Source organism: Aedes aegypti, chromosome 3, assembly GCF_002204515.2.
Source record: "Aedes aegypti strain LVP_AGWG chromosome 3, AaegL5.0 Primary Assembly, whole genome shotgun sequence".
In the NCBI taxonomy this organism is placed as follows: domain Eukaryota; kingdom Metazoa; phylum Arthropoda; class Insecta; order Diptera; family Culicidae; genus Aedes; species Aedes aegypti.
The window spans coordinates 304,302,762-305,456,194 of record NC_035109.1 but is presented as its reverse complement, the minus strand read 5'-3'; the positions used below and the strand labels follow the sequence as shown (position 1 = coordinate 305,456,194).

Sequence of the window (1,153,433 nt, the reverse complement as noted above, 5' to 3'; positions counted from 1 at the left end):
GCCTAAATGTAGACAATTTCCGAAGGAATCTTCTGATATCTATTAACAATTCAATTATTACAACAAAATGAACAAATTGGTACGAATTCTGATGATAAAATTCGTTTTGGGGATATATTTCAAGCATCCTTACAAATTTTCAGCTTGACACCATGTCCAAATCCTTGTTTAAAACTATAAGTTTATTGATGTCTGACAATACTACACAGAACACGATTTTGGAATTTTCTATTATTGTCATAGAAATAAACATTCTGTGGTCACACTATTTTTCGGACAATCCGCGTAGCAAAACTCGTTCGTTTGGGTAGAGTAAGCTCGAAGCTGCAATATATATATTTCTTAGAAAACCATTTCAATTAGGGAAATTACCTGTCTTAAAATTTGTCTTCTATAGTGTTCAATAGCCACAGAATATCAATCCAACTAAAATTGCAGAATTTCTATATCTAAAGTATATAAATTTAAATTTTAGATTTTAAATGAATTCAACTTTTTTTTAATAACAAATTTACCGTGATAACAAAATCAACAATTCTCTTTCTGTATTTCATCAACAATAATCTACCTATCCTCCTTTAAGCTTTGACAAGCCTATGACATATCCAACTGCCAATTGGCGTTGGGTCATTTGCATGGATCGAGGGGTATCGTGGGCAACATCCTCCCCCGGATGACGACGGAAGTTCCGCTTCCGCGTCATTAAATCGTCCGACATCCAACAGCGCGAGTTTCGCCACAGCACGTTGCAGGACTCCTGTATTTGTTTGAATATCCGCTTTCCTCACTACACCATCCTGTCCTGCATATGTTCGAATGACACGTCCCCGAGTCCAACTATTTCGAAGCTTCTCATCTGCAATCACCACAAGTTCACCTACCTTGATCGGCCGCACATCTTGAAACCATTTTGACCTTCTTGTAATCGTTGGTAGATACTCCAACAACCAACGTTTCCAGTAGTGATCTAAAACCATTTGTAATGTGGACCAGCTATCCTTCAACGCAGCTCCTTCTCCAACTGGGTTTTTAACAGGTTGTTTGACACCTTTTGAACTCATCATCATAAAGTGATTTGGAGTCAAACATTCTTCTGATTCAGTGGCAAGGGGTACAAATGTTAGTGGCCGAGAGTTAACCATGTATTCTGCCTCCGCTAGCATGGTTGACAAGGACTCCTCGCCAAGTTTTCGCAATGTCGGAACGCTCCCAAGGGCTACTTTGACCGAGCGCACCATCCTCTCCCAGCATCCACCCATATGAGGAGCTGCTGGAGGGTTGAATCTCCACTGCGTATGAGCATCTGTGAAGGTACTGCTAAGCTCGACGTTGAGTTTCATTATCTCGTTAGCCAGTTCCTTGCCGGCTCCAACGAAGTTTGTCCCGTTATCCGTAAAAATTTCCAGCGGTGCACCTCGTCGGGCAATGAATCGACGAATTGCCTTCTTGCACGAATCCGTAGACAATGTAGCAGCGACTTCCAAATGAATGGCTCTGATCGTCAAGCAGGTGAAAAGTGCCACCCATCTTTTCACTGATGATCTTCCTATTTTCACCAAATAGGGCCCGAAGTAGTCTATTCCTACATAGGAAAATGGACGAACAAAGGGAGTAAGCCTTTCTGGAGGAAGCGAAGCCATCCGTGGTATTATCGGTACTGCTTTGTAGACACGGCACCAATTGCAATTCTTTTTGACAAAACTTAACCGTCCTCTTAATTTTGAAATGTGAAACTTTTGTCTAATCTCATTTATGACTGTTTCATCATTAGCATGTTTGTGCTGACGGTGGTACCAATCTACAACAAGGCGGGTGATATAGCTGTCCTTCGGGAGAATAATCGGATACCGGGTATCGAATGGTAGAAATTCAGCAGCAGACAAGCGACTATTAATGCGAACAACTCCGTACTCGTCCATCATTGGCGAAAGCTTAACTAGCGAACTAGTTCTCTCCACTCCCTTCAATTGTTCACGTGAAGCTTCCTTATTTGACTTTAAAATGTCGACCTCATCGGGATACGCTTCGTTTTGTGCCGATCTCCACAGAACTCTTTCCGCCTCTATAAGCTCCTCCTTTGACAGATTTCCTGTAGAGTTTGAAGTAGCCGTTTTCCGTTGAGGTCCTATTCGTTTGACAAAATGTATCACGTAGGCTACGCATCTGAGAAGTCGCTCCCACTTAGAAAACCGCTCAACGAGAACGAGTGGTTGCATTATGGAGTGTTTGTTTAGATAAGCAGGTCGGACTTCTTCATCTGTTTCAGTTATACGGAACTCTTGATCTCCTGGCCAGAATTCTTCGGATTCGTACAGAAAGCGAGGGGCTCGATACCAACGACTATCAGAGGTAAACGAAGGTCCCTTCCCCCATTTAGTTGCTTCATCGGCGACGTTTTGATTGGTTGGAACCCATCTCCATTCCTCTGGCTTGGACAAGTTCAGGATTTCATTGACTCTTAGCGCCACAAATTGTCTGTACCGTCGCAGGTCCGACGTGATCCACGTATGTACAGTAGAGGAATCACACCAAAAATATGTTCGGTGTACCTTCAAAGAGTGTCCTTCTTCAATCGTCTTCCGTAGGCGAGCTCCTAGAACTGCTGCAAGTAATTCTGCACGTGGTGTTGACAAAGGCTGAAGAGGTACAACTTTCGTTTTTGATGACACCAACGCGCAGCGAACAACTCCGCGATCGACAATTCTAAAATATGCAGCCGCAGCGTAGGCTTCTGCACTAGCGTCCACGAATATGTGCAATTGTAGCGTATCAAAGCTGCAGCGTTCATAGCCGGAAAAATAGCAACGTGGCACTTCAATCTCTTCCATTCCCTGTAGACAAATCAGCCATTGCTGCCAGCGAACGAGAATGCTTGTAGGAATCCTTTCATCCCAACCTGTCTTACTTCGCCATACTTCTTGAATCATTATCTTTCCATGAACTACGAAGGTTGAAACTAGTCCCAATGGGTCATAAATGCTCATAACTATTCTAAGCAACTGTCGTTTCGTTGGAATGACGTCACCGGCCAGAATGTCTTTCAAATCTTCGCGAAAATTCAAGGTGAATGAAAATATATCGTCCCTCGGTCGCCATATCATTCCCAACAATCGTTCGCCGCCACATTCCTGGTCTAGAGTCAAAGTCTTCACTACTGTAGGGTGAACCTCACCTATTGCTCTCATAACGTCCTCCTTGTTAGAGATCCAGTTCCGGATATGGAAGCCAGCCTTATCATGAACTTCCATGACTTGTGTAATGAGTTCTACAGCTTCATCTACGGAATAAACACTATCTAAATAGTCATCCACATAGTGTCGCCGAGTTATCGCAATCGCCGCCCTGGGATACTGGTGTTCGTATTCCTTAGCATTTAGGTTCTTGACGAATTGTGCTTGCGTGGGTGAGCACGAGGCGCCAAATATTGCCACATCCATAACCATCGTGTCCAAAGCCGATTCAGTCGAATTCCGCCACAAATACAGCAGAGCACTGCGGTCTTCTTCATGCACCAGAAGTTGGTGGAACATTTCTTTCACATCCGCTGTGATGGCCACCTCTCGTTCACGATAGGTAAACAATACATGTAATAGAGGCGTTAACAGATCAGGACCTTTCATCAACATGGTATTGAGCGATACTCCGTCCACTGTAGCAGCGGCGTCCCAAACGAGCCGCACTTTGTTGGGTTTCTTGGGGTTCAATACCACCCCTAAGGGTAAGAACCACGTTCGTCTAGGGTCGAATCGTTGCAGTTCTTCTTCTGTAGCTTTATGAGAATATCCTTTTTCTTGATATTCCGCAATTTGTTTTCGAACATTGTCGTACAAATCTGGATTTTTGCGCAGTCTTCGTTCCAAACACTCCAATCTTTTAATCGCCATCAATTTGCTGTCCGGAAACTCGAATTCATCGTACTTCCACAAAAGGGCAGTTTTGAAACGACCACTAGATGTCCGCACCGTTGACTCGTTGAGAATAGACAACGCTCGCTGTTCTTCCGATCCTTTTACTTCCGGAACCACTGCGACACCTAAGCTTTCCAGGGCAAAAAACTTACGAACGTAATCGTGTAAGTTTTGATCATCTTGCTTCGTGCAGATATACATCTGCCGGTGTGGAAAGTTGATCTCTGCTGCTCGTCGACTTCCATAAACAACCCAGCCCAATCGGGTCTTCGTGGCAATCGGCTCCTGCTCTCGTCCTTCCCTCAATTTGAGGCATGCCAGTAGATGAACATTATTGTGCCCGATGAGTATGCCAGGAACAGCAGAATCCAAATCGCGAACCGGTAGGTTCTTAAGATGCTCAAACTCATCGGCTAATTCACGGATCTTCATTGTTTGCTCAGGTAAACCCAGATTGCGCACGGTGTATACCTCCGACATTTGATAACGCTTATCGATTCCTTCGCCAGATACTTGTAGTGAAATCATCCGAGTATTCGAATAGTTCTTCTTAATTCCACCAGTCCAATGGACACAAAGAGACTCAGCGACGCCTTCCAAGCCAAGTGCTTCAGCTATTTTGTCCTCAATCAGAGAAACAGATGAACCGTCGTCAAGGAAGGCATATGTGTCCAATTTTCCCTTTCTACCGTAAAGTGTCACAGGAATTATACGGAAAAGATTGAATGATGATGGTTGACGGTGGAGGGATACGGTCACATTCTTTCCGGTATCTATCTGTTTTGGCACTGATGAGTTCTTATCATGGAGAAGTCGATGATGACGCCTTGGGCAACCATCTATTCCACATACTTGGCCTTTGCACGGCCAACGTGTATGGGAAGTGAGACATCGGCCACACAGTCGATTTTCCTTCACAACCTTCCATCGATCGTCGATAGAGATTCTTTTGAACAATCCGCATGCTTCTATCAGGTGGCCTCTATTCTTACATGATGGACACAAAGGAGTATTTCCTGAAGTATTGGATGGCTCTTTTTGAACAACAATGTTTACGCGACTCTCTCCGGTGTATTCACGTCGCCCTTCCGACGATCCTGGGTTTGAATGTGCGTTGACGTACGCCCGGTCTTTTCCCCTAGCTCGATCATCTTTGATCCCTTTCGTTGCACCTCCATTCCAAGACACAACACAGCTTGTTGCAGACACAACTTTTGCCATGTATTCTCCGAAAGCACTCAGATCAACTACTGGAAGTTGACGTTGATGTAGAGCCCAATTGAACTTCACCGCTGTTGGTAGTTTCTCAACAAGTTCGTTTAGGAGAACCGGATTCGAAAGATGATTTTCCAGCCCAATAGCTTTCAGATGCCCGCATAAATTTTGCACCACCAAACCGAAACTCACTAGCGTATCCAACCGTTCGTTTTTCGGCGCCGGTGTGTTACGAACTTTAGCTATCAAGCCCTGTACAATTTGTTCTGGCCTTCCGTACAGAAGCTGCAAAGTGGAAATCACTTGCGCCACAGTGAAGGGATGTAGCAGAAAGCTGCTAACTGCTTCTTTGGCACTTCCTTTCAAGCACCTTTGAAGACGAAGCAAGTTTTCAGAATCTGAGTAGCCACAAGCTTGAGTTGAATGGTTGTAGCTACTGATAAATAGTGGCCAATCTATTGGGTCACCCGCAAAAATAGGTAATTCTCGATTAACCACTTGTCTGGCCGCCAACTGCTGGGGAGTTGGTGCCAATTGAGGAGGAATAACTACATTGTTCAATACAGGGGGAGACGAAACTGGGGAATTAAACACTGGATATTGAAGTTGATTGTGCCTAACGGAAAAGTTATCAGTACTCCTACACTCTGCGTCGAAGTTTGAGCGCCCACCTACAGGCGTGTTGATTTCAGGTACGTTGGAGCTCCGGTCGCGAAAACGGACATCATGTGAAGGCGGCAGAGTACCACTTTGCAAAGCATCACTTACCGGAAATCCACAGATGTCTTCTTGGCGAGGAAGCTCGATGTGTTCGCGAAGGTTTACTGAATTTGGTATCGATGAGATGGGAAGACCAGTCAACGGCCGCAGGTTGGAAATTCCGTCGCCCCGATTCACTGTCATCGACGCTGGGTGTTTAACTCGATTCTCTTGATTTTGCGTGTAGTTTCTGTATTCTCGCTCCACACATCGTAGGTGTTCCAACTCCTTCTGCTGCTGCTCGATGAGGTTGCCGTGCTCTTGGCGCTGACGATGCATCTGTTGTTCCAACTCAATGCATTCTCGTTGCTTTTGTTGGATTATCCGCTCTTTCTCTTGCTCATGTTCCTTCATTTGTTGTATCAGCTCTAAATTTCGTAATTCCCCATCATCTTTTTGCATCTCCAGTCGATTTAACTGATTTACTAACTCCAGCTCACGTTGGCGACGAATATCGTTTTGTTTAAGATGTTCCTTTTCCATTTCGAGATTTGTGGTGCGAGAACGCCATTGTTCGTAGGTTACGTGGGTCTTCAATTTTGGGATCGTACCGGTTTTCGATTGCATCTCTGCCGGTTTGTTCAAGAGATCATCGAGGGGTCCTACCACATCAACGAACGATAGCGCAGGTGAGATCCTTTTTCGATTGGATCCACCGATAGCTCCGATATCTTTTGATTCGTCCTCATCTGTCTCTCCGATCTCAATACTTCCCGTGGTTGGCGGAACGAAAGCTAATTCTCGGCTCTTATCATTCAAACGTAACCGTACCGGTGCTGGCTGGACCAAACCGCTGGTTGTATTAGGCAACGGCGTACGTACGGGTGTTGATGATGCGTGACCTTCATTGGCAACAATCACATTTGGATCGAAATCCCTTTCATTAACGATGACGGTATTTCCGGGCAACAGTCCACCGACTCCATGGGCAACCCTAGCGACATCGTCTACCCAGTTCTGAATTCGATTTTGGCTTGCCGGGCGACTGTGCTGACTACGACGGCTACTAGCTGAACTAGCAATTTCTTGCTCATCTTGCTGCCGAAGCAAATCGAACCTTTTGGCGATGTATTGGTTTTCGCGCTCGAACTTATCCTTCCTAGCCTTTTCCTGCTGTGCTAATTCTTCCTCGTGCATCCTCTCCAAAAGCTTCCTCTCCTCTTCAAGGTGCTCTAGCTCCCGGGCAATCCTCGCCTGTCGTACACTGGACGTAGTGGTGCGACTTGTTCTGGAACTCGCTGGTAGAACGCACAATTTGCACGCAAAGGCTTCCTTCCGAACCGTCGATTGCTTGACGTTGGCGCAAGAGAAATGGTACCAACGGGAACAGCACCGGCATTGGACCATGAATAGTTCGGCATTATTGGGTTTGTTACAACCACCGCATTCAATCTTATCACCTCCCTCGACATCGATGATAGACGGCTCAAACGAATTTGACGAGTGTTTTTCCTCCAGTGAATCCGTCTCAACTTGGAGGTTGGGATTTACACTCTCCTTCGCGGCTCGTGTTTTCGATCGCGTCTGGCGAATCATTGAAAGTCGTGGTGGGTTGGACATTCCAATGTAATTTCTTCGAGTTTTCTGTGGTCACACTATTTTTCGGACAATCCGCGTAGCAAAACTCGTTCGTTTGGGTAGAGTAAGCTCGAAGCTGCAATATATATATTTCTTAGAAAACCATTTCAATTAGGGAAATTACCTGTCTTACAATTTGTCTTCTATAGTGTTCAATAGCCACAGAATATCAATCCAACTAAAATTGCAGAATTTCTATATCTAAAGTATATAAATTTAAACATTAGATTTTAAATGAATTCAACTTTTTTTTAATAACAAATTTACCGTGATAACAAAATCAACAATTCTCTTTCTGTATTTCATCAACAATAATCTACCTATCCTCCTTTAAGCTTTGACAAGTCTATGACATATCCAACTGCCAATTGGCGTTGGGTCATTTGCATGGATCGAGGGGTATCGTGGGCAACATCCTTTCCTAACACATTCCTTAACACAAAAAGCTTCACAACATGTAATTCGACAATAGTTAAGACAAACAACGTTCATTAACATAGGTTGCATTGATTTCTATGCTCTATTGAAGGGAAATAAAATCGTCTGACACGGTGATCAATTTCACCCTACTGATCAATTTCACCCGAATTTACGGTACCCTAATTATAATTTCCTTATGATTCCCAACACTTTTGGAATGAATTCCAGGAATATAGTGAAGAAATGATGATGATTTCAATGATGGTTTCTAGTTTGTAGATAGGATTACGAGTTGCATATCGCAGCAACCTAGATTTCAGGTGGTAACTATAGCAACGGTTGACTGTTAAAGATTTTTCACTTGAGTTGTAAACTTTTTCAAATATAGACGTGTATTTCTTTGCTCTAAACGGTGTTTTACTTCGCTTCCAAGTTGTACTGCTCAACAGGTTATGAGCCCAGCGGAGTAAAAATTGTGTAAGAAAAAGTTTTTTGCTGACAGTGATTTTCGACTGATACAGAAATTCAGATCAGAATTTAAGTGGAGTTATCAAAATGGACATGGACTTGAAGACGGGAGCTGTTCGTTTGAATTTTGGTAATTATGATCTGTGGAAAGAAAGGACCAAGCAGATTCTCATCAGAGAAGGACTGTGGCGTGTTATCGCGAATGATCTTCCCCCGAGATCCGAACGGACAGAAGCATGGATCGATAAGGATGAGCGTGCTGCAGCTACTATCGGGTATTTGGTTGAGAGTAGTCAGTTGCAATTAATCAAGAATGCTGCAACAGTCAAAGAATCGTGGGACACCCTGAAGGACTATCATGTAAAGCAAACGTCGGCAGGTAGGGTAGGACTTTTGAAGCGCATGAGCCGTTTGGAATTAGAAGAGGACGGAAATGTCGAAGAGCATCTGATTGCAATGGATGCAATGTTCGACAAGCTGGCGGAAGTTGGCTGTGAAATAGCGGACGAGTTGAAAGGTAGTTTTATATTGGCAAGCTTGCCGGAATCGTACGACGGTTTCGTCACAGTGATGGAAGGACTGGATGGGGGATATTCTATGAAATCGTTGAAATCGAAGCTATTGAACGAATTCTACAAACGCCAACAGAAGTTCACGAGTAAGGATGAGAAGGCAATGAAAGCGGGAATGAAAGTGTTTCATCATCAAGACCGCAGGATTCCAGGGTTGCTAAGTGACCATCGTGTTTGCTTCGAATGTGGTAAGCCTGGCCATATACGAAAAGGATGCCATGAATATCTATCGAGACTTGCGAGAGAACAACTAATGGATGAACGATTTAATGGGAAGGTATCGAATGCGAAGGTAGCAGTTCAGGAGGAGACTGGGCGATCGGTTTGTTTTTCTACAGTTGAGCACACACACGTGGACCATCAATGGATAATAGATTCTGGCGCATCACGTCATATGACATCAGATAGGAAGTTTTTCACAAGTATCAAAAGCCAGAAGGATGTGATAAAGCTTGCGGACGGAAAAGAGCTGGAGTCATCTGGAATCGGGAATTGTATCATTATTGGCGTTGGAGACGATGGCAAAGCAACAGAAGTCAGACTGAAAGACGTTCTTTATGTCCCTGGATTGAACAATAATCTAATTTCTGTTAGTATGGTTACAAAATCAGGTGCTAAAGTTGAGTTTGGATCATCTGACTGTTTTCTACAAAAAGATAAAAGGATTGTTCTGGTAGGTACTAAGATAAATGGTGTATACAAACTGAAAGGCAAAGCATTGTAAATTTGAAACATCAAGGAGGAGTGTAGAAATGATGATGATTTCAATGATGGTTTCTAGTTTGTACGAGTTGCATATCGCAGCAACCTAGATTTCAGGTGGTAACTATAGCAACGGTTGACTGTTAAAGATTTTTCACTTGAGTTGTAAACTTTTTCATTTGCTCTAAACGGTATTTTACTTCGCTTCCAAGTTGTACTGCTCAACATATAGACGCTTTGTCTGAACCAGACGATTATAAAAATCGAATGTACATCGGATTTTTTCTCGCTAGAGATCAGTATTTGATCCATATTTTCAAAATCGGAAAGTTTTAAAATATTCTATCGGTGAAAATTATTGCCATACATTTTGTATGGGCTTAAATGCGCCGAAAAACGGAGTTTTCATTGGTTTTAGTATGAAAAATAACTAAAAAGTGTAAAAAATCAAAATTTCATCGATAGAATATTTTAAAACCTTCCGATTATGAAAATATGGATCAAATACTGATCTCTAGTGAGAAAAAATCCGATGTACATTCGATTTTTATAATCGTCTGGTTCAGACATAGCGTGTGGTGAATGTTTGCCGATTTTGTTTTTTTTTTTATCGAATTCAAAACTTTCAAAGAATGTATGAAAATCAAGAAAAGTTCTACTTTATCTAAAATTTTAACTGAAGATTTCTATGTAAAATTTTTGTTTCGATCGCAAACTGAATGAAGTTAAGACTGCAATAGATCAGCTATTATAACCAATAAAGACAAACAAAAAAAACATTATTTTCTTTCATTTCATATCGCTGCTTTCTACGTCATTAATTTCATTTCATTCCATACACTGCTACGCATTACCGAAAAATCAAGTTCAAGAGTATTTTTAACGTATATTTGCGCTTCGATATAGTATAACAAGTACATGCCACTCATCATTTAAAGTAAAACAATCTGAATCGTGAGTACATGGGTTTACCAAATTATCCAAAATATTGTGCTACAAAAACTAATATGGTTGCATGATGAAATTGGCTCCGTAATATCTAATAGCACTGAGCCTATGAACACCTATTCAATTGTGAAATCTTTTGCATGTAAGTGCAATATTTAATTGAAAACATTTGAACATACTTAACGGTTTAAGAGTGCCCAATAAATCAATTAAAAATTTGTGTTTTTAATAGTTACATCTCGAAAAGGGCGTAGCTCCTTATTTTGTTGATCACCTCGTTTGGAATCAAAGTAAGAGAACTTTCAATCAAATATTAATGGTATGTTGATTTTCTGATAATCACAGCCAATGAAAACCCGTTTGAATCAAGGGAGGTACTCGCGGCTCTTTACTGCTACCCCAACGTGTTGCTGGTTCTTAAAAGTATACAACCAAACAAAATTGCGACCAAACAATGGATAAGGCGTAATCAATTTTCTCGAAAACATTCATTTTAAGAATTTGCTGTTTAAATTGGCAACAGCGCACTGCAGTAGCACGTAGCAAATAACTGCATGTAAACAATATCTTTCAATGCGCATTGAATACCTGTAATTTTCCGAATAATATTTTTTACTTTTTCGCGTTAAGCCTTAAAACTGGTTCTGGACTTAGGTTGGCAGCTTTTCAATTTTACTCCCAGTTGACAGCCGCCCTCCATCCTTGGTTTGAATATCTCAGAGTTCTTTCGAAAAATGCACTTATACAATCAAAAGGGCGTAACTTCAAAACGGGCCCTACGATTTTTATTTCTAAAATTTTTCCCAGACATGCAGTTTAGAAATAGAAAACGATTGGTGAGCACAGATTTCATGGAGAAAAGTCTACAAAAAGTTTCTGATAATAACGGTTAGCGAAGCGCTTGCTACACGATATATGAATATGTCAACTTTGGACAAAAAAAGCTCTTAATTCATAACTGTGGAAGTGCTCTTATAACACTAGCTGAGAAGCACTCTCAGAATACAAAACTAGAACATTTAACTTTCCTAGTGAGGACCTAAGGCCATAACATAAACATTTTGAAAATTGTAAAGTTTTGTCTATCACAAAAATTTAAAAAAATAGTAATTATAAGGGTATGAACAAATCAACTCATGGATAAAGTTGGATTCTTTGGGTAGATTGGGAACTTTCATAAGGTAGAGTGTATTCTCCATATGTTGTGATTTGATGTTCTTCTAGTAGGATCCTCCAGATTTTGTATCATTAGATTACATAACTTTTCCTACTCGAAAATGTACTTTGTCCAATTTTTCTAGCAATGCTTCTTCTAGGATTACTCCAGGAATACTACTGAAAATTCTTTCACGAATCTCTCTTTTCGTTCAGGAATTTTCCGTAGAATATTTACCGGGAGTGCTTCAACATTTCCTTAGAACTGCCTTCCAAAATACTTCAGAACATTTTTAGATACAATTAACTCTCCCTTACTCGATTTTCCGTATCTCGATATCGAGTTAGAGAACCATAGTAAAAGTTGGTTTTCATGGCTAACTCGATGGTTCCTTTGGATTGCAGTTACATGGTTTTTATGTTCAGTAACTCAATACCTCCCTAACTCGACGGTCCATTCAATATCGAGTAAGGGAGAGATGACTGTAGTATTTGTTCTAGGAATCTTCCGAAAATTACTTTTCATAGTATGTTATGATTTTCTAATAATTCCTTGTTAAGGCATTTAAGACATATTTTCTTGAATTTCGGAATTCATGGAAAATGTTTTGAGAAAACTACTACAAGAACCTTCGAACGTATCGTCATCAAAATTTCAGCCCATTCGGACTACCAAAAACTGAGATGCGGATCCTCAAATTTAGGCATTAACTTTTGTCACCAACTATATTTGTATAGTACTACTCGGAGTGTTTCTAATTTTGAATTGAACTACCTACCTATCGAATTTCACCTGAATCGATTAGACAACAACTGAGAAATTGCGGTGGACGTTATGTGGGTGGCAGCGTCTAATAGAAGACATGTCTGTAAGTACATTTGCAGTTGCAGATCTTTCTAGACCACTGACAAACTATTAATGAACAGATTTGTTTTTACAATTAGCACTCAAGCAGCTTGTGATGTCGGTATGTGGTTCGAAATTTATTTTCATAAATATAGATAAACATGATTTTTTTATTTCCCTAATTAGTATCATTACAAACATTACATACATTTATTATATCTAGGTGTTCTGTGTTAGGCAACACTATCATTCTCATTTGGTAGTACTAAATTAAGCTTTTATCAACATTTCATTTGCTGTAGAAGTTCAGTATTTTTACAGGTGAATTGATTTCACCTGCTTATAAGAGAAAAAAAAAACACTTTCAATTAATTGAAAAAGACACCATCTTTAATGCTTCCAGTGGACATTTTTCCCTTTGAATGAAGCACCATACTGGACAACGGTCTAGCATGCAACGCCCATTGGCATAGTCCAGAAACATACCTCATGAAAAGTTTTACCCAAAAATATTACGCATTATTCATGGCAATAGGAAATTATAACGATTTTTGTCTAAAATTATCAATAATTTTACTCGACATTTGTTCCAATGTTTCAACACTGGATATTCTTTGTAACTCATTTGTACTTTACCAGGGAGAAAGCTACAGAATCATTTTCAAATTTTTATTTTGAATCCTCTGCAGAGCTTTCTTCCTGATATTACAACAGCTAGTCCTTATTGGTACACCATACAATATGGCTGGCCTGAAAATTTGTTTGAAGATCAAAAGTTTGTTTTTAAGACAAAGTTTTAATTTTCTGTTAATGAGTGGATGAAGACATTTTATATTTTTTTTTTTCATTAGGCTTGAATGTCCTCAATGTGATTTTTTAAAATTACATTTTTATCTAGCATGAGCCCTAGATGCTTATCTTTATCTGACCAATTTATTGTAACCCCTCTATTAGTGATAACATGTCTACTTGCTCAAATAAAGAGCTCTTGGTTTTTGTGGGAATGTAAGATGAGTGTTGGAAGCATTAGGAGAAATCTTCCATTGTTGCAAGTATGGAGAAAAAATATCCAACCTTTTTTGCAACCTACTACAGATGACACGCAGGCTTCGTCCTTTATTGGAAAGGCCTGTGTCATCCGCTAACGAACAATTTTGACATCCCTGAGGTCACTCAGGTAAATCAGATGTGAAAATATTGTATGATATTGGTCCCAAAATACTGCCTTGAGGAACACCAGATCTTTGAATTATTGAGCTTATGACATGCAATTCTTACTTATAGTATGGCTAGTAGCTCCAAGTCACCCTTAAGGATCTGACCCATCCGTACTATAGGAATCCCGACTGTTTGGCTGAATATATCTGTTGTGATATTGACATCGCATGAAACGGTCACCGAATAGTTGGAAAACTAATCATCGTTGAGTCACTCAGAGCGGTTCGGAGCGCATGGTGTCGATCCCAGAAGGAAACGAAAGTTGCTGCGGGAAAATGCTACTAAATCGAGTACAGCAGAAAAATCAAAGTATTTGACATGTAAAACTGCTCCATGATTGATGAATTGAGCTTAGCTTCTGAGGGTTCAATCGTTTCGAACAGAACGGTGGTCGGGGCGAAAGCTTTTTCACTCAACGACACACCGATCCATCGGGGGGAATTGGATAGGATTGATTGTCGTCCTCGGTTTGGAACGGTAGAGCACAAACGGTAACGATGCGATGGCAGATTTATTGATGTTTCTAAATCACTTGTTACGTGTATGTAACAGCCAGAAGCCGGTACACAAGAATGACTTCAATTGACTGCGATGACGGAGTTGTCGGGGTTGGTGTGAGGGTGCATTCATTCTTGGAAAATCAATCAATTCTATGGGGGGAACCAGTTCAAGAGCACAATGAAACGTTTTAGAGTTTCTGTACTGGCTATGGTCGTACCATTTAGAGTCGATATGAATGGGCTTTCACACACGGTTTTGAAGTTTTGAAAGTGCGGAGAAATGCTCAATCACCATGTCAAAGAATTTACAGATACATTCTTTGCATTTCTGGTTTTTATTTCAGATTTATTTTCTTCGGGGTCCCAGTGAATCGCAAAGTTCGGGATTGGATGATTAAGCGATTTACGAGAAATACTGCAAGACGATCCCAGATCACTGATTAAATCAACACTGTTGACTTTACGGACTGACCACTCCATTTGGTTGCATGTGCTCGACGCGAAGTGTCTTAACCCTTTTAGGACCGATGGGTCAAATTGATCAAGGTTCTATATGTGGCAGTATAAAATCAATAAAATGAGAATATTCACATACAATACATATTTCGCTAAAATGTACTCACTTGTCTTCACTTCTCTGCTAAAAGTAAACTCACTTCTCTTCACATACCTGGATGCGTCATTGTAAGCGCTTCTAATTTCTAATTGTTCTCACATCTGTAGGGAGTAGATGTAGTTGTGTATGAGGAAATAATGTACTTTTTAAACATTTTGAATAATTACTCACGAGCTCTGTGTTAACTCATTATACAATACGTTAAATGTGTGTAGAGAAATAAAAAGTACTGAAAGGGTTAGCTGCCTCACGTACAGCTGTTACAAAGAAATTCATCGAATTCTACAACTCGATATCCGATTACGACGCACATTAGTTTTACCCTCATAAGTTTTGTTTGTTTCAGCTTTTGAACTTTATACCAATCGAATGGGAGTTATTAATTATTGTATGCAAATGCCCATCGACGACAACATTCGTTCCCATCGCATATCAACATATCGCTGTCGTGTAGTCACCACCGGAGGCAAATGACAGCGGCGACCACCTGCCAGGGTAAATTTGTTTAGTTAAAAGGTGAAATTTATTATGTCATTCCTGTGTCGGACAGTGCCCTTCACTCCGCACCTCGATGGATGTTCTTTTAGGGACACGGTTCGAGGCAGTCTTTTCTCCTCAAGCGATTGCGACGCACAGTGGCCCAAAGCTGAAAATGCAATTCCTATCTGGACCAGTTTCATTCGAAAGAACTTACGTTATTGTTTGTTTTGAAGTTGAATCGTATTTGGTAATTTTACCATTTGAGAATTTCAACAAATAAACAACATGGAACCTCTTCACAAATTTTTTAAAAATTTTGAAATTACAAAAAATAATGATTGCTTGGTAAATGGATATCCAGACTATTTTGAACCGTTTCGGACAAATGAACCGGAAAGTTATTTTTTATGATTTGTCAATGAACTCGAATTTTTGGATGATTTGAGTGAGATTTGTACTTTTGACCAGCATTTGCATGGAGTGCGGCCACTGTGCGACGGGTGAGTGAGTAACCGAGTGAATGATACTGATTGAAACAATATTAAATAAATAAAGGCACGCTGTTCTATACTGAGAAGGGCTCGTGCAGACCAAATGGACGGCAATTTATTTCCCTTACACCGTGAGTTGGCTCACGGCATGGATAGAGGCTTGGTCAACCAAAACATGGGAATTCGATTCATGTGATTGCTTCTTCCTCAGCGTCTGTTATGTCTAGCTAGCCATAGTTTGTTGAAAGGCACTAAGACTGAGGGGCTTGGGCAAAAAAAGGACAATATTGCCGCCAGTTCTAGGATGTGAACAATAAAAAAAGCTTTTACTCACTGTCATCATTGGCATGCAATGGGTTTGATACACGAATATCTATAGCCAAAGGAGAGGTGTATTGTTGAATAGGGGTTGGAAAAATTTCATCGACCATGCTTAGTTTTCCAGTTCTTTCTGTTAATGCTGCCTGAGAATTTATTGAATGGAGGCAGTCGATTGACTGGTAATAATTTAAAATGGAGTAAAATAATGTTATCCTTTTTTTTTAAAAATTTCTTTACTAACTGTTTACCCCTCAAATTTTGAAGAAAGATCAAGAGTACAAACCAAGATCAAGAGCATACAAACTTTTTGGTATCTTTCTTTACAGGACAGACGTCCTTAGCGTGAGAAAAACTTCCGCAAATCATGCATTTAGCATCCATGTGACAATGTTTTGCTTCATGACCCCACTTTTGGCACCGACGGCACTGAGTGGTGTTCTGGAAATTTCCTCCAGGTTTCTGGAAATATTACCGTGTCTCATGGACATCGAACAAGTCTTGCTTTTTCTAAAGCTTCAATAATATTTAGATAACTTTTGTTAATGTGAATTAAATAATATTCTCGAGAAACCCTTTTCGAAGAATGCTAGATTGGGTTCTCATTTTCATAATGATTACTTGGACTGGGGTAAATCCAAGTAAATTATTTATTACATTTTTGATCTCTTTAGGTGACTTATAGTCACTTGAGAGACCATCCAAGACGACTTTGAACAAACGTTCAGGGTTGTCGTCAGAAGTAAAAAAATGTGCTTCTTTTATTCAAGATGTTTGAGAAGAAGTTCGGGATATTTAAGAGTTACCGGTAATACGCGACAGTCTCCTTTCTTAGCGATTTGGAAGGAAACCTTGATTTCCTTAATGGAGTTTAAGCTCTCCTGCCTAAATCCCTCAAACAATTCAACAACTTCGGAACAACTATCCACGATAGGCGACACTCTTTTTTTAATTTTTGGCCCTGGGCTAGTTTATCTCGGTACCAACGGCTTTACTTCCCTTCCGAAGGAAGTCCTCATTGATTTTTTGTGACTATATCGGGGATGGGATTCGATCCCAGGTCCTCGGCTTGAGAGGCGTGTGTTCTAACCACTACACCAGGTTTTTTCCCGAAACGGGGTCCAAGAAGGATTACCACGAAAAATTGAAGGCACGGGTCCTAACAATGATCGTAAAGGGATCAATAGTAGAAAAATAGTACTGAAAAGTTCTGTTTTTGTAGCACTGAGAAGTACTGTTTTGTTGCTTCAGGAAGTTTAAAAAAAAAACTTCTAAGAGTAGGAAAAATTTGTGTACGCACACCACGAAGGTACGAAACACTGGTGAAATCTGACATAGATTTTCACACCATCTGTCACTCTAATCATTTATGTGAGATTCCCAAGAATGCTGTTCTTGCCAATGATTTCCCATTGCACTATGCGCTCGCTCTTATCGTATGTCGCATCAAAATCGATAAAAGGTGGTGTTTCTGGATTTGATATCCATGGTATCAATGAAGGATTTGCCGTACCTACAGTAGAGATATAATTTATTCTCGATCGACCATCAGCGAAGTCATCTTTATACCTTCCCACGTCGGGGCAGCAGGGACGAAAGTCCAGGGGCTTAACGGACCCCCCCTTACTAGGACCTCTGCTAGTTGGGGAGTTGCCCAGAGTGTAGTGGAGTTCACAGTAGCTCTGATGAACCTCCATAAAATCCACTAATCCGAATGCAATTCTGTCGAAGCTACCGGTGTCGCTTAAAGTACCAAAGCACCCTAGCCTAAACTAATAGGAGTGCCAACCAGCACATCAGGATTAATGCCAGTAAGATCCTGATTATGGCATATTGGTCGCTATACAAACGGACATGGCATGGAACTTCGAGTAGAAGTGCTTCAAGCACATTGAGACCAACGCCAGTACGGCCTCAACAGTATATGTACTGGACAATATGTTCTGAGGCTGACAGCGGCGACATTCTTCTCCCTTAGTAAGATCGGGTGACACCGGCCCGAAACGGCGAGTGGTTCTTCCAACTAGGCGAGAGTAGGCTCAGATGCCACTATCTGACTTGCGCCAATCCGGCTCTGAACATGAAGGACTATGTCAACCCTAGTATGGCCTCCCTGCTTGCATAGATAACCATGGGATCTTAAAAGCGACTATTCAAGCGGAGATGGATAGCGACTCTTATGGGGGCTAATAAGAGATGATCAACCAAAACAAACAACTAGCGGAATGTGAAAGAAAGGCTTCCGGACCTATCAGTAACCGGCTAAGGTTCCCGCCAAGGAAGGAGGCGACCAACATCAACTTAAATGAGAACACTGTGGGCAAAAGCCTAGACACTGTGATGACGGCATGCTTTGGCCGCTCCAGTGCACAGTGGTCCAGGAATCAGTTTTACGCGGAAAGATGCATTTTGAGCTTTAGAATGAAACATTAGACAAAAATGGTCTTCTACAAAGTTGTTTGTATTAGTTAAGCCCTTTGTTTGGTGTTATTGAAAATCAGGGTGGACCACATTTTCATAGAAATTGTGTTACTAACTTTCTTATTTGTAGAAATTATATTATACATGCTTCAGCAAAATTATAGACCATTCAATTTCAAGCAACTTTGCCAAAAAAAGTTTTTTTGTATCTCTTAAATTGACCCATTTAGAGCTTTTTTCCTGCAGTGACATAGGGTGGTCCAAACAAAACTGGATTTCTGGCTCTAGAGTTTTCAATTCAAATTTCTCATCAAAGTAGTCTATGAAACACTTTTAGATCTTAAAAAAATGCGTAATTTGGTGAGTGAATAAACTCGCTATCTCCTTTCGTTTAGGAGTTATTGTTGTTTTTCTCTCAAAAACATGCTTACTTTAATTGTGAATATCTCTGATTGGGGCAAACATAAAAAATATTTTTTGACGGCATTCAAAAGACAAAACAAAATTGTATATTATATCAAAAAATTACAGATGTGTTATTTTTGTAACTCTAATAATATGCCTTGAAAAACAAAGATTTTTAAGCAGAAAAACTTTAATAACTTTTGAACTAAAATAGTTATCATCAATATTTTTGCATGAAAATTTGCGTTTTGTTAAGTTCTTAAAGTCGTTCATAGACCGCTTTGAGGAGAAATCTGAAATAAGAAAGATAGGGCTCTAAAACTATTTTGAAGATTTTCATGGTATGTATTTCTTTATTATTTTACATTTTGAGCATGAAAATGAAATTTTAGACAAAAATGATCTTCTACAAAATTGTTTCTAAAAATGTAAGCTTTAATACTGTGTCATTTGAAACTAGGGTGGTCCATAATATTACACATATCATATAATCAACTTTTTTATTTGCAAAAATACTGGTATATGCTCTTAGGCAAAGCGGTAGAACTTGAAATTTTGATCAACTTTGCCAAAAAAAGTTTTTCTGTAGCTCAAAATTTGACCAATCTAGAGCATTTTTTCCTAATCATCGCAGGGTGGTCCAACAAAAATAAGTTTTTTAACTCTAGTTTTTTTAATATTATTTTGTCGTCAAAGTCGTCTATGAACGACTTTTAGAACTTAACAAAACGCAAATTTTCATGCAAAAAGATTGTTAATATCTATTTTAGTTCAAAAGTTATTAAAGTTTTTGTGATAAAAAATGTTTGACTTTCAAGACGTTTTATTAGAGTTACAAAAATAACACATCTGTAATTTTTTGATATAATATACAATTGTTTTTTGTCTTTTGAACGCCGTCAAAAGATATTTTTTATATTTGCCCCAATCAGAGAAATTCACAATCAAAGTAGGCATGCTTTTGGAAGAAAAACAATAATAACTCCTAAACGGAAGGAGATAGCGAGTTTCTTCACTCACCAAATTACGCATTTTTTAAAGCTCTAAAAGTGTTTCATAGACTACTTTGATGAGAATCTTGAATTGAAAACTCTAGAGCCAGAAAACCAGTTTTGTTCGGACCACCCTATGTCACCGTAGGAAAAAAGCTCTAAATCGGTCAATTTAAGAGATACAAAAAAACTTTTTTTGGCAAAGTTGCTTGAAATTGAATGGTCTATAACTTTGCTGAAGCATGTATAATATAATTTCTACAAATAAGAAAGTTAGTTACACAATTTCTATGAAAATGTGGTCCACCCTAATTTTCAATAACACCAAACAAAGGGCTTAACTAATACAAACAACTTTGTAGAAGACCATTTTTGTCTAATATTTCATTCTAAAGCTCAAAATGCATCTTTCCGCGTAAAACTGATTCCTGGACCATAGTGCAGTGCAACATGTGAGGTGACCGATGGCCCGGGACTAATGGATACCATGAATCGCAATAGGGAGTACCTTCCTAAAATGCAGCTAAAATCCAGCTGATGTCAGAAGGACAACAGTGTTCAGGCTGCACTACCAGCTAAGTACGCAACCCTTAGCTGGCGGTCTTTGTCATCGTTTGACCCGTGGAAGCGTGAGGTAAGAACTTGTGAGGACCAGAGTGTGCTCCTTCCTAGTTGTCGACTCACCGTTTTGCAGCCCACAATACCGTCAAACGGAGCTTCTTTTGGCATTACATATTTCCACATTTTTAAATTTGAGGATTTGTAGTTCTAAGAATTATGGCTAGATTTCGATAAATCTTGCATATATCTAAGTTTTATATGTACTTAATATATGTGCATCATATGAGGCAAATATATCAAGAAATAAAAAAAAATCGCTTCAATAGCGAAAAAAAAGTGTCCTTCAATACGAAAAAGGGGCAACTTTGGAAACTTTTAGAAATCAATATCATTATATAATAAAATGCTTTTTTGTATTTTTGAACTGATTCTATAGATTTTCGTCCATTAGGATGGGTTTGAACGTTTTTCGAAAAAATACACATACCAATATTACACTTTTTAGCAAAATATGCTATTCATAGTTTTTAGTTTGCAGTATGAAATTTCAAGTTTACTTTCTTTAAAATGAAACTGTCAGCTACGATTGCTTCATTGTTGACTTAACTATCCAGTACTGAGATAAGACGCAAATGCGCAGATCGGGAAAAAAGATTTCTTCCGCCCCGTCATTGGAACGGAAAGCCTTCATTCCGTTACCAATGATAATGGCCTGCGGCTAGTGACCTTCGCTGCTGCTAGAGAGATGGCAATCAGCAGTACTTACTTCGCACGAAAGAATATCCGCAAATACACCTGGCGACACCCGAGTGGCGATGCCTGCTGCCAAATAGACCACGTGCTGGTTGATGGGCGACATTTCTCAGATGTCATTGATGTCAGGACCTTCCGAGGCGCTAACATCGACTCAGATCATTATCTCGTTGTAGCTAAAATTCGGGCGCGGTTATCCAGCGTCACGAGTTCCACACCAAACAGAACGCTGCGCTTCAATATACAACGCTTGTCGACTGATGGGGTAGCTGCGCAATACCGTCAGCAACTAGACGAGCAGTTGGGAAGAATCAACGTTGCTGGAGACGTCGACAGCCTGTGGGACCCTATCCACGAAGCTGTGACAACAACGGCGCGGGAAGTGATCGGTACTGGTCAACGACGAAGACGAAACGGCTGGTTCGATGAAGAGTGCCAGAGGGTGACAGACATGAAGAATGTCGCCAGAAGCCGTATGCTTGTGGCCGGTACCCGACAGAACAGAGAGCGGTGCAGGGCAGCGAGAGCCGAAGAAAAGCGAATCCACCGCATAAAGAAAAGGCAGCACGAAGAAAGTGTGGTAGCTGACGCTCAAGAAAGCATGAACCGGAATGATATGCGGAGATTCTATGCAACGATCAATGGTGCGCGGCACAATACCGTACCAGTGCCCGCCATGTGCAATGATCGAGAAGGGAATTTGCTGACCGATAAAACGGCGGTGGCTGCCAGGAGCACTTTCAGCAATTGTTGAACGGTGAGAATGTAAATGTAGCTAAGAACAGGATGAACATAGATGATGACGATCAAGCTGTGGACCCACCAACCATAGGAGAGGTTTAAAAGGCTATCAGCGAGCTGAAGAACTGTAAGGCTGCTGGGAAGGACGAGATCTCGGTCGAGCTTCTCAAGCACGGAAGCGAGCAGCTTTACCAGTCGATCCACCGAGTACTGCTGAAAGTATGGGAGGACGAAGAATTGCCCACCGGCTGATTGGATGGCCTCATCCGCCCTATCTACAAGAAAGGGCACAGACTGGAGTGTGCCAATTACAGAGGAATTACCCTGCTGAATTCGGCGTACAAAATTCTGTCGCGCATCCTGTTTAACAGACTAAGACCGCTCGAAGAGTCCTTCGTCGGCGAATACCAAGCTCAGGATTCCGTTCGACAACGGACCAGATGTTTAGCTTGCGAATGATTCTAGACAAATTCCGGGAGTATAACTTGCAGACTCACCATCTGTTTATTGATTTCAAGGCGGCGTACGACTCAGTGAAAAGAAATGAGCTTTGGCAAATAATGTCTGAAAATGGGTTTCCGGCGAAACTAATTAGGCTGATACGTGCTACGCTGGATGGTTCGAAATCAAGTGTTCGGATCGCAGACGAGGTGTCAACCTCGTTCGTGACGTTAGACGGATTGAAGCAGGGAGACGCACTTTGAATTTACTGTTCAACATTGCACTCGAGGGTGCTATTAGGAGATCTGGCGTGCAGAGAAATGGCACTATTATCACTTGCTCCTTGGCTTTGCGGACGATATAGATCTAATTGGAATCGATCGCAGGTCGCTTGTTAAACGTTGGGGATAGGTGTTTTTCTTTACTGGCACGATAAACAATCCCCGAACTTCCGATAGCACTAGTGTCCCCCAGGCTTAGAGCATGTTAAGAGGGGTTTTATCATGCACTACTATTCTCCCAATCTGATCAAAGTTGTAGCAGTATACGATAAACAGTCTCTCATAATGTGCAGCATGTTATGATAGTTACAGAGAACGATACGTGAGAGATTCTCTCATTTTTCTCAGGATTCAATCCCTGCGAGATAGCGAGGATACGCCTGACCATTCATTCTACCAAAACGAAGTACATGGTTGCAGGTAGAGATAGAGTCATTCATGGTGGTGGAGGTGCTGGGGTAGTGATTGATAGGGATGTGTTTGAAGTTGTTGAAGAATTTGTTTACCTTAGAACACTTGTGACATGTGACAACGACGTTTCCCGCGAAGTGAAAGACGTGTTACGGCTCCGAATAGGGCCTTTTACGGACTACGTAACCAGCTTAGGTCCCGCAGCTTGCAAACGGAAACAAAATTCGCCCCAACATTGATTCTTCCGGTGGCTCTCTGCGGGCACGAAGCGTGGACGTTGAAAGAGTCAGACCGGAAAGCTCTCGGTGTTTTCGAGCGTAAAGTGCTGCGGACAATACTCGGTGGGAAACTCGAAAATGATGTGTGGCGCAGACGCATGAATCACGAGTTGTATCAAGTGTACAAAGATGCGAATATTATCAAGCGTGTAAAATACGGCAGATTTCAGTGGGCTGGTCACTTAGTGCGAATGTCGGAAGAAAGAATTGCGAAAATAATATTCAGCAGGGAACCAGGTAGAGATCGGCGGCTTCGGAGAAGACCACGAATACGCTGGCTGTACGCAGTGGAAGAGGACCTGGCGACCCTAAACGTTCGGGGCAACTGGAGAAGTTTCGCCCAAGACCGACGAAGATGGAGCTCTACAATACGCCCGGCAATGGCCTGACGCTACGCTGTAGCCATCAAGGTATCAAGGTCGGCACTGAGATAAGATGATTAGTTCTGATTCTTAATTATTAACATTCTTTCTGATTCTTAATGTTTTATTATAACACAATCACGGTCGATACCTTCTCATATGAATGTTTTATTAATGATATGAGATGGATTGAATAATTCCCTGTCACCAAAAGTAATTTTTATTCTAAGTGCAATCCATGAAGTACAAACATAATGTTTCACAAGATAGTAAACTGTTCCGACGTCGAACTAGAGAACAGGATTCACGGATTTTTTAGCAAAACTGTACCATTTATTTCACAGCGCTTTAAAGCTAAAATACAGCGAAATTAGTCAAAGTGATAGTGGTAATAGAAGTATTATATAGCCTTACAATTTCGGTGACCTTTAACACCAAATCTACTTCCGGTTGACGTATGTGGCACCTGAGTTTACACCCTAATTCAGTAGGTAATGTTTCCATAGGAATAAACGCTTTATGAAAATTAAATGCAAAAAGTACTTACAATCAAAAACAACGGCTAATCTAATTCGAATTCTTAGCTATGACTCCAAATTAACTCCTTTTCGGAGATCACACCCTATAGTTTTAAGTAGTTCATAATATTATTTATCATACAATTTAAAGAAAGTAGTTCGTAACTCACACAAATTCTTCAAATTAGCAATTTAGATATAATATACTCGCGTAATTTTAAGATAAATAAACAGTCAAAGATAGCTCAATAAATTGATACAGTGCTGAGACTCAAATCTGGCTTGTGATCCTTCTCTTTTGCTGACTCATATCATCTCATATGTCAGTGTTTGACCTGTTTGACACCTTCTTTTTCCGTCAATCTCAAGAGAGGCACAGAAGACCGTCGTTTATCCAACCTTCTCGATACCGAGTGAATGTTTCTCCGTCGAGCTTGGATTGGGTTTAGGGGCCTATTTTGTAAATCGAGCAGATTCATGTGACTCGTCTGTATTCATTGTCGATCAAAGCAAACATGCATATTTCAGATGTCACCCTTCGACTCCCCTATTAATCCAGTCACATAGAGTGACAACTGTCGAAAAACTCGAGTGACAGAGCTGAGTCGAGCGAATTTTTCGGTCGACAGTGACTCCAGTCGAGTCGATTTGATCGACTCGACTTATAAAATAGACTTCTTAGTGTTGCTCGTAACGCTCATAACAGTAAACAATCAAAATATTCTTTTGTTAGAAGCATTTTAGTTTTTAATAGTTAGTTGGCGTAAGGGAAGTTTATTTCTAGCATATGAAGGATGCAATTGCTTTATTCTGCGAATTCATGTAATATATATTCGATTTTTTTTTAAGATTATGTTGTGTGTTCACTATTTATACGTATTCAAATATATATGTTTTAAGATTATTCACTTTTCTGAAGTCTTTGTTTATTTATTTTTGTATGAAATGAAATGAAGTGTACATGTGAATATTGTTTACTTTATGCTGAAAAAAAAAAAAATCAAATCAATCGGCATCATTGAAAAGCTATCACATATCTCGGGGACCCGGGGGCCACGTAAGTCTAAGTCTGTAAGTCGCAGACGAAATAGGCCTATCTATCAAGAAAAGCAACATATTAGAGTTTAAAGGTATTTGTTCGCCTTACTAGTGATTTTTTTTTGCAAAAGTGAAGTGAAGTTTTATAGTGCAATCAGTAGTTTTTCTTAAGCATACTCTAATAATCCCTCCAAACATTTAAAACAGTGTATTGAAAAAAAAAATCGCGTAAATTTCGGGAGCCTTAACATAATTTTTTCTACATGCTTGCTTTCTGGATTTTTTCGGATTAGCTACCAGGTTTTTCATCGCATCCAAATTTGTGCTAATACGTTTTATGCTAATGGAACGTTGCGCGACGTTAACACAGATCTTAATCTGCACCGGCATACATACGACAGAATTTCGGCGAAGAGCAGATTACGTTTTGCTCAGGCTAACACATGCTATAGTTTGTAAAAAAGACGCGAATGCCACCGACACCATCACCGGCGGTGCTTGATTCGATTGCACGAGCTTTCCGGATAAATGAAGATGAGATGATTTTCGAGCTTACTGCCGGCGGAAACGATTCAACGATATGAGCGGGCATGCATCTATCCGAGGCATCCCTCGAACGCGATAAGATTGATTGCCTCAATATTTCTTCCCGTGGCGAAAAATGAAGCATTAGATCATACATCGCTTCGGCGATGCTTGAGAGGCTGGCTTATGGCGTGTGGCACTTGTCGGGAAATGTTTATGAATATAGGATTCATGAATTTTTCATAGCCGAATTTTGGCACCAAACGAGAGATATGACGTAGCATTAATGCTGGTTTGATGTTCGGACCGAGATTGAAAATTGTGATTGTATTGACAGGTTGATCTTGGCAATTTCGCATCGCTTTGCGTTCGATTAGAGCCTGATTATTCGATGGATGAAATTGTGTCGTTTTGCACTGAGTGCATTTCATATGTTTGAGGGTTTAAGGGACAAAAGACAAAAAAACGACGAATGTGAGAACGTCGAAAGCAGTCAATTCTCAACAGCAAAAGAAATGTTCTTTTGATGTATTCAGAGTTTTTATCTATCTTCCTAAAATTGGGATAGAAAATTCATTCGTACAATTACGTTGCATATCAGCCTACTTTTTATCAAAAGAATGAACAACATAATGACCGACTCCTCCCACAAACAAAAAGTGTTGAAAACTGATACTTATCAGTACATTTACTATATTTATAGTATAAATAGGGCACTTGTCATTATGAGCTGAAATGACCAAACTTTCCATTTGGCAGCGTTTGAGAATTGTTTTGTAGATTTTTGTTTCACATTGTGATCGATTGAATATGGTTTGAATAACGTTTTAAATATAGTGCATTAATGAAAAAAAAAAAAAAAAATAAATATTTTTCTTTCCAAAATTTTTGTTTCCTTCCATTTTTCTCCTTTGGTTTTGTCTTTTCAATGTTTTGATTCTTCGACGTTTTGTCTTTTCTACGTTTTGTTATTGACGTTTTATAATTTGACATTCTTTTCTAAAGAGAATGTTTTTGATACTGAAATAACTCTATATCAGCAACCCTTCGTTATCACCTGTTGACTATAAAACCAATTGGCTGTAAAATCAACGGTCGTCAAAGTGAACTCCCTCTCATCTAACTGAAACCCCTAGCTCAACATCCATGGAAAGGAATTCTTTTGTTGGGTGAGCGTGAAGAACCTGTTTCTAATTAATTTAATAGGCATAATCAAAAACCCTTGAGTGCGAGGTTTGCTGCGTCATCGTCTGCCAGAATCCAGCAAAAAATAGAAGAATCAAAAGGCTAACGCGAAAATACAGAAATGATACATTTAAACTCAATCGACAGCTTCGACAGTCAAATAATCTTCGGAATTGATCCCTCCACCTCCAATCACGTTCACATCCTTACACTTCTTCGCGCATTAGCAAGCCCGGTTGGAATTAAGCGAATAATCCAGCGATTCGCGATGAGCTTCGATCACTGTAAATTTTCTGCATAAAAGAACGCTTCCGACCGATTATCGACGCTCAGATCGGGTTATTCTTGAGGCATATAAAATCTGGTGGTGCAGTTGGCGACGGGCAAACTCATTCAAAACTGATCGCAGGTCATAAATGGAATTATAAAACTGTTGCCCATTTTGAGTCCTGAGCGTCCTTTGGTTGGAAGGTGCAATAAATGGAAATATTGGTCCGAATGGGTTTTATGTACCTCTTGCACGAATATTATCTGGTGGATTCAAGGTGATATTGAATCTTTAGTCTTCATTTCCTTGAATAACTTACTTTTTTATATGATCATTATTAAAACTTGATTGCTATCCGAAATAAACTTTCATTGTAAATAAGTATCCTTATGTTTATAGCGTCTGGATTTAACATATATTCTTTTATGTTCATATGGTTTTATTTCAGAACATTTGCTGCATATTATAAAAACTTACCACTCTGCAAAAAGTTTTTCATTACTGGATTACTATGTTAATAAGTTTTAAGCTTCATTCGTGTTTAATATTTTGCATAAAGCTTAATCAACAAACATACATTGTGTACCAATTTAACTAGAACATGATTCTGTAAGCTATATTCATGATTATCTTACTCTTTTAAAATTGATTTCAATGAAAAACACTTTGAAAAAATTAAAAACATAAATTCCTCTTCAAAAATGTGGCATTGTACACTTGGCCTCATAATCTTCTAGATTCCCATCTTTTTATTATGATTAGGAATGATGAAGTTCATGGAATATATTCTGCACAATAAAACAATTCTACACAAAACAACATTTAAATTTAGTTTTTCGAGGGAATCAGGTTAAAAAGGGAACCCTAGCTAATCCTAGTGATCCTTTGCAAGACATGAAAGATAAGCGGTAGTAAAATGGAATTGTTTGGCAACAGACCAGCAGTGCTGAATTTGCTCGACGTGGAGAATAATATTGTAACACGGACATGACTTTCTCAAGGCTAAAAAGTGTATTTTGTTTCGTAATAGATCTTCGAGGAATATTTCCAAACTAATAAACAGTAGACAAAAATTCAAAAAAAAAATATATTTCAAAAGAAGTTTAAAACAAGCATAACGCATGTTCGTTTGGCTCACGCGTTGACAGCTCTCGCTGCTTGATTGGCGCACACATTGACAGAAATGACAGCTTCCGCGAATCTCTCTTATAAAGGATCATTAGATAATCCCAGAGTTCTCTCACGTTCGTGAAACCATCACCCTTCGATTTATAAGAAAATTTTCATTCGGACGAGCTTCAAAACTAATTTTTAATCTTCATATTGTGAAAGTTGTCAATTTTTCCCACTTTCGGGTTCGGATTTCCCCAATGTGCACTGTGGGTAAGACTGAAACCCTTGGATTTTCCATTTATGAGAAGATTTTTATTCAATTTTTGCCACAATCTGTCTCTACTTGTGAAAAGTTGTGTGCACTGAGGTAGCTAGTATTTTCTCTGGAGGGGCCCTGATGAGGTCCCTGTTCGATTTTCACAAATTTCGTAGTTTACGTAGAATTGTATTGATTTTATTTGTTTGTGATTTTATCTCATATCGCTGCACATCAGTGATTTTTGTAAGTTTTATGTTCACTACGGAAACTATTCATTCTTTGTCTAACCCAGTAGAATTCTTCCAAAAACTCACGAATCCCTTGAGATTCTTCCACGAACAATTCAAGTATTGAACCGTGTGCTTTTTAAGAGATTCCTCAGAGAATTAAAAAGAGGACTTCTTCATGAATTATTTCCGTACTTTTTAAGTGCTTTCTTCAAAAACTTCTTTACCAGTTTCTACTGAGTTCTTCCTGGGAACCCAATGGAAAATCATGCCCAGGATAAGAAGTTATTATTCAACAGATTAAGCGATGAAGTTTCTATAGGCTCTCTGATCGTACCAGAGAATTTTTCGTGGAATCGTTTTCAATTTTTGGAAGAATTTCGCCAGGAAGGTCTCTAGTATTGTTATTCGGAGAGTGTGACAATTCGTGAAACATATTCATTCGTGGCACACGCTATGTCTAAACCAGCGGATTATGCAAATCGAATGTACCTCGGATTTTTTTTTCGCTAGAGTTTAGTAATTGGGTAACATTTTCATAATCGGAAGGTTTTTAAATATTCCATAGATGATATTTTGATTTTTCCACTTGTTAGATATTTTTTCATATACAGACTATGTAAATAAAAGAAAATCACGTTTTCCTACACATTTCAGCCCATACAAAATGTACGGGAGAAATTTCACCGATAGAATATTTTGTAACCTTAAGATTATGAAATTATATACTTAATACTGAACTCTAGCGAAAAAAAATCCGAGGTACATTCGATTCGCATAACCTGCTGGTTTAGACATAGCGTGTGGCATATCGCAATCGGAGAGCCCTCACGCTAAGCCAGCTTCACTCTGCGCATGTGTTAAAACTACACAGAATGAGGCAACCAATGCAGGACTGGCTGGTTGTGTGGAAATTCTGTGTAAGTCTCACTCATGCTGTGTCTTGCCGATGTGTTGGCCATTGGCTGTGCGCGGATCGATGGAAATTGAACTGTCAGCCATCTCCCGCGTGGCAGAAAACAGTTGACCATTGGTTGGATGAAAAGTTTTTCGGGATTTTTTCTGGCGCAAAGCCGGAAGATGGTCGCCAATGCGAAAGTTTTTTTTGCGAAAGTTTTGAGTGCCGAGTACACAAAATCGGCCTCTCTTCATGCAGCATAGATTCTGTGCAAAGGGGGCTGTACAAAGTTTTGTGCAAACGGTGGTAAACAAAACTGAATGAGTGAAATGCGCACAGAGGAGGAACGCTTGGAATGCGGAATTCGCTTCCATTTTCGTTTTGCTTATGAAAACATTGAAAAAACATTCAAATTTTAAAATTTTCACAGTTTTTTTTTTCATTCGAATAGCCAAAGCGGAAGCAAATGGGAAAAAAAACTTCCGCATTTGCGACCATCTTCAGGCTTTTCGCTAAAAAAATCCCACAAAACTCCCCATCTTACCAACGGCCAACTGTTTGCTGCCGCGCGGGAGATGAATGACAGTTCCGTTTCCATCGATCCCCGCACAGCCAAAGGCCAACACGTCGGCTACTCACAGAATGAGTGCGACCTACACAGAATTTTCACTCAGTCAGCCAGTTCTGCTTTGGTTGCCACACTCATTGGTTGCCTCACTACATGCGGTGCTTGAAGTAGGCTTAGCGTGTACGTACAGCCCCCTCTGCACAGAATCTGTGCTGCATGGAGAAAGGCATATTTTGTGTACTCGGCACTCGAACGAGCCATTCAATGGTAAAATTCACGACAATTTAAGATACAAAATTAGTAGAACTTTCATACAGTACACGTGTTGGTTTTACCCCCACGGGGCATCGATCCTACCGGCACTCTCAAGTGTTTCACATTCCCTTTGGTTTAAATCATGGATTCACCTTAATATATCATCGGACGATCTCAAAAGTTGATAAATGTATAACAAATGTGTGATTCTAAAACGGCCTAAGGTTAATTCAACATGCGAAAGTACACATAATCTATCGATAAGCTTGGGGTGTCGGTTTTAACTCGATTTATCCTACTTGATTGGTTACTAAATTACAGTTTTTTTTTTTAATTTATTTATTAGTATCATTCCAAACATTACATTCATTACTTATATCTAGGTGTTCTGTGTTATTAGACAACACTATCATCCTAATGTGGTAAAACAAACTTAAGATTTTATTACCATTTTGTGAAAAATATATTACATTTAATTTGCCGTATCAGTTCAGATTTTTTACAGGTGAGTTGATTTCTCTTGCTTATAAGAAAAAAAAAAGTTAATTAATTTACTTAACCTAACTTAACCTAAACATATAACGCATTAATCGTGGCAATAGAAGATTGCAACGATTTTTGCCTAAAATTATTAATTATTTTATTTTACATTTGTTCCAATGTTTCAATATTGGATATTCGATGTAACTCATTGGTATTATACCAGGGAGGAAGCCTCAGAATCATTTTCAAAATTTTATTTTGAATTCTCTGCATAGATTTTTTCCTTGTATTACAACAGCTAGTCCATATTGGTACAGCATACAACATGGCTGGCCTGAAAATTTGTTCGAATATCAAAAGCTTGTTCCTAAGACAAAGTTTTAATTTTCTATTAATAAGGGGATAGAGACATTTTACATATTTATTACGTTTGGCTTAATGCCCTCAATGTGATTTTTGAAAGTTAAATTCTTATCTAGCATGAGCCCTAGATACTTAACTTCATCTGACCAATTTATTGGAACCCCTCGTGGCAACATATCTACTTGAAGGTTTCAAATAAAGAGCTTTTGGTTTATGTGGGAATATTATTAGTTGAGTTTTGGAAGCATTATGAGAAATCTTCCATTTTTGCAAGTATATGAAGAAAAAATATCCAAACTTTTTTGCAATCGACTACAGATGACACGCAGACTTCGTCCTTTGGCGGAGAGGCCTGTGTCATCCGCAAACAAGGATTTTTGACATCTCTTAGGTAACTCAGGTAAGTCAGATGTGAACATATTGTATAATATTGGTCCCAAAATGCTGCCTTGAGGAACACCAGCTCTTACAGGAAGTCTTTCAGATCTGGAGTTCTGATAATTAACCTGAAAATTGAATTATTCTAACAATGTTTGTTGGAAAATTAAAGTTTTTTAACACTGTCGAATGCTTTTTCTATGTCTAGAAGAGCAAGACCAGTAGAATAGCCTTCAGATTTGTTAGAACGGATCAAATTTGTTACACGTAAAAGTTGATGAGTGGTCGAGTGTCCATGGCGGAATCCGAACTGTTCATTGGCAAAAATGAATTTTCGTTGATGTGGGCCATCTTTCTGTTCAAAATGAGCTTTTCAAAAAGTTTACTGATGGAAGAAAGCAAACTGATTGGACGATAGCTAGAAGCTTCTGCCGGATTTTTGTCTTGTTTTAAAATTGGAACAACCTTAGCATTTTTCCATTTGTCAGGAAAATATGCTAATTGAAAACATCTGTTAAATATATCAACTTAAAATGATAAACTACTTTCTGGAATTTTCTTGATGAGGATGTAGAAAATTCCATCATCACCAGGAGCTTTCATATTTTTGAAATTTTTAATAATAGTTCTCACTTCTTCCAAATCAGTCTCACAGCCATATTCGAAATCGTTCTCTTGATTGAGAATATTTTCGAAGTCCTGAGTAACTTGATTTTCAATTGGACTAGTAAGTCCTAAATTAAAATTGTGCGCACTTTCAAACTGCATAGCAAGTTTTTGAGCTTTTTCGCAATTAGTTAGTAATAATTTGTTTTCCTATTTGAATGCCGGTATTGGCTTCTGAGGTTTTTTCGAAATTTTAGATAATTTTCATAATGGCTTGGAGACAGGGTCCAATTGAGAAATCTTATTTTCAATTTTTCGTTTCTTAATTATGCAAAACGTTTCTTGATTTCTTTCTACAAATCCTGCCATATGATTTTCATAGCAGGATCGCGAGTGCGTTGAAATTGCCTTCTCCTCACGTTTTTAAGGCGGATCAAGAGTTTAAGATCATCGTTTATAATCACGGATTCAAATTTAATTTCACATTTTGGAATTGCAATGCTCCTGGCTTCAACAATGGAATTTGTTTAAGTTTAAAGTTAAAGTGTATTGTCAATATCAAGTTTTGTTTGTAAAGAAATGTTTGCATCAAGATTAGTATCAATATATGTTTTATATATATTCCAGTCGGCTCGAAAATAATTGATAGTGGAACTGATAGGATTGAGAATCGCTTTATGGGATATTTGAAATTTATCAGGGACATGATCAGAATCAAAATCAGCATGAGTAATCAGTTGGCTACAAAGATGACTAGAGTCGGTTGAGACCAAATCAATCGTAGATGGATTTCTAGAAGAGGAAAAACATGTAGATCTATGTATGTATTGAATTGAAAAATATCCTGAAAAGCACTCATCAAATAAAATTCTGCCGTTGGAATTACTTTGAGAATTATTCCATGACCGATGTATGGAATTAAAGTCACCAATGACAAAAAAATTGACTAATTGCGAGTCAATTTTCGCATGTCAGTTTGGAGCAAATTAACTTGCTGTTCAGAGCATTGAAAAGGCAAATAGGCAGCTATGAAAGTATATTTACCAAGCTGTGTTTCAACTGAAACACCTTAAGTTTCAAAATCTTTAGTGTCAAATGACAAAAACAGTTGATGTTTTATATGCATATGAATGATGATTGCAACTCCACCACATGCCCCATCTAGTCGATCATTACGATAAACAAAAAAGTTAGGATCTCTTTTGAGTTTAGATCCAGGTTTCAAATACGTTCCAGCAATAACTGCTATATGCACGTTATTAGCTGTAAGAAAATTAAACAGCTCGTCCTCTTTACCATTCAGGGAACGAGCATTCCAATTAAAAATTTTTCAATTATTATTTGGATCCATTAGAAAAACTTAATCTAAGAGCAATTTGATTAGTAATTTTTATACCAACTTGGGCTGCTGCAGTCATAGTGGTGGCTTTGAACATTGCATCAATCATTAGATTCAATTGTTCAGTTAGAAAATTAAAATCGGAGGCAGACATATCACTTGAAGTGGATACATTTGATAATTCCCATTAGAATTTTTGGTAGACGAAGAGGCGGAGTAGGAGTTACCTGTGGCGGTAGGGTTTTTTTTTCCATTTGATTTTAAACACAGTACGAATAGGGGAGGAGTTCAAATTACGATATCTGCAAAGGCTTTACCATGGGTAGATACATTCTAAATTGAAAGATTCGTACGGCTACCCGACGAATTAAAATTAGTTTGTGAATGAGCATGATTATGATCTTCCTGATGGGTATGATTCATAATCAAGCGATCGTTAACTGAAAAATGAGCATTGTTCGATACTCTACCAGGCAAATTCCGGAAACGACCGTTATCGTAAAGGATATTATCAGACAAAGCCTGCTTCTCAGCTTAGTGTTCTTATGAGCACTTCCACAGTTATTAACTGAGAGCTTTCTTTGTCAAAGTTGCCATTTTCGCATTCGTAAATCGTGTGGCAGGTACGATGATACTATATGCCCAGGGAAGACTAGGAAAATTCCATTACGAAAAGATCCTGGACCGACCGGGAATCGAACCCAGACACATTCAGCATGGTTATGCTTAGTAGCCGCGGACTCTAACCACTCGGCTAAGGAAGGCCATAGAAGACATCATATTAGACGTAATTACAAGAACATATAAAAAAGTATTTGCTAAATTGTCGATAAGTTATGAAATATTACCACGGGATTTTACTACATTAGGACACAACGTTTGCATTCGAAAAGTATTTGTTTCAATTGAAATTATCATTTAAAAAAGAAAGTAGCTTGTTACAACTTGCGAAACATTGCCGATCTGGACCGATTCCTCCACGGACTCTGGGTTGAACCCAATGAAAATACAATCATTTTAGACACTGAAACAGCATATTTTACGAAGTTTTGGTTTGAATCTGATTGTGCTGTTTATTTTCTGGAGTTTGAGTGCTGTCCACACTTGGTCCAAATTATTTAATGATTCGCAACTTCTACATTCGCCGTACCAAATGTCTAATTTGAATTTGCATTAATTATTTAACTTTACTGCGCTTACTAGACCGTCCACACGTGGACACAGCCATCAGCCGTGAAGGGATTGGTTGGGCGCCAGACAACAATCGCATTCAAAAGGGATTAAAAGGGGGTTGATTATTTTAAAATTTTATTTCTGTCTGCTAGTGTGACCTACGAGCATCTGCGTGTGCGGTAACACATGTCCTCACTGCCTAGAGCTACATTATTCATTCCGGGGAAAGATAACAAACATTTTAATTTTAAAAAAGCATTCAAAAGGGAAGTTGGACCACGGTTTCGAATGTAATGGGGGAACAATTGGCATCGTAGGATAAGGTTGCTTTCCAGCAGTTGGTTTGGCAGGCTCGACGAATAATCAAGACATTAGTTTAGTCTATGCAGGGAACACCTACTGGAACGATATGTAAGACGCAGAGCAAATCTTTCCTGCATTAATTTTATGGCCAGGATCCAAAGGAACATAGGCAATGAAAGTAGCTCATTGAGATTGATCAGCAAACAATGGATAGATTTTTTTCCGCAGAGGTATATAGGAACATTACTCCAAGGCAATTGGTTCGGGCCAAAGGTGGAGTAATGTAACAATTGCCTTCGAATGCGATTAAGGGGATTGTGTGTATAGAGAAGGTGGATTAATGTTACATAATTTAGGAACACCATTTAAGTATAGAATTCTGCTGACAACGAAGCAAACAAAGCAACCGACACGGTGAAAAAATGCCCCACAGTAGACGGAAATTGAACATATGGCACATTTTCTCGTACCTTCTACGCCTGCGAGCTACTTTAGGGTAGAAGTAAATGCTGATAGGTAATCTTGCTTATCTTCATGTTAAGCATGGGGGAATTCGTGAAGATTGTTGATAAAATGCGTACAACATGAGTATAACTGGTGGAACCAACTAGGAATTTCGAACGACAAAAAATAACAATGCGGGAAAGATTCATGAAAAATGCATAACAATCAATCCATCACTCCCATCCATCAGGACTTTTTTTTGTGAGTTTTCCGGAGCCTCTGCAGCTTTGCTTTGAAAGACTTGTTGACACAACATTTTTGCTCTAATATAATGGGAGACAGCTTTTCCAGCAAGTACCTGATGTAAACCTCTATAAGGATCATCACATCTAACATTTTCTTTTTAGAAAGATTCGAATAAAGTCTCTATTAAAGAGATCATCATCTTCTTTTGCTTCTGGCATTACGTCCTAACTAGGACATAGCCTGCTTCTTAGAGCACTTCCACAGTTATTAACTTAGAACTTTGTTTTGCCAAAGTTGTCGTTTTCGCATTCATATACCGTGTGGTATGTACGATGATACTTTGTGCCCAGGGAAGTTGAGGAAATATCCATTACGAATAGATTCTGAACCGACCGGCTATTGAACCCAGACACCTTCAGCATGGCTTTACTTTGTGGTCGCGGACTCTAACCACTTATCAGCCCGGAAGACATCATATTAGACGTAATTAACGAGAACATTTATAAAAAAGGTATACACTGCTAAATTGTCGATAAGTAATGAAATATTAACAAGGGATTTTATTTAATTTGGACACAACGTTTCATTCAAGAAGTGTTTGTTTCAGTTGAAATTATCCATTAAAAAAGATTATAGAAACAAACAATTGCAGAAATCTTACAAATTTTATTCTTACATCTTTCACATTCCTTTCACGCACCCCATGGAATTCAACCAAGCGTGAATGTTGCATAATTAAAGACACATCACATTCCTCCGTAAACTCGCCATCGTCGATTCTATTCCCAATGCCCTCACACCGCCATTCACTAGTTTCGTTTCGGCTGATTAAACCAATTTCACAATCTGTTACACAATTATCGACTTTAATTACACGCTTATGCCGCACTTCCGACCTGGTACGCATTCGTAGGTACCTTCCAAGAGCTGCTCCGACACTTTGGCCGTCGAAAAATGGCCTTCAATTAAAGTCTCATTCATTCAAGCGAGTTTCATTATCATACCAACTGGGAATTGTTTCGATTCGGCCAAGCACAAGACAGATTCTGCCAAGACGAATTCCATGTCAAATCGGTTACTTAGGGAACTCGACCATCTTCGATTTGCACATGTTTTCTGTATGGTATTGATCCATTGACAAATAGATTATTTGGACTCAAGAATATCTTCTGAAAATGGCCAATGAGTTTCTGCACGCAATTTATTTGAAAAACTCTAACTCAGTAACCGTTGATTCAGAGAAAAACGAGAACGAGAAAATGAACTAAACCGTTTTTACTGCAAGAAAAAAAATACGTTGAAATAATATTTGATATTTTATGACGAAGAATTAAAAATTAAACTTTAATTAGCCATTACGCAAAAACAACAATTTTAACTATTTTTCATTTTTTACCGTAGAATATTTCATGAACATTTTTGATAAATAAATTTTCATGAGAACAATTTTCTGGACTATTGTAATATCAACAAATCGTATTTATCGTCTGTAAATTAGAGCAAAAAAATATTAGAAAATTCTTCATCATGAAACTTTGTCCTAAACATTCGTTTTCTATCAAGATTCTATGGTAAAAAATGAACATTTATATTTGAATTTTACATGTTTTATCAATGTTTATTTTTTACTTGTAGCCCAAACGGTGCACTACAACTTCTTCATATATTGTTTTTCTCTAAAAACAAATAAAATGCATTCAAAAACTCATAGACCATTTCCAGAAGTCATTCTCGAGTCAAAACAATTGGTTTATCTTTGGAAAACACTTATGCTACCGTAACGAAAACATGTGTGAAAATTCAACCCAAATCGTAGATTATGTAGTCCGGTTATCGAAAATTTCGACTCATTCTAGATGGAATTCATGTCCATCGTCTTCCGTCGGATCGTTGCTTGACCACAGACCAACGTTCATTGTCGCAACGCCATTCTGTCCAATTGCCTCTAAAATTGTACCTAAGTAACATGCTCCTTTTTTATGACCGGGCCTTCTATTATTCATCCAAGTGGCTCAATCCATCTCCGTTTCTGTTTCCACACCGACAAAGCAGATTCTTCTTTTCAAATGAGAGCCGGATTGAGGGGGAAGAAAAAATCGAGGAAAACACTTCATTTGATTAGGTTTCGGTGATTGAATCATTTCCACTTCGTTAGGGCTCACTTGGCGGTTCGACGCAGTTTGTAGATAATGGGGGCTCCGAGTGGTAGCCCAACGATGATCGAAGCTAGAGTGGTAATCTACTGATTCGTGGACTTCCAGAATATAGATGAAGTGATTTCATAAAACAGCGAAGATGCATTACAGGATTCAGTTTAAAATCTTGAAAAGCGTTGAGAGCTTTAGTTTAAAACTAAAAGTTCTACAAATGGTTCTTAGTTCTTTTCTTAAATGAATTGTTAGTTAGACTTTGTTCTTTGCAATATTATACTTTTTTAAATTTATAATTAGTATCATTTCAACTGCTACATTCATTCCGTATATCTAGATGTTCTGTATTGGATGATAGTATTCATTTCAATTCAGTAAAACTTAGCTATGCTTTAATTAACATTTCGTTCACAACAATTTTACCTTTAATTTGAAGCTAGCTGAAACCAAGCCGCCATCGGTACATATCGTTTGATTTTTTTGTTGCTGTACTAGAATATGCGGAAACTAGAGGAGGGTTGTTTTGGTTAACAGATACGCCAGTAAGCAAAAAGCCCATACTTTGATAAAACTTAGGTATTTCTTCACGTGATATGTTTTATATTCCCCACGAAACACATAGGAAACTCAAATGCATCGTATAGAGAAAAGATGTAGCTTTTATATGAAGCTTAATAAAAGTTGGCGATCATCTTGAATTTGGACACCATTTTCAGCGATAGTCTTAAAATACCAATTGTTGAATGCTAACTCATTCAACTGCAAGGGGGTGGTCACTCTGCGCAGTGTGCCTTGCACATATCGGCGCACTGTTTGGCACACTTTACCAAAGTGGGTTGCTATAAAAACGCAGTTAACTGAAATTTCCGTCATAGCAATCATTGCGATTTGTGAGTTGTCTGATATCTGTCAAACACGGATATAACAACATTTTCGCGTTGGTTTCTGGTTCAGAACGAACATCCTTACACTATAGAATTTGATGATTTTATATTTATATTTTTTATTTCAGAACGAAATACAGAGTGAAACCAAACCAACAGAGTTAATCTAACCGATCTGAAGGTGATGATCCACACATGACATACGTCTTACAGCATTGTAATGCTTTCATTGTAATGTTCTCCCAACTCTTTGCACTCCTTTCCGTTCCACCACGATGTCATAACCGTTAACGCTCAGCATCGCAGTTCCCGTGATGTCCTGCAACTCACGTATGGGTCGTTTTCTGAACCTTCCCGTTGATATCTTTCATTTATTTGTCTTTCTTTCTCGAAGTAATGCAAAAGTTGAGAGGCAAACCAGAAGAAAATTAAATATGTCAATGCTTGCTGAGCACTTTTTTCCATAATTTCAATTCATTGATTTTTATGGCATGTAGTATTATAGCATTTTTGGCACACTTGGCACACATTGGCGCTCTGAAGGCGCAGCTGTGCCGAATGAAGTGCATAGAGTGACCTCCCCCTTGTTCAACTGCTTAAAATCTTGACGTTACATTCCAAGATGACCGCCATTTTTTCCACTAAAAATGATATTCTTGCTTCACTCAACTCGATGTAACTCGACAGTGATTCGGGGAAGCCCAAGCAATCGTGTCGTTCGTTCCCTTTTTTCTCCATTTGTAGGGGGAGATCCCCCAGTACCGGACACTTAAGCCACTAAATTCATAATTCGAAAAATATTGGTTTTATGTGCTCGTGTTACCCATTCATGATAAATATTATCATTTTTATAGTGTACAAAAATAAATTTGAAAATATAAGTATGAATTTTAACATTGCATTTTGTAGATGTATTTTAGTACCAAATTGATCGATCTTGGAAGGTGGCACCCAATACCGGACACAATCTGGAAATACCTCGAATTCTGTAAATTTGAACATCATTGAATGTGTTTACTTTAGGAATAGTATATAATTGCCAATTCAATGCATTTGCAACATTTACAAAAACAATTTGAGTATATCATAGTTTGCAAGATGTCCATTAAAAACCTCTTTCTTATATGATGAAAAATAGCACATTTTACGATGTTATTCTGAATGTTCATTTTTCCTTATTTTATTGCATGTTTGATACCATGATCGACGGAATCCATGAAAAATGAATGTATTTTGAGACACTCGTGCAATAATTACAAAGATATCATATAACAAATCAGGCTGTCCGAAACTGGGGGACAGGAGGTGCTTAAACAAAATTGTAATTTGTCCATATTTAGTTCAATTATGGTACAAAATACATTCATTCTATCAAATTAGGATTATGTTCGAATATGCTTGCGTGATCCAATGTATTTTTTCATATTCAAAATAATTACTAAATAGGCTCAAAATTAAGGCAATACGTCAAATTTTTTGAAATTTTCAATCTTTTGTATTTTTTTTAAAAAGGCATGCATATTGCGTGTCGTCGGTTCCCTTTTTTCTCCATTTGCGCGCGATTTTCTGGACAGTAGGGTAATGTGTGTGGTCATTTGATTTTGTTCTATGTTCCTTTGGAACGAGAGCGAGTGCAAAAAGATGTTCGTGTTTAATCGAGGATGGATTACCAACTAGTGAGCTAGTTTCATGCTTAGGATTACACCTTTATATCGAGGCAACTTTACGTTTTTATATTTTTCAAACAAACTATGGATTTTAATATACATATACATACCTTTCTTACAGCGTTACGTTTTCTCAAAGATATTTTATATAGTTTCTTTTATTAAATTTGCAATTTTCAAACAAACTATGGATCGTTCGTCACTTAATGTGTCGGCATAAACTTTGATTCTTATTAAGTATAATATTATTATCCATAGCTTTTTTTTCTTGTCATTACCAATAACCTTTGAATAGTTCTTCATTTTGAATGTCGATGTATTTTATATCTTAAAATATCTTTTCACCGCGAGACAAAATGCAAACATAATTTTATGTAAGTAGTCGTAGTAGTAGTAAGTCGTATTTTGCCTCCTTATCCATGGATCGCATCACCGGCCAAAGGTGACTCCTAGAACTTTTTCCTTCATCACTAATAAACACCCTTCCCGTGGTGATTGTGGAGATGCAGAGGTATTCTCGGTCTCTACTCCCATCCCTTATTCATTTGCAAGTGACCAGTTTCCGATCAATCACAGAGTAGCAACCATTGACATGTACAGTCAGTCTATAAGTGCTGTGCTATGCTATGCTGTAATAAGTTATAGATGCAATCAAAAATATTATTTTTAATTTAAACGTGTTAATAGAACTCATATAAGTGAATTTATGCTTAAAAAATATCATCTCTTTAATTATGATTGATAGACAAACAAGCTCATAACAAAGGGTTTACTTAACTTCTGCAATCAATGCGATTTAAAAAAAAGAACAATATACTTACCGTTGCTTTGAATATTTATTTACAAGCATAAATGCCTACTGGAATAGGATTTACGTAGTTTTTTTCGGTTAGATGAATTTCATGTGTTATCAGACATTTATATTACTTCTGAAACAGGTTTACCTGACTTCTTCAATCAGTTTTATGTTGAAAAATTTACATACCATTGATTGAAATTTTTATTTATTTTATTCAACTTTGCGAACAAGGAGCAAATACTTTCATAAAAGCATATAAGCTTCTCTCTCGCTTGTCTAACAACCACCAGATATATGAGCCTTCCCCTGTCTTTATAAATTTAATATTCTAGATATTGATACATGTTTGGAAGAATTGTGCCCGCTTAGACAACTTGCAGATGATGCTTCAATCTTTGTAAATACCCCTTGAGTGTAAATCTTACAGAGACCATGGCAATATTACCATTATAATCTACCCCATTCGGCTAGTTATTTGGGGATCAGAGAAAAGATAATTGAATTAACTTGTGTAGATTTGTAACAAAATTATAGTAAATTCGAAGCTCTGAGCAAAAATTGAAATATTGGAACAAAACCATGACAATATCAATACAAAATTATAAAACATCTGACACAAATGAAAAAAATAATGCAATTAAATATGAAATGTTTAAATTTCACGTAGAATTTCAAATGTTTTGGATAGAATAGTAGTTTCAGTACCCTGATAGTAGAATCAAGAAAATGTATGAATTATCGGGTATCGGCTTCCATTATCATTCCAAGACGTAGAGCCAGGACCGCATTTATGGGGGGCCGAGATGGACATGGCCCTGGGCCCCCACATTTTGCCCCCACAAATCTCGACAAAAATATCAATTGTTAGACTTTCACGAATAATTAGATTAAATTCAATAGTACATACTTTTTGGAAACGCATCACATGATTTGAAAAATTCAATTTTGATCATTAAATCCGGAATAATGAACGAAATTTTTGAAAATAAACTCTTATATGTAAAATTACTAGAACAAGATATCCAAACATTCAGAATGGGATTTTGTTGACTTTATAAGAAACAAGAAGATCAAGGAAGATTCAAAAACGATTTGGATAATTAAGTGGAGTGTCATCCATTTGCTTAAATTCTAAATGATTTTTTAACATGACTTTCCAACCACAACGAAAGCATTCTCAACAAAGTTTGAGACTTTGGTTCGAATGCAATTTATATACCGTTTTGATTCATATTACGGACACTTAAGGCCTCAGTGAAGTATAACCCAGCAGAGAGCATACAAAATAAATCATTCTGTATGATTCTTTAGCATTATCAAGCGTTGGAAGCCCTTAACTTTTGAATGGTGGAGAAAGAATTCGCTTCCGCAACTTGAATAATTTTTAATAAATCAAAATGTGTGGCCTTTTCATGATTCTTATTCCGGACGCTTCCTCATTTTTGCCTCATATTCCGGACACTTTGATTCGAATTCCGGACAGCTCATGATAATCATTAATGGAACAGTCAAATCATTATTTGAAATCGTCAAACCACTAAAGAGACATCTAAGGTAGTTGGGCATTATAAATTTTCAAAGATATTTATGGAAAATGCTTTCTAAAATGAGCCTTGAAATCGAGAACTTTTAAACGGCAAAAATTGAAACATTTCGTGTGAAATGTTTCCCATACAAAGTAGAGTGTCCGGAATTTGAAGCTGTCCGTAATATGAATCAAAACGGTATCTGCAGATCAAGTAATAGGACTCAATTATTTAACTATTTTTGCAGACCTGGTAGCGTTCAAGTGCCTTGAATATAGGAACTTTAGAGAGCTCTAGCTTGAAAAAAATGGACCAAAAATAGACCAGACAGGAAAGAATATAACTTGGATTTTAACAAGGGTAATAATAGAAATTACCCAGGAATTTCTCCAAAGATTCTTTAAGATATTTTTCAAGGAATGCCTAAGTCCTCTATGATGTCCTCTATAATCCCAATTGGGTTATAAACTCTATAAAACAAGTCGAGCCTAACTGGGATCGTACGCTATATCAACCAATATCTATCACATCTTAGTTGTGACAGGATATCCGATAAGCACCAAATCAAATATGGGTCATACCACAATATTCCTAAATAATGAACGAAGTGGTTAAATTGGGTCTACAGTAAAGGGGAAAAAAGTCCTCTATGATTCTATCAGATGATTCTACCATCGATTTCTGTAGATTCGGTTGAAGGATTAGTGGAAAAATACCTGGAGGAAATCTTAATGTAGTCTTTGGAAAAAAAAAATCTCGGGGTAATCCCTGAGGTGAATCGTTGGAGTGCTCAAGGTTTTCTTGGAGAAAGTCCTAAGCATCCTTTACAAAATCGCTGAAACAAAAAAAAAAACTAGAGGGATCCCAGTATGAGTCCGTGAAAGTATTTCAGATGAAATCTCTGGAAAAAAACAGTGGAAAATTTCTTGAAGTTTTTCCATGGGACATGTGAGAGTAAATTCTTAAAGGACCTGGGAAAAGCTGCATTGAAGCCCTTGATTTTTTTTTTCTTTAGAGCTCGTAAAATTTTGCATCAGAATCGCTGCAGTCCTAATGAGGTAAAAAGAGATTCTAGAGAGCATTTTGATTAAATGGAGATCTTAGAGATCTTCTATTAAAATTAGAGACTTTTAAGGGACTACCATTAGAACAGAGACCTTCCCAACAAACATTAGTAAGAAAAAACTGCTTATTGAACTTTAACACTTCACTTCACTTTTGCAAAAAAAAAAAAATACTTTTTTTTCTTTTGCAAAATTAAAGTGAAGCGTTAAAACTCAATTAGTAGTTTTTTCTTAAACATATTCCAATAATCCCTTTCATACATTTTATAAAAAGTGTAGTGAAATATTAGTAGCTGAATAACAATTTATTCAGCTGCAATATGTTTAAGGGTGGTTGATTCAACTCTCATTTCGTGAAAATGTTTGTTGGGAAGTCTCTAGATAAAGACCTGCTACCAGCCCTACAGCAATTTCTTCAACTCGAAATTGTTAAATAAATCTGTTTGAATATTAAACATGAATAGAATAAGCATTATTTGAATTGAGGTACCTATAACAAGAGAATCGTCAAACGAATTTTGTTGTGGACATTGACAAAAAACATTGAATTTAACTTGTAAACATATAAAATTTACTAAGATGTATTAAATATAAAAGAACATAACCTACATTAATTTAAATTTCAAATTGGTTTACGTTCATAGGAGATTCGAAGTATTTTTTAACGTTATAAACAGCCCTGTCGTCCTGCTTAGTCGCGCTTAGTCGACGACTAAGAAGCTTTTCTCAGATTTTTTTTATTTTTCACCCGAAATCATAGAAAAAAATGTGCAAAATCAACAACAATCTAACGCCCCATAAGATATGAATCAAAATTTCCAACCTGTACCTACCAACGCTCTGTTGCCCTATTTCTTTCAGAACTTCATATAGAACATATTACCGCCCTGTAAAAATTCCATCGAAATTTTTGAGCTGTATCAACCCCTAGAGTAATTTCACATTATTCCACGTAGATCAAAATTGAAAACTACAAGCTGTATCAACGCCCTGGAGTAATTTTACTTTGTCCCATATAGATCCGTAGCATCCTAACGCCCTGTATGACATCAATTAAAAATTCAAGCTTTATCAACGCCGAAGAGTAACTTGAACTCCCTTATGTAGACCAAGTGCATCCTTACGCCCATCTTTACGCCTCACATCACTTGAATATTTTAAGCATTATCAACGCCCTGGAGTAACTTGGACTTGTGCCATGTAGATCAGCTGCATCTTAACGCCCTGTGGGACAAATGTCAAGATGTACAAACGCCCTTGACTGATTTGACCTTGTCTAACGTAGATCAGGTGTACCTCAATGACCTGCATCAATTGTAAGCTACAATCTATTGACGCCCTAGAGTGATTTGAATTTGTCTCATATAGATCAGCAACATCTTAACGTACAGGGCTGTAGGACATTATTAAAAAATTTCAAGCTGTTTAGACTAATTTAACCTCATCCCAAGTAAATCAAGTGCATCTTGACGCCCTGGGTGACCTCAATAGAAACTTCAAGCACTATCTACGCCCTGGTGTAATTTGACCTAATACTATGTCGATCAAATACATCTCATCGCCCTGTATGACATCCATTGAAAATTTAAGCTTTATCAACGTCCTGGAGTAATGTGACCTCATTTTACGTAGACCAAGAGCATCTTTACGCCCTGTAGGACATCAATTGAATATTCAACGCCCTGGAGTGAATTGACCTTGTTACATGTAAATAAGCTGCATTTTAACGCCCTGTGGGACAAATGTTAAGATGTATAAACGCCCTTTACTTATTTGACCTTGTCTTACGAAGATCACGTGCACCTCAATGCCCTGTATCGATTGAAAATTCCAATCTGTATTGACGCCCTTGAGTAATTCGACCTTGTCTCACGTAGATCTTAGATAAGGTGCACATCAACGCCCTGTAGGACATCAATTGAAAACTCCATGCAGTATCAACGTCCTGGAGTAATTTTGACTCGTGTCATGTAATCAATTCATATTAACGCCCTGTTCGATATCTCCCAGACAACCAAAAATCGCATGAAAGTGCACGTTACAACTCGTTTATTCATACTAATTACATCAAACCCGCACAAGACCGTGGATAAACTCGTCAGATTAATGAGTTTCCTCGCATAAAACACTTCTTTTCTGAGTTCATTTGTACATTTCATTTCGTCTCGTACACTCGTACAAAGTAAGTCGAATCAATCCGTAGCAGCTGTCAAATCAACATTTGTTATCATAAGTTAAGTCACATAAGATCACAGGTTAGTTCGGTAGAATATTTATACACTCGCATTGTATGCTATTAATCATCACATAATATATGCACGCATATCGCCTCCACTTTTGTACGTAGAAGGCCTTTTCGCGACATCTTATAAGTGAAATTTTGCACATATAAAGCCTCCAGGTGATTTTGTTTTACGCACATTTTGGTTGTCTGGGCTATTTTCCTTGTCTTACGAACTTGTCCAATGATCTTGTCTTACGTAAATCAGGTGCAACCTAATGTCCTGTATCCATTGAAAATTCTAAGCTGTATCAATGCCCTGGAGTAATTTGAGCTTATTTTATGTAGATCAGGTACATCGCAACGCCCTGTAGGACATCCATTAAATATTTCAAACTTTTGCAACGCCCTGGAGTAATTTGGCCTTATTTCACATAGTTCAGAAACATCTTAACACTTTGTATAACATCAATCGACCAAGTTATATCAATGGTCTGAAGTAATTCTATTTATTCCATATAGATCTTTGCATGATCTGGAGGATATTTACGCCCTGTTTAAAATCAATAGAAATTTCTTAGTAGTATGAACGCCCTGGAGTAATTTGACTTTATCCTTTGAAGATCAGGTGTATCTCAACGGAGTAGTGTTTGATCCTTCGACCTTGACGCTTGCTCCTGCGGGGGCGGGCAATGAGGGCAGGATCAAACTTGTCGCGCGTCGTTCGCTCAGAGAAATGTAAAAGCGCCGCGGATGGGTAATAGTGTTTGATCTTTTGATCGTGTCGCTTGCTTTTGCGTGGGCGAGTGACGAACACTTTTTCGGCGTACAATGCGATTATCGAATTATTTCGCGAATCCGGTTAGGCGTGATTATATCATGGATCGCATCACCAAACATTGGTGACTCCCAGATCTCACCTTATCCCACTAACCCAATGTCCTTTCCATGACAACCGTGGAGATGCAGAGGTGATCTCGGTCTCTAGTAACAACGGTAGTCACACTAACATTCCTCCCCTTCCCCGATGACCGTAAGGACGTGGCCGGCGCCGTTATTGACTTTTAAATTTGAGCTCTCGATTTGTGCACATTGAAGAATGGTAAGCTAATCCCAAGCCCCATTCATTAATTCCCTGTGCAACTTCGATTGTTCTGGTCAATCACGGAGTAGCAACTACGAATTGTACGGTCATCTATGCTTATGCTTATGCTATGAAGATCAGGTGTATCTCAACGCTCTAATTGATGTCATCGAAATTGTCAAAATATATCAACGCCCTGGATTAATTTGTTCCTTTCTTACGTTTATCTTAACGTCCTATATGCCATCAATTGGAAATTCTAGCCTGTTCAACGTCCTGGAATATTTCAAGCTTATCTTATGTAGTTCAGGTGCATCTTAACGCCCTTTAGAACATTAATTGAATATTCCAAACTGTATTACCGCCCTGGAGTAATTTGACCTTATTCTATGTAGATCAGGTAGATCTCAATGCTCTGTAGGTCATTACTTGAAAATTCCAAGCTCTATCAACATCCTGCAGTAATTTAACTTATTAATGAATTGAATCGTAACGCCATGTAAAAATCAATCAAATTTTTCATTCTGTATCAACGCCCTGAAGTGATAATACTTTGTTTCACGTAGATCAGCTGCATCTTAACGCCCTGTAAAAAAAAACAAAACAATTAAATTTTGTTTGCTCTCTGACCATATATCAAGTGGAGAGTAGTATTTGGTACTTTAGTTGCGTCGTCTGCTCTTGCGAGAACGAGCGATGCAATCAAGATCAATGTTGATTGTGTATGCTGAGCAATTTATTTATTGTATTGTATTTAATTATTTATTTATTTATTTATTTATTTATTTATTTATTTATTTATTGTCGTCAATCATGTTTAAAGACCGTTACAGAGAGTTTATTATGCGCTAGTTACACTGTATTATTGGTGAGTTCTTTCCGTTTTATAGGGCTCATTCATTTATTTCATAACACTAAAATTGACCATTTTGGACACCCACGCACCATTTTTTAACGCATTTTGTGTGAATATTATTCAACTTTTGTATGGGCCGTAACATCCTTAGGACACCCACCCACCCGTTCAAGCGTTATGATATTTGTGAATGGGCCCACACGTTGTTTATAATATCTATATTTTGTCTCATATTATATTTCCATACTATTTGTCAAACGATTTTGCTACTTTTCCTTGAATGTCGCTTCTGCGAATGACAGTTCCCCGAATAATCCTTTTCCTCGAATCCCATTTTTCCGAATGACCTGTCACTTCGAGAAGTGATGCAGTTAATAAAGGTGCAAGAATAGTTCTCAGTGACAGAGTGCTACCAGATGACTGGTCCGTTCACTACTCTGAAATGTAGGAAGTTGTGAAACGGGATATTCGGAGAACAGACATTCAAGGGACTGACATTCGAGGAAACGACATTTGGCGAATCAATATGTAGGGCAAAGTAGCACAATCCCTTAATTAAATGGGCTGTATGCGCTTAATTAAATGCGCTGTATCCCAAATATTCGGTATTATTACAGAAATTGTTGGTTAAATTATCTTGAGAGATCCTTCGATAACAGCACGTGATTATTAAGAGGCCCAAGACCACTCTCGAAGTTTGATGAAATATATTAATGTTTAAAGCTGAAAAAAAATCTCAACTTATATGTTCTTAAGACAGTCAGTTCATACCCTTGTTTATTTTCGATCAATAATTTTCAAGTGAACTTTCACAATCAAGTATGCAAAAAGAGCAGCATTTTCGTGTTATTAAATTTGATAAAATTCTGTAATTGATACTTGGCAATTCCAAGATTCACAAATATATCCAACGTTAAACTACAAAAGATAAAATCATAGCGAAATATATTAAAATCCAGAGCAATTGTTGACTTTTTTTTCATTTTGATATCACTTCAAGAGCGATATTTTATTTTAATTTAAGCCAGCCGTAGCAGTAAATGCGCAGCTATTCAGCAAGACCAAGCTGAGGGTCGTGGGTTCGAATACCACCGGTCGAGGAACTTTTCGGGTTCGAAATTTTCTCGACTTCACAGAGCATAGAATATCTTCGTACCTGCCACACGATATACGCATGCAAAAAATGGTCATTGGCACAGTAAGCTCTCAGTTAATAACTGTGGAAGTGCTCATAATAACACTAAGCTGAGAAGCAGGTTCTGTCCCAGTGGGGACGTAATGCCAGAAAGAAGATTTGGCCGAAAATTGAACACCTCTTCTTAAAGTTAAAAAAAGTTCGAACGTTCTAGATGTCCTACTTTTAGAAAACTCAAAAAAAGTCTTTGTAAACTTAATTATTTGATTTTTTTTTAAAGAAAAAATATAATATTTTTCTTTATGTATGTGTAATATATGAATACTTTACGTTCAAATATAATCAATCATTTGAAACATTGAATATTAAGTATTAATTTGTTGATGCTTAACTTTAAAACTTGTCTTTGCGTCCTAATCAAATTTTCTTAGTCTGACAGGACTGAGAATACGCATAATACTTCGTTAAAATGTTTCGAGTTATGGTTGAGTAATTATCGCTGAAATGTGATTACTATTGGCATACATAATTAGAATTACAGTTTGTGTCGTATTTCGTTTCAATTTCTTAAAACTAGAGGAGAAGCGATTTGGTTAATTAAAATTGCGAGGCGAATGAACTGGCTAATCAAGTTTAAACCCTCATAAATAAAAAACAAAAAATAACTCAAAATGCTGAACCCTAGGCTTGACAGTTTGCAAAAAGCTCAGTTTTTTGAAAAAAAAATCTATGTATTTCTTCGCGTATCTTTCTTCTCATATATTCCTTGAAACACAAAGCAATCTTAGGGGCATTTCGAATTCGACTCCATTTTGAATTTTATCAGAAAAACGTGTTTCACCGTTAGCGCTTCGTTTTGAATTCTGAGATAAGCATCAAAAAGCTTATAAAAAACTGAGTTAGAGCAGCTGCATAAACTGTCCAATAATATTAACCGAATGAACGAATTTCTGATTAAATCCAAACATCATATTTTGTACAAGGCCATTTCGTTCTTAATCAATTTATCAAACAAAAAGAAATACAAGAAAGTCAAGTAATAAAAAAATATCATACCATTCAGTTGTATTGTCAAAATTATGCTTTAGACTTTTGACTGTTGCATCAATTTGCTTAACTTTTTCACAATTTTGTTTAAAAAGCGAAATGCAATAACAATATATTGTTTTAAAAGCAAAATGCCGAACATAAGAAAAAAAAATAAATTTGAGGCGGACACAAAAACGTTTCCAAATAAACGGTTCGATGAGGTTTTTGGATTTGCACTCGATGATCCGTTTTACATTGAGTGATAGGTTCTAAAAGACTGAGTTTCCATGAATTGAGATTAATTTTAAAGTGCACATCGTAATAGTCTTAGTTGTTAGACTCTAATAAATTGGCATTGTTATGGTAGTTTAAATTGGTACAAGGAGTAAATAATTTTCACTTATTACATTAGCAAATTTATCAAATGAATCATTTTAAGCCCATGTACTTGATACCTTCGTTCCATATTTTAATAAAAATGGAATACAAACTAAATACGTACAAAAGCATATAAGTTCTTGTTTGTTAGGAATGTATATTGAAGTATTTGTGATATTTGTAATTTTTATAGATTAAATGTTGGTTTTTGGATTTCCGTTTATGATCTGTACAGACTAAAAGTCGAAAACCCATAGCAAATATAACCTCCGTCATAGTTGATCCCCATATACTAAAATAGGTGTGATATTTCTTATGAAAAAACATCAGAACGCCTGAAAAAAGAAGCGCCCTCTGGGCTATAGTAACGCCCCCCTCAAAAAGGGACGACTAAGAAGCTCAAATTTTACGACGACAGGGCTGGTTATAAAATAGTTTGACTCTGGTAAAAAAAAATTAATAAAAACATTGCAAATATCTAGTCTATGCTCAAGTATCAAAATGTTTTTTTTTTCTGGGCGAAGGGCCCCACAAGATAATGGCCCTGGGCTCCACATTTGTAAATCCGGCCCTGCGTATAGCATTGTAATTTTTATAGAATCCTTCAGATATCTATGGCAGTTTGCGGATTATTATTTTTTTCTTCTAATTCTTGGCAATAACGTCCTCATTGGGACAGAGCTTGCTTCAGATCTTAGTGTTCTTATGAGCACTTTCACAGTTATTAACTGAGAGCTTTTCTTACCAAAGTTGCCATTTTCGCATTCGTATATCGTGTGGCAGGTACGATGATACTTTCCGCCCAGGGAAGCCAAGGAAATTTCCATTACGAGAAGATCCTGGACCGATCGGGAATCGAACCTAAACACCTTCAGCATTTATATTAGTCCCTCATTTGTTATCCAGGATCTTTCCGTAAAGAAAATTTCTTTGACTTCCCTGGGCATAAAATATAATCGTACCTGTCACACGGTATACGAATGCGAAAAATGACAACTTTGGCAAAGAAAGCTCTCAGTTAATAACTGTGGAAGAGCTCATAAGAACACTAAGATCAGAATCAGGCTTTGCCCCAGTGAGGATGTCGTGCCAAAAAGAAGAAGAAAAACGATTGTTTCTTTTAAACATCTTTTGTTTGTGTTAATATTCTGAGAAAATTGATGATTTAATATGGTGTATACGCTAGGCACAACAAAGTTTTTCAGTGTACTCATCATAATAACAAAAATTCGCTGTTTTTTTAGTTTCTTATTCTCCTCTTACGTTATTTTATAAATTTAGCTGAATTCATAATAATGTCATCTGTACCCCAAATTGGGTTCCGAACAACCAACACTAAAAGATATTGTAGTCATTTCAAACCCAATTCAAACGAAAGCAGCTCATCCTGTCTCATCTGAACCACTTGACACCATTGCATTTCGTCGTTTTTTCGTCCTATGGGATGCGAATCTTTCTCCGGCCAAGTATCATTTATCATTTGTAATGGTATCGTATTTATTCAACCGAAGTGATGCAATTTCAGCTCGACCGGATCCGAATGTCATCAGCCAGCAGTAGAGATGAGCTTTCTTCCAAGGGTAAGCCACCGAGCTAACCACCAGATAACATCAGACGAGGCTCTTCTGAAAAATCCTGGGTGCAAAATTCAAACGAGCTGGTCTGTCCGTAGGAATGCTTTACTGGCAGTGACGTCTCTTCTTCAAACTGTCCTTTGCACAGGTGGATATTGCTCCATAAATGTGCAATATCTGCCTGTCTACTTATATTGCTGCTACACCGGTCGTAGATTCAGAGCAGGTGATTTTGAGGCAAACCGCATTCCATTATCCTCTTTTTAACGCCATCTCAGTTTTTGTCCCATCGTCATCGTGATTCCCGTTCTTACCCGAGCAGGAATGAATAATTCGCACCTACCTTTGCATACCATATGTTGGTATTATATTTTAGTAAGTCAATGTTCAGTAGTTCAGGAATTGCCCACACCTCAATTTGGTATTATCATGGTATTAAAAACATTGTTATAGCTTCAATATACCTCAATGAGATATTTTTTATGTTTTATAAAAACACCTCATCCAGGTATTCTAAAGCTATTGAGGGGCTGCTTGAGGTTTTGAACAACTATTAAACAAAAAATCACTTCTACCATTTTGATCCGTTGAAATTAGTATAGCAATTTTCTTCTGCTCGGGTAGTAGTGCAAACGTAAGCACAGACACCGCCTGACGAATGCTCACAAAAGGGATTTTCTGGATGTTTTCTTTCGTCTCCTTCCAAAAACGTCCAGTCATCGTACCTGGTATAGTCGTAGAACTATACAGTTGCGTGGATACCTGACGGTTCCCCCGAAATCGAGCCCAGGAAAATATTCAAATTCATTTCCGGGGACGTGTGACAAGTCCAAGGCCGAAAAGCTGCCTGACTGATAAGCATCGTTGATTTGTGGTATTCAAATGGATGGAATTGTTGTTTGGTTCCTCGGCAAGTGGGTAACGTCCGAGCGGAAGCTGCATGCAGATGAGTTCAATGTGGTGCAATCGTACATACCTGTGGACGGGTCGTTCATTTGAGAGTATCCTATATGAATCGTCTAGTTTTGGTGATGGCTTGGCAAGGATGGGATGAATAAACGTGCTTTGGATTTGGACGAGATTCGGGAGGAATAATTCACAGTAAATTTATAGCCCTGACCGATGCAGGACGGTACCGTCATTGAACTATCGGTACTGGCTATCAGGGATGGGAGGGCGTTTAGAGAGTTTCATCACAGGTAGTTTTGGGAAACGAAAAAGTACAGGTTAGACGATTTTTTGTTGATATTTATGAGTATACGATGAACAACAAACGTTTGCATATTTGTAGCAATTTATTACTTGTGCAGATATTCCACTGATCTGCATTTTGAATAAGCTGCAGTATAGAATCTAAGTCCTAGGCATTCCACATAGATATATTAAAGCCCTTCAGGTATTTGAGTGTTATACATAAAACGTGTATTCCTGCTGTCATCGTCCATGTTCAATTATCACCTGAAACAACTATAAACTGAGTGATTTTAGCAAGTAATCATCAGTGCGCTGATACCCTTGTGTAATGTGTACGAAAATTATTTCTGCTTTCAGAAGGATTTAAAACAACTTAAAGCAATAAAACAGTACTTTTCAATGCTAAAGCCGTATTTTTCCGTTTTTTTTTCTACTGTTCTACTGTTAGGACTCGTGCCTTAAATTTTTCGTTGGACCCGTTAGCGAAAGCTAGCGGGGGTAATACTTCTTGAACACCGTCTTGGAAAAAAAAAACTTTCTTAGATGATCTCTTATTCTTTCGTTTATTCACTATGGTTGCAACCACAAACAAAAAGATAGGTAAATCTTTGATTTCACAACCATTTCCAAAAAAGTGGGGTTTAAAACTGTTATTAATCGTGATAAACATGAGAGATAGAACGTTTCTCCGGAATGTGCGCTTTCTTCCAAGGGTGAAATGGTTAATGTTGCCAATTGCATCGAAATGAGCAATCAGCTCGTAGCTTCAGATACATTTTTCGAACATTAAATTGAAGCAGCTTGTAGCCCAGCAGCTTGATTCTCGCGAGTAAAAAAAGAGAGTGCCAACTATCGTGGTTAGTTGTTCCGAATTTGGAGGATTCAGGCAGGAGATCTTGAACTCCATTAGGGGAATCAAGGTTTCCTTCCAAATCGCAAAGAAAGGAGGCTATCGCGTTTTGCCGGAAACTCTTAAAAATCGCGAACTTCTTCTCAAACATCTTGAAGAGAAGAAGCACAAACGTTTTACTTATGACGACAAAACTGAACGTTTGTTCAAGTTCGTCTTGAAAAGTTTCTCAAGTGATTACAAGTTACCTGAAGAGATCACAAATGCAATTAAAGATTTACTTCCCAAGTCCAAATAATCATTATTAAACAGAGAACACAATCTGGCAGTCGTTGGAAAGGGCTTTCTCACTTCACTTTAACAAAAGTTATCTAAACAATATTGCAGCTACAGCAAAAACAAAACTTATGTTCGCTGTCCACGTGACATGGGAACATTTCTGGAGGAAATTTCCAGAATCCCACTCAGTGCCGTTGGTGCCAAAAGTGGTGTCATGGTAATAAACATTGCCACATGGATGCTAAATGTATACTTTTTAGAGGTTTTTCTCACGCTAAGGACGTCTGTTCTGTGAAGGATGATGTCAAAAAGTTTGTATATGCAAATTGCGGAGGCATCCATAAGATTATCTTATGGAATTGTCCTTATCGCAAACGTATTGTTGAGGCTCGTACCTGGCAGATGAACGGCAACGTTTTCCCTAGCCAAATTCCCGAGGTAGAATTTCCAATAGTTCTCATTTTTCAGTTAACGTTCGCTTGCTTAATAATCATACCCATCAGATAAATTGTAATCATGCTCATTTGTAAGCTAATTTTCTTCCGTTGGGTAACCGTTTGAATCACTTCAGATTGAAAGAGAAAGGTCATTTTAGTTCCTCCCCTTACCTGTAGAAAGGTAACCGTTTCAATCAATCAAATCAAATGGAAATACCCCTGCCGCTGCAGGAGAGTTTTATTCCGTGTCTTCATCAACGGAAAATCATCAGAAAATGTATCTGTAATGCATTCTAGTAACATGCCTCCCTCTGATTTTGATTTTCTAACTGAACAATTGAATCAAATGTTTGATGCAATGTTCAAAACCACCCTATGGCTGAAATAGTCCAAGTTGGGGTAAAATTTATTTACCGACATATCGGTCTATTTTGTTCGAAGTAAGAAGGAGCATGGAGAAGTATGGCTGTCTTGGTAGTGTTATTCGTACAAAACGCCAAGCCGTTTCCATAGGGGACGTTTGCCAGAAAGAAGGACGTTTTAAGCTTAGAGAGAGGAGACAGCTGACTTAGATTGCGAGCTCCCAAAAGTCGAGGGAATTTGTCATCAACTATCACTGGAAAACCGTACATTTGAAGGGCAGAGCGTAAAAAACCGTCAAAATTCAAGTGAACGTAATCAACATTTCTAGGTGTTTTTCGATGATTTCACATTTAAAAAAGTTGAATATTTAAATATAGTTGTGAGTTGGCAAACTGTTATTAGGGGTATTCACTTATTGGCGTAAATTGCCGCGTATATCGTGATAAACTGATTATCTTAAATATTTCACAAAATTCCTGAAACTCTTCAGGAAATATTTCAATGTGTTGAGATTCAACATACGATCAATCCAAGAATGCGTCGGTCGTTATAACAACATTCAACAACTGTGTTATTTATTGAAAAACGAGAACTAATTCAATAGAAAACTTGTGACTTAAATTGTTTAAAAAATCTTGACATTGCATGACAAAGCTGAGAGACAACTGGAAATTGATCATAAGAAAAGGATTGGCAATAGATTTTGAGAATCTTTCAAGGAAATGGAAGCTGGATTGATTTTATGCGACTGACGACGATGATAGAACGAATCAGAGACATTGCTCTCTCTGGATGTTGTTCGTCCTGTTAAAATACGTTTTTGTCACAATAAAAAATGAATATAACTATTTGATGGCACAACATTGTGCTTGAGTCTAAGCAAATGAAGTCTATAAACTCTTGACCAAATTTGAACGCACCCGCATTTTTCCTCATTTTTTGTCATCGAATCAGATTCCAGGAAGTAAATGCATTTCGAAGTTTCGAAGACCACATGATTTTTATTCGATTATAAAAATATACAAATTTTCATCCGGGATCACTTTTATGGTCGTGAAAGTTTATTCAGACATGGTCGTAGCTTTAAAAATGTTCAAACCAATGAAAAGACAGACACATCAAACGATGTATAAGATTTTTGAGGAACATATTAGAGCAAATTGTTGACCTCCAGTAATAAACCGAAAGAGACTCCAGGAACCTACAGAAATCAGTAACGCCATCATAAACTCCCAATTCTTGGCTGACACAAATCGATTTTACAAAACTGTGATGTCACACAAACAAACACACGAAAAGCATAACATTTTTGTTGGGTTACTAGATTATTTCTTCTCAGATTTTATCCCCTGAGCTGTCTCCTTTCTCTCTTACAAGTAATACTGTTTCATACGGTACGCCCTTTTCAACATCTAATCCAATTTATCTCGCCGTTTTCTTATGGTACCTAGGTATCCAATTAGTATTCATTGCTATCTTCTCTTATTTGAGCAGAATAGACCGATATGCCGGTAAACAAATTAAATATAATTATCACGGTCGGTACCTTTGCATGTTACAAAAATTACACATAAAATTGATATTGGATAACGTTTCTCTGATGGACCGCGTATTTCGACCATTTTTAAAATTTACATTTTCAAATGGTTACTGTAAGGCCGTCCTTATTGTCGTGAACCAGACTGGTTTTTTATTTTTCTAAATATTTTGAATTTTAACGGTCGTTCATTGAATGGTAAGAAGAAAAAGCTGTTTAAGTTTATAACAGCTAATAGCAGTTTTTTTACTAAAACTCATTTGTAACCGGGACTCAAAAGAGATTCTAATTTTTTTGTTTAATGTAATGGTCTACTGAATGGAGCATGTGGTGGAGTCCAAAAAAGCTTAATTTTGTTTTATTAAATTAGTTTCACAGTGTTGTCTTACACAGATTACCTAGTTACAAGAAATGAACGTTAATTTTGAAATCATATTAATAATGGAATTAAATAACAAAAAAAAATCAGGCTTCATGTCAACTTGATAGTAGTTGATCTATAAGAAAGATTCTCGGATTTTCAATACAATTATTTTTTCATTTAATTCTTTCAGGAAGTTTGAAGGTGGACAGACCAAAGGTCGACATTGAGAAATAATCAAGGTGATATAAATTTGTAATTCTTAATTTAAAGAAGGAAAAATTTCTCAACCGGGTAAATCAATATGACCTTAGTTTCTTTCGACCTTTGTCTTTTAGATCTTTTGTCTCTCGACTTTGTGTCCTTGCGACAATTTGTCGATTTTTGTATCGAATTTTTATCTCTAAACCATCTAAGAAGCATAATTGCATCACGAGAGCATAGTGCATTTCAAAAGCAAAAAAAGTGATCAAGATTTGTAGGTTATCCAAACTAATTTCAATTTGAAATCTTTCAATCTATTCATTTTTATTTAAGTAGTACATAACGATACAATCTATGATAGTTTTTGGAAGTAAACAATGTATTCCAGCTTCCCAAACTGTCTTTGAGTTTTAATCATTGAATTAAACAACACAACCACGACTTAACAGATGCTCCATTTGTTCAAAACGTGTACTAATAATGTAACTAATACTCTTCATCAGAGCTGAACACCTCTCAGAGCTGAAACCTTTTTAATGGAAACAAAGGCTAATTTTAGGCTAATTTTGCTTGTTGTTTATGTTTCGAAGGGTGGTTCGAACAATCATTTTTGATCTAGACGAATTCCATCCAGAATGAGACGAAAAAAATGAAAAACATGCTCGATAATCTTCCATTAAGATTAAATTTTGCACATGGTTTTGGTATGGTAGAATAAGTGTTTCCATAGAAAACTTTTTCATTTTTACTTAAGAATAACTTTTGAAAATGGCCTATAAGTTTTTGCATGCAATTTATTTGAAAAAATCTTACTCCGAAAATGTTGATTTCAGAGAAAAATGTGCTATGAAGAAGTTGTAGTAAACCGATAAGACTACACGAAAAAATGTACACTGAAAAACTATTTAAATTTTTTTCATGAAATATTAATAATTAAACTTATATTCTTAATTTCACAAAATCATTTTCAATATTTTTGAAATTTTCACCAAAAAATCTTGACAGTAAACAGATGTTTGGGACAAAGCTTCATGATGGAAAAATTATTAATAAAAAAAAGTTTTCTAAGAACCACTCTTGCTCGATTCTCAAAATGTTGTTTTTTTTTTTGTGAAAATAATTACGTTCTGATGATACAATAAGATTTTTGAAATTATTCTGGACCATAATAATTATATTGATCTTTTTTCTAGAAGTAGACATTTTTTAATTATATCAAGTTAATGCGAAAAATATAAATTAAATAATAAAATAGGCCATTTTTATTAGTTATTCACAATTCTCCATGAACTAAAATAAGTAAGTGGTGAAAAATATGACCTTTATCCTCGAAAACGTATTGCTCTTGATGGAGAATCGTAAATAACTAATGTAAATGGCCTATTTTATTATTGGAATAATATTATTTTGCATATATAGTTCAAAAAATGGCTACTTCTAGAGAAGTTATACAGATCATTATGGTTTAGCATAATTTCAAGATTCTTATTATATCATCAGAACGTATTTGTTTTGTCAAAAAATAAAACAAATTTTCGAAAATCGACTAAAAATGTTCTTAGAAAATCTTTTTTATTAAAAATTTCTCCATCATGAAACTTTGCCCCAAACATGTGTTCTCTATCAAGATTTTATGGTGTGAATTTAAAAAAAAAATAAAAATGAAGTTTTTATGTAGTTTAAAATTTAAGGTTTGTTTTTTAAATTTTCTTGAAAACAAAATTTTTTTCAGTGTATTTTTTTCTTGTAATCCAAATGGTTCACTACAACTTCTTCATAGAGCATTTTTTTTTTCTCTAAATTCGACATTTTCGGAGTGAGAATTTTTCAAATAGATTACATGCATAAATTTTACAGGCCTTTTAAAAAAGTTTTTATTGAGTCAAAATGGTAGTCGTGTTCTATGACTGACCGATTTGACTGGAATTCGTCTCACCACCTCCCATTCAAAAACATATCGAGTTCGGAATAGCCTCCTTAAATTTGAGTTCATTTAGATGAAACTCAGTCTGAACAAACCCTTCAGTTGGGTGATTTTAGTTCGACTTAACTAGCGAGACGTCCATAAAAAGCCTATTATTATATGATGACAAATATTTTCCTTTTCTCTACTACATCATCATGATTGGACCGTGATTTATCCATTTTCGATCGATGTCTCGTTTTGAGTATCCCGTAAATTCGGGTGAAATTGATCACCGTGTCATACGATTTTATTTCTTCCTAATGGAGCAAAAATATCAATGTAACCTACAGGGAATCAACGTTGTTTGTCGTAACTAGTGTCGAAATGTGTGTTGTGAAATTTTTTTTGTGTAAAAATACGTTTATTTCAATAAAAATAATGTAAAATTTGAAAATCATGTACGCTGTAGTGTTACAAACATCCATAAACATCTATCTTCTTTAGAACTTGGTATCAACTTGGAATTTGTGAGGATGTTCAAAATATATTCCCCAACCAGATTTCAACTTCAAAACTCGTACTAATCAGCTCATACGGTTGAAATAATTGAATTTCTGTTAGATATCAGAGAATTCCTTAGGAAATTGCCTACATTTGGGTGTTTTCCGTCAATTCTTGGAATTTAATTTTTCATTATTTCTATAAATAATGCACTGTTAAGAATTTAGCATTCGGTTTCAGGGAGCTCATATTCATTATGTAGAGTCGTTGCAATAACTAACAATAATCGCATTGACAAGCGATCAACTTCACCCCGAAATGGGATCCCCCGATTTTTAATTTTAGGGATGATTTTTAGCACTAAAATCACATTTGTTAGAAAATGTTGGCACATGAGCCAAAAAGGCTCACCGTCGTACTTGTTTTGCTGCATTCAGTTGTTTGGCATTTTCAACACTATTGAAAACAGACAAGAAAAACCGTGAAAATTGATCAATTTCACCCGAAAACACGGTACTGTCCGGTACTGGGAGATCTCACCCTAAATTCAAAACTTTAAATCACGTAAAAATGTGAACAGTACATATTGAATTAGTCATGAAGATTAATGTTGTCAAAAAGCCTGTGTTTATGTGTGATCAAAACTTCTTAAAAACAAGTTTCGGAAAATTCGGGTTCCAGCAATATTATCACTTGCTTTCGAAGACTTAAGTTCCCCTATTTTACTTAGATTTTAAAACATTGTTGGCAATGTCAATTCATAAAACTTATGTTATCTTTCACTCGAGCGAAAATATTTTCAACAGCTGACTGTGAAAACATGTATATGTACTTCCTGCGGTGTACTTTTTATGTAGACAACGCACTTTGTGTTGCTTCCTATCCAAAGCAATCAACATTTTTTTGTTGGTGGCAGCAACGCGTGTTTTGTACATGTCTCGATTATGATTGTTTAACGATTATTTTCTCCACAATTAACAGTAGCTAGAGAAAGGTGTCGGAAAGTTCATTCATCAATAGCGGCGGACATGCTTTTTTCGGATGCATTCATCGTACACAACACTACCTTTCGAATTTACATACGTGTGTCATACTAATCTAACCGTTGCTCACTCCATAACGTGTTACCGTTAGACAGGGTATCATTGATTAGTGGGGCCTTCCTTAGCCGAGTGGTTAGAGTCCACGGCTACAAAGCAAGGTCTGGGATCAATTCCCGAATTGTCCAAAATCTTTTCGTAATGGATTTTTTTTTTGACTTCCCTGGGCATAAAGTATCATCGTACCTGACACACGATATACGAATGCGAAAATGGCACCTTTGGCAAAGGAAGCTCTCAGTTAATAACTGTAGAAGTGGTCAATGGACACTAAGCTGAGAAGCATGCTCTGTCCCAGTGAGGACGTAATGCTAAGAAGAAGAAGGAGAAGAAGAAGAAGTAGAAGGAGAAGATCAGCGACGTGACATTGATCGGCATTCTTTGCCAAAGTGACCATTTTCGCATTCGTATATCGTGCGGCAGGTACGATGATATTCTATGCCCAGGAAAATTCCATTACGATAAGATACTGGACCGACCGGGTATCGAACCCAGACACCTTCAGCATGGCTTTGCTTTGTAGCCGCGGACTCTAACCACTCGGCTAAGGAAGACTCATTAGAAATAGCCAAAAAACTGATCAATGCTACTCGGGTTTACGGTATCACTAATTGATTGGCGTCCATTTGTCTGGTACGGTTCGTTCCCCGATATAATATAGTTGTCATAATTGGATGTCAATACGGATGAGAATCTATAGTTCCAAATATAAACTGGGTTTTAGTTCTGTCATGGATCACGATTTTCAGTTAAGTGCATAATAAATTCATCACTATCACATTACATTTTGACGGATAAATAATTTTTAAGCTTCAACCCCGATAGAATGCCAAATTGCTATGGATATCCTTTCAAAATTGATTATGTCCTCGCTCCACCTACAAACCATGACACAAAGAACATTACGCTAATGAAAATCCATCTGGAATCAAACGCGTAGCCGATGCATTCAGTCTATCGTGCATAAAAATCAACGCGAATGCCAATACCGATGCCTCCGTTGTTGTCTAGATCAGATTAGCATAATCTGCTTTACCATTTACGCGCGTGCCGTGCCTTTCGTCGTGGATGGTATCGAAACCATCTGACGCAATAGTACTTCTCGCAGCACCCTTTCAGTTATTTCACCTGTGAAATACCGTTGCACTTCTAATTTCGGTTGGAATCGAATATTGAATTTTGTTTTTCAAGTCGTTCAATATCATATATGAACTTTTTTTTGAATTCTTTATTAGTATCATTCCACACATTGCACTTTCTTATATCTAGGTGTTCTGTGTTGGGCAACACCATCATCCTAATTTGGTAAAACTAATTTGAGCATTTATTACCATTTTGTTAACCACATATTACATTTCATTAGCCGTAGCAGTTCAGAATTTTTACAGGTGAGTTGATTTTACCTGCTTATAAGAGAGAAAAAAAGCTTTCAATACACTTAACCTAGCTAAACATAAATAAATATATAACGCATTAATCGTGGATGACCTTTATTCAATTCTTCAATTTTTGACATGAAACATTCCACATATGGAATCGTGGTGCATTTTATGAAAATATTGATCACACTAATAAACATATTTTTTAAAATGTCAAAAGTTTGAATCCAAACAGTAGTCGTCCAATCTAAATTGCTGACTGATTTTCCATCAGCTTTCTTCCGATCCCTGTGAAAAGCCACAAACACATATCTGTCTATGCATGAATGATGCTGATGTTGGGGTGGAAGATTGTTTATTCAGGCCTACAAGCATCAACACGACCACGTGAGTAAGCTTGTTACCCTTATACCTAGGGGCCCATCTACATAGCCTTTATTGCACGCGTTCATTTGCCAGAATCCGATTTGGCGTCTGTTAAGTACGGGAGCATAATCTTCATTAGCTAGCGGTAGATGCCATCAAAATTTTCGTCTCATGGTCAGGAAGCAGGGCATCATTATGTTCGAATGGGATTATGTATAGACAATTTCAAAAGATGACCATTATGATAGACAAACCAAATATGAAAACAATTCTTTTGCGTATCATTAGCCCTTTCTTTTCTTAAGCTTCGACAACAGCGACAATAATTGAACTGTAAAAATGGCATTTATAAAAAAGTGTCTAAAAAGTTGTTGCAAATTAATTTAATTGTCTACCGATTTTTTATAAAGTAATTGCTGAGATAACACGGGAAGGATCATTAGTAGTATTATTAGAGTTGAAGTTGGTGAGATACTTGAAAATTTTTGATCAAATTCTTAAAATATACAAAGGAAACTGCACCTAAATTCCTGTAAAAGTTAATGAAGTAATTTCCTGCGATTTCAAAAGCAAGGTATGGCCAAAAATCGTATATGTATAGGTTATTGTCCTAGTTTATTTATTTTTTGATGGTATTCAGTTGGAGCTGCCTGACAGCTTAACTTGTCAAGGCTGAACCCTCGGTCTGGCTTTTGCCAAGTTTCCCCTCTACGAGGATCAATACTCAGACGGACTAGGCTATGGTGTCCACATGAACACTGTTTTTTATTAGTATTGTGACGTGGTAGTTTTTGAAAAATACCCATATTCCCTTGCTTCTGAGAAAAGGAAGCATTGTGAAAATCAGCAGCTCCATCAGAATTTTTTGAAATAGTAGTGTAGTAGTGTCATTACTAATACTGTCTAGTCGAAATAAATACTCCTGTCTTTTACGTAAGATTAGAGTTTAAAATGTCAATTGTCGTGAAGTCTTAACAAAATTAGGCTGTTTAGTAGTAGTTCTAGTTAATTTCAGGTCTTTACGTTCATATATCCTTAAAGAAAAAAGTCACTTTCCTTGTCTGTTCAACAATTTCTCGAAACTAGCAAGTGTACCCTAATGATCAATCTCAACGTCTTACTTTCCATAGTCATTTTATAGTGAATATTTAAGAGTAAAGTTACCTTAGGCTTCTATAACAGTCTCCTATAAGATTCACTTTTCGGTGGCAAATGCAATGCTTCACAACGCCTACTTACTACTTGTAAATTTTGCGAAAATGAAGCTGGAAATAGATTATTTATACCGTTGTTACAAAAGATGTATTTCTTATTATGGCAAAACCACATTAAAATAAGATTTCCGCCACTTATTTCTACTCTGTGAATCTACTAGTAATTTTCCTCAGAGTAATATTACCTACTTCGAATAGGATAACGATGTGTCTAGATAGCTAATAGTAAGAGTATTAATGTCCACTTCGAAAAGATTAATTATTTGAAATGGGCATCAATTCTATCAATGACGCAGAATGTCCGTTGGATCACATCCGAGATATTATTGCGTCTATGCCATTTAAATTATAACGCGGCTTCAAGGAAAAAATGCCAAAATGTGATACCTCCACTACAGGTTACGCCTTTGGTTTCCATCATATGGGCTAATGGATTATGCCCTCCCATAGCGGCAAGGGCGCATAATCAAGGGATGGGTTATAGGTTGTTGTCCTAGTTTCTGGAGAAATATTTGAAAGAAAAAGTGAAGAGATCTTTTCGGGAACTCCTAGATAATACAATGAGGAGTTATAGATGTCTTCTTTGGAGAAATCATTTGAAGTACTTTTTGCAGAAACCCTGATGGAATTCAGAAGTTTTTACTGAAAGAAACATTGGACTTTTATTTATTATTTTTTCTGCTCTTGGCCAGGTTAATATCGAACTCCCTGAGTTGTGATGGTTATTTCCAACTTTCGGTACGTTCCACATTCAGCGAACAGAATACATATTGGGTGGAATAAATTGTTCGCTAATTACACAAATGGAATCCTGTGTGACGAGGATTGCAATAAAACTGCGAATAGCGATGAACAGAAATGCAAATACCACCCACTGTCCCCGTCCGTACATCGACTGACTGGTTGTTCCATTGGAGTGTAACCGTACCAGACATGGTGAATGAACGCCACCACCATGAATAACACTTTCGTTTGTGTCCGGGAAAAAATATCATCCTGCTCTAGGAAAAGGATCGCCATCAATAGTTTATATGAATACGTCTAACCAAATAATTCAAAACAAGCAATAATTGGGTATAAATTAGCAGTTACCTTTTACCTTTCTGTTTTAATTAAGAGCTGTTTTCATTGTATGATTGTCACATTTGACAGATTTAATAAGATTACATTATTTAGTTGTTTATGATTGGAAATAGAGTTCCCGGGAAATGATTTTCTGTTTCCCGGGATTCCCGTATTTCCCGGGAAGTTCGATTTAGAATGACCATCCATATTCATATAATAACATATTAATTACTCAATTTACTTTTCATATCATACCAACCAATGTCCTCACTAGATCACTAGTTATATTATGATGTTTTTCGTACTCAAATAGTTCTTCATAAAATGCATATCGTTTCGACGACATGTTTTGCCAAAAAGAAAAGATTATATGCCATATAAAATTAAAGACCTTTCGAAGGATCATTTTCATTATTTACATGGGATCATGATGTTTTTCATTAATTCTGTGTAATATAACAGTCACAATTTTCAACGGAACAATGTAGTTGGTTTTATTCTTATTATATGCTTGGAAATATTAATTCAATGGTGACAAATATTATTTGAAGTTAATACAATTTGTCAAGAATGAGCTCCACATGGACTTTTGCTCAATGTTATACACTTTTTTACATTAAAGCTTATTGTTCCAAACGAAGCAAACAGATTTTGTTTGGTAACATGAAGTAGTGAGAAGATTTATGTTTGACTCCCTCTTACCACTATATGCAAACACAAAGCACGTGGTATATCTGTCAAAACACTGGATGGCATTTAAACATGCCCTGTATTCGCATATAAAGCCAATATAGTGCTTATTTAATGTTTGTATGCATCAGGCTTAGAAGCATTAATGATGCTGAAATAGGGTTTCTATGCAGCGGAAGTGCTGTTATACGGTGTGTAAGCATTTGTGGTGCTATTATAAAGCATGTACGCATCTATGATGCTGATTAAGGGCTTATTATTAGTGCTTATGGTTACATGGGATATGTATTTTAGGTGCTTTTTTGTTTTTTTTTCCATTGCAAATACTGTTCAAACTATTGCTTCTATTTTATTATCGTATTGGTTATCATGTGATAAAACACGGATTATTCCTCTTCTTTAAATGCCTGATAATTTGCCTACCGTTTGTGTTCTGAGTTACGGCGAGGGATGATTGCATCACGGTCGCGTCGCGTCAAAGGTAATATTTTCCTAATCACAACCTATTATTATGAGTTTGGCGTGTGTCACACGGAAGTGTACCGTGGGCCATAAACATCCTCCCCCCTTCAGTCTGGAATTGGACGGACGGACGTTACTGGTGGAGGGCGAGTTCTCGTCAAGAGTTCTAGCCATTTGTGATGGCAATCGGAATACTGGGCTTGGTTGTGAAATATATGTTCATGCTAACACCATGGTAATATTATAAAAGTCGCTCTAGTTGATTAGTGGATTGGTTGGTCGTTTTGATGTATATCCCATTTTGCATTGAAATGCTTAAAAGGTGGTTGAAAAATTATTTATTTTATTGTTACCTAAATAGATCATTCTGGTAAACTCAAACATAGTGTCGTAAATTATGTTATACACCAAAAGCTTCACTAGAAATTCTGGAGTGAAATTATGCTCTCAATTGACATCGACAGTAATTTGTGTACGATGCTACGTGAATGTTGAGGAGCAACGGCGTTCAAGGTATACGCATAATTGGCTGCAGTATGATAAGCGCAATCGGATATACATATGGGCCATGAAAATTACTCACATGGGCCTATTGTAATGTTGTAACTGGTTGTCTTCCGTAGGATAAATTATCGAAGGGATTATTATCGACACTCACTGGGTAGCTAACAACAATAGGGTAAGTGGACCAATTGTGGATGCAATATCTCGATAGTATGGACAACACTCATATATAAATTGCGCTTCTTAAACTTTGACATGATTTGTTGTCTTCACAGCAAAAACTAAATTAATATAAGAATATGTAATTTTTGGCTACGTACCAATAATCATAATCAAAACGAAATCAGATTCGATCGACGAGAATGCAAAATTACATATTTCAAGTACCAACACGGAACTTGTGAGCAAATTTAAATTACTCATTCAGCGGGGAAGATGACCGAGAGGTATAGGACGAGGCTCTTACTCGCTAGACCAGAGTTCAATTCCCGGTTATTCTTTTACGCTTTTTTGTCAACTTCTCAAACAGATTCAATCGATTGCTAGACTTAGGTTTTCAAATGTCATCGACCATATTTTTAACGTTAAAATTACGATTGTTCAACAATTGTGGTAAAAGTGTTCCTGGTATTTTCCAAAAAGTTTACTCTTTCTGGACTATTGGTTATTTGCACACAAATATTCTCCAGGACAGATGGTTATGCATCGCAAATAAGTAATAAAATGATTGCTTGCAAAAAAAAGCAAAAAAATCGGACAACGTAATTTTCGGGAGGTTTTTTTTTGTGAATTTCTTTAGTAGTATCATTCTATATATAACATTCATTTCTTATATCTAGGTGTTCTGTGTTATTAGACAACACTATAATCCTAATTTGGTAAAACAGACTTAAGATTTTATTAACATTTTGTTGACAACATATTACATTTCATTTGCCGTAGCATATCAAATTTTTTACAGGTGAGTTGATTTCACTTGCTTATAAGAAAAAAAAAACGCTTTGAATTTACTTAACCTAACTTAACATAAATAAATAACGCATTTTTCGTTGCAATAGAAGATTGTAACGATTTTTGCCTGAAAGTATGATTTATTTTATATGACATTTGTTCCAATGTTTCAACATTGTACTCATTGGTATTATGAATAATTTTCAAAATTTTATTTTGAATTCTCTGCAGAGCTTTCTTCCTGGTATTACAACAGCTAGTTCATATTGGTACAGCATACAACAAAGCTTGCTTTTAAGACAAAGTTTTGATTTTCTATTAATAAGGGGATAGAGACATTTTACATATTCGTTACATTTGACTTGAATGCCCTCAATATGATTTTTGAAAGTTAAATTCTTATCTAGCATGAGCATAGCATAGCATAGACTGACTGTACATGTCAATGGTTTCTACTGCGTGATTGATCGGAACTGGTAAGAATTGCACTACGATCCAAATGAATAAGAGATGGGAGTTTCCGCTTACTCTTGAAGTGCAATTTTAGCAGATGTAATACAATTGATCAATAACGGCGCCGGCCAAGTCCTTACAGTCAGTTGGGATGGGGAAGGAATGTTAGGGTGTAATGATTGTTGCTTCTAGAGACCGAGAATACCTCTGCATCTCCACAATCACCACGGGAAGGGTGTCTACCCAAGTAACAATGAAAGCTGAACAACCAGAGTATTTGCTGAATATTGGCTGATCAATGGTGTACAAGGCTGAACACCGTGACAGCTGAACAATAATTTGAAGAAAAGCTTATTAAACACTCTTATTCAGCAGTATACTCAAAGCTGAATATTAAGTTGAACAAACTATTTTTCATCTACAGTTTTAACTTTTGTTTAGCCAACCTGAATGATATTGATTAAAGGTTATTTAAAGCTTTAATCAAATCAACAGCCATTGTCGAAAAATTGTTCACCTATATGTTGATAAAAATATACATACCGAAATATAAACCTACATTGGGTCGAACACTAAGTTAATTATTATAAAACTGTTTCATCGAACAAAAAAAAATTCACATCCCGAAGCAGACATGCTGTAAACACACACGGGCCTATCATTTGTCGAAAAAAATCCTGAATCCGGCATCGATGACCTTGTGTAACAACAAGATAGAACACTACACTCGATGACGCAGATTTCTTCGTAACATTTTTAATTAACTGAACGAAATCGAAATCATTACCAACTTGCGTTGACGACAATTGAATAGCAGAAATTAAAAATTACCGAGGATTCTATTTCGGAACAAAAATCACAACACACTTTGACAGCTAACTCAAGTGTTATTGCATAGCGCTGTTATCACTTCTTCAGCCTCAATGCAGCCTTTAAAATAGCCCTTATTCAGACAAAACAATATGTTAGTCCCTTGCTGTTGATGATGTTCACACAGTCTCATGTGGAGCAGATGTCAAGGTAAGTGGTTATAAAACAGCGAATCCCAGTTCAAATCTCAATGGGACATACTTACTAATCTTCATCTTAAAATTCCAGCACTTTTCTACACTATGTGTTTGAAATTGTTAGTTGCGTTGATAAAACCTAAAACTATAAACCTGTAAATACTTCTCAATTTTGTTTTTGGTTAATTGTTGAATAATGGATGAATAAGCGATCGTTAAGCTTTCGAAGGTTGCCATCTGTTCTAAAAAAAGAATTATGGTTATTGAAAGAGGGCTGAATAAGCGCATGCTAGACCTTTATTTAGCCTTCTATATAGCTTCAATTAAGCTTAAGGCTGAATAAAATCGCCAGAATTAGATGTTTAACAGCTGAACAACAGTGAATGCAGGCTATGAACAGCTTTTGTTCAAACAAAGGCTGAATTGAATTAGCTATAAAATCGTTTGAGCAGCTTCATATTGTTACCTGGGTATTAGTGAGGGAGGAAAAGATCTGGGAGTCACCTTTGGTCGGTGTTGCGATCCATGGACAAGGGGGGAAATATACGACTTTTATTTAAAGCTAGTTTTGTATTCTTGTCTCGAGAAGTTTTTGGTAGAAGCTTTAAAAAATACGTCAACATCTATAATGTCGAACAATTCAAAAGAAGTTTTTATTAATAGCGAAAACTGAGAATTATATGTATATATTTTAAATCATATGAAACAGGAATAATGCCGACACTTGTAGTGACGAACCATACATAGTTTGTTTGAAAACTACATATGAGTATTACTGTGCATTTTTGTCTCGAGATGGTAGAAGTTTCAAAAAAATACGTCAACATTCACAGTGTCGGACAATTGAAAAGATATTTTAATAATGTCAAAAAGAGAAAAATATATGTATATTGTAATTGTATAAAACAAGCATAACCCCGACACTTATAGTGACGAACCATACAAAGTTTGTTTCGATATTAGATAAAAATTACGCTTTCCAGAAAAATATGTTAGCATAAGCATGAAACGAACTCACCAGTTGGTAATCCATTCTCGACTGAACACAAATTTCTCTTCGCACTCACACAGTGCGAACAGAAAAACTTCTTGGCGTCCCGAAAACAAACCGTCTTGTTAGGGCTTTCCCAAATACCTACCCAGCAAGACGCGTGTAAACAAGAAAAAAAGAAGTTCTCCGTTGACGAAAACACGCGCGAAACCGAGAACAAAACCTCTCCGACGACGCAAAAATCGAACCGTCCCGCTTGGGCTTCACGAAGCACTACCCAGAAAGACGCTCAAAAACAGGGAAAAAATCTCCGTCGACGAAAACACGCGCGAAACCGAGAACAAAACCTCTTGTTTGAAAATTTGTTTGAATATCAAAAGCTTGCTCTTAAGACAAAGTTTTGATTTTCTATTAACCCCTCTACCGTCAGCTTCATTTTTCACCGCTAAAAAAAATCAAACTGCGTTAACTTTTTTGTTTCTCGAGATTTTTGCACCATTTTTTCGCAAGCCCTCAAAAAACTCTTCTAGTTTAAAAATATGTGCCGATATTGATAATTGATCATCTGGATTCGGAGATATTCCAAAATTCCTTGGGGGACCGACGCGTAGCCATAACCCACGTAAATATCTCAGGCTACAAAATTTTTATCGTATTCGGATATTCACTCCATGGAATTATATATTAATGCGAGTATGTTGTGAAAAAATGAAGCAATTTTGTGCAGTCGTCTTTGAGTAATGAGCATTTATGTTTCTGATACCACGCTGGGCAAATGAAGATCCTGAAAACTCTAAAAAACCTCAAATCGTAATTTTTAGATTTCTCCAAGAATACTGAACCGATTTGTATGATTTTTCCAGAGTAGCTCCTTATTACCTGGCATTGTATAGTACACATTTTATTTTTTTGATTAATTGACCAAAAACAAAATGGCCGCCAAAGACATTTTGTATGGAGAATGTCGGTCCCCCAAGGAATATCGGAATATCTTCAAAACTAGATCACCAATGATTAATATCGACACGGATTCTTAGAGTAGAAAAAATGGTGCAAAAATATCGAGAAAAAAAAAGTTATCGCGATTTGAATATTTTTTTAGCGGTAAAAATGAAGCTGCAGGTAGAGGGGTTAATAAGGGGATAGATACATTTTACATATTCGTTACATTTGACTTCAATGCCCTCAATATGATTTTGAAAGTTAAATTCTTATCTAGCATGAGCCCTAGTTACTTAACTTCATCTGACCAATTTACTAGAACCTCTCTCATCGTGACAACACGTCTACTTGAAAGTTACAAATAAAGAGCTTTTGGTTTATGTGGGAATATTATTAGTTGAGTTTTAGAAGCATTAGGAGAAATCTTCCATTTTTGCAAGTATGAGGAAAAAATATCCAAATTTTTTGCAATCGACTACAGATGACACGCAGACTTCGTCCTATGGTGGAGAGCCCTGTGTCATCCGCAAACAAAGATTTTTGACATCCCTGAGGTAACTCAGGTAAGTCAGATGTGAAAGTATTGTATGAAATTGGTCCCAAAATGCTGCCTTGAGGAACACCAGCTCTTACAGAAAGTCTTCCAGACCTGGAGTTCTGATAATTAACCTGAAGTGTACGATTTGACAGATAACTTTGAATTATTCTAACAATGTATGTTGGAAATTAAAGTTTTTTGATTTAAGAAAAAACCTTCATGTCAAACACTGTCGAATGCTTTTTCTATGTCAAGAAGAGCAAGACCAGTAGAATAGCCTTCAGATTTGTTGGAACGGATCAAATTTGTTACATGTAAAAGTTGATGAGTGGTCGAATGTCCCTTGCGGAATCTGAACTGTTCATCGGCAAAAATTGAATTTTCGTTGAAGTGGTCCATCATTCTGTTCAAAATAACCTTTTCTAAAAGTTTACTGATGGAGGAAAGCAAACTGATTGGACGATAGCTAGAAGCTTCTGCAGGATTTTTGTCTGGTTTCAAATTTTGAACAACCTTAGCATTGTTCCATTTGTCAGGAATATATGCAAATTGAAAACATCTGTTAAATATATCAACTAAAAATGATAAGCTACTTTCTGGAAGTTTCTTGATGAGGTTGTAGAAAATTCCATCATCGCCAGGAGCTTTCATATTTTTGAATTTTTTAATGATTCTCACTTCTTCCAAATCAGTCTCCCAGGCATTTTCGGAAACGTTCTTTTGATTGAAAATATTTTCGAAGTCCTGAGTAACTTGATTTTCAATTGGACTAGTAGGTCCTAAAGTAAAATTGTGCGCACTTTCAAACTGCATAGTCCAGAGCACTGAAAAGGCAAATAGGCAGCTATGAAAGTATATTTACCAAGCTGTGTTTCAACTGAAACACCTAAAGTTTCAAAAACTTTAGTTTCAAATGACGAGAACAGTTGATGTTTTATACGCCTATGAATGATGATTGCAACTCCCCCACATGCCCCATCAAGTCGATAATTACGATAAACAAAAAAGTTAGGATCTCTTATGAGTTTAGATCCAGATTTCGTCCTCTTTGCCATTCAGAGAACGAGCATTCCAATTTAAAATATTTAAATTATTATTTGGATCCATTAGAAAAGCGTAATCCAATAATAATTTGATTAGTAAATTTTACATCAACTTGGACTGCTTCAGTCATAGTGGTGGCTTTGAACATGGCATAAATCATTAGATTCAATTGTTCAGTTAGAAAATTAAAATAAGAGGCAGATATATCCCTTAGTGTGGGTACATTTGATGATTTTCTGTTAGAATTTTCGATAGACGAAGAAGCGGAGTAGATGTTACCTGTGGCGGTAGGGTTTTTTTCCATTTGATTTGAAACAAGTAGAATGGGTAGGGTAGGTGTACCAGTTATGGACATAGTGGTTCCCAATTTCGCCATACCTGATAACTTTAATGTCTTCAAATTTTGAAAAATTTTGTGTGGTGTAGTAGTTAGATTCAAGATATATCTTGATGTTAAAACATTGAAAAAGATTTAAAATGTGAAAGTTATCAAAATCTCAAATATGGCTAAATAGGGAACCACTATGGCCATAACTGGTATACTTTCCCTACTCATAGTACGAATAGGGAAAGAGTTAAAATTACCTGCTACGATATCAGCAAAGCATTTTCCGTGGGTAGATACATTCAAAGTTAAAAGATTCGAACGGCTACCCGGCTACTACGGATTAAAATTAGTTTGTGAATGAGCATGATTATGTACTTCCTGATGGGTATGATTCCTCATCAAGCTATCGTTAACTGAAACTTGAGTATTGCTCGATACTCTACCAAGGAAATTCCGGAAACGACCGTTATCGTAACGGATATTATTTTTCATCTGCCTGGCACGAGCCTCAACAACTCTCCTACGTGAAGGACAATCCCAAAAATTTGACTTATGATTGGACTCGCAATTCGAGCATATAAATTTTGGTGGTATCTTCCTTCATTGGACAGACGTCCTTAGCGTGAGAAGAACCTCCGTAAATCATGCATTTAGCATCCATGCAACAATTTTTTGTACCATGACCCCACTTTTGTTACCGACGGCACTGAGTGGGGTTCTGGTAATTTCCTCCAGGTTTCTGGAAATGTTCCCATGTCACACGGACATCGAACACAAGTTTCGCTTTTTTTAAGCTTTAATATTATTTAGTTCTTTTTTGATAAAATGAACTAAATAATATTCTTGAGAAAGCCCTTTCCGAACAATGCCAGTTTGGGTTCTCTTTTTCATAATGATTGCTTGGACAAGTAAATCATTTATTCCATTTTTGATCTCTTCAGGTGACTTATATTCACTTGAGAGACCTTTCAAGACAACTTTGAGCAAATGTTCAGTTTTGTCGTCAGAAGTAAAAAAAAATGTGCTTCTTCTCTTCAAGATGTTTGAGAAGAAGTTCGCGATCTTTAAGAGTTTCCGGCAAAACGTGACAGTCTCCTTTTTTTGCGATTTGGAAGGAAACCTTGATTCCCCTAATGGAGTTCAAGATCTCCTGCCTAAATCCCCCAAGTTCGGAACAACTGACCACGATAGGCGGCACTCTTTGCTTCCTCACTTGAATCAAAGAGCCTGGGTTAGATGCTGCTTCGATTTGGTGTTCGGAAAATTTGTCTAGAGCATCGAGCTGATTGCTCATTTCGATACAATTATTCATTTCACCCTTGAAAGAAAGTTCGCATTCCGGAGAAACGTCCTTCCTTCCATTCTTGCCACGTTTAGTGACAGTTTTAAATCTCACTTTTTTGGTAGGAATTTGTTAATTCAGAGATTCACCCTTCCTTTTGTTAGTTGTTGCAACCATGTTTAGTGAATAAAACCAAAGAAGACGTGACTTTCGAGAGATTTTTTCCCAAGACGGTGTCCAAGAAGGATTGCCACCGCTAGCTTTCGCCAACGGGTCCAACGAAAAATCCAAGGCACGGATCGTAAAGGGATCAATAGTAGAAAAAATAGTACTGAAAAGTACTGTTTTAGTAGCACTGAAAAGCATCGCTTTTAATTTTAGCACTTTTATTGCTTTAGGTAGCTTCTAAGAAAACTTCCAAGACGTGTACGCACAGCACGAAGGTACGATGCGCACTGATTTTCGGGAGGTAGGGAACACAAGCCTTCGATAAATTCATCCGATCCATATGAATGCGACATATTTTGCTCGATCCACCCACATTTTCCAAGAAGTTGCGGCCGTGGCAATTGCCAAACGATATGAGCAACGATCCCATTTTCTGGGAAATAATTAACATATTTGTTTCAAACGCACTCTCGTCGGAAAAGCAAAATAAAAAATAACACATCAGTTGACCACTAATTCCGGGAAAACGCTCGCTCCCTAACATATAAAATAGTGATTACAATTAGTTCGATGAAATATGGAAATTATGTAGATTCTGCCGGGGGAATGGGGACCAAAATGAAAACTAATTTTCAGAAGCAAACATATGTGATTGTGACACGCACCATTATCGCCGGTCTAATTGACGTTGGTGGGTGTAATAAAGCTGTCCATTCGATGCCCGCATGACTTGGCGCGAGCTCGCACAAACCTTACGGAAGTAGGTAGACAGGCAGTTATTATTAATTCGTTTGTTCTAGTCAGGAACGTGCAGCACGGATAGATGATAGATGAATGGGCGCGACGAAAATCGAGGGGCGGGATGTCCATTTTAGGTGCGATTATAATTAATCAAATTGAATTTAATGCTTCCGACAGGCGGTCATCCATCCGTAAATTATCATGGAAATAGTTTGCAGCGAGTGTTGATTAAAGGGGCTGGGAATGCATTTAGAATCCGATTGCTTGCATTAAAACATTTGAAATTAACCATGGATCACCAACAATTTTCATATGTTGCACAGAAATTGGAATCAAGCAATTCTTAAGCAGCTTTAATATGGCTGTACAAATTTGAATTTTCACCCAAACTTAATAAAATAGCTGAAGAATTCAGAGTATTAAAAAGTTCTGCATAAGAGAATAATACAATCAATATATGTAAATTCTAAGAACTATTAGCGTATAAGTGCTACTTACTGTCAAATTGCAAGAAACCCTCCCCCGACTTCATTATGATTATCTTTTATACGTATTCAATTGTTGGATGGATTAAAAAATCTGTTCTAAGTTCATAGAATCAAATTATTTTTCCAAGATGAACCAGCCATAGGGTTGGAAATCAACATAATAAACATAATAATATTAAATGTGAGTAGAAAGCATCTAAAATCTTACATTTTAGGTTTTGATTGAAATGATTCTCGTAAACCGTTGTTATGGTTGCAAACCGTACTCAAAACTATGAAGCAAACAGTTGCTTTTCAAGCTGCCGGTCGACCCAAGCCCCAAGCCTCTGGGGGCAAACGCATTTTTCTCTCTCGATTACCACAAGCAAATGACATTTGATTATGCCCATAAAAGCCAATTTAAGGGACAAAAGATAATGAAAAATATTTATAATTTTCCTTTCGGTGCTTTCGGCACCGCCCCACGTTCTCCTCCCCCCCCCTTCGCCGGTGTGCCTTCGTGTAATCCTCCCATTGCGACGCGTGATGATACGCGATTTGTGTTCCGAGGGCACAAACCAACCTACCAACCAGGAGAAAAAAAAATAAGCGGAGCGCAAAAGCGATTCACATTAAACGAAAATTAATTTAACGATAATTTCATTTTATTGCATTTTTTCGTTTCGCTTCCCTCGCCGCTCAGAGTCCAATGAGGTCTGTCTATTTGTCGCTTCGAGTCTGGGACCTGGAAAGCCGCACAGTGGCGGGCCTCCATACAAAAGTCGGACAAAACCTTGAAAGATGTTCAGCATGGCAGGAAGTTTGGCCATTTGCTTATTTGGGTAGGTACGCTGATTCCATTTTTGACAAAACATTTCACAAATCGTGCGTTTTTTAGTCACTGGGTTCAGTGTAATGATTGAATCCTGATTCCATATGGAGCTTCTAATCTTGTCAAAAATTGAGAATGTGTAGTTTTTGCCATGATTTTTTTTTTAGCTTGGACCACTGTGCTTCGGAGCTTCACGCGGTCACGGCGGCCAGGCGGTGAAGTTTTCAACGGCTGTCATCGTGGTCACTTGGAAAGAGCCGCTGGGCAGAAACACACCGATGACGCCGAAAATCGTCGTATAAATTAATCAAAAAGCGATAAATGGCATGTCTTTTGAGGGGCAACCCAGAACGATTCGCGATTATGGTGCGCTGCGGACGAAATTGATCGGATAGCAGCCGGACAGGCCAGCAGGACATCCGAAAAGAACCGAATCGGCTGGATCGGTTTCGTTAATAAATGACTTAATAGGTCGTCTTTTGATGTGGGGAATCCATTTAGCATAAAAGCTTTTTCCGTGATATCGTGTCCGAGGGAGCCGGACAGAGGTTAATATGCCCAGGAAATCACGTTCGAACTATGGATCCAGCGGGCCATGTTTTGACTTCCTCACGAAGTATTATAAGATTGCAGACGAGATATTAGTGACATTATTCAATTATTGTTGACAGAATTTGAAAAGAGAACGAATATGGTAACCCTCTCCGGCTGGTTGTTGTTGGATGTTGCTCAGATTTTAGCATGTATCTTGAATTTTTACACAGACTGTCGTTTAGATCATGACAATCATAGATATTCACAATCAAAGTAGGCATGTTTTGTGAGAATACAACAATACAGGGTGTCCGCAAATTATCCGTACAAACTTTGAAGACATGGCTCTATACAATCAAGCATAATAAATTCAATATTCTTGCATGGTTTTAAACATTGGCTTATTATATTCTTAAGAAGTAAGTTTGACACATATCTGATTTAAAAAAATGGCAAAACCAACCCATATGTATTGAGGTGTCTTAAAGGGAGCTGTTTTCCGAGCTCTATGACGGAAGAGAAATGTCCGTAGAACTCACTGGATTTGAACCGTACAATTTTCTATTTGCAGTCTAACTTGAAGCCACTAACCTGTAGATTACTTCAAATAATAATAGGACATTTGGATTCATCTCTTTTAGGTTTTAGGGATAAAACATCTCCAGTATGACTAGCGGCCCTCAGGAAAAACGTCTCCGAAAAATTTAAATTTGCTTATCCCAGTAACAAGCAATCATTTCAAAAATGTTTAAAGTTGTATTTTGTGTTAACATATAGATGTATTGTAAAAGGTACATGGACATTGAATTTTCATTGTTTTCAATGTGAAATCATCTTTCCAATATTTTGCTGTGCGGATAATTTGCGGACACTCTGTAATTCCCAAACGGAAGGAGATAGCGAGTTTCTTCAGTCACCAAATAATGCATTTTTCAAAGCTCTTAAAGTGTTTCATAGACTACTTTGATAAGATATTTGAATTGAAAACGCTAGAGCCAGAAAATCAGTTTTGTTCGGACCACCCTATGTCACCGTACACAGTTAAAAATAATGAAGATTACACGCCATGTAAACTTCATTTATGCGATGTAAACATGACGTCATGTAAATTTATGTTTGAAATCATGTAAAAATGTGTTATATGTCATGTAATCATTCGGGATCCTGCTAGATTACATGACATATAATTGAAGTTTACATGACATATCATGTAAAAATCCATGATATTCCACGCTCCAATTATGTGCATTATATGTCTCAGAAATTTACACGTTTCGTTCGAACTGTGTAGGAAAAAAGCTCTAAATCGGTCAATTCAAGAGATGCAAAAAAACTTGTTTGGAAACGTTGCTTGAAATTAAATGGTCTACAACTTTGCTGAAGCATGTATAATATAATTTCTACAAATAAGAAAGTTAGTTACACGATTTCTATGAAAATGTGTACCACCTTAATTTTCAATAACACCAAACAAAGGGCTTGACTAATACAAACAACTTTGTAGAAGAACGTTTTCGTCTAATGTTTCATTCTAAAACTCAAAATGCATCTTTCCGCGTAAAACTGCTTTCTGGACCATAGTGCACTGGATCAGATCTAGTAGAAAATGTGCTGTGCTTCTGTACCCCTGAAGGTAGGCAAATTTTAAGTCATAGATAATTTCCAGATATCGGCCATGATGTGGTCACTATATCAAGGAATTTTAAGGAAACGCATCATCGTAAACTTTTTGAGAAACTATTGAGTTGACTAACTATATGAAGAAAATTCTGTTATGCTAAGGAGAATATGCTGTTTAAATCAAGCTTAAAAAAATTGTAGCTTTTTAACCACTTTACATCCCAAACACTGGATTAAGAAAAAGGTTTTCGAAAGTGTTGTTGTTAAAAACATACAAAAAATATAGCAGATTGAATGATTCATAGTCTGGTCTCCTATAAGACGCTGTCACCCACTTTTCTTCCACCGTAAATTTCTCAGATGTTTCAAATTGGATGAACCTCAATTTTCGTTTATATCTAACACATAGTTCAAACTCAATAAGGACGAATGACCTTTGGATTAAAATCCCCCTTAAACAAACAACAACAATTACCTACCGAGTTTCACTTGAATCGATTAGACGACAGTTGAAAAATTGCGGTGCTCTTTGAATTATATAAGATTACTATTTTTCCCCCTCCTTGTTGGCATTACGTCCTCACTGGGACAGAGACTGATTCTCAGTTAAGTGTTCAATCCCAGGTAACCATAAGCCGTATATCGGGCCCAATCCCCCATATACGGCTAATATAGTGCTTTTAACGGCTTATTAGCATTATATCAGCCGTAAATCAACATTTTGGCCCAATATACGGCTTATTGGTTACCTGGGATGAGCACTTCCACAGTTATTAACTGAGAGCTTTCTTTGCCAAAGTTGCCATTTTCGCATTCGTATATCGTGTGGAAAGTACGATAATACTTTATGCCCAGGAAAGTCAAGGCGATTTCCATTACGAAAAGATCCTGGATCGACAGGGAATCGAACACAGACACCTTCAGCATGACTTTGCTTTGCAACCGCGGACTCTAACCACTCGGACACGGTTCTTATGTCGCACAGTAGTCAAGATTTAAAAAATCGTGGCAGTAATTACCCTTTCTCAATATTTTTTTTATTTTTAGCCATCATAAACGTTCTGGAACGTGATTTAGGGTTGAAGATTCTATTTTGGGCACAATCACAATTGTTTGGTTCTCATCGAGCAAAATTCTAACAAAAATTCTGTTTTTCATACATATTTTGGCTCACAACTTTTTCAAAGAACTATCGTTTAGGCAAAACAAGGCAAGAAGCAATCGATTCCTTAGTCTAAAAACCGCGGTTGGGCAAGATATCTCCGAAGGGAGCGTCGGGGAGCGATTTTTACGGTATAAAGAAGCTCTCCTTTAATTGTTCAAAGTACCTACAACAATAAGTATTAATTTAATAAGGTTAACGACACTTGAATAAAAAAAAATGCATTCAAGGATGCTGGATCTTTATAAGAATGAGTTATCGACGAAAAAACAATATGCTGCAACCCAAATTTGCACGGGTTCTGGTGATAATTAAGTAGTTGAGTTTAAAAGCAAACATAAGGGTGTTTGAACATGTGCAGCTATTTAACGTCCGAACATGTAGATAAACGTTTTACATTTTATATTTTTTCATGTACAGGTCGGACTCGATTATCCGGAGACTCGATTATCCGATGACTCGATTATCCGGAATTTTAGACTTGATTATTCGGAATTTGTTTTTTGATGTTCTTGTTTTTCAATTTTTATGCATAAATCTGAGATAATTTGGTATTGCAATATACAATATGAATGGTTTTGCAGTTTTGAACGTATTGAAGAAAAGGCGGGTTTGAAAAAGTGTTTTTTGAGTATGGTGGTCAAATTTTTTTCTTGTAAAAACCTTTTCTGATCCTAGAAATAATTCCTGGCTACGCCACCGCATCATATAAATTTAATTTTGAAGATAATAAATAAATTGAGAGGCAGATTCTGTCCCAGTGGGGAAGTAATGCCAACAAAATGTATTTCTTGAATATTTTCATTTAGGCTGTTCTGAAATCCAATCAGTCAAATCATGGAAGTTAACATAGCAAAGTTTGTTTCTCACAGCAAAATGTTTCACCACATTTCTCAATATGGTGAATGGTCTTACACAGCACAATTATGAAAAAGGTACCCTATTCTTCATCGGTTCCTCCATCCCATCGGACGTGTACCGGTTGATTGTTATCAGAAATCTTTATGAGATTTAAATACGGACGACAATGGAGGAAAAAAGCTGGACTGCGTGCCGGCGAAACCATAAGACACGATCAAATAAAGCATTGAGTTATTTCCTCTTCTCACGATGCCCTCTCATTTTACGGAGTGGATGAAACTCCTTATTGGGTCCCGTGAAGTGGTGCTTAATGTCATTTGGATCACGGTGATCGATTTCGTCAGCATACTTGAGCAGCGGATTGTTTCCCTCAAATGGGTTTGGAATTGTGAGTACCGTTTGTTTTTGTTTTTTTTTGTGGACGGAAATTTCACGGTTACAACTGGTGCTGAATAGAGTAAGTTCTGTTGTAACAGAGGGACGATTGTATTTCGAGTGAAGGTGTTTTTTTTGCGTCCATGAAGCAATGAACGTCAATGTTTTGGGGGTGAAAAGCAATAAAAACCTATAAAAACTACTTTGTAGATTGGTCTCAGTTGGAAAACAACGAAAGCGAAGGTAGGGCAACGTGACAAATGTTTTCGAGGTTTCACTTTTATGCTTAGCCGCACACGTAACGAATGTCTGAAAGAACGTCTAACAACACATGAATGAATTACTGGCGATTAACAATGAAACCGGAAATGGCACAGAAAGAGGATTTTTTTTCTGGTTCATTGTGAGAGGGTCGGATAATGATTTGCGGCTACTGGTTCAAGTACTCAAGATGTAAATCCATCTACGTTTGAAGTTATGAATATCGTATTGCCCTCGCAGTGTGTTTTGTTTATTTTCTCAAATATGCATTCAATTCATCATTTGATTACAAAATCTTATCAACATATATTCGAATTATGTTTTTAATAACATATTGATAACTGTTTAGATAAAAAATATCTAGACCTAAATCTAACATAAAAATTAAATGTCGCTAAATCTTAAATGAAATTTTGTTTGTTCATAAAAACTCATAGTTAATACATGAAAAGCTCGATCGACTCATAGAACCATACTGATATAATTATTTATGCAAAATGATATTTTTTTTCAACATGAGTGTTACATTCATCAGCCAAGAAAAAATATACGAAAACTGATTGTTGTGCTCGAGTTATCAGAATATTATCACATTGAGTTATCATTTACGATTATGTCACAACATCAAATTAAGTTTTAGATTAGTTCTCATGTCCTGCTCGGGTACATTTCCAAATTTCACGGTAAAAACAGAGTGCTACTCAATGCATAAACAGAACCACGTTCTCCCGCAAAATCCGTAGACAACAACGATAATAACAATAATCCGTGGTCGGCAGCTGTTGTCACATTTATTGGTCGATATCAGTACCGAAGCGACGATACGTAGCATGGCAGGCCGGGAATGCACAGGCAATAATAGTTTGTTGGTTTTGAATCCTCCGTGCAATACTTTCACCTCACCTCACCCGCTGGTTTTCGGATCCCGATATCAATTATTTGAATTATGATTGTTATTGTTTTATGATAATCTCATCCCTCTTTGCATTGGTTTAGGTACTGATAGTGAAATACAGCGGACGACCCGCACATTGGGCGTATGAAACGATTCAAATATGACGTCCACAGTTTTTCGGGATTTCTAGACCCCCCTCCCCCCTCTGTCACGCTTTTTCCACATTTACTGTCACATACATACATTTACTGTCACACTTTCGTAGACCCTCCCCCATCCCCCAAATGATGGACGTCATTTTTGGATGACCCCTATTATATATTCATAAACGTTCAGTCCGGGACAACGTTATGATGTTGACATCGCACGGGAACGGCAAAACGGAAAGAATCTCATGCTGGACGCTATACTTGTGCTCGATTGACAAATGTTCCACCATTATTTTGATTATCAATCCAACATTTCAGGTCCTTTCGCAAGCCGACGATGGTGCTGCCGATAATTTCGTAAATCGTTACTAATCTGCATATAGTATCGATCTACGAAATTGTTGGCATCACCATCGTCGGCTTCAACGTGGTAATAATAGCCGATCAACATGGTGCTGGATACTTCTGTCTAGATAGGTATTTCTGTTTTTAGCTGTTGCATTGTCAATTTCAGGTAGGGTTGGCTATTTTTCGAAATACAGTACTTTCTCGATTCCATCACGGAGCAACAAAAGTTTGAAATGAAGAAGACGTATTTTTCACCATACGATTTTTATTAGAATCTCTTCGAACCAATCAAAAAATGCGTAAACCAAATGCCCAGCTAATAAGAAATTGATCAAACAGTCAATTATTGAATATTTGAATATTAGGCTATCAATAATCTAATGAAAAGAATTTTTGTCCTTAAAAATAACAGAGCACCTTCCATTGAGCCCTCCTGTAGCCCTTTCAAGGGATCCCAAAAAAAGCTTGTTTCCCAGTGATATCCACGAAGATTCCTCCAAGACTTTCACAAGGTTCTAGGAGTTTCTATCAGGGGTTCTCTTTCTTTCGAAAATTTCTTAAATACAGTAGTTTAGCAGTTTTTCTTACACTGCAGGAACTTCTCCCACAATTTCTTAATAACTTTCTTGAGATAAGAGAAATCTCTGAAAGAATACATTGAAAATCTCTTGAGGCATTCGTTGTGGAATTTCTGAAAGTATTTCTGGACAAATCTGTGCAGGAAGTAATCCCTGGAGGTATTCTCACAATAATTGAATTCTAATTCTTAGACGAATTGCTAGACTTGGCGATTTCCAAACCGTGCACCCGGAGCACTTGGCGCTCCATAATACTTTTCAAAATTTGCACCGCTGTTTTAACAGTCTCATCATTGTCTTGATAATACATAATATTTAATGTAGAAATTTCATACCAAACCAACCCTCATCTAGAATGTGCAAGAGCATACATTTAACAAAACAGCAGTTAATGAAAGTATAAAAACAAAAAAAATCTCTCTTCACGGTTTTCATTGGAAATGTAGAGTCAGCTTCCGCATGTCAAACATCTGTCTTTCAAAAGAAGACTCGAAGAAGTGTTCCGCAAAACAATTGAATTTAAAAAGTGCTCCTCTAGTAAAAACGTCTGAAAATCCATGATCTATGGTAATTCATGAAAGAATTATTGCATAAACTTCTAGTGAAATCTTTGAGGGGATGCCTGAAGGAAGCTCAGAGAAAATTACCTAATAAATATCTGGTATAAATTATGGTAATGATAAAAACACCTTTAGTAATAGCATAGCATAACATTAACGACTGTACAAATCGTGGGTGGCTGTACAATGCTCAACTCTATTGGTTTTGAGAAATCTATATGTAGCGTCGCAAAAAAACATTTGGGATGAACGTCCTTATCTGCATAATAGAAATACACAAAACAAGCATCACATTGTACACCTGGCCACGTCCTCACAATCACTAGAGGAAGGGAAGGAATGTTAGTTCAACGTCTACTTAAGAAGATACAGAGAACCCAAACTATCTTCATGGACGTCACGGGATAGGGAGATTGTGTTAGTAGGGTAGGGTATATACAAGCTCAATTCGATAATTTAGATCATTTTTGGTAATGGAAATAATAACATTGTAGAACACGTTTTTGTCTCACGCTCCAAAATACCGCTATTTACTAAATTAAGGGTTGCTGAGTCCCATCGCCGGCACGTCTAGTTTTTGAGATATCGACTGTTGAAAATGCAAAATTTGACTGTTTCAGCCAACTTGTCTGCAAGTTCGCCAGCTTGTACGGCAATTTATTCGCTTAATATGTCACAGAATTCAAACTTCATGTATAAAACAATAATTACTTACAAAGTTCAAAATATTTACGATTGTAAAATGTTATTTTTTGGTGGTTCAGAAAAGTATTGAATTTTGTCATATAAGAGACACGGAGAATTTTATATGAAGACTGCAAGCATGTTGGAAAAAATCGATTTAAACTTAATTTTATCGTAAAAGTTCAACTAAATTCTATCTAAACTGAAAGTTCACGCCCTATTTAGCATGTTTGGTAGATTGTATCACAAAAAAAGTTTGAGAAATCATACTTTAAATTTTATGTAAACATCAATAAAACCAGTGTTGTATACAACTTTGGCGACCTGTAGCTAAAAATTGTGACGTGCTAGAACATTTCTGAACGGCATCAGATTCATCGACCCAAAATCTACTAGATACACATAATTTGATCCTTGAGACACGTAAAAACGTCATTTTTGTTACGCTGTGTAATTTGTATTGATTTTGGATTTAGGGTAGATGCACCAATAGTGGAGGTACTGAGCACGATTGAACCTCATTTAAGCGCCTAAATTCAAGAAGCGCAATTATTGTACATGTTAATGTTGTGACGGGAAGTAACGACCATTGACTTAATGAGAAAAATTATTTCATGGCAGTAATCCACGGCATGTCAGTGAAAAATAATACCTTCACTATTGGTACACTGTTCCTTTAGTTGCGGTATATTTTTAATTTGTGTTCCCTTTAGTTGCGGTATCCGTTGTTTTCTTATGGGACCCTCAACTATAGGAACACTCTACCGCAACTATTGATACAAGTATGAAACGTTTTAGCAATTTTAAGGATGTTTCATCAGTTTTAATGCAATTTGAACGCTATTTTCAACTATTCCGCGTATCAACAAGCCAATACGTCGATTGGTAGTGTCGGTTCTGTGGTTAATGTGATAAAATCAGTAAAAACGGCACTACCGCAACTATAGGAACACCCACAACTAAGGGAACACTTATCCTACCCGATTACTTCTGAAAGAAAACTTGTTATTAGTACAATAGAAACAAAACATTAAAGTCAACGGTGCTCGTCTCTTCAAGACTAAGCTTGCCCAAACAAGGACGCGAGACACGATTGACCCTGCTTCTTCTGCCAACCCCTACAGGGGCATGCGACATTACCCAAGGATCATCCACTACTCGATAAAAACACCTTTAGTAATACTGCAAAAAAGGTTTTGATGCACTCTTGGAATATAAGAAAAAACTAAACTAAAACTAAAACTTTTCTTATGGGATCGCAGAGAACTCTAGTAAAAGCTCTGCAAGATCTATATAATGATCCTAGGAACAAATTTCTGGAAAAATGAGATTCTTCAAATCTCTAATTTATAGACATAGGGAAAGTGTACCAGTTATGGCTATAGTGATTCCCTATTTGGCCATATGTTTTTTCTCGAAAACAAGATTCAAGATTTATTTGATATCAAACTACTTAAACACACAGAACGATTATAAATTTAAGGATAATAAATTTATCACGTATGGCGAAATAAGGAACCCTTTATGTCCATAACTGGTACACCTACCATAAATCTACAAAATTGCGCTTATTACATGGAGATTCTTCCAGCAAATTTCAGTAATCGAATTATAGATAAGTTCTGTAAGGATCTAACTTCAAAATGATGCTTCTAGAAACATATTCAGAACCATTAGATACACTGAACACTCTATAGTAGGTTACAGGTGCCCTAAGTGAAGTGACCAATTAGGAACATATCTGGAACCATATCAATATGGGCATAAAACTTCAAGATTTTCAAATGTGATGCTTCCCGAAGCATTTTCAGCACCACCGACTGCAGTTTCTAGAAAAATTGTAAACATCTATAGAACTTTACACCGCACAAAAATACAAGCGACAGAAAAAAATCCATTTGATCATGAACCTCGAAAAATCCGGAACATTTCTGGTTTCCGGTGGTCAATATGCATGGTCAAGCAAACTTTTGAAACTAGACTAAATTTGCCGTCGACTGCTACCAGATGCATTAAATTTCATCCGTTTTTCAAAAAGTTATAAGCATTTGACATTAGCCAAATTTTGCCTTTCTCCTATAGTCTTTAAAAGAGGTATTATCTATAGGAAACAACGGCAATTTTTAGGATCCCTGAAGCTTTTTGGAAATCCCTAGATGAAATTGTACAAATTCCTTAAAGAATGCTGGTGCCTTTGCACGGCAAACTCTGAAGGTATTTCTACCGGAATCACAGGAAGAATTGTTGGAGTATATGTACACACCAATTTTATTTTCGCTGGGTTCAGCAAAATTTTGCTGATATTTGTTGAGCTGTTTTTTTTTTCTCTTAATTCAATTGCTGATCTTCAGGAGAAACATGCTGATTTTTCAACGTTCTGCATTGAATTTAGGTTTACTAAAAATGTCAATTCGACCAGTTTCAGCAAAAAATCGCTGAAATCATCAAACAACATTTCGGTGTGTAAAGTGCAAACTCTGGGAGAATCTCTGAAGGATTTCAGGGTGGACCTCTTAAACAACTATTGGAGACGTTCTCGGAGGAATCTTTGAATAAAATAATATAAGGAATAATTTTTCAGGAAATTGTTGATAATATAAGTAGTCTTGAAGAAACTACCGAAATGTTTTTTTGCATTTCTTCCTTGATCTCTAGTTAGGGCGCGTTACCCCTTCTCACTGTGAAGACGTGTAACTTTTTCGCAAAACCTCACATCAATTTGTTCATTTAATCCACTTGCAAACTATATGTAATGTTTAGCTTTTCGGTAAATAGTTTTTCCAAAAACTCCTAAGAAAAGCTGTTCGTCAAAGTTAAACATTACTTTTCACAAAAAAAATCCTCATTTTTATGGACAAATTTTATGTTGGTATTCTTTACTACTGTATTAAGGGTAAAGCTTTAGAAATGAATAATATTCCACCATTCTCTGACATACGGAAGCTTTAGTGATTTATCCATTTACGGCCAAATTTGCTGATACACCATCCAGTAAAAAGCGTGTTCAAAACAACTTTAGATTACTAAAGAAACTATATGTGTATAAAAGAGAGCTAAATCATGAGATTTAACCGCAGTCTTAAGTATAAATTTTACACTTCATGGTCGTTTTACTAAAAGGTCTGATACTTTTAAAATCATGTACGCATATTTATTAATCTACAATAAACTGTAAAGTTTTCCTCCAAATATTTCAATTGGTCATCTCAGAAGAACATATTATAAAAATGTTATGTGGAAAACAAAATCGATTTTAGTTCGGTAGTGTTGCTAATTTTCATAATTGTCATTGTGCTTTGAGAGGTCTCCCAAAAATAAAGCATTTGTTTTTCTATTATGCGTTAAATGTAACGTGTGGGCTAAACAATCAATTCGCGTAAGTTATTTTTCATATAAATACCATATTAGCACTTTCATCGCCCTGGTACTTTAAACCACAAAATTCTACTCATATCAGTTGCCTTTCAATGTAAAATATATTTCTCTTGAAAATCGGTGAAAAATCATTTTATGATTTTTGTAAAATTGTAGCTCCAAAAATAACTTGATATTTTTCAGCAGGCTTCTGATTGATGTTGCATTCGAAGGACAAGCCTTCTAAAAAGAAAAAAAAATGTAGATTGTCGAATTTTCCAGCCAATTCTTAACAATAATTGAAAATGGATAACCTCCAAAAGTCGACCGTTCGAGTGAAATTTAATTATTTTGGAGGATTTTTTTTTTTATCATGACATAGTAGGGTTTAGGGGCATAATGGACACATCAAGCAAATTCTTATTTTAAACCTTATTATGGCAATATTTTTCAGTCATTTTTGGCTGGCTTCCTAGTTCGTGATTAGTATGACGTACTGCATTCTTTCATAGTTAAAAAATAATCTCAAACGTCAGAAAAATGAGTTAGAAAATTGTGTCGAAAACACGACTGCCAAAAAAGTATGGGGCAAAATGAACACTTTCGTGAAATTTTCTGAAAACTTTATAATTAATGGGTGTCTTATGTACTAATATGTAAAAGAGCTCCCCTTCTATCACATTAGCAAGACAAAATTTCGCTAGGTTAGTTAATTTTCCTAAAAATGAGATTCTTCCACCACCTTGCTTATAAACCATTTTGAAGCTGAGAAAAAAATGAAATCAAATTTTAGAGGACAATTGAAGCAAACCAAAAATTTTAATACCGTCAAACAGTTTATATACAATACAAATTTCGTACAGTGTATAACATTTTAGTGAAATATGCATATTCCTAGTGAATAAGAGGGTGTCCATTTCGCCCCGAATCCCCCTACAATATTAGTTGAACGATGTACAGAAACCCGATTGCTATTTGTTCGAACAAAATGCCATCAGCACGGTGCCCCGACAGACCGTTTTTGAGCATGAGTATGAGCATGGACATTGATGACAGTACAATTCGTAGTTGCTACTCCGTGATTGACCTGAATCATCGAAATTGTACAGAGAACCTACAGATGTAGCTTGGGAGTAGCATATCATCTTCAGTGTACATTTCGAGGACTCTGAAATTAGTAATGTCAATAACGGCACCGGCCACATCCTTACGGTCATCGGGGAAGGGAAGGAATGTTAGTATGACATCCATTGTTTCGAAAGACCGAGTATATCTCTGCATCTTCATGGTTTCCACGGGAAGGAGTTTTGTTACTGGGAGGGCTTCAAAGCTACATGATCAGGATTCACCTTGGTACGTGATGCGATTCATGTAACCTCTGTTTAAAAAGTTATTTATCAATGCGTCGACATCGAACTATTCAAAGGTTTGAATCTCGAAATTTTATAAAACATGAATAAGCGATATGGGATATGAGATGGGAGATATGGGAGATTGGATTTTCAAACATTTTTATATTTTGAACCGCCCTAGTGTCCACTATATAAAATGAACAGCCCTTATAACGCAAAACCATGCTGAAGGTTTCGATAGAGTATCAGGTTCTCCAATACAATGCATGAATACAAATATAACAGTTTTGGCTAAGAAAGCTATGTAGAAGTGCTCACAGCATATTAAGCTTAACAACAGTGAGGACATAATGTTGGGAAGAAGAAGAAGTGTTTTGCAGACCTAGAAGACTTTTGTTAGGTTAATGCTGGAGAGATTTTTGGCACAAGCCTAAATTTTCATTATTCTTTTATTTTATTATATTGATGAGCGTGAGCATGAGCAATTGAGCATGAGCATAGATTACCTACAATTCGTAGTTGCTACCTTGTGATTGACCAGAGCAATCGAAGTTTCAGAGATTTAATAAATGGGGCTTGGGATAAGCTTACCATCCTCAATGTGCAAAAATCAAGAGCGCAAACGTTGTAAGTCAGTAACGGCGCCGGCAACATTCCTACGGTCATCGAGGAAGGGAAGAAATTTTAGTTAGACAACCATTGTTACCAAAGATCGACGAATCTTCTGCATCTTCACCACTGTTCTCATGGGGTTGGGTAACTGAGATAAGGTAAAGATCTGAGACTCACCTTCGGTTGGTGATTTGATTTGATTTTTAACCTCTTAAAAATCTATATGGCTTAGGAGCAGCCAAAACAAGAACCATCTCTTGCGCATATTTGACTAGAATTGTTTCGGATGTTTTCCGTAGATTTTCTCTTTGATGTATAAATTGTACTAACAGGTCTACCCGAAGAAAAATCTCAGAAGGGCTTTCCATCGTGAAAAGCATTATCAAGCAATGCTTTCTTATCTTGCCGTCCCATTATGATTCAACCTACCGAGTGAAGAATGCAACTTTTCAAACAACCTCAATCCCTACCCGTCTCCCCATAGAAGATGGTTCCAGCGAAACAAACCACAACTCAGGCGAAATACCTCCGAGGCTGAACGGTGTCTGAAGTTTTTCGCGAATGATTACACTCGGGTGAAAATTTGTGACCATAGGACAGGGACCGGCTTGGTCTGGGAAGAAATATTACTCCGAACTGAGATACGATCTGCAATGCTGTGGACGGCCACAGCAAGAGGCTGCTGGTTTGTCTTTTGAATAATGAGTTCAAAGATTCTTGCACGGTTCTTGGCTTCTTGGCGCTTCAGGAGCGAAACTTTCCCTCTGAAGTTTATTACAGAAAAATGAAAAGTAAATGCTCACACAGCGGGACGCAAGACTTATTTGATGCAGAGTTTTTTTTCTCTGCTAGCTTTTCCGTTCTCGTGACAGGGGACACGAATCGCTGTGAAAATTGCTCTGATAGCTGCAATTTTCCATGAAGATCTCTGATAAAAACAAAGGTTCGCCAAAACTTTGCTTGGTCGTGTTGGCAATAGAAATTCCGGACGAAGCCAATCATATCGCATCATCATCAATATCAATTTTGCAGGAAAGGGCAAACTGTTAGATCGTTATCTAGAAATTGATGGTTTGTTTGCCCTGAAACGCACGTGTGTTAGTTCTCAACACACAATTCAGAAGAATAAAACAAACAGCAAACAGACTGCTAAGTATTTTTCTATGGTTTTTGTCCCCTTACAAATGGACGTAGACCACAGCGCCCCTTATCTCAAAAGAAACAATCGAACGCACCGAATCATCGAAAAAAGCGGCAGAAACAAACCATCCGTAGCCAAACTCGAAATCGAATCAAATTGTGGCAAATTATGCATGACTCTGTGCTGCACTATACCGTGTCTTGAGGGGTGTAGCAAGTGGAACCAAGTATCGAACATCGGCCCATTGGTAGACTTGCGGAAGGACTACTGATCCGCATCGGTAAGAATAAAGGAACGAGCAATTCTGCCACGGATCGTTATGGTGAAGTTGCAAAAATTTGACTAAGCAAAAAATATTTCCCGTCTTAGGCCCGAAACGCAGGAAGTTCTTGGGCAAACTATCCAAAACGAAATTTAGTGGCGTGCAGCGATGGAAATCGGAAGAAAAAAAAAAAAAAATTTATTAGCAATTGATATGAATAATCGTAGATGTATAAATTTCTGTCATCTTCACTTTCTTGGAGGCTGAATTTTTGCAAGCATAACTCGAAACAAAACGTCGTTTTTTATAAGAAAGGAATATATATTATATAAAAAATATATCACATTGAAAGCCAATAAAAAAAAAAACAAAAACATATGTATCCAAGATTTAAGTAAAATGCTGGTTGACGTTATTCTTCTGTCTGTGTGAAAAGAAAATATATGTTGTCTGTGCCTTGAGGTCATATTGACCTCAATTTGAATTCGCGGCTCCATCCCATTACCCCGAACGCCATTACCCCGAACGCCACTACCCCGAATGGGTCACTACCCCGAAAGCCATTACCCCGAATGGGTCATTACCCCGAACGCCACTACCCCGAATGAGCCATTACCCCGAATAGTATGAGATACAGTACAGTATCTTGTTTTGCGTGCAAAAATGCGTCTCTAATGAAGGCTGGTAATTAATGGCACGTAAAATTCGTCGGTAAAATGTCCATCATATATTTTCCCTTCAGCTATTCTTTCGAAACATCTTGATGGCAACCATATTCTTCTCATTCTTTCTGAGACAGTGCCTGTTTATCAGCTCAGTGGGCACCTTCGCAATTCAAGGGTTCATTCACAAATTTCATTTCGCCAAAAATTGCCATTTTTAACATCTACCCACCCCCTTGTACTTTTTTTTTGTATGGAAATTCTACATATTGTGAATGGGCTGTAACATTTTGAGGACAACCACCCACAAACTCTTTTGCTCTCTTCAGCGTTACGAAATTTGTGAATGGGCTCTAATAAAATAAGCCTTTTATTGACTGAAAAGAATTCGAATCCATAACCCTCCATATGGTGTTGCTTGCGTAATCACCGGTATTTGGACTTATTGGTGGTGTTCATATTTCAATTTTGTTTTTGAACAAATATTTTTCTTTCTTATGAATATAGGTTGTGTCATAGCATCACGTTGTTACAGTGATCATTCACGTCATAGCTGCAAACATTTCACCAGAAATTTGCCCTTCTTTTTTAAATGGCTGTTCTTTCACGTTTTTGTTGGATAAGCTAGTCACTAATATTTCCATTTAGAACAGCTTTTTATAAAGGAATATATCTTGAAAGCATTCACTAAAGTGATTCCTGCTATAATTCTTATCGGAAATTTTCCCTATCTTTTATCTTCTTGTATTAAAGCAGACAGGTCTCTTATGGATTTACTCACCACTTTTCTGCCATCATCATTTCTTCATTATCTTGAATCATAAAAATATTTTTTTTGTGGTTATCTCACAGAAATTAAAAATAATGATCCCACAAATCAACAAAAATTCTAACTGTAGCGTCAATCAGAGGCCGCCGATTTTTCTAACATGTACAAGTGTACAAGTGCGATAGCGGAACGGTCGTCTATTAGGTTGGTTTTAGGCGGGTTCCATAGAACAACACTTGCAGCGACTATCTCAGGGTGAACTTCCATTACCATCGTTTACAAAACAAAATCTTTAAGAAGATCTTAATCTTAATGCCCGACACCTATAAAAATGAGTAAAGGAAGTGGCTACCGAGTTCCTTTACTACATCCTAATTTTGTGCATATTATAGCTATCCTTCTCATAATAAATTCACCCTTCTTTTAGAAATAGGCTGTTCTTCAGAGCACTGCAATTTGGCTGTGTGAATCTTCCCAAAATTAGAGGACAAAACTTAGTGTGTAAAAATTATTTGCTGAACAAACTCGTGAAATACTCAAAAGGAATCGTACAATTATCTCCCCACTCTCTAACTAGAATATGTCTCAAAATGTTATCTATTCGGGGTAATGGCGTTCGGGGTAGTGACCCATTCGGGGTAGTGGCGTTCGGGGTAATGACCCATTCGGGGTAATGGCTTTCGGGGTAATGGCGTTCGGGGTAGTGGCATTCGGGGTAGTGGCATTCGGGGTAGTGGCGTTCGGGGTAGTGTCATAGAATCGAATTCGCTGTATTTTAGCGAAATTTGAAAAGATTTTTCCCAAAGATTCCATAATTTATTCTTCCATCAACCATTAGGTACTGAATAATGGTGCTAAAGTTTCAAACATACTTGTGGTTTCTGATAAACGTATAATGTCCGAAAAGCCTATTCAATCAGAGATTGCTGCGAAGAGTTTTCAAGAACATTACTATTTATTCTCAATCAAATTTCTCCTAGGGTTTCCTCAGAATAATTTTGAGGAAATCTCCAAAAGTTTTCTTATAGCTTCAATACATCGATGAACTGTCAATATTATGTACAGTTATGAATCCATTACCACAATCACTCTCACCTCTACTCTTAAAAAAAGACGAATTACGTAAAATTTTCCGTTTTGATGATATCACATGCATATCAACTATTCTCCGGCACCCTGTATTTTTTTCTTGGTATTGTGATTATCATATAAAATCAATTCAAAATTATTCAAATGTAAGTAAGGTTTCCGTCTATACAAATTCTACATCGAAAACAGTTTCAGTTAAAAATTCATGCGTTTCATTTCGTTGCTATACTTGTTGAGAGCATGGATAGGAATCTCCCATGCTGCAATATGACGTTCTTTCAACGAGCCGGTGACATAGTTGAAACATTTCAACTGCTCGAATATTCTCTTTTCGAGTCCTGGATACACGTGGTATTGTATGAACTGAGCAGAACTTTGCGTCTTTTGCTGCATACGTTTTATTTCTCGCAACTTTACTCGTCGCACACTGTGGAGGAATACATTTTAATTTTCCCGATTCAAATGTCGCCTACGACCCACACGATGCAAATATGAATTCAGTAGTGCGTTCACCTTGTGAAACAATTTAGCTGAGTGGCAGCATGTTTATCCTTGGGGATCAGGTCAGAAGCCGGTCGATGTTCGCTGTTATGATTAACCGAGCGTGAATAAAACAATCGTCGTTGGACTTCTTCTGAACCAGTCCCATGTCTACATACATAATTCGTCTTTTCTCTGGATTGCTGTTGCAGCTGTTCATATTCTGCGCATGGACAACAGCTATCACTGTAAACAAAGTTAATCCGTGGACTGTTCCTTCGGTGGGACTCAACATCGTCCGAATGATTTGCCTACGACCGAATTGCCTGTTTATTTAGAAACACGCCCATTCAAAATATGCTACCTTCATCAACTTCGCGTATGTTGTTATTAAACAATGTTTTATGGAGATGGTTCTTGATCGGGCCATCTCCTGCTGTGCTACCGATGACCCAAGGGAGAGTGGAAAGTTGTGATCTTTAGCATGTCTGCACCGGAGATTTCATAGGAATGTAAACATAGAACGTTACGTGGAAATGGCGAGATATACGATTTGTGGTGGAACTAAGTTTTCTCATCAAAATAAAGCGGAGATTTGTTTCTAATAAGGTTGTAACAAAGAGTACCCTTCAATATTTATTTTTCTAGCTAAATATTCCGTCATTGAGGCTATTAAACTTATTTCCATGGTATCACAAGGGATTCAATGAGTATCTGTATGCAACAGATTTTTGAGAACAAAACAGAATATCGAGAAATTTTGATCACGATTTTGTCTTGGTATTCCTTCAGAAGTTACTTCGAAAACGTAATCTTTATTTTCTCCAGTAAGATTGCCTGCTGGAATTCCACAAGGATCGTCTTCTGGAGTTCCTCCAAAACTATGTCGAGTATGGCCGGAAACCTATGTGCAAGCCAATCGTAAAAGAACATCAGTAGGGGAAGGGGTGGTAAAATGAACACCTTAAGGATATCATCTTTTTTCTGATAGAAAAATGAGGAATTTGTTATCTATAGCGCATTAAAATAACCGTTTTGCTTATTGCTTAAATAACGACAGTTGTTCATGTTCTTTAAATAGGAATATCTACAACTAAATTGAAAAATAATAATAATATAAGCTTTGCTATTGTTATCCAAGTCTCGATGAATCATATAGTCTTCATTTCAACTAAAACATTTTAAATTTGGACTAGATTGAGAACTATTCAGTCGAAATTCAATTTCATCATCTTTTATGTAGGTACAACTTATCAAACATTTTCATTGACTCCTTATTATGGGAAAATTCAGCACGAGGCTTATTCATCCCCGCATTTTTCAAGTATTTTATACAGATGATTTATTTTACACTCACTACGTGATGTGAACAAAGTCCAATTCGGTTAATATAAGATGTTTTTGAAATTACCAATTTTTTTTCTAAATACCGATTTTTTCTGTGCTTAGCATTTGCCGCTCATTTTGTACCAAGCGCCCCTGTCGAGAGATCTGACCTGGGCCCCACGTAGCCCAAATCCGGCACTGCGCTGGGGTGAATTTGATCAGGTAGAAAGTAGAAAGAGATTAAATCTTAAACCTGCTTTGTTATTCGTTAATTAATTTCATCCCACTGTGTCCTTTTATTTTTTTTTATAATAAAATTAATTTTATGAAATGATAAATGTTATTTCATGAACAATCGATTACATAAAATACCAAAGATATTTGAATTCAAAAGGATAACATAACTAAAAGTTGTAGAATAGTTATCAATTTGCCCCCCGATCACGGTACGGAAACGACTAGTTCGATAAAGAGTGCCAGAAAGTGACACACGTGAAAAATGTCGCCAGAAGCCGTAGGTTTGTGGCCGATACTGCACAGACGGGACAGAGCTGAAGAAAGGCAATTCTACCGCAGCACGATGAAAGTGCGGCAGCTGAAATTCAAGATAGCATGAATCGGAATGACATGCGGCGATTTTATGCAACAATCAAAGGCTTTCGGCACAATACCGTACCAGTGTTCACTATGAGCAATGATCGAGAGGTAAATTTGCCAATAAAACAGCGGTGGCTGCCAGAGTTAAAAAAAATTTCAGCAACGGCCAGAGTTAAAAAAAATTGTTGAACGGCGAAATAGCGAAAAAAAGGGTGAAAAATAATAAAGACGGTCAAACTGTGAACCCACCGACCATAAGAGAAGTTGAAAAGGCTGTCAGCAAGCTGAAGAACTATTAAACTGCTGGAAATGACGAGATCCCGGTCGAGCTCCTCAAACACGAATCAATGCCACTTTCGAGTTCGAACCAATACCAATCGATCTCCCGAGTATTTCTGAAGGTATGGAAGACAAGGAAATGCTTCGTTGGATGGCCTCATACGCCCAATATACAGACTGGAGTGCGCCAATTAAAGAGGGACTACCCAATTTGAGTACAAAATACTGTCACACATCCTGTTTAACAGACTAAGACAGCTCTAGGCGTTTTTGTGAGGACCGCCCGACAACGGATCAGACGTTTGCCTTGCGAATGATCTTGGATAAATTGTTGGAGTATAATTTGCAGATCCACCATCTGTTTATTTATTTCAAGGCGTAATGGCAGGTTAAAGGCAGATCATATTTGAACATGATTTTCCAGCGAAACTGCTAAGGCTGATACGTGCATACGTTGGATGGTTCGAAATCAAGTTTCGGATTGCAGACGAGGTGTCAACCTCGTTCGTGACGTTAGACGGATTGAAGCAGTGAGACGCACTTTAAAATTTACTGTTCAATATTGCATTCGAAGGCGCTATCAGGAGATCTGGTGTGCAGAGAAACGGCACTATCATGGTCGCACTTGCTTGGTAGGTCATTGGAGGAGGCCTTCGTGCCACTGAAGAGGAAGACAGCGAGGATAGGCCTGATCATTAATTATACCAAAACGATGTATATGGTCGCAGATGGAGATAGAGGTAGGCCTAGTGGTGTTGATGCTGAGGTAGTGTATGATGGAGATGTATTTGAATTTATTGAAGAGTTTGTGTACCTTGGAATACTTGAGACATGTGACAATGACGTTTCCCACGAAGTGAAAAAACTAGGCCGAATTAATTAAGCCGAGAGCCGTTAGGCTAAGAGGGTCGTTAGGCCGAAATAACATTTGACCACTTTAGTCGAAAAACACTTACTACTATTTTAAATGGCTAACATACATCAGTTGTTTTTCCTTCTTTTAAACAAAGGCTGTTCTTTCTAGTTATATTTCACAGCGGATATTGTGGGCTTCTGGGTGATGCAAATTACCCTCTTCAAACAACTCACATCCAATTCGATCTAAAAATTCATTCGGTGGCTTCTAGGTTATGCAAATTATTCACAGATAAAAATATTTAAATTTCAATGTAGCGTAAACAGAAGAGTATAGTAAAAGACGGATTTCACGCCAACTCGACACGCGATTGGCAGCACCCCTTCAGAATTCAATGAAACTTTCTGGATGTCAAAAGTATGTGAAAATAAGATACTTTGCGTACTATGTTTTTTCAAAATCGATCAAGACTAACATTTGGAAAGAGTCAAAGTTTTTTTTACTTTTTTTATAAACCCGTATAACTCAAAAACGGTAAGGCCTACAAAAAAGTGTTGTATGGAGGACTGTCGTGAAATTTCCTGACGTTTTAGAGAAAAATATTGAAAAAATAAAAACACATTTTCTACACTGAAAAAAAAAAAATATTCAAAACTTTAAAATCGATTTAAAAAAAACGGCCACTTCAGATTTTGATCATCCACCAGCAAATAGTTTCGCAATTAAATTTACTAAAAGTCGTCCATACATTGCAAATTGGGCATATTTTAAAGAAAAAAGTTTTTCTAACATCGAATTTTTTAAGTCCAAAACTGATTTTTTGTTCAAAGATTTTGTTTTAAACTGTCAAATATGATCGTGTTTTCAAGTGATAAATGAGTTTGAATCAGAAAATATTTTTTTTTTATTGAGAAGAGTTAAAAAACGGATTTATACAGTGATTACACTGCGGAACACGTTTTTGTCTCCAGCACCAAAATACCGCTATTCACTTAATTAAGGGTTGCTGAATCCATTGCCGTTTTCAGAAATATCATAGCACGTCTAGTTTTTGAGATATCGACTGTTGAAAATGCAAAAAATGACTATTTCAGCCAACTTGCATGCAAGTTTGCCAGCTTGTAAGGTAATATATTGGCTTAATTCGCCACAGAATTCAAACTTTATGTGTATAACAATACTTATCATTAAAGTTTGTAATACTTTCGATACGGAAAAGTTATTTTTTGATGGTTTAGAGAATTGTTGTATTTTGCCATATAGACGAAACGAAGAATTTTGTATGGAGACTGCAAGCATGTTGAAAAAATCGATTTAATCGAAATTTATTCGCGCAATTTCAATCAAATTATGTCTGAAATGAAAGTTCAAGGTCTATTTTGCATGTTTGATGGATTAGATTACAAAAAAGTTTGATAAATTTTATTTTAAATTTCATGTAAACATTAATAAAACCAGTGTTTTATACAACTTTGGCGATTTGTACCTATAAATTGTGACGTGCTGGAACATTTATGAGAATGGCACCAGATTCAGCAACCCCAAATCTACTAGAAACACATAATTTGATCCTTGAGACACGCAAAAATTACATTTTTGTTACGCTGTGTTATGTTTTATAAATGAAGGCAATCAATGGACTTCGCCTCTGCCTATGAGGAAATCAACTCCGTCTAACAATCCAACGGATTTTTATGGTTCGAAAGGTATCACAACAGTATTGCAAACATTGAAAAGTAACAACCTTATCCATATCCCATTAAATTCTCTTCTAGAAAAAGTGTTGTGAAAAAAAACTTACTAAACGTACCTGCCTTAAACGCCAGATGAATAAGAAATAATGAATATGTTTGTATTGTTATCTACCTAAAAAAAAGTTGATAAGCTCATAACTCATGATTTTATTTGCAAATAACAGTCTTCTTTTCTACGAAACAAAAAAGACAAAAAAGCGTCAAGGACGAAGGTTAAATACTGGTAATTAGCAACTTTTCAGAAAATTATAACGCTGCTCAAGGATATCACTGGAATACTTCCCAAGCAGTGATACACCAATTCTAGATTTACCATAAAAAGATAATAAATTGGAAAATGTTAGTTTTATTATAATATCAGACCCATGACACAGTAGCAGTTCAGCTATTTATTTCAAAATTGATAAATTTTGTTAAACAAATCAAAAGTCAGATGGAGCTGCAGCTCATTATAAAAATAAAAAAAAATAAAAATGCCAGCTTATGTAATTTCAAGAAAATACATGGATTGGATGCAGAGTGGCACTTTTTGCCACATCCCACGGCAAAGGCCCCTGTGACGCTATTGGTGGCACTCTCAAGCGAATGGCAGAAAGAGCAAGTCTTGCAAAATACTATGGAAACACAATCGCAACTCCGCGAGAACTATTCGACTGGACAGTGAAACAAACTGATACATGTATCACCAAATTAAATTTCTGTTATAAATCTAATGAACAATATGTTAAAATGTCAGATGAATTGGTGGAATTGTTTGATAAGGTTAAAACTGTCCCTGGTACCCAAAAATATCATTGTTTTATGCCTATTAGTGATACACAAATTGTAACCAACAGGTATACCAATTCAGAGGATGAACCAAAAATATTCAATTTATTCAGTAAAGCCCAAAAATAATGTAAATATTCATGTGCAGATACTACGTTTTAGGATATATAGCAATAATAAAAATAAAAACAAACCACGACTTTTTCATAAGCATAATATTTACAGACACCTGTTAAGATTGGCTTTGACCAAATAAAAATTAAATATTTTTGTGATATCTTTCCAACCATAAAAAACCATCGGATTTTTAGAAGGAGTTGATTTTCTCATAAGCGGTATGGTGCGAGATCAATTGAATTTAATAAAAAAAACTGTATAATTTCGTTTTATTTCTTTTAACTACTCCCAATAAAACAAATATAATCTATTTTGTGATTAAAACTCATTTATCACTTGAAAATATGATCAGACTAGACTATTTAAAGCGAAATGAAAATTAAATAAAAAATTCATTTTGGACTTAAAAAATTCGATGTTAGAAAAACTTTTTTCTCTAATATATGCCCAATTTGCAATGTATGGACGACTTTTAGTAAATTTAATTACGAAACTTTTTGCTTAAGGATGATCAAAATCTGAAATGACCGTTTTTTTTTAAATCGACTTTAAAGTTTTGAATATATTTTTTTTTTCAGTGTAGCAAATGTGTTTTTATTTTTTCAATATTTTTTTCTCAAACGTCAGGAAATTTCACGACAGTCCCCCATACAACACTTTTTAGTAGATTTTGCCGTTTTCGAGTTATACGGGTTTATAAAAAAAAAGAAAAAAAAAATTTGGGACTTAAAAATTTCGATGTTAGAAAAGCTTTTTTCTCTAAAATATGCCCAATTTGCAATGTATGGACGACTTTTAGTAAATTTAATTATGAAACTTTTTTGCTTAAGGATGATCAAAATCTGGCCGTTTTTTTTAAATCGATTTTAAAGTTTTGAATATTTTTTTTTCAGTGTAGAAAATGTGTGTTTATTTTTTTAATATTTTTTTCTAAAACGTCAGGAAATTTCACGACAGTCCTCCATACAACACTTTTTTGTAGGCCTTACCGTTTTCAAGTTATACGGGTTTATAAAAAAAGTAAAAAAAAAAACTTTGACCCTTTCCAAATGTTAGTCTAGATCGATTTTGAAAAAAAAAAACAAAGTATGTAAAGTATCTTAGTTTCACATAGTCTTCACACCCAGAAAGTTTCATTGAATTCTGAAGGGGTGCTGCCAATCCCTTTGTCGAGTTGGCGTGAAATCCGTCAATGGAAAGATTCTGCATTTCGATAGCACCCTAACTCGATGGTACCTTCAATATCGTGTTATGGAGAGTTGACTGTATTCACAAAAACAGCAGGCACGTTTAGATTTTGCTTGAGATATGTGGAAAATAACAAAAGATCTGCGAATTAGATGTTGCGGCGTTACGATAAAAAATAATTTCCAGTTTACTTGTTCTTTACATGTCAAGCGTATGCTATAAAAAAGGCGTATGTCGCATTATCGATAATAAAACTAAATGGACAGTCGCCAGTTTTCCAATAGAATTTATAATGTATTTCAATAACTTTGTGGTATACCCGTAGAACCAAGGCTTCCAATCGCGTCTGCCGTTGACATGTTTGTTCCGTTATCGCCACATCCACGAGCCAATCCAATCCAATCTAGAAAGCACACCTTCTGCTGGACGTCTGATGGAGGAGCAACTGCTAAAAGAAGTCATTATCAACAAACTGCAGTAATTACTGAAACTAGCTGACGTGTGCCGGTGGCTTGGCGGAACGAGAAAATTAATTTCTTCATACGAGCAGAAATGTCGTTACACTTCGCGTCGATGTCGTCTTTTCAAACTATTCAAACACGAGCTGCTGCCGGAGCCTTGGTTGAACTTGACTCCGAATGTAGGTGGCTAGATTCCGGCGGCAACATACGAAACCATTCATGGCTATTTTCAACCATATGGGCTAATGGTACGAAACGAAATGAAATTGACATTTCGCCTCGACGGCCAATATCAGGAGCAACCACCATCCAACTGGTGGGTAGGATAGGTGCTCTGGCCAGGAAGCGAGCTCAATAAAAATTATGATATGACGCCGGTCGTTGACAGTGTGTGAAGTACCAGCAGACTGAAGGGGAGCGACGATCGAAATCAGGATCACGTAATTAGCTCGTTCAGCTTCCCATTGGCAGCTGACAGCAATCAAGAAGCTGATGAAGGCTTTCATCGCTTCGAGAATGGGAAATGTTGAGCTGCGGGTTTGACTGCGTTCCTAGAACGAGTCGTTTTTTACGTTTCAATTTCAAACATGCGTAAACAATAAAACCATTTATGATGAGATGCGACGACATATACGGGTTCGGTGATATTATCGCAATGAGAGGAGGAAAAATGACGACATTTGACGAGACATATCAAGCCTCATCTTCATTGTTGAGTCGTAAGCATCTGAATTGGAGATTTGGATTGACTCATCATTGTGGTTACAGCCTTCAAATATTATGTATGCTCTCCATCAAAAGTTTTATGTAATGCTTAAACTTGTGCTTAAACTATCTTAAGTAAGCTTCTTAATAAAAATTTCTTGCTCAAATCTTTGTCTTTTTATCGTCGATTTTGATCGCATACAGGGTGTCCGCATGCCTCTATGCAACCAAGATAAACAAATTGAGCATCAATATATGGTTCAATATCTTGATAATCATAAGGAATAAGTTTGACAAGTTTCTGATGTCAATTTTTTTAAAACAAAGTCAAATGAGGTAAACGGCGAACGCTGTTTTTCGAGCTTTATGACTGAAGAGAATTGGCTATCAAACACACAGGATTTGCACCGATCTTTTTCATACTTTCAGCGTATCTTAAAGCCAGGATCATATAAATAAGCTCAAACAATAATTAGACTTTCGAATTCGTCTGTTCAAGAATTTAGGAAGAAAAAATCTCTAAAATTACTTGCTGCCCTCAGAAGAAACGTCTCCGATAAATTTAATTATAAATATCTGAGTACGGAGCTATCGTTTTGAAATTATTATGAAAAAAATATATGTTGTTAACATATTTAAAACAATGTCAATGTATCTAAAAAGGTACATTGACATTATTTTTTTAACTGTTTTCAATGAGAGATAATCTACTTCATCTTTTGTTGTTCGGATAATTTACGGTTACCCTACATAATAAATAAGCATTAGGATTTGGAATCGAGGCTATACAATGACCAATGAGAAGAGTGACCATGAGAATGTGTGTCTTCCTGTCAGTAACAATAGATAGAGTTTTCATCTGATCTATCTTATCTGATGCCTTTGCCACGTCCTTGCGAAAAATGAAGAAGGGGAATCTTTTTTCTGGTTTCCTGGAACTGAGCGTGCTTTAAAGCTAAAGTGAAGAAAGTACAAAATTACTCAACACGTTGAAAAAAAATGACGAGGAAATTTTTAAACAGATTATAAAAAAAGCTTATACCTTTTACCCTTTGCATGATGTTGCTGATAAACTGGGTATTTACCGTCACGTATTTCTAGAGTGAAGAACAATGAATCTTTTTATGTTCAAACAACCAAATTGAACCATTCACCTTTACATCCCATAAAACAAAATTCCAACATTACTATGCAATGACAAAACTGAACCCATCTATCCGTCTTTAAAGACCACAAAACATGTTATTCCATAACCAACTACTGTTTTGCTCCAACCATGGTCAAGCAAATCCCTTTCCTGGCTCATAATTAGCCGGTCAATTTCCCATGTCTTTGTCCAGTCAAAGCAGCTTTATGGCATTGTTTAACTTGATTCGCTGAACCATCCTTGCTAACCAAAACATCGCTAACCCCTCGCCCACAAGTGGCAAAGTACAATCTAACAAATCACCGCTCGACACGCTTGGAAGCACAAACCTCTGGAAGCTCTATTCAACTCAACCAGTCACACTCGGGGAAATAAATTTGCTGCAGCGCCCCAATAAAGCAAAGTTTCACTAGAATAAAAATTAACTTCATCGTTTGGCACTCTTCCCCAGCCAGCCACAGTTTGAACTTATCCGGCAATCAAAGTAAATTATTCAAAATTTATTCCAGCTTTTCGGCGCTCGGAATTGTTAAACTGCAACAGTGCAACAAAGCGTTGCATTTTGGAGTTCTTTTTTTTGTTTAGGTGTACTCTCTGCTCTGCTTCTGACCGATTTAAAACATTGGCCTCAGGTTTAATACGAAGGTTATTTCAGCAAAAGTGGATATGGAAAAAAACGACTCATAGTTCAATGCAAGTTGCGGTTAATGAGTTCAACGTTGAAAATATAGAATCAACTCGATATCCTGAATACTTATTTGTAATGTGCTGGGGAGTAATGTTTGATTCGTCGATTCAGTTGCATGCTCCTGTAGGTTGAGCCACGGAATCCGAATTCATCGTGTCTGGTTCGAGTGGTGCGGTTGTGAAAACAGTATTGGTTATCTGTGTTCATGCTCATGTATTCTTTTCAGTTTTTGTATCGTTTACCAAACTAATCTTTTTTCGTACCCAAACTTCCAGTGTTTCCTTATGGAAGTGCAGAGGGCTTAACGGCTTCTTTGAAGCAAGTAATACGTCAACATTTTCTTCCCGTTCCCAAAATGACCTGCATTCGGACTGCTAGCCTTGCTAGCCTACTCCGATGGAGAGTTCCCCGACTGAGAAATATCTTTCAAAACCGGTTGTTCATATTCCGTTGTTGGCCGGTAGAGTACCAAAGTCGGCCCAGCGATTTTAGTTGAGCCAGTGGATCTTTCCTACTCCGACGAAGATTTACCCGGCAGTGGCAGATTTCTTGAACCGATGCTATCCGGGCAGGTGCCGATGTCGGTCCTGCGATTCCGGAGGAAGGAAGCTTTCAGTTCACAGGCGCCTCTACAATCATTTGCCAGTGCCACTACGCGATTTACTTAGCTACTCTCCGACGATGAACTTAGCGTACTCCAAAGCTGGCCCAGCAGATGCCGAGGTCAGTCCTGCGGTTCCGGTAGAAGGAAACTTACTGTTCACAGGCGTTTCGCGATCTACTCAGCTAGTCCCTACGGAGGATCTAGCCTACTTCGAATCGATGGTGGTCGGCAAAGTGTCAGGGTCGGTTCTGAAATTCCGTTTGGAGGATGACTTCCGGTTTGCAGGCGCCTAGACGACTTATTACCGATACTGCGTTACGCTCATTCTACTCGGTCTAGTCCCCGACGGAAGAACTAACCTACTGCGATCGCGCCCGATGGTCTTCAACAGACTAACTTGTCGAGTGCCGAGTTAAACATTGCTCGATTCCGCTTAGTCTGCAGCGCCTCGCCCCAGGCTGGTGCACCATATCTTAGTAGCAATGTTGATACACCAGAAGACGCCTCTTACTACTTCTAGGACCACCTACGTTTGGATTACTTCTTGTGAGTGCATTGCTCGCCTTCGCCGCCTTCCCGCATGCATAATTGACGTGCCTATTGAAGTTCAGCCGATCGTCTAGCATAACACCAAGACGTTTCAGCGTTCACTGTGATGATAAGACATGTCCCCCGACGTGTCATGTCTCACCGTGCATGAATGCTTTGCAGTTGCTAACTAGTAGCACCTTCGTTTTGTGGTGGAAGCCAATCTTCGACCAAGCAAATCGCCAGGATTTTTACTTTCTCCTGTATGGAACCATGTGGAATTCCAGCCGTTATTCCTAACTCCTTCGGGTCGGTCTCAATTTCATACCTCAGTATTGCGTTTTGAGAGCAACTTTTCAAAATCTGGCACAAGTATTCGGGAACCCGCTGTTCAGCGCTGTGGCAATGACTGTTGAACGCGTCCATCACATTAATCATCACAATGGCACAGTAACGATCCTCTCTACGATTTTGTTTCAATGCTTTCTCGCCTCTCCAGCACCGTACGAATTACGTCGACCTTGCTTTCCGGAATCCAAACTGCCTTTCTGATCATCTTTTCTCGCTTTCTGTGTATTTCATTACCCTGTTGAGGATAACTCGTTCCAAGAGTTTATCGAGTGCATCCAGTGAACATGTAGGTCTATATGATCCTGGATCACAGGGCGATTTTCCTGGCTTCGGCAACTGTACCAGTTTCTGAATTTTTCATATTTCTGGAAACCGACATTCGTCCAGTCATTTCTTCATAACCTTCCTAACCATATCTGGATATGCAAGAATCGCTGCTTCAAGTGCCACATTGGGGACCCGAGGCCTGGCTCAGCTTCAACGCTTTCACCGCTGCCACATTGTAGGGTCATGCTTTGGAAATAGACCCTCGACGATGACTCTCAGTTTGTCCGCACACGTTTCAACCGGCGTCGACGGACCCTTGATTTTCACCATTATCACTCGGTATGCATCCTCCCAGGAATTAGCATCAGCTGCTCGGCATATTTTTTTTGAAGCAGGTCAACTTGCTCAGCTTAATCTCACGTTTGGGAGCCGCTCTTGCTTGCTGGAACACTACTCTCCGCTCATCTAGGACTTCCTCATGCTTCGCTCTTTGATATCGTCTACTAGCTTTAAGACAAGGGGCGCGAAGAGTGCAGAGTGCCTCGTTCCAGCAATATACTGGACGCCAATTGTTTGGTGGCTTCCGTTTTCTCAGTATTATTATGTCACACGCCCCGATCATCGTCCTTGTCAGCTCCACAGCAGTTATCGTAGTCTACATGAAGTGTTTCGATGAAAAGGTTATTGTCGAAGGTTGCATCTTCCACTGCTGCACGACAGTCATGTTTCTCGGCGTTGCCGCGTAGTCCACGGCCCATGCATTGAAGTCTGCTCCAGTTAGTACTAGCTTCCGATCGACAAACTCATCGGTCAATTCCTCTAACGTCCTCCTGAATTTGTCGAGCGTCCACCTTGGAAGAGCGTAGCAGCTGCCTACGTAGAAACCATTGACTTTCGCGATTACGAATCCTCCTTTGGTGCTAGAAACCATTTTTGAAGGGCGAACCTACCATTCAGCAATCAACTCCTGGTAGGCCGAGCTCTTAATCACCGGATCGTTTTCCTCTCTGAGTACGCCGCGTTCTGAACACGTTCTCTACGAGATCTTTCAGCTTCGGATCATCTCTGACCTTACGAAAAATCGTTGCGTACGTGGCATGGTCGTTTGCCTTAACAAGTACGGCATCCCCCTTCGACCACTCACGGCGTGGGCGGCTAATCAGTTTCTTCGTATCCTCATTTTTCTTTTCACTTTCTTCGCCGTATTTCTTCCCTTCTGTTCTGTCGGTTTTCCATTATTCATCGTTTTGTGCTCCGTTCAACAGGTAGTTATCCTGTTCGTTTTTTCGAACAGTTTCTTCTCCTGGCGAGTCTCTATCACGCTTCTTCGACAGCTTGTAGGCATATGCCTTAGGGGTTTTAGGCGCGTAAGCAACTGTTTGTTCCTCAGTATTAGTAGTGCCTTTTCGTGCGCATCGTACCTTCGTGCTGTGCGTACACGAATTCTCTCTGCTCTTGGAAGTTTTCTTAAAAACTACCTAAAGCAATAAAACAGTACTTTTCAGTGCTACAAAAACAGTACTTTTCAGTGCTAAAATTAAAAACGGTACTTTTCAGTGCTACTAAAACAGTACTTTTCAGTACTATTTTTTCTACTATTGATCCCTTTACGATCCTTGTTTGGACCCGTGCCTTCGATTTTTCGTTGGACCCGTTGGCGAAAGCTAGCGGTGGTAATCCTTCTTGGACACCGTCTTGGGAAAAAACCTTTCGAAGGTCACGTCTTCTTTCGTTTATTAATTAAACATGGTATCAACAACAAACAAAAGGAAGGGTGAATCTCTGAATTCACTACTTCCTTCCAAAAAAGTGGGTTTTAAAACTGTCACTACACGTGGCAAGAATGGAAGAAAGGACGTTTCCCCGGAATGCGAACTTACTTCCAAGGGTGAAATGAATAATTGTATCGAAATGAGCAATCAGTTCGATGCTCTAGACAAATTTTCCGAACACCAAATCGAAGCAGCCTCTAGCCCAGGCTCTTTGATTCAAGTTAGGAAGCAAAGAGTGCCGCCTATCGTGGTCAGTTGTTCCGAATTTGGGGGATTTAGGCAGGAGATCTTGAACTCCATTAGGGGAATCAAGGTTTCCTTCCAAATCGCAAAGAAAGGAGACTGTCGCGTTTTGCCGGAAACTCTTAAAGATCGTGAGCTTCTTCTCAAACATCTTGAAGAGAAGAAGCACAAATTTTTTACGTATGACGACAAAACTGAACGTTTGTTCAAAGTTGTCTTGAAAGGTCTCTCAAGTGACTATAAATCACCTGAAGAGATCAAAAATGGAATAAATGATTTACTTGGATTTTCCCCAGTCCAAGTAATCATTATGAAAAAGAGAACCCAATCTGGCATTGTTCGGAAAGGGCTTCCTCAAGAATTTTATTTAGTTCACTTTAACAAAAAAGAACTAAATAATATTAAAGCTTTAGAAAAAGCAAAACTTTTGTTCGATGTCCGTGTGACATGGGAACATTTCCAGAAACCTGGAGGAAATTACCAGAACCCCACTCAGTGCCGTCGGTGCCAAAAGTGGGGTCATGGTACAAAAAATTGTCGCATGGATGCTAAATGCATGATTTGCGGAGGTTCTTCTCACGCCAAAGACGTCTGTCCAGTGAAGGAAGATACCACCAAATTCATATGTTGTAATTGCGGGGCTAACCATAAGTCCAATTTTTGGAATTGTCCTTCACGCAAAAAGGTCATTGAGGCTCGTGCCAGGCAGATGAAAGATAATATCCGTTACGATAACGGTCGTTTCCGGATTTTGCCTGGTAGAGTATCGAACAATGCTCATTTTTCAGTTAACGATCGCTTGATCATGAATCATACCCATCAGGAAGATCATAATCATGCTCATTCACAAACTAATTTTATTCCGTCGGGTAGCCGTTCGAATGTTTCTATTTCGAATGTATCTACCCACGGTAAATCCTTTGCCGATATCGTAGCAGGAAATTCGAACTCCTCCCCTGTTCGATCCATGGGTACCCATTCTACTTGTTTCAAATCAAATGGAAAAAACCCTACCGCCACAGGTAACTCCGCTTCTTCGTCTACCGGAAATTCCAATGGGAAAGCACATGACATGTCTGCCTCTGATTTTAATTTTCTAACTGAACAATTGAATCTAATGATTGATGCAATGTTCAAAGCCACCACTATGACTGAAGCAGTCCAAGTAGGTGTAAAATTTACAAATCAAATTGTTATTGGATTACGTTTTTCTAATGGATCCAAATAATAATTTAAATATTTTAAATTGGAATGCTCGTTCTCTGAATGGTAAAGAGGACGAGCTGTTTAATTTTCTTACGGTTAATAACGTGCATATAGCAGTTATTACCGAAACGTATTTAAAACCTGGATCTAAACTCAAAAGAGATCCTAACTTTTTTGTTTATCGTAATGATCGACTTGATGGGGCATGTGGGGGAGTTGCAATCATCATTCATAGGCGTATAAAACATCAACTGTTTTCGTCATTTGAAACTAAAGTTTTTGAAACTTTAGGTGTTTCTGTTGAAACACAGTTTGGTAAATATACTTTCATAGCTGCCTATTTGCCTTTTCAATGCTCTGGGCAGCAAGTTAATTTGCTCCAAACTGACTTGCGTAAATTGACTCGCAATAAGTCAAATTTTTTTGTCATTGGTGACTTTAATGCCAAACATCGGTCATGGAATAATTCTCAAAGTAATTCCAACGGCAGAATTTTATTTGATGAGTGCTCTTCAGGATATTTCTCAATTCAATACCCTGATAGCCCCACATGTTTTTCCTCTTCTAGAAATCCATCTACGATTGATTTGGTCTTAACCGACTCTAGTTATCTTTGTAGCCAAATGATTACTCATGCTGATTTTGATTCTGATCATGTCCCTGTTACATTTCAAATATCCCAAGAAGCGATTCTCAATCCTACCAGCTCCACTTTCAATTATTTACGAGCCGACTGGAATATATATAAAACGTATGTTGACTCCAATCTTGATGTTAACATTTCTTTAGAAACTAAACTTGATATTGACAATGCTCTTGAAACTTTAACAAATTCCATTGTTGAAGCCCGGAGCATTGCAATTCCAAAATGTGAAGTAAAATTTGAATCCGTGATTATAGACGATGATCTTAAACTCTTGATCCGTCTTAAAAACGTGAGGAGAAGGCAATTTCAACGCACTCGCGATCCTGTTATGAAAATTATATGGCAGGATTTGCAGAAAGAAATCAAGAAACGTTTTGCTCAATTAAGAAACAAAAATTTTGAAAATAAAATTTCTCAATTGGACCCTGGCTCTAAGCCATTTTGGAAATTATCGAAAATCTTGAAAAAACCTCAGAAGCCAATACCGGCATTGAAAGAGGAAAACAAATTATTACTAACTAATTGCGAAAAAGCTCAAAAACTTGCTATGCAGATTGAAAGTGCGCACAATTTTAATTTAGGACTTACTAGTCCTATTGAAAATGAAGTTACTCAGGAGTTCGAAAATATTCTCAATCAAGAGAACGTTTTCGAAAATGCCTGGGAGACTGATTTGGAAGAAGTGAGAACTATTATTAAAAAATTCAAAAATATGAAAGCTCCTGGCGATGATGGAATTTTCTACATCCTCATCAAGAAACTTCCAGAAAGTAGCTTATCATTTTTAGTTGATATATTTAACAAATGTTTTCAATTAGCATATTTTCCTGACAAATGGAAAAATGCTAAGGTTGTTCCAATTTTAAAACCAGACAAAAATCCTGCAGAAGCTTCTAGCTATCGTCCAATCAGTTTGCTTTCCTCCATCAGTAAACTTTTTGAAAAGGTTATTTTGAACAGAATGATGGCTCACATCAACGAAAATTCAATTTTTGCCAATGAACAGTTCGGATTCCGCCATGGACATTCGACCACTCATCAACTTTTACGTGTAACAAATTTGATTCGTTCCAACAAAACTGAAGGCTATTCTACTGGTCTTGCTCTTCTAGACATAGAAAAAGCATTCGACAGTGTTTGGCATGAAGGTTTGATTGTAAAATTAAAAAACTTTAATTTTCCAACATACATTGTTAGAATAATTCAAAGTTATCTGTCAAATCGTACACTTCAGGTTAATTATCAGAACTCCAGATCTGAAAGACTTCCTGTAAGAGCTGGTGTTCCTCAAGGCAGCATTTTGGGACCAATATTATACAATATTTTCACATCTGACTTACCTGAGTTACCTCAGGGATGTCAAAAATCTTTATTTGCGGATGACACAGGCCTCTCCGCCAAAGGACGAAGCCTGCGTGTCATCTGTAGTCGATTGCAAAAAAGTTTGGATATTTTTTCTTCATACTTGCAAAAATGGAAGATTTCTCCTAATGCTTCCAAAACTCAACTAATAATATTCCCACATAAACCAAAAGCTCTTTATTTGAAACCTTCAAGTAGACATGTTGTCACGATGAGAGGGGTTCCAATAAATTGGTCAGATGGAGTTAAGTATCTAGGGCTCATGCTAGATAAGAATTTAACTTTCAAAAATCACATTGAGGGCATTCAAGCCAAATGTAATAAATATGTAAAATGTCTCTATCCCCTTATTAATAGAAAATCAAAACTTTGTCTTAAGAACAAGCTGTTGATATTCAAACAAATTTTCAGGCCAGCCATGTTGTATGCTGTACCAATATGGACTAGCTGTTGTAATACCAGGAAGAAAGCTCTGCAGAGAATTCAAAATAAAATTTTGAAAATGATTCTGAGGCTTCCTCCCTGGTATAGTACCAATGAGTTACATAGAATATCCAATGTTGAAACATTGGAACAAATGTCAAATACAATCATTAATAATTTCAGGCAAAAATCGTTACAATCTTCTATTGCCACGATTAATGAGTTATATGTTTAGGTTAAGTTAGGTTAAGTATATTAAAAACGTTTTTTTTTTCTCTTATAAGCAGGTGAAATCAACTCACCTGTAAAAAACTGAACTGCTACGGCAAATGAAATGTAATATGTTGTTAACAAAATGTTAATTAAATCTTAAATTTGTGTTACCAAATTAGGATGATAGTGTTGTCAAATAATACAGAACACCTAGATATAAGAAATGAATGTAATGTTTGGAATGATACTAATAAAGAAAAAAAAAAAAAAAAAAAAAAAAAAAGTAGTGCCTTTTCGGCTACCTCGGCTTTCAGTTTTAGCACTTTTTGTTCGTTTTCGGTTGCGTTTATGGCGGATTTTAGGCTCGTTATTAGATTACTAATCTTTTGATGCGCATTAGTCATGTCCTTCATGTACTCGTAGAGTTCATTGACCTTCTTTTTGACCTCCAGCAACTTAGAATTATTAGGTCTTCCTGACAAATGGTGTTGCTCGTTTTCGGTGTGAATGATGGGCTTTGAAACCCTGGTCTAGAATTCTCCTCTTGTAACGCTCTGCTGCTATACTTGCTGGTGTCTCCTGCTGTGCTACTGGTGAACGTTGTAGCTTTCAGTTTCTCGTGAACGAGTTTGCTTTCTCACCTTCTACTACTTAAATCTCTATTACGGTATTGTCTGAGATGCTCTCCATTTTTTTTGGGTCCTATCTCCAAATCGCGCTCTTCCACTGTCGTAAGTAGTCGTCTTTGTGATCCCATGGTGATCTTTGCAAGCAGTGAGAGCCATGCTAGGGTTGATACGGGCCTTCATGGGGTACTGTGTTGGGAGCCAGATTGGTGCAAGACAGGAAACGTTCAACTGTGCCTACTTCCACCGACCAGGGTGGCGGATTTAGAACTTCCTCGGAGCCTAACCAAAGTTTCAACGGAGCCCACTTATAACACTAGGCCAAAATTTTAACGAAGCCCCATCTATATCTTCTTTTTTGGCATTACGTCCTCACCGGGACAGAGCCTGTTTTTCAACTTAGGGTTCAATACTTCCACAGTTATCACCTGAGAGCTTTCTATGCCAAAGTTGCCATTTTTGCATTCGTATATCTTGTGACAGGTACGATGATACTCTATGCCCAGGTAAGTCAAGGAAATTTCCATTACGAAAAGAGCCTGGACCGACCGGGAATCGAACCCAGACACCTTCAGCATGGCTTTACTTTGTAGCCGCGGACTCTAACCACTCGGCTAAGGAAGGCCTTATCCTTACTATGGAAGTGGAATAGAACGGCTGTCAGCTCTGCATCATCGGTGTCTATATGTGTTCTGTAATCGTGTCCATGTTGGATGCGGCCAGAACACCATAATGTGGATTTTACTGACATTCATCCTAATGTGCCGTTTGGCACCCAGGGGGCACTTTGAAAGCGGTACCAGGTCGCTTGTTCAGAGTTACTTGCAGATATGAATGTGTTTTTTTTTTGTAGAGATTCCAACAGAGCACAGTGATGTACTCCCACCACATCATAGTTAGACTATGCTAGAGCTCTAGGTCAAATGGATCAGAAGCTCGGCCATCTCCCGGAGGAAATATCGAAGGTAATGTTCCATACGGTTGTATGGATGAGTTTAGCTTGGGAAAGGTAAGAATCCCAAGCTTCCAACAAAGTGTGTATATGTGTATAGCTTTACCCGTAGATTCCTAGAGACAGGCATGTTCAACGTGGGTAGTGAAGCTGAGCTTGTCATTGATCATTACCCCAAGATGCCTAAGGGATCGATTGAACCTTTCAAGACATGCGCTCTTTGCTCAAATTTGCGGTGTTAACCACTACCACCTTAGTCTTTTGATTAATCAGTCCCAGTTTCCTAGATCTCGTCCATTTCACAACCATGTAGATAGAGTGCGCTGCGATCAATTATATTTCCTTCAACGATTTGCTGTAGAGTACTAGAACGAAGCCTTCGGCGAAGCGAACAATCTCAACAGTCCGTCATACGAAAGAGCCTAAGTACGTGTGCAGGCGTGTTCATTAACGGTTGAATTTTTCATCATATTTCGAGACAGGTTTCTCTTGAAATTACATTTTTTCTTTATTTCCAACACTAAACAAAAATATTTCAACAAAATTCAACAAATACTAAAACAAAACGTTCACAGCCACGCAACCAATGGCCAGATGAACCTTACAACTACGAGCATAACTGCAGGGATGATCACTTCGCGGTTTGCCCAAGCGAAACATTGTCCGCCTGAAAAACCAGCTGATGGCTGCCTGGTATGAGCGACATCCCTGGAATTGTTAAAAAAGCATCAAACGTTTGGGATCGCGCCAGAGTATCCGGACTTGTTAGCGCCTGTGCATTGCTCGGGAGTACAACTGAACTGGATATTTGCTGCTTAGGAACACTTGGCTCCGTCGTAATTACAGCAGTCGTGGTCGGTGTGGACTTATCTGTTACAGCTACTTCCACCGGACCGGCTTCGATTGCTGGTACTTCGAAGTTAAGAAGGTCCATCGAAGCTTCCCGTTTCCTGGACCCATTTGGCGTTCCTTCTTCCGTGGTAGTCACCTCTTCTGTGGTGGTCGTCTCTTCGGTTGTAGTCGTCTCTTCGGTTGTAGTCGTCTCTTCAGTTGTAGTCGTCGGTGCTTCCGTCGTGGTCGCTTCTGCGGCTGCAGGAGCCACCCCTGGTTTCGGTGGAGGTGGTGCCCCTCCCGCTTGAACTCCGGCAGCAGCAAATGCATGGGCTTCGGCCGTCGCTACAACTTCTTGAACCACTTGTAACTTAATCGGAATAGGCATTAATTCTGATGGATTGGGTTGACATCGACCGTTGGCGAACACAAGGGTCATATTCTTTCCCGAGCACATGTTCATAGCCCATGGACAGTATTGTTCTACTGCATTTCCATCACAATTGCAGACGTAGAACCTCGGAAGCGGTCGCCCTTCGCAAGAGATAAACTGTTGGGCACACGAAATGCACTGCGGAAATTGCTTCACTATGGGCTCCGGCCGGACACAAAACGAATCACTCGGGCAACACAAGTTCATCACTGGATTGAAGAAGGTTCCGGACTGGCATCGAGATTCCACTGCTTGACCTTTGATGCACTTGTAGAAGCGGTTGCAGTACGTCTCATGTGGGATGTATACCTCCAGAAAATTTGCATCCTTTGGACACAAATAATGCGGCGGATCACTGACACAATTCTGCGAATGGCTCAATTGGAAATGGATTAGCGCCACGAGCGCGCACCACAGAATGCGATTCACTAGCATAGCAGCATAATGGATTTTACAGCGCGCGCATAATAAACCGAGTTGGAACGTTTACTTCAACTAACTAAACGTCGTCAATGGGGTGATTCGTTTATAAATTCGTTTGGTTGTACGTGGGGTAGCTTGAATTTGTGCTTATCGAAGCTTTTGTTTGATATGAAGTGAAAGCAAACATTCACACACGGTCATACGCATTTGTAAGGAGATATGAACACCGGAAGAAAGGCATTTCTTTCGAAATTTGTTTAAATGACTTCCTTACGGCGGAGCTTTCTTATTGTGGAAACATTAATTGCTGTGGAATTTGATCACTTTTAATTTTCAATTCTAATTGCCCGAACTAATAACATTTGATCACATTCATTTTCAGAAGTATTTCTATTACAAAAAACGATATTGTTTGAGGGAATTGCTTGCAAATAATTTTTCCAATAGCTAGACAGCACTACGAAGATCTCTGCTCACTAAAGATCAATCCAAGAATTCTTCATACGTACTCCAAAAATGCATGTGAGAATGTTTCAATAGTTCCTCTAGATATTCACACTCAAGGATTTTTTTTAGAGATTCCATATTGAAAGATATATTCCCTTAAGGCATTCCTTTGCCTAACGGTAGCGTCCGTGGCTACAGAGCACGGCCATATTGCAAGTGTCTTTTACATGATATACGGATGCAAATATGCAAAATTTGACAAAGAAATCTTTCGGTTGATAACTGTGGAAGTGCTTTCAGAACATAAAGCTGAGAAACACGCACTGTTTCATTGAATACACAGTGCAAAGAAGAAGTAAAATGAATTTCTTATTTAATTTTTCCAAGCATTTCATCTAAAATTACTCAATGAGTGGTTTGAAAAATACAAATATATTTATTTTTTTGGCATCACTACAATAAATTGCATAGTGCACCGTCTTTTGTATCAGGCTTCAAAATACTACTATCTCTTCAAATTGTAAATCTCTGCCAAATTATAACGAACTTGTCAGCCAACACAATCTTGAATCTACGCGGTATCTACATCCACATGCTCGACTTTTGACCGAGAAACTGCCTGAAAGAAAGTTCTAGATGGTTTGTTATCGATCAAAGTGAATCCCATGTATTTCGTCAAAACACCCACAACACACCAGCCTATAAAACTTTTTGAACAAAGAATTCAGCTTCATGTGCTGGTTAGGGTGTTCTCTTTCTGTTCTCGATCGTCAGAACCCGACTAAAGGCACATAACAAAAATGAATCTATGACAAAAGTTCAAAAGACAAAAGGTCGAAAGGACAGAAGGTCGAAAGATAAAAGGTCGAAAGGACAAAAGGTCGAGGAACAAAAAAGAAGGGACAAAAGGTCGAAAATCTTTTTTCAAGGAAGGAAAAATTTCTCACCATGCACAAAAAATTTCGACCTTTTGTCCTTTCGACGTTTTATTCTTTCGATGTTTTGTCTTTCGACCTTTTGTCCATAAACCAACAAAAATATAATAAACTTTTATCAGAATATGATATGCATATATATTTTTTATATACAGTCATCTCTCCCTTACTCGATATTGAAGGGACCATCGAGTTAGGGAGGTATCGAGTTACAGAACACAAAACCAATGCAACAGCGATCCAAGGGACCATCGAGTTAGCCATGAAAACCAACTTCTACTATGGTTCTCTAACTCGATATCGAGATACGGAATATCGAGTAAGGGAGAGTTAACTGTATATAAAATTTTTAGGCGCCGTTATCCAAAGAAAATATCATAATTAAAATATCATAATATGTTATATTTATTAAATATATTTCTATTAGATTATGTTGAACAATTTTATAATAAAATTGAATACCTATAAATCATTTAGATACGATAGGCTTACGATTATTGATTTTTATAAGTTTTCATCGAGATCATTTCAATCAACTTGAGTTTTTGACTTACAAAGCGAAATATATATTTTTTTATTTGGGAAGTTTGAAAGAAAAGTCTCTTGGGATTGTTAAATCATCCAATCGCTTAAGCGATAACAAAATGTTAATATCTTAATTTATGTATTGCCTAAGAGGAGGCGATTGAAAATTGACTTGTTACAATATAAGTCCAATTTTTAATTGCTTGTGTTATATAAAAACATTGATTTTTCTGTCTATTGCTCCAAATAAAAGTTTTTGTTTGAATTTTCATATAATTGATCAAAAAACTCCCTTATATCAGACCGTATTATACTTCTGATGCTTCGTATTATAACTAGGTTTGATATGTTTTTGATAGGTTTACAACATATTCTGTTATATTTATGTTACAATTGATACAACTTTTTGTTATGTTTTTTTTTTATTTTAAACACAGTGTGCATCAAGTTTGTAACAACCTTTGTTCGATAAAATTTTTATATCATTATACCATACGCTGATATAATTTTGTTATGCGCCCATAGTAAGGAAAAAAAAACGCGTCTTTTAATTGCAGACTTAGCAGCTACAAAGCTATAATTTGATCTGTTCATTTAAGTAAGCAAAACAGTAGTAGTAGTTATACAAATTCTTACAATTTCAGTCTTTTTCTTTTTCTTTTTCTGAAAACAACCATTTTGTCGAAAAAAATTTCTGATAACTCTGTAACCATAATAGATAGAACAGTAGTTTCTTGGGCAAAAAGTTGCGCAATCAAAAGTTCTAAAAGTGCTCGGAACAAAGTTTTTGCGAGAAATTATCGTATAAAAAGTTATCAAGAAAAAACTGATTTTTCAGTACCACCCTAACTCTTTTGTTAAAAAAAATCATAACTCGCGAACCATAAGAGATAGAAATTTGGGTTCTTCGGCAAAGTTGCTCCAAATCGGTTGTTCTAAAACATTGTAGAACATTGTGTAGTCCTAAATGCGTCAGCAAAAAAGTTTATGTGCTGATCTCGTAAACCATGTGGGCCACCCTAATTTCACATCTCTGAAAAAAATGTCTAAAAAATATGGAGAAACTTTGCCGAAGACACTATATATCTAAAATTGACGGTTTAGGCGCAATTATTTTTGTCTTCCTAGATATGGCTTTGGGACCAATGTGCAATGGAAGTTAAGCACTACGAGGTACGTGATTCGATGTTTATTTTTGCAATCATGCTTCGCTCTGTAGGAAATGGCTGGAGCGTTCGGATCCCGACCCATAAGACTCCTTTATCATCGAAAAATGGAAGCAGTGCGCGAATTGAAGTGTCTTCCGCCACATCGTGTCCTTTACTCAACAGATGAATTTCTTCTGCATACTCTTGGGCCTGAACCTGATGTTTCCAGTTGAAGAAACACGTTACGTCAACCACTTCCTCTACTGTTCAATGTACGGCAACAATGCGAATTTCTTCGCACGTTACGTTCGTTTCCTCGAAATCTTCTCGTTCCATGGGGCACTGACTCTCCGGATCCTGCAGATATGCTGGACCTTGGTAGAAACGGCAATGCGTATCAAATGAGGCTCCTGCATTTCATTTAATGGCGTCGCCTGTTACGTTTTCTCGAGAAGGTACGTAGCGCTAAACTGATGAAATCGACGACTGTCGTTGCGAAGCCATAAAAGTACTGTTGATGAATCTGCCCACATAAAGCACCTTTGAGTGTTGATAGTAAGAGCAAAACATTTGTTTTGTAGCATACGTGACCCCATTACGACGGCTAGTTCCAAACGCGGGATAGAGAGCGACGGAAGAGGTGCATTTTTTGTTTTTGCAGCTATTAATGAGCATTAGCGTCCCTGAAGACATGAATCTGAATATCGCTGACCTACTGTGGCCCGAAGTTTCTGAAGAAACAGCGTAAAACGTTTACTTCGTTGATTCTCCGACACTGTTCAATTCTTCGCGTCCACAGCTCGTGTAACTGCTCTGAAATTGGTTTGTCCCAGTATGTTCCTGTTCGCCAAATTTCCTGCATTAGAATTTTACCATGCACGACAAAGAGTGCGACGAACCCTAAAAGGTCATACAGTTTCATGACAATCCGCAGAATTTGTCATTTTGTCGGAACTGCACAACTGCTTGCTGGCTGAAAGTAAAGGTGTCTTCTGATTGTAGAGTTCTGATAATAATAGTTTTATAATGCTCAAATTACAACACATAGTTGAGTAAACAAACTTGACCGTTTAAGTGGAGAGTTTGGAGAAACGCCCTACTGCATGCATCTCCCCCCACAGTAGCAGCGCGGGAATTGGCTAGCACGAATCGAGGCAGTTGGATAGTAACGAAGCTAGTGGCTGGACGTGCTACCGCAAGTAGAGGCAACACAGAATTATTCAATAAGGAGGAGCAGCTCGCCTCGGAACGAGGGTATTGTACAGACTGTACTCTGATGGGCTCCATATCTCGACAAGAATGCGTTCTTATGCTCAGTATTTGTCCAAGTGTCCTAGGCGTACTGGACGATGAAATCGATTCTTCTAATCGGTCTAGTACTTCCTGCTCGTTAGACCCCTATTTTCCCGATTTGGAAACCTGCCACTGCATGGATTTGTTGCACTTTCCCGGATACTAGTATTACTGCCTCTTCCACGGAGTCAACGCTGTCGAGAAAATCATCTGCGTAATTGTTCCTGGTTACTGCGCTTCTACTGCTCTAGGATACTGTTCACTGAATTCTGACGCATTCCAGATTTCTTACAAATTTGCTAATGTTGATCATGTAGACTAGAACTTCATCATAAGGATTTGTTCTCCATAGAGAGCATTGCGATTATCTTCGTCGTGGATGAGAATCCGCAGAAACATTTCCCGGATATCAGTGCATACAGCGACTTTGCCATTTCTGAATCGTAGCAGAACGAACGCAGCATAACGTTGAAGCAGACCCACCAGCTTTTTAAGCCGCATCCCAAACCATACGGGTTCGGTTTGATTTCTTGGGATTGATCACCAGAGGTAAATATACCAAACTCGGTGTGGGCTCAGACTGGCGACTTCTGCCTGCTTCTGCTCCTAACTGTCGATCTGTTCGTTCCCCCTTCTTCGAAGCTTCCAATCTCTGGACAACCGCTTCTCCAATCCCAAGAGTCTATTCATTGCCAACTTATAGCTTTCCGAAAGCTGGACGGCATTATTGTGCCATAGCAAACCTGTCTCGATTGTTGATCCTCGACGTACTGTTTTTGCTTCCATGATACTGCGAGCTCGTTCGTCTTCTTCGGATTCGATTGTCAGTCGATGTTCATAGAATCGTATAAGCCAGTGTTGCTCATTTTTTGTCCAAATTGTTTTTTTTTGTGTTTTTACAAAAGGGGAATCTGCAAACAGACCCCCTGAGAAAGTGCATCGACTTTACCCTTGACCTCAGACCCTTTTTTTTCATGCAACTAGGAGACTGGCCTGTATATGTTCACGCTCATGCCAGTGTAAGTTTTGGCGCGGTGTGGGATCCACAAAGTGCCTTCCCCACTAAAAACACTCTCCTAGGTTTAGTACCATAACCCTCCGGAACCACCTTCCAGTATTACTTCGGAGGGGAGGCTAACGTGCTGAGCGCACCTCTTCAATTTATTATTCTACGTGCTGTGCACTTCGACTCCACACGTTAGTAATTTGTTAGTATCTACTATTTTCGCCCATTGGCGACCCGTCAATTTGTAAGTACCTACATGCAACATTCTGAGCCCTTCGGCTCCAGTTTGTACACTACTCTGCACTCATTCAGAGCGCGTACTCGCACAGTTACGACGACCTACTCCTTTTCTTTGTTCAGCTAGTAGGATGCCGACGTCGATCCAACGATTCCGGTTGAGCATAACTTCCGGTTCGTAGGCGCCTCGACTACTCATTAACAGTGTCCCGACGTACTCTACTCGACTAGTCCCCGACGGTGGACCTAGTCTACACCGACGAAGAATTCCCCGGGGGTGAAAATTCTCCCGAGACCGATTCTTCTTTTTCTACGTTTCGAGCCGACCGGAAGGGTGCCGAAGTCAGTCCAGCGATTCCGGTGAAGCCTATCGTCTGGTACACTGGTGCTCCTTCGACCCGGGACCGGTGCTATGACACGTCTACTCAGCTAGTCCCCGGGATTTTACCCCGGTTAAAGTCGTTTGGCATAAGGTCGTTTGGCATAAAGCCGTTTGGCATAAAGTCGTTTGGCATAATGACCGTTTGGCATAATGGCCGTTTGGCATAATGATTGACTTAAAATGGATATCGGCATTTTCGAAGTCTTTACCGAGATCAACATAACCAAGCCCATAGCAAACATTTTTCGTAGGTTCTCAATAAGGATGGTGATTTTTCAGAGATTTTCCAAGCTATGAATGTCAAAAATTTTAGTGAGATTAGAGAGCATAACTAAATAAAACTCGTGACGGGTCTGGGGGAAGATCGGAATAAAAATTTTCTCCACATCCTAGGCCATAAAGTATCTTTGAGCTTGTTGCGATATACATATTTGAAAATGGAAAATTGGCAAAGAAAGTTCGCAGTTATTAATAAAGTGAACGCTCATATAATATTTCGCTGCAGATCAAGCTCTGTCCCAGTTTGGACGTAACACTTGATGAAAATTACTTGGTTAATGAAGGGAAATTTTATTTGCAAAATCTTATCCCAAGATCTATAATTGCAGAATAATGCAAAAATAGCCTATACACGAGAGAAGATTTTTTTTCATTAAAATGTTTAAGACTCTGACGCAAAAAAAAACTTCTCACTGCATAACGCAAATGAACAACACATTTTTTAAAGAAAATATTTGTTGCAAAACTTTTGAACGATTCAATATAAATTTTAATTTTTGAAGGGTACATCAAAAACACTGTCTATTATTGAAAGAACGGAAAATTTGTGATTTAAATAATATTTTTTCAGCATATCTCGAAAGGAGATTATGTGTCGTTTGGGGAACTGGCGTTTGGGATTACGACATTCGTGGAACCGATCTTCGGGGAGAATTAGCACAACCCATCGAAGTAACTACAGTCATCGATTTCTCGTTTCGCTGATAACTTGAGCAGATCAATGTTATCGATTGATTATATTTAAATTTGAAATCAACAGTTTTGTACCCTTAATTATAGTTATATCAATTACATTCCTAATATGCTTTACTTTATTCAAGAGCATATGATTGTTGAAAAAAGTGACATTTTGTATCAACTGACTCCACAACAAGCCAGTTATCATCAGAAAGATCCAATAGAAACGTGAAAACGAATGTCATCTTCAGAAATTCTTGGTTTCAGACTCATTATGCCAAACGACTATTATGCCAAACGACCATTATGCCAAACGTCCATTATGCCAAACGACTTTATGCCAAATGACTATTATGCCAAACGACTTTATGCCAAATGGCTTTATGCCAAACGACTTTACGCCAAATGACCTACCACCAGTCCCCGGCGGTGGATCTAGCCTACTCCGTCAGAGAGTTGCGTACTCCTCTTGTACTTCTTTGGTTGTAGCATTGAACTTCTTCCTTGATGATGAGATCGATGGGCGTCATCCCGGCTATGATGCACACAGCCTCTTTAGTAGAGATGGTCTTGTTTCACATTTTTCAAACCCGAACCCGACCCGAAACCCGAAAAAAATTTCTAAGAAAAACCCGAATAGAACCCGAGTTCGGAAAGATGATAAATTCATAGTTTCTGATGCATAGGGAAGCTTTCAGGTTGTTACTTTGTGAACAATTCTCACCAAACCCGACTCAAACCCGACAAAACCCGACATTTTTCAAGCCCGAACCCGACCCGTACCCGATATTTTTATGTACATATATGTAGCAGTCTAATTTTTGTTATTCTATTCAGAACTTTATATATAAAAGGCGTTCTCAAATCTCTCGGATAGCTTGTATAATAAATTATATTTTTATTATTCGGTATCCATGTCAACTGCTAATTATTCGATTATCCACTGCGAAGCAGGGCTGCTTATAGTGCAAGGAATGAAATATTTCAACTCTCCTGTGAGTATCTTCAAGCAACATAACAAGAGAACCTGAGAGCAATATCACAAAGTGAGAGAACTTCAGAACCTTCGTCAAGCTTTTTCTTCGTTAAATTTTATTTGTTTTTGTTTTGCTCTGCTCAATCTCACCCATTTTCCAGCAATCTTGTGAATTCTCTTGGCTAACCTCATCAGATTTTTCATTTTTTATCATCTCACCAATTCACCTTTCGAGAGCGAATTCGCCCGTTCTCAACTCACTTTCTCATTATTGAGAGCAAACTCTGAGAGAGTCTCGTGATTCGTCTCTTTGCATAATTGATTGCTCAGCAATCATGCTTCTCGCTCTCGCACCTGTTATCGTTTTCGCTCCGCTGATGCACGATTCGTCGTTGCATTTCGCCCGCTCTCATTCTCTCAGTTCACCACGCAATGCAACGGACGGGCTTTCTCACCGGTTCACCATCTCACGCTTCGCACGGAGGCTCACGCAATAACCAGTTCGATTCCAGCGTTTGTTGTTTTGGCCGTTCTTGCCATGTCGTCGTCATCGTTGCCGTCCGGCGGTCTTTAGTAGAGTTTCGGCCTCCGTTCGACGACGTGGTTCAGCGGGAGCGTCTACGCTTATCGGGTTGTTATTTCGCTGCGCGTGTTCGCGATTCGCGAGTGCTTGCATCACCACCATCATCATAATCAACACGATTCGACCGACCAAGACGTGATCAATAAATAAATAAAAAATTGTGAACACCCATGTGAATGCCGGGTTTTTGCGTTTGCGGCTTAGGGTGTGAGTGAATGTGGTAGAATTGTGCGAGGGCAAAACGGCAGAATTATTAAAACGGTGTTCGCGGTGCTGCATTTTTGCTTGATTCGAGTGGAGTGTTTCATGGGATTGTTATTAGGGGCAGATTAGCGTGTGCAGTTTAAGTCCGAGCAATACGCCCCACATCGTCGTAGGTGAAGAAGATAAGGAGAGAATTGGCGAGTGATAAGCGCAAAGGTTTAGATTTACGTGTCACGTTCTGGGGGTGTAGTGATATCTCTGTGAAGATTTTTTGGCGTTGGAAAACACTGAAGATACTGCTGAAAGTGCAAACCGAAAAGAGCCTAATGCAAAGAAATTGATTCAAAGTTGAAGAGGGAAGTCAATTATAGTGGTGTGATTTTTATTTGATCAATCAATCAAGTTGGGAATTCAGATCAATTGGCAATCGGGGATAGTGTTGATATCCTGAATTGAAAGCTGTTTTGAAAAGTGTAAATAATAAGTGAGAAGAAGCTATATAATGTGAATAATAAATTCAAGTTATTCAGAAAACCTCTACAAGAAGATATAATAAGCCAAAATCAGGCATAATATGGTGATAACAGTCTATGAATAATCTCAAACAAATCGGCTTAGTACCCAGCCAAAATCCATGCGGTTGGCTGGGTCTTGTTCAATGTTGAAACGATTCATAATTACTGTGAAAGTAAACAGAAAGTGAAATTCCGGCAAAAGGACCGCTGCAAACCGGTGACAGAGCCAACCTTATATCATTGGACCAACGTCGAGGACTCGTAAGAAGATAGGAAAAAAGCGAGCCAGAACCCATTTCCGGAAGGACAAAAAAGAGCCATCTTCGAGAGCGAAACCTAATCCTGGGCTGCATACAGACGTAATACCCGAAAATAACATTTGTCGCCCAGTTTTCCACCCTCCCATCACTTCAGCATCCCATATCTAGAGGGACGTTTGCCACAGAGAGAATTCGCGGAAAATAGCCAGACATTTACGGACGAAAAACGGACAAGGAGCGACAGAGTTGCGGCAAGGATTAATTTCCATAAATCAAATGTAAGTAGAGGGATTTTTCCGTTCCCTGTACCCACGTTGGAGCGGGTGGTCTATCCGTATAGCCTCCGGGAGTGCGTGAGTAGAGTGGTCCATTATAATCCAAGTGCAAAAATCTTAAGTAACATCTCCCAGATTTGTTCATTTGGATCTCCCGAAGCCAATGTGAAAGTTTGAGCGGAATCCGTCAACTTTTAGTAGGGGCTAACCAAGCTTGAAGTTTGTATGGGGAAAATCGATCAAATGTATGGGAAAAACTGTTCCAACTACATTGTTGGCCATTGGATGTGTTGTATTCTATGAAATTCTTTCGATAGTGACTTGTACGAGTAAGCGACATGCATTTTTTTTAATATCTATACGAAATTAAACGATACGCGGAATTCGTTCCACTGGTAATGACGAAACTAATCAAAATAAGAAAATGTTTCGTAAAACTCGATATAAAATCCGATATGAAACGGATTTTTTCGGAACGAAACGAAATTTTAAGTTTGTGCACGGTATACTTTTATCATCTGTTTTTAATTCAATATAGGTTTCCAAAAACATATGCTTGTACCCAACACTGGTCAAAATTCACACATTAGATCTCTATGATTAAAATTATGGATCGATTCATGAACGTCAATATCGAATTGTTGTGTTTTTTCTTGCAAACTTCGTTTGTATTACTCATTTGATTCTTTTGTTTCAGTTTATGAACTGATTCATCAACCGACAACAAGGATTCCATCATTTTTCCTCATAAGCTCCTGTAGCTTCCTTATCAGATTTGTATGTGTCAACCTGCCTAGAACCCAACACGGATACAGTGTATTTTACTCATGATTATGTAGTGTCATGACTCATGATCATTATGTTTACGTTCGACGGTTTATGAACTTGCGCAATTTGTGTGTTAAGATGAAATCGATGAGCTTCACTGTCGTTTTCTATATTCAAAATTTATAAATTGTCTGTGATCAACCCATTGGAGGAGCAATGTTTAAATCTTATAGTCTTAGATGAAAATTTTCGAATTCGATTATTCTTTTATGAGTCAATAATATCCGAAACAAGAGAAATGCATCGTACCTTCCTATTAAAACAATGCATTACATTTAGCGCTAAAAGTAATGAGTAGTTTAAAGAAAAATGAGAAAAATCAGATTCCACTAACAAAATTTTCAACTTCTAGTTAAATGGAGTATGCTAATCCCGAGCTTCCTAAACTGTGATTCATCGGTTTGTAAAAATATTCAATTGAGCTTTCGACAAGCAGAGATGCCTCGAATCCATATTTTGGGGAGGAAGGGTTCTACAAGGTGTCTGCATATTGACCGTTCAAACTTTGACAGCATTCCGATACACACTCAAACGAAATAAAATAAGCGCACCTTTGCGGTTCAATATTTTGATCTATTTCTATTATTCATCGTGAGTTTGGCATAGCTGAAGTTTCAAGTTGAGCGGGCAGTTGTTGAACTTTTTCGTCAAAGAAAACCCATTTCAGTGATGGCAAAAAAAAAATGGCGAAATCGCTTGAAATTTCCACAACTTCCGTTGCTGCTGTAGTCCATGATGATTTGAAGCTCAAATCATATAAACTGTGCAAAAGCCCCTACTTGGATGAGACTATTAAAATAAGTCGGCTCGAAAAAGCCAAAGCTCTTTTGAAACGATTGTCCGAAGGCCGCCATCGGTTGAGCAGCATCACAACACACTTAAATCAGAATGCCAATCTCAGCTGTGCATATCTCGGTTAAAGTTCGTTTGCTGACATCTCAGCAAAGATAACGTTTGATGCCAGCGACGCCAGCAACACCCACAGGTGCTGCTGTAAACAAACTCGATGTATCAACACTCAGTTGCTGATCGCTCGGCTGTGCGGATCTCGTTAAAAGAATGAAAATTAGCATGAGCATGAGCATGATTGATCGCCCGCAGTTGCTACTCCGTCATTGCAAGAACAGCTGTAGGGGAACATGGTCCAAGACGCACTGATGGGGTAAAATGGCCCACGTCATTAAATCATTCCTAGATCGTTTCAATTTGTATTCTTTGCCAAACGAAGTTAAAATATGTTTAGCTAAGAGTTGCCGCCACAACCCTTGGACATAAACTCATAGATTTTTTCTCAATTTTCCGGTGAAATTCAACATTTTTCCCTTTTTTGCCTAAACATTAAGGTTTTCCGATGATTTCATAAAGGAATAAGCGTTTCCATACCACAGAGCAAACTCATGGAGAAACATGGTTGCTAACTAGTAGTTCTCCATACTAAATGGCATTCTACCCCATCCATTTGGTCATTTTGAACCACCCCCATTTTTCAACCAACTTTTCTACACGATTTAAACCCGTTAAAAAACTCAAATTTGGGAAATGTTTTCATGATGGTAGCTAGCAAATATTGTAAAGTTACTGTTAGGACTTCGAATGGCGTTAAAATGTGAATCTCATTAGGAGAAAACGACACAAATCCTTAAAGTGGCATTTTGGACCATTTTGCCCTACTTACACTGGGAACCAACAGACGCTACTCGGGATCAGTACCATCGTCAATGTGTAAATACTGGTACTCTTATTATTATAATAAACAATACCGGCGCCGGTTGCGTCCGAATGCAGGTCAATTTGTGAATGGGAGGGAAATGTTGACGTGTTACTTGCTTTACAGAAGCCTCTGCACTTCCACAAGAAAACACTGGGAGTTTGGATATGGGAAAGGATTCGTTTTGGTAAACGATAAATATATAATTCGAAATGAATACGTGAGCATATACACGAATGACCGCACTATCCAAACCAGACACGATACTGATTTCGTTGCTCGCTCGACAGGAGCATAAAACAAGTTCAAACACTACTGACGCGTTTGTTTTTTGTTTTTCACCGGCGCATTTCGTTTTTTCTTCCGCGCAACGCGAACCGGACACAATGAATCCGGATTCCGTCGCTCACCCACAAGGAGCATGCAACAGATTCAGCGGATCCAACACTACTGACGCCTTTTTTTTTTTTTTTTCACCGGCACACTTCGTTTTTTCTTCCGCGCAGCGCAAACTGGACACAATGAATCCGGATTCCATCGCTCGCCCACAAGGAGCATGCAACAGATTCAACGGATCCAACACTACTCTGTTAAAAGAATGAAAATTAGCCGAGATAAACTGAGTGTGAACTGTCAGAATGATCGGCAACTTCAACACAGTGAGGAAGTGTTTCAAAGAATCATCATTCTGCTTCAGTCATGATTTGGGCTGGAATAAATCACTATATTAAAACCCTCTTAATATTAATGACAAGAGGATTAAAGTCAACCAAACCGTGTATCAGAAGCTCCTAACTGACTCAGTAGCTCCCTGGGCATCACAGAATTTCGGTAAAAATGGCTGGATTTTTCAACTAGAGTGGGTGTCGGCTTATGGGACAAAAAAGACCATCTGAAGTCTGTAGTCTTTGTGAAATCATTTTCCCCTGTTCATTGACGAAAGATGGCCCTCCAATTCTCCGGATTTGAACCCGACTCAGCATGGTCTATCCTGGAGTCAAGAGCCTGCAGGACGCCGCATAAATCCGTAGAGCACTTCAAAACATCTCTTTGGAAGGTTTGGGGATACATTTCTGTAGAACAGCTAGCGGCCATCGTGGGTGATTTCCCGAAATATGTGGCTATTTGAAACAATGTACTTAGAATTTTTAATTTGAAATAAGAGTTGTTTTGTAACATCATTTTGTTGTACGGATAATATGCGGGTACCCTGTACTACTAAATTACTTCTTCCAATCTCACAACATGCATCTGACACGCTTCGCTATCTAAATCCACTACATTCAGTGATACTTTCAGTGATTCATTCAATACTTTTTTCATAAATAAGTACAAAGACTCCTCAAGACATCATCATTGGGATTCATCAAGCAAATATCCCAGCAATTCGTCTTGAAATTATTAAATTATTCCTCAAGATATGCTAAAAGGAATTCCTTCAAAATTTTCTCCAGAAAATCCTTTGGTAGTGCAACAATGGAACTACAACGGAAATTCTCCCAGAAATTATTTCCACATTCCCTAAAAATTCCTTCAGAAATGTTTGTATTGATTAATTAAATTATTACTTTGAGATACCTTGAAACCTTCTCCCAGGACAAAGACGCAAAGGTTTATTCAAGGATTGAAACACTCGTGGTATTTTTTCACATACACTTCCAGTAGTTTTCAGAACCAATCCTTCAACAATTACATACCCCACAGATTATACCAGGAATTGTTCCATAAATTATTCAACAGATTATTAAAAAAAAATCTATTAGGAATTTTTCCATGAATTTCGCAATAATTTCAACCGGGTTTTCTTCATAAATTAATTTCAAAATTTCAAGTGTTTTTTCAAGGTTCCTTGAATTATCTTTGAAGTAAATTCTTCATTGAATCTTCAATTAAAAAAATAGATTTTAAAACCACTAAATGCTACAAAAAATATTCCTGTAATTCCTCCAAAAGTTCCATTTTAGATATTCCAAGAATTTACTCAAGAAAATCCTGCGGAAAATTATGAAGGGTTTCGTTTGATAAACTTTCCAATATTTGTTTTAAAAGACTCGGAGATCTTTGAAAAAGCTTCTTTTTTGAAGTAATGTATCACATACTTAATCAGTGATATCTTTAGGATTATGTTTAGGAATATCTACCGGATTTTTTTTTCAGGAATTGCCATCAATTATTTCTGAAAAATTTTCTTATCATCTCCTTGGAAAAATTCCTAGAGAAATCCTGTATGACCTTTTAAAGGACTTCTTGGCACTTAGCCACAATCAACTGAATCGGCATATTACTATTCATTGATATTTTGAAAAGCTTTAAACTACTTTAACACTAGATGAACACAAGGTTCATTATTTTCAATCAGAAATCCTTACAAATATTAGCATATTATTATTTCGACTAATTGACAAGTCACTTGTCGATTGTTGGCTTATCGGCACACACTCCTGTTTTGAAGGGTTCCGAATCGAACTTCGACTGGGCCCCGAAAACACAAGCTACGCCACTGTCAACAATGTTGCAGAAGCTTCCACAGGATTACCAAAAAAATGTCAGAGACCTTCAAAAGATTATCAAGAGTAGTATCAGAGTTTCTGAGGGTTTCCCAATAATTCCTTCGAGAAATCCAGGATTGGTGCTGAAGTCTTGGGTACTCCAGGAAAACCCTTGGAGAAGACCCATAGAAGGCATTTTTAAGGTAAATTAGAAATGGTATACTCGGAGAACTCCTTTTGAGTCATAGGAAAACTTATGAATATTGCGACAACCTTTGGAAACAACTAGAAACTGCTAGACAACATTTGTACTCTTAAGAAGTTTTGTTTCCTGAGCTCTGCTGTGAAAATCTCGGTTTACAAAAGTTATTTGACATTCAGCTAACGAATTATTAGAAAAATTGGCAACAAAACACTACTGACCGATACTCCGTTTCAATGACTGACATTTCTTGAAGTTAATTACTGGGGTGCGCAAATATAGGCTAAAATTAATCGACATTCTTACTTTAGCGCGTAGGCTGCATGGGCCATGCAACTAGTGGTACCAAACATTGAGCCGCATCGGTACAAAGCGTAAAGAGGGATTCCACGGAGGCATGCAAGTCGATTCTGATCGACCATTTCAAAAATATCTGAAACTTTGCACAGTTTTTCAGTTCCATCTAAATCGTCATTTTCCGATATCAAATCTTCAAGTTGAGTCACGACTAACTTTTCAAAAGGGTGTATGTGAAAATGGTTCAAAAATATTCAAAAAGCTGCACAGCAAAAACGGTTCGTTCGATTGTTAGACAACTAAAGAAACAAAGTTAGACAACTAAATAAAGATTCCAAAAAAAATACACACAGTAAAAAAAATTTTTTTTTTGCATTAAAAAACATCATTTTTGTCACAAAAACTCAAATATCTCAAAACCCTATCGGAATACCAACGTAATTTTTTGAGGGAAAACGGTCCATTATATTAGCTATCTACCATAAAAATTTGGTGATGGTAAGCCAATAAACAAAAAAGTTATGACATTTCAAATATTTCACAAATTTGACACTTAGTGAAAAACAAAAATTTTTTTTTCATTGTTAATTTTTTTTAGGACCGCAGTTTGTTGCTGAATTTTTTGTTAAGGGTACCACATGAGGTTAACAAGTTGTATTCATGATATTTTATTTAATTATTCATGACTATTATAGCATCTATTAGAAAGTTAGACGCGATCCAGTGTTGTGATCTAAAATCTTGATAGTGTCATATTTTTTATTGTACGTAACTGAAGAAAAATTCTCTCAATAGTGTTGAAACCTTTTGATAAAAGAAACCTATAAGAAATCTAATATTGAAGACAAAAGCTACAAAAAAAGTTTTCTATACAGGTATACGACTAGTTTACCTGCAAAAAGTTTACCTCGTAGAGAACAAGGCGGGTCTATACCCAGGTGATCTAGTATACGTAAAGCAGGTCGGTTTTCTCGGCGCTGGTTTTCTCCACAAAGTTAAAATCTGATTACACCTGGGTATAGACCCGCCTTGGTAGAGAATAGACTTTGTTAATCATATTTGGGAGAAAGCGAGTAACTTCAACAACATCAAAAACATGATAGGTACATACCATGAACATACTCACGAAAAAGCTAAAAATATACTACCACTATGGTTATAAAAGATTTAATTGTAAAATTTTTCTTCAGTCAAGCAAACGACACCAAACTAGTCAGTAAAAACTTAAAAGTGATTTTGTTTATTAAAATCTAACGAGCAACATGAGTAGTCGTTTTCTCAACTGTTGCAGGCCGTTTGCAGAAAAAAAGTGTTCGAAAGAGCTACGAAATCTCACCGAAAGCACCATAGATAAACTGAAAGCGGCTGGATATGCTCCAATGTCTACATTGAATACAAATTTACGCATTTGTACGTCCTGCCGTTTAAACGTTGACAAACGGGCAATCTGTACATCATCGGTGGATCAGGTTGCAGGAAGTTCGAAAACAACAACAACTGAGGAATTACTAGATGCACCGACAACAACTGAGGAGTTACCAGAAGTACCAAGTGCAGATAGTCTTGCCACGGTACCATCAGCGACATCTGTTTCAACAAATCAATCAGAAGATGAGTGCATCCAGAAGGTCAACATCAAACGCTTCAAGGAAGGGATAGCTGGAATAAAAGTGACTCCGATTAAATGGACGAAGATGGGTTACGTCAATTATCCCGAGAAAAAATACCGTGAAATCAACGAAGCTGTACGAAGAAACTTCTTCAAATTAGGACCTGAGGATGTGGAAAATACAGACTACGATGAGGTAATTATGAATATGAAGGAAAGGTTCTCGAATCTAGCCACGACAAGGAAAGAAAAATTATTGATTTTGTCGATGCTGCCAAGCTCGTGGTCTATTCAAGACGCCATTGATGAGTTCAAAACCAATAGAAATACAGCAAAAGAGGCAAAACAATTCAAAAATAACTGTCTTGCAACCAAAAATGCTAGGTCGAGTACTTCATTAACAGATGAGACAAAATAAAAAATAATTCAATATTTTGAAGACGATGAAGTAAGTAGAGCTATGCCTGGCCAAAAAGATTATGTATCTGTAAAAAAAGATGGAAAGCGTCAAGCAATCCAAAAACGATTAATGATGACTACTTTGAAAGAAGCGTAAACACGCTTCAAGGAAATTAACGAAAATATTAAGGTAGGTTTTTCCTCATTTGCAAGCCTTCGTCCAAGGCAATGCAGGCTTCTATCCAATTCAGGAACACATACTTAATGTTTGTGTGTGCACAACACACGATAATATTAACCTAATCTTACATAGTTTGAAAAGAATCAATTTACCAAAGGATATTAAAATGTTAACTGGTAGTCTTTTGTGTGAAAATACAACATCTAATTGCTATCTACGATCTTGTTCGGATTGTCCAGATTCTTCATCATTGGAAAATACTTCATTCGCTGAGTTTGAAGAAAATTATATTGATCAGTTATCATTTGAGCAATGGGTGACCACGGATAGGTGTGACCTAGAAACAATTGTAAAACCTGTAGATGAGTTTGTGTCATTTTTTTGCTTGAAATTAGAAAGTTTAATTCCTCACGACTTTATTAAAACAGAGCAATCTCGCTTTTAAAAAATACGAAAAATACATTACAAGATGGTGAATTTTTAGTCATTTGTGATTTTTCTGAAAACTATAGCTTTGTATTGCAAGATGAAGTGCAGTCCCATCACTGGAACGTACAACAAGCTACAATTCATCCATTCGTTATTTATTTCAATGGAAGTACGCAAATTGAACATTTTAGTTTTATTGTAATTTCCGAAGATTTAAGACACGACTCAGTATCTGTAAATTTGTTCATTGCCAAAATGATTAACTTTTTACGCATTGATAAGGATAAAGAAATCAGAAAGATATATTTCATGTCTGATGGAGCAGCATCGCAGTACAAAAACCGTAAGAATTTTTCGAGCCTATGTCAATTTAAATCAAAGTACGGAATTGATGCAGAATGGCATTTCTTTGCTACGTCACATGGCAAAGGTCCTTGTGATGCTATTTGAGGAACCATAAAGCGCATGGCCACAAGAGCAAGTTTAGCCAAAGAATGTGAGCATCCAATTAAAACTGCAAAAGAACTATTTGATTAGGCGAATCGCAGAAAAGAAGAAGATTTAACAAAATTATCATTTTGTTTTACTACTACTGAAGAGTACGAATTAACGGCATCAGAGCTCAGCGAGCAATATAATAACGCGAAAACGATCCAAGGAACCCAAAAATTTCACTGTTTCATTCCATTGTCAGAAAATAAAATTAAAGCAAAACTATACTCGAACTGTACTGATAATGATGCAAAAGTGTTCGATATTGTAAAAAAATTGAATAACAATAAATAAATAAATAAATAAGTATTAATAAAATGTTTTCATGATCTCATAACGCATACCCAAATCCAAAACTTTTAAAGTTTATATATAACATTTAGAAACTCATCGATCATACTCTAAAAAAAATATCCTGGTAAAAAAAAAAATTATTTTCGTGTAATCTGTTAATTCATTTTAATTTATACATATATACATATACATATAATATTTATACATATACATAATATTTATACATATAATATACATAATACTAATGAATACATGAAAACGACTTGTTTAATTCACGCAAGGCCCTTAACAATAAAATCAGCAACAAACTGCGGTTCCCGTAATAATTTACACCGAAAAAAAAATTGTGACATGTTTGAAATGTCATAACTTTTTTGTTTATTGGTTTACCATCACCAAATTTTTATGGTAGATAGCTAATATAATGGACCGTTTTCCCTCAAAAAATTACGTTGGTATTCCGATAGGGTTTTGAGATATTTGAGTTTTTGTGTCAAAATATATGTTTTTTAATGCAAAAAAAAATTTTTTTTACTGTGTATTTTTTTTTTGGAATCTTTATTTAGTTGTCTAACTTTGTTTCTTTAGTTGTCTAACAATCGAACGAACCGTTTTTGCTGTGCAGCTTTTTGAATATTTTTGAACCATTTTCACATACACCCTTTTGAAAAGCTAGTCGTGACTCAACTTGAAGATTTGATATCGGAAAATGACGATTTAGATGGAACTGGAAAACTGTGCAAAGTTTCAGCTCAATAGAAAAAAATGAATTAAAAAATTTACCAAATTTTGGTGCCTTTGCTTGGAATTACTCTAAAGGTTCAAATCCTGCTTTGAACCGAGAAATTTATCGTCAGGAACGTATTTCGATTATGCCACTGGGCGTTGATAATTTGTCTAGTCTAGTATGGTGCTTCCTTCAAAAGACAACTTATTCACTGCAATCCTAAACTTGTCGATAAAAGGCCATTTGGAACTTCCTGAAAGTATTTTTGGACCTCCATTAATTGGAACATGATTCATAAACAGTCCCACAACGCTGAGTCAACTTCTTTTAATGCCATCATAACAATACTTCATGAAAAACTGGTAAAAAGATGTGTTCCTTGGATTTCATTCTTCGGAGCAGCGCTGTCCTTGTTGCATTTCTTCAAAATCTTAAATGTTGGTGAAATCTTTGATATATCTTGGAGCGTAAAAAATCGTAATTTGGAATATCTTGGAGCGTAAACAATCATTTACAGGAGATTGCAGACGATTTGTGTCAAAAATAATTAATAATTTTATTCGTAATTTGTTCCAGTGTTAGAATATTGGATATTGTATTTGACTCATTAGTACTTTACTAGGGAGGAGACTTCAAAATCATTTCCAAAATTGTATTTTGAATCCTCTGCAGAGCTTTCTTCCTGATATTACAATAGCTAGTCCATATTGGTACAGCATACAACATGGCTGGCCTGGAAATTTGTTTTAAGATCAAAAGTTTGTTCTTAAGACAAAGTTTCGATTTTCTGTTAATAAGTTGATACATACATTTTATATGTTTGTTACATTAGGCCTCAATGTGGTTTTTGAAAGTAATTTTTTTATCTAGCATGAGCCCTAGAGACTTAACTTCATCTGACCAATTTATTGGAACCCCTCTCATCGTGACAACATGTCTACTTGAAGGTTTCGAATAAAGAGCTTTTGGTTTATGTGTGAATATTATTAGTTGAGTTTTGGAAGCATTAGGAGAAATCTTCCATTATTGCAAATATGAAGTAAAAATATTCAAACTTTTTTGCAATCTACTACAGATGACACAAAGGCTTCGTCCTTTGGCGGAGAGGCCCGTGTCATCAGCAAAAAAAGGATTTTTGACATCCCTGAGATAGTTCAAGTATGTCAGATGTGAAAATATTGTAAAATATTGGTCCCAAAATGCTGCCTTGAGGAACACCAGCTCTTACATGAAGTCTTTCAAATCTGGAGTTCTGATAATTAACCTGAATTGTACGATTTGACAGATAACTTTGAATTATTCTAAAAATGTATGTTGGAAAATTAAAGCTGTTTAATTTTACAATCAAGCTTTCATGCCAAATACTGTCGAATTTTTTTTTCATGTCTAGAAGAGCAAGACCAGTAGCATAGCCTTCAGATTTGTTACAAGTAAAAGTTGATTGATGGCCGAATTTTTATGTCGGAATTCGAATGTTTGGTCCAATTTTTTCATACAAATTCCAAGCTCGCTTAGCTCCTCTTTAGAGTTGACAGGCAGCTTTCACAGTAGATTCTGGGGATCCAAATAAAAATATTTGGGAGTTGTTACTTGACAATTTTACAGTTCGATTTCTTTCACATAAAAATGGGCCACCTAAGTGCGTGATATTCAAGCAAGCTGAATTTAATTTTCTCGATACTCCCCACTCTCGCTTTGAATTGTAAAGTTGTCATCTCCTCCGCTGGGACCAGAAATATATACACGTATTCCGGAGGGTGAAAGCCTTAAATCTCCGGCTTGGCTCGCCAGGACCGTACCACAAGGCGAGGAAAAGTTTTTCCGAACCATCCTCCCACCGGAGCACCTACTCCAAGGCCACCACACACTAGAGCGAAACGATAATGAACTGGCTGTTAATTTTCAAGTTGCTGCTTCTTGTGACGTGGCTCGGTGAGTTTTTGGAAGCTCAGGAGGCTGGAACCACCGAGACGAGCTTTAATATTTTGGTTTTCTCATCGAGTTCTGGATTTTATGGATGGGTGGGTGAACCAGCTGTGAGAGTTATGGGCGATGAGGCGTTCTATGCTGGAAACAGCACGCGTAGGCGGAATGTGTTTCAGTTTAATGACAAATAAATTGGTGCATGAATCGAAAACTGGGAAGCGTTTCTGTCCGTGAACAAATGGGTGGGTGATGGGTTTTGATAAATTAATAGGTGGTATGCGAGGCATAACGGCTGTTGATGTAGATTAGGGCAATTATAGTACGGTGGGAATTTCGGAAGCGTGTGCTTTACGTGAAACATGTGGCGTTTTACGATTCTGGCAAATTCAATGGATGTGAAGATCGTCTTGAATTATGAAGAATTATTCCTGTTCATTGAAGAATAATTCCTATTGATTCCTATTTATTCGACATTTGTTCCAATGCTCCAACATAGGATATTCTATGCAACACATTAGTACTACACCAGAGAGGAAGCTTCAGAATCATATTCAAAATTTTATTTTGAATCCTCTGCAGAGCTGTCTTCCTGGTATTACAACAACTAGTTCATATTGGTACAGCATACAACATAGCTGGCATGAAAATTTGTTTGAAGATCAAATGCTTGTTCTTAAGAAAAAGTGTCGAATTTCTGTTAAAAAGTTGATAAGGCCTGTGTCATCCGCTAATAAAGATATTTGACATCCCTGAGGTAAGTCAGGTAAACCAAATGTGAAAATATTGTATAATCTTGGTCCCAAAGGAGGAACATCAGCTCTTACAGGAAGTCTTTCAGACTTGGAGTTTTAGTAATTAATCTGAAGTGTACGATTTGACACAAAAACATTCATTTAGTGACGAATTACATCAAGAATGAGTCGAAAAAAATAAAAATCGTGCTCGATAGTCTTCGATTTGGATTAAATTTTGCACATGTTTTTGGTATAATAGAATAAGTGTTTTCCATAGAAAAATTGATCATTTTGACTCAAGTGTAATCTATGAAAATGGCCTATACATTTTTGCCTACAACTTATTTGAAAAATTCTAACTCCGTAACTGTTGATTTTAGAGAAAAATGTTCTATGAAGAAGTTGTAGTGAACCGTTTGGACTAAAAGAAAAAAATATTTTGTTTATTTTCATAGAAAAATCAAAAATAAAACTTAAATTTTAAATTACACAAAAACCCCATTTTTAATATTTTTTAAATTTTCACCATAGAATCTTAATAGTAAAAAGATGTTTGGGACACAGTTTTATGATGGAGAAATCTTCAATAAAAAAGTTCTAAGAACAACTTTTGGTCGATTTTTGAAATTTTGTTTTTTTTTTTTGTCAAAATAAATACGTTCTGATGATACAGTAAGCATCTTTAAATGATTCTAAGCCATAATGATCATATGAATAATTTCTCTAGAAGTAGCCATTTTCGAATTATATCGAGTTTAATGCAAAAAATATTGTTTAAATATTAAAATAGGCCATTTTTATTAGTTAGGGTGCCGGTGCCATTAGTGGACTACCTAAGCTAAAAAAAATCATAACAAAATAACGAAAAGCCTTAGCAGAGATCTTTTGGCGTCAACAGAAAGATTTTAACCTCTACTATATGGGAAAAATATAAAAAGAGTGATAAAACTAAATTTTTAACATAAAATCGCTTGAGCCACTATTGGTACACGTGTTCCAGTAGTTGCGCTAGTGCTCCAGTAGTAGACGTTCGGGAATTATACAAGGAATTTTAAACAAAATGGCAAATTCTTACAAAGGTTTATAATTTTTCCCTCGGAACAGCAATTAATATCTTTCGAATGGAACATAAAGATCATCTCTGGAACTTTTCTCCAATTTTAAACATCACTTAAAAACTGCTTCCATCCATTGATCCACTACTGGAACACGACGGCAACTATTGGTGCAAGGGAGCAAATTTTTTGCGTAAACTTAATTATTTATATGACTTTTTGATGAAATAAAAAGCTGAAATTTGGCAAATCGACTAAACTAGAGGCGATCTATCCACCAAAAATAGCACATGTCGTTTTTATCGAGAAATGTACGTTTTGTTCCGTAGTCCAATCTACTGGTACATTACAACCATTGGCACCGGCACCCTATTAGTTATTTCAAATAAGTTGCATGCAATAATTTATAGGCCATTTTCAAAAGTTGCACTTGAGTCAAAATGATCAATTTTTCTATGGAAAACACTTATTCTGCCATACCAAAAACATGTGCAAAATTTAATCCAAATCGAAGATGGTCGAGTTCTGTGACTGACCGATTTGACATGGAATCCGTCTAGTACAGTAATCGATAAGAATGAAGTATTTGTCTTTTTTTTCTAATAAGTAGGTCAACAAATCACGCGAAATAATAACACCATATATCGTAATTGGCAAAATGGAGAGAAGGGCGCATTCCCTCAAACTTAGCACAAATGTTTGGATACAAATATGGTCAATTTGAGATGTCCCGGGGAACCCGGTTATGGTCAATTGTAGGTTCAATCAAATTCAGAAAACATGATTATCGAATTCAATCGTTTCTCAAAAGGTTCACACTGATGCGTTTTTCTAAAAAATCAGTATCTGTATCTATGTATGTGCCTAACACAAAATATTGTCAATTGGCAAAGAAAAAACTTAATTGTATAAGGACAACTTCACCGGTGGTCCAAATCACTGGTTAAAAATTGTAGCTTGCACTGGTGTTGCAAACGATGTTGCAATTTTATTTTATACCAGCTTTCTGGTTTATCTTTTTGGAACAGGCTAACTGCCTGGTCTATTTTTGTTCGGATTTTGAACAAGATTTAAGCACACGTTTGTTTACCAGTTCGAATTTTTCTCCCTGATCTTGGTAGTCTAGAAAGTGAGAGTGCAAAAGTTTTCTAGGTGTGTCTAACAGGATTTCCACCAAGAATTCCTCCTTGGATTTCCTCCAAGAATGTCTCCGGGGATTTCTTTCAGGAATTCTTCCTGGAATTTGTTGCAGGAATTGCTCCCGGAAACCCTACAGGTATTTCCATCACAAATTTTTTCGTGGATTTCGTCCAGAAATTCCTCCGGGGATTTGCTCCAAAAATTTCTCCGGGGATTTGCTCCAGGAATTCCTCCAGGGATTTCATCCAGGAGTTTCTCTGCAGGTTTTTTCCTGGAATTCCTCTGAAAATTTAATTATGCAATTCTTCCAGGCATTTTCTCCAGGAATTTTCTCCAGGAATTTCCTCCAGGAATTTCTCTGTGGATTTCTTTCAGGAATCCCTCCATGAATTCTTCCAGGGATTAACCCCAGGAATTCCTGCTTAAAATTTGCTTTAGGAGTTTTTCCGGCAATTTTCTCCAGAATTCCCTCTCCAGGAATTTCTCAGAGGATTTCCAAAAGCAATTCCCGCAGGGATTTCGTCCAGGAATTCTCTCGGAGATTTTTGCAGAGAATTCATCCAATGATTTCCTCCAGGAATTTCTCTGGAAATTGCACCTGGAATTCCTCCAGGAATTTCTTGGGAAATTTCCTCAAGGAATTGATCCGAAAATTTCCTCCAGGAATTCCTCCGGGAACTTTAAGGATTTCCCCGGGAATATCCCCCAAGAACTACTTTTTTCAAGAATTCCTTCGGCGATTTCAATTATTTTTCAGGAGATATCAGGGATATCCCCAAGAACTCCTCCCGGGATTTTCTCCTCAAATTATTCTGGAATTTACTCCAAAAATTGCTCCGTAGATCATGAGAATTTTCCCCAAGAATTCCTGAAGGGATTGCGCCCAGGGAATTTTTGAAAAGAAAATCTTTCGAGGATTTCCTACAAAAAAAAAAAAATAGCCGGGGATTTTTTCAGAGAATTCATTCAGAGTTTTCCTCCAGAAATTTCTCAGAAGTATTGCAACAGGAATTTCTCCAGGAATTTACTCCTGGTATTTCCTCCGGTAATTTCAAGGATTCCTCCGGAGATATTTTCCAAGAACACATTCGAGGATTTTTTCCAAAAAATCCTCTCTGGATTTCGTCCAGAAACTAATCAGAGTTACTCCAGGATTTCCTCTAGAAACTGCTCCGGTGATTTCCTCCATAAATTCTTCCGGTAATTCCGTCGAGTAATTCCTCCAAAAACTCTTCTGACGATTAGCTCCAGAGGATGTCTTTTCAAATATTCCTTCGGGGATGTTCCCCAAGAACTCCTCCGGGGTTTTTCTCCTCAGGGGATTTCTAAAAACGATTCCCGTGGGGATTTCGTCCAGCAATTCTCCTGGGGATTTTTTTAGAGAATTCATCCAGAGATTTTCTCCAAGAAATTCTCTGGAAATTGCACCTGGAATTTCTCCAAGGATTTCCCCGGGAATATCTCCCAAGAACTACTTTTTTCCAAGAATTCCTTCAGGGATTTTAATTATTTTTCAGGAGATATACGTCAAGAACTCCTCCCGGATTTGATCCGTTTGAGAATTTCCCCCAAGAATTTCTGCAGGGATTTTGTCCAGGAATATCTCTGGGGATTTTGACCACAAATTCATCGGGGATTTCTTACAAAAACTTCTCCGGGGATATTTTCATAGAATTAATTCAAAAGTTATCTTCAGAAATTTCTCTGAAGAATTGCAACAGGAATTTTTCCGGAGATTTACTCTATGAATTTCTCCGGGAATTTACTTTAGGTATTCCTCCGGGAATTTCAAGGATTCCTCCGAAGATATTCCCTAAGAACTCCTCCGAGGATTTTCTCCAAAAATTCCTCTCTGGATTTCGTCCAGAAATAAATCATGGGCTTTCCTCCAGAATTTACTCCAGGGATTTCCTCCTGGAATCCCTCCGAAATTCCTCCAGGAATTTCCTTTCGTCCAGAAATCGTTTTGGAGTTCCTCCAGCAATTCCTCCCAAGTTCTTCCGGAGGTCCACCGGGAGTTGCTTTGAAGTTCTTCCATAAATTCTTTCGGAGTTCTTACAGCAATTCCTCTGGATTTGCTCCAGCTATTCCTCAGTAGTTCCTTTAGAGCTCCACCGAGAATAACTTCAGGAACGCCTCCGGAGCTCCTCTAATAATCGCTCCGGAGTTCCCTCACCGAATCATCCGAAGTTCCTCTGTGATATTTTTTACGAATTCTGGAGTTTCTCTAAAAAATGTTCCGCAGTTCCACCAACAAATCTTTCGGAGTTTTTCCAGGAATTCCTTTGGAGGTCCTCCAGGAATTCCTTCAGAGTTCCTCCGAGAAGTCCTTTGGAGCTTCACCTTCAGATAATTGTTTCAGATTTTCTTCCAGCAATGCCCCGGGAGTTCCTCAAAGAATTATTCCGGGGTTCCTCAAGAATTTTTTTCGGGGTTCCTCTAGGAGTTTCTCTAAGAATTCCTTCAGGTTTCCTCAGGGAAATACTCCAGAGTTGATTTGGAAGTTCCTCCAGGAATTACTCCACGAAGATCCTCTGGAGGTCCACCGGGAATTTGTCAGCAGTTCTTCCTGAAAAGTCTCTGGAACTCCATAGAAAATTCCTTCCGAACTCCGCTGGGAATCCCTTCAGAGCTCCGCCGCGAATTTATTCGGAATTCCTCCTGGAATTCCTTTGAAGTTCATCCTGATACATCTTCGAAGTTGTTTCTTGCAATAAACTTAGCGAATCCAATTTATTGAAATACTATTCCAACTATTCCATTTTATTACTTTACATTTCAATAACAGGACATACCTGTGTGCTTCTACATAAAGTGCATACGAAATAAGACAAAACTCTTCCACCGATAATTGACAAGACGTGTTACCAACAGAAACCCCACACACCCACACAGAACTTCAAACGTTTCCAGAAAATTAAATCAATCACAATCTCCTTTCACCCGTTCCACGCCGGAAAACTTCCAAACCACTTATATGTGGGAACATATGCCATTTTTTGCGCCACCCCTTCCCGGGTCCACCGAACGCAACACAGTGTCAGAGCATCGTCCGAACCCTCAAAGCCAAAATAATTGGATTTCACCAATTATTTTCCTTGGGAGAAGACCAAACCACCCACAAAGTTTTTCCACTCGCTTCTCACTCAGGGTTGCCCTCCAATTTGACCTGCCACGAGTAGTTTGGGGGCTTTCTGCTGCGTAAGGTCCTACTGGTTGGTAGCTTTTTGTGAGATGGCTCCGAATTAACTTTGTTGCTCAGCTCACACATGGACCACGACCACGCTCCACAGATCGTCACGATGTTGATGCTGCTGGGAAGAGCCGGCCCTTCTACTATGAGACAGATATCTAAATTTCACGACAATAGTCTGAACCAATTTGAACCTTAATCTCTTCTTGTTCATTGGGCTAGGGTCATGTGTTTTGGCAATTCAAGGACTCACAGTACAAAGTTCCTATACTGCCAAGAATTTAAAATGCATATTAGTCAAACTTAAGTTTGTACTACTCTTAGAATGATTTTTGTTCAGCATGAAAGTGCACTGAATTTCGCCGCGAAATTCTGATTTCTGACCCATAGTGCCTTCTAGTCACCCACCAACCACCCCCAAATGGAACGGGGGAGAAAATCTGTCAAAACAAGTTCTTTTGTTGGTCGCTTTACGCTTCATCGCATGGCAGACGCAAACGGTCGTCGTCGTCTTTCTCTGCTCCATCGCTATGCGGTTCCTTTTTGCCGGAGTTTTCCACATTTATGTGCACAGATGTGTTCCCGTGACGGAAGGGTAACGGGTGATGTGTGTCTGGAAAAAGTGAGTGTGGAAAAACTTTGACCAAGACAGAGGCGAACCCCGTTGGGAAGCAGAATGGGAAGTGTTCCATAATCTGCTGCCAGTTTCGCCACCCATTAACCTCCAGTGGAACCCGAGCTCTCACTTCTCCTTGCATGTGTCAATGGCACGAATGGCTGAAGGAAAAATGTGGTATCAAGATCAAGGTTCCACCCAGCCTGAAATATCCTTTCAACTCGGATGTTTCTCGTCTCTCCTTTCGGAGCCACCACCGCCCCGCGTCATTCCACATCTTGCATCGCCGTGGGAAATTGGAAAAGCCTTCATCGCCCTTCACGGGTGGTGGTCTGCGAACAAATCGATGAAGGAAACATGTGAGATTGTTTTGACAGGGCCCTAGCCGAGTCTATGATTAGAAAGATGTTGGACACCCAAACCAGCACCGTAGCGGAACTTGATTGAAATTGAACCTCGGAAATTGGATATTTACCCGCCGCTCAGCTGGCGTGTGTGGGTGATGACCTCAAGGGAGGCGTGAAGTGCCCCAGCAGTCACTGTCCATTTATGGTCGAAAGATTTCTTGGTATACTTAATTGGATCTGCGCTATCTGCGGCGGTTTGTCTGCGGTGACGCACTTGTCAACAGATTTCGGTGATAATTACCGCACTTTGACAGGGCTACTTAAACTACCAAAGCGCGCGCGACAGCCGTGTGCGATAAGCCCGGACAAATGGGCTCGTAAAATGTGTGTTCTATCTCAAATGACTCCGTTGAGAGATTGTGACCCAAGGGACGCGATAATCCTGCTATCGTTTTAAGAATTTTTAATGACCTCTTGACTGAGCCGGGCGATCGCATCGTCGTCCCTTTCACATTCGACTTGCGTATAGCGGAGTTTGGGGCAAGTGTACTTTAGGGGTAAGTAGGCCATTCCAACTCATGAGTTTGAGTATATTCCTCTCTTTTGTTAATTATTACCTTTGATTTATTTTGTATGGAACACTAACTCTCAGTGAAATTCTATAATATTGATTGCTTTTAAAAAGCATGGTTTCCAAAATTACTTATTATTTAAACTGTGTACTCTACATACACCAAAGTTTGCACACTAGGGCAATTCAAAAATTTTAAATGTTTGAAAATCCAATCTCCCATATCTTCCTTACTATCCTTATTATAAATTGCTGTGAAATTTTCAGCTTTTTAGGAGGTGATTTAAAAGTGACCCAAGGGCAATGTAGGTTTATATGGAAATTATAATAGAGAAATTTGGAAAAATGTTCCGAACACGTTATTACTGGACTGTAAGTACAAACTTGTCATCCCATAGTGCAAACTCATTCTTCAAACCTTCATGAAGGATATTGCTGAAGAATTAAATCGCTCTTGAGCTAATTTTGATTATGATTTTTGTAGATGTGTGCAGGGCTGTTATCCTATATTAAGCGAAATAATAACAATTAACTCATGAATATCTCTTCTCCTATCCGTCGGATTGAATTTCTCTCTTCAGCAAATTTCTTCATTATGATTTTTATTATGGTTTGAAGAACAAATTTTCACTATGGGATGACAAGTTTGCACGTACAGTACAGTACCAACGTGCTAGGAACAATTTCTCCATAGTAATTTCCATATAAACCCACATTGTCTTTGAGCCACCTTTAAATCACCAGTGGTGATTCACCACCCAGAAAGCTGAAAATTTTACAGAACACTATTTTCATGGTAAGGATGGCAAGGAAGATATGGGAGATTGGATTTTCAAACTTTTTTTAAATTTCGAACCGCCCTAATGCACACACGTATCTATCAGGTCTTAAATCAATTGTCTACTTCCAGACGATTTAGCCATGTGTTCAACTCTTCGATTTCTTTATGGTTTTATTTCGCACCTCGTTTTACCTTTCACTATTATAATTGATGAATTGAATAAATAGGGAGATTAGGAAAATAATGGAAATAAATAATTGTTATTTTAAGACCATAAACTGGAATTATTTTTCAGGAATCCTAGGCTGATTTCCAAGATCGTAATCAGTACGACGTGCTGCATTCATTCATGATGAGGAAAATCTGATCAAATGTCATGAAAACGAGATAGAAAATTGTGTCGAAAACATGGCTGGTAAAATGTATCGGGGCAAAATGAACACTTTCGTGGAATTTAGTGAAAAGTTGATTATTAATGTGTGTCTAACATTCTAATAGGTATAAGGGTTTACTCTCTATCACATTAGCAAATGAATATTCTTGGAATGGTTGCTTTATTCAAAAATTTAACCCGCCCCCGCAGGAGCAAGCAACGCGACCAAAGGATCAAACACTACTAACACTGATCACGCGATCCGCGGCTCTTATATACTATCGTGCCGCGCGAGCGACGCGCAACACGATCTTTCCACCGCCTTACAAATTTAAAGCTGAGACAAAATCAAAATCAAATTTCAGAGGATGATTAAATTCTATACAGTGTATAAAATTTTAATGAAATATGTATATTCTCAGAGAATGAAGAATCGTCCATTTCGCCTCGTGTATTGAAATATTACAAACATTGTACGTCGAAACTGATTTTGTGTTCTATTTTGTATGAAATGAGGATAAACATAACTATAAGGGTGATTAAAACATCGTATTAACTTCACACCGCTCAGTCCATTCAAGAAAAAAACAATGTGTCCCACGGCCGTAGCCAGAGGGGGCAGGGAGAGGCCATTATCCACCCATGACCGATATCAATTTCGTCGTTTTTCATAATTCTGAGTTCAACCAACATTCAGACTTCTGTCAAAGATCTTATCAGCTAGCTTTTTAAGTTTTAATGTACAATCAGCAATAGATATTCAGAGGAATCTGTCAAAAATGTGTCATGAAACTCAATAGATTCTCGCCAATCTGTTTAGTTAACTGGAAATGTGTTTATCCAGGAATTTTTCGAAGAACTCGTGATGGATTCCGATAAGGGATAACTGCACATGTTTGCCTGAAATTCATTCTGGGATTCCTCATTATTTTCCTATAAACAACTAAGAAATAACTAATATTACAAGTGACATAAATTACATAGTAAGCAAAATATTCGATGTAAAAATAAAAAGACGTTAATTTGGTGGTATTTAAGCTAGAAAAAACGTCTTTTTTTTGTAAAATTACGTCCAATGTGACCGATAACTGTTGTGATTCGAAAAATATTCAGTTCTATATGAGAGAAAATAACGTCGTTTGTTACTTAAATTTACGTCAATTAAATGTGTCGGGCACATAAGACGTAAATTTCCATGATTTTTTCAAAGTGCGTAAATTTTTCTTTAGATTCTTCAAATAATTTCCTAAATATTTAAATCAAGAATTAGTTCCTAGAGGTAACTCGAATATGTCCATCGGGTACAATACTCCAAGATATTTTCTCCCTCTCAAAATTTGAAGTTTATCCTTGATTTCAACCGAGAATATGAAATCTCCACAAACATTTTCATTAAACAAGGAATTGCATCTTGAATTGTTACAGTAGTTCTCGCAAAGTAACTCAGTCTCCGAAATTCTTTTACAAATATGTTTGGCAATTCCTTTATGCATTCCCTCTTTAATTTGGTTATATCTTTTGGAAGAGATATGCTTGTAAAAAATCTGGATTAATTACTGGAAGAATTTCTGAAGGAATTTTTGAACTATTTTAGAAAAACAATCTTTCAGAAACGGTTGCTGATTTTTCAAGAACTTTTGGAAAAATTTATGGAGGAAACATTTCGCATTGATTTCTCTTGACTTCCCGGTTTATTTTTTCTCAGAATTCCTCTTAATCATAGTTTTCCATAAACCCCCCAGAGGGATCGTGAGCTGATCTCTGATGAGTCACGAAAAAAAAAACTTGATTTGTCATAATTTTAATCCTCAAATCTAGATAAATGGTTTGAAATCGTTGTCGTTTATTTACTTCAGCATTTATTTTAGAGTCTCTGACAATCATTAGGTACTGATGGTCAAAACACTTGATGTGGCATTCGAAATTTTCTTAAAAAATGTTAGATTATGGAAAAGAATCGATTATTTTTGATAAAAAACAAACATTATTTCTCATATCGGAAAAGTTTTGCTTGAACATGGTGAACTGTTTCACATCAACGCTACAAGACAAGGAGTTTTGACTGATGTTGAAATTTACATACTACATTTCTGTGTCAAACTTCTGAAACATACACCAAAATTTGTCAAGAAAGAATTTTGAAAGATTTGTTCAAAAAATTCAATCACAAATACTGGCAGTTCAGTGATTTTAATTATAAACAGCACTCTCAATGCTCAAATTTTAAGATTAAAATAAAATGCTGAATATTGTTGATAAACCAAAACAAAAAAACGCACAAATAATAACAATCCAGTTAAGAAATAAATTTTTTTTTCGTGATTAATAATTCATTTATGGGGAGCCGGATCTTATTCTTGTCACTTTTGATTCACTTCGGCAGTTTTTTTTTAAGCTACTCTGCCGTGAATCGCAAATCAGTCCCATCTGCATTTTCGACAAAATTGAGAAGAGTTCAGTTTTCAACATCTCTTCCAACGCTTTTTCAGCTACACCTATTAAAAAATATAATTTGTTCGGAAAAATTAGAAAAAAAAACAGCAAGTCAAATTGTCCCATAATGAAGAGTAATCGCATATCAGTCCCACTGCAGACTTTCGCACCGTGGAACACACAAATGTAACTTGTTTTGATCATTTTTATATTTTTCTCGGAAAGATATCGTAATGAAAAGCAAGTTGTGAAAGTTTCATTAAGATTGGAACATCTTCCAATCCTCTGGAATTTTTTTTATTATTCGTATGGAAAACGAGTTTGTAAACTTCACAGTCCATTTTCTCAATACCTACTTTTTACAGATGGGACTGACTTACGATACACGGCAGTACTGTACTTGTATATTTCCACGATATGCGTCGTATTAAAGTGTTTCTAATTGAACATTTTCTGAAAATTTGGCCTAGAAAAACCGCTCATGCCAAAGTGAAGCAAGGAAGTGCACAAGTAGCTCTGCACTCAATTTCCCTGAAATATTGTGATGAAATATTATATTGCGCTGTGAACAATATCGTTTGAACGAGAATAAGTGACATTGAAATGTTAGCAAAATCGTAAAGTCGTCATAAACGTGCTTGGTGTATGCCCGTGATCAAACACTGTATCCGACAAAGAAAGTTTTAGTGGAAAACAAATTCCTAAACATTTTCAATTTGGTGGGTCGCTTATTCGAAAAGTTTGGGAACCTTTGCTCTAAATCAAACATGAGTTTAAGGTATACATAAGGAACGGTTCAGATTTATTTTTTTAAGGTGAAGATTAATCGAAGCCAAAGTTTAAATTAAAACCACCAGCTAGTGACCAATCGATTAAGTTTTCAGCTTAAACGGATGTTTGGTTCTCCAGATCCGTGCTCTTGAAAATTTGAACTTTGGCTTCGATTCATCTTCACCTTAAGACAACATCCAATGCTTCCTTCAGATTTCATTTTTAAAATAATATTTTATCAATGAATATTTCTAAGAACACTACCATTAATTAATAGAAATTACTAAAGAAACTCCTTGGTGAATTTTTAGAGAATTCTGTGAAAATTTGTAAAGGAATCGCTGAATAAAATTCTGGAACAATGCTTTAACTCATGCTTATAAAAATGCTAAGTAAAGCTCTAGAGATCCGCAGAGATGCTCTTACATGAACCTCTGTATTAGTTTTGGTAATTTAAAAGCGATTCTGGATTCCTGGAGAAGTTGTTGGTGTTAGGGTAGATGTACCAATAGTGGAGGTACTAAGCACGATTGAACTTCATTCAAACGCCTAAATTCATGATGCGTAATTATTGTACATACTAATGTTGTAACGGGAAGTAACAATCATTGACTTAATGAGAAAAATGATTTCATCGCAGTAATCCACGACATGTCAGTGAAAAATAATACCTCCACTATTGATACACTGTTCCTTTAGTTGCGGTATATTTTTAATTTGTGTTCCTATAGTTGCGGTATCCGTTGTTTTCTTATGGGATCCTCCACTATAGGAACACTTTACCGCAACTATTGGTACAAGCAAGTGAAGTTTTAGCTATTTGAGTGACATTTCATCAGTTTGGAAGCAGTTTGAACGCTCTTTTCAACTGTTCCGTGTATCAACAAGCCAATACGTCGATTGGCTGTGTCGGTTCTGTGGTTAATGTAATAAAATCAGTGAAAACGGCACTACCGCAACTATAGGAACACCCACAACTAAGGGAACGCTTACCCTAATTCCAAAATAATCCTTGACAGTATCTCAAATAGAAAAAGCTCTAGTCGAAGCTAGTGTGGGAATGCATTATTTCTCTGAAACAATTGGCCGAAGTTACTTTATACTGGGTGCAGTGAATCAAATTGTCATCAAAACAGACGAAAAACAAACAACAAAGCAAACTCGCTCACAACCGTGTGTCTCAACTTTTGCTGATAAAGATACAATCAAAAGCAAATTTGTCATGACAATCACAAGGCACAACATTGTTGCAACCTTTTTAACTCGCCATTAATCAGTTATTTTAAACACAAAACCAAATTTGTTTATGGATACTATACGACAGTGCGTCAATGTTTACCAATACGGAGAAAGTTCTCGGAAATTGCAATGCGAAGTCCATAAAATCGTTGTGCACGTGGTGATCTATCATTGTCATATTCTGTTCAAGTGGTGATAAACTGATGTTGCGGAATAGAATTGTTGCAACAAGAAGAAGAGATGACAATGTCTTTGTTGCTGCGTGTTGTGTGACAATTGATTCACTGACTGGGTGCCAGGCCATTGTGGAATTGATGGAAACGTTTAGCAAGACAAGGTTCTACAATAAATTCTATTGGTCCCGATCCATTTTGTGGAGTTTCAGAGTGCGCTCTGAGAGCGAAACTTAAATCTTGGGAAATATCTATTGTTTGAAAAGGTGGTCTATGGTGGTAAAAAAGAAATTAATCTCAAAAGAATTTATTAAAAAATATCAAAAGAATTTTTACAATTCCTTTTAAAAGAACTTTTGGAAAAAAAACCTGAGATGTTTTTAATACAGAAACAAATTTAAACAATACGTGTTCTGAACTCCACTTTGCTAATTGTGAATGGAAAAGGAGCATATATCAGAGGTTGCGTATAATGATTGTATTTACGAAAAAAAAAATCTGAAAGAACCACTTAGACCAATTGAACGAATTGTATACTTTTACCAAATTTATTTCCATACAAACTGATAGGACGCTAAGAATTTGATCTTGAATCGAGTGAGCGGTATGGAGAAAAAACGATATTTTTAACCACCCTAATAACAATTTCAGTTCTTCATTTATTAGATACTGCCAAATTGACCAATAGGTAGTTCAACTTGTGATAAATCATGATATAAAGAAGCCGTTTTTGACGGTAGAAAAAAATTGTGTAGGGGAAGCAAAGTGTTTTGGATAGACCGTTAAGCATTTATAATTTGGCCATTTACAGCAAAATCAAATGGAAGTGGTCTAACAATATACGCGTAACGATTTTTTTAGTGATATTATCAATAAATAAAAAGTTATAATTTCACGTAAAGCTTCATTTCTTAATTGTTCTGTGGCCGTTTGGCCCCATTTTAGTGGCACATTTGACCTATAGCGGTACCGGGAACAGTATGAAGACCCAGGGTAGAATGGACGCCCCCTTATTTTTTCATATACGGATAGTTTTACACTTCAGATTCAAACAATACTTAAAATATCAGTCAAAATGTAAGTTATCTACTAAAATTCCAGCAAAAAAATAATTAGTAACGGATTTTCATCGACAAATTTAACAAGATTATATTGAGCTTGAAAATTATATCTTTCACGTCTCACTAAATAAGGTTTGAAAGGTTGTAACTAACCACTTATGTAGCTCTTAATTGCATCTTTAAATAGTTGTGTTGCATTCAAAAAATATAATTGTTGTTTTATCTGCTCCTTTAAAATAATTTATAAATATATTAAAGTTATCTTCTCCTGCTGGGGCAAAACGGACACCGTATTTAAATACAATTTAAATACAAAACAAATCTACAATATTTAATTTTTAATGCAATAATCATGATGCTGAACCATAGATCGGTTGATAATCTGTCGGTGAAAACTAATCGGAGGCAACATTGAAGGCATCATAGCAAAAATGGCGTCATTTGGCTAAATAAGTCAATTTTTGTCTGAGAATCGGTAAGCGGTATAGTGACTTGTATCTGTAATCTTATGAATGATCGTGGGTCGAATTTCCAACATACATTAGGGTGTTCATACTGTCCATAGGAGTTGCCTCGCTAGCTTAATAGCGACTACCAAATATTACCTCTTTTTAGAACCTTTTTCATGGAAACAATTTATAAACTTCCAAAAATGTCAATTTTTTTTTCAATATTCTAAGAAAACATGCTGAATACGAAAAACCTTTGCATCTTTATGTCGTGCTTTGTTTATTTGGAGGATATTTCAAAAGCTCCGAAATTATTTTTCAGATTTGTTTTCCATTTATAATGACCCAGAGCTTATGAGAAGACAACAAACTCATACTGTGATGCTAGGTAATGAGAAACTAACACTATGATCGTAGGTTGGATAAATTTTGGGCTACACGCAGCAAACTGGACTATCGAATTTCATACATTTTGCCTTATGAAAGGTGGAACGATTATTGCAATACGAACGGTTTATACATCGTTTTAGCATCACTCCTCATCAAGGCGTCGATGGGCGCGTGGTGTACACTCGGGCCTATCGATCGTAGGATTCTTGGTTCGATTCCAGGTTGCCGCGAAAACGTTTTTTGTTTTCAAATGCTGGTTTCATAAGGCAAATTTATAAATTTCAACCCGATTTCTTGTGGCGAATTTTCATAAGGGGTTCCTATGTTTATCGATAGTCGATTTGCCTGAGTGTATGTTACAGAACAAATTGCTTAAGGTGGCACACTTGCCCCGAATTCCCCTACGCTTCATATATGCGTGGTGCCGGAGGTTAATGCACCGAATGTTCGTCTTTCGAGAAGACGAATCGAACGAAGAGGATGACGACGACGCGACGGTTGGGTACTGAGGCGGACAGATGTTTTCACTTGTCACGTCACACTGAGTGGGACCGGAGTTTGAAGGGGAGAGGGAGGAGGACTCGCGAAGAAGAACTACAGATCAAAACGGAATTCTCGTTCTTGGGTCGAGGAGCCGGTTTAAAGCGGGTAATCTAATACCCTTGTTAACGCGCATTCGGAAGTGCTCATCCGAGAAGAGTTAGATGCTTCGGTGTGAATTTTTCCGTTCGATTGATGATCGCTTTACAACTGGATCAAGTAGCCGGTGGAACGATGGAGGGAGGAGGGAGTGCTTTGTGAAATGCTCTTTGAATATGTTGACGTTGAGGTTTTTTGTTTGCAAAATAAGTAATATGCTATTGAATGTTGATTTTTTTGATCTTTTGATATTACCATTGAAATATGTATTTGAGACGAGGTTGATGACCTACTGGATGCACATTGAAGTTGTTTTTGTGTTCTGCAATCCGAATTATTCGATGAGTTGATATTTTGTCATGGAACATCGACTTATGAAGGTTTCACTATACTATATCAATAATCTTAACACTTATCATTAAAGATCTTCTTTTTCTTCGTCTTGGCACTACGTCCACACTGGGACAGAGCCTGCTTCTCAGCTTAACTCAGTTATTAACTAAGAGCTTTCTTTGCCAATGTTGCCATTTTGGCATTCGTATATCGTGTGGCAAGTACGATGATACTCAATGCCCAGGGAAGTCAAGGAAATTTCCATTACGAAAAGATCCTGGACACCTTCAGCATAGCTTTGCTTGGTAGCCGCAAACTCTAACCACTCGGCTAAGGAAGGCTCATTAAGGATCTCACTTTAAATAACGCCAAACAATATTGTATTCAGGATACAGACTTCTAAACTTTCATAACCAATTGTCAGAACTGAGAGAATTAGACTAATCTTACTCACAAATTCTTTTTTTTTTGTCATGTAACCTACGAGGGATGGTACGAACTGAATGCTCAACATTGATTGTCAGTAATTGAGTACCAAATGAACAGCTTTCAATTTTCACCGAAAAAAGTACTTTACCAGCAATTTGCTGATAGTGTCAAAAGCTCTTGTGTATGGTAACTGGTACTAGCCTGAAATTTTATTGCACCATATGCAAGAAAAAGGTACATACTTGGGCATATGTTTAAAAATGTGTTAATATGCATACGTAACAAACACCAAACAAGATTGTGCGTTTGGTGGGCAGTTAGTTTTTTGCTACGTGACAAAGGTAGATAACATTACTGCCCCTTCACAACTCTTTGAATATTGTACTAAAGTTAAGGTGCTTTAAATTGAATACGCACCTTTAATCGGTGGTATAATTTTGGTTAAACCTTCAAACGTGTCAATCCCAGTTGCGCACTTATCGAAAAAAGTTTTCGGGTATTCCACGTTCTGTTTTTGATTTAAGTCGTCGCCCCCTGGACTAACCCGTTAGTCGTTATGGGACATTTATTGGACCCGCTCGAGCCATGTACCTCTACCGTTTAGCATTGGTACTACTTGCGTTCGGTATTGGGGCATCAAGTACGGCGACTACCAGTGTTGATAGATCATGTGTCAAAGGAGAGCCGGATTTTCTCTGCCCATCGCCTCCAACGGCGCTGGAAGTGTACCTTCCCCATGAACAGTTCTGTAACCGCTACTACAAATGCCTGTATGGAGTAGCGTATAGCATGCAATGTCCAACGGGAAGTTACTTCAATCCGCGGGAAAACATTTGCGGCCGAGATAAATCCTTCTGTCGTCGTCCTAAGCCATGTACCGTGCAGGTAGCTGGCTGTGTGAATTGCGCCAAACGGTTCGTTAAGTTGTCGCATAACGCAGCCGAATTCGGAGTGTGTAATAGTGATGGCAGTGCTACACGGTACAAGTGTTCAGATGCATTCGATCCGAGAAGTAGGAAATATGTTCCAATGGTGTTTATTAATGGAAGATGTGAAGCACCTCTGAATGTCGATTGCTGTACGCCTCCGGCGACCAGCTTAACTATTTGGGGTGGAATGAGTACTATGATGGCGGAATGTACAACAATGGCGCCAACACAGAAAATTATATCGAATACTGAAACCACTACGTCAAATGCAGACTTAACGACGATTGAATCTACAACGACTGCTGAAAAACATTCCTCTACGATTGAATCAACCACTACATTCGAGTCCACGTCAACAACTGGAGAATTAACTACAACGACAACAAAAGATCCGACTGAGTCTACGACATTAATTGAAGAATCAACAACTACAGAATCTACGACAACAACTGAAGAATCGACAACCACTTCCGAGTCGACCACAACAACCGAAGATCCGACTGAGTCTACGACATCAAGTGAAGAATTGACTTCAACGACTACAGAATCTACATCTACAACTGAAGAATTAACAACGAGCTCTGAATCAACCACAACAACCGAAGATCCGACTGAATCTACAACATCAATTGAAGAATCAACAACAACACAGTCTGCCACGACGACTGAAGAACCAACTTCTAAAACTACAGAACTAACTACAACAAGTGCTGAATCTACTACACTTGAAGGGTCAACAATGACTACCATGCTCATAACAACAACAAAAGTCACAACTACAAGGCGTCCAAGGTCAACCACGACAACCGAAGATTCCAGTACTATATCTACTAAGTTAACTACGACGACTGATGTGCCGACCACGACATCTACCGAGTCAACCACCACAGTTGAAGAATCAACGAGCACGACAACTAAGATGACGACCAAAAAACCGGCCACGACAACTAAAAAGCCGATAACCACGACTTCACAGATGATCACATCAAGCGAAGAAGAGGACAATACAACGACGACTAAAAAGTCGATAACGACTAAAAAGCCCAACCCAACTAGGAAACCGGATGACGATGAAGAATAAATTTAAGGCTAACGACTGACAGTGACGTAGACTTACTTTAGTTTGTCTATACTAGAAACATGGTCCGTATTAGTGACTTTAATGGATTACTACCAAATAAGACTGAACTTTACACTTGTTCAAATTGAACTTGTGATTCGATCAATAAATGAGACAGTGAAAACTATCTAGTTATGTCATATATGAGAAGCAAAATAGAAAAACTCATCTATTTTGGCTCTTCAGACATCAGCATAGAGGCTATTTTTTTGATTCCTTGTTATTTCTGCTTTTGAATAGTACTCAATTTATGCTAGGCCCAAATAATCATTTTAAACAAGAAAAATTACAGGATTGGCAGTCTGATAGCTATCGCTTCAACCTTATTATCAGAAATTTACGGATGCATTTCCTTTTTAATTCTATCTTCACATTTCCTTGTTTTGCCTTACATGATTTCAATTGTTTAAAGATGTACTAGAGATATTTGGTCGGCCAGAATAAAATTATTGTCTCTATACTCAGCTGAACCTCTATCCATAGTTGAAGATAATTAAAATTATATTCTGACCGCTCCAAGGAATGCAAACCTTCTAAATTTTACTGGTTACAAATGTTATGTCTCAATATTCTTCTTTTGAACGCTCATAGTAATTTCTAGAAGCAGAAACGGACGAGTCATTGCTTCTGTAATCAATATTTCATTACTAAAACACCGTCTTCTCTTACGCCTGATACATAGGCAACCAGCTGACTAGAAGAAAACCTGTGTCTTACACCACTTACCCCGATATCTATGCAATCCTGCCTAAACTTCGTCTGTCAGAGGTGAGAAATGCATTTCAATTCCCTCAACGCCATCGGGAACGAAAGAGGTCTGTTAGTCCCAAGGGGTCATCCGGTAATTTCCTGATCTGACAATATTAAATCATCTAGAACAGATGACCAAAGAAGCTTGTTCTCATTCTTCAGGATTCAAGAATCTAAAGAATATCAACAATTAAAGGGAAATCTACTGCTTTCTCTCAGCCCAGGTATAGCTGTGAAGGCTGTGATACTTCCTCATATATTTCCTTGATACTTCCTCTTATATATATAAGCTTTCTTGAACCAACAAGTAACCAGTTTGATAACTTTTTTTTATCAATAGTTATATCATTATTCACTTTGAGTTAACTTTTAAGCTCTGGTTTGTTTAATACTTCAAAATTATAGTATGTACAAAAGTCTCATGCAGAATAGCGTCGGAAGCGTCAGATTTTTAGATAAAATTGTTTTAATTTCCCAAAGACAGGGTTGGAAGTCTAAAGACTATCGAATGAAAACTTTTGTCATAAATCGCCTTAACGTTAATACATATGGTTCATTACATACATACAACATACATTACATGTCCACAGCACGTGTTATGGACCAATTTCAAATAAATGTGGGCCTAAAACATGATAAAAAGCCACACCTTCGGCCCATGGGAGCAACCTCGCGGTTGCAAATATGACAAAAACCTTACCTTCTTCAATTTACATCTTTTATTACGCATAGAGTAAAATGACTTTCAGATTTTTTGCAGGAAATCGTTTGAATAGTCCTGATATATTTTTTTTATGTGTGCTTCGTATAATTAGCGGTGTTATTCGGTTACGCTGTGCACTTCGGTTTAAACTTCGGTTCAAAGTTAGGTGCAAATGATGGGCACAAAGCAGACTGACAGAGAACGGTTGAAATCCACGCCTATAAATTTCTACGATTCAATGTATTTATCTTGTAATATTAGGTTTTTAACACTTTATTTGTTTGTTTTAGATTATAAGTGTCCTTTCTTGTAAATTGTTGTGTTACTTGTTTCAAAAAGATGTGGGTCTTATGCCTATTTCAGGCTTTCCCAGCCATACTTCATTATGACCTAGGTCAGATGAAGAAATACATATAAAAAATAAAAATAATCTGATATAGAATATTATGGATATGGAATTGAATTGAATTTTTAATTTCTTGGTACAAATCACAAGACCCTTGAGGCTTGATTGAATGTTTTATTTAAGCAGATCAAATAAGATCAATATTTTAGGTAAAATTCAGCCGAAACTTTATGAAAAAACATAGGATCTATATCATACAATAAGACACGATAAGTAGAAATTGATAAGCGTGAATTTCAATTGTTTTCCGTCTGTCTGTTTTGTGCCATCGATCTCAACCTCGCAACCGTAGATTTTTACCAAAATTTGAATCGAGGTACAAATGAATCGGTGATCAAACCGGTGTACGAATCGGTGTTCACTTTAACCAAGGTTCAGGTTCGAGTATTTTGGTTTGAACACGAGAGCAGAGTACAAGACCGCCTGAACCAATGTGTTCGATGTCCATTTGGGAAGATTGGATGAAACTATTAAAAACACTCAACTAGGGTGGTCATGTCTATTACAGCTTAATCAGCCGACGGTGTTTTGAAAATACCTGAAGGTCGTAGACACAAAAAGTCAATTTGGACAAATTGAGATGTAAGATTATGAAAAATAATAGAATCGTTCTGGTGGGCTTCGATCCCACGACTCCCAATACGCTAGACTGGGCGTGTTAACCAACTACGCCACAGAACGGGTAACGATTCTGCAGCGCAATTGGCCAACCTGAAACCAAAGTCCGTCACGACCCCATTTTTTCCTTCATTACCCTACATCTCCTTCGGCTCTCTGAGATGCCCAATTCAACTCTCCTAAGCGTGCTTACGAACAACAGTGAGAGATTTTATTTTTAAGCGTCTCACTGTTGCCTTGTTTGTGCCACACTACTCATAAGCCAACGTTGGACCTATACTAACCATCTCATTGAGCATTTAGGAGTTTTCTCTAGTTATTCTAATTTGAAGTTTTTCCAGGAACTCATGGGTTATACTAGGTATTCCACCAGAAATTCTTTCAGGGATTCTACCAGGGATTTTATCAATAATTCCTCTTGAAATTTATCAACTGATTCAACCAGAAATACCTCTGGGGAAAATCCTTCAGACATACTTTCAGGCGGCATTCTTCAAAAATTCTACTAATTTTTTAGGATTTTCTCCACCGTTTCTTTCAAAAAACAATCCAAAAAATCCTCAAATAATTTCTTAAGAAATTTTTCAGAGTTTACTCCAAGACTGCCTCCGAGAATTCCTCCAGAGATTGCTATAAAAAAATATTCATAGACTCCTTCAGGAATTCCTCTAGAAGTTAGTTCCAAGGATTCCATCATGCATTGTCCTGGAATCGCATAACGAATTCTTTCCGATACTTCTCAACGAATTCATCACCAGAAATTCCCACAAGTATTCAACCAAGACTTTTTTTCAGGGCTTCCTCCTAGGACTCCTTAAATTCCACCAGGAGTTGCTTCAGAAATTTCAAAAGGATTTCTGCAGCGATTCTTTCATGTAATTTGTGTCCAGAGCCCTACAGGGATTTATCCAATAACCTTTCCAAGGGATTTCTTCAGTGATTCTTTCAATGCTTCCTCCAAGAATTCCACCAAAAAATCCTCCAAAGGTTTATTCAGGAATTCCTCCAGCCAAACTTCAGGGATTTCTAAATAGATTTTATAAGGATTCTTTTCTTGCGATTCCACAAGGAATTCCTCTTGAAATTTCAAAAGAGATTGCTCAATGAATCCTGTGTGGCGCGCCCTATTACCCTATTACGCCTATTGGTGATGATAATGATGATAAAAGCAGAACACATACTCGTAGAACGGCAGCACCGATTGCCGATTGTCATGTTATCTGAGTGTGAGTGTGCACTTGCTGTCGAGCATGGCTTCACAGTGCAATCATGTCTAGATTGGTCCTCTTTCTGCATCCACCCCTCGGTAAGGGGAGACTCCTTTTCGGACAACAAGTTGGGTGTTTCCGCTTTAGACGCTAGAAGAGTTCCTGACAACATTCCTATAGGAACTCCTGGCAAAATCCCTGGAGAAATTCTTATAAGATTTCTGATGGAACTCCTTATAGAATCCCTAGAGGAACTCCATTTGATATTCCTAGAAGAAATCCTTATGAAACTCCTCGAATAACTCCTGATATAATCTCTGGAATTTCTGGTGAAATCTAAGAAGCAACTCTTTATGAAATCCCTGGATAAACTCCTGATTAATTGCCCAGAAGGACTCTGATGGAAACCCTAAAGATACTCCTGATAGAATCTCTATAGTAGCTCCTAATGGAATCCTTTGAAGACTTCCTAAAGATATATTTAAAAGAACTCCCGTTGGAATCATACGAGGAACTCCTGATGAAATCCCTAGAAGAACTCCTGATAGAATCCCTGGAGGAATTCCAGCTGGAAACTCTGAAGTAACTCCTAGTAGTATCTCTAGAAGATAATCTGTCGAAATGCCCAGAAGAACTCATGATGGAATCCCTAGAGAAACTTCCGATGAAATCCCTAGAGGAACTTCTGATGGAATCCCTAGAGGCATGGAAGTAAAAAGGAACTTCCAATGTAATCCTTCGTGGTACTCATTGTTAAATTCTTTAGAAGTAATTCTAATGGAATCTCTGGAGGAAATTTTGATGGAGTTCCTGGTGGAATCTCTGAAGGAATTCTTGGTGTAATCTTTACGATAACTTCAGATGGATACCCTCCTTTTGGCAGAATTTTGAAAGGAATCCCATTACCTAGTTGAATAGCTGGTGAAATTCCTGATGGATTCCTGGGTGAATTCCATATTGAACTTTTGATGGAATCACCGGTAGAACTGAAGAAATAGGTTGAAGATTGTGGAGAAACGCCAGTGGAATACATAGAAACAACTCTAGAGCGCACATTTGCTAGATCGCCATGTCGTCGACGCTTTATAAATTCACGCATTTTGACTTGCCTCCCATCTTCATCCAAGCTCCGATTTGACATGCTGACATCGATGTTCGTGCCAGATCCCTACAGAAGGTACGATTAGTTCGTTAAATTTGGCTCCGCCGACCGGTGGTTTAATTTTGGCCGACCGATTCGCCAATCGTCAAATCGGTTTCACAAACAGTCAAATTGTTTCGTCAAGCAGCATCACACACGGTCAAACCTGAGACGAGACTCGCGAAGACGGTCTTCTTTTTCTGTGTTTGCTGAGTTTTTTTTTTTCTTATTCCACTTCGTGTTTATACCAATTATACGCAAGCCGTTCTAACCCTCACATGAACCTCTCAGCAAAAAATGATTGAGTTTGCATCACATCGAATCATAAATAGCCGTTTGAGTGAAATTTCATGCCAGCAATCGTAGCAGTCATTAGAAATAATTAATCTTCTGCTTAGGTTTATCAGCAACTTTGGAAAAAACTGCTCCGCCGACCGAGGTTTTTAATAACAGTTTACTTTGAACACAATACTTTTCACTTTTTCAGCCATAAAAACGGTGGGCTGCATTTGACGTTTCGTGAGAGGGGAATCTGGGCTGCATATGACGTTGATATTTTTCATCTTCGTGAGTCTCTCTCAGGGTCAAACGTAGCAAGCAGGGGGCAGAGTCAATGTTAGTCAATTCGTCTGAGCGTCTGTGGGCTGCATTATTAGCACTTTCACTGAGAATTTTTTTTTGTCAAATGTATCATTTTTCCACTTGTTTATTTTTTGTCAGGCGCAGCGATATTTCATCCCGTATTGCAAACGATTTCCAACCAGTATTTCAATCTTGACTGCTTGTAGCTGAGCATTCGTCAACTAAAATAAGAAATTTAAAGTAAGTTAGAATTTTTCCGCACTTCTCGCTTCACTTTGACAGTCATCCCTAAGAATTTGTCGAAATGATGTGAGTCTGAGTGTCGTCAGACTTGGTCTGTGGTATAGCGAATAACACACAGTAATGGTGAAACCATTCTCCAGTCAATGATCCACTCTTCGTCTCAACAAAGCTTATCTAATGCGTTGTACATCGAATATTCCATTTACACAATTTGAAAACCTTTTTCTTCCAATTTTTTGGGTGAAATCTTATCGTAGTAGAATCTAAGATTTAAATAAAAGGATTAAGAATTCAAATATTTTTGGAACTGATCATGATTAGACATCACAAAAGTAAGACAACGAGAGACAGATTTTCAAATAATAAAATAAACAGCGATGTAGGTAAGATAGGCAAACAGCTTCAACACTAAATAAATCGCACTCACTCTTTCCGTGTGTGTAGTAAAATGAGATGGATGGATATGGATTATGAAGGGGGTCCGCGTGGTCTGTAGGGATTTGAATTCTAAACTTGTAACCAACTCAGTTATTGGGTCAGCAAGTGGCTCGGTAGCTTAGTTGGTAAAGCGCTCGTCTAGCATACAAGAGTCCTGGGTTCAAATCCAAGCCGAGCACGTGGATTTTTTTTTCATAATTTCACCCATAATTTGTCCATCTGTACCACGCGTAATGAGTTAATTAATTTAAAATAAACAGTTTGTCAACAACATTTTAGAAGGGTGTAGCTGCTTTTGCGATCAACACACCTTCATACAAAAGACAAAAGATAGTCTATCTCATTTTGAAGATTTTTTTTATTTTTCTTTACTTTATAATCCTGCTTTTCGACGTATTTGGTCTATGTTCATTTAAACACTGAAATTTTCAAAGTAATTTGGTACTACCATGTATGTGGTGGCCTTATTTATCTTAGAGGTGAAGTCTGCAGCTACAGTGTTAATCCACGCTGAAAGTGGAAGGTTACTTGACTTCCTTGAGCATACAAGATAATAATGTCTGAGAAAGGTCTGTTGAAGTGCTCTTTGAAATTAGAAGTAGACTCTGTCCCAGCGAGGACGGAATGCCAAGATGAAGAAGTTAACTTCATTTTTTTCGTGGAGGTACCTCCCAACTGGAGTAAATGCTGCTTTTCAGTCAAGTGTTCTATAACACTTCCATTATTAACTGAGACCCTTCTTTGCCATAACCACCGCGTAAAAACCATCTCGACTGTATTCCAGCCTTGATACACAAATGAGCACGTTTCTACACAATATTTTTCATTGTCAACTTCCTTATCCTTACCGAAGTACATGCGTGAAATACTTTTCCGCGTCTGCTGCTTAGGCACCTCAATGCTACTCCAAAACCGGTCATCAATCACGTACATTAGTCGATAAAAACTACGTTAATGGAGCTGCGTAAACACAGTTGACCTTCATCGTTCCAGCATGAAAACTCCTTCGTTTATTGTTTTTGCCTTCGGGCTAACCCTTGTCATTCCTAGAGTAGTCGCTCAGTGCTCCAGTTGCTCCAGCTGTCTTAGCTGCGTCGTTGGACCTCCAGATTATCTATGTCCAACTCCTCCAACCACATTAGAGGTCTACGCACCGCATGAAAGCTACTGCACTCGATTCTACAAATGTATAAACGGTAAGGCCGTTGAGGGTCGCTGCCCGTCCGGGACGTTCTTCAACCCGGTGCAGAATCTCTGCTGCCCTGACGAGTCCCTGTGCTACCGTGCCAATCCTTGTGTGTTGCCAGTGCCCGGATGTGCAAACTGTGCCAATCAGTTCGTCAACTCTGAAATGTTGGCCTCGGCTTTCTTCGTGTGCAACTGTGACGGAACCGGCGTAACCAATCAGTGTCCGATGGCGTTCGATCCGTGCACCAATAGCACGGTGCAACTGGTGTTCACCGACGGAAACTGTGATCCACCAGCGGAGGTCACTACCACAACGACAGAAGAAACGACCACCACTACCGAGGAAGAAACGACTACTACTGTAGAGGAGACCACCAACACTGAGGAAGAGACGACCACCACAACCGAGGAGGAAACAACCACCACCACTGAGGAAGAAACCACGGTTGAGGGATAGGTGTTCGTTTTGGCAAGATTTTCAAACTTCAAGTCCCAGAATCAAGTTTTTTGAAACATCAAACGCATCCAAAGGCTTTTTATCACATTACTTGAGTGAATATTAACATCTGTACAGGCATTTCAATACATTCAGCATCAAAATTACATTATAGAAATAAACTTCGAATCAAATTTCATGCAGCAAGTCTGTCAGGCCTTTGAATATTTTTTTAGAATTACCTTCCACGATGTTGCAACTGAACAGGGAAAAGGAGTACCAAGCGGAATAACGAAACAAAATGTTGAACATGACGTAAAAACGAGCACGTTTATACACAACATTTTCCTCGGTCGACTTCCTTATCCTTATCGAAGTACATGTGTGAAATACTTTTCCGCGACTAGTGCTTAGATACCACGGGCTACTCATAAATGAACACCAATCACGTACAATAGTCGATAAAAAGTAGGTTTATGGAGCTGCGTAAACACAGTTGACCTTCATCGTTCCAGCATGAACATTCCTTCGTTTATTTTTTGTGCCCTCGGGCTTACACTTGTTACCCTAAGAGTTGACGCTCAATGCTCCAGTTGTTCCAGCTGTATCAGCTGCGTCGTTGGGCCCCCAGATTACCTATGTCCAACTCCTCCAACCACATTAGAGGTCTACGCACCACATGAAAGCTACTGCACTCGGTTTTATAAATGCGTCAACGGTAAGGCCGTTGAAGGTCGCTGCCCATCCGGAACGTTTTTCAACCCGGTGCAGAAGCTCTGTTGCCCTGACGAGTCCCTATGCTACCGTTCCAATCCGTGCGTGTTGCCAGTGCCTGAATGTGCCAACTGTGCCAATCAGTTCGTCAACTCTGAAATGTTGGCCTCGGCTTTCTTCATATGCAACTGTGACGGAACCGGCGTTACCAATCAATGTCCGATGGCGTTCGATCCTTGCACCAATAGCACTGTGCAACTGGTGTTCACCGACGGAAACTGTGATCCACCAGAGGAGATCACTACCACAACGACCGAAGAAACAACCACCACCACCACTGAGGAAGAAACGACAACTACGGTAGAGGAAACCACTACCACCACTGAGGAAGAGACGACCACCACAACCGAGGAGGAAACAACCACCACCACTGAGGAAGAAACCACGGTTGAGGGATAGGTGTATGCTTTGGCAAGATTTTCAAACTTCAAGTCCCAGAATCAAGGTTTTTGAAAAATTACAACCAAACCCATATGTTTTTAATCACGTATTTTGGGTACTACATGATTTTTTTCAGTGAAATATGACATGTGTTCTGGCGAAATAAACTACAATTGATTTTGTAAATCTTTTTCTGTTTCGTGAATATTTTAGTAAAATTGTCTAACTTCAACTCAAAAAGTACATAATGTTATTGAAGAAGACGATGCAAAAGAATGGCGTTAAGAATATTTTAACAGAATTCACGCATGTATTTTCCACTGCTCTATGTTTCAATATGGGGGGCAACGTGGCGTAGTTGGCTACACGTTCGCTTCATAAGCGGATCATCATGGGTTTGATTCCCAGCCCCCCAACAAAAAAAAACTCTTCGTCAGTCCGCTTGAAAACTACACGAGTTCCACCCGTCCAACACCATGGCCGTCTGAAAGCGGACTGACAACTGACCCTCTTCTGAGCGAACATGGTCTAATGTACCTGGATAGCATGACGATAAAGCAGACACAAAAATAAAAAGAACAACTGTCTGATTTGAATTCGCTCTGGTGATGCCCAAGCTGGCGAATTAGAGCTAGGCCGTCGCATCATGGTCACGGCACCAATGTTTCGGCCAGGATGCGACGGCCCTACGTTGTGATTTAAAAAAAATATGTTTCAATAGGAAGCTGAATCGGATCTGCAGCTTAGTGTCTTTAACGAAAATTCTATAGTGTTTGCCCTCGAATGGCTATAGAGTAAAGTCTAAAATCTGTTTTTATGAATAAAGACGACTGTGTGTTTAGGGCTGAGTTTTAAATGTTTTTCCAAGAGTTTATATGTTGGTAGTAGAACTTTGAATTGGATATTATCATTGTGAATAATAAAAACACAATTGTGAACTGATTCTACAAGTTTTCAGTATTGTCCAAAATACGATAGTGTTTCGCTCTGAGCAACACTTTCAGAAAGCAGAACTTTCAATTAGCAGGGAAATGCAATAAACCACTAACCTCGTTGCAGTTATTGAACGTACGTTTTATAGACATCTTCTTGTAACTGACAACTCTATCGCATTACTTTTTTATATTTCAAGTTAACTCATCAGAAGAAAAAACTTTCCATAGCCTACATTGCAGCACGTTGTCTGTTTTTACCTTCGTTGCCCCCCACGCGTGTTGCGGACTTTTCGTGGTTATTCCCTAAAGCCATTGTTCCAAATGATTATAAGTAGATCTGAAGAGCGGCGTAGGCGTAGTTTTCCCCCATCCGTTCATCATGGAGAGTCCCCTCCTCGTATTTTGTGGTCTCAGCCTCGCGCTTATTGCGTCCAATGCCCCCTACATTACCGCTCAGTGTCCCACTGTTGTTAGCTGCGTGACCGGTCCCCCAGACTACATGTGTCCAGCGCCTCCGAACACTTTCGAAGTCTACTTCCCGCATGATAGCTACTGCACCCGGTTCTACAAGTGTATAAACGGCAAGGCCGTTGAAGGTCGCTGCCCGTCCGGGACGTTCTTCAATCCGTTGCAGAATGTCTGCTGTCCGGATAAGTCGCTGTGCTACCGTTCGAACCCATGCGTGATGCCTGTGCCCGGATGTGCCAACTGCGCCAACAAGTTCGTCAACTCGGAGCTGATGGCTTCGGCTTTCTTCGTGTGCAACTGTGACGGAACTGGAGTGACCACGCAGTGTCCGACGGCGTTTGATCCGTGCTCCAATAGCACTGTGACGCTGGAGTTCGTGAATGGGAACTGTGATCCTGCGGCGTTGACCACGACGACGACGACCGAAGCAACAACCACCACGACGGAAGCGCCGACGACTACAGCGGCAGGGACGACTACTACGGAGACTGGAACAACTACCACTGCGGCACCAACGGTTAAGTAAGAATGTGATCTCGTGGGTTAATGTAGTCCTAATTAATTTATTTGAATATTTTGATGAATAAATGTGACTATTATTAGATCGATTTGGATGATAAGTTTTATCCGCTCTTGTTAAACAGGGTCAACCATTTTAATTTTAAGAATGCAAGAATGTTGGGTAAATATACCCATATATATGTAAAGCAATTCGACACCTGCCAACTGAACATATTCAGAAAACTGTTGGAAACTGTCAACTAGAATTGTTCGTTAAATCAAAATTGGGTCCTTGAAAATGTAGTTTGGTCTACAGTACTAACAAACTGGAGATTCTTCAATATTATAAATACGGTTATCTTGAACGTAGTGAGCTGTTCCTGCATGACCTGTACAATCGTTGCGTTTCTGCTTGGTAAGCCCTCAAGGCCCAAGGAACTTTTTAGAGATTTAAGTGGCTTTCAAATTGAATACTACTAATTGCCACCAAGTCGCCTACATCGCAGACGGTAGATTATCTGCACTAACGATCAAACTGTCGTCATTTTCATTTCGTCGTTTCATTTTTTCTGACATAAAAAGAACATCTTTGAGAGTACGGTAAAGCAATGCTTTGCCCAGCTTTTTGACTAGTCAGGCTGCTTGTCGATGAACCGCTCTAACCATTCCGATCAGAACCCTGGTTAACAGAAGATAGACTGCTCGGTTGTGGCCTAGCGCGTCAACATGCTTCATCCGAACGTTTGGACGATGTTCCAACGAGTACTCTTCCAATAACTTTCAACTCTTCTTTTCTATCTCCATTTAAAACACTGAGCTCTCAATTACTGGAATGATAACCAGAGCTGGTGAACCCCAAATTTCATAGTACAGGATTATCAGTTGTTTGACCAAGATGTTTTCGTTGATGACTCGACCAACTGTAGATACATTCTATATTGAAGTGTAGGGTGGTGCAATCTGCACACACTCGAATGGTATTCCAGACAACCAGAATTCGCATAAAAGTTCACGTTATAACTAGTTTATTCGAACACATTACATAAAACCCGCAAAATACGATGAATGAAATCGTCAAATTGAGGGGACGGACCTGGTGTAGTGGTTAGAACACTCGCCTCTCACGCCGAGGACCTAGGATCGAATTCCATCCCCGACATAGTCACTTATGACGTAAAAAGTTATAGTGACGGCTTCCTTCGGAAGGGAAGTAAAGCCGTTGGTCCCGAGATGAACTAGCCCAGGGCTAAAAATCTCGTTAATAAAGTCAAACCAACCAACCATCGTCAAATTGATAATTGTTTTCGTATAAAACGCTATTTTCTGAGTTAATATGTACATTTTGTTTCGTCTCGCATACTTGTACAAAATAAGTCGAATCAATCTGTAGCAGCTGTCAAATCAACATTTGCTATCATGAGTTAAGTCGCATAAGATCACAGACTAGTTCGGTAGAAAATTTATGCACTAGCATTGTATGCTGCTTTTCATCGCATAACATATGCATGTATATCGCCTCCACTTTTGTACGTAGAAGGCCTTTCCGCGACATCTTATACGTGGAATTTTGCTCATCCTGAAAAATCAGTTTTTTCTTGAAAACTATTCATACCAAAAATTTATCACAAAAAACAGTTCCGAGCACTTTTAGAACTTTTGATTGTGCAACTTTTTGACGGAGAAACTACTTTTCTATCTCTTAAGGTTGCAAATATTTCAGAGATTTTCTTCGGAAAATGGTTGTTTTCAAATGCCGGTATCTCAGTAAAGCGCAAACAGGTTCTCAGTCTTTTATCTTCATTAGAAAGATAATCTTATTCTCTGTTTATGGTGAAAAATAACTGTGATGACGTTTTCTGTTTGAAGCGATTAACAAAAATTTGATAATAATATGTTTTCAAACGATAATCGTCCACAACTTGGAAAATAATAAAGATAGCTTCTTGGTGACGTTGGCAAGAATGTTCAAGATTGAAAGTTCTGAGAGTGTTTGATACAAAGTATTCATAAAAAATCAACGCTTTAAGATGTATTGACCATGAGCATGAGCATAAACGACCGTACAATTCGTAGTTCCTACTCCGTGATTGACCAGGACAATCGAAGTTGCACAGGGAATTTATAAATGGGGCTTGTGATTAGCTTACCATTCTTCAATGTGTACAAATCGAGAGCTCAAATTTTAAAAGTCAATAACGGCGCCGGCCACGTCCTTACGGCCATCGGGGAAGGGAAGGAACGTTAGTTAGACTACCGTTGTTACTAGAGACCGAGTATACCTGTGCATCTCCACAGTTGTCATGGAAAGGATATTGGGTTAGTGGGATAAGGTAAAGATCTGGGAGTCACCAATGGTTGGTGCTGCGATCCATGATATAATCACGCCTAATCGGATTCGCAATTTAATTCGATAAACGTATATACCCCGAACAAGTGTTCATCACTCGCACACGCAAGAGTAAGCGACTCGATCAAAAGATCAAACACTACAAACGATCCGCGGCGCTTTTTCATTTCACTACTCGACCGACGCGCGACATGTTTGATCCTGCCCGACATTTATATAATAAGGAAAGCGAAAAAAGATATACTTGCTAGAACATCCGAAATAACTGTATGAAAAGTTGTTTAAAATTGAATATATGGTTCCCTATTTGGCCATATGTAAAATTTCGATTTTTAATATTTTTGAATGTTTTAACATTAAGATACATTCTTTATTTAAAAAAAAAAAAAAACACACAACATTTTTCAAAATGTGAATAAATTCAAGTTATCACGTATGGGGAAATAGGGAACCATTATGGCCATAACTGGTACACCTACCCTATGTATTGATATTAGATCGATCACAGTAAGTGGGAGTTGGGAGTAGGAAATTTATTTGCTGAAGCAGTTTTAACAGTGAAAAGGATTCCGGATACTTGGCCTAGCGAAGTTTAGGATCAACGACACTTTTTCCACTCTTTTGTCTACTTCGTAAAGATTGAACGCCCTATTTTATAAGTCGAGTCGATCAAAATGACTCGACTGGAGTCACTGTCGACCAAAAAATTCGCTCGACTTGGCACTGTCACTCGAGTTTTTTGACAGTTGTCACTCTATGTGCCTGGATTACTATGGCAGTCGACGGGTGACATCTGAAATATGCATGCTTACTTTGATGGACTGGCTGCTTGGGCACGTCAGGAGTTAATCATCAATATTAACCTCCTTTTCCCGAGCAGCCTAGATAGCCGCGTAGTGTCGGTAGCGGTTGTTTCAACTGGCTAAGAATTAACACTACGGACTGCCTGTTCCGGTGGTAAAAGTCCACCTCACAGGTGACCCCTAATTTATGGTGTGATGCGTACCGTGCCTAAGAATGAATGGTTAGGGGGGTCTAAATAAAACCTAACCGCAAACGGAGCCTGTGGGGTACCAGGGCGCCCTCCACAGTATTGAGTCCTTCCTGTGCTACCCGGAGCAATGGTGCAGGTGACCTTGTGTTTCTCCGAGATAATCGGCTGCCCTTCTTCAGTCTCTATCTTGAGGCTTAATAAGGGTGGGATTATGAATATGTTGACATTTAATTTAAATTATCACCTATATGGATTCGCATTATGCGTTTTACACAGTGTATTCTGTGCTCTTTCGCCTTTGGCGACTTTAAATAGATACCGATCTGTTTTTTTCGTTGCTGGTCTTTTTCGTGCTGAGATTGCAAAAAGCTTAATCCTGCCTAGTTTGGGTAGTGGCTACGGTTAGGTTAGCTCAGATCAATCTTCAGCATAAAAGAACAGCAACGATCAATCTTTGCAGACTCATGCAAAATGGTGCAGCCCAAGTGGCGCTAGTTCAAGAACCCTACTTTCGTAGAGGGAACTTCTATCTAGGTAACCTTGTGGACCCAGTTTTTGCTACTTTTAGCAAGCTTGAAATGGCAAACTCGCGCTCCATGCCCCGCGCATGCGTGCTCGTTAATAAAGCAATCGTTGCTACACTCATTTCTGAGTTAACTACCAGAGATGTATGTGCTGTCACAATCGATGTTTCTGTTGGTGACCTCAACAGGAAATACGTCTATTGTTCGGTATATTTACCACATGATGAACCATCCCCAACGGATGACTTCAAACGAGTTGTCGTACACTGCGTAACAAAAGGCCTTCCGCTGATTGTGGGCAGTGATGCCAATGCTCATCACATCATCTGGGGCAGCTCGGATATCAATTTGAGAGGCTCCAGTCTGATGGAATACTTAAGTAGTACAGACCTTGCACCCGGTTCTACAAGTGTATAAACGGCAAGGCCGTTGAAGGTCGCTGCCCGTCCGGGACGTTCTTCAATCCGTTGCAGAATGTCTGCTGTCCGGATAAGTCGCTGTGCTACCGTTCGAACCCATGCGTGATGCCTGTGCCCGGATGTGCCAACTGCGCCAACAAGTTCGTCAACTCGGAGCTGATGGCTTCGGCTTTCTTCGTGTGCAACTGTGACGGAACTGGAGTGACCACGCAGTGTCCGACGGCGTTTGATCCGTGCTCCAATAGCACTGTGACGCTGGAGTTCGTGAATGGGAACTGTGATCCTGCGGCGTTGACCACGACGACGACGACCGAAGCAACAACCACCACGACGGAAGCGCCGACGACTACAGCGGCAGGGACGACTACTACGGAGACTGGAACAACTACCACTGCGGCACCAACGGTTAAGTAAGAATGTGATCTCGTGGGTTAATGTAGTCCTAATTAATTTATTTGAATATTTTGATGAATAAATGTGACTATTATTAGATCGATTTGGATGATAAGTTTTATCCGCTCTTGTTAAACAGGGTCAACCATTTTAATTTTAAGAATGCAAGAATGTTGGGTAAATATACCCATATATATGTAAAGCAATTCGACACCTGCCAACTGAACATATTCAGAAAACTGTTGGAAACTGTCAACTAGAATTGTTCGTTAAATCAAAATTGGGTCCTTGAAAATGTAGTTTGGTCTACAGTACTAACAAACTGGAGATTCTTCAATATTATAAATACGGTTATCTTGAACGTAGTGAGCTGTTCCTGCATGACCTGTACAATCGTTGCGTTTCTGCTTGGTAAGCCCTCAAGGCCCAAGGAACTTTTTAGAGATTTAAGTGGCTTTCAAATTGAATACTACTAATTGCCACCAAGTCGCCTACATCGCAGACGGTAGATTATCTGCACTAACGATCAAACTGTCGTCATTTTCATTTCGTCGTTTCATTTTTTCTGACATAAAAAGAACATCTTTGAGAGTACGGTAAAGCAATGCTTTGCCCAGCTTTTTGACTAGTCAGGCTGCTTGTCGATGAACCGCTCTAACCATTCCGATCAGAACCCTGGTTAACAGAAGATAGACTGCTCGGTTGTGGCCTAGCGCGTCAACATGCTTCATCCGAACGTTTGGACGATGTTCCAACGAGTACTCTTCCAATAACTTTCAACTCTTCTTTTCTATCTCCATTTAAAACACTGAGCTCTCAATTACTGGAATGATAACCAGAGCTGGTGAACCCCAAATTTCATAGTACAGGATTATCAGTTGTTTGACCAAGATGTTTTCGTTGATGACTCGACCAACTGTAGATACATTCTATATTGAAGTGTAGGGTGGTGCAATCTGCACACACTCGAATGGTATTCCAGACAACCAGAATTCGCATAAAAGTTCACGTTATAACTAGTTTATTCGAACACATTACATAAAACCCGCAAAATACGATGAATGAAATCGTCAAATTGAGGGGACGGACCTGGTGTAGTGGTTAGAACACTCGCCTCTCACGCCGAGGACCTAGGATCGAATTCCATCCCCGACATAGTCACTTATGACGTAAAAAGTTATAGTGACGGCTTCCTTCGGAAGGGAAGTAAAGCCGTTGGTCCCGAGATGAACTAGCCCAGGGCTAAAAATCTCGTTAATAAAGTCAAACCAACCAACCATCGTCAAATTGATAATTGTTTTCGTATAAAACGCTATTTTCTGAGTTAATATGTACATTTTGTTTCGTCTCGCATACTTGTACAAAATAAGTCGAATCAATCTGTAGCAGCTGTCAAATCAACATTTGCTATCATGAGTTAAGTCGCATAAGATCACAGACTAGTTCGGTAGAAAATTTATGCACTAGCATTGTATGCTGCTTTTCATCGCATAACATATGCATGTATATCGCCTCCACTTTTGTACGTAGAAGGCCTTTCCGCGACATCTTATACGTGGAATTTTGCTCATCCTGAAAAATCAGTTTTTTCTTGAAAACTATTCATACCAAAAATTTATCACAAAAAACAGTTCCGAGCACTTTTAGAACTTTTGATTGTGCAACTTTTTGACGGAGAAACTACTTTTCTATCTCTTAAGGTTGCAAATATTTCAGAGATTTTCTTCGGAAAATGGTTGTTTTCAAATGCCGGTATCTCAGTAAAGCGCAAACAGGTTCTCAGTCTTTTATCTTCATTAGAAAGATAATCTTATTCTCTGTTTATGGTGAAAAATAACTGTGATGACGTTTTCTGTTTGAAGCGATTAACAAAAATTTGATAATAATATGTTTTCAAACGATAATCGTCCACAACTTGGAAAATAATAAAGATAGCTTCTTGGTGACGTTGGCAAGAATGTTCAAGATTGAAAGTTCTGAGAGTGTTTGATACAAAGTATTCATAAAAAATCAACGCTTTAAGATGTATTGACCATGAGCATGAGCATAAACGACCGTACAATTCGTAGTTCCTACTCCGTGATTGACCAGGACAATCGAAGTTGCACAGGGAATTTATAAATGGGGCTTGTGATTAGCTTACCATTCTTCAATGTGTACAAATCGAGAGCTCAAATTTTAAAAGTCAATAACGGCGCCGGCCACGTCCTTACGGCCATCGGGGAAGGGAAGGAACGTTAGTTAGACTACCGTTGTTACTAGAGACCGAGTATACCTGTGCATCTCCACAGTTGTCATGGAAAGGATATTGGGTTAGTGGGATAAGGTAAAGATCTGGGAGTCACCAATGGTTGGTGCTGCGATCCATGATATAATCACGCCTAATCGGATTCGCAATTTAATTCGATAAACGTATATACCCCGAACAAGTGTTCATCACTCGCACACGCAAGAGTAAGCGACTCGATCAAAAGATCAAACACTACAAACGATCCGCGGCGCTTTTTCATTTCACTACTCGACCGACGCGCGACATGTTTGATCCTGCCCGACATTTATATAATAAGGAAAGCGAAAAAAGATATACTTGCTAGAACATCCGAAATAACTGTATGAAAAGTTGTTTAAAATTGAATATATGGTTCCCTATTTGGCCATATGTAAAATTTCGATTTTTAATATTTTTGAATGTTTTAACATTAAGATACATTCTTTATTTAAAAAAAAAAAAAACACACAACATTTTTCAAAATGTGAATAAATTCAAGTTATCACGTATGGGGAAATAGGGAACCATTATGGCCATAACTGGTACACCTACCCTATGTATTGATATTAGATCGATCACAGTAAGTGGGAGTTGGGAGTAGGAAATTTATTTGCTGAAGCAGTTTTAACAGTGAAAAGGATTCCGGATACTTGGCCTAGCGAAGTTTAGGATCAACGACACTTTTTCCACTCTTTTGTCTACTTCGTAAAGATTGAACGCCCTATTTTATAAGTCGAGTCGATCAAAATGACTCGACTGGAGTCACTGTCGACCAAAAAATTCGCTCGACTTGGCACTGTCACTCGAGTTTTTTGACAGTTGTCACTCTATGTGCCTGGATTACTATGGCAGTCGACGGGTGACATCTGAAATATGCATGCTTACTTTGATGGACTGGCTGCTTGGGCACGTCAGGAGTTAATCATCAATATTAACCTCCTTTTCCCGAGCAGCCTAGATAGCCGCGTAGTGTCGGTAGCGGTTGTTTCAACTGGCTAAGAATTAACACTACGGACTGCCTGTTCCGGTGGTAAAAGTCCACCTCACAGGTGACCCCTAATTTATGGTGTGATGCGTACCGTGCCTAAGAATGAATGGTTAGGGGGGTCTAAATAAAACCTAACCGCAAACGGAGCCTGTGGGGTACCAGGGCGCCCTCCACAGTATTGAGTCCTTCCTGTGCTACCCGGAGCAATGGTGCAGGTGACCTTGTGTTTCTCCGAGATAATCGGCTGCCCTTCTTCAGTCTCTATCTTGAGGCTTAATAAGGGTGGGATTATGAATATGTTGACATTTAATTTAAATTATCACCTATATGGATTCGCATTATGCGTTTTACACAGTGTATTCTGTGCTCTTTCGCCTTTGGCGACTTTAAATAGATACCGATCTGTTTTTTTCGTTGCTGGTCTTTTTCGTGCTGAGATTGCAAAAAGCTTAATCCTGCCTAGTTTGGGTAGTGGCTACGGTTAGGTTAGCTCAGATCAATCTTCAGCATAAAAGAACAGCAACGATCAATCTTTGCAGACTCATGCAAAATGGTGCAGCCCAAGTGGCGCTAGTTCAAGAACCCTACTTTCGTAGAGGGAACTTCTATCTAGGTAACCTTGTGGACCCAGTTTTTGCTACTTTTAGCAAGCTTGAAATGGCAAACTCGCGCTCCATGCCCCGCGCATGCGTGCTCGTTAATAAAGCAATCGTTGCTACACTCATTTCTGAGTTAACTACCAGAGATGTATGTGCTGTCACAATCGATGTTTCTGTTGGTGACCTCAACAGGAAATACGTCTATTGTTCGGTATATTTACCACATGATGAACCATCCCCAACGGATGACTTCAAACGAGTTGTCGTACACTGCGTAACAAAAGGCCTTCCGCTGATTGTGGGCAGTGATGCCAATGCTCATCACATCATCTGGGGCAGCTCGGATATCAATTTGAGAGGCTCCAGTCTGATGGAATACTTAAGTAGTACAGACCTTGGATTACTTAACATAGGCAATCGCCCAACCTTCATGGTTTCTAATAGAGAAGAAGTGTTAGACATAACGCTCTGCTCGAATAGAATCAGTCACGAGTTGACGAATTGGCATGTATCAGATGAGGAATCATTATCTGATCATCGCTACATCTTCTTTGAACATTCAAATGTAACTGCGCAGACTTTGCGTTTTAGGAATCCCCGGTCAACAAACTGGGAACTCTACATTGAATTGGTTGCGACCAAATTTCATGGATATTCTCCGTCCATTGAAAATCCAAGTGATCTGGATGATGCCGTTGATACTACAACATCCTACATTATGGAAGCTTTTGAAGAAGCATGTCCTCTGCGGTCTGTAAAGACTACAAGAGGGACCCCATGGTGGAATTCCGATCTGACTAGACTCAGGAAACAATGTAGAAGGAGTTGGAACAGACGCCGTTCAGCTGGATCAGAGTCGTTCAAGTCAGCTCGCAAGGCTTACAAGAAGGCTCTTCGTTCTGCTGAACGATCCGGCTGGAAAAACCTTTGTACAAATGTTTCCAGTTTGAGTGAAGTCAGTCGGTTGAACAAAATTCTTGCAAAATCTAAGGATTTCCAAGTGAACGAAATTCGCTTACCTAATGGTGACTTTACTTCTTCCGATGAAGAAGTTTTAGAATGTTTATTCAATACACACTTCCCCGGATGTGTGGACATAGCATCTACGGATGAACCAAATGTCTTTTCATGTAGTTACGAGTCTCTGGCCTCGGCTCGCAGTATCGTAACTACTGAATCGATTCAATGGGCACTTAATAGTTTTGCTCCTTTCAAATCTCCAGGAGCGGATGGGATTTATCCTGTTCTGCTCCAAAAGGGATTTGAGTTTATCAAACATGTTTTGAAAAAGCTACTTGTAAGCAGTTTTGCTACCGGGTACATTCCCAAATCCTGGCGTGATATTACTGTAAAGTTTATCCCAAAAGGAGGACGTGCGTCGTATGAGGAAGCGAAGAGTTTTAGACCAATCAGTCTGACCTCTTTTCTTCTGAAATGTCTGGAACGGATTATCGATCATCACATCCGTGATGTTTATTTGGCAAACATGCCTCTTCATGTGAATCAACATGCTTACCAATCTGGAAAGTCCACTGTGACTCTTTTACACAAAGTTGTATACGATATTGAGAAAGCATTCGCTCAGAAGCAATCGTGCTTGGGTGTTTTCTTGGATATTGAGGGTGCCTTTGATAACGTGTCTTTCGATGCCATATTGGAAGCCGCACGAAACCATGGGCTACCTACAATGATTACCAATTGGATTCATCAAATGCTCAAAAACCGACATCTCTTCTCGACATTGCGTCAAGCAGCGATTCGAAAATTGAGTGTTTGCGGATGCCCCCAAGGGGGAGTCTTGTCACCACTTTTGTGGAATCTCGTAGCAGATACGCTATTGAGGCAACTCAATAATTGCGGTTTTCCAACTTATGGATTTGCCGACGACTATCTAGCTCTGATAGTTGGTATGTGCATAAGCACCCTATTCGACCTGATGCAAAGTGCTCTTCAGGTAGTCGAGAATTGGTGTCGCCAATATGGCCTTTCGGTTAACCCGAATAAAACATCTATTGTTCTTTTTACGGAAAGACGAAACCGCGATGGAATTCGACCTTTACGTCTTTTTGGCACTGAGATTAATGTGACTGATCAAGTAAAGTATGTCGGAGTCATTTTAGATTCCAAACTTTCATGGACACCTCACATTGATTTCAGAGTCAAAAAAGCTTGCATGGCCTTCGGTCAATGCCGGCGAACCTTTGGTAAAACTTGGGGCCTCAAACCCAAATATATCAAATGGATTTACACAACAGTTGTTCGACCAATATTGGCATATGGATGTCTTGTGTGGTGGCAAAAGGGCGAAGTGAGAACAATCCAATCAAAATTGGGCCATCTCCAAAGGATGTGCTTGATGGCGATGTCTGGTGCGTTCTCTACAACTCCCACAGCAGCGCTCGAGGCCCTTTTCGACGTTGCGCCACTACACATATATCTTAAACAAGAAGCACTTTCTTGCTCTTACCGTTTATGGGTACAGGATCTACTGGAGAAAAATTCAGTGAATCGTAGATCTACACACACTTCGTTGTTTCCACTTTTGGTGAATTGGGACAAAATTGTCCTTGCTCCAAGTGATCTCACAATTGCTTGTAACTTTCCTTACAGGACATTTATCACACAATTCCCTTCACGGGAAGAGTGGACGTCTGGCTATTTGGAAAGAAGTATATCAAACAATATAGTATGTTACACTGATGGCTCCCTTCTTGAAGGTAGAGCTGGTGCAGGAGTATATTCTCGTGAGCTAAGGCTGAATCAGTTTTACTCACTTGGTAGAAACTGCACCGTTTTTCAGGCGGAAATATTTGCTCTTATGTGTGGAGTGCAATCAGCACTTCAACAGCGCGTAATGGGTAAAGTCATATACTTCTGTTCAGATAGTCAGGCTGCTATAAAAGCTCTCGCTTCGGCCAACTCAAGGTTGAAGCTTGTTATCGCATGTCGAACTCAAATTGAGGAACTGAATTCAGTCAACTCTGTAAACCTTGTATGGGTACCTGGCCATTCTTCCATCGCTGGAAATGAATTGGCTGATGAGCTAGCTCGCGATGGAGCATCGCATGACTTCATTGGCCCTGAGCCGGCTATACCAATTTCGAAGTGCTGGGTGAAGCTTCAGATAAACTCTTGGGCGGCAACTCAGCACAAGCAATATTGGAATAGTTTGGAGTCGTGTCGTCAAACAAAATTGTATATTACTGAGCCATCTCCAAAGGTGGCGAAGTATTTAACAAATCTGTCAAAGCAGAATTGCAGTCTCTTGGTCAGAGCGTTGACAGGCCACTGCCGACTCAACTATCATATGGCAAATATTCAGCGTGCTGACTCATTTGTGTGTGATAGTTGTGACTCCGATTATGGAACTTCGTATCACCTGATATGTAACTGTCCAGTTTTTGCGCAAATGCGATTCCAATTACTTGGTAAACACTTATTAAGTGAAACTGAATACAGAAGCCTGAATCTTCAGGACATCCTGTTATTCTTAACCCGCTGTGGTAATGAGCTATAGGCTCTCTTTACGCTCATGCGTTTTGCAGTGCCCTTTTTAGGGCGCTGTTCGAACCCATTGTGGTATGGAGCTACATGCTCTCATTTCGCTTATGCGATTTTCCCTCTTCAAGGGACCCCACTCCTATTTCCTCCCATCTTTCCCTTCCCTTTCCTCTCCCATCGGGTAGATGATGAAATAGGCTCAAATATGGCGATGGCACAAATCTCCCAAATGGCGGGGAACGTGCCTCTGGAGCCGGCCTTCTGATACCTGATGGCCTAGCGAAGTTTAGGATCAACGACACTTTTTCCACTCTTTTGTCTACTTCGTAAAGATTGAACGCCCTATTTTATAAGTCGAGTCGATCAAAATGACTCGACTGGAGTCACTGTCGACCAAAAAATTCGCTCGACTTGGCACTGTCACTCGAGTTTTTTGACAGTTGTCACTCTATGTGCCTGGATTACTATGGCAGTCGACGGGTGACATCTGAAATATGCATGCTTACTTTGATTGACAGTGGTTACAGACGAGTCACATGAATCTGCTCGATTTACAAAATAGACCCCTGATTCTCTGTGTACACTGATGACTTTCTGGTTGATCATCTCTTCCAAGATGTCTTTCTCGTTTCTCTTGCATTTGGATACGGCATTAACAAGAGATTATCGACCTATTGATGTTCAACTTCGTAAGAAGACCAGCTTTAAAGGTCTATTTATAAGTCGAGTCGATTAAAACGACTCGACTGGAATCACTATCGACCAAAAAATTCACTCGACACGGCTCTGTCACTCGAGTTTCTCGACAGTTGTCACTCTATGTGACTGAATTACTATGGGTAGATGGGTGACATCTGAAATATACATGTTTACCTTGATCGACTGTGTCTACAGACGAGTCACATTTACCGAGCTTGTAGCTTGTAGCGCTTGTCAGGACCAACCAACAACTCTTTAAATTTATATTTTCCAAAATTTTTACCAAACCCCGAGCACAAAACTCGCATGAAACTAAGTTGTCTATTTTATAAGTCGTGTTGATAAAAAACGACTCGACTGGAGTCACTGTCGACCAAAAAATCACTCGACACGACACTGTCACTCGAATTATTTGACAGCTGTCACTCTATGTGACAGAATGACTATGCTAGTTGACGGTTGGCATCTGAAACATGCATGCTTACTTTGATCGACAGTGACAACACACGAGTCACATTAAACTGCTCGATTCACAAAATAGACCCCTAAGGGAGTTGACCAGATTTGCATGAAGAGCGCGAACAGTGCCAACCGGAAAAGACGTTTGTCTCAGAACCTGTTAATGCTAATGAGATGTTCCACTTCTGCAGTATAATTTCTAGGAAGAAATATACCATCATGATTCATAGAGCTATATTGATTTCGCTCTTTTTCGATCAATTTTGAACTCGTGAAGAATGGCACTGTTATACCGTCAATGAATCTCTACAGTTTCTCTCTTACAGCTCCTCTCGCTATCTAGAGAGTTGAGCAACCTATTGTGCAACTCTACTTTATAGGTAACCGTGGATGTTATCACAAACCTGTGCATCATCCACTCTCTAAAACCAAAACTCTAAGAATACATAGCTCAGTATAGATAAACCAGTGTAACTTTAATCGATTTCAACAATTGAAGACTGGACTCGGAAAAAAAGTGACACACAAAAATGATCACCAAAAATTCATTTTAAATCGGATACTTCTCAAATTTTTAGCGATTAAATAACTATATATTATCTATGATTTGGCATATTCATTAAACTGAGTGCTCGTACATTTCTCTTAACACTACTCATGAGATCTTGGACGAGGCTTACACAATTTCTCCCAGTTTTTCTTCTAAGCTTCATCGGTTTTGAACGTTTTTTCCACTTTTCTTCAACTTCTTCTTCATTATCACCCAAAAATTTTCGATCGGTCGAAGTTCTGGTGTATTTGACGGGTTCGCCTCCTTCGGAACCACATTAACACCCTTCGATTCGTACCGATCCATTACAGGCTGGCATAATGGCACGAAGCAAGATCCGGTCAGAACAGCGTGGGACCACTGTGAGAGCGGAGGCAGCAAGCGCTTCTGCAAGCATTCCTCTTGATAAATCTGCCCGTTAATGGTGCTGGTTGTAACGAACGGCTGGCTGTACCGTCCGCACTCGCTGATCGCCTGCCACAACAGGTACTTCTTCGCAAATTTGTCCATCTTTCTTTTCAGGAACTTTTACGGAACGTCCATGCAGGACGTACCGACAAAAAACTCGAGGCTGAAGATTTGTTTGGTGTCCGCCTTGATGTGTGTCTCGTTGTCCATGACGAGACAGCCTGACTTGACCAGCCACTCTCGGTACAGCTTCCGCGCACGCAATTTGGCCACCGTGTTTTGCTTGTCAGTCCGGTTTGGCACCATACGTACCCCAGTCCGCTTCATGGTCTACTGGACGAACCACTTTGACGAATTGACCTTTTGGGCCACGTCCTGGGTGGAAAGGTTCGGGTTATTCTTAAAGTACTGCCATATCTTCCCCCGCCGGTATTCCGTTTTCGGTTTTCGGCCACTTCTAGCGCGCCGCTCGATGTTTTTCGTCTCCTGGAACATCTTCACAACGTGGGACATGGTAAAATGGTGGATTCCAAGCCTTTTGCCGATCAATATGTACGACTGACCAGGATTATTGATCAGCGCGCCCAAGATTTGCTAGTGTAGCTCTTCGTGTTTCGAATTCCTTTTTAAAACTACTTAACAAATCGCGCTAAAATGTTGCCCACATAAAGACTCTCTCTCTTATTCAAAATTTCATTATTTTAAACCCACGTGATAAAAAGTTACACCCAAAACAAACTGTCGCATCTTTTCCGAGTCCAATATTTATGTTACCTTAGTTTAGTGTCGTCAACCATAATGAATAGTTCAACAATGCTCTATTTCGAAACAGCTCATCTTAGTTTTAACTTGAAAGCTACAAGTACCTCTACATCACAATTTCATCACCCCGTGACCCAATTCCAATCGGGCTCTTACTTCAATATAAAAACGATCCATGCCTCAACATTCCCATTTCACCATCCAGGCCAACCAGTGACGTCCGCGGGTCAACCTGCCAAAGTTCATCGGCAATTTCATCTCCAATCGAAATCACGGCCTTCGATTAAAATGAAAAACATAAAAAAGTAATAAAGGGAACGCAACCAGGCACGAATTAAAGCGGGATCCAGTAGCGCGCGCGATGCGAACAAGTAGACTGGAGGAACCGTTCCCCGAAATATAATTCAATAAAGATAAATGCCCCACTGACTCTCCCTCGGGTTATGCTGGGCAACAGCCCAGCGCGGTCAGTTCTCCATTGAGGGCGACGACGTCATTAATCAAAATCAGATTTCTACAACGTTTATGCGATGTCTGCGTCTTGGATGTTGTCGGTTCTTGAAACCAACGCCATGCGGGCATTCCTTATGGAAAGATCGCTGGGATCACGAACAAATTCTTGAAGCTGATTTTGGAGTTCAAAATCCTCTTCCTTTCTGGCATTACGTCCCAACTGGGATGGAGCCGACTTTTTAGCTCCAGAATTATTAACTGAAAGCTTTATTTGCCAATTGTCCATTTTTGCTTTCGTACATCGTGTAGGCAAGTACGAAGATTTTATTTTCACAGGATAGTCGAGAAAATTACCAACCCGAAAAGATCTACGACTGACGGGATTCAAACCCACGACCCTCAGCATGATCTTTCTGGATAGCTGCGTGAAAACCGTCGGCATTTTACCGCTACGGCTATCTCCCGACCAACCAGTCTTCAAAATTCTTTCTAGATCTGTGTCCAACGATGGTGATCGCAAACTATTCAAAACGAATCGATATCAATCGCTATAAAAAAAAATACTGACTGGTAGACCGGGCTGGGTCCATCAAAGCTTAAAATTGTTCTTCCCAATAGAGTTCGATTATAAACCGAACAGATTGCGATACGTTTATGGTTGCAGTTAAAGTTACAAAACTTGATGATACCTCCGAACAATATCATATTTATTGCCCTTCCCAACTTTTCCCGAGTCATTCCGGCTCGAATCGGACTTCAACCGCCGTGAAAGGCGGCATCCATAAATTACGTAACGCTCTAGGGGGAGGGGGGGAGTAGGCTCAAGCGTTACGGCTCATACAAAAATTTAAAATTTTTCATACAAAAAGCGTTACGGAGGGGGGGAGGGGGTCAAAATTTTCCAATTTTAGCGTTACATAATAAATGGACGCTGCCAAAGACAATGTCATCCTTTGAAATGGAAACAAATGTGTAGAGAATGGGGTTCAAGTTCATATCGCCTCGCGGAGCGGAGATGTCAAATCGAAGCGCTGAGAAGTGCCTCATATCGCGTCCGAAGAGAGTCTCTTATTATGGAGCCGGTGGTGATGATGATGGTTGATGAAGTGTTAGAGATATCCGACCGACCGACCGGTCAGCCGTCATCGTTGGTTCGGGCACCCTCCTCTGACCGAACGACATGAGTCAACATTTTTCGGACGGGCTTTGTTTTGGATCGGCATCGGATTGCTCCAGCCAAGCAGAATCGGCTTGAAATGCGATGAGGGCTCACATAACATTTTCGGGGTAAATTGATGACGTGCGGTCATGGTTGATCTCGATGCTTCCCGAGTCCCTTCTCTTCGGGATGAGAGACGTTTTGGAAGAGAAGGAAGACGCAATTTTATAATAGTGGTTGAGGAGGCTTATTTGAAGTACGCTTTGCATTGGAAGAAATAAATTCAAATTCAATTTCTTTAACATTTGCAGTTAGAGTTCGACTGTCTTCTTCTTCTTTTTTTGCATTTCGTCCCTACTGCTTCTCAGCAGGCTTATGAGCAATTTCATAGTTGTTAACTGAGAGCTTTCTTTGTCAAGGAAGCTATTTTCGCATTCGTATATCGTGTGGCAGGTACGATGATACTCTATGTCCGGGGAAATCCAGGAAACTTCCTTGACGAAAAGGTCCTGGACTGACCGGGAATCCAACCCAGGAATTAATTAATTATTGGAACATCGGCAAAGTAGTTCTTATATCAGGAAAGCCAGTTTCAATATTTAACCTGAAATGAGACAGGTATATTGAATTTTCATCAGGGAAAACATTTTTTGTCTTTTGTAGAAGGTTTTGGTTTTACCGAATGTGGTTCTTGCAGGTGAATTAATTCGATGGGTAATCTTTCCGATAAACATAAGAGCTGAAATGTACATATTAAAATATGAATTAAGAATAAGAATATCTATATTTTCAGGAGATTTTCGAACCCAATCAAGCACGTGAGCCGCTAAGTAAGTTTTGCTTTAGAGACATAACAGTTACTGCCAGACAGCTTGTGATTCCATGAGTTTTTTTTGTAGTAATTTTTCTGAAAAAAAAATCTCAGAAATTTTCCAAGGAATTTTTCCAGAACTTTCTTCTGAAACGCTACAAAAGGTTGAAGCGGTATTCTTTCCACCAATTTCTTTGGTTTTTATATTTGGAGATCTTCCAAAGGCTTTTAGAGCAATCACAAGCCTTCTTGGATTGCTCAAGAATTGCTCCAGACACTTCGAATTCTTCCAGGATATCTTCAAGATTTTTTCCCACGATTTCTATGTAATTACCCTAAGTATCTGTCTAGTAAGTTTTCCATGGATTTTTATGTGAATTCTTCCAAGATTTTTCAATACATTCATTAAGAGATTCCTCATGAAGTTTCTTTTTTCCTCCGAATATTTTTCTAGAGATTTCCACAGCATTGTATTCAGGAAACACGTTCAGAAGATTTTTTGATGATTGAGATTACCAGGTTTCATACGACAAACTTTGAATGGAAATTTTGGAATAATTTCATGATACCCTTGAAGTATTTTCTTGTTGAATATGTAGCTGCGGCAGGCTGTGGACTCTCTACTTAACCTCTGTGGACTTTTGAATGCGTTTGGAAGCTTTGAGATTGTATTGAGAATCGTTGCTAAACTCTCGCTATGTTTTCCGAAACATATATTGAGGGTCTTCGGATTTAACCTTACCTCAAAGATTGTATTCCAGCGGAATTCTTGGATGCTACGTTATTTCCATGGCCATTTTTATTAATCTCAACTCAATAAGTCCTCTGGGTGAAAAAATGCTCTGAAAAATATAATTAAATCACTGAATGCGTTTGGACAATTCTATTATCTATATTTCTGCCAGGAAAATAAATATGATGAATATCCTTTTAATTAAAATCTTTCGACGACTGGTTTCCATTAACATCAATGAATAGGTACGAAATGCAAGGTACAGTGAAATTCCGTTTTTGACATGCTTCATTTTTGGCACCCTCCGATTTTGGCAACTAAATGGATCCATTTTTGATAACACTTTTCAACATCATTAATTTTTTTTGTGAATTTGTTCGTGGTTTTTGCTTTGGTCGTTTGAACGATTGTACGACATTTCCCAGAATGACGTTCCCCAGAACGACATTCCCCAGAACGCCATTCCCCAGAATGCGACATTCCCCAGAATGGGACATTCCTCAGAAAACCATTCCCCAGAGTGGGACATTCCCCAGAAACAAAAATAACAAGAGATGTTTGGGGTGTTAAAATCCAGTTAAATGGTTAATAGTAAATAGTGAACGCATTTAACTGCAAAATTCGAGGAAAACCAAAATATAGTTTTCATTGGTAAAACATTTTCGTATTTTGACAATACGATCTTTCGTTTTTTGACTGGAGAATCTTTCCCGGACAACCAGAAGACGCATAACAGTTTACGAACAAAGTCGTTTATTTACACAAATTACATCACATCCGGACTACATGGTGGATAATATCGTTTGATCGATGAGTTTCCTCGCATAAAATGCTATTTCCTGAGTTCATTTGTACTTTTCGTTTCATTCCGTATACTTGTACAAAGTAGGTCGGATCAATCCGTAGCAGCTGTCAAATCAATTTTATTATGATATATTAAGTCGCATACGGGTACAGACTAGTTCGCGTGAAAATTTACACACTCGCATTGCATATTAATTTTCATCATATAAAATATGCACGTATATCGCCTCCACTTTTGTACGTTAAGGCCTTTTCGCACATCTAATACGTGAAACTTTGCGCAGATTGTACGACATTTCCCAGAATGACGTTCGCCAGAACGACATTCCCTAGAACGTCATTCCCCAGAATTGGACATTCCCCAGAAATCCATTCCCTAGAATGGGACATTCCCTAGAAAACCATTCCCCAGAATGGGACATTCCCCAGAAAAAAAATAACAAGAGATCTTTGAGGTGTTCAAATCCAGGAAAATGGTAAATAGTAAATAGTGAATGCATCTAACTGGAAAATTCGAGGAAAACCATAATTTTCATAGGTAAAACATTTTCGTATTGTTTTTTTTTTTATTTTTAACGGTAGGACTTTCGGTTTGTTGCAGTCTTTCATTTATTGAATGAAGAATCTTTAAATCAAAAATTCTTTAAAATTAACCACCTATGGTCGAAAATGTAATTCGAACCATTTGGACGATTTTTATATTTTATGACGATTTTCTCGTCGAAAAAGTTAAAATTTAGCGTGACATAATATGTGTACCATCCCTAATTATTTAGACAATAAACCTAGAAAGAACAGCATATGTTCAAAAGAAGGGAGAATATGCCATGAAAGCCGAAAAACAAATTCCATTAATTTACTTTGTGACATATTACACTACATCAATCTCCCTTTGAAAGTACAATTAGGAAGAACAGCCAATTTTAAAAGAAGGAAGAATAACTATGAAAACAAAAAAACAATAGCTTGGATCAAGTTTGATCATAAAACACAGTATGGCATATGTAGGAACAGCTTATATTAAACGGTTGAGCTACTTTTCCTCGAATGTCGGTTTCCCAAATGTCGTTTCCCCGAACGCCAGTTCCCAGAATGCCAGTGCCCCGAACAACCCGTTTCCCCGAATAGCCTAGTTTCCGAAAAGTTTTTAGCTCTTATAATTATCATAACTTTTGTGTTTTGAGGTGGTAACGAACCGGTCATCTAATATGCACCCTTCTTCACTTGATTGGCGGTTCTTTCGAGTTTCACCATCATTGGCATTTTTGGCAAGATATATTTAGTCGAGGATGGCGTTCAAATCTATATTATCTTCTTCTTTCAATTGCTAATCATTCATTCTAGTTCAGCACCCAGTCCTTAAAAACTATTCTTGCACCTGTTTAAACCACGGGCCCTTCAAGCTTGTCAACCACATATACATGAACCGTGGCCAACATGATTTTGACATTTTTGGGAATCTGACAATTTTGGATTGTGCACGTTAACTTACAACTACTCATTAACGTGGGTTTAAGCTGGGTAAGGCACATAATGACGAAATTGATTTTAGTGTGCTATTGCTCGAAAAATACACGATTTCTAGAAATACGCAAGTAAATGAGTAAACAATTGTGTAAGCCACTAAATGAAAGGAGAAACTATCTTCAAAGTGTTTTTGTTGTGAGCTACGGGGAAATCGTCTTTTGATTCCCCCCCTGGTTTAAACTGCATCACTATTCGGGGGAACGGGTCATTCGGAGAGGTGGCATTCAGGGAAATGATATTCAGGGAAACGACAGTAGCACAATTATGAAATTAATTAAGACACAATTAAGAACATTTTTAAACAGCATTTTCCTCCTAAGATTATGGTTGGGTCTGCCGATGAACCACTTAACCACAAAACCACCTCTTTCCCCCTTCGTGATTTTTTGACCGTACAAACTTTTTGAAATTTGTATGCCACACCCCTCCCCCCTTCCATAGAAGACCAAGTAATTTATGGACGGCAGCTTAGATGGTTTGCCTGAGAAAAAGGAAACAAACACTCGCCGTTCAAAAGATTTTTTAACTCAATTCCGATTTTATTCGCTTGAGATCCATAATAATGAATTTGACAAAATAATATTTTGGGTGAATTGACGTCTGTGTCCGGAATTCGAAGCTTCTGGGAATTCGAATCAATTCAGTAGGTACATTTCTTAACGAAAAAAAAACTAAACTACCAATTTTTTTTCCACTCTTTACAAACGTATAAAACCCATTCTGGGGAATGTCCTATTCTGGGGAATGGTTTTCTGGGGAATGTCCCATTCTGGGGAATGGATTTCTGGGAAATGTCCCATTCTGGGGAATGGGTTTCTGGGGAACGTCATTCTGGGGAATGGATTTCTGGGGTTTGACTTTCTGGGAATTGTCCTACAACCCTTTGCGCATATAAGCATCGCATAACGCAAAAGGTGGTTTCGTTATACGTACATTCTGGTTGTCTGGGTTAAATCAAAAATTCTAGAAATTCATCAAATACAGCGCCACCTTGGGTCACAAATGTAATTCGAACCTTTTGGACAATTTTTTTATATTTTTGACGATTTTCTAATTACAATGTTCAAGCACGTTTAGTCCCTCCTTAGAGTTGATAAACTTTGTTCAAATGTTTGCAGTATTTTATTGTAGTCTGATTAATATGGGCCACCCCAGTGCACAAAGACTACGATCTTTTGTAGCTTTAGTTTTGCTATGAAAGGAAGGTACCAAAGACAAAAGAAATTTTCTAGTGTAATTGTATTCCATTAATCTACATAATTACGAAGACAATACACCTAGGAAGAACAGCATATGTTCAAAAGAAGGGAGAATATTCTATGAAACCAGAAAGCATATTCCATCAATTTATTTTGTATACAAATTACCCTTTGAAAATACAATTAGAAAGAACAACCAATTTAAAAAGAAGGAATAATAACTAAGAAAACAAACAAACCCAATAGCTTGAGTCAAGTTTGATCATGAACATAGTATGACATATGTAAGAGCAGCTTATCTTAAACGGTTGTGCTACATTTCCTCGAATGTCGGATCCCCAATTGTCGTTTCCCCGAACGCCAGTTCCCAAGATGCCAGTGCCCCGAACAACCCGTTTCCCCGAAAAGCCTAGTTCCCGAAAAGTTTTTAAGCTCTTATGATTGTCATAACTTTTTGTGTTTCAAAGTGATGAACGAACCGGTCATCTGATATGCACCCTTCTTCACTTCATTAGCGGTTCTTTCGAGTTTCACCATCATCGGCATTTTTGGCAAGATGTATTCAGTCGAGGATGACGTTATAATCCATGTCTTCTTCTTTTAATTGCTTATCATTCATTCTAGTTCAGCACCCAGTCCTTCAAGACTATTCTTGCACCTGTTTGAACTGCATCACTTTTCAGGGAAACGAGTTATTCGGGGAACTGTCTTTTGGGGAAACGAGTCATTCGGAGAGGTGGCATTCCGAGAAATGATATTCAGAGAAATAACAGTAGTACAATCATGTTAAGTAGATGTAAAATTGTTAAACAGCATTTTTCCCTTAAGATTTTGGTTAGGTCTGCCTATGTACCACGTAGTCATTTATTTTGGATTTTCAAAGCACCTCCTGCCCCCTTCGTGATCTTTTGTCCGTACAAACGTTTTGAAATTTGTGAGGGCCGTGCCTCTGGCCAAACCATGACCCCATCCCCCCCTCCCCCTAGGTGACCAAGACCTGCCTCGCCGTTTAAAAGGTTTTTTTGAACTCAATTCAGATTTTATTCGCTTGAGATCCATAATAATGATTTTGACAAGGTAGGTACATTTTAACGACAAAAAAAAAGAATAACCTATTTCTTTCCACTATTTAAAAACGTATAAAAACGATTCTGGGGAATGTCCCATTCTGGGGAATGGTTTTCTGGGTAATGTCCTATTTTGAAGAAAGGATTTCTGGGAAATGTCTCATTCTGGGGAATGGGTTTCTGGGGAACGTCATTCTGGGGAATGTCGTTCTGGGGTTTGACTTTCTGGGACATGTCCTACAACCGTTTGAACAACAGATAAATCTCATGCCAATAGTATCCCGGAGCTTAATCTTTGTCGATATTCTCTCGAATTCCTACCTTACCCATACTCATACATACTTTTTTTTGCCATGTATTCACGAACTTCCATGGAATCACCGATCTATTACCTACTGGATTTTCGACACATTTTCCCGGGCATTCACACTGAGTACCTAACCAACTTAAGTCAGCCGGTAGTTAAACAATAAGTGTAAATCACAGCTTTGCAGATTTGGCACATTATCGACATTCAAAAGATATTAATGCTTTCGAGATGCACAGATGCCTCGAGTTTGAATGTGGATTTTGGTAAGTCATCGGAGTATGAGTATCAAATTTTTAAAAATTGAATCATCAAATTATTTCTAATTTCTATGGGTTCATCAGATGTGCTAATCTCGGAGTTACCATTGCCCGAGGGTCTGGAAGAGGAGCTGTCAGACAACTAAATCGTGGAGTGGCTTTCCGGAAAAAGTTTCTCCAAAGAACCATGAGTGGTCTGGAGTTTGTTACAGGCAGTGCTGGAAAGCGTCAGTATCGCGTGTCACGTGACTTTTACAAAGATGCTTCCCTCACTATCATCGGACGACGAGACAAGGACAAAGATTGTCTTAATATTATCTTTAATTTTTCCGTCACTCTGTCATTGCGACTCATTCCGTCAGTGTCAAATGCCGGTGATGATACTTAACAGCACTGGAATATATTTACGCATCATATGGGCTCTCACGTACCCGAGATGAACTAGCTCCGAGCTTAAAATCTCGTTAATAATGATATAAAACAATGGGCTCACTGGACAAACTGACCCTAGCAGATATTAGTTAAAATAATTACTGAAGAATTTATTTCATGGATATTGAAATACAGCCTCACCATCTATACTGATGCAAATTCAACTAGATATTAGGATACGATCGCTTATAGAAGCCATTAAAAAAAAAAATACACAATCGTCAAATGTTTCATCATTCTACAGACACAAAATTATGTCAGTCCAAGAGTTTGCTGAAGAATTTCTCCTCAGATTCTTTCTTAGTATGTTAGAATATTATTTTAGCTACTCCTCGTAAGAAATCGTTTTTAATTGTATAAGAGAAAAACGGAACGTTTTCAAGAAATTGTTCGAGAAGTTTCTGTAGTATTTTTTTATTTCTCTTCGGACTTCTAGGAATTCCTCCATGGATAGTTACATGAAACGTTTGGAGATTCATCCGTAGATTTCTTCAAAACTGTTTCAAGAAATCTACTATAGATTCTTTTCTTTGCTAGATATATATAGTTTCTCTGGAATTCTGACAGGACTTCATATTTCTTAAATATGTTTGAAATCATCTTGGAAATGCTCCCAAATTTCATGTTATACAGGTATTTCTGCTGCAAGTCCCTCAGTGTGCCTCTCAAAAAAATCCTATTTTTTCATCTACTATTCATTCAATATTTCATCAATTCTTGCAAGGACTGTTCTGCAAATCATTAAAAATGTTGTATTAGACATTATTTACACATTTTCTCGCCAGAACTGTATGAACAATTCCTGCTAAAAATGCCAATTATTATCCATACTTTGAGCGATTAAATTATTCTGTTCTGTTTCAACATTTTCCTCCAGAAATCTTATTTAAATCATGCATGATATTCCCCCTAATTTTGATTCAAAAGTTCCTCCAGTGTTTGCTTCTTTTTTCGCGCTACGATTCAGTGTCCAGTGAACCATATTTCCATAAACAGCTTTTGGATAAAGGTCACTTAGGCGAATATCGATTTAACATGAAATATACTTACAAATTATACAGATAGAGCTATATAAATAAAAATGAAGTGGTGTTTGTATGTCACGAAATTGATTACGAACGGGTTAACGGGTTTGTATGATTATTTCCCCATTTTGTTCGTCAAGGGTTCCGACGTGTTTGTGTGTATTAAAGTTCTAGCATATTCACCGGGAAAGACGAGTCAATGGAACTGTCATTTTGTATGGGACAATTCATAGCGGTTTTCAACAGCCTACTTGATGGCAAGACGAAGTTTGCCGGGACCACTAGTTATAAAATGAAATTGTAAAAAACTGTCACAAATGTTTGTTTATGTTATTTAATTCGAATAATTAAATGCCAAGCAGTTCTGTTGCTCGTAGTAGATCCAGTGAATGCAGAATCGTTCACGGTATATAGGGGAAAAGGACTAATTTTCGACCTACAAAAACTCGGTGCCAATTTTCGGATTTTCATACTGAGTAACAACTACCGACAAGCTCAACATTACATATAATTTGCAATTGGATTAAATGGACAAATTGATGTGAAGATTTGCGAAAAAGTTACACGTCTTCTCAGTAAGAATCGAACTCACGACTCCCTGATCTCTAGTTAGGGCGCGTTACCCCTACGCCATGAGAGGACTCATGAACGCAGACCTGAATTCGATTTCAGCTCAATAATCACGTGGTCCTTTTTCGCAAAGTACACCTCTTTCGGAAGAATTAGATGCTATTTTTTAGGTAATGAAATAGCACACAACACTAGCCAGCAACTGTACTGGCTGAGGTTTCTATTGTGTGGGCTTCCAATGGGTGGCGACGTTCTCAAACGACCGGTTACGGAACATGAGTACGTTGCCCGATAAATACTTGTTTTTAATTATGAATCGTGGTTTACGGCTAACCAGCCGAGTGGAAGTTTAACAACTACCGAAAAGCTAAACATCACATATAATTTGCAATTGGGTTAAATGTACAAATTGATGTGAAGGTTTGCGAAAAATTTACACGTCTTCTCAGTGAGAATCGAACTCACGACTCCCTGATCTCTAGTTAGGGCGCGTTACCCCTACGCCTGGGAGGACTCATGAACGCAGAAGTTAACCTGAATTCGATTTCAGCTCAATAATAAAAAAAAAATGTATGTATTCTCTCGATGATGTTTTTGATATAGATCATTTTTTAATATATTCTTGTCATGAAGCTTCCAATGCCAACAATCTCACCAGAATATTGCCAAAAATTTTGTAACATTTTCTTAGGTTATTATGCCATGTGTTAAAACATATTGATTCAAAAACTTCAAGAATAATTCACAAAAACCGTCAAACAATCGCTAAGGAATAAGTAAACAAAAGTCCAAAAAATACTTGAAGGATCTTAAACGGCATACATCAAAGATTTTACCAAGAAATCGCAGAAAATCTGATAAGAATTTTGGTGATAAATACCTTTCAACAATCAGCAACAACAACGCAGTCTACATTTGAATGTTTTAAAAAAGTTTTCTTTTCAATCCAGACAACAAACAGATACATCACTAAATGATCCACCGCACATGACGACAAACAAACACTCTCACCACAATCTGTCACGTTTTGTGGAGTTAATCATGGAGCACAAAAAAAAACGATAAACCAATAAATTAGTCATTGATACCGTACAACATGCCATTCAATGTCCGATCGGGTGGGATTCCTGATTACAAAATCAAATCACCGATGGTATCATATCATCGCTTTATGAATCAATTATTGCTTACCTATCTGCATTGTAATGTGAATCGCAACCCGAAGCGAAGATGTCCACCGTCCGGAAAAGTACAGCAGCTTGCATTCGACTCGGCAAGGCGGACAATAATTTCCCGGGAGTCCTCCGGGGCATCCGGACGCGAATGTGTAATTATTGACGTGTGAATGTAAAATTGATGCGTCAGTTAGCAGCTGCGAAGCGTGTCACCCGCCGATTTAACAAGCTGCGCAATTTTTCACTGCAGTCCCGTTGGTAGATACGGCCGCATATGTCCTCTCGCAATGTGGGTTGGTGGTGAATGAAGATAGCTACCGTGGAATTGAGTGAAATTGATCTGAATGTTGAAAAGATTAATGCGTCACACGATTTAAATTTCTGCAGATAGAGTACAAATACGATATAAAACTACAGTCGACTCTCCGCATCTCGATGTTCTACATCTCGATATCTCTCCTTATGTCGATGACTGCTTAGGTCCCTCCATTCTGCATACGATTTCTCTCTCCATATCTCGATATCCTCCTTGTCTCGATATCTCCATATCTCGATGTGGTCCTGATGATTTTATGTTACCAATTTTCTCTCAATGTGTCGATATGAACATTATCTAAGGTTACTAGACCAGATTTAAGCGATTCAAAACAATTTGGAAACTCGAAATACAGTTTGTTTGTTTATCATTTTCCTAGTAACGGAGTGATTTTCAATCTAGTGTTCATTAAATTAATGTTCTATGTCTCGATCTCTCCCTATCTCGATGGTCCCTTCGATATCGAGATGTGGAGAGGCGACTGTATTCTAATCCATTATCTTTTGCATTGTTTCCAATTCCTACGTAAGCTGCACATATATACAATTCCAAATTTACACCCTTACACGATCTCTAGTTTGTTGGGTCTGTTCAGTATTGGTTTTAAAGTTTGACTAATAACAATTCCAAAAAAAAAAACATATCAATGTTACGCCGGTTTACGGTACCTAGATTTCGCACCAGAGATTAAATGGCTTTTGGGGCCGGTACGGGTGCGGTCTGCTAGTGCGGTAATTGGGCTCGCCGGTTGACAGTTGACGCAGTTGTTGGACGGGAACTGATTTTTCAGTTCCGATGGGATTTCATACGTGCGTACGTGTGCCGTGCCAGGTGTGACACTGCACTGTGCTGCATCAGTTATTACTGCGCTTAACCGAGTTCATTTCGCGGGATTATCGATTCTATTGAGGCGACTAATTGATTTCACTCTGTGATGGTCGCCTGGCCAAAGGGACGTATCGGGGCATCGATGCAGGGAATATGTCTGGTCGAGAGCTTATCCGCTGCGTTCAAATAATGACAGTAATAATTATTTGTCGATGATTTATCGATAGTGGCCATCCGATTATTTTTAAATGGGGAGGTTCTACGAGGAAAAAAAAAACTGTGGTTGAACTCACTTATAGCATTGTTAAAGTGAGTTCAACCACAGTTTTTTTTTCCTCGTAGAACCTCCCCACTCACTTTAACAATGCTATAATGGGTTAGTTCTGAGAGCAATAAATGTGCATGGTTAACTAGTTAGTGGTCAGTTTGCAGCGACCACATTATTGCCCATACACGCATTTATGCAACAAAGATGAGCTCTTCAATGAAAGTAAAAAATGTTGAACCAATCCAATTTTAATAGAATTCATGTTCTTCAATATTGCAATTCAATCCTTACCTTAGCTCCAAATTATATGGCTTAGAAGCAAATCCTGTAATAATTTTCAGGGACCAAATAAAAAGCTAATTTTCTACTAATAATATTTCGTTTTATTCTTCGTCTTCCTATTTATTCTGTTCAATCCTTGTCGTTGTAAAATTCCATGTTTTACCAATAACTGTAAAATTTCACTCTATAGTCGATTCAATTTCAAACATTTTTTTTTTTCAATTCCGTCTTCAATCGAATGCATCAATCACAATTCAAATCTCATGTCAAAGAACCTTATCCATTTCGTTCAATTCCCATCCCATTCCATCGCCACTTCTTACCCATTAATTGCTTTCTCGGTCCCAGTCAATACGATAATGGATTCCTTCAATGGCAAACCGGTTGTACGAGTTAATCGAAACGTCACATTCAATCACTTTCGTTCTCGTACTCCGTCTCCCACTTGCTCCCGAGTGCCATGGGTCCAATTGAGCATGTACGTGCGTGTATTCTCTCTCTAATTATCCGCCCATATTTGTCACTTAGGTTCATTAAAACGATTGACATCGAAGGAAAGTGAACCCTCCGCCCCGCCTCCCATCTAGTACCAATGTGAACCGCAATTTCCTCTTCACGGTTTCGAACCACATTCGTAGTCTCGAGGAGACATGGCTAGACGTTGGTACTGTTGTCAAGATCCATCGACATCAAGTTCCAATGCGAGACGAAGTTTGTACGATTTCGCATCGCATTCAATAAATTAATTGAAACGTTGGCTATAATTGCTGGTCCCATCTGCTTTTAAATGGGCTTTGGCTCAATAGAAGACCACCACGGAGTTGTAGGAAACTAGAAACTACGGATGTCACCCCCGCGGACAAGCAATCTCCGGAATTCGAATGCTTTCACTCGCCAACACGTTAAGTTCGATTTGATCCGGTTATTACGTCCAGAGTTTACATCTTAATCCATTGAAGCGAACTGGTAACCAATCGATTCAGTGACGTAACTGGGGGTATTCCAACTTCTTCTCGCACATAAGAGGCAAGGAAAAAATCGATCCCAAACGATGCATCGCCGATGATCGAGCGTAGCTAAAGAGAATCCCGAACCACAATCAAAAAGTTAACTATTCCAAAATTCGCCACGGTTATTCCTGCAGCGAGCACACAGTGGCCCCACTCATTATGAAAGTTGGCAAAAAGTACAAATCTTGCTCAAATCTCAAACCCCTATTTTTTCAGTAAAATATGATTTATTAATATACCTTGCTTAAAATTGTAGCTGAAAAAAAAAATTAGGAAATTTGGTTTAAAAATTATATTTTGTGAACTAAATCATAGATCAATATCAACGTAAAATTTTACTGAAAAGTATGTAATTGTTCTCCCACAATTTTGACGAAGAACATCTTGCGCAACATTTCTGTGTTATTTAGATTTATTTGAAAGTTGGCAATGGTCAACAAACGAATGAGATTCCATTGCCGAATTTATTATGTAACAAAATTGATATTGATATACTTAACAAATGCTTTCAGTTAGTGTAAATTCCTAATAAATGAAAAAAATGCCAAAATTTTACCAATTTTCTAACCGGACAAAAATCCTGCAGAAGCTTCTAGCTATCAACCAACCAAGTCGCTTTCCACTATCATCAAACATAAATAATTTTGAACAAATTGAAGTTTTATATCAACGAAACATCAATGTTTGTCAAGGATTCAGTTCGGATTCCGACAGGGACATTCGACCAATCATCACGTTTCTTTCCAACAAATCTGAAGGCTTTTCAATTGGTCTTGCTCTTTGAAGTATTTGCAGTGTTTGGAAAAACGTTTGGTTGTTGAAGAAACTATCAACGTACATTGATTAATTCAAAGTTATCTGTCAAATCATACACTTCACGTTAATTATAGGAATTCCAAGCCTGACAAATTTCTTGTAAGAGCTGGTGTTCCTTAAGGCAGCGATCTGGGTCTAATGTTGTACAATTTTATCTCATCTAAATTACCTGAGTTGTCTCAGGAATGTCAAAAAATTGTGTTTGCAAATTGCTCATTTGGAATTTGGACGAAGCTTGCATGTTTTCTGTAGTAGATTGCTGAAAAAATGGTAATTAGTAATACTTAGTTATAACGTAACTCGATTTTTATTTTCGTTACGTTATATCTAGGTTACGTTCTATCGAGGCAAAACACATTTTGTTTTAAATTTCACTCAACAAGTATTGTTTAATGAGAAAATGGATCTAAAATTGATTTTATTGTCCTAACAGGCATCTTTAGTCTCTTACATTTTTTTTTGCGATATTTTTCAGTGTTTAATTTTTTTCTTATTATTTCCATTTCGTCTCTATTGCAGCAATCCTTAAAGAAATGTACTCCTGAAAACTCCTCAACATTCAGAAACTCTAAATCAAGTTCATGAATGAGATCTTTCTGAAATCTTTAAAAAAGTTAATGTTGAGCAGTCCATAAACGTTTCTAGCCGGCAATAATGAAATTTAACGTCAAAAAAATTGTCATGACAACTCGTGGTAAAATTCTTAGAACAAATCCTTTAATAATTTCTTCTAAATAAATTAAAATAAATTTTAATTATTAAGGTATAAGGGATTTCATGAAGAAATCACTAGAAAACTCCATTGAAAACAACTATTCTGAAGGGATTTTCCGTTAAAAGTTTCTGAACCAATACGTGGTGAGATTATCGGTAGTATTCTAGAAGAATTTTGTTGGGATCTCGGGAACTTGATAAGTTTTTAGACGAATTCCTGAATATATTTTTGAAATAAACAAATCCGTAGAAAAACCCCTGGACGAATACTTTGAGAACTACTTGGAGAACCCACCAAAAACAGAGAACTTTTTAAAGAAATTCCTTGTAGAATCAATGAAGGATTTTGTTTCACATAAAATCTGTATACAAACTTAAGTATTACAAGGAATTGTTCTTGTATAAATATTTTGAAAAAATCTGAAGAAAGTCATAATGAAATTGCTGGAGATATTTCGAGAAGATTGTTTCGAGGTTTTACGACGAATACCTATACGATTTTTCGGAGTAACTTCTTGAGCTGGAATAATTTATGCATCTCTGGACTCCGCAAAAAAAGGTATCGTAGGCGGAATGGTTTGAAGAATTAACTGTTGAATCCACTTCATAACTTGGAGGAGAAATTACGTGGTGCAATTTTGGATCAAAGACGCAGTACATTTTATAGGTATATTAAAACAAACTATTGGATAAATTCAAAATCTTTGAATTTAAAATTCCTAGAATCCACAGTTCCTTGGAAAAATTCTTGGACACATTCTGGAGAAATTCCTGGAGAAATAGGAGAAGTAGGAACTCCTAAAGCACTAGCTAAATATTCCCTTAGACATGTTTATTAAATGGATTGGCGATGGCAACGTGGCTCGTTAACACGCTAGTTGAATCCGAGTTTTATCTAGTCTTTTTGAATGTAACGTCTTAAACAATAATAATCAAAGTTTTCATAGCAAATTGATATGAGTAGCAGGCTTGGTTCCAGTGGGAGCGTAAATGCAACAAAAATAAAGAAGAATAGAGAAACTTAAAAGTAGATGAAGTACCGTATACCTTTTAATTCCGCTCCTAAATGCTTATCTTTGACAGATACGCGTATTTCGACTACCACTTGCAGTCTTCTTCAGTGTCAGTTACTCGTATCCACTGTAAAAAGAACACGTATAAAGAAGAATGATGTATACAAATGAGGGCGTTTGTACGGAGATGAACCAGCCAAGGGCTGAAAATCTTTCTAATGATAATGAGGGCGTTAGAAACAAAGGGGTATAAGAGACAAAACCTAGTTTTGAGAAAATCGACTTTGAAGTTTTTTTTAAACAATTTTACATTCCATGGAATTGTATGGATACAAAATGAATGGAAACCTAAAAAATGAGCCTATCTTCTACGAATTATGGTATTTTTTTTCTGTTGGACGAAAATATCACCTAAAATATCGTTGAAAAGCTTGAAAACAGCAGAAATTTTTGGTATTCTTAATTCAAAACCGACCAAAATGCCACTAAACCCCTGTTTGCCCCTTAAATGTACAGCAATGACAAAATGTTGGTTTTAACATTGAGCTTACATCTCACTTAATATCGACTGTGTTCAGTGATAGTATACGCTTGCGTTGCTCTGATTTAGTATTGGTTGCTGTTTGAATCTTGAATAATGTTTATTGTAGTTCAAAATAAAAAAAAAATATATTTTTTTTTATGTTTTTGATGCAAATTGGAAAAATAAACGGGGGTAAAAAAAAAGTTACGTTATAAACAAGTTACGTTATATCGAGTTTTATGACCATTTCGGACTACATTACGTAAAAAATAACACACTACATAAATTTTACGTTCAAAAAATTATTATTATTATTATTTTTTTTTAAGGCACTCTGTGCTCGTGGCCACTACTGTGCTGGAATCAGCTGATCTGTAGCTTCTTCTTTACCGATACAGATCTATTTTTAACTTATCTATATTTACATCTTTTTTTCACTCTCTCCTACTCTTTTACTCTCACACCGAGCAGGTAAGAGAGAGCTCTGTTGTTAGTGAGGCTAGCTGCCTACGAAGAGGGTCAGTTTGTCTCAATCACCATCTGATACTGACGGAGGATGGATGAGCTCCCCAAAGCACGGTCTTCCGAGAGGCATCTTCTGGTGGCTGGACGGGTTTTTTTTGTGGAGGGGCTGGGAATCGAACCCATGACCTTCCGCTTATGAAGCGAAAGCGTAACCTCAAGGCTACAGACCCCCCTACAAAAAAAATATATTCAAATTAAAAAAAACTTAAAGTTGCGCAATTTTTGTAAAATTGCGTCCAATGTGGCGAAAAATTTGTGTGATTTGTGTGAAACAATACCAAATTAAAGGCAGCAGTTGTGCCTTAAATTTACGTCATTCTTTTTTTTTATGTCGGGCATAATGATAATTATCACGATTTTCTCTAACTTTACAATTGCAATTTCTCTCAACGCCTCCAAAACTCAGCTTTTTATATAGAATTGGACAGAATGCAGTACGCATTTGCTATTTTTCATACAAAATGGTCAAGTTTACAGGCCTGGATCTTGGCTTCGAATAATCCAAAATTTTCACCGAAGCTCAGAAATAACACAAATTTTACTCTGTGGAGATTTTACAATATTTCAATTACAAGCTTTTGAGTTGTTGCGAATCTCTCACTTTGCAAAAATATTGGCATAAATTTAGTTTGGACATGCAGTCAATTTTACTGAATAATACCATTCTACAAACTTATTTGTCTTATCAAATTTAACAATATTGGAAGACAGGCACATTGCTCTGGATACCTACATTCATAATTTATTTCGAAATCTAAATTTTAGGCATTTGATAACTTGAAAGTGTATGTATGAAAAACTGAGAATTTTAAATTTGGAATGCAATTTTTATGTTATTCATAAGCTGTGTTAAAATTTAATGTCAGTCGGAGCACTAAAAGCCGAGATCCAACTTTCCAAATTTGACTATTTTGTATGTTTAAACTGCCCAGTTCTGTGTACCTACTTGAACCTTCATCTTTTGATGTGAAACACTCATCTAGAAACCAGTGTTTGGATTTTGAGCCGAATAAGCCGATCGAAACATGTTGGGAGAGTGTAACAGTTCGTGAACCATAACATCGGGGAGCCCTATAAATGTTGATACTCACTCTCTCGTTTGGTACGTGGCGAGAGAGCCTTCAAGAGCAGCAACTCTCACAGAATGCAACGGCATCGAGCCATTCGGGTGATTTATGTTTTTGCATAAAATTGGTAATAACTTTCATATTTTCTGGTACTGTAACTTTAATCAACTTTATTAAAATATATTGGTTCATCGAACACCAAATGATTGCAAACACAGCACAGAAAATAGAAGATATTCGCCTCTGTTTCTTGATCAGAATGTCATCGAATGTTACAAATGGTGAAACACATTGATCGGCGCCAAACAGTGGGTTGTGTGTGTCTGTATTTTTTTTTCTTTCGTAGCTCGTTAACTTCCACGAACGATAAATGTCATACGTGTTGTGTGAATGCAGGCGGATAAATGGAATTAATTTATGGCTAGTGTGTCAATGAGCGTTAAATTTTCCAATGCCTGCTAGAAACACTGAAATTGAGTTGTCAACAAAAGATGTGTTCCGAGAAATTAGTCAGATGATGTTAAGTATCTAGTACTTACCTATCTATCTATATAAATAAAAATATAGTGGTTTTTGTATGTCACGAAATAGCTTGAGAACGGATGAATGGATGCAACGTGAATGCGTGATGAGAAAGTTTTGGAAAGTCTCCGGAATAATCGGAAAAACGGGAGAAGACTTAAGTGTAATTTTGTATGGAGGATTACATGTCGTTCTACAACAGCCTACTTGATGGCAAGACGAAATTTGCCGGGATCACTAGTTCTAAACAAAAGATTAACTTATATTGTTTCCTAAGTTCCTAACTTACAAAAGATTTGTTTAATAACAATATTTTTTGAAGGAGTTCCATAAAACGTATTTGAAAGATAAAAATAGCAAGTACTTTTTTCCTCTTCGAATGTCCAATGTTTTTTTTTCTTCTTCAACCTTGTGTCCTTTCGATCTTTTGCCTTTACTTTTCCCTGTCAGTAAAGTGATCATGAATTAATGGCATGATATTTGATGTCCAGTGTACATCCTGCTTTGTATATCTATAACGTTTGACTTGTTGAAGTCTAGATTAATTTTTTCTTCATTTAATCGATCACATGCGTTGTTATAAAGGTGTTACTGGGAAATAGACACAAATTAAGAAAAAAATACTAAAACTGTGAAAAATATGGCATGTTTTATTAAAATGTATGCTTTTTGATAACTTGCGTGGCAGCTGTAATGCTTTTCAAACAATGAACGTACATAGGTGGAAATTAAGATACAAAAATAAATATGTCAAGGCAAATGTTATAGTTGTTCATACTGAATATAAACTGGAAAAATATATTCAAGAATCTGTTTTCCATCACCATTTATTTTGATAATAGGAAAAAATAATAACCCTATACAGTACACACAATATGAAAACTCCAGTAGTTACTATTCAATACTAAAGAAAGGAAAAAAACGATTAACAGTATTTGAAGACTTTTTTACTTTTGGCCTGCTTTGGGCCACTGTGGATGGTCGTAAAAAACACGAGAACAGAACTTTTTTCTCAATCCATGTGAAAGATTTTCAAACAATCTCCAATTCGTCACTCAATTAATGACTCGCTATTGTTGAAGTTTTCAATGCGCTTTCATCGCGGGAACCCGAAGCAACGAAAGCGATGTGAAACAAAATGAGATAGAGAGAACGCGCACAGCATCGCTCACGCACTTTTTCTATCACTGGATTGCGATCAGTGCCCAGAACTGCGGGGAGGCTCGCCGTTTGTCGTCATCGCCTTTCGTCGCCCTGATGATGAATTATGGGCAGAAATTAATATCACACAATTACGATCAATTATTAATCGTGCCTGCGTCGCTGTCGCTGAACCCTTTTCCGTCCTCTCTGAAGGCTCAGGTCTCAATCGTTGATGAACCGTATCGATACCCGAGCAAAAACAAATAACTCAAAGCTATATTTGCATACCATATTTTGGTATTATATCATTATTAGGTATTGTTCAGTAGTCCAGTATTGCTTAAAACAAGTAAAGTAAAACCTCCATGAATCGATGTTCCATGACTTGATATCAACTCATAGAACCATACTCAAAACAACAATTAATGGTTTTCATGGTCCCATCAAACAGCTTTCGATAGCATTCCTGTTCCATTCCATATTTCCATGAAACGATGGTCCATTCAGTTTTCGACTAACGGAGTTTTGACTGTAAAAATATCCCATAGAGTTATTCCACAGCTAATGAGGACTGCTTGAGACATAGAACTATTGAAACATTTTACTTCTATATGAAAATTTATCATTTTGATGTATTGCATTACCAGATCAAATCATCTGAAGTGATGATATTGATAATTTTCCTAAACTAGTGGTCCCGGCAAACTTCGTCTTGCCATCAAGCAGGTTGTTGAAAAACGCTATGGATAGTCTCATACAAAATGACAGTTCCGTTCACGCTCGTTTTACTGACTTTCCCGGTGAATACCCTGGGAGTTTTCATACACACAAACACGTCGGAACACTTGACGAACAAAACGGAAAAATAATCATTCAAATCGGTTGCCCCGTTCGGAAGCCATTTCGTGACATACAAACACCACTCCATTTTTATTTATATAGATAGATAGATAGATAACCCAACTTGATATTCTGCAGCAATTTCCATCTGCTCGGGTATAGATCAAACGCAATTGCTTCGCTCTCCATTAGAAGAAGGCTAACCGATGGAGAGTGATAGCGGGAGTTCTTTGTTTCAAAGCCCATCGTCCGGCGGCTTGGAGTTCCTTTTGGAATGATTTATGATTTCTTCACTCCTCAGCTGGGCATTCTCCTATAATAAAAAGAACGAATTCCCCGAGCAGATGGGTATCACTTCTTGGATTCGCTTTCGAGATTGATGGAAACTCCTCTGCTGGCAGGACGACAGGGTTGGCATTTCGCTTTCTCCTCCTGATGAGATGGGTGTGATAGAACCTGTAGATGGGAATTAAAACTGCTCGGCGGGATGACAAACTGTCCACCTCGACCTGCGACTGCGATGACATTGATCGGTTGATTCGCCTTTCCAGGGACTTTGATTGCTGAATGAATTAGGTTATCAATCACTTCTTGATTATTGGGAAGTTTTGGGTAGAAGGTGTTTTAGAAGGATATCTACTCAGATATATCCACAGTTTAATTTTTCGTTATACTTGACGAGAGAAAGCTTCTAACGTATCAAATTAGATGGATACATGTTGGGCGGATGATGTAAAATCTAAAATGAATTCGTTTAAAACTATTCAAGATTGTTTTTTCAGATGGAATTTCAATGTAGATCTGTTCAATGGTCGTAATTGAGATACCTTATACTAATACTATTACGAATACGCTGTTTATGGTATAAATTAACCAGTTTAAGGACAATCAATTGTGTTGATGGATTGATATGGTATAAGAATTTGAAGAAGTAAATTGAAAAAAAAGTTTGACTATGTCTTCAACATAAATATAAAAAAGTTGCAAAAAATCTGTGAAGCAAATCGATTAGTATTTATGATTGAAAGTTATCAGGTTTAAAAAATGATCGGCAATAGGGGTAAACGATTTTTGAAATCACTTCAACTCAATTCGTGTTTTTCAAATGCTTGGAATCACGACTGGGCAGACATCAGACAGTTTAACCCCCCAACGCCCAGTGTCATCTCTAGGTGACACCTGTTTTGTTTTGCTTGTCAAAAATCTAATTCTTCTTTGATTTCCGTGAAATAGATTGTAAATGAAAGCTTTACTTATCTAGTTTTATTTTTGCTAAAAGTGGTCCACATCAATCCGGAGTGGCCACCGGGAATCGACTCCAAACAGAAAAAGTCAATTTTCTGTTTTCTATTATAAAAGGAAATCAAAACGACATTTTATTTCAAACCAAACGTGGTTTGCATTGTTTTCAGATGTGCTTCAAATATATTTGAGGTATTAAATTTTTGGACACAGTATGTTCTTTTTATTCCGATTTTTTCATCTCTGACAAATTTTCGTCTATGTACTTAACATGGCAATGGATTGCAATAATATTCAGAAAGTAACTGTGAGAAACGATGAACAATAGTCGTGAGATGTCGAGAAAAATCAGAAATGGCCACCGCGGTCTTTATTATAATATCCAGAACCTGTATTGGGTAGCACCTCAGAGTCCCGAAAGACGACTTCTATCCAGAATGAGTCGAAAAAAAAAATAAAAATCGTAATCGATAGACTTCGATTTGGATTAGATTTTGCACATGTTTTTGCTATGGTAGAATAAGTGTTTTCCATAGAAAAATTGATCATTTTGACTCAAGAATAACTTTTGCAAATGGCTTATAAATTTTGCAAGCAAATTATTTGAAAAATTCTTACTCCGAAACTATTCATTTTAGAGAAAAATGTTCTATGAAGAAGTTGTAGTGAATCGTTGGGACAATAAGAAAAAAATATACACTGAATTTTTTTTATTTATTTTCATAAAAAAATGAAACTTTTATTTTAAATTACACAAAATCTCATTTTGAATATTTTCTAAATTTTTTCAATTTTGATAGTAAACAGATGTTTGAGACAAAGTTTCATGATGGAGAAATTTTCAATAAAAAGGTTTTTCTAAGATCAACTTTTGGACGAGTTATTAAATTTTGATTTTTGACAAGATAAATACGTTCTGATGATACAAAAAGAATCCTGAAATTATTCTGAACCATAATGATTATAAGGATAATTTCTCTAGAAGTAACAATTTTCGAATTTTATTGAGTTTAATGCAAAAAAAAAATGGTTTAAATATTTAAATAGGCCATTTTATTAGTTATTCGCGATTCTCTATCAAGAAAAATAAGTAAGTGCAAAGAAATATGGTCTTTCTTTTGAAAACGTATTATTATAATGGAGAATCACGAATAACTAATGAAAATTACATATTTTAATATTTTAATAATTTATTTTTTGCATTAAACTCGATAAAGTTCGAAAATGGCAACTTCTAGAGAAATCATCGTTATAATCATTATGGTTTAGAATCATTTCAAGATTTTTATTGTATCATCAGAACGTATTTATTTTGACAAAAACACAACATTTTGAAAATCGGCCAGAAGTTGTTCTTATAAAAACTTTTTTACTTAAAACTTCTCCATCATGGAACGTTGTCTCAAACATCTGTTTACTATGAAGATTCTATGGTGAAGTTTTAAAAAAAATATTTTTTTCTTGTAGGTTAGTTTACTAAAACTTCTTCTTAGAACAATGCACGATATTAAATTCTTATTATCATCAATATACAAAAAAAAACAGCAAGTAAATAATACAATCTTTTTTTATTACATGCCATATATGGGGACATTTATTTCATATATAACGCTTTTGAGAGCGATGAAATGGATCGGTTCAATAATTTACATATATTTCTTGTAAATTATGAATGGTTTCGGTTTAATATTGTTTGAAGGTTAAAAAGTGTACTAGGCCCATCAATGTGTTAAACAAATATGTAACAATATAAATTTTACACTTCTACTCAATAAAATCTTTTGAGTCTTATAATTATACCTCCAATCGAAATACAATCAACTTTCCCTAACTCTATGTTCCGTAGCTTGATATCGAAGTAAGAACAAATGTAGAAGTAAGTTTACATGGCTACTTTGCTGGTCACTTCAATCGCAGTTGCTCTGAACTGCAACTATATCTCCCTAGCTCTATGTGCCGTTCAATATTGTGATTTGACTGTAGAATAATAAACATGATTTGTTTGATTTTATAATGTCATGTTTGTTCAAACCGTTTCATAAACAAATCTGTAACGCATTTCAGTACGCATTCCAGTCGTACAATCAAATTTCAATTAGCAAAAAGAAAAAAATACCAATTCAAGAGTAAATCGGCATGACTAATAGTCCAGTGCTTCAAATAACAAGATGTTATTACACTACGATGTTTACTATTATGAAAATACGTTCAACCGAAATAGAATCACAAACTGCACAACTTCCCTTAAATTCCGATATTGTTATTTTACTGGTTCAAAAGTGAATTGGTAAAATTAACCGGTTCAAAAAGTTGTACGACTAAACTGCTTTCAAATTATAACAGCAAACTTTAAATGTCGTCTTCTGAAATAAAAATGATTTTACTGGATCTAAAGGGAATCGGTAAAATGAACCGATCAAAACCGTAGCACGTTTCAGTTGTATGACTAAATATCCATCAAATAATGCCAGTAAACTTTACCGCTTGTATTCTGAAATAAATCTTCTGAAATAAGTAATGAAAGGTTTTATCGGTTCAAAAGCGAAACGGTAATATGAACCAGTTCAAAAAGTTACATATAAGTTACAAACTTCCATCACAATAAAACAACATACTTTACTGAGTATCTCAAAAACTAAAAATGAAAAATATACAGTATCAAAAGTGATACTGTATATTTTTTGAATACAAAGAGTATAACATTACAGTTGTATTATTAATTTTCTATCCAATATTAACAGTAAATTTGACAGGTTATCTTCTGAGAAATATAAATACCGGTTCAAAAAGTTACACATTTCAGTTGTACGATAAAACGTATACTAAATTATAGCAGCAAGCTACAGCGATTATCGTCTAAACAGCGTTGCAAAAATCTCAAATGCTCATACCTCTTACTTGAGATTTTTCAGGAATGGGTTGTAGCTCACGCAACTCAATAGCCAAAACATCATGGATGAGTTGGCTAATCCGCTTAACCTAGTTGGTTAAGTTTTAAAAGTAAACCGATTCAGAAAAAAAGATTTTTCTCAAAATTTCACCTCCTGAAACGGTTCATCAAATAACAAGATTTATCATTATACTTTGATTTTCATCATTATAAACATATTTCTCGATTACTTTTTCAAATCGACGTAACTAACTTTCATACGGTTTTGAGAAAATTAATTCAGAAGAATCACAACCTGTCTTCTAAAACTGTTTTAAAATGAATCACCTTTTTAACATTTTTTCGACGTGTACATTTGTTAAATTTTGCATACAATGAGCTCGCATTCAAAAACTATGGAGTTCCTATTATTCCACACACGAATTTTATGACAAAATGATAAGCCGTTTTATTCAGTTACTTGCGACGTTTTTCTACCAGTGTAAAATCGACTCAAGTAGTGTTTTGTTTTGATTCTTGGTTAAGTCACTTTGTCTCTCCATACATGCGGGGCGGCAAAAGTTGTGGTTAGGTAGCGAAAGTTGAAAATCTTACTTTCGTCGTTTTGTAAATCCGGAAATTAAACGTTCTAAAAGTGAAAAGTTGAGCTGGTACAGATCGGTAAGTGTAGAATTCCGCCTGCTTAACTCGTAGGATCGATAAAGTAAATTTGTATACTTTTTTGACTTGAGTCTGTATGAATAAGTTTTCGAGATTTAATCATTACCGTCTAACTGAAGAATCACTAATTGCACAAGTTTTCTTATATGTCAGCTTTAAAGTGAATCGGTACAATGAACCGGTTTAAAAACAACACATTTCAGTTATACGAATAATCTGCTATCAAATGATAACAGTAAATTTCACGGGTTATTTTCTGAAATGAAAATAAATTATTTCACCGGTTCACAAGTGCATCTGTGAAATGAACCGATTCAATAAGTTACAAATTAGAGCAGCAAACTTTGGCGGTTATCTTCTGAAATATAAATAATTGATTTTATCGGTTTAAAAATTAACCGGTAAACCGAAGCGGCTTATCAAAAACAAGATTTATTATTTCACAAAACTTCGAAATTAAATTTTTAATCAGTCAATATGTATAATGAACCGCCTCATAAAATAACAAGATATTACATTACACGTTAATTCTCATTATTTAAAAAAAAAATCCAACTGAAGAATAATCACTAACTGCATAAGTTTACTTATATGGTGGCTCAAAAGTGAATCCGTAAAATGAACCGGTTCAAAATATTATACATTTCAGTCGAACGACTTTTCTTCCATCAATATAAAACAGCATTTTTTCTAATTATCTTGTGTAAAATATTTTACAGGTTCAAAAATAAATCGGTAAAATGAACCGGTGCAACAAGTTAGACATTACATTTGTAGGATTAATCTTCTACAACTTCAGTTAACTTCACGGAATATTTTCTGAAATAAAAATAAATTTTTCAACCGGTTCAAAATTGAATCGGTTGAATGAAACGGTTCAAAAAGTTACACATTTGAGTTAACGATTAAACTGCTACCAAATGATAGCAGCAAACTTCAGCAGTTATCTCCTGATATAAAAAAAAAAAGATTTTACCGGTTCGAAAGTGAACCGGTAAATTGAACCGGTTCATCAAAAATCAAGATAAGGCATAACGTTTAACGTCCCATTGGAATTACATTTTTATCTATAACAGTTCACTTTTGGGCGCTGGAGGGTTAATATATATCAGAACACACGAACTCCAGTGCCATCACACATAAAGAAAATGATTAATACTTTGTTATTCCTGGTACAGGTTGTACAACTTTGTTCAACGACACGATTCAAAACTACTCCAGGATTGTTGGTGCTGCAGTGTCATCCATTGGTTGATCTGAGGCTTTACCTAGAACTTCAAAATTATAATAGCTGGCACAGGGACAACGAAATCATGCGCTGTTTCATTACAAACTAACTCATCAGCCAATTATTTTCCAGTAGTGAAAGAACGTAAAGTACTTATGATTCTCTACCAATCCCTTAGAAATTCATAAATGGCTTTTTGAGGAGAACTATTTCTATGAATTCGTAGAAAAAATCTTCAAAGGAGATCTTGTAAAAAATTCTTAAGAAATTATTCAAACGATTGGGTATTTTTTTTTAAATACGAAAGTGGTTAGATAATCCCTAATCAAATCAACACTCATAGAATGGTGCTCTGTAAAGCTGAGCTCAGCTGAAAGCTGAGATTGTGACTAGAGAAATTATCATGATTTTCACTTGGGCTAGGACTTATGTAAAGTATTTAGGATTGCTCATAAAAATATTGTGCCCTTTCGAATTTGCCATTTGTTCAACGACCTATACCACTTCTCAGCACTTAACTATAATCGTAGATCAACTCTCTATCTCCGTTTCGCAAAACCTCTGGGGGAATGCGTCGGAAACATTCAACACAGTCATCCGCAGACAGACCGCGCTCCGATACTCTCGATTCAATCGACTGTAACATTAAGCTGTTATTAATAAAACATTATCTCAGAACCGTCGTCGTCATAGAGGTTATGTTCACATTGGGAAGGCCAAAAAGGGGCAAACTTCAACGCGCGCGAGACAGGCGCTTGAATAAATTAATAAAAAGAAGAGTATCGACAGCCACAGTGCTACACGTTAGGCACCGTACTACTCTTCTGACCGTTCGATGCGACGCGGCTCCAAACCGCCAAGAAGTGGCTAAAAATGAGTCCATGTGGATGCAGGAGGGACTTCGGTCGGTTTGGGGTTAGGTACACATGGAGTAGCGAGTGGATTAATAAATTATAGGGCCAACCATCGGGCAACAAGCGACGGTCGCTGTCTCTGACTATTGGATGGTCTACCGAGGCTTGTAAGCAAATGTGATTCCGGAGTCCGGTTGGCACGCTGATGATCGGTTTGCTGCATAATTGATACCTTCGGGAGTGTTAGCTATGGAGGGGCGGGAGTAGCGACAATGTTACACGCCGGTTCAGTGTAATCACTGGACGACGACAACTGGAAGACAGTAGCAACGCGTTCTACAAGCCGAAAAATTGGGTTGTTGTTACCCGGCTGTCAAAGTGATGGGATATGTGGATTTTTCGGTTAACCTTTTTATGCCCAAGTTACATTCCCATAAACAAACATAGTTTCAACAAAAAAGTGTATCCAAAAAATTTTCTTTTCATGAAAATAATTTACTGTTCTTGTAAAATCAAATTTATGTTGAAAAAACTATGTTTCATCGCTCTGAAACGTATTTGTCCTTAAAATAGTAAGCTGATTGTTAACGCGTTAAAAACAGTGCCCTAGAATTGTGCTCTTCGAACCGTGGACTGATCGGGTAAATTATGAAGCGCAGTTCACCGTAGCAACTGTCGAATAAAGAACTGTTTCGATTTGATTCCGGAATCGGCACGATAGACATGTCATGACTTTCCGTTTCCAACGGTTTGTGCTGAGGGCAATCAAGATGGACTCCACGACGAGGCAGCACGATGACAAGATAACCTCGGAAAGCACTTCAAATTGGATCTTTTTGATTCCGTGCCATGCGCCATGCGGATTCCAACTGTGAATCGAAAAATCGAAACAGATTTAATCTCATTGATCCATCCACTCGTCAGTCGACGACACACACAAAAAGGGTAGGAATAGGCCCGCCAAAACGGAGCTGGTTGATTGGGTTCTGCGTTTTTTTCGCCTTGGTTCAAGTTCGTTTCCCGATTGAAGCGTATGATATTCTTGCGCTGGTTTCGATATGTGCTGAGTTAATACCGAAGCAGCACCAAAAGCAAACGACTCATCGAGTGAAGAATAAACACAGAAATCAACCCGACTTTGCCGATTCCCGGTGCTCGATATCTGTAGCTTAATCTTGGCAGCAACGTCGTCGTTTGGTCGACGACGACTCTGCCGAAAGAACCTTGGCTTGGATGCGCTTCGATTCTCAAGTATGTAATTTTATAAGCCGGCAGCCCATCCCGATTTGCTGCATCCATCCGAACTTATGGCGTGCAAAGGTTCATTTCACATGCTTCGGAGATCTGACTGAGGATGACTTGGAGATGGAAACAGATTCTACAATGTACACACACTCTTGAGGCTGCACCGTTGCAGCGCCCTTTACTGACTGGCCAACAAGTGCTCTGACGTTTTGACATCGTTCCCTCGTTCGATAACGGGGATAAATGGTGGTTCACGCGCTCGACTATCATCCCCCATCGTCCCACCAAGCAAGGATTGCATTTTCTCCTCCATTATCGACAATATCAGAAGCGTTGAGCTGACTTGGTGCTGTGTTTTCCGTGCTAATATGTTAATTAATTCTGGCACGCACGTTGCTTCTTCTGCCTCGGACCAGCACTGTGCTTCATTGTTTTTATGGATCTGATGCGCTTTTCGAAAAAAAAACTACCGTTTTGATTCATATTACGGACAGCTTCAAATTCCGGACACTTCACTTTGTATAGGAAACATTTCACACGAAATGTTTCAATTTTTGTCGTTCAAAAGTTCTCACTTCCGAGGCTCGTATTAATGAGCTTTTTCTATAAAAATGTATGCAAATTTATAATGCCCAACTGACTTAGACGTCTCTTTAGTGGTTCGACGATTTCTATTGATGATTTGACTTTTCTATTAATGATTTTCATGAGCTGTCCGGAATTCGAATCAACGTGTCCGGAATATGAGGCAAAAGTGAGGAAGCGTCCGGAATAAAAATCATGAAAAGGCCACACATTTTGATTCATATAAAATTATTCTATTTGGGGATGCGTATTTTTTACCCATCATTAGAAAGTTAAGGGTTTCCGACGCACGATAACGCTGAGGAATCATACAGGATGATTTATTTTGTATGCTCTATGTTGAGTTATACTTCACTGAGACCTTAAGTGTCCGTAATATGAATCAAAACGGTACTCTGGTAAGGATGCATTTTATGTTGTGCACAGTTATATCCCAACGTAGAGCCAGACTCGTTGATTAGACAAGCGCAGGAAACTGTTTGCGAATTCCTACGGACCCCAACCGTCACGAACAGCTTCGTTGCATTCTTGGTAAAGCAGTGATGCCGACGACGACAAAAACGTGCTTCTAATTGTTCGTAAACAACGAGATCAAATTCTTTGACTGGCGATTTCGTACCAGTAATGTTGGTAGTGTTGAGTTGAATTCTTTGCTATAGTCATATTTCTTAGGTTTTTAGCTTTTTGAAAATGTTGTTTCTTGCTGTTCGATGTTCAAAACTCAGATTCTAGCATTCTAGCTAACTTATCAGTTACGTATTTTGTTTAAGTGTAAAATAAAAGCTGCATCCCCTTCTAAGTTCCTGATGTGAGAGGGTATGAATTCGTAAATCAGTAGCAGAAAATTCATGTCAACAATTCAGATCTTTATTAAAATTCCTCCATACAATACTATTTTAAATACATTTCTTATATCTAGGTTTTTCTAGTTTGAATTTGTTCAATTAAGAGTTTTAATCTTTTATCGAAGTCAACAACCTCAGCAGAATTACAAAACTTCCCAAAGTCTACCATGCTTCCATCTCGCGCAGCTCGTAAAACTAGTCAGTCGATTGAATTTTTAAACCGATTGTCATCGCTTGTTTGTGCCGTTGGCCGTCACTGTTTATGGACATTTTTATTGGACGCTGTAAATTCGTCCCACGTTTATTGTCCGGCCAAATCTTCCGCCGAAGAAGCGGGGATCAGCTTTTGAGCGCGCACGATCCGATCGCGTATTGGTCGCGCTTCATAAAGCGGCGTGTCGTTAAACATTTCACGCTAATTTTGAATCGGATTGTTAGTGATTTTACTGCATTTTATTACCATCAACTTGCTACAGCCCATGATGGATGATGACCTATTTTCGGACCTTCAAGATGAACAAAAAATACCATTCGAAGCGTTCTGGAGCACACAGTCAGAGGCAAGTCAACCGCAACAAGACTTGTGAGTGTTTTGGCGTTCACGAGTGCCTTTCCTAGGACCTAGAGCAAGCATGAAATCACCTTTTCAAACATCAACTTGGCACCCTCAACTGCCAGTCGTTTGGCTGGAGCCGCCGACAAGCAAAAACCGCAATAAGCAATCAATTGGTCGGCTATAACGATGAAGATGATGATGATGATGTTGCTGAGAATGATGATTTCCAGCGTTTTACCGCTCTCGATCATCTCGAGTGGATTTCTAGTGACTGAGCTGCACCTTGAGACCTAAAGTCTGAATTGATGCTCCATGCGTCCATTCGTCCATCGGTCCGTAGTCGGTTTTGGTTTTGGTTTGGGATCGAGTGGAAGCTCTTGAGAATATACTCTGGTCGGCGGTACCAAACGGCAATGGCATACGGAATCGATTGAATAGTCGATTGGTTGGAAAATAAATTAGAGAGTTTCACCTTGACGGCTTCGTTGGCTGTATCACCACCAGCAATCGGGTAAACTTATTCCCCCGTAGCTGACTTGAATTTTGAGCAACCAAGGTTTGTTCTATAACTGTGTTCGCGATTTGATTGTTGTGAATAAGCAACCAATTTGCTAGAGCAGAACCAAACTTACGAGAGATAAAAGAATAAACATTTCATTAGAGAGAAGTGAAGTCTGCACTTGTCTGCTTACAAAGCTACGTGACCTGTTCGTTAAGAACATTTTTGCCATGTAGACGCTAAGGTGTTGGTAAAAGAACAAAGTGCAAAAGCTTTGTTTGAAGATTTCAAGCGCTCGAAGAAGTGCTTTGGTTTTTTTTTTCAATTGAGAGTCTTTCCGCAACAGAGAAATTTCTTAAGACATCCATGAAAAAAATCCTTGAAGAATTGTTGATTGAAATTGCGAACGAATACTGTAATATTTTCTGGGTAGTTTTCTTGAAGAAACATCTACCGTCAAGCTACCATTCACCGTGCATTTAAGAAAAATTTGCACTTCAAAAAATTATATAACTTTTCCAAATAATTTGAAGCGTACTAGAATACCACTAACTAGCGTGCACTTATATAATGATTCAGGGAAAAATCTAAAACTAGTGAGGCATAACAAAAAATTACTCAAAAACTATGTTTGAAAATATCATGTTAAGGTCACCTCGTACCGTTCTATGTCACCATTTACCGTGCACGCTGGTGCACCATTCACCGTGCGTATAGTTTTCGTCATGATTTAATTTTGTATCTTGAAGAAACGTTGTTGATGGAGCAACTATGTTGCTTGTAGTGGGCGCACTAATTTTCAAGAGTATTCAAATCTTCATTTACAATAAAAACCATAAAAAAATTCAAATTGTCTAAATAATTATTTTTTCATTAAAATCGCTATAGGAGGTTTGACTGTATTGTCCAAACCATTCCATATTCACTCAAAAACTAAATATGAAGTAGTTTAATGACGACATAACAATAAATCTAATATTACCAAATAGTTTCATGCCTTTTACACTAATGCACGGTAATAGGAACCATTTATATTGAAAAGGGTCCATTCACCGTGCAATTGAGTTTCGACTGAAACAAAATAAAAAAATCTAATTTGCATAAAATCTCATTGCTTATACGATGAAATATATCTTACTAATAGTATCCACAGTGAAAACTTGTTGAAATTTTGAAAAATTTCATACTCTATCGTTAAAATGAAAAATGAGATTTTCTGGCGTTTCTACTAAGAGTGTTGAAAAATCTCATTATCAAACTGAATTCACATGATTTTGACTACATAAACTAGGTTTTTCAAAATGCTTTGTGACAAAAACTATTTCATTTCATCAGTTTTATCTTATTTTGCAGACAAAAGAATAATTTGTGAAAATTGTATGAATATTCTATAGGAAATTGTATATGTGCATGGTGAATGGTGAACTCCTAAATATGGCGCTTAAGGCAGTTCAAGTGAATCTCCACCACGCACAGAGTGCAACAGATGTACTCTGTTGGAGATTCACAAAAGAAAAATTGACGGTGGCGCTTATTCAGGAGCCGTGGGTCAATAAAACCAGGATACTAGGTATTCAACTAAACTCATGTAAGTTGGTATATGATGATAGCCAGCTATCTCCAAGAGCGGCTATCTTAATACGCAATAACACTAAATGTTTTCCTATTACAGAATTCATTAAAAAGGACATCGTGGCAGTCAGGATGGAGGTGCCCACCGCTAGGGGAAAATCTGAGATCCTCATGGTTTCAGCGTATTTTCCTGGCGATGCGGAGAATATTCCTCCACCAGAGATAGCTGCGATTGTCCATTACAGCCGTATCCACAACATCCCGTTCGTCATTGGTTGCGACGCAAACGCGCATCACACCGTATGGGGAAGTACAGATATCAACACCAGAGGTGAGTATCTTTTACAGTTTCTTTCCTCCAAAAACATCAATATATGCAATGTTGGCGACAAGCCTACATTTTCAAACTCCATTCGACAGGAAGTGTTGGATTTGACTTTATGTAGTCCATCTATTTCTGACAAAATAAAAAATTGGCATGTTTCTGATGAAACATCAATGTCAGACCATAAACACATAATATTCGACTGGGAAGGGGGTCTAACGATAGAAAGAACGTTTAAAGATCCTAAGAAAACTGATTGGGAAACCTATTCAGCAATTCTCCAATCTGAATCATACATAATTGAAAATAATATTAAATCCATAATGCAGTTGGAATCGGCGTCCACCTGCATTAAAAACAAAATTCTTAATGCTTTTCAAGAGAGTTGTCCGACTAGAACAACTAGTTCGAGTAGAGATGTTCCATGGTGGAACAAAACTCTAGATAAGCTCAGAAAAACAGCGCGTAGAGAATTTAACCGCGCTAAGCGTACTTCCGATTGGAGCCTATACAAAAAAGCTCTAACAGACTATAATAAGGAGCTAAGGCGCTCAAAACGGAAATCATGGGTTAGTATGTGCGAGAACATAGAGATGACCCCCGTGGTAGCCAGGCTTCAAAAAACACTCTCAAAAGAACACTCCAATGGTCTGGGTAGTATCCGTAGAGTCGACGGTTCATTCACTGTAGAGCCAAGCGATACATTGAGTGAAATGTTAAGAATTCACTTCCCTGACTCAATTCCTCAATCAAGAATAAGTGAAGAAGGTACTGAGATTGTTGTTTCAGTTCCACAACAAACCATATCTTTGGTTTCTGGGACAAAAAGAGACGCAATTAAGGTTGCCAAAGAAGCTTTTACTTGTGCCAGAGTTGAAAGGGCTGTGAGATCTTTTGAGCCATTCAAATCTGCTGGCATGGATGGGATTTTCCCAGCGTTAATCCAAAAAGCGGAGAAAACGCTAATCCCACACATGGTAGAGATTTTTAGGGCGAGCTTGATTTTAGGGCATGTTCCAGATGATTGGCGTCAAGTTCGAGTTGTCTTCATTCCTAAAACAGGGAAAAAAGACAAAACAAATCCCAAAGCATTTAGGCCGATCAGTTTGTCATCCGTGATGCTTAAAATCATGGAAAAGGTATTGTGCGAATACATAAATTCTAAATTTATGAAAGCAATGCCTCTTTCACAACACCAATTTGCGTATCAGAGTGGCAAATCCACGATCTCAGCACTACATTCGTTAGTCAATAAGATCGAAAAAACACTACAAGCTAAAGAAATCGCTCTTGTAGCATTTCTTGACATTGAGGGTGCATTCGATAATGCTTCTTATTCGTCTATAGGATCGGCAATGTTGAGGAGGAATTTCGACCCATGCATTGCTACCTGGGTACATGCTATGCTAGCCAATCGACAGATCTCCTCTGAGCTAAGTGGTTCGTGCGTCACTGTAAAGGCTACAAGGGGGTGCCCACAAGGTGGGGTACTTTCACCGTTGCTTTGGTCACTGGTGGTGGACGAGCTTCTCGATAGCTTAGAAAGGAGAGGCTTCGAAGTGGTAGGATATGCAGATGACGTGGTCATTATTGTACGAGGCAAATTTGAAGACGTTATATTCGAAAGGATGCAGCTAGCTCTTGATCATACCTTTTCCTGGTGTCAACGAGAGCAACTAGGAATAAATCCTTCCAAAACCACCATCGTACCTTTCACAAAACGTAGGAAGGTACAATTGAGAACCCTTCTCCTAAACGAAACACAATTGACTTGCTCAAAGGAAGCCAAATATCTTGGTGTCATACTTGACTCCAAGCTAAATTGGAATTCACATCTTCAAACAGTGGTGCAAAAAGGCCTCAATTCACTCTGGGTATGCTCCAGAGCACTTGGTAAGAAATGGGGCCTGAAACCAAGTATGATTATGTGGATCTATAAAACCATTGTTCGTCCTAGAATAACTTATGCTTCTCTTATCTGGTGGCCTAAAACAAAAGAGGCTACGGCAAGGGCAAAGTTAAATAAAATCCAACGTATTGCCTGTATAGCAATTACTGGTGCAGCACGCAGTACACCCACCTCTGCCTTAGACGCGATGCTTAATCTGCCCCGGCTGGATCAATTCATAAAGCTGGACGCTGAGAAAAGTGCGTTGAGGCTGAAACGAACAAAAACCCTACTATCAGGTGATCTTACGGGTCACCTCAGTATATTAAATGAATTTTCTATAAATCCAATTGTAGAAAAGTGTAGTGACAGGATGGAAATGGTAGTCAACTATGACATACCCTATAAGGTGATCATGTCTTCTCGTCAAGAATGGGAAGAAGGTGGACCCAACATCCCTCCAGGGTCTATTAAATTCTACACAGATGGTTCCAAAATGAATAATCTGGCAGGTTCTGGAGTCTACGGACCCCGAACAAAAACCTCAATTCACTTAGGACAGTGGTCTACAGTATTTCAGGCAGAAATATATGCTATCTTAGAATGTGCGTTACTATGCCTGAAGAGGAAATACAGACACGCAAGTATATGTATTCTCTCCGACAGCCAAGCGGCTCTTCAGGCGCTTAACACTTACACGTGTAACTCAAAACTAGTGTGGGAATGCATTCTAGCTTTGAAAAAACTAGCTCTCTGCAATCGAGTTAACTTATATTGGATCCCAGGGCATGCGGGTCTAGAGGGAAACGAAATTGCTGATGAGCTGGCCAGAAACGGATCTGCTAATAGGTTCACTGGCCCGAGCCATTCTTCGGAATATCAGACAGTTTCTTAAAAATGGAACTGAACAACTGGCTGGTTAGCCAGACCTCATCAAACTGGGATGCATCTCCTAATACGAGTCAGTCAAAAAGGCTTGTAAATATAAACCCAAAGAAAACCCAACAACTATTAGGTCTCAGCAAAAGGGATCTCAGTTTATACACTGGTCTAGTAACAGGACACTGCCCCAGCAGATACCATTTACAAAAGATCGGTGTTGTTCAAAACTCCAACTGTCGCTTCTGTGACGATGAGCGAGAAACATCAGAACACCTCATCTGCTATTGCAGTGCACAAATCCATTGTAGGTCCAGGATATTTGGTAAGCCCTTCTTAGAGCCTGCCGATATAAGGATCGCAACCCCCAGCAATGTTATAGGCTTTATTAAGCTAATTGCACCAGACTGGGGGAATCCTCACACTGCAGCTTAGGACCATTATTTCTCAATAATAAGGTGTTCATGAGCTCAGAAGTACATAGATCATTTAGTGACATACATGTCACTGGATGATGTATGTACTATACATACAGTAAAAGGGTATATCACAATAGTTCAAGTTAATTGGACGCAGTGATTCAACACCCGACAAAGAAAAAAAAAAAAAAAATGGTGAATGGAGGCCGCACGGTGACTGGTGACTTGACGGTATAGTAATTTCATCAAATATGCTGAACATAGTTCAAACAAATTACGATAAAGTTTGTATTTTTATATTGGAAAACATGAAACTTTGCATTCCAGATGCATCATACTGAGGGGTGAACCTACACTTTTGAACGATGACTTGAATGACTGTTTCATTGATTTTGAATCGTTTTCGGATTTTTCAGTCAAAATTTCGTGAGTGCTCTTCAAAGAATTACTATTCTAATGACACATTGATTTAAAATTTTGGCCGATCCGATGCTGAGAAAAATTGCCATGTTTCCTTAGTGCGTTTTTTTTGGAAAATGTCCTAACTTTAAGTAAAAGTTTAGTATGCAAAATTAAAAAACTGTTTTTGGGAAAATACATACGAAGTAAGAATATCTCATTGCGTTTAGAATGCGCCATAGAGGGTTTGAATTGAACGTGTAATCACAGAGATATGCATAGAACACTTTTGTATGTTTTTTAGGGGGTGAACCTAAACTTTTTCAAGGGAGTGTACGTATGAAAAATGCTAACCGAACAGTAAGCCTTTCTACTATTAAATTACCTTACCCCTATACCATCTCGCATGAACTGGTGTAGATGCCGAGGTATATCCGGTTTATTGTGGGCCAGTTTTAAATGCAATATCCATTCCTCCTTCTTACACTCATTTGCCAGTATTCTGACATGGTTATTGCCAAAAATAGGAGATCACCAGGGGTCTGCTAGTCAGAAGCATTGGTGTAGCTAGGATTTTTTTTTTCTCGAGGGGGCCCAAGGAGGGCCTTTCAAGAAAACCGAAGAAATGTCGGTCGCAATAATGATGGTGGTGGTTTGATTTATTTTTTGTGATTTTGTCTCATATCGCTGCACATCACATCAATTTTCACTGTGGAAAATATTCATTATTTGTCTAATCCAGTAAAAAATATCCTTCAAGAGTTCTTCCAAAGAGCTTACGAGGAACATCCTTTTATAATTCTTCCTCGAATTTTTCAAGTATCGGGAATTTCAACATGAATTATTTTTGTACTTTTCCAGTGCACTCTCCAAGAACTCTTTTACCAATTTCTCTGAGTTCCTCCTGGGATTCACACTAAAAATCATTCCCAGAATTAGTAGTTATTATTCAACAGCTTTTTCTTCACGTTTCTGCAAAGAATCTGTATCAAATTGCTTAAAACAAACCCTTGAAGTGTTTTGAATGTTAATCATTTCTCCTTGAAGGTCCTCTACGTACGTATTGTACATAAATTATAATTGTTAGTTTAAAAAAGCATCCAGTAGTTCATTAATAATTTGATAATCACCGAAATCGTCTTCAAGTTTTCCAAGCAAGGACTATTTTCACAAATTCTTCAGAGAGTGCACTGACAGTTTTTCTCATGCCTATGAGATTCTACCTAAAGTTGCTTTCAATTCATTTAACAAATCTTTAAGAAAATTTCTCACAAGTTCTTCAAGGATTGTTTGAAAAATTTACAGCAAAAAACATTCATTTCATGCTAAAAAAACATTAAATGACTCTTCCGAATTACTCTTGGGATTCCTCCGAGTATTCAACAAAATTTTCATACACAGATTCAATTGTGAAAATTTTCTTAGCAATTTCTCAGAAAAGTACTTCACAGATCTATCTGCAGTTTTTTACAGAAAATCTTTTAAGTTTTTAAGTTTTTCTTAAGATTTATCTCAAAATCAATTTTATATTGCTCCCCGCATTTCTTCGAAATTCTGTCTCGAAAATAAAAAAAAAAACTTCAAAAATGCCTACCTAAGTTTTTTTTTTTGAATCAGACATTCCTATGAAGTTTCTAGCTGAATATGTTGAACTGTTCTTTCATCAACTCTTGCGCGAAAATACTCAAAAATTTCCCTAGAAATTTATTCAGGGATTTCTTTGGAGATTTATTTTATTGTTTTCATTATGTTCTGGGACTTCATCTCAGGATTCTTCCGAAAAATTTACCAGAAATCCATCCAAGTGTTTTTCGGATAATTTTTATTTTAAACAGCATTAGCGAACAATTCCCAGAAGAATCGCTTATGCTGTTTAAAGTTTCAAAGAAGATTGAAAGAAATTTCTCAACTGATTGGCTAAGGGATTTTGCAGTTGATTCTTGATCTTCTCGAAAAAAGATTTTATGGATGATCTTTTTTTTCATCAAGTATTCATTTAGGTTCTACAAATGCTCCAAATTTCCTGCGAATAATAATCTATATAAATAATTTTATATAAAAAATATTAATCTATCCCACTCTTCATATTTGTTACTCCAGGAATACCTCAATATATTTTTAGCGATGTTTTTACTACTACCTTTTTAGGCTTAAAATAAATTAAAAAAATTACTAAATTTTGTCGGAAAATTCAAGAGTTCACCATAGAATTTCTGAAACTTTTCGACGAAGTTCGTGATGATGTACCTTACAGAAATGCCAAGGTGGTTTTCGGAGGATTTACTACAAAATTTTTTATTTTTTTATTCGTTTTTCAAAATGCACAATGATTTATGTTAAAACGGGTGGAATTTTTTCTGATGGTATTTATATCTAACATATTCGAAAATGTTTTGCAAGAACTACGAAGTTTCATGATACTATGGCTAATGTTCCTACTTGCATAAATTCTAAACAAACTTTTTTGGAGGGACTTTTTTTTAACTATTGTGATACATTGAGGGTATTTTTTAGGAACATTGCCAAAAAAGTCGTATGTTATATTCATAATGTAACCTTTTTTTTAAATTTTTGCATTACTTCGATAATATGTTGACGAATTCGTGATGGACTTTCAAGAACCATACGTAAAAAAATCCTGCAATATTTCAAAGCTAAGACAATTTATTATTTTCGTTTAAATTCTTTAAAACATTGGATTTTGGAGTATGAAAAGATTTTTGTACAAAGTTACTCAAGAAAGCGTCATGCGAAGGAAGGAGAAGCAACACAATGTTGAATCAGGTGGAAACAACAGTTGGATAACGGAACAACTAAAGATAAGTGATAAGTTATATGTTTTTTCTTTAGAAGTGAATGACTACAGAATAATTGAAACCTCTTTAATGAATTAGAAAAAAAAATTTCTCTAGCTAGATGGTCTGATGCATCAGAATCTTCGTCTGAAATAATCCTTGAAATCTAGCAGAATATCTTCTTTCAGTACTAGATTCCCTAGAGATCTGTTAAAAAGTCTCTAAAAATTCCGTCCTGGAATTGCACAAGAATTCAATCCCAAAATAAGGATTGTTGATAAAACTATTTCTTAAGTAATATTTTAAGGAAGATCCTTTCAAATTTCTTTATGAATTCCCCGTTATTTTGCTAAATGTTTATCTATGGATTCCTTTACCGCTATGCTCATTTCGGAAACAAAAGTATGCCTGGGATTTTGCAACAAATTTCCTCTGGAAATTCGAATGCAAGAGACATTGCAAAAATACTTTTCGTTAATAATTCCTGTATTATCAGAGGATTTGAAGTAGAATTTACAGAAACAAAAACGCAGGAGGATTTGTGACGAAATTTGTGATGTGATTTAAAAATATTTCTGAAAGACTTTTGATGAACTTCGCGAATAAACTATAACTTTGACACTATATGAAAGAATTTGACAGAATCAATGAATTTTTGGAGGAATTTCGAAGGAAAAGGATAACTTTAGAAAGGTCAATTTGTTTAAGTTAGTCCGGGAACATTTTCTTTTAAATTTGTGGATAAAAAGTAAATCCGATTAGATTAGAAAAAGTAGACACATGAGGAATGGTTGTACTCCAGGAGGAATTCACGTTGAAAGTATGAACGGATCGCACAATAGTTTTTTGCTAATGTCCAAGAAATTTTTGGTAAAAGCTATGGAGCCACTCTTCGATATTCCTTGAGGAATTTGATTGTAATTTTGGAGAATATAAAACTTTTTCTTGGAAAAACGTATTTTAGAGTTTAAGCGACAAGCTTACTCATGGAAAATTGTTTTGAAAGATTGAAGCGAAATTGAACTAATAATTTAGTGCTAGGATAAAAAAAACTATCGCCGATATTGTTTGACATTTCTTTTAAGCCTTAGCCAGATTAAAATTCCTTGAAAAGATCTAAAATAATTTATTCGGACATTATACGAATTGTAATTAATATATGGATTTATTCAGAGAATCCTTTTTTTTTGTTTCTGTTCGGGATGAACCACTGCGACCAGTTTTCTTTGATCTTTTGTATTATACCCGTGTCCTTTGTTTAGTACATGTCGTTCTACTCCATTACTATTGGAAAATAATGAAGTAGTCGTTTTTTATACAAATATCATTCTTTACCATTTTGCATAGAGCCTCTTTAGAAAAAGATACCGCTATTTATACCTTTTGGAGAAAACAGTTTGTCACCATTAAACTCTCAAAAGCGCGCCCCTTAATCAGGTTCGGCCACTAAGCTGGTTGAATGATACTGATTTTGACCATGCATCGGTACTCTAGCATATCAAATTATTGCTTCTACTTATAAGTTTCAAGGTCGTTTTTTGAAACTGTGAACAGGTTTCATCGCATGAGACATTTAGATACCTTGAAACAGAAAGCTTATTTTAGAAGTTAAGAGGCCTGCTACTCCACTGATTCGGAATCGTTTCCCTCCTAGATATCGAAAGATAAACTCTTGAACTCGGAAAGAAATTGTCTCATGAGTTGAAACCAACCTCAGATGCTGATTGAGCCATCATTCCACATCGACCTCCTCATCATCTAGGACAAATAGACCCACCTATTATTGGCTTGTTTCTCTCTTATACTCTTCCGTTCGTAACTTTTAAGTATTCACAAGAACAGATACAACAAGAGTACAATATGGTAGATCTTACCTCGTAACGCACCTCGAAAAGGTGATTAACCCGCGTTACGGGGACAGAGAATCCTTATTAGGGCAATCATCATCACCGGATAACTCGAGCAGAATATCCTGCAAAAACATAGGAAATCAGAATGCATAATGCATACTATTTGTCCATTGATAACTACCGAAAAACTAAACATTACATATACTTTGCAATTGGCTTAAATGGACAAATTGATGTGAAGTTCTGCGAAGAAGTAACACGTCTTCTCGGTGAGAATCGAACTCACGATTCCCTGATCTCTAGTTAGGGCGCGTTACCCCTAAGTCACGAGAGGCCTCATGAACGCAGAAGTTAAGTGTATTTTTTTTCGAAAAACTTCACATCAATTTGTCCATTTAATCCAATTGCAAAGTATATGTAATGTTTAGTTTTTCGGTAGTTGTCAATGGACAAATATTCATCAGTAGTTACGTTCTTTTATTTTATGCAATAATAGTGAGAAATCCTCCCTTGTCGTACACAGCATCAGTGTGGCGGTTCTGATTTCGGTGAATCGCGCGACAACTTCCACTCGTCTGGTTTAGCCGTAAACCACGAATAAAAACAAGTATTTATCGAGCAACGGACTCATGTTCCGTAACCGGTCGTTTGAGAACGTCGCGACCCATTGGAAGCACACACAATACAAATCTCAGCCAGAGTCGTTGGCGAGTGTGGTGTGTTATTTCAATACCCAAAAAATAATGCGCTCTCGGGCTAGGCATTGGATATAAATAGAAAGCGTTGTGTTTGGATGAGCATCTAATTCTTCTGAAAGAGATGCACTTTTCGAAAAAGGACCACGTGATTATTGAGCTGAAATCGAATTCAGGTTAACTTCTGCGTCCATGAGTCCTCTCGTGGCGTAGGGGTAACGCGCCTTAACTAGAGATCAGGGAGTCGTGAGTTCGATTCTCACCGAGAAGACGTATGACTTTTTCTCAAAACTTCACATCAATTTGTCCGTTTAATCCAATTGCAAAGTATATGTAATGTTTAATTTTTCGGTAGTTGTCAAACTTCCACTTGGCTGGTTTAGCCGATAAACACGAATCATAATTAAGAACAAGTAAATATGTCCATCGATTAGGAAGCTCAACCTAAAGAAAAACATAAAACTTTACATGGCGTTTATCCTGTATGAAAGGTATGACCTGAAAACAACTGCTACGTAAATCAAGATGGGTCCTCAGCAATATCATTTTGTAAATCATATCGAAGCGAGGGGCGGTACCGAACGTTGTTGATGACAGGGAGATTTGTGAGCAGTTTTATCATCAATTGACAGTAATGAGAGCTAAAACTAACGCCAATCTTATTTGTTGGTCTTATCTTAAAAAAAAGTCCTTTTCATTATATTCTCATCCCACAGATAAGATTTTTTTAATGTGAAAATTACTTATCGCTGATAGTTTCATGGAATATCAAACTATGATCTAGTTGCTCATCACAATATCGTCAAAGTATATTGATGGGGCGAAGATACAGTTATTTCTAAAAATATTATTATTATTGTTAGTTTTATTTATTGAAGAGGTTTTAACTACAGAGTTTTTCGCCTTGCCTGAAGAGAAATGTATGTATTAAAAGAGCTAGCAATTATTCAAATATGGAATTTGAACAGTAGCGAAACATAAAATTTGTATGTTAAAAATACTATAATTCTACTCCACTTGAACTGATAAACTTCCCGAATGCCCTAAACACTTCATAACCGATCCGCTTCGCTAAAGGCGTATCCCTCCGTAAATCGCTCGCCTCCAAAAAGGGCACATCAACAACGGCCGACCTAATCTGTTGGCAATAAAACTGAATTTAATCAAATTTATCTGGCGCTCTCGTCTTCTATCCACACCCTGATCCCCTCTGCGTGCTCTATGTGGCATTTGGAAGCGCCAGCCTAAAGTATTTCCTCGATTTGGAAGACCCTGTAGATAGATAGCACTCCACCAGCACCATCTATGCAGAGTAGGGTGGTTCAAAACTTAAACAAGTTTGGAATTCCAATCTCCAATATCTTCTTTACCATTCTTATGACAAAAATAGTTTTTTTTTTTGTGAATTTCTCAGCTTTTTCAGTAGCGATTCAAAGGTGGTCCAAAGACGATGTAGGTTTATATGGACATTACTATGGAGAAATTTTGGAAAATTTTCCGAACACGTTAGTACTGCAATGTAGGTACAAACTTGCATTGAATTATCCAACCCTTTTTAAATTTTGAACCGCCCTAACAGAAAGCTTCATAATGGATGTTGATGGCCAAAGGGGGGTGGCGAAAGGTTGTTTCTTTTCCGCCCGAAAAGCAGCTCGTTGAGATATGGGGCTGGGAGGAAAAATTACTCACTCACTCAGTGCCTTATTCGCTCCGTGTGGCGTGACCCGAGGCAGTCATTTTGACTGATGGCAGTTCATCACGAATTGTTTGATAGGAACACTCACGGACAGCCGAAAAGGGTTTTCTCTCCCAGCTAGGGTTACAAGATCTGCATGAGTTTTGAAATCAAGACATGGATCTTTTCGTAATTCTCTCTAGTTTCCAGGGCGTATAGTTCCATCGCCAGATTTCATTTTCTTACTAAAATTTAAATATTATTGGACCATTACAACAGCAAGAAAAAATTCCGAAAAAAAAAATGAAATATAACTCAGGACATTTCAAAAGGAGCTCAAAATCTGGACTCGTCCTACCAAATCACGACGGATGGTAACCCTGTCGCCCGGCCCGGCCGGGGATGCCTTTGATTGTTCGGTTCGGGTTGTTGTTTTTTCTTGTTTCGGACTAGTCAGGAATCTACGGAAAAAAGGTCTACTTAGTGAAATATTGGGTTATCGTGTCGACATGCATAGCCCTTTAACAAGGGGGCTCAGTTTCAGCAAGGCAAACGGTCGTTGATAAGGCTTAATTTTAGAACAATTTTGTTTTAATCAGTTCTATCATGCAGCGCGAATTATATGAAGTTTCTTTTTTATTCCATTGCAGGGTACGTGCACATCACCATCAGGATTGAATACAAACTGGCTTGCAGGTGACAAACGATAGGGTAAATATTCTCACCGCAAACCGTGAAAGGCCATGTAAGCGATCATAATGTCATAAATCAACATCCAGTGAGGTGGTAATCGGGGGGCGGCACAATCGATAACGTGTGCGCGCAATCGAAGGTGTCAGCTCTGCAATTAATTCGAATTCACATTCAATTAATATTGCACACCGTTGTGGTGTTTCGACACTTCCGTGCGGCCTTGGAAATCGATACCTATCTACGTGTCATACATTGTGCGAGTGTGAACATCCATTAGCGATATTAGCGATGCATCATCAGTTTTTTTTTTTTTTATCTAGTTCATTTATTTGAGGCTCAATCGCGTTTAACGCTTTACGGAGCCGAAATCCATTTTTTGTATTATTTACAAATCATTCACTTTTTCATACCAAAATTAGTATGGGATGGAGCCAGGGTACTCGTGGCAACTCGAGGTTAATGGTCACAATTTTTGGAAGGAAGGACATGGTGAGGATTGGGTTTAGGGTTTTCTGCAGCTCATCCGGGAGGTATATCGTGGTAACTCGTGGTAACGTGTAATGGCGTTGGTACCAATTTCTTGCCGGTATTCGTCTGCCGGATGGCCAGGATCCTCAATCCAACATAAAGGGGACAAACACAGAGAAAAAAAAAAAACTGGAGAAGAGAACACAAGAGAATTAAACTTTTATACAGGACAAGCGAAGAAAATCGTAAATTGCGACCATATAAATGAGATCGCGAGTGCCCAACACATCTCTAACAGGAACATAGGGTTGTCTACCTCGGGCCGCAAGGGTATCCAAAAGTTGCGCTCTGGAGGCGTCCATATCCGGGCATTTCCAAACTACGTGATCGATGTCATCATAACCATAACCACACCTATTACAAATATTGCTCAGCGCGAGGTTAATCCTGTGCAAATGTGCATCTAGCGAGTAATGGTTGGACATAAGTCTTGACATCACGCGAATGAAATCTCGACTTAGTTCCAAACCTTTCCACCACGCTCGCAAGGAAACTCTAGGAATTATGGAATGTAACCACCGTCCCAGTTGCCCATTCAGCCAATCGCTTTGCCAACCGTGAAGAGAACTTTGACGTACTAAATGAAACAATTCATCGTGTGAAATTCTTCTATCATATATCTCACCTTCCTCAGCGCCTACCTTTGCGAGAGAGTCCGCCTTCTCATTGCCATAAATTAAGCAATGTGAGGGGACCCATACAAAGGTAATCTTATATGATCTTTCGACCAGTGCACACATCTGCTCTCTTATTTTTGTAAGAAAGTAAGATGCATGCTTTACAGGTTTCATCGATCGGAGTGCCTCAATAGAACTGAGGCTATCCGAGAAGATGAAGAAGTGGTCTGCGGGCATGTTTGAGATCATCCCCAAAGCGAAGTTGATTGCTGCCAGCTCAGCAACGTAAACCGTGCAAGGTTCCTGAAGTTTTCGGAAGGCGGAAGAGTTTTCATTGAAGACACCGAAGCCAGTGGATCCATTGATACGGGACCCGTCTGTGAAATATCTCCTGTAGGAATCGACATTTTGGTACTTTGCGTTGAAAATACGTGGAATAGTTAAACATCGAAGTTGATCTGGAATTCCATGAACAGCTTGTTTCATGGTCAGATCGTATTCAACAGAGGAACTGTCATTGGTGAAGCGTACACGTGGAGGTTTATAACATGAAAGACTTATGTCAGATGACATGTAGTAGAGATAAACTCTCATGAATTTTGACTGAGTATTCAGTTTGAGCAATTCTTCGAAGTTTTCAATGACGAGTGTGTTGCTCACTCCACACTTAATAAGTATTCTTAGCGAGAGCTCCCAGAATCGGCTCTGTAGCGGTAAAACCCCTGCCAGTACCTCCAGGCTCGCATTATGTGTTGAGTGCATACACCCTAAGGCGATACGCAAGCAACGATATTGAATTCGTTCCAATTTGATAAGGTGGCAGTTTGCTGCTGAGAGAAAACAGAAAGAGCCATACTCTAGAACAGAGAGAATGGTTGTTTTATAGAGTTTTATGAGGTCTTCCGGATGAGCACCCCACCATGTTCCGGTAATTGTTCGTAAGAAATTGATCCTTTGTTGGCATTTTTCCATTAAATACCTAATATGGGTTTGCCAAGTGCCTTTAGAATCAAACCAGACCCCAAGGTATTTTGAAGTCAAAGACTGGTCGATGTCTGTTCCCAAAAGCTTAAGCTTTAGTTGGGCAGGATTCCGCTTCCTTGAAAATACAACCAGTTGAGTTTTTTGCGGCGCAAACTCGATCCCTAAATTTCTAGCCCAAGTGGATAGATTATCAAGGGAATTTTGCAATGGTCTTTGCAAGATTTCCGCTCGTGGGCCCTTCATAGAGACCACAGCATCATCTGCAAGTTGTCTAAGCGTGCATGGTTCTTCCAAACAGTTGTCAATATCTTTAATATAAAAATTATAAAGCAAGGGACTTAGACATGAGCCTTGGGGAAGGCCCATATAGCTAATTCTGGAAGTTGTCAGTTGGCCGAGAGTGAAGCTCATGTGCTTTTCTGACAACAAATTGTACAAGAAATTATTCAATAGTCCAGGTAGGCCACTATTGTGCAGATTTTCTGACAATATTTCTATGGAAACTGAATCAAATGCGCCCTTAATATCCAGAAAAACTGATGCCAGTTGCTCCTTGTCGGCAAAGGCTAATTGAATATCTGATGAAAGCAACGCTAGACAATCGTTTGTTCCTTTACCCTTGCGAAAGCCAAATTGAGTATTGGAAAGCATATTGTTTGATTCGACCCAGTGATCGAGTCGGGATAGGATCATTTTTTCTAACAATTTCCTTAAACATGATAACATAGCGATCGGGCGGTACGAATTATGATCAGACGCTGGTTTCCCAGGCTTTTGAATAGCTATTACTTTGACCTGTCTCCATTCAGGTGGAACAATATTGTGCTCCACGAATGAGTTGAACAGGTCAAGCAACCGTCTTTTAGCGATATCGGGGAGATTTTTAAGAAGATTGAACTTAATCATATCGCGTCCCGGAGAGGAGTTGTTTGATGAAAGAAGAGCCATAGAAAATTCCAGCATAGTGAATGGCCTGTCCAAAGAATCGTCTCTTGGAGTTTCCCAGAGAGGCGGATGAGCTGGAACTGAGTCTGGACAGACCTTTTTTGCGAAGTTGAATATCCAACGGTTGGAGTATTCATCACTCTCATTTGCGGATGAGCGGTTTCGCATGTTGCGAGCCACTCTCCAAAGCGTCGACATTGAAGTTTCTCGTGAGAGGCCATCAACGAAACGCCGCCAATAACTACGTTTCTTCGCTTTGATAAGATTCTTCAGCTTTTTTTCGAGCTTCGAGTACTCTAAATAAAGTTCTGAGGTACCATATCTACGAAAAGCTTTAAAGGCATTAGATTTTTCTCGATACAACTGAGTGCATTCATCATCCCAACCAGGTGTGGCTGGTCGTCTTTTGAAGGATGCACTTGGAACTCGTTGCTTTTGGGATTCTAATGCACTTTTATAAATCAATTCTGTTAGGAATCGATACTCATCCAACGGTGGGAGGGAGTTGAATGATTCGATTCCGAAAGTTACCGCTGATGCAAATTTTTGCCAATCGATATTCCTAGTGAGGTCAAAAGGAACCTGAATTGACTGTTCTGACCTTTCACAATTATTTCTGATGGACGTTATTATGGGTAAGTGATCACTACCATGGGGATCATCGATGACCTTCCACATGCAATCGAATGATAGTGAACTTGAACCCAAAGACAGGTCAATGCGGCTTTCTTTGCCGTCGGATGAAATACGTGTCACTTCACCTGTGTTCAAAATGTTCAAATTGAAATCGTCGCATAAATCATAGAAAATAGCCGCTCTACAATCGTCATAAGATTCGCCCCATCCAGTACCATGTGAGTTCATATCACCCAGTATTAAAACTGGGGATGAGAGCATGGAGACTGCATTCCATAGATGACGGCGGGTTATTGAAACTCTTGGAGGAATATAAACAGAAGCTACGCAAAGATCTTTACCCTTTACGTTTATTTGGCAAGCAACGATTTCTATGCCTGGATGGGTCGGGATTGGGATTCTGTAGAATGTATGGCACTTTTTGATCCCTAAAAGTACTCCCCCGTAATTATCATCTCGATCCTGGCGTATAATGTTAAAATCGTAGAAGTTGAGATCATCTTCAGAAGAAAGCCATGTTTCACAAAGTGCAAATATTTCACAATCGGAATTGTGAAGCAAAAACTTAAATGTGTCTAGTTTAGGTTTTAGACTATGACAGTTCCACTGTAGCACAGTGATCATATCTTGTACCTCACTCGATGAATTATCCATCGAAAGATATGATCGAAGCAATGAGGGGCCACGAGATAGTCAATTCCCTGAGATACTCTTCTATTGCGGGGAGAAAAAGGTCGAGTATGCCTCTGAATGAGTCTGAAACTCCGAGGGCATCACATATGCGATCCACAAGGGCCTTAAAAGTTATCAGTCCTCGCTTGGCCCGGGGGGTTTTCGAGGAAGAGCGAGGGACTTCAGTAGCTTTTTTCTTGCTATCTTGTCTAGAGCTTCTTTTTGAAGTATATTTAATCGGTGGAAGCGGGGGCGGCAAATCTTTGCTACAGCACGGAACGGATGCATCAAAGACCTGTTGCTTCGGCATTTTCAAATTTGCCCCACCTCCTTTGGAATTAGGCAAACTTTTGAGGGAAGATTTCAATACCTTACGGCGCAGTCCCGGAGAAGATAGAGACTTTCTTTTTCCGGGTGCGTGTACCTCCGAAGAATCCCCCCCATCGGTTTCGTCGTCGTACGCTTCGTCGGAAGACAACTCTTGAAAAGAGTTACCAACTGGGATGGCTGATGAAGACTCTTTTGCTGGCGGATTTAAAGATTTCACCATATCCGCATACGTCTTCTTGGAGCGCTTCACAATGGAGCGACTCTCATTTCGAATGCGCCTTTTGTATGCCGGGCATTTCTGCAAGTCATGCAGATCCTTGCTACAGTAGCAGCATTTTTCAGCTTCCTTTGTGCAAGCATCTTCTAAGTGAGCTTGGTTGCATTTGCCACAACGGGGCTTGTTGTCGCAAAAGCTAGCACTATGACCAAGCTGCTTGCAGTTGGTACAATTAAATACCTTCGGCACATATAGGCGCACTGGGTAAAAAACACTATCAATGCAAACAAATTTTGGGAGGACGGAACCAGGAAAAGTCACTCGAAACGAGGCTGACGGCGAAAACACTTTCTTATTTCCTTCCATGGAAACTGATTGCAATTGTTTGCAATCCAGTATAGCCACATCAGGAATTGACCGGTTATCAAAAACGCCTTTGCCAGTCTTTATGTCTTCGCATGTCAGACTCGCGTCAACGATTTTCCCTTCCACCTCTACCTCTCGTGCAGAAATGTAGACGTAATATTCCACAGTAAAAGCCTCATGCTGAGCAATCTCATTTGCTGCTTTGTAACTAGGTGCAGTTACACGCAGCTTGGATTGTTTTACTTGATGAATAACGGTCCCAGGATATTTACGCGTCAGCTCTCGAGAGATCGAGAGCACATTCAAAATCTTACTTTTGCGCCGGAAATAGACAACCCAAGGCCCTGCCGAAGATGGTTGATAAAACCGCGTTCTAGCAACAAGATCTTTAGGAGGCGTATCGCCTCCATCCGATTCGTCCATGCGGGAAAACTTTCAACCGCAACCAAATAAACAAAACAAAAAAAAAAGTAAAAAGAAAAAAAAAACAAAAAAAAATGTGAAAAGAAAAAAAAAACTTAACTAATCAATGCGCTACTATGTACACACCTCCCCTATACGGGCAGAATAAAAAAAAAAATCAAGAAAAAAAAAATTTACCGATCAGTGGACTATTTTGTACCCTACTCCCCTATTCGGTCGAAACAATCGAACCGGGAGAGAGACAGAAAAGAAGCGAAAACAAGCTTGACCTCAACACTGTTTATTCGGAGATGTGATAGCAATTCAATGGATATGGAATTGGTATACAAATTTATACTTATCCGTTTACGTTCGATGTACAGCAGGAGAACGTTCACGCACCGTAGGTAGCAGAATGACTTCTGCTTTGATGTTGCTCTCGGTGCGGGGGAAAAAAAATCAATCACTTAGAGCTGGATGTGATGACTTTTTTTATTGCGGTGGAACGATACTAGTTACACTAGTTCGCTTCCTTCGCAAAGCGCGATCGCCTAAGCACAAATATTGCACTAAACTGATGCATCATCAGTTGCAAGTTGGTAGTTATCAAGGTTCAATGAAGTTGATTTGAGCTTATTATCATTCTGTTACATCGATAGGCTAATCTGTAAATCTCGATTATTTCTTTTCCAGTGTTAGACTAGACGACTATTCTAACACTTTTGTATGCATCCTTAGACTGAAATTGAGAAGACCTCTTGGGCAAATGAATATTGGGCCGTTGCTTATTTTTCGGAAATACGAAATGTTATATGTTAGTTCGTCATTGTAAAATGCTCGTTTTGATGAAAAAAAATCAGGTTAAAATTTGATGTCCGTACGTGGACGCTAAGTGGTTCCCCAACGGTCCTGAAGATATCAGATCGAGCTCGCTGCTCTGGTGAATAAAATAAACTTCTGTGCTGCCTATCAATGCGCGCAGGAGAATTTAAAACTAGTGGTTTTTCGTACTCATGTTACGTGCACTAGTGCAGCGATCTCGATTTAGCGATGTCATCTTAACGTGATACCTTTATGGCCGTTGGGCGATCACTTAGCGTCCATGTACGGACTTCAAATTTTTACCTGATTTTTTTTATACCAATGACGAACTCAAAACATTTCACATTTTCGAAAAATTAGGATAGGCCTAATCAATATACACTGAAACCCTCATTTACGTAACTACCAGTATGGGCTTCTATACTCCTACCCATGTATGAGATGTACAATACATTCCGGCAAGTTTCAAAAAGTAAGATCTTCCGTAGGATTTATCAAGTTCTGAGTTCAAAGATTTTTGAGGTCATCCAAAAAATCCTGCCCTTAATGATGATCACTTTAATTTTTCTAGTTTTGCCATCTCTCGTTTCTTCAATTCACTCGATCTAGGGCTGGGAAAGTTATGCGTAGGAACTTAATATACGCGACACTTTTGGAGCACCCGCTGAAATGAAAAGATTTCGTTCGTAGCCATTCGCTCATCTATATAGCTGCCTTGCTAACTTCCCACAAACCTAGGAATAGATGACGGACAATACTTTGGATAAACACTTTTGTTTGCAAGGTTGAGAATAGTGATTGCCGTACAGTCACCACATTTCAATTTATTACAATTCCTATACATTTGGCATTCTTTCGTCTTTTCCAGCTGTCTGATTGTTGTTGAGCTATTCGATAGTATTCTTGGCTATACGTAACATGGGAATTGGCATATCGTCATCGTTCGCCGTACCGATATAGCTATAATTCTGTCCCCTGCTACCTAGGTGTTCTGCTTCTATGTCATTCAGGTGTTCAACATAATGTTGATAGTTCTGTCCTATAAAATAAATACCAAAGGTAAAAATTCCGAACCATTTACGAAAATAACAAATCCAATTACCAACCCCAACCTATTCCAATGATGGAAGTTGCAGAAAATTTTAGAATATGATATGACAGTTATCGAGATAACAAAAATACAAGAAGTAAAAAGGAGTGGTCGCGACAATCGCTTTTATCCATCTCACAAATCTTTCGTTCCAATATCTGGAAGATTTTGTTGCATTAATTTTAAGTTTAATGAAGCTTCTTTTACAAGCCAAACATTCTGCAGTCAAAGTTTGATATAATTAAAATACTTGCTAAATTGCCGAAACATCACATACCTTTTAGCGCCGCATGTTACGATCAACTTGAAAGCAATTAAATACCCGTTATAATATTCCAATTCCACCCAACCGGGGTCAGCTTCTTCCTTGTCGAAGTCTCAAAGTCATTCGCAAGAAGCAACGAGATGCGCGATTTTCGGCGGACGATCAAGCCCCTAAATAATCGTCGCACCATTTGCATGCAAATGACCTCTTTTAGCCATTCGCCAACCGGAGGTACAGAGCAGAGTTGACAGTCGGTGACCCACTCTCTTTTTTGGGGGTTTCAAGATGTCACCACCGTTGGCAGTGACGAAAAATTTCGCTCTCTGCACCAACACCGTGCGGGAAACCACTCGGTCCGGTGTGAACGTGAACCGGTGGTGACGATGCATGGCTCCATGGCTGCAGTTTAACCCCTTCAATACGTAAGTTTTATATATATTTTTTTGAATATTATATAATAATATAATTTTTCGTTACCTAAAATCTATCTAAGCTCGTTCTGAAAAACGATCAATTAATTTGATTTGATAAAACCTTCGATTTTGGCCCACGTTCTCCAGATCTTGTTGCACCTGATCAAGCCACCCCACTCGCTGTGCTCCCCGCCTTTTTGTGCCAACCGGATTCGACGCGAACACCATCTTTGCAGGATTGTTGTCCGGTAGTCTTGCAACATGCCCTGCCCAGCGCATCCTTCCGGCTTTCGCAACCTTCTGGATACTAGGTTCGCCGTAGATCCTAGCGAGCTCGTGGTTCATTCTCCGCCGCCACACACCGTTCTCCTGCACGCCTTCGAAAATCATCCTAAGCACCCTTCGTTCGAACACTCCAAGTGCTTGTAGGTCCTCTTCCAGCATGGTCCATGCTGCTATGAATGTTAGTTTGTCTAATTATTGTTCTTGAGCATCCCTATCCATTTTATTTTTTCTTAAAGTTCGTTTCTTCTTTTTCTTGGCATTAACGTCCACACTGGGACATAGCCTGCTTCTCAGCTAAGTGTTCTTATTGGCATTTTCACAGTTATTAACTGAGAGCTTTCTATGCCTAAGTTGCCATTTTCGCATTCGTATATCATGTGGCAGGTACGATAATACTCTATGTGCAGGAAAGTCAAGGAAATTTCCATTATGAAAAGATCCTGGACCGACCAGGAATCGAACCCAGACACCTTCAACATGGCTTTGCTTTGTAGCCGCGGACTCTAACCACTCGGCTAAGGAAGGCCCCAACTTTTCGAGTAACTTACGCAAAAATATGGTCTGGAATTCACAATATTCCAAAAAGTACTTCATTTGAAGGCGAGGTTGGGCACTAGAGGGTTAAACCCTCTCCCTGGCCGCAGACATTTGCATTCCACACTAATTTCGGGAAACCATCCCCCTCCGATACTCCTCCTTTTTCAACGGTTTTCCCAGGATTCTAGAGTTGGTGCCACCATGCAGCTAGCAGCAGCATCCGTAGCCAGATGCGTTAGTGCTAATGAGTGCTAATTACGGTCGCTGTGCTCTCCGTGACACATGCCGTGGCTTACGGATGTGGGAAAATAATCATATTAATGCACACAGCTGCCATTAGGGGTTGCGGAGGAAAAATATTCGCTCAATTTCTCGGATCAATGAATTTCAAGCTAGTTTTGCGGTGGGGCGGTTAATTTTCGGGGAATTTATTAAAGCTAGTTGAGGTGAATGGTTTCGTGTGAATGCGATATAAGTGAGTGCTTATTGCTAATGGAATCGCTGGAATTGGGAATTTGGACCAAGTTATCAAAACATACCTATTAGAATATTCTCGAACAATCAAATTCTCGATAAGTGGACGTCTCTCCGGCGATTCATAAAATGAATTCTTCCTTCCAAAATAATAGATTTAAAAACTGTCACTAAACGAGGCAACAATGGAAGAAATGACGATTCTCCAGATTGCAAGCTATCCTCCAAGGCTGAATGGGTAATGTTGATAATTGCATCGAACTGAGTATTCAGTTCGATGCATTGACACATTTTCCGAACACCAAATCGAAGCAGTCTCTAGCCCAGGCTCTTTGATTCAAGTGAGGAAACAAAGAGTGCCGCCAATCGTGGTCAGTTGTTCTGAATTTGAAGGATTTAGGCAGGAGATCTTGAACTCCATTAGGGGAATCAAGGTTTCTCAAACTCTCAAAAGATCACGAACTTCTTCTCAAACATCTTGAAGAGAAGAAGCACAAATTTTTTTAACTTATGACGACAAAACTGAACGTTTGTTCAAAGTCGTCTTGAAAGGCCTCTCAAGTGACTTTAAGTCACCTGAAGAGATCAAAAATGGAATAAATGATTTATGAAACAGAGAACCCAATCTGGCATTGTTCGGGAAGGGTTTTCTCAAGAATATTATTTAGTTCACTTTAACAAAAAAGAACTAAATAATATTAAAGCTTTAGAAAAAGCAAGACTTTTGTTCGATGTCCGTGTGACATGGGAACATTTCCAGAAACCTGGAGGAAATTACCAGAACCCCACTCAGTGCTGTTGGTGCCAAAAGTGGGGTCATGGTACAAAACAATGTCGCATGGATGCTAAATGCGTGATTTGCGGAGGTTCTTCTCACGTTAAGGACATCTGTCCAGTGAAGGAAGATACCGATAAGTTCATATGCGCCAATTGCGGGGGCAATCATAAGTCACATTTTTGTGCTTGCCCTTCGCCTAGGCGAGTCGTCGAGGCTCATGCCAGGCAGATGAAAGATAGTGTCCGTTACGATAACGGTCGTTTCCGAAATTTCCCTGGTAGAGTATCGAACAATACTCATTTTTCAGTTAACGATCGCTTGATCATGCATCATACCAATCAGGAAGATTATAATCATGCTCATCTACAAACTTATTTGAATCCGTCGGGTAGCCATTTAAATCTTTTAATTTCGAATGTATCTACCCAAGGAAATTCCTTTGCCGAAATCGTAGCAGGTAATTTGAACTCCTCTCCTATTCATAGTATTAGTACCCGTTCTAATTGTTTCAAATGCAATGTAAAAAACCCTGCCGCCACAGGAAACTTCTACTCTTCCACTTCGTCTACCGGAAATTCTCATATTCAATGCTCTGGACAGCAAGTTAATTTGCTCCAAACTGACTTGCGAAAATTGACTCGCAATAAGTCAAAATTTTTTGCCATTGGTGACTTTAATGTCAAACATTGCACATGGAATAATTCGCAAAGTAATTTCAACGGCAGAATTCTATTTGACGAAAGCTCTTCAGTATTTCTCAATTCAATATCCTGATAGCCTTTCCTGTTCTCAACTAGAAACTCTTCTACGATTGATTTATTCTTAACCGACTCTAGTCATCTTTGTAGCCAATTAGTTACTCATGCTGATTTTGATTCTGACCATGTCCCTGTTATGTTCCAAATATCCCATGAAGCGATTCTCAATCCTATCAGCTCCACTTTCAATTATTTTCGAGCCGACTGGAATATATATGAAACCTATATTGACATTTATCTTGATGTTAACATTTCATTATAAACTAAACTTGATATTGACAATGCTCTTGAAACTTTAACAAATTCCATTGTTGAAGCCAGGAGCATTGCAATTCCAAAATCCGAGACGATGATCTCAAACTCTTGATCCGTCTAAAAAACGTGAGGAGAAGGAAATTTCAACGCCCTCGCGATCTTGCTATGAAAATTATATAGCAGGATTTGCCGAAAGAATTAAAAAAAAAGTGTTTCACAATTAAGAAACAAGAATTTTGAAAATAAAATTTCTAAATTGGACCCTGGCTCTGAGCCCTCTTGGAAATTATCTAAAATTTTGAAAAAACCTCAGAAGCCAATACCGGCATTGAAACAGGAAAACAAATTATTACTAATTTAAAAGCTCAAAAACTTGCTATGCAGTTTGAAAGTGCGCACAATTTTAATTTATGACTTACTAGTCCAATTGAAAATCAAGTAACTCAGGACTTCGAAGAAGAAGTGGAAGAAGTGAGAACTATTATAAAAAAATCAAAAACTTGAAAGCTCCTGGCGATGATGGAATTTTCGACATCATCATCAAAAAAATTCCAGAAAGTAGCTTATCATTCTTAGTTGACATATATAACAATGTTTAATGTTTTCAATTAGCATATTTTCCTGACAAATGGAAAAATGCTAAGGTTGTTCCAATTTTAAAACCAGACAAAAATCCTGCAGAAGCTTCTAGCTACTGATTGGACGTTTGCTTTCCTCCATCGGTAAACTTTTTGAAAAGGTCATTTTGAACAGAATGATGCTTCACATCAACGAAAATTAAATTTTTACCAATGAACAGTTCGGATTCCGTCATGGACATTCGACCACTCATCCACTTTTACGTGTAACAAATTTGATTCGATCCATTAAATCTGAAGTCCATTCTATTCTTCTAGTCATAGAAAAAGCATTCGACAGTGTTTGGCATGAAGGTTTGATCGTAAAATTAAAAAACTTTAATTTTCCAACATACATTGTTAGAATAATTCAAAGTTATCTGTCAAATCGTACACTTCAGGTTAATTATCACAACTCCAGATCTGAAAGACTTCCTGTAAGAGCTGGTGTTCCTCAAGGCAGCATTTTGGGACCAATATTATACAATATTTTCACATCTGACTTACCTGAATTACCTCAGGGATGTCAAAAATCTTTGTTTTCGGATGACACAGGCCTCTCCGCCAAGGGACGAAGCTTGCGTGTCATCTGTAGTCGATTGCAAATAAGTTTGGGTATTTTTTCTTCATGCTTGCAAAAATGGAAGACTTCTCCCAATGCTTCCAAAAATCAACTAATAATATTCCCACATAAACCAAAAGCTCTTTATTTGAAACCTTCAAGTAGACATGTTGCCACGATGAGAGGGGTTCCAATAAATTGATCAGATGAAGTTAGGTATCTAGGGCTCATGCTAGATAACAATTTAACTTTCAAAAATTACGTTGAAGGCATTCATGCCAAATGTAAGGAATATATAAAATGAAGTAATCCACTCATTACCAAAAAGGTAAAAACTTTGTGTTTAAATCAAGCTTGTTGGAGGATTACTGAATATCAATAGATCCTTGATAAAGCTTTAAGAATGCTTAAGTTAATTTTCATTACTCTTACACCTAAGGCTCGAAGTATCCTTAGAATATAATTTTCGTATTCATTCAATCCAACAAAGGTCCCGTAAAGTTCTGATCCTATTTACTAAACCAATTGCCATAACAGAACTGACGTAATACAACGGTATGGTATTAGCAAAATAATGTTGATTTTAGTGGAAAATTATTATTCCACCAAATTCTACATGTATCCACCGGATCAAAAAAATTTTGGCAATGACCAAGCATAAATCTATGAAATAAGTCAACCTAATAAAACACCATCTGGGTTTGTAATTTTCTAGAAAAAAAAAATGACAGATAAGGTAGTCAATGGCACTGTGCAAGAATTTATAGGTGAATTTCAGTAAAAAGTTTGAAAACTCAACTAGGAAGCTAAGAAATATTTTTTCTTATGTTTCCCTTGCTCAATAAAAATGCTACAAAACGATGCGCTAAGATTTTTTTTACGTTTTTTCCTCTCCGAGAAATCACTTATTTTGTGTGGCCAAATTATAAGTGGAACTAGTTTAGTACATCACATCTGCGGTCCGAGTTTAGTACATCACATTGCAGTCTATGATCGACAGTGTATCGCAAGTTGTCTTCTTTTTCTTCTTGGTATTACGTCCTCACTGGGACAGGGCCTGCTTCTCAGCTTAGTGTTCTTATGAGCACTTCCACAGTTATTAACTGAGAGCTTTCTTTGCCAATGTTGCCATTTATGCATTCGTATATGGTGTGCTGCATATTATGGTAGTTACAGAGAGCGGTACGTGAGAGATTCTCTCAATTTTTTCAGGATTCAATCCCTGATAGCGTACTTTGACCCCTAAAGGTAAGACGATACCGGGTACCCCTGTTGGTTTAACCACATTTAATCTGTACACTTTTTAATGTGCCTGCAAATTTGCACATCGTTCAAATTAATAATGATTTAAACGTCATTTAGCTCTTGGACCAGAGCGAAGTGAAATGGAAGATTGTGAAACGAAACAACAATTAAAAATGAACCCCGATGGTTTGCATGAGGTAGCGTTCAAATTAGCGGGGTTGCACGGTAGTTCTCCAACATGATGCTGTCTTTTTCAGTTTCCAATACAAGTTTACCTTTTAAACCCGATATTTTCAGGCCAAGTTTCAATGTGTTGCAGTTTTATTATATTCAACGTTAACATTAATTTTTAGGAGTGCTTCGTGAAGCCAGTGTCAGTCGTAAATGGATTACCAACTGGTGAGTTCGTTTCATGCTTGTGATAACACATTTTTTCTTGAAAGCGTAACTTTTATGTAATGTTAAAACAAACTTTGTATGGTTCGTAACTATAAGTGTCGGCATTATGCTTTTTTCTTATACAATTTCAATATACATATAATTTTCTCTTTTTGACATTATTAGAAATTATCTTTTGAATTGTTCGACATTGTGAATGTTGACGTATTTTCTAAAACTTCTACTATAACGAGACAAAATGCACGGTAATACCCATATGTAATTTTCAAACAAACTATGTATGGTTCGTCACTACAAGTGTCGGCATTGTTCCTGTTTCATATAATTTAAAATATACACATGTAATTTTCAGTTTTCGTCATTAACAGAAACGTCTTTTGAATTGTTCGATATTATAGATGTTGACGTATTTTTTAAAGCTTCTACCAAAAACTTCTCGAGACAAAAAAAAACAAAACTAGCTTTAAATATAAATCGTATATTTCCCCCTTGTCCATGGATCGCATCACCGACCAGAGGTGACTCCCAGATCTTTTCCTCCCTCACTAATATACACCCTTCCCGTGGTGATTGTGGAGATGCAGAGGTATTCTCGGTCTCTAGAAGCAACAATCATTACACCCTTACATTCCTTCCCTATCCCAACTGACTGTAAGGACTTGGCCAGCGCCGTTTTTGATCAACAATATTAGATCTGCTAAAATTACACTTCGAGAGTAAGCGGAAACTCCCATCTCTTATTCATTTGGATCGTAGTGCAATTCTTACCAGTTCCGATCAATCACGGAGTAGCAACCATTGACATGTACAGTCAGTCTATGCTATGCTATGCTATGCTATTACTCTTAAACCTAAGGCTCGAAACCCCATTGAATCGTGCCTTTCAGCTTCAAAATTTAAAACAACGCCTTTATTCCAACCATAATTTTTCGTCGCGCCATCAGCAAGCAGATTATTCTGCTTCCGGACTTTTGGGCACGACGCCAATAATTAAACTTCCAACTCCGCAGCCACAACCGTTTTTCACTATGTCGTTGATAGAGAGCAAGTCTTCTGCGATAGCACTATTCACCGAGTGGTGCTAAATGTACAGGAATAAATTTTCAATTTCCCGAACAGATTTGATTTACGATTCCGCGGCGGGCCGATTAAAGCCGAGCCGCGCACTAAAACTGTGGTTGGTTGCTGCTGAGGCGCGACGTCACCATCGCCGGTCTAATTTGTTGTCGAATAAATCAGCCCCTTCTGCTGCTTCTGGTCGGCGTGAAGCTGATGCACAATGATGTTTTTACGGAAAATACAAACAAAATCAAAATATTTTTTTCAGAAACTAACGCTTCTGAAACAAAATTTTTGAATATAAAATTTCAAGCGACTTAGCTCAAGAATCTTATAGGCCTTGATTTCGTTTTAAAAACATCGAAACTGTTTGATCTACAAACGTTTTGGATAGGCTTTTTAGTGGTTGTCTTATGATATTTTCAGCAAAACCATACATATTATCAAGATTGTAGAACAAACTTTTTTAAACTTTGTGATTTAAGCATAAAAAAGAACAAACTTGTTTTGAGGTTATGTCATAAAATTAGTACAATTCACCTTAAAAAACAAAGTCAAAGTATATTAGTATCATCAGCTTACATTTCTTCAAATTTGATTGTCAAATACTTTGCTTAAAACACTAATCCTACATTTTTTTTTGTTTTCAACAACTTTTTCTTTTGCTCGGGAATACCTTGGGGCTTAACCTCAGAATAATGTGATACAAAGTTGTTTTGATCGTCTTTTCTAAGACGATTCCATTGTGCGACGATTCGATTAATAATTCATGAACAGTTTTTAAAGACGTTTTTCGTGTTTGCTAAGAGATCACGAGTCACCTTAGTTTGGGAGTCAATGTGACCTTCAAGATGGAATGGGTTGCAATTCTCGCGAAACTGACTGGAAGAACTTAAAATAGTTTAATTACGCGAAAACCACACGTAACAACCAATCGACGCAAAGATGATGCAGCAGCCGATTCGATCAATTAAACTGCGCCAGTTGTTGAGATCTAATTGACGAGAACCGCAGTTCACAATGGTGTTGTGTGTTTGGGCAAACGAACGTAACACGAAGGCTTTCTTGACCCATAATGTCATTACCGGACGGCTGTGACGATGGACGACACTTCAATCCAGACAAACGGCAAACCATCAGCTCAGCCAATCAATTGGCGGGCGGAAATCGCGCTCCTTCCTGTCTGGGACGAATCGATGAGTCGACCAAATGCAGGTGGTGGAGGCGGAATCCGCTCCAATCATCTTGGAACGTAACGCAATTGAACAACGAGAATCCGACTAGTAGATCATATCATAAATATATCAGATTGAGCTATGATTATCTTTCATTGATAAGATTTGGATGTGACAAAATTATGTTCAATGACTTATAACAAGCTTATATCAACATGTGTTACAATAAAAAGTATAACACATCTTGTCACAAAAAGTTATAACAAGTTTTGATACAATCTGGTTATAATTGGCACAGAATGTTAGCTGCGTTCATGATTAAAGAATATGATAGAATTGTGTTTTATTTGTTCAGCTTGTATCACTCTCCACTTCCAGTGTATCAATAGCCAATTTGTAGGGGCGTCAGTTCCACGTTGGATTATGGCTCTGTTCGAGTCTCGGCGAAAACTTGTATTTTTTTAACAATACCAAACCTTTTTTTTCATGTCAGTAATTTTCTTAACATAAACTGACACACATAAAATAATGTATCCGTTTATCAGTTTCATCTAGTCGGGAAGTGATGGTCCGAAGAACGTGCTGGCATTGAATGGAATTTGTCGCCGAAGTGTGGCCATTGGTTTATGAGAGCCTCTGTTGCAATGCTGATGAGAAGTAGTTAATATGCTGCCATTGGTATTGTATCCTCAAGTTAAGATGGTGTGCGGAGGATAGTGGAAATTCGATTAGGAAAATACAATTTCCTATTGTATGGGAGATTCCTTGGAAGTGTTTCAGAAACGGATGGTCAGTTGCGGATCAGTATCTGGGACGGAAATTGATGATAATTTGTGTGTTTTGCAGCTTGGGATCTTAAGCCGTAGATAAACATATCTGACTCTGACATCAGCGTGTATCGGCTGACATTGCTGGGATATCAAACGTATGCAGTGAAAACTCTGGTTACGTAATGAAAATTGAGCATTTCGTAAAGAAAATTTGTAGTACGTAGAATTCTCAAAACATTATAAAAAAATTTTAAGTTAGTGCTAAACGAAAGCTTTATTCACATTAATGGAAGTTTTACTGTAATCTCATAAACTTCCCTTACCATATTGAAAACATTTCAAGCGAATTTTCCCCCGAAACATAACCAGGACTGAATTTCTTTGGAAAAGCTTTGCTCTCAGGTATGTAAGCAACGAACTGTGCCTTTGGTACTTTGATTCTCTTTGCGCTTTGTCCGGAATCGACTCAGTTTCCTTTGAAGTCTCGGATCGGATGAAGTTGGGCAACAAATACAGACTCGAGAAAAGCCCCCGAAAGGATGATGTTCCATTCCATTTTCCATTCCTCTCCGTCTCCGATTCCAAAGACCACAAACCACGATAAACTGCCGTCGGCCATGAATCTCACAATCCCAACAACGACACCACCGCCCAGGTTCCTTCGCCATTGATTGCCAACCACCGGCAGTCAGTTCATATTGGCGAAAAACGTTAAATTTGCCTGATGTTGCAGCTCCTGCTGCCTCCAACTATAACGTCATTATAGGTTAATCCAATTAAGCTGAAATTGCTTCCTTTTCTCCAGCGCCGCCCTGTGTGCCATTCTTCGGCGGTTTTGCAGCGTTTGTGTCTTCGATCTATCTGGAGGATTGGCTTTTTTTTCGGTGCGAAGTCGCGGCTTTTTGGGCTTTGTTCTTTCGCGACATGGGCGTGGACAGAGGGGGGCAGGAGGCAGTTGCCCATAAAATTAGTTTTTTGATACAATTTTTCGAAAAAATAAAATTTATATTAGGGCAAACGCACCCTTAGTGGAGGTAGCTCCAATAGAGGAGGTAGTGTGTTTTGGCATGTTTCGCGCTAATAAATGATTATGTGATATTTGTCTATTATGTACGATGCGAAAATGATACAAGTAATCGAATAATATTCATGAAATTTAACCGTAAAAGTATTTTAAACAATTATTTTGCTTAATTTTTGCTCCTTTGCACCTATAGTGGTGCATCAGTACCCATAGTGGAGGGTCCCATAATAAATCAATGGATTGCGCCACTAAAGGAACCATTCTTAAAACATACCTCCACTAAATGAACAGTTTTCCTATTATTGGTGCAAGGCTTTTTGCAGGGAAATTTCAAATGAATCGTGATTTTTATACATTTGAATGATAGAAGGATTTAAGATCTATCGAATGATACGTTAAATTCATATGTTTCATGATTTTAACACCATGTTTTAGCAGTTTTCCCTTAGGTGCACCACTAATGGTACACTTGCCCTACCGAAGAAAAAAAATTGCGTCACGATTATTTCTTGAAGAATTTTCGTAGTTCATTTAAGTTAAATTTTTCACCAAAGATCTTACCAGATTAAATATCATAGTTTCATCAACAGCGCGCAATATATCTTGAGAGGAATCTGCCAATAATCTATTATGCGGTTTTTGTGCCAAGAATCTGCTAAGCTATCTCAAAACCATTTTTTACAGCAACTCTTTCAAGAATAGCTTTAAGCATTTGATTCAGGCGCGAACAGCAATTGATTCAAGCTGTCAAGAACTCGTATCGAATCACTGGCATACTGATGTCAGTTGAATTCGCCGAGCCACACACCAGGTTTGTCCATTTTCAAGCTGATGCAAGAACCTTGGTGAGCGCACACTGACGCTGACCGAGAGGCGCAACCCATTGCTACTCGATGCCAGGCTTCCTGAGATGATGTTGTTCTTATCAGTTGGACTCATCTGCTTGGAAGAAGTCGTATCGTTGTTCAGCAGACTCAGTCCAAACGACAGGTGGCCCGTCCACTGCTTGACCAGTTCAGAGAGACACAGGTTAGGACCTGAGACGAGACTCGCGGAGACGGTCTTCTTTTTCTGCGATTGTTGAGTTTTTTTTTCTTATTCCACTCAGAGTGTACATCGATTTTGCGCAAGCCGTTCAAGCTCTCACATGACCATCTCAGTAAAAAACTATTGCGTTTGCATCACACCGAAGCATAAACGGCATTTTAAGTGAAATTTCATGTCAGGAAACGTAGCAGACATTATACATAACTAGTATTGTGTTTACATTTATCAGCATCTTTGAAAAAACTGCTCCCCTGACTGAGGTTAGTTGATTTTGAATACAATACTTTTCACTTTTTCAGCCATAAAAACGACGGGCTGCATTTGACGTTTCGTGACAGCGGAATCTGGGCTGCATATGATGTTGATATTTTTCCTCTTCGCGAGTCTCTCTCAGGTTGGGACATCCCTTTCGTTGGTTAACCTGAATCAGCCAGTTCAATCTAGTGTGCTCTGCAGATCTCGGATGGTTCACATAAGTCACAGGTGGTGGTTTGGCTGCTTTTAAGTGCCATGTCTTCTTTGTCATTGGATGATATAGACCTGAAGCGCCATCCAACAAGTTGTAAGTTCTATCCAAGAACTCTAGATATTCCGTAGTAGGGGAGCCCTTTCCAGTTCGACGAGTACGGGCCGCTACATCGAATCCCGGATGAGTCCAGAGGATCAGTCGACTTGGTGATCTCTTCACGTTCGCTGGTTGTTCGGAAGGCTCCCCTTGAGTGAGCCTTATTTTGTTGGTAGCTGTTGTTACACACAATGGCCGTGCTCCTCTGTAATGAACTCCACTTGTTGATATTAGCCACAGTGTCTTCCTTCAAAGTTTCCACTGTAGAAATTCAGTTGTACAGCAGATGTCTCCTCGGGAAGAAGCTGGGTCGCACAGAACTGATCAGAGAGTTCCTCCTGAATGAACTCTGACTCTTTCTCCTCAAATGGCTGACTGTGCTCAATCGTAGGTGGTAGTTTCTGTTAGGAATGGCTCATTCACACAGGGCGGTCCTGAGAGCTCATCCAAAGTGGATTATGGATTCATCATGGGCCACTGCTGTATGAGGTGACTATTCTCCTCTGCAGTGCGCAGGCTGTTCCTTGGTCGGCCCATGTCACTCCACCGATCGATGAATCGACATCTGGCTGTTCGGACGTCTCCTCTCGAGTCAACTGCTGACGGTGTTCAAGGCAATCACTTCGCTAATGTGCCCTGATTGCTGTCATGTTGGACGTCGCAGTACAATACTTGCTTCTCTTGAGCTTTCTTCGGTTCAATGTCAGTCGGGATGCGTTCGAGTGAGCCGGCATTGCATGACTCAGAGACCACTTCTTCGGTGGCTATGGCAGACGATGAATTCGGGATGCTTTTGGATGTTGGGTTACTTCACTAGCATGGGACTTGGCTGCTAGAGCAAGTGTCACTGCTTCACTCAGCACATCTGCGCAAGACGGTTTGGAGCATTCTATTTAAGCATACTCCGACCGGTAACGGCTCCGGGTCCTATCCGAAAACCGATCATCACTGGCGGTAAATTCAACGTGCCTGCTCACGGTGGACGGCTTCGGCTAAATCTTGGGTTTCGCATTGTTGTACGGTGTCTTTGCTCATGGAGAGCCAGAGAGCTCTCTCAGAGCGGACTCTGACTGCAATCTGTCTCGCGATTCCACTGGCGACTTACAAGGCATTCCAGTGCAGTCTGGTTGCTTCCTGTTGGACAGATGAAAGTACTTGAGCTCTATCTGATTTTCAGCCGACACAACGCGATATGGCGTTTTCACGTTGGCCGTACTCTAACCGCTGCCTATTTCGGAAGCTTTTCAAAACTAGGCGTTTACTCTCACGCATTACCAACTTTACCAGCCAGCCTCGCGGATAGCTGCTCAACCCTCAGCAGTGCTTCGGTGTGAAGCTGGTCGAACCGTATTTGCAGCTCATTATGATCCTTGAACTCCGTAGTTGGAATCTGTTAGGGAATCTCCTGATGAAGGTTGATGTACTCTTGATAGTACATATCCAGTTTCTTCTTGCACGCTCGTAGCAGGGATGATCTCGTCTTGGATAGGTCATCCTTCGTCTGCTCCAGGTTACGAATGATGTACGTGACCTTGCGGGTGACTTGGTCGCGAAAATGGATCGTTTCTGTATCTCATCCATGGTGTCACAGCTTTAGACGAGTAGTAGCTCATGGAGTAGATCAACCGGTATTCCTCACTGTCAGTCGGCCCACTGTTTAGTTCGACTTTCTCGAATGGTCACCTTGTTGACCACGGGACACATATGCCGTATCTAATGCACGTCTGATACCCTCATAGATCAGCACAAGGCTTCACAGTTACAGATGGCCTCGCAGACCAGTAGATGCTTCTCTTTCCTTTAGTAATGTCGCTTTCCGTTCCGATTTCACTGATCGGCGAAATTTCCTCAACTGGTCGACTCGATGACCAGGGTAACGGGTCCTGCTTCTACTGTGTGCCTCTTTAACCAGTAGAAGGCTTCAACGGTGCAGATCGCCTCGGTAGATTGGTATCCTTGCCTGCGGCAAGAATATCGCGCTTAGTACCGACCGGTAAAAAACTGCAGTACCACCGATCGACTCGTTGATAGGCGGGAAATTCTCGAGTGTTCGCCTCTATGACCTGGGTAAACGGGTCCTGCTTTTACTGTGCACCTCGTTGACCAGTAGAAGACATCTGTAGTGTCGAACCTTTCGCAATTCAACAGAAGTTCCTCGACTGATCGCCTCGTTGACCCGGTAGAACAGATGGTTCTACTGTGCGCTTCGTTGACCAGTAGAAGGCTTCGATGGCTCTGATCCTCTCGTTGATCGGTATGAACCTCTCACGGTCTGTTGTGCAGAGCTACCACACTTTGGTATTTTTTCCAGTGGCACGAATGCCCCCGTGAGCACCAATCGTCACGTTGATCGGTGGGGATTCCTCAGCTGGTCGCCTCGATGGCCAGGGAAAATCAGCAGTGAGACCGATAGACTTCCTGATTGGCTGAATTTTCTCGGATGGTCACCTAGTTGACCAGCGAGAACGCTTTGATATTGTACCGGGAACTGTAGGCCGGTTCCACTCCACAAATACGGTATCCGCCTCAAAGGACCAAATGATGAGGCGCCGCAGTGCTCAAGCGGGTATTTTTCATTTCTCGCAGGAAAGAAAACACGGATGGTTTAACTTCCACTAAATCACTCCTCTATTCACTTCACTGTAACACTATTTGAGCTTAAGCCAGCTCGGTGTACTTTACACTACACTTATTCTCGCTTTATATATACTGCTTCATGTTGAAAAATGGGTTAACCAACGTGGGTCGCAACTCGATTTTAATAGTGCGCACAATGCACACGGTGGAAGGCATAGATGCGCACTTTAGAGAAGCGAATCACGAGTCGCGGCGAAGTTGGTCTACAATCGAACTTCAAAAATTGGTTAATCAATTTTTCGGCGCGAAGCATTATACCCTCCCCGATGGCATCTAGAACATTCTATTCTTTTCCAGATTGGAACTTTCTAGATAAATCGGGAATCTGGGTGCAATCCATATTGCGCGCGATTACAGTGATGATGATGACGTTGAGCTCCCTTTCACAGCGGCTGCGAGCGTGTGCGTCACTCGTGAGTGATTGTTGCCATAATTGAGTGACCGCGCACTGCTTGCTGCTGGCCTTGAGTGCGTTGGATGCTGCTGGTGATAATGTTGCTCCCGCATTTGACGTTTCTTCTCATGCTCCTTTCTGTAGAGGGCAGTGGGGCAATTTTGCCACCGGAGCGGTCGATTCTGGCGCAAACGCTTCTGATATTGGAAACTTGCTCAGAAATTTTCCCTGTATATTCTTCCGCCCATTTCTTTCCAGATTATTTTAAGAATTTCTGCAGATATAACAAAAAATATATTTAGATGATTCCTGCGGAAACTTATCCAGGCAATTCTGTGACATTTCACCAGAGATTTCACCAAGAATGAATGGCATGAATTTCTATTTTTCTTTCCTCTCCTTTGGAAAAATAATTCAAGAATGTAATAAGAAGTACCTCAAGTAATATAGTATGACTTTATTCAGGATTTTAATTTATTTATTTTTTTATTTGTCCAGGAATTTATCCTGTGAGTTTCCTAGGAAAAAAAATTTTTTTTCTCAGGATTCCTCCAAATATTCAAACATATAATAATAATTTCATTTGATGCTTACTTCAGGTTTTACTCTTCCTCATTTACTTATGAATGTCGCTTGGAATATCAAAAAATCGCATGCAGTAATCAGAGGATATTAGATATTAGAAAGTAACCATAAGCACTAACAATAAGCCCTTCATCAGCATCATAGATACATTATAAGAGCATTACAAATGCTCAGAAGCCTAAAAAAAGCACTTCCACTGAGAGACCCTATTACTACATCATTAATTCTTCTAAGCTTTTTGGCAGATATAATATGCTTAGGGATTGAAACTCTTTATAACTTGATATTGAAGGGACAATCGAGTTAGGAAGGTATCGAGTTATAGAACACAAAATCACTGCAAATGCAGTGGCCATGGGACCATCAAGGTAGACATGAAAACCAACTTATACTATGGTTCTATAAGTCGATATTGAGATACGAAATATCGAGTATGGGAGAGTTGACTGTATATACGTATATAAAGCTGTCAGGCATCAAGTGACTATCAAGTGTGTATATAAGGCTGTTATATTGCCACATTATAGTGCTTATTTCTTGGGTATCCAGCATGACTAAGCTGAGAATCGTGGGTTCGAATCCCACCGGTCGAGGATTTTTTCGCAATGATCATTTTTCGATTTCCCAGGGCATAAAATATCCACTTAGGACCTGCCACACGATATATAAATGCGAAAATTACAGTTTCGGTAAAGAAAGCTGTCAGCAGTGTTGGAAGCAATCACGGTAGTCGACACTTTTTTCGCTGATATTCGGCAGCGCTTCCTTTAAACATTCTCAACACGAGCGATTGAATGAATGTCGTAAAAAAAGCGTCAATTGAATGCACTGACCACGATAGGATCGCTACGAAAGGGTACGGTTTTGTTTGTTTCTGTTCTGCTTTCACTGTATGTGTGTCACATTCGACATAACAGGCAAAATCAAACTATTCATGTTGTTTATGATCCGATAACTGAATTCAATACAAAACTTATGATTTATGCAATTGTCATCGTGTCAGACGACATTCAATTGACACTTTTTGTGTTAGTCGACGTTCATTGTAAAGCTCGTACTGTGACTGCTGACCACGGCAACGAAACGAACGTCACGCAAAGTGTCCAATGTTAACATCACTGGCTGTCAGTCAATAAATGTGGAAGTGCTCTTAGCACTTTACGCTTATGGGTAGGCTCTGTCCCACTGAGGGAGTAACATCAGAAAGAACACAAAGGAAGAAGATTACAAAATTTCTGGAGAAATTCTTGGACAAGCTCTTAGATAAATTTCGAAGAACTTCGAGAGCACATTCCCAAAGAAACATCTACACGAATTATTGATAACTCGTGAGAAAAATTATGTTGACATTTCTGGATGAAATACCCGAGTTAATCTTTCGAATTATACTTTAAAGGATTCCGAAAAGAGCTTTCGCAGAATTTATTGTTAATATTTTGTAGAATGTTCCGAAAAAATCTGAAGAAAAATTCACATATGAATTTTGTTTTTTTTTAGATTCTTGGTGTAGTTTTTGGTGTCAGTTGTAGAAGAATCCTAGCAGATATTAAAGGAAGAATTTATGTAGGAAAAACATAAAACAAATTTTTGGAGGATTTCCTAGAAATATTACGAAGCAAATTTTCATAGAATCTTTGTACGAATGTTATTAGAATATCTAGAGAAAGCAGGCAGTGCATAATTCGTGTTCAATTGATTTCGAAGTAGGCTCAAACCAAGCGAAGAAAAACATTGCATCTGTATCGGTCCATGATCGACAATGAATCACAAGTTGTAACAAGTTTGATAAATATCAGCTGCAATTGAGAGCCTCAAAGAGAGAGCGATAATAGAACCCATTTTCTCGCGTATTTAATATTGGGTACATTACTGGTATGGTTAAGGACATTATAAATCGAAGCCAAAGATGGCTTCTGTTATGGCGCCTAGTACACCTCCTTCCACTTCCACTTCCCTCGCCACGCAATTAGCTCAGGCAAAATGAGCAACCAGTTTTGACAGATTTTTACCACCTGTCCACGCAAGGGAACCCTCTTCGACAGGTCCTTTGCCTACAACGGCGGAGCGGAACAATCCGGGATAGGTCACTGGTTCACGGGGGGAGAATCACTGCACTGTGGGGATTTCGGTCGGGAGAAAACTAGACTTCACTTCGTCACTTCACTACAACGGTGTATTCGACTGGACGGGGAGAAAGTGCGATAATAACTAATTACTGACAGTGAGATATATCCTACGATCGGATGGGATGCTGGGGAGTACATTTAGTAAGAGATTGAGTGCAAATGTTGAGTATGAGATCTGACGCGAGTGATCGTAACAAATTTTGTTGTGGGGTCTTCTCGCGCATTCTATTGCGGTGGACGCAACATACCGGCCACCATGAAGTATTTCATTAAAAATTCAAAGTTCTTTGTGTTCTTAAATCTAACAAATTCAATTCTTAAGATCTAAGGTCGGCAGCGGATGCTGCGCTGTGGTTTTGAATGCTCGGCACTTCGCCAGAAGTGGAAGCGGAACGAGCGTTATCGTTGATGGGAAGCCAGGCCTTCACGATATGCCGGTCGAAGACTGCGCCAGATGCAAGTCTGACCTTCACTACGCGGACCAGTCTATCCGCGCCGGGGTGTACCGTTGCGATACGACTGAGTCTCGTCAGCGACAAGAAGCGGTTGAACAGAGCGTGATCGGGGTTCTCAACTGAACGTGTAACTGCTGCCAGTGTAGTAGGTCGCATTTCGAGGACCTCAGGATGAAATTCTTTGGGACTTGGGACTGGGAACATGCGTCGGATGCCAACCAAGGTGGGTCCTTCCACCACAGGGCAGCGTTGGTGAGCTCGCAAGCATTAGTGCCTCGCGAGATAAGATCCGCCGGGTCCTCCAAACCGGCGACGTGGTTCCAAATTCCTTCTTCCTTCTTCGGTGAGCGCACAACGAACCGACTTGATTCGTCACGTGTGGTGGATGCTGAGAAGGCTATTTCCTTCTTGAAAAGGCCACGACTGTTGGGACAACTCTTGACTTTCCAGAACCGAGATGACTGCTTGTCGTGATCTTTAGTGGTGCACAGCAGAGCGACTCTTTCAGAACCTCGGGATTGACCATGGGTACTCACAGGACCGCCAACTACCCAGCCGAGCACGGTATGTTGGAGAATTGGCTGACTTGTTGGAGAACCGGCGACGACTGGTAGCTGACCTTCCCGCAGAAGGCTGAAGAAAAGCTGAGCTCCGATAACCATATCGATCCTTTGCGGCTTGGCAAAATCTGGATCGGCTAAGACCACAGTAGAAGGAATATGCCAATTGGACACATCAATCTTCCGTTCCGGCAAATCATTGGTGATTTTGGTGAGAATGCTGAACGTAAGTTTGTTTCTATAGGTGGAGTCAACGGAACTGAAAGTGGCCACGGTACACTGATGGCTGTTGACTGTAGATCCACCCATTCCAGCGATGACTGCAGCTTGCTTTTGTCGGTTCAGTCCCAACAACTGAACGATTCTCTCGGTGATGAAATTCGACTCCGAGCAGGAGTCCAACAGGGTTCGAACGAATGTGGATCTTCCGGAAGGGCCATGGACTTTAACCACGGCGTTGGACAACAAGACAGTTGAGTAGCTGGTCTTGGACGAGTTGGCTGCAGCCAACGCATTGGAAGTGTGGGGCTGCTGGGTGGCGGACGTGGTGGTGGTTGAGGCAAATGGAGCGGGGAGGGAGAGTAATGCTGGGATTACGGACTCGTCGTCGATACTTGAGGTGGATTGCTGACTCTGAATAGGTGGATTTGCTTGGGTTTGGGTGGAACGATCGTTGGGGGAGGGCAGATGCAGCAATGTATGATGCCTTTCATTGCATCTCCGACAAGGCTTGGAGGAACATTCACGACTAAGGTGACTCGGCGACAGACAATTCCAGCACAGCTTCTTCCTTCGAACGGTGTCTTGCTTCTGCTCGAGTTGCATCCGCTTGAAGACTTCGCAATCGTAGATGCGATGAGATTGATTGCACACGATGCAACTGGTGGCTTTAGGTGTATACGTTTTCGAAACGGCTGCGGTGTGAGCTACAGAGAGGTGAGGTTTTTCTTGCACAAAAGAAGGTGAAACGCTTCCACTGTTTAGTGAAAGCAGGATACGGGATTGATCCTTCAGAAAGGTGATTAGTTCAGTGTAGGTAGGAATCTTCGTCGTGTCGTTACTTGTCGATCTCTCCCATTCTCGCAACATGCTTTGATTCAAACGACTGCACACCATATGCACCAAAAGAGAGCTCCATTCAGCGGTTGGCTCCCCCAACGTCGTTAAAATCTTCACGTGGCGTTCAAAGTGGTCAACAAGTGTCAAAATAGCAGAAGAAGACTCCTTCCTGACCGGCTCAACAGTAAATAGAGACGAAATGTGGTTTTTGATGAGAAGGCGCTTATTGTCGTACCGACTGACCAAAAGATCCCACGCAATTTTGTAATTCGCTCCCGTGATGCTCGTGGTATCCAGTAGTCGCTTGACTGGATCCTTGAGAGCTGCCATCAAGTAATGAAACTTGTCCACAGCAGCTAAATCCTTATTATTGTGGATCAAGCTGCGATAAGCGTCGTAAAAGGGAATCCAATTATCGATCTCACCATCAAAAGTGGGCAGGTCGATCTTCGGTAGTCGGACAACGGACGAGGACACGTGGGGGGAGTGAGCGGTGGACAAAATGTTGGGTTTATTCAATGTGAGAAAATCACGCAGCCTGTAATAGAGCTCCTCCATCTCACTGCGGTTCTTGGCGAATGTGTCTTTGGGATCAGCTTTCTCTTCCATCAACATTTCCACTTCGATTGATACATTTACGTATCGGTCGTACAGCTGATCCAACCTCATCAACCTTGACTCAATTTTGTTCCTATCTGTCTCGGCATCGTAGTCATCGACAAATGTTTCGATGGTCCTTATCGCGTCCACCGTCACGCTCATCAATTTAGAGCGCTCGCGAAGCGCCATTTTGCTTCCTCAGAACGCCACGCAGCAAGCAAGGACCACCAAAACCACCACAAATCAAGCAAAATCCAAAAAAGGCGATGCCAATCCACTCCACCACACCAAAAATCCAAAAAAGTTGCCTACTCTAATAATGCGTACTCACCGCAGCCACGCCGACTCAATGCTCGCAAGCCCTACTCACGATGGCACAGGTTGTGACGCCCAAACCTGGAAACGAGCTGGCTCTGGTTCTGACACCCAAACCAGGAAACGATTGGATCGGATTTTAACGACAAACCCGAAAAAACGGCAGGAAAAAGGGTGCGGGTTTTGTCGACAAACCCGTAAAACGATTCCAAACACTAGCGTTGATTCTGCACTTTCAACCACTGTGCACAAGCGCCAATTCACTGCGCTTTCTTTCTGGTTCTATTGTCCAGTTTCACAGTCACAGTCCAAAGTTCGTTTTCACTTTTGCCAGACTTTTTGCGGCGATCTTCTTCAATGTCCAATCACACACGGACAAGCGACGGGAAGTCCAACTTTTCGTCCGACCAAACCACAGCAGCAGATCAAACACAGCACCGATCAAATTATCGGTGATCGATTTATTACCCACAGAGGGCAACGAATGCGCGCCAAAGCAAGAGCAATGGTGGGGTCACACACGCGACGGCAATTTATTTGCACTACGATGGCGCACTTGATTCCACTTCGAACGGAACGATTATCCGGTTCGAAGGACCAAAAAGATGTCCACGCAAGGGAACCCTCTTCGACAGGTCCTTTGCCTACAACGGCGGAGCGGAACAATCCGGGATAGGTCACTGGTTCACGGGGGGAGAATCACTGCACTGTGGGGATTTCGGTCGGGAGAAAACTAGACTTCACTTCGTCACTTCACTACAACGGTGTATTCGACTGGACGGGGAGAAAGTGCGATAATAACTAATTACTGACAGTGAGATATATCCTACGATCGGATGGGATGCTGGGGAGTACATTTAGTAAGAGATTGAGTGCAAATGTTGAGTATGAGATCTGACGCGAGTGATCGTAACAAATTTTGTTGTGGGGTCTTCTCGCGCATTCTATTGCGGTGGACGCAACACCACCGTTACCTTTACATTGTGATGCAAACCTGCTACTGCTTGCTCGAACATCAACATTCTTCTCACTGAAAGACTGTTTCCGCCTCAATTTCAATTTTTAAATTAAACTAGTGCATTTTTATTACCCGAGGTGAAAAAACAAATTCTTCCAGCTTCTTCTTTCGATCTTTTTAGACCTTTTTGGTAACTTAGTTTCCACTGCAATTGTACACTGTCTGGCGTAGTAGACATAGATAAAAACATAATCACAATAATTGTTGATCACTCCACTTTCTATCAACATTGATAAAATCACTTAAAAACGATGGAATTCGTGTCGAACTGCAGAAAAAGTTTTGCTTCCAATTCTATTTTCCCAAGACGTAAACATTTGCTATGGCGGCTATTTGCGATCGTGTTGTCAAGTGGTATTGATAGCATTTGCAGCAATGGTGCCAGAAATGCTTCGATTATTTTATGCAAATCATCCCATTTTATTAATATTTCAGAGTTATATGAATTTATTTATTCATCAAAATGAGAAAAATCTTCATGTCAAATAATATGTTTTTGTATTAAAGGTGAAAATCGCTGAGTTGAGTGACACTTGAAATATTTGTAATATTCTATCTGAAACATCCACAGCACTGTCGTCTCCTAGAGTAAAATAAAAACGAACTATGACTATTAGATTTCATTGTTATATTGGTAATTTGCTTTTCCACTCACGAACATTATTGTTGCATGGAAACGTGTCTGTTCTACAAACACATGTGCAGTTTTTATGTGGCTTTCTTTTATAATGTCCTTAACAATCCCCAAACATCCAGTTGCAATAGTGCCCCCAGGTTTGAGTTTCATTATGCACTGTTATACCCTCGATTCAATCAGAGCTGTAGCAGTAGACGATAAACAGAATCTCATAATGTGTTGCGGATCATGGTTGTTACAGTTACAGTCGACTCTCCGCATCTCGATGTTCTATATCTCGATATATCTCCTATGTCGATGTTTGCTTCGGGCCCTTCATTCTGTATACGATTTCGCTCTCCATGTCTCGATATTCTCCGTAAATCGAAATCTCCATATCTCGATGTGTTCCTGTTGATTTCCTGTTCTTAATATTCTCTTCATATGTCAATATGAACATTATCGAAGGTTACTAGACCAGATTTAAATGATTCAGGATAATTTGGAAACTCGAAATAAAGTTTTTTTTTGTTTATTATTTTCCTAGTAAAGCGAAGTATGCACTTCAACAGAAAAGTAATCGCCTATCTCGATGCGTGGGAAATTTCTTGCAAGAAATGCTCAAGAAAAGCATTTTTCTTTGATCGCAGTACGCTGTTGAAAAGAAATGTCAATTCAAATGGAGCTCACTGTAGGAAATTTCTTGACCATTTCTTGGGCAGAAATTTTTACTTTTCTTGAGCGGAACAGCATACCTAGCTTAACGGAGTAAATTTCAATCTAGTGTTCATTAAATTGATGTGTTTTGGTCCCTTCGATATCGAGATGTGGAGAAGCGACTGTAGTGATAAGTGAAAGATACCCTCAATTTTCTCAAAATGCAATTCATGATCGAGAGAGATCGATGGAATAAATTTTTAGGGAATTCATGATATTGTTATGATAGCGGAGTCTCAGAAGAAATATCTTAAGGATAACTCAAGGAAACACTTTTATAGAATTTTATAGAAAACATCTTGAATTTATTACTTAAATAACGTTCACAGTATCCTTGAAAGAATCCTTAGGGGAATTCCGGTTATTATTCCTATACAAAGTCAAGAGCAAATATTGGAAGACATCTATTGAGAAATTTTATGTATTGCTGTGTGCGTTTGAAATGCCAATATCAAATGCGGGAACACCAAATGCGGTATGATTTTTAACAAAGAAAGCGAAGTCAAAGATTGATTTTCTTTGCTAGGTTGGCGGTGATATGGGTCATGGTGCTAAGTATCCTTTGGATACTTTGTGTTACCGCATTTTAAGACTTGATTTGTACGTCAAAAGCAAACAGCAATAACATAAAATTGATGAACTCAAGTTTCTGGAAGAGCTATTTGAGAAAGCAAACCATCCAGCGTGAATACCAAAACCATATCCTGAAAATATCTACAGGAATTGCTAGACATTTTCTGGGGGATTTTCTGTCAAATTCCTTGAAGGTTTATTTGATAGATTCCTTAAGAAATTTGGGAGTTATTCCAAGAAGAAAGGCTGGTGAAACCCATCTAACTATGTGGATATTGGTGAATAAACTTTTGATGTCACTTGTCAACCCTTCCTGATTAAAAACCTGACTACTCCCATGTTTCCCGGTAGCATATGCCGGTCTTTGTCGCTCTTATTGCGGCTGATCCGCATCGCAACCGGCGAGAACAGATGCAACTCTCTTCGACTGATTCTTTTTAAGAAGAGTTCGATTGTTGCTCCGAATTGTTTTCTAAGGGCCTGAGGAAATTTCACGACTTTGGCCAACATCGCCGCACGCCAAAAACTTTCCTCCATCGAATATTTGAAATTTTTGTTTGCCAGAATAAAATCGGAATCGGAGCGAGCGCCGAAATCGAGCTCCCAACCATCGACGACGCGTCTTTAAATCGGCAATAAATTATGCATCTTCCTTTGAATTCGTTCTCGACCGAGAAATTCTGTTCGTCTGTTGAGCCTCCTCCCTGTTATAAATATTAAATTCTTCCATGATCTAACCAGCTGGGTAGGTACACTTCTGTGCAAAAGTTTGGGATTACCCCTTAAATAGCAAACAAAAGTTCTGATCACATCTCTGTGAACTAACGCTTTAATAAAACGCTCTATGGCTTATTTTAAAGTTTATCTAATCTCGTAGGTATTTTTACAAAAAAAAAAAATCACGAAATTTTTTGACTAAGTTTGTATTTAAAGTCGTGACATTTTCAAAAATTAGACTGAAAAAACATGGCTAAATTTTTCAGCACTCAATCGAGCAAACTTTCAAACAAGTACTTCATTTGAACCGTTCTCTCATAATCCTAGAAGAGAATTTACTAAATTTTGGCGTAAAATTCTGAAAACTTTTCAAAATCATTTAAACAATCATTCCAGTCATAGTGCAAAAGTTTGCTTTCACTGAAAAACTAAGACATGTTGTTTTTCGATATAATTTTTGAAAAACGGCACAAATTTAAGTAAAAATTCAGTAACAAAATGTTTTTGTTTGAACACATACAAAAGAGGATTAACTTATTTCCTTTAGAATGAGCCATACAGAGATTCAAGTGCACGTATGTCTACAGAGATGTGGACAAAACACTTATGTATGTTTGAGGTGACCCCAAACTTTTGTTTGGTAGTGTATCTACAGAGAATTCCATCGCTAAGACTGGCTCCCGGCATCATCATTATCAGCTGCTGCCGATTCCGAGTAGGAGGAGGAGGAGGGGCAGAGCTAATCCAATTACAATATTTCCATTTCCTCGGTGAATAGATAAGCGTCGCGCATTAGCAAAAACACGGTTTCCGATGGTTGGTCGGTCGTTGTTGTTGGTGCTCTTAACTCTTGAGGAAACAGAACAGAATCGGCGAGACGGCGACGACACACCTTGGAGCTTGACAATCAACGGAGAAACGGTGACTGACTATAGAAGTGGACGACACAACGTTGGAAAGCTGGGTTTGTTTGGAAGATTTACAATTCAAACTAGCTGGCTGGCTGGGAAGCTATTCACTCTAGTTTGTGTTTTTTTTTCTGTTCTATGCTGAGTGAGGTTTCATGTTTCTAGAGTAAGAAAAGATTCAAGCTTCCGTGGCTTCTGGGGACAAATGAATCCACAAAGACCACGTCCATAGAAGGTTTTAATTTGCGAAATACGTGCGGCTCATTATCACTACTTAACACGGTCTTTAGCTTCAAGATATCGGGAATAGGAAATGGTCTTTATTCTTCTTCTTCTTCTTCTTGGCATAACGTCCTCACTGGGACAGAGCCTGCTTCGCAGCTTAGTGGTCTTATGAGCACTTACACTAAGAGCTTTCTTTGCCAATCTTAATGTTAATGTATAACTCATACCAAACGCTATGCTTGGGTGCTTGTTTAAATGGTTAAGGGTCTGAGCCATGTAAAACATCCATCAATTGGCCACTTTTTTAACCTATAGATCCTAAGGCCAAGTGTTTGCAATGCTCACGTAGGCCTAAACTTGATGGTGTCATTGAAGGCCCACAGAACATCCATATAAGTCTAATCAAATAGTTATATGAAGAGCTAAGTGTTTATGCTGTAATAAGGAAAAACATCAACAAAATAGTTATGCCAATAGATTGAATTTGTATTCCTGAGAGTTATAAGTTGACAGAGCACATTTGTCTTCTACATTGCATTACGTTCCTACTGGGACAGAGCCTGCCTTCTAGTTGCTCTGGTACATTTGTGGAACAAATCTCCCAATTTGCGGGGAAGGTGCCTTTGAAGCCGGCCTTCTGATACCTTTGCTTTGTACCCTTCGACTAAACCATTAGTTTAAGTCTCCTAACAGGTTTTGGATAATTTATTCCACCTAAATAACGATTTAGTTTTTATAATCATTCATTACGATGCAGTGCATTCGCTGCATATCAAAATTATAACGGCAGGCTTTGAACGCCAAAACCGAATCAAAGAAGCACAAAACTGTGACGAAATCAATTGTGCTAATGTTCTGCTCCAGAATTTTGGAATGTCTGAATGGCGTCCCCATCAATGGGGGCTATCTCGTATGAAATTAATGTTCGGTCTGCTTCACAGCTCGGAATTTGAGATTTGTCCCAAATTAGAGCCATTCCGCTGGACAAGAATGCTCATTGTTCGAGCTTATTCAAATCTACGATTCCGCTGCGAGGGAAGACTTAACGCCCTGAGATTCATCGCACCGTAGCGAAACGAGCAGTAATTAATCTAAACTTTGACAAATGGCATCTCATCGGTAATTAGCATCACAAAGGGCCATATAGAAGAGTAGGTGCGTGTGGAATTCGCTAGATAGTTCCGTCTATGGAGGATGAAAAAAATACACCCACCAGACCACATCCATTAGATTGTCATCAGCAAATTAAGTCCTCCGGGTGAAATTGCTTCATTCGGGTTCGCGGCCATTTATCAGCGGCATAATTCAATTACCCTGGTCTTAAAGACGATTGCAAGGGTCGAGCCAGTATCGAGAAGAGAGATCCATTTGCACAATGGATGGATAAATTGCACGTGTTGCGCGAGTTATGATCGTTTCACACGCGAATCTTCAATTCTTCGAGCGATGGCAGCGAAAAATCAGGCTCAGGTGCTCACGACACACTGAACCTTCCTGCATAAATCATAAAACGTCCGTTTTTCTTCATCAGACACAAACACCAGCTTCGCTCCGCATGGTGGGAGTCCGGAAGGGTTAGGTTCTCCACCATCAAGCCGAAAAACCGGGCTCCATAAAAACGGAACCGAAAAGCATCGAACCGTCGAAGCTGTGAAACATTTGCAAACCATCGCCTTTCCGTCGTCACGCAGAGGGGTAACTGGAACAAATTTGCGATTATAATGTCAAATTTAATACATAGATTTTTTATCCTGCTAAATAATTTAAACATGGCTAAGTTTCAAGGAGTAATCAAAACATGTGCCATGTTGTCCATAATATATGATCTATTTTTTAATTTTCAAAACCAAGTTCCAGTTACCTTATAATAATCTCCGAAAACATTGTCAGATATTCGTTAGGAACCTTCGCACACTGCCGCAAAATTTAACTCAAAAATTTTAGTGATAAATTTGATAGGATTCCGCGAAGCGGTGAATAATTTCACTCTCTTCAATTCTTCCGATACCCACCAGAGTATTACTTGGCTAAATGTGCCAGTGAACTCCTATGGAAACCTTTAGAAATAATCAAAGTTTGTTGAGGTCCCTTTGGATAGAATTAGAATGAATGCGCGTTAAGTAATTATATCTTGCTTGTAATATATTGGGCTTTTGGACGTCTTTTTAGCAAAACTCACCAATGTCCCCAATGAGATCAGCTCAAAGCTAGAAATTTATTGGTTAGAGATAGTCGTATTGCATGTTTTATATTACTGACGTTTGGTCTCTTACTAGGCAAACAATTCTAATTGTTAGGTTCACTATAGGGCAATTCAGGTCACTATCTGTAATTATTTAGTTTTTTTAAACTTATTATAATAATGAATAGATTCTAATTCACTTTGAAGACACGATTCTGCATCCACATTAATCTATCAACAATGATATGCTTATTTCGTATTACTATTGATCTGAAAATTCTCATTCTTATTGACATTTCTCTCACTCATTTGCATGGAGGGTTTCTACGTTTTCGAGGGGCACCTCGATGGAGGCAGTCGATGCAACACTCCACGACGATCAGCTGTACGACGCCCGTTGCCTACATCACCATTGTGCACATTTCAGGTTCCTGACGATTGCAGACATCTAAATCTGCCAGCTTGCACAGCGCTCTTCTCTCCAAAACACCTGTATGAGCTTCTGTGTCTGCTAGACGTATTGCTCCATCCTTGCCGGGATTTGTCCGGGTAACACGACCACGTATCCATTTGTTCCGGATCTTTTCGTTTGCTATTAATCACCAACGCTCCTTCTTTAATGGCGCTACCTCCTTGAACCATTTTGAACGCCGAAATAATGTTGGCAAATACTCGATGGTCCAACGAGTTCAGAAGTTATCCAAATTGTTCTGATTTAGCTCCCAACAGCCTTTCAGAACGCTTTTTTTCATTACTGGCATCTTGATCGGTTGTCGAACTCCATTACAACTTAGCATAAAAAATGGTTTGAAGTTAACGACTCCTTCTCTTCACTATCGAGTGGCAAAAAAGTAAACGGGCGCAAATTAACAATGTGTAATAAACGATTCGTCGTCCAACTTCGTCCAGTCTTCACGAATTGGAACATCCGCTCCCAACATCCGCCCATATGTGAAGCAGCCGAATGGTTGAACCGCCATTAAATATCCGTATCTGCAAAACTGCTACCTTAGGTATTGTAGATTTATCGTAGTTCGTCGTTAAGCTCTTTACTCGTTTCGTTATCCGAGTTCACTTCTTGTGACGCTCCTAGGCGAGCTATGAACCGTCGAACTGCCATTTTGCACGAATCCGTTGAAAGAGAATGCACTATCTCCATGTGTATAGTAGAGATGGGGCTCGGCGGCTAGCGAAAGGAGAGAGAACTGAAACGAGCGAACGAAAAAAAAAAGCGCTTTTAACTCCCTGCTGCGCGACATGCGTGGTTCTTTTCGTATCTTTCGTTCTCTCATTCTTCGTAAATTATTTCCCCAACTGCCTGACTTGTCGATGCCTCTACGCCATTGCGTCACCTCTGGCTCTATTCGACCGATACTCCTCGGCGTAGTTCCCGACGATGAAGCTAGCCTACTCCGATCGCGACCCGACGCCCTCTGGTCTTCTCGCCATTTTTGTTGCAGCGATGACATTGTAGGGAATAGTGTGTTTGAAATGTTTGGGAATGAGTGTTTGTGAACCAGAGTGTAAACTAAAGGTCTTTTGGGATCGCGAGGGTTTAAATGCGCGCAAGGGCCGTAGGGGGTTTAAATGCGAACAAATTTCGAAAATAATTCAGTTTTGAAACAGATTTATGCGACATCGGACGTGAAGTCACGACAGACATGATCTGCGTTATCGCTCTGTTCACCGTGTGCCACGTACTTACGATGTTGTCGGGGTTTAAATCTCCGTCGCTGCTTCCGAGCATTTCGTTCCGCACTTCTGCGTATCTTGGGTAGTCAAAAACTAAATGTTGCGTTATCTCCTCTATGCTTGGGCAGTCTGGGTAGTGTGGCGACTCTGCGTGCCCGAATCTACGGAGATACTTTCTTAAAACATCATGGCCTGATAGGAACTGTGTCGGGTAGAAGTTCCCCTCTCCATACTTTCTATTCATCCACGTCGTCAGGTTTGGGATGAGCCGGTGGGTCCATCTTACTTTCTCCGCGCAGTTCCACTCGTGCTGCCACAGATCCGACCCTGACGATCTTCTGTACGTTTCTGACGTCTCTCCTTTGGTAGCTCTAGATATATTCCGCCAAAGTCCCCCCTCTGATCCCTTCCCCTTTTCTAGGTAATAAGAAAAGCGTGGACACGAGTGGTCCGAAATTCCCAAGTAACCACTAGCCCGCTAATTCGCCTTTTCGGGTTTATAGGGCTATTGTACAGCCAATATAGGGCATGTCAGCCCTGAAATTGCACTATATTGGCACGCAGGGCGAACTAAAGTGCTATTTGGTTATTTGGGTTGACCTCAAACGGATATCTCAACATCCAAATGAGATAGAAGTTTGGTGTCTTCGGCAAAGTTATTCAGCTGATCAAAAGCTATCTGGCGATGAAAAATCTGATTGAGAATTCATCCCCTAGGTGGTACTAGTGACAGATTTTCTTCAATTGTCTGTATCTGAAGATCCTAATCAGCTAGAAAATTGGTGTCTTGGGCAAAACTGTTCAGCAGATCAAAAACTATTTGGCGGTGATGAATCTGATTGGGAATTCTTTCACAAGGTGGCGCCAGCATTATTTTTTCTTCTTTTGCCCTTTTGGGCAAAGAGCTGCAAAGAGGCAACGAAGAGCTAAAAATCTAAAAATGCTATCCCCCGAGCTCAGGAAGGGCAAATCAAATCTCTTTCTGTTCGAAGCACTGAGGTTGTCAAAATAAACTCTTTACAGTTAAAATCGCCAGATATCCCTTGATCTGCTGAATAACTTTTCCGAAGACACCAAACTTCTAGCTCGTTTGGATGTTGAGATGTCCGTTTGAGGCCAATTTCAGACCCTTCCTGTCCAGACTTTTTCTGTTACCTAGAACCCAAGATATTACCCCCATCTACAAAAAGGGCGACAAGATAGATTGTGAGAACTTTCGAGCGATCACCATTTTAAACGCTGCCTACTATGTATTATTCCAGATCATCTTCCGTCATCTGTCACCTGTAGTAAACGAGTTCGTGGGAAGTTATCAAGCAGGTTTCATCGACGGCCAATCGACATTGTACGACAAATCTCCAAAAATTTCGTGAATACCAGGTCCCCACGCAACACCTTTTCATCGATTTCAAGGTGGCATACGATGGTATCGACCGCGTAGAGCTATGGAAAATCATGGACGAGAATAGCTTCTCCGGGAAAACTCACGAGACTGATAAGAGCGACGATGGAAGGTGTGCAAAATTGTGTGAAGGTTTCAGGCGAACACTCCAATTCGTTTGGATCCCGCTAGGGACTACGACAAGGTGATGGACTCTTGTGCCTGTTGTTCAATATTGCGCTAGAAGGTGTTATGCGGAGAGCCGGGCTTAGCAGCCGGGGTATGATTTTAACGAGATCCAGTCAAATTGTTTGCTTCGCGGATGATATGGACATTGTCGGCCGAACATTTGAAAGGTTGCAGACCTGTACACCCACCTGAAACGCGAGACAGCAAAAGTTGGACTGGTGGTGAATGCGACCAAGACACAGTACATGCTAGCTGGTGCGGCCGAGCGCGACAGGGCTCGCCTAAGTATCAGTGTTACGATAGATCCTTGTTGACGGCTGACAATAACGTTAGCCTTGAAATACGGAGGCGCGTCATCAGTGGAAGTCAGGCCTACTATGGTCTCCACAAGAAGCTGCGGCTAAAAGAGATTCACACCCGCACCAAATGTACCATGTACAAAACGCTCATAAGGCCGGTAGTCCTCTGCGGGCATGAAACGTGGACGATGCTCGAGCAGAACTTGCAAACACTTGGAGTCTTCGAACGCCGTCTTCTTAGGACGATCTTTGGCGGTGTGCAGGAAAACAGTGTGTGGCGGCGAAGGATGAACCACGAGCTCGTCCAACTCTATGGTGAACCCAGTATCCAGAAGGTGGCCAAAGCTGGAAGGATACGATGGGCAGGGCATGTTGCAAGAATGCCGGACAGCAACCCTGCAAAGATGGTGTTCGCTTCGGATCCGGTTGGTACATGAATGCGTGCAGCATAGCGAGCTAGGTTGGCGGATCAAGTGCATATTGATTTGACGAGCGTGGGGCAGAACCGAGGATGGAGAGATGCGGCCATTAACCGAGTATTGTGGTGTGAAATTGTCGATTCAGTGTTATCTGTGTAGATGTTGACTAAATAAATGAATGAAAGATCATTAAAGGCAGAAAATAATTTTAACCATGATTGACCCATACCACTCCTGTGTGTCGTCGTTAGTGGTGGAGCGCGGACTTGAAGGTATGCACGCGGTGGTACTTATTTCTGGTGAGCTCCGTTTCTTAAAAGCATTTGCCAATTTCGCAACGCACTAATTAATGTTGATGAATGAATAAATGAATGTCGAATGAGGTGCCAACGACCAGTCAAGCCGCGCCGCGGCGGGAAGGCAAGGCTTAAAAAGTCTCATTTTTCTCATTTGCAGCGTGGAACGTCTTTTCAGGATGGCAGCCAAAAGTGCGACGGCGACGACGACGACGAATACAAATTCCTATTTTGGCTTTTGGCTACTTGACACCCTGAGAGGCTATTGCCGAAAGACGTCGACGATGGGAGTGGAAATTTGTGAAGTCATTTGGTAGCACGGAAAATAAACTGGCATAAACAACACGAAGGCTGAGTGATTCAGTCGGTTTGTTAAAACATCGTAAGCTGACGGTGATGGGCTGTGAAATGGCAGTATACAATGCATATTTTATGCTAACGAATGAATGGGATTGAAGTTGAAGAATTTGTGCCTCAGACTGTGCGTCCAGAAGTTTTGATCATGGGCCTTCTAAGCAGTAGAGTACGAAACCTAACCATCACTCTTTCTTTAGATCCTATATCCTAGAGAAAATGCTTTGGGCAGCAAGTAAATTTGATTGAAACTGACCTGCGGAAAATGACCCGCAATAAGTTGAATTTGATTGTTATTCGTGACTTAATGCCAAAAAAATCACTCTTGAAATAATTCGCAAAGCAATTCCAACGGCAGAACTTTGTTTGACGAGTGAACTTCAGGATATTTCTCAACTCAATAGCCCTACTTGTTTTTCCTCTAATACAAACCCTTCTATGACTGATTTGGTCTTAACGGACTATAATCACCTTTGTAGTCAACTGATTACTCACGCTGATTTTGATTCTGATCATGTCCCTGTTACATTTCAAATATCTTATGAAGCGATTCTCAATCCTATCGGCTCCACTTTCAATCATTTACGAGTCGACTGGAATACAGATGAAACATACATCGATAGTAATCTTGATGTTCACATTTCTCGGAAAGCAAAACTTGATGTTGACAATGCTCTTGAATCTTCGACAATTTCCATTGTTAAAGCATGGGGCATTGCATTACCAAAATGTGAAGTAAAATTCGAATCCTTGATTATAAACAATGATCCTATACTCTTGATCCGTCTTTGAAAGCGCGAGGAGAATTCAATTTCAACGCACTCGTGATCCTGATATTAAAATTATATAGCAGGATTTGAAAAAAGAAATTTAATATTGTTTTTTATTGAATAATACAACACTTTGAAATAAAAAAAAAAGTGGTGAGTACATCAATGATGTTGGTACAAATTTGATTTCAGCACTTTGTTTCCACCACCTTCAACATTATTTGATAATATCATGCAACAGTGAAACATATCCCTGAGCCCCAGCTGCAAAAAAAAAAAACAGCAATATCCATTCCGACGAATCGATGAAATTGCATCGGCATGGAAATTCTCACTAACAGAAATCAATTCACCAGAACAGATTCGTCCCACTTTCAATTTCTGGTGAAAAATCATGAAAGCTTCCACAGCGGAGAAATCTCTATCGCCCAACACTCAGAAATGCAACCAAAGCCCATTGCAATTTCACCATACAGTAGTCAGCCAGTGTATCCCGGGCTTTGCTTAACATTGGCCTCCGGAGATGCACCGCATTGCAGCCAGAATGAATGGGTGATGAAAGTCGAAGTCCAGTCCTTCCAGCTGTGTATGCGAACAGGCTCTGATTGAGTCAAGATTTGGACACTTGTTTGAGCCACTCCTCCTTCTCTGCTGCCTCTGTCATTCACCAGTCAGTAGTGGGAGTAACTAATCGTACGCTATTCGGACACAATGTGCCAAATTGAGCCTTGTATCGTACCGTTTCGTAGCGCATTCATAACTTTTCGGGAACAATGGAACTCGTTCGTCGTCATCAACGTAGTCGTCGTCATATCAAATGAAAACTGCTGATCGATGAAAGGAAAACAGCTGTGAGCAGGATTGAACCATAAAGCGCAATCCCCATTCCTATGATCCCCGAGTACAACGGTAACCAATATTTCAACATTGCTCTGCACCACATACCGATTGACCTCGGGCAGCGGCACTGCGTATATATTGATGGCATCTGGATCTAGAATCGAGAGCGGTATCACTCACAAACGGATTGTTCCTTGGAGCTGAGCAACAATGGAAAAGTTTATGCGGTTGTTTTGTGAAAAGTCCTACCTTCGCAGGGAGGGATTTGACTAAGGGTACACTAATTTGCAGTTCGGTTTGGATAGCGAATGGAACTCTCTAACCGTTTGTCGGTTGAATGGACCCCTGGAAATTCAGCTGGAAAGTTTGCCATTTTTCAGACATCGAGTGCAATTGCCTCACGTTTACGAGCCTTAGAATATAAGTTCTACTGGATAAGCGCCAGTAGTGCAGTAGCGGTTAAGGGTATACGATATTAATTTCACACATGCCAATACAAAACAAACATGCAACACGAAATTTCTTATACTGATATTAAACATCCGGAATGAAATATGGAAAAGTTTTGAGAAAATCTATTCGAAATCCGGATATTTCCGAAACTAAACGATATTTGGAGTTCATTCCGCGGGATGTATGTAATTTATATTATGATTCGTTATAATTTGTGTAAAGTTTATAAACGTTTTTTTGCAATTCCACTGCATATCAGCAATTTGTAGTCCCTCAAATGATCGAGTTTGTTTGGATGGTTTTTGATTCTCTTCCAGTTCGGAAATTAGGTTTGCCGATGATGAGAACTTCTCTCACGTGAGATGTTAGGGGTACGGATGGTCTCTCGCCGATTCTCTGAGTGTCGTCGTGCTTATACGGTTATGTTGCGATAATAGGGTTTTCCCGTTTGGCCGTTTTTAGTTTGAAGCCAGCTGGAATGATCCATAAATCCTTTCAAGGAAATTAAATGGACTCACCCTCAGGGAAGTCTCATCCGAGCAATTTGAAATTGGGCGCGTGGTCTCCCTAGTGGAGTGGCGCTTAAGCTTCGTGTTTTTTGAAGCGGATCACCCTGTAGGCTATATATAAAAAGAATGTACCGTTTTGTCTCAAATTCCGAACAGACTCATATTCCGAACACTCGGTTTTTGTATGGCGATTTGGTTGAAATGTTTCGCTGAAATATGTCACCAAATTATAAGAAAATCATAGTCAATTGCAATTCAATTTTAACGTGTCCAATATAATTTATACCGCGGGAGTAGTGATGATTCTCTAGTTTTAGACCAGTAGAATCAGCTAAGATAAATTTATTTGTGAAATTATTCATTTGAATACGATTTATTCGTACTGTTCGGAATTTGAATCAAGGTGTTCGGAATATGAGACAGAATGAACACAGTGTTCGGCATTTGAATCAAAATGTTATTCCAAACTTTCACGTAAAAACAATACTCAAACTAATTAAATCAACATTATTATCGGTACATCAACCAGCTAACAGTTAGGCTTTGCGAAGAAATTAAAATTTACACAAGTATCAACTAATTTATGCCCAATCACATGCATTTGAAGTCACTGTTGGCCTTAAGTGTTCGGAATATGAGTCAAAACGGTACAACAAACAGTCTTTTTTCACTAACAAAACAGTAGTGAAAAGTGCTACTTGTCAAAACTTGTCCACACCATGCTGAAAAAGTAGTGCTTTTCAGTTCTGTTTTGGGAGTTGACAAATTAATACTTCATAGTAACGAATTCATCGAATTTGTTTGGATTTCTTAATATCTTGGTCAACTAGCTTCTTATTCAACATCCGTTCTTCTTCTTCTTGGCACTAACGTCCCCACTGGGACAGAGCCGGCTACTCAGCGTAGTGTTCTAAGAGCTTTTTCACAGTTATTGACTGAGAGCTTTCTTTGCCAAAGTTGCCGTTTTCGCATTCGTATATCGTGTGGCAAGTACGATGATACTCTATGCCTAGGGAAGTCAAGGAAAGTTCCACTACGAAAAGATCCTGGACCGACCGGGAATCGAATCCAGACACCTTCAGCATGGCTTTGATTTGTAGCCGCGGACTCTAAACACTCGGCTAAGGAAGGCTACATCCGTTGGACTATCTGAATTCGAAGTGAGAATAGAATCAATGCAATTACTATGCTGCATAATTGCGTAATTACCATGCTGCATAATTCTCTGCAGTAAAGTAGGCCGTTTCATGACAGATTCACCATCGTCGCTGATCGTTTTGTTTACATCTTTTTCGTGACTAATACAAGCAGACACATACTAAGAGCCGGACCTATTATATATGACATTGCTTTTGATCCATCAGCACATAAAAACGAGTGAAAAAGATGTAGGCTAAAAAGGGATGGAAATATTAAGGTGTCCAACTAAAGAAAACACAAAACCGTGTAACCTGAACACACGCTCCGCGCAAACGCCTCCGCAGAGTATACGCAATTTCAGGCAAGAGAGCGAGAGTGACTGCTACGGAGAGCTTCTGGTCTCTACATATTGGCCCGCGCAATGGTACTCGAAGAAATATTTAATATTTAAGTATTTTTTAGACTTATTTTTTAGTTATTTTTCTCTCCCTATTTTAATCGCTCCTTCCATTGTTGTCAGAGAGCGAAGAGGAGAACAACCCAAAAACCGAGCCTTTATGCGCTACTTCAAATTTGAGTAAGTGGGGGTTGAGTTATTTGATCTGCTGGTTGAGTGAAAAGAACATAGCCTGTAGGTATTTTTTCGCATGGCTGCAAATGAAAACAAATTCGACCCCATCAATTCAAAATAAGGTTAACGCACGAACTCCCGAATTAAGTGGAATGAACTCACTTTTGAGTACTTCATTTTATCCGTGTAGGGTTCGGAAGTCAATGCGAAAAGAAATCAATCGACCCATCTAATACATCAGAACCTGCCGTACATTAACAGACATGACAGCACGCACACAAAATCAACATTAATGAACTCATGTCAAAAATGCCTCAATGAACAACTTTGTAGATGGAAGTTTTTGCAAGGATATTTATTTCGAAGGATAAAACTGATCTAGATCTAGAAACTTCAACTAGATATAGATTTGATCGAGATTATAAATCACCTAGACCAAATTTGAAGGAATCAAAATGTAGTACAAATTATTCTAAAATACTTTATCGAAGGCACAAACCTCTAGGATGTATATCCAGAGTACTAGATATTTTGGTCGATATTTTAGCGATCTTCCCCGGTATGCGTCACCATCAGAAAGCTGAGAAAAAAAAAACTGAGATAGAGCAGCTACAAAAAAAGTGAGCAATTAGGCATTTCACGGCGAAATTCTCTCTCTTTCGCTCTTCAACAGAACTTGAAAACAATGGTGCCAGTACTTGTCAACTTTGACAGGTACTGGCACCGTTGTTTTCAGATTTTCCGAAGGAGAGAAAGAGAGCGATTTTCTGATGACGTCACCGTGCAATGGGCAATGGTATATGTCCTACGATTTTGACACATATGGCGAATGTACAACAATTTTGAACATTATTTTTTATGTACAACAAAATATTTCAATTGTTAGTTTTTTTTTTCAATTGAAATGAAAAACAGGACTACCTATCATTTAGAGTGAAAATCTCTTGGTCATCCTAGATTTTGACGCCATTTTAATGTTAACTAGTTGAATGCTTTTTCACCTTGTTAGCACTTGCCATTTAATCATTGAATCACTTATTATTTCATCAAATCAATACAGCTATATGGCAAGAAATATGTTTGAGAAAGTGTCAGCATAATATACTGATTTTTTTTATTTTTAAAGATCTGTTTTAATCGGATAAGACATGTGATGATTGTTTTAAAATAATTTGATTTTTTAAAGAAAAACGCACCACTAAATTGTTGTTGAAGCAGTAAGTGTTATCAAATTGTCTATAGGGTTGACCTGGCCTTTTGCGACTACTACTACCACATATGTTTCTAAATGACTTCCGATACTATTCTCGATAGGCAGAGACGTCACAGTTGATGAAAAAACAGTCAAGTATCAGCTGAGCGAACGTTAAAAGTAGAAGAATTGTGAAAATCAGTCGATTCGTTTTCAAATCAACTTGTGGCATACAAACACCATTATTTTTTTTGTTTATATTTACATTTAGACTCTGACTATTATGTAGTTATCTTCAATTTTGTATTATTATCGAGACTTTTAACCCGGTAATATTTTATCTAGGCTTAAGGAAGAACGTGGAAGTTGTATAATGTAACTGAAGGTTCGAATGTAAGTCTAAACTACAATCAGAGACAGATTTACAAATGTGGAGGACCGGGAACACTTTTGTGGGCCTTTTTCACAAAAAAAACTCCTTTGATACTACCTTTTTTATTCTCTTCCATTGATGCTAAGCAAAAATTATGTCATGCTAATCATGGACATTCTCGACTCCCTCGGTTTCTGTAAAAACTTCTTATTCTTCTTGCGGGCATTTCGACTGAACTGGGAAAAATCTTACTTCTCAACTGTTCTTCAGTTATTAACTGAGAGCCTATGTCAACTGATCATTTTTGCATTCGTTCATAGTTTGACAAGTATGTAAGTATGCTAGCTCTGGAGCGTAGTAAAATTTGCAAACCAGAAATAATTTTGAACCGACGGCATTTAATTCTACGAACCTCAGCTTGATCATTCTGAATAGCTTCACTTTGCCGCAACGCAACGAATATTACGATACCATAGTTTGATTGAACGTGTAATTTATTTGTAATTTAACTAGAAAAGAACCGCATGATATAGATCGGAAAACTATTTTCAAATTTAGGCTACAAAACGAAACATTGCAGGCAAGGATGGGAAGAATGAATATAATTATTTTTATAATACAGCCTTTCCATGAAAAACCGATCTAGTAGGTCACCGAATTCCGTGAAAATTTGCTATTTTGTTCCTTATCCGAAATAAGGATACACGTGTTTTTGGATTTTTTGATTAGGTTGACCATTTCCGAAATATGGAATATTGCTGTTCTTATTTGTTTTAAAAGTTCAGAAAATTTTACGTTCACTGTCAAATTTTTAGCGATGCATGTTTTTAAGTTTTTGAGATATTTTTTTAAAATAAAAAATCAGTCATTTTTTATCGGCACACACTGTAGGACTCAGCGCATTAGACTTTTTATTTTTAAAGAAAATCATAACTTTTGAACAGCTCAACCGATTTCCAATCTTTTTTATGGAATGCAAGCTTAAGATTTCAACTGACCCTATTACATGGAAAAAATATAAAAAAATAAAAATATATAAATTTTCTAAAAATGAAAAAATGAGAACAGCAATAGCCTTTTTGGTCCCAAGGCCTTCAAAACACGAAAAAACTGAAATTTTCTATTTATTTCATGTTAATAACACATTTTTTGTGAAATTTAATATTTTTCTTAAAAAGTCAAAATCTTCACTTTTCATTTCGTCCAATAAAATTGAAAATCGGTCAAGCTGTTCAAAAGTTATGATTTTTTTTAAATACAAATTTAGCAAAGCCTTGATTTTTATGGTCACCCTATTTCGGAAATGATCACCCTAATCGAAAAATCCAAAAACACTTCTATCATTATTTCGGATAAGGAACAAAATAGCAAATTTTTACGGAAATCGGTGACCCACTAGATCGGTTTTTCATGCAATGTCATGAAATAATAACGAGATCGTTCTAAATCGAAAGAATCGCCTATCAGACAAGGTATGGTGCAATTGAGTAAATAGAAAATCTCAACATTTAAAAAATCTTGAGTTTTTTCTTATTCTCTTAACTTTAACAGTTTAGAATAAAATTTTAATGATGTATCAAAATTTTAAATTAACACAAATCTTGCGAGGGAAACGACATACAATAGTGCAATTCCCATTTCAGCTTTATGATTTGAGGAAAGCTAAAAAAAAATCAAGTATTAGTTTGGTGCCTTGGCAATCAAGAGTAGGGACACAATTCGCCAATGTGCGTGACATAATTTATGTACCAACCCTTAAGAATTTTAAGGAAGAACAGGAGAGCTGTCCAATAATAAGACGAAATATTGTCAGATGAATTATTTTAAACTAGTGGCCCCGGCAAACTTCGTCTTGCCATTAAGTAGGCTGTTGAAAAACGCTATTGATCGTCCCATACAAAATGACAGTTTCGTTCGCGCTAGTTTTTCCATTTTTCCCGGTGAATTGCTTGGGATATTTATACACACAAACACGTCGGAACCCTTGACGAACGAAACGGAGAAAGAATCATTCAAATCCGTTGACCCGTTCATAAGCCATTTCGTGACATACAAACACCATTCCATTTTTATTTATATAGATAGATATAAATACAAATTATATATGGTAGTCATTTCAAATATTTATAAGTGAACATACTGACCTAACTGGCCGTCAAACGAATAAGAGGACGTTAATGAAGAAAGCAAACATTAAAGAGAAATAATTTTCCGATGAATGGTCCTTCCGGTGTATGGTTTTCCGGTAAATTGCATTCCGGGTAATGGTTTCCCAGGTAATGTCGAAGAACTGATTTTTTTGCTAAGCAATGTTAGTATCAAGCTGCGGCGAAAATTTCAGATCAATCGGAGCACTTGAAGCTAAAATCCATGCCTCCAAACTTAATCATTTTGTATGTAAAACGATCAACATGTACTTTATTCTGTCCAGTTCTGAGCATTTAAATGAGACCAAAAATAATTTCTCTTACAATTTTTTGAGTTCTAGAGAAAAAATGATGACTTTTGTTTGCTTCAGTCAGACAACATTAAAAAGAAAGAACTTGTATGAAGCAGCGACACAAGTTTAGATTGAAAAGCTGCCAATAAAAACAGACAAAAAACTTCATTTTACCAATGCTGGTAAAATTAAAAGTTGATGGTGGTAGATTGAACATTGTCAAAGTAAAGATTATATTGATGCGAATATGTTAAATTTTGATTGGCTTTTTAACTGTTGCAATGTAAAATCACCAAATGTTGTTCACACTATTTTTTTTAATTCTCAAAATGCATAAATATCTAGTAGGGTCGGTGTTCGCTTAGTAGACACTCCCCAATAGTTGTATTAGTGCTTTGCGGCCGTTTTGCTATAAATCGTTGCAAAATATTTTTTAACTAGAAAATCAGGAGCTTTTTATCTAAGTACCATTGTATCACAGTTTAATTTTATTCAAAAACTGATTAAAATAAATAGTCAAGCTTAAAACTTAAGCTTGCTTGCTTACTCTATAGTGGCACTATTTAGAAAAAACTTTTTTTTTATTGAACAAAATGGTTGAAGAGTTAAGAACTTTTTTACCCCATTGATTCATTTTTTAATGCATAATTGTTAAAGATAATAAATCTTCGAGCTGTTTTGTAGAATACCTAGTCGAGTCTAGTACACGACACTGAAGCCAGCCTTACAGTTGAGGTCGAAATACGCGTATCTGTCAAAGGATACAAACTCTAGTGGAATTGAATGGTATAGTACTAAATTCGGTTTTTTCGTCTACTTATAATTGTTAATGTTTTGTAAAAATGCGATTTGATTTGTGTTTTACTACATACGCCGTGAAGCTAGTGCTACTATAGAAACAGAAATTGAAAATAGTTATACTATAGGCACATGTATTCCTATAGTGGCACAAGTGATAATAAATATTAAAATATGAATCTTCGTAGTTTTCACATTTTTCCACAAAACCTAGATGAAAAACTTCCAGGTAAAAATAATGCAGCTGTCTTTATTTTCGATTTGATATGAATATTTCTTCTTAGCTATGCGGCTATTGGTACACCGATCCTTATATAAATTTTTAATGTTTGTCTTCTGTGAAAGATAGTGAACCTTAAGGTTTAGAAATCACATAAAACATAAAACAAATGTTGTAAAAAAGGACTTTCGTAAAACAAAATATTTCGCAAAATTACGTTTAATTTCATATGTTTAAAAAAACAATATGACGATATGACGCAACTAATCGAAATCACGAAAAATAAATTCCACCTTACTCAATTCCGTGCAATTTCGCAGTACTCTTCGGAATCATCCGAAATATCGCATAACCTTACTAGCAATTGTGGCATGCATCGAAAATATTGCGATTCGGGGCTAAACAATCACCATTCAGTAAAAGGCAAAAGTCGTAGCAGCAGGCAACAACAACGCCACAATTTCAGCAATCGTTTGCTTCTCTATTATTCAATTAGTTTTCCATTGAATTGAATCGATTTCCTGGTCCTCTTGCTGCCTCGCCCGCTGATACGCGGGTGTCGTGATTAGCTCCTGCTACCCAGAGAGCTTTCCATTCGATCTGGGCACGACGATCTAGAGGTGGTTCTGTATTTCAGTTTTCCTTCAATTTCTGACCACAGTTTCTCGCCGACGACAGCTTGAGCGAGCCAGTTTCAAGTGCTCGACAAATAAGAGATTGGAACGGTGGCCGTTCGGTTCGAAGTTCCACTTTTAGGTGGATTGATTGGAAATCCGCTACATTTACTGAACAGCAACTGACTTCTGTCACGAGACCGGGGAAGAACCTAGAGAAACGATCAATTTCATTCAATTTAGCATTTAACTGTAAACGAGCAAATCGTGCCCACCACAACCACCACCACCACCGGCAGTAACCAAGGTTTGGTTCAATCATCCTGGTAGGTATTACTGTTTCAACGAACGAATCCCACCATGGGCGATCAGGAGGTTAGAATCGAAAAATGAGTTGCAATTGTTCAAATTTGTTCAAATAAACTGCTTTTCATGTTAATTCTCATACGACTAATGTTCTAGTTTGGAACGTAGTCCTTCATTTCACTATGGTCCTTTATTTCATAATAGGGTCTATGAAACTTTGTCTTAAACTTTGTCTTTTTTGTAAAAATTAATCAGCAAATTTGTATTACAAGACTCTAAGTTGACAAAAGACTACAAACATATTTTTGACCACCAGATTATATGGGAACTGCCCATAGTGAGTCGCTTCGCCTCGATGTGGTTGACGAGAACAGAGGGCAAGACGACGAATGCATTTCTTCAAACAACCAAACAAGAGGCGCCCGCATTTACTGCTGGCACAACGATCTGGTCCGCAGTCAGTCTCAAGTGCTATTGATTCAATTTGCAGAAATTGTGCAACTAGGAGACGACCAAAGTCGAACAGCTCTTTGAATAGATCGCTCACTCAGAAGGGCCAGGCAGACAGCCGTGTGATCCGTAAAAGGCATGCAGTAATTCGACTTTCTGTCCTACTAAGCTGAAATCGAGTAGGGATGGGAAGGAGTGGAAAGGTTTCACAGCAGATAACGATGATACATTGTAGACCCTTCTAATTGAGCGATAGTTGGGAAACATCCAATTAACTTTGAAGTCCTTTTTAGAAGAAATCATAGAAATTTCGATTTAAAAAAAAAAACGTTTTGTTCAAAATGTGATCAGTTTGTGGGAAAAATATGCAGTAATGTTTTCCGTATTGAACCCTGAAGATGGTCGAATGACCGTAACTTCGGCGATAACAAATAATTAATCAACACGATTTTGTAACACTGCAAGCCGTAATTTCTAGAAACTATAATATGCATGTCCTCCTCAATCGAATTTCAATCAAGTTTCCGAAATCATTCATTCGTAACGCCAAAAAAAAATATACACATGTGTCATGAAAAAATGTTCTCCAGGCTCGGGAGGCTCCAGCTATGTGTGTGCGGGAGAAGCATCAAATTGCTTTTTGAATGAAAATTATGACTCTCCAAAGGGCACCATTATTGCAAGGGAGGTGAAAATGTAAAATTTATTGTCGTGGAAAATTGATTTACTTGTACCTTTCGGTGATTACAATCGCGGCACTGGGACAACCGGAAAAATGGTGACCGAAGATCTCAGTGTTCACCATTAATTCTTGAATTTATGACAAAAGGTCAAATTACAAATCGTCGAAAGAACAGTTGGTCGAAAGCGAAGTTCCAAAGAAGCACAAAAAATCGAATTCACGGAGAATTATTGATAAATCTCAATACATTTTTGAATTTAAAATGTGTTAAAACATCCTTTTGATTTTTACTTCTTATTTGAAAATTGCAACAATATGATTAATACAACGTTAAATACTCAACTTCAACTTCCAAAGCAGACCAAGTTGCAGTATGACACGAAAAAATAGTTGTTGAGTAACGTTTTCTAAGAGGATCCAAATAAATTTTAAATTGCTGTGCTAATTCTCCGATTGAGGAAGAGCTGTTTGACATTTTAACAATTAATATATATATTATACTAAATTTTAAGCTATTTTGAGACATTTGAAGCCATTTTAAGCTATGTACGACGATTTAGAGCGATCATAAGCCATTTCATTTCAAACCAATGTAAGCTATTTTGAGACATTTTATGCCATTTCAAAACATTTTGAGCCGTTTAATGCCTTTTGGAGCCGTTTTAAGCCATTTAAAGAAGTTAAAGGTTATTTCAAGCCGTTTTAAGTCATTTAGGCCGTTTAAGCTCTTTGAAGCATGTTAAACTTTTTCGTAGTCCGACTGGAACGCGGCTCGACTGAAATTATATTTCATCTTAGTTGTTATTTATAATTCGTAACATCATTACTTACAATTTAGTTTTCCTATGGTTGAGCGTATTGAACCTCAAACTGGTATGATGCGATTGATATTTTCGACCTGATACAATATTTGCTCCATAAATTCACAGTTCTTGTTAACAATTTTAGTTATATTGATACTTACAGTCAAATATTTAGGACCATTCACTAGAGAGACTACAAAAGCTGATTTTATTTCGAGGAATGCCTGAACCTATACGAAGCAATTGATGCATCAGCGATATGATAAGGAGTAGCGTTAAGTATATATTTTTTTATTATACCTGCTCGAATTCACACTATTGATTTCGATAATCGATAATATAAACTAAGAATTCAATTTAGTCCAATTCACGGTTATTTAAGAGAGTAGTTTAAGAAATTGTGCGTACAAATCGTCCACGCTATAGCTAACTAATGATAATTCTCTATTGTTCTTTCTGCGATCGTTGCGGTGACGTGGTAGCGATCGTAGTAGTAGTAGTATTTTGAACGACTGCGAATCCAAAAAAAAGGGCGTCTTCGTTAATCGCGTCAACACCCCGGCCCGTAAGGCCTTCCGTTAGTTGGGCTTACCACCAGGCAGCACATCCAGAAGAGCTACTTTGATTGCAGGTCGTTGTAGTACTCCAGATTCAGTTTGGACGTCCACTTTACGCACTTGCCCGTCGATACCCGGATATGTTTTGGTAACACGTCCACGAAGCCAACCATTCCTTACAGTTTCATCGACTATAACTACTAGATCCCTTCCATGATGGGCGACATCTTCGAACCACTTAGTTTCTGGCGATCGTTGGAAGGTACGATTATCCATGTTTCCAGAACTGGTTCAACAAGTGTAGCATGACTCCCCAATTGGTACGCAACGAAACCGGATGGTCGACAGGATTCGAGTTAGACTATTGTTTCCACGGAGCTCATCAAGAGAAATTATTCGGTGTGAGAACCTCCTGCTCAGAAGATTCTAATGGTACAAATGTGAGCGGCCTAGAATTGACGAACATTGAGGCCTCCGACAGTAGTGTAAGAAGCCCTTCATCATCAAGTTTCTCGCGATGAGCCAGAACTTTGAAAGCATCCTTGACAGAGCGGACTTTCCGTTCCCACACACCGCCCAGTGGGGAGCAGATGGCGGATTGAAATGCCACTCGTGTCAGCATTGGTGAAGGTGCCAGCTAGATCGCGATTTATTGCTTTTATTTCAGAGGCTAGTTCTCTGGCGGCTCCACGGAAATAAGTGCCATTGTCGGAAAGATATTTTGCGGGCTCCCGCTTGTCGACAAATCGACGGATTGCCATTTGCACGACTGAAGAGTGCACCACCTCTAGGTGCACTGCGCGTATGGTAAGGCAGGTGAAGATTGCCACCACCTTTTTACATTACTTCGTCCTTGTTTTACAATGAGTGGTCCGAAATAGTCAATGCCCGTGTGTGTAAATGGACGCACAAAAGGCATACACGTGCTGTGGTAAAGGAGCCATTCTAGGTGTATCAGTTTGATTCTGTACACGCGCACCACATACATTGTTTTATGGCCTTCTTCACTACGGAACGCATCTTCGGAATACAATAGAGCTGTCGAAGCTCATTTAATACAGTCTCGGTATTGGCATGTCCATACCGTTCGTGGAAACGAAGTATTAAGAGATCGGTCACGTAGTGACACTTGGGAACGATTATCGGATTTCGAAAATGTAGGAATAGTAAGCAGCTTTCGGATCGATCCTGCTTTCCATTCGTAGAATTCCATCGTCATCTAAAAACGTCGATAGTTTAGCCAGCGGGCTGCATTTGCTAGGCGTGCCTTCATCATTGTTGGTTTGGCAGATTTCATGGACGTAATTTCCTCTCCAAACTCTTGGGGATTGGATCATACGCCACAAGCCTTTTTCTGCCGATACGAAAGTCATCATGTGGTTAGCGTTGCTGTGCGAGATTTTGTTGGAACACGTTGTTTGAACGCGCAGCGATTGATAAAATGGTAAACGTAGCGAGAGACTTGATTAGTTCTCCCATCGAGAGAATTGTTGAACTGCAGGATTGTGTCCGATGCTACTTCCAGGTGTACGTTTGTTGCTCTCAAATCTTCTGTTGGTTCCTCCATTACAGATTTTTCGCAGGCCATTCCTTTTCCGGTTGCCATAGAAATTCCGGCCCGGTACCATTTACTCTGTATCGAAGCTGGGGCCGCTACCCCACTTGTTGCCTCGTCTGCGATGTTCAGTCGAGTGGGGACCAGCGCCATTCCTCCACTGATGATTCTGACAGGATTTCCGTAATTCTGAACTGGACATATGGACGATACTTTCGTGCGTCAGCCCGTAGCCATGCCAAAAGAACTGTCGAATCAGTGTGGAAGTATCGCTCGGTTATTTGCAATGAGTGATTCTGCACGACGCTTTTCATGAGCCTGACGCCAATTACTCCTGCATTCAGCTCGTTGCGGGAATGGACTGTGGTCTTAATGGAGTTACTTTGGCTTTCGCAGCTACCAGAGAACAACGAGGTGTTCCCCTGTCCACGATGCGAAAATAAGCTACCTGCAATAAGCAAGTTCGCTTGCGTCTACAAAAATATGTAGCTGCAAAGATCCATAACTTTCTCGTTCATAGTCGGGGAAATAACATCGAGGGACTTTCACGCGTTAATTCGGGCAGTAACTTTATCCAGCGTTTCCAATCCAAAAAGTCCCGGTTGATAATGGGATCATCCCATCCGACGCCAATCTCCAAATATTCTGATAAGAATTTTCCCGTGGATTGTAAAAGAAGCAACAAGGCCAAGCGGCAAAAAGAGTCATGACCACACGCAAAAACTTGACGTTTCGTGGGCACTATTTCACCGTAAGTAACGACGTTAGATCCGTATGAAACTGAACCGCAAATACAAACAGATCCTCATTTGGTTCCCACATCATTCCTAAGACACGCTCGGCATCGTCGTCTTTTCTGCGGAGAAACTCTTCACTGCTTGCAACGTGTTTTGGCCGTTTTCCACCCCAATCGTTCGAGAATTTCTGGAGCATTGGAATGCCAATTTCGGATTTCAAATCCGGCTTTACTTGTACTTCTCGAACATCTTCCGCTAATTGTACGGCTTCTTCGATTGGTGTCGCGCGGCTATCTAAGTAGTCATCTACATAGGTGTTCTGGGTGATAGCTCTAGCTGCATCCGGATATTCTGCTGTGTTCCGCCGCATTTAAATTTTTTGCGTATTGAGCGGAGCATGGGGAAATGTGGCGCCGAATGTTGCCACGTCCATTAATAAAATATCCGGAGCGGTGTCAGGTTTAGCGCCACAGAAACCTCTGCGATTGTCTGTCCTCCTTCTTATTCGCAGCTGATGGAACATCTGCTTAATATCGCCTGTTATGGCGAACTGCTTTTGGCGAAATTGGCAAAGAACGGTCATAAGCGCGTAAGTAAATCGGCGCCGGTGAGGAGCATGGAATTAACGAAACTCCCTTCACACGCGCAGCGGCATCCCATACAAGACGCATCTTATTGGGTTTACGCGATTGCGCACGATTCCGAGCGGGTAAATACGACACACCGATTGGATCGGCTTCTCGCAATCTGTCTCAGTTGCCTATGAGCATAAACCTTGCCTCTGATCATCTAACAATTAATGTCTTTCTATTACCGTGTAAAGCTCCCGGATCTGCCGCTTGAAGTCGTCGCTCAAGACATTTGAGCCTCGTTCAGCCATTGCGTAGCTTTCGGAAATTTGCACTTCATCACTCTTCCACAATAATCCGGTTTCAAACCGACCTGATTCCGACGCCGGGTAGTATTTTCCAGTATCCTTCTCGCTCGTTTGTTTTCGTCGGACTCTAGTATTGAAGTATCCGTCACGCCCAAGCTGGTCCATTTCAAAATAATCTTTCACTAGATCGTGAAGCCGTTGATCCACAGAACAGTCACAAACGTCACCACGCACATTTGTCGGTATGGTTTACGCGTCCACCGAATATCGTCCAACCCAATTTCGTTTAACGGCTACTGGCTCTTCATCTCGTCTCTCTCGCTTGTTCAAGGGTAGCTTCAACCGAGCATTATCAGCACCAATCAAAATCTTTGGAACTGCTTCGGTATAACTCTGATTGGGAGTCCACGTAGATGCGGAATGTGCCACTAATTCAGCGTAGTCCAAGCTCTGTCGAGGCAGACTAAGGTTTCAACAGTTTGCACTTTTGACAACACATGTTGCTTTTTTCCGTACCTTCGTTATGCAGACTTTACTCGTTTCGATACGGATTCTTTTCTTGTACGTCATTGTCCATTGTAACACAGCGAAGTTTCTTCCCATCTAAGTCGAGCATTTCGCAATACTATTTTCAAGAAGCGTGACGTTGAACCGTCGTCTAGAAAGGCGAATGTCGTAACCGATTCCCATTATGCGACAACGTCACGGGAGAATCTTAAAAAGAGTACCATGTTGCTTGCCGTGATGAGTGGTTACGAATCCCGATGAGCTATGTCCTTTAGACCTGGAACGTCCGCTGGGCTACCAGGATGTAACAGCTTAGGATGCATATCTCCACAGCCTCCATACCACAGGCTGCGAAGTTCTACACGGCCATTTACCGTGACAGGTCAGGCATCGCTGGCACATGTTTTGCTGGTCCACTAAATTCCACCGTTCAGTAATCGTCAGTGAACTAAATTATTACAGTTCCTAATCTTATGGTCGCCACGTTGAAACATTAAGGCATGGCTTTTTGCTGCTTCTGCGGTTTCGTGACGAGGCACCATCTCTGATGTTCACTTCAGCGGATATGCGGATTTACTACCCGCTTTTCTCTTTTTTCTCCCAGAGCGACCATGTCATCTTGAGAGTTGATTCGAATGGAAAGGAAACCTGGCAAGCAGCCTGCCTTATGGATGAACAAAATCGCTGAAGCCTTCAACGTAACGTCAGAACTCGCTGGTATGTAAGCCCCCAATCCACGAATGCTGGAGGGAGTTTGCTGATCAGTTCCGACAGAAGCATGGGGGAGAGGTGCGCTTTGCAAGTTGCGGCTTCTATGTAGGTGACGAGATTTCGCACCTCACGCCCGAAAGTGACTAACGTGTCTAATTTATTTACGTTGGAGACAGGAGCATTTCTGATTTACTCATTAAAACAATGAACCAGCTGGTCTGGTCGCCGCATTCCTCCCGCAGTGTTTTGATTATCTCAGGAATTGCCTCCGGTAGGGTTAAAATACTTGTACTTTTTCCCTTGCCTTCCCGACCAAACATTTCTGCAACTAGCGAGGTTTTCATCCGGTTGGATTCCACACATCACCGTGGTGGATTCAAATGCGCTCAAAAACATGGGCCATTCTAAGGATCCCGGAAAATTTAGGTAATTCCGTGACCACATGACGGGCAGCTAATTGTTGTGGATTTATCAATCCTCCGAGTGAACTCTGCATCGAGTGCTGTGCTGCCAGTAGGGGGCATCGGTTGTTGGTACACGAGTGGTACGTTGGATCGCCCTGTGCGTTGTGTGTGATGACGCTTGCGGCGGCAACCTGTTTCCTAGTGTGGGCCTGTGTCCGAAATCAGCATCTCGGTTCAAAGGATCCGAAGGGTTTAGCCAGGAATGATCTTGTTCTATATGGTCGGTTTGCCTCGTGGGACCCATTATATGCTCCGTTGTTTCAGGGCTTCGAAGCGACAAACGTTAAACGTGATGAGTTCCCCGGAGGTGCTGGTTGATTCCGCATTGCATAGGGTTGCTTGGAGGAAACATTGACAACGGAGGAGCGAATGGCTTCGTAGTATACATGGAGCTCATTTGTGGTAGTCTAGATGCTGTCAACGGGAAGGCTTGCCGAAGGAAGTTGCTGCACCAACGTGCCTAACGAGTGCACCGGAGGTGGTGCAGGCAACTCAGGATAATGACGCTACCGTGTTCGTTGCTTTAAGTGAAGGATGCTGTAGCAATCTGCGTTGTTCGGGCAGTAGGCTGCCTCCGCGGTATTCATCGGATTTGTTGCGGTCCCTGGTCCGACATCGGAATCTTGTGTTCCGGGTAGTGTGACGGTTTTGCCGGAGGCACGGTAACTCGAGTGGTCCACGGATTTGGTTGGCGGAGTAGCTGCTTCGGTAGGCCCAGCGGTGTATTGGGAGAGGTAGATTTGCTTGTTCATCTGCGCGGGTCGCACCTGAATGTTGGTGCTCGGTGGGTGTTTCTTGTTGCTGAACATGGGCTTTCAGTTGAGGTAAGGGAGAATTTGTCGTAGCTCCGGTTCCTACCTGACCCGTCAATATCGGGGTAGAGGTTTTGCCGGCCTCCGATGGATGATTCTCAATCGCTCTATTACCTATTGTAAAATCCTGCTCTGCCACCAAGTCCCACTCTGCTGCGTCGGGTTCGATGACTTTCGTGACTTCTAAGGCTTCCGCCTACGATTGCCTTGCTTCGATCTCCGATTCTAGCTGATGCTTTGCCGCTAAAAATCACGTTCCCTTTCCGCTTGTTCCTGCCGTATTATCCTCAAGAGCTTTAGCCTCCTCGAGCTGCTTCAAACGTAATCTTGCGCTGGAAGCATTTGAGCGGACACGATGTACCACAAAATGTCGAGCAGTTTGGGCAACGCCACGAGCGATCGCATATGGAAGCTTGCACGCCGGCACAGCTGAAGTGCCACCAGCTGTTGCATTTGTCGCAGGCCACCATATCCTCCAACTGTCTGGACGATTGCAACTTTTGCAACTATTTACGCCTTCCTGCATAGTGAGGTTAGGATTCGATGCGCTCATCATGAATCGTAAATTTCGAGTTTGTTAAACTTTTTCGTAGTCCGACTGGAACGCGGCTCGACTGAAAATATTTCATCTTAGTTGTTATTTATAATTCGTAACATCATTACTTACAATTTAGTTTTCCTATGGTTGAGCGTATTGAACCTCAAACTGGTATGATGCGATTGATATTTCGACCTGATACAATATTTGCTCCATAAATTCACAGTTCTTGTTAACAATTTTATGTTATATTGATACTTACAGTCAAATATTTAGGACCATTCACTAGAGAGACTACAAAAGCTGATTTTATTTCGAGGAATGCCTGAACCTATACGAAGCAATTGATGCATCAGCGATATGATAAGGAGTAGCGTTAAGTATATATTTTTTTATTATACCTGCTCGAATTCACACTATTGATTTCGATAATCGATAATATAAACTAAGAATTCAATTTAGTCCAATTCACGGTTATTTAAGAGAGTAGTTTAAGAAATTGTGCGTACAAATCGTCCACGCTATAGCTAACTAATGATAATTCTCTATTGTTCTTTGCGATCGTTGCGGTGACGTGGTAGCGATCGTAGTAGTAGTAGTAGTATTTGAACGACTGCGAATCCAAAAAAAGGGCGTCTTCGTTAATCGCGTCAACAAAGCAATTTTAAGCCATTTTAGACCGTTTTAAGTCTCTTTGAGCAGTTATAAGTCATAATTAAGGCATTTTAAGCCCTTCAATGCCATTTCAAACGTCCAAAACGGCTTAAAATGGCTCAAAACGGTTTATGATGGCTTCGAACAGCTCAAAATGACTTAAAACGGTATTTTATTCTGTTTCACTCATTAAAGCCGATTTTAAGCCAATTTAAGACATTTTAAACCGATTAGAGCCGATTTAACCTATTAAAGCTGTTATAAGCCAATTAAAGACATTTCATTTAGAGCCGATTGTAGCCATTTTAAGTCGTTCTAAGCCGTGGTCGTAGGTCATTTGGCATAAACGTTTGGCATAAAGCCGTTTGGCATCAAGTCGTTTGGCATATTTTCATTGGCATAAATCGTTTGCCATAATGGTCGTTTGGCATAATGATCTGAAACCAAGAATTTCTTAAGATGACATTCGTTTTTATGTTTCTATTGAATCTTTTGATGGCTTCAGGCTTATTTTGGAGTCAATTGAAACAAAATGACACTCTATTCAAAAATCATATGCTCTTCAACAAACTAAAGCATATAAGGAAAGTTATTGCCAATAGTATTTTATTATTTATCCAGAAATTACCCTTCTTTCAAATATTAATGCTTCTTTTGAGTTTTGCTATTGGAATATATTTTTGCACTGAAATTTTGATATGTATAGCACAAATTTACCTTTCTTTCAAATTCTATGTTTTTTTCAAAACATGATGTAACCATAATTATAGGTATGAAAAGAGTTGATATAAAATTTAAATAAATGTCTAAGCCTATGTACTGCTCTTTGGAGCTATATTTTAGATATTTTTTGTTTTCAACTGACAGAAGGGCAGCAATCGATAACATTGATCTGCTCAAGTTTTTGGCGAAAAGAGAAATCGATTACTGCAGTTACTTCGATGGGTTGTCTTACTTTTTCTCGAATGTCGTTTCCCTGAACGCCAGTTCCCGAATGCCAGTTCCCTGAATATCCCGTTTCCCGATTAGCCCACGTCATCGAAAACTTCTTGGCACTCATAATTGTCGTAACTTTATTCATTTCAGGGTGTGAACGAACTAACCATTTAATATGCACCCTTTTTATTTAATTGGCGGTTCTTTCGCGTTTTTGCCAACATGTGTATAGCGAAGAATGACAGAATACCCACTTTCTTTTTACTTCTTATCGTTAATTTTCGTCCACTATTCAGCCAGTGAAGACTGTTATAGCTTCTATTTAAATTGCACCAATTATCGGAGAAGACGGTCATTCGGGAACTGGCATTCGGAGAAACGATGATTCTGAACGCAATTTTGATGTATTTCGTTGTATTATGCCGCGATTATTTTTGGCGTCCAATCTTCTATTGGTTTAATCATAAATTTTGCATTAATTTTTAAAAATAGGCTGTTCATTATATATACTGTTTTATTTTTTTATTATTTAGTAAAGCTAAAAGTTAACCATTTTTATATCTTGCTGTATTATCAATTCTTGCCAGACTTGCTGTAAGAATGAAAATTACTTCAGAACTTGCCAATATTCAATTTTTGCTTGCGAAAACATGATCTCTTTTCTCTTCTTTCGATAATATACGGTGTTTTTGACATACACTTCCAAAATTAAAATTTATATGAATCGTTCAAAAGTTTTGTCACACATATTTTTTTTAAGTGTTATTAATTTGATTTATGCTGTGTTGTGTATTGCGTTAGAGCCTCAAACATTTTAAACGAAAAATTATTTGCTCTCGTATATAGGCTATTTTTGCATTATGCTGTAAAAATAGGTCTTTGGATTAGAGCTTTAAATATTTTGCAAATAAATTTCCCTTAAAGAACAAAGCGCTTTCTGATAGAAGGTAGGCCCTAAACAAAAGGCGAACAAACTAATGTGTGCTATTAACACTATTCCGCAGTCCAACTCTACGTCCGAATTCGACGAGCACAACAACAACTGGTTTTGAGCCGACTTATAATGGTTTAAAACGGCTTAAAATGGCTTTAACCGACTCTAAATGGCCTAAAATGGCTTAAATCGCTTAAAAACAGCTCTACATAAATTGAATCGGCTCTAAATTGTCTAAAATGACCTAAACCGGCTTTAATCGGCTTTAACCCATTTAAGGACATATCCCATGAGTACCAAAATGGCCTCTAATATGGCACCTTACTTCCCCCTTCGCTTTCCGCTCCCTCCTCCCACACTTCTCATAGTGTTTTGGAGAGCGATCACAAAAAATGATTATTTGAAGTTACTAACCTTATTGTAGAGCGGTGGTTTCTTAACTGAAAGCATTCCATAATATGTTTTTCACAAATCACCAGTTGTTGAATGCAAATACGTAGTTATTGCTGTGATTTGTGTTGTAAAATACCACGCACTTCCGAATCACTTCTTCTTCACGCACCGAGATATTGTTTGCTGGCTTTTCGGTACCCGTTCTAAAACTCACTTTTAATCGTATTTCTACTCACCGTAGCAATTCAAAGATCTAATGCGATACTTAAACACTTTGATTATTCACGCACGATGCTCCTGGGAGCAATTAATCACTTATATTAGTCAATTTGTGCTCGCAAACAGCAGCGGAACGCGAATTCACTGAGCCAACATTGTTTATGATTCGGATGCGCCGCTCTCACTGATTGGAAGTGATGCAAGTTTTTATGTTTGCAATTAGAATGGATATTCATACACTTGCTACAAGAACGTATTTAACAATTTCATAATACTCAAAAGGTGTACAATGTCACAAGTGTTGCAAAACATTTTTATGCATTAGAAAAACAATTTACGACGCAATTCAACAGCAAAAATGAATATAAGATATTATACAGTACAATTGACTGTAGATTTCAAATGCATACTGATGGCAACTTTCTCAGTCCGTGAGAAGCGAGAGAAGAGAGGAGAAAACTGCCAAAAATAGTAAACAACACACGCATGGTGTGAAAAATGCTAATAATTTTGGTCAAAAAACATGTTCTCACTACCAAATGAAATAAATTGTGATTTTGAGTTTTTATGAAGCTGTTGATGAATTCATATCGACAATAATACCTTTATATGGAACGTGTGCAAGTAACAATACCTACATAATTTTGTTGGTTTACATGAAACATGATGATTTATTTTTGGCCGACGCACATAACATTGTGCTCCGCCTTGTTGGGTGGCTCGAGTGGGTGGCAACATTATGTTTACGTGCTCAATGAACCTTCACCTTAAAGCTGTTTTAAGCCAATTTAAGCCATTCAGGTCGTTTTAGACCATTTAGAGCCGATAAAAGCTATTTTAAACTATTATAAGCCGTCTATTTTGAGCCGTTTAAAGCCATAATAACCCGCTTTAGCCGTTTCAAGCTATTCAAAGGCACTTTAGGTCGTTTTTGTCATTTCGAGCCGTTTAAAGCCATTATAAGCCATTTTTAGCAATTTTTAGTCACTTTTAGGCTGTTTTAAGCCGGATTTAGTCATTTTGAGTCGTTTGAAGCCATTTTTCGCCGTTTCAAACCGCAAGACTATTTAAGGCCATTTTTAATTGGATCATCTTATATGCAATGTACTGGAACTCTCCACATCGAAGGATTTAAAAAATATATATATTTATTACAAGTTCAGTTCCAACAAAACACAAAAATAGGGTCCGTACTGGCTAGATAAGTATTAATTTTCTTAAATCAAAAATTTCAACGTAAAAGATTATTTTATCAAACAAAATTTTACCAGAAGCATTTATAATGACCCAAGAAAAAATACAAAACTATAAGAATATATGTTTATTTGAAAAATATATTGTGATTCTCGTTATCAAAGTCGTGCCCATTCATTCTAGGACTTCCTATTAGGGAGTCTGCTGTTGTAAGCAATTTTTTGCAGTTTAAAACCATTTTAAGCCGTATTGGCTCCAATTTACAGAAGCTAAACTACAACTAAATTGATGTAAAATCTACAACAAGGGTATCATACAATAAAGTTATATTCTGTAAACTATCCCGCTGGAACTTTTATTCGATTGAAAATATTATTGTCGTCACTCAATCCAAAAAAATACAGATTAGTTCGAGCAAAGCACGACAACTACAACAAACGGATTTATCCAACGCAATACATCATCTCAAACAGATGTAGGTAAATCCCGTTACACATTACCTCGTTCGTATTTGCGCATCCAACATTTATTCGCGCCGCCATGTAGGTAGCTTGTATTTAGGCATCGAACAAAAAACGGTTGTTCAATGACGACGACACGGCCAAGGACCGAAGCACCTTCCCATCGAGCTCGAGCCCTAGCCCGACTGACATCATTCAATGTATTTGCTCTTCCATTTTCTATTTTGTTTGAAATAAACACCCATTCTTGGCCGGTCCTGATCCACACACCGATCACTGACTGACTGGTTGGATCCCGTCATCATCAGCATCGCATCAGCGTGGTCCATCGCAGCGCAGTCGTGTGTGTGCTGTTTATTGAGCGCTCTCAACACCCGATGTCAGCAAATATTTATCCCAAACAGATTTGACATAGTTTGTTTATTGAATTTATATTGAACGTGTGTTCTCCTATCTGCTAAGCTCGCGTGCACCGATACAGAAGAGCAGCAGAGGACACACCACAATTTGATTCCCTGTTGTCGTCGTCTGAAGCAATCGCTTACAGCTCAGAACGATTGATATACCCTGGGTGAATGCTTGATGATCACCACCTCGAGTTGCCTTTGAAGATAATTCATCTCCGCACCTAACCCCTCGACGGATAGCATCAAAAAAGAAAATTATCCGCTATTTTGATGGTAATCAATTTATCAAATATTTGAAATGCAGTTTGTAGTCTTGCCAAGTTTTAAGAAGCTTCTATGAAAAAAATCATACAAATATGTTGAGTTGTCTCGAAGAAATTTTAAAATTAGAAAACAATGTTTTTGAAGATTTGAAGATCTTCATAAGCTAGAGTGTTATCAGAGCTTTCTTTTTTTTTGCACAAAATTGTACAACACTATATTGTGATATTTTTTTTGTGATAAAAATTGATGCTGTCCTTCTACCGACACTATACTATTAATTGAACGGATGAGTTCTTCGCGCGCGCGAGCGTGTGTGGCTTGATGACACGGCGTAGAAGTTATTACCGGCCAACAAGCGTAGAGCTGGGCTTGAGGAAGAACGATGTGTCAACGAGATTCTACGGTGCCGATAAATTTTCTCTCGCGTAAATCCAATAGTGGAACGACGACCGGCAGGCAAACAGGGGAGTTTGGCTTCGAAAACTATGAAGGGAACAGTCGAGGCATACAACGGCGATGAAAAATCGTGAGCGTAAAGCTCTAATAAGCACACTGTCGTCGATGTGGCTGCCGAGATGATAGATTGTCATGGACCTGATGTTGAAGCAATCTGTAGATAATTAATAGCCAAGTGTGCCACCACATGGTCGTTGACACCAACAGTAAGGTATTGCCATATTCGGTTGAGCAATTATGAGTCGTTCAACATCTTCAGGTTGTCTGCTTCCGCTGACCCACGTGTATGACCTATCGTGATGCTTTGCGTAATTACGAAGCAAATACGGTAACAGCAGCAGCAGTACCTAGTCAATTTAATTCCAATCAATCGAGTGATGGAAAGCAGTTGCAAATTTTCTCCGGAGCTGAAGGAGCTATGTATCATGTTGCTTTCGCTAACGCCGTAGCACCTTTGGCCCTGGCACCAAACCATCATGTGGCTACAGAGGCGCTTCCACGTTCGAAACCATGAGTAGGACAAATGGGGGTGACCCGTTTCGCATACAGACGTTTGGTATAATGGACGTTTCGCATAAAGCAGTTTCATATAAGAACAGGTAGCATTTTCAAGAAGGCATATAATTCTCTTTATGTCAAAAGTCCATTTTGCGAAACGTCCACCCATAAATTTATGCGAATCATCCTTATGCGAAACGTCTTTATGCGAAACGTCCCTCCCCAGGACAAACGTAGGAAAATATTTTGTGCACAGTGAAAATAAGTGTTTCACGCCAAGGACCTGAGATCGAATCCCATCCCCGAGATAGTCACTAAAAATTTCAGTGACGACTTCCTTCGAAGGAAGGGAAGTAAAGCCGTTGGTCCCGAGATGTACTAGCCCAGGGCTAAAAATCTCGTTAATAAAGATAAAAAAAAAATAAGTGTTAAGCTGAACTGGAAATAGAAAATTACTATATTTGAGGGGCTCAAACGCAAAGGGTATTAGTCACTTTTTGGTGGGTTCGAGTTGCTCGAAATTCTGCTATTTGCAAGCGTTCTAATTATATTTCAGGTGGTTTTCCGCTCAACAGTGATAAATAACATAATTCTGAGAAGATTGGCTTGTTTTTGGACTCTTTTACAATTTGTATAGTATAAAAAATAACCGGAAAAAAAAGCTTCAAATTAGATTTTCTCAAAACTAGGTTTTTGTCACTAATACTCATTTGCTTCTTACCCCCTCAAGACTAAGAAAGCTTTTCATCTTTACAAAGTAGTTTTCGAATGAGAGCCTTAAAAATAGAACCAGAAAAGAGACCTAAAATGAATTAAAAGAGGTCGGACACAGACTATAAACAACCAAATAAAAAAATGGAAACCTAATAGAAATCAAGAGATATGAGATTGATTCTAACAGGCATTTCTCTAAGATCCAAGACTTCTTTTGAGAATGTTACCCATTTATTAAGATATTACTCCGGAAATATTTAAAACAGTTAATTTAGTGATTATTTACCCATGAAATTTGCAACGCATTTTTCTTGGGAATTTCTCCAAGAACTTTTTATAATATCTCAAGAACTCAACCTGGATTTCCCCAAGGAGAACCACAACAATGGCTCTATCTCAGTGAGGACGTAATGCCAAGAAGAAGAAATCATCCATCAATTTCCCTGAAACAAACATACTCCAAGATTCCCGGCCAAAACGTCTTCTAAAATTCAAACTATTACTACTCCAGATATATCTAGAGATTTCTTTTAAAAGGTGTTTTCCAGGATTCAAAGTTGCCTTCAGCAATTGCTCCAGATTTCTTATAAGATTCCTACAGAAATTCCTTCAGTAATTTTTTGATATATCCAGGCTTTTTTTTCAGGATTTTTTCATAAATGTGTTCAGTACATGCCAAACACTATTCTGAAAAATACACCCGTGAGGTATTTCTATAGAAATTTGTGTATGGTCGTAGGAATGATTGGAAAAAAATGCTGTAGTATAAACTGGTGTGAAAACTTAGATAAGCTCTTGAAGATTGCTTGGGATTTTTTAAAACTGTTTAAACAAATGTCTGGTTACACATCAGGAGTAATATTTGGATGCAATGCTGAAAAATTCCGTAGAAAAAAAAGATTTATTCGAAGAACCCCTTCAGGAGTTTTGGATTTCTGGAAGGAAACATGGATAAATTCTTGAAGGAATCCACAGAAACAAGCGGAGGAATTCTTGCAGGGTTTCTTAAAAAACTCCTGCTATTATTTTTCAAACACTCTGGAATAAACCTTTGTGGGTTTTCTCGGAAGAAATTTTGTAGAAATCTTTTGAAAATGTCCTATAGTATAAACATGAGAATACAGTGGAAGGATAATTAAAAAAATGTAGGATAGTTTTGGGAAGAAAATTCTAAAGGAGGAGGAAATTACTAGAAATAGTTATTTTCGAGTTCTAAAGGAAATTCTTGGATAAATTCTCGTGAGGGAATTTTGGACAAATTCTTCTAAGCATCCTCTGCATAATTTCTGGAAGAATTTTTCGGAGAATTGGTAGAAAAATCTCTAGAAGAAGTTTGTAAGATATCCCTGTAGAATACCCTAAAACTATTCTAAATCAAATCACTTTGACAGTTCCTGAAGCTGTTCCTCGGGAATCTTAATGAAATTCATGAAGAGCCTGTTGAACCCGTTATAGTCTCTGAAGATTTTTTGAGCCTGTATTATTTTACAGCTAGATTCAATTCAGAGACCATTTTGGTTAAAATAGATGGGACGGGAAGGTCTCTATCTCGTAAAAATATAGACCTTATGGTGACTTACATTAAATTAGAGACCAAGTCTCTTAATAAAAACCTACTACTAGTCCTATCTCTAGGACCATTCATTGGATAAACTTTTGTTATCATCCATATTTAAAAAAAAATGGAACATCCTTTAAATGTATATCCTCTTTGAATCAGTTTTAATTAACAAATTTAATAAAAAAAAGTTAAAACTGCTTGCCTTTACAACCAGAGAGGTTGTTCTAATTTCCTCATCTATCTTAAGATAACAAATGGATGAATAGCAAAAATTCTGTGAATTTATGAAGTTATTTTTCTTTTCACCGAAGTGACCCGGCTAATCACAAAAGTTTCAGGAGAAACTGAAGATGTTCTATCGCGCAGAAACTCCATCGAATATTTCGCTGGAATTTCTACAACATGCTGCAGAAAAATCGTCATTATTTGCTTTTTATATTTTATTGAAAGAGGCCACAAAATATCAGTAGTAATTTGATCGAATCATTTTTCAGGAATTGGCTAAGAACTACTTCAGCCAAAAACTACTAGATAGTGTGCTGTGTTCTATAGGAATAGCAGTTCTATAGGAATTACTCTGAAAATCACAGGGGATTCAGCAATGTTTTGAAAGATTGTATTAAAAGTGATTCCACGTTCAGAAATCGCTAGCAGTATCACTTTCGTGCTGTGTATTACACGATGCGACTGGTATTAGATTTATTCATTACTTCATCCAGATTCTGCCAATAATCTTCTGATTCACTATGGGTGTTCCAGAAATTTACTAGGCGTGAGAAAACCATGAAAAATCTTACCGTGTCTTTATAAAAATATATAGATATTAGTCGTTATAGCATTGCACAAGCTCGTTATTGATTCTTCTACTCCATACGCCGTTCTCACATACTCCGCCAAAGATCGTCCTAAGCATACGTCGTTCCAAAACTCTTAACGCTTGCAGGTCCTCTTCGAGCATTATCCACGTCTTATGGCCGTAGAGGACTATCGGTCTTATCAGCGTTTTGTAGGTACATGGTGCACTTAGTACGGAAATTAAGTTTACCAGACCGCATGGTCTTATGGATTTCGAAGTAAGCACGCCTTCCGGCAATCATAGGTTAAGTTTGTTTAAAATAAGTGTTACTAGAAGTTTATAATAACAAACAATTTGAAGCTGGTCCGTAGGGCTCTACGGATGGCTGCCCAACTGTCACTACTGTAATGCATTGTACAACTATAATGCTTGAAATCAACTTTCAGTCAAAATATTGGTTGGATATATGTTTGGAACGCTGAGCCGTGATAAATTTGTAATTCGATTACCATTCTACTTCATACTAAAACGTCCACAAATCGTTTCCACAAAACCCATCCATCCATCATCGATCAAATCACCGCCCTTCATGTCCATAACTAGCCAACAAAACCCACAACCCAACACGGTTCACAGTTTGCATAAATTTCCTACTCATAGCAATTCCTGATAAACCATTGTCATTTGTGTGGTAACTATCATCAACCAGTAGCCCGATTGCAATCGTTGTCAACCGGTCCATGCACTGTAATCGGTTATCATGAGCGAGCGCAACCATCGCCCATTAAGTTGTTCCACTTTGGATAGCCTACCCTCGATGTGCTGAAGTGCGCTTGATGTGCCGCGTCCGTCATACTGATTGCACACATCGCTCGGGTATGATTTTGCTTTTAATTGTCTTCCAACTAACCGATACGATGCACTCTTTTATCGACTGGAAGGCGGTCTATTGAATAGCAGTATTGGCTCCGTTAGTCTCGCTCAATTACAAGGCAGTCAGGCAGCAGCGTTACGGGGACCGAAGCTCAATAAAACCATTAGTTGTCGCCAAGAAGCGAGCGGAGTCATCCATCTAGCAATCTGGACGAAGAAATCGATCAATCAAAGTTCCCGCGCTTCGCCGGGTTTGCTCGCGTTCTAGCGTGGAGGCGCTTGTCATATCGAATCATAGAATCAATCATCGCATTCTTGGGAGTTTACTCAAATCGATAACAAGCAGTAGCAGAGGCGGCAAATTGCTCGATCAGCAGCAGCAGCCGTGGGCGTAGGAAGAGTGGGGTAGATGAAAAGTTGAGTCAATGAAAAGATCTTACAAGAAAATATTGATGTTTAATCGTCAACACAATGGATGTCATGTAACTTTCCTTATAAGGATATTGCAGCGGATTTTCTAGTTATTTCAAAATATGAATCTACCCAGGAATTATTCGAAGAATACGTCACGGAATCTCATCAGAGACTGCGTCATGCATTGCTCCTGGGATCCCACATTATATTCCTCTAGATAAGGCATTGCCGAATTCGTTCGCAATTGATATCGAAGCACAAAGAAAAACATTGCATCTGTATCGCTCCATGATCGGCAATTTTGAGCAAGTTGTAGCAAACTTGATAAACAGCAGCTATGAAAGAGAGCCCAAATAGAGTGCGCTTATTTACCATTGAGGGTAGATGTTTAACCTTGCTGGCATAAGAAAAAAGAAGTAATAGAACTTTACACTTCACTTTTGCAAAAGAAAAAATAAAATTCTAAAAATCACTAGTAAGGCGAGCAAATACCATTAAACGCTAATATGTTGGATTTTTAAAAGAGTGTAGAGTTTTCTGGCATGATAAACAATCCTCGAACATCCTATAGAAATAGTGCCCCCAGGTTAAGAGCTCATCAAGATGGTTTTATCATGCACTTTTATCCGCCCGATATAATCATAGCTGCCGTGATTCGCAAGTCAGCCCCATCTACATTTCCGAGTTCAGTTTTCAACATATCTACCAATGATCTTTCAGTTGCCCTAATGAGACAATAAGATTTGTTCGGAAGAAGTAGCAAAAAAACAGAAGTCAAATTGTCCCATAATGGAAAGTTACCACATATAAGTCCCACTACAGAATTCCGTGTGATACAAATGAACCGTGTGTTGTTTCAATCCTCTGGAATATTCGTATGGAAAACGAGTTTGGAATCTGCACAGCCCATTTCCTCAATGCCTACATTTTACATATGAGACTTATTTGCGATTCACGGCAGTACAGCAGTAGATGATAACCCGATTTTATCATAAATTCTTTAGAGAGCTTCTCCAGTAACTACTCCAGAGATTATTCCACAAAACGTTCCTAAGCAAATCAAAAGATTCTAAGTAAAATTAACTGCGAGTCTTCAATAATACCTCAAATTATTTTTGGGAAAGCCTCTAAGAATAATACTCTTAAAATTAATGATGAAATCCTGATGAATGACTCTGGCAAAAAATAAAAAAAAAGTTATAAAAGTTATAGAGATCCTTTAAAGTAATCGGAATTTTTTACTTATTCTTCAATAAATCTGTGCATGTGCATCATTACACCAGGGACTCATTTATTTATATTGGTTGTTAAAGGAAATTTTTTAATAACAATTTCTTGAAATATTCCTCAGAAATTGCTCTTAATATTCACTACGAATTTTGTCATAAAAGCTTGAACATCTCTAGGAACCAAAAATTCCTGTTCTCAAAATTTTCTCACGAAATTTTTGATGAAATGAAACCTGTGAGTGCTGGGTCATTAGACCGAATTATGTTCGTAAAACCGAATGGGTCATTAGGCCGAATGGGTCATTAGGTAGAATGGGTAATTAGGCCAAATGAATAAATAAGGAATAATAAAAAGAAAAGAGAAAAAACTGGTTCTTGTTATGTTTTGAAAGTTTCGAATGAAAGACCTATGTGGCCTAACGAGCTTCAGTCTAACGTACTTCGGTCTACTGACTTAATACTCTACCTTGGATACTTTGAGAACTCATTCGTGAACTATTAGATATTCCTTCAAAAATTTCTCTTATTTTGCTTCTGTAATTTTCACAGATTTTCTCAAATTATCAAAAGATTCAAGAATTATCCCAAAAGTTCTACTATGAATTACACTAAGAACAACTCCAAGCATTGCCTTTGGAAAGGATTAGCTTAGCTTAGCTTAGACTGACTACACATATCAATGGTTGCTATTCCGTGATTGACCGAAGTCAGTGAAAATGCACAAAGAATCAACTAGAAGTTTGGCTGGGATTGGCTATAATCTTCTTCAATGTGCATAATTCAGTGCCTCTATTTATACATGGTCAATAACGGCGCCGGCCACGTCCTTGCAGTCAGGATTGGGGGAAGGAATGTTAGTGTGTAACCTTTGCTATTTGGAGACCGTGTTTGCCTCTGCATCTCCACAAAGGTTACTGGGAGGGATGTTTGTTAATGGGAAGGATCGTTGGGTCACAGGATTCACTTTGATAAGCGAATAGACCATGATAAATAATGATTTGTGAGATATATACATGCTTATTTGTAAATATAATATTTTCATTTGATATGAACAATTTCTATGTAGTGGGAAATTATGCCGACACTTGAGGTGACGAACCATTCAAAGTTTGTTGAACAAATACCTAAATGTAACATTCCTACAGCTGTCAGGACGAAAGCATGTGTTATTATATTTTACTTATTTGAAAAGAAACAAAAAACTTGATTGGTACACACTTCATAGAACACTCTTATTCTTATGCCGACACTTACAGTGGCGAACCATCCAAAGTTTGTTGAATAAAGTGAACTTTTCGCAAGTCTACACTTGTAGTGTCGAACCATTCAAAGTTTTTTTTTTTAATTACAAAAATAAAGGTAAAAAGGGGTGTTCTGAAAATTAAAAAAAAAAGTGAAACATAAATAATTCATGAATCAGAGTTTGTGTCGACACTCACAGTGACGAACAATTCATAGTTTGTTGAAAATTCTTATTTACGTCCCACAATTGTAACGATAAAATGTGCAGTCACACATATTTTATAGATTAGAAATAGTAGCATGAAACGAGCTCACCAATTGATCCTTTATCCTTCTCTGTGCAGCCATAATCCACTCTCAGCCTCACTCGTCTGCTCGGCTATATAAAAGCACTCAGAAAAAAAAAAAAAAAAAAAGGCACGCGACCCGAAAAGGAAAAAAAAACTTGGCTTTCTTGACGCACTGCCCAGCAACAAGCGTCAAGGTCAAAGGATCAAAAAGAACTCCCAAGCATTGCCTTTGGAAAGGATTCACCATAAAATGCCTCTTCAAGCATTCCTTCTTGAATTCCACCTAAAATTACTTCGGAGATTGTTCAAGTAGTTTGCGTTAAGATATTATAGGATTATTCTAAATTTCTACCAGAATGCTTTCTGGGCTTCTTCTAGGAAGTTTGCATAAAATCTCAGATGTATGGAATTCTCATACTTAAATATCTTTCCAAGCATCACTTCACAAACTATACTAAACTGCACTTATAAATCATATAATACAAGAAGAACAGCACTTTGACTTGACCAAAACAACCATCATTGACAGCTAGAAGAGGATCAACTTTCCCAATTTTAGAGTTGTGCCATAACTCCAATCATCCCAACACAATAAATCACAGAACAGTAAAGTACAGAAGAGTAAAGTGCGGCAAAAGTTCGAGTGGGGCAAGAGTTTCTTTTCAAGATTTCTAACTCAAATTCAGAACAAAACTTATAAATGTTGTGGTGATTCAAATGCTATTCAAAAAGACACTTCCACTCAAAATATTATTAAAATCGATTGAGATTTGGAAAAGTTATGGCTATTTGTTGTTTTTCGGCATAAATATTGTAATTTTTGGTCAAACTTTCGTTGAATGGAACCAAATAAAGATGAAATCTTTTTCAATTATTTATATAGGGCCATTTCTAGGCCTATCATAAGGATGCTTTGAGGTGTTTTTTTTTGCATAAATGCTTGGTAACAATTTTTGGCCCATAGTGGGGCAAAAGTTCGAATCAGCAGGGCAAAAGTTCGACCCATGTATAAACTCACGTAAAAAAATGCAAATTGCCTAAACTCTACATATTATCTTCAAATTTAGCGAAATTTGCCTGATCGTGCGAAAAATGTCATCAAAATTTTACATTTTCACTTAGTTTTGTGAAAAACTGCTATTTTTAAATATATAACAATTAACCATGTTTTGGGCAATTTTTTAATGAAAATTTAGTGTGTATATTTCGTCAAACATAAGTTTACGGGTGGTATAAAGTATGCCTGCCATGAAAGTATCAATATATTTGTTTTTACCAGCGAACTTTTGCCCCACACTAGATTTGAACTCTGCCCCACTGGTGGGGCAATAGTTCGATTAAGACAATCAATTTTGAAACTGTTATAACTGAAAGTGGGTAAATATTTTGACACAAGTTTGATCAACAAAATTATAGCCAATATGTTGAAGGTTCACTGTATGGTATTTATTTTGTTTCAACTGCTATTGTTTGTCTGGAAACTTTGATTATACCACTAAGGTCGAACTTTTGCCCCACCTTACTCTATAGATAATCAAAACACAACTTATCCAAAAACCAATAAAGCAGAAAAATGTACGAATTGTACAACAAAAAACATACTCACTATAGTAAATAAGCACAAATAAGCTCAAATAACCATAAAGTTTTAATAAGAAATTCACCATTTTAAAATGACAGTTATTAAAAGTGGAAACATAGACTGTGACCATAAAACTAATCAAGTAACTTTTAGATAAATAGTACAAAAAAGCGAGGATTACAAAACAATACAGAAGAAATGACGATTTCAATCAGGACAAAACGATATACATTGTAAGATAACCTAGACTATATTTACTAAGCTATATACTAACTGTATGTCGTACATAATAGTTTACCCTTGTAAAAGGTCAAAATTCGTGGCGCAAACGTCGGACAAAATTAAATAAAATCGTTCATAACATTAAGACTGATATAGTCCATCAAAACAGTTACACACCAAAAAATCTTAGATTTACACGTAACGTTTAGCCTCAAACATGCAAAGCCATTTCTCATGTTTTTTTGAATGATACAACCTATAAATACATCTATTATATACAACATTGTTACCAAAATCCTTAACATTGAACGCGAAACGTTGTCTCTCGAAGAATGTTGCATGCAAAACGGCTCGGTTTACATGATTTTCACGCAGAAAATTCAATCATAAATAATGCACAGGACATAACAAGCCGTCGGATCCATCGATGTGCATTATTTTGACAGAATAATTTTAGTGTACACACCAAAAAAATCTTAGATTTACACGTAACGTAATAATAGCCTCAATCATGCAAAGCCATTTCTCATGTATTATTCAATGATAAAACCTATAAACACATCTATTATATGCAACATTGTTACCAAAATCCTTAATATTGAAACGCGAAACGTCTTCTCTCAAAGAATGTTGCATGCAAAACGGCATGGTTTACATGATTTTCACGCTGAAAATTCAATCATAAATAATGCACATGGAAAGACAAGCCGTCGATCCATCCATGTGCAATTATTTTGACAGAATATTCATCGTAGAATCATGTAAACCGAGAATTCTTGTTTGCAATTTCACTTTTTAAGATGCAAGAAAGCATGCAAACATTGGCAAATGTTGGATGGAAGATCATGAAATGTTTCAGTTTCACTCAAGTTTGCAAGCATTATCGAATGCAATGAGACAGTTTACATTAATTATCGTTGAATGTTCAGTTGCAACTCGTTTTACATGATTATCATAAAGAATTACGTGCCATGTAAATTTGAGAATTTTTTGCTGTGGTAGAATCATGTAAACCGAGCATTCTTGTTTGCAATTTCGCTTTCAAGATGCAAGAAAGCATGCAATATTGAAAAATGTTGGATGTAAGATCATGAAATGTTTCAATTTCACTCAATATTGCAAGCATTTTGAATGCAATGAGACAGTTTATATTAAATTATTGTTGAATGTTCAGTTGCAACTCCTTTTACATGATTATCATAAAAAATTACGTGCCTTATAAATTTGAGAATTTTTTTGGCTGTGGTATACCAGGAATAAAAATAAAAATCTTTTAAATTAACTGCAGGAATCTTCCATCTCTCTCTCTCTTCTGTATTGCCTAATGAGTATGACAAGCTGCATTCATTCATGGTGAAAAACATCATATCAAATGTCAAAAAACGAGACAGAAAATTGGATAGAAAACAAGGCTGTTTAAAAAGAATCGGGGCAAAATGAACACTTCCATGGAATCTAGTAAAAACAATATTATTGAATGGGTGTCAAACGTTTCGAAAATGTAAAAGGGCTCCATTATTACATTAACAGGAAAAAAAACTTCTTTAGGTTAGTTAATAAGCTCAAAAATTAATTATTATCTCGTATATAAACCAAATTGAAGCTGAGGAGAAAAAAGTCAAATTTCAGAGGACAGTTAGGTTGGTTTAGGGAAAAATTGACATTTTTTGTAGCTTGATCGAAAGAGCACAATTTCTAAGTTTAACACAATATTTTTTGCACTTTTCATAACTTAATTTGGTTTTGAAAATGATAAAAAAAGATTTCAATCCGTTAACTTAATTACATTTCAATTACATAATGACAACTCGTCTCGACGTAAAATTTGCAGAAGGCTGATTCAAAAATGTTTTCTTTATTAATTTCAAAACGCGTTTTAAAAATAGGTCAAGAGCATTTTTACGGTAGATTTTGAATATGTAAAAAAATTTGATACCCCTAAACAAACAATTGAAGCAAAAAAATATACTATCAGTACCGTTATACACTTCATATACATACAGACAGTGTATAAAATGTTGATGAAATTTGCATAATCTCAGGGAATGTGTGTTCATTATGGCCCCAATCCCCCTATGACTTGTTAGAAGAGGCTCTCTGAATTTTCAGAAGAGAGATTTCCTTTGAGATTTTGCTGACTCAGCAACTTTAGGAGAATCCATGGATGGCATTTAATTAAGAATCATAGAAGAAAATCCACAGGATGTTTGATGGGATTCAAAGAATATTTATGGCAGAGTACTGAAAAATGACACGAGTAACGTCTATAGAAACATCTCGAGTAGTACAACTCAAAAACAGAAGATAAAGTTAGGAAAACTAAATTAATTGACTGATGAAATAATTATAGTGCAGTTGCCCATTTGATTTTGGACGGTGTCCGGCCATTTAGCCGAATGCCGTTTGACCGAATGATGTTTGGCCGAACTCCATTTGGAAGAAACGACATTTGGTCAGAATGTCATTTGGCTGAACGGGCCGTTTGCCGAATGCCGTTTGGCCGAATTATGAACAAAAACTAACCTAAATTTGTTACAACGCTGTTGTATAGGATTCATCGGAGCGGTCCAATAACTGTGATGGAATGGGACGTCATGTTTGTTGGGAAAGATAAAATCGACTTGTTGATTCAGAACGAAGTTGTGAACTCCATGCCATCAATGTCAAGACTCTAAGCAAAAACCGGCTTATCTCTGGGTTACCAAAGGTGTGCTGAACTTTAATATAATTTTCATTTATTTCATTCAAAATTTTTCTTCTTTTAAACATCGGGCTATTCTTTCTAGTTCTACTGGTTTCATTACTATTGGCAAAAATTTCGCTTATATTTTTATTGGGAATTTAATCTTCTTTATACTATCGGAAGTTTTATGTTGATATACTGATACAACGACTATTGGCATTACATTTGCTTATGTTTTCTAATTTCAGCACTGACGGTTTCTTGAACTGACCTTGAGAGCTAATCATTTGTAAATCAAAGATGGTTTATTCTTTGAAAATAAGCTGTTCTTTAAAATTCAACCTTGAAATTTGTTTCAAACGCATGCTAACTGTAGTTCATTAGTGATCTTATTTTCGGCCAAACGGCATTCGGCCATGTGGCGTTCGGTTAAATGATCCAGACCCGATTTTGACTGCACGTTCAAAAGTTTCATGTTGCCAAAATCGAATGGTCTTTTTATAGTCCATTTTTCTAACACAGTTTATTGTGAATTGAATTACAAAGACATCCTACGACCTTAATTTTGATCAAATTATTGAAGTTGTTGACATCAATTATGAAAATCTAACAAATTTTCCGAAGACTGTTCGATTTTAAAAAGGTGTTAAAGTGCATGTTACCTAAATCGAACGGTATGTTACCAAAAATGCACCGTACCAATTTCAAACGGGCAGTGTATCTGTGAAACAATCTCTTACAGGATTCCTAATATTATTCCCTTAGAAAACATATTTGAAGGATTTTGCCGAAAGATGCCTACATGTGTCATCGGTGGAACTTTGAGAAAAATATCCACTATTATTTTCCAGAACTTCTTAAATTAGCTTATGGAGGAATCCCTAAAAAATCTCAATATAAAACTCATACCTTGTGCTGTTGAAGCAATTGACGAATTATCTGGAAAAATCCTTTTTGAATTTCCACAGTAATTCTTGAACACATTTCTGAGAAAATTTTGGTTGGATTCACTAGATTTCGAGAGTTGTGAAATATTTCATTGTTACCTGCAGAGTTGCTCGCTGTCAATATCAACGCTTCGAATTTGCTGATTTGTACAGGCCCACTGCGATACAATTCGAATCATTCTATATCACATCAACATCATATAGTCTACTCCATCACCCGTGCATTGATGGCGATAGACTATGGATATCACTGATGGGTTAACTTTAGCCTTGAATTGAGCAAATAAAATGGAAATTTATCAGTACGATATTTTTGACAGTGCTGGAGGTTAATTGAAACTATGTGTTGGTCACTGAAAAACAATAATAGCTAGGATAATTACCACGTGATCACTCATTCTGCAGTGATTATGATCTAGAGAGCGATGTCGCATCACTGCTGTTGGTTGTCCAAATCAAAGTGATATTGATAGCTCGCAAGTGATATTGATAGTTTTAGTCTACCAGCTCTCAGCTGATGTGACTGATATTGTGCAACTCTGGTTACCTGCTCTCTAAAATAAAGTTACTGGAAATCGGGCTCTTCTGGACCAACACATACTGGAAAATCAATTTGTGCTGTTTTCCGCTTAGTTTTTTCAAAGTAACGACGCACAGAGATGCGGATCATCATAACTAGTATGGAGCTTCTTTATGATTCATATACTTTGCAAAAAGAAGAAGAAATCATCCCCTCTTTTTAGCAGGGTTTTAAGCAAGTGTTAAATTACACACTTGTGGATGAGTTCCGGCGAACAATTTCTTCGTAGAGAAAAACAATTTTTTGTTCCATTACTCACCAGCAAATCAATGTTTTGTGTAAGTAAACTGTGGAAATACGAGACAATGAGTCAAACACATGAGCCAACTCATTGTTGATTTTTCGACTGCTGAGTTGGGTGATTTAGAATTCACTCAAGAAAAATTTCCATCGTGAGTTAAGCAAATTTGAGGTCCTCACAACCAGAGTTGCACAATATCAGTCACATCAGCTGAGAGCTGATAGACTAAAACTATCAATATCACTTGCGAGCTATCAATATCACTTTGATTTGATAACCAACACCAGTGATGCGACATCGCTCTCTAGATCTTATTCACTGCAGAATGAGTGATCACGTGGTAATTATCCCTAGCTATTAATGTTTTTCAGTGACCAACACATAGTTTCAATTAATCTCCAGCACTGCCCAAAAATATCGTTCTGATAAATTTCCATTTTTATTTGCTCAATTCAAGGCTAAAGTTAACCTATCAGTGATATCCATAGTCTATCGCATTCAATGCACGGGTGATGGAGTAGAATACATGATGTTGATGTGATATAGAATGATTTGAACTGTATCGCAGTCGGCCTGTACAAATCATCAAATTCGAAGGCGTTGATACTGACAGCGAGCAACTCTGCTCACAACACTGCTTCCAAGCCGTTCAATGGATCTGTTACTCAACTTGTATGTACAATGAACTGTGAATAACAATCGTTTTATGTGATATCCGTGAAAGATTTTTGGAAATCATTCGCTTTCTCCCCTCAATATAGAAATTCCTCTCTGTTTTCATCCCTTCATTAGTATCAATTTGAATATTACTTTCATCTCGTCTCAAATAAAAGACCTAGTCGAAGAATACATTGATTTTCCATAACTAGGTGGTCTGTTTCAGGAATTACTACCATCCTTATTTGATAAAAATAAGTTGCACTATTATTAACTATTTGTTACCATTTTTTTTCGTAGCATTACATTACGAATTTTGTTGCAATTCAGAATTTCACAAGTGAATTGAATCCGCCTGCTTTTAAGATAAAATATACTTTTCCATTAACTTAACCTAAATATATACAGTCAACTTGATGCCGAGAGTTTTCCAGAGGAAATACAAAAAAGAGTAATGGACAGACATCCAAATGGTCGCGGCTAAACGTTCCATCCATTACGGAATATCTGTGAAATATGCATTGATCATGTACCAGATGCCGAGAATCATACTGCAACCGGCTCAATTTGAATGGTGTTCATTTTACCCCCACTACATGTTCATTTTACCCCCAGCATGTGTTCATTTTACCCCCATATTTGTTCATATTACCCCCGTTAAATGTTAATTTTACCCACATGTTTGGAACATAGATTCTGTAGAAAGAAATTTTCAAATTTATAATAATGCTGATAAAATTCTATTTCCATCGCAATATTTCAACTTGTTACATTGCATAAACATCCTTTTTGAATTCTGAGTAATTGAAAAAGAATCTGACAGCTTCATAAGCTAGAAAACATGAAAAATGCTTAGGGTGTTCATTTTACCCCCAGTTCCTCTATGGTTCCGTGAATCGATATCGAGTAATGGAACATCGACTCATGGAGTATTACCTGTAAGCATTTATCTTGGCAATGTAAGATTTCAATGATTTTTAATTAATATATTCGACATGTGTTCCAATGCTTCAACAATGGATATTCTATGTCATTCATCAGTACTATACCATATAGAGGTAAGGAATCAATTTTAAAACTTTATTTTGAATCCTCTGAAGAACTTTCTTCCTGATTCTATAGAACATGGCTAGCCTGCTAATGTGTTTGAAGGCAATGCTTTGAGTTCTGATGATAAGTTCATTAAGTCCTCAATGTGATTTTTGAAGGTTGAATTCTATCTAGCATTAGATTTAGATTCTGAACTTCATCTGACGAATTTATTGGAATCCCTCTCATCGTGACAACATGTCTACCTGTAGGTTTCAAATTTAGATATTTTGGTTTATGTAGGAATACTATAAGTTGAGTTTTGGAACCATTGCGAGAAAATTTCCATTTTTGCAAATATGAAGAAAAAACATCCAAACTTTGTTACTTTGTTTGACTACAGATGACGAAGCCGTATTTTAGCCTGACGGAATTCCTGGCTTCGCCCATGACAGCAGTAGGAAGGAAAAACCGAGCTTTCCATTAGCGGTTCTATTTCCATCAGCGCTGTTCTTGGATGGTTCGATTATATTTTTTCTGCTGTTGCATTATTGATACGATGACATTCGCCCGAGTGAGATTGCTCTAGATTGGTAGAACACTCTGCTCCTGACATGGAACGGAACCAATATATCTTGCTCTCTCTTTCGGAATGAAGAACTGCGGCCCCAGATGTCAAGTGCCACCGAAGGAACAACCGAAGATCTATTGAATGATTTGTGAGGGGGAAGGGGCACTGGTTGGGGAAAAGTACTCATCGAAACCAATTTGTTCCTTTGTTTTGCCACACAACAAACTTTTCAATCAATGTGACCAAGTGCAGTTTGTCTTATGGTTGAGCGTGCTGGTGTATTGGTGTGTATAGTGGGAGGGAAAGTCACCGGAAAAGTTTCTCCGGTGTTCTACCGGAAAATCAAACGAACAAAGTGAAAAGCCGTGTAAATGACCTCGGTAATTGCAGGGTGGTTAAGTGGTATTTGCCGCCCAATCAGCGCCATGAGTAGGCAATCAAGAAACTTTTCGAGATATTTCTATTTCTGGTCATTTTTTCTGATTCGGAGAACTTTTGTGTTATGGCAATCTGGGAAACTGATGACGAAGTGGGATTTCGCCATGTGAAGACTGTTGATTTCTGAGGTCGATCATGATCATGATCTTTTTAGTTATATTGGCTTCTCTGAGCATTAAGTATTTGTCACAACTGTTGCTAAAAAGTTCTTAAGTAAGATATATGGTTATGTCCAGCAATAGCTGAGAACAGAATAAGTGTTTCCACGAGATAATATATGGGTCGAACTTTTGCCCCATTGGTTCCTTTAAAAACCCCTTACTTTAAAAAGCAAATAAGATTCTAGTTTTATTTTGTTTCATACAATGAAAATTCGACCAGGAATTACTAATTTCACGTCCAAAACCAACGAACATACTATATACTATAAGCTATACATTTTCCAAATCTCAATCGATTTTTATAATATTTGATATGAAAGTTTCTTACTTGCAAAGCATTCGAACCACATTTGTTTTGGATTAAACTAGAAATCTTAAAAGAAACTTTTGCCCCACTTTATTCCTCAGATATGTTAACAAAAGAAGGTCGAATTTTAAGTATTAAGAGTACTTGAAACAAATATCTGTACTGATTGACTATGTCAGCAATACTTTAACGATCATTTTGTTGCACCTGAGTTTAAAATATCAATAATCTACGAGCCCGTCCTGCTGGTTTCCAATTACCCACTGCCGAAGTCTTGTAATTCTTAATTGAAAACTCCTCTCACCCCTTCGGCAGCCACTAGTTATCAGCGGGAAACACATTCGTCGATTATAATAAATCACGCAAGTTGACAAGGTTCCAGATAATTGCATATACACACAGGTGAGCTCGTTTTCCCCGCGCCGCTCGAGCAAAGCCCTTTGCTTACCCTCTGCTGGTCGACCAGCACTAGTTGCACCGCAATGCACCACTATTCGTTTGTGCGAATGCTGAACGATTCTGCCGTTTTACCTCACATTGGTACATTTCTTAATCACATGGGTAAAATGCAATCAAAATCGCTCCAGCCAGCAACCGCAGAGTCTTACATGTCTTACGACGATCGTTAAAGACGACGACGGCCTGTCTCGAGCGTCGACGGGAAAACAAGTGCACACGCATAACTCTCACGGTAATGATGTCGCTCGGTGGGATTCTCCTGGCAAAAGACCACCTTCGGCGAGCGTTGGGGATCTGGAATGGTTGCGTAATTTCGCTGTGAATGCCAAACTATCGCTTTCCGAAATGTGGACGAAACTGCTGAGGTTCCAACTAAGAGTGGTTTCACATACATAAATTACCCGGAGGCATACTTAATTACTAAAAAGTTCACTTTCGCTTTCGTTTACTTTCAGGTAAGACACCGAGAACTAGAGGTCTAGAGGAGGGTTCCCCCTGAAGATCAGACCGGGCGAAATAATGATGCTGAGAGCTGGCGATGGGATTGCCGGCAGGCTGATAAATGGAATGGCTTGTTGACGGTGAAGTATGCAAATTACGATATATTCATACCGGCTTGACAGACTTATTAACTAGTTGGTCATTTAGTTATTCATGAATGAAACACATGATCGGTGCTAGTGTGCGTGGTGAGGTCACATGTGTTTCTCATCAACGCTTGCGTCAGCTTCGAACATGTCGGTACTGGGGTACTGGTGTTTGAACGACGAAGCTATAACGCTGGGTGGCTGAGCTGTAAAAGTTTGTTATTTGCACAATCAGCGGAGGTAATCGTAAATAAAAAACAAGTGCTTTACTGCTGTTGAGTCGAGTTCTGAAACGGAACGAATTGGGGGAAAACACAAAGCTAACACAGTAATGTTTGATGTTTCGCTGATTTTCACGGATATTCAATACCATATTTTCTTTATTTGAATAACTGATAAAGATTGAGTAAAATATATAATAAAATGCATAAAGCACTGATCACGATGACAGATCCAGGGGTCTATGTGGTCGGCGTTAAGTCAGAGAGGACCAAATACAAAACTTGGGAAAATTGGATTTCATTAGATGCGAAATTACCTTAACTCCATTTCACTTTGATCAGATTTTATGAATGCTGTAAATTACGAGAGATATGTTATAAATTTACTGTGGATGATCAATAAAATTCGATAAAAGTGTGCAGTCAGAGTGGACCAAGTACTTATTACCATAACAGCGAAAATGATCAGCGCGCTGAAGAATACGAGGATATTAAACCATTTCAAGAAATTTTACAGATTTGTCGACATCGAATGATTCTTCTACTCGTCGTTCAATATAAATTCATAAACATTACTCAATTCGATGCATTTGATTTTGATTTATCATATCTGGATAGGTGGTCAGAAATTGCAACAATTTCTGTGCAGACAGAGTGGACCAAGTGTTGAAAAGCAATAAACTGATTGATTATTGCATTTTTTGAGTCGATTTCAAAGTCCGATAGGAGTTAATGGTAGTTCTATGGTGTATGTGTGGCATGTCCTAGAACTCGCTTATTGGATCAGTATATTTTGGTCGGTACTCAAGATTTTCATTTGGCCCACTCTGACTGAACGCATATTTGAATATTTCTGGTCTCCAATGCCCTGGCCCTGCAAAACCTTAATTTTCAAGCTATCAAAATGCCACTAATTTCGGGATTGACGATATGAATTATTGAAGAATTTACGATACTGGTGTCGACGGGTCTTGATAATCTGATAATTTTAGGGATATGCACCCAGTTCGACCATGCAAGCAAATGATTGTTATTTTTCTAGAAATTGTGCAGTCAGAGTGAACCAACTCAGTGAAGGGTTGTCTTTTGTTCAGTCAGAGTGGACCAAGAGATTATGATTTTTCATGATTATCACTTCACATTATATTGTTTAAAAGTAACACAAAGATGTGTAGAAATATTGAACCAAAATTGAACCGACTTCAAAAATTACAGAGCATTGGACTTTAATCCCATTTTTCTCAAAATATGAAAAATGCAACTTGGTCCACTCTGACTTAACGCCGACCATATATTGAATGGAATTTTTCGAATACCAGCAATATCCACTCAATTTATTGAAATATTCCGTTTATTTTTATGCTGGGTATAAGAGCCTATGTCATAATTTAAAACGATCAATTGATCCATACAGATTCTCTTAGATCCTAAGGCTTATATTCCACAGTATTTTTGTTAGGGCTTTTTTAATATCCATAGAATTCCAAACGACATTCACTTTTGCTTGAAAGAGTCTATGCAATAATAGAAACCATCAATAACACTGCGGAACACGTTTTTGGCACGAGTACCAAAATACCGCTATTTACTAAATTTAGGGTTGCTGAATTCAGTCCTGTTTTCAAAAACACCAAGGCACGTCTAGTTTCTGAAATATTTTCTGTTGAAAATGCAAAATTTGACTGATTTAGCCAACTTGCATGCAAGTTTGCCAGTTTATATGACAATTTATTCGCTTAATTTGCTACAGAATTTAAATTTCATGTGTATAACAATTATTTTCAATAAAATTCATAATACTTTCGATGCTCAAAAGTTATTTTTTGATGGTTATGAAAATCATTGTATTTTGCCATATAAGAAAAACGAAGAATTTTGTATGGAGACTGCAAGTATGTTGAAAAAAATGGATTTAATCTAAACATAATCGTATAGTTTCAATCAAATTACATCTCAAATGGAAGTTATTGTCCTATTTTGTATTCTTGGTGGATTAGATCACAAAAAAGTTCGATGAACCATACTTTTAATTGCACACAAACATCAATGAAAACAGTGTTTTCTACAACTTTGGCGACCTGTAACTAAAAATTTAGACGTTCTGGAACTTTATGAAAACGGAATCAGATACAGCAACACAAAATTTAATAGAGACACATAATTTTAACCTTGAGACACGCAAAAATGCATTGAGTGATTTTAAAAGGAAATCGAACATCAGGCTATTTCTCCGGGGAATCCTTTAGAGGTTCCTGCAGAAATTCGTCCAGGGATTCCACCAAGAATCTGAAGATTCTCCAACGAAGTCCTCCAACAGAGTCCTCTAGGAGCTCTTCCAAAAACTCTACCGAAGTTGTTCTAATGTGCCTAACAATATTTCCACCAGGAACTACTCCATGGATTCCCACCAGCAATTCCCCCTTGGAGTTCCTCCGGGGACTTCTTTCAGGAATTCATTCAGGGATTTGCTACAGGAATACATCCGGGGGGAATACTTTCGGGTATTTCCATCGAAAATTTCTCCGTATTACGTCCTGAAATTCTTCCGGGGATTTCCTTCAGAAAATCTTTTAAGGATTTCTGGGCATTCCTCCGGGAATTTCCGGCAGAAACTACAGCTAGGGTTTGCTCCAAGAATTCCTGAAGGTATTTCTCCGGGTATTTCTTTCAGGAATTCTTTCGCGGTTTTCCTCCAAAAATTCCTTCAAGTAATTTCTCCGGGGATTTCATTATGAAATTTCTCCAGGCATTTTCTCTCGAAATTCCGTCAAGGATTTTTTCAGAGAATTTATCTGGAGATATCCTTCAGGAGCTTCTCTGGGGATTAGCACCAGGAATATCTCCGGAGATTTCTTCCAAGAATGTTTTTCTCAGGCATACCTCCGGAGATTTTCTCTAGGAATTCCTCAAGCAATTTCATGTAGGGATTGCTCAGGAGATTTGAAGGATTCCTTCGGGGATATCACCCAAAGAACTCCCTCGGGGGTGTGCTCCAGGATTTGCTCCGAGAATTTTATTCGGGGATTACCTCTAAGAATTCCTCTGGGGATTTCCTCCAGAAATTCGTCCGAAGATTTTTTCCAAGCAATCCTTCGAGAATTTTCTCCTGGAGTTTCTCAGTCATTCCAGTAGCAATTTCTTCGGGGATTTCGTGCAGGAATTATTGCTTCAGGGATTTATTCAGATAATTTATCCGGGGATTTCCTCCAGGAATTTCTCTGGGGATTTGTGCCACGATTTTTTACAGGGATTTCGTCCAGGAATTCATCCGGATTTTTTCCGGAAATTACCTGCAGAAATTCTTCCGGGGATTTACACTAGGAATTCCTCCAGGAATTCAAAGGATTCTTCCGTCTTGAAAACCACCGGGGATTTCGTCCAGAAATTAATTAAAAAAATATTACGAGGATTTCCTTCAGAAGTTTCCTTGAGTTTTTTTCATAGATTTATTTTGGAGATTTCCTCCAGGAGTTTACATCAGGAAAACCTCTGGGGATTTATCCAGAAATTTTTTCGGTAATTTTCTCTAGGAATTCCTCTTGGGATTTTTCAGGAATTTTGCATGAAGAAAGTCTCCGGGATTTCCTCCAGAAATTCAAGTATTTCTTCTGGGATATCCCCCAAGATCTTTTCCGGGAATTTTCTGCAGCAATTCCTCAGGGGATTTCCAATAGCAATTCATCTGGGGATTTCTTCCAGGAATTTCAAGGATTCCTCCGAGGATTTACTCCAGGAATTATTCTAGGATTTTCAATAGCAATTCCTCCGAGGATTTTGTCCAGGAATGCTTCCTCGGGATTTGCTCCAAGGAGTTCCTCCAGGTATTTCTATCCTATCAGCCTTTTCAGTCTTTTTAGCTCGCGGAGCACTTTTTAAAATATAATTCATGTGCTGAGCACCTGTTCTGTTCTTCACACTTAAATTATTTTACGGATTCCTGTAAAATCTCAACAGCTGAACAGTTCGGTGAAATAAATTAAAGGAGTACGGTAAATTTTTACAGTATTCGGTGAAAAATCACCGTAATCCGTAAAATTTCGATGGAATTACGGTGTTTAATTTCACCGAACTCTTCAGCTGTTGAGATTACGGTGAAATTCACTGTAAGAGCTGAGTGTGTTCATCACCACAAATCTAGACTTTTAAACACCTAAATAGACCCCACAATTCCTACGAAAAGCGTGAAGTTAGATTTATGGTGATCAATCTCTCGTTAATTTTGACTTTTCTCTTTATTTTTAAATCGAATCTAAAAAAATGATTAATTTGAGCCAACTTTTTGTTTCATGGTTAAACTGTGACAACTGAGCTGGAACAATATTTGATTTCTCGTAAAATTCATAAAAAGTCGTGGCTTGAAAATGGCAGAACTGCATTGACTACAAACGAGTTTCTGTTGCAAACTATTATTTTTTCATGTCTTTATCAACGTATTTCAATTGGTCAACCACAAATTTAGCACTCACAAAATACAGCACCAAACTCTTGAAATATTCCTAATTTTGTATCATGGTGACGAACTTTCGATCATTACAGCAGTTGCATGTACCGCAGATTTTTTTTTCAACGAGGATAAGTATTCCACAAAACTTTCAAATCCTGAAAATTTCAAAACTGTCGGGGAAAATTGGATTTCTGAAGGATTGTTACCCATATTAAATTCAAAAAACCTAATTTTTAAATTAGAACTGTTCCATACAACAATATAGGAAAGTTTTTTCCGACGGAATGTTTTCAACCTTCCAATTACAAAGTCTTAGCTCAAATGCTGTTTTTCGTAAAAACATCCGAGGTACATGGAACATCAATCTACATTTGAACACCGTGTGTATGAAACTCGTAAAAACTCTGTATCGCCATCCTGCATAACGTTGAAGGCATCATTAGGTGAAGATGAACTAAACCATAACTAAATTTTCAAGAGCACAAATCAAGAGAACAAAACACAAGTCTCAAATGAAAATTAAATTGATTGGTCGCAACCAAAGAGTTACCAATCAACTAATGGATACAATTTTCAGCGTGATCAGTTGTATTGTTTTTTTCAAATATATACTCTTGAAATTTCAAGGTAAGACTTTGTTTGGTATTCAAAGCAAAAAGTTAAATTACTTCCAAGCATTGGTACAAATTTTCAAAACTGTCGCGGAGCTAACGCTTGGCGGAGCACCAAATGCTCCTCGGAGCATGACATAAAAACCGCTGCTCTTGAATTTCCTTCAGGAATTCCTCTAGAGTTTCTCTAAAAATAATTTCGCAGTTCTTCCAGCAAATCCTTCGTGGAATTCCATTGAAGGTCCTACAAGAATTTTTTGAGAGTGCCTTATGGAATTTCTTCGAAGTTTCTCCGGGAATTGCGGAGAGCTCAAACGGGAATTCCTTCGGATTATCTCTATAGTTTCTCCTGGAGTTTTATTTTTCAGACTTTCTCCAGGGAATCTTCAGAGCTCCTCTAGTAGTTCCTCGAAAATCCTCCGGAGTTCCACTAGGAATGCCTCTGGAGTTATTTCTCCAGTAAATTCTCCAGAGTTCCTCAGAAAATTTCCCAAGAGTTTCTCCGGGAATTCCTCCAGAGTTTCTTGTATGATTCCTCCGGATTTCCTTTCAGGAATATTTTATTTAAATTTCTTCCAGAATCCCCGAAATTTCGTCCAGAAACTCCTCCAGATATTTCATTGAGAAGTTCCTCCGGGAATTTGCTCCAGAAATTTCTTCTTCTTGTATTTTTTCCTGAGAATTTATACGGGGATTTCAACAAGAAATTTCTCTGGAGATTTACTACAGGAATTTCCAAAAATTCCTCTGGGGTTTCCTCCAGGTATTGCTCTGGGGTATTCCTCCAGGAATCTTTTCCAAGAAATAATCCGGGGTTTCCCTTCAGGAATTCCTCCGGAGTTGTTATCCTCTGGCGATTTGCTACAGGAATTCACCAGGGGATTTCTCCAAAAACTCCTACTTTTCTCCAGCGAGTTCCTGAGAAGATTTAAAATAGTAATTCCTCCTGGGATTCTTCGTCTAGGAATTCCTCTGGAGATTTGGTCTAGAAATTCTTCCGGGGGTTTTGCATAGGAATTCCTCCTGCAATTTAAGTTAGAAAATCCTCCAGTTATTTGCTCCAGAAATTCCTCCGAGAATTTTTTCAGAGGATTTTTTTTTCTGGGAACTCGCACCAGGAATTGCTCCGGAGATTTCCTTTAGAAATTTCTACAGAGTTCCTCCAGAAATTCTATCAGAAATCCTCCGGACATTCTCTCAGAGTTCCTCTAGAAATTTCTATGAATTTTCTTTAGATATTCTATCACAATTTTTGCCGGGAATTCCCTCGGAACTCCATCAGAAATTCCTTCGGGTCTTCTCAAGAAATTCTTCTAATGTTCCTTCGGAAATTCATCGGAGCTCCTCCAGGATATTCTCCAGAGTGCCTCCGAGATTGCCTCCATTGATCTCCGGGAATTCTTTTGGGGTTCCACCGGGAACTACTTGGAATTTGCTTCACAGTTCCTCATGAAAATTTCCGGAATTTCGGCAGAAATTTGTCTGTTAGTGATGCTTTGAAAATCCTCCAGAGTTCCACTGAGAATTCTCCTGGAGTTACTTCGGAAAATTTAGTTGTTGCTCCAGAGGTTCATCAGGATTTCCTCTGGATTTTCTTCTGGTTCCTTTTGGAATTTTTCCGTAGTTCTTTCAGGAATTCCTACAGGAATTGTTCTGGATTTCCCCCATTAATTTTTCTGGAGTACCTCCAGCAATTTCTCCACCGTTCCTCCTGGAATTCATCCGGGGTTCCTGCAGGAATTCCTCAAGAGTTCTTCAAAGAGTTGCTTCAGAGTTCCTTCGGTCAAGATTTTTTTTTCAGAATTCCTTTCCTCCAGCAATTCTTCCGGAGTTCCTCCAGGAATTACTCCCCAAATTCTTTCAAAATTTCTACCGGGAATTACTTTGGAGCTTCACCGGGAATTCTTTCGGATTTTTTTTTTCATGGATCCATCATAAATTTTTTCGGAGTTTCTCCAAAAATTTCTCCAGAGTTCCTCCTGGATTTTGTCCATAGTACCTTGGAGTTTCTCCGGAGTTTCTCTAAAAATACCTCGGTTCTTCCAGCAAATCCTTCGGAGCTCATCCAGGAATTGATTCGAAGTGCCTCCAAAAATTTCTTCAGAGCTCCTCAAAGAAATTCATTGGAGTTCCTTCGAGAATTCCTTCAGATTTCCCCTGAAATATACTTTCGAGCTCTAAAGGACATTCCCTCGGATTTTCGCCAAAGTTTCTCCATGAATTTTATCGGTCTTTAACCAGGAATTCTTCGGAGTTTCTCCAGCGACTCTTTGGAAATCTTCCAGTTCCACTAGGAATTCTTCTGGAGTGACTCCGAGAGTTCCCCTTGATTTCCTCTAGAGTTCTTCGGGGAGTTTCTCATGAGTTTCTCCTAGAATTCCTCCGGAGTTCCTTCAGAGTCCTTCTAAAAATTCCTATTCAGGATTTTTTTCAGAAGTTTTGCTGGAAATTCCTGCGGGTTTCCTCCTTTGATTCTGAAGGATTTTTTCTAGTGTTCCTGTAGAAATTCCTAGGATTTCCTCCAGCAATTTATCGGTATTTCATGATGTTCTCCAGAGTGCCTCCGAGATTTCCTACATAGTTCTCCAGGAATTCTTTTGGAGCTCCACCGAGAATTTCTTCACATTTTTTCCTGGAATTTTTCGGAATTTCTCCAGCAACTCGTCAAAGCTCCTTGAGTAATGCTTTGAAAATCCTCCGAAGTTCCATTACGATTTCTCCTTCTTCGGAAAATTTCCCTGCGAAGTACCTCCAGAATTGTTCCTGATTTCCCTCATAAGTTCCTCCAGGAATTCTTGTGGAATATCTTCAGCAATTTCTACAGAGTTCCTCTAGGAATGCATCAGGAGCTCTTGCAGAAATTCCACAAAAGTTCCTGAAGGAATTCCTTTAGAGTTGCACCGGGCATACCTCCAGCAATTCCTCCGGAGTTCCTTTAGGAATCACTCTCCAAATCTTTCAAAATTTTTTCTGGGTGCTACTTTCGAGCTCGACCGGGAATTCCTTCGGATTTTTTTCCAGGGATCCACCAGGAATTCTTTCGGAGTTCCTCCAGAACTTCCTCGTAGTTCCTCCAGGAATTCGTTTTGAGGTCCTTTTCTTTAGAAAATATTACTTCGGATTTTTTTTTCCAGGGATCCACCAAGAACTCTTTCGGAGTTTCTCCAGAAATTCCTTGGAGTTCCTCCAGGAATTCGTTTTGAGGTCCTTTTCTTTGAAAAATATTCAGTGGTTCCTCCAGCAAATCTGGGAATTCCTTGAGATTTCTCTCTGGAGTATAGTTTCGAGCTCTAAAGGAAATTCTTTCGGATTTCCGCCATAGTTTTTTTCAGGAATTTTATCGGACTTTATCCAAAAATTCTTCGGAGTTGCTCCAGTAATTGTTTGGAAATTTTCGGTGTCCCACTAGAAATTCTTCTGGATTTACTCGAGAATTCTCCTAGATTTCCTCCGAGAAATCCTCCAGAGTTTTCCGGGAATTTTTCCGGAGTTTGTTCAGAGTTCTTTCTGAAATCCCTCCGGAGTTCCTCAAGGAATTTGTTCACAAATTCCCCGGAGTTCCTCCAGCAATTTCACTGTATTTCATCCAGCAATTCGTCGGGAGTTCCTTTGCATTTTCACCAAAAACTGTTACGTAGTTTTTCCACCTTCAGGAATGCTTCGGAGTTCTTCAAGAAATTACCGTGGAGTTCAGGAGTATAGGAATGCTTCAGGAGTTTCTCTATGAATGGTCCAGAGTTCCTTCATGATTTTATTCAGATATCCTCCAGGAATTCCTTCAAGAGTTGCTCCGGAAAGTCCTTCGGAGCTCAACCGATACTTCCATCGGATTTTCTCAATTGGTCCTCCAACTATTTCTCTGAAGTTTCTTCAGTAATTTTTTGGCGTTTCTCCAGGAATTCCTTCGTAGTTCCTCCAGGAACTCTTCCGGCGTTCCTTCAGAAATTACTCTGGTTTTCTATGAGAATTACTTTTGACTTCCTCCGGGAAAATACTCCAGAGTTCCTCTGGGAACTCCAGTAATTCTTCCACACTTCCCCAAGAATTCTTTCAGAATTCCTCTATCATTCCTTCGGAGTTCCTTCAACAATTCCTTCGGAGTTCCTTCAACAATTCCTTCGAAATTCCGGTTAAACTCCATCGCAAATTTCTCATCAGTTCTTCCGGAAAAATCTCCAGAGCTATGCCAGGAATTCCTCAATGGATTCAGCTTGAATTTCGCTTTTTGCAGCTCAGGGCTGAAAGTCTCTATGATAAAGCAAAAAAAAAAAACAGCCAGTGCATGTCCGTGCGGTTTGGTCTATTTTTACTGGACTAATTAAATTGACAGGTCCATTTTCGGTAAAAATTTGGATCAAAATATGGACCACCGGTGAAGTTGCCCGAAGGCCTATATTCTATGAGGTCATTGAAGGACTTAGAATATCCATAATAATCAATATAATATATTGAGCTTGAGCTTAATTGACCGCCCTTGGTTGTTGCTCCAGTTTCGCCAGATCAGGTGCCATTTCATAAGGAACAATGCCATTTCATAAGGAACAGATGCCTGCTTTGGACTAACAGACATCCTCAGTGCTGGTGGTCTTCTATTTCTAGGGCAACAATGGCACCTGCCAAGTCAGAATGTAGATCATTGAGGGGAAGGGAAGGAATTGTTATTGTATTTCAAAACTGGCCCCCGACAGTAGACCGGATATACCCCTGCATTTACGCCAGTTAATGTGGGAAGGTATAGGGATAAAGAGGATTGCTTTTGGGTAAGCAGACTGTCTATGTATCAGGTGTAAGGAAAGACGTGCCAGAATGATGGAAGAATGGAAGCGAAGGGTAAAAACGGCTTCTTGTCCATCTCTGGTTCTAGTGATTGCTATGAACGAATAGTTTCGGTGTGACAGAAGTAAGTGAAAGATTCAACTACAAAGTACGAGGAAAAAGAAGGGTCGGGGATTGTACACATGACCTTCAGCTTATGAAGCAGAAGCGGTTTCCATTAGACCACCAACCCCGTTAATATTTGTTCAAAATATAACTTAAAAAACGATAAAGTTGAAATCGATGTAAAAAAATCAATTATTCACTCAAACAAAGCCTTTAATTTATTTATTTTTCTTAATACTTCTTACATTATGAAGTAGATCAAGAAAGCAATCTTTACCAAATTACCTGAGTTTGGAAAGTGATATTCTCTACTTCGATCATTACCCGAACAGACCTTAAACTCACAGCACATTAAATTCCCCTCATACCCTAAGTGAAGAATCACGATGTTCTTTTCATATCCCACGACGTCAGACAATTTCCGTTGTTTTTTTCTTCCTTCATCAAAAACTGTAACGCTTTATCTCCACGGCGGCATAAGCCAAGTGCCAGAGTGCAGTGCCGATTTATTGCAGATTGCTTCAAGTGGGCGTGACACGCGGCAGATTATTTATAGTTGCAGAATTGATTACTTCACGCGCCGGGCTCCCACGGGCGCCAAACAGAACGAGCGACGATCTGCTCTTCTTCTTCTTCTGAGAGCGTGTACTTCACATTGCACCAATTCAGATGGAAAAGTAAAGATTCATCGGGGTACTACGTTTGATGAGCGCTCGTGATCTGCTTTGCCGTCTGCAAAGTCTAGTCATGGTATCGCTGGATAGTTGACTCAACACAGCCACTTGATGGAAAACGAGAGTATTTTGCAGACGCAGAGTTCCTTTTTTTCACTCCGAAAGATTGGCGCAGAATTCCTCCCCGGAGGAGGCTTTGCAGGTATAAAGGTTATGCTATTATTTCATAACCCAGTGAGCTTGGCTTGCCAGGCTGGGAAGACTATGCGCTGGACGGGGTCTCGCAGCATGGATTGCATAAGGAGTAGCTAGGCAGCAGCACAGCAGTGCAGTTGTTCTTCTACGAGACAGATCGGGACTAGAGGTATTTGATATGTATTTCGAATGATTCCGCGGGATCCCATTAGGTAAAATTTCTGATTAGTTTTGTCAAATTGAAAAAGATTCTTCCAAATTTTTCGTTAACAAATGAAACAAAACTACGTTCAAAATACGACTATCAACACACGAAGATAAATTTCCATTTTTTCATTTTCTCGCCGAGGGCAGAGTAGTCTCGTTGGTGGTATTTTGGGTTGGATCAACAAAAGATCCGTCTTTGAAATTTTTTGGTACTTTTAAACTGTTTATTGGTAATTTCCAATTTGGATTGTACGATAGGGGCCTTCCTTAGCCGAGTGGTTAGAGTCCGCGGCTACAAAGCAAAGCCAAGCTGAAGGTGTCTGGGTTCGAATCCCGGTCGGTCCAGGATCTTTTCGTAATGGAAATTTCCTTGACTTCCCTGGGCATAGAGTATCATCGTACCTGCCACACGATATACGAATGCGAAAATGGCAACTTAGGCAAAGAAAGCTCTCAGTTAATAACTGTGGAAGTGCTCATAAGAAAACTAAGCTGAGAAGCAGGCTTTGTCCCAGTGGGGACGTTACGCCAGAAAGAAGAAGAAGAAGAATTGTACGATAGTTATCTACCCTCGGGATCCCTTTCGGAAAAGCTTTCTAATGAAATCGATTTTGGAACTCCTGGTTGTTTCATTCTTGTTTAACGATGAGTTTAGACTCCGGGCATTTATGAATTCTTTATCGAGTTTTATAAAACATTTTCATATTTCGATTCATTTCGTCCTTACCGCTGTAATTGGTTCCGTGTCGTTTCGTTCCATATCGACATGAAAAAATGCATCCCACTTACCCTTATTTGGGACTGTTTTTTTTGTGAGCTTTCCCGGAGCACTTCGTTTTACGAGTGGAGATATTTTCATTTTATGGTTGTAACGTTAACCTGAATGAAACCGAACGACAACGGGGACGAGAGTGTATCGTTAATCGGATTAAAGTCGGTAAGAGGTTTGGAGTGTCACACTTGACAATAACCGACAATAACAACAGAGAAACCCAAGTGTGCAACTTTTCGAAGGAAGGGATGTGAAGCACGATGATGGCGTTTTGGGGAGGCCGAAGCCGCAGCACAGCCTCAGGTAATTACTGCTTGCCAATTTGGTGCCACACTAAAGTGTCGTAAAAGATTGTCAGTTAATTTGCTGGGCGATGATGATGACAACGACAAAGTCGTCGACTGCTGCTGCTGCTGCTGCTCGGATTGCCACCACCAAAAATGAAACTTTATACTCGTTGTCGCATTTCCACCGCCAGCAGCAGCAGCATCGTTGCCTTTTCAAGCAATTACCTCGTCTTTATAACATTAAGTCGAACATATCGCCAGCAGAAAGCGAAAAAAAAACGCAACAACACGCCTCATGTCGGACAATTTCCTGTGGCATTTTATTGGGCTGTGCGCGGCGATTAGTTCCCCTAAGGGTATGACCACTCATTGACGAAGATGACGAGGACGGTGATGGCAAAGGTTGTGCAATGGGTAATTAAGGGCACTCGTGATGCTGGTTGTGGCGAGGTGGATAATTATCACAGTAGCATTTTTTTTTTGGGAAACTGACGTCTTAAAAAGCTGATTACGAGATAGATACCCATGTGATTGAGCTTGTGGAGGTTCCAATTATTTGATTTACCTCACGCACATTATGCCACACGATAGACAAACTTCTCATCAAAGCGCATAGAAATAGATCATTTTGTATATCCATTTTATAACATTTTAATATCAGAAAGTTGTTCTGAGATAGTTTTGTATGATGAAATATTGAAAAAAAAACCAAGAAACACTTGAAACTTCCTGTGTGTAATATAATGTTCGATTGTAGAGTGCATTTTTGTTAACGATTAGTGTAAAAAGAGCCGCCATGAACACGTAAAGAAACATTCCAAAAAATGAGCATTCTCAGTCACATATTCTGAAACCAGTTGATTTTCGGTTTACAAAAATACACAACGAATAAAAAATTCAAAATTCAGGAACAAAGTTCCACAAATCATACGTAACGCCTGCTTAATTGATTACTAACAGCTTGAAGATATCATTGGAACGTGATATTTGTTCTGGTTTCACGGAAACACTGTACTGGACCTCGTTCTGGTGATCCATGAATATAATTAGACATTTTGAGAACTATTTTTTATTACTCCCTTTTTGAAGAATAATTTTACGATAACAGACAAAAAGAGTATCTATCGAACTTCAATCAAAGTATCAACATAATTTTCCCTTTTCAGCAGCACTTTTTATTTTCTGCATCAAAACACATTTCCATTTGTGGTTCAGAAAAATACTAAATGCAATCAGCGCTCATTCCCTACCGTTTGGCGACAGGGTCTCGAATCTTTCTCGGTACCAACTCGGTAATTCTTCAAAACCATCCACTTCGCCTCGCCAACAACCCGAACAAGGAAACAAACAGCAAAGCTCAGCGAAAAATTAAACCTCTCCGACTGAGCTGACCATCATCGCCATCCGTGTTCCGTTCTCCAATCCCACCAATCCAAAGCAACCGCCCGGAACGGCACAAAACTGTAAACGAAAACGGAATTATTATTCGGTGTTTATTGTTTTCATAAAACTTAATCCAATAACTCTTTCGGAGAAAGGACGGACGGTCGTCGGTTCCTCGGTTGGGTTGAATTTCCCCCCGACCGAAATGGGTGACCATTAGCTACAGAAGGTGATCGGTGTAAGTTTTGTTGTCGGTGCCCTCTGGAGGGCAAACCAGCAGCAGCGGTATACATTCGGAGAACGTCCCGACGAATGATAGTCCTGGAAAGGCCTTGGGCAAGTGGAAACTTTCCCGAAATGGATTTTGGGGATGAATGTGAGAGGAGCGTCGATTTCCACAGGTGCGATGGGGTTAGACTTGTGCGCCGGCAGTAGCAGTGGCATTAAATTGATGTGCTTTTTCTTCTTCTTCTTGGCGTTACGTCCCCACTGGGACAGAGCCTGCTTCTCAGCTTATCTACAAGCTCAGGACAAGAGATCGTGCGCTTTGAAATTTTAGTATTTACCTAGGACAGGACGTGACAGCTCAACTGAGACTGCCCGTTGTTTTTCAGCCGATATAACTTTGGCCATACAAATGCCAGTGTTACCAGTACTCTTTTTGAGCAAACCTTGTGAACAAATTCAAATATCAAGGTGCATAATCTGATTGTTTCTTGCACGATTCATTGACTAACTGCAATAAAGGATGTTAATTTTTTTAAACTCAGGTTACAATTCAAAACGGGCGATATTTTTATAGAAAATTGATTGGGAATTGTATTGTTCTCAATTAGGTATTTTCTATATGTTTTAGTATTGTATAAACACATGCTTTGAACTTAACATCGAATACAAATAGATTTGAAACAAAATGATTTCATGAAAAATTTACAAACTTTTGATGCAAATTCTAATCTATGAACTAGCAAAACGGCCAGGCTGGCTTTAGGACATTTCTTCGAATGACATTTGGTCGAATGACGTTTGGTCGAATGACATTTAGTCGAAAATACATTTGGTCGAAAGGACATTTTGTCGAATGGACATTTGGTCGAATGGCTTTGGAAAATTTATTTTGATCGAATGATGATTAGTTGAACGGAATTATTTGGTAAAAACGATTATTGTTTCCTAAGTTTTGCAAAGTTGATGAGATAACGTATTGCTTTGAATAATCTGAATCATTAACTGTTGTTGAAAAAATAATGGGACATTTTATGTAGTCTTATTTTTAAATTCAATACACCTTTTTATTTGTAATTTGAAGTTATGCCAAAATCTAGGATTGCAATGATTATTCAAATGTATTTTTTAGTAGTTTTTTTGTACATTAACTGAAATATTTAGCTCTAGTGAATTTATTATTCTTTTCAAATATCATCATTCTTTGAAATACAGCTCAACAAGCTATGTTATTAATCAACGATGTGAACATAACGTTTTCTTTATTTATTATTCTGTAGAATTATCATCGTTCTTCGTAATGAAGATTAGCTCATCTGATGGAAGCAGTCGGAGAGAGTGCTCGGGATCTTTCTTTGAATTCCAGGTCTTGCAGCTCACGGTTGTGGGTAATAATTTTGAATGCGTAAATCAGAACTCTACTTATGGCCAATTGGCTTATTGTGACTTCCAGCTTAATAATAATGCTCAAGCAAATATATGGCCTTGCTGACAGTGTTGATGACTTCGGGTGAATAACAGTTGTTTGCAGTAGAAGTTTGGATTATTAAAAATGAAAACTGTGCTAATGGTATGTATCGGGTAAGAGAAGACGAGTTGACTAAGGTGAAAAAAGTTGATTTGTTCCCATTTAAGATCAGCTTATCTCGAATCTCAGAACATGCCTGAACGAAAAAGCAGCATGAAACATAAAAAACCGCAAGAGGTAGATTGATACCTTGGAAGAGCGTCCATCAAATTGGTTATCAAAGTTTTGCTAATCGCATATAGATTGTTTGTAAAATGGCTGATAATTTTTCAATTATTCAATCACTCTTGCATTAGCGACAAAATGCTACATACTATTTAGACTCAAGCACTATTCTTTCCACAAAATGTCGGTTCGACCAAATTTCATTTGCTTTCTGTTTCAACTAAACCTTTTCGACCAAATGTCCATTCGACGAAATGTCCATTCGACCAAATGTACTTTCGACCAAACGTCATTCGACTAAATGTCATTCGACCAAATGTCTTTCGACCAAATGTCTTTCGACCAAATGTCATAGATTCGGCCAGGCTAGCAACAAAGTGCCCTGTTGCAATCCAACTCAACGATGTGAAAGTAAACTTTTTCCAAAACGACCAATGCGAACTGGTTCTTTTTTGACAGGCAATTGGTTCGACAGGCAATTGGTTGCGCTTTTGGAGATATTAAGGTTAAAAAAATGCTCTATTATTCATGTTTTTTCATTATTGTCTTCAAGAGAATTGTTTATTCTATCGAAATGAACAACTTTGCCGAACATGCCAAGTCTCTAGAACGTCACAGTAAAACGTTAGATTGTGGCGCCACCTATGTGGACGATTTATGAACTATTCGTTTATGTCAGTAGATGGTCCTCGTTGTTACAAAAACACCAAATGCCGGAAACGCTTCGTTACCGAGTTATTAATTTTGTGCCGCCAGATTGCGTCCCTGGCCCATAGTGCAATGGTCCGATTCGACATTTTAGCAGGAAAAAGGGGTTTTCACTGTTCTCGTCGATTTTATACGTTCGATGTCTTCATAGAAGTTATCCGTAATTGAGTGTTGCATCTTTTAAGAAAAATATGAATAGGGTGACCCTTATTTAAATTTAAATTTGACTCAAACTTTTTTGTTTCATGAAATTTGCATTTGCTGCGCTCTTCTGCAAACTTTTAGAAAATGTTATTTTGAGCAACTTTGTCGAAGACACTTTTGATCTAACTTAGTTTTAACTTAGGGTGGACCTGAAAAATCAGTTATTTGTCATATATTTTTATTTCCAGTTTTACGTGAATGTGCTCTTCAGAAGAGTTGCAGAGGACGTAATGATACACATTTTTGCTGAATATCGCAAGATTGTAATTCTTGTAATTTTGAAGTTATAAGCAAATTTAGTTGAAAAATTTAGGTGCTCATATTTCATGGAGTTGGTTCGATAATTTTTTTCTCATGGCATACAATGGGAAATTTTGCTGCAAAAACCGTGAGAAATTTTATTTAAGTTAAGAAAATTCACTTCAAAAATACACTTTAAAAACTCGAAATTTGCCTGTAACTTAGAAGATTTTAAAGTTAACGGCGTGCTGCCTTCAGCAAAATTGTAGAATTTAACTAAATCTACAACAGTCCCATGATAATACGATTCAGATGTAGGTCACCTTATATTTATTACTATTAAACATAAAGTTAGTTAATCACTAGTCATTTTCTTATACTTGTTGTTGTAAACTTGGTACGGTAATACGATTTAATTATTATTCTATCAGTACTCAGTGATATAATTCACGTATATATCAAAATGTAAAATGGTGCCAATGCTTAAAATTTTTAAATGTTTTGTCTATGCGACTGCTGTTTTTGTGACCGTTTGCATTCAATAGTGCCCTGGGATACAGAACTGTGGAAACGGTGGAATAATCTTACATCATTGAAGAAGCCAACGATATCAAAAAGTGTGCGGGTTTGGAAAATTATTGTTAGAATAAAAGTACATTTATATTCTACTATTTGAATAATTTTGTATTATTTTTTAGTAACTTATAATAAAGTTCTACTTTTTTTGTTTAGCATTTCTCCATGAATTACATATGAGACACGTAAAAAATGTACTTCTAGCTAAAACCTACAATTGCAGAAGGCAGCACGCCGTTAACTTTAAAATCATGTGAGTTACAGGTAAATTTCGAGTTTTTAAGTGTATTTTCGAATTGAATTTTCTCAATTTACAAAAAAAAATACGTTCTCTCAGTTTAACAGCAAAAGTTTCCTATTGTATGGCCTTCTGAATGCCGCTTAAAAGAAAAAAAAAATCGAATCAACGCCATGAATTATGGGCATCTAAAGTTTAACAGTTTTTCACTTAAGTTTGCTTTTAACTTCAAAATTACAAGAATTACAACCTTGCGATGTTCAGCAAAAATGTGTATCAAAATTAGACCATATTCACGTAAATCTGAACAATTCTGAGAAATTTAGACAAAAATAATTGATTTTTCAGGTCCACCCTAAGATGAAGCATTCGAAATCAATTTACTCAGCTAAAATGAAGAGTTAGATCAGAAGTGCCTTCGACAAAGTTGTTCAAAATAACAATTTCTTAAGTTTTTCAGAAGAGCGCAGCCACAAATTTCATGAAACAAAAAAGTTTGAGTCAAAATTTAAACTTAAATAAGGGCCACCCTTTCTTAGAAGATGCGAAACTCAATTACGAATCACTTCTCTGAAGACATCGAACGATTTTTAAGAAATGTTGCCAGTATTTCTTTCAGGAATTTCGCCAGAGCTTGTATTAAAAGTCACGCCATGAACTTCTCTTGTCCTGTGTTTTTATTTTTCAATGTATATTCCAATAAATTTCCGTTTGGATTACTCCAGAAATTCATTCAGAGATTGCCCTATGCGTTCCTGCAGGATTCTTCCAAAAATTTCTACTCTGGGTTCGCCTAGATTTTTTCTAAGGTATGCAAGAATGCATTCCCGACCTTCAGTTCTTCAGTAATACTAACAGTCATTCTTATGGCAAATTTCCAGCGACTTCTTCTTATATTTTCTTAGGGATTCCTCCTATGTTCTCTTTTAAGGAAGTCAACTAAACCTTCCTATACAGTCCAACAAAAATTTATCAAAAAAAAACTTCCAGCTTTTCCTAGAAGAAATTCTCCGGTAAAAATCCAGGAAGGAAAGAACCAGGAGAACTTTTCGCAGTAACATTTTAAGGAATTCTTTCAGAAACACGTGAATTTCTGAAAGAATTTCTTAAAATGTTACTGCGAGAAGTTCTCCTGGTTCTTTAATGTTTTTCGAAAGATCATACCAGGATTTATTTTTTAACGTTGTCCAGAGATTTTTCAAGTATTCCCTAAGAAATTTCTTAGAGAATACTCGGATTAATGATTCTCCTAATTTTCTTAAAAGATTCATGCAAAATCTCATGAATAAATTCTGCAGATAGTCAATCGGGAGATACTTCAGGACTTCCTCTGTGAACTTCTCTAAGAAAATTTTAATTTGGTTGCAGGCATTCTCTCAAAGATTTTTCTAAGGAATCTAGTTTATTCCAAATAAGTTATTACAGAACAATAACATTAATTGCTGTAGTACCGTTTTGATTCGTATTATGGAAAGCTTCATATTCCGAACTACTTTGTATGGGAAAGATTTCACACGACAGAATTTCAATATTAAACCTAGAAAGCCTGTATGTGAATTTTTGGGAATCCAGTTTCGATCCTAGAATGCCAATGTGGACTATGGGAATCCAGTGTGAATTCCAGGAATCCAGTCTGGATTCTGGGAATTCAGTGTGGATTCTGGAAATCCAGTCTGGATTCAGGGAATCCAGTCATGAACATATATTCTAATCCAGTCATGAATATATTTCTATACGAACACATGTAGGAACTTTTGGAACAATCTCTTAGGAAATTTCAAGGAATCATTGGAAGCTTAGCTTCCCCGTAAAATCAACCATGAAGGGCACTCTTCAAAAATACCAAAACAAATCCTTGAAAATATCCTGTCAGAATCACTTGAGAGATGAAATAATTGCCATCCTAAGCCGAGTGGTTAGAGTCCGCGGCTACAAAGCAAAGCCATGGTGGAGGTGTCTGGGTTCGATTCCCGGTCGGTCCAGAATCTTTTCGTAATGGAAATTTCCTTGACTTCCCTGAGTATACCCGTACCTGCCACACGATATACGAATGCGAAAATGGCAAATAGGCAAAGAAAGCTCTCAGTTAATAACACTGCGAAACACGATTTTGTCTCCAGCACCAAAATACCGCTATACACTTAATTAAGGCTAGCTGAATTCATTGCCGTTTTCAGAAATATCATAGCACGTCTAGTTTTTGATGTATTTACTGTTGAAATGCGAAAATTCACTATTTCAGCCAACTTGCATGCAAGTTTTCCAGCTTGTACGGCTGGAATAAATTTGCTTAATTTACAACAGAATTCAAAATTTATGTGTATAACAATACTTTTCATTGAAGTTCATTATACTTTCGATGCGGAAAAGTTATTTTTTGATGGTTTAGAATATTATTGTATTTTGCCATATAAGAGAAACGAAGAATTTTCTATGGAGACTGCAAACTTGTTGAAAAAATCGGTTTGAACAAAATTTAATTGTGCAATTTCAATCAAATTATGTCTGAAATGAAAGTTTAAGTTCTATTTAGCATGTTTGGTGGATTAGATTACAAAAAAATTGATAAATTGTACTTCAAATTTCATGTAAACATCAATAAAACCAGTGTTTTATACAACTTTGGCGACCTGTAGCTAAAAATTGTGACGTGCAGGAACATTTCTGAGAAAGGCTTCAGATTCAGCAACTCCAAATCTACTAGAGACACATAATTTGATCCTTGAGACACGCAAAAATTTCATTTTTGTTACGCTGTGTAACTGTGGAAGTGCTCATAAGAACACTAAGCTGAGAAGCCGGCTCTGTCCCAGTGGGGACGTTAATGCCAAAAAGAAGGTGAAATAATTGCTGGAGTAACTACTGGAATGGTCTCTAGAGGAACGCATGGAGTAATCCCTGAACAAAATTTCTGTAGTGTGTTTTGGCTTGGATATTTTTTATAGGGAAACTGTACCAGTTATGGCTATAGTGGTTCCCTAATTGGCCATATTTTTTCCAGAAAAGTTTCGCATTTTTAATATTTTTGAATGTTTTTACATTAAGATATTAAACTACTTAAACAGAATGATCAAAAATACGAAGATAATCAAATTATCACGTATGGCGAAATAGAAAAACTCTATTCTATAACTGGTACACTTACCCTATTCCTTGAAACATAATTCGTGAAGATTTATTTTAAGTTTATGAGAGAATACCTGCAAGATTTTTTGAAGAAAATATAATATAAAGAATTCTAAAAGAAATTCTAGAAAAAGTTGATACTGGAATCATTGTCAACTCCTGAAGAATATCTTTAAATTAGTTACTGAAGGAAATACTAGAATTTTTTTTGAATATCTAGAAAACAGTTCACGATGGAATCATTGGATTCAATTCGAGAAGCAAATCCGAGCAAATCTTTTTTCTTAAAGAGTTCCCAGAAGATAGTGTCTGCAGATAAACATGGAACGATTTTTGAAAGAATCGCATGGGGATTCCGGAAAGTATACTTCAATTTTTTTCCTGATGAAAATAAAACTTCTTATGAAAATCTTAATCAAACCCCTAGAGTAATTGTTCAAAAATATCCCTAGAAGATTTTCATGGGGAAATTTGATAAGGCATTATTGTATATTTGTAAAGGGTTAGTTCGAAGAATCTCTGAGGAAATTCCATGAAATCTTAAACGTGAAATCTTCGGCAAAATTCCTGGTGTCATCCTTGGAATTATGTTTTGAATTTTATTATTCATGAAGTATCTTCCAACTCAAATAATTTTTAGAGATATTCCTGGAGGAACACTAAATGGAATTTATGGCAAAATTCTTGAAGAATGCCTGGCCGATTACTTTGTGTTATTTTTGGAAGGATTCCTGGAGCGACCCATAGAGATTTTTTATAGGAATCTCTAAAAAAAACTCTAGTAGAAATTCTCGAATGGGCACTTGTAGGCATCCGAAGATACATTCAAACCGAAATTACTGGAATCTGTATATGGATTCTTAAAAATAAATCCTTTGTAGAATATTTGAAGTATCCTTTGGAGAAACTTCATAAAAAGTTTCGGTAAAAACTCCTTTAGGGGTAAAGCATTGCTTATATATTTTGCAAAAGTTTTTTTTAATGTCAAATTGTTCGAGCGTAATTTCATCAATCCAAAATTCAAATTTACAGCGTAATGCTGATCAACGTTCATCGCATCGCCCTGACATATAATTAATCAGTGGCAGTGCACAGGTCTAGACGGGCTTCTTTGGCGCTGAGCCTCTAAAAGGGTATGATTTCAGGTGGATTTCCAAAATTTCGGGAGCACAACACGTTGTTTACCTATCCCGTGTTCTGGTAGCCAGAATAAAAGCGACGCCAGCAAATATGAACTGGACCTGGAATCCCTAGCATTCCATTCTCGCCAAGCATGCCCAGAGACTGTTGGGGTGTTGCTGCCAGCATGAATGAAAAGGAGCCTGGGAACTTCTGCAGTGCCCTTACACCCCTTGGGAAAGATCACAGGAAGACGAATCCGGAGGAGAGCAACCGTATCGATTTCATATTTCGAGCACGTACGGCGTGCTCCGTTTTATCGGCTTTAATTTAAGCCAATGTACATTAGAAGCGTTGCAGGCAGCTCAGGCGTTCGGTCCGGCTCTGCTCCGTACCAGAGGTATGTTCACAACTTCGCAAGCCTTGGACACCGACAGCGTCGTCGTCGTAGGCAGTGTAGGATTTTCCAGCTGGGTGCTGCGCTGTCTGTGCCTTGGTCGGTTCTCACTACTGACAAGACACACTAACGCTACCGTGTACGTGTGTCGAAGCAAATTATCGGGAATTGGTTGCCCGGAGGAGGCTGAAGTGAAAAGACCCATCCTTGCAGTATATCCCCCGAAAAGGGATCGCTTCGTGATGACACACGTGTATCCGCACAGGCAGGTATTAGTGCGGTAAGGTTGTCGGAAGCAGCATCGGCACAGATGGACAGAGACTCGGTTGACGTGCGAAAACACACATTTTGTGCAACTGATGAAGTGGGCTCTAAATCGAGAAAATTGTATCGAATGGCATCGGATGTCGTTCGGAAGAATGTCCCCTTCGACTTAATGGCTTTTGAGGCGGGGGACCGTTGGGTTGGGGGAGGATAAGGTCGGCTTTTGCCTTAAGGCCACAGCATGCAAATTGATTTGTGCCGTCCGATGATGCTGCAAGTGGAGACCACACCCGGTCCAGCCCGGCAGAGTCCAGTGCAAGAACGTCCGAGACCAATTTCAACGGCTTGGCTAAAGTGGACTGGAATGGCTTGAAGTCATTGGCTGGAGTCGATGTGTCCGGCCTGGCTGTGGTCAGTGACCGGATTTTCACAGCTGAGGCTTTTTCGGTGGATGATTTTCGCTGCAATGGAAGAACGATAACGATGAAGACGGGACTGCATAGCTTTCGGTGGTTTGCGGTTTGGGCAGAGCTCGTTTTTGCCTTTAAGTTAGGCTGGATGTTTGAAATTAAGACACATCAGGAATGTGCTTGGGAATTCAATTTTCATCAATGTTTTATGCTGCTGTATTAATAATCAGCTAGAAAAATAATTGAAGTAGGAAAAACAAATCTCAAACATTCCAAGCGTTCGTATAAGATGAGGAGTACTGTTTATGAATATTAAATTAGCATTTAATATTTATTTGTATTCAGATTGAGTATGTGAGAGATACTGTTCCTTTCATATTTTCAATAAAAGATGGCGTTGTAGTCAATGCATTGCTTTCGTGTGACTTGAAGATTCTCCAACCAATGGAACAAATATAGTCTTCCAGTTTGTAGACTTTTCGTTTGGAAGTTTCAAAATATCTAAATTTATTCGTGACGTTATTTTTAATCGTTCCACTTATAGCCGAGGAAAATTAGTGGCAAGTTAATAGAAAATAGAACCATTTTACACCAACCTTATTCTTATCTGGACGTGAGACATGGCATTTTGAAGGACATCATTTTTCATATGTTTCAAAATTCTTACATTCATTTCTTTGCAGATTGGCAAAGGATTTCTTTCAAGGATTTAATTCAGTTTACATTTCGAAAAGCTCAACGAATAGCACATACAGAGATTTCTTAACTGATTCCTTCAAGAATTACACTCGGTATTGTTTCAAGTGTACTGCCATTGTTTTTTAGGAATCCATTCAAGTTTTTCTGTTACAACTTCTCTCTAAATATCATCCTTTTTTTCTTGAAATACCTGAAAAATGTTTGCAAGATATAACTTCTGTTAGTTCTTCTGGAATCCAGTCATAAATCCATTGACCTTCGTAACTGCGACCATCATTTTTTTTTGCAACCTTTTGTCTCTAATTTCCATAATTTTCAATTGATTTCAATAAAATTTTGGCACAACGCCATAACACTATTCAAGTTTCGTGACCTGTACTGGAAATCTCAGTGGGATGGTCGGTTCCGGATTTATACAGATGTTCTATAGGGTCTGTCGGGTCTGTCCGAAGGTCATTTGAGGCATTCATAATTATTCTGCATGGATCAAACAAAATAACAGTGTTTGTAACTGGATCATAAATCATTAGCATATTCCAACTTTTTCAACTCATTTGGAACCATTATGACCAGTTCTGGATTCCCTGGAACCGGTTCGTGAGCATTGGTGTAGCTAGGATTTTGTTTTGAAGGAGGCCCAGGAAATTATTGTTTTGCAGAAGTAATGTCGTTCGCAATAATCAGGATTTTCACAAACTTAGTGGTTTGGATAGATTTTGAATTGATTTTATTTGCTTGTGATTTGTCTCATAGCGCTGCACATAGTTTCTTAACTTCTATTTTCACTACGGAAAATATTCATTCTAATCCAGCAAAAAAAAATCCTTCATGAATTCTTCCAAAGAACTCACGAGGAATATTTCTAGTGGTTCTTCCACGAACTTTTAAGGTAATCAACCATATGGTTTTTAGAGATTCCTCCAAGAATCCCCAAGGAAATTTCTTCATTAATTATTTCCGTTCTTTTACAGTGCTTTCTCCAAGAGCTCTCATACCAGTTTTCACTTAACTTCTTCTGGGAGTTTCTTAGAGCATTCTGATCTTATCAGAAAATTTCTTAATAAATAGAAATGTGTGAATTTGTCACGATTTTTATTCCAGACACTACCTTACTTTTGCCTTAAATTCCGGACATTTTGATCCAAAATCTGGCAACTCATGAAATTCATAGATAGAAACTGAATTGAAATTGCCAAATCACTAAAGAAATGTCTAAGGCAGTTGAGTATTATACATTTTTGACGATATCTGTGAAAAATACTCATTGAAGCGTGTCTCGAAAGTGAGAGATTTTGGACGGCAAAAAGTTAAACATTTTGTGTGAAATGTTTTCCATAAAAAGTAGAGTGTTCGGAATTGAAATTTGTCGGTAATTTTGCTTTACGTTTTTTCACAGATTCTTTTACCGGAGGCAAAATTATTCCTGGGATCGTAACACTTTTTTTCTAAGGATTCGAAGGCAAGAGACGTTTTCATTTGAAGGACGTTTGAAGAACTTAGCGTAAAAATTTTGTAATAAAATGTTTGTAAAAACTATTAGAAGGAACTCATAGAAGAATTTCTAGTAGAGTTTTTAGCGAAATATTTGCGAATTGCGAAGGAAAATTTTTTTAGTTGAATTCGGTGACATTCGGTACATTCGGTCCCCTGCCCATACGCCAATGTTCCTGGGGCAACAGTCAGGAACCAGAATTTGATCAGCACAAACCATATCATGCGACACATTAAAAAACAAAAGTTTGAATTTCACAACAGAAGTATAATACGATGCATATTGAGTAGTTGTATGCAACATAGGGCCATCTACAAGTATTTCTGGAATATTCTAGAGCTGATTCCGGAATCCTTGAAAAGGACATCAATTCGATGATCGCAATCATCTTCAAGTTTTTTCACTGGGATAATGATAGATGCAAATTGAGAAATTTCTTGCAACATATGGTATTTTTTTCAGTATAATTAACTCAAAACCAACTATAGTGTCACTTACACTTATTGCGTTTGGGCCTATCAAATATTAATTCAAAAATTCTGTAACTCCTGCAGAATATTTTAAGTTGAATCCTCAACAGCATTTTTGGGAAACTTTAACTTAAATTACTCTCGATTTCTTGTAGAAACTATTGCAATAATTGTCTTAGTATTAATCCTACATGAAATTCAAAAAAATCTCAAGATTACGAAATCAAATCTTTGAAGGTGTTTTTGGGAATAGTAATGGATAAATTCTAGAAGTAATATCTGAAGAAAACACTGGTAAATTAAGGAATCTCTGAAATTATGCTTAGGTTTCCATGAAGAAATTCCTGTCTGAGGAATACTTAGAAGATACAATATAAGGGGTCCCGATTGCCAGAGAGATAAACGCGCAACTATTGAAGAAGACGAAGCAAAGGGACAGTGTTGTAAACCTTCGACATTTCTCGCGACGTCCGTTTCGCTTCCATAAACATAGCATGAGCAGTAAAATGAACATCGAGAAACATGAAAATTGTGAATTGAATGTCGTCTAACACGATGATATTTTTATAAATCATAAGCTTTGTAGATATTTCAGAAATATTCGATCATGAACAACAAGAATATTTTAAACTTGCTTGTTATGTCTAATGAGACACAATCAGTAAAAATGCACTTATTACGAAAAAAAATATAGACATAAACATAACCTTACCGTTTTTTAGCGACGTCATCGTGGTTAGCTGTATTTAGTTGACATTTTTCTTTCTTACGTTCGCTTGACCGCTCGAGTCATGAATGCTGAAAGCAAAGGCTGCCGAATATCAGCGAACACGTGTCGACTGCCATGATTGCTTAAAATACTGGTCGTGGGTTTGAATACCTCCTGTCGAGGATCTCTTCGTAATGGAAATTTTCTCGACTTCCTAGAGCATAACGTATCATTCGATAAACACAAGCAATAATTATCAATTGAAAAAAAAAAACCTTAGTTAATAACTGTGGAAGCACTTAAAACAACATTTAGTTGTGAAGCAAACTCTGTCGCAGTAGGGACGTTATGCCAAGAAAAAGAAGAATAAGTACCCAAGTAACACCGAAAACATAAATCCAAATTTAAAAATACACAGTTTGTCCTACAATGATTGCTAGAAAGTTTTTGAAACATGTCATGTCTCACGTAAGTTGCTATTTTGTTTTGTTAAACCTTTCAATATTGAACTTGAATGGAGATATTCTACTAAAGCATATAATTTGTTTTGCAATACAAATCTACCATTTTGCTGAAAATGTTCTAATTATGTTTACTATTTTTCAACCATATAATGTTTTATATTTGTCTTCTTATGTTTATCAAAACATGTGTTTGGTTATACGTCTTATTTTGGTTGTTTTAGACATGTACGACAAATAAACAGTCTCAATATGTCATATTCATGTTACATATATGTCATAATATATACTCTTTTCAAACATGTTCTGAATAAACAAATTATGTTTATTTTCAGTCAAATATAAGTCTTTCTAGTTGTCTATACAACAAATGCAACAAAAAATACATTTAATACTTTTGATAGCATGGATGATACACTGCTGGCTAAGAAATTCGCCATATGGTGTTCCCTGAATACTTTTAAGCAAATGTTTTGAGTAAATTATTATTTTAAGGTATGCTCTAAATGCCGATTTATCAATCTATATGAATGAATAGAGTGTGGTGGTTGTTTGCCACTGTTTAGTACGAAAAAGGTTCAATGGAATTACCTTACACGCTTACAGTTGTGTTCATGCAGGGCTTACGTGTTTTTGTGAAAAATTGTAAGAAAAAAATATAATTACTTAAAAAACACTTCATAGTCATGTGGTAAAGGAGTTTTCCGTCAAAAAAATTGTAACATAAAGTTTGCCGGAATAGTTTTTGGTAATAACCTGATTGGACTATTTTAGTTCGGGTACAAATCAACAACGGTTCGTGAGATTTGAGAAGCAACTTCCATGCTACAACTTCCATTTATGCTGTCATAGTCTAGTGAATTATCAAACTTATATCACACTGTAAATTTATGATCACACTAGTTGTCCCTGAAAACTTTTCACTGCCTTGAATGAAACAATGGCAAATGATTGGCAATGAAATTTTTGTCTTTTCCCAAAACACTCGTCATGCAGTGTGTCTAAGAGGACCATCTTTAATTTTAGAATTTAATTTTGAATGTTTACCATAACGATGAGATTTTTGTTCTGAAGCATTGAAAAAAGTAATAATAGTTCAGTAAAAGTTCAGTGTATTAGTAGAAAACAAAATAATGAACTAATTTGCAAAATGTGATGATTCCTTTTTGGAAATATTTACTTGGCTTGATGTCGAAAAATGTATATTGAACGATTTATAAGGGCGAATTGGTTTTTTCGAAGCAAAATTGCATATTTCACCATAATTTTTGATTCGCATATTAATTTAGTGCTAAATAACAGTTATCAATCAATAACAGTTATGCAATTAAAAATGAAGGCTTGTCAATGTTTGCTATTTTACATTTTTCGTTGTCGACCATCCAATGCATTTCCACTTCCAAATGTTCTCAGTATTTTGTTGCGTTAATGGTTTGTTGGACAAAGTATAATACATAATTATGAATACCTAAACCCATATGATACATAATTTTGACTACAAAAATATGTTGCACAAGCTCCACCTTCTGCGCTTTTCCAGTCATATATAAGTATGAATTCCAGTTTTTTCGCTATGAAACAGAACATTCTCATTAGTCATATTGAAGTCATTGTGATTTATATGAGACATGTTGTGTTACTTGGGTAACTCTTTAGGGGAAACTCAAGATTTATCTTTAAAGAAATCAATTTAATATATTAACCTTCATTCAACCAACATACTTTTAACATGCTGAAAACACACTAAAATGTTCTTGTTGGATTTTGTTCAAATTTTCATAAATTCCCGAAAAATTGTTCTAGTTTATGGTCCGGAAAACTTGGGAATATGGCCCGATCAGCTCCGGAGTAATAAATTTCCTTCAATTTTATATATCTCGAGATCCTGATAAGCTAGAAGGTTGGTGTCTTCGGAGAAGTTGCTCATCAGATCAACAGTGAACTGGCAGTGACGGTGTTTGGGAATGTTTGGGAATTCATCCGCTTGGTGCCGCTTGTAACAAATTTCTTCAATCTATTTTAAGACCCTGATGAGCTTGAAGGTGTGGCAGTTACAAAGGTGTTTCGAAATTTATCCGCTAGGTGGCACTACTATTTCTTTATAAACTTCAATTTCTCAATCAAGGGCTATCTGATATTAAAAAAGCCTGATTGGGAATTTATAAATTATAAATCAAGCATCAATTTTACTGTTCCGAAAAAAAAAAACGAATTTGATGTGTATAATTTGAATGTTAGTGTTATAGACGAAGGTTTCGATGCACAACTTGAACGTTAATGTTTAAACTTAGTGTGATCTGAGTAGATTTAAATGCCTTAGTTATACAATGAATAATAAAAAGACACGGATACCATCTTTAGTCTACTGAACAACATTGCCGCAGACACCAACCTTCTAGCTTATGAAGATTTCGAGATATAGAAGGTTGAAGGAATTTGTTTACTTACTATCGCCAACTTTAGCATAAATTCCCAATTAGATTTATTACTTCCAGTTAGTTCTTGATCTGCTCCACAACTTTGCTGAAGACAGCAACCACCTAGCTCTTCAGGGCCTTGAAATATCCGTTGAATGGATGATTTGGCCAATTTTTGGTACCCCAAGACTGTTTTTCAGGATTCAGGGACAAAATGACGAAAGGCAAAACGTCGAATGCCAAAACGTTGAATCCCAAACCGTCGAAATGGAAAAAAGCCGAAAGGTTAAAACGTCGAAAATGGTGAATTTTCAACATTGTTGGCCAAACTTTTTTATTGTATATTGTTTAGAACCCAATGAATTAATGTGCAGAGGCGAATGACACTAGTTAAAACCTCTTAAATAAATAATAATAACAATGTTAAAAAATGTTCTTTCGAAAAAAAGTCATTCTTCCAAGAAATTTCTTTTTTTCTTTTCAACGTTTTGTTCTCTCGACGTTTTGTCCTTTCGTTTTTCAGCATGTGAAAAGTATGTTGAATGGATGAAAGTTAATGTTAATCTTTTACGAGAAAATAAAAAGAACTTCCAGAACTTCCTACATCATTTTCTTATATTTTCGTTAAAAATGTTTGATGTATTTATTATGTATTTTTCAAAGAATCCTTAAGATAATTTCAGAGAGTATTCATAGATGCTATTCCGAGATTATTGTATGGTGAAACTTCAGAACATTTCATGATTAATTCTTGCAGAAATGGCTGTACTGCCCATAACTGCATAACAGTCACATTCGACATTTTTGACAAATTGGAGTTAATACCGGGCAAAATCATCAAATGATAAATACTTTCGATCAACTTACTAAAATCTGTGAGTTTGTTCTAGAAAATTCGAAAAAAATACCAAGTTGTTTTGTCACATTGGCAATTGTAACCGCATAACAGTCACATTGAGATTATACATGAGCCTCATAATGTAGTAGCAACGAAATTTCTATCAGAATTATTTTTTGACTTTTCACCCAATATGCGGTATGAGTTGTACAAAATTTCAGCCTCAAATAAGCTCTTTTGAATTCTTAATGATTTTTTGAAATTTTAGATTCCTCCCATACTGCTGTAAAATGCAAACTTGGTATCCCATTTACTCAATGCCTACTTTTGTCGAATGTTACAAATATGCAGTTATGGGCAGTGTAGGAATTTGTCAAATTGAAGTCAAAAGAAATCCCAAAACAATACCAATTTTGTGAGGTGCTTTTGTATTGTATTCCAGGACAGCTTTTTTTTGGAGATGTGCTTAAAAATGTCTTAAAACAAATATCTGGAAGAATACTTGGAATAATTTTAGTGGAATTCAAGAAAAAATCATAAAAAGTCACTGCAGATGTTCGGTAGCATGGTGTAGAGCAACGTGCTGTTTTTGTTCCTTTGTGAAGGAGCAAAAAATACTAAGCAGAGAGGCAACGAGAAATGAGAGAAGAAGAAGTGACATAAAAAAAAACATCAGAGGAAAATTCGATCAAAAAAGACTGCAATCACAACTTCGCAAGGCCTGTTTTGTTCGGACGGGTCACTCAGGAGTTCTTTTACAGTGTGAGTAAAGATGAGCGTAGCGACCAAAGAGAAAGAGTACCAGAAAAAAAATCCTCGCATTGCGATGCACTTGGATTCTTGGATTCGTGTTGGGAATTTAAGTACAATGGTAACTCCGCAGAAAAACCTCAAAATCGCCTCATTTTTTGCATCGCAGAGGAGTCAAGCCTGAGTTAACATAAATTTCTGATCGTTTGTGAAGGGATTTTGTTTTATCACGGATATTGTCAGAGACGTCCAGTAAATCCCATGAAGTTTTAAAAAGTCGTTGTGGGTTTCCAACAGATTTTAAATATATATCTTAGAAATCCAATTACTTTTTTCTGGTCCCGGTCTGGTATTCTCAAGCATATATTTTGTTAGAAAATGCATGCTATCTGAGTAACAAACTCTGTAACAATGCTGTTGTCCACTTGACGGCTTCCAAGTATCCGAAGATAGTTTACATGAAGATTCGAAGGCTTTCGAAGAGATTGTTAGAAGTTTCCAGAGTTTCCCTAACGTCATAAGAAAAATAAGGCCCCAAGATGTTCGCATTGTATTCCTAACTCCATGGAAACCCTTCGATGGCCGATCAACATTAAACATTATTAAAAATGTTTGATAACATCTCGGGAACCCAAGGGAAACCATTGGAGAACCTCGAAAACCTCTTGAGACTACTAAACACACTTAACAAACTTTTGAAAAACTTTTGACTAGGCCATCCATCAAGTACGTCAAGCTCTCGAGGAAAATTTCTCAATTAAATGACTAAAAATGTATTGAATATGAGAAAACCCCGTACGTTGACACTTTTGCCGTTTGGTGATAATATATAAGATTCAATCAATTTGAAAAAAACATGCAAAGCATATGTGCACAAGCCAAAAAACATGACGATCTTTTTGACCTCATCTCTTGCTGATTGATATACGATTAAAAAAATGTACCTTTAAAATATAGCACAACACAAAACTGGACAATGACCAGTACCAAGGCTTATGAGTCGAAACATTCAATTTTAAAACAAACCTGACAAACGCGTACAAAAACATGCAACTATCGATATTTATGAATAACCCTGCCGCATAGTGTGAACGACAAAAAACTTCAACTCATGTAAATAACCGTCAATAGCGTTGACGCACGTTCACAGCGCCAGAAAATTAATAATTTATGTTCGTTCGCGCGGCTTTTGTACCGGAATTGCCGCATCTTGTTTAATTTTTCCAGCTCCAATATTGTTTTGGGAAAGATTCATTGTTTGTAGCATAACAAAAGGCAGCATGTAGTCCGTAGATGTCACACCATCAAGACAACAATGACAACGCGATGGCAAAAAGTAGGAATGTGACGTCGAGTGGAAATCTTGTTACGAGAAAGCCAAGGCATAGGAACCCGCCATGTAGTCAAAACGCGCAAAGCATCTGTCGGAAATAAAATTTCGAACAAAAGTGGATTTTTTCGGCGGATGAAAGTCTGGCTGTCAAACGTACAGACGACTGCGCGAACATTTGTTAGCTACATGTGGTATCGGAAGGCGAACGGTTGCCGTCTGGTGGAGTGGTGATGATGCTCCTCAATGCCTACGAGTTTTTATGTCTCATTGCCGCAGAAAGACGTCGTCATCTTTATTGAATCATGCTATTTGCGAGCCTTGATATGCTCAGTTAGCTCGTCGTCAAAAAACATGAGTTGCGGTATTATATATGGGAAGTAGATTTTGGGGAACGTTGTAAATGAAATCGAGAATGAATAAGGATATGAGATGTGATTCTTTGACGTGGAAATTACGTAGGGTAACGCTGTTTTCATAATGGATTAGAGTAAAGTATTTTTACTTTGTGCGATTTCCAGAAGTCTTGATATTTTTTTTTTTTGGTTTTATAGCAGCCATCTTCCGTCCTCGCTCCTAGAGGCCAAGCACGCTTTGCTCCAAACCTACACTGAAGACAGCCTTACAGTTAAGGTCGAAATATGCGTATCTGTCAAAGGATATAAACTCCAGTGGAATTAAATGGTACTGAAATTGGTTTTCATTTTGTTGTGCTCTGTGGACTATATCAAAGACAGAAGAATCAGTTTCTACCGGTTTCTGACTAAAATTTCAACCAACCCTAAAACGTTCTAAAATTAGAAATTATACACTGCTCCACCCGAAATAAAACATCCTTCAGAAAGCTATAATCTCCTGCCACGAGCAAACAGCATCCACCGTTCATTTAATGTGTCTCTCCAGTTTTGATGAGCATCTTCCGTCAAGAAACGCCCGAAGCTCCTACCCAAAATGTACACAGCCATAGCCAGTTTCCGGCAGCTAATGAAAACCTCGCCAGGTTCACCTAGAGCCGCACCACATCCGTCGCAGCGTTAGCCAGCCACTCCGAAAATCGTTTCCCATTAAAGAAACAAATAAAACTTATTAAATGACAGAGAAAATTACGCTCCAGCTACCGACACGAACAATTTCGGTGGGTTTGGGACTTAGGGCTGAGGGGCACATATTTTGCTCCGCCCGTAAAAATGTGACCACCTTAGCGCAGTTAAGGCCTGTGCTCCCGAGAATTAATGCTTTCTGCGGTGGGTTCCGGTCTTATCTAAATAATGATTTAATATCGCTTTATTATAAATAATGTCTGTATTTGGACCGTACTTCCCCGCCTTTAGATTCGCAGGCTACCACCAACCAGCAGAGATCTTTTACGACTATTTTGGGCAGCCCGGCACAGGTGCCTTTCGCCGCCTCCTCTAGCCGGAGGCATCCAAAGTCGAAACTCCCACAAGTACCGGGTTTTAATTTTCCACGGTAGAAAAACAATAACATTAACGCCTCTTCGTCGCGTTCCGCTTCCACAAAAAAAAAAACTGCCTTGCAATAGAAATAGGAATACGTGGAGCTACCCGGCCGTGGAAAGTGTGCTCTGTGATGCGTAAAAATCTACTCCATCAACGACAGTGTTCTTCGAGGCAGCCACTTTGTAGCCAAAAACGGCCAGCCAGCTGACGACGACGCATAGTGGTTCCACCCGTAGGACAAAAATTGGAAAATAAGTTGTCTCGATTTTCGCTTCCCTATTTTACCTTGAAGTTTTTTCGGTCTCAAATATGTAGAAACTCAAACAGGATAAATCCTATCTGCTCCTGGAGATTTGAACGGAGCAAAACTATTGAGTGCCCATTGAATCGATTCAGTAATTAGTTACGATACTGCGAGCCGAAGCCAGAGACTCATAACTACATGAAAAACATTTGGTTCATCCGTAGATGCTATGTCCACACATCCGGGGAAGTGTGTATTGGATAAACATTCTAAAACTTCTTCATCAGAAGAAGTAAAGCCACAATTACGTGAGCAAATTTCTTTCACTTGGAAATCCTTTTTGCAAGGTTTTGTTCAGCCGACTACCTTAACTCAAACTGGAAACATTTGTACAAAGGTTTTTCCAGTCGGATCGTTCAGCAGATCGAAGAGCCTTCTTGTAAGCCTTGCGAGCCGACTTGAACAACTCTGAGCCAGCTGAACGGCGTTCGTTCCAACTCCTTCTACATTGTTTCCTGAGTCTAGTCAGATCGGAATTCAACCATGGGTCCCTCTTGTAGTCTTCACAGACCGCAGAGGACATGCTCCTTAAAAAGCATCAATAACACAGCGTAACAAAAATGACATTATTGCGTGTCTCAAGGATCAAATTATGTGTCTCTAGTAGATTTGGGGTTGCTAAATCTGATGCCATTCTCAAAAATGTTCCAGCACGTCACAATTTTTAGCTACAGGTCGCCAAAGTTGTATAAAACACTGGTTTTATTGATGTTTACATGAAATTTAAAGTACAATTTATTAAACTTTTTTGTAATCTAATCCACCAAACATGCAAAACAGAACTTGAACTTCCATTTTGGACATAATTTGATTGAATTTGCGCTATTAAATTTCGATTAAACCGATTTTTTCAACATGTTTGCAGTCTCCATATAAAATTCTTTGTTTCTTCTGTATGGCAAAATACAACAATTGTCTAAACCATCAAAAAATAACTTTTCCGCATCGTAAGTATCACAAACTTTGATGATAAGTATTGTTATATACATAAAGTTTGAATTCTATGGCAAAATAAGCCAATATATTACCTTACAAGCTGGCAAACTTGCATGCAAGTTGGTTGAAATAGTCATTTTTTGCATTTTCAACAGCCAATATCTCAAAAACTAGACGTGCTGTGATATTTCTGAAAAAGGCAATGGATTCAGCAACCCTTAATTAAGTGAATAGCGGCATTTTAGTGCTGGAGACAAAAACGTGTTCCGCAGTGTAATGTAGGCTGTTGTAGTATCAATGGCATCATCTAGATCACTTGGATTTCCAGTGGACGGAGAATATCCATTTAATTTGGATGCAATCAATTCAGTGTAGAGTTCCCAGTTTGATGATCGGGGATTCCTTTAACGCAAAGTCTGCACATTTACATTTGAATGTTCAAAGACGATGTTGCAATAATCAGATAATGATTCCTCATCTGATACATGCCAATTCGTCAGCTCGTGGCTGATTCTATTCGAGCGAGTTTCCCATTTCAAGTTTGCTGACAATAGCAAAAATTGGGTCTACAAGGTTAGATAGAAGTTCCCCTTACGAAAGTAAGGTTCTTGAACTAGCGCCACTAAGGCTGCATCGTTTTGTAGAGTCTGCAAAAATTGATCATTGTTTTTCTTTTATGTTGAATATTGATCTGAGCTAACCTAATTGTAGCCACTACCCAAACTAGGCAGGATTAAGCTTTTTGCAATCTCGTCACGAAAAAAGACCAGCAACGGAAAACCCAGTTCCATTGAAAGTCGCCAAAGGCGAAAATGCACAGAATACATGTGTAAAATGCATAATGTGAAACCATATAGGTGATAATTTAAATTAAATAGTATAATTCAAAATCCCACCCTTATTTAGCCTCAGGCTTGAGACTGAAGAAGGTCAGCCGATTATCTATGAGAAACACAAAGTCACCTGGCTCCGTTAGCGGTAAGGTTTTATTAAGACCCCCCTAACCAATCATTCCTGTTAACCTGTGAGGTGGACTTTTACCACCGGAACAAGCAGTCCTTAGTACTATTTCTTAGCCAATTCAAACAACCGCTACCGACACTACGCGGCTATTCACGCTGCTCGGAAAAAGGAGTTTAATATTGATGATTAACTCCTGGCATGCCCAAGCAGCCGCTTAAATTCTATTCCAAGGGGTATTCAAATGTTCCCCAGATCTGTAAAACTAATACAACTGTTTTTTGTTAACGTTATTTGCATAAGAATAGTGTCAAATCTTTCCAAAAAAGTTTTTCCTTAAATTTATCAGATTCTCATAATCGTAAATAATTAGAAAAATAACACATGTATTTGAAAACAAATATTTCGAGCATCCCTAACGAAATTTGGATAGGTCGCTGATTTCGACAGCTAAACCTCTAGCGCTCTTGATATGTATGCTGGAGGTTTGGTATCTTCGACAAAGTATTTTGAAATAAGTTGCACTACATTTTGATCCCTTGGAATTTGATCTAGATTACATATAACTCATCTAGATCATTTTTATCTTTTATTATGAACGTCGTAGTTTAAAACATTCTTCTGCAATGTTGGTCTATGACACATTTTTGACATGTTTTCGGTGTAAATTTGTTTGTATAAATGCAGTGGTCATGTTTGAGTAGGAATATCAATTTTTGATTACACTCAAAGTTTATACTGCTGAAAATAACTAAGAAATAACTTTTTATCTCAACTGTTTGCTTATGAACTGACATATAAAGCAATTACATGTGATTTTTATCGACATTGATTTGACTTCAAAGCCCAGAGAACATTTTTGATTAGCAATAAGAATTCAAAATTACACTCAAAATTTATTTTGCTTCAACAAACCTCAAGAATTCCTGTTTGTTTTTTTAACTTGTTTGCATATAAATCAAATTTAAAGTGGTGACTATAATTTTACGACATAAAATATAATAAATGAGCGCAGAGAACATGTTTGAGCAGAATGATAAATTTTGGATTACCATCAAAATTTATTTTATTGAAAAATTAACGAAAAACCCTAAATTTTCAACCATTTAGCCTGTAAAACAATGTTAAAAGCAATGAAATGTAGTTTTTGTGGCATAAATTCTTTTGAAGAAAATCTAGTAAATATCTTTGGGCAAAAATAGTAGTTTTTGGATACACTCAAACGAAAATAAAAAACTTATTTGACCCAATTGTGTGCCTTGAAAGTAAATATCAAAGCGACGACATGGAGTTTTTCCATAAAAATATTATTGATCGAGAACAGTACTTATGTTTTATCAGAAAGAGGGGCTCTGGATCAGACTGAAAACTTCTTTCTACTTAACTTCTTCTTCTTCTTTCTGGCGTTACGTCCCCACTGGGACAGAGCCTGCTTCTCAGCTTAGTGTTCTTATGAGCACTTCCACAGTTATTAACTGAGAACTTACAATGCCAATGACCATTTTTGCATGTGTATATCGTGTGGCAGGCACGAAGATACTCTATGCCCTGGGAAGTCGAGAAAATTTCCAACCCGAAAAGATCCTCGACCTGTGGGATTCGAACCCACGACCCTCAGCTTGGTCTTGCTGAATAGCTGCGCGTTTACCGCTACGGCTATCTGGGCCCCCTTCTTTCTACTTAAACAATAACTAAAACCTCTAGTTTTTAAACATATTTCTCTGTAAATCCGGATTGGAATCGACAAAATATTGTTTTTCAGCATTAAAAGAAAATTCAGCATTTAATTTCATATTTACAATCAAAATTTCAAAAACTGAAAATAACTGAGAAACCCCCTATTGTTACATGTAAATCAAAATTGAAAGCGGTTATTCGATTAAAAATCCAAACGAATCCGGATCAAACTTTTAAAATACATTTATCCACTTAGATAAAGCGATTTTCAAAATGCTTACAGCAATGAACGCAAACACTATTCAAAAAGAACGCGCACTCAAGTTATTGAGTTCAAGGCACTTCCTAGTTTTATCTGGCATGCTTTTTGACACATATTAAGGTGAAGATACATCGAAGCCAAACCTCAAATTTTCAAGAGCACGGATCTGGAGAACCAGACAGCGGTTTGAGCTGAAAACTTAATTGATTGGTCACACGCTGAGGGTTCAAAAACTAGGATTTCTTGTTATTTTATTAAGTATATAAAATTGTAGTGCAATTAAAAGTGTAATAAAACACTCTTTTCTTGCTGCATGTTAACTTGACTTACACAATCAATTTTGTGTCGAAAGAATTTCATGTCATACAGTGACTCAATCTCATTTTCGTACGGGGCACTGTTTCCACATCAAGTAGGTTTAAAACTATTAAATGATTTACGGACTTCGATATACTTTACCAATTACGAAGGTCGTAGGTGTCATCTTTTTCAAGGCAGTAACAAACTCTATTCATTCGCTAAAATCTTTGGAATAATGGAAAAGTATTGAATTTGTGTCTATAATTGAGCCAATCCCATATTCGTACACCTAACAAAAATCAAACATACAACATTCAGAACATTTTTTTTATGTGCAAGATGATTGCTCAATATCTTCATTACGTTATTCAGATGTAGTAGAGTACATTTGTAAAAAATATAAGCGGACATATTTGAAACTTAAGTAAATTTAGGAAAAATACCAGTTTTTCAATGATTTTTGCTAAAAACAATCTAGTAAATCGAACAATAACGTAATTTTTTTCAAGTTCGCTTCATTAACAATGAATAATACGAATACTTAACGAGTCTCAAAAACTTATAATCAGTTTAAGAACACTTACGAGTGAATATGGGTATCTCATATTTCACAATCTTGGTTAATATAATATTTATAAAATATCTAAAACTAAAAATATCAGTCAATTTTTTTCAGTTTGGCTCTTAAATGGATGTACATAATTCAAAGTTAATGTTCATATCTAAAATTTCGCAATTATTGGTTTTATTTCATATTTTACTACCAAACATTATCATAGAAATTGATAGAATAAATATTATTTCCGTAAGCGCAACACATGCGTTGTTTGAAATGATGAAAACAACAGATTATATTCTAGTAAAAATAATATCAATGCTCTCCGCTCACTCGGAACATTTTTTTTTATTATAAAACAAATAAACCGCAGAATAGGATCCTATTTTGAGTATAATTTGAATGTGAATTCAAAAGTAATTGAATATTGAGATAACATCAATTATGTGAAGGTATGTACAGCGTAGTATAGGGTACTTTGTTGTAAAACGAAGTTCTTATTTAAGATTTTTTCTACAGTCTAGTTTGAAATTAACCTTTTACTGTTTTTAAAACAAAAATTTGGTTTACATTGTTTAAAAAAAACATTTCAAAAGAGTTTTGAAGTTATGACATAACAATTTTCTAAACTCAAGGGGGATGAAAACTTTTTATGATATCTGTAATCTGAATATATTTTAACCAAAACTCTTTCAGTGCCCACGAATATATATTTAAGATTGCATCCGACAACAAAAATGAACGCTAATTATTGGATTTTATAGCGAAAATGAAAAACTGGTATTTCTCTGGGTGCTGCGAATTGAATCCCTTTTTATTTTCAAGCAAATCTTGAAACATTTTTCTTGTGAAGAATTGAGTTTGTCGTACTACTCCCTCAAACGTCACTTGGAGTTCTCTGTTTATCAAATTTCGCTCTCTGATCTCTCTCTGGAGAGCTTGAATGCGTCCTAGCTCGAATGACTTTCTCATTGTGAAATCGGCCAATAGTGGGTCTGCTAGAAGTTCGTGGATCTATTCCATTTTTATATGACTGTGCCTTTGGATTACAACGCTGAGTTCGTTCAAAAGTTGCCGGAGGAGCAATTGAAAGGATCATGTCGATGGTTTTATTATTCCGGCCGTAGCATACCCCCTCAATCATGAAGGTGGGCTAATAAGATGTATAAACTCAATTCCTAGCATCAAACCGAATAACATCGAAAACGACGATTCTGATTAATCAATTTCGGAAACACCGATGGCGTCAGCATCTCGAACGCTTCAATTTTAAAGATTATTTGGGTGGCCAAAAGCCAAAAGGAGAAGAAATACTCAACCGGCAAAATGTTGCGCATGGAGTGTCAAGTATTTATCCTTGTGTGAATATTAGGTACACTGTTGTTGAAATAAGTCTTAAATATTATTTAGGCTATTAAACAATTTGTTGCAATATAAAGAAAATAACAAAAATAAATATATTTTTTATCTCTGAGATTACAATACTTTCTCACGGGATCACATTATTCTCTCACAAGTAACATAACCACAATCCGAATGTTTGTCTCCCACAATCAGGCTCCCGCTTGACAAGCAAATTGAGTCAGACCGCAGCACCCAGGTATTTCTAAGAATTTTACCTAAGTTTCATATATGTCCGCTTATAAATTGTCCAAATGTACTCTACAACATCTGAACAACGTAATATACCATTTGAGCATTCAACTAGAGCATTGAAATTCAGTTTTAAATGTTGTATGTTTCAATTTTGATAAGTGTACGAATATGGGATTGGGTGAATTTTAGACATAAAATCAATCCAGCTTTTTACGAGCGCTAATGGCTGCCGTAAATAGACTCGCTTTCTGGTATGGATCAGTCGATATGACGTTTGGCTTGGGTCTGTTCAATATAAAATGACCCAAGCCAAACGTCAAATCGACTGATCCATACCAGAAAGCGAGTCTATTTACGGCAGCCATTAGCGCTCGTAAAAAGCTGGATACTTTTCCATTAATCCAAAGATGAATGTAAATGGAAACATTTTATGACTGTTAAATAATAGATGACACCTATGGCCATCAATATAGATAAAGCATTTCAAACTCAATATATCAATTAATAGTTTTTTACATACTTGATGTGACGCCAGTGCCCTGTACGAATATGAAATTGGACCACTGTAGCGATAAATTTTGTTCCACTAACAAACATTTTAACCTGTTTTCGTAGTTTCAAGATTTTTCGTAGTTTCAAAATTTGAACAAATTTTCAACGTTTCAAATAATTAGGTACTATTGCTACTCGAACATTTTCAATGGTTTTCTACAATACAATTTATGTAAAAAAAACTACAAGTCATCTCTTCAAATTGGGATTTACAGAAATACAGTTCTAGAAATTGAGGTTTTGCTTAGTTTTTCTTATGTAGAAGAAATTTTTCTGCTCAAACATGTTCACTGGACACGTACAATCCAGTTTATGTCGAAAAAAAAACTACATGTCATAGATTTATTATTTGAATTATAGGCAAATAGGCTAAAAATAGAATTTCTCCAAGTTTTGTAATCAAAATAAGTTTTGGGTGTAATTTCGGATTACTGTTTCTGCTCAAAAATGTTCTCTGGACTACTGTAATCAAATTTATGTCGAAAAACTACAAAGAGTGCTTTAAATTTTGGTTCGTAGGCTAACAGTTAAGAAAAAAAGTTATTTCTTGAGTTTTTCAGTAATTTAAATTTTGAGTGTAATCTAAAATTTACATTTTCGCTGAGACATATTCTCAGCAATTCTGCAAGCAAATGTGTTTCAAAAACATGACAAAGTTGTATCATTGAATAACATGTCAGAAGGAAGTTTTGAAATAGGACGTTCCTATCAAGAGATAAAACTGATCTAGATCAGTTATAAGATATTTCAAAATGTAGAGCAACTTACATATACTTTGTCGAAGATTACAACCTCTAGCATGCATATCCAGAGCACTAAAGATTCTGTATGGTAATTGCACCATCTATAAAAATTTGCCTCATTAGGGATGCTCGAAATATTGTTTTGTTTCAAGTGCATAATTTGTCTAGGTAACCACACGCTATGTCTGTACCAGACGATTATAAAAATCGAATGTATATAGGATTTTTTCTCGCTAGAGATCAGTATTTGGTCTATATTTTCATAATTGGAAGGTTTTAAAATATTCTACCGGTGAAATTTTTTCCATACATTTTGTATGGGCAGAAATGCGTCGAAAACATGATTTTCATGGGATTTAATATGAAAAATGGCCGAAAAGTGGAAAAAATCAAAATTTCATCGATGGAATATTTTAAAACTTTCCGATTATCAAAATATAACCTAAATACTAAACTCAAGCGAGATAAAAACCGGGATCATTCGAAATTTAACACAATTCCAATGCCGTTTCAGTGTGCGAAAAAAATGTATTGGTTTCATTGCTCCAGGGAAAATTTGAACACCCCTATGAAAATTATTTTCCTTCCGTACTCAACCATGGAATATGGACTTGAGAAACGTGATAGAATTTCAAAAATCGGTTGAGTCGTTGCTGAGGAATGACTGATTGAAATTGAAATTGCAACTGACATTTGATTCCGGGGTTCCGAGTGTAATATGAACCTAATAAAAAAGCATATATGTCACTTCTGGAGCATATTCAAGAAAAGTGTGACATCCAAAAGCTAGCTTTGATGTGAAGAGTTTGCATTAAACTATACTCACTTGTTATATACATTACATTATTTGAAGTTTAATTTTTAATAAATTCTTAGTCACCTTTATCAAAAAAATAGGTACCAAATGATTGAGGAATGCACCTTTGATGGTTTAAGCCGCAAAGAGCTTTCTTTGCCGAAGCTGCCATTTCCGCATTTCTATAACGTGTAGCAGCTACGATGATACTCTATGCCCAGGAAAGTCAATGAAATTTCCATTACGAAAAGATCCTGGACCGACCGAGAATCGAACCCAGACACCTTCAGCATGACTTTGCTTGGTAGCAGCGGACTCTTACCACTCGGCTAAGGAAGGCCGCAATGAGTAAATTATTTACTCATTACACGTGGTAAATATGGACAAATCAGAAGAAAGAAATTCCAGGTGCTCAGGATTCCAACCTACGACTCTTGTATGCTAGACAAGTGCTTTACCAACTAAGCTATTGGGATTTGAATTCGAAACTTGTAACCTTCTGAGTTCTTAGGTGATCATGTGGCTCGGTAGCTTAGTTCGTAAAGCACTATCGTAGTCAAAACATAAATAACTTTTCAATTTTTTATGCTCTTTTTTTAATCATAAATTGAACTAGATCATGTATGACCACCTCGCAGATCAAATGGAACCACTGTGCGACGGTGGGTCTCGTTCTGGACATAAATTTTCGTCCGGGGAGCGGTTTGGCGGTGCTAGCCAAGATTATCTACCTACTCCGGCAGAAAGCAGTCACACATACGTCCGATGGAAAGGGGGTTTCTCGCTTCACTGCTTTCGTGCTGTCGTGGTGCTGCTGAAGGTTCCTGCACGTGGCCCTTCCCGACTTGCGACCTCCGACGATTCTAGTTAGGTACCGTAATTTCGGGTTAAGTTGATCATTTTTTTTTTCATTTTTTTCATATCTGTTATCTACGATGTCATTTCTTAAAATTACATGCAGTACAACATCATTGAACCGAATTTCTCTATCGAAAATCATTTTAATACTTAAAATTGTCCTTTAAAAAAAATAAAAAAAAAAATAAAACGATAGATCGGGGTGAAATTGATCAAGTGTTAATATGTTGATCGTTTATTGCAAAAATCACGCTTTTTACTTAATTTGGGATCAATATTTGAATATGATTGCTTATCAATTAAACATATTTCAAAACAATGAATATCTTAGTATTAAGAAAACGGTAAAAACGCCTGTGTAGAAAATTTTCATAGTAAATCTCGCATTACTTTTGAAAAAGGCTAATATTTAATTAATAACTGAGTCACACTAACCTCTTCTGTTGCTTTTTTTTGTATGAAACGCTAGGGTAGTTCGCCAATTGTTGAACGGCAAAAATGCTCGCTAATTGTTGTATACGCCGTAAGGAATACACGGATAGTTCAACAATAGGAGAGGTTTTCTCTAATATTCTTCTTCTTGGCATTAACGTCCTCACTGGGACAGAGCCTGCTTCTCAGCTTAGTGTTCCTATGAGCACTTCCACAGTCATTAACTGAGAGCTTTCTTTGCCAAACTTGCTATTTTCGCATTCGTATATCGTGTGGCAGGTACGATTATGCTCTATGCCCAGGGAAGTCAAGGAAATTTCCATTGCGAAAAAATCCTGGACCGACCGGGAATCGAACCCAGACACCTTCAGCATGGCTTTGTTTTGTAGTAGCGGACTCTAACCACCCGGCTAAGGAAGGTCCCATAAACCCTAATATTGCATTGCTATAATCGGAAGAGAGAGAGAGAGTAGATAATCTGTCATTGTTACATAGGTCCTTTAGTAAAGTTAAGCGAGATTTTACCAGTATCTGATAGAAATCTGATCATTTGTCGCATATTTTATCAAAAGGACCTATCTTACATTAAAGGACTCCCTATGTTAACTTCCTCTTTAACCAACAACTGAGCCACATAAGCCTCTTTTTTTGCGTTTTTGGTATGCAATGGTGATCAATTTCACCCGATTTTACGGTAGTTCTTTAGTCGGGAATACTCTCTGGCTGGCCAGGCACCAATATATATTCATTCAAATTTTCACGGAAAACCGGCTGACTTATGAGCCAAGAAGGGGACAGACTATAACGAATCATAGATAAGTCACATTCTCGAGAGTTCACGGAGGGGGGCTAAGATGAAAGCGATGGGAAAATCGATTTTTGGTGCGCCTTTCACGCTGGTTAAGGGTAAACCTTGATCGTTGTCTCGGTGTTGCTCCAAGATAGGTCATGGGCAGATTCCACGCGATGACGACGGGCACGTAGAGCCGTAAATTTTGCATTCCGAAGGGCGTCGGGAAATAGTATTTAGATGTACGAGTGTCTAGGCTGCTGAAAGAAATATGCGAAACAGGTCCAACCATTTTAGTCTGAGCGGAAAAAGTTATTCACTTTCACGGATGATTCCATTTATGTGGGATGAAGATTGAGCCGACTGAAGGGCAAGAACTTTTATGGACGTTGGATGATTCTTTTCGCGACATCATTTGTAAGTATGTATGAGAGTAGTTGATTCAATACGATAAAACGAAAGAAATCTCCCTTAGCCCTTTTAAGCAAATTTTACTCGTTTACAATAGAAGCATGAAACGAGCTCACCAGTTGAAGATTTATTGACGTAAAATCTACTACAAATCATTTTGAACTTTGTATTTAATGATCTATTTGTTAATGAAAAAAATCGAGAAATAAAAGAACAACTCTGTCATAAAAAATGACAGCTTGTGGACAATGTACGTGTGTAACAATAAAATGTCTTGAAATATAATTTCAAGATTTATCAATATATGCCACACAGAGTCTCAGCCATAAATCCATGCCAATGCTGGTTAAGTACCACAAATGCGAAAAAACAAATCATAAACACTGCATCAAAATTATATTGTTGTAATTTCAACAATCCGTGTACCTTCATGCTTCTCAATCGCACGAATTATTGCCACGTAATTACATTGTTTATTAACACGAACAACATTCAGGTCATTCAAACGAGCGGAAGAAGGCAGAAAAAAGAATCACCCATAATGGAGCTATAATTCAAAGCAAACTACCGCGGCCCAATTCCGGAGCGGCAAGTGTGGCATCAAATACACGTCATATTCTTCGTAGAGATGGAGGTCCTACCTCTTGTTCCGCTTCTTGTGGGTCTTGGTATTGATTGGGCTAATTAGCTACATGCGAGAACGAACCTAGAGCTGGAGCCCCTGATTTGTTTCCTCCCACAGAGTGCAGTTAGCAAGCCCGTTTCTAGCTAAACTAATAACATCTTGTTGGATCCCTTCCGAGCGTTCTTCGTTTTCCGCGCGTGCGTTTGTTATTCTATTGTTTTACATGAAGGGGCAGAGTGATAGTTTTAGGGTACTATCAAACCACTGCAAATGATCCGCAACAGCAGAGGCGAATCATTCGCTTTATACGGATAAAATCTAATTTTTAAATCATGCTCCACTAGTCATCTCCTTCTTGTTGGCATTACGTCCTCACTGAGACAAAGCTTGCTTCTCAGCTCAGTGTTCTATTAGCACTCCCACAGTTAGTAAATGAGAGCATTATTTACCGAGGTTGCCGTATATCGTGTGGCAGGTACGACGATGCTCTACGCCCAGGGAAGTCAAGCAAATTTCCATTACGAAAAGATCCTGGACCGACCGGGGATCGAACTAAGACACCGACTGCCTTGTAGCCGCGGACTCTAACATTTGCATCAATTAATTTGTATCTATCCAGCCGACATAGCAGAACTCGTTCTCATTTGATTTCGAGGCACAATAAAAGCATGTGAAGAAAAACTTCATCTGTATGGGTAAATATGATCGGCAATGTTTCGCAAGTTGTAACAAGCTTGATAAATAACAGCAGCAAATGAGAGCCCCAAAGAGAGGCCATTTATTATTTATTTACTATTGGAGGTTGGTGTTTTACTAAACTGGCATTGTGAACAATCCTTGAACATACGATAGCAATAATGTCGCCCAGGTTTGGAGATTGTTCAAATGGGGTTTATCATGCACTGCAATACCCCCAATTTATTCAAAGCTGTAGCAGTAGATGATAAGCAGGTTCTAATGATGTGCAGCGGATCATGATGGTTACAGAGTCTGTTAAATGAGAGATACTCTCAATTTTCTCAGAATTCAATCCTAGATTACCAGTAATCTTACACGACAAAGTAGTTGTGTGCTTTGATATGTGGTACTCATTCAGAAGGTTCTTGGTTCGAATTCCGTTTTCATGCGTTTTGTTTTTTTTTCTATATTGTCGGGTTAAATTACGGATCTGTACATAGAACATGAATGGATTACGAATCCGTGTACTGCTTTACGGCAACATAAAATATGATATTTATCTTGGTTTAATATCAATAATGTGAATAAAAAACCGAATTTAGTACTATACCATTTAATTCCACTAGAGTTTGTATCTTCTGACAGATACGCGTATTACGACCTCAACTGTTAAGCCGTCTTCAGTGTTATGTACTAGACTCGAGTCTCAAGAATCTCTAAAATATTGGGTAAAGTTGAAACATTATAACAAAATTCATAAAGGGGAATTTCCTGCAACAAATCAGGAAAATGAATTCTTAAACAAATTCTTAAAGGCTTTTCAAAATCGTATCAAGATTATTCAAGGGACTCCGAATAATCTCGATACGATTTTTTTTTAAATTCTCTTGAAGAAATTTTTGAGCCTTTTTTTGGTGTAGTCTGTTGTTTAAAATGATTTCACATCCAACAGATTTTTCGTAGATTTCTTTCAGGAATTCACAGGATAATCTTTGAAAACCCCAGGAGCAATCTAGTATGCTCACAACAATTAGCAGTCAGCATTCAATGTCCATTGAATAATTCGTGGCTGGAAGAGTGGAGAGAAACGTTGTTTCTAGCCAAATGCACAATGTGCATTTTCCATTTGACAGCTCTTGCTTACTGCAAAGCTCTGCAAACAAATCATCTTTGCTTTTCGGGCAGTGTTGTATGCATGAGCATGATTGACCGCCCGAAATTGCTACTCCGTTATTGCAAAAACAGCTGTACTTACACAGAGAGCCAACAGACACTACTCGGGATCAGTAGCATGCTCAATGTGTAAGTACTGGTGCTATCATTATTATAATGAACAATACCGGCGCCGGCTGCGTCCGAATGCAGGTCAATTTGGGAATGGGAGGGAAATGTTGACATGTTACTTGCTTTACAGAAGCCGAGGAGTCCTCTGCATTTCCACAAGAAAACACTGGGAGTTTGGATATGGGAAAGGATTCGTTTTGGTAAACGTTAAATATATAATTCGAAATGAATACGTGAGCATATACACAGATGACCGACACTGATAGTGCGGTTACTACGCAAACCGGACACGATACTGATTTCGTTGCTCGCTACTACTGACGCGTTTTTTTTTTGTTTTTCACCGGCACACTTCGTTTTTTTTTCCGCGAAACGCAAACCGGACACAATTGATCCGGATTCCGTCGCTCGCCCACAAGGAGCATGCAACAGATTCAACGGATCCAACACTACTTCTTTTCGGGCAGTGTTGTATACAATCACAAGCATTAACAACACGAGCGATCAAACGAATGTCGGAAAGAAAAATGTCAATTGAATGTCTCTGACCACGATAGCTTTGCAAGGAAACGTTACGGTTTTGTTTGTTTCAGTCATTTTTCGTAATTGTCTGCTTCCACTGTATGTGTCACTTTCGATATAACAAGCAAGATCAAACTATTCATGTTATTTATGATCCGATAAGTCTATGTGATTCTACCTCATTACCCCGAATCCCATTACTCCGAATGCCATTAACCCGAACGCCATTACCCCGAATTCAAATATCATGGGGAAATGTCAACAATTGTAAATTCGGGGTGATGGAATTCGGGATAATGGTATATTTGGGGTTATAGAATTCGGGGTGATGGAATTCGGGATAATGGTACAGGTAGCGAGGTAGAATTGTCTATGTCTATGTCCGAATTCTATGCAAAACTTATGATTTATGCAACTGTCGTCGTGTCAGACGACATTCATTTGACATTTTTTGTGTTTCTCGATGTGTGTGAGAGTTGACGGTAGCGAATGAATGCAACAAAATAAAATGTCAGCAAAGAAATGGCAACGAAACGAACGTCTTCCAAAGTGTCGAATATTTACATCACTGATTTTTTGGTGAACTGATGTTGGTTCCTCCGCCAACGCATAATTTCGCTTTGTTCTTTTGGGCAAGGAGCTTCAAAGAGACAACGAAGAGCTGTCTGGAAATGCTCTTTCTCGAGTCGAGAAATGTGAAAAAATGTTCTCCCCGAACCGGGAAAGGGAAAAGAAAATCACTTTCTCTTTGAAGCACTGTGGGAATAAAAATAAGCAAACACAAACGTGTAAACTCTTCTCCCGTAGAGTACGTACACTAAGCTTGTGTGTATGTGGGTAATCGTTCCTTCTTTGTAGTTGGTCATTAAAAAAGGGAGAAAGAGGCTAAATCAAGAGCAAGGAAGAAACTTGAAGAGTTTGTTTAGAGAAAGCTCTGTTGCATTTTTTTAAGATTCAAATAAAATTTCTGGTTGAAGTTGTGAAATTGTTTTGGAACTATTAATGAAATCAACGAAAGTTGAAATTACATGAAAAGTTCCTAAATTAGCATATCAGCGACTGACTGATAAAAGCATCATTAAACTTACAAAGAATTCGCCGGATTTTTTTTTAGTTCAATTGCTAGACAAATTCTCTTCAAAATGCTTTTTTGAAATTCTTGAAGATCAACATGGAAGAAATTCATAAAAGTCTCAAGAATAAATCTTGGTGCTCATTAAAAGATAATATTTTGAAGCATCTTAAACATCCTTGATGGTATTTATAGGTGAATTCCGACATATATTCTTCTTCTTCTTTCTGGCGTTACGTCCCCACTGGGACAAAGCCTGCTTCTCAGCTTAGTGTTCTTATGAGCACTTCCACAGTTATTAACTGAGAGCTTACTATGCCAATGACCATTTTTGCATGTGTATATCGTGTGGTAGGTACGAAGATACTCTATGCCCTGGGAAGTCGAGAAAATTTCCAACCCGAAAAGATCCTCGACCGGTGGGATTCGAACCCACGACCCTCAGCTTGGTCTTGCTGAATAGCTGCGCGTTTACCGCTACGGCTATCTGGGCCCCCCCATATATTGTTGACGATAATTTGTCGAGAATTAGAAAGAGGCACCTAAGAACTATTTTGCAGGACGGAATCTGTAAGAAAATCTATGGAAAATCCGAGTATGATTTTTTCTTCAGTAGACCATTTCACAAAAAAAAACAAAATGTCTGACATTCAACCAGTTACCCCATATACCGTTAAGTCACCAGTCACCGTGCGGCCTCCATTCACCGTGCACATATACAAATTCCTACAGAATATTCATACAATTTTCACAAATTATTCTTTCGACAGCAAAATAAGATAAAACTGATGAAATGAAGTAGTTTTTGTCACAAAACATCTTGAAAAACCTAGTTTATGTAGTCAAAATCATGTGAATTCTGTTTGATAATGAGATTTTTCAACACTCCTAGTAGAAACGCCAAAAATTCACATTTTTCATTTTAACGAGAGAATGAAATTTTTCAAAATTTCAACAAGTTTTCACTGTAGATACAATGAGTAAGATGTATTTCATCGTATGAGCAATGAGATTCTATGCAAATTAGTTTTTTTATTGTGTTTCAGTCGAAACCCAAATGCACGGTGAATGGATCCCTTTCAATATAAATGGTTCCTATTACCGTGCATTAGTGTAAAAGGCATGAAATTATTCGGTAATAGTAGATTTATTGTTATGTCGTCATTAAACTACTTCACATTTAGTTTTTGAGTGAATATCGAATGGTTTGGACAATACAGTAAAACCTTCTATAACGATTTTAATGAAAAAATAATTATTTAGACAATTTTTCAACTTTTTATGGTTTTTATTGTAAATAAAGATTTGACTACTCTTAAAAATGAGTGCACACACTACTAGCAACGTAGTTGCTCCATCAGCAACGTTTCTCCAAGATACAAAATCAAATCATAACGAAAAATATACGCACGGTGAATGGTGCACTAGTGTGCACGGTAAATGGTGACACAGAACGGTACGAGGCGACCTTAACATGACATTTTCAAACATAATTTTTGAGTATTTTTTGGTAGTGATGCATTAGTTTTAGATTTTTTCCTGAATTATTATATAATTGCACGCTACGTAGTGGTATTTGAGTACGCTTCAAATTATTTGAATAGGTTATATAATTTTTTGAAGTACAATTTTTTTCTTAAATGCACGATGAATGGTAGCTTGACGGTAATTGTTGTTTTCATTTTAGGTGCAAATCTTCACTAAATGTCCTTCAAATGCGGTAAGACAAAACAATCAAAGGACACCTAGCAACGATTACACACATCACCGCCAACCTAGCATAGAAAAGCTTACTTTGACATCGGAGTGCTTGTAGAAAATCTTACCGCGTTCGGTGTTCCCGGATTTGATATTTGCGTTTCAAACGCACACAGCAATACTAATAGCAGTGCAAAACACACTACCAGACAAATTTTTATCAAATTTGGAGAAGATTAGAAGGTGCCTCAAGTCGAATTCGTGTTTTGGCTATTTTTTACATGCATAACATTCATAAAATTTGAAATTGATCTGTCATCTGTCTTATTTTCATCGTCTCCGCAAATTATAAGATTCGGCTGGTGCAGTTATTTTTTTAAGTGTCTACAGCAGAAATAAAACGGTTCATACTGCACGCGTTTTGCTAAGCAGTGCTTTGTTAAAGCCCAAGCAGCAACCAAGGTGCAACGAAGCCAAACCTCAAATTTTCAGGAGCGCGGTTCTGGAGAGCCGGGCATCGGATCGGGCTGAGGGCTTGATCAAATGGTCACTCGCTGATAGTGACCAACCGAACAGGTTTTCAGTTTCAGCTGCTTTCTGGTTCTTTAGATTTGTGCTGTTGAGAGTTTGAGTTTTGGCTTCGTTTCATTTTTACCAGAAAATGTTATTTTACGTCGTCGCGTCGCCGGAGTTTTTTTTTTCGTTTTGGTTTACACGCGTTTTGAGTGCAATCTAGTTCAGGTTTTCACGTCGCCAGAGTGATAATTTGCTGTTGTGAAATGAGCATGCTGATGAAAGTAGCTACAGCTGCTCAATCAAGGATTAATAATCAATTTGGTGAGCTCGTTTCATGCTTTTATTTTTAATGTGCAACATTGTATGATACGTATTCTTATCTTGACAACGGTAGGAATATTTCTTGAATGAATTGCTTTAAAAAATATATGAACAGTTTATCACTTGTATATCACTCTTGTACATTAACATTGACAACCCCATGCCTTTCCTTTTACCTGATTTTATCATTATAAAAAATAACTTATGAATGGTTCGACTCTAAAAGTGTCGACTTGCCGTATGTTCACGTTGTCTTTAGAGTACTGATAGGTGATTTTTCAAACTGAGATTGCATGAATCGCATCATTTACCAATCCTGATCATGCAGCTATGATCCCTCCCCACTCACAAAACTCCTTCCCATGACAACCATGCGGATGCAGAGGTGATCTCGGTCTCTAGTAACAATGAATCTCATACCAACATTCCTTCCCTTCCCCGGTGACAATAAGGACGTGGCCAGCGCCATTATTGACTTTTTAATGTTTGGAGTTCTCAAAAGTGTACATTGAAGATAGAAAGCTTCTCCCAAGCTACATCTCTTGGTTCCTTGTCCAACTTCGATTATTCTGGTCAATCACGGAGTAGCAACTACGAATTTTACGGTCATCAATGCTTATGATTCTGCTTAATTTTTACATTCATAAAGTTTTAACGAGAATTTGGAAAAAAAACCTGAGAGAGAGAAGACAGCTGGCTTAGATCGCGAGCTCCCAAAAGTCACTGGAAAACCGCACATTCAAAGGGCAGAGTGTGAAAAACCGTCAAAATTCAAGTATACTTCATTAAAATTTCCAGGTGTTTTTCGATGATTTCACATTTAAAAAGTTGAATTACTAAATATAGTTGTGTGTTGGCAAACTGCTATTGATTTTGTTACATGCATACCCTTTTTCATAGTGAACAACAAGAAATGAATATAATTTTGACCAAAATAAGTTCAACTAACCGTTTTGCGCAACCCAAGAATAAAAGAAAGAGTTTAAAGAAGGCAAGAAAACATGCCAACTGGCAGTGAGCTGTCTCCTTTCTCTCAGTTTACAAGTTTTAAGAAAATTGGAGATTGTTTTGACCTTATAAATTTTTGATCATTAATATACCTTAAAATAAGTTTTGAGGACTATTTTTCTCATTTCACGGCATTTAGATCTACTGCCAAATGGCGCAATGGACCGATGCACGAGTTCACTTATTTGACGTTTGAGCGGTGCCAAATTCAATCGTTGTCATAGTTACGTAAACAACACGGCATCGCTCAAACGTCAACGGGTGAACTCGTACACTGGTCCATTGCAGACATGTTACAAAAGTGAACATAGTAGCGTTGCTTTTCAATGATAGATGATGATTGAAGCAAACAGCAAGCAAAGTCATCAATGCAGTCATGCTTCTAACAACATTCACATTAGATGCCAATCTGTTACATATGTGATATAGCCCTGGTATCAAGATTTTTTTTTTATTTTGTGAAATAGTCTTATCTTCAGCTTCTTCCTAATACTTTCACTAACTTCTTCACTTTTTCTGCAAACATGTGCTATAGTCCAAAATCGCAAGCTGCTTTTTGCTCGATATCTCAAACTTTTTCAATTCATTCACTATATTTTGCCTTTTGTTGCAGTCTTTCAACATATTTTTATGCTTCCAATATTTCTGATTTCATCCGAAAATTCCCTGGGTCCTTCCTAAATCCTTTCCATCTTTCTGAAAACTCCTAGAAGTTCAGTGTTCCGCTTAAGATCTTGGTTGAATGTAAATCATTTTATCAACAACCAGTGTTGTTGACGTTTTTGCTGATATTCGACAGCGTTTCCCTTAAACATCAACAATCATACGAATGTCGGAGAGAAAAAAAAATGGCAATTGAATGCCTTTGACCCCAATAGATTCGCTTGAAACGGTTTTGTTTGTGTCTATCACTTTACGTAATAGACGCTGCTTTCACTGTATGCGTGTTACATTCGACATAACAAACAAGATGTTGTTTATGATCCTATATGTATAAATTATATGAAAAACTTATAATTTATGCAAATGTCATCATTGAATTGACATTTTTTGCGTTTCTATTCATTGTACCGCTTGTGCTGTGTGTGAAAGGTGACGGTAGCGGATGAATGCAGAAAAATAGAATGACTGCTGATCATGGCAACGAAACGAACGTCGTGCAAAGTGTCGAATGCTTAAAGTGCTGTCAGCAACCATCTTTCAGTTTCATTCGCTTTTACAAGTATGGTCTCGGAAAAATCTCCAGGGCTGCTGTGCGAAATTGAAAAAATACCAGAAAAAATTAAGAAGTAGGGAAAGTGTACCATTTATGGCTATAATGGATCCCTGTTTGGCCATATTTGTTTTCTCGGAAACTTCCACATTTTTAATATTTTTGAATGTTCTAACATCAAGATTCATTTGATATCAAACTACTTGAACACACAGAATGATTAAAAATTTGAAAATAATCAAATTATCGCGTATGGCGAAATAGGGAACCATTATGTCCATAACTGATACACCTACCCTATGGAGACTTACGGCTTCGGCACCATTCGACTATTATCGGCAATCAAATTTCGAACGCCAAATACCCAGTATTTCTCTACCAAAACACACCAATGAAAATTTTCAGATGATTCTGTCAACTTCCCGCTTCCCGCGAGATTTCCGAAACGAAACAAACAATTTCGCCAAAGATGTCATCAATTCAAATGGTCACGCTTCAAAATGCGACTGTTTTAGGCTGCTGAACAGATTTGCCTGCAGCTCTTATGGCAAGGTTGCCGAAGAGAATTAGGCTGCCAACAATAGTCACACTGACAAGAGATGTTCGCAACGTTGTTAAAACGTTTCCAGAAAGATTTGAACATTTTTTGCGGTGTGAATCGATAGAGAATTGAGTAACGCATACATGTTCACAGACAAAAACCTATTTTTTCTCAACTACCGAAAAGCTAAACATTACATACATTACAGCTTTTCGGTAGTTGTTAAACTTCCACTCGGCTGGTTGGCCGTAAACCACGATTCATAATTAAAAACAACTATTTTTACTGCTGATGCCCAAGAAAATTACAAAAGAAGCGCTGCATCGGCTTAGACTACCGAGAATACGCGAGTTTCCCTAATGGAGAAATCCCTGGAGATATGTTTAAAGCAATTTGTCATAAAGCTGAAATAGTTTTGAATCCAACTTCCAAGATTGCACTAGAACTACAAAGGCTTGTGATGGAAGCATCTTACAACAGTGCACTTTTAATTTTGGCTCCATGCACTAGGAGAAGGCTTAAAATAAGAAGATCTGGATTGTTTGCCTACTATTTCTCCAGTTTAATGCCTTTGAAAACGTATGTAGAGGTGACGTCCATCTTTGGATTTCGGGATGTTTCACCTTCATTCGGCAGGATTCCTGTTCCTGATTAAATCTCTAGACTAGTTTCAGAAATTTATTTGAAGGATTTTGAAGGAATTCGTGTAAAAGTCCTCGGAATTATCCCTTAAAATTCCCCGGTTTGATATTCAACACAACTATTGGAGAAATATGTATATGAAGTCGTAAATGATTTTGCATGGGAATTCAGGAAATAATGTTTGGAGCAATTGTCGTTTTTATTAAAGGAAACATTTAGATAGATTTTTTTCTTTAATCGTGAAATAGTTCCTGAAGGGAGAAACTTCAAGGATTTTTTTGAAAATAAAGAAGATGAAATTTGGTACGAATTTCCAGAAAAATTCGCTATCTGAAAATTAATCATCATTTGAAAATTTGTGGGAGAGCTTCTCAAATAATTTCTCAGAAAATCTGTGAAGCAAGTGACATCTGTTTTGAAGCCCGTTAGCAGAAATGTATAAAATTAAAAAAAAAAGAAGAAAACAATCATTTTGCGAATATTTTCTGATTAAACTCGTGAACTTACTTGTAAAGAAATGGATTATTAGAAATTTTAAGCAAAATTTCTGGAGGAACCCACGGTAAAGTTCTGGAAAAAATGGATGAAACCGTTAGAAAACATCAGCTTGCAGCTAATATTTTAAATCAAATCTATGAAATGAATGCTATGAAAAGCTGGCTGACCCTGCGAAACATTCGCATTGGTATGGCAACACCTCTATTTGCGTTGCCCAGCGAATTCCATCGAGCGTGATATTGCTCTGGTTTGATCGAAGGTCCCGGGGAAGAGCGGTGGTAATAGATGGTGCAGGCCTTCCTTCGCCTCGGTTCAGATTGTTGGTAGGAAGGATGGCGGAATTTCAAAGAATCGCTGCTAATTAGAGGCCCTGGCCCTGGCAGTCCGGTCAGCAGCAACAGCAACAGCAGTTGAGGTAATTTCTGTTTGTCTTTGTTTTGTAGGTTTAAGTAGCTCACAAATGTTGTTTACTGGCAGCCAGCGCTTCGTAATTATAGCCTGTAGACACAGATAGTCGAGAAGTGATGCGTTTTGTTCTTGCAATGAATAGGCGTGAAGGGCGCAACATCACAGAAGATGAGGACTAACGATCGTATTACAACCATTGTTACGGCTATTACATTCTGTTCAGCTTACATAGCAACAGCGTCGTTCTTAATTTGGACTTTTACTGCTATTAGATTCGGTAGCACTGATAAGCATCTGGCTAATTGGCTTTTTATTGACTGGCAACGAACGAACCCTGTTGACCTTAAGCTGTTGAACCCCCACAAGACCGTCGACAACGCTATCGTTGAATTTCCACCGAAATCATCATAATCACCCCGTTAGAAAACGAACAGCTAGCGGTGTCAAAGCGCCAACAAGATGCTCTCTTGACAGCTATGAGAAGCCGGAGACGACTGCTTTCCCGAGATAGCATCTTGTCTCGGTCCGACCAAAAGTCGTCCCATTAACATTCATAACTTAATGTCGATAATACACTCCAAGAACTGTTTCCCTCTGCGCCCCTCTCCCCTCAACCCAACGTGCTATCATTGACTGATAATGGCCCTTATCGGATGGGAGAATGCTCTTCCTCCATGCCTCCCCCCAGAGCGCTACGACGAACGCACACTAGGGTGCGGCTTATTTATGGAAAGTTCTCAAAACTAATAGTTCATATGCTCTTCTGAATTCAAATCACTTAAGAAAATTTATAAGTTTGAGCCAAAGATTTAGAGATAAGGCAAGCGACTTGAAAGTGAGTTTTTGAAATTCAATTGCAGTGATGGTTTCAAATGTAAGATGTGATATTTGCATAGCTTTCATACGTTGAGGACTTGAATTATAAAATAAGTGATATCCTTGTGAAGAAATAAGAGTGGTTTTACTTGTTTTTGAATTTTTTATGCTGCCAGGATGATTTTTTTCAGAATATTCTGAAATTTATCCAAGATGTTTTTTAATCAGTTGTTTTGTACCTTTACCATTAACAGGAATTGCTCTTCAAACTCTATGACGAGTTTGTTTTCCAGAGTTTATGTATATGTTAAACGACGAGTTTGATTCCGACTGAAATCAGAAATTTTATAGTAAACTATACCAAGTAAAAACACGTCTCGGAAAAAAAATGATAAGTGATATTTTAGAGCGCCATCTTTTTGACCATTTATGGCAATCAAGTTTCATCCCGGACAGATAACTGTTAAGAAATATTTCATATTACTGCAATTATCTGTATTCTAGAATATTTAATATCCGCAAAGATAGTATTTTTTATTTGTATGATTAACAGTTTTGAAGTCACTTTTTGGTCACTATTTGTTCACTATCTTGATCATTTTGGTAACTTAAGTCACTATTATTTTGCTCTCTGGCCGCTATCAGCCCTGCTTATGTGATATTAATTCAGAAGGGCACACGAATTATAGGTTTTGAGAATTTTCGAAAAATAAGCCGCACCCTAACGCAACACCCTTCCCTCTGGCATCACATATTTTCGGAAACACAAGCCATTAGTACCAGAAAGCAAACGGAGTTTGTCGAGTGTACATCAAACAAAAACATTTTCATTACTCGTAGGTACCTACTAACGATGAAAGGAAAGTCCCTCGCCATCGCCATCGCTACGCCACACATCATCGGCATCCCCGTGACACACATTCATTCTCCGGGTTGAACAAGTCCTTTTAGCGAGTAATTGGATTTTATGGGGAGCGCGCGCAGGAAGCACCAATCCACATCATCGAATGCGGTGTCGGCAAAAGGTGCTTTTCCCATCATTCGGAAAGAAGTTTGGCAAACGATTTCGCTTTCTTCGGGGCGCGCTTTCAGAAGTTCGTTCCAGTGCAATGGATAGTGGGGGGATGAGATGATGACCAAATATCACCGGACACGTCAAGCACGTACCGACCATTCCGTTTAATATGGAAATAATGGAACGGTTCGAGAGTGTTCGTTCACATTAGCCGGAATCGTGCTGACCTTCCGAATGATTTCGTGGTCGAGCACTTTTTTCTCGAATGTAGGTATCTGCTGAGCGGAGCTACCGAGAGTTGGAGAAAGGTAAGCTGGGTAACATGGTGCTCCAAAATTCGGTTCTTGGCACAAGTATCTCTACCTTGTACCCTGATGACTACAACGTAGCATCGCGCCATCGCCAGGCATATTGTAGAGCTCCATCATCGTCGGTCCAGATCGATACTTCCCCAGTTACTCCGAACGTTAAGGGTAGCTAGGTCCTTTTCAACTGCGTACACCCAGCGTATTCGTTGTCTACTACGAAGTCGCCAACTTCTACCCAGAGTGTCGTATTTCTCATGTATACCTAAATGAGCTAGTGTGCCATGCGATATTTCATATCGCAGCTCACAGATTGTGTGAGACACGAGATGCAGATACGTACAAAATATATCTTAGTGAGCGAGTCTGATGAGACATCTCGTGAGGCTCGTCACATGCGCTTACTAGGAGTATTTTTATGCAGTTATGTTTGCCTAGTACAATAACCCCACGGAAGCATACGGCTTCGGTTTATGCCTATGCTTCTTCGGTGACCAGCAGAAGTTTTTTTTTAATTTAAATGCTAAATTCTCGTCCGCGTTGAACCGCGTCAGTCCTTTCAAACTGCCTACAGGCAGTTCAATCCATAATTTGATCCCTTTTCATTGCTTTTGAAACCTTCGCCTTCGAGTCTCAAATGCACTGTCACATTGAGATTTTCTCATGAGACGACGCATGAGCCAGTGCAGATGTGATCGTTTGAGCTAGTATTGCTGTTTGCATTTGAGATGCAAATGTTGACTAAACTTTCTACAAATGCGGTAATACAAAACAATCAAAGGACACCTAGCAACGATTACATAAATCACCGCCGACCTAGCATGAAAAATCAATCTTTGACATCGCATTTCTTGTGAGACAAAGTTACCGCATTTGGTATTCCCGCATTTGGTATTTGCATTTCAAACGCACACAGCAATACATTGCTACATGAGATCCAAAAAAAAAGTGTCTCACCATATCACGTGCTCAAGCGCGTGGTTATTTTTGTGCGCTCATGGCAAGCTGATCTCAAGCTCTTGATGTGAAGCGCGTATACATGATGTCTGCTTCTACCTGGTTTCCTTCTGAATACTATATTCTCAATATTCTCTTCTGTCATTCACACTAGGTCTCCAGCCCACTGAAGTGTGCCGTATTCTACACGCTTATTATTATTCGCATACTTATATACTTGGTATAACTCGTAGTTCAAGCGTTTACGGCACACATCATTTTCTTGTTTTTCACTGAGTATTGTATTATAAATTAACCTTTAACGCTCGGAAACAGGGCGACTTTTGTTTCCCTTTGCAAGTTGCGGAACCTAACATTACGTGATTCGTAGAAAGCCCTATAAGCAGCCGCAATTCGTATTTTTACTTCGCGGGAAATGTCATTGTCAAATGTCACAAGTGTTATAAGAGTGATTCCAAGCAACAGCACCAATATTTGGTAAATTTTTTAATTCATTTTTTTCTATTGAGCTGAAACTTTGCACAGTTTTCCAGTTCCATCTAAATCGTCATTTTCCGATATCAAATCTTCAAGTTGAGTCACGACTAACTTTTCAAAAGGGTGTATGTGAAAATGGTTCAAAAATATTCAAAAAGCTGCACAGCAAAAACGGTTCGTTCGATTGTTAGACAACTAAAGAAACAAAGTTAGACAACTAAATAAAAATTCCAAAAAAAATAAACACAGTAAAAAAAAATTTTTTTTTGCATTAAAAAACATAATTTTTGACACAAAAACTCAAATATCTCAAAACCCTATCGGAATACCAACGTAATTTTTTGAGGGAAAACGGTCCATTATATTAGCTATCTACCATAAAAATTATGACATTTCAAACATGTCACAATTTTCACATTTAGTAGAAAAAAAATTTTTTTTCGGTGTAAATTATTACGGGAACCGCAGTTTTTTGCTGATTTTATTGTTAAGGGCCTTGCGTGAATAAAACAAGTCGTTTTCATGCATTCATTAGTATTATGTATATTATATGTATAAATATTATGTATGTGTATAAATATTATATGTATATGTATATATGTATAAATTAAAATGAATTAACAGATTACACGAAAATATTTTTTTTTTTACCAGGATATTTTTTTTAGAGTATGATCGATGAGTTTCTAAATGTTATATATAAACTTTAAAAGTTTTGGATTTGGGTATGCGTTATGAGATCATGAAAACATTTTATTAATACTTATTTATTTATTTATTGTTATTCAATTTTTTTACAATATCGAACACTTTTGCATCATTATCAGTACAGTTCGAGTATAGTTTTGCTTTAATTTTATTTTCTGACAATGGAATGAAACCGTGAAATTTTTGGGTTCCTTGGATCGTTTTCGCGTTATTATATTGCTCGATGAGCTCTGATGCCGTTAATTCGTACTCTTCAGTAATAGCAAAACAAAATGATAATTTTGTTAAATCTTCTTCTTTTCTGCGATTCGCCCAATCAAATAGTTTTTTTTTGCAGTTTTAATTGGATGCTCACGTTCTTTGGCTAAACTTGCTCTTGTGGCCGCTTTATGGTTCCTCCAATAGCATCACAAGGACCTTTGCCATGTGACGTAGCAAAGAAATGCCATTCTGCATCAATTCCGTACTTTGATTTAAATTGACATAGGCTCGAAAAATTCTTACGGTTTTTGTACTGCGATGCTGCTCCATCAGACATGAAATATATCTTTCTGATTTCTTTATCCTTATCAACGCGTAAAAAGTTAATCATGAATGCAATGAACAAATTTACAGATACTGAGTCGTGTCTTAAATCTTCGGAAATTACAATAAAACTAAAATGTTTAATTTGCGTACTTCCATTGAAATAAATAACGAATGGATGAATTGGAGCTTGTTGTACGTTCCAGTGATGGGACTGCACTTCATCTTGCAATACAAAGCTGTAGTTTTCAGAAAAATCACAAATGACTAAAAATTCACCATCTTGTAATGTATTTTTCGTATTTTTTAAAAAGCGGGATTGCTCTGTTTTAATAAAGTCGTGAGGAATTAAACTTTCTAATTTCAAGCAAAAAAATGACACAAACTCATCTACAGGTTTTACAATAGTTTCTAGGTCACACCTATCCGTGGTCACCCATTGCTCAAATGATAAACTCAAACTCAGCGAATAAAGTATTTTCCAATGATGAAGAATCTGGACAATCCGAACAAGATCGTAGATAGCAATTTGATGTTGTATTTGCACACAAAAGACTACCAGTTAACATTTTAATATCCTTTGATAAATTGATTCTTTTCAAACTATGTAAGATTAGGTTAATATTTTCGTGTGTTGTGCACACACAAACATTATGTGTTCCTGAATTGGATAGAAGCTTGCATTGCCTTGGACGAAGGCTTGCAAATGAGGAAAAACCTACCTTAATATTTTCGTTAATTTCCTTGAAGCGTGTATACGCTTCTTTCAAAGTAGTCATCATTAATCGTTTTTGGATTGCTTGACACTTTCCATCTTTTTTAACAGATACATAATCTTTTTGGCCAGGCATAGCTCTACTTACTTCATCGTCTTCAAAATATTGAATTATTTTTTCTTTTGTCTCATCTGTTAATGAAGTACTCGACCTAGCATTTTTGGTTGCAAGACAGTTATTTTTGAATTGTTTTGCCTCTTTTGCTGTATTTCTATTGGTTTTGAACTCATCTATGGCGTCTTGAATAGACCACGAGCTTGGCAGCATCGACAAAATCAATAATTTTTCTTTCCTTGTCGTGGCTAGATTCGCTTTCCTTTCCTTCTTTATCATAATTACCTCATCGTAGTCTGTATTTTCCACATCCTCAGGTCCTAATTTGAAGAGGTTTCTTCGTACAGCTTCGTTGATTTCACGGTATTTTTTCTCGGGATAATTGACGTAACCCATCTTCGTCCATTTAATCGGAGTCACTTTTATTCCAGCTATCCTTTCGTTGAAGCGTTCGATTTTGACCTTCTGGATGCACCCATCTTCTGATTGATTTGTTGAAACAGATGTCGCTGATGGTACCGTGGCAAGACTATCTGCACTTGGTACTTCTGGTAACTCCTCAGTTGTTGTCGGTGCATCTAGTAATTCCTCAGTTGTTGTTGTTTTCGAACTTCCTGCAACCTGATCCACCGATGATGTACAGATTGCCCGTTTGTCAACGTTTAAACGGCAGGACGTACAAATGCGTAAATTTGTATTCAATGTAGACATTGGAGCATAACCAGCCGCTTTCAGTTTATCTATGGTGCTTTCGGTGAGATTTCGTAGCTTTTTCGAACACTTTTTTTCTGCAAACGGCCTGCAACAGTTGAGAAAGCGGCTACTCATGTTGCTCGTTAGATTTTAATAAACAAAATCACTTTTAAGTTTTTACTGACTAGTTTGGTGTCGTTTGCTTCACTGAAGAAAAATTTTACAATTAAATCTTTTATAATCATAGTGGTAGTATATTTTTAGCTTTTTCGTGAGTATGTTCATGGTATGTACCTATCATGTTTTTGATGTTGTTGAAGTTACTCGCTTTCTCCCAAATATGATTAACAAAGTCTATTCTCTACCAAGGCGGGTCTATACCCAGGTGTAATCAGATTTTAACTTTGTGGAGAAAACCAGCGCCGAGAAAACCGACCTGCTTTACGTATACTAGATCACCTGGGTATAGACTCGCCTTGTTCTCTACGAGGTAAACTTTTTGCAGGTAAACTAGTCGTATACCTGTATAGAAAACTTTTTTTGTAGCTTTTGTCTTCAATATTAGATTTCTTATAGGTTTCTTTTATCAAAAGGTTTCAACACTATTGAGAGAATTTTTTTTCAGTTACGTACAATAAAAAATATGACACTATCAAGACTTTAGATCACAACACTGGATCGCGTCTAACTTTCTAATAGATGCTATAATAGTTATGAATAATTAAATAAAATATCATGAAAACAACTTGTTAACCTCATGTGGTACCCTTAACAAAAAATTCAGCAACAAACTGCGGTCCTAAAAAAAATTAACAATGAAAAAAAAATTTTTTTTCACTAAGTGTCAAATTTGTGAAATATTTGAAATGTCATATGTTTATGTTGTTTGAAATGTTTATTGGCTTACCATCACCAAATTTTTATGGTAGATAGCTAATATAATGGACCGTTTTCCCTCAAAAAATTACGTTGGTATTCCGATAGGGTTTTGAGATATTTGAGTTTTTGTGACAAAAATGATGTTTTTTAATGCAAAAAATTTTTTTTACTGTGTGTATTTTTTTTGGAATCTTTATTTAGTTGTCTAACTTTGTTTCTTTAGTTGTCTAACAATCGAACGAACCGTTTTTGCTGTGCAGCTTTTTGAATATTTTTGAACCATTTTCACATACACCCTTTTGAAAAGTTAGTCGTGACTCAACTTGAAGATTTGATATCGGAAAATGACGATTTAGATGGAACTGAAAAACTGTGCAAAGTTTCAGATATTTTTGAAATGGTCGATCAGAATCGACTTGCATGCCTCCGTGGAATCCCTCAGAATGTAGTTTGTTTCAATTAGTGTCAGTCAATAGGGGCCATCTTTAGCCGAGTGGTTAGATTCCACGGCTACAAAGCAAAGCCATGCTGAAGGTGTCTGGGTTCGATTCCCGGTCGGTCCAGGATCTTTTCGCAATGGAAATTTCCTTGACTTCCCGGGCATAGAATTTATCATATTATAAAATCAGCAACAAACTGCGGTTCCCGTAATAATTTACACCGAAAAAAATTTTTTTTCTACTAAATGTGAAAATTGTGACATGTTTGAAATGTCATAATTTTTATGGTAGATAGCTAATATAATGGACCGTTTTCCCTCAAAAAATTACGTTGGTATTCCGATAGGGTTTTGAGATATTTGAGTTTTTGTGTCAAAAATTATGTTTTTTAATGCAAAAAAAAAATTTTTTTTACTGTGTGTATTTTTTTTGGAATCTTTATTTAGTTGTCTAACTTTGTTTCTTTAGTTGTCTAACAATCGAACGAACCGTTTTTGCTGTGCAGCTTTTTGAATATTTTTGAACCATTTTCACATACACCCTTTTGAAAAGTTAGTCGTGACTCAACTTGAAGATTTGATATCGGAAAATGACGATTTAGATGGAACTGAAAAACTGTGCAAAGTTTCAGATATTTTTGAAATGGTCGATCAGAATCGACTTGCATGCCTCCGTGGAATCCCTCAGAATGTAGTTTGTTTCAATTAGTGTCAGTCAATAGGGGCCATCTTTAGCCGAGTGGTTAGATTCCACGGCTACAAAGCAAAGCCATGCTGAAGGTGTCTGGGTTCGATTCCCGGTCGGTCCAGGATCTTTTCGCAATGGAAATTTCCTTGACTTCCCGGGCATAGAATTTATCATACCTGCCACTTGACTTTCTGGAAGTAGTGCCATCCTGGGGTATCTTGGGCCTGTTTTATAGACAGTACACCAAGAAAACTGCATAGCAATATGTCGAACAATGATTCGATGACTGGAGATGTGAAATTTCTGACGTATTTCATTGAGCTCGGTCTGGCCATTTCCATGTGCGAACCGTCGATGGTACGAAGAGACGAGCAACCCCGTGCAGTAGTGGTCCTTTGGAAAAACGACTGGAAATTTGGCCGAGTTCGAAGTGTATGGAGCATTTTGCAATCGTTCATCCAGTCTTATTATACAGGCGTCGTCGAGGAAGCATGAGAATTTCCGCAATGGACTGTTTTTTAAACTTCTTGGAGTTGCTGGTTGTCACGTAGCGTCCGTAGTTCGCTTGGATAGGTTTTCGTTCGAACCCAACGCCACAAGATGAATTGCGCTTCCTGGATCTCTAGGCGAGACAGTATCGCAGACGAAACGACGTATAAAAGTGACGGTTCTAATAAGTCGCTGCAGATTTGAGAACATCTGGATTCTGGAAATCTACGAGAGGTTCCCTTAATGCTTGATGATGTGCATGCACCGGGATTTGTTCTTCCAACGTAAATATCTGCTTTCGGAAGTTCCTGTGTCGGCCACTCCGATTCTTCGTTGTACAGAAACCCCGGTTCGCAAAACCATCCATTGTGTTCTCGTAGATTATGTTCCTTGCCCCATTTTGTTGCATCGTCCGCTACGTTGAGGCGCGATGGGATCCATCTCCATTCATCCAACTTGGTTAATGTCCAAGATTTCGTTAACACGGTACTTCCGTTGATCTGATTGAATCCATGACACCAAGGCTCTTGGATCAGTCCAAACAACTCGCAGGCAGATTGGCAACGTATGGCTCTGCTGGACAGACTTCATCAATCGTGCACCGAGGACAGCCGTATGGAGCTCTAAACATGGTATCGACAACGGCTTCAAGGGGACCTCTTTCGTTTTGGACGAGACAAGCATGCATCGTGTCTCTCCCTGATCAACAAATCGAAAGTATTCAACGCAAGAGTAGGCCGTCTCGCTAGCATCTGTAGAAACGTGAAGCTGCAGACTCTGAAGACTATCGGTACTATAGTTTGGGAAACAGCACCGCGGAAGTTTGAGCAGAGGTAGCTACTGCAGAATTTGTATCCATCGTCGCCATATATCGTGTAGTTCTGTTGGAATGAATGACTTCTGAATACTGGATTCACCGTAGAATTGAGTTAGCTCATGATAGACTTCTTTGTAAATTATAAAGTCATATCATTCAGATGGAAAATTGCAATTTTTTTGTATCCAAATATTTTTGCTTTGAACTATATATTTCGTTCTTACAAACCTTTCATATCAGAAGCTAATTCTAGAATCTACTAAATCAGATGTAGAAAAATCAGGGGGGTTGTGTACAAGACACGACCGCATGACGTTAACTACGCCAAGTGATTTTCTGCAGTTCAAACTCTAACATAATATCGTAACGGTCGCAACATTATAGATTTTCAATTGACACCCAGTATATTGCAGTAAGACGTAGTTAACGTCAATATATTGCATTCCAACGACACAGCAGCAGCGTCCTCGGAAACATCCTCAAATTGCCGTATTGTCAATTATTCGTAATAAATCAATTATTGTATGCTGCTATGAGATTGATTGAGAAATTATAGCAAGTATGTGGTAAACACATTAGGAAATATTACACAATTAACTCTTTAAAACACATTTGTTGGCTCTGGAAAGGGCCGATTGAATTGTTGAATTTGCGTAACACGGACACATTTTGGCGGCTTTGGTCGATTTTCTTCAGCCATCTCGAACAAATTAAAGAATATTACACAATCAACTCTTTAAAACACATTTGTTGGCTCTGAAAAGGGCTGATTGAATTGTTGAATTTGCGTAACACGGACACATTTTGGCGGCTTTGGTCGATTTTTTTAGCCACCTCGTACAAACTTACCTTTGCGCCCCGATTCCTGCAGCGCCAATGCTGGAAGCGCGAGTTCATTAGGAAATCTTGAGCGATTTCACAATCCGGACGCTGGTGTTTTGCCGCCGCTTGATGATCAACAGCTTGCCTCTGGTAGCGAGGATCTGACGGCGCACTGGTAGAAATCCTCCTCGCCCGATGAGGTTTGCGGTGGCGATGACGATGGGCGCTTCAACAAGTCGCGGCGGCGTGTTGTTGTTCCATTCGCGTTCCATTGAAAACTGAGCTGAGAATGCGAAAGGCACTCGAGACTTGCTCGCCGACCATGTTCACAGTCTGACGGCAAAAAGAAGAATGAGCAAAGAAGCAGGAATCGGTCTGCTTTCATAGTGCGAAGTGGAACGCAAAAGAAGCGTGGAAAACTGCTTGCACGTGATTGGTTGCGTAAGAAAGGGGTCGACATTTTCCCAATTTTCAATAGTTTATTGTCAATAATCAATAGTTTTTCTTCATTCGAGGAAATTGTTGTATACATTTCCGACCGATTGGTGGGAAAATATTGAAAATATATCGAAAAATGACTGAGCTATTAGCGTTCAAAATCTTACATAATTTCGTGACGGTCGCAAAATTTTAGATTTTCAATTGACACCCAGTATATTGCCGTAAGACGTAGTTAACGTCAAAAATATTCCAGAAAATCCTCATTTTCGTCGCCCAGTGTCATCAAAGAAATTCCCACCCCCGTGCCGGAAACCAAATGTCGATATTACTTTTGCTCCGGTGATCCTGACCGGCGGAAGAAAAGCACCTGAGCTCCTTGAGCGCTCGTAAATGGTTGCTGCTTTTACTGAGAGAATTTTGGCACTAAGTAGGAAAAGAAACCGCCGTCGATAGGAACCGGAAAAGAGGCGATGACGACACGCACATTTGACGAGTTAATTGAATAAGTGATACTGCGGTTCGGCGGTGGTTTACCTTCACATAAAACACGGATGGATGTACGTACACGTGCGGAAGGCGACACATTTCGGAGGCGAAAGGTTTTTGCGACTATTTTGTTAATTGAATGGATCGCCTTTATGGTGAAGTTGCAATCATCAATCGTTGGCATATAAAACATCAACTTTTTTCGTCATTTGACACTAAGGTTTTTGAAACTTTAGGTATTTCTGTTGAAACACAACATGGTAAATACACTTGCATATCTACCTATTTTCCTTTTCAATGCTCGGGGCAGCAAGTTAATTTGCTCCAAACTGACTTGCGAATATTGACTCGCAATAAGTCAAATTGTTTTGTCTTTGCTGACTTTAATGCCAAACATTGGTCATGGAATAATTTGCAAAGTAATTTCAACGGCCGAGTTTTATTTGATGAGTGCTCTTCAGGATATTCTTCAATTCAATACCCTGATAGCCCTACTTGTTTTCCTCTTCTAGAAAACATTCTACGATTGATTTGGTCTTAATCGACTCAAGTCACTTTAGTAGCCAACTGGTTACTCATGTTGATTTTGATTCTGATCATGTCCCTGTTACATTTCAAATATCCCATGAAGCGATTCTCAATCATATTAGCTTCACTTTCAATTATTTACGAACCGACTGGAATACATGTGATACATTTATCGAAAGTTATCTTGAAGTCAGTATTTCTTTGCAAACAAAACTTGCTATTGACACTGCTCTTGAAACTTTAACAATTTCCATTGTTGAAGCAATAGGCATTGCAATACCATTATGTGAAGTTAAATTAAAATCCGCGATTATTGACGATGATCCTAAACCCTAGATCCGTCTTAATAACGTGAGGAGAAGGCAAATTTAACGCACTCGTGATTCTTCTATGAAATTATATGTCAGAATCTGCAAAAAGAAATTAAAAACGATTTTAAAAAAAAAACCCTCAGAAGCCAATTCCAGCATTGAAAGAATAAAACAAAAGCTTAAAAAACTTGCTTTGCAGTATGAAAACAATCTTATTTATTTATGGAATCAGGTTTCAATTTTCCACGGAACATTTTTTATTTTTTTATTGGTGCTTGAAATAGGCTGCCCATTTCGGAACTCAGAGCCTTTTGGGAGAACTGAGCCATGACCAGGTTGGCGGACCGGGGGTGATGCGACAATCATTAAGTCGACGCCCACAACTTGTGCTGATGGGCTTTTTCTGGTGATTCGCTGTGCTAATAGGGCTTGAGTAGTTCTAGGGAAAAGATTGTCTTGCTCTGCCAGCCGCCGGAAGGTAACTGGGCCCCAGTAGAAGATGTTAGCACTGATGCTGATGATGATGGCGTGATTTTATTTAATTAATTACGTTACACTGTGCCGGAAGAGCAAGTTCTGGAATAGATGCGTTGATGTGCGGGAAGTAATCCCATTATCTGCGGTGGCGGGGAATGGTTGGATGATGGAGTCGATGCTAGTTTTATATGTAAGTACGTGATGGAGACACGACGACGAAGACGACACCGAAGGCCACAGAAACCACATGCTAGGGTCGTAAGTAGATCACTCGTTAGGGAAATGGTAATGATTGTTCACTCTTTGACTGACAGCTTTTAATTTTCAATTGGATTACCAAATTAGAACAGATGTTCTAAAGTGGGGACGTTAAGAAGCACTAATGAGAGTATAGTGGCATTTAGTTGGTACGTGATTTAAGTGAATGTTTCATTCCAAAAGCTGGGCTTAAAAGGAATTTCAAGGAACTTCAAGTTTGTTCCTTAAACGCTGTTGCCATAGCCATAGCTCAGAATTCAACCCCTGTACTTGTTACTTATGCATAAATCGCAGTTTTTATATCTTTTGTCGTACAACGTCAACTTGTTTTTAAATAACCATAAAATACAATGCTTTACAACAGATATTTCATCCTCCAATTTACCGTACCCCAACAGCTCTCCCCTCTTTCCCAATACCCAATAACTTGGAGTCACTTGTAATCCAATCAATAAAGTACACTTTTTCAGAGCTTTGCTGCATTCAACGGGATCTAATTTCGCCTTTTTCTTTTAACCAACTTTCCTTAAGAACACAATCATCCCTCCAAGATACTTATGTACCCCAACCCCTCTCGAAAGCTCACATCATCTAGCCACCGGGGAGCTCAGCTCTCCTTCCGGGGCGCGGAAATTGGAGCGTAAGCTTCCGTTTCATCAACACCACAACCTCCCCCTCGTTCCTGCTGCTGGACGCACTTCCACAAAGATCAATAAAGTTATTTAAACTGTTGCCACCATCTTTCGCATGGGTGCGCCGCCACCACCCTTCCCCTCACGAAGCATCGATATTTTTCCGAACCCACTGTAAATTCCCCGTCGACGGAGCGACGACGAAAGTACTTGAGGATCACTTTTATCTCATTTATTATTGTTTGCAGTGAATGGTGAATAAATATTGAGTCTCTCTAAGGGGGGAGACAACTGTAAGCGAACGGAAAGCTGACTCGCGTGCGGAAAAGCTAGGCGCCTGGAGCTTTTCCGGCTTCGGTACTCTTTTTTCCCGTTTTGTATATTTTGCGTTTCGGTGTGGTGGCTGGAAGTGCCTAGATGGGTGAGAGGTGCCCCCTTTGTTCTATACACAGAGGAAAGCGTCTAGTGAGATGTGGTGGTGTAGGCAGATGGGTCCGTCTGTCATTCTGGGGTTATGGTGAGCAAACAGTTGGAAGCCTTGCCGGCTCAGTTACTGGGAAGAAGGGACGGGGGATTTGTAGACGGACGACAGGAACGGTTCGTCACTGACGGAAGAAGTTGACTTGATAATGAACGAAAGCAAAACTCTGAATGATGTCTGGTAGGAAATTTCAAATGAAAGGCGTCGATATCATGAAAAGTATAATTACAGAAAATAATGATGTTGTCGTGATTCTTGCTAAGTACACAATCTTTCATTTTTCTTCGTAACAAAGATTTAATGAGCAAACCAATAAACTGAGAAAAGCGCTTTGTGATTTTTACACTTTTGAGTTGACAAATTAACAAGAATGATAATTTTGATAGGAAAATAAACAAATCAAACTCGTATACCGTGATGCATCATTACCCGGACGCTTAAGGCGACACAAATGATCGAACTCTCATATGAGTTTGTTGTTTTATGAAATTCTTACTGTAATATTGCTTAATAGCAAGATCTTCACGAAAGTGATGAAAATTTTGGTGAAGTCCATGATTTTAACATGAAAATCACTCTACTATTAGAGCATATTTTGTCTATTAATCCGGACACCTGATGGAAACGATGTCTTTAAATCCGGACACTTTTGAATCGATATCCGGACATCAGTATTATAGTATGTAATATTCGTTCCATTCAAATAACATCATATCAACACACAATGAAATGACAATATTTAGTAAACTTGATATCCACGTTTGCCCCACAATTTCAATAAGAGTGGCACGTTTGTAATATAAGTGGTTTGATTACCTGAAACGAAGTACATGTTGCTTGAACTGCACTCGATGTGGTTCGAAAAGTTATTATGAACGATGTGCACAATTTATTTCACATTTAATTGAATTCTGATAACTCACTATGCTTCCCCTAGTTATTTTCCAAGTTTTCCCTTACTTGTCTTTCTAAAAACTCACTTACAAACATCCAAAATATCTCTTCTTAAACACTTAAGGTTAGAACTTTTTATAAAAATATAGTTCACAAACTTTTTTAGCACCCAAACGATATTCGCGCGTTCATCGTATTTGAGTTAAAGTTGGACCACGACGAGATGACGTCCAACACGAACAAATTATTTCTTTTTATTTTTACCGTGGTGAATCGAAATCCAGACGGTACCGATATCCGGACACTCTGGTAAAATATATTAATTAATGATGAAACTAAGTATTTTAGTGGTAATTATTTTTAATAATATCTACTTTGATTCTTGTTGATCATTTTACCATCATTCGTTATCTAGGGAAAGTGTACCAGTTATGGCCATAGTGGTTCCCTATTTGGCCATATGTCTAATTTCGAAAACTTTCACATTTTTATATTTTTGAATGTTTTAACATCAAGATACATCCTTTATCTTACTCCTAAAACACACAAAAAATTGAAAAAATGTGAATAAATTCAAGTTATTATGTATGGCGAAATAGGGAACCACTATGGCCATAACTGGTACACCTACCCTAGTTACCATCGCCTAATAATTAACAATAATCAAAACAAAAAAGTCGTTCGTGTAGGACGTGTTATTTTTCTGCATTGTGAATTATTTCGATAATAATGGCGAAGAAAGTGCGTTTACATTAAGCTGGTAGTCGTGTGTTTAAATGACATTATTTCCAACTTATTTTGAATATAACAGTGAAATAAACATAAATTTATGTATTCGGAAGCACTACAATCGTGAAGTTTGTGTAAATATGCATATAACGGTTTAAAAGAGACTGTCCGGATTTGTCAGCAGATGGGTTTAAATCCGGACACTATTCTAAACCATTGTGTTTTACTTCTGTGAGTGAATATGTAAAGGATATACCTGAAAGAAATATTACAAACGATATCAATCAAGTGTTAAAAGTGATTAAAATGCAGTTTTATGCTCTGAAAAGCAGTGTGATTCAAATATTTCAGAGGTTCTAACGACAAGCGCTCAACCCCATATGTATGGTTGCAGTTGAGGTAATTGATTAAAAAAATTACAACCAGTTCATTAACATAAGCATTTTAAATCATATTCCTGCAATTTTTGTTTATAAATGTAACATTTAATTCAATGAATGTACACTTTTTATGGATTTCGATGTAATATTCCATATTGCAAGAGCACTGTCCGGATTTTGATTCACAAGTGTCCGGATTTATAAACAAGTAATGCTGCTGGCGTCCGGATTTAAGGACAAGACAAGCTTAATTGTTTCGATGATTTTCATGATGTTTTCATAACTTTTATCATGAAATTTAATTTTCTTATCAAGTTTTGGCGTAAAACTATATGTAGTTATAATGAACTTAAATCTTATTCATGAAAAATAGTTTCAAACGGAGTTTGAACAAGTGCATCAGCTTAAGCGTCCGAGTATTGATGCATCACGGTATTAATTATTTGACCATGATTACTAGATCAGAAATTATGTCAAATGATCAATATTGTTAAAAGTAAAGGGAGTGAATAAAACCAAACATGTTATCACTTAATTTTAACTTTAATTTATTAACGGCACCAGAGTGTCCGGATATTGGTACCGTCCGGATTCTGATTCACCACGGTAATGTTTACTTATCTACACTTATCTACAATTCTCTTTACACAACCTTAAAATCTTCAACTTACCAAAGGAGGCTTCTAAGTCTCTTCTAAGTACCGCCGTGTGGGGTGACATTGGTCCTAGGGGGTGACATTGACCGCCCTTTTCGATGCATCTCTTGACTAGCACGGGAGGCAAAAAACTAATCCATGACCATCCAGTGGCTATTTATAACGTATTCTTGAAGCTTGCCACATTGTTTTCCTTATTCTGGTTTTAGTTTGCTGTAAAAATCTTGGCCCAAAGTCACCCATATGGACCAATGTCACCCCGCACGATGGTAACTAAAGTTACTTGTTAAACTGCAAATATTATAAACTTTGAATTGTAATTAACTAAATATTTTATTTTTTCTTTTTTTTTTTTCAGGTGCGTATCAGAGGACCATCGCTGTATGTAGGGTATGAACTACATTTATATTCATAAAATAATCAATAGTAGCCTCTCCGGGTCAATCCTTTTAAGTTCAGCTCCGATACCATAAACTTTCCACCTTCGGAAATCATACTGTATTGTTGAAAATTTTAGTTTGTTTGGATTCAGAGGATGGAGGAGTTTTTAGAGAACGTGTTTTTCATGGTTTTGATATGCCTTTATTTTCTGTCAAAGTATAATAAATTAATGAACACAGAGGTCTTAAACAGTTTTTTGAGGAATGAATTTGTTCCTTTGGTTAGAGACAATTGATATCCATACTAGCTCATAGGTTATGAGCAAAACAGAGCCGCTTATCACACTTTTATGAAGGTTCAACCACGGCTCTCCAAAATGATTTGTTTTTTCGATAATATGTTTAAGTCTCCAATGACCCAGGTATGAGCTCATTCTATCATTTAATATGGGCGAATGTTGGAGATAAGGCCAGTGAAGAACCTCACCCCATCGTTAATGTTTTAGAAGTTTTCATCACAAAGATATTGACCTCGATGACTGCATGATAAAATTTGAAGGTATGTTTCCAATTCCTCTTTAGAAAAGTGAAAGTAACTGATAAAAATCATGTCCAATGCGAAAAACTGAAACTTAATAGATTGAACAATACAAATAATGAATGAAATTTATGTTTCGTTCACATTTTCTATATGAAAATTACCATAAAAAATTATATGACAATTTTCGCATTTTTCATGGGCCATACTGTACTTCATCACAAGGGGCTGATGAGACCGAGCGACAATGCGTGTTATCGAGCTCAATATCCCAAGTTTGATCAGAAGGTATGTAGGTGCCACAAACAAACAGTTGACGATCTTCAAGCTGAATTGCTACGGAAACTTGTTCGACTGCGCTCCACGAAGCATTCTCGATGGTGTTCGTCTTCATACTGGAGCTGACTGCGATAAGGACTCCTCCACCGGTAGATTTTCTGCTGCTAAGGGAAGACCGATCGCAGCGAAACACTTCGTAACTCTCTCCAATAACATAGCTAGACACGGTGCGAGTATCCAACCAAGTCACGGTCAAGACTATGACGTCTTAACATTGATCCATGGTTGCCTAGCCATAGTCTTCTACCAAGAAATTCATTCCACCGCTATTTTGATAATACAAAGAGACATCCGATTTCATTTGTTCAGGAGCTGTTGTGCAGGAGATCGTAATACTATCAGATAGTGTTTTACTTGAAAGCAGATCATACTTGCCGAAAAGAGGAGTTCGAAAAACACATTCCCCATTCCAACCACAGGACCGGGACGGCTGTTGATCGCTGAAGGGAATGGTTCGACTGGATTGGGAGGGTTAGGGGCTTCCTCAATCCTGACGTCCCGGTGAATCATCGACGGTGCTAGTTTCTGGCTGGATGGTAGATGAAGCTGAAGGTTCTATAGGGTTGTATTCCATGGTCAAGTTGGTTGGATTTTGACTGCAAGCAACAACCGACTCAGGAGAGGAATAGTTCGACTGATCAGCCTGCAGTCAGTGGAGCTGCGGAAGACGCCATCTTCCAACTCATACGCAGGACCGGGATGACTGTTCGTCGATGGCTGGATAGGCTCGATTGCGATGAGCAGAATGGGGCTTCCTTAGTACTATCCATAAGGTGCGTCCCAGTGTCGAATTTTCATATGCTTCACATAAATGGCTGAGAAAGGCGAGAGGTCCAGGAAGATAAGAGTCTAACTGAATTACATACTTGCCTGTGCTGCGAGTGTGGAAGATTCCATTTTTCAACTCAAACGCAGGGCCGGATCGACTTGTGATCGCTTAGAGGTGCACGACTGCTTTGAGGGGAATTGAGACTTCCTTGAGGCTCGAGGCAAGTGTGCGTTCTGGGGCTGAACAAGAAATTATGTGGACAATTACTTCATTGGCAATATTTATTCTATGAACCGAGTCAGCGAGTCGTCGGAAGTAGCTGCAGGTCTTGAACGCCAAAAGTTGTAATCTTCTCGGAAGATGATACCTTTCGTCCATGTGCAAGTAGACAACGCTTTGGATTTAAGTTCCGCTCTTATCCCAATTTTGAGAAAGATGTAACTTAGTTTGTTTATATCCCTTTCTTTAGCAACTAGCCGATTGATCTACCGTCAAGCTACCATTCACCGTGCATTTAAGAAAAATTTGCACCTCAATAAATTGTATAACTTTGCCAAATAATTTGATGCGTACTAGAATACCACTACGTAGCGTGCAATTATATAATAATTCAGCAAAAAATATAAAACTAGTGTTGGATAACAAAAAATACTCTAAAAATATGTTTGAAACTGTAATGTTAAGGTCGCCTCGTACCGTGCTATGTCACCATTTACCGTGCACACTAGTGCACCATTCACCGTGCATATAGTTTTCGTCATGATTTAATTTTGTATCTTGGAGAAACGTTGGTAATGGAGCAACTATGTTGCTAGTAGTGTGCGCACACTTTTAAGAATATTAAAATCTTCATTTATAATAAAAACCATAAAACGTTTAAAAATTTACAAAATAAATAATTTTTCATTAAAATCGTTATTGGAGGTTTGACTGTATTGTCCAAACCATTTCATATTCACTCAAACACTCAAAATGAAGTTTTTTAATCACGACATAACAATAAATCTAATATTACCGAATAATTTCAAGCTTTTTACAGTAATGCACGGTAATGGGAACCATACATATTGAAAAGGGTCCATTTACCGTGCATTTGGGTTTTGACTGAAACACAATGAAAAATTATAAATTGCATAAAATTTCATTGCTCATACAATGAATACATCTAACTAGTGGAATCCACAATGTAAACTTGTTGAAATTTTCAAAAATTTCATACTCTAACGTGAAAATGAAAAATGGTAATTTTTGGCGTTTCTACTAAGAGTGTTGAAAAATCTCATTATCAAACAGAATTCACATGATTTTGACTACATAAACTAGGTTTTTCAAAATGCTTTGTGACAAAAACTACTTCATTTTATTAGTTTTATCTTATTTTGCTGACAAAAGAATAATTTGTGAAAATTGTATGAATATTTTGTAGGAATTTGTATATGTGCACGGTGAATGGAGCCCACACGGTGACTGGTGACTTAACGGTACATAAAGTCTGTTCCAAGGCGTTTCTTCGCGAGGGCGTATACTTGATCTACCGAAACATTTTTTGCTATTCTGGACAATTAAATCTAGAATTTTAGTTGAGCTGATGGTACACAAGAAATTTTCTTTGATTTGATGGAGAGGGTACTTAGTACTGCCAGTTCATAAAGTTAGTGGTTGAAGTTGCTGTTTTTGGATTACAGGAAGTCTTTCAGACTTGGAGTTCTGATAAATAACCTGAAGTGTACGATTTGACAGATAACTTTAAATTAGTCTAACAGTGTATGTTGGAAAATTAAAGTTTTTTAATTTTACAATCAAGCCTTCATGGCAAACACTGTCGAATTCTTTTTCTATGTCTAGAAGAGCAAGACTAGTGGAATAGCCTTCAGATTAGTTGGAATGAATCAAATTTCATTATACGTAATAGTTGATGAGTGGTCCATGTCAGAATTTGAACTAATCATTGGCGAAAATTGAAATTTCATTGATGTAGACTATCATTTTGTTCAAAATGACCTTCTCAAGAAGATTACTGATGGAGAAAAGCAAACTTATTGGACGATAGCTGAAGGTTCTGCAAGCTTTTTGTCCGGTTTTAAAATTGTTACATTGAGTTCGGTTTTCGCGTCGCCGGAGTGACGTCTATTTTTCTGCCACGTGTTATGTTTGCTGGGCAGTGCATTTGAAGGCCCAAGCAAGCTTGTTCGGTTTTCGCGTCGCCGTGTGTATATCAAGTATGCTGATAAAGTTGCTTATGGCTGCTTAGTCAGGGATGAAGGATCAATTTGGTGAGCTCATTTCATGCTTTCATTTTTAATGTGTATTTTATTGTGAAACACTTTTTAATCATGACAACGATAGATAAGTCACTTTTATGTATTATTTTTTTTTTACAAAACATGAATGTTTTTTCACAATAAGTGTCGGCAAAGACTCTTATAATTGTTTAAAAAGTATTCAAATACACATACCTTACCTCTTATCCAACATTCTTCATTACAGAAATCGTTTTGAATGGTGCCACACTGAAAGTGTAGACTTAGGGGTCTATTTTATAAATCGAGAAGATTTATGTGACTCGTCTGTAATCACTGTCGATCAAAGTAACCATGAATATTCCAGATGTCACTGGTCGACTGCCATAATAATTCAGTCACATAGAGTAACAACTGTCGAAAAACTCGAGTGGCAGAGCCGTGTCGAACGAATTTTTTGGCCGATAGTGACTCCAGTCGAGTCGTTTTGGTCGGGTCGACTTATAAAATAGGGCCCTTACTTTAGGAACACGTTGTCTGTAGTGACTAATAGGTGACTATTTGAACTAAGGCTGCATGGATCGCATCATTTACCAAGGTGAATCCTGATTATGTAGCTTTTGAACCCTCCCCACTAACAAATTCCTCCCTGTGACAACCATGGAGATGCAGAGGTGATCTCGGTCTCTAGTAACAATGGATGTCACACTCATAATCCCACCTTTCCCCGATGACCTTGAGGACGTGGCCGACGCCATTATTAACTTTATAATGTTTGGAGTTCTCGAAAGTGTACATTGAAGATGGAAAGCTATTCCCAAGCTACATCTGTTGGTTCCTTGTGCAACTTCGATTATTCTGGTCAATCGCGGAGTAGCAACTACGAATTGTACGGTCATCAATGCTCTTGCTTATGGTTTTAAAATTGTTACAACTTTGGCATTTTTCCATTTGGCAGAAAAATATGCTAACTGTAAACATTTGTCAAATGTATTAACCAAGAATGATGAGCTTTTTTCTGTAACTTTCTTGATGAGGATGTAGAAAATTCCATCATCGTCAGGGGCTTTCATATTTTTCATTTTTTAAGAAATAGTTCTTACTTCTTCCAAATCAGTCTCCCAGGAATTTTCGAAAAACGCTCTCTTGATTGAGAATGTTTTCGAAGTCCTGAATAACTTGATTTTCAATGGGACTAGTAAGTCCTAAATTAAAATTGTGCGCACTTTCAAACTGCATAGCAAGTTTTTGAGCTTTTTCGCATTTAGTAAGTGATTATTTGTTTTCCTCTTTCAATGTCGGTATTGGCTTCTGAGGTTTTATCAAAATTTATAATAATTTGCTTAAGGGCTAAGAGCCAGGGTCCAATTGAGAAATTTTATTTTCAAAATTGTTGTTTCTTTATTTTGGAAATCGGTTTGTAATTTTTTTTCTTCAGATCTTCCCATTTAATGTTCAAAGCAGGATCGCGAGAGCATTGAAATTGTCTTATCCCCACGTTTAAGGCGGGTCATGAGTTTTAGATCATCGTCTTTAATCACGAATTTTTTTTTTTTCAAATTTTATTTCACATTTTGGAATTGCAATGACCCTGAGTTCGACAATGGAATTTGTCAAAATTTCAAGAGTATTGTCAATATCAAGTTTTGTTTGTAAAGAAATGTTAACATCAAGATTATTTTCGATATATGTACATATATTTTCCAGTTTGCTCGTAAATAATTGAAAGTGGAGCTGATAGGATTGAGAATCGCATCATGTGATATTTGAAATGTAACAGGGGCATGTTCAGAATCAAAAACCAGCGTGAGTAGCCAGTTGGCTATAAATGTGACTAGAGTCGGTTAAGATCAAATCAATCGTAAAAGGGTTTCTAGTAGAGAAAAAACAAGTGGGGCTATCAGGGTATTAAATTGAGAAATATCCTGAAAGGCACTCATCAAATAAAATTCTGCCGTTGGGATTGCTTTGCGAATTATTCCATGAGTAATGTTTGGCATTAAAGTCACCAAAGACAAAAAAATGGCTCATTGCGAGTCAATTTGCACAACTCAGTTTAAAGCAAATCAAATTGTTTCTCAGTGCATTAAAAAGGCAAATAGACAGCTATGTAAGTATATAACTTCAAGTTGTGTTTCAACAGAAAAACCCAAAAATTTTAGTTTCAAATGACGGAAAAAGTTGTTGATTTCTACGCCTATGAATGATGATAGCAACTCCCTCACTTGTTCCATTCAGTCGATCATTACGATAAATAAATAAGTTTGGATCCAGGTTTCAAATAACTCTGGTATAATATCATCTAAAAAAAGAATGATGGTTTTGTAATGAACAAAAACGAATTTTTCATTTTAGTTAAAAAAAAGTTTTGTTATTCCAATGATACCATTAAGTACATTGCACAGAACTCCTCGCAATCAATGTTACTTTCCACGTGCACTCTTCAGCTCAATTTGTATAATCCGGCACTATCTTTACCGCAGTTATTACCTCTCTTAAACTGACAGTATTAAGATATTAAACTTAATAACACGCTCTGCATCTAACGACCGCCCCGGAAAATTATGTTCATCTAACGAGTAAAACTATCAACATTCACTCGCCCAACTCTCCGAAACACCTTACCGCAGAGCTGCTGAACTTGTCTGTATGTCTGTATGTATGAATGTGCAAGCTCGGTGTGGTGAGGGTGGTCGGTACCTTATACGACCTGCATTCCACTTTCCGGGCACGTAACAGCTTGAACGGATGGACACCTAGATTAAAATGTTTCCGCCCATGGATAGCTCCCTGTTCAGCTTCAAAGTTGCAACGAAAATTTCACCACCACCAGTTACAAACTTGCTGCTGGAGCCTGACACAAATAGGGGAAAGTGGGTGGAATTGATCCCCGGTTAGACTGGATTCCACCCTATCTTCTGGAAATGTAAAACAGTTTTCTTATGCAATACTTCATCTATAAGACAGACAATGTCAGAGCTGGAAATCTTTCAGATGATCAGAATTCATCATACTTTTCTAAACGTTTCATAAGACATGTCTTTGGAAGAACGAAATTTTTAAACCATTTCGTAATCTTGCAAAACATATTTACTTGGGAGCCTGTGTCAAAATCTACTCAAATTGTGATTTCCCATCAGAGTCACAGCCCAATCAAGAAAAGGGGATCAACTCAGCCTACTCTCCCCTACTGCCTGATGCGGAAGCGAACAGTTCATATTAAAAACTATGAACCGCACACGACCAACGAATTCCTCCTGCACAAGTGTAATGATGAGGACGCTGACAACGACGACGACGAAAGTCCTGCTGCGGTTGGCCCCGCGGCACTCGATGACATTGTCTTCCGTTCCGGAATAGAGAAATAGTTCCCATTATCCTGGCTCATTCCCTCGAGCAGCGCGCATTATTAAAGCTCTTTCATCGTTACAAAGCTGGAGCGGCGACGACGCGACCCATCAGTGGTGCTGAGAGTAAACTTTCCCTGTGGAAAATTTCAGGAAAATTTTAATTTCGTTCCACTGACTGCGCGGATGATCCTGGCGATGGCAAAAGCCATGCGCGCTCCCATCATCCCGGTGGAATACTTCTTCTGGTGGGTAACTGGCAGTTTTATTAAATTTCATGATTCACGAGAAAAAGCGCCATCTACACAATTCAAGGCCCGACCCGAACGAAGTTCTGCGGCTTAGCGGGAGGAGGACGTTGAGTGCGTTTACCGAGAAAAAACGGCCGGAAAAGTCTATACCTAGCCGTGTCGCCGTTTATTTTTTCGCTTCCCGTTGGGTTTCATCATTATCGTTCTTGTCACCAACTAACCGCTCTGCATGCTGACTCTGGCGGCTGCCACCTCCACTTTGCACTTGTTCTGGCTGGCCGTGGTTGCGGCGGCGGTTTGTGCCTCCGGCAAACTTTGGGCGCGCTCGGCTCAGATTCATCTGGATGGGAATCGTGTATATGTAGGTATGTGGAGACGTAAGGCAGGCTCGTGAGCTTTCATGTTCTATCAAAAGCCTCAGCAATGCTATTAAATGTGTATTATAAAATTTACTTCTGCCAGGCTTCATTCTAATAACTCGCTCACGTCCTTGACAGTTGCGTCGTTGTCATGATGTATGATGTCGTCGTTGACGAAGCGGTTGGAATTTGCGATCTGGTATGTATGTGTGTGTGTCATCAACGTTGCGGATGAACAGCCGCATACCATTGCTTGAATGGGATTCAATTATGAGTTCATTAATAATTTTTCCAGCGGTATAGTCACGGAAAATACGTCTACGCATTGCAGTGACAGGATGCTTCATTCAGGAAGAGAAAGATTTACTTTTGAAGATTTATTTACGCATGAGTTACAGTACTAGCGTGTTTGAAACATAGCTCAAAATTTCTTTATATTAATTTCCATACAAATCAACATTGTCTCTGGGCCACCTTTAAATCACCACCTAGAAAGCTGAAAATTTCACAGAACGCTATTTTTATGGTAAGGATGGTGAGGAACATATGGGAGATTGGATTCTCAAACATTTTTTAATTTTGAATCGCTCTACTCCTACACCTTCCCGCATTAACTGGCGTAGATGCAGGAGTTTATCCGGTATACAGTGGGCCAGTTCAAAATGTGTCATCAATTGCTTCACCTCATTGGTCTGCATTCTGACATGGTAGGTGCCATTGTTGCCTAAAAATAGACGATCGCCAGTACTTAAACACTGAGGAGTCATCTGGTTTAAGGCTTATGTAAGTGCAGCTGATCTGGCGAAGCTGGAGTCACGGTGCTCCCCTGACCGTTTTTATCAGAAAAAAATCTCCATCAAATTAGCGCTCATCAGTCGTTTTCTATAGCTAACCTGCATGTTTGGGCAAAATTAAAAAAAAAAAAACGTAGGGCCAGTTTTGAAGTAATGCCTTATTGATTGTATCAGTCCACAAATTCAAAGGAAATCTGAGATATTTAAGCGGATTTTTGTTGGCCGTGATTATCAGAAGAAATATACCATCAACATTTGATTCGAAGTTGATGTTTTAAGTTATTGGTAACTTCTAGGTGGATTTTTAATGAGAAGACCAGCATAATATGGAGTTACACCCTATTTTGGAGGTGTAACCATTAGAGACACTAATTTTCAATATGGTAATTAAGCATTATTATACCGTTAAGAATCTTCAAATATTTTCAATGATACATTGCTCTTGCATGCCGCAAAAGTCTTTCACAATTGGCTGATTTTTCACAGGCTCAAGTCCCAGAAGGCATTACGGAGCCAATTTCATCATGTAACCAAATTAGTTTTTACTTTTTATTTAATATTCTGGATAGTTTGGTAAAGCAATGAACTGACGATTCAAATAATTGAACATGGAATTCATGCTGTATATTGAAGAGCACGCTGACTTCAAAAAATACTTTCGAACTTGAGTTTTCGGTTATGGGTGGCAGGGTATGCAATGATACAAAATGATTTTGTATGAAGTGCACGGATCTCAGATGTACGGATTTCGATTTCCTTCGAATTCAACGATCACGGGTCATCATTCGAGGTCATCATAAATTTGGGACAATAGCATAATGATGCGTTCAGTATTGTATTGAGTATTGGTTTTTAAGGAAGTGTGTCATAGTTTTGCCAATTGTACATTACTCAGCAAGTGAGGTTCAATTTCTGGGGCAGTACAAAGTCGGAGGCAGCTAGTTGGGATATAACAATATTTTATGGCTTATAATAAGAATACAAAATTGGCTCCGTAATGCCTTATATCGCTTGAGCCTATGAAAAATCAGTCAATTGCGAAAGACTTTGACGAAATGTAATTGCAATGTGTCATTGAAAACATTTGACCATGCCTAATCGGTATTAGAATACTTCATTTAACGAATTTAAAATAAGTGATTTCACATTAACATATGACTGTACGCTCTTTACGGTTATCCATCTTAAATTCAACCGGAAATGTACCAAACAAAATTTCACTGACCATTCTTTCTAAACCTTCAAAAAGTATTGTCTTACCCAAGTAACCACTAGCCCGTTAATTCGCCTTTTTGGCCTTATAGGGCTGTCAGCTCTATAATAGCCCTTTATTAGCACGGAGGGCGAATTAAAGTGCTATCTGGTTACTTGAGTAGTAACGCTAGTATTACAAACTTCGTTGATTCGTTTTATCTAGTACCGTCGTTGGGGGTGACAATGGGTCAAAAAGGGATATGTATAATTTATTTATTGAATAACTATCGCAATTTAACTCCAATAAACTTCAAATTTGGTGTGTATGTACTTTGATGGTACATTAACAACTGTTCAAAAAATTAAAGAAAAATATTTATTCACAGCGGCACCACAAGTGAATGAAAAATGACCGAATCTCACCCCATAGAGGGGGTGACATTGGGTCACTGTAATTAAAATAACTTGTTTTTGAAAAAATGATTTCAAAACCATTCACAGCTGAAATATATTGATGAAATACGATGCAAACAAGACGAAAAGATATCTAAGATGTTTCACAAAAATGATAAACCCACTTAAAAGAACGATTATACCAAAAAATTGAAGAGCTATGAGAATAAATATGTAAACCCAACATTAATCGTTAAGTTTAAATAAATTTTCTTGTTTTTTCCATCAAATTGTTTTCAAAGTCTTATCCCCATTGCCATAAAGCCTATTCAGGTTTCCCAAAGGTGTACTGAAACAGTGATTATTTTAAACCTTCGCAAATAGTTAAATTTCGGTGCGACATTCCATGATCAATACGTTTCAGCAGATGTTGACGTATTGATAATCCCCGGTATTTCAGCGATCCAACTCATTTGTACTTCCGTGAGATGTTTCTATAATATGAAAACACTAATGAAATATTGAATTTGAAATTGAATTGAAGAAAAAATCCATTTACTAAAATTTTACGATGTTGCTGCGCACGAAAAACAGTTGCTGGTTTGAGAAGTTATCAGGATGCGTTGAATTGTTATTCAATGCACGGAATACTCAAGTAGACTTGTTTGATGTTTCAGAGATGCTGTATTTAGAACGAATAAACAAATCTTAATGAAAAAAGAGAACACCCGACACCGTAAAATGTCAAAAAAGTGGACTTGTGATTTCATCTACTATCGTTCTTACTTGACCCCATCTCACCTCAATTTTAATGTCAAAGACACCTTTTCGAAAAAAGAATAAAGTTTTGTGGGAAAATCAAATAGATCCGGAAAATACATGTGAAGTGTAATTAAAACACTTTCAACTTTCTACTAACATAACTTTAGACGTTAAAGTACATGCCTGATACTTTGCACAGGAGAAATCTAATGTTGTAAAATTTTATCTAGTTTCAACATAAAAGTTTATCGATATAGTAAACAAAAACTAATATTCCTAAAAATGTATATTGTGATGAATTACGTGTAATTATATGTTCCCTAACATATGAATTACAAATTTTAATAATATCAGCGTTATTGGCTGAAATATTTCATAAATCATATTTTTCCGTTTTGACCCAATCTCACCCCCTAGACCCATTGTCACCCAGCACATTAATCACCACAAAAGCTTGGTAATTTGCATGCAAGTTGAGTGAAATCGATAAAAATTGCATTTTCTGTAGTCAATATCTCAGAAACCAGACACGCTATGACATTTTTGAAAACGACAGTAGATTCAGCAATCCCAAATTATATGAATAGCTGTGCTTTGGTGCTTGAGGCCAAAACTTGTTGCGCAGTGTTATGTAAGTGTATCACATCTCTAGATATAATCCGAGAAATTCTTTGTGAACATTTCCTGAGATTGGTAGATTTTCTAACAAACACAACGAAAAAATTTTAAGTGTACATGGTATCGTGACGATATACGGTTTTATTTTTAATTCGCTGAAACTGAAAATTCTCTTGACCCAATCAGCGTTCAGTTAAATCGCTGTTAGAAAAGCGACACTTCAATAGAAACAAGAGCTATCGAACAAACAATCACCAACAGAATGATCTTTCTTTGCCGACGTGGTGCCTTCGAACTTCTTCCGATGATCGGTACGAAACCGAGTCACCGGCAGCCGTGCTTACGCTGAGCACGCTACGAACCAAAGTACAAAGCGACGAAGATGCGGTGGCTTCAAACCGCTCACGGTGCTCAGTACCGAGTAGCGGTAGAGCTTACGATTGGTTGCTATCTTCGGTTTTTCGTTTAAAACGAACCGATTAAAGCTCACCAAATGTCTCTCCTACATTCAAGTTTCAGTTCTCTTTCTCTAACGTGGAAAATTACTTGCGAACGTCTAGATAATTTCTCACCTTTTCTTTCGCTCTTTACTAGTTGAATATTCTGAATATTTAGCGAATAAATAATTTAAACTGCCTCATTGCATTCAGGAATGCTAGCACTCTTGAGTAAAACTAAAACACTTCATATTCTTGCATCAAAAATTCACTAATATTGCATGCTTTCTTGCATCTAAAAGTGAAATTGAAAACAAGATTGCAATGTATATACGCACATGAATGGATTGATGGCTTGGTCATTTCATGTTAATTATTTCTCGCGTAATTTTTCAAAGGGACCTATCTAACATTGAGATATTCTCTCCTCTCTCCCTTTTTTTTCGATTATAAACGCAACAGAAGAGGGCAATATTAGACATGACCTTTTGAAAAGTTTCACGAGATTCATGATTGATTTTTCAGCGTGAAGTTTTGTAAACCGAGCGGTTTCGCTTGCAACATTCTTTGAGAGAAGTCGATTTGCGTTCAATATTGAGGATTTAGTTAGCAATGTTGGGTATAATAGCTGTGTTTGTAGGATTTACCATCAATTAATACATTACAAATGGCTTTACATGATTGTAGCTAAAGTTACAGGACGTGTCAATCCTAGATTTTTTTGGGGGATATTTCTATTTTTTGTTTCTTAAAGATTCCTATACGTTTCTCAAGTTAAAATGAAAATTTTTGAAAGAAATTCTTAGAATTCGCTTCAATGAACGTTCATGGAAAGAGTTCTGGAGTAGTCCGTGGAGATATAATGAACGGTTTTTTGGTATGGTTTATTTTCTTGTGGAATATCTGGATGTTTTCCTGAAGACACCTCTTGACGAAGCAACTTTTTAAAGTTTTATTTATGGGTCATCCTATTTCACAGTTTTTGCTTCTAAAATGACTCTAGACATTTAAGAGTTCCATTTCAATATTTTTAAAATAATTTTCTTATTCTATGAGAGATTTCTCGGTAATCACTCCAGCGATCCAAAAATCTTGAAAAGATTTCTACATAAATTGTCGCTTACTTAGGCAAATCTACGAAGTTTTTGAGGAATCATACCAGAAAATATTAGAAAATTTTTTCTTGCAGTTCCTACGCCCATTTTTCCAGAAATCTGACGAAATTGCTTGTCAAATCGGTCAGTCACAGAACTCGACCACCTTCGATTTGCAGTAAATTTTGCACATGATTTTGGTATGATACAAGAAAAAAAAACACATTGAAAAACTATTTTATGTTTTTTCATGAAAAATTCTAAAATAAAACTTAAACTTTAAATTACACAAAAACCCCATTTTTATTTTTTTTTAATTTTCACCATAGAATCTTGATAGTAAACAGATGTTTGGGACAATATTTCACGATGGAGATTTTTGAAATGATTCTAAACCATAATGATTATACGGATAGAAGTAGCCATATTCGAATTATTTCGAGTTTATTGCAAAAACTATTATATAAATATTAGAATGTACCATTTTATTAGTTATTCGCAATTCTCCTTCAACAATAATACGTTTACGAGAGTATAGACCATATTTCTTTCCACTTACTTATTTTCCTTGATGGAGAATCGCGAATACCTAATGAAAATGACCCATTTTAATATTTAATTTTTTTTAACACTAAACTCGATATAAATCGAAAAGGGCTACTTTTAACGAAATTATCCATTTAATAATTATGGTTCAGAATAATTTCAAGATTCTTATTGTATCATCAGAACATATTAATTTTGACAAAATCAAATTTTTGAAAATCGGCCAAAAGAAAAACTTTTTTATTAGAAATTTTTCCATCATGAAACTTTGTCCCAAACATCTGTTTACCATCAAGATTGTATGGTGAAAATTTAAAAAATATTGAAAATGGGTTTTTTGTGCAATTTAAAATTTATTTTTTCTTTTTGATTTTTTTTTATGAAAATAAATAAAATATTTTTTCTGTGTACATTTTTTTCACTTCAACTTTTTCATGAAACATTTTTCTCTAAAATCAACAGTTTTGGAGTTAGAATTTTTCAAATAAGTTGCATGCAAAAAATTATAGGCCAATTTAAGAAGTTATTTTTGAGCTAAAATGTTCAATTTTTTCTATAGAAAACACTTATTCTACCATATCGAAAACATGTACAAAATGTTATCCAAATCGAAATCTATCGATCACGATTTTCATTTTTTCGACCCATTCTGGATGGAATTCTTCTACATTTGGTGTTATTGCTCAGGCATGTGGTCCTTAGGATTCCATTTTTAAACAATAAATCGAAACTAGTCCTGGAAAGCTTTGAGAATTCCATAAGATGTTCTCGAAAGATGTCTGCAAGGAATTCCAAAGACCTGATAAGTTATAAGCAAAGGTTCGACAGAAAGGTAATCTTTAAGCTTTTTTGACGTTTGTAAGAACTATAAGTTTTACGTCTTGTCTCGCATCGCGTTTCGTGAATGTCGTGTAGTTCATACGTTAGTATAAATCACACAAATTGATAGTGAAAGGTGTGACGAAAACCTGCTTTAGGAAAAATGGTTTGAAGTTTTTCAGCAATTTCCCACTCAAATTGCATGGGAACCGAATATGAAGCAAATGTTTCACGAATTATGTTAATTTTTCAATTGATTGGAAAAATCATGGTAGGTTATAACAATGAAACTTTTTTTGTTGGACCAAAACCTTCGCAGAAATTTTTCACAAGCACTTTGGAAATAACTTACAGATGTATGTGAGAAAAGCCTCTTAATGTGTTGTGTCGAAACTTTGTCAAGTGATATCTTCGACTAAATAAAATAGTTTTCCAACAAGTTCACAAACCTTTGCCAGAAATGCCTTCAGGAATTTCGATAGAAATACTGCCGAAAATTCTTCACGTATTCTTCTTTCTGTATCTTTACAAATTACAGAAACTGTAAAGGAAGCTCTGTCAATTACAAATCAGAGCTTATTCATAAAGTTTGCCGGATATTACTGAAGTAATACGACAAAAAATCTTAAATCAATTATATCAGTAATTTTACAAAATATTTTTACCAGAATCCTGACCTGAGATAAGCCAATTATTTCTACAGCATTTCTTTTAAGCATTTAAAAAAACGACAGGAAATCATAAGATACTGCTTGAATAATGTATGACTTATCTCAAGTCAACATTATGATGACATCAGTTACCTAGAAGCCAAAGCTATGATAACAGCGCGTGATATCATGGCAAGATAAGCAACTCGACCAACCCTATCATTGCCAATTGAGTAAACAGTATTTGTCACCATCTGTAACAAAGTCGTATCTCCGAAGCACCGTCACGAATAAATCACAATCTAAGCCTGGGCTTCCTCACATTTCGATCTATGCAAACGACAACAACCGAAAATCCAAACTCAACAACTTTTGCCAAACACATTATAATTTATGAACCAGCCACCATTTTTCGGTCAACTGTCTTCATAAATCATTGACTCACGCGCGCTCGCGCGGTCGTAATTTCGTTCACAACAACTCGACTTTAGGCATAAGCCAAACCGACCGAAGCACAGTGATCCATAGCTGGCCAAGTGTCAAAACTATTAATGATATAAACTATTCACCATATTCTACTTTAATTTATTTTAATGAAATGTTCAAATATATCTTATATATCAAATATTTGATTCAGCGAACATTCCTGTCAAATTTTTTAATGAATGAATTAACTCATAACGCGTGGGTAGAAAATGAATAAATTAAGGGTGAAATTATGAAAAAAACAAAAATCCACGTGTTCAGCTGGGATTCGAACCCAGGAGTCTTGTATGCTAGACGAGCGTTTTACCAATTAAGTAACCGAGCCACTTGGTGACCCAAAAACGTTACAAGTTTCAAATTCAAATCCCCACAGACTTTCATCAGTTATGCTGTGTCAATGAATTATGTTTTAGGAGCGATTTTGGTGAAATTCTCACAAACGTTTGTATGAAATACGACCACTGTGCGTCAGTGGCGCTAAAAATTTGCCGCCATCATCCGCCGGAAAGCGCAAGCACGATTTAAATTTATGCTAATGCCGGCTGGCATCATACTCCGGATTTTTTTTCTTTTGCTTTCATCCACTGTCTAACAATTTGGCTGCCAAAAACTGTACGAAAGAACTAGGAGCCCTGACAGCGCAGCCAGGAAAAAGAATATATCACCATCAAAAGTTCACTTATGGTCCGGTTGCGGTGTTTCGGAAAGCTTCTCTATAGTGACGACTCACTCACCCCATGAAATTATGTTACCAAAAGGTGATGGGGTGTGGACTGTATGACAGTAGCCCGAATGCCATTACCCCGAAGTCTTATTATGCTAAGCTTGATTCAGAAATTCAAAAATTGCGTTCATCTGCCCGTAAATATCACCGGTTTAGTTGGTTTTTGATCAAATGATTCTAACATAAGTTGGAAGTGCCAGTTTTGGCCATATTGGTTTCCTGTTTTGCCATACATAATAATTTGAATGTTTTCAGATTTTCTAATAGCTTTGTGTGTTTAGTGTATCTGATATATTTTGAATGAATATTAAAACAATAAAAAAAAATGTGAATGTTTTTGAAGTTTTTAGGGGGAAATTAGTAGGGAACTATTATAGCCATAACGGGTCTACTTTCCCTACTTGGTTTCATTGTACTTTTAGTCAAGCGTTGATGAATTCGCTCTCATTTGATTGTTAAGCACGGTCAAAGTATGCGAAAAAAAAACATCCCATCGGTTCATGATCGGAAATTTTTCGTAAATTGTAACAAGCTTGGTAAATAACAGCAACGAATGAGAGCCCCAAAAAGAGAGCGATGATAAAACTCGTTTTTCCACTTTTTTACCAATGGGGGTAGGTGTTTTATTTTACTGACATGATAAACAATTTCTGAACATCCTATGGCAAAAGTGTCCCCCAGGTTTGGAGCTTGTTTTAATTGGTTTAAACATGTACTGTTATTCCTCCTGGTCTAATCAGAGCTGTAGCAGAAGATGATAATCATAATCTCATAACACGGATCATGTTTATTACAGAGGGTGATATTTGAGAGATATTCTCAATTTTCTTAGAAAATGACCCCTGTTGAAGTCGTAAATATTAGTGTGGGATTACGTCGAATCGATATGACTAGTGACCATTCGGGGTAATGGCGGTCGGAGTAGGAGAAGATGGTTTGATGCCACGGCATACGGATCTCTCACACTCCACCTGCACACGACAAATTTACCGAACTAATTATCAAGTCATCTCCGTTGACCTCGTGATCTTTCGGTTCGGTCGTGGTGGTTGTTCGACAACGGATCCGAGAGACGAGGCGAGAGGGCGCTCGTCGAACCGTTATGTTCGGTCGAGATCTCTTGACCAATGGAACGTATTAATAACTGTTCCGTGGCATCTTGCCTTGCAGAACCCTAATAGCTTCGATCACGACTTGGCCCAGCTTTGGGACCGATTGGTGCCGGTGTGTTGCCGCCGATGTAGATGTTGCGAGTGAAGCTTTAAATTAGATTTTTGCTCGGCTTCAGTCCTGGTTGGGGTTTAACCCTTTTGGCAGTGGTCGTGATTGAGATTTGTCTTCTCGCGCTTCTTGATGAGCGTCCGCGGAGATACCGAGAGAGAGAGGGTTTAAGGTGAACACGGAGAAGCGACCGATCAGCAGCAGTGTCCGGGTTCGGGTCGTAGTCGGTTGTGTCGTGCTTGAGGTCGGCGGGCGGAACGAACGGATCAATGATGAACGGATCCGCTCAACGTAGAAGAGAAGGGAAGGAACAGAACGATAAACGTGCCGAGATCCTCGGGCACAGGTTGGCGAGATTGGCATCAGGTTGAAACAAAGTCGTGTCCATTTCATTATTAGCGGCGTTTTTGCGATCGGATTAAAAAGGGTTGAATCGGTTCATTTGATTTATTTTTTGCGTTGGAGTTTAACATATAATCATTTTCTGAATTGTATCACTTTTCAAGCATCATGAAGCTCTGCTGTTTTGAACAATGAAGTCACTCTTTTTGATTTGATGTTGTAAGAAAGTATTTGAAACGTGGGACGTCTAGTCAGTTTAGATTAGACCAATATGGCTAGGATTTCCTAAGCTGAGTGGTTAGAGTCCGCGGCTACAAAGCAAAGCCATGCTGAAGGTGTCTGAATTTGATTTTCGGTCGGTGCAGGATCTTTTCGTAATGGAAATTTCCTTGACTGGGCATAGAGTATCATCGTACCTAACACACGATATACGAATGTGAAAATGGCAAGTTTGTCAAAAAAAGCTCTCTGTTAATAACTGTGGAAGTGCTCATTGAACACTAAGCTGAGAAGCAGGATCTGTCCCAATGAAGACGTGATGACATTAAGAAGAAGAAGAGGAACAAGGAACAATGAAGAGAAATCGATCATGTTAATTCTAAATACAGCATCTAATCCTAGACTATGGAATGAATACTCAATTTAGTCAAGTGAATTTAAAAAAGAACGTTTAGATTAGAACCAATATGGCTAGGATTTCCATTAATATCGGTACAACAATAAATACATTTTATCGTTCTCATTCTTAGTTATGAATTGTTTTATTGAAAAAGCTAAAAGCTGGTTATAAACATGCAATATCATCAAAAACCTATAGCTTTTAAGCTCACCGTCATTGACAACGCTACATCCCTGCCCGGCCTGATGTCGTCTGACCGACTTCCAAACGAAGACCGATTATTCTCGGCAACATTCTTGCTTTCACGGCCAAAGGTCTTTCAAACTGACCGGGATAAAGAAAAAAAACAGCACAAAAGTAGTCCCTCACTTGTCCATCCACCCTTTGCTTCCATCATCCGTATCATCATAATTCCCCGGATTTCGTTTCATTTAGATAGAGCTACAATGAAAAATATCGGCCAAAGTCGGGCGGCAGAGTTCCCCATCACCGTCTACGTCGGTTCCCTGCCCGGCCTTTGATTGATATTAATACACCGACGACGGACGGCGATCTTGTTTTTAGCATTTCACATCAGTCTTCTGCTGGTTGCTCGTCTGATACTTCTCCTTCTTCATCTGAGAATTACGTCCCCACTGGGACAGAGCCTGCTGCTCAGTTAAGTGTTCAATGAGCACTTCCACAGATATTAACTGAGAGCTTTCTTTGCCAAAGTTGCCATTTTCGCGCAGGGAAGTTGAGGAATTTTCCATTACAAAAAACTCCTGAACAGACCGGGAATTTAACCCAGACACTTTCAACATGACTTTGATCTGCACCCGCGAACGTTACCATAAGGCTAAGGAAGGCCCCAATGATCCTTCTACACAGGTCGAATCGCCGCTTTTTTTGCTCCGGACCGGACCTTTCAACGTGGTTCAATCTTTATTTTGTATTACATGCTGGAAATGCCCTGGCTCCGAATAAAGAGGGAGGAGATCTAGCAACAAAACGGTCAGCCGGTGCACATCGCGGTGAAGTGTAAGCTATATGGTTAGCTACAATTCATCTTTTTCCTGTCGCGACCGTCTTTCCCCTGCCGATGCACTCTCCAGCTTTTTCACAATGGTCGAAAATTATAAAGTTTGGCCAAATTAGTTTTATGGCCACAATCGAAGAAATATCTAATATTAATATGATATTCATTTTTGAAAGGAATTAATCATCGCCATTATCGAAACTTCAACAGCAGTTTTCCTGTTCAAAACTGAAATTCATTCAACAAAAATGTGTTTACTGTGTTTCGGTTGGAGTATAGAATGCAGTGAAGACATTGAACGAAAAAACTGCTTTTGAAAATTCTCAAACTGATGACGGATAAGGTTTTTGAACCGTCCATTTAACCTTTAGTGCTCTGGATATATATGCTAGACGCTAGAGGTTTAGAAAAAGTATGTTGAATTAAGTTGCATTACATTTTGGTCCCCTTGGATTTAATCTAATTAACTTTTAACTTATAAAGATCAGAAGAAAACTTGCTTCTGTCATGTTGTTCAATGATTAAATTTTGACGTTTTTCTGCACAAACTTGCTTGCCAAATTCAAGTGATCGTGTCTGAGCAGAACTATAAATTTTTGATTACACTCAAAATTTAAATTACTGAAGAAAATAATTTATTTTTAACTGTTTGCATATGAAACAAAATTCAATGCACTTATGTGTAGTTTTTTCGACATTTATCTGATAACAGTAGTCTAGAGAACAGTTTTGATCTGAAAGAGAAACTCTAGATTACACTCAAAATTTATTTTGAATAAAAAACTTGAAGGAATCTAACTGTTTAACCTGTTTTTCCATAAATCAAATTTCAAAGCAATGACATGTAGGTTTTTTTCGGCATAAACTGGATTGTACGTGTCCATGTTTCAGCAGAAATAGACATTTTGGATTACACTCAAAATTTCTTCAGCTAAAAACCTACGAAAACTCCGAATTTTTATCCCGTTTGCCTGCTAAACAATGTTAAGTAAAAGCAGTGACATGTAGTTTTGGTGGCATGAGTCCTTGTGTAGAAATCTAGTGAATGTGTTTGGGCAGAAATAGTAATTTTTGGATACACTCATTTTTTTACTGAAAGAGATAAGTAACTTATTTTATTATAATTATTTGCTTATTAATCGGGTTTCAAAGCGATGACATGTAGTTTCTCTACATAAATTTGGATATAGGTCGTATATCCAGCAAAAATAATCTTAGATCACTATTTCTTGTAGTTTACATCTAAAAAACATTCATTAATTATGCCTGTTTTCCAGTAAATCATTTTTGAATTATTTTTTTACAATTTAGATTTACAGATATAAGATACCTGATACTTGATGGCCTATAATCCGCTACCTTGAAATACGCGGAATGGATAATTCCCCTCTACTGGACTCGGTCCTGAGCCAATCGCTTCCAGGCGCCCTGGCGTACCATGTGACCAGCCCAACGTAGCCTGCCATGTTTTATGAGCTTACAAATATCGACTTCTTTATAGGGTAGCAGTTATGAAAATAATGGTTCCCTATTTCGCCATACGTGATAATTTGATTATTTTCAAATTTTTAATCATTCTATGTGTTTTAGTAGTTTGGTATCGAATAAATCTTGATGTTGAAACATTCAAAAATATTAAAAAGGTGAAAGTTTTTGAGAAAACACATATGACCAAATAGGGAACCACTATAGCCATAACTGGTACACTTTCCTTATATTTGGTACAATTCATGATTCATGCAACGCCGCCAGATGCCATTTTCTTGCTAACCACCCAGTATTGCTCACAGCATCTTACGCTCAAAAACCCCGAGCGCTTTCCGGTCGACCTCTTTTAACGTCCACGATTGATGGCCGTAAAGAGCAACCGGGAGGATCAGCGTCTTATATAGCGCGAATTTTGTCTTCGTCTGCAGGCTACGGGACCTCAGCTGGTTACGGAGCCCGTAAAAAGCCCTATTCGCAGCTGCAAAACGTCTTTTCACCTCGCGGGTAACATCATTATCGCACGTCACTAGTGTACCAAGGTAAATAAATTCTTCCACTACTTCAAATCATTCATCACCCAGCAACACTTCACTACCAATATCACGATTGGAATCACGCTGTCTACCGACGATCATGTACTTTGTTTTGCTGGTATTGATGATAATTCCAGTCCTCGCAGTCTCCTTTTTAAAAGGCACGAATGCCTCTTCCACGGCTCGACGATCGGTTCCTATTATGTCGACATCGTCCGCAAAACCTAGGAGCATACGCGACCGCGTGACGATGGTACCGCTTCTTTGCACGCCTGCTCTCCTAATAACTCCTTCGAGGACAATGTTGAACAAAAGATTCGACAGCGCATCTCCTTGCTTCAATCCATCTGAGGTTACCAAGGAGGTTGAAATCTCATCCGTAACTCGCACACTTGATTTCGATCCATCTAACGTTGCACGAATCAGTCTCATCAGTTTCGTCGGAAAACCATGTTCTAACATTTCTCTTCACTGAATCGTACGCCGCCTTGAAATCAATAAACAGATAATAAGCCTGCAAGTTGTTTTCCCGGCACTTATCAAGGATTTGTCGTAAGGTAAACGTTTAATCTGTTGTTGATCGGCCGCACAAAAACCTGCTTGGTATTCGTCGACGAAGGACTCCTCAAGCGGCCTAAATCTGTTGAACAGAATACGTGACATTATTTTGTACGCCGAATTGAGAAGCGTTATTCCTCGGTAATTGACGCACTTCAGTCTGTGTCTCTTCTTAAACAGAGGGCAGATGAGGCCCTCCAGCCTGCAAGCAGGCAATTCTTCTTCCTCCCATATTCTTAACTGAGTGCGGTGCAGTATTTCGTACAGCTGCTCACTACTATACTTGAAAATTTCGGCCGGGAGCTCGTCTTTTCCAGCAACACTACTGTTCTTCAACTCTCTGATTGCCTTTTTAACATCATCTAGCGTCGAGGGCTCCACAGCTTGTTCATCGTCGCTGATGGTTAATCTGTTCTGAGACTCGCTGATGTTCTCTCCGTTCAACAAATGCTCAAAGTACTCTTTCCACCAGGCAGCCCCCATGGTTTTGTCTGTCAGTAAGTTACCTTCACGGTCATTGCACATGACGCGAGACGGCGCTGATTTTCTCCGCACGCCATTGACAGTTGCGTAAAATCTCCGCATATCGTTTTGTTCCATGCTGTTCTGCGTCTCAATAATGATATCTTCTTCATACTGATTTTTCTTTCTGCGGTGGATTCTTTTCTCGGCTGCTCTCGCTTCCTTATACAGCTCTCTATTTTGCCAGGTACCAGGCAGTAACATCCGGCTTCTGGCAATATTCTTCTTATATGCCACCTTTTGGCACTCCTCATCAAACCAACCGTTCCTTGGTCGTCTCTGAGTAATACCTATCACCTCTCGCGCTGCTGTGCTCACCGCTCTGTGGATAGACTCCCACAAATTGTTGAGGTTGTTGTCTACGTTGGTTCCCCATGTCCGATCAAGCTTCTGGTGGTTTTCAACTGCAACTCCGTCTGTTGATAACCGCTGATTTTTGAATCGCAACGGTCGCTGTGCTTTTGTGTTCGCCACGGTAGACAACCGTGCGTGAATCTTATTGACAACGAGATAGTGATCAAAGTCGATGTTTGGACCTCTGAAGCTTCTCACATCGATGACATCCGAAAAATGCCAGCCGTCCACTAAAACGTGGTCTATTTGGTTGCAGAGATCACCATTTGGGTGCATCCAGTTGTGATTTCGGATGGCTTTGCGTGCAAAGTAGGTGCTGCTGGTGGGCATCCCTCTAGCTGCAGCGAAAGTTAGTCTTAGGCCGTTGTCATTGGTGGCGGAGTAAAGGCTCTCCTTACCAATTATTGGACGGAAAAATACCTCTCTTTCAACCTGAGCATTGGCATCCCCGATAACAACTTTTACGTTATGTTTTGGGCATTCTCCGTAGGTCTTGTCGAGACCATCATAAAACGCATCCTTCTTGTCGTCGGGTTTATAGTTTGTCGGTGCATAGATGTTGATCAGACTATAATTTAAGAATTTGCCCGGTTTTCTATAATTCGATACTTCCCTAACTCAATTGTCTCTTCAATATCGAGTTTGGGAGAGTTGACTGTAAAATAAATTTTAGGTGTAATAAAAAAATTTAGTTTCTGCTCGAACATATTCACAAATCTTTTATATTTAAATTTTCGTTTAAAAAAAACAGTACGTCATCGCTTTCAATTTGGATATTTAGGCAAACAGGTTTAAAAAATAGGAGCGTTGTAGTTTTTATTTGAAAGAAATTCTGATTTAAATCAAACATTTCTAGTTATGGCTACACATGTTCACTGGGCTTCCGTAATTTGATTCATGTCGAAAAAACTACATGTTATCGGATGAAAGCTTGATTTGAAGGTAAACAGGTTTGAAAAATTGGGTTTAAGTAAAGAAAACTTTGAGTTTAATAAAAATATTGTTTCTTCTCGCGAGCATGTTTATAAGAGTTTTTGAACTATCAATAAATATCATATAGGGAAAGTGTACCAGTTATGGCCATAGTGGTTCCCTATTTGGCCATATGCAAAATTTGGATAACTTTTTAATCTTTTTGAATGTTTTAACATCAAGAAACACAAACGATTTTTCAAAATGTGTAAGCATTTAAGATATTATATATGGCGAAATAGGGAACCACTATGGCCATAACTGGTACACCTACCCTATCATCGCTGGCTTTGTGCCAAAAAGCATGTCAGATAAAACTAGGAAGTGCCTTTAACTCAATAACTTAAGATAGACTGCCTATTTCGAGAACTTTTGAGTGTGCATTATTTTTTTTTGTACAGTCGAAGCTCGTTATAGCGACATCGCAAGGGACCGTCGGTATACGGAGATGTCGCTATAAAATCGTCGTTATAAAGAGGTTGGATGTCGTTATGGAGCATGGAGGAATAGAACGATCATAATATGTACTAAAATAGCTAAACGAATGTCGTTATATTGAGTAACTATTGAATATAACACTAATGTCGCAATAGAGAACGGTCGAAACAGAGAAATGTCGCTATAAATGTCAAACTTAGTATGGGAACTTGGAGGGACCATTGGAAATGTCGTTATAGAGAGATTTGTCGCTATAAAAGTTGTCGTTATAACGAGCTTCGACTGTAATAGTGTTTGTAGCTATTTATTGCTGTAAGAATTTTGGAAGTTACTCAAATAAGTGGAATGTGCATTATCAAAGTTAAAATTTGGATTTCTCTTAATTTTTTATCGCTTCAAATTTGAATTGACAAGTTAAAATGGGGATTTTCTTAGTCATTTTTATTTATTTAAATTTTAAGTGTAATAGAAATTGTCTATTAGAGTTTAACATGTTGACTGCACTGTAAGTAGAATTTGAATGCTGAAAAAATATATTTAGTTGATTTCAATCTAGTGTTCATTAAAAACGTGTTCTTTGTCTCGATTTCTCTTATCTCGATGGTCCCTTCGATATCGAAATGTGGAGAGGTGACTGTATACATATCCGAAGCACCAGAAGTTTGGCTGTCGAAATTAGCGGCCTACCCAAATTCGCCTCGTTATGGATGCTCAATTGATTTGTTTTCAAATACATGTGTTATTCTTCTTATTAATTACGATTTTTCGAATCTGATAAACTTAAAATAGTAAATTTTTCGATAAGCTTTGACACAATTCTCATGCAAATTCAGTTAACAAAAAAAAATGTATTGGTTTAATTGTTCTAGGGAAAATTTGAACACCCCTAGGAATAGTTTCTTCCATTCGTACAAAACTTGAGAACGTCTGTTTGTCTGTGTTGTGACATAATGTTTCATTTTTTTCTACTCTAGCTAATTTGACGACATAAAGTTAAAGAAATTTTAATTTAAGTACAATTTGAATCAAGAATCCGAAGGATACAATAAGTAAGATATGTTTTAAAATGCCAAAAAATTTCAAAACTATTCTAGGTAATTTTGGCCACTACTTTGTATGGAGCCCGGCCGTTGTGCTGTCGTCGCGCGAAGGCGGCGTTTTGTGTGATGCTCTTGTTTTGACTTGTAGCTGTTTGTATCTCGTATACATGCTGCGGTCGGTTACCCACAGGAACCGAAACACAAATATTGAATATTCTTTTGCCCTCGGTTGGGACGACGACTACGGACTACGGAGATGATGAATGCTGGATTGGCTTGAGGTGGATCATGCGGACAGTGATTCCTGTTTCTTTGATGAATTAATTAGGGAGTGCAACAGGCATCGAGCAAAGCAAATCAGAGCTGGGTGGCGTTGATTGATTGGCTGCACAATTTGGGAATGAAGAAACATGTGATTTCTGATGAAACAATTATTTAGAGTTTTATGTTGGCTGTCTTTCTGGACAAAGCTTTTGGCGTAGGAACAAACACATAATTTAAATAGTCCAAATAACATGAAAATGTTCAAAATTTTCCATAAAATTTGGTAGAGTTTTCGTAAATCCCATCAAAGCTGTGCATACAATGACATTTTCCTGAAAATATTGGAGTCCTGAAAATCATTTTCTTTACTTAGCCTTTGTTTCTACAGAATATTTTGCGTAGTTCATCCAACGATAAAATGAAAAATGAAATTGGAAGACATTGAAATATATAAAGGACAAAAAATCTTGAAAAATGTGATGTATACGGAAAAAGAAGAACAAAATTTAGAGACGAAATTGTAGAAAAGTTTGATATAAGGAATGGAAAAAGGTCAATTTAAATGATCGAAAGGGCAAACATTTGTATGGACATAAGGTCAAATGAATGAATGTTCAAGGTGACAAAATGTTGAGGGAAACCTGAGGGATGCATTACATAGTTCCTAGAAAAATCTCTAGGTAAATTTGTGGTGGAACTTTGGACCTTCCGAGGCACGAGCTTGAATAATTTCGATAAATTGAAGGCGTTTTTAATTTTATGACAAGACGAAGTAATCCATAGTAAAATATTGGTATTGAATCAGAAAAGGAATGTAAGAGGTAGTTAACTTATCGGAACTTTCAGAAACAGTCAATTCTTCATAACTTGATATTGGAGAAACCGTCGAGTTAGGGAGGTATAAAATTTTAGAACACCAAACCTGTGCAACTACGATCCATCATCGAGGTAGCCATGAAGATACATTTTTACTAAAGTTCTCTAGCTTGATATCGAGATGTGGAATATCGAGAAAGGGAGAGTTGACTGTATTATATTATGTTTAAGGCGGTTTACAGTTAGTCAAACTGTTTATGATGTAGGGTTTAAGATTAAACCAAATTTAATCCAACGCTTCGTCCGTCCGTACTTCTTGAGCTCATTCGCACTCCACACTTAACATTGTTCATTCAATCTGAAATCTAACAAACCAAAACAGCAAATCATGGACCAACTGGTTACCACCTTGTTCTTATGTGTCCGAACCAGAACTTCACCGACCGTAACAACCGTACATCACATCACGCGCTCCACGAAATGCAAACCACGGTCCCTAACTTCCCCGCGGGAACCGGAAGGCGTCAATTCAGATCGACAAATCATGATGATGTTCTAAGCCGCTGGTGGCATTTTGCTCTACATAATTTCTCCCATCCCCAGACCACACGATTCGTCATCATATCCACAGCGAACCATGGAAAGAGCATCCGTAGTCCGTTCGCTTAGCCCGTCAATCAACCACTTCTCACCGAAGCAACCATTACATGTCTCTGACCCCTCCGAGACAAAAACATCATTTCGGTGGTCGGTAGTTCTAGAGAGTTTATGGATAGGCCGCCGCTGCTGCTGCTGATGCTAAGGGATCATTAATTATCCGGACCGATCGCCACCAACCTATTGAGAGAATGAGGAGAACTGACATCGCAACGGCGAGCAGTGGTCGGCGCTAAGAACACTCCGTTTCGGCAGCCCCCCGCAAGCAACCAACCGGAGCAATGGTAGATATGCACATGAGCATAGGCGTAGCACATGCATAAGCTTGGAAGGGAACCACAAATGTTCATTAAAAGTGTTTCAATTTTTTTTTAATTTAATCTGTTATATTTTCTATAAATACTATCCTTCTCATAAAACAGTGCTCTGTGAAATTTTCAGCTTTCTAGGTTGTGATTTGAACATGGCCTAAAGACAATGTAGGTTTGTATGGAAATTACTATGGGAAAGTTTTAAAAAATGTCCCATACATGTCAGTACTGTAATGTAACTACAAACTTATCAACCCATAAAGAGAGCTCATTCTTCTTTTGAGCTAATTTTGTTCAGGATTTTTGTAGATGCTTGCAGGCACCAATTTGAATCCAATTTGAAGCTATATAATAGCAAACAAACTCATGATTATTTCTACCCGTCAGATTATTTCTTTATTTGCAAATTGAGGTTTTACTATGGTTTGTATATACCGTGCTGCATCGAATTACCGGATGTTTCAAAAGCTGGACATTGGCCCTTTTCACGGTGTTTTTGGACCAAATTCCGATATTTTTCGCCTAGTATCCATAGTTAAGATGTCCTCTACATTCTGCATGCACAAAAGTTGTGATTTAAGACCGGTGTCCGGAATTCCAGACATCAAGACCTATCGGATCAACACGGTACTGATATTCCAGTACAATCGAGTTCGGAACATTTTCCAAAATTTCATTATAGTAATTTCCATGTATCCATATATGGACCACCTTTAAACCAACACCGAAAAAGCTGAAAATTTCACGAAACACTACCATATTTAGAAATTTTGAACCGCCCTTGAGCATTGATTGGCCAGAATAATCAAAAATGCACAAGGAACCATAAGACGGAACTTGTTTACCAGTTTACGATTCTACCCAATTACCCCGAATGCTATTACCCCGAATGCTATTACCCCTAATGCCGTTACTCCGAATTCCAAAACCCCGAACGACCCATAACCCCGAATTATATTACCCCGAAGTCCAATATCATGAGGAAATGCCATCTATGTCATCATGTCAAGATAATTGTTAATTCGGGGAAATAGCATTCGGGGTGATAGAATTCTGGGTGATAGTAATTTCGGGGTAATGGTATTCGGGAAAATGGAATTCGGGTAATGGGGTAGAATCCAGTTCACCACTTCAATGTACAATTTTGAGAATTCCAAACATTTTAAAGTCAAAAACGGCGCTGGTCATGTTCTTACGGTCATCAGTAAATGGAAGTTTTTGTTGGTGGAAAGAATCCAAGAGTTACACATTCTGAATCCACCTTGGTGATCGATTCATATAGTTTCAATTAAAAAGTCATCTAGGAGCACCAATTTTCGACCCATCACTAGTTTTTGACCCATTTATACGAGCCCACTTTTGTATAAATATCCTAAAATTGGCACAGCATTCTTGTAGGTCGCTAATTAGTGCTTTAACCCTATTGACATAGACCTATACACCAATCTAATTGCCTGCGTAGTAGTGCAATGTTAACAATATTGTCTTCGTTTGCTGTAAAAACTGTCACAACATTGTTTTTGTTTGGTGTGAGAAAGCAAACGTGCTGCCGAGCATGCACTCTCTTATTGGACTAACGTTGAACGGAACGGAACGAAAGGAAATAATAGTGTTATCCACGATTATATACCGAGTATACCTCTGCATCTTCGTGATAATCACAGGGAAAGCATTTATTAGGAGGAGGGTTCAAATGAACAATCCTCTTTTGCTTTCTGACGGAAATGTCGACTCTAGAAGTCGAACCAATCTTTTTTTGTGATGCAAAATATGAATAAAGGTATGGTTCTCGCAATATGTGTGAGGTGAACATGAATGCAAATATGCTGACACTTATAGTGAAGAACTCATCATTTTTTTACGAAGATCCTTAAACGTGACATTAATTCCGTTGTCACAATAAAGATGTGTGTCAGTATATTTAACTCAATTAAAATAGAAGCATTAAACGAACTCACCAATGAATCGTCGACAGGGCGGTTGCCAATCGCCTACAGTTTCTTCACCTACTCTTCCTACTCACCTTCTCCAACTTCCTCTTATTGGGACTTCGCAAAACACCTTTAATATTTTATTCTATAATTGTGCGCATAAACGACTATTTTACCCAACTTCTGTGCCCTTTTTGCATGCAACTTTAAACAATGTGAACAAAGTAATGGTTCCACTGATCGTCAATTCCAGCCTGGCCGGTTACTGACATGGGATATAAGGATCAAGATCTTCTCAGAGTTTTTCAAGAAGTTTGATTTTTTTCCCTGGTGAATTTCTCTGGAGATTGTTAGAGTCTGAGACCATACTCGTCCACGAACATCCAAGGGTATTTCAAGGATCTCTCTGAGCGAAATTCTAAAACATCTTTCAGAAATTCCTCAATAATATCTCCGTGGATTACCTTCTAAGATTCTTGTTGAATTAACACCAACAACTACTCCAAAAAAATACGAACTTTGTTGGGATCATCAATATTTCAACAGAGATATTAAACTTAAAACTAAAAGTAAACTTTTCAAACATTTGTGAAATCCAAAACAAAAAAAATGGAATAATTCCTAGGAAGATTCCCTGTTTGAATATTTCAAGAAATCCCAAATAAGAACATACAGGCATCTCTCAAGGGAATTCAAAGATTAATGCCTTGAAAAATCAATGTAACATGTTTATGATCTACTTTGATATAATTCCTGCAGGATCTCAAAATATTACACTGAAAGCGCTTCTTGAAAAAAAAACCGGGATCATTTTCCGAAGAGACTGTTGAAAAATTCCCAAATATCTTGAGTTTTTTGAGGAACTTCATGAAGAGAAGCTAGTTTAAATACTAAAAAAAAACTCTGTGAAGTCCCAGAAGAAATATCTGGAGGATTCACTACAAGTAAGTACATTAAGTAATTCCTAAATAATCCTAGAAGGAATGCTTGTGAATGTATGCTCAACTTAGAATTAGAATTAGAAGATTATTAGACACTAAACAAATTCAAATTATCGGGAATATTCAGCAAACTTTCTTAAAGAAGCCTAAAATGCATTCCTGGAAATGTTTTTAAGATGTTATCTTAAAACATCTCAAGGAAATGATAATAAATCCTCTAGCTGTTTAGGTGAATACCTATAAGTAAATGAAAAACTGAATTTAGCACTATATCAATTAAATCTACTAGAGTTTGTATCCTTTGACATATACGTGTATTTTGACCTCAACTAGTGGAATGAAATGGTATAGTACTAAATTTATTTATTCATTTACTTATCTTAAGGAAAATTTCTTTGAAGGAGCCCTGGAGGTATTCCTGTCCACGGCAGTGCTTGGAGATATAATTTATAAAATATCTGAAGGAATCATCGAAAAATGTAGCAGATGAACTAACCTATGAATAAACCTCAAGTGAATAAAAATAAAAAACCTCTGGAATGTTTCATGAAGAAATTTTTCGCTAGCCTTTTCAGTTTCTGAATGAAATGGCTCGGAATCTCAGGTTGCTTTTTACAAAGAATATCCAGTAAACAATCAAATCTTAGTTACTTTAAAGGGATCTTTGAACGAGCTCATTTAGTTATCAATTGTAGATTTCGTAGAGAGTGAGCAATTTAGTCGGATCTGTTTGTCAGTTGAATTAGGTCGATTTATTTTGCTCATATGAACTTCAAGCTAGCTTATCGCTCAAATCTTCAAAGTAGCTTCCGGTAGTTCAAATGAACTAAGCTAAGGTGATATTACCTAAGATTTTTTGTTGTTTGGTTATTAAAGGCCACCCCAATGTGGAGCGATCCTTTAAAAATTTCCTTGACAAATTGTTTAAAAAAAGGTGTATGAATTTATTTTAAAATCATTTGTGTAAACATCTTGAGGTGAAAGACTGATTTAGGAAAATTGACTCTTTTTTTTTTCAAGTAATAAATTATAACGCAATTCTATAAATCACTGCGGAACACGTTTTGTCTCTAGAACCAAAATACCGCTTTTTTACTTAATTTAGGGTTGCAGAACCCATTATTACCGTTTACAACACGTTTGATTTTTTTTGGATATAAGCTGCTTAATATGCTAAATTTGACGATTTCAGCCAAGTTGCATGCAAGTTTGTCAGCTTGTATGGACATTTTTTGATTAAATTGCCACAGAACTCAATCTTCAAGTGTAAGTAATACTTATCAACAAAGTTCACAATACTTTCGAGACTTAAAGGTTAGTTTTTGATGGGTTAGAAAAGTATTGTATCTTGCTATAGAGCATAGCATAGACTGACTGTACATGTCAATAGTTGATACTCCGTGATTGATCGGAACTGTTGAGAATTGCACTTCGATGCACATTTTAGCAGCTCTCATATTACTGACCAATAACGACACCAGTGAAGTCCTTACAGTCAGTTTGGATAGTTTGAAAATATATTAGGAGAAGTTTGAAAAAAAAACTCTGACATTCAAAATATCGAAGTATTTAAAAGTTATTTTTAGTATTAAAAAAGAATTGAAAGTTATGTATGATAAAACTATACAAAACAAATATTAGCGTTAATGCCGACACTTGAAGTGATGAACCATCCATAGTTTGTTTGAAAACTACCCTTATGTTACGTTGCGATGATAAAAATTGCGTTATTATAAGCGTGAAACGTGCTAACCAGTTGTTAATCCATTCTCCACTGAACACGAAACATATACGCACTCACACAACATGAATCAGACACAGCGCCATGACAAAAGGAAACAAAAACACGATTGCTTCAGCTTTAACTACGCACTGCCCAGCAAAAGGCAACACGATTGCTTGGATTTTCAGAACGCTCCCTATTGTATCTTACCGTATAAGAGAAACGAAAATTTTGTACGCAGACTGCAAGTATATTTAAAAAGTCGATTAAAACTGAATGTAATCGTTCAGTTTAACTCAAATTATATCTTGAATGAAAGAAAAAGTCCTATTTCCCATGCTTTGGGGATAAGTTCACTTAAATATATGATAAATCGTTATTTAAATTTCATGTAAACATCGATGAAATCTGTGTTTTATACAACTTTGGCGACCTGTAGCTCCAAATTGGGCCGTTTTGGAATATTTCTTCCTGCTGAAACATCAGATTCAGAAACCTAAATCTACCATTTGATCCAAGCAAAAATTTAATTTTGTTACGCTATGATATGAATTCAGGCTACAATCTTTGAAAAATTCAAACAAAAGAATAATTTCCATGGCGAAATGTTTTTCATCGAAAAAAAGGAATGTAACGTTAAATGTCTGAGTAACAGTTGTAACAATTGTATATGAATATGGATGCTAATGACAATCTTAGAAAACTTGAAACAAAATCAAGCATATTTTTTCAATCTGAAGTAGGTATATGCAATAATAAACAAACCGAGATTTTCTTTGCATTTGCTCGACAAACGCATAATCTACATATTGAGTGTACAAAAATATTCCTAAAACCAATTTTAGATATTTTAAATACGTTATAGTTATGTCCTATGTGCACTTTACTTACTGTTTTTAATTTGGCCTTACGTTTGCAAAGCAACTCAACTGTTAAAATTCATAGTGTCATAGTGTCTGAATAACTAATCATATTGGAAGTCGAGAAATTCGGATTTGCACTGCCGACTGGTCGGAAAACTGATGTCGAACATAATCAGTATTCGGTTTAAGATAATGTTTCTCACACATGTTAGTTCTCCAGTTAGTTTTGTTACCCACATCTCTGCCAAGTGCTCCTGTTAGCCGAGTTGAAATTGGAAACTTTCGTAAATTAATATTCGTTGTAATTGAAAATGGCAACTTTTAATTAAATTTTTATGGGTATTTACAAACCAACTTTTTTGCAATACCGATGTATATGATGTGACGCAAGTGCAAAACGAACTTTCAAACCAACGCATCAAGCAAGGTGTATGTAACAATTAAGGTATGATATCGACGAATCATCATGGTGTATGTGACAAGCACTAAGCTGAAGGATTTATTTTGTAATTTCATTTATTTTTCAATCTAGTTCGGAACAAATCGGCATTGCCCAATAGTAGTTAGAAACAGTGTTCTTTCACAAGTTATAGCATATGCAGCAATAGAAAAAATGCAGAACATTTTGAACTGGATTTAAAATGCTTTACAATATATTGCATCGCATTTTTCTCGAATCTTTTCCAGTGTTAGATATGTCGTTTTGTCGTTTATGCTTGAAATATTAAAATTCACAGTTAGATTGTTTTTCTTTTCGTCGGCCAGGTGAGAGGGGCAATGACTCTTCCCCTATGCCCCTCTGACTACGCTCATGCATATAAGTGTATGCGGAGTGGACGGACAGCTTTCATCGGTTGCGCACACATGTCTACCATGTTGCCGTTGCCGTAGTCGGTGCGATGAGATATGGGAGTTTAATTTTCCTGTCGTTCTAAACTAGCGAGGTAGCAGGGCAGAGCGTGTTGGACTAGATGATTTTGATGAAATGTTTATCGAATCGAAAATTAGTTAGCAACACGCACTTTCCCTCGCTAACTCGGCTTCTTCTTCGGTGTTGGTCACCCTTCCACTTCTATGTGGGTATCGTCCACGGAATTTCGATCATGGGAATCATGCAAACAAGGCTCTTGCTTAGAGCGTAGAAAATTGCTGAATACAACGGTTCAGAGAGCTCCGTGAGGACACAAAAGAATGCGCGGGAAGGTCAAGTCTGACGAATTTCGAACGCGATTGTTCCCTTTTCTTCGTCTGGATATGGCAGCTTTATGGTGAAGACGTTACCAGACAGACGGCCGAAAAAAAACTAATGCTGTCAGCAGCTGGCGGATTCAGTTCAGGTGAAGGGATTCCTGGAACGATTATGTGTTTGATGGTTGACCGACCACCGACCGTATTTAGCTGTAGGTAAGGTATCATGCCACGGGGATCTTTGGCCATCAAATTTTGATGATTGGCTTTTGATTATTCAAAGTGGCAGGCCATTATATGACGAAGCTTGAAGTAAGCTTTGTTCCAGAACAAAAGGCTGCCGGTCAACTGCCATTTGACTAATTCGGGTAAACACGCACGGAATAGAACAATTAAATTTGACATGTTTCTCGACATGGAAACTGCGAAACTTCACAAGTTAGCACTGCGCAAATGTGTTTGTACTGTAGCAAAAAATTTCCATTCGAAGAATCGGAAACATCCATTAACGCGCAGGACGCCCTGCTGACCTAACGCTGCTACCATTAAAACACTCACCCGGCGGAGGTCATTCCACCCAATAAAGTATACATGAAGTATGCTGCTGCAACGTTGCAGCAGTGCCCCTTATCGGCATGGAATCTCCCCTGCTGGCAACAAGACGCCTCGCCGCCAGAGTGGGCCTCGTTTTGGTCGGTCAGTCAGTCGCCATCCGACCAAATTGAGTCAGACTTATGACCGCGCTGCCCGTTTCGATAAGCCATCTAACGAAAACTGCATCCAACACGATAACACACTCCCGACGAAAGCTGACACGGGAAAAATCGTGAACGACTTCGGTTCTTATCTCCCCCCGTTCGGAACGCGCGATGCATCATTATCATCCATCCGGCCATCGGAACACCGAAACCGAAGTCCGAAAGCGCGATAAAACCGAGGAAAAAGAATCGACGAGAAGGCGAAACACTGCACTACACAGTAAAAAGTAAACTGTAATAAACTGTAATAGTTAATTTAGCTGTGCATCATTCCTGTCGCAAATACATCTTTTGGACTTACAATACCAGCAGGCAACTGCAGAAATTCTTAGTCTGGCAATCGCTAGAGCTCGTTCAAGATATTGACAAAAAAAGGGGTATATTAGACCGAGAATTGAACCCTGATCTAGTGCGTGGGAGCCGCGTCCGACACTTCTCGGTTACTTCTAACAGTTTCTAGTGAGTTCAAATTGCTACAATTATTGGGTTACCTCTAGGTTCCTTGGCATTTTCTTACGTTTGATTATTGCTACATAGTCAAAACTTACGTCGCCGGATACAATATTATTTTTTGGCTGTGCCCAGCCCAGCGCAACGGGTGGACCTCAGCCTGCTGCCCGGCCATGTTCCTAAGCCAAGACCAAATTCAAAACTCAAACCGACACCAACAACAAAACCAAGAAGTTATTCAATTTAACAAGAAAATTTACTTACCGTTCCAATCTAATTTCAATGAATAATAAGCCTGACTGTTCGCCGGCAGGGAATGGCACGCTGAGCTGTGCCTCTCCTTCCACGTAGCCTTCGCTCTTTCTAACGACATCGTCGTCGTCGTCATCGTTCCCTCGTGAGGTTTTTTGTTCTTGTTTATATAGTCAATATTTCGTTTATCTTATCTAAATATTGTTTCTTAATAAAGAGTTATTTTATTTCTGCGGCAGTTTCTTCCCTCTCTGGTGCGCGCAGGCCCTGTTCTGCATTTTTTCCTCGTTTTCCGTTTCGCTAACGGCGGAAGATTCGGTAGGCTTTCCGTTTGCTGGATATTGCGACACGGTAAGACCGACTTGAGTTGGCGTGGTATGTAGTATTTTCTGTTGCTCTTTTTTGCTACGGATTTTGATTTGGTTTTTCGTTATTTGAAATAAAACAGCACAACTAACCATTGCATCATTGTATGTATTGAATGGCTTGACAACATCGCAAAAGTTTGTTTTGTGGTAATGGTAAGAACCTTTTCAAAATCCTTTGGCATCTCTAAGGAATCCTACAAAACGCTTCCGTTGTTTTTTGTAACTCCTCGAAAGAACAATTTTTTAACTTTATTAACAAGATCTTAAGACCTTCATCAGTTCATCTCAAGACCAACATCATAAATAACCATCTTCGGAGCGGGGTTCGATCTCAGGACATCAGCATGATCGTAGCCACGATTTTTATCAACAGGAGGCTAGCGACTTTAAAAGTCGAAATTATATAATAACTGCACCCTTTTTATAGGGAACTTTTAACTATGAACGATATCTTACCTTCTTTTGCTTTCACAGTGAACCACTCAGTAGATACGATTAACTGACACTGAAGAAGGCTGCAAGTGGTAGTCGAAATACGCGTATCTGTCAAAGATAAGCAATTAGGGCGGAATAAAAAAAAAGGTACTCCAATCTACTTTTTTGTTTCCCTGTCGAGATTCTGGTCAGAGGATTCGAAAGAAATTCCATTCTTGCCAGTTATTGAAATGGAATATGTATTCACAAGGTTTTGGTACAGTTCTTCTAAGAATTCCTCAAGATTGATTCCCCTAGCATTCCCTCCTGACTTTCTCCAGACATTTAGCAAGTATTATTTAAAAAAAAAAACTGGACAGAAAATCCTACCGGAAAATGCCCAGGGATACCTCTAAAGATTTTTCTAGGATTTGTTTTGTAGTTTACCCTCTGAACAATTTGCTTTGTATCAACAGATATTAAAAAGTTTTTCCACTTGATTTTCTTCAGATATTTTACTCGGAAGAATTGTTCAAATTTCATCTTATTATTCTCTGAGATATTATCGAGATATTTCTTCAGAAATTATTCCTGGTATGTTTTTTGCGACTCAGCCATAAACTTTCCTTTGACTCCATTGAGGGTCTTCCATCGATATCTTTCCTGAAGTAATTTCTCTAAATGAAATTCATACAAGAAATTTACCAAAAGTTTATTTTCTGAGATATACAGCTCGGAATATGTCTCTGAGAAGAGTTTTTTTTTTAGTATTTTGCATAAAATATATGTGTAGCATACACTATACGTCATAACTACGGAAATAAGTATTGCAACACCCAGTTGACTATTGAATCATCCCCCAAAAAGTTTAGCATCACTTCAAAATAGATAAAATTGCATTTTTATAACATGAGACCCTTATGATTTGCAAAGAAGCGATTTTCAGCAAAGTTATTCAGTGGATCAATATTAATCGGAAGACAAACAGTTTGGTTCGCAATTTTTCGCTTGGTGGCGCTAGTGAGCATGTGAGCATATTGATTAAGTTCTATCAGATATAGTTAAGGATTTCAAACGGGTTATAGCTTCTGATCCAGATAAGAAGAAAATTGGTATCTTTAATATCCAATGATTTAAACCCAGATCACTAGGAAATGAAGCGAATCAGTCCTGAACTGTTTGAAAGAAAAGAATCACTGGAAAAAGCAGTTAAACAAAAATAAATTACTCAAAATCGAAATGAATCAGCCCTGAATCACTTGAATATGAAGTGAGTCAATCCTAAACTCCTTGAACATGAAGTGAATCATATCTGAGCAACTGGATGATGCAGTGAAACAATACTGAATGACCTAAATTCAAGGTGAATCATTATCTTGATGTATCATCATAATCACCATCTTGAATCATTAGAATATAAAGAGTATCAGACTGGAATCACTTGAAAATGAAGTAAACAGACAAGAATCACTTGAAATCATTTGAACATTGAGTGAATCAAACCTGAAACAGTTGAATATGAAGTGAATCAGATATGAATCGCTTGGGTGTGAAGTAAATCAACGTGAATCACTTGAATATAAATTCAATAATCCTGAATCACTAGGATATGAAGAGGTTCAAACTTGAATAATTTGAATATGATGTATGTCAGGCATCAATCACTCGAAATCAAATGAAGTAAATATACCTGATCCTTGAAACATGCAAAAGGCTTTCTTAACAATATTTTTTGTATTCTTTCTTATCAAATCACCAAGCGGGAAAATAACAAATCAAACTATTTGACGTCCAGATTTTATTGACTGTCTGAACAACTTTGCCGATGACTCGAACTTTCAATATCATGTGGTTTCCAAGATAGAATTTGTTTGATTAAATATACTTACTAGTGCTACCTAACTTTTCCGAATACTTGATGTTGGGGGGCCGTTGCCTCTGGTTTGAATGAAAAACCTCTCGACAGCAGTGTTTAGTGTACACAGCTTCAAAGATTCTAGTTTCTTCTACAATTACCCTCGAGGAACAAACCCGCCACCCTTTCTTATTCTATTTCAATCTACAACTAATCCAATCCAATACATTTTCACAAAGCTATATGCAAACACCTCAGTGTTGCCAGTTTCACCACAAATTCATCGCAACATTCTTCCCCCCGTGAAACTGGTAATCAACTGAGTCTAGTACAAACTACTACTATATGTCGGCTCAACATGAAACCTCCTGCTCATTAGTTTTTTTTCCCTTTTTATACAGCAGTGACCGGACGAAGCGTACGCTCTACAAGACCCACCGGGATCAAAAGTCGTTGTTTCTATTGGACGCCGATCACACGTGCTCGATTTCTGAATTTGTAGTTCTGGCAACAGAAACATTCCACTGCGATCACATACGGATTTTTCGGTGCGATTCCTATCGATCGTCGCTTTTTCATTCACGTAAATGCGCCTCTGCTTTTGTGCGAATGCTTCCACTTCAGCGTATACACTCGTGTTGCGTTGGTCACTAAAATGTTCGAGCGCAATTGTGGATCTTTTTCGCCATATCATCTCGATTGTTTCACTGTCCGAGAATGGCTTAACAGTAGATTGCTGTTCTATTTTGTCATCGGTGTGCAAAATACCTGCTGGATAATTATCCAACCGCTCGGCACCAGTATGTGTAGCACATGAAAGTGCTGACAGTGGTTCCACCGGTAGTGTTACTGAACGGTGATGAGATGCTGATGCCAACAAATGAGATTTCTTGTCGACAATATACTGCGGTTTGATTTCAGAGCTAGTTGGAAATCTCTTCACTTGACCTACCGATGTTTCGTTGTCAACTTTTACGCTGTATCGCTCCAGCAATAATTTCCTTCTTTCACTAAACTCCAAATCAATTTTCCTTTCCGCTGCTTCATACTCCTCATCCAATTTCAATAACTTTTGTTCGTATTCAAGCTTACGTTGCTTCTCTTTTTCGTGCTGTTGATTCCGCCATGATTTGAATCGCTCTTCTAGCAATACAATCTTCTGCTTCAAATCTTCCATGGCGAATTCATTTGGGTTGCCTTTTAGAATCTTTGAAGAATGTTGGGGGGCCGTTGCCTCTGGTTTGAATGAAAAACATCTCGACAGCAGTGTTTAGTGTACACAGCTTCAAAGATTCTAGTTTCTTCTACAATTACCCTCGAGGAACAAACCCGCCACCCTTTCTTATTCTATTTCAATCTACAACTAATCCAATCCAATACATTTTCACAAAGCTATATGCAAACACCTCAGTGTTGCCAGTTTCACCACAAATTCATCGCAACACTTGATATTTTTATCTTATATGGATTGGAAGTTAAAACTGATTAGGAATGCTTAATTTCACATGCTCACTAGCGCCTCCAAGTGGCAAATTTTAGAACAAACTGTTTGTATTTCGGATATCAGTGAACTTTATTGAAGGCTCGAACTTTCTATCTTATCTGGGTGATGAGATAGATGCTCTTTAGTGCCAGAAACACCTCCGAAATAGTAACATCAATCCACATGAGCTTTTCTTCGAATCCTTTTATGTATAGTTTGAAACAATACCTCCAGAATATCGTTCATAGATTTCTGTATACATTTTAATTACTTTTTAATAATTTCCTCCAGAAGTTCAAGAAGAAATTTCCTTCTGTAGTTGGCTTTTTGGTGTTTCTAGAGGAATAAATAGATAAATATAATAAACCTGAAGTGTGCATCAAATGAAGTCCTTAAACCATCTTTTAAGTCATTATTATGTATGTTTGGAAGAATTCATTTCTGAATATTTGGAGAAGCCGTAAGGAAAATCACTAGTTTGTTCCTAGGGAATCCACAAGGTTAATTCCCAGACTAATCAATACGAAATGTATTTTCCGATTGAAATCAAGTTCCTCTAGAAATGGGGGATTAATTCCTCAAAGAAGAATTGGTAGATTACATTCTTGAAAATATCCCCAAAGGAATTCTAAGAAATAGCCTGAAGAAATTTCTGCCTAAATTGAATACCAATATAATAATTTAGAGCAAGCCCGGAAAAAAATCTCAAAAATTAACAGGGGATTTAACTAAAATTGTCCGCGAACGTTTTAGAAGAAGCTGAAAAGGTAATTATGGGGAAATTTGAAGATGGTATCCAAAAGCAGGCAAATTACTTTAAAGAATCCGTAGATCTCAAGAAATTGATTGACATTGCTTTGGCAATACTTGGAGATGTAACTTGTTCAAATATTAATCGAATCATTAAAAAAAATCGAAATCTAGGATTCATTCCTGTGGGAATTACTTGAAAATCTTAGTAGTTTCTGGTTGAATTGTTCAGATTACTGACATAGAGCTGAGTTTGGCGTGTAATCTTTAACGAATTCAGAAAGATAATGCGTCAAATTTCTACATGAATCTCTGAGAAGAACGAATGCAAGGAATTCTTGAAAAAATATATGCAGAAGAGTTCATCTATGGACATAACTTCTCAGAATACATGGACATATCTTCTCGGAAAGTACTTTGCTGGAACTCTTGAAGCCATCAATGAAGAAATTCCTTGACAGAATTCAAACGATGCATTTCACAAAAATACTTTGCGGTATTCGTTGAAGAAATTGAAAGTATTTCGAGGAATGATTTCTGGATATCAATTCTGGAGCAACCACTCCAGAAATTCCTTCGAAAACGGAATAAAAATCATGCAAGATTAAGGACTGGTAATAATATCTTTGGATGATTTCTTTGAAGGACTCCAAAAATTCTTTATCAAACCCGACGGCCAGGAACGAAGGTGTCCAATTTTCACTCTGGCTTTGGAGAATTATTTAAGAAGTTTATCATGACGTAATGCTCTATAAATATGATAGCTGGAAACTATCGTTCTCAATCTCGGATGCAACCGAGGATTTGTATCAAAATTTAGACCGCGATTGCAACCGAGGTACAAATGAGCCGGTGTTCGAGCCGATGCTCACCTTCCACATGTTTGTTGTTAGGTTCAGGTTCGAGTTTTTCAGTTTAAACACGAGAACATAGTACAAGGAAAGTACGAAACCACATGAACAAACGTGTTCAATGTTCATTAGGAAAGACTGATTTCAACAAATTTACTGCCATTGTCTTGATGCTTATAGATGAGCGAAAATTGGTCTATTTAAGTGGAAATCCACCCGAAACAATTCACCAGATGATCATTGAAAAGTTATTTTCTCTAATGAAGTTCATGGGTTTGTAGAAAACTAGGAGAGAGATCTCCAATGTAGTATTTTAAGTCATGCTCTTTTCATTGATTTTGCTTCATGCTTCTTGTAATTGGTGACCCGAGTTTTGTCGTAGACGAATGACAGCAAAGAAATTTTCCAAACTACCACAATTTCCAAATTTAATATTTTGTGTATATAGTTCATTATACATTAATAAAAGAAATTTATTTCAATACGTGTTCTTGAACTTATGGTTGTAGTTTTGAAGTCACTTTTTTCTTTTTATTCACCATTATTCTGCTGTTTGGCGGCTTCCAGTCCTGTTATATGCATACTCGAGTACGCTTTTGATTATTAATTTCTAAATTTTAAAGATAATTCAAGTTCAGGACCAGGATATCATTCAAAAACTACTTTGAAAACAATATTTCAGGTAGGCACGCAATAAAACCATAATTGAGACTATTGTACACAGCTCTGAGATGATTTCTGTGAAGATTTTCTGCATAGTCTTAAAAATACACGGATACCATATACAGCCATTCAGCTGCGTATACTGTAACTTACGTTTAATTGCCTGACGACGTTAACCGTACGTGCCTTGAAATCCACAAAGAATTCATAGGATAATCATGTGAAGGTGGGGACTTCTGTGGAGTCATTGCGATTTCTATTAAGTATTCTGTAAAGTCTTCTGTGAAGATCTTTGTCTGGATTTAGTACAAAACTATAGTAAGAGACTTATGTGCAGACTTCTGTGAAGATTAATTTGAATATACTATGAAGAATTCGGTTGATACTTCTGTGCAGATCTTAGTCTTAGCAGGCTGACGATCGACACGGGAGGCGAGAACGGATTGTCGAAAAGGCAGTACGGATTTCGCAAAAAGACTTCGACGGTGCATGCTATTCGAACAGTCATCGCGTGCGAGGATAAAGCGTCCAATCAGAAGAGGAGAGGCAATAGATACTGCACAGTGGTAACGCGTTCAACAGTGCCAGTTGGGAGACTATCGCCGCAGCCCTACACAAAATGCAGGTCCCCAAAAATCTATTTAAAGTTCTACAAAGCTACTTTCAGAACCGGGTAGTGGTTAACGACACAAACCAGGGACGGATTTCAACCAAAGTAGCGGCGGGAGTTCCATAAGGATCCATACTTGGTCCAACACTGGAGTATGACGTTCTATGGAGTGCTACCATTGACACTGCTGAATGGAGTCGAGATCGTCGGGTTCGCAGATGACATCGTTCTTGCGATAATTGGCAGGACTGCGGAGGAGGTGGAGATGCTGACGGCGGAATCGCAAGACATAATTAAATTGTAGATGGCTGGAGGTAAGCTGCATTTGGCTCATTACTCAATGGAGATGGTGCTTGTCAGCAACTACAAAGCGGTTCAGTAGTTCGAGACCAGCGTCGGAGGACATGCAATCTCATTGAAGTGCTCTCCAAAGCACCTTGGTGTAATGGTCGACGACAGGCTAAACTTCAACAGGCACGTAGACTATGCCTGCGAGAAGGCAGCGTAAGCAGTTAACACGGTAGCTAGGATCATGCCTAACATTGGAGGCCCAAGAAGCAGTACGAGGCGTCTTCTAGCAGAAGTATCATCGTCCATATTGAGATACGGAGTCTCGGCTTGGGCTGCAGCATTGACAACCAAGAGCAATCGAAAGAAGCTGACAGGTATGTTCCGGCTCAAGGCTATACGGGTGGCGAGTGCCTACCGCTGCATCACACTACTTGAGGACAAAGCTACTATATTCGACTGCTCTCGATTCAGGTATATACGAAGCGAGATTATGTCAGATACTGCAAGCGTCCTAAATCCAGACAACATCGTGCAAAATATGTGCCAGCAGAGGGATAACTCAGATTATGTCGTCGCTATGAAAGAGACTAGATCCTCCATCGGAGACTTGAGTAGAGCGGGCGTAGCGTAGTATCGGCAATAAGTCATCGGGGCACCTGCAAACCGGAAGTCATCCTCCAACCGGAACTGCTGAGTAAGCGGAGTATGCTAAGTCCACCGCCGGGGTCTAGCTGAGAAATTTGTGAAACAGCATCGGCAAATGGTCGTTGGGGCGCCTGCAAACCGGAAGCTTCCTTCCACCGGAATCTCAGGACTGATTTCGGCATCTGTCCGAATAACATCGGTTCGGGAGATTTTTCCCCACCGGGGACTCAGAATAGTATGTAACGTATCATCGGCTTGATTCGTCGAAGCGCCAGTGAACCGAGAGCCATCTTCCAACTGGAATCGCTGGACCAACTTTGGTACTCAACTGGTCAGTGTCTAAGCATAAAGAAACGCGTCGCCGAAGTAGGCTAGCTCCACCGTCGGGGACTAGGCCGAATAACATCGATCGTCACAAACCAGCTGATAACGATGCGTCGAAGAGTAGCGAATTGCACATGGGCGCCAGTAGAAGTTCAACAGGGCTCTGACGTGAGGCCAGCACAAGAGTAGGAAACGAAGGAAAACTGATATTCGTAGAACTGGCGTTTGAGGTTATTAAATTCAAAGAAAAGTATCACAATCGTAATAATGATAGCGAGTCTTACAGATGTTTCAAGTCATCAAAATACCAACTGATCTAGGGGCTTGAAACGTTGATGTCATGGTCAAGTCTATCATCGCCGGCTCTTTTTTGAGGAGTTTGAATACCTCCTCTGCAATGACGAGTAACATAAGGGGCATAAGGGACCTTGTGATGATATTGCCGTTCCTATTTGCGTCAGATCTCCTAACCAAATGCTCGAATACAATGTAGAACAGCATTTCAAATCTTCTTGACGCTCGAAAAAACCTTTTTTTTTATTAATATTTTCAGGTAATAGCTGATAAGGGATTGTCAATTGATTACGTAGAGGTTATGGGGGGAAGGGAATTCTGAGATTTCTTACGCGTCATACAAATTATTTTTCATTTTCATTCAAAAAATCTTATTGTGGGGGAAGGGGTTTTTGAAAAACTCCTTAAAATTTCTTATGTAATTAATGGACTGCCCCTTATGCAAATTGAGTATATGTCAAACTAGATTTAAGTGTTCAGGTATTCTCTTCATGAACGCATGTCATTGATTTTTCTAGTCATATTCTCATTATTTGATTCAACTCACAAAATTTTAAATTTGATTGCTTGGCAGAATACTCACAAGGAAGGCAGTATACTACAACATACACGATTAAAAGCAAAAGCTACCATTCCTCATCAACGTCCTTGACCCTTCCAAGTGCATGTGATCTATTCAAATTTCAAGCGCACGTCGTTGTCTTATAGTTGCTTCGTCATGCAATCTACTTGGATAATAAATCAATCTCAATGAAGTAGAAAAAAATTTGATTGCTTCTACTTGATAAAGCATGTCGCCACTGGGCATCATAAATAATATCCACCTACTTGAAATTACATGAACCTACAAAAAAAATCGTTCCCAGCATTAGCCGCCACCCAACCTTTAACTTCCAACCCCATTCAGCGCAAATTGTGCTTATTCAGGACCCGGTACCCAACCATTTTCAACCGAAACCTTCTGAGACCTACCTTGCATAAAAATGACAAAAAAAAACCTATTTGAACAATGTTTTAATTAGCTCACCCATCCGACTCCCCCATTCTAATTCCGTATCCATTATCTCCACTCGTTTCAGATGATTAGCTGCCGCGCGTTGGGCCTCCGGGTTTGGAATAGCTGCTGCAGTCATAAATAGACATCCTTCGCGCTGCTGATCCGTGACAATTTCAACTCAGCAAGTCGCGCAAACTAAAAAAAGGTACGTTTCCCCCTTCCCAATCGTCATTATCAGCCAGCAGCAAGAATGCCGACAAAGACCTTCTAATTACCGATTTGATTAATGGCCATGCATCACCTCCGATTACAAGATCTCATAAATCGCCCCCGCCTTTGAACGATTGTTCAAACGGGAGAAAAAAAAAACAAGTCGATTATCTCCGTGTTCGAATGGAATCTCGCAGACGTTTCCCGGATTACGTTCGCCGCAGTGCTGGGCTGGATAGGGTTCCGTTGCATGTCGCTCGTTTTTCCGCATCGACTACTTTTGGGGTTGAGATAATGGAATCAACACCTTTTTGTTTCGTTTCGTTCCAATGGTTATCTCTTGACACTTTCTCCGCGGTATGATTTGTTGTGGCGTGCAGTGGTGCCAGATATATGGTTGTTTTGCGACCAACGTCTAGCTGAATTTATGGGCTGAATATTGATTTGAAGTTTGCAGCGTTGCAAGAACTAAAGGCGAATAAATGTATACAATACAAATAATTTGATACAGTTTTGATATGATTTTGTTGTAATTCACTTGTCGGATGTCGTTTCCACATATATTGGCATTCTGACTTTAAAATTTCATCAATTATTTTTCAAATTTCATATCAAAGGCTAGGCTCTTTATTGTGTTTTAAAAGATATAATTGTGCCAGTTAAGCTTTTAAAATTCGAACAGGGGTTGATTGTTATATGAACGAAAATCAGCACTCAAAGCTCTCAGTCACTAGCTTTTGAAGTGCTCTCAGAATACAGAACTGATAACCTGGCTTTTTTAAATTTATGTTTCAATATTACTTTCAAATTAGTACAAACATATTATTCTATGTCTAACGTCTATTATCCTAAGGTATTTGATGTCAAACGTCTGTTATGCCTTATGTCTTTATGCCTAGTCTCCATGATGTTTTACATTCTTATGTCTAAATTCCTTTTGCCAAACGTCTTTATGCCTAATGGGGGGGCATACTCATTTAGCTAAGTAGGTGTATTATGCCTTCCTTAAAATAACTTTCCGTTGCTGTTGCGATTTGAAGCGACTTAAATAGACTACACTAGTAGGTTTTGAAAACAATTTGCTTTCAGCAAAGTCTACTGATCACATTATGTACTTTGAGGTGACACACTAATGATTTTTTTTATAAAATACCTTCAGACCTTCAGAACATGCCTGAACATGCCTGAAATGGTCACTTTGATTTTGAATAGCTAATCCTGGCAACAAATTTGTTTGTATTACAGATTTATAGACCAATTTTTGATTTTAAATCAGTTGCAAATCCATAATAAAACCTGAAATGTTACTTTGGGTTGGACGTTAGAATTACAATCTCTATCAATTTTTCTAACAATTGTGAAGTTTAAGGTGTCAAACGAATTATTCTGTCAACATTGTCGAAAGGATCACCTTCATCGTGAACTCAGTAAAAGTATCTGAGGGACCAGATCCATTAAATGAACCATCAACGCATGAAAATCATGTATCAATCTGAACCAAATGTGAAGATTTTGCAAATCTGACTTTTTTGGTACGCAAAAGTTCAATATCTTGCATCATCTGAAGTCATCTGTGGGAAAATTTTTGATTTTTTTTAACATTATTCATCCAATTTGCATAAAATTATCAACGATGTTCTCAAATACCAGATTTTGTTTTACACGGGCCTTAAATATCAATAACACCCGGTTGTGTTCCGGAGTTGGTAGCAAGTGCCCCGCACACTTAGAAAAAAAAATATTGAAATTTACGTCATAATGTAGGGGAACTGGGAGTAAAATGAACACCCTAAGCATTTTTCATGTTTTCTAGCATATGAAGCTATCAGATTCATTTTCAATTGCTCAGAATTTAAAAAGGATGTTTATGCAATGTAACAAGTTGAAATATTGCGATGGAAATAGAATTTTATCAGCATTATTATAAATTTGAAAATTTCTTTCTACAGAGTCAATGTTCCAAACATGTGGGTAAAATGAACATGTAACGGGGGTAATATGAACATATACATGGGGATAAAATGAACATACAATGGGGGTAATATGAACATATACGGGGGGTAAAATGAACACATGCTGGGGATAAAATGAAAATGTAGTGGGGGTAAAATGAACACCATTCAAATTGAACGGGTTGCGGTATGAACCTCGGCAACTGGTACATGATCAATGCACATCTCACAGATATTCCGTAATGGATGGATCGTTTAGCCGCGACCATTTGGATGTCTGTCCATTACTCTTTTTTGTATTTCCTCCGGAAAACTCTCGGCATCAGATATAAAATCCGGTAGTATTCGCCCTGCCATGGTGTTCATATTACCCCCACCTCGAGTGGTTCATTTTACTCCCAAAGGATCAACATATTCATATCATTTGTTCTAAGAATTTGGAAGATAAAAATGTTTCCTATTTCCGTCTACTTATCACAAACACCTTAAAGATATGATGTTGCTCCGCAGTTCAACAGATTGCTGATATTTTAAGTCATAAAAACCTTAAATTCCACGAGTGAAAATTTACATCATATGAGAAAACGGAGAGGCGTACTTCGTTTTTGTTTACTTCTACAGCTTTTGACAGTTCAAGATCGCGCTAGAGTTGTCGAAATAACTCCTTTGTCTGAGGATTAAGGATGGTGCTATGTTTTGCATAGATTTGTAGCATAATTACCGTAAAACACTAACCTGTTAATTTTAACCCCCCCCCCCCCCGTTCATTTTACCCACAATTCCCCTACTCGAAATATTGAGGCAAGCAAAATGATGTGAATTTGACGTAATTTTCGTCACATTGAACTGAATACTGTACGAATCACAAAAAAAAATCAGTCACATAGGAGTTAATTTAAAAAAATGACGTATTTTTAAAGTTCAAATGTCATCAAATTCACGTTCTTTCATATTTTACATATCTAGATTACTTTGCTTACCATGAAATCAATGTGAAATGTGATATTAGTTTTGTCTTAATGTGCGGAGAACAGAAAACCCCATCACAATTTTAACATAATAAACACGGACCTCATTTAATGTGTTTCGAATCAGACCACATAAGTGACTGGACTTATGGGCAAAAGTTCGAAAGTACAAAAGGTCGAAAGACAAAAGGTCGAAAGGTAAAAAAAGAAAGAATAAAAGGTCGAAAATTATTTGCATGGTGGAAACTTTATTTCAAAAAACCAGATTTTAGCCATCTAGTTTGTTCTTCGACCTTTAGTTCATTCGACCTTTCGTATTTTGACGTATTTTTTCATAGATTCGTTACTGGTTATGTTCTGGTACAGGTTACAATACCCGGAAGGAATTGACAAAATTGAAAACAGAACAAAACCCCTGTCATACGATATATTACATCGCTTAATTTTTCTACTTGTATTGGTATATAATCGAAAAATAAAGACAGTGGTATTTTTCTTAGGTCATCTGAATGCTTTCTTTGTATTTTGAAATAATATTAAAATTACGAGAATTCATATTTCTGTATTCAATACCCGTGATCAAATATCAGTTGTTCCCTAAATTTCAATCAACCATATCTCAACAACGGTGAAACCGGTTTTCTAAATAATCTCTCGCACCGCCAGTCCATATTCCATAGCTCAGTACGGTAAGAATAACATGTTCCTAGGGGTGTTCAAATTTTCCCTAGAGCAAAAACTAGTACAAATTATTGTTGCACTCCAAAGCGACATGAGAATTGTGTGAAATTTTACAAAAAACTGTTATATTTTAAGGTTTTTGAAAATCGAATATCCCTAGATAACTGGACAAATAATGCTTGTAAAGCAAAACATTTTTCGAGCATCCCTAACGAGGAAGTTTCGTGTACACCACGGATTTCGCATGCCAAAACCTTTAGTGCTCTTGATATGCATGCTAGGGGTTTGGAATCTTCAAGAAAGTATTTTGGAATGATGTGTCTTTTTTCTCAAAATATTTTTTCTCAAAAATTTTGAACAGGTTATCATTGAAATTACTGCTGAACAATGGAGTGGAGTGCCAGCCGGAGTCAAGGGTTGAAGTAACCGTAACATGGGTTCTTCTTTACCAACCTTCTTATAACCAACCATCCCGTGGATAACTTGACAGGTATTGCAAATTTCATTATGCTTTCCGTTAGATCATATTATTGGAAGGAGATTCTCTATTTCCCGCGGGTTTCGCGTAAGTATCTCTGCTTACTGGTCTGCCACACCCCATTTTGGCCCTTCATACAATGGTATGTTGCATTCAGGTTATTAATGAAAATTGGCTGTACTATTAAGTGAAACCGCATGCAGAGCAAGACTCAAGTGGCTACCTACATACATACATACATATTATACAAATTTTGACAGGTTATCACAATTTAGATTAACTGAAAATTGTTCAAGTTTTAGTCATTTTTAGTAAAAAAATTGAGTTTAATTCAAATGTTTGGTTTTTACACAAATATGTTTAATGCCAATTTACATAAAAAATACATGTCTTCGTTATCTTGATTTTCTTGCAAAAGGTGTAAAAAGGAGCTTTCGTTGTTTTTAAGATAAAACAAATTTGGGGTGTGATCAATGATTTTGATTCTTGCTCTAACATACACACAAGTCTTTTATGTTTATATTAATTCATGTAAAAAATTACAAGTTATGGTTTTTCATTTGAAAATATGGACAAACAGGTTTAAAATTATGGATTTTTGTAGTATTTTCATTAGAAGAAATTCGGATCGTAATCAAAAAAAAATTCTTCATTAACATGTTCAGTGGGCTTCCACAACTGTATACATGTCCAAAAAAACTAAATGTTATCGGGTTAAAGTTTGATTCATAGGCAAACAGGGTTGCAATATAAGGTTTTGGATAAAGCGAATTTTAAGTTTTATCTTAAAATTTTTTTCTTCTTCTAAACATTTTCAAACGAGTTTTAAAACGATCAACAAATACCATCGCAACAAATATTCATCGCTTGGAATGTTGTTGCATTGTTGAGTTTGTGTAAAAATGCATACCAGATATAGCAAGGAAGTGCTATAAGTTCCATAATTTTATAATTTAGTAAGATAGAATTTGAATTATTCAAGTAAGAAATTAGATTTTTATCGAAAAAACTTTTCAGAATTTAACTTACAGGTAAAATACATTTTTATTGTTGGTTTTAGTTTTAGAAATTTTGAGTGTATTTTCTACTTGAAATTCAATGCCGAAAAATCTTTATTTTGTCAATTACAGTTCTGTAAAAACAGGTTCTAAACTAGAGGTTTTTGTAGTACAAGACATTTTTAATGTGATCCAGAGTTCCTCCTTATGGTCATACATAGGTACCGTAAATTCGGGTGAAATTGATCATCACGAACACAACGATCACCAGAATCAATTCAATTTGTAGTGACGTTGTTTGTTTGAACTATTGTGAAATTGTATATTGTGAAGGGTTTTTGTGTCAAAGAATGTTTTTTCTATGAAATTAATGTAAAATTTCAGAATCATGTTCGGCGTGGTATTGAAAAACATCTATAAACTTCTAGTCCTACAGAAGGATTTGAAAATGATCAATGCCTAAAAGTTTGTGAGTATGCCTCAAATATACCCCCATTCCCCAAAACAAATTTTTATCATCGAAATTCGTACCAATCAGTTATTCTTATTGAAATAATCGAATTTCTGTTAGATATTGAGAAATTACTTTGGAAATTGCCTACATTTATGCGTTTTGCGTGATATTCCTGAAGTTTCATTATTAATTATTTCCAAAAATATTGTATTGCTAAGAATTTAATAAGACTATACGGATTCAGGGAACCCATATTTAGTTTGTACGGCTGTTTTAAGAATTACAATAATCGCTTTGACTAGTGATCAATTTCACCCTGAATGAGATCTCCCGATTTTGTACTTTGGAGATGATTTTTTGTACTAAATTCACATTTGTTAGAAAATCTCGATACATGAGCCAATGAGGTTTTTTTGCTGCATTCAGTTATTTGAAATTGTCTGCTATATAAAAAGCTGACCAAAAAACCACGAAAAATGATCAATTTCACCCGAATTTACGGTACTGTTAATGTACATTGATATTCATGACGAAAACTACACGTCATCTCTTTGGAACTTGGAAGTTTTTTCGTATTTTTAGTAAGATAAATTTTGAATGTAACAAAAAATCATTATGTCTGCCTAAATAAATACACTAATTTCCTACAAACTTTGCTAATACTGCTTTGGACATTGTTTTACAAGCATACAAGGGTGAACATTTTTAATTTTTAAATTAAAAATTTGGAGTGTAATTCAAAACTTCTATTTCTGCTCATACATGTGCGCTGGACATGCCGAAAAAAGTACATGCAATTGCTTTGCAATTTGATGTATATGCAAACAGGTTCTAAAACTAAAATTTATTGAAGGTTCAAGTTCAATACTGCAAAGAAATATATATTTCAAAAGAATCATACATCATTGCCTTAAATTTCAGTTCTTATGCAAACAGTGAAGAAAAAAAGTATTTCTTAGTTCTTTTCTGTAACATAAATTTTGAGTATAATAAAAACAAAATCCTGCTGGAACATGTACTGTACTGTACTTAAACAAGCAAATTTTATCGAAAAAATGTCTCATTGAATAATATTGCAGGATTTTTTGAACTAGGACGTTTATAATAGAAGATGAAACTGTTCTAGATCAATATCAAGTAATCTAGATCAAAACCAAAAGGATCAAAACGTAGTGCAACTTATTGCAAAATACTTTGTCGAAAATAACAAACCTCTAGCAGGCATATTCAGAACACTAAAGGTTTTAGCATGCGAAATCAGAGGCCCGTCCAAATTTGCCTCGTAAGAGGTGCTCGAAGTATTTGTTTTTAAATACATTTGTTATGTTTCTTATTATGCTCGACTATTCTTATATGAGAAACTTGAATTAATAACTTTTTCGGTGAGAATTGACACGATTCTCACGCAGTTTAGTTAACAAAAAAAAAACTATTAGTTTAATTGCTCTAGGGAAACTTTGAACACCCCTAGGCACATGTTTCTCCATTCGTACAAAACGTGAGGATATGGACATGAGATACATAAAAGAATTTCGAAAATCAGTTGAGTCGCCGCTGAGAAGTAGCCGATAATCCATATAGATGTTTTTGATACAAGGGCTCCGCGTTACTATTTTGACCGCGAGGCTCCTAGTGTTAATATCGCTTGCGATTTTATAAGTACACATGTGTATACTATTGCTAAATTATGTTCTTTTAAAACAGTGTTTTCAGTAGTGCTATAATAGGAAAAATATGTCTACTGTAGGTGCAAAGAAAATTAAAAGATCCAAATGGGGTATGACTTTTGGTCAAATGAATGACAATCGGAGATTATCTAGAACTAGCTCCAGATGCCCCGTAAAATGTAGCCATAGATAAAAAATGACAAAACTCAATGATACATACAACACATAACATAGCGTCATAATCAATAACATGATAAACGGTGGTAAAATTTTTGGCATATCACATGAATGACCGAGATTGCAAACCCTCATGTATGTTCGTAAAAATGTAAAAATAGCGACCAAAAAAATTGTATTTAATAAATTCATCCGCAGAAACATTGGCCACACTGGTTACATGGGACATACCCTACCTTGCAGTGAAATCCAAAATTCGGAAAAATAGCTTAAAACAAACCTTTGGAATTCCGAACACATACTCATGGTTAGTGACAAGTGGAAAAGTGATAATTATTTCGAGCGATAAAAATACCGAGACAGAAACCTAGGCAAGCGCATCTCCAACGGTGTGCGGACGGGTTGCGGTAAAATCGTGTTCATAAATATGTTTTCCCCCTCTTTCCCCAGTCTCACCCGGAAAACCCATCGGATTTCGGGAAGCAACGTCTTTTCGGTATGCTCTGCCAGAAAACCGTGAGTTGAATGGAATGCAACTTGCTTCTCAGCTTCCCTCTATGTTACCGAGAGTCCCTCTACTACAAGTCGCAGTCGATTTTTCAACAATATTTATTTGTTTGTTCCAGGCACTTGAATGTTGTTTTTCCGTTGAACTCAATCGCGCTTCACTGCCCCCATCGGCGCCTCGCGTGCCCTCTTCAAGAGAATAGAGAGTTCCCAAGAGCGAGACGACCGACCGGTGTAGACTCACTTTCAATGCCACCCGGCGGCTCAGTTTCCGCTCGGTGACAACTCTTCTCCCCCGTAGACCGAGATGCGGTTCAAGTGTATCTTTCTGTACGGTGTGGGATAATAAATTCTTGCCTTCGAGTGGAGGAAAAAATATTTGTTGGAAAGCCAACTCAACAACAACTACTTCCAATAACACATGCTGTTGCGCACCACCAAGCTCAACTATTCAAAGACTTTTTCCGAAGAATTGGAACCTTGATTCCATTGATGGTCTTTTGGAATAGGTTGAATGGTGCAAAAGAGAGTGTCGGGATGGGTTTAAGTTTTTCGCTGCAACGTGTAAACTCGATATCCGAGTGAATTGTAAGGTGAAGGTCTTACGCGAAATCGACTAGACCATCCTGATAGAAAACTTTAAAAGGGACTTCTTGTTGGTTTGGGCATGTATTTATTGTACATGGTAGATTTCTTGAAGAATTGTTGAAGTCCAACTAATAATCCAGCTCCTTTAAAAGGTCTCTTTAGAGAAAGCTCCGCATAATCCCTCAAAAATTCCTCCTGGGATTCCACTTAATGTTGCTCTTTTCCTGAGATTCTTCAAATGGTTACCCCTCTACGCGCAAGGACTAGACCATCCTGAAAAAATAAGGAATTATTAAACGACTCCTTGCTGGTTTGAGAAACCCATCGAATCGTTGCAGTCTAATGTCATTTAACCCAAACAAATCGTCTATTTTTAATCTTTTGTTAATGATTCATCCCATCATTTTTCCCTCGCAGAAAAATGGCCACGATTTGTACCAAGACCTCAGCGGAACCAAGAACCCTTGCACCGTGACAAAGCACTTACGCACAAAAGAATCTGGAAAATTTTCCGCCCCACTGGTGCTAATTAATGGTGGCACCGGTACTGTTGTCGAGCACACTCTGGTCCTAAATTATATTTGGTATGGTACAAACCATACACCCTTCATTTCCCCGGTATCAACGTGCTCCACAGTTAGTCAATGTTTTACCTTTTACTGATACACGGACCAAGTTACACACATAGGTGGGAACCAGACCAGAAGAGCTCTTCTGCCACATCCCGTACACGTACAGTGTGGAAAACAAACAAACGTGCGTAAATTAATGTTCCACTTTACACTCAGTTTGACTCGGAAAGTTTTCGTTCCACCAACAACCGAGGCGAGTCACGCGCCGTACGTTTTGGATGCCAGACTAGGGACTGCGTTTAAACTGGGCTAACGAAACCGGCGACTTCTGTGGTACTTGCGTGGCAAGTTTCGCCGGATAGCATTTGAGATTCGTGATTGAGGTGGATACTTGGATTTGAGTTTAAACTGATGGGCGTTGGCTGTTCCTACAATCTTAAACGGTATGGAAAACTAACACAGCGTAACAAAAATTACATTTTTGCGTGTTTCTAAAGAATAAGCAGTTTTGGGGATGCTGAATCTGATGCCGTTCTCAGAAATGTTCCAACACGTCACAATTTTGAGTTACAGGCCGCCAAAGTTGTATAAAACAAAAACACTACCTTCATTGATTTTTATATGAATTTTGAATTATATTTTTATATTAAGTAATTAGTGGTATTTTTGTTCATGAGACAAAAACATGTTCCGCAGTGTACTCCCTTGCAGGTATTTCTCCAGAGATTTTACCCAAGAATACCTGAGGACTATTAATTTTATAAAGTGGACACTTTGTTTATGCTATATCTTTTTTATGTATTGATAAAATTGTAATCGGTTTTATGTGTATCGTTCAACTATAATTCTATAATGCTATGAAAATATAAGAGCTCAGAAATTACTTTAGGTTGAAGAGCTATATAGTTTTTCCAAAAACTCCTAAGAACGTCAAAGTTTAAAATTATTTTTCGCAAAACAAAAATCCTCATTTTAATGAACAAATTGTATGTTTGTATTCTTAACTATTCTACTAAAGGTATAGCTTAAAAAAATCAATTTTTTCCACCATGCTCTGACATTAGGTAGCTTTAGTGACGGATTTCACGCCAACTCGACACGCGATTGGCAGCAGTCTTCAAAGATCATCATTGCTGCACAGATATTTTGAAAAGCATGCTTTGAAATTATCAATGCTTCGCGTAGGATTCGCGCCTTTTCAATTCAATTGCTCCTGTGCTCACTTGATCAAAAATAATGCATCATTGATTCATATCATTTCACCGCAAACTGCATAGGTATCTACTCTGCCCATAACTGCATAACAGTCACATTCGACATTTATGACAAATTGGAGTTAATACCATGGGGAGTCATCAAATGATAAATACTTTCGATCAACTTACTAAAATCTGTGAGATTGTTCTAGAAAATTCGAAAAAAATACCAAGTTGTTTTGTCACATTGGCAATTGTAACCGCATAACAGTCACATTGAGATTATACATGAGCCTCATAATGTAGTAGCAACGAAATTTCTATCAGAATTTTTTCTGACTATTCACCCAATATGCGATATGAGTTGTACAAAATTTCAGCCTCAAATAAGCTCTTTTGAATTCTTAATGATTTTTTGAAATTTTAGTTTCCTCCCATACTACAGTAAAATGCAAACTTGGTACTCAATGCCTACTTTTGTCGAATGTTACAAACATGCAGTTATGGGCAGTACTCTAGACCTCGGATTGCCAGCCTCGGTAAGCATAAAACAACCCCTTTCAAAAATGCGGATTTCAGCGAGCTTTCAATTGGAACTTCTTGAAACCTATCTCAAACCTATCTAAAGGGCAATGTAAACAGTATAGTAATTAAATAAAAGTGTTGTAGTCTAATGTACTTACCATGGGTAAAAACTTATAATTTATATGAGGAATATCATTCGTTTGAAAATTAGCTCTTTCTACGAAAAAAAAACCGTTTGATGTAAAAGGTCAGTTATATTTTCGCTAGTTGAGGTCATTTATGTCGTCAGTATTCTGCTAATACTGCAGTATTAGCTTATCATCACATAACTCAGAAACATATTTCCTATTGGCAAGAGATAATTTATAGTGGGAATTCGCTCGCTGGGGGTCCACTACATGGAATGACTTGATGGTTGGATGTTCGCTGGTTGGAAAAAAATCCAACTTAGAAGCACTCGAATGCCAAGAAAAGATGTCAAACTGATTTGACGTCTGAGTACCGGCGCATTGAAGTATCCCTATATAGAACAAATGTGTATGTACGCACAATTTTCGTGAGGATTTGCGCTCCAGATGCGTTAGTCTGGAACATTTTCACCAGCTGTTAGTCGCTCCAACTAACGGGTCGGATTTGCTTGATGGAAGGCAGTCGTGGTCCAACCAGCGAATCCCCACTGTATATGTTTAAAAACATTGCAGATCAGACTGTCAATAATTTTAATCGCTTTGGTTTGGCAGCCAGTCTTATGGAATCAGAAGAAATACATTGCGCCAATTCATCAACTGGATAGGCACTTTTTTACCTTGCAATGAAAAGAAAACATTCTTGGTTGCTAAGCCTACCAGCAATGTTTGCTATCCTCCTGCAACCTAGTGCGCAAAGTCGAAGGAGCCACAAAAGATTCAAATAAATGATGCAGTATTTTCACCGAAATGATTGGAGCAAATCAAAGCCTTGTTGGATTGGAAAATAAGGATTGTGCTTTCTTTTTCTCCTTGTTTTATACATCAAAGCAACGAAATGCAAAGGCAATTTTGAAGACTGATTGGCAGCACCCCTTCAGAATTCAATGAAACTTTCTGGATGTCAAAAGTATGTGAAACTAAGATACTTTGCGTACTTTGTTTTTTCAAAATCGATCTAGACTAACATTTGGAAAGGGTCAAATTTTTCTTTACTTTTTTTTATAAACCCGTATAACTCAAAAACGGTAAGACGTACAAAAAAGTGTTGTATGGGGGACTGTCGTGAAATTTCCTGACGTTTTAGAGAAAAATATTGAAAAAATAAAAACACATTTTCTACACTGAAAAAAACAAATTCAAAACTTTAAAGTCGATTTAAAGAAAACGGCCACTTCAGATTTTGATCACCCTAAACAAAAAGTTTCGCAATTAAATTTACTAAAAGTCGTTCATACATTGCAAATTGGGCATATTTTAGAGAAAAAAGTTTTTCTAACATCGAATTTTTTAAGTCCCAAAGTTTTTTTTTTCACTTTTTTTATAAACCCGTATAACTCAAAAACGGCAAGACCTACAAAAAAGTGTTGTATGGGGGAATGTCGTGAAATTTCCTGAAGTTGGAGAAAAAAATATTGAAAAAAATAAAAACACATTTTCTACACTGAAAAAAAATATTCAAAACTTTAAAGTCGATTTAAAAAAAAAACGACCATTTCAGATTTTGATCGTCCTTAAGCAAAAAGTTTCGTAATTAAATTTACTAAAAGTCGTCCATACATTGCAAACTGGGCATATTTTAGAGAAAAAAGTTTTTCTAACTTCGAATTTTTTAAGTGCAAAACTGAATTTTTTTATCAAAGATTTTATTTTAAACTGTCAAATATGATCGTGTTTTCAAGTGATAAATGAGTTTGAATCAGAAAATAAATTGTATTTTTTATTGAGAATAGTTAAAAAACGGATTTATACAGTGATTATGTTTTATAAATGAAGGCAATCAATGGACTTCGCCTCTGCCTATGAGGAAATCAACTCCGTCTAACAATCCGACGGATTTTTATGGTTCGAATGGTATCACAACAGTATTGCAAACATTGAAAAGTAACAACCTTATCCATATCCCATTAAATTCTCTTCTAGAAAAAGTGTTGTGAAAAAAACTTACTAAACGTACCTGCCTTAAACGCCAGATGAATAAGAAATAATGAATATGTTTGTATTGTTATCTACCTAAAATAAGTTGATAAGCTCATAACTCATGATTTTATTTGCAAATAACAGTCTTCTTTTCTACGAAACAAAAAAGACAAAAAAGCGTCAAGGACGAAGGTTAAATACTGGTAATAAGCAACTTTTCTGAAAATTATAACGCTGCTCAAGGATATCACTGGAATACTTCCCAAGCAGTGATACACCAATTCTAGATTTACCATAAAAAGATAATAAATTGGAAAATGTTAGTTTTATTATAATATCAGACCCATGACACAGTAGCAGTTCAGCTATTTATTTCAAAATTGATAAATTTTGTTAAACAAATCAAAAGTTATTTTTAAGTCAGATGGAGCTGCAGCTCATTATAAAAATAAAAAAAAAATGCCAGCTTATTTAATTTCAAGAAAATACATGGATTGGAAGCAGAGTGGCACTTTTTGCCACATCCCACGGCAAAGGCCCCTGTGACGCTATTGGTGGCACTCTCAAGCGAATGGCAAAAAGAGCAAGTCTTGCAAAATGCCATGGAAACACAATCGCAACTCCGCGAGAACTATTCGACTGGGCAGTGAAACAAACTGATACATGTATCACCAAATTAAATTTCTGTTATATATCTAATGAACAATATGTTAAAATGTCCAAGGAATTGGTGGAATTGTTTGATAAGGTTAAAACTGTCCCTGGTAACCAAAAATATCATTGTTTTATGCCTACTAGTGATACACAAATTGCAGCCAAACGGTATACCAAAAATATTCAATTTATTCAGTAAAGCCCAAAAATAATGTAAATATTCATGTGCAGATACTACGTTTTAGGATATATAGCAATAATAAAAATAAAAACAAACCACGACTTTTTTCATAAGCATAATATTTCCAGACACCTGTTAAGATTGGCTTTGACCAAATAAGAAATTAGATATTATTGTGATATCTTTCCAACCATAAAAAAACAATCGGATTTTTAGAAGGAGTTGATTTTCTCATAAGCGGTATGCTGCCCTTCTACGCCTACTTGTCCCATGTTTTATGTTAACCTTATGGACCGCGGGACAAATATGCGTAGAACGGCAGTATGGTGCGAGATCAATTGAATTTAATCAAAAAAAACTGTATAATTTCGTTTTATTCCTTTTAATTACTCCCAATAAAACTAATTCTATTTTGTGATTAAAACTCATTTATCTCTTGAAAAAATGATCAGACTAGACTATTTAAAGCGAAATGAAAATTAAATAAAAAATTCATTTTGGACTTAAAAAATTCGATGTTAGAAAAACTTTTTTCTCTAAAATATGCCCAGTTTGCAATTTATAGACGACTTTAAGTAAATTTAATTACGAAACTTTTTGCTTAAGGATGATCAAAATCTGAAATGGCCGTTTTTTTTAAATCGACTTTAAAGTTTTGAATCATTTTTTTTTTTCAGTGTAGAAAATGTGTTTTTATTTTTTCAATATTTTTTTCTCAAACGTCAGAAAATTTCACGACAGTCCACCATACAACACTTTTTAGTAGGTCTTGCCGTTTTCGAATTATACGGGTTTATAAAAAAAAAAAGAAAAAAAAAACTTTGGGACTTAAAAATTTCGATGTTAGAAAAACTTTTTTCTCTAAAATATGCCCAATTTGCAATGTATGGACGACTTTTAGTAAATTTAATTGTGAAACTTTTTGCTTAAGGATGATCAAAATCTGAAGTGGCCATTTTTTTTTAAATCGACTTTAAAGTTTTGAATATTTTTTTTCAGTGTAGAAAATGTGTTTTTATTTTTTTAATATTTTTTTCTAAAACGTCAGGAAATTTCACGACAGTCCTCCATACAACACTTTTTTGTAGGTCTTACCGTTTTCGAGTTATACGGGTTTATAAAAAAGTAAAAAACAAACTTTTACCCTTTCCAAATGTTAGTCTAGATCGATTTTGAAAAAAAAAACAAAGTATGTAAAGTTTCTTAGTTTCACATAGTCTTCACACCCAGAAAGTTTCATTGAATTCTGAAGGGGTGCTGCCAATCCCTTTGTCGAGTTGGCGTGAAATCCGTCTTTGTATAAGTTAGAGCTAAATCGTGCCTTTAAACCACAGTCTAAAATACAAATTTTACTGTTTATGGTAGTTTTACTAAAAAGTTACATACTTTTAAAATCGTGTATGCATATTTATCGATCTACAGCAAATTGTAAACGGTTTTCTCCAAATTTTTCAATTGGTACTCTCAGAATTGCTTGTTATGAAAATAATATGCGGAAAATAAAATCGATTTGATTACAGCAGTGTTGACAATTTTGATGATTGTCAATGTACTTTGTTAGGTCTTCTAAGAAAAAGCAATTGTGCTTTTAATGTGACGTGGGGACTCAATAAGTAATTCTATGAAGGCGTAAGTAATTTTTCATATTAATACTATATTAGCAATTTCGTCAGGACGTAAAAGTGCTAAAAAAATTCTACTCATATAAATTCCCTTCAAATCTTAAATATTTTTCTTTCAAAATATACGGGTAAAATTATTTTATTACATTTGTAAAACTGTTGCTCCAAAAATAACTTGAATTTTCCATCAGTCTTCTGATTGATGATGCTTTCAAAGAACAAGCCCTTTTTTGAAAAAAATAAATAATAGAATTTTCCAGCCAATTTCTAATAATCATTGATTTTGATAACCTCCAAAAATCGACCGTTCTAATCGTTGTTCCATATTCGTGTGAAATTTCATTATTTTTGAGAATCATTATTATCACAACACTGTCGATATCAGACGAACGATGTGCAAAAACCGATTGAAATTTCATTGATAAATTAACAAGATGTAGCATGCACAAGGTGTCCACTTTATAAAATGAACAGTCCTCAAAGTATTTCTTATGGAATTCCTTGGAAGTTACCTTCAGGAATTTATTTTGAAATTCCTCGTTGTAGTTTTCTATTGATTATATGATTATTATCATTCAATATTTACTGCATTGTTGCATTTAAATACATTGTCACAAGCTATCTAAAGATAACATAAATATTCTTTTAGAAATTTGTCAACGGTTTCTTCCAGGAACTTTTTAGAGATTTCTTTACTATACTACAAGAAATTTTTCAAAATTCATGAATTTCGTCAAAAGATACCTGCTGAACTTCTTTATAAAAATCAAAAAACATACTTTCAATTATTTTTTAAAGTTATTCAGGGGGTCTACTACCTGGAAAAACCTGGAAATGGATCAGGGAAGTTTGTTAAACCTGGAAAACCTGGAATTCTCAGGGAATTTCGGAAACAATCAGGAAATATTCTTTGAGGCAGTAATTCATGGTAGAATATGTTCATGAAAAAAGATTTTCACGACGAAACCACCAAAACAGTTTCGGCTGCGCCGCTGTTCAGTGAGAATCTTTTCGGGTATGACATTTTTTCGACTTTCCAATTGATTCATTTTTAGGAATAATATTTAATCAGTAATGTGTTTACATACTTTTAAGCACGATTTTAAAAATTACTCGATATTTGAAAAACTAGAAAACTTTGGGAAAGTAATCCGTAATATAAACAATTTTTAATTTAATTGGTCGAAACAACCAATTATTTCAATTTTAGGGCTGGTAGCAGGTCTTTTTTTAGAGACTTGGTTTCTATTTTTGATAAAAGGTCTCTGAAGTCTCTATTTTTTAAACAAAATGGTCTCTCAAGTTTTCTTACTTTTCCATATTTTGCTTGCAGTGAATTCTAATGCAAAATTATGTAGGCTGCAGAGAAACCTTTAGAGACTGTTACGAGACTTTGCAACTAATTCTTTAAAAAAATCATCTCAGACCTCTCGATAAAAAGCTTCAGAAGGTTAATTTGTGGTTTCTCAAGAAATTTCATCTGGCATACTTTCAGGGATTCCTACAGAATCTTTCCAGAAATTCTTTTAGAGATTTCTCTACCAATTCTCTTAGTTATTCTTCCAGCAATTTTTCAAGGAATTCTTGAGTGATTTCTCCAGAAAATTGTCTAGCACATCATCGTTACTATCTCCAGTAATTTGCTAATTTTATATGAATTACTTTGAAAATTTTGACAAACAGTATCTTAGAATTTCCTCTAGATATGTTTCCATTAATCTTTCAGCCGTATTTTCCAGTTGCTACTCCAGGAGATCTCCTGAAGATATTTACAGATTTTTTTCCAAAAAAAAACCGCAAAGGTTAATACCAGAGGTTTTGAAAGAAATTGCTTAGAGGTTTTTTTTATAAGGATCCCGACGTCATTTCATCTAAGGTATCTATTTATTTATTTATTTATTTCGTCAATCAAATTGTAGACTACATGTTTGCTTAATACTATGTTGTATTATATCTAAGGGAATTAAAATATTGCCTAAGCTTCGTTCGCGACATGGTCAAATCAATTTCTGTGTAATGCTGGTTATAAAGAGACATCATTTGATTTATTGGGCCGAACTTGGCATAATTAGTTCGATGATTGTTTGATGCGAACAAATTCCGATTCCTCAACTGTCTGGCGGGCGTGTAGAAATTCAAACTAGATAAGAGATTGGTGGAATCAATACGATGCGATACTATATCATTGACAAATGAAATCATGGCTAATTCGCGACGCTCCTTTAAAGTTTGGATGTCAATAAGCATGCATCGAGCCTCGTATGATGGCAGTGGAAACGTTGTCCAGCCTAATTTGCGTAAGGCATATAAAAGAAATTGCTTCTGTACTGATTCGATTCTATCCTCATGTGTTTTCATATGTGGGGACCACACAATACTACAATATTCTAAAACTGATCTTACATAAGCAATGTACAAGGTTTTAATCGTATATGGATCCCGAAAATTGAAGCTAAAACGCTTAATAAAGTTTAACATATTGGTTGCTTTGTGGACAATAGTATTATAATGGTCAGTAAATGTAAGTTTAGAATCTAATATAACACCTAAATCTCTAATCTTATCGCACCTTTGAACGTCTTGATTTTCTAAAAATACAGTAATCTGTGGTGTATTACGTTTTCTGCTATATGTGATTAGATTACATTTTTTGACGTTTAATTTAAGTAAGCTTTTACTACACCATTTATCAAATATACTTATTTCATTCAGATAAATGTCGCTCTCTTTTTTGCTATTGATTTCCATAAAAAGTTTCATATCGTCAGCATAAATAAGAATTTTAACATGTTTTATCACATATGAAATATCATTAACAAACAATATGAATAACAATGGGCCTAAATGTGAACCTTGGGGAACTCCTGATGTAACATGAACAGGTTTGGATAGTTTTCCCTCAAATCTTACTATTTGTTGGCGATCTGTTAAATACGATTCAATCCAGTTGAGGAGTTTCATTGCAATTCCCATTTTATTTAGCTTGAAAATCAACATAGGAATATCTAATCTGTCAAATGCTTTACTAAAGTCGGTGTAAAGTGATTCGACGTGGTTACCTCTATCCATTGCATTTAAAGTGTAATTAACAAATTCCAAAAGGTTCGTTGTAGTAGAACGACCTTTAAAGAAACCATGTTGTACATTCGTTATCCTATGTTTTATTTGGCTAAATACTTTTTTATTAATGATTGATTCAAATAGTTTTGGAATGGATGAAATAATAGCAATTCCACGATAATTTCGAATATCAGATTTTTTACCAGACTTGTAAATGGGTATAAGAAATGACCTTTTCCATTCTTTTGGAAATCTGCCCTTCTCAAGTGACATGTTGAACAGCCAAAATAATGGTGCTGTAAATTCATTGGCTAAGTTTTTCAGTAAAGCAGGTGGGATTCCGTCAGGCCCTGATCCTTTGGTGGAATCTAAATTCTTCAGTCCTGTTAAAATATCTTGTACCTGTATTTGACTAACGCCGACATCGGTTGTAAAATCAGGAAAACTTGAAAAGTGTTCAAAATCACGGTCATTATCCGAGAAGTTTGTATAAGTCTCTTGGAAAAAATCAGCAAAGAGATTGCAAATGTCATTTTGATTATCTGCTACTTTATTATCCAATGTCATTTTAGATGGAAAGTTGTTAGACTTCATCTTAGTTTTAACATAATTGAAGAAATTCCTAGGGCAAGATTTTAAATCATTTTCAATTTTTGTGTTGTATTCTTCAAGTGCAGTGGATATGGCCTGATTAAGTTGGTTGACAATATACAAATAATTTTCTAAACTTTCTTGAGTTTTTTGTTGTCTGTAAATTTTATGAGCCTTTTGCTTACGATTTTTCAAATTTTTTATTTGCTTATTAATCCAAACAGGATTTTTTGACCCATTCCTACGACGTCTCCGCAAGAGTGGAACTTCCATCTGAATAATTTCCGACAAAATTGAATAAAAACCCGTAACTGCATACTCCAAATCTTCCTGATTTTTCAAAACGGATTGCCAATCTATTCTATTCAATTTCTGTTTGATGCCGTTATAATTGGCATTTTTATAATCAAAGAAATTCTCAAAGTCATAGTAGTCGGAATTATGATAATTATGAACAAAGATTGAGTACTCGATAGCTGTATGAAACGCTTCATTTTTCCATAGTGGAGAAAGAGATTCGTTCACACAGAAATCTTCCATTATGTTTGAGAATAAGAAGTCCAAATAACAGTTTTGTCGGTTTTTCACATGATTGATTTGATTTAAACCTAAAAATGCAGCTCTTTCAAAAATAAGTTGTAATGATTCGTTTTCACCAACAACCGGCAGCAGAACATTTTCGTTTTCGGAATCACGAATAAAATCAGCATTACGCTGATTAAAGTCGCCATAGATATGCACTTTGATTTCTGGAGAAAACTGCGACAAAATTTCTTCAGCGGTTTGAAAGAAAATTTCATATGATAATTTGCAAGCATGGTCTGGCGGAAAATACACAGAAGCAAATATATGTGTTTCACCGGCGATATGTGCTTTAACCCATACGTGTTCAAACTCTTTATATTTTGATGAAACAATTAATTCTGAATTGAATTTCGAAGATATTGCAATGAGAACTCCCCCACCAGACATTCTTTGGGTAAGAACCAGATCGCGATCATCTCTAAATACATTAAAATCGTTACCAAAAACTTCTTCACTCTTAATTTTTTCGTTCCAACTAGTTTCAGTACCCAAAACAACCGAGAAGGATGAAGTTACTATTCTTTTATAAATTTCGTTCATTTTTGATGCACTCCTCATGCGATTGAAATTTTGGCAATATACCAAAATTTCGGTAGCTTCTGAAGAAGTTTTTGGAAACACACCCCTTTGGACAGCATTACTTGAAATTCCAGATCCTTCATTAGACACATTGTTATTATTTAAAATATTACCTAGAACAATTTGTTGAATATTACCCACTATTGGATCGTCATGGTCTATGTCTGGAGACTGCGTCAGGTTGAGCGTAAACGGCTGAGAGGTCATCAGGTCCTGGTGAGCATCGGTTTCCGCACAATTATTGTCGTCATAATTTGCTTCCTCTGGAGAGAGCGTCAGTTCTGGCGAAAACACGTGTGTCTACACGGGCACTCTACGTAGGATGATGGAGTTGAAAAAGTTCCTTGTGGCATGTTTCGTGAAGTTGTGGGGGCGCTTGGTTGGTAGGGATTCATGGTTTCCCTTTTTTCAAATTGTATCGTTGGTTGGTAGTTTAGCGGTGGACGTGAAAACTGATTTTTTGCTGCTGCAAGTAGCTCACGATCGGGTGGAAGGTGGAAAGAGTTTGCATTATTAGCATTGGCATTCCTGCGATTGCCGAAAACAGTACGGCGGGAGTTCATAGAATTTAAGCGGAGAGAAGTATTGACAGAACTGTTGTTGTAAACGTTGTTCACATTACCACCCAAACTGTTGGTTGTAGCTTTGCGTGTCACGTTCCGCTTACGTCGCCTTCTGGCCTTCTCGGCCTGCTTTTGCTGATTCAATCGGTGGAGTTGGTGTTTGTCGTATTCCGCCCAATTCGCTTTCCACACTTTCCTCGTGCCTAAGAGTCGCCAGCCAGAGTTGTCTTCTTTGTTTTTATTTGATTCAGAATTTAAACTGGGCGGTGAACCTGCGGTACCGGAACTCAAACCAGAGTTTACATCAGCAGTTTCAGCCAACTCTTGTAATAGGCTTGGCGGTGACTCATCTTCCGCAATTCGGTCTCTGCCAATGCTAGCATTGTGTTCGTTGCAATGAGCAGCCATCTCAATGGTTAGGCTACTCAAAGACTGAACCTCGGTACAGATCTTTTTTAATTCATCAGTCAGATCTACCGTCAAAGCCTCTACAAAATCTTCAATATGTTGTTTTGAAGATTTCATTGAAATATCTAATAGACCAGTCAAATGGTTTTTTAGTGCAATCAAATCGTTGCTGGGCATATCATTCCTATATTCTGATGAATGCTTTTCGGCCACACGCGATAATACCGATACAGCATTTGACACGCTCGCCGATGTGCTATTATTAATGCACAACACCGATTCCTTCAGTTGATGCTCAATTTGGTCAAATAAATCCCCCATTGCACTAAGTTTTTTAAGATCGGCGGCTACTCGAAGATTGGCGTCAGTTTGTGCTCTAATTGAATCGATTAGCTGCTGCTGTTGATGGAGCACTTTGCGGGTGTCAATTCCAGTTTTCAAATTATGCTGGCAATCGCCGCATAGAGGTACCATATATGATAAAACAAAACTCTCCTGATGGCGTTGCACACCAATGCATGCCGCGTGGTAATTTTTAAAGCAGAACTCGCACTTCCATAGGAAGCGATCGTCACTGATATTGCATGATTTAACACTGCACTGCATTTTTACCGGTCGCGCGCGATGTTTGTAAACAGCAAAGAAGGAAAAAAAAATAATTTAAAATAACTACGGAGCGCTTAAAAATGCGTCTACACCCGACGACTGACTCAACTAAATTATTGAATCTCCAAAGAATTTCTCCAAAAAATCCTTACGGGGTTATTTAAGACTTAGGGCTTTATTCTTCAAATTCAACGCTGTCTTTAATCATGGAAATCTTTTAGATTTATTTTTCTAGAAATTTTCATTTCAAAATTATATATGCAGATCTTCCAAACATTTCTCAAAAAATCCCATAGAACATACAAAGGTTTGTTAAAGGTTCCATACTAATTATCACTTCAGCATTTTGGAACAAAATCCTACACATTTTTTATTGCTTATTTTCTATCATCCCAACAATTTAACTGGAAACTCATTTAAAATTTCTTAAAGCGTCTATAAGTTCTTCTAGTAACCTTTATGCATCAAGGGTGACTTAAAAACTTACACAAGTTTCATCAGACATTACTTTGAAACTTTGCTTCGCCATTCTCAAATTTCTGAAAAATTACAATAACCATGGAAAAATACCTTGAATAATTCTTGGAAGAATACTTGGAAAAATCTTTCAAGACTTCCTTGAGAAGTCTTAGAGAATAACTGTAGGAATTCCTAAAGAAATCTTTGAGTAATTTCTGGTGATATCCATAGAAATATTACTAGTTCAAATCCTTAAGAAATTATGAGGGAGAATTTAAGAAACCCCTGATCTCATTTTTGGAGCAACTTATGGTTGAATTTTTGAATAAGTTCTATACGAAAGTCTTAGAAGATGTCTTAGGAAAATCGATGCAAGAGTCACTGAATAAAATCCTGGAGACTTAGGGCTTTATTGAATAATATCCGAAGAAGCTGTGAAGAAATTCCTGACGATCTCTGAGTGTCTGTGGTTATATTTGGCAACAACCAGGTTGTGTTGTTGATATATCTAGAACGAAAATCTTTTACGAATTACTTAGGAAAATTATCGAAGGGATTCCATGAGAAAAAGTTACTACAGGAACTCCTGACGAAATTTAACAGGTGAGCACACCTCGGGCTGCAAATCTCTCAAATAAAGAAATCTTTCCATCTATCCTAGCCTGAGTAAATTTTTGGAGTAATTTCTGATACATTGGGAAAGTATTTGATTAATTTCTGATAAAACTCCTTGAGAATATAATTGAAAAATGTGTCGTAATGTCTAATGATTTGTAAATTTCGTTGTAAGGTATTGGCACAAACATCTGTAAGTCATTTTTTTCCGCCCATTTAGCTGCCTTAAGTATCCAAACGATTCTACCCCGGATTTCAAAATCATGAAGAGATGTCATCAATGTCATAATGTAATGATGATTGCTCATTCGGGGAAATAGCATTCGGGTGATGGAACTCGGGGTAATGACAGGGAAATGGTATTCTGGGTAATGGGGTAGAATCAGCCAAACAGCTCATGAAGAGTATTTGAAGTTTCTTCACTGTACGCTGAACTTCAAAAAATGAATAATGCATGATCTGTTTTCACACAAGTACTCTGCAATAAATAAACTCTAAGTGTTCAGCATACTGATGCACTTTCAAGTACCGTTTAGTTTACTATGATGGTCAGAGCTCTTGCAAGCGATATAAAAATGAGTCTTCTTATCAAATACAATTCTGTTGAACAAAAAACTTAAGCTATGATAGTGTTTCACCTTTAAATAGCTTCAGCATGCATTAAAATATCTGGAAGCCTCAAACACTATTTAATCACACTATTCTGCCTATAACTTTTTATCTATCTGAAATCAGTGTATTTCTTAAACCCGGAATTATTTAGTAAAACCTGCAAATATCAGGGAATTTAATTTATGTTAACGAGTAGACCCCCTGTAATTTAAACTCAATTTTACCAGAAATACCAAAGAAATCTTCTATGAATCACTTCAATTCTTTTTAATATTTTTATAGCAATTTTTATATAGTGAATGCTAGGGTTTAAGCTACCGTAATTTCGGGTAAAATCGATCATTTTTCACGTTTTTTCTAGTCTGTTTTCCATAATGTTAACAAAGCCAAACAACTAAATGCAGGAAAACAAGTACGAATGTAAGCCTCATCGACTCATGTACCGAAATTTTCTAAAAATTGTAATTTTAGTGTTAACAAATATCTCTAAAATAAAAAATCAGGGGATCTCATTTCGGGGTGAAATTGATCACTTGTCAATGCCATTATTGTCAGTTTTCAAAACAACTCTATATGATAAATTTGAGCTTCCTAAATCCGAATATGCTTGTCAAAATCTTAACAATGCAATATTTATATAAATAACGAATAGTTAAATTTTAACAATTACGCGGAAAACGCCTAAATGTATGCAATTTCCTAAGGAATTCAATGATATCTAACAGAAATTCAATTATGTCAACCATATGAGCTAATTGGTACGAGTTTTGGTGATGAAATCTGGTTTGGGGCTATAGCGCAAGCATCCTCACAAACTTTCAGGTTTATCCCATGTTCAAATCCTTGCTTAGAAATAGATGTTCATAGGTGTTTGTCAATACTGAACCGATTAAAATTTTGAAATTTTACATTATTTTCATAGTAATAAACATTCTTTAACGCAAAAAACTTCGCAACACTCAATTCAAAAATAGTTACGACAAACAACTTTCATTTACTGCAGCTTACATTGATATTTGTGCTCCATTACGAAAAAATAAAATCGTGTGATACGATGATCAATTTCACCCTTCTGATCAATTACACCCGATTTTACGATATTTCAAGATTTTATCTGGAGCTTTTGCATTCACTTTGTTTTTTTTTTTTTTTTCAAAGACAAATTCTCCAAAGATCTTTGTGGCTTTGTCATGAGAACCGTTAAGGAATGAATGAATGAAGTAATTGCACTTGCGATTTTTCTTTCCCTTGTGTTTTGGTACTTAATTCCTTGAAACATTGTTGGCTAAACAGTCTATAGGGAATTAAATGCGCTAGTTTTTTTATTTTTCCCGACGTTTTGATCTGGGACTTTTTTCAATCACTATGGTTCCCTAGTCAAGATGACTTTGCTAAATTCTAAAATGTCAACGGAATTATCGGTATCGATGCATTAAATATTTAAATATTGAATTAAATTTCAAATAATTAATGCATAACAAAATTTGTTTGCCCACGAGTTGTAGAAAAAGGAAAATTGTCAGGTACACATGGACAAGTTGGAACGATTTCGATGTTTTGGTATTCGAATCTTTGACATTCGTCGTTTTGCGTTTCGACGTTTTGTCTCTCGACATGTTGTCCCGAAATCGTTGTACGACTTTTCCTAGGCCCAACCTGCTAATTAAAGCACATATGCTTAAACCACCTTACTTCCGACACCTATGAAATCTGCCTGTCCTCGCTCAGGTTAAGTGGATTCATAAGTAAACAAAGTTAAGTGACAAACGATAGACAAAACGTCGATTTCCAAAATGTAAAAGGGACAAAATGTCGAAAGTAGTTATACCTCAACACCGACGTGAAATTATAATAAATCTTCGAGATGTTTAGTAGAATACCTATAAGTAGATGAAAAAACCGAATTTAGTACTTTACCATTTAGTTCCACTAGAGTTTATATCCATTGACAGATACGCGTATTTCAACCTCAACTGTAAGGCCGTCTTCAGTGTCGTGTACTAGACTCGACTTAAATTGTTTTGCAGACTTTTTTTTTGTCCGTTCGACGTTTTGCCGTTTAGACGTTTTGGCATTCGACGTTTTGAAATTCTATGTTTTGCCTTTCGACGTTTTATCATCTTACCTGCTTAAGCAGCACTAATTGCTAATTAAATGTGCATAAGAAGTTAGCATTATTGTATGGCAACATTTATGATATATTTAATGTAGAAAAAGAGTCTTATTTAAGTAATAGATAATAAGATTAACTTGTCGTTTGTAGAGATTCCCCACTTCCATCTAATCTTAATTGTTGTTATATAAAAATGCTGACTTGAAAGATACCGTTACAATGCATTGACTGCGGCTTGGGCATGATGGTTACTGGCTAACAGAGGTTGAGAAAATACCACATCTGTTCCATGTTCCGTCATTGACCAGCACTTTACTCTTCTATTCTTCCTTCACAAACACCATTTTCATTCATTGACGCAAAAGACAGGAATAAACTCTCCATTCAGAGTTGTTGATAACTTGAAAACCAAACTAAACTTTGCATCAAAACACTTTTCAAATTACAAAACAAACCTACAGCATCGTTCGGAAAACATTTCCACGGTCCGTCGGAAAACTATGGGAAAAACTTCCTCCAGCTGCTACCACTTCCAAAGGTACCGCAACTCATCCGAGATTTTCCCGCAGTTGGCACTAGCTGCACGCCGAGACGGATTCGAAACAGACACATGCGAGCGGTTGTTGTATGTTCATATTCGTACCCCATTTGCATATCATTTGTACACGGGCACGCGTGTGTACCATATCGAATCAGTCTACCAGTCGTCGTCGGTCGCCTATAACATAACCGAGCACTTGCATTTGCATACGTGAAACTAACTGCTTGCAAAAACAACACTCAACATAAAAACACCGTGTGCGGCCATAACCGTGCCGCCATTCTTTGAGCTGACGACGACCAGGACCGGGACCGTAATACCTGTGAAACGAAATAGCGGGAGCATTGACTTCCCGACTGCATGCATGCTGCTGGACACGGGATGTAGACTCAGATTTGAATCATGCTTGCTTGCCAACGCACAATGGGTCAGAAATCAAAATTTTGCAATGGATCGAGTAAAAACTGGTGAGCTCGTTTCATGCTTCAGTTTCTAATGAGTTAAATATTATGCTTCACATTATTATTCAGACAGCAAATTGGATACTTTGTTGATGTGTAGGTACAACAAACAGTTTTTTTAGTCTTTGAAATGTGTCTGCATAATAAATTATTTTTTCAGTTGAGGGAACCCGTGAAAATGAAAAGTTATATGGTTGACTTCTTAGGGTTCTTATAATCAAGCATGTCATGTTATCCAACTCTTCCGATTTTACACACTTTTAGTGTTTGGAAGTGCAGAGGACTCAACGGTTTCTTTTTGTCGCGAAAGTTTGATCCCTGGCCCATAGTGCAACGTAATGTTCCCGAAGCCTACATAGACAGGAAGACGCGACGACGCTGGATCGACGACACACAAACCCTGGGAACCGTAGTTCCGAATGGGATGATGGTTCTCGAGTTGGCAGGTGATTGCAGAAAATCCCGACTCGAGACTATCGACGCACGGCCGGCGCGCTGTATTGTTGTCACAGCTCGTTTGAGTTCTTGCAGAGCTGCAGAACAGCCGCGAATTGATAGCTCGGCTCGCTCCGTGCGGAATGATAAAGTTGTGCACACTTTCAACTGGTAGAGCACGTGCTTTCGAGCGAATTGTCATGAATCTTTCACTCGTCGGAGCGAGTGGAAGCACTAGAGGCGCATTTTAAATCTTGCCATGTTGGTCCGATGTCTAATCAGTGTGTCGTTTGTTCCACTAGAGGAATACTAAGCAGAATTTGACGTGCAAGACACATGCGACTCTGATGCACAACTGTTGAAAGGTACCTTTGTACAGAAGATTTGACCGATTTTAATATAAAATACTGGAAACATATAATGATTTGACCTTTTTTTACCGGATTTGTGACTTTCATTCCCAAGATATTTAAAAGATTAAAAAAACTTGTTGAATTTGAATATCGAAGTTTGCCTTCCCACGCGCAACTGACGCAACGGTCATTTGCGTGGAACGACTGGGAATGGCTTCTCCAGCACGGGTCTCAAATCAAGTCAGCTTCTTATCTTTAATTAATAAATTCTTTCACACTTTACAATGCTATCAACGAGGCGATTATTCTCAACCGTGTTTCTTTTAGTTATCGATAAAAACCGCTTCATCAGCATGAAACGGAATGTAAATTAGACTGCATTCTTAGGGGTTCAATAACCGTCAACCGCATTTATTTCAGCCCAGATTGATCCAAGTTTTTTTATCATTATCGCATTATAGTAGTGAAGTCAATAAACAGTCCTTGTTAGTTTTCAAGTAATATTGCCGTCATCTCTAGGAATTTCAGGTGGAATTAATGAAGTTGTTTCTAAAGGATTGATAGTCTACGAAGTGAAAAAAAAAATGAATTTAGGAGGAATTAGGAATTTTAGAGGAAATTCTTCAGAAATCATAAGATTATTTCTCTGGGGAATCCTCCGGAGAAGTCCGCCTGAAGGAATTTCCAGGAGCTCTTCCAAGAATTCTACCGAAGTTACTTCTATGTGCCTACCAGGATTTTAACCAGGAATTCCTCCTTCGATTACCTCTGGGGTTTTCTTTCATATCCGGGTATTTGCTACAAGAATTACGCCAGGGATTTTCAGGAATCCCTTCGGGTATGTATTTTCTTCAGAAATTTCTTCATGAATGTCGTCCAGATTCCTCCGTAGAGTTGCTCCAGGAATTTCTCTCAGGATTTCCTCCAGAAAATCCTTTTAGGATTTTCTCCAGGAATTCCTCCGGGATTTCGTCAAGAAATTATTTAATAATTTTCTCCATAGACTTTCTCCACCAATTCAATCGGAAGTCCAGGAAGTTTCTGGGGATTTGCACCAGGAATTTCTCTGGGGATTTCCTCCAAGAATTCATCCGGGGATTTCAAGGATTCCTTTGGAGATAGCCCCCAAGAACTCCTCTGGGATTTTTTCATCGATTCCCTCAGGGATTTTCCAATAGCAATTTCTTCGGGTATTTCCTCCAAGAATTCCTCCAGAAATTCCTTCAGCTTTCCGGAGATATTCCTCAGAAATTCCTTCGGGTATTTGCTCCAGCAATTCATCCGGGATTTCCTCATGGAATTCCTCCAAGGATTTGCTCCAGGAATTCATCCGAGGATTTCCCCCAGGAATTGTTGTGGGAATTTTCTCTAGAAATTCCTTCGGGATTTCCTCAAAGAATTCTTCCGGGGATTTCCTCCAGTAGTTGATCTGAGGATTTCCACCAAAAATTACTCCGAAAATTTTCTCCAGGAATTAATCCGGGGATTTCTCCCAAGAACTCTTCTTAGGGTTTTCACAAGGATTTCCTCCGGAGCCGAAGATTTCATTCAGGAATTTCCTCCAGAAATGCCTCCGAAGAAATTACTCTTTTTCTCCAAGAATTCCTCCGAGAGCTCCACTAGGAATTTCTTCCATAGTTTTCCATGTTTTCTTTCGGAATTTCTGCAGGAATTTTCCCGAGTTCCTCAACTGATTCTTCGGAAATGCTCCGGGCTTCCACTAGGAATTTTTCGGAAGATACTTCGAAAAATTCCCTACATTCCCTCTGAAAATTCCTCCATAGCTCCTCAGGAAATGTCTCAAGAGTTTCTCTGGGAATTCCTCTAGACATCCTTCGAGAATTCCTCTAGAGTTCCTGGTGAAATTTTTCTGGAGTTCCTCCAGGATTTTTTTTACTCCTTTCCGAAATTCTTCCGGATTTCCTCCGGCAATTTCTTTGGATTTCAACCAGCAATTCCTCGGAAATTCCTTCGCATTATCACCGGAAATTTGTCCAAAGTTCTTTCAGAAAGTACGTCGGAGTTCCTTTAGCGATTCCTCTGGATTTCATCCAGTAATTCCTGAAAAGTTCCTCCGGAGGTCCATCGAGACTTCTTTAGCATTTCCTTCTTAGTTTATCCAGGAAATTCGTCAAGAAATTTTACCCCGGAGTTCCTCTAGAAACGTCTCCAGGGTTCCTCCAGAAACACAACTGGAGTTACTTCAGGAACGCTTCCATAATTCCTTCAGGAATTGCTTCGTAATTCCTACAGGATTTACTTTGAATATTCTCTAGAAGCTCGTCTGGAGTTCCTCCAGGAATTTCTTCAGAATTCCTTCGTAGCTTCACCGGTAATTCATTTTGAGTTGCTCTAATAATTCATTCGAATTTTAACCAGAAATTCTTCTGGAGTTTAATAAGCTACCCTCCAGAGTTCCTTACGGAATTCCTTTGGATTTCATTCATAGCTTCATTTGAAATTATTCCGTTGTTCAGAAATTCACCCCGGATTTTTTGCGGATTTCCCTCATGAATTCCTCAGCAGATCCTTCAGCAATTCTTCCGGAGTTGCTCCACCAATTCTTCTGTAGTTCTTCCAGGACTTTTTGAGGAGTTTCTCCTGGAAATCTTTCTGAATTCTATCAGGAATTTCGTCAGAGTTGCTTCGGGCATTTCTCCAGGAATTTCTCCAGGCTTCCGCCTGGAAAACCTTCAGAGTTCCGTCAGGAATTCCTTCAGAGTATCACATGCAATTCCTTTGGATTTCCTTCATAGCTTCATTTGGAATTATTCCTTAGTTCTTTCATAAATTCCTCCAAGAGTTTTTCCGGAATTCCCTCATGAATTTCTCAGCAGATCCTTCAGCAATTCTTCCGGAGTTACTCCACCAATTCTTCTGTAGTTCTTCCAGGAATTTTTGAGGAGTTCCTCCTGGAAATCTTTCTGAATTCCATCAGGAATTTCGTCATAGTTGCTTCGGGAATTCCTCCAGGAATTTCTCCAGACTTCCGCCTGGAAAACCTCCAGAGTTCCGTCAGGAATTCCTTCAGAGTGATTTCGTAACTCCAAGCATTCCTCCTCTTCAAAGTTCCTCCGGGATTTGTTTCCCAGTTTCTGCAGGATATCTTTCGGAGTCGGAGGAATTCCTTTGCAGTTTCTCTAGACATTTCTCCAAGAATTATTTCAAATTTTTTGCCGAAAATTTTTTTTTTAGATCTTCAAGGAACTCCATTGGAGTTCCTCCAGAAATTCCTCATAGTGCTTCCAAGAATTCCTTTGGAGATCCTTCAGAATTTTTTTTTCAGTGTTCCTCCGGGATTTCTTCAGAAGTTTCACTAGAAAATATTCCGCAGCAAATCTTTCAGTGTTTCTCCAAGAATTCTTTTGGAAGTCCTCCAGGAATTTTTCAGAGTTCCTCCGGAAGTTTCTTAGCAGTTCGGAGATTCTCCAGGAATTCTTCAGAGCTCCTTCAGAAATTTCTCGAAAATCCTCAGAAGTTCCACTAGGAATTCTTCTAGAGTTTCTCCGGGTAGTTAGATTTTCACCGAGAAATCCTCCAGGGTTCCTTCGCGAATTTCCTAAGAATTTCTCCTACAATTCCTCCAGAGTTTCTTAAAAGTTCCTCCTGGAACCTCTCCGGATTTCCTACAGGAATATCTTTCTTCCACCAGAAATCCTCCGAAGTTCTTCTAGTAAGTCGCTCCAAAGTTCTTCCATAATTTCTTCCGGAGTTCCTCACGTAATTCCTCTGGATTTGATCCAGCAATTCAACGGTCTTTGGAGCTCTACTGGTTAATTATTCGGGTTTCCTCCATAGTTTTTCCAGGAATTTTACCGGAGTTCCTTAAGCAATTACCATGGAGTTCTGATAGGAACGCCTCCGGAGTTCGTCTACCAATTCCTCCGGACTTAGTCTAAGATTTTTTCAGATATCTTCCAGGAATAACTTCAGAGTTCCTTCGGAGCCCCACCGGTAATTTCCTCAGGTTTTTTTTCATGATTCCTCTAGGAATTCCTTCCGAGTTTCTCCAGAAACCCTTCCGGGGTTCCTCCAGGAATTCCCCTGGAGTTTCTCTGAGAATTCCTTCAGACTTCCTCCGGAAAATTCTCCAGAGTTACTCCAGAATTCCTCCGCACTCGTTCCAGGAGTACGTCTATTCTTTTTGAGTTCCTCTAGCCATTCCTCCGTTGTTCCTCTGGAGCTCCACCAGAGATTTCTCTGCAGTTCTTCCGGAAAAGACTCTAGAACTCCACCGAGAATGCCTTCGAAGCTCTGCCGGGAATTCCTTCGGAACTTCGCCGCGAATTCTATTGGAATTCCTCTAGGAATTGCTTTGAAGTTCTTCGTATTTCCTTCGGGATTTTGCTGATTTAATCAATTCTGCCTCAGAATTCTGCTGCTTCATTCCACTATTGATATGTTTTCGTTGATCACTTTCCAAATGGATAGAAAAAAATACAACAACCGGTATATGCGCGTGCAGTTTGCTCTAAAATTTGGACCAAAAAATGGACCACCGGTGAAGTTGCCCTAAGGGCGACGTTGCGATTGTAGCTGAAGCCTATCGAGTACCACTCAATATCGCCAATTGGGTGGCGGATAGCACAGGCGCAGTGGCGATACAAATGACGGGTAGGGTGCCTATCCATGAAGTGGTTGCCAGCTCAAACGCGGAGTTCGTGATCGTCAAAATCAACGGAATCTACTTGTGCAGCTGCAACGCGCCTCCAAGATGGCCACTCGAAGAATTTGGTCGGATGTTGGAGGAGTTGACCGACGAGCTAGTTGGTCGAGAACCAGTGCTGACTGGAGGTGACTTCAATGCATGGGCCGTGAAGTGGGATAGCAGGGTAACCAATGTCAGAGGTTACAACCGACTGGAGGCTCTAGCATAGATAGACGTACAATTTTGGAACGAAGGTACCGTTAGCATATTCGGAAAGAGGGACGGGAGTCGATCATCGACCTTACATTTTGTAGCCAATATGAACAGGAGATTAAGCGAAGAGTACACCCATAGCGATCACCAGGAGGTACGCTACAGAATTGGCCAGCGGAACACTGCGGCAGTGCAGAGGAACACAAATGGCTACTGGCAGTGGAAAACGAAGGCTTTCGACAAAGATCTCTTCGTTTAGGCACTTCGCACCGACAGCGAACTTGGATGCGGTAGGACTGACAACAGCGATGACAAGGCCATATGATTCAAAAATGCCACGAAAACTGGAGCCCCGCGACGATCGACGTCCTGCGTACTGGTGGAACTCATCACCCTCCGCATTGCTTGCCTTAAAGCCAGAAGGCGTTACCAGAGAGCAAGGATCGTAGAAGTCAAAAAGAAGCAAAATGTCGTATTCCAAGCAGCCAGAGCTGCTTTCAAATGCGAGATAACGCTGAGCAAGTCTGAGTGCTCATTGAGCGTCGAGATCGTCGGCTCTGCTGTGTTAAGCAAAATGGTAAGCGATCCTAACCTTCGTAATCTGACGAACAATATGGTGGTGGAGATAACGTCCATCTTGCGGAAAAACTGGCGGGAAGAGCAGCGTATTAACCCGTTAACGCCCAAGGTATCTCACAATTGGAATTCTGCTCCGTTTTTGTTATTCATAGTCGTATTCCCATAAGTTAAACCTTATTTCACCAAAAAATCTCAAGTCTATGGTGGGGATCCAAAAAAAAATCTTGAAAGTGTGTCGTCCATATCTAGTTGTTCTATAAGTTTATATTTAAGATTAATCAAATATATTTTCATGCTCTTCGACCCATTACGATGTAAACAAGTTGAAAAAACTGCAGGTGAGGGGTAATTCATAAATTACGTCACGTACAGAAGAGGAAGGAGGAGGTTACAAGGAAGCGTGACTAGTAGTCACTGACTACCCATATAAAAATTGAAATCCATAAAAAAAGTTTGATATAGAGGAAAATTGAGGAGGATGAATATGGCAAAACATTGCGTGACGTAAGTTATGGACGTACCCTGATAAAGAAATTGCAGCATAAATAATGAAAATTCCAGAGGCGAAAGATGCATGCCAGAACTAAATCATTTAGTGACTTCAATTCAATTTTCTGCTCTACCACGTAAGTAAGATACAGACATACATACATTTCCATACATGTACATGTACAATTATGCACACTTACACCCTTTATACCAAAAAAAAAAAACAAAATAAAATTTTAAGTCAAATATTTTGATTATAAAAAAACCTACAGATGTTTCAGAACAGTCTTCAAAAATATTCTATAAAACTTGCCAGCTGATAATGAAAACAAAACTATCAAAATATTTTTTCTGGGTCAAGTTATTAGTATACAATGTGGATCGGATCTGACAACGATCGAAATATATATTTGGCAATATCAGAATTTCGTTAGTGCTAATCAAAAGTTAGTCCAAAGACAGTCAAATATTGGACACCAATTATTACATGCTTTACAGACGTGAATATTTGAAGCCAACATTATTCGTCTATAACGTTGAAGTTACTGTATCACTGATGCATATGGTCTTATCCACCGATAGAACCGAATCCACGCGGTGGTCCAAGGTTTTTGACACTAGAGCGGGCCAGAATACCTGGGGAGCATATGGAAGCGTGCCTGTTAAAATGTCACAATTCTTGGACCGAGTGAGTTCAGCAAGGGAGGCTCTTCACTGCTACCTTAATGTGTCGCTGGTTCTAAAAAGTAAACAACCATACAAAATTACGACCAACAATGGTCAAAGCATAACCAATTTTCTCCAAAACATTCATTTTGGAAATTTAGTAGAATTTTCTGATTTAATTGGCAACAACGCACTGAAGTAGCGCGTAGTAAATAACTGCTTGCAAACAATATCTTTCAAGCGCATTTATTACCAGTAATTTTGCGAATAATAATTTTTACTTTTCCACGTTAAGCCATAAAACTGGTTTTGGACTTAGGTTGGTGGCTATTCAATTTTACTCTCATTTGACAGCCGCCCTTCACCCTTTGAGTTCAGTTCATGGATGGATAAGTCAATTTGCCGGTTTTTTCCTTCAAAAAATCATTTTCCTCATTCGACGGCTAGAAAACATGTGTTTTAATTTTTTAGCCTCCATTTATTGGCATGGTTCATTTAAAAATGTAAACAGCATTGTATCCAAAATAAGCGATTGTTGCTCGAATCAATAGTAAGTATTGTTTTGATCTAGGCAGACCAATTTATTATTGATTTTTTCCTTGCTGTTTCGCACATAAAAGCAATTCCCAGCTATTATGTTTTTTTTTGTGAAAATATCTCTTTTAGTTGATCATCGTTTTCGAAGATACCCAATTTTTCATCACTGGACTTCAATATAGGCGAATAAAATATTTGCCGACTAGCGCCATCATGAGAATGACTTCCGAACTAAGGAGGTTTAAGACGAATAGCTTTCTTTGGATTTTATCAGTGGACTGATATATAAGCGAATAAAATGTGTGCCCATTAGTGCCATTTAGGTGATTTCCGAAGTGATAAGTTTCCAGGCGAATAGGTCTCATTTAGTTCTTCAACTTTGTCAAAAACACTAACTTTGTATCCAATCACTGGATTGAGATAGGGCGTCTGTACCAGTGATAGTGGCAATAGTAACGGGTTGAGGAATAAAAAATCGCCAGGCAATAACGGAAGCTCGTTTTCCATATCTGAATACGTCATACAAAAGCTTTTCGATTCTATTTTACGTAAAACATAATCTTAGAAGGATAAAATCATTGAATCTTTCAAAAAAGCATTTCCTCCATTACTAGAACATGTTCCAGTAATAGTGGTATTTGATAACATCTGTTCCTATAATAGTGGTTTACATTGATTTCCCATTTAAACCCACTATTATAGGAACGTCCCACTATTATTGGTGCAAAGGAGCAAAAAAGTTAAGGTTTTTAATTGTTTTCTATAATTTTCTTACTAATTTTCAAACAAATTTTATACACATTCATATCAATTTCACAAGGGCCATGTTAGAAAAATACGCATAAAAATAAAAATTGCCAATAACACGCTTGAAACCGCACTACCAGGTCCGTCCTACTCGGGCTCAGATTGGGTACCACTTCTAGTACTGCATTTGGTCCCTCGGTAGTGCATAAGGTACCCAAGTTTGACAGATTGCAGTAAACTTTGAACGGCATTCTAGATTACCTTATGAGCCATAAAATTTTGGACAACTGCAAAGGACATGGGAGTCTTTAATTTGTCTTTGGCACTACCACTATTATTAGTACACACACTACCACTGGATCAGCCACCCTATAAGCAAATAATATGTTTGTCTACTAGTGCCACCTTGGGAGAGTTTTCCAAACTACAATGTTTCTGGGCGAATAGATCCCATTTAGTTGAACACTTTTGTCGAAGACACCAAATTCGAATCTCATCGCTGGACTGAGATATAAAAATAAAATAAAATATTTGACCACTAGCGCCACCTTGTGAGTGTTTTGCGAACTAATAAGGTTTTAGGATTCATTTATTTGATCAACATTGTCCAAGACACAAACTATGTATCTAATCACTTGACTGAGATATTAACAAATAAAATCTTTGCCCACTAGCGCCATCTTGTGAGTGTTATAAGGTTAAGAATCATTCAGTTGTTCAATTTTGTCGAAGACACCAATTTTGTATCTCATAACAGAACTAAGATGCAATCAAATACAATATTTGCCCACTAACGCCATCTAGTGAGTGTTTTCCTAACTGATAGGTTTCCGGGCGAATAGATCTCATTCAGTTGAAAACATTTGGCGAAGACACCAATGTTATATCTCATCACTGAACTGAGATATAAAAAATCAAAATGTTCGATCACTAGTGCCATCCTTTGAGTGTTTTCCGAACTAAAATGGTTTTAGGCGAATAAGTCTCATTTAGTTGATCAATTTTGTCGAGGACACCAATTTTGTATCTAATAACTGGACCGAGATCCAAGCAAATAAAATCTCTGCTCACTAGCGCCATCTAGTGAGTGTTTTCCGAACTAATTAGTTTTCGGGTGACTAGATTTAATTCAGTTAAACACATTTGTCAAAGACACCAACGTTGTATATCATCACTGAACTGAGATATAAACAATCAAAATGTTCGACCATTAGCGCCATCTTGGGAGTGATTTCCGAACTAATAATGTTTTAGGCGAATAGGTCTTATCTAGTTGATCAGCTTTATCGAAGACACCATATTTGTATAATGGATCATTGAAGGTAGTTTTTGCAAGTGTTCACCGCATCAAAACAAAGGCGTCACTGTATATGGGATTTAACATTGTGACAGCATTGCTGTTCTATCAAACACACAAGGCTACGGTGACGCTATCTATGCTTTCCATAGCGGCCGTTTTGGTTATTTTAATGATCCATTGGACTAAGATAAGCAAATAATGTTTTGGCTCACTAGCGCCATCTTGGAAGGATTTTCCGAATTTATAAGGTTCTATGCGAATAGATATTATGCAGTTGTTCAACTTTGTCGAAGACACCATTTTTGTATCTCATAACTGGACTAAGATATAAGCAAATAAAGTTTTGGCTCACTAGCGCCATCTTGGGAGTTATTTACGAATTTATAAGGTTATATACGAATAGATATTATTTAGTTGTTCAACTTTATCGAAGACACCATTTTTGTATAATTGGACTAAGATAAGCAAATAATTTTTTGGCTCACTAGCGCCATCTTGGAAGGGTTTTCCGAATTTATAAGGTTCTATGCGAATAAATATTATTTAGTTGTTCAACTTTATCGAAGACACCATTTTTGTATAATTGGACTAAGATAAACAAATAATTTTTTGGCTCACTAGCGCTATCTTGGAAGGGTTTTCCGAATTTATAAGGTTCTATGCGAATAGTTATTATTTAGTTGTTCAACTTTGTCGAAGACACCATTTTTGTATCTCATAACTGGACTATGATATAAGCAAATAAAGTTTTGGCTCACTAGCGCCATCTTGGGAGTGATTTCCGAATTTAGAAGGTTCTATGCGAATAGGTATTATTTAGTTGTTCAACTTTGTCGAAGACACTATTTTTGTATCTCATAACTGGACTAAGATATAAGCAAATAAAGTTTTGGCTCACTAGCGCCATCTTGGAAGGGTTTTTCGAATTTATAAGGTTCTATGCGAATAGATATTATTTAGTTGTTCAACTTTGTCGAAGACACCATTTTTGTATCTCATGACTGGACTAAGATATAAGCAAATAAAGTTATGGCTCATTAGCGCCATCTTGGGAGTGATTTCCGCATTTATAAGGTTCTATGCGAATAGATTTTATTAAGTTGTTCAACTTTGTCGAAGACACCATTTTCGTATCTCATAACTGGACTAAGATATAAGCAAATAAAGTTTTGGCTCACTAGCGCCATCTTGGGAGTGATTTCCGAATTTATAAGGTTCTATGCGAATGAGTATTATTTAGTTGTTCAACTTTGTCGAAGACACCAATTTTGTATCTCATCGCTGGACTGAGATATAGGGTAACTCGGTGTAATACGCCCCAACGGGGCAATACGCCCCTCTTTATTTTCACGGAATTGAGGCTTCTTTTACACGTAAATATGATCCCATATCTTAAGTATTCGCGAAAAAATGATGTTGCGCATATATGTTCTTTGAGAAGTATAAACAATCAATAGAAGTTCTCAAAATATCGAAAATCAGGTTTTTGGTTTAAAATTCTTCTGATAAGCAAGCCTCATTGCAAATGAAGTGCATGCTTTACTATTTTACTTATGACAAAAACTTCTACCGGGAGACGACTGCTAATAGGCCCTTGTAAGCTTAGCAGGTGGTGGAATTCTCCTTGGAAACATTTCTACAATGCTGTGGAAATTTTTTCTATGGAAGGGGCATATTGCCCGGGTTGTTTTGAAATGTAAACATTGGGACCGTTTACAAAAAATATCTTGTACGCTTTTTTGAAACACCCTGGAAAGATAAAGTTGCATGCAGAGCATGACCAACTAAATAAGGAACTCCTTGACATAACAAACTTAAGGAGTGATGCATTTGCTACAGCGTTAGAGCAGTATTTCCTTAAGGGGGGGCGTATTACACCTTTTTACCTTAAACGAAACAAATATTTGTACGCTGGAAAGTTGTTTCATATGTTGCTTATATATGCGACATTTATTGGCGTCTGTGAGCCACCTGGTGAGTTAATTCTGAATTAAAATAGTTACCAAGTGGAAATCAGCAGTCCTGGGATCAACATTGCGGAAGACAGTTTTCTCCTAAACCTCTTTATTTTCAAGATATTTGCACTACAAGTACTGTCCTATTTATAGGACGCTGGGCGTTCGGGGCTTCTGTCCTATTTTTAGGACGCTGGGCGGATATGGGTTAAGAAGCAGAGAGCAGTATCTGGCATCGGGTCGACGGGGCGCTAATGAACCGGAAGTCAACCCCCACCCGGAATCGTTTGACTGACCTTGGAACTCGAGTCAGCCTGACGAAAAAAGAAGGCGAAGGTCTCCCCTGCGATAGCCGCCGATAGTCGGGGCACCAGTGCGGACGTCTCCCCATCCGGTACTGGTGACGACCTCTGAAGAAGGAAGCGAGAAGGGAAGAAATGGATGAACGACGGAAGGAGGCAGAGAAGCGGAGGAAGATGAAAAGGCAGTCTGCTCAACATGCAAGAGCAAACCACTGGCAGACTGCGCAGAGTGCAAGAGCACAGAGCGGGAAAACGTCAAGAGCGTAATAGAAGTGCAGATGCATAGCTCTCGCTGTCAATAAGGAACCAAGCTAGATGAATTCATCGACCACTCCGAACGTACGCTTGTCTACGGTCTCACTTCTTTGACTTATTCACCCTAATTGAACTTTTGCTGGCTCACATATCAAACGGCTGTACAGGCCTCAAATGTGTTGCCGACAATATCCATTGCATCCGCGAAGCAAATCAATTTGCGGGATCTGTCAAATATCGTTTCTCAGCTGTTCATCTCGGTTCTCCTTGTTTACCATCCTTACCAGCTGCCTAATCACCCGAGCTGCATTCTTCTTCTCCAGAATCTGTTGAACGGAATCGTTTCATCTGCTCTCATCTACATCGTTGATGGCTGCTCTCAATATGTTCCAGCAGTGCTTAACAGGGGTTCCATAAAAATCACCCTCTTTCATTGGTTTGAGTTTTATGGTACTCTCCAAAGTCGTAATGGAGCCATTGCCGAGCATTTCACTCTCTGCTTCATTTTCTTCCAGCCGTTTATTGGTGTTCCAAAAACCCCTGAATGTTGAAGACCATCTCCTCTTGTGCACGTAGTTTTTCTTATCAAATTACTAATGTAGAAGCCTCACTTTGTCCATATGCAGTTGCTGCTGTATCCTTATTTCGTAAGTTTTGCAAAACTTAGACCAGAGAAAGCCCAACGACAGAAGCTAGAAGGAAAGAAGATTGAATGACAGAAGGTTGAGTAAGAGTAGGTCTAACGACAGTAGGTCGAACAACAGAAGGTAAAACGACAGAAGATCGAACGACAAAAGTTTGAATTGCAGAAGTTGCTGTTGTATGCTTTTCTGCAGCTGTTGTGATTGTAAACTCTGGAACTGGAAGCTGATAGGGTAGATGTATTAATCTTCGCCCCCTCCCTAGTTTTCGCCCCCCTGGTAGAACATTAGCTTGTTCTAGATTGTAATAAAATAAAAATGTTTTACTTTTTAACTTATATAAATGATTGGAATAAAATATACTTAGTTTCCAAATGTTACTAATTAAAGTAATCTTCTAAACCGCCAAATAATCACATATAAAAATGTGGAAAAAATGATACGCTATTTTTTGCGTTCATTGAGAAAAGCGTCTATTTTAAAAGGCAAGGAAAACATATTAAGATAACTATTTCATCTTTAAAAAATGAATAGTTCTGATAAGACATGCATCAGCAAGAGACACGAATAGATTTTTTCAACTATTCCAGCAATTATAACCAGTTTTAAACTATTTTTTCAGGGTGGCGAAAACTAAAGCACGTTTTTGTACGATTCTAATCTTCGCCCCTGGCGAAACTACCTGTAACGTTCTTTCAGTGGTGCGTGCATTAATTTTCGCCCCTCCTCGAAATTGTTCGAAAAACAAAACAAACTCATTGATTTATTAACTGTTTACAGGAGGTTACAGGAAGTTTAAAGGATTTTCTAAATGTACCGAATAGTTCCTTCTTCTTCGTATTACGTTTCACTGGGACAGAGCCTGTTCTTAGCTATATATTCTCAGCAGTATTCATATGAGCACTTGCACAGTTATTAGCTGAGAGGTTTCTTTGCATAAGCTGCCATTTTCGTATTCTTTTATTCTGTGGTAAGCACAAAAACACTTTATGCCTAACGAAGTCAATATTATTCCCGTTAAGAATAGATCTTCGACCGACCAGGAATTGAACTCAGACACCTTCAGCATGGCTTTACTTTGTAGACGCGGACGTTACCACTAGAATTAGGTGGGATTAAGAACTTCATCAACGTTTTTCAACCGACTACTAAAATCTGTTTAGTTTACCATAATCTGGTAAAAATCCTGTGCAGTAAATGTGACCATTTCCATAGTAGCATTAACTACAAAGCATTTAAATCCGTGACACCTACCGTACAGCACAGTGTGGTTCAAATCAAGTTTATTTCTAGTCATAAATATTGCAATTCTGGTTAAATAAATAAATTTTCTTGTGTATTGATGTTGACTACACTTCAAAAAAGTTAACAGATTTATGTAGTCTTGAAAATTGTTGGTGTAGTTCTTAGTTTTACCATGCATTCAGTAGTTTCTACAATAAAATTCATTTCAGTGTATGATATTTGTTGCTCATCATTATACTGATAGTCTGTGACGAAGAACAAATTGAACTTATTATTGTCAATCAAATAACCCACCATATTCAGCAAGAATGGAATAGAAACGAAATATGATCAACCGATTTTTAATATTAAATATTATTTTTACCACTACATGAGTTAATGGGTTTACCGCAGTACTTTTTTTTCCGCATTCAGTTTTTGGCACTGCTAACATTATTGAAAACGCTGAATATGATAAATTTCTCCCGAAATAACGGTACTTGATATAATTATTTAAAAAATATTGGAGAACTTTAATGTATGACATATCGGGGTTGATTCCGATATTCTGACATTGGATTATTTCATGTTGGGAAATTTCTCGACTTCCTGGGAATAATAACATATATCCAGGCTTCCGAATTCTCACTCACTCTCACGATAATGGATCTATCCCTCACAGCAATTTTCAGCGATTAGCTGCCTTGCGATTTTATCCGTCCACAAAACAAAGCGAAAATAGATAATTGCACATTTCCGCAGCTGTGAGAAGTTTGTTTCCTCTTTCTCCGATCCATGGAGAACTTTTCCTGTATCCATCGCCACAAGCAGCAGTTGCTTTTATGCACCAAATCAACCACTCCTTTCGTCAAGTTGGGGTGGTAGCATGGTTAGCGTGCACGCATCGCGGTTGTTTTTAGCAATGTACTAGGTTCGAATCCCGTCGCCGGCACTAGTTTTTGTTTATCCACATAGTGATAATTCTCGGGAACAGTTGGTGAGCGAAAATATGATGGAGTGAAAAATAAATTATCCCCGGAGTGGAGTGGTTTTCGGTTATCCACCATCGTAGCTCCAGGGAAAATTAGTGTGAGCGATAAAAGATGTTCACGTGAGGAAGCGAAAAAAGCATTCTCCTTACGTGAGAAAAATCGTAGATTTCGCATCATTGATACGAAAATTCAGAACCCTGCATATATCACATAAATGCTACAAGAGCATAAATAATTACTTTGCAATAAATAAAAACAATACATAGTGGAAATCAGGACCTTCCATAGCCTTCGTTAGTAGGCGGCTACAAAGCAAATCCATGCTGAAGGTGTCTGAGTTCGATTACCTATCGGTTCAGGATATTTTTGTAATGGAATTTTTATTTGAGTTCCTTGTCCATGAAGTGTCATCGTGCCTGCCACACGGTACGACTGTAGAAATGGCAACTTATGTAAAGAAACCATTTAGTTATGAACTAAGTACTCTTTGAAAATTAAGCTGAGAATCAGGCTCTGTCCTAGTGTGGACGTAATGCCAAAAAGAAAAAGACATAGTGGAAATAGGCAGGATAAGTACCAGTGAAGATGAAAAGTGAGAAGATAATAAGTACTTGATTAAACTATCGAAAACCTGTACTTCAATTAATGGGGGCGAAGATTAGAGCATGGGTGGGGCGAAGATTGAATTTGGGGGGACGAAAATTAAAGCACACCATCAATCCAAAAATTATACTTTTTTCAATAGTAAAACTTTGTTTTGGATAACTTTGCAGCTTGATCATCCTAAAATAATAGATGAATAGTTGAATAAACCCAATAACATTATTTGATATTGATTAATAGAGTCAGAAATTTATTATTCCTGCGATTACATGGTTTAGGGGGGCGAAATCTAGTGCTTCTACCCTATTTCTCGCTTTGCCATTTATTGTCGCAGCGTTTGTTGCTGCTCGTTTGCTTCTTGGATTTATTGAGGCTAAGACCTCACTAAGACTCCGCTGGCGTCGTTTTTCGACAGAAAGCCTAACGACAGAAGGTCAAACGACTGAAGGTCAAACGACTGAAGGTCGAACGACAGAAGGTCGAATGACAGAAGGTCGAATTACATAAGGTTGAACGACAGAAGGTCGAACGACAGAAGGTCGAACGACAGAAGGCCGAACTACAGAAGTTCGAATGACTGAAGGTCGAACGACAGTAGGTCGAATGACAGAAGGTCGAACGACAGAAGGCCGAACGACAGAAGGTCGAACGACAGAAGATCGAACGACAGAAGGTCAAACGACTGAAGGTCAAACGACTGAAGGTCGAACGACAGAAGGTCGAATGACAGAAGATCGAACGACAGAAGGTCGAACGACAGAAGGTCGAACGACAGATGGTCGAACGACAGAAGGTCGAACGACAGAAGTTCGAATGACTGAAGGTCGAACGACAGTAGGTCGAATGACAGAAAGTTGAACGACAGAAGGTCGAACGACAGAAGGTCGAACGACAGAAGGTCAAACGACTGAAGGTCAAACGACTGAAGGTCGAACGACAGAAGGTCGAATGACAGAAGGTCGAACGACAGAAGGTCGAACGACAGAAGGTCGAACGACAGAAGGCCGAACGACAGAAGGTCGAGTGACCAAAGGTCGAACTACAGAAGGTCGAACGACAGAAGTTCGTATGACAGAAGGTTGAATGACAGAAGGTTGAACGAGAGAAAGTCGAACGACAGAAGGTCGAACGACAGAAAGTCAAACGACAGAAGGTCGAACGACAGAAGGTCGAAACCGTTTACCGTTAACAAGTCCGGCGACATATTTCAAGTTGAAAATTAAATAATTTTTGAACATTGACTTAAGGAAATTTTCACATAAATGAGAGACAAATTCTTCGATATGACAGTATAATTCTTGTCACAAAGTTCATTCCCCACTCAGAAGTCATCCCCACCTCGGTGACGCGCCCAATTCTCGGAACAAACTGCAAAATTGATATTGGCTCACGCCCCCGGGACAAGCAAACGCACCACACTGTCTGTCGAAGCCGAGCCATAAACGTTGCGGTCATAAAAGTGGATCATAAATAGAAATTTTATAGCGCTCCTCGGATTGGAAGCCGGCGGGCGGCGAGAACATCATTGTAGCGAAACGTTACTATTCCGGTACTAGTTGGTTAGGTACCTGTCGGCACGATACGGCAACGTGGAGCGGCAAACTTTCTGTCACAAAGTCACGCATCGCCAATAAAAAGCCGGCGATTCTTTTTCGCTATTTCGCACAAACCAGGCTAATGAACACCATCAAGGTTCCCGTCTGGATATCTCGGCAAAAAAATCTTAACCCTTGAGGGGTAAACCAATCTCCTTGGGCGAAGCACGCGAAATTCAACTAGAATCCAATTTTCTCACGCGAATCGCAATTTTCGTTGCTGCTCATTTGCATCCGATTATTGCGACATCATGCGTTCGAAGTAAATTACCCGACGTTACGGATCATCAACTGCGGACGCGAGGACAATCAAGAAGCAAGAAGGAGTTGACGGTCCGATACGGCTGCTAGCTGCTTTAAGATTCCTCCGTTCGTTCAAGTGAAACACACCTCTAATGGTGCGTTATCCATCGAGCATATACATATACGGCGAAAACCCAAGGAAATCGGTGGTGCGTGTCACGAGTTTCTGTTGTCCCATCGCACAGTCGGAAACATTTTCGACAAAACGCTCTTTATTGGTGCGTAATTAGATTGACAGGTGACGCATCAGACTGATCGCCCGGAAGAGATGTTTAGATATGCTTGGGCGCTTTTCATTGTCGAACTAATTTTCCACGTCGTAGAACATGTTGAATCGAACAACTTTTGAAAATTTTCTACAATGGTCCCGTAGGTTATCTTCTGTTAAAAATACCTTATTTCAAGATGAAAGATGTGATCTGAATTGACACTTATCAATCCAATTACAATAAAAATCGCAACCTAAAATGCAAACTAAATCGCCATCCAAATCAAAATCGAAATCGCAATCCAAATCCATTTAGAGTGCCGTTTTTTAAAGATAGTCGAGTTCTTTATCTTATTTTTCCATTGCCTTACATATTTTTCAAATAATTACGGTTAGAATATAATGTCCTGTCCTCGAATCGCCAGTGGATTAAACGCCTAATTCAATGGAGTACTAGGCTGCATCATCATCCTCATTGTTAAAGTTCCTTGGTCCCATCCTAGGCAGGGAAAACGCTTCTGCAGCAGTAGCCGGCACTTTATCAAACCGGCTCCAGTAGGCCATAACTCTTAATTTCTTTAATTCAGCACGACACTTAAAATTATCACCGACAACATAAATATAACTCTTTGTGAACGACGACGCGAATTGTATCTTCCAGCCTCTGCACCCGAGAGTCAATGGTGCCATAAAGCATTCCGCCAGCCCAAAAGAACACCACCGACCTTCCTCATCTTCTCGAATGGTACCCGAATGCGAGCAAATTTTGCCACGGTCTCTTCCTAGAAATTTTATTTACTTTCAGAACCACATCACACCACTCGACCAGCTGAGAGGCAACGAGCCGTAGGGTTGTTGGTTGGTCTATGCCAGGGTTTCTCAACCAGAGGATCGCGGCTCATAGGGAGACGTGCAACGCAAAGCAATTTGGGAACGATGTATCGAATGCCAAAACGTTGAATCTCGAAACGTCGAAACGAAAAAAATATGGAATTCTCTCCCAAAAGTTTTCGTTTTTTTCTATTTCTCTCTTTTTGACATTTTTTTCGTCCTTTTGAACTATCGTAGGAACAATGTTTTCTCTTTTACACATTTTGGCATTCGTTTTGTCCTTCGACGTTTTGTCACACATCCTATCAAAAATTTCGCTCTTAATTTTTAACTACCTACCCAGTTACTGATCAAATACCTTGCCTACTACAGTTGTCATCCTGTCGATACAGGGTCAAAGTGTCGAAAGACAAAAGATCTAATGCAAAAATGTTCATAAATAGCGTACATAAGAGTTGATTTTTTTTTAAGATTGGATGCCAAAACAACAAAAGGTCAAATTTTTTTTTTGAAGACAGCGATTTAATTTTTTTTTTGTTTGAGCAATTCTTGCTGTAACTAGGCCGCCATCGGCATCGTAAGAATTCCAAGTTTATGTTACTGATCACTTAATATGCTAAAACTAAATGGTGGTCCTTTCGGTTTTCTCAAATTGGTAGACCCCTCGTATGCTAAACAGTTTGCATAAAAAGCCCTTTTTTGATAAATCTTAGGTATTTCTTCACATGATATGTCTCATATTTACCTTGGAACACGTAGCAAACTTAGTAGCATCGTATAGAGGAAGGATATAACATTCATCTGAGACTTAAAAAAAGTTGTGCGGCCATTTTGAATTTTGGCCGCCATCTTGAATTTTGTTAGAAAATACGTTTTTTTCATCATTGGCGCAACGCTCGTTTAGAATTCACCAGAGGTCACCATCAGAAAGCTGAGAACCAACTAAGTAAGATATGCTACAAAAACTAGGTGAGCAATGGTATTTACCCTATGAAATGAACGATTTTCTTACACATTTCCTACGATTTTGACGTATAGGGCGAGTGCAATCAATGGAAATCAATGAATTTTTTGTGCAACATAGAAACAACTTTTCAATCGTTGGTGTTTTCTCCGGGTCGAGTGAAGAATAAGAGAATTGTTTCAAGTGAAAAAATCTAGTGGCCATCTTGGATTTTGACGCCATTTTGATAACAGTAGAATGAGTTTTTTACCTTGTTATTACTTGTTGAATTTTACAGTATCGCTTACTGTTGTTCTTATTTTCCTGGCATTACGTCCTTGCTGGAACAGATCGCAAAAAGCAGTCGTTATAAAAACAGATAATTAAATAGAAATTTTCTTTTAGAATGCATATTTGGTACCAGAATGATTCTTCGGCATATCTTCAAGTTCAGGAATAGCAATCATTCTTTTATTTATTTGGTTCAATACAATTGATTCAAATGAACAATTAATTGAACAGCTGAAATAAATTAAGAGTTAAAGAATCTGATTGTTTTCTTTTTTTTCAATGGATGCCACATAATTCTACATGGTAAGCGCTAAGATAGTAATAAAACCAAGATGGCGTCGAATTTCCAGATAGCCACCAGAATTGGAATTATAATGATGGGTTGCAGCGAAAATCGCTCAGTTTCTTTTTCGCTCCATGGTTGATTAAATGCACAAGGAATAATGTTTGGCTCATAGTGAATTATATATTCCTCAGAGAAATTTTCATTTCCTTTCAGTTCTCGCTTTCCGACCATTCGCCATTTCGAACTTTGACGTTCCATTTTTTGGAAGCTTCGGCATTCGACTTTTCGTCTTTTGACGTCTTGTCACTGACGAATTCCATGTCAAATCGGGCAGTCACAGAACTCGACCATCTTCGAGTAGCAGTAAATTTTGTACAAATTTTCGGTATGGTATAGAATGATTGTTTTTCATAGATAAATCGAGCATTTTGACTCGAGAATAAATTTTGAAAATGGCCTATGAGTGATTGCGTGCAACTTAATTGGAAAATTCATGATCCAAATTTTAGTGATTTTAGAGAAAAATGTTGTAGTGAACAGTTCAGACTACAAGATATACACTGAAAAATATTTTATGCTTCATCGTCGAAACTTCAAAATCAAAACTTAAATTTTATATTAAGGTACCACGGGGAACACGGCGTGCGCATGAATTTAGTCCAATTATTTCAAAATTGTGAAAACCTTAGAAGAAAGTTGTAAAATAAACCATTAGATGAAATTACCTCACTGAACGGGGCAAGTGGGACTCATCCTGTTCCATGAGTCAACCCACATCAGTAAGTCAACCATTGTAATAATAGGATTGATAAATCATTGTTTTTTTTTTTTTTTAATTTTGAGTACATATTTGATGAAAACGTAATGCTTTTGGAAGTAAATGTACATTAAATGGTATGTCACGTCGCACTTAATATTAACTGAAAATTCGCCATTAAAAGCGTAATGAGGATTACAACATGTTGAAAAATCATCATGTACAAGTCATTCATTAAAAAGTAGCACGTACATTTCCAAGAATCATCGAAATTCTAAATATTTTCTGTTGTCGTTGTTGTGCATGGCAAAAACTGTTTAACGGGATGGAATTGTTCTCCGCAACTACTAAATTAGGCTGAAATAGTAAATAAAGTTCAATAAGTCCAATTAAAAGTAATCGTTCTCAGGATACATTTCAAATTTCATCCATGTCTTTGTTGAATTTTGAATTTTTATTTTAAATATATAAAACAAATCATTTCGATCTTTTCGACTCAAGAGTAACTTTTGATAATAGCCTATATTTTTTTGCGTGCAACTTATTTGAAAAATTCTAACTCCGAAAATGTTTATTTAAGATAAAAATGTTCCATTAAGGAGTTGTAGTGAACCGTTTGGACTATACGAAATAATATACACTGAAGAAATATTTTATGTTTTTTCATCCAAAATTGAAGATTTAAAGTTAAATTTTAAATTACACAAAAACCCCATTTATAATATTTTTTAAATTTTCACCATAGAATCTTGATAGTAAACAGATGTTTGAGACAATGTTTCACGATGGAGAATTTCCTAACAAAATAGTTTTTCAAAGAACAACTTGCAGCCGATTTCTAAATTTTCGACTTTTTGTCAAAATAAATGCGTTTTGATAATACAATAAGAATATTGACATTATTCTGAACCATAATGATTATATGGATATATCTCTAGAAGTAGCCATTTTCGAATTAAAAAATAATATTATTTAAATACTAAAATAGGTCATTTTCATTAGTTATTCGCGACTCTCCATCAAGGAAAATAAGTAAGTGAAAATACATATGATCTTTACTCTCGTAAACGTATTATTATTGATGGAGAATCGCGAATAACTAAGAAAAATGGCATATTTTAATATTTAAATAATATTTTTTGCTCTAAACTCGAAACCGTTCGAAAATGGATATTTTTAAAGAAATTATCCGTTTTACCATTATGGTTTAGAATCATTTCAAAATTCTTATTGTATCATCAGAATGTATTTATTTTGACAAAAAAAAATGAAAATCGACCAAAAGTTGTACCTAGAAACACTTTTTATTGAAAATTTCTCCATCATGAAACTTTGTCCTGAACATCTGTTTACCATCAAGATTCTATGGTGAAAATTCAAAAAAAAAAAATTAAAAATGGGGTTTTTGTATAATTTAAAACATAAATTTTATTTTTGAATTTTTCATGAAAAATCATAAATATTTTTCAGTGTGTATTTTTTTCTTGTAGGCCAAACGGTTCACTACAACTTCTTCATAGAACATTTTTCTCTAAAATCCACAGTTTCGGAGCTTGAATTTTTCAAATAAGTTGCATGCAAAAATTTATGAGCCATTTTCAAAAGTTATTCTTATGTCAAAATGATCGATTTTTCTATGGAAAACACTTACAGTGACCGGCACAAAAAAAAATCCACTATCAGTTTATAAAAAAATTGCTTCAAACTTGTGATTTTTTGGAAACTTATTTTTATTTCAGTTTATGTAACAGAAAAGTAAACTTCCAAACATCATTTTGTCATAGAAACATCATTGATTTTTATTAAAAAGAAAATTTAAAAAATCATATCGCTTTATACTTAGGTTTTTGAGTATGACAGAAAAAAAGATCCACTTCATGTTTTTTCACAAAACAATAACAAAAAAATCAAAACAAATCATTAGTACTCAATATGACCTCCTTTGCCCTCAATCACCAACTGAAGACGCTTTGGCATGCTTTCGACGAGGTTTCGGAGGTGCTGTTGATCTAAATCGTCCCAAGCCTTTTGCAGGGCTGCAAAATACGACTGTTTATTTGTAACACCAGTTTTATCCACTTTGTTGTCAAGTATTACCCAGAGATTTTCAATGGGATTCAAATCGGGGCTCTGGGGTGGCCATTCCATGGATTTGATGCGGATTGACCGGAAGAATGCTCGTGTTTTTTCGCCGTGTGTTTGGGGTCGTTGTCTTGCTGGAAAGTGTTATTATTCTCCAATCCCATTTTAAGCATCGATTCCTCCAGATTCTCACACAATATGTCGATGTACCCTTCTGCCGTCATAATGCCGTTGATTTGGGCCAAGTTTCCCACGCCAAACCACGAGAAACAGCCCCAAACCATAATGTTTCCACCGCCATGCTTCATTGTTGGTTGGAGATGTCTATCCTGGAGCCCCTCATCGCTCTTCCGCCAAACTCTTAGTCGCCGTTTCTTGTTGAAGAGCTCAAACTTTGACTCGTCTGACCAGATGACATGCTTCCAGAACTCCAGGGGCTTGTTGCTGTGGTTTCTGGCGAAGAGGAGTCGTTTATGTTTGTTGACCTTGCTGATCATTGATCGCTTTTTAGCAAAATAGCTCTTCAATTCCCGTTCTGCCATGCGTCGTCGAATAGTACGTTCGGAAATCGTCAAATCTTGCCTTTCCTTAATCGCACGCACGGTTGTGCGTGGATCTTTCTTGATTTGCCGGATAATCAGGTCGTCGGTTCGCGCACTGCTCTTGCGTTTTGATCCTCTTCCCGTTCGATCAGCAACACTTCCGAACTTTTGGTGCTTCAGTATTATCTTTTGCACTGCGCCACGGCTCACTCCAAACTTCTCCGCTATTTTTCGTTGTGATAGGTTGCGCTTAGCATCACGCAAAATAAGGTTTCGGATCTGCATTGAAATTTTGCCTCCGCCCATTTTTCCACAGCTTCAAAACCAATTCTTTTGAACACTTGCAGTTGACTTAAGAGCTCTACAATTTATGTTGTCGACAAACAAAAACAATGAAGTGTCAAAACCGGGGGCTCACCAACGTAAATTACACGAAAAATTAATTTTACGGTAGTGGATCTTTTTTTCTGTCATACTAAAAAATACTAAGTAAAGAGTAAACTTCTTATTTTTTATTTTTCGAAAACAAAATCAATCATGTTATTATTCTGAAATGAAGTTTGGAGATATATGTGACTTTTACATTAATTGAAATTATGATAAGTTTACAAAAACACAAGTTTGTGGAAATTTCGATATATGCTTGGGGTGGATCTTTTTTTGTGCCGGTCACTGTATTCTATCATTCCAAAATCATGTGCAAAATTTACTGCAAATCGAAGATGGTCGAGTTCTGTGACTGACCGATTTGACTTGATGCTTGTTTTGATAGATCCCACTTATAGAGATATTTTGGGGGTAAGTTAGACCACAGAAAGTGGGGACGAACCTGGTGTAGTGGTTAGAACACACGCCTCTCACGCCGAGGGCCTGGGATCGAATCCCATCCCCGAGCTAGTCACGAATAACTAAAAAAGTTATAGTGACGACTTCCTTCGGAAGGGAAAAGCCGTTGGTCCCGAGATGAACTAGCATAGGGCTAAAAATCTCGTTAATAAAGATAGAAAAAAAAAACACAAAAAGTTTCATTTGAAATGAAAACATAATTTATCCTCTTGATTGAGAATATTTTCGAAGTCCTGAGTAACTTGATTTTCAATTGGACTAGTAAGTCATAAATTAAAACTGTGCGCGCTTTCAAACTGCAAAGAAATTTTTTTGGCTTTTTCGCAATTAGTTAGTAATAATTTGTTTTCCTCTTTCAATGCCGGTATTGGCTCCTGAGTTTTTTTTTTTTTTTTTCAAAATTTTAGATAATTTCCAAAAGGGCTTAGAGCCTGGGTCCAATTGAGAAATCTTATTTTCAACATTTTTGTTTTTTAATTGTGCAAAACGTTTCTTGATCTATTTCTGCAAATCCTGGCATATAATTTTCATAGAAGGATCACGAGTGCTTTGAAATTGTTTTCTCCTTACGTTTTAAGGATGGATCAAGAGTTTAAGATCACGGATTCAAATTTTACTTCACATTTTAGAATTGCAATGCTCCTGACTTCAACAATGGAATATGTTAATGTTTCAAGAGCATTATAAATATCAAGTTTTGTTTTTAAGGAAATGTAAACATCAAGATTAGAGTCAACATACGTTTAATATGTATTCCAGTCGGCTCGAAAATAATTGAAAGTGGAGCTGATAGAATCGCTTCATGGGATATTTGAAACGTAATAGGGACATGATCAGAATCAAAATCAGCATGAGTAACTAATTGGCTACAAAGATGACTAGAGTCGGTTAAGACCAAGTCAATCGTAGATGGATTTCTAGAAGAGGAAAAACATGTAGGGCTATCGGCGTATTGAATTGAGAAGTATCCTTAAGATTACTTATCAAATGAAATTCTGCCGTTGGAATTACTTTGAGATTGATCAATGTTTGGCATTAAAGTCACCAATGACAACAAAATTGACTTATTGCGAGTCAATTTTCGCAAGTCTGTTTGAAGCAAATTAACTTGCTGTCCAAAGCATTGAAAAGATAAATAGGCAGCTATGAAAGTATATTTACCAAGCTCTGTTTCAACAGAAACACCCAAAGTTTCAAAAACTTTGGTTTAAAATGACGAAAAAAGTTGAGGCGTATACGCCTATGAATGATGTTTGCTTCTCCCCAACATGCCCCGTCCAGTCGATCATTACGAACAAAAACATCATTACAACAAAAAAGTTTGGATCTCTTGTGAGTTAGGATTCAGGTTTCTAATACGTTTCAGTAATATCTGCTATATGTATGTTATAAGCTGTAAGAAAATTAAACCGCTCGTCTTCTTTACCATTTAAGAAACGAGCATTACGATTTAAAATATTCAAAAAAAAAATAAATATTGGGATCCATTAGAGAAACGTAATCAGATAACAATTATCTTAGTAAATTTTACACCAACTTGAACTGCTTCAGCCATTTTCAATTTTGGTTTTGAACATTGCATCAATCATTAGATTCAATTGTTCAGTTAAAAAATCAAAATCAATAGAAATAGTTGCATTTTCTGATGATTTTCTGTTACGATTTTCCTTTGATGGAGATGCAGAATAGAAGTTACCTGCGGCGAGGTAGAAAATCTAATGTTTCGAAATGTATAGTGAAAACAATGTAAAAAGCTGTTTCCAATGCAGATTCAAAAAAGTTTGGGGAACCTCTTTTCTATTCGCTGGTTTCGCCAGTCTTTGTTTCCCAGTCTGCGGCGCCGGACTCGGTGAGGGTGGCATTCGTTGCAATTTCTGCCAAGTACAGCAAAAATGGCAATGATAAATTTAGCCCGGTTCCCCATTTCTCGTACCTTCACAATCACACACAACACAAGAGACATAAGCAACACTTTGTCGCCGGGCAATAAATAAATGTGTACAAAAATAATATCTGCTACCGGTACCGGAAAAGGTCTCTCTTGCTGCTTCTCCCGGCTTCAAATTCATCCCCAACCCACCCACTCATCTTACCACCATCTGTGACTGCACCGAAGCGATGCTCGTTGCTCTCTCATCCCGCGGGGGGGGAATCACCCACTTTCGGGTGCACATTGTGTAGCTACTATTTTGACCAATTTCCAACTCCAAATGGGTGTCCCACTCAAATAGACTTTTTTTTGTCGTTCTCTCGCTCGCCGCATTGTGGAAATTGGAACATTTGTCCAAAACGGTACAATAACCAACCATTATTTCGACGGGTGCCACCCCACATTTGCGCGACAATACAACATATTTGTTCTTCGAGTGGTGGGGGCGATGATTGTAACCAAAAAACTCTTACGGGTCGGGTGCCATTGAGTGGTTGCCTCAGGAGGTCAACGGGGGTTGGCAAAAAGGCACTTGTTTGTATTTTTCTCGATTGCGTCTATTTTCACTTGCCTCGAACTAAAAGTACCTAGCACAAAAACATATTGGGATGGGACGGGAGGAAGCAAATGCAGCAGCTGAAGGTGATGATGATCGTAGATACGATCTGCGGTCGGTGTGCGGTTTCTCTATGGCGATGGTCCAGCTGTTTGAAGCGGAAATATGTATCGCAAAAACGTGGGATCGAAATGCAGTGCGCGCTACATCGGTTTGGTCATTTGCTGGCGGAAAGAGCCATTAACAGAAGCACATAAGTTTAATTAAATTTACGGGATTGTGTGTTTGTGAAACATTGTGGTCTAAACATTTGGGGGAAATATTACATTCTGCACACATGAATTCTACTTATGACTTGTCGACTTAGTTTTTGGAAGTAAGTGCTATGGACAACATAATTTCTGGGCCTAAACATGAATAACTTCGAGGATGTTCATGATGGTAGGGTGATGTAGCAATACCTCTATGTCCGAGCATGACAAAAAATCCGAAGGAAGAAGGACGAAGAGGAAAAGATAATTGATAGAACATCGAAAATATTTCCCATAGAATGGAAAATTTCCAACGAAACCAATATGTTTTCCAACCTATTTCTCTGAATCATAATAATGAAATTAGTGTCTAATATTTCGATTTTTTTTCATTTCAGGTAATACTTAGTTTCCAAAAAATATAATTGAAACGAACCAAAAGTAACTGTAAGTAAGTACGTTGTACAATAATTTGCATAATTTGAAGTATCGGGAAATTATTATACTTTCAACACTGCTTTCATTTCGCTTTTGTAAATGATATTCTCCATGTGCTACAATCCGCTATGTTGAATCTATGCCGAATGGATAATTCTCCTCCACTGGGTTCGGCCCTGAAGCAATCACTTCCAGTCGCCCTGAACGTTAAGTGCCCTTAATTACTCCTCAACTGCAAAAACCCATTGCGTACGCGGCCTACAGCGAAGTTGACAGCCTCGTCTACTCAATATTATTTTTGCTTATCGTCCTTCCGGCATTCGTACCACGTGACCAGCACAACGCAGCCTGTCGTGTTTAATAAGCTTGATAATATCCACCTCTATTGCCCACTTCGTACAACTCGTGATTCATGCGACGCTGCTAGATACCATTTTCTTGTTTACCGACGAATATTGTCCGTAGCACCTCTTTTAACGTCAAGGATTCATGGCCTATCGGGCAACCAGAAGGATCAGTGTCTTGTATAGTGCGAATTCATAACATCATTGTACGTCACTAGAGTATCAAGGTTAACAAATTCTATCATTATCACTACTTCAAATCGTTCACCACCCAGCAACACTTCACTACCAACATCACGATTGGAACCACGCTGTCTACCGACGATCATGTACTTTGTTTTACTGGTATCGATGATAATTACAATCCTCGCAGTCTCCCTTTTAAAAGCCACGTATGCCTTTTCCACGGATCGACGATAGGAATCGATCATCGATATCGTCCGCAAACCTAAGGGCATATGCGACCATGTGACGATGGTAACGCTTCTCTCCACATCTTCACATGCCTTTCGAGGACAATGTTGTACAATAGGTTCGAAAGCGCATCTCCTTGCTTCAATCCATCTAAGGTTACGAAGGAGGTCGAAATCGCATTTGCACCCCGCACACTTGATTTCGATCCATCTAACGTTGCACGAATCAGTCTAATCAGTTTTGTCGGAAAACCATGTTCTATCATTACCTGCCATAACTCATTTCTCTTCACGCGACGTACGCGACCTGGAAATGAATAAACTAATGGTGAGTGAAGGTTATGATCCCGGAACTTATCAATGATTTGTCGCAAGGTAAACAAGGTAAATTAACTTCGTACAATTCCGTAATATCTGGTTTGCTGTTCCGCCAAACTACATATGGATCTCAATAACTATCAGTGGTCTATCTCAATCCTGTACAATGAAATTAGACATGGTTTTTTATAGGAACCGTCATGAATCGCAAATGCCACACTCGCTCTGGGTGCAGGAGTCCAGTTAGATCAAGAAGACTTCTCCTGTCTTCACAATTTCCGTATCTTGGCTGCAGTGTCTTCTGTCAAGCAGTATCCCCTTTGATCGATCTGTACACCTGAACAAACCTAGGTCTGCCATATTGGATTTCAAAATGATACCGGAGTTCGATTTTTGATATTTTTTTTATCTTTATTAACGAGATTTTTAGCCCTGGACTAGTTCATCTCGGGACCAACGGCTTTACTTCCCTTCCGAAGGAAGTCGTCACTGAAATTTTTAGTGACTATCTAGGGGATGGGATTCGATCCCAGGTTCTCGGCGTGAGAGGCGTGTGTTCCAACCACTACACCAGGTCCGTCCCCAATTTTTGACTTTTACTCATCGTATCCTTTGAATACTTTACGGTTTCAGATTGCAGCCAATAATAAAGATATTTGCTGAAAAGACAAATTTAATCCGACGGATAGCAGAGGAGATATTTATGAGTTTGTTTGCTATTATTTAGCACATGGAATTCCACAAAATTTCTCCATAGTAATTTACATATAAATTGTCTTTATACATTGTCTTTGGGTCACCTTTAAATCACCATCTAGAAAGCTGAAAATTTCACAAACTTTTTTTATGGTTAGGATGATAAGAAACATATGGGAGATTGGATTTTCAAACATTTTTAATTTTTGAACCACCCTAATGTACACTGTAAGAGAAGTCACAGGGGTTTGCGGTATCGGGTTGCGAAGAACCGGCACAAATGCGTATTGTACTCCACCGATCTATCACTATTGATCTGATTTTCAGTTATAGCTTGCTTGAATTCAATAATTTTAGAAATAATGATTCCTATCGAACCACTTGTGTAATTTGATATTTAATTCCATATGATAAACTGGTTCAAGGATGAAGACGATATATTTATTCTGACTGTCATTAGCTCTTATATTCCATAGAGATTTCAATGAGAAAACCATACACTTAATCAGAAAATTTGAACAAAATATGCCTCTATAAACATAAACCATAAAAATGTCAATCAATCACCAATTGAACATCGACTACCGATGTGCCACCATAAAATTGCCGTAAAGTATGTTCTTATTACCCAATAAATAATTTATGTGTTCCTTCTTGGACACAATTTTTCAAGCGGTTAAAAAACAAACAGCACCTAGTCATTCACCACGAAGCAAAAATAAAAAGCAAACCAAATATATTATCGACACCCACCCCAGCCCGAAAATTTAAATTTATTAGCACTACATCACTCGGTAACCGTAGCACCGAAATCCTAAGCCAAATGTTAGTCACACCTGTAAAACCTACGCGGGCACGCGTGACCTCTCTCTCCCCTCGTTTGCTCTTCTTGGAAGCAAATCAAACACCGATGGCTGTTGATCTTCTCCCCCTTGTCCCCATACCCGAAACTCCATCGGAATCAGATTTACCCACTTCGTGCTTTCAAACGGAGTGAAAAACGGTCAATCCCATAAAATTTTATTCGATTTTTACACATCTTGCTGCTGGCGGAAACTGACTTGGCTCGCGGAGTGATCGAACGTAAAAAAAAAGTTACTGTTATCAACTTTCATGGTCCCGAAAAGTGCGATTTGGCAACGATTTTTGGCGATTTGAGTTAGGTGGGAAAAGTTCTTAAAAATAAATGACGCCACTCGGTGAGTCAGGGGTGCGTCGGGTTGATGAGCTTGAGTTTGGACGGGATGGGTCATCATCGTTCGATATTTGATTGGGTTTTTGGTCGTGATTGGACAGTGCAGGACAGTTTGGCTGTTGCGTAAAAAGTGGAATCAATTTTTACGCTTATGGACCGGGAGTTCAATCTTTATGACAGATGAAATGCAATAAACAGACTTTCGGTCGAAAATTTTCCAAATTCATGGAAAACATACTGAGATGATGATTCTGTGATATTGATTTTCTTTCTAGTCAGTATAAATTCTTATATTATATTTATTTCACATATCTAGATGTTCTGTAAGTTTTCCCATCTCCAAATCAGAGCAACAAATTCCGAAGCAACATGGTTTCCCTCGAGACAGCAGCAACCGTCTGTCCCTCCATGTGACACATTCCACTTGCTTCATTGGTTCCAAGCTCGAGGAGAACATAAATTTTATCAAATTAAGATAAAAATCTTTTAATTATAAACTGTTGCAGACAAAAGATCGCGTCTTTCGCACTGCACCACTCTTCGACCCTCCCCACCACACCTTTCCTATTCATCATTCTGTTTCACCTTGGACCCCCTTTCATTGTTCATGCTTACTGAGGAAACAATAACGGCAAAGTTTTCATTCACTGTGTTCTTCCAGTTTTCGCGAGCCACACTTGTTTGGCAGTTTTGGTTGGGTAAATTTTGGTTGGCACTCTCCGGGCAAAGTGGTAGCCAAGTTCTCAGGGGGGAGGGATGAATGTGATTTATTCCAGTTTGACCAAATGGTTTAAACTTTTCACGACAAGCTGGTTAATTTTGCTTGTTCATTGGAATGTGACAAAATGTTAGGGTTGGAAGTTGATTTATATGGTCCACCGTGAATCTTGGTCGAATCCCCAGAGGGATCACAGTCGACTCCCCAGAGGGATTCTGCTCGAATTCCCAGAAAGATTTCGGTCGCATCTTCGGAGGGATTCTGGTCAAATTCTCAGTGGACCTCTAGTCGAACCACGAGAGGAATTCTTGTGGAATTCACAGACGGATTCTTGTCGAATGCCCAGAGAGATTCTGGTAGAATCCTCAGAGGAATTCTGGTCGAATCCTCAGGAATATTTTGGTTGAATCCTCAGAGATTCTGTTCAAATCCCTCCAAGGATTCCGGTCGAATCCCCAGAGGGATTCTGGTCGAATCAGCTGAGGAAATCTGGTTGAATCCCCAAAGAGATTTTGGTCAAATCCTCAGAGGAATTCACAGAGGGATTCTTGTCGAATCCCCACAAGGATTCTAGTCGAATTCGCAGAAAGTTTTTGCTCGAATCTCCAGGGGAATTCTTGTCGAATCCTCAGAGAAATTCTGATCAAATCCCCAGAGGACTTCTGGTGGATTCCCTAAAGGCATTCTTGTCGATTCCCCAGAGAGATTCTGGTCGAATCCCCAGAGGGATTCTGATCGAATACCCAGAAGGTTTCTGATCGAATGTTCATTGATATTCTTGTTCAATTCCCAGGGGGATTCTAGTCAATTCTTCAGATTGATTCTAGTCAAATCATCAGATATATTCTCGTCGAATTCCCAGAGAGATTCTTGTCGAATCTCCAGAGGGATTCTGGTCAATTCTCCAGAAGGATTCTAGTCGAATCCTCAGAGGAATTGTGGTCGAATCCCCAGAGGGGTTCTCATCGATTCTCCAAAAGAACTTTGGTCGATTCCCCAGAAAAATTTTGATCGAATCTTCCTTGGTATTCTAGTCGAATTCGCAGATGGATTCCACTCGAATCTTCAGATTGATTCTAGTCAAAATCCCAGAGGGATTCTAGTCAAATCCTCGAGGGGTTCTGGACGAATTTCCAAGCGACATTCTGGTCGAAATGGATTCTGGTCGAGTCCTCAAAGAGGTTGTGGTCGAATCCCCATAGGCATTCTGCTCGAATCTCCAGTGGGATTCTGCTCGAATCCCCGGAGGGATTCCGGTCGAATCCCCAGAGGGATTCTGGTCGAATCCCCAGAAGGATTCTGAGGGAGTGTCGAATCCCCAGAGGGAATGTGGTTAGATCCCTAGAGAGATTTTAGACGAATCTCTAGAACGATTCTGGTCGAATTTCCAGAGGGATTCTGGTCGAATCCCTAGAGGAATTTCGGTCGAATCCCCAGAGGGATTCTGGTCGTATCCTTAGAGGAATTCTGGTCGAAACCCCAAGAGATTTTGATCGAATCTTCGTTAGAATTCCCAGAGGGATTCTGGTCGAATCTCCGAGGGGTTCTGGACGATCCAGAGACATTCCGGTCGAATCCCCAAAGGGTTTCTGTTCGAATCCTCAAAGGAATTCTGGTCGAATTTCCAGAGGGATTCTGATCAAATCTTCATTGATAGAATATCTGTCTTCATTGATAGAATAGTCGAATTCCCAGAGGGATTCTAGTCGAATCTTCAGATTGATTCTAGTAGACGAATTTCCAGAGACGTTCTGGTCGAATCTCCAGATGGATTCTAGTCGAATCCAAAAAGGGTATTCCGATCAAATCCCCAGTGGGATTCTGGTCGAATCTCCAGAAGGATTCTGGTCGAATCTCCAGAAGGATTCTGGTCGAATCCCCATAGAGATTCTGGTCGAATCTCCAGAGGGTTTCTGGTCGAATCTCCGTACAAGTTCTGGTCGAGTTTCCATAGGGATTTTTGTCGAATCCCAAGAAAGATTCTAGTCGAATTCCCAGAGGCATTTTGTTCGAATTCCCAGAAGGATTCTGGTCGAATCCACAGAGGAAATCTGGTCGAATCCACAGAGGGATTTTGGTCGAGTCCTTAGAGAAATTGGGGTCGAATCCTCAGAGGAATTCTGTTTGAATCTCCGGAGAAATTCTGGTCGAGTTTCTAGAGGGATTCTGTTCGAATCCCAAGAGAGATTCTGGTCAAATTCACAGAAAGATTCTATTCGAATCTTCAGATTGATTCTAGTCGAATTCCCAGAGGGATTCTGGTGCAATCTCCGAGGGGTTCTGGACGAATATCCAGAGACATTCTGGTCGAATCAACAGTGGGATTCTGGTTGAATTCCCAGAGGAATTTTGTTCGAATTCCCAGTAGGATTCTGGTCGAATCCACAGAGGGGTTCTGGTCAAATATCCGTAGAAATTCTGGTCAAGTTTCTTGAGGGATTATTGTCGAATCCCTAGAAAGGTTCTGGTCGACTTCCCAGAGGAATTTTAGTCGAATTCTTAGAGGAATTTTGTTCGAATTCCCAGAAAGATTCTGGTCGAATCCACAGAGGAAATCTGGTCAAATCCCCACAGGGATTCTGGTCGAGTCCTCAGAGAGATTTTAATCGAATCCTCAGAGGAATTCTGATCGAATCCCCGGAGAAATTCTGGTCGAGTTTCCATAGGGATTCTAGTCGAATCCCAAGATTGATTCTGGTCGAATTCACAGAGGGATTCTGATCGAATACTCAGAGAGATTCTAGTCAGAGGGTTTCTAGTTTTGTCCCCAGAGGGATTTTGATCAAAACCCCAGATGAATTGTGGTTGGATCCCCAGAGAGATTGTAGTTGAATTTCCAGAGGTATTTTGGTCGAATCCATTGGGAAACATGGTAGTCGAAATCCCAAAGAGGGATTCTAATCGAATCCCAGAGGGATTCTAATCGAATTTCCAAAGGGATTGTACCCCGTTTGGCATAAAGTCGTTTGGCATAAGGTCGTTTGGCATAAAGCCGTTTGGCATAAAGTCGTTTGGTATCATGGTTGTTTGGCATAATGGCCATTTGGCATAATGGTCATTTGGCATAATGGTCGTTTGGCATAATGATTGACTAAGAATGAATATTGGCATTTTTTAAACTTTAACCGAGATCAACGCTACCGAGCTCATAGCAAAAAAATTGATAGGTTTGCAATAAACGTGGTGTTTGTTCAGAGATTTTCCAAGCTATGAATGTCAAAAATTGTTGTGACATTAGAGAGCATAACTAAATAAAGCTCGTAACGGGTCTGGTGGAAGATCTTTTCGGAATGATATTTTTTTCTACATCTCAGAACATAGAATATCTTGAGCTTGTTGCGATCCACATATTTGAAAATATTAAATTGGCAAAGGAAGTTCGCAGTAGAATATTTCGCTCATAGAATATTTCGCTGCAGATCAAGCTTTGTTCAAGATTTGGACGTGAACACTCGATGAAAATTACTTGGTAAAAGAAGGGAAAATTTATTTGCAAAATATTTAAAGCTCAAATCCAAAGACTTATTATTACAGCATAATGCAAAAATGGCATATATACGAGAGCAGATAATTTTTCTTTTCAAATGCTTGAGGCACTAACGCAAAAAAAGTTTTCCCACAGCATAACTCAAATGAACAACATATTTAAAAATATGTGTGGCAAAACTTTTGAACGATTCAATATTAATTTTAATTTTGGAAGTGTACTTCAAAAACACCGTCTATCATCGAAAGAAGGGAAAAGAGATCATGTATTCGCAAGAATAAAAATATGTTGATTATTGGCAGGTTCTAAAGTAATTATCATTCTTACAGCACGTCTTGCAAGAATTGATAATACAGCAATATATAAAAAAGGTTACCATTTAGCTTTACCAAATATAAAAAAATTAAAACAGTATAAATATAAAGAACAGCCTATTTTTAAAAGAAGGCAACATTTATGATTAGATATAGAAGAAGACGCCAAAAATAATAGTGGAATAATACAACAAAAAGACATCAAAAATTGCTTTCAGAATCATCGATTCCCCGAATGCCAGTTCCCCGAATGACCGATTTCCGCGAAAAGTGGTAGAATTTGAATAGAAACTATAATAGTCTTCAGTGGCTGGATAGTGAACGAAAAAGAACGATAAGCAATCAAAAGAAGGAGGTATTCTGTTTTTATTGGCTATGCACATGTTAGCAAAAATGCTGAGTTCGGTAAAACTCGAAAGAACCGCCAGTAAAATAAAGAAGGGTGTATATTAGATGGTTGGTTCGTTCACTACCCTGAAATGTATAAAGTTACGACAATTAGGAGTTGCAAAAACTTTTCGGGGCGTGGGCTAATCGGGGAAACGGAATATTCAGGGAACTGGCATTCGGGGAACTGGCGTTCAGGGAAACGACATTCGGGGAAAAATAGCACAACCCTCCGAAGTAACTGCAGTAATCGATTTTTCTTTTCGTCAATAACTTGAGCAGATCAATGTTATCGATTGCCGCCCTTCTGTCAATTGGAAACAAAAAATATCTACAATATAGCTCCAAAGAACTGCCTATGTATAAAAGAAGGTGAAATTTATTTAAAATTTAAACCAACACTCTTCATACCTATAATTATGGTTACATCATGTTTCGAAGAAAAAACATAGAATGTTTGAAAGAAGGGTAAATTTGTGCTAAGTATATCGAAACTTCAGTGCAAAAAAAAATATTCCAATAATGAAACTCAAAAGAAGCATTAATATTTGAAAGAAGGGTAATTTCTGGATAAATAATAAAAAACTATTAGCAATAACTTTCCTAATATGCTTTAGTTTAACAAGAGCATATGATTGTTGAATAGTGTGTTATTTTGTTTCAATTGACTCCAAAACAAGCCTGATGCCATCAGAAAGATTCAATTTTGTAGAAACAATTGTTATCTTAAGAAATTTTTGTTTTCAGACTCATTATGCCAAACGACTATTATGCCAAACGACCATTATGCCAAACGACCGTTATGCCAAACGAATTTATGCCAAATGACCATTATGCCAAACGACTTTATGCCAAACAGCTTTATGCCAAACGACTTTATGCCAAATGACCTACCACCTTCCAAAGGAATTCTTATCGAATTTCCAAAGGAATTCTAGTCGAATCTCCAGAGAGATTTCCGTTGAATTCTCTGGGAGATTTTAGTCAAATCCGTTGGTAGATCTTAGTGGAAGCCTTGCATGAACTGTTATAGAAACCCTGAAAAAAATTTAGTCGAATCTCTGAAGGGATTGTTGTCGATCCTCCAATGGAACTCTATTCGAATCTTTATTTTGAAGAAATTCTCTTTAGGATCCTGGTCGGGTTCCAGATCGAACCTCTAGGATGATTTCATTTGAATAACTAGTGAGATTCCATTCGAATCCTTTTCATGATTCTTTTTCAATCTCCATAGGAATTCTAGTCACTTCCGAGAAATATTCTGTTTGAATCTAGAAAATTCACATGAGTTTTCTATGAATTTAAAGCATTATGCTCTAGGTTTGTTGAAGTAGAAACCTGTTTAAGTTCTCCGACGAATTTTCCTCCATTCAATTATCAACTTGGTATTGTTTCACCACCCTATTTCATCAAGAAGCAAAAGTTTAAACAATGTTCGCAAGTTTTCGGTTTTATTTTGCAACGCCAAGTTGAACACATCGTTGCGAACTCACAAGAAAACCGTTCGGCCATCCGCCTATTCGTCTGTCAGTCTGCTCCATTGATGAATTCCACGCTTCCATCCCAGCTAATGAGGAAAGCAAATGAGATTATCTTCTCATTTCGCTAAGATGCGCCTGCCTGTGTTTTTGTAGCAGAAGATGTGTGTTGTGTACATCCATCCGAAAGATCAAAACACGTACGAATGGAAGCAGTAGTACCAGAGGTACCGAAATTCGACCAACCATCTCCACCCTTCCTGCGTTAATTCAGAGCACTGCTAGTCGTGCTGTGCCAAGCAAAAAGCAGCCCAACTTAGAGTAAAAGTCTTTCACATTGTGTGTGGGTTTCGCTTGGTAGCGTGTGTTCCGAAAGTGCTAATTTCCTTTGCACGCGTCGGTACCGCGCCGCCAGAAACATATGTGCGCCCGGATTAGTGCCGGATGATGGAGGCCGTTTTCTTCGCAGTGGAAGAAGATTAATATGCTTGATGGTGCATGGGGGGCGGAGGAACAGGAAAAGTTGAAGGTCCATCGAATGTATAGACGCTTTAATTTTTCGCTTATTCCGGCAAAAGCTTCGGCGCTCCGTTAGTTTGCTGTTCGCGGGGCGAATGTGAACAAGGTAGTTATCATTTGACGGTCGGTTAGGTTGGGTTAGTTAGTTAGCTGGAGCAAAGCTCGTAGGCTGCTGATAGATGTTTAGAAACGATGGACCAAAGAGTAAAAGTAGCAAATTAAATTAAAAAGTTATGGCTTTCGGTCACGGCTTCGGACGGCCAAGTGCAAGACGAACAAATTGGGAACAAATTTACCGGATAAAATGTATCACTGATTGTGTATGGGTATGCCTCTTCTTCAATCTGAGATTAGGCTTTGTTCGAAGGAAATAGTAGTTTACGTAACTCGCAAGGTAAAATCTTCTTTCGAATATATCCACTTGAAGTGGATCAATAAAAGGAAATCCGAATCGAGTTCCTTAATAAGTTTTTCTCCATTCTCTATCAGTTGCAATTGCTTCCATTGATATTGTGCATTCCCGGAGATGCACTTAGTATACCTTCTCTAAACAAGCTAAATCGAGTTTCTTCTTTTCATAAGATTATTTGCAACCGGCAAGCATTGAATCGCTTCTGAGCCGGAAGCCGGTACCAAAGTTCCTTTCTAATTTCAAATTCAATCTCAGGTAAGAAAACAACACATCCTGCTCCAACGGTATTGGATACACAAAGTTGCTTCGCATACACACGCACGCATCCTCCCTCGTCGTAGATTCGATAATAGTTTGTAATAGACTTGCAATTGCAATCCGGATCGATGGTGGGGCAGGTCGCCCTCGCCTTCGGTCGTGTAACCGAGGCACCAATAGTTTCCCAAATACAAAGAGAATCTCAATCAGGGTGTGTTTGTGTGTGCATTTGATGGAAAAACTGTTTGGTTGCTGATGGGCCAGGATACCTACTGCTGCTTGCTCAAGAGATCGTTTTTGCTGCATGCCTAGACTGAACGGCAAACGGAAGAGAGAAAACTCATTACGAGCGCTACGTAAACACACGATGCAATTTCCAATTCTAGCCAATCGGCTTACCGAGCGGCGATGGAAGCTTGATGGCTTTTTTCCTACTTGATTCTGAATTCAACAAAGTAGAAATCTTTTGTAAACAACTGTATTTGAAAGACAATGACAATAACGATGTTTGTGCTCTAACAAAAATAAAATACATTTCATTGAACATAATCAAATATAAATGTGGCTAAAAACAAACTAATTAGAGAAATTTATTAAGTGAAAAATATCGAAGGGATTCTAGTTGAGTTCCCTCAAGAGATTGAAGTTGAATTCTCGAAGGGATCATAATCGAATTTCTGAAGGAATTTCCGTCATATCCCTGAACAAATTTTGGTCTTATCCTCGAAGTACTTCAGGTAGCGTTTCTAAAGGAATTCTGTTGGAGTCCCTGAAGAAATTCCGGTAGAATATTTTAAGGGATTCTGGTTGAATCCCAGAAAGGATTTTTATTGAATCCCGGAAAGATTCTAGTCGAATCACAGAAAGAATTCTGGTTGAATCTTCCCAGAAGATATTTTGGTTGAATCCCCAGAGGAGTCTGGCCCGATCTCTAAAGCGATTCTGGTCGAATCCCCAGAGGGATTCTGGTCGAATACCCAGAGGAATTCTGGTCGAGTCCTAGGAGAGATTCTGGTCGAATCCCCAGAGGTATTCAGGTCGAATCACCAGGAGGATTCTAGTTGAATCCCCAAAAGGATTCTGGTCGAATCCCCAGAGGGAGACTGGTCCAGTCCCCAAAGGGATTCTGGTCGAATTTCCAGAGGGATTGTGGTTGAATCCCCAGAAGGAGTCTGGTTGAATCCCCAAGGGAAGTCTGGTTGAATCCCCAGAAGGAGTCTGGTCGAATCTCCAGAGGGAGTTTGGTCGAATCCCCAGAGGGATTCTGGTCAAATCCGCAGAGGAATTCTAGTCGAATCTCCAGAGGCACTCTAGTCGAATCCCCAAAGGGATTCTGGTTGAATCCCCAGAGGGATTCCAGTTGAATCCCTAGAAGGATTCTGGTCGAATCCCCAGAGGAATTTTGGTCGAATCCGCAGAGGAATTCTGGTCGAATTTCCAGAGGGATTCTGGTCGAATCTCCAGAAGGCTTCTAACAAAATCCCTAATGGAATTCTGATCGAATCCGCAGAGGAATTCTGATCGAATCCGCAGAGGAATTCTGATCGAATATCCAGAGGGACTCTGGTCGAATCCCCAAAGGGAGTCTGGTCGAATCTTCAGAGGGAGTTTGGTCGAATCTCCAGAGGGATTCTGGTCGAATCCCCAGAGGTATTCTGGTCGAATCCCAGAGGGATTATGATCGAATCTACAGAGGGAATCTTGTAGAATCTCCAGAAGGACTCTAGTCGAATCCCCAAAGGAATTCGGGTCGAATCCTCAGAGGGTTTCTAGTTGAATCCCCAGAAGCATTCTGATCGAATCCCAAGAGGAATTCTGGTCGAATCCCCAGAAGAATTCTGGTGGAATCCACAGAGGAATTCTGGTCTAATTCCAAGAAGGATTTTGGTTGAATCCCCAGAGGGATTGTGGTCGAATCTACAGAGGGATTCTGGTCGAATCCCCAGAGGAACTCTGGTCGAATCCCCAGAGGGTTTCTGGTCGAATCTCCAGAGGGAGTCTTGTCGAATCCTCAGAGGGATTCTGGTTGAATCCCCAGAGGAATTCTAGTAGAATTCCCAGAGAGATTCTGGTCAAATCATAGAGGGATTCTGGTCGAATACCCAGAAAGATTGTGATCGAGACCCTAGAGGGATTCTGGTCGAATCCCCAAAAGGGTTCTGTAAGAATGCTCAGGGGAATTCTGGTCGAATCTCTAGAGGTATTCTGGTCGTATTCCCAGAGGTATTCTGGTCGAATCTTCAGAGCGATTCTGTTCGAATTCTCAAAGGAACTCTGGTTGAATCCACGGAGGAATTCTGTTTGAATTCCTAGAGAGATTCTATTCAAATGCCCAGATGGATTCAGGTCGAATTCCTAGAATGAATCTGGTCGGATCGCCAGAGGCAGTCTGGTCGAATCCCAAGAGAGATTTTGGTTGCATCTTCGGAGAGATTCTGATTGAATCCCCAGAGGGATTCTGGTTGAATCCCCAAAAGGGTTCTGGTCGAATCCCCAGTAGTGTTCTTGTCGAATCACTGAAGGATTATGATCGAATCTTCAGAGGTTTTCTGGTTGAATCCTGGCTGGTTAAATCCCCAGAGAGATTCTGGTTGAATCTCTAGAGGGATTCTGGTCGAACCCCAGAGGTATTCTGATCGAATCTTTAGAGGGGTTGTGGTCGAATCCCCAGAGGTATTCTGGTCGAATCTCCAGAGGGGTTGTGGTCGAATTCCCAGTTGGATTTTGGTCGAGTCCTTGGAGAGATTCTAGTCGAATCCCCAGAGGTGTTCTGGTCCAAGCCCCTTATGGATTCTGATCGAATCCCCAGAGGGATTCTGGCCGAATCCTCAGAGAGATTCTGGTCGAATTCCAAGAGAGATTTTGGTCGTATCTTCACAGGCATTTGTGTCGAATCCCCAGAGGAATTTTAGTCGATTCCCCAGACAGATTGTAATCAAGACCCCAGAGAGATTCTGTTTGAATTCCTAGAGTGATTCTGGTCCAATCTCCAGAGGTATTCTGGTCGAATCCTCAGAGCGATTCTGTTCGAATCCTCAGAGGGATTCTGTTTGAATTCACTGAGGGATTCTGTTCGAATCCTTAGAGAGATTCTATTCGAATGCCCAGATGGATTCAGGTGGAATTCCTAGAAGGAATCTGGTCGAATCCCCAAAGGGATGCTGGTCTGAATTTTGATTAAGCTGCTGGATTAGTTTTTTTCTTCTGGAATTCCATGTTTTGAAATCAGAAGTTTTTGTTAAGGATCAGAAGAAGTATATTTATTGAATTCTTTCAGGGTTTTGTTTTTGAATCAATTCGGATATTTCTTCAGCAAGAGATAGAAAAAACATTAACGTTTTTAGGAATTCTAACACCTAAACAATTTTTCTTATAAATATTCGAAATAAGGAATTTATTGTATGGCATAAGGTGTACAGAGAGTTACATTTGTCTTTTCTAATGTTGCCTCCGTCATCGTGCAGATGTACCACAATTAAAAGAAATTTAGTGCCACCTGTCACCTCTAGCAATTGTACCAGAAAAGCAGTCGCGTAGTCTTGGTGAGGACTGTCTCGGAACTATAGTTAACTATAGTTATTAGTTATCGAGTCATATACCCATAATGAAAGTAAAAGTTTCTCGTTATCCTGCGAGAAAAGCGTTAGTTCCTCTAATAATCAATAGTGTCAGGTTATCAATTTTCATGCAGATGCGTTCTCGATTAAAATGTTTTTAATTTCAAGTAGGAAATAGTCATAATATCAAAGGGAAACTTAGATAAACCAACAAGTTGATGGATCGATTCAAACTTGACAAGTTGCAACAATTTCAATGAAACAACCTCTTCGTGGAAAACTTATGACGCCCATGATGCCATCCATACCAGCGCCTGATTCGATCCGGACAGTTTGTAGAACGTGAGCTGATACTATCTTGGAAGCCAGGCACTTTTTCGTCCGTACTGCGGTTTCTCACTCTCCGTGCTGCAACATAAATAACGCCAAGGATCTCCTCCGTTTCTGGGTACAATTTTTCGCCATCCTTACCGGGGCTTATTTGAACGGTGGTAGTTAGCACACTTTACACTTCAAAGCACCAAACAACAAACGGAGGCGGCGGCAGAAGTGCCCACACGTTACCACGGTAGAAACAATAGAGAACAAACGCCAAACGTGTACTCTGCTGCAACGAACTCTGCAATGCACTCGTGTCGTCGTCACCCCGGTGTGTCGCAGCTCACGTTCACCGAGCTGCCGATTTTGTCTCCTCGGTTACCGGTCGCTAACGTTGTCGTTCTCGTCGTTGTTCGTTACCCCATCGCCAAAGCACAAACTTTTCCCAACTATTTCAAGATTTATGAAACATTCCTTTCTGCTCTCCTTGGATGGTGCTCTCTTTTGCTTTTGCCAACACGAAACAGCTGCCGGTGTGAACCATACCCCCTCAACCACCCGATCGGTCTATGATGTCAAGGCACTGCACTAAGGGATATTTAGTCAATCTTGCTGGCCAAAAGTATTTCGATGCCACTTTTCACGTTCTTTAAGAGAAGTTAGCGGTGTAACACGTTTAAAAAAATGGTTTAGGGACAAAACGTCGAAGAGACAAAACGTCGAAAGCAGTCATTTAACCAACGAAAGTTTTTGGATAAATAGCGTTGCAAAGGAAAAATGGTTGCGATTTACAAATTTACAATTTTTATCACAGTTAGCATGGAAAAAAAATTCCGAAAAATGTCACATTTCCATCCATTCCAGACGAGGAGAGAAGCACTTTGTGAAGCAAATTGAAATTGGATTCTTGAATTTGTAGAAGTGATCAAACCAGTCTACCGTGGTGTTGGGGAATAGGGATTCGAGAGTTTATTTATACCTTCAGCAAGACATTCCGCAGATCCCCCTGTAGTGAGAAAAATTCTGTTATTTTTAATTCCCAATAACAATTCTTTTCCAACTCTTCCTTTAATCTTTTCTTTCCGATGATAATGTTCAACGATTACATCCAATTAAACCACTTAATTTTAGTGAAACAACGCGTGCGAATCTTACTTTCTCCATTGCATGCCAATCGATCGGATTGTTACTGACTAATCTTTTGCTGTTGTACCAATTCAATGCGATCTGAACTAATAACTAACAACTTAAACATGGTTTTGGTCAATTAGTGAATTTTTTATTCTTTTTAAACTTAGTCAAGTTTTTGTCGAATAACAGAATAAATGACAATTGAATCGATCATCTTTTCAGAAACAGATTATTATTTCCCGAAACTTGATTACATTTTTATAAACTCCAGGATAACATATATAGAAGTCAGTATCTACAGCTGGTTTCCTACATGAACTACTGAATTGAGTTTGAACATTGTTTTTTGTGTAGAGAATTTAAACAGTTTCATAATTTATACGATATTATCAGGTAGTAATACAATACGATAACTAATTGATAAATTAATGCAAACCGAGTATGATACAATTCAATTCCAACTAGGATTAAATCATATTAATTTCAAAACACGCCCTTCGCCTCCTCCTTTCAATATTTGACTGCAATTATCACTTCGATGAGAGACTCCAATAATTGTGCTGTAACTTGAAGATTAAAACATTATCTGAAAAAATTCCGACAAGTTTTACGGCAGTTCTCAATTTGGCTTTTAGATATCCCTTTCAAGACCAATTAAAAATTACGGTATCACAGTAATAAGATTAAAAAATATGTTTTCACTGCCTTAATAGTTCAAAACATTGTTTAATATTTGCATTTCACGTTACATTTTAATCTATTTTCTTCATCAAATCGATTAATATCGAATTGATCTCCGTTTTGTCAGATATTCGCATTTTTTGTCTATTCCATGTTTTGTCTCCCCGACTTTTTTTTCCTTCCGATGCTTTGACATTCGACATTTTGTCTTTCGACATTTTGTCATGCGGTATTTTGTCCTTTCGACGTTTTGGCCTTCGACATTTTGTCTTTTGACGTTTTGTCACCCAACCTTGAAAAATGTTTAGATCCTTTATGTGGGGTTTATGGACAAAAGATCGAAAGATAAAAGGTCGAAAGGACAAAAGGTCGAAAATTATTTCCTTGGTGGGAAATTTTTCCATCTTTGAAAATATATCTTCGACTTTATGCCCTTTCGACCTTTTGTCATAGTTTCGAAAAAGCTGAATCGCGTGTACTCCAACTAAATTTGTCTCAATTTTAAAGGATCATAGTAAATCCATGCGTTTTACAATTGAGTCATTACAATTACGGTAATTTCGAGGTTACTTCCGTTTACGGCCAAGAACATGGCCATTCGTAGCACCTATTTCCAGCACAGCCTCCCGTATCGGTACACCTGGAGATCACCTCAGCAGACAGAATCGCAAATCGACCACGTTTTGATCGATGGACGGCACTTCTCCGACATAACCGACGTCAGAACCTATCGTGGCGCCAACATTGACTCCGACCACTACCTGGTGATGGTGAAACTGCGCCCAAAACTATCCGTCATCAACAATGTACGGTACCGACGCCCGCCCCGGTACAATCTCGAGCGGCTGAAACAACCGGATGTCGCCAATGCGTACGCGCAGCATCTTGAGGCAGCGTTGCCGGATGAGGGCGAGCTCGATAGGGCCCCTCTTGAGGACTGCTGGAGGACAGTCAAAGCAGCCATTAACGACGCTGCCGAAAGCGTTGTCGGATATGTGGAACGGAGCTCAAGAAACGATTGGTTCGACGAGGAGTGCCAAGAGGTTTTAGAGGAGAAGAATGCAGCGCGGGCTGCAATGCTGCAGCATGGAACGCGGCAAAATGTGGAACGATACAGACTGAAGCGGAAACAGCAAACCCGCCTATTCCGGGACAAAAAGCGCCGCCTGGAAGAGGTGGAATGCCAAGAGATGGAGTTGCTGTACCGTTCTCAAGAAACGCGGAAGTTCTATCAGAAGCTCAACACATCCCGCAAAGGCTTCGTGCCGCGAGCTGAGATGTGCCGGGATAAGGATGGGAGCATCTTGACGGACGGACGCGAGGTGATCGAAAGGTGGAAGCAGCACTACGATGAACACCTGAATGGCGCAGAGAACACAGGCACAGAAGGTCAGAACAGCGAAGGCGATGGCTACGTCAGCACAGCGGATAGCGGAAATCAACCATCTCCCACGATGGGGGAAGTTAAGGATGCCATTCAACAGCTCAAGAACAACAAGGCCGCTGGCAAGGATGGTATCGGAGCCGAACTCATCAAGATGGGCCCGGACAGGTTGGCCGCTTGTCTGCATCGGCTGATAGTCAGAATCTGGGAAACGGAACAGCTACCGGAGGAGTGGAAGCAAGGCGTTATATGCCCTATCTACAAAAAGGGCGGCAAACTGGAGTGTGAAAATTATCGTGCAATCACCATCCTAAACGCCGCCTATAAAGTGCTATCCCAGATTTTCTTCCGTCGTCTATCACCTATAGCAAACGAGTTCGTGGGAAGTTATCAAGCAGGTTTCATCGACGGCCGCTCGACAACGGACCAGATCTTTTCCGTGCGGCAAATCCTCCAGAAATGCCGTGAGTACCAGGTCCCTACGCACCATTTGTTCATCGATTTCAAGGCGGCATACGATAGTATCGACCGCATAGAGCTATGGAAAATCATGGACGAGAACAGCTTTCCCGGGAAGCTCACAAGATTGATCAGAGCAACGATGGACGGTGTGCAAAACTGCGTGAAGATCTCGGGCGAACACTCCAGTTCGTTCGAGTCTCGGCGGGGACTACGACAGGGCGATGGACTTTCGTGCCTGTTGTTCAATATTGCGCTTGAAGGTGTCATGCGGAGAGCCGGACTTAACAGTCGAGGCACGATTTTCACGAGATCCGGACAATTTGTTTGCTTCGCGGACGACATGGATATTATTGGGAGAAAATTTGAAACGGTGGCAGATTTGTTCACCCGCCTGAAACGCGAAGCAACAAGAGTCGGGCTAATGGTGAATGCGTCGAAAACAAAGTACATGCTGGTTGGCGGAACTGAGCGCGACAGGGCCCGCCTAGGAAGCAGTGTTACGATAGACGGGGATACCTTCGAGGTGGTGGACGAGTTCGTCTACCTCGGATCCTTGTTGACGGCTGACAACAATGTTAGTCGGGAAATACGAAGGCGCATCATCAGCGGAAGTCGTGCCTACTATGGGCTCCAGAAGAAACTGCGGTCAAGAAAGATTCACCCCCGCACCAAATGCACGATGTACAAAACGCTCATAAGACCGGTAGTCCTCTATGGGCATGAGGCGTGGACTATGCTCGAGGAGGACTTGCAAGCTCTTGGGGTTTTCGAACGCCGAGTGCTAAGGACGATCTTCGGCGGCGTGCAGGAGAACGGCGTGTGGCGGCGAAGGATGAACCACGAGCTCGCTCAACTCTACGGCGAACCCAGTATCGTGAAGGTAGCTAAAGCTGGAAGGATACGCTGGGCAGGGCATGTTGCAAGAATGCTGGACAACAACCCTGTAAAGATGGTGTTCGCCACGAATCCGGTCGGAACAAGAAGGCGTGGGGCGCAGCGAGCTAGGTGGATTGATCAGGTACACCAGGACCTGGAGAGCGTGGGTCACAGTCGAGGATGGAGAGAAGCGGCCATGAACCGAGGGAATTGGTGAAATATTGTTGGCGAGGCTTTATCAAGATAATTGATGTAAAGCCAAATAAGTAAGTAAGTTCCGTTTACGGCACCGGTGATAAGTTTGTAGTGTGTAAGTCCCACATGAAGAATTGAGGCAAATTTAGTTGGAGTACACGCGATTCAGTTTTTTCACAGGGGATGCGTACCGTGCCAAAAAAAAAAGTTTTGAGTTCAAAATTTTAGAAACTGTGCAAAAAAGTAACACTATTTCTAGACGGCTCCTTGCAAAAATAAGGTTTTGGCGAAAAAGACGTGTGAAAAAAAAATCCGTGTTAAACAGAATTAGATGTATTAGATGTTTGGCACTTGAAATATCTGTTTTTTATGCTCCAACTATGTCGATGAAAATAAAATTACATTATTTTTAATCTCTGCAGAATCCTCTCAGATTTCTCATCAGAATACTTTCAGGATTTTCATGAGAATCCTTTCTAGATTCTTATCAGAATGGTCTCAGGGCTCTCTTCAAAATCTTCTTAGAATTCTCTCAGGACTTTTTTAAAAATCCTTTCAGGATACTCTCCTGCATCCTTTCAGAATACTCATCAGAATCATTTCAGGATCCTAATCAGAACCCTATCAGAATTCAGAGTTCCGTCAGAATCCTCCCAAGATCTTCATCAATATCGGTTCAAGATTATCAAGAGAATCTCATCAGAATCCTTTCGGAATTTTCATCAGAATTCTCCTATAATTTTCTTCAAATTTCTCACAGAATTGTCATCAGAATACATTCAAGATTTAGATTAGATTTTGATTTTCATCCAAATTTTCACAGAATTCTCATCAGAATCTACCCAGGATTCTCATGAGATTCCACTCAAGATTCTAAGCAGAATCTCATCAGGATTTTCATCAGAATCCTATCAAGATTCTCATCAGGATCCTCTTTGCATTCTCATCAGAATCCTACCAGGATACTCATCACAACCCACTCAATATTCTCGGAAGAATCCTCTCAGGACTCTCATCAGCATCCTAACTAGATTTCCATTAGATTTTTTCCAAAATAAACATAAAATTCCTTCCAAAATTTTCATCAGAGTCCGCTTAGGATGCTCATAAGAATCCTCTCAGCTTTCTCATCAGAATCCTCTCAGGATTTTCAACAGAAATCTCTCAGGATTCTCATCACAAACCTCTCAAGATTTACATTATAATCCTCTCAGGATTCTCAACAGAAATCTCTCAGGATTCTCACCAGAAACCTCTCAAGATTTCATAAGAATACGCTCGGGATTCTTATTAGAATCCTACCAGGATTCTCATCAGATTTCTCTCAGGTTTCTCAGGATTCTCATCAGAATCCTCTCAGGAATCTCTGCAGAATCATCTAAGGATTCTCATCAGAATCCTCTCAATAATTCCATAAGAATCCTATCATTACTCTCATCAGATTCCTTCCAAGAATTCTTGCAAAATTTCCATAATAATCCTCTCAGGATTCTCAACAGGATCCTTTTGGGACTCTCAACAGAATCCTTTCGAAATTCTCAACATAATACTCTCAAGATTCTCATCAGAATCCTCTCAGGAGTGCCAGAAAAATCCTCTTAGAATTCTAAACAGATTCCTCTCAGGATTCGCATCAGAATCCTTCAAAGATTCTCATTAGATTCCTTCCAAGATTATCATCAGAATCCTCTAGAGATTTTCAACAGAATCCTCTCAGGATTCTTATCAGAATCCTCACAGGGTTCTCATTAGAATCTTTCCAAGATTCTTATTTGAATACATAAAAAATTCTCACCAGAAGCATTCCAACATTCTCATAAGAATCACGCCCAAATTTTTATCAGAATTTTTTCAAGATTCTCGTACGGATCCTCTCATCCCTTCTTATGTGGGATCATATCCTTTTAAAATTGTCATCTGAATCCTTAGAAAATTCCCACTAGAATTCTGTCACAATTTTCATCCGAACTTTTCAAGAATTCTCGAAAGCATACTCTCGGAATTATGATTTTAATTTTCTCAAAATGTTCTTATTAGAGATCCCTCAGGATTATTATTGAAATATTCTTAAATTTCTTAGGTCCTCTTAGCACTCCTATCAAAATCTCTTCAGGATCCTCTCAACATTCTCATTTTCGTATTTCCAAGATTCTCATCATATTACTCTCATGATTCTCCTCAATAGAATCTTCTCAACAATGCTATCTGAAAATTTCAAGGATTCTCAAATCTTCTCAGTTCTTTCATCAGAATCCACTCAGGAATCTCAGAATCTTTTTATGATTCTCATCTGAATCCTCTCCAGATTCACATCGGAATTTTCTCAGGACTTATATGAGAATTATCTGAGAATTATTAGCATTTTCCTTTCATTATTCACATCAGAATTATCTCAGAATTTTCTTCAGAACCCTCTCAGAATTTTCAACAGAATCTTCACAGAATTTTCATTAGAACCCCTCAGAATCCCTCTCCGGATGCTTATCAAAATCTCTTCAGGATACACATCAGAATCTTCTTGCGATTTACATCAGACTCCTCTCAGCTTTTTCATCAGGATCCTTATCAAAATCATTTCAGGATTTTTATAATAATTCTGTTAGGATTCCCATCGGAATCCAGTTAGAATTCTTAACAGAATGCTGTGAGGATTCTCATCAGAATTTTTTGGGATTCTCATCAGAATCATCTCAGGGCTTTCAACACAATCCTTTCAGGGTTCTCATCAGTTTCCCTACAGGGTTCTGATCAGAATCTTCTCTGGATTCTCATCAGAATCCGCTCAGGGTTATCATAAGAATAAAAGAGAAAGACAATTTACACCGTCTTCAGCACATAGGCGGCACAGACTGAACGATCACTAACATTAGGCAACGGACAACACGAAACACCCAGTAGCCCAGTGATGAATTTTTCGTTTGACGAAAAGTTTTCACCGACTGGAGCGGGAATCGAACCCACACCCCGTGGCACAATACGCCTAGTCGACTGACGCCGCTAACCGCAAGGCCACGAAGCCCCCATACTCTCAGGATTCTCATCGAAAACTTGCCAAGATTTTTTTTTTGAATCTTTTTAAGGATTCCCATAATAATCCTTCTTAGGATTCTCATCTGAATCCTTTTTAGTATTTTCTAAGAATTCTCATCGGAATCCTCGTACAGTCCCCTTAAAGCTATCATCGGAATTCTCATAAAAATCTTCTTGGAATTATTATCAGAATCCTCTTGGGATTCTTATCAGAATCCTCTAAGAATTCTCATCAGAATCCTCTTAGGATTCTCATCAGATTCTTCTTAGGATTCTCATCGAAATCCGCTAAGAAATCTCATCAGAATCCTCTTAGGATTTGAATCAGAATCCCATTAGAATTCTCATCAGAATCCTTTAAGTATTTTCATCAGAATCCTCTTAGGACTCTCATCGGCATCATTTTAGGATTCTGACCTGAATCCTCTCAGGCTTCTCACCAGAATCCTCTCGGAATTCTCAACAGGATCCTCTCCGGATTCTAATAAGAATCTTCCCAAAATTCTCATCAGAATCGTTATAAGATTCTCATCAGAATCGTTCCACAATTCTCATAAGAGTCGTCTCAGTATTCTCAGCATTATCCTTCCAAGATTCTCATTAAAACCCTCTTAGATTCTCTCTAATTGGGGCCCAGATAGCCGTAGCGGTAAACGCGCAGCTATTCAGCAAGACCAAGCTGAGGGTCGTGGGTTCAAATCCCACCGGTCGAGGATCTTTTCGGGTTGGAAATCTTCTCGACTTCCCAAGGCATAGAGTATCTTCGTACCTGTCACACGATATACGCATGCAAAAATGGTCATTGGCACAGTAAGCTCTCAGTTAATAACTGCTGAGAAGCAGGCTCTATCCCAGTGGGGACGTAATGCCAGAAAGAAGAAGAAGATTCTCTCTAATCAGATTCGTCTCAGCATTTTCATCTGAATCTTTTTAAGATCCTCTTAAAAATGCTCTCAGAACTTCCATCAGAATTCTGCTAGTATCCTTTGAAGAATCTCATCATATCATCCAAAGATATTTATCAAAAATCATTTCAGTGTTTTCATCGGATCCTCTCATGATTTTCATCAAAACCCTTCCAAGATTTCAATATGAATTCTGAACCGAATGTTCAAAATGAATTTTGACCAGCTACATCGCCAAATACCCCTTAGTGCGCTGTGCTGCTGCTGGGTTGAGGCGGCAGTTCAAGTATTTCACCTTTGGCATCTGCCCCCGCGCTGGAATCGAGCGCGCCACGATGCGACATTTTGGTAGCGGTGTCACCTGTCTTAGGCTCCCGCTCTTTGAGGAATATTCCATCCTAGTGGGGGAGGCGATGGTAGCAGAGAGTCTCTGACCGAGCAAAGTTAACTAATCAGCGATGGCAATCGAGCCATTGAGCAGCAACGATGGCATCTTCAAAGATTGAAGGTTGGTTTTCAGCGATACGGCAGAGTGATTTGTAGCTTCGATGCCCAAGAAGCCGGTAACTGAGGAAAAAGCCTTTCATCTTATTTCTATTGAAGGAGTTTCATAGGTGGTGGCACAAAATGTCCGGACAAGTTTATAAGGAGAAATTTCTGGCCCATGTCGGTGGCACACCTTGTGCTATATCGATTCAAAACTTGAGACGTGTCCAAGCGAGCAGACGTGATCTTGGAGCGTAAAACCAGACCAAGTTTGGTCAGGAATTTCATTTTGATGTTTGCGAAAGCTCTCGAGTGGAAATACTCATTCAAGTCGTTTTGTGGAATAGATCAAAACCTCAGCTTAAGAATTCTGTTGCAATCTGTCGCTAGACACTCGCACGGGAAATCATCCCACCGCATTCCATTTGTGCATTGTCGTCTTTTGTCTTGATCAATTTGTCTATTGGTCACGGTGCTTCATTTATCGTTATTTAAGAAGGACGCAACAAACTTACGAAACTTCAACCAATTAGTTTAAAAATTAAAGGTTTTCAGTTTTTCAACGTATGTGCCTGAAAATAAACAATTATTTATGAGAAACTTTTACGAGATTTATTTATTTTATATAATTGAAAACATTAACAGATGATTTTCGGTATTGAAGTACAACGATATGTATAAAAAATAAACGATTTTGAAAGTCACGCCTCTAAGGCGACACGGGAGACCGTGTTATTTTCCCTATCTTTTGTCTCACTCTAACAATTATCATCAAAACTTTGTGGAAGCAAATCTCGAGTTTTAGTGAACCGATGAAGCTGAAAATTTATTGGGTTGTGCACTACATATATAGAATCATAGTGATACATTTTTCGCATCGATATATGGTGGTTCTTAGGATTTGCTTCTTGAAATGGATAGGATGAATATGATGACGTCCCGTGCGGCCGTGTAGCTTTAAATTTCGTTGTACGATTTTAGTTCTCTAAAATCGTTCTAAACGTGTTATAGTAATAACTATATAAACAAACTGGCTTTTGAATTTTTGATTGCTTTTGTTTTGTTGTAATAACGCTAAATGAAGCACCGTATTGGTGGTTTACCACTCTTCTATCACCAAACTGCAGCAACATATCCGCCCATAAAAGAAACCTCTTCTCCCCATCACATACACACACATTCCTCCCAATTCGGTCACTCGTTGAGATTTATGAGTGCAAGATTTTAATTGGGCTAATTCGGTGTGTCGTGCTTGTATTGACAAGATTTACGAGCCCCACGCGTCTCGTTCCACGCTCGGGATCTCTAATATGTCCCAATTTGGAACCACTTTAGAAGAGGAACAAGGTGCCATCGCCAATCCGAGCTCGACAATAACGACGGAACTTTGCGTTGAAGCTAATTTAGTGCCGGTATGCCATTAGGCTGAAGAAGATTGCTGCGGTGGCGTTGCAGTCAACCGGTCTTTGATGGTGTGGTAGACTCATATGTGGCAGAATGTGACGCTTGAAACGTTTGAGTGCTGTATTGGCATTCGCGGGAATGCAGCCAACAGCGTGCTCTTCCTAAATCACTTTCAGTGCAATGCGAGGTGTGTGGAGTCATAAGTGCGACATATTTACCAAGCCCTACAGTGCGCTTGGTTTCCCTTACGTATTACAAAAGTTAGAGAGTTTTATTGCTATAGAGTTTTCGGGCCCCAATTTGCCTCGTGATAACGTCTGAAGGGAAAATCAAAACTATTCTGGAGCTGTTTGGGTTCGATATTCCGTCAGTGCCAGTGTTTAACTATTTTTTGGCTCAAGATTTATGTGGGTTTCAAAACAACTTGTTGGATTCCGATAATATATATTGAATTCTTCATCTAGATAGTATTCCGAAGGTATTGTCACTATTCCCGTTGAACTCTTTAAATTTTCGTAATAGCCCTATAATTCCAAGACTGAAACATCTTTCTCTTAATATTGATTTGATTTTCTGTAATCGATAGGATTAGTAGTGGCTGTGATAATTATCCTTGGTACTCAGTGATGATCTCCATAAAGTTTCAGGATTATAACAAAATTTCCAAATAGATAAATTAAATATCAAAGATTCCCACAGAAATACAGAATATTATTACCGATTTTCAAAATGTTCTTACGAGAATCATAAATATTATTTTCGGAATATTAATGATAATCAACAAAATCTAAATCTTCTTAAAAAAATTCTGAAGATTGTCATCGGTTTTTAGAAATTCACAAATAATTTGTAGGAATCCCACCAAAATTTTAAAGATTCCGATTGGAGTTTGAAAAAATCCCACACAGATTTCCATCAATCACATTCCATACATTCCACCTGAATCCCAGAACTTGTAAGATTTTCTACAAGAAATATGAACTCAAAAATAGCTCTTCTATACTAATATGGCGGCAGGCTTGACAGATACTCATTCGCGATGCAAAAAAACAAACATTTTGAGGCTTTTTGATAAGTAAATATTGAACTCAATGAGCACAACACAAATACTCAAACGGTTCGAGTAAAAGTGCATCGAAAAAGAACAATTGAGTGACCTGTCCGAACAAAACAGACCTCGTGGAGTTGTGATGGAATTTTCCTCCCTTGTGTTTTGTGTCGCACTTTGCTTGCTTATTTTCCGTTGCACCTCTGCTTAATGTTTTAGCGTTGTTTTTTTATAAAGGCTTAATAACATTCATAGATTTCTTTTCATCATTGCTCTCTTTGCGTTATTGCAGAAAACTAATACTCTTATCGTAACATATTTTCGTGCTGTGTGATGATGAATCACTATATCTTGCTTCATTACCAAGAATTAAAACAGATTTATCTAATAAAGCGAAGTTATTAGCGGAAGGCAGAATCGATGAAGAGAAATCACTCATGTCAGTTAGTATCTTATACAATAACAGACTACATTTTTTCGCTTCCCTCACAAAGAGGCAAATACAGCACGTTGCTCTGGAGCAGTGTTTCTCAAATTTCTATGTCAAGAAACATCAATGTTAATGCTTATTTTATGCAGATATTTTACCACATAACAAATACTACAGGAAATAACGCAAGTATCTTGTTGTTATTAATACATAGAGTTCGTTTTCCTGAAATCATTAAGAAACACTTGATCTGGTCTACGTCAAAAATATGCTCGATTTGCATATCCATAAAAGAAAGGATCATATTCACTAGCTTTCTAATGCCAGAAAATCTATTGTTTTTATTATTTTCTATCATCTAGAATATTTGCCAACATTTCTTTTCATATTACGATAATCGATGATCACCAAAATTATCAACTGATTAGCAATTTAGTATTGGAAATCCGCAAAAGTTAATTCCAGAGTTTTTGATAAACTTTCTAAGTACGAGAACTTTTTTCTAAGAAACTCGACAAGAGTTTATACTCCATTTCATCTATAGTTTTCCAAAGAATTGCTCCTGAAATGCCTCGAGGGATTATTTGAGTGAATCATTCAAAATATTTCCCAAAAATTTGATCTGTGTTCCAACTTGTTTTAAACGGTAGTCTTGGAGGATGTTTCAGAAAAACCGATAAGGTCCGGGAGGACTAAGAGCTTTTTTGCAGAAATATCAGAATTAATATATGAAGGAGTTCCTGTTGAAATCCTTGAAAAAATTCTTGTGGTATTTTTTTTACCTAGGTTTTACACTAATCGGGATCAGTAGCGTCCTCAATGTGTAGGTACCGGTGCTCTCATTATTACAACAAACAATAACGGCGCCGGCTGCGTCCGAATGCAGGTCAATTTAGGGGTGGGAGGGAAATTTTGACGTGTTACTTGCTTTATGGAAGCCGAGAAGTCCTCTGCACTTCCAAAAGTAAACACTGGGAGTTTGGATATGGGAAAGAGTTGGGTAAAGGATTCGTTTTGGTAAACGATAAGTATTTAATTCGAAATTAATACGCCTAACCGGATTCGCGATATTACTCGATAAACGCATTGAACGCCGAACAAGTGTTCGTCGCCCGCCCCCTTAGGAGCAAGCGACAAGATCAAAGGATCAAACACTACTAACTAATCACTGAACTTTTTAACTGCTACGCGACCGACGTGCGACATGTTTGATCCTGCCCTTATCGCCCGCCCCACAGAAGCAAGCCATCGTAACCTGTACACGTGGATGTCTAAGTGCTACATCCGAAAGACAAATGAACCTCGTTAGACACCTTTGCAACTTTCAAAGTTTTGAAGAATTCCTTAGGAACATTTATGGGAAAAAATCACTAAATGAACTTCTGAGGAAAAAAGAAAATCTCTTAAATAAAGTTTTCTTTTCCATTCATCTTACCCGAAGAAATTATTTGTCTGGATGTCACGAGAAATTTCCAAAACAATTTTTAGAATCATTCTCTGAGAAATGTCTGGTCGTATTAAACTCTTTTCTCCTAGTCACCATTAGGTCTTGTTTAATTTTTTGATTACCGCTTGGAATCTTCTAGGCTCCTGTTTAGTTTCTTTTTTCAGGAAAGAGTTTTTTTTTTCAAATTTCCTATTTTCAAGACACTTAGTCGCTACCAGAACTGTTTAATGCACAATTTTTAAATTTATTGAAAAGTATTTGATTTCTGAAAAAAAGAATTTTGGAAAAGTATTTAAACTACTAGCTTACCCAGCGTGGCTAGCCACGCTCGAACAAAATTTGAAAGCGGAAAGCTATGCATAATCTTTCAAAGATTGATAATGTTTATGTATAATCGCAAAATGAGAATATGAACTAATGAATTTCTCTGTTAATAACTGTGGAAGTGCTCTATAAATAATAAGCTGAGAAACACATTCTGTCCCAGTGGAGCTGTAACGTTAGAAGTAGAGGATAATGGTTAGAATTTTATCAACATGACCCGACATTGACATGCATGATACAAATGACCGCAAAATCGCCTAAATTTATACTCTGACCATACTCTATTGAGTACGTGATTTAATGCTGTTGTAATGTTCTATTTTCGGATAATTATAGCTTTAAATGCTGTTGTAGTGTTTCTTCAGCTGAAACAATTCGAAAATTCCAGAACATTCTATGAATTATGTCGAATTCGTTTGAGCCTAGGTAGGTTGGAACTGGCGCAACCCGCTCTCAATCACAGTTTCAACCCCAACCCGATTCAGGTTCGACCGAACTACAATTTATTTGACATTGGTTTGTTTATGTGTTGATCACCGACCCAGTTCCTAAAAACGAAAACGACATTGAAGAGAATAACATTCTCGAATATTCTACTGAATAGCTGTTGCAGAGTTCCATTATATATTGTTGTCTTTCAAAATCACAGTTGTAATGGCGCTTGAAAATATCGAATCATAGAACAGAAATGCTTTAGAAAGCTGCTATGGAGTAGCATTATAGTAACCATGAAATTTTGTTTTTAGTCTGTTTTTAGTTTCACTGTAAATAGAATAAAAAGTCGATTTGGCGAATAATAATCTGATTCATGTGTATATTGCTTTTCCACATTTCAAACTCGTGTTCAAAAGTTAGCACTGTTGAAACCCCTTCTGAATCACATATTTAACCCCAATCCAAGTTAGACCGAACTACAATTTGCTTAAAGTTGTTTAATTTACGATTTGATCACCGAACAACACGTTTAATCGAAGGCACACAAAATTGAAAACGATTCAAGCAAGATCGAGCGTTTCAACCAACACATCATGTGTGTAACTTAAACACATTCTGAAAAACTGCACTTCTGTCGATTTCTTTCGCTTTGCAATATGAAGTTTTTCAATGCAACATTTAATTTTTGTAAAATAAGCATATATTGATAACAAAATTGATATTGCAACATCAGTGAAAATTACACATAGATATATAAATCCAGAAGAGCTCGATTTTCTTTAACTTTTTTTTTAAAAGATAAGATCCCAAAAATAAAAACAACAACTAGGGTAAATGATGGCTTCGGCACCCTGAGGGTATTTTCGGCAACACTAACTTATCGTCCTTGTTTAAATCTATCTATGGAACAAGAGTTAACTTCAATGTACTCAACATATTCCTTGAACTATAATCTTCCATGTAAATCACTTCTTTCACCAAAATATTATATAACATGGGTTTTATCATTAAATCAAATAAATGCTTACGAAATTATCGTCATTCGTGAGCTGCCGAATAAAACAACACAAGAACAGCTTACAAAAACTCACCACTTTAAAAGGTCCAATTCTCAGCTCCAATGCCAATTTTTTCAAACAAGCTACGCACCGATCACTTATGCACTATTGAACTTTTGATTTGTATATAAAGCACTCGAAAATACTTAATTTTTATGCTTTAAATCACAAATTGAAATTAATGCACTTTGATTTCCTCGGCAATCAATTTTTATTGCTGGACTAGGTTGCCAGAGAACCATATTCAATTGCGGTGTATTTATTATTCACGATTTAAATTCATCGAAAAAAATAGAACACCACTAATTTATTTATTGGAATTAGCCAACAAAGCATGCATTGGTAACAATTGAACCTTTTAATACTTTCTTATTAGTAGATTGTAGGGCATAATCTTCAATATACTGAAAAACATATAAAAGATACGTCTTTTAATAGTTGAACTATTTTGGCAACACTCCTGTTGTTCTACAGGCAATCAGAGGATGATGTTTTTGTGTCAAGTCATAAGTGAATTGATTTGCAAAGGGCCTATTCTGATTTTCTCATACACTGAGAATAGTAGGAACGCAAATCAATTTTACTGGCAAAGTTGATCCGAATAGATCGAACAATATTCATAAACCAGAAAAAAATCGTGGAACATTGAAAACAAATGTGCAAGTACCGCCATTGGGGGTGAGATTTGGCCAAAAATGCGTAAGTCCTCATTTATTTTTGAACAAATTTCGCAATTTGACTTGATGTGTTCGGCTAAAAAAAAATTTATGCTCATTGCAAAAATATATTTCACGGGCAGTTGATGCCAGATCCCAAAAATACCCGTTGCGCCCGTCCCAAAAATACCCATATTGCATGGGTTTTCAACAATTTTCCTTGACCAGATGCCGCCATCTTGGATTTCAAAATGGCGTCGGATATCGATTTTCGTCATCCCCTCGTCGCGCCCGTTCTGAAAATACTCATATTGCATGGGTTTTCAACAATTTTCCTTGACCAGATGCCGCCATCTTGGATTTCAAAAAGGCGTCGAGCATCGATTTTCGTCATCCCCTCATCGTGCCCGTTCCGAAAATACCCATATTGCTTGGATTTTCAAGGATTTTATCAAACCGGAGGCCGCCATCTTGGATTTCTAAATGGCGTCGGACAATGATTGCCGTCATTCTCTCGTCGTGCCCGTTCCGAAATATCCATGAGAACATACCTTGATTTATTTTTATTGGCCTTTTCCCATTATGCGCAAGATTTTGGTTTCAGTATTTGTATCAATGATGGGATAGATAGGGTTAGCTATAGAATTTTGCAAATAGTATATTTTTACCCAAAGATAGATGATAAAAATATGCTTGATCCAACAGTGATAAAAAATGCTGATAGTATCTCCATCCGTCTATCAATTGATAGAGATAATATAGTCTATCTTTATTCATCATTTTTCAAGAAGTGATAGTAACCCTATCACTACCCATAGATATAGCGCAGACAGACGTTCAAGTTATACTCAGCCACTTGTGTAAAAACATGGCCACCACAAATCACCAAGTGGCAATAAGCTAACAGATGGCGTTAGTGGCGTATGCGTCCCGCCACCATCCTGATCACATTTCGTTGACAGCATGACACACAACCGCTCCCACAGTCCACGTGCTCAACGCTAAAAACTATGCACCTTTTTTCGCGTTGGGTGGATGATGTTCCCTTTTGGTTCTAATTTCTCATGTAAAAGTTAATTAAATCCATTGTAATTTTTTACCACAAGTTGGCATTTAATTTACTCACAGATTCATGCTAGTATAACACCCTTGAATGATCGTAACTCATGTAAAATAAATTGGCGTGAAAATACCACAATTGTGTGAATCATTTTTAAAGTGATTGTTTTGATATTTTTGTTCAGTGGGTGGTGGACTGGGTGGTAAGCGAGAAGATGAAGCCACGTGCTTTTACGAACTGTCACTGTACTGCAGCAATTAGCTCCCTAGGTGACACCACGGTAGAATTTACACAGGAATTTTGAATAAATTTGTTCCTGCTTAAACGTCTGTCTGCGGAGATAGTATCATTTGATAGTATCAAAAGATAGACGTGATATGGTAAATGAGAGGGATAAATTTGAAGCCTATTACCTGGAATCGATCCAAGAACCTTGTGATCGATAGGCTCGTGCGCACTCCCCTCGTCTATCGGGTTTATGGACAAAAGGTCGAAAGGACCTTTCCTTCTTTGAAAAAAGATTTTCGAGCCTTTGTCTCCCCTTTTTTGTTCTTCGACCTTTTGTCCTTTCGACCTTTTGTCCTTTCAACCTTTTGTCTTTCGACCTTCTGTCCTTTCGACCTTTTGTCTTTCGACCTTTTGTCATAGATTCCGTCTATCGACGCCTTGATGTGGGGTGATGCTAAAACGATAAATAAAGCTTTCGTATTGCAATCGATCCATCATTCTCAAGGCAAAATGTATGAATTTCTATAGTCCAGATCGCCGCATGTATAATTGATACGCAATAAGAACAAATCAAGAGAACCGTGTTCGACCATTTCCCCCTCCGCAACAGTCCTTGTATGAAAAAGTAAATTTTGTGTTTGAGCCGCAACGTTTGAGCCTACTCCCCCTCCCCCTAGAGCGTTACGTAATTTGTGGACGGCGCCTTAGTCTGCACAAATTTAGTGACGTTGTGTATTCAATATGACTCTCAGCTATTCTATTTGTAACTGCAATGCTGTTCTCAGTGTAGTCTGTATTTTTCTGCATTGGCCCTTTCAACGAGTAGAACATAATGAGTGACGTTCTATTTCAGGCATTGTCAACAAATACGAAAAGTTACCAATACATAACCTAGTTTTTGTACTTTTTTGGATTGCCGAAGAGAACAATTTTGTTGCCGACAATAGTAATTGCATTGCCGATAAAAGAACAAGTGCCTCGTGACTTTGGTGAGGAAAAATAGACGATTTAGAGAACAAAATAGTGTTTTGTGCATAATAATTAATAAATTAAGTGTGCTCAAGTGTAGTTCAGGTTTCTCCTGTTAATTTTTGTGCTTTGTTGTTGTGTATAATTTCCTTCCTAAAAGTTCAACTGCTTAGGCTGCCGACAATACGTAAGTTCCCCTATGACAAATTCTAGAACATTTTACGAATTAAAAAGAAATGTGTTCCATGAAACTCTAGAATATTCTGTCAAATAACTGTTGTAGTGCTCTACAATTTGAAATTGTAATGTTCTAACAATTCAATTAAATGTTGTAGTGCTCTTAAATTGCTGTTGTAACGCTCAGTGAAACTTTTCGGTGAACTATTTCAAAGCGTTACTGACAGACAGACAACTCTGGGATTTTATATATATTATTCCAAAAAAATACTTGTTTTTCTGTAGAAAAATGACTGTTTTATGTTGAAACTAGCTTACCCGACGTGGCTAGCCACGTTCCAACGTAATTTAAAGTGAATAGCTACGTATAATCTTTCAAATTGCTTGATTCTGATGACCACAAAATCGTCTAAATTTATTCTCTGGCCATACTCCATCGAGCACGTGGCCTCAATATTGTTGTAGTTTTCTGATATGAATCAATTCTAACCTTATATGATTTTGTAGTGTTCTTTCTGTTGTGAAATATTTCAAAAGTTCCAGAAGATTCTATGAATTAGAGAGTAGAATCTTACCGAAAATTCTAGCATATACTCCCGAAAAGCTGATGTAATTGTCATTTTTCAAAATCTCAGTTGTGGTGAAAAGACCATCGACTCAGGGAAATATCGAGTCATGGAACAGGAATGTTTTGGAAAGCTGTTTTAAGGGATCATAACAGTAAGCATAAAATTATGTTTTAAGTATGCCAGCGTTGCCAACCTTCCAGATTTGTCTGGAATATTCCAGATTTTTGAGGCCCCATTTTACAAAAATCTGGAAGATCCAGATAAAATTTTAAATGAATTTGTAAGGTTTTGTAAATAATTTGTAAGGTTCTCCATGTACGACATTTGCGATCCAGACTTTTCCAGACAAATTTTCAAAATCTTCCAGATTTTTGAAAAATTGACTTGGCATCCCTGGAGTCGATATCGAGTCATGGAACATCGACTCATGGAGGTTTCACTATAAGTTAACAAATCTCGAATATTTGGCGCACATTTATGTTATTCATGTTTATCTTGTTTTCAAATATGTCGAACTCGTTTTTGAACCTGAGTTGGAACTGGAGAGACCCGTTTCACATGTTCAACTGCAACCCGATTCAAGTTCGACCTAATCACAATTTGCTTAAAGTTGATCCTTAACCAGACGACAATAGTGAAGGGTTCGAGAATATTCTACGAATTGGAATGAACGATGTTCCAGAAAGCTCCAGAATATTCTGTCCAGGGATGCCAAGTCAATTTTTCAAAAATCTGGAAGATTTTGAAAATTTGACTGGAAAAGTCTGGATCGCAAATGTCGTACATGGAGAACCTTACAAATTATTTACAAAACCTTACAAATTCATTTAAAATTTTATCTGGATCTTCCAAATTTTTGTAAAATGGGGCCTCAAAAATCTGGAATATTCCAGACAAATCTGGAAGGTTGGCAACGCTATTTCTGTCAAAGAGCTATTGTAGTGCACCATAATTTGCAATTGTAATGTTCTAATATTAAAAATGACCGTTGTAGTGCTCTTGAATTGTTATTGTAGTGCTCAATGAAAGCACTGCGATGAAACATTTCAAAGCGTTACTGACAGACAGACAACTCTGGGATTTTATACATAAGAGATGTGATTTTCTGGACCATTTCTTGGAAGAAATTTCCCACGAATCGAGATAGTCAGTAGCAAACCAACCTTTATATGCTGTTGTAGTGTTTCTTCTGTTGTGAAATATTTCAAAAGTTCCAGATGATTCTATGAGTTAGAGAGTAGAATCTTCTAGCATATTCTTCCGAATAGCTGCTGCAAAGTAGTATGATTCATTGTCATTTTTCAAAATGAAATCTCCGTTGTGGTGAAAAGATCGTCGACTCAGGGAAATATCGAGTCATGAAACAGGAATGTTTTGGAAAGCTGTTTTAAGGGATCATCATAGTAAGCATACAATTTTGTTCAGAGTATGCATCTATGAGTCGATATCGAGTCATTGAGCATCATGGAGATTTCGCTGTAAATTAATTAAACTCGAATATTTGGCGCACATCCATCTCATTCATGTTTATCTTCAAACTCGTTTTTGAACCTGACTTGGAGCTGGAGAACGTTTCACATTTTCAACTCCAACCCAATTCAAGTTCGACCGAATTACAATTTGCTTGAAATTGATTTGTTCTCGTTTTAGTCACCAACCAAATTCCTAAACAGACGACAATGATGAAGGGTTCAATTATGATGAAGAGAAGTTCCAGAGAACCCCAGATTATTCTGTCAAAGAGGGTAGTGTTCCACAATTTGCAATTGTAATGTTCTTATATTGAAATTGATCGTTGTAGTGCTCTTAAATTTCTGTTGTAGTGTTCAAAGAAACTTTTCGATGAAACATTTCAAAGCGTTACTGACAGACAGACAACTCTGGGATTTTATATATATGATGTAATAGTAAGTTGAGTGTTAGGTTAATCTGATGTATATAGCATTGTATTTATATGATTCAGTTTGTCGAAAATCAATGGAGCCCTACCGTGATGAATCAAAATCCGGACGGTACCAATATCCGGACACTCTGAACATTTCAATTAATTAAAATGTGAATTTGAATAATAATGTGGCTTTAATGATTCCCATCTGAGCTTTGTAATATTACTCATGATTTTAACACAAATTTTCATCTAGTAGCCATTGTTGGATAATTAATAAAAATAAAAACAAAATTGCAACCCCAGTTTGACACCATTCGTTTGCAGTGCAGTTTTCGTGATTCAAGTCCACCAGCAAAACAAAAGTGATCAAATTGAAGATAATTGATTTCAATAACGTTGTATGTAAATCGTGGTGAACCTTAGTTTGTATTTGAACATGTTAAATGAATTATTGGAACATTTCAAAGCTGTAAAAACCAGAGTAAAAGAACTTTTTTACTAAAGATAAGTGCTGTCCGGATTTGTGAACCATGGATTTGAAATCCGGACGCTACCCGTTCATCTTATAGTTTGCATCAGTGAAGGCCTATTTTTTAATAAAAATGTGACAAAACCTGAAAGAAATGCTAGAAAAAGTGAATGGTCGTGCGCTAAATTAAATTGTAGTGGTAAAATTGATTTTTTGATAATGATTGTTTCAGATTATTGGCGTGTGACTACAACCAAAAGATGTACCAATAATAACCAATTTTAAATGTAATTTTCTTAATTTTACATGAATACAGCTTGCTAAAGCGCGGGTGTCCGGTAATTGATTCAAAAATGTCCGGCTTTTTGATTCACGTATCCGGATTTAAAACCAAGACATGTGTAATTGAAATCAATATTTTTATATTTTATTTGTTATTTTCACAAGAAAACTAGTTATTTTCATCACGATAAAAGTCAAAACGATTTGTGCCGCGGTAGTACATTAATCAAATTTGACGCAAATATATAGATATTAGTATTAGAACATATCGAACTGCTTAAGCGTCCGGGTATTGATGCATCACGGTACACACAAAAAAAAATCTAAGATTTACACGTAACGTAATTTTAGCCTCAATCGTACAAAGACATTTCTCATGTATTATTCAATGATAAAACCTATAAGAACATCTTTTATATACAAAATTGTTACCAAAATCCTTAATATTGAACGCGAAACGTCTTCTCTCGAAGAACAGCTCGAAAAACAGCTCGGTTTACATGATTTTCACGATGAAAATTCAATCATAAAATAATGCACATGGAATGACAAGCCGTCGATCCATCCATGTGCATTATTTTTGACAGAATATTCAGCGTAGAATCATGTAGACCAAGCATTCTTGTTTGCAATTTCACTTTCAAGATGCAAGAAAGCATGCAATATTGGCGAATGTTGGATGTAAGATCATGAAATGTTTCAGTTTCGCTCAAGATTGCAAGCATATTCGAATGCAATGAGACAGTTTACATTAATTATCGTTGAATGTTCAGTTGCAACTCGTTTTACATGATTATCATAAAAATAACGTGCCATGTAAATTTGAGAATTTTATGCTGTGTAGAGCTACCATCGAAAAAATGGGTTAATTTGGAACTCTTGAACATTTTCGAAGGCAATGTAACAATTTATCATTTTTATTATTACCACATTTAACTGTTATATATGTGTGACGCGATTAACCGGTGGCTTGATAATCCGTGTTTCTCTTATCCGACAAAAAAATGGATCTAGGGAACCACAAGTTTACCGAATTATTTGCTTTGATTTAGATGGGAATGGAAATACTGAGATGAGCCAGTCTCGGGCTGCAAATCTCGTTAATAAAAATAATAATAATAATTAGATGGGAATGAACTTCATCAAATATCTAGCAGATGACTTTCGCAACAATCATCAACACGATTGAATCAATTTGAGATATTTTAATGAATTTGGCTTTTTTCTTTGCAGGTCATAACTGTTCGATTTTGGCGAAAACATCGGTCAACTTAGTTTTTATTTTTATGTATTGTCACAAATCCAAATAAAATTTTACTCTCGCGCCCATGAAGCATTCTTAGGTATCCAAAAGATCCATGGAAATGAATGGTGCATAATCTTTTTTTTCCACGAGAGCGCCGTTCTACAAACACTTTCAAGAAGAAGCATACTGAGGCACTTGAAACTTCCGTTCAGTTAACGATGACGTATTGCTATTAAATCGAAAACACTTTAAATTCTGTCATTATTTTGTTTTGGGCATATAAAATTAGAGTGTTTCTTGAACCCGTAATTATTTTGTGAAACCTGGAAGTATCAGGGAAATCCATTTCGGTAAACGCTTTGGTTTGTTTAATACAATGTCACCTTCTCGAAAAAGTAAACTACAACATGTTCATCTAAAATTTTGTTTGTACAGCTTCTTTTTACCTGTATAAACTGAATTTAAGATTTTTTTAACCCTTGAAAAAGTTTGAAAATACAATTGAAACGTTGAGTGTATAAGAAATATTTTAGTTCTGATTGCGGTTGAGACTGGAAACCGCTAAGAAAATACCCGGTGCACCTCATAACCATCGAAAGCATCCAACTGTATAAAATGATAATAAGCTACCAATGTTATCTGAAGAGAGTGGTGTGATTGTGATAATTACTATTAATCGAAAATCAATTTCTACATAAAATGGTTTATAAGCAAAATGTTAGAAACAACTGGAAGAAATAGATAGTCCGATTACTATAACTATCTATATTGCAAAGTATAGCAATTAAGATAGTTTTATGTCATATTTTTATTATCAACCTAAAAAATGTACTAAAGCAGTATAGTTTGGATGTTTTGTTTGAAATTATTAATTTGTTTGGTATCGAGCTTGGAGGAGTTCTAAGACAATGGTTTTTCATAATCACAATAATATATATTTTGCCAGGGTTATGGTTTTGGGACCTTTCGTGCCTTATGTGTTTGACGTGTCCTTATTTTTTGTTAAATTTAATCAAAAAAAATCATACGGAAGTCTATAAGATTTTTTTTTTCAGGAAGAAGCTTGCTTCTTTGGTTATAGACAACCTAGATGAATACTAGCTCATAGGTTTTTAACAAAACAGAGCTGCTTATCACACTTATGTAAAGGTTCAAAAACGGCTGTTGAGAATGAGCCGTTTATTTTAAAACATGGTTAAGTGTCCTGCGCTCCAAGTATAAACCCATTGTATCATTTGACCTGGGCGAATTCCAGATCTCACCCTTTTATCAGCGTTTCAAAAGCTTTCTTTACTAAGATATTGAACTCAATGACTGCATGATGAACTTTGAAGGTATGCTTTCAATTCCTCTCTAGCAAGGAGAAAGTAACAGATAAAAATCATATCTCGATTACTTTTTCAAATCGACGTAAGTAACTTTCATATGGTTTTGAGAAAATTAATTCAGAAGAATCACAAACTGTCTTTAAAAACTGTTTTAAAATTAATCAATTTTTTAATTTTTTTCGCCGTGTACATCGTTTAAATTTTACATACATTAAGCTCGCGTTCAAGAACTAGGGAGTTCCTGTTATTTCCCACAAAAAAAAAATATTACAAAATGATAAGCCGATTTATTCGGTTACTTTCGACGTTTTTCTACCAGTGTAAAATCGGCTCAAGTAGTGTTTTGTTTTGATTCGTGGTTAAGTCATTTTGTCTCTCCATACAGCGGGGCGGCGAAAGTAGTGGTTAGGTTGCGAAAGTTGAGAATCTTACTTTCGTCGTTTTGTAAATCCGGAAATTAAACGTTTTAAAAGTGAAAAATCGAGTTGGTTCAGAGCGCAACGTGTAGAATTTCATCTGCGAAACACGTAGAATCGATAAAGTAAGTTTGTATTCTTTTTTTACTTGAGTCTGTTAGAATAAGTTTTCGAGATATCTCCAATGCGAAAAACAAAGTCTGAACTGGTTAAACAATACAAACAATGGATTATAATTGTATTTCTATTCCATTTTGCATATAATAACTATTCGTCGAATTGAATTTCTCCCATCAGCAAATTTCTTTATTATGGTTTGAAGAATGAGTTTTCAATATGGGATAATGGGTTTGTATTTACATTGCAGTACCGTAATCCGGGGTATCATTGATCAGCGGGGTAACATTGATCGAAATGACTCATCTCATAATAAGTTGGTATCATCTTTTATTGATGAAACATTTCCAAAGCATGAATGTTGCTTCTCTTTCTTATATTTATAAGCTATTGAAAATTAAGATTTTTGCAAAAATTGCGTTAGCTTTGTACGTAAATTTGTCAAGTTTGCGAAACAATGATTTCAATGGTTAAGGATGACACTACCGAAGATTCATGTCTCACATAAGTTCTGCAAGCGATATGAGCAAGGAAAATGCGGTTCTCACTAAAAATGGCATCGCCAAAAACGATTCCGCTATCAAATTTTTTATAACTATGTTCAATTAGGCAAAATCATCGAATTACTGTTAAGAATGTATAATTCCCTTAGGAAATTGCCTACCTTTAGGCGTATTCCGCTGTTCGAGGTGTTTTTAATTTTAAAATAACTCAAAAAGTAAATGAGATGTAGGCGTTTGGACATCATATTCAGCTTCAGGAGCCATGATGTAAGTATGTAAACATTTTCAATATTACCGAATGTTGTTTACATGGATGATCAATGTTACCCCATATCAGCTAAATGAAAAAATCACATAAAACATTTTTGTAAACATGCTTAAATCTTTCAAACACCAAAATACAGTATATAGTCACGAGCTATGGGTGGCAGTACTTGTTTTAAACATATTAAACTCAGAGCATTTGCATTTTTGAATTAAATATTTAAGAAATATCCTAAAAACTGATCAATGTTACCCCGGATTACGGTACTAGCTTTTTTGAAACATTTTTCAAAATTTCTCCATAGAAATTTCCATATAACCTTCATTGTCTTTGAGCCACCTTTAAATCACCACCTAGAAAGCTGAAAATTTCACAGAACACTATTGGATTCTCCCACATTTTCAAATTATGAATCGCCCTAACGTCGATATGCCCATTAGCCTGGGACACGGTTATATGAAAAATTTAGATTCTCGCTCCAGTCCACTTTTTGGATTGCATTTAGGTCCCATAACAACTATGCAAAATTTCAGCTCGATCGGAGAAACTATATTTTAGCGCCAGCCGTTCAAAGTTTGTATGGGATTTACTATGGGAAAACTTACTTTTACAAAAAAGAAAAAATCGCCAGAGTTCGCCCATTGACTTCTATAAAAATTCTGAACACAGACCTCGATAGGTATTTTTACGATGAAGAATATTGCCGAAGACCGCAAAACAGAATCTAAATTTTGTCCCACACTAATGCCCATTATCAAAGGTTAATAGACAAGATTTTGGAAGCAGTGTTGATAGAGTCACACTCAAATCTCAATCAATACGCTCTCCCGTGAGAGCGATCTCATTAGAGATCTGCTTCGCAAATTTCACGCTTGAGATTTTGATGCAAAATCACTCAATCAACTCAAACCGTAAAAAATGATTCAGTCGCAAAACCCGTCAAAAACTCGTGAAACCCGAATTTTGTTGTTTACGTTAGAAAGGACTAACATAATTTTACCAGACTAACAAGAAATTAGTGCCGTGTGTGAGTAAACTGTGGAAGTACGAGACAATGAGTCAAAAACGTGAGCCGACCCAGCCATGATTTTTTAACTGCTCAGTTGCGTGATTGACAACTCACGCATGAAAAATCTCAAGCGTGAGTTATGAAAAATTTAGTTTCTCACAACACTGTTAAGGAGTTAAAAACAATTTGCGAGGACGAAATGACGTTTGTTTGTCTTCAATTTTCCTTGCAACAGAATGATTTTCAATCTATAACCATAAAGTATTTGTTCTTTGTCACTCTCTCTATCTCGATGGTCCCTTCGTTATCGAGATGTGGAGTGTTGACTATCTCCTTTTCGATTGATATTCGTTCTTTCTAATGTGAGTCTTAGTCGCTGAAGATTTTTGTACTATTTTTAACTACATTTTTCGGGGTAAAGGGTTATGTGAAAGAATGATATCCGGAGAAATTAGACATTCGGGAACTGACATTCAGAGAAACATTATTTGAAGAAATATAGCACAACTTCAAAAATTAATTGAATAATTTTGGACAGAAAAATTGTTTTTAATATAAATTAAAAATTTCATATAAAAGAGTGCAAGTCTAAAAATGTGTATCGTGGAAGGAAATGAATTATTTTTCTTGCTGTGTACACTAATCACAATTTTTTTGTAAACTTTTCTTTCGATATTATCAAAATACAAAGCTGACTTGAAATCAGCAAAACATTTATATTAAACTTTACTCTGAATAAATGTACTCTCACGCTGCTCTTCAACCCACACAATGCAGCACTCCGCGCTATCTGGCGGCTACAGAGGATATCTCATTAAATGCCTTAATTTGAAAGCAATTTCTCCGCTCTCGAGCAGATGTTTACGGGGTTTGATTGAATTTAATTTTTCGGGAACATTTTCGGTGCTCTTTGCCTTGCCGAATGCTGCTACTGCTATACAAAACAGCGCTACTGTTTGCGATGATGAGCGAGCTGATGTTGAAACGACCGAGGTATTTTAGGTTAATAACTAGTAATTAAGATATATTCGGGATGTGGGTAGGCGAGAAAGGCGAAACATGTTTGTATATAGATAAAACATTTGCAACATCATTTAATGGTTGGATTTTTATTTGTGTTTTTCTTCGTCTATTTTCAGGTAATGAAGCCAGAAGGCCGGACGAAGTGGGGACCATAATCGTAAATCTGGGCGCCGTCGTCTTCCGCGCCAGTTGATTTACATGGTTTGGTAAGAAAGTTTAGTGATTTATGCTTTTTGAGAACGAAAGTTGGACTTGGGTCTTAATTTCACCATTTGGTGGAAAATTTATGCAATGGGAAATGCTCGAAGCATTAAGGCGTTTTACCAAGCGCTAAAATGTAAAATTATCGGTCGAATGGGCCAAGCCGCTTTTCCGAAATTCATGCTAACTAATCATCAATAATGGTTGCATTCAATCCATTTCAATGGACAGCCCGCCACAACTCCATTGAACCGACTAATCACTGCATCGGAAATTACTAGCCTAATACCCTGGCAGCTAAAAATTGTAGCCTTTGCTCCATGTAAACTAGAAAGTTGATTGAAATATATTATATAATATTACTCAAAGTGATCTAATCTTATGATCAACACTGCGCCGTAAAGTATACCGATCAATAACACGAATTTGCCGACATTTTTGGTTACGGACGTTATTAAGAAACATATTCGGCCCTGAGAATTAGCTCCGAAGGTCAAGTTTCATTCGGAATCTTCGGAGAAAGTCGAGAGAGAAAAGGTCGCGGCCGAACGCGAAACCTGAGCGATCGGCCAGCGTATTCTTCTTAATTACCGAACTATTTCGAAGAAGTTCGTGGGACATTTCGAGCTTCCGCTGGACTCGAACGAGGTCATCTTCCCTAATCTGAGGGTCACGGCTTCGATTCAATTTCGTCCGAACCGTCAACCAAAGTGGAAGTGTCGCGTGTGATCGTGATCGTGTCCTTGAATTTGTAAGAGGAAATTTAAGCAACGTGGTTATAGTGTCTTTTATTCAGAATATTTTCTTTGTTCTAGTCCCTAGTTTCATTGTTAGAATAGCAAAGTTGTGCGTTGTAGGCAAGTTTGTGCGTTTTCTTAATCAGAATAAAGGTATGTGCTCAGTGTGTCCGTCTCGTCCCCCAACTCCGTGCATTGTGCTAATTTCTTTGTGTGACAGCCGTCAACCACGTGAACAACGCCCGCGACCATCTTCGCATTGCCATCTTCGGAACGAAAGCCCCTGACAACCGTCATTCCGTCGGGAAGGAAGCGATCCGTCACCAAATCGCTTCGGAGTCAACCACGGCTGCCAAGTGCCGCCCAAGAAGGACTCAAGCCAACCACGAGCCCATCTTCCACCAAATTCCACGTGGATCGTCGACCGCGGGTCCAAAGGTCGTTTTTCACCGGCGTGGTCCGCGCGCGCTAGGACCAAGAGCGCAGAACCACCAACAGTAAACGATCGCCATCATCCACCGCTACCGTAGGTAACCAATACCAGCGCCTGCAGTTATCGGTGAGTCCGTTGCTTTTTTCATTGTGAAGGGCGGCGTCCGGTGAGGACGCCGCGGAGGATTTTTTTTGCCGACCAAAGGTCGTGTATTTTTGTTGGACTGCCAAGTCGCCTCGAGGCGCGTCCATGAAATTTAAGGTTGGGTGCGATATGCTATAAACGTGCGCACGTAATTTTTGAATGACCACCCAACCAAATTTCTATTAGTCACCCGGGTGCCAAGCATTTTGTTCGTCTGCCGGCATCGTCGAGGGAAACCTGCATGAGATGAGAATGAATGAGAGGAATACACACTAGCACGAGCACAGGAGAACAGGATTAGATAGGAGTAGAAAAAAAAACGCACTTAGAAGACTAGAACGATAGGTAATCGAAATACATACATGCATGTGATAATTATCCGTAATTAAATGATTCGTTTTTTTTCCATTATACGTTGAATGTGTTGTTTTTGAATAAAGATGTGAAGCGCAAGACAAAATTGTTACACAACTAATAGTTTGGAGAAAGATTCTAGTTCCACGTTGCTTCGGTGCGTGTCCTTTTCGTTGAATGTCTTCCGCGTGTTGGAATTTGACTTTGTTTGAATTTGTCTCTTCCACTTTGGTTGCGCCTCTGGCGGGAAGTAGTTGAAGCTGCCAATGATGAGAGCATAGCGTGCAACGCCACACCTTAATGTTGCATCGCCTTTAGGTACGGGTGATCTCTCACCGCTCTTTGGAGACGTAGTTTTGTAATTGAGAAGTTATGTTGGTTGTGTAGGGTAAAGTACCTAGTTTTGGTCTAGTTAGTAGGCGAACTGGCTCGATCTCAATTTTCTTGAAGATTTCGAATGGACTCGCCCTGAACGAGTCTCAACCGGGCAATATTAGACTTGTCGTGCGGTCTCCTCACGGAGTGGCGCTAAAACCGCATGATTCATCTCCAGATCGGCCAGTGTCGGCTACAAATTGGCGCCCAACGTGGGGCACAACATAGAAATAGCCTACAAAAAGCATGCGACCTACTACAACCTGCGATCAAATGCAAAATGTCCGATATACTCCGTAGGGGAAAAAGTCTTGAAGAAGAACATGGAGCTATCGGACAAGGGGAAGGGAGTTTGCTCAAAACTTGCTCCAAAATATGTGCAGGCTGTAGTGAAAAGGGTCGTTGGAGCCCACTGCTACGACCTAGAAGATCTGAATGGGAAGAGACTTGGAATCTTCAACTGCAGGTTCCTTAAGAAACTGGCTCACTGAAGCTGTTCTTAGGGAATGCAGTTGAGCGGGACTGGTTATCAAGCTATGTAGCTCTCATTTGAGTAGCAACTACGCACCATGATGCTTTAGCTCTGGTTGCAGGAAAACACTAGGTTTTACCACCGTTTGTGAGATTTAGCTCTGGCCATTTGGTCGGGGCAGCCCCACAACAACATTATTTACTGGGTGCATTCCTAGGTGGAAAGGCTTTGGCTGGACCTCTAGAAGAAATCTCACAGACGTGCTGGACTAGGCAGTCAAGGTTTGATCTAGAAGTAGAGTCTTTGTTGAAGATTGTTGGTCTGCTCACGCCTACCCTCTCGACCGGAAGACTGAGCGAGTCCATGGAGTTTACTCCAGGACGATGAGCTTGAAAATTAGAAACTCGGAGCTAATAAAGCGTTGATGAGGAGTACCTGAAAAGGAAAGCATTGAAGCGGGAGTCTGGAGACTGAGGGTTCTCAGACGGTGAACGCCTAAGACTCGGATGTCTTGCTCGTAAGAGTAGACGATTAAGAGCACACCCGAGTAAATCGAGCAAGTAGATCAACAAATCTCTGAGAAAGAAACTGCTGTCTAGAAAAAATCATTTTAGGATTGTATATAGCTCTCTCCCAATTGTAAATAAGGACATAATCCAACTTTTCTAAATTTATGTGTTCTGTGGGTGTTTCTTTCATGTATACTAATGTTAGTAGGGTAGTTAACATCGAGTCTTAGTCTAATTTAGTATCCTTAAGGCTAGACTTTATTTAAGGTTCGTGTTGTGATAGTGGTGTTTTATTGACACCCTTGTATATATTTGTGTTTCATGTTTCGTTCTTGAGTATGAATACATGTAAACAGATGCTTATTTATTTTCCTATTTATTCATGCAGATATTTTTCATATTTATTTATTTATTTATTTATTTATTTATTTATTTGCTTATTTATTAATTTATTTATTAGAGATTTATTTATTTATTTATTATAAATCTATCCATTTATTTATTAGAAATTTATTTATCTATTTATTGAAATTTATTTATTTATTTACTAAATTATTTATTTATTGGAGATTCATTTACCTTATCATTTATTTAATTATTTAGTAATTTCCCTAATTAATTAAATTGGCGGAATCACGCATCTCGCCCTGAAGAATCCGTTGGTTCGTCCTTTTTGAACGACCCACCATGCAACATCTTCGGGTGGGTCGTGCAACATCCCTCTTGTTCGATAGTTCCTAAAACAAAAAAATTACTATTATTATCTGTTCAATAAACTTACCTTTAATCGGAATCCAACGGTCCTTTGCGCAGCTCTATCCTCGTATTGGGCCCAATGGTCTTCAAATTAGGTGGCAATAGAATAATCATGTCCATCCAAATCCGAGGAAATGCTCCAAAGCCCGAACATTATGTCCAAGTTTCGTCGTTAACAGCACCTAGTAAATAGAATCAAACATTACAATTTAGTTCAAGCCATTTACCTAGATCAAATTCGTCTGTTAATGTTTAAAAACAATAGCCGCAAACAGTTAAACAAATAAAAAATTACCGCATCCGTATTACTTTTTGCTGCCGTCACGTAAACACTGTTTCTCAACTGACGTTTTGTTGTTTACTCGTGGGGGGTTCAATGTATGGGTGAAAATGTTGCATTGTATGGTTGTGTTAGGTTTGTCATTTTATTTTGTTTCATAGTTGCCAGATAGCATATTTGGTGTTAGAAACATGAATGAAAGTGAAATTTGGGGATTGTAGTATGTGTTTGTGTTTCGTTATAGCTTGAATGTTTAAGCGTTGAAACAACAATCAATACTACTGTTAGGTTTGTGGATATTTGTTGTCAGTTGTATATGTCTTGTGTGCCGATGTAATTTTCGGTGGGGAAAATACAACTGAGTTTTCGTAATTTGTGTTAGGTCTACGTTTTGTCAATTAGAGTGATGTATGAACTAGGGAATAGCCTTGGTGGCACACTCGAAAGACAAAATAGTTGCGGTTTGGACATAGTAGAGACACCGTTCCAGCAACATGATTGGAGTAGTCTCGAAACTGTCCTTACCTGTTTTTTGGAGTTATGTTATGTTCGGTATGTTAAAGTTATGTCGTGTTGTGTAGTTTGGGGTAAGGCTTTGACTAAAATATGATCATTTTAGACCAAATGCCGTATTTTGGGTATTTCGTTGTCTTTGAGGATTTATGCTTATGTTGAACCACCACCGAGTAAACTTAAACGTTGACTTTTCTTCTGTACTTTCTTATGATGAACCAAAGAACTTTGTAGAAATTTTGTAAATATTAGTTAGGTAGAGTATAGTTTATTTATTTATTTATTTTTGTAAATAGTAAGTTAATTTCGTTGCTTGTTAAATTATTGTTTGTGTATTTATTATTAAATGTTATATCGTTAGGTTTGCCCTTACGAAAATTTGGTTGTAGTCCTACAACCAAATTTTCGTAAAACAAGCCTGGTGTTATGTAGCCTTTGCTCCATGTAAACTAGAAAGTTGATTGAAATATATTATATAATATTACTCAAAGTGATCTAATCTTATGATCAACACTGCGCCGTAAAGTATACCGATCAATAACACGAATTTGCCGACATTTTTGGTTACGGACGTTATTAAGAAACATATTCGGCCCTGAGAATTAGCTCCGAAGGTCAAGTTTCATTCGGAATCTTCGGAGAAAGTCGAGAGAGAAAAGGTCGCGGCCGAACGCGAAACCTGAGCGATCGGCCAGCGTATTCTTCTTAATTACCGAACTATTTCGAAGAAGTTCGTGGGACATTTCGAGCTTCCGCTGGACTCGAACGAGGTCATCTTCCCTAATCTGAGGGTCACGGCTTCGATTCAATTTCGTCCGAACCGTCAACCAAAGTGGAAGTGTCGCGTGTGATCGTGATCGTGTCCTTGAATTTGTAAGAGGAAATTTAAGCAACGTGGTTATAGTGTCTTTTATTCAGAATATTTTCTTTGTTCTAGTCCCTAGTTTCATTGTTAGAATAGCAAAGTTGTGCGTTGTAGGCAAGTTTGTGCGTTTTCTTAATCAGAATAAAGGTATGTGCTCAGTGTGTCCGTCTCGTCCCCCAACTCCGTGCATTGTGCTAATTTCTTTGTGTGACAGCCGTCAACCACGTGAACAACGCCCGCGACCATCTTCGCATTGCCATCTTCGGAACGAAAGCCCCTGACAACCGTCATTCCGTCGGGAAGGAAGCGATCCGTCACCAAATCGCTTCGGAGTCAACCACGGCTGCCAAGTGCCGCCCAAGAAGGACTCAAGCCAACCACGAGCCCATCTTCCACCAAATTCCACGTGGATCGTCGACCGCGGGTCCAAAGGTCGTTTTTCACCGGCGTGGTCCGCGCGCGCTAGGACCAAGAGCGCAGAACCACCAACAGTAAACGATCGCCATCATCCACCGCTACCGTAGGTAACCAATACCAGCGCCTGCAGTTATCGGTGAGTCCGTTGCTTTTTTCATTGTGAAGGGCGGCGTCCGGTGAGGACGCCGCGGAGGATTTTTTTTGCCGACCAAAGGTCGTGTATTTTTGTTGGACTGCCAAGTCGCCTCGAGGCGCGTCCATGAAATTTAAGGTTGGGTGCGATATGCTATAAACGTGCGCACGTAATTTTTGAATGACCACCCAACCAAATTTCTATTAGTCACCCGGGTGCCAAGCATTTTGTTCGTCTGCCGGCATCGTCGAGGGAAACCTGCATGAGATGAGAATGAATGAGAGGAATACACACTAGCACGAGCACAGGAGAACAGGATTAGATAGGAGTAGAAAAAAAAACGCACTTAGAAGACTAGAACGATAGGTAATCGAAATACATACATGCATGTGATAATTATCCGTAATTAAATGATTCGTTTTTTTTCCATTATACGTTGAATGTGTTGTTTTTGAATAAAGATGTGAAGCGCAAGACAAAATTGTTACACAACTAATAGTTTGGAGAAAGATTCTAGTTCCACGTTGCTTCGGTGCGTGTCCTTTTCGTTGAATGTCTTCCGCGTGTTGGAATTTGACTTTGTTTGAATTTGTCTCTTCCACTTTGGTTGCGCCTCTGGCGGGAAGTAGTTGAAGCTGCCAATGATGAGAGCATAGCGTGCAACGCCACACCTTAATGTTGCATCGCCTTTAGGTACGGGTGATCTCTCACCGCTCTTTGGAGACGTAGTTTTGTAATTGAGAAGTTATGTTGGTTGTGTAGGGTAAAGTACCTAGTTTTGGTCTAGTTAGTAGGCGAACTGGCTCGATCTCAATTTTCTTGAAGATTTCGAATGGACTCGCCCTGAACGAGTCTCAACCGGGCAATATTAGACTTGTCGTGCGGTCTCCTCACGGAGTGGCGCTAAAACCGCATGATTCATCTCCAGATCGGCCAGTGTCGGCTACAAAATGCTTATTGAAATCGCGTCAAATAACCATTACCGAGCAAATTCAGTCGGTACTCGTTAAATTCTGCCCCGACCATCACCACCACCACTACCAAAGGTGGCTCCTGCATTAGCACTGTGCACCGCAAACGATCGATTGGACCGTGCACCGGGAATGATATGTCACTCGAGCGGCCCCATGCGTGCAATATTCCGATTTCACTCGCTACATTCCCTCGGCAGTGATGCCTGATCTATGGAAAATTGCGTCAAGTAATAAATCTACCAATTCTGGGAGGAGATTTACAGCCGATTGACCTGAAATTTAAACTGCATACCCTGACTTGAAATCGTATATTAACATAACAAAGCTCTACAAGTTCAGAAGCTTATCTACAAATTCCTCAAACATGTCTTACAGAAATTCCACTAGAAGATTCTTTACATGCCTCCACAGATTTCTTAACACTTTCCTAAAATATGAAGCAAATACTAAAAATATATTCAACAATTTTTCCTCAATTTTCTAGATTTTGGCAAGCTAATTATTCTAAAACTTGTTCAGATACGTATCTTACAGACAAAGGCTTTTTCTACAAAAGTACAATCTTTCCTTAAAGATTATATTAGAAATCTTCAATTTACATTTACTAGCAGATTTTTCATAAAATATCGTGCAATCTTCCAAAATCCTATTTTTTCTTCAGAATTTGCAGCGTTTGTTATGACTACCACGCTGTCCAATGAAATCCTCATATTCTTTTTGATAATCCCAACTATCTACTGATATCACAGCGTAACAAAAACGACATTTTTGCGTGTCTCAAGGATCAAATTATGTGTCTCTAGTAGATTTGGGGTTGCTGAATCTGGTGCCATTCTCAGGAATGTTCCAGCACGTCACAATTTTTAGCTACAGGTCGCCAAAGTTGTATAAAACACTGGTTTTATTAATGTTTACATGAAATTTAAAGTACAATGTATCAATTTTTTGTAATCTCATCCTTCAAACATGCAAAATAGAACTTGAACTTTCATTTCAGACATAATTTGATTGAAATTGCGCGATTAAATTTCGATTAAACCGATTTTTTTAACATGCTTGCAGTCTCCATACAAAATTCTTCGTTTCTTCTATATGGCGAAATACAACAATTCTCTATATCATTAAAAAATAACTTTTCCGCATCGAAAGTATTACAAACTTTGATGATAAGTATTGTTATACACATAAAGTTTGAATTCTGTGGCAAATTCAGCCAATATATTACCTTACAAGCTGGCAAACTTGCATGCAAGTTGGCTGAAATAGTCATTTTTTGCATTTTCAACAGCCAATATCTCAAAAACTAGACGTGCTATGATATTTCTGAAAACGGCAATGGATTCAGCAACCCTTAATAAGGTGAATTGCGGTATTTTGGTGCTGGAGACAAAAACGTGTTCCGCAGTGTATCCCTGGGTCAATATTACAGTTTTAAGTTAATTATTGAAAATTTCTGCAGCACTTAGCAATTTTTAAAGGATGCTAATAAATTTAGGAGCAGACAGAGACTTTAGGACTGCTACCAAATCTACCAGCTTCCTCTCAAAATTTCCAACTAACTTTGTTTAACCTTAAGCCTTCTTTTGAAATTATCTACTATTTTCAAGAGTCTGACCAAGTGGCTAGCGTGTTTCTTAAATCCACCTAGCCATCTGGTGAAACTTCCTACTTTCCCTGAAAAGTTCTAAAATTTTGATCAATTTTCAATGAAAATTCAAAACTGTAGCGAGATATCGAAACACCAAAAAAAATTGTTTTTAGCTGTAACCAATTATAGTTAACAAATAACCCAGATTCAGAGAGTAAGTAACTGGATTCCGCAGAATGATTCAAAATTTGATCAAAAATAGTCCATCAGTGTAGTGTCCCCTTATGTGAAAATTTTTGCGTGTACTATTCCTTATGATATTTGTTCAATCATGTCCTCAAATCTGCGGAACAAAAGCTCCTAAAATCTGGCATCACTGTCCCCCGACACTAAGCTCGAGCAGGCTAATATGATTGTTGCGCGATAAGCCGGATGAATAAATACTCTCCGACCGCGCGCTCGCAAATCCCTCGCCTTTCCCCTCCCGAGTGGGAACATTTCCATCGAATGCGATCCGATCGCGGCGTCGATAATTAATAATAAATATCATTTTATTATGTTTGAATGAAGCTCGGGATGGCGAGAATTTCAATTTCCAATTTTCGCCCTCCGGGTCTCTGGGTATATGCGGCCCAACTCAGGACAGATTGCTTTTCAATGTACCAGCACTTCCAGTAGTGGCAGACAGGGCCAAGGGGGAGGCTATTTGGAACAGCGATAGCGATCTAAAATCGATAGGCCATCAACGTCACGTCGTTGTGTCCTTCCAGGGCCTGGGAATGGTTTCAAGTGCGGTAAACGTTGTCGTCGCGTAGCGTAAATGTGTTGCCGGCCATCGTTGCCATACGAGACTCGGTAACTATCCACCGCGTGGTGGATGTGTGTAGCTACAGAGGGGCCGGGGCCATTAACCCCTCCTTGGATGACAAAAAAATGACACTTTTGCGTATTTGAAGAATCAAATCATGTGTCTCTAGTAAATTTTGAATTATTGTATCTAATGCCTCTCCAAAAAATGATCCACAACGTCTAGATTATGAGCAATAGGTGACCAAAGTTATACATAGTATTAGATTTATTATAGTTCACATAAAATTGAAGCTCTAATTTATTCATAATTTAGTGATTTCATCCACTAAGCATCCAGAAAAGGACTAAACTTTTCATGTAGAACATAGTTGGTTTAAATTGCACGATTAAATGTCGATCAAATAGACCTTTTCAACATCCCTGCACTGCCCATAACTGCATATTTGTAACATTCGACAAAAGGAAGTATTGAGTAAATGGAATATCAAGTGTGCATTTAATGGCAGTATGGGAGGAAACTAAAATTTCTAAAAATTGCCAGGAACTCAAAAGTGCTTATTTGAGGCCGATATTTTGTACAACTCATATCGCATACTAGGTGATTTGTAAGAAAATAATTCTGATAGAATTTTCATTGCTATCACATTACGAGGCTCATTTATAATCTTAATGTGACTGTTATGCGGTTGTAATTACCAATGGGACAAAACAACTTGGTATTTTTTCGAATTTTCTAGAACAATCTCACAGGATTGTACCCCGTTTGGCATAAGGTCGTTTGGCATAAAGCCGTTTGGCATAAAGTCGTTTGGCATAATGGTCAATTGGCATAATGGCCGTTTGGCATAATGGCCGTTTGGCATAATGATTGAGTTAGAATGAATATCGGCATTTTCGAAGCTTTTACCGAGATCAGCACCACTGAGCCCATAGCAAAAATAACACAAAGTATCGTTGAGTTGTTGCGATATACATATTTGAAAATAGTAAAATGGCAAAGAAAGTTCACAGTTATTAATAAAGGGAACGCACATATTTTGCTGCAGATCAAGCTCTGCCCCAGTTTGTACGTAACACTTGATAAAAATTACTTGGTAGAAGAAGGAAAAATTTATTTGCAAAATATTAAAAGCTCTTATCCAAAGATCTATTATTGCAGCATAATGCAAAAATAGCTTATATACGAGAGCGGATTATTTTTCGTTTAAAATGTGAAAGGCTCTAACACTACATATGTTCTCACAACATAACTCAAATGAATGACAGTTCCTATAATGACTCGTTTCCCCGAAAAGTGATGCAGTTTGAATAGGTGCTATAATAGTCTTTAGTGGCTGGAAAGTGAACGAGCAAGAACGATAAGCAATCAAAAGAAGCTGGTATTCTGTCATTCTTGGCTATACACATGTTGGCAAAAATATTGAGGACGGTAAAACTCGAAAGAACCGCCAATTAAATAAAGAAGAGTGCATATCAGATGGTCAGTTCGCTCACTACCCTGAAATGTTAAAAGTTACGAGAAGTATGAGTGCCACAAACTTTTCGGGGAAGTGAACTTTTTGTTTAAGTGGGATATACGGGGAACTGGTATTCGAAATACTGGCGTTCGGGGTAATGACATTCGGGGAACCGACATTACGGGAAAAGTAGCACAACCCATCAAAGTAACGGCAGTAATCGATTTCTCTTTTCGCTGATAACTTGAGCAGATCAATGTTATCAATTGCCGCCATTTTGTCAGTTGGGAACAACAAAATATCTAAAAAATAAAGAAATCTCAAAAGAACAGCCTATGTATAAAAGAAGGTGAAATTTGTTTCAATTTCAAATGAACAGTTTTTATGCCTATAATTGATTACATCATATTTAAAAAAAAAAAAATCCAATGTCTGAAAGAAGGGTAAATTAGTGCTAAATATATCAAAATCTTCAGTGCAAAAATTATTCCAATAGCGGAACTTAAAAGAAGAATTAATATTTAAAAAAATGGTAATTTCTGCAAAAATTATAAAATATTATTGACAATAACTTTCCTAATATGCTTAAGTTTATTCAAGAGTATATGTTTGTAGAATAAAGTGACATTTTGTATCAATTATTGTCAATTATTGACTCCAAAGCCCGAATCTCATCTTAAGAAATTCTTGGTTTCAAACTCATTATGCCAAACGACTGTTATGCCAAACGACCGTTATGCCAAACGACTTTATGCCAAATGACCTACCACCATCTCACAGATTTCAGTAAGTTGATCGAAAGTATTTATCATTTGATGACTCTCCATGGTATTAACTCCATTTTGTCAAAAATGTCGAATGTGACTGTTTTGCAGTTATGGGCAGTGCAGTCTCCATTCAAAATTATTCATTTTTTTATTTGGAAAGATACAAAACTTTTCAGAAACATCAACAAACAACCTCTGAGCATCGTAAGTATTATAAGTTGGTGAATTAGTATTCTGTAACACACAACATTTATATTCTTTGAAAATTAAGCAGAAAAACTATCATAAGAAAAACTAATCACCGAGAGCTTCAAACGTCAACAGTCAATATTTCGAAAACTATCATATTTTCAAAAACGGCAATGGATTCAGCAATCCCAAATTATGTAAATAACGACATCCTGGTGCTTGAGAAAAAAAATTTTCAGCAGTGTTATGATTAAGAAATGAACAAGAATTATGCCAAGAGCCAGCAGTCTACTATGTTTTTTTTAAGGAATTCTTCTAAACATAACCGCAACTTTTTACGAACTTGTAGATATTTTGATTTTTTTCAGAGAGTTTTCAGCGATTGTTCCGGGTATTTTCACATAAGCTCCTCTAAATCCTAGAAACTCCTGAATATCTTCATTGATATTATCCAAGAATTTTTATGAAATATTATAAGACGCACATTTTGCTGACTGTTTGAAAAATAATCTTCGAAACAACGCATTTTTTATTCAAGAACACAAGAAATTTACTTCACGAAACTTTGCAATATTCCATTTAAACTTCATTAATATTTTTCAACGATTCCTTTGAGTATTCATGTAGCAATTCCACTCCACCTTCAGGCAATTTTTTGCCTATTCTGCAGGATATTATTTCAGGAATTCCCTGTCGATCGCGTCTTACAATTGCAATCAGCATTGTTAAAGAGATTAATATTATGGAAGTATGTTTAAATAAATATTTTGAAAATTCTTCGAAGATTTTCAAAGTTTTGCTACAGGAATCTTTCAAGAATTCAACCCGGATTTTCACTAAGGACATTTTTTCAGGAATATATTTCCCGTAAAAAATACATCAAAGAAATAATACTTTATGAGTAGATGAAAAAATCTAGTACACGACACTAAAGACGGCCTTATAGTTGAGGTCGAAATACGCGTATCAGGGGATTTTTTTTTTATTTCCGTACAAAGAGGGCCGAAGGGTTTCAGATTTTCATGCAACTTTTTCCACAGGCAGGGCTCATCAATATATGAATAAAACAAAAAAAAAACTTGAGAAAAATTCAGGGTCGCTCATTTTTCCGAAAAACTCAGTTGGAATTTTTTTTGTTTCCCTCTGACACTACTTACTTTGAAAAATCATAACTCAAGAACGAAGCATCGTAGAAACAATTTTTTTTTTATGAAAATGAAAGCAAATTTTCTCAGGAATAGAAAAAAATATTAAATGGAAAAAGTTTTCCACAAAATTTTCCACCGTTGAGAAGATACGTAATGAAAAGCCGGAAAAACTGTGTTCCTTTTAGTGGAAAACCTTTAAAAATATATTTTTGAGAAGGTAATTTCATAAGCTCTAATCGCTGAAATTTTTGAAATGTTTCGTTTTTGAGTTATGGCCAATTTTGTAAAAAAAAATGTGCAAATGTGCCATTTTGAGCCTTTTCTTTGGAAAATCATAATTCAAGAAAGAAGCATCGTAGAAACAAAGTTTTTTTTATGAAAATGAAAGCAAATTTTCTCAGGAATAAAAAAAAAAATTGACTGGAAACAGTTTTCCACCGTTGAGTAAATTCGTAAAGAAAAGTTGGAAAAACTGTGTTCCATTTAGTGGAATACTTTCAAAAATATATTTTTGAGAAGCTTTAATCGCTGAAATTTTTGAAATGTACTTTTTTTTCGTTTTTGAGTTATGGCCAATTTTGTGGAAAATGACCATATAAGCCTTTTATTTGAAAACCCATATTTCAATCGAAGCACATGAAATTCAGATTAATTGAGTGGATATTATTCTTAATTAATGATTAAATTTCAAAGGCGTTCTCAGAGTTATCTCTGCACTAACGTTTGGATAAATTTTTGAAGCATTTCATTAGAATCTCTTGACAAACTTGTCAGGAACACGATTCGATGAGCAAAGATTTATCAACAGTCATCAAAAAATATTCTGAAAACATGTCGAGACTTGTATTTAATAATTTTTTTAGAGGATATTGTATAAAATACTGAAGTAGTTCATGGAATGTACTATTAGACGGATTTCAAAAGGAATTATCTCAAGGTAAAGATTAATCCGCCCTCATATTTCTAATTGTCTGAAGTACAAATCTAGAGAACTGGACAGCCTGCCGTGCTGAAAACTTGATCTTTTGGTCACCTCCGGTGAATAACCAACCGATCAGAATTTTAGCTTGAAGGGATATCTGGTTCTCGCTATTTATGCTCTTGCAGGATTGTGGATGTGAATACTATTGAAATTCACCTCTTTCAAGCCTCTCATGTTCCTTCAAATATACCGAGATGAGCCAGCCTCGGGCTGCAAATCTCGTTAATAAAGATAATAATAATCTAGGATACTCGACTGGAAGGATTTTGACTGTGATTTATGGCTTTCTCAGTCTAGGGAAATCAAAACGGGCAAAACTTTCCGTTTTGATTTCCCTAGACTGAGAAAGCCATAAATCACAGATAATAATAATAATAATTCCTTCAAATATGTCTGGAAAAATTTCTTCAATTGAAATTTTTGATAAAATCCTGAAGAATTTCTGAAGTACTTTGCAGAGGCATGTAGAAAGTTTAAAATTATCAATAAATTTTTCAGAGTAACTAGGTTCATTCCGGACCACTTTCGACATCGAGCCATAACAAGTTTTATCTTTCACACAAGAATTATGAATAAAGAGGACGAGGAAAGTGTTATTTTCTAAGCAACCGACGTTTTTTCGAATAGCAGTTCCCCGAATACCCAATTCCTTGAATAGCTCATTTCCCCAAAAAAAAATATTAGCACACATATTTGTTATAATTTTATATGTTTCAAAGTGGCAAACGAACAAGTCATCTAAAAAAAGGTGCATCTTTATTTAATTGCTGATTTTTGTTCGTAATCCAGCACCTCAGCGCTTTGGAAATATGTTTTTAATCGAGACGAATAACTATCTCCTGTTCTTTCTAATTCACCAATCTGTCACTGAAAAATATTCTTACATATTTTTGGCATAAATTACTTTTCTGAAAAAAAAAAATGAGTCATTAATGGAATTGGCGTTTGGGAGATATTGTGGGAAATGACATTCGGGGAAAGGTAAGACAATCAAAGTTTGGCACACAGAGAATTATTTATTCTTTCGAATGATTTTTTCTTATATTTTTTTTATATTTTTCTTACATAACAATCCTTCTAAAAAATCGCTTCCTTCCAATTCTCTTCTTTTAACGTTTTTTTTTTCCTTTTACCATAGCATAGCATTGATGATCGTAAGTGATGGGTTTCATGTAGATCCAATTGAAAAAGTTATCTATCAGTACGTCGACATTTTTAATGTCGAACTATTGAAAGGTAAATTTTAGTAATTGCGAAAAATAAATACAAGCGTTTTACAAGTATTTCGTTTTTTTATGAAGCAGGAACAAGGCCTTATGTCGACACATATAATGACAATTAATTTCATAGTTTGTTAAACGTTTAAATATGTAGATAACATTGCCACGATATAAATTTTTGTTATCACAAGCATGAAACGAGCTCAACAGTTGGTAATCCATCCTCGACTAAAGTCACATTGCATCAATTCGCAAAATCTGGAATATAAAATCACTCTGACGACGCGCGAAAACGAATTATTAGACTTGGGCCTTCGTAATGCACTGCCCAGCAAAATGTGGAACCGAGAAAATAATATCCACTTCAACGACCTTAAAAAAAATCTGCTTGCTTAACGCACACCTTCTTTCGACGTTTTGTCCTTTTGTCGCTTTAGCTGTCGACGTTTTGTCATCTAACCAACCTCCCCACTGAAGGAAATCCTAGCTACGCCCACACTAGCACCCATGGCACTCATTACAAGTGAGTGCACCCGCGATCGGGAAAAGATGCATTTTCGAAAAATTAATTAAAACCATTCTCTTTATCCGATGGGGACACTTTCCCGAAACTGACCAAAAGGACCGCTGAAGCCAACTCGCATCGGATCCGTTCCTGACTCCGGTTCCGGGAGAACGCGTGGTTTTATGCCGGTGATAAACTCCGGGCGTGCATGAGTTGGAATAATGAATTTGTTGCCATGGTCGTCGCACGGAATTTGTCCGGTTGAAGAATGCGCTTCATCAGGCCGGCCGTTGTCTACGTTGCACAGTGGTAAACCCGTACTGCTCAATCCAATGCTGAGAAAATTAACCATATATTTTTAGTTTAATGATTGAAAAATGCCACAAATTCAAGTAAAAATTAAGTAAACAAAATTCAAAAAATGTTCTCGTCAAAGTACATACGAAGTAAGATCAACTCATTGACTTTAGAAAATGCTATAGAGTTTCAATTAGGGTTTTGTTCTACTTCGTCGTAAGCGTTACTATTCGTCGTATCAAACTTTAAATGTTCCACTACGGCGGATATTCAAACTTACCTGCAACATAGATTCATTATCCAAGTGTACTTATGTGAAAGCTGTTATGTTTTGTAAACTTGTACACCAAAAATGCAATAAAACTACTGTATTTCGGTAAATAACTTCAGTTCAATTATCCACTTTGCACTTTTTCACCGAAATCGCATGGACGAACACGATTTGAGAGAAATGCTTAGCGATCGACTGAGCCACACCACTTTCCAACACAAGTTTCTTCCCGCCTCCGTGGGTGACTTACTTCGCCGGGCACTTATTTTCACTATGGAAAACCTTCGTACTTCTCCAATGAAGGATTTCATTCCAATCACACGCCGCAAAACTTCAATAAATCACCAAATTTTTCGAAATTTCCTCAACCGCCGCGTAAAATTGAGAATGTAAACAAAGTTCAATCCGTCGTACTGAGAAAAAAAAAAGCTTGTGCGCATCAATGTGTGCGCGACGCTGGACGTAAAAATACGGTTCCTTTGATTGTGTTGTTTTCGCTATACTGTGAGCAAATGCCATAATTGTACGGTCAAAAGAAATTGTGTTCATATGTTTGAGCTGAATTTTGATGACGAACAATGAATTTTAAAGGAAATTAGTATATTGCATCATGCTGAAGGAATGGAGGGAGATGCCCGTAGATCTATATATTCTAGTAAAACATTTTATTATAGCGTTGATATATTGTGTATTAACCACTCAATACATCACAGTAAGCCGTAAGTTGTGAGACGAATCTGGAAACTGATTGCGACGGAGTTGTAAATGATACGACGGATTGAGAATACGGTAAGATGCATTTTCTTTGCATTATTTCCAAAAAGTGATCAAGATTTATCAAAATGTTATTGTACAATGCTAAAGCCGTTTTGAGAAAGAATTGTTTGGCATCGGTTTGTATCCGCATCATTCACTGCAATACTTGAAAAATTGCAGTTCTCACTGATCAATGCTTAATACGATGGATACTAGCACATCACCCTAGATAGCAAAGAAATTGACACTTTTGTATGTATGTATTTGAAGAGGGTTAACTCAAATATTTGCACGACAGTGATATTAACCTTTGAGTGCTTTTGATTGTTAAAACATGTTTAATTTAGCGACTTCTGATGATATTTTTCTTAAAATATTTTATGAGAAAACTCATGACCGCCTCCTACAATAAATAGAACCACTGTGCATTGTTGCCGTGAGCACGTCCAGTACCAGTGCGGCCACGATGTCAGCTTGTGGCGAGGAGATGACGCGGTCACCGGTCGGTTGTTAGAGTAAATTATCGCGTCGTTTGACTTTGCGCGTGTGAAATTGGATAACGGCAGGATTTTGTTCGGTACCCAAACTCACTCAGATGGGAGAGCAAGTCAACCACGGTGAACTCGGCAGGTCAGTTGCGCTGTTTGAGTGCAAAATTGGAAAACTGACAGGTGACATACATTTGCGGGTGTTGGTCACGTCGCAAAATGTGGGAATATGTGCTGATATTGTTGTACATTTATGGAGACAAGTCAAAGTACATCGATTCATACCCAATTTGGGTTTGACACTTGGCCAAATAGAAGCATCTGCTGGTATTACATTATCATCCCTAAACAGAAATTGAAAAAGTATTTGCGTGTTTGTGGGCATCACTTCATAATGCGAATAGTTGAGAAACTGGACGATTTTTGTTAGGCATGCTGGAAATTGAATCCATGACATCTCGCTTATCAAAGCGAACTATCATCTACTTTCATCATTTACTTTCCTAACTAGGTGACCACTATCAGAAACAAAAGTTACATAGTACATGAAAACTCAATCAAGAAATGCTTAGTAGTTTTCATAGAATCTGGTTGCAACACGAGCTCTCCAAGAGCCCATTTTGGCGGTAGCTCCCGTTGCAATCAATTCCAATTTGCTTTCGGTTGTAAAATTACAAAAATCACCCAACCGAATCGGTGTAACTAGGCCAATGGCCACGTTATAATAACATCGACCTACGTTTGCAAACGTAGAGAGCGAACGTCCTTCCGCATGATCTTGAGCAGCATCACATCCAACATTCTCTGCATTGGACAGCACTGCCAACAACAGTGCAGCCATACAACAGCACAAGCAGCAGTGGCAGTCACTAGCATAGCGCATTGCAATGTATCTCACACTTGGCGTGTCAGATGAAATGAGATCCCGAAACCTTTATTTTTTGCACGCGTTCCGCGTATTCGTACGTAGAGTCTCTTTCTTTACAAGGCCGATAACATCAACCGGCCAAATGCATTGCTTGCTTATGCTGTATGGTAGGCAAGTCACTGTGAGCTGCAGTAACGAGTCTCACGCTGATGATGAGCAGCAGCCCTGGCTTCGTGCACCAGTTACAGTTAGTTGAGCCGCAGTTCGTCGGCCGGTTCCCCCTCGCTACCGAGGCCCGCTTTCAGGAAGGAGGCCAGAATTCAGTCCAATACTGGCGCGTATGAGGAGATGTGCCTTTCAGACCATCCAACGCATGAGTACAGGGCCGGGTTTGGGCTGTGGCGAGCCCGGGTCAGATCTCATAGTAAAAAGTCTAAGTGATAGAATTCAACGCATTTTCAATTAAGTTTTTTAGAATTGCACTAGTTGATGTTCTTTTTCATCTTACTGGAGATACGTTCCTTAAGGGTATCACCAGATTATAGAGATTTCAGATTCTTTTTTCATAGTTATTACAGAGTATAGCTTAAATCTTTTAAAATTTTTTAGTTTTTTAAAGTTTTTAAAATAAGTAAGTATACTTACTTATTTTAAAAACTAGTGTCTTGTTTGAAACTAAAGTTTTATGAAAATAAGTGTGATAGGAAGATGTTACAATAGTTTAGTTTTTCTTTTCTTGAAATACGTTTTATATATAACGTACGGTGCTTTTTAAAAGAAATAAGAGTTGTTAGTACAGAGGATTCGTGTGTTCGATCGAGGTATTGCCTGAACAGCTCTTATTCCCGTAACGCGGGTAGATCACCTTCTCGAGGTGCGTTACGAGGTAAGATCTACCATCTTGTATTCTTGTTGTAGCTGTTCTTGTTAATACTTATAAGTTACGGTCGGAAAAGCAAAAGAGAGTAACAAGCCACTAAGGCCTACATATTTGTCCTAGATGATGAGGAGGGCGCGCTTTTGAGAGTTTAATGGTGACAAGCTATTCTCTTCCAAAGGTATGAATAGCGGTATCTTTTTCTAAAGAGGCTCTGTGCGAAATGGTAAAGAATGATAATTGTACACATGAAAACTACTGCTTTCTTGCTTCGTTCCAGTGCCCTAGTTGATGATTCAATTGCAGCAGGGCACTGGCTGATTCAATTACAATAAGAAGTGGCTAATGAATGACCACTGCTTCAGCAGGAAACACTGAGCAGCCATTTGATAAGCTGTAGGGTAGTTCAATTAGGTCGCTCAGTACTCCAAAACCGACTTGATCTCCTAACTTCGAGCCGTTGGTGAATCTGATTTCGTGGTTCTTATAAGCTTCCGAATTCCTCTGGTAGAAGTGTGCTTTCACTCTCTCAGGTGTGGCCTTTTTACAAAAACTGGTTTGTATGGTTCCATCAGCTTCGCGGTTCCCTTCGGTGGAGCCCAGTCACCGGTGGAAGCTGCACGTCGGCCACCGATGCAACTTCCACCGGTTTGCAGGTATGCTTGCTTTGCTAGGAAGCAGACTGGTCCTCGATTTTTAATATGTTCCAGATACCCTATCGTACGGTTACAGAGAGCGAGAATAGTTTAATGCCGAAAGGGAGGGACTCCCAATTCAGCACATGCTGACAAAGCTGGAGTTGACGGAAGTAGTCCTGACAAGTGACGAATGAACTTATTGAAGGTTGGTACTTGATTAGCTCATCAAGATTCCTACAGGTTACTTCAAAACCGTATAATAGCCGACTACATATTACGGAGTCCATTACGTTCTTCAGCGTAGCTCGGTTACTTCGAGCACGCTTCGTTGATATACTCCTAATTAAACTGACCCAGTTTCTGCAGGACACCTTTACGTTCTTGAAATTGGAGAGTCCGCGGCTGCAAAGCAAAGCCATGCTTAAGGTGTCTAGGTTCGATTCCCGGCCGGTCCATGATCTTTTCGTAATGGAAATTTCCTTGACTTCCCTGGGCTTAGAGTATAATCGTACCTACCATACGATATACGAATGCGATAATGGCAACTTCGGCAAAGGAAGCTCTCAGTCAAAAACTGTGGAAGTGCTCATAAGAACACTAAGCTGAGAAGCAGGCTCTGTCCCAATGAGGACGTTTATGTCAAGAAAAAGAAGAAGCAAGTTTCTGAAGCTTTCAGGGTATCGCTGGAAGGATGAAAGTTTTTGGAATTGCTCCGCCAGGGTGTCTGCTTTGCTAGCAAGATCTCGTGGAGCACTCCGTCTACCTTTAGGGCCAAGCCCTTTACCCGTCTTTTACCTTAAAGACAGTTTATTTTTCTCCAGAGTTCGGAAGCCGTTTGCTCCTCTTTTATCCCGTCTAGAAATTCCAAAATGCCTTTTTTGCATTTTGTTTTGTTTGTGTTTTGGATGCGCTTTATTCCTCCTGTGCCCGCAGAAGATTATTTTATAAAATGTTTTGAAAATTTAGAACGGCCTTCTACTTACTTATTACATATAAATTCGATTTGTTAGTTTGAAATATCATCTAGTTGTTCTTTAATAATAAGTTCAAGATTGAGGATTATAATAAATAATAGTACAATAAATTGTAGTAGCCTTTCCAAAATTGTTCTCGAAACCACCAAGCAAGGATTCTTTCCACAAATTCCTCAAAAAGTTCAACAACAGTTTTTTTCAACTTTGCATTTGAGTTTTTTTTTCTGCCTAAAGTCTTTCTTCAAATCTTTAGGAAAATCTCTCGGAACTTGTTCTAGGATTGCCAGAAAAATTCACAGCAAAAAAAAAACATTAAATGATTCTGCCAGTTGATACTCTATAGATTCCTCCCAATATTCCACAAGATTTTTGTAGGCAATTGAACAGGATCCAATTGGGAAAATTTTCTAAGCAAAGTTCTTCGTAGATATATCTGTTTTTTTCACATAAAATTATTTCTCTAAAAAACAATAACGTTCTCCACATTTTGAAAATTCTTCAAAAATAAAGATGATTTTGCTGAAGAAAATATTGAAAAAAAAAAAACAGACATTCCTTCAAAATTTCTAGCGGAATACATTCAACTGTTCTTTTTAGAACTCTTCCGCGAAGATATTCATACCTTTCTCAAGCAATTGGTTCATGGATTTCTTCAGAGATTTGTATTATTGTTTTACATGGGATGTTGTCATAATTTCAATTCTTCTGTCATAGCTTAAGCAATTCTTCTGGAAAAATTGTATTAAATTTTTCAGCAGATTTACTAAATGATATTGCCAATTATTCTTGAACTCCATCAGGTTTTCTTCCAGGTTCTAGAAATGACGCGATAATTTTGTTAGGGATGTATTTACAAATAATTCTACAAGTCGCTCTTTGCATATTTTTAATTAATGTCAAATTTCTAGAGCAACACATATACACAATTATTTTGGAATAACTCCTTAAGAAATTTGTTATATAATTTCAGCATAGATTGAATTCAGAAAAATAGCTATTCCTGTCGAAAAATTCAAAAAATTTTGGAACTATTTGTCATGATTCCTTGCGATATACTTGACAGAAAACTTGTGGGGTTTTAAGACTTACTACAAAAAATCCTGTTCTCATTTCTTCGTTATTGGAAATGTGCATGAACTCTGAAGCTAAATAATACTATAGCGAGCAAATTGGTGTAGAGAGCAACTTTCCCTACTTTTTTGGAGGGACTATTTTCAATTATTGTGGTAGAACTGTAGAAGTTCAACACAAGAAAATTGGATGTAGTTTGAAGGAACATTTTGCAATTTTTCTTAACTCCTTGGGTTTGAAGGATTCTGTCTTCTTCTTGAATTTATTAAAGTTCTTTTTTTTTTGAAAAGATTTTTGTATGAATTTCCTAAACAAAATGCCGAAAAAACTTATGATGAGTGAATATATACAAACTTATCCTTAGAGGTGAAAGGTTGTAGGATAATTCATTTAATGAATAAAAAACAAATTTATCGAGATTTTTCATTCGAATCACTTTTGAAAATTCTCCTTGAAATCTAGCAGAATTCCTTCCTTGAGTTATGGATTTCCAAGAACTTCCGCTCTAGAATTGCACAGGAGTTCGATCCTAGAATATTGCTTCTGCCACTTATTGATTATCTGTTTCCAAAGAAGTGTTCTAAATGAGATTTTGAGAAATTTATTTATAAATATCTTTAATAAAAATCATTCCCAGTTATTTTGCTTTATGTTTCTCCACAGAATCCTTTACGGTTATGCTTATTACGAAAGTAAGAGTGTTCCTGAGGTTTTCAACAAATTTCCTCTAAAGATTTGGAGGCAAGAGACAATTCAACATCACTTTTCACAGCGTAACAAAAATTACATTTTTGCGTGTCTCAAGGATCAACTTATGTATCTTCAATAGCTTTGGGGTCGCTGAATCTAATGTCGTTCTCAGAAATTTTCTAGAACGTGTCACAAATTTTTGCTACAGGTCGCCAAAGTTGTATAAACCTCTGATTCCTTTGTTGTTAACATTAAATTTCAGGTAATTTATCAAACTTTTTTGTGATGCAAAATGCAAAATAGGACTTCAACTTTCATTTGAAGTATAATTTGGTTGAAATTGCACGATTAAATTTAGATTAAATCGTTTTTTTTTTTTCAACATACGTCTCTATACAAAATTCTTCGTTACTCCCATATGGCTTATACAATACTGTTCTTAGAAAATATTATAAACTTTGTTGATATTTATTGTTATATACGTCAAGTTTGAACTATGTTGAAACTTAGGCAATTAAATTACCATACAAGCTGGCATACTTGCATTCAAGTTTGCTGAAAATGTTAAATTTTACATTTTCAACAGCTAATATCTCGAAAACCAGACGAGCAATGATATTTATGAAAAGGGAAATGGATTCAGCAATTCATACTTAAGTAAATAGCGGTATTATAGTGCTTTGAGACAAAAACGTGTTCCGCGGTGTAATTATTGTGTAATCCGAGCACTTTAGGCAGAATTTTTTCCAACAAAAACCGTGGAAGAGTTTCTGATGCAATTTGAGATATACTTCGAAAATATTTCTGATGGACTTCGCCAATGGGTTTGTAATATTTTTAGAGAACTATTTGAAGGAATTTACGGATGAATTTCTAGTATAACTTTCAGCTAAATATCTCAGTGAAGGTTTGGCAGAATCAACAATTTTTTGTTTTCAGGAGATGGGAGGAAAAACATTGAACTTTTGGAAGGTTAAGTATTTTTTTTTATTAAAGTCTGGTAACTTATTCCACGATTTATTTGTGAATAAAAAGTGGACATAGAAGGAATAGTTGTCCTACAGCAGGAATACACTTTGAAAGGGGCCCAGATAGCCGTAGCGGTAAACGCGCAGCTATTCAGCAAGACCAAGCTGAGGGTCGTGGGTTCGAATCCCACCGGTCGAGGAGTTGGAAATTTTCTCGACTTCCCAGGGCATATAGTATCATCGTTCCTGCCACACGCATGCAAAAATAATCATTGGCATAGTAAGCTCTCGGTTAATAACTGTGGAAGTGCTCATAGAGAACACTAAGCTGAGAAGCAGGCTCTGTCCCAGTAGGGATGTAACGCCAGAAAGAAGAAGAGCACGTTGAAAGTATGAACAAATCTCACAATATTATTTGACTTATTCCGGATAGATTTGTAGCAAAAGTTTATTCATGCGATACAACTTTAAAATATAGTAGTCAAAATTGCAGCAAAGAAAGAATTTCTTGCTTGAATAAAAAAAACTATGTGCAATTATGTTGTTCTTTTTCACACCAGATAAAACTTCTGCCATTTTGTAGAACATCATACGAGTTGTAGTTAATGCATGGATGTATGTGATCAATTCTTACAAAGGAAATCATAATCACCGGACATCTCGAAAAGGTCAACCTCTTAAAACTAGGGAAATCATAATGCAGTGAATAAAGCAGCACTATGAAAAAATATAATATAAAATATAAAAATACGGGGCCCAGATAGCCGTAGCGGTAAACGCGCAGCTGTTCAGCATGCCCATGCTGAGGGTCGTGGGTTCGAATCCCGCTGGTCGAGGATCTTTTCATAAAGGAAATTTTCTCGATTCCCAGGGCATAGAGTATCTTCGTACCTGCCACACGATATACACATGCAAAAATGGTCAATCGGCAAAGAAAGCTCTCAGTTAATAACTGTGGAAGTGCTCATAAGAACACTAATCTGAGAAGCAGGCTTTGTCCCAGTTGGGACGTAACGCCAGAAAGAAGAAGAAGATGAAAAAAATATAAAAAAAGCGATAAAAGTATGTGAAAATTTAGATTAGAATACTGATTTCGGGTTGTTGCTATAGAAAACATCCTTATTTTTGATGTTGTGCGATAGAACTAGGGTTTCGTTCTACTTCGTCGTAAGAGCTGCTATTCGTCGTATCAAACTTAAAAAGTTCCACTACGGCAGATATTCCAACTTACCTGCAATACAGATTCATTTTCCAAATGTAATTTTGTGAAAGCTTTTATGATTCGTCCACCTGCACACCAAAAATGCAATGAAACTACTGTTTTTCGATAAATAACTTCAGTTCAATTATCCACTTTACACTTTTTCACCGAAATCGCATGGACGAACACGATTTGAGAGAAATGCTTGGCGATCGACATCAGTCACACCACTTTCTAACACAAGTTAGTTTCTTCCCGCCCCCGTGGGTGACTTACTTTGCCGGGCACTTATTTTCACTATGAAAAACCTTCGTACTTCTTCACTGAAGGATTTCATTCCAATCACACGCCGTTAAACTTCAATAATTCATCAAATTTAACGAAATTTCCTCAATCGCCGCGTATAGGGGAACTGGGTGTAAAATGCGCCATTGGGGTAAAACGCGCCACCCTTGTTTTGAACGAACGACGTGCTTTGGGACACTGTTTTTCGACCGAGATAATAGAAAATGTATTTAAAAGGCTTCTCTATAAATATTTTTAAGTGTTTTCCTGGCAAAAATCGTGAAAAACTCAAAAAATCGTTTTTCGCTGTTTTCGTTGTAATTTTGTGTTATTTTCTAGGCCATTTTTCAGGCCAATCAACAACAACACTTATAAAACTATCACCGAGAATCGACTTGTGCACTCCCATAGTTTGTATTTTATGCGAAAAAAGTGTTGAATTTATCCTTAAAAAGCGTATTGAAGGACTTAAACTTTAATCAACTCGTGGGGCAAAACGGCCACACCTGTTTCATAACACCAAAACAGCCGTTTGAATTCAAATTCCAGCAAACGTAATGCCAAGCTTTAGTTACGTGCCAATTTGAACCTAACAAATGCACATTTTTCGAATCAGCATGTATACTATAATCGAACAATAACATCTGATCAAACGCCCTTATGTATGCAACGTATTTGCAAGCATGACTGCGCATGCGTGCGCGCGAACGACTAACGCCGAGATCATGTGGCGCGTTTTACCCCGCAAAAAATAAAAATGCAGATAAGCAAGCATTTTATAACAATTGATTTATTAACTCCAGAAAAAAGAAAATGGTAGGCTGTTTCTACTTTTTGATAGAAAACATCTTTGTCTATGAGATAATGAATAAAAAAGGCTTATAATCATGTTCTTCATAGCTAAAAACGCTTCCTTCCTTAGAGGGCGCGTTCTACCCCCAGTTACCCTAATTGAGAATGTAAACAAAGTTCAATCCATCGTACTGAGAAAAAAAAAAGCTTGTGCGCATCAATGTGTGCGCGACGCTCGACGTAAAAATATGGTTCCTTTGATTGTGTTGTTTTCGCTGTACTGTGAGCAAATGCCATTATTGTACGGTCAAAAGGAATTGTGTTCATATGTTTGGGCTGAATTTTGATGACGAACAATTAATTTTAAAGGAAATTAGTATATTCCTTCATGCTGAAGGAATGGAGGGAGATGCCCGTAGATTCTAGTAAAACATTGTATTATAGCGTTGATATATTGTGTTTTAACCACTCAATACATCACAGTGAGCCGTAAGTTGTGAGACGAATCTGGAAACTGATTGCGACGGAGTTGAAAACGATACGACGGATTGAGAATACGGTAAGATGCATTTTCTTTGCATTATTCCAAAAAACAGATCAAGATTTATCAAAATGTTATTGTACAATGCTAAAGCCGTTTTGAGAAAGAATTGTTTGGCATCGGTTTGTATCTGCATCATTCGCTGCAATACTAGAAAAAATGCAGTTCTCACTGATCGATGGATACTAGCACATCACCCTATACAAATTCCTGGTTTTTCTATCCGACATATGATGATATCTTTAAGGTGTTCATTTTACCACCTCCTCCCCTGGTAGTAAATAATTTTATTGATATAATTGCTAGTATTATTCCTCAAAAAGTAAGCTCAATTTTGGAAAATGAAGCGTTTTTAATCAAAAAAATTATATGAAAAATCTCTAATATAAAATAGACAAAAATTTAAGAATCTAAGTTTGTAATAACCAGCTTTGGAATGTTCAAACATCAAGTTGGTTTTACAACAAAAGGGCCAGCTCTTCTGGGTATTCCTTAGCCGAGTGGTTAGAGTCCGCGGCTACAAAGCAAAGCCATGCTGACGGTGTCTAGGTTCGATTCCCGATCGTTCCAGGATCGTGATGGAAATTTCCTTGACTTCCCGGGCATAGAGTATGATCGTACCTGCCACACAATATTTAAATGCAAAAATGGCAACTTTGGCAAAGAAAGTTCTCAGTGAATATCTGTTGAAGTACTCATAAGAACACTATGCTGAGAAGCCGGCTCTGTTCCAGTTGGGACGTAATGCAAAGAAGAAGAGAAGAAGAGGGCGCACAAAATGAGGCGGCGCAAAGGCCGGGTTTAATCGCACTATCAAAGCTACCCGCATCATCAAAGATACCCCATTTTACTTTATTTCAAAATTTGTATTTGGTTCTAAATCCTCATGAGGCTCTGTTCAGAAGGGCCGGGTCATTTGCCCCTCCTCAAATCCAGACCTGCCCAACCATGTGTGTTGCTATACATCTACCATGCATGCATCTCGTCGCTTGATCATAAAACCGGGAGAATATAAATCTAGTTTTTTTTCGGTCCACACACTAGGGATTTTTTTTCTGATGGTCTGGTCCAGTATCTTGCTACCACCATTATTTCCCATTTCTGAGCCGTCGTCGTCGTAGTCGTTGTTGCTGTTGTTTCGCATGTATTTCACCTATTTGCGCCGGGGATTGGTTTTCTCGCTCTCTTTCACTGTTATCGCAGAGAAAATATTTTATTTTAGCTAATAAATCTAGCCTCTTTCGTTCGGCGGTGTTGGCTTGGCTCCCTTTTTTCATGGAACGCCGATGCTGGTGCAACCATGCTGGCTGAACTTTTCCATGGATACAAATCACATTGGTGGCGTGGCTTTCGGTGAGCTGCACCTCTATCATCCACTACTGACCGGCACTGAACTTCACGCGATGCGTTGAATATCTGTGTAATGATCGTACGGCGCAGTTCGGTAGTCAAGGGAAAATGCTCCACCTCGAAGCGAAAGATTGAGCTTGTCCGGAGTAGTTTGAAGTATAGCAAGTGCCAGAACGGAAACTGTACTTGACACATGGAAATGAATAAATGCTACGGAGATGGAACAGGGAAAACGAGGATTGTAGTATAACAGCTCCGAGGGAAATTGATGAGAAATTGTGATGGATTGCTGAAAATTCATATAATAAGCAAATGGACGTTTTGAATCGGTCTATGAATTGGATGTATTTTAAAAAGTCAAAAAATCTTCCTTAATATGGTACCACTATACTATGCAAATTTCGTTTTTCTGACTTTAGTGAAGTTCTCTCAATTTTGATGTTAGAATAATTAAAGACACAAAATCAACTTATTGCAGCGAAAGAAAACATCGAAAAGACCAAATATTGAAAGGACTGAAGGTCGACTCACAATAGGTTCAAAAAACCCTAGGTATTTATTAGGATCACAGAACTAAATTAAACCGTTTAAAGTCAATTGAAATGTTGCATTTTGTGTTTTGATGAGCTATATATAAAAATATGATATGAACAGGGATTGAATCTTTAGAAAATTTAGAGAATCCCTCATGTATCGCTTTCTGTAACTACCATAATATGCTGCACACTATGAGAGACTGTTCATCATATACTGCTACAACTTTGATCAGATTGGGAGGATAGTAGTGCATGACAAAACCCCTCTAAACATGCTCCAAACCTGGGAAACACTATTGCTATTGGAAGTTTATGAATTGTTTATCGTGCCAGTAAAGGAAGACACCTACCCCCAACGCTAGAAAAATGGATTTTAACATCGCTCTTTCTCTTTGGGGCTCTCGTTCGCTGCTTCCATTTATCTGACTTGTTACAACTTGCAATGCATTGACAATCATGGGCCGCAACAGATGGGATGTTTTTCTTCGCTTGCTTTGATCGTGCTTCATACTCAAATGAGAGCGAATTCTGCAATGCCTGGATATGAATGTTATCTACCATCATAAAACTGATTTCTCGTTAAAACCAATGCTTATGATTACAAAACCTTTATTGAAATCTCAAAAACTAGTTGCAGTTTGTTGTATTTTTGCTCAAGGCAATACCACAAATATCGATACAGTTTTCATGTGATGGTTTTACATCAAAGGATTAATCATTCATTGATTAATACTTTTTGCGTACCACAGTTACTCATGGAGAAAAACCCCACCGAACTGTACAAATGGATTTTCATTCGTATATGTGTTTATCATGTCCCTTTTTTTTCGCATAGGTGTTGAGCCGTAGATGCACTTAACCTGCATCTATGATCTCTCATGGGGTCCTTTCATGGTTCTGCGGTAGAGTTACACGGATGTAAAGCTAGAGTATGCCGAAGGTGGTATGAATTCTGGAACGATACTAGCTTTGTTCCAGTTGGGTTGTTATGCCAGAAATGAGAAAAAGTATGCTCTTTCACTGTTCAGCACAACAAATTTTCCGAAGGATATGTAACAATAATTCAACGAATCGTTGAAACGAGAAAAATCAATTAAAATATTGATCATTTTTCATTCACTCTTCAGTTTTTATTTCTCCGAGAAATGCACTCAAATGCTGCTGCAAACCCGCATCCACGTGACGCTTCCCAGACCGGCGCGTACCGTTGAATATATTTTTAATTTTTTAATGGATTGTCGATTATTTAAAGTTGCCATGGCACTTGAGCTGGGAGTGCGAATGAAAATAAAGCAGCGCGTATAATAAAAACATCGCGATGCGTTTCGCTCATGAATATTTCAAAAGGGCCAATGTCGATTTCGCAATCCGAATTCATCAACACTTTCCCAGGAAAATTCCGGGAAACTCCGTCGGACCGAAGCAGTTATGAATGCTAATGACACACGAGTAGCGAGCGACCTTTTTGCCGGTGAGGACAGCTGATTCTGCTGATTTGACCCGGAACCGAAATCAATTCCGATATGCAAATCTGGGTGCTCGGACAGAAAAAGCCGGTGACTGAATTTCACGTTGATTGGAAGGAAAATGAGCGATGCTTTCGAGGGCGAGTGACCAATCGACCGACAGACCAACTGACCGAAGAAAGGTTGGACTCGATGATGTTGGGCGATGATGGCGCAGTGAACCAATTATCTGTGGAGCTATCCTGAAGGATGGGATTGGTTGGCCTAGAAAAGTAGGGATAACGACGCCTGTCAGAATTCAAATGTGGTGATGACTAAAATGAGGCAGACGTTTAGGGTATGTGATATGCAATTTTTTCATCTTGTTACTAATCGAAACGATATCTCTTCTTCTTTCATTTTTCTATATTGCAGCCACGAAAAAAAAAAATTCCTCCCCAAAAGAGTGGGATCAGAGCTGCTTAAAAAGTGTCAAAAATGGAAGAAAGGATATTTCTTTGAAATGCGCACTTTTTCCAATTGTGAAATTTTTAATGTTGATAACTGCATCGAAATGAGCAATCAGTTCGATGCTCTAGACAAATTTTCCGAACACCAAATCGAATCAGTCTCTAGCCCAGACTCTTTGATTCAAGTGAGGAATCAAAGAGTGCCGCCTATCGTGGTGAGTTGTTCCGAATTTGGGGGAATCAGGCAGGAGATCTTGAACTCCATTAGGGAAATCAAGGTTTTCTTCAAAATCGCAAAAAAGGAGACTGTCACGAACTTCTTCTCAAACATCTTGAAGAGAAGAATCATAAATGTTTCACTTATGACGGCAAAACTGAACGTGTGTTCAAGTCGTCTTGAAAGGTCTCTCAAGTGATCATAAGTCACCTGAAGAGATCAAAAATGGAATAAATGATTTACTTGGATTTTCCCCAGTCCAAGTAATCATTATGATAAAGAGAACCCAATCTGGCAATGTTCGGAAAAAAATTTCTCAAGAATATTATTTAGTTCACTTTGACAAACAAGATCTAAATAATATTAAAGCTTTAGAAACAGCAAGACTTATGTTCAATGTCCGTGTGACATGCGAACATTTCCAGAAAGCTGGAGGAAATTACCAGAACCCCACTCAGGTTCCTCTCACGCTAAGGACGTCTGTCCAGTGAAGGAAGATACCGATAAGTTCATATGCGCAAATTGTGGGGGTACACATAAGTCAAATTTTTGGGCTTGCCCTTCGCGTAGGAGAGTCGTCGAGGCTTGTGCCAGGCAGATGAAAGATAATATCCGTTACGATAACGGTCGTTTCCGGAATTTACCTGGTAGAGTATCGTACAATACTCATTTTTCAGTTAACGATCGCTTGATTAGGAATCATACCCATCAGGAAGATCATAATCATGCTCATTCACAAACTAATTTTAATCCGTCGGGCAGACGTTCGAATCTTTCAATTTCGAATGTATCTACCCACGGTAAATCCGTTGCCGATATCGTAGCAGGTAATTTGAACTCCTCCCCTATTCGTACTATGAGTACCCATTTCACTTTTTTTCGAATCAAATGAAAAAAACCCTGCCGCCTCAGGTAGCATCTACTCCGCCTCTTCGTCTATCGAAAATTCTAACGGTAAATCATCAAATGTGCCCACTTCAAGTGATATGTCTGCCTCTGATTTTAATTTTCTAACTGAACAATTGAATCTAATGATTGATGCAATGTTCAAAGCCACCACTATGACTGAAGCAGTCCAAGTTGGTATAAAATTTATGTATCAAATTGTTATTGGATTACGGTTTTCTAATGGATCCAGATAATAATTTAAATATTTTAAATTGGAATGCTCGTTCTCTGAATGGCAAAGAGGACGAAATCTGGATCTAAACTCAAAAGAGATCCTAACTTTTTTGTTTATCGTAATGATTGATTTGATGGGGCATGTGGGGGAGTTGCAATCATCATTCATAGGCGTATAAAACATCAACTGTTTTCGTCATTTGAAACTAAAGTTTTTGAAACTTTCCTTCACTAACAAAACTTGATATTGACAATGCTCTTGAAACTTTAACAAATTCCATTGTTGAAGCCAGGAGCATTGCAATTCCAAAATGTGAAGTAAAATTTGAATCTGTGATTAAAGACGATGATCTTAAACTCTTGATCCGCCTTAAAAACGTGAGGAGAAGGCAATTTCAACGCACTTACGATCCTGCTATGTAAATAATATGTATTTGCAAAAATAAAATTATTTTGATTTCAAAGCAATAAAAAATTGAAAAAAATCCAAAAATATTCACCGTCTAGAGGTGGGGTTGGAGGATTCCATGGATTGGATATAATTGGGAGTAAGGGAATACACTTTCAACATAAATATGTTTGATGTTTCTTGGGTTTCATGTCCCAATAGCTGTTCATAAACAACTGGAGCATTTTCGTGAACCAGTTGAACTTCTGGCCTGAGCCAGAAATTTATTCGTAACCTTTACGATTCAATCATGACGGATTTCACGCCAACTCGACACGCGATTGGCAGCACCCCTTCAGAATTCAATGAAACTTTCTGGATGTCAAAAGTATGTGAAACTTAGATACTTTGCATATTTTGTATTTTCAAAATCGATCTAGACTAACATTTGAAAAGGGTCAAAGTTTTTTTTTACTTTTTTTATAAACCCGTATAACTCGAAAACGGTAAGACCTACAAAAAAGTGTTGTATGGGGGACTGTCGTGAAATTTCCTGAAGTTTTAGAAAAAATATTGAAAAAATAAAAAAACATATTCTACACCGAAAAAACAATGATTCAAAACTTTAAAGTCGAGGCCATTTCAGATTTTGATATTCCTTAAGCAAAAAGTTTCGTAATTAAATTTACTAAAAGTCGTCCATACATTGCAAATTGGGCATATTTTAGGGAAAAAAGTTTTTCTAACAACGAATTTTTTAAGTCCAAAATTTTTTTTGATTTTTTTTATTTCGCTCTAAATAGTCTAGTATGCTCTTATTTTGAAGTGATAAAAGAGGTTTAATCACAAAATAGATTATATTTGTTTTATTGGGAGTAGTTAAAAGAAATAAAACGGAATTATACAGAGTTTTTTTTTAATTAAATACAATTGATCTCGCACCAAACCGCTTATGAGAAAATGAACTCCGTCTAACAATCCGATGGGTTTTTAATGGTTGGAAAGATATAACAATAATATTTTATTTCTTATTTGGTCAAAGCCAATCTTAACAGGTGTCTGGAAAGGGTCAATATTATGCTTATAAAAAAAAAGTCGTGGGCTTTGCTGAATAAATTTAATATTTTTGGTTCATCCTCTGAATTGGTATACCGTTTGGCTGCAATTTGTGTATCACTAATAGGCATAAAACAATTATATTTTTGGGTACCAGGGACAGTTTTAACCTTATCAAACAATTCCATCAATTCCTCTGACATTTTAACATACTGTTCATTAGATATATAACAGAAATTTAATTTGGTGCTACATGTATCAGTTTGTTTCACTGCCCAGTTGAATAGTTCTCGCGGAGTTGCGATTGTGTTTCCATAGTCTTTTGCAAGACTTGCTCTTTTTGCCATTGAGAGTGCCACCAATAGCGTCACAGCGGCCTTTGCCGTGGAATGTGGCAAAAAAGTGCCATGCTGCTTCCAATCCATATATTTTCTTGAAATTACATAAGCTGGCAATTTTTTTTTTATTTTTATAATGAGCTGCAGTTCCATCTGACATAAAAATAATTTTTGAGAAATTTATGTTTTGTTTAACAAAATTTATCAATTTTGAAATAAATAGTTGAACTGCTACTGTATCATGGGTCAACACTTCTGATATTATAATAAAACTAACGTTTTCCAATTTATTATCTTTTTTATGGTAAATCTCGAATGGGTGTATCGTTGCTTGGGAATTATTCTAGTGATATCCTTGAGCAGCGTTTTGTATGATAAAACTATAATTTTCAGAAAAGTCGCTAATTACCAGTATTTCACCTTGTTTTAAGGAGTTTTTTGTTTCGTAGAAAAGAAGACTGTTCTTTGAAAATAAAATCATGAGTTATAAGCTTATCAACTTTCTCCACGAAATACGTAACAAATTCTTCAACAGGCTTTATTATAGTTTCTAAATTACAGCGATCAATGTTGAGCCATTGCTGAAAAACTACATCTTCTTTGTCGCTTTCCTCTAAAAGCGAGATTAGTTCTCCTGTAATATTTTCTTTGGAATTACACTTTTCACATTCTCGAAAAAAACAATCAGTCGTTCTTACTAAAACATCGCATAACAGTTTTTCACAAATTTCTGCCTGAGAGACAATTCCTAAACTGTTAAGCATTAATTTAACATTTTCGTGGTATGTACACACACATACATTGTGAATTCCTGTGCTATCGAGAAGCCTACAATGTTTAGGCCTCAACATAAATAGTAAATAAAGTAAAACCAATTTCTACATTTTGGCATCTTTCTTCAAAAATCATGTACGCCTCTTTAAGAGACATCATCAATAGACGCTTTTGAACTTGTTCTTTACTACCATTTCGGTACTCAGAAACGAAGTCATTGGCTCCTGGCATAGGCCTACTAATATCATAACTATCAAAGAAATCAATAACAACCTGTTTATCTGTTTCACTAATTCCATGCCCACTTCGAGCCCTTGTGGAACATAGAATGCCCTGTTCATTCACAAGTTGTTTCACTTGTCTTACCATGTAAATTGGTGCCTCGAACTCCTCGACAATTTTGTTGATCGACCACGACTTAGGAAGAACCGATAATATTTTCAACTGGTCATTTCTGTCAATACCAGGTGAGTTGATTTTTTCTTTCAACTGATTGATGATTTCCTCAAATGCCTCCACCTTGTCGACGTCCATTGCATCCATGCCTAGATGTCATGACGTACAGCTTTGGTGATCTCCACTGACTTTTTAATTCGATAGTCCAAGCTCCTCATGTTTCTCGGCGAGATTGGGGATAAATTCAAAGTTTCAATAATATTGTTGAATTTTTCCACGTTGTAGGGGCCTAGTAATTCATCCGCTGATGGGACGGATGGCAAAGATGAACAGGACGGGACTGCTTCTGAAATATACAATAATGTCGAATTAATATATTGATATGGGTTCTATGTAAACAATCATTGTCGTTTAATGTGCTGCAAAGTAAATTTATCTTACCTAGCATTTCATTGGAGGCCTGACCGCTTGTTGGTGGTTGTGGATTTTGATTCACTTCGCCTCCACCCGAACGTCGTTTTTTCTTAGGCGGACTTCTGTGGAGCCTGATCACTAAGCGACATGACTCACAAATATGCATAGTTTCATCAAGCTGATGACTATATCCCATAGCACGGATGTGCTCGATCATTGTTGGTGACAAGTTTCGCAACTGACTACGCCTGCACTTAGGATTGTTTATACCGGCGCAACATCTCGAAATTTTAATGCGCGATAAATCTTGTTGATTTATCTTTAACTTCTTTTCACAAATGACTTAGATAAAATGAAAAGAGTTTTATTGACATCAAGCTTAAATAGTTATATGCATAGGTAGAACGACAATTATAAATTAAATACCTATCTTTCTATACACTCACGCGGTGATTGTTGAGTAACTCAGGTCGTTAACGGACATTTTTAGTAGATAACAATACAAACATTATTTCTTATTCATCTGGCTTGTAACGCAGGTACGTTTAGTAGTATTTTCTAGAAGAAAATTTAATGGGGTATGGATCAGGTTGTTCCTTTTCAATGTTTGCAATCTTTCGAACCATAAAAATCCGTCGGATTGTTAGACGGAGTTGATTTTCTCATAGGCAGAGGCGAAATCCATAGATTGCCTTCATTTAAAAAAACATAATCACTGCATAATTCCGTTTTTGAACTATTCTCAATAAAAATACAATTTATTTCTGATTCAAACTCATTTATCACTTGAAAACACGATCATATTTGACGGTTTAGAACAAAATCTTTGAAAAAAAAAATCAGTTTTAGACTTGAAAAATTCGTTGTTGTCCATTTTTTCCCTAAAATATGCCCAATTTGCAATGTATGGACGACTTTTTGTAAATTTAATTACGAAACTTTTTGCTTAAGGATGATCAAAATCTGAAATGGTCGTTTTTTTTAAATCGACTTTAAAGTTTTGAAATTTTTTTTTCAGTGTAGAAAATGTGTTTTTATTTTTTTCAACATTTTTTTCTAAAACGTCAGGAAATTTCACGACAGCCCCCCATACAACACTTTTTTGTAGGTCTTACCGTTTTCGAGTTATAGGGTCGGTGTTCCCTTAGTGGACGGTCCCCTATAGTCGCACTAGTGGCTTTTTACGGCCGTTTCGCTGGTAATCGTAGTAAAATAATTTTTGGCATGAAGATCAGTAGCTATTTATCTAAGTACCATTGACACACAGCTCGATTTTGTTCAAAAAATGATCGAAATAAATAGTTTTGCTTAAAATTTTAGCTCCCTTGCACCTATAGTTAACCTATTGTTCCTATAGTAGCACTACTAAGAGGAACTATTTTGTTATTGAACAAAATAGTCGATAAATTAGGAACTTATTTACATCAATCGAACGCTTTTGATCCACACTTCAAAGGAAAAATATAAAAGTTTTGTAAAAATACGGTACTATAGGAACAGAAATTAGGAATAGTGCTACTATAGGCACATGTGTTCCTATAGTGGCACAAGCGATAATAAATACAAAAAAATGAGTTTTCTTATGTTTCATAATTTTTCCACAAAGCCAAGATAAAAAGCTTTCAGATGATCTAAAAATAATTCCACAGGCTTTATTTTTCGATTTTATACGAATATTTGTTCTTAGCTATGCGGCTATTGGTACATCGACCCTACGGGTTTATAAAAAAAAGTAAAAAAAAAATTTTGGGACTTAAAAAATTCGATGTTAGAAAAACTTTTTTCCCTAAAATATGCCCAATTTGCAATGTATGGACGACTTTTAGTAAATTTAATTACGAAACTTTTTGCTTAAGGATGATCAAAATCTGAAATGGCCGTTTTTAATAAATCGTCTTTAAAGTTTTGAATCATTTTTTTTTCAGTGTAGAAAATGTGTTTTTATTTTTTCAACATTTTTTTTCTAAAACGTCAGGAAATTTCACGACAGTCCCCCATACAACACTTTTTTTTGTAGGTTTTACCGTTTTCGAGTTATACGGGTTTATAAAAAAGCAAAAAAAAACTTTGACCCTTTCCAAATGTTAGTCTAGATCGATTTTGAAAAAAAAAACAAAGTATGTAAAGTATCTTAGTTTCACATAGTCTTCACACCCAGAAAGTTTCATTGAATTCTGAAGGGGTGCTGCCAATCCCTTTGTCGAGTTGGCGTGAAATCCGTCTCATGCGTTCCTTTTAAAAAAGTTCTTCCAGAAATTTCTTCGGCGAATTCTTCAGGATTTATATAAATTCCTGCGATGATGTGTCAAAAAACTGCTGAACATATTTCCAACAATTCTTTTCAGATTCTTCTAGACCTAAAAGACTTGTCGAAGATTTTTTTTTTCAGATTTTTATGAGGTGTTTTTCAATAATTATCTTTATGCATTCCTTCAAGGGATAGTTTTAACAACAAAATGTCGTTCAAAGTAACCATTCAACAAATCTTCATGGATTATTTCTGGGTTACCGAAAGTCATCTACAGGGGAAACCTTATTTAATTAAATGTTTCAGTAGTTAATTTTTCAGATATTCTTCAACTACAGACGAATACTAGAAAGCTTCTACCATAACATTCCAAAATAACCTACCAATGAAATTACCACAAGATATCCACAAAAACGTAAAAAATATATACATTAAACAATCTACTGTTATCCCTAAAAACACACTGGAGAAGTTCTCATAGGATCTGAGAATGTTAACTGTTTTACTATGAAACTTTTTTGGAAAATTTTGGAATTTCTGGACTAAATACTTCGCAATCTTGTGGGTGGGTGATCTAATAGCTGAAACAATCTCATTCATTTAATAACCAGGGTTGGTAACGGAAGGGTTAAACGAACTTAACCTAAATATACTTAACCTAAACATACAAATTTACCTTATCTTTTACATATTGTGGCAAAAGATGGTTGTAAGGATTTTAATCTAAAATTGTTGATAACTTCAATAGACATTTGCTTCAATGGTTCAAAATTGGATATTCTATGTAGTTCATCAGGAATATACCAGGGAGAAGTTTAAGAATCATCTTTCGAAACATTCGCATACCCCTTGTAGAGCTGACGACGACTTGACTCGTTTCGAATCGATTTGTGGGAAATTGCGTTTCATGTGGTGAAAATTTGCGGTCTTCCGAAGATTTCATTTCCAATTCTCGGTGCTACCCTCGGAGCGAAGGTTTTTCCCATCGATTAGAAATTCAGGTGACAAACAAAGAGACACTACTGTGCTGTCCTTTACCGTTGCTGCTTGCAGATCGATAGCCCGACCCGACCAAAGATAACTAGACTAGGGCTGTGGTCACAGCGCATCGCAATGGATTCCACTGAATGCCGCCAGAAAACCTCCGGCAGGGGATGATTTCCAAATGGCAACATCATTATCGGGGTTCGCTCGAATCGGATAAACAAATTTTAATGAATATTTAAACAAAGAACAGCACCTACACACGCATTGAGGCTCCAGAGCAGAGAGAATTCGTTTCCTGCGTTGTGGTTCCTGGTTGGCTGACTGCAACAACAAACAAATATCGACAGGACACACGTCGAATCCTGTACTTCGTATAGTGGTTCGGGTTAAAAAAATCATGGAAAAAATATGCATTTTTAATATTTTACAAATTTATGAATCTTCGAGCTGTTTAGTGGAATACCTATAAGTAAATGAAAACCCCAATTAAGTACTATACCGGTTAATTTCACTAGATTTTGTATCCTTTGACAGATACGCGTATTTCGACCTCAACTGTAAGGCCGTCGTCAGTGTCGAGTACTAGGCTGAGTCGAGTCTAGCACACGACACAGAAGCCGGCCTTACAGTTGAGATAAATTGAGACATGATTTTGCGGAAAAAATGCGCGTTCTAAAGAGACTCAGGCGTTTGACCAACAAAGCTACAGAATTCTTTATTGCAGACACAGAATCTGCAGATACAGATTCTGCAGAATCATTTAGTTATCTGTAGCTTTGTTGGTTCAAGCGCCGGATTGCGTACACGGAGTCGTTAGTTCGAGTCTCACTTGAACGCGTGTTTTTGCCTGCTTTTAAGAAAACTGGACCCCTGTGCCTCGGCCCTGCTATGGCTTCGGGGTCAAACCGGATACAAGCGGTGAAATGTGTTGGTTTTTGAGGTTGCAATTTGGCAATGGCGACGCATCGAAGCCATCATCCGCAGGACACTGATTTTGATCCCGTTTGTATTCGCTTCGATTTGCGCTCCGGACGGACGGACGGCCGGGCGTGTTGCATGGTTTGTCCACATGTGGGGATTATTGCGATAATAAGGTGGTTTCGGGATTGATAAATGTGGTGATTTTCGACAGGACAGTGAAATGAGATTGTCATAGCCGGAACCAACCGAGGGATGGATGTTTTGGCTCGTTTCGACAATCGCAATTTGATGCAGCAGCAGTGTTCGGTTATGTGATTTCCACTTCCGGCATTCCGATAGCCTTCCAGGTTTGTTGTGTTTGAATTTGTACAATGCTATTGAAGGAATTGATACGTAAGGTGACAAATCGATATTTAAGGTTTTTTTTTTCTCAAAAATCACGATTCTGCTATCAGGTATCGGACCAATTTACTGGAACTCCTAATTGAAAGTATCAAATTAAGGTTTTTTGGTGTGTGTGGGAATATTTTATGTTGAGTTTTGGAAGCTTTAGGAGAAATCTTCCAATTTGTCTAGAAGAGCAAGACCTATAGAAGATTCTTCAGTTTTAACATGATCAGAATCAAAATCGTCGTGAGTAATCAGTTGGCCATATAGGTGATTAGAGCCGGTTAGAACCATGCCAATCGTAGAAAAGTTGAGTTTGGATCCAGGTTTCAAATAGGTTTCAGTAAAAACTGAGACATGTATGTTATTAATTGTAAGAAAATACCCAAAAAAGAAATTACAATATTGCAAACAATCATTGACCTAGAAAACAACTAAAGAGAGTCAATTATGAAGTGTGCATGAATATTTCTCTCCAGTTTTCATATACAAGAAAACCGTCCACATGTTCCACTTCCTCGAAAAGAGCTGCAAGCAGTCAGGAAGAAAACAGCTTCTACTCCCAGCAGTATATGCTTATAATTCTGAGGAAAAACGAGAAAACGCCTTTTCCCCTCCATTATTTGAATTTATTTGCTCGACCCAAATGCCCAAATGTGTGCACACAGTCAGTGGTGGTGGGTTCATGTGATAGCAGTTTCGAAAGTAAGGCAACCTTTTACCGGGGAGGTTGTTTCCCTTCGGTAGTCGGCAGTAGCTGGCATAAAAATGCACTCCCGCGAAATTCCCGAAGGAACTTGTTCTGGTTAAGGGAACAAGTTGGAGCACATATGAGCAACATTGTCGGTTTTGTGCGCGGTTCAAATGATGTTTTTTTATTGAATACATTTTCCTTGGGAAAAATGTACTTTTGTTTCATCATGTAGGAAAGAAGGAATCTTAATAATGTGCTTTTTTGTTTTAGATGTATAATGTTTATTAGGGGTGGTCTTGAAAATGAGCGTAACATTTTTAAGTTATTTGCTGAAAATGCATACTGCAGTTGAAAAAGTATATTGGGATGGTTCTTAATGACTCAAGTAAATTCGTTTCTAACTTTTTTTTAATTTTTTTTTCAGGTAAGCGTTGCAAGGAATAAACAGTATTTTATAGGTGAGCATTTAAATTTGTTAAGAACCAGGGTGTGTATGTACCATTTTTAATTATGATTTCTGGCTAATTTACGGCACTCAGATATACTTAATACTGCAGATGATGTTTTTAGTAATAGCGAAAAGAGAAAAATATATGTGAAACAGGAATAATGACGAACCATACAAAGTTTGCTTGAATATTACATAGAAGTAACATTGTCATGTAAAAAATGTGTTATTATAAACATAAAACGAGCTCACCAGTTGGTAATCCATCCCCGACTGAACACGAAAGTATTGACTTAAACAAAATAAAAGTATGCTAAAGTATAGTAGATAGTAGAGACTTTTCATTTGATATAGTAATGGACATTCAACTGCAGCTGGATGTGTGCGGCTTTTGCAAAAAAAAAAAATATGATTATTATTATAGAGTTTTGGCACTTCTCAGCAAAAAATGCCGGAAACTTTCAACAACCCCGGACAATCTGTATGGCAGAGGGGATTAGGCTTTCTGGATCTCAATTATCAGTTTTTATCATCCTAATTAGTCTTCTGGGTGAGTTTCTCAGTTATGGTGATTCAGGAACCGTCACACTATAGCTACTGCAAGTTCCAAGAATCACCGCCTTTTGGATGCTGTGTAGGTTTTTCTTCAATACCAGCTCGTCTTAGGAGCGATTTCAGGACAATGCCGGCCACTGAGAGGACTACCGGAATTATACGGACGCGCTCTAGGTGCCACATCTGCTTCAACTCCTCCGCTAGGTCATGGTGCTTTGCTATCTTATTGGAGAACTTTGATTGAACATTGTGGTCCAGCGGTACAGCGAAGTCGATGAGTGTTACTCGTTTCACCCTTTTGTCGTAGGCTACAATGTCGGGGCGGTTGGCACGGATGAGGACATCCGTTATCACCTAGCGATCCCAGTACAGCTTTATGTAACTAATTTTTAGGACCATGTCAGGCAGGTATTAGGTATTTAGGGCACAGGTCGGTCCACTAAGTTGTGCCTAAGAGCAAGCTGTTGGTGCGCAATGTTGGTACCTTCGTTGTGACGATCGAGGTAAGCTGATTCAGCTAGTTCGGAACAGCCGGCAACTACATGCTCAATAGTCTCCCCCACTGAATTGCACTTCCTACAGCGGTATTCCACGTCTTCGTGCAATTTTTACTGCCGATAGTTCTTCATCGCAATTACCCGGTCCTGAATGGCTGCCATGAAACCTTCTGTTTCCGAGAAAAGGTCGCCCCGCTGTTGCTCCTTCTTGATCATCGTGTGGCGAATCCGGATGTCGTTCTTGAATGCCATAACTAGCTGCAAGGGCTGATGCAGCCTCTGCACTGATTCCGTAAATAGCTTCAGGTCGTCCATACAGAAGGTGCGGGAAACTTGTTGTACTTCTTTACCCACTTTTCAATTGGTAGACAAAGTTGCATTGGTTGAGTACTTTGCTAAGAAGGTTCATGGACTAAAGGTATTGCCTTGAAACATCCCCTTTTTTGTTGCTGAGAGCCCTGAAACTTATACAACTGCAGATCTTTTTTTACAGATTTCTCGCACTTCTAGCAAAAGCTAAAACTTTTCACCATCCACGGCTGTCTAGGCACCGATTAAGATTTGGCTCTGTGGTTCTCATTCTTAAGTCTACTATAACTACTCCGGTTCGCTTGAGTTGTTGTGGAATAGGATCGAAGGGGAAAAACTCTACCATACCACATATAATCGGCTTTGGAAAGAAGTCTATGTGTCCCCCGGAACTAACTCAAGGAATTACTTCGGGAGACGGGGGCTTCTATTTTTAACGCCGAAATACTTTAAGCTCTCCGCTTCTGTTGATTGCTTTCTTAAGCTGTCTCGCTCGCTCTCTTTGGTCCTCCTGCCTCCCCCGGCGACGAAGGTTATCCACTAGTACCGGTGGAAGAAAACGGCCGTATTATGAGGCCCTGTCTACCGGCGGATTTCGCTGGGAAAATTTCACGCTATGCGCAGTCTTCGTCTCCGGGTTGCATAGGTGGTCCGACAGTTCCGGTTTGGGTATGACGTCCGCACCGTTGGTGCCCTACATATCCGAAGCTCTTCTTCATTCTTCGTCGGCAGGCTTGTCAGATGCCGAGGTCGGTCCAACGATTCTGCTTGGGGGTTGACTTCCGGTTCATCAGCGCCCCGACGACCTAAGGCCATACCGCACTCATTTCTTCTTATTTCATTGTCTGGCTGGCATTCAAGTGCCGAAGTCCGTTCAAAGATTCAGGTTCGTTGGCCCTCCGACGACCCGAAGCCAAGCATTGATCTCTACGCTTCACGCCGCTGCTCACCTCTTCGCTTCCGCTGTAGTGCTGACATTATCCTTGTCACTGTCCTGTTCACCGCATTCCTCTTATCCGCGTCGTTGCGCATTCGTTGGATGACATTGTCTACGTTTACATCATCACCAAGAATGGCTTTCACCTCCTCTCGTACCAGATCGAACCTTGGGCATGCAATAATTATATGTTACGGAGTTTCCTCCGTGTTGATGCATTCGAGGATCGCTGTTTTTAGAGCCAGGTTTGGGATTCCGTCTGGTACTGGGGGCTTTCTTTCCTTGTTCATGGCTTTCGCCACACCGATCAACTCCTCATATGTTACTCGAGATTCATCGTAGTCTCCATCCTGCAATCCGTAAGGAGTGGGAAGCCAGGTTGTGGCTTCTAACTGCGAGAAAAGTCCGTCAATAATGACCTTCATTCTCTTCGGGCACTTCTCCAGTGGTATGGTTGGTCCTTTTAACTTTGCCATGACTACTCTGTACGCGTCGCTCAGCGGATTCACGTTTGCTTTGTCGCAGAGCTCTTGTCTTGTCGCTCTTGTCTTGTCGCTCTGAAGACGAGCCTACGTTCCCCTCTTTCAACGTTGTTGCGAGCCCGCTGCATCCTCCTTCGCTCGGAGGCAGCTTCCACGTAGATCGGCAATGGTCGAGTTCCACCGGTAGGGTGGACGGTGACCGTTAGGTGGAGTCCCAATTTTCGGCATGGTTGCATCGCACGCATGAGTTAACTCGTCTGCACTGAGGTTCAAAGTGATGTGTTCAAGTCTAAGCGCTTCGAAGAACACGTCCTTCTTAAAGTCCGCCGTTTTCCTTGGACTCTCTGCCTTTCCGACGATATGTGCTGATGGTTTCTTCGTTGATTAGATGATCATCTAGCTTTGCTAACGCTTCTAACAGACGCGCAGGTGCGTAGCACACACCATCAACTTTGGTGATTTCGAAGCCTTCTTCTACGCATTCCACCACTTCCTGAAAGAGGTATCTTCCCAACGTCCGAATATCCGCTGTTTTACTTGTATCTGCTACCCAATTCCCATCTCTGGGTGGGATTCGGTATAGCTCAGAGATGCCACGTCACACTTTATTTCCGCTATGAACTGCCCCAGCAAATGCTGAGCCACCTCACAGTGGTTCAAGTTTATTTGCGCTATCTCCACTGCGACATGTTTGCAGACGCTTGTTTAAAGGCCGGACATCTTGGGCCTCCTGTGACGTGTTTGTTGTCCCCGTTGTTGGCACAGATCAGACATTTTGGTATTTTCTGACAGTCTTGCGCCTTATGGCCTTCTTCTCCACACCTTCTCCACAGTTTGCTTCTGTCTGACCCATTGCAGAACCGTACAATATGACCAAACCCGAGACACTTAGAGCACGCTACCAGCTGATAACGTTCAGACACACTAATCGGACAAACCGCCCAGCCGACTTTGATCTTGCCGGTTTTGAGGCTACATGCATCCCACTGGGGCCTTTTCCCATGCGAACGTTCCCATAACATTGGAACGTTACCCAACGCGCACTGCTGCTGCATGGCAAACCTCAGATCTTCCTCCGTTGAAATCTCGTCCATATTATTACATTCGAAAGTCGCTTCCTTCCGACACGAATGCACCTCGTCGGTGTAAAGTGTCGAAAATAAAAATAAATAAAAAATAAAGAAAATCGCTTCCGGGCACATGACTATTACTTCCACCTTATCCCCATGGCTTTTTCGGCTAGCTCTTTATAGGAAGAGCTGCTTGTCTTTGACTCTTTTTTTAAGTCGAGTATCATCTCACCATTCAGGGTACGTCTGACTTTTTGCACGTCTACTCCTAGCTCTTTGAGATCTGGATTCGACCGCATAGCACGCAAAACCTCCATTTACGAATCGTCATTTGCTTAAAGAATGAACACTTTGCCCATGTTTCACAACTTTTTGGACACATGATTTTCGGATGGGTTCGTTTTACTCGTCTCCTCTTTTTTCTTTCCGACCACTTGTCACGGAGTTTGGCTGCATTCCTCAGTAGCTTCCTCAGTTGTTGGATATACCCCAGTACCTCGGGTTTCCTTGTGCTTTTTTGAGGTCTAACATCTTCTGGTGACGCTCTTGCCCTCTTCGGCATGAGGAAGGCCGTGCCTTGCATGCTAATGACATTTTTGTTCGACACGACGGCTTCCCCCGTTACAATACTCGTTTCCACTCTTCGCGATGCTGAGGCTCGTATTGCTTCTAACGCGGACTTGGTCACCGCAAGCTCTTTTTCGCGTGTATCAGCTCACGCCTCCAAGGTTTTTCTTTGACGGCCACTCCAAGCGCTCCTTGGATCTTCGTCACCAATTCTTTGATATCTTTGTGCACATTGCTTTTTTGTCATGCAGCTCCTTCACAAGTTTCTTCGTTCTCGCTCGTGCTGCTGGTACGCTTGTTGGGTTTGAAGCGTTGGTGATCTCACCAACCCGCTTCTGGTGACAGATTTGCCGCGCCTTCTCCGGAGTCCCCCTCCAGACCGCTATCGGCAACCACCGTACGTAGTCACCTTTCATGATCCCATTGTTATCTATGCAAGCAGGGATGCCATGCTAGGGTTGACACGATCCCTTATGAGGATCTGCAATACCCTGAGAAGGCACTAGTGCGGTACTGATTCGTATGCCTTTTTGTAGTCGATGTACGCCATACTCAGGTTCATTTGCTTATGGGTAGCTTATCCTACAATGACAGCATCAACGATGACCTGATCATTGCAGCCTTGCGTTTTTCTGCGACACCCTTTCTGTTCCTCGGTCATAGCGTTGTTGGCATCGTAATGGTCTTGCACCCGCTTCGCTATTACCGACGATGTCACTTTGTACAGACTTGAAAGGCTTACACAACTGCACCGGTACCGTGAGGCGGTGAAGTGCATCGGCTGTTGAACGCATTCTTCACATCCAGAGTGACAATCGCGCAGTAACGAATGCCTCTCCTTTTATGCTCGACCACCTCTTCTGTTTGAACGGCCAACTGAATAGTATTCAGGGTCGATTTTACTTTTCTGAATTCAAACTGGTTGTTGGACAGGCCGTCCGCACCTTCCGTGTACAGTGCTAGCCTATTGAGGATCAACCTTGCCCGTCGTATCTAGTAGACAAGTCACAACCGACGGGTTACCAGAGTGGTTTCCCCACCTTTGGTAGTAGCACTAATTTCTGTCGCTTCCATACATCCGGGAAGATTCCTTCATCAATGCAGCTTTGCTTCGCGGTTCTGAACATGTCCGGATCCGCATTCCCCTGCTTGTACTGAGTTAATCGTCCAACCTTTGACCGCAGTGTAGCGATCCGACTCTCAAGGCATCGATTCCATGCGGGTTTCTGTGCATTGGGGCATGTGCCATCTTCTTCTTCTTGCGGGCATGTTCGTAATCTCAATGTCGTAACTACAGCTACTGCAGCTGAATACACAATAAACTGCAGATCCTCAAGGTTCTACATGGCTTCCAAGTACTGTGGTAGAATATCCTGATTTAGGATGCTTACTACACTCTTCAGCCGGTAGGAATACAGCAGCTTTCGGGTCAGTCCCACGAAACTGCGAAACTGCTGTTCCCATAGTGGGTGCAGTTGAATCACGACTCTCATTCGCGATCGATGCACCCAGCCCAACACAAGTCCTTCTCGACGTATCACTCGATCTCTTATCTCCTATTTCCCTCGGCACTTCCAGCATGATATACTCCACTTCTGCAGCGGTGAGCATATTTTATGAGACATAATTGCACGCTGCAGTGTGTACAGCTTGTTCAATTCAAGCTGGTACGCAAATCCCTCGTTGAACATCTCCAATATCCATGATCTGTCAGACATGTCCGTCTCCATCCCTACAACATCCCCTGTTATGACTTGTACGATACTGTACGATAGTTAGTACAGGCAAGTAGGCCGTGTTATGACAGATTAGAGTGATGAATAGTAGTTTACGGAACAAGTTGCAGAATAATGATTTTTATAGCACGAGTCGTAAATATATCCTACGAGGCTTGCCGACGACGAGTGTTGTGAAAATCGAGTTCTGCAACGAGTTACGTACAACATTTTTTGCAATTTCGTAGAAGACCACTTGAGGGTATCAGAAATTGTATCAGAATGCATTTGCCATCATTTTACAATTTCTGAAAAACTGTTGAGTAATGATTCATTACGCAACTCAAAACAGTTGCGTAATGTGAAAGCATTGCGTAATGAATCATTATAGTCATTGCGTAATGACTATTCCCGCACTGCATACTTCAGTGCAGGAAAGTAGGCCATTTCATGACAGATTGGCGTGATGGAAAACAGCCTGTTACTATGAGAAATTGCAAAAACATAATTTTACTATGAGAAATTGAAAAAATATCGTCAATTGGGATACGTTTAGCAGTTACATAAAAATCTCTATCAACGGCGAAGATTTTTTTTTTCAGTAGTGCCTTATAAGGACGGGAAACACAGTTATTTGCAAAGATTTTTCCGCTCTTATCCAATATAAGTCTAGATACACACATCCCTGAAGCAACAGACTACCAGACAAGCTTTTCCAAAAATACATTCCCATACAAGTATTAGTACACATCCCCTGCCGTGTGTTGCTTCGCTTATCTCTCTAATAACATGCAACCGTACGCTCCAAACAAACCAAAAAACCTCGAAACCCAGAATCGGACACGAGCACGTCGTCCGTCGGGAATGCAGGAACCAACCGGCAGTGCACATACAATAAATTTAATTTATTGTGTTGCATGTTTTGTTCCATCGAGCGCTGCTCATCGGCCCCAGGAGAGCTAGAGCATCCTTATTCAAATTAACCCAGTTCGAAATAACCGACTGCTCGAGTTTGTCGTGTCCATAGAGCTACTCATGCCATCTGTGTGGATTGACCTGTGCTTTCCTAGACAGAGACACCGCACCACATATATCCTTCTTCATCATCACCACCATAAGAAGTATCATCATTTCATCATTGCTGCTGTCAGTAGTTCAATCATCGACACCGTTCTGAACTCAGTCACTTTAAGGCTAAGTAGGCCGTCATTCGTTTTGGTAACAATGATGACTTTTCAGCTTGCTTTTCAAAGTAATAAAACTCAGTCTTGATAGTTTATATTGACTTGAAAAAGTGTCACTGTACGCGCTAACATGCATAAAGTATGCTGATATTTTTTCAGCTGTGTCAGTGCAAAACCAACTGATTTTCTTTAATTTGAAATCGTGAGATGAATTAGCAACAATCATCAACGACGCGTACAAACTTCAATGATGGCCTACTTCGCCTTAAGTTGAGCACACAGGCAGCAAAATTAACAAGCATTTAGAAAAGGAAATATCTCTTCGTGTTATCTAAAATTAATCAATAAAATAAACAACTTGAAGCAATAATTTTCATAACCATAAACATTAAAACACGAAAGGTATACACATATATTTTCTACCGGAATATATCTTTTTTTTTTTTTTTACTTTAACGTTTATTTAACAGGCTCAAGCGCCACTAGGCATAACGGAGCCGAATTCAATTGATTTTTTTTTTACAAATTCATAATTGCTTCTTAATAATCTATATTAGTTTTGGGGAACCGTAAAACTCGCGGTTTGGCCGAGGTTAAGGATAACAAAAAAATGAAGGAGAGGATAGGGTTAAGGTTTACATGTTGACGTTCAGCGTGGTAGTGAGTATCGTTGTTGCTGCAGGTCAACCGTAGAGTGGACATGACGACAACCTGTAACGGTACAAACAAACGTATTTCGAGGGGACAAGGTGGACAAACGAAACCAGAAAGGGAACTATGTGGACAGCGAGAATGGGAAATCAAACAATGACATCATTTTGCTTCAAAAATTTGTAAATAAGCATCATGTAATCGAAATCCAGCCTACCCAGAACATCTCTAATGTCTTCCTTATCTGGTTTCCCTCGGGCCCTGAGGGATTCACATAAATCGGATCTGGCAATGCCGTATTCGGAACAGTACCACACCACGTGGTTGATGTCTCTGTATCCTGCACCACAACCGCAACGGTTACTGTCTGAGAGCCCTATTCGATAGAGATGCGATCCCAAAGAGTAGTGGTTGGACATCAGCCGACACATTACCTTGATAAAGTCTCGACTCATGTCCAACCCTTTATACCACGGCTTCCTGGACACCCGAGGGAGAATGGAATGCAACCACCTACCCAAGTCACCATTGTCCCATTTCTGTTGCCAACTGAGCAGGGTTTGCTGACGAGCAATTGCAAAAAATTCATTGAAGGCGATTTGACGATCATAAATATCGCCTTCCATAGCGCCCACCTTGGCGAGTGAGTCTGCTTTCTCATTGCCCGGTATCGAACAATGTGAAGGGACCCATACCAAGGTGATGGTGTGATTCGATAAAGCACTCAATGAAGATCGTATTTCGCGAAGGAAATACGAGGAGTGCTTTAACGGCCTCATTGAACGTATAGCCTCAATGGAGCTGAGGCTATCCGTAAAAATGAAAAATCGATCAGAGGGAAGAGAGGCAATTCGCTCTAATGCATAATGTATAGCCGCTAATTCAGCGACGTATACTGAGCATGGGTTTTGAAGTTTATGGGCGGCACTATGAAATTCGTTATAAACACCAAATCCAGTGGAATCATTTGTTTTTGACCCATCAGTGTAAAACGTTCTGTCGCTGCTGACATGACCGAACTTGTTTGCAAAAATTAGTGGAATATACTCCTTTCGGAGATGATCTGGAATTCCATGGATTTCTTGCTTCATGGACAGATCAAAACCTACAGTAGAACTGGAGAAGTCTGGGAAGCAACTACGATTTGGAGCATTCAATGAAGGGTTAACCTCCAGACTCATGTACCAGTAGTACAGTGTCATAAATTTTGTTTGAGGATTTCGTTCGATTAGCTTTTCAAAATTTCCAATCACCAATGGATTTAACACCTCACATCGGATGAGGTAGCGTAGCGATAATTCCGCGAAACGATCTGATAAAGGCAGTACTCCTGCTAAAACTTCTAAACTCATCGTATGAGTTGATGACATGCATCCTAGCGCGATCCGAAGACAACGATACTGGATACGCTCCAGCTTCAGGATGTGTGTTTTCGCGGCGGATTGAAAACAAAAGCTACCGTATTCGAGAACCGACAGAATCGTTGTTCGATATAGCTTTATCAGATCTTCCGGGTGGGCTCCCCACCATGTTCCAGTGAGGGTACGCATGAAGTTGATTCGTTGCTGGCATTTCTGATACAAATATTTGATGTGCTTTCCCCAGGTGCATTTAGAGTCGAACCAGACCCCTAGATACATGTGTGAAATACCCTGAGCAAGCTCCTTACCCATGAGTTGAAGCTCTACCTTTGCAGGATCACGCTTCTTAGAAAAGACAACCAACTCAGTTTTCTCCGGAGAGAATTCGATACCCAGCTTCAAGGCCCAAGTAGACAAATTGTCTAGAGTATCTTGCAGTGGTCTTTGCAAATCATCCGCCCCTGGTCCTGTTACAGAAACAACGGCATCATCCGCAAGCTGTCTTAGCGAGCAATTTTCCACGAGACAATCATCAATGTCTCTGACATAGAAATTGTAAAGAAGGGGACTTAAACATGAGCCCTGGGGGAGACCCATGTAACTTATTCGTGAAGTTGTTGAGGTACCGTGAGAAAAGCTCATACGTTTCTCAGACAACAAATTATACAAGTAGTTGTTTAACAATAATGAAAGTCCACAATCTTGAAGTTTGTCTGAAAGGACATCTATGCATACTGAATCAAAAGCCCCCTTAATGTCCAAAAATACTGAGCCCATTTGCTCCTTTTGAGCATAGGCTAGTTGGATTTCTGTTGAAAGTAACGCAAGACAGTCGTTCGTTCCTTTGCCTCTGCGGAAACCAAATTGCGTATCTGAGAGAAAGCCGTTCACTTCAACCCATTTGTCAAGCCGATAAAGAATCATCTTCTCTAACAGCTTGCGTAAGCACTGCAGCATCGCGATAGGGCGGTACGAGTTGTAATCCGACGCGGGTTTTCCGGGCTTTTGGATGGCAATTACTCTCACTTGTCTCCAATCATCCGGAACAATGTTGCCTTCAAGAAACTGATTGTATAAGTCCAACAAGCGCCTCTTCGCGACGTCTGGGAGGTTTTTGAGCAAGTTGAACTTAATCCTATCCATTCCTGGGGCGGAGTTGTTACATGAAAGGAGAGCAAGTGAGAACTCAAGCATCGAAAAGGGTCTATCAACTTCGTTTCTCTCTGGCAAACAAGCGCGAACCGTCCTGTACACGGGAACGGAGTCAGGACACACTTTCTTAGCGAACTGGAAGATCCACCGAGAAGAGTGTTCTTTATCCTCATTTACCGACGACGCGTTGCGCATTCTTCTCCCGGCGGACCATAATGCTGTCATCGACGTTTCCCTCGAAAGTCCGTTTACGAAATTTCGCCAATATCCTCGTTTCTTCGCTTTGACAAGGCTACCAAACTTGCGTTCAAGAGAGGTATAGCGCTCGTAGTTTTCCCGAGAACCGCGTTTCCGGTATTCTTTAAACGCGGCGGATTTTTCCCGATATACTGCGGTGCACTCCTCATCCCACCACGGGGTGGGTGGCCGACGTCGAACTTTCGATCCCGGTATTGGTCGACGCTGTGCTTGAAGAGCACTGTTGACGATTAATTCGGATAGGAACTGATACTCTTCCAACGGAGGAAGTAACTCGACCGAATGCACGCCATCGATGATTAACTCAGCGTACTTTCCCCAGTCAATATGTTTCGTGAGGTCATACGCTAAGTCGATCTGGCGGGCCTGACACGAATCATTGGTGATAGAAATTTTGATAGGCAGGTGATCACTACCATGGGGATCTTGAATCACTTTCCACGTGCAATCCAATGATAGCGAATTCGAACAGATTGAGAGGTCTAACATGCTAGGTGGAGCTGGAGGTCTTACTCGTGTTGCTTCCCCAGTGTTTAAAATTGTCAAGTTGAAGTCGTCGCACAAGTCGTATATCAAGGACGAACGGTTATCGTCATACATTGACCCCCAGGCTGTACCGTGCGAATTAAAATCGCCAACGACTATCCGTGGAGCCGGCATAGCGCAGCAGATGGCTGCAAGGTCCCTGCGAGATACCCTGGCGCTCGGCGGCAGGTACACACTTGCTATGCTAAAGCTTTTGCCTCGTATCGTGACCTGCAATGCGACTACTTCGGTGCCAGTCATCGGGGGGAAGTCAACTCTATAAAAGGAGTGGAGTTTTCTGATCCCCAATAACACCCCTCCATAACCGTCCCCTCGATCCTGACGGATAATGTTAAAATCGTGGAAAGAAATATCTTTATCAGAAGTGAGCCATGTTTCACTAAGGGCAAATATGTCACAGCGCGTGCTGTGGACTAAAAATTTAAACGCATCAATATTTTTAAGAATGCTTCTACAATTCCACTGTAGGATTACGATCATATCCCCGACCTCGTTGGTTGAATTATCCATCGAGAGATATGAACGAATCAAGAATCGGCCATTGTGAAAACAGACGTTTCAGAAGAGGTTTCACGAAAGGAAGAGCCATGTTAATGAGGTTTCTTGTTGCGGGAGAAACTTCCAATATTTTGAAGATGATTTCCACAATCCCAGAAAGTGTTAGTTTGTCGGAAGTTTCGACACTTTCCTGTCGAGCCGAAGGAATATTTGCGTGTTGGCTTTCTGGGCGAAAAACTGGGATATCTGGGGTTTTAGATGATCCCGGAAGTGACGGAAAATCTCCAGGGACAAGTCTGAAACCTGGTGGATTTGCTTTGATAGCTTTTTCGAAACTTCTTGACTTTTTCAGGGAGGGTCGGAGTTCCTGCTGTGCGTTTTGAGAATTTTGCTGACGATGTCGCAGCTGTCTAGCAACAGCTCGCTTTCTCTTTGATCCTGTTTGCACAATAGTATACTCTTCACCCTCCTCAGAGTCAGAACCTTGCTCATCGTCAGCTAGGGAGGTGAAGATATTGTTGCTAGCTATTGGTTGGGCTGGCGGAGCAACAGCTGGGGCGATCTTCTTCAGCATTTCTGCGTAAGAACGCTTCGATCGTTGCTGTAGAGATCGAATTTGATGTTTCTCCCTCTCTATATACCTAGGACATGTGGTGAGCTCATGTGGAGCTTGACCACAGCATGTACACTTAGGTTCTGTACTGCAGGCACCCTCAACATGTTGCTCACCGCATTTAGCGCATCGTGGTTTGTTACAACAGAAAGGTGTGGTATGACCAATCTGTTGGCACTTATCACAGTGCATGACCGTAGGTTTATAGAGGCGAACGGGTAACCGAAGTTTCCCGATCACCAAGTAGTCCGGAAGCGCCGATCCAGAGAATGTGACGCAAAACGAATTTGAGGGCTGTTTTGTGCCATCAGGAGCCACCTTCTTCATTTGTCTGACATCAAGGATAGTGACTGGGGGAACATCACGGTTTTTAAACCCTCCAGCACCAGCTTTGATGTCAGCGCAACTCAAATACGGTTCGGTGACAACCCCTGCGATCTCAATGTCTCGACTTGGTATGTATACTCTGTACTCCATCGAGAAGAGCTCGTAGGAAGCAATTCTATTTGCCTGTTCACGATCACTGACAGTGATTCGGAGCTTGTCACGGCTGGGTGCATCTACAGACTCGATGCCCCGAAACGACTTTGCCAAATCTTTTTCGATTTGCAATTTGTTTAACGGTTTACCTTTGGGCCGGAAAAAAACCAGAAAGGGACCCTTAGATCCGGGCGGGTAAGCTTTCTGGCGGGGGTTCGCTTTACCAAAGGTGGAGGGGAGCGCTTGCCGTTGATGTGCAGAGGAAGAATTCGAAGAGGATGTTTCCATTGGTACTTGTGGACTGACCAATGTTTCGTACGATGGTGATTCAATAGATTCATCCTCAGAAAGATGGGTAATGGACTGTTCGATTTCAGGCAACCTCACTGGAGTTTGTAATTCAGGCGCTCCTTGTAGGGGAGAAGACCCTGTTTCTAATACGCCGGTCTCCATAGGGGAGACATTTTCAACAAAATTATTGTTTGACTCGTCTTCGGAGGATATTAGAAATTGCGAATTGCCCCCGCCTTCATCATTTGGATCCATTGTGTTGTAATATTAACACAAGGGAAAATCAAAAACCTAACTAATATTTACAAGTGGGCTTTTTTTAATTTAGCTCACAGAAAGTAGCGTTGGTTCACGCTTCGAGAAAAATAACAATAGCAATAATAACCAAAAAAAAAAAAATGATTTGATTGATTTTGCACTGCTGTGTGAGTTAATCAATATTAATGCAACACAAAAAAAAAATCAAATTAATAATACAAAAAAAAAAAAAAATAATAATTCAGCAAAAAAAAAATTCTATTTTAGTCAAGGGAAAAAACACTTCGAGACCACTGTGTAAGTCAACGTAGATGAAATTGTCCGACCGACGGCAAACAATGCAACCAAGAAAATATGAACAATTTACCTAACCACAGCGTGCTACAGCTTGTTATCTGCTTACTGTAGGTAGTCAAACAGGCGGCGTTTTCTGACCTTGGCTCGTTCGATCTGCTGGAGCTGGGTACAACGATGAAAGCGCGTTGATGTTTGCGATGGGCACGATGGTAGATGACGGGGAGGAGGGACCCCCGGTTTGCCCTTTGGTGATGCTTCGACGCACAGTCTAGCCGTAGGACTAAGCCAGGACTAGCTGCTTCCACGTGTTGCGCGATTACCGTTTCGTTCACTGGTAGGATTAGCGAATGATAAAAAAACTCCACTTGGAGAAAAACTCTACCGAAAAAACGAATGGTTCAGAGCACGGAATAAAGGCGACCGTCTCGATAGAGCGCACGACGAGGAATGGGAATATATCTGATCAGGAATCAAAGATAAAAATTAGAACTAAATAAGAAAAATAAGTATGAAAAAAAAATCAAAAATTCTAAAAACTCTAAATAAGGTATGACACTACCCGAGCAGAAGAAAATAACTACTGAATACCAAATTGAGGTATTCCATACCAGATAATTTCCAATACTTCATACCTGAATGAGGTATGAATTAGCCCTGCATAAGAGGTAAAATACCTCAAATAATATCTCAAGCATATTCTACGAACACCAAACTGATAATTAGATCAGGTATTGTAATACCTCAATAATACTTGATGGATTTTCATATAAAAATGAAATTTTTCAATTGTAGTTCAATACCTCCAGCAGACCTCAATAGCTGTTTAATACCTCAATGAAGTATTTTTAATTGTTTTAAAGATTTTTTTCAATACCATTATAATACCAAATTGAGGTATTGACAACTGAACAATACCTAATTTTGGTATGATACCAAAAAATGGTATGCATAAGTTATTGGGGAGTTATTTATTCCTCCTCGGGTAAATAACAAAATAAAATTAAAAAATTATGAAAACGCCATTGGGAAAGAAATATAAGCAAACACTGAAAAATCAAAAAGTGGCTTGAAAACTGTAAAACTGATTGCTATTTCTAAGAGTTTGAGTGCCATTTTGGTTTTTTTTTTCAAAAAATGTTTAACATTGCAGTGCTTCTTCCGGTTTTGATTTTTTATATGTTTTTTTTTTTCATTACATATTTGGGATTTTTCTGCAAATAAATAGGTTCTGAAGAGCTGTTTTGGAATTCCTTATTGTATATTTTGCTTAAGCATCGCTTGTTTCTAATTATTTTACTGGCTTTTTTGGACACGCTAGTGATGCTTACCCTTTCCCTAGGGCAGGATAATGTTTCCCCCCTTTGAGAAACCGGAGAGAAATAGCCGAAGCGAAGTGACACATTTTCCGCTTGAATGATACCATTGATCCACAAAGGAGATCACTTGGAAAATTTCTCGTCACTCTGACTGGATGAGAAGAGATGATGTGTGCATGTGTGTGGTGTGGCTAGGGCAGAAAATGTTAGCTAGTGGTTATTCATCACACACAGACATAACGCCATTCCATGATTGCACAATAACCCTCCGGAGAAATCATGGTATTGTAACAATTTTGCTACGGTAAAGGTATGTGATATTTCAAATGATTCGTCAAATGGCGTTCGAGACGAAATTTTACGAAATTTCCGGAAAATTATGTTTTCAATCAAGTTTTGTTATAGTTTGCCGATATTTTTCTGAGATAGGCAAAATACTACAGAATTTCAGAAACCATCAAATTGATTTCGTTTTAAAACTAAATTCAAACTTTCTTTAAAAATTTTCAATAGAAATCCAAATATATCTTACTAGAAGATTGAACTGTCTCCGATAACGCTACGGAACACTGTTCACGAATATTGACTATTTACAACTAAAATAAAAAAATGTTGGCTCGCTGATTTCGAATGTGTACCCATTTCGTAACACGTATAATTTTTCAGAAGTTTTTTTTATTCACAAACTTTCATATTTAAATAGGTATACTGTTTCCGGGGCCTTTCTTAGCCAAGGGGTTAGAGTCCGCGGCTACAAAGCAAATCTATGCTGTAGGTGTCTGGGTTCAATTCCCGGTCGGTCCAGGATATTTTCGTTATGGAAATTTTCTTGACTTCCTTGGGCATAGAGGATAATCGTACCTGTCACACGATATACGAATGCAAAAATGGCAACTTTGGCAAAAGAAGTTCTCAGTTAATAACTGTGGAAGTGCTCATAAGAACACTAAGCTGAGAAGCAGGCTCTTCCCAGTGGGAACGTAATGCCAAGAAGCAGAAGGAGAATTGTATCGAGGTTCACAAAACATTTCCATATCCCGTTTCGTTTCGACGTGGTTAGTATTAACAATTCGTTGTCCGTATCGACTTGTAAAACATTGCATATCGCATATCATTATCCGACAGAGGAAAATTTAGAAGTCCAAGTTGCATGAGCAGAGATAATTTTCCTTTCAAAAATCTTCTCTGAAGCTTCAACCAGTACATCTCACTTTAAACAAACAAACGCAATCAAAAAATACTGCGAAAATAAAACTTTTCCATCAATGACAGCCGTAGTCCTTTTTCACTGTCCATCTTCCAACGAACATCTCACCCTCGAATCAAAGTCTTTTTTTTTTCTCCCCAGAGTCGTTTTATAGAAAACTTTTTGGGTTTTACCTGAAAGTAAAAGAAGAAAGAAGCGCATTCCACCGATTTTGGTCAGCTTACGACGGCTCAGGGACTACCCAGGTGTTTTAATTTCATTATCGGACTTCCAAACTTTGTTTGGCATGAAAAGGATGCGAAAGGAATTCTCGAACGTCGAATATTAATGACAGTTTTCCGAAAATTATGCAAAACCAATCAAGATTGGAGTCATTATCAATGCCGAACCTGACGCGCCAACCCAGCCAACCCAAAACGTGAGTTATTTCTGCAATTAGAGCCTGTTATTTCCCACGGCCTTGAATCACGATAACCGCGCATCAAAGGATTTTTCTTTGATCGACTGAGAATCGGATTTGGTTGAATTATAAAAAAAATCAAGCAAAATATATGAGAATCGTTCCACTTTTGATCTCTTCTTTGAATCCATCCCCTCACGGCTGACTCTGGCTAGGGTTCTGCCCCCGGGTTTTCTATCGTTGCGGCAGAAATTTTTATTTATCGTCATCGAGCTACGATAAACAAGGTCGAAATTATTTCCACCACTTGAGCTCGATAACGAGTAAACTGTGGAATCAATAAACAAGCACATGGAGTGGATGGAGGTCGTTTGGTTCCAATACTGGGTGCGTATATGTCACGGTGGGCATTTAAAATGTATTGATTGAAAAAAAAAAAATAAATAATAGCCTTGTTCTCGAAAAAATGCAGAGGGTTCAACGGCTTTAACAAGTAATACATATAGTTGCATATACTCTATTGATTAGTTAGTTATTTCTTGTGGAATATTTTAAAAAGTTTATTAGGAATGTTCATATCTTCCTTACTTCCTATCTTCCTATCTTCCCAACTTCCTATCTTCCTATCTTCTTATCTTCCAATCTTCCAATCTTCCTATCTTCCTATCTTCCTATCTTCCTATCCTCCTATCTTCATATCTTCCTATCTTCCTATATTCCTATCTTCCTATCTTCATATCTTCCTATATTCCTATCTTCCTATCTTCCTATCTTCCTATCTCCCTATCTTCCTATCTTCCTATCTTTCTTTCTTCATATCTTCATATCTTCCTATCTTTCTATCTTCCTATCTTCCTAACTTCCTATCTTCCTATCCTCCTATCCTCCTATCTTCATATCTTCCTATCTTCCTATCTTCCTATCTTCCTATCTTTCTATCTTCATATCTTTATATCTTCCTATCTTCCTATCTTCCTATCTTCCTATCTTTATATCTTCCTATCTTCCTATCTTCCTATCTTCCTATCTTCCTATCTTCCTATCTTCCTATCTTCCTATCTTCCTATCTTCCTATCTTCCTATCTTCCTATCTTCCTATCTTCCTAACGTCCTATCTTCCTATCTACCTATCTTCTTATCTTCCTATCTTCCTATCTTCCGTTTTCGAATTTTCACCGCGATCCAATTTTCAATAACAAAGTTAAAAGAAACACCGTGTGCCACCTCTTTTGGAACAGATGAAAGGCATATGCACACGATGATGAGTGCAATGGATGCCTGCCTGGCCTGCCCATTCGCAAAGGATTTCGCAAAGGACCAACTTTGGCGTAATTCAATAGAAAAGAGAGCTGAAAAATGTTGCATTACTACTTGTGCTTACGCCACCCACAAGGATGCATACCAGATCGGCACTCAGGACGATGAGGACATCGAGCGTCATCGAATGGAAGGCAGTAGGTAAGCTCTACCTACAAGGATCTGTTCACCATCCACGTGCAGTATCGGACATACAAAATGTACCAAAGGCATATTCTCTTATAAAATATCTTAACCGATATTTTTCGTTTTTTTTTTGTGATAATTTGTAACTTAAGAATCAGAAGTTTTCACACATTTTCTCAATAGTTATCAAAAATTGTGGTAATATGTAGTTCGTTACAGAGACAATGAAAAGAATCGGTTGAAAACGGCAGATGTAGCTATCTGAAAATGACCATTTTGTATAGAAAAAATGGATTTGGTGTATTTTACATGCCCGATACTGTAGCTAGGCGCGCATCGTGACCATCGGCTTACCACCATGGGCACCATCTGCTACTTTTTCTCTTTTCTCGTTTGCTAAAACGAAAAACCCCAGGAAAAATGAATCCATAAAGCTTCCCACACAAGATAAAGTTTGAGTGTTACACTATCTCTCGAAGGATTGGGTGTGTGTGTGTGGGAGTTTGAGGGCGCGATGTTTACCTCGAACGTGATCAAATTTCGATTTCACGGTAAAAAGCCGTGATGGCGCAGGCAAAATGGCGATGGCAAGATAAACGACCTGACTCACTAAATAGCGTGGAAGAGAAGTTTTTTTTTCGCGATTTGCTCGATGTTGTCATCAATATGATGCCGCCGAAATCCGTAAAATAAACACATTGGAAAACTTTCGGCATTTTTCAAGTTTGGTGTGAAATGTGCGACTCAAAAATTGTTTTATTTGTATGGAAGTTGAATGATATTAGACAAAACTCTCTATCAGTTTGAAGGCGTCCAAAAGTTAAGTGCACAGAAAACACTGTAGAGTGCTCCATATTTAAATAAAATCATAAAAGCTAGTAGGGGCCAGATAGCCATAGCGTAAGTGCGCAACTATTGAGCATGACCAAGTTAAGGGTCGTGGGTTCGAAACTCACTACAGGAAAAAAACACAGAAAAATATGTTCATGAGAAATTCAAAAAATAAACTTAAATTTTGAATTTCACAAAAAAAAATATTTTGATCATTTTTAAATTCTCACTATAGAATCTTGATGAGAATCAGAATTTTCGGACAAAGCTTCAGCCATTTTCGAATTATATCTCGCTGAAGGCAAAAATGATTTTTCAAGTAATAAAATAGGCCATTTTCATTGGTTATCCGCAATTCTCCATGAATAAAATGTATGTTTTCGAGAGAATAGGCCAAATATGTCTCCATTTACTTGTCTTTCTTGATGGAAAATCACGAATAACTTATAAAAATGGCTCATTTTATGATTTATTTTTTGCTTTACACTAGAGAAACAGTTAACTCTCCCTTACTCGATATTCCATATCTCGATGTCGAAATAAAGAACCATAGTAAAAGTTGATTTCCATGGCTACCTCGATGGTCCCTTGGATCGCATTTGCACTGGTTTTGTGTTCTATAACTCGGTACCTCCCTAATTCGATGGTTCCTTCAATATCGAGTAAGAGAGAGTTGACTGTAATAAGGGCCTAATTGCAATGATCAATTTCTCTCAATCGATTTTCTCCTTAGCCAATTTCTGGGCTGGGCGAATGTTTCGACTGTTGTTTTCAACTCAGTTGAAAGAACTCCGGAAATCTCTAAAGGAGTTCATTTAGTGATTATTTCCCAAGAAGTTTCTCCACGCATTTTCCTAGAGAATTTCTCTAAGAATTTTGCTTAGGATACCTCAATATTTCATGTTTTTTTTTTTTTTTCAAGCAGAACCACAGAAATGGAATTTATCCAAAGATTATTTCGGAAATCATTTGAATTCCAAATACTTCCAAAATTCTCTAAATATTCTATGAGATACAATATGTTATCCATCGATTTCCCTTGGGATATCCTCCAAGGTTTCCGGTCAAAAATTTTTCTAAACTTCAATCAATAATGGAGAAATTATCCAAGAATTTCCTTCAAAATTGTCTTTTAGGGTTCAAATAAGATTTCGTTTAGGGATTTCGTTCATCAATTCCTTCTTAGAAATCTTATTCTACAGAAATTCGTCCAGTAATTCTTTGAAATTTTCTCAAGTAAGCGTTGATTTCTTTATAGGAATTCATCCAGAAATGTCTTCAGGGCAACGCCAATGAAATATTCCTGAAAAAACGAAAATCCTAGAGTAACCTCTGATGAAACTTGTGTAAGTATTGAAGTCAACCTCAATGAACAAGAATCTCTGAAATAGCTCCTGGACTCATGAGGGAGTTTAAGAATATTTCCTATAAGATTATCTATAACTTGTTAGATAAAAAAAAAAACAATTCAATCTCATGACAGTATTCCGCAGGATTTTCTAAAGAAATTTATCGAAGAGCATTGGACAGAATCTCTATAGAAATTTGTGTATGTATCATAGGAGGAATTATTAGAAAAAATGATGTACTATGAACTGATGTGAAAACTTAAATAAACTTTCTAAGATTAAAAAAAATAGATTTGTTTGAATAACTCCTCATGAAATTTTGGATATCTTTGGAGGAAACGTGGATAAATTCTTTAAGGAATTCACATGAAAATAAGGAGGAATTCTTGCAGGGTTCCATAAAAAAACAGAGTTTTTTTTTTATGATTCTATCGAAGGATTAGTGGAAAAATATCTGAGGTTTTTCTCCAAGTTAGCTAAAAAAATCAAAGTAATACCTGAGGAATTGACTGGAGGTACTATTTTTGGAGTTCTCAAGGATTTCCTGGAGCAAATTTTGGAGAAGATCTGCTAAACATCCTTTGAAAATCGCTGGAAGAATTGGTACAGAATTTTATTAAACAAATTTGACAAAAATAAGAAAAACTGCTTGTTTTCAAAACCAGTGAGATTGTTTCAATTTCCTCTCCTATTTCTAGATAACAAATATAACAGCAAAAATTCTGTGAATTTGTGTAGATCTTTTATCTTTGCATCTTTGTTTAGGAGAAACTGAAGATGCTTCATGAAAATGTTTCATCACTCAGAAAATCCTTCAAATATTTTGTTGACATATCTTCAACAATGCTGCAAAAAAATCCTTCAAAAAGTCGTCATAATCTGCTCCAAACATTTGTGTGAACGATGTCACAAAATATCAGTAGGAATTTGATCAAATCATTTTACAGAAATTAAAAGTGGATTCAGCCAAGAACTGTTAGAAAGTGTGCTGTGGGAGTTCTATAGGAATTGCTCTGAAAATCTCCAGGCGATTCAGCAACGCTTTGATAGATTATATAAAAAATGATCGCACGTTCAGAAATCGCTAGCACTATCACACTCATGTAGTATATAATTCGTTTCATCATTCAAAGATTCTTCAATAATTTTCTGATAATTCTCCATGGATGTTCCAGAAACTTCTTAAGAATTACTTCTAGGAATTTCTTTCTTGAACTAATAATAAATTGTTTAATTTACTTTTCAAGCTTTCATCTGATCTCGTATTTTTTTTTCGTTGAATCGTGGGTAGGAAAATCCTTGGACTGCCCTACCCAGGTGTTTTTGTGCGTAGTACATGTCCTACCTGTCCTACCCACTTCCCGCGCCACTGTTTAAGTGCATGGTTTGACGCTGAAATTCACATGGATTTGAATTTCGGATTTAGAACACCTTGAAAAAAATGAAGCTTTGTAGAGCATCAATTTTGTCTAAAATCAAAACTTGTTTTAATTAAAAGTATTTTTACAGTTAACTTCTCATTTTACTAAAAAAATTATCTTTGTTCGACCATAACTCCATGAATACTCAACCGATTCCAAATTTATTAATAAACTATACGAATTTTTAGGTTACACGTATCAAACTAGAATCAAACATTTGTGAGTTATAAAAAATTCAATTTTTCAAACATTTTGCATAAATGTAACAATGTTTCAAAAGTTTGAAAAATGTTCCTGACATGCGTGTGATATGCCTACAAGCTTGCTATACAAAAAAAAAACACCAGTACTTACACTTTGAAGATACTACTGATCATTAGTAGCGTCGTTGTCAAGTCATTAGGCCGAAGTACGCTATGCCGAAATTTGTAAAGCCGGATGGGTCGTTGGATCAAAACTTTCAAAACTTAATCGAAACCAGATTCCTTCTTCATTACAGGCTGTTCTTTTTTCGTTTTAAACTCATTCGGCCTAATGACCCATTCTCAGGGATTGAATCCTGAGAAAATTGAGAGAATCTTTCACGGATCGCTCTCTGTAACTATCATAATATGCAGCACATTAGAGAAATAGTTTTTATAACAATTATTTTTTCTCGAGCTCCGAGCTCAGATAGCTGTAGCGGTAAATGCGCAGCTTTCAAGCAAGACCAAGCTGAAGGTCGTGGGATCGAATCCCACCGGTCAAGGATCTCTTAGTATAGGAAAATTTCTCGACCTACCTGGGCATAGAGTACCTTCGTGCTTTCCACACGATATACACTTGCAAAAATGGTCGGTTGGCAAAGAAAGCTCTCAGTTAATAACTGTTAAAGTGCAACAGGTTCTGTCCCAGTTTGAACGTAACGCCAGAACGAAGAAAGCTCGAGCTTCAATTTTGCTTAACAGAAGCATATTGTCCGGATACCGGAAAATGTATAAATTTGATTTTCAAGATAATAATTTTAAGACTCTGTTTCAAAGAAAACTCATCCCTCGGAGCCACCCGTTCAATTATGCGTTCATCCATAATTCCCCAGAGCAGAGAACATCGTCGCAGTTTTGCCTATGGCTTTAACCAACGATGACGGTCTCGCTTAGAAATTTTGCTGCTAAGGCTCTAGAAAGACCTCCTTACTCTTCCGATAAGGCAACAACGATTCGCAGGGTAAATTTCCCCCACGTTTCCATTTCGGTTTCACCCACAGCAACGTCTAGTTCTTCGACAGGAACCATTCAGCCGTTAGCGTTGTCTTGCTGCTCGCTATGCCAAAGGCTTCTGATGGCATCAGATTTTTCATCTTCATTCCAGTTGGCGACGTCGCCATCAGACTCACGCCACCATCTCAGCATCGCAGCCCGAGCTAAGAACTCTTTAAGATTCATCTCCACACTGGTAGATTCAGCAGCAACAACATCAGCTGGATGTGAAAAAATTTAATCTACTTCGTGTACTTACCGCGAAAAGATAATCTTAAATCCTCACACAGCAGAGCACCGTGGCCGCACTCCATACAAAAGTTGTTCAAAAGCACACATTTTGCTCAAATCGTTCAAAAATCTGATTCATTGGAAAATAATGGTAGTAGGGATCAACGTAATGAGTCTATTCTTTCAAATGAGACCAGTTGAGCTAGATTCAGATATGATAACATCAAAAATATAAATTTTATTTGAGATCTCTAGGGGCCATCCATGAATTACGTTAGCATTTATGGGGATAGAGGGTGGGTCTGAGATTTCTTACGCGACAAGCAATTTTTTTTTTATTTGCGTACAAACAATCTTACCATAGGGGGAGTGGGGGGTTGAAAAATCCCGAAAATTATCTTACGTAATTCATAGACCGTCCCTCTATAATTCACATTTTATAAAAAAATGAAGTTACTATTTAATACTGAAGAAAGCAAGTAAAAATAGCAGTGAAAGTTTTGCAAACGTAATTTATTTTTACTTTTGGCCAGCTTCGGACCACGGTGTAGCGCGGTTCGAAGAAATGCGGCGCAACGAAGAACGAGAACACAGCACGAGAGAGAAGAAAAGCATTTTCGCCGATAACGACCGGGCGCCGCCACTTTCCAGAACGAAACGTCCTTGCGTCGGAAAAGCCAGGAATGCCATTCCCGGTGCAAAAATGGGATTCATGTTTTATCGCCAGCCAGCAGTCGCATAATGGGATTATTTGAGCAAAAAATGACCAAAATCTCTTAGGGTCCTGAGATGGCATTTAAGCTGGTCGATGTATTGAGAAAAAAAGTTCAGAAGGGTTTTAAGTAAAAATTGTAGAAGTTTGATAACAGTTTTTTTTGACAAACTCATAGCATATTATCTACAGCATAGTTCATTGAAATTTACTATTTTTCAACTTCTTCTACTAACCTTTCTTTTTTAAACAATTTTTGTTTTGCTCGGTTTTACTATAGTCAAAAACATGATTATTATTCTTCTTCTTCTTCTTGGCATTACGTCCTCACTGGGACAGAGCCTGCTTCTCAGCTTAGTGTTCTTATGAGCACCTTCACAGTTATTACCTGAGAGCTTTCTTTGCCAAAGTTGCCATTTTCGCATTCGTATATCGTATGACAGGTACAATGATACTTTAAGCCCAGGGAAGTCAAGGAAATTTCCATTACGAAAAGATCCTGGACCGACCGGGAATCGAACCCAGACACGTTCAACATGGCTGTGCTTTGCAGCCGCGGACTCTAATCACACGGTAAGGAAGGCTCCATGCTTAAAATATGTAAAAACACCCTCTGAACATATTATCTGAAGACATTGATGCGCTAAAACGCCCTTTAGAGGATTGATCTAATTTTTCGAAAATGATCCCATTGTGAGCCCGCATCGTAGTGGAAGATGCCTTCGCCATCTTCATTGGCGCTGTTGCTGTCGTCGTCGGTGGTGGCGGATTCCATTTGGCGTTAAAATTATCCCTGACGCAATCTTAATGACGATGTGGCGTTCCGTGTCCCTGCTATGGCGTGGGATATGGAAGCAAATATCAACCACTCACCCGCATCTTTTGACGGTTGAAATCCCAAGAAGCTAGGAATAAAGTAGCTTCAAATGTCCCCACAAGTGCACATTCGATTTTATGGGTTTACGGGATAGACTTTTTCTTTCGAAACGGAGCGATTTTTGGAAGGAAAGCTCTTTGAAGGCCTTCTCCTGCCCAAATTGATTCCTGTTGAACGATATGGATGGCAAGTGATTTGTATAAAACTGTCGTTCGGACTATCAATGGTGAGCCACTGGGTTATTTTCTTGGGAATAAGTTGAAATCAAACTTGATAAAATTCTATAAACACCAAAAAGCTTGTAAATATGAGCATAGTTGATCGCCCTCTTGGCATTATGTCCTCACTGGGATAGGACCTGCTTCTCAGCTATGTATTAAACTCTTCCACAGTTATTAACTGAGAGCTTTCTTTACCAAATTTGCCTTTTTCGCATTCGTATATCGCGTGACAGGGAAGTCAAAGAAATTGCCATTACGAAATGATCCTGTACCGACCGGGAATCGCTATTATTACTTATTAAGATGAAAATGTAAGTTATTTACTGAATAATTGAATAAAAAAAATAAAAATAATAATAATAATAATCTTATTTGTTCCATAGAAAAGAAAACAGTTTTTTTCAGTTTTTCTTAGCGGTGTAATTTTTCATGAAAAATATCATCCATTTCGACTTATACTTCATCAAAACCAATCCCATATCTTTTTTTCAGATGTTTTAAGAAATTTGCAATTGCTTTGATAACAAAACTTTGTTTTTCCGATGCTTCGATTGAAATATGGGTTTTCAAAGAAAAGGCTTATATGGTGATTTTCTACAAATTTGTCCATAACTCAAAAACGAAAAAAAAGTACATTTCAAAAATTTCAGTGATTAAAGCTTATGAAATAAACTTCTCAAAAATATATTTTTGAAAGTTTTCCACTAATTGGAACAAAGTTTTTCCGGCTTTTCTTTACAAATTTTCTCAACGGTGGAAAATTTTGTGGAAAACTTTTTCCAGTTAATATTTTTTTTTTATTTCTGAGAAAATTTGCTTTTATTTTCATAAAAAAAAACTTTGTTTCTACGATGCTTTGTTCTTGAGTTATGATTTTTTGAAAGTAAGTAGTGTCAGAGGAAAACAAAATAAATTCCAACTGAGTTTTCCGGAAAAATAAGCGACCCTGAATTTTCCTCATTTTTTTTATTCATATATTGATGAGCCCTGCCTGTGGAAAAAGTTTCATGAAAACCTGAAACCGTTCGGCTCACTTTGTACGGAAATAAAAAAAAATCCCCTATTACCTGACCAGTTCGTTCACCACCCTGAAATTTATAAAGTTGCGACTTTTAGAGGAAGTGGGCTATTCAAGAAAAGGGGTATTTGGGAAACTGGCATTCGGGGATCAGGGAAACGACATTCGGGATGAGTAGCATAACCAGTTTTAACAAAATGCTTTATAAACTTCAGCTAAACGGTATAAATGCACTTTCCGGTAAAACAAATCAACAATCCAAAGAAATTTTATACTTTTTATTGAGGAATTATGTTTTTGAGTAGTTTTTGTGAAATAATTGTGATTTTTTTTTGTATATTAGAAATCGAATGAGTATTAATGAAGTTATGTTAAAACATAGATGGAAGCTTTTTAAGTAAAAGAAGGGAACATTTGTAGAGAACTACTACTAACTAGGCTTCATAAATTTAATTTGGACTAGGATGACGCTTCAGCTTCAACTTGAACTTAAAACTTAAAACTTGAAAAATTACAAAGCTATTAAGACTTCACTGAACTTCATATTTAATAACATGAAACTTCACCATCAAGTCGCTTGCGCTACCTCTTAATCTGATTATTTTTAGCTCAAATTTTGAGGCTTCTTTCTTTATTTGATTTGAATTCTAATGTTGTATAAACACAAGAAAAGGCTATCGAAATAGTTGGATTTCACATGAATAAGGAACAACGTTTAGAAACTAAAATAAGTAAAAAGAATGGTTCAAAGTACTTTCTGACGGACACATAGTCTTTATATGAAAAATAGCCCGCACCTTCATAGAATTGTTTCAATAGTTCCCATGTCATATTTAACCCTTTGGGGCCTGATTTTTTCCAAAAACTATTATACAGTTTTTTGAACGCCTTTCAATAGTTTTGGTGCTCAAAATGCTAAACATAACAAGAAATGATGACAAATATTTTTTTGGGAGGTGCTAGGTCTTCCAAACTGCTCTTGAGTTCATAACTTAAAGTCTCTGCTTGTAATAACAACCTTGTTCATCATACAAGGTGATGAACTGTAATCTACCGTATATTCTGAACCTTCTGAGTGTTTAGCAAATATTATCAGATCATTTCGAATGTTCTAGATTATCTAACTTGTCGGGATGTTCAGTACATAAGATCTACAACGCGATGAGAGTCAGGATTTAGTGGTAATAAATTAATAACCACGAAACGAAGCACTTCCGAAACATGGTGTATTCGACAAAGTTTACAGTCATAATTAGCGACATCTATTGGGAAGCATCCATAAATTATGTCACGTAAAAATATACTATTTTCAACCCCCCTGCTTTTAACCTTTTGTTTGAGAACAATTTGTGAAAACGTCAGTAGAGTCTAAATGCGTAAACGAGTAGAAACACGTTTTGAATATATGTGTTTGTCGACGAATCTTCTTCTTTTTTCTTGACATATCGTTCCCACTGGGAGGAAGCTGGCTTCTCAGCTTAGTGTTAGTTTAGCACTTCCACATTTATTACCTGAGATCTTTCTCAGCTAATGACCTTTTTGCATGGATATATCGTGTGGCAGGCATGCGCCCATACTCTGTGCCCAAGGAAGTCAAGAATCTTTCCTTTACGAAAAGATCCGGTAATCGTCATACAAATCTCGAGCTCTACTTCTTTTTTGCAATCGTGCAACACGACTATCCGTGTAGAGGCGTCACTACTATACTGTCACAGACAAACAGACGTAACACTCTTGAGAAGCTCATGGTACATGCGTTTAACGATGAATTTGAATTTCATTTGACCGACGCGATCGTTCCACCAGAGGCGCTAGTGTTCGACCGCTTTGACTTTTGATAGTGTACACGTTGCTGAATGATGCGAACAAAACTTACAGGCAATTCGTGTAGTAGTGTGCGTGTTAGGCAAACGTCAACTAAAAATCCATCATGGCAGACAGTGCTTCGCGCGGTTCTTGCAACAGATGGCAGTGTGGACTATAAGACTATCCATGAGGACATTTCGCGATTGGGTTGACAGCTCAAAGTGCAAGCACAGTGAACACTAAACTTACCGAAATTTCGTTAAGCGTCATCAGTGCTTACCAATCTCCTTTGTTCCCCAAACGAATTATTCTATTGATATTTACTCCTCTTTATTGATGTTAATCAAACCCTAGCAGCAAACCATGTGACCAGAGCCGACCCCCAGGTTCACAGATTTCGATTGGTTATGTAAGCGAAAACAACTGCTGTTACGGACTAGGCTACGACTGTAGATTTCAGGGACTGCTGCAGGGCATTGCGGATGACCCTGAGTATCTCAAAAGTATTTAGCAATACCATTTGATCACACGGAAAGTTCAGTGAACCTGGAAGATTCTTCTTCTTCTTCTTCTTGGCGTAACGTCCCCACTGGAACAAAGCCTGCTCAGCTTAGTGATCTTTGAGTACTTCCACAGTGTGGCAGGCACGAAGATAAAGGGTGTCCACGATGAAATTGCCACACACAAAATTGATTCGCAAAATTCGAGTTTTCATCCGATTGCCATCAAATTTTCAGGGATTGAGAAATAACTATTAAACTTCATTTTACCATTTTACTCGTATTTTATTAACAGTCCATACGGAAATGCCCGCACCTTGGCCTTAACCCCGGCCATGAGATTCTGCACAACCTGTGAATCAACCGTTTTTTTGCATGTGACTTTGCATACTTTCTTCAGTTCCTCGACTGTCTTCACTACCTTAGGTCGTTTACACACTTAATTTCCGAAATCGATTTCGGTAAAACGAATTGCCGAGAATCCAACAGCCGAATCTCAGTAAAATATTTGCTGAATCTCGGCAAAACTTTTACCGAGATTTCGGTAACCCATTACCGAATCTCGGCAACGTTTGCCGAAATCTCGGTAAAAAATTTGGTTTGCCGAGATTCGGTAATATTTTAACGATATTTCGGTAAAAAGTTTACCGAGATTCGGAAATTTTTTATACCGAAATTTCAGCTGTTGGATTCTCGGCAATCCGTTTGCTGAGGTCGGCAAAATAATTAAAGTGTGTAAGAAGGTGCTGCTTCATAATCGCCCAGTACTTCTCGATGGAGCGGAGCTCCGGAGTGTTGGAAGGGTTGAACAATTTCGGCACGAAATTGACCTTATTATCCGCATACCACTTCAGCACGTCCTTGGAGTAGTGGCATGAGGCCAAATCCGGCCAGAAGATTGTTGAGACGTTGTGGGCCTTCAGGAGAGGGAGCAGCCACGTCTGGAGGCACTCTTTCATGTACACTTCTCAATCCCTGAAGTTTTGATGGCAATCGGATGAAAACTCGAATTTTGCGAATCAATTTTGTGTGTGGCAATTTCATCGTAGACACCCTTTACTCTATGCCCAAGGCAGTCAAGAAAATTTTCATTACGAAAAGATCCTGGACCGACCGGGAATCGAACCCGGAACCCTCAGCATGGTCATGATGAATACCTGCGTCTTTACAGCTTCGGCTATGGGGGCCTTATATAACCTGGTAGATTATATAACTGAACTCTATTTAGCGAAAAAAAAAACTGTCACAAGGGCAGATTTGAAGTTCTGAGCTCCAGGATAGTTTGGAAAAGCTTTTGAGTTTTTCAGAGGTCAATAGATTCCGTTTGAGTTGAAAATATTATTATTTGCAGCGTTGCCAGATCTACGGAAATTTCCGTAGATCTACGGAATTGAGCACTTTCTACGGATCCGTAAGATAATTCTACGGAAAATGTATATTTTCTACAGAAAGCTACGGAAATTCTGATTATTCTACGGTAATTTACGGATTTTTCCAACGGAAATCTACGGAATTGCAATGCCGGGGATCTCTCCCCCCGCTTATCACTTTTCGTCTACGGAATGATTTCCAACGAAATCTGGCATCGCTGATTATTTCTAGCGCAAGCAACTACTGCTGTAAATTTCGAGAATTGAGCTTCGGGATAGTCTGAACGTCGTAGAATATCCCAGGACATGAAAAGGCATGTGAAGCAGCGTTTTTCGTGACATAATAGGTATGTATTACCAAGTACGAACATCAATTGTATTTACAAAAGGCATTTTAAGCTACTTTTATACCAATTATTCTATTTGTCAGACTTCTGCCTGTTCAGGATGTTCTAGGTTGCCAAGTAGGACATTAAGGCATACACCTAAAATTTTTCCCAGACAGGGAAGTATATTTGCAAGGACTTTTCTGAAGACAGTAAATTTTATTCATTGGTTCTTTTTATACAGCCATTTTCCGACTGCGGTCATAAATGACCCTGGAATATCCCAAACGTTCCTTGAAAGAGCTTAAAGAGATGGTTTAGTGAGCATGTTAGGATTATATAACTTCACTCAGTTTAGTGAGATAAATTACTGAAACAAATGTAAACCTGAAGTTACGAACACTAGGGTAATTTGGAGGGCCTAGAATACCCCAAACGTTCCTTGAATTAGCCTATTGGTCCGTGACAAGGTTCAGTAAACTTGGTAAGTTATATATCTTTACTCAATTAAGCAAGAAAAAATACTGGAATAAGTGTAGACCTGAAGTTCTGAACTCCAGGGTAATTTGGAGCACCTATAATATCCCAAACGTTCCTTGAAACAGCCCATTGATGCATGAGAAGGTTTAGTGAACAGGAAAGATTTTATAAATTCACTCAGTTTAGCGAGATAAATTTCTGGAATAAGTGTAGCCCTGAAGTTCTGAATTCCAGGGTAATTTGGAGGGCCCGGAATACTCCAAACGTTCTTTAAAACATCCTATTGATACGTGCGAAAGTTCAGTGAACATGGTAGATTATATAACTTCACCCAGTTTAGCAAGAAATACTACTGGAATAAATGTAGACATGCAATTCAGATTTCCAGGATAATTTGGAGGGCCTGGAATACCTCAAACGTTTCTTGAAGTAGCCTTTTGATCCGTGACAAGGTTCAGTAAACATTGTAGATTATATAACTTCACTCAGTTTAGCGAGAATAACTACCGGAACAAGTGTAGACTTGAAGTTCTGAACTCCAGGGTAATTTGGAGGGCATGAAATATCCCAAACGTTCCTTGAAATAGCTCTTGAGATTATCAGAGGTTGGTAGATTCTATTTGAATTTGTAATGTTATTGTTTTTAACCCAAACAATTACTGTTACGGTTGTAGATTTCAAAGAGTGTGCTTCAGGACAGTTTGGACGTTCTAGAACATCCCAGGACATAGCAAAGCAAGTGAAATAGTGTTTTCGTTAAAGAGTAATTCTGTATTATCTAGCCTGAACATCATTTATGTTCACAAACAGCATTTCACGCTTCGTATGTACTTATAGTTCAATTTTCCAAACTTCAGGATGTTCTAGGTTGTCAATTAGGTCATAAAGGCATATACTTCATATTTTTCTCTGATAAAAGAGTTTATTTGGGACAACTTTGCCGAAGACAGTATATACATTTGTTCATTGGTTCTTTTTTTACAGCCTTTTTTGTACTGCGGTCATATATGACCGCGCCGGCCCCAAAGGGTTAAAGCACAATGGAGAACAATACATTGGTTTCAGAAGAGCTTTTAAAGCACAATGAAAATAATCGAAATTGACAACACTTTTGTAATACTGTAATTATTTGCATTGCATGTTGGTCTGGGATTAAATATCAAATTGTTTGGTGAAAAACGTTTACAAATTGCTGTAGATCAGTAAACATAACTAATAAACAATGCGCTTTCGGACTACGCATTGGGTATAAATAGAAAGCGTTGTATTTGGATGGGCATCTGATTCTTCCGAAAGAGGTGTACTTTGTGAAAAAGGACCACGTGATTATTGAGCTGAAATCGAAGTCTTGTTAACTTTTGCGTCCATGAGTCCTCTTCGGCGTAGGGGTAACGTGCCCTTTCTAGAGAACAGAGAGACGGGAGTTCGATTCTCACCGAGAAAACTTCACATCTATTTTTCCATTTAATCCAATTGCAAAGTATATGTAATGTTTAAATTTTCGGTAGTTGTTAAACTTCCACTCGGCTGGTTAGCCGTAAACCACGAATCATAATTATTTAAAACAAGTGCAAATACATGTTTTTAAATGTATGAGATTTTTCAATAAATAGATCATAAAGAATAAAATGTCTACTTCAGAATGCTGTTAAAACTTACGATCAAGCTCTTTTCGATACAAGTATAGATTTTATTTTAGTAATATAAACCTATTTTGAACACAGTTCTGACTTTTCTTCTTTGTTGGGAATAAAAGGATGACATTTGAGCCAATTTAGGCATATAGATTTACCAACCACAAGAGTGACCGCGTCACAAATTCAATGGTGGTTTTAAAATTCCTCTTTCAGATGAACACCAAGCGTACCAACATAAAATTTGTTCATAAAAATAAGGGGTTTTGTTATGCGACAAATAAAGTTTCACTTCGTAAAAAAAAATTCCTAGGAGTTTTTGGAAAAACTATTTAGTATTTAAGCTAAAGCATTTTACTAGATTATATATTTTTTAACATTATAAAATAGGAGTTGAACTATGCACCGAAAACAGACTACGAATGTTTTAATAATGAGCGTAAGCAAGGTCTCTACTTTATAAAATGAGGCTTATGGACGAAAACTCGAAAGATAAAACGTCGAAAGGACAAAAGGTCGAGAGGACAAAAGGTCGAAAACAATTTGCTTGGTGGAGATTTTTCCTTCTTTGAAAAAAAAATTTCGACCTTTTGTCCCTTCGTTTTTGTTCTTCGACCTTTTGTTATTTCGAACTTTTGTCTTTCGAACTTCTGTCCTTTCGACCTTTTAACCGTCCTTATAACAAATGAAAGTAATGTTAGAAATATTACTTAAAAAAAACTTTAGAAAAAAACAGGTAGATCTTGCAAGGTATGGAGACATTTAACATGCTAGGAGGCTCTAAGCCCCGTGTTGGATTTGTATTTTTGTTGTACAAAGCTTCTATAAAATCAACTCTGAATTGTATCAATTTGTTCTGAAGTGAGCTGAAATGGAAAATATCCCCTACTGAAAAATCATCCATTCGACTGATGAAAATGAATGGAAACGAATCAGTGGAACCGAGGATTTTCCCGTTCTTCACTCTGTATCACCAAATTTTCATCCACTCAACTCACTTTGGGACACGAACAAAAATCCCGACCTTGGGCCACGGATTTCCGTTTGAATGATTCCGCTTCTAATTCGCGGCACAGATGTGAGTGTATGTTGTGTGTTTGCCCATTGGGTAACACCACTGTCAATCACATTTCAAACCATCAGAGTACCAGAAAAAAAAGTAGTATCAACATACACCCGCAGAGATCAAAAGGTCATCCGAATGTATAGATATGGCCGACGGCGGGATCTGACAAAAAGCAAAAAAAAAAGTGAACAAAATTCAATGCAGCATCCGCGAGCGGTGTGACCGAATCCAGCTGACACCGTTAAACAAAAAATGCTCGTAGGTTCTCAAACATTCCGGATGTACGACTCATGAGGCCACCAAATGTATTTTCGCGAACCCCAATAGTCTTTATTGGTTGTAGATTTTTTTTTCTAAAATTTTTAATTATTTTATTTGACATTTGTTCCAATGTTTCAACATTGTATATTTAATGTAACTCATTAGTACTACACCAGGGACAAAGCTTCAGAATCATTTTCAAAATGTTATTTTGAATCCTCTGCAAAGCTTTCTTCCTGGTATAACAACAGCTAGTCCAATTTATTACAGAATAGGGGAATATGGTCCAAAACCCACTGATGGGGAACGTTTCTACCGCCACAAGCCTTGGACATAAACTCATAGATTTTTCATTAATTTTTCGGTGATATTCAACATTTTTCACTAAACACTAAGGTTTTCCGATGATTTCATTAAGGAATAAGCGTTTCCATGCCACAGAGCAAACTCATAGAGAAACAAGGGTTGCTAACTACTAGTTCTCCATACTAAGTGGCATTCTACCCCATCCAATTGGTCATTTTGAACCACCCCTATTTTTCAGCCAACTTTTCTACACGATTTAAACCTGCCAAAAAACTTAAATTTGGGAACTGTTTTTCTGATGGTAGCTAGCAAATATTGTAAAGTTACTGTTAAGACTTCGAATGGCGTTCAAATGTGGATCTCATTAGGAGAAAACGACACAAATCCTTAAAGTGGCATTTTTGACCATTCGACCCTACTACATGGCTGGCCTGAAAATATGATTGAAAATCAAAAGCTTGTTCTTAAAACAAAGTTTTGATTTTCTATTAGTAAGTGCATAAAGACATTTATATATTTGTACATTTGGCTTGAATGCCCTCAATGTGATTTATAAATGTTAATTTTTATCTACACTCAGCTCTAGGTACTTAATCATTTGACTATTTTAAAGGAACATTATTGAAACGTCATGTCTATTTAAAGGTTTCAAATAGCTTTTGGTTTACTATTGTGAAATAGTTTATAACTTTCTGAGAAGCATTCGACAAAATATGCGAAAAATATTGAATTAGTTTTTTTTGCGACTCCCTGATAATGGTTTACGACCCACAGTTTGAGAACCACTGCTCTATCCAAACAGATGGATTTAGAACTGATACCAAAGCGAAAATGTTCGGTATTTTTTTCTGCTTTCAATTGAAAAATAGAACCACGGAAAATAGACGCGTTTGCACCGCGAACAAACAGATTGGCTGGAAGCGATTGGATTGAGGGGCGGGAGGGAGAAAAAAACTAGCGAGATTGTGAAAACAAACTTCCACCAAATCGCTTTTGAGCCCAGTGAAAATGCATCCCATGGCGATGAGCAGGAGATAGGGAACAAGTATAAAAAAAGGCAGCGTGGAGCACCCTGGCTGCTGATGCTGTGGGTGTTATGTTGTATACGGGAAAATAGATGAGCGGAGCTTTGGAACTTTTATTTTTCATCCACATGATACCAGAGCAGCGCTTTGTTCTGCCATTTCGGTTGATGGCTGGAGGGCTTGTGATTTTGTAATCAGAGAACCGTCTGGAAAGTTTGCATTTTTCGGGCACAGTTTGATGAAGTGGCATCTGGCGAGAGCTCTTTAATTGGAGGATTTTCCCATGAATTATTCAGAACCTGACCAAGACCAGTGAATAAAAAGGACTTTCCTTTTTGGGGTTGACAATATGCGTATTACTTAGCGTATTCTGTGCTTCTTTGTGTAACTCACGATGATTATCAATTGAATTTACCAAATGCTCAAAAACTGACACCTTTTCTCGATATTACGACTAGCTGCCAGGCACTTTCGATTAAATCGTAAAACCGCCATCCATCAATTGAATCCCCACTCGATGCAATCCGGTACAATCCATTATTTTAATACCCATTTTCCAAAGTGGTCACTCGAAACACAGTACCGATGAGTACAAAACCCATTCCATCTCATTATGGTCCACCGTCGCCACTGCCACCGTCAATGTAAGCGTGTTGAAACGAAACGGTTTTAAATTTAAAAATAATCCTGATCCTGGCGACCATATCGGGGATTCAGTGGGTTTTCCCCCCCATTGGTCCAGCCATTTTTCCTCCGCCTTGAGCTAGTGAAAGCACCAGCTGGTTACATCAGAGAATCGCTTTCCGCAACACGGCAGGGGTATTATCTCGAACGACCGCATTTGGTTTTTTTGTCGCTTCAATTTTTTTCCGATGACGACGTCACAGAGCGAGTTTGCTGGACAAACAATGCGCTACATATATGGAGTTTTGGGGTCATCCCGAGGCGCTGTGGGTCAGAAATCAAAATTTCGCGCCAAACAATTCTAATACCGTAAATTGAGTGAAGTTGAGCGATTCTGTAGGAATTCATCTAATAAAATTGATTGATCAAAAAAAAAAACGATCAACTGATGGAACATACACTTCGTAGTTGCTACTCCGTGATCAATCAGGATAGTGATATTGTACAGAGAACCACTCAGATGAAGCTTGGGTTTTAGTTTGTTTTTATCACCTTCAATGTACAATAACACTACCCTTGATATTTCTCGATTGATAACGGCGCCGGCCACGTCCTCATGTCCACCGGGGAGAGGAAGGAAGTTAATTTGTTTGCCGTTGTTACTAGAAAACCGGAGAATCTCCTGCATTTCCCACAGCTACCTTGGAAGTAGGAGTGTTTTGTTAGTGATGGATGAGGTATTCGACCGTATGGATACCACTGTGGTAAGCGGTTAAGTCGATATATTCAATTCTAGCGATAGATAGAACTGATGATGTTTGCGCCATAATGACGCAGAGAGATAGATAAAGACAGCTATTAGGAAGAGTGTTACAAATATGTGAAAGGGACGGGCCTGGGATTGAACCCACGACCTTCTGCTTGCAAAGCAGAAGCGACAGCCATTAGACCACCAACCCCGTCACATCTAATAAAATTGATTGAATTAAAAAAGTTTTTTGGACTTTGTTCCGAAATTTTCATTTCCGGCCCATAGTGCGAGAGGCCGGGAGGTATGTCCGCAGGATTTCGCATAAAGTCCAATAATCAATCGTGACCCAGTTCCCGAGATATGTACCCGAAACTCGGCGAGAAATTGAGACACACATTAAGCAAACCAGCTCGTTTAATCAAACTTTAACGAGGTTGGTTGGTATGTGTGAGTGTGTGTGTCGTCCTCTGCGGTGAGTGCTACAAATCGATGCGATGGGTGATCATTTTTCACGGAAATGTATGCTAAGGAGCAGGACCAGCCTGTGCAGAATGATTAAAAAACGAGACCGGTGAAACCGCACCATTCCGTGGCTTATGGGGCGAGGCTGGATTGGAACGCCACACGAAACAGCTTTCGATAGGTTCTCTCCTCGGTGCAATTAATTATTGATAATGGAAATTGGGTGGTATTTTTGATTAATACGTGATGCATGCTTTCGGATTTTGCTTTTGTTTCGTGGGAAATCGACCAATCATGGCTTTGATTGGGTCACTTAATGGGTGATTCTCGGTAATTGGATTCAAATTAAGGCACACCAGCATAACCTTCAATGGGAGTCGTTCGGACAGTCTAATTCATCACTTCTACTTCTTCCACAATTACTAACTGAGGGCTTTCTTTGCCAAAGTTACTATTTTAGCGTTCGTATATCGTGTGACTCATACTTTTCACACGATATACGAACGCTTAAACGATGTTTTACGCCCGAGAAGTCAAGGAAATTTCTTCCACGAAAAGACCCTGGACCGACCGGGAATCGAACCCGGACTCTAGCTACTCGGCTAAGGAAGCCCCAATTTTACGCAAAGGGATTGAATAACTCTTTGCCGCATACTGTACTCTTTCTGTTTCACATTCCAAACACTTTGATTTAAACTTGTATATTCGTAGAAAAGTTACCAAAATCGATTGAATATCATGTAATGATTCAAAGAGAAAATCGACGAAGCAAGATCCATCACTGCAAATATACCCCTGTATTATAAATAGTGCCGCCACCTCACGTTCGTTCGTGAGAAGATTTCCGTCACTGTCTCTGCACATATCGGCTTGTGAAACATGTTGGCAGAGCCAAACCAGCAGCAGGAAGTGAGAAACCAAGGGGGTCCCACCACTTTCCTACTGTTACTTACTTACCAATACCTTTTCTTTGTCCTCTAGGACCTTCCGGGTGACTGCTCGGACTTCACTGTTCGGACGTTGCTATAGAAATTATGCCAAAAAGTAAACTTCGAATAAATGGCCTACCGCCTTCTTTATTCAAGTTCACAAGCCGGGTTGCCGACCGAAAACTAGTTGAACTGAACTGGTCAAGTGACCGAACTACCCTACTCTGCTACAATCTACTCTAGCGGTGTCTAACCTAACTGCTGCCACTGTTGCCGTTTTTGTTCTTGCTATTTCATATGATTTTATTTACATCCATCTGTCATCTCTTGTGGAGGGCCGGCTACCAAATGTATATGCCCTCCTGTACTTTTACTGTTTACGGCTAACGTAACCTAATGATAAATTACATATTTCAACACTTCCCCTTAATTTATCATTCCAAGTAATTTACACATTTTCAAAAATCTTGATTTCAAAAGTGGTTTTGTGAAAACATCTGCAATCTGATCCTTACTTTTGATGTACTTTAATTGAGCTTTCTTCTCGGAAATCAAATGTCTCATATACATGTATCGCACATCAATATGCTTGGTTCGTTGATGTTCTTTTGGCTCCTCCAAAATCCTGATGCATGGGATGTTGTCCTCGTATATGGTGAACGGTTGAAAAACGATCCCGATCTCCTGCAACAGGCTGGATATCCAAACTCCTTCTCTGACGGCCTCGCATAGAGAAACCGACTCCCCTTCCGTTGACGACAATGTTACGATGTTCTGCCGCTTACTCTTCCAGGACACGATGTTGCCGAACACCACGAATGCGTTTCCAGAATTCGACTTTCGCCTTTCAACGTCGCTCGCAAAGTCTGCGTCCGCATATCCCTTGAGTGCCTCGTCATCCATCTCTCGGTAGTAGATCAAACGTCGTTTTTTCGTTCCTTGGAGGTAGCGCAGGATTCTCTTCAGTCCTAGCCAGTGTTCCTCTCCTGGATCGCTCTGAAACTTGCTCAGGATACTTACGGCAATGGTTATGTCGGGTCTGGAAATCAATGTCAAGTATTGTAGACAACCCAACAATTCCTTAAATGGTTTATCAGTAGGTTTGCTCGATCGTACCCATTTGGAATTCGGATCCATTGGCGTAGATATCGGTCTGCAATCTTTCACGCCAAAAACATCTAATATCTTCTCAATGTAGGATTGCTGAGACAGTTCTAGGGTACCTCTTTCAAGATTTCTCGTGATTTCCAAGCCCAGGAAGCTTTTCACTTCCCCTAGATCTTTCATCTTGAAATGGTCTGATAATTTCCCCTTAATCCAATTGATATTAGATATGTCACTTCAGAAAATCAAAATGTCATCCACATACAACATGATATACAAGCCTTTCTTGGAATCACTGTAAAGACAAGTGTCACTACTAAATCGTTTGAAACCAAGCTTTGTGACTACTTCATTAAAACGTTGATTCCAGTTTCTGCTGGCCTGTTTTAGACCATAATGGCTTTTATTCAACGTGCATGTCTTAATATTCCCTTTCTCGTCTCGAGGCAATTTCATGAAAACTTCTTCATGGAGTGATCCATTGAGGAAAGCGGTTTTTACATCAATTTGATATATCAACCAGTCTTTCTTCACCGCAACTGAAAGCATTGTTCTCACGGTTGTCATCTTTGCGACAGGAGCAAAGGTTTCACTGTAGTCTATGCCTGAACGTTGTGCACATCCCTGCGCCACAAGTCTGGACTTATATCGAGGTGGGTCTCCCTCTTTAATACTAAACACCCATTTGGAATTGATAGCCTTACACCCTTCAGGCAATTGACTAACTAATGTCCATGTGTTGTTATCAACCAATGCTTTCAGTTCTTCATCAATGGCTTGTTTCCATTGGCCCCAATCACTCCGCTTACGAAGGTTATCAATGTTCTGTGGTACGTCGCCTGAACCACTCAAAGAAAGAAAGGCAGTATCAAAATCTTTCAGCCAGGCAGGAGCTTTCACAGTTCGCTGAATATGGCGACCTACTTCCGAACGTTCTTGAGAATTATCACGAACCTGCCCTTCTTCAGAATTCCCATCATTACCCTGCTCATCGACAGAAGCTTCATGATCTAGTTCATTATCGGACAATTCTTCAACACTCAAAAAATCATCATTACCAACTTAAAGGTTTTCCTCGAAGTCAACTCCCATGACGTACAATCCATCAACTCTCTTCCCCGTAAGGACCAGCCTCCCATACTCGTCGAAAAATTCTACCCTTCCATCTCTAAATACGACCGACTTCCCAGAGGACTCAATCCGAGAGACAGACAGGATATTGTAATTCAGGTCCGGAACATAAAGAGTATTATACAGTGTGATATAATAACCTTCATTCGTCTTCACATTCACATTACCCATTCTCTCTGAACGCAGGAACTCACCAGGCTTGGCAGTCTCGACCGTTGCCGACGCATCCCACAAAGCATTGAACATGGCGATGTCGCGGAACATGTGCCACTTGTGAAGGGCTCGCTGCACTTCTCTTGCCTTTCGCCTCCTTCGCGTCCAAGAAAACTCGTTGGACCTGCTCCATAGACATCATCTCAAGGTCGTCTTTACGTAGAACGGAAAGAGCACCAATTAAATCCTGAAGTTCATCGGGAATTGCAACGAGCAAGGTATTCAATCTTTCGGAAGGTGATAATACTTCCCCCATGCCTTGAAGTTCCCGGACAATTTGTTGATGGGAAGCAAAAAGTTGCTTCAAAGTATTAAATTTTTGTGACTTCAGCGAAAACAATTTCGCCCGAAGTCCAATCATGGCCATTGGACCGTGCTTTTGATAAATCTCATCCAATCGCTCCATAATTTCCTTGGCATAGTTACATTGCATAACATGCCCCATCGGCTCATCATCCAAAGCGAGCCAAAGTTCATTTATGGCTGCATCCTCTTCTTTCAGACGTGCTTGCAGCTTATCTTTCCTTTCAGTCTCTTCATCGACTGAAGCACCCGCAACCGGCTCAAAATAAACCTCTTCCTCGGGCGTTTGCTCGAGGGTATGCAACAAACCTTCATATTTGAAGTGTTGCTCCATTCGCTTCTTCCAAAATGGGAACGACTTTTCGTCCCCCTTAAACACTGGAACAACCACCCGTTTGAGACGGTTCTCCATGTTTGAAACCTAAATGAAAATTTAGCAGGAAGAAAACAAATCAATAAAAGGGCCTTGAAGTCTTGTCAGTTGTCTTTGATTGATGTGTGCCCCACAGAAAATGGTCTCCGTCTGAGCACAACTCCTCTCAAACTGTCCCTAAGTTTGCCCTCGGAAAAGAAGGTCTCCGACTGAGCAAACTCCTAACCACAGAGAAAATGGTCTCCGTCTGAACAATGGTAAACAACAACTGCTTAATCTGAATCTAGTAGTCCTGGACCCATAACCTGTAGGCAGAGCCAAACCAGCAGCAGGAAGTGAGAAACCAAGGGGGTCCCACCACTTTCCTACTGTTACTTACTTACCAATACCTTTTCCTTGTCCTCTAGGACCTTCCGGGTGAGTGCTTGGACTTCACTGTTCGGACGTTGCTATAGAAATTATGCCAAAAAGTAAACTTCGAATAAATGGCCTACCGCCTTCTTTATTCAAGTTCACAAGCCGGGTTGCCGACCGAAAACTAGTTGAACTGAACTGGTCAAGTGACCGAACTACCCTACTCTGCTACATTCTACTCTAGCGGTGTCTAACCTAACTGCTGCCACTGTTGCCGTTTTTGTTCTTGCTATTTCATATGATTTTATTTACATCCATCTGTCATCTCTTGTGGAGGGCCGGCTACCAAATTTATATGCCCTCCTGTACTTTTACTGTTTACGGCTAACGTTACCTAATGATAAATTACATATTTCAACAAAACAGAGCCCTTGCGCGAACGGTTAAACTACTCGTAATCTTCCGTGTGTCTATAGCGCGGAACAGCTCTTCCATCGCTTCCCGATCTCGTACTTCTTCTTTCTCCGGGAGATCAAGTTTTGTCTCATTCGTGCCTCGTTCGCTCTCGTGCGGTGTTGCAGCATTCTCGCCCATGCTGCATTCTTCTCATTCTCCAACTGCTCGCATTCGCCGTCGTACCAGTCGTTTCTCTGATTCAGGGCCACTGGACCTTGTGCTGCGGGCTGCAAAACGGTGAGTCGACAACAAGGAAGGAGCGTTCAACACAGCTCTGGTCCTCACAAGTTCCTACCTCACGCTTCCACGGATCAAACGATGACAAAGACCGCCAGCTAAGAGTTGCGTACTTAGCTGGTAGTGCAGCCTGGGCACTGTTGTCCTTCTGACATCAGCTAGATTGAGGAGGTACGTCTCGAGCGTCTGTTCACCAGGAGGTGCGGCTCAAACAGCGTCTGTTCTGGTATCCAGCGGCTGAGCAAGAAATGCTGAATCGCGCACAGCTAAATCCAAGGTGGTAGCCCCATCAGCGCGATCGTCCTAGTGTTAGTTGGGACGTTAAACAGAGCTGGCACGATGGCGCTCCGGCGAGACAGGAGTGTTGGCGTAGGCCCAATAAGCCACCCGTAAAAAACCTTATTGCGAATAACATAGGAGATAATACGACCCGGAACAATCGGCAAAGACCCACGCGACGAAATAAGGATTACGATTGGAAACTTGGAACATGGAACTGCAAGTCACTTGGTTTCGCAGGTTGCGACAGGATAATCTATGACGAACTACATCCCCGTAACTTCGATATCGTAGCGCTGCAGGAACTTTGTTGGACTGGACAGAAGGTGTGGAAAAGCGGGCATCGAGCGGCTACCTTCTACCAAAGCTGTGGCACCACAAATGAGCTAGGAACTGGCTTCATAGTGTTGGGCAAGATGCGACAACGCGTTATCGGGTGGCAGCCGATCAACGCAAGGATGTGCAAGATGAGGATAAAAGGCCGTTTCTTCAACTACAGCATCATCAACGTACACTGCCCACACGAAGGGAGACCCGACGACGAGAAGGAGACGTTTTACGCGCAGCTGGAGCAGATTTATGACGGATGCTCGCCGCGTGACGTGAAAATCGTTGTTGGCGACATGAACGCACAGGTAGGACGAGAGGAGATGTACAGACCGGTGATCGGGCGGAACAGTCTGCACGCCGTATCTAACGACAACGGCCAACGATGCGTCAACTTTGCAGCCTCTCGTGGTATGGTAGTCCGAAGCATCTTCTTCCCCCGTAAAGATATCCATAAGACCACCTGGAGATCACCCGATAACCTAACCGAGAACCAAATCGACCACGTTCTAATCGACGGAAAATTCTTCTCTGACATTACCAATGTTCGCACATACCGCAGTGCGAATATAGATTCGGATCACTACCTAGTTGCTATATGCATGCGCTCAAAACTTTCGACGGTGACAAACTCGCGTCGAAGCCGAACGCCGCGGCTTAACATCGAGCGGCTACGGGACTCAGAAGTAGCCCAAGAATACGCGCAGCAGTTGGAAGTGGCCCTACCAACGGAAGAGCAGCTCGGCGCCGCCACTCTTGAAGATGGCTGGAGGCACATAAGATCCGCCATAGGTAGCACCGCAACAGCAGCACTAGGTCCAGCGGCCCCGAATCAGAGAAATGACTGGTACGACGGCGAATGCGAGCAGTTGAAGAATGAGAAGAATGCAGCATGGGCGAGAATGCTGCAACACCGCACGAGAGCGAACGAGGCACGGTATAAACAGGCGCGGAACAGACAAAACTCGATCTTCCGAAGAAAAAAGCGCCATCAAGAAGAACGAGATCGCGAAGCGATGGAAGAGCTGTTCCGCGCTAAAGACACACGGAAGTTCTACGAGAAGCTTAACCGTTCGCGCAAAGGCTTTGTGCCACAAGCCGACATGTGCAGAGACTTTGGCGGAAATCTTCTCACGAACGAACGTGTGGTGGTCGAAAGGTGGCGGCAGCACTACGACGAGCACCTTAATGGTGATGTGGCCAGTAGCGGAGGTGGCACGAAATAACTTTGGGAGCACGCGCGGACGACGAAAGACTTCCGCTTCCAGATCTCCAAGAGGTAGAAACGGAGATTAGACGGTTGAAAAACAACAAAGCCGCTGGAGTGGACCAACTTCCTAGCGAGTTGCTAAAATACGGAGGTGATGCACTGGCAAGAGCGCTGCACTGGGTTATTTCCAAGATTTGGGAGGAGGAAGTATTGCCGGAGGAGTGGATGGAAGGTGTCGTGTGTCCCATCTACAAAAAGGGCGACAAGTTGGATTGCGCCAATTATCGTGCGATCACAATTTTGAGCGCCGCCTACAAGGTACTCTCCCAAATTCTATGCCGCCGTCTATCACCAATTGCTAGAGAATTCGTTGGACAATATCAGGCAGGATTTATGGGCGAACGAGCAACAACGGACCAGATATTCGCCATCCGCCAGGTGTTGCAGAAATGCCGCGAATACAATGTACCCACACATCATTTATTCATCGATTTTAAATCGGCCTATGATACAATCGATCGAGAACAGCTATGGCAGATTATGCACGAATACGGTTTCCCGGACAAACCGATAAGATTGATCAAGGCGACGATGGAGCGAGTGATGTGCGTAGTCCGAGTATCAGGGACACTCTCGAGTCCCTTCGAATCTCGCAGAGGGTTACGGCAAGGTGATGGCCTTTCGTGTTTACTGTTCAACATTGCTTTAGAGGGTGTGATAAGAAGAGCGGGGATAGACACGAGTGGCACGATTTTCAGAAAGTCCGTTCAGTTACTTGGTTTCGCCGACGACATTGATATCGTAGCACGGAACTTTGAGACGATGGCGGATACGTACATCCGACTAAGGGCTGAAGCTAGGCGAATCGGACTGAACATCAATGTGTCAAAGACGAAGTACATGATAGCGAGGGGCTCAAGAGAAGACACGGCACGCCCCCCACCTCGAGTTCATATTGACGGTGATGAAATCGAGGTTGTCGAAGAATTCGTGTACTTGGGCTCACTGGTGACCGCCGACAACGACACCAGCAGAGAAATCCAGAGACGCATCGTTGCTGGAAATCGTGCCTACTTTGGACTCCTCAGAACGCTCCGATCGAGCAAAGTTCGCCATCGCACGAAGTTGACCATCTACAAGACGCTGGTTAGACCGGTACTCCTCTATGGGCACGAAACATGGACCCTACGTGCAGAGGATCAACGCGCCCTTGGTGTTTTCGAACGGAAGGTGTTGCGGACCATCTACGGCGGAGTGCAGATGGAAGACGGAACGTGGAGAAGGCGGATGAACCATGAATTGCACCAGCTGCTGGGAGAACCAACCATTGTCCACCTCGCAAAAATTGGGAGGCTGCGGTGGGCCGCGCATGTCACCAGAATGTCGGATACCAACCCGGTGAAAATGGTTCTCGAAAACAATCCGACCGGCACAAGACGACGTGGTGCGCAGCGAGCAAGATGGGTCGATCAAGTTGAGGACGATCTGCGGACCCTTCGCAGAATGCGTGGCTGGCAACGGGCAGCCATGGACCGAGTCGAATGGAGACGTCTCCTACGTACAGCAGAGCTTAGGTCAGGCCTTAGCCTGACTGGTAAGGTAAGTAACCACTGAAACGTCAAATAGTGAACTTGTGCATTGGTCCATTGTGTAGCTTTAGCCATAGCATCGGGTATTGCAGAATTCGTTGTCAATTGATTTTGTGGCATGATCAAAGTAAGCGAAGTAAAACATCGCATCTGCATCTATCCTTGGTCAGCACTGTTTCACAAGTCGTTACAAGCTTGATAAATAACAGCAGCGAATGAGATAACATTAAATATTTGGGGTTGGTATTTTATTGTACTAGCATCCCCGATTATCCTATAACAATAGTGTCACTCAGTATCAGAGCTCGTTAAGATGGGTTTTATCATGCACCGGTGTCCTTGGATTCAAGTAGAGCTGTAGCAGAAGATGATAAACAGGTGCTCATGATGTGTTGCGGAACATGGTTGTTACTAAGAGTGATAAATGAGAGATACACTCAGTTTTCTCGGAGTTCGATTCCTGCGCGCATATATTTAGCTGAGGGTCGTGAGTTCATATCTCACCGGTCGAGAATCCTGCTGTGTTAAGAATTTTCATGACTTTCCAGGACGTAAAGTATCTTCGTGCTTACCTGCCAAACCTGAACGTATATAAAATTTGTCATTTGACATTTAATGACTGAGAAACAAGTACACCATACTGAGAAAAAAGACCTGTCTCAGTTTGATCGTAAGGCCAGAAAGAAAGATTCTTGTTCTTCTGGCTCTGATACTTTTTCAAAATTTATGTCATTTGCAGAAAAGCTTAGAGCTAAAAGATATTATTTTCAAAATACAGTAAAACCTCCATGAGTCGATGTTCCATGACTTGATAACGATTGAAGGAATCATACTCAAAACAAAATTTCATGGTTACTATAGTGGTTCCTTCAAAACGCTTCCTAATGCATTTCTATTTCATGAATCTTGCGATATCGAATAATGGTGGTTTGACTTGAACTATTTTGCAATACAAAAATCGTTTGGAGCTTTAAAATAGAAATAAGCAGCGGTAATTATCTAAAAAATTCTATTGTGACCAAATTCAGACAGTAAGTGCTGGTAGTTAGTGTGAAATCTTCAGCAGTATAAGTATCAGATGCTTCCATAAGGTTAAATAAGTATTTATACTTTTAACAAGGGCCCTCAAAGATCAATAATGAATTGGGAATCTTGAATAACTAAAACTATTGCACAGCAAAACCATAGAAAATCGTTTGGAAACTCGTGCAAACATTTGAAAGCTCCATGACAGATACACAACAATTGAAAATATTCTGAGAACCAATGGTATCGATTAGAGAATCCTGAGAAACGTTAACACCCTGATAGGAATTTCTGAAAATAACTGGAATCTTTTAGGAGCTGCTCCGTAACCTCTCAGAAATCACATGGGAGACACTTAAAACTCCTGGCATATCTGAAAACCCCCATAATAAGCTTTTGTAGCCTTTGGGAAATTGCTTGATAATACCTGGGAACTTCGTTATAGAAACCCTTGGGGAACTTTTTAGAACTTTCTGGAAATTTCTTCTAGGATTCCTTGGAAGGCCACTAGTTATCTCTTGGAGCAACACGGGAACATCTGGCAACTTTCGGAAAATCAATTGATATGCTCAAGGAATTCATAAGAGGTAGAGTAGGAGTGGAGTCTTGCAAAGAACTGTGGGGAGGGTTTTTCCCGCATTCTCAACTAAGTCAGAACAACCTTGGTTTGAACTAACCGTATTTTGTTCAGATTTATGCAGATTCGAAGCTCATTTTAAAACAATCGTGGTAAACTATTATTTTACCATACATTTTATTAACTTGAATCTTCAACAGAGTTAACTTAAGACATAAATGTACAGATATCTAAACGAAAAATGAAGGAATTAATTATCAAGAAAAAGGAATACACATTGCCAGAAATAATATTACACATAACGTAAGCGTGTTTTATGTGAAAAATGAAGAGAAAAACTTTTGATGAAATTTGAACTTTAAAATTTGCCATACTTGTAAAACTAGGTCCAATGCAACAAAAAAAATATGGCTTGAACAAAATTATGTTGAATGTGACGCAAAATTACGTCATTTGTGCCTCAAATTACCGTTATTTCAGACACATAAAACCTAAATCCACACAATTTTTCAAAGTGGAAAATAGAAAAAATCAGCTTGTATAAATCCTAAATCACATACAGGTATGTTCCGTTTTTATCACGTTCCGATTTTGTCACGTTCTGATTTCGTCAACAAATTATTCCGTTTGTTTTTTTTTAATGTTAAAATGTTTAGTATATAAACGAAATACTTATTTTGAAGCAATTGAAATGCTTTTGAATAGCCTCAGAGGTTGAATTTTCGACATTATGTTAATGTTGAGCACCTACGATACGTGGTAGGTGTCAAGTCATATACGAATCAATAAGATTTGACTCCTTCTTATCCACTAATCAATTGGAGTTTTCAAACATAGCATGGTCTGTTGGACAAGATTAACCCATCCTTCAACAATAGAGAGTTGCTCTGGCCACGTCCTAGCAACAACTGGAATTTGTGATTAGTATAATACGTCACGCATGTTACCATCCAAAATTTACTGGGATCTTGATCTTTGAGCAAACATGAACTCCTTCCCACATGGAGACTAAAAGGTTACTTAAGAATCTTATACCAACAGCCATACGCTTATTCATGAAATTTTACAAAAGAGTTTCTTACCAAAAAGTTCTAATATTTGGTAGTTGGCCGACGAGCTAGTGCGCTCGCATCACTTTTGTTCGAGATTGACGGTTACTCACTAGCATTATCTAGTTCGTGGTTAGCCAAATGAAGTATTTTTAGCATTGGGCGTAAATGTTCACGGGACTATGTTTTGAACTGATAATTGTTCTAGCTGTTACGTCTGTTTGTCTTTGGTTTTTGTATGTCGCGAAATGGATAAAAATGGGCTAATAGACTTACATAATTATTTCACTGTTGCATTGGTTAAGTGCTCCGACATGTCTGAGTGAAGGAAACGATTTGGAAAATTCTCTGGGATAACTGGAAAAACAACTGACTACTGATTGGTAATTTTGTATGGAAGATTGCATGCCATTTTTCAGCAGCCCACTTGATGGCAAAATGAAGTTTGACGGGACCAGTAGTAGTACTAAGGGATGCAAACTGGAAATCAACAAGCAGCCAGGCTGCTATCAAGCTAAAATATTCTTAAAAATGATTCGAGAATGCCTACGGTACGGCCATGATTTCGTCTACGCTAAAAATGTTATACAATTTATTTAACACAAAGTTTGCCAGCTGTTTAAGAAAAGTAGTACTACTATTACAACTTTTTTTAAATATGCTTCTAACTGGTATATGGCCAGAAACTTTCTGATTAAATTCATTTATTGAGTGTAGTACTTGAATTGAACTGAAGAAGCTTTGTGTGATGCATTTTAAGTGTGCATTAAGGAAAATATCGTTTTCTATTTGAAAGACCTAAGGGTTTGAACCCGCACCCCCAGGTAGTTAATATTATTTTTACTTTAAAAAAACTAGAGCTTTAGGTTAGTTTATTGCCAGTCTTTTCATGTTCTAACTTTTAACGAAAAGCTGAATGCGATGGTGTCGCTGTTCTAGATTGGCGATTAATGCTTCCCTGTTGAAGTTGGTAGTAATAACGTAAGAATAAAGATCACCAAAATCATTTTACTGATAACATTTTGGCAATTCAAAGCACAGGAAACCGTAAATATTCATTTTATTGCAAAACTTTCGCAATATAACTCCACATTTAATCGCCAATCGGGTGTGGCCAAAACAACTGCGGAAGTTTTTATAAGAACACTAAGCTGAAATGAAGGCTCTTTTGAAGTTGGGATATAATTCAAAAAAAAAAAGAAGCAAAAAGATGAGGATGAACAGAAGAAAAATAAATTTTTTCTTGTTTAATCTTCCTTGAGAAAAAATAAACAATGATCAGCTTGATTGATTGATTTTTACAAATATGACGCATGTTATGATACATAGGACATTTATGAGATTATCGTTTTAATATTATATATTAATTTTATTGAAATTCTACCCAAGAAAACTAAAACTATTAATAATTTATTACAAAACCATATTGATTGATAGGAGTCAGCAATGAACTTTCATTAGGAAACTATAGCAATAAATAATCTAAATGCACCTCAATACTGTACATTTATATGATGAAAATGCGTATTGTCTTGACAAAACTGCAATTTTACTTTCAAATTTGTAAAAAATTTTGTCCAAGAAAATTGTTCCGTTTTTGTCACGGTTCCGTTTTTATCAACTGAAAATTGCCAATCGTGTTGATAAAAACGGAACATACCTGTATTTCAATGTTGTTCCCTTGCCCTCCAAAAGTTACTGTGAAAATTTGAGTGGAAGCAGGGTTACTGTATCGAAGGAAACCCAAGCTAATAAGTTTATATTTAGAGTCTATATCAACGAATTTAAGAAGAGTGTAATTTAAGATGTATGTTGTTTGATTTTTGATTTGGTCAATTTCAGGACCGATACAAGTAATTTGAGCGTTGTGTATTCAGGTTTTCTGCACTCAAGTGCAAATTGAGTGGACAACAAAACACCATTACTTTATGTCTGCTCTTTATGTTTGATGTGTTCTCGTCCTTTCCGTCTGTTTCACATAATCTCCCTGAGTTAGCCACTCATTGACATTTTGTTTCAAACCTGTTAAGATGTGCTCGGGTGCAAGCTGTGTAAGTTTGTGCTGCGTTGAAATGATACAAAGTTAATGTGAATCATATCATTATGTCCAAAATCTTTTTGTAATTCCAATGTAATGTTGTCAGCCGTTTGTTCCATGTTTGTTCAAATCCACTTGACTTAAAAGCAATTAACGATGTAAGTAATTTTAATTATTGTTCGGACCTGACTCTACCAATACTATAACTTTGTAAAATTGTAGTTTGCCCTGAAGATGAGTTAATAAATGCTCGATACGTCAGCTTTAATCAAAACAATTGTTTTACAAAGAAACACGAGGACCGAAAATACGCCAAGAAATCTTGAAAATTTGATTTTTGAGGACAACCCAAGTATTTATCTCAAATTTTGTATTTGTTTACTCTGATAAAGGAGGATATTTTCAGTCTGAAGAAGGACAGAAAGATATACGGTTATAAAAAGAGAACTTGTCTTCCCAAGATGTATCATTTAAGTAAACCTTCGCATGTCACACGATAATGAAATGCAAAAAAAAAATGCAACTCTGGTAGAGAAAGCTTTCAGCTTTATAATTGTGAAAGTGTTCATAGGAAAGGACAGATAGGAAGCTTTGCTATTTCGAGTTAAAATACAAAAATTTACATGACTGGAATGTTGTTGCATAGTTTCGAAAATGAAAATATTCCCCAAACAGGTTACCCGACTAGATGCTTGTAACAAAAATATAATATAATTTTATCAGAATATGAAATGCATATCATATTATGATATAATTTTGTTAGGCTCCGTTATCCACAGAACATATTTAAACACAAATACAACATAATGTGTTTTATTTCCCTTGAATATATTTTATTGTTCATTTGTAACAACTTTATAACAAAATCAAATTCATACTTATGCATTTTAATAATATACAATATTTGAACCTTTTTCTTTTCTTTTAGATCAACGATTATTTAATATTGTAATGTTGTATCTATTCATTTTTCTGTCAATTGCACCAAGTACCAGCTTTGTTTGAATTGTCATATAATTTATCAAAAAGTTTATAACTGAATGAGTTATCCCGTATATTAGACAGTATTATAATTTTGATACTTTGTATCGATCATTATAACTTGGTTTGATATGTTTTTGATAGAATTAAAACACATTTTGTTATGTTTATGCTACTATTCATTAACTTCTTGTTATAATTTTAGTTATTTAACAACATCCTGCATCAAGTTTGTAACAAACTATTTTCGAAAAAAAAACCTCGTAATATAATAACATGTACTGATATAATTTTGCTATGTACCCTTAGTCGGGTAGCTTTTGCATGTGTCTCCTTTTTCAATATCATGACCATGGCCAAGGGGAAAATTTACCAAGGAAATAGAGTAGGTTGCTAAAATCTCCCTAAAACAATGAAATAAGATATGCTTGGATGAGCGAAAAGTCCTGCCTCGTCTCCCAGTCGGTTATGCCAAACATGTACAGACTCTCAGCAGACCATGTCAAGTTCTGCATTTGAAAGGGATAGTTTTCGATCCTGCACTGCTGGAGGAAAACAAGCAAGATGTGGTTATCAGATGAAGCGAATATAATTGTTGTTGCTTTTCTGAAGTTTCGGGGTTTCGATCCGGTAGCCTAGAGCGGAACAAATTTTCGTTTAGGGATATGCAAATAGATCATAATAAATGTTTCTTGGAATAATTTAAATTAGATTGAATTCACCAGATTTTAGTTTACGGTTTGTCAAGTCCTTCCAGTCCTAGAAACCCTTGTTTTCTTTTTGACTTTGGTGTTCGATGAAACCTTCTAGACAACGATTATTGCAAGGCTAATAATCACTTCATGTTCTTCTTCTTCTTGGCATTAAGGTCCTCAAGGTTCACATTCGTATATCGTGTGGCAGGTACGATTATACTCTATGCACAGGAAAGTCAAGGAAATTTCCTTTACGAAAAGATCTTGGACCGACCAGGAACCGAACCCAGACACATTCAGCATGGTTTTGCTTTGTAGCCGCAGACTCTAACCACTCGGCAAAGGAGTTCATGTTATATAATCTACACTATGCTAAAGGGGTGTCGTGGATTATTTCAGCTTGACAATTTTCATGACTTTTGTGGGCATACCGTACATTCGTGCATGTCACACGATACCCTAATGCAAAAATGGTCAATTGGCATTGACACCTTTTTTGACTTCTCAATTGATAACTGTGCGAGGGCTATGCTAAGAAGCAGGCTCTTTCTCAATAGAGATGTAACAATAAAAATATTAAGGAGACACATTACAAGAGACATTTATCACAATCGTTGAGAAAATGTCGCGTTACACCAGTTGAGGAAATTCAAAACTCTCAAATGATGAAAAATTTCAATGTCCCAATAGTAAAACAAAACAAAACTCAGTGATTAAGTAACATCCACTCAAAGCAAAACAACATGTTTCATCAAACTCAGACAATAAGAGCGTTCGATCGAACACCATTCAATAATCAAGGAGGTGCCGCCATCCACACTTTCTCTGGCTCTAGTACCCGCTATAAGGACAGCACACAAGAGTCCACTCCAATCCGACAAGAGAAATAATCCCGGATGGTCCTTGATTGTTCATTTACTGATTCTGCTTGGCAAGGAATACGCTCCTCGCTCCTTGCTAGACGTGTCAGTGTGTTGGTCAGCAAACGGAGAAGAAGATTTAGAGTTTTTATTTCCTTTCTCTTCGGACACACCATTCAATGATTCACTATTGGATGGCGGGAGTACTCTCACTGCACGATAAATCCGATTTGAGTACAATCTCCGGAGCTATCCCACTCCTGACCGGGGATCGTGCCAGTTTTAGCGTGTGGCCTAACCAAACACAATTTATGATTTCCCACCATTTGTGACGACGATGCATTTTTTTTCTGCTAGAGAATGAATCCTAGCTGGAGTATCTCAGTGGTTCGAAAGCGACTAAACCCCAAAAAAGGATGCAGATGATTCGAAATAAAATTTTGAAAATAATTTTGAAGCTCCCCCCCTGGTATAGTATCAATGAGTTACATAGAATATCCAATGTTGAAACATTGGAACAAATGTAAAAAAAAATTATTAAAACTTTTTGACAAAAATCGTTGCAATCTTCTATCGTCACAACTAATGCGTTATATATTTGGGTTATGTTAGGTTAAGTAATTTTAAAGCTTTTTTTACTCTTTTAAGCAGGTGAAATCAACTTACAGGGGATAGGCAAAATGATTGAGATAGGCAAAATTTTGCCCAAATTCAAATGCTTATAACTTTATGAAAAATGGATGAAATTGGATGCATCTGGAAGCAGTCGACGGCAAATTTGGTCCAGTTTTAGGAACTTCCTTGGCCATGCATATTGGCCACTGGACACCGGAGATGTTCCGGATTTTCTGAGGTCATGTCCAAATGTCATTTTTTCTGTCGCTTCTATTTTTGTGCGGTGTAAAGTTAGATAGATGTTTGCAATTTTCCTAGAAACTAGAACTAATAGGAAGTTGAATGCCACCGGACGCATTAAGATTGGTTGGAAATCTTCAGAAATATGACCATTTCCGTAAAACTGGTTCCGGAAAGCATGGTCAGTCATGTTTGTATTTCCAATCATGTAAATATTATCCGGAGCTATATCCAAGCGGACACCAACCTTAAAAATGATGTTTCCTGCAGCGTATTCAGAACCATTAGATGCACAGACCACTCTATAGAACGTTCCAGGTGCCCTGGGGGAAGTGGTCAATTAGGAACATATCCGGAACCATATCAATATGGGCATCAAACTTCATGATTTTCAAAGGTTATGCTTTCCGAAGCATTTCCAGCACCACCGGCTGCCATTACCACTTTATAGTAGATTCCAGGTGCCCCGGGGATGTGGCCAATTCAAAACATGTCCGAAAACACATCAATATGGGTAAAAACATCAAGATTTTTGAAGGTGATACTAATAGAAGTATTTACAGCGCAACTTATTTATATGACCACTGTATAGTAGGTTCCATGGGCCCTGGGGGATGAGGTCATGTTTCGAGTTGGCCACATCTCTAGGAGCCCCTGGAATATACTATAGAGTGATTATTATATCTTGTGGTTCTGAAAATGCTCGCCATTTTCCAAGTCACATGGATCTTACTGTTTATGGTAGAATGTGATTCTAAACAGATGAACGGACATGTTCCGAATTGGCCACATCCCCCGGGGCACCTGGAACCTACTATAAAGTGGTTATGACAGCCGGTGATGCTGGAAATGCTTCGGAAAGCATAACCTTTGAAAATAATGAAGTTTGATGCCCATATTGATATGGCTCCGGATATGTTCCTAATTGACCACTTCCCCCAGGGCACCTCGAACGTTCTATAGAGTGGTCTGTGCATCTAATGGTTCTGAATACGCTGCAGGAAACATCATTTTTAAGGTTGGTGTCCGCTTGGATATAGCTCCGGATAATATTTACATGATTGGAAATACAAACATGACTGACCATGCTTTCCGGAACCAGTTTTACGGAAATGGTCATATTTCTGAAGATTTCCAACCAATCTTAATGCGTCCGGTGGCATTCAACTTCCTATTAGTTCTAGTTTCTAGGGAAATTGCAAACATCTATCTAACTTTACACCACACAAAAATACAAGCGACAGTAAAAATGACATTTGGACATGACCTCAGAAAATCCGGAGCATCTCCGGTGTCCAGTGGCCAATATGCATGGCCAAGGAAGTTCCTAAAACTGGACCAAATTTGCCGTCGACTGCTTCCAGATGCATCCAATTTCATCCATTTTTCATAAAGTTATAAGCATTTGAATTTGGGCAAAATTTTGCCTATCTCAATCATTTTGCCTATCCCCTGTACCTGTAAAAATTCTGAACAGCTACGGCAAATGAAATGTAATATGTTGTTAACAATATGTAAACAAATGCTTAATTTTGATTCACAAAATTAGGATGATAGTGTTGTCTAACACAGAACACCTAGATATAAGAAATAAATGTACTGTTTGAAATAATACTAAAAAAGAAATAAAATAAACAAGATTTAGGTCTCCAGTAATTTAAGTAACATAAATTAAGCAAAAGATGAACTACATCTACTAGTTATATGAGATATTGCCGAAATTTGTTCTGAATCAAGCAACTGTGGAGCAATGCGTTGCACAAGCTGGACTTCTACTGCCCTTCAAGAGAGTCAATCGACTTCCCCATCGGACAAAAAAATCAGCGACCGAGCAAGAAAATCCACCACAACTCAAGTGCCGAGCGCTCAGCAGTTCAGTGCCCAGCCATTCGGACGAGAAAATCCTCATCCAATCGATTAACGATAAATCATTCATAGTTAGGTGATTTCCTTTCGTTTTCCGAGCTGACTCTCTAGCTGGACTAGCTCTAGTGCCACACACCATCCATCAATGAACGAAATGACTGCCGGTCGCGCACAAATCCTGATCGGGTGCGATTTTTCAGCCACTTTCCCCATTTCCCCAGAAAAAGAAGCAGGAAATATTGTTTTGACTTGAACGAATTCGGTTTTTTTTTTCTTATATCAACAGTTATCCCGAATTAACAAATCATCCAGGGTTTATGAATCAGCTTCTTAAGACAAAACTTTTTCCAAACTAAAAAAAACTCCAATTATTTTTGCTTATAGTAATGATAAAGTTCGTCACTTGAATCCAAATTTTTCAAAACTTTAGGTGTGTGTGTTAAACTCAACTTGGTAAATATACTTTCATAGCTTCCTATTTGCCTTTTCAATGTACTGGGCAGCAAGTTAATTTTCTCCAAAATGAATTGCGAAAAATGATTCGCAATGAGTCATTTTTTTTCCAACGACAGAATTTTATTTGTTGAGTGAACTTCAGGATATTTCTCTATTCAATATCCTGATAGCCCTTGATTTGATCTTAATCGACTCTAGTCACTTTTGCAGCCAACTTGTTACTCACGCTGATTATGATCCTGATCATGTCCCTGTAACATTTCAAATATCCCATGAAACAATTTTCAATCCAATCAGCTTCGCATAAACCGTTTTGATTCATATTACGGACAGCTTCAAATTCCGGACAATCTACTTTGTATGGGAACTATTTCACACGAAATGTTTCAATTTTTGCCGCTCAAAAGTTCTCAATTTTGAGGCTCGTTTTAGAAAACTTTTTCCATAAATATCTTTGAAAATTTATAATGCCCAACTACCTTAGATGTCTCTTTAGTGATTCGACGATTTCAATTGGAATTCGAATCAAAGTGTCCGGAATATGAGGCAAAAGTAAGGAAGCGTCCGGAATAAGAATCATGAAAAGGCCACACATTTTGATTTATTTAAAACTATTCAAGTTGCGGAAGCGTATTCTTTACCCACCATTCGAAAGTTAAAGGCTCGGAAGAAAGTCGGAGACGCTTAATAACGCTAAGGAATCATACAGAATGATCTATTTTGTATGCTCTATGCTGGGTTATACTTCACTGCGGCCTTAAGTGTCCGTAATATGAATCAAAACGGTATTTAATGACATTGCTCTTGAAACTTCAACAAATTCAATTGTTGAAGCACTTTATTGTTAAATTGTTTAAAATTATCAGCAGAAACAAAAACCGCAAATTAAAATTTGCGCAAAACCGTAAATGTCTCCTAATTGCAAGACCAATGTAACTTTCCGCATATGTGGACCGCCACTCGATTGTCACCGTACACTAGCACTCGTTTTGCTGCCCGGAATGCTGTGATGAACGTGCGATGTTGATTTTTCCAATTTCAGCTAAAAGCTTAATCCTTCAGAAACACATCGAGCGCATAAAAGTGACAACGATGACGATGATGGATAACGCGGGCCCATGTTGGGGACAATCACCGCGTGCTGGTGCTGCGCAGACAGCGAACCCTTTTCGATGGCCGCCAAATGGTGGGGAAAAGTCAACACTGGAAATGGTGGGAAAAAAAGTGGCTTTCTGGTGGATCCAATTCCCTCCGGGTGGAATGGGAAGTGCTCTGTATTTCTAGTGGAGCGGCCCGGAGCTGGAAGTATCTGTCATGCGGGAATTATTGTTTTGACTTCATTCGAGCGAATCGTGTGTACGGGTGTCAACTGTAAACCATTTGGCTGGCGCTGTTTGGATGATTTTATGCTTAGATTTTTTGTATGATGTGTAAAAAATGCGGGATTGATCGACACTGTGTATCAGATGAGCAAACAGGAGCAATCTGTTCCGGGGTTATGGTTTACGAGTGATGAATCTACCTAATGAAAGACGAATTTATTTTGTATAACTTTTATCTGAAACAAAATCATGTTTCGCTCGACGTTTCAATTCCGCAATTCGAACCCTTTTAGTCCTTGATACTTATCAATAGGGAGTCTAGGATATTCTAGCTGTCGAAAACATTCATGCCCTTGTTTAGGTTATTGAAAACTTCTAAGACTTTTCAACGTTATTCAGAATATTACAGCGTAGTCAACAGATCAACGATTAGGTATAATGACTTTTTGGTTAATGGATAATTTTTATAGCTATTGAGATTTCTACAAAAATATTCCCTAAATGTTACAGTCCAACGGCTGATCAAAAGTAACTCCGATTTGAACAGAATCCAAATCTGTCAAACGATACTTATTTCTAGTTGAACATTCAATGGCACAGAACTAAATTTGTTTTTTTTTATTTACTTACACTGTAAAAAATACCTGTACAAATATTTATAAGGACATGAATGTATAAGACTGCGTGAGTAAAAACATTATAGAATGGTATATTGTTTTCAAAACTTTCATTTGGTTGGTGTTCGAAGATAGGGTTGTAAATCTTTTTAAATTATGTTCTATCTCAGGTTTATGAAACTGCCACTCTATTGGTCATGATACTTAGCAGCCCTGACAAAGACCCTCGAATATAAGATAAGATTGGGAAACTTTTAGAGAAAAATCGTCAATGTGTAGGCGCCCTGTGATCAATGGTATTAGTAAATTGAGTTGCCCAAATACCTATTCAAAATTTATTCTCGATAACTCGATAGAATTTTGTAATTCAGACGGATCTATCTAAATGTCCGGGTCTCATAATCGTATCCGGAACGGTTTTGGAGGTATGTCACAGAGTATATTCTGGAACAAGCCGATTTTTATTCCAATAGTAATGGAAAAAAACTCAGTCATTCCTTTCAAGACATGGTTTTTACGCACTCAAGGTTAGAAGTAGATCTCTTTTACAAGACTTAGTTTAAATATTATGCAAGTTTCTTTTTTTAACGGATGATCTTGAAAGCCTATATAAGGCAAAATGGTCTCTAAAGTATCTATTTTTTTCTTAATTCTTCTTGCAGTTAATCCTGCTTCAAGAGGCCCAAGGATACCTTCAGGGAGTGTTACGTGATTTTTCACTGGTTTTTCGTGAATTTTTTTTCAGATTGCTCGAGGAACAATTTCAGGAATTCTACTTGTGATTTTTGTCAAATAACGCTTAAGGTCTCCTTTTGAAATTTCTCCATTGATTACACTACCATGTAGCCGAACAAATTTTCAAGCGTTGTTTCAAGAGATGATTGAAGGATATTTTTTTGTAATTTGCTGCGTGAAATCCATGAGCAGTACAACGCTTTTCTTGACTATATTGGTTTTCCCAATTGTAGCTTTAGAAGATCTTCCAAAGTTTCCTACAGGAGTTCTCTCATTTGGAAAAATAATTCAACAGATCTCCAAGAAATGCATTTGGGAATTGAAATCCATGAAGAGGAAACATATTTAATACTCTTCCAGAAATTTTTCTTCAAATTTGACCCGGAATTCCTCATGAAATTTCTCTAAACATTTCTCCAATATTTCATGCAAAATTGTTCCTGCAAACCATTTCTCGTGTATCTTCATGTCTATTCAAAAATTCATCTGGGGTTCCACACCATCTAAAACTATTTTAAATATTTAAGTTATTCAAATCATCTAAGCAGTTTATTTAAAAGACGCTTCAAGAGCTCAGGAGTTCTTTAAGAGTACTTTGTTCGTCAAGGGTTACTTTCAAATTTAATCAAGTTTCATCAGACATAAATTTGAATTTTCCTACTCATATAGGGAGACTTACGGCTTCGGCACCATTCGACTATTATCGGCAACCAAATTTCAAACGCCAAATATACAGTGTTTTTCTGTCAAAACACATCAGTGGAAACATTCAGATGATTCTTTGTTCCGCCCGCATCCCGCTGGCGAGATTTCCGAGACTAAACAAATGATATCGCCAGAGATGTAATCAATTCAAATGAGCACGCCTCAAAATGCGACTAATTTGGAGCTGCCGAAGAGATTCATCAGCAGTTGTTATGGGAAAGTTGCCGAAGAGATTGAGGCTGCCGACAATAGTCATACTGACAAGGGATGTTCGCAGCGTTGTAAAAACATTACCAAATGCATTTTGACAAGTCTGTCGGTGTGAATCGATAGAGGATTGAGCAACGCATAAATGTGAACAGACAAACACGGAATTTGTCTGCTGATGTCCGAGAAAATTAAAAAAGAAGCACAGCATCGGCTTAAGCTGCCGAGAATACGTAAGTTCCCCTATCTCCCGGCTTATTAAAAAGTTGCACAAATAATTTCTGAAAAAATAAAATCCTCGATCTTTTTCTGGAGATATTCCTGGGGAAATTCTTTGAAGACATCTTTAGGAAATATCTCTAAGAACTGTTAAAATAATTCCTGAAGCAATCTTAGGAACCATCTCTGGGGTTGTTCCTGAAGGAATTCTCTGGACAAAATCTGAATGATAATTTTGAAGGAAATTCTTGCAAATTCACGGAGAAAATACACGTTTAAATCTTGAAGATGTTGTGTTGTCAACGAGAACTTGGTAGAAGTTTCAAGAAATCGATATATTACATTGGATGCAATCCTGGAAAACTTTTGATGTTCTTGAAAAAGAAGCTTTAAGAGAATTAATGATAGAATATCTGAGGTAATTTTTATGGTTATCCTAAGAAAAGTTCTTGTGATAAGTTTCGGAGGTAACTAAAAAAATAAGAAAATAAACACCTGAAGAAATCTTTAGAATCATTGCTGTTACGTATTAGGAAAATTGAATCACCCTAATTTCGAGCAGATGAAAATCAGTTGACCCTTTCTCTCATATGCATTTTTCTACCCACCTTATCACCCAGACAACCAGAATGTACGTAACCAAATCACCTTTTGCGTTATGCGATGCTTATATGTGCAAAGTTTCACGTATAAGATGTCGAGAAAAGGCCTTATACGTACAAAAGTGGAGGCGATATATGTACATATTTTATATGATGAAACATAACATGCAGTGCGAGTGCGTAGATTTTCTTGCGAATAAGTCTGTACTCTTATGCGACTTAATTTATGATAACAAAGTTTATTTGACAGCTGCTACGGATTGATCAGATTTACTCTGTAAAACTATACGGGACGAAACGGAATGTACGTATTAGCTCATAAAACAACATTTTATGCGAGGAAACTCATGAATCAAACGATTTGATACACCATGTAGTGCGGAACTGATGCAGTTTGTACAAATAAACGACTTTGTTCGCATACTGCTATGCGACTTCTGGTTGTCTGGGCACTCTTATGTGCTGAAGAGCTAGATAACGATCGACCGAAAAGGCCTAAAAGCTTTCATATCTCTCCTCACAGTCTCTGTACTGAACCTATACCTATATATACGATAGCCAAAAACCTGTAGTATTAGTCAAATACAAAATTTCATACCAATCGCATCTACCGTGTTATACCGTCCGTATAACTAAGTGAGCAAATAAATCATTCGAAGTTAAAGTTCAAAACCGCGTAAGTGTTTGTCGCAAATCCGAACAATTGCTTTCCAGAGCTACTTCAACAGCTAATATTTCCACTTCCATGGCAATTCACTGGAAGTCCTCTTGATAATTTTCACTAAACTAACGTATTTCTGAACAAGAATTTAGAAAAAAAAACTGTTGACTAGTTCAAAAAACTGTTCAACAGTTTAAAATAAAAATAAAATCCCGCCTCCCATATCATTCTTAAGGTCCTTTTGCTGCAGAAACAATTTTTTCTTGAGCTAATTTTGTTTTTTTGATTTTTGCAGATGTTTACAATGCAAAATTCCCATTTGAAGTTAAAAAATAACAAACAAATTCATAAATATCTCTGTTTCCATTCGTTTGCTCTCTTCCTATACAGTGGGATTCCGTTTTTGGCATGCTCCATTTTTGGCACCCCCCGATTTTGGCAACAAAATGGATCCGTTTTTGGAAACATTTTTGAATACCATTAAAATTCGTATTTTTTGTAAATATTATCGTGTCTTTTGCTTTATTTATCAGAACGGCAGATAAACTACGCACCGATTACATTCCAGAGCTCCATTTTCGTCGATATTCCCCCAAATCTCATTAATTACCAAGGGCTTCCGTACGCGCTTATTTACTTCGGAATGGTCATTGGTCATGCATTCGCAGCGTTTCATGAGGCCATTAATCTCCACCAGATCAAACTTGAGATCAATATCTTAGGCATTCATACTGAGTGACCAGCCCACTTGAGTCTGCCAGTAGGAGATACACTAAAAACACTTCTCTTCAGATTTGGAACAGCTTGTTTGCACAAAATACAAGCACATAAGAGCAACAAAAAGTCTACGACTCACACAGGTTAAATTCTAAATTTTGTCTCACCTTTTTAGCTCACTGTTCTTATCATTATGGAAATACAAACATTGCGTATGAAAAACAAACCGCAGTAATAGATGCAAATACATTAAAATGACGTGCATCATAGCTTTTAAGAAATTTCATTAAATAAATTGCGTTATTCAAGTGAATTGCAGAAGTGTCAACATATAATTCATAAAAATAGTGTAATTTTTACTATATTGTATATTATTTTTTTAAGAATTCCAATATGGAACATTAATACACCATGACAAATGCGAACACAGTCCAAACTAAACTTTATTCTCAAAAATATGAAGCGTGCGATAAGAACGATTGACAGTATTTTGTTTGTGCTTTTAGTGTGTATATAAATATTTCTGCGACAAATATTTAGAGCTTCGTTCCCATTTTGTTGGAGATTCTTTAAGACGTTAGATTTGTTAAGAGATGAGTCCTATACAAGATTTTTAATCAAGGATACGGTTCTCAACATAATCAAAATGTTCCTTGTGAGCTAAGACTATGAGTTTTCCAACTGTATCCTGGAGAATCCTTAGGAGATTCTTAGTTCATAAGGGACTTCTCAGAAATTTTAAACGGATTCTTGAGAATGTCTGCACATTCCTAGCGGACACTTAGGGTTTCTTGCGGGATCGTGAGCATGTATAATTGGTTATTAGGGATTAAGTCCGAAATTTGGTGATTCCTAATAAGCTCTTAAGTTTTCTAGAGCAGCATGGTAATTTTTAGCTGGATAATGTGGATTTGTAGTGGTATTTTGAGTATTTCTGGCGAAATCTCGTAGATGTTGAAAAGGTTTCCAGGGGAATTTGAGGAGTACTAGTGGTAGCCTAAGAATAATGAACTTTTGAAATTTTTCATTGGAAACATGAGAATTTTCGGCAATATCGCAGCAATATTCCTAGCAAAATGCTTCAGGCCCGAGCGTTTTTATGTAGATTTATGTTTCATAACAGGGTTCTGTAAATTTCCGTTGATTTTATAAGGTAGGTGTTAAACAAATGCGTTCTGTATGATTACAGTAATATTTTTTTTTTCGTATTCTTACACAGTTCTATGAAAATGTTCAGTTCTTGTATAGAGGTCACTTCTGTGATTATTGATTTAACATGGCCCACTCATACAATAGTTTACATAATGTTTCTAAAAATCTATAGCAAAGGCATTGAGACGTAATAAGTAAGTATGTCGAACGTTTTCCACAATTAACATCACGGCGCTATAGATTCATAGAATAGTACAATATTACGGAAAAGCCTCGATGATATATGATTCCAAAAGGAAGATGTAATAACATTCTAATCATGTTTTCACAATCAATAATTGAAAAATTAAATTTAAAATAAGGGTTCCGATTTTGGCACGGTTCCGTTTTTGGCAACAGAAAATTTCGACTTTGTTGCCAAAAACGGAATCCCACTGTATTAAGCTATGATGATTGAGATTTCACTTGACTATGATGAGTTTGAGCTTACATTAAAGTACTTACGTGTTTGAAGCAGTTTTCAAAATTGCTCCATAGTCATTTCCATGTAAACCTACATCGTCTTTGGGTCGCCTTTAAATCACCACCGAAAAAAATTAAAATTTCGCAAACTACTTTTTTATCATAAAGATGGTGAGTGAGGGGGAAATTAAAATTTCACCGATAGAATATTTTAAAACCTTCCGATTATGAAAATATGGATCAAATACTGATCTCTAGCGAGAAAAAATCCGATGTACATCCGATTTTCATAATCGTCTGGTTCAGACATAGCGTGTACCGATTTAAAGAGATATTCATAAATTTTATTAAGCAGTATTGCCATTTACCAAGCTTCTCTGGGAAAAGTCTAAACGGCACTTTAAAGTACTGAACATTTTTTTTAATTTCTTTATTAGCAACATTTGATACATTTCTAATATCTAGGCATTCTGTGTGGCAACAGCAATATAACGCATCAACCGTGGCAATAGGTGAGTGCAAAGATTTTTGTCTAAAATAATGATAAACTATATGCAGCTCATTAGTTCTATGCCAGGTAGGGAGGTTCAGAATCACTTTCTAAATTTTATTTTGAGTCCTCTGCAGAACTTTTTTTTGCTGCTTTTACAACAGATAATCCACATTGATACCGCATACAACATGGTAGTCTTGAAAATTATTTTTGAAGATCAAAAGCTTGTTCTTAAGACAAAGTTTCGATTTTCTGTAAGTATAGGATACAGACATTTGTAACATTTGGCTTGAATGCGCTCAATAAGATGTTTGGAAGTTAAATATTTATTCAGCATGAGCTCAAGATGCTTAACTTCATTAGATCAATTTATTGGAAACCCTCTCATCGTGGCAGCATCTTCTTCTTCTTGGTATTTACGTCCTCACTGGGACAGAGGACTCTAACCACTTGGCTAAGAAAGCCGTTGTAGCATGTCAGAGCTATTAGAGTATGTGGGAATATTATAAGTTGAGTTTTAGAAGTATTAGAAGAAATCTTCCTGACGAACGAAAACGGCCTGCGATAGATTTGCCACCTCGTATTTTCAGCACAGCCTCACGTATCGGTACACCTGGAGATCACCTCTGCAGACAGAATTGCAAATCGACCACGTTTTGATCTATTGACGGCACTCATCCGACATAACCGACGTCGGAACCTATCGTGGCGCTAACATTGTCTTCGACCACTACCTGGTGGTGGTAAAACTGCGCCCAAAACTATCCGTCATCAAAGATGCACGGTACCGACGCCCGCCTCGGTACAATCTAATGCGACTGACACAATCAGACATCGCTAATGCATACGCGCAACATTTTGAGGCAGCGTTGTCGGATGAGGGCGTGCTCGATAGTGTCCCTCTTGAGGACTGCTGTAGGACATTTAATGCAGCTATTAACGACGCTGCCGAAAACATAGTCAGATACGTGGAACGGAGTTCAAGAAACAATTAGTTCGACGGTTTTGGAGGAGAAGACTGCAGCCCGGGCTGCAATGCTGCAGCATGGTACACAGCAAAACGTCGAACGACATAGACTGAAGCTGCATCAGCAAAACCGCCTATTCCGGGACAAAAAGCGCCACCTACAAAAAGTAGAATGCTGAGAGTTGGAGCTGCTGTACCGTTTTCAAGCAACGCGGAAGTTCTATTACAAGCTCAACGCATGCCGTAAACGCTTCGTGCCGCGAGGTGAAATGTGCCGGGGCAAGGATGAGAGCATCTTGACGGACGGACGGACGCGAGGTGATCGAAAGGTGGAAGTAGCACTACGATGAACACCTGTATGGCGCAGAGAACACAGGCACAGAAGGTCAGGATAGCGAAGGTGATGGCTACGTCAGCACAGCGGACTGTGGAATCCAACCAGCTCCCACGATGGGGGGTGGGGGCTTAAGGATGCCACTCGACAGTTGAAGAATAACAAGGAACTACGCTGGCAAGGACGATATCGGTGCCTAACTCATCAGGATGGGCCCGCAGCGGTTGGCAGCTTGTCTGCATCGGCTGATGGGCTAAATCTGGGAGACGGAACAGCTACCGGGGGAGTGGAAGCAAGGCGTTATTTGCTTCATCTACAAAATGGGCGACAAACTCGAATGTGGAAACTATCGTGCAATCACTATCCTAAACGCCGCCTACAAAGTGCTATTCCCGATTATTTTCCGTCTTCGCTACATATCCGGTCGAAACAAGAAGGGCCCGGGCGTAGCGAGCTATGTGGATTGACCAGATGCACCAAAACCTGGAGAGCGTGGGTCGCAGTCGAATTTGGAGAGAAGAGGCCATGATCCGACAGAATTGGCGAAATATTGTTGGCAAGGTTTTATCAAGTTGTTTGATGTAAACCAAATAAATAAATAAATAATATTTGGAACAAAAACGTTTTAATGTTATGAGTTGAAAAAAATCCGTGCGGGTTTTTCAATATTTTTCCATGAGTTGATATTCGTTTTTCGCCTAAAAGGTGATTGTAAATTATTAAGATCAGAATAAAGTTTTTGTATATAAAATACGTTATTAACGGTTATCTATGTTATGTTATTCGTTATTCAAATTAAACAATTCCTTCGATTTTCTCGATTGACGCAGGCACAAAATCCCGTTTTCATTTAAGTCAAACTCGCATGAATCCCAAACCATGCCGAAGCCACCCGACAGTTGGCCTCGGCGTGGAACATCACCGTATCAATTTTAATCAAAATCATCAACTTTCCCCACCGTTTCCGTATCCTTTCCCCTTCCATCGTGTCATCAGCGACGATGAACTTTCGTGTTGAGCTTGACAAAGCGTGCGCCTTGGATGCTGTATTATGCCATCCAGTGTGAGTATTCATATAATTTATTTCCATCATTGTCGTCGTCACCCGAGGGATGTGAAGCAAGCAGTGAATCTTTGTGTTCTCTCTCTCTCTGAACCTTAAGTCATAATCATTTATATGGATATTTCAAATTTTGGATACGCTCGTCGGGGACTGATATGACTTTTTGAAAAACCGAAATACGTAACGTCAAAGCGTGTGGAGAAGAAAACGGGCTTCAACCCTGAGTCATTTTGCCACCACCTAAGGATACAACGAAGGAGCGACAGCAGCGCCAGCATAAAATGCCACACATCGCACACCAAGCAGCCCAGAACAAATGACATTATAATCATTCTTCCTGAGGCACTTTGTCAGGCTAGTCGCTTTGCACAGAATGCACCGTACACCCCGAGAAGATCTTATAGTGTACAGCGTGTATTAGTCACTCTCCCGTTCAACGCCCTCCATCGCCGCACATCGCACACCGGCTGGGCATCAACGCATAAATATTCTCCGTAATCATTATAAGTATCGTCGCCACCGTCGGCCTTGTCAATGTTGCATCTCCGGTAGATATACGACTTGCAACGACCATTCTCATCACGTGCTTCGTATCGGGCACGTCCAATTTCCGTCGGGCAGATCTGGATAATTTCTCCGGGATGGCAAGTGAGCCTTCAAGGCGTAACTGCTCTTACGGTGCGCGACACTGGGCCGGAGTCATTAAAATTGCAACACTGGAGGGGACTACTCTGGGGCTTGTCATCTTCCCCACCATGGACGGGTTGAAGTGCGCACCTCGCCAAAAACTTCCTCCAATTGCCATAGCCCCTCAGCCACCGCCGTGGCCTTCCATTTGTCTCGGTGTGCTCCCGCCCGATAGGGTGCCATAATTCCACTTCCGAGTTAAATTGTCGTCTGAAAGCGAGCGACGAGCGCGCTTCCGTCGCTTTTCGCGAAAAGACCGGATTTACGCCGCCCAGCTTTCCCACTTCCACCTTTTACCATAATTTGAAGCTAATCACTTTGCTGATGCTGCTGTTCACCAGAGCTTTCCGGTCGGGATGATAATGTACTTTGATCACAGTACGATGACGAACGACTATGACGACGACGATGAAGAGATCTTACGAGGCGGCGGCGTGCATTATGTCTGGTAATTGGATTGTTGATTGAAATTGGTTCCGATCGGTGGCTGGCTGGGGCGGTTCGGAAAGGCCGTTTGTACTGACTGGTAGCCACGCACTTATGCGGCGGTGTTGGTCTCCAGAAAGGACCAAATGTGTATGGGAAATGAGATTATTTTTTAGCTCCGAATAGAAGGTGAACGACTGATGCATATGGGATGGACTGATTGAACTATCCTCAACATAATCTTGCTTTAATACGCTGTTTCCTTATATTTTGTGGTTTCTAAATTTTAGAATGCTTTTCAAAATGTGGTACCATAACACGCATCTCTAGATTGTTCCCACAATCTCTGGAACCGTTTTTTTTTTTTGAAAATTATTGAAAATTTGTTACTTAGTAACTTGAAAATCTAGAAGATCAATTAGAAAGGGTTGAACAACCTTTGCACATGCATATCTACGGACTCTAAAATTATCTAATGTTGGCTTCGAGGCCATGCTGTGTCTCAAGCACAGGTTCTATTCCCACTCCAAGCGGAGGATTTTTTCGTCGAACGAAAAAAATAATCCTCTAGACTCCTGGTTGGTAAATGGCTGGACATGGCGTACCATTGGTACCTCGCGTACCTGAAGGAATAAAAAAGACCCCTCTGTGCGGTCCTTAGCCTCTTGCCCAGCAACTCCTATCCCTACCTCCTCGCGGTACTGGCCGGGGTACGATTAACCTTAGGGAAGATCGGGTAACCAACCCCCGGTGGGAACTTTGGTCGTATGCTGACAGGGAAGGGGGGGGTTTGCTTTTGCTTTTGCTTCTGCAAACCTTGAGCGTCTGTACTCCATGTTAGGAGCGGCTCACAACAGCGTCTGTTCCCCATGTCAGGGGCGGCTGATCATCGTCCGAGTGCCAGAGAAGGACTCTAAGCTAAACTGCGCACTATGGTCCTCCGAACATTTAGGGGGAATGGTCCTCCGGAAATCTAGGGGGTTGGTGTCAGGCCCTGCAAGCCAGCCGTAAAAAAATCAAGCAACGAATAATCAACGAGAGAATACGAACCGGGACAATCGGCGAAGACCACAGCGACGTAAAGGGACTAGCGATTGGAAGCTCGGTACGTGGAACTGTAAATCTCTCAACTTCATCGGGAGCACACGCATACTCGCCGACGTGCTGAAGGACCGTGGATTCGGCATCGTAGCGTTGCAGGAAGTGTGTTGGAAGGGATCAATGGTGCGAACGTTTAGAGGTAACCATACCATCTACCAGAGCTGCGGCAATACACATGAGCTGGGAACAGCTTTTATAGTGATGGGTGATATGCAGAGGCGCGTGATCGGGTGGTGGCCGATCAATGAGAGAATGTGCAAGTTGAGGATCAAAGGCCGGTTCTTCAACTTCAGCATAATAAACGTGCACAGCCCTCACTCCGGAAGCACTGATGATGATAAAGACGCTTTTTACGCGCAGCTTGAACGCGAGTACGACAGTTGCCCAAGCCACGACGTCAAAATCATCATAGGAGATCTAAACGCTCAGGTTGGCCAGGAGGAGGAATTCAGACCGACGATTGGAAAGTTCAGCGCCCACCGGCTGACGAACGAAAACGGCCTACGACTAATTGATTTTGCCGCCTCCAAGAATATGGCCATTCGTAGCACCTACTTCCAGCACAGCCTTCCGTACCGATACACCTGGAGATCACCACAACAGACAGAATCGCAAATCGACCACGTTCTGATTGATGGTCGGCACTTCTCCGACATTATCGACGTCAGGACCTATCGTGGCGCTAACATCGACTCTGACCACTATCTGGTGATGGTCAAACTGCGCCCAAAACTTTCCGTCGTTAACAACGTACGGTACCGACGCCCGCCCCGGTATGACCTAGAGCGGCTCAAGCAACCGGATGTCGCAGCGGCATACGCGCAGCAACTCGAGGCTGCATTACCGGAAGAGGGTGAGCTGGACGAAGCCCCTCTTGAGGACTGCTGGAGAACAGTAAAAGCAGCCATCAACGATGCAGCTGAGAGCAACGTCGGGTACGTGGGACGGAGTCGACGGAACGATTGGTTCGACGAGGAGTGCCAGGAGGTTTTGGAGGAGAAGAATGCAGCGCGGGCGGTCATGCTGCAGCAAGGGACCCGGCAGAACGTGGAACGCTATAAACGGAAACGGCAACAGCAGACCCGCCTCTTTCGGGAGAAAAAACGCCGCCTGGAGGAGACGGAGTGCGAGGAGATGGAACAGCTGTGCCGGTCTCAGGAAACGCGTAGGTTCTATCAGAAGCTCAACGCATCCCGCAACGGCGTGCCGCGAGCCGAGATGTGCAGGGATAAGGATGGGAGCATTTTGACGGACGAGCGTGAGGTGATCGAAAGGTGGAAGCAGCACTTCGACGAGCACCTGAATGGTGCTGAGAGCACAGGAAATGAAGGACGGGACAACGGAGGAAATGCCTTCGTCAGTACTGCGGAAGATGGAAACCAACCAGCCCCCACTTTGAGGGAGGTTAAGGATGCCATTCACCAGCTCAAGAACAATAAAGCTGCTGGTAAGGATGGTATCGGAGCTGAACTCATAAAGATGGGTCCGGAAAGGCTGGCCATTTGTCTGCACCGGCTGATAGGCACAATCTGGGAAACAGAACAGCTACCGGAGGAGTGGAAGGAAGGGGTAATCTGCCCCATCTACAAGAAAGGCGACAAGTTAGACTGTGAGAACTTTCGAGCAATCACCATTCTAAATGCGGCCTACAAAGTACTATCCAAGATCATCTTCCGTCGTTTGTCACCCGTAGTAAACGAGTTCGTGGGAAGTTATCAAGCCGGCTTCGTTGACGGCCGATCGACAACGGACCAGATCTTTACTGTACGGCAAATCCTCCAAAAATGTCGTGAATACCAGGTCCCTACGCATCACCTTTTCATCGATTTCAAGGCGGCATATGACAGTATCGACCGCGTAGAGCTATGGAAAATCATGGACGAGAACAGCTTTCCCGGGAAGCTCACGAGACTGATAAGAGCGACGATGGAAGGTGTGCAAAATTGTGTGAAGGTTTCAGGCGAACACTCCAGTTCGTTTGGATCCCACCGGGGACTACGACAAGGTGATGGACTTTCGTGCCTGTTGTTCAATATTGCGCTAGAAGGTGTTATGCGGAGAGCCGGGCTTAACAGCCGGGGTACGATTTTTACGAGATCCAGTCAGTTTGTTTGCTTCGCGGATGATATGGACATCGTCGGCCGAACATTTGAAAAGGTGGCAGACCTGTACACCCGCCTGAAACGCGAGGCAGCAAAAGTTGGACTGGTGGTGAATGCGGCCAAGACAAAGTACATGCTAACTGGTGGGGCCGAGCGCGACAGGGCTCGCCTAGGTAGCAGTGTTACGATAGACGGGGATACGTTCGAGGTGGTCGACGAGTTCGTCTACCTTGGATCCTTGCTGACGGCTGACAATAACGTTAGCCGTGAAATACGGAGGCGCATCATCAGTGGAAGTCGGGCCTACTATGGCCTCCAGAAGAAGCTGCGGTCAAAAAATATTCACGCCCGCACCAAATGTACCATGTACAAAACGCTCATAAGGCCGGTAGTCCTCTACGGGCATGAAACGTGGACGATGCTCGAGGAGGACCTGCAAGCACTTGGAGTCTTCGAACGTCGGGTGCTTAGGACGATCTTCGGCGGTGTGCAGGAGAACGGTGTGTGGCGGCGAAGGATGAACCACGAGCTCGCCCAACTCTACGGCGAACCCAGTATCCAGAAGGTGGCCAAAGCTGGAAGGATACGATGGGCAGGGCATGTTGCAAGAATGCCGGACAGCAACCCTGCAAAGATGGTGTTCGCTTCGGATCCGGTTGGTACAAAAAGGCGTGGAGCGCAGCGAGCTAGGTGGGCGGATCAAGTGCGTATCGATTTGGCGAGCGTGGGGCAGAACCGAGGATGGAGAGATGCGGCCACGAACCGAGTATTGTGGCGTGAAATTGTTGATTCAGTGTTATCTGTGTAGATGTTAACTAAATAAATGAATGAAAAGCTAGTAAGCAAGTTCGGATGTAATTCGTTCAATGTGGTTCGAAGCAAATTGTACCTTCGTTCCGACAGATCTAAATCAATGTTCAAAGCTAATGCCTGTGCTGCTAGGGACGTTCCGATACTTCCGATATATCGGAATATCGATATTTTGCTTTCGATATTCGATATTTTGGTATCGATATTTTCTATTCAATATATCGGTGATATCGATATTTCCTTCCGATGTATCGTAAACCAGGCTTCTGAATTCTCACTCACTCTCACGATAATGGATTTATCCCTCACAGCAATTTTCAGCGATCAGCTGCCTTGCGATTTTATCCGTCCACAAAACAAAGCGAAAATAGATTATTGCACATTTCCGCAGCTGTGAGAAGTTCGTTTTCTCTTTCTCCGATCCATGGAGAATTTTTCCTATATCCATCTCTACGAGCAGCAGTTGCTTTTATGCACCAAATTAACTCTCTTTTCGTCAAGTTGGTGTGGTAGCATGGTTAGCGTGCACGCATCGCGGTTGTTTTTAGCAATGTTCTAGGTTCGAATCCCGTCACCGGCACTAGTTTTTGTTTATCCACATAGTGATAATTCTCGGGAGCAGTTGGTGAGCGAAAATATGATGGAGTGAAAAACAAATTATCCACAGAGTGGAGTGATTTTCGGTTATCCTCCATCGTAGCCCCAGGGAAAATTAGTGTGAGCGATAAAAGATGTTCACGCGAGGAAGCGAAAAAAGCATTCTCCTTACGTGCGAAAAATCGTAGATTTCGCATCATTGATACGAAAATTCAGAACCCTGTCGTAAACCAATATATGACGAATTCCATCCAGAATGAGTCGAAAAAAATAAAAATCGTGCTCGATAGTCTTCGATTTGCATTAAATTTTGCACATGTTTTTGGTATGGTAGAATAAGTGTTTTCCATAGAAAAATTGATCATTTGGACTCAAGCGTAACTTTTGAAAATGGCCTATAAATTTTGACATGCAACTTATTTGAAAAATTCTAACTCGAAACTGTCGATTTTAGAGAAAAATGTTGTATGAAGAAGTTGTAGTGAACCGTTTGGACTATTAGAAAAAAATATACACTGAAAAAATATTTTATCAATTTTCATAAAAAAATCAAAAATAAAACTAAAATTTAAAATTACACAAAAACCCCATTTTTAATATTTTTTAAATTTTCACCATAGAATCTTGATGGTAAACAGATGTTTGGGACAAAGTTTCATGATGGAGAAATTTTTAATAAAAAAGTTTTTCTAATAACAACTTTTGGTCGATTTTAAAAATTTTGATTTTTTGTCAAAATAAATACGTTTTGATGATACAGTAAGCATCTTTAAATGATTCTAAGCCATGATGATTATATGAATAATTTATCACGAAGTAGCCATTTTCGAAATATATCGAGTTTAATGCAAAACAATATTATTTAAATATTAAAATAGGTCATTTTCATTAGTTATTCGCGATTCTCCATCAAGGAAAATAAATAAGTGGAAAGTAATATGGTCTTTACTCTCGAAAACGTATTTTTATTAATGGAGAAACGCGATTAACTTATGAAAATGGCCTATTTTATTAATTAAACAATATTTTTGCATTAAACTTGATATAATTCGAAAATGGCTACTTGTAGAGAAATTATTCATATGATCATTATGGCTTAGAATCATTCAAAGATGCTTACTGTATCATCAAAACGTATTTATTTTGACAAAAATTCAAAATTTTGAAAGTCGACCAAAAGTTGTTCTTAGAAAAACTTTTTTATTAAAAATTTCTCCATTATGAAACTTTGTCCTTAACATCTGTTTTCTATCAAGATTCTATGGTGAAAATTAAAAAAATATTAAAAATGGGGGTTTTGTGTAATTTTAAATTTTAGTTTTATTTTTGATTTTTTTATGAAAATTAATAAAATATTTTTTCAGTGAATATTTTTTTCTCATAGTCCAAACGATTCACTACAACTTCTTCATAGAACATTTTTCTCTAAAACCAACAGTTTCCGAGGTAGAATTTTTCAAATAAGTTGCATGCAAAAATTTATAGGCCATTTTCAAAAGTTACACTTGAGTCAGAATGATCAATTTTTCTATGGAAAACACTTATTCTACCATACCAAAAACATGTGCAAAATTTAATCCAAATCGAAGATGGTCGAGTTCTGTGACTGACCGGTTTGACATGGAATTCGTCATATAGAAAACAATTGTAGCGTTTTAGCATTAGCACTAGCAAAACGTTAAGCATTTAAAGGTGGTACAGCCCTAGACCGCTATATGAGGGTTGCCTCCTTCTTTTCAGTTACCATAGACAAATATTTGAGATAAATCTGTCTCTTAGAAGAATTTGACGCATCCTTCAGCAGTCGGGAATTGTCTTAGCCATGTTCTTGTGAAAGCTAAGGGATAGGAAATGATAATTGACCGGATACCCATTTACACCCAGCAGAAAAATCGCCGGAATGTTTCTCAAAATCTGCGTACATAAAAATTATTTTACGATCTGACATTCTCTGAAAGCGTGCACAAAAGTTGCAGAGAACTCTACATGCTCTAAGTGAAAAAAATGTAGGGTTTTCTCTGTGTTTCTTGTTTAAATATGAGAAATAAATTATATTTGGAGAAAACCCAAAGCAGTTTCCTTTCGAATTGTACTAGAATGTATGTAAACAGAATATATTAATGTAAATGTCAGTTAAAACAGCAATAATTTTGAGTATTCAAAGTTTTTTTTTATCGAATTTAAGGAAACTAAATGGCAGATCACTAAGTGGTATGCGAATCTTGCTCCATTCAAATATATCATATGATATTCCGATATATCGATATTTTGAATCAATATATCAGTGGTATCGATACTTTGTTTCGATAATCGTATCCAATTAAATATCGATACTTCGCAGTATCGGAGCGTCCCTACTGCAGTCATGACCTGTACTCGATCCCCACTCAAAGAATTTGATAAATTGTCAGCGAATGCGAGCTCTTCGTTGATAAGATCTGCAACACGTCCCTTTTTAGTTTTTTTTTTAACATTCATTGAATGGTTTGTGAGGCCCCATGCCAGCCTTTGCAGTCGAGCTGGAAATATCTGCATCGTCAGTTTCCTGATTGCGCGGGAGCTGAACTGGTTTTGCTAACCAGTCGGAGTTTTGCTTCACGAAAATTTTGTATGATCTTCCACATTTAGCCCACTTTTGGTTTATTTTGCAACAATAAAATTTGCAAAACGTCTTTAGCTCGTTCTCAAATATCTTGGAGAAAGAATCAGTGCCATAACATCTGTACATGAAATTCAGAACATGATTTTTCCGATTGGGTGGAGCGGCAGAAAACTACTGCTCGAAACAATCTTTATTGATGGTTGTGGCAGCATATCTTAAAAATCATAAGATGACATACAATTGGCAAACATATGCAGCTGGAATCACTTCCAGAATTTAAAAAAATACTTTAAATTTTATTTTTAAGTGGATTTCAGAAAGGTACTTTGAGGTACTTTTTTGTATGGGCAAAAAGAAGATAATTGTTTTAATTTTCTTCTGTGTCAAAAAGCATGTAACTCAGAAGCATCTTTTTCAACAATTGTTCAAATAACTCACAGAAAATTGAATGGAATGACTCCTACTTACTTGTTTCAACACGGTCCATAACTATTTTCATTTTGAAAATATAATAAGGATGGGAATGAAGCGAATTCTAGAGGAACTGGATTGACCCAAAAACAATGAATAATATAGAACGATGAAACAACTTGTCAACACGTGGTGTTTTGGTTTGTTTTGAAAACTGCACGAACTTTCTAATATCTGTACTTCACGCTCAAAACATATGTTAACATCATGGCCTACTTGATTCGGTCGAATATGAAAGTTGATTTTTTGACTTTTGTCCAAGGGACGAAGCACTGTGCGCCGTACACTGTACCCTACGGCCCTCGAGGAAGAAGCAAACTGGCATCCTGCAGTTTCCATATCTGTGAATACTCATGCGGTGAAGCACTCCATCAGTCAGTGGAAGACTTTTTCGCCATTGAAGGAGCTGGTGTGGGACCATCGGAGATTCCGCTGACAAGAGACGAAGAATGAGTGTCAACGATCATGGGAACAACTACGCGCCTAGTTGGAAGCCGCTTCGAAACTGGACTGCTATGGAAAGATGACCGGGTGGAATACCCAGAGAGTTACTTCATGGCACTGCGTCGACTAGAGTGCTAGAACGCCGGATGGATCGTGACGATGTACTGAAGGAGAATCTTCATCGACAAGTAAGCGAGTACCAAGCGAAGGGCTTTGCTCATCAAACAACTATAACAGAATTGGAAGCCGCAGATTCACGAAGAGTGTGGTATCTTCCCATCGGAGCTGTTATGAATCCCAAAAAACAGGGAAGATCCGTGTCATCTGGGACGCAGCAGCCAAAAGCCTTGAAGACCCACATAAACTTTCTTCCGGCTATTATGTTTCGTTTTCAGTTGACCCCGTACAAGTCAGCTTAGGCATCCAGGAAATGTTCCACCAAATCCGAATCAGAAAAGAAGATAAGAACTCGCAGCGTTTTCTTTGGCGTTCCCATCCGTCCGAAAAGCTTACGGTCTACTTGATGGACGTCGCTACATTCGGTAGCACCTGCTCACCAGCTTCAATCCCTAAAGAATAGAAACGCCAAGCGACACCGAGAACTTTGCCCGGAAGCGTCCAATGCGATCATTGACGACCACTATGTCGATGATTATCTGTAGAGTTTCAGATCGGATGAAGAAGCAGCGAAGGTAGCTCACGTATAACGATACGTACACAACCGCGGAGGATTCAAGCTGCATAATTGGCGGTAGAACAGCAGCCTGGTTCTACAGCAACTGGGTGAAGTACAGTCTGAGGCAGATAAGCAGCTAAACCTTGTCGACTGAGTGAAAACAGAACGGGTGCTCGGTATGCTATGGAGTTCGTCAACCAATGAACTGAGCTTTTCCACCCAAATGAGCGAAGAGGTTCAAATGTTGATTCGAACAGCCACTAGACGAAGAGACAAGTTCTACGGTGCGTGATGACTCTATTTGATCTATTTGAATTGATCTCGTCCATCATCATTTATGGAATGGTCTTGATCCAAAACCTTTGGTGCAAAAGCACGGAGTGGGACGAGCAAGTAAGTACAGACATCTACGCGAAGTAGCTGTGATGGGTATAGATGCTTGAGTACACCGCTGCAGTCCGAATTCCCAGATGATATTTCCAACGCGTAAATCAGAATATCTACGAATTCCATGTATTCGACGACGCCAGCAAGGTAGCATACTCCTGTGCAATCTTTTTGCGCGCATTCAACGAGAATCGAGACCCGCAGTGCGTTTTAATTGCCGTCAAATCAAAGGTCGCTCCACTGAAGCCGTGGTCGATCCCCAGACTCCAGCTACAAGGGTGTATTTTAGGTATGCGCTGGTGCAGGTTCGTCAGGCGAAACCATAACGTTCCTGTTTCTAAGACGGTGATCTGTGCGGACTCCAGAACCGCATTGCCCTGTATTAAGGCGGATCCCAGAAATTGCCGACAGTTCGTATGATTCAGAATGGGCGAAATACTGGAGCACATAACGGCAAACGAGTGGCGGTGGGTCCCGTCGAAATCAAACCAGGCAGATTAAGCGATACGTGCTTCGACCACAACAGCGAGTCGTTCAAGGGCCCCAACTTTCTGCGGCTAACGGAAGATAAGTGGCCTCGTGGAGCTAGTGACCACTACCTCCGAAGAGATCTTCTTCTTCTTTCTGGCATTACGTCCCCACTGGGACAGAGCCTGCATCTCAGCTCAGTTATTAACTGAAAGCTTACTATGCCGATGACCATTTTTGCATGCGTATATCGTGTGGCAGGTACGAAGATACTCTATGCCCTGGGAAGTCGCGAAAATTTCCAACCCGAAAAGATCCTCGACCAGTGGGATTCGAACCCACGACCCTCCGCTTGGTCTTGCTGAATAGCTGCGCGTTTACCGCTACGGTTATCTGGGCCCCTACCTCCGAAGAGATGTGAGCAGCAATTGTGTACCTCTGATGAGCCACTGATAAACTTCAACCGGTTCTCCTCATGGAATCGGTTACATCGTTCAACCGCCTATGCACTCCGGTTCTTCAACAATTCAGCGAACAAACCACCAAAATGCATCGGACAGCTTCAACAAGTCGAACTCAAAGCCGCTGAGGTCGTTATTTTCAAGTTGGTACAACGGAAATTCCACTCGAATGAAGTCATCGCATTGTCGAGTAAATCACCGAACCAGTCTGGTCAACCATCTAATGCCGATATTGGACGATAACGGTTTGCTGTGGGAGCTTTGCGTGTGTCATCCCATTATCCTTCCGAGTAATGCGGAAACCGTGGTTAATGAGATCCGCCATCTGTACAACAATCCTAGACTTCGTCTGGTGGTCAAGAAGGTGAGCCGTGACTGCGCTGTCTGCAAGATCCATCGGGCTAGGCCAATAATTCCGCCGATGGCGCCACTGCCGCCTGCGTGTTTTGCCCATCATGAACGACCCTTCACCTTCACCGGGTAGGACTACTTCGGATCACTGCTGGTATTCACGGGTCTGACGGTACGTGCCGTCCACCTTGAAGTGGCTTAGAAGCGTTCATTTCTTGTGTCCGTCGATTCGTAGATCGCTGGGGATGACCCACCGAGTTCTTTAGTGACAATGGGACAAACTTCTAGGGAGCCGATCGCATCATCAGATAAGCCAGGGACTGTCCACCACATTTACGAGTTCCAACACAAAATGGAACTTCATTTCGCCAGGAGCGACACACTTAGGCTGTTTGGTCCAGTCAGTCCAAACAGCGAAAGCTTACTGACGAGGAGTTACAGACACTGGTCGTGGATGCTGAATACTTGGTGAACTTAAGGATTCTGACGTATTTACCGCTCGAGTCCGAGCAAGCAGAGGCACTGACGCCAAATCATTTTTTGCTGATGTACTCTCTCGTTCACCGAGAAATTCTGGGCAAATCATGGGAGCTAGCCCAGCGCCAGCTAGATATATTATGAAAGCGCTGGTTGGTAGAATATCTGCCAGTAATTAGATGACAGCAGAAATGGTTTGACAAAACTCGTACACTTGTTACTGATCGCTGGACCAACAAAGCATAACGGATGGGAACAAGGAAGAAAGAAAAATCCGCACGATTTGAAACCCAGATGGCCGACATCGACAGGCCGTCGTCAAGATCGGAGCGAAGTCGATGTTTAGACCGGCGTCACGGTTGGCACTGCTTGACCTTCAAGAGTTACGTGAAGTTCCAGAAAAGTCAGGGCCACAACGGAGGGAGACTGTCGGTGCCGAAGACGGAAGGTTGGCAACCCTGTCACGCATATCGGAGGCGGCGCGTTACGCAGTTAAATCGCCGCATCATGACAAGTGACAACTGTCAACCTGGGAGGGATAAACCGATACGAAATTTCTGTACGTCATAGTGAGCCGAGATTCTGCTGTCACGAACTGTCACTGTGAGCCCGAATCTTAAACAACGGACAAACATGGAAAAAGCGCGCTATTTTTCAAAACATATTTTTGCATCTCATCAAATGTGACAAAAAATCGATTGATAAGCTATTCATGCCTATTCAAAAGTAATAGCACCTTTTATTCTGATTGAATATAAAGTATTCAAATACGAATAATTTTACTGTTTCTAATAAAAACGAAAATAAAATGCATAGAAAACTTTGGCCCTTTTTTTCATGTTTGTCCGAAAAGTTCGAAGGTACACAACAAAAGAAAACTAGCGATTTTCATCAAGTCTGCCTTGATTGTCGTTGGCAAGTTGGAGTTTTCTTGCAGTTTGAAAAAAAAATGTGTCATATTTCGTGTGTAGTATCGGTGCCTGCCTCCCAGCTGTCAACACACACCGGGTGACTCGTTTAATTGTCAGTGAAGTGTTTTCGGCTGTCTTCTTCCATTATCGTCAGAAAGTCAACAAGTGCACAGTGAACGAAAAATTGCACATGAGTTCTTTATCTAAAGTAAAATTCCAAAACTATCTGAATAGTAGTTTACGGAAGAAATTGCAGAATGATGATTTTTACAGCACGAGTCGTAAATTTATCCCACGAGGCTTACCGACTAGGATAATTACGACGAGTGCTGTGAAAATGGAGTTCTGCAACGAGTTACGCACAAATGTTCTGCAATTTTGTAGATGACCACTTGAGGGTATCATAAATCATATCGAAATGCATTCACCTTTATTTTACAATTTCTGAAAAAAATTGTTGTGTAATGATTCAGTACTCAACACAAATCAGTTGCGTAATGAGGAAGCGTTGCGTAATTAATCATTAGATCACTGGTTTCAGTTGCGTTATGATAATTGATAATTCCCGCACTGCATACTTCAGTGAAGGAAAGTAGGCCAATTCATGAAAGATTGGCGTGATGAAAAACAGCCTAGTACGACGAGAAATTGCAAGAAATATATGTTGATTATCATTAATAGTTCTGCCTAGTGCTTAGTATGTGGTATTTCCTGAAATTCACGAATCATGCAGTTAGCATCTATGCGACAATGCTGAATTCAATAACCCACGTTTGGGGCACTGTTTGATGCATCCGTCAGGTCGTGTCTGTGGTAGACCTGACGGATGCATCAAACAGTGCCCCAAATGTGGGTTATTGAATTAAGCATTGTCGCATAGATGCTAACTGCATGATTCGTGACAGTTCTTTCGACGCTATGAATATTTGAGAGAAAATATCAGAACCATAAAGTTTTTTTGCAAATTGCTGAGCTAACTATTAGTCAAACTTTTTGGGGTTGCACTTCACGCAAACAATTTGTGAAGTCCTGTAACAGGTGGATGAGCGGGAATGCAAATCGTACTTGGTATTCCACAGGTACAATTTTTGACAATATACATTCATCGCATTTTCAATCATTAAACACATAGTCGGATGAATTAGAATCATGCTTATAAACAAACTAATTTTATTCCTAGCAAAGCTATGGCAGATAATTATCAATTACCGTTTTGTCTCAATTTGCAAAAAGACTCATATTCCAAACATTCGGTTTTTGTATGGCAATTAAGTTGAAATGTTTCGCTGAAATATGTCATCAATATACCAGGAAATGGCAGTCCACTGCAATTCCATTTGAAGCCTTTAAGGACATATAGGAAGGAATCCCTGTCATGGCAGTGAAAATGGCTTCCTCACATATACAAACACATTTCTGGAAGTCCACATTATTTCTCAAAATATTTCACTTACCTACACTAAATTCACTCCCAAATTGCTAACGAGACATCAGAACACTATTGCCTCACGATTTCCGTAGTTTTAACACTAGTAGCTGGTGGAAATTTCATGAACCGTGCTAATTTCCAACGCGGACGTTTAATTTTGCTACTATTGTTTACACTTATCCGCCTGCGAACGAAGAACACTTTTCGCCGAATTTTACCACTTTCACTAAACGTAGAACCTCCAACACAGTTTACTTTTACTACCTGTTAATTGAAGAACAATTACTGGTGGACTTCTGATGAAAACAACTTAAAATTTCACCAAACCGTGCTAAAAACAATCACTTGATCACAGCATTTCGCTTTTTTTATTTTTCTAATTTTACGCCGGCTGCTCGCTTGCAGGGCTGTCAGATACGTTGATGGTTACGTACGACATCAAGCAATCTTATTTAGTTGAAGGGGAAAAGACTCAAATTGAGGAAGCGATTACTGGCAACAACATCTTATCAATTATAATTTCACTATCACCAACAAATAGGAGAATATTTTTTGTGTACCACTACTTTTGTACAGTTATTAGTGGATTCAAAGGAGTTTCACCTTAAATATAGTTTTTACTTTGGAATTTGTAATGACTCTCTAGTTCGAGGTCAGTAAAACTAGCAAAGACGAACTAGCTCAGATCAATATATGCAAAATTACTTATTTGAATACGATGTATTCGTGCTGTTCGAAATTTAAATCAATCAATCCCGCTATTTGATTTGGCAGCCATGTTTACATTGCAGTTCGCAATTTCAAATTTAAAAAAATCAGTCCTAATAGTTCATATTCATCCGGAAAAGTATCATTATATGCACTGATATGCAGGGATTATGCTCATACTTTTTCAGATGCGTCAGTGCAATACTGATTGATTTCCTTTTATTCGAAATTGTAACATGATTTAGCAACAATCATCAACGACGCGTACAATTTCCAATGACGGCCTAGCGAACGGAAAAAGAACGGTTCACTCCGTGTTGCGCGACATGCGTCGTTTCTTTCGTATTTTTCTCTCTCTCTCATTCTTCGTACATTCTTCCACAAAAACTCACGATGCACTCGGCCGATTTCTCCTACCCGAACCATTAGGAATAACAAAAAATGTGCTTGCCATTCAAGTGGGCACTTTTTATCTCTATCGTAAAACTTCCTGCGTGAAAGTGGGTGGGGCAAATTTGTCTGTCTGTGCTGAGAGCGCAAAGAGCACGGTCTTGGGAAAACAATGCTTGCACGAGTGGCGTGCCGCGCAAAGCAACGCACGTGTCAAGCGTAATAATGGATCATTGAAGGTCACTCATTTGGCACTCACCGCATCAAAACAGCGGCACCACCGTATATGGGATTTAACACTGTGACAGCATCGCTGCTCTTGTCAAACACACAAGTCGACGGTGGCGCTATCTATGCGTTTCATGGCGGCCGTTTTGGTTATTTTAACCCCTCTACCGGCAGCTCCATTTTTTACCGCTAAAAATATATTCAAATCGCGATAACTTTTTTGTTTCTTAATATTTTTGCTCCATTTTTTCGCAAGCCCTCAAAAAACTCTTCTAGTTTAAGAATATGTGTCGGTATTGACAATTGGTCATCTGGATCTGGAGATATTCCAAAATTCCTTGGGGGACCGACGCGTAGCCATAACCCACGTAAATATCTCAGGCTACAGAATTTTTATCGTATTTGGATATTCACTCCACGGAATGATACATAAATGCGAGTATGTTGTGAAAAAATGACGCAATTTGGTCCACCCGTCTTTGAGTAATGAGCATTTATGTTTCTGGTAGCACGCTGGACAAATAAAGATCTTGAAAACCCTAAAAAAAACTCATTTCGTATTTTTCAAATTTCTCCAAGAATACTGAACCGATTTATATGATTTTTTCAGAGTAGCTCCTTATTACTTGGCATTGTTTAGTACACATTTTATTTTTTTGATAGATTGACTAATAACAAAATGGCCGCCAAAGACAGTGTATATGGAGAATGTCGGTCCCCCAAGGAATATCGGGATATCTTCAAAACTAGATCACCAATGATTAATATCGACACGGCTTCTTAAACTAGAAGAGTTGTTTGAGATCTTGTGAAAAAATGGTGCAAAAATATCTAGAAACAAAAAAGTTATCGCGATTTGAATATTTTTTTAGCGGTAAAAATTGAAGCTGCCGGTAGAGGGGTTAATCATCCATTAAGTCGAGAAACGAACGAAGGAGAATAGGGAAAAGAATCGGTTCGTTCTTTTTCCGGGTCACTTTTTATCTGATCCGTGCTGATCGAATGAATCGACTCTCGTCAAAAACGAGTTATGGATCACTTGTTCTTTAGCTTGATCCGATGAACGGCTCCGATTATTTTTGCCCATCTCTAGTTCAAATAATCATTTATATCCGCACACCTAACAAACAGTTAGACATTGTCAAGAAATTGAATTTTCACAAATATCCGCTAATTTAAACCTATCAGGTGCATTTGAAGTCACTGTTCGGAATATGAGTCAAAACGGTATAATTCATTGAAGTTGGCTTATTACATTAATTAAAACTGTGTCAACGTTGCTAGAGGTACAAATAGTTTAAATTACACCTCTTAACCAACGGTAGATCTCCATTATGTACCAACTTCAAATAATCTGTCTGATTCTTAGTTGAATTTCTTATCTGAATAATCACAATCTAAAGCCGATTTTGGCGTTGAGAGATCAACATAAAATATGATTGAAAACAGCGAAAATAGCGCAAACACTTTCTAAGAAGTTTAAAAGCACGAACAGTTTTAAACATGATCTCACTAGTGCATTTTGAAATCTAGTTGCTCAGGATTTCGAAAGCATATTCAATCTAGACATATTTTATGACAGTTCACGAGGACTGATTTAAATAAAGTTAGAATAAATGCATCTCAATTGCTTAGCATGAAGGTTTCATTGTATTGTTTGAAAACAAGTTAAACAATAACTTACGTTTTTAAGATAATTCAATATTATAAGTCAATTCGTATATGTTAGGTTAGTTATAAGATCTCAAAACATGATAGAGCTAGTGAGCGCATTTTCCTTGAAAAATATCTGGGATAACAGTTTGTTTGGAACTGTTATTCAAATAGAATTTCAACAACTGCTGGATATTGGGAGTCTTATACATAGTGGTTTTATTTTAGAAACTTAAAATTCAAATCATTTCAAACCAAAATCAACATTATCATCATCATCATCGAAATAATTTGTCTCGATTTAAAATCCCTCTAAGTTGCCTTTTATTACTACCGAATGTTCATATACTTTCGATCGCTAAAATTACAACAGGTATTCCCCAACATGATAGTTTCTTTCCAACAATACAAACATATCCAGCTTGAGCCAAGATAAAAAGGAAACACGCACTTCTAAAGGCCCCATTCAATTTCTGCCATCGGGTTGATATTCACATCCCATAGCTCCGACTCCGAAGGGTATACTTAAAGTTATTCACTTCATTTAGCTTTATTCGCACCACAACGCCGAGCTGAAGAGAGTATCATGCCTTGGGGTCTCAGCAGCAGGAAGATCGCCGCCATCGTCTTAGCCTTAGTTTTCATGCTCAAACGCCATCGTCTTGGAGGATGCTCTTTTCGGTATTCACTTGACTTTTAAGAAGGAAATATATAGGGGTATTGCTTCTATTTTCGTTCCATATAGTTGCTCTTGGTTCGTGAAATGGAATGTGAGGTTGACATTTGAGAGAAGGTGTTTTCGACCAAAATAGGGACAACTTCCTTGAGAATCAGTGACATGCCTTGGCGAAACTTGCCACTCGTTCCTTCGACGGTACCGGTAGTAGTACTGAAAAGACCAAGCGACTCCAAGCGCTGTAAAGACAACAGAGTCAGCCGAGGGAAATGAAATGAGAAACAGGAGATAATCGTTTGCCGCAATATAGCTAATGGTTGCTTTAATTGCTGCACAGCTCGTGAGACGATCCGGTTGTGGGGCCAGCAGCAGCCAGGACCCAGCCGGTCGGTCTTGAGTGGTGTTTTGTTTTTGCTTCTGGATCTGGTCTGCTGGATTCCTGGCAAGAGCAAATGCTTCGGGGAAAGGTGCTGCCATTCCCGAAAAGCAATCGAGCAACCAGCAACGAGAAGATGTTCGTTCATCGCGTAGTAAGCAATCTTGCAAATTTATGGTGCACCGGAGAATGCAACGATGTCTTGGGAAGTATTTCTTAAGAGGGTGTAGCTGGCCTGGCTGGATTGATGGTTTGGGGGAATGCAATCCTGGCAGAATTGGTTCATCCCTAGATGGGAGCGTGTCTGAACTTTGTTTTCTACTGTTATACTATTTTGTATTTTTTTAAGCAAACGGATCCATTGCGCCACAATTTCAAGCACTTGTTCATTTTCCAGACAGTCGGACGGGGGATTCGACCTTTCTCTTTTTAAGGCGCCACATGTCAATAAAACTCGGTTATTTATCCTGACACTAACAACTTGCCCAAACGTTTTCGAAGCCAACCCAATACAACCCAACTCATTTGGCTGCGATTTCATCCCAATCTCGAACTGACCGAACCTTCCCCTTCCAGCTTGAACTTCTACTTGTCGTTTTTTCATCTCTGAAAAAGCTTTACCCGACTGTTCCTTGCTTTTTTATGCAAATTCTTCCCGCCATTATCATCAGCTTCCCGATTTTCAGGGTCGTGGTTATCACATTGAATATTCTTTTGCTTATTTCTTACTTTTTTTTCTTTCTGGACCTTTCACAGCATCCTTCTCCAGAATGGAAGGATTAAAGTCTAAATTAATTTAAATAATTTCGGTGCGAAGAGTTTAACGGCTTGGACCTGGATGGGTCTCGAAACCGCACTTGACTTTGGGCGTCCGCTTTTTCTGGTGCCTTCCGATCCGGCTCAGTGTTGGTTGTTGCTCAATTTTGGAGCTTCATTTTTCACCCAATAGGTTGAATGAATTACAATTCCGGAGCTGAGTGTAGGAGAGCCGGTTGATTTAATCAAATTCACTCCTTCAGTCATCATTCATTGTCTGTGAATAAGGGCCCCGCGTCAAAATTGAGGATGCAAATTAAGTGGTAGGCTCTGTAAACTATTGCACCGAGTTTGCGCCCGGAGGAAATGAGTTGCTTATTTTGGATGGAAGATTGAACAGATCTTTGCTGCTTGAAGGATTCTTACCAACCAAGACGAAGGATGCCTATTTGAATAAAATTCGCGTGGCATTTTCCTCTTGCGACGGTTGATATCCAAGCTCCGTAGCAGATTTATACGCATTTTGGGCGGATGAGACCCCGAGCGAATGTGATGAATATGTAAATGAGCTTCGGTTGGAGCATAATTAATTTATAAATTATATTGTTTACGCCTCCGTTGCCTACGGTTTTGCTGCACAGCGTGAGGTCTAGATATGAATTATAAAAATGGCAGTTTTAATTTGAGGACTCATTTTCGGCAGCTCTGCTCGTTCGGCGGATATGGCACTGAAACGACGTACAAATCGAATAACGATCAATGCTGAACGACTTAATGGGATATTTTAATTGATAGAGCTGACAGTATGCCGGACAGGTTTGGACGGAAATGATCTGATTATATTCAGGATTGTTGTCGCACGCTTGAATTTTACATTTGATATGAAAATGTAACTTGCGAAATACATGATTGGCATTAATGAATTGTCAATCTTATTATATTAGTTATTCAATAAAGCAAACATGTGCTGAATTCAACTCGCTTTCGTTTTGAAGGAGCTCAAAAGGGTACGTGAGTTAAACAGAACTTCAATTCTTTTTTTAACACCTGTACTTCCAACCCCCCTCAGAGAGTCGGAAGTGCAACTTTCTAGTTTTCAAAGCGATTTTCAAACAATTTTCAGCAATGGTACCGGACACTATTCAAGATTGATGTTCATCTTTAGGTCTTTGAAATAGATGCGTCTACTCAAAGTTATCAAGCAAAAGGCATTCCCAAGTTTTTTTTTTTTGAAGAACGCATTTTTTCACTAATTTAACTATAAAGCGAAATTCGAAGCGATGACATCTAGTTTTTTCGACAATAATTTGCTTGATTGAGTGTAGTAAAAATATTTGAGCAGAAATTGAAATTTTTGATTACACACAAAAATTCTTTATCCTAAAACATTACGAAAAACCCAATTTGTTGACCAATTTTCCTGCAACTCTAAATTCAAAGCGATGACATATGGGTCTTTCGACATGAAATTAATTGTGTAAGTCAAGTCAACATGCTCGAGTAAATAAAATAATATTCGATAACAGTCAACATTTTAGCTTTTTTGTCTGTAGATCAAAATTGAAAGCTATGACATGTAGTTTTTTCGACACGTGGTTACTTGAAGAGTTCAAGTGAAAATTGTAGAGTAGAAGCATAGATTTTTGACTACATTCAAAATTGTTTTTATCTACAAAACAACATAAACCACTTATTTAACGAGTTCGTTAGTTTTTGAATAAAAACTCAAGGCTACGACATGTAGTTTTTTTTTTTGGCATGAATTTGCTTGTAAAAGTCAACTGAACATCTATGGGTAGAAATTTACATGTTTGGTTACAGTCAAAATTTCTTTTAACTTAAGTATTACGAAAAACCCTATTTTTTGGACCCGTTCACCTGTAACTCAAAATTCAAAGCAATGATGCACAGTTATTTTTTCTCATGAAATTGATTGTGAAAATCAAGTGAATATGTTTCAGTAAAAAAAAATCCGATGACACTCGAAATTTATTTTACCAAACAACATAAAAACGCTTTTTAGCTTTTTATCGTATGTAAATCACTTTTAGCTTCTTTATCGTCTGTTAATCAAAAATTTAAGCGACAACGTGTAGTTTTTTGCTTTTGTAGTAAATTTGCTTGTAGAAGTCATTAGAATATACTTGTGTAGAAAAAGAAAGTTTTGATTGCACTTTAACATTTTACCTAGGAAACTGCACGAAATCTTATTCCCAGAGCTAGATAGTTTGTGAATCAACATTAAAAAAAAAAAAAAATGAGTGTGATCAAAAATTTCAATTTCTAGTCAAACATGTTCAGGTGACTTCTTAAAGATATTGCCCGAAAAAAAACTTTACGTCAAGGCCTTGAGTTTTTAATTACAGACGAACAAAATCTTTGTGTAATTTTGAGTGCAGTCAATTTTTTTCTTCTCAAACACAATAACTTGGCTTTTACAAATAGATTTATGCCGAGAAACTACAAATCATAGTCTTCAGTTTTGATTCACAGACAAAAAGCTCAGGAATTACGTTTTTGTGTGGTTTTTTGGTAAAATATATTTTGGATATTATCGGGTTATTGTAATATTTTAAGTAAAATAAGGAAAGTAATCAAAAATTTCAATTTCTGCTCAAACATGTTCACTATGCTCAATCAAGCAAATTAATGTTGATGAAACTACATGACATCGCTCTTAATTTTGTTTTATTGTCGAATTTGTGGGAAAATGGGAAGTGTCTTTCGCTTAATAACTTTAGGTAGACGCATCTATTTCAAAAATGAATATCAATCTTGAATAGTGTCCGGTTTCATTGCTGAAAATTGTTTGAAAATCGCTTCGAAAACGACAGAGATATCAATAGTAAAAGTTCTACTTCCAATTTTTTTTGGAAACTTGGTAGTTGGCGTAAGTTTCCACCCCCTTGCCCAGTGATGCGAGGGCGGAAAAAAGTTGAAAAATTTACTTTCACTATTTAGTCCCAAAATATTTTTGTATTTTTATATGATAACTGAATAGCCTTTTTTTCAAAATTTTATGAAGATTGAGTGAAAATTGAGTTTACTTGAGCATTTTGAAGAACATGACCGACGTTATTGTATTTTATGCTCTTTTGTAAAATAAGAAGAAAAGAACTACAACTTAGTTTTTTAAATGTGAGCACACGCTCACACACGTATCACACTAGTCTTAAATTGAAGATTGTTTTGTCGAGTTTTGATTAATCTTAATCTCATCTTGTGCAAACTTGCGCAACATAGGTTTTCTGTCGTTTGACTAACCGGAGTGGATGCGACAATATTGAGTACTGCCATATAATAATGAGTGTAATGAATATTTTTGTTTGAGTGCTCATAAAAAGGCATGTTTGTTTTAATATAACTAAATTAGATGCAAATATAACGATACTGAAGTATTCTATTTTCGAACCACTTAGTAGCTGGGCTCAAGTGGCGTATAGCTTGACGAAGCCAATATCACATGTTGATGACATAGAATTCTGATGTATGCAAAAATCAACTAAAACCTGTTAACCATGCGATGATGATAAATAGTTCAAAACAATGAATAATCTTGTCTTTCTGAGCAAAGAAACTTTATAAAAATATAAGAAATCGTTTTCAAGGTTTTGTTCCGTCTTTTGTATGGAGAGGAATCACTGTGCCTTGGTAGAAAAAGAGTTAAATCTTCATGTTCATTTTTTTACAGGTGAATTGAATTCATATGCTGAACTTAATTATCAAACAACTTATTTGCCTAAGTTATTAAATTTCAAGAATGAATAAAAATTATAAAATTTCGAATTTTCGATAATTATGAAGACAGTTAAAAGCTTAGCATTCTCTTTTTAGTTTCAATATCCTTTGCTGGGTGAGCAATATGAGGACTTAAATAAGAAAACAAAACATTTTTTTTAACAATTCAGTAAGGTTTTATAAGTTTACTAGAAAAAAGACACTACACGTTAATGCTTCCAGTGGGCTATTTGCCCTTTGAAGGAAGCACCACACTAGACAACGAACTAGCATGCAACGCCCAGTGGCACAGTCGGAAAACATTCCTCTCGAAAAGTTTTTCGACCTGAGGCGGGAATCGAACCCACATTCCTTAGCACGATGCGGCTAAATGCCTCGGTGACACTACCCGTACGGCTACGAAGCCCACATAGAATAGAATAGAAATATATATATATAGAATAGATATATATCCATAGAATGGATATATATCAAGCTTAAGTCAACATTTTGGTTGGTATAACTTTTGTTATACATCATTCTATATGAATCAATTTAATCGTATAGAATGCATTAAAAGGCTATATACATACCAAAGTGGAGGCTATATATGTACTTGGCACGACTTTTTCAGACTTTCTGCGATCAGATATACGATGCCAACAAACTTGGATGAAAATAAAAATAAAAGTTTTCAGCAAGCCTCGAACGCAGGACCTTTGGATTAGGAATCGGATACCTTACCACTGTACCACCAAGGGTTTCATGATAGACGTGTCATTATTTGCCAATATTAATACATGTTTCATGTACAGCGACACATACTGTGTTGTTCTTGGAGGCCCATCGTCAGCAGAACCAAGTTTGGGTGGCAATTTTTGGTAAGTTATTGCGATTTCATACAATGCTTTCTGGATTGATATATGATCTGTCAGTTTATACAACTTAACGTGATTCTATGTTGCACTATTTACGACTTGTTTTGTTGTCAACACAGATTGTCGTTTATGAATCGTATTGGGGATTTATATACAACTTGTGTTTACATTGATAGCGTTTAATTAGGCATGTTGTGCGATTGTGATTTTGACGGATGAATATGTGATTTTGGATACACATTCTTATACGATACGTGGTTCACTGGGTTGGACAAAAAAAGTTGTTAAAAAAAACACAATCTCACTCACTCTTTGGGACAACTCTCATAAAATTCTGGGCATGAATTTTACACAAACCTATTAGAGATTACTTTTCCAAACAGCTAATTTACGTTATAAGTCGTTTACTTGAATAAATTGCATCACACCCACCCAATACTACCAAATCCGGAACAAAATTCTCAAGAAATCCAAGGCAAGGTTAAAAATAGTTCTCTGTGGTTTTCCGATAATATTCTCAGCAGGGTTCTTACAAAATACAGAACATAACAAAAACAAGCAACTTACACTGTAGAATGTAACAAGTGGAAGTCAAAATACGCGTATCTGCCAAAGTTATGCTATTAAGGTGGAATCAAAATCCACTTTTGAGATTCTCTTTATTGATATTTTGCTCAAATACGTAATCAAGTACATAACAGAGTTTTCAAACTTTCTTAAATATTATATTGAAGGATCACTGTTGCAACACGGCTTGAACTGGCCTAACCTGTGAACAGGTCTAGTCACGAGCATAACAGCAACATGACAGTTCGCGTTGTAGTAGTGGTAGAGAGCGACGAGAGTTACTAAGCATAAATAAACAACAGATGATTAGATGTTCGAAGAAGAGATGAAGAAGATTTCTTCTATTTCGGATTCGTTCAGTGGCGTTCGGGAGCAAATTGCTGCTCAGATAAACGACGCGTTAAAAACCGGGATGGATGAATTGGTGAGAAGTCTAAATAGTACCATGGATAAAGCAATTTTTGATATGTCAAAATCTGTGAGCAAAGAGTTGGAAAGTATGAAATGTTCATTTTTTGAATTTAACTCGAATAAGAATTTAGTTGCAATGAATGATAAGCACGGTACATCAAGTACGGCATCGGAGCCGAGCCTGCTTCCCAGAGGCAAGAAACGTAAAGTTCAGGAAGACGTTTGCGCTATGTCGGATGATGTTTTTGTTGAAAGTATTAGTTTCGCGGATGTTGTCAAGAGTAACGCTGGGATTAAAATTAGAAATAAGAGTACAAAAAAGAAAAACACTGCGAATGATGTAATGCAAGTGACTCGTAAGGCTCGTCCGGTCATTGTGATCAAGCCAAAAGAGTCCAACCAGAGTAGCGAAGATACTCGCAAAATTTTGATTAACAAATTGGATCCGAAAAAACACAAAATAAGTAACTTGAGACACGGGAAAGATGGCTCTATTATTGCTGAGTGTGCAACAGGATACAATGTTAATGTTGTGAAAGATGGCATTCAAAGCGATTTGGGTGAAAACTACAACGCTGTTGTTCCCTCGTCGGTGCCAAGACTTTTAGTGAAGGGCATGAGCGATCAGTTTTCCTCCGATGAATTCATTCGGATTTTAAAAGATCAGAATGAAGACATCGCGATAAATGAAGTCAAAGTAATAAGGATGTATGAAAATCCACATTTCAAGTACAAAAAGTACAATGTTGTTATTGAAGTTGACAAAGAGACGCATACTTGTTTGTTAACGGCGCAACAAGTGTATGTTAAATTTGATCGGTGTCGTGTTGTTCCAGAGATAAGTGTTTTGAGATGTTTCAAATGTGGAGAATTCGGGCACATGAGCATGAATTGTAAAAATTGCGATGCATGCTGTAGGTGCAGTGGAAGTCACAAGACATCCGATTGTACGTCAACTATTTTGAAATGTATCAATTGTATAAAAATGAATAAAGAACGTAAAATGAACTTGGACGTCAACCACGGAGCATTCAGTTATGAATGTGAAGTCTTTAAGAATTTGTATCAAAGGAAAAAGAGCAGCCTACATTTCAATGAATAGCAACCAAGTTCCAGTAGTAATGTGAATCAGTTCGATATCTTATATTTAAATATAGCCGGTTTATCTACAAACTACGTTGAATTACGTCAGATTGTAGAAGAAAAACGTCCATATCTAGTATTTTTATCAGAAACGCATATTGTTGACATAGATGCATTTGATCAATATAGTATTCCGGGTTATAATGTGGCTGCATGTTTATCACATTCGAGACACACTGGCGGAGTTGCTATTTATGTCAAAGAATCAGTTCAGTACAGGCTTCAATTGAACGAGGTTTGTGAAGGTAATTGGTTCTTGGGCATCGCAGTTGATCGTGGCATGAAGATGGGTAATTACGGTGTATTGTATCACTCTCCCAGTTCAAGTGACCAGCGTTTTATTGAAATTTTGGAAAACTGGCTTGAGATGTTTGTAGATTGTAGTAAATTAAATGTTCTTGCTGGTGACTTTAATATTAATTGGTGTGACAATTCGAATTCGAATCATTTGAAACGATTAGCTGACTTTTTTAATTTAAAACAAAAGGTAAATGTTTATACACGTATTTCCAGACATAGTCAAACTTTAATTGATCACGTTTATTCTAATTTGGATTCTGTTAGTGTTATCAAAAATTCTGATTTAAAAGTAACTGACCATGAAACATTAGTTATTAATATTGATGACAATAGTAGATATAAAAGTGACTTTGTAAAATTAAAGTGTTGGAAAAAGTATTCAAAACATGCTGTTTCAAGTCTTGTCGAAAGAAGTGTTGATTTTCATACAAACGTCAGCTGTTCTAACTGATGTTTTAAAAACCTGTACCAATAAATTAGTCGAACATAAATATGTTTCGTTGAAAAATTCGAACAGCTGGTACAATTTGGATTTGTTGCGTTGTAAACGCAATAGGGACAAACTGTACAAAAAATGGCGTAGAAATAATAATAATACAAATTGGAATAGGTACAAGGTCGCGCGTAATAAATACTCGCAAATGGTTAAACAAACTCGTTGCGAGTATATTCAGAGAAAATTGATCAGCATCAAAACAACAGCAAAGAGTTATGGAAAATTTTGAAATCCTTGTTAAAACCTAGTAATTGTAAACCGCGGTCCATAACTTTCAATGGCACATTAGAAGAATCAGAACAAGTAATAGCATGTAAATTTAATGAGTATTTTGTGGACAGTGTTTCATCAATTAACCAATCCATTGAGTTAGTAGATGAACCTGACGAAATAAAACAGCCGATTAACAATAATTGCACATTTGAATGTTTTCACCCAATAACGTTGGAAGACCTACGAAATATTTGCTTTTCTATGGGAAAAACGGCTGGCGTAGATAACGTTAATGCGAGAGTAATACAAGATTGCTTTGATGTCATCGGACACAATCTGCTGGACCTGATTAATGAATCGTTACAAACTGGGCACGTGCCACAAGTTTGGAAGGAATCACTTGTGATTCCTATTCAAAAAGTTGCTGGGACGATTAAAGCCGAAGAGTTTCGTCCCATCAACATGTTGCACACATTAGAGAAAATTTTAGAACTTGTTGTAAAAGGCCAGCTGTTAGCATATTTAAATAGTAATAATTTGCTAATACCAGAGCAATCGGGATATCGGGAAGGTCATTCCTGTGAAACCGCATTGAACCTGGTGTTGGCAAAGTGGAAAGAAAACATAGAGCGTAAAGATACGATTGTTGCTGTTTTTTTGGATCTCAAACGCGCTTTTGAAACGATTTCTCGGCCCTTGTTGTTAAGAACAATCAAGCGCTTTGGATTTTCGGGTTCTGCATATAGATGGTTTGAAAGCTATTTAACTGATAGAACCCAACGGACTGCTTTCAATGATTCTGTTTCGAGCCCCGTGGTGAACAGCCTTGGCGTACCACAGGGGAGTGTATTAGGGCCCGTTTTATTCATTATGTATATAAATGACATGCGACGAGTTTTACGTTTTTGTGATATTAATCTTTTTGCAGATGATACCGTGATATTCATTGCGGCTAAAAATCTTGATGATGCCGTTGCACATATGAATGCAGATTTACGTTCTCTGAGTAGATGGTTGAAGTACAAACAGTTGAAATTGAATATAAGTAAAACTAAATTTATGTTGATATCGCGGAATCGAACAAATATAGACGTCTCAATACAAATTGATGATGAGACAATTGATCGCGTGCGCGAAATTAAATATCTTGGCGTGATTATTGATGACAGATTAAAGTTCGACGCTCACATCGACAATGTTATCAAGAAAATAGCCAAGAAGTATGGAATTCTCTGCCGATTAAAAAACGATTTAACGATTGCTAGTAAAATACATTTGTACAAATCAATCATCTCTCCACATCTGGAGTTTTGCGCTTCCATTTTGTTTTTAGCAAATGAAACACAAATATCGAGAATGCAGCGTTTGCAAAATAAAATAATGCGTTTGATTTTGAGATGCAACAGATTCACTTCCTCGTCTTTCTTATTAGATGCTCTTCAGTGGTTATCGGTGAAGCAAAGAATTGTATTCTTGACGATGGTGTTCATTTTTAAAGTAATTAACGGTTTATTGCCTCGATATTTGTGTGATCGAATTGAAAGAGGAAGTGACATTCATAGATATAATACTAGAAACGCGACTGAATTAAGAACACCACAGTTTTTGTACGGTGCTTCACAAAACTCTTTGTTTTTTAAAGGAATAAATGTTTTCAATTCGATGCCTATACACATCAAACATGCTGCAATTCTATCACAGTTTAAGAAACTATGTATTTCACACGTCAAAGCTGCCTTCTGAACAGCTACATGTTAACTTTTTTGTACTTGACTAATACTGTATCTTGACGAAGTTTTGGCTAACGGATATTTTGTATTGACTATATTGTAAAATATGTTTAATAATTATTGGGGCACTAATAAACTACGATGTTCGCCTCGATGATGATGATGGATTTTTTTATATATTGACGTAGTTATAGTTTATTCCTTTTTATGTGTAGTCTACGGAGGTTTGAGTCCCGCGCGCGGTACACAGGTATAAACGACTGTTTGATTACTTATCATTTGAATTGACAATTTAGGCTGTTGGTGGATGCCATGCATTAGTAGTAAGTTTTCTGGTTGAATGTCGGAAATTTCTTGAAAATTCAAATGTTTCCGATAGTTTTGACATCATCGGCGGGGTTATCAATTCTGGCAATGTTTTGGATTTTGTTGAACTTTCTTGATCACTATTAAAACTTATGAAAAGTGTGGTTGAGACCAACAGATTTTTACCATTTTTTATATATTTTTTTTGCTGTATAGTATGGGAACTTGTAATGTTGTTTATATCTGTTGAAATAATCAGACCGTTTATTGTTTGCAAATCTGGTTAACATTGATCATAATTAATTATCTTAAAGATATATCGTCTCCCTCAAACCTTTGTAGGGGTATGTGGTGGGACCATCATCATCATCATCAGCATGAGCATGAGCATTGATGACCGTTCAATTCGTATTTGCAACTCCGTGATGTACCAGAACAATCCAAATTGTATAGGAAACCAACAGATGTAGATTGGGAGTAGCATATCATCATCAATCGACATTTTCGAGGACGCTGAAATTAGTAATGTCAAAAACGGCGCCGTCCTCGTCCTTACGGTCATCGGGGGAAGGGAAGGAATGTTAGTGTGACATCCATTGTTACTAAAGGCCGAGTATACCTCTGCATCTTCATGGTTGCCACGGGAAGGAGTTTTGTTAGTGGGAGTACTTAAAAGCTACATAATCTGGATTCACCTTGGTAAGTAATACGATTCATGTTGCCTCTATTCTATTCTATTCTGTTCTGTTCTAAGTGCTTGCACAGCCAATATTGAAAAACATCCTGGAAACATCAGAATTTCTTCTAGTATTTTCTTGACAGCATTGATATTTGTAGCATATCGAAAATATGATACAAGTATTAAAATGGCCAGGCCCACTGTGCAGACTTGAGTTTGAAGGTAATTGTGGAATTCACGGCGATCAAATTATCCACAGATGAATAACGTGATAGACGAACATTTTTCAACTTTACGAAGGGAGAAACCGGAGACAACCGTACCAACCGTTTCATTTAGGGTGAGATAGGTCAAATCGTTGGAAAAGGCGTTGCTAGGAAAGTTAATGCACACTCCATTGTTGAGATCGATTTCCTGGAATGGGACAAAGGTTTTTCTTCCTTATGTCCTGACATTACAGCCTCGGCTGAAGCGCCCTTACTCGCTCTGAAAACCATTTTCACTAGTCTTCGGTCTTGCTCCAATTTCCACTCCCGAAAGTTGAAACAACAGCAACATTGCTGTTTGTGCATTTACCAGCTTCAGAATTGAACAACTCAAACAATATGATATTCTCTCGTATGATCAGTAGGACAACACAATAACCCCATCCTAGTCCAGAATCGTCTTATTGAGTGTTAAACTGAAAACGTTTTTTTCTCTAGGAGTCTTGAACATTTTTAAATACTGCTTGAACAAATTACATATTTAAAAAATAAATTTTATTAAAAGTTATAGGAAATTGACTCATGATTGATCTTTTACTTCTAATGTCAAAGAACTGCTGGGAAGTATAAATTCTAGTTCCCATTGAGCAGTCATTTAAAACAAATTTAAAAGACTATTTTAAAGGATTGTAAATTGAAAGTCTCACTGAACACTTTGGAATGTCTGAACAGAATGATACAACCATATCCGCTAGGGGTACACTGCTCCATTCATCGAAACGCTAGTAGCTGTCTTACTGCTTTTTCCTGTTCCACAGTTTGTTCAACAAATACGTAAAACATACATGTCATGGTACAAATGTGTTATCACAAGCATGAAACGAGCTCACCAGTTGATAAACCATCCTCGACTGAGCAGTCACAATCTCAACGCCAACACGCTTAAGCAGGGATACAAAATCACTCCGATGGCACGCGAATGAAGTGCTAACTGAAAAAAAAAATCACTCCGAGCGTGCGAAAAACCAATCGCATAGCTTGAGCCTTTGCAAAGCACTCAAAACGCGCGCAAACCGAGAACAGAAAAAAAACACGAGACGCGGAAACCGACTTGTTTGCCCGGGCCGTCTCAAAACATTCAATAAACAATGGATGATTAAATCGGAAGATAAATGAAATATTGTTCGCTAGTGCTGAAATAAGTATAAACTGTGGTAAGGACCGTTACATTAGCTGCTTCGAATTTTTTGGTTTCCCTTCAGGAACATTCTCAAAAAAAAAAAAAAATTGCTTCCTTCTTACAACTTTCAAGAACATTCAACTTTTGAGTTGGACGAGTACTGGTGCAGTTACCCTATTTATGTTGCAGGTGTATTTCAATTGAAGCTGACGGTAACGGTAAATTTAATCCTTGTTGACTTTCAGGTCTCCATCAGGTAACCGTATTAACTGCAGAGATTGTTAAACACTAAATCAACAATTGTCGGGCTTCGGTACTCTCGTTACGTTTCCCGTCCACCTGATGGTGAATCGCTTCTTGTATTGGCGAGCTTTTTCACCGGTTCGATCCGGAATAGAACCGTGCAGTTGGTCCTAATGTGTGCACTTAACGTGTTTTCGGCCGGGTGCATCATCGGGTTGTGTGGTTCTCACACATTACAGCGAATTCTAAATTTGCACTGCCCGTCGTGCTCGTTTAGGTGAATATGGCACAGCTTCTCTCGAGTCACCAGTCTCAACCGGTTAACGTATCGCAGTCCGCACAGTGTCGCAGTCGGTGGTTGGTTCTCTGACACATTTTGCACGGTTTGAGCTTCTTCACTTCGCTGGACGTAACGGCTGAGTTACTAGCTTCGTTCAGGAGGTATAGTTCACCCTTCTCCTTGTGCAGCTTCTTCAACGTTGGCCTCACAAGCCTCTGTCACGATGTCCATCAGGAAGTCTGTCAGCGTTCGCAACGTCGTTTTGCCAGCTTATCGACCAGTGACTTGATCAGCGGCGGGTTGACAAGGTGTTGATGATGTTACGCGGCCTCCAGATGACTACAGAGTTACTCCAACGTGTTTCCGAATGGATCGAAGCTCCAAAGATTATCCGCCTTATCCAGCAGGCTCTCGAGTAGTTTTTATGGGCGGCTGAAATGCCGACGCAGTTTCTCGATGACCCTCAGGATTGATTAAGGAAGCAGTAATTGTCCGGAAACTAGCTTGAGGGCATCGCCTTCCAGCGCTTCATGTAGTCGCATTAGATTTTCGTGGTTTATGTAACCACAGGCTTTGTTAGAAGCTTTGTAGGCGGCGTAATTTGTCGGGGAAAATTTGAGAAGTTATTAGGTTAGCCCGTTCCTTGCGGTTAGCTGCGCTTTGGTCGGTCCAGTCCGCTGTTGCTCCAGCCCGTTTTGGCTCACTTCATCCACCTTCTGCATGCCTTTCCGATTGAGTTGGGCGGGATGGAACATTCCTCGTCTGACGATTCGGAATATTGGCTCGACACTTCGGATTCATCGTCGTCCTCGCTATCCTCGTCCAAGCCATCGTCGCCTTGCTCAGCTTCAACACCTTTTTGTTGATTTTGCTGGCACGACCGTCACCACCGAGTTTTGACGCCGGTTCTAGCCCCTTTTGGATCGAGAATTCCGCCAAATACTTATCCATAGTCGCCATCTTCTCCTCGAATGACTCTTGATTTGCCTTCATCTGCTGATCATTTTCGCTTGTCAAGCCTTTTGCTTCTCTTCTAATTCGGCACGCATCTGCAGCTCCAACTCAATCTTCTTTCGCCTGCATCTCCCTTTATCTTTTCCGCAGTTGCAGCTCCGCTTCCATCTCCTCATACTGCCGGTTTTGACGTTCCTCTGGCGATCGGACCTTTGCTTCAACGTTAGATGCACCTAGGCAGGAGTTGACGCTGGATTTGTCTGACTCGTCGACTTCCTTGCGGCTACACTGCTGCTTCCTGGCTTATCGTTGCTTTCGGTACTCCTCAGCTTTCACCTGGCAGTCTGCGTTTTGGCAGAACCACTTTTTCGGTAACTTGCCTGACACCACATTGACACAACGGTAATGAAACCACTTGGAACAACCATCACAACCAATTATTTCTTCTTCGTGAGTCGATGGACCGCAGATACCGCACGGAAATGGGTGCCATATTTGGGGCAAGATTCTTACGAATCTATGACATTTGGTCGAAAGACATTTGGTCGAATGACATTTAGTCGAATGACGTTTGGTCGAAAGTACATTTGGTCGAACGGACATTTAGTCGAATGGACATTTGGTCGAAAAGATTTAATTTGAACAAAAAAGTATGCAAATAAAATTTTACACGTTACGTTCAGTCTGACTATTGACGAGAGAAGCATTTTGTCGCTAATACAAGAGTGATAGAATAATTGAAAAAGTATCAGCCTTTTTACCAACAACCTATGATGCGATTTGTAAAATTTTGTTATTCAATTTGATGGACGCTCTCCCAACATATTGTTTGTTTGTTTTGTTTATTATCGACACTTTACACCAGTGTGGTGCATTCGTGTCCGTTTGAATTCAGAGTAATAATACAATTCATGTCGATAAATTAGTTATTCTAAGGCAAATTCAATTATTAATTATCCTACCTAGTTTTACAGAGAATTATTATTCAATTTCTTACATTTCCTAGATCGGGTTATCCTCCAACCCGCATTAGGAGATTCGCATAGTTCTTCTCGTTCTTGTTCCGTTTTACTTCCTTGACCGTTACTGTGTGCTCGTTCTACATCGTTCTCATCGCTTGACGTTCTTGTTGACAGTCGCCCAACATATTGATCACCCTCTTGCGTTTTTGACGTTTCATGATACTTTTTCGTTCAGGCAAGTTCTGCAATTCGAGATAAGCTGATCATAAATGGAAGCAAGTCAACTTTTGTTGCTTCAGTCAACTCGTCTTCCCTTACATACATAAAGGTCATGCCATAAAGGTTTTCCTGAAAGCAAATTTTTCTTGCCAAATTAAAACTGATTTCCGCATTCAAAAATCTTACCCATCCCGTCCGTAAGCTGTAAGACCCGGAATCCAAAGAAAGATCCCATGTACACTCTCCGCATGCTTCCATCAGATGAAGATCAGCAGTTCGTTACGAAGAACGATGACATTTCAAAAGAATAATAAATAATAAAAATATTTGCATGTTTTAATTATGAATCGTGGTTTACGGCCAACCAGCCGAGTGGAAGTTCAACAACTACCGAAAAGCTAAACATTACATATAATTTGCAATTGGATTAGATGGACAAATTGATGTGAAGATTTGCGAAAAAGTTACACGTCTTCTCAGTGAGAATCGAACTCACGACTCCCCGATCTCTAGTTGGGGCGCGTTAACCACTTCCGAAAGAGGTGCACTTTGCGAAAAAGGACCACGTGATTATTGAGCTGAAATCGAATTCAGGTTAACTTCTGCGTTCATGAGTCCTCTCATGGCGTAGTGGTTAACGCGCCCCAACTAGAGATCGGGGAGTCGTGAGTTCGATTCTCACTGAGAAGACGTGTAACTTTTTCGCAAATCTTCACATCAATTTGTCCATCTAATCCAATTGCAAATTATATGTAATGTTTAGCTTTTCGGTAGTTGTTGAACTTCCACTCGGCTGGTTGGCCGTAAACCACGATTCATAATTAAAACATGTATTTATCGAGCAACGGACTCATGTTCCGTAACCGGTCGTTTGAGAACGTCGCGACCCATTGGAAGCCCACACAATAGAAACCTCAGCCAGCGCAGTTGCTGGCTAGTGTAGTGTGCTATTCCTATATCTAAAAAAACAATGCGCTCTCGGGCTAGGCATTGGATATATATAGAAAGCGTTGTGTTTGGATGGGCATCTAATTCTTCCGAAAGAGGTGCACTTTGCGAAAAAGGACCACGTGATTATTGAGCTGAAATCGAATTCAGGTTAACTTCTGCGTTCATGAGTCCTCTCATGGCGTAGTGGTTAACGCGCCCCAACTAGAGATCGGGGAGTCGTGAGTTCGATTCTCACTGAGAAGACGTGTAACTTTTTCGCAAATCTTCACATCAATTTGTCCATCTAATCCAATTGCAAATTATATGTAATGTTTAGCTTTTCGGTAGTTGTTAAAAATATTTGGTTCACATAGTTGAATAGCAAAATTACTTGATGAGCAGTTTTTCAAAGAATAATGATATTTTGAAAGAATAATAAATTCACTAGAGCTAAATATTTCAGTCAACGTACAAAAAAAAAATATTCTAATAAGTTCATTTGAATAAGCTTTGAACTCACAAATCAAAAAATGTATGATATTTGAAAACAAGACTACATAAAATATCCCATTTGGTTTAACAAAAGTTAATGATTCCGATTATTCGAAAGAATACGTTATCTTACCAACTTTGCAAAACTTAGAAAAAACTAATCAACTATACCAAATGATCGTTTGATAAACCATTTGAAAATTAGTTTTCAACCAAATTTCCGTTCAACTCAACGTCATTCGACCAATATAAATGTACCAAATAAATTCGACCAAATGTCCATTCGACCAAATGTCCTTTCGACCAAATGTACTTTCGACCAAATGTCATTCGACCAAACGTCATTCGACCAAATGTCATTCGACGAAATGTCCTAAAGCCGATTCTTACAAAGACACTATCGTATGTCATTTTTTTTTTTTGAGAATGTTCCCAAAGGGAAACCAGAAAAATGTTGAAGACCGTCGCTGAAAAACAATCAGCTGATTCGAATTTTTTGGTTTCTCTTCGGGAATAATCACCCTAAATCCTTCAAAATTATGTTTAAGAATGTTTGAAAACTGATTTTGACGGAATTCTAGGTACGAATCTCAGTTCACGCAGGATTTTTGCAAAATAAAATGCAGAACCTAAAGATTTTTGGAAATTATTATTGAGGGGCCCTTAACAAGATTTGCAAATAACAATAGTTGGAATAAAACATAAATGTTTGTAGACTCCTGACAGATTTTCGAGCAGCAAAATAAAAAAAATCGAGATGTAGTTCTACTAGAATTTGAAACAGAATTTAAAAAAAATTTTTAGATTTTGACGCATGTTCACTAGCACCGCCTAGTGGCAACATTTTAAATCAACTAGTTCGAACAATGATAGCCCTTGAGTTACTGAACATAATTGCAGGTAGCGCTCTTAAATTTAATTTACCAAATTAGGATGATAGTGTTGTCTAATAACACAGAACACCTAGATATAAGAAATGAATGTAATGTTTGAAATGATACTAATAAAAAAAGCAGGAAGCGCCATGTTTCTAAATGGACAGGCTCCTGAAATATCTGCAGAAAAAAAGTAAAAGTTTCATGCCCACTAGTGCCACCTAGCGGTAAAATTCCTTATTAAATGAAGTACCATCAGATAGCGCTCCACCAACAAAACAACTTTACTGAACTTTACTGACCTCAAGTTTCGAAATTATCTGGATTTTAAGATATACCGATTCTGTCAAGCAGCGATCTTAAGATGATTACAGAAAGATTTCAATATTCAGATATAGTGAGTATTTAAGAGTTTTTTTTTACAAAAAATAATATAACAATGGCCAGAGGCGCGTCCACATTAGAAATCAATGGTAGGACAAACGTTGGCAAATATTTTGTCTGCAGTGAAGATGAGAAGATTTTTTACCTTAATTTTTTTATTACCATACTTGAGGGGCTCAAACGCAGAGGAGTGTAAGGAACATTCTGATCGATATTGAATTCAATTGAATTGAGGAAGTTCTACTGTTTCCAAGCAGTCTAACTATATTTTCAGATGATTTTTGCGCTCAACAGAAAAAATGACATAATTCTTAAAAGGTTAGCTTCATATAGTGATATATAGGATATCTCAAAAATTAAACCTGGATTTTCCCAAGGAGATCCACAGAAATGAAATTTCTCCAAAGATTGTTTCAGATATCATCTTAATTCCTCCAAAACTCCTTTGCGAATTTTCCAAGAAAGCCCTAACTTTTCCTAGATTTTATCCAGTGATTCATCCATCGATTTCCCTGGAACATCCTCCAATATTCCCGGTCAACACGTCTTCTGAAATTCAACTAATTTTTTTTCCCAGGAATTGCTAGGGATTTCCTATAAAATAGTCTTTCAAGATTTGTATAAAATTTCAACTACAGATTTCTCTAAAGATTCCTTCTGAAATTGTTCCAGAAATTCTGTCTAAGATTTCTACAGAAATTCCTCCAGTATTTTTTCAGGAATGTCTCCATGGAAATGTCAACAAAACTTTTCTGAAAAATAAATCCGTGAGGTATTACTAAAAAAATCATAGACAAACCTCTGATCTAACTAGGGTAAGTTTGACAAAGTAATCTTTAATAAACAAGGATATCTGAAACAACTCCTGGACTCTGTAGGAAGTTTCAGGAAATTTCCTAGATAATTAACAAATATAATCGAAAAAAAAAACCATCGGATCTTGGGATAGTATTCTTCAGAATTTTCTGCAGCATTTTTTCGAAAAAAAATGGACAGAATCTCTAAAGAAATTTGTGTAGGAAAGATCGGAGTTATTGGAAAAATTGCTGTAGTATAAACTGGTATAAAAACTTAAATAAATATTTGTAGTTTGCATGGCAATTTTTTGAGAAACTTTTTAAGAAATGTTTGGTGGAACTGCAGGAGTACCACTCAAGGCAGAAACGTGGATGAATTCATAAAGGAACCCATATGAATAGATGGAGGAATTCTTGTAGGGTTCCTTAAAAAATAAACCCTAAGCTATTTTGTTCAAACACTCTGCAATAACCTTTGTGGATGTCCTCGGAAGAAATTCTGTAGAAATTTTTGTTTTTTCTTCTAGAGTCGGTTGTTACTCTGTAGAATTTGGTTGAAGGATTAGTGGAAAAATATATGGAGGAAATGCTACGATAGTTTTGGAAAAACAAAATCAAAGTAGCACCTGAGGAAATTACTGGAGGAAGAAGCTTTCAAGTTGTCAAGGACTTCCTGGAGTAAATTCTGGGGAAATTCTTCTAAGCTTCCTTTGAAAAAAATGCTGGAAGAATTACTGGGAGAATTGGTAGAGAAATTTCTGAAAAGATACCTGTAGGAGACCTTGAAATTATACTTAATAAATTCACTATTATAGTTCCTGAAGCCTTTCCTCATGGAATTTGATACGAAATTCTTGAAGAGCCTGTTGAACCCATTTTAATGTTTGAAGGCCATTCTTCTCACGAGCCAGAATTTTTGAGGGTCATGCATAAACCGTCACGCTTTATTTTGCATGAGAATACCATGAAAAACCTTATCGATAACACATCCTTCATAAGAATAAGTACGACGTTGATCGAGCTTGTATGGATATTGAACAGATGATAAATTGTTTAATGTATATGTCAAGGTTTATGCTGAACTTTTGTTGAATCGTGGGTAGGACCTTTGACTGTCCTACCCAGGTGCGTAGTACATGTCCTACCTGTCCTACCCACTTCCCGCGCCATTGACAATGGCCAACGAGAAGTGAATTGAAATTATGAAAAATTAACCCTTATAAGCCCGAGACGAACATTGAATTTTTAAATGACCACAATTCAAGAACTAGTAGATCAATTAATTTGGAATACATTTTGAAGTAAATGCGGTTATTTGGTCTTACAATCCTTGGGTGAGACATCCCCTCTGACCCCTCCCCCTTCTCCTGGTAACGCAAAAAGCGTGGACAGGAGGGGTCTAAAATTGGTTTTAAGCGGATATCTCAACATGCAAATGAGCTAGAAGGTTGGTGTCTTCGGCAAAGTTATTCAGCAGTCCAAGAACTATCTGGCGGTGAAGAGTTAAACCTAGCGTGTTTATTCTCAATCAGACTCTTCCCCGTCAAATAGGGTGCGGAGCTACTTGGGCACTTCCATGATTCACTTTGGCATGGGGGGTTTTTATCAGCCGAATTGTCTGAAACTTTGCAATAAGAAGCATTTCAAACGACACATATTGCGGCCAAATATGAGCTCAGAAGCATTCAAAAAATGGGGCCCAGATAGCCGTAGCGGTAAACGCGCAGCTATTCAGCATGACCATGCTTTAAAACCCATTTTTGGTCCCTCCTGTCCACGCTTTTTCCATTACCAAGAGAAGAGGGAGGGGTCAGGGGGGGTGTCTCACCCAAGGATTGTAAGACCAACTAACCACATTTACTTCAAAATTCATTTCAAATAAATTGATCTACTAGTCTCTGAATTGTGGTCATTTCAAAATTCAAGGTTTATCTCGGGGTTTTAAGGGTTAAAGGATGGTGGATGTCCTACGTTTACGATCTTACGTTTAATGCAATAATTTAGAATAATGAGCTTCTTCCTCTTCACCTTAAGTAAAACCTAGCTTCGCTCCAGCCTATTAGAACCATCCACCAGTCAAATATATCTCTAGCAGAAAGAGCAATCTTCCTCTTCCAACTGACTCCTTCCGTTGCAGTTTCAGCAATAAGTGTCACTGCCAAAATACGTGGCTTGTTTCTCCTACTTCACCAAACAAACGAACGAAACCCTGAGCGGACACTTATGTAGAAGTCCTAAGTTTATCAGCAAAACAACCCGTAGTTGGGTGAAACAATTTCATTTCACCACCTTCACCTTCCATCAGGTCTCCTCGATATCACCTGGAAAAGTGTATTTACACCAAAAGAGGATGACGTTTGCGTGCTGCTCCACGTTCAACTCCGGTGTTTGTGTGTGGGATTTTGGAGACCACCACTGGTCCAATCGTCCCAGAAACTGGGTTCCAGCAGATGTCAGTAGTGTCATCATCGCAAACTTCTCTTCCCCTTCGGCGCTGGATAACGACGATGAGCGCTATCACAGTCCTCATCTCTTTATTTTTCCAAGTTTATAGTTAGATGATCCTCTGGAGGACTTTACAGAAAACTACTTCATTTCTACTGAGTGGGTTTTCCAACTTTTTTCGAGCATTTCCCCGGTATGGAACATATGAACAAAGCATCCGTTGTTTCGGTTTAATTAAGCGCTGGCCAGAGTCGAACGATGTGTGAAATTGCCTTCAGCTTCAAAATCTCCGGGTTCACATCGAAAGCCAAATCCAAATTGCCTTGCTCTTAATTATCAGTCTAGTTTATGCTTTCCCCAACCCATAAGTTCGAAGCTGAATCTAATGCAAAGCTTTTCTGTTTTCTCTCTTTCACAGGTACGTTAGGAAGGCAGTTTGTAAGTAGAGTTTATTATACCTCGAGGGAGAGCGAGCAGCCAGAATTCAGATTACATTTTTCGATTCCCATCGATTCCATTGCAGTCGCTTGTAGAATATCCAATTTGGACCCTGTCTATATTTCACTTAGAGTATCATCTCCTTAGAGCGGTAAGACATCCACTTTCGATCCCCCCCAATATGAATTCTGTTCAAACCGTAATCCGTTTCTATTCCTTGAAGTTGGCTAATCATGACACTTTCTATTCCATCGATGCCCCCACAACTCGAGAGATCAAATTCTCCGGGAAATTGCTACCCTACTAGTAGTAGGGTATTTGGAACCAAGTGATGATGGCAGAAATATTCTTTTTATGTGCTGCACAACAGCGCTCACGATTTGCGAGACGAAGACGACGACGTCGTAGACACGAATTGCATTCAAGTCACACACAGGCTCTCTACATGACATGATTCCAATGATGACGCCACCTCCATCGAATCCCTTTTCAGACCATTTTTCTGTGACACATGTACCACTTCGGCGGCTGTCCCACTCACCATGGACGTAGCCAAAAGCAGTCCCATCTTGGACAACGAAAACAAAAACCATTACGGATATTCTAGTAGTGTACTAATCTGTCTCAAATTTTGAATATGATTCGATTCAATGGTTAGAACTTGGATTTTTACAACTTTCTGATGCAGAGAACCTTGAATTAAAGAAAAATTGATAATTATGTGAAAAAAAATTGAGTATATCTTCATTTAAATCGCTATAACAAGCGAGTTTTCGGAAAAAGAGTCATATTCGGAATTTGAGACAAGACGGTAAAAAAATATCATTATACAGCCATTCCATTAAAAACCGATCTAGTGGATCACCGAATTCCGTGAAAATTTGCTACCCGAAATGAGGATACACATGTTTTTGTTTTTTTTTGTTTAGGGTGACCATTTCCGAAATAGGCTGATAAAAGATCATAACTTTTGAACCGCTTGACCAATTTTCAAGCTGAAGATTTTGACTTTTCAAGAAAAATATGAAATTTCACAAAAAATAGTTAATAACATGAAAACAAAAACGATTTCCGTTTTTCGTATTTTGAAGGCATCGGAATCAAAGGGGCTATTGCTGTTCTCATTTTTTCTTGAAAGTGCAGAAAATTTTGCGTTTACTGTCAAATATTCAGCGATGTATGATTTTAAGCTTTTGAGAGACATTTTTTTGAAAATAAAATATCAGTCATTTTTTTAAGATTTCAACTTTTTAGAAAAAATAAAAACTCTGAAATTTTTCGGAAATGGTCTCCCTAATCAAAACATTTCAAAAGCACTTGTATCCTTATTTCGGATAAGAAACAAAATAGCAAATTTTCACGGAATTCGGTGAACAACTAGATCGGTTTTTCATGGAATGGCTGTATTTTCAAAGTTGAACCATTATGACAGATTTTTTGTTCAGTCATTTAAGAAATTTCTTGAAGAAAAAATATCTGAAGAAAAAAAAGAGAAAATCAGTGAAGATTTCGAATAATTCCTGATAAGATTTTTGACAAAATCCTAACTGAATGGCTGACTCTAAAGATAGATGTCCAGAGAACCTTCATAAAGTGCCTCGAATTTCTACAGGGATATTTATTAGATGTGAATGTTGGGAATATATCTGAATTCTCTCGGAAGTTTATTCATGAACTCTTTTGATATGCTTGCGAACTTTGTATGAACAAATATTAAGGATTTTTTTTTCCAAAATTTCTCCAAATTTGAATTTATAGAATTCTTTCCTGACTGAACTTTCTCAAATGTACGAGGATTCGCTTCTTATCTTTTTCAGTAGTTTTAGCAAATAAGGATCTGAATTCCACCAAGTATTCATTTAAGACGGCATCTTCAAGAAGTCTCCTTCTGTATTTTTTTTTCGTATTTTCCCTTCTGAAGTCAATTAATTTTTAACCAAGAATTTCTCCATGAAAACCTAAAGGAGTGTATAAAGTTTCATATATTTATGAAGAAAAAATATATGAAAAGCTCTTAAAATATATTCAGGGAATTGCAAACTTACCGAGGGGCTTTCAAAGGGTCTAAGTGGTGCTGAGAAGAAGATAGAAGATAGAAGATAGAAGATAGAAGATAGAAGATAGAAGAATTTGTGAACGAACCTCAAAATGCTTGCTACCCTTGATTAAAAAAAAAACTAGCTACGCCCAAGCCATCCACCACCCACAGTAGCATAGCAAACAGCGTAAAGAAAACTCGCAAAAGTCTAATTCAATTCGGTACCAGTTTTGTTCTCTCCTCAGAAGTATCAAATTTCCCGGAGTAAAGGGCATACCCTTCCCCCGAACCTAACCTCTTAGACATCCGAGCTCGAGTATCATCAATCGCATTTCCTCACTCCTTTTCGGGCGTTTCTCTGAGCTAGCTGGGTACTCTTTCCTCCCCATCTTTCATTCAAGTTGGCATCGTCATCCAAAGTGGCATTACAAGGACTTCCTGAATCAAAATGGTTTGAGAGGGGTTGGTGAAGGGATGATTCTCTAAATGGTGGAAGACCGTGGCTCACGACGAGACTAAACAACAGCGTCAGCGACAGTGACGGCCACCCTGATCTAGAAGGCATGATAAAATGGATACATATTTCTATAAAATTTTGATATTTATATCAAGGATTGTTTCATACAGATATCTTTTAAAAAAACATGTTCTGCAAACATTTCATCATAATTACATAGTGTGAATTTGTTTATCGGCATATCGGTCCATTTTGCTCGAAGTAAGAGGGAGCATGGAGAAGAAAGCAATGAATACTAGATGGATAGGCACCGTAAGGGAACGGCGAGAGAAATTGGATTAGATGTTGAAGAGGGCATACCATATTAAACAGTATTACTTGAAACGTCACTTCCTTGTGGCTAACGTCCCCTATGGGAACGGCTTGGGTGTGTTTTGAGAATGACACTACCAAGACAGGCTGTCTTGGTAGTGTCATTCTCAAAACACACCCAAGCCGTTCCCATAGGGGACGTTAGCCACAAGGAAGTGACGTTTCAAGTAATACTGTTTAATATGGTATGCCCTCTTCAACATCTAATCCAATTTCTCTCGCCGTTCCCTTACGGTACCTATCCATCTAGTATTCATTGCTTTCTTCTCCATGCTCCCTCTTACTTCGAGCAAAATGGACCGATATGCCGATAAACAAATTCACAATAAAATTATCACGGTCGATATCTTTGTATGTAACATAATTACATAATAATAACAAAACATTATAAAATCTGCTTTCAATACATTAAACAGTAGGACTACAGTTACAATAGATTTACAGTTACAATCGACGTCTTCTTCTTCTTCTTGACATAAACATCCTCACTGGGACAGAGCCTGCTTCTCAGTGTTCTTATGAACACTTCCACTGTTATTAACTGAAAGCGTTATTTGCCTAAGTTGCCATTTACGCATTCGTATATCGTGTGTCAGATACGATGACATTCTATGCCCAGGGAAGTCAAGGAAGTTTCCATTACGAAAAGATCCTGGACCGACCGGGAATCGAACCCAGACACCTTCAGCATGGCTTTGCTTTATAGCCGCGGACTCTAACCACGCGGCTAAGGAAGGCCCCATACAATCGACGTAGGATGGATTTAACTCGACATTGGTTCGACATTGACCCAACAATATTGTGATCATTGATTTAGTATGTTCTTGTAATTTTTACAGCTTATGAACGTATTCTATAACACACTCTTTTACAAAAAGATATAATAAATAACACCGGTTGTTACAACTCTGTTTCACCCCTCTGATCGGGCATCCGTCGGAACATATTGTTCTTCTGTTAAGGCTAAGTAGCCCATCATTCGTTTTGGCAACAATGATGACTTTTCAGCTTGCATTTCAAAGTGATAAAACTCAGTCTTGATAATTTATATTGACTTGAAAAAGTATCACCGTACGCGCTAACTTGCATAGAGTATGCTGATACTTTTTCAGCTGTGTCAGTGCAAACCCAACTGATTTTCTTTGATTCGAAATCGTGAGATGAATTAGCAACAATCATCAACGACGCGTACAGATTTCAATGACGGCCTACTTCGCCTTAAAGCGAAGTTGGAGGTCGGTCGACGGATTGGATGGTGCCGCAGCAACATCGTCATCGAATTGTTTGGAGTCGCCTCCCCGATCTTCGGCGGCCCCGTATTGCTGTCTGGGCGGTGTAATTTCGATGTTTAACTTGTTTAATTTTTTGTCAAACAATCAAACGCAGTGGATGTGTTGTTGAAGCCGTTGTCGGGAGATGTCTTCGGCGTCTACAGTCAGTCGGTTGGTGGTGCCTTCCCATGATGTCGATTCTGTGATGATGGTGGTGGCGAGAGATGATGGATGTTTTGTTTGAGGAATTGCTACATGATGCTGGTAGAAATGGGGAGGTTTGTGTTGTGTATCACGTTTCAATTTTTTTGGTTGTCTTGTCTCTATGCTCGACGGCATTGAAAGCGATGTTGTCAAGGTTGAACGTTGGTACGAATGATTCCGTGCTTTTGCTTGAAAAGATGTTGAATCATAGGAGCATTCTTAAATGTGTCTGTTGATTCGTAAGGAATTTTCCAAAGTGTTTTAGAAGGAGTCTATAAAGTTTAAAAGACTTATGAAGAATTCCCAAAAACATATAAAATGCTCCCAAGATATATTCAGAGATTTTCCAAGTTACCGAGGGGTTATCAAAGGGTCTTAGAGATGGTGTGAGAAACTCAAATTCGCATAACCACGATTGAAATTTTCAAATGTTAATTGTCGATCACGTAGCTCAGCAGTCAAAAAATCTTGGATTAGTTGGCTCATCTGTTTGACTTATTGTTTCGTATTTATTGAGTTTACTCACTTTTGTAGATGATTTCATTGGCTTTTTTTATGTTAAAACTAAAAAAATAGGAAGCACTAGTCTAGTTTAACATGCAATTAACAAACGACATTGCTTCAATTTTGATAGGACTAATACACTAAACGAAATACCGAGAACAGACACACGATTAACCCATCTACCGGCTTTTATATTAAGTTCAAAAAACATTATGTTGTAATTTTTGGATTTCTCGGAGGCAACAAAACCGATTTGAATGATTTGTAAGCTCCTTATTACCTGACATTTTACAGCGCACATTTTTTTTTTTTTTGTAAATCGAGTAAAAACAAGATGGCGGCTAAATTAATTTTATATGGGAAATGTCAGTTCCTCAAGGAATACCGGAAAATCTTCAAAACTAGATGAAAAATGGTCAATAGCGATGCAGAATCTAAAAATAAAAAAAATTGAGAACTTGTGAAAAATGGTGCAAATATATTGAGAAACAAAAGAGTTACAGCGATTTGAACATTTCTTAAAATTGAAGCTGCTGGTAGAGGGGTTAAAAGCGGAGACATTCTACATTAAAATAAGGAGAAGAGAATACTGTAAACTTATAAAGAGACTCCATTAAGTTCAGGTCCGCATACAACGGTCGATTGATAAGCTAAAAGTAGAAAAACAAAATGTACAAAACACCAGCAACACAAAACGAATGATTGATCAAAACAGAAGTAAACAAGTAGATGATGGTGTAGGACTTGCTCTATAGCAGTGGTTCTCAACCTTTTCGGTGCTGCGATCCCCTTTGAAGCTTGCAATCAACCAAATGCAAGAATCCTTGGGAGGAGTTCACTGATGATTGTGCTAAGAATGTAGGTTTCTGACTACTAGCATATTTTCAAAAGTACGACAAGGAACCACCATTAAAAATGCTGACAAAAATCAACGAAGAATAATGCAGGGCAAGAAGGATAAACCCCTTGGGCACCTTCGTCTTTCACTTTAACATTGTGGATTTTTCTTTATCCGAAGGTCCGAAACTATGCAGTAAATCGCATTTATGTCCGGTTTTAGAATAGAGTAAAGAAAAACTTTGGACAATGCACCGTGATGACAGATTAAAAAATGGCAAATCATGCGTATAAATTTTTTTTACTTTGGTTTGCGATTATTTGATCGTTTGCTCACATGCTGAGTGATGCATTATTCGCGGAGCGTAGTTTGTTATGATAACTTTACGACAAAAGGTTAATCGTTGTTGCTATGATCGCACGATAAAGAACAACCGTTATGCATCATGGATTTTGTCGTGGTCACTAGATTTTCATTCTTTTTCTGGGGAATAAAGCATTCGTAGAACAGGCCTTCGGGAAAACGAGATGCGAGGAAGGGTGACACAATCCTATCATCTTCATCATATATATATATATATATATGTATATATATATATATATATATATATATATATATATATATATATATATATATATATATATATATATATATATATATATATATATATATATATATATATATATATATATATATATATATATATATATATATATATATATATATATATATATATATATATATATATATATATATATATATATATAAAATCCCAGAGTTTTCATCTGTTAGTAACGCTTTGAAATATTTCACCGAGCACTGCAACATACATTTTAGAGCCCTATAACAATTCGTTTGAATGTTCGAACATTACAACTGTTATTTTGATAGAACTTATAATCATATAATAGAACACTACAACATCACAATATTCGAGATTTTTTAGAATATGCTTTACTTTAATTTGTACAATATTGTACAACATTTTATTTTTCAAAGGCAAGATAAATATCCCTTTCGGGACGAAGAAGCATACCGTTTTGATTCATATTACGGACACTTAAGGCCTCAGTCAAGTATAACTTACAAAAAAGCATGTAAAACAAATCACTCCGTATGATTCCTCCACGTTAACGAAGCTTCTAACCGCTTAACTTTCGAATGGCGAGTGAAGATTTCGATTCCGAAACATGAATAATTTTAAATAAAAGGAAATGTGTGGACTTTACATGATTCTTATTCCGGACGCTGCCTTACTTTTGCGTCATATTCCGGACACTACGATTCAAATTCCGGACAGGTCAAACAAACCATAAATAGAAAAGTCAAATCATCAAATGAAATTGTTAAACCACTAGAGAGACGCCTAAGGAAGTTGGGCATTATACATTTTCATAGATATCTATGGGAAATGCTTATTAAAACGAGCCTTGAAAGTGAGAACTTTTGAACGGCAAAAATTGAAACATTTCGTGTGAAATGTTTCCCATACAAAGTAGAGTGTCCGGAATTTGAAGCTGTCCGTAATATGAATCAAAACGGTAATTGTACTGGACAAATTTTTTTTATAGATTCATTCAGTGCCAATTTTGCATATACTTACATACCATCTTCCATTTTAGTTACATATCTTATCTTTTTCCGAAGAAGTGTCTTGAACTTTGATATCTGTAGGAAAAGTGAGAAAATATTGCAAAGTACTCAAGGTATTACTGATTTTTAATGGATAATGAAAAAATTGGATTAACGAGAGTAATGTGTATTCATCATATACATAAAATCTCAAAGTTATCTATCTGTCAGTAACGCATTGATGTGTTTTACCGAAATGTTTCATTGAGCACGACGTGATTTTTAGAACACTACAACAGTTTATTTACATGTTAGCGCATCACAACTGTCATTTCGAATGACGACTATAAATTTTAAACCAGTACAACAGCCCTTCGGCAAAATATGCGAGATTTTTCAATAACTTTCTTATCTGTTATTCATGAACTGCTCCGGAAATTTTGAAATGTTTAACAGATGATGGAACAGATACGATGATATAGGCATAAGCCTAGGGAAGTTAAGAAAATTTCCACGACGAAAATATCCTGGACCGACCAGGAATCGAATCCAGACACCTTCAGCATGACTTTGTTTTGAGACCGCGAACGTTAGGAGCCGTTCATTCATTACGTAAGATGTTTTGGGGAAGAGATGTTTTGAGATTGCTCATGCATTATACAATTTATTTTTAATGTTTAAACAAGACATTTCACCATGGAGGGTTGCAAAATTTCAAACATTGAAAACGTATTTCATTCGCATTTCAGCCACTAGGGAACTATACTGATAAAGGTTTCTAGAAGAAACATTACCACTACATTTAAGCAACGTGCTCAATGGAGCATGCATTTTAGGGAATTTCTAATCATTAGGACGTGTGTTGATGTTGGGTTAAGTTAACAAATTTACAATCATTACACTTTATTTGTTGACATTACATACCCACTTGGACGGAGTCTGCTTCTCTGCTTAGTGTTCTAGAATATTTTCACAGTGATCATCAAAGAAAATTTTTTGTTCAAGTTGTCAGTAACACTTCGAAATGCTCCACAGGAATGTTTCAAAGAGCATTCATATGTAAGAATATTACAATTGCTATTTAGAATGAAGAGATAATCTTCTAATAGAACACTACAACAGCCGAATGTTCGAATACATTCTCGTCAATCATCATCATCATCATAATTATAAAATCTCAGAGCTGTTTGCATGTCACGCTTTGAAATGTTTCATTGAACATTACGACATAAATTTTAAAGTAATACTGCTATGTATTTAAATTATGGAAAACCCCTACAGTTATTCAACGAAATATTCGAGGTTTTTCGGTAACATGCTTCTCTCTAAGTCGTAGAAGGTTTTGGAACTTTTGAAATGTTCCACAGCAGAAAAAACACTACAAAAGTGGTTGTCTGTATTACGTGACATCAGCATCGGAGCAACATGTTTAACTGAGGATGTCTGTAAGTCGCAGATGAAATAAACCTCTCTGTCAAGATAAGCAAGATGTTAGAGTTTATAGGTATCTGCTGTTCAATTAGTTGTTCAGCTGTTTGATCCTTCGACCTTCACGCTTGCTCTTGTGGAGGCGTGCGATGAGGGCAGGATCAAACATGTCGCGCGTCGTTCGCGTAGCACGGTGGAATAATAGCCAAACTCCTAGTGTCTACTTGTGGAAGTGCAGAGGACTCCTCGGCTTCCATAAAGCAAGTAACACGTCAACATCTCTCTCCCATCTCAAATTGACCAGCATTTGGACGCCGGCGCCGTTATTGTTTGTTATAATAACACTGTGGAACACGTTTTTGGCCCAAGCACCAAAATACCGCTGTACAGTCAACTACGGATTTCTGAATCCATTGCCGTTTTCAAAAATATCATAGCACGTCTTGCTTTTGAGATATTGGCTGTTGAAAATGCCAAAATTGACTATTTTAGCCAACTTGCATGCAAGTTTGCCAGCTTGTAAGGCAATTTATTTGCTTAATTTGTCACAGAATTCAAACTTTAGGTATATAACAATACTTATCAACAAAATTTACAATACTTACGATGCGGAAAATTTATTTTTTGGTGATTTAAAAAAGGTTTGTATTTTCCCATATAAGAGAAACGAAGAATTTTGTATGGAGACAGCAAGATTGTCGAAAAAATTGGTTTAATCTAAATTTAATCGAGCGATTTCAACCAAATTACATCTAAAATGAAAGTTTGAGTCCTATTATGCATGCTTGGTGGATAAGATCATATAGAGGTTTGATAAATTATACCTTAATATTTATGTAAACATCAATACAACCAGTGTTTTATGCAACTTTGGCGACCTGTAGCTAAAAATTGTGATTTGCTGGAATATTTTTGAGAATGGTATCAGCTTCAGCAACTAATCTACTAGAGACACATAATTTGATCCTTGAGACACGCAAACATGTCATTTTTGTTGTGCTGTGTAATGAGAGCACCAGTACTAACACATTGAAGATGCTACTGATCTCAAGTAATGTCTGTTGGTTCCCTGTGTAAGTACAGTTGTTCTTGCAATAATGGAGTAGCATTTGCGGGCAGCCAATCATACTCATGCTCATCTGCTGTTCAGTTAGTGTTCTTATTAACAAAGGTATAGTTTTTTGCTTTCAAATTCTGTCGGGAAATAACTACCCACATTGGGTAAGCTAGTTTATTAAAGATTTCAGCACTAAATACAGTTCCATCGATATCATTTCTTTTTTTCCTCACTTTGTAGAGTGTCGCATTCACATAACAAAAAAAACCGAAAATTAGACTAGTGGAACTAAAATAAACACTTGTAACATTTGTGAATTATTCAAAAACTTCTGAGAACCATTAGCCAATCTTCTGATCTCCTAAGCGTTACTGCTTGTATATGTGGGGAATAGCTAAAAAAATGGCCTCGTACTTTGTGCAACATATAATTCAAAAACAAGTTTCAAGAATTATGTTTTGGACAAGTTATTAAGTAGGATTAAGTCCTTCTTAGTGGCTCTAAAATATTCCATTCGTGTTTTTTTCGATAGTTGTGCAAAAAATCAATCTTCTTCAAATGTATATCTTTTGATCCTGAGAAGAATTTTAACTCCAGCAAAGCAGATCAGAATGTCATGACCTGTTGAATAGTATACATATAGCTCAGAAATTTGTCTGTTAAGTGGCGATAGCCATACTAAAATAACAAAAGTGTAAGCAAATTCATAAAATATCCCAATCAATAACTCTTAAAGTCTTGAAATGGAATACAGTTTTTTTTTCTATTATCTTTTGTCTGTTTCGTTATACCACGCAAATTACAGCTCCGTTTTTCTGGTTGATTGTATGGTAATGTTAGATTTTCATGGAATTTACATTGAACTATAGTCCTCAAACAAACTATATATTTGTATTTGGTCTAATTCATACGGATTGTTCATCAGATTTATCCAAAAATCTTAAAAATCTTGACAGATTGGAATGAATGATAATAAGAAAGTACACTTTCATTATCTCACAATTCGGTACATCCAGCAATCCATGGAGGAATACTTTATAAATCTTCCAAAAAGTTCTTGATGAAATTAGAATTTTTTTACTGTGTGATTTTGCACCATCAGAGAGAAAACAAAAAAGAGAAGAACAGCAAACAACAGCAAATATTTGTAAAAAAAATCAAAATCAGGAAAACTGAATAGCATTTTCAAAGGAATTCCCTAAAAATAAAAAAAAAATTACTTCGATCTCTTTTAACAAAATCGAAATTATAGGAACAGGCTTTGTCTGTAGGAAGTAGATAACATTGCAAAGCAGTTTTTGATAATACTCAATCAAGAAACTAGACATGTTTTGAGTTTCAGTGTAAGCTGCTGGCCAAATGTTATATATATGGCAGATTCCTACCAATAATTCTGACGAGATCAATGTCAAATTTTCGGTGAGATTTTGGGCCATACTTGGTGGATACTGTATTAGATCCTTGGCAGCTTCCTGATAATTTTTGGTATGTTCAACGAATAATTTAAAAATTTCATAGCACTTTTTCATATTGGAAATTCAAAAATTGGTATCTTAGGAAAATAACACATATTAAAAAAAATAAGTTTAACATGTCAAAGTTAAGCTTTTAAGGCCCATGGTGATCTCTCATGCATAATGCATAAAAAATTGAAAGATCTTCAGCATCATACATCTATTTTGACAAATCCTCTTAAGTGAATACACAGAGGAAAATGCTATGCATAAGAAACGTTGCAGTGTACGATTACTTCGAAGTACAAACATTCTGTACGAGCACACGCAACCTGCTCTCATTAACCTTACATTGTAAACACGTACCGCCAGCCGGTCACTTACCCCTTCTGTAATCCAAATTAATTAACCCACTTTTAATCTTTAAGGGCATAACTTACAAATGCCTGCTCGCACACACAAACCCAAGCTGAAAATGCACAATGAAAAGTTTTCCCACAATTGTCACCTAATCTCTTAATGCATAATCACTTCCCGGCGCGGCGGAATTGTTGTAGTTGGCTGTTGAGTTGAGCCGCCAGGCCACGTTCATTTGGGGCTTCCTGGGACCCCTCCCCTCTGATTGCATCGGGGAATTGCAATTCCAGTGGCGTGCGGACAAAAGCCGGCCAACATAAACGAACCTGCCCTGGTAACGAACCCGATCAGTGGATAGATACAAAATTATATTACAATTTGCTACAAATAACAAATGCAGTTTCATTACTGTTAAGAGTACATTGGAGTTAATAATAACACAGTTGCAACAAAATCAGTAATTCTAACAAAATCTATTTTAAATTCGTCACAATCGAAAAAAAAATGTTTGAAATCTGTTTCAATTGGAAGCTGTGTTAAAATAGTAGTTTACGGAACAAGTTGCAGAATGATGATTTTTACAGCACGAGTCGTAAATTTATCTTACGAGGCTTGCCGAGTAGGATAATAACGACGAGTGCTGTAAAAATCGAGTTCTGCAACGAGTTACGTACAACATTTTTTGCAATTTCATAGAAGACCACTTGAGGGTATCATAAATTGTATCGGAATGCATTCACCATCATTTTACAATTTCTGAAAAATTGTTGTGTAATGATTCATTACGCAACTGAAAACAGTTGCGTAATGAGAGAACGTTGTGTAATGAATCATTACAGCACTGGTTTCAGTTTCGTAATGACTATTCCCGCACTGCATACATCAGTGCAGGAAAGTAGGCCGTTTCATGACAGATTGGCGAGATGAAAAACAGCCTATTATGATGAGAAATTGCAAAAAAAAAACTTTGCTCAATTATGGAAGTAATGTTGAGTTAAAGAAAACAACACGATTAGTTACATTTTTATTAAGATCATCGTATTGAGTAATAATATTGTTAAAATTATAACATTTTTTTTTCGTTAGGTTTAATTTACTTTCAATGAAATTTTGTTATAGTTTTTGTTATTTCAACTAACAACCCAAAATTATAACTAAACGAGCTAGCTCAATAACAAATTCTGCCACAATTCTGTTGTAATCCCCTGATCGGAAAAGCAAACATAATTACGGAGCACTCCAATTAAGCAGGGGTCGTCGTTTCGGTCGGTTTTTTATTCGTGTGATGTTGCACCGCCCAGCCAAGCCAGAAGCTCCCCGCTTTGACTAGGGAAGTCGATTGCAGCAGTTTATGCACCAAAACTTACAGCCTGATACAAAAGCCTGCATACTAGGGTGGCCCATAATGATCTAATCATAGAAATCTTAAGTTACACCTACTAAATTTGTTTATTTGGATCCCTCTACTGGGAAACTTTGAGCGCAATTCGTCTCAAGAGGATCAACGAGCTTTTAGTTGAATCGCATCACCGACCAAAGGTGACTCCCAGATCTTTTTTCCTCCCTCACTAATCAATACCTTTCTAGTAGTAATTGTGGTGATGCAGAGGTATTCTCGGTATTTAGAAGCAACAATCATTACACACTTACATTCCTTCCCCTTTCCAACTGACTGTTAGGACTTGACCAGCGCCGGTAATGATCAATACTATGAGAGCTACTTAAATGTTCACTTCGAGAGTAAGCGGAAAGTCCCATCCGTTATTCATACGGATCGAAGTGCAAATCTTACCAGTTTTTATCAATCGGAGTAGAAACCATTAACATGTACAGTCAATGTATGCCATGCTTTGCTATATTTACCGGATTCTACTCAAATTTTCAAGTAGTCTCTAGGAATCCAAATAAACAAACTCGGTTGTGCAACATAAGATTTATACATTTTGATTGTTTTAATACAATAATAGGCCACCTTACTGCATACCCTTGAAGAGGCTACCATAGCGACAAAGCGTCCAGACAAAATTCATCGCAGCGAAAAGAAAAAAAACGAACAAATGCTTCTTACTTTGCTGTTGTATGTGAAAATAATTTACCATAAATACAATGACTTTTATTCACACATTTGCTCTGCTCCAAATAGCACTTCATGTGAATGAAACGGATCCCATTCTACAGCGAAAAAATTGTTCCTGCAATCAAAGAGCATCTCTTGGTCTCGGAAAACGGGTGCGGAGCTGGAATGTAGGGGAAGATGAGTCAAAATGGCAACTTGAACTAAATTTTACCTAACAAAAGTTAGAACAACTTTCACAAGATCACACGGTCCTGAAAATTAACTTAGTGCTGAAAATAATATTATCTCCATTGAAATGTAAACTGGACCAAATTAACCCATGAGTGCATTTTGAACCACTTCCCCCCACGTGTGACTCTCGAGTCGCTGTTCCTTTTTTCCGCCACCGAAAGAGACACAAATCGTTTCTGCACTGAAACCGAAAGAAGATTATTATTATAAATGGCGATTCTTCCCATTTTCCGCTGAATTCGGCTGGGGGAGGGAACCGTAACGAGGAAGGGATAAAGCGATGCTCTTTAAATGTAAACAATTTTCATAACTACGCCATTATTGTTATTATTTGCCTGGATGCGAGACGAAGGACCCAACTCGTAGTTGTTCACCATACACCATACCATCTCGGTAACTAGGTACTTGTGCGACAACTTTCCTGAAGAACGATCTCATCGTCACGCGCACGTGTGGTGTAGTGGGAACGCTTGCAACTAAAAACGAAAGAGCTATGTACCCTGCGAAGACATGGCAGCCACCGCACATACTTATATGTAGGTCCTACACTGTGAACATATCTTGCAAGCAACCAACCAAACCGAAGTGGTTATGCTAATGCTCCGTTTCTTTATGTTGTCCCCAAAGTACACGGCGACAACGGGTAAACGTTGCTGCTCTCTTACGAGATCCTTACATGCGGATGGATTATCACTTTGGTGGGTGCACAATTCTTCTTTACATGGAGAAGGTGTGTTTTCTGAGGAAAAAATCCAATGTTTTGTGTAATGTGTTTTTTTTTCTCTAAGAAGTTGCACAAATTAAAGTTCGCATCACATATGAAAACTGTATCAAAATTAGCAATAATATTGATACATTAGAAAAAATTTCCAAGTGCAAATTTCGATTATAAAATGATTCAAGGGCTTAAGATCGTCATTTTTAATAAGGAGTCTCAGTTCAGTTTTCAAAGAGCACCTACACAGCTATTAACTGAGAGCTTTCTTTGCCAAAGTTACCATTTTCGCAATCGTATATCGTGTGGTTGGTACGATGATACTTAATATCCAGCGAAGCCAAGGAAATTTGTATTCCGTGAAGATCCTGGACCGACCGGGAATCGAACCCGGACACATTCGGAATGGTTTTGCTTGGTAGACGCGAACTCCAACCACTCGGCTATGCAAAGCCTCCCACTTAAGTGATAATTGAAATTGGAACTGATTGAATATCGTTCCATGGAAAAATTGAAAACTAGGAAATTTGAGTTATCAGTAGGCACGAAAAATTTGATTTTAAAAATGGTATTTGAAAAAAGAAACATAAATTTGATTCAAATGTCTCATATAGCAAAAAATATTTCTGTAAAGGTTGAACATATGCTTTTGATCGTTCCATTTTTTTTGTAGATTTTATAGTTTGATTAATAAAACAAAATGGTAGGTAAATGACTGGGTTTACATTTATTAAGCTATGTAATGTAAGTCCGACATTTTTGTAGTTCAAGTTATATGATTATTGCTATGTTATTATTTTCCAATTTCAAAATGCTGGTCATCTCCACCAATAATTTCACAAGGGCTCTTCAATTATTTGCGGACAAGCTTCGCGAACTCATCTTCAACGATACGCCCAACGAAAGAAACGAGATCCCAGACCGTAAACCATCTCATTCGCTTAAATGTCACTCGTGATGCTCGGTTTTATGCTCACTTGTTTATTTTATTAAATCGTGCCAGCACTGTTTTCAATAAATTAGCTAATCTCTACGAGCAAACGAGCGCAACGACCGACCGACCGAAGAACAAAACCAGGTCCGGAGGGGGTGGAAAATCGCTATTAAATGGAACGTAACCAGCTTAATCTTGCATTTTATCCGGTTGGTGCTAGCAGCACTCAAAGCGAGCTTCAATCTCGAGGCAAGGTAAATAAAAGCTCACGAACGATCTGAGGAGGCCAATTCCGTTCGATCATAAGCTTGTGAAGTAGGTACATGTTGCATCAGCGAAGGGTACCTCCGCCACCGTGGTAATGGGAACCGAACTGCCACCTCTTCCGAGCACCACCACCCCGTTTCAATCTGGATGCGATCGACGACGTTTATTTATGTAGTCATTCCTATGCTCTGACTTCTTGCTCTGAATTGCGTTTCATGCGGTGGGGTTGTGGGTGAGCTGAGTGGCAGGTGGGGCAATCAACCGCACAACTAGAGGAGGGCACACGATTAGGGCGGGCTGTAATAAAGTGACGGTTTGCATTTCCAACCATTAAAACCGGTCGGTGTATAGTGCGCGAATGCTAACCTGTGCGATGAAAAGGATTGCTGTAAGGGTATGCGATATGCATTTTTTCACGTTGACATGGTACACGGAGTTTCTAACACTGATATTGACCCGTATCCGCCCAGCAAATGGAAAAAGTTGAAATTGCTGCGGTTTTCACAATTCTTGACGGTTTGCCTATGTTTTAGATCGAACGGGATTGTCTGGATGTCTTGTTTCTCAATCATCATTGGAATCTTTGGAAATGTCAACCGGCTCAGAGTAATTCCAATTCAACTTGTTTCTATAGTTTCGACTACAGACGTCATGAGAGCGCTAAATTAGATGGTCCCAGCTTTGGCATTTGGTCTAGGTATTTTTTTTGATTATTAATGGGACCTCCGTGGAACCGACCCCAAATAGGTCAATTTAATTTTTCTTCCAAACTGGCAACTTTTGGTATGAAGCATTGCCAGTTTAAAAAAGCAGCTCAGACCATTTAGAACAAGATTGACAAGATTTAAGATATTGGCCACCTAGAAATAGAAGCATTTGTATTTTGTAAAAAAAATCTGATTTACAACTAAGTCACTGGACTTGTCATCTAAGTGGTCAATACCCTTCAAATGATTTTCGACGACCATGTCTGAGTATGTTTTGGAAATGATGAATTTTCACACCTCAATTTCGACGGTAAAGCTAGGTATGCTGTTTTGCTCAAGAAAATTAAAAATTTCTGCGGAAGAAATGGTCAAGAAATTTTCTACAGTGATCTCCAATGGAATCGACATTTCTTTACAACTGCCGAAAAACCGAAACCGAAACAAAATACTCAAGGCCAAAGCTGGTTCTATTATCTAATATAATTCTCACATGACGTCGGTAGTCAAAACTATGAAACAAGTTAAGTTCGATTCAGATTTAAACTAAGGTAAGTTGGGGTTAATTTTACCCTACTTGATTCAGTAACCCATCGGAAATGGACATTTCAAAATTTTAAATGATGATTGAAAAATTAGACATCTAGACAAACCCATTTGAACTAAAACGAAGACAATCCGTCAAGAATTGTAAAAATGGCAGTAATTTGAACTTTTTTTCCATTTGCTGGGCGGATACGGGTTAGAGAAACGGAACGAAATATACGAACGGACTAGATACGAAATCCGTAATGAAACGCGTTTGTCGAAACTATACCAAAACTATCTTCTATATAAATATGTTTCTTGAAGGTGCGACTGTTATGTTGATGTTTGAGATTATGGCTTTCAGTCTTAAATAAAACTCAAAACGGATTTTTGCTTACATCCGACGTTTCGGACACATGTATTGTGCCTTTTTCAAGGAATATGTGGACAATGATACATTATATCGTGTTATGTGTTGATTATGTTGGATGTAGGGGAAATCAGGGTAAAACCGACACTGTGGGTAAGTTCAACAACTGTGTGCCAAATGGGGTAGAGCCCAGCGTAAGATTGCCTAGAGGAATTATTGTAGGTATCTGTTTTGTCAAACGGAAAATCGATGCAACATTTTTTGAAGGAAAAGCGTAATAAATTCTCCTATAAAAAAGTCGTTTGTAGGTTTTGATTTTCATTTCCGTGGTACGGTTGACGAGCTTCAGGTCGGCCAGACGTTTGGCAAAATTGTTGTTGCATTTTTGGTACGTCGCTGTTGGATCCCGATTGAGTTTTCGGTACGTGGTGTCATCGTCGATCATACGTTACATTTTGCTCTCCTCGCGCTTCATCACCACCGTTTCATTCCCCTTGTCCGACTCGATTACGACTAGTTCCGGATGTTGTTTCAAAAACGTTCTAGTCGACTTGGTGGTGGTCCGATAAAAGGTGGTAACCGGATCGTGTCTTTCCTTTCCTTTCTCCACGTGGAGAAAAATATGTTTGTATGTCACGATATGCTTAATAATGAGTCAGCGGATTTACCTGATTTTTTCACAGTTAGGTTCACCGAGTAGGTCGGAAAAAGATAGCGAAAATACCTTTCATTTTCTATGGGACGCTTCATGGCGTTTTAGACAGCCTACTTGATGGGAATACAAAGTTTGCCGGGACCACTAGTTTATAATATATTTCACGGAATATTTGGCCATATGATTTTCGCATTTTTAATCTGATTGAATGTTTTAACATCAGGATATATCCTATATCTAACCGCAAAAACACACAAAACCTTTCAAAATGGGAAACATTCAATTTATTTACTATGACGAAATAGAGAACCACTATGGTCATAACAGGTACATCTTCCCTATTCTTTTTACTTATTTTGCGACTTTTCGCAATCCGAATCCCTCATTTTAGTGAACCGGATCTTTTGAATGGTTCAGTGGCTCAGCGGCTTGCAAAAAACGAGTGAACGCTGGACAAACATTTGAAAAGGGCTCAAGAGGTCTTGAGTCTTTTTTTCAGAAACGTTGCTGCTCAGCCCTTTTAAGCCCCCCCGCGAACTAACACTACTAGCAGGAAGATTAGTGATTCCGCTCACCAATGATCGAGTTGAATTGGGCTCAACAGCGTCTTGCAAAGCCACTGTTTGCTAGTGTCGATGTGCCCTTTTATAATGTTTGTCCAGAACTGAACCGAGCGAATGGAAAAAAATAACGATTCACTGTGCGCGACATGCATCTTACCTTTCGTATCTTTAGCTCTCTCATTCTTCGTAAATTCTTCCCTATCAACCCACGATCTACTCGGCCGATTTCCTGTACCCGAACCAAAACGGAGAAGGGCCTTCTCCGAGAAGCTACAAAATGTGCCTTGCCACTCATTTCTCTCTCTATCGTTCGTTTGGCTGCAAGTGAGCGAGGCAAATTAGTTGTTCGGTTGTTATGCTCAGAGTACGGAGCTACAGCAAACTGTATTTGCATATGCGCCTTGGCGCGCAAAGCAAGGCACATGTCAAGCGCTTAGCTTAGCTTAGCTTAGCTTAGCTTAGCTTAGACCAGTGTTTCCCAAACTTTTTTGACTTTCGCCCCCTTGAGACCAATATTTTTTGGAATCGCCCCCCTGATATGAAATCTAAACAATTGTACTAAACGTTACACTAACGTTGAAGTTTGGATCAATATCTCATCATAAGTATACCAAACGTTGGTCAAATTTAAAAGGATGTAGCAGTCAATTAAAATGCTTCAATAAAAATACCGCAAAAAGAGTGTCTACTACTTGTATGTCCATAAAAGAGTCATGTAATATCTATCATATGCATTAATTGCCTTTGTATCAACAAATCTGATGTGCGTTTATCAAAAAATGGTCGGCTCACTTTCTGCTTTTTTGTCTTCTTTTTTTGATATTTCTTAAGTTGTTCAAATAAACTTGAAAAAATTCGGGTAATACATTATTGGCTGTTCTGGAAACAATCTAGGCAAAATATAAGAAAATATCAGTAAACTCAGACCTTTTTCAACTCATAATTCACTGAAATATAACGTTCAATTTAGATTTTTTAAAGCTTTGATCCATGAAATTTTATGTCGCTCAGACCTATTTTTGAGTAGGGTGATCTACGTATGTGGTATTCAGTGATTTTATAATTGAAACCCATTTTTTGTCCATCAAAGTCACATGAATTTGTTTATAATATGATTTGTACTATAAATACAGGGTGTCCGCAAATTATCCGTACAAACTTTGAAGACATGGTTCTATACAATCAAGAATAATAAATTCAATATTCTTGCATGGTTTTAAACATCGGCTTATTATATTCTTATGAAGTAAGTTTGACACAATTCCGATTTCAAATAATTGCAAAACAAACCCAAATGTATTGAGGTGTCTTAAAGGGAGCTGTTTTCCGAGCTTTATGACGGAAGAGAAAGTCCATAGAACTCACTGGATTTGAACCGTACAATTTTATATTTCCAGTCTAACTTGAAACCACTAACCTGTAGATTACTTCAAATAATAATAGGATATTTGGATTCATCTCTTTTAGGTTTCAGGGATAACACATCTCCAGTATGACTAGCGGCCCTCAGGAAAAACGTCTCCGAAAAATTTTATTTTGCCTATCTCAGTAACAAGCAATTATTTCGATTTTTTTTAAGTTGTATTTTGTGTTAACATATAGATGTATTATAAAAGGTACATGGACATTGATTTTTCATTGTTTTCAATGCGAGATCATCTTTTCAATATTTTGCTGTTCGGATAATTTGCGGACACCCTGTACTATTAAGTATGCGTATTAACAAAATATCCAAATGAGTACTTTAATAAATGTGTGAAACATAATAAAAACTTAAGGTGCCTTATTCTGAAGATCCCCTAACAGAAAGTCAACAAACTTTACCTTAGACTTGGAAATAAATTTCACACATCGCCAAAAGTTTCTGCTCAAAAAGCATTCAATATTATTTTTAGCAAAAACTATTTATATCCAATGACAATCGTCAAATTTGTTTATCATAATTTAAAAACGAGAACCGATAAATTAGTTAGGTGTCAAATAAATTCTTCTTCAGATGATATGCTATCATTAAAATATGAGTGCCGCTTACAAACTTTGAATCTATTTTTGATTTTCAATTGCTCCTACTTTCGCCCCCTTTCTAGCATTTTCGCCCCCCAAATTCAGTTTTATGAATTTTCGCCCCCTTGGACCTGAAAATCGCCCCCAGGGGGGCGAATTCGCCCACTTTGGGAATCACTGGCTTAGACTGACTACACATATCAATGGTTGCTATTCAGTGATTGACCGAAGTCAGTGAAAATGCACAAAGAATCAACTAGAAGTTCGGCTGGGATTGGCCATAATCTTCTTCAGTGTGCATAATTCAGTGCCTCTATTTATACAAGGTCAATAACGGCGCCGGCCACGTCCTTGCAGTCAGGTGGGATTGAGGGAAGGAATGCTAGTGTGTAACCTTTGCTATTTGGAGACCGTGTTTGCCTCTGCATCTCCACAAAGGTTACTGGGAGGGATATTTGCTAATGGGGAGGATTGTTGGGTCAAAGGATTCACTTTGATAAGTGATAAGACCATGATAAATAGTTATTTGTCAAACATAAATATGCTTTTATGAAAATATAATATTTTCATTTGATTTTAACAATTTCTATGTAGAGGAAAATTATGCCGACACTTGAGGTGACGAAAAAGTTTGTTGAACAAATACCTAAATGTAACATTCCTACAGCTGTCAGGACGAAAGCATGTGTTATTATATATTACTTATTTGAAAAGAAACAAAAACTCGATTGTCTGGAACATCATAGAACACTCTTATTCTTATGCCGACACTTACAGTGGCGAACCATCCAAAGTTTGTTGAATGAAGTGAACCTTTCGCAAGTCTACACTTGTAGTGTCGAACCATTCAAAGTATTTTTTTTAATTACAAAAATAAAGATAAAAAATGAGTGTTTTGAAAACAAAAAAATGTTAAACATAAATACTTCATGAATTAGAGTTTATGTCGACACTCACAGTGACGAACTATTCATAGTTTGTTGAAAAATCATATTTACGTCCTACCGTTGTATCGGTTAAATGTGCATTCATACATATTTTACAGATTAGAAATAGTAGCATGAAACGAGCTCACCAATTGATCCGTCATCCTTGACTGAGCAGCAACAATCCACTTTCAGCTTAACTCGTTTGCTCGGCTATATAAAAGCACTCAGAGAAAATAGGCGCACGACTCGAGAGGGAAAACAGCTGACGGCTGCTCGGGCTTTCTTGACGCACTGCCAAGGTCTAAGATCAAACAGAACTAACCGATCGCGAAACTTTTTCACTTCACTCGACCAACGCGTGACATGTTTGATCCTGCCCTCGTCACCCGCTCCCACAGGAGCAAGCGTCAAGGTCAAAATATCAAACTGAACTCGCAAAACCGAACTGTCCTGCTTGGGCTTCACAAAGCACTACCCAGCAAGGCGCTTCAAAACAGGGGAAAAAAATTCTCCGGCAACGAAAATACGCGCGAATCCGTCAGTAAAATCAATCGGACGACGCAAAACCGAACTGTCCTGCTTGGGCTTTACAAAGCACTACCTCGGTGTATACTGGCCTTGAACCGATAACAAATTCTGACAGGACGACTGACATTGACAGGACCCAAAGCAAGGCACATGTCAAGCGCTATAATAAACTCGAGGAACAAACAAAGAAGAACGGCAGAAATTAATATGTTCGTTCTTTTTCGGATTACTTTTTGTCCGATCTGTGCTAATCAAATGGACCGACCTCTCGCCAAAAAAATAGGCACGGATCACTCATTCTTTAGAATGGTTCGGATTTTTTAGTTGGCTCCGATTTTTTTCTGTCCATCTCTAATCGTAACCATTATTTGGTTTTGGAGAGAGGTTGGGGGACAAAATGTCAAAAGATAAAACGTCAAAAAACAAAACATCGGGTCCCAAAACGTCAAACGAACAAAACTCCGAAAACTGTCAATTTTCTGCAGCAATTTGAAATTGTTTTTCATCGCTTTCGATTCAATATGCTATGAATGGTTTATTCTTTTGAAAGAACATATTTTTTCCAATAATTTTTCATTTCCTTGCAATTCTCTTTTTTCAACGTTTTGTCTTTACGGCTTTTTGGCATTCGACGTTTTGTCTATCGAAATTTTGTCCTTTCGACGTTTTATCTTTTCGGCACTTTGGAATTCGACGTTCTGTCACCAGCTGGTTTTGCAAACTGCTCCCCAAAGCACGATATTCCGTGCGGCGCCTTCAGGCGGCTGGACGGTTTTTTTTTGTGGAGGTGCTGTGAATCGAACCCATGACCTTCCGCTTATAAAACGAAAGCGTAACTTCAATGCAACGGACCCCCCTATTTCGACTAAATGGTAAATATAAATTAAGCGAGACTAAAACGATTCAAATCTTTATCGTTCGTGATTTGTTCGCAAGTTCATCGAAAACGTTTTCTTCAATCTTATTTTATCCCTATTTGAATCATTATTCAATAGCCCGATACGTTTCAATTTCTTCCTGCCTCTGCTGTCACTTCAACACAAATTCAAATTTGTTTTAGAATGAGAATGGTCATTCATATACTCATGACCAATTTGAAAAAGAAATGGTTTATTTGATAAAAAAAATCATCAAGCTATTTAGTGGTTTATTCGGTTAATCTTATAAGAAGTTTGGACAGTTTTTATTTAATTTAACTGCTTTTTCAGTACTTGCAGAACTGTTACCAAAATGATTCATTATTACAAGGAAAACCATAAATATATTTATAAGTTATTTAGCGTTATATTGTTCGCGATTTAGTGGTCTTATTAATTTGTCCGTCACTATACACTCCCGTGCATAAGTTTGGGTTCACCCCCTCAAAAACATACAAAAGTGTTCTGTCTGTATTTCTGTGATTCCACGTCCAATTCAAACTCTTTAAGCCGCAAAGAGTTATTCTTACTTCGTATGTATTTTTCCAAAAACATTTTTTCAATTTTGTATACTAAATTTGTACTTAAAGTTGTGACATTTTTCAAAAAACACACTGAAAAATCATATCTAATTTCCTCAGTATTGGGTCGACCAAAATTTTTAATCAAAGTGTCATTAGAATCGTTATCTTATATTCTTTGAAGAGTCCCCATGAAAATTTGGCGGAAAAATCTGAAAAGTATTCAAAATCAATGAAACAGTCAGTCAAGTCATCGTGCAAAAGTTTAGGTTCACCCCTCAGTATGATGCAAATCGTTCAAAAGTTTGGGTTCACTTGAGCCACATGCACATCATTTTTGTCAATATCTCTGCCATTTTTCAACCGATTTTAATAGTTTAAAGCTTTTTTGAGCGCAAATAATGGCGCGTACATGATTAGTTTGAGATTTCACAGATTTAAGTAAACTTTTGCACGATACACCATACTGAGGGGTGAACCCAAACTTTTGCACGATGATTTGACTGACTGTTTCATTTATTTTTAATACTTTCCAGATTTTTCCGCTAAAATTTCATGCGTGCTCTTCAAAGAATATAATATTATGATTCTTAAGACCCCTTGTTTTAAAATTTTAGTCGATCCAATGCTAAAGAAATTAGTAATGTTTTTTCAGTGTGTTTTTTGAAAAATGTCACAACTTTAAGTACAAATTTAGTATACAAAGTTCGAAGAATGTTTTTAGAAAAATACATACGAAGTAAGAATAACTCTTTGCCTTTCGAATGTGGCTTAAAGAGTTTGAATTAGACGTGTAATCACAGAGATATGGACAGAACACTTTTGCATGTTTTTTAGGGGGTGAACCCAAACTTATGCACGGGAGTGTATGTTACAACTCTTGAAATAATGTCACAAAAATGATTAAAAAAAAAAATTAACGGTTTAACCAACTTTGTCACATAATATGTTGATATACATTTTTTTAAATTCAAGATTCACTGGTACCAACGTTCTAGAAAATAAGTCATTGAATGGCAAGGCGTTGCACAAATAATAAAGACATTTTAACCAAACGATTATGCTACTTACTTTTACCGAATGTCCGCAACGATTTTTTGTACCACCCTAATCATTAGGTTCGTTGTACCAATAGCCAAACAGCTTAGTATAAATATTCGTATTAAATCGAACCATAAAGCCAGCAGTATTACTTTACTTGGTTTTCTCACAAAAAATATGAGAACAACAATAAAATTGTTTTTATTGTCGCTTGTACCACTATAGGAACAGGCTTATATTTCAAAAGTTCTGAAAACCAATTATTCGTATTTTTTTTAATTCAAAGATGGCGCAAGTGACTTAAAGGTAAATTAACAAGTTAATAAAATATATGACCTTCAGTAAAGTCTTTATGACTTCGTTATTTATTAATCAATTTTGGAGCTCTAAGCATCGTTCCCTTCGAAATTAAAGTTTGTGGAACATAATATTTTTCTAAAATCATAAATTGTCTTAGATAAAAGTAGTTTTCTCCTTTTATTGAAAAAATCAGCTTTGTTCGACCATTATTTCATGAATACTCAACCGATTCCAAAGCTTTCTACATGATTTTGAAGCTAATTTAGTTGTTTTTAAGCTGTATAAACAACCCATTGCATTTTTTTTCTTTCGGCTTAGCTATTCAACAAAAACAACCTAGAACCATGATTTTATTTAAATGAAACAAAATTTCTTTGGTTTGTTATTTTTTTTAACCAGACATAATATTTTTACTATTAAGCTTAAGTTTATTAAGCATCTTATTATAACTACGAGTTTTGAAAATGCAAAATTATTTGTGTAATAAAACTCATGAGAAACTATTGCTTAGACCTTTTTGAATGTTTGAAAATAAGAAAATTAAAATGAGGACGGACCTGGTGTAGGGGTTAGAACACACGCCTCTCACGCCGAGGACCTGGGATCGAATCCCATCCCCGAGATAGTCACTAAAAAATTTCAGTAGTGACAACTTCCTTCGGAAGGGAAGTAAAGCCGTTGGTCCCGAGATGAACTAGCCCAGGGCTAAAAATCTCGTTAATAAAGATAGAAAAAAAGAAAAAATAAGATAAAGTAATAATGTTTGCCCGGCAAAAATTTAAGAAGTTCGGTATTCTTCATTAACAAATAAGGATTTGAGCAGTTTTTGTTAAGCGACTAAGTCAAAACGATTTTTCAATTAAATGTGTTGTGTACCCAGTTTAAAAACAAATAAATTACAGTCATCTCTCCCTTACTCGATATTCCGTTTCTCGATTTCGAATTAGAGAACCATAGCAAAAGTTGGTTTTCATGGCTAACTCGATGGTCCCTTGGATCGCAGTTGCACTGGTTTTGTGTTTTGTAACTCGATACCTCCCTAACTCGATGGAATCAGTAAAGTTTTCGTGAAGTTATATTCAAACAGAGACTATTTTTAGTTTTCCATAAACGAATGATGCTAAAAGCTTAAAAATTGGTTAGAAAATTATAAATTTATGCAGACTGAAAGCCATTTTTTATAACTTGAAAATTTACTTTCAAATTGCTTGAGCCACCTCTTAATCTTTATATTTTTGTCTCAAGCATTGAGGTTTTACTTAGGTGATTTGAATTCAAAAGAGCACACGAATTTTCGATAGGAATTTTCAAAATATTAACCGCACCACACATTAACATAGTAGCTCTATTTTATAATTAAATATATGACCTTCAGTAAAGTCTTATGACTTTGTTATTTATTAATCAATTCTGGAGCTCTAAGCATCGTTCCCTTCGAAATTAAAGTTTGTGGAACATAATATTTTTCTAAAATCATAAATTGTCTTAGATAAAAGTAGTTTTCTCCTTTTATTGAAAAAATCAGCTTTGTCCGACCATTATTTCATGAATACTCAACCGATTATTCGTATTTGCTACTCCGTGATTGACCAGAACAATCGAAGTTGCACAGAGATTTAATGAAAGAGGTTTGGGTTTAGCTTACCATTCTCAATGTGCAGAAATCAAAAGCTCAAAATTTGAAAGTAGATAACGACGCCGGCTACGTCTTTATGGTCATCGATAGAAGGGAAGGAATGTTAGTTAGACAACCATTGTTACTAGAGACCGAGATTACCTTTGCTTCTTCACAGTTGTCATGGAAAGGATATTGTGGTTAGTGATGCAAATCCGTAGTATATCATAAGATATATCGCATACCCTTAGATTTCTACGCTAGCAGAAAGGGAGCTGTGGAAGCATAAACCAGATTTCCGAATTGAAATCACGCCAACAACTGAAGCGAGTGAAGGAGCGCCAAAAACAGCCAGTCTTAGCCATTTCTCTTGCCGGAGGACTCGAAAGACAGAAGGAAAACCGTTTGTTCTTGATTGCGGGAAGCACCGAACTCCGAAGAACCTGTGCTGTGCTCCAGTGGAACAAGTCTCTGAATGATTTAGACACACAACGCAGGCACTAAAACTGCGGCCAACAGCTGCACCGCTTGGTTGTCATTTGGACTAAACATTGGGAAATTGGGGATGGATGTGACTGCTGGCGTGGATTCCCGCAACAACCGCAAGGTTAGCTTCTTGTGCCGTTTTGTGTAATATCCTGCATCAACAAACAGTCGAGTGTTTTTGCGGGTGTGAAGATATGGGGAGAGGGGAAGATTAGAACTGGTGGAGCAAACGATTAAACCAGTTAAGGTTCTTGACTGCTGAACAGCTGCAGAGTGCGGTTTAACTCTTGAATCTGCGCTCTAACTAAAGGAGATCGTGAGAATGGGTGATTAGGTTGCGTTAGCTGAAAAGGCGCTTTGTACAGCTTTGTACCTCTTGAATGGAACGAGATTGATTGTATACAATTGAAGCCAGAACAATGTTTTGCAATCTTTTGTTAATGCAAAATACAAATTGCACATCTTCAATTTAATTCTAGTAATGTTTTGAATAAAGGTTCACAAATGGCCCATTGAAAACAACGGGCTTCAAATAAGCCACAAATGGAATTTCTGGACTTGCTTTACAAAAGTTTCCTTATGGTTTTTGTTGCTAAAGGCTTTTAAAAACCACATGTTTTCGTGACCACTTCATACCTGTATAAGATTTCTAGAAACATATTCTTTATCATATGACTGATATGATCATCTTCTTCGCATATTACCCACAGCCAATCTAGGGACATTAATCGAAATTTGCCAGCATCTGTACCACAAAACTAAGCTCAATGATAATGCTACTGTACTGCATCTAAAGAATCCTTTTGACAAACAAATATATCCTGTTTGCTTTCGACTACCCAAATCCTCCAGGAAGAACATCAAAGCTCGACACGAGCTAACAAGATTTGACTACGCGTGTTTCAAAAGAATCGGTACGAAAAGTGGATTTGAATCACTGCGAATGCAGGGTTTCGATTATCGAAAGAATGATTTCCGATTCGTGAGGAGATCAGAACACATGCCTGAAGCTGAAGGTGAGGAAGGAGTAGATTGGCATCAGTGTGTGATAAATTTTTCCGAATCGGATTACCGCGCGTGTATTATCAATGGGGCTTGGAGAAACTGGAATCCGGATTAAAGCTTCGTTAAGTTGAGATTTCAAGCTTTGAATCGATATCACTGAAAGCAAGGTTTGTAAGATGGTACTAGCAAATTTTTCAACATTGAAACGGTCATGCATTTTCTGCACTGATATGTTGTAAATATTTATACAGGCCCAGTATTTTTAGTAGTATTACTGCCGATTACTGCTTATTTATAACTTTTGACAAAAGTAGGCATTGAGTAAATGGAGTACCAGATATACATTTTTTTCAGAAATTAAAATTTATTAACATTACCGAGAGCTCGACAATACTTATTCAAATCTTAAATTTTGTACAGCTTATATCATACATTGGGTGAATAGACAGAATATTAATCTGATAGAACATTCATTACTACTACATTATGAGGCCCAATGTGACTGTTATGTGGTGATATTTAACAATGTTACAAAGCCATGCTGGAGGTATTAAGGTTCGATTCCCGATCGGTCCAGGATCTTTTTGTAATGGAAATTTTCTTGACTTTCCTGGGCATGTGGAGTACTTGCCACACGATATACGAATTCGAAAATGGCAACGTTGGCAAAAAAGCTCTCAATTAATAACTGTGGATTTGTTCATTGAATACTGAGCTGAGGAACTGGTTTTGTCCCAGTGAGGACTTAATGTCAAGAAGTCATATTTCGGCAATCTCTTGTAGGCTTCTTCAGTATCAGTAACTCGTATCCACTACGTAAAATATTCAACCTCCAAAGCAAAAATCTAAGCGAATCTCATCCAATACATCAAACAACCCGCCCACTCACGTTCGGTGACAATCAACACCCAGTGATGACTGATGTTTCCCATGATGGACACTAAGGCACTCAGCTCAACGAATCACGCCGAACCAAATACAATGTTTGACTTGTAATTGAAATCGAATACCTTCACGACGAAAACGCAGCGCTCGAACTTCAAACAACATTCGGCTGTAAATCATGCCACACACAATCGGGTACTAGGCTAGTGTCCAGGGCATCGAGTTGACACGCAACGCAACTCGCTGTTGACGGGTGGTCCGTCCAAATCTGCAAACTCATTCCAATCACGCCGGGTCGTAAAATGCCCCGTGTGCTGACTCAAGTTGACTTCGATAGTGTGCGCGCGTGAAGAATTCATAAACATCGCCAACAAACGAAATCCAAGCCGCGCGTCGCTTTCTAGCACGCACAAGTGCACGGCTCTTGAATGCTCATGCTCGTTCACTTTCAGCGTGGACAAGTGTGGGATGATGAGTCCAAATGGAGTGGATTTTGACACCGATTTCTCACCCAATCGTCGGCGTTGGGTCATTGTTGGGCGTTAAAATTGTTCGCACGGTGCGTTCGAGGATCCACTTCCGCTGTTGTCGTCGCCTTTATCCTTTACCACCTCCGTTGCGAAAAGTCACTCCAATAACAGTAGGCAACACATGTTCACGAACTTTGACCATTTGAAATTTATAGTTTTATGCAAATGATCAAACTGAATTATTCAGGAACCGCCTATTTTTCTAATATACTCTCGGAGCTTTCGTGACACGTACAATTTTTGAAAAAAAAAAATAGGTTTTAATTCACATTTTGTCATATTCTCTTGGAAACCAACGTTTTTGTGCCACAACAATGGATTACATCTTCTTATCGAAATCCATGTCTTGCCACGGTGTCTTTTAGAGGCGAAGCCGCAAAATGGCTCATTTAAGTGAATCAGATCTTTTGATTGGTTCAGTGGCTCAGCCACTCTCAAAGCAGGAGCGAACTGAACCGAGAGAATGGAAAAAAGCGGTTCATGCTCTGTTGCGCGACATGCGTCGAACCTTTCGTATCTTTTGCTCTCTCATTCTCGTAATTTTTTCCCCAGAAACTCACAATAGGCATAGATATTCGGTCGATTCCCGTGAGAAGCTGCAGCCAACCATGCGGAGCGGCACCTACATGTCTGCAGTGCAGTGGCGCGTAAAGCAAGGCACCGTTATGCAGACCTCAGACGCTCAGACTGTTTGACCAACATTGACTCCGCACCTAAGTTAGTCAAACCGGTTGATGCAACCATTTGACCAACTGTCAAAGTTCGTTGCAGCAACACTGCTCATAACCGCATATCTGTTACATTCGACATTTTTAACAATTTTTAGTTAAAACCGTGGAACATCACCAAATCATAGATATTTTCGACCAACTTAATGAATTCGGTGAGATTGGTCCAGAATATTAAAAAAAAAGCAAGTTGTTTTGTCACATTGCTAAATATAATTGCATAATAGTCACATTGAGATTAAACATGAACCTCATAATGTAGTAGTTATGAAATTTCATTCGGATTTATTTTTGCTTATTTATGTTTGGTACCGTAAACCGGGGGCAAATTGATCAGTGGGGTGAATTTGATCAGGTCGGTACCAAAAACCATTTCCTCCGAACGATGCTGAAAGCTTCGTTGGCACCACAGACAAACCATGTTTTCTAGTTTATAGATGTGTAATGATGATGTTGCACTATATCATTTTTTTGCATAGAAATATTCACACTTTTTTAAAGCAATACCTTTGGAAATATCGGTGCTAAACAATCTACTGGTGCTTTGCGTACATGTCATCTTTGAGTATTTAAAATGTTGTGTAAGCTTAAGTATGAACTACTGAACTCATTTTTGCTATGCTGCAAGTATAGTTTTTTGCTCATAAAACCGTTTATTCTTAAAAATGTGCTTCTTTCAAGGGAAATTGCCTAGATTTAAGCGTATTAGGCAGATTTTCTAAATTTAATTTTGCAATTAAATATTTGATCAAGTTGTAAGAATTTTGACATAATTTTCAGATTCAGGAGACTTAAATTTAGTAGATACGGACATTCTTCATTCTTAAACCTGCTTTGTTATATGGTAATGAATTTCGCCCCAATGTGTCATTTAGTTTTTTTAATATTAAAACTTTTTTTATAATATGTTAAACATTATTTCATGAAATGTCAATCACATAAACTGATAAAGATTAATGGAGTACTGATTTTGTCAATTTTTTTTTTGACAATATTTGAATACCAAACACAACAAACAGTTGTAAAATAGTGATCAATTTGCCCCCGGATTACGGTACTCCATTTACTGAATGCCTACTTTTGTCGGTTTTGTGTGTTACAAATATGCAGTAATGGGTAGTATATTTCTTCGGAATTCCAGTTATAGTTCCAATGAAGTATTTCGGGCAAACTCCAAAATTATGAGGGGTCTTTGTAGGGGATTATTCTGAACAGTCATCGATATGGGGATGGCTATGGGAACTTCTTGTAACATTCTATCCAGAATATTTGAGTGGTTTCTGTAGTTATTCTATTATGGAGTTTTATCCAGGAATTCATGGATTATACTAGGTATTTCACCAGAAATTCTTCATGGGATTCTACCAGAAATTTTACCAACAATTCTTCTAGAAATGTATCCACGCAGATTCAATGAGAAATTTCTCCAGGAAAAACCTTAGGAGTTTACTTCAAAGATCCTCTAAAAATAATTCAGGATTTCCTACACTGCTTCCTTCAACGATCAATCTACGAAATTCCTCAAATAATTTCTTTAGTTATTCTTCAGGGCTTACTCCAAGGCTGTCGCCAAGAATTTCTCTAGAGATAGTTATAACAAGTTCTTCAAAGATTCTTTCAGGAATTCCCAAGATGTTAGTCCCAAGTATTCCATCACGCATAACCCAGAAATCACCAGAAATTCTCCCAGCGATTTCACATTCACCAGGACTTTTGTCAGGGCTACCTCTTAAATTCCACCAGGAGTTCCATCAGAAGTTTCACGAGAAATTTCTTCAGCAATTCTTTCTAGTAGCTTTTCTACAGATTCCTCCGGAGATCTATGAAAAAAAAAAACTTCCCAAGCGATTTCTTCAGTGATTCTTTCAATGATTCTTTCAAGAATTCCACAAAAAATCCTCCAAATATTTATTTGAGAATTCCTTCAGCGAAACTTCAGGAATTCCTAAACAAAGTCTTTCACGATTCATTTCCTGAGATTCTACCAGGAATTCATCTAGAAATTCATCTAGAAATTCTTGAAGAGTTTGGTCAAGGAAATCCAGTCATGAAATTTCTAAGAATACTTAACCTAATTGTATGATTTTTTCAGAGCATCTCCTTATCACTCAGCATTACATAGCCCACATTTTACTTTTTCGAAAACTTGACGTACAACCAAATGGCCGCCAAAGACATGTCGTTCTCGCAAGGAACATCAGAATATTTACAAACCCAGATCACCAATGATTAATTCCGAAACGGAATCTTAAACTAGAAGAGTTTTCTGAGAACTTGTGAAAAAGGTGCAAAATATTAAGAAAATTAAAAGTTATCGTGATTTGAATATTTATTTTTAGGTCAACAATGATACTAGCGGTAGAAGGGGTTCTTAAAAACATGCTTCCATAGATTGCTTTAGGGATTCTTACGTGATATTCTATAGAAATTCCATAAAAAAAATCCTACAAAAATACATGCAGAGATTTACTCCAGGATTTTTTACAGTGATTCTACCCAGAATTTATCCAAGGATCCATCAAAGAATTTCTTCATAGATTTAACAACGATTCCCTCCAAGGTTTTCACCAGCAAACCTTCAGGGATCCCACAAGAAATACTGCAAAATAGTTCATCCAAACTTCCTTCACGTGATTCTCCGAAGAATTTCTTCAGAGATGCCGCTTGCAACTTCTCCCAGATTATTCTCCGGGGATTCTTCTAGAAAAATTCAATAAATTATTTTATAAATTCCTCCAGTGATTCCTTCAAAGATTATTCCTGCTATCTTTGAAGGGACCATTCCAGGCATGAGTCCTGGGATTTCTTCAGAAATTACTCCAAGAATGTACCAGAAATTCATCTGAAGATGCCTTAAGGAATTTATCCATCAATTACTTGTTTCTTGCATCCAAGGAATCCACCAAGAATTACCGTAGAAAATTCCTTAGGAACTCCTTCAAGGATTGCTTTAAAAGTTCTTCCAGAGGTATATTTAGGAAATAATGCAGGGAATTCCCTGGGAATTTATCCCATGAAAATGATCCATGGATTTTTCCAGAAAATTTCAAAAAAAAAATCTTTCAGAGATTCAACATGGAGGTATTCATAGAAATGTTTTGTTTAATCCTCTGAGTTAACATCAGTAGAAACCCCGGGGGAAATTATGTTTTGGAATTTAGTAGAAGCTTCCTGACGCAATACCTAGATTCTAGGAGCCGAGAGATCGTAGCCCACCAGAATGATTCCATTATTCTTCATAATTGTGTATCACATTTTGCCCAAATTGACGCTTGTTTCACAGACTATAGGATTTTCAAAACACCATCGGCTGGTTCGAGCTGTTATATGCGTTACAAACCTACAAGCATGAGAAAATTCACTCGAACGCTACCGATAAAAAATAGCAAAGTATCTGCTGCCACCGAAAGTTCAATGACAGCCGAACGCTACTAGGGCGAGGGCAATCCCGACAAATCGCAATCTATTAAGATAAGCCAAAAATCAAAAGACTCAGGAAGCGGAGAGAAAACCAATCCACTCTTAACTGGCAGACACGTAAAAACGCGTTAACCATTCAATCACTGAATGTACGGATTTCGCGTTTACTGAATCATTTCGCCGGGTGAATTGTCATTCAGTGAGCGCTCATCAGCACTCAAATACGAATGGCACTCCTTCGGAATCGGAATGTAAATAATCATTCGCCACTGCAATCGGATGCCTTCGGTACGCGGAGTCGGTAGTGAATCATTCTGTTGCCATTTTTGTTCAACTGGTCGCTTTGCGAGTAAAGTAAAGAGCACATTTTAAATTGAAACACTCAGCTTGGTAGGAGAAATGGCAATCTTGCTCTTGGCTGCGTGTGCAAGTGAGTGAGGGGAACGCAACAATTTAGTGAGTGTTTCCATGCCAGAACCTAGTTGTGCTTAAGATTATCCAGAATGTGTTCTATTTGATTACATAATATTTAAGTTAGAATTACAGACTCAAATGTAATTTGGATTGAAGCTTAATGCAGAAATGTTAATTTCTTGTTTTTGATTTTACAATCTACTTGATTCTATAAAACACGCACTATTCCCGCGGATACGATCCGGTAGGGAATTATTACAGGAGAAAAATACGTTCGAATGTGGAGTTTTTGAGGCATGATTGTCTACCGGTGTGGTGCGATATGATACAACCCGGTTGCGTATTGTTATCCGATATCCAAACGAAGTTTTTTTTTTAAAGACACCGACACGTTAATGCTTCCAGTGGACGATTTGCCCTTTGAAGGAAGCACCACACTAGACAACGGACTAGCATGCAACGCCCAGTGGCACAGTCGAAAAACCTTCTTGACGAAAAGTTTTCCGGACTGAAGCGGGAATCGAACCCACACCCCTTGACTCGATGCGGCTGAATGTTTGGTAACACTAACCGCACGGCCACGAAGCCCACAAGTTTAGACTGCGAAATGATGATCCCATGTGCTTTGGGGTAATCGAGTTCAGTTAACCTTCGAGTGTCGAGGTCTCTCAAGGGGCTCCGCAGCTTGTAGGTTGAAGCGCCCATCTAGCGAATAGGGAGTCGTGGTTTCGATCCCCACCGGAGCAAGTGGTTTCATTTCGGTGTTTCAATGGATCATTAAAATAACCAAAACGGCCGCTATGGAAAGCATAGATAGCGCCACCGTAGCCTTGTGTGTTTGACAGAACAACAATACTATCACAAGGTTAAATCCCATATACAGTGGCGCTTTTGTTTTGATGCGGTGAACGCTGACAAAAACTACCGTCAATGATCCATTTCAATGTGTACATTTGATACGTGTTTCGTTGTGTACATGTAAACTTCAAAACGTCAAAGTCTTATAACTCCTGATGTTATCCCTAGAGGAACTTCTTATGTAATCCCTGGAGGGGTTCCAGGTGGAATCTGATAGAATCTTAAGAGGAACTCCTGATGGAATCTCTGTCGGAACTCCTGTTGAAATTCCTGAAGAAATAAATGATGATTTCTGAAGGAATTCCTGAAGCAATTACTAAGATATTATTGCATGAATTCTGGATGAAATCATTGGAGGAACTCCTCATGAAATCCCTTATAGGACTCCTGGAATCCCTATAAGAACTCCTGATAACATCCATGGAGGAATTCCTGATAAGATTCCTGATGCAACTCCTGATAAGATTCCTGATGGAACTCCTGATATAATCCCCAGAGGAACTCCTTATGATATCCCTAGAAAAAAAAATGATGAAATTCCTCGAAGAACTCCTGATATAATCTCTTCAGAAATTCCAGATGAAATCTCAAAAGGAACTCTTATTGTACTCCCTGGAGGAACTCCTGATGAAATCCCCAGAAGAACTCTGATGAAAGCCCTAAAGATACTCCTGATAGAATTTCTATAAGAACTCCTGATAGAATCTCTGAAGGAAGTCGTGATGAAACCCTTGAAGGAATTTTTAATCATGTTGTTGAAGGAACTCCTGATGAAATCATTGGAGGACCTCATGATGAAATTTCTAGAAGAACTATGATGGAAATCCTAGAAGAACTCCTGATAGAATTTCAGGTTGATTCTATGAAAGAACTGCTGATCGAATCCCTTGAGAAACTTCTGACGGAATTGATAGAGATAATCCCTTGAGGACTTCAAGGTGCAACTGCTGAAGAAACTTCTGATAGAATTGCTAGAGGTACACCTGGTGGAATCCCTGGAGAAGCTCCTGATGGAATCCGGAGGAACTACTGATGGAATCCTGATGAAATCTCCAGAAGAACTCCTCGTGGAAGCCCTAAAAGTACTTCTGATAGAATGCATAGAGAAACTCTTGATGGAATCCGGAGGAACTCCTGATGGAATTCATGGAGAAATTCCTCAAGATATTCTTGAAGGAACTCCAGATGAAATTATTAAAGAGATCCCTAATGAAATCCCTTGAAGAACTCCTGATGAAATCCCTGGAGGAATTCCTTATAAGTTTCATGATGGAAATCATAATTAAATCCCTAGAGGAGTTCCTTATGATATCCCTAGAAGAAATCCTTATGTAATTCCTTAAGGAGCTCCTGCTATAATCTCCGGAGGAACTCATGAAAGAATCGTTGGAGATATTTTTGAAGCAAGTCCTGATGGAATCATTGGAGGGACTCCTGATGGAATCATTGGAGGGACTCCTGATGAAATCCCTAGATGAACTCCTGGTAAAATCCTTGGAGGAACTCTTAATGAAATCCCCAGAAGAACTCTGATGAAAGCCATGAAAGTACGCCACAAAGAATCCCTATAAAAACTCCTGTTGGTATCCTTGGAGGAACTCCTGATGAAATCATTGGAGGAATTCCCAAATATATTGTTGAAGGAACTTCTGATGGAATCTCTAGAGAATCTTCTTATGGAATTGTTCCTGATGGAATAACTTAAGGAGTTCCAGGTGCAATTGCTGAAGGAACTTCTGATGGAATCCCTGGAGGAATTCCTGATGGATTTCCTCATGGAATCCTTGGAAGCACTCCTTATGATATCCCCAGAAGGAATCTTTATGGAATTCCTCGATGAATTACTTATATAATCCTGGAGGAACTCCTGATAAAACCCATGGAGGAATTCCAGGTGGAATCTCTGAATGAACTCTTGATTCCACTGGAGGAACTCCTGATGAAATCCTCTAAAGGTACTTCTGATAGAATCCCTAGAGAAACTCTCGATGGAATCCCTAGAGGGACTCCTGATGAACATGATGAAGGAACTCCTGAACGAATCTTTCGTGGAATTTACGATTAAAACTTTAGAAGTACTGATGGTATGCCAGGATGGAATCATGTTTAATTCCCAAGAATAACTCCTGATCCCTAGAGGAGCTACTGATGAAATCCCTGTAGGAACTCCTTATGGAATCCTTGATAGAATTCCTAATGGAATCTTTGAAGGAATTCCTGGTGTAATCCTCACAATAGCTTCTGTTGGAAACTTTTAAATTTCTCCTGGTGGAATCCCTGGAAGAACTTTTTAAGGAATCCCTTAAGAAACTCCTTGTGGAATTCTTTGATGCACTCCTGATGGAATCCCATGAGAAATTCTAGGTGAACTTTCGGAAGGTTTTTCAAATGAAATTCTTTGAACAAAGTCAATATGCATGAAAGCTTCAATTTTGTCGCCCAGTGCAATATGACCCGATATGCAGACGCCTCATCGACATTATCCGCCCCGAAGGAACTAATTCCACTAATAGCTCCGGTCCATACCGTTCTTTCAAGTTTATGCGGCGTTGGTCGCAACATCGAAACGGAGTGATCAATGGAAGTCACATTATGCAAATCATGCAGCACGTTATTCAAATTCAAATAATCCTCTTGTCGCGGCTTTTGTGATTCAATTACAACTGCTGGACGAGTCCAGGCAATGGAGGAGAAGAACTCACTGATATTCGTTCGATGGCTTGACGAGCTCAAAAGTGTTCTGGATGATGCACACGATGCCTTTTTGCATCAGAAGGGTCACTTTCAATTAGAGAAGTTCACCAACCGATAATAAAGATAAGGACACTTACAGGAGCTGAAGGTGAAGATGCATCGAAGCCAAACCTCAAATTTTCAAGTGCACAAATCTAGAGAACTAGACAACCGTTCAAGATGAAAACTTAATCGTTTGGTCACCACCAGCGTGTGACCAATCGATTAAGTTTTCAGCTGGTTCTCTAGAAAATTTGAGGTTTGGCTTCGATGTATCCTCACCTTAAACGTTTTGTAAGAGAAAAAAATATTATCATGGCGTAGGAAAAGGGAAACCATCACTAGATTATCCAAAAAAATAAGTTATAAGAGCTATATATTTTAAGAAAAAACTGAAAATAAGCTTGACAATATTAGAAATTTCTCAAGTAAAAGTCAGAAATAGGTCTTAATGCCATAGAAATAGAAAAAAAAAAAGATTTTCAAGTTTATATTGACAACAATTTTCAATGCTGATTCCTGTTTTTTCATTAGTATTTTCAGAATTTTTAAGATCTAAGTTTGAGGTTTCATTTGATTTTTGAATTATTAATTTTCCGGAAGTATGTATTAAAAAAAATTAATACTATTTTAAGTACACATTTTTAATTTTAAGTGCTTTTTTCTAAAATTGTGTTAGTTTAATAAACATTTTGAAAGAAATATCGATTGATTTTCGATATTATTACCGATAGGGAATATTTGTTGCTAAAAATTTTCAAACGATTGCTTATGTCTAATTTTACTGGCTACTTCTTGATAAAACCGAAAGTGGACCCCTTCATTAAATGCTTGTTAACTTGGCTGTCTTTTGCAAGGGCCGACCTGCTCCCCCTTAAATGGGGTCCAGAGTTGAAAAGTTATAATTTGAGGCTGCGGAGTCGCTTTGGTGCGACGTCGAAACACTTTCGATGGTTTTCGATGACTCTTTTCAATGGTTTTCTACTCGCTTGATCGCGCTTGCTCGGAAGGGAATATTATGCAACTTTTTAGCGGAGAGAAAACCCATTGTGAGAGTTATTTTTTGGAATTGAATTATTGATTTCGTCACATGCCACCTTTTGTTAAAAGGTGTCTTGTGAGCGCGACAAAAAGGTTAAGCCTTTTCCTTACAACGAGCGGGGTGTTGACAGATTTTCAGAGATGTGTCGTTATTCAATTGAACTGGATACAATTGAGAAACTGTTGACCATTGAATTTGTTTCAATGTGCCCAGTCTGTGGAAAGACAAATTTCTAGGGTAAATTTGTTTAACATGGACATATTATTCAAGCTATTGGAAAGAACAAACAAGCTAGTATACATTCAATAGACTCGTACAGTTAACTCAGTTATTGGATAAGCATAAGCATAAGCATAAGCATAGATGACCGTACAATTCGTAGGTGCTACTCCGTGATTGACCAGAACAATCGAAGTTGCACAGGGAATTAATGAATGGGGCTTGGGATTAGCTTACCATTCTTCAATGTGCACAAATCGAGAGCTCAAATTTAAAAGTCAATAACGGCGCCGGCCACGTCCTTACGGTCATCGGGGAAGGGAAGGAATGTTAGTGTGACTACCGTTGTTACTAGAGACCGAGATCACCTCTGCATCTCCACGGTTGTCATGGAGAGGATATTGGGTTAGTGGGATAAGGTAAAGATCTGGGAGTCACCAATGTTTGGTGATGCGAGCCATGATATAATCACGCCTAACCGGATTCGCGAAATAATTCGATAATCGCATTAAACGCCGAACAAGTGTTCGTCACTCGCCCACGCAAGAGCAAGCGACGCGATCAATAGATCAAACACTACTAACGATCCGCGGCGCTTTTTCATTTCTCTGAGCGAACGACGCGCGACAAGTTTGATCCTGCCCCCATCGCCCGCCCCCGCAGGAGCAAGCGTCAAGGTCGAAGGATCAAACACTACTTACGAACCGATCACTTTTTCACCGCTTCACTACCGACGCGCGACATATTTGATCCTGCCCTCATCACCCGCCCCAGCAGGAGCAAGTGTCAAGGTCGAAGGATCAAACACTACTCTATTCAAAAGATGTTTTTATTAATGACGAAAACTGAATATTACATGTATATATTTTAAATTATATGAAACAGGAATAATGCCGACACTTGTAGTGACGAACTATACATGGTTTGTTTTAAAATTACATATGAGTATTACTGTGCATTTTGTCTCGATATGGTACAAGTTTTAAAAAATACGTCAACATTCACAATGTCGAACAATTCAAAAGATAATTTTTAATAACGTATAAAAGAGACAAATATATGTATATTGAAATTGTATAAGAAAAAAACATAATGCCGACACTTATAGTGACGAACCATACAAAGTTTGTTTTAAAATTACTTAAAAGTTACGCTTTCAAGAAAATATGTGTTATCACAAGAATGAAACGAACTCACCAGTTGGTAATCCATCCTCGACTGAACACAAAACTGATACTGACAGCAAAACTTCTTGGCGTCCCGAAAACAAACCGTCTTGCTTGTGCCTTCCAAATACCTACCCAGCAAGACGCTCCAAAACAGAAAAAAAATCTTAGGAGCCGAAAACACGCGCGAAACCGTGAGCCAAATCTATCGGACGACGCAAAACCGAACTGTCCTGCTTGGGCTTCACGAAGCACTACCCAGCAAGACGCTTGAAAACAGGAAAAAAAAATCTCCGGCGACGAAAACATGCGCAAAACCGTGAGCCAAATCTATCGGACGACGCAAAACTGAACTGTCCTGCTTGGGCTTCACGAAGCACTACCCAGCAAGACGCTTGAAAACATGAAAAAAAAAATCTCCGGCGACGAAAACATGCGCGAAACCGTGAGCCAAATTTATCGGACGACGCAAAACTGAACTGTCCTGCTTGGGCTTCACGAAGCACTACCCAGCAAGACGCTTGAAAACAGGAAAAAAAAATCTCCGGCGACGAAAACATGCGCGAAACCGTGAGCCAAATTTATCGGACGATGCAAAACTGAACTGTCCTGCTTGGGCTTCACGAAGCACTACCCAGCAAGACGCTTGAAAACAGGAAAAAAAAATCTCCGGCGACGAAAACATGCGCGAAACCGTGAGCCAAATCTATCGGACGACGCAAAACCGAACTGTCCCGCTTGGGCTTCACGAAGCACTACCCAGCAAGACGCTTGAAAACAGGAAAAAAAAAAAAAATCTCCGGCGACGAAAACATGCGCGAAACCGTGAGCCAAATTTATCGGACGACGCAAAACTGAACTGTCCTGCTTGGGCTTTACGAAGCACTACCCAGCAAGACGCTTGAAAACATGAAAAAAAAAAAATCTCCGGCGACGAAAACATGCGCGAAACCGTGAGCCAAATTTATCGGACGACGCAAAACCGAACTGTCCTCCTTGGGCTTCACGAAGCACTACCCAGCAAGACGCTTGAAAACAGGAAAAAAAAATCTCCGGCGACGAAAACATGCGCGAAACCGTGAGCCAAATTTATCGGACGATGCAAAACTGAACTGTCCTGCTTGGGCTTCACGAAGCACTACCCAGCAAGACGCTTGAAAACAGGAAAAAAAAAATCTCCGGCGACGAAAACATGCGCGAAACCGTGAGCCAAATCTATCGGACGACGCAAAACCGAACTGTCCCGCTTGGGCTTCACGAAGCACTACCCAGCAAGACGCTTGAAAACAGGAAAAAAAAAAAATCTCCGGCGACGAAAACATGCGCGAAACCGTGAGCCAAATTTATCGGACGACGCAAAACTGAACTGTCCTGCTTGGGCTTTACGAAGCACTACCCAGCAAGACGCTTGAAAACAGGAAAAAAAAAAATCTCCGGCGACGAAAACATGCGCAAAACCGTGAGCCAAATTTATCGGACGATGCAAAACTGAACTGTCCTGCTTGGGCTTCACGAAGCACTACCCAGCAAGACGCTTGAAAACAGGAAAAAAAAATCTCCGGCGACGAAAACATGCGCGAAACCGTGAGCCAAATTTATCGGACGATGCAAAACTGAACTGTCCTGCTTGGGCTTCACGAAGCACTACCCAGCAAGACGCTTGAAAACAGGAAAAAAAAATCTCCGGCGACGAAAACATGCGCGAAACCGTGAGCCAAATCTATCGGACGACGCAAAACCGAACTGTCCCGCTTGGGCTTCACGAAGCACTACCCAGCAAGACGCTTGAAAACAGGAAAAAAAAAAAATCTCCGGCGACGAAAACATGCGCGAAACCGTGAGCCAAATTTATCGGACGACGCAAAACTGAACTGTCCTGCTTGGGCTTTACGAAGCACTACCCAGCAAGACGCTTGAAAACAGGAAAAAAAAAATCTCCGGCGACGAAAACATGCGCAAAACCGTGAGCCAAATCTATCGGACGACGCAAAACCGAACTGTCCCGCTTGGGCTTCACGAAGCACTACCCAGCAAGACGCTTGAAAACAGGAAAAAAAAAAAATCTCCGGCGACGAAAACATGCGCGAAACCGTGAGCCAAATTTATCGGACGACGCAAAACTGAACTGTCCTGCTTGGGCTTTACGAAGCACTACCCAGCAAGACGCTTGAAAACAGGAAAAAAAAAATCTCCGGCGACGAAAACATGCGCAAAACCGTGAGCCAAATTTATCGGACGATGCAAAACTGAACTGTCCTGCTTGGGCTTCACGAAGCACTACCCAGCAAGACGCTTGAAAACAGGAAAAAAAAATCTCCGGCGACGAAAACATGCGCGAAACCGTGAGCCAAATTTATCGGACGATGCAAAACTGAACTGTCCTGCTTGGGCTTCACGAAGCACTACCCAGCAAGACGCTTGAAAACAGGAAAAAAAAATCTCCGGCGACGAAAACATGCGCGAAACCGTGAGCCAAATCTATCGGACGACGCAAAACCGAACTGTCCCGCTTGGGCTTCACGAAGCACTACCCAGCAAGACGCTTGAAAACAGGAAAAAAAAAAAATCTCCGGCGACGAAAACATGCGCGAAACCGTGAGCCAAATTTATCGGACGACGCAAAACTGAACTGTCCTGCTTGGGCTTTACGAAGCACTACCCAGCAAGACGCTTGAAAACAGGAAAAAAAAAATCTCCGGCGACGAAAACATGCGCAAAACCGTGAGCCAAATTTATCGGACGATGCAAAACTGAACTGTCCTGCTTGGGCTTCACGAAGCACTACCCAGCAAGACGCTTGAAAACAGGAAAAAAAAATCTCCGGCGACGAAAACATGCGCGAAACCGTGAGCCAAATCTATCGGACGACGCAAAACCGAACTGTCCCGCTTGGGCTACACGAAGCACTACCCAGCAAGACGCTTGAAAACAGGAAAAAAAAAATCTCCGGCGACGAAAACATGCGCGAAACCGTGAGCCAAATCTATCGGACGACGCAAAACCGAACTGTCCCGCTTGGGCTTCACGAAGCACTACCCAGCAAGATGCTTGAAAACAGGAAAAAAAAAAAAATCTCCGGCGACGAAAACATGCGCGAAACCGTGAGCCAAATTTATCGGACGACGCAAAACTGAACTGTCCTGCTTGGGCTTTACGAAGCACTACCCAGCAAGACGCTTGAAAACAGGAAAAAAAAAAATCTCCGGCGACGAAAACATGCGCAAAACCGTGAGCCAAATTTATCGGACGATGCAAAACTGAACTGTCCTGCTTGGGCTTCACGAAGCACTACCCAGCAAGACGCTTGAAAACAGGAAAAAAAAATCTCCGGCGACGAAAACATGCGCGAAACCGTGAGCCAAATTTATCGGACGATGCAAAACTGAACTGTCCTGCTTGGGCTTCACGAAGCACTACCCAGCAAGACGCTTGAAAACAGGAAAAAAAAATCTCCGGCGACGAAAACATGCGCGAAACCGTGAGCCAAATCTATCGGACGACGCAAAACCGAACTGTCCTGCTTGGGCTTCACGAAGCACTACCCAGCAAGACGCTTGAAAACAGGAAAAAAAAATCTCCGGCGACGAAAACATGCGCGAAACCGTGAGCCAAATTTATCGGACGATGCAAAACTGAACTGTCCTGCTTGGGCTTCACGAAGCACTACCCAGCAAGACGCTTGAAAACAGGAAAAAAAAATCTCCGGCGACGAAAACATGCGCGAAACCGTGAGCCAAATCTATCGGACGACGCAAAACTGAACTGTCCTGCTTGGGCTACACGAAGCACTACCCAGCAAGACGCTTGAAAACAGGAAAAAAAAAATCTCCGGCGACGAAAACATGCGCGAAACCGTGAGCCAAATCTATCGGACGACGCAAAACTGAACTCAGTTAACTCAGTTATTGGATATCGGATCTTTGATCGGATTTTTTGATCGGATATTGGATATCGATAAAGTTCAGTTGAGTAATTAATAAAATTTAAATAATAATTATGAACTTATGTGAACAGAATCTATGCTTATATTGAACAATTTTTTCGACAATGTATAGTTTTAACACATCGTAAGATGATTTGGTGCCTGAACGCAACGCAAACCTTCACATTCCGAAAAGCTTCATCCCATTTCGAATTAGACACACTTTACAAAAGCTCCAGAAAGTCATCCCCCTCACTTGAAGCGAAACCACTGACGAACTGCACTGGGGAAAAGTTTCAAGCTGCACTTGGGGCCTTTGCCACATTGCACTGAGTGTAAAAGTGATAAAATGACTGACCGAATGAAAACTGTAGTGAACTGTGTAGTGCAGCACTGACTGTGCGGGTGAACTGGAGTGCACTTGAATTTTTAATTGGAAAAAAATCCTAAAAAGAGATTTTTCCCATTTCGCCAGAAGCTTTTCAGCGCATATTGCCTTTTCTGCTTTCGAAACATCCGTTATTCATCAAACTTTTCCTTGGCGTGCTTCTGCGGCGGCAACAACAGAAACTGGGCAAAGTTTCAATCGTCTTTGGGGATTTTTTTCCAGTCCAAGCTCGCCTAGCCATGTTCTGCACTTTGCGAAAGTCAAATTTATTCAACGGAAAAATGTTAGTGCACTGTTAGTGAAAGCATGACATCGATTTCATTTCCCTCAGCTGGAGGCAAAAAATATCGCGGAAAACTTTTCATCATAGTTTTTCCTTCCATCAGTCTAGTGGCGCAAGTTGTTCGATGGCTGGTCGGAAGCAAGAAAGGATAAAAATTGCAAAAGAAAGCTTGACTTTCCACCCCTCGAGGGATTCAATTTTTCTTTTTTCCTATAGTTTTCAGTCACTTATCCACCTGCTCGTATCCTGGACGGCTGTGCACTGCGGCAGCTCATCTTAAATTCCGTCCGGTTGCGGGAAGCGCAGACACGGAGAAGCGGCGAGCTTTTTCTTTTTGTTTGAGCTGATCCCTTGAGCAAAAGTCAACTCATCGAATGCTTAAGTGGAAAATTATACAGAATACGAAAGACTACCCGGGAGTGCAGGTGACTGAGAGGAAAACCGCAAAGTTGGAATTGTTGCAAAGGGTGTGCCGGTTGAATAGTTTCCCGAGTTTTGTTGAAGTTTTTTTTCTTCTGCTGAAATATCGTATATTTTCAAAATGTTAAATAAAATTTGAGAAAAAAAAAAACGACAGCTTATGACGGTCTGCTTTGGAAAGGGTTGAAACTTTACGGCAGTTGAGAATCGTGAAGAAGGAAGAAATTGAAATCACGATTCCGACCCGCACCAGCCGAAGGATTTCCGTTTCGAAGCGTTTTTTTTGCCTGCACTAGCCCCGGGGTATGGTTTCGAATGGTGAAATTAATTTTTATACTTCATCTGCTCGTATTTTCATAGGATTCAGTAAAAACTTTCCGACGATGACGGTTTATGAAGCGAGATTTTGCTTCAGGTCAGAATCGTCCGAGAGAGAGGATTATGATTATTGCTTCCCATTTCCTGGGTTGCTACGGCTAGTTCAGTTCATTTCGGCTGTGTTTATACAGACAAATTGAGTTTTTTAGCACTAAAGTGAAAGTCGAGTGCGAAGGGGCATTTGGTGGTGAATGGAAAGGATATTGCAGTTGGGAAAACAAGTATGGAAAATCATATATTGAGGTAGCTTAAGTAACAAGGAATGTTAATCATGCTTTCGGGTAGCTATCAATAACAGCTGTTCAATGATAAAGATTGAATGTCGTCCAAAACGCTTCTTCTTCTTGGTATTACGTCGTCACTGAGACAAAGCCTGATTGTCAGCTAAGTGTTCAATGAGCACTAGGGTGCGGCTTATTTTTCAAAAGTTCTCAAAACCAAAAATTCGTGTGCTCTTATGAATTCAAATCACATAAGAAGAGAAACCTCAAAGTTTGAGCCAAAAATATTAAGATTTAGAGGTGGCACAAGCGTCTTGAAGGTGAATTTTCAAGTTATAAAAAATGGCCTTCAGTTAAGTCTCCATAACTTCGGTAATTTCTAACCAATTTTGAAACTTTTAGCACCACTATCTTCAAAATCGAATTTTGAACTTTGTAGAACATCAAATTTGTCTAAAATCGAAACTAGTCCAAGTAAGAAGTAGTTTTTTTTCCAATTTTTTTCTTAATTTTACTCAAAATTTCATATTTGTTTGACCATATCTTCATAAATACTCCACCGATTTAAAATGGGGGGAGGGGGGTTTAAATAACCTTGAAAATTATCTTACGTAATAAACGAATAGCTCCTGATTTGTTACGATAGATTTTCCTCACTCTAGTCCACGACACGTTCATGATACCCCAGACAACCAGAATGTACGTATAATCAAATCACCTTTTGCGTTATGCGATGCTTATATGTTCAAAGTTTCACGTATAAGATGTCGCGAAAAGGCCCTATACGTACAAAAGTGGAGGCGATATACGTGCATATTTGTCTGTACTCTTATTTGACAGCTGCTACGGATTGATCCGACTTACTTTGTACAAGTATACGGGACGAAATGGAACGTACAGATGAATTCATAAAATAGCGTTTTATGCGAGGAAACTCATCGATCAAACGATTTCACCCACCATGTAGTGCGGGAGTGATGCAGTTTGTACAAATAAACGACTTTGCTCGTATACTGTTATGCGACTTCTGGTTGTCTGGGACGCATCGTACTACTCAGAAAAGATTTTGATGGTGGGTCAATCCTACTTGGACGAAGAATTTCTCGTCATTGGAAAATCTCCCCAGCCGATGCTATTCGGACTGGATTGAGGGTTATTTCTGATTCACAGGTGCCTTGACGTCCATTTGTCAATGAACTACTACTCAATTAGGGTTTGTTCTACACTATTTATCAGTCTTCTTTTGTTCTGACCTCTGGCTTTTCGCGTTTCGGTATTCACTGTCGTTTCTCAATTTGCTGACGCTCGCCTGGTCGCTTCTCTGCATTTTCGAACCTTTCTGTTTTCCCGGTGTATTTCTCGTCCTTTTCTTACCTCTTAGGCTTCTCTTGTGATATGGCTGCTTGCACCGCGATCAGTGTCTCCTCGGCTGTTTCCACTGTAACCCTCAGTTTTTTTCTATCCGCGTTCTGCGGCTGTTGTGACTTATCCGATGCTCATTACTAGCTGATTGATGCTGGCGTGAAAATTACTCTTGACCAGGGAGTGAAATTATAGGTCACGGCAATAATCATAAGCCTATCGCTCAAGCCGTTTTCCGGAGGAAAGAGACGTACGAAAATATCCTACCCATCCAGCACTGCGAGTGCTCTCACGTGATCTGCAGCAGCGAATTTATATTATCACCAGCAACAAGAAGTTGGCTTCCTTCTTTTCTACTCTTGTTTCGTCGTTTTCAGTGTCCTTCGCTTCCGCATATAGCTTTAATATACCAAATTCATCTTCCCCTTCGTTCAGCGGCGTGGTTGAGTGGTTATGGTACACGTGTATTTTGAAAACGTTTTTGCTCATGGACATGGACTCGAACCCCGTCGATGGCAAACAGTTTTGTTATTTCCCTTGTGATAATTATCGCGATAAGTTTAGAGCCGATAAGGTTGGATCAGTGCATATGATCGGATAGATCTTGACTTTTCGTCAGTACAATGATCAACAATTATAGCAGTTCACGAAATCTGTTCGAAATAAAGGCGGCAACTTATTGTCGGGTTCCTTGAAAAATGTCTATTTCCGTCTCATTTCCACGATAATTTCATTCACCGCTCTTGACCATCAGCCGATTGGACTGATTCAGCCGATTTGGGATACTTCCATCGTTCCATTGCGAGGTGAAATAAAACTCGACCGTTCTCCGTACACGTCGTCAAATGAATGTCGAATCGTTCCAAATAATTTCCCCACTAACACTGTTCTTCGGTAGCTGTCCTCTTGGCGCGAGAGAGAATTTTCTCTTCAATTCTTGCATAAAAGCACATTCGAAGCAAATGCTATCGGGAATTGCAAGAGGAAGACTACCTTACAACACACACACTCACCGATACCGATCACTCATTCTTTCACATTCCACGCACACTAACCGATACAAATCACTCGTATGGTCCATCATCCTCTCGCAATCCACACACGCTCTCGCGTAGTACTATCGACTGCAATTCACGAACATTGCGTTCTCCCGCTTGTAGATTTTCGAAAGCTCTTCGTGGAATCGAGTATTAACGATTCTTTTTTGTTTTCTCCGTTTTGTTTTCCGTTGATAGATTGACGAAAATCCCTGAGACTAAAATGTATGATACACGAAAAAAATACTAAATATTTTAACTTGAATCAGTCATTATCTTTCAACATTAATAATCATTTTATTTTGGTTATGGTTTTATTTGAAATTATACTATTTTTATTCATGAATCACGCGCTCATCTCATTTCCCATACCTTGTAGTGTCCATTGGTCCTTTTCGTCACGTTCGACAGCTCCTGCTTCCCAATCTGTAGGTCGTATTGACTAGACTTCTCCCCAACTCCGATGTATCCTACATCTTTTAGGTTCATTTTGTGTACTGTTATTGTTAATGATAGCTGTGCCTGCCATTGGTCTGGCCGTATCACTTGTAATCACTGTATCTTCCCTCTTCTTCGTTTTCTTCCCAATCGGATCCTCAAAACTATCGTCAAGCGTTGTACATAGTCGCCTCTCGTGATCTCTATTGAGTTCATCCATTTTTTTGTCTGAGAAAAATCAAACCATAAAAAAAATCAGACAGTTAACCGTTGGAACTTAAGCGAAGCCCTCGTTATCAAAACGGATGTTCTGAAGGCGATGCAAAGCACGGAGAAGTTATTGCCGTTGGCGCAGTTGTGCGGAGAATAAGGCGGACTAGGTTTGGTGAAATGGTCCTAGTCTTAAAGAAGGACACCAAGCAAAAGGATGCAGTCTATAAGCTGAAGCGACTCTCCAATGTAAAAATCTGGATGAGGTCACCGATATAGTGGAGAGCCCTCAAAGAGCAGTGTAACATCGACGTAGCCAGTAAGCAGAGGACCGACGTAGCCGGTTGCAGAGGACAACAAAGCGAAGAACTTTGGTATATTCTAAGTACGCTGGTCGGTTTGCCGGCTGAGCATTCAGCAGCCTCCTGAAGTTTGCTTCAAATGTTTTAGGAAGGGCTATGTGTCGTGGAATTGCAATGGTCCCGACAGAAGTGAGATGTGCAGAGAATGCGGCACCGAAGGCCATAAGGCAAAAGAATGTAAGCAAATCACGAAGTGCCTGATATGTGAGACAGACAATGGACACTTAACGGGTGGACCCAAATGTCTGGGCACAAGCGGAATATCAAAGCAGCCAAAAAGGAAGTTAAATTTAAATCACTGTGATGTAGCCCAGCAGCTGCTTTGGCAGTCAGTCTTGGAAACCAAGACCGATGTGGCGTTACTAACGGGCCCATACTGCATACCAGTCAACAACGGGAACTGGGTGGCGGATAGGTCTCAACAGCTAGCAGCTATAGGGACGACAGGACGATACTCATTCCAAGAAGTAGTCTCTATCAAAAATGCCGTTGCAAAAATTAACGGCATGTTCTATTGCAGCTGTCACGCTTCCCCTAGGTGGTCTATTGTGGAATTTTCCCAGATGGTCGACAGGATGATAGCCTAACTAGCTAATCGGCAGCCAGTAGTGATAGCTGGCGACTTTAATGCATTAGCAGTGGACGCTGCACCAACCAAAGAGGCCAGCTATTATTGGAATCCCTGACCGCATTCAATATATAGCTAACAAATGTGGGTACAGTACCTTCCGCAGAAATGGTGCAGAATCGATTATGGACGTGACGTTTTGTAGTCCTAACCTTTAAGGTACCATGAACTGGCGCGTTTATGACGGTTATACTCATAGCGATCATCAATCGATTAGCTATAGTATAATAACAAGCGAACGGAGGGCACTGCGATGTAACTCAACCCAACCCCGAGGTTGGAAAACAGCGTATTCACTGAAGGCCTGAGACGTGAACGGTACACTCTGGACCTAAACGATGAAGAGCCAATTGCTGTGATATCACGAGTATGAGATGCTTTCATGTCGTCCCTCCTAGAGAGAACAGGCCACCGGTGTACTGGTGGTGCGAATAAATTGGAAACCGCCGAGCAGTCTGCTTTTGGGCTAAACGAAGAACGCTACGTGCACGCACAGAATTAAAAAGAGAGGAGGCAAAGTTAGCTCTTAAAAGGAAAAAAAGAGTCGGAAACGGGCATGCCAGAGTGCCAACTCGAGGCCGTGAGGTGACGCCTACAGAGTGGTAACGGCTTAGACTAAAGGTACCATGGCGCCCCAAGAGAAATTGCCCGAGCTGCTGCGATCGACAATCGATATACTCTTCCTGCATTACCCCACTAGCCCTTGGCCTTTAGCACCGTATGCGGCAGATGAAGGAGAAAAAGTTGCGATATTGACGAAAAAAAAAAGAGCTGGCAGAAGTCGTGAAATCATTCGCGCACCGGAACCAGACGGTTTCCCGAATTTTGCCCTAAAAGCGGCAGTCAATGCGAATCCGGACATGTTCAGAACCACGATGCAACGCTGAATAGATCAGAAATTGGTGCTACCTCAAAAGGCGGGAAACCACCAGGTGACTCGTCGGCGTATGAGCGTATCTGTCTACTAAATACGACGGGCAAGTTGTTTGGAGAGTGTGATCCTCAACAGGCTACTATCGTATACGAAGGGTGCAGATGGTCTGTTCAACAACCAGTTTGGATTCAGAAAAGGTAAATCTACTCTGGATGTTATCCAGTTGGTCGGAGTCGTGTTTGATTCTTCGACCTAGACGCTTGCTCCTGCGGGGGCTGGCGATGAGGGCAGGATCAAACATGTCGCGCGTCGGTAGTACAGTAGTAAAAAATCGCGCGGTCCGTTAGTAGTGTTTGATCTATTGATCGCGTCGCTTGCTCTTGCGAGAGCGAGTGATGAGCACTTGGTTGGCGTACATGCGAGTATCGAATAATATCGCGAATCCGGTTAGGCGTGATGATATCATGGATCGCATCACCAAACAATGGTGACACTCAGATCTCTACCATATCCCACTAACCCAATATCCTTTCCAAGACAACTGTGGAGATACAGAGGTGGTCTCGGTCTCTAGTAACAACGGTTGTTGAACTAACATTCCTCCCCTTCCCCGATGACCGTAAGGACTTGACCGGCGCCTTCATTGACTTTTAAAATTTGATCTCTCGATTTGTGCACATTGAGAATGGTAAGCTAATCCCAAGCCCCATTCATAAAATCTCTGTGCAACTTCGATTGTTTTGGTCAATCACGGAGTAGCAACTACAAATTGTACGGTCATCTATGCTCATGCTTATGCTCTGAATGTTATCCAGTTGGTCGTTCAGACAGCTGAGGTCATGTGAAGAATGCGTTCAACAGCGCAAGCTGGGAGGCAATAGCTCACGCACTTCACTGCCTCAAGGTACCGATGTAGTTGTGTGAGCTTCTAGAAAGCTATTTTGATGGTAGTATTGATTCTACTGTATGACACAGACGAAGGGTAGAAAAGCGTTCGAATTACCGCGGGAGTATCTCACGTTTTAATCATGGGCCCGATGTTATGGAATGTACGATGATGTATTGAGGCTGGCCCTTCCGACGGGTGTTAAGATTGGTGGCTTCGCCGACGGCATCACCCTAGTGGTTTATGGCGTATCGATGGAGGAAGTAGAGTGGACAGCAGGGTACTCTATCTCCATAGTTGAAGAATGAATGAGGACTAGGAAACTAGGATTGGCCCATCACAAGACCGAGGTGGTGGTAGTGGTCAACAACCGCAAGTGCGAGCAACGGGTGTTTATCTCGGTAGGTGATTGCACCATAGAGTCCAAACGATCCCTTAGGTATTTGGGGTAATGGATGGATGACAAGCTCAGCTTCGCTAACCACGTTAATTATATCTGTAAAAGGGTAGCTACGGCATAAGCGGCGCCTTCGAGGATGATATCTATCAGATATGCTGTTATTTGCAGCAAACGCAAGCTCCTGGCAGGCGTGGTGCTATCCATACTGAGTTATGGAGGACTAATCTGGCCAAAAGCGCTTAGAATGAGAGGAAACCTAGAGCGGATGGATAGGATCATGTGCTCAAGAGCAGCAAGCGCATAGCGAACTGTATCTAAAGCGACCGTGTGCATCATAGCCGGGATGACGCCCATCGGGCTCATCATCAAGGAAGATGCTCAAGGCTTCAACCAAAGAGGTACCAGAGGAGTCCGCAACGCGTGTAAAGAGGTAACTCTCAGAGGTTGACAGCAGGAATAGGATAACTTCACTAAAGGTAGAAAAGCCCCATCGACTAATACCAAATGAGTCATATTGGTATAAAATAAACCATGGGGAGGTGAACTTCCTCCTGAAGCAGTTTCTGATAGGACATGGTATAGTCGTTTAGTCAATACCTGCATAGGATCGGACATTCAGAATCTCCTGCGTGCTCCAATTGTGCTGGTGTGGAGGAAACAGTGGAGCATGTCGTGTTCGATTGCCCCCGTTTCATTGTTGTAAGAGATCGCATGCTCGCTAAAAGCGGAGGGGACACGTTCCGGGATATTATAATACAGAGAATATGTGTGGATGTCGAGTGCTGGAATGCTGTAACTACGGCGCCTATAGCGCGTCAATCAAGAGTCAGCTGCAGAGGATTAGCCCTGTCAAGACTGGTCCCTCATGACATTGCTTAAGGTGAAGCAGTTTGCCTAGGGTACTTCTGCTACATGTGTTGTGCTATATGCACTGGCCTCTCCCCGATGGAAACACCGTACGGTGGTTCCGATGAGATAAGAGTCTGTGCATTCTGTACATCAGTTCAGCAATTCCACGAGAATTGCTCAAGTACAGTGCATGGGTTGGTTTTAGTGGGGCGTCGTTAGCGCGGCATCCGCACACTTCCTGAGTTACCTTCTTAGGGGTCTGTTTGCAGAACTCTCCTTCTAAAAAAAGGTGAAATTCGTAGATAGCCGTTTAAGAAAACACTAAAGCGAAGAAAAGTAACCGAACGATCCTTGTAAGCAGTTCATGCTGACGATCCTAACGCTCGAATATAAATCCTGTCAACGTAACAATCAGGTGCATATTCTGTTTCCCAATCACAACTCTATCCCACTGAAGATATATTCAAAGTTTTCCAACACACAGCTTGTCGTTCGTTTTTTTCTGCCGACAAATGTCGAAAAACATTCCATATTCGCTGCTGCAGAAATCTAATTATCTCTCGGAGCTCTTTGCTTGTGACAGATGCACCGGATAGACAAGAACAAACCTGTAGTGTGCCGGTGTATATTTGCTATCCAAAATCAAATCATGTGCAGAACAGCAATCGCACTGAGTCACACTCCGCATCTCTCGATAAGCGGAATGGATTGGCTTTGATTTAGATACTCTCTTTTTTATTAGAGTGCAACTTTGATACATTTCGACTCGTATCGGATTTTTTTTATTCCGACACGAATTGGGTCATTGCAGTGGCAATCCGGTTTTATCGCTATGTTTTGAAGACGAACAAAAAATATCTGCATCAAAGTGCAGCAGCCGATACGGTGCATCCGGCGTGCAGTTGAGCTGCTATTTTATTGATTTATCTGGAAGCGGCGAGAGTTTTGGAAATATTTGAATTGTTAGTTCGGCTCAATTTTCAACACATGACATGTTTGAATTTTTAATCCAAAGCTGTCTAGCTGGAGTGCCCGGGTAGATTTGCGCAGCGAAAAGCCAATTTGTTTCGGTTGAACAACTTGAAGTGGAAAATATATCGAGCCGAATATTGTGAGTCCCAAAATTGATTCTGTTCCTGTGTCGATGTTTGTTGTCGTTCATTCAACGCACGAGTGGCTCCTCAAATATCCATCAACTTGAAGAGAGTTTACTTTACCATATTCTTTGCATAGCCGGGAGCAGTTTCCCTGAGTTTGACACACAGCCAAGTAAATCGATAAATCCGGAAAAGTGAAGAATAGCAAAACGTAAGTCAATCGTAAAATCGAAAACACACAAAAGTTCGAACTGTATGTGTGTGTGCTCAAAATACTAGGAAACTCGCAAACGATTACACTTTCCGAAAGCTGGGGAAAATTTTGCATCAACGAAGAATGCTCCCGAGAAGTTTCCTCTTGAAGTTTGATACACAGATGAGGCTAGGCTGCGGCAAAGGAGGACGTCTTTGAACCGGCCACACTTTTGACTGATAGCCGGATAGGGAAAGGCAGATTAGATTGTGGTGGGTGGGGTAACCACACAAGACGGAAAAGTTTCAGCTCACTGCCACCCTGCTGTGGTTCGCTTCGACTTCCGGTGTGATGTAACTTCTCCTCTCTATGCCTCAAACCGTAAGTTGTTTGTTTAGTGGTTTTAAAATTATATTTTTTGTCGTTTCGTTGAAACTCTTATCTTCATAGAAGATGAATATTTCATTTTTCCGAAAACTTCAAATTACCACTCCTACTAAACTATGTGAATTTAATATGAATAAAATCATCAAGAATGCAAAAGTTGAACAAACCAACCACAGTCGGTGAATGAACGAAACTAGCTCACAAGGGGATCATGTATGCAATTCCCTAGACGAACGATTTAAGCCAAAATTTATCGTGGTGCTTTTGCGTGCACCTAGCACGGTAACCCACAAAGATGTTTGCTGTATTCCCCTTGAGGCGGACACAAAGTTGGCACAAGTTTGTTTCCACCCGCACCCCAAGACAACGATGGAAGACGACACCCGGTCAAAAGTTTGCAAGAAACGAAGATAGGACACCCATTTGCCATATGTGGCTGGAAGAATGTTGAGTTTTTCATTTCTCGAAGAAAGTTGAACGTTTCTGCCGGTTTGGCACCGGACAAAACTGTGACACTATCTTCTGTAGGATATCAACTTCTTGCTAATTTTCACAACTCAGGAAGGAAATTTAGTGCCGAAAATTTAATTATGCTCACAGCACGGACTATATGAAAAGTTTATTTTTCAACAGCAACTGGTTGAATTTAAAGTGTTTTTGTCAAGGAGTGTCAAGGAGTGAGCGTTCTGTATCAGTCCGGTAAAATTTTCATGAGTAATGTTTCCCGACTGTGCCAATGAGCGTTGCGTAAAAGTCTTGTCTAGTCTAGTTAACTGGAAGTATATGTATCAAAACTAAATTCCAGAATTTTCACTTCAATGGCCACTTCCCCTGGGAGCCGGATATTTGGATGTGGTTTGAAAAATCTTAATATCTCACAAGTTAGGTTTGGCAACCTCCAATATAATAAGAACTTTCTTTGGGGAACCGGATCTAGATCAAATCCGACATGTTGCCAAGTCATCCAAAACCTCTTGAACCTTGAACTGCTATAGACTTGCTTTACACAATCATTAAGGTTGAGTTGTCGCCTGCAATGTTTTAAAATCGCAATATTGTGCTATTGTCCAATGAAACCAAATATCCGGAACACATTGTACAATGGTCCGAATCGACAATTTAGCAGGATATATGTGTTTTCTCTGTTCTCTTCGATTTTAAACGTAGGATGATTTCAGAGAAGTTATTCGTAAAAAGATTAAATAGGATGGCTCTTGCATAAGCTTAAATTTTGACTCAAACTCAACAGAAAATTGATTCTGAATGTTATGAAGAACAGCTTTTTTGGTCTAACTTTTTCGTTTTCAGTTTTACGTGACTATATTAGAAAACTTTTGCTGCAAAAAAATAAAAACTTAATTTTTTGTAAATTGAGGAGATTTACTTCGAAATTACACTTAAAAAACACGAAAATCGCCCATAACTCACAAGATTTTAAAGTTAACGAAATGTAAATTTCAAGTGAGTCTACAACTTGTTCATTTGCATTATTATAGAGAAATGTGAAACAAAAATAATGTAGAACCTATAATACATTTGAGTTAAAAGTTGATACGAAATTTCTTCAAGTGTATCAATATAATTTTACCTTTATTCTTTCAATAATTTGCTAAACCTATACACTTTTCAGTAACCTTAGCTTCTTTAATGATGTTGGATTACACAGTTCGACAAAAAAAGTTGATCTGAATACACGGAGACGGGAAACCCAGGGCTTGAAAGTATAAAAATAAATAAAAATAATGACGTTTTTAGAATGTTCGTGTCTGCCCCAGGTCGTTTTCAAAATATACATTAACGTATTCCTTTTTTTATTTAAATATCTTATATAATTAATAACCCGACACAGTATTTTATGTTCAGGAAATGATGGAATATTTGATATAAATGGTTGCAATAAGCGAATTTAGTACAATCCAACAGCTATCTCTCCAGAAATATCGTGGATTAAAAACAACCCTTTGACCATACTGTGGAGCCGTCCATAAATTGCGTGTTCCTTTTAGGGGAGGGGGGTCTGTTCACAGGTTACGGCTTTTATGTTACATGTTTACAATTTACAGTTTACAATCAAATTTTTGATCAAGGGGTTTTCTATAAACTGCAAATAGACTCGACGCCTACAATTGCAACAAGTTCATCATATCATCCACAACAGTCTACGTCGGCGGGTCATGCTGATAATCCCGACTTGGTTGGTCTAGCTAGCTTTGATGATTTAATCCGGGACCTAAACTGCCCATAACTGCATATTTGTCACATTCGACATTTTTTCATTAATACCGCGTTAATCATCAAATGATGAATACTTTCGATCAACTCACTGAAATCTGTGAGTTTGTTCTAGATAATCCGAAAAAAATACCAAGTTGTTTTGTCACATTGGTAATTGTAACCGCATAACAGTCACATTGAGATTATACATGAGTCCCGTAATGAAGTAGCGATTAAATTTATATCAGAATTATTTTCTGACTATTCACCCGGTATGCGATATGAGTTGTACAAAATTTCATCCTCAAATAAGCACTTTTGAATTCTTGGCATTTTTTAGAAATTCTAGTATCGTCCCATACTGCCATAAAATTCACATTTGGTATTCCATTTACTCTTTAGGGGCCCAAATAGCCGTAGCGGTAAACGCGCAGCTATTCAGCAAGACCAAGCTGAGGGTCGTGGGTTCGAATCTCACCGGTCGAGGATCTTTTCGGGTTGGAAATTTCCTCGACTACCCAGGGCATAGAGTATCTTCGTACCTGCCACACGATATACACATGCAAAAATGGTCATTGGCATAGTAAGCTCTCAGTTAATAACTGTGGAAGTGCTCATAAGAGTACTGAGCTGAGAAGCAGGCTCTGTCCCAGTGGGGACGTAACGCCAGAAAGAATAAGATTCCATTTACTCAATGCCTACTTTTGTCGAATGTTACACGTATACATTCACGGTGTGTTTCGTAGAACAAGTTTATTACAAAAAAATAGGTAAGTCTGAAACTTCTCCACAATAAAGTCTAGGTTTCTCGCGTTCATTTGCTGCTAAAACCAAAATAATCGGTCGGGGGGTCCAGAGTAATTTTTTTTTTGTTTGATTTCGAGAGACTTGCACATATCTTTGAATTTGCCTATCTATGTGTTTATGTACATTAGGGCGGTTCAAAATTAAAAAATGTTTGAGAATTCAATCTCACATATGTTCCTTACTATCCTTACTATAAAAATAGTGTTCTGTGAAATTCGCAGCTTTCTAGGTGGTGATTTAAGGTGGCTCAAAGACAATGTAGGTTTATATGGAAATTACTATGAAGAAATTTTGAGGTATGTTCCAAACACGCTTGTACTGTAATGTAAGTACAAACTTATTATCCCATTGTAAAAGCTCATTCTTCAAACCATAATAAAGAAATTTGCTGAAGAGAGAAATTCAATTCGACAGATAGCAGAAGAGATATTCATGAGTTTGTTTGCTATTATTTAGCAAACTCGGCAGCTTCATTTTTTCAGCACAAAAATATATTTGAATCGCGATTACTTTTGGTGGAAAAATATAGCCACCATTTTTTCACAACTTCTCAAAAAACTCTTTTAATTTTGGAATCTATGGCGGTATTGACCATTGGTCAACTGGTTTTGAAAATATTTCGGTGTTCCTTGGGAGACCGACACTTCCCATATAAAATTTCAATATGATGTTTTAAGAAGTTTTCAAGATCTCGTTACGGCTAGAGTGGTACCAAAAACATGAAAGCTCATTGCTCAAAAACAGTTACACCGATATGTTTAATTTCTTCACAATAGACTTTCATCAAAGTTTAGTTTTGAAAAGCGAATAACCGAATATGAGAAAAAATCTGTAGCCAGAAATAATTACGAGAGTTATGGCTATGCGTTGGTCCCCCAAGGAATTTTGGAATATCTCCGAATATAGATGACCAATGCTTAAAACCGATACAGATTCTGAAAAAAGAGAGTTTATTGAGAAGTTGTGGAAATTTTTTTCAAAAATATTGAGAAACAAAAAAGTTATCGCGATTTGAATATTTTGAAAAAATGAAGCTGCTGGTAGAGGGGTTAATATGCGGTTATAGTACTGCAAACAAGTACAAAAATCCCAAACCCATTTTAGCCTCATGATGTTAGTTTCTGATCTTTTCATAAGCACTGTGCCATTAAGAAAATAACATAAAGAATATAAGATTTGAAACTTCTCAAATACCATCCAAATTAGCGTATTTTTCAGCACCATGGGGCAAGTATATTACATGCCTTGTAACAAGGTTTATCACATGCGAAGCCCTCTACTAGTTAATTCGAATAACTGAAATTGTGTTGTTTGAAAGGTGGATAAGTCACTTTTGTATCTACGAGTAAAAAGAGAAATCTCGCATAATTTATGATCTCGTCCTAAAAGCCATAGCTTGTTATTACTGAGCAAAGGAATGGAATTACACTTTATTTCACAATGCTACGACGAAGAGAAGATCCTCCTCTGTCTCCCAGCGGTGACAGTTTTTATTTTGGTCCGTTTATCAGCTTAATAACAACGAGCTACACACTCGGTTATCAATGGTTTTATACATAGAATACATAGAAGCCAAACCTCGAATTTTCACAAGTCTAGAGAAGCAGACAACCGGTAACTCAATGGTCACTCGCTGGTGACGACTAATCAATAAAATGTTCAACGCAAAAGGTTGTCAGGTTCTCAAGATACAAATCTACAAACAAGTTCTATAAAATTCGAGGTTCGATATCGATGCCTCTTCACCTATTAAAAATATTCCCTAATAACTTCTATGATGTATTGATTGTATGACCAATTTAAGTACGATTTTCAAGGTTTTTCGTGGACAATAGCTAAAATGACGTTTGAGACAGTATTGCAATTATGCGTATATCATATGTCATATATGATTATTACAGCTCTTTTGAGCAAGAACAACTTTACCTTCCAAGCCAAGGTGTTAAAATGGTTTGATCTTGCAGTTTGTCCCGTATCTATGTTCAACGCAATGTGTATCGGTACAAAAACACATATCCATGAATACTTCACACAAAATAAAAAAAAAATGTTCTGGATCCCCCGACCGATTATTTTGATTTTGGTCGCAAATGAAAGAGCAAAGTCTAATTGTTTTTAATTCGAAATTTCAGACTTACCTATTTTTTTGTAATAAAGTTACTCCACAAAGACACCGTGACATTTATAGGCAGTTAATTTGCCTTCAAAAAATTTGCTTTAAAGAAAAATTTCTCAAGGAACTCCTGGATGAATTTTAAAAGAACTCGTGGAGGAATTCCTGACGGAACTCCTGGAGTAGTTTTATGACGAATAACTAAAGGAACTTTTTAAAGAGTTGCTGAAAAAACTCCTGGGGAAATATCTGAAGAAAATCCTGGCGGAATTCCTGAAGAATCTCCTGGAGGACTTCTTGAAGGAACTCATGGAAAAATTCCTCAAGGAATCCCTGGAGAAATTCCTGAAGGAACTTCTGGAGGTCTTCCTGATGGAATCCCTGGAGGAATTCCTGAAGGAATTTCTGGAAGACTTTCTGAAGGTTCTTCTGGAGAAATTCCTGAAAGAATTTCTGGAGAAATTACAAAAAGAACTTTTGAAGGAATTGCTGATGGAAATCCGGCAAGAATTCCTGGAGAAATTCCTGACGGAACTCTTGGATTTATTCCTCAAAGAACTCCTGGAGGACTGCCTGTAGGAACTTCTGGAGGAATTCCTGAAGGAGCTCCTGGAGGAATCGTAAAATGGTCCCCCAGAAATTCCTACAAGAGCTCCACCATGGATTCCTCGAGGACTTCTTTCAGGAGTTCCTTCCAAAAGAGACTCCCAAGGAGTTCCTCTAGAAGTCCTTTTTGATATTTCATCAAAGATACGAGGAAATATTGGAGGAAGCCCTGCAAAAACTTCTGGAGGAATCCTTTGAGGAACTTCAGGAGGAACTCCTGGAAGATTTCCTGGAGGAGCTCCTAGGAGAATTTATGGAGGAATCCTGGAGGAATTACTATTTGCATTCCTGAAGGAACTTATCGAGAAATCGCTAAAGGAATTCCTGGAGAATTTCCTGAAGAATCTCCAGGAGTAATCCCTGAAGGAACTCCTGGAGTAATTCATGAAGAGAGTCCTGGTGGAATTCCTGTAGGATCCTTGCGGAATTCCTGAAGGAACTCCTGGAAGATTTCTTGAAGGAACTTCTGGAAGAATTGAAACTCCTTGAGAAATCGATGAAGAAACTCCTGGGGGACTTCATTAAGGATCTCATGTAGAAAATCCTGCAGGCATTCCGGAAGGAACTCCTAGAATCCCTGGAAGAAGTAAGCACTCCTGACTTCTTTGAAATCTATAGCGGAATTTTTTGAGTTACTATTGGAAGAAGCCTGTTGTGTGCGTTGAGATAGTCTCTCTCCATGTGAGCTTTTTGGTGTTGGGAATTCCCTGGAAGTACTTCTAGAGAAACTCTTCAAGGAACTCCTTTAGGAATCCCTGGAGGAACTCCAAGAAAAATCCATAAAGGAAGTCTTGAACTTCCTGGAGTAATCCCTGAAGGAACTGTTTGTGAAATCTCTGAACGAACTCCTGGAGGAATTTCTGAAGGATCTCCAGCGGAAATACCTGAAAGAACTTCTGGATGAATTGATGAAGGTACTCCTGAAGAAATTCCTGAAAGAACTTCTGTATGAATTCCTTACAAAACTCCTGGAGGAATTCCTAAAGGATCTTCTGGAGAATTTCATACAGAAATTCTTCCAGGAAGAATCTCCGAAGAAACACGTGTAGGGATTCCTTCAGAAATTTCTCCAGGAGATCCTTCAGGATTTCCACTAGGGAGAATCTCTGAAGGAACTCGTGGGGGAATAGCTGAAGAAACTCTTGGAGTAATTTCTTCAGGAATTTCTTCAGGAATCAAGAATTCAGGAATTTTTTCAGGAATTCGACAAGGATTTTTTCAGGAATTCTTTCAGGGTTTCCTCCAAGTGTTCTTTTAGGAATTCCTCCTGAATGTTCTTCAGGAATTCCTCCAGGAGTTCCTTCAGAAATCCCTCTAGAAATTACTTCAGGAAATCCTCCAGGAGTTACTCTTGAAATACCTCTAGGAGTTCCTTTAGGAATTCCCCAGGAGTTTTTTAAGCATTTCCTCCAGGAGTTTCTTCAGAAATTCCTCCAGGTGTTCCTTCAGGGATTCTTCCAAGAGTTCCTTCAGAAATTCCTAAAGGAGTTCTTCTGTAGGAACTCTTTAAGGAAATCCTCCAGGAGTTCCTTTTGGAAATTCCCCAAGAATACTTTCAGGAATTCCTTCAGGAGTTACTTCAGCGATTCCTTTAGGAGTTCAAGAATAGCTCCAGGCCACCCTTCAGGTATTCCTCCAAGAGTCTCTTCATGAATTATTCCAGTAGTTCCTTCAAGAATTCTTCCTGAAATTCCTTCAGGAAATTCTCCAGAAGTTCTTTCAGCAATTCCTCTAGGAGTTTCTTCAGAAATTTCTCCAAGAGATCCTTCAAAAATTCCTCTAAGAAGAATCTCTTAAAGAACAAGTGGAAGAATTCCTGAAGCAACTCCTGGAGGAATTCCTTCAGGAATTTCTCTAGGAGGTCCTTCAGGAATTCCACCAGGAGTTTCTTCAGGAATTCCTCCAGGAGTTCCTTGAAGAATTCGTCCCGGAGTTCTCATCAGAAATTTCTCCAAGAGATCCTTCAAGAATCCTTCTAAAAAGAATCTCTTATAAAAAAAGTGGAGGAATTCCTGAAGGAATTTCTCTAGGAGATCCTTCAAGAATTCATCTAGGAGTTTCTTCAGAAATTTCTCCAGCAGTTCCTTTATGGATTCTTCCATGAGAGCCTCTTGAAATTTCTCCAGGAGATCCTTCAGGAATTCCTTCAGTTCCTCAAATAATTCCTCCAGGAGTTCCCTAAAGAATTCCTTCAAGAGTTGTTTGAAGAATTCCTCCAGGATATCCTTTACAAATCGTGCAGGAATTCTTTATGAAATTCCTTCAAAAGTTCGTTTAACAATTCCTGTAGGAATTCTTTCAGCAATTCCTACAGGAATTATTTCAGTAAATCCTCCAGGAAAAATATCCGAAGGAACTCGTGGAGGAATTGCTAAAGGAACTCCTGGAGTTTGAAGTTCTCTCAGGCTTGCCTCCAGGTGTTTCTTTAGGAATTCCTCCAGGAGTTTCTTCAGGAATTCCTCCAGAATTTCCTTCAGGAATTTCTCCAGGAGTTTTTCAATAATTCCTCCAGGAGATTGTTCAAGATTTTCTTCAAGAATTTCTCCTGGAGATTCATCAGGAATTTCTCTAGGAATAATATTTGAAGGAACTCCTGGAGGAACTTCTCAAGAAGCTCTTCGAGGAACTCCTGGAAGAATTCATCCAGGAATTTCTCCAGGAGATCCATCAGAAATTCGTCCAAGAGTTTTTTTTTTCAGGAAGTCCTTACGTGGATAACTCAGGTTGATTTCAAAAAGTAAGAGGTTGTTTCCGAGATACAACCGCCAAGTTGACGTTGGATAACGTTAGCTTCATCTATTTCCTGGCTCGAGACCGGCACAAACTTATGAGAGATTTCTACTGATAAAAATCCAATCAATTTTCATATTATTTGTTGCATGTCAATTCCGTCCTATTGTGGACATTGTGTGTTAGCACAGAAAATCTGTCGTGTAAGTTTGGTTCGGATAACACTTCAACACCGATAGACCGTTATACTCGAAGAAGTTCCGCACCATGAAGAACTTTTTCTGCTTCGTAGTGGTATCCGGAGAAATGTAGAGACAAATCTGCGATTCCAGAGCTCGGCCGTCATGGTCCTGCAGGAAGCGAATGGCCTATCTGATCGGTTTGTTTAGGATTACCAACCTGTGCGCGATCCAAGCCAAGCGTGCCAGCATCATACCGAAGGACATCCAACTGACTCGTCGTATCCGTGGAGAACGCGCTTAAATTGAATTGCAGCACAATTTCAAACAAAACGGGTCATTCAATGTAAAAGAGTTACAACCAGAGACACTTCATCTATAACTATTAATTGATTTATTAATTTATTTATCAATTATAATGTTGGTTGATTAGTTTTCTAGTTAGCTGTTGCTGATTAGTTTTAGCTCTTTGTTTGACAAATTGATACTCTGATCGCTCTAGCATGCATTTGCATGTAGGTAGCGACGATGACAACGGAATTTTTCAAGGTACAGTCACCCCACAATTATGGATAGCACACAGGTATGGATCAGAGTTGGAATAAAACGGGAATATCTCATCAAATACAGGTGCAATTTAGCAGAACACATTTTACCTACGTTAACCATAAATCTGTACAGCATCGTAATCAATCATAATATGCTTAAGTATATTTTTTCCGTCCGTATGAAATAAAATGTCAACCGTATACCCAGAAGCGTTGATTCATATCTTTGGGGAATTGAAACCCATACCACAGTTATGAATCAAAGATAAGACAATTCCGAAAGAAACGCCAAAACGTATGCTTTCACTAACACACCATTCGTTTACTTCGCAGATAAATTGCTGTTATAGTGTTTTGATCCATAATATGAGTCGATTTGATCCATAATAGAATCCTCCTCTCCCACTGATCCACATCTGTCGGGTGGACATCGTTTGGAATTTCTATTGAAATCGACACTTTTTGGTAAATAACCGAGAATTTTGAGCTGTATTCTCGAAAACAACTATTTTCTGCATGGTCAGGAAGATAATTTTAATTTGTACAGTATCACCATGTGTTTTAATCATATTTTGTTCTGAAAAATGACCCTTAGTTGATCCATAACTGTGGGGTCACTGTAAGTAAAGTTTGTAAGGATGCTTAAAATATATCCCCTAGCCCGATTTCATCTTCTAAACTGGTACCAATTAGCTCATACGGTTGAAATAATTAAATTTCTGTTGGATATCCGGTTTTTCCTTAAGAAATTGCCTACATCTAGGCGTTTTTATCACAATTCTTGAAATTAACTATTCATTATTTCTTTACATATTGCATTATTAAGCATTTTGCAAGAATATTCGAATTCAGGGAGCTCATATTCATTATGTAGAGTCGTTTCAAAAAATAACAATAATCGCATTGACAAGTGATCAATTTCACCCCGAAATGGGATTCCCCGATTTTCTATTTAAGGGATGATTTTTAGCACTAAAACCACATTTGTTATAACATTTTGGCACATGAGCCAAAGAGGTTGACCGTCGTACTTGTATTCAGTTGTTTGGCATTTTCAACATGATTGAAAACAGACACGAAAAACCATGAAAAATGATCAATTTCACCCGAAATTACGGCACATGTAAATTTCAAAACGTCAAAACCTTATAACAGCAAGAAAAATGTGCTTTTCTATGAAAAATAAGACATGCCTCGACATTTACCTATTTTTCAATAGTTTAGTCATGAAAATCAATAGTTTTCATTATTTGAGTAGATTCGTAGAAAGATTTCCAATCGATTGGTGCAAGAATCTTGAAAATTTATGCGAGCGTTAGTAAGTTATTAACAGTCAAAATCTAACCACTTTTCGTGACGCGAGCGATTTTTCGTTTTTCGAAATTGTACCCCAGTATGTTGCCGTAAGACGTTATCCAACGTCAAAAATGATTCAAACTGTGTCTATATTAATCTTCATTCAAGTTTCAATCCCAATGTGCGCAAATTTTCATACAGTCTCGTAAAGTTGTCTGTGACCCTAACTGGAACTGAAAAAACTTTGATCTGGTTGTACCGTTTTGATTCATATTATGGACACTTAAGGCCTTAATGAAGTATAACCCATCAGGATGCATATAAAATAAATCAATCTGTACGATTGTAGTGGGAGAAGATTTTATTTCTGATGCATCAATAACTTTAAATTAACAGAAATGTGTGGACTTTTCATGATTCTTATTCCGGACGCTTCCTTACTTTTGCCCCATATTCCGGGCACTTTGATTCAAATTCCGGACAGCTCATGTAAATCATAAAAAACAAGTCAAATCATCATTTGAAATTGGCAAACCACTAAAGAGGCCTCTAAGGCAGTTGAGTGTTATAATTTTTTATAGATATCTATAGAAAATTTTGATTGAAATGAGCCTTGAAAGTGTGAACTTTCGAACGGCAAAAATTGAAACAATTCGAGTGAAATGTTTCCCATACAAAGTAGAGTGTCCGATATAAGAAGCTGTCCGTAATATGAATCAAAACGGTATACATTTGAATTTGTACTTTTTCATATTACCCGCCCTAGTGCTAATGGAACACTTTACTGTAGAGCAGGCTCTATCCCAGTCAAATAAACTTTCAAAGAAGTAAAACACTGTTAACCTCAATGTCTTAATCAAGAATTTTTGCAAACATCACCAAAGATAACGAAAAGTCCAACGAAATTCAAACCATTTCCAGAATTGTGTGTTTTTATTTTTTCCGATTTGTTGATTTCAAGGGAGGAAACTGCGTTCTCATTATTGGCATTTGCTTCATTTTTACTTGCACCTTAAAATTTGGCGTTCGATATACCATTGTTGTGAACCGCTATTATTAACTTGAAGCTGAAAATAGATTATGATTTCAACTATAAACGATCAGAAGATGTGATTGTGAAGTCAAATTGGAACATTAACGTATGCTTTAAAAATAAATTTGGAAATCACCTGAAACAATACTAAATAGAACTCTTCTACCAACACTACTCTTGTGTAGATATTGCACATCCGGAAAACATCTTTTCCGTTATGTTTGCGTTTCTAATTGCATTGATATACTTCATATTGTTTTTGTATTACATATAACTAGTTCAAGTTTTGTTATCTAATGTTTTGTGCTAATATTAGGGTTTTCTATTAACCCAGCAAAGTCTTTATTTCAAAATACCGTAAAATGGGGTAACTTTGATAGTGCGAGACCAACAACATATTAAACCAAATAACGAAGTTTGTGTCAATCAGTTGAGAAAAACGAATGTAAAGGTAAAGAGTATTAGTATGACACTTCATGTCAAAGCTATTTTTGTTAGAATCAACTGCATTTGAGGATTTTTATGCAAATTTTAAAAATTTACAAGATTTTAGCATTTTTGCAACGTTAACAAACAATCTGTTCTACGATAACTATTTGATAAAGTCATAATAAGTTCGTCACTTATCCATGAAAGCCTAGTTATAGTAGAACATGATTTCAGTCTCAAATCTCTTAGCGAAAACCATTTTTACAAACTGGGACAATTTTTGTAATCTAAGTCAGAAATTTCCATATAGCGTTAAACGCCTAAAGGTATGCAACGCCCTATAAATGTTCCGTAATTCATTCAATTTTGTTCGAATTATACTCCATTATCAAAGTAACCCCAAAACCGAAAACCGACTTTCGATTATATGAAAAATAATATATCCATTCAGAATTAATCTTTTGGCAATCTATCAAGTGCAATCGATAGCTAGAATGTCAGTACTTGTTTTAAAAATTGTAATTCTTTGAAACAGCATGCATCAATATTGAAGTTTTCTTCGAAAAACTTATCAAAGTTACCCGTTTTATGGTACCCTGATCTTGGTCTGCTTAACATTCACCCTAGAAACTACAAGTGTCAAAGCTAAAAAAGCATGTTAAGCAGATAAATCTTGCACACCCAATAGCATCGCGAAGAAGGTTGAACCAGTACTTCGCGAATGTAGAACGTAACTGGAGTTAAACAGGAATAGCAAGTAACGGTGATTGTTTGCTCTGGTACTTAAATAAATAGAAGAAAGCTCAGCAATGAGGTGTAACCATAAATTTGATTTGTACTTGAACTATATACATGCAAATTTCCTGGGATGGGAAAATTCAATTTACTTTACTAACTTTATGATTCAATACGTGGACTGCCCGCATGATTCCCCATAAATTATAATTCAAGCACCTTACACGACCGAAGAATCCATGAGTCTCACCAGTCGCCTTCGTTTTGAAATCTAAAACTCGTCTAACCCGCATCTTGCACACCGAAGCCACCGAAGTTGTACGTTGTTGTTGTAGCACTTCCCAAGCGTCAATTTCTAACAAGATTTATTGCACCTCCCAGCAACAGCCAGAACTCCCATTTACACAGCTCCGGTCAAGAAACAGTTTTTATTTTATTAGGTATGTGTTCGAAACCGTTTTGCTTCCTGTGCACCACCGAAGAGAGTGTGGCGTGGGTCAGTGTCAGCCCCCCTCAAACATTTTTCCCCTGAACATTCCGAACGCCATCTATCTTGGCTTAGTTGGTTCGAGCGCCTTGCTTTGGTTTGGGCCCTGGGCGTAGTCAGGATGTCAATAAGGTGGAACGAAGGTGTTCGAGCGATCTTGAAAGTTCACTCCAAAATTTCACGATAAAAAGATCATTCACAGCCTCTGCTCTGTACCCTTCTCGCATTAAACGTTGAACTGTGAACGAAATCTACATTTACTTTCGAATTTCTCCAGATTTTCCCCAAATATTTTTCGAAGTATTCCTTCAAAGAATCTTATTTCCCCTTATTTAATGATTTCTATCAAGAGTGTTGATTTTCAAACACAAGGTTTTCCATTGAAATTAATATGCAATATGAAAGATTTCTCTATTAACTGAGGAATTCTCAAAATTTTTCTAGGGCTCCACCAAGTATTTTTCTAAGAGTTTCGCCAATTAAACATCCAGGATTTTATGAACGAATTTCTTCGAATATGAGAGTGCTTCAGAGAAATTCTTTGAAGAATCTCACCCTGTGAGACTCTGTCTACACCCACGGTTGGTACATTAAATTTCTTCTCATTTTCCAACCGACCGAACGGCAGCCTTGGACTCATCTCAACCGCACGAGAAGCTCCTCGCACAAAGGCTATCAATTTTCACCGATCGATTTCTAGAGCGACTCGGCCGGCGACTAAAAATGGCATAAAATAAATATGCTGATTTTTCTTCGGTTGATCTCCGACTGTGCAGCAGCGCTGTGAAGCTGTTTTTCTTCTGGAGTGTGCAATTCCTGCTCTAACCTCACCCCCCCCCCCCGCCCTCTTACATAGAATAGTGGTCTCATTGCTATTTTTATTATTTCTTCGCTGCACTTCTCGGGCTGGTGCCGAGAAGACATAAAAAAGGAAGCAGCACTCGTCGTTATGCTATTTTTCTCCTTCAAAGGAGCGCATCACAGCGCCATAACACGTCGAACCGGGGAGCAAGAAACTGAACTGGGATTCCGCCGTTCGATTCGATCCCCAAGTGGTGCAAGTGAAAAACTTTAAATTGTAAATCGAACGGGTCCGTCGCCTTGTCTTGGGAGGATTCGTTCGATTGGGGACGATGGATGTGATGATAAGAGGGGGGAAATGCGTTTTCTTAAAGTATTGTTATCTCATTGAGGGAGGAGAAATTTTCAGAAGCTTACAATTAAAAGAAGGTTACAAGTTTTGGGGAAAACAATAAATAGTAGCTTAATCATCGACATTTTCATCATTAAAAATAATCCTTATAAAATTTATATGTAATTTGGAAAAGCGGGTCAAATTTCAACAAGGTTGGTGGCGGGCTAGATTTTGTATAGTTTGCGAAATATTCTATTTTGATCAACTTGAACAAAAGTCAGTCCATAATAAAGCTTTCTTCGAGAAATTGATAAAAAAACTTGGTACTGAGTATCTCACGGAGGATTCATTGATAACTGTGCTCAGTCTTAAATCGTCTTGCCCAGGTTTTTTTATGAATTTTACCGTGAATTTTATGAGAATGAAGTCCAAAGCCTGCTCAGATTGTTGTCAGAAATTTACATAATAATATATCCAAATCCAACCTGTCCAAGAAAGTTCTGCCTAAGAATTATGTCCTGGATTTTGTAAGAATGCTACTCAGGATTCTGCAAAAATATTTCCTAGTATTTTATTATGAGAATCATGCGCAGGATTCAGTTAAAAATGTTCATAAGAGTTCAGAATCATGTTCAAGATTTATTTTCTAATCCTGTTCAGGAATCTGTGAATTACTGTTTAATATTTCGTATGAATCCTACTCATAATCCTACATAGGATTTTGCGAATGCTCTGACTGTGGTTTTATGAGAATTCTATTCCAGATTCAATTTTTTTTCTTGATTGGTGACACTGAAAATAATATGTAAGCATCCCTTCCAACACTTGTTAGAATACCTAAAAAGTTGTCCTTAAAATTCACTTCAATGATACTGTGAGACTGCTGTCTAAGATTTTATGAGATCTTCCTACTCAGGATTTTGATTAAATCCTTCCAGAAGTAAGCGAGAGTAGTATCAGTAAGTTATCAGATAGTTTTTGATCAATTTAACCTACATATTTTGATGATGCTTAATGGATTTTTTGTTTCGTATCAAATCGTGAAAATGGGTTTTTAATTTAAGAACGGGGTTTTCAAGGTAAATATTAATAAAAAAACAGTTTGGCCGGTTTTTTTTTGAATTTGGAAAAAGTGCATGGGATCCTACTAAACAATTACTCATTATCAAAATTTATGTATTCAGTGTGAGTGCAGTTTAAACATAATTATAATACTAATGTTATGAATTCAGTTCCGAAATTTCAGTCAGTTTTTCATGTTCTAGAAAATAAACTACAAAGCTTTCTTCATAATCAATGCACAAGATATCTTTGGTAATGAATATCTGCTGAATAGGGTGTACCTAAATTTAACTTTGGCAGAAAAATTGAGGGCTCAACCTCCGAACGATAGGCAGGGATGTTACAAGCAAACTTCTGTACAAAGAGAACTCTGAAAAATAACGTTTATAGGTTGCCCCGTCCAGATTTATGGAAAAAGTCAAATTTTTGTGACTATCAGGAATAAAATATTTATTTTCCAACAAATTTTCGTGACTTTCATTTTTTCAAAATTTTTTACGGATTCCTCGGAATCCAAACTATATGATACAATTGTTCGTAGTGGTTTGTACACATTTTGCACACTGATTGAGAATATTTCTGCCCTTAGTGAATCTTGAAAACCTCCATAATGCATAAAACAAGAAAATTGTTGTCTTTGGTAAAGTTTTACCTAACAAAATTTCTCATCTTTTCGTAGGTAAAGAATTATACTAGTATCAAGTTTGATACCCACTTCTGATGATTTAAAATAAGAATGCTCTTAAAAACCATAATTTTGTATTCAAAAAATTATTATGCAAAACTTTTGTTCAAAACATACCGTGGAAATATTTTGTCAAAAAGTTTGGAACCCGAGGGATTCGCAAATATTATAAATATAATGGGTATAACGAAATTCAGTTGAACAAGAAATACTTGTTTGTGACGAACAAAAAATTGGACTTTTTTCATAAATCAAAACGGGCAACCTCTTGAAGTCATATTCCAAAGGGAACTACACAAGTTTGGAGGTTCAGCCCCCAAGTTTTCTGTCAAAGTGAAATTTTAGGACACACTACTGCTGAATAACCGTAAATACAGAATGTACAAAATATATAACGGTCCAAATAATATTGGTTACCCTATTTATGGGTATCTCAAGAATAGATCATAGTACTTTCCCGAGTAGCACACATGTTATAATTGAGGTAGAATAACCCTCATATGACCAGATCTGGTCATATAAGAGTTATTCTGCCTCAATTATAACATGTGTTCTACTAGGGTTAGCTATACATGGTCGGGATACAGTGGCATTGAAAATATGTGAAGTACAAAAAATCTCAATGCACTTGATAATAAACATTTATTTTTTCCCATAAAAATGAATCTAGGTTGAACATTCGGAATTGGAATGATTTCCCGACTAGCAAATCATATCAAAGTTATTACTCAAATTTATTATATCGAGATATAATTATTTCCCGTTGATGAAATTTAGATACGACGAATGATTTTTCAAATTATTCATAACAAAATTATATCAGAATGTGTTTCAATTGTTTTCATAACACACCTTGTTACAAAAAAATATAACAAATCTTGTTACAATCTTGTCATAACTAGGACTGCATTTAAGCTACATTCATCATTATAACAAAATTATATCATAGATTGTTATGGTAATAGGACATGATATAATTATATGTTATTGTGTGGCGAACATTTACCAAAAACGAGTAAGTTTGTCGTTTATTTACGTCACTAACACAGGGCGCCGAGAAGTTTTGCTGTTCGCGCTGTGTGAGTGCGAAAAGATATTTGTGTTCAGTCGAGGATAGATTACCAACTGGTGAGCTCGTTCCATGCTTATGATAACACATTTTTTCATGAAGGCTTTTTTAAGGCCACTTTTAAGTAATATCCAAACAAACTTTGCATGGTTTTTAGTGTCGGAATTATTCTTGTTTCATATAATTTAAAATATGTGCATATATTTTTCTGGCTCTAAAGCCTGGGCTTAAGCGCCCTTACTCGCTCTCTGAAAAAGAAAAGTTACTCTGACCCCCCTCCCGTAAAACTGCAATTAATGTATGTAAATTGAAAGTGAATCACAACGAACACACGCCACAAATCCTCAAAGTGGCATTTTGGACCACTTTCCCCTATTTGTTTTGATATGTAAATAAAACTTGAAATAATAATAAAAATCAGAACAATCTCACTAAGTTGATCGAATGCCACGGTGGAGTTGTCATCGCCATGTAAGCTTTCCATCTACTCCGCTTCCGTCCCCTCTTTCGCTCATGCCAGAAAACGCTCAAGATCGATCACACCTCAGGTTCACATTTATTCCACTTTTGCCGATTCACATTTGTTTTTGCACTAATGTCGCTTTTCAAGTACTGATTTTTATTTCATCAAAATTTACTACGCAAAGCTTTGTTTCGGAAAGAATTGTTTCAAAGCACAAGCTGAATTCCGCAAAATTCCATAACGCGGAACCGAGGTAAACGTGACAGAAAATTCAAAACGCAGCCGCCTGCGCGCACGGCTTGCTGCGATCTATCCGGTTCGATTTCCGTTCAAGACTTCTTTAAAAACAGTATAAGATCTTTTTTATTTCATTTCTGTCATTTTCTAAAAATAGACTTACACACTTCAAAACATTAGGCAAAAAATGAGTCTGCCACGGAAGCGACGGCCTCTCCCTGGTTCTCTGCTATATATCAGTTTAGCTTGACGTTTCTCCAACATGCGAGCTACATGCCCAGCCTGCCGTGTTTCATATGCTTAACAATATCCATTTCTTTAAAGACCTGGTATAACTCGTGATTCATGCGACGCCGCCAGATGCCATTGTCCAATTTACCGCCGAGTATTGTTTGCAGCACTTTACGTTCGAAGACCCCAAAAGCTCTCCGGTCGACCTTTTTCAACGTCCAAGATTCGTGGCCGTACAAAGCTACCGGAAGAATTAGAGCCTTGTACAACGCGAGTTTGGTCTTCGTCTGTAAGCTGCGGGACTTAAGCTCCGTAAATAGCCCCAATCGCAGCTGCAATACGCCTTTTTACCTCGCGGGTAACATCATTATCGCCAGTCCCTAGAGTTCACGAAAGTACTCAAATTCTTGAACTACTTTAAAAGTAACACCACCTCACTAACATCACCTATGGGCCCACGATTTCTACCAGTGACCATGTACTTTGTCTTTCTGGAATTAATTATGAGCCCAATTCGCGTTTTCTTCCACGTATGCCTCTTCCACGGCTCGGCGATCAATCCTAATTATGTTGATATCTTCCGCAAAACCAAGGAGCATATACGAACGTGTGATGACAATGCCGTTCATATGCACGCAAGCTCTCCTTATTGCTCCTGCTCACGCTATGTTTAACAAGAGGTTTCTAAGTGTATGAACCTGCGTTCGAAGGTTACGAAGGATGTTGAAATCTCATCCGCAACCCGTATACTTGATTTCATTCCTTCCAACGTTGCACGAATCAGACCAATCAGCTTCGTCGGAAAACCATGTTCCATCATTATTTCCTACAACTTGTTTCTTTTCACTGAATTGAACGCCGCCTTGAAATCAGAGATCAGATTATGAGTTTGCAGGGTAAACATTTGATCCGACGTCGATCGGTCCTCACGAAAACCAGCTTGTTATTTGCCGACGAAGGACTCTTCAAGTGGTCTTAATCTGTGGAAAATAATACGTGACATTACTTTGTACGCTGATTTGAGGGGCGTTATTTCTCGGTAATTGGTGCGCTCCAATCTATGCCCTTTTTTGAAGAAAGAGCAAATGAATTGAATGATACTTTGTAGCTGCTCATTGCCGTGCTTGAGAAGTTCGGCCGGGAGCACATCTTTCCCAACAGCCTTGTTGTTCTTCAGCTCCTTTAGCGCCTTCTTAACCTCAAATAGTGATGGAAGTTCCACAGCTTGACTATCGTTGTCGATGATTATTCGGTACTTTGATGCTCAACCGTTCCCTCCATTCAGTAAAGTTTCGAAGTACTCTCTCCACCTGACAGCCACCATCGTTTTGTCTGTCAGCAAATTACCTTTACGGTTGTTGCACATGACGGAAGATGGCGCTGACTATCTCCGCACGTTTTTGACAGTTTCATTGAATCGTCGCATGTCGTTCTGTTCCATACAGTTTTTCGCCTCGGCTATAACATTTTAGTTATACTTATTTTCTTCCTGCGGTGGATTCAACTGATCTTGCTCCCTTGTACCGCTCTCTGTTCAGCCTGGTACCAGACACTAACATTCGAAGTCTGGTAACATTCTTCTCATCCGTCACTCTCTGGCACTCCTCGTCAAACCATCCTTTTCTGAGCTGTCTTCGATCAGTACCTATCACTTCTTACGCTGTTTGCCACTTTTCCATGGGTTGCGTCCCATAAATTGTTGAGGTTTTCGCTCACGTGGATCTCACTTATCCTCTCGTCCAGCTTTTTGTGGTATTCTGCTGTAACACCGTCTGCTGAGAAGCACTGGACACTGTATCACGGGCTAGAGTTCGCTGCCGTTGATAGTCGCGCTCGAATTTGACTGACAATGGGGTAGTGATCCGAGAAAATCTTAGGCCCCCTGAAATTCCTAACATCGATGACATCTGAGAAATGCCGGCCATCCACCAGAATATGGTCTAGCTCAGGCCTGCCCAACCTTTTTGGCTCTTTTTCGACATAAATGGTAGGTGCGTTCGCAAAAATAGACCGATATGAATCAAATTAGTCTCAAATGATACTATATTTGTCTAATTCACGCTGTAAATTTAAAATTTATATCAATCTCTTTGCTACCGATGGACTGATTATTTCCTTTGCTTGCATCGCTAGCGAAGAGTTTGATAAAATATTAAAATTTCCAACATGGATTAGACAGATATACTACAAAGCTTTCATTTGAGACTAATTTTGTTCATATTGGTCTATTCTTGCGAACGAACGCACCAACCATTTATGTCGAAAAAGAGCCAAAAAGGTTGGGCAGGCCTGGTCTAGCTGATTGCAAATATCACCATTTGGGTGCATCCAGGTGTGCTTCCGAATATCTTTACGGGCAAAGTAGGTGCTGCTGATGATCATCCCCCTGACAGCAGCGAAAGTCACTTGTCGTAAGCCGTTGTCATTGGTATCGGAGTGAAGGCTCTATCGATGATTGAACGGAAAAAGTACTCTCTTCGGACCGCGCGTTCGCATCTCGGATGACGATTTTCACGTCGTTTTTTGGGCACCCTTCATAGGCCTAGAACGCGTCCTCCACGTCATCGGGTTTGTTGTTCGTTGGTACATACATCATGTTGATCAGGCTGTAGTTTAAGAATTTTCCCCGTACCCTCAGTACACAGATTCGCTGACTAGGGTTTCAGTGCTAGTAATGGACCCTCTAGTAGCTGGTTTGAATATATTTTATGGATTCGAGTACATACTCCTATTTCTAGAGCAAAATGTTTTATAATATGATGAAAATGGCTTGTTTTCTACATATTTGTACATAAAAACTTTTAGTTAATCTAAGATTTCACCAGAAAAAAATCAAAAATAAAATCATCCTCCAATTCCAATTATGGACCCCATTTCCATTAATGGACCCGGGTCCATAATGCGCATTATGGACCCGGGTCCATAATACGCACATGAAGAAGCTGGATGTAAAAAAGATTCTTTATGTTTCAAAAATTCGTTACGCATTCGTTATCTACCTAACTGTTGTTATTAATTCACATAACTGTCCCATGTATAATATAATATACATGAAAAATGGACAATAAAGCGTTGAATGGTAGCTGGGGTGTTTAGACAACACTTAGTATCATAGGCGTTTGTGCTGATTGTCGCATTCATATTTGCCCAATTACATGTTCTTCCTCTTTCTGGCTTTACGCCTCAACTGGAGAGCCTGCTTCTATGCTTGGTGATCTTATGAGCACTTCTACCGTTATTAACTGAAAGCTTTTTTCTACCAATTGACAATTTTTACATTTGTATGTTGTGTGGCAATGTGACATAATAGATTATTATTTATTCTAGATATTTAAACACGATTTAGTTAATCAAATCGACTAACAAATTGCTTATTAAGAGTGCTCTTTAACTTTGTAAGTCAAGTTTATTGACTGTTGTAGTTTAATTTGTCTAGAACCCGACGTATAGTAAATATAGCCTATTCGATACGATATTTTAGGAATGTATCAAGTTAATAGATAATAATAATAATAATAATAACCAGCTCTTGCTATGGTTCTCTAACTCGGTATCAAGATATCAAATATCGAATATGGAGAGTTGATTGCAGGCGTAGATTCTTTTCTTCAATTTTATAAAAAAATGTTTGACCAATACATGTACCACCACGCGTTTGTTACTTTATTTTTTCAAATTCAAATACATTCAACCGTTACTGCAAGTTCAACAATTCTTCAAAGCAGCATCATTTTCAATACTCTTCAAGCGCATCAATTTCTCTTCCAATTTTGTGATAGCTGACAACTTCTTCAACTCCGCTTTCTTTATTCGTTCGTTTCGTTTTTCTTCAGATTTTCTCTGCTTCTCCAAACGAATGTTCTCCTTTTCCACTTGTTTCGCCTGATGGAGCTCCAGCCGCTTTTTGGATGTAAGTACAGGAGGACTTTTGGCTTGCTTGAATTTCTTCCGCTTCTTTGTTGGCGTCGGTGGCTCATCAAAAATAGATGTTGATGTTTTGGCAATCATATTTTCTGCGACTCCATTTTCAACCGACTGTTGGCTTACGTTGCATTCATTCTCGCTGATCGAATCAACGGTGGCTTGGTGGGTTTCGTAACCAGAATCTTCCTTACTTTCGATTCCTATGCCACTGCACATTGTCTCATCCTGCTGAAATGGTTTTGGAAAATCGTCCACGTTATCTGCATACACTATTTCCGATTGCTCGATTATGCTTGATTAAAAGAATAATTCATAATTATCAATTTTTGGTAATTATTCAAATTTGATTTTCATATTGTTTTTAAACTTACCGACAAAAATCGTTACGATCTAAATCAGTCAGTTGCTGTTGACTTATAATTGTGGTCTGCATGCTCTCGGACGCTGAAGACACCTGATCCAATGATTTTTGCTTTGTATCTACCGTATCAGTTTGAGTTGATTTGTCGCTGTGACCATCTGATCCATAGTCAAGGGAACTGCTGCTCTGGTCAAACGTGATAGAGTTGTTGATGTTTTGAAATTCAAGCTCCTCGTCACATAATGGCTCACGTACTGCAGCTTCTTCCGGTTCAGACAATGTTGCCACATCAGGAATATTGCGCTGATCAAACGGTGCTAGTATCGTTTTATATATAAAACAAACAGCCTTCTCAGTCTCAGTCGCAAAATCGTCAGGATCGACCAATCGATACAACGCTGCCTTTCTAATTGAAACTGTATTGACTGCGTTTTGAATGTCACGGCAAGGTATCAGGACGCTTTCTTCAACTTTCTTGGATGCTCTTGATGATGATGGTTGGTCGTCTTGTTTGCCTGCGATGCATTTTGTATAGTCGACGGCATCAGCGTCGAATGGATAAAGACCACACACTCTAAAACCGTTGATAACGGTTTGTGGTTTGAAGGATGCTCTTATTGCCATGTTCAATATGCCGCCAAATTGGTCCAGCCTAATGACTTTCCCGGGATGTTCTGTTTGCCATATGCGAACCTGTGGTTTTAAATCAATCATTTGAAATGGATTATTAGGAAAAGAAATAATAAAAATGTACCTGATTAGTCCAGCTTGCTTTAAGCGATCGAAATATTGCTACATCATCTGGTTGTAAGATATGTGTTGAGTTGGCGTACAGTGATATGAGTATTATGTCCAATTTTATGCACTCTTCAGCAATTTCGAAAGGGGTGTGGCTTCGGTGACCGTCTACGAAATATATGACCGGAAGTGGAATCTTCTCTCGGATCAAATAAGGATGAAAAACATTGGAGATGTATGCCATGAATGCTTCCTTAGTCATCCATCCGGTCTCAGATTTCCCGACTCCCCAGTCTGTGGGAAAGCTCTTCGTAACGTTGAGCGGAATTCGTTGATAAGGGAGCACTACACATGGTGGGACCGCGACTCCGGAAGCTCCATAGGTATTCAAAACAGTTATGTTCTTTTTGGATCCTGTGTCAATCACGTACACGTTTTTCTCCGATTTTGGACAGATTACTGCTTTTGTTTCGGGATCCAAACAGAATCCGATTTCATCACCGTTAAAAACTCGAAGTGGGTCACTCAATACATGGAGCTGTCCTTCTTCCTCAAGAATTTCTCCCACCGTACGAAACCAGTTGCGTATGTTTTCTTCGGTGACGGTAGCAGACGCTGCTGACACTTCCTCGGGTTTCCGTATGGTCAAATCCGGATGACGATTCATGAAAGCATGATACCATCGTAGTCCTAGAATCGTTAGTATGAATAAAACACTAATGTAGGAGACAATAATGAATCACTTACCTGCGTTCATGTTACAACCTTCCGGACGAGGATGCTTTCTGAGATGTTCTTTGACAGCCAGAATTAAATGTTGTCTGGTTACTGGGAAACCTTTTCTGGCCATCCTTTTGATCCATGCCACAATTTCGTCTTCTTCCGTTTCGGAAAGCGCACTTGGCGGACCACGTCTGGTCTTTCCTGACCAGTTTTTTCCCAGGCGATACTTCACGGTAGAGCGCGGAACATGGTACTGTTTGCAAGCTTGTTTTATCGGAACATGGTTCCGAATCGCGTTAACACACGATTGGACGTCGGATTCTGTATATTTATATCGGCACTTATTAGTTTTTCCCATTTTTAACGCAATTATTCACTGATCCGGTGCGAGTATAACAAATTCCGTCTGTTTACAAATGCAATTGTCAAATACGCAACAGGGGTGTTTCAACCAACCCTATAATGGACACCAGAAATTTTAGTTGAAATGGCAATAATTATCACTTTCTTTTGTTTAGCACTCAAAGTTTAGAGTTCATACTTGGTACCAGCGAAAAAAAAAAAAAAGAAATTTTAATGATAATGATATTGTATTAATTCAAACAGTATGTTCTATCCTATAGCATAATTGCTAACATAGGACAGTTCCATTACGTGCTGATCTTATTTTGCTAAAATAATAGTGTTTTCGTGAAAAAGTTGCAATGAACAACATTTTAAAACATGAATTTTGATTTTTATTCACTGATTTATCATAATTCTTGTTTTGAAATGCGATACTCATGCAGAAATAATTCAAAAAGTAGCTAAAGGGTCCATAATACGCAAAGGGTCCATAACCGGCATCGGCTCCCTAATCGGTTTCTACTTCATAACGCGTTTCATCTGCTGCCCAATCACTATGAAACCTACTCCATTATCTGCTATATCGCCGCCACTACGGTAGACGTTATATTGGCGTAATGTTGGCGATGGGATCAACTTATATTTGAACGTAGTGTTGGCAGCTAGTGATCCCATCAACTGCTCGGAATTACATTCTCCAGTTCTAGGCTCTCGCACTTCTTGAATGGCGGCCACGCCCAATCCAACCTTCTGCAGTTCACGAGCGGAAAGTCTCGCTCGGCCGGGTTCATTTAATGTCCTGACATTCCAGGTACTAAGTTTCCATTCATAGTCCTTATTCCGTTGCCTGGTCGGTTGCCGAAAATATCGTTCGTTAATGGTTCTTTCTGCATTTTTCGTGAGAGGTGAGAAATTCGGTATGCTACCTTACCTGGGTCGCGCTACCTACGTTATGTTTATGGGGCTGCCACCTTTGGTTTAGTTGACGTGATACAATATTTCATACTCAGCCGCTGGATACTTGAACATACGCTGTTTGAGTCGCACCTCCTGGTGAACAGACGCTCGAAACGCACCCCGTCACTAGCTGATGTCAGGACAACTGTGCCCAGGTTGCTTTACCAGCTAAGTACGCAACCCTTAGCTGGTGATCTTTATCATCGTTTGATACCTACACGGAAGCGTGAGGTAAGGGCTTGTGAGGACTTGAGCTATGATGGACGGTCCTTCCTGGTTGTCGATCCATCATTTTGTAACCTAAGCTGATGAATTACGACTGACATTAACGGTTTTAGTCGATCCACAACACAGCTATACCATTGAAATGTGAGTTTTACGTTCTACGAAATTATGAAGTTTCATTGTTTCGCCAAATTTAGGTTGCCTGATGTTTTCCTGCAATAGGAGGTTGTATCCTCGGCTAAAATTTATTATATGTTAAGTCCCAGTTGCATTCAGAGATACATTTGTCCTCGAAAACCCTGTAAACAGCACACTTAAGGGTGAATGATTCCTACAACCATTCAACCATGTACACTAGCCATATGAAACAGTGCTCAGCCATTTCTTGTACCAGCAACACTTCTACTTCTACAAAGAACGGACACATCTCAATGAGGTGCCGGATGAAAAACACCTTGTTCGTTGAATCGATAAATTTATGCTTAAATAATACATTTATTCCAATCCTTGCCTCCGTCTGTCCGTCCGTCCCCGCTCTTCCATATCTTGTATGCATTCCATCCGCCGCCAAGTGGAGACATCCTGGGTCCAACGCCGATGATCTCGCCAACCCGATAGTGCAACTTTTTCTCTCCGCGTCACATTGTATATCGCGAGCAGCGTACATTATTCGCGATGTGAATCGTCGTTTGGTTCGGAGCAGCAGCCAACAACCAACGCACTGAGGGGTCTTTGGCCAATATGTATGACCAAAAGTCATTTTTGAAATACGCTCGAATTTTGAATGTATTTTCTGTATATGAGGTTTTAAATAAAGAGCTTTTGCTTTATGTGGGAATATTATAGTTTTGGAAGAATTAGGAGAAATCTTCAATTTTTGCTGGTATGAAGAAAAAATATCTTCTATATTATAACTTTTTTGCAATCTACTACAGATGACACGCAGACTTCGTCCTTTGGCGGAGAGGCCTGTGTCGTACGCAAACAAAGATTTTTGACATCCCTGGGGCAATTCAGGTAAGTCTGACGTGAAAATATCGTAATATATTCATTCCAAAATGCTGCCTTCAAGTATACCAGCTTTTAAAGGAAATCTTTCAGGCTTGGAGTTCTAATAATAAACCCAAAGTGTACGATTTAAGATTTTGACCGGCTAGATTCGCCAAACACCCCTTAGTCCAACAGCAGCAGCGGAGTGCATTTCTTACATCTCGCATTTCCCGATTTCCATTTCGCTTGGCATTAACCTTCTCCTCATCTGCTGCTAGCAGCAGCAGCAGCAGCATCGTCACACACTGACTCGCAAGTTTCTCACTGCATCGCGTTTGTGTATTGCCTTTTTCAGGTGACGACTAATTGTAACATAATGGAATACAAGCACACCTTGAACCCGACCACCGCGACCGAATCCCAAGAGCACTATCACCAGCAGCAGCAGTATCCCGAGCTTTGTCAGTGCAGTCAGTGTCAGTGCCAGAGGATGATGCAAGCTTAGCAACATCCCGCCGTCCGTAGTGGAACACGAGCGCGCTTGAGCGAGTGAAAGGAAACAGGAGGAAGAGACATAACGCGAGAGAGAGAGAAAGGAGAGACGAGGCCAAGCTTCGCAGTGCAGGAAAACCGGAGATCTTCTACGCGAGATATAAAAGGTAAGGAATTTTAATAGAGTTTCGTTGCACATAGTTGTTTAGCCTTACACTTGCGTCGTCGTCGTTACCGGTGCTGCAGTTGTTTAACAGCGACCGCGCCGAAAGGAGTGCATTAAATTTTAAGACACCGCGGATAAGTACCTTCGCTCCACGTCTCTTCTTACCACTGTATGGAGGAACTTCGTTTGTCAACCCATCGAAACAGCCTTCATTTTGCTTCTCACATTCGAGAATTTTGAAATTGAATATCACCTCCAATGACGCATTGTTCAGGTCTTGCAAATTAAATCAGAGCATTCGGCTTTTGTCAAACATATTAAACATACTTTTCTCAACAGACCGGCATCACGGTGCTCCATTCGTAGTTTTTATTAAAATAAGAAAATTACCATCAACACATTTAATGACAGTTTGGTCATATACGAAATTTTGAGTTACTGCCTTTTGAAGACATAACTTTTCTTCCAAAAAAATGGGTTTTAAAACTGTCACTAAAAGTGGCAAAAGTGGAAAGAAGGACGTTTCTCCGGAATGCGCGCTTTCTTCCAAGGGTGAAATGGATAATGTTGATATTTGCATCGAAATGAGCAATCAGTTCGATGCTCTAGACAAATTTTCCGTACAACAAATCGAAGCAGCCTCTGAACCAGGCTCTTTGGTTCAAATGAGGAAGCAAAGAGTGGCGCCAATCGTGGTCAGTTGTTTTCAATATGGAGTATTTAGACAGGAGATCTTGAACTCCATTAGGGAAATCAAGGTTCCCTTCCAAATCGCAAAGAAAGGAAACTGTCGCGTTTTGCCGGAAACTCTTAGAGATCGCGAACTTCCTCTCAAATATCTCGGAGAGAAGAAGTACAATTGTTTTACTTATGATGACAAAACTGAACGTATGTTCAAAGTTGTTTTGAAAGGTCTTTCAAGTGACTATAAGTCACCTGAAGAGATTAAATGTGGAATAAATGATTTACTTGAATTTTCCCCAGCCCAAGTAATCATTATGAAAAAGAGAACCCAATCTGGTATTGTTTGGAAAGGGCTTTCTCAAGAATATTATTTACTTCACTTTAGCAAAAGTGATCTAAATAATATTAAAGCTTCATAAAAAGCAAGACTTATGTTCGATGAGAACGTCTGTCATGTGAAGAAAGATACCAAAAAATTTGTATGCGCAAATTTTGGGGCCAAAATTATGACGGCATTTAATGAGCCCATCTCGATGTCTGATAAGAATTGATAGTTCTAGAAAATCGTACCTGTAAGTGTTAATTATTCATCCAGGAATTGTTATGTCATCACTTCCTAAAAATTTCCGGATATCATATATAAAGAATCCTGTGTGAATCTTCCGTGGTATTTCTTTTTCTCCAAAGGTGAACCAACATATTTTTTCTAGCAATTCATCAGAGAATTTTTGATTTTTTTTTTATTCCGACGCTTGAAATCTTTCAGTATATCTTGCCGTAAATTTCTTGAAAAATCACTCCTGGAATTCCTCAAGGTTATCTACAGACATTTTCCGGAAAAACTCCTACAGAAACTTCCAGAGAAACTCCTACATAAACTTTCAACGGAACTCCTACAGGAACTTCCGGAGAAATTCCTACAGAACTTCCGGAGGAATTGTTACAGAAGTTCCGGAGGCATTCCTACCAAACTTCCGGAGGAATTCTAACAGGAACTTCCAGAGGAACCACTACTGCAATTTCTGGTGGAACTTTTACAGGAACTTCCGGACGAACTCGTTCAAGGAATATCTGGAGGAACGCTCAGGATTTTCCTGAGGAACTCCTACAGAAACTCCTACAGAAACATCCAGAGGAACTCTTACAGGAACTTCCGGAGGAATTCCTACAGGAATTTATGGATCTTCTAAAGGAATTTTCGAAGGAACTCCTACTGCTCTTACAGGAACTTCTGGAAGAACTCCTGCTGTAATTTCCGAAGGAACTCCTACAAGAATTTCCCAAGGAACTCCTATGAGGAACTTTCGGTAAAATCTTTTATAAGAGCATATGGCGTAGTTTGTAGAGGAGCTCCTAGGGATTTTTCGGATCAACTGCTACAGGAACTTCAAGATGAACTCTAGCAATAACTCGTACAGGAACTTCCGAAGGAACTCCTACATCTGGAGAAACTCCTACACGAACTTTAGAAAAAAACCTAGAAAAATTTCCGGAAAAAATCTAAGACCTTCTAGAGGATCTTTAAAAAAAACTAGAAAGACTTCCAAAAAGTTCCAGAATAAATCCTAGAGAAACTTCCAGATGAACTTCTAATGGAGCTTCAGGAGGAAATTTTAAAGGATCTTACAAAAGAAATTCTGAAGGAACTTACGGAAAACCTTCTAGAGGACCTGCTGGAAGAACTACTAGAGAAATTTACACAGAAAAATCGGGGATACATTCTACAGCAACTTACAGAAGAACTCTTTAGATAAAATCATAGAGGAACTTCCGAAAGGTCACCCAGAGGAACTTTGAAGAAACTCCTTGTGAAACTTCCGGAAGAAATCCGAGGAACTTTCGACAAAAAGTGACAAGAACATGTGAAGTAGTTTCCAGAGGGACTCCTAGAGATTTTTCGGATTAACTGCTACAGGAACATCCAGATGAACTTTTGTAACAACTTGTGAAGAACTCCTACAGGAACTTTCGAAGGAACTCCTACAGGAACTACCAGGAAATTCTATAATGACTTACAGAAAAGCTCATGAAGGAACACCCAGAATAACTTATAGTGCAACGTCTAGACAAACTTGGAGCATTTGGTAGAATGTTCAAAACTTCTGGAGGAATTCCATGCGGAGCTCCTAGGATGATTTTCGAAGGAATTCCCAGGGCGCTTCCAGAGGGTTTGTAAAATAAACTCTCGGAGGAATATAAGGAAAAACTTCCAAAGACAATGCCGACAATAAAAGGATCCGGCAGCAACTGTACGATTTCGGCAAAGCAATGATATTTCTTAAGAAGAGTGAGAGGTAAAAAAAAATATCTTTTTTCGCTACGGAAAATATTTATTCTTTTTGTAATCCAGTCGAAAATCCTTCAAGATTACTAGCATAAAACTCACATGGAATGTTGTTTGTGATTCTTCCATGATTTTCTCAAGTATTCAACCATGTGTTTTGCAGAAATTCCTTTGAGACATTTCCGACAGGAATTTTTTCACGAATTGTGTTCGTACTTTTCAGTGATTTCTTCAAGAATATTCCTCTATTCCTCTTCCAGTTTTCACTGTGCTCGTCCTGAAACTCACACGAAAAACCATTTTCAGACTTCTCACCAGATCTCTCCAGAAAATTTCTAGAAGAATCTCTGTCGAATTGCTTAAAAATATCTCTTGAAGTATTCCGCCGGTGAATGCATTAGAAATTATTTTAATCATTTCTCCTGGAAGGTCCTCTTGGTACTTATTCCATTTCATGCAAAAAAAAAACTCTTCAGGGTATTACTTTAAGGGTTCCTCGTAATATTCCACAAAATTTCATGAGCAGTTAAAAAGAATTCAATTGGGAAAAAGTTATTCATGATTTCTCAGAGAAGTTCTCCGCAAATGTTTCTGTATTTTTCACACATAATTAATTTTTAGATTAATCTAAAATCAAGGAGCAACATCTCCATTGACTCTCTCGAAAGTATTTTTTTTCTATTTTGCCTAAAGCTAAGCATGGCGAAGAAAGAAAGTAAAGAAATTCTTTAATTGAATGGGTCAAGAAATTTCCTATTTTATGTGACAATTCCTCTCAACTTCATACTGCGGTCGAAGAAATGTTATTTTCTTGACCATTTCACGGAAGTAATTTGCCACGCATTACTTTTCTTGTCAGCAGTAAATCAGCCTCAACTAAGATTTTTTTGAAGAATTCTAACATTCCTTCAAAGTTCCTAGTGGAGTACGTTCAACTGTTTTTTCAAAAACTTTCCGCGAAAACACTCAGAGATTTCCCGAGCAATTTGTTGTTTGTTCAGGCATTTCTTAGAGAGCTGTTTTCGTAAGATTCTTCCGAAAAACTTACCAAAAATTCATCTAAGCATTTTTCACAGATTTTTTTTTCTTTAAACCGCACTCACGATTCTTTTGGGATATTTTTGCAGACATTTTTCACCAAATTCATTAGGATTTTGCAATTTATTCTTGAACTTCTCAAAAACAAAATCTCCACAAGTTCCATCAAGTATTTTTTAAGGTTCTAAAAATAACTCCAATTTTTTGCGGATGGTAATTTCAGGATTTTTTCATAAATTAGATTAAAAAATGTATTCAATCTTCTTTTTTTTTGGTTCAAAAACTTGTCCAGGAATATCCCAATACTTTTTTAGGGATAACCTTACAAATTCCTCTAGGAATCACTCCATATCAGGTTTTTAAAGAAACTTATACAAAAAAGAACTTTGTTGGACACATTTTGAATAATTGCAGCTAAAATATAATTCGAAACAAAAATACTAAATTCCTGTCGTGAAATTCAAGAATCAAAACAGCAGCGTTTCTTAAACTTGTTGACAATGTACCTCACAGAAAAGATTAAGTGGTTCTTGTAGGATTTACTAAAAAAAACTCTTGTTCTTTTTTCTACTTTACTGGTTTTCTATTTTTACTGGTAGTGTTTGTAACTAAAATCAAGAATAATATTTTGTATAAACTGTGCTATGGTGAACACATTGATGTAGAGCCCATTTTTTATATCTTTAGAAATTCCTAACAAACTTTCTTGAAGGGTCTTTTATCGACTATTTGTAGTACTGTAGAAATTTAACGCGAAAATGTAAGATTTCAATGGATTTAAACCTTAGTAGAAACTTTTGCATTACTTTGAAAATGGAGTTCCTGATTAACTTTCAGGAATCAGGAACCAAACGTATAAAAAAACAATCCTGCAAACTTTTATGATTTACCTTTTTTTAGATTCTTTAAAATATTGAATTTTGGAGTATGGTAAGACTTTTGTACGAAGTTCCTCAAAGCGTCATGCAAAAGCGTTGCGTTTCGTTGTGTGTTAACGGAGTATTTCGTAGATTACATTCTGAAAACTGTCATGTTATTAACTTCACCACCTTTATTCCAATTACTTACGAAAAACTATTTTGGATGGAATAGCTATTCAAAAGGAAGCCAGAGATGGTAAGACATGACAAATTCCATTGCCGGCCACACCCATCTTCTGCGTTACGAGAAAACGGAAGGATAATGATGATATGTCATCTACTTAAAGAGAGGCCAGCGTCTCACCGACTCCCTCATAGATGTCAAGGAGTAAGATGATAGGGAGGAGCATGGTCTAGGATTCACTGTAAGCGAGATGGGACACAGGTATTTCCATCTCGTGTTTTAGCTAAAGTATTTTGGTTTAAGCGCCATTGCTCACTCTCTGAAACGAGAAAACTAATTGACCCTACCCTCTGAAATAGCTCTACATTCATTGAAAACCATCGAAATGATTTGCTAAAGTTCTTAAGCCACCCTCAAATATTCGTGGAGGAATTTGATTAAACTTAAATTATATAGAAAATATCGAAAAGTATTTAGAAAAACTTTGCCACAAATCTACTGAAAAATTATCAAATAATTTATGAAATAATAAGTTTTCTTGGAAACATATAGTTTCCTGTCCCTGCCTTTATATCTGACTTACCTGAGTTACCTCAGGGATGTAAAAAATCTTTGTTTGCTGATGAAACAGGCCTCTCCGCTAAAGGACGAAGCCTATGTGTCAAATGTAGTAGATTGCAAACAAGTTTGGATGTATTTTCTTTATACTTGCAAAAATGGAAGGTTTCTCCTAATGCTTTCAGAACTCAACTAAAAATATTCCCACAAATACTGATTCTGGAGCTCTCAAACTTTTGAACCAAAATTTTTCGATAATAACAGAAAATGAAGCACCGTGGCCCTTCCAACAAAATCAAGAGTTCAATCTCGTTCGAGAGATTAATCATCGAAATTATGCATACAGAAAGGAAGCATACGAACGCGGAACGTAAGATAGCAACGTCTCCCGTTCACGGCCCACCGGTGGAAAACAAAGAGTAATCTGGAAATAAGTCATCAAGCTCGCTCGCATACGGAGAGCCATCTGTCATCCCTTCAAGTCGGCGATGTGGTGGGTTTTTGGGAGGATGAGGAGGATCACACGACCAGCACACGAGATTTCCGAAACTCAACAATCACTGTCAGTGTTAAACGACGACTTTGTTGTTGGAGGAAGGCGGAGGATGTCGATGCCTTTCGGGATGGTTCAGTTTGATATGTTGATACGCATTATTTACCATGCCGGGCCGTTTTGCTTTGCGGCAAGCAAGTTACATATATAAGTTTGGCATCTTAAAACTCTGAAATGTAAATTCTGATCATTTGCATATCTTTATTGCGTTGTAGCGAGTTTTACAGAGTGCTGAACAGGAATCTGTTGAAATCCTGAACAGGATTCTGTCAAATTTCTTAACAGAATTTTGCCGGAAGTCTGAACAGTATTCTGCCGGAATCCTTAACAGGATTCTTTCGGAATCCTGAATAAGATTCTGTCGCCATCCTGAACAGGAATCTGCCTGGATCCTGAATACGATTTTGTTCGAATCCTGAACAAAATTCTGCCGGAATCCTGAACAGGATTCTATTGGAACTCTGAGCAGGATTCTGTCGGAATCCGGAGCTGGATTCTGTCGGAATCCTGAACAGGAATCTGTTAAAATCCTGAACAGGATTCTGTCTAAATCCTGAACAGGATTCTGTCCGAATTCTGAAAAGTATTTTTTCGGGATCCTATACAGGATTCTGTTTGAATCCTGAGCAAGATTCTGCTGAAATTGTGAACAGAATTCTATCGGATTCTTTCAGACTAATAAACAGGATTTCGATTGATTCAAGTGTATCGTGGTGAACAGTAAAATATGTTTGCATTGTACAACTTATCTTATCAACCATATATGTATTACCGTTCATCGCTCAAAATACCCGAAAACATTCAAATATGTCACTATATCCACCTAATTAATGCTATCCATCTTCCAATATTCCACACCTCGCTTCATCGAGCACCCGAAAACGATTCTCTTTCGCACCTTTAGTTGCTTCCAGCCCCCTCAACCAAATTTGTCTCCGCTCGGAAATTTACGATCCACCATCAATTTTCGCACATAATTAACCAAAACCACACGAGAATAACACCTTCGATATGTGCAAATCGTTCCAATTTCTTAGCTGGAGCAAGGCACCGAAAGGCATAATATGAAATTCCAACGAACTCGTACGCTCCTCGCCAAAAAACATAACTCTTGTAAAAATTGAATTCGCCATTTTGGACCATAATTTATTGTCTGTCCATGTCTGTAGATCGCCACCAGCCAGGCAGCTCGTTTCATAAATAAGAATCAACTCGATCGATTGGCTCTTTGTGAACATGACCACAGTAAAAGTTACCATATTCTCAACGAGGTGTCGAGTCGATCCACGAGATGTCGACTTTGGTCACCCTAATCGCATAAAAATCACCTTGCATCGCCATAGGATGGCTCATTCCTCCCACGCATTCCCACAATCAATTTCGGTTCGATGGCCGGCCAGTCGTCGAAAATGATTCCACCAAATTATACGGCTCATAAAACTACAAATCACATTTGCATCTAATCCAATCTGATTCCGACAGCAAGAAAAAAAAAGACGATATTCGAACAGCGCCGGCCGAACCGAAGTCAAGCTCTCGGAGTCTGAAGCGCTAATGTGTCTTGGCCACATAGTGGTTCAAATTTCCATAATCCTGGCAAAAATTATGCAGAATTACAAATGTTCGATCTTAACAAGAGACGAGGAACATGTTTTAGGTTGGCAGATCCTATTTTACTTAATAGAAAATTATGGCTTCTCAGTCTTGACAAAATTGAATACTGCTTATTTGTCTTGTCCAACGTTTCGGTCCCTTTGGGGCCTTCTCCAAGAGCTCTTAAAGGTTATATCATAATTTATTTGGGTAATACATATCGGGAAACAAAAAACAATTTTTGTTTCATGATACGTATTGTCTAGATGAATTATTAAATAATAATTTAGAGCCCCTGCAGTAGGTCTCAAACGGACCGAAACGTTGGACAAGATAAAATAGCGGTTTTCAATTTTGACGAGACTGAGAAGCCAGTTTTTCTCCTAACGAATCAGTAGTCGTCAAAACCAACACGATCCTGTTTGAGCATTAGACTGGCCCTTAAACAAAAAAGTTGTAAAACTCAACGGGGCACCCCCTAGATATGAGCCTTAGGGTAAGAAAAACACTCTCTCAAAATTTCAACTCAATTGGTTGCTTCACCAGCTGGCGCATTTGATTTGAAGTTTGTATGGGATATTCGTCTCAAATATATTGAAAATTGATCCTTTGACACTGTTTCGTTCCGTATACTAATTGTTCGCGTTCAAATAAGCCCAGAATGAAAAATACACTAGTTGATACCTTAATGAACATAATTGCAGAATGTTGTATTTGGATTTAATCTCATTTTCATTACTCTTTCAGTTGTTGAAAGTTAGGCTTAGATCAGCACTCCCGAACAGTCACTTATATGCATGCGACATGTGCCTCAGCTCGCCCAGCGTCATAGGTGGCTATGATGCGCTTAGTGGCTACCTCCAAGCTATGTTGAAGAAATACAAGCAGTATTGTATGATACACTTCAGATGGTTAAAACACCAACTTTATTAATTTTGATCATGGTACAATCTTCTACAATATTCTTCGCTATTACATCAAGTAGTGGTTTTGACATTCTGGGTCCAATTGAACGCAATCATCATTTTTCCTGAACCTGATGTGCTGTTGATCATATGATTGAGCTGAAAATCCCATATTAACTTCAATTCAATTGCGCCAGCTCATGGAACGACCAAGTGAGCTGAATTTAAAAAAAAAAAGAAAAAAACGAATATATAGACAAACAACTTTTTTTTTGAAATTTCGGGTTTTTCCAGCTTCTTAGAACACTGGAACACTGTAGCCCATGGCGATCAAATTATTGATATTTCCAGCAAGCTGCTGCCAACGAACGAGATTGGCTCTCTTCTCCTGTTTGTGGCAATTGTGGACGAAACAGGGAATGGGACGAAGGGCTCGTAACCATCAAATGATATAACATATGAAGATTTAAATGATTGTTACGAGAAGATTATTGGCCAGCGCGGCGCACAGTCGAGAATGATCCGGTTTTTTTGGTACCAGAAGGAGATGTGGGAAGGCAAGAAGGTAGCTTTGGAATCTATTCGGCAATAGAACCGGTTCGGAAAAGCGAGAATCGGGGAAAGAGGCACTCGCTACTGTCGATTTCGTTGAAGGAAGATACCAAGTCTGAGAATAAAGTAAAAGTAATCAAACTCGTATCTTATCCATTGGCAAATTTTGGTGTCTGGTTTGTAAATCTAGAAACTTTAATTAATGTATCGCTTTCTCCAAAAATCATGATCCGCTGCACATCATGAGAATCTATTTATCGTCTACTGCTACGGCTCTGATTATATCGTGCATGATAAAACCCATCTAAACAAGCTCCAAACCTGGGAGACACTATTGCTGTCACATGTTCTATAGATTCTGATGAAATTAATAAACTCATACTATGCCCCAGTCACATACAAAAAATCAGCTACATCCTTTGAGACACTGCTGAGAAATTGGCATGGAAGGAAAATGGGTGGCAGCGTCTTATAGGAGACGTGACTGTACTTCGAACATTGAAACTTGTGCTAAGCAAAGGTAACATGTTTTTCTTCTTTCTTCTGGTGTTACGTTCCAACTGGGCCAGAGCCTGTTTGTCAGCTTAGTGTTATGAGCACCTCATAAGCAGCTAAGGAAGTATCTTGGTGAATATATCCTCCGTGATGATCTAAAGTATGTCTTCTTGAACTCACGATATCCTTGGAGTAGAGGTATTCGGACTTATAGAGGTAACCAGTGCTCATCGGGATCATTATCATTGCAATTCATGTCAAACAATTATGATCTATTGTGTTTCCAGTTCAACGCCTATCTAGGGTTATCCAAATACTCATTTGAATTTAGGACTTCAAATCTACTTGCATAACCAGTGAACTTTCTGACGTTAATGAAGAAGGTTTACACTCAAACAGGCTCAAGCCAGTAGGTGCTATCGGGATTCGAAATCAATGATTGTCAATATTTATCCAAAAAGGTCTTTGAGTGAAGGCCTTCATATCTGCAAGCGACCCAGAGATTTTTCGAAGGTTTATATGAATAAAATTCATATCCAAACAGACTCAAACAAACATATTCTATCGAGTTTGGGGTCCAACGGTTTTCTAAAGTTATCCAAGAACTCCGTTGAGACTAGGTCTTCAGATCACCAAGCGTAACCAGTAATCTCTTGACGATAAATCAACAAGGATTTCACTTTTCTGCGATCATAAAATTCACTGTGCTTAACATTGTCCAATAATCATTGGCTTTAAATCTACAAGCGTAATTTGTAATCTTTCTGACATTAATGAATAAGGTTTACAGCCAAACAGGTTCAATAAAATAAATCCAATCAAGTTTCAAAATCCACGATTGTTTAATGTTATCCGAAAGATTCTGTGAGTGAAGACCTTCGTAGCTACAGACGCAATCAGAAATCATTCCAAAGTATCATATTATATGAAGTCTGGAATCATATGGCTTTTTAGAGTTATCCAAGAGCGCTGTTGGGCTTAGGTCTTTAGTTCAACTATTGTAAACCAACTCAGTTCAGTTCAATTATTGTAAACCAACTTTCACGTATCCCGGTTATCAATGAACTTCTTCGAGTAGAGGTCTTCAGATCTATAAGCGTAACGTGTAACGTTTCTGAAATTAACCTATTGACATCTTATAAAGTTCACAGCCAACCAGGGTCAATGGTAAATGCCGTGTCCAGATTCAAAATCAATGATTGTTTTAGGGTAAGTCTTCGAATCTATGGACGTAACAAGAGATCTTTGGAACATGTCTGATGAGCTCATATGGGTACAGAGCTTATCATAAGTCTACAAAAGATCACTGGTTACACTTATAGATTTGTAGGCTTTTACTCAAAAGAGGTCTTCTATAACTTTCAACGGAGCCTATATGAGAATGTCCATAAGCCTTCAAGAGATTACTAGTTACGTTGTAGGTAAGAAAGCCTGGTTTCCGCGGGGATCTTGGCTGACCTAGATCATTAGCTTTTACACATGCTTTGTCAAACAAGTCATGCTTGTAGCCTATACAATATTAAGACACAGAATTCTGGGCTAGACATATCGAACTGCTGAAGATTAAAGCAGGAATTGCTTAGATCTTTAAGAAGGACTTGCTCAAAACTCTGAGCCAGGCTTGTTCAAAACTCTGGACAGAACTTGCTCAAAATCCCGAAGGGACTTGCACATAATCCTGAGCCGGACTTGCTGAGATTCTTGAGCAGGACTTGCTCAGAACCATGAGCAAGACTTGCTCAGAACTGTGTTACATTTGTTAAGAATCCTGGAAAGGATTTGTTTAGAACCCTATGCGGGACTTCCTCAGAACCATGAGCATGACTTGCTCACAACCCTGAGCAGGACTTGCTCAGAACACTGAGCAGGATTTGCTCAGAATCTTCAGCAGGATTTACTCAGAATCATGAGCAGGACATGCTCAGAATCCTGAGCTAGATTTGCTAAGAATACTATCTTCATACATTCCATCTGGATTTACTCAGACTAGTGAACATTATTTTCTCGATTCATGAGCAGGTTTTGCTCAAAATTTTAAGCAGAATTTACTCAGAATCCTGAAAATAATTAGCTCAGAATCCTGAGCAGGATTTGTTCAGAATCCTGAGCAAGACTTGCTTAGAATTCTGAGCAACATTATCTCATTATCTTGAGCAGGATTTTCTCTGACCCCTAAGCAGGACTTGCTGAAACTACTGAACAGGATTTGCTCAGAATCATGGGCAGTGATTGCTCAGAATCCTGTACAGGACTTGTTCAAAATACTAAGCAGGACTTTCTCAGAGTCTTGAGCAGGCTTTGCTCAGAATCCTGAGTTTAATTTGCTCAAAATCATGAGTAGAATTTGTTCCGAATCCTGAACAGGATTTGCTCAGAATCCTGAACAGGATTTGCTTAGAATCCTAAGTACGATGTGCATAGAATCCTGAGCAGGACTTGCTCCGAATCCTAAGCAGGTCGTGCTCGGAATCCTGAGCAGGAGTTGCTCGGAGTCCTGAGCAGGAGTTGCTCAGAATCCTGAGCAGGATTTACTCACAATCTTCAGCAGGATTTGCTCCTGAGCAAGATTTACTCAGAGATCTGAGCAGGATTTGCACAGAATCTAAAGCTGAATTCGCTCAGATTCCAGAGCAGGATTTGCTCAGAATCCTTAGCAAATTTTTTTTTCAGAATTATGAATAGAATTTGCTTATAATCCTGACAAAGAATTGCTCAAGATTCCTGAGCAAGATTTGCTCAGAATTCTAAGCATGATTTGTTTAGAATCCTGGGCAGGATTTGCTCAAAATCAAGAGCAGGATTTGCTCAGAAGCCGGAGCTAGATTTGCTCAGAATCCTTTACAAGATTTATTTCGAATTCTGAGCAGGATGTGCTCAGAATCCTGAACAGGAATTGCTCAGAATTGTGAGCAGGATTTGCTCAGAATCCTGAGCACAATTTGCTTAGAATCCTGAGCATGATTTATTTAGAATCATGAGCCCAATTTGCTTAGAATCCTGAGCAGGATTTGTTCTGAATCTTGAGAGAAATTTGCTCAGAATCCTGAGCAGAATAAGCTCATAATCTTGAGCAGGACTCAGAATCCTGAGCAGGATTTGTTTAGAATATTGAGAGAAATTTGCTCAGAATCTTGAGCAAAATTTGCATAGAATCCTGGACAGCATTTGCTCAAAATCCTGAGCAGGATTTGTTCAGAATCCTGAGGAAAATTTGCATATAATCCTTAGCAGGAATCACTCAGAATCCTGAGTATAATTTACTTAGAATTGCGATCAAGATTCGCTTAAAATTCTGAGCAGGATTTGCGCAGAACCCACCTTAGGAGTGTTCAGAATCCTGAGAGGAATTTGCTCAGATGCATGAGCAGGATATGCTCAGAATTCTGCTGAGCAGAATTTGCCTAAAACTTTGAGAAGGATTTGCTCATCATCCTGAGCAGGAGTTGTACAGAACCCAGAGCAGGATTGCTCAGAATTCTGAGCAGGACTTGCTCATAATCCTGAGCAGGACTTGCTCAGAACCCTAATAAGGACTTGCTTAGAATCCTGAGCAGGACTTGCTCAGAATCCTGAGCAGTATTTGTTTCAGATACTGAGCAGGGTTTACTTAATCTTGTGACCAAGATTTGCTCCGAATCCTGAGCATGATAGACTTGCACAGATTCCTGAGCACTATTTGCTCAGATCCTGAGCAGGATTTGTTCAAAATCTTGAGAGAAATTTGCTCAAAATCCTGAGCAGAATTGTCTCAGAATTCTGAGCAGGACTTGCTCAGTATGTTGTTCAGGATTTGCTCAGAATCATGGACAGGCTTTGCTCAGAATCCTGAGTTAAATTTGCTCGAAATCATGAGTAGAATGTGCTCAGAATTCTGAACAGGATTTGCTCAGAATCCTGAGTACGATGTGCATAGAATCCTGAGCAGGAGTTGCTCCGAATCCTAAGCAGGACTTGTTCGGAATCCTGAGCAGGAGTTGCTCACAATCTTCAGCTGGGCTTACTCAGAATCCAGAGTTAGATTTGCTCAGATTCCTGAGCAAGATTTACTTAGAATTCTGAGCAGGATTAGCTCAGAATCCAGAGCTGGGTTTGCGCAAAATCATGAGCAGGATTTGCTCAGAATCCTGAGCAAGATTTACTCAGAATTTTTAGCAGAATTTGCTCTGAATCCAGAGCTGGATTTGCTCAGAATTCAGAGCAGGATTTGCTCAGAATCCTTAGCAAGATTTTTTTCAGAATTCTGAGCAGAATTTGCTCAATATCCTGAGCAGGAATTGTTCAAGATTCCTGAGCAAGGTTTGCTCAAAATGCAGGATTTGTTTAGAATCCTGTGAAGGATTTGCTAAGAATTCTGAGCAGGATTTGTTCAGGATCCTGAACAAGATTTACTCAGAACAAGATTTGCTCAAAATCAAGAGCTGGATAAGCCGGAGCTAGATTTGCTCAGAATCCATAACAAGATTTACTTCGAATTCAGAGCAGGATTTACTCAAAATCAAGAGCTGAATTTGCAAAGAATCCTTGGAAAGATGTGCTCAGAATACTGAAAAAGATTTACTCAGAATTCTGAGCAGAATTCGCTCAGATTCCAGAGTAAGATTTACTCAGACTTCAAAGCAAGATTTGCTCACAATCCAGAGCTGGGTTTGCTCAGAACCCTGAGCAGGATTTGCCCGGAATCCTGAGCAGGATTTGTTCAGAATTCTGAACAGGATTCGCTTAGAATCCAGAGCAGGACTTACTCAGATTCCAGAAAAAGATTCAATCAGAAATCTCGAGCAGGATTTGCTCAGAATTCTGAGTTGGATTTGCTCAGAATCCTGAGCAGGATTTGCTCAGCATCCTGAGCACAATTTGCTTAGTATCCTGAGCAGGATTTGTTCAGAATCTTGAGAGAAATTTGCTCAGAATTCTGAGCAGAATTTTCTCAGAATCATGAGCAGAATTAGCTCATAATCCTGAGCAGGACTCAGAATCCTGAGCAGGATTTGCTCAGAATCCTGAGCATAATTTGCTCAGAACCCTGAGCACAATTTGCAAAGAATCCTGAGTAGGATTTGTTCAGAACATTGAAATAAATTTGCTCAGAATCCTGAGCATAATTTGCCTAGTATCCTGGGCAGCATTTGCTCAGAATCCAGAGCAGGATTTGCTAAGAATCCTGAGGCAAATTTGCATATAATCCTCAGCAAGAATCGCTCAAAATCGTGAGTATAATTTACTCAGAATTGCTATCAAGATTCGCTTAAATTTCTGAGCAGGATTTGCGCAGAATCCATCTTATGAGTGTTCAGAATCCTGAGAGGAATTTGCTCAAATTCCTGAGCAGGGTTTGCTCAGAATTTGCTTAAAATTTTAAGCATGATTTTCTCAGAATCCTGAGTAGGAGTTGTACAGAATCCAGAGCAGGATTGCTCACAATCCTGAGCAGGACTTGCTCAGAATCCTGAGCAGGACTTGCTCAGAACTCGGAGAAGGACTTGCTTAGAATCCTGAGCCGGACTTGCTCAGAATCCTGAGCAGTAGGATTTACTTAGTCTTGTGACCAAGATTTGCTCAAAAATCTGAGCTTGGTTTGCTCAGAATCCTGAGCAAGACTTGCACAGATTCCTGAGCACAATTTGCTCAGAATCCTGAGCAGGATTTGTTCAAAATCTTGAGAGAAATTTGCTCAAAATTCTCAGCAGAATTTTCTCAGAATCTTGAGCATAATTTGCTTAGAATCCTGGGCAGAATTTGCTTAGAATCCTGAGCCGGACTTGCTTTGAATCATTAGCAGGACTTGCTCAGAATCCTGAGCAGCATTTGTTTAGAATACTGAGCATGGTTTACCTAGAATGCTGAGCAGAATTTGCATATTATCCTGAACAGGATATAATAAGAATTGCGACCAAGATTCGTTAAAAATTCTGAGTATGATTTACTTAGAATCCTGAGCAGTACTTGTTCAGAATCCTGGGCAGGTCTTGCTCTAAATCCTTAACAGGGCTTGTTCAAAATCCTGAGCAAAATTTGATCAGAATCCTAAGCAGGATTGATTAGAATCCTAAGCAGCAATTGCTCAGAATTCTGCAAAGAACCTGTTCAGAACTTTGAGCAGGACCTACTTGTAATGTAAAGCAGAACCTAACCTTATTGCAGAATGAATGCTGCTGAGAATAATTTCGAGCGAATACAGCTCTTAAAACAATGTTTCGCTCTTCAAACCTTCAAAACATCGAAGCTTTACCAGATTTTAACAATCCCACCAAGCAGACTGAACCGAAAACTCAATTTAAATTCCGCTGATGAGGCAACATAAACCGCCTTTGTTTCATTTCGACAGTCGTAAACTGTGAACCCCTTTATGTAATCGCACAAATGCTGACTGCAGCCAATCTGAAAATTCCTTCTGCCGGGAAAATGCCACTACTTGCTCCGGCGCAGCTGATTGCCGTGTGATAAATTGACCGAGAATCTGGTTGCTGATTTATCGCGGCTGGCAGCGGACATGGGAAATGCAAAAAACATTGCTGAGCGGAAGGTTAACTGGTTTTCGTAGTCACACAGTTCCCTGCCGAGAACGCCATTCAATTATTCATCGGCAACACCTGAACGTGTTGTTCTTAGATCGAGCTGGTCAGATTGGGCCTGGTTTCCCAAGCTCTTCAAGATCCAGCAATAAATTCATCAAGCCTTAAATGTTAGACCAATTTCTTGAATGCAAAAAAAAAAACAGACGAATACAGCAACTGCTTTAATAAACAACCAATCGGAAGCACTCGAAGCGACTGCCACAAGAAAGCTTCTGCGGTGTGAACTTTGGAAAGCCATTAAAGAAGCGGAACGTTTCGCTCCAAGGAACTTTTCTCGTTCTTGTTGAACTCGATTTTTATTCTTGCCCGATTTCCATTAGCATTTGTACACTTCGGACGATGTTTGCCAAGAACTGGACGACAATGGTGATGGCCTCGTCCTCGTAGTAGCAGCAGCAGCACGGTATTTCAATCGTAAATCTTGCCAGTTCTGGAGATCCCCTGCTGAGTGGCCGGTCGCTGCGAATTCCTGCTACTACAAAGGCTACCAACCGGCGCTCTCGAAAACGAAAACATATTTAGTTCGACTTACGACGAGATGGTTGCTCTTTGGTTGCACAGCCAAACTTGCGGTTTTCCACTTGGCAGGGGTGAAATTTGTAATCACCGCTCCGACCAAATTTAATTATTTCAGTGGTATTTCAAAATTGTTGCAGATTGTGGGTGCAGTCGTCGGCGTCGTAAGTGCATTATACAATTCTAATTTGCGATTTGGGAAAGTTATCCAATAGACGGACGAAAGTAACAACAAAACAACGCACTACAGCCCCGGTAGACGGAGCGTGAACAGAAGTTTTGTGGGAAGTTTTTGTTGAGTATTAAAATGAAAAAGCTGCACCGACGTCTTTCTGCAAGTGCAGTGGGAAACAGAGGCGTTTGGAGGAACAGAGGTTTTGTGAAGTTACGTATAGAAATTCCATCAATATAAGCTATCAATTCGATACAATAGACATATTTTTGGAACAACAAATTGAAGGAGCCTCTTATTCAAGTTCTATGAAAAAAACGAAAAAGTAAAGAGTTCCACCAATCAAGCTAAGTATTTCCGAATTTGCTGGATTCGGGCAGAAGCTCTTGAACTCCATTATGGAAGTAAAGGTTTCCTTTTAAGTTGCGAAGAAAGAAGACAACATATCATGTTTTTTTTCGAACGATGATGGGGTATATCACCCCGTAGTCCATAGACAATTTCGCAGGAATCAGCTTTAGTCAGCTCTAGTTGATTTTAGACGAATAAGAGATGTTGTCTATCATTCTCTCATTGTTTCCCCAATGTTTTACGCTTTTTTAATAACCTTGCTACCTTAATAAGCAGCTACCACAGTGTTATGCTTCATGACACCTGGTATTGATGGATTGCAAAAATCATACAATGTTTATCACGTGTCGCCTTATGATTTTTTACAAAAAAAAATGCTTACTGATTTAAATATATACAGTATGGCCCATAGAAAAATGCAAAAACTGTTTGAACGTGAATTTGCACTTTTTTCGTGAGTAAATGTAATTTCTGGTTACTGTAGCATATTCTGACATATCTTCACTATCCAGAACGGTTTTTTTTTTCATATTTTTCTTACTTACCTAATTAATGTACTAAATCAAAAACTTGTGTAGGTATTGTTCTCTTAAAGTTTGAAAAAGCGTTTGATCGTCGTATACTCTGGTGATAAACTTTCCACCTTACCTTGTTTGGCATCTGAGGCTGGTGGAGGTCTTAGGTAACGTGTTTTTCATGGTCACAATAAAATATTTTGCTAGGGTCATAGTTTTGGGAGCATTTGCGTCTGAAGAGTTTGATAGGTTTTTTTTTTAAGTTCAATCTATCTACAAATATATATAAAAACGGAATGGTGTTTGTATGTCACGAAATGGCTCATGAACGGGTCGACGGTTTTTCATGACTCTTTCGCAGTTAAAATCTTGAAGAGCTGCGAAGGAAAGTCTCAGGGATAGTTGAAAGCTGGTGAAAATTAAAAAGTCATTTTTATGTATAGGAAATGCCTTTTTCAGCAACCTACTTGATGGCAAGACGAAGTTTGCCGGTACCACTAGAAAACGGTAGTCTATAAGGGTTTTTGAGAAAACAGTTTGTTCCTATGGTTAGAGACAACTTAGATCTATACTTAATACATGCATATGTAGCTCATAGGTTTTGAGCAAAACAGAGCCGCCTATCACACTTATATGAAAGTTCAACCACGGCTGTCCAGAATGAGTCGTTTATTCTTAAGTATGTTAAGTCTCCAGCGCCCCAGGTATGAATCTATTCTGTCATTTCATACGGGCTCATGTTCGTGACAAAGAATCGCACCTCTTCGTTGATATTTTCAATGTTTTCACCACAAAGATATTTAACTTGACGACTGCATGATAAAATTTTAAAGCATGCTTCCAATTCCTCTTTATTAATATGAAAGTAACTGATAAAAATCATGTCCAAAGTCCAAAGTGATTAAACAATACAAATAATATACAGTCGACTCTCCACATCTCGATGTTCTACATCTCGATATCTCTCCCTATGTCGATGGTTTCATAGGTCCCTTTGTCTCGATCTCTCCCTATCTCGATGGTCCCTTCGATATCGAGATGTGGAGAGGCGACTGTATAACATTTTTGTTTCCTTTCAATTTTCCAAATTAAAAATACAATAAAAAACAATATGACGATTAACGCGTTTTTATGGGCCAAACTGTACCGTGGTGAATCAAAATCCGGACGGTACCAATATCCGGACACTCTTGTAATATTCGTTAATTAAGAGCTAAATTAAATGTTGATATGTTAGTTTCAGTCCTTGGCTTCTTCAATAAACATAGTTGATCATTTAACATTCATTTATAATCTAGTTACTATTGCCAAATAATAAATAACAACAAAAATAAAAAAGTAACTTCAGTAGAATGCTCTTTCTTCGCAGTACAAGTGATTTTTGTGATTGCGTCAACGAATGCATCCACATTATTTAGCAAACTATAATGCATTCAAATGAATCTATTCGTTTAGTGTGTCTTGAAAAATGTTTGCGAAGTGATAGTTGAAGAATTCAGTGACACCACATTTCACAAAAATGGAATAAACGTATATTTAGAACAGTGAAAACAAGCTGTCCGGCATTGGAATCAAGTGTATTGAAATCCGGACATTGGTTTTATATCGTGTACATTGATAGTGTAGGAACATAGTTTCCAACTTATATGAAAAAGGAAGCTTTTGACATGTAAAATGAATATCAAGAACAAATGCAGTGCATCGTCTAAGGCTGGAAATTTGAATGAATCAGTGATTGTTGCACTTCTAACCACAGGAATTTCAGATCAGGTAATGAAACCACAATTTTCTCTTACATTTAAATGTTAAAATGATTATATGGCACTCGCATTGCTTAAGTTCTTGAAAGTGTTTTGAACTCTGTTAGTTTCGAAATCTTAACATGGTTTAATTTGATAATTCCACGTTAACATAGAGTTGTCCGGATTTTGATTCAAAAGTGTCCGGATTTACAAACAAGACTTGATGAGATGTCCGGATTTAAGGACAAGATAAGCTTCTGAATTTTAACAATTTGCATGACATAATAATAATTTTTATCGTAAAATTCATCATTTTCACTGAGTTCTATCATTGTACTGTTTGTTACATAATAATATTTAATAAAACTTAGAAAGAAATTTGTTGAAACTGGAGGTTAAACATTTGTGACAGCTTAAGTGTCCGGGAATTGATGCAGCACGGTACAAGGCGACATTCATCTGAATTATATTATTGTTTCTAAATTCTTTCTCTTTTCTCCAAAGCTGTGTACGAAAAAGTTGTAGATCAAGTTCAAGCAAAAACTTTTCTAAATGTAGTACGCCAATAATTTTGAAATTTCGTAAGTTACAAGCGAACTTGGAATTTGGAAGTGAATCGCGAAAAGCTTAAGGAAATGACTAATTTTATTATTTAATTTTTAATTTTTTTGATAATACTACAAATGTACAGAAAATGGGCTACTTCTAGAGAATTGATCACGTTAATCATTATGGTGTTACAATAATATCAAGACTCTTATTTTATCATCAAAACGTATTTATTTCGATAAAAAAATATTATTTTGAAAATCTACCCAAAGTTGTTCTTTAAAAACTTATTATTTTATTTTTTTCGAATAAATAACATGCAAAAACTTAAAGGTCGTTTTCAAACGTCTTTCTTGAGTCAAAGTGATCGATTTATCCACGGGAAACACTTAATCTACCACACTCAAAACTTTTGTGAAGTTTATTAAAAAACGAAGATGATCGAGCACGATTTCTTTTTTAGTCTATTTCTGAATGAAATCCGTTGGTTGGATAAGATGATCCTTATTTACATTTGGTGAAAAGCCATGAAATCTTAAGAAGCCACTGTCTCATGGAGTTGTTTTGATAATTAACTTATCTTTAAGCGGCTCACAAAAGAGACTACATGAAGCAATTTTCCCTTTGAAAACACCGAGAACAAAATTTTGTTCTTCAACTTGGAAAAATCACTTCAAACATACCTTAACAAAACTGTACTCTCTTCAATCAGTTTGATTACTAGAAGTTTTGCAGCTAGTGAATTATAACAAAACATTGCAAACAAAATTATATGCAAGGTAACCTACATCATGAGTCATGTCATCAATTCTACATCTCTTGTTTCATTTTTCTCAAAATAGTTGTGTATGATGGAAAAGTTGTACATATGCTTCAAGATAAAACTTTACTTAAGAAAATTCTAGATAAAAAATTTGTAATTTGCTACAGGCTTTTATGAAAATGACATTGTTATAAAAATTTTAACAATTTCAATTTTTATATTTTGAGTTCTTGATCAGTCTTAAAAACGTGGGAAAAAGTCAGTTTTTACGTTCTCGCGATAATAATATGAAAATTGTGTCTCAAGATCTATAAAAATAATAAAAACAAGTTTTTTTGTCTGAATTGAGATACAAACATTTTCATATAAAATCTCATAATTGAATGCTAGCTCTTATGTTATAGAAATATTTGAAATCAAAACAAAACTCAAAAGCAGACTCTGATCTTGAACAAGAAACTATTTTTTTTTTTGAATTATTCTTAAATACAAAAAAAAACGTAAATGCCGATTCTGGTGTTTAGGAAGAAAATCTAAGGTTTTTAGCGAAACACAACAAAAGTAAATATTGCATTATGAATTGAGGATCATAATTCATTGATATTTTCCAATTCTATAATTCTAAATTGCTCAGGATTATAGAAGCATTCTCAATTAAGAGAATGTTTTGAAAATTCTTGGAGAACTTATGTTAATATTAAAATGTATTGGTTGTACCAATTTTAAACTTGGCAAAAACTCTGCTGATAACTCTTATACTGGCTTGCTTACGCTTGTTATCACATTTTTAAAAAATATTAACGTTTTTCGAATAGAATAATAGTAAAATTTTGCCAAGCAACAGTTTGGATTAAAATAAAGACATTCGATTATTTCGACTTTTCCGATTATTTTGACTTTTCTAACTAAGAACTGTTTAACTGTATGTATTGGCAAATAACAATTATTTGACAGGATAATGCAGCAAATTAATCTTAATCTGCTGAAAATCTGAATGAGATTCTGGTAGAATAGTGGACAAAATTAAGAGTCAACAGATGGTTTTTCTGGAATCTTGAACAGAATTTTTTGGAAATCTGAACAAAATTCTACAGAAATGCTTAGCAATGAAAAGATTGAATTTCAATTTTTGAAGATCGTGAGGGAATCATTTTTTTAATATTCTGAGAGAGTATTCATCAGAATTTTAAGAGAATCCTGTTCAGGATTCTGAGAGAACCCAGATTGCTGGTCTGACCAACAGTAGTCAGCGGGGCGGGTTCAAAAGCCCTGTTTTGAGTCCTCGAGTGCCAGGATCGTTAGAGCAGGTAGTGGGGAGGTTTTCAGACCTTGTTAGCATATAAATTAGGGTTATTTTTAAAGTTTTGCATTGACTCACGGTACAGAATATAAGCTGTCTCTCCAATACAGCGAGGAAACCCACAACGGCGGAGGCCGTGGAATGTAGGTGGCGGAGGGTGCCCCGATAGCGTCCGCAGCGGGATGGTGATGGACGACCGGGCGAAGCGGTAGTCTTGAATTGTTGGGGTTACGGCGGACGACGTGGCGAGATGGCCGGCCTGAGTAGATGAGTGGCTGATGAACGACGCGGGAAGGCGGTATGCCTCACCTGACTCCTAGGATGGGCGATGGCGGGAATCCGGCGGTCGACCTATGGAGGTGACGGTTGCAGATGACGAAAGCGGTTTCGGCTCTGACGAACTAGAATGGCGGGCAAGGCTTCTTGTACTAGAGCCCAATGGGCTTCTAAAATTGACCCGAACCAGAATGTCCACTCGAGAAATCGGGGCTCGATTGGTAAAAGTCGATTTTCTGGCGACTTGTGTTCTTCGCGATTAATGGACCACCATGGACTTCACTTGCTCACACTTAGTTTGCCCGTCGATGTGGCTCGTTCTGTGGTCTCGATTAAACTTCACCGATCGCACCACCGTATCTCATACGAACCCTCATGTCCGACCCGGTTCGATTTTCGCTCGTCCCGTTCTCGCCACATCCGTTCTCTTGTAGCTGATAGCGCCACCCATAGATTTTCTTCACCTTGCCACCTGTTAGAGATTTCGTGGCAGCTACCCACTGGTTGGTAGCGCCTCCCGAAGTAAGGGGTCATACACAAATTACGTCACGCTCCAAAGGGGGGGGGAGGTGGTCAAGCCAAGCGTAACAAACCTTACAAAAAATTCGGAGGACTCATACAAAAAACGTAAAGGGGGGAGTCAAAATAGTTTAAATTTAGCGTGACATAAAAAATCTTGCCTAGAATTTAGAGGATGTTCTCTTCAGAAGTATGATTTAGCCCTGCTCAGTATTCTGGGCAAGTCAAGGTTATGCCGTTCAGAAGTCTTCTTTAGAGTTGTGTTAGGATCTCTGTATAGGATTCTGTCGTATTTTCTAAACAGTTTTCTGCTGGAATCCTTAACGAGAAATCCTGAACAAGATCCACCAGATGGTTTTGCTGGACAGATTTTGTTTGAATCCCGAACAGGATTCTATTGTAATATAATAATTCTGTCAGAACCATGAAAAGATTAATTTTCAAATATGTAAGATCCTGAGGGAATCTTTGAAAGGATTGTACGTGGTTCCTGAACAGGATTCTGTAGTCCTGTAGTCCTGTACAAGATTCTGCATGAATTTTGCTCAAAATTTTGATTGAGAATTTAACATGTTTCCAAGAGAATCCTGTACAGGTTTTAAAAAGCAATTTTGCTAATAATATTGCGGAGATCCTTTTAAGGATTCCGCAACAATTCTGCTCATGTTTATGGAATTTTGTTTAAAATACTGAGAAATTTAGAAGAAGTTCTCTTCAGTATTCTGATGAAGTCCTGCTAAGGGGATCTATTGATTACTGCGGATACTAAATATTTAAAGAGAATTATGCTCAGGATTTTGAAAAAAATCCTTTCCACGATTCTGAAGGAGTCTGGCTGAGGAAATATTGCACAGAATGAAAAAAAACCTCTTTCTAAATTGGGGAATGCATTTTTTTAAATAATGCTGATCCGTTAGATTTTTGCAGTGACCTTTTTTATAAATTAACTCCTCTACTAGCAGCATTAACAACGGTAATTGAGTAAATCACAATATGAGAAATAGGTGGTTATGTTATGTAACCATTCAAAAACGTCAATTTTTTCAAACATTTTTTTTTTTCGATGACAGTTTATCTAATGGTCGATATACTATCCAATTTTTTTGCAAAATCTACAATGTGGCAAACAATTTGAAAAAGGTTGACCTGTATGATTGTAATCAAAATGAACAACGTATTGGTAATAGTTGTTTTATTGAGTATTATAGTGTTTCAACCACATGCGATGCTATTCGGTGATTTTGATACAATAAGTGAATGTATGGATAAATTTCAATTTATATTTATTTTTCCGACACACTAGATTAGGATAAATTCACAACTCGTGCTGTAAAAATCATCATTCTGCAACTATTTCCATAAACTACTATTATATTTCCATGCAAAAAATTTTACCGTTTTGAAAGGTGGGGAGCGAAAATCCACCGAAATTGTTTCAGTAAATAATGAACAGCCCCTTCTGGATATTTCTCAATCAAACTCTAGTCAGCTTTGCAGCCTACTGATTACTAACGGTTATTTCAATTCTGGTCAAGTACCTGTTACGTTTCAAATATCCCATAAAGCGATTCTCGATCCTCTCACCTCCACTTTTCTTTGCAAACAAAACATGGTTATGCAATTATTATCAGCTCTCGAAAGTTTAACAAATTCCATTGTTGAAGCAAGGGTCATTGCAATACCAAATGGTGAAGCAAAATTCGAATCCGTGATTATAGACGATGATCTTCAACTTTTTATCCTTTTGAAATCGTGAGGAGAAGTCAATTTAAACTTACTCGTGATCATGCTATGAAAATTATATGGCAGGTACTGCAAAAAGAAATTTAAAAAAAATGTGTTACTGAACTGAAAAACAAAAAAAAAGTTCTCAATTGAACCCTGGCTCTAAGCCCTTTTGGAAAATGTATAGAATTTTGAAAACCTCGGATGCTTATTCTGGCATTGAAAGGCGAAAACAAATTTCCACTAACTAAAAGCTCAAAAACTTGCTACGCAGTTCAAAAGAGCGTACAATTTTCATTTAGGACTCACTAGTCAAATTGAAAATCAAGTTATTCAGGATGTCGAAAGCATTCTAAATCAAGAGAACTCCTGGAGGACTGATTTGGAAGAAGAGAGAACTATCATTAAAAAAAAATCAAAAATATGAAAGCGATGATGGATTTTATTTTCTTCTAGAGATTAGATTATATTGATTGTATTGATAAATTTAACAAATGTTTTCAGTTGGCATATTTTGGTGACCAATGCAACAAATTTGATTCGTTCCAACTTATCTTAAGGCTATTCTACTGGTCTTGCTCTTCTAGACATAGAAAAAAGAATTCGAAAGTGTTTGACATGAAGGCTGAATTGTAGAAATTAAAATCATTCATTTTCCAACATACATTGTTTAAATAATTAAAGTAATCTGTCAAATCGTACACTTCAGGTTTATAATCAGATCTCCAAATCTGAAAGTCTTTCTGTAAGAGCTAGTGTTTCTCAAGTTAGATGACATAGGCCTCTCATGTGTCCTAAAAAAAATGAAAAATAAATGCTCAACAGAACAAGTGCTCAAACAAAACTTCTATAGTAAACGAGTAGTTGTGTAATATATGAAAGATATGAGGAATTTGAAAAATAAATATATTGGTTAGATTAAACTGACAATCTTTTTTGATTTTTATAAAAAATTCAAGAAATTTCCAAATACCCCCTTGCTACGCCTGTGTCCTCCGTTCATCCTCGAATTCGTTTGCATAGACCAGCAGTCAGCGCTCGCCATCAGAAGCGAATAAATAAAACCGAACAAGTTATAAATATAAATAAAACTAGAATTTTAATGCCATTTGCTTGTTTCGCAAAACATAGTTTGCTTATGTTTGAGATTCTTCTCGGTGCTCCTTTGCTCGGAGCTTAGCCTTTCCCCCATCCATCCGGAGATGGCATTGTTTAACCGTAAGTTTTTTTCCTCCGCTCGCTCTCAAATTTATGGAAAATTTATTCGAGGATAATAATTCCAACACCATCATCGCACTCTTGTGTCGTCGCTTGGGAACAAAGCCATCGACACCACTTTCGACCACTAGAGGTGCCAATACAGCTGATCACAGATGCAGCAAGGTCATGCCGGAGAGTTCACCAATAGCTAATCGCCTCCCGGTAATCAGCTACACTCCTCAATTCTCGTAGAATCGATACCTAGCCTCCGAAGTCCATCGCAAAAAGGGGATAACGAGGCCGCAGATTGCAGGCAAGGCAGACCCTTTTCCTATCGCACAGCCGGAATCTCTTGTTCTACGCCAATAGAGGTCTCTACACGTTTTATGCATCAAGATAAGCACCGTGAATCAATGTAATGGATATGGATGGATGGCGACATGGCGAGAAACGACGCCATGCACATGCACCGCTGGTGCACAGTGGTATCGACCATGGGACAAAAAAAAATATATCTTTTTTTTTACTTAAATACGTGTTGATGGGTCAAATGTCATATGTGTTCTTTTGATTCGATTGGATGCTTCCGTGGGACAAGCGACGGAATCAAGACCAATCGTGTTCGGTTCGCGTTGTTCGAGTGTGAAAAGATTCGTGTTCAGCCGAGGATGAATTACCAACTGGTGAGCTCGTTTTATTCTAATGATAACTCGTTTTTATTGTTGCAACGTTACGTTTATGTTGTTTTCATACAAACTTTGAATGGTTAGTCCTTCCTTATTCATTATCGCCGACCAAGAATCTCCCGGATCCTTTTCCTTTATTACTAATCAAAACCTTTTCCGTGCTGATTGTGGAGATGCAGAGGTATTCTTGGTCTCTCGAAGCTACGATCACTACACAATAACATTCCGTCCCCATCTCAACTAACTGTAAGGACTTGGCCGGCGCCGTTATTGATCAATGATATAAGATCTGCTAAAATGTGCACTTTGAGAATAAGGGGAAAGTCTCATCCCTTATTTATTAGGATCGGAGTGCAATTCTTAGCAGTTCTGACCAATTGCGGACTAGCAACGAACAACCATTGACATGTATAGCCAGTCTATGATGCTATGCTTTAGAAATCCCTGTTGATATTTCAAATCAAGTATTGTAATTTATGACCACTTCGTAGAACAAATGTTGCCACTGTGCGCTGCTGAACTCCCGATGTTGTTTCCTGCAGTCTGAGGAAACATGCTCCGGTTTATTGTGAGGAACGGTCGCAGAATTGCATTGCTTGGCCACAGCAAGAGCAACAGCAGCAGCAGTGCAAATAGTTGGTACACGCTGTTGAAGCGATAATGACCTGGGATAACTTGCATCGGTAAATGGTGCGCGAGTGGTCTGTCGAGACCCCTCCAAATGAAGACCAAAGGGGTTTGGGGTGAACAACGAGTTCACTTTTTGCTCTCGCGCTCTGTCTGTCGTGAATATGACTCTTGTTTATTTATCATTACGCTGGAACAAGGTAAATGGGCAGCCGGGTACACAAAATGGTCCGTGGTGGCCATCGCAGAATACGTCGAAGCGTGCGCTCACGTGGATCATAATAATAATGCTTCTGAGCAGGGAACAGGTTCTCAACGCCGAACCGAGCCGATCCTTCCGTTGAGCTTAATTGGCTTTTAATTTTCCGAACTCATTAGTGGGGCCCAAGTGATAGTTGCATGACGGTATCGATTTCAGTTGATATGCGGCTCAGTCACATTACCGCGCTAATTGACGTATGTGTACTGATGTTAATGAGTTAATTTAAGATAAGTCGGTTGGGCTATGGTTACAGTTTGCTTACTTCTGATTCTTGGTTATACTATCGATTTTTGTTCAAATCCCTATTGACACATAAGATATAAGATATACTTTTCAATTTAGTACGTGCAAATTAACACAGTGCACTGAAATTGAAGCACTGGTAATGAAAAAATACAATGATTGACTGGTAAGGAAAAAATACAACATATTTCGTTAAATAAGAATTAAAATTGCTGTTTCAATATTGTCGAAACATATTTAAAATTATTCATTTTAATAAATATTTTCAAAAGTTTATTTTTCATCCAATGTCCAGGTATACATATTTACAGAGTAGTGTTTGATCCTTTGACCTTGACGCTTGCTCCTGCGGGGGCGAGTGATGAGGGCAGGATCAAACATGTCGCGCGTCGGTAGTGAAGCAGTGAAAAAATGATCGGTTCGTTAGTAGTGTTTGATCCTTCGACCTTGACGCTTGCTCCTGCGGGGGCGAGTGATGAGGGCAGGATCAAACTTGTCGCACGTCGTTCGCTCAGAGAAATGAAAAAGCGCCGCGGATCGTTAGTAGTGTTTGATCTATTGATCGCGTCGCTTGCTCTTGCGTGGGCGAGTGACGAACACTTGTTCGGCGTACAACTCGATTATCGAACTACTTCGCGAATCCGGTTAGGCGTGATTTTACCATGGATCGCATCACCAAACATTGATGACTCCCAGATCTCTACCTTATCCCACTAACCCAATATCCTTTCCATGACAACCGTGGAGATGCAGAGGTGATCTCGGTCTCTAGTAACAACGGTAGTCACACTAACATTCCTTCCCTTCCCCGATGACCGTAAGGACGTGGCCAGCGTCGTTATTGACTTTTAAATTTGAGCTCTCGATTTGTGCACATTGAAGAATGGTAAGCTAATCCCCAGCCCCATTCATTAATTCCCTGTGCAACTTCGATTGTTCTGGTCAATCATGGAGTAGCAACTACGAATTGTACGGTCATCTATGCTTATGCTTAATGTCCAGGTATACATATTTACAATCTAACTCGTTCAAAGCGCTACCTCTACAATTCTTATCCAAAGACATCTCCACTGCATGATGTATGATGTGCCTGCTCACCAACAATCCTTCTCTTGGCATAACCTCTAAACTGTACTTCTGCCATCGAGCTCTTCCGATCCTCTTAACTCCTTCTGGCACTGAACTCCTCCTAGCTGCCGAACTCATCCTAGCCTCGAGCTCCTCCTGGTCAACTACACATTGTACATTACACTGCTACTGAGTCCCTTCCAGCTTCGCTAAGTTCGCCAATCGATCAGCCAGCATCCGCACCTCGACAGCCTCAACTGCATCTTGGCCTCGATCTCTTGGACACCTCTTCTAAGCTACTTTCCGTCCAGGCTCCACCTCCTTAGCGAGATTCTGACTCCTCGTTCAGATTCTGTCTCCTCTTCCAAGTGCTTCCTCGTAATCCCTCATCGAAATGGCCTGCTCTAGGCGTTTAGGCCCATATCCTGTGGAATATAACTACAACAAAAAACCAAGCTTTCTGTTCCAACCGCAGGTTACTGATTTATACCGCTACCATGTCAGCACCTCTCCTTGATTCAATGTCTGGGTATACTTATTCAAAATCTTCTCGCTTAAATTATTACCTCTATAATTCTTACCTGTATGGGTGTGTGTGTGTTATGGGGCCCAGATAGCCGTAGCGGTAAACGCGCAGCTGTTCAGCAAGACCAAGCTGAGGGTCGTGGGTTCGAATCCCACCGGTCGAGGATCTTTTCGGGTTGGAAATTTTCTCGATTTCCCAGGGCATAGAGTATCTTCGTACCTGCCACACGATATACACATGCAAAAATGGTCAATTGGCATAGAAAGCTCTCGGTTAACAACTGTGGAAGTGCTCATAAGAACACTAAGCTGAGAAGCAGGCTTTGTCCCAGTTGTGACGTAACGCCAGAAAGAAGAAGAAGAATGGGTGTGTGATGTACCTGCTATTCAACACTCTAATGAGACTGGATGTTTAGTGGTTTTGAAAGAAGGTGAAATACGCCATGTACTTATCAGATACCATTCGGGAAATCTTTGTTTACCCACATGGAAACCCATAGGAAACCCCTTGAATACCCTTTTGGATACCCCTTGGTAATTGCTGGACACGTTTTGAGGACCTTTAACGTCCTTTGGGTCAAGTGAAACCTCCTTAAAGATAACTGATAACCACCTGGAAACTTATCAAGTATCACTGGAAAGCCCTTCGGAACATCTGGGAACTCCTCACACAAGCCTCACGTCAGAGTCCTGTTGAACTTCTTGGATGCCGAGATCGGTTCAACGATTCCAGTTGGAGGCTCGACGAAACTGGTGGTTTGTGATGATCGATGCTACTCGTCCCCGACGGTGGAGCTAGCCTACTCCGTCTACGCGTTTCTTCATGCTTCGATACTGGCCGATGGAGTGTCGAAGTCGGTCCAACGATGCCGGTTGGAGGATGGCTTCACTGGCGTTCCAACAACTCAAGTCGGTTAAAGGTTACGCACTACTCAGAGTAGTCCTCGTCGGTAGATATATACTACCCAAGTAACCTCTAGCCCGCTAATTTGCCTTTTTGGGTTTGTAGGGCTGTTATACGGCTAATATAGGGCATATCAGTTCTGTAATAGCCCTTTACTAGCACGGAGGGCGAATTAAAGTGCTATTTGGTTACTTCGGTATTTCGACGAAGATATCTCTGGCGACGGAAGATCTCCCGAACCGATGCTATCCTGGCAGATGCCGAGGTCGGTCCTGCAATTCCGGTTGGAGAATGACCATCGGTGTGCAGGCGACCCGGCGACTCATTACCGATACTATGCTACGCCCGCTCTACTCGGTCTAGTCCCCGACAAAGAATCTAGCATACTCCGGTCGCAGCCCGGAGCTCTCTGGACTTCTGGTGTAATCTCATTTGCACTAGCCTTCTACGCCTACTTGTTCCATGTTCTATGTAAACCTTATAGACAGCGGGGCGAATATGCATAAAACGGCAGTGCAGCGAAGACATAATCTGCGTTATCCTTCTGTTCACCGCATTCCAAGTGCTTCCAGGCTGGCATATGCTTTACACGATGTCGTCAGGATTTAGGACGCTTGCGGTTTCTGATATCATCTCGCTTCGTATTTCCTTGAATCGGGAGCAGTAGAATATAACTAGCTTTAGTGTCTCCTCGATACTTGGACAGACAGGACAATGTGGAGACTCTGGTTGCCCGAATCAGTGCATATATTTTCGGATCCATCTATGGCTTGACAAAAACAGTGTCAGGAAGAAGTTAACTTCTCCATGTTTTTTGGTCGTCCACACTGACACGTTAGAAATGAGCCTGTGGGTCTACTTTCCTTTCTTCTAGTTTTTCAACTTCTGCTGCCTGTCCCGTCGGTTGTAGCAAGCTATGTCCTCAGCCAAAGCGATGCAGACGGGGTCATTCCGGCGATAACACATACTGCCTTTGACGATATAGTGTGGTAGGCACACGTCACTTGTATTACCATGAGCCGGAACGCACCTGCCAGCTACTCTTGATTGCGTTTGGTTCTCAACGCTGCAGCCGGAGCCGAAACTCCGTTTCTCAATATGGATGATGATACGGTCCCTAAAAGACGCCTCGTTCTGCTTCTCGGTCCTCCAATGCATGATTCTAGCAACAGTGTTAGCTGCTTTCGCTGCCTTCTTGCAGGTATAGTCTAGGTGGCTGTTGAAGTTTAGCCTGTCGTTGACCGCTTCGATGAGATTGCGTGTCCTCCGACGTTGATCTCGAACTGCTGAACTCAAGTCATCTACGATTCAATTATGACCTAGGATTCATCTGGGGATCTTTGAAATCGCTTGAGAATTATTTGAGGAAGCTTTGAGCTCTTCTGATTTTTTTTACGATTTCCCCTTGAATCCCTGAATGTCTCTTATAAACCTCTGTGATCCACATGCTAATCCATTTTAATCTCATGGATTTACATCTGGATCTATTGAATAAGGGGAACGTTAGGAACCTTGGGGAACAAATATTCGATAACTTTTCTAAAACCATTTACCGAACGATTTAATCCTGAAAACCGTTAATCGAACCCGATAGAGTAAGGTGGGGCAAAAGTTCGACCTTAGTGGTATAATCAAAGTTTCCAGGAAAACAATAGCAGTTAAAACAAAACAAATACCATACAGTGAACCTTCAACATTTTGGCTATAATTTTGCTGAACAAACTTGTGTCAAAATATTTACCCATTTTTCGTTATAACAGTTTCAAAATTGATTGTCTTATTCGAACTTTTGCCCCACCGGTGGGGCAAGAGTTCGAATCTAGTGTGAAGCAAAAGTTCGCTGGCTAAAACACAAAATATCGATCCTTTTATGACAGGCATACTTTACACCAGCCGTAAACTTAAGTTTGACGAAACATACACACTAAATTTTCATTCATTAATTGTAATATACTCAAAAATAGCAGTTTTTCGCAAAACTTAGTGGAAATATAAAATTTTGGTGGCAATTTTCACACGATCAGACAAATTTAACTAAATTTGAAGATAATATGTGGATTTTAGACAATTTGCAAATTTTTACGTGAGTTTATACATGGGTCGAACTTTTGCCCCACTGATTCGAACTTTTGCCCCACTATGGGCCAAAAATTGTTTTCAAGCATTTATGCTAAAACTAATACACCTCAAAGCAACCTTATGATAGGCCGAGAAACGCTCTTACATAAAATATTGAGAAAGATTTTATTTTCAATTGGTTCAATGCAACGAAAGTTTGACCTAAAATTACAATATTCACGTCGAAAAACAACTATTTGTTGTTATACCATAACTTTTCCAAATCTCAGTCGATTTTTATGATATTTGGATTGAAAGTCTCTTACTTGAATAGCATTCGAACCACCATGACATTTATAAGATTTGTTTTAAATTGAGCTAGAAATCTTAAAAAGAAACTCTTACCCCACTCGAACTTTTGCCCCACTTTACTCTACCGGTGATGAGTGGATGTCCTCTAAAATGTTTAGTTTTATTAAAAAAATGATAATATTTTGGGCAGAGGCGCGTCCACGTTTGAAACCATGGGTAGGACAAACATTGGCAAATATTTTGTGCACAGTGAAGCTAAGAAATTGTTTCACCCTGGACTGGGAATTGAAATTTTTGAGGGGCTCAATAGCATAGGTGTAAGTGACTTTTTGGTAGTTTTTGAGTTGAGTTGAGCAAGTTCTACTGTTACCAAGCCTTCTTGCCATATTATCAGTAGATTTTTTTCCGTTCATCAGAAAAAAATAATTATTAATTGTAAGAAGACTGGTTTGTTCTTTTGTTTTTCATACAATTAGTATAGAATGAGAAATTGCTGAACAAACTTTAAAGTAAATGTTCCCAAAACTAGATTTTGTCACTGACATCCCTTTGCTTCTAGCCCTCTCATTTTCTTGCCAGGCGTTACCACAAGAATAAGAAAGCTTTTTTTTGCCTTTGCAGGGCAAGTAGCGACTGAGTGCCTTAAAACTAGGAAATTAAGATCTCTTGTCAGGAAAAAGAGAACAAAAATAGACCTAAAAGGAACCAAAAAGGGCCGAAAATAGGCAAAACAGAAACCAAGATAATAAAACGAATTCTAATAGGAGCCATGATATATGAGTTTGATTTTCCATAGCACCAGAGCAGACATTTCTCTGAGATCTATAACTTTTTTTTAGAATCCCTCGACATTCCCAGTCTAAGCACCTTCCAAAATTCAGCCAATATCTTCTCCAGAAACTTCTAGGAATCGCATTTAAAATTTCCTTTTAGGAATTAAATAAGATTTCAACTAGGAATTTCTCAGAGATGCTTTCTAAAATTACTACATATATTCCTCCAGTAATTATTTGAAATTTTCTCAAGTAAGTCCTTAAAGTTTTTATTTGAATTCTTCCAGAATGTCAAGGATTTTTTTCTGAAAAATTAATCCGGGTGGTAATTCTAAAGAATATCCTAGAGTAAACTCCGATAAATTTTGCGTTTCTAAGTCATCCTCAATGGTCAAGGATCTCCGAAATAGCATGTGGACTTGAGGAAGTTTTGAGGAAGTTTGAGATTTATTTCGGAAAACTTCGGACAGAATCTCTATATAAATTTGTGTAGGAATGATCGGAGGATTTACTAAAAAAAAATGCTGTAGTATGAACTGGTATGAACACTTTTACAATCTTTTGCAGGTTGTATTGGAATTTTTGAAAAACTTGCTAACAAATGATTGGTTAACCTGCAGGAGTAATACTTGGATGAAATGCTAGAAAAAATAGATTTGTTTGCAGAACCACTCAAGGAATTTTCGATTCCAGGGAGGAAACGTGGATGAATTCTTGAAAAAAAAAACACCTGAACAGGCATAGGAATTCTTGCAAGGTTTCTTGAAAAAACCCTTAAGCTTTTTTTTCCTACACTTTAGAATAAACCTTTTCCTCGGAATAAATGCTTGATATCTTTGGAAGAATTCCTAGAGTAATAACTGCCGAATTCGGTTGAAGGATTAGTGAAAACATATCTGGAGGAAATTCTAGGACAGTCTTAGAAAAAAAATCAAAGCTATACCTGAGGTAACTTCTGGAAGTATTGGCTTTATAGTTCTCAAGAATTTTCTGGAGCAAATTTAGGGGAAATTCTTCCAAGCATCCTTTGAACAACTGCTGGATGAATTACTGGAAAGATCCCTGTAGGTGCCCCTGAAATAATTCTAAGTAAAATAACTATGATAATTCCTTAAGCTTTTCCTCGGAAAATCTGAAACGAAATTCTTGAAGAGACTGTTGAACCCATTATAGTCTCTGAAGGTTTCTTTAGAGCCTGTACAATTTGGCATCAGGATTCAAGACAAGCACCAGTTTTAGTTCAAATAGATACTTCAGAGATATTCCATTAAAAATAAAAATATATTTTATAGAAACTTGCATTAAAATAAAAACCAAGTCTCTAAAAAAAACTTACTACCTGTCCTGTCTTTAAGATCATTCATCGGATCAGCAATTGTTATCATTCATATTAAATAGTATAAATATCCTTTAAATGTATATCCTTTTTAAATCAATTTTATCAAACGTATTTGACAAAAAATAGACCAAATTGCTTTCTTTTACAACCAATTAGGATGTTCTAATTTCCTCATCTATTTCTAGATAATAAATAAATGAATCGAGGATGCTCATTCTACCCACTTCCCGCGCCACTGATTTTGGGTGTAAAGGGTGTCAAAAATGATTGTTTTTGTATGAAATCAGTGAAGAAACTTCAAAGTATTTAATAGATGTCATACCATTAAATTTCAAGAGACTTTCACAATGCCGTTGATACTACTAAAACGTCCTACATTATAGTTTGTTATTTTCAGGAAGCTTGTCCTTGGCTCCTTTTAATAAAGTAGTGTATATTCGCGTGAGTTGAGGATGTATTATTTTACTCACTTGGTAAACACTGGGTATATTTTAGGCGGAAAATTGACTGTGTTCAGTCAATACTTCTACAACACGTAATACTTAAGGTAATGCACTTCAGTGCAGATAATAAGACAATTATATAGACAACTACCTAAAGGTAATTTGGAATCCTGCCGTTTAACCCTGCCTATTCACCATAGTCGTCTTAGCGGAGCGGAATATTAAAAGTGTGGTCAAAGTATTGGATGAGCACTGTAAACTTTATGTAATAGAATTAATTTGAACGTGGTAAATCATTGTTTGAAGATTCGATTATGAAACTTAATTTCTACTGTTATGAAACTGTCCAGGTTTAGTGCAACTCAATTTTTAGTAGGTGGTGAAAATGTATTATGTTTTAAAAGCTGTTCTCCTTCTTAATGGCATTACGTCCCCACTGGAACATAGCCTGCTTCTCAGGTTAGTGTTCTTATGAGCACTTCCACAGTTATCAACTGAGAGCTTTCTTAGCCAAAGTTGCCACTTTCGCATTCGTATATCGTGTGGCAGGTACGATGATACTTGATGGCCTGGGACGTCAAAGAAATTTCCATGCTATTTGGTGACATTGGAGTATGAATTGACATGCTCTCCTATTTTTCCTTTTGCCCTTTTTTGAAAGGGACTTGTCGTTGTTGTTCCAACTCAAAATCAAACCATTCTCTTTATCTCATAATTTCATTTGCCTGAGCCGCGCACTGCATCAAAAGGTATTTCACAGAACAAACCTGAAGATAATTAAATTCCAACCATGATTAGTTGACGAGCACTCAACGTTCGATTCGTCTGGATTGGTAAATAATTTCGAAAAAAAAAAATCCAGCATTTTCCATGAAGTGAATTTTTTATCCGTTCCAAAATAGGTATCCTCTTTCGGCTGAGCACCAAACAAGATCCCGGGGTACTGAGGCTTTGTCTCTGCTTGCAAACAATTCAATTTGGGAATTCGAACCAAATGACTGCCGACGTTGCCAGCCCGATTCCACTGAAGGCAACCTTACATTGATTGCGTTCATACATAAATTCATGCTCGGAGCACTTGTCGGGCAGATGTAGCTTTGACGTAGACCTGTAATCACTTTTGCGAGTGAGTTCTTAATCTTCGGCGTCATCAGCGTTGCAACTTTGTACCGTTCCACAGCCGCGAAGTGAGTCAATCCGTCCCGAGTCAGCAGAAGATGAAGATGATAACTCACTCCCGAAGCTATCAAGTGCTTGTCTGTGCGCGTGCAGCGCCCGTACTTAACAATCAGGTGTTAACAATGTTGTTAAGGTTTTCGTAACGTCTGTTTTTTTGTTTCGTTTTCTGATCCACCGGGGACCACAGATGCTATATAGCCTCAAAAGGTTACAACAGACAATCACAATAATCATCATAATTCTTGAGGAGCAGGCGGATCGTTGATAGCTCGCCCGCGGGAACACGGGATTGTTTCAGCAGGGGTGCTCAAACTTCTGGAGTGGGTTCCTTTGGATTGCATTTGCACTGGTTTTGTGTTCTATGACTCAATATACCTCCCTAACTCGATGCTCCCTTCAATATCGAGTAATGGACTGTAATACTAGTTAAGGTTACGGCTCTTAGAAGCTCAACCTAAGTTTTGTATCAACCAAGATTTTTAAATTTATTGTAATAACTTTTTAATCCAGTTTCGTTTGTTAGATCTAATTTTAACTGCAGTTCGATGGATATTTACGTCTAAAAGACGTAACTATTCCTCATGCTTGCAAAGGGACAGATGTACTACCATTAACTTCCTCACTGGGACAGAGCCTGCTTCTCAGCTTAGTGTTCTTCTTCACAGTTATTAACTGAGAGCTTTCTTTGTCAAAGTTGCCATATTCGCATTCGTATATCGTGTGGTAGGTACGATGATACTCTATGCCCAGGGAAGTCAAGTAAGTTTCCATTACACAAAGATTCTGCATCGACCGCGAATCGAACTCAGACACCTTTTCAGCTTTGTTTTGTAGCCGCGGACTCTAGCTTCTCGGCTAAGAAAGGATGAGGTGATATCACAACTTATTTCCTACTGTGAACTTGAGAACCCCTTCACAACATTGTTGTAACCTGTTGTCCATTCCAACACTTACCTTTCGTCGATGGAGGTGATAATTTTTCCCGGCTTCCCATCGTCGCCGTCTGAATCAAGTAACCAACGGCCCCGACTGACTGTCCATAAAACAGAAAAAAAAGTGTAAAATCTTTAGCAGGATCTCTCCCGCGGGAGACCACGGAAAAGCGATGAACTTGATGAGCTGCTCCGAAGACGCGTAATTTACTGCACACGTACAAATGAGCCCTGGTTTTGCTTTGCCCCGGGAGAGGGAGAGCACTGTGACTGGGGTGCAATTGAATTTTTCCCCCGCTCTGATGAGTGCAGGGCAGTGATGCCAGATTGGCAGAGCATCGAATCCGTAGATTATTCACGAAACATGTTTTTTTTATAAAAAGCAGCACTAAAAAAACCATGATTGTCGTTTACGGGTAACTGGACTTATAATTCATATGTTCCAAATTTATGAACCCTTCAGATTCATACAAAGATGAATCCACGCATTCTAGTTGTAATTTTTGCAGGGATAACATTTTGACTCGAAATCCGGAACTTGAGCACTAGATTTACTTCAAGCCTCATGTTTATAATAGGTGATATGTGCCCTAATATTAACTTAAATGTTTATTATTTGGCACGGTGTAATAAAAAAAGCAATTAATTATTTAAAATTGATGCATTTTGCAAAAACAAGAGATATGTCTTGCTTCAGACATTATTATTGGGTTGCTTCGAATTCCGTTATAACCACTTCACAGCAATTGGAAACATTAGTTGGCTCTTCATTTAATACGAATACTGGCACAATAACACTGTTTTTATTTCAAGTTTATCAAATCTCTCTTTAATGGCCACTGCAGTTCAACAAGGAAATGTGTAGAATATCGTTACGCATTTTGCATTTAAATCCACCTACCTTTTTAGTCAAAGAATAGTTCTGTACATAAGTGTTATAGCGAAATTCAAATTTATATTATCAAAAATGTAAAACTAATCAAAGTGCCCGGCTTTCGAAGTGTCCGGCAATTCGAAGCAAAACGGTATATTTTCAAAATAGATTCAGAAATTTGTCCTTTGAAAAACACTTCAAAGGATCCTGCAAACCCTGCTTGATGATAGAATGATCCTCGATTTCTAAGAATTACTTAGATCATTTTTGAAGGAAATTGATCCAAGTGTTGCGGTAGCGCTACTAACATTTTTTTCTGCATATCAGCAAGGATTTCTCAAAAGATTTCAAAAAAAATTGTATCAAAGAATTTACCCTGGTATTTCTTTAAACTTTCTGATAAAGATAGTAAGTTTTTTTTTCAGTTAACTTTAAAAAAAATATATGCACAATTTTTTCGGGAATTTATTTTAAAATTTCTTACCGAACTTGCAAGGGCATACTTTCAAGAGCTTCTAAAAATATTACTCAAATTTTTCACAGATCGTTCAAAAATTTCTTCAGAGTTTCCACTTTCTTGGATACTAACAAGAAATCTTTTGGAACTATCTTCTAAAGTTCACCACAAACGCCTCCAAGAATACCAATTAGTTGCTTCCAGAGATTGGAAACAACAGCTTACAGACAGATTTCTCAAACATCTTGCAGTAACTGAATCGAATGTTTAGTAATGCTTCCAAGAAGGGGAGTATACTTTCTATTTAGAAAGCTTATTGGAAGATTTTTCTTTTTTCAGAATACTCTAAAATGTAACGCATGGAAGAGTTTACTTTGTCATTTTTAGAAAAGTCAATGTAAAAATCTCAACTTTAAATTGTGGAGCCTCACAAGAAGAAAGCTTCAAATAATACCCTGTGACAATTCTATTCAAACCCCTGAATAAATTATCAGAGTAATCTTTGGAGAAGTTCTTGGAGTAATCTTTGAGTGAATTTTTAAAGAGATCCCGAAATGAATTTTTAGGCAAATTCATGGTAAATCCTTAATTCCTGAAGAAATACGTATAATAATGCTAAAAGAACTCTAAGGACAATTTCTGAAAAAAAAAAATGATAGAAGTGATCAAACAAAAATCCCAGACGATAACTGTGGAGAAATCCATGGAAAACTCGGTGATGTACCCTTGGTAGAGTTTCTGGAAAGATTTTTGAAAAGAATCATTGAAATACCTAAGAGGACTCTCCTTCACCTTTAGGAACTGCTTGAGGAGGTTCATCAAATTTTTACACAGGAGACCTTCGCAGATTTTTTGTGAAAGTAGAAGAGTTTATTTTTAGAAGTTCTTGATAAAAAAACCGGGAATAAGAAATATATCCCAATATCGATAAAAACTAAGAATTATATGCGAGTTCACAGAGTTATTCTAAGGAAAATCTTTTTGGGGAAATTGCCAATGTGTTTCGTTCAGAAATCCCAGAAAAAATCATAAAATAAACTTTGGAGGGTTCTCCAGAACAAAATAAAAAAATGGATTTTTTAAATAATTTAGTAGTTTTAGAAATATTCCTTTAAAATTTGAAGGAATTTAGTTAGGAATACTGCAGCAAGTGCCCCAAGATCTTCCAAGATGTAAGCGCAACGTGTCATGAGGTGTGGGTTCGATCCCGCTTCAGCCGCTGAAACTTTTTGTCAGGAATGTTTCTCGGCTGTTCCACTGGAGTATGCTTGTCCGTTGTCTAGTGTTAAGTTACAGTATGTGCAGCCTAATGGCTGAAGACGGTATCCGTGCCTTTTTCTTAATTAAATAGTTTTTGTTATATTGCTTGAAAAAAATTAAATTAGTACTTGTAGAGAACTGTGAAGAAATTCTTTGATAAACTTTTCATGCAATAGACCATTTCCGTCAGATCTAACCCCCAGTTTTTGTATTTTTCTTCGAAAGGCAATAATTTTTAATGAATGTTAACGTTTTCAGATTTTGTTTATAAGCACTCCTGATTTTCTTATAAATTTTTGAAAACATGGATACTCACCACATTTTGAAAAATAATTCGAGATGCGGCACAGTTTGTTCAACCCTATGGGAATCAGCGTGGTGATTTTGCAACAGTTTTTCGATTCCACCCCTGCATTGGGATGCTTGTTTACATTTGGAAATCAGGTGCGCGCTCAAACTGACCGTGATCCCGGTCAGGGCGCCCCAAACAGGAGCGCCAACGAAACTAACTTGAAAGTACTCAAATAAACGTTTTTAAACCAGGTTGGAACTGGCGCAACCCGTTCTGAATAACAGTTTCAACTCCAACCCGATTCAGGTTAGGAAAATATGTTTTCCTCCACATACTCAAAATTCAAAACCACCCCGTAACAACAAATCTCTCATCCTAGTTCTGTAGAAGGCTATTTTTACTATTCATGCCGGCAAATGCCGAAATTTGGATGTTGGATGTTGATCCGGAAGATTTCCGCCTTGAGGCAGCAACAGCCGCGAAAGAAAATTTTGAGATGCCTGATCTCTCTGTTTTCTGCCGACGAGGATTGAATAAGCCGGAAGATTCCCGCCTAGAGGCAGCAACAGCCGCTCAAAATTTCCTTGCGCGGCTGTTGCTGCCTCTAGGCGGGAATCTTCCGGCTTATTCAATTCTCATCGGCAGAAAACAGAGAGATCAGGCATCTGTCGACTGCAATCCTCGCGTTACAGAATCGTGTAGAGTTCGCCGGATGCGGTCATATTCAGCCGAAGCGGTGAAGGTGGTTTCCGCGGTGATTCAGGAACCGTGAAGGAAGGGGGAGCGAAACCAGCGGAGCCCATTATGATAAATGAAAACATAAACAAAAATCATCTGGTCATGCCAGCTGATCTTAAATTCACCACAACGTTGTGGCAATACCATAGGGGAAAAAGGGGTCTGCTTTTTTTCGAGGTGAAACAAATTGCAGGGGACCGAGGGGTGAACTAACGTGCCGCAAGTTTTTCATCGTTTTCTAATAGTTAAAGGCTCCAAAACATATCGGTTCCTTAGGAAAGTTCGTTCAGTAAATTGTCAGAAAGCATATAAGCCAATAAAAAAAATTCACGGAAATGGTCTATTCTTGATATTATTGCTAATATTTTTATTAATCCCTGTACGGATCTAACGAAGGGTTTTCTAAAGAACTGGTAAAGACATTTCAGAAGAATCACAATTCAATACCTGGACCAATGTCAAAAGTAATCTCTAGAGTGGTGTTTGGAGAAATTCCTGCCGAAATTTATTGTAGAATTGTTGAGGCCAATAAATTAAGGAATCCAGTGATAGTGTTTAAAGTATTTTTTTGAAATATTTTTGGAGCAATCTATAGGGTAATTCAAGGAGATATTCCTATATAATTTCTAGGAAAAAAAATCTACTCTCTTTGGGAAAATTTCATATAGGATTTCTGAAATCATTTAAATCCTGATTCCTGGAATTTCTCTGAGTGAAGAATAAAATTAAAATTTTTCAGTACTCTTAGAAGATTTCTAGGAAATTTTTAAAAAGAATAATTTACGTTTTTTTATCGTTTTTAGAACAAACCATTCTATCTAGGGTTGAAATCTGAGTAAACACATTTTAGTTTGTATGGCTATTTCTTAATGGAGGAATATATCGAGAGTTACCGACACATTTTTAAAGTAAGATTAAGTTTTTTAAGGCAGACTTTTTTCTGGAGGTAGGCAAAGAAAATTCTTGCCGAATTAATTTTTCAAAAATTTCGTAGTTTGCATAGATTTGTATTGATTATATGTTTGTGATTTTGTCTCATATAGCTACACAGCAGTGATACTTTTACGTCATACTCACTTTGTTTAATCCAGTATAGAAATCCCGAGGGATATTGCCTTTGTAATTCTTCCACAAATTTGAGTTATTTCCGTACTTTTAAGTACATTTCTCAACAACTTCTTTACCAGTCTTCACCGAGTTCATCCTGGGATCCCCGTGGAAAATCATTCCCGAGATTAGAAGTTATTATCAACAGATTTTCCCTGAAGTTTCTATAGACTTTCTGATCTCACCACAAGATTTCTTGAAGAATCTGTATTGAATTGCTTAAAACATTTCTTGAAGAATTCTAAAACGTACTTATTGCAAATAATTTCTTATTGTTGGTTTTAAATATCATCTAGTTATTCATTAGTAATATAATAATCAGAAATTTTTTTTTTCAAAAAATATTAAATGTTTCTTCCTGGTTACTTTTTACTGAAAGGATTTCTCCAAATAATCTACAAGATTTTCATGAACTATTGAACAAAATTCAATTGGAGAAATGTTACTAACGATTTCTCAGAGAAGTTCTCCACAGATCTGTCTGCATTTTTTTTCCATAGAATTTTCTCTAAGTGTTCCTTTCGCTTCATCTCTTTTTTTTTCGAAAAATTCATCATCCGAAAAATTTATTTATCCATTCAAGTATTTTCCACTGATTTTTTTTACTTTAAACATCAGTCATTCTTGAATTTTCCCAAAAAAAATAAATCTCCAGAAATATCATCAAGTATTCTTTCAGATTCTAAAAACTCCTCCATATTTTTTCAAATGTTTATTCAGGGATTTTTCTATAAATATAATTTAAAAATACATCCTCTCTCCACATTTGGTTGAAAAACTACTCTACTACTACCTATTTTTTGGAAATTCTTGACAAATTACCCTACAATTAACTCCATATCTTTATCCGATTTACATCACATTCATAGAGTTGTGAAATAACTTCCTAAAAAAGTTTGGAAAATTTCAGATTAAATTATATATGGAAAAAATACTAAATTCTTGTCCAAAAATTCAAGAATTTACCGTAGAATTTCGGATTTATTTATTTTTTGACGAATAAACTACTACAAAATTTTTGTTATTTTTTATTCGTCATTTAGAATGGACAACGATTAAGTTAATCGGGAAGGCATTTTACTGAATGTATTTGTATCTAACATATTAGAAATTTTTTACGTCAACTCCGAAGTTTCATGATACAATGACGAACATATTTATGCGAAAACCAATTCAATCCTACTTGCAGAAATTCAAAACAAACTTTTTTAGGCGGATCATATTTGACTATTTTGTCAGAACTGCAGAAGTTGAACGTGAAGATATTGTCTGTGTATTAAAGAATATTGCCAAAGATGTCTTATTGTAAAATTCGTAATGTAAGATTCTATCAAATTTAAATTCTGGAGGAAATTTTGGCATTGCTTTAAAATTTGTTTTGAGGAATTCCTGATGGACTTTCAGAAGTCATGGAACATACGTATAAAAATCCCGTTTTTTTCAAGTGATATAATTTATTTATTTTTTCTTTTGATTCTTTAAAATTTCTCAAGAAAGCATCATGTTGAGGAAAGGGAAATAACAAAATGTATTTGACTTCTAGAAACTTGTAGAAATCGTCGATGGATAACGAAACAACTACAGATTAGTGGATATATATAATCTAATTAAATAATAAAAAAAAACAATTTTCTCAAGCTGATTTAGTAGTAGATTCTATAAAAAAATATTTTATTACAATCTTGCAGAATTCCTTTTTTGATATCTGGATCAGAGTTCTACCACAAATATTCAAGAAATTCTGTCATGGAATTGCACAAGAATTCAATTTCAGAATATGGATTACTGGCAGAAATGATAAATTTTTTCTAACTTCGTCTTGCCATCAAGAAACTTGTTGAAAAACGCTCTGAATCATCCCATACAAAATGACAGTTCCGTCCACACTCGTGTTTTCGACTTTCCCGATGAATATCCTGGGATTTTCATGCACACAAACATGCTGCACAGTGATTCCTTTCCATACAAAAGATGTTAAAAGTCTTGAAAACGATTTATCATATTCTTATGAAGATTATTTACTCTGATAGAGCAGATTCGGTATTTTGTGGAACTATTTATCTTCATCGCATGGTTGACCCATTTTAGATGATTTTTTTATTTATCAGAATTCTTTGTTATCAACATGTGCTATTGGCTTCTTCAAGCTGTACGGCACTTGAGCCCAGCTAGTAATAGTTTGAAAAAAAGCTTTAGTATCATTATATTAGTATCTTGTTTAATGATTTTTAAACAAATATGCCTTTTAATAGGCACCTAAATAGAAGTGTTCATTACACTCATTAATTTATGACCGTACTCAGTATTATCGCATCCATTCCGGTTTGTCAATCGACATGAAATATTGGCTTTTCAGTCTTGACAAAATTAAAAACTGTTATTTTTTTGTCCTAACAGTTTTTAATTTTGTCAAGACTGAAATGCCAATATATCACCAACAAGGAACAACAGTCGAACTACCAACAATCGACAGGAAAGCTATGTTGCGTAAGTTTGCGCATGATGAGGTAAAGATTTACCGAAGCTTGACAGAAATATCTTCAAATTAGGACAAAAGTGATATGCGTGCTCACATTTAAAAGTTAAGTTGCATTCCATTTGGTTTTCCTTATATGTTATACAAAGGAGCCCAAAATACAACTACATCAATAATGTTCTTTAAAATGCTCTAAAATTCAATTTCCACTCAATCGTCATGAAATTTTCAAAAAAAAAACTATTCAATTATCGTTTAAAAATACAAACATATATATTTCAACTTTTTTCCACTCTCGCATCACTGTGCGCCGGAAGCCTTGATGAACAAAACAGATAAATCATTCAAATCCGTTGACCTGTTTGTGCGCCGTTTCGTGACATACAAACGCCATTCCATTTTTATTTATATAGATAGATAAATAGATATCCAGGAACGTATTTGTGAAAAAATAGACATAGTAGTAGTGGTTCGTTGTCCTTCGGGAGGAATTCACGTTGGAAGTAAGAACAAATCTCACAATATTATCTGTCTGATTTCCAAGATGTTTGTGACGAAAGGTATGAAGCCATTTTTCGATATTCCTTGAGGAATTTTATTGCACCAAAACTTTTGAAAATATAAAGCTTTTCCGTAGAAATACGCAGTTTTAAGTTTGAGCGATTAGTTTATTCATGCAAAATTATTAAAAAAAAATTGAAGCGTATTGAAATTGAAAACTATGAACGATTTTGTTAGACTTTTCTCAGAAGCTTTATCTAGGCTGAAATTCCTTGAAAAGATCTGTTATGAGTAAGGCCTTGTTTTTCACCAAAAATGCCTTATATATTCTATCTAAGGAGGTCTTTAGTAATATCGCCTATTTTTTTCTATTATGACTGACATTATACGAGTAGTAGTTAATATATGGATTTATTTAGAGAATTTTTGTTAAGGCAATAATCATCATAGGACATATCGAACAGGGCACCTAAAAAAACATGGGAAATCACAATGCAGTGAATGCGCTGCTTTATGCCAAAACATTTTAAACAGTATTGTTTGCACTATTCAGAAAACACGAATTCAAGGAATCAAATTCCTGGACACTGATATTAAAAGAATGTAACAACTAAAGAATATTTGTCAATTCATTTCGAAGGTTTCTGGGGGGAGAAGCTGGATAATTCTGGAGGTGCCTACTCCCCTGACTATTCTTGTTTTACGCCAATGTTTGAGTTAACTACCTTTGGTTATATTTTGAAACAGTTTTGATCCACTGGCCAGAGGGGTCCTGGGAGTAACTTTAAGGTTATTGCAGGAAAAATTGTAAGTAAGTTTTGTACCAAGCCGCCATAAAAAAAAAAACAAATCGTTGCCTATTAAACTGTTTTTAAAATCATTTATGGGAGGATCTGTTAGGCCTAATTTTTCGCCTAAAGTTCCATATGAGGAGATATGTGTAATAAGTTCATTTAGTAATTTTTCCTACTTTTTCAGTTTTGTCGGACATTGTACGAGTGTAGTTGTATGTATGTAATGTATGGATTTGTTTAGAGAATTCCTATAAGGGCGATCATCACCACCGGACACCTAGAGCAGGGCACCCTTCAAAAGCATGGGAAATCATAATACAGGGAATTGAGGATATGCTGCTTTATGCTAAATCATTTGAAGCAGTATTCAGAAAATACAAATTCAAGGAATCGAATTTCCAGGATACTGAAATTGAAAGAACGTAACTACTGAAGAATATTCTTATCCTGTTTCTACGCCAATGTTTGAGTGAATTATCTTTGGTTATACTTTAAGAAATTTTTTGAGACGGCCTTAAACCACTGGCAAGATGAGCCCTATAACTTTAAGGTAAGTGTAACATTAACTTCAAGATAATTGCAGGAAAAATTGTTAGCAAAGTTTTCTACATAAGTTACCAATGAAAACAACAAATTGTTGGTCAAATTCCTTTTTTAAATCATTCCTGGGAGAATCCATGAATAATCTTTTAGATAAATTATGTTAAATGAGTTCTGGGACAATGTAATTATTTTGTTTTGCTATGTTCAGCATCAAAAATTTTCTTAAACATTCGTTGTAATATCACCGGTTCTCTTTACAAGAATTCAAAATATTCATGGATTTCCTAAATTTATCTATTCTTCATAATTCGCTACTCTCTAGGATTTTTCAAAATGTTTTATTACCTTACTTTTTTCTGAATCAGTTTGTAAAAGCTCCTCAAGAAGTCTTGGATGAAATAACTGATTCAAAATATCTTGAACAGATAAAAATGAATCATGAGGAGCCGAGGATGTCCTTGTTAATGTAGTACAGTCAACTCTCCCTTACTCAATATTTTGTATCTCGATAATGAATAAGAAAACCATAGTAACATTTGGTTTTCGTGGCTACCTCGATGGTTCGTAGGATCACAGTTGCACAGGTTTTGCGTTCTGAAACTCGGTACTTCTCTAACTTTGAGTCCCTGGAGCATCAAGTATGTAAGAAAATGAATTGGCAGTGCTTCACGTAGGCTCCCAGGACATGTTTGGATATGTTCTGATAAGAGGAAACAGTGAGAGTTCTGGAAGATCTAATAGATTATTTGTCTACGGAATCTATAGATTTTGTATACGTAATCTGTAGATTTGTAGAATGTCTTGAACGCCGTGTAACTACTGAAATATCCGTTGATCTGGCACCACCGGTGCATTGGTGATTAAAGCTCCGATGTGTGATGGGGTCGAGTGCTCGCGCGGCAAAGGGCATGATTGATGACTACGACCGACGGTTTGACTACGGATGGGAAAAATGCCACACGGTCCGTTGCGAACAGTCGACTGTGGAGTCTTCGACATATCGCCAAAGTCGGTCGGCCGGCGTCGTCTTCGTCATCGTTTCGTCGCGTTTCCACTCGAACTCGGAGGAACAACATTGTGACGATTACTAAAGCAAAAGGAATTTGTTATGAGTGCACACACCTGATCTTGTACGTGTAGCACCATTCGGGTTGGAAGGAAGGAGCTTCGTTGCATTTTCTGTTTGTCTTTGTTCGTCGCTCGGTTGACCGACCGCGCGCGTTGTGTGTGATGATTACGGTTATGAATAATTGAGTTCGGGATCAGGGCGGATCAAAGGGCATTGCATGAGCTGAGCAAGAGATCAATCGGTTCGATTGAGAAAGTGGGGCAGTGGATGGTTTCGACGAAGGTGAAGTTCTTTCGATTACTTTGTTGATTGGGATTGGAGCGTTCTGGGGTGGTGTTTGTTGCACTGCATCGGTACGACATGATGATGATCCGTTTCTTATTGAAATCCGACATCTGTAGTATCTCTTTTGATTAATGGTTTCTTTTTTTTTTCATTTACAGGTAAGAAGCATGAACAATATTTTTATTGTAAACAGGAACTTGTAAGTACACCACGATAACATTATAAAGACCTTAAACAAAGTTTCATTGAAAAATCGATTTGAAAATATGGACGAAATTGAAAGTCATACTGAACAACATGCATAACTTTTCAACAATATTCATGTCTTTGAAAGATAATATACAACGCTAAGTATTTATCGAGGAATCTATAAAATTTTTCAGGAATTTTGTTAGAAAATGACCGTTTGTTATTGGTTGTTTTGAAAATCGGATTTATAACTGTGAGTATAATGATAGTGTTCACAATGTTTTCATGGTAAGTGAATGTTGGATAATGCTATTGAATGGTATTAAAGCTCGAATTGTCCTCAATTTGATCCTTGCGCTTTAGAAATGTAATGCGAGTTTTCTTGTCTTCAATTTCTCCGTTATTATGTCCTCGTAAAAAATTGCCCATCAAACTCAAATAATGAACACTGACTATAATTGACATTACACATTCTCAATGCCCTCATAAAGGTTCAAATATCGTTCATTCAGTGTCACATGAATCATTACACACGTACAACATTCTCAAATATCACTAGAATAGCACATTTGAAACTGGTTCATAAAACTCACCATTTGTCGGTCAACTTCGGATGAACCGTCGTAAAACTGCTGCCATTGCGCTGATTCAGCAGCGACAGAGTCCCCTAGTATCCGAGACCCAGAGCAAAAGGACATCCTTTGTCGTTATCCCAGGAATATGAAAGCTCGACTCGAAGCTTGGGAACTGAGTGCGCTGTTGTTCCATAAACAACTCCGAAACATTGTTGTCGAATAAATCATGTTTTCATTTGATTCCGTACAAGCACTCGGAAGCGAGCGGCATAACATTGTCGTAGTACGTAGTCGTCGTCGTCAGTGGATTCGACCGTCCGGCCGCCGGGTCGCTGGGTGGATTTTCCGAGCACTTCCGGACGAGAAGCTGTCTAGCTGAAATGTAAACCAGCAACATCATCGTCATCTTTGGTGCTCCTGCTGTGATACGGAGACGAATGGAGTGTTTTCCTGCTTGCTGCTGCTGCTGTCTGTACTCTACTCGGAATCGGAGATGAAACGATGGTCTGCGTTGTTGTACTACAAGCTCATCGAGTGAAATGTAATCTGCATTACGGATGAAATAGTAGATACCCTGGTTTTTGTTCATGCGAACCGAACGAATTTAGGATTTCTCTTTCTATAACGAATGTTAGGGAGAACTAATTCGGAGATTACTTAAAGGCTTATATCTTGTCGGGTGGAAAAATGTTACCTAGTAGAGTTTCAATCTAGGTTTTCAGAGAATTCTTCTTCTTCATGGCATTACGACCCCACTGGGACAGAGCCTGCTTCTCAGCTTATGAGCACTTCCAAAGTTATTTACTGAAAGCTTTCTTTGCCAAAGTTGCCATTTTCGCAATCATATACCATTACCAGAAATCAAATTCGAATGCATAAATGTGTGGAATTACTGTGGGCAAAAAGAGACGGATATTAGAGGAGTGTAACTCTAACACATGTATGTTTCGTGAGTTCGTCTTCGTCACTGATAGTCTCTCAAGTTTGACTAATAACAACTTTGATAACAACTGTATGTAAATAATATCAACAAACTTTTGAGAAAAAATCGTCTTAAAAATTATTTTTCTCATTAAAACAAATTCAGAATTCGGTATCTTCTAGAACTATCACCGTCAAACAGCTATATGCAACCGGATAATCCTCACTCCTTCAAGTTCCGCAGCGGAAAACCCGGTTTCCCATTACCACACAACCTCCTTCCTCGTCCTGCCACCCGAAACTTTCAATCTAAAAATGTTAATTTGATAACAGTTTTGCCACCACCGTGTCGTCGACGACCTTCCTGATGATGCCACCCACATATTGCACCAATTTCTCCTCGTTGACTACACGATGACTCTACTTTCGGAAGAGGCATCCTCACCTACTCTCTCCGGCAGCATGGTAGAAAAACTTTTTCGTTGCGGTGTTGCGCCAGGGTCCTTGCTCCTCGCGCTAATGTACAGGGGTTGCAATGTGTCAGTAAGGGTATGCGGTATTTTGAATTATTCCGTCAAATAGCGTTCGAAACGAAATACCGTGAAATTTCACGGAAGCCAATAAAGTTAAACTTTTGTTTTCCGATTTTGTTTCGTAAAAAATATGTTTTGGCAAATTATTAAGGAAGCTTCTTAAAAATGTTGCCATAATTTGAATAGGTTTAATATTTTTTTAAGTTTAGAAAATTAAGACACTCTACTATCACTTAGTGATAATGTGACAATGTTCTATGTGATGGTTTATATCTTTTTATGTCGTGTTTGCTAGAAAACGATGTAAATTTAATTCGGATTGTGCTCATGGAAACATTTCATTTCATCTATCTATCTACACTTAAAATGAAATGGTCGTTATGTCACGAGAAGGCTTTAAAATGTATTAACGGATCACGTCATTCTTCAACTGTTAGATTCGAAAAGGGATGTGACGTGATTGTGAGTTGAAATATTGGTGAAAATCATGAGCATGAGCATGAGCAAAGATGATCGTACAATTCGTAGTTGCTACTCTGTGATTGACCAGAGCAATCGAAGTTGCACAGAGATTTAGTGAATGGGGCTTGGGATTAGCTTACTATTCTCAATGTGCACAAATCGAGAGCTCAAACTTTATAAGTCAATAACGGCGCCGGCCACGTCCTTACGGTTATCGGGAAAGGGAAGGAATGTTAGTTAGACAACCATTGCTACTAGAGACCGAAGAATCTTTTGCATCTCCACAGTTGTCATGGAAAGTTAGTGGGATAAGGTAAAGATCTGGGAGTCACCTTTAGTTGGTGATGTGATCCAAGATATATTCATGCCTAACCGGATTCGCCATATTATACGATAAATGCATTGTACGCCGAACAAGTGTTCATCGTTCGCCCTTGCAAGAGCAAGCGATACGATCAAAGGATCTAACACTTTTAACGCTATTTGCGATCAGCGAAACTATTCCACCGAAACTATTGCGACGCGCAACACGATTGGTCCCGACCACATCACCCGCCCCGCAGGAGCAAGAAACGCGACCAAAGGACCAAACACTACTAACCTGTGAGTTGAAATATTAGTGAAAATCAACCAAAAAAGGGAAAAAATCAAGATGCCATACACGGATATTTTGTAAGCGATTTTTGTATGGTCTACTTCATATCCTACTGCTTGGCAATTGTTAAAAATCATTACGCGTGGTAAAGATGAATGAATGAATGGGATTTTGAAAAAAAAAATCCCAAGTAGTCAGGTGGGATTTGAACCCATGACTCTTGTAAGTTATAACACAATTTGTTTTACACTTTACTAATTTGAAAAATAATACGTTACAATGTGAACAAAAAAATATAGTTCATTATGTTTCAAATCAAATAAAATATAACTCATTTTGTGATTGTCCATAACTGAATTATTACAACAATTGTTATTTTCTTTAACGTGAATCAAAGCACACATTTACCGTCAGGTCTCCAATTAGACACATGATTGGAGGCGTTATAGGAATCCGCGTTATAGGAGACCCAGGGCTTATGGGATTTCATCACTTTGGGGGTGTTGCTGTATATCTCGTATGCCAAAAGAGATAGCACAGTACTGTCTTCGGTGAAGTTTCAGTGCTAAGTACGATCTACCTTTAGGAGTAGAAGATCATCCTTCTAGTTGAGAACTTGGCCGGTAGGAACGTTTTTTTCTGACTTGCACTATATGAACCATAAAATGATTTAGGGTTGAAGACTTGAAGGCATAGTCACAATTTTTTGGTTGTCATAGGGCAAAATTCTAACAAAAATGCTGCTTTCAAAGGTTTTTTGGCTATAAGTTGAGAGCCAAATAACTATCGTTTAGACAAACTTAGGCAAGCGATTTGTACAGTATAAAGAAGCTCTTCTTAAAATATTTGAAGTACACCCCAACCTCTTTTTACGACCGTTATCGGGGGGTCGTAAAAAAATCGGTCGTAAAAAAATCAGGGTTATAATTATGTTTTTGAAAAATGCAACGTTTAGATGCGGAAATACTGATTCGAGATATTCGGCAAAGTTGAAGCATGGGTTGAGAACTTTCCAAAATGGCCGTTCAAGTTGTCATATTTTGGTAATAGATGGCAACACTGCTCGATTGTTATCAAAAGAGCCAATTTTATGGGGGTGTGATATGCAAATACCAAAAAAAAATTAAAGATAACGATACCGAATGTTCACCAAAGTTGAAGGAAGTATTGCGTGCCATACAGTCGGCTGAATCACAAATGTTCATGTGGCTGGCAACACTGTTTAAGAAGAATAAAGTAGAGATCAAAACTATCAAACTTGAGTCAGACAGAACAAAATAATGCTTAGCAACAAAGCAATACTCTTTAATTGTAATCCAGTTTTTCATGAAGGGTTCGACATTTTTTTCGTAGCTGGCAACACTGCTTAAGTGAAATTGCGCCACCAGGCATTACAAGTGTGCATGCAACTATTGTTTTGCGGATATCTCAGGATCCTGAGCACTTAGAAAGATGGCGGCTTCGGCAAAGTTGTTCAGTAGCTCAGTGACTATCATTATTTCCAAGAGATTCGAGATTTTGCGGCGCTAGTGAGCATAGAATTTTTGTTTACCGGATAGCTCAGGATCCTGACCACTTAGAAAGATGGCGTCTTCGGCAAAGTTGATCAGCTCAAGGACTATCATTATAAAAGTTATGAGATTCAAAATTTTGCCACCAGGCGGCGCTGGTGAGCATGAAACTTTTGTTTTGCGGATATCTTAGGATCCTGGCCACTTAGAAAAATGGCACCTTCGACAAAGTTGTTCATTAGCTCAAGCGCTATCATTATAAAAGTTATGAGATCTAAAATTTTGCCACCAGGTGGTACTAGTGAGCATAGAAATTTTGTTTTCCGGATAGCTCCGGATCCTGACCACTTTTTTTTTTTCCTTCTAAGCAATGGGGGGATAATCTGCTCAACAGACTCCGGACCGAGGTCCGGGTGTGTCGGGTTTGGGACCATTTACTACATGGAAGCAGTAAACAGGACTACACCCCCGACCCACTAAACCATTTCCATTGCCGCCAAACCCTTCGTCCCTCCGGGACCACCAAGAAGGCATTGCTTCGGAGAGGGGCTATTGCACATCGCATCCTCCAGGTTAGCTGCGTAGCCATGCAGCAACGAACATCCTGATCCAATTAGAAAGACTAACCACTTAGAAAGACTGGTTTTACACCATCGTTTGATGAGTATTACAACTAGTGAAAATTCACATGTGAAACACACAGCTTGTAGAATGTTTCCAGTGTATCATTATAAAAGTTATGAGATGAGCATGATTTTTTTTTGCGAATATCTCAGGATCCTGACCACTTAGAAAGATGGCGTCTTTGGCAAAGTTGTCAAGTAGTTCAAGCGCTATCATTATAAAAGCCATGAGATTGAAAATGTTGCCACCAGGTGGTGCTAGTGAGTATGAAACTTTTGTTTTGCGGATATCTTAGGATCCTGACCACTAAGAAAGATGGAGTTTTCGGTAAACTTGTTGAGTAGCTCAACTTTGCCCAAGACGCCATGCCTATGTAGTCAGGATCCTGATAAATCCGCAAAACAAAAGTTTCATGCTCACTAGAGCCGCCTGGTGGCAAAATTTTGAATCTCATAACTTTTATAATGATAGTCCTTGAGCTGATGAACAACTTTGCCCAAGACGCCACCTTTCTAAGTGCTCAGGATCCTGAGATAACCGCAAAACAAAAGTTTCATGCTCACTAGCGCCGCCTGGTGGAAGAATTTTGAATATCATAGCTTTTATAATGATAGTCCTTGAGCTACTGAACAACTTTGTCGAAGACTCCATCTTTCTGAGTGGTCAGGATCCTGAGATATCCGCAAAACAAAATTTCTATGCTCACTAACGCCACCTAGTGGCAGAATTCCGCAATTTAATGACCACCATATGTTAGCCCTTGAACTACTGAACAATTTTGCTGAACATCATGATCCTCTATTTTGAATACTTTTTAAGATAATGATCATTTATAAAAACGGTCGTTAATCTGAATTTCGGTCGTAAAAAAGTGGTCGGAAAAAGAACCGTCGGTAAAAAAAACGGTCGTAAAAAGAGGTTGGAGTGTACCTACGACAATGAATATTGATTTAATAAGGTTAACGACACTTGAATATAAATTTACATCCAAAGATGTTGAATCTATATGAGAATGATCAGAAAAAAATATGCCGGAACCCAAATTTTTTACGGGTTTTGGTGAAAATTGATTAGTTGAGTTTTGAAGCAAAAGTTTAGGTTTTAGGATATGTACAGCTATTTCACGTCTGAACATGTAGAAAAACATATTTATTTTTAATTTCTCGTGCATATTCTAAACTATCTGATATAGTAGATGAATGTTTGGATTTGTTTTTTAAATAAAATCTAATTTTGGAAATGGGGTTTTTGCCAGCTATTTGAAAATCTGGACCAATGTGCGTCACTAGTGTTCCAAGATACACAAATTTTTCCACCACAAGTTTGTGGGTTTTGGGCCGTGCGGTTAGTGTTACCAAGCATTAAGCCGCATCGAGTCAAGAAGTGTGGGTTCGATTCCCGCTTCAGTCTGGGATTTTTTTGTCAGGAACGTATTTCGACTGTGCCATGTTCGGAAATAATTTTCCGGAACTCGTTTGTCTTCACTGAATCGTACGCTGCTTTGAAATCTACAAACAGATGATGAGCCTGCAAGTTGTACTCCCGGAATTTATCAAGGATTCGACTATATACGGTGATACGGCGAAGGAGTTCATGCAGCTGCTCACTTCCGTGTTTGAGAAGTTCGGCCAGGAGTTCGTCCTTCCCAGCAGCCCTGTTGTTATTCAGCCCATTAATAGCTTCCTTTACATTGGAGGTTCCAAAGCCTGTCTATGGTCATCGATTTGGATTCTGGTACCAGATCCACTTCCGTTATCTTCGTTCCATTGTTCCATTGGCGAAAGACGGCGTTGTTTTTCTCCGCACACTATTGACAGATTCGTAGAATCGTCGCATGTCGTTCTGTTACATAGCTGCTTGCGCCTGAGCAATTACGGCTTCTTCATGCTTCATTTTTTTTATGATGGATCCGTTTTTCGGCTGCCCTTGCTTTCTTCTACCGCTCTCTGCTCTGACGGGTATCAGACACCAACATTTGGCTTCTAGCCACATACTGCTCGTCCGTCATTCTCTGGCACTCCTCATCGAACCAACTGTTTCTTGGTCTTCGTTGGTCAGTACCTACCACTTCTCGCGCTACTGTCCTCAACGCTCCGTGGAGTTACTCCCACCCTATCGCTGAGATTGATGCACTTGTTCATTTCGCAAATCCACTCGTCGAGCTTTTGATGATAGTCTGCTGCTACAAAATCTGCTGACAGGCGTTGAATATTGAAACGCAACGGTTGCTGATGTCTAGAACTCGAAACGGTTCTGTTGGTTCCCTGTGTAGGTACAGCTGTTTTTGCTATAACGGAACAGCAACCAGGCTTGAAAGTACTCCTCAACATCACCAGAGTTCGGTAACATACACTTAATCAGCGTGTTGTTTTTGTGAGGGATCGAAAATTACAAAGCAGAGAAGCAACAAAAAATGAGCGAGGAAAATGCCACGCAAAATACAACGGAGGAAAATTCCATAAAAATAGAGTGCCATTACAACTCCGCGAGGCCTGTCACTCAAGAGTTCTCTAAAAGCGTACGTAAAGGTGAGCATAGAAGCAAAGAAACCGAACCAAAAAAAGTCGATGTTCTCTCACTCGAATCGTTTGAGGATTCGTGTTGTGAATTTTGAGTTCAATTTTTACTCCTCCTAGAAACTTCGTAATCGCCTCATCTTTGTATCACAGAGGAGTTTCTGTCAAGCCTGGTAGCAACTGCGGCGGTCAATAATGCTCATGCTCAGTCCTTTTCGTTGCGTGAAGCAATTCCGTTTATCTTTTCGTTCCGTATCGATATGGTTAAACAATGTGTATCGGATATCCTTAAGTGTCAGCATCGAATTTTCCTGCATAAATTTTCCGTTCGAAGCCACTCAACGGGTGTTGCTTTTTTATGCAAAAAAGAATGAAGATGGCAAATTAAATTGTACCACATTCTGTGTGCTCTGGAACAAGGACGACAGAACCGCTGCTGTCGTTCCAGTAAACCATAGGCAGACCCGGCACACACACACGGTACAACTTTTAACTCCATCACAGGACCTCCTACGCCACGTGCAGGACTTGCTCGGATGCTTCCGTTTCTGCCTTGCACTCTGCGAGAAAGCTTTAACCATATTTTCATATTCATGTCGATTTCCATTCCCGAAACGAGATGATAGTAATTCTTTGCATTTTTCACCCGTCCCCGGCAAACTCAAACTTACGCTATCCAATTTTCGTTTTTACAAATTTGTGAAAAAGCTCATCATACTTAACAACCGAGTGACGACCGCCCCTCAGCAGCGGAATAACGGCAACAGCCAGGAAGCGCGCAACACCACCAACACCGGCGGGGAAATGGAGTTCCTCGGTGGGCGAGCTCAACAATCCTATTTCTTTCCATTAGGGACCCCCTCTCGCAGCGCAGTCCACACCATTGGGTACAGGAAGCTTTTGGGAAAACTCGCCACTTCTCCGCCAAGGCTGCTCCGTAAATGGGTTGAACAGCAGCTATACCGTGGAACTCATCCGGAGAGCTGGCTGACACAGGAAAGAAGTGAACTCGTTCGGTCGGTCGGTGCAGGTGCAATTTGAATTTCCATTAATTTTTTATTGGATTTCTCACTGCGACTTTGGCTATATTGGGGAAGGGGAAGACTCCAAAGCGGACGTCGGCGATGACTATTGCGGTAGGTGATCGTTGTGAGTACATTTTCAATTGTCTTGTGCTGAATTTTAGTAGTTTTATTTCCGTCTAGAGTACTGTCACTTAGTTGATGGGTTTATGAGAGTGAGTTTCTTTTCAAAAAGGTTAGATTGACTGTTGTCAAACATTCAAAAATATTTTCGGAATACCCTAGAAAACCCTTTGAATCATCAACCAGACCGCTGTTAAACGCTAAGAACCCCTAAAGAAACCTCTCTGAATCTGTTCATGACATCTGGATGCTTTCAGGAAATGTTTTGGAACTATTCTACATTGAAACTGGTTTTAATACCAAATATATCAAAATTTTATGTTTCGACCAAAACACCAAAACTATTTTAATAAATCGTTAAGAAACTTTTTAACCTTCCTAATGCATTAAGAAAAAGTTACACATTATGCATTAAGGGTCAAAAATGACCCATGGCTTTAAAACGCTCTCAAAAATCCATTTCTTAACCGATTATCGTTCTTTTATCTTTATGTGAAAGATATGGAACTCAAGAATGGAACCCTGGAAATTGTTTGTCAGTATGGCCATTCTAGGCACAAGGGCACAAGGGAACCTGGAACCTGTTTCAAAAGGAACTGGCGTATATCATATTCAGCAGTTCATACACATGTATATAACGACGGTTCGAATTTCATGGTTTTTCATTCCGATTTACAAGAGCACCAAGAGGACCAACATTTAGATTTGGCCGGTATTTCGGAGTATTTCGGAACCGGTTCCGCTAGGGTGTGATGTGGACATTTTCAGACCATCATATAGTACCATCATGCGACGGCTCAAAATACATGATTTTTCATCCAGATGTAAATGGACACCATGCCATATACCTGGCGTTACGCACCTAGTGGAACAGAGCCTGCTTCTCAGCATTTATTAACGGAGAGGTTTGCCATCTTACTATTTTTGCCTATGTATATATGCCAAGGCATAATGATATTGTATACCTGGGAAGTCGAAAAAATGTCCAACCCGAAAGGATCCTCGACCGGTGGGAATCGAACCCATGCCTATTAGTTTTATCTTACTGAAAAGCTGCACATTTACCGCTAAGGCTATATGGGTCTCTTAAACATAAAGTTATCATACTTGAATTTTATTTCCGTTATTACCAAATTAGTAAAAATAAATGTAATATAAGGAATCGAAATAATTCGACATAATTCTAACTTATAATTATTGTAAATTTTGACATCAACCGCAATTTTGAGACCTGCTCAAAAAGGGCACCAGACATCATTTTAGGAAAACCTTCAGATATTCCTTCAAGAATCACTCTTTAAATATCTCCAGAGGTTCTTCCAGAGAATTCTCCAGGAATTATTTCGAAAATTCCTTCACGAATAATCTCTACCGTAATTCTTACAGCAATTTCTTCACTAGGGCTTTTGCCAGAGATTGCTCCAGGAAGAAATATTGTTTTCCGTGATACATTTTAGACCAGTTTTGATAGGGCTCTTGATAGGCTGAATATCTTAGCAATTCCTCCTGGAGTTTCTCCAGGGATTCGATAAGCAATTCGTTTTAAGATTCCTGCAAACAATATTTACAGGCATTTGATTTGGTCACCGGCTTATCGGTCTATTTTACTTGAAGTAAGAGGGAGCATGGAGAAGAAAGCAATGAATACTAGATGGATAGGTACCGTAAGGGAACGGCGAGAGAAATTGGATTAGATGTTGAAGAGTGCATACCATATAGAACACTATTACTTGAAACGTCCCTGTTTTTGGCTAACGTCCCCTATGGGAACGGCTTGGCTTGTTATTCGAATTACACTACCAAGACAGCCAAGACATTTACAGGGATTCCTTTAGAGATTTCGCAAGGAGTTTCTGCAAGAATGTCTCTAGTGATTACTAAAGTAATTTTTTAACTGGGATTCTTCCAGGAGTTTCTCCCAGAAATCCTCCAAGATCTGTTCCAGGAATTCTTTCAGGAAGGCTGCGGAATTTCTCCAGATAATTTTTAAGCGATTTTTTCTGGTATTCTTTCAGAGATTCCTCTAGAAAATCATGGATTCTTGAAGAGAATCTTCAAGGCAACACTTTTTTTACGAAGGGATTGTTAGAGTATGTTAATGTTCATATCTTCAAGGTTTCCCCCAGGAATTTCTCTAAGAGTTACACTAGGACATTTTATTTCAATGGTTACTCAAGATATTTATCTAGTGATTTCTTCAGAATTTTCTCTGATGATTCCTTCACGGAAACATACAAAGATATCTCCAAGTAGTCCTCACAAGATGCTTCCACGAATTATTCCGAAAATTTCTTCTTGGATTCCTCCCGAAATTACTCCATGGATTCAACCCGGAATTTTTACAGCTGTTTCTCAACTTACAAATTCCTCAAGAATTTCTTGGAGAAATTCTCCCAGAGTTACCACAAGGAAAATCGCGACATGAATTGTTTTAATAATTTCTCCAGACTGACTGGGACTCCTTCTTCCTTCTTCTTCCAGGGATTTTTTCATGAATTCACTAGAGAATTCTTCTAAGAATCCCTCGATTGGCTCTTGCAAGAATTACTTCAGACATTTTCCAGGAATTCAACCCAGGATTCTTCAAGGGATTACTCTATTTTTTTTCTAGAATTACAACGCATTTATCCGCATCGACCAAGGAGTGTGGGTTCGATTTCCGCTTCAGCTAGGAAAACTTTTCGTCAGGAACGTGTTTCGATTGTGAAATTGGGCGTTGCATGCTAGTCCGTGATCTGGTGTGGTGCTTCTTTCAAAGGACAAAAGGTCCACTGGAAGCATTTACGTGAAGGTGTTTTTAAGGTTTCTCCAGGGATTGCTCTAGGAATCTTTTCAGGACCTCATATATTTTCTTTCAAACATCTTCTTGAGAAAAGGAGGTCCTAGATGAATCTTTAAGAAAATCGTAGATGAAATTTAGGATGAATTATTATTCATTTTGATGAAATCTCTGAAGGAATTCATGGGTAAATCTATGAAGGAATTTATAGAGGATTCTCGAATAATTGCCCGGAGAAGCTTTTGGAGGCCCAGAACGAGTCTCTAAAGAAATTTGAATTGGAATTCCTGGAAAATTACCTGAAAAAATCCTTAGAAGAATTCATATAGCGATTTCCTGGATGCATGCCTGAAGGAATTCCTAAAGTGAACTTTTGATAATTTGGTGAATGCTTTCGACTGTGATGATTAAAATCTTTCTAAAGTTTTATCGGCTCTATCAGTCTTAAGGCAGCTAAAACGACTTTTGCTTCTACTTCTCCGACGTTTCGGCGTATATTTCGCCTTCTTCAAGGGTTTAGAGGCTGCGTTTTGTTGTGTGTATTGGTGTCTTGTCCGACTTGTGACCGCCATTAGAAATTTTAGACCTGTCACAACAAAACAACATTATTGCAAATTTTGTTATTGTTCATAACTTTAGATGTTATTTACAACCAACTTACACATGCAATGTAAGAAATATAACAAATGTCATGTAATTAATCTGATACAAAAAAATGTGACAAGTTGAGAACAAAGCCATCTTGACAAAGTTATATGAACTTCTGTTAATTTAACAGCTTTTGTTACAATATGTCATTATCTTGTTATGTGATTCTAGACGGGTGTCTAAGAAGCCGGAGTGGCCCAGAAGTAATATCTGAAAAAGTTCGAGAAATTCCTGGAGAAATTCTAGTTAAAATTTTACTGGAGGAATCTATGGAGGAATCACTGGAGGAACTTCTGGCAATATTCCTGATGGAATTGCTGGTATTTCTGGAGTTCTATCGGAAACGGTCTGGTAGCGAACAAAGTTTGTTTCTTGGAGAAATCTCAGGGTAACCGCTTGTGGAACCCATGGAAAAATCGATGTAAGGATTACAGTAGAGATTATCTTGGATCTTATGGCTCCTGCACATAAGGCTGCAGCACGTGCACAGAATGCAATCAGTGGATTACAACAAAATTGTATCACAATTATATCAAGATTTGTTACAAATATCAAATTTCATTTCATTTTCACGTTGAGTTGTAACAATGTCCTTACAGAATTAAAACAAAATAAGTTATAATAACAAAGGCTATTTCAAATTTGTTTAAATTTATAACATAATTATAAAACAAATCGTGATAAAAAATCGGAGGGAAGTTACACATGTGCGCTTTTATTCATGTAAAAAACATAACAAATTTTGTTATAATTAAGTTATGAATAATGACAAACTGAGTTATATTTTTGTTTGATTTAAAACATAATAAATTACATTTTTGTTTAAATTATATTATATTTTGTTTCAATTTTGTTTAGTATAGAGGAAAATGTATTGAATTTTTTGTTATTTTATCTACTACCGACCAGTGGATTACAGCAATATTGTAGCATAATCAAGATTTATTACAAATATCAAATTTTGTTTCATTTTTGCTAGAAGTACTTTAAATTCATGGAAGAAATTTAAACATAATTGAAACAAAACCATATTAACAAAAGCTGCTTCAAATTTGTTACTAGTTAGAACATAATTATAACACATTTTTCATAAAATTTGTGAGAGCAATTGCTTATAACAAATGGTACCAATAAGTAATGGAAAATCACAAAATGAGTTATATTTGGGTTTTATTCGAAACATAATGAGTTACACTTTTGTTTGAATTATAACATATTTTGTTTCAGTTTAGTTTAGTTTAGAGTAAATTGTGTTATAATTTTTATTATTTTAACTACTAATCATTAAAAATTATAACATACTTTTTTTTAGAAAAAACGCGATAACGGAATAGCAAAATCCGTTTAAACTCTGTTGTAATGTTGTAGTAACCTGACCAGTGAACTCTAGCTTCTACTGTATACCTCCATTGTTCTCTGGTCCGTTCAAAATCCAGTTATGCTGAGTTGACTGTATAATCATTTTTTTCTTATTTGGCTGTAACGGAAATGATATTCTAATTTAATATTTTCATGTTTGGGAAGCCCAGCGGTAAACACGCAGCATCTCAGCTAGACCAAACTAAGGGGCATGGGCTCGAATCCCACCGGACGAGGATCTTTCCGGGTTGGACATTTTTTCGACTTTCTAGGTATACAATATCATCATACCTTGGCATATATACATAGGCAAAAATAGTAAGATGGCAAACCTCTCCGTTAATAAATGCTGAAAAGCAGGCTCTGTTCCACTAGGTGCGTAACGCCAGGTATATGGCATGGTGTCCATTTACATCTGGATGAAAAATCATGTATTTTGAGCCGTCGCATGATGGTACTATATGATGGTCTGAAAATGTCCACATCACACCCTAGCGGAACCGGTTCCGAAATATTCCGAAATACCGGCCAAATCTAAATGTTGGTCCTCTTGGTGCTCTTGGAAATCGGAATGAAAAACCATGAAATTCGAACCGTCGTTATATACATGTGTATGAACTGCTGAATATGATATACGCCACTTCCTTCTGGAACAGGTTCCAGGTTCCCTTGTGCCCTTGTGCCCAGAATGGCCATACTGACAAACAATTTCCATTCCAGGGTTCCATTCTTGAGTTCCATATCTTTCATATAAAGATAAAAGAACGAAAATCGGTTAAGAAATGGATTTTTGAGAGCGTTTTAAAGCCATGGGTCATTTTTGACCCTTAATGCATAATGTGTCACTTTTTTTGTAGTGCCGCTCCTAGAGGTCGTTGAAAGCTTCTTTTAGCACGAAAATGTTCGTTTTCAAAAGTTAGGAAAAGTCAGAAAATTTCACATTTATATCTCTTTTCTCTACAAAGTTACAGCTTATTTACTGTGCCGATTGGCCAAAAATGACCCCAATGCACAAGGAAGGTTAAGCATTTAATCTGCTTCCAGGAAAAAAAAATGTTTCATGAAAAAAAAAAAATAAAAAAAATAATAGTTTGGCTTAGAAACAATATGGCTCTATAGGGCTCCGGATCCTATTCTTGGCATTTTTTTATTCACTTCGGCAGTGGAGTTTTCTAAAAGCTACTGAACTCGTATTTGACTACAATATGTGTCGTATTAAAGTGCTTCTTATTGCAAAGTTTCTGACAATTCGCCCGAGAAAAACCCCCTATGCCAAAGTGAATCATGGAAGTGTCCAAGTAGTTCTGTACCCTATATAATGCACACTGAACGCCTCGAAGTATGCAACGAATCAGTTATACTTAATTTACGACTAGTTGCCTCAGCGTAGGTTACGAATAGGTTAAAGCGTGACTTTTTGAAATCATGTGGCTTTTGTGATAACCAAGGGTAATGGATACGCTGAAAATACGCGTGATTGCTATGAAAAGAAATCTGAATAACACGTTTATCAACTGGTACGATCACCATTCATATCGAAAATGATTATGATATATCCGGGCATTATTAGAGGCACCGGTGCCGTTGTTGAATGTTGCTCCGTGTCCGTGTCCTTGTTTATTATCAGCAATAGACGGCTCACGCACGCACGCACGAAATCGTTCGCTTCACCGCATGAGCTCGATGGAAACAGTCAAATTCTGCGTCGTACCTACCACACCGTATGAATGAATAAATTACCGAAACAATTTTTCTTGCGACTCACTTCTCCACCTACTCCTTGTCCTCCGGGACTGACAAGGTCCTGCCCCTCTTGTCCTGCAGAGTGGAACAACGTCGAAATTAGGTATTCCAGCTGTGCGTCTGTTTCGGTGATTTGTGGGTCGCAATGCGCGAAAATTGTGCCGTCGTCGCCATCACCCCCCAAGTTCGTCGCCGTCGCCGCCGCCCCCCAAGCAAAGTAGGCAACAAACAACATCAACATGGGATATTCATTATTTATTTAGGAAAATGTTCCACGATTGTTTGTGACGCATAGGGGAGATCCAGCTCGGTAAGGGTATGCGATATGAGTTTTTTTCTTGTCAACATGAAACAAAACAATGCATAGAATAACTGGAAATGTAGAATGAGGTGTATTCAATAATATTGATCTCTTAATAAATGATATCACAAAATTATATTATAAAATTATTTTATAGAATCTTGCACTTAGAAGCTTCTTGATCATTTATTCGAAAAACTTGAAGATTTCTAAATTGTTTGATGCTTAATTTTGTTCGAATCCCACTTTAACGGAATCATTCGAATTATCGCATACCCTTACGGAACGCACTGCCGGACCAGCACCATAACAATGATTCCAACACACGGAGAGCCACATAACAAAAATCAAATACCAATTGGACGGTTGGTCACACACAGATTGGTCAAATATTATTTCAAATGGCTGTTTATTTGCTCCGACAAAGTTGAAAGCAATTAGCTCCGTTAAATATGCAAAATCAGGCAACCTTTTGTACTGAACTGCGCGCCCCCAATCCTCACTGCCCGCTGAATTAACCCGGGGGACAATTGGATTCTGTGTTAAACTAATTGAAAGCCCAGTCTCCGGAATGAAAGTTTTTTATCCCAGCCACCCTCCGGGGGTTCATTCTGCGCTCTATTCAGACTATCCAACTATTCAACATCGGTTTCAATTAAGGTTTCACCTCTCGGTCGGTTCGCTCCGAAGAACAAAATCCCTCAAATTAGCGTCGTCGTCGTCATCGTTGAGCGGAGCCAGAGCAGTTCCACGCCTTTGTCCGGTAGCTGCAATTTACACAACTTGACCAGTTCGCCGGGGCCAGTTGTCCAGGTTAGGAGCGGACACCGAAACTTTGACCGCCGGGAATGACCGAGTTTGGGACAGGATTCTACTATTCAATCACTGGCGCAACTATGGTTCACTAAATGCTGGATTACGAGGTTGGATTGGTCTTCTTGTTCGTGGCACTATGTGTCCTGTGGAATCATGACCTGTTCGGAGCTTAATACTAAGGCTGTATGACATTTATTTTTCGAAAAAAAGGGTAACTACCGGAAAATAACCTCAAGCCTTACAATCTTTCCTGGATGAATCTTCTCATATCCTTGGTCACTAAGCCAACAAGCAACCCCTTTGACTCGACTGAGAATCGTTCCGGATCCGGAATTGACAAATGGAATAATTAACTTCGTTTGCCACCGGTATACGGTGCTGCAATCGAGTAATTTCCTCTACAATTTCTTTTCAATAGTATGGAACGGATGGACTATGGAATAATTTCCGTATAAAATCCCAAACTAAGGTGCTGCCATTTTGAGGTTAAGATGCATTATATTCTTCAAGTTTATTGTAGATGGTACTAGATATCTATTGGGATTTCATTTCATTTTTTTTAGTTAACATCGAAACAGATAACACAACAATTTCACGCCAAAATACTCGGTTCGTGACCGCATCTCTCCATCCTCGGTTCTGACCCACGCTCGCCAAGTCGCTGTGCACTTGATCCGCCCACATAGCTCGCTGTGCTCCACGCCTTTTTGCACTAACTAAATCCGAAGCGATCAACATCTTTGCAGGATTGTTGTCTGGCATTCTTGCAACATGCCATGCTCATACGTTTCATGCCCGTATACCGGTTGTTGTCTTATGAGCGTATTTTACTTGGTACATTTGGTGCATGGGTGAATCTTTTTTGATTGCAGCTTCTTTCGGAGGCCATAGTAGGACCAACTTCCACTGATGATTGATGCGCCTCCCCATTTCACGGCTAACGCTATTATCAGCCGTCAGCAAGGAACCAAGATCATCGACCACTTCGAACGTATACCCGTCTATCGTAACACTGCTTCCTAGGCGAGCCCTGTCGTGCTCGGCTCCACCTACTTTGTCTTGGACGCATTCACCAACAGACCAACTTTTGCTGCCTCGCGTCTCTGGGGTGTATACAGGTCTGCCACCTTTTCAAATGTTCGGTCGATAATGTTCTTTTCATCCGCAAAGCAAACAAATTGACTGGATCTCGTGAAAATCGTACCCCGGCTGTTAAGCTTGGCTCTCCGCATAACACCTTCTAGCTCAATATTGAACAACAGGCACGAGAGTCCATTACCTTATAGTAGTCCCCGACGGAATTCAAACGAATTGGAATGTTCGCCTGGAACCTTCACACAATGTTGCACACCTTCCATCGTTGAGCTTCCCGAGATAGCTGCTCTCGTCCATGATTTTCCATAGCTCTACGCGGTTGATACTATCGTATTGCGCCTTAAAATCGATGAAAAAGTGATGCATTGAGACGTGGTATTCACGACATTTTTGGAGGATTTTCCATACAGTAAAGATCTGGTCCATTGTCGATCGGCTGTCAACGAAGCCGACTTGATAACTTCCCACGAACTTGTTGCCTTTCTTGGGGATGGGGCATATTACCCCTTCCTTCCACTACTCCGGTAGCTGTTCTGTTTCCCAGGTTGTACGTATTAGCTGGTGCAAACAAACGGCCAGCCTCTCCGAGCCCATCTTTATGAGTTCAGCTCCAATACCATCCTTACCAGCAGCTTTATTTCTGGTTTCTCCGTTGTCTAGACCTTCATTGCCTGCGCTCTCAGCGCCATTCAGGTGTTCGTGGATGTGCTGCCTTCACCTTTCAATCACCTCACGTTCGTCCGTCAAGATGCTTCCATCCTTAACCCTACACATCTTGGCTCGCGGCACGAAGCCGTTGCGGGATGCGTTGAGCTTCTGATAGATCTTACGTGTTTCTTGAGATCGGCACAGCTGTTCCATTTCCTCGCACTCCGCCTCCTTCAGGTGTTTTCTCCCGAAAGAGGCGCTTTCGCTGTTGTCGTTTCCGTCTATAACGTTCCCCGTTCTGGCGGGTCTCTTGCTGCAGCATGACCGTCTGCGCTGCATTCTTCTCCTCCAGAATCTATCTACATTCCTCGTCGAACATATCGTTCCGTTGACTACGTCCTCCGTATCCGACGTTGCTCTCAGCTACAACATTGGTGGCTGCTTTCACTGTACTCCAGCAGTCCTCAAGAAGGGCTTCATCCAGATCACCTTCTTCCGGTAATGCAGCTTCGAGGTGCTGCGCTTATGCAATTGTGACATCCGGTTGCTTCAACCGCTGTAGGTCAGAACGGGGTGGCCGACGGTACCGTACGTTGTTAACGACTGATAGTTTTGGGCGCAGTTTAACCATCACCAGATAGTGGTCCAAGGCGCCACGATAATTCTGACGTCGCACAGTGCGTTGAATGTATGGAGATGTGGGACAAAAATCAAAACTGGAAGATCAACACATTTGAGCACCTTGGTATGGAAGGGGAAGTTGTTTATGGTCAAATGAGCTACAATTTGCATAAATGACATATACTATACACATAATCGCGAAACTGTCCCAAGCGCCAATTTCATTGTTTTCCAAGAAAAACTTCGCAATTTGTACTTTTATTGCTCATAATGATGTAAGAAATTATTTGCAAATATGTCTCTTTTTACTCGTAGCTGGAAAAGTGACTTATACGCATTGAAGCAAAAAAAAATCGCATTTTCTTTAATTTTTCAGTTTTTAATATAAAATTTGACTAAAATCTTGGGAATTACACTTCCAATAAATTATTTTAAGCATAAACTTGCTCTGGTGTAATGTCTGGTTGAGCCAAGATCACATAGCGTTACAAGTTTTTCGGATTTTTATCATAAACAACTCATTTTCATACTTGTGCTGGTTAAGGAAAATAGTCAAAAATCTCGAAGAGTTGCAGGGAGTTGCAACTGTATTTTTCAGACCTCTCAGAGGACACTCTGAGAAACATGTCTATGCGTGATTTAGCGTGGAACTCGGTGGAACTTTTTTTTGAATCGATAGTCAAAGTTACATGTTAGTATTTCACAAGTTTGATTTCATAGCCAACTTAACGTGCCGATTTCTTATATTCAAAGTTAAAATTGGTGTTCTTATCACATCAAATATACTTTACCAACGTTTAGCCATGTTCTCTTTTAGATTTTGATTGAATAGATTGTTTTCAAAACTCTCCTGGCTAATTGAAAGGAATGCTGAAAACATGCGGCAAGATTGATTTTTTCTGCTATGCCGACAACTGTCACTTTCGATGCTTGTTATCGTAGATTTAATGCTTTGTTTAGCTTATAAATGCTTGTTTCAATAGTAGATGGTATCTATGAACACTTGTGGATACTTATTATCGCCGGACAAAATAACTTGAAATTTGATTTTTGTCTATGGAGCAACGCACTGTGCGTCGATAATATCGGAGAAGTGCCGTCCATCAATCAGAACATGGTTGATTTGTGATTCTGTCTGCTGTGGTGATCTCCAGGTGTAAAGTTGTTAAAAATGAACAAAAAAATATCTTAAAGGGAAATAAAACACATTATGTTTTATTTCTGTTTTATTGTGTTATATGGATAACGGAGCCTAACAAAATTGTATCATAATATGATATGCAAATCATATTCTGATAAAATTTTATTATATTTCTGTTACAAGCCTCTAGTCGGGTTCTCCAAGGATTTCCCTGAAATTCACCCTAAATTCCACAAGAGCTTCCCAGGGATTATTTGGAAATTTCAGAGAGATTCCTCCATGAATTTTACAGGGACTCCCCTTAAATTTTCCAAAGGATTCCGTTTGGAAATCCAGCGGGAATTTTTTAATAATTTTAACTGGAATTTCCAAGTTATATCTTCAGGAACTCTTCAGGTATTCCTAGAAAAATATGCAAGTTCATCCTTTTAGTTTTATTTAGCTATTACTCCGGAAAATTTCCAGAGTTCCTCAGAGATTACTCCAGGATTTTCTCTGAGGTTCCTAAAGGAATTCTTCAAAGATTTCTCTAGAAATTCAAGAATTCCCAGGAACTGCAGATAAATGCTTCAGAAATTATTCCTGGAATGTACCAGAGATTTCTTCATGAATTCTCCAGGCGCTGGAGGGAATGAATAAACATACAATTCTCCAGATTTTTCCCAGTGATCTTTCTCAAGAGTTGTCCAGGAACTTCTTAAAAAATTCTTTGGGGATTCCATCAGAAATTATCAAGATATTCTTCCAAAAATATCCCAGGAATTCCTCAAAAATCACCTTCACGAATTGCTCCAGGAATTTTCCATAGATTCTCTCAGGAACTCCCCAAGGACTCTTCCATAAATTTCTCCGGAAATTCCCCAGGAACTTCAGACAAATGCTTCAAAAGTTCTTTCAGGAATGTCCCAGGGATCCCTTCAAGGATTCACCAGGGATGTCTCCAGGATTTCCCTTGGAATTTTCTAGGAATTTCTATAAGAATTTTTCAGGGATTCCTCCAGGAATTCCCAAGGATTTCTATATAAAAAAAAACAGTTCCCAGAAATTTCTCCAGGATTTTTTTCTTACCTTCTTGGATTCCTTCGGGATTCCTCCAGGGGTTCCTCCGGGATTCCTCCAGAAATTCTCTCGGGATTAATTCAGGGAATTCTTTGGGAATCCTCTAGGGATTCCTCCGAGATTCCTTCAGGAATTCGTAAACGATTCCTTCAGGAAGTCCTCCGGGATTCCTCTAGCAACTCCTGCTGGATCCCTTCAATGACTTCACAGGTACTGCGAAGAAACAATTCAGAAATTTTTCCAGGAATGTCCCAGAGATTTCTTCATGCATTTTTCAGTTAATAGGGAAAGGAATTAACATAACTCTCTCCAGAAATTCTCCAGGGTTCTCTATTCAGGAATTCACCACAAATTTCTTCAGAAATTCTCAAGGGATTCCATCAAAAATTCTCCAGATGTTGTTTAAAAAATATTCCAGGAATGCCTTAAAAACATCTCTTGGAATATCTCCAGGAATTTTCCAAGGATTCTCCGGGAGCTCCCCAAGGACTCTTCCAGAAATTCACCAGGAACTTCAGAGAAATGCTTAAAAAAATTCTTTCAGGAATGTCCCAGAGATGTCTCCTGGAATTCCTCAGGGATTTCTCCTAGAAATCTCTTGAAATTTATCCAGGAAATTACCACATATTCCTCGGGCAATCTTCAGGGATTAATCCAAGAATTCCCCAGTGGTTTCACTAAGTATTCTCCAGAGATTCCTCGAGGAACTCCTCAAATATACCTCTAGGAAAATTTTTGAGATTCCTGTTACAGTATACGGGATTTCTGAAGGAATTGCTCTAGAAGCTTCACCGGGATTCATCCAGATATTTCTTCAAGATTCTTTCTGGATTTCCTTTCCGGAAAAATCCCTTGAGAACTTTTGTATAGGAATTTTCAAGGAATTTTTGCTTTTTTTTGGAAAAAAAACCTCTGTAAATTTGACTTTGTACCTCTTGAAGATTATCTGCATGAATTTCTTGAAAAATCCCTTACCAATTATTGAAGCCATTCATACAAACCTTGGATAAATTTCAGTAATAATTCTTTGAGAATTGCTGGATAAATTCCAAAAAAAAATCATTAGAAAAATTCCTTGAGGAATGCTTAAAGTAATTTCTGGAAAGTGCTGGTCAGAATGTTTTGAATTATTGGTGCAGAAATTCCTTTAAATATCTTTGAAGTAAATTCAAGAAAATTTCTTAAGAAATTCCAGGAAGAATCTTTGGACTAATTCCTGAAGGAATTCCTGGATATATCCCTGGCAGCATTCCTGGGAGAATCACTGGAGCATTCATGCAGGAATCTTCCTAGAAATCTGTAAGAAATTTAAGGTGATCTCTAGATTAAATCCTTGTTCAAAATTTGCCTGCAAAATGCAAAAACAAGTATTATTTTCATTATTAGAGATTTCTTCAACGATGCCTCTAAACAAGTAACAAAAAAATCATCAAATTTTTTTTAGATATTCCTGAAGTATTTACATCGGAAATACTGTCAATATTTCATTCAGGAATTTTTATGATAATAAGAAGTTTCTAGTTTATTCTTTAATTTATGACCTTAGACTTTTTCGGGGATTATTGTTACATTCTCCTATGTTTTTTTTTATATTCTTTCAAGATTTGCTTTAGATCATGTTACGGCATTTACTATAATGCCCATTTTTTAAAATTCCTTCCTTCCTTTGCATTCTCAAACGTAAAAATACATTGTTGTAATATTCAGTTTACAAAGCGAATTCATTAAATAAGCATGTCTTTCAACAGATCACTCTGGAGAATCCTTAATGAATTCCTGGAGAGATATTTATTTTTATTTTATTTTTCTAGAACAAATTCAGAAAAGAATTGCAAGAAAATATTCCTGGAAGCTTTTCAACATTTTTCCTCTAATTCATAAGTAAACTCATAGCGAAATTGTCAACAAACTAGCGAAATTGTGGAGAACTATTGGAGAATTTCGATATTCCAATATCAGGATATTAAAAAATAAATTTCTCAAGGAATGCATACCTAAGAAAATAGGCAGCCGGATCCTATTCTTGGCACTTTTGATTCACTTCGGCAGTGGGGTTTTTTGAAAGCTGCAGAACCCATATATGGCCACAATATGCGTCATACTGATGTGCTTCTTATTGCAAAGTTTCAGACGATTCGGCCGAGAAAAAACCCCCATGCCAAAGTGAATCATGGAAGTGCCCAAGTGGTTCTGCACCCTATTATAATATTGCCCATAGAAAAATTTTTCAAGAAATAAGTGAGTTTCACAAGAAATCTCTGGAAGAAGGATAAATTCAGGTACAAGTGCATGTTCTACAAAAATTATTTTACACAGAAAGTTCTTGAGAAATCATTGGATAATATTTGTTCAAATGGCTGGGTGTGCCTAGAAAAACTCTTGGAAGTTGTCCATGTATTCATCATCATGTAGAGCATAGTTTCCCAAACTGTGGGTCGCGACCCCCAAGGGGGTCGTGAGCTGCTGTCTGGTGGGTCGCGAAAAAAATCTCAATTTGTATTAATTGCCTTAGATTTTTTCGAGAAATGTCTCCTCGAATTTAAGTAAAAATGGTTAGGTACCTACTGATGATCACAGCTTGACGTGGCATTTTAAATTTTCTTGGAAAGATGTTAGAAAATTGAAGTTGTCAAATATTTTTTATTCAAAACAAACTCAGTTTTTCATATAATAAAAGTTTTGCGTAAATATAGTGAACTATTTTACATCAACGCTATTGTACAAGGAGTGTGGATAAATGTGTTGATTCTCATACTATATTTCTGTGTCAAAATTGTGAAACACAAATCCATGAAACATGAAATTTAGCCAAAAATGAAATTTTACAACATTTTTTCCGCAAGTTTTATCACAAATACTGGGAGTCAGTGATTTTTAATAATAAACTGCGCTCTTACTGCTAAAATTTCTAGTCGAGCAAAAATTAACTACCGAAAATATCACAAAATTGAAAACTTTATAGTTTACGAAATCTTTTTTTCTTGATTCCTGAAATTCTATGTAAAGTTTATATTTCCATAAAAAATGTATTATGGTTAAATATAATATTTCGATGCGAACAATATTAATTGAACGAGAATTAGTCACATTGAAATGTTGGCAACATCGAAAACTCTGTAATTTAAATATTCATGGTGTATATCGTTTCCGATAAAGTAACGATAGACTTCGAAAGTTCAAGTGGAAAACTAATGTATCAACATTTTTTACCTGGTGGGTCGCGAAGAACATGTCAGAGGGCTAGGTGGGTCGTGCCTTCGAAAAGTTTGGGAACCTATGATGTAGAGATCACTCTACTAAAAATTTCAGTGACGACTTCCTTCGGAAGGGAAGTAAAGCCGTTGGTTCCGAGATGAACTAGCCCAGGGCTAAAAATCTCGTTAATAAAGATAGAAGAAAAAAAAAGAAGACAACTTCCGGTGGAATTCTTGAATCACCATTTGGAAGAATTTCAGTCGTAGATCTTGATGAATCTCAGCAGGTTGTACGGAATAATACTAGCAGAATTTCTTGACAAAAAATTCAGAAAAAAGTCTAAAAGAATCTTTAAAAAACATATTGGAGCCTTTCAGGATTTCAGAAAAGATTCAAAGGGTAAACTGTTTACTATTGTAATCGGCAACATTTTCCAACATAAGTGAAGCTGCTTTTAAAACGAACTTTTACATCGATCAACCGAACCATAGAACATCCAATCAAATCCAAATAATAATAAACATTCATTTCAAATCGAGCGCCTGTCTCTTTCCGTGCGCGCGCACCTTCCTTCTTTCGCCCAACTTCACAGCTTAACAACTCAGCACTATCGATCACGGGATGGATTAGTGAGCTGTATGGTTATTGCAGATAAACACTTATCGTGTAGCGCAATATCATCATTGCATCCAAAATTGCAGCTTTCCAGAAAACGATAGGTTGAATTAACAACAGTCCTACTGTCTATTCACCTTCAAGCTGAGTCTGTCCTACGAAGCTGGCCAATGAAAGCTCTCTCTCTCTCTCTCTTGCTTTCCAAATGCAAAATGAGTAAAACGGTAAAAAATGCTGTAATTATGCGATAATAGTGCTGATAAGAATACTAAGCTGAAAAAAGTTTTTGTTTTCAGTTGGATCGCAATGACAGAAAAAAAGGGAAAGTAAACATTTATCACAATGACGTGAAGAGTATGAGTCACTACTAGATTGCTGTACCCACAACAATCTCCATGCTAGAATCCCCTGGACTATTTCCACAATAAATTAAGCTAAAGATGTTTCAAGTAGTATTTGATCCTTTGATTATCGAATTATATCGCGAATCAGATAAGGCATCATTATATCATGGATCGCATCATCAAACATTGGCGACTCCCAGATCTCTACCTTATCCTAATAAATAAATATCCTTACCATGACAACTGTGGAGATGCAGAGGTATACACGGTCTCTAGTAACAACGGTTGTCTAACTAACATTCCTTCCCTTCCTCCATGACTGTAAGGACGTGACCAGCGCCGTTATTGTCCTTCAAATATTAAACTCTCGATTTGTGCACATTGAGAATGGTAAGCTAGTCCCCATCCCCATTCATTAAAACTCTGTGCAACTTCGATTATTCTGGTCAACTCGGAGTAGCAACTACGAATTGGTCATGCTCAAAAAATTAGGTTAAAGATGTTTCAACCGTGTTTTAATAGTTCCGATAACTACCATGGAACCATCTCCACAGCAAACTCAATCACCATAAACTCGTAGTAAAACCTTCCCTTCCACTAGAATCGAGCCCAGCTGTAATTAAAACGGATTAAACAAAAACCATCAAGCGATTGAAATTAATTTCCTCAATGGCTTGTTTTTCCTGTACCCTATCATCGTTATCATCATTGCCTGAATAAGAACACCGCACCGCTCTCGACGAGTTCGAGAAGTTTGTCCTTTTTCCAGCCTGCCTTCAAGTGGCGGAGGAAATTCTATTGTAAGTTCGTCCTCACATCTATCCCAATTGCCAACAGTATGATAACATGAACCCCATCCCCCTTTTCACACCATCAACCCCACTCGGATCATCCAAACGGGGCACGGGAATCCCATCCAGGTTATATGTTGATTTGAAATTGTACTTTTATTGCGCTTCAACAACCATTTTGGTTGAACCATCCACCATCTCCGGTGGACTGGAGTCATCCAAAGCGCTTGGACTATTCTACGTACCTGAAATGCCTTGACTCACACCGAGCAGCAAGGATGACAAAATGGAAATAATATGCAAATAGATCTTCCCGGGGACCTTTCCGCGCTTGGCCACAACCCCGTTTACCTCTGCGGTGACTTGACTGCAGAAGCAATGACTCTGCCTGGAACAGAAAAGATGTGTCCCCCTTGTTGAACCATACGACGATCACCTCTGATGACCGTAGACCGACGACGATGAGGACGACAGCAGACGTTGACGTAGCCAGGATTTCCAACAGGGGCATGTGGAGTCCACAAGACGACTTATATCTAGGCTTGATAATGCTCCTCAACATCATTAGAATTCGGTTAAATACTCTAGAGCAGCGTGCTGCTTTTGCTTCTTTGCGAGGGAGCGAAAAAATGCTATACGCTAAGCCTGCTCAACGCAGCGCATGTGTAAAAACTACACTGAATGAGGCAACAAATGCAGGACTATCTGGCTGAGTGAAAATTCTGTGTGAGTCGCACTCATGCTGTGTGTAGCCGATGTGTTGGCCTTCGGCTGTGCGGGGATCGATGGAAATGGAACTGTCAATCTCTCCCGCGCGGCAGCAAACAGTTGGCCGATGGTAAGATGGGGAGTTTTCTGTGATTTTTTCAGGCGAAAAGCCGGAAGATGGTCGCAAATGTGGAAGTTTTTTCCCCATTTGCTTCCGGTTCGGCTATTCGAATGAAAAAATCTCTGAAAACTTGAAAATTTGAATGTGTTTTCTTAATGTTTTCAGAAGCAAAACAGAAATGGAAGCAAATTCCGCATTCCAAGCGTTCCTCCTCTGTGCGCATTTCACTCATTCGGTTTGTTTACCACCGTTTGCACAAAACTGTGTACAGCCCCCTTTGCACAGAACACGCTAAACTTGTCATTCCAAACACCTTCAAAATGAACAAAAATGAACCTAAAAGTAATACAAACTTGTGGAAGCATGAAAATGTCATGTTTGGGATGACTTAGATGCATTTTGAATTGAATTGAGAATATTTATAGGGATTATGTGTATTTGGGAAAATATGTTAATTAAGGCATTATTAATTCAAATTCGCTCATATATCATTTTACAAAATATATAGTACATTTTCAAAGATATGTTTCAAACATTTCAAACAATTTTGAAGAAACCCTGTTAAGTTTCTCAGAAAAGTTAAAAATTGCATGCAAAATGTGATCATAGTTATCATAGTTGTTTGGTTACTGTTTAGTTTAGTAACTGTTTATTTGATGTATTTATTGGTCTTTCACCGTACTTTTGCATTAAATACACTATTAAAATTTTATAACGCAATATTGTTACTGTGCATTACCTATGGAAAAGCCTTACAATCATCAGAAAGTTATATAGATATGGTCCAAAATGGAACAAGATAATATGAATCACATATTTGTATATGATATGCTGTTTTAAAATGTGACACTTCAAATTGTTTGAAGCGTTTTAATCAAAATCACTTTAGAAACATTATTGTCAGAAATATTTTAGCTGTAATAGAGGCCTAACTTGATATGTTAAAACATCAGAACATCTGGTTAACCCAAGCTTATGAAATTCATTATATGATTACGTGGAGCAAGTTCTCATATAAGAAACGTGAATTGTTGTCCAGATATCGTATCAAATTGATTTTAAATTGAAATAAATCAAGTAGAATTAAAAATCTTCATTTCTTTCCGCCGGAATAAGATGATTGTTTTATGTACAAATGAATAGTTCATCTGATTAAACTAGTAACATTCTCCCGACAACATTACGCTTAAATAGTCGCTTAAATTTCTGGCAGGAATTTAAAAGGATTCAAACGATTTTTTTTGACGTTCTTCGTTGATGGCCATTGACTTGGCCATTTGGTGCTGTATTTTTTATTTTTATTTTCTTTCAATCGTTTATACTGTATTTTTTTGATATTTCAACGTAGTTTAGGAAGATAGTACAGGAGGTTGCCTAATTATTTTATAATCTATAAGGAAAAATCAATTCACTCTATGTGAACCATCAAACTTAGAAAAGGGCAAACTTTCGATTTTTGTACTTATTTTTTTTATTTTGTAAAATATTATACCAATGATTTAATCCTGGTTGAAAAATAACCAACAGAGTTTGATATTTTTCAGAAAATTCATACTAAACGTCTATATTAAATTGAAGCCACTTCGATTTGAACAAAACAAAATAGACACATAACTATCTCAGCAGTTTCATATTTCTTCAAAAATCTGTTTTTTTTTAATAAATCGTCGAGCTTTTTACATGGATGTTGTCCAGAAACTAAGCATTATTCCCTATATCGCGAACCTCAAACAGATTCCTCAGTTGTGGTCTTATCATATCGTACAAATCATGGCCTCGGAGAAAATTAGAAAATTGTTAATTTTTGTAATTTTTCAATCGACTCAACCCAGATTTCTGGATGTCACCTAGCTTATAAACGGAAACTTGCTCAAAAGTAGTGGATTATGATTGCTTTAGTTATTTTGTACCAACCAAACTTATTTAATTTGTGATTGTATGAACAGCATCGAAATTAAAAATATGGGGTTAAAAAATCGACTAAATTATCGCATGTACTTAAACCGATGTATCTCGACCATCCGCAAATATATGCAAAAACTTTTGGTAGCACATGGAAGACTGGAGTCTAGGCTTCCACCTCATACTGGTTGCAAGCCGAATACGGTGGAATACCTTAACTTTCAAGGTGAAATAGTAAAAATATAGTGAATATTACTGGTTCATTGTAAAATCAATGCTTAAATTTAAAATGAACTTTATTTTTATACCAGACATGTAAAATGCACTTAATTTGCTTTCCAAAAATGTGCTCACAATTATTTTTCTAGCCATTTTTCCCCTTAAACCAAATTTTCTAAAGGTAGGGTGAAATTCAAGTTTTACAGTTTAGACAATATTGAGCCCCATAAAGTGCAATGAAATAATGTAATTAATCAAATAAGATAGTTGGTATACAATCACACATGTTCTCATTAATGAGAAATTCATCTCAATAATTCATTTTATTGAAAAAAGGTTTTTGGACTTTTGTCGCGAAATTTTTATTTCTGGCCCATAGTGCAACGGCCAACTGTTTGCTGCCGCGCGGGAGAGATTGACAGTTCCATTTCCATCACGCTAAGCCTGCTCAACGCAGCGCATGTGTAAGAACTACACAAAATGAGGCAACCAATGCAGGACTATCTGGCTGAGTGAAAATTCTGTGCAAGTCGCACTCATGCTGTGTGTAGCCGATGTGTTGGCCTTCGGCTGTGCGAGGATCGGTGGAAATGGAACTGTCAATCTCTCCCGCGCGGCAGCAAACAGTTGGCCGTTGGTAAGATGGGGAGTTTTCTGTGATTTTTTCAGGCGAAAAGCCGGAAGATGGTCGCAAATGTGGAAGTTTTTTCCCCATTTGCTTCCGCTTCGGCTATTCGAATGAAAAAATCTCTGAAAACTTGAAAATTTGAATGTTTTTCTTTTAATGTTTTCAGAAGCAAAACAAAAATGGAAGCGAATTCCGCATTCCAAGCGTTCCTCCTCTGTGTGCATTTCACTCATTCGGTTTGTTTACTACCGTTTGCACAAAACTGTGTACAGCCCCCTTATCACAGAACCTGTGCTGCATGAAGAGAGGCTGATTTTGTGTACTCGGCACTCATTTCTGAGCGTGACAAGTTTAGCGTGATCGATCCTCGCACAGCCGAAGGCCAACACATCGGCTACACACAGCATGAGTGCGACTTACACTGAATTTCCACTCAGCCAGATAGTCCTGCATTGGTTGCCTCATTCTGTGTAGTTCTTACACATGCGCTGCATTGAGCAGGCTTAGCGTGTTGAGGATCTGTGTTGAAAATTTTGAGTTCAATTTTTTTTCCTCAGAGAAACGGCAAAATCGCCTCCTCTTTGCCTCGCATAGGAGTTTCTATCAAGCCTGCTTATATCAATTTCTCCGACAAGGTAATGGATTCGTGCGGGTTTTGGAAGATATTGGACAGAATTCTGGAGAATTTCTCATTTGTAAGGGGTCTGGCTCCGCCCCTGACTCCAAGTGCAAGGTGAGCAACAAACGCCAGTTTGGTGTGCTTTTTCATTCTCTCACTGTATTTTCACCTGACTATTGGAAGAAAACCCGGAAGCTTGTGCCGGAAAGTCCTACGAAAGGTGAGAGGTGATGTGCCATTGCTGCTGCTGCTGCACGTGATTGTGTACTTGAGGCGGACTTCCTAGTGGAAGAATAAAAAACAGTTCTGGAATTTTTCTCCCCATGACAACGGGGAAAAAATGGCGAATACCAGGAATAAAACACTTTTCCACAGGTTGAAGATCCGGATGGCAAGAAAGGACCTACTCCACCGGGTGTGGTATCTTGTTTATACTCCGGCTTGACTTGCCAGTGTGGAAATAGAGCATCGATGTGGACCATAGAGTACCGTTTTAGAAATTCAACAATGGTGTGTACTCTCGGAAACTCACTAAATTGCATTTGCATTTCCGATGGCGAAACGTATCGCTGTCATATGGTTTTGATGTACTCGGTTCACTATTTCTTGAGTTATTGGTGTCCTTTGAGAGATGGAACGGTTGTGGGTTTGTACGTTGAAGGTCACGGGAAGTTCTTGAAATTAAAATAAGAGAATACCTACAGTTTCAGAATATGAGATGCATATTTCAAATAAACACAACTACTAAAATTGAATCTACTTACCAAAATGAAATCAAGATATTCAACTCATCGCAAATTCCTCCAGAGAATCGTCAAAGCTTCATTTGGACATAATTCTAGGTAGACTTCTTTCGTGAACCATAGCAGATATTATGCATGATTCTTTAATTATTATCAATGCTTGGAAGGTCTGAGCTGACGTGAACTAATATAGATTTCTGTCATTATCTTATACGGATTTATGACAATATTTTGGTCAATTTTCAGAGTGTTACCTTATTCTTGGTGACGCTTTTGGTAAATCCCTTCCAGAGATGTGTGATGGATTGATCTCGAGGCCTTGAGCCGTTCTTACCCGAAGTTTTTTTTAACTCGCTCCATTATCATAAACAATTCATTACAATCTATTTCTATTTGCATAGTTCAATCTGTGAATGGAGGTTTCAGTGTACTAAAACAGTGTATTGTACACCAACGCTGACCCAGATTACATAAAGCACACGTAAACTTCGTAAGCATTATACTTATTCCGGAATAATTGCTAACTGCCGAAGGTTACAACAGCCATCAAAGATTATTGCTCCAGCATAACGGCAAGGCGATCCAACAATAGCAAACGGGCACACTTGGCCTCAGGGGTAATATATTATGCCTGACCTCATTTAACTTGCGACACTTTGTAAATCAACAAGGACGACGATAAATTTTTGAACAGCTCGTGTGCCCACAAGAAGCCCTAGATGTTTACTTTGGAGAATTGTGCGTCCGCATGTGCGTGTAATGTGTCGGAAAGCTTTCCAACTCCCACTCCTATTATGTCGGTGGCGAAAGTATTATAGAGTTACCAACGGCTAGGTTCTCGTCTTAAACGGACTCACAAACTCAGAAACATTTCCAGGAAACCCTAGACAATACAATTTCCAGCTCGTTGTCGTATCCGTTGTAATCGCTCCGAGGATACCTGTCTAATCCCAAACTCCTAAAAAGCGTTCGTTCCAAACTGAGGCCCCCTCAAGGCCCAGAAAAGCTCCACGGGCATACTGGCGTAAGCCAAAGCTGAACGGATGTTTAGGCAAACTTATCCGATTGCTCACATGTCCAGCCGTTTAGGTTTATGCTCACGTCCCACGTCAAGATACGAGCCTACCAAACTACCTCCCGACCCACCCCCAAAAAACCGGGGGCCTGATAAGCAAACAAAAATATGATATGTGTTTAGGTGCAGATTGCGTAAATATGAATTATGTTCCTCCGGAGAGGAGCGCTCAGTCGGGACCGTCGTCACTACTGGCTCTGGTCTAGAGTAAAGTGGTTTAAAATGCACTTCAATTCTTCATTGAATCTGTTAGGATTTAATGCATCTCTGATAAAACCTCCGCAAATAACATCTAATTTCAAAGAGCATTGAAATTGTTGCTTAGACAGGTATTACTATGATATTTTTCTAAAATTCCCAGAATTTCCTCCAGATATTTTTTTACTAAATCTTTAACCGAATCCAGCAGTTGTTACACTAGCAGCCCAGCCAACAAATATGTTCACATAACTGAGATTGCAAAAGAAGAAAGTGGACACTTATTCGGTAAAAACAGATTGTATAAAATGCACGAATTTCCTCTATTCGCACAAATCTGGAGGCCATATACGTACATTTTAGAGAATCTATCATGGTCAATACAACTTCAGACAATTTGATTTGGCGTTCACTGTAATTTCATGTATGATTGTGTATTGCAGTTTATATGACTTAATTTTTACAAACAAATAAAAAAAAAGAAATAAAATATCACGAGACAAGCCCCGAACTTCTGACCTTTAGATCACTAACCAGATACGCTACCACTGTACCGTACAGTTTTTGTTGCAGAAAATGGTCTTTTAGCAAATATAAATGAAACACTGTAGAGCATCATGTTTGAATGTAACCGAACTTAATTGTCATTTTGCAAATTAGCCAGTGCAACGCTGAAGGTTTCATGTTTTATCGAATTAACGTTTGCAATTGAAACGAAGTGCAGCAATTTATTAAAGACATCGTACGAAAATACTTATGCAACGTGATGACATTGTATTTCTGTTGAACAGTGATGTTCTTTTAATAGGTAAGACAATTTGTTCATGAATTCCACTATTTATGTTTATGTTGCGTTCGGCGATTTGCCCTGTATGATTTCATATCTACATCAGATGAACTCATATGTAATCTCACATTAATGGTTATAATAGAGTCATACCAAGTGAAGTTAAATCATAATGGAATGACAGTTTAAAGTTACATATTTGGTCAGACTAAATTAGAATTCTATAAGATGTAAATTCAAGTCAGATAAAATTTATTACTTTATTAACGATTTCAATCAATTTAGTTTTGCATCATATCTAATTCCAACGGAAATTGTACATTTATACAATTTGAAATGAACATCCTTATATGGTCTCTGGTTTGCTGGGAGTTCTTCCAAAGATTTCTACAGAATTTCTTCCGAGTAAATCCGCAAAAGTTTATTCCAAAGTGTTTTGAAAAATAAAAGCAAATGAGATTTTTCAAGAAACTCTGGAAGAATTTCTCCTGCAGTTATTGCTTCTGCGAGTATAACTCCTGTCGTTTGCCAACTATTTCTTAAAAAGTTTCTCAAAAGATTCCCATGCAATATTCAAAAATTAGATTGAGTTTCTACGCCAGTTCATACTACAGCAATTTTTCCCGTAATTCATCCGAATATTTCTACACAAATTTCTATAGAGATTCTATCCAAAGTGTTAGAAATATTTGTAAACTTCATTAAGAGTCCATGAGTTATTTCAGTGATTTTTGTTTGTTAAGGGTGACTTAGAAACTTACACAAGTTTAACCAGAGCTTACTCTAGGATTTTTTTTAGAAATGCCTCCTGAATTATTTTTTTCAAAAAAATTTTCTTGGCATTTCACCCCAAATTTTCAAGACGTACGAGAAAATCTCAAAGAGTACTGGGAGAATTTCTGTAGAAATTTTAAAAATAATCTCTGGAACAATTGCTGAAGTTATCTTATATAAATCCTAAAAGACAATTTCAAAAGAAATTCCTAGAAACTTCAGGAAAGTTGCTTAATTTTAGAAGATACTTCATCTCGAATCTTGGACGATGTCCCAGGGAAATCAGTGGATAACATATTGGAGAAATTAGGGCTTTACAAAAAAAAAAACACAGAATGTTTAAAGGATTTCAGATGATTGCTGAACTTATCTTTAGAGAAATTCATGTCTGTGCTTCTTCTTGGGAAAATCCTGGCTAAATTCTCGAGGTACCCCAAACAAATTTCTTGGAGAAATTCTCTAGTAAACATAGTGAACATATTTGCTCCTGAATATAGTTGTGATGAAATTCGGTACCGGGTCGTTTGGCCGAACGCCATTTTGCCGAATGCCATTTGTCCGAATGCCGTTTGTCCGAAATTTAAAAAAAAAAGTAAACTACAATGATAACTGTATGTTAACTAGATTTATTATGAATATCAAAGAACTTATTCATAAAGAAGAATAAGTCATCATTGATATGCATAAATAAGGTTTTTAGCAACTACCGAAAAGCTAAACATTACATATAATTTGCAATTGGATTAGATGGACAAATTGATGTGAAGATTTGCGAAAAAGTTACACGTCTTCTCAGTGAGAATCGAACTCACGACTCCCCGATCTCTAGTTGGGGCGCGTTAACCACTACGCCATGAGAGGACTCATGAACGCAGAAGTTAACCTGAATTCGATTTCAGCTCAATAATCACGTGGTCCTCTTTCGCAAAGTGCACCTCTTTCGGAAGAATTAGATGCCCATCCAAACACAACGCTTTCTATATATATCCAATGCCTAGCCCGAGAGCGCATTGTTTTTTAGATATAGGAATAGCACACTACACTAGCCAGCAACTGCGCTGGCTGAGGTTTCTATTGTGTGGGCTTCCAATGGGTCGCGACGTTCTCAAACGACCGGTTACGGAACATGAGTCCGTTGCTCGATAAATACTTGTTTTAATTATGAATCGTGGTTTACGGCCAACCAGCCGAGTGGAAGTTTAACAACTACCGAAAAGCTAAACATTACATATAATTTGCAATTGGATTAGATGGACAAATTGATGTGAAGATTTGCGAAAAAGTTACACGTCTTCTCAGTGAGAATCGAACTCACGACTCCCCGATCTCTAGTTGGGGCGCGTTAACCACTACGCCATGAGAGGACTCATGAACGCAGAAGTTAACCTGAATTCGATTTCAGCTCAATAATCACGTGGTCCTCTTTCGCAAAGTGCACCTCTTTCGGAAGAATTAGATGCCCATCCAAACACAACGCTTTCTATATATATCCAATGCCTAGCCCGAGAGCGCATTGTTTTTTAGATATAGGAATAGCACACTACACTAGCCAGCAACTGCGCTGGCTGAGGTTTCTATTGTGTGGGCTTTGCGAAAGAGGACCACGTGATTATTGAGCTGAAATCGAATTCAGGTTAACTTCTGCGTTCATGAGTCCTCTCATGGCGTAGTGGTTAACGCGCCCCAACTAGAGATCGGGGAGTCGTGAGTTCGATTCTCACTGAGAAGACGTGTAACTTTTTCGCAAATCTTCACATCAATTTGTCCATCTAATCCAATTGCAAATTATATGTAATGTTTAGCTTTTCGGTAGTTGTTAAACTTCCACTCGGCTGGTTGGCCGTAAACCACGATTCATAATTAAAACAAGTATTTATCGAGCAACGGACTCATGTTCCGTAACCGGTCGTTTGAGAACGTCGCGACCCATTGGAAGCCCACACAATAGAAACCTCAGCCAGCGCAGTTGCTGGCTAGTGTAGTGTGCTATTCCTATATCTAAAAAACAATGCGCTCTCGGGCTAGGCATTGGATATATATAGAAAGCGTTGTGTTTGGATGGGCATCTAATTCTTCCGAAAGAGGTGCACTTTGCGAAAGAGGACCACGTGATTATTGAGCTGAAATCGAATTCAGGTTAACTTCTGCGTTCATGAGTCCTCTCATGGCGTAGTGGTTAACGCGCCCCAACTAGAGATCGGGGAGTCGTGAGTTCGATTCTCACTGAGAAGACGTGTAACTTTTTCGCAAATCTTCACATCAATTTGTCCATCTAATCCAATTGCAAATTATATGTAATGTTTAGCTTTTCGGTAGTTGTTAAACTTCCACTCGGCTGGTTGGCCGTAAACCACGATTCATAATTAAAACAAGTATTTATCGAGCAACGGACTCATGTTCCGTAACCGGTCGTTTGAGAACGTCGCGACCCATTGGAAGCCCACACAATAGAAACCTCAGCCAGCGCAGTTGCTGGCTAGTGTAGTGTGCTATTCCTATATCTAAAAAACAATGCGCTCTCGGGCTAGGCATTGGATATATATAGAAAGCGTTGTGTTTGGATGGGCATCTAATTCTTCCGAAAGAGGTGCACTTTGCGAAAGAGGACCACGTGATTATTGAGCTGAAATCGAATTCAGGTTAACTTCTGCGTTCATGAGTCCTCTCATGGCGTAGTGGTTAACGCGCCCCAACTAGAGATCGGGGAGTCGTGAGTTCGATTCTCACTGAGAAGACGTGTAACTTTTTCGCAAATCTTCACATCAATTTGTCCATCTAATCCAATTGCAAATTATATGTAATGTTTAGCTTTTCGGTAGTTGTTAAACTTCCACTCGGCTGGTTGGCCGTAAACCACGATTCATAATTAAAACAAGTAAGGTTTTTAGTGTTAGTTCAAGAAACAGTCAGTGCTGAAAGAAGAACAGTAAGCAGCTGTGTACTTCTATGCTAGCGGTAATAGCCACCAGCAGATGTTTTGGCATCGCGTTTGTAGTTAGCTTTTGACAGTAACTAAAACGGTTTAAGACTTATTCGGGTTGCTTTGATCCCTCGAATCTTACTAAGTAATATATGTCATAGTTCTGACAGCAACAAGTCTTGGCTTCTTCTTTTCACAACGGAGAAACAGTGTGCATCTTTTACGTAAGTGTTCAGCGGGTCGTTTATTGCTATACGCAAGCAATGGTGCAGTGTTTGGTTCACATGTTGTAATCTTAATCTTGAGCTGAGAAATATGTTTTGAATAAACCGTATTATTGACTTTAATTCCAATAACTATGAAAAATATTTCTCTCTCCAAATAGCAGGCCTATGATCATAAAAATTACGTAAATTTAAGCATATAATCATTTCATCAGTACAACTACAAAGAACTGCCGTAAATCATCGGCAGAAGGAAAATTCACAATCAAAATATAAGCTAAATTAAAGCCGATGGTAATGGAACCATTTTAACTCTGAAGAATAGCCTATGTTTAAAAGAAGGTAACACTTCTGATGAAATTGATTCTGATGAATGAACTTGAAATCAATAAAAGCACTTGAAACCTTATCACACCGTTGGTAATCCAGTGGCGAATCAATCATTTCTTCAGAGTCTTGATGCGATGTGTGGAGTTCACAACTTCGTCCTGAATTAAAGGGTGGATGTTATCATTCTCTTGGAGCTTTTATAAAGTGACAAACATGACGTCCCGTCACATCATAAAAATCAACAAATTAATTAGCTTATCAGTTAATGGGCCACACATATGAATCCTACACATCAGCGTTGTAGCAATTTGATTTTTTTGTCCATGATTCGTCCAAACGGCATTCAGCCAAATGACCCTTTCGGCCAAATGGCATTCGGCCAAATGGCATTCGGCCAAATGACATCGGCCAAATGGCATTCGGCCAAATGGCATTCAGCCATATGGAATTCGGCCAAACGGCATTCGGCTAAACGGCATTCGGCCAAATGGCCGGACACCATGAAATTCATAGAGAAAATCATGAAAAACACATACGGTAATACTTATCATAATTGCAAAGAAATTCTCAAGAAAAAAAAAAATAAAAAATTCTTAGATCTCAGAGAAATGCCTACTCTGATGCTATGAAGAATCAATCTATTATATCCTGGCTCCTATGCGGTTTAGTTTTATTTCCTTGGTTTCTGTTTTGTCTATCCTCGACCTCTTTGAGGTCTATTTTTGCTCTCTTTTTTCTGGCAACGGATCTCTAATTTCCTATTTTTAAGGCACTCAGTCGCTTCCAGCCCTGTAAAGACGTAAAGCCGACCAAAATGCCACTCTTCTGCATTTGAGCCCCTAAAATATAGTAACTTTAAATATCCCGACCAGTTTTCTTAGCTTCACTGTGAACAAACTGAAAATATCATAGACGTTGTTTTACGTCGCATTGATCTTATTATTGCTTGGATCACAAAATGTTTCAGTCATATTGGACATAATTTTTAAAGAATAACATTTTTTTAAGTGCAAATATAACAAAATTAACGTCTTTTCAGTTTTTACTTCGAATATTTCGCTTAATCTGAAATCTGAGTAATGTATTATATTAGTTTTTTCATAGTGTGCATTTGAAATGCTGGGTAAAATCTCTTGGAATCTTCTTCAATTTCATCATTCCTTCCATTATGACCATTTTTTCATTCTCTTATGAAGTTCAGGGGAAGTTAATGAGTGTCGGACAAGGTTTAAGGTGTTCTGTTCGCAGCTCTTGTCGGCATCACCACGCTCGTCTTATATTACAATAAGCTTGGTTTCCAAATCAGAGATTCTTGATTGATTGTAGAATGCACCCTAGAAGTCAGTGCATCGCCCAGAAAGCAGTTTCAACCGGAGAGATGCATTTTGAACTTTATAATGAAACATTTGACGATTTGTGCTATTGAAAATAAGAGTGGTTCTCATTTTCATAGAAATGGTATAACTATATGAAGAAATATCAAAGTTCTAGACCATTAATTTTCAAGCAAATTTGCCAAAACATGTTTTTTGTTACTCTTAAATAGACCGATTAAGAACTTATTTTCGTATGGTGACATAGGGTGGTCCAAACAAAACTGGTTTTCTGGGTCCATCGTTTTCAATTCAAATATCTTATCAACGTAGTAACACTTTTAGAACTTCGAAAAATGCGTAATTTGGTGAGTGAAGGAACTCAATATCTTTTCTCGTATGGGCGAAATTGTTATTTGTCTCCAAAAAAACACCCCTTCTTCGATTGTGAATATCTCTCTTGGAGCAAGCATAAACAAATATAATTTAACAGCATTCAAAAGACGAAATGAAATTGTATTTTATATAAAAAATTAGAGATGTGTTATTTTTGTAACTCGAATAAAACGCCTTGAAAAACAAATTATCGGAAATACTTCAATAACTTTGAAAATAAAATAGACATCAACCATCTTTCTACATGAAAATTTGCGTTTTCTCAAGCTATTAATGGTGTTAATAAATCACTTTGACGAGAAGTTAATATTAGAGTTAATAGCCGATTTTTCCTGGACCACACGACTACCTGGATTAAGTGAATTTTGGGATTGCAATGTGGATCGTAGGATATCAGTGTGGACCCTGGTGTGATAGTGTGGACCGCAGAATTTCAGTATCGATTCTGGGATTTCAGTGTGGAACCTTGTACTCCAGTGTAGATCCTGGGTATCCAATGTGGATCCTGGTATTTCTATGAGAATCGTTTTATTCCAGTTTGGGTCCTTGGATTGTAATGTGGAATGGAGCATTTTTGTGTGGACCATGATATTTCAGTATGGAGCCTTCGATTCCTGTGTGGATGTTGGTATTGTAGTGTAGATCATAGAATTTCAGTGTGGATCCTGGGATACTGTGATAGTAATGTGCTTCGCAGAATTGTCAGTGTGCATCCTGGGATTGCCATGTGAATTTTGGTGTTTTGGTCTAAATCCTAGGGTTTCAGGGTGGATCACGGGATTTTAGTATAATTTGTGTTACTGAATTGAGGATCTTAGGCTTCTCAATCTTAATGGGATTCCATTGTAGTTTGTAGTATTTCAGCGTGATTCTTGAGACTGTTGTTTAGATCATAGTGTGTCAGTATGGATTTTGGAATTCAAGTGTATATATTGTAATTCAGTGTGAATCCTGGTATTTCAGTTTAGATCCAGGGATTGTAACATGGGAAGTAGAATAACAGTAAGGTACCTGAGATTTCAGTGAGGATCTTGAGATATCAGTGTGGAATTTGGGAGGTGACAATGGATCCTTGGTTCCTAAGGTGACTTCTGAGATTAAAGTGTAGACCTTAAGATATCCAATGTGGATTCCAGGATTGCAGTTTGGATATTGGGGTACCAGAGCGGATTTTGATTTGCCAGTGTTGAGCATTGGATTCCACTGTGGATCCTAGGATAACAATATAAATCCTGGATTTCGGGTGTGGACTTTGGGATTCTAGTGTGGGTTCCTGTGAGAATTCGGGTATTCAGGTGGGGACGCTGGTATTCTGGCATTGCAATGGGAGTGGTTAGGTGAGAATCCTGAGCTTCCAGTGGAAATACTGCGGGAATCATGTGAGAGCTATGTTGAAATATTCAGCAAATGTTGTGGAAATAGTGAGCAAAAGTTTGGGAATCTTGCCGGAATGGTAGTTTCTTATGAATGTCCTGTGGAAATCCTCTTGAAATTCTGAGAGGATCATGTGTGAGTTCGGAGGAATTCCTGTGAGAATTGTGTATTCTTGCGAGTATCCTGTGGATTTTTTGACTCTTCATTATTGAGAAATTCACCCCAAGGCTGATTCATTCCCGAGTATCAAGTGGAATTGCTTTGAGAATCATTAAAGAACTCAAAAAGAGTCATGTGAGAATTCTCCGGCAACTTTGTGCGAAGTTTTAAGGTATTCTGAGGGAATTGTGTAGAAATAACCCGGAACCATTTTATACTAACTAATCTGGAGTAAAATTTAATTATAATCTTGCGATACTCCAGAAATATTCAGGTAATTACTTTGTATGTGGAATAATTCTGGCTTTAATGGGAGTAGTGTTTGGTCCGTTGAATCTGTTACTTGCTCCTTTGTGGGCGAGCGACGGAATCCGGATCAATTGTGTCCGGCTCGCGATGCGCTGGTGAAAAAACGAAGTGAGTGGGTGAAAAACGAAACGCGTCAGTAATTTTTGGTCCGTTGAATCTGTTGCTTGCTCCTTTGTGGGCGAGCGACGGAATCCGGATCAATTGTGGTTGGTTTGCGTAGTAACCGAACTATCGGTATCGATCATCCGTGTAAATGCTTTCGTATCTATTTCAAATTATATCTTTATCGTTTACCAAAACGAATCCTTTCCCGTATCCAAAATCCCAGTGTTTTCTTGTGGAAGTGCAGAGGACTCCTCGGCTTCTATGAAGCAAGTTACACGTCAACATTTCCCTCCCATCCTCAAATTGACCTGCATTCGGACGCAGCCGGCGCCGGTATTGTTTGTTGTAATAATGAGAGCACCAGTACTTACACATTGAAGATGCTACTGATCCCGAATAATGTCTGTTGGTTCCCTGTGTAAGTACAGCTGTTCTTGTAATAACGGAGTAGCAACTGCGGGCGGACAATCATGCTCATGCTCAATAATTCTTGCTTTAATGGGTAGATTAGACTAAGGGAATTTTATAAGTGTATGAAGGAGTACCTCTCAACGAAAATCATCATGTTTCAGGATCATTTTAATTGAAATCCGGGAATCCACATTCCAGTAGGGGCGTACGGGAGTACACAGCTGATTTTTTATTTGCCCCTTTTGCTATCGTTGTTCCTCATGGCTAATAATTCAAATTCTTTTTCAAGTCTCTTGAAAAATCCTTCAAATTTATTATGAACCCCTCCCTTGTTCATTAGAACCTCCTGTTTACTACTTTTATACGGTTCAGAGGAAGATCTTTAGTGTCCGAGAGGGTTTCAGGTGGACTAAGTTTGCTACCAGGGCTGCTTTTGAGTAAAAGGGAAGAAGTGGATTGCGTAGGGGTGTAAGGAAGGATTCAGCAATTTTTTTATTTTCATTTTTCTTCTTATTGTTCCTAACTATTTTTATTATATTTCAAATCTCTTTGAATCCCTGCAAGTTCATGACTCTCCTACTCCTTCTCAATATGACTCCCATTTTACTCTTCCTTATGATGTTGGAGGGAGGATTTATGGATACAAAACTTGTATTCCAGGACTGTTTGAAGGATTTTTCAAGACGATCGTACCAGATTTCAATAGTTTTTTTCATATATCCTGCCAACATACCTCATGTTGAACTATTCATATTCTATTTTAAATGTTTTTAAATCCCCATTAAGTTCATAATGTGCCCACTCTTCTCTTCTTTTCATACCTCTTTTTTGCATTCCTTTCTATGATTTAGTGCGAGTTTATAAGTGACCGAGAGGAATTTAGGGGAGCAAAAATTGAGTTCAGAAGCCGTTTGAAAAAAAAATTCAGAGAGAGGGCATACGATATTCCATTCGGGGCTTAAGGGGGGCACCCCTTCATCTATTATGACCCCATATTTTACTCTTTAGATTGAAAGGGAGTTCATTGATGTCCGAAAAGGTTTTGAAGTGACTAAAATTAAGTGAAAAGTACACGCCAAATAACATATTCAGATTACATATTTCATCGATTAAGGCGATAAAACTAGTTTTGGTCAAACTTCGTTTTTTTTTCGGACCATTGTGCACGGGTAGAAATCAGAATCCTAAAATCATGATTATGCACCCTGATATCATAATTCCAGAGTGTTTTCATCTTATCAAAATACACCATGATTCGGACTCATGATAGCATGAGTCAGATTGCCGTAACGCAACACAAGCGTTATGTTCTTGTATCTGATCGCTCAAAATCAGGCATCGAATGCCCGAAAATCATGACTCGCGCATCCATTTATGATTTATTTACAGTTCTGTCATTCAGCACGATAAAATGAAAACAAAAAAAAACGTCAGAGCGAGGTTCGAACCGAGGACCTTCTGGATTGAGAGTCCCGTACTTTACCACACTACCAATTTGTCATGTTGAATTGTGGGTGATCGATACGAATGAGTAGAACCAAAGCGCACTGCTTAGTGAAAAATTATGATTATGACTCCAAAAACCATGAGTTGTCTTCCTGATATCATATTGAAGCCATTTTATGAATTTCATGGCTTGTAAATCATGATTTGTATGTTTGTGATACATATCTTTTTTGTTGCCATTTTGAACCATCTTTCCCTAGTAAGTTAGGCGGCGGACGTTCGTTCGGGTGGTTGCAAAGGTTTTCTTTTTCGTTCTCCACACCCAAAAAAGACACCGGTTTGGGCGTCTTGTTTGCTTTTGCGTCTATGGACAAAAAGCATCCTATTCGGCACCACCACCAGCTGGGAACAACAACAAAAATATCACACACACACACTCGCACATCCCCGGAAGGCATTGTGCTTTTGTGTAGAACTCGTGTTTTGCAACTGTTTTCCCAACAACTACAACGGCGGAGACGGGGACAGACAATCGGACGGACATCAGTCACACAATGAATAGGTACAAGTGCGGGAGAGATAGATGGTTGTTCGGCTCTTAGGCCGAAGACAAGCTTCCACATCCACTCGAATGACTGTGCCTAGACATTTTGTTTGCCAGATTGGGCGTATTTTTCTGCCGGGTATGGACAGGGATGCCGGATGATAGAATAATCAGATTATTCTGAAAATCCGCAGGAATATTTTTCTCAACTCCTCCGAAAAAAATTATGCAACAAATTTCTCCTTGATTCGTGATTATTAATAAATTACAGCTGGAATCTCTTGAAATATTCTATTCTGATATTTTCAGCTATTTCTCTAATCTTCTTCTTGCCATTACGTCCTCACTGGGAAAGAGCCTGCTTCTCAGATTAGTGCTCGATGAATACTTCCACAGTTATTAACTGAGAGCTTTCTTTGCCAAAATTGCCATTTTCGCATTCGTATATCGTGTGACATGTCCGATAATACTTTATGCCAAGGGAAGTCAAGGAAATTTCCATTACGAAAAGATCCTGGACCGACCGGGAATCGAACTCAGACGCCTTCAGCATGGATTTGCTTTGTAGCCGTTGACTCTAACCAAACGGTTGAAGAAAGCTATTTCTCTAATGATTCAGCTAAAAAAATCAGAAACATATCCAGAATTCTCATGTAAAACTGCTTAGGAATATTTCAATTCAGCAGAAAAAGCGGAAAAAATACTATTATGTATCTATTCACATATTTATCAATGTTACATCAGAATTGAAAAGTCAATAACAGTTCCGGCAACGTCTTCACGGTCATTGGAGAAGGGAAGGAGTGTTAGTTAGACAACCATTGTTTCCAGAGACCGAGTATACCTCTGCATCTTCATAGTTGTTGTGGGAAAGATTTTAGTAAATTTGCTGACATCACTTTCAATGAAAGACTCCACCAAAATCCCTTCCACCCCACACCTGCCACACATCCAAGAGATTTTCGGGAGTGCCCATTGTGTTCCAGTCTTTGTCTTCCGCCTTTGCCGACGGCCAGTCGAACTGCCAAAGTGCAGCTGCCGTAAATCCTTCAATTTATTTTCCCGGAGGCTTAGAACCGATGGCTGGGTATTTGATGGACCGAAAGTCTAAGGCTGTCTGGTCTGAAACTCCCACTCGGGGGTCCGTTCCCCTTGTTCTGAACCTTCTAATGGAAGAGGTTAAATCCTCTGACAGGATATTAATTTTTGTTTACATCACACAGTCACACAGTCCGAGAACATCCTTCTTTTCCGCTCTCTCATACGATACGACGAAGCTGAATGAGAAAGTTGCTTCCTTAGGAAGGTCGGTCGTTCGTTTGATGCTTGCTGCCTGAACATGAACATGGATCCATAATTCGGGGGCATCATCCCTTTTGTGTTTGCTTTTTGTTCGGTTCTCGTTCTGAAGAAGGCGACGCCGGAAGAGGACTACGAAGCAAACCAACCGGTATTCGGTGGTAGTCGTAGAGTAGTATTTAAATTTTAATCCTTGCTATGATTCTTCCTGCCACTTTCCGACCACTTCCAGTGCCCGGATTCGGTTAGACCCAGAACCAGGAGGATAGCGAATTAAGTTTGCACATGTAAACACCAAACTATAAGGAGTGATGAAGACGATCTCCCGTTCGTTCATGGTGGATGTATTTGGCAAAGCCTACGGAAGAGCCGGGGTTTCGCCTAAGCCGGTAATTTGTCAACCTTGCTTTTCGTGTTTGCGCTGCGAGTTTTGCTACGAGCAAATTGAGGGGGCGTCGGGGGAGAACGGGGGCGAAAGTTTAAATCTTTTGTTGGCCTGGGCTTAACCGGCTACCACCAAGGACCTTACGAAAGGAGGGAAGTGCGAGCGATAAGTAGGAAGATGGATTCACACAATTGGGAATGGGTCTTCTAGGAAGCCGATAGACTTCGTTAATGAATCCTATTTATTATGTGATTAATAAGTGGGCAAGCTGTTTGAAAAGGAGATGTTGGGTTTGCTGGATGACTGTTTGTGATAAATTTGTGGATTCAATATTTCAATAAGATGCTAAAATTAGTCGAATTTGTAAAAACAATCGATTTAACAAGAACGCAATCGCTTCTGTAGAATGTCATGGGTTGTAATAGTGCAAGAAATAACGTAAGTGTAAGGTGAGGATATCTTCAAAATTGTTTTCACAAATTTTTTAAAGAAATTTCAACTCATATCCCTAGTAATCAGCCAAAAAATTCTTCTAGGTTTCCTTCAGATAAAATTGCAAGAATTCCTTTTATTTTTTCAAAAATACTCCATACAGCTTCCGTAGCAATCAGTGCTTTAAGGAAGGTAACCAAAAATCACTTTTGTGATTCCTTTAGGTGTCCTCACAAGGTTTCGTTAGGGTATACTCCAGGCAGTGACGTAGCTAAAATTTTCGGGGCCTGGTGCAGTGTCGGGTGTCCTTTAAAATAGGAGTGTGCGCCGCTAAGCGAACATGCAATTAGCACTAATCAAGTAATCGAATTCATATCATCTCTTTTATTAACATTAAGATATGTGATTTAAAATGATGGAACAATTCAACCTATTTTTGAATTCGTTTTTAATTGTTTTTTGCTTTTAGGAATCAAGATTTAAATTAATGAAGATCAATATGCCGATACGATCATTTTAGGGCTGGTAGCGGCTAAAATGTTATAATATAAACTCTATGGCGATTCAAATTTTAAAAATGTTTCAAATTCCAATCTCTCATATGCTCCTCCTCACCTTTAAATCACCACCTAGAAAGCTGAAAATTTCACAGAACACTATTTTTATGGCAAGGATTTAGGAGATTGGATTTTCAAACATTTTTTAAATTTTGAACCGCCCTAATGAATTCTCATAGAGCCTCATGCTTAAAAATCGTGATCAAAAACAGACTGAACAGGAACCACGTTTCAGTAAGGATTTCTAACATAATACAACCAGGCATCTCTCAAGGAGTAATTCTAAAATTTTTTGTAGGGATCTCTCGTGATGTTATGCCAAATGTAAGTATTTAATGAATTTCTGAGATTGTAATTCAGGCATTTGCTCAAGGTTTACTCTAGAAATGATTGAATAGAAGAATTCTTGAGCAGTTCGTAGGGCGATTTCTTCACAAACTTGCCAAGAAATTCCTTCCAGATTTTCAGGATACCTTGAAGAATTCATCCAGATTTTTTTTTTTCTAAGAAACCCTCAGAAATTACTCCAGGTATTTCTTTAGAGATTCGTTTTTGAAGGAAGTGACCTTCCTCGGAACTCATTCAGGGATCCTTCCTTAAAATTTGCAAATAGCTCCAAAGATCTTCCGTAGATATTGTTTCCTTCTTTTTGAATATCATCTTCTTGAGCTCAAAATTTCTTTACTATCACAACAAGAAATTTTACTAAACCTACCATGAAAGATTCCTCTCATTTTTAATTTAGTAATTCTTCAACAGGTTCTTCCAAAAATTCCTAGAGTCGAAGAGTTCGAAGAATTTTCCAAGGGTTTTCTTTGGAACATCTCAAAGAAGATGGCTTTTCTGGAATTCTTGCATGATTTATTGAATATCTTCAACTGTAGAATAAATCATGATAAATTTCCCCGAAAGCGTTTTTGTTGAAATATTTCTCCAGTAAATATTATAAAACAGTAATAGCTGAAAAATCGGTAGAAGAATTTCTGACATAATTTTTCTAGTAAATCCTGTAAAAAATTCTGAGAGAATTTGAGGAGTACTTCCAATGGTGGACTGGTGAACAATTTCTTGGAGAAAATTCTGAAGGAATTCCTACTAGCATAGCTTGAGAAATCATTTAGAGGTTTTCAAGCCAAATTTCTGGGAGAATCGTTGGAGAAATCCTAATAATAATTTTTAGAGGGATCCCTGAAAGAGTCTTTGTACTCATTCTTGAAGAAAGCTATATACGCACCACTAGAAGAATTACTGAAACTTTTACATGAGGATTCTGTAAACCTATAGGATAGTCGCGTTGTAATATCTGGAGTATAAACATACATTTTAAAAGGCATAGGGATAAGCTTGGTCCAGAATATGGTTCATAGCAAAAAATACTTCAGGTGGTATTTTTTATGATTTGAAACCCCCTCCCTCCCCCTCTCTTCATTAGTGGTCATTGGTGCATACACAAATTTTGAAACTAGTATTGGCCATAAACATTTCAACCAAGGATTAAACCAGGGATTTTTTCATAAAATTATTCTAAAGAATAAATCAAAAAATACCCCAGAGATTTCTCATTGGATTCTCTCAGCAATTACTTCTGAGATTCTTCCAGAAATCAATTCAAATATACTCATAGATGCTCAACTGCTTTGTTGAGCAATTTCGTCAATAACCAACTAGAGAGATACTACAGGAAGTCTTCCAGAGACTACTTCAAAATTTCTAATTAAAATTATTTTGGGAATTCCTCGAAGAGTTTCATTAGAAATAAATAATTACTTCAGGACTTCAGGAATATTATTTTTCAAGGAATACTCAGAGGAATATTTCCAACGATTCCACCAAGAATTACTCAAGGTATTCTTACAAAAATTTCCGTTTTTTTTTTCAAAAATTGGTTTTAAAATTCTAGATTGAACTACTCCAGAAAATTTCCCAGGATCTCCAGGAATTTCGAATTTCGAATTCTGTAGGATCTCCAGGAATTTCGAAATTTATCCTCCAATCAAAGATTCAACCATGAATGTCCTAGCGAACGACACCAACGTTTCTTATTAAATAACTCCTGGGGTTTTTCCACCAATTACTTCAGCCATTACCTCAGTTATTTCTCCAAAGTTTTCACCATGAATTACTCTATAGTTTCATCATATGAAACTAAATAAAATCAAAGAAATGATCATGAAGTGTCTACAAAAAATTAGTCCAGGATTCCTTCTGGAATTTCTCCTGGATCATTTTCAGAAATAAACAGAATGATACGAAGATGTACGCCCTGGTAAATATATAAAAAATCCCATGGATGGCTGCACATTAGGGTGTAGCTTATTTTTCAAAAAATATCAAAACCAAAAATGTGTGTGCCTTTTTGAAATGAAATCACATTAAAAAGGAACCTCCATGTTTGAGCCAAGGTGGATTTGAAGGTAGCGTATGCAACTATGAATTTTTAAGTTATAAAATAAGACGTTCAGTGAAGTCTTTATAACTATATTGTTTTCAAACCAACTTTGCAGCTCCTAGCATCATTTTTCTCAGAATTAAGTTTATGAAATGTTTTGAAAACATCAAATGTGTCCATAATCAAAACTAGTCTAAGTTAAAAGTAGTTTTCTGCAAATTTGTACTCCCTTTACTAAAAAAATCATTTATTTTTGATTATAACTCTTAATGAACACTTAATCGATTCTAAAACTTTTTACCTGCTTCAGAAGCTAATCAAGTTGTGTAAACAAAAAAATTTATTGAAAGGAAGTAATTAAACAAAATTATTACTTAACAAAAATTGCCCAAAATAATATTTTTTAAACGAGACACGCCATTTTTTTTTTTTTCAATATTCTTCCAGTTTAACCGGTTTCTATCGTCTGTTGAATCTCCCAGCACAAAAAATTTTAGCGGTAATATTTATGCAATAGAAAAAAAAATTTGCACTTTTCAACTAGTAATTATAACATTTTAGTTGAAAAGTATAGTAAAAATGTAATTTTCGGCTAAAAAAATCAAAAAAATATGTTTTTTTTTTTTTAAATTTTATAACCCAAACTTTTGCACGATTTGCATCATCCTGAGGGGTGAACCTAAACTTTTGCACGGTGACTTGACTGATTGTTTCATTGATTTCAGATTTTTTCGCCAAAATTTCGTGAGTGGTCTTCAAAGAATATTAGATTACGATTCTAATGACACTTTGATTTGAAATTTCAGTCGATCCAATGTTGAGGAAATTAGATATGATTTTTCAGTGTAACAACTTCAAGTAGAAACTTAGTATACAAAATTCGAAAAATGTTTTTGGAAAAATACATGCGAAGTAAGAATAACTCTTTGCCTTTCGAATGCAATAGGGTCCTAAAGCCCTGTCCCAATTTTAGTGCCAAACGCTTAAGTTTAGGCGATTGACATATGTTTACTCAATTTTCTAATGTTTTCCGTTGGTTTGAGTCTAAAAAACATTTTTTTAGATTTTGTCACACCCCTTGGCTTAAACTCAAATTTTGGGTGCATTTTGTTTTCCGTGTCCCTTCCGAAATGTCAGATAGGAACAACCCCAGTGTTAAAACTAAAACCCCTGTGGTGTTTTTGTCGACTAAGCGAACGTCAAACATGATCTTAAGTGTCAAGGTTCATTTATGGACCCACTTTTTAAATTAAAATTTAAACATGATATAGCCGTTATTTGAGCGGGAAAAATTGGTAAAGTAGTTGCAGTGAGATGCTCTTTCGTGTTATTAAATAAAAACAAGATTTCATTAAAAATTTTAGGACCCAATTGGACGTGTAATTACAGAGATATGGACAGGACACTTTTGTATGTTTTTTAGTGGGTGAACCCAAACTTTTGCACGGAAGTGTATACAAGATTACATTGAAAAATGTCGGAAAATTTTTCAGTAATTTACAAACGGATTCGTGAAGAATTCTTACAGTTTCTTCCATAAACTGTTTAAAAGTTTTTTTTTTCATAGACCGTTCAAGAAGTTTTCAACGGATTTCTTCAGCAATCAATCCTGGGATTCCTGCAAGAATAACTACAGGGATCTAATCAAGAATTATTTAAAGATTTTCACTTGAAATTACTACAGGTATTTTTCCATCAATTATTCTAGAAGATCCTTTGGTATTTACTGCATAAATTATCTTAGGAATTATTCCGCAATTTGAATAAAGATCTTCGAGAATCGCTCATTTGATTCTCCAGTAATGACTACAAAAATTCTACCTTGAATGAACTAGCAATCCCGTCAAGAATTATACCAACGTTACTCCAGAGATTTTTTTTCCAGGATTTAGCTCAGCAATTTCTCAGGGTATTTCTCTAAAGTCTTTCCCAGGAATTACTCCAAAGTACCATCAAGCAATCACTCAAGAAATGATCCTAAAGATTCTACTAGGAATTATATGAATTATTAACAGGAATGTACAGGAATGTATGCCCTGAAAAGTCAAAACAAAAAATCCTTCCTGAAAAAAATATTTGACCGATAGGATTCCAGCTACGCTAAGCATAGTTGTACTTAATGGCTGCACCTTTCAACAGCTGTTTAATAGTGGTTTTGTAAAAGATTATCCAAGAATTCCTCAAGCTATTAAAATTACAATAATCTCATACATAATTTAAAAATGATTCCTATAGGGATTCTTAGAGACTAAGTGAAGAACTCTAGATTTTTTTCAGCAGTCACTTTGCGTTTTATTTTCGATATCATTCCAAAGATTCCACAAAACATTTCCTTTATTGCTAACAAAACTCTATGATAGTATTCCTAGCAATTTCTTTTGCAAGCCCTTTCCATTCTTTCGAAAATTTTTCCAGATATTCCGAAGATGTCTCGATAAAAACGTTTTTCCAATATTCATTCACATATTTCAAATATTAGTTGGAAAAAACAATTTAAGTGTACTGGTGGTAGGTCATTTGGCATAAAGTCGTTTGGCATAATAGTCGTTTGGCATAATGAATCTAAAACCAAGAATTTCTCAATTTTTCGTTTTTACGTTTCTATTGAATTTTTCTGATGAGATCAGCAGAGCCGTAGCGTGGCCTCACGGCGCCCTTGGCAAGCCTCTCTTTAGGCGCCCCTAAGTCAATTTTGTTTTCATCATGCAAGTTTGTACATATCTGATTAAAGTTTTCGTAAAACATCCCAAGTAACTATGCAGCTCAAACTGTAAAGTATGAATATAAAAAGTGTACATGAACACTACTGTATAATTACAACTACCGTTAAACTAAACATCGCATATACAGGTCGGACTCGATTATCCGGAGACTTGATTATCCGGGGACTCAACTATCCGGGATTCGATTATCTGGAATTTTAGACTCGAGATTGCAGATCCGGAATTTGTTTTTTGATGTTCTTGTTTTTCAATTCTTATGCATAAATCTAAGATAATTTGGCATTGCAATATACAATATGAATGGTTAGGCAGTTTAAAACGTATTTAAGAAAAGGGGGGTTTGAAAAAGTGTTTTTTTTTGTATGCCGGTCAAACTTTGTTTTTTTTTTTGTAAAAAGACCCTACTCTTCATAGAAAAATTTTTTGGCAACGCCACACAGTGCTTCGTCCCTTGGACAAAAGTCAAAAAATCAACTTTCATATTCGAAAGAATCAAGTAGGCCATGATCTTCTTCTTCTTTTTTTTGGCGTTACGTCCCGACTGGGACAAAGCCTGCTTCTCAGATTAGTGTTCTTATGAGCACTTCCACAGTTATTAACTGAGAGCTTTCTTTGCCGAATGACCATTTTTGCATGTGTATATCGTGTGGCAGGTACGAAGATACTCTATGCCCTGGGAATCGAGAAAATTTCCTTTTACGAAAAGATCCTCGACCAGCGGGATTCGAACCCACGACCCTCAGCATGGTCATGCTGAATAGCTGCGCGTTTACCGCTACGGCTATCTGGGCCCCTGATGTTGACATATATTTTAAGCGTGTAATACAGATACTAGAAAGTCCGTGCGCTTATCAAAACAAACCAAAACACCAGGTGTTGACAAGTTGTTTTACCGTTATTCATTATTTATTATTTTTGTGTCAATCCAATCCCTTTTTAATTCGCTTTATTCCCATACTAATCACATTTTCAAAGTGAAAGTCGTTAAGGATCGTGTTGAAACAAGTAATTAGTAGTCGTTCCGTTCAATTTTCTGTGATATATTTTAAAAATTGTAGAAAAAGATGCTTCTGAACAATAAGCTCTTTAATACAGAAGAAAATTAAAACTCCTATCTTCTTCTAGCCCATACAAAAAAGTACCTCAAAGTACCTTTCTGAAATCCACTTTAAAATAAAATTTGAAGTTTTTTTCAAACTCTGAAAGTGATTCCAGCTGCATATGTTTGCCGATTGTATGTCATTTTATGATTTTTAAGTTATGCTGCCACAATCATCAATAAAGATTGTTTCAAGCAATGGTATTCTTCCAATCCACGTATTCGAAAAAATCATGTAGTGGATTTCATGTACGGTTGTTATAGCACTGATTCTTCCTCCCAGATATTTGAAAACAAGTTAAATACGTTTAGCAAATTTTATTGTATTATACGTAATCTCAACAGCTGAAAATTCGGTGAAAAATCATTGAACAACCTGTACAATCATTGAACAAAATCATGAAAAAAAAATCAAGGATGGTCCGACCGGGAATCGATCAGGTAGCAGTTTTGCTACCACTAAGACATCTTTCACTGCTCCACTCCTCCATAATTGTTTTTAGCTGTTTTACCAAGAGTTACCCAATAAATGGAAGCGAATTCGGCAAATCCTTTGGATAAAGTTATAAAAGATTAAAATAGTTTTCTTGGATTCTTGGATTGATTTTACAAATGATATTGTAAGGTACATTATATTGTAAGATCTAACATTGGTCAGTGCTAAATCATCTTCACATTTTCGAAAAAAAAAACGAACCATTGTCAGTCAGTGTAGAATATGTTCATACTTGAAAACACAATATGATTTTTTTTAGCTCATGTTTGATTTTTTGAATATTCTGTCCAGCTTTAGAGAAGTGGACAAAAGAAATCCATCGGAAATTCACCTTGCATCATGTGAAACGCCTGCTCAGGGTTTTCTTGATAATTATATACCTCTGAGAACCCTGTGAAAGATTATTTTAGGATTTTTGTGAATTCAACTAGCGATTAAGTGAGATTGCTATAACTTTCTTTAAGTAAGTTGCGCAAATAATTTCGTTCACGCTCAATAAAACTTTTATTCTGTGTTGTTTTTTTTTTCAAAAAGACTTGATATTCCTTATCATGTTTGTTTGAATATTTCCTTATTTCTTCTCGACATGAATCTCCAATTCAACACCGCAAACTTGATTTATGCTTAAACCAGGTTTAACGGCAATTAAATATACAAGGAAGATTAGAGATTTATCAAATAACTATACTTACCCCAATGATAAATTTTAAAATTGTGTATGGGTATCATCTTCTAAAATATCAAAATCATTGAAAGCGAATAAGGAATTGTTTATACATTCCATTATTACGTTACAGAATTTTCTTTGGAACTGTGACTCAAGGTGCCCTTATAAAATATATCTTTTTAAAATTTTAGTAAATGTGTGACGTATTTTGGCGCCCTCCAAAGGCTGGCGCCCTTGGCGGGTGCCAACCTGGCCAACCACACGCTACGGCTCTGGAGATCAGCCTTGTTTTGGAGTCATTTGATACAAAATGACATTTTATTCAACGATCATTCGCTCTTGAATAAATTTAAGCATATTAGGAAAGTTATTGCCAATAGTATTTTATTATTTATTCATAAATTACCCTTCTTTCAAATATTACTTCTTCTTTTGAGTTTCGTTATTGGAACAAATTTTGCACTGAAAATTTTTATATATTAGCACAAATTTACCCTTCTTTTAATTGTTCTTTTATTTCTAAATATGATGTAACCATAATTATAGGAAAGAAAACTGTTGATTTAAAATTTTAATAAATTTCTGCTTTTTTTCGCATAGGCTGTTCTTTGGAGTTATATTTTTTAAGTATTTTTTTGTTTCCAACTGACAAAAGGGCGGCAATCCATAACATTGATCTGCTCAAATTATCAACGAAAAGAGAAATCGATTACTGCAGTTACTTCGATGGGTTGTGCTGCTTTTCCCCGAATATCGGTTCCCTGAATGTCGTTTCCCCGAACGCCATTTCCCCGAATGCCAGTTCCCTGAATATCCCGTTTCCCCGACTATCCAAATTCCCCGAAAAAATTTTAGCTCTCATATTTCAGGGTGGTGAACAAACTGACCATGTAATATGCACCATTCTTTATTTAATTGGCGGTTCTTTCGAGTTTTACCGTCCTCAGCATTTTTGCCAACATGTGTATAGCCGAGAATGACAGAATACTTCCTTCTTTTGACTGTTTATCATTCTTTCTAGTCACCACTTTTCGGGGATACCAGTCATTCGGGGAAAAGTAGCACAATCACTTCGATGATTCTGAACGCACTTTTTTATGTATTTTCGTTATAAAATGCCGCAATAATTTTTGGCGTCCATTCTTCTATTGATTAATTATAAATTTTGCCATCTTTTGAAAATAGCTTTTCCTCTATATTCATACTGTTTTTAATTTTATTATTTAGTAAAGCTAAATTCTAATCATTTTTATATGTTGCTGTTTTATTAATTGTTTCCAGATGTGTTGTTAGAATGGTAACTACTTTAGAACCTCCCTATATTCAACATATACTTTTTTTGGGCAAACGCGTGATCTTCTTCCGAGATATTTTAAAATTTTAAACGATAAATTATCTGCTCTCGTAAGTAATTTTCATCTTGTGTTACGGCCAAACTGGGACAGAGCTTGATCTGCAGCGAAATATTCTATGAGCGTTCCCTTGATAAATACCTGCAAACTTTCTTTGCCTATTTACTGTTTTCAAATATGTATATCGCAACAAGCTCAAAGATACTCTATGTCCTGAGATGTGGAGATCCGTCACGTGTTTTATTTAGTACTGCTTTCTAATGTCACAACAATTTTTGAAATTCTTGGCATGAAAATCTCTGAACGAACACCACGCTTGTTTAGAATCTACCAAATTTTTTTGCTTTGTCTCGGTGGTGTCGATCTTGGTAAAAGTTAAAAAATGCCGATATTTATTAAAAATCAATCATTATGCCAAATGCCCATTATGCCAAATGGCCATTACGCCTAACGACTTTATGCCAAACGATGATTACTATGCTATCAAGATGAAAATACCAGTCATGCGACGATATTCTTTTATTCTAAATTGATCCATTGAAGCTCCGCCCCCGTATTCCGTTTCGCTATAAAATATCTTCAGAATCCATCAACTCACCACCGGAGCAAGCCACCGGAAAATCCCATACTCTATTCCAAATCGAAAGATTAACGACGGGACAATAAAGCTTGAGCAAGGCCTACAATCGAAGCTCAATTCCGATTCCTAGCACAAACAGGAACATGAGAACTACCCAAACTCGAAGTGAACAATGAGAAATGTTCAGAGTTGCGGACCCATAAAAATGTGATCATATTAATTTACCAACCCAGTGCAACGAGTGGGTGCCATCAATAAAACCGAGGGGCATGTGCCATAAAGAAGAATTATTGCTTCCGGATGTCCGGATTCGGAGCTTTTGGGCCTACAGTACATTTACAGTTTAATGGAGAAAGTTTCGCTCAACTTCGCAGTCCAATGTTTATCATCTCCGCATGGCATTCAAATTTGAAATAAATTGAAACCGTCACCGTCGTCGTCATGATTGATTGTCGTTTTATGGCCAATTACTACCGGTACGTTACGACCTAATGATTGTTTGAAATGATTTTTTCTAAATTGAATACAAATACAACCTCGAGTGGCGGCAAATGTTGGCGAAAAATGACATTTCCGAAATGCACAGCTTTTTTCCGATTGAATCCGTATATGCCCTGTGGTAACCACACCTAAAGACGAAGACGATGCATTTGCTTAGATTTGTGGAAGTGCCACCCACTCAACGATAGATATGTGAAGTTGTGGCTGGAAACGATACGCCTTCGGTGCAATTTCAACCTGCCATCAATCTCTGTTTGTGTCATGTCTTACACTGACAGCGCGAAAGCGTTTTGGCGCGCAAAATGTTTTTGCCGAGAAGGAAGAGCATCGGGACATGGACTGTGCAAAGCGCGCCGAGTAAAACGTTTGCCAAAAATGATAGCACGGGTAAATCACAGACAGGTTGACAGATGAGTAGACAGACGATTGGAGGGAAAAAATAAGCGGTATGATTTATGACATGTTTATACATATCATCTCGGTGTGGATGTCAGGTGGAGTCGGAAATGGGTTGCCTGTTGGAGATATTTTTTTTCCTTTACGGCGAAAGGATGCACTGCTAGATAATTTTCAACTGAAGCTTATTTTCATGTTTCTTCATCATCCAGTAAGGAATTCGTCCTTAAATATGAGTGGAAATGTTGTTAGTAAATGTTGAGTTAAGAGCAATAATCACATACGTACAAAAATAAGAAACCCGGAAAATCTATTTGGAATATTTTGCAATTAAGCTGGACCAGAAAGCAGATTAGCAAATAAAGATGCATATAGAATTAAAGAACTGAACTTTAATCAAAAGTCTTCTAAAAACTTGTTTGTATGGCTGGTGTTATTTATAATAAGATGATCCAAATTTTCATAGAAATGCCTCTAAATTTTTCTTTTTGTATAATTTATAATATACATGCTTCAGCAAAGTTGTTGACCATCCAACTTCAATCAGTTTTGGCAAGATTTGCTGCAAATTATCAGGATATCCATCAAATATAACGTGTCAGTAACTCTAGAATATAAAAGAGGTTAAGATAATTCGATTCTTTGGTTACTGCTAGTATCAAAACAAGGTTCTTTCAGCCAAAACGTACATCCAAAAATGCCCTCAAGGAACACGATTTCTGATAAACCGACTAAAATAGCTTTTATTGTTTCATTTTATAAATAAATAAGTGCATAACTAATTTACTCCAATCTATAATAACTTTGACCACAACTTTCTTATCTTCTATTTATTTACAGGTAAAAAAACAGCTGCTGAATCACCAATTTGATATAAATCAACAGAAGGACAAGTATGTATAGAACAAAACCATCCAACGTCTATATTTATGTATCTTTTATCATACGATCCAAATTTGAAAACACTATCCGTTCAGTTACAAGTTTGAATTCATGTTTCTTTTTTTATACTCTGCTTGCTTTTTCAAGGCGCATCGGAGTTTCAAGGAACTCAAAAATCAAGGATTCTCAAAAATTCTTGAAGAACTTCCGGGAAGTTTTGAAGACTTTGAATCCCATAAAAGCAGAATTCCCATAAAACTACTCAACCTTGGAAATACTCTTGAAGACCTCATGGAAAGTTTCAAGCCATTTGAGCACATTTGTCAGCCACCGAAACAGCTTGTCCCCCAAGGAACATCGGAATATCTTCAAATCTAGACCACCAATGATTAAAATCGACACAGATTCATAAACTAGAAGAGTTGTTTGAGGTCTTGTGAAAAAATGGTGTAAAAATATCGAGAAACAAAACAGTTATCGCGATTCGAATATTTTTTTAGCGGTAAAAATGAATTTGCAACCTCTCTTTGGAATAAAAAAATCTATTAGTTCCATCATTGCCGCTATGCTTATTTCGGAAGCAAAACAATTCCTGAAGGTTTTTCAAAAAATTACCCCTGAAAATTCCAGGGCAAAGGACATCTCAAAAACATTCTATCGTATATTATTCACCATCCAGAGATATGAAGCAGAACTCACAAAAAAAAGTTAGAAGAATTTCCTACCCAATTTTCGATAATGGAAATATTTCTGCAGGACTTTTGATGAAATTCGTGAAAGGATGTGTTATAAAATTTTTGAGAAAACTATTTGAAGGAATTCAGAGAAATTTCAAGTAGTAATTTCGATGAAATATCTTAGTTGAAGATTTTACAGCACCAATGATTTTTTTTTGGAGGAATTGCGAAGGAAAACTTTGACTTTTAATTTAGTTAAATTATGGACAAAGCCTTAAATATCATTTGTTCAATTTCCAAAAGCTTTGTAGCAAAAGCTCTGAAGCCATTCATTGATATTCCTTGGGTAATTTGATACCAGCTGTTGTAAATTAGTCAGATAATAAATTGGAATTTCTCAAAAATGATAAATTTTATCAGAAAATATAGTTTTGAGTTTAAGCAATAAGTTTATCCATGCGAAATTACTTTATGAAGGATATATAAAGAAAGAATTTATTGTAGGAACAAAAACTATGGTCGTTTTTTCACACTGGTTAAATTTCTGCTATCCATCTGTAGAGAACTTAGCCAGGTTGAAATTCTTTCAAAAGATCTATGAGGGATTCCACGGAGGCATGCAAGTCGATTCTGATCGACCATTTCAAAAATATCTGAAACTTTGCACAGTTTTTCAGTTCCATCTATATCGTCATTTTCCGATATCAAATCTTCAAGTTGAGTCACGACTAACTTTTCAAAAGGGTGTATGTGAAAATGGTTCAAAAATATTCAAATAGCTGCACAGCAAAAACGGTTCGTTCGATTGTTAGACAACTAGAGAAACAAAGTTAGACAACTAAATAAAGATTCCAAAAAAAATACACACAGTAAAAAAATTTTTTTTTTGCATTAAAAAACATCATTTTTGTCACAAAAACTCAAATATCTCAAAACCCTATCGGAATACCAACGTAATTTTTTGAGGGAAAACGGTCCATTATATTAGCTATCTACCATAAAAAATGGTGATGGTAAGCCAATAAACAAAAAAGTTATGACATTTCAAATATTCCACAAATTTGACACTTAGTGAAATTTTTTTTTTTTTCATTGTTAATTTTTTTTAGGACCGCAGTTTGTTGCTGAATTTTTTGTTAAGGGTACCACATGAGGTTAACAAGTTGTTTTCATGATATTTTATTTAATTATTCATAACTATTATAGCATCTATTAGAAAGTTAGACGCGATCCAGTGTTGTGATCTAAAGTCTTGATAGTGTCATATTTTTTATTGTACGTAACTGAAGAAAAATTCTCTCAATAGTGTTGAAACCTTTTGATAAAAGAAACCTATAAGAAATCTAATATTGAAGACAAAAGCTACAAAAAAAGTTTTCTATACAGGCATACGACTAGTTTACCTGCAAAAAGTTTACCTCGTAGAGAATAAGGCGGGTCTATACCCAGGTGATCTAGTATACGTAAAGCAGGTCGGTTTTCTCGGCGCTGGTTTTCTCCACAAAGTTAAAATCTGATTACACCTGGGTATAGACCCGCCTTGGTAGAGAATAGACTTTGTTAATCATATTTGGGAGAAAGCGAGTAACTTCAACAACATCAAAAACATGATAGGTACATACCATGAACATACTCACGAAAAAGCTAAAAATATACTACCACTATGGTTATAAAAGATTTAATTGAAAAAATTTTCTTCAGTCAAGCAAACGACACCAAACTAGTCAGTAAAAACTTAAAAGTGATTTTGTTTATTAAAATCTAACGAGCAACATGAGTAGTCGCTTTCTCAACTGTTGCGGCCTGCTTGCAGAAAAAAAGTGTTCGAAGGAGCTACGAAATCTCACCGAAAGCACCATAGATAAACTGAAAGCGGCTGGTTATGCTCCAATGTCTACATTGAATACAAATTTACGCATTTGTACGTCCTGCCGTTTAAACGTTGACAAACGGGCAATCTGTACATCATCGATGGATCAGGTTGCAGGAAGTTCGAAAACAACAACAACTGAGGAATTACTAGATGCACCGACAACAACTGAGGAGTTACCAGAAGTACCAAGTGCAGATAGTCTTGCCACGGTACCATCAGCGACATCTGTTTTAACAAATCAATTAGAAGATGAGTGCATCCAGAAGGTCAACATCGAACGCTTCAACGAAGGGATAGCTGGAATAAAAGTGACTCCGATTAAATGGACGAAGATGGGTTACGTCAATTATCCCGAGAAAAAATACCGTGAAATCAACGAAGCTGTACGAAGAAACCTCTTCAAATTAGGACCTGAGGATGTGGAAAATACAGACTACGATGAGGTAATTATGAATATGAAGGAAAGGTTCTCGAATCTAGCCACGACAAGGAAAGAAAAATTATTGATTTTGTCGATGCTGCCAAGCTCGTGGTCTATTCAAGACGCCATTGATGAGTTCAAAACCAATAGAAATACAGCAAAAGAAGCAAAACAATTCAAAAATAACTGTCTTGCAACCAAAAATGCTAGGTCGAGTACTTCATTAACAGATGAGACAAAAGAAAAAATAATTCAATATTTTGAAGACGATGAAGTAAGTAGAGCTATGCCTGGCCAAAAAGATTATGTATCTGTAAAAAAAGATGGAAAGCGTCAAGCAATCCAAAAACGATTAATGATGACTACTTTGAAAGAAGCGTATACACGCTTCAAGGAAATTAACGAAAATATTAAGGTAGGTTTTTCCTCATTTGCAAGCCTTCGTCCAAGGCAATGCAAGCTTCTATCCAATTCAGGAACACATAATGTTTGTGTGTGCACAACACACGAAAATATTAACCTAATCTTACATAGTTTGAAAAGAATCAATTTATCAAAGGATATTAAAATGTTAACTGGTAGTCTTTTGTGTGGAAATACAACATCAAATTGCTATCTACGATCTTGTTCGGATTGTCCAGATTCTTCATCATTGGAAAATACTTTATTCGCTGAGTTTGAAGAAAATTATATTGATCAGTTATTATTTGAGCAATGGGTGACCACGGATAGGTGTGACCTAGAAACTATTGTAAAACCTGTAGATGAGTTTGTGTCATTTTTTTGCTTGAAATTAGAAAGTTTAATTCCTCACGACTTTATTAAAACAGAGCAATCCCGCTTTTTTAAAAAATACGAAAAATACATTACAAGATGGTGAATTTTTAGTCATTTGTGGTTTTTCTGAAAACTATAGCTTTGTATTGCAAGATGAAGTGCAGTCCCATTACTGGAACGTACAACAAGCTACAATTCATCCATTCGTTATTTATTTCAATGGAAGTACGCAAATTGAACATTTTAGTTTTATTGTAATTTCCGAAGATTTAAGACACGACTCAGTATCTGTAAATTTGTTCATTGCCAAAATGATTAACTTTTTACGCGTTGATAAGGATAAAGAAATTTTGATATATTTCATGTCTGATAGAGCAGCATCGCAGTACAAAAACCGTAAGAATTTTTCGAGCCTATGTCAATTTAAATCAAAGTACGGAAATGATGCAGAATGGCATTTCTTTGCTACGTCACATGGCAAAGGTCCTTGTGATGCTATTGGAGGAACCATAAAGCGCATGGCCACAAGAGCAAGTTTAGCCAAAGAACGTGAGCATCCAATTAAAACTGCAAAAGAACTATTTGATTGGGCGAATCGCAGAAAAGAAGAAGATTTAACAAAATTATCATTTTGTTTTACTACTACTGAAGAGTACGAATTAACGGCATCAGAGCTCAGCGAGCAATATAATAACGCGAAAACGATCCAAGGAACCCAAAAATTTCACTGTTTCATTCCATTGTCAGAAAATAAAATTAAAGCAAAACTATACTCGAACTGTACTGATAATGATGCAAAAGTGTTCGATATTGTAAAAAAAAAATTGAATAACAATAAATAAATAAATAAGTATTAATAAAATGTTTTCATGATCTCATAACGCATACCCAAATCCAAAACTTTTAAAGTTTATATATAACATTTAGAAACTCATCGATCATACTCTAAAAAAAATATCCTGGTAAAAAAAATTATTTTGTTAATTCATTTTAATTTATACATATATACATATACATATAATATTTATACATATATATAATATTTATACATATAATATACATAATACTAATGAATACATGAAAACGACTTGTTTAATTCACGCAAGGCCCTTAACAATAAAATCAGCAACAAACTGCGGTTCCCGTAATAATTTACACCGAAAAAAAAATTTTTTTTCTACTAAATGTGAAAATTGTGACATGTTTGAAATGTCATAACTTTTTTGTTTATTGGTTTACCATCACCACATTTTTATGGTAGATAGCTAATATAATGGACCGTTTTCCCTCAAAAAATAACGTTGGTATTCCGATAGGGTTTTGAGATATTTGAGTTTTTGTGTCAAAAATTATGTTTTTTAATGCAAAAAAAAAATTTTTTTACTGTGTGTATTTTTTTTGGAATCTTTATTTAGTTGTCATACTTTGTTTCTCTAGTTGTCTAACAATCGAACGAACCGTTTTTGCTGTGCAGCTTTTTGAATATTTTTGAACCATTTTCACATACACCCTTTTGAAAAGTTAGTCGTGACTCAACTTGAAGATTTGATATCGGAAAATGACGATTTAGATGGAACTGGAAAACTGTGCAAAGTTTCAGCTCAATAGAAAAAAATGAATTAAAAAATTTACCAAATTTTGGTGCTGTTGCTTGGAATCACTCCTATTATGAATTAAGCCGGACACCTGAATTAGGGCATCTTTCAAAATCACGAGAAATCATTATGCATGGTATATGCTGCTTTGCTGAACTATTTACAACAGCGTTGTTCGCATTATTCAGAAAATACGATTTTATAAACCTAAATTCAAGCATGTTTACGCTTTTTACTTCGGTATTTTTTGCAACGGAGATGTCAAAAAAGCCGGACGGTTAATCTTTACACGGTGTTCCGTTTACCGTTATTATCAAATAAAATATACCATCCAATCGGCAGTCGGCAGTTGATTCCTGACGTTGTTCTGCACGTCTGGGTGGAATTTAAAATAAAAAAAACCTTAGCCAAATTCGCCCTTTTGAAGTTTATATGATAGAAATCATATGATGTATGCCGCTTTAACTTGTTTCAACAAAAAGATTATAAAAAAAATTTGTAGTTTAATTTTTTTATCTGGTTTTAGATATTGGAAAATACTTTTTCTAAAATTTATCTTGACCGACATTTGGCAAGGGCCAATACCATGTTTAGTTATAACTAATCAGCCAACAAATGATATCTATCAATCTAACGCCTGATAGTGATTTTAGAAAATTGTCCAAAGCTTTCAAATGTGTATGAACAATTCTTGGACAGGTATTTAGATACACCTTTTTGAAGTGTATGGAAAAATACTAAATGGTGAATTCCGTTCCATCTGTATACAACGGTTAGGTGCATACATAATCATTACACCTTTACGGTTTTTTCTTATTGCAGTCAATTTAGCAAGTTGCATAAAATTTACACAAACACACATATTGTCTAGACTGACATTAGAAAAGGTCCTTAGTATAATTAAAATATATACGAATCAGTATAGTTGAACAATGACTGTATCAAAGTTGATCGAAACTTCCGAACATCGCATATCTGTATCTGTGAGAATCCTGACAATATTATCAGTAAAAGTCCTGACAACATTTCTTTGCAAAACTGTGCAAAGCTTAATGATGAGAAGCCTATTATTTATAATCCTGCAAAAAAGTCTGCATTAATCACTCCCAGAAGTTGGTAACCTTCATTTCTAGGAATTTTTGAAAATATTGGCATATATGATTGAGTGAAATTATGTTAGAAGTTTTTGCCTTTTGGAAATATTGAAGGAAGTCAACCAAGCCCGATGTTTCTGCATTTTATACTTATCAGCCTAATAATAGTCCTATATTAGCATGCAGGACGAATAAAAGTGCTTAGAGTGAGGTGGGGCAAAAGTTCGACCTTAGTTGTATAATCAAAGTTTCCAGAAAAACAATAGCAGTTGAAACAAAATAAATACCATACAGTGAACCTTCAACATATTGGCTATAATTTTGCTGAACATACTTGTGTCAAATTATTCACCCATTTTTAGTTATAACAGTTTGAAAATTGATTGTCTTAAACGAACTTTTGCCCCATCGGTGGGGCAAGAGTTCGAATCTAGTGTGGGGCAAAAGTTCGCTGGCTAAAACACTAAATATTGATACTTTCATGACAGGCATATTTTATATCAGCCGTAAACTTATGTTTGCTGGAAAATACACACTAAATTTTCATCAAAAAACACCCCAAAACAGGGTTAATTTTAATAAACCCAAAAAAAAAGCAGTTTTTCGCAAAACGAAATGAAAATGTAAAATTTTGGTTACATTTCTCGCACGATCAGGCGAATTTCGCTAAATTTGAAGATACTTTGTGCATTTTGGGCAATTTTATTTTTTTTTCTGTGATTTTATACATGGGTCGAACTTTTGCCCCACTATGGGCCAAAAATTGTTTCCAAGCATTTATGCAAAAACAAATACACCTCAAATCATCCTTATGGTAGGCCTAGAAACGCCCTTGCATAAAATATTGAAAAAAAAAATTATCTTTATTTGGTTCCGTGAAACGAAAATTTTATCAAAAATTACAATATTCACGTCAAAAAACAACAAATAGCCATTACTTTTCCAAATTTCAACCGATTTTTATGATATTTGGAGTGAAAGTCTCATACTTGAATAGCATTCGAACCACCTTGACATTTATAAGTTTTGTTTTGATTTGAGTTTGAAATCTTGAAAAGAAACTTTAACCCCACTCGAACTTTTGCCCCACTTTACTCTATCGGTAACTTGGAAATGGTAAAAAAATTATGTAATCCTTACAAGGTGAATCTTATGAACTTGTTTATTTTTTCATAATGAACCTCGAACCCTCGCAATTTGAATTAACTGTTCAACATTGAACTTGAGGCTGCATTTAGGAGATCTGGCGTGCATAGAAATGGCACTATTATCACAAGGTCGCACATGCTCCTTGGCTTTGCGGACGATATAGACCTAATTGGAATCGATCGCAGGTCAGTGGAAAAGGGCTTCGTGTCTCTTAAAAGGGAGACAGCGAGGCTAGGCCTGACCATTAATTCTCCCAAAACGAAGTACATGGTTGCAGGTGGAAATAGAGTCAGGCATGGTGGTGTAGGTGCTGAGGTAGTCTTTGAAGCTGTTGAATAATTTGTTTACCTTGGAACACTTGTGACATGTGACAACGACGTTTCCTGCGAAGTGAAAAGACGTGTTGCGGCTGAGCGGTTCGAATGTTCGAATGTCGGTTTACTTTTGTATTTTTTGATTTGGATGAAATTTTGCACATGCTTTCTTTATGCCCAAAAATGCCTTTTTGCATCATCGGCAGGCCATTTTGACTCTAGCCTTACTTTTGAGAAGGGTCTAAGAAAAAAACCCTTAATAATTTTCAAAAAATTATAACTTAGAAACGGTTTGTCCGATCAGTTTGGTGCCTTCCGCAAAGTTTTAGGTTATTGTTGTGACTATCTGGAAAAAATATACACTGTAAAAAAAATGTTGTAATTTTTTATATATCTATATAAATAAAAATGGAATGATGTTTGTATGTCACGAAATGGCTCACGAACGGGGCAACGGGTTTTAATTATTCTTTCTCCATTTTGTTCGTCAAGGGTTCCGACGTGTTTGTGTGTATACAAGTTCCAGGTTGTTCACTGGGAAAGTAGGAAAAACGGTACTGATCGGAACTGTCATTTTGTATGGGACGATTCATAGCGGTTTTCAACAGCCTATGGCGAGACGAAGTTTGCCGGGACCTCTAGTCGAAAATAAAGCTTAAAAATCAATTTTCTCAAAAATCGTATTTTTGATTTTTTTAATTTTTTTATATGTTGAAGTAGACAAAAAATGAAGTCTTTTGCACAGTGGGTCAAGATGGAGAAAACATGGACAAAAAAGTTATGATTTTTTTTAAAAAAAGGTGAATTTGTTGAAAATGGTCATAATAAACATTTCAAATGTTTCGGTAGCAATTAGCAAAATTTTCTCATATACCTTTTTTGTTGAAAATTTTGCGTACTTTCATAAAATCGGGTCTAAAAGCATTCAAAAAGTTTATTTAGACCATATTAAAAAATCAACCTTTTTTAAAAAATCATAACTTTTTTGTCCATGATTTTCCCATCTTGACCCACTGTGCAAAAGACTTCATTTTTTGTCTACTTCAACATATAAAAAAATTAAAAAAAATCAAAAATACGATTTTTGAGAAAATTGATTTTTAAGCTTTATTTTCGATATATAAAAAATACAACGTTTTTTTACAGTGTATATTTTTTTTCCAGATAGTCCCAACAATAACCTAAAACTTTGCGGAAGACTCCAAACTGATCGGACAAACCGTTTCTAAGTTATATTTTTTTGAAAATTATTAAGGATTTTTTTCTTAGGCCCTTCTCAAATGTAAGGCTATAGTCAAAATGGCGAGCCGATGATGCAAAAAGGCATTTTTGGGCATAAAGAAAGCATGTGCAAAATTTCATCCAAATCAAAAAATATAAAAAAAGTCGTCATTTTCTGTGGAACCGCTCGGCTGTGAATAGGGCCTTATACGGACTACGTAATCAGCTTAGGTCCCGCAGCTTGCAAACGGAACCAAAATTCGCCCTGTAAAAAACGTTGATTCTTCCGGTGGCTCTCTACGGGCACGAAGCGTGGACGATGAAAGAGTCAGACCGGAAAGCTCTCGGCGTTTTCGAGCGTAAAGTGTTGTGGAAAATACTCGGTGGGAAACTCGAAAATGGTGTGTGGCGCAGACGCATGAATCACGTATTGCATCAAGTGTACAAAGATGCGAATATTATCAAGCGTGTAAAATACGGCAGACTTCAGTGGGATGGTCAATTAGTGCAAATGTCGGAGGAAAGAATTGCGAAAATAATATTCAGCAGGGAACCAGGTAGAGGTCGGCGGCTTCGGGGAAGACCACGAATTCGCTGGCTGTACGCAGTGGAGGAGGACCTGGTGACCCTAAACGTTCGGGCAACTGGAGAAGTTTCGCCCAAGACCGACGAAGATTGTGGATTGTTGGTCTGTTACACAAAGTTGTTCAATTTCAGAAGTCACACAAATTTATAGAACAAACCAACTTCCCAAGACTTACCGTTTTCGAATTAAATTAAAAAGTCTCTCGGTTACTTACTTTTGTCTTTGAACAACCCTCTGAAACTCTATGGAAAATGACTACAATGTAATAATTCTCTTACAGGCAAAACTTAAAGTTATTTGTAGTTTGTCATCCAAATTTCAGCCAATTCGGACTACCAGATACAGCACCCCAAACTTGAGCATTTTGTATGGAAAAACTGCATTTGGTTACACTTATTTCACTGACTGTATGAAGCAGGCTTGGTCCCAATGAGGAAGTAATGCCAAGAAGAAGAAGAAGAAGAAGAAGAAGAAGAAGAAGAAGAAGAAGAAGAAAAAGTGTAGTACGTTAGACCATTCCCATTGTTGCTTCACCCTTTAGTTATTGTAGGCATTCAGCCGCATCAAATTCGTTCGCTTATCGTTACCACCCCTTTCCACCTATCGAGAAAAAAAAAAACTTGCAACAATACTGCAAGTGACTGACAGACAGGTGCTGCCATTTGCCGCCGCCGCCGAGAGTCTGCCGGTGGAGTCGGAAAAACCACACCAAAAACCAGAAAACCAGACAGAACATGCTGCCGCGCTGCTCCGAATACTAAAAGGCAAACTTGTTCGTCGTCGGCCGTCATGCTAAATGGCTGGGACGAGTTCTTTATTTGCATAAAATTTGAAAACAATATGAAAATCAGTAGATTGTCTGCTCTCGTCTCGTCGCCGTCATCGTGGTCCTAGTCGTCGTTTTGCGAGTCGGAAAACAAGCTTCCGAATTAGGGTGTTCCAGAAAAAATCAATCGCCGAAAAGACAAGGTAGTCAACCCTAAAATGAGAGATATGCTTATTAAAAGCTTTTTTTTTGTAGAACAAATAAACTTTGCATAAAAAAATAATTTCCGCCAGGTCAATTGATGATAAATGGAAATTTTTGTAGAAAATTGTCAAATTTTGACGTTTTGTGCAGACATTTTGAAGCCTACTTCTTCTTTCCTACAATCAAAAACAATTGGTAAATATATCAACCAAAAACTGATTAGTTACTCTCTTGAAGTTTCTTGATGAGGATGTAAAAAAATCCATCATCGCAAAAGGCTCTCATACTTTTTATTTTTTTAAATAATGGTTGTCACTTCTTCCAAATCAGTCCCGAAGAGTTTTCGAAAACGTTCTCTTGATTGAGAATGCTTTCGAAATCCTGAGAAACTTGATTTTCAATTGGACTAGTGAGTTCTAAATTAAAATTGTGCTCGCAAGTTTTTGAGCATTTTCGCAAGTAGTAAGAACTAATGTATTTTCCTTCTTTCTACCCCGGAATTGACTTATAAGATTTTTTTTTCAAAATTTTAGATAATTGCCAAAAGGGCTTAGAACCAGCGTCCAACAGAGAAATGTTATATTATGTTATCATTCATTATTTTTTCCTGGCACACCCTAATCCACACTGCACACACAAATAGAAACGGGAGAAAGAATGTTGAGGATGCACATTCGAGAAGCTATTCCTCGGGTTTTTTTTTTTCGGGGGCAAGGTTTTTGAAAGCGAGTCTCTTTGAAGCGCACAAAGAGGCTGCTGACGGACGACGACGGGAGCAGAGCAGAAACAGACGAAACGAACACGAAATTGCATTCCTAATAGGAGCAACATTTCAGGATGAGCTGAACCAGCTGGTTCCCATCGCTTCATCGGAGTAGTAACAGTAACAGCCACCCGACTCGACTCGCCCGAGCAAACGATATTCAACTTTTGATTGCATTTCATGTTTTTCCCTCTCCACAAGTCTGCTATGACGAATAGTGGGAGGGGTGGTGGGTGCTCACTCAAGCGGAAACGCACAGAATCAATTTTGAGAGGTTTTTCTTTCGCGCGGTTTCCATTTGTTTGAATTCCGTCGGAAAGCGGCTCATCGTTCATAGGATCTTTTTATTCTTGGTTTTGCAATTCGTAAGGAAGTGAACTACGACTGTGGTACAGTTTTTGTAGGAAAAACGGTGACGTAGTTTCAAATTGATTATCAATGCTGTACATTTTCTTCCGATTCATACTGTCTTGAGCTTCAGCTACCACACTTTCTTCGTTCTGCCTTTTCCTTTTGCGGTTGCTTCGCTTTTATTCGACTTTCGCTACTCTGTACCGCTCTCTGTTATGTTGGGTACACGGCATTTGGTGACATTCTTTATGTCTGTCACTCTCTGGCACTCTTCATCGAACCAGTGGTTCGTCTTCGTCGTTGACCAGTGCCAATCACTTCCCGCCTTTTTTTTTACAGCTTCGTGGATAAGCTCACACAAGCTGTCGGCATCTCCAGAAACGTTGATTTTTTCCAACTGCTCCTCTAGCTGCTGGCGATACCGTGACGCTGGATAACCGCGAATTTCAGCAACAACGAGATAATGATCCGAGTCGATATTAGAGCCTCGGAAGTTTCTGACATTCAAGACATCTGAGAAATGTCGCCCATCAACCAGCACGTGGTCTATTTGGGACCAGGCATCGCCACAGATTCGGTCGATAACCGGTTTCCACCAAATAACTCGCTTTATTTGCTTCCCAATCACTATGAAGCTAACTCCACTTTGCAGAACTTTATACAGATATTCGAGGACCCGCATTCTGTGTAGAGCTGCAGCGATAGCCTCCCACCTGTTGAACGCGTTCATGCTTTTCATGTAGATCGTCAGCCTGCCGAGGATGACTTTCTCCAGAAGTTTATCTAGAGTATCCAGCAAGCATATTGGGCTATATGGTCTGTCTGGGAAGCAGCCTTCCCTAGACAATTCTGAAACGCTGTCCTAAATATGTCTGGGAACTCCAAGATTGCTGCCTTTAGCGCTACGTTCTGGACCGGGAGCTTCGTTCAGCTTCAATCATTTCGCAACCGTTATCAGCTCGACGTTAGAAACTTGGATACCGGCATTTTCTTCGTCTACATCAGCGTACGTTGTGGGCGGCCACGCGATCATCTGCAGTTTGTCGGAGCACATTTCAGCTGGTGTTACTGGGCCCTTAATCTTCGCCATCACTACTCGATAGGCGTTGTCCCAGGGATTTGCGTCAGCTTTCGGGCACAATTCCTTGTAGCAGTTTGATTTATTCGTCGCTATCTCCTGCTTCACCGCTGCTCTGGCTAGTCGGTAGGTCACCTTACGCTCTTCCATGCTTTCTTCCGATCTAGCTGGCTCTTAAGCAGGCTGCGCGAAAGGTGCTGAGTTTGTCGTTCCATCAGTATGCAAGACGCCGCTGATTCATTGGCTCCAATATTCTCCGCATGGTTGCGCCACATGCTCTCGCCACTGCTTCTGTCAGCATGTTTGGAGCGTCGCTTACTGCTTGGAGTGCTTCGATGAAAAGACCCTTGTCGAAATGCTTCGTCTTCCACCTAAGTTCTCCACTCCTCCTCTGCCATACTGCACAACTTCTCTGGCCAACGCAGTAGTGCATCGGGTGATGGTCACTGTGAGTGTAATCTTCTCTAACTCTCCAGCTCATATTGGTGATCAGCAACGGGCAACAAAAGATCACGTCGATGATGGATTCCCTACTGTCTTTGCGAAATATACTAGCGAGACCTTCGTTGCACAGCATTACATCGAGCTTCGCTAAAGCTTCCAGCAAACTGTATCCTCTCACGTTGGTCAGTCTGCTACCCCACTCCACGGCACAAACATTGAAGTCTCCTCCAATGATTACCGGCGTTCAACCGATTAGCTTATCGGTTTGCACATCCAACATCTAGGTGTGCTGCTCAAGTGTCCACCTCGGGGGGCGTTACAGCTAAACACAAAGATTTCGTTAATTTCAACGATCACGAAACCCTCATATGAGCGTTCGAATACTTCTTGGATAGAGAATCGGTCCATTACTCGGTTTGCCGTCATCTCAGACCTGCTTGATTAAGGTTCACCTGCGTTATCTTCATCATCATTACTGCCCTGCCTTCGCCTTCTGATATTTGGGGCATTTGAAGCCACTCGTCGTATGGGCGTTACCATCCTTCGCTTTAAACAGCATACACCTAGGCGTCTTCAGACAGTCCCGGCCGATGTGACACTTTTCACCACATTTCCTGAAGTGTTTGGACCTGTCCGGGCCTTAGCAGTTTAATGCTCGGTGGCCGAAATTCATGCATCTGAAGCATCTCTTCACCGAATTTGTCTCCCGAGGGATAAGTTTCAGCGGGCAGAGCGGCCATCCCACCTTGACCTTACCAGCCTCGACGAGATTTTTTGGCTGCTGCGACTGTGACTTACATACCCCCATACGCTCTCCTTAGCTGGATGGACTGTGGTGCTTTTTCCAGGTTGCATTGATACAACAGAGCACCCCTCACGTCGTCTTTTATTGTGTTCTCGTCCAGTTCTCTACATTCCCTCATTACCTCCTGGGATAAGGCTCACACTTGCCTCGTTGCCCAGCGACTTTGCGACGAGCTCCCGAACTTGACGGATCTTTTTTGAGCTCAAAGAGCATATCACCGTTCTGTGTACGCCTGGTTCTCACCACGTTTTCACCCAGCTCCTTCAGCTCTGGATCCTCCCTCACTCTCCTGAGAATCGCTGCGTCTTGTCACTTGCCTCAATGACAAATTCATCACTCTTGAACCTCTCACTAGGTGACCGTCGCTTTTATTTTTTCTTCGGTTCCTTTCTCTTTCTGTTTCCTCCTTCTAGCTTTTCACAGTGCGCCATTCACTGCCGTTATTCTGCTCGCTGACGCACTCATTGTCGCTTCTCTGCTCTTTGGGATCTTCCTGTTCTCCAGGTGTATCCCTCGTTCTTTTTTCCGAGCGGGTAGTCGGATTGCTCCTAGGCGTCTCCTATGCAACAGCTATTGCATTCACCGAAATAATTGCTTTTTCGGCTTTTTCCGCACTATTCCGCAATTCTTTCTGTCCGCGTTTTGTGGCTGTAACGGCGGACTTGATGCTCGTGACCTGCTGCTTGATTCTGAGGTGGACACTGTTCTTGGCTTTGGCCTGGAACTCATAGAGTTAGTTGACCTTCCTCTTTACTTCCGACAACTCCGACTTCTTATGCTGCCGGTCGTGCCGGTTGGCACTCCAGAAGGCTAAGGCACTTTGAAAGCGGTACCAGGTCGCTTGATCAGGGCTACTTGCAAATGAGTGGTTTTTCTGTAGAGATTCAACAGAGCTGAATCCCCGCCACATCCTAGGTAGACCATGCTTTAGTTACTCGCTAGATCGACCAGATGCTCGGCAACCTCCCGGAGGAAGTTCCAAAGGTAGTATTCCATACGGTTATATGTACGAGTTTCGCTTGGAAAGGGTAAGAATCCCATGCTCCCACCTGGAACCCCCTCACTCTAGCTGTTTTCAGAAGGACAAAAGTGCCCAGGTTCCACTACCAGCTAAGTACGCAACCTTCAGCTGGCGGTTTTTGTGATCGTTAGACCCGAGGAAACGTGAGGTAGGGCAGGACCAGAGCTATGTTGGACGCTCCTTCCTGGTTGTCGACGTACCATTTTGCAACCCACTATTTCTACATGTTTTTTTTTTAGTTTTAGAAGGCGGTAAATTGCATTTACGAACTAACCCAACGTTTCACGTTCGATATGGAGGCTAGTCATATCGATTTGATCCATCGTGCTCCTGCTCCTTGCTACGCATTCTGCGTGTGACTCACTTGCATCTTGCGCTCCTGTACTTCGCTTGCTCTCTTCGTACTGCATTTGAGGCTGGCATCGCCCCAGGGCCATGTTTCTACTGCCGCTTCTGTGATTGCTACGCTTCGCTGCTCTGCTGCGACGTGTTTGGGGCTGGCATCCCGCCAGAACCCTGCGCAACTTTTGCGTCTGCTGCTAATCCGCCGATTCTCGAGCTCTCCAGGTTGGACCAGTTGGATGCCGAGGTCAGTCCAGCGATTCCGGTTGGAGGAAAACTTCTGGTTCACTGGCGCCCCGACGACCCAAAACTGGTGGTTGTCACGATCGCTACTCGGCATAGCCCCCGACGGTGGAGCTAGCCTACTCTAGCGGAAAGTTTCTGACGTAAGAAAATCTCCCGAAACCGTTAACGTTACGCGTTTGTTCCCGTTTCACTGCTGCTGACCGGTGAATTGCCGAGGCCGATCCAGCGATCCCGGTTGGAGGATGGCTTCCGGTTCACTGGTGCCCCGACGACTTAAGCCGGTGACTCGCTACGGACTACTCAGAATAGTCCCCGACGGTGGATATATCCTACTCCGACAAAGGTTTCCCAAACCGATGCTTTCCGGGCTGATGCCGAGTTCTTTCGGTTCACAGGCGCCCCGACGACCATTTGCCGGTGCTGTTTCTCGATCTACTCAGCTAATCCCCGACGGTGGATTTAGCCTCTCCGAAGCTGGCCGGGCAGATGCCGAGGTCGGTCCTGCGATTCCGATAAAGAGAAACTTTCGGTTCACAGGCGCCCCATTTGCCGATGCTGTCTCGCGATCTACTCGGCTAGTCCCCGGCAGAAGGGTATAGCCTACTCCGACGCGATGTTGGTCGGTCCTGCAATTCTGGTTGGTTGGAGGATGACTTCCAGTTTGCACTCTACTCGGTCTAGTCCCCGGCGGAGGATCTAGCCTACTCTGGTCGTGCCTATTGGTCTCCTTCATGTGCTCGCTTCAACAAGCTGACTTGTCAAGTGCCAAGGTCGGTCCGACGATTCCGGCTGCCCCGAACGATTCAGAGCCATTTGCTGTTTGCTGTGTTGAGTGCCGCTGCTTCTCTCGCCACCTTCGTTGTAAAAGAGACATCATCTGGATGATTGTCCTGTTTACCGCGTCACATTTCTCTTCGTCACCTCACGTTCATTGGACGATAGTGTGCACATTAACTTCATTGCCGACGGCGGATGTCATCTCGGCTTGCTCATGCACGAAGCGCGGACATTCGAAGACCACGTTCTCAGGGGTTTCGTCAACATCACCTTATGGCCCTCTCTACTTCCTCTAGTAATTTGCCGATGAGTACGTCATCCGCGAAGCTGCCGATCTTCACACCCCGGGGGACGCTCAGCTTCAACACTCCGTCATACTTAGCGTTCCAGAGGGTCGGGCCAAGAATAGAATCCTGTGGGACGCCCGCCGTGACTGTTGTGCACCTTTTCCCAGCGTCTGTTTCGTAGATCAGTGTACTATTTCTACATGTGTTGAGCACTATATGCACTGGTCCCGTTCCGAAAAATACCTTGAGGTGGTTCCGAAAAATAAAAATGGCTGAGGCCAAGGGTAATGTCTGTGCACTATGAACATCACATACAGCGCATGAGCTGGTTTTAGTGGGTCGTCGGTTTGCAGATTTCCATTTGTAGAGTCCTGATGAAATTTCTGTGTTCTCATAACATAGTTTCAAGCTTTTGTCCCTCCTTGTCAAACTTTTGTCCTTTCGACGTTTTGTCTTTAAATATTCTACAAACATTCAATAAAACAACACATCCTTTTGGAACCCTTAACACGCTCATGCTCCCATCGTAAGTACCCTGACTGATCATCTACCCGTTCCGATACACTCCGACCGGAATCCAAAACGAAGCACTGAAGGCTAAAGAAAACACCAAAGACAAAGAAATACGCGAATTTTCCCAGATAAGACAGTTTGCTATTATTCGTTATATCTTCTTCTGAGCGTGCCAAAGGCGTTGCCACTTTTCTCTAGAGCACTCCACTTCGGAATGGAAATCGAATGGCAATGATTTCACTCTGGTTCTAGTGCATCCCCACCCGGCTGCTGCTGCTGACAGCGCTCCCAGAAATACGTTCACTACGTGAGCGGGGTTCAGACCCAAACTGCGAGCTAGTGGATAATATGGAAGTCAGATGAAAATGGCAAACACAAACTATTGCATCGCCTCGAGTGATGGCAAATGTCAGACTCACCATCGGCACCCTCTCAAGTTTCCATTTTCCGATCGGCAAGATGGAGAGAGGTGCGGTCAAAGCAAGATGTGACTCTGTGGGGGTGAAAGGGTGATATCAAAATTCGTGTGCGATTCTGCCAGAACCTGCTTCTTTTCCCTTTACGGATGCGCAATTTCTTTGCATCGCATAATGTAGATATCGAAGAGTTCGCTTCTTTCCTCCGGAGGACGACTGTGCAAAGTGCCCTTTGGGGGTGGTTGGGAAGACAAATTTGAAAGTTTGTGAAATTGATTGAGAATTTCTGTTTTCGTTCTCGAATGGGTTTCCCCTCCCCCACATTGCGCAGCAGCTCAGGTCTGCAGAGTAGAATGAAGACGTTTTTTTTTTCAATTTTCGAGTCATTTATTTACATTCGATTTACGATACGGTTGGTTCGGTTGATTTTACAGCTGTGGAAATACCGTTTTGTCTCAAATTCCGAACAGACTCATATTCCGAACACTCGCTTTTTGTATGGCGATTTGGTTGAAATGTTTCGCTGAAATATGTCATCAAATCACAAGGAAATGGCAGTCAATTGCAATACAATTTAAACGTATTCAAATCTATTTTATGACTCTGAAGTAGTGATGAGTCTTAAGTTCGAGACCAGTAGAACTAGCTCAGAAAAATTTATTTGCAAAATTATTCATTTGAATACGATTTATTCGTGCTGTTCGGAATTTGAAGCAAGCTGTTCGGAATATGAGACAGAATGAACACAGTGTTCGGCATTTGAATCAAAATGTTGTTCCATACTTTTACGTAAAAACAATACTAAACAAGTTGAAATAAACAATTTTATCAGCACACCCACCAGCTAACAGTTAGACTTTGTGAAGAAATTAAAATTTTCTCAAATATCAGCTAATTTATGTCTATCAGATGCATTTGAAGTTACTCATAGCCTTGAGTGTTCGGAATATGAGTCAAAACGGTATATAGCATACATTTCTATGCTGTTGAAATTCGTAGAAATCTTAAGAGGTTCCCATTTTGAAACAATGGATGGGTTGATTTGTCGATATACCATTGCCAGTACCCCATTGAAGTCCCTAACGAGTTGACCCGAGTTTGAGTGGGATTCGGAACTGCTGGCTGTGTGTTCCGACCAAGTGCTCAGGTTACAAGTGGATGAGTCGTCTGTGCTATCCTTGAATGCTGCCGACGTCGTCGTCGTCTTGATAGCATTTGCCATGAAAATAGGAGACCATTTGCTCTTGAACCCACTGAATACACGTGCACTTCACACAACTCCGCATGGGCGCAGTCAGGATTTTCGTTAGGGGTGGAGCCAACGACCTTCAGAGATATTTCAGGTGTGACAATACTTGTGAACAACGTGTTGTGATAATATATGTATCTGTAAAATATGTCTGGTTTTGACTATCAGAAATATACCATAGACTGACTATAAATGTCAATGGTTGCTACTCCGTGATTGATCGGAACTGGTAGGAATTGCACTTCGATCCAAATGAATGAGGGATGGTACTTTCCGCATACTCTTGAAGTGCACAGTTTAACAGCCCTCATATCGATAACGACGCCAGCCAAGTCCTCACTGTCAGTTGGTTTGGGGAAGGGATGTTAGTGTGTACTGATTGCTGCTTCTTGAGACCGAAAACAGATCTGCATCTCAACAGTAACCACGGGAAGGGTGTTGATTAGTGAGGGAGGAAAAAATCTGCGAGTCGCCTTCGGCCGGTGATGCAATTCATGGATTAAGAGGAAAAATATTACTGTTACTTACTCATTGATAATGTCGAATTACTCAAAGGTTGTTTTAAGTTATAACGAAAAAAGAATGGTATGTTTATATTGGAATTATATGGAACAGGTATAAGGGTTTATTTTGACACATTTGATGATGAACCATCCATACTTTGTTCGAGAATTACATAAATGTAACTTTGTCACGATCGACAAAAATTTGTTATAATCAGCATAACGATCTCACCAGCAATCCATCCTCGACTGAACACGCATAACATTTTGCACTCGCACAACGCAAAACAGACACGTTTGATCTTTATTCCGTCGATCGCCCCACAGGAGCATGCAGCGGAATCAAAAGAGCACACACTACTCGGGTATGGACTTTCAGAAATCTACAAACCAAAAAGCTGACGATTTGCAATTCGAAGATGATTTGTGTCTTCCATTCCATAGGGTTCTCTCGAGAAATTTCTAAAAAAATAGAGATCTCTATATTTGGTTTTCTATGGTTTCCAAGTGCTTCCAAGTGGATCCCAGGAAAACGTAAGGGGGCTTCAAGATATCTCGGAGCATACTAGAGCATTTCAAGTAGACCCGGAAGGAGTTGTCAATGATTCCTGAAAGGTTTATAAATGACGCCTCTCAAAGGTTAGCAGTGTCCTTCAATAGATTCTCAAGAGTACCTTAGGAGTTCTTAGTTCGTATCAAAATGTACACTGCAATATCACAGTGTGTTAACAGTTATAAGAAGTCCCGAGGTTCCCAAAAAAAAAAATCCAAGAGGTTCCAAGGCTCTGATTTCCAGGTGTTTCGAAGAGTTTCTCAGGGATTACCAAGAAAAACATAGAAGTTTCTTGGGTTTCCAGATAAGGTTCTTAAGTTTTCAGAAGTCTCGAAAGTTATTTTATATCTAATGAATATAAGAAAGATGTTCTTAAGGTTTTCAGCGTTTCAAAATGACTTTCAACAGTTCCTCTGTACATATAACGAAGTTATTTGAGGTTCTAATTTCAAATTGAATCAATGGCTTTATAGAAGGAGCCTAATAAACCTTCAGGAATCTTCGAGAACATCTAAGAATCTCTTCAATAACCATGGAAACCTTTGAGAGTTTGTGGGAACACTTTGAGAGCACTCAGTGTTTTTATAAGCAGCCTTTGGTAAACTTTTAGGAATCCTTCAAAATGGAATACATATCATAGTGATCAAAAATTGATCTAATTTGTAGTTCGTCATAGAAAAATGAAAACAATCGGTGGAGAAACGGTGGCGATATAGCTATCTGAAATTTCTCACTTTGAATGGGAAAACGGCTTTGATGTATTTTACATTAATAGTCAAACTCACAGTCCTAAGTGTCCTGAGATTTCCAAAAACAAATCCAAGAGGTTCTTAGGCGTCTTAGTGATTTTCAAGGGATTTTGGAGAAGCTCGTAGAAGTTTCCTGAGTTTCCGGATGGGATTCCCAAGTTTCCCAGAAGTCTAAGAAGCCACAACACATATTCAGGCGTTTTGAGATGTTCATAAAGGGATGTTAAGGTTTCCAGCGCTTCGAAGTGACTTTCAATATCGGAAGGAGTTTCACTATCAAAATTGTTTTGAAAGCTTTGTAGGGGAGCCTGAGAAGCCTTCAGGAATCACTGAGAACATCTAAGAATCTCTTGGCTAACCTTGAAAGCCTAAGCGAGTTCGTGGGAGCAGTTTGGGAGGGAGAACTTAATATTTTTTAGGAAGCCCTTGATATAAGTTGGGTGACAAAACGTAGAATGCCTAAGCGTCGAAAGGACAAAACGTCGAAAGCACAAAATGTTAGAAGGAGGAAATCGGAAGAAAACGAGAATTATTTGGAAGAATGATTCTCTTTCGAAAGATCAAATCATTCACTATGTGCTAAATGTTGTTCAATCGACCACAATGTGAAAAAACATATCTGGAAAACAATTTCAAACCAGTATTGCAAAATGACTGCTTTCGACGTTTTGTCCTTTTCGACCTTTTGGTATTCGACAGTTTGGCATTTGACGTTTTATCTTAACGAATTATTTCCAGAATAAGTCAAAAAAAAAAAATAAATCAATCGAGTTCAATGATCTTTGATTTAGATTAAATTTCACACATGTCTTCAGTATGCTGTAATTAGTATTTTCCATAGATAAATCGTTAATTTTGACACAAGAATTGCTTTTGAAAATGGCCTTTGATTTTTTGCATGCAAATTATTTGGAAAATTCTAGTTTTAAAATTGTTTATTTAGAGAAAAATGTGCTATGAAGAAGTTGTATTGAACCGTTTGGACTACAAGAAAAAATATACACTGAGAAAATATTTGACTGAAACATTCAAAACAAAATTAGAATTTCAATTTAAACAAAAACACCATTATTCATATTTTTTTAAATTTTTACTATAGAATATTGATAGCATATAGATTTTTAGGACAATGTTTCATGATGGGAAGATGATTTCGTGTTATACAAACACCATTCGATTTTTAATTGTATAGATTTCCATGATAAAAAAGATATATTTTTTCAGTGTATATATTTTTTTTTTTTGAAAGCCTAACGATTCACTACAACTTGTTCATAGAACATTTTTCTTTAAAATCTATAGCTTCGGAACTTAATTTTTTTTAAAATGAAGAGCTTACTAAAAATCATAAGCCATTTTCAAAAGTTATTCTTGAGTCACAATGATTTATTTATCAATGAATACCACTAATTCTGCCATACTGAAAACATGTGAGAAATTTAATCCAAATCAAAGATGGTAGAATCGTCTCTTTCGACATTTTGTCTCTAAACCCTTGATAAACTTTCTACTTCAAAATGGTTTTTCGCTTTTGTTCTATGCTATTGTTTGTCCCCTTTAGTCTGTCTAGTTACTTATTGCTCATTTTTATGGCGCTTTAAATTCCGTGTATTATTTCGTTTGGTTTCGACATGAGGTAAATGCATATCACATACCCTTATTTCAGGGTATAGGGGCAAAATGTCGAAAGACAAAACGTCAAATCCCAAAAGAGATTTGAATTTTTTTTACTCTTCGGTGTTTTGGCATTCAACGTTTTGTCGTTCGACGTTTTGGGAACTCGATGTTTGGTCTTTCGACGTTTTGTCATCCAACCCTTATTTCAAGGTTCTGGGACAAACATCGTACGCCATAACGTCAAATCTCAAAAGGTCAAATTCCAGCACGTCGAAAGGGACAAAACCTCGAAGCGGTGACTTTTTTGACAACTTTTTTTAGGTTGGCTTGGGTGATAAAACGTCGAAAGGACAAAACGTCGATGCTAAAATGTGAAAGGACAAAACATGGAAAAGAGAAATTGACCAGGAACTGATATTTTGTGAAAGATTGGTACTCAACCGAAAAAAATACGTTTTTTTTGCTTTGGTCGTTTTGATATTTTACTTTTTGGTATTTGACGATTTGACGTTTGACATTTTGCCCCCAAAACTCTTTTTTAATATTGGGACCGATCAAATATGCTATGAATAACGTTCGGCACATAATTAATTGTTCATTCTTTCGGAAGAGAATCAAGGATACAAGGAATTTCGTTTCCTTCAATATCTTTCTTTTCCTTTCGACGTTTTGTTCCTCCGACGTTTTGCCCTTTCGATGTTCTTGCATTCGACCTCTTGTGATTCGACGTTTTGTCTTTCACCGTTTTGCCACCCAACCTATTTCAGTTAGGACCATTCTCGATTAGAACAGGTGCTGCATCGATTGGTGGTCGGAATCAAACAATAATTTGTCTTACGATATGCGACGACATTCAAATATTTCAAGAACTCTCTACACAAACGTCGAAGAGTCTCTTCACTTTTTTAATATTATTCCGAGAAAAACTCCGAAACTTCTTTAGACGTTCCTCTAACTTTAAAGAGCTGTATTGCCAGAAACCAATATCAATTTTACCATTATTGACGTGAACATTCATTTTAAAATTTATCCAGGGAATTCCTTCTGATCCTTTTTTAAGGTTTCTTCTGAAAAATCTTCTACAGAATTTTCTAATATTTTTTTTGCTGTTAAACTTACTTTTCTGCTAAATATTTTCCGAACTTTTCATTTTAAGCATAAAAACGAATTTCTTCAGATTTTTTTATATGGTTCAACGAATTATTCATCAAAGATTTCCATCATTCTACCTTCTTTTATTTGGTTATATAGCTTTAAAGAAATACCTTCACATTTTTCTTACAATATTCCTCCAAAAATATTGTTAAAATGAATTCAAGGATTCCTACAAAAGATTGTACATAGAAACCACAAGAAAAACTTCCAAGAACTCTCCTTAGATTTTATTCAGAAGCTTTTCTTAAAGATTTATGGAAAACAAATGGCGAAATCATTCTTGGTAAATTGCAATGCAATGTGCCGGAGAAGTTGTAGGTCCCAAACAATATTCAGCTCAGTGTGATGTAAAGTCACGTTATTTGTGATGTAAGTTTATGGTATTGAACTTGCTTCAATATGTTGATCCTTTCTGAGTTAAGTTTACACGGGTTTCTGTAGATGTATGTCTACAAACACAGCTATTATATCAAACATTGTTAACTAAATCCTAAGTATTGAGAGCAAAAGTAAAAATGTTACAAGCGAAACTGCTAGGATAACATGATTTTACGCTGAAAAATAAATCAATGGCAATATTTTTTGACAGAATATTCAGCATATAATCGTGTAAACTGAGAAATCTTGCATGCAAGATGTAGAAAAGCAAGCAATATTGGCGAATGTTGGATGAAAGAGCGTGAATTGTTTCAGTTTCATTCAAGATTGCAATCATTCTTGAAGGCAAAGGGGCAGTTTACATCATTTATCGATCAATATTCAATCTTAACTCGTTTCACATCACAATCATAAAAGTTTACGTACCATGTAAGTTTAAGACTTTTTTGTTGTGTAGGTCATTTCGAAGGCATCCTTATAATAATTATATAATAATTGGAGAAAAAAATGTTCCAGAAACTGTTGTGGAAATTATCGATAAGTTCTCGCAGCGCCGATAATAAGCATAAGAATCGATGGATGAAACTCTACGGTTTTCCCTGGAGGTAATAAAGGAATGTCTGAAGGGTTAACATTTTAGAGACGTTTCTTAAAAACTTCTTTGAGGTGTTCCGACCACAAACTCTAAGTAAATTCTGATTATATTTTTAATGGAGTTCATGTTTCCTGAGAGAAAAGCAAATGGAGTAATCCCTCTATATTTTTCTAAAGAAACTTCAGTTCTTAGAACAAACATTGCATCGAATCTGGCAGAAAGGTTTTGGAAATCGCTATGGAATTTCTGATAAAATTTTGGGATTTCTTTGAACAATTTTGAACAATTTCTTTGAACAATTTTGAGCAGAAATCAAACTTAAACATGCAGTTATTTCTGGATCAGCGTATTGAGGAATACAAGAAATATTTTCAGAGTAGTCTTTTCAGAAGTTAAATGTAAATTGTTGATGAATCTTTCGAGATATTCTTGGATTATTTTTTTGTATTAAGTATTGAAGGATTGCTTAGAGTAAATTTCAGTTGAGCTCTCGAAATGAAACATTTACAAAAACATATCATAGGAAGACTTGTAGTTAAATCGTTGATTGAGGTGAATAACTGAAAAAAAAATTGAAAAATCAAAGTTTACGCAAACTACTGAAAAAAATCTTTATATTATATTTTGGGTGTAGTTCCAGGTGGAAATGTAGATAAAAAACTCTTTAAAATCATTGTTGTTATTTTATGCGTAATTCCTAGTGAAACTCACAGAGATGCTCTTAAAATAATTTCTGATCAAATGCCATAAAGACCCAAACAAATTGGTGACTGAAAGAATTCTTGAAAAAAACAGGCAGATTTGTGAAAATATATATCAGGGGTTCTATATAAGTTCCCTTAATCTCCGGAATTGTTTTCCGAAATTTCTTGTAATGCTCGTAGAAATAATCCTGCAGGAATATTCAAAGGAATTTCCTGAAAGAAAATTTGGTGGAATAACTAAATTGATCCTCGTGGATAAATTCTGGATAAATCATGGAATGGATGTTTGGAAAATGGAAGGAAAAAATATTGTCAATTATTAGAACTCTAATCTTGCGTTGAGTATCATACAGGCGTATTTGCAGTGATCGATTTTTTGTTGGGATTAGTACAAGAAATTCAATTGATTTTCGTAGCATTTTTAAATGCAAGGCGACAAAGGATGATAATTACTCTCTACTGAATCAGGAACAACAGTTAAAAACCGAGTGTAAAGTAATTAACAAAAAAGTAAGTCGTTCATTGTATCCGAAGGAACTTGTAGTGAATATCTGGATAAATTCTTGGTTAGAATTTTGGAAAAAAAAACATGGAGGGATCACAGGACATTGTACTGTGAATCTCATTGAGAAATCAGCAGACTACTTCGTAAAACAATTAATCAGGATGCGTTCTAGAGATGGGAAAAAAGAATCGGAGCCGTTCAAAGATCCGGATCACTTAAAAGAACGAGTGATCTGTGGCCCTTTTTTGGCGAGAGTTGATTCATTTGCTCAGCATGAATCAGACAAAAAGTGACCTGAAAAAAGAACGAACCTCCTTCGTTTGTTTCTCGGCTTTATTATAACGCTTGTTACGTGCCTTGTTTTGCACGCCGCGCCACAGCATAGACAGACAAATTTGCTCCGCTCACTTGCATACAGACAGATGAACGATTGTGAAAAAGTACTCACTTTAATGGCAGAGCACATATTTGGTTCGGGTAGGAGAAATCGGCCGAGTACATCGTGAGTTCTGGGGACGAATGAGAGAGCGAAAGATACGACGCATGTCACGCAACAGGGAGCGAATCGCTCTTTTTTCCGTTCGCTCTTTCAGTGCAAGCCACTGAGCCACTGAACCGTTCAAAAGATCCGGTTCGGGGACGGACCTGGTGTAGGGGTTAGAACACACGCCCCTCACGCCGAGGACCTGGGATCGAATCCCATCCCCGATTTAGTCACTAAAAATTTCAGTGACGACTTCCTTCGGAATGGAAGTAAAGCCGTTGGTCCCGATATGAACTAGCCCAGGGCTAAAAATCTCGGTAATAATGATAAAAAAAGATCCGGTTCACTGAACTGAGTGATTCGGATCGGATCCGTTCACCAAAATCTCTAATACGTACCAGAGTTAATCGTAGGTAAAATTCAGGGAGCAATCTAGGGAGAAATACCTTGAGTTATCACTAAACCCATAGAGAGATAAATGTTTATTTTGTTTGCATGATACTTAACAGAAACCTGGGAAAATTCATAGATAATTTCATGCTGATTCTTTACGCAATCCGTAGTGGATATACTTTGAAATTTCTAGGGACGGTTTTGGTAGAAAACTGAAGTACTGATGGACACTGAAGGGTGTGCGGCATCAAATTGCAACACACAAATATTTGGCAAAATTCGCATGTTCAATCAATCATCTTCAAACTTTCAGGGAGTAAAATAAAACATATTTTCCCATGTTTGTTTTATTCAATTTCAATTCCATTTCCATATCCAAATGCACGAACTTCTCTTTTCACACTACTCATAAGGTCCTGTCAACTTTTTTTGCGTGCCAGTCCATTTTTTTTTTAATATATTCCTCCAATTTCACTTCTTCAGGATGCTTCCAAAGTGCCTGCTTCATAATGGCCCAAGTACTTTTCAATTGGCCGCAGTTCCAGTGCGTTCGGGGAGTTGAGATGCTTCGGCATGAAATTGACCTCCTTAGCCTTAGTACCACTCCAAAATCTGCTTCGAGTAATGGCACGAGACCAAATCCGGCCAGAAAATCGTGGGATCTTCGTGTGACCTCAGAGAAGGAAGCAGATGCTTTTGGAGGCATCCCTGCCCATTGATCGTTCCAGTTGTGCTAGTGAAACTTAAACAGCGTAAACAAATACACATTGAACAAATAACACCCAAAATTTCAATAGAAAGTACCCAAAGGGTAGAAAGTTACAGCCATTTAAAAGTGATGCAATTGGATTCCGTGCACCCTTAAATAATGTTCCGCAATAATTTCATTATGATTCTAAAATTTGAATGTTATTCGCATAGTGGTTAGTTTTTGGTGGTGGAGGGGAACTCTGCCCCCTCTGACTACGGCCACATACAACTCTATTCGAGCCAACCTCCTCAAATGGATGGACTTCCCAAGGTTTTCGCAAGAAGCTTTCCGATGGAAAAAGCGACATACGGGTGGAATATAAATAGGAAAATAGTTTCCATCAGCTACATTTCACATGGTCTTATTTATTTTCTTTTCGTTCAACATTCACCCACTGCTGGCTGATCTTTCCGGGGCTGGACATCAGCAAAGTTTTTTGATATTTACGATACTGTGTTCCTGGACTAGAACCAGATGGAACTGAAGCACTTGCTGATGGGTGCGAGAGTTGTCTGCTTTTTCCTGCTCCTTTGTAGTCGCTGTCTTGCATACCAAAGTGTGGGCAGACCTCGCTTCCTTCCTTCGTAGTCCTCTCTATTGTTCCTTCTCGACCAGCATCAACAAAAGTACTTACCGTTAACATTTCCACCTAACTCTACCCTTTTCCTGTTCCAACGGGTGATTGTAATGCCCCCGTTTCCCTTTTGCAATTGTAAATCCCGGAGTAAACCTGCTTCGATATGCATCACTTCTCGACCGGTCCCATCTTCGTAGTCGACCAACGACGACGATGGGAACGAGATGGATTAGATTTGCTTCAACTACCAAGCTATACCATCAATCGGTGGATTCAATTCCTTGTTCGGTCATCCTTTGCGGAAACGACTCGGTCAACGATTGGAACCATCAGTAGTAAATAGTAGGTGGTCCGCAAGGATGACTATTTTTCGCTTTCATTCGGCTTTTGTGTGGGCTTGGGTAAATCAGGCTGGGGAGAGCCATTCCAAGAACTTCAGGATGCAATGATAGCCGTTCATAGACTTTTTTCATTTCATCTCATCCTTTCGCAATAATCTGTCTGTAAACCAGGATGCATATCTGTCTCAGCAGACAGCCGCTACTCAGACTAACTTGATTTGCATTACATACATTACTATAAATTAGAGGTTTATCGCTTTTAGTTTACCGTTAGAGTAATCAGGATTTGCTTGTTCAAAATTTGAGTTTGTTCGATGTTCAAAGTCTTGCGAAAGAAATGTTTCACTCGGAAATTATTGTCATGAGCCATTCTTTGACATGACATAGTGATGATCGTAGACCAATATTCATGGTTAACCTGAGTCCTTGTATAATTCCATATATTAGTCTCTTACTGCAAGTTTATCGCACTTTCATATTCGTGATTATGGAAAAAAAAGTCCATTTATATCATAGTGATTCAGTAATTCGGATTCATCACGAGAGAAAATATATCCATCGTGCATTTTAAGTAGCAAACCTAGTTCAGTGAAGTGACAAATAGTAATAATATCGAATCAAAAAGAATCGCAAAATTTAGTCCCCTAGAGAAGCTTTCTGGATACCTTCTTTGCAAGATGAAGACAATGTCAAACACGTGGACCAGCAGCGCCACGACTCTCTCTCTCTCGGGACGCATCCTGAGTGCTTCTCGGAACGAGTTTCAATCATTAATCATTCAAAGTTGTTCCGGCGGCGGCGGATGCTTTTATCATCTAGAATGAAGTCGTCGATATTGCTCTCTCGCTGCCATCCCACGAATACGGCGACGAGGACGGTATGGATCTTAAATGCGATGCCGAATTATGGCTTTGGGTTGAGCTTATTTTATGTTTTGATTATACCTATAGGACCTTCATTAGCTGAAAGTGCCTGGGTTCGATCCCCGGTTGGTCCAGGATTTTTTCGTAATGAGAATTTCCTTGACATCCCTGGGCATAGAGTATCATCGTACTTGTCAAACAATATACGAATACGAAAATTGCAAACTCTACAAAGAAAGCTCTCAGCTAATAACTGTGGAAGTGCTCATTGAACACTAAGCTGAGAAGCATGTTATGTCTCAGTGGACACGAAATGCCAAAAAGAAGAATATATTAATAAAACGCCGGAAAGGAAGTTTTTCGTTCGAGCGAAAATTTTCATTGGAAAAAGTCGGTAGTGTATCGAGGGTAGAAGTATCGCAAATTTCTTGCATAACACCTGAGCTTTATAAAAGAGAGATATGAAAGCTTAATGGGATTTTGGAATCAAGGAATTATAACCGAATCGTCGGTTTCCGTGTTATCCAGACACAATCAATTATGTTTGGAGTAAAGGCAATACGAATCGGCAGTTAAATTATTCTTAGAACGTTTACTTTGGAAAAGAAACACCCAAATTACTTTTCTTGATAGTGGCAGGTACGACATTGGATTCGGTTATACACCTGGTATAACAAGAATAATAAGGAAAATTGTTTCTTTGTTTCTTGCAAATTCCATTTCACGGCTTAAATTGTACTAACTCTCATGATAACCAAACGCTTCAAATTACTCGTCAAACCACCAACGACCAACCTACAATCATTTTTCTCTTCACCATCATAATAACTTTAAAAAATCCATTTCGCTTCCAAAAAATCCACCTCGCTTGGTCCCATTACGAGCCAAATGCTCAAGGTGCCAGAGTTGCTAACGCGATAATTTTCGTTCCATTAAATTTTATTTTCTGATACAATTCCAATTTCACACTAAATTTAGCAGAACAAACATTTGTTTGCTTACTCGCTTCCACTTTGTCTCTTCCTCTCCGTCTTTGTGTACTCGATTTTCCGCCAGAAGTCCTCATTTGTCCCGGGAAATGTTGTCATCGTCCTCGAAAGGAGCTCACTCGACGTAGCCACGGTGCTAGAAGCTTCCAAAGTACACCTGTCTTCGTTTGAGCTACTGCTGGTGACTGTTGCTTCTAGCTACATGTAGGCATATGTAGGAAGAAAAATGGCCTTGCACTTCCAGAGTACCAGAGGTGGCAAGCAGCCGTCAGGCAGCGAGCGTTTTGAATTGTTTGCTTCCCGGTGACGAGCAGGAGGAACTTTCTCGAACGTCATAAAGTTTAATTTGATAAAACACTTACAGTCGAGCGGTTGCAACTTTCTATTCTTTGGCGGCAGGACCGGATTTGAGACAGGGTACAAAGGGTGAGAATTCAAAACATGAAACAAAAGCAGTCTGAATTATATTTTGGCCAAATTATTCTATACTTCTAAGTCTAAAAAGAGCGCATAGATTTTTTTTTTGAATTGATGTCTGGTATTATTAAAACATGCTCTGCCCATCGTATCCTTCCAGCTTTGGCCACCTTCTGGATACTGGATTCACCGTAAAGTTGGACGAACTCATGTTCCGTCGCCACACACCGTTTTCCTGCACGCCGCCGAAGATCATTCTAAGCACTCGGCGTTCGAAAACCCCGAGAGCTTGCAGATCCTCCTCGAGCATCGTCCTCGTTCCATGTCACTAGAAGACCACCGGTCTTATAAGCGTGTTTTGAACTTGGTGCATATGGTGCGAGCTTGAATATGTCTTGACCGCAGCTTCTTCTGGAGGCCATAGACTGTCACTGCGCTTCCGTATTTCACGGCTCACGTTATTATCAGCCACTAGTGAGGATCCAAGGTAGACAAACTCGTCGATCACCTTGAACGAATCCTCGTCTATCGTAACACTGCTTCCTACTCGTGCTCGGCCCCACCAGCCAGCACCCAGACAACCAAAATGTGCGCATAACGAAATCACCTGGAGGCTTTGTATGTGCCAAATTTCACTTATAAGATGTCGCAAAAAGGCTTTCTACGTACAAAAGTGGAGGCGATATATGCATATAACATACAATGCGAGTGTTTAAATATTCCACCTAACTAACCTGCGATCTTATGCGACTTAACTTATGATAACAAATGTTGATTTGACAGCTGCTACGTATTGATTCGACTTAATTTGTACGAATATACGGGACGAAACAAAATGTGCAAATGAACTCAGAAAAAAGTGTTTTATGCGAGGAAACTCATCAATTCGACGAGTTTATCCACGGTGTTTTACGAGTTTGATATAATTAGTACGAATAAACGAGTTATAACGTGAACTTTCATGCGATTTCTGGTTGTCTGGGCATGCACTTTGTCTTGGTTTCACCACCAGTCCATCTTTTACTGCTTCCGTTTCAGCAAACAAATTGACTGGATCTTGTGTAAATCGTTCCTCTGCTGTCAAGCCCGGCTCTCTGCCTAACAACTTCTAGCGCAATATTGAACAACAAGCAGGCACGAAAGTCCCCGGCAGGATCCAAACGAACCGGAATGTTTGCCTGAAACCTTCAGACAATTTTGCACACAGTTAATTTACGACAGGTGACAGACGACAAAGATGATCTGGAATAATATTTTGTAGGCCGCATTCAGAATGGTGATGGCTCGAAAGTTGTCACAATCTAACTTGTCGCTTTTCTTGAAGATTGGGCTTATTACCCTTTCCTTCTACTCCTACAGCTCTGTTTCCCAGATAATGAAATGGTCAGCCACTCCGGGCTTATCGTTTTGTGTGAAGCTCTGATACCATCCTTATTTATTTATTTATTTATTTTCTTAATTCATCTGACATAAGTCTCAATGAATGTTACTAATTGTGTACTAATTTAAACAAATCTAGGTCTCATCGAATCTAAAATTTTTCGTCTGAATACTGTTGACGACGGTTGGGTGACAAAACGTCGAAAGACAAAATGTCGAATGCCAAAACGTCGAATGCCAAAACGTCGAAAGGACAAAACGTCGAAAGGACAAAACGTCGAAAGGACAAAACGTCGAATGCCAAAATGTCGAAAGAAAAAAACGTCGGAGGGATACAACATGGAACAGACAAAAAACCGAATGTCTGACAAAACATCTATCTATTCAAGGATATGAACGAATATCAAGAAAATCGATAACAATGTAACGTGAGATTCAAAAATTAAACAGTGTTTTGAACAGTTAATTCAGTGAAATTTTTTTTCCAATGTTATTACCGTGGTACCGTATTTTTTAGTTGGTATTGGATGGTATATTAAAAAGTTAAATTGAAAATTACCATGACTTGGCGAAATTGTTGAAATTGATGATTTAAACAATATCTAAGTTTAAATCATCAAGTTACAAAACATGTGTTAGAGTGTCTCATCAAAGTGTTAATATTAGTCAAACATTTAGCGTGTTTATAAAAATATCAATTAACTCTAATTAAATTAATTGTATCGTATTCGGTTTTCATTATTTTTTCAATTAATACTTGTATTGTTCTTTCTATTTTGGTACTGTCTCACTATCGCTTAAATTATAAAACTGTATAAATTCTCTACACCAAAAAAAACAACGTCTTTTATCGGAAGGAAGAAGAGTTGAAAAAGGATGTTCACAGGGAAAGAAAAGGATCATGATTATTCACATAACGGGGGGATCTGCAGAATCCGTTGCTGAAAATACAACTTAACTTCTGCTTTGACAGATTTGTTAAATACTTAGCCATTTTTGGGATGGCTCAGTAATGTACAATTTTGTTTGACGACAAGACTCCAAATTATTCCAATATTGCTTGAGTTGCCGCCCAAGAATTTCTGGAGCTTCACACAGCACTTCGAAATTGGAATAGCTGCCTGAGGGCCAATGAAGTCATGCGATGCTCCATTGCGAGCTAATTCATAAGCCAATTCATTCCCAGCAATGGAAGAATAGCAAGGACCCATACAAGGTTTACAGAGTTCACTGAATGATTCATCATCTGATATATGTAAATTCGTCAACTCGTGACTGATTCTGTTCGAGCGAAGCATTATGTCTAACACTTCTTCTCTAGCAGATGCCATGAAGGTTCCTACAATAAGTAATTCAAGATTTGAACTACATAAGCATTTCATCAGACTGGAGCTTCTCAAATTGGTATCCGAGCTGCTCCAGATGATGTGATGAGTATCAGCATCACTCCCCACAATCAGCAGAAGGCCTTTTCATAGGCAGTGAACGACAACTCGTTTGAAATCATCCATTGGGGATGGTTCATCATGTGGTAAATACACCACAAAACGAAAGACGTATTTCCTATTGAATATATGATATATGAACAGAAATATCAATTGTGACATCACATGCATCTATGGTTGTTAACTCAGAAATGAGTGTAGCAACGTCTGCGCTATTTACGAGCACGCATGCACGAGGCATGTCACGTGAGTTTACCATTTCATGTTTCTGAAAGTAGCAAAAACTGGGTCCACAAGGTTATCTAGATAAAAGCTCACAAAAGTAAGGTTTTTGAACTAGCGCCACTTAAGCTGTACCATTTGCATGAGTCTACAAAGAATCATCGTTGCTGATATTTTATGCTGAAGATTGGTCTAACTAAGCTATCCTAACCGTAGCCACTACCCAAACTAGGCAGGATTAAGCTTTTCGCAATCTCAGCACGAAAGACCAGCAGCGAAAAAACCAGATCGGTATCTCTTAAAAGCACAGAATGCACTGTGTAAAACGCATAATGCGAGACCATTAAGGTGAAAATTTAAACTAAATTACAACGTATTAATAATCCCACCCTTATTAAGCCTCAGGCTTGAGACTGATGAAGGGAAGCCGATTATCTCAGAGAAACACAAGGTCACCACCATTGCTCCGGGTAGAACAGGAAGAGCACAATACTGTAGAAGGCGCCCTGGTGCTCCACAGGCTCCGTTTTCGGTTAGGTTTTATTTAGACCCCCCTAACCATTCATTCTTAGGCACGGTAAGTTTAAAGCCGCATGAATTAGGGGTCACCTGTTAGGTGGACTTTTACCACCGGAACAGGCAGTCCGTAGTGTTAATTCTTAGCCAGTTGAAACAACCGCTACCGACACTACGCGGCTATCTAGGCTGATCGGAAAAAGGAAGTTAACATTGATGATTAACTCCTGACGTGCCCCGAACAGCCCCAACCCTATATCCTCAACATCATGGTTGACTTGGTTGATTTGGTCATTTCTGTACTTCAAATTCAATTTGCTTCACAAAGTTCTTCTGTCTTCGTCTGAAATGGATGTAAGAGTGACATTTTTCTGAAAAAAAAAATCCATGCATACTGCGATGAAAATTGTAAATTTTGCTGTTTCCAACGCCGTCCGCGTCGCAACCGTTTTTTCCTTAGCAACACTAGTTATCCAAAATGACTGCTTTCGACGTTTTGTCCCTTCGACGTTTTGTCCCTTTCGACGTTTTGGGATTCGACGTTTTGGCATTCGACATTTTGGCATTCGACGTTTTGGCTTTCGACATTTTGTCCCTAAACTGTTGACGACATCGCAAAATCAAATAGGTACGCACCATCGTTGAATGCTCTTACTAAGGAAGACAATGGCTCGTTGTACCCGTAAAGCGAACGGTTGAACTGTGGAGCAAGCATCCTTCCAGACTCTGCGTTGAATCCTGTTTGGAGCGTTCAAAGCTAGCTTTGCTAGGAGATTCGGACAGTCTATCTCTCCGTTCAATACCTTGGCGGCTGTAAGAGCTTGTTGGGTGATTCGACGTTGTTCCCAAGCAAGCAACACCGGTCACGTATGGTGGAAGATTGGAACGGTTCCTCCACGGAAGCAACCGTAGAGCATAGCGGACACCATACAACGGAAGAGGATTCCTAAATTGAACGAACAAGCGAGGTGTAGAGTGCTTTCAAACAATGGACATTAGTCAAATTTTTGGTCGTCTGCATAACAAACCCCAGCTGTCGATTTGCTCGATCAATGATTTCCGAACGATGATCGTTGAAGTTGAGTCTAGAGTCGAGTAATACACCCAAATCTCTTGTTTGACAAACACGCTGAATTTTTGCATCTCCAATTGTGTAGTCCATACGAAGTGGCACTGCGGAGCGGTGGAAGGTGATCACGGAACACTTATTGATGTTGAGCGTCATGCGATTTAGTTCACACCAACGGACGAAAGTATTCAGTAACGACTGCAGCCGTTCGCAGTTTGCTAGGCTTTCAACAACGACACATATTTTCAGGTCATCGGCATATATCAACTTACACCCGACACCCAGTAGAGCCGCAACATCGTTGAAGTAGAGTGCGAAGAGAAGTGGTCCAAGGTTACTTACGGTACGCCAGATAAGTTTTTCAACCAAGCGGAAGTATACGATCCAATCTTAACGCAGAGCTTCCTGTCGCAGAGGTACGATTCCAACCACTCTACCATAGCGGTCGACGCACCCATCTTAGCTTACTTGTGCAATAGGGTACGATGATCGATTTTGTCAAAGGTGGCCTTCAAATCGGGATAAATGGCATCTACTTGTTTCCCATCCTCTAGCTGGTTGATGCAACTTGAGGTAAAACGAAGAAGATTTGTTGTTACTGATCTGCCAGGGTAAAAACCATGCTGGTCGTTAGAGATGAACGCTTTTGTTTTGGCAAAAAGGTTATCATTGATGACTGTCTCAAACAGTTTGGAGCCAGCGCATATACCCCGGTAGTTCCGAACATCGCTTTTGTCACCGGTTTTGTAGACTGGGATCATGGAGGATTGTTTCCACTGAGCAGGAAATTGCTTCTGCTGTAGCGAGAGTTGAAGAACGGTAAGAACATCGATGCATTTCTTGAAGACGATAACAGGAATCCCATCGGGCCCAGGAGTGATAGACGATTTCATTTTCTTCGCAGTTTTACGTAGGATTTGGTCAGTAACGAGTGGCACACCAATGTCGCATACGTTTTCTGGCACTGTGGAGCACATGTATCACATCATTAACTGTTGCACAGTCAGCATTGAAAACACTTGAAAAATGCAAGCGTAGAGTTCGCATTTCCCGGTGCAGTTGGTGCTACTGCGCCGAAAAAAAATACCGAGGCAGGGACACCATCTTGTTGCTTACGTTTAAAAGACACGGACACTTTTTGCTTACGTTTAGAGTTATGAACTTCCAAAAACATTTTGGATATCGACGGAGGCCGTCTTGCATTGTATCAGCATACAGCGCGTAAAGATGCTCGTTGAGCGACTTGTATGCATCACTTGCATCTTGAAAGCGGCGCTTATGAAGTGGCGTACGCTGCTTGCGGTAGTGGCGTTGACATAAGTTTTTCGCGCGCTTTAGCGAACGGCATTCCCCCAAGGTGGCTTTGCAGGTGTACGCATCTTTGGAACGTTTGACGAAATCCAATTCAAGACAATATCGGAAAATTTTCGCAGCTTTATTGTTGTTGAGATGGTGAATGTCATTCTTAACCTCCCTCAAAGTGTGCGCTGGTTGGTTTCCATTGTCCGCAGTACTGACAAAATAATTTCCTCAGTTGTCCCAAACTTTATTGCCTGTGCTCTCAGTGCCATTCAGGTGTTTGTCGAAGTGCTACTTCCACCTTTCGATCACCTCAAGTTCGTCCGTTAAAATGCCCCAGCCCTATCTCTGCACATGTCTGCTCGTGGCACGAAGCCATTGCGGGTTGCGTTGAGCTTCTTTATTTCTTGAGACTGGCACAGGTGTTCTATCTTCTCGAAATCCGTCTCCTATAGGCAGCGTTTTCCCCGAAATTCCGTATATAACGTTTCACACTCTGCCGAGTCCTTTGCTTCTCCTCTATATTCTGCCTACATTCCTCATCGAACCAATCGTTCCGTCGACTCCGTCCCACGGGTCTGCATTGTTGATGACTGCTTTTGCTGTACTGCAGAAGTCCTCGAAAGAGAGTTCATCCAGCTCATACTCTTCGGGTAATGCATCCTCGAGGTGCTGCGCGTACGCAGTTCCGACATCCGGTTGCTTAATCCGTTCTTGGTCATACCGGAGCGACCGTCCGTGCCGTACGCTGCTAACGATGGAGAGTTTTGGGCTCAGTTAAACCATCACCAGATAGTGATCAGGGTCCTAGCATCGACCACGATAAGTCCTGACTTAGGAGAAGTGCAGTTCATCAATCAGAACGTGGTCGATTTATGATTCTGTCTGCTGTGGTGATCTCCTGGAAGGCTGTGCTGAATGTAGGTACAACTGAACTGAACGCTACGATGACGAATCCGTGATCCTTCAGCACATCGGCAAGTATGCGTGTGCTCCCGATGAAGTTGAGAGATTTACAGTTTCATGCGAGATTTATAGCTCAGTTCCAATCGCTAGCCCCTTTACGTAGCTATGGTCTTCGCCGATTGTCCTGGTTCGCATTCTCTCCTTGATTATTCGCTGCTTGATTTTTTAACGGCTGGCTTGCAGCGCCTGAAACCAACTTCCTAGATTCCCGGAGGACCCTAAATGATCGGAGCAGGCTTGACACAAACTGCTCTGCGATGCAAAAGAGGGGCGATTTTTAGGTTTTTTCTGAGGAGTGAAAATTTAACTCAAAATTCACAACACGAATCCTCGAACGGTTCAAGTGAGAGTATTTCAAAAGGCGAGGATTTTTTCTTTCTCTCTTGTTTCTATGCTCACCCTTATACACACTTTCAAAGAACTCTTGAGTGACCCGCCCTAACAAAACAGGCCCCGTGGTGTTTTGTGTCGCATCTCCACGGCTAGTACTACGAGTAGGTAGGGATAGGAGTTGCTGGGCAGGAGGCTGAGGCTGAGGCTATTTTATAACTTCTGGTACGTGAGGCACTAAAGGTACGTCATTACCAGTATTTACCAACTAATAGAAATAAAGTGTAAATGAATAACTAGTAGTCCCGGCCAACATTATCTTGCTATGCTTTTGAAAAAGCCATGAAACGTCCTGTAAAAAATGACACCTCAGTTATTTATTTCAGACTGTCCCGCTCAATATCCTATGTTTTTTTATGTACACAAACACTTCGGAGCACTTAAGGAACATAACTATGGAATAATTTTCAAAATCCGATAGCCCGTGCTCAAACCATTTTGTGACATTCAAACAACATTTTATTTTAATTCATATATAGATAGATTATGGGCTTTATATTATATCAATATTTCTTGAACAGCTCAGAATACCTGAATCTAAATAACTTTCGCTAAAAAACACTTTCTACTTGAAAACGCCGTTTTTAAGGATTGACACAAAACATTTTGGGGAGTTGAGTGTTCTAGATACTTCTCTCAAAATGTTTTAATATTTACTTCTATTCAGTATTTCAATGGTCAAAACTTTGTTTTTAACGAAATATAAGATGGAAGTGTTGAAAGATTAATTATTTTTATTTCAAAATAGATATTTTATCCCTTTTTATTATTTACTTATATTTAAGTGGCTTTTAGCCCAAGGCGAATTTACCACTGTTTGATCAATAATTGAATCTCATTCAACTCTTCACATTTAGATGTAGTAGGGATCGATGAGTTATAGAATTATCGAGTTACAGAATAAACCAAAACTTAGTTTTATTAAATAAAATGAGGAATTATCTGTATTTTTAGCCCTGATTTTGTTGTTGAATCTTTGGCACTTTCATTTATGTAACTTACTCGCGAAAAGTCTTTTATAAAGAATCAGAGTTTTTGTAATCATGTTTTTCATAGTTAATTGCAATCCAACTATAAGAAATGATTTCCCAACAAGACGTAATTGAGATTTCACGAAGGCTTTTAAACCTGACATCGAGGTTGGAGTGAAACCTATAGCACACGCGACATCGAATTGTAGAGACATGGGAAAATGAAGGGACTGAAAATTCCATTCAATTAAAGAAAATATCGGGTTGTGTGGAGCATCAACTATATGTTTTGAAATTATAATAGAATTTCGATTATTAAAACATATTTCGCATATTTGGCAGCAACGCAACTTGAAACGTAACTAAGACGTATGTTATTTATACATACATATTTCAATTGAATGAACAAATGATCAAAAGGTTCCAGGTCATTTGGCCGAATGTCAGTTTTGGTGGAAAAAGAGGGTGGCCGATTGTACTTAGAGCTTACTTTGAATGAAATCCGCAGAATACTTGAATATATTTTGAAAGAAGACCAGAAAATGGACATGATCTTAAAACATACCTTAAAAGTATCAACCACTTATAATAAATTCTCGCTGAAATCAGGCCTTGTGTTAATCGTTTGAATTCAAATTGGTCGCTGTTCGCTAAAATATTCTAGCACAGGCCTGCTCAACCTTTCCGTCACATTTTCGACATAAATGATTGATGTGTTGGTCAAATTAAAGTTCTGTTGCATATCTTTCTAATTCATGGAGTAAAGTTAAAATTTATTTTACATTTTAGGCTACCAATGCAATTCGGTCGAAAAATTCGTGCGGCCCGGGGGTAGGACTGATTTTTGACTTCGTTTGCCTTACATAATACTTTATATATTTTCAAATGTTTTTAAATGGATCAGTTATACACAATTAGGCTTTCGTTTGAGGTTAAAATACCAAACCCCTGAAGGAGATCCCAGAAGAAGTATTGTAAGGATTATCAGGATCCCTGAAGAAATTATTTTATGAGTTCTGAAAGAATTTATAAAATACTTTGAGGAATCCCTGATATATCAGTACAAGAACTATAGAAATGTCTGGAGAAATTCCTCAAACAAAAAATCCTGAACAACTTCTTGAGTATTTTCTGTACTGATTTTCTGAACTTTTGAAGAATTCCTGGCTAATTTTCAGAGATATTTTTTACGGAAATCTAGGGGTAATTCCAGAGTACCCTATTACCTGAATAAACTGCTAAAACAAGTTCCTGGAGGATTTCATGAACGAATTTTCTGAGGTGTTCTGTTGAGTTCTCCAATGGAAATCCAGAAAAGATGGGTGGGAATATTTTGGGAGAGTTTAAAAAAAAACCGGTTGAAATGTTCCTCGATGATTTTCAGAACTTCCAGCCGGAATGAAAGTTCATCCGGGAGGTCCTCTAAAAGTTCTTCTATGAGGTCGTCTAAGAGTTCCTCTAAGCGTTTTCTTATGAAATTATACCAGCGTTTTCTACTCAGATTCTTCATTAAACTAAATCCTCTGAAATTCCCCTAGAAATTCCTTTGAGGATTCTTTTTGAAATATCAAAAGATGTTTCACTGAAGATTGTTCCACGAATTCTACCGTAAATTCTTCTATAAATCCCTTATGGAATGTTTTTAGAGATTATCTTCATGCATTTTTCGAGGGATTTCTACAGGGAATCTTAAAAGAATCTTACAGAAAGAAAATGTCAGGATAAAATGTCGAGAAATTCTGAAATGAATTCACAGTGAATTCCTGGTTAAATTCACTGTCAAGTTTCCGTTAGAAAATTCTGTACGACTTCCCTGGAGGAGTTCCATAAGGAATCATGAAACAATTCCGGAAGATGCCCTTTAGCCATTCCCAAAAAAAAAAAAACAAATCCTTAAGAATTGTGATTACCTGAAGAACATTTTCAACAATTCTCTTGAGAAATTTCTGCAGTAATTGTTTGAAGTCAGGGCTAGTAACAGGCTTTTCAGAGACTTTGTATCTATTTAAACGCAAGTCTATATTTTTTAAGAAAGGTACTAAGGGTTTCTATTTCAACCACAAATGTCTTTAAAGTTTTTTTTTTGTTATTCTACTTGCAATGAATCCTGCAGGATTGACAGAATCCAGACAAAAAATCAGAGACTATTACGCGACTATTCTTGTCAAATTCGTCGAGTAAATGATTTATGAATTATTCTAATAATTTCCACAGAAATTTCATCAGGAATGTTATCAGGTAATTCTACAGGAATCTCTGCACAATTTCTTTCAATGATGTCTTTAGCAACTCTCGAATGTTTTTTTAAAGGATGCCTACAGGAAGTTCCCCACAATTTGCTTCAGAAGTCGTTCAGCATATATTTTCACTAATCCATTCCACTAAGAGTTTTAAAAGGTATTGCAAAGACTCGTACAGAAATTATTTAAAAAAATCTGAAGTTTGTGAAAAAAAAATTTCTGGCGATTCCTACGCCTTTCCATCCACGGTTACTCCCAAGGATTGTTCCAAAAAATCCTCGAGAGGTTTATCGAGAAAATCCATTAGGAACTTTTCCAAGAATTCCTGAATAAATTAGATATGTGACCATTACCTTCCTTTTGGTTTATTTTTTTTCCTAAGAAATTCTATAGAATTTCTCTTCGATGGAATCCAAACTGTTCAACATTCCTGAAAATAACAAATTTCTGTAGGGATTTTGTCCGATATTTTTAAAGGATTTTCTTCAGTTCCATTTCTCCAGGCCTGGAAAGAGTCTGAGATATACCTTGAGAAAATACTTGGAAAAATCTTTCAAGACTTCGTTAAGAAATATCTCAAAAAATTACGGTAGAAATTCCTAAAGAAATCTTAGTATGAATCTCTGGAGTTATTCCTAATATTTAGTGTCCTTACAGAAATCCTTAGTTGAAACCTCGAATAAATCATGAAGGACAATTTAGTCCCCGGGAGGCATCTTTGGAGAAGTTTCTGGTCGAATTTGCGAAGATGTTCTAAACGTGAGTCTTGGAGGATGTTCTAGGAAAATCGATGGAAGAATCATCTGAGAGAATCCTGGAGGACTTGGAATTTTCTCTTTAAAAAAATAAAAAAAGAATATTTTGAGGATTTCCGAATGGAATCTTCTTCTTCTTTCTTAGTGTTCGAACCCACGACCCTCAGCTTGGTCTTGCTGAATAGCTGCGCGTTTACCGCTACGGCTACTTGGGCCGTTGGGATTTTTTCTGGCCAAATTGCACCGTTCACACAATTTTTGTTTGTTTTGTTTGGAGAAATGATCAAAAATTTCCGAAAAAATTACCACCTGTGTTAACTGCTCTTCAAGATAACTGACCCAAGCCCCGCAAAGCCCAAATTCGGCCCTGCATGTCAGCCAATGTTCTTGCTCGAGGACTACGCTTCTCACACCGTGTCTGTCTAGTGAAGGACTTAACTCTGTTGCTTGATTATTGCTCACATCACGGGCGGTGGCAAATTGTTCACACTGCTGCTGTTTGTTCGCTGGCCGTCACTCGCTGCGACACGGATCGGCAAGGGTTGAAGTCACCCGTGACAAATTCCATTCTTTCGAACGAATTTCTGCACGCTTTGATTTTTGAAACCGAGCGGGATTTCGCAAAACTTTTAGGGGAAATATTTTTCGGCGAAAGTTTTTGGCACTTTCCGGAGCTCAGAGAATTCACACTTCTTGAAAAATGTTTGCTTGATGAAAAGCTTCCCGCATTGTGCAGTATCAGCAGCAGCAGCAGGCGTCTTCTTGGAAATGGGGCGCTTCCATGTGACAAATTTCTGCACATAAAAGATACTGCTAAGAGCCGTCGTTCATACCGGGGAAAACGCTTACCTCACACCGTGTGAAGCACCTTGTGAGTATGCCACCCAAGAGGATCAGTCTTGCCTTGTTTCACAGGTTGACGGAAAGAGGTGTACATTTTTAACACGATTTATGTCACTTTTCTAAACGACGGCAGAAAATCTCCCTTCTGGCGTCGAGCGATCCGCGACAAGACGTTACTCTCCTTTAAGGTGAAACAGTTTTGAATCAACTTCTAAGATTGCACTAAAACTTCAAAGGCACAAATCTCACATAGAAAGCATCCAACAACCGTGCATTTTTTATTTTGGCTTTGTGCACTAGCAGAAAGCTTAAAATAAGAAGATCAGGTACGTTTGCCAACTATTTCTCCAGTTTTGTGTCTTTGAAATCGTGAGTAGGGGCACAAGTCGGCCATTGTGCCGGCCATCTTTGGATTCTGAGATGTTTCACCTTAAGAGAAAAAACCCGCCTCATCTACAGAAAGGAGGTAGATCAACTTTTTTATTAGTTAACCTCCCCTTGTTGCTAGCGATGCGAACAACAAACTCTCTTCCGCTTATAACAGGTTCCTTCACAATAGAAAATTTTATGGCACCGGCCTTCATCCTCGGAATGACCATTCCGTTCTTTTCAGTTCTACATCGCCTGGCGATAAACCGTGAAGATGTTCACACTCCAGTCCTATCGCTGACCATGAGCCGGAATCCACCATGAACAACAACACCCAGAAAACTCGTATAAATCGTCTCCTGATAGCTGAGAAATACATCAGAAAACAATCTGATTTGATAAGAAGCGAAAGGCACATTGGCTCCTCCTTCTTCGGCAGCCCTTTGCAATGGATGACCTCCGCTCGGGAAAAAGTACCGTCCAGTTGCACCGAACCGTGCAAGCAAACGCCGTTTCTGAAGTGAGAGAGAGAGAGCAGAGCCCTCGACCAGCGCTAATTTACTGCCTCAAATGGTTCATAAATCTTGACCAACCCGTAGTGACATTTTATGGTGCGTTGTATATCTCTCTCGGGTTGGCTTTTGCCGTTTGGATGTCGGTTTGGTTCTTGAGGAAGGCAACCCTTTTGAGGAGTTTAGTCTATGGAACAGCTCTGTATCTGAAGAGGAGACCGCGAAAATACATTTCCAGTATAGTCAGGAGAGATAGCCGATCGAAGAAGTGGAACAGTTTATGACTCTTGTTTTATTTGAAGGAAAAAACATGCTTAGATCTGCAAGTGAGCTAAAAGGGGTTTCGTGTTTGGAGATTGCAAGATTAAACGCATTAGAAAATAGTTTACAGTAAACCCGTAATGGTGTAATAGCAAACGGTGGTGGCGCCACTGTCTTCATGATTTATGTCCTTATGAAATTGCACATAAATGCTATGCGAAAGGTCGGTCAATTAAAGTTATAATAGAGAGCGAGAATCATAAATTTAACTGAGCTCGTTGACATTGAGAATATTACGTTTGAAATCTTTAAAAAGATTCTCAGAATACCTATTGTCGAATAAAATGATTATTAATATTAGTCAAAATACGTTTCAATCTTCTATTGCCACGAATAATGTGGTTAAGGTTATTGTAAGGTATTTTTTCTCTTATAAGCAGGTAAAATCAGCTCACCTGTCATTGGCGTAAATAGGGAGGGGCCAGGGGGGGCCTGGCCCCCCCGAATCATGGGCTTGGCCCCCCCGAATAAAAAAATGGAGAAGAAATGACAAAAAAGTAAAAACTAGTTTTTAGTATCAAACATGTACCTATGATACTAAACGCGTTAAATGCATTTTGAATATTAATTTCTGGATGATCATTGTTTGACAGGCAATAGCAATTGTTTGACAGGCAATGGCAATAGCAACGTCACATACTGCCATACTATTTCCTTTTTGCCCTTTCCCGATATTGAAATTAATTGAAGCATGTTTTAGAATTAACAGAACTGGCTTGATCCATTTGTAGTGGTATAGTTAATTAGAAAACCAAATTCTATTCATATTTTAAAACAAGCTGGGATATTTTGTGATCAATTATTTAAAACGAATCGTTGTTACTGGAAAATGTTTGTGTATGAGAGTTATGGTAAAGTTTTACAAAAAAAAAATCTCAGCATCATCATCAGCAAGCGAACTTTAGTTTGTATACTTTTTTTAAGAACTTTTAAATGTTTCATGTTCAAATTTATGAGTCATTGTCTCTCAGACGTCGGGAACAGATATAAACTGCTGTTAAGTAGACGACAAAGAAACAGTTGCATTCAAATGTGACAGCAAAACTGTGAATGTTGAAATCCCTTTATGTATAGTAAGATAGTGGCAGATTCGTACAAAAACAACATCTAACCGTGAGTTTTCTGAAGTTTTTTGATTGAAAAGAAATAATACTATGTTACTATTTGTTTCTGTAGAACAAACGTAAAACCTTGTTCATACTGAAGATTGTTTTAAGACACGCTTTTAATTCTTTTATAAGTGTTTATAATACGACTTTTTTTATCTATTTTATTAATTTTTGTTACGCACAATTTTTTGGCGTCTTACGTAGGTTATACGGACATTACATGAATTATTTGTTTATTTTTTGTCTCTGTTAACGAGATTTTTAACCCTGGGCTTTGAAGTCGCCACTATAGCTCCATTCATTTTAAAGCTTATAAATACCGTAGTGTTCAAGTCAGATTCTTTCACTACAAATATCATAAGAATCGATTTAGAATTAGAAAAATTATGGCTATTTGTTGTTTTTTGACGTAAACATTATAATTTCTAGTCAAATTTTCATTGCATGGAAATAAATAAGGATAAAATCTTCTTTGATTTTTTTATGTAAGGACGTTTTAAGGCATCATAAGGAATCCTTATGATGCCTAAACACTTATTAAGGATGCTTTGGGGTGTATTAGTACTTCATAATTGCTTGGAATCAATTTTTGGCCCATAGTGTGGCAAAAGTTGAACCCATATAAGCTCGCAGATAAATTTACAAAATACCCCAAATTCACATATGACACTGCGGAACACGTTTTTGTCTCCAGCACGAAAATACCGCTATTCACTTAATTAAGGGTTGCTGAATCCATTGTCGTTTTCAGAAATATCATAGCACGTCTAGTTTTTGAGATATTGATTGTTGAAAATGCAAAAAATGACTTTTTCAGCCAACTTGCATGCAAGTTTGCCAGCTTGTACGGACATATATTGGCTTAATTTGCCACAGAACTCAAACTTTATGTGTATAACAATACTTATCATCAAAGTTTGAAATACTTTAGGTGCGGAAATGTTATTGTTTAATGGTTTAGAGAATTTTTGTATTTTGCCATATAGAAGAAACGAAGAATTTTGTATGGAGACTGCAAGCATGTTAAAAAAATCGGTTTAATCGAAATTTTATCGCGCAATTTCAATCAAATTATGTCTGAAATGAAAGTTCAAGTTCTATTTTGCATGGTTGGTGGATTAGATTACAAAACATTTTGATAAATTGTAGCTTAAATTTCATGTAAACATGAATAAAACCAGAGTTTTATACAACTTTGGCGACCTGTAGCTAAAAATTGTGACGTGCTGGAACATTTCTGAAAATGGCTCCAGATTCAGCAACCCCAAATCTACTAGAGACACATAATTTGATCCTTGAGACACGCAAAAATGTCATTTTTGTTACGCTGTGTTATCTTCAAGTTTAGCGACATTTTCCCGATTGTGCCGAAAAAAGTCACCAAAATTTCACATTTTCACTTAGTTTTGTAGAAAACTGCTTTTTGTGGGCTTTGGGAAATTTTTTGAGGAAAACTTAGTGTGTATTTATCTGTAAACATAAGTTTTAGCTAGTATAAAGTATGTCTGTCGTAAAAGTGTCGGTATTTTGTGTTTTGGGCAAAAGTTCGTTCAAGACAATCAGCGAAATTATAGCAAATATGTTGTTTTTATGAAAATTTTGATTATACCACTAAGGACGAACATTTTCCCTACCTTACTCTGATTGAATATTTAAAAAAATCCATGAGCAAAATACCTTCCATCCTGCATTCTTCAAACAACTGTCATCATACGAATTTGCTGACGACAGCTTTATTTGAATACCGGTTACCCCCGTTGGTTTAACCACATTTAATCTGAACACTTTTTAATTTGTACCCCGCTAATTTGCACATCGTTCAGATTAAAAATGGTTCAAACGTCATTTAGCTCATGGAATGGAGTAAAGTGGGATGGAATGCTGTGGAACGGAACGCAGAAACAAAACATAACAGTGAAAGGGGTGACCAAAAACAGGTTTCTAGGGTGACTAGATGTTCAAATTAAAAATGAACCCCGATGGTTTGCATGAGGTATCGTTCAAATTAACGGAGGTGTACGGTACAAGAAAACCTTCAATCCTGCAATATGATGGTAGCCAAGCAGCTTTAGGATTTAATGTTTTTAGCTCTAACAAAAAAAGGTATTATTCAATCCTATGTTCAAATTTTGGTTTAGAGAGGTTGAAAAATGCTGAGCAACAATAATTCGTATTTTCAGAAAAGTAAGGTTTTTTTTCAAAGGCCTGGGTTTTTTTTTTTGACTTGAAGGCTTCAAGTGGTTTGGATTTCACATTGATCTTGAACCTTAATTGAACTGAAACATTTAAATCTTTATCTTGTTTTATAACTTTGCAAAAATTCTAGTTCAAATCAAATTGTAAAGGTAAATCCTGATTAAAATCTGCTTTCAAATACTTATATTCTATTTAAGATCTATAAGATAGGGTTGAATGCGTGTTCTTGGCAACGAAAAAAATGATTTTTAAATACGTTTACTATTTTTCCCTAAAAGTGGCATTTGGTATCTAAGAAAGTTGATCAATCGATTTTGGACGACCTCTCATGAGAAGGGGCCGTGGCCCCCCTCAAGTCTGATGGCTATTTACGCCCATGTCACCTGTAAAAATACTGCTACAGCAAATGAAATGTAAAATATTGTTATCAAAATGTTAATGAAAGCTTAATTTAGTTTTACCAAATTAGGATGATAGTGCTTTCTTATACAGAACACCTAAATATAAGAAATGAATGTAATTTTTGGAATGATACCACATAATAAAAGAAAAAAAATCCCCCGCTGAAATAGAAGTCATTCCACGTTCTAACAGCATAAACTGCTTGGTACTTACTAAGAACGGCTAATGACAGAGTTTGCACAAATTTATCCTTGAATTGACTTCTAATTAGAGTCATAACCCCTGAATTTTAAATGACATTTATGAAATTGAATTCATTCTAGTATCACCATAAGTTGCAAATTATCCATCTCCGCTATCTTCCAAACTCTCCGTTGAAAGCTCGAAAAATAATTTTCCTATTTATTTTCCCTTCCATCATTGCAGGTAAGCATCATCTTCATCATCGCCACCAGGTTCGGGTTCAATCAAGACGCCACCAATGCCGCGACAGTCTGGTTGGGTGATTTTCTGCAGATGGCTCCCGAAAAAAAAATGTATCAACCTCATGAGCACACTCTAAACGACCGCACTCTGGCGCTGCTGTCAGTTTCGACCCTCCGGTAGTTTCCGTCATCTCTTGACGGAACCAGGTAAGGGTGAAACAACGACGAATGTCATCCGTCAGCACTCGATCCGACCTGACCGTGTTTCCTCCATCTGCTCGAAGCATCCCCAGCATTTACCAAGATTAACGAGCTTATTCTACCCCCACCTCTTCAGTCAATTCTCAGCCTGGAATGGTTGAACAACTTCTTCTGTCCGCGCGCACCGGTGAGCGCTGGTGACATTCTAGTCACTTGGTCCAATCACTTCAACTCCGATGCGAAGACGTCGTCGTCGCCGTCGTTGACAGTATTTTATTATCATCACAACCGCATCACATTCCCTATCATCAAAGTCCTGTTTCTGTTCAATGCTCCGAGTTTCTTTTTTTTTCGTTTCATCCGTCTGCCTAGGTCAAGGAGTTTTCTTTTGCGATTTTTCAATGCTTTGCGCTCCGCTAAGCTCTTCCGCATTCGGCAACGAGTGTGGAAAGCATCAACCAAAATTCGGTTCACTTTTTCTTCGTCAACTTTTTGGCTCCCCCACCCAAAGTGAAGGGCCATTGCCGTAGCCAGGATTTCCATCAGGTTGTGGATGACGATTCTTGCGGTCAGTTTGAATTACTGCACTCACTTACTTAGAATGCTATTGCTTAGAACTCGTTATCTAAATAGCTCTGAATATACTTCCTTGAATATAATATGGAAAGGCTTCAAAATTAGGAATGTGAATGAAAAGAGTTTGATAACGCTCCGTGCTGTTAGTTTGGAATTCTATACTAACTTCCATAGACTAATATCTCTTTAAAAACGTTTTTTATATTCAGCTCATACCCGACCAGTGGATTACAACAGAGGTGTAACAGGTTTCGTTAATCAATTAGTGCGCTTTTGTAACAAAATGGCTGTAGTTAAAATAATAAAAATTATAACACAATTTCCTCTATACTTAACAATATTGAAACAAGAAATGTTATAATTTAAACAAAAATGTTACTCATTATGTTTCAAATCAAACAAAAATATAACTCATTTTGTTATTTTTCATTACGGAATTATAACAAAACTAGTGGTCCTGGCAAACCTCGTCTTGCCATCAAGTAGGCTGTTGGAAAACTTTAAGAATTCCCCCATACAAAATGAACCTTGGTCTTTTTCCGTTTTCCCAATTAATCCGGAGACTTTCCCGAATTTTTTACTCGCACAAACACGTCGCATCTCTTGTGGAGTGTAACGGTGAAAAACTTGCGTCAATCCGTTGACCCGTTCTCAAGTAATTTCGTGACATACAAACAACACTCCATTTTTATTTAAATAGATTAGTTATAAGCAATATCTCTCAATGTTTTACAACAAATTTTGTTATAATTGTGTTTTGAATTGAAACAAATTTGAAACAGCTTTTGTTATTATAAGTGATTTTGTTTTAATGATGTTAAACTGATTCTAACAAAAATGAAACACAATTTGTTATTTGTAACAAATCTTGATATAATTGTGCTACAATTGTGTTGTAATCCATTGATCGGGTAATCTGTATCCTTGAGATATCCTATCAAATGCCTGATAATATGGACAATTTGGGTACAATGACCAAATATAACATGAGCATGATAGTGATCACTAGATTTTTGATACTGATATTGCTTAGAACACGTTGATTCAACCCATTAACGTTCCTCCCGGGAGAATACAGAGTTTTAGTGTCCATATGTATAACTTTTTTATTTCTAAACGGCAAAACTTGCGATATATTCAAACATTTTCGATATAGATTGGAGAATATCCAGATCAACATTGAGAGAAATGGAAGCCCGAGCAAAAAAGTTGTTCGTTGTTTTCACGTTGGCAGAGTGGATTTTTGTTTCGTTTTGCACAACTTCTGCTGGACTGTGTTGCGTTAACGCCCGAGCAAGAACGTTCGTCGGTGGATTTCGTTTGGGATTAGTTTGTGGTATTTTGGTTCTGTTGCCTGCTCCTGTAGAATGAGCGAAATCAAGCTAAATCGTGTCTGATGAAAATAGATTATCAACTGGTGAGCTCGTTTCATACCTATGATTATACATTTTCATCGTGGCAACGTTATGTTGAAGTAATTTCCAAAAAATCTATGCACTGCAAAAAAATAACCTATCCACTATTATGAATGTCGACATATTTTTAATCTTCTACTTATATAATTTTTACGAGAGACACAAATGCCAAACTAATTTTAAGTAAAATCGCATGTTACTTCTCATCCATAGATCGCATCACCGACCAAAAGGGTATCTCAGATATTTTTTCCTCCTTAACCAATAAATACCCTTCCCGTGATGATTGTGGAGATACAGAGGTATTTTTGGTCTCTAGAACCAACAATCATTACACATAACATATCTTCCTTATCCTAACTGGCTGCAAGGACTTGTCCGGTGCTGTTATTGATGATTGATATGGGATCTGCTAAAATGTTCACTTTGAGAATTAGCGGAAAGTTACATCCCTTATTTATTTGGATCGAAGTGCAACCCTTATCAGTTCTGATCAGTCACGGAGTAGTAACAATTGACACAAAGACGAAATAAAGACCTCCATATTCCTTGCAGTTGTCCTAAATTTTATGGTACATAAGGTAATAGAGCAATATCTAGAATGCCGTGAAAAGTGTACTGCGATCTAGGGAAGCTTGAGTAGCTTTTGCAGTGCCAAGGGACCAAATGCAGTACTAAAAGACCAAACCCATTATGAACGCGACTACTATGTCTTTATTTGATTGACTTCTCTGCTTTATTTATCCAACTTTTTCCATAAACACTTCAAGCTCTTTAAGCCCCCCTCAGAGTTGACGGATTCCACTCAAATTTTCACAGTAACTTCTCGGGGTCTGAATGAACAAATTTGGGGATGTAACTGAAAAGTTTGACGTTTTACCTTAATGAACAATGACTACAACCCGTGCGACCAACATTACCAATCTCGTTCAATTCCTCAGACAATTTACATAAGATTCAGTTTTTTTTTTATGGCACAAATCTCCCAACTGGTGGGGAACATGCCTTTGGAGCCGGCCTTCTGATGATGGATGACAGAAAAGGCTCCAAATCAACCTAAAGAGATCTTCAGAAGATATTCTTCCAGTGTTAATCTAATAACTACAAAATTTCTGCAAGCATCCTGCGAAGAGTTTTTCAAGCGAGATTGCTGAAACCTTCGGGAGTTCCGTTGGATTTCATCTCGAGATTCCTGTAAAGATTTCTGCACGAAATTACTTAAGAATACTGAGACTGTTCTACAATTAAAATTGTCTGGATATTTAATTGAAGCTTTTTCTTTCGAAAGCGTGAGGAAATCCCGCATCAATAAATCCAGGAATGGAAGCAAAGTTTCCACAGTAAAGCATTTCAACGATTCCTCCAAAGTTTTCTCATGCTTGCACAAATCATTTTTCTAAAAATCCCACTGAGGACTCAAGGAATTTCTCGACAAATACGTTACGATATTTCCTGTTGACACCTTTAGGGAAGTACACTCCACGAATTATTCTAAGGTTCATGATTAGTTTTCCTAGATTGTTTCAAGAATAAGCTTCAAATTTTTTATGAGATATCTTCAAAACCTTTCGTGGTTCATTACTTCTGAAAATTGTTTTGAGATTCTCTCATGCGTTCTTCCTTGAATATTATCCATTTCTAATAAAAATCCTAATGAAATGCACCCAAGTATCCATTCAGACGTTCTTTCTGATATTCTTCGATGACAACCTGAGCAACTAATCCTGTAATCTAGATATATCTTTCAAAACACTAAAATTCATCAAAAGATAGTAGATAAATGAAAATTATTCAAGATCTATCTTCAGTTTTGAATACTCCTACAATATTCTGAAAGTAATTACCATAAAACGGGGTAATTTTGATAGTTTTTGTTTAAGGAAACTTGAATATTTATGCATTTAAAGAATTATAATTTATATTTTAAAAACAAGTACTGGTATCCTAACTATCGGTTGCAGTTGATAGATTGCCAAAAGATTTATTTTGAATTGATGTATAATTTTTCATATAATCGAAAGTCGGTTTTCTGTTTTGGTATAACTTTGATAGCCGAACAAAATTGTCTGAATTACGGAACATTTATACTGCCCATAAAAGCATAACTGTCCCATATGGATTTTCGAACCAACACTTTTTTTCATCATAACATCCATGTTTTAATATATATTTTACTATACACATATATAATAACAAACTTTGTTTGAAAATATTGTAGAAAAATATAAAGTTGGTGCAGTCCCATATTGCAAAATAAAGGCATAACAGTCTCTATATAAACTTTCAACTTAAATAACAACTGCAAAATGGGAATTGCGTTCAAGTTTATATTTTTCGCTGATCAAAAGAAGCAATATGAGTTATCTGAGCTGTTGTGTCTAATGAATCTGATATTACGAAATGTATTAGAAAATAATGAATATTTTTATGAGAAAACAGACTTCAAACTTTGAGTGCCATTTTCTCAATGCCTACTTTTTCCATATGGGACAGTTATGCCTTTATGGGCAGTATAGAGCTTAGTGACATTTGAACACACGTAGACTAGCATACGCTCGTCATACACAGTTTGTTTTTGTTTTCCTCAAAGAAACTTGCACACGCTTTCCAGACTCATCAAAATGCATATGGAAATATTACCCAATTTGAAAAATTTATACCCGGATTCTGGGTGTTTTTCGAGACAGAGTGCATATTGTTTTCCTCTAAGGTTCACAACTACATCTACACTAGGGCACCCATACCATTGCACAGTGGTCCAGGAATCAGTTTTACGCGGAGAGATGCATTTTGAGCTTTAGAATGAAACATTAGACAAAAACGATCTTCAACAAAGTTGTTTGTATTAGTTAAGCCCTTTGTTTGGTTTTATTGAAAATTAGGGTGGACCACATTTTCATAGAACTTGTGTAACTAACTTTCTTATTTGCAGAAATTATATTATACATGCTTCAGCAAAGTTATAGACCATTCAATTTCAAGCAACTTTGCCAAAAAAAGTTTTTTTGTATCTCTTAAATTAATCGATTTAGAGCTATTTTTCTGCAATGACATAGGGTGGTCCGAACAAAACTGGTTTTCTGGCTCTAAAGTTTTCAATTCAAATTTCTCATCAAAGTAGTCTATGAAACAATTTTAGAGCTTTGAAAAATGCGTAATTTGGTGAGTGAAGAATCTCGCTATCTCCTTCCGTTTAGGAGTTATTGTTGTTTTTCTCTCAAAAACATGCCTACTTTGATTGTGAATATCTCTGGGGCGAACATAAAAAATATCTTTTGACGGCATTCAAAAGACAAAATAAAATTATATATTATATCAAAAAATTACAGATGTGTTATTTTTGTAACTCTAATAAAATGCCTTGAAAAACAAAGGATTTTAAGCAGAAAAACTTCAATAACTTTTGAACTAAAATAGATATCATCAATATTTTTGCATGAAAATTTGCGTTTTGTTAAGTTCTTAAAGTCGCTCATACACCGCTTTGACGAGAAATCTGAAATAAGTAAGATACCCAAGTAGCAAAGTTAATTTTATGCTATTCTTGAAGTATTCTCTTACACCAATTCTAAAAACTAGAAATAAAACCAGTAATTCTACAAACCTACGCTAACGCGATGATAAACCTCTCATAAGTCTAAAGTGGCCCACACTAGAGACGGTGTTGGAGAGCAACTGTCAAGTATCTCTTAAAACTTGTAATCATCACTTATGACAATCTTCCACAAGTAGTTCTCAGGACAAGTTAAACTCACAATATGTTTATCATGTTGGTTTGGCTAACGAATTTATTAATACTTCTTAATAAAATTACTAATCAATAATAAAACACAATCCAAATTAAAACATTTGTGATGATAACTTTCCGCTTTTTTTTTATACCAACCAGTGTTTCGGTTGTCACGCTTATTACATCGTGAATATCATGCATGAAACACCCGAAACGCACAATGCGCCTCGACAATATTGCATTTTCAGAAAAACAATTTCATCAATTTGGTGCCCGAAAATGTTGAACAATCCAGCATACATGGATTCTCCCATCATGGCTTCCTTGCCAAAGCATAGATAATTACAATCATGGCGGTAGTTTTACTCAACACCATCATAGAACTATGATAAATTTTGCTGAACTCGGGCAGGCGCAACAAATATCACTTGAGAGTTCTTAGGCTTAAGGCGATCTTGATGAAGACAAACTAATCTTCTTGAAGAACGTGATAAGATTCGTTCGTTTTATTCAAGAGGAGCACAATTTGACGTTTGTTTATTTACACTTTTAGTTTTTGGAGAAAAGCGTTCATGCTAGATTTTGTTACGGCATGAAATTTAAAGCTACAAAACGACTAAAGGTAAGTATTACCAGCTGTGGATAACTTCTTAATAAGGCCCAGATGTTGAGCAGGGAAAGCAAACATTTAACCACATCCAGAAGTCCACCTTGCAAGGAGGTGTCCAGTGTTCCAGTTCTGCTCCTATATCATGGCCAAGGGGAGGAACACCAATGGAACTGGTTATTTGCGTTATTATTAAGTTGTGCGCCGTGACTTCAACAACGACTTCCGTGAAGAACAGATCAAAAATCCACGCAAGGATTCATAATACAACAATCAATAATGTACATATTAGTGCTTTGATTGATGAGGGAGAAATTTATGATCTTCTCGGTCAAGAGTTCTTACTCTCGTTCGAGCGCGTTCTTACAGATAAGTACGAGAGTATCATAAAACTGTTGCCAAAGTCACTTGTTCTTATTGAAAATGAAGTTTTATGTGATGCATCCGAAGTGTTCTTGAAGAAGTATTTAAAACCAAAAACGGTTCAAGATCATTTCTACTGGGTGAAAATCACTATAAAACCTAGAAGAATATGCAAATCTACGATAAAACTATCATAAAAATAAATAAAGCCAGTTAGAATCTAAATTGTTACTTGGGCAGGGCTCTAAAACTGTTTTGAAGATTTTTATAGTATGTATTTCTTTATTATTTTGCATTTTGAGCATGAAAATGAAATTTTAGACAAAAATGATCTTCTACAAAATTGTTTCTCAAAATGTAAGCTTTCATACTGTGTCATTTGAAACTAGGGTGGTCCACAATATGACACATATCATGTAATCAACTTTTTTATTTGCACAAATACTGGTATATGCTCTAAGGTAAAGCGGTAGAACTTGAAATTTTGATCAACTTTGCCAAAAAAGTTTTTATGTAGCTCAAAATTTGACCAATCTAGAGCATTTTTTCCTAATCATCGCAGGGTGGTCCAACAAAAATAAGTTTTTCGACTCTAGTTTTTTAAATATTATTTTCTCATCAAAGTCGTCTATGAACGACTTTTAGAACTTAACAAAACGCATATTTTCATGCAAAAATATTGTTGATATCTATTTAAGTTCAAAAATTATTAAAGTTTTCGTGGTAAAAAATATTTGACTTTCAAGACGTTTTATTAGAGTTACAAAAATAACACATCTGTAATTTTTTGATATAATATACAATTATATTTTGTCTTTTGAACGCCATTAAAAGATATTTTTTGTATTTTCCCCAATCAGAGATATTCACAATCAAAGTAGGCATGTTTTTGAGAGAAAAACAACAATAACTCCTAAACGGAAGGAGATAGCAAGTTTCTTCACTCACCAAATTACGCATTTTTCAAAGCTCTAAAAGTGTTTCATAGACTACTTTGATGAGAAATTTGAATTGAAAACTCTAAAGCCAGAAAACCAGTTTTGTTCGGACCACCCTATGTCACTGTTGGAAAAAAGCTCTAAATCGGTCAATTTAAGAGATACAAAAAAACTTTTTTTGGCAAAGTTGCTTGAAATTGAATGGTCTATAACTTTGCTGAAGCATGTATAATATAATTTCTGCAAATAAGAAAGTTAGTTACACAAGTTCTATGAAAATGTGGTCCACCCTAATTTTCAATAAAACCAAACAAAGGGCTTAACTAATACAAACAACTTTGTAGAAGACCGTTTTTGTCTAATGTTTCATTCTAAAGCTCAAAATGCATCTTTCCGCGTAAAACTGATTCCTGGACCATAGTGCATTGGGCGCGATAGCCACTATAGGGCGTTGCATACCTCTAGGCGTTTAACATTTTTAAGAGATTTGAGACCGAATTCATGTTCTACTACAACTAGGCTGTCAAGGATAAGTGACGAACTCATTATGGCTTCATCAAATAGTGATCGCAAAACAGATTGTTTGTAAGCTTTAAAAAAATGCTAAAATCTTATAAACTTTCAATATTTGCATATAAATCCTTAAATGTACTTGTTGAGGCGATCAGCAGACGAACATGCCTCATGCTGAAGCCCTAAATCGCACTCTCCACATCCGCACTATTCTGCTAAACACTTTACTTACCTGTAAAGCATACCGTTCAATATTATTCATACATAAAACAAACAGAAAAGGTTAGAGATATAATTTTTATACAATTACCTTTCTACCTACCATCGAGATCATTCCAGATCCAAACATTGAATTTGCATTGTTATTGTTTATATATCTTGCATTGTGTCATTGTCTGACAGTTCGAGAATATTCAATCCGTCTATTGTATAACAGTTTAGACACAGCACATTATTGTATACAACAATGCACATCGAGAATATTCTATGCAAGTACAATAGGGTAGAGGACTATATATAGGGCGAAGTTCTATGTATCAAATCAGTCTGAAATAAACCGTGAATTCGAACGTATCTTCGTATTAATTATTCCCAACCGGATCGTATCCGCGGGAGCAGTACTTGATTCCAACAAAAATAGCTTTGATGTAAAATGTCTACTAATACTTTTTACTTTTGCATTCGTTTTGCTTAACTGATTTACAGAAACTTTGTTATTTTGTTTATGTTGTGGGTCTTGCACTATCAAAGTTACCCGCATTATCAAGGTTACCCCGTTTTACGGTACCTAAGAAGCTGTTCTGGTGATTCCTTTAGGCGTACTTTCTGACATTCCATCAAAAGTTCGTTCGGATTTTTATTTTGTATGGATTTTCTCAGTAACTCGATTGTACCCCGTTTGGCATAAAGTCGTTTGGCATAAGGTCGTTTGGCATAAAGCCGTTTGGCATAAAGTCGTTTGGCATAATGCTCGTTGGGCATAATGGTCATTTGGCATAATGGTCGTTTGGCATAATGAATGAATATTGGCAATTTTGAAGTTTTTACCGAGATCAACACCACCGAGCCCATGGCAAAACATTTTGGTAGGTTTTCAATAATCATGGTGTTCGTTCAGAGATTTTCCAAGCTATGAATGACAAAAATTGTTGTGACATTAGAGAGCATAACTAAATAAAACTCGTAACGGTGGAAGATCTTTTCGGAATGATATTTTTTTCTACATCTCGGAACATAGAGTATCATTGAGCTTGTTGCGATATACATATTCGAAAATATTAAATTGGCAAAGAAAGTTCTCAGTAGAATATTTCGCTGCAGATCAAGCTCTGCTCCTTTTGGACGTTACACTTGATGAAAATAACTTGATAAAAGAAGGGATAATTTATTTGCAAAATATTTAAAGCTCTAATACAAAGACCTATTATAACAGCATAATGCAAAAATAGCCTATATAAAAGAGCAGACAATTCTTCGTTTAAAATGTTTGAGGCTCTAACGCAAAAAAATGTTCCCACAGCATAACTCAAAAGAACAACACATTAAAAAATATGTGGGGCAAAACTTTTGAACGATTCAATATAAATTTTTAATTTTGGAAGTGTACGTCAAAAACACCGTCTCTTATCGAAAGAAGGGAAAACAGATCATGTATTCACAAGAAAAATAAATATGTTGAATATTGGCAGGTCTTCCATAAACCACGTGGACATTTATGGGGGGAGGGGGTCTGGCCAATGACCGTGGTCATAAAAATTTTAAATTTTTCGTATGGACAAATGACCACAAGGGGAGGGGAGGGGTCTGAAAATTCAAAAAAATGTCCCCGTGGTTAATGGACAGCCCTTAAAGTATCAAATCTTGCAAGATTTGATAATACAACAAAATATAAAAATGGTTAACATTTAGCTTTACTAAATAATGAAAATTTAAAACATGTGTATATATAGAACAGCCTATTTTTAAAAGAAGGCAAAATTTATGATTAAACCTATGGAAAAAATAATCGCGGCATTATACAACGAAAAGACATCAATAATTGCGTTCAGAACCATCGGTTCCCCGAATGACCGGTTTCCCCGAAAAGTGGTGTAATTTAAATTGAAGCTATAATAGTCTTCAGTGGCTGGATAGTGAAGGAGAAAAAATGATAAACAGTCAAAAGAAGGAGGTATTCTGTCATTCTTGGCTATATACATATTGGCAAAAATGCTGAGAACGGTAAAACTCAAAAGAACCGCCAATTAAACAAAGAAGGGTGCATATTAGATGGTTAGTTCGTTCACCACCTTGAAATGTATAAAGTTACGACAATTATGAGCGCCAAAAACTTTTCGGGGACGTGGGCTAATGGAAGAAACAGGATATTCAGGGAACTGAACTGGGAAATATCTACAATATAGCTCCAAAGAACAGCCTATGTGTAAAAGAAGGTGAAATTTATTTAAATTTCAAATCAACAGTCTTTGAATCTATAATTATGGTTACATCCTGTTTAGAAAAAAATATAGAATGTTCGAAAGAAGGGTAATAAGGGTAATTTCTAGATAAATAATAATAACTTGCCTAATATGGTTTAGTTTATTCAAGAGTATATGATTATTGAATAAAGTGTCATTTTGTTTCAATTAACTCTAAAGCAATCCTGATGCCATCAGAAAGGTTCAATAGAAACGTAAAAACGAATGTCATCTTAAGAAATTCTTGGTTCCAGACTTATTATGCCAAACGACCATTATGCCAAACGACTTTATGCCAAATGACCATTATGCCAAACGACTCTATGCCAAACGGCTTTATGCCAAACGACTTTATGCCAAATGACCTACCACCCAGTAACTCATTCAAAGATATTTTTCACCATAACTCAACAGCTCTTGAAGTAATACTTTATTAAATTACAAAAATAAATGTTCCAATATAAAAATTTTTGTTTAGCTCTTTTGTAGAATTCTGAAAAAAATCCGAATTTCTAAGGACATTCCTAGACCAATTCTTGAAAAAAATTGTAGTACCGTAATTCGAGGTGGAGTTGATCAGTGCGTAGAAGTTGATCATTCCAGTATCCACATGTGTGGACTGTCTAGAGAGCTGTATTTCAAATTCAATGATCAAAATTTCTGTGATGCAGCATTATCTGCTGCTCTCAATCTTCCTTATTTTATTATACCATGGAAAAACGGATGTTTAAGAAGATGTTTGATGAACTGCTGTAATGGAAATGTTTGCATCACGAAGCATTTCACGAGATTTAACCAAAGCAAAACGAACATGACAGACTCGCCAACAGGCTAGGTGTGAGTAAGTTCCCATCTGCCTGCTCGGGAGAACATACCAAAAGAAATGACAAAACAATTTGCGTACATTTGCTCGCGAGTAACCGAACAAGGTTTGATTTATGATGGTTTTGACATGTGTATCCATCAAATTGACAGTAAATTACCCGTTCATAGTCAAAACCCTTGAAAACTAGAAATTTCGGAGGAAAACGAGTTTTTTCCAAAAGCGCAATTAACTCTGAACAGCTCTGAACACGTTCACGAATCATTTAAGCTTCGTTTACTCACTGACACAGCACAGATGCGAATAAATCAGCACTTTTTTTTGCTCGCGAGCATTTTGTTTTGTTTTTGTTCCGGTTCAGCAGACATGTTCGCCACTCTAAATTACTGACGATCTGTTAAAGGGCTTTTCACAAATCAATCGACGATTCCCAAGTAATCAATAAGCAGTTAAAACAGCATTTATCTAGCATTATATGCACCTACAAGACAAGCCATTAAATGCTTAGAAGACATATAGCTGCTGATAGTGCAGCCCAAAAGCAGGGTTTGGCGAAATATCGGGCTGCTTCAATGCTAACCTATCAGAAACGTATCATTTTACTGTCAAAATAAGCGTAACGCCTCGCTCAATGAAGAGCAAAACAAAAACAAAAATGTTTTTTCTACTCTCTCACTCTCTCATACATCCGTAGCTGCTTTGCATACTTTTTTGCTTCCTTATTTATGATAGGGATTCAAACCCATAAACCCGATGGTTGGTCAGTTAGTAAACACGATGATGTTCTCCGCGCTCCGGGATGTGCCACAGTCAATTCGATGATAAGCACTGGTTTAATGCGCATTATAAGGTATGTAATAATAAGATTGCTGCAACACTATCAAAAACCAGGTTAAGATTAATCGATTATCGTCGATAAGGTTCCACGCATGTAATAATGTTCAATACAAGCCAGTGAAAGCAATTTTTTATACCGCTTCTCCAACAGAGGAAAAATTGACAAAGGCCGTCTCTCGAGATCATTGACTCAATCATGTTTCCTGGTTTTTATCAAGTGAATCATTGAGAACAAGGATAAAATAGTAAACATTTTATCACATTCATGGTTCCAAAAATGGATGTTAGGGTTTTGGGTGAAAAAAAAACGAGATAAATGTTTTTGTTTTTCTCGTGTTCTCGTTGACGGTTGCTGATAATATTCTGTGTAAGTGCGAGTGAGAAATCTCTTTTACCTTCGTTCCTTCGAAATCCACAGAATCATTGTGTGAGGGAGGAGGAATATGTTTAACAACTACCGAAAAGCTAAACATTACATATAATTTGCAATTGGATTAGATGGACAAATTGATGTGAAGATTTGCGAAAAAGTTACACGTCTTCTCAGTGAGAATCGAACTCACGACTCCCCGATCTCTAGTTGGGGCGCGTTAACCACTACGCCATGAGAGGACTCATGAACGCAGAAGTTAACCTGAATTCGATTTCAGCTCAATAGAGGACCACGTGATTATTGAGCTGAAATCGAATTCAGGTTAACTTCTGCGTTCATGAGTCCTCTCATGGCGTAGTGGTTAACGCGCCCCAACTAGAGATCGGGGAGTCGTGAGTTCGATTCTCACTGAGAAGACGTGTAACTTTTTCGCAAATCTTCACATCAATTTGTCCATCTAATCCAATTGCAAATTATATGTAATGTTTAGCTTTTCGGTAGTTGTTAAACTTCCACTCGGCTGGTTGGCCGTAAACCACGATTCATAATTAAAACAAGGAATATGTTGTCAAATAAATAACACATCATCTGCACTCTTCTCTCTAAGCAGTCATGCGGTAACTTAAAAGCATTTTGGTTGCTTCATTCCAAAAACAGCCGTGCAGTTGAAATGCTCATTAACAGCAGAATGATTTTGAATAGCAGTTGTTCTGCTCATTCAAGGCAGCTTTGTTTTTTGGAAACCTATCACGGTGATTGATCAACTTCAACTTCTTAAAATAGCTTTTGTTGATAACATTTTGTCAAAATTTAATTTACATAATTCGATAAAAATCCAACCAGTACAGGTATCATGAATATTTAGGTCATTAAACGTGTATACCACTAGATCCATGTTGGTAAACATTGCCACATTATCGAACAGCATCCATAAAACATATTTGGTTTTGTGTTCAAAATAACTGACTAATCACGAGTTGAAAAGGTTGCAACAATGTTGTGCCCTGTGATTGTCATGACAATTTTGCTTTTGATTGTATCCCAATCCGCAAAAGTTGGGACAAACTGATCAAAAGTGATCAGCTTCATCCTATTTTACGATAGATTGAGTGTTCGCAATTCCTGGAAATAAAAATCTAGACTTAACGCTTTGAGAAATACATGGTTCGAAATTTCTGAAAACATTACTGGATTTCTCAGAAGAATTTCATTTAAGACTTAGAACTTAGAAAAACCCGATGATTCGATCATCTTCTGGAAATATCCTACAGGAACTTCTATAGGAACTTTCAAAAGAACCGAATCACTCAATTGAGCGAGTGATTCGTGGCTCTTCGTGGCGAGAGCCGGTTCATTCGACCAGCAATCAGTCACAAAACGGAATAGATAATGAGTGACCTGCAATAAGTACGATATGATTATTTTCTCCCATTCTCTCTCTTTCGTATTTATCTCCGCTTTATTGACTAACCCACTGGTGAGAGAGAATTCACACGGTCAAAGAATTGTGACACTAGAGTGGGCCAGAACTCGTTGTGAACATACGGAAGCGTGCCCCGTTCAAGAATTCTTGGACCGTGTGAATTCTCTCACCAGTGGATACGTCGATTATAATGCTGCACTCGGGCCTTACATTGCGCGCCACATCACACATGCAAGCTAGCGTTGGGCGATTTTAAATCGATTTTCCAAAAATCGGTGTTTTCATTCCGATTAATCGTTTTTTCTCGATATTTGGAGCACCTAAAATCGGGTGAATCGGTTCTCTTCATTCGATTTTTTGATTCGATTCATTTAGTTAAAATCGATAAATATTTCTTAATGAATTGGTGGAAAAGAAATCAAATTTGGAATAAGTTTTGAAGTAGTAAATGTGCTCGATTTATTTTCAAAAATAATTTGAGTATACGTTGAAATCGAATGCAAATGTATTTGGTCTAATATCAAACTTTATAAATTTCAATTTGCAGGCGATTCGAATTGATTCAAAAACATCGATGCAAACGATTCGATTAAATAGGTGAATTGATTCGGCAGTTCAAATGTGAATCGATTCAGAATCATCAATGTTCTGGACAAATTTGTCCAACGCTAATACAAGCACAGTTAACTGCTGCTCCGTGCTCTCAGCGCTCTTAGCATAGACAGGAGAGAAAATGCGCACCTAAATGGCAAAGCGCATAGTTTTGCATCTTTCGCCTGGTTCGGGTAGGAGTAATCGGCTGAATATCGTGTTCGTGTGCAGTCGAATCGTGAGGTTTCGGAGAAAAATGTACGAAGAATGAGGAAGCACTCGGTACAAGAACATATGGTGTGCGAATCGCGCGACACGGAGTGAACTGTAGAATTCTTTCGCTCGGTTAAGTTCGCTGTTATTCCGAGCCGCTGAGCCCACTGAACCGTTCAAAAGATCCGAAACCCGACCTTTGCCCGAACCCGACGGGTTTGGGTTTAAAAATTTATAATTTTTCGTTTTCGGGTTCCGGTCGGGTTTCAGGACTACCAAATTATCGGGTACGGGACGGGTTCGAGCTTGAAAAAAGTCGTGTTTGTTCGGATTTGGGTCGGGTTTGGTGAAAGTTGCAAACAGAGTAGCAACCTGAAAGATTTCCAATACATCAGAAACGATGAATTTATTTTATTTTCGAACTCAGGTTTTATTCGGGTGTTTCTTAGAAAACTTTTTCGGATTTCAGGTCGGGTTCGCGTAAGTTTTCCGGGTTCGGGTTGGGTTCGGGTTTGAAAAAATAAAATAAGTCGGGTACGGTTCGGGTTCGGGTTTGAAAAATGTGAAACTCGACCATCGCTAGAAGAAACTCTTCGAAACCTTTAAAAAATTTCCTGAAAAAAAAATTAAAAAGCATTCCTTTAGAAATATTTATAATTTCCAGAAAGTATTTATAGATTGTATTTAAATAAATTCTAAGCTATTTTTTAAGAAACATTTCAGTTATTCTTAATGCATTTCAAATAGAGATACCGTAATATGGGGTGAAGTTGATCACTTTTGAGTGATTTTGTTCTATAATTCCTAATAGGATGCATGTATTATCATAAAAATATTTTTAAAACATGTACTGAGTGGATTTTTATCAAAATACATCTACGAAATTTTGACGAAATATTATCATAATAACAAAAACATTTTTTTTTACTCAAAAAGTGAAGTTTTTGATTCCGGGGTGAAGTTGATCAATTACTGCGATAGGTTTCCAAAATTGAAGAAATATGCTATTTATTAAATTTGGGGTCATTGAATCTGAATCAAATCTCCAAACCCTAAAATCTTGTTGATAAATCGGTCAATTTTAGAATTGAATGTTGTGAATTTCTGAATACACCACATTAAACGCCTAAAAGTATGCAATTTCCTTTGAAATCAGCAACCCGCTCATAAAAACATTGTTTTTTTCACTAAAAAAGGATTTTTATCCTCGATGCAAATTCAAAACTGTGTTCACATAACTTATGTGGAATGTATGGAACAGTTCAATTAAATGGTGTCTTTATTTAACCATAGCATTAGTCGATTGTTTGGAGAAGAACCCTTCAAAAGTTTATCAGACATTTCTTAAAAAATCTGTTTTCCCATGGTTTAATTATTTCAAACGTCAAACCGATTTTAGGAATATCAAGAGTAACTATCAGGTAATGCGACAGCCCGGAAATTGTGATTATTGAAATCAGATCATAGCTCTCTTGACAGTCTTTACATGTGGGTACGGAAATGATCAATTTCTCCCCACAGATCAACTACACCCCGAATTACGGTACTTAAAAAACTCCCTGATTGGGGAATCCCTACCAAGAAAATTAATTAGGGAAGCCAAGGAAAATTGATCAAATTAATTTTAGATTCCTGTAGGAAAACTGCATAAATTATCTGTCTAGGCACGTCTTTTAGGATTTTCTATTCGATTGCAAATTAATATTCGGATGTTCGAAAGCAATGACATATTCAAGAGTTGTCATAAGAAAAACTGCTGAAAGATTTTTTTATACTTTATTTTAAGTAGTGGCTTCTGTTGTAGGTCTATAGAAGAATTTATTTCGTGAGTTTGTGTTAGCATTTCTGATGAATTTGCTCTGCAAAGCTCAAGAGTCGAAATAACTAGAAACTCCGAATGAATCAATTAAAAAAATCGTCAATATAATATCTTACAACTGTTTCTGGGCCATTTTGAGACGAATTGTGTTTAAACACAATTTTTAGAGGAATTTTACAGGAGTTGTATATTTGTGAAGGTATTGAAAGAAAAATCTTAAAAAAGTTACTGGGAAAAATTTAAGGTATTCCTATCTTATCCCTTGATATCAAATTATCCCTTGAGTAATTCTGGTTGCAATTCTTTGCAAGAATGTACGCATAGGATTTGCTGCAGGCACCATGTGTGAAATTTCTTTATGAATATTTTAAGCAAACCTTAAAATATCTTCAAGTGTTTGGAATGCATCTTTCCAAAAATTGTTGGCAAGTTCAGGAAGTAATTTCCATGTCTTTTGAGGAAAAATGATACATGAATTAATAGACAACAGGTTTTTGAAGTAGCCTCTAAATAATAGTTATTCTTGCAAATATTTCTTTCAAATTTTTTTCCAAGAATCATGGTTGATTTTGAAAGAACTCCTAGTAAAAGTCTTGTGAAAATACCTGAAGAAATCACTGAGAAAATAGTATTCTTACCAGCATAAAAGTTTATTTTGAGTTAACTTTCTTGTTAACGCCTATGTACAGGAGGACCATAAGGAAGAAGGCCACTTGTACCTAGCGCAAGTTCTGGTTCCGTTGTCGTTTTCGGTCGCAATCCCGAAGACGTCAAGAGGCTGTGAGATAGACAGTGAGAAGGTAATAAAGAATCTCTTCCTCTGGATCTGGTTGGGCAAAAATGGGTTTCGATGGTGGAATGGGAAGTTCAAGATAAGAAGCTCGCTCCCGCTCAATGGCACATGGATGCAATGGATGGGATTTGGGTGTGACGTGGGGGGAGGCAGTTTTTCTTCGGGTCTAGTACATACAGTATTTGGCAAGAGGGGCGATAGCTGCAAGAAGTTACACAGAGACAGAAAGCGAAAGAACGACAATCAGCGCCGTGCTCTGGAAAGAAATAAACATATTTCAAAAAGTTGAATTGTATAATCATTCAAGCGGATAAAAAGCGCGATGGCTTTTCAAGGATGCTACTCGTCGGGGTTGCCTTTGGACGTCAAGCTGCCGAGATAGTACCTACTCTTCCGCCACTAGAACGGTGCTTTCTGTTGTCGGTGAACAACGTTGTCATGTCGTTTTCTTTGTGTTCCGTCGTCTTGGTTCTGAGTGTCGTTTGGGACAGGAGCGAAAATGTTTTACGATTTGGGGGGAATGAGGTCTGGAAATGCAGCGGGCCGCTAAGAAACTTTCAAGACCTCTTATCGGTGTGGAGTTGAGGATCAATTTAAATTTAAAACTATGCTTTTGGTTAAAAATAACGAATCTAATGTGATAACAGAAGCATGAATCAAGCAAACTAATTTCTGATGAAACTTTTTGAACAAAGTATATTTTCTTCCACCAACAGCACACGAATAAACAAATCCTTCATCATTTTCAAACAGATCCCTACTAAACACTACTTCAGCACCAACACCACTAGCCCTACCGCTATCTCTACCTGCTACCATGTACATTTGTTAAAAACGGTTGATTGACCTTTTGCTGAGGTCTGCGGCTCGGTTCAGGATCTTTTCTTGACTTTTTGAACATACAGTACCTATTACATGATATTCGAAAGTGAATTAGCGAATTTGGCAAAGAATGCTCTCAGTTAATATCTGTGGGAATTATATTAGAACATTTAGCTTAGAAGATGTCACAGTGGGGACGTAATGCCAAGAAGAAGTATTGAAAAAAATCGCACATATACGCAATAATACTTCAACCACCGGTGGTGCTATGATCTGCCGCATTTTGCGTAGGAGTTACCCAACCAAAAACCGGAATGTTATTCAAAATTTTAAACCGACATCAATGTGGTTGGGGCAACAGAATCATAATTTTAGGAAACCCCCATCTTCTAATTTTTCATCCTAAGCCAGAACCTAGGCGTAGAACTCATAACATTTCCAACCCGGAAGGAATTACCACATTTTCCGCAATAACAGCATAGAAGCAGTAAGTAGTATGTAGTAGATAGCAACAACATTCCACCCGGGTTCGGGTTGCGTTATTCGAATGTGGTTTTACCGTTTTGCTCTGTGGCTCCAGTTTGATTCGAAGAAAGCAACCTTGAGGATAAACCACACGCATTCTCGAAGAAAATGGCAGGAATAGAAACGAGGGATTGCAAGTCTGCCACTAGCCCACAAGTGTGGTGGTAGAGAATATGGAATTGTTTTCCTCCTGCTTGGTAGGTGTCGATGAAATAATTTTAAAGCGAACTAGTTCTCTGACGGGGATTTTCACCAGGATTAGCCAAGGTGGGCGTGATATTTTGATAACGCTTATCTTCCCGGTTTCAGCAGTGAACAACATTGATTACATAGTGAAACAAAAATAACATTTCTGCGTTTCGCTAAAATCAAATTATCTCTAACTAGTGGTCTCGGCAAACTTCGTCTTGCCATCAAGTAGGCTGTTGAAAAACGATATGGTTTGTCCCATACAAAATGACAGTCCGTTTACTCTCGTTTTTTCAGCTTTCCCGGTTAATATCCTTGGATTTTTATACACACAAACACGTCGGAACCCGTGACAAACAAAACGGAGAAAGAATCATTCAGATTCGCTGACCCGCTCGTAAGTCATTTCGTGACATACAAACACCATTACATTTTTATTTATATAAATAAACTTGGAGTTGCTGAATCTGATGCCGCTCTACGAATTGTTCCATCGCATCATTGTGAGCTGCACGTCGCTAAAATTGAAAAAGCACTGATCTTAATAATATAAAAAAAGACACCTACACGTTAATGCTTCCAGTGGACGGTCATGTTCTTTGAAGGAAGAACCACACTAGACAACGGATTAGCATGCAACGCCCAACGGTACAATCGGAAAACGTTCCTGAAGAAAAGTTTTCGGACTGAAGCGGGAATCGAACCCACACTTCTTGACACGATGCAGCTGAACGCTTGGTAACACTAACCACACGGCCACGAAGCCCTTAAATATTTATATGGAATTAAACGATGATTCATCATTTTTTTAGTAATCTAATACAGCAAACATGTCAAATACGACCTAATCTTATAAGTAGGATACAGTTCCGGATACAGAATTTTTGAAATCGACAAAGAACTCAGCAACCTTCAAATAGAGGTATTTTGGGGCATGGGATAAAAAATCGTTCCGCAGTGTTATATTTGATGATTTAAAGCTTTTATGTTGTGGGTGACGCCTCCAGTGGGAGGGGGGTGTAACTAATATTTCCACGAGTTCATTTCATTATCCGGAAGCTTGCATGCGCACAAACAACTTAGCGATTTAACTTTACTTCACCTTGCAATTCAAAGGAACTACCACACAGTAATCGGAACGCAACTCTATCAATAATTTAACGAGTTTTTACTCATCTTCCAACTGAGGACGTACACGCAACACAACCTTTAGTACAAAATTTGAATTATATTCACATAAACAGGAAATGTAAAATTTCAATACAAGAACTGTATGACAACTAAACGTTTATTGTATGTTTGTAACGATAGTATAAAACATTTGCAAGGTTTTTACATAGAATTGTACTGAAATCGTGAAACCTCGTATTGGGTGTACAGATAAATTGATAAAACTTTCCAAAATAGCAGCGCTTAACAAATCAGATTCCACTCTTTTCAACGCCTTCTCTGGCGAATTCCGAATTCCAACTCGGAATCAGGTGAGGAGGGATAGATTTTTCGAGGTAAGCCTCACAGCCATCGAGTAGGGAATTTACAATATTGTACGAAGGAATTTGGTCGTTTTGGTCGGTATCGGTCGGACACAGAGCTAAACTATTTCAAAAGCACATATTATGTGTCACTGACCATTTCAATACACATAACACTGTGAATAGTTTTCAACATATTTTGCTCTTATTTTAAATCGGCTTAGAATGTCGTCAACTGACGTGCAACATTATTGTTCAATGGATGTGATGTTTGGTATGCGGTAGGCATTTTCCGTTTTCAATCTACTTTCTGCATGCATAACTGCAACTGAATGGGATGGTCCTAGATGTTAGAACACAGTTATCTGAATTTTCTGCGCTTTTAAGTATCGTTCTACATCTTCATAACGAAGAATCTTTGTAATAACTTATCAATCCTAAGCTTGTTCGCAAAAGCTATTGGAATTTAAAAAAACGAATGTTTTGACCTAAATAACCCTGTAAATAGATCGAGAGTACGTAAATAGAATTTTACTTGAATGGAATTTGGTATTAAGTAAACTGGTTCACCTTCGAAATTCAGATTGGATGAAATTTTTCAAATTGAAGATAGACTAAAAATGAAACATGTGAACAGAGCTCGCGGAAAACTATGTCAGTTGTATGGGGCTGTGCATTAATTACGTGAGACGATTTTCGTGATTTTTGAACCCCCTCGCCCAATGGTGTTATTTTCTGTATGAAAATTAAAAATAAATTGTATGGCACGTAAGAAATCTCAAACAAAAGCCCCTCCCCCACCCCATAACACCTTACGTAATTAATGGACGACCCCTATGCTTATTTGCCTTAGTGTTCTAGGTCAGCCATAAACTCTATGGGAAACAGGCTTTTTGATTTACAATCATAAAAAGTGATCTATGTTCAGTTTTTACCTATACAGTCTCATAAAAATATATTCTGCCAGGTTCTGAGTTCAACGATTGTTATACAAGATTTCTTACAAGTAGAGCCGACTCTTCACATGTCGATATCTCTTCCTATGTCGATTATATGTTTGGTCCCTTCATTCTGCAAACATTTTCACTATCCATATCTCGATATCCTCCTTTTTTCTGTGTGGTTTTCTTACTCGATCCAGCGTAACAAAAATCACGTTTTGTGTGTCTCAAGTGATGCTGTATCTGATGCAGTTTTCAGAAATGTTCCAGCACGTCACAATTTTTAACTAAGTTGGTTTAAATACTGTTTTTATTGATGTTCACTTGAAATTTAATGTGTGGTTTATCAATTTTTGAGATCAAATCCACTAAGCATGAAAAATAGGACGGTGGTAGGTCATTTGGCATAAAGTCGTTTGGCATAAAGCCGTTTGGCATAAAGTCGTTTGGCATAATGGTCATTTGACATAAAGTCGTTTGGCATAATGGTCGTTTGGCATAATAGTCGTTTGGCATAATGAGTTTGAAATCAAGAATTTCTTAAGACGACATTCGACATTCTATTGAATCTTCCTGAAGATAACAGGCTTGTTATGGAGTCAATTGATACAATGTCACTTTATTCAGCAATCATATGCTCTTGAGTAAACTGAAACATATTAGGAAAGTTATAGCCAATAGTATTTTATTATTTATCCAGAAATTACCCTTCTTCCAAATATTATTTTTTCTTTAGAGTTCCGCTATTGGAAAAAAAAAATTGCACTGAAGATTTTGATATATAGCATAAATTAAACCCTTCTTTCAAACATTCTGTTTTTTTTTTTAGATATGATGTAACCATAGTTATAGGTGTAAAAACTGTTGAATTAAAATTTAAATGAATTTCATTAAAATTTAAATGAATTTCATTTATTCTTTTATACAAAGGCTGTTCTTTGGAGCTATAATTTTTAGATATTTTTTTATTTCCAACTTACAAAAGAGTGGCAATCGATAACATTGATCTGCTCAAGTTATCAGCGAAAAGATAAATCGATTACTGCAGTTACTACGATGGGTTGTGCCACTTTTTCCCCCAATGTCGGTTCCACGAATTTTATCCCGAACGCCAGTTCCCCGAATATCCCGCTTTCCTGACTAGCCCACGTCTCCAAAAAGTTTTTGGTATTCATAATTGTCGTAACTCTATATATTTCAGGGTAGTAAACGAACTTGCCATCTGATATGCACCCTTCTTTATTTAATTGCCGGTTCTTTCGAGTTTTGACGTCCTCAGCATTTTTGCCAACTAGAGTTTCCAATTTTCCCGGGATTCGACTTCCCGGGAAACGGGAAATAAAATTTTCATTTCCCGGGAATTCCCGGGATCCCGGGAAATCCTGAAAAACGTGATAATAATGCAAATTTGATGTTTATTTTTTTGTAAATTCTCCGTATTTCATGTATATTGTATTTAACCCCCTTTATTTATTTAAATGACTGAAAATAACAGCAATAATGTTAGAATTACTCTTGTTTCGAAGGAATGTGTCTCCGTTTATCTAAAAATATCTTGCCTTCGTTTTATGAAATTACTTAAAACTTCGTGCAATAATATTAAAAGTGAAGGTCATTTTTTACAAATCATATGAACAACAGTGAATAAATTTTATCAAGCACTAAAATAAGAACCAACTAGAGTCTTACATTGAAATTGTGACAGTTACATTGAACATAATCCATATATAACACAATAATCCCTTAATTTATAAAATAGATCACTTGAAACATTTGAATTGCATATAATCTTGAAAAAGCAAATGATATGCTTTTTTTTATAACTATTTGATAACAAATAAAAATGGATATATAAATAGTGATCTAGTGAGGACATACAGTATTGGACAAAACATTTGCCACTTTTTAGATTTTCCATACAAAATGACCAACTCTGGTAAGCTATATCTCGGTTATTTATGAACCGATTTGAATGAAATTTTGGCAGAACATCAGACATAACTTGAATTTTAACATATAGTTATGAGTGATATTTCCAATCACAAGTTCAAAAGCAGTAACGGTTTGACTTAAGTGAATTTTTTGACGATTTTTTATAAATGACATTACTTAACATATTGAAGGAATAGCTTCATTCTATCTTTAGCAAGGTTGTAGGTTTTGACGAGATGAACAAGTTTGCTCAAGACAGTTTTTGTGTAGGGCTATCAGATTTTGAGATATATAGTTTTGAATTTTTCGTCGAAAATTACACTTTAGTCAAACCGTTTTTACTGTTAAACTCGTGATTGGAAAAATTATTAAAAAATATATGTTAAAATTCAAGTTATATCTGATGTTCTGTGAAAATATCATTCGCATCGGTCCATAAATAACTGAGATCTAGCTTACCAAAGTTGGCCATTTTGTATGGAAAATCGAAAAAGTTGCAAATGTTTTGTCCAATACTGTAGATAAGATGGTATGACATGAAAAGTAATGATGACATTAAATCTTCGAGCTCTTAAGCGGGATTGTGCTACTTTTCCCCGAATGTCGTTTCCCCGAATGTCTGTTCCTCGAACGCCAGTTCCCCGAATGACCCTTTTCCCCGAATTCCATTTCCCCGAATGACCCAGTTCCCCGAAAAGTGATACTGTTCGAATAGGAGCTCTAATAGTTTTTAGTATCAAGATGGTGAACTAGAAAGAACGATAATCAAACGAAAGAAGAAGCTATTTGGTCTTTCTGGACTATACACATAGTGCCAAAAATGCTGAGGACGGTAAAACTTCTAAGAACCGCCAATCAAATAAAGAAGGGTGCATATCAGATGACCAGTACGTTCACTTCCTTGTAATGCAAAAAGTTACGACAATTATGATTGCCAAAAACTTTTCGGGGAAGTGGGTTATTCGGGGAAACGGGATATTCGGGGAACTGGCATTCGGGGAACTGGCGTTCGGGGAAACGACATTCGGGGAACCGACATTCGGGGAAAAGTAGCACAACCCTTAAGCGGAATACCTATGAGTAAATAAAACCCGTATTTATTATTATACCTATTAATTCTAACTAGATGTACTACAGATACGCGTATTTCGACCTTAACTGTAATCGTGTACTACACTCGACACTTTCGAAGTTGAGTATAGTATACGACACTGAAGATGGCCTTACAGTTGAGGTTGAAATACGCGTATCTGCTTAAGAATATAGTAGAATTATATGGTATAATACTAAATTTGGTATTCAATTACTTATGAAAATTAAATTGTGCGATAGTTTTTGTTTGAATAAAGATGATCAATTCTTTAATATATAAGGATTTCCCGGGAATACGGGAATCCCGGGAAACAGAAAACTTGTTCCCGGGAAACGGGAATCCCGGGAAATCTCATTTCCCGGGAAATTTTTCCGGGATTGAAAACTCTATTGCCAACGTGTATATAGCCGAGAATGACTGAATACCTCCTTCTTTTGATTGCTTATCGTTCTTTCTCGTCCACGATCCAGCCACTTAAGACTATTATATCACCTATTTAAACTGCACCACTTTTCGGGGAAACGGGTCATTCGGGGAACTGGCATACGGAGAAACGACATTCGGGAAAAAGTAGCACAATCAATTCGTTGATTCTGAACGCGGTTTTTTATGCCTTTTCGTTTTATTATGCCGCAATAATTTTTGGCGTCCAATCTTCTATTGGTTTGATCATAAAATTGCATTTTGTACCATTTTTTTATTTTGCTGTTTTAACAATTCTTGCAAGATGTGCTGTTAGAATGATAATTACTTTGAACCTGCCAATATTCAAAATATCGTTTTTGCAAACACATGATCTCCTTTCGAGATATGCTGGAAAAAATATTATTTCAATCACAAATTATCCCTTCTCTCGATAATAGACAGTGTTTTTTTGTACACTTCCAAAATTGAAATTTATATTGAATCGTTCAAAAGTTTTGCCACAAATCTTTTTTTTTTCAAAAATGTGTTGTTTATTTGAATTATGCTGTGAGAAGATTTTTTGCGTTGAACTTTTTAAACGAAAAATAATCGGCTCTCGTATGTAGGTTTTTTTTGCATTATGTTGCAGTAAAAGATCTTTGGATAAGAGCTTTTAATGTTTTGCAAAAAATTCTCCCTTCTTTTAGCAAGTATTTTCATCAAATGTTACGTCCAAACTGGGACAGAGCTTGACCTGCAGCGAAATATTCTATGAGCGTTCCCTTTACTAATAACTGCAAACTTTCATTGCCAATTTGCTATTTCCAAATATGTATATTGCAACAAGCTCAGAGATACTCTATGTTCTGGGCTGTGGAGAAAATTATTATTCCGAAAGGGTTTTCCATCAGATCCGTCCCAAGTTTTATTTAGTTATGCTCTCGAATGTCACTACAATTTTTGACATTCATAGTTTGGAATATCTCTGAACAACTACCACGCTTATTGAGAACCTACGAAAAATTTATGCCATGGGCTCGGTGGTGTTGATCTCGGTAAAATCTTCGAAAATGCCAATATTCAATCTAAGTCAATAATTATGCCAAACGGCCATTATGCCAAACGACCATTATGCCAAACGGTCATTATGCCAAACGACCATTATGCCAAACGACTTTATGCCAAACGGCTTTAGGCCAAACGACCTTATGCCAAACGACTTTATGCCAAACGGGGTACAATCAAATAGGCCATTAACTTTCATTTTAGATTTGGTTGGAATTGCACGATTAAATTTAGATTAACCAAACCTAAATCTGTCCAGAGCACCCAACAGCATGACTCCAAAGATGAGTATCGTTCACATAATGTCATCCTGCACTCTATTGATCTACAACAGCAAACAACCACCAGAACTTTCGATCCAAGTGAAGTGAAGGAAAAAATGATCACGTCCTAAGCAGTGCAATTTTCCCTTCATTATCAGAGGTAACTTAACTAGATATTAGACTTTCAAAACAATTTGCGATGACGAAATGACGTCTGTTTGTTTCTGATTATCCTGGTAACGGAGTGGTTTTTCAAGTTAGTATTAAATATTTGTTCCATGTCCCGATCTCTCCCTCATGGTGCTTCGTTTACCGTTGACATTATTATCGAACAAAAATAGCCATTAAAACTTTAAACGCTATATTTATAAACCTATTCTTCACTTTTGGGCAAAAAACCTTAGACGAAATTTTGAGTTGCGCCCTATTCAAGACTTAACTGCCAAAAACGTTGATTTTTAATTAATTAACAATGTATTTCAATATTGGAAACTGGTTTGTTATGTTCATTGTAATATTAAATCAATAAATTTTACAAACATTTACTATAATTAACTGATTATGTACAGGCTCAAGTGCTATAAGGCATTACAGAGCCGATTTAATTTTGAAATTAATTACAAACTTCATTAGTGAACATAGCATTCTCAATAATTCAAAGATCACAAGCTATGGGGCCCAATTTGCTGCAGCGCTAAGCCCGCAGCTATCCAGAAAGACCAAGCTAAGGATCGTAAGTTCTTATCACACCTATAAAGATACTTGAACGTAATGGAAAATTTCTCAAGTGCTTATGAAAATGCTGAGATGAAAAAAGCAGGCTCTGTTTTCATTGAGACGTTGCGCAGAAATATTAAAAGAAATACCATAAATTCTGGATTTTGAAACATAATTCTTATTTACACTTAATATTGTATGACAAATGCATGTTGTTTAACGATGTACTAATATCAATTCATCAAATCCTTATTTTTTACAAGATAAATCATAAATACAAAAATGGCAAACGAACGATATGAGTGCCATAATTTATGCTGATAGGATATTAAATCAGTTTTCGCTGCCTGTTTGAATTTATTAAAGGGTATATTATAATAATATATAATATATAATATATAATATATAATATATAGGGTATGTAAAAATAATAATAATCAAAAATAGTCCATTGCACAGTTACGTCATGAAGAAATCGCTGTCTTTCGACAATATTAAAGACAAACAACATTAATTTACTATCGGATTGCATCAATTTTGGTGCACTATTTGTAATTTATAAAATCCCGTGAAACGGTGATCAATTTCACCCAAATTTACGGTACCATGCCACGCGCAATGGCAAAATTGGATAACTTACTTTACGAAAAATTAAGCCGCGGACTCTAATAACTCGGCTAAGGAAAGCCCCAAAAGACTTCTTGACATGATGTGGTTAAAACCCTCACGCCACGAACCTCACCTGTTATTGAGTTGAGTTTCGATACACACACAGGAAGTACACATTACCCGTTTTTAAACAAAATGGTCAAGTTTGGAGGTCTGGAATCCGTGTCTAGTGATCCAATTGTCCAGAAATTTTCACCGCAGCACTCTATTTTAACACGATCACGATATTTGAAACACAAACTTTTGAAGTATTGAAAATCTGTCGTTTTGCGAAAGATATCATAAACTTATGCTGGAAGTGTTTTTTAAACAATCAGTTTTACGATAAAAAAAATTCTACACACTTCCGTGGGTTATCGAATCAAACATTTTTTTCTAAGAGCATATTGCTCTAAGTATTTCCATTCGAAATATTATCATTTTTGTTAAAATTACATATTTACGATATCTTAAAAGTTTGTTGATTACAAACTCTTAATTTCAAGCTTTGAAATTTTAAAGTATTTTCTAGCATCGATGAAAATTGCAGATTAATCTGAACACTAGCAACCGAGACCCAAGTACCGTTTTGACTCATATTCCGAACACTTAAGGCCAACAGTGACTTCAAATGCATCTGATTGGCATAAATTGGCTGATATTTGTGTAAATATTAATTTCTTCGCAAAGTCTAACTGTAAGCTGTTGAGTGTACAAATAATAATGTTGATTTGATTAGTTTTAGTATTGTTTTAGCGTAAAAGTATGGAACAACATTTTGATTCAAATGCCGAACACTGTGTTCATTCTGTCTCATATTCCGAACACCTTGATTCAAATTCCGAACAGCACGAATAAATCGTCATCGAATGAATAATTTCGAAAATAAATTTATCTTAGCTTGTGCTACTGGTCTCAAACTAGAGAATCATCACTACTCCCGCGGTATAAATTATATTGGAGGCGTTAAAATTGAATCACAATTGACTGCCATTTCCTTGTTATTTGGTGACATATTTCAGCGAAACATTTCATCCAAAGCTCCATACAAAAACCGAGTGTTCGGAATATGAGTCTGTTCGGAATATGAGACAAAACGGTATTCAAACTTGGCCATGTTGTGTATAAGAACGGCCAATACGTACATTATACAATACAAGCAACAAAAGTTCTTCTAAGCTGTAAAAAGCATAGATATTCCATATCAGGGGTTGCCTGTAAACCTTCTTTCCGTTGCGAATAAATAAACTACTAAATATATCAAACCATGTGCAATAGGTCATGGATTTTCAAGAATTCGTCCACCCTTCAAAAACTGTAGGTTCGTAGAAATTCTTTGAAACAAACATAAAATAACTTGCACTTAGTGAGTACGTATCACGATTATGTATCGAACATCTGAACTTATGTTCATCAAATTGTTAAGATTGTTATGTTGGAAACTGGAGTTTGAAAGTAATTATAAAATGTCATCGGCTCCGTAATGCCTTACAGCATTTGAACCTGTGCATAGCCCGTTAATTATGGTAGGTTCTTATAAAATTGAAAGAATTTATATAATTGAAAACATTCTAAACTGGCTTCCGGTATTTAAATACATTATTATTGATTTAAAAGTCAACGTTTTTAACCGTTACGTTTTGGAACGTAACTCAATATTTCGTCTACGAATTTGTTTTTGACATCGACTCTTGACATTTGAGTGCTTCTGAGTTGGGATTTGTCCCAGTCGGTGAACACCCAACCAACAACCATGTTGCGGAGCTTCAACGAGCGAATCCCCATTGTATATATATTGTTGATTTTTCTACTATATATTTAACTAGTGGGCCCGGCAAACTTCGTCTTGCCATCAAGTAGGCTGTTGAAAAACGCTATGGATCGTCCCATACAAAATGACAGTTCCGTTTACGCTCGTTTTTCCGACTTTCCCGGTGAATATCCAGGGATTTTTATACACACAAAAACGTCGGAACACTTGACGAAAAAAACGAAAAAATAATCATTCGAATCGGTTGACCCGTTCGGAAGCCATTTCGTGACATATAAACACCACTCCATTTTTATTTATATAGAAGATTGAATTTACAAACGTCAAACGTCAAAATTTAACTCCAGTGCACCCCCGGTATTATGAACGGTACCTCATGCAAACCATCGGGGTTCATTTTTGATTTGAACTTTTAGTCACCCTAGAACGGTTCCGTTCCATAGCGTTTCATTTCACTTTACTTCGTTTCATAAGGTAAATGACGTTTGAACCATTTTTAATCTGAACGATGTGAAAGTTAGCGGGGTACAGATTAAAAAGTGATAGGATTAAATGTGGTTAAACGAACGGGGGTACCCGGGTTATTATAGATGTTTCAAGCGTTTCAAAGTTTGTATGGGAACTACTATGGGAAAATCAAGTAATTCATTCAATCGGTCGTAGTGGTCGCCCATGTGCTCTTGAAGGTTAGAAGGCCTTTTCGTGACATCTTATAAGTGAAATTTTGCACATGCAAAGCCTCCAAGTGGTTTCGTTACACGTACATTTTGGTTGCCTGGGTAGTTACTTTAAGATATTCCTTTGGTTTAGCTCAAGCTTCAATTTTCCGAGTTTACTAAATGTTTATAAGTATAAACTAAACAAATGCTGAGTTGCCTGAATTTCAAACAAATTACAATTTTGTAATATAAAGTTAGTGAAATTTACGTGAATACAGCTTACATAAATGGATATTTATATCCAAATCAATCAACAAAATAATCTGATTTTGATTTTTATTCAGAAAACCTGTGATTAAAAACTACAGATCCGAAAACAGAGATACGTTGATTCATCGTGCACGATCGCACGGTCAAACGTAGTGACTGATTCTCATTTTTCTAGACACTATATTTTCTTCGAGAACGAATCATCTCGAAAATTGCATTTCTGCCCCTGCAAGGACACTTTCATAAATTTTGCACCGGCGTCGACGATGACATCGACGACATGCTTAAGCTTCCCGAAACCAGGAAGCTCTACCGAAAGCACCACCGCAAAGATTAATGAGTCTGGCCCGGCGAGAAGAGCATTGCCCCCCGTTTCCTCGTGAACCGTCGCAGAATTCCGTTCAATCTTTATGCTTCCAACCGAGAAGGATGCGACGACGCGATCCAACAGCAGCTACAATATTCAATAATTCATGGTGACACCCCCGACGCACAGAGGTCCAGTTTTTTTTAAAGCTGGAAGAAACCTGATTTTCAAACATGATTTTAGTTGAAAAACAGAGTCAAACATCCATCCAAAATATCAGACAGTTAATAACACATTCGAAAAGTTTAAAATAAGATTGTTTTTCTTCGTGTTTTGACCCTTTAATGGTTAAAAAAAAACCTTAATTTTTACTGCAAATTTACTATCATTATTGTTGGCACGCCAAATGATTAAAGGCTTCTTCATATAGTTCAAATTGCTCCCCCCAAAGATTATCTTGCTCGAATGCCCTTTGAAGTCCAAGAAAATTTCTTGAATTTGCGTAAACATTCGTGTTTTGTAAAATAAAAATTATAGCTTTAAATTTATGAAAAGCAAGCAATTTTGTTAGAATTGTCTATTTTGACAATCAAATGGCTATGCCAAAAATAGTGTTTTCAACCGCTGTTGTGAATCAAAATACTTGTTAAGGTTAAAACTTGTAGAAAATGAGAAATGCGTAATTTTTCTATGATTTCTGAAATCCGGACCACTTTGCGTCGTCGGTTTTTGCCACTCCCGCTGAGCCAGGGGATGCAATTCGGGGGAAATTATTCTGCGCTCCAGTAGTCCGAAGGCGATGGAAATATATGATCACGTAATTAGTGTTTTTAAAAATATGCGAATGGCGCGGGAAAAAGCGCCCCCACTTGGGGTGCACTGACCGAAAGGGGAGCCTATAATGATGATGGGGCTGATGAGTCCGTATTCAATTGGTATACCCGCGTGGATACATTGTTGGTTTGGTTTGACATTTTTGCATGCCGGCCGACAACGGCACTACTGGCCTATAGTGGGCGAGAGTTTGTGTCAATGGTTTCCAATTATAATTTGTTCGAAGAATGCATTGCTGGATGCACACGAAATGGGACTGACGCGTTAAGCGCAGACAAACGAGGTCGGTCAACAGCTAGAGTCTGTTAACTAAGTGGAAAAAGTGGAATTTTTTGCATGTTTAATGAAAAATTGTAATTGTTACACTGGCATGGTTGGTTAAACAATTGAAGATGGGACATTTTTCGTGCTGGGAATCAGAAACTGGCCTGGAAATTTCATATCAATAATCGTTTATCTGGAGTCTACAAAAAACACAAGTTTGATCAATTATATTCCTTCTGCCTATTTATTATTCAATCGTTACCATTGAACTAAATTCCTACAACCAGTCAAAATTAACAAGTTTCCCAGCTCTTTTAGAAGCATGGATCATGTGATTCTACAAAATCAATAAGCTTATATATAATATTAGAATCAGTTCAACTATATAGGTTCCATAGAAATATGTATATGGGTCATTGAACTGATGCAAATTTGGAAGTTTTTGCTCACCTATGCTTAAACGGTGTCAACTTTGATGAAATCATGCTGAGATGATCATTAAGTTACCGTTTTGTCTCAAATTCCGTACAGACTCATATTCCGAACACTCCACGGTGTCTTTGTGGAGCAACTTTATTACAAAAAAATAGGTAAGTCTGGAATTTCGAACTGAAACAATTAGGCTTTGCTCTTTCATTTGCGACCAAAATAAAAAAAAATCTGTCGGAGGGTCCAGAACATTTTTTTCAATTTTATGTGAAGTATTTATGGATATGTGTTTTTGTACCGACGCACATTGCGGTGAACGTATGGAGATTAGCCTGGGACACGGTCATATGAAACATTTAGGTTCTCGCTTCAGTCCACTTTTTGGATTGCATTTAGGTCTCATAACAACTATGCAAAATTTCAGCTCGATCGGAGGAACTATATTTTAGCGCCAGCCGTTCAAAGTTTGTATGGGATTTACTATGGGAAAACTTACTTTTGCAAAGAAAAATCGCCAGAGGTCGCCCATTGACCTCTATAAAAATTCTGATCTCGATAGGTATTTCTATGATGAACAACATTGCCGAAGACCACAAAAAAGTTATTAAGCATAGACTATTAGGTAATTTTGCGCGATTTTGTTATTATTGTTTTTCCTTTACGTGTTAATCAACGTCACCTTACCAATATGTTTTCATACAATAACTTTTTTTCACAAGAGTCGGATTGTTTCTCGGTCTTCGGCAATATTCTTCATCGTAAAAATACCTATCGAGGTCCGTGTTCAGAATTTTGTATAGTCCCTCTGGCGATTTTCCTTTGCAAAAGTAAGTTTTCCCATAGTAAATCTCATACAATACTTTGAACAGCTGGCGCTAAAGCTTAGCTTAGCTTAGCTTAGACTGACTACACATATCAATGGTTGCTATTCCGTGATTGACCGAAGTCAGTGAAAATGCACAAAGAATCAACTAGAAGTTCGGCTGGGATTGGCCATAATCTTCTTCAGTGTGCATAATTCAGTGCCTCTATTTATACAGGGTCCATAACGGCGCCGGCCACGTCCTTGCAGTCAGGTGGGATTGGGGGAAGGAATGTTAGTGTGTAACCTTTGCTTTTTGGAGACCGTGTTTGCCTCTGCATCTCCACAAAGGTTACTGGGAGGGATGTTTGTTAATGGGGAGTATCGTTGGGTCATAGGATTCACTTTGATAAGCGATTAGACCATGATAAACAATGATTTGTGAGATATATACATGCTTATACGTAAATATAATATTTTCATTTGAAATGAACAATTTCTATGTAGAGGAAAATTTTGCCGACACTTGAGGTGACGAACCATTCAAAGTTTGTTGAACAAATACCTAAATGTAACATTCCTACAGCTGTCAGGACGAAAGCATGGGTTATTATATTTTACTCATTTGAAAAGAAACAAAAAACTCGATTGGTTGGTACATCATAGAACACTCTTATTCTTATGCCGACACTTACAGTGGCGAACCATCCAAAGTTTGTTGAATAAAGTGAACCTTTCGCAAGTCTACACTTGTAGTGTCGAACCATTCAAAGTATTTTTAATTACAAAAATAAAGGTATATAAAAGGTGTTCTGAAAAAAAAATGTTAAACATAAATAAATCATGAATCAGAGTTTGTGTCGACACTCACAGTGACGAACCATCCATAGTTTGTTGAAAAATCATATTTACATCCCACCATTGTAACGATTGAATGTGCAGTCATACATATTTTATAGATTAGAAATAGTAGCATGAAACGAGCTCACCAATTAATCCGTTATCCTTGACTGAGCAGCCACAATCCACTTTCGGCTTCACTCGTTTGCTCGGCTATAAAAAAGCACTCAGGAAAAAAAATTAGCGCGCGACCCAAAAAGAATAAAAAAAAAACTGTTCGGGCTTTCTTGACGCACTGCCCAGGAGCAAGCGTCAAGGTCGAAGGATCAAACAGAACTAACCGATCTCTGCACTTTTTCAGTTACTCCAACCGAACTCATCGATCACGCCACTTTTTCACTTACTAGACCAACGCGCGACATGTTTGATCCTGCCCTCGTCGCTCGCCCCGGCAAAAGCAAGTGTCAAGGTCGAAAGATCAAACAGAACTAACCGATCGCGGCACTTTTTCACTTTCTTCAACCGAACTCACCGATCACACCACTTTTTCACTTACGAGACCGACGCGCGATATGTTTGATCCTGCCCTCGTCGCTTGCCCCGGAAAAGCAAGTGTCAAGGTCGAAAGATCAAACAGAACTCATATACTTTGAACAGCTGGCGCTAAAATATAGTTTCTCGGATCGAGCTGAAATTCATCAAACAACAAAAAAAGAGCAGTAATAAGCATAAATGACATATGATATACACATAATCGCAAAACTGTCTCAAGCGTCATTTTAATTATTTTTCACGAAAAACCAACCTCGAAAATCGTACCTAAATTGGTCATAATGATGTAAGAAGCTATTAGGAAATATTTCTCACAAAACTTATGATCTCGTCCTAAGGTGAAGATGCATCGAAGTCGAACCTCGAATTTTCAAGAGCACAAATCTAGAGAACATGACAACCTTTTCGGTTGAACATTTTATTGATTGGTCGCCACCGGCGAGTGACCCGTGAGTTACCGGTTGTCATGAAAAACCGATCTAGTGGGTCACTGAATTCCGTGAAAATTTGCTATTTCGTTCCTTATCCGAAATAAGGATACACGTGTTTTTGGAATTTTTTTATAAGAGTGACCATTTCCGAAATGGGGTGACCAGAAAAATCGCGATTTTGCTTAATTTTTATTTAAAAAAAAAAATATAACTTTTGAACAGTTCTACCGATTTCCAATCTTTTTGGATGAAATCAATGCAAATGTTTTTGACTTTTCAGGAAAAATATAAAATTTAACAAAAATTGTTGTTTTTTACATGAAAAAAAATCAATACATTCCGTTTTTTCGTGATTTGAAGGCCTCGGGACCAAAGGGGCTATTGCTATTGCAATTCATGAAAAAAAAAAAACAATTATTGTGAAATTTTATATTTTTCCTGAAAAGTCAAAATCTTTAGCTTTCATTTCGTCCAAAAAGATTGAAAATCGGTCAAACGGTTCCAAAGTTATAATTTTTTTAAATAAAAATTAAGCAAAATCGCGATTTTTTCTGGTCACCCTATTTTGGAAATGATCACCCTAATCAAAAAATCTGAAAACACGTGTACCGTAAAATGGGGTGTTAAGGGATGAAAAATAAGTTCAACTCGAATTTCAAGCAACTTCTAGTATGTCAATAATTGAACAAAGGACAGTCCTACCATTCTCTCATCGTGTATATCAAAAGCCAAATACATTTATGACGATACTTTGACACATTTCTGAGATAATCATTAAAATATGTGATTTTTGACGGAAATGCAAAATGGGGTGTTAAGGAATTTGAGTTTTGTAAATAAAACCCTATTTTGCCTACAACAAAACATAATCTTTTCGGTCAATAACTTTGATGCTTTCATTCAATTTTAAACTTAATCAGAGTTTACTTCAATATAACAGTCGACTCTCCACATCTCTATGTTCTACATCTCGATATCTCTCCCTAAGTCGATGATTGCTTCGGTCCCTTATTTCTGCATATGATTTATCTCTTCATATTTCGATATCCTCCTTACTCCGATATCTCGATGTGTTCGTGTTGATTTTTTGTTCCCAATTTTCTCTACATATGTCGATATTAACATTATCAAAGGTTACTACCAAATTAACGTGGTTCATAACAATTGTGAAACTGTAAATAAAGTTTGTTTGTTTATTAATTTTTCTAGTAACGGAATGATTTTCAATCTAGTGCTCTTTAAATTTATGTTCTTTGTCTCGATCTGTCCCATTCGATACCCTTCGATATCGAGATGTGGAGAGGTGACTGTATTAAACTTAGAACTCCTGCAAATGCAAACCATTTTGTTTTACCTGCTAAATTTTTCATAGTTATTGATCCATTTGGGAGCTAATAATACATCGTAAAATTGTCTTGAAATAATTTGTATACTAATATTCAACAGGATCATAACCTATACACTTGCTGTTTACGGATCCTATAAGCTTTAAGTTTTAATAAGGAAAATAGCCAATTTGCACTGTAAAAAAAATACACTAAACTATGTATTTGCATTCAACACCCAGTGGCATGGTTGAAAAAAATCTGAAGAAAAGTGTTCCAGTATGGATCAGAAATCTAACACACACTCTAAAGCATAATGCGCTCAGTGTTCGATGAGGCCGCGAAACTTCTCAAAAAGAGCTCGGGAATGACAAAATATTATTATTGTTTTCCACTTCATAGGATTACCACTGAAAGGATTAATGGCTTCAAAACCATTTCTAAATAAAATAATCGTTCCAACATTTCAAACATTTTACTAGTGCGATCGAACAAGTTTTTAAAACAGTATCAAGAAAATCCCTTATTTACTTTAATACGTTGTTCCTACCAGTTTTACCGATTTTCGAGATTAGACATTTTTGGTGATATTCAGTAACAAATAAAAAATACTCCTTAACTGTTACAATGTAGTTTTACTTCACGGAACAAGCCGAATGTTTACTGGAGTGTGTTACGACATAAATTGAATGAATTCAGTAGCTTGGAAAAAGTAGAAAAGATAATCCCTTAACACCCCTCTTATTTTCAAAAAGAGACTTTTTCCATAAAAATTATCAGTAGTCGAAATCTAGATGAAATTTTCAAATGTTTTTGTCTGCGTTATGATCTCAATTAAATATACTTATCATCTAATATACTCACATATTTTTCTTAATATTGTTTCATAGTTTTGTAGTTGAATGTATTTAGCCTACAAAATTCGAACAAAAATGTTTTGAAACGTTGCCAATATGTAGACTCTACAATACTTTATTTCAAAAGCTATTCCCTATCACATAATGCAGTTCACAATCCTCCGAACAAATGAAGCATTTCAGATGACTGATATATGGACTTTCGACGTTTTTGTGACTTATCAAACTTGATGGAGAAGTTCAATCCCTTAAAACCCCACGAGTCCGTAACACCCCATTTTACGGTATCCTTATTTCGGATAAGGAACGATTAGGGTTGAATTTTCGAAATTATGTTAGTGTTGAGCACCTACAATACATGGTAGGTAAGTCATGTACGATTCAATGAGGTTTGACATCTTCCTATCCGCAAATCAATTAGAGTTTCCAAACTTAGCATTGACTGTTGGACAGAACTGACACATGCTTCAGCAGTCGAGAGTTGCTCTGGCCACGTCCTAGCAACAATTTTAATTTGTGACTAGTTGAATACATACTTAAGAGAGTTGCAGAGACTTCTCCTCTTTCTTATATCACATGGCATCATAGAATTTTCTATATGAATGTTGTAGACATATCTGTTAAGTTCTTTGTTATAAGATGCACCTGAGAATGCACTCAAGAATGTTTGGGCAACGACAAGGGACAGGATCGAGTTTATTTTATTTTTTATAAGACTGTCGACCCCCTAATATTTTGGACATTCACCCTCATTCTTGTTTACGGAGGATCCAACTCGATTGAATCCTATTTTTGCAAATCCATCGTCAACTTGATTTTACTGGCGTAAACGAGAATGCAAACCGGTTTTCGATCTAAAGCGCATTCAAACGTTAACAAGAATAGGGGTGATTATCTTCAATATCTCGATAGCATTGTAGAGATTATAGCAAACAGCTATTGACTAAGTCCTGTTCAAAGAGGTAGGGAAAGAAATCCAGCAAATCTTGGCAATCTGATGAAAATTTTGGAATCTCTATACAATAAGTTTGCATCAAGGAGGAGAGAAGAGGGTGAACATAGCTGACAATTCGAGAAACTGTTGATACTGGACGTTACCACGTCACGCACGTTCCCAAATTTGCTGGGATCTTGATCTTTGAGCAGACACGTATCTCTTCTCTCCATGCAGACCAAAAGGTCAATTAAGAGTCTAATACCAACTGGCATATGCTTGTTCATGAAACTTAACAAAAAATTCTGACCTTTGATGCTTATTTTGGAGCTTATACACATTTATTATTTTGATGAACTTATTTAATATTAGTGATACTTAACAAAAAAAACTTGAACTTTAGCTGGCAGTTAATTCGTGATCTAACGCAAAGCTAAAAGGTGAAGGTGGCGCTATTCTAGAATGGTTTATGGTCAGTGCTGGATCTGGGCTTTGGGGGGCCCGGGTCAGATCTCGTAAAGGGGGCCCTTTTATACTAAACTCAGCACTTTTCTGATTTCACAAACCAACACATTGAATTTGAGTTTTGAACAAGATGGTCGGTCCAAAGATATGAGGGCCCCAAATATAGAGTGGTGTAAGTGACATTTTTTATTGTGAGCTATATACATTGAAAAATTTCTTTGTTTTCAAGCTTTCCAATAGTGTTTTGAGGTGTTGTTTCCGTCCAATGCGAAAAATATAACAATTCGTATTAGACAGGTTCGTTTTTTTTTGGATTACTTTTATGGAGTGAAAAATTACTGATAATCTTCAGAGCCGTTTTTCTCCAAAGCATCTATTGATCCCATTTACTATAAGTTTCCAGTTTGTCTCAGGTTGAAAAAAGTATTTACAGTACTGGCAAGAATAAGGTACACAAAGGTTGATTTTCTTACAAAATGGTTAAGTTTGGAAACCTGCATCTATGCTTCTAACAAAGCAATTGACCTGAAATTTGAACTGCATGTTGGAAATAACTTCAAATAAGATCTTTGAATGAATCATCATATTCTATGCAAAAGCCTCTAAGTTCCTAAAATGTCCAAATTTTAATACTAAGATATATTGAAAACAAACAAAATAAACAAATTTGCAGAAGCATTTGCCTGCTTCTAAATATTCACATTTTTAAATATTCCAATTTAAAGTTTTTGGCATTTTTTGGCAAATAGTATTTCGTTTAATATCTTCCAAATTCTTGAATAGAATTTGATTAATTTCCATTAAATCGAATTTCAAGTTATTTATGAGATGTAATTCAAATTTCGTTTCAATCGGTTCGTTATAAGCTGTTATGCAGTTCCCTAAACATGAACATTTTTTATGAACATCAGCCTTTATGTACTTTTTGAATTCTGTATATTCTATGGATTTTATTCAAAGCTAAGCCTTTAATGAAGCAAAACTTTTTTTTCTAGCTTTATAAATGCTTATACTGAATTCAAAGAATACTTTATCAACTATGGCATACAAAATAGAAAAGTATTTGAAAATACTGACTACCGCATCACAAAATAATTTCCTTACAGTTCGAGTTACTGTTAGAATTGCAAATATGCTTAAATTTTAAATTTTGTGTAGAACCCAATAAACTTTTTGAATTGAACAGTGCATCACCGTTTTTGCTGTATTTTTTGGGACCCTGCAAAAACGTGAGGCGCATTTTTAGTTCCAATATGTTTTTCCAAACTAATTAGACAAGAATTTGGAAGGTTTTGGCTTGACATTCATGTTTTCTTGTAATATATTGAAGAATAATCATTAATTAAACATTACTGTGAGATTCAGATATAAGATTTCCAAAATGTGTTTTGTTCTTAGAATTTCAAAATGTGTTTTGTTCTTATTTTTGGTTCCTCGGGGGCCCCCCTGAATCGGGGGGCCCGGGGCATTTGCCCCCTTGGCAACCCCCCAAATCCGGGCCTGTATATGGTGCAATCCCAGTCGTAGATGATAGTGATAACTTTAGAAGGAAAACCCACACAATCATTTCAATGATTGGTTTTGACAATTCATAACACAGAAAACCGCAAATATTCATTTGAGTTTGCAAAACTTTCGCAACATAAACCGCACATTTAATCGCCAATCGGGTGTGGCCAAAAATTCAAAAAATCTAATTTTACAAAAAAAGCCCTAAGCTCTCGGACCACCAAGCTGAAAAGAAGGCTCTTTCTCAGTTGGAGTGTAATGCCATAAGAAAGAAAAAGAAACAGAAGGATGAGAATGAAGAGATGACAATAAAGTTGTTTCTTGTGGAGGATTTCTAAATAAAAAAAAAACAATGGTCAGCTTGACCTAATTCCTTATAGTTATTTTTACAAATACAACCCATCTCATGGAACATTTATGTTTTTTTTTCCTGTTCGGAACATAAACCACTGCGACCAATATTTGATCTATTGTAGTATATCCCGTGTCCTTTGTGTAGTGCATGTCGTGTTACTTTGTCACTATCGAGAAGTTATAAAGTATTCGGTTTTTTACAGTTGTCATTCCTAACTTGATCACAGGAAAGGATTCTAATTGAAAGGTTCCGCTTTTTAAACCCTTCGAAGGGTGTGGTGGGTACACTCTCCGCAGGCGCGCCCCTTTATCAGTCAAAATCGGATCCCTTGATAAAGTCGGGAAGTGACACCGATATTGTCCATGCATCAGAATCCTAGTCCTTACTTCTTCAAACTAGAGAACAATAAATAAAAGATTAGAAAACAACTTGTTGATTTCGACTCATTTTTATCCTTGTCTCAAGGTCATTCTCGGCTACTGGAAAACCGAGACTTGTCACTTTTAACAAGGTTTAAAATGTAACAAGGACTAAAAGTGTTCCTTTGATTACTATAGCATCCTGTTCTCTTCGTTTGAAGCAGTCAGGACTAGGGTTCATTGGTAGATCTTTACCCCATAACGCTCCACGAAAAGGTGATCTACCCGCGTTATGGGTAAACATTTATGTTAGTATCGTGTTAATATCGTGTTATATGTCCCTTTGTCTTGAAATATCACAACTTTTTGCTTTAAAATACGGTTTTGCTTATACCAAATTAAGCTATAACTAGAATTTTCTTTTGAATTACTGTTTTCTGCTCTTGAAATTTTAGAGCAGAAAACAGTAATTTATGTTATTTTCGACATTATGATGGATAACAACATAACATAACAAAGTTTTATCGAGTAAATTGCAATGTGTTGCAAGCCACCTCGCCGTTGCAAGTCACCCCGTTTGACGGTACATCTAATAAACTCTCTAACTTGCTCATCCACTCTTTTTTTCACTAACTCATACATTTTCTCATTATCACACATACAGAAAACTTTGATTTCCATCCCAAACCATAAAATCGTATTTCTTCACTTTCCCACACGTGGCTCCGTTTAGCACATGTCACTTGAGCCTTCATTAGGTGCCTTAACATAGTCTTGAGGATATTCGTCCTCTACATTCGGTACAATTTACACGTAAGAACGATCATCTACAGCAGTATGCTTAGCACATACTTGGTCACTACTATTAGTGGGACTGTTATGCGTAGAAATTCACCAAAAACCCCGTATTTCTAGGCATAACAGTCCCACTTTGAATTTCGTATCTTAATTTACATTATTACCACAATAAAAACTGTTGACTCTAATGAACACGCTATTTTTTGTACTATTGTAAAGATTTTAATTTAATTTACCACACACCTGGTCAATACGAGGCTTAAATGTGTTAAAATCTTTAAACGCAGTTTTCTCGATTGCATATTTTGGAACATGGGACAATTCACCTGTGTAGGTACTAAATTCACTCGCTCCATGAACTTTGACATTTGAGTGAGGCACGCGACAGAATGTTTTCCACTCCACGTTTTTTTTGCCCCACTTAAGTGTCAAAATTCTTGGACCGAGTACACTTTAGTACACAGCTGGATGCGTTCATTTAACATTCATGTACCTCGGAAATGTTTACGAAAACGTTCAACATTTGGGCTAAGATTTTGTTATTGAATGGCTAAAAATATTTTAACGCGGAAAATTTTCCCATACATTTTGTATGGGACTGTTCTAGCTACGAAATTGGATTCTCTTGAACTAAGTGTAGAAAACAAATCTTAAAGTTGAAGATATTCAATTTATCCCGAAAGAATATACTTTGAAACTTTCTGTGTGTCGGGATACTTATCTTCGTCGGATAAAAATATCTGAGCAACATTAAATGTAGATAAAAATCGATACTGTGATAATAAAATTAAAAATATATCAAGAGTCTTATCTAGATTATGAATATTTTCATAAGTGTGTTTAACTTGTAGTTAATCCATTCAAACACATTAATTTAGACTTAAATAGCAATATTTTGCTACAGAATGTGGCTCAGTTGTTTAAAATGAAAACAAAAGTTCGAAAATTTTTCTAACCAAAGCAATTCTGTCATTTTCAAACCAAAAATTATGGAACGAAAAACCAAATAAAGTTCAACCTAGATGCCTTATTGTACTGGTGAAGTAAAATACAAATAAAACAAATCTTTTTAGATTATGATTAAAAGTAACAAAAAACCAAAGTAAAAATGAATCGAAACCAAACCTCAAATTTCTCGACCACAAATCTGGAGAATCGATCATCCGTTTGACCTGGAAACTTAATCGATTAATTACCAACAGGAAATTAGCAAGTGACCAAGTTAAAAAAAGACACGAACACCGTCTTCGGTCATTTAGCCAAAAATGCAAAGTGTGTAATCCTAAAAAAAGGAATTAGATTCAACCACATTACATGATCGAAGACATTCGAGTATCCATAGGCAGAATTCTCAAACGACACTATCAGTGAGCAAAAACATTGACTGGTCTATTTGTGGCTCAAATATACCACACCGTGGAAAAATTTCGCGCTAGAAGGACTTCTTCGCTGTAATCCTCCCAGAGAAACCCCGCCTACACCTTTAGCTCCGGCAGCGGGAAATGAAAAGAGTGCTTCATTAATAATTCAACGGAGATTTGGTTTGGCTCTTTGGCTTCGTTTGGTCCGCTGTGGTTTTATTATGTGGCAGCAGCTTTCCGCGCTCCAAGGGATCCTAGAGACCACACAGCCGCGAAAGCCACCACGCAATGAGTTATGTTTCATCAATCTAATGAGCGGAGATATTCCACCGAGTAATAAAGTACTTCATTATAATTTCTTTCGTTTTCCGGCTCCGGCTAGATTTGTTCGAGTTTTTGTTCCGATAAAGTGGAGTGGCTGGCTGGTGGATCAGCAGCATCGGGAATCGGTCTCTCTTGGCGTGGAGGAGATAGCCTAACGCGCCATCACCGGGGCGTGACGGACCTCCGCAACGTCGGTTTGGGTATTTCTGCGGTTTGATTCCCGAGTACCGTAGAACTAGGTACCATTGATAGTGACCCGTGATAAGATCGAATTATCGTATCATCGTATCTGCCACGCGACATACGAATACACGATGCGAAAATGGCAACTTTGGCTAAGAAAGCTCCCAGTTAAAAACTGTGGAAGTGTTCATTGAACACTAAGCTGAGAAGTAGGCTCTATCCCAGTGAGGACGTAATGCCAAGGAAAAGAAAAAGAATGACATCCATAATTGAAATAAGCATGGTAAATGCCCTGTTTACTGAAATTGTAATTACTGAAATAGATTTCTTTGTCATTTTTTTTTTCTAGATGTATTCGATTCACTAAAATTGACGAATAACTATAAAGATGGGTGCCAAAACTTGTTTTAATAATCTAAAAGTGCTTTCCTGAAAGAAACTTTCAAAAAGTATCGGAAAACCTGATCAATGTTACCCCGGATAACGATAGCGCCAAGAACCAACCAAGAAGCCGACGCACCGGAGGAGGAAATGCCTTGGGTTGTAAAAAGATTTAAAATGTTATAAAACGTTTTGCGCGGAGTTGACAATTCAGTGGGCAATTTATGCGACCGGAGGAGGGCAGATTCCGAGTGGAGGGCGTCGAATAGGATGGACGAGAACCATCATCAGCACTGAGCTTTTGGCTGGGTAATTTATGGCTGGAAATTTAATACACACAATTTTGCTGATGTTTTGTCTGCGATTGTAAATTTACTTAATTGGGTCTTTCGGCGCGAATTCTGGCATACGGCGCACGAGGTGAAGATCTCTTGATGGTGATAATATGTTCTAAGGTTGAGGTGGATTTTGCGTATTGAAATCTGTTTTGGGGGGATTTTATGTTCTGCGGAGTCGTTTGGGTTGCGACCGTAAAAACGTCCAATGAGGATTTCCATCTGTCAGCAGCTGTAATGACTGTAAGCGTAGCCTTACAGGTGGAAAAAAATCAGGTAGGCAAGTTGAAATGTCTGTATAGTTTTGGAAGAATCAATTTGAGCAGTAGCTGATTCATATTGTAGCTCCTTGCCAGAACGGGTTGAGAATAACAGAATGTCCTGAAGATTCAGGCTGCTGAAATCATTTAATCATTCAATGACTACACCCAAAATAATTCGGATGGCGGATTTCCCTCCTAGCGTATTAGGTGCTAAATCCACCTATTGATGGTAAGATTCGCCTCCTAAGCGTAGACGGGCAAACCCGTCAATTGAAATCGAGCACATTGGACTTGAAAATTCGAGCAATCTAAATGTTTACGCCCGACCCACACAATTGCACAACCAATCCGAAGCCGAATGATGGCATCGGAAACGCACACTTAGGCAAATGGTCACGCGGCAAATGGATGGTGGACATGTCAGAGGAATGGAATGAATATTGCAATATAAAACGCTTTATATATTGCTTTTGTCACTTCTCCCAACAAGCCGTCGATAGGTTCGTGGAGTTAATACTGGTTTATGAATCGAGAGGTCCTTGATTCGATTCTGATTAAGCGCAAGTATATATTTTGTTTTTATTTTTTGGTTCTTCAGGCAAATTTATGAAATTCAACCCGATTTCTTGTGGCGAATTATCATAATAGATTCCGGTCCCTGTATTTAGATAATCATTTTGCTTGAGTGACTATCGAAATAAGGTACCGTGTGACAAATGGGTAAAGGAAATCGTATAGAGGGTTCTTAAAAAAAATAAAATGAATAAGATCTACTATATTTTTCAGATTGTTTCCTACTAAATCTATGCTATATTTAAATTTAATGTTTGTGCCAAAGTTCAAGGTAAATATTGAAAATTTTGGAAACTAGTGGGACAAGTGAAAATATTGTCGTTTTAAATGACTGAACTGAAACTAAAAAAATAACAGTCAGATCTGTGATTTCAAATGGCCTCATTTGTTAGTGTATGAATACACAAAAAATCACACATAAATAATATACATTCTGTTCTTTTTAAAACAATTTTCTTGAGTAAAGTTATTTATTTAGCAACAATGTTAGTTTTATTGAAAGTAATAACATCATCGAAAATCAAACACCATTCTATTTTACCGATTTTCTACTACTCATTTTATATAAAGTTAAGTTATCTCTTTTCTAAGTAATGTTTTTATTGCCTTTATCGAGCGGATTTAACCCGGTCAAAAGTGTTAACTTTCTTGTACCTACTGAACAAGTCATTATTTGAACCTAGTATCCAAATTCATGCGTCATCCGTTGAAGCCATTTAGAACATTACGATATACATGTTTTTTTAATTTCTTTATTAGTATCATTCCAAACATTACATTCATTTCTTATATCTAGGTGATCTGTGTTAGACAACACTATCATCCTAATTTGGTAAAACAAATTTAAGATTTTATAAACATTTTGTTAACAACATACTACATCTCCCTGGCTCTTCACCCGAAAGGCTTTGGGGTTTCACATATTTCGACATGTTGAATCCAACAAAAATAGTCCGGTTGAAAACCCCGTGTAACACATCGTGACCTTCCCTTGTTAGCTACCCCAAATGCCCGATTGCTCCAAGGCTCCGCCACAAAAAATTTGCCTTAGACACCAAAATATGAAAAACAAAAAAATAATAACAGTAACTGGATTCGAAACCGCAACCTTCGGTTCCTTAAACATAAACCCACACCACTTGCCTATCACAATTTTTTATGTGTGGAGTTCTCTACATCACACAAGATGGAACCATCTTGTCACGGAGGACAACCTGCAAGAGGAGCAAAATACAACACCCGTTGGACAGCCAAGTGCGAGAAGGGGTGAGATGATATGTTCTATAAATATATTTAAAGTACCAACGCGGTGCTGCGGGAATTTCTTACTTATACCAGAGTCAAAATCTATATGTTTGTATATCTATATTATCGGCAATGACTTATACATTTGCAGTGGAAATAGAATTTCATGCCGTGCGTGTTGGATTGGGTAATATATTAGGGAGACACAAATAAACACACTTGACTATAACAGTCGGGCGCTTTATAAGCAGAATTTTATCGTTGACGTTTGCTGATTGATTTACTTTTCATTTATTTACATTTTGGTCTCCTATTAGTCGCATGGTTGGGGACGGTATGAGACTCCTCGAAGTAGGAGACCCAGGGTTTGTGGGATTCGATTCATTTGACGATGTAATATTGTAATCAAACATCTAAGTGTGCATACAGCAAACTGGATTACCGTAATTCTTTTAACAATTACTTATCAAAATAGAGGCCGTTGATAAACTATGTTATCATTTAGCGGGGAGGGGGTATCTAGCCAAAGACCACGGTCCACCCATTTGTGTTTCAAAGAAAATTCCACCATCAACTAAACCTGAAAGGTTTCATTAGCAGTCGGATGGTGCAAATTAAAAAAAAAGTTTTAAAATTCAATATTTCATATCTTCTTTACCAACAACGATTAGAAGACGATTAAGATTTCTATGGACATTACTATGACAAAATTTGAAAAAAAAAAATTTTCCCCGCATGTTAGTACTGTAATGTTAATACAAAATTATCTCTAAGTGAAAACTAATTCCTCAAACAATAATAAGGAACACTGCAGTAGAAACAAATCTTTTTTGAGCTAATTTTGTTAGGGATTTTTGCAGAAGTTTGTCACACTATAATCTCACATTTCGCTTAATAATAGCAAACCAATTCATAAATATCTCTTCTCCCATTTTTCAAATTTCTGTTTCATTCATGAACAAATGAAACACATGATCATTGGGCGATCGGGGGGTTATTCGTCAAAACCACACAAAAGCACGAGGGGGGAGGAGGTGACTGAAAAGTCAGGAAAAATGTTCACGTGGTTTATGGTCGACCCCTAAGAAAGATATGGGGATTGGAATTTCAAACTTTTTTTAAATTTAAAATCGCTTTTATTAGCAGTCATTTACATTTACCGTTATATTTTTTTTTGTAAAGAAGATGCAATAGTACCTAACTGTAATTTACTGAAATTACAATAAGGTTTAATTATCGCACTCAACATTTTACACCAAAGCCAGATTTTCCATATTTTTGGAATTGATATACATAAATAATAATTCTCAAAAAACTTATGTGCACAACATAATCGCAAAATAATGGTGAACGCGTCACGAAATGATTTTTTCAACCCTTAAGTGGATTTTTTGGTGTTGGTGTTCGTTCAGAGGTTTGCCAAGCCGCATAACTATATAAAACTCGTGAAGATCTTTTCCGAACAATATTTTTTCTACATCCCAGAAAATTTACTTACAATAATAATGCTCAACATATTGTCGATTTAAAGTCACGCTTTAGAGCATTCATGATGTCAAAACTATGTATCATTGCTTGACAGTTATCGAATGAGTGCAATAAAACTTATTTTAATCTGCATTTTATTATGCATATAAAAATAAACACATATTGTTTGAAAATGTATTGGAAAATATGAAGTTGGTGCAGTCCCATATTGAAAAATAAAGGCATACCAGTCTCCATATGAACTTTTAATTTAAATTTCAGCTGCAAACGTGAATTGTGTTCAAGTTTATTTTTTTTTTTATTATGTAAGGGGTCGTCCATAAATGACGTAGCTATTTAGGGGGGAGGGGGATCTTTACGGGGCCCATATAGCCGTAGTGGTAAACGCGGAGCTATTCAGCATGATCAAGCTGAGGGTCGTGGGTTCGAATCCCACCGATCGAGGATCTTTTCGGGTTGGAAATTTTCTCGACTTCCCAGAGCATAGAGTATCTTCGTTCCTGCCACACGATATACGCAAGCAAAAATGGTCATTGGCACAGTAAGCTTTCAGTTAATAACTGTGGAAGTGCTCATAAGAACACTGAGATGCAGGCTCTGTCCTCTGTTTTGTTTGACTTATAAACTTGGTTTATAAAATGATGATTCAGCTTCAAAACATTCATCAAGATTGAAAAGAAATCTGAGAAATTTTAGATTTTCTTGATGAATGCAATAAAACAGATTTTTCAAAGCTTAAATGGTTATGTAAATATTATATTCCCAAGTAACCACAAGCATTATACCATTGCATTAATTTGGTCGAAAGTCAACATTTTTTGCATTTATAATGTTATCATGCATTTATTCAATAACTGTCAAGCAATGATGCATTAGAATAACATTGTAAATGCTTTGTAGCATTATTTTAATATAGCATTATGCTAAGCGTTTAGAGTGAATATACAGTTATGCTGTCATACAAGATAACATAACCTCATTAAACGCACTCGAATCTGTAATAAATAAGTAAGACGATCGAGCACGTTCGCACTCGCTCATTACGTTTTGTGGAATATGGAAGAATAATGAAATGACTTTCTTTCATCTCGAACCCCTATTTAATGATCTAAGGAGATATGTATTCATTCAAAATTGTTGTATTTTATCTAAGAGACTCTTTTATTCATAAGAAGCGAGAGGAAATGTCGATCAATTTCTCTCCCCCGAAATCGGTTTAATGCGCTAGGGCTTTGTTTTGTGGGTTAAGTTCTGTTATTTCCTCTACGAGAAAGAATGGTGAACAAATTATTTCTATTGATGTTTCATTTGGTGAGGAAAGGAAATTAATCACCGAAGAGAATTCTTTCTAATCGTAATAACTGGGCGAATAGTAATGTTAACACACACAATGGCTTCGTTTATAGGGAACTTTTATCCTACCTTATTACATCAGCAGCTTTAGCACAGGACACCAACGCGCAAGGCATCCAGCACACCATCATCCTAGTTGTGGGTTCGAATCCTGATTCCAACAAAAAAATCATTAAGCTGGTAAAGAAACCCATTGAAAGGTAGTCAATGGATTCATTGTTTTGTTTATTTTTAACGCAAGCCCTAAACATACATTGTTTTAAGCTAATATACATCATGAACCCTAAATGTACAAACATAAATGCTTTAGTAGGGCTTGTGCGTTAAAACTGCTTTATCAAGTATTGCATTAATTTGGTTGTTGTGGGGCCCTTTCCCACTTTAATTATGCTTTATAAAGCTCTTAAAGGTTATGTCACTTTAAAACAAAATCTGATAGCATACTATAGAGCAAACATAAAGTATTCATATAAAGCTTCGTGGTTACTTGGGTTATATTCGTGTCTTAATTGATAAATTTATAAATAAACAAAATCAAAGTTTAATAAATAAATTAAAAATCAATGCTTTAACTACTCGGAGTACATTGTTTTCTCATTTGTTAACAAGTCATAAAGTCAGCCGTTTTCAAGACAATAAAATATGCTTTCGGCAAATATTACATGAAACAAGATATTTATACCGTGTATTATGCATTCAATGTTGCAGGAGATGTCACTCAATCAACTCATCGATTTGTTTTGATGTATCAATGCTCTTGATGGAATAGCCTGAATATTAATGAGGACAATTGATTCGAGTGATATCGAAATTGCCCTATCATTCAATTTTATTGATAACTTGGTAATTTGATATTTTTTTATTATTTAACTGTTTCATTATAGGTTGTGTAGGTTTATTTTATTATGAAGAAAGATATTGAAGTTCAGCTGAAATATTAATAGAGATAAATAATTTGTATAATAATCGCTAAAATTTTCTAAACATTCCAAATATATCAAGTGTAATCTTTTCTATATCTGGCCACTGATTGCCAAATGGATTTGAATTTGGATAATAATTCATTTCGAATTAATATATTGTATTGTTCATTTTCATTGAAATCTATTTCCTAACAAAGAATAATTAAAAAAAAAAACAATCCTTTAATAACGAAATTTTTGTTCTAACTAAAAATAAACTAAAAATATATTGTACCCAAACTCAACAATAACGAGCTTCGTCAATCCAATCAATTTTTTTTCACATTTTCTATAGTAAACTTGTTTGGCTTGGTGACAACAGCAAAAGTAATACAATTTAGCCTATATGAAACTAGATACCAAAATTATGTAACAGGAACTGTGTTTATTTGAAACTGTTTTCCAAATTACTTTCGAGCGCTACTGTACATCATACTGTTAGATTAGATTATCCTTACATTTTTGTCAGTAATTAATATCAAATTTTGTATTGAACTTCTGAATTCTAATTTTTTGTTTCAACCCAATCACTGAGGAAAATTAATAAAAAATGCAAAGGGGGGGCCTTCCTTAGCCGAGTGGTTAGAGTCCGCGGCTACAAAGCAAAGCCATGCTGAAGGTGTCTGGGTTCGATTCCCGGTCGGTCCAGGATCTTTTCGGGTTGGAAATTTTCTCGACTTCCCTGGGCATAGAGTATCATCGTACCTGCCACACGATATACGAATGCGAAAATGGCAACTTTGGCATAGAAAGCTCTCAGTTAATAACTGTGGAAGTGCTCATAAGAACACTAAGCTGAGAAGCAGGCTCTGTCCCAGTGAGGACGTCAATGCCAAGAAGAAGAAGAAGAAGAAGAAGAAGGGGGGGGGGGTGCTTGATATGCTACGTATTTTCCAAGGGGAAGTATCAGCATTTGTGACGAAACGGTACGAGAGGGAAGGGGGGTGTAAAAAATCAGTGAACAATGCTACGTTATTTATGGACGGCCCCTAATAGAAAATTATAAACATTTGTATGAACGAAAAACTTCAAAGTTTGAGCGCTATTTTCTCAGTGCCTACTTTTTTCAATATGGGCCTTTATGGACAGCATTAGTTGTTCTTAGAAAAACTTTCTTATCGAAAATGTCTTTGAAATTTTGTCCTGAACAACTAATTCTTATTACAATTCATAGATAGTCAAAATTAAAAATGATAAAAAAAAGATTATTGCGTTATATAAAAATGAAATTTTGTTTTCATATTTTTCATGATAAAAAAAATCAGTATATATGTTCTCTTGACTTCTCCAAACGGTTTACTACAATCTCCCCACTGAACGTTCTGTTCTAAAATCAACATATCGGTGCCATAATTCTTAAAATAAATTGCTTGCAAAAACTAATAGCCAATTTGCAGAAGTTGTTCTTGAGTCAAAATGATCGATTCATCTATAGAAAACTCTTTTACTATTATACTAAAACCATGGTTAAAATTTAATCCCATATATGGGGCACGGTTTCTTATAATCGGCTCATTCTGGGTAGCATTCATCAGCATTGGATCGATATATTTTTATCAATGTGAAAGTAGAACCGTGATCTTGTTTTCTTTGAATAGCACCAGCAAAAGATTCCACAGATTTTTCATGTTTTAAAGACTATTCATTTTATAAAGAGGACACCTTGTTTATGCTATATCTTTTTTATCATGTATATAAAATCCCAGAGTTTTCTGTCTGTCAGTAACGCTTTGAAAGGTTTCATTGAGCAGCATACAACAGCAATTTAAGAGCACAACAACATTCAAATTAAGAGCACTGCAAAAGTCCATTTGAATGTTACAACATTACAATAGGGTCCTAAAGCCCTGTCCCAATTTTAGTGCCAAACGCTTACGTTCAGGCCAAAAACACATGTTTACTCAATTTTTTAATGTTTTTTATTTGGTTAAGTACAAAAAACATTTTTTTATGTTTTTATAGATTTTGTCACACTCCTTGATTTGAACTCAAATTTCGGGTGTATTTTGTTTTCCGTGTCCCTTCCGAAATGTCAGATAGCAACAACCCCAGTGTTAAAACTAAAACCCCTGTGATATTTTTGTCGACTAAGCGAACGTCAAACATGATCTCAAATGTCAAGGTTCATTTATGGATCCAGTTTTGAAATTAAAGTTTAAATATGATATATCCGTTATTTGAGCGAGAAAAATTGCTAAAGTAGTTGCAGTAATATGATCTTTCGTGTTATTAAATAAAAACAAGATTTAATTAACCATTTTAGGACCCTATCGCAAATTGTGGAGCACTATAACAGCTATTGCACAGGGTGTTCTAGAGTTTTCCGGAGCTTTGTCCTTCCTAATTCGTATAAAAGTCACGATCTTTTTATCATTATAGTTTTCCGGTTTTATGAACTTGGACGGTAATCAACATGTAAACAAACCAACTTTATGCTGTTCGACCGCACTTAAATTCCGATGCAAGTTGAAAATGTGATTCATTACGGGTTTCGTCATTTCAATATAAGGTTCAAAAACAAATAAGATATTTGCAAAGGAAAGATAAACATGATTGTGGGCCGAATATTCTAGTTTTTTTTATTTACACAACCTTCTTGAGTCGATGTTCCATGGTTCGATATCGACTTATGAAGGCAAAATAAAAATATTTTTTATGGTAATTATAATGGTCCCCTAAAAGAGCTTTCCAAAGCATTCCTGTTCGATGACTCGATATATTCATTAGTCGATAGTCCCCTAATTACAATTCGATTCGTTTTAAATCGTTGACGATCGCCATCGCAGCACAAAGATCTATACAGAAATTGTAGCACTGGTTAATCGGGATTCAATAGAATATTCTAGAATTTTCAGTCAGATTCTTCTCTCTAATTTATAGAAGCTTCTGGAACTTTTGAAATATTTCACAACAGCATTTAAGGCTGTAATTATTTCAGATCAGAATAACGGCACTATAACAATGGAGTATGGTTAGAGCATAAATTTGGGCGATTTTGCGTTCATAAATATCATATCGTGTCTCAGCTTATTATTCATACACCAATGGCATATTAATCAACAGAGAAATTTCTCTGTTCATGTTATCATTTTGCAATTGAACATAAACATTATTAATCTTTGAAAGAGGTTTTTGCTTGAAAATTCTTATGGAACGTGACTAGCCATGCTGGGTTAGCTAGTTTATCAATGAAATCATAATCGGTTTTCTGTGCATCGTAATACTATTATTTTCCTCTTGTATGGAAATATAAGATCTTACAAAGAAGAACAAAGAAGTTTCGACAAAAACTTCCTAGAAAAGATGTTCTTCAAACTTAAACAATATTTTTCACATACCAAAAATCCGAATTTTTATGAATTAATTGTGTTTTGGTATACTCAACTATTATACTTGGCTCCAGACCTACCAATCTTTATAACACCATCGTGCAATAATATAATAGTCGAACGATACTGTATACAGAAAACCGATTACGATTCTATTGATATATTATAAAGATATAGCATGCACAAGGTGTTCACTCTATAAAATGAACAGTCCTTAAGTAAGTTCTACAATAGAGAATGTGGCTATTCTGGTAGGTGATAAATTATTATGAATATACATTAAACTTGTTCAACATACGATGATTAACGCTTTAAAGGAGACTTGACTGTATATCTTTATTTTGCTGCGGATAACACATGTTCACATGTTTATTAACAGCATGAGCAATCATGCATATGAAACGTAAAACCACATCGACTTTGGTTACTCTTCACTACAGTAGTAAGCTTGGAGCAGTAGATACACAGTGTGCTAGTCGATCCGATGATAATGGTTCGAATCTGGTTTGCACCCACTCGGTTTTTTGCGTATTTCCATACTTCCAATACATGCACTTAAAAGAGGCATATGTGTGGAAGTTTTATTTTTTAATACATGTGTTGGTGATGCACGCACATGAAAAAAAATACACATGCGACATCAACCAGGATCGATCCATGGTCATGAGCGTGAGAACCAAATACTATACCACAGCACTAAACCCGCTTGATGGTATGTGTAGTTCAAAAAGCATATCAAGTTGTACTTCCCCATTTGTACCGTAAAAACTGCTCGACTCAATGACCGGATTATCTGCCTATCAATAGACGCTCAAAAACGTCATGTCGCTCAGAAGAACACTTTTCCGCCATCAATAGACGCAGAAAACGCCTATAATGACGGTTTCAACTTTTGGGTGTAGCAGCGAAAAAAAAAAACAAATCGGTATCTAATAAAAGTCATCAAACGTGAAAAAGCACAGTGGCGAATCCATATAGTTGATAATTTTGACTAAACAACATTATATTCATAATCCCATCCTTATTTAAATTCAGGCTTGAGATTGAAGAAAGGTAGCCGATTATCTAAGAGAACCTGAACCTGGTAGCGTAAAAAGGGCACAATACTGTGAAAGGCACCCTAGTACTCCACGGGTTCCGTTATCGATTAACTGTCAGCAGCTGTAATGACTCTGAGCGTAACCTGACAGGTTGAAACAAATCAGTTGAAATTCCCATAAACTTTTGGGAGAACAAATTCGCGCAGCAGAATCCGACTCGCATTGCAGCCTTACTAAGACAACACCATACAACTGAACTACAACCCTATCAGGATGTAAATATCCTGACACGAGCATCCCAAAGCTAACTTTCGCTATGCTCTCAAAGCAAAAAGATCTCGTTGACATAAATTCCCGCATACTTACATGTTTACGATATTTGTATACATCATTGCCATGGAATCTGCTAAAATAAGCTAGTCTACATCCGATATGCAACAAATAGCCTTTGTGACAGTTCCCCAAAAACCCCGAAGCCCAGAAAATCATTGGACTCGTTTTTCCTTTTCCCTCACCTCGTTCCAACATAAAAGCTCTTGTTATTGTTATTTTATAACGTTTGCAGGATGCATGTACTCTCTGTCTCTCTTGTGCACACAATTTCACGTATGGCATGTTCACATCACTTTCTGAAACAACTCTGGCCAAGCTCCGAGTCCGGAGAGGAAGCCATCCTCGGGAAGTTGGAGTCTGGCCCGGGATGACGATATTATAAAATGTTTTAAAACGATGTTTCAACGTTTATGACGCGCAAAGAGCAAATAAGCAACCCATACCGTGGAAAAGCTGGTACCGTTTTGTCTCAAATTCCGAATAGTTTTGATATCAAAAGTAAGACTAAATAACTAAATAGATTTAATCTTAAAAGTAAGGAAAATAACCATCATCGTTTTACAAATTTTCTAGATATTTGCAATGATAAATTTTCATGTAGATTCACTTAAATTTGAATGAAAAAATTGGTTTTTAATTTTTGATGTCAGCTGATAATTGAATCATTCAATTATCAGCTAACATCGAAAATTCAAAACCAGTTTTTGAAAGCATAAGAGCATTATTGAGTCTTAATATTTTTACAAATTCCAAATGTTCTTCTTCTTCTTGGTATTACGTCCTCACTGGGACAGAGCCGGCTACTCAGCGTAGTGTTCTAAGAGCACTTCCACAGCTATTAACTGAGAGCTTTCTTTGCCTAAGATGCCATTTTTTGCATTCGTATATCGTGTGACAAGTACGGTGATACATGATACTCTATGTTCAGGGAACTGTTCAGGGATTTCCCATTACGAAAAGATCCTAAACCGACCGGGAATCGAACCCAGACACCTTCAGCATGGCTTTGCTTTGTAGCCGCGGACTCTAACCTCTCGGCTATGGAAGGCCCCTAATTTTCAAATGTAGATGATTTGAATCATAGCAAAATTTATCATCTTGTAAAGAAATTTGAGTGATTTTTTTGAAAAATCGCTATAAAAAATAAGTGTTTGGAATATGCTCCATGTTTGGAGTTTGAGACCAAACGGTACCTCGCGCCATCATGGTGTGGCCTTGGTCGTTGGAAAAGTTGATGCTGCACTACTGCAAAATTCCGGAAAGGCACATGGCAGGCTTCTTTCTGCAGGAGGTGGGTAATCAACAATCCAGCTCCGGCCCCCATTCGTTCCAGTTCAGTTTGACCGCAAAAATGGAAATGTGAATACCTACGTAAATACCTCGCAATACGAAAGGAACACCACACGAGGTAAAGGCACATTCCGAGCTGCAAAGCATTCGAGGGTTTCGTTGATATGAGAGGGCTAGTTTTCAAGCAGAGGTCTAACCGAATTATGTAACTGTACAATGGATTGGATATTGCCGTCGAAGAAATCGAAGGATTTTCATCGCAAACATTATCCCAAATACAAAAGTATGGACATTACAAGCATGAAACAGTACAAGTGAGCTGTATTTTTGTCTCTTTGACCAGAAATACATTTCACCTAACATTTTTTAGTTTATTTTCAATTGATGTCGAAAAAATTATAAATAAAATTTCATCAAGCGAACTTGGGAGAATTAGAAAGGTTAATACCCATCTGCAGATCATTAAAACTATTCATTTTAATTTTTTAAACATGGTTGAAGTTTTTAATCCGTATTCAGATTAATTGAAAACGTGTTTACGTTTTATGTTTATGGTCATGGTGTAATGATATAAAGCGATGATGTGACTCAAAGCCTTCTTAAAGTAACCACATAATTCTCAGAAGGACGGACTCTTATGAAATCATATAGCTGCTCAATTACTTTAACGGGAATTTTTCTAGCTGGACACTTCTGCTAGGGATTTGTTTATGCAATATTTTTTCCCTGGGATATCATCAAGAATGTTTTCAGGAATTTCCCGCAATATTCCTACAATAATTTTATTGTTCATTTTGTTCCTCGAAAGTTTTTGGTTCCTATCAAGTCTTCTGGGATTCTTTCAAGAGTTTCTTCTGGGGTTCCTCAAGAAGTTAATGCTCAAGAAATTTTACGATGGATTTCTTGACAGATTGCTGCAGTGATTTTGAGAAGCTTTTTCAATTATGACTTCCAAAATTCCGTAGTGAATGATCCCAGAAATTATTCTAAAGATTCAACGACACATTTCTGTAAGGATTCTTGAGTAATTGAAGGATTACACATTCTCTAAATCTTCTGTTAAGTTTCATTCCATTTTTACCCGTCTAATCATGATTCTGACTGCAGTCATTAAAAGTGCACACCCATACAAGCAATATCCTATTTGGATTTGAAAATTTAACTAACTGGTATGGGTGTGTACTTTTCGAATCTAAAGACAAGTAATAAAATAAAATCTTCAGAATAAGCATACTGTTGCTGCCAGCACTGCCGGCAATGATGCTGCAGACAAATGAGTGGATTGTAGGATTCATTTGACTGATGGGGATTTTTTTTTTATTATCGTACAAATTGGGCCGAAGGGTCTCAGATTTTCATGAAACTTTTTCCACAGGCAGGGCTCATGGATATATGAATAAAAAAAAATTGAGAAAAATTCAGGGTCGCCTATTTTTCCGGAAAACTCAGGTGGAAATTTTTTGTTTTCCCTTGACACTACTTACTTTGAAAAATCATAACTCAAGAACGAAGCATCGTAGAAACAAAGTTTTTATATGAAAATATAAGCAAATTTTCTCAAACATCCAAAAAAAATATGAACTGGAAAAAGTTTTCCACAATTACTTAGTATGACCTCAAGTAACAATACATCCATTTGTAATTTATTACAAAGACAAATCTTCGATCAAAGTCTTGTAATTGCTGACATAAAAAAACATAACACGACATCATTTTATGCTTTTCAAACAAAACTAATTTCAAGATTAAAAAATAAGTTTCTTGAGCTTGAAAAAAAAACTTTGTTTCTACAATGTTTCGTTCTTGAGTTATGATTTTTCAAAGAAAAGTCTGGACATTTTTTACAAAATTGGCCATAACTCAAAAACGAAAAAAAAGTGCATTCCAAAAATTTCAGTGATTAAAGCTTATAAAATTACCTTCTCGAAAATATTTTTTTGAAAATTTTCCACGAGTTCGGGCATAGTTTTTCCGGCTTGTATTTACGAATTTTCCCAACGGTGGAAAATTTTGTGGAAAATTTTTTCCAGTTCATATTTCTTTTTGATTTTTGAGAAAATTTGCTTAAATTTTTATTTAAAAACTTTGTTTCTACGATGCTTCGTTCTTGAGTTATGATCTTTCAAAGTAAGTAGTGTCAAGGGAAAACAAAAACTTTCCACCTGAGTTTTCCGGAAAAATAGGCGACCCTGAATTTTTCTCAATTTTTTTTTATTCATATATCCATGAGCCCTGCCTGTGGAAAAAGTTTCATGAAAATCTGAGACCCTTCGGCCCAAACCCGTACGGTAATAAAAAAAAATCCCCTGATGTCAAATGAATTACTGATTAGTCATTATAGTGTGTTAGCAAACAACGAAGAGATCCAATATTGAATTAGTATCAGTCAACATAGTTAAAGCCAGGGTTGGGAAAAAATCTGAAATTCACTCTACAGTAGCCAAACAAAGCCAATCACAGTCAGCGAAGCCAGTGAAACTCACGCCCATCGCTGTTTTAGGCAAAATGCCTTGAAAATTGCAAAACACCCGTTGCTAAGGGCAACCCAAAATTACTGTAGAAAAATGTTCTATTTCCCGCTGCATTTCCCGCATTTATAGCCTTCAATGACACTCATGATTTAGAAAATTCGTGCACCCAACAGAGGCTACTTGATGAGATTCAGTTTTTGAACTACTGTACTGGGAAAGCCACTTGATTTTCGCGAAAATTCAAGCCTACTACTATTACCATTCCCAGCACTGGCTAAAGCTTATAAATTTTAGGTAACCTAATCCTAATATAATTATCAAAGATTTTAAATAACTTAAATGTTAATTTTGCTCATCCTATCCCAAAATATAACCAAAAGTACTCCAAATACATACAGAACTATTACGGAATCAGCTCAAAATATGGTCAACACCGAAAACTGTAAGTAGCCTAATTCATCCATAATTGTAAACGTAAAGCTTTCATTATAATACTCGAATAACTTCCTATAGACACATTGCTGTTAAATATTATTTAATTAGAATTACTTAGATTTTACTTCAGCATGCTGAACAAGCCTTTATCATTACTGTTCTTTCCAATGCTACCATATATTTCATAGGAGGTTATTAACCTTTCAGTCGTCGCGCGGTTTGCTACTGTTGTGAATGAAAAGTGAGCTTTTTTCACTAGTGTTGTACAAAATACAACAGCGCGACGACTGAAGTGTTAATATAATTTCAAAATGATTATACAACCTGAAGTGAAATTTCACAAATTCATCGGATAAAAATAATGTATATTTGAAGTCAAAACGAGCAACAAGAACGACTTCAAATTCAGTTAAATTAAACATCGCGGTCCTACGTCACCAGTTCGTACAACCCCATAGGGATGTACCCCTATAGTTTTTGCTATTAAACTTCAACAAAAAAAAAAAATAAATAATAAAGGTACATCAAACCCATAAGACGCAAATGCTCTCAAAACCATAACCCTGACAAAATAGCTTGTTTTCTAAGACCTTCTCCATTCTCTGAAACCAAACACACTTATATATTCAACATTTAAGTGTAATTATCAAAGGTGACAAGTTTATCTCTAGAATATACGACAGTCAAACGCTTTTTCTGAGTTTTAGAGAACAAAACCATCAACTTTTTTACTTTAAAATTACATTCACTCACGAAAACAATGAAGATAACGCTTGCGTATGTTTAATTCACATTCAACCAATTTTTCATGTTTTCATGTATTTTGGCGTAGAATTTTCCACACGCAGGCCTTCCTAAGCCGAGTGGTTAGAGTCCTCGGCTACAAAGCAAAACCATGCTGAAGGTGTCTGAGTTCGATTCCCGGTCGGTCCAGAATCTTTTGGTAATGGAAATTTCCTCGACATCCCTGTGCATAGAGTATCATTGTACCTGCCACACGATACACGAATGTGAAAATGGCAATTTTGGCAAAGAAAGCTCTCAGTTAATAACTGTGAAAGTGCTCATTGAAAACCCTGAGACTAGGCTCTGTCTCAGAGAGGACTTAATGCCACGACGAAGAAGATTTTTCCATACAACAGAGAATATGCGTATGCCAACTGAGATCAATCAGTATTGCAGAATTCCCCCTGCAGTTATTGAATTTCAAATTTCGCTTCGGCGTGTTTCATAGAATGGTTCGAGCTTCATCACCACCGTCCATCCTGTAGAAAACAGACCAGAACAGGTTCAAATTTGGCGCGGGACATCCATCGTTTTCCCACCGTTTTCACTCATAAATATTGAACATGAGTCCAGAATTTTTGACTGCTTTTCCGCCGCTGTGACTTCCCTTTATGTCACTCCGGACAGGGTAGGAAGTCACCACATCGCACACCTGTTGGGATTTAATACTAGTTTTTTCGCACAAGATTTTTATTTTTCACACATTTCATTTTGATTCAATGGGACACTTCTGAAGGCTCACATTTTGGTGCAGAGTTGGGAAAATCTTCGGACTGCTTCAGTCGCGTTTCGTGAACTCACGTAGAATCCAAAATACACCTGAACGGTATGTTTTAATATTTTTCAACTCGTTCGAAACACGTTCCAGAGAAAGTCAGCCAAACAGTACATACAAAGTTGTTTATGGTGGTCAATATAACCACATCTACGTCTGCAGAAATAAAAAACGTACCACGAAATGTGGTGATTCCGTACGGTTTTATCCTTTTCCGTCATACATCTCCGACTGCCCACTTCATCACCATAATTCGTAACAGGAAAGGTCGCAACAAGCAAACACTACCGACCGACTGACTGACATGGTGTGGTGGCGAAAAATATTTGCTTCATGTTACAACGGCTTCCAGCGAGCAAACATATACAATTCCAGGGCTTTTGGGTTGAGCGCGTTGGAGAACTTTTGACGAGCTTGCGAGATGGGCTGCTCGCCGCCGCCCCGATTCACTATGGGCGATAATGTGGGCAAAATCTAAATGGCGGAGAGACCTGCGCCATCCGCAAATAAAAAATTTTGACATCCCTGACGTAACTCAGGTAAGTCAGATACGAAAATATTGTATAATATTGGTCCCAAAAAGCTGTCTTGAGAAACAGCAGTTCTTACAGGAAGTCTTTCAGACTTGAAGTTCTGATAATTGACCTGATGCGTGCGATTTGACAGATAACTTTGTATTATTTTAACAATGTATGTTGAAAAAATAAAGTTTTCGACTTGACTTGAAAAGTTTACTGAGAGAGAAAATCAAGCTGGCCCATAGTGCGGTTGCCCCCCGTTGAATGCCCTGTGATGTTGAGCATATTTTTATACGGTCCAATTTTCCACATTAGTGGGAAAAGTTTCACCAGCCCAGCAATCCGGATCCCCGTCGTCGGTTCCTTGCCCTAAGCAGTGGTGGAGAGAAAACCAGCAGTGCGAAATTCCGCTTTCCCAGGAAAATTTATGCATGTTATGTAGGCTAATTTGGTAAATTGAATAACCGGCAAACGGAAGCTGTAAATCGAAAGCATGTTCAATCTAGGTTAATGGGGATATCCTTAAAGTAGCTGAGCTGTCCAATCCACGTTTCCAATTACCAAAATTGAATAAACTTGCTTTGCAAATACCCCGAACTACCACCTAACCTCAAACTCTCTCCGCGAGGGTGTTCCAATACAACGGAACCGTCTTGAGTGAATTATTGCCACCCGCCGTAGCTTATCTCTTCCAGTATCCGACCTGAGCAAATCAAGCTTGAAAGCCCAGCCAGCAAATACACACATTGTTTTAAAACAAAAGCTGACCCAGGATTAAATTATGCAAAACTTACAAGCTCAATTGAGCAATTTGTATTCAAGAAGCCGGCTCCAGAAACTGGCCGGAATCATCTGCCAACTCTGGCAGAACAAATATGCAAGGCTTGGGCCCTTTGCCCGGAGGCTGCTGTGTTGAAGAGTCGATTAGGTCTCAAAGCAATTCATTAAAATTTATTCAATATTGATTGCAAACTGCTTTGCTAAGTGATTGTAAGCTTTCTCAGGCATGCAGCTGCAGCACAAAGTGCAAAATGCAGGTGAATTGGAATAGAAGTATCGGTACATCGGCTATCGGGGAAACCGTTTCTCAACAATGCAAACATCATGTAGGCTCAAGTGTTTCCAAATTGGTGAAACGGATTGTTGCAGAAAATCGAGCACTGGGCTGAAAAACAGAACATGAAATTGAACACAATTTATCGCTTTTGAAAATCCTCAAAAGTTTAAGATAACTGAAAATGAAAACAGAATTTGGATTGGATTCAAAATGGATTTGGATTCGGATTAGATTTGGATTGGATTTGGATTGGATTTGGATTGGATTTGGATTGGATTTGGATTGGATTTGGATTGATTTGGATTGGATTTGGATTGGATTTGGATTGGATTTGGATTGGATTTGATTGATTTGGATTGGATTTGGATTGGATTTGGATTGGATTTGGATTGGATTGGATTGGATTTGATGGATTTGGATTGGATTTGGTTGGATTTGGATTGGATTGATTGGATTTGGGATTGGATTTGGATTGGATTTGGATTGGATTGGATTGGATTTGGATTGGATTTGGATTGGATTTGGATTGGATTTGATTGGATTTGGATTGGATTTGGTTTGGATTTGGATTGGATTTGGATTGGATTTGGATTGGATTTGGATTGGATTTTGGATTGGATTGGATTGGATTGGATTTGGATTGGATTTGGATTGGATTTGGATTGGATTTGGATTGGATTTGGATTGGATTTGGATTGGATTTGGATTGGATTTGGATTGGATTTGGATGGATTGGATTTTGGATTGGATTTGGATTGGATTTGGATTGGATTTGGATTGGATTTGGATTGGATTTGGATTGGATTTGGATTGGATTTGGATTGGATTTGGATTGGATTTGGATTGGATTTGGATTGGATTTGGATTGGATTTGGATTGGATTTGGATTGGATTTGGATTGGATTTGGATTGGATTTGGATTGGATTTGGATGGATTGGATGGATTTGGATTGGATTTGGATTGGATTTGGATTGGATTTGGATTGGATTTGGATTGGATTTGGATTGGATTTGGATTGGATTTGGATTGGATTTGGATTGGATTTGGATTGGATTTGGATTGGATTGGATTGGATTTGGATTGGATTTGGATTGGATTTGGATTGGATTTGGATTGGATTTGGATTGGATTTGGATTGGATTTGGATTGGATTTGGATTGGATTTGGATTGGATTGGATTGGATTTGGATTGGATTTGGATTGGATTTGGATTGGATTTGGATTGGATTTGGATTGGATTTGGATTGGATTTGGATTGGATTTGGATTGGATTTGGATTGGATTTGGATTGGATTTGGATTGGATTTGGATTGGATTTGGATTGGATTTGGATTGGATTTGGATTGGATTTGGATTGGATTTGGATTGGATTTGGATTGGATTTGGATTGGATTTGGATTGGATTTGGATTGGATTTGGATTGGATTTGGATTGGATTTGGATTGGATTTGGATTGGATTTGGATTGGATTTGGATTGGATTTGGATTGGATTTGGATTGGATTTGGATTGGATTTGGATTGGATTTGGATTGGATTTGGATTGGATTTGGATTGGATTTGGATTGGATTTGGATTGGATTTGGATTGGATTTGGATTGGATTTGGATTGGATTTGGATTGGATTTGGATTGGATTTGGATTGGATTTGGATTGGATTTGGATTGGATTTGGATTGGATTTGGATTGGATTTGGATTGGATTTGGATTGGATTTGGATTGGATTTGGATTGGATTTGGATTGGATTTGGATTGGATTTGGATTGGATTTGGATTGGATTTGGATTGGATTTGGATTGGATTTGGATTGGATTTGGATTGGATTTGGATTGGATTTGGATTGGATTTGGATTGGATTTGGATTGGATTTGGATTGGATTTGGATTGGATTTGGATTGGATTTGGATTGGATTTGGATTGGATTTGGATTGGATTTGGATTGGATTTGGATTGGATTTGGATTGGATTTGGATTGGATTTGGATTGGATTTGGATTGGATTTGGATTGGATTTGGATTGGATTTGGATTGGATTTGGATTGGATTTGGATTGGATTTGGATTGGATTTGGATTGGATTTGGATTGGATTTGGATTGGATTTGGATTGGATTGGATTGGATTTGGATTGGATTTGGATTGGATTTGGATTGGATTTGGATTGGATTGGATTGGATTTGGATTGGATTTGGATTGGATTTGGATTGGATTTGGATTGGATTTGGATTGGATTTGGATTGGATTTGGATTGGATTTGGATTGGATTTGGATTGGATTTGGATTGGATTTGGATTGGATTTGGATTGGATTTGGATTGGATTTGGATTGGATTTGGATTGGATTTGGATTGGATTTGGATTGGATTTGGATTGGATTTGGATTGGATTTGGATTGGATTTGGATTGGATTTGGATTGGATTTGGATTGGATTTGGATTGGATTTGGATTGGATTTGGATTGGATTTGGATTGGATTTGGATTGGATTTGGATTGGATTTGGATTGGATTTGGATTGGATTTGGATTGGATTTGGATTGGATTTGGATTGGATTTGGATTGGATTTGGATTGGATTTGGATTGGATTTGGATTGGATTTGGATGGATTTGGATTGGATTTGGATTGGATTGGATTGGATTTGGATTGGATTTGGATGGATTTGGATTGGATTTGGATTGGATTTGGATTGGATTTGGATTGGATTTGGATTGGATTTGGATTGGATTTGGATTGGATTTGGATTGGATTTGGATTGGATTTGGATTGGATTTGGATTGGATTTGGATTGGATTTGGATTGCTGAAAGATGCTGAAAAGCTTCCGCTTGAAGCTGAAAAGCTTCCGCCAGAAGCTGAAAAGCTTCCGTCAGAAGCTGAAAAGCTTCCGTCAGAAGCTGAAAAGCTTGCTTGAAGCTGAAAAGCTTCCGCTTGAAGCTGAAAAACTTCCTGAAAGCTGAACCTGAAAGCTTGCTTGAAGCTGAAAAGCTTCCGCTTGAAGCTGAAAAGCTTCCGCTTGAAGCTGAAAAGCTTCCGCTTGAAGCTGAAAAGCTTCCGCCAGAAGCTGAAAGGCTCCCGCCACAAGCTGAAAAGCTTCCGCCAGATGCTGAAAAGCTTCCGCTTGAAGCTGAAAAGCTTCCGCTTGAAGCTGAAAACCTTCCGCCAGAAGCTGAAAAGCTTCCGCTTGAAGCTGAAAAGCTTCCTCCAGAAGCTGAAAAGCTTCCGCCACAAGCTGAAAAGCTTCCGCCAGATGCTGAAAAGCTTCCGCTTGAAGCTGAAAAGCTTCCGCCAGAAGCTGAAAAGCTTCCACCAGAAGCTGAAAAGCTTCCGCCAGAAGCTGAAAAGCTTCCGCCAGAAGATGAAAAGCTTCTGCCACAAGCTGAGAAGCTTCCGCTTGAAGCTGAAAACCTTCCGCCAGAAGCTGAAAAGCTTCCGCCAGAAGCTGAAAAGCTTCCGCCAGAAGCTGAAAAGCTTAAGCCAGAAGCTGAAAGGCTCCCGCCACAAGCTGAAAAGCTTCCGCCAGAAGCTGAAAAGCTTCTGCCACAAGTTGAAAAGCTTCCGCTTGAAGCTGAAAACCTTCCGCCAGAAGCTGAAAAGCTTCCGCCAGAAGCTGAAAACCTTCCTCCAGAAGCTGAAAAGCTTCCGCCAGAAGCTGAAAAGCTTCCGCCAGATGCTGGAAAGCTTCCGCTTGAAGCTGAAAAGCTTCCGCCAGAAGCTGAAAAGCTTCCGCCAGAAGCTGAAAACCTTCCGCCAGAAGATGAAAAGCTTTTGCCACAAGCTGAAAAGCTTCCGCTTGAAGCTGAAAACCTTCCTTCAGAAGCTGAAAAGCTTCCGCCAGAAGCCGAAAACCTTCCTCCAGAAGCTGAAAACCTTCCTCCAGAAGCTGAAAAGCTTCCGCCAGATGCTGGAAAGCTTCCGCTTGAAGCTGAAAAGCTTCCGCCACAAGCTGAAAAGCTTTCGCCAGATGCTGAAAAGCTTCCGCTTGAAGCTGAAAAGCTTCCGCTTGAAGCTGAAAACCTTCCGCCAGAAGCTGAAAAGCTTCCGTCAGAAGCTGAAAAGCTTCCGCTTGAAGCTGAAAAGCTTCCGCCACAAGCTGAAAAGCTTCCGCCAGATGCTGAAAAGCTTCCGCTTGAAGCTGAAAAGCTTCCGCCAGAAGCTGAAAAGCTTCCGCTTGAAGCTGAAAAGCTTCCGCCAGAAGCTGAAAAGCTTCCGCCAGAAGCTGAAAAGCTTCCGCCAGAAGATGAAAAGCTTCCGCCACAAGCTGAAAAGCTTCCGCCAGATGCTGAAAAGCTTCCGCTTGAAGCTGAAAAGCTTCCGCCAGAAGCTGAAAAGCTTCCGCTTGAAGCTTTTTAGCTTCCGCCAGAAGCTGAAAAGCTTCCGCCAGAAGCTGAAAAGCTTCCGCCAGAAGATGAAAAGCTTCCGCCAGAAGCTGAAAAGCTTCCGCCAGAAGCTGAAAAGCTTCCGCCAGAAGCTGAAAAGCTTCCGCCAGAAGCTGAAAAGCTTCCGCCAGAAGCTGAAAAGCTTCCGCCAGAAGCTGAAAAGCTTCCGCCAGAAGCTGAAAAGCTTCCGCCAGAAGCTGAAAAGTTTCCGCCAGAAGCTGAAAAGCTTCCACCAGAAGATGAAAAGCTTCTGCCACAAGCTGAAAAGCTTCCGCCAGAAGCTGAAAAGCTTCCGCCAGAAGCTGAAAAGCTTAAGCCAGAAGCTATAAGGCTCCCGCCACAAGCTGAAAAGCTTCCGCCAGAAGCTGAAAAGCTTCCGCTTGAAGCTGAAAAGCTTCCGCTTGAAGCTGAAAACCTTCCGCCAGAAGCTGAAAAGCTTCCGCCAGAAGCTGAAAAGCTTCCGCTTGAAGCTGAAAAGCTTCCGCCAGAAGCTGAAAAGCTTCCACCAGAAGCTGAAAAGCTTCCGCCAGAAGCTGAAAAGCTTCCGCCAGAAGATGAAAAGCTTCTGCCACAAGCTGAGAAGCTTCCGCTTGAAGCTGAAAACCTTCCGCCAGAAGCTGAAAAGCTTCCGCCAGAAGCTGAAAAGCTTCCGCCAGAAGCTGAAAAGCTTAAGCCAGAAGCTGAAAGGCTCCCGCCACAAGCTGAAAAGCTTCCGCCAGAAGCTGAAAAGCTTCTGCCACAAGTTGAAAAGCTTCCGCTTGAAGCTGAAAACCTTCCGCCAGAAGCTGAAAAGCTTCCGCCAGAAGCTGAAAACCTTCCTCCAGAAGCTGAAAAGCTTCCGCCAGAAGCTGAAAAGCTTCCGCCAGATGCTGGAAAGCTTCCGCTTGAAGCTGAAAAGCTTCCGCCAGAAGCTGAAAAGCTTCCGCCAGAAGCTGAAAACCTTCCGCCAGAAGATGAAAAGCTTTTGCCACAAGCTGAAAAGCTTCCGCTTGAAGCTGAAAACCTTCCTTCAGAAGCTGAAAAGCTTCCGCCAGAAGCTGAAAACCTTCCTCCAGAAGCTGAAAACCTTCCTCCAGAAGCTGAAAAGCTTCCGCCAGATGCTGGAAAGCTTCCGCTTGAAGCTGAAAAGCTTCCGCCACAAGCTGAAAAGCTTTCGCCAGATGCTGAAAAGCTTCCGCTTGAAGCTGAAAAGCTTCCGCTTGAAGCTGAAAACCTTCCGCCAGAAGCTGAAAAGCTTCCGTCAGAAGCTGAAAAGCTTCCGCTTGAAGCTGAAAAGCTTCCGCCACAAGCTGAAAAGCTTCCGCCAGATGCTGAAAAGCTTCCGCTTGAAGCTGAAAAGCTTCCGCCAGAAGCTGAAAAGCTTCCGCTTGAAGCTGAAAAGCTTCCGCCAGAAGCTGAAAAGCTTCCGCCAGAAGCTGAAAAGCTTCCGCCAGAAGATGAAAAGCTTCCGCCACAAGCTGAAAAGCTTCCGCCAGATGCTGAAAAGCTTCCGCTTGAAGCTGAAAAGCTTCCGCCAGAAGCTGAAAAGCTTCCGCTTGAAGCTTTTTAGCTTCCGCCAGAAGCTGAAAAGCTTCCGCCAGAAGCTGAAAAGCTTCCGCCAGAAGATGAAAAGCTTCCGCCAGAAGCTGAAAAGCTTCCGCCAGAAGCTGAAAAGCTTCCGCCAGAAGCTGAAAAGCTTCCGCCAGAAGCTGAAAAGCTTCCGCCAGAAGCTGAAAAGCTTCCGCCAGAAGCTGAAAAGCTTCCGCCAGAAGCTGAAAAGCTTCCGCCAGAAGCTGAAAAGTTTCCGCCAGAAGCTGAAAAGCTTCCACCAGAAGATGAAAAGCTTCTGCCACAAGCTGAAAAGCTTCCGCCAGAAGCTGAAAAGCTTCCGCCAGAAGCTGAAAAGCTTAAGCCAGAAGCTATAAGGCTCCCGCCACAAGCTGAAAAGCTTCCGCCAGAAGCTGAAAAGCTTCCGCTTGAAGCTGAAAAGCTTCCGCCAGAAACTGAAAAGCTTCCGCCAGAAGCTGAAAAGCTTCCGCCAGAAGCTGAAAAGCTTCCGCCAGAAGCTGAAAAGTTTCCGCCAGAAGCTGAAAAGCTTAAGCCAGAAGCTGAAAAGCTTCCGCCACAAGCTGAAAAGCTTCCGCCAGAAGCTAAAAAGCTTCCGCCAGAAGCTGAAAAGCTTAAGCCAGAAGCTGAAAGGCTCCCGCCACAAGCTGAAAAGCTTCCGCCAGATGCTGAAAAGCTTCCGCTTGAAGCTGAAAAGCTTCCGCTTGAAGCTGAAAACCTTCCGCCAGAAGCTGAAAAGCTTCCGCTTGAAGCTGAAAAGCTTCCGCTTGAAGCTGAAAAGCTTCCTCCAGAAGCTGAAAAGCTTCCTCCAGAAGCTGAAAAGCTTCCGCCAGAAGCTGAAAAGCTTCCGCCAGAAGCTGAAAAGCTTACGCCACAAGCTGAAAAGCTTCCGCCAGAAGCTGAAAAGCTTCCGCCAGAAGCTGAAAAGCTTCCGCCAGAAGCTGAAAAGCTTCCGCCAGAAGCTGAAAAGCTTCCGCCAGAAGCTGAAAAGCTTCCGCCAGAAGCTAAAAAGCTTCCGCCAGAAGATGAAAAGCTTCTGCCACAAGCTGAGAAGCTTCCGCTTGAAGCTGAAAACCTTCCGCCAGAAGCTGAAAAGCTTCCGCCAGAAGCTGAAAAGATTCCGCCAGAAGCTGAAAAGCTTCCGCCAGAAGCTAAAAACCTTCCTCCAGAAGCTGAAAAGCTTCCTCCAGAAGCTGAAAAGCTTCCGCCAGAAGCTGAAAAGCTTCCGCCACAAGCTGAAAAGCTTCCGCCAGAAGCTGAAAAGCTTCCGCCAGAAGCTGAAAAGCTTCCGCCAGAAGCTGAAAAGCTTCCGCCAGAAGCTGAAAAGCTTCCGCCAGAAGATGAAAAGCTTTTGCCACAAGCTGAAAAGCTTCCGCTTGAAGCTGAAAACCTTCCTTCAGAAGCTGAAAACCTTCCGCCAGAAGCTGAAAACCTTCCGCCAGAAGCTGAAAACCTTCCTCCAGAAGCTGAAAAGCTTCCGCCAGATGCTGGAAAGCTTCCGCTTGAAGCTGAAAAGCTTCCGCCACAAGCTGAAAAGCTTCCGCCAGATGCTGAAAAGCTTCCGCTTGAAGCTGAAAACCTTCCGCCAGAAGCTGAAAAGCTTCCGCCAGAAGCTGAAAAGCTTCCGCTTGAAGCTGAAAAGCTTCCGCCAGAAGCTGAAAAGCTTCCGCCAGATGCTGAAAAGCTTCCGCCAGAAGCTGAAAAGCTTCCGCCAGAAGCTGAAAAGCTTCCGCCAGAAGCTGAAAAGCTTCCGCCAGAAGCTGAAAACCTTCCGCCAGAAGATGAAAAGCTTCTGCCACAAGCTGAAAAGCTTCCGCCAGAAGCTGAAAACCTTCCGCCAGAAGCTGAAAAGCTTAAGCCAGAAGCTGAAAGGCTCCCGCCTCAAGCTGAAAAGCTTCTGCCACAAGTTAAAAAGCTTCTGCCACAAGTTGAAAAGCTTCCGCTTGAAGCTGAAAACCTTCCGCCAGAAGCTGAAAAGCTTCCGCCAGAAGCTAAAAACCTTCCTCCAGAAGCTGAAAAGCTTCCGCCAGAAGCTGAAAAGCTTCCGCCAGATGCTGGAAAGCTTCCGCTTGAAGCTGAAAAGCTTCCGCCAGAAGCTGAAAAGCTTCCGCCAGAAGATGAAAAGCTTTTGCCACAAACTGAAAAGCTTCCGCTTGAAGCTGAAAACCTTCCTTCAGAAGCTGAAAAGCTTCCGCCAGAAGCTGAAAAGTTTCCGCCAGAAGCTGAAAAGCTTCCGTCAGAAGATGAAAAGCTTCTGCCACAAGCTGAAAAGCTTCCGCTTGAAGCTGAAAACCTTCCGCCAGAAGCTGAAAAGCTTCCGCCAGAAGCTGAAAAGCTTCCGCCAGAAGCTGAAAAGCTTAAGCCAGAAGCTGAAAGGCTCCCGCCACAAGCTGAAAAGCTTCCGTCAGAAGCTGAAAAGCTTCTGCCACAAGTTGAAAAGCTTCCGCTTGAAGCTAAAAACCTTCCTCCAGAAGCTGAAAAGCTTCCGCCAAAAGCTGAAAAGCTTCCGCCAGATGCTGGAAAGCTTCCGCTTGAAGCTGAAAAGCTTCCGCCAGAAGCTGAAAAGCTTCCGCCAGAAGATGAAAAGCTTTTGCCACAAGCTGAAAAGCTTCCGCCAGAAGATGCAAAGCTTCTGCCACAAGCTGAAAAGCTTCCGCTTGAAGCTGAAAACCTTCCGCCACAAGCTGAAAAGCTTCCGCCAGAAGATGAAAAGCTTTTGCCACAAGCTGAAAAGCTTCCGCTTGAAGCTGAAAACCTTCCTTCAGAAGCTGAAAACCTTCCGCCAGAAGCTGAAAACCTTCCGCCAGAAGCTGAAAACCTTCCTCCAGAAGCTGAAAAGCTTCCGCCAGATGCTGGAAAGCTTCCGCTTGAAGCTGAAAAGCTTCCGCCACAAGCTGAAAAGCTTCCGCCAGATGCTGAAAAGCTTCCGCTTGAAGCTGAAAACCTTCCGCCAGAAGCTGAAAAGCTTCCGCCAGAAGCTGAAAAGCTTCCGCTTGAAGCTGAAAAGCTTCCGCCAGAAGCTGAAAAGCTTCCGCCAGATGCTGAAAAGCTTCCGCCAGAAGCTGAAAAGCTTCCGCCAGAAGCTGAAAAGCTTCCGCCAGAAGCTGAAAACCTTCCGCCAGAAGATGAAAAGCTTCTGCCACAAGCTGAAAAGCTTCTGCCACAAGCTGAAAAGCTTCCGCCAGAAGCTGAAAAGCTTCCGCCAGATGCTGGAAAGCTTCCGCTTGAAGCTGAAAAGCTTCCGCCAGAAGCTGAAAAGCTTCCGCCAGAAGATGAAAAGCTTTTGCCACAAGCTGAAAAGCTTCCGCTTGAAGCTGAAAACCTTCCTTCAGAAGCTGAAAACCTTCCGCCAGAAGCTGAAAAGCTTCCGCTTGAAGCTGAAAAGCTTCCGCCAGAAGCTGAAAAGCTTCCGCCAGAAGATGAAAAGCTTCTGCCACAAGCTGAAAAGCTTCCGCTTGAAGCTGAAAACCTTCCGCCACAAGCTGAAAAGCTTCCGCCAGAAGATGAAAAGCTTCTGCCACAAGCTGAAAAGCTTCCGCTTGAAGCTGAAAACCTTCCGCCACAAGCTGAAAAGCTTCCGCCAGAAGCTGAACAGCTTCGGCCAAAAACTGCAAAGCTTTCGCCAAAAGCTGAAAAGTTTCCCCAGAAGTTGAAAAGCATCCTTCAGATCTGAAAAGCTTTCACCAGGAACTAGAATGGTTCCACCAAAAGCTGAAACAATCTTTCGTCAGTTTCAGGACTGTGCGCCTATCCTGTTGTCTTATTTAGAATTGCATTTACATCCAGCTGTTTCTTGCCAACAGCATTTAGCACATACGAACTCAAACTAGATCATTCCGAGTTCTGACCAACTGCAATCAAACCAAACACCACTTTGCCCTGGCCGTTGTAACTGTATAATTTCATCCGTAATTAAATCATTTATCTAAAGCTCCATTTACCGAGCGCAATTCTCGCATCAAATCACTTGCAGCTTGCAGCAATGTCTACTGGGCGGAAAGTCAGTTTCAGGGATTGAATCTCAACGCTAGTTCGGTATTCCTTGATTGCGATTCACTGGAACACTGTCATTATGCTGCCGCATCCGTCCAGCTCCTCCAAGGCGACTATAAATCCCACGGCCGAGAACGAGGGATCGGTAGTGTTCAAATGATCAAATTATCCTGCATCCTAGCAGTAGCCGATTGAATAATTCATTTGACCTCAAATTGGAGCATAATGCACCACTACTGCTGGCACTGGCCATGCTGCTCCTTTTGAAACAATCATCTGTCCAGCTAGGATGATTGGTTTCGGTCTGATTCCGATTGACCAGCAGCATGTCGGTAAATGATTATTTTTTTGGCACGTGGCTGAGTGGCCATTAAGCTTTCAATGGCAATCAATAGAGGAGCTGTCGTGTGCTTAATGCTTGTCAATATGGTTTTGTTACGGTCGGCTGAGGTCGGAATGGAATGGACTTTGCCGAGGAGCAATAATTCAGGGCAAAAAAGGGCTGACGTTCATCGTAGGCATTTTTCATAATAATAACTCTATTATCCTTTTTTTGTTTGCCATGACAGGGTAATCTGGTTGTTTTTGTGCGAGATTTGTTCTAGTTGAGGTGGAGCCAAATTGTGTTTGTAGGTTGAAGAACTGATGCAGTCAGATCAGTGAAGGAAAATTATTGTCGAGTAAATCGTTTGGCTCATTTGTTTGAATATATGGATTCGTAAAAAAATGAACATTCGAAATGATTAGTTTGACCTTCAAAACTCCCATATTTCATGTGGAAGGTACCCTTTAAGCATGAGCTTAGATATCTGTGAAATTTGTAGTTTCTTGGTATGAGCTCATCATTCTCAACGTGAAAAATCGGGAGACGGAAGTGAAGTTTACCAGACCGCACGACTTCCGGTGATGATGCGTCTTGGCATTTCTCTGCTGCAGATATTTTCCGACGTTATCGGAGAGGACGAGCTAGGAAGTACTGGAGGAACTCTGAGGAGGAGTTCGAGACTAGGGGATATTTTCAGACCAACCTCATCCAATCACGTTGGATATGTAGGCTAGTCATACAGAATTCGTTCATCGAACGCCAGAGTGTCGGACTCGGAACTTCCACTGCCGACTAAATCCTTTCGCCGAATAATTCCCCATGGAACTGACTGTTGCAAATACAACGCAGGAAACAAATTTTCCGTAATTTTAATCGTTTTATTGGCTTTTATTCTGGCAAATCGATTAAAATTTTCCTGGAGATAATTTGATTTACTCACGTTTGTAAGTTTTCTGCACTTCTACTGAAGTTCGTTTACGAATGAGGCCAATTCCTGAGCACGACGTTCTACTCAAAGACCGATTTGACCGACTGCGGACCGACGATGTTTCAATTCGCTCCTTTTTATGTCTGACGTATTCTCCTACCGATTCTGCATGACAACTCTCAATCCGTCATCTCGCACTGCTGCCGACTTCGCTCCGTTGAGTCAAGATCGTGGATAGAAGGTATGCGATCAATGAGTTGTGTGAGTAAGTGCTGCGTTACGCTTAGGGTGTACGCAACAATCCCCCCCAGTAGGTGGACGCTGGTCCGGCTTACTACACAGCTAACTTGGTCGCAGGTCTTTCGTAGAGTCCTGAAGATGTCTGTACTACTGCGGATCGAACTTGTCCATCTGAAGAGGTCTTCACCGATAACACCCGTCCCTTGGGCCATCTGTTCCGTGCTAACTCTGGGTCTACCACAATAACGACATCACCTACAGCAATCGGCTTCACTGGATGGAACCACTTGGTGCGACGAGTGATTGTGGGTAGGTACTCTGCTATCCACCGTTGCCAGAAACGATTTGCCAATGTCTCCGATGCTTTCCATGACTGTTGAAGTGCAAGTGGACAGTCCGTGTATGGTACGAGCGGTTTGGATCCGTCCGATGTTCCAACTAAAAAGTGGTTGGGGATCAGCGCCGGAGAAGAGTAGTCATCCACGGGAACGTGTGTCAAAGGACGACTATTGACTATGTTTTCGACTTGTATCAGATAACTTCGTAATACTTCCTCCGTAGGGATTCGCTGCGGTTTGACGATGGCTAGAACCTTTTTGACGGACTGGATGAGACGTTCCCAGCATCCACCCATATGTGGTGACGCCGGAGGATTGAACACCCATGACGTTGTCGGACTGTTGAACTCGTTCATAAGCTTGCTCTGGTCTAATGCTGCTACCGCGGACTTAAACTCCTTATCCGCACCAATGAAATTAGTTCCACGGTCACTTCTGATCTCAATTGGGGTCCCACGGCGAGCGAAGCAGTTTCGTAGCGCTATAATGCAAGAACTTGTATTCAGCGTAGTGGCTAACTCAAGGTGTATCGCTCGAGTTGTCAAGCAGGTGACGATAACTCCCCACCGCTTTTCATGGCGTCGTCCAACAAGGACAAGGAATGGTCCGAAAAAGTCCACGCCCACATATGAAAATGGTCTCACGAAGGCTGCCACTCGCGCTCTCGGAAGAGGTCCCATTGATGGTGGTACAGGCTAGCACCGAGTACCTTGCATAACTGACAGCTTCGCCGCACTTGATCACAGACTCTGCGCACACGTGGAATATAGAACTTTTTTCGCACCTCGTTTACGCAGGTTTCATGGCACTGGTGATGATAGCGCTGATGTACATCAGCGACGATAAGACGCGTAGCTGGGTGGTCTCGAGGAAGCACGATGGGGCGAAGGTTGCTTTCGTCCACGAAGTCACATTCTCCCAAGCGACTGTGGATTCGCATCACGCCACAATCGTCGATAAAGGGACTTAGCTTGTACAATCGATTCTTCTTGTTGAGTCGCGCACCTGTTGATATTGTCGCTAGCTCTTCACCGTATGCGTCCGACTGGGTCTGCCTTAACAGAAACACTTCTGCAACAGAGAGTTCTTTTTGGGTGAGTGGTCCGAGGATTGTTGGTTGTCCCTTGTGCTTCTGCCTAATGTTTCCGATAAAACGATTAACATAAGCCATTACTTGCCACAAACGTTGCCAGGAAGAGTAGTTCTCCAGATGTAGAACGATTCGCCTTGCATTCACGGTGTGAAGCAAGAGATCTTGACGAATCTCGGTAGAAGTTTCCTCACCACTCAATGACGATACTGGCCATTCCTCCTTCGACTTCCACAAGAATGGCGGTCCGGTGAACCAACGGCTTGTTGGTTTGAGATCTGGCCCACGTTTCCACTTCGTACCGTCGTCGGCGACGTTATGTTTAGTTCCCAACCATCTCCACTCGGTAACGTTCGTTGTCTTTAGTATTTCCCCAACTCGAAAAGCAACAAACTGAGAATAGCGCCGGTGGTCAGACTGAAGCCAACACATGACATCTCGTGCGTCCGTCCAGAAATAGCGACGATCTATTCTGATGGAATGTCCCGCGGAAATGCTTTTTGCAAAACGCGCTCCGACAACTGCTGCTGGAAGCTCCAGGCGAGGAATCGAGATGAACTTGATAGGTGCTACTCTTGTTTTGCTTCCGATGAGGGCGCACTCGATGTGATCTTCTGCCTCGAAGCGAAAGTATGATACTGCTGCAAAACCACTCTCGCTGGCGTCCACGAAAGTATGAAGTTCTACAATTGCATTGTCAATGCCAGCTTCGTGTCGGAAATAGCAGCGGGGTATCTCAACAAACTCCAGTTCCGGCAATATACGCAACCAGGTCAACCATTTCTCCAGATGCTTATCTTCAATCTTCTCATCCCATCCGGTTTTGGCCCTCCAGATCTCTTGTAGCAGCACTTTGAGGTACATTAGATAATGAGCAATGAGTCCCAAAGGGTCGAAGATTGCCACACGTACGGAGAACGTCTCGTTTGCTTGGGTGTTTTGCGCCGGATAATAAATCCCGATTGCGATCGCAGAGCTTGTATCGGAAGTTGTCAGTTGTAGTGCTCCACCACATTCCGAGCACCTTTTCCATAGCGAGATCAGCGTTCATTTCCAAAGACCTTCGGACATCGGATTCTCTCCGAGGGCCTCAAGTACTGTTGACGAATTCGACACCCAGTTCCTCATGTGGAATCCACCCTGGTGGTGGATATAGCGGACATCATTCGCCAACTGGATCGCCTCTTGTTCTGTGTTAACGCTAGTCAACATATCGTCGACATAGTGACGCCGGCAGATAGCTTCGACAGCAACAGTACCCTTTTCGAAACGGGACGCATTTTTGTTCAAGACATACAGCGCTGTACTGGGCGAGCAAGTACCACCGAATGTTACTACCTGCATCATATAATCGCATGGCTCCATTGTGTCCTCACTAGCACACCACAAAATTCGCTGACTGTGTTCATCTTCTGGTCGCATCCGCATCTGGTGAAACATCTCGGCAACGTCGCCTCCTAGGCCAATCAGACGCTCCCGAAACTTGTATAGCACTGGCGGTAGAGCGTTTAATTGATCCGGTCCCTTCATCATTCAAGGATGCAGCAGCGTCAAAAACAATCCTGAGCTTCCCCGGTTTGTTGGGGTTGAATACCGGAAAAATCGGCAAATACCATAAGCGATCTCCGACAGTGCGACCCTCTTCCGGTGTCAGCTTACGGATGTATCCCTTCTGTTCATAGTCCTTCATCTTCGCACGTAGTGTTTCATCTAACTGGGGTTCGCGTTCCATTCTCTTTGTCAGACAACGGTGGCGTTTCAGTGCCATGGACCTGTTGTTGGGTAGCCGTACATCGTCGTATTTCCAGAGTAGGCCGACTTGATACCCTCCATTTTGAAAAGACGTGACTTCGCGCAGCATCGTTAAGGCTCGTTCATCTTCCTTGCAGAGAATCTGGTTTTGATTGGCGCTGATTCCCAGGCTTTCCAGAGCGAAATAATTCTTGACCGCGTCGTGTAGGATTTCATCCGATTCGTTGGAGTGATGGCAAATGTGGAAATTATGTGGAACGTCGTTTGATACTGAACCGTCCGCAGATGGGTACGTACCATAAACCGCCCAACCAAGGCGCGTCTTAACTGCAACGGGTTCGTCAAGTTTCCCCTCGCGGCCGTCCAGGATGTGCATGACTCTTGCGTTGCTCACTCCGATCAGTAGCTTCGGCTGAACGTTGCTATAGGGTACTATCGGCAACCCTTTAAGATGCTCAAATTTGTTGGCCAGTTTACCAATAGGCAAGGTTTGAGAAGGTAGCTTTAACTCCTTTGCCGTGTAGACTTCCTGCAAACTGTGTTGGCTGCTTTCATCGTGAATGCCATAAATATCCAGTGAGACCACAGTGGCATTCTTTTAATATCGGCAGGTGTAGGCTGTCCAGCGCAGACAGAGTGGATGTTTCTCGCCGTGTAGATCCAGCTCTTTGGCTAGGCTTTCTTCCATCAGAGTGAGTGACGAACCGCTGTCGAGAAATGCATGTGTGCCCAGTCCGACTCCATTGTTGTACAGTAAGACCGGGATGTACTGAAACAGAACCGCCTTGCTTCCTCCTTGATGCGTATTACACGGCTCTGGATCGATTGTCCTCTCGGCAGCAGGTTGTGGTGGTTACGTGGGCCGGATGACCGGGTTGTTGACCTCAAGTCGTTGTGTAACAGCTGATGGTGCTTAAACTGACAACCGTTTTTCCCACACGATTTTGCAGACCTGCACGGGCCTCGATGACTATCCAAACAACTACGACACAATTTGTGTTCTCTAAGTGCATCCCAACGAGCGGAAAGGCCAAAAGAAAGAAAACGCTTGCACTTCTCCACAGCCGCACAACTTCCCTGACAGACGAGACAACCACTGCTTGCTTCCAGCTGCTTCGCTTTCGGAGCTGCTTCAGCGTGTGCGTTCAAGAATCCATCATCCTTCCTAATACGACGAGTTTTGTTGTCTGCAGCACCGGAAAACTGTGGCATCGTTACTGTGCTCGCTGCTTCTGCTAACTTGTACAACCAATCACTGAACTCGGCCAACGTCACAGACTGAAGAATCTGTCTATGAGTCGCCCAGTTTAGACGAATCATTGGAGGAAGCCGCTCTGTTAAACTGTGCAGAAGTGTGAGGTTGAGAACTTTTGAAAAATGCCCACTGGAATGGCAAAGCACATTTTGCTTCTTCATTTTAGTTCTGGTTCGTGGTTTTGAGAGAGCGAACTATATAAAAGCTACGAAGCATGACGCGCAACAGGGAGTGAACTCTGTTGCGCATCATGCGCGGTTCTGTTCGCTTTTCCTTTGCGAGCCGCTGAGCCACTGAACCGTTCAAAAGATCCGGTTCACTAAAATGAGTGATTCGGAGTGTTTGAAAAACCTGAAAGTTTGTTAGGATTCTTGAGATGTATCCCCAAACCAGATTTCATCACCAAAACTCGTACCAATTAGCTCATATGGTTGAAATAATTGAATTTCTGTTAGATATCATTGAATTCCTTAAGAAATTGCATACATTTAGGCGTTTTCCACGTAATTCTTGAAATTTAACTATTCGTTATTTATATAAATATTGCATTGTTAAGAACTTGACAAGCATATTCGGATTCAGGGAGCTCAAATTTATCATGTAGAGTTGTTTTGAAAACTAAAAATAATGGCATTGATAAGTGATCAATTTCACCCCGAAATGAGATCCCCTGATTTTTTATTTTCAAGATATTTGTTGGCATTAAAATGACATTTGTTAGAAAATTTCGGTACATGAGTCGATGAGGCTCACCTTCGTACTTGTTTTCCTGTATTTAGTTGTTTGGCTTTGTTAACATTATAGAAAACAGACTAGAAAAACGTGAAAAATGATCGATTTCACCCGAAATTACGGTACCTAAGTTTTACAGATCGCAGTACACTTTTCACCGCATTCTGCGTAATTACCTGATGTGCCATAAAATTTTGGGCAACTGCAAGGGGCATGGAGGTCTTTATTTTGTCTTTGATTACACCTCGTTCGGTTAATGGTGAATAAATGTTCGTGAGCTTTTTGCTATTTCTTTTGGTAGGTATATTCTTCCGAACTGGCGGGAGTGAACTTACTTACACTAAGCCTGTTCGCGAGTCTGTCATATTTGTTTTGCATTGGTTTACACTCATGAGTTACTCCATAATGCAAACATTTCCACCACTGCTTGGCTACTGCAGAATGAATCTCATGATTTCTCCCAACTCTGATCCAAATATTGCTGAAGAATGGAATTGCAGAAGATGCTTATTAGGAGCTGTCTTCTATACATCTGAGTAGAATGGTTTAAGCTATTGCAGTTTTCTTGGCGGTGGCCTGCAATCGGTTTCGGATTGAAGCCCTTGAAACTTCTGACGGAAGCATTACAGCTCTTCAAAGGTCGTTAAGGGAAATTTACTGCATTTTTGAACAATCATTGTATTTTTTGAACAAAATAAACTTACGAGAATTCAATTAGCCTCCATAACCCAGACATTTAAAATCCATTCCATACATGATAGATGAAGTATAATTGTTTGCATTAAATTTCCATCATCCTTAATTGATTCTGAACGAACTCCTCTCAAAACTCAGTGCTTGCAAAGAACCAATTTCGACCGTTTACTCTCCAAGTCTGTGCATCTATAGCCATATCTTCCTCTGAATAATTTAGGTTTCGAAAATAAAACACCCAAGTGGCATGTCAGCTCCCAGCTACCTTACCTTCAGAGGCTAGCCGAACCTGACAGAAGTTAAACCCCTTCAACACATAACCCTATCATCGTTCGTTCCGAAGAAATCCGACAGGAAAGTGACGGTCAGAAGATTTATCTTCAGTGCCACATCCTTAATCTAATCAAAAGATTCAACTCCTTTTGGAAAACTATCCCCGGTACAAACTCTTTCCTGGTAAAGACCAGTCGGTGATGGCTCCCGATGAAAAGTTATTAAATGGAATCTGTTTCGGGGGAAATCGTCGGGATAATTCTTCCCCCAGCATCTCCCTCCGGTACACCGATTCTTCTACTGGAGCGGAGCGAGTGGAAACTTGTCATACTGCTTGGTTTTATTGTTTGACATTTTGCGCTTGAGAATAAATTCTTGGCCAGCACAGAGCGGAAAACTTTCACATCCGTTCGTTCTTCTGTCCATCCCAGAGATCCGGTCCATCCCGTTCGTTGCTTGCCGTGTCAAAGTCTCATCAGATATTCTGCAAGTTTCACACACACAAGATTCCGAACCGAACCTCAGTCGCCAGGGGCCAAGAAAGCAATCTTTCTTCCGGTTGGTGCTTTTCTTCTTCATGGTTTTCCTACGGGACATACATGCAGTCGGGTTTCCTGTTAGGCGCTGCCACCCACTTTCAGGTATCAGGTATCAGAAGGCCGGCTCCAAAGGCACGTTCCCCACCAGTTGGGAGATTTGTGCCATCGCCATATTTGAGCCTATTTCATCATCTACCCGATGGGAGAGGAAAGGGAAGGGAAAGATGGGAGGAAATAGGAGTGGGGTCCCTTGAAGAGGGAAGATCGCATAAGCGAAATGAGAGCATGTAGCTCCATACCACAATGGGTTCGAACAGCGCCCTAAAAAGGGCACTGCAAAACGCATGAGCGTAAAGAGAGCCTATAGCTCATTACCACAGCGGGTTAAGAATAACAGGATGTCCTGAAGATTCAGGCTTCTGTATTCAGTTTCACTTAATAAGTGTTTACCAAGTAATTGGAATCGCATTTGCGCAAAAACTGGACAGTTACATATCAGGTGATACGAAGTTCCATAATCGGAGTCACAACTATCACACACAAATGAGTCAGCACGCTGAATATTTGCCATGTGATAGTTGAGTCGGCAGTGGCCTGTCAACGCTCTGACCAAGAGACTGCAATTCTGCTTTGACAGATTTGTTAAATACTTCGCCACCTTTGGAGATGGCTCAGTAATATACAATTTTGTTTGACGACACGACTCCAAACTATTCCAATATTGCTTGTGCTGAGTTGCCGCCCAAGAGTTTATCTGAAGCTTCACCCAGCACTTCGAAATTGGAATAGCCGGCTCAGGGCCAATGAAGTCATGCGATGCTCCATCGCGAGCTAGCTCATCAGCCAATTCATTTCCAGCGATGGAAGAATGGCCAGGTACCCATACAAGGTTTACAGAGTTGACTGAATTCAGTTCCTCAATTTGAGTTCGACATGCGATAACAAGCTTCGACCTTGAGTTGGCCGAAGCGAGAGCTTTTATAGCAGCCTGACTATCTGAACAGAAGTATATGACTTTACCCATTACGCGCTGTTGAAGTGCTGATTGCACTCCACACATAAGAGCAAATATTTCCGCCTGAAAAACGGTGCAGTTTCTACCAAGTGAGTAAAACTGATTCAGCCTTAGCTCACGAGAATATACTCCTGCACCAGCTCTACCTTCAAGAAGGGAGCCATCAGTGTAACATACTATATTGTTTGATATACTTCTTTCCAAATAGCCAGACGTCCACTCTTCCCGTGAAGGGAATTGTGTGGTAAATGTCCTGTAAGGAAAGTTACAAGCAATTGTGAGATCACTTGGAGCAAGGACAATTTTGTCCCAATTCACCAAAAGTGGAAACAACGAAGTGTGTGTAGATCTACGATTCACTGGATTTTTCTCCAGTAGATCCAGTACCCATAAACGGTAAGAGCAAGAAAGTGCTTCTTGTTTAAGATATATGTGTAGTGGCACAACGTCGAAAAGGGCCTCGAGCGCTGCTGTGGGAGTTGTAGAGAACGCACCAGACATCGCCATCAAGCACATCCTTTGGAGATGGCCCAATTTTGATTGGATTGTTCTCACTTCGCCCTTTTGCCACCACACAAGACATCCATATGCCAATATTGGTCGAACAACTGTTGTGTAAATCCATTTGATATATTTGGGTTTGAGGCCCCAAGTTTTACCAAAGGTTCGCCGGCATTGACCGAAGGCCATACAAGCTTTTTTGACTCTGAAATCAATGTGAGCTGTCCATAAAAGTTTGGAATCTAGAATGACTCCGACATACTTTACTTGATCAGTCACATTAATCTCAGTGCCAAAAAGACGTAAAGGTCGAATTCCATCGCGGTTTCGTCTTTCCGTAAAAAGAACAATAGATGTTTTATTCGGGTTAACCGAAAGGCCATATTGGCGACACCAACTCTCGACTACCTGAAGAGCACTTTGCATCAGGTCGAATAGGGTGCTTATGCACATACCAGCTATCAGAGCTAGATAGTCGTCGGCAAATCCATATGTTGGAAAACCGCTATTATTGAGTTGCCTCAATAGCGTATCTGCTACGAGATTCCACAAAAGTGGTGACAAGACTCCCCCTTGGGGGCATCCGCAAACACTCAATTTTCGAATCGCTGCTTGACGCAATGTCGAGAAGAGATGTCGGTTTTTGAGCATTTGATGAATCCAATTGGTAATCATTGTAGGTAGCCCATGGTTTCGTGCGGCTTCCAATATGGCGTCGAAAGACACGTTATCAAAGGCACCCTCAATATCCAAGAAAACACCCAAGCACGATTGCTTCTGAGCGAATGCTTTCTCGATATCGTATACAACTTTGTGTAAAAGAGTCACAGTGGACTTTCCAGATTGGTAAGCATGTTGATTCACATGAAGAGGCATGTTTGCCAAATAAACATCACGGATGTGATGATCGATAATGCGTTCCAGACATTTCAGAAGAAAAGAGGTCAGACTGATTGGTCTAAAACTCTTCGCTTCCTCATACGACGCACGTCCTCCTTTCGGGATAAACTTTACAGTAATATCACGCCAGGATTTGGGAATATACCCGGTAGCAAAACTGCTTACAAGTAGCTTTTTCAAAACATGTTTGATAGACTCAAATCCCTTTTGGAGCAGAACAGGATAAATCCCATCCGCTCCTGGAGATTTGAAAGGAGCAAAACTATTAAGTGCCCATTGAATCGATTCAGTAGTTACGATACTGCGAGCCGAGGCCAGAGACTCGTAACTACATGAAAAGACATTTGGTTCATCCGTAGATGCTATGTCCACACATCCGGGGAAGTGTGTATTGAATAAACATTCTAAAACTTCTTCATCGGAAGAAGTAAAGTCACCATTAGGTAAGCGAATTTCGTTCACTTGGAAATCCTTAGATTTTGCAAGAATTTTGTTCAACCGACTGACTTCACTCAAACTGGAAACATTTGTACAAAGGTTTTTCCAGCCAGATCGTTCAGCAGAACGAAGAGCCTTCTTGTAAGCCTTGCGAGCTGACTTGAACGACTCTGATCCAGCTGAACGGCGTCTGTTCCAACTCCTTCTACATTGTTTCCTGAGTCTAGTCCGATCGGAATTCCACCATGGGGTCCCTCTTGTAGTCTTTACAGACCGCAGAGGACATGCTTCTTCAAAAGCTTCCATAATGTAGGATGTTGTAGTATCAACGGCATCATCCAGATCACTTGGATTTTCAATGGACGGAGAATATCCATGAAATTTGGTCGCAACCAATTCAATATAGAGTTCCCAGTTTGTTGATCGGGGATTCCTAAAACGCAAAGTCTGCGCAGTTACATTTGAATGTTCAAAGAAGATGTAGCGATGATCAGATAATGATTCCTCATCTGATACATGCCAATTCGTCAACTCGTGACTGATTCTATTCGAGCAGAGCGTTATGTCTAACACTTCTTCTCTATTAGAAACCATGAAGGTTGGGCGATTGCCTATGTTAAGTAATCCAAGGTCTGTACTACTTAAGTATTCCATCAGACTGGAGCCTCTCAAATTGATATCCGAGCTGCCCCAGATGATGTGATGAGCATTGGCATCACTGCCCACAATCAGCGGAAGGCCTTTTGTTACGCAGTGTACGACAACTCGTTTGAAGTCATCCGTTGGGGATGGTTCATCATGTGGTAAATATACCGAACAATAGACGTATTTCCTGTTGAGGCCACCAACAGAAACATCGATTGTGACAGCACATACATCTCTGGTAGTTAACTCAGAAATGAGTGTAGCAACGATTGCTTTATTTACGAGCACGCATGCGCGAGGCATGGAGCGCGAGTTTGCCATTTCAAGCTTGCTAAAAGTAGCAAAAACTGGGTCCACAAGGTTACCTAGATAGAAGTTCCCTCTACGAAAGTAGGGTTCTTGAACTAGCGCCACTTGGGCTGCACCATTTTGCATGAGTCTGCAAAGATTGATCGTTGCTGTTCTTTTATGCTGAAGATTGATCTGAGCTAACCTAACCGTAGCCACTACCCAAACTAGGCAGGATTAAGCTTTTTGCAATCTCAGCACGAAAAAGACCAGCAACGAAAAAACCAGATCGGTATCTATTTAAAGTCGCCAAAGGCGAAAGAGCACAGAATACACTGTGTAAAACGCATAATGCGAAACCATATAGGTGATAATTTAAATTAAATGTCAACATATTCATAATCCCACCCTTATTAAGCCTCAAGATAGAGACTGAAGAAGGGCAGCCGATTATCTCGGAGAAACACAAGGTCACCTGCACCATTGCTCCGGGTAGCACAGGAAGGACTCAATACTGTGGAGGGCGCCCTGGTACCCCACAGGCTCCGTTTGCGGTTAGGTTTTATTTAGACCCCCCTAACCATTCATTCTTAGGCACGGTACGCATCACACCATAAATTAGGGGTCACCTGTGAGGTGGACTTTTACCACCGGAACAGGTAGTCCGTAGTGTTAATTCTTAGCCAGTTGAAACAACCGCTACCGACACTACGCGGCTATCTAGGCTGCTCGGGAAAAGGAGGTTAATATTGATGATTAACTCCTGACGGGCCCAAGCAGCCAGCAGAGCGGAAAACTTTCACATCCGTTCGTTCTTCTGTCCATCCCAGAGATCCGGTCCATCCCGTTCGTTGCTTGCCGTGTCAAAGTCTCATCAGATATTCTGCAAGTTTCACACACACAAGATTCCGAACCGAACCTCAGTCGCCAGGGGCCAAGAAAGCAATCTTTCTTCCGGTTGGTGCTTTTCTTCTTCATGGTTTTCCTACGGGACATACATGCAGTCGGGTTTCCTGTTAGGCGCTGCCACCCACTTTACATCAACTGGAATTTATTAGCTCCAATCAATTCTCATGAATTTCTGTAGATACCCAGACAACCAGAAGACACATAAGAATTAACGTAACAAGTCGTTAATGTGTTCGCATATAATCACTTTTTCTATGAAAATCAATCGTCTAAGTTACGAGTTTCCTTGCCAAAAACGCAATTTTCTGAAATCATATTTGTGTTTTGTTTCGTTCTGTATCCACGTAGGAAGTAAATCGAATCAATCCATTGCAGCTGTCGAATCAGCTTATAATCATAAATTGAATCGCATAAGATTGCAGATTAGTTCGCATTAAATTCTTTACAATCGTACTGTATGCCAATTTTCATCAGTCAATCTATGCACATATATTGCCTCTACTTTTGGACGTATAAGGTGTTTTACGGAATTATTAACGCATTAAGTGAGTTTGTTGTACGTACATTCTAATTGTCTAGGTTATAAGCTTATATTATGTCTCAGTCACAAAAAACAGCTTCATCTCATTAAAAATACTTGTGAAATTACGGAGGGAAGAAAGTGGGTGGCAATGTCTAATAGGAGACCCGACTGTAAGTTGATGGCAAACGTCACATACTTGCACAACACTTGCTCCGAAGCAACATCAAAGCGCACCAGAGGAGGGATGGAAGCGTACGTTCCAGATCGATGAGAAACTGTGGTGTGGTACAAATAGATGCAGGACATCGTGGGTGTGTTTTCCCTCTTGGGAGGGTAAGTCGTGTCGAGAAGCCAGGTGACACAAGTGGAGATAATAGTTTTATATCGATTTAACTTGACGACAACGGAAGACATCTTCCAACTTACCGACTCGTTTACTCGAAGGCGGAGGAAGTTGACCAGGACGCAAACGTGATACTTAGTAAAGGTGGACCAACAATTTCTTAAAGAATATTTACCAAGAAACGAAATCACTTTGATGTCGTTTGATATGTCTACTGGATGAATAAACAATAAAAAAAATGGGAACATTCGCATCTCTATAAAATATACTCTATCGAAATATATCTTTGTAACTAATTCAGATCGATTCGAGTTCAACGTGAAATATCAGTCAAGAATATGATTTATAGAACTCTCAGCCTAAATTTTAAATATCTGTGGTCAAACTTCGTTTTAATTCTCAGTCAAGAATTTTTAATTTCTCATTTGAAATTTTGCCTGGAGATTCTCTGCAATGTCTGGACTAGATTCTATAGAATCTCTGGTGAAAGTTCTCTGGATTCTCTGGTTGAGATTCTCTGGAACCTTTAATCAGGTTCTCTAGTATATCTGATCGAGATTCTCTAGAACCTATGGTCAAGATTCTCTAGAATCTCTGGTCGAGATTCTCTAAGATCTCTGGTCGAGATTCTCTAGAAACTCTGGTCGAGATTCTCTAGAATCTCTGGTCGAGATTCTCTAGAATCTCTGGTCGAGATTCTCAAGAATCTCTGGTCGAGATTCTCTAGAATCTCTGGTCGAGATTCTCTAGAATCTCTGGTCGAGATTCTCTAGAATCTCTGGTCGAGATTCTCTAGAATCTCTGGTCGAGATTCTCTAGAATCTCTGGTCGAGATTCTCTAGAATCTCTGGTCGAGATTCTCTAGAATCTCTGGTCGAGATTCTCTAGAATCTCTGGTCGAGATTCTCTAGAATCTCTGGTCGAGATTCTCTAGAATCTCTGGTCGAGGTTCTCTAGAATCTCTGGTCGAGATTCTCTAGAATCTCTGGTCGAGATTCTCTAGAATCTCTGGTCGAGATTCTCTAGAATCTCTGGTCGAGATTCTCTAGAATCTCTGGTCGAGATTCTCTAGAATCTCTGGTCAAGATTCTCTAGAATCTCTGGTCGAGATTGTCTAGAATCTCTGGTCGAGATTCTCTAGAATCTCTAGTCGAAGTTCTCTAGAATATCTGGTCGAGATTCTCTTGAATTTTTAGTCGGGATTCTCAAGAATCTCAAGTCAAGATTCTCAAAAAGCTCTGGTCGAGATTCTCTTAAATCTCTGATCTAGATTCTCCAGAGTCTCTAGTCGAGATTCTATAGAATCTCTGATTAAGATTCTCTGGAATCTCTGGTCGAGATTCCCTGGAATCTCTGGTCGAGATTCCCTGGAATCTCTGGTCGAGATTCTCTGGAAACTCTGGTCGAGATCTCTGGAATCTCTGGTCGAGATTGTCTGGAATCTCTAGTCGGAATTCTCTGGAATCTCTAGTCGAGATTTTCTGGAATCTCTTTTCAAGATTCACTGCAATCTCTAGTCGAGATTTTCTGGAATCTCTGGTCGAGATTCTCTTTAATCTCTGTTCTAGGTTCTCTGCATTCTCTAGTTGAGATTCTCAGGAATCTCTAGTAGAGATTCTTTGGAATTTCTAGTCGAGATTCTCTGGAAGCTCAAATCGAGATTCTCCGGAATCTGTGGTCGAGATTCCCTAAAATCTCTGATCAAGATTCTCTAGAATCACTGGTCGACATTTTCTAGAATATCTGTTCGAGATTCTCTACAATCTCTGGTCGAGAATCTCTGGAATCTCGAGTCAAGACTCCGGAATTTGTGGGCGAGATTCTCTGAAATCTCTGGTTGAGTTTCTCTGGAATCTCTAGTCTAGATTCACTGGATTTTCTGGGCGAGATTCTCTGGAATGTCTGGTCGAGATTCTCTGAAATCTCTGGTCGAAGTTCTATAGAATCTCTGGAATCTCTAGTCAAGACAGATATTCTTCGGAATCTCCGTTAGAGATTCTCCGGAATCTTCGTTAGAGCCGAAATCTCCGTTAGAGATTCTCCGGAATCTCCAATAGAGATTCTCCAGAATCTCCGTTATAGATTCTCCGGAATCTCCGTCAGAGATTCTCCGGAATCTCCGCAGAGATTCTCCGGAATCTCCGTCAGAGATTCTCCGGAAACTCCGTCAGAGATTCTCCGGAATCTCCGTCAGAGATTCTCCGGAATCTAAGTCAGAATCAGTGATTCTCCGGAATCTCCGTCAGAAACTCTTCGGAATCTCCATTAGAGATTCTCTGAGTTTCCATCAGAGATTCTCCTGAATCTCCTCCAGAGATTCTCCAGAATCTCCTCCAGAGATTCTCCAGAATCTCCGCCAGAGATTCTCCGGTTTCTCCGCCAGAGATTCTCCAGAATCTCCGTCAGAGATTCTCCAAAATCTCCGTCACAGATTCTCCAGAATCTCCGTCAGAGATTCTCCAGAATCTTCGTAAGAGATTCTTCGGAATCTCCGTCAAAGATTCTCCGGAATCTTCGTCAGAGATTCTTCGGAATCTCCGTCAGAGATTCTCCGGAATCTCCTTCAGAGGTTGTCCGGAATCTCCGTTAGATATTCTCCGAAATCTGCGACAGAGATTCTTCGGAATCTTCGTCATAGATTTTCCGGAATATATGTTCGAGATTTTTTTTCAGTTAGAACTCTCCATGATCTTTGATCGAGTTTCTTAAGATTTTTTGTTAGAGTTTCTCCGGAATCTCTGCTCGAGATTCTCCATGGTTGAGATTCTCCTGAATCTAAGTCACAATTGATCGCAACCACAGTTGAGACGCTTTCGAATCGCGGTAGAGATTTTTACGAATCAGTTTTGAAAGTCTCGAATTGCAGTTAAGATTCGTAAGAAGTTTAGTCAAAATTATCCGTATTCTTAGCTGAGCTTATCAGGCATCTCAGTAGAAATTTCCATTGTATACGTCCAGTGATTCTTTCGAGAGTTTTATTTTTTTATCTGTGATATGATTCCCCCGAATCATTATTGTGATTCTTTCGAATCTCAGTTGAGATTCTCTCGACTGTCTCTCCAAATTCAGTTGAGATTTTTGTTTTGAGTTTTTGTTGAGATTTTTTGGAAGTTCACAGTGATGGAAAGTGGCAAACATGTCTGCTGAACCGGATCTAAACCAAAACAGAATGCTCGTGAGTGCTGACCTAATCGCATCTCTTTTGCTCGCGAGTAAACGAAGCTAAAGAGATTCGTGAACATGTTGCGGGTTGTCCGGACAGAGTCAATCGCAATTTAAAATAAAGGCTATTTTCCCTCCGAGATCTCTGGTTTTCTATGGTTTGGGCGTGGAAATTGTTTTGTCTATCAAAACCATAATTAATCACGCCTTGTTCGGTTACTCGCGAGTACATGATCGCGAACTTTTTGTTATTTCTTTTGGTTTTAGATTTTGACGAGTTAAGATTCTACCGATTCTTAGTTTAGATTCTCCTCAATAACTGTTGAAATTTTTTGTTGAGGTTTTCCTGCATATCAGTTCATATCTCAGAAGAGTTTCTCTCAGAACTAATTTGAGTTTCTTCCGAATATCTGTTAAGTTTGCCTTGAATTTAAGTTAAGAATCTTCTAAATGTCAATTGGTTCCTCTGAATGTTTCGTGATATTTTTCAGAATATCAATTGCCTTCTCTTTGAGTTTCAGTTGAGACCCTTTCAAGTTTCTGTTGAGATTGCTACAGAGTACTTCGTTGCGATGACACTTCCGTATGACACATAGTAATATATTTCAAAATTTTGCAATTAGCGACGTCTCTCTCCATCTCCCCACATTATTAATCCTCCGGATGAATAGGTCTTCTTGCATATTCCGAAAAGCGTTCGAACATCCTAGCATCGAAACTTATCTGCTTGCGATGCACCATCCAGGGGCAATAAATTTTCACGCACAATCACATGCCTTTCAATAGCGCAACATGCATGGAACGGTGAAATCTTGCTGAAAACCTTTTGTCAACGGCAAACTGGCTGCTGCTACCGCTTACATCTTCAGGTCCTTGATTTATTAGGATAAACCCTGTACCTGATCCGTGTAATCGATTGCCTAAGAATACAAGCTCGCAGCCCTGTCGTCGTAAAATTTTAGCTTCTTAGTCATCCCCTTTTGAGGAGGGCGTTGCTATTGCCCAGAGGGCGGTTATACTCCCAGGCGTTAATTAGGGAGTCTCACAAGAACATTGTATCAAATTAATATATATTCCAAACATATGAGAACTAATATGCTTTTGCACGTGTTTAGTTTGTGTTCAATGCTCATTCCAATTAACATGTGAAACCGAGAAACAATTATAAATTTAAAAAAATGGATTATTTCGAGCCCTCTAGATATATCGGAATATCTTTAAAACCAGGGACAAATGATCAACACACAGGTTCTCAAAATGGAGAGTATTTGTTTCAAGTCAATTTGTATTTCATTTCAACATGATAAGTATCGTCATACTAAATAACTCATACTTTTGCTTAAAATCAAGATGGCGTCATAATACAATATAACCACCAGATTTATTACCCAGAATTTAATCCCAATTTACAGTTTACTCGAGGAAAGAACTAGCGATTGATTAAGATTACTTATTACTTTGTTGTGCTAAATATTTTTTTTTTTCATAAATTTAGAAAATCGTTCATTTCCTACGGCTAATACCATTGCTCACCTAGTTTTTGCAGCTGTTCTAACTCAGTTTTTTTTCTTAGAAATGTTTCAAATATGACGTCCATCAAAAAACGAATGGTGCATGAATGGTGAAATTATTTTTTCTGATGAAATACAAGATGACCAAATTTAAAATGACCAAAATTATTGCATATGAAAGCTACATACTTTCTCAGTTTGATTTGTGTTTTTCGATATATGAAAAGAAAAAAAAGTGAAGAAATACATGAAATATATCAAAAAATGAGCTTCTCTTCAAACTTCTAGCTAGCGTAAGAGAGATACACTAATATGCCTGCTTCCCCCTGACGAGATTTCCGAACAAACAATTTCGCCAGAGATGTCGTTGATTGAAATAAATACGCCTCAAAATGCGGCTTATGTGGAATTGCCGAACAGATTTGCCTGCAGTTCTTATGGGAAAGGCTGGCGAAGAAAACGAGGATGTAGGCAACAAACACAATTACATGAGATATTTGAAATATTGTAAAAACGTTTCTCAAAAGTTTTCAACAAGCCTGTGATATTAGACAGAATTGAGCAGCGCATAAATTTAACAAAAATTTAGTTTGTCTGCGTATGTCCGAGAAAATTACAAATAAATCGCGGCATCGGCTTACACCTCTGAAAATACGTTAAGATGAAACATCTCTGAATCCGAAGATGGCCGTCACAACGGCTGACTTTTGGCCCTACTCGCGTTTTAGAAAGCACAAAACTGGAGAAATAGTAGGCAAACTTACTTGATCTTCTTATTTTAAACTTTATGCTAGTGCACAAAGCCAAAATAAGAAGGGCACTGTTGTTGGATGCTTCCTTAGCGGGATTTGTGCCTTTGAAGTTTTAGTGCAATCTGGGAAGATGATTCCAAACTGTTTCACCTTAATTCCCTTATATTACTTTATATAAAAAATATAATCGAAAAATTAGGTTCACGAACACATGCTCAAGGTGTCTTAAAGCAGGATATCTAGAAAATTTGAACCTTATTTTTGGATTAAACAAGAGGTTCGAACTTCAGCCAAATATATCGCTCTTGAAGTGATGCCAAAGTGCAAATAAATTGACCCTCTAATACCCAACCCCGCCTTTAGACGGGGTGCACTTTGGAATTTTGTGTATTTTTTCGTAGCTCGGAAATCAAAATAATTTTATTTTTGGCTTAAACCTTGACTCATAGCACGCAAAAGTTTTTTATGACTTTTGAAAGTTTTTTGTATTTTTAAAAATTGTTTGAAAAATTGTATTCTTATATAACATACAAATGCATGGGGTTCATTTAACGTGTAATAATAATAAATCATTGCCCAAAACGTGTTCAGAACGATTTTAGATAACTAAAAATGATATTTAGATCGAAAATAAAAATTTGGGTATTAGAGGGTTAACAATTGCCCTACATTTCAAAATATCACGCTATTGTTTATTATAATAGTTTGGCGTTGGGTCTATTAAGGTGAAGATGAATCGAAGCCAAAATTCAAATTTTCAAGAGCACGGATCTGGAAAACCAAACATCCGTTTGAGCTGAAAACCTAATCGATTGGTCACCACCAGCTAGTGACCAATCGATTAAGTTTTCAGCTTAAACGGAAGTTTGGTTCTCCAGATCCGTGCTCTTGAAAATTTGAACTTTGGCTTCGATTCATCTTCACCTTAAAGGATTTAAGAATTGGTAATTATTCATTACAGCAGGTTTTCAAACTCATTTCAGCAAATACCGTTTTTGATGTGTACTCGATATTGAATTTTCGTCCCTATCGCATGAAAAATATTGGCCCAAAATGAACAAGAATACGTAATGATGTTTTTTTTCTGCTTCAAAATTCCATGTATCTCATCAAACTTTAAGAGCTACTAGAGATGATTCGATCGATATTGTTTCATGCTGTCGCAATTTCAACATATTTTTTTCTTTTCACACCAAAGGAATATCAGAATTTCAGAATTCAGTGGTGACAAGGGGTCGTACAGCTCCGAAATTTCAATTGATTTTCTACAGGACGTTAATTTGCTCTTGATTACTCCATAGTGTTTATACAGCTTGACAATATCGATTGGTGTCCTACAGAGCGTAAAGTTGTGCCTGATCTACACTCCCGTGCATAAGTTTGGGTTCACCCCCTCAAAAACATACAAAAGTGTTCTGTCCATATCTCTGTGATTACATTTCCAATTGAAACTCTCTAAGCCGCATTCGAAAGGCAAAGAGTTATTCTTACTTCGTATGTATTTTTCCAAAAACATTTTTTGAACTTTGTATACTAAATTTTTACTTAAAGTTGTGACATTTTTCAAAAAACACACTGAAAAATCATATCTAATTTCCTCAGCATTGGGTCGACCAAAATTTTAAATCAAAATGTCATTAGGATCGTAATCTTATATTCTTTGAAGAAACCCCACGAAATTTTGGCGGAAAAATCTGGAAAGTATTCAAAATCAATGAAACAGTCAGTCAAGTCATCGTGCAAAAGTTTGGGTTCACCCCTCAGTATGGTGTATCGTGCAAAAGTTTGGGTTCACCTGAGCCGCACGCGCATCATTTGTGTCAATATCTAGGGGTCGTCCATAAATGACGTAGCTTTTTTGGGGGGAGGGGGGTCTTTAAGAGTTTGTGACGATGTGTGACGAGGGGGAGGGAGGGGTCTTAGCTAGTGGACGTAGCATTTTGAATCACGTCGGTAAAATGAGAGGCGCTGAAAAAAATAACATACAATTATTTTATTATCAAACTTCTTTTTTCTTTGTTTGACTTATAAAGTTGGGTTATAAAATGTTAATTCAAGATTGAAAAAAATCAAAGAAATTTTAGATTTTCTGTAGTGGAATCAAACAGATTTTTTAATGCTTTAAATAATTCTGTGAACATTATATTCATGTCTTAATAAATTAATTTGTAAATAAACATATAAGACATATAACATATTTGTAATAAACATAAAAGATAAAAAAATATATAAAAATCGATGCTTTAACAACTTGGAAAACATTGTTTTAGTTTTATTCATGTTTTCTGTTAGAACTTTTTCTTAAAAAAAACATATGTTCGTTTTGGCAAATATTACATTAAATCAAGATATTTATTCCGTGAATTATGCTCTCAATGTTGCAGAAGATTTCCACCCAATCAACTCATCGATTTGTTTTGAGATATCAATGCTCTTGATGGAATAGCCTAAATACAACTTGGTGGGAAAGCCTGGACAACAGATTCGAGTGTTGTTCTATCATTCAATTTTCTTAACAACTCGGTTATTTGGTTTAGTATTCAATTGTTTCATTATAGGTTATGTAATATAATTTTAGTATGGGGAACGATAAAGAAGTTAAGTTGAAATATTGATAAAGATGAATAGTTTGTATAATAATCGCTAAGATTTTCTGAAAATTTCAAATACTACAAGTGTAATCTTTTATACATCTGGCGCTTGATTACTAAATGGATTTCAATTTGGATAATAATGACGAATATCCATTTCAAATTAAGCTATATTGTTGATCATTTTCATGGAAATCTATTTCCTAACAACAAATAATTTAAAAACAATCCTCTAATATAACGATATTTGTTTTCAATATATTATAAAATTTATTGTACCCTAACTCGATACTGTTAACTTCATCAATTCAATTGAGGATTTTTATTTTTATTTTTTTCTATATTTTCAGCTGTAAACTTGTTTTTCACAGTAATAACAGCAATAGTAACACAATTTAGCCAATAATTTAAACAGGAAAAAGGTTATTTAAAACTGTTTTCCAAAATTACTTTTGAGCGCTACTGCAAATCAAACTTTTATTCGTTAGATTATCCTTACGTTTCAGTCAGTAATTAATATCAAACTTTGTAGTGAACTTTTTTTTTGTTTTAACCCAATAAGGAAAACAAAAAAAAAAGGGGGGGGGGGTTGCTTGATATGATACGTATTTTTCCAAGGGGGGGGGGGTATCAGCATTTGTGACGAAATGCTACGAAGGGGGAGGGGGTTGTAAAAAATCAGTGAAAAAATGCTACGTCATTTATGGACGCCCCCTTAGAAGCTTGTATTTTACAATTGATATCCTTCTGGGCGTTAAGATGCACCTAATCTTCTTGAAATAAGATCAAATTACTCCAGAACGTCGATACAGCTTGGATTTTTTAATTGATTTGGGACGTAAAGGCGCACTTTATCTACGTAGGATAAGATCAAATTTGTCGTAGGTACCACTTAGAGTTTGCAATTGATCTTAATCAGGGCGTTAAGATGCAGCTGATCCACATAACACAAGGTCAAATAATTTCACTGTCTTGAAGCAGCATGGAAATTTTGATTGATCTTCCAAAGCGGTTTTAGATCCTCCAGATCTTGCAAAGATATAGGTGAAATATAGTCAAATAATTCCAGGGCGTTGATATAGCCTACCAATTTTAATTGATGTAGGACCAATATTAATTTGATACAGGACGTTCGAATACACCTGATCTATTTGGAAGACTGTCAAATTTGTCTTGGGTCAATTGACGTTATACAGGGCGTTAAGATGCACCTAATCGACATAGGAAAAGGACAAATTACTCCAGGGCGTTGATACAGCAATATATTCATTAAATGATGTCCTACAGGGTGTTAAGATATAGCTCATCTATTTGAGGCAAAATCAAATTACTCCAGAGCGTTGAATATCTCGATTGATGTTAAATAGGGCTATCAGGTGCGCATGATCTACATAGGATAAAGTCAAATAACCGGAGGGGTTGATACAAGCAAGACTTGCTATAGGGCGTAAAGATGGTTCAGATCTCGCCAAGATCTTTGTGGACTCCTACTCCAGGCCGTCGACACGGATGGATCGATTTATGGCATACAGGGCTTTGAGTTGCATCTGATCTACATAGAGCAAAGTCAAAATACTCCAGGGCGTTGATACAACTTGGAATTGATGTCTTCAGACCGTTAATATGCACCTGATCTACATAGAATAAAGTCAAACTACTCCAAGGCGTTAATATAGCTTGTAATTATTAAATAATATCCTACAGGGCGTTAAACGCAACTGATCTAATTGAGACAAGGTCAATTTACTCTAGGGGGTTGATACAGCTTGACAATTTCGATTGATGTTACACAGGGCGTTTAGTTGCACCTGATCTAAATGCAACAGAGTTAAATTAATTCAAGTCGATGATACAGCTTGAATTTTCAACTGATGTCCCAAAGGGCGTTAAGAAAAAAATCTGAGAAAAGCTTCTTAGTCGTCGACTAAGCGCGACTAAGCAGGACGACAGGGCTGCAAGCTCGTAGTTTCCTTCCGGGGACCTTCTTCGTTGTTATTGTTGTTACAAGAGGAAAAGTCTCCTTCGGAAATGGTTGCTTGTCGAAGTGGCTGGTTCTTCGGTTTGTTTGACCCTTTAGGAAAGGCCAGTTGATTGAGGCATTTCGGTCTGATGTACACGCGATGGAAGGGGAGGGCGAACCGATTTCCTTCGGAGAGATTATGATTTATTGGGGTATAAAGGGTGTGCACTGCACTGGTGTCCGGTTGGGTGGATGATTTTCTTGCTGAAAGATTTTCCGTATAAATTATGAACCATAAAAGGGGTTGGTTAAGATGAATGTATGTTTATTGGAACTGATGTGTGTTTCGGTTCTTACAGGACAAGAGAAAGGAACGGATTCTTCATATTGACTGCTGCCAGCGTGTAAACTAAACTCTCTAAGCAGGATGCATGGGCAACACTTCTGCTTCTTCCAAGGATGAGTTCACAAGTATGAAATATAGAGATTCTAGCTAAGGATAAGATATTTATTGCCTTGTTTTACGACACTGCAGCTCCTGGCACTAGCTCTGGCGATAATACATCTCGAATGCGGTGCCTGTGGTGTTGATGCTCGTGTTCACAACGATGCTCAACATGACCTGTCAGATTCAATATCGACAATGTGTGAATAGAGAACAATTAGGAAGCTAATGGAGCTCCCGGGGGAGTGATTTATATTTATTTCGACGTTTGTTGGCGAGTGTTTGTTTCCGGAAAGTTGTGAGTGAAATATGAAAATTTATCACTGCGACACTCTCTGGTTATGACTGTGATGTATGGGGGCATTATTAATCTAGAAATGGGAACTGGGAATACATGTGGAGCCATTTTTCATCGTTTGATCGTTTGAATAATATGTTTGTCATAAAGACTTCGAAAAAATCTCAACTTAATCCGGGATAATCTCAACTGAGATTCGAAAGTATATCAAATGAGGTTCGAAAGAATCTCAAATGAGATTCGAAAAAATCTCTACTGAGATTCGAAAAAATCTCAAATGAGATTCGAGGGAATCTCAACTGAGATTCGAGGGAATCTCAACTGAGATTCGAGGGAATCTCAACTGAGATTCGAGGGAATCTCAACTGAGATTCGAGGGAATCTCAACTGAGATTCGAGGGAATCTCATCTGAGATTCGAGGGAATCTCAACTGAGATTCGAGGGAATCTCAACTGAGATTCGAGGGAATCTCAACTGAGATTCCAGGGAATATCAACTGAGATTCCAGGGATCAACTGAAATTCGAGGGAATCTCTGAGATCTCTGAGATTCGAAAAAATCTCAACTGAGATTTGAGGGAATCTCAACTGAGATTCGAGGGAATCTCAACTGAAATTCGAGGGAATCTCAACCGAGATTCGAGGGAATCTCAAGTGAGATTCGAGGGAATCTCAAGTGAGATTCGAGGGAATCTCAAGTGAGATTCGAGGGAATCTCAAGTGAGATTCGAGGGAATCTCAAGTGGGATTCGAGGGAATCTCAAGTGAGATTCGAGGGTATCTCAACTGAGATTCGAGGGAATCTCAACTGAGATTCGAGGGAATCTCAACTGAGATTCGAGGGAATCTCAACTGAGATTCGAGGGAATCTCAACTGAGATTCGAAGGAATCTCAACTGAGATTCGAAGGAATCTCAACTGAGATTCGAGGGAATCTCAACTGAGATTCGAGGGAATCTCAACTGAGATTCGAAGGAATCTCAACTGAGATTCGAGGGAATCTCAACTGAGATTCGAGGGAATCTCAACTGAGATTCGAGGGAATCTCAACTGAGATTCGAGGGAACCTCAACTGAAATTCGAGGGAATCTCAACTGAGATTCGAGGGAATCTCAACTGAGATTCGAGGGAATCTCAACTGAGATTCGAGGGAATCTCAACTGAGATTCGAGGGAATCTCAACTGAGATTCGAGGGAATCTCAACTGAGATTCGAGGGAATCTCAACTGAGATTCGAGGGAATCTCAACTGAGATTCGAGGGAATCTCAACTGAGATTCGAGGGAATCTCAACTGAGATTCGAGGGAATCTCAACTGAGATTCGAGGGAATCTCAACTGAGATTCGAGGGAATCTCATCTGAGATTCGAGGGAATCTCAACTGAGATTCGAGGGAATCTCAACTGAGATTCGAGGGAATCTCAACTGAGATTCCAGGGAATATCAACTGAGATTCCAGGGATCAACTGAAATTCGAGGGAATCTCTGAGATCTCTGAGATTCGAAAAAATCTCAACTGAGATTTGAGGGAATCTCAACTGAGATTCGAGGGAATCTCAACTGAAATTCGAGGGAATCTCAACCGAGATTCGAGGGAATCTCAAGTGAGATTCGAGGGAATCTCAAGTGAGATTCGAGGGAATCTCAAGTGAGATTCGAGGGAATCTCAAGTGAGATTCGAGGGAATCTCAAGTGGGATTCGAGGGAATCTCAAGTGAGATTCGAGGGAATCTCAACTGAGATTCGAGGGAATCTCAACTGAGATTCGAGGGAATCTCAACTGAGATTCGAGGGAATCTCAACTGAGATTCGAAGGAATCTCAACTGAGATTCGAAGGAATCTCAACTGAGATTCGAGGGAATCTCAACTGAGATTCGAGGGAATCTCAACTGAGATTCGAAGGAATCTCAACTGAGATTCGAGGGAATCTCAACTGAGATTCGAGGGAATCTCAACTGAGATTCGAGGGAATCTCAACTGAGATTCGAGGGAATCTCAACTGAGATTCGAGGGAATCTCAACTGAGATTCGAGGGAATCTCAACTGAGATTCGAGGGAATCTCAACTGAGATTCGAGGGAATCTCAACTGAGATTCGAGGGAATCTCAACTGAGATTTGAGGGAATCTCAACTGAGATTCGAGGGAATCTCAACTGAGATTCGAGGGAATCTCAACTGAGATTCGAGGGAATCTCAACTGAGATTCGAGGGAATCTCAACTGAGATTCGAGGGAATCTCAACTGAAATTCGAGGGAATCTCAACTGAAATTCGAGGGAATCTCAACTGAGATTCGAGGGAATCTCAACCGAGATTCGAGGGAATCTCAACTGAGATTCGAGGGAATCTCAACTGAGATTCGAAGGAATCTCAACTGAGATTCGAGGGAATCTCAACTGAGATTCGAGGGAATCTCAACTGAGATTCGAGGGAATCTCAACTGAGATTCGAGGGAATCTCAACTGAAATTCGAGGGAATCTCAACTGAGATTCGAGGGAATCTCAACTGAGATTCGAGGGAATCTCAACTGAGATTCGAGGGAATCTCAACTGAGATTCGAGGGAATCTCAACTGAGATTCGAGGGAATCTCAACTGAGATTCGAGGGAATCTCAACTGAGATTCGAGGGAATCTCAACTGAGATTCGAGGGAATCTCAACTGAGATTCGAGGGAATCTCAACTGAGATTCGAGGGAATCTCAACTGAGATTCGAGGGAATCTCAACTGAGATTCGAGGGAATCTCAACTGAGATTCGAGGGAATCTCAACTGAGGTTCGAGGGAATCTCAACTGAGATTCGAGGGAATCTCAACTGAGATTCGAGGGAATCTCAACTGAAATTCGAGGGAATCTCAACTGAAATTCGAGGGAATCTCAACTGAAATTCGAGGGAATCTCAACTGAATTCGAGGGAATCTCAACTGAGATTCGAGGGAATCTCAACTGAGATTCGAGGGAATCTCAACTGAGATTCGAGGGAATCTCAACTGAGATTCGAAGGAATCTCAACTGAGATTCGAAGGAATCTCAACTGAGATTCGAAGGAATCTCAACTGAGATTCGAAGGAATCTCAACTGAGATTCGAAGGAATCTCAACTGAGATTCGAAGGAATCTCATCTGAGATTCGAAGGAATCTCAACTGAGATTCGAAGGAATCTCAACTGAGATTCGAAGGAATCTCAACTGAGATTCGAAGGAATCTCAACTGAGATTCGAAGGAATCTCAACTGAGATTCGAAGGAATCTCAACTGAGATTCGAAGGAATCTCAACTGAGATTCGAAGGAATCTCAACTGAGATTCGAAGGAATTCAAAGGAATTCAAAGATTCGAGGGAATCTCAACTGAGATTCGAGGGAATCTCAACTGAGATTCGAGGGAATCTCAACTGAGATTCGAGGGAATCTCAACTGAGATTCGAGGGAATCTCAACTGAGATTCGAGGGAATCTCAACTGAGATTCGAGGGAATCTCAACTGAGATTCGAGGGAATCTCAACTGAGATTCGAGGGAATCTCAACTGAGATTCGAAGGAATCTCAACTGAGATTCGAGGGAATCTCAACTGAGATTCGAGGGAATCTCAACTGAGATTCGAGGGAATCTCAACTGAGATTCGAGGGAATCTCAACTGAGATTCGAGGGAACCTCAACTGAAATTCGAGGGAATCTCAACTGAGATTCGAGGGAATCTCAACTGAGATTCGAGGGAATCTCAACTGAGATTCGAGGGAATCTCAACTGAGATTCGAGGGAATCTCAACTGAAATTCGAGGGAATCTCAACCGAGATTCGAGGGAATCTCAAGTGAGATTCGAGGGAATCTCAAGTGAGATTCGAGGGAATCTCAAGTGAGATTCGAGGGAATCTCAAGTGAGATTCGAGGGAATCTCAAGTGGGATTCGGGATCAGGATGGGAATCTCAAGTGAGATTCGAGGGAATCTCAACTGAGATTCGAGGGAATCTCAACTGAGATTCGAGGGAATCTCAACTGAGATTCGAGGGAATCTCAACTGAGATTCGAAGGAATCTCAACTGAGATTCGAAGGGAATCTCAACTGAGATTCGAGGGAATCTCAACTGAGATTCGAGGAATCTCAACTGAGATTCGAAGGAATCTCAACTGAGATTCGAGGGAATCTCAACTGAGATTCGAGGGAATCTCAACTGAGATTCGAGGGAATCTCAACTGAGATTCGAGGGAATCTCAACTGAGATTCGAGGGAATCTCAACTGAGATTCGAGGGAATCTCAACTGAGATTCGAGGGAATCTCAACTGAGATTCGAGGGAATCTCAACTGAGATTCGAGGGAATCTCAACTGAGATTCGAGGGAATCTCAACTGAGATTCGAGGGAATCTCAACTGAGATTCGAGGGAATCTCAACTGAGATTCGAGGGAATCTCAACTGAGATTCGAGGGAATCTCAACTGAGATTCGAGGGAATCTCAACTGAGATTCGAGGGAATCTCAACTGAAATTCGAGGGAATCTCAACTGAAATTCGAGGGAATCTCAACTGAGATTCGAGGGAATCTCAACCGAGATTCGAGGGAATCTCAACTGAGATTCGAGGGAATCTCAACTGAGATTCGAAGGAATCTCAACTGAGATTCGAGGGAATCTCAACTGAGATTCGAGGGAATCTCAACTGAGATTCGAGGGAATCTCAACTGAGATTCGAGGGAATCTCAACTGAAATTCGAGGGAATCTCAACTGAGATTCGAGGGAATCTCAACTGAGATTCGAGGGAATCTCAACTGAGATTCGAGGGAATCTCAACTGAGATTCGAGGGAATCTCAACTGAGATTCGAGGGAATCTCAACTGAGATTCGAGGGAATCTCAACTGAGATTCGAGGGAATCTCAACTGAGATTCGAGGGAATCTCAACTGAGATTCGAGGGAATCTCAACTGAGATTCGAGGGAATCTCAACTGAGATTCGAGGGAATCTCAACTGAGATTCGAGGGAATCTCAACTGAGATTCGAGGGAATCTCAACTGAGATTCGAGGGAATCTCAACTGAGGTTCGAGGGAATCTCAACTGAGATTCGAGGGAATCTCAACTGAGATTCGAGGGAATCTCAACTGAAATTCGAGGGAATCTCAACTGAAATTCGAGGGAATCTCAACTGAAATTCGAGGGAATCTCAACTGAGATTCGAGGGAATCTCAACTGAGATTCGAGGGAATCTCAACTGAGATTCGAGGGAATCTCAACTGAGATTCGAAGGAATCTCAACTGAGATTCGAAGGAATCTCAACTGAGATTCGAAGGAATCTCAACTGAGATTCGAAGGAATCTCAACTGAGATTCGAAGGAATCTCAACTGAGATTCGAAGGAATCTCATCTGAGATTCGAAGGAATCTCAACTGAGATTCGAAGGAATCTCAACTGAGATTCGAAGGAATCTCAACTGAGATTCGAAGGAATCTCAACTGAGATTCGAAGGAATCTCAACTGAGATTCGAAGGAATCTCAACTGAGATTCGAAGGAATCTCAACTGAGATTCGAAGGAATCTCAACTGAGATTCGAAGGAATTCAAAGGAATCTCAACTGAGACTCGATGAAAAGTCGCTAAAGAAAGAATTCTCACTGAAATTCGAAAGAAGTCCCAACTGTCTTTTGATGGAGTCTTTATTTAAAATGTATTGAATCCTAACTGAGTTTCGATAGAATTGCAATTGAAAAAACAATTCTAACAGAAATTTGAATTCTCGAAAACATATTCAAACACCCTCAAGTCAGAAAAGTAAACAAAATTACTTCATCGATCTTACGTGTTTCGCAGGCGAAATTCTACGCGTTCTAAATCAACTCAATTTTTCACTTTTAAAACGTTTGATTTCTGGATTTACAAAACGAATTTAGAAATATTTTCAACTATCGAAAAATAACCGCTTCTTTCACCAGTCCGTTGTATGGAGAGACAAAGTGACTTAACCACGAATCAAAACAAAACACTACTTGAGTCGATTTTACACTGGTACAAAAACGTCGTAAGTAACTGAATAAAACGGCTTATCATTTTGTCCTTATTTTATTGTGGGAAATAATAGAAACTACCTAGTTTTTGAACGCGAGCTGATTGTATGCAAAATTAAAGCGAACGGCGCAAAAATGTAAAAAAAAAAAGATTATGCTTAATTAATTGTCACAAAACCGTATGAAAGTTGCTAGAGTCTGTTTAAAAAAGTATTCGAGAATTATTGCAAAACAGATTCAATAAAATTTTGACAGAATTTCGAGTTAAACTCAACAGATATTTGAAAGTACCTAAATTAAGTTCCTAAAGGAATTTAAATATGTTTCGAAAAAACTGAGAGTTGATATTGTTTCAACTTTTGTTTGATAACAGCTTATTTGAGATTCGAAAGCAGCTCTGATACTTTTTTCTGAACATTCTGGAAAGTGAAGTGAGACGGGGTTGGTGGTCCAATGCGTAGCGCTTCTGTTTCACAATCAGAAGGTCTTGGGTTCAATACAAGGCCCGTCCCTTTCCTCGTACTTTGTAGTTGTATCTAGGACTTGCTTCTATTTTCCTCTCTTAATATGTCACAGTTGATCTATCACAGTTCATAGCATTTGCTAGAGCCCGAGACGGATAAAAAAAAACCGTTTCCCTACGCTCATTGGTCCGCATTCTGACGTGGCAGGCGCCATTGTTGCCTAAAAATAGAAGATCATCAGCACTTATAAATTAAGGGTGTCTGTTAATCAAAAGCAGTCATCTGGTTGGTTCCTTGTGAAAGTGTAGCTAATCTGGCGATACTGGAGTAGCAACCACGGGCGGCCAATCAAACTCAAGCTCAAGCTCATTCTGGAACTTGAAAGTGAAATTTATCTCAGTTTCTTGAAATGTGCTTTGTTCGTAAAATTTATCGATCAAATCTTTCGAGAAACCCTAAATAAAAATTCTTCTGAATTGTACAACGCGTTAAAAAAACGACTTCTTACTCCATTCGGACAAATTATGTCTTTTCTTTTATTGTGGGCTTCGTGGCCGTGCGGTTAGTGTCACCAAGGCATTTGGCCGCATCGTGCTAAGGAGTTTGGGTTCGATACCCGCTTCAGGCCGGAAAGCTTTTCGCCAGGAATGTATTTCGACTGTGCCACTGGGCGTTGCATGCTAGTCCGTTGTCTAGTGTGGTGCTTCCTTCAAAGGACATAATCGTCCACTGGAAGCATTAACGTGTCGGTGTCTTTTTTTTCTTTTTTTTCAGAGTAAAACATCAATAATTGAAAAATAATTGAAAAAGTACTCTTGAAGATCTCTTAAATCATTCTCACCAACAACATTATTTATTTAAATTTATGTGTTTGAAACCAACAATGACCTATGTTGAAATAAAATTGCTAAAAAATGTAATGACTTGTTACTTTCCCACCTAAATTGTATAAGTCTATGGTTTCATTATCGTATCACCCTCTCTCAATATTCCCATCAAGACAATTTTATGATGGCTGTCCTCACCAATTCATACCTTTTTCATTCCTAGCCATCCTCCTGTTCCTCTATAAATAAGTATCATTTGTCCATTGACTCACCCAAACGTCCTCTTCGCACCTGATTATGACCGAACCAAACACCTTGAACGCGACGGAAAAAATGCCCCAAAATCCGTGTCGTTTATTATTAATTTTACCGCATTACACCCGGATTAGTGCAGGCATTAGTGTCGATTTTCTCCGGTCCTCTCAAAACGGAACAACAAAACTGTTGCGTCGACGACTCCATGGTATCAGATTTCACACACCGTCAATAAAGCTGCTTCTTCGAAAATCACCTGACCGGGCTCGATTGCCATCCTGCTCCTCCTAATCCAATAAACAGCTTAGCGGCTCGGCTTCCACTCGATAATAAAGTTTTCTTTTCTCGTCTTCCATTTCAGACTATGATCGTTGCGAGGTGCTGAGCGCCCATCACCCAACCCGGAATACTACGCTTATGAAGAATTCATCACAAATTTGTGGAACAATGCTTCGCCCTACCGCATCTAGGTCGGTCCACATGGGCCTTATAATGGTGCTGCTGCTTGGAATCCTGGTTCCGGTGGTTCCCATGTGGTCAGCTTGTCCCCCACCATGTCAATGCGACGACGACACACTGGAGGTTGTGTGTGGCGAAGGACTCCTGGACGTGCTGCCGATTGTGCTTAATCCATCGCTAAAGCGGCTCACCATCAGGAACAATAAAATCAGGGGACTTGATTCGTCGATCCAGTTCTATACGGAGCTGAGATTTTTGGATTTGAGCTACAATCATGTGTTCAACATGCCACCGAAAACGTTTATGTATCAGAGAAGGCTATCGGAGCTGCACCTGAATCACAACAAGGTTGGATCGATTTCGAACAAGACGCTCACGGGCTTGGACTCGTTGACGATTCTGAATTTGAGGGGGAATTTTCTGGATGAGTTAACGGAGGGAATATTCGTGGACTTGAAGAAGTTGGAGGAGCTGAACTTGGGTCAGAATCGAATAGGGAAGATTGACCCGAAGGCTTTCGACGGGTTGGTGAACCTGAAGGTCCTGTATCTGGACGATAATACGCTGAGTGCGGTGCCGTCGCCGGCGTTTGGACCGCTTGTGGCTCTGGCGGAGCTGTACTTGGGGATTAATTCTTTTTCTACGATTGCTAAGGATGCATTTGTGCAGCTGGATAAGTTGAGTAGATTGGATTTGAGGGGAGCTGCACTAGTGAATGTTACCCGAGAGACATTCAGTGGATTGGATGCTCTGAGAGTGTTGGATCTTTCGGACAATCGTCTTAATCGAATTCCAACCACGGAGATGGCCGATTTGATGCGGTTAGAAGAGTTGTCATTGGGACAGAACGATTTCGATAGTATTCCGATGGGAGCTTTTGCTGGGTTGGCAAACTTGAGAAAGATTGACATATCAGGGTCTTTGAAACTGAGCAGAATCGAGACGGGAGCGTTTTCGGCTAATGCCAACCTGGAAGAAATCGTGATAGCATCGAATAAGGCTCTGACAGAGATTCAGGAGGGAGCGTTGAGTGGGTTGCCACATCTGAAGAGACTGATGCTGAAAGACAACGCATTGACGACGCTATCGGATGGTTTGTTCACGTGGAATGAATTGATCGATTTGGACCTGTCAGAGAATCCAATTGCTTGTGACTGCAGAATTTTGTGGTTGCGGAACGTGTTGGTGAATAAGAGCAACAGTAGCCAGAATCAGAACCCTGTGGTTTGCGCTTCACCGGATAGACTGAGAGAGCAAACTTTGCAAGCATTATCGCCTGAATTGCTCGGCTGTTCACATACAGACCCCCAACAACAAGCGATTATTTGTGCTATACTGGTTGCAGCTGCTGCATTCATTACAACATTGGCACTGGTAATCTACAAATGTCGAAGACGAATTCGAGAGGCGGTGAAAGGCAGATGGGGAAACAGTGCCATCGGTCGAAAGGAGCGTGAATACCAGAAGACCTTCTCCGAGGAGGACTACATGGGTAGATTGCCGAATCCGTGCACGATGGGAGGGGTGCATACAACAACGTTGAACAACTATCAAATCAACAACCACCACTCGCATGGAATCCGGCACATACCGGTAACGGAACTATAGCTAGAGGCTCCCCCTCCACCGCCTCGGAGGGGAGGTTCACAGCATCAAATCTGTCCTGGCGGCAGTGCCAACTGTAACGGAATGGCAACGACCTTCCTGCAGCTAAGTCAGGACCATCTGAAGCAACCGGGAATGAAACTGTTCCCCAATTACACCCCACCGATTCCACCCCATCACAACAACAGCAACAGTAGCAGTAGCGCAACGACAGCAACGACGACAGCTTCCGGCAACTTCTCGACAATGTCCAACAATGTCAACAACCATCACTACCATCAAATCACCTACCAGACGCAAACCCTCGCACCGCTTCGGCTAAACCAGGACCATTTCAGCAGTTCGAAAACGAACACTCTTGGTGGAGTCGTCGGCCCAAACGGCCTTCCCAATGGCCGACCAAAATATCAGACCCATCATCATCACCATCACCACCACCACGATGGACTGCACCACGAGCAGCAGCAGCACCAACATCCACCCCATCATCCCCTATCCTCGGACCACGAGTTGGACGTCGATGGGTGCAGTCGCAGTGCCAGCATCAGTGCGGCCAGTGGCTGCGATAATGAGGATGACAGCAATAGTGCGACCACATCGCCTCCGCACAGTCCGACCTCCCCGACGCCACCGGAACTCCCGATCCGGAACGGGCTGCTGCCGGGGAATTACAATGTAAATACACTTAATCACAACATCATCGTCGGCAACGGGAAAATGGCGACAGGAACAGCAACTGCGGCCACTAGCAATACTGGGGGGCGCAAGACTATGCGGCACTATCACTGATGCGTGCTGGAGAGGAAGTTTCCAGGAACGAGAACGCGACGACGACGACGACGAGTTGGTGCCGCTGTAGGGGGACTGGGGGTAGTTTGCCCACGTTAAGGAGAACAGCGATTTTAGATGTGAAAAACATTATTTTATGCTCTTTTTTAACTATGGTCGGATAGATAAACATGTTTTCTACCAAATAGTAGAAACAGCTATCCATTTTTATTTTTCTGTGATTTATAAAATAATTTAAAAAAAATGCTTGCTTAACTGCATATGTATTGTTTTGCGGGGTAAAACGCCCCGCTTGAGTTCGGCGTTAGCCATGCTGTAAACGAACGCACACAATCATGCTTGTATATGTGCTGCATACATCCAGGCGTTTGTTCAGATGTTATTGTTCAATATTAGTATACATGCTGATGCGAAAAATGTACATTTGTAAGGTTCCATTTTTTGCGTAACTTCAACGTGGCATTACGTTTGGTAGAATTTGAATTCAAACGGCTGTTTTGGTGTTATGAAATAGGGGTGGGCGTTTTGCCCCCAGAGTTGATTAAAGTTTAGGTCCTTCAATAAGCTTTTTGAGGGCAAATTTAACATATGTTTTGGGCGTAATACAAACTACGACAGTGCACAAGTTGGCTCTCGGTAATAGTTTCAGAAATTTGGTTATTTATCGACCTAAAAAAAGACATTGAAAATCGCACAAAATTGCAACGAAAACAGCGAAAAACGTTTTTATACTATTTTATCGATTTGGGTGCAAAAAACACATAAAAACATATTAGGAAAAGCATTTTTATCCATTTTTTATGATCTAGGGTGAAAAAAAGCATTCTAAATCACATCGTTCGTCCGAAACGATGGTGGCGCGTTTTGCCCCCTATGGGCATATTACCCCCAGTTCCCCTACAGACCATTTAACGTGATTGTGATTATTTTTCTAACGAATAGGGAAAACACGGAAAAGGGGCGAGGGTGGGAAATCGACTACTAGAGGGAGGGGCAGCTTAACTGTATTATAGAATTGATGTTTTCGAAAGGAATGTGGGCTTAGTGTTCTTGGCGAAGGAGTGATGTTTTGAGCAAAATGGTTCAATAGATCGAATCGAAACATTATTCTTATCGAATCGTTATGATAGCATATTTTGTTTTTTTTTTCTCAATGAATTCGTCAACGGATTCTTCTATAAATTCCAATTGTGATTTCTTAAGGAGTTTTTTGCACTGATTACTCCGGGATTTCCGTAGAAATTTCTATATAAACCACTCAAAGTGTTTCTACAGAAATTACCTCACGGATTTCTTTGAAATTCCAAGCAACACATAGTTCGAGTTGTAGTTAAGCAAGAGACTCCAAAGTTCACTTGATGTCAATCTAGTTTCGCTCAATCAGTTTTGGCTTAGAAATAGGGGAGGCCAGACGGCTACAATTCGTAAATGTCCGACAAAATTCATTGAAAAAAATAAGCAAAATTACTAAAGGCGTGTCTTAGACAAAAGATAGCGAGATTTTTTGGTGAAAAATAAGGCTTCTTCAATGCTTCAAATAGTTTCCACATGGTTAAGTTGTCTTCAGATGAAGAATCCATATTCCAAGGGTCAATTATTGTGCAAATCTAGGGAAAAATTCCTAAAGGAATTCCTGGAAGAATTCTGGGAAACCTAGAGGTAAAGGAAGGAATTCACCAAGATTTCAAGAATAATTTCTTAAAAAGATTCTGATCAAACTTCTTGGGGAAAAAATTTTTTTAATTAATTTCTTCAAAGAATTTAAACATAATTATGTTTTCGTCAGATGAATGGTTAGAAATGTAAGGAATTTTTGGAATCATTGCTCGTTATTCCTTGAAGAATTTTATTACAATCAAAGGGTCAAAGGTTGGCTTCAAACCATTTACTACAAATCTCTTGGAAGTTAGTTAAATAATATTGCCAGATTTGATCATACTTTCAACGCGATTTCCTCCTGGAAGATAACTATTCCTCCAATGTCTACTTTTTATGCACAGATTTATACCGGACAATGTACTTGGATTCAACCAAAGTAAATAACTGACCCTTCAAAAAGGTTAAACTTTTCCATCGCAATTCCTCTTAAAATGTATTGGTTCTTTCAAATTTTTGGAATATTTCGCTAAGGCTTCTGCTAGAAATTTCTTTGTGATTTTTTTTTTAAATTCTTCTTCTTGTGGATTATTTGCATCTAAAACGTCCCTTGCCTTTGAATCTGCACAGGAATTTTCATAGAAAACCCCAGGAATGGTTCCAAAATAAGTATAGCAGTAAAGGACTATTTCGTTTTTTAGAAAACAGTTCATCAATTATTTAAAAAATCTATATTCTAAGATTCAATTTTTTTGCCAATCCAGGGCAGAATTCCTAAAGGAATTCCTGGAAGAATTCTGAGAAACCTAGAAGTCAAGGAAGGAATTCTGCTTGATTTCGAGAATAATTTCTAAAGAAGATACTGATGTAACTTGGGATTTTTTTTATTCAAACTATTAGAAAGCTTTTTATTACCTTGTTATCTCTCATATTTGGTAATGAATTGACGCTAATATTGAGCTGCTCGGTATTCCAATCCGCATGATTATTATATTAATTAACTCATTACGCGTGGTAAAAATGAACAAATTATTGGTGAAATTATGAAAAAAAAAAACCACGAGCTCGGCTGGGATTTGAACCCAGGACTCTTGTATCCTAGACGAGCGCTTTACCAACTTAGCTACAGAGCCACTTGGTGACCCAATAACTGAGTTGGTTACAAGTATAGAATTCAAATCCCTACAGACCACGCGGACCCTTTCATAACCCATATCCATCCATCTCATGTTACTACACACGCGGACAGAGTGAGTGCGATTTGTTTAGTGTTGAAACTGTTTGCCTATCGTACCTACATCGCTTCCGCAACAACTGTATTGTGGAAGAGTAAAGATGTGGGAAGGCTATCAACGTGCCGCTCTCACTCAAGTGACGACATGACTACTACAGAGAGGCAGCAACACTCTAATATAAATTGACGCTTATATTGAGCTGTTTGGTATTCCAATCCGCATGGTTATCCAATTAATTAACTCATTACGCGTGGTAGGGATTTGAATTCTGTACTTGTAACTTGTGGCTCGGTAGCTTAGTTGGTAGAGTACTCGTCTAGCATACAAAAGTCCTGGGTTCAAATCCCAGCCGAGCATGTGATTTTTTTTTTCATTATTTCACTCATAATTTGTCTATTTTTACCACGCGTAATGGGTTAATCAATATTTAATATTTGATGTTTGTAAAAAATACCGCCCATATTTCCGCGTTAAACTTCAACGGTTCTACCACAATAAAAAAAATGTCCCTCTAAAAAAGTTTGTTTTGAATTTCTGCTAGTAGGAAAAAATGGTTTCTACATTAATTTGTTCGCGATAGTATCATGAAACTCCGGAGTTCATGCAAAATCTTTTCTTCGATCTAACAATAAAATCCGCATCAACGCCATTCATTTTCCATCATAAGAGGGGAGGAAAAATAACAAGATTTCTTGTAGTAAATCTTACAAATACAACTTAAGCTTTTTTGTGTGGTATATCGTCAGGAATTTCATCAAAAAGTTTTTTATGTTTGTTTCTCTATGAATCTGAAATGAAACTTGATGTTCATATTGTGTGATCCGTGAAGTCATTTGTTATGAATATCATATAGTTCAATGATAGATTTGCTGATGATTGAATGATGGACTCTTGAGCCATAACTCCTCTACTAGCAGCTTCAGTTTAATTGCAAAAAAAAAATAAAATTGTGATAACTTTTTTGTTTCTTGATATTTTTGCACCATGCTTTCACAAGTTTTCAGAAACTCTTCTAGTTTTAGAATCTTTGTCGATATTAAGCGTTGGTCATTTTGAAGCGTTGGAATATACGGTCTACGTGGGAGTCAGTTCAATGCATCATCAATTCCTCCCCCTTCCCCTCATTGGTCTGCATTCTGACGTGGCAGGTGCCATTGTTGCCTAAAAATAGAAGATCACCAGCACTTATACACTGATGATGCCTGTTAGTCCCAAGCAGTCATTCGGTTGGTTCCTTGTGTAAGTGCAGCTGATCTGGCGATACTGGAGTGCATCCACGGGCGGCCAATCAAGCTCAAGCTCAAGCTCAAGCTCAAGCTTTGTCGATATTAAGCGTTGGTCATCTGGATTCAGAAATATTTCAAAATTTCTTGGGGGACCGACGCGTAGCCATAACTCACGTAGTTTTTTCAGGCTCCAGAATTTTTATCGCATTCGAATACTCACATTTCGGAATAATACATTAATGAGAGTAATTAATGAAATGAATAAAGCAATTTGGTGCAGCCGTCTTGAAGTAATGAGCATTTAGGTTGCTGGTACCACGCTGGCCAAATAAAGAACTTGAAAACTTAAAAAAACATCATAGCGTAATTTCCAGACATCTCCGAGAATTGTATGATTTGTATGATTTCTTTTAGAAAAGCTTGTTGTGATCCAGCATTGACCTTATATCATTTTTCGATAAATTGACGTAAAACAAAATGGCTGCCAAATCATTTTAAGTGGAGAATGTCGGTCCCCCAAAAAACTACGAAATTTCTTAAAAACCAGAGCTCAAACGATAAACGTCGACACAAATTCTTACACTAGAATATATTTTTAAGAACTTGTGAAAAAATGGGCCAAACATATTGAAAAAGAAAAAAGCCATCGAAATTTGAATATTATTTTTGCGGTGGAGTGCTGCTAGAGGAGTTAATTGCTCATGAAAATCTTGTAGCATATTAGGGGGAACCCTTAGAGCAACATCTAGAAGATTTCTTAATTTATTTTTTTCTGCAGGAAGTCTTGGTTATTTTTTGCTGCGAAATTTTCGAGTAAAAAAATGTTGGATGAATATCAAGAGAAACTTAAGGAAGAACCTCAAAGACAAAGTTGAAAAAAACTGTTGGTGAACTCTCTGAATCCTTGTTTGGAGGTAGAGGAATCTTCCTTGAAAAATGTTTAAAAGAACTTCTGAAGTATTCTCTGGTGAAATTTCTTCGTGAAAGATTCTTCGAGAATTTTTCTAGTAAGATCAGAAAGCGTAAATAAAGGAACTTCAAGGTAAAATGTGTTGAATAATAACTCAAGTACCTGATTACTTGAAATTTGAGCTGATTAGGCCAAAACATGCTATTTTATCTGAACTTCCAGTTGCTTGGAACATTGCTCCATTACACAATGGTCGGGCTCCATATAAAGGAGCGGCCAAAACTACCAAAACACTTCTTTGAGATTTTTATGGTTTTTATCATTTTAAAATATACCTCATGTATTATATTATTATGATTCCTAATTGAAATTGAACTAAAATATAAATTTCTTTGACTTTTATGGCGTCAAACTGACTGAAGTCGAAAAATTGAAAAATGGAACAATAAAATCAAGTACAAAATTCATATATAAGGAATGCAATATTTTCCCAAAGTTACGCACTTTCTGAAAGCTCATGGTTCAACACTTTTATCGAGCATGAGAATGGAAAAAATATTTGGTTGAAGCTTTAATACTGTTCAATGCTACACTTTAGTAATTTTGATGATTTTGAACATGGAAAACAACTCTTGTCGCGTCATGTCGCCGCCATTTCGAATATTGCACATAAAAATGCATCCTTAGATCTTACAAAAAACGTTTAAATTTTTTGCAGAAATTTGCTGATTTGCAAGTTAGAGCTATTAAAATAGTTCAATATTTTCATACATTTTTACGATATTTTTCATACAAAGTTGTTATAAAATATATTTAACCACTCTTCATACATTTTTTGATCAAACTCGTTGAAATAGAAACAAAATTTGTGCTTTCAGCCAAATTTGATTGCATTTCTGATAAAAAAAGCTTTTTAAAAAAAGTTACGTAATATGTGAATAACCCCTTCTGAAACAATGAAAACGCCAAATAACATATTCAGATTACATATTTCATCGATTAAGGCGATAAAACTAGTTTTGGCCAAACTTCGTTTTTTTTTCGACCATTGTGCATTAATTATCTCAGGAACTCAACAAAGAAAGCCTTCCACGTTTTTTCGAAGCGTTCTTAAAAAAGTAAAAATTCAGGAAATTTCGATCAACGACGCTAATTTCTCCCGTTCTTTCTACAGATGCTCATTAATGTATTTTCATGGAAATTCTTTTAGAAAACCATTTTTTTTCATGAACCGTATAATGATAATAAGAAATAATTCCATTGCTTTTCTCAATTATTTCCACTGATATTTCTTCAGGAGAAATTTTTTAAAATCTCTCAGTTAAGCTTACAAAACAATTCTCTAGAATTTTTGGAAAAAAATGTGTAGGGATCCATGTTGATTTTTTTTAAAATGTTGCAATTAATCTCTTCAGTCATTCTTCAAGGTATTCCAAATTATTATTCTAAGGATTCTTCCTTTGTTCCTTAAGGAATTCAACCCAAGATTACTTCAGCAGTTCTCTTAAGTTTTTCCATGAGGATTTGTCATATGAAGTTATCCAATGTTGGTATTTCACCAAGGGTTGTTCTAAGTATTCAACCAAGAATTCTTCTAGTAGCTTGTTGATTTCAACAGTTATTCTTCTAAATATTACTTCAGGGTTTCATAAAAAAAAATCAACCAAATATAATTTCAAGGAACACTCCAGAAATTATTCAGTCATTTCATATGTCTTTTATCGAACTCCACCGGTAATATCCTCCAGGACAACATTCAGGAGTTTCTCGAGATTGGCAAATTCCTCCAGTATTTCTTCGCACATTCTAGAAATGATCCTGTGATTTTGCAGCGATTCTTCAAAAAATCACACAGAAGTTCCTCCAGGATAGCTCGTTAATCATTCTATCAGATTGTTTAAACAAATTCGTTCAGCAATTCTTGTAGAAGCTTCTCTGAGGATGCTACTTGAAATATTCCTAGAGATTCCTTCAAGGGTTCTACCAAGATTTTTCAAGGAGTTTATCTAGAAGGTTTCTAAAAAATATTCTCAAGCATCGATTTCTTTAGTAAGCTTTGCAAGAGTTCTTTTAGAAAGTTTCCAAAATCCCCACAAGATTTCGTAACGGTGTACTAGACTATCAAATGGTCCATGTTTGATGGCATCCCTCCAAATATTGCACCATATATTAGTCTAAGGATTCAACCAAGGAATTCACAGAGATTCCACTAGAAATTCTCCAAGTGACTTCTTCAAAAAGAATTTCAACAACTTTGACAGTTTCTATCACTTAAAACTCTTCAGATAATTGTCTCAAATATTTCCACAGGATTCACAGTTTCAGCCATTTAAACTCACTAGAATTAAACAAGAAACAATTTCCAAAGACTTTACTATAAATTTCTGCATTATTTATGCAGTAGGTTTTTCAACAGTTCACAAAATGTTATTACCAAAAGATACAACAAGAGTGAAAAATTCCTCTGATTACTCCTGAATCAATCTTCTAAGGATTCAACCAGATATCCTCTAAACATGTTATATTTTAATATTTGGATATTTCCATGATATTTTATCTTGTGATTAGGATATTGGATCAGTAATATTTCCAATGATTTGTCAAAGAAATTTACAAGATGTTTTGATTCTTTCATGAGTTGTTCCAACAATCTTTGTAGAATGTTTTTTTTTTCTCAGATTAGCGCACAGAATTTGTCCAAGAGTTAAAGCCAAATATGCTGTGAGAAAAAGCTACAACAGTCTCTGATAATATCCGTGTGTTTCAAAACTACCTTAAAGTATTCCAAGAAAGTTTCCAAAATCCTGAGAGCAATACTTTGAAAACACTTGGAAGAAATAATATGAAGCAATGTTTCTGGAAGTCTTGAAATTTGACATAATAAAATAAAAAATTACAAACAAGAAATTTCCTGTATGATTTTCTGATATCTGAAAGTTGCTATCAGGAATCCATTGATGAATATTCAGAGGATTCTTCACAGAAATTGTTTATAGGCAAATACTATAACGAATCCTTGAAAACTTGTCCGAGGAATCTGTGCAAGCAGTTATCAAAGTATTCCTAAAGTAAAAAAAAATAACAATTATCTCTGAAAAAACATCCAGAAAATTCTTAGAGCCGTGCTAGGAGATATTCTACTTGTAACCATAGAAAAATCATCGAGAACTATTTGAACGAAACTCTGGGAAAATTTAAAACTCTTTTTTGGTCTCTTTACAGACATTTTTAGTGAAACGACTTCAAAATCTGAGCTGGGCTGGGAGAGTTTTTGATAAAAAAAATAAGAAGATACGTAAGGTTTTCGAAAAAAATGCTTGAATGAGTGCTTAGACCAGGCCATGTTAAGAATTTCAAATTTATATCAAACTCTTCGCTAGCGATGCAAGCAAAGGAAAAAATCAGTCCGGCCCGCGGGCCGCATCATTTTTTGGACTTATTTGCATCGGTAGCAAAGAGGTTGCTATAAATTTTATATTTCCAGCGGGGATTAGACAAATATAGTACCAAGCTTTCATTTGAGACTAATTTGGTTTATATCGGTCAATTTTTGCGAACGCACCAACAATTTATGTCGAAAAATAGCCAAAAAGGTTGAGCAGGCCTGGCTTAGACCAACCAGAATAAATAGTCAATTTATTCAGACAAATTCCAGTGAACATTTTTTTCGAAGAGAAGAAATTTTCTTTCACTACTCACTTGCAAGAAAATATTCTCATCTTCGCAGAAAGAACGCGCCGGAATTTGTCTAATGGATAACTCTTTCGATGAAATTTTGAAAATGTCTCTAAAAGAAATCTGAGTATAATTCTCTAAAGAATTAAAGGTTTTGATAAATACATTGAAAACCAAATTTAGTACTTTACCATTTGATTCCACTAGAGTTTGTATCCTTTGACAGATACGCGTATTTTGACCTCAACTGTAATGCCATTTTCAGTGACGTGTACTAGATTCGACTTCGAGTATCTGTCAGTATAATACTAGGGGAATTGGTATAGTAAGGGGATTTACGTATTCTGATTGCCAAGAACACTAAGATCACAACTCCATCGAAACCGCATTAAATCCATAGAAAAATAAACACGGAACAGCTCCGACAGAAGCATTCTTAGAAAGCGATGATACACGGAACCGCAAACCATTGCTAACCGTTCGTCAACACCTGTGCAAATTTCACAAGCAATATCTTCTCGACAAATCTTGCATCAAATACGTACTGAATGTGTGTGTTGTGTATTTTGCAGCGCTAGACTACCTATTACGATACATGAAAAACACGAAAAACTAAATCGCGAAACGTACTACACTTACACTAATTTAAGCAAAGTTCCAAACTGAAAGTCGTCGCTTCCAAGCGGCGACATTGCTAAACTGTGAATTGATCATTTCTATTGATGATGTGATTCTTTGTTTTCCTCTTTTTTGTAAAATATCTAATTGTTGAAGATGTTTCCGAGTGTGTAAATAGTTAGAAGAAAACGAAAGCAAAATTAAACCAATTTGAAAAACAAAGCAAACATTGTGTATATGCAACAAAAAACAACAATCTGAGGATAGCGCTAGGATTATTCTTATTAAATAACTCTGAATAAAATCAAAAAAATCCTTAAACTGATCTACAAATCGCATAAAACGGAACTTATATCATAGCAGATAGACAAATATAATAGGACTATATGAAAGCAGCTTCAGCTGGACAGCTATTCAAACAACACGTTTTTATCATTATCAATCACGAATGTTTTCATGTAAGAAAAAACACACACACAAAGAAAAATCGAAACTGGAACCGTACTCTGCTAGGGAAACGTAGCTAAAGCGAACTACTTCAAGTATCAATGAGCGTTTGAATCATCGACGTGAGAAACCGGCCGAACAAAGTAACTGCAAACGATGTAAAATTAAGCGGCAGTAAACAATATAATGACTTTTGTAAATATTATACATATGTAGTCGATTGAGGTGAGGAAAAACGATGAAAATTGATGAGAATAAACGAGTATTTTTGATTAAAATATATGTGATAGAAGTGAGTTTTTTTTTATTGGATTCAAAGAAAGACCTTGAACAACAGGCCAAACCGAGTGCATCTGCATAAGTCAACTACAGTGAAAACTCATGACTCGACATCGACTCATGGAACCATAATAAGATCGAAATTTCATGGTTGCTAGGTATGATGGTGCCCTCAAACTGCTGTCCAAAGCATTTCTGTTCCATGAAGCGATATTTCTATTAGTCGATGGTCCCTTCAGAAATTGACTCATAGAGGATTGGCTGTAATAATATGGGTGTTGGCGAGCTGGCTGTTTAAGGCAGAATTGTCATTGGCCATCGTATCAGCAAGAGATTTAGTATCAAAGACGAATACAAGTTTTCGTCAGTGACTTTCACTTGCAGCAGAGATATGTTTGTCCACTGATGACAAGGTAAGTATGTTTTTAAGACAAAGTTTTTAAATCATAAGGTTATCGGAATCACTCTATGGTTTGTATGCCAACTGAAAGCATTCGTAAAATATATCAACCAAGAATGATAAGCTACTCCCGTAAGTTTGTGGGAGAAGTTATAAAAAATCCATCATCGCCAGGGGCTTTCATATTTTTGAATTCTTCAATAATAGTTCTCACTTCTTCGAAAAGGTCCCCTGATCTAGAATGCTTTCGAGATTCTGAGTAACTTGATTCTCAATTGAACTAGTCAGTCAAATATCGCTCATGGAATAATTCGCAATGTAATCCCAACGGAAGAATATTATTTTATAAGTGCCCTTCAAGATATTTCTCAATTCAATAGCCTGATAGCCCTATTTGATTTTCCTCTTCTATGATTGATTTGGTCTCAACAAACTCTAGTCACTATCGTAGCTAACTGGTTATTCACTCTGATTTTGATTCTGATCTTGTTGCTGTTACAAATCATATATCCCAAGAAGCGATTCATAATCAAATCAGCTCCACGTTCAATTATTTTCGAACCGACTGGAATACAAAACATACATCGATAGTAATCTTGCAAACAATCGTTAACCTTTTTTTGCAAACAATTCTTGAGAACGGCAATGCTCTCGAAACTTGAACAAATTGCTTTGTTGAAGCAAGGGGCATTACAATGCCAAAATGTGAAATAAAATTCGAGCCATTTTAAAAACGTCAGTAGAAGATAATTTCAGTGCTCACGCAATCCTGCTATGAAAATGATACGACAGGATCTGCAAAAAGAAAATAAAAAACATTTTGCTCAATTAGATAACAAAAATATTGAAAATAAAATTTCTCAATTTTAAGCCCTTTTGGAATTTATCTAAAATCGAATTGTAACTAGCTAACTGCGAAAAAGCTATTAAATTTGCTATGCAGTTTGAATGTCACTACTAGGCTCTTGAGGTTGAGAAGATTGAAGATTTATTTTTACTAGTGCCACCAAGCGTATGCATTTCCAATCATACTGTTCACTGCCAGGTAGCCCTTGATCTGCTGAATAACTTTGCCGGAGACACCAACCTTCTAGCTTATTAGGATGTTGAGATATTCGTTTAAAATCAATTTTGCACCCCTTTTGCCCACGCTTTTTCCGTAACCAAGAGAAGGGGGAGGGGTCAGGGGGGATGTCTCACCCAAGGATTGCAAGACCAATTAACCGCATTTACTTCAAAATTTATTTCAAATTAATAGATCTACTAGTCTCCGAATTGTGGCCACTTTAAAATTAAAGGTTCGTCTCGGGCATTTAAGGGTTAAACACTTATTTGGATCCATTAGAGAAACGTTATCCGATAACAATTTTATTTGTAAATTTCACACCAACTTGGACTGCTTTAGTCATATTGGTGGTTAAGAGCACATGTAGCGAAAAAGATTGATAGAAGCAACTTGACATCGTGTCAACATTGAGAGTTTAATAGTTTCGGAATCTTTGATGTTTCATCCATGTGATTAATTATGATTTTCCGACAAATTATTTATTTTGCACATTCCCGTTCCATTGTAAAGGATTATCTCAAAACATCATTGAGCGCTGAAAATAACGAAATTCTATTAACCTAATTAATATTCGACCATCGCCTAAACCCAGCGATATAGAGCTTGACAGGTTCCACAGTTAGGTTTTTGCGATGATGTCCATCAGCACCTCCCAACAATTTCTTCTCATCATTCTCACCCTACTAGTAGGAAGCAGAAACAGCAGCACTCAAGCGAATGGTTCAACCTATCGACACGAAACTATGTCACTTTTCGGGGTCCATCAGGCAAATTGGGCCAATCGTGTTCCAATCGTCACTCGTTTCGTCCAATCCCACAAAGGTCATTAGGAAGCTGAATTAGGCAGGGAGCGGGATAAAAGGCCATGAAATTAGATACCGTTTTCGGTTCCTCATCTGATGTGAAAAAAGCGTATGTGATGATCAGTGCTGATAGACTCACACTCAAATCTCAATCAATACGCTCTCCCGTGAGAGAAAGCTGACGCTTGAGATTTTGATGCAAAATCAATCAATCAATTCAAACCGTAAAAAATGATTCAGTCGCAAAACCCGTCAAAAACTCGTGAAACCCGAATGTTGTTGTTTACGTTAGAAAAAAAAGTATTACTTTACCAGTCTAGCAAGAAATAATTTCCGTGTGTGAGTAAACTGTGTAAATACGAGACAATGAGTCAAAAAGATGAGCCAACTCATCCATGATTTTTTGACTACTGAGTTATGATAAATTGAGTTTTTCACAACACTGGTGATGATCTGAGAATATAATATTCCAACACTATTCGATTGGAGAAGGCCTTTGATCATAAGAAAACTTTGTATTTAAGGTGAAGATGAATCGAAGCCAAACTTAAAATTTTCAAGAGCACAAATCTGGAGAACCGAACACTCGTTTGAGCTAAAAACTTAATCGATTGATCACCACCAGCCAGTGATCAATTGATTAAGTTTTCAGCTTAATCGGATGTTTAGTTCTCCAGATTTGTACTGTTGAAAATTTGAAGTTTGGCTTCTATTTATCTTTACCTTACAAAAATGAGGTTCAAATTTACAAATATTCTTAACATTTTTGTAGGTGTTCTTAAAATAACATTCAATTTGTGTGATCTAGCCGGATTTCTTTTGACCACAGTTAAATGGAAGTCGTAGAAAGAAATCTTAGGAAAAAAATCAAGGTTTGTGATATTAATGTTAAAATAACGTTCACACTTCTCTTATCTAGAGCTCCACACCTATGACCAGTATTCCAAAATAGAACGAGGCATCGAGCAGTGCTGAGTTTTTCGCCTTGTCTTGTCGACGATGTATGAAACGTACTGCTTACATTCAAGCTTAGAATTTTCAGTTACTCTTAGATCTTTAACTTGGCTACACCTTCAATAACCGAACCGATAAGGTTCATCTCCTTCTTCCGGCTAAAAGATCCGTTACGCTTCACATATCGAAGTGTAACGTATCTTTTTTCCGAAAGAAAGGGATGACGGAGCACTTCATCTGGTGAACTGTCACGTGATTTGTTTGGTAGTGGTAGTCGAAATACGCGTATCTGGCAAATATAAGCATTTAGGGGTTGAATTGAAAGGTACAAGGAACTCCATCTACTTTCAAGTTACTCTATGGATATTCTGCTCAGAAGATTTGAATACATTAATAAGAGAACGATATGTTTTTTTATTATTATGGACATTTTGCACCATGGGTGCATTTGTGTCTAAGAAATATAAAAAATATAACATTCAAATTCGTATTCATTTCACATCAGTTTCATTCTTCCTTCACAGTCATGCTCACATATACGTTGCATACATAAGGGCGTTTGATCAGATGTTATTGTTTAATTATAGTATAAGCCATTTGCGAGACGTTCGAATGACGTTTTCTGGCGGGCCGCTCATTGTTGTTGTTTCTACCCGGTTTACATGTATTACAGGTAACGCAGATGAAAAATATCTTCCCTGCCTACTGATTTAAATTTTACATGCGAACATTAAAAACTTTGTTGCATTGCCTCCAGCGCCATTATTGAATGTGCTCCTTCCAAATGTAGCGCTAGAAGAAACGTAAATAAATCGGCCCGCCAGAAACTTTCAAAGCTGGTAAATAAACGGAAACCATATGATTAGAAACGTCTAATAAAATGGCTTATACCGTGCTGCATCAATACCCGGACGCCTAAGCAGTGACAATTGTTTAAATTTCAATTTTAAGATGTTTGCTTTGGATTTAAATGAATTCACCTTATGTTGCCAACAGCTCTAAACCAGATTATTGTGTTAATAAACAATTAAATGGTAAAAATAACAATTATGCTATGAAAATCAATTAAATACAAAGGCATGTCTTGTCCTTAAATCCGGACACCTGAACAATCATTGTTTTTAAATCCGGACACTTTGGAATCAAAATCCGGACAGTTGTTTTATAATGTGAAATATTCGTATATAACTAGTTTATATCCCTCATCGAATTAATTATCACATTTATAAGATTTTAAGAAGCTCACTGGTGGTCTATGGTGCATAGTAAAATGAAAAGTATGTATATAAACGCATAGTTTACCTCAAGTACAGCCCAGATATATCCAACCAGCCGATAGTGGTTCAAACTACAGTCAAAATATGGAGTTTTTTCCACATAAAAGGCATTCTGAGCACTAGGCACATTTCTTTTTAAGATATTATCAAGTTTCTTCAGTTTCTCTTTCAAAATAGTCACACACATAGATAAATAACAAGGCTTTAAAATGATGTCCGGATTTAAAGACACTTGCATGGCTTCCCGGACAGTCTTTGTTCACGCTGTAAAATGCATATTTACACCATATTTCACTACTTCCGAGTTTTAGAGCTGTCGAACTACCTTTCTGTAGACAATTGCATTGGAAAGCTTCCTCAATATTACAATTTTTAACACATTATCGTCAACTAAAACTTGTGGTGAGCTCGCGACGCTATCACCAAAAAAAACTTGCACTACAGGAAAATGACGTCTCTCTGAAGCAGCTGGTTGTTTTAATTTTTTTATAATTATCAGCAATGGTAACTAGATTATAATTCCTAGTAATATGTTAGGAACGGTTGGAAGTAGAAGTAATGAGTAAAAATTACCGTAATAATATTATATTTTACCTTCAATCAATGAATTTCACTGGGGTGTCCGGATATTGGTACTGTCCGGATTTTGATTCACCACGGTACATGCTGATTCCAAAAATGTGCATTTGTGAGGTTCAAATAGGCATTTAACTACAACGTGGCATAACGTTTACTGGAAATTGAACTCGAACGGCTGCTTTAAAGTTATGAAATAGGAGTTGCCGTTTTGCCCCACGAGTTGATTAAAGTTTAAGTCCTACAATACGCTTTTTAAGAATAAATTCAACACTTTTTTTCGCATGGAATACAAACTATGGGAGTGCACAAGGCGATTCTCGGTGATAGTTTCAAAAGTTTTGTTGTTTATCAACCTGAAATGTGCCCTAGAAAGTAACACAATGAAAACAGTTAAAAACGTTTTTTCGAGGTTTTCACGATTTCCGACAGGAAAACACTTAAAAATATTTATAGAGAAGCTTTTCAATACATTTTCTATTATCTCGGGTGAAAAACAGCGTCCCAAAGCACGCCGTTCGTTCAAAGCGAGGAAGGCGCGTTTTAACCCAACGGGGCATTTTACACCCAGTACCCCTACATTTTGTTTAGCTTGTTTTACAGTTGCTGTCAATGAAGTTCGTTGAGGCTCCTTCGGGTAGCTTACGTAGCTACGATGGTTGTCTACGGTTACGTACACTGGCAACGGTTTCACTACCCTCATGCGAACCACACGAACACCATTGGGTATCCCCGAGAAATACTTAGTTTTTCAATAGGGGGACTGGGGTAATATGCCCACGTTAAGGAAAGCAGCGATTTTATGTGTGAAAAACATTTTTATGCTCCTTTTTAGCTATGGTTGGATAAACAAACATGTTTTCTATCAAATAATAGAAACAGTTATCAATTTCAGCTCTTTCGGGGTTTATAAATCAATTTTTTTTTAAATGCTTGCTTAACTGCATATGTATTGTTTTGCGGGGTAAAACGCCCCGCTTGAGTTCGATGTTACTCGTGCTGTAAACGTACGCACACAATCATGCCTGCTTATATGCTGCATACATCCGGGCGTTTGTTCAGATGTTATTGTTGAATAATAGTATACATGCTGATGCAAAAAATGTGCTTTTGTAAGGTTCCAATTTGTGCGTAACTTCAACGTTTTTTTTTTTTCCCTCATCTGTAGAGCCTTTTAACCACTGCTTCCATTATTTAGGAATATTGTGGTATGACCCATATTTTATTTGGTGCTCATCAAATATCCTTTCACAATTGAGATGTGATAGACATTGGTTGATGTGTCACACTGTCCCAACTGGGCACAACTCGTTTTATAAAGTCTATTACCCTATTAGGACTACCTTGCCAAATTTCCAAGGGCTCTAATAACCCTCTTCCAAATGTTAACGTTCTTTGATTAAGCAATGCTCCGCAGTTGCAGAGTAAATGCTCAGCAGTTTCGTCTTTAGCTTGACAAAAACGACACTCAGAGGATTGTATTTTTCCTATATTTTTAAGATGATACCTACTTGGGCAGTGACCGGTCATCAGGCCAGTTATTACCCTAAGATTTCCTTTATTAAGATTCAGTATAGCCCGGGCTTTAGCTAGACTGGGTTTTATGAATCTTTTCGCTTGCTTGGATGTATCCGTGGCGTTCCAATTGGATTCTACCATGGACATTTCCCAATTTTTCAGTTTCATCCTGAGAGTGCACTCAGGAATACCACAGAACGGTTCAGGGCCGACAAAGCTCGAAGCTGCACCCTGTCTTGCTAGATTGTCGGCGATTTCATTCCCCTCAATTCCACAATGGCCGGGCACCCAGTACAATGTAACTTCGTTCCTACTGGCCAATTGCTTCAAAGAAAGAATGCATTCCCACACTAACTTTGATCTACATGTGAATGCCTTTAGAGCATTCAAAGCTGCTTGACTGTCCGAGAAAATACAGATCTTTGCAAACCTATAGTTTCTTTTGAGACAAACATTTGTACAGTCAATGAAGGCTTGTATTTCAGCTTGGAACACGGTGGGACTGCGCCCCATAGCGATTACCTTGCTGATACCAGGACCGAAAACTCCAGCTCCGGTATTGTCGCCCATCTTTGACCCGTCGGTATAAAACACAATAGAACCTGCACGTAAACTTGGCCCACCAGAATCCCAAGTATAGCGGCTTGGTTTAACCACTTTAAAGGGAACATCATAGTTGGTCTTCGTTGTCATCCAATCTTCTATTGTTTTGTTATCTGAATTCAAATTGAATTCCTTGATGATTTTCATGTGACCAATCAAATCACCATCTAGTATTTTATTATAACGAATAAACTGCAAGGCATTTTTTGCAGCTTGCAGTTTAATGAATTGATGCAAAGGCAGTATATTAAGAAGGGCATCCAAGCAACCGATGGTGTACTTTTCATTGCCCCTGTCATTGATATACAAGCAAGTCTCTGCAACTTAGCCAGCTTCTTCTGAGCGGTTACCTCATTTGTCTTGGGCCACCATACCAGTGAAGCATAACTAATTTTTGGTCGGACTATTGCTGAATAAATCCAGTTTACCATATTAGGTCGCAGTCCCCAAGTTTTTCCTAGGGCTTTATTGCAGACCCATAGGGCATTAGTACCCTTACTTATGACCTTGCTCAGATGAGAGTTCCAGTTCAATTTCTTATCCAAAGTAACACCAAGGTGTTTAACTTCTTCCGAAAATTGAATTTGAACTCCATTCAAAGAAGGCTGTATAAGCTTTACCTTTTTCCTTCTGGTAAAAGGCACGATAGTAGTTTTTGAAGGGTTTACGTTTAACCCCTCTTTCCTACACCATTTGAGAGTAATGTTTAACGCAGTTTGCAACCGATCGGAAATCGTGTTATCAAACTTTCCACGAACTAAGATGGCCACATCGTTGCATTACATTTGGTAGAATTTGAAATCAAACGGCTGTTTTGGTGTTATGAAATAGGGGTGAGCGTTTTGCCCTCAGAGTTGATTAATGTTTAGGTCTTTCAATAAGCGTTTCAAGGACATATTTGACATATTTTTTGCATGCAATACAAACTATGGCAGTGCACAAGTTGGCTCTCGTCGATAGTTTCAGAAATTTGGTTATATTTCGACCTTAAAAATGGTCTTCAAAGTCGCACAAAATTGCAACGAAAACAGCGACAAACGTTTTTATAAGTTTTTTTTTACAATTTTCTTAAGAAAACACCTAAAAATGTATTAAGAGAAGCATTTCTATCTGTTTACTACAATCTAGAGTGAAAAAAGCATTCTAAAACACATCGTTCGTCCAAATTGAGGGTGGCACGTTTTGCCCCCTATGGGCAAATTACCCCCAGTTCCCCTACCTCGTTTTGGCCTTGCCGTACTGTTGCAGGTTATGGATGATGTGCGAATTCGGCATTTGCAGTGGCAGATCGCGAATCTTCCGTGGTTGGACCGTCCACGCATACTGGCACGTAATAATCCACTCCTTCGTAAATGAAGGAAAGCTGAAGTTGGTGTTGTTATGTAGTTGTGGTACTATACTCTCATTGTTTCGAGATGGTAGGGTGCAGAGCTACTTGGGCACTTCCATGATTCACTTTGGCATGGGGAGTTTTTCTCGACCGAATTGTCTGAAACTTTGCAATAAGAAGCACTTTAATGCAACGAATATTGTGACCAAATATGAGCTCAGTAGCTTTTGAAAAACCCCACTGCCGAAGTGAATCAAAAGTGCCAAGAATAGGATTCGGCTCCCTATATTTGGATGCTTTTGACATCGAATGTCAAGCTTGATGTGTTTCATGTGATCCAAAACCGATCGCTTTGGCAGGATGCTGAAATCAACAACACGGTTATTTAAATTGGCATATTCCTGACAGATGCAAAAATGCTAAGGTTCTACCCATTATAAAACCAGACAAAAATCCTGCAGAAGCTTCTAGCTATCGTCCAATCAGTTTGCTTTCCTCCATCAATAAACTTTTTGGAAAGGTCCCCAACAACGAAAATTCAATTTCTGCTAATAAACAAGTCGGATTCCGCTATGGACATTCGACCACGCATCCTTGGGAGGAAATGTCTTTTGGTACTGACCTGATCGAATTCGACGCAGTGTTCAATTTGCCCCTGGATTACGGTACTGAAATTTTCTATCAAATGTGCTGAAAAGCTGAAAATAATTTCTAAAATAAAATAAAATATAATCGGGTGGTCCCATTTTGGGGTGAAATTGATCACTTGCCAAAACGATTATTGTTAGTTTTGAAATAAACTTTCCATACTTAATTTATGCTCACTGAATCCGAATATTCTTGCCAAAAACTTAATGCAGTTTTTATCGATTTAAGCCCGGTTTTCGTTTCAATTATGTCATGCCATGATTATTATATGATTTCCAAATATTTAACATGAAATGATATTCCTGAAACAATCAATACTTTTCTATTTGATCCATTTTATTGATGATTTTCATTTTATTATATTGATTTCTGCAATTTTCCATTCAGATGTTCGTTATAATTGAATGCCAAGAAAACACTGTTTCATTATACAGTGAGATTCCGTTTTTGGCATGCTCCATTTTTGGCACCCCCCGATTTTGGCAACAAAAGGCAACATTTTTAACTCCACCTAATTTTTTTTTTTTAAATATATTTGTGTCTTTAGGTTTAGTCATCTGAAAAGCAAGCTAGCGTCATGCTTACCGAATTCCAGAGTTCAATTATCGTCGATATTCTCCCAAATCGCACCGACTGATAGAAATCCCGTACGCGCTTCTTCAATTCTAGATGGTCGTGTATTCGCAACGTTTTATTAAGTCATTATTCTCCATGAGTATTTCAACTAGAGGTTTAATCTATCAGGCATTTAAGTTATATGACCAGCCCACTTGAATATGCTGATAGGTGATAAAATTCATGTTTCTTTGGACTTTGAACAGCTCGTTTGAACAAAGCGCAAGCATTGACACAAAAGGATCAAAACGTCTATGATTAATTTCGTCTTGGCTTTTCAGCTCGCTGTTCTTTTTATTGTGAAATTACAAGCATTGTGTATGTAAAAGCATAACATAACAATAGAAGCAAGCCAAGCAAAAAGGCTAACTTTTTATGGAGTTTCATAAAACTAAATTGCGTATTTCAAGTCAATTCGTATTCAAATGAATTTCAGAAGCGTCAATATGTAATTCATAACTTTGAAAATAGCTGGAGAAATAAATGATTCAACGGCTTCTTCTATACGCCATTTATAGCGCCTTCATGACAAATGCAAACACAGTCTAAACTACACATTCTCAATAAGTTCATTAGAACATGCGATGAATTCGATATGATGTTCGATTTTTTAAGAAACGATCGAACTTTTTATACCAGTGGTACTCGGGCTGGAGTGCACTTGGTGCCATATCGATATTTTAATCAAGTATAAGGACCGCATGAAATAATCAAAATGTTCCTTCCTAGCTTGGTCGAGGAGTTTTCCAACTTAATTCTGAATATTCCTTACAAAATCCTATGTTCTTCTAGGGCACACGCTCCCTTACTGTTGGTAGCTCCAATAGTGGATGTAGTGTGTTTTGGCATATTTCGCGCTAATAAATGATTATGTGTAATTTTTCTATTATGTACGGTGCAAAAATGTAAAACTATTAAAAACAATTTTTTTGCTTAATTTTTTGCTCCTTTGCATCAGTACCCATAGTGGAGGGTCCCATAAGAAATCAATGGATTGCGCCACTAGAAGAACCATTCTTAAAACATACCTCCAATAAAGGAACAGTGTTCCTATGGTTGGTGCAAGGCTTTTCGTAGGGAAATTTCAAATGAATCGTGATTTTTATACATTTGAATGATAGAAGGATTTCAGATCTATCGAATGATATGTAAAAAGCATATGTTTCATGATTTCAACACCATGTTTTAGCAGTTTTCGCTTAAGTGCACCACTAATGGTACACTTGCCCTAGTGGGCTTCTGCGATTTTCAGAGGAATCTTAAGGATACTGAGCAAAAACTAAGTTTTCCTTCCGAATATTAAGATTTCTTCTTATTGGGATTGGGATGTTAAATCTGGCGATTCCTTGTAAACTCCTAAGATTTCTACGGCGTTTTGTGAATATCTACCGGAATACTGTGGATATTTAGTTGTGTCTAAAAAAAACTGACAGAATCTTGGGGTTTCTTAACAGGTTTCTAGTCGAATTTGTAAATTGCTAGTAGTAATCTAGAAAGTCCTTTTAAACTTTTTAAATTTTCTCTCGGAGTCTTGAGGATTTTCAGCAATATTGCAGCGGAATCTTAAAATTCTTAGCGATGACCTCATCATTCCTAGTAAACTCTTGGGTAGATGTCATTTTTTTCAGAGTTCTAACGGGTTCCTGTGGATTTTCACGGACTACTGAAGATTCTTATCGAGCTCTCGGGCTTTCATAGCGGGATCTTGCGAATTTCTGACGAATTCATATGATTGATTAAGCTCAACAAGCTCAACTTCTAAAACACAATTAACATACATTTCAATTTGAAGTGATAAGAATCTTGTTTGTGTACAACCATATGGAAAATGGAAAATTTTATTGAAGGCTTAGTCAATATTCTATTCCGAAAAATATCATTATCAAGTTGTTCGTATATGGCCCTCTGTTAGTTTTCAACTTCTATTCATTTCTCTCGTCGCTCGCTTGCGATTCTATCCATCATATTCTTTCATTACTTTCCTTGCTCCCTTCCACTTTGAGTAGTATCGCTTTCACCGATAAAAGCCAATAAAAGCTCATAATGATTAATGAAGATACTTCAACAACGAACGTCGTGTGTGGAACGTCTGTCACAATTAATATGAAGGGTTCATAAGTTTGTAAAATAGCCCTATCCTACGGAAATCTGCTTCAAAGTGAAACTTCCGGAATTTTGGCCATCATTTGGTTCCATTAGTAGCAACGTTCAAATGATATTCTTGAAATTAAAAAAATGGGTTCCGTTTTTGGCAACTGAAAATTTCAACTTTGTTGCCAAAATTTGGGAGATTCGTGATATAATCGAGAAATTACTGTAATGCAATACATACAGAAATATGAAATATTTTGAGTTAAAAGTAAAGCTTAAGGAATCTCCTACTATTTCACAAAAAATCAATTATTTCACCAAAATGAGCGAATTGGTACGAATTTCGAAAATACAGTCTTTTTTGAGGATATATTAAAAGCTTCATGACAACTTTTAGCGCACTATGTCCAAATCGTAGTCTTGAATAAGAAGTTTATAGATGTCACCAATACCACACCAAATATGATTCTGATATTTTACATTAGATGACTAAATGATGATAAAGATACAGATTTGAATGATGCTATAGATACATTAGAATAAAATATGAAAATGAAATTTTAACGTCTAGGAGCAAAAAGGGACAAGAGAAACGATTGTATACTTTAAAGTGTGGATTATTTGTCGCCTGATAGTGAGTGACTCATTTTCATGAAACACTTCACATACAACAGACGAAGTTTAAAAAATTAACCAATTTTGAAGAAAGATTTTTATGCGCATTTTTTGTTGCAAAAAACATCTTAATTTGATAAAAATAAAATGGTTGTCTTTTAATCGGAAGCACAAGACTAGGGTTTTAAATGAAGCTTATTGAGTTGAAATCGGTTATGACTTCGTTGAGATACAGCTGTAGCTTAGCTTAGCTTAGCTTAGCTTAGACTGACTACACATATCAATGGTTGCTATTCCGTGATTGACCGAAGTCAGTGAAAATGCACAAAGAATCAACTAGAAGTTCGGCTGGGATTGGCCATAATCTTCTTCAGTGTGCATAATTCAGTGCCTCTATTTATACAGGGTCAATAACGGCGCCGGCCACGTCCTTGCAGTCAGGTGGGATTGGGGGAAGGAATGTTAGTGTGTAACCTTTGCTTTTTAGAGACCGTGTTTGCCTCTGCATCTCCACAAAGGTTACTGGGAGGGATGTTTGTTAATGGGGAGGATCGTTGGGTCATAGGATTCACTTTGATAAGCGATTAGACCATGATAAACAATGATTTGTGAGATATATACATGCTTATACGTAAATATAATATTTTCATTTGATATGAACAATTTCTATGTAGAGGAAAATTATGCCGACACTTGAGGTGACGAACCATTCAAAGTTTGTTGAACAAATGCCTAAATGTAACATTCCTACAGCTGTCAGGACGAAAGCATGTGTTATTATATTTTACTCATTTGAAAAGAAACAAAAAACTCGATTGGTTGGGACATCATAGAACACTCTTATTCTTATGCCGACACTTACAGTGGCGAATCCAAAGTTTGTTGCATAAGGTGAACCTTTCGCAAGTTCACACTTGTAGTGTCGAACCATTCAAAGTTTTTTTAATTACAAAAATAAAGGTATATAAGAGGTGTTCTGAAAAAAAAATGTTAAACATAAATAAATCATGAATCAGAGTTTGTGTCGACACTCGCAGTGACGAACCATCCATAGTTTGTTGAAAAATCATATTTACATCCCACCATTGTAACGATTGAATGTGCAGTCATACATATTTTATAGATTAGAAATAGTAGCATGAAACGAGCTCACCAATTGATCCGTTATCCTTGACTGAGCAGCCACAATCCACTTTCGGCTTCACTCGTTTGCTCGGCTATAAAAAAGCACTCAGGAAAAAAAAATAAGCGCGCGACCCAAAAAGAATAAAAAAAAAACTGTTCGGGCTTTCTTGACGCACTGCCCAGGAGCAAGCGTCAAGGTCGAAGGATCAAACAGAACTAACCGATCGCGGCACTTTTTCAGTTACTCCAACCGAACTCACCGATCACGCCACTTTTTCACTTACTAGACCAACGCGCGACATGTTTGATCCTGCCCTCGTCGCTCACCCCGGCAAAAGCAAGTGTCAAGGTCGAAAGATCAAACAGAACTCCATGCCGTCTGCTCCACACACCTCTTCATCAAAAACCCGAACACCACTACTAGTACATTCGCACTCTTCCCGTCTTTCTAGCTAGTAACGCACTTTCCTTTCATCAACTTTCTATCCGTACTGTGATCCGCTTGCTTCTTCTTCTTCTTCTTCTCATCAGTTTCCAAAATAACTTCCCCACTTGTCATGTGCACACTGTTTCAATCTTCTCAAAGCCACATAATAAGGTATTCTTATGAGATGACTCTAATTTCAACCTACATAACCCTTCCACTTCATCACAAACTTGGAAAAACAAACTTCCAAAACAAACACTTTCCTCCGTGTTTCCAGACCGCTTCCAGTACCCCACTGTTTTCAATACTTAAACACTCCCACAAGATCTCTCAATAAAACTCTCTGATTCGACTCTACTGCACACACTCACACTGATGCATCCATATCTGCACGGCAAGCTGGACTAGTTTTCCGCTATTTCTCGACGATTTTCTTTTTTCCCTCCAACTTCAATCTATCTGACCGTTTCTGTACACCACCTTCACCAACCTTCCTCCGAATCACAATCCACTAAAAACAGTCCCATGAAACTCGTTGTCATATTCCGAATTTGCGTCTCACTTCAATCACAACACCCTTTCCTCTTTACCATAATACTATCCCCTTCTTCCGTATTTCCAGTCTGCTACCAGTTCCAAACTCGACTTCGTTGAGATACAGCTGTACCCCAAAAATTGCGTCCCCTAAAGATTTTAGCAGATGCACTAGTTACTCCTAATTTAGGATTACTAAGTATTCCCAGCAGAGCTTTTGAAGCTTTCAGCTTACGTGCTCTCAAATTACCAAAACCTAAATGAAGTCTGATGCTGCTGCTGATAATACCCTTCATTTGGTCGGCGTTAAGTCAGAGTGGACCAAGTGACATTTTTCATATTTTGAGAAAAATAGGCTTGAAGTCTAACTCTTTGTAATTTTTGAACTATTTAAAATTTGGGCTCAATATTCCTACACATCTTTGTGTTACTTTCAAACAATATAATGTGAAGTGATAATCATGAAAAATCATAATCCAAACCCCTGATAGAACGATTTTTTGATGGACTATGTGTACTTGGTCCACTCTGACTGAACTAAAGACCACCGTTTAGTAAGTTGGTTCACTCTGACTGAACAATTTCTAGGAAAATAACAATCAGTCAATGCTTGCATTGTCAACCTGGGTGCATATCTCTAAGATAAACAGATTATCAAGACCCTTCAACACCAGTATCGTAAATTCTTCAATAACCCATATCGTCATTCCCGAAATCGGTAACATTACGAAAGCATGAATATGAGGGTTTTTCAGGGTCAGGGCATTGTAGACCAGAAATATTCAAATATGCGTTCAGTCAGAGTGGACCAATTGAAAATCTTGAGTACCGACCAAAACATGCTGGTCTGATAAGCGGGTTCTTGGATATACTATACATACACCTTAGAACTACCATAAACTTCTATAATAATTCAATTCTGAAATCGACTCAAAAAATGATATAATCAATCAGTTTATTGCTTTTCAACACTTGGTCCGCTCTGTCTGCACAGAAATTGTAGCAATTTCTGATCACCCATCCAAATCCGGTAAATGGTCAAAATCAAAATCAAATGCAACGAATTAAGATATATGTTTTGAATTTCTATTGATGGATGAGTAGAAGAATCATTCGATGTAGAAAAATCTGACGAATCTCTTTAAATGTTTTTCATTTCCTCGTATTGCTCAGCGCGCTGATCATTTTCGCTGTTGTGGTAATAAGCACGTGGTCCACTCTGACTGCATACTTTTATCGATTTTTATTGATCATCCAAAGTAAATTTCTTACATATCTCTTGCAGTTTACAGCATTCATCAAATCTGATCAAAGTGAAATGGAGTTTAGGTAATTTCGCATCTAAAGAGAGAATAATCCAATTTTCCCAAGTTTTGAACTTGGTCCCCTCTGACTTAACGCCGACCATTTGTAACCCTCTGTCTATCATACAGAGTTACGAAAGCCACAAAAACCAGACCACTCTCAATCGATCATCAATTATCTTGTTCTCTCATCCCGAAGCCCTCCATTTTTCATTGCATGGGCCTTGGTTCGTTCGTGGTTAGGTCATGCTAGAAAACTTCAATTTCCATCCACATCGTACATCGTACATGTACTCGCCACTCGAAAGCATACGGATTCTAAATTAATTGCCAATCTAACAGCAGCAGCCCAGATAGCCGTAGCGGTAAACGCGCAGCTATTCAGCAAGACCAAGCTGAGGGTCGTGGGTTCGAATCCCACCGGTCGAGGATCTTTTCGGGTTGGAAATTTTCTCGACTTCCCAGGGCATAGAGTATCTTCGTACCTGCCACACGATATACGCATGCAAAAATGGTCATTGGCACAGTAAGCTCTCAGTTAATAACTGTGGAAGTGCTCATAAGAACACTAAGCTGAGAAGCAGGCTCTGTCCCAGTGGGGACGTTATGCCAGAAAGAAGAAGAACAGCAGCAGCACCAACATGCAACACATTGGCCGTTTCTTTGGGACCATTTCTTCTGCCGGAGCCACATTTGAAAGAAATTCTTCATCATTTCGTTCCGGGAGCCAAATCGAACATTACCCTACATTACCTCCCGAGCTCTCTTTCTATCTGCTAGCATCGAGATTGGATGCTATTAGCAAGTCTCGTGGAGAAAGATCTCCGGAGAATTTTTGGTTGGAATTCGAAGGACCCATGGGGAGATGGGAGGAACGGTCACACAGAAGAAAGCTCATCAATCATACTTATTGGCAAAGTACGTATTCGGTATTCATAGAGACGTAGTCTTTCAAACGAACGCTGGTAACGGCAGCAGAATTGACAGGGGCTTACAACAATGCCATCGAGGCGATGAATGAGGTAACAGCCAAGATGGGCGTTCACAAAGGCGTTCGACGCACACGACGAGAGATGAGGAATGGTTCGCTCGAGTGTTGTGTGTGGTGAATGGGAAGCTTTCAGATGGGTTCTTTGGGATCAGCTGGTATGGGAGAATGGTGAATGAAATGATTGGGTGGTTGGATTGGAAATGGGTGATGGGTGATGGTTGAGATGGTGAGATGGCGAAATTTTCTAAGAGGATATGACCGTGACCGAGATATTTTTTGCGCTCTAAAAACAGGAAAATGATGGTTCTGTGCTACAGTTCATTGCCACTGAGATTTATGATGGTTATTCGCAATACATCATGGATATCAATCGTTTTTAGGCAAATAGCCCAATAATTTATTCACATTTTTTGTTGAATGCTACACGAGCTGTTTAGGACATACGTTGGCTTTATCCTGAAAACTTGAACAAGGATCTGGCTATCAATGATGTGTTTCAACCTATGCGCCCTTGACCTATTTTTTTAACTAAGTTCTTGTAATCTTTTGGCTCTTATTCCCTGGAACTAATGCCTGGTGCATCAGTTGGAGACCAACATTTTATCTGCACAAACCATACCATGTGTTCAAGATTTTCCGTTGGAAGAATGAAACGATGTATAGTTAATAATTCAATGCAACATAGAGTCAATTGCAAGTTCTCGGTTGTAAATATGTATAATATTTTCGTTGATGACTGTGAAAGTTCGTATAACACGCTATGTTGAAAAGCAGGCTCTGTCCAAAAGATATGTGCACTCAAGAAGAAGAGAAAGAATCAATAAAAAAAATCCTTTCAGCATAATAATTATAAAGTTCTTCTGCAAACATTTGCGTTCCACATTGTTGCATTCTTATAATTAATACATTGTTCTTTTGTAAACTCGTTACCCACATATCCCAGGTCCGATCAATTTTCGATTTGTCATCGTGTGAACAAGTCACCTTCCACTCAAAGCCATAATTTAGTCGGCAAATCTCTTTGCTGACATCTCCAATTGCCGTACGTCTTTCCTTGGACAACTCTTAGCCACATTCAATTACATTTACGTGCACCGAAATGTCACCTCACCGCGATAATGATCCTCGAGCAGTGCAATTGCATCGTGGCACGCCAACCGGGCAGGACTCTGTGCCTACCTAGCGTGTCTTGTTGAAGGAACAGAAAAAAAGACGGCTAAGCGGCAGAAATAGGGTTGGCCACGTTGGCCCGGACTAGAAAGAGGACATTTTATCATTCCTGAAAAAATGTTACAAAGAACGTAATTAGGCTTTCTAGATGTGTAAACAATGACTAAGTCAGCCTTTTTGTGCAATTGGATTTTCTTAAATATATCTGGCCTACCATTTGAAAAGGGCCAAACTTTTGAACCAGATTTTTTTTTCAAAAAATTGTGATCAAAACATGACAACTCCCACAAAAAAGTGTTGTCTATATGACATGCAAATAATTGTTTTAATTTTTGAATAAAAAAACTCATTTGTGGCATACACCGAAAAAATTTGTTTTCAAAAAGTTGATTTGAAAAAAAGGTGCGTAGAAAAACCTTCGGAAGGGAAGTAAAGCCGTTGGTCCCGAGATGAACTAGCCCAGGGCTAAAAATCTCGTTAATAAAGTCAAACCAACCAACCGAAAACAACCACGTAAAAAATCTTTAGTGTGCGTCTGGTAACCCTAGGAAGAAACAGCCAGCCCGAAGTAATCAGCCTTCCCTCCCCGATGACGCCAGGATTGGTTCGGGTGACTCTTTTCGGAAAAGTGTCTCATCAAAGTGCTGTTAAACAAAAGTTAGTTGGGTGCGATAAAACGTTCTTGCTCTCGTTGCACTCGGGAGGAACTCCGATAAACGGGGTGCAGCATAAATAAAATGATCATGCAAAGGCAGACACGAAACATGAACCCCCGAAGAAGAAAGAAAGACACTTCGGTAACGATTTGGCTTCAAATGGAATGCACCGGGTTTCTGCAAGCAAGGGACAGATAAAAACGAGAAGTGCAAGACGGATGCATGCATACAATCAAAGTCCAATTACAATAAAGAGTAGCTCGGAATTCAATTTTGTTGTACGATGGAAAGAAAAGCGGAGTGGAGTTCAGTCTTCAAAGCGGAGGTACCCTGGAAACAACTTTTTGCGAATTTGGGTCATCGTAAAGTCATGTCGTTTGATCTTGTTATTCGTGATTTAAAAGTGTTTAACGTTTCGTATTTTATCAGGTCAGACAAAATCCTTTCCGGATTAAATTTTATTCCGTTAACGATTGCATCAGGGTATAAACAGAATGCCACGGAATAATCTAATTAAATTTAATTATTGCTCCATTGCATAGATCGGTCACTTGGCATCGCGTCCGTCGGGCAGTTGATGGCACACACCAATCAAGCTGGCAGAAGATTCGTTGGAAACCATTGGCGTAGAAACAAGGGGCCCAGAACTTATCCAGAAACGTGAGGCCATTCCTCATCATCCAGAAATGTTTGTGATATTAACCTTTACAATACTAGGTGCCAAATAAGAAGTATTAAAGAGCTCTGAGTTCACCATCGTTTAATAGATTCTGACGAACAGGAAAAATCGCAAATGAGCTGTATTTTAATATCACGCATTAAACATTTCAAATTCAATGATGTTTTCGGTTTATGAGTCAAATTGGATTAAGTAATGAAAATAAAGAGAAAAATGTCAGGAACCTGATAGAGAAAATCGAAAAAAATATTTAACTTTAATGTTTTTGAGAGAGTATATCACTTTCTTCAGTTTGAAGACTCCGGAAGCATGGTCACTAAATCTGATAGTCTGAATTTTTTTCAGATTTTTCAGTTTTTTCTGAAAAGCTGAAATTTTAAGCTTTCATTCCATAAAAATAGATTGTAAATCAATTGAGCCGTTCAAAAGTTATGATTTTTTTTAAATAAAAAATCTAATGCGCTGAAACCTAAAAACTAAAAAACATACATCGAAAATTTAACAGTAAACGTAAAATTGTTTGAACTTTAAAGAAAAAAATGAGAACAGCAATAGCCACTTTGGTCCCAAGGCCTACAAAACACGAAAAAAAAAAGAAAAAAATGATTTTTTTCATGTTAAAAACAATTTTTGTAGAATTTTATATTTTTCCTGAAAAGTCAAAATCTTTATTTCTCATTTCGTTCAAAAAGATTAAAAATCGTTCGAACGGTTGAAAAGTTATAAATTTTTTCAAAATAAAAATTTTGCAAAATCGTTTTATTTTTTGGTCACTTGAATTCGGAAATGGTCACCCTAATAAAAAAAATCAAAAACACGTGTATCCTTATTTTGGATAAGGAACAAAATAGCAAATTTTCACGGAATTTGGTGACCCACTAGATCGGCTTTTCATGGAATGGCTGTATATGTATGTATGTATGCGCCACCTTCTTCTTTCTGGTGTTACGTCCCCACTGGGACAGAGCCTGCTTCTCAGCTTAGTGTTCTAATGACCACTTCCACAGTTATTAACTGAGAGCTTACTATGCCAATGACCATTTTTGCATGTGTATATCGTTTGGCAGGTACGAAGATACTCTATGCTCTGGGAATCGAGAAAATTTCCAACCCGAAAAGATCCTCGACCGGTAGGATTCGAACCCACGACCCTCAGCTTGGTCTTGCTGAATAGCTGTTCGTTTACCGCTACGGCTATCTGGGCCCCTATGCGCCACCTCTAAACCTTCACCAAAAGTTCTCATTTTTTCACAGAATGTTATTTTGGGACCGATGATCATTTTCTTCTTTGTAAATCCTGACTACGGAAGATTTTTGGATTTAAGCCCCACCCTACCGGGACAATCGGCGAAGGCCACAACAACGTAAAGGGACTAGCGATTGGAAGCTCGGTACGTGGAACTGTAAATCTCTCAATTTCATCGTTGGCGTACGCATACTCGCCGATGTACTGAAGGACCGCGGATTCGGCATCGTAGCGTTGCAGGAAGTGTGTTGGAAAGGATCAATGGTACGAACGTTTAGAGGTAACCATACCATCTACCAGAGCTGCGGCAACACACACGAGCTGCGAACAGCTTTTATAGTGATGGGTGATATGCAGAGGCGCTTGATCGTGTGGTGGCCGATCAATGAGAGAATGCAAAAGTTGAGGCTCAAAGGCTGGTTCTTCAACTTCAGCATAATAAACGTGGAAAGTTCAGCGCCCACCGGCTGACGAACGAAAACGGCCTACGACTAATTGATTTCGCTGCCTCCAAGAATAAGGCCATACGTAGCACCTACTTCCAGCACAACCTTCCATACCTGGAGATCACCACAGCAAACAGAATCACAAATCGACCACGTTCTGATTGATGGACGGCATTTCTCCGACATTATCGACGTCAGGACCTATCGTGGCGCTAACATTGACTCGGACCACTATCTGGTGATGGTGAAACTGCGCCCAAAACTATCCGTCATCATCGATGTACGGTACCGACGGCCGCCCCGGTATGATCTAGAGCGGCTTAAGCAACCGGATTTTGGAACTGCGTACGTGCAGCACCTCGAGCCTGCATTTCCGGGGGAGGGTGAGCTGGATGAAGTCCCTCTTGCGGACTGCTGGAGAACAGTAAAAGCAGCCATCAACAATGCAGCTGAGAGCAACGTCAGATACGTGGGACGCAGTCGATGGAACATTTGGTTCGACAAGGAAACTAGGCAGACTCTGAAGGAGAAGAATGCATCGCAAGCGGTGATGCTGCAGCAAGGGACCCGACAGAACATGGAACGTTATAGACGGAAACGGTAACAGTTGACCCGCCTATTTTGGGAGAAAAAAACGCCGCCTGGAGGAGACGGAGTGCGAGGCGATGGAACAGCTGTGCCGGTCTCAAGAAACGCATTAGTTCTATCAGAAGCTCAACGCATCTCGCAACGGCTTCGTTCCGCGAGCCGAGATGTGCAGGGATAAGGATGGGAGCATTTCGACGGACGAGCGTGAGATGATCGAAAGGTGGAAACAGCAGTTCGACGCACACCTGAATGGCGCTGAGAGCACAGGCAATGTAGGACGGGACAACAGAGGAAATGCCTTCGTCAGTACTGCGGGCGATGAAAACCAACCAGCCCCCACTTTTAAGGGAGGTTAAAGATGCCATTCACCAGCTCAAGAACAATAAAGCTGCTGGTAAGGATGGTATCGGAGCTGAACTCCCAGATTATCTTCCGTTGTCTGGCACTTGTAGTAAACGAGTTCGTCGGAAGTTATCAAGCCGATCGACAACGGACCAGATCATTACTGTACGGCAAATCCTCCGTGAATACCCCCCCCCCTTTTCATCGATTTCAAGACGGCATACGATAGTATCGACCGCGTAGAGCTATGGAAAATCATGGACGAGAACAGCTTTCCTGGAAAGCTCACGAGACTGATAAGAACGACGATGAAAAGTGTGCAAAATTGTGTGAAGATTTCAGGCGAGCACTCCAGCTGCCGTTATACGCAAATTGTACCATGTTCTAAAATGTGCAACCGAGAAAAACGCGATTAAAGATTTTATCAGTCTCAGAATTGCCAATATAATGGCCGCATACAGAGAAGGTTTCGACCGTGATTGATTTATATTATTTTTATATTGATATATCGGTAATGCGACTAAGGTAAGGGAGCCTGTAGAAGATTTTTACAAATAATGAAATAAATAGAGGTGGATAGGCGTCGCAAGGAAACGACAAGATTGAAATGAATTAGATGGTGAAAAGGGGAGCAGGCCATTAGGCCGAAAGAGTCATTAGGCCGAAAGAGTCATTAGGCCGAAATTTCATTTTATCATTTATCACATTCATCAGTATTTTTTCCTTCTTTTAAACAAAGGCTGTTCTTTCTAGTTATATTTCACAGCGGATATTATGGGCTTCTGGATAATGCAAATTATTCTGGCCCTAATAACTAAAAACCCATTTGACTTTGAAATTCTTTCGGCAGCTTCTAGGTAATGCAAATTATCCTGACCTAACAACTAACAACACATTTTATCTAAAAATCAATGCGCCTTACGATCCATTGGAGCTTTAAGCCATTTCTGGCTAAATTACCCTTTCGGCCCAATGACTCTTTCCGCTTATTGGCATTCAGCCTAACGGGATAGAACCAGTGAAAACAAGTCCCTTTACATTTGAGTCGCATGACCGATATTGCCATAACAAAATAATATAATAACCACTTTCCCTGGGCAACAGGGTATTCAAAACAATCTGGTAAAACATCAGAAATGTTCCCCAGGGAACCGGGTATTTGGAATAATCCAGCATATTGTCGAGTAATCCAAAAATTCTTGAACTATACTTACTTGGACATGGTTTGTTGTGCCGCAAGCCATAGACTCAAACTTAAAGTGGTTACTGATTCTTTAAGTGGGATTAACTCAGTACTTCCCGTGATAAATCCGGATTTACCTTATTTTCGAATCCGTGACCGTGGCTCAAAAACAAGAAGAATTTTGCGATCCCTGAAATTTTGACGACAATTCATTGAAAAACAGATGAAAGATAATATTTTAAATTTGCAAATTCAAATCGAAATGGACGTCAGGCACGCAAGAATGTATGCATCCCAAGAAAACAAAGATATATTACAGGTTGTTTTTCACATGGGATGTAAAGCTAACGAAAGAAGAAGATATTCAAAACGATTTTCAAAAACCGCGGCCAGTTTAAAACTGCGTACTGAATATTTTGTTTGAGATTAGCACAACGATTTGTATGGTGTGACAGTTATGCGTAGAAATACAATTGGATAAATGAGCTTCATAGAGTTTTCGAACAAAGTTCATTTTTGTAAGTGTTTTCTAAAACTATACGTAAAAATGAACTGTGCATCAGTGGAAGTCGGACCTATTATGGCCTCCACAAGAAGCTGCGGTCAAAAAAGATTCACACCCGCACCAAATGTACCATGTACAAAACGGTCATAAGGCCGGTAGTCCTCTACAGGCATGAAACGTGGACGATTCTCGAGGACGACATGCAAGCACTTGGAGTCTTCGAACGTCGGGTGCTTAGGACGATCTTTGGCGGTGTGCAGGAGAACGGCGTGTGGCAGCGAAGGATGAACCACGAGCTCGCCCAACTCTACTGCGAACCCAGTATCTAGAATGTGGCCAAAACTGGAAAGGTACGATGGGCAGGGCATGTTGCAAGAATGCAAAGATGGTGTTCGTGTCAGATCCGGTTGATACAAGAAAGCGTGGAGCGCAGCGAGCTAGGTGGGCGGATCAAGTGCGCATCGATTTGACGAGCGTGGAGCAGAACCGAGGGTTCCGCCTGCTATTCCGTGAAATGCAGAATTGCACTTTGATCCGGCTTTAGGACATTTCGTCTAAAGACATTTGGTCGAATGACGTTTGGTCAATTTATATTTGGTCGATTTACATTTGGTCGAATGACTTTAGAGCATTTTGCTGGAAGACTAATATAAAACCAAACTACATTTTTGTACAATGAATGATCTTAAGTTTTGTGTTTGGCAAACAAACTTTCCATCTTCATTTTGAATATAATTATTACCTACGCTTTAAAAGTGGTAGTATATATAATTACTAGTTTCTATAAAGGATAAATTATTCTTGTAATTGTTCTTATTCTTCATCCTTCTTCTTCTTCTTTCTGGCATTACGTCCCCACTGGAACAGAGCCTGCTTCTCAGCTTAGTGTTCTTATGAGCACTTCCACAGTTATTAACTGAGAGCTTACAGTGCGAATGACCATTTTTGCATCGTGTGGCAGGTACTCTATGCTCTGGAAAGTCGAGAAAATTTCTAACCAAAAAAGATCCCTTCGACCGGTGGGATTCGAACCCAAGACCCTCAGCTTGGTCTTGCTGAATAGCTGCGCGTTTACCGCTACGGCTATCTCATCCATTTTTGGATTAAAAGGCGGGACGGTTTTATTTTACCAAATTTGTAGAAGTTCAAAGGTAATTGCGTTTACTTATTGCTCATTGTTTATACAGAACTGCTGGAAAACTTGGAATGTGGTGACCGGACCTGATACAGTTGAGCATAGAACTGCTTGGTCACTTTGAACTTTCTGTATTAAATATATTTTATACGCAGAATAAAGGGAGCAATTTTGTTGGCCATAGCTTTTGGGAAACAATTGTGATACCCTGGGAAAACATGTGGTGTCTCTGTTGATGACTTCGTTTGATAACAAGTTGATAATTATTTCAATCCAAAATAATCAAATAATTGAATCGTGTTTATCCTGTGTATCGCGTGAGGTGAGACGTCGATTTAGGTGAAAAAAAAGTTGACTTGCTTCCATTTGAGATCAGCTCGTCGCGATTTATCCAACTCGCAGAATAAGCCTGAATGAGAAAAATCACGTTACGAATAATGAGAGAAATTCAAGAAGTCAGTCGATATTGTGGGGGAGTCTAGGTGATCAACTGGAATCCCAAAATATCGCTCGTTTCATAATGAAAGCTTGAAGCTCTTGCACCATACATGCGTTCCTCTTTTTCAATGACCCAATCACTGGATATTAGCGTAAAAATGCCAGTCTAAATCTTTACTAGACCAAAAATCCTTTCGACGAAATACCATATGTTTCATAAAGCAATTTAATTCTTTTCGACAAAACGTCATTCGACCAAATGTCATTCGACTAAATGTCATTCAACCAAATGCCATAGATTCCTTTGATCCAAATGAATAAGGGATGGTACTTTCCGGGCTTTAGGACATTTCGTCGAATGACATTTGGTCGAATGACGTTTGGTCGAATGACATTTGGTCGAAAGTACATTTGGTCGAAAGGACATTTCGTCGAATGGACATTTGGTCGAATGGCTTTGGAAAATTTATTTTGATCGAATGATGATTAATTAATCAATTAATTGGCCCTTTATTATGGGGAAATTCAGCCCAAGGCTGGTTCATCCCCGAATGATGATTAGTTGAACGGAATTATTTGGTAAAATTGATTATTGTTTCCTAAGTTTTGCAATGTTGATGAGATAACGTATTGCTTTTAATAATCTGAATCATTAACTGTTGTTGAATAAATAATGGGACATTTTATGTAGTCTTATGTATAAATTCAATACACCTTTTTATTTGTAATTTGAAGTTATGCCAAAATCTAGGATTGCAATGATTATTCAAATATACTTTTTAGGCACAAATCTCCCAATTGGAGGGAAACGTGCCTCTAGAGCCGGCCTTCTGATAGCTCTAGTGAATTTATTATTCTTTTAAAATATCATCTCTCTTTGAAATACTGCTCAACACGTTATGTTATTACTCAACGATGTGAACATAATGTTTTCTTTATTTATTATTATTTATAATTATCATCGTTCTTCGTAATGAAGATAAGCTCATCTGATGGAAGCAGTCGGAGAGAGTGCTCGGGATCTTTTTTTGAATTCCAGGTCTTGCAGCTCACGGTTGTGGGTAATAACTTTGAATGCGGAAATCAGAACTCTACTTATGGCAAATTGGCTTATTGTGACTTCCAGCTTAATAATAATCCTCAAGCAAATATATGGCTTTGGTGACAGTGTTGATGACTTCGGGTGAATAACAGTTGTTTGCAGTAGAAGTTTGGATTATTAAAAATGAAAACTGTGCTAATTCTATGTATCGGGTAAGAGAAGACGAGTTGACTAAGGTGAAAAAAGTTGGCTTGTTCCCATTTAAGATCAGCTTATCTCGAATCTCAGAACATGCCTGAACGAAAAAGCAGCATGAAACATAAAAAACCGCAAGAGGTAGATTGTTACCTTGGAAGAGCGTCCATCAAATTGGTTATCAAAGTTTTGCTAATCGCATATAGTTTGTTTGTAAAATGGCTAATAATTTTTCAATTATTCAATCACTCTTGCATTAGCGACAAAATGCTACATACTATTTAGACTCAAGCACTATTCTTTCCACAAAATGTCGGTTCGACCACATATCATTTGCTTTCTGTTTCAACTAAACGTTTTCGACCAAATGTCCATTCGACGAAATGTCCGTTCGACCAAATGTACTTTCGACCAAACGTCATTCGACCAAATGTCATAGATTCTACTTTCCGCTTACTCTCGAAGTCCACATTTTACCGGTTCTCATATTATTGAACAATAATGTCCTTACAGTCAGTTAGGATGTGGAAAGAATGTCCACGTGTGATTGTTGTTTCTAGAGACCTCTCAATCTCCATAGCCACTATGGGAAACATGTTATTTATCGTGGAAGGAAAAAGGTCCATTTTTTTTTGAACACGAATAACTTTTCACACTCGTACAACATGAATCGAACACGATTGATCTTGATTTCATCACTCACTCCAAAGAAGCATGCAATGCAATCGTAAGACCGTCGATGGGGGTGACAGTGGATCTAGGGGATGAGATTTGGTCAAATCGGTTAAAAATTATTTACGAAATATTCCAGCCCATAACGGCGATATTACTGAAATTAAAAATGCATATGCTAGGGATTGTATTGTTACACATCATAATTCGAAATTACTCTGATAAATAGTAGTTTTTGTGTAAAATGCTAATAAAATTTACAACAATATAATTCCCCTTTGCATAGTATCACGCATGTACTTCAACCTCTATAGTTATATTAATAGCATGTTGAAAGATTTTTCAATGCACTTCTCTCGTATTTTGGGGAATCAGTTTGATTTTTCCACAAAAATTTCATTTTTTTTTTCGATACGGTGTCTTGAACATTGAAATTGGGAATGAGATTAGGTAAAGCAACAACGATAGTGTATGACATCACAGGTCCAATTGTTTGACGTTATACGGTACCGTGTGGACTCTTTCGTCGCTCCTGTGACATGATTTAATAGTAGCGCGGATCGCGAATCGGGTTAGTCGTGGTTAATCCTTTACTTGCGTCGCTCGCGTGGTATGATTTAAGGCTCCCCCAAATCAAGGCGATTTTTTACGGCAACAGCGACGAACAATCACCGCGATTTCGCTGATGTTTTGCTGCATGGTAAATCTAGTGGAATTAAATGGTAAGTACTAAATTCGGTTAGATAGATTCCCAGGATAAAAATAAGGTAGTATTTCTGACAGAATTATAAATTTTGTGGAGAGATTGTTTTCTGAAGCATTTTCCAAGTTATAGTTTATTTAAGAAAAATCATGTGAGAAAGTCCTGAATGATTTCCTGCTGGTACTGATATATTGATCTGAATATGTTCTATGTGGAATTGTTTCTGAAGTTTTGTTTTCAGCCACTAAATGCTTCTGATCAATTGATTATTTTTAATATACCGGTTAGTAGCGATGATGGAATCTTTGTTGGAATTGATGGATAATTATCTCGATAAAATTTTGAAGGAATTCAACGAAGCAATATCTTAGCGAAAACAATCGCATAATGTCTAATGAAAAAAATATATTCTCCAAAATTTAATACGAACCCTTATGGTAATCCCTGACGGAATTCTTCATGAGATTTTTGAATAATCCTCTTATATGATTGTGTAGGATAATTCTAAAACATTTGTTGAAAACAATCTTAAAATAAAGACATTTTTAGAGGGACTATTGCGCGAATCTGAAGGAAATGTTAAACATTCTGGCAAATTCGTCGAGTTCGTTAGTTTCTAAAAAATATCCTGTATCCTTTGATCCGAAAAGATAATCGTTCAGATAAATTAGTTGTTTTACTTTTATTTGCTATTTGTTGGAGGAATTTTTGAAACAATTCTAGAAATTTTAATGAAAAAAAAATAGGGAAACGCACGAAAGATACAGTCAATTCTCCCTCACTTGATATTTCGTATCTCGATATAGAGTTAGAGAACCATGGTTAAGGTTAGTTTTCATGGCTAATGGTCTCTTCATTATAGAGTTATGGAGAGTTGAACGTATTTTTAATTGTTATAGGGACATTGAAGAAAAAAAGTTGAAATTCATTTTCTATACAATTATGAAGAGATTTCTAGTGGAATTTTTAAAGGAATTTCCTTAGAAAAACATTCAACTCACATACGTTTATTGTCTTCTATATTGGTAATGATCATTTAAAATAACTACTGGCTGTGCACATTTAAGACAAAACAATTGATCTATAACCAAATATGCACCAAATAAATGATATTTGTGAAAACGATTATTTTTCGACGGATTCAAGGTCCTTGGCATCAGAACACTCTAAGTCCCCATCAGAAAAACAAACCATATTTACGCTAATGCTTGCAACCATCTGACAACCATGGAAACAAGAGCTAAATTGAAACGTCACGAAAATGAAATAAAATTCATTACAGCATTTTTCTTCTTGTGAAAACTAAAAGACGCGCAAAGGCAACACAACTATTGAAAGCAAGCAAAAACTAGAGAAACACAACACGAAGAAAAATAACCCCCAAGAAACGGATCCTCCGCGACGGACTAACTAGCAGGGACAAGTTCTCACTCTTCCGCTCAGCTGTCGACGTTTTCGTTACCCCTTCTCGGAGCTCTAGACCTGCCTCAAGTCAATGGGAAAAGTAGATTATTTAATAACTTTGAGAAACGAAATGTACCTACCGTGTTGTCCGTTCCTTGTTTATTGCTCCTCCTCGTTGGTAACCTGCGGAGATGCACCTGGGGAAGCTGCTGTAGCCTTGCAAAAGTAGCAGCCAGTTAGCAAGTTTTCTTTCTTTCTAGCGTTTTTGCGTCATCGTTGCTACAGCGAAATGAATAAGTAATACAATTTAATCCGATGCAAGTCGCGCAACTTTTGGTGTGAGAACTCCTCCTGAAAGATCTGCTCCAAGATATGGTTGTTGGAGGAACAATTTTGATTGCTTTCCGCTACAATGTTGCGAGGATGTTCAATGGAATTGTTTGAAGGGAAAGGTTTTGTATTGCTTCAATAATTTTGTATCATTTGGATATTTCATATGTGGAGAACTTTATATCATTGCTTGATATGAAGTAGTCATTGAGTTTGGGCCTATTTTCTTATTGTACAGACATATTATGAACTTAATGTACAGAGTTTCTCTAATTAAGATTACTACTCTGAATGAATCGAAGGAAATGCAAAGTAAATGAAAGAAAATGTGGGTCGTGAAGCACTTTGATTTTAGGTTGGACGACGGGCTGAAGGATCGTTACTGACCCTTATGTCCATGAACTACAACGTTTTCTAGTTTCATTCTTGAAAATCTTTCGTAATGTTAATCAGTGTTGAGCGCTCAAAAGGTTCAACATAAAGTTATTTTAGAGAACCATTATATCCTTTCAGATAACAGCATTCAATTTGTGCCAAATTCCTCCTTTATTACTTTGAACGAGCACCTTGATTCAATTTTGTCGCGTAAGTTAGGGGCGATCCATTAATTACGTAAGACAATTTTCGGGGTTTTTCAACCCCCCTCCCCCCATGGTAAGATTTTTTGTATAAAAATTAAAAATAAATTGTATGGCGCGTAAGAAATCTCAAACCCCCCCCCCTCCCCCCATAAACCCTTACATAATTAATGGACAGCCCCTTAAGCTTTATTCTAATAGTTTTAATTATGAGATCAATTAACAAAACATATACAACCAATCTTCGCGTACCAGCACATTTTGGGAATATTACCTCCCTATTACTGCTGAGCTTCCACACCTTATTGTCTACCAAAATACCCCATGCTTTGATAGTGGCGGAAATTGTAAAGCACACAATGACGTCGTTTAGAATTCGTTACCTCTCTCGAAAGAAGAACCTATGACACATCAAATGGTTTCACGAAGCGCGAAGAGGGTGGCGTGTGCTCTCAATGTCTTGAAAAGAAACTTAATTAGGGCCGTCTATGGGACGATTAAAAATTATGTATATTTTACACCGTCGTCGTCGCCGGCATCGCTTCCGAGTGTTCTGTACTTTGACGAGTTCTCACGTCTAGCAGGGAATGGGTTCAGAAAAAACAAAGATCTGGAGCAAAATTTCCCCTAATATCATCAAGGGAAAAACGGTGCAAAGCGAGATAAAACCCGTGCACACTAATGAAAAGCAAACCGGATGGTCGTGAAGGCTAATGAAATCATAAAAACCCCATCGCAGACGGATTGCACTACACAGTAAAAAATATCGGCTATGTATAAAAAATCAGACATAAATTAATTCAATCACAGTCATTTTCAGTGATCACAGCCATTAACAATATTCTGCACAAAACGTAATCGGAATGGACCAACTAAAATTTCATTTTGACTAGCAACACAAACAACAGGTAACAAATTGAACTCATTCCTTTCAGCGTGATAAGATGACCGAGTGGTAACAGACGCGACTCTCACTTGTTAGGCTAGACTGCAAATCATGATCAAACTATTTCATATTTTTTGTTAACTATTCAAACCAGGTGGTCTATGGATTGCTAGACCCAGATTTCCAGTAGTTACTTATTGGTATATACGTTTTAAAGACGTAATTGTACACCATATTTGTGATAGAAGTGAAACAACTTTATATTACATTTTATTTTTTGCTGTGTACTGCCATTGGGCACCGATTAAAATTTGCAAACGAGATGCCATGTCAACTTCTGATGCTTTGACGAAAAATGCTGTCGTTAATGAGTCATAAGTAGCGTGTTTTACAATGCAGTTGACGAGGGGACTAGAGTGGATATGTCATTTGGCTCGTTAGGGAGGATAATTGAATAACTCTTGGGCGGAAAATAGACAACAAACACATGCTACTGGCGCTTGTTTGAAGTTTTTTTTTCTATGTAAAAAAGTCATCATTGGTACTTAAATACTATATTCTGACGCAATTCTTATCATAAAAGCATTGGCATAGCTGGAATTTTTTTTTCTGAAGGGGGTCTTGGGAAAGTCTAGCAAATACTTGTTTTACAGAAGTAATGTCTGTCGCAATAATCAAGATTTTCACAAATTTCGTAGTTTTTATAGATTCGTATTGATTTTATATATATGTTATTTTGCCTCATTTCGCGGCACACCAGTGATATTCGTATTTTTTTTTTGTAATCCAGTCAAAAATTCTTCAAAAATTCTAGCAAAAAAATCACAGGAAATGTCCTTTATGATACATCCATGAACATTTCAGGTATTCAACCATGTGCTTTGAAGAGATTCCTCTGAGTATTCTTGAATTATTTTCGTAGTTTTAAGTGCATTCTCCAAGAACTCTGTTACCAGTTTTCATCGAGTTCGTCCTGGTATTCACACGGAAAATCTGTCCCAGACTTTCTCGAACAGTCTCTATCAAATTGCTTAAAAAATATTTTAAAGCATTCTGCCAAATTATGTATTAGAAATTCTTTTAACCATTTCTCCTGGAAGGTCCTCAAAGTTTTTTTTTTACATTGAAATTCCAATTGTAAGTGAGTGCTTTGCGAAGGCCCGAACTGTCCGATTCAGTTTTCACGTGTTCGGAGTTAGCACTTCATTCGCGCGTCAGAGCGTCGGAGCGATTTTGTGTCCTTGCTTAAGCGTGTTGATGCTAAGATTGTGACTGTTCAGTCGAGGATGGATTACCAACTAGTGAGCTTGTTTCATGCTTGTAATAACACATTTGTACCATAACATGTATTCTTTTTATGTATTTGTTGAACAAACTATGGATGGTTCGACACTAAAAGTGTTGACATAAGCGCTTATTCATGTTTTATAAAATTTCAAGATACAATCCTTTGAATAGTTCGATGCTTAAGATGTCAACGCATTGATAGATAACTTTTTAAACAGAGGTTACATGAATCGCATCACTTACCAAGATGAAACTTTAAGATCTCCCACTAACAAAACTCCTTCCCGTGACAACTATGAAGATGCAGAGGTATACTCGGTCTTTAGTAACAATGGATGTAACACGAATGTTCCCTTCCCCGATGACCGTATAAACGTGGCCGGCACCGTAATTTTTATTACTAATTTCAGAGTCCACGAAAATGTACATTGAAGATGGTATGCTACTCCCAAGCCACACCTGTTGTTTCCCTGTACAATTTCGATTGTTCTGGTCAATCACGGAGTAGCAACTACGAATTGTACGGTCATCAATGCTCATGCTAATATAAATTCCAATTGTAAGTTTAAAGTATCCAGTTGTTCATTTAATTTTTTTTTAAATTTTCAGCAATTACTGAGGATTTCTCCAAAAAATAAAACAACAAATTCTAGCAGTCTCACCAAAAATATCTTCAAGATTCCACGAATTCTTCAGAGAGTTCGCCAACATTTTTTTCCAACTTTGTTTTAGAAGTTCGTCCCAAAGTTTCTCTACAGGATTGTTTAAAACAAAACGCAACAAAATTTATCCAGACTTCCTGCAAAAAAATTGAAGTTTCTTTCGGGTGTTACTTTGAGAATTCCTCGTGATGTTCCACAAGAATTGAGCAATTAAAAATAATTCAATTGGGAAAATGTTATTAATGATTTCTCAGAGAAGTTCTTCTCAGATCTATCTGTATTTTCACAGATATTTCAAGATTTCTCTAAAATCAAGGAGCACCATCCCCTTCAACAACCCCTTCAAAACTCCTCCAAACAAATTCTTACTAAGAAATGTTTAAAGAATTCTAAAATTCCTATGAAGTTTCTACTGAATTTGAACGTATTCAAATGTTCTTCCAAAAACTCTTCCGCGAAAATTCTCAAGGTTTTCCCGAGTACTTTGTTCAGGGATTTCTTAGAGAATAATGTAAATTTTTTCCTAAGATTCATTCGAAAAATGTAGCACAGATTCTCATGGGAATTTTTTGAAGAAATTTCTCATCAGATTTACTAAGATTTTGCAGTTCACTCTTCAACTTCTCAAACAATTCTCCAGAAGTTCCATCAATTTTTTTTAGGTTCTAGAAATAAATCCATTTATTCTAAACGATATTCTCGGGATTTGTCATAAATAAATACTTAATAATGTATCCATTCTTCATTTTTTTGGTTCAAAAACTACTCCAGGAATATCTCAATTTTTTTTATTTGTTATTTTTTTTTTTATTTCTGAACATTTTTGGCAATTTACCTCACAGAAAAGCTTAAGTGGTCTTTGCGAGATTTGTTACAAAAAAATGATCTTTTTTCTTCGTCTATTCTATTACAATGATTCGTGTTGAAACGGATGGATTTTTTACTGAAAGTGTTTGTAACTAAAATCTTAGATAATATTTTGTTTAAACTCCGAAGTTTCATGATACTATGGTGAACATATTTATGTAGAACCAATTTTCCGATCTTTAGAAATCCCAATCTAACTTTTTTGAAGGGTCTATTTTCGGTATTTTGTAGAAGTGTAGAAGCTTAACCCTCTTATAACCAACCCCGCCTTCAGACGGGGTACACTTTGGAATTTTGAGTAATTTTTGTAGCTCAAAATGATTTTATTTTTGGCTTAAACCTTGACACATAACACGCATAAAAGAAAAGTTTTTATGACTTTTGAAACTCTTTTGTTTTGTTTTGAAAATTGTTTAAAAAATGTATTCTTATATACCTAAAAATGCCTGAAGTTCATTTAACGTGTTATTTAAAAAATCGTACCTTTTTTATTTTCTACGAGCTACCTATTACAGAAGAAGAGCATGGTGGTATTAATATAATTTCAAATCTGTTTTTCCGTTAATGACATGGAAAATAAAAAAAAATCAAGAAAAAAATTAACGTCCAATATTGCCAAAAAATCAGTAACTAAAAGAGGTATCAATAAAAAATTAAAAAAACGATAGGGATGTTCAAAAATAAAACTTATAAAAACCAAAAACCGATATTCATTGATTTGCGAATAAAAATAAATCATTGCCCAAAACGTGTTTAGAACTATCTCTGATAACTTAAAATTGTATTTAGATCGAAAATAAAAATTTGGGTATTAGAGGGTTAACGCGAATATATTGCCGGTATTTTTTTCAGGACACTACCGAATATGTATTGTGATAGAATTCGTAATGTAAGATTTTATTGAATTTTATTTAGATGAAACTTTTGCATCACTTTGAAAATTTGTTGAGGAATTCCTTATGGACTTTCAGAAATCTGGAATCAAACGTAAAAAAAATCTACTATTTTTCAAAACTCCTATAATTTTCCTTTGTAGGATTTTTTGAAATGTTACTTTTTTGAGTATGGAAAGAGTTTTGTACGAAGTTCCTCAAAGCGTCATGCGAAGGAAGGAGAAACAACAAAATGTTGAAGCAGATACAACAATAGATGGGCAGTGGTACAATGAAAGGAAAGTGATTATTTATAATCTTTTCTCTAGAAGTAAATTACAGGATAATTAAAACCTCTCTGAATTTACATATAAAACGAATTCCTCAAAAAGATATAACAGAATCTTCCATAGAAATTGTATTTTGAATCTATCCTTCCTTGACTTCTGATTTTCTAGAATACTGCCAGAAACCTCTAGAAATTCCGCCCACGTATGGCACAAAAATTCAAACCTTGAATATACATTCTTCCAATAATTGGTAAAATTATTTCTAAAGAAGTTTTCTTAAGGAAGATCAATACAAATTTCTATATGGATATCTTAATAAATCTTCTCCCTTTCCATTCATTTTGCTACATGTTCCTTTTAAAAAAAGTCCAGGGGTTATTCAACAAATTTTCTCTGAAGATGCGAAGGCAAGAGACATTTCAAACACATTATTTTCCAATTCTTGAACAATCCGTGGATTTGAAGCAAAAAACAAAGATGAATTTTTGACACAATTTGTGAAGTATTTTGGAAATATTTCTTAAGGACTTTTAATGAATTTCGCGGAGGAATTCGTGATAAAAGTTTTGGACACATATTAAAAAATATTCACAAAAGAATTTCTAACAGAATTTTCAGCAAAATATCTCAGTATTAAATTTGACAAAATCAATGAATTTTTGAAAAAATTGCGAAGAAAAACTGAAATTTTGAAAAATTAAGTTACATTTTTGAAGTTAACTAAGGAACAAGTAAAAACTAGACATAGAAGGAATGGATAAAATACGTTTTGAAATTGTGAACAAGACCTACAATATTATTTGACTAATTTTCAAAAGATTTGCAAAAGTTCTGAAGCCACCCTTGAATATTCCTTGAGGAATATGATTATACTAAAATTATATGAAGAATATCGAATGGTTTTTTAAAGATTTTTGCTACAAATTTGTAGGAAATTGATCAAATAATTAATGAAATAATAAGTTAACTTGTAAAAATATAGTTGAAGCAATACGAAAACACTACGGTTGATTTTGTTACATTATTCCTCATCAGATTAAATTTCTGCCATTTATTTGAAGAAAACTTGGCCAATCCGAAATTCCTTGCATCAAAACTAACAGGAAATTTTCGCAAATGGTACATTTCGGGCGGTCCATTAATTAATAATACGTTAGTTTTTAAGAAATGTTCTAAAAACTTATCACATTGCCGCTTTTTCTTTCAGAAAAAGTTTTTCTTTCAGAAAAAGAAGATAATGAGAAGTTCAGTCTAAAACGCAAATAGGTCATCTCGAAATTTATTATTCAACTGTTATGGCACCGGCTAGTACATGCAATAAAAAAAAATTGTTCCTCAGGAAAACTAATAGTCAGTGGCGTTTTAAAATTGCTTACGTGATTAAAACACCAGAGCAATTTTCCCCACACGGTGCTATTAAGCAAACAATTCATTCCATTCGTTTATTTTAAATATTTCAAAAGCGCAATAAACCATCCCCTAACAACTCATCCTTCCATGCTCTATTTTTGCTCCACTATTTCCACTATTTCAGTCGTGGATAAGCTCCAAACGCCTCCCCTCCCCCTCCGCTCCCAAATCGTTGCAACACAGATGCATCAGATAATTGTCACGATCTACATGTAAATAAAACAAGAGTCATAAAAATGTTTTTCGCTAGTCTCGTTTTTGCACTGAACCACTTTGTCAGCTTGAAACCCGAGCGGTCTTCCCGAGAAGAACAGTAGGTATACAGAATGTACAGAAATGCTCCGAAGAAGCGACAACTCTCCCGGGGACATTATATGGCATATCAACTGAACGGCCACACGGCATCATCGAGGCAGCGAATTGTTGGACTCCGAGCGGAAAAAAAAGACCAACTTTACCGCAGACTGCTGGAAGCGCCGCCAGTTAGTTTTGTGTGGATAGTAAGGGTATACGGTAAGCGAATTGTTGTGACAGTGTCTTTCTCTAAACCAAAGACTACTTTGAAGCAATTAAAAAGTTTTTCAATAGCCTCATGGTTGACTTTTTGAAATTATTTGTCAACTTCTAGGCCATAGCTTCTCAAACATGATTTTCACGACGCACAGTGCGTTACTCCATAGACAAAAATCAAATTTTAAGTTTTTTTATCTGGCGATAATAAGTATGCACAAGTGTTTATAGATAGCATCTGTTATTAAAACATGTATTTATAAACTTTACAAAGCACTAAAACATCTACAACAAGCGTCAAAAGTGACAGTTGTCGAAGTAGCAGAAAAACTAAATTTTGTCGCATGTTTTCAGCAATCCTTTCAACTAGCACGGAGAGTGTTAAAACCAATCTATTCAATCAAAATCTAAAAGAGAACATGACTGAAGGTTGGTAAAGTATATTTGATGCGATGAGAACACAAAATTTTTACTTTGAATATGAGAAATCGGCACGTTTAGGTGGCTATGAAATCAAACTTATGAAATACTAACGTACTACGAAAATACAAACATTTTGCAACGCTATGTGGTCTCGGCTCAACCAGACATTTCACCAAAGCTAGTTAATACTTAAAAAATATATTTTAAATGTGCTGTCCAAGACTTTATTCAAATTCTATATAAAAAACTGATAAATAGAAAAAAAATCGTTTTTTTTTTTTGCATGAAGGCGTATAAGTCACTTTTGCAGCTATGAGTGAGAAGAGATACATTTGCAAATAACTTCTTACATCATTATGAGCAATAATAGTACAAATTGCAAGGTTTTACTTGAAAAATAATTAAATTGGCGCTTAGGACAGTTTAGCGATTATGCGTATATTATATGTAATTTATGCAAATTGATAATCTTTTGACCAGAAACAATTTTCCCTTCCATACTAAGGTGCTCAAATGGCTTGATCTTCCAGATTTGATTTTTGTCCCGTATCTCCATACATTCAACGCACTGTGCGACGCCCCAACGTCTCGTCAGCTCGCTTTTTATTGTTAAAACGAGCGAGGCGATGAGAGGTCTGGGGATCGCGAGAGCCAAGTTGAGGAAACTATGTTCTAGGCATTTTCAGCCTAAGGAATATTGCTGTTATAAGGTTTTGATGATTTGAAGTCTGCATATGTACACGACGAAACACGTGTCAAATGTACAAATTGAAATTGAAAGCGCGAAAGGAAGACACGTGCTCCGGTGGGGATCGAACCCGCGACTACCTACCTATTCGCTAGATGGGCGCTTCAACCTACAAGCTGCGGAGCCCCTTGAAAGACCACGACGCTCATGTTAATGCTGAGCACATGTATCGTTGGTGTGAAGTCCTATACCAATCAATAGGCATTAGCTTCTTCCTGTAGGGTAACTGGGGGTAAAATGCGCCCTCTAAGAAAGGAAGCGTTTTTAACTATGAAGAACATTATTATAAGACTTTTTTTATTCATTATCTCATAGACAAACATGTTTTCTATCAAATAGTAGAAACAGCTATCCATTTTCTTTTTTCAGGAGTTAATAAATCAATTTTTATAAAATGCTTGCTTATCTGCATTTTTATTTTTTGCGGGGTAAAACGCGCCACCTGATCTCGGCGTTAGTCGTTCGCGCGCACGCATGCGCAATCATGCTTGCAAATACGTTGCATACATAAGGGCGTTTAATCAGATGTTATTGTTCGATTATAGTATACATGCTGATTCGAAAAATGTGCATTTGTAAGGTTCAAATTGGCACGTAACTACAGCTTGGCATTACGTTTGCTGGAATTTGAATTCAAACGGCTGTTTTGGTGTTATGAAGTAGGTGTGGCCGTTTTGCCCCACGAGTTGATTAAAGTTTAAGTCCTTCAATACGCATTTTAAGGATAGATTCAACACTTTTTTTGCATGAAATACAAACTATGGGAGTGCACAAGTCGATTCACGGTGATAGTTTCAAAAATGTTGTTGTTCATCGGCCTGAAAAATGGCCTAGAAAAAAACACAAAATTACAACGAAAACAGCGAAAAACGTTTTTTCGAGTTTTTTGCGATTTTTACCAGGAAAACACTTAAAAATATTTGTAGAGAAGCATTTTAATAAATTTTCCATTATCTCGGATGAAAAACAGCGTCCCAAAGCACGTAGTTCGTTCAAAACAAGGGTGGCGCGTTTTACCCCAACGGCGCATTTTACACCCAGTTCCCCTACGCTATTCAATAAGAGTTTTTAAGCTTAGCTTGGGCTGGGTCCAGCTGAGCCCGTGGTTTTTTTTTTTCAGAACAGCTCAGCATATGTCAATACTTAATGAGTTAATTTGGACACCTCCTAGCGACAACTGGAAATTGTGAATTCGTACCTAACAGAGATTCAGAGACTAGGGTTACCATCCGTCCTGATTCAGCAGGACACGTCCTGATTTTGGGATTCTTTTGAGGCGTCCTGATATATTTTCCTTATTTCAAGTTTTGTTCTTCTTATTCTTGTTGGCGAAACAGTTTCTTATTTTTGTGCAATATTTTGATGCATTGTAATACTCTCATTATTTTGACATGCTTTAAAACGAAACAATGTGTGTACGATTGCTGCCATCATTAAAGATCTTCTCAAAAAGCGCAATTTGCAATTTCAGTTGAGTTTTTTTTTTATCTCCCAGTGAAGTTAATATTTATAAAACCATGAGCTTAAAAAAACAACCAGGGGAGCGCGGCCGCCAATAATCTCGCACTCCATGAATTTCTGGTATGATTTTTATCGAATGTCTCTCAGAATCGTATTGATAAACCTGTCGGCCCCGAGAGAAGGTATTAACAAGATTTCTCATAACAACGCTGATTGTGTTTTTTGTATGAAATTTCATGAGTGTCTAGCGTAATCCTTACCAAATTATGACGCGATCTCAATGGAGATTTAACGGGAGCTTATTTGTCAAACTTCTAAAAAGATTCTTAGCATATTCTTTGTAAAATCATGAAACAAAGAGTCCAAGTGGCATTTTCTTGCATGATCATTAATAAATTTTCGAATAGACTACTTTTTGACATTCTTAGCAATTTCCTAGCAAGATCTTTATCAGACACTGACCAGATTTTTTTTTAATATCGATATATTGCTAACAAGATTGTTGCAAGATTTTCTGGACTAAATTGATGAACGAAATTTTCAGAGACCCTTGATAGTTGGTAGGTTCGTAACGCATTCCTGTTGGTAGATTCCTGATGAGATGTTTGATGTTATTTTGAGCGAAAGGCTTGTAAAAATAATTTCTACTGTGGTTTTGGCAAGTTTCAAGTTTAAAAAAAATAATACTTGTCAGATGCCTATCAAAAGTCAAAACTAGTGTCTTTGAAAAAGAAATAGATTTTTGAATTTACATAGGAAAATTGTGAAAATTGCAAAATGACCTGATTTTGAATCCTCAGGAGATGGTCATCCTAGCAGAGACTTCTGCTTTTTGTTTATAACATGGCAACATAGAATTTAAAACATGAATTTTGCTAGTATCCAATCTACGAAGTATACCGTAACTACGCTAACGCTAACGCTATAACATGGCAACATGGAATTTTAGATGTTTCTATGACAGACATATACGTTCAGTCAATATTCTGTTCTTAATTTTGAAGGTTGGTCCTGGGAATAAACTCAAGATATTCCGTCACGAAAGTTCAAGCGGTAACCCTTAGACCAAAAATTAAATAAAGTTGTTGCAGTGAGTGAAGCCTGGGTATTTCTTCTTATACTGAATTCGTTACCCAAGTTTGGCAGTTTTCTGTACACTTTTCAAACTGTATAGTATTTTACAAATCATAGAAAACATCCAAAGGGTAGGGAAAGAGGAGCAGTAAAACTTAGCCATTTCTTGAAAATTTCGAAATCGCCATACAATAACTTTTAATAGAGAAAGTTGAAAAGGGCTGAAATCGCTGAAATTTTGAGAAACTGTTGAAACATTGAGCAGACATGTTTCTCCATAAGGGTTACGAAAAGCATCATACAAACTGCAGTTCACATATTCATGATTTTTTTTTATATTTATTAAAGAGATGCCCGCTATGTCTAGACCAGACGATTATATAAATCGAATGTACATCGGATTTTTTCTCGCTAGAGATCAGTATTTGATCCATATTTTCATAATCGGAAGGATTTGAAATATTCTATCGGTGAATTTTTTTCCATACATTTTGTATGGGCTGGAATGCGCCAAAAAACGAGGTTTTCATGGGCTTTAGTATGAAAAATAGCTCAAAAGTGTAAACAATCAAAATTTCACCGACAGAATATTTTAAAACCTTCCGATTCGATTTTTATAATCGTCTGGTTCAGACATAGCGTGAGATGTTTAACCCTGGGCCAACTCATTTCGGGGCCAACGGCTATACTTCCCTTTCGAAGGAAATCGTCACTATATTGTTTACGTCATCACGGTGTCTCTGGTAGAACAACATTAATATAAAAAAATCAGTATCGCTAAAACATCCACCAAATGAAAGCATAGGCTTTCACCTTTCATTTGAGACCTGTTTGGAAATGTTCTATCGGGGGGTCCTGAACATTTTTTTCAAAACAGTAGAATGCCGTTTTTTCAGTACTGATTTCTTAATTATGGTTCATACAGTCATTTTCTTTCATGCTTATCTAGGTAGCCATGAGAAATTTTACTACGAATAGTTAACCAATTAATAAAAAGGATTTAGATTTAGCATTATACCATTCTATTTAAACCAATTATATACACGACATATCGATAAAGTAAATACCGATAATACGGCTTACAAATGCTCACTATTGTACATTACTACAGCTCAAAGAAGCTGTCGATCATATGCTTCGGAGTTCTCCGGAACCTTAACATGATTCCAAGCAACTTGAAATTCGAAATGCACGGTTTCACTGGCTTGTTTCCCGTATTTGCTCAAACTACTTCCTGTGATTTCACAAAACTCCGGGATAGCGGAAATATGGAACTTCGAGCTATTAGGTAAGCAATCCACGTTTTTGAAAAGTTCTCAACTTTTCAGCAATATCATCATCCAGACTCGTTTGAAAACAACTTTTATGTACCTGATCAGAATGATCAAGCGCCTGAAATACATCTTTTCATTTAAAAGAGATAATTTACAGAACAGTACGATAAATTACAATTGCTAGCAAACTTAGATCCCATTACACTTCCAAAACATGCCGATTTTTCAAAAGCTTCTTACAGTTTCATCTGGTGAATCCACATTTGTTGTGGCGTTGGCAACTGATGATCCTCACCTGTGATAAAAGAATTATTTTAAGGTCATCTTTATGAACCACACAATCAAACTGCTGATACTTACCCATTCCTCGACATTATTTGGATCAATGTATTATACTTTTTTGTCAATTGGATTTACAACACCTAGTGTCATATGCAAGGAAGGTGGTGGGCAATTTGTTCGTCGGGTGATCCATCGAGCAGTGGATAGTAAATACAACGTAGAACTGCTCCGGCAGTTTATGGTCCGAGCCGAGACTTTTCCATTTCGCGGACGCGTATGTGACAAAGTATTCGTGGATGACCAGCTAAATTGGATAAATCTTTTTTGTGTGGTACAGTATGGGCAAGGAAATGTTGAACTACCTCCCATTATTACGAAAAACAGATTGACGATGTTCAAATCTCCAACAATGGAGTACCAAAAATTATTCAAAAGCAACAGTGTCTTCCACATTTTCTCAATATTGCCATATTTTTCTGGAACGCCAGAAGCAACAGCAAGCAGCAACAGTATTTTTACGCCAGTATCCTTACATCGGCCTTGAGTCCCGATGACGTCGGAATTATGCTCGATAATCGACAGGGTAAATTATTAAAGGACCCTTCTCCATCGCTTGCAGATCGAACTGCCCAGGCCAACCCCCCTTTTTGGACGTCACATAATCAACTAACCCCTGAACGTTCTTCTTCTTGGCATTAACGTCCTCACTGGGACAAAGCCTGTTTCTCAGCTTAGTGATCTTATGAGCACTTCCACAGTTATTAACTGAGAGCTTTCTTTGCCAATGTTGCCATTTTCGCATTCGTATCTCGTGTGGCAGGTACAATGACACTCTATGTCCAGGGAAGTCAAGGAACTTTCCTTTACGAAAAGATCCTGGACCGACCGGGAATCGAACCCAGACACCTTCAGCATGGCTTTGCTTTGTAACCGCGGACTCTAACCACTCGGCTAAGGAAGGCCCCTGAACGCATTTGTATGCATTTACATTTACGTTATTACAGTTTCTGCATTATCGTTCAAATCAAAGTGCAAATGTGTTACCTCTAAAAACCCCTGAACTGATTGGTTAGGTCTGCTGATTTTGAAAGCGATGTTTGGGGCGATTGTAACATCCAGACCCCTTAGACAGCTGCTCAACTGCAACGCTCATCTGGAGCTCAAATCAATTTTTTTTATCAGAAACAAGTCATCAGCGAACAAATGGGGTTTTTAGGTTGCACAGATGTTGAATAAGATTCTCAGTTGGGTGGTAAACCGTGTAGATTCGACAACCAACCAATTCAATTGGCACTTACTTTTTGCATTACTGTGTCTACCACGTTTTCCCTTTAGTTTCGGTGAGATTGTTGTTCTCACATCATAACATGCTTCGAGTGGTAGGTTTTAAATTGTATTTATATTTATACAGTGCTACATTCAAAAGTTTGAACTAGTTACTGAACGAATAAACGTGCAAGCTCGACATATTTTTGTAGGACAATACCAGACTGTAATCCTGATGTCGTGAAGAATGTGCTGTTCAATAATATCAACCACTATTGCTGATAACGGTTGCAGACACAAATTCTTTAAACACAATACGCAAATCTTCGAACGATTGTTCTCATGGCTCTTCGGTTTCATGTTTCAAGTCTCCTGACAGAGTGTAGTGTAAATATATATATTTATTATTAGGTGTGAAATTGGGATATATTTATTGTAATTATTAACAGGCATACCTCTAATCAGCAAACCAAAATGTTGACCCAAAACAATGAATTTATAAACTTATCACGCGACACAAGCACCAATTTTTCGCTATACCACCTTAGAACGCGACAACTTAAGCAATGAAGCGCTATAACGCAGCGCCGATTTCCCTACCATTGATGCCAATGTACTTGTTTTTTGCAATCTGTGAAACCATTGGTAATGTAATGATCCATGAGTAAATGTTTTCAAACGCTTTGGTTATTACTAATCGTAAAAAGCAATATCTTATGAAAATATATTTGAATTTTAAGACGGTAGCATACAACTGAATCTAAATAATGGTTATTTCTCGAAAACTTTTTCATACAGACTCAAGTCAAAAAAGTATACAAACTTACTTTATCGATCCTACGTGTTTCGCAGACGAAATTCTACACGTTTCGCTCTAAACCAACTCGATTTTTCACTTTTAGAACGTTTAATATCCGGATTTACAAAACGACGAAAGTAATATTTTCAACTTTCGCAACCTAACCATTACTTACGCCGCCCCGCTGTATGGAGAGACAAAGTGACTTAACCACCAATCAAAACAAAACACTACTTGAGCCGATTTTACACTGGTGGAAAAATGTCGCAAGTAACTGAATAAAATGGCTTATCATTTTGTCATAGAATTCTTGTGTGAAGTAATAAGAACTTCATAGTTTTTTGACGCGAGCTCATTGTATGCAAAATTTAAGCAATGTACACGTCGAAAAAATGTTAAATAGGTGATTCATTTCAAAACAGTTTTAGAAGACAGGTTGTGATTCTTCTGAATTAATTTTCTCAAAACCGTATGGAAGTTACTTACGTCGATTTGAAAAAGTATTCGAGATTTATTGAAAATCTTTCAAATCTCTAAACATTTTTTTTTTATTCAAAATTTTAAATACTATTTACAACCATTTTAGTTTTGCATAAATGAATAAATTTTGATTAAAGATATACAATTTTACTATTTACTGAATTTATAATCAACTGAACAGCAACACTGGAAATCTGAACAAACATTTAAAAAGGGCACATCGACATAGGTAAACAATGTCTTTGTAAGACGCTGTTGAGCCCAATTCAACTCGATCACGCATACCAATACAACGCTTATAATAATAATCAGGAAGAGCCCACACTAATCTTTCTGGTAGTGGTGTTAGTTTGTATGGGCGAGCTAAAAAGGGCTCAACAGCAACGTTTCTGGAAAAAAGGCTCAAGACCTCTCCAGCCCTTTTCAAATGTTTGTCCAGAAATATTTGTCATGGCCTTCTACGGTTCTATTGAGTTGTCATCATATGGTACAAGCGATTCATTGTATCATACTATTGGTGGAAGAAGATCACCTATGGTACGTAACTCTTAATAAAATAAAAAAAATGTTCAGGACCCCCCGATAGAACATTTTCAAACCGGTCTCAAATGAAAGGGGAAAGCCTAAGCTTTCATTTGGTGAGTGTTTCATCGATACTGATTTTTTTATATTAATGTTTTCTACCAGAGACACCGTGCATAAGTGACTATCTCGGGGATGGGATTCGATCCCAGGTCCTCGACGAAAGAGGTATGAGTTCTAACCCCACCACCAGGCCCGTCTCGATTCATGAAACTACCAACAAAGAGTTTCTTAGCTTCGCTTAGCTTAGACTGACTACACATATCAATGGTTGCTATTCCGTGATTGACCGAAGTCAGTGAAAATGCACAAAGAATCAACTAGAAGTTCGGCTGGGATTGGCCATAATCTTCTTCAGTGTGCATAATTCAGTGCCTCTATTTATACATGGTCAATAACGGCGCCGGCCACGTCCTTGCAGTCAGGTGGGATTGGGGGAAGGAATGTTAGTGTGTAAGCTTTGCTATTTGGAGACCGTGTTTGCCTCTGCATCTCCGCAAAGGTTACTGGGAGAGATGTTTGTTAATGGGGAGGATCGTTGGGTCACAGGATTCACTTTGATAAACGATTAGACCATGATAAACGATTATTTGTGAGATACAAACAAACTTAGAAATATAATATTTTCGATTAACATGAAAAATTTTCAAGTATGAGAAAATAATGCCGTTACTTGAAGTGACGAACCATTCAAAGTTTGTTGAACAAATAGCTAAAAGCAACATTCCTACAGGGTATTTGACTCAAATTGAAAAAAAATATCGATTGGCTAGACCATCACATAATTTTCTTATGCCGACACTTACAGTGGCGAACCATTCAAAGTTTTTTGAATAAAATGAACGTTTTGCAAGTCTACACTTCTAGCACAGACCAAACCATTCAAAGCATTTTTTATGTATAAAAATAAAGGTAAGTGATTTTATATAAAAAATATAAAACAATAAAGTTATGAATAAGAGTTTATGCCAACACTTACAGTGACGAACCATTCATAGTTTGTTGAAAAATCATATTTATGTAACGATTAAATGCGCGGTCATACATATTTTATGGACTTGAAAAAAAAAGCATGAAACGAGCTCACCGATTGATCCTTCATCCTTGATTGAGCAGCCACAATCCACTTTCAGCTTCACTCGTGTGCTCGGCCATATAAAAGCACTCAGAAAAGAACGCGTCACCTGAGAGGAAAAAAGCTGACGACTTCTCGGACTTTCTCGACGCACTTCCCGGCAGAAAAGAACGCGTCACCCGAGAGGGAAAACACTGACGACTTCTCGGACTTTCTCGATGCACCTGAAACTACCAACAAAGAGTTTCTAACCAAAAAGGTCTAATTTGGGTATGATTGCTGTGGACTAAGGACTGTTCATTTTATAAAGTGGACACTTTGTTTATGCTATATCTTTTTTATTTATTGATAAAATCGTAATCGGTTTTCTGTGTATCGTTGACCTATTATTCTAAAATGGTATGAAAATATAAAATCTTTGAAAATGCTTTTGGTTGAAGAGCTAAATAGTTTTTCCAAAAACTCTTAAAAAAAGCTGTCCGTCAAAGTTTAACATTATTTTTCGCAAAACAAAAATCCTTATTTTTATGAACAAATTGTATGTTCGTATCCTTTACTATTCTACTAAAGGTAAAGCTTTAAAAATATCAATTATATTCCACCATTCTATGACGTTAGGTAACTTTAGTGATTTGCCCATTTATGGCCAAATTTGCTGATACACCATCCTTTCACTCCCAGCAAAAGAGAAAAGTAAAAAGCGTGTTCAAAACTAGTTTGGATTACTAAAGAAACTATATTAGTATAAACGAAAGCTAAATCGTGAGATTAAACTACAGTCTTAAGTATAAATTTTACTGTTTATGGTAGTTTTACTAAAAAGTCTCATACTTTTAAAATCATGTACGCATATTTATCGATCTACAGCAAATTGTAAACAGTTTTCTCCGAATTTTTCAATTGGTAATCTCAGAATAACATATTATGAAAATAATATGTGGAAAATAAAATCGATTTTATTACAGCAGTGTTGCCAATTTTGATGATTGTCAATGTACTTTGATAGGTCTTCTAAGAATAAAACAATTGTGTTTCTGTTGTGCTTTGAATGTGATTATTTATTTATTTATTTGGCTTTACATCAATTATCTTGATAAAGCCTCGCCAACAATATTTCGCCAATTCCCTCGGTTCATGGCCGCTTCTCTCCTTTGAATGTGATGTGGGGACTTACTAAGTAACTCTATGAAGGCGTAAGTTATTTTTCATATTAATACTATATTAGGACTTCCGTCAGGACGTAGTTTTACACAAAAAATTCTACTCATATCAATTCCCATCAAATAAAAAAAAAAGTTCTTTAAAAATATACGGGAAAATTGATTTTATTATATCTGTAAAATTGTTGCTCCAAAAATAACTTGATTTTTTCCATCAGGCTTCTGATTGATGATCCTTTTGAAGAACAAGCCTTTTTTGAAAATAGAAAATATAAATTATCGAATTTTCCAGCCAATTTCTTACAATCATTGATTTTGATAACCTCAAAAAATCGACCGATCTAATCGTTGTTCCATATTCGTGTGAAATTTAATTATTTTGGAGAATTTTTATTATCACAACATTGTACAATACTAGTCGAACGATGTGCAAAAAACCGATTGAAATTTAATTGATTAATAAGAAAGATACAGCATGCACAATGTGTCCACTTTATAAAATGAACAGTCCTTATTTGCATTCTTGTGTTTATGATGAACCTATTCAATATCAGTTTCTCTGAATAAAAGACCGAAATTTAGTTATGTTCAGTGTTAGCCTATTCTTTATTTAACGCAAACCCAAAATACAAAGGTGACACTGTTCTAGAATGGTGATTCTTACATCACAGTGGAAGTCACTAGTGATAGCTTTAGAACAATCACCACTACAATCATTTTACTGATAAGGTTTTGGTAATGCAAAGCGCAGGAAACCTGGGAGTGAAATTTTCGGTCACGGCGATAATCATAAGCCTATCGCTTAAGCCAATTTTCAAATCAAATCAAATTATGTGTATCTTGAAGATTTTAGGTTTGCTGAATCTGATGCCGCTCTCAGAAATGCTCCAGACCGTCACATTATTTAGCTATAGATGTTTACATAAATTTTAGAGTATCATTTATCAAAATTTGTTGTAATCTAATCCACCAAGCATGTAAAGTAGGGCTTTGAATTTCATTTTAGATTATTTTGGTTGTAATTGTACGATTAAATTTAGGTTAAATTGATTTATTCAACATGCTTACAGTCTTCATACAAAATTCATCATTTTTCCTGTACGGCAGAATACAATACTTTTCAAAACCATCAGAAAAACTTTTAAACAAATTCTTATTACTTTATTCATACGTATTGTTACATACGTGAAGTTTGAATTCTGTGGCCCACTTGCCATAAGAACTGGCAAACTTGCATGCAAAAAACTATCATTGATTTATCGCTGAATCATATTGATTGATTGGAGTCTGTTATCAAATTTTATTAAGGCTAAGTAGTCCGTCATTCGTTTTGGCAACAATGATGATTTTTTAGCTTGCATTTCAAAGTAATAAAACTCAGTCTTGATAGTTTATCTTCTTCTTCTTCTTTCTGGCATTACGTCCCCACTGGGACAGAGCCTGCTTCTCAGCTTAGTGTTCTAATGAGCACTTCCACAGTTATTAACTGAGAGCTTACTGTGCCAATGACCATTTTTGCATGCGTATATCGTGTGGCAGGTACGATGATACTTTATGCCCTGGGAAGTTGAGAAAATTTCCAACCCGGAAAGATCCTCGACCGGTGGGATTCGAACCCACGACCCTCAGCTTGGTCTTGCTGAATAGCTGCGCGTTTACCGCTACGGCTATCTGGGCCCCACCCAGTTTATATTGACTTGAAAAAGTATCACTGTACGTGCTAACTTGCATAGAGTATGCTGATACTTTTTCAGGTGTGTTAATGCAAGACCAACTGATATTCTTTGATTCGAAATCGTGAGATGAATTAGCAACAATCATCAACTACGCGTACAAATTTCAATGACGGCCTACTTCGCCTTAAGAACCTATACGAATGAACAAACTATATGCTCCTGGCAAGGAAGTTAGGAAGTTTGAACAGTTACATTAAAACTAAACACTGAAGTAAACATGCAATTGGATGGAATGAATGGACCAATTCATGTGAAATTTGCCAAAAAGGTACATCTTTTTCTCGGTGAGCATCGAACACACGACTCCCTGTTCACTAGATAGGGCGCGTTATCGCTACACCAAGAGAGGACCCATGGATGCAGAAGTAAACCTGAATTCGATCTCAACTCGATTATAACTTAGTCCTCTTTTGCAAAGCGCACCTCTTTCAGAAGAATTAGATGCCCATCCAAACGCAACGCTTTCTATTGCATATGTAATAGATAACCGAGAATATTCATATATATTGGAATATTCGAAGAACCTTTTCGATATCAATAAACGAAACGAATTTTTAGTCCAGATATTGAGATATTATGACATGGAGTTTTGTTATAAGGTTTATCTGACGGAACCATTCGAAACATAGCATACCCCTATTGGATAGTGCCTCGCTGCATTTCTAGATGGTCGTAAGAATTCCCGGCAGGAGCATCGCATAACAACATGATGGAGAGAACACATCAGAAACATCAAACTCGTGCAGATTTTTTGCTGTTGCTCAACCACCATCGCCGCCACCGCCAGTTGGTTAGTTGCTTATCATCTTTATGGCTCTGTTGGTTCCCTAAAATAAAAATGCAACTTCCTCGGCAGTCATCGTCGTGGCAGCAGCCAGTCGTGGTTCTTCTGAAGGCGAATAACTGGGACCGGGACCATTCGACATAGAACATCATGACTGGTGTGTTTCCTTGTTTCGAAACGTGTCTCCTGGTGACTTCTTCATTCCATCAACCTTCAACGTTCCCGAGCAAGCAAGCAGCACTACGGCGACAAAAAAAAACCCCTGAACAATTTGCGGAAGGCTCTGCCCCGGTGACATGAACAAAAAATGCCCGAGAAACACGAGCAAACATTCCACCTCCATCAGCTATCATGTAAACTCATTAACATACAAAAATTTCCTGCGTTTTTTTTTGCGACCATCGTGTTGTCAAATGGTATAGGGCACGGCCATGCAAATGGAACTGTCGGGTTCCTCCTCGTCTGCAGTGCAGCATTTTACATGTTATGTGACGTTCTACCAGTGCCTCCTTTTTTTCGGGGTAAATTTACGGTATCACTAATTAATTCTTTAACATGACCTGCACGTGGAAAAACGCCAGTCTAAGAGGGGGAGATGTTGTGGGAGTGTTTCTCGTTTGATTGTTTGATAGAGCTGAAATCGTGACAAGGATGGCACTTCATGGAAGGGTTTTGCTTAGGGCCCAAGAATACATTATTCCATCATTAACAATCATTTTGAGATAAAACCAAGTTTTTTTTGTTCAAATTTTAAGAATGATTTATGAAGACATTCTACTATTTTTCAGTTAGCTAGTACTGTACTGTAACAGGACAAAGATAGGTTATGGCACACCATAGCATCCAATTGACTGTACTCTTTTTAGAGTACATGCACTCTTGTTCGCCTTTAAAATTTGTGTTCTATTATTTTTGTCAAATGGGCTCAAGTATACTCTTTTCCAGATATTACTGACTACTGCCATACAAATCAACAACCTGTTGAACAAATCACTCGCAAGCATGTTTCAACAGAATGAACTGCTTCTGCAGAGAAGCTTCTAGCTATCGTGCAAATAGTTTGCTATCTTCCATCAGTAAACTTTTTGAAAATGTCATTTTGAACAGAATGATTGCAACTAATTTAGCAATTTTTCCAGCTCAAATAACGGCTATATACCTAAAAATTTGAGTTTAATGCAAGGGGTGTAACAAAATCTCAAAAACCGTTAAAAAATGTTTCTTGGACTTAAACAAACGAAAATCGTCTAAAAATTGAGTAAACATATATTTTTGGCCTAAAATTAAGCGTTTGGTATGAAAATTGGGACAGAGCTTTAGGACCCTATTCAGATATCTGTCCAAGTGAAATCTTCGAATGAATTATTGAAATGCCTGAATTATTTCTCTAGGAGTTTCTGCAGGAAATCTGTGGAGGAATCCCTTTGAAAATTCTTTGAAGACATCTTTGAAAGAATTACTGGTGGTTTTTTTAGAAGATTTTCTAAGAAATATAAGAAATATTTCTTTTTTAAAGAAACACCTTGGAGAAAGTAGTGTAATCCCTGAACAAGTTTTCGAAAATATCATTCGGAATATTTGAGCAACGAAAACGTTGCTAGAGAATTTCTTTTAAAAATCTCTGAAGGAGCTTTTGGAGAAATTTCTGAAGGAATTCTAGGACAAATTCATAGAAGCATTCTTTTGAGAAATTCTTTAGAGCAATTGTTAAATATAGAAATTGCAGATGGAATTCATGGAGGAATATTTGGTGAAACTCTTGTGAAATTCTTGGAAAAATTTCTGAAAGACTCTCCGGAAGAACCCGTTGAAAAATTTCTGGTAAATATCTTAATTATGTCTAGATCCAGTTCCAATTTTTTGAAAGGATCACTGAAATTCTTGGAGGGGTTTCGACACAATCTCAGAATTATTTCGTGGCAAAATTTCTCTAGATAAATCTCATCCCTGAAGGTTTTTCTTGAGGAATACTGTGAAGTGTAACGTTCTACTCTGCTCCTCAAGCAACGGCTTTAGCGCCACCTTCGACTTCCGAAGGACCGTTACTCTGTCTAAGCCCGGTATGAGACGACCCTTCTCAGGGCAGGTCGCAAATAGTTCAATACAGAGGCAAAAACTCCAAAATGGCACACACGAAAGGACAAATGAACGAAAATTTAACTACAAACCAACTGAAAACCGGAAACTAAATCAAAAAAGAAAAGAAAAAGTCAACCAGAACTGAGCGGCAGAAAAGGTCTTAACTTAAGGAACCAACAAATCTAAATAATTACTAAAAATAAACGTAAAAGAATAGTAGAGTCGTTTTCAATCCGAACTCGAAATAAATATTATGAAACAAAGTAAATTTAAACGAATTTATTTTAGAAAAATGAATTTAGAGAGTTATTTGCATAGGACCTATTGAAACGATATGCAAGCTCTCAATTTATTGTGAAAATTCATTAAAACCTAGTATCTAGTCTGGTGACGTCACGCATTTAGCTTTCTTATTCTATATATACAATTTTCGGATACTATTAATCAGTTCAAGAGCTAGTGTGGATCTGACCTTAGCTGCATCGGTGTGGTGCTCCAACGGCGATGGCTTGATCGTCCCTCGACGGCAGAAAAGCTTCGTCGGAATCTAATTGGAACGTGTGCTAGTAGTTTGACTCGCGCGTGGGCAATATCATCAGGGTAGATGCGTCCCTGGAGGTTGGTGGAGTGAGAGCAGGTTGCTGTTGCTCTACGCCTCACGCTTTGGCGAAACGAGTCCAATCGTCGATAATTCTACTCGATTACAGACCGACGACTCGAGCACACACTTGGGCACAAGCTCACGTCTGAGCTTATCGATTCGGAGGAAAGCTTGATTGTGGGACGAGATTTTCCACCCACAATGGCCCACTAGCCGGCACAATCTTTGGCTAGACACAGGAAGGGACTCCGTTGTCCGAACTCTACTGGAACACGTGGACGATTCCCGATCACGTGGATTCGAAGTGACTCAGGACAATCCAGGAACAATTTGCACCAGCCTGGACAAGCTGCCCACGTTGGATGGGCTTGACGATGCCTATTCAACGTGATAAAATCACTAACTGAATCTACTAATGATTTTCCACTAAAGGCTTACCTGAATAGTCACAATAAATTCTTCACAACTATTTAATTTTTCACTGGTCAAACTATTCGAACTCTGAAAATTCATAAATACTAAAAAAACTCGATTAATCTTTTTGATCGAGTAATTACTGAAAACTCGCGAACTTACTTCGAATTCAGATTTTAAAAGTTCGAAAATTTAACGAAAAGCTTACTTTAATAACTTTTATTCACTTTCGGAGAAAGCTCACTACTTTGGAAAATGATCTTTACACTTGAACGAACTCCACCAGAATAAAATGGAACGAGCGCAATAAATTTGTTCGAGCCTTAAAGCTACGACGCAATTTCCACCTTATCGTGTACTCTCTTTTTTGTACGATGATTTTTATTGGTCAGCTCTGGAGAACTCAGAAGGAATCTAAAAATTTTCCACTGGTTCGCTTTCCCGATTGGTGATTTTAGCAAATTCAAAAGGCCAGGTACAAATTAATTAGTGGAAAATTCCGTAACTTATCGAATGTTCATAAGCGTCCATTTCATTCGCCTTTGGTTATGCACCGTGCGCAACACTTACTTAAGCTTTACTCTTTTGGGCACAAAAGCTACTCTTAAAGCTTGTTTATCTTTTGGTTATGAACAAAAAGGGAATATTCTTAGACTGGCACAAAACATATGAGTGTTACATATTCGCCTACACTAATAATAAAAAAAATTTTGAAATTAATTTCAAAATTTTTATTAATTTCACAGATTAAACATCTAACTCAAATTTAATTCAAACTACATCGAAGAACATACAAGAATTCTGAACTAGTAAACTAAACAAATACAAACAAATGATTGGTCCTGCTATGCCATATTGAACTCTCACATGCTTTACAAACAACCGTACTCATTCAACCAACTTATCTTAACCGAAATGACCTCAGAGACGTCTGAGAAAACTAATACCTAAAACCGAATTTACCTCAGAAATGTCTGAGCATCTTCAACTAACGAATTACTGACTAAAACCGAATTACCCTCAGAAATGTCTGAGCATATTTTCTTCCGAATAACCAACGTACTTCAGAACAATGGTCTGAAAATATACATGATTACTTAATAACTTATCATACGCAAAATCACTCATTAATTAATTAAACGCAATCATTCATTTCAAAATGTCATAGCAAAAACACGAATCACGAACGCATAAACATCTCGACAAACGCTTCACACATATCCCGAACTTTCAGTACCGGGTTCTAACACGAAAGCTTTTTGACGATCTGTCAAAAACGAAACACGAAATCGATCAACACAAAAAACGAACGCGAGCTGTGCTGATGGGATAGAGGTAAACTAATTCTACCTAATTTCTTCAAAATTAATGATTTTAACTGCGATTCGACGACGGAAACTACTGTGAAACGATTTTATGCTACCTATAAAGTGAACTGTGGATGAAATCTATGGTTAAAGATTGGAAATATTGAACAGATTTTGTGATTCCGGGCTATTGCAATTTGTAAACAAAGTGAAATTATTCGAGTTGGGTCAAGGTCAACGAAGTGCATCATTGACCTATATAAGTTGCAAGCAATGCAACACAGCTCAACGCGAATATAAACGGAACGAGATAAACAAAATTCTAATTGGATTTCTATTCTAGGTTTGTTTGACTTAGTCTACTGCCTAAAAGTGGTCTACGATGTGAGGAAACCTTTAGGATGACTTCTCGAACATCGGCAATATGTATTTTTCACCTCAAAGAGTGTTTCATTGCAAACTTTTGGTTTATGTGCCTATTAGGATGCACCGTCATAGCTTGTTGTTTTCAAGTTGCTTACCAGTTCGTCAACGATCGAGGGAACACTAGGACGTCTCAGATCGGACTGCATCGTTGCACCACAGATGTGTATTTTAGATTTGACTAGTATATGCATTACGCGGCCGTAATGCAGTCATAGCTTGTGTTTTTGGACAGAATATTTTTAGTCGACAATGTGAGGAAACAGAACTAGCTGACATCTCGAACATTGGACGTAGTTTAGGAACCTCATTGAGTATTTTCAGTAATAGTTTCGTTGTTTATGTACCTTCTCGCGAAGGACCGACATAGCTTTACGTATTACGCTCGTTTCAAGAATGACCCGTGATAGCTTCCTGCTATTCGTTGGCCATCCAGACGTTCTAAGACGTAGGTGTTCGTACCAACGACTTCTTTCACGCGAACTTTCTCGAATTTGTTAGCGAACTTGCCTACGAAATTTCGAGACTTGTCTGAGAGATACATGGTCTTCTTGTACACCACGTCTCCTTTCTCGAACTGGTGTTTCCGATTAGCACGCAAGTTATATGGATGGCTGTACTTTTGGTACGCCTTAAGCAAGTTTTCCTTAACTTTGCTGTAAAGAAGTTCCATGTCTTTGCTGACTTCTTGGGGACTTTTAGGTGATTCGCTTTCTCGCAGGGCTTCGTACTCACTACCAGAACTTATCATATTTCGCCCAAAATTAAGGAAGTAGGGGCTGAAACCCGTACTTTCGTGAACATTAGTCCGTATAGCTTTCGCGATTTGGTGTACATCCTTATCCCAATCGCGGTGATCTTTTTCTCTGTTCAACGAGCATCTTATGGCTGTCACGATGACTCTATTGACACGCTCAGCCGGATTAGGGCTGGGGTGGTAGACGGACAGGGGCCAATGGGTCACGGAGAATCTTTGCAACATTTTCTGGAACAGCTCAGATTTGAAAACTGTTGCATTATCTGTAATGCAAATTGATGGTGCGCCAAATACATTGAAAATCATATTCTCAACGAAATTGCAAGTGGACGCAGCTGTCGCAGAACGCAAGCATTGTACCATGACGAATTTTGAGAAAAAGTCGCTAACCACAAGCAACCAAACATTACCTCTCTTGGACCTTGGATATGGGCCTAAGAAGTCCATTGATATTAGTTCCCAAGGGCGAGAGCAATGCTTGGGCTTTCCGCAGATTGGTTGAACGTTAATGTTGGGTGTTTTTGACTCACGACATATCTCGCATTGGCTGCAAAACCGCTTAACGTCTGAAGCTAAGCGTGGCCAATAATGCCTTTCGCGAATTTTGGAAAGTGTCTTGACGAACCCTAGGTGGGCTTCGCTGTGAATTCTTCTGATGATTTCTCTCCTTTCAACAACTGGAACAACGTATTTCCAGCGGAAGGATGGATCTTCAGATACAGTTGACCCAATTATATACTTATAGACCTTTCCGTCTGATATACGAAAATCGGGATAACGTTTGGGTACGGTTTGAACCATCTTAATTAGTTGGGTGATGTACGGGTCCGAACTAGATGTCACATCAATAGTGTTAACTGCACGAGAGAGTACATCGGCAGGTACGTTGTCGCTCCCTTTCTTATACTGCAAGAGCATGTCGTATTTTGAGAGTTTTAACGCCCATCGAGCAATTCTTGGAGACTTACTCTCGATGGACATAGTCTTTAGGAACGTTAGACTCATCGCGTCAGTTTGGATGATGAATTGCGACCCTTCAATGAAATGTTTAAAGTTTTCAATGCTCAAGAGAACTGCTAGGCATTCACGCTCTGTGGCACTATAGCGTCGCTGAGTACTCGAAAGTTTTTTGGAGTAGTACGCAATAGGTTTGCGTACTCCGTCATGAACTTGAGCTAGCACTGCGCCTACAGCCAAGTCAGAGCTGTCAGTCTCAATTATGAATGGCAATGAAAAATCTGCATTTGCCAATATGGGAGCAGATACTAAGGCCGTTTTAAGTTTTTGGAGAGCAGCGTCTGCCTCTTCAGTCCACTGAAACTTTTTCATTCCCTTTCTCAGCAGATTCGTAATAGGGGTTGTAATCTCCGAATAGTTTGGCAAGAATTTCTGATAAAATCCGGCAAGTCCTAATAACCGGCGAATATCTTTAACCGTTTTCGGAGCTGGGTAATCGAGAACCGGTTGAATTTTGCTTACGTCCATGGACAGACCTTCTTCCGATAATACGTAGCCTAGATATTTGATCTTCTTTTGGCAGAACTTGCTTTTTTGGAGGTTTATCGTTAATCCTGCTCTACGTAGTCTCTCTGCCACGATCTGAATAAGCCTTATATGCTCGTCGATACTGTTGGACACGATAATAATATCGTCCAAATAAACGTATACATATGGCTCTAAATCATGACCTAATACACGCGTCATCAATCGGGCCATGGTTGCTGGAGCGTTTGTCAACCCGAATGGCATGACAGTATATCGGTATAAACCTTTGTTCGTACGGAACGCAGTCTTGTCCTTCGCTGAAGTCTCGAGCGGCACTTGGTAGTATGACTCCGACAAGTCAATCACCGAAAAGTATTTTGATTTGGGAATTCTCTGGAGAATTCCCATCATGTTCGGGAATGGAAAGTCATCTTTCTTGGTACATTGATTCAGCCTGCGGGAGTCCAGGCATATACGCCATTTACCGTTTGCCTTTTTTATGGGTAAAAGCGGATTGAGGAAATCAACTGGACCATGGCACTCCTCAATAACTCCTAACTTTTCCATTCGTTCCACTTCGGCATCGATGACACTTTCGACATTAGGTGACCAGCGATAATATGCAATACGTTTGGGTTTGGCATCTGGTAACAGATCAATACGGTGCTGTATCAACTGCGTCCTACCCAAGCTGCCTTCATGAGTTTCTGGTAACTGCTTGATCGCTTCAAACAAGGCTTTTCTTTCCATGTCCGAAAGGAGATGTTCTGTACTTAGGTCATCTAAGGTTTCAAAGGTCTTCTGTGGTAATTCTACGGTTGGCATCTCCAAACTCTCATCGATGTTTTCCGTAGGATCTGACAAATTATTATCCGAACTAGGCACGATCTGGAAGCAAACTTCTTTACTGCGATCTCCAAAGTAGTCATCTGCAAATGGCATGGTGTTTGAACTACTTGTTTCATCTTGACCTCCTGCTACTGTTGCTGGAGATGGAGGAAGAAGTCGAAATCCAAATTTATTCAAGAAGTCCACGCCCAATATCAAGCATTTTGAAACTTCTGGAACAATAACTGTCTGAATCACATGAGTTTTGTCCTGATATGTGAAAGGTGCATTGACGAAGCCTAGACATCGGTATGCTGTACCGTCAGCTGTCGAGATTTTAACAGCTATCGGATGAATTTTCAAACCCAATTTGTTAACTAAGTCAACCGAACTAATTATCGTTAGGCTTGCGCCAGTATCTGCAAGGCCTTCGATTTCTTCTGAGAGTATCTTGACTTTCAAGTGTGGACAACGATGAAACTTTGTGTTGATTTGATGAACATTATTGAAGATGTTATAGAAGGGTTTGGGAACCTCTGGATCGTTGCGTTGAGGGCAAGGATTCCCAGAATTGCCCACGCCTACTCGTTTTTTGGCAATTCCTCTTTCTGGCCTAACTCGTGTTTGTTTGGACACCTATAGGCCGTAGTATCGGCTAATCCACAGACGTGACAGAAGATAGTCTTTCTTTTATCGCATTCTCGCCACATGTGACCAACGCATTGACAATTCCAACACATCGTTTGCTTAGTTTTATCCTTGCTATCTCCGGGGGTTGGTTTGGTCACCGGAAATCGTTTATTGAATCTCGCCTTGAGAGCGTTCAATTCTTCCGTCTCCTCAAGTTCACGTTGTTCATCTTCGTAATTCTCGTCACAATCTAGTTGATTGATGGCTGGCCTCGAATGTGCTGCAGTTGAGTACAAATTCGACTCGAGAGCGTCAAATTTGAAGCATAATTGCGCCAGATGCTCAATCGAGTGAATTGGTTCTAACGCAAGTCGACGTTTGTACGATTGCTTCATATTTTCCACAATGACTTCAAACTTCTCAGCTTCAGTCATCTTTTTCATCATTCTTTGGGCTAGCATTTCCATTTCCGTAAGGTAGGCGCTGAATAACTCTGTAGGTTTTTGTTTTCTTGCACGCATTTCTTCGCGAATTATGCGATCCCGGTTGGGATTGTCATACCGCATCTTAAGATAAGATTCTAACATTTCCCACGACGTAAACTTTTCCTCATACGTTGTGTACCACACATACGCGCCATCTTTGAAAAGTAGGTGGGCGTGCATTCGTAACTCTGGTTTTGTAATATCATACGATCTACACAAAATGTCTATTTGTCGCAGAAAATCCGTGACAGGGACCGAATTGGTATCGCCAGTGAACTTCGGCCACTTCTCTATTATGCTACACTGCTGATGCGGCAAACGTCTGGGGTAACCGCTAGCAGACGACCTGCCAGAATTCATCTGGTTCATCGGAGCAAACGTGACGTTTCCTACACCAGAGTTAGCTGCGGATCGGAAATCATTTCTTGGTCTACTAGTTGAATTCATCGTATTCCAACCACTTGGATTTGTCACAGGGGTACTACGTTGTTCCAAAGTAGGACCAGATAACTGCAACGGTGGCGAAGGATCAGGGAATCTGAATGTCTGATTCACACTGGTATTCCGAGTGTCACGTAGAGCTTGAGTCCGAGGATGGAAATTCATTTCGGCCAGATTATTCGAAAGTGCATCAACGGCTGGGTCCAACCGAACCGTTGAGAACCTCTGGCGAACCAACTGATCGAAGCATCTCTGGACGTACGTTGAAATCTCGGATATATGGACATACTCATTATTCTGCAAATTTATATTTTCAGGTACGGCATTGGATACCGGACTAGACCGGATAGGGTTCGGAACTGGCGTCGAACAACCAGACCTTGAACGATCGATAGTCGCCGACATTCCCCGCAATGGAATTGTCGGACGGAACACGTTTGGTTCAGTTACCGCTCCAGTCTGCACTCCGTGGTCATTCGGTGCATGGTCAAAGGTAGGACCATCTCCATGTGCTATTGTGGAAGGATTACCACACTGCTCTGGGGAGGCATCCGGTGGATTAGCTTGACGCGGAACCGCTCCGGTGGTCTGTGTTCGATCCTGGTTCCGAAAATTCAAAAGATTTTCAACAAGTGCTGGTATCACACCCGTCGTATCATCCGATCGTTCCATGTTTCCTCCAACCGCTTCTTCTGCCTCATTCCAGGTCATCAACCAGGGAGACTCTCGATTACGCTGTGTAATCTCATGTTCAACTGCGGTATTTTCGGAAATGGATTGAGGTCCAATGATCACACTGGACGGTGCACCTGCGGTATTTTCGTCTGACCGAGGTACCCGAACTGTGGATTCAGCAATTGGTACTGAACGCACTGTATCGTCAAAGTTAAGGCCATAATAATGCATGGTTATCCTTGCAATCAGATCGAGCAAGTACTGCACATCTTCTTGCTGACGACGAGTACGAGGCTGGTAGCGTCGAATCCTTTGGTGGTAGTGCACCAAGCGAGAAAGGCATGAAGGATCAGATCCACGAAACAGAATGTCCGCAATCTCCTTCAACTTCCTTGGTACTGTGCAGAGGTCATCAACCATCATGTGCTCCGTTACTCGCACTAATCGTTCCGATTGTGGATCACGAAGTAACGCACGGAGATCTCGTCTACGTTCTTCGAGCGATCCTCGCGTAGAATAGTCACGTAACAAAAGTTCATAATTAAGTTCACTTTCGTCCAAGTAACACGCGTTTATTTTATACCACTCCATTGTCAAACAAACCAAAATTCAATTCAAAAGAAAAAAAAATTAAATTAAAGATTTTTTTTTTTTTACAAATTTAAACACAATTCACTGAAAATTTTACACAAAACCGATAATACTTATAACCGAAAACCGACACTAATAACCGAAAACCAAAACTAATAACCGACCGAACTTAATCACTAATTACCGAAATTATCAATCAAACTTAAACCTAGCCGCGCATATACTGAAAAAAAACAAAATGAAATTGACAGAATATGTTGAAAAAGTAACTGAAAATACTATGTAAGAGTTCAATTCAGCAATGAATTCAATTTAATATGTACAAAGCCAGTCAAAGAAAAATAATTAATTAAATTTGAAATTTGAAACTATTGCTTTCCGAAGGCCCCACGTTGGGCGCCAAAATGTAACGTTCTACTCTGCTCCTCAAGCAACGGCTTTAGCGCCACCTTCGACTTCCGAAGGACCGTTACTCTGTCTAAGCCCGGTATGAGACGACCCTTCTCAGGGCAGGTCGCAAATAGTTCAATACAGAGGCAAAAACTCCAAAATGGCACACACGAAAGGACAAATGAACGAAAATTTAACTACAAACCAACTGAAAACCGGAAACTAAATCAAAAAAGAAAAGAAAAAGTCAACCAGAACTGAGCGGCAGAAAAGGTCTTAACTTAAGGAACCAACAAATCTAAATAATTACTAAAAATAAACGTAAAAGAATAGTAGAGTCGTTTTCAATCCGAACTCGAAATAAATATTATGAAACAAAGTAAATTTAAACGAATTTATTTTAGAAAAATGAATTTAGAGAGTTATTTGCATAGGACCTATTGAAACGATATGCAAGCTCTCAATTTATTGTGAAAATTCATTAAAACCTAGTATCTAGTCTGGTGACGTCACGCATTTAGCTTTCTTATTCTATATATACAATTTTCGGATACTATTAATCAGTTCAAGAGCTAGTGTGGATCTGACCTTAGCTGCATCGGTGTGGTGCTCCAACGGCGATGGCTTGATCGTCCCTCGACGGCAGAAAAGCTTCGTCGGAATCTAATTGGAACGTGTGCTAGTAGTTTGACTCGCGCGTGGGCAATATCATCAGGGTAGATGCGTCCCTGGAGGTTGGTGGAGTGAGAGCAGGTTGCTGTTGCTCTACGCCTCACGCTTTGGCGAAACGAGTCCAATCGTCGATAATTCTACTCGATTACAGACCGACGACTCGAGCACACACTTGGGCACAAGCTCACGTCTGAGCTTATCGATTCGGAGGAAAGCTTGATTGTGGGACGAGATTTTCCACCCACAATGGCCCACTAGCCGGCACAATCTTTGGCTAGACACAGGAAGGGACTCCGTTGTCCGAACTCTACTGGAACACGTGGACGATTCCCGATCACGTGGATTCGAAGTGACTCAGGACAATCCAGGAACAATTTGCACCAGCCTGGACAAGCTGCCCACGTTGGATGGGCTTGACGATGCCTATTCAACGTGATAAAATCACTAACTGAATCTACTAATGATTTTCCACTAAAGGCTTACCTGAATAGTCACAATAAATTCTTCACAACTATTTAATTTTTCACTGGTCAAACTATTCGAACTCTGAAAATTCATAAATACTAAAAAAACTCGATTAATCTTTTTGATCGAGTAATTACTGAAAACTCGCGAACTTACTTCGAATTCAGATTTTAAAAGTTCGAAAATTTAACGAAAAGCTTACTTTAATAACTTTTATTCACTTTCGGAGAAAGCTCACTACTTTGGAAAATGATCTTTACACTTGAACGAACTCCACCAGAATAAAATGGAACGAGCGCAATAAATTTGTTCGAGCCTTAAAGCTACGACGCAATTTCCACCTTATCGTGTACTCTCTTTTTTGTACGATGATTTTTATTGGTCAGCTCTGGAGAACTCAGAAGGAATCTAAAAATTTTCCACTGGTTCGCTTTCCCGATTGGTGATTTTAGCAAATTCAAAAGGCCAGGTACAAATTAATTAGTGGAAAATTCCGTAACTTATCGAATGTTCATAAGCGTCCATTTCATTCGCCTTTGGTTATGCACCGTGCGCAACACTTACTTAAGCTTTACTCTTTTGGGCACAAAAGCTACTCTTAAAGCTTGTTTATCTTTTGGTTATGAACAAAAAGGGAATATTCTTAGACTGGCACAAAACATATGAGTGTTACAGAAGGTATCTTCGGAGACATTTGAATGAGGAATTCCTAGAGGAAACCTTGGTGAATCTCTAAAAAAATTGCCATGGGAATTTCTGGAAGATTCCTTGGATGAATCTTCGGAATAATTTCTCGAGTATTCTCCGGAGGTATTCCGGGTGGGTTTTACATAAATTATTTCTTGATGAGTTCTTTGTAAAAAAAACTTTGAAAGACTAACTGGTATACCCTGTGAAGTTCTAAAACATTTCTCTTAATATCTGGCAAAATGATCTTAGAAAAAACCCTCGAGATATCTTTGAAGTAGATTTTTGAGAATTTCCTGAAGCATTTGATTGAAGAAAAAATCAAGGAGAAATACCTCAAAGATCTTTTTTAAGGCACCCTTGACAATTTGAAGGAGTAAATCTTGGAAAAATCTCTGGAGGATTCCTCCGGTGAAATTCTCGAAAAAATCCTTGGGGAAATTTCGGAAAAAAAATAACTGAATTATGTCGAGGTAAAATCTATGAAGGAATTACTGCAATCCCTGAAGGAGTTTTCGAAAAAATCTTTCAATTATAAGACGATGAAATTTTCCTAGAGCAATTCCTTGAAAAATCGCTGAATCAGTTATCAGACGAATTCTGTAGAAGAATCCTTCGAGAAATTGCAGTACTGCCTGATGGAACCCTGAAAAAAAAATCTCTAGAGAAATCTGTGGAAGAATTCGGAGAGGAGCCTCTGGAGAAATCCTTGGAGATTTTTTTTAAGGGACGATTGACCTTCGGGTTAAAGTCTCTCTCTCTCAAACAACAACAACTTTGGAGATTTTTTTTTGAAAGTGTTTGAAATATATCAAGGTAAATTTTATGAAAGAATTACTGAAATTCTTGAAGGAGTTTTCGAAAAAATCTCTGAATTATTTGACGGCGAATTTTCCCTAGTTAAATTCCTTAGGAAGCCCTTATGGATTTTCTCAAGGAATTCCTGGAGAAGGAAATTCAGGAGAAAACCTTGATAGAACCCTAAAGGAATCCTTGGTAGAACCCTGGAGAAATCTCTATGGGAATCATTGGAAGAATATCTGGAGAAGTTTCTACATGCATCCTTGGAGGAATTTCTGGAAAATATCTGAATTATTTCTTGGTGAAATCTTCTAAAAAAATCCTTCAAGAAAACACTGGAGTGCCTAAAGTTATCAAACATACTCTTTAACCTGAAGAAACTTCTGGAGAAATTACTGAGAAAATCAATGGACAAATTCCTTAAAAAATCTCAGCAGAACTCCTATGAGGAATCCCTAGTGGAGTTCTTTGTAGAAGGAATTCCTGGAGCAGTACTCGGAAAGGTTCTTGGAAGAATCCGTAGAGAAATTTCTAGAAAATGTCTGCTGTTCAAAATTAAAAAATGTTTGGAAATCCAATATCCCATATCTTTCTTACCATCCTTACCATAGAAAAAGAGAGTTCTGTGAAATTTTCAACTTTCTATGTGATGATTTAAAGGTGGCCCAAGGACGATATAGGTTTATATGGAAATTACTATGGAGAAATTATGAAAAATGTTCCGAACACGTTAGTACTGGAATGTAAGTACAAATTTATCACCCAATTGTAAAAACTCATTCTATAAACCATAATGAAGAAATTTGCTGAAGAGAGCAATTCAATCCGACGGATAGGAGAAGGAATATTCATGAGTTTGTTTGCTATTATTTTGCATCATATAGGTATATAGATTGACTCTTAGTGTGCGTGCGTGTTGTTTGTCCACCCGCTGTTTGAGTGTTTTTCAGACGCAAAATTCCGTTGATTTCAAGTCTCGAAAATTGAAGAATTGTTGTTGATTTTTGTGACAACCATTGACCGTGACCGGATTTGAACGAGTTCAATCGATAAATTGCATCTACCGTCAATTATTTTGTGATTTAATACTTCGGTTGAGACAGATCACCTCCAATAGCGCAAAATGGATTCTTGCTGCGAAAAGTGTTCTCTTGCTATCGATGCAAAAACAGACTTGTTTACGGTGTGCGAAGGAATGTGCGCGAAATCATTTCACGCAGAATGTGTTGGACTGACCGAATCGGATGTGTGTGCTTTATCGAGCAACGTCATTTGGCTCTGCAACCCTTGCATGAAAGTGTATTGTCGAATAAGGGAGAGAAGTTCAACAGATGTGGCAACTAATACCGATGCCTCAGATGCCGACTTGCCGCCGAGGACTATTGTGGATGACGTCACCGAGCTGAAGAACACTGTAGCAGATATTGTCTGCACACTGGCAAAGCTCGCCCAGAAGTCTGATTACCCGTCAACGCACCACTGTTCATCGCCCATCTCATCGTTCAATCTTTTCGAGGGGACTAATGAAATAGGCTGCAGCACAAAGCGAAAGGAGAACCTACAGGAAGACGCGGTTCCACTCAATTTTGGGCCCCCTCTAGAGTCGACTACCGAGGTGCTCGACGAAGATGTGTTTGCTCTGTATTTGACTAATATAGACAGATGCACTACCGAAGACGACATCAGCTTAATGATATCGCGACAACTTGGCATTCCGTTGTCTAGCTGCTTGGACGTTGTTAAATTATTGCCAAAATGGAAAAATGTTAACACGCTTGACTACGTGTCATTCAAGATTCGATTGAATAAGAGTTTGAAAGCAACGGCAATGAATTCATCTACCTGGCCAAAAGGAATCAAGTTTAGGGAGTTTGTATGTCGATTGAACGAAACTTGGAAACCTGTATAATAGTCTGCTTATTGTTATATGAATCTAATTGGCTTGTTATGTGATGAGTATGAATATGTAAAATGATTTTCAAGATTTGTATGTTTTGTGAATACGGTGTTAATTGATTTTGTTGTTTGTTATGGATAATGTTGTATAAGTTAAGTTATTCAGTCTGTACGACATAATGTCGAAGACGGTGAATAAATAAATAAAATATATAGTACTGCAAACATCTACAAAAATCCCAAACAAAATTAGCTCAAAAAGGATTCGCTTCTTCAGCAATATCCCTCGACTTGAAGAATGAGTTTTCACTATGGGATGATAAGTTTGTACTTACATTACAATATGTACTAACTACTGATTAAGCATGGTTTTGTTGCTGAGAATTGCTGAGCGTTTGTCACTACGGTTCTTTGGTCCCCTTTACCCCTTATAGATTTGTTCTGGTAAAGTAATTATTGGCGTTCAAAGTGACACCATGTTCATCAGATTTGCGAAGTAATTCCGGTTGATTTCCAATAGTATAAACTCAGATCCACAATTTTGCATGTCTGTCAATTGATAGAGCCCCCCATAGTATCGACTAGAAAATAAAAATTAATGCACTTCGTGTGATGATCCACCGACTTTCGCAGCATCACATCAAAAGCTTTACAATCTCACTTAATCGGATTAAAAGAGATGATTACCTTCAATGCTATTTGATTCACGCTTGACTTGGAAAATCTGCTCCACCAACTTAATCCCATATCGCAAGTTTTTCTGATGGCATCAGCAGCAGCAGCATCATCACCATTATCATTTCATCTGCCAATGACGACGAAAGCGCGGAATTCTGTGCGTCTGGTGCTGATCTCTCCCGAGAATTTCGCGTTGAATCCAGAACCACCAAACGAAACGAACTGCTGATTGCAACAAATGTGTGCACATTTCAAAACGAATCATTAGATAATTACAGGGTTCGTTTTTACAGCTGATGCAAGCAAGAGTTCGTCTGAAGTTTTGGTGGTAGAATCTTGGGAGCAAACATCTTCTCTCTGTTGAACGGGTGGAATCAGTCAGACCGTCAGTCGGAGCATGAACTTCCATTCGAGTGATTTTCATCTTTTTCGCTCATAATCGAAATCTACGGCAGGTCTGGTTTACGATCAGCGAATTGTTCCTAATTAAATAAGAAGTTTTAATTTTTATTTGAGTTTTGTAACTGCTGCTTCTCGTTTTCGGTGACAGTGACTGATGAAGTAGCAGCACGCATGGATGAAAGATAATTTCGCTCGACTGAGAAATACGACGTACGGCATAAAGAAAGCTCATGTTGTAACGTGGAAGGATTCACGAAACATAAATTTAATAACCACATCCGGATATGCGTCTACATGAGTAAGTACTCTTGTCTTGTTTAGTGCGGAACATGAGGCTTTTCGGCTTAATATCCACCAAATGAACAAGGCCAATAGGAATTTGGTTTTTATATCGCCTTTTACATCATTCAAATAACTGTTGGCACATCACTCCTACTGGTTGTCATTGCTGAATGTAATATTCCTGGCGATGTCGTCTGTCTGGCTGTGGGTAAAATAAAGTTAAACTTCATGGCAGAATGGAAGCAACCAAGGTGGGTTAGGTCACATAATGTTCTCGAAAAAAATGATACTTGTTAAAGTTTTGCATGATTAAGTTTTCTTTAAAAAATTCAACTTTAAAGAAAACTTAATCATGTAAAACTTCAACAAGTATCATTTTTTAGAGAACATTATGTGACCTAACCCACCTTGGTTGCAAATATTTGCATATTTTCCTCGACAATAGTTTATAAGTGAATAAACCGGTCTAATTAGCGTTTTATGCATGGTACATTTGGTGCGAGGACAAACCTTTATCGAAAGCAGGTTCTTTTGGAACCCTTTGTACGACTTTCACAAATTATATGTTATAAGACTTTATGAACTACCTAGAAGGTATCCCCGTTTATCATAACGTTCATTCCTAGTTAAGATGAGCACTCAACACTTGTCGCAGAAGTATCCTAGGCAAACTGCTTCTTCTAGCCGACTTAAACAATATTACAGCCTCGGCAGGATAAATCCTCTACAACCGATTTTTGGTCGGCGCGCCATAGACCCTGCAATTCTCCTGGAAATCTGTCTGAAACTATAGTATAAAAAATCTGTTCTTTCACTGTTAAAAACTTCCGTTCAAATTCTTGGGCTATTTCCGGAAATCTCTATGGAATACTTCAGGAAATCTCGTTGAAATTCTTCCAAATATCTCTCGTGGATATATTTAACAATAGTTTTTAATGGAAATTCAAACGAAAATTTTCAAGAATTTTGTCAGAAAAATTTTCAGAAATTGTTTGGAAATCCTCCTGGCGCTACTCTAGAAATCCTTCCTCAATTCTAATGGAAATCCTGCTTTAGTCTATTCAGAAATCTTTCTTGGAAAATTTCAAATATCCGTCTGGAATTCTAATATTCTGATTCAATCTGATACATTGATTCAACAGTCAATTTCCTCCGAAAATTTATGGTGAAAACCCCTCTTGAATTCAAATAAAAATTCCTTAAAAAAACTTCCAGACAGTCTTCTGGGACTCGACAAAAATACCTTTGAGATTCTCGCGGAAATATTTCTGAGAATTTTGTCTTTCTAAAATTGTCTTTTAAAAGTTACCCTAGTTCCGGAAATTCCTTTTGAAATTCTTTTGTAAATATAGCTAGAGTTCCTCTGAACATTGCTCTGGAATTATTCTGGAAAATATTCATGAATGTATGCATATGCATTTCCTGGAAACCTTTCAGGGATTCTTGAGAAACAACTTGTGGGATTCTTTTGGCTATCACTGTAAAATTCATGGGATTCTTTCATATTTTTACACAAAAACCTGAATAAATCCATAAGAAATCCCCCTGAAAAACTTTCAGTAATTTCTCTAAAACTCTTTCGCAAATCTACCTGGCTTTCGAAAATCTTTCTAGAATACTAGATTGCTTTTATGAAGAATACCTATGGTGTTTCAGGAAAAATACCAAAGCGATATACATAGAATCTCAAAAAACTTCCGGTAGGTCTTGAAAAATTCCAGAAAAACGTCTGGAAAAACGTCTGGAAAAATCTTCTAAAGATATTTGAAGCCTTCCAGCAGGATTTCTGAAAGAAAACTAAGGGAATTTCAGAAAGAATCATAAGGGGATACTCAAACGAAATAATCACAGAGAGTTTTCTTAAAAAATTCGAGAATCTTGAAGTAATTTAAAAAAATTTCTGCTAGAATCCTCTAAAAAATCAAATAGGAAGCATTGGGAGGATCTTCAGAATTTCCGACTTCCGTAAGAATCCCAGAAGGTTTTATAAAAGATTCTCCAAAGATATCGGGAAGAATTCCAACAGTATTTTTGGAAAAGTCCTAGAAAATCCGCAAGAATCCTTGAAAAATATCCGAAAGTATTTCAAAAGATTTTATGAAAGCATCTCAAAGGAATTCTCGTAAGAATCCCAGAAGTGTTTCCGGAATAAATTCCAGAGTAAGAGTAGAGTCCTAATATAATGTTTAGTAAAATCTTTTCAAAGAATTGCATTACGATTTTTGGCAAAATTTTCCATTGTATTTCCGGAAAAAACGCCCTGCAGAATCCCAAAGGGGATGAAAGAATCTCTGACGTAATATTGGAAGGGTAACGACATTTTGGTTGGAAGAAGAGCAAGATCTGGAAAAATTCTGTTAGTACCAGAAGAACTCAGAGAGATATCAGAAACAATCTTGAGATTTGCAGAACAATCCAACAGGGGTTTTTAATTATTAATAAGTGATTTAAGGAAGAATTTTAGGAATTTCTCAAAGCATTCTTGAGTAATTTCTTGAACAATAGTTAAGAATTTTTCATACGATATACTTTAATTCAAATTAATTTTATGTGTAGCATTAAATTTCACTTTAGACAGATCTCGTAACATCAATATTAAGTTTAATTTATAAATTTTTAGCACATAGGATGAACAACAGTTCTCAAAGAATAAAAAAACAATTCTCATGAACTTTCGAGGATACAGTTATGTTCGTTATTTGATATTTAAATACTTGTATTATATTGTATCACGGCGGCATACGGCAGTATCTACCTCGTAGACCTATGGAAAATCATGGACGAGAACAGCTTCCCCGGGAAGCTCACGAGACTGATAATAGCGACGATATGTGAAAGTTTCAGGCGAACACTCCAGCTCGTACCGCCGGGGACTACGACAAGGTGATTTACTTTCGCGCCTGTTGTTCAATATTGCGCTAGAAGGTGTTACGTGGAGAGCCGGGCTTGATAGCCGGGGTACGATTTTCACGAGATTCAGTCAATTTGTTTGCTTCGCGGATGATATGAACATTGTCGGCCGAATATTTGAAAAGATGGCAGACCTGTACACTAGGCCGTCCCTTATTTTTCGAAAATGCGAAATGTTAAAAGTTCGTTGTTGTAAAGAGCTCGTTTTAGTAAGAAAAAAATCAGGTAAAAATTTGAAGTCCATACGTGGACGCTAAGTGGTCCCCCAACGACCCTAAAGGTATTGGGTGTAGATGACCCCCGTGCGCCGAATCAAGCTCGCTGCTCTAATATACGCAACATGAGTACGAAAAACCACTACTAACAAATTGATAATCAGCATAGAATTTTAAGTAAAATAATATTTTATACTGTGGATATCTTCATAACACTGCACGCTGACATAAAATTCAGAACAGCAAAGAGATCGTTCAAATATTACGTAACGCAACCGGGGGAGGGAGGGGGTCTTCCGAAATGTTACGGTCCATACAAAAATTTTAAATTTTTCATGCATAAGCTATTACGTGGGGGAAGGAGGGGGTCTAAAGTTGGAAAATTTTGCGATACGTAATATTTGAATCATCCCAAAGAAAACAAACTCTTATGCTGATTATCAACGTGCACAGGACAACTCGTTAATGGTGGCTTTTCGTACTCATGCTGCGTGCACTAGAGAAGCGAGCTCGATTTTGAGCACGAGGTCATCTACACCTGAAACCTTCAGGGCCGTTGGGGGACCACTTAGCGCCCACGTACGAACTTCAAATTTTTACCTGATTTTTTTCTTACCAAAACGAGCACTTTACAATGACGAACTTTAAACATTTCGCAATTTCGAAAAATAAGGGACGGCCTACTGTACACCCGCCTGAAACGCGAGGCAGCAAAAGATGGACTGGTGGTGAATGCGATCAAGACAAAGTACATGTTAGCTGGTGGGGCTGAGCGCGACAGGGTTCGTCTAGGTAGCAGTGTTACTATGGACAGGGATACGAGCAAGGTGGTTGACGAGTTCGTCTACCTTGGATCCTTGCTGACCACTGACAATAACGTTAGCCGTGAAATACGTGAATCAGTGAAAGTCGGGCCTACTATGGTCTCCACAAGACGCTGCGGTCAAAAAAGTTTCACACCCACACCAGATGTACCATGTACAACACGCTCATAAGGCCGGTAGTCCTCTACGGGCATGAAACGTGGACGATTGGTACACGGTTGGTATGGTTGGTACAAGAAGGCGTGGAGTGCAGCAAGCTAAATGGGCGGATAAAGTGCGCATCGATTTGGCGAGCGTGGGGCAGAACCGAGGATGGAGAGATGCGGCCACGAATCGAGTATTGTGGCGTGAGATTGGTGATTCAGTGTTACATGTTTAGATGTTAACTTAATAAATGAAAGTGAGTTATGCGCTCTCGGTACACTGAAACATAATATTAAAAATAACGAACTTTAGGCGCTAAACCCACCATGCAACTAGCAATAAAAATGTAATAAATTATTATAACTCATCATATTCCGGGCATTTATCAGAAGCGGAATGTGTGAGCAAGGCCAGACTCTTACATGAAGATTCGTGCGTGGGGCTACAGCAGCGACCACAGTGCTGTACGATGATGACGGCACTCGAAGTCCTCCCACCGCTAGTTAGCCATCGCATGGCCGACGGACGGACCAAACGGTTCCATTCAATCCTGCCCAAGAATGACACCACTTCCATACCATCCGGCAGTCAGTGATATAGCACAGACAATCAGACGTAACACTCAGGAACAAATTTCTTGAAAATTCATCGCCCAGTTTACGTTTTTATCATCTAGTTAACATATTACACAAAATACTATTTTGTGCAACAAGATGCCGGTAGTGTGAAGCATCGTGCATGTAGAATGATCGTTAAAGTAGTGGTCTATGTAAATTTCTTCAGTGTTACGTCGGTTTGTCTGTGGTTATAGGTTGCCATTGAAAAAAGGGAAGAGCAACGGCAAACTAGCTCAAAAACCGCATGAATTCCATTATCGTCGTCGTCATCATCACCATCATCGAGCTCGACTGGCTGCTCTGTATGCAACGAACATAAATCATTCAAAATTAAGAATTTAATTTAATAAATAACAGTGGTTTCTGGATCCACCCTTTGCGCCGGTGTGGATAAGAGGTTCCAACGGAACAATTTCAAACGGCCCTGCTATGGGATCGGACCGGAGGTCAAAATTGGCAGTAGACATTGGAAACAGTCTGTGAAACCACAAGATTAGATATTTTTTCTCGACGGTTGTTTGCGGGTGAAGTAATAGCTTTGTTCACAGCAAGCTTCCTGAGTGTTAGGTTTTTGCTGTCCAACCGATCAGCGACAGCCTCAAGCTGTAACCACTTGCTAAATAGGGTTACTTCACCTGCAGCTAGTAGCCAGCTGCTACCTTTTGAATGTTTTGTACTACTTGAAGGGGCTTTATTCATATAGTGTGAAAAATGAAAGGCTAATTTATCAAATAGCGTGCGACCAGCTGTGAGAGCCACAAAAGTTGTTTGCAACTTTGTGTAAAGTATTGGCAAGGTTCACGCGATACCTCGTATGAATCAGCAGATATGTATAGATAGGATATCGATTGTCGTTTGGAAGTTTGGCGGTTGATGCTGTAATCACTTTGTCAATTTGAGAGAATCATTATTCATGACTTGAATACTGCCCATAACTGCATAACAGTCACATTCGACATTTTTGACAAATTGGAGTTAATACCATGGAGGGTCATCAAATGATAAATACTTTCGATCAACTTACTGAAATCTGTGAGATTGTTCTAGAAAACTCGAAAAAAATACCAAGTTGTTTTGTCACATTGGCAACTATAACCGCATAACAGTCACATTGAGATTATAAATGAGCCTCGTAATGTAATAGCAATGAAATTACTATCAGAATAATTTTCTGATCATTCATCTAGTATGCGATATGAGTTGTACAAAATAGCAGCCTCAAATAAGCACTTTTGAGTTCCTGGTAATTTTTAGAAATTTTAGTTTTTCCATACTGCCATAAAATGCACACTTGGTATTCCATTTACTCAATGCCTACTTTTTTCGAATGTTACAAATATGCAGTTATGGGCAGAATAGTGGTTAGTATTGAATTGAATGACATAATCAGGGCCTTTTTATATCATTATTTGTATCATTCAAATCTCCCAAACATTCAATCAGATATTTCATTTAATTTCAAACAACTGTTAAAATTTTTCACTGAAGAAATTAATTCATATAAAAGCAGCGTCCAAAACTATAAATTATTATACTCCACGTTTGTTCCAATGTTTCAACTACTTGGTAACTACTTTAGAAACAAGTAACGCAAACTTTACTGTATGTAGAGCTTTTATCCTAGTAGGGGAACATGGTCCAATGCGCACTGATGGGGTGAAATGGCGCACCTCATTAAATCACTCCTACAACGTTTTAATTTGTATTCTTTGCCAAGCAATGTTAAAATATGTTTACCCAAGAGTTGCCGCTACCTTAATTTTCCGGTGAAATTCAACATTTTTTCACTTTTTCGCCTAAATATTAAGGTTTTCCGATGATTTCATCAAGGAATAAGTGTTTCCATACTACAGAGCAAACTCATGGAGAAACTTGGTTGCTTACTACTAGCTCTCCATACTAAATGGCATTCGGTCATTTTGAACCACCCCCATTTTTCAACCCACTTTTCTACACGATTTAAGGTGAACAGCACAAATCTGGAGAACCGAACACCTGTTTGAGCCGAAAACTTAATCGATTGGTCACCACCAGCTAGTGACCAATCGATTAAGTTTTCAGCTCAAAAGGATATTTGGTTCTCCAGATTTGTGCTTTTGAAAATTTGAGGTTTGGCTTCGAGTTATCTTCACCTTAAAACCGTAAAAAACTAAAATTTGGGATTTGCTTTCATGATGGTAGCTGGCAAAAAGTTACTGTTAGGACTTCGAATGGCGTTAAAATGAGTATCTCTTTAAGAGAAAATGACACAAATTCTTGAAGTGGCATTTTGGATCATTTTACCCTACTACAAGTAGCACGTGCTCAAGTGCGCGGATATTTTTGTGAGCTCATGGCAATCTGATCACATGCTCTTGATAAGAAATCCGTATACATTATGTCTGACTACAACAAATATATTTGTTTTAACCACAAAGCGCATGATCATACATGGTTAGATATCAGATCAATAGGAAACCCGCAAAATAAAAAAAAAAGAATAGACAATTCGTTTTTATACTTCAAAAGCAACTTTCACTTTAGAATTGAAAAATAAGTTATTTGGTATGGGCATAATGCGTTGAATGCGTACTAAAACTTCTCTCTCTCTAGTTGTAAATTTGCAGTATCTAGCTCAGTTATCAAATTAGCCACCGAAAATTTTAAACGAATGATTTATCACTTTTTAGGGGTCTATTTTATAAATCGAGCAGATTTGTGTGACTCGCCTGTAGTCATTGTCGATCAAAGTAAGCATGCATATTTCAAATGTCACCCGTCGACTGCCATAGTAATCTAGTCACATAGAGTGACAACTGTCGAAAAACTCGAGTGACAGAGCCGTGTCGAGCGATTTTTTTGGTCGACAGTGACTCCAGTCGAGTCATTTTGATCGACTCGACTTCTAAAATGTGTATCAGTGAGAGAGAAGGGTCCTTTGGCTGGAACAAATATTAATTTTATCTTTTGTCACCTCCTTCACTTCAAAATCATCGTGAATTTGGAAGGGGAAAATAAAAAAAAAAGAACTTTTTCTTAAGAGTATTTTTTCGTGTTTTGGATTCTATTATCTTTTTAACATTGGGCCTGCAGTTATGTTTTATCATTGTCGATAGAAGCTGCTTGCTAGAAACCGCCTCAACCTCGAATATCAAAATATTTCCAAGCTGTTGTGTTTATGTTTTTACTTACAATTTTGTTATATCGTGACATCAGTCTTTTATTTCATAAACAACAATCTTCCAGTCGGTTATTGCTCCAGAGGATTTGTAGGATAGGAAACGGGAAGGATCTGTTTGAAGTCGATCAAACTTCTGTTCTTCAGGATGCTGTAACAGTGATTGGAACCAGTGCTGTAAACATTCGACACTTTTTGCTTCGGCTGCTGTATATCCTGAAAAAGATTGTTATAGGGTGATGTGCTAGTATCCATCGTATTAAGCATTGATCAGTGAGCGCTGCAATTTTTCCAGTATTGCAGTGAATGATGCTGATACAAACCGATGCCAAACAATTCTTTCTCAAAACGGCTTTAGCATTGTACAATAACATATTGATAAATCTTGATCTGTTTTTGGAAATAATGCAAAGAAAATGCATCTTATCGTATTCTCAATCCGTCGTATCGTTTTCAACTCCGTCGCAACCAGTTTCCAGATTCGTCCCACAACTTACGGCTCACTGTGATGTATTGAGTGGTTCAAACACAAAATATCAACGCTATAATAAAATTTTTTACTAGAATATATAGATCTACGGGCATCTCCCTCCATTCCTTCAGCATGATGGAATATACTAATTTTCTTTAAAATTCATTGTTCGTCATCAAAATTCAGCCCAAACATATGAACACAATTCCTTTTGACCGTACAATTATGGCATTTGCTCACAGTACAGCGAAAACAACACAATCAAAGGAACTGTATTTTTACGTCGAGCGTCGCGCACACATAGATGCGCACAAGCTTTTTTTTTTCTCAGTACGACGGATTGAACTTTGTTTACATTCTCAATTATACGCGGCGGTTGAGGAAATTTCGTAAAGTTTGGTGATTAATTGAAGTTTTACGGCGTGTGATTGGAATGAAATCCTTCAGTGAAGAAGTACGAAGGTTTTCCATAGTGAAAATAAGTGCCCGGCGAAGTAAGTCACCCACGGGGGCGGGAAGAAACTTGTGTTCGAAAGTGGTGTGACTGATGTCGATCGCTAAGCATTTCTCTCAAATCGTGTTCGTCCATGCGATTTCGGTGAAAAAGTGAAAAGTGGATAATTGAACTGAAGTTATTTATCGAAATACAGTAGTTTCATTGCATTTTTAGTGTATAGGTGGACGAATCATAAAAGTGATTAGACTAGCTCATCATGTAATAAACGCTTTAAACTGAAAGACGTCCCTCTATTATTTGCTACAATTCAGAAGTGGGATACACCATGTTACTTCGAAGCCAGAAAACTTCGGCCGAGCTGGAGAATATTTCCATAACGGGATCCGGAACATTGGAGAATGAAGAGACACGGAACGATAACTTTTCTTAAAATTCAATCATTTCCGGTGCAACCATTCCTACTGTCGGATGAGATGAGAAATGTAAGGAGTTCACTTCAGGAAGGCGGATCGTGTGCTGCAGGTATCGACGTTTCAAACGCAATGAACGCTGCTGCTATCGCTGTCCAATCAACTTCCAGATCGGTGTTAAAACGCATTGGAAATGGAGGTGGAGACTACGTCCGTAACGATTTCAATCAAGGTATGTCAATACAAGGAGAAGGATCGTCGCTCAACATAAGTTCAGTAAATGAAGCTCAGCGAGAAAATTATCAAACAGTTTTTGGTCGATTCAAGCCAGAAGAAATTTCAGGATCGTAATGTGCCGCGCGTGAATGCGGATGTCAAAAATTGTGTGTCCTGCATTTTTTTTTTTCCGCTGCCAAAAAGCATTTTAATGAATTTCGGCTGATGGCGGCAAGGATTTCCGCTGTATCTTGTGTTTCATTGAAACTGTGTTCTCCGCCGGTTAAAGTTTACTTCGCGTCCGTTATAGTATATAGGAAGAAATTGTTAAACTTTAACTGTTGATAGTTTAGGGCAACCGTGAAAGTGTATGGATTAGCGGAACATTCTGCAACTGCCCCATTGAAACGGAATCAGAAGATATTATCTGAACAGCTGAAGGGTTGTTACATTCAAAGTTTTGTTAGTCTCAAAGTTTAAATTAGATGCCTCGCGATTTGCCGGAGCTTTATTTTGTTCTTTTTTATTCCGTTGACCCTAGAGGGATCGGTTCTGCTTAAAAATCGCGGAGCAGAAAATTACTCCCCTACTTTTTGTTTCAAGCACTACATTAACATATTTCTTCTTTTGTTTAGTTACACGTTAATCGTACCCACGCGACATTTTATTTATTGTTATTTTTTTTTGTTCCGATGACCCTGGAGGGATCGGATCTGCTCTTAATGATTACTGAGATGATAACCAGAGCTTACACTACTTTCACAAAAACGGTTGATAGTACTATTCGATGCAAAATACTCTATACGGTAAATAAAACACATGTTTTCTTTTTTGAATGCCGGCATTCAAAAGATTAAAACTTAAAAAAATAAACAACAAATGCCCTCGGTCTATCGCCAGCTTTTCAGGCGAATCCTGACAATATACCTATCCCAACCTCCACCTCCGTAGCACTTATGAGGGCGTCGCTGAGTCGGTGGCCTCTCATTAAGTAAGTGCTACATCAACATTTCCTTCCCCTATCCCATGTTACGGTAAAGATGGGCGTGGCCGGGAATAGCGATGTTAATGCTATTGGTATTCTTCTTCATGATTGGATCAAGGTTCACTCCCCAGCCTTGTTCCTAAAAGCAATCTGGAGTAGATTATCAAAAATAAACATTAATGTTGCTAGTATCCAATCTACGAAGTATACCGTAACTACGCTAACGCTAACGCTAACGCTATAGGTGGACGAATCATAAAAGCTTTCACAAAATTACATTCGGAAAATGAATCTATGTTGCAAGTAAGTTGGAGTACCCGCCGTAGTGGAACATTTTAAGTTTGATACGACGAAAAGTAGCTCTTACGACGAAGTAGAACGAAACCCTATTCGACCGCTTAGACGCTTTATGCGCTACAGATTATCGTATCAAAATCGTGGTCAGGAGTTCGATCGGATGTGGAAGGATTACGTGAAACCTTCGCAGGTTATATCAACTACTTGAATGAAGTGGAGAATCGAGCAGAGAATGAAATCATCAATGATTCTAAACTGCATGACAATAGATCACTGAAAACTGTACCTGGCAGCAGTTCCCAGTCTGCATTAGCCAAATTTATGTATAAACTGCTTAATCATTTTCTGATCCTAGAAAAACCGTTCACTCCCGTGAATTTGATCATGTATGTTCCGATTGAAAGAAGAGCAAAATATAAATATATTGAAGGACTATGTTTTGAATTCGACGTAAACGTCTATCGTTCATTCAAACCAAATGCCACTTTTGTTTGGAGGCTGCCTCAAATCAAGAGTGATCAAAAACTCAGAATTCGATTTGGCTAATTATGTGAAAGCGGCAAAGCAAAACGGACTAAAAAAGCTCTTGGAGACCGAGCTACGTGAACCGATTAAGATTTAAATGATTTTTAGACTTTTGTAAAGGTAACTAGGGAAAGTATACCAGTTATGGCCATAGTGGTTCCCTATTTGGCCATATGTGAAATTTTGATAACGTTCACATTTTAAATCTTTTTGAATGTTTTAACATAAAGATATATCTTAAATCTAACTGATACAACACAGAAATATTTTCAAAATTTAAGGCATCAAAGTGATTACGCATGGCGAAATAGGGAACCACTATGTCCATAACTGGTACACCTACCCTCCTTTGAATTACTGATACAGATCATCTACTAACTACTTTTGTTTTATTTTTAGATGATAAAGACACCGATAGTGCTTCGTCTGAAGACCTTTTGGACATCGTAAAAGGAGTCCAGATGCTTTTAAATGACGGTCAAGAAGTTGAAGACATTATTCTTTGAGATCAAGATAAGAACCTTGTGATAGTAAATTCAATAAAATTAAGAAAATTTTCGTAGCTGTGATATTCGAGAACGATTTAGCAGTTGCTCAGGAAAGACGACATGTTTCCCTAAGCGATCTGATGGGAAAAAGTGAAGAGATAATGAATCAACTATTTCCAGAATCTGTTTAAAATTCACTCAAAAAACATCACGTACTAACTCCGCAAAACCATAGTAAGGTGAAGATGAATCGAAGCCAAAACTGAAATTTTCAAGAGCACAAATCCAATCTAGTGACCAAACGAAAGTTTTCAACTCAAACGGATGCTTGGTTCTCCAGATTCCAGATAAAGTATGGACTGCAAATAAGTACTTTGCGAAAATCACATTCGGATCAGCACCATGGAGCTAAGCAGTTCCAACACATGAAAGTTATGGCAGGTATGTTTTGGTGCACTAACATTAGGATAAATTCAAACAAATTTCGTATTCCAATTGCCCCCGAAAAGTTGATAGACATCTCAGTTTGAAGTCCAGCCCTGAAATATTTTTCTGCGCAGTTCAAAAATCGTTAACTCCATGATACAGGTCTATTCAATGATACAAGCATTTTATTTTGTTTCAGTTGTTTTTTTAACTATAAAGCAGCAATTCCAGTGGACTTTTAGGGTGCTCTAGTCAGTGCTACTCGGGGCAGTGATCTGTTTTGAAGCACGTTTGGATAGCAGAGGATTGAACGCTTCAATGCGCATCGTACCTTCGTGCTGTGTCTACACGAATTCTCTCTGCTCTTGGAAGTTTTCAATAGTTACCTAAAGCCAAAAACTGTACTTTTCAGTGCTAAAATAAAAAACGGTACTTTTCAGTGCTATTTTTTCTACTATTGATCCCTTTACGATCCTTGTTAGGAACCGTGCATTCGATTTTTTTTTTGTTTTATTATAGAGACTTTCAGCCCTGAGCTGGTTCGTCTCTGAATACCTTCGATTTTCGATTTTTGTTGGATCCGTTAGCGAAAGCTAGTGGTGGTAATCCTTCTTGGATACCGTCTTGGAAAAAAAACTCTTCAAATATCTCGTTTTCTTTCGTTTATTTACTAAACTGCCGTGAACCGCAAGTAAGTCCCATCTGCATTTTCGTCAAAATTGAGCTGAGTTCAGTTTTTAAGATATCTGTTAATGCTCTTTCAGCTGCCCTTATGAGATATTATTATTTATTCAGAAAAACTAAGAAAAAAACAGCAAGTCAAATTGCCCCATAATGAAAATAAACCGCATATCGGTACCACTACAGATTTCCGCACAGTGTAACACAAAAATGTACCGTGATTTGATCATCTCTATATTTTTCTTGGAGAGATATCATAATGAAAAGCAGATTGTGAAAGTTTAATTAAAAAATGGGATGGGATTTAAAACTGTCACTAAAATCTTGAAGAGACGAAGTACATTTTTTTACTTATAGTGACAAAACTGAGCGTTTGTTCAAACTGGTCCTGAAAGGTCTCTCAAGTGACTATAAGTCACCTGAAGATATCAAAAATGGAATAAATGATTTAGCTGGGTTTTCCCCAGTCCCAGTAATCATTAAGAAAAAGAGAACCCAATCTGGCATTGTTCGAAGAGGGCTTTCTCAAAAATATTATTACTATGAGCACTTCCACAGTTTTTAACTAAGAGCTTTCTTTGTCAATGTTACCATTTTCGCATTCGTATATCGCGTTGCAGGTACGATGATACTCTATATCGACGAGTGACATCTGAAATATGCATACTTGCTTCGAGTGATAGTGACTACAGATGAGTCACATGAATCTGCTCGAAATACAAAATAGATCCCTCATTCCAAAGCAATAGAAATATTGGAAGTTTACATTTGATTTTGGGTTATCATGACCCCAGTATTGATATATCAAGTAAAATTTGAAGGCATTTGGAGTGAACATTACACAGTTTTATTTTTGAGGAAGCTTGACTAATTACGAACCTTGTTCAAAGTATTACACGTCCATGTTACATTTACTATTGCAATTCTTGCTCCGGTTGTTATTGTTTCTTCTCTAGAACTCCCAAAATGTTTGACTCACGGAACAATTGGTACAGTTTTCCATCTCCTAGATCAACCTTGACTCCTCCAAACGGCACCAGAACTTTATCACCAACGTTCACCGCCAACGGAACATGCTCTCCGGTTTGCATATTACGAGTTCCTGGTCCGACTGCTATCACAGTACCCTCTTGCATTTTGATACGGGATTTCTCCGGTAGAACGATCCCACCCTTGGATTGGGTGAGAGCTTCAGCGCGTTGAACAAGGACACGGTCCAGCAAGGGAATCACACGTTTTGTGGCCATTTTTCTGAAGGTTCACAGTGTTTAATGACGTCGATGAAGAATGTTTGCTATGATTGAATTAGCTGACTTCCCACGAGATTTTCACTTTTCAGCCACCTTTTAATTCATCTGGCAATAAAAACACAAACTTACAGAAATAATACAACAAGTTGCGGCCGCTTTATTAAGTAGGTAATAAAAAGCATTAGTTCCAGTTTCATCGCGTGTAATTCAATAATTCCACACTGCTTGAGAAGCATCCGAACTCGTGCATTGCTCAGAAGGAGCTCTGAACCGCAACTCATCATGAAGAAAGTTTTCCATCTGCAATTGCTTATATCTTCAAAGAAGACCAACGAGCACTAAGCAAGATGTATCGAGCTTGCAAGTCTTTGCGGGGAGAACACCATACTGGTGTCCCTTGTATCCAACTCCCCATGGCTTCAAACTCGACGAGTCCAATACGTCCTGAGTGTGTTTGGGATACAGATTAGAACGAGAGCGGTGCACAGCGCAGAAAGTAACGTAATAGAATTAATTAAAACTAGTTATAATTCTTAATTAACAAAAGCAGCCGGTTTCGGTCTTGATCCACCGACCGACTGCAGACAGCCGAGCCAGTTGCATGTCACAAAACATTCCGTGTCAGACGAGGTCAGTGTGGGGATCGGAAAAATAAAACACCAGCAAAACTATAAACGAATCAAATTTTCACGCCAAGCCACCGCAACCAACTTTGTCAGACTGCCTCAAAAAGTGTGACTTCGTCCTAAGTCAACCCGAACCCGAAGGTTGGTGCTGCGGTTCAATGGTGGATTTTGTAATTTTGTGGTTTTCGGTTCTATCTATGGAAACGTCGTCTTTTTATGAGCTCCAATTAACGTGGGACGTGTTTCGGTTTGCTTTTTTGTTGTTTTGTTACAGCTGTGTGAAATTATAATCGTTTCTAGCTGGAAAACATCGTGTCGATGATTTTACGATTGATTTATGGTCGGAGTTGGTGCACGTTGAACTTAACCCGTTTAACTTTCTGTGCCGGTGTTTCCATTATATCAATGTTAGTATGTTGTAAATCAAATAAATGCCAAATGTTGTTGTCATCGGCGTTGTGGAATTTGATTGAAATTGTTTACGATTTCATAACAGAACCAGGTTTTATGAAGACACGGTCTTAAATTGAGAATCTATTTCATAGTTTTCTTCTTATTCTTCTTCTTCTTCTTCTTCTTCTTCTTCTTCTTCTTCTTCTTCTTCTTCTTCTTCTTCTTCTTCTTCTTCTTCTTCTTCTTCTTCTTCTTCTTCTTCTTCTTCTTCTTGGCACTAAGCCCTCACAAAGCCTGCATCTCAGCTTAGTGTACAATGAGCACTTCCTCAGTTCTGAAAGTCTCGTTAATAAAGACAATTCATTCACAATTCATTACTTCCACAGTTATTAACTGAGAGCTTCCTTTGCCAATGTTGCCATTTTCGCATTCGCATATCGTGTGGCAGGTATGATGATACTTTATGCCCAGGGAAGTCATACAAATTTCCTTTACGAAAAGATCCTGGACCGCCTGGTGATCGAACCCAGAAACCTTCAGCATAGCTTTGCTTTGTAGCCATGGCTAAGGAAGGCCCCCAATTCATAAATTATGAAAAATATCAACGTCATATGCAGCCCAGATTCCCCTCTCACGAAACGTCAAATGCAGCCCACCGTTTTTATGGCTGAAAAAGTGAAAAGTATTGTGTTCAAAGTAAACTGTTATTAAGAACTCAGTCGGCGGAGCAGTTTTTTTTCCAAAGTTGCTGATAAATCTAAGCAGATGATTAATTATTTTCAATGTCTGCTACATTTGCTGGCATGCAATTTCACTCAAACGGCTATTTATGATTCGATGTGATGCAAACTCAATCATTTTTTGCTGAGAGGTTCATGTGAGGATTTGAACAGCATGCGCATAATTGGTATAAACACAAAGTGGAATAAGAAAAAAAGTCAGCAATCACAGAAAAAGAGACCGTCTTCGCGAGTCTGTTCTGAAAGGGTATGGTGGATGGATGTCGAAATTTTCTTGCAACAATCAAATATATTTTTTTAGTCTCGGATGAAAGCTATATTCTTCCTCTATAAGATGCTATTAAGTTTGCTTTGTGTTCCAAGGGAAAAATAAGACATATCACGTGCAGAAATACCTAAGGTTTATCAAAAAATGGGCAGTGTTGATAGACTCACACTCAAAATCTCAATCAATACGCTCTCCCGTGAGAGCAAACTCATTAGAGATCTGCTTCGCAAATCTCACGCTTGGGATTTTGATCCAAAATCAACTCAATCAACTCAAACCGTAAAAAAATGATTCAGTCGCAAAACCCGGCAAAAACTCGTAAAATCCAAATGTTGTTGTTTACGTTAGAAAAGATTACTATAATCTTACCAGACTAACAAGAAATTATTGCTTCGGGTGAGTAAACTGTGTAAATACGAGACAATGAGTCAAAAAGGTGAGCCAACTCATCCATGATATTTTGACTGCTGAGTTGCATGATTGACAACTCACGCATGAACAATCTCAAGCGTGAGTTGTGAGAAATTGAGTTTTTCACAACACTGCTGTTCGGCTAGCTGGCGTACAAGGGGTCCACCACTTTGAGAAAACCGAAAGGACCACCCTCTAGTTTTAACATATACTAGCGATCAGTGACGAAAAATTGGAATTCTAACGATGGGTACCGATGGCGGCCTGGTTTCAGCGAGAGTTGCTCAGTAATTATTTTTTAAAGATTTTGGACAATGTTTTAATTGAAGCCCCTTACTTCTGTTTTCCCTAGCTGCGACCATGTTCAGTATTGTTATATATTGTTCAGTTAAGTGTCAATTCAAGAAACAAAATCAAAAATTGATTGTATAGCGGAAGCAGGATATTTTTTTATGGGTTTGGTAAACATTTCATATGATTCATTTGCCTTGTTGGGATTCTGTTTTATATTTTTCGCAATTTCTCATCGTATAGGCTATTTTTCATCACGCCAATCTGTCATGAAACGGCCAATTTTCCTGCACTGGAGTATGCAGTGCGGGAATAGTCATTACGCAACTGAAACCAGTGCTGTAATGATTGATTACGCATCGCTTTCTCATTACGCAACTGTTTTGAGTTGCGTAATGAATCATAACTGGGGCGCAGATAGCCGTAGCGGTAAACGCGCAGCTATTCAGCATCTTTTCGGGTTAGAAATTTTCTCGACTTCCCTGGACATAGAGTATCTTCGTACCTGCCACACGATATACGAATGCAAAAATGGTCATTGGCATAAAGCTCTCAGTTAATAACTGTGGAAGTGCTCATAAGAACACTAAGCTGAGAAGCAGGCTCTGTACCAGTGGGGACGTAACGCCAGGAAGAAGAAGAAGAATGAATCATAACACAACAATTTTCAAAAATTGTAGAATAATGGTGAATGCATTCCGATATAATTTCTGATACCCTCAAGTGGACTTCTACGAAATTGCAAAAAATGTTGTACGTAACTCGTTGCAGAACTTGATTATTACAGTTCTTGTCGTAGTAATCTTACTCGGCAAGCCTCGTAGCATAAACTTACGACTTGGGCTGTAAAAATCATCATTCTGCAGCTTGTTCCGTAAACTACTATTTTGCATTTATCCATCGTAATAGGCTGTTTTTCATCACGCCAATCCGTCATGAAACGGCCTTCTTTCCCGTACTGAAGTATGGAATGCGGAAATAATCATTACGCAACTGAAACCATTGCTGTAATGATTCATTATGCAACGCTTTCTCATTACGCAACTGTTTTGAGTTGCGTTATGAATAAATACACAACTTTTTTTTCAGAAATTGTAAAAATCATCATTCTGCAACTTGTTCCGTAAACTACTATTCCTTGCAATGGTGATTTGAAACAAATGGTGAAATAAAATAAAAATATGTTTGTCTGATGGCTGAGCTATGAGATCCGAACCATTGTAACGCTCTTTTTTAAAGAAGACATATTTTCACACACCCCTTAAGACTCTTTGTTCCTTGCTACGACTATAATATGTATGTTTATTAGTTGAAGACTTAAGCTTTATGTCTGTGAAAGAAACATCGAATTAGTTTTAGAGTTATGGCTGTTCAAACATCTGTGTATTGCCATTTTTAACACAGTTTCCTGACAGTTGAAACATTTTGCATTAAAGTTAGGTGTGCCGTTCCGCTAAAAATTTAAAAATTTCTGTGGAAGAAATTGTCAAGAAATTCTGTACAGTGAGCTCTATTAAAAGTGACATTTCTTGTAAACTTGTTTTATTGTAAAAACTCAAATTTTTATTATTGCCAAAAATCAGTAATCAGAAGAGGCTTCAAGAAAAAATTGAAAAGGATAGGGATGTTCAAAAATAATAAATCATAAATATCATATCAAATCAAAAACCAAAACTCATAAATTTGCGAAGAAAAATAAATCGTTACCCAAAGCGTGTTTAGATAACGAAAAATAATATTTAGATCGAAAATAAAAATTCAGGTATTAGAGGGTTAAGTCAAAATGATCGACTGGTCTATGGAAAAGACTAATTCTAACCAGTGAATGAATCCTGAGAAAATTGATAGAATCTCTCACGTATCGCTCTCTGTAACTATCATTATATGCAGCACATTATGAGTGACATTATGACAACTTTGATCAGATCGGGGGGATAGCAGTGCATGAAAAAATTCCTCTAAACAAGCTCCAAACCTAGGGGACACTTTTGCTATCGGAAGTTCGGGGATTGTTTATCGTGCCAGTAAAGTAAAACACCTACCCCCAATGATACACAAGCAAGAAAAATTGAATTTATCATCGCTCTCTTTTTGTTCGCTGCTTCTATTTATCAGATTTGTTGCAACTTGCGATACAATGTCGATTACGGCCCGAACAGGTGGGATGTTTTCTTCGCTTGCTTTGATCGTGCTTCTAAATAAAATGACAGCGAATTCTGAAATGCTTGATTCTAACATACCGAAAGATTATGCAAAATTTACTGTAGACCGAAGGTGGTTGAGTCCTGTGACTGACCGATTCAACAAGGAATTTGTCAATACTTGATTCAACTTTACTGCCCATACTCGCATAACAGTCCCATATGTTTAGGAAATTCCATAGATTATGGGCAGTTTAGCTCGGCCTAGGATCTTTCTGTTATTGAAATTTCGGTTTATTTTCCTGAGCAAAGAGTATCATCGCAGCTGCCAAAACAATATTTAAATAGAGAAAAAGCCACTTTGCAAAGAAAAGTCTCAGCAAATAACTGTGAGTGTTCATAACAGAACTAAGCTGATATGTAAGCTCTGTCCCTGTTGGTTCTGTCACAAGCATTTTTTGTTTGTTTCTTAATCTTATGAAGGAAGTGGTGCAAAAAACGACTCAGCATGTCAGAAACTTCAATTTTTTTCATATTGCCACAAATGATAACTTTTAAAAATCATATTTCAAATAGTGCATGGTTTTTCTAAGCTTTTTCAAGCTAGTTGACGAAGCTTCTCTAAGCTTCTGAATAAAACTTTCCCAAGCTTATGAAGCAAATTTTTCCAAACTTTGGGGAAAAGATTATTTAGGCTTTTGATGCAAATATGTCCTGACTTTCAAAGCTTTTAAAAAACTTTTCCAAGATTCTTTAGGAAGGCAACAATTTTCCAATCTGCTAGAGAAAAAAATTTGTAAGCATCTGGAAACAAAATTTCCATGCTTCTGGAAATAGGTTTGTATGCTTCTGGAAGAGGTTTTTAAAACTTCCAAAAAATTCTATCGCAAGCTTCTAGAATAAGCATTTTTAAGCTCCTGAAAAAAACATGTCTATGCTTCTGGAGGCTTCAAAGGTTTCAGGTGTATGCTACTCTAGACTTTCATAGCACCTAAAACTAAACTTCTACAGAAAGCTGTTCGAAGCTCTAGGAGGGAGCCTTTCCCACGAATCTGAAGGAAGCTCATCCATGCTGCGGGAGAATGCTTTTCTAAGCTTCTAGATGAACATTTTTTCAAGCTTCTGGTAGTCGTTTTTGGACCTTACAGAGAAAAAATTTCCAAGCTTTTGGAAAAAAAACAATTCCATGCATCAAAAGAAGGCTCACTATGACAAAGCAAACTTCTGAAGAAATATTTTCCATTCGGAGGACCTTTAAGGCTCTACCAAGGAAATTATACATTTTTTGTGAGAAACTTTGTCAAGCTATTGGGGAATTGCTATGCTTCTGAAGAGAGCTTAATAAATCAGGAAGAAAGTTTTCCAAAGCTGCTGAAGGAAGGTTTTTGAAGCAGTTTTTATAGAAAGCATTTCCAAGCTTGTTTCTTTCAAAGCTTGAAGATACTGTGAAAAGCTTTCTCGAGCTAGTGAAAGAAGCTTTCCCAAAATTTTAAAGAAAGTTTAACCAGGCTTGTTGAGTAAACCTTTTTTAACGTTTAAAGGAACCTTCTAGAGGAAGCTAGTGAAAGAAGATGCTTCATGTTTCTGGTGAACGCATTTCCAAGGATGTGAGTGAAGCTGAAAATATTTTAAACTTCCAGAGGACGCTCTCCTGAGGGAAACATTTCAATGCATCTGGAGGAAGCATTTCATAGGTTCTAAATGAAGATTATCCAATGGTTACAAATTGGGCAAACTTATGGAGGACACTCTTTAATGTGTATTGAGAAGTATTTTTAGTATATTCAAGCTTTTGGATGAAGCATTTTCGAGCTTGAGCAGAAAGCTTCCGCAGGAGACAGTTTTTTCCATGCTTCTTCGGGCAACGTTTCAAAGCTTCTGAAGGTGATTTACCATGCTTTTGAAGAAATGTTGCCCAAGCTCTCGGAAGAAGCCTTTTCAAGCTTCTGGAGATTAGTTTTTGTAGTTCCTGGATGAAATGTTTTCAAGGTTTTATATGTAGATTCAAGAAAATAGTTTTTCTAAACTTGTGAAGAAATGTTTCCCAGAAATGCTTCTGGATAGAGCTTTTCCATGCTTCTTCTAGAGAAAGTTGCTCCGGATTTCTGGAAAGCTTTATCAAGCTAATGGTGGAAGCTTTTAAAAGTTCCTAGAGGGAGATTTTAAGAGATTTTGTAGTAGAAGTTAACCAGCTTCAGGAATCAGATTCATGTTCAAACTTCTGAAGAAGGTTTATCCAAACTTCTTGAGGACAATTTTTGATGTTTTGGAAAAAGCCATTTCAAACATTCGGAGGGAACGTTTAAATGCTCTATAAACTATTGAGGGAAGCATTTCCATTGTTACGACAGCAATCAGACATACAGAAGAGTAGTATTCCGGCTTTGTTATTCAATATATTGCATTTACGGAAAGAGTTATAAAATTACTTCGGGAAAAGAAACATAATTTGATAGAGTTAGATTTACTTAATAGGATGGGGCGTACAGTGGCTCAATTTCATTTTCGTACGGGGCACTGTTTTCATATCAAGTTGGTATAAAACTATTAAATGGTGCATGGACTTCGATATATTTTATCAATAATGAAGCTTATAGGTGTCATCTATTGTTTGGCAATGACAAACTGTATTCATTTGCTTAAATCTTTGGAATAATGGAAAAGTATTGAGATTGTGTCTATAATTAACCCAATTCCATATTCGTACACCTAACAAAATAGAAATATACAGCATTCAAAACTAATTTTTATGGACTAGATGACTACTTAAGCACTTCGTTGTATTGTTCAGATGCAATAGAATACATTTGGAAAATTTATAAACGGATATATTTGAAACTTAAGTAAATTTAAGAAAAATACCAGTTGTCCCATGTTTTTTGCTAAAATATTCGGTAAGTCGAACAATAAATTGCATTTTTTTCATCATCACTTCCTTAAGAATGATAATTGCGAATATTGCACAAGTTTCAAAAAATTATAATCAGTTTTAGAGTAGCTAAGAGTGGATATCGACAACTTATACTTTTGAATCTTAGGTAATATAATATTTATAACAAATCCAAAACCAAAAATTTTAGTCAATTTCATTATGTTTGGCTCCTAAATGTATATACATAATCCATAGCTAATGTTCCTATCAAAACATTGCGTAATTATCATTTTTGATTTACATTTTATTACCAAACATGATTATAGAGATTTATAGAATAAATATTATTGCCATAACCGCAACACAAACGTGTTTTTAAAATGATGAAAACAACAGGATATATTCTATTAAATAGTGTATCAATGCTTTCTGCTCATTCAAGTTATTTTTTATTTTTCTTATAAAATCAATAAATTGCAAAATAGGGTGCTGTTTTGAATATAATTTAAATATTATTTCAAAGATAATTGAATATTACGATGACATCAATTATGTGGAGGTATGTACAGCGTAGTTTAGGGTACTTTATTGTAAAACGAAGTACGTAGTTCAAATTATTTTTACAGACAAATTCGAAATTAACATTTACCTGTTGTTTAGAATGAAAATTTGGTTTACATTGATTAAAAACATCATTTTAGAAGAGTTTTGAACTTATGGCACAACAATTTTCTAAACTCAAAAGGGATAAAAACTGTTTATGATTTCTGTAAAGTGTATATATTTCAAATAAATTTCTATCAGAGCTTACGAGTATAATCTATAGATTGGATCCAATGACAAAAATACACGTAATTGTTCGAATTATTGGATTTTATAGCAAAAATCATTGGAAAACTGGCATTTCTCATAATTTTACCTAAATTTTATATATGTCCACTAATAAATTGTCCAAATGTATTTCATTACATCTGAACATCATAATAAAGCACTTCAGTAATCAAATAGAGCTTCTAAATTTAGTTTTGAACGTTGTGCGTTTGAAGTTTGGTAGGTGTACGAATATGGAATTGGGTGAATTTTAGACATCAATTCAATACTTTTCTATTAATCCAAAGATGAATGTAAATGGAAACATTTTGTGATTGGCAAACAATAGATGACACCTATTACCTTCAATGTGGATAAAGTATTTGTAGCTCAATGAAGTATTTAATAGTTTTTTACTAACTTGATGTGGAATCAGTATCCTGTACGAATATGAAATTGGGCCACTGTATAGTACAATTCTGTTCTAATTTTGATATTGGATATGTAACATTAAGGTTCCGTTCTGATATAAGGTGCATGCTGACTACTCACGTTTAGTTTCCTTCTATTGTGAATCTGTCCGTACTAGTCGTAACCATCCGAAATATCTCCGTACTAATTACTGTAAATTCATGAGATTCTAGGTTGAGTTACTGACAATGTCGACCCACACATAATGTTACCTTTTGGTAGCATGCATTTTTAAGAAGCTGCTGCTGTAAGTGGACACTACCCTGCTCTCAATAATTTTATCTAGTATGGGATTAGTAGCTTACGGAACTAGTTGCAGAACGATGATTTTTACAGCACGAGTCGTAAAAATCTCCTACGAAGCTTGTCGAAGTAGGATAATTACGACGAGTGCAGTAAAAATCGAGTTCGGCAACGATTTACGTACAACATTTTTTGCAATTTCATTGAAGACCACTTGAGGGTATCAGAAATTATATCGGAAAGCATTCACCATTATTTTACAATTTTTGAAAAATTGTTATGTTCAAAACAGTTACGTTATGAGAAAGCGTTGCGTAATGAATCATTACAGCACTGGTTTTAGTTTCGTAATGACTATTTCAGCACTGCATACTTAAGTTTAGGAAAGTAGGCCGTTTCATGACAGATTGGCGTGATGAAAAACAGCCTATTACGATGAGAAATGGCAAAAAAAATGTTTGTACTTAGAATAAAGAATTCAATATATGAATTGCAAATTAACTTGTGCAACAGCACTTTAACTTTCTGCTGACTCAGTGTTGTGTGCTATTCCGTGTTCTTACTTACGGACTAAACGTCACCCACTGACTGATAGGTAGCTGACAGCTCATATGCCAGAGTCGGAACTTGTTGTTGTTCGAATGCAAGGTTTGTGTAGATGCAAGGTGCGTCGCATCTCGTAGAGTTGCGACATTCATGATTCGAGAGTAGAAAACTCTGGAAGAAGCTTCTGCAGGTTTCTGAAGTAAGCTTTTCCAAGCACCTAGGATATGCATTGTTTCAATTTTTTTCGTCAAATTCAAATCAGGCGGGGAATAAAAATTAATATTTCGTTTCTCTAATAGGGTTCTCGAAAAAAAAACATAAGTTTCCAGTATATGTCAGTATTTGAATATCCAGTACTTATAAATGGACTTTCGATTCTCAATTTCATTTTTATTTTTTTAAATCAATAGTATTCAAGAGTTTCAGATAATAAAATACATTTGCCAATAACCCATTTGAAATTAGTAATAGTTAATTTTTTGCAAATAATTTATACAGTCGACACTCCGCATCTCGATGTTCTATATCTCGATATCTCTCCCTATGTCGATGATTTCTTAGGTCCCTTCATTCTGCATACAATTTCTCTATCTACATCTCGATTATCTCGATGTGTTCCTGTTAATTTTTCACTCCCAATTTTCTCTCTGTATGTTGATATGACTAATATCAAAGGTTACTAGACCCAATTTTTGGGGTTCAAAACAAATTAGGACCGTGCAATGACGTCTGATTGTTTATTATTTTCTTGGTTACAAAGTGTTTTTCAATCTAGTACCGTGCGGGATCGAAATCCGTACACCTAAGAAATGAATCTAAATCAATACACTTCATATAAAACGCCTACTATTTGCATGAAGTGTACGGATTTTGGTCCCCCACTGTATTCATTTAAAAAATTGTTCTTTGACTCGATCCCTCCCTATCTCGATGGTCCCTTCGATATCGAGATGTGGAGAGGCGACTGTATTAATTTTAATAGCAAACATTGCATGTTCCATGCTTGGAAAAACACAATCTATGTTATGCATTAGCGTTATGCATTATGGTAGCGTCAATGAGGATGTCAAAATTTTTGCAAACTCTGCCAAGAAGACGTAATTTTTGGGATTTTTTAAAGAAATTTCTCGTTAAAGCCTAACACTTTCCCTATTTCTATTTGTTTTTGTTGTATTCATTGTAATTTAACTCATTTTCAGACCATACAAGGGCCTTGCAATTTCTATGTTTAATTTCCACAAATACATACTCATAAACCAACGCCCCTGAATGGAATCACACTTGCAGTGAAAAGTTTTCCAATGAATGGGAATGCATCCCGTGCCAACCTGAATGGAATTTAAATAAAAAAAAAACCTCGGTGATTCACGCTTGTCTGAAAAGAGTGCAACATCGTTAAAATTTTCCCCGGGCCTCAAGTGTTGAATGTTTGCTCGTAAGGATCGTTAAACTGCAATGCAACCCACTGATTACGAGAATATAAAGTTTACCGAGTGCCTCCAGGGCTAGACGCATATCATGTTGGCCCAGAGCTGAAAGTGGTGTTTCTGTTGCTGATAATTATAGGCTTTTTTGTTTCGGCTGAACTGAACTTCGGTGATTCATTCATGATGATGACCCTCCTGTTTTGTTTTAGGAATGTGTTTACTGGTGGATGTTTCTGAGTCAGTATATCTTGGGACCGACTATTATTAAGATGAATCATCTTGTGAAAAAATCCATTTCGAAGTTAATTCTATTTTTGCCAATGAACAGTTCGGAATCTTACATGGACATTCTACCACTCATCAACTTTTACGTGTATCAAATTTTATTCGTTCTAACGAACCTGAAGACTATTCTACTGGTCTTGCTCTTCTAGACATAAGAAAAGCATCCGACAGTGTTTGGCATGAAGGTTTGATTCTAAAATTTAAAAAATAATAATTTTCCAACATACATGGTTAGAATAATCCAAAGTTATCTGTCAAATCGTACACTTCAGATTAATTATCAGAACTCCAGGTCTGAAAGACTTCCTGTAAGAGCTGGTGCTTTTGGGGCCAATATTATAGAATATTTTCACGACTTACTTACCTGAGTTACCACAACGATGCCAAAAAAAAAAAAACTTTGTTAGCGGATAACACAGGCCTCCACCGAAGGACGAAAAAATGTCATCCGTGATAGATTGCAAAAAAGTTTGGATATTTTTTCTACACACTTGCATAAATGGAAGATTTTTCCTAACGCTTTCAAAACTCAACTTATAATATTCTTATCTAATCTAATCTAAGCGCTTGCACAGCTTGTCAGTATTGATATTTGTAGAATATCAGTGATATTATACAAATATTAAAATGGCCAGGAACACTGTGCAGACTTTGGGATTGAAGACAACTGAAAAAATAACGACGATCGCGAATGAATAACATGATTGGCGATAAATTTTCAATTTAAATAAGAAAGAAACGGGGACAACCGTACCAACCGTTTCGATTCAGGGTTAGGTAAGATCGTTGGGAGTGTCGTTGCTAATAAAGTTAATGCATACTCTATTATTGCAGCTTCACCTGGGATGGGACACAGGTATTTCTTCCTCATTTCCTGGCTCAAGAGCCTTGGTTTAAGCGCCTTTACTCGCTCTCTGAAACGCGATGAGAACTTATTTCGCTCCTTCCCCGTTATACAAAAACCGAAACAGTTTGCTGGTAATTTTATGATGAATTTTCGAAATAAAGAACATAATTCGAAACTTTTTGGGATAAAGGATAATTACATTAAATAAATGAAGAATAATGTGAATAATGGATTAACTCACCAAATATGAGAGATGTGTGCAAGTCTATAGAATAAATATAAAATAAAGACGAAACAATCTCACCAAATTTCAGGTGAGTACCAACGTTTGTTGCGTTTGCTCTCCTAGATCGTGAATCCCGCAGTGTTACCTCCAGTGGTTGTATGTTGAAATAACGGTAACTCAGTTGCAATAACGACTAGATGCAAAAGGCTAACAAGTACCCACCACAAATAAGTTCCCACAGAAAAAAAGTTTGTTTTTCGGATACCACTCGAAGTTGAAAAAAATAAATCCACGTTAACCTTTCGCGACGCTTCCAATTTTCTTCTTCGGCAGAAGTGACATTAATTCAACCAGAGTCAAGTCGAATAACAAACCCGTCCGAAAAATACTCCGACATTGCGGCGAGATAATTGAGATATTTGGCATTGCTGGTCCCTTTGCTTCTGCTGTTGCTTGCTGCTGTTTGTCGAAGCAATTGCATCGTAGCGGAGTTTGGAGCCACTTTTTAAACAAAGAGAATATATTTTCACTTTTGACCAACAGTTCGAACGACAAAAGGTCTAAATAACAGAAGGTTGAAGGATAATGGGCCGAAAGGACAAAAGATTGAAAAAAAAAAAACAAATAAGAAGGGATAAAAGTTCGAAAAGCATTGAATTTAAGTAGGTACCCGTCATTCAAAATGGTACAGTGCTTAAGAGAATATGCGAAACTTCCATCATGAGTTTAAATTGGTGGATTTGATAAGCTTTGAACAAAGTTGGACAGCAAAATTCTTAGAGTGCCACACTTGCCCCAAACTCCACTACCCTGTCTTGTTCCATTTGGAGATGTTCGCTGAACTGCGAAAAAGTACCAACCCAGAACCGCCAGTCAGTCGGTTAAAAGTTCACGACTTTTTCTGCATCGCGTTGCATTCCATTGGGTTTGCGGAACATGCCCCGTTTCAACAGTTTACGACTGTTCGCGCGGTCCCAAGACCGAAGATTTCTGCGAAAGGACGTTAAATTTGGTCGCTTTTGGGTCTCAAGGGTTCTTTTTTGTGGTGGACGAAAACTACAACCATTCGCTGGAGGTACAATTCTGGGAAGAATCTGCAAATTAAATTGATTCTTTGATCTTTAATGCGATGGACGGTAAATATTGATTTTGCTGGTGAGGAGTTAAGTGGAACATCAAACATAGCTTAGTTATTCTCATTTGATTTGAAACATGGGAACTTGTTCGTCATTCTTTGATGGTTTTGTTCGTCATCCAGAATCTGTCTAGGCCACATGGTTTAATAATGCCAGCAAAATGTTACATATGCAAGGAAATGGACAACAAATTCAAGCTCAAATGATTTTAGAAAACTCCATGGCACTGAAAATAAATCCGCCGAAAATACAATGAATTACCCTAGAAACATTAATTTCATTCACCAGATTCTAACACATAAATGATCCGATTTCGTCAGCTCTTATTTCAAAACGTTTTCAGCTCTCTTTCAAAACAAAAACAAGTTCTTTGTTTACTCTTTCACGCATTTTCGTAATATTCGTAATATCTTTAACTGAGTTAAATAAGATTTGAAGCAAATTGGAAAATGAAACCGTGAGAGCAAAAGGTTCTCCGTTTAAAAGGGGCTGACAAAATCGGATCAGTTCTGTATAGTTATATGGAATAAAACCTACTACGGTTTCATTCTGTGGTTCCATGTCCTTCTGATTCTTTGCCTGAAAGTTTAGATAGCAATTACGTAGCAAAATATAAATAAGGGTATAGGTTGTACGGAATCAAATTGCGCAAACTTTCAAATTTTCAGGGAGTAAAATAAAATATGTTATGCATATTTTCCCATATTTGTTTTATTTAATTTCAATTCCATATCCAAATGCACAATCATTTCTCTTCCGACATAAGGTCCTGTACAACACTTGGACCAACTATTTTTGCGTGGCAGACCAAGTTTTTCTTCATATCTTCTTCGGATTAAACTTCCTTAGGATGCTTCCAAAGTGCCTGCTTCATGATGGGCCATTACTTTGCAATTGGCTGTCGTTCACAACGATTGCACATCTGCTAGTGAAATTATACAGCGTGAAAAAAGTTACAATTTTTAAAAAGTTATGCAATTTGATTCCGTACCCCCTTTAGTGTTTCTTTTCATTTCTTAGATGCGATTATATAGGGGTTGGAAAAAGCTTGTTTCGGAAATAAATAGCGTCTTCGAGAACTCCTGAATTGTTTCAGCCACAAGCACAATAAAACTTTCTCCAAATTCATAAAAAATCTACCTGCGTGGAAAAGCTTCCTGCAGAAGCTTGAAAAAACATCTCTCTGAATGCATTGAACCAGAAGCTTTGAATACGTTGAAATGATTTGAAAAGTTTTTTTTATAAGTTTTTTTTTGAACAACTTTCTTGAGATGTTCTTGAAGTTTTCTTGATATCCTTTGAATCATTTACCCAGATGCCTTGAAACGTTTTTCCCCAAGCCATAGAAATTATTTACGCAGATGCTTTGTAAAGCTTACTCCAGAAGTTTGTAAATAATTTCTCTAGAAGCCTAGAGAAACTTCCTGGGTGAGCTTAGAAATGCTTTCACGCGAAGCTTGGACAAACTTTTTCTAGAAGTTTGAAAATTTTTCCTTCAGAAATTTGGATACTTATCCTCCTGAGATTTTGGGGGCTTTTACATCAGAAGCTAGGAAAAGATTTTGAAAACTTCTTTCAGAAGCTAGAAAAGGGGTTTTTCGGAAGCTCTAAAAAATATTACATTAGTATGAAGAGCTTTCTGTATAGTCTCGATGAAGCTTTTTCAAGAAAGTTGATTTTTTTCCAGATGGTAGAAATTGTATTAATAAGTTTGAAAAACTTACTCCAGAAACACCAAAAATATTTAAAAAAAGCTTCGTCCAGAAGTATGTTAAATTTTCGTATAAAAGTTTTGAAAGAGTACCCAAGCAACCAAAGGTTCAGATAAAAGGATATGTTTGTGGCCTAGGCAGCCCACTTTTTAAGTAATTAATTGAACTTCAGATCACATAAAGCTCATTTCAAGCTCGAAAAAACTGAATTTCAAGCTGAAAAAACTTCCTCCAGAAGCTTGAAATAGCTTCCTCAAGAAGCTTGAAAAAACTTCCTCCAGAAGCTTGAAATAGCTTCCTCAAGAAGCTTGGAAAAGCTTCCTCAAGAAGCTTGGAAAAGCTTCCTCGAGAAGCTTGGAAAAGCTTACAGCAGAACCTTGAAAAGCTCAGTCCAGAAGCTTGGAAAAGTATCCACCAGAAGCTTGGAAAAGCTCCTTCCAGACGCTTGGAAAAGTTTACTCTAAAAGCTTGGAAAAGCTTCCTGAGAAGCTTGGAAAAACTTTCTTCAAATGCTTGGAGAAGTTTTTCCAGAAGCTTCATCCAAAATAATGTAAAAACTTCATCCAAAAAATGCAAAAAGCTTGGAAAAGCCACTGAAGCTAGGAATAGATTCCTCCAGAATTTTGGAAAAGTTTCCTCTAAAGTATGGAAAATATTCCTCGAGAAGCTCAGAAAAGTTTCCTCCAGACGCTTGGAGAAGCTACCTCTAGAACCTTTAAAAAGCTTTTTTAAAAGCTTGGAGAAGTTTGTTCCAGAAGCTGGAAGAGCATCGAAAAGCAACCCCCACAAGCATAGTATTCTCCATATGCTTGGAAAACCTTCAGAAGCTTGAAAAAGCTTCCTAAAGATGCATGTGAAAACTTACATTAAATGCTTGAAAAATCTCTCTTTATAATCCATTATCCCTAAACTAAAGGTGCTCGGAAAAGCTTTCTCTGGAAGCAATTGAAGCTTGTATCAGCTTGCTCCAGAGGCTTGAAAAAGCTTCCAACAAAAGACGGATTTCACGCCAACTCGACAAAGGGATTGGCAGCACCCCTTCAGAATTCAATGAAACTTTCTGGGTGTGAAGACTATGTGAAACTAAGATACTTTGCATACTTTGTTTTTTCAAAATAGATCTAGACTAACATTTGGAAAGGGTCAAAGTTTTTTTTAACTTTTTTTATAAACCCGTATAACTCGAAAACGGCAAGACCTACAAAAAAGTGTTGTATGGGGGACTGTCGTGAAATTTCCTGACGTTTTAGAAAAAATATTAAAAAAATAAAAACACATTTTCTACATTGAAAAAAACATTATTAAAAACTTTAAAGTCGATTTAAAAAAACGGCCATTTCAGATTTTGATCATCCTTAAGCAAAAAGTTACGTAATTAAATTTACTAAAAGTCGTCCATACATTGCAAATTGGGCATATTTTAGGGAAAAAAGTTTTTCTAACATCGAATTTTTTAAGTCTCAAAGTTTTTTTTACTTTTTTATAAACCCGTATAACTCGAACGCGGTAAGACCTACAAAAAAGTGTTATATGGGGGACTGTCGTGAAATTTCCTGAAGTTTGAGAAAAAAAAATATTGAAAAAATAAAAACACATTTTCTACACGGAAAAAAAATATTCAAAACTCCAAAGTTGATTAAAAAAAACGGCCACTTCTGATTGTGATCATCCTTAAGCAAAAAGTTTCGTAATTAAATTTACTAAAAGTCGTCCGTACATTGCAAATTGGGCATATTTTAGAGAAAAAAGTTTTTCTAACATCGAATTTTTTAAGTCCAAAATGAACTTTTTATTTAATTTTTATTTCGCTTCAAATCGTCTAGTATGATCATATTTTCAAGTGATAAATGAGTTTTAATCACAAAATAAATTATATTTGTTTTATTGGGAGTAGTTAAAAGAAATAAAACGGAATTATACAGTATTTTTTTAAATTAAATTCAATTGATCTCGCACCATACCGCTTATGAGAAAATCAACTCCTTCTAACAATCCGATGGGTTTTTTTTTATGGTTGGAAAGATATCACAATAATATTTAATTTCTTATTTGGTCAAAGCTAATCTTAACAGGTGTCTGGAAAGGGTCAATATTATGCTTATGAAAAAAGTCGTGGTTTGTTTTTATTTTTATTATTGCTATATATCCTAAAACGTAGTATCTGCACATGAATATTTACATTATTTTTGGGCTTTACTGAATAAATTGAATATTTTTGGTTCATCCTCTGAATTGGTATACCGTTTGGCTGCAATTTGTGTATCACTAGTAGGCATAAAACAATGATATTTTTAAGTGCCAGGGACAGTTTTAACCTTATCAAACAATTCTACCAATTCCTCTGACATTTTAACATATTGTTCATTAGATATATAACAGAAATTTAATTTGGTGATACATGTATCAGTTTGTTTCACTGCCCAGTCGAATAGTTCTCGCGGAGTTGCGATTGTGTTTCCATAGTATTTTGCAAGACTTGCTTTTTTTGCCATTCGCTTGAGAGTGCCACCAATAGCGTCACAGGGGCCTTTGCCGTGGGATGTGGCAAAAAAGTGCCACTCTGCTTCCAATCCATGTATTTTCTTGAAATACATAAGCTGGCAATTTTTTTTCTATTTTTATAATGAGCTGCAGCTCCATCTGACTTAAAAATAACTTTTGATTTGTTTAACAAAATTCATCAATTTTGAAATAAATAGCTGAACTGCTACTGTGTCATGGGTCTGATATTATAATAAAACTAACATTTTCCAATTTATTATCTTTTTTATGATAAATTTAGAATTGGGAATTATTCCAGTGATATCCTTGAGCAGCGTTATAATTTTCAGAAAAGTCGCTAATTACCAGTGTTTAACCTTGTTTTAAGGAGTCTTTTTTGTTTCGTGAAAAAGAAGACTGTTATTTGCAAATAAAATCATGAGTTTATGAGCTTATCAACTTTTTTTAGGTAGATAACAATACAAACATATTCATTGTTTCTTATTCGTCTGGCGTTTAACGCAGGTACGTTTAGTAAGTTATTTTTCACAAAACTTTTTCTAGAAGAGAATTTAATGGGATATGGATAAGGTTGTAACTTTTCAATGTTTGCAATACTGTTGTGATACCTTCAGAACCATAAAAATCCGTCGGATTGTTAGACGGAGTTGATTTCCTCATAGGCAGAGGCGAAGTAGATTGATTGCCTTCATTTAAAAAACATAATCACTGTATAATTCCGTTTTTTAACTATTCTCAATAAAAAATACAATCTATTTTCTGATTCAAACTCATTTATCACTTGAAAACACGATCATATTTGACGGTTTAAAACAAAATCTTTGAAAAAAAAAATTCAGTTTTGGACTTAAAAAATTCGAAATTAGAAAAACTTTTTTCCCTAAAATTTGCCCAATTTGCAATGTATGGACGACTTTTAGTAAATTTATTTACGAAACTTTTTGCTTAAGGGTAATCAAAATCTAAAATGGCAGTGTGTTTTTATTTTTTCAATATTTTTTTCTTAAACTTCAGGAAATTTCACGACAGTCCCCCATACAACACTTTTTTGTAGGTCTTACCGTTTTCGAGTTATACGGGTTTATAAAAAAAAGTAAAAAAAAAAACTTTGGGACTTAAAAAATTCGATGTTAGAAAAACTTTTTTCCCCAAAATATGCCCAATTTGCAATGTATGGACGACTTTTAGTAAATTTAATTACGAAACTTTTTGCTTAAGGATGATCAAAATCTGAAGTGGCCGTTTTTTTTAAATCGACTTTGAAGTTTTGAAATTTTTTTTTTTCAGTGTAGAAAATGTGTTTTTATTTTTTTAATATTTTTCTCTAAAACGTCAGGAAATTTCACGACAGTCCCCCATACAACACTACTTTTTTGTAGGTCTTACCGTTTTTGAGTTATACGGGTTTATAAAAAAAAGTAAAAAAAACTTTGACCCTTTCCAAATGTTAGTCTAGATTGATTTTGAAAAAACAAAGTATGCAAAGTATCTTAGTTTCACATACTTTTGACATCCAGAAAGTTTCATTGAATTCTGAAGGGGTGCTGCCAATCGCGTGTCGAGTTGGCGTGAAACCCGTCAAAAGCATGAGAAAGTTTCATCAACAAACATCAAAAAGCTTAAAAAGTGGTATGGTTTCCTGTAGCAGTTTGGAAGCACTTTCTCGAGAAGTTTAACACTTCTTTCTTCATTAGCTAAAAAATCACCTTTCAATAACAGAAGCTATTGTATGCTCTTCATTAGATGGTTTAAGTGGCAAAATACCAAAAATCAATACCATATTGTTTATCAAAAACAACTGCATAATAACCAACTGAATTATTATTGGCCTAGTGGACATCCGTCCTCATCGTTATAGAGCTAATCATTGTAAAAAATCAGCTGATTTCACATTGCAAATTCACTTTTTCAAAGGTGGCTATTTCGAAACACCCATTTTGATTCCGGAACAAGGTGGCCAACCCTTAAATTCTGTCCAAGCCTTCAAACTAGAAAGATATCCGCTTATTGTGTCAAAATTTGGTTTTAAAATATCAAAAAACAAAAAAGTTACAGCTCAAAACGTGTTTTTTTCCAACACTCGTTTAGGGGGGTTGGTAATGGAAGGGTTAATTTGATAGATATAAGAGATAAAAGATCTGAAAATAATATAATAGGGTAAGTGTACCAGTTTTGGCCACCCTAAGGAAAAATATTGTTTATTTATAAATCAAAAGACCTTTGGTTACTGTCTGGACATTAAACGAAAGCTTTCAATCCATGCTCAGCAGGGAAAATATAAAAACTCATCAGAAACTTTGTTTTTGTATTAAAAATGGTGGTGGCGAATACTGGACCACTTGCACCAGTATTCGCCACGATTTTAATTTCGGTTCCTGAATTCGCCACTTACGTTGATTTCTTATGGAGGGTGGCGAATTCAGGAACAGGTGGCGAAAAATAGGTGCAAAGGAGCAAAAAGTTTAAGGAAAATGATTTTTTTCTATTATTTTCTGAGAAAATTTTGCGGTTTCCAAGAATGTTTCCGTATCATCTCAAAGCAATTTAGCAAACACTAAACAATTGGCAACCATATATGAAGTAAAACGGTATAAAATCTGGGGTGGCGAATAACTGGTACATGGCGAATACCGGTACACCTTCCCTAATATCCTCTTATATCCATCATCAACATCAGGTTTTGATGGTCTGCACTTTGCTTCTGCTTTGGATGGAAGTGGTAAATCATCAGAGAAATGGGATGCTGTTTCCTTAGATTCGTAGTGTAAAGGGCTCAGCCCTTTTTTGATTTTGTATGGGATTTTGAAGATTACTTAATTATTTCGTGAAAGAATGAAAGAGTGAGACTGATTTTTGTGCAGAGCTTTATGATAGCCTATTCTAAAGCGTCATGTAAAGAACAATGCTTCTGAAGTTTGTGGGTGGCAATAATAAATTAGTTAGATATGTACAATAAAATCAGTATTCTATTTGTGATTCGTCAGTGTAAAACATCTTCCAGCCAAACTGCTTTAAGCTACTCTACTCTGGATTTACCCACGGTTGTAAACATAATTATTTTACAGCACACCTAATTACGGGCTGCCATTTAACAAAACTGAATACCATCTGGAATAATTAATACTTCTGCACTAGATCTCACCAAATTAGCAGAGGTAATACCTACCCATATAAAATTAATTTACCCAGTCTCCAACCATAGAAATCGTCGTTGCCAACAATCGGATTCTGATTCACACCAACTGATAAGCCGCCCGTTTTAAAATTCAGGTGAGAACCCTTCTGCGGCAGCCATAAAATTAATCCATCTTTTCGACCCAACGACTCCAAAGATCGCCGATTGAGAATCCGATCTGCTCTGCGAGATAAATTTGTGTCCATCCAAACAAGCGATGAGTTATTTTATTGTGCGGTCCCCCCCACTGAGGGTCAGCAAATGGGGACCATTCGTCTGACGGAATCAATTACCGACATAAAAGAGTATTAATAAAAGCTAATTATTCTCAATTTTACGTCGTCTTCGGAGGTTTTGGTACGAAACGAGCTCGCGTAAAGCATAAACACCGAAACGTCTTGTTCAGTTTATGTCTGTTGGTCCCAGACTAAAGCGTCCATTCGAGTCACTCAAATTGACTACGTATGACATTTTCGGCAGTTTAAGACGTCGAGGTTTTATGACCCATCAGCGTCATGTTTGGACGAGACTTGGCTTCGGTCGGTTAAGAAGGGTCCCTCCCATTGCAGCCCGATTAATGGATGTATGTCAATGATGACCGAAGTGGTGTTGATCGAAGATTGCAAAATTTAGTTGGTAAGAGGGGATTTAAACGGTTGAGCTCATATAATAAGCCCCTCCGGGTGGCAATGGTTTATTTCATGAGTGTTGTTGCGAAAATCGAACAATGGCTACCGGGTGAATGATCCTCTGACTGATGATCTATGTAATCGTTTATCATTAGGGGTATTCACTTAACCCGTATAGGCCTGAGTGACAGCAAAAAATCTAAAACCCTCACCGCTCAGCGGATTCTTAATGGATTCAAATGATTTTTTGTCAGTTCACTGGCCCACACATCTACTTTCTAGAAGTGGACAGAGGAACGCGGAAATATTCCTGTGGTCGGATTTATTCCGGTGGATCACTGGGTCAGGTCGGGTGAGAAGGGTACTGTGCGTTTGTGCCCCTGGAGGTAGGCAAATTTCAAGTCACAGATAATATTCGGAATCGTATATAATGTGGTCACTTCATGACGGAATTTTAAGAAAATTGCATCAGTGTAAACCTTGTGAGAAACGATTGAACTGGATAACTACGAGTATTGCATTTAATTAATCCTACAAATGACCATTTTCGGATCCCGGGACGCCTCAAATTTACGATAAAGTGGCCAATTTGTATCTGAACATCTGTGCTAAGCTTATCGGAACGCATTTTTGTGCACAATTATGTTTGATTTCTACTTTTCGAGAATTGAAACGAATCAGTATTCAACAAATCTATAGCCGGTTCTTCACGGCATGAAGTCCGATTGGCCACATCCAGTATATCCTAAACGGTCCATACCTCTTCATTTATAATGTTGAATAATAGATCTTAATAATTTATTCAAATTAAAATGATTGTCATTGCAAATAGATAAAGGTAACTTGGCATGTACCAAAAAATAGCCCTTTTTTACCCGACTTGACCCACTGACCCACCGAAATAACTCCGGCCACAGGAATATTTCCGAGTTCCTCTGGCCACTTCTAGAAACTAGATATGTGGGCCAGTGAACTGACAAAAATTTATTTGAATCCGTTAAGAATTCTCTGAGCGGTGAAGGTTTCAGTATTTTTGCTTTCACTCAGGCCTATACGGGTTAAAGCTGCGTAAAATGGTATTCTGCGTAAACAAGTCAAGAAATACCGTTTTGATTCATATTACGGACACTTTAGGCCTCAGTGAAGTATAACCCAGCTTGGACCATACAAAATAAATCATTCTGTATGATTTTTCAACGTTATCGAGCGTCGGAAGCCCTTAACTTTCGGATGGTGGGTAAAGAACACGCGTCCGCAACTTGAATAATTTTAAATAAATCAAAACGTGTGGCCTTTTCATGATTCTTATTCCGGACGCTCCCTCACTTTTGCCTCATATTCCGGACGCTTTGATTCGAATTACGGACAGCTCATGATAATCATTATTGGAACAGTCAAATCATCAATTGAAATCGTTCAACCACTTAAGAGACGTCTAAGGTAGTTGGGCATTATAAATTTGCAACGATATTTATGGAAAAAACCTAATAAAACGAGCCTCGAAGATGAGAACTTTTGGACGGCGAAAATTGAAACATTTCGTGTGAAATGTTTCCCATACAAACGAGAGTGTCCGGAATATGAAGCTGTCCGTAATATGAATCAAAACGGTATTTCAAATGAAATAATTCTTCTCGATGGCAAATGACAAATCCATAAGTAATCTACCGTTTTGATTCATATTACGGACACTTAAGGCCTCAGTGAAGTATAACCCAGGTTGGACCATACAAAATAAATCATTTTGTATAATTTTTTAGCGTTATCGAGCGTCGGAAGCCCTTAACTTTCGGATGGTGGGTAAAGAATACGCATCCGCAACTTGAATAATTTTAAATAAATCAAAACGTGTGGCCTTTTCATGATTCTTATTCCGGACGCTCCCTCACTTTTGCCTCATATTCCGGACACTTTGATTCGAATTACGGACAGCTCATGATAATCATTAATGGAACAGTCAAATCATCAATTGAAATCGTTCAACCACTTAAGAGACGTCTAAGGTAGTTGGGCATTATAAATTTGCAACGATATTTATGGAAAAAACCTAATAAAACGAGCCTCGAAAATGAGAACTTTTGGACGGCGAAAATTGAAACATTTCGTGTGAAATGTTTCCCATACAAGCGAGAGTGTCCGGAATTTGAAGCTGTCCGTAATATGAATCAAAACGGTAGTCACCCATCGAAATCGATCAAAATTGCTCGTGAAATTTGTTATTGTTTGAGCTCAGACTTTCCTTCTGTTGGATTTTACTCGGAATAATGATCGTTTTCTGCACGGTATTCGAAAGCGAATTCGGACCACCGTTCAATGCCAACAATCTGGAGAAGATTAGACAGTGTTTTGTCGGAAAAAAGTGTGATATGTGATATATGATTGGATATGCCAGTTCAAAGAAAGTCACCCTCTTGAGGTACTCGAAATTCCTGCCGATTCATCGATGGTCATTTATAGTGTAGATTCGAACGATTATTCTTGTACCTATTACTGGATAATAAAAGCGCTGTTTGAAGTATCACATAATTATGTTTTTGATTCCCAGCACTATAGAATCTCCCACGCATCAAGGTCTCATTCAATAGCATTATCCTATTTCCTAAAAAAAAATATGATGACGGTTCCGAAGATGACCAACGTGTGCTTGGATTGAAAATTTGGCGAACTTTGACAGTTTAAAATGTTTCTTTCACTGTTTACGCAATGTCATGAAACATTTAAAATAATCAAAATACACAGCGCATTACGCTGTTAAGTAAATACCCCTATTGAGTGTATAATGCGTGGTTGGTGGTGATTGGAGATTAACAAAGAGCAACAAAATTGTTTGAGGACTAATACAAAAAACAAAATTTTTTGAGGACTAATACAAAAAACGTGACAAAAGGGGGGAGGGGGTCAATTGAAGTTTTGCGTGACATAATTAGTGTACCATCCCTTAGTGGAAACAAAGTTTTTTTTCCAAATCGCAAAGAAAGGAGACTGTTGCGTTTTGCCGGAAACTCTTAAAGATCGTGAACTTTTTCTCAAACATCTTGAAGAGATTAAGCGCAATATTTATACTTACGACGACAAAATTGAACGTTTGTTCACAGACAAACAGACGTAACACTTAGAACAAATCTCGATCCAAATCATAGTCACGAGGACATGTACGCCCAATGCTAGAATTAGTGTATTTGGCCGACGAGCCAACAGATGGCGGTAGTGTGTAAACGTCAAACACGAACAAAAACAATGCGAGCGCTGCGGGTGGCGGATTGGCCACCTACCATATTTTTGAATCGACCGTTAAAAAGGTGGTCGATGGACAATGATGAGAGTGTGACGTCTGTTTGTCTGTGGTTTGTTCATATGATAAATGATTTACTTGGATTTTCCCAGTCTAAGTAATCATTATGACAAATTAAACCCGATTAGGCATTCGTCAGAAGGGTTTTTTTTTTCAAATAATATTATTCAGTTCGCTATAACAAAAATGATCTAAATTATATTGAAGCTTTAGGAAAAGCAAAACTTTTTTTCGATGTCTGTGTAACATGGGAACAATTCCAGAAACCTGGAGGAAATTTTCAGAACCCCACTCAGTGCCGTCGGTGCCAAAAGTAAAGACATGGTACAAAACATTGCTGCATGCATGCTAAATGCATGATTTGCTGAAGTTTTTTTCACGCTAAGAATGTCTGTTCTGAGAAGAAAGATACCATAAAGTTTGTATACGTAAATTTCGATGGCAACCATGAGCCTAAGTTTTGGGATTGCCATTTGCGTAAACACGTATTGCTCGTACCAGACAGATGAACGGTAACGGTTTTCTTTCTGGAAATTCCCCAGGCATAATTCCCAACAATGCTCATTTTTCAGTTAACGATCGCCTGCTTAAGAATCATCCGCTTCCAGTAAATTATGATCATGCTCATAAACAAGCTAATTTTCGTACGTCGGGTGGCCGTTCGAATCTTCTAATTCCAAATGGATTTACCCACGGAAATTTATATGCTAATATTGTAACAGGCAGTTTCAGTTCCTCCCCTTTAAGTTGTCTTCCAACGGATTACCGTTCTAATTGTTTCAACAAAAAATCCCCAGAAAATGCACCAACTTCTAGTACAAAGTCTTGCCTCTGATTTTGGTTATCTAATTGAACAATTGAATCAAATGATTTATGCAATGTTCAAAACCACCACAATGGCTGAAGCAGTCCAAGTTGGTGTAAAATTTACTTATCCAAATTGCTATCAGATTACGTTTCTCTAATGGATCCAAATATTGGTTGTTTTCGTTGGAACACAGCTTGGTAAATAAACTTTCATAGCTGCCTGTTTGCATTTTCTATGCACTGGACAGCAAATTAATTTGTTTCAAAATTACCATGACCCCACAGTTATGGATCAAATAGCGTGGAGTCCAACCTATAAAATTTAATAAAACAACATGAAAAACGTAAAATTGTAATTTAAAAGCACGAAATGAATCGTTCCAAATTGGAACTTCGGTCAGTAATCTATTTTGAGTGTAATATTTACATTGGATTGCATAAAAATTAAAAATTGTATCGGTTTCTGAAAACCATATTATGGATCAATTTTCATATAATGGATCAAATTGTGACATATTACGGATCAGTGCGCAAAATCAAGAGATTTTCAACTCAATGCATCTGTATTGCATGATTTGGCAAAAGTCAACAATGCGTCACATATTACTGCAAGAATAGCAGTGGTAGAGCTGGAAACAAGGGTAAAATGCCCTTTTTTGTGATACTGCATTGTAGTAGCTGAGACATGAACTGTTTTCGCTCCACACCAAGTTTTCCACCCATTTTTGTCTGCTTAAAAATGATATTTACAAACCTAAATGTTTTATGCGTTTTATCCTTAGTGCTATTGTCTGAAAATGTCGAATCCATGCTTAAAATGACAGAAATCTACTTTCTTTGGAAGTGATCCATAACCGTGGTAACAATAATTTTCTGGCCCATATTGTGGATCACCAGTTAGAAGTGCTAATGTTCGGTATTTAGAATCAACAATCAAGAAAAACGGTTTCCAAAGATGAATTCATACTAAATCGAAGCGAACGAGCATGTTTTAAGCTTTGACATTTGAATTTTAACACAGCTGTGAGAAAACGACCATATAATGATAGCTGTGTGGTACCAACTAAACATTTGTCAAAAACACCGTTATTTAGCGGTTGAATGTTGTATTTAGCATTACAAATGGTAGAAGACAAATGGTATGACATGGGAAACATGTGTTTTACGTCAACGTTTATGTGTTGAGCGAGTTATCCGATGACGAACGCCAGAGTGATCCGTAACTGTGTGGGCACGGTACTTGCAGAAATTGACTCGCAATAAGTCATTTTTTGTCATTGATTTGTTGCATAATTTTATTGCTGAACAGCAAGGAAACTATTTGAAATATTTGTAAAAAAAAAACTCATATATATGTGATTTTTCGGGAAAAAATTCTTTTGTTATACAAGATGCCATTCAGGGTTTTCACTGGGCAAATTCACAGTGCACAATCCAACCCTTTGCCATCTATTGCAAAGATAAATCTTCCGAATTAGAATTTACAAGCTTCATGGTAGAATTTACTAAACATGATCGCGTTGCAATTCGTTTATTCATATCGAGTTGCGTGCAATTTATTGAAAATAAGATTCCTGGCTTCCATAAAAAAAATTCTCAGATGGATCAGGTAGTCGATATAATAATAAAATGCAGCCTATAACTTATGTCATATGCAAAAAGATTTTGGTATTATTGCAGAGTGGAATTTTTTCGCTACGTGTCATGGCAAAGGACCATTTGATGCTTTAGGTGAAGTTTTTAAACGGAATGCTACAAAAGCGAGCCTGCAGGGTCAACATATTACAACAGCCAATGAACTTTATCTATGGGCTAGTTTCAAGAAAGATTCAGGAATGCACTATGAGTTATATTCAGAAAAAGTTTACAATGCAATGCAACGGAAACTTAAAAGCCGTTATTCCCTTGCGAATCAAATATCGGGTACCCAATCATACTATTGCTTCAAGCCTGAGGATGAATATTATGTTATTGTAAAACGATTTTCTTTCTCTGAAAAAGAAAAAAGTGTTAAACTATGGTATATATATGGCTTATTTCAGTAAGATATCGAATTTGAGTTAAAATTGTTTTTATTTACCGATCGTCTCTGCCTATTTATACCTTTTTCCATTTATTTTAGAATTTTCTTAAACTCCAGTTGATTGATAAATACAAATCAGTATTAGCTGTGTTTCATCAAGATCACTTAATTTTTAATAATCTATCATTTTGGGACACCTGATTTTTAAATTACATAAAAATTTATTTCAAAACTAAAGAACATACATTGCTGAAAATTTTAGAGGGTATACGTTGAATTTTCTGAAGTTTCTAGAAAAAAATGAGAACAGTTATACCGTCTTTGGTAGCAGAACCGGAAAACCCAAAAAACTAAAAAAAGCCTAACATACTAAAATTTTTTATATATTTTTAGTGTTATTTTTTCGTAAAGCTGAAATCTTAAGCTTTCATTCCATAAACAAAGATTGGAAATCAGTTGAGCTGTTCAAAAGTAATGATTTGAAAAAAAAATCTAATGCGCTGCGACCTACAGTGTGTTCCGATAAAAAAATGACTGAGTTTTTATTTTCAAAAAAAATATATCTCAAAAACTAAAAAACATGCATCACTGAAAATATTGCAGCATGTAAAAACAATTGTAAATGTAAAAAACAATTATTTCGTCCAAGAAAATTGACTGATCAAGCTTGAACCGCTTATGATTTTTTTATATTTTTTTTTTGTCGCGGTTGCGATTTTTCTGGTCACCCTATTTCGGAAATGATCACCCTAATCAGAAAATCCAAAAACACGTGAATCCTTATTTCGTATAAGGAACAAAATAGCAAATTTTCACGGAATTCGGTGACCCACTAGATCGGTTTTTCATGGAATGGTTGAATTTGTACCAGGAAAAAAGCTCTACAGAAGGTTCAAAATAAAATTTTGAAAATGATTCTGAAGCTTCCTCCTTGCCTTAGTAGCACCGTAATCCGGGGTATCATTGATCAGCGGGGTAACATTGATCGGAATGACTCGTCTCGTAAGAAGAACCTTGTTGTTTTAAAAATGTAAAACTCAAAACATTTACATTTTTGGATGAAATATTTAAGAAGTACCCAAAAAACTGATCAATGCTACCCCGTATTACGGTACACCCGATTCTGTTTTTGTACGGGGGATGCGTATCGTGCAAAAAAAGTTTTCAGTTCAAAATTTCAAAAACCCTGCAAAAAAAAGTAACACCATTTCTCGAAGTTCCATGCAAAAATAAGGTTTTGGCAGAAAAAATCTATGGAAACTTTTTTGCACGGCCGTGTAAAAAAAATTCGTGCAAAACAGAATCGGGTGTACTGGGTTACATAAAATATCCAATATAAAAACATTGGAAAAAAAAAAGTCGAACAACATTACAGACAGTTTTAAACAAAAATCGTTGCAATCTTCTATTGTCACGATAAATGCATCATACATCTTAGTTTAGGTTAAGTTTATTGAAAACGTTTATACCTGCAAAAATTCTGAGCTGCTATGGACAATGAAATCTAATATGATATTAACATAATGTTAATAAATTCTTAATTTAGTTTTTATAATTACATACACAGAACAATACTATAAATAGAAATGATACTATAAAGAAATTAAAAGAATATAGAAAATTTCACCTGCGGCTATGATCATTTCGGTTGCCATAACCCAATTACGTTTAAACATGCAAAAAATATAGATGTGTTTTGCTTCGAAATACGGACACTATTACAATGTTGCTTCAAATTCCGGACACTTGTTTTTAACTTAATATTTGCATATTTTGTATAAAATTCAACTGAACAACACTAAATTTAATGAATCCAAAAAGTTTAATATACGTAATCACAGAAATCTTTGGTCAGAAAAAACACTGAAGCTGCCAGGAAAGCAAAGGAAATTTTGGCTTCACTCGCCTCATGCTAGTGCCTGGATTCATAATACAATGTACCACCTATAACTTGTTCCATGGTAATACCGTGATGCATCAAAATTCGGACAGCACCAATATCCGGACACTTTGATGTTATTCGTTAATTTGAACCAAAGTTAATGATTATAATAATAAATTTTATTTTTACATTTTTTCTAAAAACATTATAGATTTTACTTTTTTTTATCTAGTAGTCATTGCTAAATAATGGATTATGACATAAACATAATATTGATCGTCGATTCTTCGCTCTGCTAGTGTTTTCGATAAGAGCGTCAACGAACGCACCCATAGTGTTTAAGGACTGTTCATTTTATTAAGTGGACACTTTGGACATGCAATATCTTTTTAATTTATCAATGAAATCGAAATCGGTTTTCTGTACATTGTTCGACTAATATTGTACAATGCTGTGGTAATAAAAAAGTTACCAAAATAATATGATTTCACACTAATAAGGCACAACGTTTAGAACGGTCGATTTTTGGAGGTTATCAAAATCAAGGATTATTAAAAATCGGCAGGAAAATACGACAATTTATATTTTTAATTTTCAAAAAATGGTTGTACTTAGAAAGCATTATTAATTAGAAGCTTGCTAAAAAATATCAAGTTATTTTTGGAGAAGCAATTTTGCAGATATCATAAAATCATTTTTTATCAATTTTTTTTAAAGAAAAATATCTTAAATTTAAATGGAACTGATATGAGTAGAATTTTAAGGTTTAAAGTACGTCCAGACGGAAGTAATAATATAGTATTTATAATGAAAATAACTTACGCCTACATAGAGTTGCTGATTTAGTCCCCACGTCATATTTTAAGCACAATAGAAAAACAAATAATTTATTTTCAGAAGACCACTCAAAGCACAATGACCATCATCAAGATTGGGAACACTGCTTGAATTAAATCAAATTTATTTTGCATGTATTATTTTCAGAATGTGTTATTCTGAGACTACCTATCAACATATTTTGAGAAAAACGCTTACAGTTTGCTCTTGATCGATGAACATGCGTATATAATTTTAAAAGTATGGGATTTTACAATAAAACGACCATAAAGAATAAATTTGCTACCCAAGAATGCGGTTAAAACTCAAGATTTTGCTATTTTTATACATATATAGTTTCTTCAGTAATCTAAACCAGTTTTGAACACGCTTATTACTTTACTTTTTTGCTGGTAGTAAAATATGGTGTATCAGCAAATTTGACCATAAGGAATAGATCACTAAAGTGACTCAGCGTCAGGAACTGATGGAATATTATTAATGTTTTCAAAAGCTCTACCTTAAGTTGAATAGTAAAGCATACCAACATACAATTTGTTCATTAAATTTAGGATTTTTTTCATGCGAAAAATAATGCTTAAACTTGACGAACAGTTTTTCTTAGGAGTTTTTGCAAAAACTATTTAGTTCTTCAATCGAAAGCATTTTGTAAGTTTCTGTATTTTCATAACATTGTAGAATAATAGTTGAACGATACACAGAAAACCGTTTACGATTTCATCAATAAATAAAAAAGATATAGCATAAACGAGGTGTCCACTTTATAAAATGAACAGTCCTTAGTTGACAATAACTTGGATAGAAAATAGTCTGAATTAATGAAGTGTTTGCTTCAAAATTGTGCGTACAATCATAACTCAACAGGTCAGTGAATTCACTGTTTAGAATTATATCGAAAATGAATGGTTTACAGAGTGGAACGAGACTGTCCGGAATTTTACACTTGTTGTTCAAAACCCGAACATTCAATCGCTGTCTCAATAATATTGGTGTAAGAGAAAAATAAAAAATCAAAACTACTCGAATAATTGATTAAATTCTCACAAAACGTGTATTGACTGTCCAGAGCATCGCAATTGGTCGTTTAAAGCAGAAAAAAGTGTATATGATTGGTTGTTGCAGTTCAGTTCATCATACCTCACAGTCTACATGTGATTTACTTTTGAAAATTAAGCATTAAGATCACAGATTCACGCCTTCGTGAAATTCTTGGCTATTTGAAAAGTGGAGTTCAATTATATCCCCATTTATAATTATTTTCTTTGTATATTTCACATTAATATATACGGTAGACTGATGCAAATTTTGAAGTTTTTGCTCCCCTATGCTTAAACGGTGTCAATTATGATGAAAATCATTCTCCCTAAATTTGAAGTGATTTGGAAGAAATTTGGTTGTGCACAGGACATTTGAAGTTTCTATGGAAATTAGTATGGAAAAGACAAATCTTTTGTGTTCCGTCCTCTAACTGCTCGTTATAATAATTTATGGAAAAGTGAACAAACACTACTCATGTGAAATCTTCCCAGCTACAACTTTGCCGAAGACCACATTTTGATGGGACGTAAGGATAATTTGTTATAAGTGATAACAAAGTCTAAATCATGCTGAGATGATCATTCAATTACTTTCAGAGCAACACTGCTTTTTTGCTGTAGAACATAGTAGCCTGGATTACTTTGATCTATTCTTCCCGCCAGGAGCACCACTGTTGCCTGCCGAGCAGTTGGTTAAGCATGCAAAATGCAAACCCAGTTTATAATTAAGAATAGCAATTTATCCTTAAGTCCTATCAAAATGTGGTTTTCAGCAAAGTTTTAGCTGAAAGGATTTCACATGAGCAGAGGTTGTTCACTTTTTCATAAAATATTATGTCGAAGAGATAGAAGCCTGAACACAAAAAGTTGGCGTTTTCCATAGTAATCTCCATATAAACTTCAAATGGCTTGTGCACAGTCAAATTTCTTCCGAATCATTTCAAACTTTGGGAGGATGCTATTTACCATTATATAAGTCGTTTAAGCATAGGGGAGCAAAAATTTCAAAATTTGCATCACTCTAATATACGGGTTTCGATTCAAAAGTGTCCGGATTCAGAGACATGACTCTGGAATGTCCGGATTTAAGGACAAAACATGCTACGTTCTTTTAACTGTTCTCATGATAGAATTTTAAATTTCATAGGAAAATTTATCGTTTCAAGAAAGATCAGACATAAAAGTTTCATAACATTATTTTAATAATTGACGAAGGAAGCTTACTGAAAACAGTGTTCCATCATTTGCTTAAGAGTCCGGATACTGATGCAGCACGGTACTTTTGATTAAACGCACCAGAAACGAATATTACACATATTTTTTCTCTCTAATGTTCAAAAACAACTGTTCATTGGTTATCTAGGCAGGACAGCTGCCAATAGTCTGAATTAAGTTCAGTTCATTTGATTTTTGTATTCGTCCGTCTTTCAAATCGGTCCAATAATTTGTTTCCTAGTCCGGATACCGAGAATTTATTTAAATAAGAAATAATTCGAGCACTTTTCAGCTATTTCCTCTTCACGACAATAGGACACAACAGTTCACTTTTTATTTCTACCATGTACTAACACCAAACACTGTTTTCAATTTAAAATTATCCGAATCTTCTTATAACAGCAACTGTAAGGTTCAGTTCAACAAACACTGAAAAGTGTAGAGTATTGATACGCATTTTGTTTTTAATATATTGCAGCCTACCGTGATACATTTACATCTAAAACGTACAATCAAACTTAAGTAATAGTTTTGTACATAAGTATTATATACAATTTTGAATTTATATTATCAAAAATGTAAAAATAATCATAGTGTTTGGCTTTCGAAGTGTCCAATTCGAAGCAAAACGGTACAATAAAACCACTTGTGGTTATAGGTTGTTACTAGAGAATAATTCACACCTGTTGCCACCTAGGGCGACTCCCAAACAAGCTGTTACCTGCCGCTACGGATTACGAAATGGAAAATGGACGAATTGAGTTAGATAATAATCACCCATCGTTTCTCATTAATCCTTAAAAGGTAAGCAAAAGCGAACGCATGCGGTCACAAAAATGACCCCATCTCTCAGTCATAATAACCTCCCAGTGAGTGCGAGATGCCGACACTTCAAATGCAAACCAAAAGAAATCTTGGCGGCTTATCTGATAAACAACTTCGAGACAACTCTATTTGCTTCACAGCCGCAGAGCAACAGCAGCATGTGCATTCAATGACGACGACTACCATTTGTTTAGAGTCGTATCTCAAAAATGAAGAAATCATCAGCGATGCAGAACTCAGGTTAAAAACAAACAAATTAGTCAAATGAAGGGTGTCGAGTGAAAGTCGATGTCACCCGTTGGCGTTTAGGTTCAGATTTTGAACAAATTACCAATTAATCTATGCCTTTTTGGATGAGGGTAAATATGTTTGGGAAAACATGATTAAGCCCAACCATATGGGTCGCGGTGAAATACAGAGTGAACGCAAGAAACGAGCCGTCATGATTCAGTAGATAAAGCCCAAAATGGTCCGATTGCAGCTGACGACAACGGAGCAGGGGCACGATTCCAACTGAAATCATAATCAATCACAGCTCCTTCCTCGGCCAGTGCCAGAGAGGTGCTAGATGGGGGCACTGCCTTTATGTAATGATAGTTTTTACGTGAAATTTGTGAAAAAAAAAACAATTGAAGTTGACGATAAATCTTCGAGCTGTTTAGTAGAATACCTATAAGTAGATGAAAACCCGAATTCCGTACTATACCATTTAATTGCACTAGAGATTGTATCCTTTGACAGATACTGTGAGGTCAGTTACAGTTGAGGTCGAAATACGCGTATCTGTTAAAGGATACAAACTCTAGTGGAATTAAATGGTATAGTACTAAATTCGTTTTTTAATTTACCTATTGAAGTTGCGTGCCCTCCCGTGAAAGAAATCCTGGCTACGCTCATGGCTCCTCCTTCGCCCGTTTGAGAATTTGTCCAGTCAGACAAGTGCTGTCCGGTCAGCGCTAGCGAATGGGTCACTGAATGACGTTTGTTGAATTTACTTTATCATGTTACACATTCGTATGGAATAGTTTCGTTCAACACTGTGACAAATTGCTAGCACTCATAAATCTGATCACCCAAGGTTTCCACGATAAAAGTTATACAACTGTCCCACGAGTTTCACCTAACTGCCTTCCACTGAAACCAGAAACCCTTTCAATGGTGATCCTTGACATACTCCGAGGATCATCTCCCGTTCTCTTACAACTCTGTGTCCATCCGTTGCTAATTTATCGCCGTTGTAATTCATACGGTATCTTCGTGCTTCACCGCAGCAATCCCATCTCGAACTCCGTGTTACATTATTTACCGCATTTCGCGTGACCCTGACTTCGAGAATCAATTGCACCGTCAGCCGTAAAGTACCGCAGACCTCGAATCCGGACGATAAGCTCCGAGACCGAGTGCGGTACGGTATGCTTTGTGTCTGTGGTTTTATTTTTCATTTTCTCAATTTAAATTTAATGCCCTTATCGTGAGCGTCCTATCGGATAGGAATAAATTTCCGCCGGCCACCGAAATTTATTACTTTTCATTGGGGTTCGAATTGCTGTTCTTTCTCTTGAGAAATTTCGACACGAATCTAGTGCGCGGGGGGAAGGTACTTTCGGATCATCCTCAGAATCGATAACGGTTCTGGTCCGGTGAGAGTTCTTTATTTCAGTTTTACAGTTCAACCCGGTGCTAACCGCAAACATGACCACGATGAGGTTTAATCAGAGCCATCACCACGCGGAAAGCAAACTAATTTAATAAGCTTGACACCACAGGGCACTTTCAAGATCGTGCAGGGTTCACTGCCACGATGAGACTCATATTAAACTTGATTGACTTTGATAAAACTAAAACTCTGCACCTGTAGCCAGAGTCGTGAAAGGATGTTTTTTTTTCTCACGAAGATAGTTAAAATTGATTTGGTGACTAACGCCAAGAATAACCTTTAGCTGTATGTGTTTCTGTTTTTTTTATTATTCGCAAATCTTTATCAATTACTCATATGAAACATATAAGTTTACCGAGAAAAAAGGATTTTTTCTCTACATTTATTAACGAGACTTTTAACCCTGGGCTAGATCATCTCGGGGGCTTCACCAACACCTACAAAACCTGGTGAAAAGCATGCCGAAGCGCCTCCAGTAAGTCCTTAAGGCCAAAGGAGGACACATTAACTATTAAATTGCTTTTTATTTTTCTTAAATCATCTTTTCTGGGGCCAAGAAGGAAATGGGCACTTTTTTTGTCACTATTTTTTGTTCAATACAAATTTATTTTCTTTTTCTTTGAGTAAAATTCTTTTTTTTATCAAAATTTCGTAAGAGCAACTTTAAAAGAATATCAAAAATAAAATATCAGAAAAGATTCAACTGTGTTAACATTAATTTGAACCAAATCATTGAAAGAAATTCGAAAGCTGGTATGGTGGGCACTTTATTTTGCATATCAGTGTATTTTATGGCGGGATTCAAACGATATTCACTTGAAAATTTCACCCTCTTGACAGAGGTTAGCTAATGGTTTGGGATAATACTTTTTGACGTTAGATAACGTCTTACGGCAACATACTGGGGTACAATTTCGAAAAACGAAAAATCGCTCGCGTCACGAAAAGTGGTTAGATTTTGACTGTTAATAACTTACTAACGCCCGGATAGATTTTCAAGATTCTTGCACCAATCGATTGGAAATCTTTCTACGAATCTACTCCAACAATGAAAACTATTGATTCTCATGACTAAACTATTGAAAAATTGAGAAATATCGAAGCATGTCTTATTTTGCATAGAAAAGCACATTTTTCTTGTGCATTCCTGTCTGTGTCATCATTGCGCGATATCTTAACCACTTTCGTCATTCAAAGGGAAACGCCCCTTTCGGCCTTCTTCTTACTTCACTTCATTATCTCGTGTTCAGTAGAAACCAATCAATGAATGAAAACCCAGTTCGATCGATTGTGACTACCACCAACCGTCCTTATCAGGACGACAATTTCATTTTGAAACAGAGTTATGAGAATTTTACACCGTAAAGAGCGACATTAGCGACATTACTGGTGAATGGATGTGATGGATTCATATTTCGGTCAGTCATTTGCCACATGCATGCCAATGCGATCAGTATAAACTTGTCGAATTGAAAGCTAAAACTTATCAGCAACAGCTTTGTTGATGATTTGATTTGGTAAGAAATTGTCGATCGAAACCTAATAAACGCACAGAGAAGACTGCAAAAATGCTACCGCCGCCCGACGGGAACCTAGGTAAAACTTGGTTTGCCATTTCACTCCGTTGGAAAACTAATCATCCGAATTTTAAATTGGCAATTAAATAAATTAATTAATTAATAATAATAAGTGAAATATCTTTAGCCGTAACTCTTTTACGTGGAATACATTGTTGTGGCTCTGAAAAGGGCCGTTTTGCTTGAAATTGTGTCCCAATTCAATTTAAACTCGTTCGCCACGGATACGACGAGCCAGCTAGAAGGCCTTCGGCATGATGGTGACACGCTTGGCGTGGATCGCGCACATGTTGGTACCCTCAAAGATAGGCCTCGCTCGCTTCCTGCAGGGCCATGACGGCCAAGCTCTGTAATCGCAGATCGGTCTTGAAGTCCTGAGTGATTTCACGGACCAGGCGCTGGAAATACAACTTGTGGATCAGCAGCTCCGCCGAATTCTGGTAGCGGCGGATCTCACGCAGAGCGACCGTTCCTGGCCGATAGCGATACGGCTTCTTAACTCCTCCGGTGGCTGGGGCGCTCTTGCGAACGACTTTCGTGACCGGCTGCTTGCGAGGGGCCGCTTTCCAGCTATCGTCGTAGTAGTGTTCTCTGGACGGATTGAAACAAACGAATGATTGAATTTGCGCGGCTGCCGGTCCCTTTTATGACCTTCTCTTGCGAGCGAGCGAGACGAACAGTGAACAGCGAGCGAGTAAGAAGAATTCATCCATCGCGTACCGCATAAAAACAGCCGAGCATCAGTTTTGTTACAATCGTTGCCGTAGGCCGGCCTCGGAAAAGGAAGCGCCAAGCGTGACAACATCCATTGCATCATCACCAAGCCCGCCATCCGCCGTCTGGCTAGCAGTGGCGACGTCAAGCGTACCTCCGGTCTCATCTACGTGGAAACCCGCGGTGTGCTGAAGTCATCCAGAATTCTGTATGCTACGCTCTGAAGTGACAGGGCCAAACGCTGTACAGATTTGGAGGCTAAATCGTCCCCATCACCGAAAGCAGAACTACCACTGAATCCACAACACCTGAATGAAATGCATGAAATGGCGATCGACGATATCCTCACTCAACCGTCCTTTTCAGGACGACAGTTTAATTTTGAAAGAGTTTTGAAAATATTTCACGCAACATTATTGGCAATACTCACAGCAACAGAACTGTCGGTGAATCAAAAATAATAGTTTTGGAGAAATTTTTAGTGATTTGCGGTAAACGTTTTACCAAAAATCAATAAAATTCCACCAAAAATTTACAACCATTAAGCTGCTGCAAATCCAGTGTCCGGTTTGAGAAATCGCTGGTTACGAGATGGCTGAAGAAAATCAGCCCAAGCCGCTTGTTCAAGCGCCCATCATCATAGCCACCGCAAATCTTATCGGGCGAGGAGGATTTCAACCTGTTCGCTGGCAAAATGTGTCCGCGTTACTCGATTCTCACAGTTCAATCGGCCCTTTTCAGGGCCAACGAATGTGTCCTAAAGAGTTATTTGTGTAATATTTGCTAATGTGTTTTCCATATTCTTACTTTTATTCATCTCGTAGCATCATACAATATCTGATTAGTTATGAATAATTGACAAAACGACAATTTGAGAATGTTTCCGAGGACACTGCCGCAGTGCTGTCAGAATGCAATAAATATATTTTCTATTGTTAAGGAATGATTCAAATATTACATAACCCAAAATGTGCCAGTTCTACACCCCCTCCTTCCCCTCGTAACAACTTTTGTATGGAAGATTTAAATTGTGTATAAGGGCTGTAATACTATGGAAGACCCTCTCCCTCCCCCTGTGACGTTACGATATATTAGAACGATAAGGCCTGGTGTCGTCACTGGGTTCGCATGTTTTCCAATCTCCGTTGTGATGCGCCGTCATTGCCAAAGCCAAGATAAAATTTTCCTCAATACCGCCAGATGCAAATTCTTCTTAGCAGACGAAAAAGTAATCTTCTTTTGACGTTGGATAACGTCTTACGGCAACATACTGGGGTACAATTTCGAAAAACGAAAAATCGCTCGCGTCACGAAAAGTGGTTAGATTTTGACTGTTAATAACTTACTATCGCCCGAATAGATTTTCAAGATTCTTGCAGCAAACGATTGGAAATCTTTCTACGAATCTACTCCAACAACTAAACTCATGACTAAACTATTGAAACTTTACAAAATATATAACTCTTTTCTTCCACTCTTTCAGAGTCAACAACGAATCCGTCCTGTCGAGTCATCTGATGGGCCTCGACCGTCCTTCGGTCACACCGTCAACATCATCTTTCACAACAACCGGCCTTTTTCAAGGCCACCAACATTTTGATAAAGAGTTAGCTTTAACGATATTTCCTATAATATGTATCACAAATATTACTTTAATCCTCCACTTCGACGTAGAGAATGATTTTGGTAAAATTGAAAATAGGTACCTGTGGCTAAATCTATATATGCACTCAATTTAAATAAAAGATCGTCAAATTTCGGCTTGTGAGAATTGACAAAATACACAGGGTTGGAAAAGTTTTATACTCTTTATACCATTGGTTTCCCTAACACAGCCATCAAATCAATATATCCAACCAATTAATGAACCAACATCTAAAATTCAAGTGGATTCTGTACTGCATTCTGTACTTGTGAACAATCATGTCCGAAGTTTGGGAGAAGGAACCGTGCCCTTCTGAGGTCTTTGACATCCTGGAAATCGTTGAAGCCATCGAACCCTGCAGATTGATGAGCTTAAACGTTCAAAACCTCTTGGAACACGCATCCGATATCTCTGCCGATCCTGTGCTGATGATGGTGGATATCCTGGCCTTTTCCGAGGCATGGGATGGTGCTCAAAGCCACACGGTATTGAATGGATTCACCTGTATCACAACTGCTAAGCGTAATAACGTTAGAGTTGCAGGTGTTGCTATACATCAAAACAACTCTGCAACAACGATGGCTGTGCCGCACACGATCCGCAAACTCTGCACCAGTTATAATGTAGAGCTGGACTTGTCAGATGATTATGGTGACATCTGCGCTGCCGAGATCACTACAATGAATTGTCGGGCACTACTGGTTTGTCTCTACATTTCCCCGGATACAACGAAGAAGCAGAAGAAGTTCTTCATGGCGCGGAACTTGTTCAAGTATCAAAAGGAGACCAATCATCGTGACAGGCAACTTCAACATCTATATGAGCAAAGAGAAGAACATGGAGTTTGCGGATTTCATGGAGAAGTACCTCAACCTCAAACTGGCTTCGGATCCCACTAAAGCAACCAATCTTAGTGGATCATGCGTGGACCTAACGTTCACCCGGAATATTTGTTTGGAGAGCAAGATTTACCTCTCAGGCTTCTTCTTCCATCGACCGGTTCTATCGGTGTTGAAGTGTTAACCAACCAACAAACAAACCAAACGGCCCTTTTCAGGGCCACAAAATCAATGGAAAAGATGAAGATGGACAAATTATGGGTGAAATTATGAATAAAATCCACGTGCTCGGCTGGGATTCGAACCCAGGACTCTTGTATACTAGATGAGCGCTTTACCAACTAAGCTACCAAGCCACTTGGTGACCCAATAATTGAGTTGGTTACAAGTTTAGAATTCAAATCCCTACAGACCACGCGGACCCCTTTCATAACCCATATCCATCCATCTCATGTTAACCACACACGCGAGAAGAGCGAGTGCGATTAATTAATTTAATAACCATGCGGATTGGATTACCGAACAGCTCAATATAAGCGTCAATTTAATGAAAAAGAGATATTTTGAATTAATCGCACCAAATTAGCAATGATGAAGTATACACTTAAAAATCAATTCTTCAATATAATCGCCTAAGCTTCTGAATACATGTAAAGTGATTATATTGTATTAACACAAAATAATAACACACAATGTATATAATAAATCAGAATTGACATGCAACAAATAGTGTGAAAATTATTGGATTTTTAGCAGTAGAAATGTTTCATAAGTTTGTGACGGTCTCAAGCCAGGAAATAGAAGAGGCTAACGTTATCCAACGTCAACTTACAGTCGTATCTCGGAAACAACCTCTTACTTTTTGTTGGAAAGCCATACACTTGTAACCTTGCTTTTCGTTTTGCTTGATCAATATATGTTAAACTGTCTTTTTGGTAAAATATTTTGTTTTAGTTCTACCCTTTATTTAAACACTAATTATTGATGATCTTATAATGAGCATATTCCTATATATCTGACATAGGTAGGAAAATCAATGAAAAATTTAACCTATTGATCATGTACGTAAGAGAAATGCTCAAAAACTCGTAAATTTACTCTGATTCTAGCTTTACACTTTTTTGTTTCAGAAAACGCTATTGTGATTCGATGCGCAAATTATGAAAAAATAAAAGAAACTCGCTCTTGTTCCCAGTATTTATTTTATTTAGTTGATGTTACATCAATTAATTTGATAAAACCTCGTCAACTATGTTACGCCTATTCACTCGGTCCATGACTGTGTCTCTCCAACTTCGATTTTGGCCCACGCTCTCCTGATCTTGTTGCACCTGATCAAGCCACCTCGCTCGCTGTGCTCCCCGCCTTCTTGTGCCAACCGGATTCGACGCGAACACCATCTTTGCAGGGTTGTTGTCCAGTAGTCTTACAACATGCCCTGCTCAACGCACCCTTCCAGCTTTCGTCACCTTCTGGATACTGGGTTCGCAGTAGAGCCTAGCGAGCTCGTGGTTCATTCTCCGCCGCCCCACACCGTTCTCCTGCACACCGCCAAAGATAATCATAAGCACCCCTTGTTCGAACACTCCAAGTTCTTGCAGGTCCTCTTCCACTAAGGTCCATGATTCATTTCCATAGAGGACCACCGGTCATATTAGCGTTTTGTACATGGTACATTTGATGCGGAGGTGAATCTTTCTCGATCGCAGCTTCTTCTGGAGCCCATAAAATGCGCGACTTCCACGTCTCCGTATTTCACGACTAACGTTGTTATCAGCCGTAAACAAGGATCCGAAGTAAACGGACTCATCAACCACCTCAACAGTATCCCCGTCTATCGTAACACTGCTTCCTAGGCGGGCTCTGTCGCGCTCGGTTCCGCCTATCAACATGTACTTTGTTTTTGATGCATTCACCACCAGACCGACTTTTGTCGCTTCACATTTCAGGCGGGTGTACAGGTCTGCCACCGTTCCAAATGTCCGCGAAGCAAATAAATTGGCTGGATCTTGTGAAAATCGTACCTCGGTCATTAAACCCGTCTCTCCGCATGACACCTTCTAGCGCGATCTTGAACAGCAGGCACAAAAGTCCATCACCTTGTCGAAGACCCCGGCGGGATTCGAACGAACTGGAATGTTCGCCCGAAATCTTCACGTTGTTCTGCATACCGTCCATCGTTGCTCTTATTAGTCTTGTGAGCTTCCTGGGAAAGCTGTACCCATCCATGATTTTCCATAGCTCTTCGCGGTCAATGCTATCATAAGCCGCTTTAAAATCGATGAACAGGTTATGCGTTGGGGCTTGGTATTCACGGCATTTCTGGAGGATTTATCGTACAGTGAAGATTTGATCCGTCGTCGAGCGGCCGTTGATGAAACCAGCTCGATAATTTTTTTTTTTTTTTATTTATTGTCGTCAATCATGTTTGTAGACCGTTATAGAGAGTTTCTTATGCGCTAGTTACACTTCTACATTCAATTACCTAATTTTTCTTCTTAAGATAATGTGCGGAAGTATTGTTTTAGCTTCGCTTTGGACCAAGTTAAGTCGATTGAATTGTAATGTTTATTATAAGTAGTCATCATTTGGTTCATTGGCCCAAATTTTGCATAATTAGTACGGTGATAGTTGATTGCAAATAGTTCTCGATGGCGTAAACGTCTGGATGGTACATAAAAGTTTAATTTAGATAATAATTCTGGTGAATCAACTTTATGGGATACAATATCGTTTATAAATGAAATCATTGCATATTCACGACGCTCTCTTAGTGATTGAATATTAATCAACATACATCTAGCTTTGTAAGAAGGTAATGGGAATTCGGTCCAACCTAATTTGCGAAGAGCATATAATAAAAATTGTTTTTGCACCGACTCTATCCTTTCATCATGTACTGTTGAAAAAGGTGACCAAATTATGCTGCAATATTCAAGTATTGATCGAACATAGGCAATGAACAATGTTTTTATTGTGTATGGATCATTGAAGTTATAAGCGAAGCGTTTAATGAAGCCTAACATATTATTAGCTTTATTTATCATAGTGTTATAGTGATCAATGAAAGTAAGTTTTGAGTCTAAAATTATGCCTAAGTCTCTGATTCTATTACATTTTTCAACATTTTGATTGCCTAAAGTTATTGTTACATTGGGAATGTCTCTTTTCCTGTTAAAAGATATCAGGTTACATTTTTTTTACATTCAGTTGTAGTAGGCTTTTCTGACACCACGTGTGGAAGATTTGTACTTCGTGTTTAAAATTATGTATGTCCTGTGCAGTTTTTATTTCCAAATAAAGTTTCATATCGTCAGCATAGATTAATACTTTTATTTTGTCAAGAATAAACGACAAATCGTTCACAAACAGTATAAACAAAAGCGGACCTAAATGAGAGCCTTGTGGAACCCCTGAAGTGGCATGTATTGGAGTTGACTTTTTTCCTTTGAATTTCACTATTAGCACGCGAGTTGTTAAATATGATTCAATCCATTTCAGCAATTTGGCTTCAATACCAATTTTTTGCAGTTTAAATATAAGCATGGGTATGTCAACACGGTCAAATGCTTTACTAAAATCTGTGTATAAAGCTTCTAAATGATTTCCATTTTCCATAGCACTCAATGAATAATTTACAAATTCGAGCAAATTAGTGGCTGTCGATCGCCCTTTAAAAAAGCCGTGCTGCGCTGTAGTTATTCTGTTTTTGATTTGGATGAATAATTTTTCATTTATGATGGCCTCAAAGAGCTTCGGGATGCACGAAATAAGGGCAATGCCACGATAGTTAATAATATCAGATTTCTTGCCAGATTTGAAAATGGGAATAAGGTATGAGCTTTTCCACACCTTTGAAAGACTCCAGACTCCAGTGACATATTAAAGAGCCAAAATAAGGGAGTAGTTAATTCAATTGCTAAAGTCTTCATGAAGATTGGTGGAACTCCATCCGGTCCATTTCCTTTGGTTGCATCCAAGTTTTTCAAACCATTCAATATTTCATGCACATTTATATGACTGATACCAACATCGTTAGGAAATTCAGGATGGAAATCGAAATATTCATAATCACGATCAGCTTCAGAGTATGTTGTGTATACTTCTTGAAAAAAAATTGAAAATAAGTTGCATATATCTTGTGAGGTATGGCCAACCTTTTCATTAAAATACATTGTAGAAGGAAAGTTATTGGATTTTAGTTTAGATTTAACATAGTTGAAGAAATTCTTTGGACAGTTTTTGATTTCTTGCTCAGTTTTGGAGTTGTAGCTTTCATATGCCAATCGCATTGCTGAGTTGAGCTGTACGCTCATATTCAAATATAATTGTAAATTCTCTTGACTTTTATGCTTTTTGTAAATTTTATGTAGTTTCTGTTTACGATTCTTCAAATTTATTATTTCTTTATTGAACCAAACAGGATGTTTTGAAAAACCATTACACCTTCTTTTAATGATTGGTACTTCTTTTAATATTATTTTGAACAAACAGTTGTAGAAAACTTCTGTTGAATTATTTACATCATCTTTTATTTTCTTTTATTTCAATTTATTTCTAATGTTGTCATAGTTAGCTGAATTAAAGTCGAATACTTCCTCAAATTCATTGTCAATATAGAAATCTGTATTAGAAATAAACTGAGAAAATTCTATTGCCGTATGAAACACTTCATTTTTCCAAAGTGGAGTCAATGCCTCATTAACACAAAAGTCATCAGAGACGTTTGTCAGCAAGAGATCAAGATAACAGTTTTGTTGATTTTTTACATGATTGATTTGATTAAGACCTAAGTTTGCAATTTTGTCAAATATAAACTGTAGCAATTCACTTTCTCCAATGACTGGGAGTAATATATAATCATTGTCCATATCTGGTATAAAATCAATGTTGCGTTGATTAAAATCACCGTAAATATGAATCTTAACTTCAGGGTGTAAACTAGACATAACATTTTCCGCTACACTAAAAAATTTATCGTATGTTTCTTTGCACGCATTGTTAGGAGGAAAGTATACGGAGACAAAAATATGTGTCTCGCCAGACAATTGCACTTTCGCCCACACGTGCTCAAATTCTTTAAATTTAGTGGTAACGATAATTTCAGAGTTCAATTTTGCTGAAACTGCGATTAAAACTCCGCCACCCGACTTTTTTTCAGACCATTGATAATTACGATCAGCTCTATAAACATTGTAATTATTTCTAAAAATTTCTTCACTCCGTATACTCTCATCCCAACTCGTTTCAGTTCCCAGGATAACAGAGTATGCGCAACTTGATACTTTACGATAAATTTCAGTCAATTTGGCTGCGCTTCTCATCCTGTTAAAATTTTGACAATAAGTTATAATTTCATTTAAAGTACCTGATGAGTTAACTGAAGAACTCGATGAGTTAATTTCATTAAAACTATCTAATGCTATCTGGGTCGTCTGCTTATACTCTACCTCTGAAGAACGCGTCAAGTTGTCATCTACTTCCTCTGAAGAGAGCGTCAAGTCCGACGAAAACACGAATGTTTGCATGCGCATGCTTCGCAAGGTGGTGATGGTGGACTTCTCTGTGTCATGATGTGTTGTGGATTCGTAGGGCCGCCCGGTTTATAAGGGTTGAGTGTTTCCCGTTTTTCAAATCGAATAGTTGGACGATAATTAGATGGTGGTCGACAAAATTGATTTTTTGCCGCCGCAAGGAGTTCACGATCGGGTGGAAGATAATTTTCGTTCATATTAGATTTATTGCTGTTGTCGTTAACGTATCTACGACTGCCGAAAACTGTGCGGCGCGGGGCATTGGTGTAATTGTTGTTGTAATCGTTGTTTACATTATTTTCCAAACGGCTGTTTCTGCTGGTTGTAGAATTTCGAGTTGCGTTCCGCTTACGTCGCCTTCGAGCCTTCTCGGCCTGCTTTTGCTGATCCAAGCGGCGGAGTTGGCGTTTGTCGTATTCCTCCCAACTCGCTTTCCATACTTTCCTCGCACCTAAAAGTCGCCAGCCAGGGTTGTCCTCTTTTTTTGCATTCAATTCAATTAACTTCCCACAAACTCATTTGCTATTGGTGATAAACGACGGAAGATAATCTGGGATAGCACTTTGTAGGCAACATTCAGGATAGTGATCGGACGGTAGTTTTCTCATTCCAGTTTGTCGCCCTTCTTGTAGATGGGACATATGACCCCTTGCTTCCACTCCTCCGACAGCTGTTCCGTTTTCCAGATTCGTACAATCAGCCGGTGCAGATAGGCGGCCAACCTTTCCGGGCCCATTTTGATGAGTTCAACTCCAATACCATCCTTACCAGCGGCCTTGTTGTTCTTGAGCTGGTTGATGGCATCCTTAACTTCCCTCAATGTGGGAACAGGTAAGTTTCCTTCATCCGCCGTGCTGACGTAGTCACTTCCTCCGCTGTTGTGACCCTCTGCGCTTGTGTTCTCCGTGCCCATTCAGGTGTTCATCGTAGTGCTACTACTTCCACCTTTAAATCACCTCACATCCGTCTGTCAAGATGTTTCCATCATTATCCCTACACATTTCGGCTCGCGGCACAAAGCCTTTTCGGGATGCGTTAAGCTTCACGTAGAACTTTCGCGTTTCTTGTGGATGATGCAGCTGCTCTATTTCTTCACATTCCGCTTTTTCCAGGCAGCGGTTTTTGTCCCGGATTAGGAGAGTTTTCTGCTTTCGTTTCCTTTTATATCGCTCCACGTTTTGTCGCTTTCTTTGCTGCAGCATTGCATCCCGCGCTGCATCCTTCTTCTCCAAAACCTGCCGGCATTCTTCGCCGAACTAATCATTACATGTGCTCCTTTCCACGTAAACGACGATGCTGTCGACTGCGATGTTGATGGCTGCTTTTATCTTGCTCCAGCAGTCCTAAAGGTGTTCTTCGTCAAGCTTGCCCTCTTCCTGCAACGGTAACTCGAGATGTTGTGCATATGCGGTGGCGACGTTCGGTTGTGCCAGTTACAGGGTTGGGAAAAATCTTGAAATTCACTCTACAGTAGTCAAGCAAAGCCCATCACAGTCAGCGAAGCCAGTGAAACTCACGCCCATCGCTGCTGTAGGCAAAAAGCCTTGAAAATAGCAAAACACCTGTTGCTAAGGGCAACCCAGAATTACTGTAGAAAAATGTTCTATTTCCCGCATTTAAAGCCTTCAATGACACTCATGATTTAGAAAATTCGCGCACCCAACATAGGCTACTTGATGAGATTCACGTTTTTGAACTACTGTACTGGGAGAGCCACGTGATTTTCGCGAAAATTCAAGCCTACTACTATTACCATTCTCAGCACTGGCCAGTCACGCTAGGTTATATCGATGCGGGCGTCGATACCGTACACTGTTAATGACGGATAATTTTGGGCGCAGTTTCACCATCACTTGATAGTAATCAGAATCTATCAGTCGTAGCTCGTTCTCGTTCGTCAGCCGGTGGGCGCTGAACTTTCCAATAGTCGGTCTGAATTCCTCCTCATAGCCAACCTGAGCGTTTTGATTTTCTATGATGATTTTGACGTCGTGGCTTAGGCAGCTGTCGTACTCGCGTTGGAGCTGCGCGTAAAAGCGTCTTCATCATCATCAGTGCTTCCGGATTGAGGGCTGTTCACGTTTTTCATGCTGAAGTTGAAGAAGCGGCCTTTGAGCCTCAACTTGCACATTCTCTCATTGATAGGCCACCACCCGATCACACGCCTCTACATATCACCCATCACTAAAAAGCTGTCCCAGCTCATGTGTATTGCCGCAGCTCTGGTATATGGTATGGCTACCTCTAAGCGTTCGCACCATTGATTCCTTCCAAAACACTTCCTGCAATGCTACGATGCTGAATCCGCGGTCCTTCAGCACATCGGCAAGTATGCGTGTGCTTCCGATGAAGTTGAGAGATTTACAGCTCCACGTACCGAGCTTCTAATTGCCAGGCCTGACACCAACCTCCTAGATTTCCAGAGGACCATACCCCCTATATGTTCGGAGGGTCATAGTGCACAGTTTAGCTTAGAATCCTTCTCTGGCACTCGGATGATGATCAGCTGTCCCTGACATGGGGAACAGACGCTGTTGTGAGTCGCACCTAACTTGTAGTACAGACGCTCCAGGTCTGCAGAAGCAAAATCAAAAGCAAACCCCCCCTTCCCTGTCAGCATACGATCAAAGTTCCCACCGGGGTTGGTTACCCGATCTTCCCTAAGGGTAATCGTACCCCTGCCAGTACCTCGAGAAGGTTGGGAAGAAGTTGCTGGGCAAGAGGCTAAGGACCACACAAAAATTGGTCTATTTTATTGCTGCAGGTACGTGAGGTACCAATGGTACGCCATGCCCAGTCATTTAGCGTGCCTTCAGTGACTATTTGATGGCGATAACTTCAGCAGACAACGATGTTACGCAGTTCAGCGACCAACCAGAGCGATAAACTAGGTGAAGGTGTTCATGATCATGTATTCCGCACCGAATGATCGTAAGTCAGGGATTGTCGGAAGTAAGCTAGAAAATGATAAGGCAAGACCGTGCTATGTTTGTCAGAGCTTGAAGCACAGAAGCAGGGACTGTCCTAGATTTAAGACACTAGCTGTTGAGGATCTCTGGAAATTAGTCAGTACTTATCTACTGTGTAAAATTTGCTTAGTGCCGCACGGCAAGTAGTCGTATAAGTGGAGTAAAGTGTATGAAGCAGGAGGTTGTTCCAAAAGGCATACACTCCCGTGCAAAAGTTTGAGTTCACCCCCTCAAAAACATACAAAAGTGTTCTGTTCATATCTCTGTGAATACACGTCCAATTAAAACTCTTTAAGCCGCATTCGAAAGGCAAAGAGTTATTCTTACTTCGTATGTATTTTTCCAAAAACATTTTTTTTTAATTTTGTGTACTAAATTTGTACTTAAAGTTGTGACATTTTTTCAAGAAACACACTGGAAAATCATATCTAATTTCCTCAGCATTTAGTCGACCAAAATTTCAAATCAAAGTGTCATTAGAATCTTAATCTTATATTATTTGAAGAGACCCCACGAAATTTTGGCAGAAAAATCTGGAAAGTATTCAAAATCAATGAAACAGGCAGTCAAGTCATCGTGCAAAAGTTTGGGTTCACCCCTCAGTATGATGTAAATCGTGCAAAAGTTTGGGTTCACCTGAGCCACACGCACATCATTTTTGTCAAAAAAAAAAAAAAAAAAAAAAAAAAAAAAAAAAAAAAAAGTCAATATTTCTGCTATTTTTACACCGATTTTAATAGTTTAAAGCTTTTTTGAGCGCAAATAATGGTGCGTACATGATTGGTTTAAGATTTCAGAGATTTAAGCAAGTTCAGGTGAACCCAAACTTTTGCACGATGACTTGACTGACTGTTTCATTGATTTTGAATACTTTTCAGATTTTTCCGCAAAAATTTCGTGGGGTCTCTTCAAAGAATATAAGATTACGATTCTAATGACAATTTGATTTGAAATTTTGGTCGACCCAATGCTGAGGAAATTAGATATGACTTTCCAGTGTGTTTTTGAAAAAATGTCACAACTTTAAGTACAAATTTAGTATACAAAATTAAAAAAATGTTTTTGGAAAAATACATACGAAGTAAGAATAACTCTTTGCCTTTCGAATGCGGCTTAAAGAGTTTACATTGGACGTGTAATCACAGAGATATGGACTGAACACTTTTGCATGTTTTTTAGGGGGTGAACCCAAACTTATGCACGGGAGTGTATAACGTTGTTACATCCGGTTCTATCTGAAGAGTCTTCACATTCCTTAGTACACCGGTGGTCGTTTCTGTGCATCGCCAGCTTCAGAGTACGATCCTGTTTTGGATCATCATTCCGGTCACGCTTTACGGGAAAGAGACACAAATATCAACCTTTGCCTTTCTTGATCGCAGATCAGCTGAATATCGTCGGAGGAGTACGTCCGCTAGGCCTCACTTGGAAAGCCAACATTAAACGATGAGAGGCCACATCACAGCAAGGTAGTCTGCAAATCTCTGGTTCATCAAGTGATGTGAAGTTCGTGTTGGACGAAGTACGCATGGTAGAAGGGATGGCTCTACCGACGCAGACTCTTCAGTACAGCGAGCTGGCAAGGCAGTATCCGTATTTGGAAAGGACGTCTGATCCAGGACTACAAGCAAGTGGTTCCAAAGATCCTTTAAGGGATGTACAATATCCATCTCTCTCTTTCTTTGCGAATCAGAAAGCGTGGTGCACGAGAACCTGTCGCTGCGAAAACGAAATTAGGTTGGACTATATTCGGTTGCGTAGGAGATTGGGGGACAAAGCAAAGCCATGCTGAAGGTGTCTGGGTTCGATTCCCGGTCGGTCCAGGATCTTTTCGTAATGGAAATTTCCTTGACTTCTCTGGGCATAGAGTATCATCGTACCTGCCACACAATATACGAATGCAAAAATGGCAACTTTGGCAAAGAAAGCTCTCAGTTAATAACTGTGGAAGTGCTCATAAAAACACTAAGCTGAGAAGCAGGCTCTGTTCCTTAGAGGACGTTAATGCCAAGAAGAAGAAGAAGAACATCCAGCGAAGGTGCATGAATCGCCCGTCGTTTGAAATTTGAGAGAATCAAGAACTAAAGGGAAACCATGAGCTGGTATAAAGTTTCTTCACGGAGAAAACTCTGGGTATTGTGGCTTAACGCAATGTGGTATAAAGGAGGTGAGGAGAAAGTTGTTGTGTGCTTGTACAGTGTAAAATCAAAATAAAAAATGAGGGGAAGGTGAGTGACGTCATACCGTTTCGATGAAATGATATGTGTGGGTACAAAACGCTCCATATCGTGGAAAAGGTCAAGATCAGACCGGAAAAAATCTGCAGCTAAGAATTTCAGCACAGTATTCAGGGACGCCTTATCTCACGCAAACTTTTCGTGGAGCTCTTGCACATCAATTTATTACCACCATTTCACGGATCTGTATTTTCACAATGCTTTCCATGGTTCTATCTCCTGGATTGTAGATTTCATCCTAAATTAAAACAAAAGTTAGAACAAAATTACACAAATCACCGCCTGTGCCATCTTTCCGAACTATTATTTTTTCATGTTTTCGTTTGAGTAACAACACCCGAACAACCTTGGTAACGGAGGGGTGATTAGCAACGATGCCCCAGAAACATTCGTGAACAAACTGTATGACTTCAATATATTGCTGTTCGCATTTTAGATGCAAATCTT

General features: G+C 38.3%; 5 protein-coding genes, 2 non-coding genes and 1 pseudogene across 8 annotated transcripts; 3 read left to right on the top strand and 5 right to left on the bottom strand.

The window, feature by feature from the left end:
- Positions 1 to 163,362: 163,362 nt before the first annotated feature.
- Positions 163,363 to 164,581, top strand: LOC5573718. The gene has a single exon (XM_001660976.2). It carries the CDS (start codon positions 163,397 to 163,399, stop codon positions 164,051 to 164,053), a length of 657 nt encoding a protein of 218 aa, XP_001661026.1. The 5' UTR covers positions 163,363 to 163,396; the 3' UTR covers positions 164,054 to 164,581.
- A 262,589-nt stretch (positions 164,582 to 427,170) lies between these two features.
- Positions 427,171 to 1,010,218, top strand: LOC5577306 (insulin-like growth factor-binding protein complex acid labile subunit). 2 transcript variants are annotated; one of them, XM_021850182.1, is made up of 3 exons: positions 427,171 to 427,288; positions 751,003 to 751,306; positions 1,008,488 to 1,010,218. In XM_021850182.1, exon 3 carries the CDS (start codon positions 1,008,544 to 1,008,546, stop codon positions 1,010,191 to 1,010,193), a length of 1,650 nt encoding a protein of 549 aa, XP_021705874.1. In that variant the 5' UTR covers positions 427,171 to 427,288; positions 751,003 to 751,306; positions 1,008,488 to 1,008,543; the 3' UTR covers positions 1,010,194 to 1,010,218. The 2 variants fall into 2 exon arrangements, with proteins under 2 accessions (XP_021705874.1, XP_021705875.1); XM_021850183.1 differs by lacking the exon at positions 427,171 to 427,288 and adding an exon at positions 750,933 to 750,944 and having other exon boundaries at positions 751,073 to 751,306.
- On the bottom strand, positions 745,727 to 748,658 carry LOC110677978. Its single transcript, XM_021850181.1, has 3 exons — positions 747,424 to 748,658; positions 746,680 to 747,362; positions 745,727 to 746,600 (listed from the first exon to the last, which is right to left on the bottom strand). Exons 1-3 carry the CDS (start codon positions 748,072 to 748,074, stop codon positions 746,090 to 746,092), a joined length of 1,845 nt encoding a protein of 614 aa, XP_021705873.1. The 5' UTR covers positions 748,075 to 748,658; the 3' UTR covers positions 745,727 to 746,089.
- Positions 1,010,219 to 1,010,252: 34 nt separating the features above from the next.
- On the top strand, positions 1,010,253 to 1,013,608 carry LOC110677979 (polyadenylate-binding protein 1-B-like). The gene is made up of 2 exons (XM_021850184.1): positions 1,010,253 to 1,011,046; positions 1,011,878 to 1,013,608. Exon 1 carries the CDS (start codon positions 1,010,275 to 1,010,277, stop codon positions 1,010,977 to 1,010,979), a length of 705 nt encoding a protein of 234 aa, XP_021705876.1. The 5' UTR covers positions 1,010,253 to 1,010,274; the 3' UTR covers positions 1,010,980 to 1,011,046; positions 1,011,878 to 1,013,608.
- Positions 1,013,609 to 1,013,636: 28 nt separating this feature from the next.
- Trnap-agg lies at positions 1,013,637 to 1,013,708 on the bottom strand. The gene has a single exon. It is a non-coding gene; the product is annotated as a tRNA-Pro (tRNA).
- Positions 1,013,709 to 1,101,719: 88,011 nt separating this feature from the next.
- LOC5577308 (10 kDa heat shock protein, mitochondrial) lies at positions 1,101,720 to 1,103,194 on the bottom strand. The gene has a single exon (XM_021851884.1). The coding sequence runs from the start codon at positions 1,102,140 to 1,102,142 to the stop codon at positions 1,101,834 to 1,101,836; it is 309 nt and encodes a 102-aa protein (XP_021707576.1). The 5' UTR covers positions 1,102,143 to 1,103,194; the 3' UTR covers positions 1,101,720 to 1,101,833.
- Positions 1,103,195 to 1,139,265: 36,071 nt separating this feature from the next.
- On the bottom strand, positions 1,139,266 to 1,139,857 carry LOC110678178 (annotated as a pseudogene).
- A 2,673-nt stretch (positions 1,139,858 to 1,142,530) lies between these two features.
- Trnat-agu lies at positions 1,142,531 to 1,142,602 on the bottom strand. The gene has a single exon. It is a non-coding gene; the product is annotated as a tRNA-Thr (tRNA).
- Positions 1,142,603 to 1,153,433: the final 10,831 nt, after the last annotated feature.

Coding starts and splice junctions, on each gene's coding strand:
- LOC5573718 (XM_001660976.2), top strand. CDS start 163,397: ATGAACATTCCTTCGTTTATTTTTTGTGCCCTCGGGCTTACACTTGTT.
- LOC110677978 (XM_021850181.1), bottom strand. CDS start 748,074: ATGAATCGTCATCCGGATTTGACCATACGGAAACCCGAGGAAGTGTCA. Junction 747,363..747,423: donor AAGCAAGCTGGACTAATCAG/GTACATTTTTAT, acceptor TTAAAACCACAG/GTTCGCATATGGCAAACAGA. Junction 746,601..746,679: donor GATCGTAACGATTTTTGTCG/GTAAGTTTAAAA, acceptor CTTTTAATCAAG/CATAATCGAGCAATCGGAAA.
- LOC5577306 (XM_021850182.1), top strand. CDS start 1,008,544: ATGAAGAATTCATCACAAATTTGTGGAACAATGCTTCGCCCTACCGCA.
- LOC110677979 (XM_021850184.1), top strand. CDS start 1,010,275: ATGGCAACGACCTTCCTGCAGCTAAGTCAGGACCATCTGAAGCAACCG.
- LOC5577308 (XM_021851884.1), bottom strand. CDS start 1,102,142: ATGGCCACAAAACGTGTGATTCCCTTGCTGGACCGTGTCCTTGTTCAA.